This window comes from Caretta caretta, chromosome 11, assembly GCF_965140235.1.
Source record: "Caretta caretta isolate rCarCar2 chromosome 11, rCarCar1.hap1, whole genome shotgun sequence".
NCBI classification, from domain to species: Eukaryota; Metazoa; Chordata; order Testudines; family Cheloniidae; genus Caretta; species Caretta caretta.
The window spans coordinates 71,156,687-72,180,289 of record NC_134216.1 but is presented as its reverse complement, the minus strand read 5'-3'; the positions used below and the strand labels follow the sequence as shown (position 1 = coordinate 72,180,289).

Sequence of the window (1,023,603 nt, the reverse complement as noted above, 5' to 3'; positions counted from 1 at the left end):
TTGTTCTCCAGTATGTACCAAACTAATTTAATATTACACACACACACACACACACACACACACACACACACAAAGACGCACACACACAAAAACCTTGCTATGTTAAGACAACATTATGGTTGCAATATCAAGTGCTCAAAAGTTTGGAAATGACAAAACAGTCAATCTCCCAAGAGCTACAAAAAACGAAAACAAAAACCAAAAACACACACATGGCTAGTCAGTGTATTTCTCTCTAACCTCATTCTCAAATGGCAAAAACGCATTCTGATGGAAACTTTCCAAAAAAATTCAACTTGAGGCAGACACCTGGCACGGAGTTTCACCCTGCATGGGTGAAGTTTGGCAAAGTCATACGCAACTGAAAACACAATCTTGTAATAAGACGTGTCAGGCAACCTGAACAGGCCTGACCATCTGTAATGTAACAACTGAGAGGGAGGAAGGAAGAGAAACATTCAAAAGGCATAAAATCCACCAAACAGGGAGATCTGGTGGTAAGGATCAATATGGTATTTCAGTCAATATCTACAGAAATCCACTGCTGAAAACAAAAACAATGAATATACTTCTGAATATATACTATATACTACTGAATATATATCGTCAGCAAATTTGCGGATGATACTAAACTGGGAGGAGTGGTAGATATGCTGGAGGGCAGGGATAGGATACAGAGGGACCTAGACAAATTGGAGGATTGGGCCAAAAGAAATCTGATGAGGTTCAATAAGGATAAGTGCAGGGTCCTGCACTTAGGACGGAAGAACCCAATGCACAGCTACAGACTAGGGACCGAATGGCTAGGCAGCAGTTCTGCGGAAAAGGACCTAGGGGTGACAGTGGACGAGAAGCTGGATATGAGTCAGCAGTGTGCCCTTGTTGCCAAGAAGGCCAATGACATTTTGGGATGTATAAGTAGGGGCACAGCGAGCAGATCAAGGGACATGATCGTTCCCCTCTATTTGACATTGGTGAGGCCTCATCTGGAGTACTGTGTCCAGTTTTGGGCCCCACACTACAAGAAGGATGTGGATAAATTGGAGAGAGTCCAGCGAAGGGCAACAAAAATGATTAGGGGTCTGGAACACATGACTTATGAGGAGCGGCTGAGGGAACTGGGATTGTTTAGTCTACGGAAGAGAAGAATGAGGGGGGATTTGATAGCTGCTTTCAACTACCTGAGAGGTGGTTCCAAAGAGGATGGTTCTAGACTATTCTCAGTGGTAGAAGAGGATAGGACAAGGAGTAATGGTCTTAAGTTGCAGTGGGGGAGGTTTAGGTTGGATATTAGGAAAAGCTTTTTCACTAGGAGGGTGGTGAAACACTGGACTGCGTTACCTAGGGAGGTGGTAGAATCTCCTTCCTTAGAAGTTTTTAAGGTCAGGCTTGACAAAGCCCTGGCTGGGATGATTTAATTGGGGATTGGTCCTGCTTTGAGCAGGGGGTTGGACTAGATGACCTCCTGAGGTCCCTTCCAATCCTGATATTCTATGATTCTATGATTCTTTTTAAAAAATCCTACAAGGAAAAGACACTTATGAAAAATATATGAGGAAGCTTCCAGTAATTATAAATTAGCCGAGCTGTTTCTTTCATTGGGCATTAATTTATATTAATTATTAATCCAGCGCTGCTGTCAAAGCCTTTGTGCCCCAAAACACTAAGCTACACTTCAGTATGTTCTTTAAAGGGGCAGTTTACAGTTTTTACTTTATGAAAGTACATGATTGACATACATTGAAAGGTAAGTGGTCTAAAGTAAAATATGCACTTGATCACTCTGATCCACTCAATTAAATGCTTTGCTTTTGAAAAGATCATTAAGGAGTTTGGCTGGGGGATTTGTGAGTGAGGGACTTTGGTGGACATTAAAGTAAGGAGTGATAGCAAGTTCCATCTCACTACAAGCTTAAAATCAGCCACTGTGATAATGGGCATTCGCTACAGATGATGGCGCAGTCGTGGTTAAAACAGTTCAACCATTTTGAAAGGTACTACCATCTTTGAGAGATTCCCTGTGCTTCAAATGGGGAATGCAGACAGCAGTGGCAATCTTTTTGAAAAATGGAAGGAACTTTTTAATGTGCAGTCATTATAGTAGATTAGGCCAGACAGAAGCTTTTCCAACACCCCTCACACCTGACCAGAAACACCTCCAATACACCAGCTCTTGACCTATACTGATCAGATTACCTGCTGCAGTAACACCTTGCGGTAAATTATGCAGAGGTCTTCTGAGAAGGAGAAATGTCTGCTAGTGTTCAGTGCAAAGCCAAACTAATTTTATAACATAATGCTTTATACTCTTTCCATTGAAGATGCGGGGTCAAATCTTGATTTGTTCCTTTTCACCAAGATGCTGTACGCACAAGCTGGGAGAAGATGCATCACCAAGATTTCAGGACCAAAAATATTTTCCTCTCAGTGCACCAAGCAGGCTCACACATTGACTAGTGATGACAAACACTATAGACATATAGACATGGGTGGGCTCAGTTTCATTACAGAGAATTTTCTACTGGATAGGACACTGGAGCCCCTGACTTAAGAGAGCTGCGTTCTGTTCCCAGGTCCACCACTAGTCTGCTGTGGCATCTTGAGCAAGCCGTCCATCTCTCTATGCCTCTCTCCCACCCTTGGTCTTAAGTTTAGAAGGTAAATTCTTCAGGAAAGAAACAGTTTCAACATGTGAGTGCACACGGCCTAGCTCAATAAGGCCTTTCGATGATACAATAAAACAAATAGTACAACAGGGAACTAAAAAGGGCCCTCTTCCTTTAAAGAAAAACAAGAATTTTTCCACCCAAAGTCCGAGATGGTGTTCCCTATAAGCTGTGCGGTTGGGCGGCCACCCAGGAGAGATTCAAGTTGATTAGCCCAGTTGATTAGCAGAGCCAGGAACATCCAGCAGTGTGTGTTCAGGTGCTCCTCCCCCGGCTGCTTTGCAGCCATGTTGCTCTGTCCTGCAGCTGCTCCCGGGACTCTCCTGCTGGCTGTGCAGAGTTGGGAGGGGGCCTGATGTCATGGTGTCCACCTTCCCCTGCCCTTGTACCCCATCTCTGCAGAGCAGGGGAGAGGGGACAGCCTGGCTCAGGAGGACTGGGAGCTGTTGCAGTCTGAGGTCTGAATGGTGAGTGAGTGCCTTTCTTAACGAGACAGTGCATGGTTTCTGAGACTTCCCCAGCAGCCAGCTCACACAGTCTGTCTGTCCCTCTCCCCTGCCCACGTACCCCATCTCCACAGAGAAGGGGAGGGGAGACAGGGTTAAGGACAGATTTCAGTGAGCGCCTTAAAGAGACAGGGCACGGTGTCTCAGAAACTTTCCCAGCAGCCAGCACACACACTGTCTGTGCCACACACACATACACAGTCTCTGGGTCACACACAGACTGTCTCTTTCACACTCACCTACCAACACATATTTGTATTATTGTTGTTGTTACTTCTTGGTACTTGCTGCAATGCACATGTATTCTCTGTAATTTTATTCTTTCAACATGTGTTATTTTAGTGTTTTGACTGGTCTGTGCATTTCATAATTTTTATTTCTCTTACACTGAAATTTAATTCTTTGAGTAGTGAGTTCTAAAATGCCTAACTTGTCCTGGCTGGAGTAATTATCCCTATGGTAACTTTTAAAAAATATATATCATATCTAGGTTTTTTGTTTCCACTGGCAGCGCATATCCGCACATACCTTGGTGCACGTAAAAAAATGTATCCCACACATGGATGGAAAAAATTAGAGGGAACATTGACTCTCTCTGCCAACTTCCCAAAGGAAACAGAAATGCAAATCTCCAGGATGCTCCCCATTCTCCACCCCCTGAAGTTTCTCTGGAGTTTGTCCTCCACCCCAGCTGTACATACATCATTTCCCCGCCAGCAGGAGCTCACATAGAGAGTGAGCGGGTGGTAGAAGTGGTCCTTCTCTCCTTAGCAGTCTCCTCCCCTGCCAGAGTGCCTCTGCAGCAATGAAGGCAGCTGTGGCCCTCCCCAGGGAAAAGGAAGGAAACTGTTTCCCTGCCAGGTCAGACCAGGCCAGGCTGTATACACTATCCCACCCCACCATTTTTACACTGCTATAAAAATAGCAAGAGATTAAAATTTGGCCCATTATATTTTACACAGTTTTTTTTAGAAGATTCTGGAGAAAATGTGCATTACCTAATTGCTAGGGACCCCCATCAGAGCCTCTTTTGCAGACTCAATACAGTATACATGTCTCCACGGTGACATTTTCCAAGGAAAAGACTGGCAAGGAGAATTTTCACGGAGCTAAGGTGCTTAGTCAATCTTGTCAAGAGCAATGAGCGGGGGTCCCCTGCTGTGCTCACATTTTGGATGAGAGCCCAGGCTTCCAACTGCTTCCATTTTCAAAACTTTTCCCCCCATTTTGGGAGCAAAACACATTTTTCATAAACAAAATTATCCAAATGGAAGCCTGCGACCAGCACTAATTATTGTGTATTTCAGGACTCTCTTGCTAGAGTCCAGGGTCTGACCCTTGCAATACAGATGTGGCACATGTGAGAACAGGGCAAAGAATGATCCTTAATTCCTAGCTACCAGAGATGGGCCTGGACTACAGAAAGTTACACCTGTATCATATGAGAGGAGGCAGATTGCAGACTCCACAGATTACTTTATCTACCCTACTGCACCTACCTCTTCTCCCCAATTTCCCTTTCTACTCTTGAAGCAGCATACTTCTGCTGCTGCTTCTGTGCCAACAAAATAATCAGCCTATCATGGCACTCAGTTAAGCACACTGCAATCCTGCTCTGGCACAGGGGGGAATACTCTTTGCAGAAGTAATACAGAGATGTGGGCAATCTCTGGGGCTAGAGTATAGTTGCTCAGTCCTGAGACATTTGATGGCAGTTAGTTAGCTCACTTCCACAGAGACATAAACTTGACCTTAAAAAAATCGAGTGGATTTTGTTCTGGTGAAGGCATCAGCCTATTTGACAACCCTGGTGAAAAAACTGTGTGCGTCTGTACAGAGCAGCTCCACAGCAAGCTTCCCAAACACACTGCCCTGTTAGCGTGCCCTCATCTGGGGCAGGGACAACTTGCTCTAGGCATAATCAAGGCAGGGAGAGGTTGATGTCTGGGATGCAAATAGGAGCCTTGGGTCATTTGGGATTGTAGGGTCTGGAGCACCCCTCCCTAGCCCCCTTCTCAGATCTCTCCCCATGCAGCCCCTGCCAACTCCTTTTAAGGCTCAGGCACCATGTGCAGCTATGGCCTCTAGAGGCCACAGGGGAAACTGCAACTCCCGCCTTTAGCAAGGCTGAATAATTCCAACTGAGGGTACATCTACGCAGCAATGAAACACCTGTGGCTGGCCCACGTCAGCTGACTCGGGTTTACTGGGCTTGGAATTTAAGGCTGTAAAATTGCAGTGTAGATGTTCGGGCTTGGGCTAGAGCCCGAGCTCTGGGACCTGGCGATGGGGAAGGGCCCCAGAGTCAGGGCCCAAACATCTACCCAGCAATTTTTAGCCCCACAGCCCAAGCCCCGCTAGCCCGAGTCACCTGCAGCCAGGCAGCGGCTCTTTTATTCCAGTGTAGATGTACCTGTAATGCTTGTAAGCTGGCATGACATGGATGCAAGACATGTGACATTCAGCAATTTGTCTTCTCTCCTTTGCCCTTCTTCACCTCCAGCATGGGAACATCAGCCTTGTGCTGCTTCGACGGAGCTTTGTCATGTGGCTCAGCAGAGGAAATGGAAAATTACTTGAAGAAATAGTGCATTCCATTTGGCACTGCACATGCTCATGTGGTTGGGCCTGTTGGTGCTACGTAGTAGCAGCAGAAGCCGTAGAGCTGCCCTGAAGGATGGTCTCACAGAGCAGTGTATAGAGTGGGGAATCCACAATCCAATACTGAATTTATATCTTTAAATGTACGGTAGAACCTTGTTAATTTGCACTAAATGACTGGGACGCCTAAGGCAGATGATCATATCGTGTATGAGAGTGTAAGTAAAGACACATATGGCAAAAACCCTTTTTTTTCTTTGTAAAGGCGAAGCACACACCATGACTGCTTGGCTAGTTTGCCTGTGTAACAAGTAGGAATGACTCAACTTTTGTTAAGAACATTTTAGAAGGAAACAAAAATGTTCAGATATTTTCTTTTTTGTTGTTTGTCTCTTGTTATCAACAAAACTAAACACTTTCTTTTCAAATTGAAAAAGTTAATTGCCATTTCCAAAACCCAAAAAAAGTCACAGCTTTCAATCTTGGGAGGTATTCCCATTGGAAAGAAAGGCTGAGGAGGGAAAAAAACAACTGAAAAATTCAGTGGTGAAAACAAGACTTTTCTGTTTTCTAAAAGAAAACTTCTTGTTTAGTCAAAAAAACAAACAAAATTCAGTCAAATATTTCTAATGAAACATTTTTTCTTTTGATTTCTTTTGTTGATGACATTGGCCATTTTTGGCCAGCCATAGTAGAAACCAAGGACTGCAAGGCTGTTGTTGTTTTTTTAATGATACATGACAAAAATGTACCAACCCTTGAGATCAAACAGAGGTCAAACTATGCCTTGAAGGTGCTCCAGGAGACACCCACAGGGCAGGAGCAGGGGGGAACACATGGGAAGCATGGTGGCTGCTCAATCCTATGCAGCATGCACTGCATTCCCTCCCACGCCTATGCAGTTCCACTGTCACGAGCAGGCCAGGGAAGCTGTGAGCACTGGTCAGCTGCTAAGTTGCAGTCAGGAGACAAGGAGCAGGACTGGAAGCGAGCCAGGTCAGAATGCCAGGAAGTCAAAATCAGGCACCAAGTTGCAGGCGGCAGGCAAATAGCACAGTTGGGGTCAAGCTATGTCAGGATCGTGTAGGCCTTGCTGGAGCCCTAGGCATAACTAACAGTGTCAACCAAAGGCTGGGAACCAAAGTAGGCCAGGCCTTAGCAAAATAGTAACACACCCGGTATTGGCCAACCAAGTAAGCACTTTCCTGACTGGAGAGATGGTACAAGAACACCCAGAGTTCTCAAGTAACTACGTAACCACATTCCCAAGAGACTGTGCAGGAACACACTGACCTCTGGTAAGATAGGGATGGGATGACAGGATAATGGATGAGGATGTTTTGTTTGAACTAGCAGGTGCAAGCATAAAGGTGGTAACTAACAACATCTGGAGTGTAAGACATAACTTATTTGTACCAATAAATAAAAGGAGAAGTCATAGGAGGGACATCTTTGTGCCCATCAGAACTGGCAGCAAAAAGGGCCGGGTTCAGTATCTAGGGGTTCCTTTTCAACAATACAACATAAAACTGATTCGAGCCCCCACCCAGTGACCTGGAGCAATTACACACCACCCCCTGGGCACTTCTAGGAGGCAATACTTCCCCTCTTGCAAGCACAGAGTCTGGGTGTAGCAAAAACTTTTAATAAAAGAAGGGAATTAACTCAGCATTAATTTGGGAAAACACTGCAACTAGGATTCATAAACATAAATCATGAGCAAAAGACCCAACCCCAAGTAGGTTAGGCAGTGTCCTTTTCCCTTCAAGTTCTTAAGTCCAGCAACCCAAAAATCCTTTTAACGTGCCTGTCCCTTCTCTGCACCTCACTCACAGTTGCTGTCCTTGGTCAGTGGAGCCCCATAGTTCAGAGGTTCATCTGCAGAGTTCACCTCCCACCCTGGTGGAAGGGAGGGGAGGTAAGGAGGCACCTTACATGCCTGGCTGGCCGCGCTTCTCCACTAGCTGCCTGGCTGGCCACTCGCCAAGATGTCTTCAGGGCCCCCCACACGTAACACAGCTCTCAGTATTATACCCGGCTCATCATGAATTTCCCCTTCCAACCAAAACAACCCACAAGACTCTAATTTTGGCTATTTGGGAAAAAAAGGGTTAAGAGTACCCTACTCCTCAAATAACGCCATTGAAATCAACGGGACTACTCACCAAGTAAGAAACTACATGGCATGAGTGAGAGTATCGGAACCTGGCTCTAAGAATAACATTCAATATTAATCTGGTCTTTTTGATATTTTAAGCACCATATGTTTTCCCAAAAAAACTAATGCGTGCCAGGGACACACAAGTCAACGTGAGAAAAAAGGAAACTCAGAATGTGAGGAATTCTGTAATGTAACCACACAGATCTTGAAAGGTTCCGCTCCATGTTGTTTCCCTTGCAGCATGAATAATATTCAGACTTCCATGGATGCTGAAAATGAAGGAATGCAACATCTTGCCATGCTTTCGTTCTTCTGGGCACAGTGAAGCTGATGCATGTCTTGCACATGAAAAACAAGCAAGCTTTATGGACACATTGTCTAAAATGATATGTCTGCCCCCGCTAAAACTGAGGCATGTGTTTACTTTAGATTCCATTTGCAGGAGACAAGTCACACTGGGGATAGAAATGTAAAGGGGGGGGGGGGGGTGAAAGAGTTGGTTAGAATTACTCTTTAACCAGTCATCTAACACATTAGAATGAACCATGGGTGAAGAAATACACTTGATCTTTGTGTAAACAGCACTAGCTGTTTGAAACAAACTTCTCCTCCTCCAAAGTAACTTTTCATGTTAAACCCTCAAACAAGTCTGCAGGTTTCAATAGGGTAGTTAGGAGCAGGTTAAAATATTACAGGATATATTTCTATGGTGCATTTTTAAGTGCATTTTTCCCAGAACGATATTGTGGAAACTGCTTTCTTCTTTGATTCCTAGAAAGCACTAAACAGAATTTAAAGGAAAACTATTCCTAAACCCAGCACAGGAGTGTAGGATACTGTTTGTGAAAGAAGAAGGGTAAATGTATTACATCAGAGTGTGGAGCACCTTCCTTTCTAGCTGTAGGTCTCTAAGATGCCAGTGTTCAACAAAAGAGACGTCAGAAGCTCTCCCTGAAATACCGAGACATCATACTTTAGCAATGAAATAAGTGGGGCCAAATTCAGCTCCAGTAATCAATGGAGTTACACTAGGAATTAGCTTTGCCATTTACTCTCAGTGGGAGGAAGTGACTCTACCGGCACAAAATTCAGCTCCAGTAATCAATGGAGTTACACTAGGAATTAGCTTTGCCATTTACTCTCAGTGGGAGGAAGTGACTCTACCGGCACAAAATCTGGGTATTCAGGCTCTGTGTGGGTGGAGTATGGGGAGGTGAAAATCATTCCTTTAGCTTTGGGCCAGGGAGAGGAACTGCTGCACACTGCACAGACAACTGCTGTGCCAACCCATGGGCCAGAATAGCAGCCACAGCCCTTCCATGCTTCTTGAACCTCTCCATTTGTATGGGCATGGCTTTGCAGACCCTGCCCTGGCCCATCCCAAAGGGAACTTCTGTGCCATGGCCACCTTTAGACTGGAACCAACTGTTCTGCAGTACGCAAAGGATGTACAGGCATTCCTGCATGGTTCTTCACCTGGCCAGCTGATCCCACCCTCAACACAGCCCCTATGTGGAGCTTGAGTGGCAGAGCTCTGTACCAGCCCTGCACAGCAAAGTGACCTTTGTCCAATATGAACAAAGAGGCTCGCCATGGAGGATGCAGGTGATGTGGGTCCCCGTCTGATATACTTAATCCAAGGAAAATTCAGAAGGGCAATATACTTGTTTAGTTATTGACAGAAGCCCATTCAATTACCTTATAGGCATGATGAAGAACATGATGCAAGTTGTCAGCCCTTTGCCAGATGATAACAGATCCTGGGGTCTTGCAGCCTGAGATTCCCATTGGAATCAGTGATGCCAAGTCAGTTCTTAGTGACAGGTTTCAGAGGAACAGCCGTGTTAGTCTGTATTCGCAAAAAGAAAAGGAGTACTTGTGGCACCTTAGAGACTAACCAATTTATTTGAGCATGAGCTTTCGTGAGCTACAGCTCACTTCATCGGATGCATACCGTGGAAACTGCAGCAGACTTTATATATACACAGAGAATATGAAACAATACCTCCTCCCACCCCACTGTCCTGCGCAGGACAGTGGGGTGGGAGGAGGTATTGTTTCATATTCTCTGTGTATATATAAAGTCTGCTGCAGTTTCCACGGTATGCATCCGATGAAGTGAGCTGTAGCTCACGAAAGCTCATGCTCAAATAAATTGGTTAGTCTCTAAGGTGCCACAAGTACTCCTTTTCTCAGTTCTTAGTATAACTTCATTTACACATCAGTCCTGAAACAGAGATGGTCACAAACAGACAATCCCTTCTTAAAGGAATCTCAGCCTGAACACCATGCCTGTGTCTGAAGGAGCTACTTTGTCTCAAGAATGGACTAGTTGCAGAACTACTTGCTGTTACCTTGTTCTCCTCCTCCCACCATTTGTTTATTTATCAGCTGCAGACTATCTAAATTGTAGACTATGAACTCAATGGGACAGGGACTGCCTGTGTTTGTACAGTGCCTCATACAAAAAGGTCTTAATCCCTCTTTGGGCTTGCTAGGGGCTACTGCAATAGAAATAAGTTATAATGATGAGATACTGATTACAACTCCATGGTTAAGGTTGAGCAGAGTTTGACACTCAAAGCAGAGATTCACTCTGTTAAGTATCTACTATATGACAATACATTTTGCACTTGTTAATCTTTATTGTTGGTTCAAATGATCTTCAAACTCCCTATGTAGTTGAAGCTCATTGAAGTCTTCTGCCTAGGCTATATTTGAAGAAACCTGAACTTCAGGTCTTCCCGGCAAGGACATCACATGATGACATTACAATCAAGACCTTTATTGTTTGTGATCATTGTGACAGCCTGTATCCCTGTATTCACCTTGCACACTATTGTAATCATCTTTGTACAAAATATGCCTTGTGAAGTATCATTTGAAAACTCCATTTGCTGGTCAATACTGTACTGATAAAATAGATGTGGCAACATTATATGTGAAGTTATAAGATTCTCCTGAATGGTGTTAACACATGCTCCAAACCCCGCAGCTCTGCCCAAACAGAAGGTCGGTCTCAAATAAAGAAATATGTGCTCTGCTTAATTTGCATTTAAGCAGTAAACAGAGCCATCAAGCAAAAAGGGAGTTCCAACAGGTAGGGAAACCAGTAGGAAATATCCTCCCCTGTCGACTTTTGTTCTCAGCTGGAGATGCTTCTCAAAAGGAGGGAGAGGACTCTAAAAAGAATGGGCAAACACCCCAAGAGCACCTTCTCCTTGTTCTTGCTCTGTCTCTTGATTCACTGCACCAGAAGGAACAAAGGAAGCAGCCATTATGGAGAAGAAGGAGTCCTGACCTAAGGTATTCGGCCAGTAAACTGTTGAGAGCATGTAATGAGAAAAATGTGGCTCTGAATTTAATATCATGTGTTCGGTTAGGCATCAATTGCATTTTATCTGTATTGTTCTTGTAACCATTTCTGACTTTTATGCCTCATGACTTGCATTCACTTAAAATTTCTCTTTGTAGTTAATACACATGTTTTGCTGTTTTATCTAATCCAGTGTGTGTGGACTGAAGTGTTTGGGAAACTCCATCGAGGATAACAGGATTTGTGCATCTCATTTCTATTAATAAAATGACAGATTTTTATATGAGGTTGCATTACCCAAGAGACAGCTGGGCAGTACAAGACACAGATTTCTGGAGCTAAATCTGGGACTTGGAGTGTGGGACTGGGTGTAAGAGCCTGGGTGTGACTGGCAGGCTGTTATGCATAGACATAGCGGGGAGTAATTTACATGCTGGAGTCTCTCTGTGAGCAGTCCAGGAGCAGAGGCAATAACAGCAAAGCAGTGTAAAGGGCACCTTTAGGCCCTTTAACTGTGTATTTCTGTACTTGAATATTCTCGATTTCTTTCAGGTTTACCCTTAACTCTGAATCACATGGTTTTCTAATGCTTGTTCTAGGGATAAGCATATTCTTGCAATGCTTTTCCCCTTTAAATTACTAATATATAAACTCAACCTCAGTGTTTTGCCTAGGAATACATACTGGTTTCAACACACTCTGTTGTTTTTGCAGAGAAAAAATGTCACAAAGCTGAAGAAACATGAAAAGATTCAGCGTTTCAGCTTGACTTAAATAAGTTTCCAAAAGCCAAACAAACCAAGGTTTCTTTAACTAGCCAAATCACCTAGTCCACTTGCACAGAACTTAATCTTTAAAAAAAGCTCTCACACCTTTTCAGAATTCCTGCTTCCAGGTTACACTAATCTCCAGAAGTGAAGTAGTTCAAAAAAGTGAAAATTAAAGAAAGTTAAGCAAGCATTTTCCAAGCCTCAGAAAAGTTTAAGGTTGGAGTTGTAGGTGAAGCTTTTGGCCAGGACAGTTGTTTGGGTAAAATAAGACAGTATTTGCCCATCTTGAGACCAAAACTACCTCTTCCTTAGATAATCACTATTCCAGCAACTCGGAGTGAGAGATGGGAGGGAAGTAGAAGCTGAAAAGAAGTGGATCCAAGTTTGGATTTTGCCTCTCCACTCTATGTTTGAGGAAGTTCAAATCTGGGATCTTTGTTTGGGCCTGTGACAGATGAAACTGACACTGGAATTTTGAAAAGTATCTCGTGGAAATACAAAGCCCATGTTTTTCTCTCTCTTCGTGAGGACCATGATAGAAGGGAGGCTCTGGGTTCTAACAGTGTTACTCAATTGAGCTAGTCTGATTTCAGGACATGAAAAAACCTAGGAAGTTGGCCTGAGGAGATTTGTCTTTTCCTGGAGAATGGACTCCAGCTGTGGGTACAGAACAGGCTCTCCTTAGAAAATGAGGAAAAAGAAACTTGATATAAGAACATAAGAATGTCCATACTGGGTCAGACCAAAGGTCCATCAAGCCCAGTATCCTGTCCTCTGACAGTGGCCAATGGCAGGTGCCCCAAAGGGAATGAACAGACAAGTTATCGTCAAGTGATCCATGCCCTGTCACCCAATCCCAGCTTCTGGCAAACAGAGGCGAAGGACACCATTCGTGCCCATCCTGGCTAATAGCCATTGATGGACCTATCTTCCATGAATCTATCTAGCTCCCTTTTGAACCCCGTTATAATATTGGCCTTCACAACACCCTGTGGCAAGGAGTTCTAGAGGTTGACAGTGCGTTGCGTGAAAAAATACTTCCTTGTGTTTGTTTTAAACCTGCTACCTATTAATTTCATTTGGTGGCCCCTTGTTCTTGTATTATGAGAAGGAGTAAATAACACTTCCTGATTTACTTTCTATATACCATTCATGATTTTATAGACCTCTATCATATCCCCCCTTAGTCTCCTCTTTTCCAAGCTGAAAAGTCCCAGTCTTATTAATCTCTCCTCATATGGAAGCTGTTCTATATCCCTAATCATTTTTGTTGTCCTTTTCTGAACCTTTTCCAATTCCAATATATCTTTTTTGAGATGGGGCGACCACATCTGCATGCAGTATTCAAGGTGTGGGTGTACCATGGATTTATATAGAGGCAACATGGTATTTTCTGTCTTATTATCTATCCCTTTCTTGATGATTCCCAACATTCTGTTTACTTTTTTGACTGCCACTGCACATTGAGTGGATGATTTCAGAGAACTATCCACAATGACTCCAAGAGGTAACAGCTAATTTAGACCCCATCATTGTATATGTATAGTTAGGATTATGTTTTCCAATGTGCATTACTTTGCATTTATCAGCATTAAATTTCATCTGCCATTTTGTTGCCCAGTCACCCAGTTTTGTGAGATCCTTTTGTAGCTCTTCACCATCTGCCTGGGACTTAATTATCTAGAGTAGTTTTGCATCATCTGCAAATTTTGCCACTTCACTGTTTACCCCTTTTTCTAGATCACTTATGATTATGTCAGATAGGATTGGACCCAGTAAAGATCCTTGGGGGACACTATTTACCTCTCTCCATTCTGAAAACTGACCATTTATTCCTACCCTTTGTTTCCTATCTTTTAACCAGTTACCAATCCATGAGAGAACCTTCCCTCTTATCCCATGACTGCTTATTTTGATTAAGAGCCATTGGTGAGGGACCTTGTCAAAGGCTTTCTGAAAATCTAAATACACTATATCCACTGGATCTCCTTTGTCTGCATGCTTGTTGACCCCCTCAAAGAATTCTAGTAGATTGGTGAGGCACGATTTCCCTTTACAAAAACCATGTTGACTATTTCCCAACAAATTATGTTCACCTATGTATCTGACAATTTTGTTCTTTACAATAGTTTCAACCAATTTGCCTGATACTGAAGTGAGACTTACTGGCCTGTAGTTGCCACGGTCACCTCTGGAACCCTTTTTAAAAATTGGTGTCACATTAGCTATCCTCTAGTAATTTGGTACAAAAGCTGATTTAAATGATAGGTTACAGACGACAGTTAGTCATCCTTCAATTTCACATTTGAGTTCCTTCAGAACTCTTGGGTGAATACCATCAGGTCATGGAGACTTATTACTGTTCAGTTTATCAATTTGCTCCAAAACAGTCAATTTGACTATCAACCTTCTTTTCATCAAAGTATGTCAGAAAGAGGTACGGTCTCAAGTTCTTTTGTAATACAGGCTTCTCTCCCTCACTGTCTGGGAGAAGGAAAGAGTTGTGGAGTGGTAACCTGTGGGGATCTTCAGATAAACAGTGGCTTTCCTCCCTGAAAATGTCAGACTGTATATTAGAGAAGAATAAAGACGTTGACTGCATCAAAAAAGCATCTTGTCCTTTAATGATCTCCTCCATCCTTTTCTCCCATTACTATTGCTACTTTCTTTTGAACCGAGTTTTCAGCCAAGCTGGAGAAGACCATACTCATCATTCTATCATACCCTCAGCTCTCCAGTTATATGGTCCAGAAGTTACAAGTCAACGGAAACACAGTATATTGCAGGTGATAATTGGCATTTGACCACTGCCTAACTTATGTGACCGCCCTTCCATTAACCCAGGAAATTAAGTAATGGAAATATAGTTCTGATTTCTCATTTAATTTTTCAGAGTTACGGGAAAGCTAACTTTGCCCTCCACTATTAAGAGCATGTTACATAATAACAATTTCCATCGACCAGTCTGGAATTTGTACCAAGTGAAATATTTAAAAATAATAAGAGACTCTACGCTGAATGCTTACTTTGGGGAATAAGGTGTCTCAAATGTCAGAAAACACAGAGCTATTAAAAACAGCTCCTGCCAGACAACTCTATAAACTCTGATTTTTTAATGTGATGATTGTATTGATTTTTTTAAATGGTGATCCCATTACTACACATTAAGAGCGTGGATAAGCACCTTTATGAAAGTGCTTATACCATAACAAGGCAAAAAGGGACCAGAAAGGCAGTAATTTTCCATCACATGGACAGTGGCTATAAAGGGTAATTAAGAGAACTGAATACTTCACATATTAAGGCCCATGATAGTTCTGCAGATTCTAAGGTGGGTGAATTTGCATTGCCTACTGCATTGCCATAGCCTCTCCTGTCCTTCCCATCGCAACTCAGATCCATCCCACTGCCTCCCTTCCCCCAAAACTGAAGACCTCACTCTGCCTCCCAGTGAGCAGACAGCTTCACACTCCCCACCGCCTGACCTACCTCCTCACAGCTACCAACTTCATATCTTATACAGAGGGAGGCACTCTAGGTTCCATGCTAGAGACTCCTGGCCCTGACCTCATTCTCGCACTCCACTGGTTCCCAATATGAGAGAGCAGGCAGGAACCAGCAGTGGAAGGAGGGAACTCAGCAGAGGAGAATCATCCTTGGCAGAGGAAGAGTGGGATCTACCACATCTCTCTGCAGGAATCATGACTTGGTCTTCCAGAGCCAGAAATGCTTGTTCAGCCCATCACAACACTTCTGAACAAGCCCTGTAATCAACCCTGTGGGACTGGCCAAAGTCCAAAGTGTGAGATCCCTCTTGTTCCTTTACACTCAACTCAGTTACATCAGTTCACACTGCTCCAATTTTCACTCTCCTACAGATTTTTTCAGCCAGCCCAGCAGTCTGCCTGTGCATGTGGGAGGCATGGTAGTGCTGATAGGACACCCACAATCCTTGATTGACTAGCTACTTTTCAGGATTGCTAATGGCAAGGGGCCCCATTTATCACTGCCAGCCCTACCAGTCATCTAATACTTTCCTGAATCACCTGGAGAACCAGACACAAGGAGAAAACCAAAAAGCAAAATGTAACCAAAAAGCGAGACGGAAAAAAATGAAAATTTTTACTCAATCATGAAATATTTCTACCAAACAGAATCTGGTTTCTGTTTGTTGAAAACCAAAAACTTCCACCAACATGATTTTTTTTGTTCAAAGCTACTTTTGATTTTTAAAAAATTTCAAACCATTTCTAATCCCAATCTCATCCCATGATCAATCACCACCAACTGGGTTATTATTACCATTACTCGTCCCTGCCAGGTCACCAGTATCAGGATCCTCCATCATATACACATATCTCATGCTGCCAGTACTAAAATATCCTTGGCATTTCTAAATATTATAGATGACAATTTCATCAGTCAAAAAGTGTTGTTTCCAACAAAAAGCCCTTCCTTTGACAGATAAAGAGGAACTGATCACAGAATGAAAAATTAATGGTTGTTCAGGGGCAAGTGATCATGAAGTGATCACATTTATAGTGTCAAAAGAAAAGAAAATCCAGACAAATAATATATATATTTGGTGCTTTACAAGGGCTAATTTCACAAATCTGAAAACAATCCTGAGCTAAATCAACTGGGAAGAAGAATTTAATCAGAAAAATGTTGAATAATTTGGCATTGTTTAAGAACACTTTATCAGGCATCCAAAAAGCTACAATCAATGAAGAAGGCGATATTGGTTAAAAAACTACCTAGTTTAGATGGGATGTGAAGGCAGCTAGAAAAAAATATATATATATATATATATTAAAAATAAATGGAAGTAATGAATATAAGTCAGAAGCTGGGAATTGGGGGGAAATGATAAGGGAAGCAGGAATCATAGAGCAGGTCCTCAAGGAATCAATTCTGAAGCACTTAGAGGAGAGGAAAATGATCCGGAACAGTCAGCCTGGATTCACCAAGGGCAAGTCATGCCTGACTAAGCTAATTGCCTTCTATGACGAGATAACTGGCTCTATGGATGAGGGGAAAGCAGTGGACGAGTTGTTCCTTGACTTTAGCAAAGCTTTTGACACGGTCTCCTACAGTATTCTTGCCAGCAAGTTAAAGAAGTATGGGCTGGATGAATGCACTATAAGGTGGATAGAAAGTTGGCTAGATTGTCAGGCTCAATGGGTAGTGATCAATGGCTCCATGTCTAGTTGGCAGCCGGTATCAACTGGAGTGCCCCAAGGGTCGGTCCTCGGGCCGGTTTTGTTCAATATCTTCATTAATGATCTGGAGGATGGTGTGGATTGCATCCTCAGCAAGTTTGCAGATGACACTAAACTGGGAGGAGAGGTAGATACGCTGGAGGGTAGGGATAGGATACAGAGGGACCCAGACAAATTAGAGGATTGGGCCAAAAGAAATCTGATGAGGTTCAACAAGGACAAGTGCAGAGTCCTGCACTTAGGACAGAAGAATCCCATGCACCGCTACAGACTAGGGACCGAATGGCTCGGCAGTAGTTCTGCAGAAAAGGACCGAGGGGTTACAGTGGACGAGAAGCTGGATATGATTCAACAGTGTGCCATTGTTGCCAAGAAGGCCAATGGGATTTTGGGATGTATAAGTAGGGGCATTGCCAGCAGATCGAGGGACGTGATCGTTCCCCTCTATTCGACATTGGTGAGGCCTCATCTGGAGTACTGTGTCCAGCTTTGGGCCCCACACTACAAGAAGGATGTGGAAAAATTGGAAAACATACAGTGGAGGGCAACAAAAATTATTAGGGGACTGGAACACATGAGTTATGAGGACAGGCTGAGGGAACTGGGATTTTTTAGTCTGCGGAAGAGAAGAATGAGGGGGGATTTGATAGCTGCTTTCAGCTACCTGAAAGGGGGTTCCAAAGAGAATGAATCTAGACTGTTCTCAGTGGTAGCAGATGACAGAATGAGGAGTAATGGTCTCAAGTTTCAGTGGGGGAGGTTTAGGTTGGATATTAAGAAAAACTTTTTCACTAGGAGGGTGGTGAAACACTGGAATGCGGTACCTAGGTAGAATCTCCTTCCACAGAAGTTTTTAAGGTCAGGCTTGACAAAGCCCTGGCTGGGATGATTTAGTTGGGGATTGGTCCTGCTTTGAGCAGGGGGTTGGACTAGATGACCTCCTGAGGTCCCTTCCAACCCTGATATTCTGTAATTCTATGAAGTAAAGGGATATGGCCAGAAGAGATAGGAGCTTTTAAAGTACATAAGGAACAAAAATAATCTGACAGTGGTACTGGTCCATTACTAGTCTGAAATGGTTTAATAAATAATAATAATAACGAAGAAAAGGCAGAAGTGTTCAATAAAAATTTCTGTTCTGTATTTGGGGAAAAAAACAGAAATAGTCTCATCATATGATAATACATCATTCCACTAGCTTTACAGGAGGATGTTAAACAGCAGCTACTAAAGTTGGACTTTCTAAAATCAGCAGGTCTGTATAATTTGCACCCAAAAGTTTTAAATCAGCTGGCTGAGGAGCAGAGTGGACTGCTAATGTTGATATTCAGTAAGTCTGGGAGTACTGGGAAAGTTCCAGAAGACTGGAAGAAAGCTAATGATGTGCCAATATTTTAAAAGGGTAAATGGGATGACCTGGGTAATTATAGGCCTATTAGTCTGATAGCAATCCCAAACAAAGTAACAAAGCAGCTGATACAGGACTTGATTAATAAAGAACTAAAGCAGGTAACAACTAATGCCAATTAACATGGATTTATGGAAAATAGACCCCATTAAATTAACTTGATATCTTTTTTTCATGAGACTACAAGTATGGTTGATAAAGGTAATAGTGTTGATGTAATAGACTTCTGTAAGGTATATGACTTAGTACTGCACAACATTTTGATTAAAAACTAGAATATAAAATTAACATGGCACTCAAAAGGATTAATAACAGGATAATAGGTCTCAAAATAGAGAATCACTATCAAACAGATGTGTTTTTAGAGGGGTCTAGGGTAATTAACCACTGAAACAAGTTACCAAGGGTTGTGATGGATTCTCCATCACTGGTGAATTTTAAATCAAGAATGGATGTTTTTTTCTGAAAGATTTGTTCTAGGGATTAACCGGCAAAGTTCTATGATCTATGTTATACAGGTGGTCAAACTAGATGATCACAGGAATCCCTCCTGGCTTTGGAATCAGTGATTCTATGAATCAATCAGCCTTAATCTAGGCCTGTTTTTGATACAATGGTGTAGAGTTTTCCTTAAATATACATTTCTAGTCTTATCCCAGCAGCCTCAATCCCAATTTCCCGAAGTTTGACATCTTAGATACCGTATCTCAACTATAGGAGGGTGCCTGCATGGTAATCCTCAGCATTTAACAAAAAATCCACATACCTTACAAGAGTTTCTGGTCAGAGCACACTTCACAGGAGGTCCTAATGCACTGTCTTCTGAAGTGCAGTGGGGACTCACAGAAGAAGTGTGCATGGGGTTTTTTGGGAAGGGGAAGAAAAATGGATGGCATTTCTAAATTCCTGCAGACTTACACACTTTCCTCACACACAGCTCCATACATCACTATGCTCCATACAGGGGAGTTTTTCTTTCTTCAGCTTCTACAAAAATCTCACTTGGAAATTGACCTTAAATGCTATTCCGTCAACTTGGGAGTCTTACAATTGAAATCAGATGCCTTTCTAAAGAAATATGGCTTTAGTACAACCACAAGTTACTGAGATACTAACTTTCTAGTCACATAGTACAGCCTGGAACCTGGGCTGTGAGCAGAATTCAATCCTCATCGTTCATCCCATCTGAAAATAGAGAGCAGGACTAAAGATGGCCAATCCACAAGTGTAATTAACACCTGGATATACTGAATATCCATCCTGCCCTTCACTTACCAGTGCTGGGGGGTAGAGGTGTTTCAGGTCTCAGTACACCAGGGGGATGATGCTCCCAGAGAAAAGATAGCAGAGGCTCAAGTTGTGCCGTTTGAGCCAGCTAGAGAAGTGGGCAGGTGTCAGGACAGCCTGCAGTGTTTGCCATCTGTTAGGTACCCGCAGAGAATGATTGTCCCTTATTGAACTGTGAGCTAACACTGGTACCTGCTGGTGACCAGCAAGCCAGTAGTCAAACATTTAATCACGTCAATTCAGTCTGTGATGTTCATGTTTAACACTTCTCTGCTCAAGTAATCACGTAACAGGACAGCTTCTAAGAGAGCTGACTGGAAGGGGACTAAGAAACAAAATGTGTATTTGTTTATAGTAGCAACATGGCTAAGAACAGAGCTAGGAGCCAGGAGACCCAGCTTCTGTTCCGGGTTCTCCTATTGATTGGCTGACATTAGATGAGTCAGTCTCTGTGCCTCTATTTTCCCATCTGTAAAAAAAGGGGTGATACCTAGTCTATCTCCCTTGCAGGGGTGCAGTGATACTGAATCCATTAGTGTTTGTGAAGAGCATCAAGGGGTTGTACAACTATATATGCTGTTTATAAGATTATGCTCCCTGGGTTTTGCCAGTGAATGAGGCAATTTCCTAGTGGGAGAGAAAATTTGGGTAAATAACTAAAACAACATGCATAGAAGAGACTGGCTGGTTTGTCAAATGCCAGATGCCCCTGAGCAAAGGGGGATTTGGAGACCTGCCTGTATCTCAGCTACAGTAGTTTGCTCCTTACACCACTGTTCTTAGGATATTCTACATAGGAAGTTCTACTGGTATAATGTAGGGTGTGAATTTAAAATGTTATAGTTATACTGGTTCCATTCCCTGTGTGGACATTTTTATTCCTGCCCAAGCGTCCATACAGGAAGGTTATCCCAGTACAACTATCCTGGTTTAATTATACTGCTTGTAACTGGAAATATCTTCTAGGCAGAAAAGCCTTTACAGTGAGTTTGAAGAGGTCGTCTCTCCCTAGATCATTCTCTCCTCCTTCCTGCTCTTTGAAACTCTCCTCATATTTCTCCCCTCTTGTGTCTCAGACACATCTGCTCTCCCTCCTCAGTCACATCGTACTCTCCCCACCCGTGTGCTTTCCTTCCCTCCCTTGGGTCCCCAGGACTCTCAGTCAATTCAGCTGAGTAATGATAAGGAGCAGTTACCTTCTTGCTCTGCAGATCCAAAGGTGGGACTGAAGCACCTCACTTAGGTGGAACTCTGAGGCACCTGGGGTAATCAGACATGCACAGATTTCAGGACAGTCAAAACTTGTGGTGAGGAGAGTAACACCATCTTGTTGACCCTGCAGGTACCTAACAGGAAGTAGGCTGAAGACACAGAGTTCAGAGGTTCTTTGAGACAGACGCTGATACACTAATACAATGAAATGCATTCCTCTGAAACCTGAGAGACTCTGCTTCCTTAGCTCCTACACCCCTGTTAGCGCAGGAAAGGAACAAGTCCGCCAGCCACATCAAAAGGATGTAGGATGAGAGGTAACTAGGCACAGAAGTGCATTGACGTGGGATGGCCCCAGTTCCACTGCAAGTATTAGGCAGACAACAGAGCTATAAGAGGAAAGAGGGACCAAGTGACATTAGCAAACAAAGCAAATCATTGCGCTAATTTTTCTTGTAAGGCAAGTGTCCTTACTTTGTGGATAAGTTACATGTCCTTAGCTCTGTCATACTCCCCTTACCATTACACTTTGACACTCACTCGTTGCTTCTGCAGGAGAGGAGCGAGTACTGTCAACAGCTCTCTTGCTCTGTAATAAGTTCAGAGTCGTTACTGGAAAGCTACACAGCATCGCTGCGGAGAGTAGAACCCCCAGTATTTGCAGGGGCCTCTGTCTCTTGTGAGGAGGAAAAATAGGGTCTAGTTCTAAATGCATCTTTGCCTCTGTTTAACAGTGCCATCTTGTGGTATGCTTTGGTTGTAATGTGCACAGCCATACAATTGGGCTTCACAGCAGTAACAGCCAAATTTGTGTACTTGTGCACATTACAACCTGTGTATGCTACATGTGGCTGCAAAGAATAGTGTGAAAACACATGAACTCTAAGAGATCTAATACCAGAAGGCAAATACAGACAACTCCCCAATTTCTTTTTATCTAATCTCATGATATTTGGGGCTTGAATCAATTTTTGAACATTTGGGGTTGACTCAGTAATAAAAGCCCAGATTGTCCCTTCCAGTTCCACTGATGGAGGCAATTACTTGGGTTATTCTTCCCCAATGGGACACATTAGACGGAAATGCTGCTTCTGTTCTATCAACTCCACCCTCCCCAAGCCTGTACAAACTTCTCTGCCTCAACTAAGGCCTGCAGTTGTGGGGGTGAGACCAAGGGTGGGACGAAGAGGGTCCGATGTCTGCATCCTTTTCCCCTCCTCAGGGGCCTAGAGGAGAGGGACTGTGCAGGTGTGAGGTGCCTTGGAATGGAGCTTTGCAGAGACTCTGACGCCACCTCTCCCCCCCACCCCTCTGGATCTACAGCAGTGGCCATCCACAACCCCTTCCTCTTTCAACCCTCCATCCCCTTCTCCCCACCCCCTGAAACCGCAGCCTTGGGAGGGGGAGAACAACCAAGTCACCTCATGGTAGTTACTAGATAAAGTGCCAGTAGATGGCACTCAACAATATGGGTTTTATGGGACCCATAAAGCTTCTTGTCCATGCATCTCTTTACATGGAGCTCTTAACCAGTGTCTTGGGACCCTGGCATGGCTTCTCAGGAGGCGAAAATGTGGTATCAAAAATTCTTTCAGTGATACCTGTGCAGCCTCCAGACTGCAGGATCTAATGAAAGTAAGTGGTAACCTGTCCCTCCTCCACTTTCACTCACTGTGTACATGATCATTGTTAACCCTGTGCTATTTCTTTGTTTTTTTAACCTTTTCATGAAACATACACACAATTTATGGGTTTTATGCCCCAAAATAAGGAGGTAATAAGTCAGATTTTGAGTCCCCTTCCTTGACACAAAAAACCTCTTTTCAATATAGTGTAATGCTGATTTCACATTGTTGTTTGCACTGTTGGTCCAGTAAGAGGTATTACCTCACCCACCTTCTCTCACTGATTTCACTCACACTTTGCTCTACTTTTACCCATTGCCACCAGAGGTCGCTCAAGTAAGATTTTGATTTTTAAAATACCTAGATGGAGCCAGCGAAGTTTACATGGATACTAAGCAAATGGTTTCTATAGCAACAATAACCATGCAGAAGAACTTGCTTCTCTATTTGCATTACTCGATTCCTCAGTGGTTCAGACACTGCAGTGGGAATTGTAGCAAGAGCAAAAGGCTCTGAATAGCTGATCTGAAATTATTGCTGCAGAAACGGACACAAGCAACCTGGCAGAGACGGTATCAAAGTAACCTTCTACATCAATTGCACATCTTTATAAAGACATTTCTACATGCAGCATCTCAAACGATAACCTGCCGCAGTGTAGTCCCCATATATATTGAATGACCAATTACTTTGAATATGGGGCATAATTAAGTTATATAGGAGCACTTCAAGTGTAACGTCAAGCTGGCTTCAAGATATTTCACTTGTAAGACAACAGGGCAGGTCAGTTAAGTAATTTTTAAACGGTCAAGAAAATGGGGGTGGTTTTGTTATTTAAATGTGTTTTGTGTACGGTTGTGGCTAATTCAAATCTTGTGAGATATGGGAACATACAAGAAACACACATTAAGACCCTCGATATTAATGACAATTTTGCCTGTGATTTCGCTGGTGCAGGATATGACATTAATTCCATAGTCAGGTTGCTGCCACTGTTCCATTATGAAAGAGACAGTAGCTGTAAAGTATAACAGGGCTCCTGCGGGGAAGTGTTATAATTAGATGAGTCTCCCTGTGGAAATGAACTGCGCTTGTTGATGTTTGCTTAAGTACTCACAAAAAAATTCTGAGGAGGCAGGTAGAGCTATGGCCTGGTTCAAACCACAGTCACAGAACTAAACAGAGCGGGCACATCTGTCAAAAAAACAAAATACAAAGTTTTCTTTAGACGTAGCAGCAAAAGGAGTGGGGAAAGCTTGTTATTTTGCTACTCTCCGTGGAATTAAACACCTTCAAGAGCAATGGAACAAGACCCTGCCTTTATGTAGGAAGTGGGATTGCGTGGCTGCTGTCTGTCCTTCGAACACCATCCCCCTTGCCTTGGTTTGGTCTCACTTTGCAATTCCAGAAGGTTAATTCTTCAACAAGCTGGGATGCTATCGCAGAATCAACCCTCTGTGTTAGCAATGTTCTGCGGCGCCCTGGGTTCAGAACAGCCCCTTGAGCTGCCTTGCCAGAAGGCGGATGGAAGGGTTAAGTGTTTTGTTCCTAACACATGGTACTTTTGTGGCTAGGGATGCAGACTGGAGAGCTATACTGGTTAATTCTATTACTGTAATTCAATTGCATAAAGTGTCCCTTATGCTCCAAGGTAGGACTGACTTCAGAAGTATCTGCACCGGAACACCGGCAACAACAGTCCTGCTGAGGAGAGATATCGTTCTACGCATTATTCAAAAAACCCTTTGATGTGAATTTAGAGCCTGCTCCAAAGCTCACCGCAGTCCCCAGAAAGGCTCCCATTGACTTGCATGGGCTTCCAGTCAGGCCCTTAAGCAGCTATTTCATCAGCATCTTCAAACAGCACAACAAGATCAGGCTTAGGGCCTCTATTTCAAAGGATTGCAGTGACTGACTGAAGAGGCGGACAGCACAGAATTAGTATGCTAGATGCTAGCAATGTGGGGCCCTGCCTTTATCTCTCCCTTATCTACCTCACAAAGATAGCAGAGGGTTTAATTGGGCTTTGGGAAGGGCTCTGAGATGCCCGGAATAATTGCCTTCCTCCTGGGAGGATTCTTTGAGTCCCTCCTGAACCCCCACCTCCCCATGTCAGAACCATTACAGTGCCCTGTTCATCTGTCCCACTGAGAGCCATGAGAGAATTGATACCATGACTCAAGTACCCAGAGGATGACAGTGCCTCTTCACTCAAGTCTTCCCCCACCCTACCTTACCCCAAAGCCACCAGCCTTACAGAGCTCCCAAAGAACTCTGCTTTCTGAACAGCTATTGAGCCAGGCTGTCTGATTTGTGCTGCTGCTTTATGCTGGATCCAGTGTTAGGTTCTGGCCACATAAATAGTGACATTCACCCCAGTTTACCTTCAGAAATATACATCAGGGAGACAGGGGATGGATCACTTGATGATTACCTGTTCTCTTCATTCCCTCAGAAGCACCTGGCACCAGCCACTGTCAGAAAACAGGATACTGAACTTGACGGACCATTGGTCTGACCCAGTATGGCCGTTCTTATGTTCCTTACTAACTCAGGGCCAGTTTCTCAGTTGAAAGAAAAGGAGTACTTGTGGCACCTTAGAGACTAACCAATTTATTTGAGCATGAGCTTTCGTGAGCTACAGCTCACTTCATCAGATGTATACCGTGGAAACTGCAGCAGACTTTATATACACACAGAGAATATGAAACAATACCTCCTCCCACCCCACTGTCCTGCTGGTAATAGCTTATCTAAAGTGATCAACAGGTGGGCCATTTCTCAGTTGATGTTGTGCAGCATCTGGCTATTGATTTCAATGGAGCTATACCAGTTCACCAGCCCAGAATCTGTCCCTCAGCACTCAGTTTTACTTAACACAATGACCTTGCTCAGCTGTTGCTTCCTTCTACATGCTTTTTCCTCCTGTCCTCTTTCATTGAGAGACTAAAAGAACAGTTAACCTCCTGTAAGACTCATCAAACCATCCCTCGTTGTGTCTCTGTAACATAGGATACTAAATTCTGTCCTCAGATATGTGCCCACTTGCCAGGGACTTCAATGGGATTTTCGTGGCTTTTCTGAAAGCAGAATTTAGCTGGAAAGGTGGAACAGGCTGCTCAGCCATTCCAACACCCTGACTTAAAGAGGAGCAGGGAAGAGCAGCATCTGATTGGGAAGAGGTTTTGTCAGGGGCTTGGTCTTGGTTCTTGGTCCTAAATGGAGGGCTGGCATTGGAGAATGGAAGGAGACTTGAATTGGGAGAGCAAGTCAAAGGGCCTGAAAGGGGGAGACCCCAAAATTAAGCATCTACAGCAGGTCCGGACTACTTATTTGACTCAAAGCCCCCAAGCCAGATCCTGATTTCTGTTACCCCAAAGTAGATTTGGAGTAATGCCATCACAGTACAACTGAGAACAGGATCTGGGACCTGGCCTTTTGAGAGTACCATCAGTGGAGAAGTAATTAACAACCAGCTGTGTTTGACTGATTAACCACAGATCTCTTCCCAAGACTGCTGTCCAGGTCTCAGAAGTGACTTATCATTATTCAGAAATCAGTCACTGAAGAAGAACAGATATGTCCTTTCTCTAGTAGTGGCCCTCTGGAAAGGCAAAGAATTATACTAGCAGCCTTCAGCTGGATCAGCTAGCCACAAGCTACTCATAGACAGGAAACCTGCAGCTAGACTGCAACTCTGATGACCCCATTTCAGAAACACTGCCAGGTACTGTATATGCCTGTGCAGAGCAGGGATCATCCAAGCAAAGAGGGAGAACAGTAAACTGAGGAGACAGTGAAGAGTCAGACAAAAGTAGTAAAAAGCCAGATCAGTTGCTTGCCTGCTCCTGCAGACTGGCTCAATCCTGTATTAAGCACCCTGGAGGTGCCTGCTCATTAAAGCAGATTAATGATTAAACTGTTCCATACACCTGAGCTGTGCACTTCTTGGCAGTCTCCCGGCCTGGCAGGTGTATGTCAACACCCCCATGATGTTTTTTGTGTACACGGCAGAATGCTGAGGAGTTCTCTGCCTGAGACATACCACATGACACTTCCCGAGAACATGCAAGGTCACTCCATCTCTCCCATTTACAGTCTCTTCTATAGGATTCAGCTCCCATTAAGATGACCTCCCCTGCTTGCCTTATTCCCAAAGCACCCAGACTCTGCAGGATGCAGCAACTTTCTTCTCATTTGTTAGAGGAAAATTAAACCTACTCAAAGTTCCATACGTTTCCATGGGCCGGAGAGGAATGGCGTCCTGGAGCTCGTTAAGTTAAAGGCACTCAAGGCCGGAGTTGCAAGTCAGCCATGATAATACAACAGCTTGTTAACAGCATAGCAGGGAGCTCTCTGCAGCCAGCATACGCAGGCAACAGACAGACCAATCGCTACTCTTACAACTGCTCTGCCTACTCCCCAAGTGGTAAGATAAGCTAAGCAATGAACACAAACTTCTCTCAAGAAAGGCCTTCCAGGCCCTGTAGCTCATAGTAATACTAATCGGCTTGCAGGTTTTCCACATCTGAGGATTGGTCAACAGCGTTTAAAGCTCGGGATGACATTAAAAGCAAAACCCTGAGATTCTTACTGAACCCTAGGGAAATAGGACATGAACAATTCTGAAACTGTCACTGCCTCTGTAATCACCCATTACAGACTGGCATCGAGGGGACGGGAGGCAAGCAAAAGGCTGAGCTGTGTCCACCAGTCTATTGTTCCATCGATCTGCTCCCTTGAGTCCCTGGGACAGAAGAAGCTGTTGTCAGGGCCACCACTTGGGGTTTGCCTCGGGGACTAGCTTCCTCTTTTCATCTTCAGTCGCACACTCGGTCAGGCCAGTTCTAAGATTCTTAGAAAGCCATGCAACAATAGGTCCCGCCCAGGACACCAGACCAAGCTTTGCAGAGGACTTTGCTACTCAGCTCCTGGGTGCTAAACATGGCTGCATTAGTTACTTTATTCTACTTGAGCATTCTAACCCCTCTTCCCCGTGTCACACTTGGAATTAAGTGTGTCATGGACATTCATAGAATCATAGAATCATAGAATCATAGAATATAAGGGTTGGAAGGGACCCCAGAAGGTCATCTAGTCCAACCCCCTGCTCAAAGCAGGACCAATTCCCAGTTAAATCATCCCAGCCAGGGCTTTGTCAAGCCTGACCTTAAAAACCTCTAAGGAAGGAGATTCTACCACCTCCCTAGGTAACGCATTCCAGTGTTTCACTACCCTCTTAGTGAAAAAGTTTTTCCTAATATCCAATCTAAACCTCCCCCACTGTAACTTGAGACCATTACTCCTCGTTCTGTCATCTGATACCATTGAGAACAGTCTAGAGCCATCCTCTTTGGAACCCCCTTTCAGGTAGTTGAAAACAGCTATCAAATCCCCCCTCATTCTTCTCTTCTGCAGGCTAAACAATCCCAGCTCCCTCAGCCTCTCCTCATAACTCATATGTTCCAGACCCCTAATCATTTTTGTTGCCCTTCGCTGGACTCTCTCCAATTTATCCACATCCTTCTTGAAGTGTGGGGCCCAAAACTGGACACAGTACTCCAGATGAGGCCTCACCAATGTCGAATAGAGGGGAACGATCACGTCCCTCGATCTGCTCGCTATGCCCCTACTTATACATCCCAAAATGCCATTGGCCTTCTTGGCAACAAGGGCACACTGCTGACTCATATCCAGCTTCTCGTCCACTGTCACCCCTAGGTCCTTTTCCGCAGAACTGCTGCCTAGACATTCGGTCCCTAGCCTGTAGCTGTGCATTGGGTTCTTCCGTCCTAAGTGCAGGACCCTGCACTTATCCTTATTGAACCTCATCAGATTTCTTTTGGCCCAATCCTCCAATTTGTCTAGGTCCTTCTGTATCCTATCCCTCCCCTCCAGCGTATCTACCACTCCTCCCAGTTTAGTATCATCCGCAAATTTGCTGAGAGTGCAATCCACACCATCCTCCAGATCATTTATGAAGATATTGAACAAAACCGGCCCCAGGACCGACCCTTGGGGCACACCACTTGATACCGGCTGCCAACTAGACATGGAGCCATTGATCACTACCCGTTGAGCCCAACAATCTAGCCAGCTTTCTACCCACCTTGTAGTGCATTCATCCAGCCCATACTTCCTTAACTTGCTGACAAGAATACTGTGGGAGACCGTGTCAAAAGCTTTGCTAAAGTCAAGAAACAATACATCCACTGCTTTCCCTTCATCCACAGAACCAGTAATCTCATCATAGAAGGCGATTAGATTAGTCAGGCATGACCTTCCCTTGGTGAATCCATGCTGACTGTTCCTGATCACTTTCCTCTCATGTAAGTGCTTCAGGATTGATTCTTTGAGGACCTGCTCCATGATTTTTCCAGGGACTGAAGTGAGGCTGACTGGCCTGTAGTTCCCAGGATCCTCCTTCTTCCCTTTTTTAAAGATTGGCACTACATTAGCCTTTTTCCAGTCATCCGGGACTTCCCCGGTTCGCCACGAGTTTTCAAAGATAATGGCCAATGGCTCTGCAATCACAGCCGCCAGTTCCTTCAGCACTCTCGGATGCAACTCGTCCGGCCCCATGGACTTGTGCACGTCCAGCTTTTCTAAAAAGTCCCTAACCACCTCTATCTCCACAGAGGGCTGGCCATCTCTTCCCCATTTTGTGATGCCCAGCGTAGCAGTCTGGGAGCTGACCTTGTTAGTGAAAACAGAGGCAAAAAAAGCATTGAGTACATTAGCTTTTTCCACATCCTCTGTCACTAGTTTGCCTCCCTCATTCAGTAAGGGGCCCACACATTCCTTGGCTTTCTTCTTGTTGCCAACATACCTGAAGAAACCCTTCTTGTTACTCTTGACATCTCTGGCTAGCTGCAGCTCCAGGTGCATGCTAGAATATTTAAATGTTTGCTAAGGGACCATGGAAGAAACTTTCATTTTATAGACTATGGTATCTCAGGCCTTCAGTGAGGGGTTTAAACCCTCAATCTTTCACCCACCACTTTACAGCACATTTCCCCAGGAGCCAATTCTAAAGTGATCCTAGGCCTGAGATACCATAGTCTATAAAATGAAAGTTTCTTCCATGGTCCCTTAGCAAACATTTAAATATTCTAGCATGCACCTCGGTAGGCTGGACTCAAGCCAGGTGGCAGAATTGTGATCACGCCTATTTAGAATACTCTTCTACCATGACACAGGCACACTTTCATTCTGTTCAAGCTGAAATATGTCATCACATTCATTCTGCTTAGCATGACCTAGATATACAGCTGGGAATATTTTTGACTTTGCCTTCAGTTAGATTCAGCTACTCAGACTGGTAGTGAGAATTCAAAGCTTTTCTGCCAAATATATGTATCCAGGATCAAATACATGTAGCCTGCAATTCAACGTGGGATGCCTTTTCCATGCCCCACATCCTCTACATTTTCATGCCTTTGTCATACAGCAACGTGGGAGCAGGAAAATTAGTCACAAAGTCAGCCTCTGTTTAGGAGCTTAGCATGGGGTCAAAACCAAAATTGTGTGACATGAGTAGCCCATTTCTAAGCTTGAATACTACATCTATCCAGCCAAGGTCTCACAGACACCAATCCATCATAGTAACCGTGGATCTATACAGTATGCATCATCATATACTTCCTAAACTTTGCTTGTAATATTTGTAGAACATTTTGACAAACGGATTATCTAACAGATCTAGTATACATATAATTCATGAAGCCAACCCCTAACTTGATGTATTCAACCAATATTATTCCACCAGCTTTGCTCGAAGTCACTACCTGAGCTGGGGGGGAACATTGCAAAGAAGAATTTGCAAACACTGATTTGACTAATTACATGAACTCACAGTTTCTTTCCATGACCCTTTTTATTTACACTGGATATTTGCACAAGTGAATTTTTCTTTGCAAGAGTGTTGGCAGGTCAGCGTCCCAGGAAGACTTCATGGGTTTGCTTCCATGAGTATTTGCAAGGATATCTTGAAAAGCTTTGTGTGGGCTTAGAATTCACACAAATCAGCGCAGAAAGAATGCCACATGACTCAGTGAATAGCAAGTTTGAATGGTCAATAATCAAAGCAACAGGGAAGGTGAATGGTTCGCAAGCAATCCATGGACTGGAGCATGTTTGCATTAACTGTTCAAACACCACACCCGTTCATAAAAGCCTAAGTGTTTGCAGATAATTCGTAAATAGAAAAGAGAGCTACGTTTCTCCAGATATTAAGAAGTTTGTCCAGCCCTAGTCACTACCATGTTTCTAGGATTCATTCATTCCTGCCCTATGTTTAGCATTATGCCCTCAACACAGGAGATTTGAGTTTCTGCTGCAAGAAGCTGTAAAGCAGGGGTGGCCAACCAGCGGCTCCAGAGCCACATGCAGCTCTTCAGAAGGTAATATGTGGTTCCTGCCAGGAGCCAACTCTTGGGGAACAATGGCGGGTGCTCAGTACCCACTGGCAGCCCTACCAGCCCCCTCTCCCTCCCTCAGCACCTCACGCCCGTCGGTGCCCCCCTCCTGATCAGCGCCTCCCCCTCCCTCCCTGTGCCTCCCACCCACTGCAATCAGCTGATTGTGGTGTTCAGGAGGCTCGGGGGGGGGGGGAGGGGGGGAAGGGGAGGAGCGAGGACACAGTGCACAGCCTCCCTCCTCCCTCTCCGAGTGCCTCCTCCCTCCTCATGCCTCCTGCCCACCGCGATCAGCTGTTTCGCAGTGCGCAGGAGGCTCTGGGGGGGAGGGGGAGGAGCGAGGATGCGGCTTACTCAAGGGAGAGGGCAGAATAGGGCAGGAAGAGGTGGTGTGGGAAAGGGGAAAGGGCTGGTGTGGGGGGCAGGGCCTGGGACAGAGCCAGGGGTCCAGCACCCCCCCGGCCAGCACATGTGTCTCCTTGAATAAAGCACACGGTGATGAGCTGGTGTGGAAATTTTTAATCAAAATTTTTCTTACACCATCTAACACTGGAAGGCAAGTGCAAACAGAAAAGAAAATACACAGATGAAAATCAAGGTTTCCAACAGCAGTAGGAGAATAAGTACTTTTTCGTTGAATATCATGGTAAGGCCATGTGTCGTCTTTGCCAGACGTGTATCTCTCAGTTCAAATCCTCAAACCTGCAGCTTTAAGCCATGCACATATGGATCAAGAATTCCCACAAGGTTCTGAACTCTGCACTTTTAAAACTCAAAACTCTGAAAAAACAAATGGATGTAGAAGCCCAGTTCTTCACCAGATTTGCCAACCAATCGCAGATTCTAACGTTAGCCTCCTATTATGTGGCCTGGCACACAGCCTGTGCGAAAAAGCCCTACTTGAAGGCGAGTTCATAAAAATGTGCCTCACTGATGTGATTTCAATCCTGTCACCAGAGAACAAGAATCTACAGGAGAAAATTTCCAGTTACAGCTTTCACGCCACACAATAGAGCGCAGAATCTGCGACCTGAACAGTGACATCGAATCGCAACTGCACTCGCAACTTCAGCAGTGTGAGTATTTGAACATCACTTTGGATGAGTTGTGCCATGCACAGGATAAACCTCAATTATCAGTATTTGTCCACACTGTGGCTGCCGACTGTGTTGTAAGGGAAGAACTTCTCGATATCGTGTAACTAAAGGACAGAACTCGTGGACGAGATCTAAAGGAGGTGTTGATGTTGGTAGTTGCGAAAAACCACTTGCCTTTACAGAAGCTCACTGCCATTGCAACAGACAGGGCTCCATCCATGTGGGGATCTGTGAATGGATTAGTAGTGCTTTGTAAGTCTGATGAGAGCCTTCCTGAATTGTGGACATTTCACTGTATTATTCATCGGGAGCAACTGGTATCTAAAAATCTCAGATTTGATCACATCATGAAACCTGTCTTGCACATTGGGAATTTCATTCACTCAAATGCATTCAAACACACACAATTTCAAAATCTAATTGAAGAACTGGATGAAGACAACTCCCCTGCCAATTTGCCATTTCACTGTGCAGTTTAATGGCTTTTGAGAGGTAAAGTTATTTCCTGTTTTTTTTCGAGTTCCTGGAGCCAGTACAATTGTTTCTGGAGGAGAAGCACAGAATACACCCGGAACTTACAGATCCTGGATGGGTTCCAGATTTGTCATTTCTTGGAGACATGCTGTTGCATTTGGATAAACTAAACGTGGACTTAGAAGGAAAATTCCGGTTGCTGTCTGATCTGGTGCAAAGTGTATTTGCGTTCATGAACAAACTGCAGTTGTTTCACAGACAAATGCTTGAGGGAGAGCTGACACTCTTTCCTTCAATGTCACAACTTCATGCTAGATCAAAAGAAGATGCAGCAGAACCCCTAAAATGGAGCACAACTAGATATGTGAGCGTGATTAAAGATCTTAAGGACAGTTTTGAGAAAAGATTTCAAGATTTGCAGCAGAAAAGCCCTCAAATCAGATTTCTGACCCTTTTAATGCTGAAGCCGATTGTCTGATGCCACCTTTAGTCACTGACGAAGCAACATCCCAGATGGAAATAATCGAACTTTTGGAAGATGACAGATTGAAATCTGTTCAGAAGACAGAGGGGACCCTTACTTTCTGGCAATCTGTACCAAAGGATAAATACCCCAACATCAGAGGTGCAGCCCTAAAATTAATCTTGATGTTTGCCTCGACCTGTCTTTGTGAGTCTGTTTTCTCAACACTCAAACATGTGAAATCCAAGCACCAATCCATTTGGACAGTCAGCCACTTAAGAGAACTGCTGTGTGTGAGCACAACTAAACACAAACCAAACTTCAAAGGAATTGTTGAAAGCAAAGATTGCCAGAAGTCCTGCTAAGTAAAAGGTTACGTTTTTATTATCATGGTTAACTATATATTATAAATGTATAATGAATATACATTGTCAAATTATATAATGATTATGTGTGTGCATATATATATATATACACCATATATATATATATATATATATATATATACACCCACATATACATATATAATCATTACATATTACTGTGGCTCTTTGGCAATGTACATTAGTAAATTCTGGTTACTTCTCAGGCTCAGGATGGCCATTCCTGCAAAGGCTTCCCTGCCCCTGAATCAAAATGGAATACAAGATCATCCCCTTCACTAGCAGCCACATAATGCGCTATTACAGGCACTGCACAGCTGCCTATCAGCACAGTAGTTGGGCACTATGCCCTCCTGACTGGATGTTGTTCAGCCAAGTAGGATGCTACTGTAACCCACACACCTCCTGGGTGTGGTGTTCTGTCCCATCTAGTGGCACCGAGCCCACTCAGAGAAAGAGATTAATGAGTCTGCTCTACAGGGGGAGGTTTAGATTGGATATTAGGAAAAACTTTTTCACTAAGAGGGTGGTGAAACACTGGAATGCGTTACCTAGGGAGGTGGTGGAATCTCCTTCCTTAGAAGTTTTTAAGGTCAGGCTTGACAAAGCCCTGGCTGGGATGATTTAACTGGGAATTGGTCCTGCTTCGAGCAGGGGGTTGGACTAGATGACCTTCTGGGGTCCCTTCCAACCCTGATATTCTATGATTCTATGATTCTATACAGCCTTAGCGAACAGCCTGTTGGCTTTTAGCTCATGCAGTAGAGGCTCATGCACTAAGCTCCAGAGGCTCCAGGTTCGATCCCGCCTGCCGACGACCAGGGTCTATCGGTATTAACACTAGCATGACTTCCTTTTGAAGCAGACTATTGCTGGCTGAGCACTGAAATGGATACATCACTCATCCAGCTGGAAGATTAAGTCTACATCCCTGAAGAGTACCATGACTCCTGTCACTCTCATCTGTTACATACCCATCCATGGGGAGGAGGAGGATCAGATCACCAATGGGTCTTGTCCCAAGATGTTTCCCCTCCTTCCAGTCTATTGGAAGAGCTGGTCTGACCAGACTCCTAACCCAGGACCCGTGTAGAGGAGTAACTCCAGCACTGAAGTTGCAGGAACTTCCATGAGGTGTATAACCGACATGGAGAGGGATGGGATCCTGAGCAGGAGAAGTTAGAATGCTCCTTGTAATCTCATTATTTGTTTGACAGTAGAACCAACCAAGAGGAGAGTCCCATTGTGCCAGGATACAGACAGTCAGACAACCCCTGCCCTGAAAAATTCTCACGCTAAGTGAACAGGACAGACAGAAGGTAGGCCGGGAAAAGAAGTGACTTGCCCTAGGCCTCACACAGCAAAGAGCCGGCCAAACTCAGGATTTCCAGATCTACAATAAATTTGACCTATTGAAATCTGGTTTCACTCTGAATCTGAACAAACCCAACTTTTTTCTAAATTTCCCATGAACCACAATGTCCAAAAAAGTTGCATTTTGGAAACACTGACATATGGTGTTCCTGAAATGAAACATGCTCTCTAGGAGCCTGCCAGGTGCTGACTGAAATAGACATGATTCTTGTCAGTTTCACAGTTGGTTTTCATAGCACTTGGAAGGAAACCTGAAGCCCTGGCATGGTGGTGGTGCTGCCCAGGGCACCGGAGCCTTAAAGTCTGAGCTCCCTATCAACCCACTAGGAAGCCAGGCAGGGTTCCATCAGAACCCTTCAACAGAACTTCAACAGAAGTTCATCAAAATGTTCCAGGTTCGATGAATTTGCAGTTTCCTCATTAAACGGTTTCCCAACCAGTTCTGCTCACTGCAGATCAGAGACGGAACTGGAAACAGAACCAAAGTCCCCCTTCCCCATTTGGAGTGCAAAGAAAACCAGATTGGGCCCCTTGTGTACATGAAATACTCCTCAGTAAACACCCTTTGGCATAGTGGCTGCTGTCTGGCACTGCCTCTGGGCCTCAAGCAGTTGCTCATTCAGTCCAACTGCACTAGAAGCAGCCCCAATTTGCACATGAGATCAAACAAGTACTGTAATAAAACATCATGGCCCAAGCCTTGCTGCTTACCTTGTCAATGACTTCTTGTTTTTATTGTCCAGCATTACAACCAATTGGCAGCAACAATGCTCTGGTCACAGAGAACCCCTTGGGACTGTCACATGATGTGCTGAGATTACCTCTGAGCCCATTTTCCCTGCCATCTTGGGACTCCAGAACCCTGCCTTTTTGAGCCTAGCCTGCTGCAACCCAGACTCGGGGTCTAGACTATGCCCCCAAAGCTGCAGGCTTTAAGTGAAAACAACTCAGCAGGCTACCTTCTCCAGCACCCAGAAACCCAGCTCCCAGTGGGATCCAAACCCCAAATAAATCCATTTTATTCTGTATACAGCTTATATAGGGTAAATTCATAATTTGTCCACCCTCTATAAGAACATAAGAATGGCCATACTGGGTCAGACCAAAGGTCCATCCAGCCCAGTATCCTGTCTACCGACAGTGGCCAATGCCAGGTGCCCCAGAGGGAGTGAACCTAACAGATAAAGATCAAGTGATCTCTCTCCTGCCATCCATCTCCACCCTCTGACAAACAGAGGCTAGGGACACCATTCCTTGCCCATCCTGGTTAATAGCCATTAATGGACTTAACCTCCATGAATTTATCCAGTTCTCTTTTAAACCCTGTTATAGTCCTAGCCTTCACAACCTCCTCAGGCAAGGAGTTCCACAGGTTGACTGTGTGCTGAGTGAAGAAGAACTTCCTTTTATTTGTTTTAAACCTGCTGCCCATTAATTTCATTTGGTGTCCCCTAGTTCTTATATTATGGGAACAAGTGAATAACTTTTCCTTATTCACTTTCTCCACACCACTCATTATTGTATATACCTCTATCATATCCCCCCCTTAGTCTCCTCTTTTCCAAGCTGAAAAGTCCTAGCCTCTTTAATCTCTCCTCATATGGGACCCATTCCAAACCCCTAATCATTTTAGTTGCCCTTTTCTAATGCCAGTATATCTTTTTGGAGATGAGGGGACCACATCTGTATGCAGTATTCAAGATGTGGGTGTACCATGGATTTATATAAGGGCAATAAGATATTCTCCGTCTTATTCTCTATCCCTTTTTTAATGATTCCTAAAATCCCGTTTGCTTTTTTGACTGCTGCTGCACACTGCGTGGACGTCTTCAGAGAACTATCCACGATGACTCCAAGATTTTTCTCCTGATTAATTGTAGCTAAATTAGCCCCTCCTTCTAAATGGAAAAGCACTAGGTTTAAGATGGATTCCGGTATCGTGTGACATGGTCACATGTCACTATAAGATTTCATTCTTCATTACCAATGGGCTGGCCACACGTATGCAGGAAGGCTTGCAGGCAAATAAACCATTTACAACCAATTGTCCTAGTCAATGGGAGCCATCAAGATTCTAAACCACCATTAATGGCCCACACTTTGCATAATTACAATAGGACCTCAGAGTTATACTTCATAGTCCTACAAGATACAAGAATGATACAGTCATACAAATAGGATGAACACACTCAGTAGATTATAAGATTTGTAATGATACCTTACAAGAGACCTTTTGCATAAAGCATATTCCAGTTACATCATATTCACACTCATAAGCATATTTCCATAAAACATTATGGAGTCCAACATCACACAAAATCTCAGCTGACTGGCATGTTCTGTGTATAGAAGCATCTAAGCACTCGTATGCTCATGTAAACCTCTTTGCTTGAGAAATCAGACTCGACATTTTGGGAGATCAGTCTTTCTTGGGTGGTTTCCATTGCTATCTTGTTTGGGTGGAGGGTGGCTTTTCTCTAAAAGATCTTGTATATGTGTCTGGCACAGACCAGAAAAGCAGACAGGAGTAGTCCATTGGATTGTATTGCACAAAAGAGGTTCCAGTTCAGTTTGCATTTCAGGCAAAGGTTTGGGTTGTTATCTGGATTTCATGTGTCATCCATTGCTAATACCAAGCCTCGCTCCCTCATGCAGGAATTTATTAAAATGGACAGAATGGACTTTTGTAAATCAAAAGAAACTCTGCTCACTTAGGCCCACAGCCTAATAGGTCTGAAAATAAGTAGGATTTGCTGGGCAGTGCCCTCTAGAATACTATCTAGTTGAAGTACAAGCTTCTAAAGGACGTTCCCACCATCCAGACTTCGGGTACAGCCAACATAGACACTCTGGAGTGTGATATGTGACTGATAGGGTTAGCGTGCAGTGTGTGTAGACGGAAGGGGGGTTAGCCTGAGTTAGAGCTCCAGATATACACTGCAGTGTAGCCTCACCCACAGAATAAGGGACTCCAGAAAAAAGAGGAGTAATATGTGGGCAGGGACTGCAGCATTTCACAATGACAGCACTATTGATGACAATGAACTTGTGCCAACTTATGCCAGGGATACAGTGGCCCTTCATTTTCAAAGCCCTGTATAAATATAACTCATTGCTGATTAAGATTTATAATGCCTCTGTGAGGCGAGTAAGCAGCTGCACTGCAGATTTTTTCCAAAACTAAAAAGATCCAGACCATGATAGAAAGGCACCTTAATCTCTCTTTCTCAGGAGCAAAGGTTAATCAGTCTGCATAATGATGACTCGTGGCAAACCGGGGAAGTCCCAGATGACTGGAAAAAGGCTAATGTAGTGCCAATCTTTAAAAAAGGAAAGAAGGAGGATCCTGGGAACTACAGGCCAGTCAGCCTCACTTCAGTCCCTGGAAAAATCATGGAGCAGGTCCTCAAAGAATCAATCCTGAAGCACTTGCATGAGAGGAAAGTGATCAGGAACAGCCAGCATGGATTCACCAAGGGAAGGTCATGCCTGACTAATCTAATCGCCTTTTATGATGAGATTACTGGTTCTGTGGATGAAGGGAAAGCAGTGGATGTATTGTTTCTTGACTTTAGCAAAGCTTTTGACACGGTCTCCCACAGTATTCTTATCAGCAAGTTAAGGAAGTATGGGCTGGATGAATGCACTACAAGGTGGGTAGAAAGCTGGCTAGATTGTCGGGCTCAACGGGTAGTGATCAATGGCTCCATATCTAGTTGGCAGCCGGTATCAAGTGGAGTACCCCAAGGGTCGGTCCTGGGGCCGGTTTTGTTCAATATCTTCATAAATGATCTGGAGGATGGTGTGGATTGCACTCTCAGCAAATTTGCGGATGATACTAAACTGGGAGGAGTGGTAGATACGCTGGAGGGGAGGGATAGGATACAGAAAGACCTAGACAAATTGGAGGATTGGGCCAAAAGAAATCTGATGAGGTTCAATAAGGATAAGTGCAGGGTCCTGCACTTAGGACGGAAGAACCCAATGCACAGCTACAGACTAGGGACCGAATGGTTAGGCAGCAGTTCTGCGGAAAAGGACCTAGGGGTGACAGTGGACGAGAAGCTGGATATGAGTCAGCAGTGTGCCCTTGTTGCCAAGAAGGCCAATGGCATTTTGGGATGTATAAGTAGGGGCATAGCGAGCAGATCGAGGGACGTGATCGTTCCCCTCTATTCGACATTGGTGAGGCCTCATCTGGAGTACTGTGTCCAGTTTTGGGCCCCACACTTCAAGAAGGATGTGGATAAATTGGAGAGAGTCCAGCGAAGGGCAACAAAAATGATTAGGGGACTGGAACACATGAGTTATGAGGAGAGGCTGAGGGAGCTGGGATTGTTTAGCCTGCAGAAGAGAAGAATGAGGGGGGATTTGATAGCTGCTTTCAACTACCTAAAAGGGGGTTCCAAAGAGGATGGCTCTAGACTGTTCTCAATTGTAGCAGATGACAGAACGAGGAGTAATGGTCTCAAGTTGCAGTGGGGGAGGTTTAGATTGGATATTAGGAAAAACTTTTTCACTAAGAGGGTGGTGAAACACTGGAATGCGTTACCTAGGGAGGTGGTAGAATCTCCTTCCTTAGAGGTTTTTAAGGTCAGGCTTGACAAAGCCCTGGCTGGGATGATTTAACTGGGAATTGGTCCTGCTTCGAGCAGGGGGTTGGACTAGATGACCTTCTGGGGTCCCTTCCAACCCTGATATTCTATGATTCTATGATTCTATGACTCAGTGCAGGGCACTGTGCTGAACTACTGAACTGGATTTCTGTAGCATCTGTTTCCTCAGATTCTGTTTAATTGAAGCACAGAACTCAATATCAAGTTAGATTAATGATTAAAGGCAATCTAGATCTTCAGCAACAGGAACATTTATTTTATCATCTGTACTATATGAGAGAGGCTAGTAATAATTACTTATTTCTCTCTGGAAAGCCAATAGACTTTATGTATGTATATCTTCCCAGACAACAGGAAGATCAATTTGGTGTGGTCAGCTTTTCATAGAAAAATGAAGCATTATCTCTTGTATCTCAAGAGGGTGATGTAAGGATACGATGTCATCTCTTTCCTATCAAAGCCAGGAATGCTTTCAGACGGGCTTTTTTGTTGTTGTTGTTGTTGTTAAGAGCAGAAGTTCGCTTTATGCAACACTGAATCTCATAATGTGGCTATTTCTAGGGCGGGAACATGGTTTTCCCATTTTGTGCTTCTCTATCTTGAATCTCTTCTGCTGTTTTGTTTCAGGCTACATTTTCATATTTTAAATATAACTACACAACTTTACTAAAGACATTTTTCCTTGGGTTTTTGCCCTTTTTCCCCTTATCCTTTTATTGTGATTTTTTCCCTCCTGTGCTCCACACTTCCCCACAATTTTATTTTTAGATTTAAAATAAGACAGACATCTATCTGAGACTCCAGGCAGGCGAACAAGTCAGTAACAATACAGTGTATATAATGAAATGCCACCAGCATTCCAGCAGGAACCCAGCCAAACATCTACAAAACTCATTTTCACCCTTTCATTGTTACTGAAAACTTACCCTCCATCCTCCCCCAAAGCCCTATCAAACAGATGTCTTTTGTACTGTATCTGGATGGCCACCAAACTGTTTCTCTCATCCTTCAGTCCTCCTCTATCTAGGCCCTTGCATGGTACTTATCACAGTACTGTCCAAATAACCTTGTGGGATGGGGACCAGAGTGGCATCCTTTGTCATTTCAGAGAGGGAGAAGTTGAGGCCAAACTTGAGGGTCTCACCTATCAGAAATGACTTGATACCTAAGTGCATTACTGTTCACAGGCCACCTTTATAACACAAGCGTACATTGGATAGTCCTCTGAGGCCATGTCTACAGTGCGATGGACCCACAGGGTCTCTGAGCCCAGCTGTAGCGCTGAACTCTGCTTATTTTTGGCTACTTAAAATTACAGTCCCAGCACTTACGGAGTGAGGAGTCCCTTACAGCATCTTGAGTAGACACTGTCAAGTGGGTTTCATGTTCAAGCAAATGATTCATAAAGTACCAGGGTAGGACCCCAAGTTCCACTCTGCAAGAGGAACTTGCTTTATACCACAACAGTCACACAAAAAGCAGGGAAGTTTAGAGGTTATTAAAGCTAGTCTCCCACACAGGGGCAATCTGCATGTCTGTTCTCCCTCTTCTGAATTCAGACTTTGGATTCACTGCTTTTGACCTTTTGGATAAGCATAAAATGGCTGGCTCTGTGCTCTGCCACCATCACAGATGTGCAGATGAAATGCATCAAAGGGGTGATGGGAAGTGACTTATCTCAGCATCCAAGCTCCATTAACATAACAAAGGAAACAGAAAGCAAGCCACTCAGGAGGTGCAGCACTGTGGCTCAGCACCAGCAATTTGGAAGTCGTGACTCAGTCAAACTGGGCCTGGTGATGAGTGAGCAGAAATATAGCCAAGTCCCATCCATTTAAACCACTGTAACAAAGTCATCCTGACTGGCACTGGCAGGAACATGTGTCACCAGCAAAGGAGATACCAGCTTTGATTCTTCGCGTCTCAAATTAAATTGAGCAGCTCCACCATCTTCAGCCATACAAACAAGGGGCAAGATTTGTCATGATGTGTCTGGAAGGAGTCAGGGAAGTGGCATTACCTGTCATATGGAGGCAGGAGCCTCATCAGTACAGCAGAAGACTTCTGAACATCCACATCAACAGTAGTTAAAGCTGACTGAATAAAGTACTTCATCCACACAATGCACAGTTTGCTGCAACATTGAGCCCCAGATCAACAAGACTCAAAAGAAGGATTTACACAGAATCGTAGGATCACAGAAGATTAGGATTGGAAAGACCTCAAGAGGTCATCTAGTCCAACCCCCTACTCAAAGCAGGACCAACACCAAATAAACATCCCAGCCAGGGCTTTGTTAAGCCAGGCCTTAAAAACCTCTGTCATAAATATAAAGGGAAAGGTAACCACCTTTCTGCATACCGTGCTATAAAATCCCTCCTGGTCAGAGGCAAAGTCCTTTTACCTGTAAAGGGTTAAGAAGCTAAGATAACCTCGCTGGCACCTGACCAAAATGACCAATGAGGAGACAAGGTACTATAAAATCTGGAGGCGGGGGGGAAACAAAGGGTCTGTCTGTCTGTGTGATGCCTTTGCCAGGAACAGAAAAGGAATGGAGTCTTAGAACTTAGTAAGTAATCTAGCTAGATATGCGTTAGATTCTGTTTTCTTTAAATGGCTGGTAAATAAATTGTGCTGAATGGAATGTATATTCCTGTTTTTGTGTCTTTTTGTAACTTAAGGTTTTGCCTAGAGGGATTCTCTATGTTTTGATTCTAATTACCCTGTAAGGTATTCACTATCCTGATTACAGAGGTGATTCTTTTACCTTTTCTTTAATTAAAATTCTTCTGTTAAGAACCTGATTGCTTTTTCATTGTTCTTAAGATTCAAGGGTTTGGGTCTGTGTTCACCTGTGCAAATTGGTCAGGATTTTTATCAAGCCTTCCCCAGGAAAGTGGGTGTAGGGCTTGAGGGGATATTTTTGGGGTAAAGACGTTTCCAAGTGGGCTCTTTCCCTGTTCTTTGTGTAACACGCTTGGTGGTGGCAGCATAAGGTCCAAGGACAAAAGGCAAAAGTTTGTACCTTGGGAAAGTTTTAACCTAAGCTGGTAAGAATAAGCTTAGGGGGTCTTTCATGCAGGTCCCTACATCTGTACCCTAGAGTTCAGAGTGGGGAAGGAACCTTGAAAACCTCTAATGATGGAGATTCCACCACCTCCCTAGGTAACCCATTCCAGTGCTTCAGCACCCTCCTACTGAAATAGAGTTTCCTAATATCCAACCTAGACCTCCCGCACTGCAACTTGAGACCATTACTCCTTGTTGTGTCACCTGTCACCTCTGAGAACAGCGGCGCTCCATCCTCTTTGGAACCCCCCTTCAGATAGTTGAAGGCTGCTATCAAATCCCCCCTCACTCCTCTCTTCTGCAGACTAAATAAGCCCAGTTCCCTCAGCCTCTCCTCGTAAATCATGTGCCCTAGCCCCCTAATCATTTTCGTTGCCCTCCGCTGGACTCTCTCCAATTTGTCCACATCCTTTCTGTTGTGGGGGGACCAAAACTGGACACAATACTCCAGATGTGGCCTCACCAGTGCCGAATAGAGGGGAATAATCACTTCCCTTGATCTGCTGGCAATGATCCTACTAATGCAGCCCAATATGCTGTTAGCCTTCTTGGCAACAAGGGCACACTGCTGACTCATATCCAGCTTCTCATCCACTGTAATCCCCAGGTCCTTTTCTGCAGAAAAGGATATGGATAACAAGAATATCCAGTTTAACTGTAAGGTTTTAAAACTCACCTGAGTTTTGGAAGGGAAACAAAACCCCACCAAATCAAGAGGGTGTTAAGAAGAAATTTTCCCATAAATATCCCATAACTGCTACTACATGGTTTCTTGCACCTTCCTCTGAAGCCAGTTTCAAAGGTTGCAAGGCTGGTGATAGAATTGCATGTGATAGAGACAGCTGGTTTGAAAAAGCATTACGTAGTTCAGGTGGGCCTTTTGAGATAAGTGTGGGAGAGGACATAGGTAGGGGCAAAGTACCAAGAAGCAAAGGATATAGTAAGTAGGAACAATTTCCTCTCCACATGCAGCAAACAATTCCTTGAAGCGTGCATCATAAAGCCATATGGTGAATAATGCCTGATGCAAGCGATGGCCAAAGCCAAGGAGGAGCAGCGACAGCTCAAAGCAGCATTAAAAGGAAGGTGGAAAGCAACTGTGACAAAGCAAAAACGTTGCACATAATGATGCAGAGACCATTACCACTCATTGTGCTGTCATTGCTAAGCTCTGAGTGGGCTAACAGCCAGGAAGCTGCTGATGCAGTTATGTTGATGACAATGTTAACTGAGGAAGAGGCCAGAAGCACCCAAGATGCACAAAGGATTGAGAAAGGCAGACTGGGGCTGAGTGTAACCACAAAGCTAAAGCATCATTAACACTTTCCTATGGGCCAGAGATAGCATCCAGGAGCATATCATCTCCTCGTGGCATCACCATGCAACAGTGCAATGCCATGTCTGCCATACCCCAACTCCCTGAAACTGGGACTTGGTTTGGCATGGAAGAATGAGGCTAGGTCTGACTGTTAATTGAACCTACAATGAAACAGTTAGGGAAGCAGTGAGGCTGGGATACAGGAGCTAGAGAAATCACCAGGACTAGAGATACGTGCTGTGTTATCAGTGTGGGAGAGAAGGTAGAGGATAGCTCTGTGTTCCATTGGCAATTAGCCTGGAGGAGAAAGACTTTATCTGTGTTTCTTTTCCTCTTTAGATCAAATTAGAAGCACGTAGTGGAGCTGCACTACTCTAGTTTGTGCAGAAAATGTGTCTTTAAGCAAGAGGTGGTGCTCACACATGGACAGCTGTTTAAAAAACCGCTTGAAAGGTGTATGAAAGGTGTATGGGGAAAGCATCTGTGTAATCTTCAGCAGTTGTCCAGAAGTGGATAAGTAACACAACAGGAGGGGAGGACTCCCGAGAGACAGGAAGCAAGGCAGGAAAAGACATCCTTAATTCCTAGATATGAGCTAAGTACTGTAAAGGAATAAAAGCAAGTTGCAAGAACCAGAGATGGATTTAGGCCCTGATTTTCAAATCCAGAATTTTAATCCAGAAATACAGAGGATGTGAGGGGAAATTGCATTAGTATAAAGGAGACTGAAATTCCACATCCACATTTTAGGGATGAGTCCTAAATTGAGTGCTGGTTAGATCTGGTGGGTTTGGATCAACCAAACCCAGTGTTAGGGGAAGCTTTTTATAAGCAGGCAGCTCTCCCCATCTAGTATGGGACATCATAGGATAGAACTGCAACACTGAATTAACATTCCAAAAGGCAAAAAGGCAGCAGTAGCCATTCAATGACACTCTAAGTGCAATACTGGCCCTGATTTTCCATAAAGCAATATCAAAGCCAAGTGCCTCTTCCCACAAGTAACCAGAGTGTTTACACATCTCCACAACTTACCAGGTGCCTGTTTATTTTCAGTCCATCACAATAGGTAGGGTCTCCTGCATCTAGATGTTGTGGTGACTGGTTTCTTGTATACACAATGGGTGGTTTTATTAGATTATTTACCCCTCTGATAAGAGTAAAGAGGGGTAATTTTTCCACCTGCCTTATTTTGCTAGACTGCTTTAGTTTAAGTGGCCAAGAATTTTTTTTAAGGCAAACACCAAGATGTTGCCTATACATGGCTGTTAACCCAAAGCTGATGGTCACCAGCCATTGCTTTTCTGCCTGTAATAAATACTTAGCAACAGCAGCTGTGCTAAACAGTTTGGCCCCTACTGCAGCTCAAATACAAGTGGTGGGGGAGAAAGGGGATATTCTTTAAACTTACTCTATGGAAATTACAGTGAGACCTCTTTGAGGAGGTCATAGGTGGGATGACCTACAATAAGGCTGCTCTCTGCTCCATCATCCCTCTCATGTGTTTGTCCACACACAACAAGTAAAATAGAGGTGCACTAAGGGGCACCTCAGTGTGGTGAACTGCATTTGCTGGCACGTGGTAGAGTCAAGACGTATAGTCCAGCCCATTACACCAAAAGCTCAAAGGGATAAGCTAGAAAGAATGCATATGAATCTGGCCAGTATTTAGGATCCTACACAGAAGTAACCATACAATAAACCAATTCCTTGTTTTACTAAGAGACCCAATGTTTTTGTTTTTAAATACAAGTTCTTTGGGGAAGAGACTATTATTTACTGAGTTTGTACAGTGCCTAGCACAATGGGGATTCATGCTGGTGGGCATCTGGGTGCCATCAAAATATAAATGTTCACTGTGTTTTCAGGTCATGGCAGGTCAAAAAGTGATCCCACTTCACTATTCCCCAAATGAAACTGGTTATAAGTCAATAAAGAGGCTTCACTACCTTCCCTACCTGTTTAAAGTCATCCCTCATCTTTTCACAGTGACTTTCTAAGTTGGGTCTCCTGTGTTTCTCTCTTCCTGTCTCCCCATCCCTTCTGACCATGCTCTAGTACTGCTGTTCTTTGACAGTACAGTTGCCACCTTGCAGCACATAGAGTTGTTCAAGGCAGTGGTCAAAGCCCTGGGAACCCCCTTCAGGAATGGTGGTGGCCCTCCTGGTGAAAGATAGATGGGCATTAGGTGGATGCCACACTGGTTCGGTTTAATGATGCTTATGGTTATAAACACAGAGCAATGCAGTGAGAAAGGAAACCTGCACTGTGACAGAGAGCAGGTGGAGGAGAAGCCTAGAAGCAACAGAAGCCCAGAACTTTAGCCATTCAGACAGGAGGAATCAATCCTAGTAGCATTAGTACCAAAAGCCTCTTTTCCGTAACTTCCACCATACGCCTCCCTTTCTCCAGCCCCTAGGAAAGTCACTGCAAGTCTCTGATGGGGATTTGGTTGTAACCAAACCTTGCATGCCCTCAGACCTTGCAGCCATGCCCGTGCCCACGTATGGCAGCAAGCCTCTCCATGGCACCTTCTGGGGAAGAGTCCACAGTCACTTGGCCTTTGAGCTCCCAAGCAGTGACTTCTCTTGTGCCTCACCTTCAGTCAGCTGCCCTGGACAGCTTCTAGCAGTGCTTGCTGCCTAACAGCAGTCCCAGATCTCTTTAGGAAGTGTGCTTTTCCATCTTCGTGAGTATGTTACGTCCACAGTCCCAGCAGGATACGTACACAGTCCACCTCTAAATCCTTACACAAAGAACTGTTAACCCTTCCACACATTAATTTAATTGGGGATTGGTCCTGCTTTGAGCAGGGGGTTGGACTAGATGACCTCCTGAGGTCCCTTCCAACCCTGATATTCTGTGATTCTATGATTCTATGATTAAGCGCTGCCTGTAACAAAGTGCTCTGAAAAAAGTAGGGGTCCATCACACACCTGCCCATCGTCTGCCCAGCTTCTCCTGGGGCACTTCACCCCATCTCCCAGGCCCTGGAAGGGCCACAGCGGGGTCCCCACCCCAGGCCGGCTGCTGCAGGGAGGGAGAGAGGAGGCAGCACTGCCGACACCTGCTGGGCTCTTTCTGCTCCCTCCCACAACCCCTCCTGTGAGCATGGTGTCAGCTCCTGAGGTGAGGAGGAATCTGTGCCTGCTCCCTAATTGGCTGCTCTTTCCCAGGAGCTTGGCTGCTTTACTCACTTGCCCCTTGGAGAGGGTTTTCAAGAACGTGTTAGACAAACCCTTGTCAGGGATGGTCTAATTATTATTGAAGCTATGTCTACACTACTGCGGTAACTCGATCTAGTCTACGCAACTCCAGCTACGTGAATAACTTAGCTGGAGTCTACATACCTTAGGCTGAATTACCGCGGGGTCTACACCGGGGGGGGGGATTACCTTACTCTTATCAGCGGGGATAGAGTATAGGGGTCGACTGGAGAGCGATCTGCTGTCAATTTGGCAGGTCTTCACTAGACCCGCTAAATCGACCAGTGGTGGATCGATTTCAGAGCATCGATCCCGGCTGTAGTGTAGACATAGCCTGTCCTGCCATGAGTGCAGGGGACTGGACTAGTTCACCTACTGAGGTCCTTTCAAGTCCTACATTTCTATGATTCTACAGAACAGACTGCATGAGAATAATCCAGGACAGCTGTTACATATTTTTTTCTGTGCCGCGCCATCCAGCCCCACAAAAAAATTTAAGTTATTGAAGAAACCAAAACATATGTTTGGGAGGCAGGTTGGTCTAGTGGACAGGGCATTTAACTGGAAGTCTCGATAGCTGGGTTCTTTACCCAGCTCTGCCACTGATTGGCTGTGTGACCTTGAGCAAGTCACTTCACCTCTTTGTGCCTCAGTAAGAAGGAATAAATTTTTAACCAGTGAGGGTAAATAACCCAATGGAGCAATTTGCCAAGGGCTGTGTGGGATTCTCCATCACTGTCAACTTTTAAATCAGAATGGGATGTTTTTCTAAAGGCTATGCTTTAGTTCAAACAGGAATTATTTTGCAGGAGCTCTATGGCCTATGTTATACAGCGGTCAGACAAGAAGATCACAATTGTGCCTTCTGGCCTTAGTATCTATTATTGGGTTTTTTTTAAAAGTAATAAAGCAGTTCAGTAAAAAAAACCAATGATCAATTCACAAGTGTGACATTGCACACAGTTCATATGGCCAGAAGAAACTTCTGCTTAAAAGGGTTACCCATGAAAAAAGCCATTTGAAAAGGGGCACATAGGTAAGAAAGCCAACTTTGGAGCAGGTCATAGTGTACAGTCATAGGTAATTTCACACTAATGTGCTGGCATATAACAGACTTTGCCCCACGTTATTCCTAATACATCTTTTTATGCAGGCAGTCCTAAGGAAGCAATCTGACGGTAGACAATGTAGGAGAGAAAGAAAACAAGCTAACAGAGCAGCCTAATTTTACTCTGTGATAAGGGAATCAGCAGTTGACAAAAGCAGATGAATACCGACCCCTCAAGAGGCTCTGGAGATAAGTCATCACCACTCTAGACAGCTCAGATTTCCTTCCATCGAATATCAGGGCCCACCTCTGGGGGCATATTGTCATAGAATCATAGAATATCAGGGTTGGAAGGGACCTCAGGAGGTCATCTAGTCCAACCCCCTGCTCAAAAGCAGGACCCATCCCCAATTAAATCATCCCAGCCAGGGCTTTGTCAAGCCTGACCTTAAAAACTTCTAAGGAAGGAGATTCCACCACCTCCCTAGGCAACGCATTCCAGTGTTTCACCACCCTCCTAGTGAAAAAGTTTTTCCTAATATCCAACCTAAACCTCCCCCACTGCAACTTGAGACCATTACTCCTTGTCCTGTCCTCTTCCACCACTGAGAATAGTCTAGAACCATCCTCTCTGGAACCACCTCTCAGGTAGTTGAAAGCAGCTATCAAATCCCCCCTCATTCTTCTCTTCCGTAGACTAAACAATCCCAGCTCCCTCAGCCTCTCCTCATAACTCATGTGTTCCAGACCCCTAATCATTTTTGTTGCCCTTCGCTGGACTCTTTCCAATTTATCCACATCCTTCTTGTAGTGTGGGGCCCAAAACTGGACACAGTACTCCAGATGAGGCCTCACCAATGTCGAATAGAGGGGGACGATCACGTCCCTCGATCTGCTCGCTATGCCCCTACTTATACATCCCAAAATGCCATTGGCCTTCTTGGCAACAAGGGCACACTGCTGACTCATATCCAGCTTCTCGTCCACTGTCACCCCTAGGTCCTTTGCCGCAGAACTGCTGCCTAGCCATTCGGTCCCTAGTCTGTAGCAGTGCATTGGATTCTTCCGTCCTAAGTGCAGGACCCTGCACTTATCCTTATCCTCATCAGATTTCTTTTGGCCCAATCCTCCAATTTGTCTAGGTCCCTCTGTATCCTATCCCTGCCCTCCAGCATGTCTACCACTCCTCCCAGTTTAGTATCATCCGCAAATTTGCTGAGAGTGCAATCCACACAATCCTCCAGATCATTTATGAAGATATTGAACAAAACCGGCCCCAGGACAAACTCCTGGGGCACTCCACTTGACACCGGCTGCCAACTAGACATGGAGCCATTGATCACTACCCGTTGAGCCCAACAATCTAGCCAACTTTCTACCCACCTTATAGTGCATTCATCCAGCCCATACTTCTTTAACTCAGCTCAGCCGGTGGAAACTGGTGTACCCTTGAATCTCGCTGAATGACCCATAAAAGCTGGGTCTAGCAATGCACTTTCTCCCCCCATTTAGTGTCAAGTGATGGGAGTCAAGCTTGTGACAAGTACTAGAAATCCTCCTATTTCAGTTCAGCAGCTACTCCATGAAAATAATCTTGGGAAGCATTCTGATTATGTCAGACACTGTGACAGCCGTTATGTCTGAGCACCGCTGACTACACTAGTCCCAATAGTTGCATCACTTGCTAGATATTGCCAGATGGAACAATATGCACAATGGGGCCAAATGCTTGATACTCCAGTACTTTTAATTCTTTAATGGCTAGACAATAATTTCCGACCAAAATAAGGGTAACAATAGCCAACATGCCCTTGTCTTTCGGAGACAAACACACAGAGAATAAAATCTGTTTAATTAGAGTGTAGCATTTCTGTGGAGAGCTAGAATGGAGGCTACCCTGCTTTACTTCATTCTAGGAGGAATCCAGCTACAGCTAAGGCAATACTGGGAATCAGAAGGTACCAGGGTGCCAGACTCTGGCCCTAGGGGGGAAAAGTTTACAAAAATAGAGTACAGTAAGTTTAGACTCAATATTGAGGCCCACTTCACATACTAAGATTAAAGGCTAAATTCACCATCAGGGTAACCAGACCCAAGTCCACTGAAATTGATGGAGATTCATCAATGAATCTTGTCAAGCTTGGGTGACATTCTATCACCATCCTTGAATGAACTAGGCAGGGTGTGTGTCTTTCAGACACTGGGATGGAGAATAAGCTTCGGCATCTCAGAGGAGATGAATTTTAAGCATATGATTTAGAAGGGTAAAAAAAATGATGTTTTTTCCCTCAAAGGAAATACATTAATGCAGACCTATTCAGAGAAAGCCTAAAAAACACTTTAGCTAAGACCCTTGAAAGTTTTAAGTAACTGAGCTAGTAATTAATTTCAAAATGGACCCTCCCCCCCCCCAAAAAAAAACCCCTCTGCTTGAGATTCAATCCTGGGAGGAGCTCCAGCTAAAATTACACACAGCCACATGCAGTTCCCCCCAAAATCGTTTATTTCAAAGCCTTTTCATGGGCTTTGATCTCCAGAAGCTCCAGCTATTTATTAGAACTTGTTCTTCTTTAATTAAAAGAACTTGCCATTTCTTATTAATCAGTCAGCTCACTTTCAGTTATTTTCCCATTACTACATTCTTCATTGGTATCCCTGGATGTGTATAGCACAGAAGTACATGAATGTCGATTCTGGATTTATAAACTGGAACAAGCCAAGCTTCCAATGGGTCTACATGCAGTAGTTAGACCAGGAGAATTTGGCTCACAGACCTGAATAGGCAAAACCTATGAACCTGCAGTCCCGTCTACCTGGGTACGCTCATATGCTATGCAGAGCCCCACTGACTTATATGGAACACCACACAGGACCAAATGGTTACCACGACAGGTCCAACTGCAGGGACAGGGATGCATTGTGTAGTCCAATATTGTTAGTATAATTTTCATTTTCAGTGAAAGCACCTTGATATTCTCTATTTTGATATTCTTTCAATCTCAGACCTATTTTCATTCTGGTGAGCAACTGTACTGGATACTTGAATTTAAATATGAGAGGAAAAAGGTAGAGGCTTGAATTTAAGAGGCAAAATGGTTTAAATTGGCAGTGAACTAGGACTCAGGAGAACAGAGTTCTAATCCAGGCTCTGCCCCAGCCTACTGTGGTACCTTGGGCACATCATTATAATTCTGTTTCCTCACCCATTCTTTATCTATTTAGACTGTAAGTTCTTTGGGGTAGGAACTGCCCCATATTTTATTTTACATAGAATACATACAGTACCTAGCACAATGGAGTTCTGATTTCAACTGGGACTTCCAAATGTTATTGTAATACCAGTAATAATTAGACTAATCCTACAGTCCATTCTGAATTACCCTGTTCCAAAGCCCATGGAGCTCAGTGGAAGTCTTTTCACTAACTCTAATGGGCTTGGATGAAGCTCTAACTCAATGAGAATTTTGGCAAGGGCCACATTCCAGCAATGAGTTTGGTGCGAGGAGTCCCCTGTCACACAGAGCCAAAATGACTCCATGTGACCACAGGGATTCACCTGTGAAGAACTCTATCCAGGACTGGGGCTAAGAAGGGCTGCAGGGCCCATAAAAGCACACAAGCTAAATGTAACTTCATTTTTGTGTGTATTCATCTAAATGCTACTGGGATATCCAAGCCAGTCAAACTGCTCTGCCATTAACTACGGTGTCACCAGAACCTCTCTCGTTGTTCTGATGGGCCTCTTTTGTCATCAACATGCATGTTTTTAATTCTCTGTTTATTTGCATTACTCCCCAATTAAGTTTTCAAAGCTGCACAGGGTTCAAGCTACATGACTCATGTTATCTAATGCATTTTGGACAAAAAAATAGAGCAATTCTGAAATCTTGGTGGCCAAATTAAGGCCTCAAGCTACATCAATATAGGAAGCCACAGTTTTTCGCCAACAGGTACCAACTGGTAGCTTTTCTCCCAAACAATGGGGAGGCCAGCTTTTGTCTGTGTCCAAAGACCACACACTCTTGCATAACTTTTAATACAACACAGACAGCTTGAGGTTGAGCATTCAGTGCCATTGCAGGCCATGGAAGGAGACACCCAAAAAAGAAGCAACTAAAAGAGAAACTGTGCGGTGTTACGTTTGTGGCCGGCTCCTAGCAGCTATAAAAAACTGCTGAGGCCACCTTCCCCACCCGGAGGAAGACAAGGAGCAAGAGTGAGGCTCCAAGTCCAGAGGCCTAGGCCATCCATGTCTGACACACACACACCTCTGGATCCACTCATCCTAGTGTTTTGAAAAAACATACCCCAGGAGTGGCCTGCATGAGGTACAGACTCAGCGTGAATATTGGCCCACCATAACACTCCCTCTGCAGTGTTAACATGCAAACTTCACTGGGCACAAAGTGCCCAAGGCCTCAATTTAACTTTCTGTGTTTTCTTTGGTAGTTTTCTGCTCCCATTACTGATTTATATCTATGCTGTTAGATAATTAAGAACTAGCAGAACAGCTATCATAGAATATCAGGGTTGGGAGGGACCTCAGGAGGTCATTTAGTCCAACCCCTGACTCAAAGCAGGACCAATCCCCAATTTTTGCCCCAGGTCCCTAAATGGCCCCCTCAAGGATTGAACTCACAGCTCTGGGTTTAGCAGGCCAATGCTCAAACCATTGAGCTATCCCTCTAACAAATGTTTCCAATTTGCTAGATTGCTTTTTCATGCTAGTGAAAAAAACATAATTAAGCACTGACAACCAAGAAGAATGCAGAACACATATTGCTTGGGTCAGCAGTTTTTCTATTCAGTATTAGGCAAAAATATAATCTAAAGGCCTGGACCAACCCACAATAATTAGAAAACGGTAATTAATCCACTGAAATGTGTAGTATTACTTGACTATGCTTTCTACATTTAAATGTTAATTTGGGTTGCAGTAACACCAAAAGGCAGACTGGGCTTTTATAATACACAAAGCTTTGATAAATGCTATAAACATACAAAAAGACAGTCCTTGCCTCCCAGATCTTATAGTACAATGTAAACTTTAAATAAAGGCCTAAAAGCTTCTGTTCTAGCTATTATTTTAATCTAAATTCCAATCTAAAGCCTATTGACTTCAATGGGCTTTACATCATGTCCATCCATGCCTCCATGAAGTTTGTACATAATGTAACATAGGCGTTTCTCCATTTTGAAATGCACGGTAGAGGATGCAGTATTTGAGACTGAAGAAATATGCTCAACAATAGTAAACTTTCAGAGTAGCAATAGTAAAGACAATTTTAAACACAAAAGATGGAATATGCTCTTTGGATATACTGAATGGAGCTTTGCCACTAGTCCCACCATAATCCTCCCAGAAGACGTTATGAAAGTCATCCAGAAACGTTACTTGGTACTTTGGAAGTGTAGAGTACCAGGGCATATTGTCCATTGGCTTTATTTCTGAATGTAGGTCATTATTCCACGAAACAGAGTAACTGTCACCTCAGAAGGAAGAGGGGATGTAATTTAAGAATTCATACATCCTCCAAAACCTCAATGTGCACTCCCTGGTGCTATTCTTTGGCTTCTGTTGACAAAGAACTGGTTGCCTTGGCTACTACCTCAGCTCCCCTTCTGAATTCTTCTATGAGCTAATCAGTCCTGCTAGGGGTCTCCCTGTTTCGCAGGGATTTTTTTATTAGATTTTTCCTGTAGGACAGCATCTCTTCCTCCCCCCCATCTTTTGTTATCAGAGGAAAGAATTAAAAGGATTATCTGGAGATGGAAATGCCCTGCTAATGCAGTTGTATTTAACTAATGACAAATTTGCAGGTTGTTCAGGGGCCACTGTCTGCTAGAAGGGAGCACTGGATCAGTTAAGAAAAAGCCTCCTTTTTAAATTTGGCCATCCTGCAGGAGGATCCAGTATAAACGTCCTCCGTGCAGTTCCTTTAATGTACCTCAGTTATTATTGCATATGGCGGCTGGTATGTTCTTTGATGTTCAGCTACAGCAGTGATGTTTTCGCCTCTATCTCTAGGAAAGGAAGACAACTCAAACCTATCTATTTCTGTGCATCTGGAAAATATCGATTTCCTTTCAGTCTCTTTCAGTGTCTCTTTTACTTCCCTAACTTGTTTAAAGTATTTATTTTCACTGGTCCTTGAAGGAGTCTACTCACCTTCCAAGATTAGAGCCTCGTACAAGATATTTGATTGTCGGATATATTTGAAGGGAAATACAGCAGTATTTGGTGCAGTATTTTCTATGCACAGCAGGGTACAATGGTCTTTGATGCAATATTGATTTATTCTGCTAAGTGTACTACTCCCTTTCTCCCCTATAAAAAAAGGAAGCTTTGGCTTAGTTTTATATTTTAAAGACAGGGAGACTGCTTGACAGTTTCAGGTCTTGTTTTTAGCAAGAAGCTAGCCAGTCTCATTAAGCAACTGAAACCTGGTGTCAGTTAGTCTAATTGATATGAGAACTTGATTAAGTCCGAGAAGGACTGTATTTCCCCAGGAACAGCATCCTATTAAAAACAGCTCACCTTAAAAAGTAAAGAGAGATTACAGGAAGCAGAGACAATGACGAAAGCTTTGAAAACACTATTTGGGGCACCAGGCTTGAAAAATCACCCTACCATACTATAGTGGCAGCAATCAATATGCTGATGAAAATCCAGTTCTAGTCCCCTAAGAACCCTCATTAAGAATGTGTTTTGTATCACAAATTCCATGTAATCCAGAAAACAAAGAGCCTACCTACAATTAAATTCCAAAATCCAGATTCAGTCACCTACACTGAGGTAACACTGAGAATCCACAATCACATTAAGTTTACAGGAAGTTATTAGGTGCTCCAGCACCGTCAAAAAAATAAGACCTACATTTAGGCCTGGTCTAGACTTACTTTGTTCAGTCACAGAGACCCACTTGGGACTGTCACCTGACGTGCTGAAATTACCTCTGAGCCCATTTTCCCTGCCAGCTTTGGACTTCCAGAACCCTGTCTTGTTGAGCCAGACACACTAGCCTGCTGCAACACAGACCCAGGTCTGGTCCACGCCCCCAGAGTTGCAGACTTAACTGAAAACAGTTCAGCAGGTTACCTATATCCAGCACCCAGACACCCAGTTCCCAATGGGATCCAAACCCCAAATAAATCCGTTTTACTCTGTATAAAGCGTATACAGGGTAAAATCATAAATTGTTCACCCTCTATAACACTGATAGAAAGATATGCACAGCTGTTTGCTCCCCCAGGTATTAATCACTTACTCTAGGTTTATTACTAAACAAAAGTGATTTTATTAAGTATAAAAAGTAGGATTTAAGTGGTTTTGAGTAATAACAGACAGAACAAAGTAAGTCACCAAGCAAAATAAAGCAAAAACACGCAAGTCTAAGCCTAATACATTAAGAAACTGATTACAGGTAATATCTCACCCTCCGAGATGTTCCAATAAGTTTCTATCACAGACTAGACTTCTTCCTAGTCTGGGCCCAATCCTTTCCCCTGGTACAGTCCTTGTTAGTTCCAGCAAATTTCTCAGGTGGTAAGCAGGGGTTTTCTCATGATTAGCAGCCCCTTTTGTCCTGCTCCACCCCCTTTTATAGCTTTGGCACAAGGCGGGAATCTTTTGTCTCTCTGGATCCCCAACCCTCTTTCTAAATGGAAAAGTACCAGACTTAAGATGGATTTCATTATCAGGTGACATGGTCACATGTCACTGTAAAACCCCTAGTCTCCATTCCCCAGGGGCTGGCCCACACGTACACAGGAAGTCTTTCAAGTAACTAAGGCCATTTACAACTGACTGTTTCTGGAGCAACCTTTATGGCCTTCACTTAACATGTTTACATCAGTAATACAAGTTTATATCTTATTCTCCTAATTCCAGATATAGAAATAATACATGCAAACAAATAAGATGAATACATTTAGTAGATTACAAGCTTTCTAACGCCACTATACAAGGGGTATTTAGCATAAAGCATATTCCAGTTATGTCATATTCATAAGCATACTTCCATAAAGCATATGGAGTGCAACATAACACTTACATTAGGTCAACATCCATGGGACAAGATGTGCAAGAACCAACACAACTATGCCAACCTAATCCCCAGTGTAGACATAGCTAGGTCAATAGAAGAATGCTACTGTCGACCAATTCAGGGAGGTGCTCCTACACAGAGGGAAAAACTCCTTCCATCATTGTAGGCTGTATCTACACTATAGGGTTATGCCATCGTAGGTAAGGCAAGATAGCTATGCCAGTATAGTCTCCGTTATGTAGACACGTCCTTGTGATGTTGTACCCCATAATGCTCTATGGAAATATGCTTATGAATGTATATATGACATAACTGGAATATGTTTTATGCTACATATGCCATGTAACATATCTCTGCAAAGGTTATGATCTACTGAATATATTCATCCTATTTGTATACATGTATCATTTTTGTATTCAAAGTTATGAATATTGGCTGTGTACTTGTTTGATTTTAAGTAGCCTTAGTAAGGCATTTGATCAGCTTCTTAAGAAAGGAATTTACAAGTTAAGTGCTCAATCAAGAAACACTAAAGCTGACAATAGACATTGATAGATGTCAATCCACATCTGAGCTTTCCTGGGAACATTCCTGTAGAGAACTAAGTCATGCATGGACATGTGACTTGCCCAGGTGACTCCAAAACTCCATTTTGTAGAGGGGATTCTACACAGGGGGAGGGAGGGGTTTAGACCCATAAGGAGAAACAATATAAAGCCTTGGGAGACCCCTCCATTTTGTCTTCAGCTGGCTCAAGAGATAGCCTCTCCACCCCCAAAGGATACCTGAAAGAAACTGGAACAAAGGACAGTTACCACAGCGGTGTGAGTGATTGCTGAACCCAGACTAGAAGGAGGCAAGTCTGTAAAAGAAACTTATTGGAACATCTCTGAGGGTGAGATTTCATCTGTAATAATTTTCTTACTGTATTAAGTTTAGACTTGCGTGTTTTATTTTATTTTCCTTTTTAATTCACTTTGTTCTATCTGTTATCACTTGAGACCACTTAAATCCTACTTTTTATATCTAATAAAATAACTTTTTACTTATTAATTAACCCAGAGTATGTTTTAGTACGGGGTGGGGGGTGGAACAGCTATGCTTATCTCTATATCAGTGTTATAGAGGGTGAACAATTTATGAGTTTATCTTGTATATGCATTATACAGGGTAAAATGGATTTATTTGGGGTTTGGACCCCGTTGGGAGCTGGGCACCTGAGTGTTGAAGACAAAAACACTTCTTAAGCTGTTTTCAGTTTAGCCTGCAGCTTTTAGGGGACATGGTTCAGACCTGGGGCTGTGTTTGTGGCAGGGTAGCATGTCTGGCTCATACAGGCAAGGTTCTGAAGTCCCAAGCTATCAGGGAAAACAGGCTCAGAAGTAATCTCAGCACATCAGTTGGCAATACCCAGGGGGGGTTCTGTGATCTCAACCCGTCACAATCCTTATTTAGGCACTTGAGTAAAGATTAGGAACCTAACTTTAGACACCAAGTAGGAAAACTGGGACCTTTATGCACAGCACTTTCCTGCCAGGGCTAGGAACTAGGCATATTTGCCTAATATAGCTGAATTCTAGGCAACAGTGCTAGAATGATGAATGTTGATGCTACCCCTCCCCGTGCCTCACTATGCTTATACAAGTCTGCTACAGTGATACCTCCACTGGACCAGTTGGCATTCTTTCAGTCCCTCCTTACAAGCTGTGCTGGAGGGACAGAATTGGCAGCAGTGCTAAATGGGTGACTGCAATTGCTTATTGCAAAGTAGGGCTGGTAAGGCGAACATTGAACACATCAGTCTTTTAATGCTTCTAGTTTGATATTTCAGTGAGGGCAGAGGGGGTTTAAGCATAACTCCTTAAAGAAAAAACAAAAATACTAAATGAAGTGAATCTTTAAAGGTCTTATAAAATATTGAGAATCTAGTCACTCTGCCTTCCCTGCTATTTAAGTGAACCCCCCCTCTAAACCAAAAATGGAGTATCTCGTTGTGACGGGTTGGATCACAGACACCCCCTGGGAGCTGCCACCTGATGTGCCAACACTACTTCTGCCCCTGTTTTCCCTGCCAGCTTAGAACTCCAGCACCCTGTCTTGCTGAGCCAGACATGCCAGTCTGCTCCAACACAGACCCAGGGTCTGAACCACGTGCCCCAAACTGCAAGCTTAACTGAAAGCAATTTAAGAAGTGTTCCTGTCCTTGACACTCAGATGCCCAACTCCCAATGGGGTCCAAACCCTAAATAAATCCATTTTACCCTGTATAAAGCTTATACAGGGTAAACTCATAAATTGTTCGTCCTCCATAACACTGATAGTGAGATATGCACAGCTGTTTGCCCCCTCCCCCCCAAGTATTAATACATACTCTGGGTTAATTAATAAGCAAAAAGTGATTTTATTAAATAAAGAAAGTAGGATTTAAGTGGTTTCAAGTAGTAACAGACAGAACAAAGTGAATTACCAAGCAAAATCAAATAAAACATGCAAGTCTATGTCTAGTACAGTAATAAAACTGAATACAGATAAAAACCTCACCAGTTCCAGCAAGCTTTCTTTTACAGACTAATCTCCTTCTAGTCTGGGTCCAGCAATCACTCACACCCCCTGTAGTTACTGTCTGTCACATTATTGACTTGAACTGGGACCAACAGGGTTTCTTCAGGTATGTTGGCAACAAGAAGAAAGCCAAGGAAAGTGTGGGCCCCTTACTGAATGAGGGAGGCAACCTAGTGACAGAGGATGTGGAAAAAGCTAATGTACTCAATGCTTTTTTTGCCTCTGTTTTCACTAACAAGGTCAGCTCCCAGACTGCTGCGCTGGGCATCGCAAAATGGGGAAGAGATGGCCAGCCCTCTGTGGAGATAGAGGTGGTTAGGGACTATTTAGAAAAGCTGGACGTGCACAAGTCCATGGGGCCGGACGAGTTGCATCCGAGAGTGCTGAAGGAATTGGCGGCTGTGATTGCAGAGCCATTGGCCATTATCTTTGAAAACTCGTGGCGAACGGGGGAAGTCCCGGATGACTGGAAAAAGGCTAATGTAGTGCCAATCTTTAAAAAAGGAAAGAAGGAGGATCCTGGGAACTACAGGACAGTCAGCCTCACCTCAGTCCCTGGAAAAATCATGGAGCAGGTCCTCAAAGAATCAATCCTGAAGCACTTGCATGAGAGGAAAGTGATCAGGAACAGCCAGCATGGATTCACCAAGGGAAAGTCATGCCTGACTAATCTAATCGCCTTTTATGATGAGATTACTGGTTCTGTGGATGAAGGGAAAGCAGTGGATGTATTGTTTCTTGACTTTAGCAAAGCTTTTGACACGGTCTCCCACAGTATTCTTGTCAGCAAGTTAAGGAAGTATGGGCTGGAAGAATGCACTATAAGGTGGGTAGAAAGCTGGCTAGATTGTCGAGCTCAACGGGTAGTTATCAATGGCTCCATGTCTAGTTGGCAGCCGGTATCAACTGGAGTGCCCCAAGGGTCGGTCCTGGGGCCGGTTTTGTTCAATATCTTCATAAATGATCTGGAGGATGGTGTGGATTGCACTCTCAGCAAATTTGCGGATGATACTAAACTGGGAGGAGTGGTAGATACGCTGGAGGGGAGGGATAGGATACAGAAGGACCTAGACAAATTGGAGGATTGGGCCAAAAGAAATCTGATGAGGTTCAATAAGGATAAGTGCAGGGTCCTGCACTTAGGACGGAAGAACCCAATGCACAGCTACAGACTAGGGACCGAATGGCTAGGCAGCAGTTCTGCGGAAAAGGACCTAGGGGTGACAGTGGACGAGAAGCTGGATATGAGTCAGCAGTGTGCCCTTCTTGCCAAGAAGGCCAATGGCATTTGGGGATGTATAAGTAGGGGCATAGCGAGCAGATCGAGGGACGTGACCGTTCCCCTCTATTCGACATTGGTGAGGCCTCATCTGGAGTACTGTGTCCAGTTTTGGGCCCCACACTACAAGAAGGATGTGGATAAATTGGAGAGAGTCCAGCGAAGGGCAACAAAAATGATTAGGGGTCTGGAACACATGAGTTATGAGGAGAGGCTGAGGGAGCTGGGATTGTTTAGCCTGCAGAAGAGAAGAATGAGGGGGGATTTGATAGCTGCTTTCAACTACCTGAAAGGGGGTTCCAAAGAGGATGGCTCTAGACTGTTCTCAATGGTATCAGATGACAGAACGAGGAGTAATGGTCTCAAGCTGCAGTGGGGGAGGTTTAGATTGGATATTAGGAAAAACTTTTTCACTAAGAGGGTGGTGAAACACTGGAATGCGTTACCTAGGGAGGTGGTAGAATCTCCTTCCTTAGAGGTTTTTAAGGTCAGGCTTGACAAAGCCCTGGCTGGGATGATTTAACTGGGAATTGAATCATAGAATCATAGAATCATAGAATATAAGGGTTGGAAGGGACCCCAGAAGGTCATCTAGTCCAACCCCCTGCTCAAAGCAGGACCAATTCCCAGTTAAATCATCCCAGCCAGGGCTTTGTCAAGCCTGACCTTAAAAACCTCTAAGGAAGGAGATTCTACCACCTCCCTAGGTAACGCATTCCAGTGTTTCACTACCCTCTTAGTGAAAAAGTTTTTCCTAATATCCAATCTAAACCTCCCCCACTGTAACTTGAGACCATTACTCCTCGTTCTGTCATCTGATACCATTGAGAACAGTCTAGAGCCATCCTCTTTGGAACCCCCTTTCAGGTAGTTGAAAACAGCTATCAAATCCCCCCTCATTCTTCTCTTCTGCAGGCTAAACAATCCCAGCTCCCTCAGCCTCTCCTCATAACTCATATGTTCCAGACCCCTAATCATTTTTGTTGCCCTTCGCTGGACTCTCTCCAATTTATCCACATCCTTCTTGAAGTGTGGGGCCCAAAACTGGACACAGTACTCCAGATGAGGCCTCACCAATGGAAAAATCTCCAATGGAAAATTGGTCCTGCTTTGAGCAGGGGGTTGGACTAGATGACCTTCTGGGGTCCCTTCCAACCCTTATATTCTATGATTCTATGATTCATATAGAACATAGTTGCAACCAAGGTCCTGTAGTGGCACCAAATTTTGTATAAAGGGGGTCAAATACGGTGTCTCAGACAAGGTTATGGTTTGCTTGTTATGATTATGCTGTCTATATGTGTGTATCATTTTTGTAGTTAAAGTTATGAATATTGGCTCTATACTGTCTGTATTTCAAACTTATGCTATGTTTCTGGGTGACACCCCAGACAAGTTGGTGTCAGCTCTGCCTAGCCTGCTTGGTGGCCCATTAAGGACCATCAGCTATACAATTGACCCAGTGAGAGAAGGCAGACATGCCTTGTGACTCAGCAAGGTGTGCAGGGACATGCCTATGGACAGAACTCTGAGATTTTTCCATGCCATGTGATGGACAGCTTGTCTTTGAAACAAAGAAGGCAGAGACCACATGGCAAGAGAATATAAAAAGCTGCTGCAGCTCCTCCATCTTGTCTTAAATCCTGCTTCTTACCTCTGGAGGAACTTTGCTACACTGAAGCTTTGAACCAAGGACTGAAAGACCCATCCCAGCTGTGGAAGTACTCCAGGGACTTGATTTGAACTTGCAGTTTATTCGATCACTGCTGCAAGCCTGAACCAAGAACTTTGACATTACTGTATGTAATTGATTCCATTTTACCAATTCTAGCTCTCATCTATATCTTTTTCCTTTTATGAATAAACCTTTAGATTTTAGATTCTAAAGGATTGGCAACAGCGTGATTTGTGGGTAAGATCTGATTTGTATATTAACCTGGGTCTGAGGCTTGGTCCTTTGGGATCGGGAGAACCTTTTTTCTTTTTCTGGGGTACTTGTTTTCATAACCATTCATCCCCATAATGAGTGGCACTGGTGGTGATACTGGGAAACTGGAGTGTCTAAGTGTCTTGCTTGTGTGACTTGTGGTTAGCCAATGGGGTAAAATCAAAGTCCTCTCTGTCTGGCTGCTTTGGTTTGCCTTGGTGTGCATAGAAACCCCAGCCTTGGGCTGTAACTATCCTGCTTTAAGCAATTTGTCCTGAATTGGCACTCTCAGTTGGGTCCCACCAGAACCAGCATCGTTACACTGTCCTTTTGTTCCAGTTTCTTTCAAGTATCTTTGGGGGTGAAGAGGCTTTCTCTTTAGCCAGCTGAAGACAAAATGGAGCGGTCTCCCAGGGGGTTAAATAGACTTTCTCTGGTGGGTGAAGACCCCCTCCTCTCTCCTATGCAAAGTCCAGCTACAAAATGGAGTTTTAGAGTCACCTGGGCAAGTCACATGTCCATGCATGACTGAGTTCCTTACCAGCCAAGCCACATTCCTGGGAAAGCTCAGATGTGGACTGGCATCTCCAAGTTCATTGTTGGCTTAAGGGCTTCTTGATTGGGCACTTACTGAGAATAGTCTTTTCTCAGGAAGCTGACCAACTGCTTCACTAAAACCTACTTAGAATCAGACAAGTATACAGCCAATATTCATAACTTCAAATACAAAAATGATACATGCATACAAATAGGATTAATAGATTCAGTAGATCATAACCTCTACAGAGATATGTTACATGGCATATGTAGCATAAAGCATATTCCAGCTATGTCATATATATACATTCATAAGCATATTTCCATAAAGCCTTATGGGAGGCACCGTCACACTAGTCTCATTAAAATCTGTAGCAGCTGAGGGATTGCAGTAATCCCACCAAATGAGGATAGATCCATCCCCATCATCGTATCCACTCATTATACTCCACACCTGAACAAAGCCATTATATGGACAACATACCCCCATATCTCAATGTCTGTACTTTGACCTGTTAAACTTTTACCCCCAATCGGGGAGATTGCAGATTATGTATTCCTTACGCCACCCGTTCCTAAACTGAATTTCGCACCCCTTGATAATCTGTACCTTATTCCCTGATAACCAGAAACTTCTATGCTTGAACTCTGAACCGCTTTCTTTTTACTTCAACATTATCTTAATAAATAGTTTTTCCCACCTTGCAAGTCTTATTATACAGGTCTTTTAATAACCACATAGTTGTCTCCTTCCATGCTGTGCTAGTCTTGAAAGTTCTGGGATTCAATACGGTATACTAATTCAGCAGCAACACAGTGGTCTAAACCATTTCAGCCCAAAAGATAATCGTAGTTCAGTAATTTTTGTTTAAAATGAGTTTCTCCAGTGTTGAGCTGAGCCAGGTGTGTTTCAATTATCACTTCAGCTGCATGTGAAGTTTCTCTAGACAGGATTAATGTTCTAGGTGAAACTATTTCTACAAATTCTTAAAGAATTCAAGTAGTAATGATCCAATATCAAGAGCCAAATCCACCCCCCTGCTGGAACTCCCCTGATCTCAAGGTGCACAAGTGTGAGTATATACCGCACAACAATAATGAGACTCTTTCAGAGCACAAGGTGGTTCAGTTTGAGTTTTCAGGTTAGTATCTGCCTGAGCCACTTCAAATCATCCACAGGTGGAAGGGGTTTTATCTACCCAATAGAGACAAAGTGATCACACTTTCTGGGCATGAATCTGAGAGTTAGAAAACCCATTCTGTTCTCCCCCTCTGAACTTCCCCTCACCCCCAAAGAGAAAACAAGATCTTGGTTATGGACAGGGCAAGCCAAAGGCCCAGAGCTGGTGGTTTTAACGTTGCTCCTGGAAACATTTCTTTGGAAGCTGTTGTATTTTCCCAAAGCAATGTCACAATGACAGTCTATCAGAATGCCTTAACGTTAAGATTTTCTGGGAAGAACTGTGTCCACGGTGTCAAATATGCAGCTCCACGACAGCCTCATGTGATGGCAGCAAGTGAACTGTAAAGCTCAAGAACAAGGCTCCTCTATGCAGGAGACAGATGGCCACGAACCACTAACTTCGGAGTGTAATACAGAACTTGCAGCTTCAATCTTAATAAATCCACCAAAAGTTACATCACTTTTTAAAGAGTTTCTTAAATATGGGCATTAAGAGCGATAAAGATCCCCATATCTAACATGGGTCCATGACAGACTACAAACCCAAAGAGATTTCAACACCTCAGCTGTGCTTGCTTACTACCTTTATAGTACCCGCATCACTCCTCCACATAGGCACAACAGTGGGATCGGCTGGCTGTACAAGCTGGAGGATTCGGGAAGGGGTGAGTGAATTGTTACCGAAACAGCAGCAGCATCATTGGCGCTCAAATCTCCATACATCCAACTGCTGAAATTTTGCCTTGCATAAAGAGTGTTTGAAATTGCCTCTGTGTCACAAATTACAATCCCCGTTCTCATCTGAGGAGCCAGAATTCACCAAGGGACGTGGCTTACCCAGCAGCTCAGTGAAAATGCATTTTACTAAGCTAAGTGATTCATCAAAGGACAATTGTAATCCTTGGCTCTCATACAGAGAGATTTGCCTGTGTCAAGCAGATTTCCCTACATGATGGAGCTCATGCACACCATTCCATTGCAGATTGCTACCTGGGCCACTTAAGACTAAGGCAAGAACAAGAAAAATGATGCATTGTGTAGCTCACTAAGGGAAATTATCGACTGGCTTTACTTGTTATACACTCCAGTCTGAAGAATACTTTATGCTTTTGCTGATGGATCAGAGTGATTCCTAAGGAGTGACGGCTGTCCTTTTGCTCCCTGCCCATTATTTAAAATCACATCTATAAGTACTCCTTAGCTACATCCCCACAATGTTACTTTTAGACTTGAATGCCAGAAGTCCTATTTTCTGGTTGTTCCATTATTCCCATTCAAACATCAAAACTTCATTTCTCTGTTGTAAAGCTGCCTCCAATAAGAAAAACTGCCTAACACAAGGATTTAGCGTGTAACACAATCACCGTGTTTGGTGTTACTAATCAAATATGAAAGCTAAATTCCACCAGGAGCTTGTGAAGATTGCCCTCATTGACTTCCAAGGTAATTTTTTATCCCCCATAGTCCTCAATATCCTCCTGCAAGAAAGGCTCAGATACCAGAGTGATAGTTGCTATAGAAAACCTTATACAACCCTCTCTCATACTGGGTGAAACAGACTTGGACTGTGGTTGTGCATGGGTGTAACAGGGCACAATTGCCCACAGAAGACTGAATTAATTGTCCCTTTCTGCTGTCAGAACTGGTCTGCATTTAGGGCTTCTGAAAGAATCTTACTCCTGTAATGGAAATAACTCAGGGTTGGAGGAAACAAAGGAGTCAACTCCTTTAAATTCACAAAGCCTACATTTCTATTTCACTGTGTCCAGTTGTAGCGGAAAATACCACCACTACTAATGAATAGTTCTTGGAGTTTGTCATAAATATAAAGGGAAGGGTAACCACCTTTCTGTATACAGTGCTATAAAATCCCTCCTGGCCAGAGGCAAAATCCTTTCACCTGTAAAGGGTTAAGAAGCTAAGGTAACCTTGCTGGCACCTGACCCAAAATGACCAATGAGGGGACAAGATATTTCAAATCTGGGGGGGGGGAAGGCTTTTGTCTGTCTGTCTGTGTGATACCTTTACCAGGAACAGATCAAGGATGTAAGCTCTCCAACTCCTGTAAAGTTAGTAAGTAATCTAGCTAGAAAATGCATTAGGTTTTCTTTGGTTTTTGGCTTGAAAATTCGCTGTGCTGGAGGAAATGTGTATTCCTGTTTTTGTGTCTTTTCATAATTTAAGGGTTTTGCCTAGAGGGATTCTCTACATTTTGAATCTGACTGCCTGTAAGATTATCTTCCATTCTGATCTTACAGAGTTGTTCTCTTAGCTTGTTTTGTTCTTCTAATAAAGTTCTGATTTTTAAGAATCTGATTGGGTTTTTTGGGTCTTAAAAATCCAAGGGGGTTGTGCTCATCTTGTTTATTCTCAAGCCTCCCCAGGAAAGGGGGTGTAAGGGCTTGGGGGGATATTTTGGGGAAATAGGAACTCCAAGTGGTCCTTTTCCCTGGTTCTTTGTTAAAGCACATGGTGGTGGCAGCATTTTACCTAATCCAAGGGCAAAGACTTTGTGCCTTGGGGAAGTTTTAACCTAAGGCCACATATACACTACCCGCCGGATCAGCGGGTAGTGATCGATATATTGGGGATCAATTTATTGCATCTAGTGTAGACATGATAAATCAATCCCCGCTCGCTCTGCCGTCGACTCTGGAACTCCACCACAGTGAGAGGCGGAAGTGGAGTCGACGGGGGAGTAGCGGCCATCAATCCTGTGCCACGAGGACGTAAACTAAGTGATTCTAAGTCCATCTAAGATACGTCGATTTCAGCTACGCTATTCTCGTAGCTGAAGTTGCGTATCTTAGATCGATCCCCCTCCCTATTGTATACCAGGACTAAGCTGATAAAAATAAGCTTAGGGGGTCTTTAATGCGAGTCCCCACATCTGTACCCTAGAGTTCAGAGTGGGGAAGGAACCTTGACAGCGTGTCTACAGCATCTTCCATCCAAAGTCCTTTTCAGAGAATAGTTATGCCTCAGAAAAATTCTGGTAGGTGGGACAGCCTTTAGTTCACTGCAAGCTGGGATATGAATTACCCTGAACTTGCCCGCCATGGGCTAACTGTCCATGTGGACCCTGCTGATGCACATTAACAGTTTGATACTGTGCTTTTATCTAGTTGTGACAGAAGACACCCCCGTGTTCACACCCTACATACTACTGGAATAATCTTTGTACAAGGCATGCCTTGTGAGTTATCATTGGAAAACTCGTAACTTGGTGATCCTAAAGGAGCTTCCTTTCAGAGGTGGTATGCTCAATTCTTCCCCAAAACTGACATCCCTACCAAGTAAGATGAGCACCCAAAATCACTTGTTGCTTCTGAAAGTCCTGGTCTACATCTGAGACAGCCACTTCTTGGCTGACAGTTAACTGACTGAATGGGGAACCTTCAGAGCTAGGAGCATGAGTCTCTACAGCTTGAGTTAAGAACTCAGGCTCTCAAGCTGTGATTTTTAACACACCCCTACCCTCTTTTGGTCAGCCACACAACTACAGAAAGCCCTGCGGAACATTCCGGCTGCTTCAAGCCAACTACACAATGCCCATACGCTTTTGGGCACTTTGTCTTCCTTGGGCTCTCACCCCAAAGGCTCAAGTCTTTTGAACTAGATTTCATTTAAACAGACGTGTATGTTGGAATTCTTGCAATGAACGGAAGTCCACTAACCTCTGACCAATGGGTCAGGCCAAGTCATTAGAGAGTGGGATGGAATTGTGAACAGCATTTGGTGGCCTGACTTGCATAATGTAATACAGAGCAACAAAAATTATTAAAGATGTAGCAAACAGGACTTGTGAGGGAAGACTGAAAAAATTGGGTTTGTTTAGTCTGGAGAAGAGAAGACTGAGAGGAGACATGATAACAGTTTTCAAGTACATAAAAAGGTTGTTACAAGGAGGATGGTGAAAAATTGTTCTCGTTAATCTCTAAGTATAGGACAAGAAGCAATGGGCTTAAATTGCAGCAAGCGTGATTTTGGTTGGACATTAGGAAAAACTTCCTGTCAGGGTGGTTAAGCATTTGAATAAATTGCCAAATGAGGTTGCGGAATCTCCATCACTGGAGATTTTTAACAGCAGGTTAGACAAACACCTGTCCAGGATGGTCTAGATAACTTAGTCCTGCCATGAGTGCAGGGGACTGGATGACCTCTCGAGGTCCCTTCTTGTCTTATGATTCTATGATTAGTCCCCTTCCCAGGTTTAAAAGTGCCAAATACCTTCTAGGGGAAGCCCACACAACAATCATCTGTGCGATGGGGTATATGGTCTTTCAAACATCCCAATGGCCTCTGGGCAGCTGGACTGGGGCTGCCCAGGTACAAAGGTCAAGTCCTCTTTCCTTTGTCTCAGCTTAATGTTGAAGCAGACAGGGAAAGGCTATGTGGCTGTGGAGCAAGTACAGCTATGCTTCCTAGGCCAAGCTGCCATATATAAGAAAGACAAACCTACAAGCTTCCCTTGCCAGAATGGCTACTGAACAGATTATCCCAGCAGAGATCACGCTCTCTGGCTTGGGCACTACAGAAGGTCAGGGATTTGGGGGAGGGAGGGAGAAAGCTGCTTATACCTTGCAACAAAAGGACATTTGAACTTCCATAACAGCGGAGGGTTTGGGGCCTGTTTTTGGAAGTGTGTTGGTCATACGCCATGAAGAGCCTACCCTGCAAAAATCTTAACCACTGACCTCCTGGTCCCCTGGGGCCCCTCTGGGGGTGCAGAGGGACCAAAACACTGTTCTGTCCAGTCAGCTGGGAAGAATTGTAGAGTGGTTAGGGTACCAGCTTAGGACATGGAAGACCTAGCTTAAATTCCCTCCTCTGCCATGGATTCCCTGCATGACTTTGGGCAAATCACTTTGCCTCTCTATGCCTTAGTTGCCCATCTCTAAAACAGGGAGAACACTGCTCCCCTGCCTCACAGTCATGTTGTGAGGACAGATACATTACAAGATGGAAGCACTTTGAAAGCTACTGATGAAAAATGCTATATAAGAAATAGGCATTTATTACTTGTCACTGGGTCCACTCACCAGTGGCACCTCCTGCTGACCGTCCTGGGGATTAGTTCAGCCAGTTAGTGTGCCCTCTTCAGGTGGTGCTTCTCCAGTCGTCTTCTCTGCCTGCAGACCTGCCTTACTTCAGGAACCGCAGCGCCCTCTTTGTGACTTGGCCCTCCAGCCGGGTCATCATCTGACCAGGGATACCCAGAGTCCTTATATGGAAACAGTCCCAGGCAGTCTCCTGTGCTACCCCAGTGGTGCCATTTCCCCAGTGGTCAGTAGGGGACCTGGGTCCACCCTCTACTCTGGGCTCCAGTCCAGGGACCTCAGCTCAGCAGTTATGGGCTCTAACCTTTCAGCTCTCACTGCTCCTTCCCTGTACTGCTTCCTACTCTTTCTGATTCCCCTCTTCTTTGGGTGTACCAGCTCCAAACCAACTCCCTCTTCCCAAAGAGGGACTATGATTGCCACCTTTCTAATTGCTGGTGACCGGACCCCTGAGGCCCCACCCCTTCCCCAAGGCCCCACCCCACCGCTTACTCCTCTCCCCACTTCCCCCCTGTCACTTGCTGGATTGTCTCCACCTCCCTTCTCCCCCCACCCCTCTACCAGCTTAAGGGATCCACAACACACTTAATGGTCAAAACAGAAAACAGAAATCAGAGGTAGGAGAAGTCCCCAGAACTCCTGACTGTAAAACAACTAATGCAAACCAAATATGAAAGCTCAATGGTAGAACTACACAGGCACTGGTCTACTTGGGATGCCTCTGCCCTGACCCCTTTTCAACAGCGTACAGAGGACTGCTTGTGATTGGACTCCTGTTGCAAGTTACACAAAAGTGGAAAATTCCACATGTGGTCCCATGCTGATGGACTAGTCCTATGCCAGCCTTTTCCCAAGTTCCCCGCGCCCAGTCGTTTGGTACTACACCCAGAGTGACCCAGGTTGGAGCCACACTGGACCCTAGGACTGCTCCCTGACTTTGTCTCGGAACTCAGTGGAGAAAAAACTACCAGGCACATCAAAGAGGCAAAGCCTACATAAGGAGCAAGCCGAGGTGGAGCAAGGTGCATAGAGTCTGCTTCCTTCTCCCGTACCACACTCGTGCCCGTTGTTTGGAACCTGGGAACAAGCTATTTAAAGCATGCAACTAACTACAGAAAAGAAGGCTCTGCCCCCCTCCCCCGCCCACACTGCAAAAAGAAATCACTACCACGTCAGAAATTCAAGCTTGGGGGGTGAAATTCGGGGGGGGGGGGAGAGAAAAAAGTCTGGGTGACTCATCTTTGTCAGTTTCCCTAAATTCTTTTGGTCAAGAAAATTCTAAAAAGTTGTTTCATTTTGGCATTTTAGGGAGAAACGACTCAGATGCACAATTCCCTTTAATTGAATTGAAAATCAAAACCTGACACATTGAAATGGTTCGTGTGTCCCAGAACGTACTGTTCGACTTTTCTGACTGGCCTGCAAACTGAAACATTCATTTGCACTGTTCTGTCTCAAATCTCGATGGATGGTGGATTGCATGCTGCTGCATCGGCAATCTTAGGGCGGGGACACTACTTGCAAAGGATTTGTAAGGCTACATTTTAGTCATGGGTATTTTTAGTAAAAGTCATGGACAGGTCATGGGAATAAAAAAAAATTCATGGCCTGTGACCTGTCCATGATTTTTACTATATACCCCTGACTAAAACTGCGGGGGTGGGAGCCTGGGGGCACAGCCTGGGGGTGCCACAGGTACTTGGGGGGGAGGTTGGCGGGGCTGGGCCAACCTCCCTACCCAGCTCCTGAGAAGTGGTGACCTCCAGCTCCTAGCTCCATGTCCTGCCTCTGCTCTGCCCCAAGGCCCAGTTCTGCAGCTCCCATTGGCTGGGAAGCATGGCCAATGGGAGCCGCATGGGCGGTGCCTGCAGGCAGAGGAGCTGAGGGAGGGGAGTTCCTGTCGCCCTTCTGGGGAGCCCCCCCCAGGTAAACTCCACCCCACACCCCAAACCCCAGCCTTGAGGCCCCCCCACTCAAGGGGGGGTGACAAGACTGCCCAGCAGCAGCTGGTGTGACTGGCCCAGGGGCTGCCCGAGCTGCTCAGGTGGCTCCCGGGCCAGCTGCACAGGCCGCTGCATAAGTCACGGACTTAAATATTTGGAATGACCCCGTTGGTGAGAAATTGCATCTTCAAGCATTGTAAATCTCAGCTGTCAGCATGCAAGATGGTAAGTGGTTAATAGGATAATTAATACACATGGAGAGCGTCTCTTGTTATTGGAAGAACAGCGCCTATGATTTGTTACCTTGGGGGATTTTGACCCCCCCCCCCAGCGCCTTTCTAATTACTGTTTAAAAGTCAGGAGTGTCAAGAGCACAATTTAGATGCCCCAGTGCTGGCTCCGAAGTTCTTATGCTGTTTCCTTGTCATTTAACATAGAAGCTTTTTGGAGCTTTTATTTGAAGCACAGCCGCGTTCCCAGGAGCTTAATTGCTTCCGGTAGCGTTTACTGCAACTGTGCAGCCTGCTGTCTGAAGCCTCTTTACAGTCAAAGAGATATAAACAAAACAAAGGGGGGGGGGCAGCGCCTGGGCCTGGCTGTGCCAGCCTGTACTCCAGCTGACACCTCTGTTGCCATCAGTGCAATCTGATCGACCACACATTAGTTTGGGCCTAGCAGATGGCTCAGGGTTTCTTCCCCCAGCAAACAGCAATGTGTGCAAGACAGATTGGTGGGCGGGGGGGGGGGAAGAGAGGATGAGGGGGAAGATAAAGGGTTGCAACCATGTTAAAACCTCTAATGTAACCAGAAAGAGTCCTGAACTTTCCTTATGCTGCCAGCCTGGAAAATACAACTACCGATTACTAAAATAGCAGCTGCCTTTTGGAAGGTGTTTGAGTTTAACATAAGTTGAAATCCATGTTCTTCAGAATTTTCTATTGTTTGGGGGATTTCTAACATTGAACCTTTTTGCACCAGGAGCTAGCCATGCCGGGGTTCGCACCCGGGAGTGAGATATTTTGGAGCCTGGCATTTACAGTAAAGCAGTCTGAAATATTTTAAGTTGACAACACCTTCCATGGAAGAGCTTTGTGCTAAAAGGCAGCCCACTCACTGTGGTGTGCCTTCAGCTAGCTGTCTGCCTGGAACAGAGTACAGAACACTACAGAAAACTGGCCCTTCCCTCTGCACGCAGGCTTCCCCCAGAATACGGAGTCAAGTTCAAGCTCTCAGTTCTTATCATGAAGGTACTCAATGGCCTGGGGGAGCTTAAAGCTCCAGGATGAACACTGCTTGACAATTCAGCTTGTCAAGCCCCACTGAACTTCCTAGCACAGGGTCAAGCTCTCCTGCACAGATGACAGAGCTTTCTCCAGGGCTGGTCTAAGACTGGAACAAATTCGCAGAAGCACAGAGGGCCATCATAGATATCACCACCTTCCACTCCCGGGGCAAAACACACAGCTCCAACCCGCCATCTCAGATACAAACACATAATAGCAATGTACATTAACACAACTCCCCAAAACCCTATCAGAGACAGAGCACTGCACACACTGTTCTCTCTGGGGAACAGGATAAGAGAGAAGGAGCCACACACACCAGATGTTAGTCACTGTGCATTATGCTCAGATGGTGGGCACACTGATACTGTGCTGACAAGAGCAGTGTAAGAACCTTCACCAAGCAGGACAAATCAAGATGTGCCTTGCCGACCATGAGCTTTGTTCTTCAGTGACTTGAATACCAGGAGGTAAGCATTCCAGAAGAGTCACCTCCAGAAGGGTATGGTAGGAGGCAGAGGGAAAATTCCCTGCAGTAGGCTTTTCCCCTTTGGTCCAGACTTCAAATTAGTTAAAAATTAACTCAGTAGGAGAGGACCCCTGCCCCCCACTTCATGTTACTGCAGTACAATGTTGATGTTTTTCCTGCTGTTCTACATTTACACATCTTGAGAATCTGCGCTTTTGACCTGAGAAGTCTACAAAGCACAGAGCATTTTGGACAACTTTTTGCTAGCTTATTGTCACTCCCAGAAGGATCAGCACAGGCCAAAAATGCTCAAAGGCTGGACACAGTTTAGTCTGTGCGCATTCCATCTTCTCATTTACCGCTCAGTTGCTGTAGTCTTGCTCCTCTCCCTGCTAACACTTTAAACCGTTCTGTGATGTTGTCATACATTTCCCTCCCAAGGCACCTGTAATTGTCACTTGTGCCAGTGTGTCCAATGCTTGGATAGCTGGCCTGCCAAAGAAAGGTTATCAGAGGCTTTTATCTTCATGCACTTCTGCTCTACTGACATTTCTCTCCCTGCTGAGCTCAGTCTGGGATTTCTCTCGAATCTAGACTTTTTTTGCTTCATGCCACAAGGGATTCTCCTACACTTTTCATTCCAACAGTAAATCAGGGCTGACCATTGTGAGATGTCTTCTGATGCTTTAACTAGATTTGACTGAAGATTAAGGGATCTTTTCCAGATGAGTCCCCTCTTCATTTTATTTAGCTGCCTCAAGCTTCACCTCACTGATGTAGCACTAGGACTGTTTGTTCTACATACTGCGGAAGGAGGGCCTATTAGACTGCACAAGCTTTCCCTTGCAAAGCTGAGAACTGCCTGAACAGGTCAATGCTCCCTAAGCAATGGAGCTGGAGTCAGAGGGCCATATTCCCTGGAGGAGCTGCTATTGAGGAGACCCCATGAAAACGGGGAATGGGGGAGCTGGGCTGGCAGCAATGCAGCCACATGAACAGAGCAGTCCGCAGGGTTTAATAAAGTTCCACTTTGTTCAACTTCAGCTGAATTCAGCTTCACTCTTTTTTAATGAAACAGTGAAAACATCTTCCTGCATTTTAAGTGGAGTGTTCACAGAGACACTGAGTCTCTTAATTTAACACTACCCATGCTTTATATGCTCTTTGAATTCTCCACTATCCTGTACTTGGTTTTGAATCACTCCTTGCTTGTTTGGGGTTGGGGTTGTTTTTTTAAGCCTTCCTGGTTTCAGCACACAATGAAGCTACTGCTCAAATTAGGATCAGGAGACATCTTGGATTCCTTTTTATCCCATTCTTAGCCCCATGGCTAGTCTATCTCTGATCTTTCCATGTACTTGACCAGATGCACAACTCTCTGGCTAATGTACGAGCTCTGTTTATCAAGTTGATGGCAGGCTCTCTCTTCTCATGGTATCTCAGACTTCAAATTTTCATGCTTAAAAGCATTTTACTTTCAGGAGACATTATTTACAAGCTCATACCTACAATGAAGACACTATCAGTAGCTCACTTGTTAAGAGAGCATTGCCCCAAACAGCCCAGAAACCCACAAGAAATCTGCAGTACATAGTTAAAGTAGGAATCACACTCATAGGAAAATATAACTTCTAAATTCATGAGGCCTACTGCATCTGGATGCTGTCTCATTTCTCCTACAGTCAAGGACAGAGGCACTACATTTTTCTTGCTCTTAATATAAACTGGTTAAAGTTTTCTTCAGACTAATATACCACTTCGTATTTTAAGGCTATCGGGGACCATTGTGATCCAGTCTGAGGTCCTGCATAAAACAAGCCAAAGAATTGTATCCAGCGACTTCTGCATCACCCCTACAGCAAATAAATTAAGACTGGGTGTGTGAAAGAGCTAGGAATGAACAATCCAATAATCTGTTCCAATGGTGAGTTACATTCCCTGTTAAAAACGTGCATCTTCTTTCCAGTCTGAATTTTTAGCCTTAAGTTCCAGCTACTAGATATTGTTCTGCCTTCACCATCAGAAATCATCTCCCAGCATAGGGGAATTGATTGGCCTTTAAGCTCCTATCTTACCAAAGAGATTGAGAGCAAGATTGAACTCAGCGCTGACTATAAAACCCCTTTTATTAGACCTTGAAAAAACTGAGACAGTTCAAAGTAAAATTATGAGAATGATTCAACATCCTTTTCGAAGCGTGGACACAGTATTCCAGTCATTATCTTACCTATGCCATATACAGGGGTAATGCCACCTCTCGAACTACCTGGTATGCCCATTGATGACCCAGAGATCACATAAATTTTAACTACAGCATTGCACCAGGAGCTCACGTTCCATTGGTCATCTACCACAGTACTGCCAACTTCAAAGGTTCAAAAACCACGAGTCAGATGCCCAAAATCCTGAGACTTGCCTCCAAACCATTACTTTTTAAAAGACTGGGTTTCTGATCCATCTTGCCTACACACTGATTTATGAACCTCCTCTCCCCCAGCAACAGAGACCATGAGGCCAACACGCCCAAGTTCAGAGTTGATTTGGCTCCTGCTGCAGGAGCTGTCATCCCTACAACGGCCCAGCCCCCCCCCCCATCAGTTCTGCCCCCAATCAATTCTGACACCCCAACTTCGCCTCTGCTCCTCCTGGGATTCTTCACTCCCTCTCCTACTCCTGAGAGGGTTGCAGAAGCGTCCCCTCTCTCCCTTCACAGCCGGGTTGCAGCTCCAGAAGATCTTCACCCCTGCAATCTCTTCCCAGTCTGGGTATTGCACCAAGGGAGGGAGGGAGAGGTACAGTCCTTTCCCCATTACTCGCAAGAGGGCTATTTTCTGCTCTCTCGTCCCTGTCCTGTTCTCCAAGAACAACATCTGCTCCTGAGAAGAGGCAAATGAAAGCTCTGCCTGCTTCCTGCAGCAGCTGTGATTGGTGGACTTCCCACTAGCCCACCTCCTGGGGAAGGCAGCAACCAGAGGGTCCCCTCCCCCAGCAGAACTGAAGTTCCTGAGAGGACTGGAGCTTCTTGCATCATTGCCAGCAGTGGCCAAAGTCACGAGAGTTGGCAACATTGTGAGTCATTCTTTTTCAGAGTGCACTAGTCCATCAACCTGCAAGTGTGGCTTACCTTTGTCCCTAGAAGTGTAGCCTTGCCCTTCTCTGACCTTACGTTAGTTCCAGCACAACAGACTATCCATGTAACTACTCCAAGTTCTTGTCTGGAAGGGGCAGACATCTACACAGTCCTCTCAGGTGAGTATTAGTGTTATGGTAGCACCTCAGTGCTCCAGCTGAGATCCGGGCACCAGGACACTAGGCACAGCACACACAAATGAATAGTCCCTACCTTGAAGGGCTTACAGTCTAAAGTGACAAGATTCACAAAGGGTGGAAGAAAAAGAGTATTTTTACCACCATTTTACAGATGGCGAATGGATGTAGAGAGATTAAATTATTTTCTCAAGGTCGCACAAGTAATCAGAGGCAGAGCCCAGAACTCCTGCACACCAATCCAGTATCTTAACCACAAGACTCTCCATCTCATAAACAGCATAGCTATGGCTGCACTCCACTGTGAAGACCTGAAGAGGAGTTCCATGTAGCTCAAAAGTTTGTCTCTCACCAACAGAAGTTGGCCCAATAACAGGAATTACTTCACCTACCTCGGCTCTCCACTCGTTTCATACAATACAAAACTATTTGTGATGTCAATCGCATGGAGCTGATCCAGATTTTAAGTTGCCTTGCTCCTCTAAATCCTTACACCAAGCACTAGTTCATGATTGTGGACTAGGCAGACCATTGACATGACCCAGCATTGTAGTTCTTATTCTCCAGCTTTAAAGAACCCTAGCCAAACTCATCTGCCAAACCCCAGCAAGATAGGTGTAATACATGATGTGCAGCAGCAAAGTCTTTGATCTAGAGGAACTATCAGTATATAACCCAGGAACTCTCCTCTCATGAAAATCCAAGAGACAAAACAATTCATTAACAGAGTTTAAAAACTACTTTGTTTTAATCACAGGAAGCAAATTTGATTGAAGCTACCAGACCCAACCTACACCTCTCACCAAGAGTGTTGCTACTGTTCAATGGCACTTGTGAAAGGACAGCCACCTCCATTGATTCCGATCATGCTGCTGAATGAAGGGTTGTTGGCCACTGTTCGATGATGCATGTTGTTAAAATTGTGTACTACAATCAAACTGAACATTCAACACCCATGAGCTAAAAAAAGTCAGTTGTACCACAGTTGACGAGAGCAACAGACAATTCCCTACATTTGTGCCCAGGAATTCAGAGAAGCAGGCACAGGGAGAGCACAGGTCCCCTTCCATTACAAAAAACAAAACCAGCTTCTACTCCTCCCCATGGCTTGGGTAAGTAGCGTTATCCACAGTTCCCTCTACTCCTCGGCTGCTGGTGCTCTCTCCATTTGGCCAGTCTGCTTTAACCACGGGCTGTGTCTACACAAGAGGTTAGCTCATGTTCGTCACTATTCCTTCAAAAAGGTCAGCTGCCCCCCTGCTAGTAATACTGGGATCATTTAGTGGCAAAGGGCTACCCGTGTTCAGTGACACATTATCCAACTCAGCTCAGCCTATGTCTACGTAAGCAAGTTTGGTGGTCAACTGAAGTTTTACCAGCTTGCAGTTGCCAACACTTGTATGTCTCTGGAGCTTAAAAGGATAGTTGCTGACACTCCTGCACTAGAGTGGCTGTAAGGGGGAGCTGTACTGGTGTTAGCAGGAGTTGGAGGTCTCAGAAAGCTACTTTGTGACACAGTCAGGGAGGACAGCTGTAAGAGGGTGGTCCTACTAGGTTCCTATAGAGAGGAGCCACTGAGCCCAGGACTCAAATATATACAGGGGACAATAAAGAAAAAAACAGGGACAGGTGTGAAGATGAAAGGGTCAAAAATAGGGAACCTGAAGGGGACATTGAGCAGAGAACCCTGCAGGGAGAAGAGCTGCTTTCCTCCTGACAGGGCAAGCTACTGCCCAGAGTGGGGCTGGCTTACTCCAGGCCTACAGCACCAGAGGGGGGAGCGCTGAACCCACCGAGGTGGAGGAGACACCTTGCCACATTACCTACTGAGGACAAGGGCAAAAGAATCTTTCTAGTATGTAGCGTTACAGATCTTAGCTAGGTTGTCTAAAATTGTGATTATCTGCAGGGAAACCATTTGCAGTGGTGGGAAGCAATCTGAACTAATTTGGTGTTTAGCTAAAATGTTTCATCCATTTTAAATGTACAGTATTGGATATATGCAAGTCTCTAAGCAGTCTCAATCTATAAGCAAGTTTGTCTATGGTTAATGAGGAAACTGCTTCAGCCTTCACAGTACAGACAGTGTTTATGGAGCACACATTTACCCAGTGTGGAATTTGGCCACACAGATTTCCATGAGAGCCACTTGGACCAAAAATGGACAGCCACAGTGAGCTGAGTGACATGGAGAGCAGTATATGGTGTTAGCCGAGGTGGCTGGTGTAGGGAGAACGGGAGGGAAGGAGCCAAATGGGAAGGTGTTTGGTGTCTCACCCTATGCAGCCTAAAAAAACCCCACAAGAACTCCTACAAGAACAATGATTATCCTGCACAACTCACAGGGGCTCCTATCACTGAGCAATTAATTTAAAACTTAGGTAAATTCCCAGGGCAAAAAACTAAGGTTTAGGTGAGAAGGACTTCTGACTGACTTGAGCCAAACAACCTTAGATAGCACCAAAGTGTCTCAATACAAGTGTTAGGAAGTCTGGAAATACAAACTTTATCCAACTTTACAAAAAAAATCCATATGTATTCAAATACACATCTGGGGTTACACAGAAACCCTGAACTCTGACCCCTTGGGATTGCCAGCTTCCCAACTTCCCTACTTTATACTAAAGAAGGTGGAAATGGCCTGATTATCCTCTTCAATGTATCTGTACCACCCTGATCCAATAGTTATTCACCACATTGTCTGAAATTCTTTAATCAGTGCAAAGGCTGTATTTGCACTTGTAAGCCCCTGAGTTGGGCATGCCTAGTGCATGTGTGCAAGGCGGAGTTGTGTATGCAGAAGTACATGTGCATATTCATCCTTGACTTGCATCACGTGTGTGTTTTGTGCACAATGCTCAGGCACACAACTTTTACAAACATTTGAGCCACTATGTCTAGGAGAGCTTTTTAATATCCCACCAACCTAACTAGCTAAAGACTCCCACAGCAAACAATAACATTTGCAATTTTGTCATCGTCTGAGAAAAACATTTCTTGCAATTATTACAGTCAGTAATATACAGCAACCACTTCAAACCTGATCTTCAGAGCAAGCTGGAAGCAGAGCAAAGCCACTCTTCCACACCCCCTATTCTTAGAGCAACCTTCAGGCCTGGCCTAAGTCGTGCCCGCTGACCACCTCCCCAGTGGGCAATGCAGCAGGTGGGGATCACCAGGATGTATGTACACTCCACGTATACCCCATTTCTTAGTAGTCACTCCCCCTCTACAGGGGAGCCCAGAGAAGCCCCTCTACTGTCTCCTCCCGTCCCAAGTGATTCTCCTACTCTTGGAGTAGAATGGAGAATTGCTGCAATATTTAAGACAACTGCACAGGGTGGTCAGATGTGCACCATGATTTGGTCCTGCACACTTGATCTATGCAGTATGTAATACTCTTATTCCTATACAGAACCCTTAAGGACAGGAAATCCATGCAGTTGACAGACTGGAGGCTTCCTACAACTCTCTAGGCAATGCTCTGTGCTTGACAAAACCCATGAAGAAAATTTTGATTTTATCTAAATGACAAGAGGAACAAAGTACTTACTGCCAAGGAATCATGCACTTAAGTGACCTACACAAAGGAACCACCTCCTAAAGCAGATGTACCCAATGTAGAGACTGTAGCTGGAAAGCTAGCTATTCTCCAGCTGCCTACAGAGGATTTTGCCACCAGTTATGTCATGGGTTACATTATAGTTTTCAAAAGATCACACACTACATCCTGTGAAGTGACAATACATGTCCTGTAATAGGTTTTAAAACTACATATTGCATAAGGCAGCAAACCTGCATTGCTGAGGCAACATGGTCCAGCCAGGATCCTAGCATTCCATTCTTAGTTCTGCCACTGAGCTGCTGTTTGATCATGGAAGAACCATTTCAACTCTGTGCCATTGTTTCATTTCTCCCCATTGTCTATTCACATGGTAAGCTCTTTGGGATAGGTGACTGCCTAATGTGTCCCCCACACAGTACAATGGGGCCTCATCTCGGGTTAGCCTTCCAGTATTTGCAACACAAACAATTCTTACCAGCTCTATCGCCTAACAACGTGCTATGGTCACTACAAGTTACTTTTGGAGGAGTTTATTCTGATGACGGCATAGTGGCTCCCTTCAATGCAAGGGCATCACACTGCAGCTCATTTGCCAAGTACAATACAGACATTCCTAATTAAGCCATTGTTTACCAATTATTACCACGCCACAGAATCTAAGATAGATTTTTCTATTCTGTACAGAAAAATTCTGCACTCACACTGCCACAACACAGGAACTGTTGGTAAACACTGACTTGCCATTGGCAACTACCCGTAGAAACTAGCCCCGTAGATAAATAGCAGCACTTTTATCACCTGGAGTAAAGGCTAATCTCCCATAGAAGCAGGAGCAATAGATTTTATGGCCTGGTGTAAAGTCCATGAAATCTGCTAATGTCACGCCTTTGTTTCAGGGACTCGTAGCCAGTATGGGGTTAGATCTGCACTTAACTATTCCATTGGAATCAAGAGCTCACACACGCGCTCACACACACACACACACACACACACAAATAGCTACTTCAGCAAGGCCTCTAACTGGTATGCATGCTATTCCACTAGCTGTCAACTAAACTGCGTTATATTCCACACTGGAATGTTCAAGGCACTAATTGGCTGCCAAGTAAGGGTTAGTATAATAAAGCAGTTCATCGTTTTAGGCTTGTACTCTTCTGTAGTGTAGTTCTTGGCATTCATTATTGGTTATGACCTGCTCAAAGCTAATTGCTGCTGAAGTCAGTGGCCTTCAACAGGCTCTGAGCTAGAGATCATGTACTATGACCTCACTATCCATATTTCCTCAAACACAAAGCTTACACATCACATTAACATTGTATGTGGTTTTACGTGTTCATGAGAGATATGGCTCCAAAATTATTTTTAAAAGAGCTGCATTTTCAGCCTGCATGTTTCATTCTCAGGTGCAAAATAAAATCATGTTTTAGTAAGGCTAATTGAGATGCATTAGCCCAAAATTCTGGGTGAGTTCAAGTCATCAGGTTTCTGCAAGTATTTTGGTACCATCAATGAAGTGATATATGCTCTTTTAGTTTTTGTTATCTGCCAGTCTGAAAACCCTACTCTGTTAACCTACATTTCTAATGTTTCCCAAAAAAAGTTTTTATTTAAACCTGCTTATCTTCTGAGACAGGCAGGGATAAAAAGAATATTATCCCTATTTTGGTGTCAAACATATACCCTGCTTCAAAAGTTTCTCAAATCCATGGAGCAAATCATTTGGAAGATGGCAAGACCTACTTTTCAAGTTAGCTCAGTTAGCTTTTTCTATTTTGAGCTCCTCATAAAAAAAAAAGCTAAAAAATTAATGGGGGAAAATATATCCAAAGCGTCTTCAGGGTAGTGTGACTATTTTGAAGTAACATTCATAGCAGAGATATGCCCAATCCAGAACTGTAGCTCTAAAACCTCCAAATTTGTATGGGTTTTTTACAAAATCCAAATCTGAATTAAGGTGTTTCAGTCCATTCTCTAATTCATACTGAAGCATTCGAGAATTGATTCCGCTGAACAATTCTACTCTGGGGCACCATATTCAGATCTGAGCACCTACTTGTCGTTCAGTGCTTGAGTGGTCGCTTATGTACGAAGGTGCTGATTGCTATGCCCATATGTGGAACTGGACTCCCAAGCCTGAAAAAGGAGTTCATCACATGCAGTTACCTTTTAAGCAAAACCAGGAAGTACTACTGTAATCAGGCCAAGTCTGGCAGGAAACCCCACAAGAGGGCCAATGAGAAAAAACTTGTGATTTTTCCTTTATAGAATTTGCCTTGCAGTTCTCCCTCTGGAGTCCTCTCAGCCATATAAACCTCAGGGATATGCACTGGAGGCCGTACTCTTCCATTCAGCCCCACCTACCAGAGCCAGGGACTATCCTGCAGGAATGGCTGCTGTCTCCCATTCCCACAGTAGCATGCCCCATGGTAGCACTGAGTTTCTCTGTAACTGCTCACTGGCAGCTGCCAAGGAGACTCAGAAGAAAGGCCATCTCTGCACAGAAAATGGGGAGTAAAGCAACAAACTATCTGTCGGACACTGCTTCCCCTTCCCAGGCCCACCCTACAGCCCTGCAAGCTCCATCTTGACAGAGGTAAGTTCAGAGGGAAGGAGAGCACTACAAAGGCAGCATTCCCCCCTTTGAACATGGCAGAGGGGAGATCGGCACCATGCTGTCGGCTAGCAAGTCAACATTTAACATTCCCATCTCTTGGGAAAACAGCCACGCTCTGCCCTCAGATGCATACAGAGGGCACTCAGGAACTCGAACATAAACACATTTGAGGGAAGAATATGCACAAAGTGTACAGGATAACCTGAGGAGAAACAGATGTAGAGACTGAAACTATTTCGGAGCATATGAGTGAACCAACTACTCTTCCAACTTAGTCTCCCATTACATATCCCTGTGCACCCAGTCTAAGCTGGCACTCCACTGGGGTGTGAGGACACAACGTGTTTGTTAAACCAGTGGTTCTCAACAAGGGGTAAGTGTACCCCTGGGGATACGCAGAGGCCTTCCAGGGGGTACATCAACTCATCTAGAGATTTCACAACAGACTACCTAAAAAGCACTAGCGAAGTCAGTACAAACTAAAATTTCATACAGACAATGACTTGTTTATGCTGCTCTATATACTGTATCCTCTAATCTAAGTGCCATATTTCAATGGATTTATTTTATAATTATATGAAATTGAGAATTTTATAATTATATAAAAATGAGAAAGTCAGCAATTTTTCAGTGATAGTGTAATGTGTCGCTTCTGTATTATTAGGTCTGATTTTGTAAGCAAATAGCTTTTAAGTGAGGGTAAACTTGGGGTACGCAAGACAAACCTGACTCCCGAGAGAGGCACAGTAATCTGGAAAGGTGGTCAGACACTGCATTAGGCACATCACGCTGATGTGCAGCAGGAGCTTGGTACAGTGGTTAGTAAGACTTTAGGACCTAACTTTTGAAGGAAAAAAAAAGACATAATCCAGCAGCATGGTATTGTGTAGGCAACAACAAAACAAGATACCACAGATAAAGCATTGAACTACTTGTCCTTGTCTATTTACAGAATGAATCACCACATTCACCTTGAATTCATAGAATCATAGAATCATAGAATATCAGGGTTGGAAGGGACCCCTGAAGGTCATCTAGTCCAACCCCCTGCTCAAAGCAGGACCAATTCCCAGTTAAATCATCCCAGCCAGGGCTTTGTCAAGCCTGACCTTAAAAACCTCTAAGGAAGGAGATTCTACCACCTCCCTAGGTAACGCATTCCAGTGTTTCACCACCCTCTTAGTGAAAAAGTTTTTCCTAATATCCAATCTAAACCTCCCCCACTGCAACTTGAGACCATTACTCCTCGTTCTGTCATCTGCTACCATTGAGAACAGTCTAGAGCCATCCTCTTTGGAACCCCCTTTCAGGTAGTTGAAAGCAGCTATCAAATCCCCCCTCATTCTTCTCTTCTGCAGGCTAAACAATCCCAGCTCCCTCAGCCTCTCCTCATAAGTCATGTGTTCTAGACCCCTAATCATTTTTGTTGCCCTTCGCTGGACTCTCTCCAATTTATCCACATCCTTCTTGTAGTGTGGGGCCCAAAACTGGACACAGTACTCCAGATGAGGCCTCACCAATGTCGAATAGAGGGGGACGATCACGTCCCTCGATCTGCTCGCTATGCCCCTACTTATACATCCCCAAATGCCATTGGCCTTCTTGGCAAGAAGGGCACACTGCTGACTCATATCCAGCTTCTCGTCCACTGTCACCCCTAGGTCCTTTTCCGCAGAACTGCTGCCTAGCCATTCGGTCCCTAGTCTGTAGCTGTGCATTGGGTTCTTCCGTCCTAAGTGCAGGACCCTGCACTTATTCTTATTGAACCTCATCAGATTTCTTTTGGCCCAATCCTCCAATTTGTCTAGGTCCTTCTGTATCCTATCCCTCCCCTCCAGCGTATCTACCACTCCTCCCAGTTTAGTATCATCTGCAAATTTGCTGAGAGTGCAATCCACACCATCATCCAGAACATTTATGAAGATATTGAACAAAACCGGCCCCAGGACCGACCCTTGGGGCACTCCACTTGTTGGGATACTAGCAAGAGCATGTCTTCCAGTTCCTTCCAACCTTTGTGGACTAGAGACACTTAAAACGGAAGACTGGTAATGTGAAACAGAATCCTGCCTCCTCACTTAGAATCATAGAATCATAGAATATCAGGGTTGGAAGGGACCTCAGGAGGTCATCTAGTCCAACCCCCTGCTCAAAGCAGGACCGATCCCCAATTAAATCATCCCAGCCAGGGCTTTGTCAAGCCTGACCTTAAAAACTTCTAAGGAAGGAGATTCCACCACCTCCCTAGGTAACGCATTCCAGTGTTTCACCACCCTCCTAGTGAAAAAGTTTTTCCTAGTATCCAACCTAAATCTCCCCCACTGCAACTTGAGACCATTACTCCTTGTCCTGTCATCCGCTACCACTGAGAATAGTCTAGATCCATCCTCTTTGGAACCACCTTTCAGGTAGTTGAAAGCAGCTATCAAATCCCCCCTCATTCTTCTCTTCCGCAGACTAAACAATCCCAGTTCCCTCAGCCTCTTCTCATAAGTCATGCGTTCCAGTCCCCTAATCATTTTTGTTGCCCTCCGCTGGACTCTCTGCAATTTTTCCACATCCTTCTTGTAGTGTGGGACCCAAAACTGGACACAGTACTCCAGATGAGGCCTCACCAATGTCGAATAGAGGGGGACGATCACGTCCCTCGATCTGCTGGCAATGCCCCTACTTATACATCCCAAAATGCCATTGGCACTTCAATAACTCGTGTTTGATGAATAAATGGTAAGGTTCTTCAGCGTGTGTTACGCATGCCATTAAGGCTTGATCATAATGGTCCTTTCTGGCCTTAAATAATGTGTGAAGTTGTTTTGTCAGTAGAAACCCTTTTCATTCTCTCCTTAGCTAATACGTTAGTCCCTCTACTCTAGCCCAAACCTTTTAATCTCTGATAGAAGGGCTCATTGCAGGGAATACATTCAAATGTATCGGACTTCTACAAACAAGAGGTTCTAGGGGATAACAAAGTGGCAACAACTAAACAACATCTAAGACATCAACAGGAACATTTGAAACACGAGATCAGATTCAAAACTGGTGACAGTGGCATTGCTCCATTGGCTTTGATTAAGTCACTTCATTTAACACCAGCAGAAGATCTGGTCCAAAATATTTAAGAGTGCAGATGATACCAAAATCATAAAATGAAGACCAATGGAACCAGATTCAATAGCATTTGAATAATTTAAGCAATTAGTCCAGCAGATGCCAAATTCTGTAGACAGCAAAAATATAGTCAGGAGGGCGTTTTGAAAAGGGAATCTACTTGATCTCCACTTGTGTTTGCGTTTAATTGTCTTCACATGTGGTCTACAAGGGCAAACATATACATGCTGTATTGGAATGCCTATGAATCCTCAAACCAAAATTTGAGTGTGAAAAGAGAAAAGGAAGTATGCGGACACGACTGTGTGTCTGCACAAAGAGGACTGGCTGTGAAGACCGGGAGCAAAGTAAAAGATGTGCAAAAATGGAAGAGTCGCTCAGGACACCAATCAGGCAGAAGTTTGAGGAGTTATCCTGGAGAAGTTATTGAAATGACACTGCCGCAATAAATAACCATCTTGCTGAGTGTACAGCACATTACTGGAAACAAAACCAAAAAGGAGTCCGGTGGCATCTTAAAGCCTAACAGATTTATTTGAGCATAAGCTTTTGTGAGTAAAAACCCCACTTATTCAGATGCATGGAGTGAAAATTACAGATTTGCATTACTGGAAACAGAACACCTGGGTTTTCCTCTGGACTGTCACAAAACTTCCTGTGTATGTTTCCTAGTAAAGTTACACTCCCTGTGCCTCAGTTTCACTGTAAAAAGAAAAAATTATACTTATTGCATGGTTTTCTGTGAAGTTTTAATTAAATACTTGCTCAGTGCTCTGATATCTTCCTATGGAAAGCATTCTTGGAGTGCAAGGTATTAACAAAATGGCAAACAAGGAATGTTAATAGCATACAATAACAGACCAAGTGACACTAAGGCACTTGAGACCCCATCTGGGGCATTTAGTCATTGTATCACCAAAGAGATTGTATGTGAGCACACAGTCTCATGTGGGGAAAAAAAGAGATAAGTCTCAAGAACCTAAGTTAATGGAGAGAGATTGTTGTGTTAGAAAGCTGAGATCTTAAAATTAGGTAACGGTACTAAAAAATGTAAGTGTTATAAAAACTAGATGACAAACGCATGATTAGGGAACTAAGAGTAAAGGGAGAACTCTAGCATAATAATTTCACTCCATCAGTGGCAAGTGTTTCCAGTTGTTACCTGGCGGAGTCATGGAATTAAGCAATGTAAATGAACTAGAGGGATTTGGATTTTTCTCAAGAGGTGGTGGTGGGACAATGATTAACAGCAGGAAGGTAGGATCAAAATAAACCAAAAGAGTGCAGCCGTATTGTGCTGAATGGTTGTTTCCTTCCTGTTCCTATCACTGATGTTCTGATTTCCATGGCAGCAGTCTGTAAACATAAGCTATAAGTAAAAGGGAAGGAAAAGCTGAAGTCCTTTATTTTAGTGTAGGACAAGGCAATACAATAGCTTACTGTGATGGACCAAATCACAGCAGTAATGCTAGCATAATACAATAGCATTTGGGAGCATTACTATCAAGCTCTGTAGTATTTTCTACAGCAACTAGGTTGTGGGAGAAGCACTTTTTAAAACCCAACCTTCAAAGAGTACTGAGGGAAACATAGAAATCTAATTGTTCCGACCACTCTTGTCCCCCTTTTCATCTACAGCAGCCTATGGCCAAAACTATTGCACACAGTAAGTGGATTAATTCACTGATTTGTTAAATAGTTGCCATTTTCTGGAACTCCTACACAAAGAGACACAATGGCCCTACAGAGAGCTCTCCTATAAGAAACCTCTTGAACCCACTCCTTTCCTGTGACATGCAAACTTTCAGTTTGAGCAAATAAAGAGGGAGAAAAGCAATCAGATAAAGAGTAGTCTGTTGAAAAAAATAATTACCCTTCCAATTAAGTCACAAGCTTAAGGAAAGTATGCCTATGTGAGTTGGTGCATCAAGGTGTTCCGCCTGTTGAGGTATTATCTTGCAGTTACCATAGCGATCAGTCATAATTAGTCAGTACAGAGAGAAATCTGCAATCTCACATGAAAAAGTCAGTCTTGCCTCTAGGCAGCTTTAGGTAAAGCACAAACATTTGGGGGAAGAAAACTAGAGGGTTTGTTTTTTGAGTAAGTTAGTTCTGCATTGCTTTTCTGGACTTATTCCTCTATTTCATGTCCTCACATACAGACACACATGTGTCTGTGCATAGTAACTGCCCTACTTCTCCACCCATCTGGGTTTTTCACAAAAGGAAAGATGTTCACCTGTGCATGACAAAGGATGGACCTTGACTGAATTCCATGCTGTTCACCTGAGCACAGGTCATGGGTCAAAGGTTGTCAGGTAAATAATCAGTTATATCTTAGGCTATATCTACACTATGGACCTTACAGTGGCACAGCTGTACTGCTGCAGCTGTGCGGCTGAAGGTCTTATGTGTAACTGCTCTGTGCTGGCAGGAGAGAGCTCTCCTGATGGCATTCTTAAACCACTTCCAAAGAACGGTGGTAACTATGTCAGCAGAAGACGCTCTCCCACCAACATAGCACTGTCCACACCAGTGCTTTTGCTGGTGAAACTTTTATCTGTCAGAGAAAGTTGTGTCCATCACTTCTGCATAGCTTAAATGAGTAAACCAAGCAGTGGAAGACTGAAAGGCCACTGAGTAGCAAGGAGATGTGGGGGCAGACTAATGGTCAGAGGATGATGAAGATTAAGTCAGTAAATTTGGAAAGGAAAGCTTGTTTGTAGCTAACACTGTCAGGTGCTATTCTATTACTGTGCATATCAGAGAACTAGAAGGTGCATGAGGGTCCTGGTGCCATGTGCCCTGCTGTCCAAGAAGAGAAGCAGCTGATAACTCGGAGAAAGAGGCTGCAAGGGACTACTAGTGTTGCTGAGAATTCCAATGATACTATCTATACTGCTCCACTCCAGCACACAGACATAGAGCACAGCAAGTAATAAGCAGCAAATCATGGGTGTCTTATTTCTTCATTGCCCCACTGATCCAGCACATGCAGTTTGCCTGATACCCTCAACAGATGCTGCAGTACAGACCTCAACGCTAAGTCCCTCACCTTTAGGAAGTCACAATAAGCACACTATGGCTTTGTGTTTATAGGTAGCTAAGGTAAGCAGCCTCTAAGCTAAACTTCAACACAGCCTTTCCCCTCACCATGTAGCACCTGTGTCACCCTTGGTCCTCACCTTTGTGCATAGTGCTGAGCAGACTTTACATATTCTAATTCATTAATTTGAGGACAGAGCAGTAGAGAATTCATTCAGTTGTATACATTTATTAGATTCCAGGTGAAATTCAGTGAGAACAAGGGAGAAAAAAATCCGAGACTGGAATTTTCTCCAAAAACAAAGTCATGGCCCCCATCTCACTTTTGTTTTAAATGCACTTTCACTACTTTCTTTCTCTTATGTGTGTATTTCTAGTAAGATATTAGCCCACATTACTATGTCCTTTAGGCTTCAGGAGATACTTATGCTGAATGTGTGCACATCTTGCACTTGAAATACACAACTCAATACCAGCTTATTGGCAACCACTGCTATCAGTACACCAAGCTATTTATTAGTATGGTTGCTTGATTTCTGCACAAAATTTTCTATTTTCCATGCTTGGCAACTAGACTTCACCAGAACCAGCCACTGTGCTTTCAGAATTGACTGCATGATGAATTAACATTATTACAGGAGACCTTAAATATATGAAAATTAAGATACTGGATAGCTGCCCAGAAAGGCTACCATCATTAAAGAATTTAGTAATGCTGGGGTGTAGAAGAAGGATATTTATAATACTCTTTAAATACACTTTAATTCTATAAATCAGCACACCAGAATAATGAAGTTATAATATATTTATGATAATGTAATCACATGCCAGTTACTGGTACAACAGGATATAAAGGAAACCCAATATATCATCAGATACAGTTCCTTTTGACTGTACACAGAAAATATAATTAAGCAATAGAAGGGGAGTTGTTTCATGCTGAGTTCTGTTTCTGAGTTTGTTTAAGCTCAAGTGTGTCAGTTATAAAAGGCCAATCTAACTCAAGAAAAGCCAAAACCCAAGCAAGATTCTGATGTCTGGTTGAATCCAGTTGCTGAGCAACGGGATAGTCACACCTACTGGTTGGGTGGCCTATTGTGGATCTTGCTAGTTTATTAAAAAATATGAAACCGCACTGGTGTTGTGTCAGTTACGGAACTCTTGGGCAGCTACACTAGTTTCTACCAACAGACTAACCTCAACTATCAAGGAAGTGACTCAGTCCAAGGTTGGGCAGAAAGTAATTTCCAGACAGTCTGATGTCAATATTCCCAAAAATCTCTTGCAGCAACTTGGAGGCAAGGACAACATCTTCCTGCATGTTCTGTACAGCACTGAGTGCATGGTCACAGTTTTGACAATAAATTAATGCTACCTTAAACTAACAATGTTAGAATGGCCATATTGGGTCAGACCGATGGTCCACCTAGCCCAGTATCCTGTCTTCTGCCAGTGAACAGTGCTACATACTTCAGAGGGAATGAACAAAACAAGTAAACCACCCCCTTTGTCCACTCGCAGCTTCTGGCAAATAGAGGCTAGGGACACTCAGAGCACGGGGTTGCATTCCTGCCCATCCTGGCTAACAGCCATTGATAAACCTATCCTCCATGAACTTATCTAATTCTTTTTTTTAACCATTACAGTCTTGGCCTTCACAACATTCCCTGGCAACAACTTCCACAGGTTGACTGTTGTGACAGATGGCTACAGGAAAATAATCCTATTGGGATCTGGGAAGTGCTAAAGGATCCTCCCCCGTCCCCAGCCTAAGAGGGGGATCCACAGGACCTGGACACCAAATAAATCCGGGGGAAAACTAATGAAATAACAGGAACAGAGTGTGGTCAAAGGGTCAAACGAAGGGAACCAGACGGGGACACCGAGCAGAGAACCCCGGACAGCACCCACTGCTCCTCAAAGGCATCAAGGGAGTCAGTGGACACCGCCCAGAGGAACTCTGCCGGATACGTGAAAGGACCGAGGATCGTAAATAGGCCCCACAGTCACAGGAGACTCCATCGGCCAACCTCCTCACTCTGGTTTTAGCTATTTTAGCTAGGGCCAGGAGGAGGTTGACCAGGAGATCCCGTGACTTTGTGGGGCCACGTATAGGGAGTGCATAAATAAGAAGGTGAGGGGAGAAGTGCAACCAATAACGTAATAAAATATTGATGAGGAGCTGGAATAGGGGCTGCAGCCTGGCACACTCCAGATATACGTGTGCCAGGGTTTCCCTCACGCCGCAAAAGGGGCTGGTGTCTGGGATAGAGGTGAACCGCGGCAAGAACACATCCGTGCTCATGGCTCCGTGAAGGAGTTGCCAATTGATATCCCCGGCGGGCCTTGGGACCAAGGTGGAATATAGGCTGGCCCACCGGGGCTCCTCACCCTCCAAAGGTGGCAGGAGGTCCCGCCATTTTGCATCGGGGCGGGACACCAAGGTGAGGGCATGAAGGGTGTGGAGCACGAACATGTATAGATGTTTCCTTGGCACGCTTTGGAAGCAGACCGGCTGCATCTCATGCAGCCGGCTCACGGTGAAGGGGTGAGGGAGTCGGTTGGGTCCACGGGGCAGGGGCCCAATTAAAAGGTCAGGCAGGGCGCACCCTCGTGCAGGACCCGGTTGAGATAAACCCGAGCAGCGGGCAGCAAAGTGGCCTTCACCTCCTGGAGTACGTACCAGAGAGTACGAGGTCTGGAGAGCCCCATGCGCTGAGCGAGCATCAGGGGATCCAGCCAGTCTCCTCGGTCGTAGTCCAGGAGGTCTCCGACTCTTGTGACTTCTGCCAGGACCAACCTCTGGTGCACCGAGGGGGACTCTGCCACCTGCACGCGAAGCTGGGGGTTGTGTAGCAGGGGCTCCACGAGGAGAACTGCCCCTCGGTGGCCGCAACAGACCTGGTCGTTGAAAACAGTTTTCAGGTCCAGAGGAGGTCCTGGTAGAAGACCGGCAGCCCGGAGAGGTCTCGCGGAAGATCTCTCGGATGGAGATAAAGGAGCTGCCGGTTGTATCGGAGCACTCGGAAACGGCGCAGGAAGGCGTGCGCCAGTATGCTCCATGCCAGACTACCTGCACCATAAAGGAGCCTCTGCAGGGCCTGGAGGTGGAAGACATGGACCTGAGTGTGCAGACAGTTCAGGCCCTGCCCTCCCTCCTCCAGGGGTAGATGGAGAACCCCTGCAGGAACCCAGTGCAGTCCTGACCAAAAGAACTCCAGAATCGATGTCCAGAGGGTGGCCAGGAAACCCAGGGCCGGGACCAGGGTGTTGAGCCGGTCCCAGAGCATGGACAGGACTAGTTGATTAAGCACCAGCGCTCTCCCTCGAAGGGAGAGGCACCGGAGTAGTCCTGTCCATTTCCGGAGCTGCTCTATCACCCCGCCCTCTAAATTTTGCCAGTTCTCTGGTGGACAGGGATGCGTGGCAGAAAGATAAACGCCGAGATAGAGCAGCGGACCCACGCCCCACCGGATGGCCTGAAGCGTGGGTGGGAGGGAGGTCGCCTGCCAGCCGTCCCCGACCACCAGGCCAGAGCTCTTAACCCAGTTGACCCGGGAGGTGGAGGCTGCCGAATAGATGGCCTGGAAAGCCTCCACCCGCGCCAAGTCGCCCGGGTCCTGGACCACGAGGAGCACGTCATTGGCGTACACTGACAGGACCAGCCGCAGCTCCAGCTCCCGCAGCACCAACCCTGTCAGCCTCCTTCGGAGGAGACAGAGGAAGGGCTCTATCACCAGAGCGTACAGCTGGCCCAAGAGGCGGCACCCCGCCGTACTCCTCGCCCAAAGCTGACCAGTTCGGTCAGGATCCAGCTGAGCCTGACCAGACACTCTGCGGAGGCGTACAGTGCCTGGAGAAAACCCACAAACAGGGGTCCGAAGCCAAACGCTTGCAGAGTGTTCAGGAGATACCCGAGATCCACCCTGTTGAATGCCTTCTCCTGATCCAAAGACAGGAGGGCGAACGACAAACCATCCCTACACCCGAGTTCCAAAAGGTCCCGGACCAGATATAGGTTGTCAAAAATACTGCGGCCCGGGACAGTGTAGGTCTGGTCTGAGTGGACCACGTCCGCCAGCACAGACCCTAGCCGCAGCAAGATTGATTTTGCCACGATTTTGCAGCCCATGCTGAGGAGTGAGATGGGACGCAAATTTCGTAAATCGCGGCGGTCCCCCTCTATCGCCGCATCCCTCCATCGGCTAGCGCCCCGGGTGCAGTCACAACAGAAGAGCTGGGCGCGCACCTTCCCCAGGTCCCACTACTGTCGCGCCGAGGGAAAGGCATGCCTCTGCCCTCGCCAGGCCAGCCAGAACTCCCGGAAGGACATCACGAAGCCCACATCCTCCAACAGGCTGTTGTTGAAATGCCAATAGGCCCGGCCCCGGCCTCTCCGCGCAAAGGGAGGCTGTCACGGTTGCTAAATGATGGTCAGAAAATGGGGCCGGCTGGATGCTGGAGGAGTGGGCTCGTGAACGGTGGAAATGTGATAAATAAATGCGGTCCAACTGGGAGTGGTGCGACCGATGGGCCTCCACCCGGACAAAGGTGAACGTGGAAATGTCATCCGGGTGGTGGTCGCGCCAGACATCCACCAGGGAGTGGTATTCGACTATCTCCTGGAGGACTTCACTGCAGCTGGGCACTGCTCGGTCCCCGAGCAGTCTCGCTCCTCGAGGGTGGTGTTAAAATCCCCACCCAGGACCAGACACTCATGAGGATCCAAGGTGCCGAGGAAGGCAGATGCCTGTTGATAGAATTGCAGCTGCTCCGGGCCCGATGTCGGGGTATAGACGTTAACGAGGTTGACCATGACACCCTCCATACGGACCCAGAGGTGCAGCAGGCGGCCTGGCACAGCCTTGGTGACCACCAGCACCTCGGGCCATAGGTCGGGGGAGAACAGGGTCACCACTCCAGCCTTAGGAACTGTGAGATGGCTAAAGTAGACCCTGTCCCCCCAATCCAGCCGCCAGCTGTCTTCGGCAGTCGGCTCCGTGTGGGATCAATGTTACGATGGTGAGAGGTGCCATGAAGAGGGTTTGGGGGGATCCTTGCTGGCAGGGATGCTCGTGGCTCCCGACGGGCTGCGCAACAGTCCATGACCTACCCCGTAAGTGAGTAAGGAGTCACGGAAGAGGCAGACTCGCCAGTAGGCCATGGCACCTTGCTTCCCTGTCCTTTTACCCTCCCCCATGAGGGCCCTCATGGCCCAGAGGATTTGATGAAAGTCCCCCCATTGCTGGAGAGCAAGCTGTACCTTGTTGCGGGAGCTACGGACGTCTTCTAAAAACTCCCGCAACTCCTCTCGCAGCGCATGGGGGGGGTGGAGTTACGGTCTCCCGCTTATCCCCTGATGGGGCCCTTGGTACAGCTCTGTGGCCCACCGAGACAGGCAGACAGGGTGCGGAACCCCGATGGGGCGTCTGATGGGCTGGCACCAGTAGGCCCGCCTCGAATCCCTAGTGGGTTGGGACAGGGAAACACAAAGGCCGCTCCCTGGGGGTCATCTATTGGAAAAGGGAAGGAGACAGCCCCAGGGGCGGCAATAACATCGTGGGAGGTGGATGGGATAGGGACAGGGTCAGCATCAAGGGGAAGGCCGGAATCATGGACAGCGGCAGGGGCAGGGGCAGGGGCAGAGGCGAGATTCTGGGCTTTGGGAGCCAAGCAGCTGGATGGTGGCGCTTCCCGATCAGGCTCAAGGGTTGAGGGGGTGGGGAGGGGGCTCTCAGCGATGCCTGGCACAGGCTCTATGGTGGGTTTGGCAGCCACGGCATCAGGAGGTGGACTATCTTCTGTAGGGCCCCTGCCCAGGAAGGAAGTCAATTGCTCCACACCAACGAGGGGTGCCCCTGGTGGCTTGGGTCCTGGCCGCGTGGCACTGGCTGTCACCTGAACAGGCTCGGTGGTCGTCAGTGGGGTGCCATCTGCGGCCAGGTTGATGGAGGAGTCCAGGGGCTCCTCGGAGGTGGGAGTGGAAGCAACGGTTAGGGGAAGGGAGCATGGGAAAAGGGGGGCTGGAGTGAGGTCGCCCATATCAAGGCCTGCTGGAATAGGGTCGTCCTCCCCTTGGGTGACCGGTATCAGACCCAGGGCCTCGATCTCCTCGTATATGGAGGCCCAGCCAAGGGAGCAGCAGTAGCAGCAGAGAGAGCCCAGGGCCTAACAGCAGCAGTATCAGCAGCAGGAGCAGGAGCCCTCTCCCTCCAGGCCAGAGGGCTACAGGAGAGTGATTCAAAGGGAGAGCTATGGGTCCCCGGTTAAGCAGGTCCCTTTTCCCTGGGTAAGATAACAGGGAAGGTTCCAGAACAATCAGGAACCTTCTGGAGACAATTAAGACAGACAGGCTGATTAGAACGCCTGCAGCCAATCAAGAAGCTGCTAGAATCAATTAAGGCAGGCTAATCAGGGCACCTGGGTTTTAAAAAGGAGCTCACTTCAGTTTATGGTGCGTGTGTAAGGAGCTGGGAGAAAGAGGCACTAGGAGCTGAGAGTGAGAATGCGGACTGTTGGAGGACTGAGGTGTACAAGCATTATCAGACACTAGGAGGAAGGTCCTATGGTGAGGATAAAGAAGGTGTTGGGAGGAGGCCATGGGGAAGTAGCCCAGGGAGTTGCAGCTGTTGCACAGCTGTTCCAGGAGGCACTCTAGACAGCTGCATTCCACAGGACCCTGGGCTGGAACCCAGAGTAGAGGGCGGGCCCGGGTTCCCCCCAAATCCTCCCAACTCCTGGTCAGACACAGGAGGAGTTGACCTGGACTGTGGGTTCAAGACAATGGCCAAACTGAGGGATGCCGTGAAGCTCCGAGGCGAGCAAATCCGCCAATAAGCACAAGACCCACCAAGGTAGAGGAGGAACTTTGTCGCACTGTGTTGTGAAAAATTACTTCCTTATATTTGTTTTAAACCTGCTGCAAGAGAATAGATTGGGATGGACTATGCAGGTACATTTTATTACAGTGTTGGGGGAGGAGTTTGGAAACCGCAGCCGAGTTCCCTGTCAGACTTCAAACGAACATAGAGCTCCATCCATATAAATCAGGCTGCTGTTTTTAGCCTTCCCTGTTAAACAGGGCACAAATGTATCAACATGTGCTCCGTGTTGATTCATTTCTCTCAATAAGGAGGGACTGCAGGAGTGACTGCTCAGAAACCACAGCAAGCCTTTGAATTTTGAACAGTGCTCCTCTGCTGGATTCTCTAGTCCAGAGCTACAATTTCAAACAGAAGCACTCCATATCAAAATAAGAGCCCGGCCTCCCATCTCCCGGACAGCGTCAGTGTTCTTGGCTTCACATCTGATTCTAAATGTTAAATATTCTTGTAAAGGGCAACATTCCTGAATCCATTAATGGCTAACAAACCAATCCTCCCCCTTTTTACTGTCTGAAAGGCCTTTGAGTTGCCAGAACGACATATCCTTTCATAATCCCATCCATAATCGTCGGATTATACCGTCCAAGGCAATGAGCGACTCAGACGTTGACTGCTCTACTCATACCATTTACTGCACTTACGCCTATGTATTGAGTGCCATTGTTCAGCATTAAGATTTCAGACTAATTAACATTGCAGCTTGATTTCAAACTACTGGTCTCAAAGGCTGCAGAATACTATCCATGTTACAGGCCAGATTCAGCCCTGAATTATATCCTTGCCGTCTCAGTGTGAGTGAGAATGCAAAGCACACCACTCAGGCCACAATAGGGACCTACATTTACCAGCCGTGCTACAGGGTAAATTATGGCTGCCCCAGCACAATGAGCACCTTTCTTGCCATGAGAACGAGGAGTACTTGTGGCACCTTAGGCCTTCTCTACACTACGAGTTTATGTTGGATTTAGCAGCGTTAAATCGAATTAACCCTGCACCCATCCACACAACAAAGCCATTTTTTTCGACATAAAGGGCTCTTAAAACCGATTTCTGTACTCCTCCCCAACAAGGGGATTAGCCCTCAAATCGACATCACCATTTTGAATTAGGGTTAGTGTGGACACAATTAGAAGGTATTGGCCTCCGGGAACTATCCCACAGTGCACCATTGTGACCGCTCTGGACAGCACTCTGAACTCAGATGCACTGGCCAGGTGTACAGGAAAAGCCCCAGGAGCTTTTGAATCTCATTTCCTGTTTGGCCAGGCGCGCTCATTAGCACAGGTGACCATGCAGAGCTCATCAGAACAGGTGACCATGCAGTCCCAGAATTGGAAAAGAGCTCCAGCATGGACTGATCAGGAGGTACTGGATCTGATCGCTGTATGGGGAGAGGAATCTGTGCTATCAGAACTATGTTCCAAAAGACGAAATACCAAAACATTTCAAAAAATCTCCGAGGCCATGAGGGACAGAGGCTACAGCAGGGACGCAACACAGTGCCACGTAAAACTTAAGGAGCTCAGACAAGAGTACCAGAAAACCAAAGAATCAAATGGATGCTCCGGGACAGAGCCCCAGACATGCTGCTTCAACGCTGAGCTGCATGCAATTCTAGGGGGGGGCCACCACCACTACCCCACCCCTGTCCGTGGACTCCGATGATGGGGTACTCTCCGCCATGCCTGAGGATTTTGTGGACAGGGAAGATGAGGAGGAGGAGTACGAGCTTGAGGAGAGCACACAGCACACCGTTCTCCCCGACAGCCAGGATCTTTTTATCACCCTGACTGAAATACCCTCCCAATCCAACCAAGCCGGAGAAGGGACCTCTGGTGAGTGTACCTTTTAAAATATAATACATGTTATAGAAGCAAGTGTTTTTAATGATTAAGTAGCCTTGAGGATTTGGGATGCATTTGTGGCCAGTACAGCTACTGAAAATGTCTGTTAACATGTCTGGGGATGGAGCAGAAATCCTCCAGGGACATCTCCATGAAGCTCTCCTGGAGGTACTCTAAAAGCCTTTGCAGAAGGTTTCTGGGAAGAGCAGCCTTATTCTGTCCTCCATGGTAGGACACTTTACCACACCATGCTAGTAGCAAGTAATCTGGTATCATTGCATGACAAAGCCTGGCAGCATATGGTCCTGACGTTTGCTGGCATTCAAGCAACATCCTTTCTTTATCTCTCTGTGTTATCCTCAGGAGAGTGATATCATTCATGGTAACCTGGTTGATATAGGGGAATTTAATTAAAGGGACATTCAGAGGTGGCCATTCCTACTGGGCTGTTTGCCTGTGGCTGAAAAGAAATCCTCCCCACAGTTAGCCACGCAGTGGGAGATGGGGGGCCATTGGGGCTGAGCTGTTCGCGTATGGCTAGCAGGGATCTTCCCTGATACCAGCCACACTGTGGGTGAGGGGTAAAGCAATCATCCCAGAGAATTGTTGGGGCGGGGGGGTTAGTTTGGTTTCTGCTGCTGCATGTTAACAGAAAAACTGCAGCACTAAATGGCCAACTCAACGTGCTTTGCTTGGTATGGGAGAGGAGGGTGCTGCTGTTATGAAGGTTGCAGAAGCCAAATGACTATGGATTACCATGGCTGCCTGCAAGCCAAATTCTGTTGCCCGGCACTGCGTGTGTGATTTCTAACACCAAAGCCGCAGGCACTCAATATAAGATGCAAAATGCAACCTTGTACCAAAATCACATGTGCTATGTAACGTGAATAGTGTTGTTCACTGTGAAAGAGTATAGCCATTGTTCTGTAAAATGTATCTTTTTAAATACATCACTCCCTTTTTGTCCTCCAGCAGCTGCAAATGTTTCAAGCCTCCCTCCTCTGTCCCAAAGGCTATCTCGGATAAGGCGAAAAAAACGCACGCGTGATGACATGTTCTCTGAGCTCATGCAGTCATCCAGCACTGACAGAACTAAGCAGAATGTGTGGAAGGACACAATAGCAGAGTACGGGAAAGCGGACGATGAGCATGAGGAGAGGTGGCAGCAGGAAGATCAGAGGAGGCATGAGGCAACGCTGGGGCTACTGCAGGATCAAACTGATATGCTCCGGCGTCTGGTGGAGGTTCATGAATAGCAGCAGGATCACAAACTGCCGCTGCAGCCCCTGTTTAACCGCCCGCCCTCCTCCCCAAGTTCTATAGCGTCCTCACCCAGATGCCCAAGAATACGGGGGGTGGCTCCAGGCACCCAACCACTCCACCCCAGTGGACAGCCCAAGCAACAGAAGGCTGTCATTCAACAAGTTTTAAAGTGGCCTTTTCCTTCCTTTCTACCCTCCTCCCACACCCCACCAAGGCTACCTTGTGAGTTATCTCCCTATTTTTAAAATCAAATAATAAAGAATACATGTTTTTTAAACGATAGTGACTTTATTTCCTTTGCAAGCAAGCTGTGATCGAAGAGGGGAGTGCGAGTGGCTTACAGGGAATTTAGAGGCAACCAAGGAGGCGGGTTTTCATCAAGGAGAAACAAACAGAACTTTCACACCGTAGCCTGGCCAGTCATGAAACTGGTTTTCAAAGATTCTCTGATGTGCAGCACACCCTCCTGTGCTCTTCTAACCGCCCTGGTGTCTGGCTGTGCATAATCAGCGGCCAGGTGATTTGCCTCAACCTCCCACCCCACCATAAACGTCTCCCCCTTACTCTCACAGATATTGTGGAGCATACAGCAAGCAGCAATAACAATGGGAATATTGGTTTCGCTGAGGTCTAATCAAGTCAGTAAACTGCGCCAGCACACTTTTAAACATCCAAATGCACATTCTACCACCATTCTGCACTTGCTCAGCCTGTAGTTGAAGAGCTCCTGACTACTGTCCAGGCTGCCTGTGTACGGCTTCATGAGCCATGGCATTAAGGGGTAGGCTGGGTTCCCAAGGATAACTATAGGCATTTCAACATCCCCAATAGTTATTTTCTGATCTGGGAATAAAGTCCCTTCCTGCAGCTTTTGAAACAGACCAGAGTTCCTGAAGATACGAGTGTCATGTACCTTTCCTGGCCATCCCATGGTGATGTTGGTGAAACGTCGCTTGTGATCCACCAGTGCTTGCAGCACCATTGAAAAGTACCCCTTGCGGTTTATGTACTGGCTGCCTTGGTGATGCGGTCCCAAGGTAGGGATATGCGTTCCGTCTATAGCCCCACCATAGTTAGGGAATCCCATTGCAGCAAAGCCATCTAGTATGACCTGCACATTTCCCAGAGTCACTACCTTTGATAGCAGCAGTTTAATGATTGTGTTGGCTACTTGCATCACAGCAACCCCCACAGTAGATTTGCCCATTCCAAATTGATTACCAACTGACCGGTAGCGGTCTGGCGTTGCAAGCTTCCACATGGCTATTGCCACTCGCTTGTGAACTGTGAAGGCTGCTCTCATCCTGGTATTCTTGTGCTTCAGGGCAGGGGAAAGCAAGTCACAAAGTTCCATGAAAGTGCCTTATGCCTGTGAAAGTTTCGGGGCCGATGGGAATCATCCCAAACCTGCAACACTATACGGTCCCATCACTCTGTGCTTGTTTCCCGGGCCCAGAATCGGCGTTTCACTGCATGAGCCTGCCCCAGTAACACCATGATCTCCAAATTGCTGGGGACAGCGGTTTTAGAGAAATCTGTGTTCATGTCTTCATCACCGAACTGCCATCGCCTCCTTGCCTGGTTTTTCAGGTGCTGGTTCTTCATACACTGCACGATAATGCGCGATGTGTTTACAATGGTCATAACTACTGCGGTGAGCTGAACGGGCTCTATGCTTGCCGTGCTATGGCGTCTACTCAGGCAATCCAGGGAAAAAGGCGCAAAATGATTTTCTGCTGTTGCTTTCACGGAGGGAGGGAGGGTTGACTGACGATATTTACCCTTAACCACCTGCGACAAATTTTTGGCCCCATCAGACATTGGGAGCTCAGCCCAGAATTCCAATGGGCAGCGGGAACTGTGGGATAGCTACCCACAGTGCACCACTCAGAGTGTCAACGCATGCCACAGTACTGTGGATGCACACTGCCGAATTAATGTGCTTAGTGTGGACACATGCACGTGACTTTATACAATCTGTTCCCAAAAATCGACTTCTGTAAAATCGGAGTACTTTCGTAGTGTAGACATGGCCTTAGAGATTAACAAATTTATTTGAGCATAGGCTTTCATGGTCTAAAGCCCACTTCATCAGATGCATGTAGTGGAAAATACAGTAGGAAGATATATATATCTTCAGAGAACATGAAAAAATGGGGGTTGCCATACCAACTCTAACAAGAGTAATCAATTAACATGGGCTATTATCAGCAGGAGAAAAAAAACTTTTTTAGTGATAATCAGGATGGCCCATTTCAAACAGTTGACAAGAAGGTGTGAGTAACAGTAGGGGGGAAATTAGCATGGGAAAATAGTTTTTAGTTTGTGTAATGACTCATCCACTCCCAGTCTTTATTCAAGCCTAATTTAGTGGTGTCCAGTTTGCAAATTAATTCCAGTTCTGCAGTTTTTCGTTCGACTTTGTTTTTGAAGGTTTTTTTGTTGAATAATTGCGACTTTTAGGTCTGTAATTCAGCGTCCAGGGAGGTTGAAGTGTTCTCTGACTGGTTTTTGAATGTTATAATTCTTGACATCTGATTTGTGTCCATTTATTCTTTTGCCCAGAGACTGTCGAATTTGGCCAGTGTTTATGGCAGAGTGGCATCGCTGGCACATGATGGCATATATCACATTGGTAGATGTGCAGGTGAATGAGCCTCTGATAGCGTGGCTGATGTGATTAGGTCCTATGATGGTGCCCCTTGAATAGATATGTGGACAGAGTTGGCAACAGGCACTCTATACCGGAAACCTTCTGACCGCTATACTTACCTACATGCCTCCAGCTTTCATCCAGACCACATCACATGATCCATTGTCTACAGCCACGCTCTAAGATACAACCGCATTTGCTCCAACCCCTCAGACAGAGACAAACACCTACAAGATCTCTATCAAGCGTTCTTACAACTACAATACCCACCTGCTGAAGTGAAGAAACAGACTGACAGAGGCAGAAGAGTACCCAGAAGTCACCTACTACAGGACAGGCCCAACAAAGAAAGTAACAGAATGCCACTAGCCGTCACCTTCAGCCCCCAACTAAAACCTCTCCAGTGCATCATCAAGGATCTACAACCTATCCTGAAGGACGATCCCTCACTCTCACAGATCTTGGGAGACAGGCCAGTCCTCACTTATAGACAGCCCCCACAACCTGAAGCAAATATTCACCAGCAACCACACACCACACAACAAAAACACTAACCCAGGAACCTCTCCTTGCAACAAAGCCCATTGCCAACTCTGTCCACATATCTAGTCCGTGTTCCCCCACACATGCAGTCCATGTTCCTCACCTATGATCAGCAGCACTGAACACTGGAGAAGGGACACGTTTTCAGTATATCGGTGAGGCCATGGCCACAGTCCTCATGCACTAGCAAGTGTCTGGAAGCCAAGCTGGGACCAGATACAAGCTACCCTCCAGAAGTGCAGCAGAATCCGCTGATAAACTTACTACTCCCCAGAGTCCTTGGGAGCATTATGCTTATTGCTTCTGCCATGCACAGTACAATAGCTCCAATCGCCTCTCCTCAGTTAAAACTCTCCCAATTAATTCTGGTTGTTTCTCCATCTGTTTTGCTAGTATTATGGGGAAATCTCAGACAGTTCTGTTTAGTACGGGCAGGGCCAGAGAGGATTTCAACAGCAGCAGCAGACTAGCTAACCATCCAAGGAAATCTCCCCATGCAAAGCTTGGTGGTAACACACTGCGTGCTGTGGAGAGATTAGCATGATCATCTAGGGAAGATAGGCTGCAGATTATACCACACACAGTCTTGGGGATGCTGGGGTCCAGTTTGGCCCTGGCATTAATTAGGACAGCCCAGGAGGCTGACTAACTTAAACTGAGCTATCCATGAGCCTTGGGCAGCAGGGCTTCCTGGTCAAACTCCCTTCACATCCAGAATGCCTCCAGCTCTGCCCGTCAGCATATTCTGGAATATTCCCAGAGGCAGGAGTTCTTGCCAGAAGAGCTGGTCAGAAAGTGAAATGCTAGTTTAGAGCAATAAAAATGGGCCTTTGGGAACCCTCCCGTGTTCTTCACAAGCTAGGTTTCTCTTCATTTCTTGACTAGCTTTATTTGAACTTCAACCAAATCTGACACAAAAGTAAACCTCAAGCCACTGATATCAATCAGCTATCACCCTTTGCCTTTGGGTCTGACCCCAACATACATTCACAAGCTTTCTTAAAAGCCATCTAGGGTCCTTGACACGAAGGAGAGCCCCAAAGAACAAAGGATTTGATCAGTAGCCAACCAAAGCTGTATAAAGAGACTTGAGGTCTTCCATAAGGAGGTGGTATCACCTATAAGAGCTGGAACTAGTGGTGCCAGCTTAAAGTGATTTCCATCACATACAGGGTTTACAGTTTGGTTCAGTGGCTCAGTACCCCCACCATAAAATTGTTCCAGCACCCTTGGTATCACCAGATATTTGGGAAGGGATGGTGTCTATTGGAGGTGCACAGAAAAAAGTTGGGAGAAAAGTTATTTGGAGGGTGGTCCAGTTGTGCCCGAGTGAAGTAGATGGGACATGGAGAAGGAGAATTCAACCTGCTTTAACTAGTACAAGCAGACAGATACTTTGCAGCTAACCCAGCTTTAACCAACATACAAGTTAACTGCAAATGAAAACCAGAAAATAGCAGTGACATTTACAGCCCAGTTAATGATAAAGCAGGTGCCTGTGTAAGCAGAGTCAGGATGAGCTCCACCCTGACATCTGGTGGTGAGGTGTGGCAAGTTGTGGAAAAGAACTTCAGGGGCCGATATCATTTGCATAGGCACACCCACCCCGCCTAGAATGAGGCCATAGCTGCCCAAATGGTCACTTTGGCTGCTGTGGGATCCCCAGTGTCTCTATTATCAGGGCAGGAAGAATAAATTGTTATTACCCTGATTATGGGAACTGTGCTTGGAACTGTACTTGGCCTTTTGTTATGATGGAGGGACTCACCATCAACTAAGTAGCACTCGCTAGGCAAGGGACATGGGTTCCAAAACTCTGTGAATTGAGAGAGGCTTGAGACAGGTATTAGTACTGGGTGGTGTGGGCCACTTTGTGAGGGTCTGAAACACCAATTGCACCTCTGTCTCTCTCCACTGTAGAATATCAAAGCTAATTTTGGGTCTATTAAGAGTCTTGCTACAGGTACTGTGCTGAATTCACTTTGGCCTTATGGTGCACCAGCACTAAGGCCCCCACTACAATGAGCTGAAATCACTGAGCACTGTGTCAAGTAGTGGGGAGCCGGAAGCTTAGAATGTAGTGGTGCTGTTCATGGATAGGCTGGCGGAGCGTTCATGCAATGCTGAGCTGTGCAGAGCGGAGCCCTGTGGGGCAGTCAGCTTCAGGTCATGTAAGGTGCCCCTTACCTCTTCCCCCCCCCCTCCCCAGGCACATTTTTAGCCAGACTGGGGAGTAACACTCTGCAGATGAACTTTTGAACTCTGGGGCTGGACTTTTTGGACTTTGGGTGATCTGTGGATTTCTGGACTCAAGAGACGTTTGGGTTCTGGGACTCAAGAACCTGAGGGAAAGGATGTGGCCCAATTTGCTGGGGTGGGTCTTTGCTCATGGTTTGGTTAATGAACACTAGTTGTGGTGTTTCCCCAATTTAATGCTGATGTCGTTTACCTCATGTTATTAAAGATTCTCTGCTACACCAAGACTCTGTGCTTGCGAGAGGGGAAGTATTTGAGGCACCCAGGGTGTGTATAAGATTTTCCCAGGTCACTGGGTAGGGGCTCGAGCCAGTTTTGCATTTGCTTTGATGAGAGGGAACCCCTGCGTACTGAACCCGGCCCTTGCTGCTATCAACTTGGCCTGGCAGAAGGGTTACACCTGGTTCATCTTCCCCACATGCACACACACACACCTGAACAAAAAACAACAAACTCAAAGAGAGCTGGTGGGTTGCCCCCCACACACCTTACTCTTTTCTGGGAGCCTGACAGTGACATTTTTGGGCCTGGAACAGTATACATTTCAGAGCCCAGTGCTTTCACAAGTCTCACCAATACTTGTCTATGAGATACAAGAAGCAGAAGTGCTCTTCCAGGCTAAAAACCAGTAAAACCACAGTGGGGACCAATGTGAGAACATGGCATTCTGCAGAAGATGGAGTGTGAGGAAGCTATTCTTCACTTCACTGTGATTGGCTTCAGAACAGAGTATAGAACAAAGAAATTCACTCTCCCATCACAGTCTGTCGAAGATTGCACACTAGCTGTAGGAGTTCTCTCTTGACACGACTGTACAGAGGCTTTGAGGGGCAAGAATGCAGTACTATATGTGTGGGCTCATTGTGTCTACCAGCTTCCCACATATAGCAATCATGGCACAAGTTATGTTTTTGCTAAATATGGAAGTGCTTCATTAACATGGGAAATTAAGTTGCAAATAGACTAGCGAATGACTTGTCATTTAAGTGTCAGAACATAAGGGTACACCCTGCATTCACTACGACTCTAAGCCCTGGTCTACACAAGGAGTTGAGGTTGAATTTAGCTGCATTAAATCGATATAACCCTGCACCCATCCACACAACAAAGCCCTGTTTTTTGACTTAAAGGGCTCTTAAAATTGATTTCCTTACTCCACCCCCGACAAGGGGATTAGCGCTGAAATCGGCCTTGCCGGGTCAAATTTGGGGTACTCAAAATCAGTCCCTCAGGGAACTGATGGGCAGGATCCCCTGGGAGAATAACATGAGGGGGAAAGGAGTCCAGGAGAGCTGGCTGTATTTTAAAGAATCCTTATTGAGGTTACAGGGACAAACCATCCCGATGTGTAGAAAGAATAGTAAACATGGCAGGCGACCAGCTTGGCTTAACAGTGAAATCCTTGCTGATCTTGAACACAAAAAAGAAGCTTACAAGAAGTGGAAGATTGGACAAATGACCAGGGAGGAGTATAAAAATATTGCTCGGGCATGCAGGAGTGAAATCAGGAAGGCCAAATCACACCTGGAGGTGCAGCTAGCAAGAGATGTTAAGAGTAACAAGAAGGGTTTCTTCAGATATGTTAGCAACAAGAAGAAAGTCAAGGAAAGTGTGGGCCTCTTACTGAATGAGGGAGGCAACCTAGTGACAGAGGATGTGGAAAAAGCTAATGTACTCACTGCTTTTTTTGCCTCTGTCTTCACGAACAAGGTCAGCTCCCAGACTATTGCACTGGGCAGCACAGCATGGAGAGGAGGTAACCAGCCCTCTGCGAAGAAAGAAGTGGTTCGGGACTATTTAGAGAAGCTGGACGAGCACAAGTCCATGGGGCTGGATGTGCTGCATCCAAGAGTGCTAAAGGAGTTGGCGGATGTGATTGCAGAGCCATTGGCCATTATCTATGAAAACTCATGGCGATCGGGGGAAGTCCCGGACGACTGGAAAAAGACTAATGTAGTGCCCATCTTTAAAAAAGGGAAGAAGGAGGATCCTGGGAACTACAGGCCAGTCAGCCTCACCTCAGTCCCTGGAAAAATCATGGAGCAGGTCCTCAAGGAATCCAGGCTGAAGCACTTAGAGAAGAGGAAAGTGATCAGGAACAGTCAGCATGGATTCACCAAGGGCAAGTCATGCCTGACTAAGCTAATTGCCTTCTATGACAAGATAACTGGCTCTGTGAATGAGGGGAAAGCGGTGGACGTGTTGTTCCTTGACTTTAGCAAACCTTTTTTTAACTGCCAGCAAGTTAAAGACGTATGGGCTGGATGAATGGACTATAAGGTGGTTAGAAAGTTGGCTAGATTGTCGGGCTCAACGGGTAGTGATCAATGGCTCCATGTCTAGTTGGCAGCCGGTATCAAGTGAAGTGCCCCAAGAGTAGGTCCTGGGGCCGGTTTTGTTCAATATCTTCATAAATGATCTGGAGGATGGTGTGGATTGCACCCTCAGCAAGTTTGCAGATGACACTAAACTGGGAGGAGAGATAGATATGCTGGAGGGTAGGGATAGGATACAGAGGGCCCTAGACAAATTAGAGGATTGGGCCAAAAGAAATCTGATGAGGTTCAACAAGGACAAGTGCAGAGTCCTGCACTTAGGACAGAAGAATCCCATGCACCGCTACAGACTAGGGATTGAATGGCTCGGCAGCAGTTCTGCAGAAAAGGACCTAGGGGTTACAGTGGATAAGAAGCTGGATATGAGTCAACAGTGTGCCCTTGTTGCCAAGAAGGCCAATGGCATTTTGGGATGTATAAGTAGGGGCATTGCCAGCAGATCGAGGGATGTGATAGTTCCCCTCTATTCGACATTGGTGAGGCCTCATCTGGAGTACTGTGTCCAGTTTTGGGCCCCACACTACAAGAAGGATGTGGAAAAATTGGAAAGCGTCCAGCAGAGGGCAAGAAAAATGATTAGGGGTCTGGAACACATGACTTATGAGGAGAGGCTGAGGGAACTGGGATTGTTTAGTCTGCAGAAGAGAAGAATGAGGAGAGATTTGATAGCTGCTTTCAACTGCCTGAAAGGGGGTTCCAAAGAGGATGGATCTAGACTGTTCTCAGTGGTAGCTTATGACAGAACAAGGAGTAATGGTCTCAAGTTGCAGTGGGGGAGGTGGAATCTCCTTCCTTAGATATTTTTAAGGTCAGGCTTCACAAAGCCCTGGCTGGGATGATTTAGTTGGGGATTGGTCCTGCTTTGAGCAGGGGGTTGGACTAGATGACCTCCTGAGGTCTCTTACAACCCTGATATTCTATGATTCTATGATTCTACTGTGGACACAATTAGATGGTATTAGCCTTCGGGAGCTATCCCGGAGTGCTTCATTGTGACCACTCTGGACAGCACTCTCAACTCAGATGGACTGGCCAGGTAGACAGGGAAAGGCCTGCAAACTTTTGAATTTCAATTTCCTCTTCAGCCAGCGTGGCAAGCTGCAGGTGAGTGCAGAGCTCATCAGCAGAGGTGACCTTGATGGAGTCCCAGAATCTCAAAAGAGCTCCAGCATGGACGGAACAGGAGGTACGGGATCTGATCGCTGTATGGGGAGAGGAATCCATGCTATCAGAACTACGTTCCAGTTTTCGAAATGACAAAACATTTGTCAAAATCTCCCAGGGCATGAAGGACAGAGGCCATAACAGGGACCCAAAGCTGGGCCGCGTGAAACTTAAGGAGCTGAGGCAAGCCTACCAGAAAACCATAGAGGGAAATGGCCGCTCCGGGTCAGAGCCCAAAACATGCCGCTTCTATGATGAGCTGCATGTCATTTTAGGGGGTTCAGCCACCACTACCCCAGCCATGTTGTTTGACTCCTTCAGTGGAGATGGAGGCAACATGGAAGCAGGTTTTAGGGATGAGGAAGATGATGATGATGAGGTTGTAGATAGCTCACAACAAGCAAGTGGAGAAACTGGTTTTCCCGACAGCCAGGAACTGTTTCTCACCCTGGACCTGGAGCCAGTACCCCCCAAACCCACCCAAGGCTGCCTCCCGGGCCTGCCAGGTGGAGAAGGGACCTCTGGTGAGTGTACCTTTTAAAATACTATACATGGTTTAAAAGCAAGCATGTTTAATGATTAATTTGCCCTGGCATTCGCGGCTCTCCTGGATGTACTCCCAAAGCCTTTGCAAAAGGTTTCTGGGGAGGGCAGCCTTATTCCGTCCACCATGGTAGGACACTTTACCACTCCAGGCCAGTAACACGTACTCGGGAATCATTGTACAACAAAGCATTGCAGTGTATGTTTGCTGGCGTTCAAACAACATCCGTTCTTTATCTCTCTGTGTGATCCTCAGGAGAGTGATATCATTCATGATCACCTGGTTGAAATAGGGTGCTTTTCTTAAGGGGACATTCAGAGATGCCCATTCCTGCTGGGCTGTCTGCCTGTGGCTGAACAGAAATGTTCCCCGCTGTTAGCCACGGGGAGGGGGGAAGGGCTGGCCACATGGTGCAGGGAGGCAAAATGCGACCTTGGAACAAAAGCACATGTGCTATGTATGTAACGTTAACAGCAAGGTTTACCGTGAAAGAGTGTACCCATTGTTCTATAAAATGTGTCTTTTTAAATACCACTGTCCCTTTTTTTTTCTCCACCAGCTGCATATGTTTCAAGGATCACAGGATCTTCTCCTTCCCAGAGGCTAGTGAAGATTAGAAGGCGAAAAAAACAAACTCGCGCTGAAATGTTCTCTGAGCTCATGCTGTCCTCCCACACTGACAGAGCACAGATGAATGTGTGGAGGCAGACAATGTCATAGTGCAGGAAAGCACAAAATACCGGGAGGAGAGGTGGTGGGCTCAAGAGAGGGCTGAAGCTGAAAGGTGGTGGTAGTGTGATGAGAGGAGGCAGGATTCAATGCTGAGGCTGCTGGAGGATCAAACTAATATGCTCCAGCATATGCTTGAGGTGCAGGAAAGGCAGCTGGAGCACAGACCGCCGCTACAGCCCCTGTGTAACCAACCACCCTCGTCCCCAAGTTCCATAGCCTCCTCACCCAGACACCCAAGAATGCGATGAGGGGGCCTCCGGCCACCCAGCCACTCCACCGCAGAGGATTGCCCAAGCAACAGAAGGCTGGCATTCAATACGTTTTAAAGTTTTAAAGTGCTGTGTGGCCTTGTCCTTCCCTCCTCCACCACCCCTCCCGGTGCTTCTCTCCTCCACCACCCCTCCCAGGCTACCTTGGCAGTTATCCCCCAATTTGTGTGATGAATTAATAAAGAATGCATGAATGTGAAGCAATAATGACTTCATTGCCTCTGCAAGCGGTGGTCGAAGGGAAGAGGGAAGGATGGTTAGCTTACAGGGAAGTAGAATGAACCAAGGGGCAGGGGGTTTCATCAAGGAGAAACAAACAGAACTTTCACACCGTAGCCTGGTCAGCCATGAAACTGGTTTTCAAAGCTTCTCTGATGAGCACCACACCCTCCTGTGCTCTTTTAACCACCCTGGTGTCTGGTTGCACGTAATCAGCGGCCAGGCGATTTGCCTCAACTTCCCACCCCACCATAAATGTCTCCCCCTTACTCTCACAGATATTGTGGAGCACACAGAAAGCAGTAATAACAGTGGGAATATTGGTTTCGCTGAGGTCTAACTGAGTCAGTAAACTGCGCCAGCGCACTTTTAAACGTCCAAATGCACATTCTACCACCATTCTGCACTTGCTCAGCCTGTAGTTGAACAGCTCCTGACTACTGTCCAGGCTGCCTGTGTACAGCTTCATGAGCCATGGCATTAAGGGGTAGGCTGGGTCCCCAAGGATAACTATAAGCATTTCAACATCCCCAATGGTTATTTTCTGGTCTGGGAATAAAGTCCCTTCCTGCAGCTTTTGAAACAGACCAGAGTTCCTGAAGATGCGAGCATCATGTACCTTTCCCGGCCATCCCATGTTGATGTTGGTGAAACATCGCTTGTGATCCACCAGTGCTTGCAGCACCATTGAAAAGTACCCCTTGTGGTTTATGTACTTGCCAGCTCGGTGCTCCGGTGCCAAGATAGGGATATGGGTTCCGTCTATGGCCCCACCACAGTTAGGGAATCCCATTGCAGCAAAGCCATCCACTATGATCTGCACATTTCCCTGGGTCATTACCCTTGATATCAGCAGATCTTTGATTGCATTGGCTACTTGCATCACAGCAACCCCCACAGTGGATTTGCCCACTCCAAATTGACTCCCGACTGACCGGTAGTGGTCTGGCATTGCAAGCTTCCAGAGGGCTATCGCCACTCACTTGTGAACAGTGAGGGCTGCTTTCATCTTGGTATTCTTGTGCTACAGGGCAGGGGAAAGCAAGTCACAAAGCTCCATGAAAGTGCCCTTACGCATGCGAACGTTTCGCAGCCACTGGGAATCGTCCCAGCCCTGCAACACTATGTGCTCCCACCACTCTGTGCTTGTTTCCCAGGCCCAGAATCGGCGTTCCACTGCATGAACCTGCCCCATTATCACCATGATGCCCACATTGCCAGGGCCCATGCTTTGAGAGAAGTCTGTGTCCATGTCCTCAGCACTCTCCTCACTGCGCTGTCGTTGCCTACTCTCCCGGTTTCACTTTGCCAGGTTCTGGTGCTGCATATACTGCTGGATAATGCGTGTCGTGTTTAATGTGCTCCTAATTGCCAAAGTGATCTGAGCAGGCTCCATGCTTGCCGTGGTATGGCGTCTGCACAGAAAAATGGCGCGGAACGATTGTCTGCCGTTGCTTTGACAGAGGGAGGGGTGACTGACGACATGGCTTATAGCGTTAGCTTACAGGGAATTAAAGTCAACAAAGGGGGTGGCTTTACATCAAGGAGAAACAAAAACAACTGTCACACATAATAGCCCCCTCAAGGACTGAACTCAAAACCCTGGGTTTAGCAGGCCAATGCTCAACCCACTAAGCTATCCCTCCCTCTAGTATTTCAGGCAGGACTGAATCTCCATTAAAGTTTTCACGGTGCCCCTGACAGACTTCACCAAAACAACTGCTGGCCGTTGATTTCATGGAGGGAGGGAGGGAGGGGGGAGCAAATGAATACAAAACAAATCTGGTGTATTTCTTGTTTTGATCCACTTCATTTATCTTTTACATCTTTGGCTGGCAGCAGATGTTGCAGTAGGACGGCAAGCCATCCACATCTCCTGGCTGCTTGGCAGAAGATGGTGCAATAGGATTGCTAGCCATCCTCATCTCCTGCCTGCTCACCATAAGATGGTACAATAGGACTGCCAGCAGGACTAAAGAGAATGACCTGGTCGAGTCACTCCTAATTTAGTCCCTGCACCCATGTCTGCCCAGGCGCTCCTGTCCGACCTTACTGAGGCATCCAGGAGCACCTCAGACACGATGACGATGGTTTTCAGGCCTATTGCACAGTCTGCTGCCACAAGGCAATGGGTTGCTGCTGCTGTGTAGCAATGCAGTACCACGTCTGCCAGCACCCAGGAGTCATACGGTGACAGTGAGCTGAGCGGGCTCCATGCTTGCCGTGGTATGGCGTCTGCACAGGTAACTCAGGAAAAAAGGTGTGAAATGATTGTCTGCCGTTGCTTTCACGGAGGGAGGGAGGGAGGGCCTGATGACATGTATCCAAAACCACCCGCGACAATGTTTTTTGCCCAATCAGGCATTGGGATCTCAACCCAGAATTCCAATGGGCAGCAGAGACTGCGGGAACTGTGGGATAGCTACCCACAGTGCAACACTCCAGAAGTCGATGGTAGCCTCGGTACTGTGGAAGCACTCCGCTGAGTTAATGCACTTAGAGCATTTTGTGCGGGGACACACACAATCGACTATATAAAAACGATTTCTAAAAAACTGACTTCTATAAATTCAACCTAATTTCGTAGTGTAGACATACCCTAAGTAATCTAATCTGTTTGCAAATCAGGAGTTGCACCTCTGAGTTCCCACTCAGGATGGGTGGAAAGTTTGTTGCACTCACAGCTCCTCAAAAATGCCCTTGAAACATTTTAAAAAAACACTTTGCAGCCAAAAGGAAGTACAGATGCTCCCCACCTATGAAAAAGTCAGAAATTAGGAGTTTAGGTTCCTAACTAAGCACCCAGGTTTGTAAATTCTGGACTTGCCTCTGTGTGCCACATCTGTAAGAACTGTTTGTTTTTATGGAGTGCTATGAAATACTTAGTTGACAAAATTTTAGTGCAAAATATTTTAAATAGACCAAATCCTGAAGTCCTCACCAAGGAATATTTCCATTGGCATCACTGATCCATTGTTATAGTTGGGAAGAGAAGGTGGAGTCATCACAGCAGTCCAATGACCCATGCCTGCCTAGAGAACAGAAGTAGTTAGCAAGCCTTTGTTACTCACCTCTCAGGATATAAGAAAGAAGAGTAGTCTAGTTGTAGGATGCTGGAATGGGAAGCATGGGACTTGGGTTCAATTCTTGGCTCAGCCACAGACCGATCTTGACCACTGTCTTATACCCATTTTACAGAAGAGGAATTAATACTTGAACACTCCTTTGAGGCAGGGAGGATAAAATCCCTTATGACCACAAGGCACTGGGTATTACAAGCAGATGTGAAGCGTGCTGTGTTTGATGAGATGGGACCAGTGAAAGTTATATATCCCATCACATCTTGTCAAGAGTAAATAATGCTAGTTTTTGCCTCATTTATTTTTATGAAAACAAGACAAACCCAAAAAATGTTACCTTAACTTTTCTTTTTGTTTGAGAGAGAATCCTCCTTATTTCTGGTTCGATCTAGTTCCATTTTTTGCTCAGCATGTTTAAAGTTTACTGTGATCGATCTACTTCAGGGTGCCTAAAATCTGGGTGGGGGGTGCAGTTTGGATTTGCTGAACAGACACTCCAGGCCAAAAGCAGCTCTGTTGTGTCTACTGAAGAGAACCGAGTTACAGGAGCAGAGAGCCTGGCCCATTACTTCAGGTGTTTCTGTTAAACTGATCCAAAGTGAACTGGTTCAGGTAGAACAGAGCAACTCCCATCTGAGCTATTATTTCTGGCTGTTTACAGACCCTGGGGGTATGTCTACACTACAAAATTAGGTCAAATGTATAGAACTCGATTTTTTAGAAAGCGATGTTATACAGTCGATTGTGTGTCCCCACACTAATGCACTAAGCGCATTAAGTCGGTGGAGTGCATCTACAGTACCAAGGCTAGCATCAACTTTCGGAGGGTTGCACTGTGGGTAGCTATCCCACAGTTCCTGCAGTCTCTGCCGCCCATTAGAATTCTGGATTAAGCTCCCAGTGCTTGATGGGGCAAAAACATTGTCATGGGTGGTTTTGGGTACATGTCATCAGTCGCCCCTCCCTCCGTGACAGCAACGGCAGACAATCGTTTCGCACCTTTTTTCCATGCGGGCGCCATACTGCTTTCAGCAGACGGTGCAGTAGGACTGCTAACCATCGTCATCGTCATCCACCGCTTCTGCTGCCACTCTGCTCTCCTGATGCTATGAATCCACCTCGCAGGTCCTCTATATGACCATCACCATCCACTGCTTCCGCTCGCACTCTGCTCTCCTGCTGGTCTCGCAGGGCCGCTTCTGCCGCAACTCTGCTCAGCTGCTCTTGTCTCGCCATACCATGGCAAGCGTGCAGCCCACTCAGCTGCTGTGTCCTGGCAGCAGACAGTGCACTAGGTCTGCAAAACTGGTCATTCAACCACCGCTTCCCCTGCAACTCTGCTCTCCTGCAGATGCCATACCACGGCAAGCATGGAGCCCACTCAGATCACATTGGCAATTAGGAGCACATTAAACACAACACGCATTATCCAGCAGTATATGCAGCACCAGAACCCGGCAAAGCGAAACCAGGCGAGTAGGCAACGACAGCGCAGTGAGGAGAGTGATGAGGACATGGACACAAACTTCTCTCAAATCACGGGCCCCGGCAATTTGGCCATCCTGGTGGCAATGGGGCAGGCTCATGCCATGGAACACTGATTCTGGGTCCGGGAAACAAGCACAGAGTGGTGGGACCACATAGTGTTGCAGGGCTGGGAAAATTCCCAATCAATTTGGAGTGGGCAAATCTACTGTGGGGCTGCTGTGATCCAAGTAGCCAATGCAATCACTGAGCTGCTGCTATCATGGGTAGTGACTCTGGGAAATGTGTAGGTCATAGTGGATGGCTTTGCTGCAATGGGATTCCCTAATTGTGGTGGGACCATAGACGGAACCCATATCCCTATCTTGGCACCTAAGCACCAAGCTGGCGAGAACATAAACCGCAAGGGGAACTTTTCAATGCTGCTGCAAGCACTGGTGGATCACAAGCGACGTTTCACCATTATCAACATGGGATGGCCGGGAAAGGTACATGATGCTCGCATCTTCAGGAACTCTGGTCTGTTTCAAAAGCTGCAGGAAGGGACTTTATTCCCAGACCAGAAAATAACCATTGGGGATGTTGAAATGCTTATAGTTATCCTTGGGGACCCAGCCTACCCCTTAATGCCATGGCTCATGAAGCTGTATACAGGCAGCCTGGACTGTAGTCAGGAGCTCTTCAACTACAGGCTGAGCAAGTGCAGAATGGTGGTAGAATGTGCATTTGGATGTTTAAAAGCATGCTGGCACAGTTTACTGACTTGGTTAGACCTCAGCAAAACCAATATTCCCATTGTTATTACTGCTTTCTGTGTGCTCCACAATATCTGTGAGAGTAAGGGGGAGACATTTATGGTGGGGTGGGAAGTTGAGGCAAATCGCCTGGCCGCTGATTCCGCCCAACCAGACACCAGGGTGGTTAGAAGAGCACAGCAAGGTGTGCTGCACATCAGAGAAGCTTTGAAAACCAGTTTCATGGCTGACCAGGCTATGGAGTGACAGTTCTGTTTGTTTCTCCTTGATGAAAACCCACCCCCATGGTTCACTCTACTTCCCTGTAAGCTAACTGCCCTCCCCTCTCCCCTTCGATCACCACTTGCAGAGACAATAAAGTCATTGTTGTTTCAAATTCATGCATTCTTTATTCATTCGTCACACAAATAGGGGGATAACTGCCAAGGTAGCCCAGGAGAGATGGGGAGGAGGGAAGCACTAGGTGGCGTGGTGGAGGAGGGAGGAGGGAAGGACAAGGCCACACTGCACTTCAAAACTTATTGAATGCCAGCTTTTTGCTGCTTGGGCAGTCCTCTGGGGTGGAGTGGTTGGGTGCCCAGAGGGCTCCCCTCCCCCCACATTCTTGGGCATCTGGGTGAGGAGGCTATGGAACTTGGGGAGGAGAGAGGCTGGTTACACAGGGGCTGCAGTGGCGGTCTGTGCTCCTGCTGCCTTTCCTGCACCTCAACCATACGCCGGAGCATATCCGTTTGATCCTCCAGTAGCCTCAGCATTGCATCCTGCCTCCTTTCATCACACTGCTGCCACCGCTCCTGTTGCTCCAGCCATCTATCCTCTTGCGCGTCCCTCCTATCTTCACATTCATTTTGTGCTTTCCTGGACTCTGCCATTTTCTGCCTCCACGCATTCTGCTGGGCTCTTTCAGTTTGGGTGGACTGCATGAGCTCAGAGAACATTTCATCGCTAATGCCTTCTTATCTGCACTAGCCTCTGGGACGGAGATGCTGGTCGCAGCGTTGAGACATTTGCAGCTGCGGGAGGAAAAAAAAGAGAGATTAAAATTGAAAAAGACACATTGGCCATTTAAAAAGAGGGGCTGATGTTTTGGGGTTAACGTGCAGCACAAACCCAACTAAATCCACACACACACACGCTTCACCCCTCCTCCCACCACATGGCTAACAGCAGGGATGATTTCTTTTCAGCCACAGGCAAATAGCCCAGCAGGTATGGCCACCTCTGATGTTCCCTTAATAAAATTCCCCTATTTCAACCAGGTGACCATGAATGATGTCACTCTCCTGAGGATAACACAGAGAGATAAAGAATGGATGTTGCTCAAATGCCAGCAAACACCGGGACCACACGCTGCCATGCTTTCTTATGCAATGATTCCAGACTATGTGCTACTGGCCTGACGTGGTAAAGCGTCCTACCATGGAGGACACAATAAGGCTGCCCTCCCCAGAAACCTTTTGCAAAGGCTTTGGGAGTACCTCCAGGACAGCTTCATAGAGATGTCCCTGGAGGATTTCCGCCCCATCCCCAGACACGTTAACAGACTTTTCCAGTAGCTGTACTGGCCACAAACGCATCCCAAGTCTTCAGGGCAAATTAATCATTAAACACTCTTGCTTTTGAACCATGTATTATATTTACAAAGGTACACTCACCAGAGCTACCTTCTCTGCCTGCAAGGTCTTGGAGCCCAGGTTGGGAGGGTATTGGATCCAGGGTGATAAACAGTTCCTGGCTGTCAGGGAGAACAGTTTCTCTGCTTGCCTGGTGTGCACTATCTTCAACCTCCCCCTCCTCATTGTCTTCCTCATCCTCAAAATCCTCATCCTTGTTGTGTGAGACTCCCCCCTTGCAGGAGTCCACGTACAGGAGTGGGGCAGTGGTAGGGGCACCCCCTAGAATTGCATGCAGCTCATCATAGAAGTGGCATGTCTGGGGCTCTGACCCCGAGCGGGCGTTTGTCTCTTGGGTTTTTTGGTAGGCTTGCCTAAGCTCCTTAAGTTTCACGCGGCGCTGCTGTGGGTCCCTGTGATAGCCTCTCTCCTTCATGCCCTTGGAGATTTTTTCAAATATTTTGGCATTCGTAGTTCTGATAGCACGGATTCGTCTCCCCATACAGCGATCAGATCCAGTACCTCCCATTCCATCCATGCTGGAGCTGTTTTGCAATTCTGGGACTCCATGGTCACCTCTGCTGATGAGCTCTCCACATTGGCCAAATAGGAAATGAAATTCAAAAGTTCACGGGGCTTTTCCTGTGTACCTGGCCAGTGCATCCAAGTTGAGAGTACTATCCAGAGTGATCACAATGGAGCACTGTGGGATAGCTCCCAGAGGCCAATACCGTCGAATTGTGTCCACACTAACCCAAATTCAACTCAGCGATGTCGATTTCAGTGCTAATCCCCTCGTCAGGGAGGAGTACAGAAATCAATTTTAAAAGCCCATTAAGTCGACAAAAATGGCTTCGTCGTGTGGACGGGTGCAGGGTTAAATCGATCTAACGCTGCTAAATTCGACCTCAACTCGTAGTGTAGACCAGGGCCAGAAGACAGCACTGTCTTGGGTACACTAGAAGCTAAAACTTTCATTTTTTAATGAACGTTTAGTTTCTGGAGCACAACATGGCAGCAACTTATCATCTCTATATAATCCATGTTTGCTTCATCCTCTATGTTTGCCCTGGCACAGATTTCACAGATTCTTCCTATGCTACATATCTTTTTATAAAAACCTTTTAGCTCTATATTTACCTACTTCCTTCTATTTCCCCCTGCCCCTTCACATTTTATTGTTGTTGCAAGAAGAAAGTAAAGGGGTTTTTTTTGCTGGTTTTTGGGTTCCTTTTCCATGAGTGTTTGGTCTTTACACTTTTTGTCCTCCCCTTAACTCAGATCCTGCTCTGCAAAATTCACCCACACAGATCCAAGTATCAATCTTCCCACACTGCCGACTGCTGCTCCATTTAGCCTGCCGACTCCACCTCTCCTCTTCTGAGTCGCTTTCCTCTTCAGACTTTCTTCAAGGCCAGCCTCCCTCCATTGCTGGGCGGACACAGCTGGCAGTGCAGAAAGGCAGGGACAAGTGGGAGGGTGGCAATGCAGGGAGTTTTCATTCAGCAGTGCTTCCTTAGTAACACAGCAGCTGCTTTGAAGCTCCAAGGTCCAATTTCTCCAGCTGAAGTTACTAGTAATAAAAAGTAGCAGCTAAATATATTCCAAGTGTACTGTAGAGCAAGTTCATTCTACCTTTAAAGCTTTGTCTGAGAATACAGAACAAAGGCTGTAAATACATAATGCACCAAATGGTTGGAAAGCCACTAAGCTTGCTACATGCAACATACCCTGACAAAGCCATGTTACCAATGAAGTGGAAAACTAAGCAACTTAAAACCATGCCCTCTACTCTGTATCCCACAGAAACAGACTTTACCACTTCAACATCTGTACACCCCAGACCATGCACTGCTTCCCTGAGCTCTCTCTTGTGCATACTTCACCATACTACCCCTGTCCCAAGGCAGGGTTAGCAGTCTGCTGTGGGTGGGGGAAGTTTGGTAAAGGGTGGGGACAGAAGTCTGGCAGAGGAAGTTGTGGCATAAAGCAGTTATTTGAATTACTTATGCCCAAAACCAGCCTTCACCCAATAAAGCTTTGCAAAAGTCAAGATTCACTTAACCCCTTATATTGCTACAATCAGTGCAGTCAGTTCTTTGTGGAGTGGAGGGATGGGGGGGACCTGGGTAAAAAAATAATCTAAAGAGTTCAGCTCTTTCTGTTCAGTTACATGGGAACAGGGTGACTGATTTGTTTGATGAACATTGACTATACACCAGCCTACAATTTGATTAGAGTCTACTGAGAGTTAGGCTGTTCATCACTCAACATGGGTGATGTTCACCCCGTATGCAGGAAGCCCCTGAAGGAGCTATAATAATGATATATCAGAACTGGAAAAGGTATAGAGAAGGGCAACAGGTGATTAGGGGCCTGGAATAGCTTCCATTGAGGAGAGATTAAAAAGACTGGGACTTTACAGCTTGGAAAAGAGAGACTACTTAGGTGGGATATGATAGAGGTCTATACAATCATGAACAGTGTGGTGAAAGTGATTGGGGAAGTGTTATTTACCCCTTAACACAAGAACCAGGGGTCATCCAATGAAATTATAGCCAGGTTTAAAACAAAGGGGAGTACTACTTCACACAATGCACAGTCAATCTGTGGAACTCAGTGCCAGGGATGGTGTGAAGGCCAAAACAATAACAGGGTTCAAAAAAGCATGAGATAAATTGGAGGATAGGTCCATCAATGGCTATTAGCCAAGAGGGTCAGGGAGAACCCCATGCTTTGGGTCTCTGTAAGCCTCTAACTGCCAGATGCTGAGACTGGACTATAGGGGATGGATCACTTGATAATTGCCTTGATCTGTTCATTCACTGTGAAACATCTAGCTTTGGCCACTTCCGGAAGACAGGATATTGTGCGAGATGAACCATTGGTCTGACCCAGTATGGCCCTTCTTATGTTCTTAGACATCACCAGCTCTCGCAGCAGGGTCAATATTACTGTAAGTTCCAACCTATGGGTCTCATTCTCCTTACACCAGTCAGGAGCAAATCCACATAGCATTGTGCAAGAGGATCCTGACAGAGAACACAGCTTGTGAACCGATACAGGGGAGCTAAACCAAGTCCTTCAAGTCTGGAGTGGGAAAGCAGTCAAAGGTCCAGGACATGCTTAATCACATGTTCATTTCCATTAGATTTCCTTTTCTTGCCCCCCAGTTTCTGTATATTCTCCTCCAGGCTAAGAGACTAGAACTACAACCAAGTTGTATATCATGACAATGAGAAAATTTTGATTTATGTCTACATTTCACTGGTTCACATATTCATTCAAGCAAGTTGACAATCTGTGTCAGTTCTTAGGAGGGAACAGTTATAATGCCATCAGTTCTCAGTCACTTCTCATTAGGTTGACTTAATCAGAAATCAGTTTTACTATTTCATTATATTTTCCCTCTGTGTTTAGTGATGTTCCACTTGGTGGCCAAATACCAGAGAAGATATGAATGCTCTGAAGCATATTTGTAGATCTCTGACTTGAAACTGATTTGAAATATTTACCTTGTCAGGAAATTGAGTTACACTCCTAGTTACTATAGTCAACATCTAATCTTTTGTGGCCAGTGTAACGGAATCATAAGTGGTTTGTCAAAACCCCCTCCCCTCTCAAATACCCAAGATATATCATTGCAATTTATTTCACATTTTACTGTATTCTGAATATTGCACTGTTCTAGTTGTTTGACATCAGTGGGAATTGGATCAGGCTCCAATGAGAGTTTCAGTGGACTGCAAATAAGATTTAAATCAGGTAAATTGAATTTAAAAAATGAACATAAGATTCTAGTTAGTAACCAACAATGTTTTTCAGGGGGAAGATCTCAGTGCTTGGCAAACTTTCACAGCAGAGACACAGCATGAGAGTTTTGTATGAAAAATTTAAATCATTTCCCCAGTTTTTCAAGAGAAAACACAAAGCCCCATCTCCTACTTGACTTATAATAATGCTTTATTCTAAAGAGTAACTTCTTATGTTACAATACCTTCCCTCCACAAAGAGCCAGGGTGTTCTTGAAACAGGCCGTGATATTGTCTTTATGACTGGGTCTTTCAACACATATGGAGCATCCCCAAAAAATCCATGAGCTTGTCTTTCTACACCAATGACATTGCAGGAGAGGAGCCTGTCATAACCATACAGCTAAGGGTAGCCTAGAATTCCTCCTTACCTGTAAGCAGTTAAGAAGCTCAACTAACCTGGTTGGCACCTGACCAAAAGGGCCAATGGGGAAAGAAGATACTTGCAAATCGGGGGGCGGGGGGCTTTGGTCGTGTGTTCTCTTGGGAAGCAGAGAAGCATCAGGTCAGAAAACTCCTTCTATAAACCATCCTAAAATGAGTCTCAATATTGCAAAAAGAGTAAGTAAATAAAGCAAGGCGCATTAGATTATCTTTTGTTTTAGCTTGTAAATTTTCCCTTTGCTAGAGGGAGATTTATTCCTGTATTTTGTAACTTTAAAACTAAGCCTAGAGGGAGTTCTGCTCTGTTTTTGAATCTTTTGTTACCCTCTAAAGTTATTTTCCATCCTGATTTTACAGAGGTGATTCTTTTACCTTTTTTTAAAAAATAAAATACTTCTTTTAAGAACCTAATTGATTTTCAGTGTCCTAAGACCCAGGGAGGTTAATCTGTGCTCACTTTGTAACCAATTGGTTAGGATATTATTCTCAAGCCTCCCCAGGAAAGGGGTGAAAGGGCTTGGGGGGATATTCTGGGGGAACAGGAACTCCAAGTGGTCCTTCCCCTGATTCTTTGTCTAAATCACTTGGTAGTGGCAGCATACCGTCCAAGGACAAAGGATTTGTGCCGTGGGGAAGTTTTTAACCTAAGCTGGTAGAAATAAGCTTAGGGGGCTTTTATGCAGATCCCCACATCTGTACCCCAGAGTTCAGAGTGAGGAGGGAACCCTGACAGAGCCTGAATATCCTGTCTAAGGATCATTTCACTAACCCTAAGCCTCCTTTGGGAAAGCATGTGGCAATTGTTAACTAACACAGCACTAGCATGCAACAGTTACAGACCAATAGTGAATGCAAATGGAAGTACAGAGGGAACTATCAATATCTAACCGAGAGACACCTAGTACTAGGCCAATATGAGACGAAAATAGGTTTTGACAATCTAAGGAGACAGCCTGCCAAGTTTTAACACCCGACCAGCCACAAGATGCTTATGTGCATCCCTTGGAATGGGATAGATTATTCAAGTATGTTATGTTCTCAGATATGCATTTTCCCCACGGAACATTTGACACATACCAGCAAGAGAAGTACTCAACACAGACAGGAAAAAAATGGTTGGTGCACATAGGACAGGTGATGACAGGTCCAGGTACTAGAATGGTTTATAAAACACTTTCAAATAAAACTACACTAGTACATCATGTCATCTGCACAAAGTGCTATTTTAACATCCCTCAGGATTCCCCAGAAGATCAATCAAAATGCTAAATAAAGCCAGGTGGAGTCATACATCTCAGTGGAGCAGAGTGGTGACAGGGTGACTCATGTACTCATTTGGGTTGGGTAACCCCAGAGGAAAGCACCTTCGCGGGGGTGGGGGGGGGGGAAGGTGGCATGGAGCGATGGTGGAAAAGCTAACTCAGATGGGCATAAAGTCCACACAGACACATGACTCCATAGACCTGGATCTTAAGAACCTACATCTCTGAGTAAGAGCATTGAGAGAGAGGTTACTTAACATGAGTGGTAATATTTTCTGTGTTCCAAAAAAGGGAAGCACTCTAGGCACAGTGCAGCTAAACACTGATGCCATGGTAACACGTCACTTTGTAGACAGTGAAATAGAACAGGTTTCAGAGTAACAGCCGTGTTAGTCTGTATTCGCAAAAAGAAAAGGAGTACTTGTGGCACCTTAGAGACTAACCAATTTATTTGAGCATGAGCTTTCGAGCTCGAAAGCTCATGCTCAAATAAATTGGTTAGTCTCTAAGGTGCCACAAGTACTCCTTTTCTTTTTGAAATAGAACAGGGAGCCATGAGGATGGATATTTCTACCTCGTCTAGTTTTCCTCAACTCGGAGACATTGCCCGTTATTGGCAGGTCCTATGAGGCTGCTTGGTCTCTTTCTGAAATGGAGGCTGGAGAACGCTACAGAAACAGTGTTAGAAGGCAAGTGTTGTGTGTTCTTCACTGTGGTAGTGAAGAAAGCACTGTGAGCTCAAGAAATCTGAAAGCCAGTTCTGCTGCAATTAGGAGAAAGGGAGTGCTTTGAACAGCTAGTTATGTGCCTCAGAAGGGCTGGGTTTAGCCCTTTAGAATACACTCTCAGTTCAGAAAAGATGTCTGTGTGCTTCCCAACCCATACTGTGAAAAAAATCAGGGGTCAAGCCCCCCAAAAATCAATGTGATTGTCGTAAGAGTAAGGTTTAAAGAAAATCAGTTGGGGGGGCATTATTTTCCTTCAGTTTAAGTCTTTAGGAGTCATATTTCTAAGCTTCTCTGTAACCACAAGGGTTAGAAACATCCTGCAATTCCCGCATAATCAATTATCTAGAAGCTGGGCCTTTAAGAAAACCAAGTATCACAAGACAACACAAATCCCAAGAACTAGCAGCACTGTGGTAGCAGGAGATACTACAAGGGCAGAAATGCTTACAGGCAGCTACAGAACCTTGTTCCTTCCAACGAGGTTATCAGAATACTACCCTGTTTGCTTTGAGTTGCCAGTATTCCATTGAATGGCTGAAGAAGTAGCTGTAATGATGAGCTAAGAAAGTGTAGGAAGTCAGTCCATGCCTTTCAGCAGCCTTCCCTCAACCTTTGATACAGAACCACAAAGGGAATAGTGTCAGCTCTGGGAAAGGCTGCAGCTGTGAGCCTGGGGAAGGCTGTTCGATCTGTTTAGACAAGTCTCTTGAATGCAAACTCCTCTTATGTTAAGACCAGGTAGGATTTTATATTTAGGAGTTACTTGAAAAATATTCAGCAAAGAGTCCTGTGGCACCTTATAGACTAACAGACATATTGGAGCATAAGCTTTCGTGAGTGAATACCCACTTCATCAGATGCATCCTACGAAGTGGGTATTCACCCACGAAAGTTTATGTTGCAATATGTCTGTTAGTCTATAAGGTGCCACAGGACTCTTTGCCGCTTTTACAGATCCAGACTAACATGGCTACCCCTCTGATGTCACCTGCCATGCCTCAAGGTCCTGCCATTAGCCAAGTTGGCCATATATTAATCAAAGAGGAGGAGGCTGGACAGCAGAGTTCCTTGTAACTGTGACTGTGGAGCTCAGTGCTGTGCCCTTGACTATTCACATCTCCAGGCAGATTTCCTCTGCACCGCTGAACTCTGGAGCAGCAGTGGGTGCTGTCTGGCAGTGTGTGGCCCACTCTGGGACCCTGGCTGTAACCCTACGACCCTCCCTCTCCCATGACTCCCCGTCCTATTTTTTCATTTGTTGTCCCCCAGGCTTAGTTGATCCTTGTGGTTTCTGAAGAGGGAGAGGCCCTTTTGGTTTACTAGACAGATTCACCATGTACATGGGACCAAATAGACCTGTGCACTGAATGAGGCTCCTGCTTCTCTTCTCCCTCATCCCTCTTATTCATTCCTCACCTCCTCTGCATCCCATCAGGCTGCAACCTCTCTCTTACCATCTGCTGCAGATGCCCAAGGAGCAGTGTGCACATACGAACATGTCCCCGCTCAGTTCTGATGCCCAGCACCACAGCAACCCCTGGCAGAGGGCAGAAGTAATTACATGCAATGTCATGCTCAACTTCTGAAGCCCTCGGTTGGAGCATGCCCAGAGCAGACAATTTTGGGCAAATTTAGCCGACAGACTCTAACAAGTCTTTAACTGAGCTGTATGAATGGAGATTTTGAGGCTTTCAACGTGGGCACATTTTCATGGGGATGGCAAAAGTCACATCTCTTGTATTAATACAAATATCCTGCTAAATTTCAAGACTCTGCACCAAAGCCTGAGGCTCTACAGCTTCCCAATTACAGCTAGAATCTTACGTGGGCAAAAATATGGCTTCCCTAATCTTGTTCTCAGACTGAACCAATTTTACTGCAACTTGCCTAATAAACTGAGCCTGAGGCAGACACCCAGCATGGAGAATTTCAGCCCAAACTGTTAACATTTGGCAGTGTTATCAGCAAGTGAAAACAGAGCCTTATCATGGGAAGTGTCTGGCATTCTTAATTCTAGCACTGCCAGCTCCACTTAGAATTATTTGTTTTGTGGCAGTGCATTTGTTGCACCATTTTTGTGGAAAGGGGGCTTCCATTCTACAAGCTAAGGTGTGTAATAAGATAGGTTTCAGAGTCCTTGTTAGAGGGGTTGTTCTGACAACACAAAAGTCAGACTGAAAAAGCATCTGGAGTTAAAGCAACCAGGATTTTTAAAGTAGATTTACGGGGGGTGGGGGAAGCTCACCATCGCCACCATATACAAGTCCATATAATGCTGTCTAATAAAAAGCTCTGGCGTCTTTTCAATTAATTTAAATTGACAGGAGCATCTAGTTTGTAATTTGACTGAATCTACCCTCTCTCAGCACTGAATTAAGATACTGATTGTATCCTGCAGCAATTTCTAATGAAAATATCGACGCACAGATGATGGCATCTTCCCCTTAAGAAACAGAGGAAGCAGTGGAGTCACTCCAAACCAGTCTTGAACAAAAACCCAATAGAATTATTTGCATGGCAATTCTTGGGTCAGCTGTTGCTCTTCATCTATTGGTTCAATTCTTTGGGGGAAAAAATCCAGTTCAGTGCTCACAAAACACCAGTAGGTTGGAGGAGGGGCTGGCCACCTATAAATCCTGAGGAGTCAATGGAGACTCAGCACATCTGAAAAGCAGGCCACCTGCTTTATTGCTCCCCTCCCCTTTAAAAGGTTGACTGTGCAGTCAGAAATATTCTGGAGAGTTACTGTTAGAATTTAGAAGCCATAGTGTCTTCTACTGAAGCAGAAATTGTGGTGGTTTGTATGTTCAAGTGTCAGTGTAGACAGAACAGCGCTAGTTGTAATTATAGAATGTTTCAGCTCTTACATAATTGCCTAGCACTGTGGGCACCATCTGACACTTGTCCAAGATTTTGTTTTACTTGATTTTAACAATAAATGACTTTGTTTTAGTGCCTGTTAAACTGGAAGGCTTATACAGGGCAGCTCTGCCTAGAGCCCAACAAGGTATTGCTAAATTCTCACATACAGTTCTACAACTCAATCTCATTTTCATCACCCGCAGACACGGAGTCCAATTCACTGTTTTGTCATAAGGAGGTCTGGGTATTTATATAAAAATGAAAATGACTTTTAAGTGAAGACAATAGTTAACTATATCTTTATCATGCAAGCAACCGGGGAAATTGATTCATTGCCGAGTGGACTCAGACCTGACTGGGAGCAATACACTAATTTCAAGCCCTTTGGGGAAGTTAGATTTACCAGAAGTCAAATCCCCAAAGAAAAAGTGGTTCTAAATATCATATCAAGAAAACTAAGCTAAAAGGATGTCAAGTTGAAGTCCAGCACTCAACAGGTAGAAAATGCTAGAATTAAGATTTCCTCTGCAACCTTAATTCGGCCCCTTATGTGTATGTGTCTTTAATAATGCCCCTAGCCTTCTCAAATTGGACATGCAAAATTAGCGATCACTTCACAAATCTGTTCGTAATCTCTCAGTTCCCCAGCTGTAAAAGGGTGATAATGCTCTTGGTCTTAAGGATTTGTGAAGGGAAGTACATTAGCCATTTGTGCAGCACTCATACTATGGTGAAAGCACCACAGAAGTGTCCAGAAGGCAATTAATTTTGTATGTAGGGCAGGTTTCAGTGGTGTGTGATTAAATAAGGCCTGGGACTACATATCAAAAAAGAAGGATGGGAACAAAATGGAACAGCTATCCATTCATTGAATGAGGCAGGGATCCCATGAATAAAATAGTATGTGATCATATCATTTACAAGTATAGAACCTGTTTGTAATGACTCAGTTCAATGGGGACCAACCTGAGCCCTGGAATAAACTCCCATTCATGTCTTCCCTTCTCCTGCCCTTCCAAAAGCCTTCCCCCATTGAGTCCTTTTTAAACCCTCTGCTTTATCTGTTCATCCTGCTGGAGACTTCCACTCTATCCACTCCCTGAGAAGAAACTAGGTCAAAATCATTTCCCCACTTAGGTCACCACATTAGCATATCCATTGTTCACTCCAGAGCACTGTCATTAAGATTAACAACTCTCCATTGTCCCTGGTCAGGTACGTACAGGCTGCTGCCTGTGTCAGAAAGGGGTAGATTCCACACCCACATCAACATGGTCCCTGTTGGAACACTTTTATAACAATTTCATGACACCAGCCAACAATAGTAAGTTGTACGGACAGATTCCCAAATAGTCACAGGAGCCTACAGAACACTGCCCATGTAATTGCTAGGCAAGTGGTGAGCTCTGTTATGGAAACAGCTAGTCTTAGTGAAAATGTGATTCACTCCTCTTCCCCACCCTTATCCACCCATTCATAGAAACGCCTAATTCCTACCAAGTTCTTGACCTCAGTGATATCTTGTAGCAGTGAGTTCCAGAAGTTACTCAATATGCCTCTGTGACGGGTTCGGTCACAGAGACCCCCTTAGGACTGTCACCTGACGTGCTGAGATTACCTCTAAGCCTGTTTTTCCTGCCATCTTGGGACTCCAGAACCCTGTATTGTTGAGCCAGATATGCTAACCTGCTGCAACACAGACCCAGGGTCTGAACCACGCGCCCAAAGCTGCAGACTAAACTGAAAACAGCTCAGCAAGTACTCCTATCTCCAGCACCCAGACACCCAGCTCCCAATGGGCTCCAAACCCCAAATAAATCCGTTTAACTCTGTATAAAGCTTATACAGGGTAAAATCATAAATTGTCCACCCTCCGTAACACTGATAGCTGTGCATGTCTCTCCGTTTGCTCCTCTGGGTATTAATCATGTACTCTGGGTCAATTAATAAACAAAAGTGATTTTATTAAGTAGGATTTAAGTGGTTTCAAGTAATAACACACAGAACAAAGTAAGTTACCAAGCAAAATAAAACAAAACACGCGAGTCTAAGCCTAATACATTAAGAAACCGATTCCAGATAAAATCTCACGCTCAGAGGTGTTCCAGTAGCTGCTTTCGCAGACTGGACTCCTTCCTAGTCTGGGCCCAACCCTTTCCCCGGTACAGTCCTTGTTAGTTCCAGCTCAGGTGGCAACTAGGGGATTTTTCATGACTAGCAGCCCCCTTTGTTCTGTTCCACACCCTTTTATAGATTTGGCACAAGGTGGGAATCCTTTGTCTCTCTTTGGGTTCCCACCCCTCCTTCTCAATGGAAAAGCACCAGGTTTAAGATGTATTCCAGTATCGTGTGACATGATCACATGTCCTGTGAAACCCCTAGTCTCCATTCTTCCAAGGCTGGCCTGCACGTACCCCTGCAAATAAATAGAGCCATTTTCAAGTGATTTATTCTGAAGCACCCTTAATGGCTTCCACTTAATATGTTTACATCTGTAATACAAGTTTATATCTTATTCTCCTAACTCCAGACATAGAAATAATGCTTGCAAACAAATGGGATGAACACACTCAGTAGATCATAAGCTTTGTAATACCTTACAAGAGACCTTTTGCATAAAGGATATTCCAGTTACATTATATTCACACTCATAAGCATATTTCCATAAACATATGGAGTGCAATGTCACAAGTTCTTGACCTCTATGATATCTTGTGGCAGTGAGTTCCAGAAGTTACTCAATATGCCTCTTTCATTTCTGACTGCTGAAAAGATAGAGCTCTAACAAGCTCATTTACCCTTTCTGTTGCCATCTTCTGCTGACTGTTCTGATTCCTCAGCACTACCTACTGGCATTCTGCACCTCTCTACGTGAAAAACAAGAGGGCAAAGCATGGAACTGAAGGCTGCTCCAAGGAAAAAACACACCACACGTTAACAGAACACAGTTATGAGATTTCACTATAAATCCCTTGAGATATTGCAAGGTAATTGTACCAGCAGAAACACTGCAGGGTAGTGAACCAGACACAGATAATCCCCAAATCTCAAATGCTTCAGAGACCCCCAGACTCACCATGAGGAAATTACCTTGTTTTTATAATGAATTCTTTTAAATGCACCTTTCACCTATAGCACGGATCCTTCCCTTCAATATGGGCCACTTTCTGCTCTTCATGATCCAAGGCTGTGACTTGGTGCTTCTTGTCTGCTTCCTATTTGGCACATTTAAAAGCAGCATCTTTAAACTGCTGCATTTTTCAACTGCGGGGAGAAGGGAGGCAGACAGATCAAAGGGGGAGAGGAAAAACAAATGGTGTAACAGGGACAGAGATGGGGGGTGGGGGCAATGAGGAAAAGTGGTCTGTTCTATCAGATTTGTATTATGTTTCCTGGAAATTCATGGGGTAGTCCTGGGTGCTATTAAACTGTCACTCCTTCCCCTCCAACAAAGAAACAACTAAGAAATGTTTTGAAATTAAAGTTAATAGATATAGATGCACCTGAAACTCTTCAGAGAGGAATAGAGAGCTGCTAAGAAATAAAGCAGGGAATACAAAAAATTAGCGATTGGACTAAATCATTAACTCTTTAGAGCAAGGACTTGGTATGTTGTGACCGTTGGCATCTACTTTTGTAGAGTGTAGAAGAGTGAACTCCTGGCTGGAGCATCCCCTCATGGCAGAGCATGCCAGAACAGCTCTCTTCTGTATAGCGCACCCCCTGCCAACAGTCACGCAGAGGTTACCTATAATGTCCTACTTGGTCTGCCTCTTTTCTCAACTCAGCCTTTCAGCCAATCACTTGAAAGTCTCTCCCTTTCCGTGGCAACAAGGGTGCCACTAACAGTGTTCCACCTCTGCCCCATCTTGAGCTATTCCTTGGCCCATCCCCTTGAGTCAGTCTTCAGCCCAACCCTGAGCCCACCGGTCCTTACCCCAGGCAAGTGCGCCCTTTCTTGGGAATGGGAGGGGACCCAGGACCAACCTGTGCTCTGGTTCTGGCCCAGGGACCGAGTTTTGAGCAGCTAGGTCTCCCTTTCCAGACACAATGCTGCTTCTCTGTACCACTTCCTGCTTCCAAGCCCTTTGTGATACTTCCCTGTGGCCTGTGCCTAACAGGTCTCTAGGTTCTCCCTACATCCTTCCTGCTCCTCCCTTCTCTGCTGGAACACCAACCCCTCCAGACTGCCTCTATGCTGTGCCCCCTTTCCAGAGCCCACCCCAGGAATTAATTCCAGCCTTATGGCCTTCAATCTACCTTCCCCCAGGCTCTTCTCAGACAGCAGGAACTCCGCACCTCTTCTCTCCTAGGTTTCTCTGTCTTGGGTCCCTCTCCTGGACTTCTCCTACAGCTTTCACTTCCTCCACAGCTGGATCAGATAGCAAATCAATGAGGTGCAAGAAAGTGGGCTGACTGAGCTCTCAGACTCCTGTGTAAACCTTTGTTCACCTGTGTGGGATAGACACCCAATTACATAGAGCAACAAAAAATACCATTGAAAGTATTCTGGTAAGATCATTTTCACTTACAGAATGACTGACATCTTGTAGGGTTCTCTATGGCAAAGCTGGAAATATGGTATGGTACATAAGCCCTGCTTACAAGTTACACGAGAAACTACTATAAAACTAGCAAAGAATGAAAAAGTAATGGGGGAACCACCACACCGATAGAGGCAACTGATTGACCTAGGTCCTCAAGCACAGAGATAGTGCCTAAAGTTTACGTGCTCTTGCCAGAGCACATAGTTGCTGAGATCAACACACTGGAAGACCATCAGAAAGACCTTATTAGCTTGGTTGCAATTGTTGACTTTGCTCTTCCACATCCTGCGGGCAGACACAGGGAGATGCAAACACCTGCTACTCAGATTTGAAGGAGCTTTAGTGTTCGTGTTCTGCCTCATGCAAAGATGTTAAGACTGTGGGGTTATCATGAAGCTAGTGAATTCTTCTATTACCAAAAAAATCTGAGGAGGGTCATTCATAGTAATCAGTTGAGTGGTACATAGGGTCAAAGAACTGGTAATGGGGTGATATATTTAGGTTCACCTCTGACACTAGTTCAAATTGGCTAGGTTGGTAGTGAAAGGCAATGGTTTGCCAATGGAGTTTGGAGGCTAATGCAAAGAAAGAAGCCATGTCTATTGCATAGAGCACTGGACTGGGACTCTGGAGACCTAAGTCTAACTTTTAGCTCTGTCATCAGTGTGCATATTGTGTGTGACCTGTGTCAAGTCACCTAGTCCCCATGCCTTAGTTTCTCAGCTGTAAAAAAGGAAAAACTGCCTCACAGGGTGCAGGGGATAACTACATTAGATGTTGAGGTGCTCAGATGTCCCAGTAATGGGGGGGCCATACACTCATGATAGAATTTACAGGTTTGTGTCTTTGTAGCATCTGATCTGCTACTATGGAAACAGTTGCCTAGACTTTTTTTTCTTTTTAATAACCTGGCTTCTTAGAAGAGTACATGAAGAGATGTTCTTCAGATTATATTGAGCTATGGTAATAACTTGTATTTAGCAAGTCTCCTGTGACTTGCTAGATGGCTGATTTCTTTTTATAACTGCTCAAATGAAACATGCATGACCTGTCTGGGGGTAGGAGTCTCATCCTTAATATTACTGCACTCATCACAATTGAACAATACGGTGGAGAATAATGAAATTCTCTCTTCTCCAGCTAAGTAGTTTTTAATCACATTAGCCATAAGGACCCCTGCTGCTAATCCTTGCTCTGGGCCCTCCATGTCCTGAAAGTAAAGCCTGATAGGGAATCCAATTTATAATTCACCCCATAGAATAACTTATTCACAGTAACAGAAAAAAAATTCATATGGAAAAACCTTGCAGCCACAGATTTCAACTCTATTGCTTCTCTTCCACAATCTGGAATACTTCAAGCCTCATAAAGAAGAGAAAGCTTTTGACAAGGCATATCAAAACAAACCCTGAAAACTCTTATAAGATTTTGAGGCAGAATTCTAGTCTCATCAGGAGTAACTCCAGGGAAATCAATAGAGTAACCCCAGGGTAAAATCTGGGATCAAAATGATGCATTTCATAATTTGTTCAGTAGTTGCCATCTGTGCTGAAGGTTCAAGACCCAATTCCCATTGTAATACCAGCACTTTTGTTTTTCAGACATCTGTCTGACCACTGAAACATCCCCTAAAAATATGAACTTTAGTTAACTTTTTCTGAAGTTGAGCTAAATCACTAGTTAACTTCCAATTGTATATTTCAAAGGCACTTCTTTTGAAAGGGGAACTTCAGTATTATTCACGTTAAAGTTCTTTTTTGTGACCAGAGTTTTATCCTCTAGTCATAGTGAAGCTCTTTTAGACTGTTTTGTATTGTACATATATGTACACATAAGATCAGCCAAGGAAAAAGTTTTTAAAAGGGTTTTATTTGAAATAGTTGTATAGAGTAATTACATGCAGTATAACAGCCCTCCTGGGAAGCAATTATTTTCCAAGTTTAAGTGAAACAGTAGATGTAAATACAGTCTGAATGAGCTCTTCCTGACACCTAGTGATGAGCTGTGGAAGAGGACTTCAGGAGCTGATCTCGTTTGCATGGACACACCCACCCAGCCTAGGTGCTCAGCATGATGGGGTGCTTGCCCAAATGGTCACTTTTGGCTGGTGTTGGATCCTCAGTCTCCTTGTTATTGGGTCAGAAGTAATAAAGGGTTGTTATCCTTGTGTGAATTGAGGGCAGCAGAACTGTACTTGGCAATCCTGATTGAGGGACTCACCCTCAACTGAATGGCACTCGCTAGGCAGGGGACATGGGTTCCAACTCCCAAGGAGTTGAGAGAGGGTGATGATGGGTACTTGTACCTGGTGGTGGGACCCCTGCCCAAGGACCCCCCCAGATACCATTTGACCCTTCCTCTCTCCACTGTGTAATAAAAGAGCTAATTTAGACTCAATTGAGAGTCTTGTTACAGGCCACAGCGCTGAAATCACCAATATCTAGGTTTAAGTATTCGGCCTACTTTGGGACACTCTCTCTGATACAAGAGACTGCTTCCCCCCCTCCCCAAAAGTGGAAATCACTAAGCCCTGTATTAAGTGGTGGGACCTGAAGGTATCTCAGCGAATGGCTGACAGGGCAGCCAGTGGAGAGTGTGGCACTCAGCCAGCGGTGGAGAGGACCAGAGCAGGGCCCCAGAGATTGGTGTGGCAATTGGCCATCAAGGCAGCTGGCAGAGAAGGCCAGAGCAGGGTGGCTGGTGGTGAGGAGCAAAGCCTGGCAGAGAGGTGTGACGATCAGCCAGCAGGACGACTGGCAGAGAAGCGTGGTTAGCGAGTGCCCGAGCAGCAGAGCGAGTAAGGTGCCTTCCTACCTCCTCCTCTATCCAGGGTGGGAGGTGAACTCTGCAGATGCACCTCTGAACTCTGGGGCTGCACTGACCAAGGACAGCTACTGTGAGTGGGGTGCACGTTCAGGGGACTTTTGGTTGCTGGACTTAAGAACCTGAGGGAAAAGGACTCTGCCCGACTTACTTGGGGGTGGGTCTTTTGCTCATGGTTTTTGTTTGTGAACCCTGGTTGTGCATCTTAGAAAGGGCCTCATGCTTCAATTGACTATGATGTGAAAATAAATGAGCCACAGAAATAATGCACATTCAGAAACTGCAGCTACTACAGAAACTGCAGCTACTACAAGTCTCCCCATATTGTACATTCCTCTAACATCAGCCTAAGGAAAAACTACTTGCTGGAGAAATTGCTGCAGAAAAAGTCTAGACAGCATAACCTTGGGGGCAGGGCCCAGAAAATATTACAACACTAACTCCCAGTCTCACTGTTAGCGCTTCCATGTTCATTCGTGGGGCATCCTTACTTGGTATTGATTTTCCTCTTCCCTCATGTGAAGGTGTGGACTCACCACTGGAGTGCCTGCTTATGGCCAGTAATGGAGGCTCTTTCCTCTTCTAGCAGCAGCTGCTCTGGTGGTCCATCTCTTCCTGGGACTTTGGCCTTCCAGCCAGCTCACAAAATTCAGTCTATGCCTTCTGGGGTAAGAAAAGTACAACTAATGGTCCAAAATTTTCTAACAGAGCCTTCTGTCCCCTCTTGGGCTATTCCTCAGCCTGGTCTTTAGGCTCAGTCTTCAGCCCTACCCTGGGCTCAGTAGTTTTTAGTAGTTAGTAGTAGTTTTACGCCGTGTCCTTGGGGCTGATAGAGGAACCCAAGCCCATCCTCTACTCTGGGCTCTAGCCCAGATTCCCTGTATTAAGCAGCTAAGTCTGCTTCTTCAGACATGCTGCTCTTTCCCTCTGCTACTTCCTACCTGCAAGCTCCTCATGTTGCCTCCTGAAGCCTGTGCTTAACACTGCCTCTCCTAGGGTCGCTGGATCTGGCTTCTCCCGAGATTCCCCTCTGCCCCCGACCCCAAACTCCTTTCTCTGCTAGGATGCCCACCTCTCAGGATTGCCTTCCCCAGGCCCTTCCCTGAGATAATGTACTCATCTCCTCTCTCATGGGTTCCTCTATGTTGAGTCCCTCTCCTGGGGCTTGCCCTCCCTCCCCACCCCGGCTGTCTGGAGTCCCAGGACCCTCACTGACTTCCTTGATGGCAGCTGCCTCTCCCTGTTAATGAAGCAATGTTATTATAACCAGCAAGGAAAGCTGTGAGCTCCTATGTGCAACATAGGCACTTTCTATTAAGAAACATTGTTCACTTTCAACCAAGAGAAATAGCAATCAAGAGATTTTTGGAGAATAAGCACCTGATAACTAGCAAAGGGGCTTACTCGGCAACTGTTTATTCCCATTCCTTCCCTGCTGCAGGGAACAGGTTAGCACATTAATAAATGTATATACAGGCATTTTATTAGTCTTACTTAGATAATTATAAATCCAGGTCAACTCCTTTAAAATCAGTGGACACTGAATCCAGCTGACATTTACACCTGAAAGTTCAGCATAGTTCTAAAGACAACGCTGGCATAATAGTGCAGCATTGTGACAGATTCATGTACAAGCAATTTTTTTAAAGGAGTGGTTCTCAACCAGGAGTACGTGTACCCTGGGGGGTATGCAGAGATCTCCCGGGGGTACCTCAATTCATCTAGATTTGCACCTAGTTTAACAGGCTACATAAAAAGCACTAGTGAAGCCAGTACAAACTAAAATTTCATACACAATGACTTTTTTATACTACTCTATATACTGTACACTAAAAAAGTACAATATATTGATTTTATTATATGGTAAATGAGAAAGCAAGCAATTTTTCAGTAATAGTGTGCGGTGACACTTATTTTTATGTCTGATTTTGTAAGCAAATAGTTTAAGTGAAGTGAAACTTGGGGTATGCAAGACAAATCAGACTCCTGAATGGGGTACAGTAATCTGGAAATGTTGAGAGCCAAGTGTTTATGCAGAGGTAGGGGCAGAAGCATGAAGGTATTTGTGCCTTATCAACTGTGATTCCAGTATTAATACAAAGCTGTAATTCTGACACCTGTGTTTGTCCTAGTCTCTCCAAAGAACTCTTAACCCTAAGTAAGGTACATATGCTGGATGCATAACAGAGGATGTAGTTGTCTGATTCTGCTGTTACACCTGTGCAAGACAGAAGCCCACCGAAGTCAATGTTAAGCCGGTTTTACTCCAGTATAGCGGAGAACAGAACAACAGCCATGCCTAAAGTTTGGAGATTGTCATACTAAGCCTTGCAATCTAATTAACGGATGTATTTCCAGTCAGACTGGAGTCTGGGGGACAGCTTACCCAGATCTCATACTGATTTTACAGTGATGCCACTGACATGAGAATCTCTGGGCCACATTCACCCCTGGTGTAGCTCCATTTAATGTGAGTCACATCAGGCGCTGTTCAAAGGCATTGCAGTTGGAACTTTGGCTGGGATTCCAACAGCAAGTGTTGGACACTATGTCCCAACAGAATACACCGGAACGAAGGCTTCTTTTCAAGCCATTTCCCTTTCTACTGCTGTGTAATAGAGGATTGGCATCCACAAACTGACACAAAGGGGCAATGGTAACGTCAGGCTGTGTGTCATCTTAACCAAACAAACTGTGGCACTGTCTTGCTGAAGATCATCTGAGACTGAGAAAGCTTGGATACACGTGAGGCAGCCCAGTGAGTTGTCTCAGCTGCAGTTCTCACGTGTTTTGGGAGAGCTGTGAATATGCAGCATTGTTAAGTCAGTTTGCCCCTCAGTGAAGAGCTGTGCATTTCTTAGTAGTGCTGCTAATTATAAAAGTAACCTCACTCAGAAAAAACATTTGCTTCCAAGTGATGGCTCCATGTAGTTTACCCTTTAAAGTTTCCTTAGTGATCTGTCTTCTGCAGCCCCACCAGCCTTCTCTCCTTTGACTAGGAAAAGGCCTTCCTGAAGCTTCAGGCTTCAATGTAGACAGTTGAGTTTTAGATGCTTAAGTTCAAAAAAAGTTCAAATCCTCACTCACCGATTCAGCATAACCCTCAGCCAGAATGGGAAAGAGCCTCTACAAAGTAGTTTAAGCTTAGTTCTCAGCTGGCTCACAGGAGAGCCAGCCTTCATGTTGAGGATCAGAGAGTTTGAGACCAGGGTTAGCCTCTGAGAGTTTCCAGATAACATCCCTGTCTTTAATGCACACTTTCAGGCCTAGTTTACTGGCACTCACTTCTTTGGCAAAGAGGGAGAGGAAAAAAAAGACTGCTCAGGAAAGTACTGTCACTGAGTCAGATTATAGCCCTGGAGAACTGTGTAGGCTGACACAGGTCACATTAAGTTACATATCTTGCAAGTACTCCAGCAGTAACTCTTTCCTTACAGGGGAAATTTGCACATAAAGGTGGAGTATAGTAACCCATGTAGAAGCAGAGTAAATTTAGAGCAGACTCATTTATAAAGAAAATATGGCTCCATATCTAGTTGGCAGCAGGTATCAAGTGGAGTACCCCAAGGGTCGGTCCTGGGGCCGGTTTTGTTCAATATCTTCATAAATGATCTGGAGGATGGTGTGGATTGCACTCTCAGCAAATTTGCGGATGATACTAAACTGGGAGGAGTGGTAGATACGCTGGAGGGGAGGGATAGGATACAGAAAGACCTAGACAAATTGGAGGATTGGGCCAAAAGAAATCTGATGAGGTTCAATAAGGATAAGTGCAGGGTCCTGCACTTAGGACGGAAGAACCCAATGCACAGCTACAGACTAGGGACCGAATGGCTAGGCAGCAGTTCTGCGGAAAAGGACCTAGGGGTGACAGTGGACGAGAAGCTGGATATGAGTCAGCAGTGTGCCCTTGTTGCCAAGAAGGCCAATGGCATTTTGGGATGTATAAGTAGGGGCATAGCCAGCAGATCGAGGGACGTGATCGTTCCCCTCTATTCGACATTGGTGAGGCCTCATCTGGAGTACTGTGTCCAGTTTTGGGCCCCACACTTCAAGAAGGATGTGGATAAAGTGGAGAGAGTCCAGCGAAGGGCAACAAAAATGATTAGGGGACTGGAACACATGAGTTATGAGGAGAGGCTGAGGGAGCTGGGATTGTTTAGCCTGCAGAAGAGAAGAATGAGGGGGGATTTGATAGCTGCTTTCAACTACCTGAAAGGGGGTTCCATAGAGGATGGCTCTAGACTGTTCTCAATGGTAGCAGATGACAGAACGAGGAGTAATGGTCTCAAGTTGCAGTGGGGGAGGTTTAGATTGGATATTAGGAAAAACTTTTTCACTAAGAGGGTGGTGAAACACTGGAATGCGTTACCTAGGGAGGTGGTAGAATCTCCTTCCTTAGAGGTTTTTAAGGTCAGGCTTGACAAAGCCCTGGCTGGGATGATTTAACTGGGAATTGGTCCTGCTTTGAGCAGGGGGTTGGACTCGATGACCTTCTGGGGTCCCTTCCAACCCTGATATTCTATGATTCTATGATTCTATGTATGTTCATTTGGGTGCAATGCAAGATTAAGGACTCATTAGCCAGTTGCCACTGGAAAATGGAGCATGGAGGTCAAGTGTCTTGAGAATGAGGGAGAAGTGCCTGGTTCTATTTACATTATCTTGTTTCTGCAGGACTACTCTATAGGAAGTTATGGGGTTAGGACATTACAAACAACCAGAATCATTTCTGAGGGTGGGTCACTCTAAAGCTGCTTTTGGTTTCTACCCATGTACCCAACTTCTTCACCACCTGACAAACTTGGATGAAAGCTTCTGGGCAATTAGACATGTAATGCCTTCTATGGAGAGTTCAGAAAAGTTCCCATTCTGGTTCCCTGCTCTTCCAGCAAACCCAGTTAAGGACCAGATTTTATATTCCACTATTTCCAAGGTAAGTTTGGTGCTGGCTTTAGAGCAGCCACTTTCATGTCTCTCCCTACTCCCAAACCTTTTTCTTGCTTTTGCCCATTGCCTGTTAAACATGACTCAGACAGTGCTGAACTGGAAGCTACTATGGTACTTTCTTCCTCAGCAACTTACACTGGAGATGCCCCTCACTGAGTGGCGGTGGGGGCAGACATTCATACTGCAGTGATTAAACACTTTAGGAAACAGATGAAGCAAGAGAGCAGATGGCAATGTGCATGGAGACCTCTGTACAGGAGGGAATTTCCCTTTTCAACATCCAATCTACATATTGGGCACAAAAAAATTGTAAAGTAAGTTTGATACCCTCATGGGATTTCTGGTGACACTTGAGTATGTTTCATAATATCAGAAACCCCTTGATGGTATTATATAGCCTTGTAGTTACCTACCACTTAGTTCTTTGTATTATATAAACCATGCTGCCAGTGACTTGGAAATTGCTACAGGACCCACTAGTAAGTTATCAGCTGATCTAAAAAGGACATGAAGCAGTTACCCATTTTGCCACATGGTGCTTTGTTCATTTACAATGGTTATTGCATAAATGAAGAGCACTTGACATTTGTGCCCTCTCTAACTCAAAGCCCTGATGGTGCTTGTGCACAGGAAAACAATTGTCAGCAGAACGTGGCAGCTTATTGGCAGGACAGATCTCAGAGGCAGTTCCGAGCCTTCCACTCCCATTGTAAAAAAAAAAAAAAAGGAAGATACAATGGTCTGCTGTTCCCGCACTCATGCTCCCCTGCCTGCCTCTTAACAGAGATTCAGTAAGGCAACATTTCATACAAATACATATAAACACCATAAGGAGGAGCTTTATTCTAACCCAACATCTTTAGGTTTAGAACTCTTGGGAAAAAAATTATGCTTGGGCTAAATCTAGAAAAGAGGTTCTTGTCAGAAGAAAACCCTTAAGAATTAAGAACATAGGAACTCCCATACTTGATCAGACCAATGCTCCTAGTAGCCTTTTAAGATACTGGAGTTGAGACTAAGTTAGACTTCAGCCTCAGACTTGGGGAAATTATTAACAAGCTTGAGTGTTACTGAGGGTCCAAAAGAAATGTGCCAAGCATTTGAGACTTAATCTGCAAGGTGAGGAGCACCCTTGGTTTGATTCCTCTCCCATCTTTTGCACTTTCCTCCATGTTGCCCCCTACACTTACAGTTCTTGTAAAACAAGCTATTTCCCTTTACGCATTAACTCTCTAGAGTCTTGGCCTGCAATATTTTTCTTTAACAAGGTTTCCCCCACCCCATCCAATACTGGGAGAGGAAAAGAGGAAACTATTTTAGTTTGTGTAATGAATAGTAAGTGTCTAATGCACTATCTTGGCCCTATTCTCATTTTAATCTAGATACTCGATTGGAAGAAATGCATTGGAGACAGGAGAACTAAACTGGTTCACTGAGCAGAGATCCCATGCAGCATTCAGGAACTTGACTACTGATTTTATGTAGGAGGCTCTTGGATGCAATAATCTGCAGCAGCGTAAAACCTTAACGTGCATAGACAAATAGTACATTTAAGTGCACATACAGTAAATGGATGAAGTTTGTGAAGGGCTTTAGACATGAGAACTTTCTGACTTAACCAGCCTTCAGTGTACAGAGAGCTCTTCCCTAACTGAGTAAGCCAGATGGCTCAGTGGTTCCTATGTAACTAAATTATTCAATTGGATCCCTAATTCACTACTGATATGAAACGTTGTTCTGAATAAGAACATTCATTTACAAGATATTAATTCAAACCTGTTGTACAGCAGTGCAAGTAATTCAGAATTGCACTCAATCCTACTGCACTTGTTTCTACAGTATCCCCAGCCACTGAAGTCCACCACTGGGAATAACGGTTAATGCTAGTAGCATACATGAGGCTATAGGTGGCCACTGGGGTGTGTTAGCAGTCATGCTGCCCAAACTTAATCTGAACAGGTTTACACAACACGGCTGCAAAAATACCACAGAGCTTCTGGTGCTCTTTAAATTCATGCTCCCATTGTTGCTACCTTCCAAGGAGCTACACCAGTATTACCAGTGGGCTGAGGGTACGTTTCAGAACAAGGCTTTTGCAGAAAAGGCCCTAGGAGGTGAAGGCACTTCCTCTCAGCAGTTCAGAGGCAGACCCAGAACAACCCAAGAAGCCTGACTTGCCTTTCTTCTCCAACTACTGGAACACGAAGCTTTCTCATGAATCCGTACTTTTAAGCAGTCTCTAGCTTTAGGTGCTATTCTTATGTTGCTAGAAAAGCTACGAGCAATCATCTTTTTCATGTTTGTTCACTCATTTGTGAAGCTTCATGTGTAAAACAAGATGCCTGAAGCTATCAACTATCTTCTCAACGCTGAGCTGAAGTCACCACACTACAGCCCATAAATCTTGCAGCTAAAGAGTCTGCAAAGCCACAGGCATTTTTCCAAACTCTAACTTCCAACAAAACCTTGGGATTTGAGTCCTTTCATTCTTTTTTGAACTCTGGAGGATAGTGACTTATGAACCGAACGGTACAACACTGTCACTGCAGAGTAAATTTTAGCTGAGCTACAGTGGCTGAACGACTCAAAATGCTGCCTCAAAGAGATTAAAGATAACCTCAGAGTTTCCTGAAGCATTGCCCAAAATACCATTTGGTATATTTAGCAAGAAAAAAAATCACCCAAGGGGCCCTAAGCTTCAGCTAATGACACTCAATGACAGTAAGTGAGCGGTGTAAGAGTTTCTGAAACAGGAGTTCAAGTTCAACTGATAGCTTTCACCACAGCAGGCAGAGGCTGTTATGAATTGGACCTGAAAGTGCATCTGCAGTTTCTATCGTGCCTCGATTCTACAGTGTCTAATACAGATAGGCAGAGCACTTAGTGATAGCCATGCTCAGACAACGAGTTTAATTGAATCAATGTTCTTAACTCAATATGTGGGAAGAGCTCACCTCATTCTACAGAGCAAACATTGCATTAGACTATTGTATGAGAGTTCAGGGACATTAACTGACAAGTCCAATAAATTGCTAAAAGGATCTCATGAGGTTGGCCTCAGCACAAGATTGTATAGCTTCACGGCTGTGGGTCTAGCACCATGTCCTTACTGCTGGTGAAGCACTGTCAAAGCTGACCTATTAGGTAGTTGAAAATGCCATTGGCAACCACTATTAGACATATAGATTACATTTTTCAAGAGGGTCTGACTGATGCTGGAGCCTAAGTCCTGCTTTCAACAATGGACGTGGACACTTATGAGGCTAAGTGGCTTACTCACTTTTGAAAACTAGAAAGGAGCTACTGGATGAAGTTTGTAGCTGGATCCAATTTCAGAAGTGTTTGGACCAGGCCTACATCTGCTCATGAGACCCACTTGAGGTCCAGCAGTACTAGGTCTTGTTGGAAGGACAATTTACCAAACACACAATTAAGTATTACTGAAATTGACTAACAGTATTAAGAGATAAAAAATGTGCTAGTACACATGACAATAGAGATTGCCTGCTTATTGCAACTGCAGCAGAGAGTTTAGGGGAAGGTAATAGCTTTCTTGAAAACCAGGCATTTTTGGGTTCCACAAATATTTGGCTGCTGGTTTCATCGTAGATCTTAAGCCAGCAGCTTACCATAGTCTATTATAGAGAAATCCACCACCAATTAATCTAGAAGCCTTCTTGAAAAGTGATTTTTTTTCACCATGCCCACAAGAAAGTGTGCTTATTTTTGGCGTTAACATTACAGCATAACAAGCACAGCTTGGCTGAGCCTAGTATAAAACATATATGTGCTCAGATGACAGAGTTCCTGGAAGTGTCTTCCCATATCCATTTGTTCAGATTCCCAGCTGATTCTTCCCAATAACACTTCTCACTTATCTGGTTTAGCGAACTAATTCTCAGTTGTCTACTACTTTATACACAAGGGAGTGCCTTGAATTTAGACACTGTTTGGGCCAAACCACATTGGGAGCACTCAACTCTTCTACTGATGAGCAGGGGTTGCGGTACCTTTTTTGTCCTACTCTCCCGACCTGTAGGCCAGCATGGCTCTTGCTCTACAATCCCAGAGGGGATCTTTGAGAAAGAAATTATCCAAATGGGCCTAGAAAGTGCTGTGGGAACTGAAGGAAGGAGTAAAATGGAGTGTTTTCAAGTCATACACAGAGCTATTGCCAAGCAGCAGTCTTTTTCTATTTGCTGTGCTAAGGTGATCAAAAAGGACACAAACTCTGGCTTGAAACCGGCAAACCCAAGCACGTTTTTTTTTTTAAATTATGCAAAAACCATGTTTTAAGCATGGAGTTGCATTTTTACACATTGGAGGTTTACAGTTAGAGGACTTTGAAAGTACCCTAACAGTGTCTGTCCTCCAGCATCTGGAACATTTATGATGTGGTCTGAAGCTCGAAGTTGGCATGGAGGTGGAGGTTAAGGAAAATGCACTATATAACTATTACTGCAGCTTCAGCCACGCTGTCTTACATGCTCAGATCAGGATAATGGATTGCCTGCTTTGACTAATAACATTCCATAGCCATAAAACCAGCCTATCAGTTGCATTGACTTGAAAATTGTCAAAGAGTTGAAAGTGAGGCACCAAATTCCTCATCTCATCTCCATCTCACACTGGCACTGCACCTTTTCACTACAATCCCAGGGTGCTAAGACCTTTGCAGCACAGCCCTTTTCAATACATGCAATAGTGCTTAGCTGGAAGACAGTGACTGGAGCTGCTGTACTACAAGTTAACAAGCCACCCAAGTGCCGCTCTTGAAGTTCATACCTCAATGGAAGGAAATCCTTGCAGTGCATGGATTTTCTAGCCCTTAATTTTTGTAGGGAGATGGACACAATGGCACTGTGAGAGAGAGTGTTGAGATTTCCGATCATAGTAAAAGCCAAAGTTCAAATGATTTACACGTTCCCAGTATCAGAATTTTTCCCCATATCAAGTCTTTAATCTTTACTTGCAAGTCAAATTTCTACAAATGTCACGACATGTTTCGCCTGTGCTAAGTTTTCAGGTCTATTTTAATTTGAGCTCTCTTAACAAGTTATGAATATCAGCTAGTTTGTCATTTTGACAACTGAACTGCATTAAGTTTTATTATAGTGTCTGCAGTTCTACAAGTGTACACTAGGGAAGACATTGCAATGGCCTGCTTGAAAAAAGATTCATTCTTCCATCTTCTAGCTGATTTCTCAAGTCCTCACTAACAAGCACTTACTTTGGATAATTTGGAGCATAATGCTGTTGCATTCACACACTTACTACCATACAAAAAAAACTAAAATAGTCTTATTTTACGAGATGATTTACATCAAGTAACGCCAGGCTGGCTGTTTCAATATGTAGAATCAGAATTTATGAGCATCTATACAAGAGACGGCAGCCGGGACCGCCAAGTACAAGATGTACTTTGAAATGCTTCAGTTCTCCTAAAAAGGAGTAGCTATCCAGTCATAAGAATTTGGATAAGTTGCTACAGAGGGTGGGGTTTGATAGTGGTTAGATCTATATGCAGAGGGAACTTGTGTTACATAATTTCTAAAAAGGATCTGTTCTGTTCTTGTTCAATGAGTAAAGACATTTTGTTTACTGTCATGGGTATTTAGGACCTGCTTCACTGTTAGAAGTAAAACTTTTTCCTTTTAAAAGCCAGACTCAATATACCTATCCACAGTGTTGCAAACACTTGTGATTTTATCACAAGTCTTCCAAAATTTGGCATTTCTGGAATCCTGCAATTGGGAGAACTGTGGATTTCCCTTTAACTAAAAGTTACTAGCCCTCATGGTTATGGAGAAGCTAGAAAGTGTTACCCAAATGCTCCCACGACAGTTTGAACTCAGCAGGCAAAAAACCACCCAGCCACTTTTAGGAAAATCATTTTTCAGCCACTTGTGACTTTTGGGGGCCTGATATTTTGTCTGACACCAGGGGTTGGCAATACTATGCACATTTAGACATGTGATGAAATGAGAGGCTGCCTCCTCACAGTCCATATTAACCAGGTACGTGTCCCCCTTTTCCTCCCACACCTCCTGCCCATCCAAGTCAAGGGTCTGTATTCATGCTGCAGTAGTTATCCCTGTGTGCATTCCCACCACATCAGAAAGCCTGTCTGCCTCAACACTCCCTATTGTTAAAGCCACATTTTGGCTGGGTGTTTGGTTTCATCAGCATTAAAGCCTGGTAACACCCATAGCTTACCTGGTTCAACTTGGTATTGATACACGTTTAGTTAAGTTGTCAGAGTAACAGCCGTGTTAGTCTGTATTCGCAAAAAGAAAAGAAAATAAAAAAAATTTATTTGAGCATAAGCTTTCGTGAGCTACAGCTCACTTCATCAGATGCATACTGTGGAAAGTTTAGAAGATCTTATATACACACAAAGCATGAAAAAATACCTCCTCCCACCCCACTCTCCTGCTGGTAATAGCTTATCTAAAGTGATCACTCTCCTTACAATGTGTATGATAATCAAGGTGGGCCATTTCCAGCACAAATCCAGGGTTTAACAAGAATGTCGGGGGGGGGGGGGGGCGGAGGAAAAAAATTTCCCCTTGTTTTTTCCTACCCCCCCCCCCCCGCGTTCTTGTTAAACCCTGGATTTGTGCTGGAAATGGCCCACCTTGATTATCATACACATTGTAAGGAGAGTGATCACTTTAGATAAGCTATTACCAGCAGGAGATTGGGGTGGGAGGAGGTATTTTTTCATGCTTTGTGTGTATATAAGATCTTCTAAACTTTCCACAGTAGGCATCTGATGAGGTGAGCTGTAGCTCACGAAAGCTTATGCTCAAATAAATTGGTTAGTCTCTAACGTGCCACAAGTCCTCCTTTTCTTTTTACTTAAGTTGTGTTAACCAATGTAATAGTGACCACACAGTTTTGCACCAGTTTATCTGTTTAGATTGCACTCATAAATTACATCCGGTAAGCTTGCACTGGTAAAGCCAAGTCCACACATTGGTGTGCAGAAGTTTAAACCAGCAGAAGCAAAATTGGAGCAACTCGCTGTTAGACAAGCCCCAATTCTCCACCACTAGCAACAGGTAAAGTGGCAGATTCTTAGCCTTGACCAAGAACCTCAAACCTGAACTGAAGCTTTAAGGTTCTATGCTGTTTGGATTATGATTTTCCAATCAGTAATTAAACATTTCAGTACTTCAACACCAATCTCCACTCTGGGAGAAGAGCTTTCTGCAGCCAGTGCAGACCCCAGAGAACTATTAAGGGTCCTACCGCTGAGTACATAGGCCATCCACACCCTAGAAGATGTCACTTTTTGAGAGGAGTGAGCCTGAAGACTTACCCTCAAAGTTGGAGGACATTGACTAGGCTAGCCAGCTGCCCTCTCAAAGTTTGAGAGATGCAGAGGGTCAGTCTGCCATGGCTGGAGCAGAGAAGTGTTCTACCTTTTTATTATACCAAGGTAAGGGTGTCTAGGCTGTTGGAAAATCATGGGGCATTACTGGGGAGGTTAGCGTAGTTTAGCAGGCAAGATACTAGAGCTTTGATTAAGATCCAAACCCAAGCCTCAATCCTTTGGAGGTTGGTCAGGGCTTCTTTGCTTTTTCAGTAGGTCACTGACCAACTAAACACAGATTTGTTAGCGTTTATTGAAGGCAGTCTGCCAACAAGCCACTAGAGTTATGGCAACAATGTGAGCTTGTATGCCACTGCACAAGCACACAACAGCTATAAGCAATGGCACCATTATTTTAACAAGTTACTTCATGCATGAGCAGCCTTAACATCAGTTCATGCCCCATGACAGAAATAGTAAGCTACACTGCTACCCTGACAGGCATACGCCCTTCACATACCCAGGCTACTGCTACAGAAGTCACTGATCAGCTAATTGTTTCCTTCACCCGTTTCAATTTGTTCAAATACTGGTTTCAATATGAAAGATACATTGGGAACAGAGTTTGCCCTGCAGTATAGAATTAGACACAAAGACAGCAAGGAGAAAAATTCCACAGTAACACCAACTAGTGAAAACAAGAAACTCTATAAATAGAAAGATTCCTTTTAAGCTGCTTGTGACTTTAAGCCCAATTTTGAGCTAATATCTTTCTATGGAAAGACTCTGCAGGAGAGCTCCCACTATCAAAGCTATAAATAGCCTGAATGCATTAACAGAGATCTTTTCATTACCAAAGTTATTTTCCTGTTTTGCATCATGTCACTGTGGCTCCCAACCCATTCTCATTTCACAGACTGCAATTGTGTAGCTTCCAACCCAGGCTATTTGCTGAGAATTCCACAGGAAGAAAACAGGATAGATACAAAAAGCTGAAGCTTATTATTCCCATGCCAGAAAAACAGGTCAAAAAAGGCTAAGAAGCATGAGCCATGTCTTGAGCATTTTCAGAGCTCCGGTAAGCTTTGTTCTCATGACTTGCTCATGTATCAAGTGCTTCAAACAAAGAATCGTGTGTTTTATTTTAGGGACCTATAATTATTTTCAAAAGGCGTTCAAGGGAAGCCAAGTTCAAAGTCAAGGAAATTGTCAGGATCAACTACAGTAGATTCTTGTATCTATGTTTGTACCAGGTACAGCTCAGGCAATAAGTGTGAGCTTCCTAACCCTCCTGAAGTGCTTCAGTGCCTGGGAGACCTGCTTGATTTGTCATGGGGTTTCACTGGCACAAGCCTTCAGCGTAGATGAGCTGCACCAGGTTAAAGGCTTACACTTTTGTCATTGCTGTGATGGGCACCAATATGGCATCTACATTAGGGGTTTGTATGGGTGTAGCTTCACCAGTGTAGTCACATCAGTGCAAGCCTCCTTACTCTCAGCAAACCCTTTGTCCATGCCCACTCAGTTATCTTCTCTGCTGGACACCTTTGTCATTAGTGCCACCTACCTGGTGGTTTTATCAGGTGGACATGTATCCTCTAGGAACAGTCTGCCAAGTTCAGTTCCTATAAAGGAGGCAAAACCAAACTACCAGTTTGGGCTGGGTTTAAAGCAGCCTAAAAGCTAAAAATATCTATGGACATCAATCCAAACTGCTTCAAGTTCTTGTTTTAGTCCAAGTTGTAACCCAGCATTACTTTAAGTCAGCATGGTTATTTAAATGTAGTGATGTATTAACATCTCCCATTAACTGATCAGGTCCTTTTCAGTGCTAGATAAGAGGTGGGTTACCAAGCTTTATGAATGGGATTGTGGTATGTAAAGTTGAGAACCACCAATTTACACAAATGGAAGCTCACTCACTTCCTGCATGTCTGATTTATAAACAAACATTTGGCCAGTCACTCCAGAATGTGATCAAAACATTGCTCCATTTGAAGGGCAGCAGTACTTCGATACAGGAATCCCTGTGATAAATAGATGTGAACAAGGTACGTTCCACTTTCTAAGCATTAATCATTCAACTGCAGCGTTAAACTGGTAGGCACAAACTGATGTTTGCAGTCTTGCCTCTTTTGCAACAGTAAACTCATCTACAGCCTCTCTCCTCCAACCACATAGCAGGACACCTCCCCGCCACACATACTGAATAAGTCCCTTCCAATCTCCCCAGCACCTCCTTGTAGCTCTCAGACAGACTCTTGCTGCCTGCCCCATGTTACCTCCCCAGCCTCTGCTCAGTCTCAGCCATCTCAACTCCGATGTTTCCTTTAGCCTCCTAGCATGGCTGTTTGTCTCAGGGGACAGCCAGAAACCAGATATGATAAGTATTGTCTGCCCTCTTAGTATGACAAATCCACCCAAGTAAATCTTCAAAGGTACCTCCCAGCAACTCAACTCTGGCCTCCACAGGACAGTGCTTTCTGCAGTATCACATCCCAACCCTAGGAAACTAGCCGATCCCCAATGTATTTAATAATTAGAGGTAATAACCCTGAGTTAGATAATTTTGTTCTTGGCTTTTGAAACCTTGGCAGCGAACTTGCCCAAGTGGCCTCTAATTTTGGGATCCTAAAATCCAAAACACTGGACATTGTTTCCAAAGCCTTGAGCACCCAGAAAGCCAGTTAAAATCACTGAGATCTATTCAGGCTAGATTTTCAAATGCAGTAAGACTTCAGAAGCTGTACACACAAATTAGAGGCCCCCTGGGGAAGCAGAGGTTAGCTGCCATGCCCAAGTTTCCCCATGTATAAACAGGAATACTATTTCTTCATGTGCATAAAGCTCTTTATGTTCTTAAGAAGAAAGTTACCTGAGGAATGGCTAATACTCAGCAACAGCTGAATGCACACTGAGGGATGAAACTGAAAGCTGAAATACCCCTAGCACATTTAACTATGAATAAGTGACGGGTCACTGCATGTTGCTACTAACCTGAGAATACCATGCAGGTTTTGCAATGCCGAGGTTCTAAGCACTCATGAAGGAAAGAACTTAAGGGCAGATCTTCAACCTGATTCAATCTGCTTCATGCCAGTAACCTGGTACTTGCTACTGTTGATTGCCAAGCACAAGGAGTATTTCTGTGTTATCTAAGGTCTCCTCACCCAAGATGTCTAACAAGAAAGACATGCATAGCTAGAGCACCTTAATGCTTTGGCAATCCTTGCCTGCCTGAATGGCTCGTTGGGGCCATGGCAGCTGGTATTTTACATCAGCCCTTAGGCTACTCAGGTACCTTACGGACCAGGCTGGTCCACAACCAATCCTAAAACAAGCAAGCCAGTCTCAAGCACTTCAATACAATGTGGGAACACAAGAACATTACAGTGCTTTTGCTTTTCACATCCATTATCAGTTTGTGGGTTGTGGCTGTGAGGGGTTTGGGATCTTCCAGTATTTAAATAGATTTATGCACCAGAAAGCGATTTACAGTCAAGCAGTACCAATTCTCCACAGTGGCAACACCGGACACGCCTTGGTGTTGTGTCCAGCGAGGTGCAGATATAAACTGAAGTAGTTGTGGTTTTTCCCTAGGTGGTTCCTAGCTTTGAGTCTACGAACTACAATTCCCAGGATGCCCTGGGCAAAGAGGGAGAGGGGAGAGAGGAGAAGTAAGGAAGAATGAGAGCTCTGTGCAAGAGCGAGGGGCATAAACCTCACCTTTGCTATTGTCAAGCTTCCTGAGTCTTCCTTAAAGAGGTTCAGGTACCAAAAAAAACCTGGTGATGAGCATGAAAGAATGAGAGAGAAAGAGAAATTTAACTTATCCAAGTACCTCATGATTCCTGCTGTTGTGACTTGCTGCTCACAGAGAAACTCCGCAGGCCTAAAGCCTGCTGCTATCTGCAACTGCAGCTTGTGAGAAGAGAAATTTAAAGAAGCAATGCTTATTTTTTCATAGTGCTCCCTTTTCCCCAGCCAGCACCTTCCTCTGCAGTTCCAAGTACCCCAGCTGCATCACAAACAGTTTTCCAAGGCCAGCCAGCCATTTCTGTGACCAGCATTTCTTACCACCTAATTCTTCTTCACCTTTCTTGTTCAATTCACCAGATGTCTCCAGCTTGCTTCCATACGTGTTACCATGTAGCAATTTCTGCCTCCATCATTCTTTATGCCTACCCCAGGAGATCCTCCACTGCCATGATAACGATGCAAGTTTTACTTCAGCAGCTAAATGCCTGCTATATTGCTATGCTTGCAGAAAGTAGAAAGCCTTACTGCTTCAGTTTCTCAATCCTGCAAGGAAACAAGTCTTCAAGCATCTCCTTCCTCCTACTGGCTAACCACAAGCTACAACTCCATATGATGCTGCCTCCAAGCCATGGCTGATTAGTAGAGAATTAAAACAAATATTGCTGAAAGCTTCAGCTTCTCTTCCCATGCACAGATGCCTCACAAGCCCAACCACTATATAACTTCATAATGTGAGATCAATGCAACTTGTGAATTTCCCAGTTTCACAGATGAAATGATCAGAGATCAAATTGTTATGAAGATGACCAAGATTTGAGATTGACTCCTCATAATGGAAGGCCCTGCCTTGGAGAAAGCCATAGAAGCCACTGGTGAGTGGAAAGCATTATCCACTGTGCTAAGTCACTTTTTGTGACACCAGATGTCTTTGAGCTTGCAGAGATTAATGCAGTCCAATATGAGACTGCAACCCACAAAGCTCCTAAGTCTACACCCACAATACTTTTACCCTGCTACCCACCACTAATGCTACAAATGCAGCAATCCTGGTCCAAGGCAGACTTTCAGGGCGTCCTGCCACAAAATCAGTATGCAAGAAGTGCAATAAAAGGATATTTTGCTTAAGTCTGCGGTCAATATTGTACCTGGAGTTCTCACAGATAACCTCTGTGAAAGTGTAACACTACCTTAGTAGCAATGGTAATCAAGCACAAAATGGTTTCTTTATATCATCCAAGAGCTAATGACCTAGTTGAACAGGCTGGTGAAAGAAAGTTTGCAAATAAGACCATGGAAAGAAGCTTTACATGAAACTTTGCTTTCAGAACCACTCCATGCTCAACAGAACTGCCATCCTTGAAATTGTTAGGAGGATGCAAGGCCAATACACTTATTATCTGTCAAGGGCTTAGGTGCTCTTCTTTTTCAATCAAACCTTCCAATGCCACTATTCATGAAGTGTTAAACAGTAGAAACAGACCAGATGTAGATCAGTGTTGTAGCTATGCTGGTCCCAGACTTGCAGAGCAGCTCTGTGTAAGCTTGTCTCTCCCACCAACAGAAGTTAAGCCAATAAGAGATATTACCTCACCCACCTTGTTTCTAGCACATAGATCAGAAAGGTGCTAAACTGCAAAAGTTTCAAACTGGAGATTGTTCCTGTGAAGCTACCATACAAAATCAAGGAAGTATGTTCTGAGATATTCATGCTGTCATAAATATAAAGGAAAGGGTAAACCAGTTTAAAATCCCTCCTGGCCAGAGGAAAAATCCTCTTACCTGTAAAGGGTTAAGAAGCTAAAGGTAAGCTCGCTGGCACCTGACCAATATGACCAATGAGGAGACAAGATACTTTCAAAAGCTGGGAGGAAGGAGAGAAACAAAGGGTCTGTGTCTGTCTGTATGCTGCTTTTGCCGGGGACAGACCAGGAATGGAGTCTTAGAACTTTAGTAAGTAAGCTAGCTAGGTATGTGTTAGATTATGATCTCTTTAAATGGCTGAGAAAAGAACTGTGCTGAATAGAATGACTATTCCTGTCTGTGTGTCTTTTTTGTAACTTAAGGTTTTGCCTAGAGGGATTCTCTATGTTTTGAATCTAATTACCCTGTAAGGTACCTACCATCCTGATTTTATAGGGGTGATTCCTTTACTCCTATTTACTTCTATTTCTATTAAAAGTCTTCTTGTAAGAAAACTGAATGCTTTTTCATTGTTCTCAGATCCAAGGGTTTGGGTCTGTGGTCACCTATGCAAATTGGTGAGGATTTTTACCAAACCTTCCCCAGGAAGTGGGGTGCAAGGGTTGGGAGGATTTTGGCGGGAAAGACATGTCCAAACTACGTTTCCCAGTAAACCCAGTTAGAGTTTGGTGGTGGCAGTGGAGATCCAGGGACAAAGGATAAAATTAATTTGTACCTTGGGGAAGTTTTAACCTAAGCTGGTGAAAGTAAGCTTAGGAGGTTTTCCTGCAGGTCCCTACATCTGTACCCTAGAGTTCAAAGTGGGGGAGGAACCTTGACACATGCCCTTCTCAGATGACTACATCTGAGGAGATTCTTCTTTATTAATAGATGAAGGAAACGTCACATTTCAAGATTGTCTACAGCTCAGCCAGCAACTGAAGAAAATGCCAATGTCCACCTTGGACTAGAGAACCTTGATGGACAATCTACAGTAGCTGGAATTGTTCTACCACCTAGTCTTCTTCCTGCCTCTCTAAGTATCATCTCACGCTTCTCCTAAAAGACTGCCTAAAAAGACTGTACCCTGACTCATGTGACAGTTTGGAAGTGACTGTTTAAAGTTTTGCAATGATTATTCTAAAGGGGAAACTTATGTTGTATCTAGCTAGGTGTAGATAGCTACCCCGGTTTGTATTTGTAACTGTGTTCTAGGTGGCTTCTGTAGCTTTGAGTCCAGGAACTACAACTCCCAGGATGCACCGGGCAAAGGGGAAGGCGAAAGAAGGAAGAGAAGAATGTGAGCTCCATGGGCGGTGAGTATACAAGGCCTCAGGAGGCTGCCTCCCCAAACAGCCTGGCGAGGCCACACGCACACCCCACCCTCGAGCCCCCTCCTGCCTGCTTCCAGTTCCCTTCCCAGTGCTCCAGAGCTGGGGTCATGCCACCCACCCGGCGCTGGGGCTAGCCTCCCCCCATGGTTTGTTCACCCGCCGCCCATGGTGAATTCTGTGAAAGCGTGAGAATAACCTTATGGTTTACCTTTGCTGTTATCAAGCTTCTCAAGTCGTCTTCAAAGGGCTTCGGGTACACAACTTGGGGCCCCTATTCCAAACTCATTTTAAATAAGCTTTTACTTCAATGAATTTAGTCCCATTTACAATCAGTGAGAGGAGAGTCAGGCCCTGCTGTTATTCTTGCCCTCACATGGCTTCTGTGCTTCACTATAGATGCTCTTTCACCCATGCATTCTGTTGGATTTGCCCAGTTTTGCAGAATTATTTTCCTTGTATTTATCATGGTGCTGGATAGTATTCTGGCTTGTGGGTGTTCCCAGAGTGCACTTGAGCTTCTTTTACATGATTCTAGCCTGCCTGCTTGTGTGCATGGGAGTTTGTTGCCTGAGAAGACAACAGGGCTTGGCTACTCTTTACAGGACTCTCCAGAAGTTGATTCTAGCTGCCCTGTACCATTTCCTGTCATCATCTGCCAGTATCTATTTCTTGATAGACATCAAGTTGTTCTCATTTATCAGCTTTCCACTGATTTTTTTGGAAAGTTAGCCCCAATCACTGACCTGTACTGAATCCTTTCATCAGTCAATGCACATTTCAGGCAGCAACTTCAGTCAGAGACTGCGCTGTAGTTGTTTGGGCCACACACTTACTGGATTTCTGGTACCCTGAACTTCATTTTGATTTCATTGATATTCAATCAGAAGCTGCTCTGCATCCAGGAGATTGTTCCCTGTCCCAAACTATACTTGTGTTCACCAGATTCTAGAGAACAAACATGTCTCCAGAATCTAACTGCCTATACATTCAGTTATATGCAGCTTGTAAGACAGTCTTTAACCCCATCTGGTGACCTTCAGTAGCATCTCATAAACTACATCTTAAGCATGGCATAGCTACTTTTGACCAACCCCTATGACTAGAGCCCGTCTCACAGCTTTGACATTGAGTAGCTAATCAGTTACAATCATCATCATATTGTCCCTTATCCCCCCCCGCCATAGCAGAGGTTAGTGAAGTGTCAGCCTTAACTGAGTTTTTTGTTTGTTTTCCCACCTTTAAAACAATTGCTCACTTGGTCTCCCTACCATGGTGCCGCTGCTTACCCTCCTCCTCTTCCCCCGCCCCAACCCCTGGGTCAGGGTTATTACCCAATCCTCTTTACCTTCCCTCACTATTAAAGTCTAATTTGGACTGTATCATTTTCAGACCAGGGCCCTTTCCCCATATAGTACCAGGTACATTTATGACATCTTGAACAGACAATACTAGGAAGCAAAGAACTTTCTTTCAAGCTTCTCCCTCCCACTTGGCTCCATCCTTTTTCTGAATATTCTTTTAAACTTAAGCAGAACTTTTTTGGCATCCCTTTTACATGATCCCTGAAGTTACCTAAACCCAAAACATCTCCACTCCTAAATTCCATGACACCCTAAGGACACACTATCGAGCTCACTCCATGCAGCCTACTGAATTTTCATGTCTGCTGATAAAAGATGGAAGGGCTTTAAAGGACAAATATCCTTACCCATTTCCCTCTTGTTTTCCTCCTCTTTATGGCTGTCCAGTTAAAAATAGTTTTGAATTTTTTGCTAATGGGCTGAAACTCAACCCAATCCAAGAAGTACTGACACCACTTGATCAAGCTTCCTTACAAGACAACTCAGGGAGTCGGTAGGTAAGATCCCATGGGAAGCAAGTCTAAGGGGAAAAACAATAGACAGGTGGCAGTTTTTCAAAGACGTTATTAAGGGCACAAGAGCAAACTCTCCTACTGCATAGGAAAGATAGGAAGTATGGCAAGAGACCACCCTGGCTTAACCAGGAGATCTTCAGTGATCTAAAAATCAAAAAAAGAGTCCTACAAAAAGTGGAAACTAGGTCAAATTACAGAGGATGAATATAAACAAATAACAGAGGTATGTAGGGACAAAATTAGAAAGGCCAACGCACAAAATGAGATCAAATTAGCTAGAGACCTAAAAGGTAACAAGAAAACATTTGACAAATACATTAGAAGCAAGAGGAAGACCAAGGACAGGGTAGGCCCATTACTCAATGGGGGGAGTGAGGGGAGATAACAAAAAATGTGGAAATGGCAGAGGTGCTTCAAGATTGGTAGTGATTGGATGTCTAACGTAGTGAATGCCAGTGAAAATGAGGTAGGATCAGAAGAGGCTAAAATAGGGAAAGAACAAGTTAAAAATTACTCGGACAAATTAAATGTCTTCAAGTCATCTGATGAAATTCATCCTAGAATACTCAAGGAGCTGACTCCTGCGGGAAGCGGCGCAGGCCAAGGGACGTGCTGGCCGCCCTTCCTGCAGCCCCCATTGGCCTGGAACGGTGAACTGCGGCCCGTGGGAGCTGCAATTGGCCAAACCTGTGGATGCAGCAGGTAAACAAACCGGTCCGGGCCGCCAGGGCCTTTCCCTGAACAAGCGGGTGACCGGCTTTGAGAACCACTGGTCTAGGTAATACTTAGTCCTGCCTTGAGTGCAGGGGACTCGACTAGATGACCTCTCAAGGTCGCTTCCAGTTCTACGATTTACAGCTTGATCAAGACTCAAGTTTCAGATGGGCAGGCCAAGCTTGAGCTTCACCCATCACTGATGATGCACAACCCAACCCGGTTCCCATTTAAATCACTACAGATTTTATCTCTGGGTTGCACCAGTGTGCTGCTCCCCTTCCTAGGGAGAAGTGTTACACTAGTAGCTATTTGAAACCAGCGTGTTTTATTAAACCTCAACAGACTCCACCACTGAGACTGCACGAGCCCACTACTGGAGTGTTCTAGGAGCTCCCACCTCTGGGCCAACCACGCCTGTGCCCTCCAGAGCTGCACCCCTCTGATCTCCGTTCCAACACTTCAAGGGACATGATACAGAAACACATAGCCCAGGCATTCCACCCAGTTCTTGCTCCAAAGCGATTTCATTTTATACCAATCTACTACACAGGCAGCCAGTTGGCAGGCAGGAAGCATAGTGCAGAATCTCATACTAATGAAAATTTACTCCATAACCATGGGCATAGTTTGGGAAGCAGAGGGCATTGCCCCCCAAAACTGTAAGCCTTGGGAAGGTGTGGAATTTGCCCACACAAGTTGGCCTGACTGGACTGAGCCCCCCCAACCCCCCAATATAGAAGCCACCCTGTGCATATGGGGCACGACGGGCTCCTCTGCTTCCCAGGTAGTCCCAGTAGATAATTTAGCCCATTCCCCAATATCATAACTGAACTGTGTTTGTTAACCCCTGAGGAAAGATGGCAAGTCCAACACAGGGATGAGAACTCATCCAGTTTACATGAGAAGGACTAGTTGGATTTTAAAATAATGTTCATTTATTTTCATGAACTCCCCCTCAACGGTGATCTAAAGCACTTATAGCAGGCAAAGTCGACAGCAAAAAATCCCCAAGCAGTAATATCTGGTTCAGCAACACATATTAGTGTCTGATTTCCCTTCTGCAGTTTTATCTTGCCACTTCAGCTTGTATCATGCTACAAGAGCTAAACTGGACACTCAACCAAGTCTGCTTGGGCCATTATTCCTCTTCCCTCTCTTTCAGCCATCCTCAGTTCTGTATAGGCATCTTCCTATTTTTTCCTCCCTCTTTCCTCTTCCATGCTCTTATTTTCTGCTTCCCTCAAGCTGCTCTTCCTCTGAATGGGTCACAGTTTAAAGGAAAGTTGCTGCCAGACTTGGACCTCTCCTACAAGTTTTGGAAAGACTCTGCCCCTTTTCAATGTGATCAGTGACTGGCTACCGCTAGCAGTAGCGATGCAGAACCTCCGCTAGCAGCAGCAATGTAGAACTGCTAGAGACCCAAGTAGTGACTACATTTCTAAGTCCCTGCCAGTGAGCAGTTAGGTTCTGGTCGGTATTCTGACTGTGGGGGGAAATGGGCAGTTTCAGTGTGGCGTACTCCAGTGGGCTTCCTCCTCTGTTTAAAGCCTTGCAGGTTAGCAGTCATTCAAGTTGACACCCACACTAAACACTTCCAGTCTAAAAGTTGTGCTAAGAAACTGTGCTCTAAAAAAGTCAGTTGTGGGGCTTTGGTTGACCAAGTATCCATCCCTCCAAATCCCTGGAGCAATATGCCAGGTAATTCTGACACCGCTATGGCTATAGCAGTTTGGCCTTGTCTACGCTAGGATTCTTGATTTACTATTGCCAGCTCAGTCCTGCCACTGCCTGCAGTGAGAGTGGCTGTAGACAAGGTGCTGCCAGCCTTCAGTACCAGGGTCTCTACACCTGCTCTGATCAGGGTGGGGTATCAGAGTGCTCAAAGCTGCAGTAATGGCATGGAGCCTTAACACTGTTCCTGCTCCACCAGTACTGCAGTGGGAGGGAGGTTTAAACAAGCAATTCTCCCCCAAAGAGAGCGCCAAGCTCCAGAAGGCCAGTGGTGCATATAGGCCTCATTGAGAAGCAGTCATATGTAAGGATCACAGCAGAGCCCATGTATGTATTCATCCCCCACTGCAGGGAATCTGAGCCCAAAGCACATGCATGATTCTATTTTAACTTCCGCACAATCTGAGTGTTGTCTCCTGGGGGCACAAGTTGGAATAGTATCACAACCATTCTCCAAATGGAAACCTGTTTGAGTACAGTACTGCTTGATGAAGGTTGTCAGGATCTAGCCTAATGTGACTGGAGCTTTTAAAGTTCTAAGCATGCACAATAAGCCTTTTCCATCGAGCCTCAGATTACACTTACGCAGTCCATAACAGTGATCCTCCAAGCCTGGATCAGCAGATGGGGGTTCGTGCTGCCTAGCTGAAAGTGTAGATGTGGTGGCGTGGGCTGGAGCTTGGGGCCTGAAGCTCATCCCCAGGCTTCAGAACCCGAGTTCCAGCCCAAACCACAGTTTCAAAGCACTGACTACACAGCTCTGTTTATCACAGTAGCACAAGCCTAAGTCTGTTGACCTGGGCTGGACGGCTTACTGCTGTGGGCTGTGTAGCTGTACCCTCGCAGTGTAAAGGAGTGAGCGCACAGTGCCAACTTCCCAAGGAGGTCCTGTGCAATGCTGGACTACCAGCAACTTGTTGGCTTTTGTCTACAGCCTTGAGACCTGTTAGATCAGACAAGTGGTGCAGTGATTATATCAACTCATCCTAGAGTAACCCACGTGCAGATTTCAACTTGCTGGAGAATGTGGAGTATGTGAACCAAGCTGACATGAGTAACAGCTTTCCCCCTTGCTTTCTGCTTTCTTTTTGTACACAGTATATTCAAGTTACAAGAATGTTGCTCAGTGAAGTGCAGAAAGTGGGTTTCTTGTAAAGATGAATATACTGGTTGATAATAAGCATGCTGTGATGGGGTGAGAGCCCCACACTAGCCCTGCAAGGGCAGAGCTGAGCCAGGTGGGCCCACTTAGCTAGTTAGGCTGCAAACAGGGGAGCTTTTGGCTGAAGACAGCTAATTACAGTGAGGCTCACCTGTGCAGGGACAGTGTAAAGCTAGGTAAGCTGGCTGAAGGGGCAAGGGGGGTGCTGTTGTTGACAAAGGCTGCAATTATTCCCTGAATGGAGGGAGTTAGAGGCTGGCAAACGGAGAAGGGGAAGCCAGATAATGAGGAAGAAGCCCAGGGAAACAGCATCCAGAGGTAGGACTGTACCTGCTTGTTATAGGGTCCCTGGGCTGGACCCAGATGTAGAGGTCAGGCCCATATTCACCTACCAGCCACTGGGAAGGGGCAAGGACATAAGAGAAGAGATGCCAGCTGGACAGTCAGCCCAGAAGGCCTTTGATTTCTCTGGAAGGGGAGGAATTTAGTGACCTGGCCAAAGGGCTAAGCCACAAAGAGAATGCTGCGGTTCCTGAGGCTGAGAGAGGGGCTGCAGGCCAGACAAAGATGATGGCATACAAACTGCAGATGGGGGGCATCGGACTGGAGCTAATCCCCAAAGTGACCAGGAGGAAGTGCCGTACCAGTGACAAGTTGTGCACCCCAGGACATGCAAACATTCATATTTGTTACAGGGGAAGGGGAAATGCTATGTATGTAAGCTTGCTCCCTAAACAACTGCTGTGTCTCATTTTTGCCCTACAAATCTTTACAGTATCAGTTCAGTAATAAATGTGGCCCTGTTGGCAAAGGCAAAGTACCACCTATGTTACTACATAAGCTTGGAAACCTTAACTTGTATCTTAGTAACCAAAATCTTCAACGTATATCTCATGACTATTCCTGATTTTTCCTTTCTTCAAGGTAATAGCAACTGTGGTGAAGAGATTTGCACAAAGTAAGCTGATTGTGATGTTTTCCATATCAGTTGGACTTACCGCAAAGAGCCCTTGTCTAAATACACTTGTAGTCTTTAGAGTGCAAGATTGCAAAGCCATATATGAGCAGTGTGTTAAACTACAATGACAAGTTTCAGAATAACAGCCGTGTTAGTCTGTCTTTGCAAAAAGAAAAGGAGTACTTGTGGCACTTTAGAGACTAACCAATTAATTTGAGCATGAGCTTTCGTGAGCTACAGCTCACTTCATCGATTGCATACCGTGGAAACTGCAGCAGACATTATATACACACAGAGACCATGAAACAATACCCCCTCCCACCCCACTGTCCTGCTGGTAATAGCTTATCTAAAGTGATCATCAAGTTGGGCCATTTCCAGCACAAATCCAGGTTTTCTCACCCTCCGCCCCCCCACACACAAACTCACTCTCCTGCTGGTAATAGCCCATCCAAAGTGACCACTCTCTTCACAATGTGTATGAAAACTACAATGTTCTCCATCTCACTTGTATCATGAGACTTGTGCCCTATCCTACAAAGCCTGTCACTCAGACTGTCGTTACTTCTTGGGAATGCTCCTGTTAGCTACAAGCTGCTGTGGCCTCACTGAAATATTATTAAATGCACTCTGCTTTAAAACAGTCTTAAATTATTAAATGCTCCTCTGCCATGTACATTGGTCAAACTGGACAGTCTCTACGTAAAAGAATAAATGGACACAAATCAGATGTCAAGAATTATAACATTCATAAACCAGTTGGAGAACACTTCAATCTCTCTGGTCACGCGATTACAGACATTAAAGTTGCGATATTACAACAGAAAAACTTCAAATCCAGACTCCAGCGAGAGACTGCTGAATTGGAATTCATTTGCAAATTGGATACAATTAACTTAGGCTTGAATAGAGACTGGGAGTGGCTAAGTCATTATGCAAGGTAACCTATTTCCCCTTGTTTTCCTACCCCCCCCCCCGACGTTCTTGTTAAACCCTGGATTTGTGTTGGAAATGGCCCACCTTGATTATCATACACAATGTAAGGAGTGTGATCACTTTACATAAGCTATTACCAGCAGGAGAGTGGGGTGGGGAGAGAGAAAATCTTTTGTAGTGATAAACACCCATTTTTTCATGATTTGTGTGTATGAAAACAAACATCTTCTGTATTTTCCACAGTATGCATCCAATGAAATGAGCTGTAGCTCACGAAAGCTTATGCTCAAATAAATTGGTTAGTCTCTAAGATGCCACAAGTACTCCTTTTCTTTTTGCGAATACAGACTAACACAGCTGTTACTCTGAAACCTTAAAACAGTCTTGTTTGTGGTCTATATTTCTCTGCCTTGTCTTTATTAAAAAGAGGAAGCATAAAAGCAGGCCTCTATCTGCACCTAGATCTTTATAATTTCCAGCAGAAACTGTCCGTAATCTCAACTGATTTTTGCAGAACTGATTATGTTGTCCAAGCAAGGGTTATGATTAGGGTGTGGGGTGTAAGCAGCAGGAAGGGGATGTCTTGAGACAAGTGAGTTTTGTTCTAAATCAAATTTGTTGAACAAAGAACAAGGGAAAAGAAACAAAGAAAAATGTGACAAAGGAGGGTTGTTTCCAAAGGGAATTTTTCATGTTTTTCCATCAGGCATCAGCTGTTCTAGCTCTTATGGACTATTTTGTTAATATTCCTACTAATGTAATGCTCAGCTCCAGCACTACATCAAGAATGTAAAAGCAAAACACCAGCCATCTTTTTGTCATTTAGTTTTCTTCCCTGCTGACAACTGAAAGTTTAATTGTACCCATATACAATTTACGCATTAGCGTTCTCTTTTTTTGAGATATTAGATGAATATTCCAGTGTCTGTTGCATAAAAGGCATTTTTTCATACAAGCTAGTCAATGGCTTCATGCAGATAAAAGACAGGATCTGCCAGACTGCTTCCTGGGCACCAACCCAAGGAATACATTTGGTCCATGACACAGCTTGTGTCACACAACACCAGCGGCTTTAGACAACAAACAGTAAAGAATTGAAGAGGAACAACTGTACAATATGGCTTGCAAGAAAATGAGCATGTTTACCTCTCCTCTTAAAACAATCACTAGCTAGTCTCCTGGAGTTGCTCGAGGGCTTAGCAAATTGAGCTAAAGAATTATCCTAGTCTTATCACTCAAAAATGTTGTTAAAAAATCAAGGCATCCAATATATGTATAGGTGCAGATTTGCCAAGACCACTGTAAGCAGGGTGCTACATGGGTCCACAATCCCCAAGTACCTCTGAGATGCACTATGCCTCTAAGTCCCTGCACAACCCTGTGCCACCCGTTGGGAGTTTACAGTACATGTGGACTGGATTCCTCCCTGCCCCAAGCTAAGGAGGCTTGCAATCAGGGGGCTGCTAACTGAAAGCAGGAACTGCTAACAACAGACTATAGGGACTACAATTTTGACCGATCCTTGAATGAAGGCATATGAAGAACACCTTGTGCCTCCCCAAGTTGTACTTGTACACTAGTGCCAGCTTCAGTCTGGCCCCAGAAACAGGCTGACATTCATAACTCCAGAGTTACACAACTCAGCAAGAGGACAGCAGTCACAAAACTCAAGTCAAACTCCACTTAGAAGCTAAATCACATTTATAAAATTTGCTTGCTTGTTCTATTTATTGAGAATGAGAGAAAGTGTTTCCTTCTCCATACTTGGTATTAGAAAAGCCCTTTTGTAGCTTACAGATGTAATTGTGTACTTCTCTCAGCACTTAGTCCAGTCCTGGATCAACTGATTCATGTGCTAAACTCTGAACAAGTCTCAATCTTCATCTGAGGCTGTTAGGAATGGTTCTCCTTTCGTTGACAGGAAAGAATGAGGTTGAGTAACTTACCAGAGCCAAACAAGTAGGCTGTCGGTAGAGCAGACAATGGAATATATATATACACCCCCACACCCCCACACATACACCCCATTCAACTTCAAGTGCTACACTCCTGTTTTTTGCCTTGTTAGAAACAGCTTCGTGGGTGAAGCTGAGCTATATAAATATGTAAAATTAAGTATCTCAGTTTTAATAATGCAGCTGATACCAAGAGTACCATGATTGTAGGTCATCATGACAGCTATTAAGTGATCAACAGTAGCCCTAACTCCCACGGATGCTGGAGCCTCCTAAGGCTTGTCTGCATTAGAAAAAGGATTACTGTTACAGACAAAAAAATGTAAAGAGTTACACACCCTCCAATATTACTCTACTGGCAACAGCTTTAAATGTAGGCCTGGCTTACAATGACAACCAAGGTTACATCCATTTATTTTCTGGACAGTATTCGTTTGCATGTGGACAACCCCACCACACACCTGTCATTTAACATGCACACTGCAGGGTTACCCCAAACAGTGCGCCTTTCCTGTATTTCAGTGCAACCCCATGTGGCGTCACTTGAGAGCTCTGAAGTCACTATCAGTCGGTGTTGTGGCTATTGCTGTAGCCTTCTTATCAGGTGCAGCAGTGGCTGCCAGCCCTACTAATGTGTAAGCTGAATCAACAGCTCTGGCACAGAGGTAAAGTGGGTGATTTTCATGCCTCCCAATGGGTCAATGCTGCTCCTATTTACTTCAATAGGTGCCCAGAACAAAACAAAAAAGGGCCAAAGAAAGCACTTTACAATTCAACTCTAGCTGAAATTAATACAAAAGGATGTGGAAGTAGTACAGTGAGGTACCAAAGCAGTACAAACAGCCAAAGCAAGGTTAAAAACTGAAGCCAGTTCAATATGTTTAAGCCTATCTAGTGAAGGAAATAGGTCATTGTCCTCCTCCAGCCTTTATGATAGAGGTTAAGGGGCACAGAGAAATCTGATCTGTTTTAATGGGCTGGAAATGGGTCTTATTTAAATGTATTTAATGGCTTCAATGGAGCAAAGAGACTGAAATATGCTCTGCATATCAAATACTGTATGTAAAGCAAAAAAGCTGCAGGAGGGAAGCCAGGTGTCAGTATGCACTGCTGAAACAGATAATACTAACTAAGAGTTCCTGCTGCATCAGCACTACTCAGCTACAGATGCATTTCAGGATACTCATGGACTGAGAGATCATTGTTACAGCAAGGAAACAAAGTTAATGAAGTAGAGGCCAAGCTTCCAAGGTACCTCCTGGCATAGGTTCTGGAACTAAGGGAGCTGGAGGTGTGGGGGCACCCCCTGGCTTGAAGTCATTTCTATCATACGCAGAATTTAAGCTGGGTTCAGTGGCTCTCAGCACCCCTACTATACAATCTTTTCCAGCACCCCTGCCTCCTGAGAGGTGCTAGACTCCTTCAACTCCTGTAGCTCCAGCTCTCCAGCCTTTGTTTATAGCAGAGCTATTACTGACAGACAGGGCTGGTTTTCTGTCATGGCAAGGCACCCATGAAGTGCTAATAGCAAAACTGCAAAAACCAAAAATGTCGATGTCTCTTCCCCAAGTAATTCCTTTATGCACTCTGCAGACCCACGTGGGAGCAGTCCACTCTTCACAAGCAAAATATATAAAGCTCACGTTTTAAGACATTGGCATGAAAAGCTAGAATAATTGGAGTCTTACTTGAAAAATGCATTTCTTCTAATAGAAATCCACAGAGCCTCAAATACACAGTACACAGCAGCATAGTCCTACTAAGGATAAAAAACAGTGTTTACTGAATCATTGCATTAGTCACCGTTGATAGCTGGTTTTAAGAACTAGTCACGCTAACCAGACTGGAACCAGTTATTCTAATAGTGTCAGATAGCCACAAGTGGCTAGATTGGGGTGTTGTATTCAGGGCTACACTAATCACTTGTCTTATGAAAGGAGACTCAGGGAGCTTGGCTTGTTTAGCCTAACTAAAAGAAGGTTGAGGGGAGATATGATTGCTCTCTATAAATATATCAGAGGGATAAATACCGGAGAGGGAAAAGAATTATTTAAGCTCAGTACCAATGTGGACACAAGAACAAATGGATATAAACTGGCCATTAGGAAATTTAGACTAGAAATTAGACGAAGGTTTTTAACCATCAGAGGAGTGAAGTTTTGGAATAGCCTTCCGAGGGAAGCAGTGGGGGCAAAAGATCTATCTGACTTTAAGATTAAACTCAATAAGTTTATGGAGGAGATGGTATGATGGGATAACATGGTTTTGGTAATTAAATATTCATGGTAAATAGGCCCAATGGCCTGTGATGGGCTATTAGATGGGGTGAGATCTGAGTTACCCAGGAAAGAATTTTCTGTAGTATCTGGCTGATGAATCTTGCCCATATGCTCAGGGTTTAGCTGATCGCCATATTTGGGGTCGGGAAGGAATTTTCCTCCAGGGCAGATTGGAAGAGGCCCTGGAGGTTTTTCACCTTCCTCTGTAGCATGGGGCATGGGTCACTTGCTGGAGGATTCTCTGCTCCTTGAAGTCTTTAAACTACGATTTGAGGACTTCAATAGCACAGATATAGGTGTGAGTTTTTTTCTGTAGGAGTGGGTGGGTGAGATTCTGTAGCTTGCGTTGTGCAGGAGGTCAGACTAGATGATCATAGTGGTCCATTCTGACCTAAATATCTATGAATCATTCAGAAGGGAACCTCAATTCAGAAGAAAGATGCACACATTTTGCACATTGAAAAGTCAGATACCACTTACAGAAGATGTAGAAGTGCATTTGAAAGCCTTGTACTTAAATAGGAAAAAGTGGCCTGCTACAGCTGGAGATGCCACAAGTTCAACAGGGTTTTTAATATTTGCCAGTATGATGGGAATCCATTATGGGATAGAACGGTCATTTGGAAAAGGCCAGGAAGAGCAACTGCAGGAGCACAGTTTAGTCAACGGGATACAGAAAGGACTCAAATTTGGGTTCCGTTCTAGACAGCTACTGACCTTCTGTATGTCAAGTCATTTGCCTTCTGTGACTTCCCCATCTTTTCTAGTTTGAAGTTTGTGGGGGGCAGGGACCATCTCACCTTGTTGTACAGCACCTAACACTATCTCCCTGCTTCTGAGCACCTGTAGGCATTACTGTAATACAGACAAGCACTTAGGCGTCTCAGCCCCCAGACATCTCTATTCGAGGGCCACACTTCCATCCACAGGACACAGAATACGATAACCCAGAAAGTTACCAATATCACAACACCAATGCAATAGTAAATCCTATCCTGGGGTTCCCTAATTCATGAGCACAGGTTAGAGGATCTGGCACGTGGTGACATGGCTCCAAAACCAAAAGCACCTTAACTGTCTGGGGATTTGCAGCTACACCTAAGTGCATACTTTCAACATCAGGGCAACCCATCAACCCAGGGTTAAGTAATTTAGAAGCATGATCTCACCATCTGAAATGTTAGCTAGCCATCTGGAAATTAGAGGCAATTAGCCTGATCCAGTGGGTTACCAATATACTTTCAGACGCATGAAAGAGTAGTAAGAGATTATTCTTTGTTGGTTCTTCTGTCCCACTCAACCTGGTAAATGTCTGATTACTATTTATAGCTAGTAAGAACTTGAATGTTGCTCAGACCCATAGCAGTTTTAAATACTGACATATGAATGTGTTTTCTAGCCATCAGAAAAAACAATTATTTATTACCAGCATAATAGTCATAGAATATCAGTGTTGGAAGGGACCTCAGGAGGTCATCTAATCTAACCCCCTGCTCAAAGCAGGACCAATCCCTAATTTTTGCCCCAGATCTCTAAATGGCCCCCTCAAGGATTGAACTCACAACCCTGGGTTTAGCAGGCCAATGCTCAAACCACTGAGCTATCCCTCCCCCGAAATACTAGGGAGATCATAGAATCACAGAATATCAGGGTTGGAAGGGACCTCAGGAGGTCATCTAGTCCAACCCCCTGCTCAAAAGCAGGACCAATCCCCAATTAAATCATCCCAGCCAGAGCTTTGTCAAGCCTGACCTTAAAAACCTCTAAGGAAGGAGATTCTACCACCTCCCTAGGTAACACATTCCAGTGTTTCACCACCCTCCTAGTGAAAAAGTTTTTCCTAATATCCAACCTAAACCTTCCCCACTGCAACTTGAGACCATTACTCCTTGTTCTGTCATCAGCTACCACTGAGAACAGTCTAGAGCCATCCTCTTTGGAACCCCCTTTCAGGTAGTTGAAAGCAGCTATCAAATCCCCCCTCATTCTTCTCTTCTGCAGGCTAAACAATCCCAGCTCCCTCAGCCTCTCCTCATAACTCATGTGTTCCAGACCCTTAATCATTTTTGTTGCCCTTCACTGGACTCTCTCCAATTTATCCACATCCTTCTTGTGGTGTGGGGCCCAAAACTGGACACAGTACTCCAGATGAGGTCTCACCAATGTCGAATAGAGGGGAACGATCACGTCCCTCGATCTGCTGGCTATGCCCCTACTTATACATCCCAAAATGCCATTGGCCTTCTTGGCAACAAGGGCACACTGTTGACTCATATCCAGCTTCTTGTCCACTGTCACCCCTAGGTCCTTTTCCGCTGAACTGCTGCCTAGCCATTCGGTCCCTAGTCTGTAGCGGTGCATTGGATTCTTCCGTCCTAAGTGCAGGACCCTGCACTTGTCCTTGTTGAACCTCATCAGATTTCTTTTGGCCCAGTCCTCCAATTTGTCTAGGTCCCTCTGTATCCTATCCCTACCTGCCACCGTATCTACCACTCCTCCTAGTTTAGTATCATCCGCAAATTTGCTGAGAGTGCAATCCACACCATCCTCCAGATCATTTATGAAGATATTGAACAAAACCGGCCCCAGGACCGACCCTTGGGGCACTCCACTTGATACCGGCTGCCAACTAGACATGGAGCCATTGATCACTACCCGTTGAGCCCGACAATCTAGCCAACTTTCTACCCACCTTATAGTGCATTCATCTAGCCCATACTTCTTTAACTTGCTGACAAGAATACTGTGGGAGACCGTGTCAAAAGCTTTGCTAAAGTCAAGATACAATACATCCACTGCTTTCCCTTCATCCACAGAACCAGTAATCTCATCATAGAAGGCGATTAGATTAGTCAGGCATGACCTTCCCTTGGTGAAACCATGCTGACTGTTCCTGATCACTTTCCTCTCATGTAAGTGCTTCAGGATAGATTCACCTAAAGCAGTGTGAGAAGGTTGCCTTCCTTGGTGAAGACATTCATTTCTGTTGAAGGGTCTTAGTTCTCTACCTTAGAAATAAGGTAGTTCAGCTACTTTATCTTATACCCATCCAAACAATACTATAGTCAGAAATATTTACATGCACCCTGTCATAAACATTCAGCTAAGGGTAGCATAAAATCCCTCCTTTACCTGTAAAGGGTTAAGAATCTCAAATAACCTTGGTGGCACCTGACCAAAAGGACCAATAAGGGGAGAAGATACTTTCAAATCTGTGGGGGAAGGTTTTTGCTTTGTCTCTTTTTGTGGGTTCTCTTGGAGCCAGAGAGGAACCAAGGGCAGGAAAAAATATCTCTTAAAACCCTGCCTGAAATAAGATCTAGGATTACAAAAATTGTAAGTAAAGCAAGGAAAGGTGTTAGATTATCTTTTGTTTTACCTTGTGAATTTTCCCTGTGCTAAGAGGGAGGTTTATCCCTGTTTTTTGTAACTTTAAAGTTTTGCCTAGAGGGGAATCCTCTGTGTTTTGAATCTGATTACCCTGTAAAGTTACCTTCCATCCTGATTTTACAGAGGTGCTTTTACTTTTTTTTCTTCTTTATAATAAAGTTCTGTTTTTTAAGACTCTGGTTTACCTATTTGGTTGGTATATTATTCTCAAGCCACCTCAGGAAAGGGGGTGAAGGGGTTTGGGGGGATATTTTAGGGAAACAGGAACTCCAAGTGGTCATTTTTCCTGAATCTTTGTCTAACTCACTTGGTGGTGGCAGCAGTACCCATCCAAGGACAAGGAAGGATTTGTGCCTTGGGAAAGTTTTTAACCTCAGCTGGAGGAAATAAGCTTAGGGGGTCTTTCATGCTGTTCCCCACATCTGTACTCTAGAGTGCAGAGTGGGGAGGGAACCCTGACATTAACACACCCCCTTTCAATTGCAGAGAGTCCAATGCAAAAAGTGAGGGAAACCGTGGGCAACAGTAAATGCAGTATTATTTATTCCAAGCTTTCCGAAATCATGCGTTGATCATGAGATTCATGAAAATCAGTTTGGGTTTTTTTAGGTCAGCTGAGTCTAAGACTCAGCTCAATGGCAACTTTCTGCCCATCAGGCTGAAATGAAAGCATTTATGAATACCACACCCAATCGATCCCAAAGGGCCAAGGAATGTCCCAGGCATCAGTGGCCAGAACCAGATTGATATTGGTGAAAAACTAGAAAAAAATTGTAAAGGGAAAATGGGAGGGGGACAGACCCTCCAACAGCTGGTTAGCACAGCCAGAAGCTTCAGCCACCTCTGCTTGTCTGTAGATCACAGAACTAGTAGATGATTGCCATTAGCACATTCCAGCAAGACAGTACACCCCACTTTAGCTCTGCCCATCCTCCCAATTCAAGGCATCAACATGTTAAATTGTGAGACCTTGAGAGACCCCTCCTAGCCAGAGAAGAGAATGGAGGGCACATGGAGTCACTGGCATGGAGAGTGGGACACTTGTAGGAGGTCCCAGAAATACAAGGGGATGGCACACTGGGAGCTCATTGGTGGAATGAAGGAATACCAGGTGCCCACAGTGTTTGCTGTAAGCTTGGCCTACAGAAGCAATAGAGTGAGAAACAAGGTGAGAGACCCTCTAGTTAAATCTGCCTACTGATCAGAGCTTTAGGGTGCACTCTGGTCAAGTTTTTAGATGTCACTGCAAACATGAAGGCTAGACTTTTTTCCCTACGTGAAAATAGATGATCTCACAGAGTCTATTGACTCCGGGGGCCAAGCTTTGAACAACAGCCAAATAATGATATTTCTCATAAAGTGGTTCAAGTCAGCAACACTTGAGAATATCTGCTAAGTTCATTTTAGTAATATGTAAGGGACTAAAAATAAAGGCGTTTACAAGCATACTCTAATTTTGTTGCTCCAGCACCCTTATGTCAGAATCCATAGAACATATGGTAGCAGCCTTGAGTGAATGCTCCAGAATAATGCCATCAGGACAGAAATGACTTGTTTCTAAAGTCTGGTGCCCCAAATGTGACCCATTCAAGCATTCTCCCTTTCAAATGTAGTTGTTAGCTAAACTGACACTCAGCTACTGCCAAGCTCTGCTCCTGGGGCAAAGCCTACTCCATGCAGGCAGAGTGCCCTCTCTCAGCTGAACAGGTGGTACCCTAAAGCTCAAGATGTGCTGGGGAAGCCATGCATGCATCATACATGGAGTCCAAATACACTGTTCCCTACATGGGGTATTGCAAGGAAACTTACCACGGAGCAGGGACGGCCAAGGCTAGGGATTATACTGTTACATATCCTGCTGCAGAAAGTGAGCTCTGGGTAGCAGAGGCTACCTTAGTGATTAGGCTGGAATAGCTTCCACAGGGAAGTCTCAAAAATTCTCCATGGTCTGGAGGATGGAAGGCTGACCCTGCAGCACAGTTGTGGGAGAGCCTGCAGAGGAGAAGGACGCTCTGCCTCTTCTCCCGCATCCCCGAGAGGAACCTGTGCCTGGCTGTTCCTGATTCCCAGATGCTGACAAGGACTGGCCCGGAGTACCCGCTGCTGTGTATCCCAAGGAGCTGGAAGAGGCCTGGAGACCACAGGTACCAAACCCCAGGGAGGCAGGAAGTGGCCCAGGAGCAGCCGGCTGCAGAACCAGGTGCGGCTCCATCGGCGTGTTGCGGCTGGATCCCCACTGACGCAGAGGCAGCCAACCCTGCCCCTGCCAGGGCCCTGGGCTGGGACGCAGTGAAGTAGGGTGGGCCCGCTTCCCCCTGCCAGCCCACCACGGGGTGGCTGATCCCCTATGCTGTGCAAGGAGGCTCTAGCTCTGAAGAGGAGCTTCCCTTACCAGTCACCCTTAGAGACTGTTCTGTTTGCTGGCTGCCTGAACTCCACCCAGGCCACAGCCAGCCCAGATAGACTGTGTTTAAGGGTGACTACTTGAGCTACCCAAGCCCAGGCTAAAGCCTGACAGTGACTATTAATCGCCCAGCCCTATTGTGGACTCTTGGCTGTCTTGCAGACTCTGGTCCTGGTCAGACAGGGCCAGTCTGAGTGGCCTCCCTCCGATCGGGAGAGTGAGGGACCATTACACACCCATGATATCCTACTGAGTTCAGTGGGACCGCACCAATGTGAAGGAAAGAACACCATCCCTGAACTAACCCCCATCAGATGCCAGACCTATCCATATGTTCGGAGGAATTCTTGTCATGCTTACTTGGCAACTCAATTAAATGTTATTTTCTGTATTACTACCAAAAGTACTTTAAAAATGAGTCACTGAAACAAGAGAACCCACAAGAGTGGAGTATAACTCCCTCACACTAAGACAAGAGGGATAATTGGCCTTCTCTAGCTCTTACCTACCACAAAGTCATGGGCCAAAGGGACCACCGTAGAATCATAGAAGATTAGGGTTGGAAGAGACCTCAGGAGGTCATCTAGTACAATCCCCTGCTCAAAGCAGGACCAACACCAGCTAAATCATCCCAGCCAGGGCTTTGTCAAGCCAGGCCTTAAAAACTTCTAAGGATGGAGATTCCACCACCTCCCTAGGTAACCCATTCCAATGCTTCACCACCCTCCTAGTGAAATAGTGTTTCCTAATATCCAACCTAGCCCTCCCCCACTGCAACTGGAGACCATTACTTTGTGTTCTGTCATCTGCCACCATGGAGAACAGCCTAGCTCCATCCTCTTTGGAACCCCACTTCAGGTAGTTGAAGGTTGCTATCAAATCCCTCCTCACTCTTCTCTTCTGCAGACTAAGATCACCAGATCTAGTCTGACCTCCTGTATATCACTGGCCCCTAAGCACCAGCCAGCCACCTCTACACCAAGCCCAACACAACCAGAATTTGACTGATGTTTACAGCCCTCAAGGGACAGAACTATTGTGTGCCATGGACATCGAACAGGTCATTTGATCACAACTGCAACACGCCTTCAAGTCAGAAGTAAAGCCATCTGGTTGAGATGAAGTTCTTCCAGTCGGAGAACCATATTAATGAGAGGCAGCAAGACATGATTTGGTTTCCATTAACCACTTGAAAGGGAATTTCTCCTACGGGTTACAGAACCATGACGTAGATTATGAAAGCCACAATATGCACTAGAATTACAGCATATAAATGTCAAAAAGAAGAGGTACAGAGAAGGGCAACGAAAATGAAGAGGAGTATGGGAGCAGTTCCATTCAAAGGAGAGATTAAAAAGATGGGGACTATCATCTCAGGAAAGAGACAACTGACGGGGGATATAATTGAGATCTATAAAATCATGAGTGGAGCGGAGAAAGTGAATAAAGAAGAGTTATTTACCCTTTCACAAACACAAGAACTAGAGGTCACCCAATGACATTAATAGGCAGCAGATTTAACACAGACGTAAGGAAGTATTTCTTCAAGCAATGTAATCAACCTGTGGAACTAGTTGCCAGGAATGTTCATAGAATCATAGAATATCAGGGTTGGAAGTGACCTCAGGAGGTCATCTAGTCCAACCCCCTGCTCAAAGCAGGACCAATCCCCAACTAAATCTTCCCAACCAGGGCTTTGTCAAGCCTGATCTTTAAAACCTCAAAGGAAGATTCCACCACCTCCCTAGGTAACGCATTCCAGTGCTTCACCACCCTCCTAGTGAAAAAGTTTTTCCTAATATCCAACCTAAACCTCCCCCACTGCAACTTGAGACCATTACTCCTCGTTCTGTCATCTGCTACTACTGAGAACAGTCTAGATTCATCCTCTTTGGAACCCCCTTTCAGGTAGTTGAAAGCAGCTATCAAATCCCCCTCATTCTTCTCTTCCTCAGACTAAACAATCCCAGTTCCCTCAGGCTCTCATAAGTCATGTGCCCTAGCCCCCTAATCATTTTCTTTGCCCTCCATTGGATGCTTTCCAATGTTGCCAAGGCCAAAAGTATAAGGGGGTTCAAAAAAGAATTAGGTACGTTCATGGAGGATAGGTCCATCAATGGCTGTTAGCCAGGATGAGCAAGGCTGCAACCCCACGCTCTGGGTGTCCCTAAACCTCAGACTGCTAGTAGTTGGGACTGAGTGACAGAGGATGAATCATGCAATTGCCCTGTTCTGTTTGTTCCCTCTGGATGGCCACTGTCAGACAGGATACTGGTCTAGATGGACCATTGATCTGACCCATTCTCTAGTCCTAAAGCAAGACCTTTGACATTCTGTATTCTTGTATTGCAAGACAACCTGTGTATGCAACAGCAATGTTTAGTGATGGATTCCATATATGCATAGCTTTCAGATTTCTCTTGTCACACTCAACAGCCCTTCATCGTATAGCCAAGCACAGTTTGTTCTCAATAGTATTACCAACCCAGGTGTAACTTCATGTTAGAAATAAATCATTTTAACAGAGACCTAGAGCATTAGAATCAAGCTAAGTGGAATACAGGCTGTTAATATTTCTCTATGCTTTTTGCCCCCCCCCCCCGAGCAATTCCAAGAAATCCATCACCAAAGTGCTTGCTCAGCCAGTTTACTTAGATCACATTAACATCTGGAGCCAGATAAGATCTAGAACCCATTCTGCTAGGCACTTTAGAGATGCAAGACAGTCATTGGCGCAAAAAGTTTAAAACTCAAATAGATGGGAGATGGGGAAGAGGAGATTCAGAGAGAGAGAGAGGAAGTGACTTGTGCAAGGTGTCACAGCTCCTAACACAACAGGTTAGCGGCAGACCAAGGGCCCAGGTCTGATTACCAAGCTTCCTATCCTAGCCAGCACTACCTCCACACATACTTCTGCTGTGATGAGACCCTAGTAAGCACCATGCGTGGTCAGCTACCTGAACCCTATGTTCCTGCAATATCCTGCACTGAGACACCCAATTAAATAGGCTTCATCCTCTGCTAAGACATGTATTTTATAGCATGTAGATATTCATGACATGTTTTCCCTTACCTGACTTTCCAGCTAGATGCTCCCCCTGGTGTTATTAAAGCACACATTCCTCATTGACTACATGCAAGTCAAGAACCAGACTCTGGCCTTGAGTCAGGTTTAAATAGATGGTAGAAGTACACAAGTGCAGAGTGTGTAATTCACCACTAAAATACTGTTTCAATGCTTGAAGATAAATATGCTACCTGTGTTCTTTGGCTCCTCAGTCAAGTCCAGAGCAGATATCCCTTGGTTTTTATAGTGCCTGTTCTTCAGTCTACAGCATCTGGACCTTGAACTGAAAATGCCACTTCAGCCATAATTGTATCACTTAACTTGGTGCTACAATGTACCTCACTACTGCCTGGGTGCCTAGTGTTAAGAGGAAGGAGTAAACAGCTTTGTCAGTATCCCCCAGAGGGATCCAACAGAATTGCAGTCCAGGAGCAGAGCATAGTATATTCCAGCTCTACTCCCACGGAACAGCTCACGCCAAAGGCAATGAGTAGACAGGTAGGTGTAGACTGCACCCCACTAAGAGTTCACTGTGCTTATGCAGCCTCTACATGTCCAGGATCTCTGGGAGACAATGCCTTCTATTGTGCCCCCCAGGGCTCTTCAACTCCCAACTATGCCCTATGCCTGAGTGACAATCTCACCCTCCACACATCGCTTGTACCCATGTACCATATGAGTTACACACCAAGATACTGACACAACAACTAACTATACCATTGCTACTATCAGGGCAACAAACTGGTACTGTGTGAAGATAAACTGTGATTTCTTCCAAAGAATGCCTCTCCAGACGAAAAAGCAAGAGAACTTCAGCAAGTATACTTCTTTGAAAAGTAACGAAGCCATGTTATTATACTGAAATCAGTCAGCCCTGTCTTCTTTTTTTTCAAGTGTGCAGAAAAAAGTTAGGGTTGGCACACAAGATCTTAGATGTGACTAAAATACAAATGCATGGTTTGCCGCTGCCACCAAGCACTCTCCTGAGGTGAGAAGCCGCATTCTTTTTGTCAGCAAGTCAAATTCATTTTTGTAATGGTTAAATTACAAGAGGTTTAAAACTACATTGATGTAATCATTTCCTTTGGATCTTGCATACATATGCACAGTTGAATCTTAATTGTGATCATTAAGATTGACATTCCATGTACCCTGCGTAGGTGTAATTAATAAGCAGACTGCAAAACCAAATCCAGCAGGCATAAAAAGGTTTCAGAGTAACAGCCGTGTTAGTCTGTATTCGCAAAAAGAAAAGGAGTACTTGTGGCACCTTAGAGACTAACCAATTTATTTGAGCATAAGCTTTTGTGAGCTACAGCTCACTTCATCGGATGCGCATCCGATGAAGTGAGCTGTAGCTCACGAAAGCTTATGCTCAAATAAATTGGTTAGTCTCTAATGTGCCACAAGTACTCCTTTTCTTCAGGCATAAAAAGGGAGGCTGGATCTTTTTCTTATTATCAGAATTTTGCAACGATGGGGCTCATCTGAATTAGCCAAGGTTTCATTCAAGTCATTGATGCCAGAGTTTACCTTGGTTTGAAAAAGTATATTGAAGCCTATTGGAAATTATCCAGTTAAATTGCTAGATCTTCAAAGGAAGGTGTTATATGCTCTACTAAAGGGAATTTCAGTGTAATAAATGTGGTTGCAAGTCAATGGGTCAAACTTCAGTTTTGTTGCTTTTTGTGCATGTCTTGCTTCTGATTCTGTTCTTGTGGCACCTGTTACTCTGAAACCTGATTCTGTTCTGTAATTGTAAGATCCTGCTGGGGATTGAGAACTTCATCAACAGCAGCCCTATGTGGTGAGCACTAGGGCATTGATCAAAGTCAGCAGGAGCTCACGGGAATGGAGTCCCAGCACTCTCTAACAGCAGGAGCCCACGCTTTTTTTTTTTTTTTAAACTGCCTCACTGGAAAAAGGGGAAAAGTGAAGCCTAGTAAAGAAGATAGGGTAATTTGAAATTCCACAAAGGAAAAATTCTTGAGGAGGGCTCAGACTCTAATATTGCCACTATAGGGTACTTGCTTTCATGCTCTGACATACCAAAGAGGGGTGGAAAGGAAATGATAAGGAAGCCACTCAACACACTCAGATCAGATTGGGTGTGCAAATCTGAGCTAGGCTAACCCAATTAACATCGCCTCTCAGTTTAAGTTTTTAAATGGAGGATGCACAAGGTGAAAGTACAATTGTCATTAGCTACAGGGGTTAAGTGAGCACCAGTTCCAAAAAAGTAGCCTCGCTGGAAATGCGCCTGCTTACAGAGCCAAGCGTGTTATCCCTGAATGTGTCAGCATCTCTAGCCACTCAAGCTGCATTCCGACAAGTACTTGCACTTGAATACTGAGACCAAGGCCTCATGGATTTTGTCACCTATCAATTTTATACTTGTATATGGAATGCAGGGAGCTACTCACACAAAGATTGTTCTCTTGCTTTTCCCAGCAATTCCCATGTGCTGCCTGGTGCCATGAGAGCTATAGTGCAAACTGGCATGCTACACCTGGCTTACTAGTGACTGCCTGGACCTAATAGGCTTGAGGGCTGTCAGCTATCCATGCCACTCAGAGGCAGTGGTAAAACTTCTAGCGACAGCAGCCACTACAGGAGGAGCCTAGCACCATTCACCAGAGCTGTGTGCACTTGGAGCAATAAGGAAACCTTATTATACTTCAGCTTGTCTCACTGCTGCATCTTTGCTACCCTTACGGTACATCTGCACTGCACAAATCTTAGTGCAGCTGTAGAGTACAGACACTGCACCCCACTCCAGCATGGGTATACACAGCAGTGTAAACAGTGAGGCACTGCTTCGGCGAGTAAAGAAACCTGAACCCTGTGGGTATGTACCCTACACAGCTCACCATACACCCAAGCAGTGCCTCACTGTCTACACTTCTTCCGGCTGCTGGAGCCTTTCCCTGCCATAGGGGCTGCCAGAACCTTCCCCCCCCCAGAACCTTCCACTGACATGCATAGCTACACACTGCAGCTTGGATGCAACTTGCCTTTCAATGCATCATGTAGTTGCACACAACTTACATACTACCTCCAGTGCTGTGCACCGTAGACGTAGTGCTAGCAAAGTAGACTGGTATTTTGGGGCACTGCATTACAGTATAGCTATTGAGAGCTCCATTTAAGAGTTGTCTGGTGAAGCTATTTGCAGTGCACACAAGCTATTGGCCCAACGTGTAGGAACTGTGAAAAGTATTCTTCAGTGCCATCCACTGGCACCATATTTATTTAAACACTTGTGTAAGAAATGTGTTTATTTAAGTAGATTTATTCAAATAGACTAACAGTTCCCCTGGAGGCACATTCATTATCTTGGCATTGAGTGACCAGAAATCTTTCCAGCATTCTAAGCTGAATACGTAAATGGACCAATTGTCAAAAGAAAAAGCATAGCTGGCATTAGCTGATAGGGTGACTCATAAAAGTCATAATTGTGCTCTAACACCATGGCCTTCTTTCCCCCTCTCTCACATGGGGGTGATAAATTCATCCCCGAGTGAAGGTAAGAGAGTCTGCAAAATTCCAAGGCAGAGAGCTCTGCCAAGCGTGAGGGTCACATCACGAGCATGCGTCTCCCAGGAGAGAAAGTGAAATGAAGTATCTCTGCTCAGGCCTCTGGTTTGATGTCTGAAGCTTGGTTATTACTGCAATGCTATTTCAGTTTGAGCAAAATTGGTATACAGTCTCAAAATTTAAGGCAGCTATAGGGAACTAGAGATTAATGGATGCAAGAGATAGTATTGTGTTTAACCTCCTGTATTTGAACTGCAGGTACCTACTACATTGTTTACACTCCACTTTACTAAGGGTCAGGGTTTTACAGCAGTGCCAAAAGCCAATTCTGAGTTCAGTGTGAGATTATTCCTCCTTCGGAAAGTGCCAGTACATGTGCCCTCCCTCACACTCCACCACCCCACCCCAATCTGACATCATTTATCTTCTCTGCATATGTTAGGATCAGGAAAGGCGCAAGCTGCTTTCTCACTATGTGGTGGCTGTTCTTGCCTAGGTTGTATGTGGTCAGACATGATGGCTGCAAGTCTGTGGAAATGCAAGCCCCACTGGGAATAGAGGTTAAGTCCCCATGACAACCATATGGCTGGGGGAAATGAATTAGATAGCTGAAAAGCAGCAAAGAGATTTAACAGGGAGGGTTGTCAGCTGTGACAGTTGTGCTCAGAGAAGGATAACTGATTGAGTCATAATTAAATGAAATACAATGAGATTTTAGAGACGGTGTCTGTGAGTGAGAGCACACTGAACACTGCTTTTCAAGTCCCACTTGCTAGACTGTTATTCCATTTTATTTGCATCATTCTATTTTACTGGAATCACATAAAACTCATTTAAACAGTGAAAATGGAAGAGATTGAATGCGCGTGATTGCTGACTAGCCATGATTGTTACTGTAATATTCAGTTGAAGCACAAACATGTGTATTGAAGTGTTTTCTTCTTAATGACTAGCAAGAACGTTATCTCCTGAAAATAGGCCATACTCTGCTGTTACAGGGATGAAAATCATTGAGGACCAGATCCTGCTTTTATGCAAGTCAGACCATGCCCATTATCTCCACTAGGAGAGATTTAACCCTGTGTTGACAGTAGGTTTTAGTACTTCCTCTTCAGACACCTTATTAAGATTGCTCAAATCCCCCCTTATTTTAGACTTTTGAAGTATTCCTCTCGTACAGTGATTCTCAAAGCCGGTCCGCCACTTGTTCAGGGAAAGCCCCTGGCAGGCCGGACCTGTTTGTTTACCTTCCGCGTCCGCAGGTTCGGCCGATCGCAGCTCCCACGGGCTGTGGTTCGCCACTCCAGGCCAATGGGGGAAGGGCAGCCAGCACGTCCCTTGGCCCACGCCGCTTCCCGCAGGCCCCATTGGCCTGGAGCAGTGAACCGCGGCCCATGGGAGCGGCGATCGGCTGAACCTGCGGACACAGCAGGTAAACAAACCGGTCCAGCCCGCCAGGGGCTTTCCCTGAACAAGTGGCGGACCAGCTTTGAGAACCACTGCTCTAGTAGTTTTTTACTGGTCCTATTCCTTCCCATGAGGGAGGGACACTGGCCATATGGTTATGACACAGGACTGAGTCAGTAAATCTGAGTGAAGCACAGCCACAAGCTTCCTGTGTGACCTTGGTTCAGCCACTTCATCTCTTCACGCCTCCATTTCCTAGTCAGTATACTGGAGACAAAGCTACTTCCTTCTCTCTCACCTAGCAGTAGTGTTTGTAAGATGCTCACGTACTCTGGAGTTGAGCGCCATAGAAATGTCCATGAGTGGAATCATGGCCCCACTGACAAAGTGAATTTTGCAATTGGCTTCCACAGCACCCCAATTTCACCCTATAAGTCTGATTAATTTTAAAAGCAAGTTCATGTTTTGATTTACCAGATCTTCCCTGTTGTAAAGAAGGCTCCTCCACAATGACCACTCCATTTGTAGGATTATCTGCATCATAAAATTTATACTTTGACTTAGACACACAGCTTCTGGCAGCTTCAGTAAGAGCTACATGTCTGATGAAAGAACTATACCCTGTTACATAGCTGTCATAAATATAAAGGGAATGGTAAATGGTACATCTCCATTGTAAATGATCAGAATTTTACCCTGTATTACCCTGAACCTTCCTGACGTGCTTATTAGGGCTCTAAAAGGGTCACGGGTGGATAATTGGAGCCAAAATTAAATGCACAGCAACAAACTCCATGTTCTATTTAAAGGCTAAGCTTGTATATCAAGTGGTGAACGGGGGAAGTCCCGGATGACTGGAAAAAGGCTAATGTAGTGCCAATCTTTAAAAAAGGGAAGAAGGAGGATCCTGGGAACTACAGGCCAGTCAGCCTCACCTCAGTCCCTGGAAAAATCATGGAGCAGGTCCTCAAAGAATCAATCCTGAAGCACTTACATGAGAGGAAAGTGATCAGGAACAGTTAGCATGGATTCACCAAGGGAAGGTCATGCCTGACTAATCTAATCGCCTTCTATGATGAGATTACTGGTTCTGTGGATGAAGGGAAAGCAGTGGATGTATTGTATCTTGACTTTAGCAAAGCTTTTGACACGGTCTCCCACAGTATTCTTGTCAGCAAGTTAAGGAAGTATGGGCTGGATGAATGCACTATAAGGTGGGTAGAAAGTTGGCTAGATTGTCGGGCTCAACGGGTAGTGATCAATGGCTCCATGTCTAGTTGGCAGGCGGTGTCAAGTGGAATGCCCCAGGGGTCGGTCCTGGGGCCGGTTTTGTTCAATATCTTCATAAATGATCTGGAGGATGGTGTGGATTGCACTCTCAGCAAATTTGCGGATGATACTAAACTGGGAGGAGTGGTAGATACGCTGGAGGGTAGGGATAGGATACAGAGGGACCTAGACAAATTGGAGGATTGGGCCAAAAGAAATCTGATGAGGTTCAATAAGGATAAGTGCAGGGTCCTGCACTTAGGACGGAAGAACCCAATGCACAGCTTTGAACCCCTTCCATCCCTGATATTCTATGATTCTATGAAAATTGTAGAAAATCCCTTTGGTAGAGACATTCAGAACTACACTGGACAATGCACTACAAAGTTTAATAATCAGATAAACATTGCATTGGAAGGAAGATGAATTAGACATGTCTTTTCCATCTCTATGTTCTCTTAGTGTGGGCTAGAAACTATGCCACAAAAAAGGGGCAAAATACTGTGCTGCAGATAAAGAGGTCTGAAACCATAAGTTAAAATTGTACTCTGTGCTTATGGATATTTTCTGCAGTGGTATTAATTGTACTTACTGTACAAGAACAGTTAGTGAATTTTACTCTGACAGTCGAAGTAACATTTAATATGTTGTAAAAAAACTGTTCAAAAAGCACTTACTACACAGCATTCAGTTCTCTCCATACATTCTATGCAAATTTCTGCAAGCCACATCCACCTATGTGGGTGTTTCCCTTGAGGAAGTCCTATAGGATTTAACAGCAATAAAACCAATAGTTTTTGTGCAAGACACTAGAGAATCTGAGTTTTTAAAGTCATCCTTGAGATTCCTATAGTTCTCCAGTACATTCTACCTGGTGGTTGGATAACATCTACAGAGAACATCCAACTTTAGTAATGGACGGGGAAGACATCTCATGACATGGTGTACCACTACTTCAGAGCTATTTTGCTGCAATGGTAGTTACTACATTATTGGCCTGAAGCAGCAAACCTTTACATGTGGAGTACTTACTGATGCGCACAATCCAAACTGAAGCCAATAGGTCTATTGATAAGGCTTGTCGGTTCAATCATGTGCCTATCTTCTGTCACTGAGGAATGAAGTGACAAAAGCATTAATTTATTAGCCATTCTTCACACAGCTGTCTAGTTGAGCCTCCATGATTAGCTAGCTAGGAAAACCCTGTTTCCTACCCATTTCATACCAGCTTGATAAATCACTCCTTCCAGGAACTTTCTGGCATCTCCATACTGGGGTCAGGGTTCAAGTGATATGAAGCTTTAACAAGAGGAACTGAACTTCTGATATTTACTGAGTAAGCTGAACAGCTGTTCACTTGCTCCTTAACATCTCTGGATTTGCACTTTGAGTTCTGAAACTTCAAAACCACCATTGTTACAGAGCATCACAATACTGAGGTTAGGGGGCAAGATACCACATACGTGTAGATGCCTGAATAAATTGCCTTCTTCTAAGGAGTGCTGAGCACCAAGCAACCGGAGAGATGCCGGCTGCTCAGCCCTTAAAGAGTATTACTCTACATCTTCGATTCTGCACTGTGATCCCCAGTGTAGACAGAGCTGAAGACTCTGGTTTGGGTCAGGAGTCCACACAGACAGATCTCATTACCAGGTTGGAGGCCTCTAACTTTACTAACTCTAAGTGTTTCAGGGCCAGTCTAATGCAGCTGTGCAGGTCAGTGAGGGGGACTGACCATTTGTGCAGCTGCATTAACACTCCCTGCACTTCAGCTGGAGAAGAACCCAAGCACCTGATCAGGGAGAAAGTGGGGAGGGAATAGAGTCCTAGCTCTGCACCAGCCAACCACTGAAGTAGTGCAAGGACGGAAAATAGCCTGCACTCAGTCAAGGGCTGGCTGAATTCCTTCCTCCATCCCACCCCAAAGCAAGGGAGAATGTGACAGGCACAATTCTTTTCCAGGGCAGCTTCTGCCACAGCATAGCAATGCACTATCCCCTCATAACAAAAACTAAAAACTCCATTTGGCCCCCAGTTTGTGAAGATTGGAGGAAGTTACAATGTAACAGCAGCTCCTGTGTAAGTGCATTTCTGACTGGAAATAAATGTCGGAGCCTGAAATGGCCAGTGTAGGGAGATCACAGAGTAAGCAGACGGATTGTATTTATTTGTGAAGAATCCATTAGTCAGTAAGGAACTACTCTAGGAGCCTTTTTGGCTCAAGGTAATAAACCTACTTACTGAATAAAAGGAGAATTATTTGCCTTCTCTCCATAACATCGTCAGACATTATTTCAAGCACCCATCCCCCTTTTTGGAAATTGCTACAACTCCTATAACTTAACCCAGGGTGTACTCCAGGTGTATTGGGTCATTACAGGAGTTAATGCCTTGGGCAACACAGGTGTGTCTTGCACAGTTTCAATCTGTCAGCTGCAGGTAGCCTATGACAGAGCTGAAAACTGAATCCACAGCTCTCCTGCACATCTGAGTTCAGTACCTTATTGAGGTCAGAACATGCAGGGATGAAGTGAGAAAGGCCAAACACCATGTAGAGTTGGACCTTGCAAAGGGAATTAAAACCAGTAGTAAAAGGTTCTATAATCATATAAATAAGAAGAAAACAAAGAAAGAAGAAGTGGGACCGCTAAACTCTGAGGATGGAGTGGAGGTTAAGGATAATCTAGGAATGGCCCAATATCTAAACAAATACTTTGTCTCAGTCTTTAATGAGGATTTTAGGGATAATGGTAGGAAGACAAATGGGAATGAGAATATGGAGGCGGATATTACCACATCCGAGGTAGAAGCCAAACTCGAACAGCTTAATGGAACTAAATCAGGGGACCCAGATAATCTTCATCCAAGAATATTAAAGGAACTGGCACATGAAATTGTAAGCCCATTAGCAAGAATTTTTAATGAATCTGTAAACTCAGGGGTTGTACCGTATGACTGGAGAATTGCTAACATAGTTCCTATTTTTAAGAAAGGGAAAAAACGTGATCTGGATAACTACAGGCCTGTAAGTTTGACATCTGTAGTATGCAAGGTCTTGGAAAAAATTTTGAAGGAGAAAGTAGTTAAGGACATTGAGGTCAATGGTAATTGGAACAAAATACAACATGGCTTTACAAAAGGTAGATTGTGCCAAACCAACCTGATCTCCTTCTCTGAGAAGGTAACAGATTTTTTAGACAAAGGGAATGCAGTGGATCTAATTTACCTAGATTTCAGTATGGCATTTGATACGGTTCCACATGGGGGATTATTAGCTAACTTGGAAAAGATGGGGATCAATATGAAAATTGAAAGGTGGATAAGGAACTGGTTAAAGGGGAGACTACAACAGGTCATACTGAAAGGTGAACTGTCAGACTGGAAGGAGGTTACTAGTGGAGTTCCTCAGGGATTGGTTTTGGGACCAATCTTATTTAATCTTTTTATTACTGACCTTGGCACAAAAAGTGGGAATGTCCTAATAAAGTTTGTGGATGACACAAAACTGTGGGGTATTGCCAATACAGAGAAGGACCAGGATATCATACAGGAAGGTCTGGATGACCTTGTAAACTGGAGTAATAGTAATAGGATGAAATTTAATAATGAAAAGTGCAAGGTCATGCATTTAGGGATTAATAACAAGAATATTAGTTATAAGCTGGGGACGCATCACTTGGAAGTAACAGAGGAGGAGAAGGACCTCAGAGTATTAGTTGATCACAGGATGACTATGAGCCGCCAATGTGATACGGCCGTGAAAAAAGCTAATGCGGTCTTGGGATGCATCAGGCAAGGTATTTCCAGTAAAGATAAGGAGGTGTTAGTGCTGTTATACAAGGCACTGGTGAGACCTCATCTGGAATATTGTGTGCAGTTCTGGTCTCCCATGTTTAAGAAGGATGAATTCAAACTGGAAGAGGTACAGAGAAGGACTACTAGGATGATCCAAGGAATGGAAAACCTGTCTTATGAAAGGAGACTCAAAGAGCTTGGCTTGTTTAGCCTAACCAAAAGAAGGCTGAGGGAGTCTTCGAAGGGGAGCAGTGGGGGGAAAAGACATATGTGGCTTCAAGACTAAGCTTGATAAGTTTATGGAGGGGATGGTATGAGGGGGTAGCCTAATTTTGGCAATTAATTGATCTTTGACTATTAGCGGTAAATATGCACAAAGGGCTGTGATGGGATGTTAGATGGGGTGGGGTCTGAGTTACTACAGAGGATTCTTTCCTGCGTTTCTGGCTGGTGAGTCTTGCCACCATACTCAGGGTCTAGCTGATCGCCATATTTGGGGTCGGGAAGGCCCTGGGGTAACCAAGAGGAACATTGGTCAGTGCAGGGCTGATGTTTAGACTAACAACACCCAATGATCCTTTTCATTCACGTCCAACTGCCTTGCTGACAAATAGTTGACAAATTTGACCCACAAATTAGTTAGAATCATAGAATCCTAGAATATCAGGGTTGGAAGGGACCTCAGGAGGTCATCTAGTCCAACCCCCTGCTCAAAAGCAGGACCAATCCCCAATTAAATCATCCCAGCCAGGGCTTTGTCAAGCCTGACCTTAAAAACTTCTAAGGAAGGAGATTCCACCACCTCCCTAGGCAACGCATTCCAGTGTTTCACCACCCTCCTAGTGAAAAAGTTTTTCCTAATATCCAACCTAAACCTCCCCCACTGCAACTTGAGACCATTACTCCTTGTCCTGTCCTCTTCCACCACTGAGAATAGTCTAGAACCATCCTCTCTGGAACCACCTCTCAGGTAGTTGAAAGCAGCTATCAAATCCCCCCTCATTCTTCTCTTCCGCAGACTAAACAAGCCCAGTTCCCTCAGCCTCTCCTCATGAGTCATGTGTTCCAGACCCCTAATCATTTTTGTTGCCCTTCGCTGGACTCTTTCCAGTTTATCCACATCCTTCTTGTAGTGTGGGGCCCAAAACTGGACACAGTACTCCAGATGAGGCCTCACCAATGTCGAATAGAGGGGGACGATCACGTCCCTCAATCTGTTCGCTATGCCCCTACTTATACATCCCAAAATGCCATTGGCCTTCTTGGCAAGAAGGGCACACTGCTGACTCATATCCAGCTTCTCGTCCACTGTCACCCCTAGGTCCTTTTCCGCAGAACTGCTGCCTAGCCATTCGGTCCCTAGTCTGTAGCTGTGCATTGGGTTCTTCCGTCCTAAGTGCAGGACCCTTCCGTCCTAAGTGCAGTTAGGTAGCATACATGGTGTGTTCTTGGGAAACAGAGACTGGAGTTAAGCTAATAAGTTATTTTGAGGATACAGCCATTTCCCTCTATACATTTGGAATGATTACTGCAGTCATTTAAATTGGTCTTTTATAGTCCCAAATATCCTAACACTGAACTTATTTTCCTGAGGTCTACTATATTCTTCTGTTTCAGATTCTACGTAGGTCTTGCAGACTCCACTGTTCCCCTGTATACTTCAAGGATACTCAGTCACTCTACTGTTTTACAGCTGTCATTTCTATAATTGAGATCAGTTCCGCTCCCCAAAGTCCCCATTGCTTTTCCTCCCACTATTTTACACCCCTTAGCAGCCTCTTAGCTTGTTTTGATTCACTGATTTCACTAATTAAAGCAGCCAGTTCGTGTTAGTTAGCATGCAAGATGGTAGAGTCACGTTTCAGAAAACACTGCTTAAGATCAATTTTTGACTTGTGCAAGTGAAGCCACTTCAAAGAAAGTTGGCACCTACTAAGTCCTGGACAATGCTGAGATTTTATATGCCCTGTAGTTGAAGAGCTATGCTTTAGCCTAGGAATCTTATTAATCCTTTTGGATACAGAGCGTGGTGGCCTAGAATAAAATTTTCACATTGCATATATAACAAAGGCTGCAATATGCTATTAAAGCAATCTTAGTGATGCATAGCGACACTAATCTCTCCTCCAGATCTTTCAGGATTTCTTTTTCCATCATGTTTTATTATGTCTCATCCTGTCTACTTCTGGCAGACTTACTAGAAGATTGTTTTTTTCAAACTGTATTTGACTGTACCCCGCATTCCTCCTTTTGGTTACCAGTTTTCACTTGTACAGCACTTAGCAAAAGGAGGCCTACTGCAGTTCCAATCTTTAAGCCTTCCTGTAACTAAGCCTTTATTGGAAGAGACAAGTATTGCTAATAAATTCACCATCTAGTTGCTCACTCTAGTCCGCATACTGTGTTAAAACACTATCGTGACAAGCCCATGCAAATAAATAAATCAGCTATTGACTTAATTTGTTATTCATTTTGTATGGGTCTACTCTGGAAGATCCCATGTAAAATTCATCTAGTACAAAGTGTAGTTGCCTACTTTTCTGTCTTTCGTGGAACAGAAGTCACCTAGTCATAATGTCATCAAAATTCACTATCTGCAAGTATTCTACTGTATTCACTTACAGTTCATCAATAGTTACAAACTTGTTCAAAATATTAGTGAATAATTTTGGTGAACTTTCACTAAAATTTTGCAATGTTCACCCCCAGTTCCGGGTGTACACCTCCGAGTGTCTCCAGTGAAACAGCTATATTTACAATGCTTGATGTCAGTCTCTAGGGCTCCCATTCTGCAAAACCGTTTCCAAAAAGCTGTTGAATGCTTACCTGACAGTTGCTATCCTCTTATAAATCAACAACCCTACTGGAAAGGATCAAATGGATTCTGCTAACACACTGAGAAATGTGACTTATTACCACACCTAGCTGTGTACTGAGAGAGAGGCTCTTTAGTGGAGGGATCTAGACTATAGGTTTGTCAGTCCCTGAAGAACCCTAGGAATGTGGGAAATGCTTAGCTGAAGCCTTTGTAAAGGGAAGATACTGCCTTCCTTTCTCTGTTACCTTACTCCTCAAATAGTTGAATAAACTAGACTGTGCTTGGCCAAGCAGGGAATTACGCTCCCCTCTGTTATGTTCTCACCTCGGCATTGACAGAGAAATACAAAAATACTCTATCTGGAAGGTTGCATGATAACACTTTATTTCTTGGACTCCAGAATCTAACACACAAACCAAATACAGACACAAGGCAGGCTGCTTCTTAAAGCAGAGAGGCACATCTCAACCTTCCTTTTTCCAGGCTGGCTCTTTGCAGACTGCCCAAAGAGGACCTATATCATAGGCCTTCCCTCAGAGCAGAACCAGGATAACCCCTTTAAATTGTAACAGTTTCCAAGACCCTCCCCTTCCTATCCCTTTGCTTGGACTACCCTCTTTTGGGTCTGGTGCAAAATCATCCCCTTCTACTGGATTATTTGCCACCTTGAGCAAACAAGTGGGCAGGGAGCTGAGCCTTGATTCCACTATGCCCCCTGAAATGTTTGAGTAAAACACAGATTTCCCCCTCCCTTGTTATCTGCAGACTCTGTACCATCCAGATAAATGGAAAGGTTTAGTCATGTCTGACCCCCTCCCCGCCAGCATATTTATTATCTTCACAGACTGAATGCACTCATTTTGTCTATTCACTCCTCTATCTTACAAGGACAGTGAAATGTTGTGGTCATGGCCAACCCAGCCTGTCTGAATACATTCCATGAACTTCACTCAGCTGATCAGCTAACTATTTGCAGTTTCCTACCCTTTTTGCATATAAGTAAATTGGGGTGAGACTGGCTCTGTGTTACCCCTTGAACAATATAAAATAGATTCTGTTTCCAGAGAAACACTTCCTCCCAGGCTCTTTCAGCAATGTGCATCTGGCAGTATCCCCCGCACTGAAAAGTAGCTTTGAATTGAGTGCATTGCTGTAAAAATTGCTACAAGTCTCAGCAGACGAGATCTGGCTGTCTACAGCTTGCTGTTAATGTAAGTGCACCACACCTAGCACATGGTAAAGACAATATCAACACTTAGAATCATAGAATCATAGAATATCAGGGTTGGAAGGGACCTCAGGAGGTCATCTAGTCCAACCCCCTGCTCAAAGCAGGACCAATTCCCAGTTAAATCATCCCAGCCAGGGCTTTGTCAAGCCTGACCTTAAAAACTTCTAAGGAAGGAGATTCTACCACCTCCCTAGGTAACGCATTCCAGTGTTTCACCACCCTCCTAGTGAAAAAGTTTTTCCTAATATCCAACCTAAACCTCCCCCACTGCAACTTGAGACCATTACTCCTTGTCCTGTCCTCTTCTACCACTGAGAATAGTCTAGAACCATCCTCTCTGGAACCACCTCTCAGGTAGTTGAAAGCAGCTATCAAATCCCCCCTCATTCTTCTCTTCTGCAGACTAAACAAGCCCAGTTCCCTCAGCCTCTCCTCATAAGTCATGTGTTCCAGACCCCTAATCATTTTTGTTGCCCTTCGCTGGACTCTCTCCAATTTATCCACATCCTTCTTGTAGTGTGGGGCCCAAAACTGGACACAGTACTCCAGATGAGGCCTCACCAATGTCGAATAGAGGGGGACGATCACATCCCTCAATCTGCTCGCTATGCCCCTACTTATACATCCCAAAATGCCATTGGCCTTCTTGGCAAGAAGGGCACACTGCTGACTCATATCCAGCTTCTCGTCCACTGTCACCCCTAGGTCCTTTTCCGCAGAACTGCTGCCTAGCCATTTGGTCCCTAGTCTGTAGCGGTGCATTGGATTCTTCCGTCCTAAGTGCAGGACCCTGCACTTGTCCTTGTTGAACCTCATCAGGTTTCTTTTGGCCCAATATTCCAATTTGTCTAGGTCCCTCTGTATCCTATCCCTGCCCTCCAACGTATCTACCACTCCTCCCAGTTTAGTATCATCCGCAAATTTGCTGAGAGTGCAATCCACACCATCCTCCAGATCATTTATGAAGATATTGAACAAAACCGGCCCCAGGACCAACCCCTGGGGCACTCCACTTGACACCGGCTGCCAACTAGACATGGAGCCATTGATCACTACCCGTTGAGCCCAACAATCTAGCCAACTTTCTACCCACCTTATAGTGCATTCATCCAGCCCATACTTCTTTAACTTGCTGACAAGAATACTGTGGGAGACCGTGTCAAAAGCTTTGCTAAAGTCAAGAAACAATACATCCACTGCTTTCCCTTCATCCACAGAACCAGTAATCTCATCATAAAAGGCGATTAGATTAGTCAGGCATGACCTTCCCTTGGTGAATCCATGCTGACTGTTCCTGATCACTTTCCTCTCATGTAAGTGCTTCAGGATTGATTCTTTGAGGACCTGCTCCATGATTTTTCCAGGGACTGAGGTGAGGCTGACTGGCCTGTAGTTCCCAGGATCCTCCTTCTTCCCTTTTTTAAAGATTGGCACTACATTAACCTTTTTCCAGTCATCCGGGACTTCCCCCGTTCACCACTTGATATACAAGCTTAGCCTTTAAATAGAACATGGAGTTTGTTGCTGTGCATTTAATTTTGGCTCCAATTATCCACCCGTGACCCTTTTAGAGCCCTAATAAGCACGTCAGGAAGGTTCAGGGTAATACAGGGTAAAATTCTGATCATTTACAATGGAGATGATCTGGATAATTCATTAAAATCAAAGATTTAAGTTCAGATAGGATTCAAGTTCACCAGCACTGAAGTTGAGCCACTTGCACCTATTTAACCACACCTGAATTTATTTAAGTCACATTTGTTTTTCACCAGTGCAAGTGACAGTTCATTGGTCTGTGGAAGTTGGAGGCTTGCCTACACACAAATGCAGACACCTGTACTGGATTTGGAGCGTCTATATAAAGGCCTGATAAAAAGCTTGATGGGAGACTTTCCATTGGTTTCAGGGGGCTTTAGAGCAGGTGGAGAAAGCTTTCCTTGGGAAAGTTTCAGTATTTGCAGGTTCAATGTATGTTAACTTGGATGCCACACCCCTACCAATCTTTTGCAGTAAGATCTACTGTTAAGTTGCTATCCTTCTGCCTCAATCCATCCACTATGTGTATGGAATTTTCAAATGTGATCTATTATTTTTTTAATGTTTGTATTTACTTTGTAAGGATCAAAAAGGAAAATTGCTCCTTACTGCCTGCCTGTCAGAAAGTCAGATGTAAAGAGCAAACAGGAACAAGTAAATTGTAAGAACACTTTTTTTCAAAATTTAACATTTCAGAATCTAACCTGTCAACTTGTGTCCCACTGTTTATTTTCTATTGGGAGGGATGAGTTAATGAAAGTTTTAAGTATATGGTTATCCTCTTTATGGGTCTATTTCAAGTGGATGCAGATTTCACTGCCAAAAATTCACAATGCATCATTAGCTTGTCAAAAGCTAGTCCAAACTTTTTTTTTTTTTACTGATTGTTCCAATAGATGCGTAACCACTGAACTCTAGTGTCATTGCCAATACAGCGCTTTTAGCAGAAAAAGCAGAAGGCAACCTTTTACTGCAGTGTCTCTACTGGAAAGGTTTGGACAAAGTTGAGTCTTTGTGCTTGCCAATATTTAATTGCTGTGTTTTATCATTGTTTCTTTCATGAAGTAGTAATCTGCAGGATAAAGTGCCTTAGTCAGATATGCTTGAAGGCAATGCAAACCCATCTCTTAACACATTCACACCTCACCACAGAAATGTTTGATTATATCCCCTTTTGCATGATAGTTCTGAATACTCTAACAGTAAAATATAAACTATGACCAAATGAAGATAGAAGGAGCCTTAAATTTCAACTTTATTCCCTGAGGATACACAAGCACCTCCAAATATGCCCTGTGCTTTGGGGTTAATCCAGATCATCTTTAGCCTTAATCTACCCCTACAAATGACAGCACAATGAGCAATTCTTAGATTCTACATTCATCTCCGCCATAGTGTCAGTTCAGTGTAGCTGTGTCAGCCCCAAGATATTAGAGAGACAAGGTGGGTGAGAAACAAATGTGGCTTAAATAAATCTTTTGTTGGACCAACTTCTGCTGGTGTGAGACACACTTTTGAGCTTACACAGAGCTCTTCTTCAGGTCTGGGAAAGGTACTCTGAGCCTCACAGCAAAATGCAAGGTGGAACAGTTTGTTTAGCATTTGTAGTTATCGCACATTGTAAGGGAACCATTCAAGGTAGAGTGGCCCATTAACAACTCTATAATTCTATAACAACTATGCAGTCATAGGACAAAAAGAGGGTGTTAGTGGGTTACAGATTATTGTAATAAACTATGAATCCAGTGATCACCCTCCAGTTTCCCTAAGCCAGACACACTAGCATCTCACCTATGTTTATGTAAATAGAGGACATGAAGCTTTATCCTTTCCCCGCTATGAGGAGATCCCAACGTATCACACACACACTCTTCCATTCTTTGTATACGGTCCAGAAATTACCATACTACACCAAACAGTTTGCCATTTTAGAGGCCAGTAATTCACTCTATCTGTAAGGACTTAAAACTGCAATACCGTTTCCATATTAATCCCCCTGTCGAGGATCATAGACCTCCCCCCATCACCTTTACCCAATCCACTATACGTCATCTAAGCAGCTAAGTGATGCGTAGCCTATTTAAAACTAGCCCAGTTAAGACTTTTACTAAGGAAGATTTCCACTTTCTGTAGAATGGATTATTTTTGTCTTTAATTCCGTGATTCACAGTCTCTAGAGCTCTAGTATCTAGAACTCTAGTATCTAGAAATGTTCATTTAAAGTCTTTCCATCCATTGGGAAGGCCTAAAAGTTTTGTGTTGCCTGTTACTTTATCCAGTCACTCCACTCTGTTCATCCATTAGTGATTTTGGATCTAGGCTCAAGTTTATCTCCAAAAGATGACAATGTATCTAGTTCTGTTATTTGACATCAATAAAAGTTTTAGAGACCTCCTGGTCTAGTCAGGAAGATAAGGACAAAGATGGCTGCTACAGTATGCTTTGCATCTCTCTGATTTTAGATGTAATACTCTCAGATCTGAGATTTTTTTTGAGAATTACCTCCTGTTTCTGGTATCCAGAAACAACTCATGATAACTGCTGAGATTCCAAACAGGTTATGCCAATTAATATTTTCAGGATTTATTAAATTGTTATTACTCAATATTATAATTACAGTGGATCCCTAAATGTCCATTGAACTAGATCTTGTGCCATGCCTTTCCTGGGTTAGTATGTCCCCTGAAGAAACAGAAAGGCAAAACCTTGATTGATCAGATTGCACCTGGTGCATTTCTGAGGGGTTGTAATGTCATCTACTTGAGAAGACTGAAATTTACATAAATGCCAGCCAAATAGCTAGCTGCACCCCTGATCCCATGACACACTTACAAATATCCAGAAAATCCCCTTCAGGATGTTTCCATTAAGCAGAAATCTACCATCATCTGTTACCCAAAAATGAATTCTAGAGATGCAGAAGAGAGTTAAACAGTAGGAGCTCTTCACTGGCTCTGGATCCAGGTTGGGGGCCGGGAGGTGGGAATCATACACAAGTTTTAAGCATGGAACAAGAATGCTTATTATGTCACTACTTTGAATACTAGCACAAGGGGACGGAAGCTCAGAATTGCTACAGGAAGATTTGTTCAGACTTGCCATAGTTAATCAATTGGCTCAAGAAAAGAGGGAAGCATGATTCGGAAAGTATAGTTTTAACTTTTAATTACATACCAGTGTTGTCAACAAGGCTTCCCTTTTGTTTATGAAGTAGCTTCAGTTTGTTCATGCCTAGCCATTTCTTCCCTTCTCTTTAGAATTTACACTTCCTTTGCAGTATCCTACAACGATGCTGACAGGATTGTGATAGAGGAGTTGCGTCGACAGGGAGGCATCCTTCAGAAACAGCAGCTCTGAGGGCCTTCACCATAGATTTCAACACCCAGGTTGTGTATTTAACCACTAGACAATTGGGGAATTATGGAGCTATGCCACCCTTCAAAGCACAACCAATGTGTCTAGCAGATAGGGGCTGTGCAAGTGGCACAAGCATTCTGGAGCGATTCTACGTGTTCCCCCTGGTGTGGCTGGCTGGCACTAGCCAGCTTCTTCTGGTGTACTCAGGCCCCTCAAGTCATCTCTACATCCCCCTAAGCTCAGGGTCAACAATTCTAGGCCCTTGTGGGAGTGACAGACAAGTTGGTGGCCACAAGATGCTACATGTATGTTAGAGCAATGCATCCTCTAAGAGTTAGAAAATCTAAACAAAATATCAGAACAACCAAAGGCCAGCAAGCCTCAACTTCAGTCCACCCTAGTAAGATCAGTAGGCTTGACAGAATTCAATTTTTAAAAATAAATTTCAATGTCCATGTTTATGTTTAGGCTTTTTTTAAAATCTATTTCAGTTATCACAGTCGTGGGAAATTATGGGCAGGGAGCAGATAACTTAATGACAGTAGACTTGAGAACTAGATATGGAGCCATTAATCACTATCCATTGAGCCCGATGATCTAGCCAGCTTTCTATCAACCTTATAGTCCATTCATCCAGCCAATACTTCTTTAACTTGCTGGCAAGAATACTGTGGGAAAGATGAAAGACAGTAGATGATGAAAGACATGAAAGTAGAAGATGAAAGACAGTAAGCTTTGGTAAGATCCCTTCCAACCCTACATTGCTATGATTCCTTAAATTAAGAAGTTAATATGTCCTGCCATGTGTAGACATTAAGCAGCAGGCAATTAAAATACAGTAGCTGAAAAGCCACCAGATGTTCAAGGCCATAGCAGCATAGACATTGCAGCTCATCCCGAGCTCAGGTTCTCAAAACTAGGGATTCAGATGGGCTTGAGAGATCAAGTAGCAATGTCCATACAGCTATTTTTAGCACACTAGCTGGAGCTTCCCTTGTATGAGTCAATCTATCTGGACTGGGTGGCTCACTGCCAGCTGCAGAATAACTATACTGTTTCCAGGACATAAGAGAATCTTGTATGGTGGTTTGCTCTTTAAAATGAAGTTTAAGTCTGGAGTCCTATAATTTGTCCTGATCACCACGTAGCAATTCTACAGCTCCTTCAGCAATCTTAACACCTCCTTCTGAGGGTACTCCATACCCGAAGCTGAGGAACTCCACCATGCTTTGGAGGCTTACAGATGTGATGAACTTAAGGAAATACTGAGGCTGCAAAGTACTTTAACTGAACAGATTTGAAACAGCAATTAAAGTCATGTGGCTTGGGTTCATGGTTCAGCTAGGGTTCATAGTTCAGCAAGGAAAGCTGTGTTGTCACTTCCCCTTTGCCAGCACATCATCTCAGTACAATCCTCCTGTTCCCTGAAAGTTTAAAAAGCAACAGAAAGCCAAGTCTCATGCAACAGTGCTATTTTAATGCAGAGAAAGTATTCTTTTTCAAGACACTTTTGCTGCTCATTTACTCCTGTAATTCCTGTGTAATTCCCCCTATTCATGCTAACCAGGCCTCTCTTCCTGTCACTTGTTTCCCTCTCTCTTTGTTCCCTTTTCCCCTACATATGTTATCTAGTTCCCAGGTCTGCCTCTCCATCCTCACATACCATCTAGAAACAAATTACCTGCATTGCTTCTGTAGATGTTCCATTTTAGGCTCTCATTTCCCCCCTCCTCCTCCTCATGTATCACCAGCCCTTGGAGACAGCTTGACTTTTAGGTGTCTCGGGTACTCTGCAATAAAGAGCAGTGGAATATTAGAATATAAGATCTCATCCCTTAGCCTCCTCCAGTGGAAAGAAACTAGTCAGGCAGATCTGAGTTGAGGAGCAGAGGGACCAATACAAGAGTTCTGCAACTTTGTCTCTTCCCACCCCCACTCATGTTGTCAGTGCATCATACATGGGGCTTTGTTCTGCTGGTCAGGGGTGACCAGACTAGGACATACGAGGCAAAGCCATAGTGCTATTCAATTTACAACATGGGAATACCCTGAGTAACAGAAAACTGGATCTGAATTACCTCATGCAGCAACTCCTATCTACTAAACCAGGTAGGCAAAAGAGGAGGGGTGGGAGCAACAGCATCACATAGTCTCCTGGCCTTATGGGCAAGCACTGGATTTATATGGGTTTTCCTGACCTTTGCTGATGTAAGCAGAGTCAGAACGGGCTGTACCCTGACATCTGGTGGAGAGCTGTGGAAAAGGACTTCAGGGGCTGATCTTGTTTGCATGGGCACACCCACCCTACCTAGCATGATGGGACTGCTGGCCCAAATGGTCACTTTGACTGCTGTGGGATCCCCAGTCTCTTTGTTATTGGGGCAGGAGTAATAAAGTGTTGTTATCCTGGTTATGTGAATCAAGGACAGTAGAACTGTACTTGGCATTTTATGACAGAGGGACTTGCCCTCAACTAAGTAGCACTTGGTAGGCAAGGGACATAAGTTCCAAAACCTAGTGAATTAAGAGAGGTGGGGGACAGGTATTTGTATTTGATAGTGTGGGTCTTTTCTGAGGGATCTAAACACTACTTTGAACCCTCCTTTCTCCACTGTGTAATAACAGAGCTAATTTTACTCTATGAGGAATCTTATTATGTACTGCAGAGCTGAAATCATGATACCTACATCAAAGCATTAGATCTACTTTGGGCTAATGGTGTATCAGCACTGAGACTACCCTACTACCAGCTGAAGTTACTAAGAGCTAAAATCATTTAGAGCTGTGTTAAGTAGTATTAGTGGGGGTGGGGAGGCTAGCAGGACAGCTGGCAGGGAGGAGCAGCTGCAGAAGACTGCAGCAGAACCCCATGGAGAGGTGTAGCAATTGGCTGTCAACATGAGCAGCGGAGTACGTAAGGTGCCCCCATACCTTCCCCCCTTCCACCCATGCTGGGAGGTAAACTCTGCAGAGGAACTTCTGAACTCTGGGGGGCTGCACTGACTAAGGGCAGAAACCATGGGAGGGGTGACTTTGGGTTGCTGGACTCAAGAACCAAAGGGAAGGGACACGCCCCAATCTGCTTGCGGGGTGGGTCTTCTAGTTCATGGTTTGTGTTTATGAACCCTTGTTGTGGTGTTTTCCCAATTTAATGTTGTGTTGTTTACCTCATGTTATTAAAGTTTTTTGCTACACTGAGACGCTGTGCTTGCGAGAGAGGAAGTGTTGCCTCTTTGAGGCACCCAGGGGTGTGTGTGTAATTTTCCCAGGTCACTGGGTGGGGGCTTGAGCTGGTTTTGCATTGTATTGTTGAAAGGGAACTCCTATGTACTGAACCCAGCCCTTGCTGCTGTCAACTTGGCCTGGCAGAAGGGTTACACTAGTGTCCCAAAAGCCAGGCAGATTTGGGATCATCTGCAGTTTGACAGGGTCAGACACTCAGTATGTCCTGTAGGAAAGAGATATTGCCCTGCCTGGAGCGAGCGAGTAAGCAAGCTCTATGACTGCAGAATTTCTGCACACCATCCTCCATGCCTAGGCCCAGTCAGCTCAGTGCCAATTTAGGTCTTGTCATTGCCACTGTCTCCAGTGGAGTGAAGCAAGCACAAAGTGTATCTTTCCCTGTTCCAGGATTTCTCAGGGGGAATAATCACAATAGAATCATACTACTAGAACATTCATTCCATAATTCATGTGTCAGGTACCAGTTATGAAAGATGAGCATCTGTTCAGCCCATGGAACACTAAAAATTGGCTCCTTGTTCTTTAAAAAGAGAGTAATCAATATCTTTTATCGTGTAGCCTTCTCATGGAGTTTCAGTATTTAACTCGAGAAGATGCCTATGGTATTTGTTGGACATTTACTGTTGTCTATGATTGCCTTGCTTGGACTGGCACCCATGTGTCCCTTTTTGACAGTACCCTCCTCCCCTGCTTGCAGCCAAGTGGAGAGGAGAGGAGCAGTGGGCTTTTTTCCCTTTTCCCCCACCTTCCTCACCTTCTTTCCTAGGGCTTGTTCCCCTCTCCCTCTCCTGAATGGCGGGTGTACTCAAGGGTGGGGCTCCCTTGGTTGCTCTTGTTGCCCTCCCCCAATCTTTTCCTGCGGTGATCATCTCGACCGCCACTGCCAGGTTACTTGCCATCACCCCCACTGGGGCGCTAACGCCAGCGGGCATGTGTGGGGACTCCATTCTTGCCACGACCTCTGCCGCCTCCACCTCTGGCGGAGCCCCCTCAGCCAGCAGGAAGGGCCAGGGGAGGAAGAAGAAGAAGCAGCCTGTGGTGGGGCTCCTCCCACTCCTGCCATGGCCCTGTTTTCAACCACAGCTCCCTCTCTTCCCTCCCCCACTGTTCCTTCCACTGACTCTGGCTCGTTCCTCAGCCCCCAGAGCGTACGCCCAGGTGGCTGCGACCCCTCTGCTCACCGCCTTGATGTCTGGCCAAGTCGCCTCCTGTAGTACCATCCCTGGAGGCCAGGGCCCCTTCCCCACCCTAACCAGGAAGCATGGCATTCACTGCCTCCTGGTGTCGGCCTTGCCCCATATAGAGACCTATGTGTGGGCATTGGCACCAGTGGTTGGGCCCATGACTGTGGTAGCAGCTTCTAAGATGTACAGGAAGGTTGTTTTCTTCCTGGCATCGGAGGCTGCTGCCCAGGAGGTGGTGGAGAAGGGCCTTTCAGAGGGGGCCTCTATCTCCCTCTAAGTCTTTAAAGGACCTGGGCGTATGGGTGGTCTTAACCTCTGTCCTACCCTTCCTCCTTACTGCCACCCTTCTGCCTTTTGTCTCCACCCTCGGGAAGCCCCTGTCTGTGATCAGCCCTCTTCCATTGGGCTGCAAGGACCCAAGCCTCCGCCACGTTTTGCTGGCAGGTGCAAATCCAGCTGCTGCCGGCAGTACATGGCAGAGAGGTTTTGGAGGGGTCCTTTCTGGTGCCCCATTAGGGGGCCCGGTACCAGGTGTACTACTCTTTGAGGGAAGCCTGGTGTTATCTCTGCCAGGCTCCAGGGCATGTTCGGAGGGACTGCTCCTTGGCCCAGTACAGAGGGGCGCCTGGATGCCCGAGACCCAGGAGGGTGCCGGCTCTGTCATCGCCGGTGACCCTAGTACTTAGGTCCCTGTGACTGCCCCTCTTTCTCCTTTGCCGGTTGTCGCCTCCACTTGAGCCTCGGGGGTGGCCCCCCCGTTGCACCCAGATGAGTGGGGGGGGGCACCACCACTGTTGTGTGAATTTGGGCGGGGCCCGCAGAGGAGAGGGTGGCAGGGCCGTTGCCGGGCACTGGGAGGAGCTTACCCCAGGAGGAGTTTTCCCTTCCCCTTGTTGTCCTGCCTTTGTCTCCCCAAGCCCCGATACCATCACCCTTGCCCCCCAACCCTGTTCCCGCTGGCCGGCCCTCCACCTTGGAGGGCTGGGTGCTTGTGCAGGGGAAGTGCAGCAAGTGTAAGCTGCAGGCCCAGCACTTCCTCCTTACTGTGGAGGGGGAGGAGACCCCTCCACCCCCATAAGATCATGACGGGGGGCACTGTTGCTGGGCCTTCTGCCGCCTCCCCTGCTGGAGCCCAGCGGTTGGATCTCGCCAAGGTCATTGTGGTAGCAGAGGAGTGCAGTGTCCCTCCCCTCCTGGAGTCCCCCCCAGAGGAGGCCCCAAAAGAAGCCCTCCCCATCCCATTGCCACCTGTGCCCCTTGTCAGCACCGAGGTGACTACTGCCTCGGTTGCTGCTGAGGGAGACCTTGTGGTGGTGGGTGGGAAATTTACCTCTATTTTTGAGGAGATCGAGGCCCTGGGCCTGACCCCGGCTATTCAGGGAGAGGACGGCCCTCTGCTGGAGATCCTCAGTCTTAGGCAGTGACTGTGTTCAGCCGCCCCCTCCTCTTCCTTCCCTTTCTTCGCAGGCCGCTGTCCCTGCTGGCATCTTTGAGGCACCCTTGAGCTTGTCCAGCTGCAATCTGCACCCTGTCTGAGGCTGCCAAGCCCATTGTGGCGACGTTGGGCCCCTGGGCACTCTTCTCCCTTCATGGTGGGACAACTGCCATTTTCCTCATCTAGGGGCCTGGGTTTAAGTGCTCTCCTGTCCGGTGCTCCGACCGCGGGCACCTGGATCCAGCACCATAGAGGGTCCCTTTACCCCATCTGTCCCTTTCACCCCTGTGCCCGGTCGGGAGGCACTGCACCTCAAAGGCTTGGCCAATGGGGCCCCTGTTTCTATTCCTGTTCCTGATCTCCATCCTGTCCCTGTCCCAGATCCTGTTCCCACCCTTGTTGTTGACCCAACCCCTCTTCCCTCTCCTTTCCATGTTGTCAGTGCTGATTCCCCACTCTGGCACTTTGAGTGCAGAGGTGGGGGCCCACAAGGATTTTAAAAATTAATACTTGCCCTTCCAGGCTTGTATTAAACTCCATGGTTACAGCTTTTCTCGGACCTTGGCTTGGTAAACGCTGCCACCACCCAAATGCAAACCTCTTGGGACCCAGGAAGGAGCACTTGGGAATTCTTTCCTGTGGGGTACCCTCAAGCCCTTTCACACACACGCACACCCGCGCAGGGAAGAGCTGAGAAATAAAACGAAGGAAATAAGCTGTTGCCACCAGCTTATTAAAGAACATATGCACAAACCTCTTAGGAACACAACAATCCAATCCTGTTCTTAAAAAAGGTAAATTTTATTAAACCCAAAAAGAAAGGAAATACATTTGAAACTTAGGCTTTTGTTAGATCTTAAAATAAACAATTACGAAATTTAAGCATCAAGATCTCTCTCTTGAGGTCCAGGTTAAAGTTTACAAGCAAAACAAAAGCATCTGGGGTTAGCACAAAGGAGTCCATAAGCCAATAACAAATAAACAGAAATAACCCTAATTGCGTCTTTCTAAACATTCCTTATCTACTTACATATTTGGATTGTTAAAAGTAGTTCTAGATATGATCTGATGATTTTCATATCTAGCTTAAAGCTTCTCACAGCATAACTGCTCTCTGTTCCCCTCTTTCCTGGAGAACAACAACAAAACACAAAGGGAAAGCTTTTTTTCCTTATTTTAAAAAGTTCTAGTATTCCCATTGGTTCTTTTGGTCAGGTGCTCACTCCCTTTTCTTCACCTGGGGACTTTTTTAACCCTTTACAGGTAAAGCAAGTAGAGAACAGCTACCAAGAGGGACTTTATCTCTAACTGGCTGGGTGGGTATCCATAAAAGGGAACTACCCTCCCCCCCCACACTTCATTTATCACACATGTGTTGCCACCCCAGGGGTTGTCTCATTTCCTTTTTCTGATAGCTCCCCAGAGGCGGCCTTTGTGTTCTCCCTCTCCTGGCCCATTTGGGGCTGCTGTCTTCCCTCTGCTGCTGTCCTCAGTGCCAGGGTTTGAGATGGGCTGTGCGGAGCCGTTAGAATGGGTGCCGCGTTGGGGGTCTGCCCCCTGTCTGCCCCTTTCAGTAGGCCATGGGGATGTTATGGAGATCCAGCCAGAGGACAGCTGGGGGTCTGTGACCTCTTCCCCCGATGTGCTGCAAGACAATCTGCACTGTTTTCTCCTGGATACTCCTGATTCCAGGAGTAGGGTGCAGCTCGCTCTCCAGCTCTGGGGGGATTTCCATCTCATCCTCTGGGCCATGAGGGCCATTTTGGGGGAGAGTAAAGACACTGGGAGGCTAGATGTTGCAGCCTACCTGTGGACCCACAGCTTCCATGACTCCCTCATGGCTTTCAAGGTTGGTTACGGATTGCTGCGGGGTCCAATAAGGGCTGCTAGCATTCCTGCCTGAGAGGATCATCCCCAGCCCTTGCTATGGCACTGACCATCTTCGCCATGCTGAACACCCAGGGCTGTAGGGTGGGTCTCCGCAGGTGCCAGGTGCTCTCCTTCCTTCAGGATGGGGGGGTACTCTGTGATTTTCCTGCAGGAGACCCACATGGATCCAGCCACCGAGACTAGCTGGCAGTTAGAGTGAGTGACAGGGTGTATTTCAGCCACCTCACAATTCGTTCATCTGGGGTGGTCACGCTGTTCTCTCCTGACCTATGGCCTGCAGTGCTGGGGGTTGCCGAGGTTGTGCCAGGCTGCCTGATGCACCTCCAGGCTGATGTGGAATGGTTGACGTTGAATTTTGTCAATGTCCATGCCCTGACATCGGGCCCGGAGCGGGTGCAGTTTTTCAGTAGGCGTCCACCTTCCTTGGCTCTTTGGCTCCTTGTGAGTGCCTGGTCCCGGGTGGGGATTTTAACACTACCCTCAAAGAACAGGACGACACAGGGACCAAGCAGAGCCTGGCCACCGGAGATATCCTCTGGGAGATTGTAGACCACCACTCTCTTGTGTACATCTGGTGCAACCACCACCTGGACAATGAATCTACTTTTACTTATGTCCGGGTAGAGGTAGATCGGTTGCACCTCTCCCAGTTGGATTGCATTTATTTATCTCATCTTTTGCAGGGCCACTCCTCCCGCATCCAGCCAGCCCCATTCTTGGATCACCATTTAGTGACCATAATGGCCTCCCTTACTTTGGAGAGGCCAGGGCAGGCCTGTTGGCATTTAATAACAGCTTGCTGGAGGATGTGGGCTTTGTGGCGTCCTTCCGGGAGTTCTGGCTGGCCTGGCGAAGGCAGAGGCACGCCTTTCCTTTGGCACAGTAGTGGTGGGATGTGGGGAAGGTTTGCGCCCAGCTTTTCTGCTGTGACTACACATTGGGGGCCAGCCAGTGAATGGGTGTGGCGATAGAGCAGCTGGAGTGGGAGGTTTTTGAAGTTGGAGAAGCATCTGGCCACCAGCCCCGGGGATCCATCCCTCTGCAGAACATGGCGGGAGAAGCAGGAGGAACTCTGGGCCCTTGAAGACCTTTGGGCTGGGGGTGCCTTTGTTTGATCCTGCATCTGTCTTCTTTGGGAGATGGATTGTGGCTCCCACTTCTTCTGTGCCCTGGAGAAAAAGAGGGGGTGCTCAGAAGCACGTCACCTGCCTTTTGGTGGAGGAGGATACCTTCCCTCATGGATCTGGTAGAGATGGGTGGGAGGGCCAGGGCCTTCTACGCCGACTTCTTTTCCTCGGGTCTGACCAAAGCCGATGACTGCAGGGTGCTCTGGGATGAACTCCTGACAGTCAGCGTGGGTGACCGGGACTGGCTGGAGCTACCTCTCACTCTAGCCAAATTCTTGGAAGCCCTCTGCCTCATGCCAGGCATGGACGGCCTGACTGTGGAGTTCATTTGTATGTGCTGGGACGTCCTTGGCCCAGACCTTGCCATTGTCGGGGCCGAGTCCTTGGGGAGCAGGGTTCTCCCTCTCTCATGCAGGTGAGATGTGCTCACATTGCTGTCGAAGAAGGGAGACCTCTGCGACCTTCAGAATTGGCGTCCCATCTTGCTCCTTAGCATGGACTATAAGGTTGTGGCGAAGGCCATCTTGCTGCGGCTGGGGTCCATGCTGGCAGACACGGTCCACCCTGTCCAGACCTACACTGTCCTGGGCCATACCATCTTTAATAATCTGTATCTGATCCGGGACCTTCTTGAGCTTGGATGTAGGGATAGTCTGTCATTCACACTCCTGTCCCTGGACCAGGAAAAGGTGTTGGACCGGATGGACCACGGGTACCTCCTGGGCACTCTGTGGGCATTCCGCTTTGGGGCCCAGGTTGTGGGCTTTCTCCAGGTGTTGTATGCCTCTGTGGAGTGTTTGGACAAGCTCAACCGGACTCTGACCGAACCTGTCAGCTTTGGGCAAGGGGTGTGTCAAGGCTGTCTGCTGTCATGCCAGCTGTACGCTCTGCCTATTGAGCCCTTCCTCCATCTCCTCCATAGGAGGTTGATGGGGTTGGTTCTCCGAGAGCCAGAGTTGCGGCTGGCCCTGTCAGCATAAGCCAATGATGTGGTCCAGGACCCAGATGACCTGGTGCGGATGGAGGCCTGCCAAGCTGTTTACTCGGTGGCCTCCTCTGCTCTGGTCAGCTGGGTCAAGAGCGCTGGCCTGGTGGTCGGGGATGGTTGGCAGGTGGGCTGCCTCCCATCCGCGCCCCAGGCCATCCGTGGGAGCGTGGGTCTGCTGCTATATCTGGGCATTTATCTTTCCGCCACCCGTCCCTCTCCACCTGAGAACTAGCAGGATTTGGAGGGCAGGGTGCTTGAGCAGTTGCAGAGGTGGCTGAGACTGCTCTGGTGCCTTTTCTTGTAGGGGAGGGCACTGGTGCTCAACCAGCTAGTCCTGTCCATGTTCCGGCACTGGCTCAACACCTTAAGCCCGGCCCCGGTTTCCTGGCCTGCCTCCAGAGGTTAACTCTGGAGTTCTTTTGGCCAGGACTGCACTGGGTCTCTGCATAGGTTCTGGGTCTTCCCCTGGAGGAAGGAGGACAGGGCCTGTTTTACCTTCACACTCAGGTCCATATCTTCTGCCTCCAGGCCCTGCAGAGACTTCTTTATGGTGCAGGTAGTCCTGCATGGAGCATGTTGGCGCATGCCTTCCTCCACCTCCTCCGAGGGATCCAATATGACCGGCAGCTCTACCTCCATCGGAGAGGTCTTCCGCCAGACCTCTCTGCACTGCTGGTCTTTTATCAGGACCTCCTTTGCACCTGGAAGCTGGTTTTGGCAACCAGGTCCCTGGTGGCCACAAAGGGGGTAGATCTCCTTACAGAACCCCTGCTACACAATCTCCACCTCGGTGTGCAAGTGGCGGAGTCCTCCCTGGTGCACCAGAGGTTGGTGCTGGCAGGAGTTACCAGAATCAGAGACGTCCTGGACTATGACCGGGGAGACCAGGTGGCGCTCAGTCAGCACATGGGGCTCTCCACCCTTCGTACTCCCCGGCATGTATTTCAGGAGGTGAGGGCAACTTGTCTCTCAGGTTTACCTTGAGCAGGTACTGCGATTTGGTGCCCCTCACCCTGGGCCTCTGCCCCAAGAGCTTCCGCAGCCGTTCCCCCCGCACACAATCTGAGCCAGCTGCAAACCGCACTAAGGGCACATCTGTACATGCTCATGCTCCATACTCTCCATACTTCATCACAGTATTCAAACTCAATCCTGTTTTAAAATGTAGGCCCAGATGTCTTTCAGGTAATTCCAATATTATTTGTATCCAGATTGCTGGGCCTGCCCCCTCTTCCACCCTACTCAATCTCCATTTTATCCCTGATATTGATCCTGGACTATGCAGAGGCCTCCTTGACTTCTGGAGAAGATGACTGTGCTGTAACTGTCCCTGCGAGGGAGATTTATTTGTAGTATCCCCCTTGTGCTTGGATCTAGCAGCTAGGATTTAAGCTATGCTATCTATTAGCCATGCTCTAAATGCTTATTTAGGGCTAATAACCCACCCTAGCTGCAGTAATTTATCTGCTTTCCTCAGGAAACACAATCTGTGTAAACTATTATTGCCCGATAAGTTGTTTTCCAATCCTGCTGCGCAAATGGGAGGGAAGTTAGAGTGGAAAAAGGCGCAGACCAAACACTACAAAAATAACTTGGTGTCTCACTTCAACAGTCTTTCCTATACATCCCTTTTAAACATATTGTTTTATTTCCCAGCCTGATTCGTGTGTGGAGCTGTTTGTTATGGGTAGCACTAGAGACCAGCTATCAAGTCTTAGGGCCCCATTGTGCACAGTATGGCTTGGAACTGAACAGAACTGCTGCTGGATGAAGCTTGTTTAAAGCTTGAAAGTCACTGATGCTGCATATTTGTCTCTTAATTTTATGTTACATAGCCAGAAATGATTCTTGAACCACAATTAATCGCTGCAGAAGGAATACCCAGGTTTTAACAGCTGGGGCCATTCCCAGCACTGCACTGTTAAGCCGCCTTACTGAATAGAACTAGGTCATATACAAACCTGAGCAAACCAAATACAAATGTGAAGGTGGACCCATGCCCAGGGGCCTGGGTTGGTTCTAGACAAGGGAAATAAGCAACTGGAGTTGATTACACATTTATGAAAGAGAAAGCTACAAAAAAAGACATGTAAGATGACTTCTACTAGGGAAAGGATTCCTGAGCAATGCAGGCTGGGATATTCCCTAGATTCATCCATGGACAGAAAAATGTGCTAGAGGAGGCATATAGTTGGAACTGTGTTTTCACTGTGGACTTAGACTTCCTTTTCTCTAGAGCAATACATTCTCTCGTGAAGTGAGTTTTTCAGATGGCTAGTCTGCTTAGTCTAAGGAGCCAACAGCAGATGTTGAGAAAGGGCAAATAGTAACTTCATTTTAGTTTGTCTTCAAGGTCTGTGTTAAAGGTAGCAGCTGATGGCAGTTACAGTAGGGATGTTCACATTCTTATGTTAGACTATGGTCAATTATTCTGGATATTATATATTAAGTTCAGATTCTCTGCACTGACTCTTGGCATCTAAGAAGTCTTCTACAAGAGTTTCATACCCAGGATGAAAGGGCTGCAGCCAGTGTGCTAGATAAAGTTACAGCTGGTATTTCAGTAATTGTTTCAATACAAATTGAAAGAAAGTGAGTTTGTTTTTAAAGTGATGAGATCTCAAACACATTAAAACGGGGCAACAGGCTCCACATAGAATCACAGGGTTAGAAGGAACCGCAAGGGTCATCTAGTCTAACCCCCTGTGAAGATGCAGGATTTGTTTTGTCTAAACCATCCATGATAGAAAGCTATCCAGCCCCTTCTTGAAAATCAGCAGTGAAGGAGCTTCCACAACCTCATGCTAGGCAGTCTGTTCCATTGTCCTACTGGCAGTTATGAAGTTTTCCCAGATATTTAATCCAAATCTGCTATGCTGTAGTTTGAACCCATCGCCTCTTGTCCAGCCCTCTGGCAAGAGAAAACAATTTTTCGCCATCTTTTTTATGGTAGACTTTCAAGTATTTGAAGACTGCTATTATGTCCCCTCTTAATTTCCTCTTTCCCAAACTAAACAGACACAGTTCCTTCAGCCTTTGCTCATATGGCTTGTGTTCCATCCCTTTGATCATCTGCTGCTTGCCTCTGGATCCTTTCCAGTTTCTCTACATTCTTTCTATACAGCTGAGACCTAACCAGCGCTAAGCAGAGCAGTACTATCACCTCCCATGACTTGCATGCTATGCCTCTGTTGATGCAACCCAAAATTGCATTTGCTTTTTTCACAACAGCATTGCATTGTTGACTCATTTTGAGGTTGTGATCCATCACAACTCCCAGATCCTTCTCAGCAGTGCTGCTGCCAGGCCAGTTATCCCCCATTCTGTATGTGTGCATTTGGTTTTTCTTCTCTAAGTGTAGCACCTTACATTTGTCTTTGTTGAATTTCATTTTGTTGTCTATAGCCCAGCTCTCCAAATATGTACTGGGATAGGTGCTTAGCCTGCTTGCAGCTTTGGAACAGAACCAGAGTTGTCGGTCTCTAGCAGCACGGGAATACCCCACACCTAGAGTTCCCCTTAGTTGAGACAACTGCCACAGTCAGGATAATTCTATTCTACTTACCTAAATTAGAGGTTGTACTAATGGTAGTCAGGACTCTGTGCTCAGATCATGGAATTTCCTGAGGAATCTAACTTTTCACCTGACGTGCAGTTCCCTGTTTGGCCATGGGGTCTGCCATTTTGCTGCAGCCAGGTGTCTGATGTTTTGTTTTCTGCTTCACTAGGGGCTGGCTGCAGCTTCCTCTGTGGTGCTTTCACCACAACAGGGTGTGCCTGACATAAGCAGCACACACTTGCTGCCCCGCCATACAAGTGGTAGAGTCTGAAGGCAGGACAGACCACTTGATTTCTCAGGACCACTCTTACCTACGTTTGAAACCTGTGGGGAGAAAGTGGCAGCCAGGGACCAAGAAGATCAACTACAAGTGCTTGGCAGAGCTCCAGGTCACCTGGGCTGTAAGTGTGCAGGGCTGGATTAATGCTATCTGGGGCCCTTAACACTATAGAAGATCCCTTGTGGCTCTATCCCTGCACAATAGCCACACCCTCCACCTGAGGGGCAGTGACCTCCTCCAAAAAAGGCAGGACCAGTAGCATAGGGCTCCCTTTTTAGTTCAAGGGGCTTCCTCCCATTGGGAGGAGTAGATGCAACAGCAAGGTCCCCCTATACATGTCCCCAAAGAGGCATGGCAGCAGGCTGGGTCTCCGCACCACTGCATACATCTTCAGCTTCTAGGTGAAGTGGGCAAAGCCTGCTGCACTATTCTCCTCCTACAGAGTCCTCCATAAGGGTTGTATTGTGAGGGCTCCTGGAGCAGTAGGTAAGTCGTGCAGTTCATCCCTGTCTGAACTATTCTATCTGCAGACTCCAGTGGACATCACTGCATTGAACACTGAGGACTGGAAACCTTTAGCTCCCTTCCAGCCCTACATTTATATTTTAGAGAGGTCATCTAGTCTATTCCCAGCACTGCAACAGCACCAAGTAAACCTAGATCATCTCTGGCAAGCATGTGTGCAGCCTGTTCTTTAAAACTTCCAATGATGGGGATTCTAAAAGCTCCCTTGCTAACCTATTCCAGTACTCAACTGTTCTTGTTAGAAAGATTTTTCCCCCCCAATAGCTAATTAAGTCTCCCTTGCTACAGATTAAGTGGATTATTTCGTTCCAGTCTTCAGTGGACATGGAGAACAATTGATCACCATACCCTTGTAACAGCCCTTAAAGATATTTGAAGACTTATCAGGTCTTCTTTTCTCAAAACTAAACATCCCAGTTTTTTTAACCTTTCTAGATAGTTCAGGTTTTCTAGGCCATTTATTATGTTTGTTGTTGTCCTCTGGACTCTCTCCAATTTGTCCACATCTTTTCTGAAGTGTGGCACCTAGAATTGGACACAGTACTCCAGCTAATGCCTCAGGGACAAGTACAGTCAGACAATTACCTCCCATGTCTTACATATCACACTCCTGTTAATACACTCCAGCCTTTCTTGCAACTGCATCACATTGCTGACTCATATTCAGTTTGTGAACCACTATAACCCCCATGGCAGACCAGATGCAGGAGTGGTTTGGATGGGTGCTTTAATGAGATTTCCCTGCCCCCAGCCTTCGAAAAGTGGCTTGGCTTAATGCACGTGCTGGAGATGACCCAATCCTCCAGGCCCGTCACCAAAAAATGAACGATGGGCACCCCTTCACTTTTAGCACTGAGAAAGAGCCGGGCTTTCAAACGCTATAATCAATAAAATCACATTGTACCTGATCAAGTGTGTCTGTCCTTATTGCATGCTACTAAGGAAATAAACCTGACCCAGAAGTCTCAGTGGGGCAAGGACTGGGATTTGACACTCAAGTTTCTCACCTATTAATTTAGTTTCCGAATTTTTGCAAAAGGAAGAGTTAACAATACTTCAGTGTGGACCTTAAATTACAAACAAGATAGTTTAAAGCATTTGAGTTTTTTCAAGCTTGCTTCATGCTCACAGAGCAGTTACAAACATTTCCTGGTCTGCAGAGTGACCAGTGGGAACAGCACAAGTTGGATGGATGTGCAGAGAACCAACAGGAGTTCAATAGCTCTTGGCATCTTTTCAGGAAACTATCCCTAGTGTTCCTCCCGAGCCTCTCACACCCTAAGGTGTGAACTTAGAGGTAAAGAGCTGACGCCAGCAGCATGAACTTTCAGCAATTTCTGAGGCTATTCTGTGGACTTGTCAGAGGAAGATGTCATGTAGAGCAATTGCCTTCAGTTCCAGATGTACTCTGCTACTTGTCCAAGAAGAACCTTCAACTACATGTCCTATTCTGCTTGAGAATGTAGCTGTGAGGACTCAGGACCTCCTAAAGTCAGGTCAAACACATTGGCCCTGACGTGTATTTGGCACAGGAGCCAAGGGAGAGAGGAAAGCTTGCTTTAAGTGACTTTTTCACTTCCTGTATTCTGGTCCAGGCTCCCAGCATAGATAAGGCCTAATGCTACTGTCCTTGGTAGAGATGCAATTTATACTTGCACAAGCATTCTTTTACTAGCACACCTTACAGAATCTTAGAAATATATGTACCTATGTTGGAAGGAACCTCAAGAGATCCTCTAGTCCATCAACTCATGCAGCGATAGGACCAAGTATACCTAGACCTTCCCTGCAGGTATTTGTCTAACCTGTTCTTAAAACCCTTCAACAACAGGGATTCCAAAGTATCCCTTGGTAACCTATTCCAGTAGGTAACTCCCCTTATAGTTAGTGAAGGGTTTCCTAATATCAAAACTAAATCTCCCTTGCTGGAGACAGAGCCCATTACTTCTGGTCCTACCTTCAGTGGGCATGGAGAACAATTGATCACTGTCCTCTTTGCCACAGCTCCTGACATGTTTGAAGGCTATCATCCAGTCACCCCTCAATCTTCTTTTCTCAAGACTAAACTTGCCCAGTTTTTTTCTTAAGCTTTCCTCATAGTTCAGGATTTCTCAACCTTATAATTTTTGTTGCTCTCCTCTGGACTTTCTCCAACTTGTCCACATCCTTCCTAACATCTAGCACCCAAAACTGGATACAGTACTCCAGCTGAGGTTTCACCAGAGCCAAATAAAGCAGGACAATTACCTCCTGTTACATATAACAATCCTGTTGATACACCCCAGAATGTTAGCCTTTTTTGCCATTGCATCACATTGTTGACTCATATTCAATTTATGATCCACTATCACTGCCTAGCCAGTTCCTCCCCATTTATAGCAGTTCCCAAAAAACAAAATAAGCCATGCCGGCAAAAGAACTAGCCACTAAAACTGCACCAACACAGTAGGGCAGAGGTGGCCAACCTGAGCCTGAGAAGCAGCCAGAATTTACCAATGTACGTTGCCGAAGAGCCACAGTAATATGTCAGCAGCCTCCCATCAGCTCCCCGCTCCCAGCGTCTCCCACCCACCAGCGCCTCCCTCTCCCCCTCTCTCCCCACACCTCCTGATCAGCTGTTTCATGGCATGCAGGAGGCTCCTGGAGATGAGGGGGGAGGAGCGAGGGCCCTGCAGGCTCAGGGGAGGGGGCAGGGCCTGTGGCAGAGCCAGGGTTGAGCAGTGAGTACCCCCTGGCACATTGGAAAGTTGGCACCTGTAGCTCCAGCCCTGGAGTTGGTGCGTATACAAGGAGCCACATATAACTTCTGAAAAGCCACATGTGGCTCTGGAGCCACAGGTTGGCCACCCCTGCAGTAGGGCTTATTGCCAGTGTAAAAATTGTTAAACCAGCATTATGCCAGCAAAAGTTTTTAGTGTAATCTTAGCTCTTTCAGTCAGAACAGTCTCAGGGTGACTGTAGCTTGTACTCAGGTTAGCCAAGAGTGGTTTGGGGGACTAGACAATCACCCCCAAGCATGCTGCTGAAACACCGCCTGTGGTGGAGGAACATAAAGGAGTCTTAGGGCAGTGGAGAATCAGGTCTATACCTTTTTGTATAATGGGTTAAAAATTATATTTTGTCAAAACAGCCACTCTTATTCAGAATAATGTCCTTTAATTGCCGTCTCAAACCATAAGCAGAAAATCCACAATGGAGAATACGCAATACTTCATTTTATATAATTAACAGTGCGATGCTACCTATTAGCCTACCTGTAAATTGAACTATAAAATGGTACATTTATAATAATTATGCAGTAAGCTGACACATTAACCAATAATAAATTCCCTGTAACATAACCTTTGTAAAGAAATGTAAGTAAAAATACAAGATTGCAAAGCTATATTAGAAGAATCCATAAGTCAAAGTTAAATCTGTCGTGCATCTCTTTGTTCTTGGTAAGAATTAAGGGCCCAGCCTAATTCTCTACTACCTTGAACCTTGTGTATCACTTATGCCTGTGCAGCTGGTAGCATATTAAGACCACCTTGCATGCACTTTCACCATGGGTAGATGACTACACAAAATGTGAGACAATTAAAAAAAATCAGGCCTAGTATGTTTATATTTTGTTATGTGGGCAATTCAAGATTGGGCTCCTTGACTATTGATGTCTCTATTGATCCGTGGTTAGGGTTGTGAAAGAAATTGTCACCTGGAAAAGGTACTTAATACTTTTATTCAAAAAGAGGTTTATGAGAGACAGCAATGGATAAAAGGTAGACACATGGAAGCCTAGGTGTTACTAGTTTTCATTTGGTAGCTATCCAAAATAGAATAGTTAAATAAATAATCTTGTAGTATTTAAAGCTTATGTGTGCATTAGCACCAACAAGGATGTTCAGGACTTATATCCTGACCAGCAAAGGCCCATGAAAAATTGCTACTCACTACCCAAGAATGAGGAAAGCTGTTTCTATGGTGTTTTCCTTTCATCAGAAGATGTTAGCCTAGGGCCAGGGAATGAGAGAAGGTAAGGAGAACCATCTGACAAGACTGGTTCTCATCAGGAATTACTACCCCAGACACAGAGAACAGGGATAGCTGAGAAGGAGCAATTTCTGACAGAAATTACTACCCCTGGGAGAATGAGAAACAAGCGTTTTGCAATGAGAAGCTAGGCATGATAGAAAGTTAATGTCAGATTTTGCCGGTAGCAGAAAGACAGCCACAGAGTGGTTTACTGATACTACCCTTGTTCCTGGGTATTACAGTAAGGTAATATTGAAAATATATTGCTGAGATTGACAGTGAACTAAGTTCTGCTGGTGTTCTACAAATGGAGCTAAGGCAGTCTGGCCAGACATTCCTGTGCTAGAGACTAACACTTAGTATAGGTAAACCAACACTGCTGGCTCCTTCTGCCACCATATAGACACTTTTGGGTATGGGAAGATTAGTTTCTTATCAGTATAAGAGGGGATAAACAATCCAGTGCTAGAAGTGGGGAAGGAACAGCTAAGTAGGTGGAACTGTGACCCTGTTTGTGACAGAAGTCCGAGCATAAGCCTAAGTGAGTTTGAGTGGAGCTATTCTAGCTTGAAGGAAGGGTTGGTTCTCCAGTAAGAAAAATCCAGAGAAAGCTTTGTAGAAAAAAGGAAATGCTTTATCATGAGTTGAAGTATTAGAGAGGATTCGTTTGATGTAAGGCCCCGTTAGAAAACAAATGAGGAACTGCAACCACAGGCTGGTCCACATACAAATCTAGCATCCAAAACATTGGTCTTATTTCAGTTCCGCATATCAGAATTCAATATTTAATTAATTAAAATAGGATATATTGTTGAAATGAGTTCTATGGGATTATACTGTAATATGGAAGGTAAGCTAATTTGGGTGTATTAAACTACAAGTTATTACTGTAAGAACATACATTTACAGGTCACTTGACATTAATGATAGTGTAAGCATTGAAATAGAGGACATAGTACTGCCCTGAAATGCTGGCAGCCTATTTCTGTACTCAGCAATCCATGCACTTACAAGCCATCCACCTATATAATTGGGTTCTCCCTTTCTCTAAAGTATTCACAATACCTACCAACAAAGCAAGAAGATAGCAGCCTATGGATTAGAAAAACATACATGTAAGCTTTTTTTCCCCTGCTTACTTTATATCATATCTCTACACTAGTTTCTAACATCACACAATATTTCACCTTCTCTTACAACTGCACAAGTTCCTAAATTGCATCTTATAAGATAACATTACAGATGAAGATAGATATGAGGCTCCAAAGAATCAGTTTGTATTACTGATTAGTCATAGCACATCAACACAGCCCTACTTCTTTAGGGAGTAAACAGAAAAAAAATCTTTTTTTCATCTATGGTTAAATGACTTATTTCACCCAAATGACCAGAAGAGCCACGTTAAAATAAAATAATATAAAATAAAAAAATCCAACTCTCCAGTCCATCTGAGAAAATGATAAACTGTATCGTTCCTTTCATTCCATAAAGAAAAAACACTAATGTTTTTCTCTTCAAACTCTGTACCAACCTACAAACTTTAACAATGACACACATTTTATATTAACCAATAATAAACACAAAGCTCACCATGCATCACCTGAATTCTTATATATGGTGGAGGCGGTCCTTTCCTCTTTCCACAGTTGTTTCTGCCTCATCCTGCGTGTCTCTGTGGGAATGAGAGACAGTTGTGGCACTTCCCAGAGGAAAAGGGATAATCTATTTCCATGCCAGGCCAGAATACAATCTGTACACCCAGTGATTTTGGAAGGTCTGAATAAATTACATATCAAATGTTTTATCCACTATTATGTTTACATGGTGAAATAATTCTACTAGATTAAAAAGGCACAATTTTCCTTTCTGGAGCTCTTGCTAGTTTGTCTATATTATGTTATGTTTTTCTAGATGTTATAATTTAGGCCACAAATTCAAAACTGGAAGTCAGACCAGTGCTGTTAGTAGGATTTGTTTTATGCTACTAATGTAAAAATTTACCAGAGTAATGAAAATTATTTAGTTTACAGACAACTGCTTTCAAGGGTTTCTATCTAAGAATGATATTTTATTTAACTTGAAACTGGGACGTCAGGTCTCTCCTGAGGCCATAGCAGGGCTCACAAAGCAATACTGTATTTCACATCCCCTCTGATATACTATGGATTGCAGTTGTCATTTTTTTTGAAAAGACAGAAATGCAAATAACTGACATGTTAATGTTTGAACTTTTAGTACTGCAATTATTCATGCACAGTAACTTGTCTAGAGTATTTTAAATTAACATTCTGTCTTTTATCCTTTTTAGTTATTTAATAGTCAAAAGCAAACAGTGATGCAAAGCTCTGCAATGGTTCTGAGGAACCACTGAGTTATGTCTCATAGATTCATAGACTTTAAGGCAGTGGTTCTCAAACTTTTGTACTGGTGACCCCTTTCACATAGCAAGCCTCTGAGTGTGACCCCCTTATAAATTAAAAATACTGTTTTACATATTTAACATCATTATATATGCTGGATGCAAAATGGGGTTTGGGGTGGAGGCTGACAGCTCATGAACACCTCTGTAATAATCTTGCAATGCCCTGAGGGGTCCGACCCCCAGTTTGAGAACCCCTGCTTTAAGGCCAGAAGAGTCCATCACGAGCACCTAGAGTCTGACCTCCTGCACATTGCAGGCCACAGATCCTCATCCACACCCACTCCTGCAATAGAACCCTAACCTCTGGCTGAGTTACTGAAGTCCTCAAATCATGATTTAAAGACTTCAAGTTACAGAGACTGCACTAGTTTAAAGTGACCCGTGCCCTCTCCTGCAGAGGAAGGCGAAAACCCCTGCCAATCTGACCCAGAGGAAAATTCCTTCCTGATCCCAAATATGGCGATCAGTTAGACCCTGAGCATTTCAGCAAGATCCATCAGCGAGACACCTGGGAAAGAATTCTCTATAGTAACTCAGAGCCCTTCCTACCTAGTGTCTAGAGTTGCCACCTTTCTGTTGGCTGGTAACCAGACCCCCGAGGCCCCATGCCTGCCCCACCTCTTCCCCCAAGGACCTGCCCCTTCCCCAAGGTCCCACCCCTGCTCCACCTGCTCCCTCAAGGCCCTGCCCCCTTCTCTGCCTTTTCCCCGGACCTCCCTTCTCCACCTCTTCCCCCCCCATGGCTCTGCCGCTGCTCCACCTCTTCCCCCACCGTTTGCTCCTCTCCCCCTGACCCATCACTTCTTGGATTGTCTCAAGGAGCCTGCCTGCAGGTAGGAGATGGCCCTGGCAGAGAAGGATCTGGTGCGGGTTAGTGACCCAGTGCCTCCTCCTGCCCCACGGTAACCGGACTTTTGGGTCGGATGTCATTTAGGGTTGCCAGGTCCCCTTTTCAACCGGACTTTCCAGTCGAAAACTGGCACCTGGCAACCTTAAATGGCACCCGGACACAGAAGCCAAAACCTGGACTGTCCAGGTAAAACCCGGATGGGTGGCAACCCTACTAGTGTCCCATCACTGGCCTTTGGAGATATTTGCTGCTAGCATGCCATTGTAGGCAGTCTCATCATACCATCCCCTCTGTAAACTATCAAGCTCAGTCTTGAAGCCAGTTAGGTTTTTTGCCCCCACTGCTCTTCTTGGAAGGCTGTTCCAGAACTTAATTCCTCTAATGGCTAGAAACCTTCATCTAATTTCAAGCCTAATATTGTTGATGGCCAGTTTATATCCATTTGTTCTTGTGTCCACATTGGAGCTTAACTTAAATAACTCCTCTTACTCCCTGGTATTTATCCCTCTGATGGATTTGTAGAGAGCAATCATATCTTCCCTCAGCCTTCTTTTGGTTAGGCTAAACAAGTAAAGCTTTTTGAGTCTCCTCCAATAAGGTAGGCTTTCCATTCCTCAGATCATCCTAGTAGCCCTTTTCTGCACTTGTTCCAGTTTGAATTAATCTTTCTTAAACATGGGAGCCTAGAACTTCACACAGTATTCCAGATGAGGTCTCACCAGTGCTTTGTATAATGCACTTCCTCTATCTCTACTGGAAATACCTACCCTGATGCATGCTAGGTTTGCATTAGCCTTTTTTCACGGTTGCATCACACCAGCAGATCATAGTCATCCTGTGATCTGCTAATACACCCAGGTCTTTCTCTGCCTCTGTCATTTCCAACTGATAAGTCCACAGCTTTTAGCAAAAATTCTTGTTTTTAGTTCCTAAGCGTATGACCTTGAACTTTGCACTATTAAATTTCATCCCATTTCTATTACTCCAGTTTACAAAGTTGTCCAGATCGTCTTGTATGATATTCTGGTCCTCCTCCATATTGGGAATACCTCCCAACTTTGTGTTATCCGCAGATTTTATTAGCAAACTCCCACTTTTTGTGCCAAGATCATTAGTGAAAATGTTAAATAAGATTGGTTCCAAGACGGATCCCTGAGGAACACCACCCATTATCTTCCTCCGGACTGACTGTTCACCTTCCATCAGTGATTTTATTGATAGATCCATACTGTTAAGCATTACAATAGATTATAGTTCCATGTTGTGCTGACAGGGTGTTAGGGTGCACATTTGGTATCAGTGATCTTTGGGTGAATGGATTGACACCAGCTCTGGCTCTAGTATTTCTGCTGCCCTGGGTAAACTGGAAAAATATCCAGCCCACACAGCCTGCAGTGACTTACAAAATAAAGTCACTAAATGGCTTTCACCCCCTAATGAGATAGACCAGAAGGAAGTGCAGTCACAGACTACTGCAATCCAACACTTAATGCAAAATTGTTGGTTTTGTGCTTAGTACATGGGTGAATGTAATAAATGCAAGAGACTATAGATAGACAGATGAGATACCATGCATCTTTAATCTGGAATTTGGAGTCAGTACAGTAGTGAGAAGGGTCTATTTCAGACAGTGCCAGTCTGTGGGGCTTCAAGCTCCATGTGAGTACGCCATTCAACCAAATCTTCCTCTCTTCCACTATCACTTGTTATAAACAATGTCCCTGATCATCTCTGTTACATGTGGTCAAAGTCCTCTGGCTTTGGTCAAGGTGAGCTATTTTCAATATTTATAAATGTATTATTAACTTTTCAAGGGTGCAGAAAATGTTCAAGGTGCCTCCTAAAATGAGCAAAGGCTTGTTCCCTGCCACATAGCAAATTCAAGGAGACAAGCTGAGTGAGGTCCTGACTAGAGAGGAAAGGGGGGCACGTGGGGACGGAGCACAAGTCCATCTTGCTGGTCACTCAATGAGGCATGTGTACCCTTGGCAGCGTTGCTTTCCTCTTTGGTGTCGACCCACACTTCGGGGTCAGGGAAGGAAAATCTGGTTCCCACTGAAGAGATGACTTCCCCCCCCATGATGGTTTCAGATAGTTTTTTCCCTTTGCACTGAGAATGTGTAACCCACTGGTGAGTGTATGTTACAAGTCACTGTCTGCAGTGATCCACAGACCACAGAGGATATGAGTTGTTACAGCCACAATTTAAAGCAGCTTGGATGTTTAGCTCAAGTTTTAGTAACATTATATGTGTAAAACTCATACTTTTAGCTCTGTAGGTCCCTGGTTCAATCTCTCATATATTAGTCAAGATGGTGGCCACTACAAGTGCGCTTCAGGGACCTCAATCCCTGTTCCCTACAGAGATGAGACTCGTGATGTATTGAGAACTGTGTTAAAATTGACAGATTTCAGAGTAACAGCCGTGTTAGTCTGTATTCGCAAAAAGAAAAGGAGTACTTGTGGCACCTTAGAGACTAACCAATTTATTTGAGCATAAGCTTTTGTGAGCTGCATCCGATGAGGTGAGCTGTAGCTCAGGAAAGCTCATGCTCAAATAAATTGGTCAGTCTCTAAGGTGCCACAAGTACTCCTTTTCTTCTTCCAGCACGAGCCTTTTATGTTTTTATCTAACCTTTCTTTTCCTGGGCCGTGAACGTAACAGGCTTCAGGGTGGGAGTGAGGGGTACAGGGCAGCAGACACTGATTTAGCACCACCCCTCTCTCATCTCCTCCTCCCCGCCCTGCAACCCCCTAGCTCCACCCTCCTCCCCTTCCCTTCCCTTCCCCCTCCCGCCCCCGGATCCTCCCCCTTCCCTGCCCCAGCCCGCCCCCTGTTTTTCCCTCCTCCCCCTTCCCGCCCCCTGATGCTCCCTGCTCCTCCTTCCCTTCCCCCTTCCGCCCCCTGGTCCTCCATCTTCACCCCCGTTCTGTCCAGGCTGTGAAGGGCCAGGTGCCTCGCAGGGACTACCACTCCCAAGAAGCAGCGCGCAGGGACGGGGGAGGGGGCGGGGCAGCAGGCGAGCGCGGTGACGTCACGGGACGGGGCGTGGCCTGCGTGAGCGTGCCGCGGAGACGGACGCGGTAGCTCTAGCGGGGCGGCCGAGCAAGGCTCTGTGGCGTGTGGGGTGCCCGGCCCCTCCCCCGCCCCCCTCGGCTGCTTGCGGCACCGGGCACCACAGCGAGGCCGGGGCCGGGCAGCCGTTGGGGGCCAGGAGCCGCCGGTATCCGCCCCGCTTCCCCGTGCGGCTGGGGCCCCCGCGGGCCGCCGCGATGAAGTGACAGCGGGCGGGCTGTGCAGTGCGGCTGCCGGGCGGCCCCCTGTGCCCGCGGGGAGCGGGTGGCGCTGCCGGCGCGGACCCGAGCCGAGCGGCCGCGCCATGAGCTACCAGCAGCAGCTGGCCAACTCGGCAGCCATCCGCGCCGAGATCCAGCGCTTCGAGTCCGTGCACCCCAACATCTACTCGGTCTACGAGCTGCTGGAGCGGGTGGAGGAGCCGGCGCTGCAGGGCCAGCTCCGCGAGCATGTCATCGCCATCGAGGGTAAGGGTTGCGGGCCGGGGGCTGGGCTGTCGGGGGCGCTGGGCCGGTGGGGGTGGACGCTGCCATGGGGGGGGATGGGACTGCGCCAGGGCCTTGCTGCAGTGCCCGCGGGGCTGGATGCTGCTGTGCAGTCTGTTGGCTGTGCCCGTCTGGGGGCTGCCCTGCTTGGGGGAGCTGCACCGGCCTCCCTACCTGCAGAGCCCTTGCTGGTGGGTGCTGCCCTGCAGCCTGCCCCAGGGGTGGCTGTGTTGGTGCGTGGGCCGCTTTGCGGCGCAAGAGCGGGGTGGCTGGATCCGTCCTATGCAGTGGATGCCGATGCCCAGGGCTGGGTTCTTCTTTATCGCCCTCTTCTCCGCATGGGATAGCGCGTTAGTTTCTGTGCAGAGGAGCAGCGTAGATCTCCCACCTAGCTAAAGCTGGATTGGGCTGAGGCTTGGGACGGGGGAGCAGAGCACTGTGGAGTCAAGTTTCGAGGTGCTTGCAGATCGCTGCCAGGATAGGGAGAAGAGCGATCTTGTTAGGGCTGTGTTGAGGCTAAGGGATGAGTCTTTCCTGCATTCGGAGGGATTTGGTGCAAGGGGAATTCTTTGGCTTTCTGTTTGTGTTGTAAACCCTTATGCTATAAATTCCGATTTAGATATATTAAAGGGCAAGCAAGTTCTACAGCTGGTTTATAAGACAACAGTATATACAGTATAAGAACGTAGGTGTGGAGTCTGCAAAGTAGAGAGAACCAGTTTTACTTCATAGATGTGAATATGCATCTACCTATAGGACAGTTCTGAGTAGGCTATTGAACTGTCTTGGAGGTGCATGATTACAAATCCATTGCTTCTGAAAACTCAGGTAAGATAAGCTTTTTCTGTTAGATGTGTTGATGCAGCAGTATGGGAATGCATTGGAGCAAAAACCGTATATGATATAGGGAAGCTATCGAGGTCAAAAGTTGATGACCTGGACCAAATTTAGGGCAGTAATTACAAACTTTCGCAATTGCTTTCAGTATGCCTTTTACTGTAGGGGACCTACTGAGTTATGACCTGGTGGTCCTACCATTAATCTGAAGCAGAAATCAAGTTAGCAGAAGAATAATTGGAATTGACATCTAGCTAAAACCATTCAGCTTGGGTTTCTGTCTTGTCTTTTTAAAAGCATTTGTAATGAAAACCTTATAGGAATAGATGCTGTTGAGGCACAGTCATTTGAAAGACTTAATTACCCATCTTGAGTGTTATGAAATACAATTTGCGTGGAGACACACATATAATGTTACATAGCGAGTTAGTATTTGAATAACATAATAGATCTGAATAGAAAAACATAATGACAGCAATGACCAATTTGATAAAAGACATAATTTGATCCAGTGATGGGTGGGGGGAAGGGTTCAAACAAATGCATCATACTGCTGTGTTTGCTTTGTGGTGCTTGTAACTTACCTGAAATCATGGCAAATGGTTGTCATTCTGCTTGCTCCTGTTTCTGATTCCTCTACTTTACTTTTCATTGAAGGTAATGGAAACTTATTAATGTGCACTGTTGGGAGAATGTAACACGAGCAACCACTTTTTTCTCAGTACTGTCATTTTTTCTCCCTCAGGGAGAGAAAATGCCCTGCTTTAGAATGTTTTCACTGGTAGGTAACATTAATTATGAAGGGTATGCATCATCTTCTGTAGATGAGATGCCCCGAATGTCCTACTACAAACAAGTGCATATTCATCCCTCTAACAAGATTTTGGATTAGAAGAGGCTCTCTATAATGCATCAAATTTCCACTAATCTGTTGATCCATCTAAAGGGAATGTGAAATCAAACTGTGTGTATATCTATCTACATAGCATATAATTTATGTATGTATTCTCATTTATCCCATATTATCTATATCTGGCTCACTTCATATGAAAATCATTGAGTTTTTTAATAAAACTAAGATGATGCATGGCAGTGCTGATATACTTCAAAAGCTGGGTCTAGGAGTTGATGAGTAAAAATTTCTTAAAGCATTTTGTAGCTGTGTTACTTGCATTGGACAGTGAGTCAGGAAACCAGTAAAACTGAATCATGAGAAACATGAATGAAAAAAGAGATCTTTTAAAATCATGCTACCTTATGTTCTCAGGGCTTTCCTGGTAACTGAGACTCTTGTGTGGCATTCATTCTATTTAATCAACCATTGGATTGTAACATTCAAGTCAACAAGCTCACTCTTCATTCATGTTCAATTTGCTTTAAAAGATATAGACATCTTCAGGGATAATTTATCAGATCCACAGTAATTTCCTACAGTGTATAAGATTGCTATACTCTCTTAGCTCAGCTTCTTTTGGTTATGTAAGAAACAAGTATCTGTACGTCTGACTGAACTTCATTGAACTTAGTGATATTTATGAAATATTGGTATATTCTCCAAGGAACCTTCCCAAGGAAGTTGTCTTTCAAATTTGTTTGCAAGTTTGACATATTTGAGTAACAAAATGTGTGAATACATTGTATAACTTGCTGTGGTTTGTACAACTCCATAGTTATTAGTAGTCATGTGAAATGTTGGGGTGTAGTTGCAGGAAAACTGATATGTATGGCATGACAAATTTTGGTTAAAATGGAGTATAACTTTGACACTTATACCTTATCAGGTACAACAAATCTGGTGGTAGAGAGAAATATGCCTGATACCTCTGCAAATGCTATACCTGCTACTGCTGGATTTCTGATAAAGTCAGATTAGAATGGATTTGGAATTTGAAATCTGATAACTGAGTGAGGCTTATTTTAATGAATTAAAAAATACAACATCATTCTGAGAACTCCCTAAGTAAAAAAGCCATTTATCTAACAAATCGTTTAAAAATTGTAAGTACCATAGATCTTTAATTTCTAAAGCTATTGTGACATTATTATTTTAACTTTGATACCTTTTAAAAAAGATATAATGGGTTATGTCAGTGCAGCTGCTGGAACAAGAACTATTGAAATATCTTGAAACTCAGCCAGCTACAGCCATTGACCCCATGATACTTATGATTTTTTTTGTTGTAATTTCTTTGCATTCATTTAGCTCTTGAGATGCACTTAGTCCTATAGAAGTAAGTGTATTTGGCAATCACTGAATGTGCTACCACACTGAACCTATATGATAGTATATTGCTTACCGTACATGATTCTCAAAGGTAGTGTTAAAGCATTACAAAAAATCTTGCTGATATTTGTGAACTTGTGCATATTGTTGCCTGAGTTATGACAATTCATAATGTCAGTTTTACTTTAGGTTCTTAGGGTTGCAGTATTTGTGTTCAAACACTGCTTGGAAATGTTTTGTTTAAAAACTGTTTAATTAAAACTTTTAGTTGTTTTTGTGTTTAATATATTTTGGCACAAGTCTGTGCCTTTGTCTTGAAGTTCAAACACCACCTAACTAACTGAAGTATAAAATGAGTTCTAATTTTCATTTGTTACACTTGAGATTTAATTGACTTACCGATATTCCTTAAATGTTACAAAACCCCAAGCAGTAACTGAAGAAAGTAATGTGTAGTATTCTTTGTGCAAAGTGTCTTAAAGCAGGGCTGTTTTAAGAAATTTATCAAATATACCATGAGATGCCCAAAATATTTGGGATTTAATATCTGAATGTTACAGCAGGTATGTTGATGCCATTAAGTGAAAGATAAGTAATTAAACTGGATCAGTTTTCTTGTTCTACTCTCTCCTGCTTTTATCAGCTCCACCTAGCATTTGATTATAAAAGCTTAACCACTGAATGGTATTTCTAGCATCAGTAATATTTTAGTAATTCTTGGCAGTATTATAGGACATCATTTAGTGATCTGTGGTCTGTAATTAAGCCAACATTACCTACTACACCAAACTTTGCTGTGGTACTTCTGTTTGCTACACACAACATAACTGACAGCTTAAGTTACTTGGTCTAGGTTTTGTGTCTTATAATACATAATTTCTAATTCTTCATCCAGAGGCACACTTCTTATCCTTAATACAGCTACCACAACCTTCAACACTGTTCCCTCAACTTATCCTTCTGCAAACACAACTTTACCAAATTTCTCCCTGCCAATGCTATATATAGCACAACTATTAGTTGTGGATATTTGTTGTAGTCTGTGTTGGGTGGAGCTAATTGGTAAAACACTGCTTCAGGTGCTGATCAGAATACATTCGCTTGTGTTGGGGAGAGGCAGGAACCCTGTGTGTGTGTGTTAAACACCAAAGGACTTGGGCTGAAAGATTAGCTTTAATTGACATCTGCAACGGATAAAAAAACTGGGTTTTTTCCATTCATTTGCTTCTTTAGGATGTATAGAAAGCCTAAAAGGTGGGGTTTGTGTGGTTTTTTTTTTTTTTTGGCAGGGGTAAGGTGAGGGTATTTTACTTGAAAATTTTGGATATGTTAATTGGATAGCCTTCAAATTTGGTGAAGGTCTTGCTATATGTCCCAGAATGTTCAGTGTGAATCTCTCTCCCTTTTAATTGGAAGGGAGGAATGGCTAAAAGATTCAAAGGTGTAATGCTTCCAGAATGATAGTTGGCTACTTAATTCAGTAACTAAATTCTAGCAATTGTATTAAAAATAATTTTCTTCTGCATTGCTCATTGTTTGCTTTCACATCATGTGACTAGAGAAGTAACATCAGTGTTTGAGAGTAGCTAAAACCTGAATTTCTAATTTAGGGGAGAAGGGCAGATGAGTTTTAATTTTTTTTTATGTATAAAATAGGTTCAATCCCAATTTTAGTTTTTTCTTTTGCCAGGTCACCTTTAAACCTCATGTCCTACTACTTGTAGTGGCATCTGAAACCACCCTGGGCGGGGGCAGTGGGTTGGGGAGGGGAAGGAATCTGGCTCTTAAAGCTGGCAAGCTCTGCTTCACGTTGCTTCTTTTAGCTCTGTTGTCCTTGATCTGAGAGTACAGTAATAGTCCCACCACAGGAATAGTTCTAGTATATCAATACCAGGTGTGATATGAGAATAATACAAAAAAATAGGGACTAAATGGTAGAGAAGGAAAAACAGAAGCATGTTGCTCATTTTTGGAGTTGGAATTGCATTAGTTTCTTTTGGTTACTAATTCAGAAACCACCATTATTGCATTAATAGCTGCAAGATACAAAATAAACACCTGCCTACTCATAAAAGAAACTTTACTTGGTATACCATAATGAGGTAGTAGCGTGACCCAGATAGCATAGAGTTATTGCTGCTGCTCCTGCTCAACTTCTAATCTGTCATGTGTGCCCCTCATTCCCTATGAACATGTGGTCATGGCTAAGTGATGATTAACACAACAGTGCATGAGCAATGTCTGTGCTTCCTTTTCACCTCTCCATCTAGTCAGTCCTAATGTACAATATTTTTAGGTTTTAGAAAACCTGACTTTGATGTACTAATAAATTCAATTTGAATGGCATCTCATTTTTCAAGATCAGAGCTGGAGTATGTAGATGTAAGCTGCTGTACTTAATGTGTGCCTCCTCATAGGCCTTGAGGTAAGGCAGTTTATCAGGAGGTAACATGTTTCTGACAGATTCCTTTTAGGTAGGGGGTGACAGATGCTTACCTCTCTGTCAGGTTGTCGTGTATTGTCTGCCTCACAACAATGGTTGCTAAGCCTGATGCTAATCAAAAGATTGTAAAATCTACAGGAGAGAGAATCTACAGGAGAAAACAGCACAGTGAGGGTGGTTCTGTTCATGACTAAGATCAAAGGATTATTCTGATATCGGAGGCAAGCTGATATCTCATGAATGGAAGATCACAGCCAAGTCTGGCTGTAAAATGCTGGACTTTGAGTGACTATTGCTCTATAAAACATTAAAATGTCTGGTTAAGTCCAGGTTCTAGAATGCATGTTATGATTTTATTTTATTTGTAACCATTTGTTTCCAATATATCTATTTGCTATCACTTGAATCTCTATACTTGGTTAAATAAACTTGTTTTCACTATAAACATAAGTGCTGTGTGTTAAAGTGAGTGGTCTGAGGTGTAATGGTAAGCTGGCGTGTATTGTTCCTTTGGGAGCAGTAAATCTGAGTCTCCAGTGGAGTAGGGGCTGGATATTCCAGGGAGATTCTTGGAGGACTCTGGATTTGGAGTGTGCCTATTGCTAACCTGTAAAGAGACAGTGGGGCCTACGTAGGCCTAGAGGGGAGTGCTCATGTTGCCTGTGGCTGGTGGAGTTAAGAAGCTGAGCCATGGCAGACATGGACAAGGCTTGCCCAAGGTAAGGACACGTGGCAGCAAGGTGTCTCATAGCCCTGGGTATCCCTGAGGCATCATGTTTGGCATAGATCTAAAACATCTCTTCGAGATATAGTGGCTGCTTATTGTTAGTCTAACCTAATCAGGTTATTAAGATTTTGGACTGGGAAGGAGGAGAGTTGAATATATTTTAAATATTTGAATTGCTCATACTAATGTGAGATTTATTTTTGACTTGTTTTTAGACACCCGGTGCTTTAGATCAGTGGCTCTCAACCTTTCCAGACTACTCTACCCCCCTCAGGAGTCTGATTTGGCTTGTGTAACCCCAAGTTACACCTCACTTAAAAACTACTTGCTTACAAAATCAGACATAAAAATACAAAAGTGTCACAGCACACTATTACTGAAAAGTTGCTTGCTTTTTCATATTTACCCTATTGTAAAATAAATCAATCGGAATATAAATATTGTCCTTTCATTTCAGTGTATAGTATATAGAGCAGTGTAAACAAGTTGTCTGTATGAAATTTTAGTTTGTACTGACTTAGCTAGTGTTTTTTATGTATCCTGTTATAAAACTAGGTAAATCTTTAGATGAGTTGATACACTCATTGGAAGGCCTCCATGTACCCAAGGGTAAATATACCCCTGGTTGAGAATCACTGCTTTAGTGTAGTGGTTTTCAACCTGTGATCTGCAGACTGTCTAAGATTTCCAAAGAGGTCTACACCTCCATTTGAAATTTTTTAGGGGTCTTCAAATGAAAACAGGTTGAAAAACCACTGCTTTAGTGCAAGACATTGCTGTGATTCAGCAACATCATTAGAAGGTGGTCTAATATTAGCTCTACCTCTGAGGTTTCTCTGGTGACAAGTATGATGAAATTTATTTTTTGCCTGAGGTATTGAAACCTAGAAATCAAATGGCAGAGGTCATTGAATCAAAGTTCACGGAAGGGGAAGACTCTACCTATTTTCCAGGTATATGGGATAACTTGCCCAAATGCTATGTGGCTCTTCAGTTTGGATATTGAATGTGCTACTAAAATTGCTTAATATATATGTGTGGTTGCAAATACAAGTTCTGGGCTGACTTCTTTAACTAGTGGAGAAACACCCATGTGCATGTAAGTGTACTGCATGTTTAAGAATCATATTTAAATGAAGTGTATTTTGGCTGCAGTGCTGCTCATTCTCCACACTCTATTTTTGGGCTGGATTGCTGTCATTACTTGAGCTGCTGCTGCTGCTCCTGCTCATTCTCTTAGCATATTGAATAATTTAAACACTTTTGAAGCCATGGAACTTTGTACTGAAATACTGTCAAATCTTGAGCTGGGGCTGGGTTGTTATTTAAATAAGGCATCTAAAGATCATCTGCTGTGTATGTTTATGAAGTGCTGATAAACTATGGCATGACGTGAATAAGTGTTAAAGGAAATAGTGCAGGTGAGTGCCAGTTGATGTGGTGTAGTGCAGTGCAAAGGGTCTATCCTCATGAGATGGTCATGGACATTACACTTGTTTATCTTTGAAACAATGAGCGTGCTATGCAGATCAACCCAAACAAGTGACAGTAAAATCTTGATACCACATTACCCAATAATATCATGTCATGTTTTTGAGACACACCTATAGATTTTTCTGAGGGTAAAAAAAATTCAGGGCAATTTTTCATTTGCATGCACATCCATGTGCCTTAGTTACTATGACTCAAGTTGTGCAGTGCTCTGAGCTGGTAACCCCCCCTGAAATTTAATAAATACAAACCAAACAAGTTTTCTAAGACTTAGTGTAAGGATTCTGAAGTCTGACAGCTTGGGGCTGTCGCAGGTCTGGACATGTATATCTATTTGGAAAGCTGGCAATCTCCTCCCCTTTCTAAAAGCAAAGCACCTGTTTCTAGCTGTGAGATAATGAATTTTAAAGATCCTTCCAGTGACAAAAAAGCTGTCCCTAGCTCAGAGCTAAGTCTTGTCATGGTGGGTGTAGTTTTTTGGGCAGTGCTGAGGGAGCCCTGATTTTGGCAAGACAAACTTTTTTGTGAAGGGGAGGTTGGGGTCTAAATGAACTTCAAATCTTAGAGTAAGTCATGGGGAGGTGGGTTAGTAAGAGGGGGTTCAAGTGAAGTAGTCAAAGGTGCAGGATAAGTCTTAACACATGAATTTCTTTCACAGATCTGATTTGTATGTACTTTCTGTGTGTGTACGTGAAAAGACACCATGCGATTAATGGTGATTCTAAATAGGGATAGTGGTCTAAATGTATGCCTCTGTATACTATCAGGTGGTTAGAGCAAAACTGCATTAAAGCCGTTTTTATATTTCCACTGTGGGGGGACAGATTTGTGATCTCGATCCAACAGACTTTTAAGTTTGACAAAACAGAAACACTTCCCTGTTGTGGGTGGTATGATAGTGTTGGTTCCTGATTGCACATTTGTTCGGCCCTCTCTATGCACAGTTAGTTCTACTAGCTTCAGTAGCATATACATAATTCATAATGGCTTGTATCAAAAAAGAAAAGGCATTCCTGCCAAATTAAGACTACAATAGGTTTAAAAATCATGAAAATATTAATTACATAGTCTCAATTGCTTGGTTTCATTCTTATCTAGTGGATGATGCATTCTGCTAATAGTTGTAGTAATATGTTCTTAATTGATTGGGATATGTCTCTCTAACGGTAGAATTTTGTTTGCTTTTCTTCAGCTAATAAAAAATGACTGTAGAAATTTGTAGCTTCCTTTCTTCCAGCTTCTAAGAGGACACTAAATTGATGCCATTGTGATAATATCAAAAGCTTAGTGAAGGAGTGGGTATAGCTGATTAAAAACACAATGCTGTGGTAATACTCTGTTCTCAAGCCAGAGATGGACATTTTACTAGTAACAGCTGAGAATGACCTCTCTTTTCTTAAAGCAAAGAAATAAAATAAGAGATGCTCTTGCGATGAATTATTCTGATATCTTCAGTCAATTGTGTTATGAGGGTTTAGTAGATTTTCCAGGCAGTGTGCAGACTTCCCATGCCTTTTTGTTTGGGAGTATTAGTGTACATCTGTACGGAATGATAACACAGCATAAATTAGAAGGTTTCAGAGGAACAGCCGTGTTAGTCTGTATTCGCAAAAAGAAAAGGAGTACTTGTGGCACCTTAGAGACTAACCAATTTATTTGAGCATGAGCTTTCGTGAGCTACAGCTCACTTCATCAGATGAAGTGAGCTGTAGCTCACGAAATTGGTTAGTCTCTAAGGTGCCACAAGTACTCCTTTTCTTTTTTCATAAATTAGAAGTTCACACTGCAATGTGTATAAAACCATTGCTTTTAATTTCTGTTTAAATTAGTAAGTCTTATGCACTCTGTAAGCAGTGTACATGCCGTAAAGAAAATCAGGCTCAAGCTTTAAAATCAGATTTTGACAGATCTTATGCACTGAAAGTGAAAACACATACTGTAACATACAGCTCTGTTGTCCTAATACATCGAGATCAAAGCTATCTCTACACTGCCTCATAGCTGAGACTGGGGGCGTGAATAGTAGTGTACACCAAAGCAATGTGCACCTTTTGAAGAGGACTGCAGTAATGAGAACTAGGAACCTTTTAGTTCACACTCACAGCATCCACATGGTGGCGGGGGTTACAGTGCAGCACTTTTGTGGGCTCTGCTATTCACACCTCTGTAGTTTAAACTGTGGGGCAATGTCCATGAGCTCCAAGACCATGCAAAGCTGACTATTAATTTTGGGTGCTCAATCTGAGCCACCCTAAAAGGCTTGACTTTTTCTTTCCAGGTAGTGGGTGCTTTTCCCGTTAAATAGTGGTAAATTGTGGTGTCCCCCAGGAATCTGTACTGGGCCCAGTCCTATTCAACGTATTCATAAATGATCTGGAAAAAGGGGTCAACAGTGAGGTGGCAAAATTTGCAGATGTTACAAAACTACTCAAGATAGTTAAGTCCCAGGCAGACTATGAAGAGCTACACAAAGATCTCTCAAAACTCCATGACTGGGCAACAAAATGGCAGACTAAATTCAATGTTGATAAATGCAAAGTAATGCACACTGGAAAACAATTCCAACTATACATATAAAATGATGGGGTCTAAATTAGCTGTTACCACTCTTGAAAGATCTTGGAGTCATTGTGGCTAGTTCTCTGAAAACATCCACTCAATGTGCAGCGGCAGTCAAAAAAGCAAACAGAATATTGGGAATCATTAAGAAAGGGATAGATAATAAGACAGAATCATATTGCCTCTATATAAATCCATGGTACGCCCACATCTTTAATACTACATGCAGATGTGATTGCCCCATCTCAAAAAAGATAGATTGGACTTGGAAAAGGTTCAGAAAAGGGCAACAAAAATTATTAGGGGTATGGAATGGCTGCCGTATGAGGAGAGATTAATAAGACTGAGACTTTTCAGCTTGGAAAAGAGATGACTGGGGAGGGTGTGTGTGTGTGGGTGATATGATAGAGGTCTATAAAATAATGACTGGCATGGAGAAAGTAAATAAGGAAGTGTTTACTCCTTCTCACAACACACAAACTGGGGGCCACCAAATGAAGTTAATAGGCAGCAGGTTTAAAACAAACAAAAGGAAATATTTTTTCACACAATGCACAGTCATCCCGTGGAACTCCCTGCCAGAGGATGTTGTGAAGGCCAAGACTATATAACAGGGTTCAAAAAAGAACTAGATAAATTTTATGGATGGTAGGTCCGTCAATGGCTATTAGCCAGGATGGGCAGGGATGGTGTCCCTGGCCTCTGTTTGCTGGAAGCTGGGAATAGGCAGCATGGGATGGATCACTTGATAATTACCTGTTCTGTTCATTCCCTCTGGGGCACCTGGCATTGGCCACTGTTGGAAGACAGGATACTGGGCTAGATGGACCTTTGGTATGACTCAGTATGGCTGCTCTTATGTTCTTAAAATCAGGCACCTTTTGTTGAGCACTCAGAATCACTCTTCACTTCCAAAATCACTGTCTCAGTGGTTATTTTTATCTTAATCCTTTACTACGTAAACAAAATGATGATTAAAAACTGTTCTCATGTCCACTTTTCCTTTTTTAATAAAGGATTTGAGTCTTTTCACCACTTGGAAATGGTCATAATACTTAATTTAAGGCTATTTAATATTTGAAAATCCTTTGTAATTTGTCTTTGACATCCTTGTAAAATGGGTATTACCTACAGTTTCTGAATGACGAAACATTGCCACTAGAGTTCCCTGAGGTTATAGCCACAAGTAAGAGTTCCTGGTCCCTTGCTCAGATGTCACCTCTCTCTCAATTGACCTGTCCTTGTTATCTAACATTGTGCATGATGTGAAGTCCCTTAGGCAGAATTCTTAGTGGATAAGAGTCTAAACTCGTGATACTGAAATTACTACCAAGGGGTCACTGGTTCTTGACAGCAGTTGGACTGAGTTAGAAGAAACCATGATGAAACAATCTAAAAACAATATTTTCAGTGTTTGAATTCTTGGTACCTTAAACATTTTTACGCTTGGGTATCTGTTGGTCAGTGTATTTCACCTCAGTAGAGATGCTTAAGGCTCTTTTCCTGTTCCTCCTTTGAATTAAGACTCACTGCTGGAGTGCTGCAGCACTGCACTCTGATGTCTGATCTCCCTCTCAGTTTACTTGGCCTTAATCTGAGAGCTACTCTAGGATCACTGCTTTTCACAACAGAGCTTGAGAATATGAATGAATGGCTCCATGTCTAGTTGGCAGCCGGTATCAAGTGGAGTGCCCCAAGGGTCGGTCCTGGGGCCGGTTTTGTTCAATATCTTCATAAATGATCTGGAGGATGGTGTGGATTGCACCCTCGGCAAGTTTGCAGATGACACTAAACTGGGAGGAGAGGTAGATACGCTGGAGGGTAGGGATAGGATACAGAGGGCCCTAGACAAATGAGAGGATTGGGCCCAAAGAAATCTGAGGGGTTCAACAAGGACAAATGCAGAGTCCTGCACTTAGGAGGGAAGAATCCCATGCACCGCTACAGACTAGGGACCGAATGGCTCGGCAGCAGTTCTGTAGAAAAGGACCTCGGGGTTACAGTGGACGAGAAGCTGGATATGAGTCAATAGTGTGCCGTTGTTGCCAAAAAGGCCAATGGCATTTTGGGATGTATAAGTAGGGGCATTGCCAGCAGATCGAGGGACGTGATCATTCCCCTCTATTCGACATTGGTGAGGCCTCATCTGGAGTACTGTGTCCAGTTTTGGGCCCCACACTACAAGAAGAATGTGGAAAAATTGGAGAGTCCAGCGGAGGGCAACAAAAATGATTAGGGCACTGGAACACGTGACTTATGAGGAGAGGCTGAGGGAACTGGGATTGTTTAGTCTGCAGAAGAGAAGAATGAGGAGAGATTTGATAGCTGCTTTCAACTACCTGAAAGGGGGTTCCAAAGAGGATGGCTCTAGACTGTTCTCAGTGGTAGCAGATGACAGAACAAGGAGTAATGGTCTCACGTTGCAGTGGGGGAGGTTTAGGTTGGATATTAGGAAACGTTTTCACTAGGAGGGTGGTGAAACACTGGAATGCGTTACCTAGGGAGGTGGTGGATTCTCCTTCCTTAGCGGTTTTTAAGGTCAGGCTTGACAAAGCCGTGGCTGGGATGATTTAGTTGGGGATTGGTCCTGCTTTGAGCAGGGGGTTGGACTAGATGACCTCCTGAGGTCCTTTCCAACCCTGATATTCTATGATATTCTATGAATGATTTCAGAGTAGCAGCCGTGTTAGTCTGTATTCGCAAAAAGAAGAGTACTTGTGGCACCTTAGAGACTAACAAATTTATTTGAGCATAAGCTTTCGTGAGCTACAGCTCACTTCATTGGATGCATTCAGTGAAAAATACAGGTGAATGTTTCACCTCTCAAACTGCTAGGGACGAACTATGCGTTCTCAGTAATTGAAACCTGTGAAAATTCTTCTAAAAGCAGCCTGAAGATGCTGGATACTAAATCTGCCTTCCTGCTGACTCTGTCAAATGGTGTTGGTGTCCTTTAATGGAGAGGAGCTGTTTCCACTCTGGTCTGTCTTCTGCTAGTGAATTTGTTTTTTTTTTAAAAAAAATACCTTCAGGTAGAGAAGACATCCTAGAACTAACATTATATCATCTAGGTATTTCCTTCACATTGTAGTTTATTTTATGGAAACAAGGCTTAGAAAAGAACAGTGCATGAAGAAACCATACCACTGTTCCTCTTCATGGTCCATACTGCTCAAGAATGACATTTTCCTGTCATCAGTACTAGTTATCAGTGTTATCTAGGACAAAACATTGTTTTCTTCATTTGATATATTGCCTTTCCTTTGGCGTTAAATGAATCTCCATATAGGTTATATGGAGAAAGTGTTTACATCCTTTTAACTTTATCATCAGCAATAGCTCATCCAGGTTTTCAACAGTACGTTTAATCATGATACCTCATTCATCCTGACCTTCATAGACACGAATTTAACAAAGTATGAACCTTCTAGATGTGTGAAACCTGGAAGCTACTTCAATTCCTAGTTAAAATGTCAAACCTCTGTAGATGTGAGTGACTCACTCACCTGTTGTGAGCCTCAACCTCAGCCTGCTCCAAATATCAGACCTTCTCCAAATTTTTATAAGTAGCTTACATTAGGGATAGTTTCACTTACCTAAAGATCCGGTTCTCTGTCCTTAGTTCTTAAGCTCAGGTTATGTCTCCACCAGTGCTTCCCAAACTTGTTCTACCACTTGGGCAGGGAAAGCCCCGGCCGGGCCGGTTTATTTACCTGCTGTGTCCGCAGGTTTGGCCGATCGCGGCTCCCAGCCAATGGGAGCCGCTGGAAGCGGCGACCAGTACGTCCCTTGGCCCATGCTGCTTCCAGCAGCTCCCATTGGCCTGGAGCAGCGAACTGCGGCCCCTGGGAGCTGCGATTGGCCGAACCTGCGGATGCAGCAGCTAAACAAACCATCCCGGCCGGGGCTTTCCCTGCCCAAGTGTTGGAACAAGTTTGGGAACCACTGGTCTACACTATTAAAAATAAAATCCCCATGGCAGCAAGTCTCAGAGGCTGGGACATAGTTGGGGATTGGCCCTGCTCCGGGCAGGGGATTGGACTAGATGACCTCCAGAGGTCCCTTCCAACTCTGATATTCTATGAACTGACTTGGACTTGTGCTACAGGGCTAAAAATAGTAGTGTAGATGTTCCCACCCGGGCTCTGAAATCTGGCAAGAGGGAGGGTCTCAAAGCCTGGGATCCAGCCTGAGTGGGAACAACATAGATGGAATCTTTGAGACTCTCCGCTGCTGTGTTTGCAATGTAGATGTACCCTCGGATTTCTGGCACTGAACTTCTTTACCTCCATGTTTGTTTGCTTATAGCTGCTGGACAAGATTCCTACGAAAACTGTGCAACTTCAAGCTGCTGGTGCAAGTCCTCACCACAACCTTCTTAATCATCAGCGGATGACTCGCTAGTTCTTGATTGGCTGTGAATTGATGTAAACATATTGGGAGTCCTGTGCATTATAGAACCCTGTCTTCCATCTGTCCTTGAAAAGATGGAATTCTGGTTAACCAAAAAAAGAGGATCTATTTTTTTACCTTTTTTAAGCTCAAATACTAGAATGTGAAATTGATTTAAAATTATTCTACAAAAGACCACAGTGGATAGTCTATTAACGTCAGTTGTATTCCAGGAGATATTAAAATGTTTGAGGGCCTCCAATATTTGAAGTTTGTAACAGATGAAATCAATGTATCAAGCACGAAAATAATCCAGTAGGCTGACTCCTGGAAGTATTAAGGTGTATTTTGCAGGGTATTCTTACTCTTGGGCTCAGAAGCCTACAGCTCTGTCCAATGAGACTTGCAGTGCAATCATTTAAATGGCAGTTACTTTAACAAGCACTTCAAGAACTTTTCTGCTTGGCTAATGCAGCTTTGAGTTTTCCTGCCTCCCTGGGTTGCAAACAAGCAAGAGATTAAATTCACCAAAAAAACTTGAATTTTTTTTTTCATTTTTCTTGAAATAACTTCTTGCCTTGCCTTTTTCATTCACTAAGAACTACTTCTTGCTACTTCCCACGTGTAATGGCCAGACCACTGGATAATCATATAGGAAAGTAATAGTTGACTTGTCTTTTATTTCTTAAAATAGATGACCTCCACTGTTCCAGACGGAACCTTATTATATTTTTAAAAAAATTGTATGATCTCTACAAGTTAATAGAATTCTAGTTTTATCATCTATAATACTAATATTGGCATCCTTCACCTACTAATTAAAAAAAACTGCTGGTTTTGGATGCCACCTTTGTCCGGGTAGTGCCGCAGCAGTTCAACAGAATGAACCTAAGTGCCTTATGGGAGAATGAGCAGAGCCTAGTAGATGAGTTATAGCTAAAGCAGCGTTCGTCTTCCATTTTGATGATGAAGTTGCTTCCTGTAATTTTTTTTAATATAGCGCCAAAACAATTCCAGCATGGTTGAACCAGTGACTTCAGTAAATTGAATAAGGTATGCACTTAATATGATGGAATGTGTAGTTATTAAATATCTTCTAGCATATTGTAAGTGGATTGTGAGGGACAAGGTTGAAGATTGAATACTTCAACTAGCCAGACAAATGTGATTCCAACTGCTCTGCCTTGGATGGCACAGTTAAAAATTAAACATTTGTAAACCAGTCCATTTTTTTACATCATAATTACATAGCTCAGAATCCTGCTGTCTGACTGGATTTTTCCTTCATTCAGCCCACTTTACAAGTAAATGTTTTCCATGAGTACTTTATCTTCAGATGCACATGTATGTCTGCTGATAGATCCTACAAGATGAGTTGTAACAGTGCAATATTGTAATTCCACAATTAGACCAGAATTTTACAAATTAGCTTTATCGCCATCTCTGTGAACTTTTGTATTAATTAAATGCTAAGCACTGTAATGGGATGGGTCTATTTAACTTGATCTCGTAGAAAAACTAAGAAAAAAATTGCGCACTATGGAGATGGTAAGCTTACACTGAATCTTAACTGTGAAAGACCAGATGTAAAATATTGTACCTGCAAGATGTTACTATGAAAAGGATTTTTTTTAACCACTTGTAGATTTTGAGCATTTTTGCTATCTTAAGCATCAAAAACTAAGTATTATGTACAGTTGGATCACAATGGTAAATTACCCATTGATGAAATAAATAAATATGAACAGTTTTTTTAAAAAGCAGCTAAATGTCTGGTGGCCTTAATTAAATCTGTAAGTTTTCTGCATTCCTTCAGTTTACATACACTTTTTCAAATGCCTTAGCTTAATCTAAGTAGATTTCTTTTGATATCGACATGGCATTCTTGGATTTAAAGCTGCTAGTTTGGAATTTAGATGAAAATACTTAAGTGTTTAACTCCAAAATATAAGGAAAAATATTGATGTACTTAGATGAAATGAAGTGAAATTTGTAGGAAGAGTAATTTTGATCTTAATTGGTGTTTCCATTAGCAGAGAAAAGAGGCAGTCATATTCAGTGGGATTCTAGTGTTCGAAAAACACTGTTTAAGATTTAGTATTTTTGTGAATTTGTCAGTGGAAGGAGGAATTCTCCATATTGCTGCCAATAACATTCCTTTGTTAGTATTGTATCTTTAGTGAGAAATCTCTCCAAAACTCTCTTGGTTGAGTTCAAGACACTGTTGAAGTGAATTGGAAACAGGAGCTTATGGCACTTACAAGCGGAGGATTAACCTATCAAACAGGATTAGCTATTTACTCTGAGTTTCTGCAAAAAAATACCATACAAATAGCTTACATAATGCTCTTATCAAGGAGTATCAACATCACCCCCTCCCTGAGATGGCCCAGACTTAACTACTTCCTTCTCCTTTCCTTTCCATTTTCCCATTGCTTAATTTCAGCAAGGCGCTTAACCAAATACCGGAAATAAACACCTAGGATCAATAGCAAGGTTTGTAATTTTAGCTTGTCTTTTTTATTAGCTTTCTTTGCTTTCATAGAAGGATAAGGAATATAATCCTAGCATGTTAACAAAGAATATTTTTGTTTGGTGTTGCTTGAGACCAAAATCTCGAGACCAATAAAAGGAGAAGAATGGCATTTCGACTGTACTTTAGTAAATGTGTTAAATAGTTGTTTGAGATGTTTGAATTTCTCCTTCAACTTGCTCATTTTACAACTACAGATGAAGTTTTCTAACTGTCCTTAACTGATGCTGGGTTTTGTCCATATGTATCATCACCAGTAGGCTGATGGGCAGACAGTGCCTTGAGTTACATCTGTACATCCCTCTCAATTGCCTTTATGGTAATTCAGGTTTTAGAGAAGATAATTTGACTTACCCCAGCAGTGTAGACAAGGCCTAAGTCAACCTAAGTTATGCTACTCCCACTACATGAATAACATAGCTGGAGTCGAGATAACTTAGGTCGACTTACCGCAGTGTCTTCACTGTACTGCATGGACGGGAGATGCTCTCCCATTGACTTACCGTACTCTTCTTGTGGGGGTGGGGCTGGAGTACCAGAGTTGACCGGAGAGTACTCTGCCATCAATTTAGCGGGTCTTCACTAGATACGTTAAATCGACACCTGCTGCGTTGATTGCAACAGCGTTGATCTCCCTGGTAATGAAGACAAGCCCGTAATGTTCAGAGGAGAACCCAGTCTGACTTAATCTTTGTACTGTGTTTGTACTTGTGGGTTTAGTTTAACACAGCCTTTGGATTTTGTGTTTGGACACTTCTGTTTTATGAACAAGAACTGTAACGTTTAACTTTCCAACTACTTCTATTGGGTTGAACATCCATGGTAAAACTACAGAGCAGGATTCATTCAAAGTTGCAGGTTCATGCAGTGTACTGTTACGAGGTGCTGTCTGTCCTATTCTTGTGAGCCAGTAAGCAGCTGATATATAAATGCAGGACTTCTATTGTCGTTCTATCTCCCACGAGAATGAAGCTAGTAAAGCAAAGGGAGTGACATAGCATGTCAACCAAAAGAAAACAAGTCTAAATTTAGGTCTTACAGTAACCCTGTTAGAGCTCACAGGCAGAAACCCAAAGGAAACCTCAAGTGTGAAACTTCTTTTCTGGCTTTGCAGCCACTCTTTAACAATGCAAATTGAACTACCCACTAAAATCAGATAGGCACACTTAAATATAAGTAGTTGAATATATAAATATAAATAGTTAAAATACTTAGCTTTCCAAATGTTAGGGTTAGACCCTTTTGATAAATGTGAATCAAAAGCAAGGCTCTCTAAAAATGCAGTCTGAGGCAGCTTAGTCTTGCCTTATTTCCAGTGGGGTTGGAGGGGTTAGAGACCCCAATGAATCTCATAAGGCTGGCATGTGAACAGGTGTTGGGAGTAAACATCATTTGGGGAGCAGCTGACAGGCATACTGGGGGTAGCACTTAGGCTGCCATCCTTTGAGTCCGACAGTGCTTTGCTCAACCTTTAATTGCTCTGACAAGAATTCCTTGATACTGCTATCAAACAGCTTGCAATTCATATAGTCTAGCACTGCTATACTCAGATGTCAGTGATACAGGACCCAAATTAGCGATTAGCATTACCCAAAAGATCCACAGTAGTGTGAATTCATTGTCCATTCATTAAAAGAAATCATAGTTAATTACGAGATTAAAATAGTCACGATTAATCGCACTGTTAAACAATAATAGAATACCAATTTAAATTTGACGTGGAAGCGTGTCCTCTGGAATGGTAGTTGAAGCATGAAGGGGCATATGAACGTTCAGCATATCTGGCATGCAAATGCATTGCAGTGCCGGCTACAACAGTGCCATGCAAATGCCTGTTCTCACTTTCAGGTGACATTGTAAATAAGAAGCTGGCAGTATAATCTCCCTTAAATGTAAACAAATGTGTTTGTCTTCGCAATTGGCTTCACAAGAAGTAGAACTGAATGGACTTCTAGGCTCTAAAGTTTTACATTGTTCTGTTGGAGCGCAGTTATGTAAAAAAATTCCACATTTGTAAGCTTCACTTTCATGATAGAGATTGCACTACAGTACTTGTATGAGGTGAACGGAAAAATATTTCTTTTTACAGTGCAAATATTTGTGAGCACTGTACACTTTGTATTCTGTGTTGTAACTGAAATCAATATATTTGAAAAGTAGAACATCTAAAATATTTATAATATGTTTAAATTGGCATTCTGTTATTGTTTAACAGTGCAATTAAAACCGCAATTAATCACAACTATTTTTAAAATCTACTTAATTTGTTTTGCGTTAATCGCTTGTGTTAACTGTGATTGACAGCCTTAATATTTTATTCTCACACCAAAATGACTAACCAAGTATTTTATCAACTACAATCGGTTAATAACATAGTAAAAGCATCTAGATTGGTTAAGTAAATCATAGTGTTTTAACATAATGTGCTGCAAATAGCCACAGGAGACACATGGAAGAGCCACTTGCGGCTCACGAGCCTCAGACTGAGTATCACTGGTCTAGCACTTGCCCAATATAGTGGATGGCACTAGGTAACTGGATGCCAGGATCTGCTTTGGAAATCACTATTTCTATTAGCTACCTGTGATGGCAATTATATAGTGTTGCTATAAAATAGTTTACCTGTTCATGTCACTTTCTGGCCTAAGGCTGACAGGAAGGCATTTAGAGTGATCTGAGAATGATTCAAGCAAAGCTCAGGATCCTGAACACCCTGGTGTGTGACAGTGTCCTAGAGGCTGCTGTTCTTTGTCTTTCAACTATTTAATAGTGCTCGGCCCAAATGCTTGTAAATGTGCTATATCAAGCAAGTAAGCAGATGTCTGGAGCAAGAGGCATATGTGATTTGTGTGACTAGCTCAACTGGTGGATTCTTGGGATTATGGCATTCACTGTAGCTCTGGACAAAAGGGGGAAAAAAAAGGAAGCTGGGTGTTAGAGGTATCTTCTGAGTTGGTAGCGGGAGGATTGTGAAGTTCACGAACAGGAAGCTGTTAGGGATGTGCTGGGAATTGAGTGCCTGGGACACTATGACCTGCTGCTGGACTTGAAAGCTAATATTGGAGCAAAGAAACTGGCAGGCAAGGGATTCTTTCTCTGTCCCATTCCCAAACTGTTTCCAGATGGATTCACAAAGTATCTGGGGTGCTAAAAAACAATGAACTAGACAAAGTTAATAATCTGCCACCCTTTTAAATGATGATATGTTTCAGCAGTACATCCAGCTCCAAGATATTGGTCTGAAATTGATCATATAGCCTTTCCTTAAGCAGTCATTAACATAGTATTTGAGTACCTGTCTGACATTATCAAGTTTCCCTAGCTCATGGGTGTATTAAGGAGATATGGAAAAACAAGACACAAAGAGTTTGTGACATGCCCAAGTTTGCAGACAGAATGGCAGAGTTGAATTAGGGCCTCAAGAATCCCAGTCTCGTGCCTTAACTACAAGACCATCCTTCATGTTAAAATGATCACATTTTGATGGAGAAAATGTCTAGCAATCCTACTGGGATTTGTGAACCAAGGTGACGAGCATTAAATTTGCATCCAAAGTAGAAAAATGACAATTATCCTTCATTGGCATTAGAATCCTCTCCGGTATTTTGTGAACAAACTTCCAGATGCGCTTGGGTTTGCATCTTAAAATTGTTCTAGTTAAATAAAAATTTAACATGGTACGAACGTAGACCTCAGTAAAGGACTACGACATAGGAGGGGCCACATAAACCGAAGCACAACACTTGTGTTGTCCAAACAGATTTTTCATATACAAGATATAAAGTCACCTGTACTGATTTTAAGTCCAGCTTGTTTCATATGTATTTGGATAGATGGTTTCTATGTACAGTATGGTTTATTTACACACTTATATAAACTAAAATGAGATAAACATGATGACAAAATGCTAATGAATCGGCCATTAGTATGTTGTGTTGAAGCAGGCCACAGGCCATGTGAAATGTTCTGGTGGGACATAGATTGGGCACCCCTACCTTAAGCAATATTAAAGATGAGATTTTTAGAATTTCATAGGGGGAGAAAAAGTTAAGGTTTCCACGCTGTTCATAATACCTTGGCATGACAACTAAGACCTATTAAGGCATTAATGTTCATACAAATATGTCGTCTTGAAGACATCTGACTTATTGGTGGTGGATGGCACACAACTCCTGTTGTTCTCCTGTGGCTATAGGTAAAGGCATATTAAAGGAAGCAGATCCAGAGAGCTGAAACTAAAGATGAGACAATGGGTGGTTGAAACAGAAAAGCAATTGCATTAAGAATGTCCCTGTTTGGTCCTTCATTGTGCTCGTTTGAATTTTTTTTAAGCTTTTTTTGTTACGATTTTACTCTAATACCTGTAAATTAGAGTTTTTCTCTGCAGTTGATAGTATTCTTGTCAATTTAAGAGTTTTTCTAGTCAGTTTGTACAGGCCTTTGACACAGCAACAATGGAGAGGGAAAACTGGAATTGCTGTAGTACTTGAAAATAGTTCTGGCCTTTGACTAGATTTCAAATAGATGATCTTGCTTTACCTGTCAATGTGAAATGGTGTTCCAGAACTGAATTCAGTTCCTTGAGGGTCATGAAATTAATCTCTGCTTTATACATACACACCACTTGGTGACAACCATCAAGTCTATTACAGAAATAAAATGAAAATAAAGAAGCAAATTCATTTCTTTCATCAATAAAATCTATGCAATACACTATAATGTAATGCTAATGTGGTCAAGTCAAACTATTAGCATCTAGCATACTGTAAGTGGCTTTAAAAAAAAAAAAAAGAGGGACTGAGTCTTAAATGCTTCCCTGAACACCATGCCAGGGTGGATTGATTTAAATGAATGTAATTTTAATCACAATTTCAACTAATTTTAATCGTGTTTTGCATTTGTACTTTTTAGCTACTTCTTAAAGTAAGGTTGATTCTCATTGGTTGGTAACGGTTAGAACATGTTGATTTGCAACTAAATGTAGCCTTTAAACTATATTTGGTGCTGTTTGCTAACCAGGAGGATACACTTATCTGTACATAGTTAAGTACTTATATGGTTTCATTGACTTTTGTTAAGATTCTTAATTTTTACATTTTTTTATTATGTTAGAAAATGGTGAATGATATAGTTCTTAAGTACTGGAAGAATTTTTTATTTGATTTGTGCCAAGCTGTATGTGGATGGGAATTCAAATTCAATTAAAATGCACAAAACCAACATTTTCAACTACTTTTATTTAGCTAATAAAAATACCTTAAGATACATAAGAGAAAAATGCAGTAGTTTATCAAAACTAAAACAAAGGAAGTCTTGTCTGTAGTTAGTGAATTGAATTGATGGCTTCTGGTCACCATGTCCTTCAAGATTTTATAACTAGTAGATCTCATCTTCTTACACCTAGTTTTTTGTTCATAAATTAGAAGAGAAAAACAAGCTTTCCTGTTTTTTTGCATCTTAATTTTGAAGAACCTAGTTATTGAACTGAACTAACTGAATAAACCGAAATGAAGAAAATACCTCTGGGACTGGGGAAGAAACTATTGTTAAAGCTGGTTTAGCACTTGAGCAAACTCTGGTTCCAAGTGCATAGCCAGTAACTTCCATCAGTTGAGTGTCTGACTTGGCAACATACTACTTAATGTAATTTTTAATTTAAATTATTTTAATAGATTACTGTAAATTGAGGCCTTAATATAGGTTGTCATAATTTTAAACTTTATTTTAGGTACGTTTAAATTTTAAAATAAAGCTGTATTTAAACTGATTTAAATAATAATTTTATTTTTAGATAGCTTTTATCAGCCCTGTATCATGTAGAAACCTTAATGTCTCGCCTTTAAAATACATTACTTATTTTTATCTCCCTTTTGCACAGAATATAGGCAGTCCCGAATACTAATTTGCTTCTTACGGCATGAAGCATTCAGTTGTGATTCTTTGCATGTGCATTTGGCTGCAAGTGCTAGAGTATCTCTTAACCTGAAAAAAGTACATACCCATACTCACAAATGTAGTGCAGCTGCAATCTTTCTGTGATAGCTATTGTCATTAATCACCTGCAAGTATACACCACCCCAGTTCTTGAACTGTAACCTCACATGTGCAAGGTTACACTTAACATGTGAAAATAAAGAATGCTAATTACTCAGAAAAGTGCTTCTGAGTAGGATTGTAACAACTTTGAGAACTAGGCTTTTTCACTCTGGGAGTTACCTTTCCTGCCCTGTCTAATTATCCTTCTCCCCTCAGAAGAGGCAAGGTTGTAACACCTGGAGCTGAATAACTAAGATAACACCAAAAAGAAAAGGAGTACTTGTGGCACCTTAGAGACTAACCAATTAATTTGAGCATGAGCTTTCGTGAGCTACAGCTCACTTCATCAGATGCATACCGTGGAAACTGCAGCAGACTTTATATACACACAGAGAATATGAAACAATACCTCCTCCCACCCCACTGTCCTGCTGGTAATTGCTAGGACAGTGGGGTGGGAGGAGGTATTGTTTCATATTCTCTGTGTGTATATAAAGTCTGCTGCAGTTTCCACGGTATGCATCTGATGAAGTGAGCTGTAGCTCACGAAAGCTCATGCTCAAATTAATTGGTTAGTCTCTAAGGTGCCACAAGTACTCCTTTTCTTTTTGCGAATACAGACTAACACGGCTGTTCCTCTGAAACCTAAGATAACACCTGTTCTGTTGCCAGAGTATGCTCTAGCATTTAGTGACATAATGTAGGTGTATGTATTTAGAATTTTTGTTATTGACTCATTTTGAAAGACTTAGAACTCCTGAATAGAATGGATCTAGCCAGAGAGAAGACTCCTTGCTGAGAGGCAGTATACCCACATGTTCACTTGTGGGTGTGCAAATAGCTGCAGCCCTTGGGGAGCAGTAATTGACGTGCAATCACATTACAGATTAAAAATTCCCGCTAGCTCAAATACTCTAGTACTTAGAGGGCATATTTCCCTTGGCAATGACTGCTTAACACATTACTTAGCTAATGGTCGCTCTATCCAAAGTCATGAGGCCTGTGCGTACTTTGACAAATACTTCCTTTTTAGTTTAAAAAAGCTAATGGAGCACAGAATACTTTCCTTAAAACACGAATAAACTTTTTGCTTCCTTTGAATTACAGTGGAGTATCATAAAAGGATTAGTAGATCAATTTATTATGCTAATTTGGCAGTCTGTGCAAAATGCATGTGCTAACTGTCCTCTGTTACAGTCCCTCTCCAATGTCTTCTATTACAAAAGGTCTTCAGAAATGAATTTACATGCAAGTATGCAGATATTTTAAAAACTGCACCAACGATACACAGGTAAATGTGTTAAAGGAACAAAGGCAGTTCTATTCATTTATCTAATGTTAGTATGTGTTAATTTCAGATATTGTCGGATGCCAATGAAATTATCCAGGTGGCTCATTACACTGGGTAGGCTAAAGCAGTTTTATAAGATAACAGTTCTACAACTGCTGTATAAATATTACTGAGTTCTGAGAAGCAACTATTATAAAATAACTTGACCTGAGACTCCTAGTGCAGCTCCAGAAAGAGAAATATCCCCAACTGTTTTATGGTGAAGAAAGAATGAAATGGAATACAATGTGATATTTCAAGAACTATGAATTTACAGATTATCGAGGATATTTTTGAATGGCCCATCTCATTTATACATAACTGATGTCCAGTACATGGTGAATTTACTGTAGATAGATTATAATGGATACTGTGTAGGAAGAGGTTTCTTTTACACTCCATGAATTCTCAATACAACAAACTGTCTGCAGAATAAGAGAAATGGACAAATTTACTCTTGTGCTGAACTTTAAAGATCATCTCCACCTTAGAATGTCTTGTCTTGGAGCATAAGCAAAGACTTCCTGTACAAATACCATAATTATGAGAATCTATTTACATAAATTAGGTTTGGCAGATTGACTTTTTTTTATAATCTCTATGTATAATATCAGTCTTTGTTTTTAAGCATTTTTAGATCATTTTAAATTTTCACTGTTGCACAAAGTTATGGATTTCAAGCGTTTATCTGTTTAAAGTTTCATAGTTGCAGGAAATGATGGGTGAAAAATCAGACAATTTAATGACAGTATGTTGAGATTCAAAAAGTTAAAGCTTTATAACTGTTTAAAACATTGTCAAAATATACGAAATAAATATCTGTTGAGTTTGGTTTGAAGTTCTCAAGCAGCGTTTTTCTTTGTCTATCTGTAAATGTTGATTATTGATGGAAATATATTTTTCATGATTTGTGTAGTGTAATAGTTAACTGATGTTTACTAATATAAATCAAATCCTACCAAGCCTATATGTAATGCCCAGAATGTATTGAACTCCACTATTTAGGTAGCATTTGTGTAATATGTTCACTGCCTCTTTTGCTTTTGCTTCTTCTTTTTTCTGGTGGAGGATAATTTCGGTTGTCTTGAGATACTCTAATGTATATACATTGTACTAAGGTTTTTACAGGACAAGTACGTATCAAGTATTCTATACCTGTCATGCTTTGCAAATGTTTTCATTTTACCTGTCATTTGAATTTGTTTGAAGCTGTCATAAGTTGAAAAACATTAAGAGTAGGCTTCTGGGTTTGTGATTTTCAGCATGTAAACAATACTGATCATTTTTACAGGTGTAAGATCGAAAGCTTCTCTCTCACGCCAACAGAAGTTGGTCCAATAAAAGATATTATCCACCTTATCTCTCTAACTTTCACAGGCTCATTTTAAAAGGGGAGAATAGAGTGTATATATACAATGTGGCAGTTAGAATCAAGGACAAGCTCAGTGACAACTAAACTTTGCCATAAGTTGAGGAGGGAATTCCCGTACTCTTTGCTAACCAAAGATGCTCTATTCTAGAGGTGGGCAAACTACGGCTCGCAGGCCACATCTGGCCCGCGGGACTGTCCTGCCTTGCCCTTGAACTCCTGGCCAGGGAGGCTAGCCCCTGGCCTCTCCCCCACTTCACCCCCTCCCCCACAGCTTCAGCTCACTGGGCCGCCAGCACTCTGGATAAGCTACCGTAAACAACTCATATGTTGCTATTCAGTAGCAACATACTTGTCACTTAAACTTCCACTTAAGAATTGGGTTCCACAAAACCTACACTTACCTTCTAACACCTGAAAAATATATCCCTTCTATTCAAGTAAAATACTGTTGCCAAAATGGCCATTGAGTTTTTTACAGCATGTTCATAAAGGTGAATTGTGTTTTGCAGTCAAAGATCTTCTCACTGGATCCAATTAAATCTGAAACCTAATCCGCATACAAGACTAGCTTTGCCACTCTTGCATATATATTCTGACACATTTTCATTACGTGACCTACAAAAAAACTTTCATGAATGTTGAGAAAATAGAGTTCAAAGGGAATATAGACATATTACACAAACTACAGTAAAACATTAAGGTTGCAAAGTCAGGAACTCAGAAGTTAAGAAATGCCAGCCTTAAGGTTGCCTGTGGAACTTTTGTTTAAGCCCCTTTATGTATATGCGTTATGAGACTCTCCCTAATTACACACTTTTTTCCACAGCATTTTTGCCTCATTCAGTGGACAGGATGGGTGTTGCTCACTTAATGACCAGATTTTGTTCTCTCCTCATTGTTCAATGTGCGACCCTATGCCTTATTTACTGAACACTATTCAAAATCTGCTCTGAATACAGAATTACTCATTTTCTCATGGGGTTTTCTAAGGTGCTCATGTCTATAGTATCTCAGTTCTTAATATTTATCTTCCCAGCATCCCTGTGGGGGTGGTATTATCCACATTTAACAGATTAGAAGCTGAGACATTAAGGTAAAAGATATCCACTAATTTTGGGTGTCCAATTTGAGGTAGCTCGGACCTGATTTTTCTGAGTAGTTAGCATTATATAGCACTTAATATGTTCAAAGCACAAGTCTCAATGATTGATTGCAATTGAGCCATGAGTGTTCAGCACTACTGTAAATCAAGCCTTAGGTTCCGAAGTCAGAACTGAAAGTGAGGAACACGCAGTTCATGACCACCTGCAAAGAGTTTAGTTAAGTGACTTCCTGAATATCTCATAAACTCTGTCAGAGTCAGAGGGACAATGTAGTTCTGCAGGATTGTGTTAAACTTCCTTAAACATGAGAGAACCATCTTTTTCCCTTCCTGCAATCTTTTTCCTCATTTACTACTCACCTTCCAAATGCTGCAACAAATGAGCCTGGGGTTCTTCACAGTACACTGCACACTACGTCAAGCTCTGTGGACCTGGTGTTTCTAAGCGCATGCTTGACCATCCACACTGCATTGTAAACCTGGGTTTACAGTTGCTGGATGCAGGTCTCTCAGCCATACTGATGTATCCATACTGCACTACACAGACCTTCTGGCTCAGGTCTGCAGTTTGACCTGTGTCCATGCTGCAAAATGTCAGGGCTTAAGTCACTGTGAGACTTGGTCTCTGACCCCTGCCTCCCCTCCCCTACTCTCCCCCCCCCCCTCCCAAAGGTTCAGAACCCAGGTCCTGCATGCTTGTTGACCTAAGTGAGGCTGATTTTTGTGTGACAGAAGGGGTGCTGGGGCTTAAACCTGAATCAGAGCCTGGGCTCATGAGTGGTGTAGACGTGCCTTTAGACAACGGCTTCCTTCCATACACTACCCTGATTCATCCCCTGAGAAGGTCTATCCTGTGCACAGAATGAGGTAGTGCGCTGTGGAAAAAATAGCGTAATTAAAGATTGCCTCATAATGCATATGCACTAGGGAGCTGAATTATGGTTGCACAGGGCAACCCTAATTCTGACATTTCCTAACTTCTGCATGCTTGCTTCTGCAGCCTTCATAATCTTGCAATGTAGTTTTGTTTTGTGTGCAACTTCCCAGCTTTTAAATAAGCAAACTGAAAAAATAGTAATTCCATCATGCTACATGATATCGACACACATGTGGCTTCTCAGCAAGGTTGAGGTTTCAATCTTGCTAAGAAGCCAGAAGCTAGAGGGGGATGAGACACACGGGCCAGTGGTTTACCGATAATTGCTGATAGCAAAGGAATGCTGAGACTCAGAATCTTGGGTTCCATTCCAGACTCTCAAGAACAGTGGCCTTTAGTGGACACAAACTCTTCAGCTCATTCACCCAAGCTTGACCCTTTTTGCTTTGTCCCTTCCAACCTGGGTCCCAGGTGCTGGCTTGCAGCCTTACCCCAGTCTTGGTTTTGGCTCCCTACCTTAGAATTAAATTGCTTCTTCCTCCATGCTTCCTGTTTGACAGTAAGATGGTCATTGAGAGCATAGGAGTGAGGAAAAAATACTTAAATTATCTCAGCCACCAGAGTTTAGCACAACTTTTCAGTGCGCGTCTCCTCCAAATATGTGAAACAGGGTATGACAATTGAACATTTGGACCTATAAATCTGATTGAGGATGGAATTCCTTTGGAAAACAGTTTCCAATTTCAAATGAACTAAGTTGAATTATGACAGGTTTCAGAGGAGCAGCCATGTTAGTCTGTATCCACAAAAAGAACAGGAGTACTTGCGGCACCTTAGAGACTGACAAATGTATCAGAGCATAAGCTTTCGTGGGCTACAGCCCACTTCACTGGATGTATAGAATGGAACATATAGTAAGAAGATATATACACACATACAGAGAAGGTGGAAGCTTCCATACAAACTGTAAGAGGCTAATTAGTTAAGATGAGCTATTATCAGCAGGAGAAAAAAACTTGTGTGCATGTATATACATATATAATACACACGCACACACCTTTTTTCTCCTGCTGATAATAGCTCATCTTAACTAATTAGCCTCTTACAGTTTGTATGGTAGCTTCCACCTTCTCTGTATGTGTGTATATATCTTCTTACTATATGTTCCATTCTATACATCCAGTGAAGTGGGCTGTAGCCCACGAAAGCTGATGCTCTGATACATTTGTCAGTCTCTAAGGTGCCGCAAGTACTCCTGTTCTTTTTAAGTTGAATTGGTGTCTTCCTGCCTAACTTTATAGGGGTAGTCATGCTTTTAAACTGTAACACTATCACTCATGTACGCTGAAAGAAAATCAGTACACTGTATTCAAATGTATTTTTCCCCCTGTTTACCTGAGTCTTTCCTCTTTGCACAAACAAAGCCAGTAAGTGAGGCTTCCTACTTGGAAATATAAGACTTTTCTTGGTAATTCAGAGGTACTAGCTTACGGAGCATGGTTTGTGTGATTGTTAGAGTGCCAAAAAATAAAATCCTGATCCTTCTGAAAGGAGTAACTAATAAGAAACCAACATTGTCCTTCATACAGTTTTTCACCTAGTTTGTCTAATCACTTTGAAAATACAGTAGTAGTATTTAATCTGTGCCCATTCTATACACAATCTCTAAGGCAGAACACTTGATTCATAAAGGAAAGTGAAGCACTATGCATGTGCTCTGTGTAGTTTTAATGATGGTTATTTAAACCAAACATTTTCAAACCTGGCAAAGCATGCCACTGAGGACTACATAAATGTGAGTTTTGAAGCTTCAGATGAAGCTGAGTTGTCAGACCATAACATTCAACCATAAATTAAAAAATGACTCGGTCGATCTTGTCAAACTTCAAGAAAGATTCTGGGCTGAGAATGAGCATGACAAACTTTCTCTTCGAAAAGAGAATTTAGTTTAAAATTCTGACACTGTAATGTGATTTAGAATGGAAGAGCCATCAATTCAAGCCATGTGTTAGTGTTGCTATAGTATCTAAATGGTCAGCTGCAAATGTTCACATAAATGGGATTTTTAATTCTCAAGCCATGTCTACACTATCACTTATGTTGGCAAAACTTATGTCCCTCAGGGGTGTGAAAAAAACATCTCCTGATGGACATAAGTTTTTTCCGGCATAAGTGGTAGTGTGCACAGCGCCGTGTTGGCGGGAGAGCTTCTCCCACTGATGTCGTTACTGCTGCTCATTGAGGATGGTTTATGTTGAGGGGAGAGCTCTCTCCTGACTGTGTAGAGGGGCCACACAAGTGATCTTACAGTGGCGCAGCTGCATCAGTACAGCTGTGCAGCTGTAAGCTCTCTAGTGCAGACATAGCCTTAGTATTCAATAGAGAGGTTCTTTAGTCTGACCCTTATTTTGTGGTGTGAAATTTAATTAGGTCTCTTATGTTTCCAAGAAATTTTGGGATAAACTGGTCTTCTAAAAACTACTCTGGATAAAATATATAGGAAATGAAACTTTTAAGTCCTCTTTATGCTCCTTCTCTATTCTGCATGGCAGAAGTTGTAGGGAATACTAAATGGGGGAGTTTTCCTCAGACTATATCATGCTAGTGAACACCTGCAGAAAGAAGAATATTAATGTAGTCTTCCACCTCCTTAATCACTGTTTGACATGCATTACTCACTATTTTAGAAAGAAAGCTGTTCTGTGGATTTTTTTTTTTTTTTAAGTATTTCAACAGCCAGTAAGTGATATGCACAAAACTAGTAAGCTTGTGAGGACAAGGAAGAGTTCAGTCTGGCTGAACCCTAATAAAAACCATGGTGTTTCTCTTCAGTCTTCCACTAGCCAACAGGACCGCAAGTAATCATAAAAATAAGCAACCCGAGAACTGAAATGATCTGGACCATTAAATTTTTCTCCTCTTTCAAGTATTTAATCATTGCTGTGCAGTCACTTATTGTAATCCATTAACTTACAGTATAATGTAAATACCATAAGGAATCTTTATTAGACTTTTTCAGTAAATTGTAGCTGATTTATATTTCCACTTATATTTTTTGTTAGCAACCCAGCATAAAACTGAGTCTTGACAAACAGAAAATCCGTAGTTTGAGAAAGAGATTGTGTATACAAGAGAGAATTGAAACACAGGTAGCTAAACAGATGGGACACCACCAGTAAGTATGGATGGCATGGTGTCCAAACTGGTTATTCTGTCATGCATGCAGTTTTGCTCCATGTGAAGACTTGACTCGTCCAATAGTTGCAGTTGCACAGCTTTCTGACACCTATCTCTCAGATCAAAAAACAGCTGCTGAAGTGTCTTTTATGGCGATTTCATAAGGTTTCCAGGAGCATAGGGCAATTGTGGGGCAAGAGGTTACACATACATAAATCCAGAGGGGAGACTGCCCTAAGCACCCGGGTACTAGGCTGTTTCCTAGTTGTCTCCTCAAATGGGAAGGTTCAGTTTTTGCTCAACAAGAATTTTGTTGGCAATTATTGAGAAGTACTTGCGAGGTAGTAGAAGTTGTTAAAGAAGTTACTGCAGGGAATGACTATATGGCTGCAGAGGTGGTTCTCCTCCATTCCCCCGTCCCTGGCACAGTGAGAGGCTCGTACAGACCTAGAACTACCAGTGATGTCTGTATAACTTGATTCTCCTTCTTGTAGTGAGCTGGGCCTGCATTGCGCCAGCAGGTCATCAAGATCCTGGCATTACTGTGGAATGGTCCTTGCTCCCATGCGTAGTCTGGCTACCTTGCATGTTGACTGGTCATTTGGGTACGGTCTTTAGTCTGGGAAGTCCATGGAAGTTGCTGCTGTGGTGACAGTTCATGTGGCTCTGTATGTAGAACTGTTGGGGTTTGACAGAGATGGTCAGTGAGCCAGATATCAATGAGGGCCAGACAACTAACTGTCTTAAGCTGTGGGAGCTAGGGATAGAACTCACATGCATGTTCTTTTTGACAAACCCAGGAGTACACTGCCAGAAGGGGGTACCAATCACCAGAGGGACACACAAACATTGGTTTTGGTCATTGCAGGTTCCTGGCCATATATGTGGAATAGCCAGGTCAAGTATATTGGGTTAGAATTTCTGAAAATGCTGAGCAATCACAGGGAACTGATGACACTGCACAATATTACAATGAATGATATCATCCCCATGGTGACTGCTGGCTTAGCAACCCTCTGATTACATAAATCCCAAACCATCAGAGCATCTGTGTGCTCAGCAGGTGCATGATGATGATGGAATGTGCTTTTGGGTGTGAAAGCAAGTGAGAGCTGACGTAGAATGTTAATTCGCTTGCTAATAGCCAAATTATGCAAAATTTAACATGTTGCTATTGTATGTGAATGTCATGGTGAAATGGTCTTTGAACAATTGAGTGAGTAGGTAGTGGGACTTGGAGCAAATTGTGCACAGCAGATAGTCAAGATGTTGCACCTGAGGCTAATTCCTTGTATTAGGAGACCTCTTCCTGCTTCCCTAGAAGAAGCAGCAGATGTTGAAGACCTCCTTTTTCTCCCAGTTTCCCTATACTCTGGTATAAAGCTAGAGCTAGGGAGGCACTTGGCCCTCATTTGAGGCTACACCTACTGACTCAACATTAATGACAGCGTTCATTAGATCCACTTGGGTGCAGCAGTATTTGTACAAATAAGTGGCTTCTGGTGAAGTTGACCCTTCTTTAGTAAAGACCTGACAGGCCACCTAATCAGTGACTAGTACATCGGGTTGTGGTATTAGTAGTATTCGCATTGTTGCGGCTACTGTATCAGAGCTTTGTGGTCAAACTGGCAGGTGCTGGTGGAGAATGACGCAGTGGATGACTAATGGCTAACCTTGCTTACAGCAACATTGAGATGATAGTTACTGGAAGCGTTTTTTGTAGGTGGACACAATGTGTTAGTGTCAAAGTCCTTAGCATGCCAAGGGTGTCTATTATAGATAAGGCCATACAAAACAAGATAGCAGGTCTTTGTGACCACGTGGAATAAAGCTGAACTCTTATGGGTAATAATAGAAGATAGATGGAATTTTCAATGAATACTTCATGCACAAGAGTAAAATTTGGTGATGTGGTCATTTGAATTCATATAGAAATCTGATCACTAATCAGGTTTGCCCTGGCAGTTTTTTTAATTAATATTTAACTTTAATATTTAATGTTAATATTTCAGTCCAGCAGAACAGCTGAAAAATAAGAGGGCTGATAAATGGACAAAGAATTTCTAAATATATGGATGTGTATGTGGGTAATAAACGCATTTGAGTAACTTCAGAACTAAAGGACTCTGGTTTTCAAAATTTATAAAACCAAACCTGTTGAATTCTCAAGGTACTCATAGCCATATGGCTGTGAGACTTCAGACAGAGCTTGCAATGGCCATAGATTTCCTTAGGGCTTGTGTTTTGTTTTAGTGAGACATTGGTTTCACTTGCTTTCACAAGTAAAGTACTTTGAATTGGATTTAGTTTGGTTTCTGCTTCCCTCCTCCTGTTGCAAAGTGCAGATTACATGAAATGGTGGATTTATGTACTTCTAGAAGGTTATGTAATACTGTCCCTAGTGCATGTATTTTACAGCTTGCCAGTTTCTCAGAGCTAAGGTTTTTTTGTTTGTTTGTTTCTACTAATTAGTGGAGGCCTGTGCTTCTGGTTTGATTTCTAATGATGGTATCAGTATGTGTACGAACCCCTGGTTCATTATATTTAGCACCAAGTATTAGAAGTAATTATTTTGTTTTTCCACAGAACAGCAGGGAAGAAGAATCCCGCATTTAAAATAAGGGCTAGTCTATACTATTGCACTACTGCAGTGCAGCTGCAGAAGATGCGATTGCTGATGAGAGAGCGTTCTCCCGTCAGCATAATTACTCCACCTCAACGAGAGGCAGAAGCTGTGTCGACAGGAGAGCATCTTCCCCAGTGTAGTGTGGTGTGAACACCGCTTTAAGTCCATGTAATTTACATCACTCGGGGGGAGGTGTTTTCACAGCCTTGAGTGACATAAGTTACATCAACTTAAGCGGTAATGTAGACAACCCCTAAGAATCCCCCAGTACAACACTGGGAATTATTGACAGGAATAGTATTTTGAAACCCCTTCTGAATATCTTAAAGTTGACTGATTTAAAATGGGTTTAGTCCACTTACATAGGTAGTAAAAATAATTTGACATTTGTAGAACGTCTAGGATTGAAAACTTTTTTGACGTCCATCCAGTTTTACCAAATGGTTACTTAAAAGACCGTGTGAACAAACTCACCATATGTAAAAAGAAAAGGAGTACTTGTGGCACCTTAGAGACTAACCAATTTATTTGAGCATGAGCTTTCGTGAGCTACAGCTCACTTCATCGGATGCATCCGATGAAGTGAGCTGTAGCTCACGAAAGCTCATGCTCAAATAAATTGGTTAGTCTCTAAGGTGCCACAAGTACTCCTTTTCTTTTTGCGAATACAGACTAACACGGCTGCTACTCTGAAACTCACCATATGTAGTATTTAAAGAACAAATACTGATATCCTATGGCTTCATTGTGTTTCCTCTGTTTACAATTTTAAAAAGCCTAGGGCTGAATGTTGTGAAAAGGAAACAGCTGGAGTACATGTGGGTATGTTGTAATGTGCTGCCAGTTAATACAATTAAAGTTAATACAGTATTAACCTAAGGTTATAAAAGAAGTATTTATTGACTGAAAAGACCTCAGTGTGCATAAGATGAGGAGGTTTGTAGCTCGGGGTATTTGCTGCTTTTTCACTGAGAATGCTGCTGCTTTGGCTTGGAAGTTGAAATTTGGAGCCAGACATGTACTCTCACCTATCAAGTGTTTTTGACCAAAATTCTTTAAGTGTTCTTTAAATTTCAAGGAATGGCTAAGTTTCTCAGATGAGGTTACTTATTCTGGATTGCTCAATCTACCTTTTAAATGTATATTACTTTTTGCTGTCCTGATAATTGAAAAACTGTTTTACCTAAGCCAGGCTTGCAGTGTAGCTGAAATTTAATTTTAAATATCAGTGCTCTTGGTGCATAGCTGCTGTGTACATACTTACACTGAACTGGCCGAAAGGCCATAAATATGAGCTCCAAACACTCTAAGAAACTTAGGCTATGTCTACATTAGCACTTCTGTTGTCAAAACTTCTGTTGCTCAGGGGTGTGGAAAAAAAAACACCCCCTGAGTGACAAGAGTCAGTGCGGTCCACACCGGCACTTTCGTTGGTGTGGACTGCACTATGTCGGCAGGAGAGCTATCTCCTGTCGGCAAAGAGCACCTACACGGGAGATCTTACAGCAGCACAGTTACATCGGTACAGCTGTGCCACTGTAAGCTCTCTGATGTTAACATAGCCTAAGTGTAGACATGGGCTTAGGCCTGTTCATCTTTGTTCAAGCTCTTTTCATCCCTGCAGCTAAGGACTTTATCTCAAGAAGACAACCTGAATTGTATTTAAAAGAAGTCTGAAAGGCCTGTTTTCCCCCCACCCCTCACCATTTGTGGTCTTCTACATCATGCATTAGTCCTTGGCTCTTTATAATTAATATTGAAGACCTAGTTTAGTTAAAATGACTGATTTATATATTTTTGACCTACTAGTGTTGCAGGTAGGATTCTGTGACTTTCTGCGACCTCTGTGACTACTTCATCAATCAGTGTGACTGATCGCAGGGGCGCCCAAGCAGCTGGCCCTGGGACCAGCTGCTTGGCTAGCCCTAGGGCCAGCCACACTGGCCACTGCTGGAATGGCTCTGCAGCCAGCCTCTTGGGTGGCCCCAGAGCCAGCCGCACCAGCCATTGCTCTGGTGACCCCAGGCAGCTGGCCCTGGGGACCACCCGAGCAGTGGCCGATGTGGCCACTGGCTCTCCCCATGAGGGGTATTTATGGTATAAGTCATGGACAGGTCATGGGCTGTGATTTTTTGTTTCTTGCTGCCCATGACCTGTCCATGACTTTTTACTAAAAATACCCATGATTAAATTGTAGCCTTATGTATGACTGCTGTAACCAAAAGATGAGAGGAAAAACAATTACTTTAATCTTGATTCTGCTCACTGAGTTTACAGTTTACAGCACTTTGGCTAAGTCTGCTTCCATGCTGGGTTTTTCACACTAACAAGGAGGAATCAGTGTCTAAAATGAAGTGGCAGGAGGACTAGGGGCAGGCTTTAGAAATAGAAGCTAACTTGAATTTTTTTTACATTACTTGTATTTTATGGTGATATAAATTAAAACACTAATCATAAGAGTGAAAATAAGCTTGAACACTTGGAGATGAAGCTTACTGGCAGTTTTTCATGTTTGAATATCTGCAACTCTCAAGTCTTTCTATAAACAACAGGAAACAAATATTACAGATAAAGGAGATGCACCTTTCAATATTTAAGTTGGTCGTAAAACTACTCAAAGATAGAAAATCTGATCTAAAAAGATAGACCTTGACCTGCAATCACATATATGTATCTTCGGGCACTTAAATCTGAACCTGTCACTTCAAATACTTAGGTATTTTGGACAATGGAGGTAACTTGATCATAACCTTTTTTTAAATGGGGATAGGGCAGCGTATGGGGTAAGGACCCTTTCCCAAACCTTGTGACAGTTTTCCACTGTATGTACAGTCGGTCACAAATGTGGAAGCCCTCTAATAGTTTGCTTAGGGTTACCATATTTCAGGCTCACAAAAAGAGGACACTGCGGTGGTGGTGGTGGTGGGGTGGGGGGAGGACATTTGGGGAAACTGGAGGGTTACCTGCAGCAGGGATACTCACTGGAGGGGGAGGGGGGCAGCTTCGCTCCCTCTGTCATGGTGACAGAACTGGCACAAACACAGGATGCATTGACAGCTGTCAGTCAGCGCCTACCTCTGGGACCTCTCCCCAGGGCTGGGAGCTGGGGCCTGGGTGAGTGGGATCTGGCAGCTGTGACTGCAGTGGAATGGACCTATCCTCTGCTGATGTATGGGAGGGACCATTCGGGAAGTGGACCAGTCGGGCTCTTTCTGAGCTGCAGCGTCCGCTCTGAAAAATCCTGGACTTTGCCTCTTTGAAAAATCTGCCGGGACGGAGGCTTAAAAGAGAGGCAATGTCCTGGAAATCCTGGACGTATTGCTAATCTTTTTTTGAAAGACTTCAGTGAGAACAAGACTTGGATGAGTATACTTTTATTTTCTCCTTGCAGCCTTATGATTGAATGCTGTCCAGTGGCAGCTCCTTCCTAAGGCTAATATGTAAAATTTACAGGGAGTCCAATTTTGAAAAAGTGGTTTATTATATAATCAATCAGGTGTAATCAGTCTCGTTCATTCACTGTGAAATCTGAAATTTGTCTAGATTGTCACAGCCTTGAGCTGCTACCTCCTGCTGTGGGGCAGTATGTGGGGCAGGCTTTATGGAGAGCTGTGTGCTGCTGTAAAGTACACCATTAAAAAGATGATAAACCTTTCCTGTGTATGATCATTCCTTCATCACATGACTTGGAACGTGGCACTGGTCTTCTTAGTAATTGAAAGAAGTCTACGAACTGTTCAGATTACATCAATAACTTGAGGTCAGTAGTGTTGTCCTCAAGCACATCTCTATTCCCTTTTCAGATTTGCTGTAAAGTGCTTAAATATTTGGCTAATTTGACAATTTGGTTCAAAAGTCATAGATTTGTAACTCAGCTTAGAGTTTGTTTCTGACATGGTTCACAGTGTTTTTTTTGTCGCATATAGGACTCATTATGCTCTAGTTGATCCAGTTTTGGGGACAAACTTTTTTCAGTGGAAAAAAAGATGTTTCTCATAATTTTGATTTCTTGTTACCACTGAAACCTGTTCCTTAGACAATATACCTAACTTATCGTAAAAAAGTCATACTAAGTTATAAAAACGGTCAAACTGTAAACAGGATCTACATACAGTGCTGACCCCAAATGTGAGAGAAACTAACTTTTGAGATAGTTGATGATAGGCTTGTTGATTAGATACTACTTAGAAATGAAAGGGAAAGGCTGTGGATCATAGAACAATAAGCTTACTTACAAATGTTGATAGTTACCTGGTTTAGAAATGGGGCTGATAAATAGGTTAGCTGATCTACAATTTACCAAATGCATTTTTACTTGTGTTTTCAGAACCAGCAAACTGATTAGTATTTTGAGTTATTTGGGTGTTTCACTCACTTTCAAACATTAAGTTGTTTAAAAATCAAAAAATTAATTTTTAAATGAGTTTGGAACACTTTTTCAATTCAACCATCTCACAAGTCGATCTGTTTCAGGAAGTCTGAAATAAACGCTTGATGCCTTTGTTGTGTCAAGGACGCCTGCAAAAACTGAAAAGGGAGTAAATATGGACTAATAAGAAATCAGTGAAACTAATTGTTAGTGACAGAGCCATTGAGTTATTACTAACTGCTGCGGGAGGAATGCCTTAAAATGACAGATCTAATTACATTTGTTCTAAGATTTACATAAACTGCTGGTGGGAGAATATCTATTCCGTATTTGAAGGTTATTAAAAAGACTTTGGCCACAGGTAGAAAAAGTATGGTTTTTGAAACCATATTGGCTTTCATGTGGCTTCTGCAGCATCAGTTAAATATTTTCAAGAGAATTTGTTCATAGTTCATAATGACTGGTGGGAAAAGTAACAGGCTATCACTGACTGTTCACTATCACTAAGATTTCCGAAAGTTAGAACTTTTAAAAAGGCAAATAGTGAAAATTATTGAGTGGAGTATAAATGTGCAGTGTACAGAGTGGAAAAGCATTCTTTTATAACAAACCTTCTGCAATGTAGAATAGGAGGGATAGCAAATTACGATGTAGCTGATACTCTTACAGTAACAGAAATTATCAGCATTTGTGAATATGCAAACAACGTGGGCCGTGCAAGCTGCTTTATTGTAGTATTAGCTCAGAAGACTGTTAACCAAATAGCACCTTAACTGACAAATACTTGGTTACACTGTTGAGGTAGGCGTACACTTGTTAATGTGTTAATAATATGTAAATGACTGCTTAACACTTCTGTACAGAAGTGAGATTGACTCAGTTCTGTTGGCCCACTTGCTTTATATCTTAGTTTTGGTACTAGATGTAGTTCCTTATGTTTGTCCTGGGAGTAGTGGGGCGAGTGTCGTTGACATAGCTGAAAATCTCTTTGCTTGAAGAAAAATTACTGCAATTACTTGAAGAAACTTGCTGCTTACAACATAAAACGTCCTGATCCTGCACAGGGAGACCTGTATGCCCATGTAAATGGAGCTCTGCATGAATATAGGGAATCTTCTGTGTAGTGCATTAGGCATAGAGCACTTATGTAAGACTTGTATAAATCCTGTTTAAATCAGATTCTCCAGCCTTGTCCAGTATTCCCTCTATTTTTTCCCATGCACGTGCAGAATTAATTTTTTGTGCACTAATATGGAGGCGATGTGTGACACATCTCCGTTTTGGTGCACGTAACAAAATTCATGTGGCTGGGGGTAGGGCCAAGGGGAGGGGGCTCAGGGTTGGGGCAGAGGTTTGGGGTGTGGGGTTTAAGGGCTCTGGCTGGGGGTGTGGGCTCTGGGGTGGGGATGAAGAGTATGGGGTGCAGGATGCCCCAGGGTTATGGCAGGGAGAGAGGACTCCCCCCAGGTCCCTCTCCCCACAGCATCACCTGGGCTGGTGTGGGGTGGGGGGAGGGGAGAAGTGCCTCTCCCTGCTGCAGAAGCTCCAGTGCTGGGTTGGTGCGGCGGGAGGGGCCCCTTTTCCTGCTGTGGCAGGTCTGTGCTGGGGGAGAGGCATTTTTCCCTGCTGCAGCCCTGAGCACCTAGGCAGCGCTTAATAGGCTGCTGTGCAGCTGCGCAGCTTAGCGGGAACTTAGGCCTTGTCACTGTATCTTCTGGTACCATCTGGGCTTTTTTCTTCACTTTCCACTTAGATTCTTGTCCTCCCATCCTAGTTCTAGGTCTTAAAGCTTTAATCTCAAAGTACAGCATTATGTTTGATGTCTTCAATATTAGAAAAGCCAGTGACTCTTACATTCTCTAAGGGGAACTCTTTTTTATGTAAGAGGCTAGGAAAAAATGTGACCAGGGAGGTTATCTGAGTCCATTCATACCAAAGGGTATTTTCGGATGTTAATAAACGGCTTTAACTCTACTGCATAGCAGTTTGACATCAACTGATCCTCATTATTGGATTAGAGCGATTTTCTGAGCTTTTAGGCTTCCCTTTATATTTATATAGCATATTATAATATCTACACCTTTGTACTGGTATCTGTGATAGCAAAGGTGGAGCTCTTAAAATGCAATGTAAAAATTAAATACAACAGTTTATCTGGTAACTAGAATATGCTTGTCTATGAATTTGTAGTGCCAGCTTTTACTTGGTAGCTAATGCTTAATACTGCTAAATAAGGTAGAAGATGAAGGAAGTTACCTCTGCTGCAGGATCCCAATTCCCTCTGCAGATGAGAACAGATAGCTTTTTGAAAAACTTCACTGGTGTCTTCACCATGCAGGATATCCTCAGACACTGAATTGCAGCTTGGCTTGATGTAAAGTTTAACAATATTTGTTAAAGAAATAGACTTGTGCTCTGGTTTCAGCTAAGAACGCAGGTGTCAGAGCAACAACCTCAGGTGACAAAAACAGTTGTGTTGTGGGTTCACCAAAACGGGCTAGGAGATTGTTAGCCTGCCCGCAGTTGACCATAAGTACATGGCCACATACTGCACATGTTTGTTTTTTTGCTTTTTAAAACAGTATTTATTTGTTTGGAACTACTGTTGAGATAATTGTAATTCAAGAACTGTAGCAGGTTATGATAACTGTAAGCTGGCATCCAATAAGAACTCTAATGAAATTTACAGTTTCAGATTAGCAAATGTATTAAATATCAGTTTAGTGAAATCTTATTTCATACTTTGATAGCTACAGCTTTATTTTATGAATGCCACTTAGTAACTTTTTCATTAGCCAGAAAATAAAATAAAATTGATAGTAACTTGTCAGTTTATAACTGGAAGTAGTTTAGGAAAATAAGGCAGCAATGGAACTTTAAGCTTCCTGATCTGGCTATTTTTGTATTCTGTCAGGCTTCCTCAAACACTGGCTATTAAATCATTTGTCTATATCTCTGATATCACTCCCTTAAGCTTTGCAGGTGCTTCAGTTCATCAAAGTAAGGATCCATTTTGAACCTGGCATAGTAAAAACAAGCTTCTGCATGAATTGCCAATGTACCTCAACTGTCTTAGGCTTTCTGTTGTAAAACCATATTGAAGTAGAAACTAGCCACTGTCAGACTGTATTATCCTGAGTATGGAACTGAGGACTAGGATCATACAACTAAATTAATTACATAACTAATCCCAATTAGATTTTTTTTTCTTTCAAGGTCAAAGCTAGTGTGTTTTTAAATGTGTATTACACACTTTGGAGAAATGACACCTCTATCATTTGTTTGGTACCTCACTGGAGAACAGACCTTCTGTTTGTTTGGTTTTTGTTTTTTCTGTTTGCTATTTCCTTGGAAAAGAGCAAACCAATATGCTTGTAACAAAATTTCTGACAGGTAAGTGTGATTTGCCTGCTTTAATACACCAATTTGGACAGCTGGGCTCCTCTGTGACTTCTGCAGCAGCCAGTGTGAATGACCTCAGGGCTGCCCAAGCAGCTGGCTCTGGGGCCAGCTGCTCAGGTGGTCCTGGGGACAGCCACATTAGCTGCTGCTGGAGCAGCTCTGCAGCCAGCTTTACCTGTTGGTGCTTGGGTGGCCCCAGGCAGCGGCCCTGGGGACCGCCTGAGCAGTGGCCGGTGTGGCTGGCCCCAGGAGGCCAGAGCAGCCCACTGGGGCACCGTCTCCCCTGTGCCAGCGTCCCCCTGAGGCATCCCCCGCAGCAGCAGTCCTCACCAAGATTTAATCTGGGGCATTTTTAGTAAAAGTCATGGACAGGTCGCGGGCCATGAATTTTTGTTTATTGCACGTGACCTGTCCATGACTTTTACTAAACATACCCATGACTCAATTGTAGCCTAATTCATGATATTTAAAGTCCTGTTGTTTACAACGAAACTGCATCTTTGATGCTGTGGAGAGGGTGAAATCACCCATCTGCCAGTTGGGTCCGGAGGGGAAAATTCTTTGAGTGCAAAACAGGCAATTTGTCAGGCCTCCAAGATCCTAAGAACGCCAGTTCTGTGCTGCAAGTAAGTGGAGGGAGGACGTGGTAGTTAGCAGAAGCAAGAGGCTTTTGAAAAGCCCAGGAGAGCTTAAATTAGCGGTGTGGGGGGACATGTGAGAGCTAATGGGTGAGCCCAGTCCCCCATCCCCAGCCTATAGAAAAGTTGCAGATGGGGGAAGCAGCTCCTTTCTTGCCATATATATACTTTTATGTGCTCCATCCCTACCCCTTTTGGGAACTATTACATTCTTTTCAGCCAATTCAGGATCCCCCTGTTCATTGCACTCTCCCACGCATTGCTCTATGAAGCCTTGTGGGAGGGTTACAGAGAGGAACAGTTCAGTAAGATGGCAAAGATGGTGCAGGTGACTGGTCAGTGGATCGATAATACACTTGGGAGATAATATACCTATCCTTTCCCTGAAGGAGATGTGCAAGGACTCCCAGACTGCTAGAACCAGTGGGTTGAAGTAGTAGCAGCTGCTTCCCAAACTACTGAGGTGTGGGGGGAGAATTCCTTCAAATCTCATCCAGTCAGTACTGCCCCATGAATTCAACTGCTGTTCCTGAATCCTAGTTGTTAATGTCAGTTTTGTCCATTATTGCTGGTCACTTGCACACAAACATTAAGTCAGTAGGGGGTGTAGTGGGAGCAGTTTGGTTGTGGGAAGAGCATGGCTAAAATAGAATTAATCTCCTTCTTCCCAAAAGAGACACCCTTGAAAACTTACCTCAATGTATAGTCTACCTGTAGCTTGAAGTTAGCCAGGGAAGTTGATTTAAATCTGTATCGCCCTCCTCAAAAGTGGCTGAAATTCTCATAGAAATCATTAACACCTGAAATAAGTATCTGTACATTGCTTGGGACCTGGATACTTGAGAGAGAGAGAGAGAGAGCACCTCTCTTCTCCGTGTCAACTGCCACAATTGAGTTAAGCAGAGGTGTATGAGTTGGGATCTCCCTCAGTATAAATGAGGGAGTTACTGGTGGGTTTTCTCTGAGGACTGTTTTTTCCCTTTAGGTTTTTTAGTATGTCTAGTCTTGAGCTATCTCACTTAAGATGGCAGAAGACTGTGTGGGTTGAGGTGGATATGTTTATGGGTAGTCCTTTATTTGGTAACTTCTAACTTATAGGTGTCTGCTGTTTGTATTTTAGAAATGTAAAGAAACAGACATGTCAGGTAAGCTGGCCCTGAGATCAAAAACCAGCCTGCCTCATTTTGGGAGATGTGCATAGAATTGTTACTCCTGAGAGCATTCGGCGCCCAAACATAAAAAGTTCTGCACACAATATTTTAATGACCGGTTTCAGAGTAACAGCCATGTTAGTCTGTATTTGCAAAAAGAAAAGGAGTACTTGTGGCACCTTAGAGACTAACCAATTTATTTGAGCATAAGCTTTCGTGAGCTACAGCTCACTTCATCGAATGCATACTGTGGAAAATACAGAAAACGTTTTTATACACACAAACCATGACAAAATGGGTGATTATCACTACAAAAGGTTTTCTCTCCCCCCACCCCACTCTCCTGCTGGTAACAGCTTATGTAAAGTGATCACTCTCCTTACAATGTGTATGATAATCAAGGTGGGCCATTTCCAGCACAAATCCTTTATTTATTGACAAATGAAACTTGCAGAATTTTAAAATATTGTAAAAAGAAAAGGAGTACTTGTGGCACCTTAGAGACTAACCAAGAACTTTAACTTCTTGTTGACTCTTGTTCCATGTGTGATACAGGCCAGCAGTAAACCATACAGGCTCAAATAAGTTTCCTTTGTGCTTCCTTGAGTTTTGTTGCTGGTATGTATTTCACATTAGTAAAGAGTTATCTTGCCTATCTCCTCAATGTCTTGAGGTTTACTGAGCATTGTAATATTTCAAAGGAAAATCAGTATACTCAGAGGTGCATTCAATAGTGTGGCATATGAAAAAGCTGTATGCAGTAATTCTGTGAGCCTAAAATGTAACCACGAGTAACATCATCTTGGATCAGTCTTCAACAAGATGGTAAATTATACTGTCTTCACTAACCTGACTTTTTACACTTGTGTTGGGAAACATAGCTCATTTAAATAAGTAATCCAGCTCAATTTAATGATAGGCAGTAAAGGTCATTTGAGCCTTTGACTAGGCTTTGGGGACATAACTGTTCCTAGACCTTGCATTTTCAGTGCTATGGCTCATATGACTTGCTTATTCTTTAGATAGAAACAATGATTAATGAAATGTGTCCTCAAAGCAACTTTTGGAAAGAATTTTTTTTTAAAAGATGAAACTGCCTATGAGGAAAGTTGGCATTGAATGTATAAGGTGTAACTGAGCCACACTGTAAAATATGATGCAAGCATTCATCAAACTAAAACCAAAGTAATGTCTATATGTTGCATAGGCCAGGTCTGCACTACACTTTGTATAGCTGCGTCGCTCAGGGGTGGGAAAAATCCACACCCCTGAACGGCATAGTTATACCAACCTAACTCCTGTCGACATAGCTACTGCTTCTTGAAGAGGAGGATTAACTACACTGACAGGAGAAGCTCTTCTGTCGACATAGGAGTATGTTGACTTAAGCACTATAGTGGTGCAGCTGCTCTGATGCAGCCTTTTAAGTGTAGACCTACCCATAGTAGTAGCTCTCAAGTTGTCTTGAAGATTGAGTAGGCGTAACTATTTATTTGTTGTGTATAATGAATTTGTAGCGCTTGGTTTCTGTGCATTTCAATAAGAAGTGCAATAATACAAGTCAATATACTTGAAGTAATTTATGAACACAGAAGTGTTGATTTAAACACAGTTAGGATCTCTTGAGTCTAAGGCTTTGCCTACACTACTACTTTTGTCGGTCAGGGTCGTGACCCCCCCCCCTCGCCTCCCCCTGACCAACATAGTTGCATGGACAAAAGTGCTGGTGTGGATAGCAGTATGCTGCCACTCGTTGGAAGTGGTTTAATTATGCCGGCAGGAGAGTGGCTACATGAGAGAGCTTACAGCAGCACAGCTTTAGCGGTACAGCTGTGCCACTATAAGGCCTGTAGTATAGATGTGGTCTTAGTGCCGTCTGTGGTAGACACCCTTTGCATTAATTAAATTAGTGAGTCAGTTTCCCTTATTGAAACGAGGATAAAAACCTTAGATCATGGATAGCTCAGTGGTTTGAGCATTGGCCTGCTAAACCCAGGGTTGAGAGTTCAATCCTTGAGGGGGCCATTTAGGGCTCTGGGGCAAAAATTGGGGATTGGTCCTGCTTCAAGTACGGGGTTGAACTAGATGACCTCCTGAGGTCCCTTCCAACCCTAACCTTCTATGATTCTATGATGTTGAGGATGAAAAGCTATGAAGTACACATTGTGTTTTTGTATTACAGTAAAGTTTGGAATTGCACTGGAAGACCCAACAAATGACTGACTTTAAAAACAAATTCAGTAAAGATCTCGGTTGAGTAATATGTGCTTGATAATTTCATCTTAGTCTTCATAATAGAACAGTTTCTTTGACAAGTGAATTCAGGAATAGTAAGGAATGGGAACAGCTGTTCCATAGTGAACAATGTCACTGATGGACCAGAAAGCTAATATCTACTTTAGAGAAACTTGGATTCTCTGCCCCGCCCCCAGCTTCAGGCAAAATGACATGACGGGAGGACATAGATTTTGAGCATTTAATGATGAATGCTAAGTTTTGCAGTTTCCATCAACTGTCATTCACGCTTAACTAAATGCTTGTGAAGTATAAGCCCTTTTAGCCAATAACCAGGTGACTGCTACTCCACAAAGTTGATCAGAAATGCGATATGACACAAACCACTGTTCTGAACTAAACTGAAAGGAGCCCCAGTGAGAAATGAAAGATAGAATTTGTAATATAATATTCAGTCACAGTTGTTTTTCTTTTAACAGTTACTCAACTCAGCATGCTTGTTAACTAAAGCCCAGGAAAGCCAGTCCCATTTTGGAAAGGCTTATATGGGCTACAGAAATTCGCTTCTTGGTTACTGATTTATAGTTCTCAATACAGCACTTCAGATGCCTATGAAAGTGGCTGGTGGCCATTTAGAAAGTATATGGAATACTGTACTCAGTGGAAAATAATTGAATGGAGATGTAAAATTCATATGAGTAACATAAAAGCCTGGAAGGTGCTGAAACTATAGTGGAAATTGCAGTGCACTTTTAACTTGGAATGAACACTTTCCCACAGTCAACAAATTGTGAAATTGCTTTTCTAGTAGAGAAAACTGGAAAACAGTGAACTAAAGCAGTTATCAAGCTGAACATCAGATGAGTAGAATAAGGACTTATGAAAAGTTAAATGACTGTTCATTAGCTTTTTGAGATTTTTAAGGTGGGAACTAGTAACTGTAAAAGTCTGCAGGTCAGTCTAATTTAGGTATGTGTAACTAACTGAAAAATTTTTTTTTATAATACCGTGACCCATTATTACTGTATGAATAAATTGTGCTTATGTTCATGGGCTCATGCTGTTGACCTAGAAAGCATACCTACAAATGGGGAGTAAGTGTTGGCAGAAAAAAATATTTTCAAGAGTAATTATGCCAGTGGGATTTGGAGTGTATATTGAAGTGCAGGTGTACTCTAAGGATTTGTCTACACTGGAACCTGAAGGACACAACTTTCCTCCTTCAGAGGTGTGAAAACAGCCACTCGAATGACAAAAGTTTTGCCAATGAAAAGCACCAGTGTGAACAGCGCTTTGTCGGCAGGAGAACTCTCCTGCCGACAAAGCTACCGCCTCTCGTTGGGGGTGGAAGTTTTTTGTCCGTGGGAGAGCGCTCTCCTGACAAACAGCAGCTACGCTGCACGCCTTTCAGCAGCACAGCTGTGTCACTAAAAGGTGCTAGGTGTAGACATAGCCTTAAAAGGTGGTGGGGCTAAGTGCTAAATTTTGCTCCATATATCTATGTAGTACTTTGTATCACTAAATGGATATTGGCATTTAGTGCTGCTTATTTCTGATAAGATTGCAAAACTGCAACTGAGTTAGATGGACTTTCTTCATTATTGCACAACAACTAAACTATTTACTGTGTTGCAATTGGTTAAATCTGTTCAAACGGTTGAAAGCAGTGAGAAGAACAGGTGTCAACATAGACCTGATTTGTCCTAGAAAAACTTTAACAGTTGATGATTTAAGGAAAAGGAACTTCAACTTTTACTATTGGTTCTCAAAGCGAATGTTGAGCAGGTGCTTGAGAATATAGATATGGAAACTGAGCATTTTTCATATGAAATATTGTTAAATAGACAAATAGCCTTCAATACTAGTTTTCTTTCTTTTCTTTTCTTTTTTTTAAGAGCAAAGGTAGAGGAATAAACAGAACAAAAATGTGAATACCCATACATCTCTTCTCATTTTCATTCTGTGGCTTTCCCCTATGCCTCCACTGCTTGGCTTTTTATCCTGTTTTTCTTTCGGCTTCTGTAGCGGCCCTGTGCTGCAGTGTCCAATCCTGTCAGTTCCACTCACTATAACTTGGTTTGGGGAATGTAAGAAGCCAGAGTTAGATTAAATAAAGTAGTGCAAATTGAACAGACAGTTGATAAAGGTAATATTTAGGAAACTGCAGTGCCTTGTGTGCATATATTAAATGACAGTTGGTGAATCTACTTTGCAGGCCAGTCAATTTCAGTGGGTATCAAACTGTTCTACATGTAATGTCCTTATTATCCTCAGTGCTATTATGGTCCTTAACTAGCTTCACTAACACTGATTTAAAGCTGTTCTGCCTGATGAATTTGCTGTTCACAAAATCGGCTTATTTCAAAACTTAAAAAATAATTAATTTCAAACTCTGAAACTTGTAAAGTCCTTTGTAAAATACTGGGAGGAAAAATGAACTGGAACAACTTAGATGAAACTTGACAAACTTCTCATCTGGACAAAACTCTCTAAAACTATTGAAGTTTTTGTTCCAAATGTGCATTTTTAGTTTAACTAGTTGCTAGACTTCGCAGTGTATTGTTTCACACAGAAATTGCTACAAGAGCAAGAGAAAAATGACTCTCAGTCCAATGAAGAGGTCTGTTAAGGGCACTTAACTTGTAACTTTCATAGTAATGATCTGGTACAGACTTCTTTAATAAAAAAAAAAAAAAGTTTCCTGAAGTTTTCTTTCATGTCTTGATGAGCCATTCAAACATAATAAAAAAAAGGTCTTTCAGATTAATTTCACTTTGAATTATGACCAAGTTAGAAGGATGAATTTGCTTCTGTGCAGTGAGCCAACACGGGGCCTATTTAAGGTCTAATTTAGAAATGCAAGTCAAACTGAAGTAGAACGTATGTGCACTTTTGTACTTGTCCTCCGCCACAGAGTGAATTGTACTCAGAATCATCTCTGCTTCACTGGAAGGCTATTCTTGCAAGAGTGATGCAATTTTTAGCTTACAAAACCTTAGGTATTGGCAAATGTATGCTTGTAGACTTATAGGAGGTTAAATAATAAAGTTTAATGAGAAATGAAAACACTTAAATCACCATAGGAAATGTTGGTTAAGTGCTTGTGTGCCATGCTTGAGACAGAGCAAATGTAAAGGTGGGAGGCTATGTACTGCTTTTACCGGCATCAACAATTTGCTTGCTTTCTGCTCATAGGTGTACTAAGGTATTCCTTTGTAGTCGGGACTGGTGTAGATGAAAGTAGCAGGGCTGTGATGTGTGGTAAGGACAAATTCTAACTTATTAGGAAAAACTAAATTGTTTCAAAGACACATGAAGAAAATCAGCCAACTAAGAAATAACATGCATCTTACGTCTTAACTTAAGGAAAGTGCTCAGTGTTATGAAACAAAGGTTCAGCTGAGGGTGTTTTAAATGTTGGTTCATTACAAGGATGTGCACAGTGATAAGTTTTTCTGCTGCTTTTGTACCTTGCTTTAATTGTTTGAGATACTGTTACTGAATACTGAAAGATCATTTTAAGTGACTGAGAACTTAATTTTCCATCTATGAGTAAAGAGTCTGCCTTGTGATTTCAGTGTTGATAGCATGCTCTCTGGAATATTTTAGAGTGGTAGCTGGGTTAGTCTAAACTATTGCAAGGATTGGTTACTCTAGAAAATCATTTAGTTTTAGTTTTTATAGCATTGCACCTGTGAGGGATTTTTTAAAAGGCATTAATTTAGCATTGTGTTCAGGATTGTTCAGAAAAAAAGTATAGGAATGCTAGTTGAAATTGTGGATTATGAAAAGAGGCTTTGCTCTCACTTGTTTCTCCTTTTCAGAACAAAATGGAGATTAATTGAAGGGATTTTAAATGTTTCTTGAGTGCAGTTTGGCTTTGTACAGAGAACATTGCCATAATTCTCTAATTTGTTGGGAGGGGTAAACACACTAATGCAGTGTAATCTGGTAGTGAGTTAGGATGATGCCAGACGGTCACACATTCCCTAAACTATTTTTGGGTGTTAATGAAAGTGTTGAATCAACATCCTGGCGTGCATTTGGTAGCAGTTGCGAATGTGTCATTTACTTTTCTGTTGGGAATGGTGGATAAAATATATTGGTATAAAAGCAGATTCAAATATTAGTATGTGTTCAGTTAGCAAACAAGTGCTGTAAGTACTTTTACCACCATTACTGCTCTGGTGTCTGTCCACGGGTCTGAAGTGGTGGTGTCAACAGGGCCTAGAGATTCAGGTTGCTCTCTACATCTGGGACTCCAACATGGCTAGGAACTACATTTGTTTAGGCAAATAGTACAGTGGTGTTACTTTGAGATGGACTGGAATAATTTCTTCATGTACTTTATGCCTGTGTGTTGAATTTGCATTGGCAAGAGGCCCCATTTGGATTTGTTTCTTTCTGAGATGTAACCCTGAAGTCATGTTAAACCTGTGCTACAGTTTAGGTTTCTTGATTAAGAAGGTTAGTTGTAATTATTTTAAAGCAAAAAGTTCTTGGACTGTGAAATTCTGAGTGCTGTGTTTTTGGTAACTTACCAATCTTATTTACGTAGCTTAAAATGTTTTTGAATTTATGAGAAGGGATGTGATAACTGCATGGTATGAAAAGCTACATATTAGTGACATTGCAGACTGATAACCTAATGGCTTGCTCCTAAATATATGTAGTGACATGCTTGCAAAATGAAATGTGGGGTTTTAAGGACAATATTTTTCAAAATTACTACTTTTGCAGCTGGCGTCAAACTGCCCAGAGGAGGTGGTTTTCCATAAGGTAGGAAGGCTCTTTTGGTGGATTTCTAAGACTGAAGCCAAAGATGCTTGAACGACCCAGGAGGGGGGACCAAAGTTTATCAATGACTATTTTGTTTTCTTCCAGGTCATGGATAATAGTGTAGGGCCAAGAACTGACACCTGCAGGACCCCACTAGAAACACACCCGTTCGATTCCCCCTTTACAGTTTAATTTTGAGACCGATCAGTTAGCCAGTGTTTAATCCATTTAATGTGTGCCATGTTAATTTTATATCTTTATATTTTTAATTAATATTCGTCCAGTACCAAGGGAAATACCTTGCAGAACTCTAAGTCTAATACATCAACACTGTTACCTTTATCAACTAAGCTTGTAATCTCATCTAAAAAGGTCAAGGTAGTTTGACAAGGTCTGTTTTCCATAAACCAATGCTGCTCTGCATGAATTATATTACCCTCATTTAAATTCTTTGTTAATCCAGTCATGTATCAGCTACACCATTATCTTGATCGGGATCTATGTCAGACTGAGAGGCCAATAATTTTCCAGGTCATCCCACCTACCCTTTTCAAATATCATAATATTTGTTCTGACATAAGTTACATAGAATTTAAATTTTTTGTGTTACCGCAGACTTCATTTCTATAATGAGTTATTTCTTTGCCTAAATGCATTTAAAATCCATAGACTAACTTCCAATGTATCTTTCATTAAAGACTGAAACTCAGCAGTCTGTTTCCAATAGTGGAAGTGAATAAATTATTTACTTTATCATTTAGGGCTGGCCGTCTTTACATGGAAAAAGGTGGATATTGAAGTGGAGCAATTCATTTTAGCACTAAAAATCAGTTTCAACAGAAGTGTCCCACCAGCTCTGTGAAGCTAATTGGCAAATCTTGGGCTTTAAATGACATGTTTCCAATGGCATAATGTCAAGATGAGAAAACATTATCCTGTATCAGGCATCTCTACTTAGGAAATGACCAGTAAGTAGGGCTAAATTTCATTGGAAGGAAAAGTCTGTCAGCTATAAAGATTCTTTCCAGGTCTGTCACATGTGAATCTGAGTGAGGTCAGAATACTTTGGAAATACGTGGTTCTAAGACTCTTTTAAAACCCAGGTATTAGGAAACTGAAGTGGGATAGAATCATTTGAGTATGCCCAAGTGATTGGAGAGATGAGGCAATATAGGTTGAACCTCTCTAATCCTGCACTCCCTGGTCTGGCAACATCCGTGGTCCGGCGTAGGCACCGACTCCGTGGGTGCAGAGCATTCACTGGCGCCAGGCTCCCCCTGTGGCTGGCAGCCGGGACCCCAGGCAACAGCAGAGGGGCTGGTGACCGGGACTCAGGGCAGGGGGCCATGCTGGGCACAAATCCTGGGGGTGCTGCAGCACCAGCTGCACCCCTACTTCCTGCACCTATGGAGACCTGCCGGCACTCTGCATTGACCTCCCGTGGTTTGGCAAATTCTCTGGTTTGGCCCCAGTCCGGTCCTGAGGGTGCCGGACTAGAGAGGTTCAACGCTTATAAAATTTTGATTAATAGGTCATGCTGCTTGAATAATGGTCAGGAGTACCTGTAATGCAAGTAACAAGTGGTTTTCTTGCAACTTCCAAAGTATATTGATGTAGTTGCTTTCTTATCGTGAAATGTAGGCACTGGGGAAGAAATAAATCTGCTATACTGAAATGAGGGATGTTTCAATACTGGAAAGTAAACCTCTTTGCATTTCAGCCTGTAAAGCTTTTCACCTTTGAAGATATTTTCAAAAATGTATCTTTGACGAGTGGAGTCACAAGCTAGGCGAAAGGAAGTGCACACAAACAGGAAGACTTGGCTGACCTTGGCAGAAACTCAAAGTGTTTAGTGACCCAGCTGTGATTTGATTGTTCAAAACAATAAATATAGGCATTCAACTTCTAGTGTTCATGCGGGCCTTGTGCCACAGGTACTGTAAGGAAGAGTATCCTTTTGACCTATTAAATATCTAGTGATACTAACTTTTAATAAAATATGAAATGAATTATACTCCAGGGTATATAGGTAGGGAGGTTGCCATGAGGAATTGCTGGTTTTAAATTTGTGTTTCAAAAAGGCATACTTACATAAAGGTTGCCTAACTATTCTTTGTAAATATGAAGGGGTTTTTTTGCGTGCTAGCTTGGGATTTCAGTTTAGGTTGGCAAATGAATTAGCATTCTCATAACTAGTCTAGGTCAATTCTCTAGGTTGAATAGGAATGACAAATCTGAATTCAACAATGTTAAACACAAAAATAATTTGGTGCATTGTGGGTGTGTAACTGACATGATTCTAAGTTTTGCTGGACAGTTGTCATAAGCTATTTGTGGACTAAAAACAAAAAAAAATGCTGCATTATTGCACACTTATTACTCTTCACAACAATTCCTTGAGGAATTGTTGATAGCAAATCATGACCTTAAGTCCACATTTACAAAATTGGACCATATATCACTAGTGATCTGTGATGCACTTGGTGGTGGTCAGAAGTTGTGAATGCTTCTCCTTGTCTCCACTTGCCAAAAGGCATTATAAGACAGCTAAGGATGCATAACTTTTTATATTGTATGTGTAAGCAATTGCAATAGTGGTGTTATGTGGAAGCTTATGGTAGAGGGTACGGTGGTCCTCGCTGCAGACAATGCTGAGAAGTCCTGTCTTAGGCTGTTTGCCAGTCATTGGATCAGTTTGTCATATCATTATGATGAATCTTAACTGAAGACAAAAGGTGAATTTCATTTTAAGATTGTAGCTTCAAAACTGTTTTCAGCAACTTTTAGACACTACGTGGTTTAGTCTTTGCTTGGCCAACTTCCCTTACCTCACGGAAGTAAAGGACAAAATTAACCTACAATAAAAACTGCTTGCATGATTCATCTTTGCTGACTGAGGGGTACTCAGAACACTGGCAGAGCACTTGTGAATCGTGTCCGAAAACTTATAAATGGGTTTTAGCTGTTGCCCCAAGAAATTAAGGAAAAACAATTTTGAACTGGTTTATCTAGGGAGCTTGAAGCAGTAATTAGACTGTAAAGATATTATTTAGCAATGCTAATTTAACATTGTTGAGGTTTTGCTAAAACAAACTAAGACTTAAAGAAATATGAGCATGTACTCTAATGTGCACTGCATTCTCACTGATATCCCTGGGAATAAAGCACTTATTAAAGACACTGTTTAAGTGGTGTTTGGAGCAGTAATTCATTGTTTCAACCTCGTACCTGCCTCCTAGAAAATGCTGAAAGGCTTGAACGTATGTTAAAATCATTATTTTTTATCAGATCAACAGTCATTTATAAATAATCAGAGCACACTGAAAATGCAGCCTTTCTCCTGTTCGGGGTGGGACACTAATTTTCTTTTTTTATATTTTAAACATTTTTTGCTTGGCTTTTCCAAAATATTCTGTCCTGTTGGTTTAGTTTCAGGGCTTGTACTGATGCTGTGCTCAAGACCATTTTTGAGCAGGAGATGTGTTGATGGAGGCTAAGGCATGTAGCAGGAAGAAAGCATACAAGAGTGAAAAAGACCTGCTTATTTTAGCATTTGATTAGGAAATAGGCTTCATGTTTCATTGTAAATAAACTATGTAATATACTAATCACGGTTCAGAGGCAGTTGCAGGAAACAGTGGACTAATGTATTAGCCTCTTTCAGAACTGTGTTAAAATTGAAAGCTTGGCTTCGGTCCAGTCCAAGTGGCAGTTGTTAACAGCACACTGTTTGACATAATGACCGCCTGTGTTTTTAGGAGGTTGAGTACTGGAATAGGAGAGGTGTATCTGCAGTATTGCCAACCTTGAGCCCAAGAATTATGAGTCAGACCCCCTCCCCCAAGAATCATGAGCTCCTTAAAGACCAAAACCACAATATAATCAGTCTTCACTTTTGAACTCCCCCTGCCCATCCCCAGTATGTCTGTAATAACTTGTGTTGCCCACTCTCCCAAATGTATTGGGAAGGTGATTTTGGCCCTTGCTTCAGGAGCTCTCACCCAAACCTCTGCCCATCCCCTTCCAAGCAATTCTTCTTCTTCCTCAATCCCCCTACCACTTCAGCCCTCAACCCTTACCTCTGCTCTTCCCAGTGTTCTTTACTCCCTTCCCAGGCTGAGGAGCGCAGCTCCAGCCTCTTCACCCCCTCTGCCCTTCCCAGTTTGGTTGCTGTAGGGGGAAATGGGAGGAGCAGATGTGCAGTCCTGTAGGTGTTCCTCACAGCAGGAGCTGTGTGGCGCTCTTTGCACCCTCTGCCCCTGCTTCCTTGTGTGAGAATGGCAAGCTGAGGGAAAGGAGGGATTGGAGTTGCAGGGGGCTGCTGGGCTCTTCTCCCTCCCTCCCTCGGGAATGGTTAGCAGAAGGGAGAGACTCTGCTCACTTCTGGGGCAGAAGTTTACCTCGTTTTTTCCTGCATATTCTCTTCATACCTTCTTTAATGCCACTTTAGCATTAAAATGATCAGGCGTGCTTTCAGAAATGAGAAAAATCTGTCATTCAAACAAATTGAGAACTGGTCAAAAAGGAGCATTTGAACTGCTGCAAATATATGGTAGTATCTGATAGTACTGTACTCTGTACTGTGAAATGTTGGATGGCAAAGGTGATCTTGTTAGGTTCTCTTTTGAGTACATACTTAAGCTGGTTATGAAAATAAATTTTCAAATATTAACCTGCAAAATGGGAATTTCTCTAAGTTCCGGAACTATACGTTTTGAAGAATAGCTTTTTAAAAAACTAAGCATCACTGAGACCACTAAGATGAATTATAGATCAAAAGTACTCAATATATTAGTGTTTACATATGTTGATGAGACCCGTAGAGTACCTCCCAGGGTTTCTCATAGAAAGTACAATGGGGATTGTTACCCAGATCCCTTAAGGAATTGCCTGCTAGCACAGAAGAGGCCAAAGTGGTATGTTTTTCCACCTCCTTTCCAGATTAAAGGATTTCCAATAGTCCTTTTTAGAAAAGGAATACTCACTTTCATATAATAAAACTTTAAAATACATGAATTAAAGATTGTAAAAATGTTACCGTAACCAGAGTTGGGACCAGTCTCACTCCAGCTAGGTGGAAGATTCATCCAGCTGTTTTAATATATAACAAGGAATTGTGGCATTTTGATGTGTTTAATCTTTCCACAGAAAAGCTACCTCAAAGCAAAAGCAAACTCTGTTAGGGTTTGCCTAGTCTAGTTAACTGTAACTTTTCCTAATAGTTATGACTAACTCTGACCTAATATCTACCTCTGGAAAAATGTTTAGATGGGGAAATTTTAGGATTTTTCTAACGAGTAAATGCTTCTGTAAAGGCTTATCTAAATGCAGTAAGGTGTATTTTGAGATGTGAAAGCTACAGTGTTCTTAACTAATGCAATTTAGAACTTTCAGTGCTTTAGTTAAAAACATAATAGTTTGCACAGCTCAAAATACATCTTTTATTGAAGCTTAGCTAAGCTCCAGATGCAACTCAAGTGGCTGGCAGAGATGGTTCCTTTTTAGCTTTTTCCTTCTTGGTGAGTACTGAACAGGGTAGACACTAATTTCCAGTATTATGTGGCATTTTCATCTATTTTCCTGTGTGATCCAATTAAACTAGCCATGCCTACTAAAATCAGATCAAATTTTCCCACTGTTGTGGGCATCCTTCTGTCTGTCTCTCTCTCCAGGGACATGACTATGGTAGCATCCTATTCATGAATTTATTTTGTGAATCTTCTTGTGGACCAGTAACCAGTACTGTTCCAAATTTATGTTGTTTTGGCCTTTTATTTTTCAGTTGCTATAGTTTAGAGCATCTGGGTTAGTTTCTGATTAATCATGTATTACTCAAGAGATTGAGATTTCAGAATAGGTTTTTTGAGGGTTTTCCTTAGCTCTTAATCTGTCAGTTTTCATAGGTATGTTGTATGGACATTTCATGTATTTTTGGCTAAATAACAATGTGAAAACACATACATTAAAAGGGGGAAAATGACATTCTTAATACTCTGAAGGAAAGATCTCATTCTACTTAAGTTTCAGCAATTGAACTGGTACATGGAGGATCCCTTTTATACTACTGGTATTTATATATTCTTAGACTAGTGCTTTTGGCCTCAGTGTAGTACTCGTCTGTAACTAAGCATCAGGATTCAGAGTAACAGCCGTGTTAGTCTGTATTCACAAAAAGAAAAGGAGTACTTGTGGCACCTTAGAGACTAACCAATTTATTTGAGCATGAGCTTTCGTGAGCTACAGCTCACTTCATCGGATGCATACTGTGGAAACTGCAGAAGACATTATATATACAGAGACTATGAAACAATACCTTCTCCCACCCCACTCTCCTGCTGGTAATAGCTTATCTAAAGTGATCACTCTCCTTACAATGTGTATGATAATCAAGTTGCGCCATTTCCAGCACAAATCCAGGTTTTCTCACCCTCCGCCCCCCCCCACACAAACTCTCTCTCCCGCTGGTAGCCTATCCAAAGTAACCACTCTCCCTACAATGTGCATGATAATCAAGGTGGGCCATTTCCAGCACAAATCCAGGTTTTCTCACGCCCCCACCCCCATACACACACAAACTCACTCTCCTGCTGGTAACAGCCCATCCAAAGCGACCACTCTCCCCACAACGTGCACGATAATCAAGGTGGGCCATTTCCAGCACAAATCCAGGTCTTCTCACCTCCCTCCCCCACCACCCCCCCCAAACTCACTCTCGTATGTTGCAGTTTCTGTGAGGGTGAGATGTGAAAGTGAAACCTTCATTTCTTCTGTGATTGGCTTTCCCTATTCTAAGTGCTTGCTGTAAATCACTGGTGTGAACTGAACGAGATCATTATGCTACTGTAAACTTCAGAAAATGAAATGGGAACATTTTGTCTACATACTGAAAATAAAGAAGAGTAAACGGAACAGCTCTGAATAGCAAATTTAAAAACAAGTATTTCAAGGAAGGAATTAGAGTAGTGTGCCCATTTTTTTTTATTCAATCAATGTAAGCATTTTATTTCACTTTGACAACACTAAGCAGTTTTCACATAGTCTTTAAAATGCTGCCCCCTTCTGGTTATTGACATATCTGTGTGCTTGGTTCAATGGAATAAAGGTAAAGATTGATATCTATTCTGTGTAAATAACATGTAAAGTGTTTAGAACTTAAAGCCATATCTATCTGTTCTCACATAATACAGAAGGAAAATCAGGAAGAAGAGTGAAAATACTTGATTTTAAAAAGATGCTGTGAAAGGCAATAATTCATAACTAAAATTTGTTGTTAAAAATATGGCAAATAGAACAAATTCCAAATTCTGCTAGACCATAACTTTGAAAATACAAAAAGTGCTTGAAAACTGATACTTTATGTTGCAAATATTGTAGGGAAACATAAATTTTCTAGTTCTCCTGCATTAGCCCAGTCTGTAGAGTACTATTAATTTAAATAGACGTTTAATGAGCAATTGTCTTTCATTTTCTGAATTCTGTGAAACACTAAGTAGATGATGAAAAGAGTATACCTTAATTATTCTTGATTCTTTTCATAATGTAAGGTGTTACAGCATACTGATTAAGGTGAAAAAATTGTATGCACCTACAACAGGGAAAGTTTGCAACGTTCCGGAATTTTTAAAATTAATGCAGACATAATACAATACCTACTTAAGATGTAATTTTTTCAGTCCAGTTTGCTCTGTTGGGAAACCATTGCAGCTTGAGGTTGGCCTTCAGAGGAAAAATAAATAGAAAAATCAGCATTTCAGGAAGATGTTTTTGTCTTAAAATGCAATGCTTACTCAACTAGCTGACTCAGCTAGTGTTTCTGCTCTTTACATATGTCTTGTGTATACAAGTGCCAACTGATGTTACTCTACGACCCTGAGGAGCAAGAGCTGTAAAAACAGTTCTGGAGATGAGTCAAGCAAGAAGCATTTCTTTAACATCCCACCAATGCTCCCTTCTTTGGGTTCAGATAAAATAGGACAGCAGTTCTCAAACTGTGTGGGTTGGGACACCAAAGTGGTTCACGACCCCATTTTAATGGGGTTGCCAGGGCTGGTGTTAGACTTCCTGGAGGCCGAGCCCACAACGCTAGGGCCTGGGACCGAAGCCCCAGGGCTTCAGCCCTGGATGGTTGGGCTCAGGCTAGAGGCCCCTGTTCTCCCCCCCCCGCCCCGGGTGGCGGGGCTCAGGTGGGCTTAGGCTTTGGTCCCCCTTCCTGGGGTTATGTAGTAATTTTTGTCATCAGAAGGGAGTTGCAGTGCAGTGAAGTTTGAAAACCCCTGAAATAGCATAATATCCTAAGCCCTTCTATAAGAATTGCAGAATCTAAATATTACTAATTTTCAGTGTAAATACACCTCAGCATGATACATTCAACTCTTAATGTTAAGTTGCATTGAATGCTTAGCTATTCCCTTGGGCTAATTTTAAAGAAAATAAGTCCCATTTCTTTAAATCGACAGCATTAACAATAAGGTATTAAGTTTATAAATGTAGTCATTAGTTACCTGATAGCTAGAATGGGCAATTCTTGAGGGAACTGGAAAGAATAAGCAAAAAACCTCAAGCATAATTTGTTTTAAAATGGGTATTTGTTCTGGCAAAATAAAAGATCTGCCATCTTTTTCACAACTACATTCAAAGTAGGGGCAAACCTACACAATAAGAAAATAACTTCGACACCACTAAAACTAGAATGTAGCTGATGTTATCCAGTTCATGGATAGTAACATGAGAACTGTTTTTGTTTGTTTTGGTCTTTGGTCTTTTGGTCTTTTCAAACTTAATAGAAATTGAACCTGAACAATGATCAGATAAATCAGAGTATGTTAGAAGCAGTATTTCATGTATGGTTTCCAGCAATACTATTGCTCCTCTCCAACTTGGAATGAAACTGACAGAATCAAATCCATGCTGGAGGAAGTCTAAGCAAAAGGGAAATACACCGCACATAATTTTGCCTCGGGTTGCATTCCTCTTGGAACAGTATTAAAACCATCAGATATATAATTTTTTTCATTTTGATCATGAAGTTGGCTCCTAGAAGGACAAACTTGCTTTAATCACAGATGATCACCGATGATAAAACTGCTCTTTCTGCCAGATATGTGCTATAACTGGTTTTGAAAAAAACTGTGCCAGTATCTTCTGCCTTGTGGGGAAAAATGGAATATCGTAGAAACATAATTATGTAAGAACTAAAATAGTAGACGAAAAAACTGGTCTGCCCTCCCAGAATATGTTTGTGTACGCTTTGCACCTGAGAGCAGAAGAAACAATCACAATAGTTCCCTGGTAGAAGACTGGGAATTTGCCTTATGGAGTTCATGGACTAAAGGTAATAGTGCTAGGGAATGAATTGCAAGAGGAAAGAGAGACTACCAGGGGCGGCTCTACCAATTTTGCCTCCCCAACCAGTCGCTGCCGAATTGCCGCCGCTGCAACAGCAGCAGAGCTGCTGCCCAAAAGCTGCCATGGCGGGAAGAGCAGCGGAGCTGACGCCGAATTGCCGCCCCATTCTGAATGCCTCCCCAAGCACCTGCTTGGAAAGCTGGTGCCTGGAGCCAGCCAGCCCTGTAGACAACACTGGATTTAGGAATTGCCTTCTAAAAATGTTCCCTAAATCCGGAACGTATAACCATGCCTTGTAATTCTAGGCATTGCCTTTTAAAAGGGTGAAGCCCTGTTTCTGAAGTTAAAATAATGTAGAGTTTTAAATGTGAATGTGTGCATTTGCCTAGTCAGGGTACATGGAACATGTTAAAAGTATCTGTACTTGTATGTTTGATATGGAATATTCCTGGTACTAAAATTATAATCTACGTTTTATCTACTGAAATTTATGTGGGCATTCTGAAGTATTGAAAAGCTTGTTTGCTGTTGTACTGCTTAACTGAGATGTTTGCAGTCTGATCTGTGACCAATGAGTGAGTAAGGTGGTCAGATTGCTAGTGCACTAATGGGGTAGTTTTTGTTTCATGTTGAATTAAAGTAATGTTGAAAATGGACAGATTTAGTGATCAAACTGCTGTAACTTCTATAGTGCTTCTGCATTTTGTAATGTCAGGCAGTCAAGAAATGTGAACTTGCAGCAAACTATGGGATTGACCAATTAAAATTGTTTAGAAAATGGTAAACAGCAAGTGTTCAATAGTTGGATCACACTTGTTCTACTTTTTCCTTTTGGATATGTAGTTGGATTAGAAGTTGGATTAGAGAAGAATGAGGGGGGATTTGATAGCTGCTTTCAACTACCTGAAAGGGGGTTCCAAAGAGGATGGCTCTAGACTGTTCTCAATGGTATCAGATGACAGAATGAGGAGTAATGGTCTCAAGCTGCAGTGGGGGAGGTTTAGATTGGATATTAGGAAAAACTTTTTCACTAAGAGGGTGGTGAAACACTGGAATGCGTTACCTAGGGAGGTGGTAGAATCTCCTTCCTTAGAGGTTTTTAAGGTCAGGCTTGACAAAGCCCTGGCTGGGATGATTTAACTGGGAATTGGTCCTGCTTCGAGCAGGGGGTTGGACTAGATGACCTTCTGGGGTCCCTTCCAACCCTTATATTCTATGATTCTATGATTAATGCAGTTCCTTTTTTCACTTGTCTTGTTGGTTTTATCAAGTTTGTTCAAAGAAGGTATATGTATACATTCAGCAAAGCTATCTTATGATATAGAAGCTTTTGTACATACATAAACACTACTATTTAAGATTGAGATTTTAAAATATAATAAAGAATAAAATATGAAGTGTTTTCGTTTAAACAGAATTTTACAACTGTTAACAGTAGGTGGAGGTAGTGAGATGTGTAAGCAAGTCTAAAATGGCCAGTTCGCATGTGTTAAAACAAATGATACAACATTGAATTGTAAATTCATGGTTTATATTCCCTCCATGTAAATTTCCTTGAAATTACAGATGAATGAAAACATAACTTTTACTAAAAACTTTTACTGATAAGACATTTTACTTGAGCAAACTACTCAGTATGTTTGCACTGGGTGGTTTTCCTGACATGGCTCACAAGAAAAAAATTACTCCATCTTTTTAAGGCCATGTTGAAGTTATTTTTACAAATGACTTTAGAATGATAGACAACACTTGACTTGCTCGTCTATAGCAGAGTTTTTCCAAGGTGTGCCCTTTACTAACTATTTTGGTTAATATTTCATTGTCTGGTTTTCAGACTTCATTCAGTGAAGGTAGCTGCAGGGTACAAGAACAAATGTCAAGATTGAAATAATAGAAGAATGGCAATGTTGACTTAACATACCAGATCTGGCCAGAGATCCTTCTTATCAGTACAGTAACTCCTCGCTTAACGTTGTAGTTATGTTGCTGAAAAATGTGACTTTAAGCGAATCCAATTTCCCCATAAGAATTAATGTAAATAGGGGGGGTTAGGTTCCAGGGAATTTTTTTCGTCAGACAAAACGCTAATTTTATATATAATATATATTATGGTTGAGGTGGTGAAGTCAGAGGGTGGGATATTTCTCAGGGGATGCCTTACTGCTAAATGATGAACTAGCTTTTGGCTGAGCACTCAAGGGTTAACTCGTGGTTAATGTAGCCTCACGCTCTACAAGGTAGCACGAATGGAGGGAGGGGAGACAGCATGGCAGACAGAGACCAACACCCTGTGTTGTGTGTGAGAGATGTACATTGCTCCTTTAAGTATGCTGACCCCACTCTTTTATGTACAATGCCTTTTTAAGTTAATCAGCAAGCTGAGACGGCCAGGAAGCTGTTGTGCATTCCCCCTCCCTCCCCCCCAGCAAGCAGGAGAGCAGCTCCAATGCAGAGAGCAGGAGCAGCACATGGCAGTGGGGGGAGGGACAGCTGAACTGCCAGCAATTGGTAGCCTGCTGGGCGGCTGCCGCACAGGGAACTTAACGGAATGGGGAGCTGATGGGGGGGCTGCCGGTCCAACCTGGTTCCAAGCCCCCCCCTCCAGCTAGCTCCAATGGGCGGCTCTTCCTGCAAGCAGTGGACAAAGCAGGCGGCTGCCAAATGATGTTGTAAGGGAGCATTACACAACTTTAAACAAGCATGTTCCCTAATTGATCAGCAACGTAACAATATTAACCAGGGTGACTTTAAGTGAGGAACTACTGTATCTTGTGTCTGACAATACCAGTACTGCATGCTCCTGAGGAAGGTGCAGTTACGTTGTGTCCCTAAGGAAAGTTTCTTTCTAATTCTAATCACTTAATTGTTTTTATTACCCTTCTAAATTTTCTACCCTATGTTATGTAATTGACTTTTCATAATCTGTAAGCATAACATTTTTAAAATTCTATTAAGACCTTTGTCTCATGGGATTCATTATTTTGTGGCAACGATTACCTATCTATAAAAAGGGGAATAAGGACAGCCCACGGGATTACAGATCAGTCAGCTTAATTTTGGTACCCTGAAAGATAATGGAGCAAATAAACCATCAATTTGTAAGCACTTAGACGATATAATAACGTGATAAGTAACAGGCAACATGGTTTTGCCAAGAATAAATGTGAAGTCAACCTAATATCCTCTTTTGACAGGGTAACTGGCCTTGTGGATTGCAGAGAAGCGGTAGATGTGGTGTATCTTGACTTTAGTAAGGCTTTTGTTTCTGTCTCGCAAGACCTTCTCATAAACAAACTAGGGAAATGCAGCCTAGATGGAGCTACTATAAGGTGGGTGCAAAACTGGTTGGAAAACCATTCCCAGGGAGTAATCAGTGGTTCACAGTCATGCTGAAAGGGCATAATGGTGGGGTCCTGTAGGGATCAGGTCTGGGTCTGGTTCTGTTCAATATCTTCATCAGTGATTAAGATAATGGCATAGAGAGTATGCTGATAAAGTCTGCGGATGATACCAATCTGGGAGGGTTGCAAGTGCTTTGGAGGATAGGATTAAATTCAAAATGATCTGGACAAATGGTCTGAAGTAAATAGGATGAAATTCAATAAGGACAAATGCAAAGTGTCCCTTCCTAAGTGGAGTAATCGGTTGCAAATGTACAAAATGGGAAATGACTGCCTAGAAGGGAGTACTGTGGAAAGGGATCTCGGGGTCATAGTGGACCACAAGCTAAATATGAGTCAACAGTGTAACATTGCAAAAAAAGCAATCTTCGTTCTGGGATGTATTAGCAGGAGTGTTGTAAGCAAGACTCGAAGTAGTAATTCTGCTCTACTCTGTGCTGATTAGGCCTCAACTGGAGTATTGTGTCCATAGCTATTAGTTTTATAGATTCCAGCGCTAGAAGGGGTTATTGTGATCATCTAGTCTGATCTCCTATATAATACTGCCTAGAGAACTGCACCAAAATAATTTCTAGAGCAGAACTTCTCAAAAAACATACACTCTTGATTTGACATTCATGTGTAACAAGACCATATTTACCACAGTAAACAAGAGTGGTTTTGAGGTGGTTTAGGAATAAAAAAAACTATGCTTAATTATTGCACTTATTTTTACAGGTTTAGTCCATTCATATGAAGTTATTAATATGGCCAGTGTATTTTTCATTGCAGTTAAAATATATATTTTAACCTGGCTTCTGATAATAATTCTCTAAAGCAGCTACATTAAATTCCCAGGAATGGCTGATGTTTCCCAAACCTGCCTCGTAGGTGTTAGTCACAAGAGTTTAATAGTAATTCAGGGAATGTTTTTTCCTGTAGAATACTTGGCATAAGAGGTCTTTGGAGTGTTTGCCTTACTGTTCTTATTTACTGTATTGTATCTTGTACTGGCAATTGCTACACCCTATAAAGCATATGCAGTGATTCAACAAAGCCCTGGGAAAATAGAATCTTGAAGTTGCTTTTCACTGTTCCCTCTTGAGCAGTGAAGAACAGATAAATATACACCTCTGAAGTGTGGTAGTCAAGAGGACTAAAAAAGAAGGGAATGAAGCAATAGAATCTATGAGAAACCAAGGGAAAGAGTGACTCATCAGAGGGGGGTAAAAGGGTAAAATAATGTTAAAGGGAAATCAAGAACAGGGAGAAAGTGACAAACTGAACATGTCTGCAACTAAAATTAAATTGAGTGACCTGAGAACTCTAAGAAAACAGTTGAAAAACCAAATAATCCACCCAGCAGCTTTTATTAAGTTTTCTGCATGCCAGACTTAATTATTAGTTTTTGTTTCTACTCCTTCACCTAACCCATCCCTCCCATAATTGCTTATTCCATGGATGCTTCCTAAGAAACTACCTGATGATTTTAACTTCAAGTGTTGGTCTGTAAATCATAGTTTTAGTTGTACCTTTCTATTTTATGTATGTGTGTAGGTGTGACTGTTGGAACTAGGCTTCCCAAAATAGGGGCCCCCTTTCTTTGTATCGGATGCAACACAACTTGTACCTTGCTCTCACATAAAATTAAGTTTAATTGGTTTCTGTTGCTCTATTTTCAGGAGTTAGTGGTAATCATATTTCATCTCAGAAGAGCTGGAGGCTGTTTTGGTCCCCCCTTCCGTTACAACAAAACTTTGACTGAGAACTTCAGGCAGGTGCACCATCACTACAGTGGATTAAAATTGCATTAGGAAAAGCAAGAAGAAAGAAAAGCCAAGAGGAGAAGCAGAATTCACTGGAAGGTTTTGAATCCCAAAACTATTTGAGAGAGCCATAGGCATGGAGTTGAAAACAGATGCAATCTGGGAACACTGCAATGCCAAAACCATGACCTTCCCTCTTCCTCTTGTTTCATCTTCTAATTTAAATTATAAATAACCACTTACTATCTTAGATCAGATGATGCATGCCTTTTCTATCACTCCCACTCTGTCTGAATATACTCTCCTAGAGGCAGGATTCAACTCGTAATAGGCTTAGGCCTGGTCTACACTTCACAGTTAAGTTGACGTAAGGCAACTTACGTAAACCTCATTATGTTAGTATAACTGTTACAGCCCTATCTCACTGATGTAAGTGCCATACTACATCGACATAATAACTCCACCTCCAGGAGAGGCATAGGGTTTATATTGGCATAGTTAGGGCGACACAGTATCTGTTAGATTGGCTGTCTTGTCAATTTCACGGCTCAGCTGAAGCCGTGAAATTGACAAGAAAGCCTGGCTACCCAGCTGGGTTTCTGCTAGGTCTCCGCTCTCCAAGCCGGGCTGCCACCCAGTAATTACTGTGGTGGCTGTAAGTCGACATAACATAGGTCGACTTAAGATTGTAGTGTAGACATGCCCCACATCTGTAGCAAGGGAGATACTGGTTAGATACTACAGAAACCTTTCTAACTATAAGGATAGTTAAGTACCGGAAAGGGTTTCCGAGGGATGTTGTAGAATCCCTGTCACTGGAGGTTTTTAAGAACAGCATAGACAAATACCCGTCAGAGATGGCCTAGGTATAGTTTGTCCTGCCTTAATGCAGGAAGCTGGACTAGATGATATTTTGATGTCCCTCCCAGTCTCCTTTTATAGGATTCCTATATTTAAGTGACAGGAGGTGGGAGAAAGTGATGTTTTTAAGTAGTTGAGCAATTAAGCAGACAGGCAAAGGAGAGTTAAAGTTTTTATGTCTTGTATTAACTTCAAACTCTGAAAATTAAAAACAGCAAAAAAGTTTGTACAGCACTTGACTACTGTGGACACCTTTTTTTTGAGAGAGAGAGTTCAGTTCACCCTATTGTTTAGGGTTTTCATAAAGTTAGTACAGATGCAAGTTGATACTTTAATCATTGGCATTTTTTCTAAATGTATGATTTGAGTACTTTTTCTCGTCAGTCTGTGGTATAGCTTTGTAAGTTATTTATAGCGGTGGTTCTCAAAGCCAGTCCTCCACTTGTTCAGGGAAAGCCCCTGTCGGGAAGGGCAGCCAGCACGTCCCTTGGCCCCCGTTGCTTCCTGCAGCCCCCATTGGCCTGGAGCGACGAACTGCGGCCAGTGGGAGCCGCAATCGGCTGAACCTGCAGATGCGGCAGGTAAACAAACCGTTCCGGCCCGCCAAGGGCTTTCCCTGAACAAGCGGCAGACCGGCTTTGAGAACAGGATTTGAGTGAGTTTTGTGGGACCAGTATGATGTAATCGGAACAATCCATAATGTTCTGTTACTTGGTTATTTCAGCTTCTCATACTTTTAGTCTTGTTAAGAAAAAGATAGCTTTGCATAAAGTAAGTTGTTTTTATTTTTTAAATCATTGTGATTGTGTTGCATTTTTCCTTAGTCTACAAAATTACTCAACTTGCAGAAGTTGTGGCTGCTTGTGGATAGAATAGCACACCTTAATATTGGCCAATATTAGAGCATAATTCTTTTTTCTGTTGAAGGAAAACTGTTATCCAGAAACTTTCATTACCATCTCTATCACAAAGCAGAGTATAAGTTAATGCTGTTCATAAATGAACTTGGAGCTTTAGATTGGCATTCTTTAGACTGACTAAAAGTAGACTAAAACCAGCCTTCTTACAATCGTAGCTTAATCAGGAGAGAAGCAAAAGCTGTTGGTGGTGATATACTCTACAAATCTTCTTATCTGTCTATTCTGAGGTCTTTCAAGTAGAAGTAATAGGGTAAGAAGTATGAGGCAATAGCTACTATCTAAATAAATGAAGGCTATTCCCTTTTCTGCTGTTCCTCTTTGGAGGAAAGGGGTTGCAAGAGGCCACACCAGATTCTCTGTAATAGGACAAAAGGACTAGTTCCAGAGTCTCATGGGGAAGAATGTCCTAAAAAGTGCAGTGTGCATTGATATAGAGGATTCATAGGTACCTCAGAGGAGAGAATTCTATGTGAGGGAATTAATGGTGAGGATTAGCCGGAGGAAGCCAGATTTTTGGGAGAAGTCTGTTTTAGGGAACAGTGGGTTATCAGTGGCCCCAGTTTCAAATCTACTAAAAACCCTTGGAAATGGATTTTGTGGTAGAACCTAGTAGCATACTACTTTGTGTACATTTACTGTGTATTGTATTTCTACTAAAACATTAAAATGTTGGTGTTTGCTGCACATACGTGCTATCTTTATTTACTGTACACATGCATATACTCCCTATTTTGTGTTTAAGGTACTCGCATAACTGTTAGAACTATGTAACCTAGACATAAAAGGTGTGGGAGGTAAAGACTGCTTTCATAGGCCTGTCCTACACTACTGTGCCTAATTCTGACAGGAACTAACTTTAAGTAGCTGTTTCTTCTACTTAGAGCCTAGGGATGGGCTTTTCAGAGGTGTCTAAGGGAGTTAGTCAGCTCCTTTTGGAACTCCAGAGGAGATGGATGCTTAACTTGCTTTTGAAAATTCCAGCTGAGATGTCTACTGTAGTTTATTCCATTTATCAAGGAATAGTTACCCATCCCTATAGCTTGGATCTCTATCCCTTGTCTACTTAATTGGTCCCTGGGGTATTATGGTGTTAAATATTTCCAACTGACTTGTGGAGGAAGAGCAGTTCCAGATTAAAACTGATGCCACAAACACACATGCTGCTTTTGGTCCACCTGTTTCAGATAAGGATAAAGTTTCTGTTCATAGTGCTTTTATTTGGTAAGGCATGGAATCAAAACGATCCTCTTGGTCCTAAACATAGTGTGTTAAAGTGAGGCAACACTGGTGAAGTGTGAGGAAGGCTATAAAGCTGCTTTTCATACTTCATCTGAACTCCAGATAAATGGTTTGTCTCAAACTTAGTTCAGCATCATATAACAAGCAATGAAATCGTCCCACAAAGAGTAAAGTTGAGAGACGGAGAAGAAAAAGGGGTTTGATAAGACCTCAAGCTTGACTATTTTCTTTCTTCCCCAGAAGTGATGAACCATGGGCAGAGTAGGACAAAGATTACTCCGATGAGGCTAAAATATTATTGGCCTAGAAACATTCTGACATTCTGGAAGCACTGTGAATAGACAAGTCTGTTTGTCCTCATTTATCAATAAAACCAATAGGTGATTATCACTTTTATATTAATGCTGGAAGTGATGGGTCTGAACTTAGGTTAACATAGAAGTAGCATACTTGGTGCATTTTGAAAACTGTTGTGAATTGATATCCAAAGAATGTGCTGGAGTGTCCTTGTACAGGCCTTATAAAATGTGAGGAATTATTCTCTTTATTTACTCACATGGCAACCATGATTCAGAATCTGCTTACAGAATGTGTGTACTTAGTATGCTGAAACAGCATTCAGCATGAATATAGTGAGCTCGCGCGCTCTCTCTCTCTCTCCTTGCTCTTACTGTATAATAGAGAGTTTGTATAGAAGTTGTCATATGGTGATATGGCTTTAATACTAAAATGGAAAAAAAGCTCTGAGCGTTTACTTAGCAATTCCAGAGGTGGGTATGAGGATGCCATTTTTTACTGTGGGATTCCTCAATGTAGTGCCTCTCTGGGCTCATGCTGATTAAGGACACATTAAATACACAGAGGAGGGTTTCAACATTTCCCATAACTTATCAAAGTTAACTTTTTAAAATTAAGGGTTTGTCAGTGGGTCACTGTACATTCGGTTTATTTTTACATCTAAATTTCCTTTTTTTAGTTGTACAATAGGAGGAAAGTGAGGCTGAAACTGATAAGCATGATAATGCACAGGGACATTTTGTCTGGATGGCAGTGCGACTGTCCAGACACATGCCCGTGTAATATTTTATTTTTTCATTTATTTGGTGATTTGTGTACATGTGATTATGAATGTGACAGCCTTTGAATTGGATTAAACTGCATTATTATCCGTGAATTTTTACAAATGAGAAGACTATTAATACACTTGAAATGGTTATTTTATTAACTGTTTGCTTTCACCTTGTCCTTTCTCAGTTTTATTGGAAGGATTTGTTTGTGTAGTAGAGCAGAAATAAAGGCTGATATCAGTACAAACCCACTGTTTATCCTCCTTTTGATGATTTCTAGAGCATTTAGCTAACATTACCCTTACTGTGGTATGAAATTTATTTTTACTCAATTGCTGGGCTTTGATTCCACATGGCTGTTTAAACTGGGGCACAGATGCATCTTCAGTGTATAATGCATGTGCATAATCATAAGTGCGGGATTGCAGTAAATAATTGATGTCAGCTGGGGCCCTTGGTTCTCGTAATGAGATCTCAGGGGCAAAGCCTCGAGCGCTTGGCTCCTTCCAGATGATCTATGAAATGGGCTTTGCTGTTACGGTTATTCAAACCGACAAATACTTAGTTAACAACTAATGGGATTTGTGTGTTATGGGGAAAGGAGATTCCTTAGCAGTTCATTCTATCCTACTTTCATTCCTCTTTGTCTCTTTAAGGATGAGATATAAAGGGAAACAATTTGTGGATGAAAATTAAAACATTTTTGTAGCACAACTGATGACTAGCACTGACTTAAACTCAAGTGCTGCAATAGATTAAGGATTTTTTTCGGATGATGGCTTCCTTTTATGGGCACACGCATGACATAATGTTTGTGTACACGCCCTCAATGGGAAGAAACTTTAAAATCTCTGTGGTCAGGTGTTGGTGCTTGAAAAATAAATGTTTAGAAAGTATATGTGCATGTGATCAGGTTGAGGCTGCTTTTAAAAAATAGAGTGTTTGATCTTAACTTTATTTGGTTCAGGTATATCAGAGTTAAAATATTGTGAGGGTATTGCTGGTAGTAGTGTAACAGGCTTGTATTTTCGTCTCCTGATTTGCAGCTTACTCACTATCTACTGAATTATATAAGAGAAGTGATAAGAAACATGACTTTATTTGCCTAACATAGGTTGGTTTCCTTTAATACAAGTCTTATAAAGTCCTGTAATCAAAACCTTCCAGTTTCAATGGAGCCACTAATTAGAGTTCTGAAGTTCGTGTAAATGAGATACTGTAATTTGGGAACATTTTTCAGTTAGTGAACTTCCAGTATCCTTTCAGTGCAATAAGAGTTGGGCTCTGTGTGTGCGCTGGAGAACCTCAACATGTATTTTTCAACATTTATGGTTTTCCAACCATATTGAAATCCTGTAGGGGAAAAGGTCAAGTTAGCACACCTAACTGTAGTCTCAGCCTAGTGTTTACCAGGGCACATTATTTAGTTATAATTATGAATAAAGAGAAATATGAAGTTATTAATATAAATTGTTAATTACTCTAAAATATTCCTTTGTGAATGTGTTTAATTGGTACAGACTTCCCTAGTGCGTAGTACTTTAGCAGTCCTGAAAAGCTCCTGTAATTAATAGTAAATTAACATATGGTTATGCTTTGTGGTTTATGCTATATTTCAGCCCATCTGCTCTTCCTGACACCTGGCTTTCAGTGGTCCCCATGCATCATTGCTACTTCAGATGTTACAGCTCAGCCAGTTTCACTATTAGTATTTTCTCTTTTGCTTGCCTTTCAAAGTCTGTTTAAAAGGCAGCCCACCTGTGAATGCATGACTGTGTTTAGATTTGTATTCCTGAACAACCCAACCCCTGTGAGAGAACTCCTCCTGATCTGTGCTACCCTAATGGATTACGTGGGGAAGTGAAGTGGACTGCAAGATTCTACTCTTGAGGTGACTCAAAACATCTCCTCTGCTTGGCACTGTTCCTAACTGCATCAGCTTGGGTAATCATTCTCTGCCTCATTCCACTCAGTCAGTCCCCCTCTGCATAATACAACCTCCCTGAGTGCATCTGTTAGTGCATTTTAGCTACACGTAAGTCTCCAATGCAGACTCACCTCTGCCATGCTGTTCACAGTGAAATTCACTGACTTGTATATAAACTGCAGCCTTTCCCCTTTGTCCTAATCTTGTTCTCTGACCTATCCTTGGATTGACAGTTCCTTGGATCAGGGACAATCACTCCTGAGGACATTTGGAAAGCCTCTAGCACATAATGGATATTATTGTAAACAAATTTTAAGATGGGGAACTGAACGATGGAAAGCTGATCTGCCATTATTGGAGGAAACAGGCCAGAGAGGCTGTGTCTGTCTACACGGCACCTTAGAGTGTGTGGTGTGTTGTCCCCCCACCTCCATAGACAAACTTGTGCTAGCTCTACTTGAGCTAAAAGTGGCAGTGTAGATATTGTTGTACAGGCAGCAGCTTATGTTAGCTGCCAGAGTCCAAGCTTGCCTTCCCCCCACCTCCACCCCTGGGTTCGAACTTGGTGGCTAGTCTTAGCCGGTATATCCACACTGCTCTTTTTAGCATGCTAGCTCCGGCAGAGCTAGTGCAAGTCTGTCCTCGTTGGCTGGGAGGCTCGCTCCCAGCTGCAGTGTGATATACCCAGCATGGCTTGTTTCAGGCCAGGGGTTTTCTGGATTTGGGGTGTGTGTGTTTGTGTGTGTTTGGGAGTAGCAGAGTGGGGAAGATCATGCTGGTAGCAGTTGGTCAGGATGTCTGGTGGAGGAGAAAGTGGGTGAACTTTAAAAACAAAAACAAGTACATGTTCTCTTGGGAATAACAGGTGCTGAGAGTACAAAGCAATACTTTGAATGGTTCAGTGTTTAGCTGTGTGGTGCAGTATTATGTATATTTTACTTAGATTTTCAGTTCCTTGAAAACAGGAGTTGTCTTCCTGTGTTTGGTGGGCATTGGTGTTTTGTAAATGCTACTATATTAGAAATAAATAATTATATGGTCACTTAATATAATAACACACCGACAAAACTCCTAACCATAAGGATGTTGCTAAATTTACACACACATACTGCCTTCATTCTCTGTTAATTAAATCAGCTTGATGGTCTGACTTGAGCTTTCTAGCTTGAGTAAAAAAAGGAAAAGCTGAAGGATTCAGGTATTCCCTACACACTTATAACACAGAATTACAGCTCATTGGTTTTGCAGTAAAGTGACCCTTGTGGGAGTGAAATTGACAATGTGGACAAAGTAAGTTGTTTTTGTTCTCGTTTACTTGCGCATAGATTGCTTTTCCTTCCAGTCTCTCTTAACCAAAAATCCAATCTATTCTTCTCTTCCTACAAACACCAAAAGAAAATGACTACGTTTATCCTTAAAAATAGTTGAGAGGAATTTAGCATGTTAATTTCTTATGAGTGTGTACATGGCAAATTTAGTGCAGAGCATAACAAAACAGTTAGTTCAGCTGTTCTGCAGAGACTGAATTCACAGAATAAGCATGTGTTCTGTTTTTTCCCTGAAGCTTAGCATGTAAAGATCCTATGGGTTTCTGCAGAAATGGTCAAATCCATTTTTCTTTTTGCCTCTGGCCATTAGAAGAGAGAAATCGGAGGCCTGCTTTTCAAACAAAACATGCCAAACGTTTTTCTTTCAACTTCAATGTCTCCCTGCTTTTAAAAAAAAACAAAACCCGTTATTCACATTTTCACAGTTTAAAGAATTGCATAGTTGGAAAATGCAGATGAATGCCTTCAAAATAAACATGAGTAAGACAATTCTGAAAATATGTCATGGTAAGAAAGACTGAGTTCTAAGTCTTCAGACATTTTTAGCAAAGGTTGGAAAAATTTTATATGCCCATTTCTGCCATGCTGAAGCATTCATTAAACAAATGTACAGGTTTAATTCTAAACTTCATTGGCTATCCTGGAGTTTTATATTTAACATTGGAATGTAACTATGTGAAATAAACTTTCTCTAGGTATTTAGGAGTTGATCATGGCCCTACATTTTGTTACCATATTAATTTGAAATACAGTGAAGAACACTTATTTTTTGGCTACCTGAATTGATCTTAGCTAACTTCATTGCTAGCATCTTTAAAATCCTCTACTTCATGTTTTAAAGTAAAATAGTTAGACTGCTGTGTGAGTGAATAAAAAATGAAGAAAATTAGGTTAAAATAACAAGTATAATTTAGCCTGCCAAAAGCAGCGAAATGCGGAATTAAAGCTTCCATTGTTATCCTTATGTCACCCTGTTGTCCTTAGCTACTGGAATGATCTCAGAATGTTGTCTATTCTTACATACCATATGTGCTGCAGTACTAGGCAAAATATAGTGAGCTAAGTATTTAATAGTAGTTCTAAACTGTGTCATAAGGCTCTTAGAGGTCATTATACAGTTACATAAGTATTGTGTAGACCAGCGGTAGGCAACCTATGGCACGCGTGGGATCTTTCAGTCAGAGGGATTCTGTTTCCAAGTGAAAGCACTGATGGACTCTTGTGTGTGTGGAGGTTCTGAACATAATTTAAAACTAATCTTGCAGAATAACAGATAAACAATGTCTAAAAGGACCAGCATCCAAATTTAGAGTTAAAGACTTAAAAGTAGGCATATTAGACATGCTTTTGTCTTACATATTCATGGAGTGAAGAGGGTTACTGGTTTTTATTTGTGTAGCTTTCACCTCAGAAGGCAGAAAAATAACGTCTCACATAAGGAAGAACTAAGACAAGTTGCTCTCATTCTTTTTGACCAATGTAAACAAGTGGCTACTCAAGTTTTTCCTTACTAGTGAGTCTGAAAGGATGAATACATACTAAATTGTCTTGAATTGATTCTGACCATTGACTCCCTCTTTTGATGTGTGTTCCATGAATCTCAAGATCCGCAAGTTGTACAGAGAAGTACAGGAGGCTAGGCTCCTGATCCTTAGTTGAAAGGAGCTTCTTTGCAGGCCATCCATGACAGCCCAGTTTGCCTCTTCTGCTGTTAGAACCATAATAGATTTTTCAGTCCTTCCTTGCTTGCCCAAGTCAGAAATACCACATGAAGGCAATTAGAAGTAAAATTGTAGTTTTAGGCACCAAAGACTTAAACAAAATGTGTTTGGCAGTTGCAGGATGACATTGCCAATAACAAGTCCAGTTCCGAAAAGCAGTGTTATTTACTAAATAGATTTATCAAAGCTTTATTGAGAGATTCAGTGGTCACTTCTTGTGAACTTTTTCCTAGGTACTGGAGAAATGTTTGCAATTCAGTTGTTTCACTTTTCGTGAACAGTGCCTAATTGTTCAGTTGACTTAATAGGCTTTTCTTACAAAAATATATTGAATATGTGCATATACCAGTATGTTAATATTACACACACAGAGGTTAGTTAGAATCCTGTGCAGCAGTATGGTATTTGAGAAGCAGGACACATTGGACAGCTGAGGCTGGGATTGTGAGTACACCAACATGATACACTGGTACTAGCATTCAAGTGCATTACTGTGACAGTAGCAGTCAACGTTCTAATCACATTACTACAGTGACGGTTCTCCCTGTATATGATGATGGCATAAAATAAGTACTAGACTAGATCAGAAAACTAGTTTTAAAGAGAGTCATTTTTTTTATCCTTAGTTTGTAGGAAAAAGAGGAGCAATAAATTAAGAGGAAGAGTGGGTGACAATTGAAGTCAAATTCAGAACTGATATACATAAGCAGAATGCCACTGATTTCAGTGGGGGTCTACTAACTTATATCTGGTTTGAATATGGTCCTTTTTGTGCAAAAGCACTTGTTTAGAAATATATCATCAGTAACTCCAGATGAATTTTAGTTGACTTTTTGCACTGATTTCTATTTGACTAATTTTAATGTGATTTTCTTTAGTCTGTAGAAAATCTAGCTTTTATGCTGCTTTGGTCAATTTCAGGAAAGCATCAGTCCTAAATTTCTTTTCTGTGTTCTACAACAGGTGTTAATTCACACACTACACTGCAGAGAGTTGAGGGTAACAGCAGTGAAATGTCTATATAGTTTTGTTCAATATTTCTTAATTGGGGAAAACCAAACACATAAGCAATTTGTCGAGAATAGTTGAGTGCAATTTGAAAGGTCATAACTAAGCCAAAATGTACATCCTATTCTGAACAAATGGTATTTATTACATCTTATTTCCTTGTTGATCCAGTAATATACTGGCAAAAGAGACTGAGCTCTGTGCGTCTGTCATACCAATAGTCATGAGTATTTTTGTACTAATAGACCTTCCCTTTCCTTGTTGAAAGTTAACACAGCTGCAGACATAGTCTACATGATGTAGTTTGCCAACTGAGTAAAACATCTGAGATTTATGTGCTTTCTGCATGATGACCTCTACTTGTTGATTCAGAAATATAAACAAGTGCTCTCCTGTCATTATTGGCTTTGGTGGAACTTGACCAAAAATCAAGACTACTTTGCTGTGCAAAATTTAAAGGTATGTTCCGAAGCCCTGGATGAAAAAAATTTACCAGCTGTTTTTGAGCTTTATGAGAAATTCAGTTCAACATTTTGAATGATTTTTTCTGGAATGCTGAAAGCCATTTAGAGGGTCCTGGGCCAACAGGTTTGGGGCTTTCACCCTATTACTACCCTTTTTGTGAATCCAGCGGAGGAATGCAGACTGAGAAGCAAAGCTACTGTGTGGGGGGGAAGTTTGCTACAAAGCCTGCTGTAATATTAACCCTGCATTAGAAATATAGAAGCAGATCCTCTTTCCACCCTTCCAAGAAAATTAAAGAAAAACCTTGATTAATATTTTCAAAACTGACTTGAAAGCCCACATCTCATTGAAAGTCAATGAGACTTGGCCTTCTAAATCACTTCAGAAAATGGAATTTAGGCTCCTAAGTCATTTAGCGGGCTGGAAAATTTTACTTTGAGACTTTTTATTGCTTGTGTAAATTTAGTAGTAACTGAATGATGCTGCTGCATAAGTACCCTATTGTAATTGTAAAGGAAATCCAGCAATTTTTAATCTAAACCAAGGTTTTTAATGAAGTTAAGATAGCTTCCCAACTGAAACATTGTATCTGATATCTTGGCTAAAGTAGCTCTGTTTGGTTTTAGCCCCAACATTATGGTCCAAATACAAAATTTGAGAAGTAGATGTATTGGTTGTACCATGTTTGGGGATGGAAAATAATTTTCAAACAGCAGGAAGTGACCTTCTTTTCCCTAACATTTGTCTTGCTTCCAGCTATGTTGAGGACCACCTGAATACAGAGACCTTTTGCATTAGAGAGAGCCTTTTAATTCAATATTTGTCAGTGAAAAAATCATGATTTTTTCAACTAATTGGGATATTATAGTATAATGTGTAGCAAGTAAAAAAGCTTAAACAAGCTTGAGTGTAGTTGGCTAGCATAGCTTAAGCTGTGTCTTCGATCCTGTTCCCTGTGTGTGAAGACTACCCAAGGTGTAAAATTATTTAGCTCAAGAAATGGAATATAATACAAGCAGAAATTTAAAAATGACTTGTTGATTTACTGTTAGGCCAATATTGCTTGCATCTTTGGTTAAATTATTAACTAGTCTTGCTTAGTTGATGATTAAGTGAAAGCTACTTATTTCATCATTATGGGATTTTGGTTTATTTTTTAAAATTTGGCCTATGTACAACTTTGAGCCTCATCTGAGTGGTCACTGAAACCTGCCAATTCACATGTTCTAATGCTGTTTCTGAGGTTAACAGATGGCACACTGTGTTTGCTACTGTGGCTCTGAGAATATGGAAATAGCTCCAGTATAGTTCTACATCTTCCCCTCTCTCCCTAGTTAAGAAACTCCGCTCATTTCTTTGGTGTCTGTGTATAACCACTCCATTAGTCATTTTTATACCATTTAATTTTTTAACTTGATTTATTTTAATAGTGCTATTCCCAGGGGCTTTATAGCATGTACAACTACATGATTTGAAAAAAAACCTCCTTTTGCTTTTCAGTTAGCACAGTCTTTTTAAAATTTGCATATTGACTTTAACACTGATCTTAAAAGTAGTTCTTCAAATTGGTAATTACCAGAGATTAAAAGTTTAATAGTTTGTTTTGTAATTTTGTAAACATATATGCATAATATTTGATGTTGGATGACGAAGAGTCAGGATACACTTCGCTCAAATGAGAAATAGTAATCTTGTGTTGGGTGGGACAAAAGAGCACAGCATATGATTACACAATCTTCAGAAATAGAGATCACAGTAATCTTATAATTTAGAGGAATTATATTTTGGTAGATTGCAGGATTTGCCATATCAGTTTACTTACCTGACAATTCATAAGTGATTCTGAATCCAGAGCAAACCATTACTAAAACTTACACAGTAACGGCAAAAAATAAACCTCACAAGAATAGGAACAGTCTTTCTTACCTGGTTGCTGTCTGATCAGATGGGGCTTTCAACCTTTTGAAGTTATTACTGTTTAGGTTTTTTTCTATCGTTTTCTTCAAGTCTGGGGGGAACTTGCCTCCCAGACAATGATGTGGTTGATTGTTGCCCCAGAAAGGGTTCTGACACTGAAATATTATAAAAGTGAGGGGGAAGGTGAGTAAATGGCAAGCTCTGTCTTCTAATATTTTTCCATGTTTAGAGACTGACTGACTTTCTCATTAACCTTTTTCATAAATGGATGCTCCACTCCCTACATCAAGAGGTGGAGCAACAGCTGCTGGCACAACAGAGGGTTCTTGAAATCCTGCTTAAGGAGCAGTAGCTCCTCCCTTCTTCTGAAAAATCTCAGGGAGCAGCAGTTAGGTAAGGATGGCTGACAGCTGAAGTGTGCAAGGAATCTTATCAATTACTGTGGTATTTCTGATGGTTGCTAGGGTCATATCTGTACCCTATACTGCTTCCCAGAAATCTTTCGGTCTGTCTTCAGGAGAGTAGTGATAGACTAGGCCTGTTCATCCTCTGCCACACTCCTAGGATCTCTGAGAGACTAACTCTTCTTTAGCTGGAGAGGAGGAGGAAGTGAAGTGGGATACATAATATCCCCGTGGCCTCTTGCCTCCCTCTGTAGTAGGCAGATTGCCAGGAGAGGCGTAGAAACAGGCAGTGGGTTCTTGAGCTACAGCCGGAGGAGTAGGGAGCTCAAGGTCCGTTTCATAGTAGGCAGCCTGTTGAGTTTGCCTGCAACTCGTGCTCTTTGTTTCTAGCTCTGAAGCATAATTTGGTAAAGGTGCTTTTCCCTAGCTTCTGCTTCTCAGTCTATCCTTGACTCTTAGTGAGGGGTTCTGCTCCTCTCCCACTTCTTGAAGGCGCAGTTTCTATTGCCACAGGTGCAACTGTTGCAGTTGGTCCTTCTTCCTACTGGTTGCTGTGGCTTCCCTGCCTTCACTTCCTGCAGCAAAGGACATGGTGAATGGAGCTGCACTTTGAAAATGTCAGTTCTCAGCCTCATTGACAATATAGGGGCTAAAAACAATCAGGAATGTATTGTTGTAACTGACCACTACAAATCCTTGTGTTCCATATTCAGGTTCAGATACTGTACTCTTAAGGGCATATTTGAAATATTGATGTAGGTGGGTAAGGAGGAGAAGGGCTTAGGGGTATCGCATTGCATTTTTTGGGGGCTTCCACTTCATCTCTGGCATCCAAATGCACCTCAGTGGTGGTCCCATGGTAATCTCCTTGCTTAATGTGGGTTGCCAGACCCTCAGATTTGCCTGCAAGCAACTATGCTTTTCTGCAAGCTTTTTGTTTTTGCTCAGTATTTCTACAAACATGTATGTAAATTGTTTCTTGCCTGCAGACACAGTAAAGGGGGTCACTTGTCTCACTTGTGACAGAGAAAAAAAGCCTATGCTTGCGATGCCTGTGAGGAAGCAGGAAACACGTTAGAGAAATCAGTCCCTTGGTTTTTACTTTTTTGGCATTTGTGCTTCTTAATGATCTTTAATCTTTGAGGCAGAAGGATTGGGGAAGCAAAAGAGTTTGCTCTGGCAATTTTTCCTTCGAATAATTCAAAGCAGGATACCGTGAGATTGAAGTACGTACAACATGTCTGCCATCATGGATGACTGATTCTTCTCTCCCTTTCCTGGTGCTTATGGACAAAGCACCCAGTCAATGCCTCGGAGATGTTTAACACTTAACTTTCTCTTTGCAGCTTTCTTTAATTTAAAATTTACTGAATTTACAGGTAATTTAATAATTACATATGTATGACCCTCCAAGTTGAGAAAAAGTCAGTTTCCAAGATTCAAGCACTGGTTTTTTGCTTCAAGCATTTAGTCCTATATAAAGCTAAGTGAAAAAGCTACTAGAAATGCAGTGCAACACAGACCGTAGCGTTTTGGGATGAGGAAAGCAAATCTTTAAGTGAAATTAATGCTCCCATGCTTTGAGGAATCAAGTAGGTGAATGATTTCTGTGTGAGTAGTTAGCATAATTCAAGATTTAAGACCATTTTGTATAGGTGTGTAGATTCTCTTGAGTTTAATATTCATAGGTTTCAGAGGATCAGCCGTGTTAGTCTATATCCGCAAAAAGAAAAGGAGGACTTGTGGCACCTTTAGAGACTATTTGTTAGTCTCTAAGGTGCCACAAGTCCTCCTTTTTCTTTTTAATATTCATGTGACTACTGAGGATGTGTATGAACAGTCCATGATATTTTGTCAAAATTATCTTTACAGTCACTTTACACGGCTCATACATATTTTTCTATATAGATACGGGTATCTATCCTTTACCTTCAATGATTTGGTTTAGTGGAGAAGTATCTGAATTGATCAATGTGATCAATAATTATCCTGCTTTCCACTCTCCGGAGAAAGGATTTGGAAAAGAACATCTGTTTCCATGACTGATAAACAACATTCAAGTACTTTTTTTTTTTAAATTACCTAAACTTTGCCAACCTTCTTGCAAATGGTTGAGCATATGTAGAAGCTTTCGTGTACCCATAACCAGAGTAAATACAGTTTAAAAAAGTCTTTTGGGATGATAAATACAAAATGGATCTGGTAACAGTGGGAAAAACAGGGGAGACCATGTGAGTTAAATCGGTTCAGTTATAATTCAAAGTTAAGGGAAGAGGGCATACAGAATAACTTGGTTTTCTGCTGTTGAAAATGATGGATTAATTGAAATTTTGACTCAATCTAGCTTCCTCTGAGCTTTTATTTAAGCATGACACAACGTAATAGCCTTGTATTTACTTTTTGATTTAATATTCATTCACTTAAACTCTTGTGTAGCCATTAGTTCCTTCATATTAAGCACTTAAACACTTCCATACATGTGACATTGTTCCACATTTACTGTATGATTTCAATATCAGTTTTGTTTGGACGTAAAGTTTTTTGACCATCAGACTCGGGGGGGTGGGGGGGGAGGGATAGCTCAGTGGTTTGAGCATTGGCCTGCTAAACCCAGGGTTGTGAGTTCAATCCTTGAGGGGGCCATTTAGGGATCTGGGGCAAAAATTGGGGATTGGTCCTGCTTTGAGCAGGGGTTGGACTAGATGACCTCCTGAGGTCCCTTCCAACCTTGATATTCTATGATTCTATGACTCCATTATACTCTCAGATACAACTGTGTAACCTCACTAACGTCAGATTGGGACTGGCACCTTTTTCAAAAGCTTAGTGTTAATCCTGATTTTTGACACTGTCTCCCATGGTATTCTTGCCAGCAAGTTAAAGAAGTATGGGCTGGATGAATGAACTATAAGGTGGATAGAAAGCTGGCCAGATTGTCGGGCTCAATGGGTAGTGATCAATGGCTCCATGTCTAGTTGGCACCCGGTATCAAATGAAGTGCCCCAAGGATCGGTCATGGGGCCGGTTTTGTCCAATATCTTCATAAATGATCTGGAGGATGGTGTGGATTGCACCCTCAGCAAGTTTGCAGATGACACTAAACTGGGAAGAGAGGTAGCTATGCTGGAGGGTAGGGATAGGATACAGAGGGACCTAGACAAATTGGAGGATTGGGCCAAAAGAAATCTGATGAGGTTCAACAAGGACAAGTGCAGAGTCCTGCACTTAGGACAGAAGAATCCAATGCACCGCTACAGACTAGGGACTGAATGGCTGGGCGGCAGTTCTGCACAAAGGGACCTAGGGGTGACAGTGGACGAGAAGCTGGATATGAGTCAGCAGTGTGCCCTTGTTGCCAAGAAGGCCAATGGCATTTTGGGATGTATAAGTAGGGGCATAGCGAGCAGATCGAGGGACGTGATCGTCCCCCTCTATTCGACATTGGTGAGGCCTCATCTGGAGTACTGTGTCCAGTTTTGGGCCCCACACTACAAGAAGGATGTGGAAAAATTGGAGAAAGTCCAGCGGGGGGCAACAAAAATAATTAGGTGACTGGAACACATGACTTATGAGGAGAGGCTGAGGGAACTGGGGATGTTTAGTCTACAGAAGAGAAGAATGAGGGGGGATTTGATAGCTGCTTTCAACTACCTGAAAGGGGGTTCCAAAGAGGATGGCTCTAGACTGTTCTCAGTGGTAGCAGATGACCGAACAAGGAGTAATGGTCTCAAGTTGCAGTGGGGGAGATTTAGTTTGGATATAAGGAAAAACGCTTTCACTATGAGGGTGGTGAAACACTGGAATGCGTTACCTAGGGAGGTGGTGGAACAGGGCTGCAGGGGGCTCCGTGAGCAGTCGAAGGAATTAAGACATGGGACGCAAGGTATGGGGGAGGCTATGGTTGTCCTGGGCCAATGGCCAGCAACTTCTCACAATCCTGGTGGGGGTCTCCGCTCTGCCAGACCAGGACCGCAGCCTTCCCTGCACCTTAAGCCTGCAGTGATTGGGTGTCACTGGCTCTGAAGCAGTGTGGGCAGCCCTGCTGGTCACGGACCTGCTAACTCACTACCATGACAGCAGAAGGGTGCTTCATCAGCAAATCATTTGAAAAAATGGAGGTGGCAAGTGACTTATATTTGAAGCAGCACCTTTGGGAGCAGGCCGTGAAGGCTGAAGTGGCATCAGGCACCTCTGCTTATCCTCAGCCCCCTCGTCATTTGAGCTGCCATGAGCTTTTTGGCCATTTTCGGGTTCCTCTCCCAGGAGAAAAACACCATTCCCCTTCCGCTGGTCTTCCTAGAAAAAGGTCTCCTAAAACAGACTGAGACTGTTCCAGACCTAGGAGAGAGTCGTCCTCCCCTTCTAAGAGAAGTGCAGACTGGCACTGTGATTCATCCGATATGTGCGAGACAGCGGGACTATCTACTTGCTCTCCGGTACTGGGGCTCTGGTACCATCCATTGAGTCTAGTACTGATGACATTGGCATTGGCACCAACTGTTTCCAAGCCAGTGGTGTATCAGGCAGCATCAAACTTGCCTTGCCTGTCTGTTCCTGACAAGTTTCTAGTTCAGGAATGTTTAGCTGTAGTAGCTTCTTCGGTATCTTTGGCACTGTCTAGATTGTGCCAACAATAATGGTAAGTTTGCAACCAGTCTTCTGTGCCTCTTCCAGATCAAGGTGCAGAGTTGAGTTTGTCTTTTTGTAATTGAGGGGCTTGTCAGCATAGGTGCTATCTTCTGTGCCAGTGATGACTCTGGATGTCCTCACAATCAGTTATTGATTGATCTCCTCACAACCCTGGGTACCTCCAGGAAGGGTCACACTGATGAGTCCTTCCCAGCTAGGCCTAATAAATAAGGCTATCTGAGCCAAAACTGATAATAGCTTGGGAGGGTAGCTTCACTGTCACAGGTGAGGCTGGGCCCAACTCCCCTTAAAGGGCCAGTCAGCCTGTGATAAGATATTTAATCTGAAAATATAAACTCCTGAGGGTGTGTAAGTTAAAGAATACAGTGTGTAAAATCACCTGTTCAGAGAGCTTTTTTTAGGACTTAATGCCAAATGGAAGAGGGACTATTTTTGCTGAAGGCAGACGCTGTTTATAATGGAGGCAGAGATGGGCTCCACCTAACGAAGAGAGGAAAGAGCATCTTGGCAAGCAGGTTGGCTAACCTAGTGAGGAGGGCTTCAAACTAGGTTCGCCGGGAGAAGGAGACCAAAGCCCTGAGATAAGTGGGGAAGTGGGATACCGGCAGGAAGCATGAGCAGGAGTGTGCTAGAGGGCAGGGCTCCTGCCTCATACTGAGAAAGAGGGACGATCAGCGACTTATCTCAAGTGCCTATAAACAAATGCAAGAAGCCTGGGAAACAAGCAGGGAGAACTGGAAGTCCTGGCACAGTCAAGGAATTATGATGTGATTGGAATAACAGAGACTTGGTGGGATAACTCACATGACTGGAGTACTGTCATGGATGGATATAAACTGTTCAGGAAGGACAGGCAGGGCAGAAAAGGTGGGGGAGTTGCACTGTACGTAAGGGAGCAGTATGACTGTTCAGAGCTCAAGAATGAAACTGCAGAAAAACCTGAAAGTCTCTGGATTAAGTTTAGAAGTGTGAGCAACAAGGGTGATGTTGTGGTGGGAGTCTGCTATAGACCACCGGACCAGGGGGATGAGGTGGACAAGGCTTTCTTCCGGTAACTCACAGAAGTTACTAGATCGCAGGTCCTGGTTCTCATGGGAGACTTCAATCACCCTGATATCTGCTGGGAGAGCAATACAGCAGTGCACAGACAATCCAAGAAGTTTTTGGAAAATGTAGGGGACAATTTCCTGGTGCAAGTGCTGGAGGAACCAAGTAGGGGCAGAGCTCTTCTTGACCTGCTGCTCACAAACCGGGAAGAATTAGTAGGGGAAGCAAAAGTGGATGGGCACCTGGAAGGCAGTGACCATGAGATGGTCGAGTTCAGGATCCTGACACAAGGAAGAAAGGAGAGCAACAGAATACGGACCCTGGACTTCAGAAAAGCAGACTTTGACTCCCTCCTGGGAACTGATGGGCAGGATCCCCTGGGAGAATAACATAAGGGGGGAAAGGAGTCCAGGAGAGCTGGCTGTATTTTAAAGAATCCTTATTGAGGTTACAGGGACAAACCATCCCGATGTGTAGAAAGAATAGTAAAAATGGCAGGCGACCAGCTTGGCTTAACAGTGAAATCCTTGCTGATCTTAAACACAAAAAAAGAAGCTTACAAGAAGTGGAAGATTGGACAAATGACCAGGGAAGAGTAAAAAAATATTGCTTGGGCATGCAGGAGTGAAATCAGGAAGGTGAAATCAGGAAGGCCAAATCACACCTGGAGTTGCAGCTAGCAAGAGATGTTAAGAGTAACAAGAAGGGTTTCTTCAGATATGTTAGCAACAAGAAGAAAGTCAAGGAAAGTGTGGGCCTCTTACTGAATGAGGGAGGCAACCTAGTGACAGAGGATGTGGAAAAAGCTAATGTACTCACTGCTTTTTTTGCCTCTGTCTTCACGAACAAGGTCAGCTCCCAGAGTACTACACTGGGCAGCACAGCATGGGGAGGAGGTGACCAGCCCTCTATGAAGAAAGATGTGGTTCGGGACTATTGAGAAAAGCTGGACGAGCACAAGTCCATGGTGCCGGATGCGCTGCATCCGAGAGCGCAAAAGGAGTTGGCGGATGTGATTGCAGAGCCATTGGCCATTATCTTTGAAAACTCATGGCGATCGGGGGAAGTCCCGGATGACTGGAAAAAGGCTAATGTAGTGCCCATCTGTAAAAAAGGGAAGAAGGAGGATCCTGGGAACTACAGGCCAGTCAGCCTCACCTCAGTCCCTGGAAAAATCATGGAGCAGGTCCTCAAGGAATCAATTCTGAAGCAGTTAGAGGAGAGGAAAGTGATCAGGAACAGTCAGCATGGATTCAGCAAGGGCAAGTCATGCCTGACTAATCTAATTGCCTTCTATGATGAAATAACTGGCTCTGTGGATGAGGGGAAAGCAGAGGATGTGTTGTTCCTTGACTTTAGCAAAGCTTTTGACACGGTCTCCCACAGATGGGCTGGATGAATGGACTATAGAAAGTTGGATAGATTGTTGGGCTCAATGGGTCGTGATCAATGGCTCTGTGTCTAGTTGGCAGCCAGTATCAAGTGAGGTGCCCCCAGGATTGGTCCTCAGGCCGGTTTTGTTCAATATCTTCATAAATGATCTGGAGGATGGTGTGGATTGCACCCTCAGCAAGTTTGCAGATGACACTAAACTGGGAGGAGAGATAGAGACCTGGAGGGTAGGGATAGGATACAGTAGGACCTAGACAAATTGGAGGATTGGGCCAAAAGAAATTTGAGGTTCAACAAGGACAAGTGCAGAGTCCTGCACTTAGGACGGAAGAATCCCATGCACTGCTACAGACTAGGGACCGAATAGCTAGGCAGCAGTTCTGCAGAAAAGGACCTCGGGGTTACAGTGGACAATAAACTGGATATGAGTCAACAGTGTGCTGTTGTTGCCAAGAAGGCCAATGGCATTTTGGGATATATATGTAGGGGCATTGCCAGCAGATCGAGGAACGTAATCGTTCCCCTCTATTCGACGTCCCCCTCTATTCGGTGAGGCCTCATCTGGAGTACTGTGTCCAGTTTTGGGCCCCACACTACAAAAAGGATGTGGAAAAATTGGAGAGAGTCCAGCGGAGGGCAATAAAAATGGTTAGGGGACTGGAACACATGACTCATGAGGAGAGGCTGAGGGAACTGGGATTGTTTAGTCTGCAGAAGAGAAGAATGAGGGGGGATTTGATAGCTGCTTTCAACTACCTGAAAGGGGGTTCCAAAGAGGATGGATCTAGGCTGTTCTCAGTGGTCACTGATGACAGAACAAGGAGTAATGGTCTCAAGTTGCAGTGGGGGAGATTTAGTTTGGATATTAGGAAAAACGTTTTCACTATGAGGGTGGTGAAACACTGGAATGTGTTACCTAGGGAGGTGGTGGAATCTCCTTCCTTAGAAGTTTTTAAGGTCAGGCTTAACAAAGCCCTGGGTGGGATGATTTAGTTGGGGATTGGTCCTGCTTTGAGCAGGGGGTTGGACTAGACCTCCTGAGGTCCCTTCCAACCCTGATATTCTATGATTCTATGAGGTTTGTCAAACAGTATCTAATGTTGGGGACTGCTGGCTCTATGTACTGAGAGAGCTCCCTCAGGAGTGAAAGAACGATGAGCCATACGGTAAGTGGTCCTCTTGTTTAATAATAGCTCTGCTCAGCATGGCTCATGGTTGGTGTACATGAAAGCAGATGGTGTATATTTGAAGAATGTTGGAGTAAGCTCAGCATGTAAAGAATGTTTTGGCATATTACAAGACATTCTAAGAAACCACATTTTCAAGTAAGAAATTATCTCTTCAGTTAATTCTCATTAAGCTTGTAAGGAGAAAAACATCTCTAAGAAGTTATTTACACAGATGTAATTGTCAAAAATCCTTATTTGAAAGTACTTATTATAGGACTCTAAATTTTCAGCTCATTTTATCCATTTTTCTTTATGCTCAGAAAAATCAGTTGTCCTTGTAATACTACATCAAATTAATGTTCCACTTCAATTAGCAATGCTTGATAAACAAAGAACAGAGTGACAGCTCAGACGAGTGTAACATAATTTTTTCTTTAATTTGTCCATTTTGTGGTGATTTTTAAGTCTCCTGTCATCTACAGCTTTCAGCTAATGACAGGACCACTGAAGGCACGTTTGTTCTCTTCCATCAGTATGGGACCACCTTTCTTTGCTGCTGTCATGGCAACAGCTCCTCCCAACACCACTACCTCCATTAGATGTTCCCTTAATTATTTGAAATGAGGCATGTATGTTTGTTCCAGCTCTGAGATGAGGCTGCATTATGTATGACTCGAGAATGACAGGCAGCAGGAGTGTGAAAAAACAAAGGGAAATGCAGTGAATGATGGACAGATTGCTAAAGCATTGCTAGTGTGCTTTCTGTTAAGTTAGTTGACGTAGTTGACATTTCTTAATGAATTGTCAAAAAAACCTTATTATGGGGCCTGTGTCCTAAATATGCAAATAACATTAGCAGTAGAGAAATGGTAAGCAGTCACTCAGTGTCCACAGAACTGGCAATAATCCTGTATTAAATATGTTGAAAATATTTTGAGTATTTCTGATGTGCTGTTGCCGAAACAGCTCTGCCAGTCTTCAGCTAACTGAGTCGTACATGTTCTGGTAGACTGCATTAATTTATTATCTCAGGCAGCCCAAGCTGTTAGTTTTTTCTATCAATTGTATTTCAATACTTGAGTTTCTGTAGATGATACTTAAAAAAAAAATCTGGGAGTTCCCGCTAATTAATAGATATTGGACCAAGATAAAGGCAAATATTCTTCAAGGGAAGGTCCCTATATATATTCCAGACATGGGGATATGCATGTGCCCGAGTCAGGCATGTTTTGCAAGCAACGTCTGTTGGCACACACGTGCTCAGAACTGAAGACATAAAAGGTGGTGTGGACTGATGTCTTTCCAGTTCCTTCTTACCCCTGCATGGTCTGAGTTGGAATCTTCATTGTCCTCAGCTTTTTTTTTTTTTTTTACTGTATCATTGCTGTAAGCAAGTGTATATAGTTAGTTTTTTTTAAAATAGTTTTAGTAGTCTTCCCCCCAGAACTCGAGAAGTTCAGGAACCGAGACTTGGAAAACATCTGGTGGAGAACACAGTGATGACCCAATCAGATCTGGGTGGGGGTGGGACCCCATACAGCAGTCTCACCAAGTGGACAGTGTCCTTCTGAGCACGAGCTTGGGGTTTGAGGCTGAGACTGTTAAGCCTAAGGAGAAGGCATCACGTGAGAGCAAGGGGACTCTCATAGACATGGGGACAAGCCATGCCCTCAAAAAAAATGCCCTCAAGAAAGAGGATTCCTTCCCATCAGAGTTCGGATAGATGGCATGCACAGGTGCTAAGGACTTATGCCTGAGTGAATCTTCTCGACAGGAGAAGGTGAGCAGGGGTATAGCTCTGACAGTTCCTACGTTGGCTCTGATGGTGAAGGCTCGGGATAAACAGCTCCTGGTGCTCCCATCCACTTATAAGACCTGATGCTGTATTAGTAGCATTACGGCCCTGGAGGGAGCCAACCGATGTGGTGACCAAGGAAGCTCTGGTTCCATTGCTCTGGCAGTGGACTCTCCTTGTACTCCAGAGTAATCTGAGACCTACATCTCATCAGAGGACATCTTGGCTCTTCCTTATCTGCATTCACCACCCCCATCAGGACTATTCTGGAACACTGTGACACCAGAGGAAGAGACTATCTTGATAGATGCAGAGTTGTTCTCCCATCTCACCTGTTTGTGTTGAGGCGCAATCATCAGTACCATTGGTTCTGCCAGAGATAAGGGATTTGGCTTTCTCTTTGGATGGGTCAGAAGACCTGCAGAAGTCTTTGGCATTGAGCAGAGGTGGCACGGTACAGGAGCACCAGAAGATCAGAGTTCTGACCTCCAGCCAGATGCAGTTGGCCAAGAGACAGATGGTATCCTCTGCATGGGGTCTTACTCCACCAGTTGATCCAGCCTACTGGCAATATTGGAGATCATAGGATCCCTACCCTAGACATCCAGGAGTCGTATTTGCCATTGCCTGGACACGTACGACTAGCCCCATCAGAATATTCAGAAGGGGAAGGTGAGCTGGTTCCAGGACCAGTCTGGTCTTTCACAGGATGAGGCAGTTATTCTATAGTCTTTGTGTCTGCCAGATGACTTAAAAGCAATATCAGATTCAGCTTGAGTAATTCTAGGACCTCAACACAGTTTACTAGATGTTCTTCAGCCTTCTCGTCCCAGTTGAGTGACCCTCCCCATCGAGGCCATCATGGACCTGGCAAAGATGATTTCACTCATTCCTGCTGCTTGTACTCACTCCTAAGGGGGCCAAGAAGTGCTATTTTGTGCCGTCTCGGGGGAAGGGGGGGGTTTGTTCTCTCACCCACCCCCTAACTCTCTGATTTTGCAGGTGGCTAGAGAGCGGCCCAAGCACCAGCACCCAAAGGCTATTCCCTTTGATAAGGGATACAAGCAACTCAGCCTTCTAGGGAGAAAGGTCTTCTCTTCCACCTGCCTGCAGTTCAGGATCTCAAATTATCAGGCCCACTTGGCCAAATAGGATTTTACTAATTATACTGTATTTATGGGAATTTAAGGACACGCTCCCTGAGGAGGATAGGACCTGCTTCCAGGCCTCAGTGAATGAGGGCAGGTTGGTGGCCAAAACTTCCTTCCTTCCTAGCCATGGTGGTTGTGGCAGATACTGCACCTAGAAGGATGGCTATGGATGTTATGAAGAGAGACTTGTGGTTGCAATCCTTGGGTTTCCCTAGAGAAGTGCAGAACACCATCCAAGATATGCCCTTCGATACTATAAACCTATTCCATGAGATGGATGAGTCTCTCCACTCTGTCAAAAACTCAAGGACAATGCTTTGCTCACTAGGCAAGGTGGTCTTGCTCTATACTCCTGACCATAAAAGAGAAACACCATATATGGGTATAGGGTAAGACCATCTCCTTGCTCCTTTTACCACTAACATCCTCAGGAACTGCCACATGGAGGGTATATAGATCCAGGAACACAGCCATTGCTACATCCACCACTGCTTGGTACTCTGACTTCCAAGCAAAGAGTTTCTTTTTTATGGGATTGACTAAACCTGTGTCCCTTTATTGATTCCGCTTCATTCCCCTCCTCTGACATTCAGAGGCCACCGTACCCAACTTGACGCAAACTGGAGGTCCCTAACTACGGGCACATGGATATTAGAGATTTATGGTCGCCATGTGAGTTTCTGATAACTCCTACCCACAACCCCTCTTCCTGGTTCCTTTTCGGGACCACTTTCATGAGGAGATTCTATGACAAGAGGTGAACTCCCTTTTCAGTGGAGCCATGGAAAGGATTCTACCTCAACATTAGGGGAAGGGATTCTATTCTCCTTACTACTTGATCCCCAAGAAGAATGGGGAATAGAGTCCAATTCTCTTTCTGACAAATCTGAATATGTTCACTTGAAAACAAAAATTCTTCATGACATCCTTGGTATCACTAATTTCCTCATTAAAGGAGGGCACATAGTTTTCGGCTCTCTACATGAGATACGCTTTTTCGCATAGACATCCACCTGACCCGCAGGTGGTTCCTCTTTAATCAAGACCATTACCAGATCAGGGTCCTCCCCTTCTAGTCTACAGTCTAGCCACAGTATTCAGGTCTTTGCAAAGGTTTTCTCAGTACTGGCAGCTTGGGTGAGAAGAAAGGGATTTTTATTATCTTCCTCAGTGACTGGCTTAAGACTTGTCAGTTCCTACAAGGAAGTCCAGCAGGCAATCCGTATTCTTTTCAGCTTTCTGTCTTCCCTGGGTGTCTACATCAGTCGTAGAAAATCCATGCTGACCCCAACGAGGTTCATAATTTTATGCAAGAGCATATCTACTTCTCGAGGTTTCATGTGTGCTCTCATATATCAGGTCACTCTCAGACCTAATCAGGACATCAATTAGAACTTGTCTTTCCCTCCTTGGCCACATGGCTTCATGCGCATAGGTGATGCTGTTCATCAAGTTTAATCTTTTCTGCCTACAAACCTTGTTGCTCTCTGTGTACTCACCAGAGAAGGGTAACATAAATGACCATTCTGCTCAAATTTTGAGGGTCTCTGTGGACAAAACCAGAGTAGGCTTGGGTGGGCATCCTGTTTCACACTGACACTCAAGGTAGCCATTGTTATCAATGCCTCTCTCTTGGGTTGGGGAGCTCAGATGGGTGATCATATGGCACAGGATATCTGGACCCTACAAGAGTCCAGAATGCATATAATTTTACTAGATCTCAGGGCAGTCTGTCAAGCCTTCAGTGGCTTCTGCCCACTCATCTGAACCTAACGTGGCCAAATATTATTGGACAAAATGACAATAGTATTTTACATAAACAGGGGCCAAGCAAGATCTCTCCCTCTGCGACAGAGGTAGTCACCCACTAGACTTGGTACATGAGCCATTGAATAAGCCTATCAGCAGCAGATTTACCAAAATTCTATAGTGGACTACCTGAGCAGACATTTTTCCACAAATCATGCATGGGAGATTCACAGGTTGGTTCTCAATGACATCTTCGCCCAATAGGAAATGCTGGTCTGGGACTTTCTCGCCTCACTAGTGAAGAGGAAACTTCCTTGGTATTGCTCCAGAGTAGCCCAGGGCAAGGACTTACAGGTGTAATGGAAGGATTGCCTGGGGTACGCCTTCCCTCCCAATCAATTGATACCACAAGTTGTATAGAAGATTCACCAAGACAGCTTGAGTCATTCTGTGCCCAACTGATCAAGACATTTCTGGTGTACTGTTGAAGTTTTCAGTTCAACCACCATGAATATACCCACATTGCTGGACCTTCTAACACAGCACAGTGTCAGGGTCAAGCACCCCAGTCTGGGACTGCTGCAACTCAGAGCCTGATATTTGGATGGATGTCTGAAATAGAGCGTTCATGTTCCAAAAGGGGCAGTCCAGCCTTAATCAAAGCAGAGAAGATTCTGGTAAGCTGTTATTTAGCAAAATGGAAGTTTCTCTTCTTGGACTCACCAGTGTGACTTGTTTCCAGAATCTGCAAAGAACAAAGGAAGGCTACGATGCCAGTACTTAACTTTCATTTTACATTTATTATAAGGTGGATAGTTAAACTGTTGTCTTAAAAAAATATGCACGCGCACACGTTCTTGCTTACTAGGTTATCCTTGTCAGCCTACATACTACTGTAAGGTGTTATTTTCATAGAATCATAGAATATCAGGGTTGGAAGGGACCTCAGGAGGTCATCTAGTCCAACCCCCTGCTGAAAGCAGGACCAATCCCCAATTAAATCATCCCAGCCAGGGCTTTGTCAAGCCTGACCTTAAAAACTTCTAAGGAAGGAGATTCCACCACCTCCCTAGATAACGCATTCCAGTGTTTCACCACCCTCCTAGTGAAAAAGATTTTCCTAATACCCAACCTAAATCTCCCCCCACTGCAACTTGAGACCATTACTCCTTGTTCTGTCATCTGCTACCACTGAGAATAGTCTAGATCCATCCTTTTTGGAACCCCCTTTCAGGTAGTTGAAAGCAGCTATCAAATCCCCCCTCATTCTTCTCTTCTGCAGACTAAACAATCCCAGTTCCCTCAGCCTCTCCTCATAAGTCATGTGTTCCAATCACCTGATTATTTTTGTTGCCCTCCGCTGGACTTCCTCCAATTTTTCCACATCCTTCCTGTAGTGTGGGGCCCAAAACTGGACACAGTACTCCAGATGAGGCCTCACCAATGTCGAATAGAGGGGGACGATCACATCTCTCGATCTGCTCGCTATGCCCCTACTTATACATCCCAAAATGCCATTGGCCTTCTTGGCAACAAGGGCACACTATTGACTCATATCCAGCTTCTCGTCCACTGTCACCCCTAGGTCCCTTTGTGCAGAACTGCTGCCTAGCCATTCGGTCCCTAGTCTGCAGCGGTGCACTGGATTCTTCCGTCCTAAGTGCAGGACTCTGCACTTGTCCTTGTTGAACCTCATCAGATTTCTTTTGGCCCAATCCTCCAATTTGTCTAGGTCCCTCTGTATCCTATCCCTACCCTCCAGCATAGCTACCTCTCCTCCCAGTTTAGTTTCAGAGGAACAGCCGTGTTAGTCTGTATTCGCAAAAAGAAAAGGAGTACTTGTGGCACCTTAGAGACTAACCAATTTATTTGAGCATGAGCTTTCGTGAGCTACAGCTCACTTCATCAGATGCATACCGTGGAAACTGCAGCAGACTTTATATATACACAGAGAATATGAAACAATACCTCCTCCCACCCCACTGTCCTGCTGGTAATAGCTTATCTAAAGTGATCAACAGGTGGGCCATTTCCTGCACAAATCCAGGTTCTCTCACCCTCCACCCCCCCACACAAATTCACTCTCCTGCTGGTGCTAGCCCATCCAAAGTGACAACTCTTTACATAATCAAGTCGGGCTATTTCCTGCATAAATCCAGGTTTTATGCAGGAAATAGCCCGACTTGATTATGTAAAGAGTTGTCACTTTGGATGGGCTAGCACCAGCAGGAGAGTGAATTTGTGTGGGGGGGTGGAGGGTGAGAGAACCTGGATTTGTGCAGGAAATGGCCCACCTGTTGATCACTTTAGATAAGCTATTACCAGCAGGACAGTGGGGTGGGAGGAGGTATTGTTTCATATTCTCTGTGTATATATAAAGTCTGCTGCAGTTTCCACGGTATGCATCTGATGAAGTGAGCTGTAGCTCACGAAAGCTCATGCTCAAATAAATTGGTTAGTCTCTAAGGTGCCACAAGTACTCCTTTTCTTTTTCCCAGTTTAGTGTCGTCTGCAAACTTGGTGAGGGTGCAATCCACACCATCCTCCAGATCATTAATGAAGATATTGAACAAAACCGGCCCCAGGACCAACCCTTGGGGCACTCCACTTGATACCGGCTGCCAACTAGACATGGAGCCATTGATCACTACCCGTTGAGCCCGACAATCTGGCCAGTTTTCTGTCCACCTTATAGTGCATTCATCCAGCCCATACTACTTTAACTTGCTGACAAGAATACTGTGGGAGACAGTGTAAACAGCTTTACTAAAGTCAAGGAACACCACGTCTTTGCTTTCCCTTCATCCACAGAACCAGTTATTTTGTAGGCTACTGGTGTCTTCAAGAGCTAGCTACACTTCTAATGGCCATTGACAATTTTTCTCCACCCTGTAGATTACTAGTATAGAATTAGAAAGTGCTTTTGATACCCACACACGAGTTGTTTATATAGACTGTTCTATTTGCTGATAAATGCAATGTTGACTCTTACATTGAAATTAAAAAAAAAAAAGCCTGTATTAACTCGCCCAAACCTTAATCTTATTCTCATTTACTTCTCATTTACTACTTTAATTTTGTTTTAAACCAGTGTTTTAAGGTCCGTGTAAGAACTCCGTACTATGTTTTAAAAAATTATACAGCATATTTAAGGTGGATAATTCAGGAAAGAGTTAAGCTTTTTATATTTGTGGGACCCTTGACACACCTCTACAATTGGGCTTGACCAAAATATCGGACCTGCCCAGACTCAATCCAGAAATATGGAAACAAGTCAGTCTGGAGTTGACATTTCTCCTACTCCCACCACCTGAGTCCATGTAGATAAATTCTTAGCATCCAAATTTGTACATTAGTTTGTGTCCAATTTTTAACATTAAATTTACCTCAATGTGAGATAGTTTAGAGTTACATTATGATTGAATATGCAGAAGGCCTCAAGTTCCAACAGGTTCGTAATACTGTGGTAAATGTGTCTTTAATGGACAAGCCACCCAACTTTGAAGTGAAAATGAATCTGCAAATCTGTGATCATCTTCAGGGAAGATACAATAATTGGACTAAGCTTGGACTAATTACACCTTCTCGCTTCTCATTGTCTCCAGCAAGGAGGTGTGTTAATTATGACCATAACAGCTTTTCTGTTGCAGAAATCTGTTCCCCAGTGTTTTTTTTCGTCTCTGATCATACTGGGTTTGCAAGAGCTCTCTGTGGGATAGCCCAGGTATAGCATGCTAAAGTGATAGCACAAGAATAAACACTTAGTAGTTTCATATTGACAAAACAAATGCTTGTGTGAGAGGAAAGCTAAAGTGGGGAAGAAGGCTTTGAAAGTGTACTGCAAAGCAAAAAAGAGTATTTGTGATAAAGGAATAGTGAAATCTTAATATTTCTGCTTTTTTAACATTCAAAAAAATTAGGTCTGATTATAGCTCTTTTGCTGGTGGACTAGATGGTGACATCTCATGAATGAAATGTGATTTGCTGCTCTCCCAAATTTCAGTTAAAAGGAAAAAAAGATGTTGAGATTAAGGTCTGATCTAAATAGTTTTATTACTGATGCAATTCTGCCTATGGGTGTGACTGTCTTAGCCTGAAAAACAGGATGTCTTAAATACGGAGGAGTCCTCCCTCAACCGGGAATTAGGTAAGCGATGGCATAAGCCTGTTGTGATGTCACTTAGTCCTTCGGTAATAAACAGGGCAGTCCAGAGCTGATATTCCTGAACTTTATGAAGTATTTCAAAACAAATCAGGTGAGTAAAAACAAGTGTCACCCAATAACTGCTGATGTGTAGGTGTCGTGGAGATGCAATATTTTACATTTAGTCTGTTGGGGGCAGAAAAATCCAGTTACAGGCAATCAGAGGACTGTCTTGAAGGGTGTTTTTTAGGAATGTGACTAGTAGCCATATGTGAAACAAACTTGAGGGGTTATGTAGAGCACATTGCTAAATATCGATGCATGTTTTGGGATTAGAACAAAGCAGGATCTACATCAAATTAATGCATACTAATTTCTGCTTCAGTGGTTAGATCTGGGCTAATGCAGTGTGTCCAAACAATAAACCAGGCTACAGCAAAAAAAAAAAATAGCCCTGACTAAGTCAGGGGCCTGTGCCATTCTTGCTCATGTGACTGAGACACATAGGTGACTGACTGGCCCCTAGAGCAGATTTATCTGAAGGCAAGAGAAGCCTTTTAGGCTGAGATTGTTGCAGATTGGAGTAATTTTTTCATAATTGTGATGTGTATATTTGTGCCTGTATAGTTGCCAACTAGATGTTTGTTTCCATTTACCTCTTTTTGTGTTCCTCTGTGGTGATCAGCCAATACAATTTGCAGTGTAAGGGAATTAGAATTAGGTAGAAATGTCTGAGACGGTATATTCATTCACCAAAGATGAGGAGTTTGTGCCATGAGCATTTTTCTGGAGCCTGCCATCATGCCCTTGAGAATCTAAGCTTTCACTTCCGAATTAAGTCATTATTGAGAGAACTCCAAAATAGAAGCTGTGAATAAGCTGGTGTAATGATATATTCCTGAGCCTGAAACAGCAGCCTCCCTCATTCATTTCATTGAAGTGTTGACACGGAAGCCTACCAACTATTGAACTAATTAACTATTTTGTCTCTGATCAAAGCATATAAGAAAGGAAAAGGGCAATCATGTAATAATCTGAATTATCTACTGAGATTGGCATCCAAGTTCTACTGAGGGATAACTGAGTCAAATAAAGCCCTAAGTGGAAGAGAATCTGTAGTGTAATCAGTTCCACGATTAAATCCAGGCCAGGGTTTAGGCAGTCCATATGTGGTTCACTAAGGAACACAATTTGTGTTCTAATCTGCAAGCTAGAGATCCCGGTTGTTACAGGGTCTGCGAGCCCAGCATCCTACGTAAAGAATTCCCTTTGTGTTTGTTATACCTGAGTTGTCACTTATATATTGCATGGCATGGTACAGTCAAGTTGGGCATCTGAACCTCACCAAGCACAATAGAGCACACAAGACAGTGTTTTCAACCAAACTTTCTGAAGGTTGTCACAATCTGTTTTATGGGCTAGGCTTAGTTTGTGGCAGAGTTTGGATGTATATCGCTGCTTTTTCCCTCCAGCCATACCCCTAAAGATAAGGGCACATATCCCTAAATGTGAATATTAAAAATACCATTTAGGGTGGTTGCTGAGTCTCTCTCTACTCATGATTCTTTATATTCAGAAAAAAATGTAGTCCATCCCTGTTGGCCAAGTCAATACAAAATACAGTTTTTGATTGTACTGTGGGAAAAGCCTGCTCCTTATGGCAAAATACACTGGTTTAAAATTCCTAATTGTCCAGGAATTGTGTTAACTTTCTGCCCACCACTGCTCATTAATACCAATTCTGAGCACAGTGTTAAGTGGTTCGACAGTATCTTCCTGTAATTTTTTTCTGCTTCATAGTCCATATTGTATATTTTTAGCTAAATACTGATGTGATTCCCACAGTATTCTTGTCAGCAAGTTAAGGAAGTATGGGCTGGATGAATGCACTATAAGGTGGGTAGAAAGCTGGCTAGATTGTCGGGCTCAACGGGTAGTGATCAACGGCTCCATGTCTAGTTGGCAGCCGGTATCAAGTGGAGTGCCCCAAGGGTCGGTCCTGGGGCCGGTTTTGTTCAATATCTTCATAAATGATCTGGAGGATGGTGTGGATTGCACTCTCAGCAAATTTGCGGATGATACTAAACTGGGAGGAGTGGTAGATACGCTGGAGGGTAGGGATAGGATACAGAAGGACCTAGACAAATTGGAGGATTGGGCCAAAAGAAATCTGATGAGGTTCAATAAGGATAAGTGCAGGGTCCTGCACTTAGGATGGAAGAATCCAATGCACCGCTACAGACTAGGGACCGAATGGCTAGGCAGCAGTTCTGCGGAAAAGGACCTAGGGGTGACAGTGGACGAGAAGCTGGATATGAGTCAGCAGTGTGCCCTTGTTGCCAAGAAGGCCAGTGGCATTTTGGGATGTATAAGTAGGGGCATAGCGAGCAGATCGAGGGACGTGATCGTCCCCCTCTATTCGACATTGGTGAGGCCTCATCTGGAGTACTGTGTCCAGTTTTGGGCCCCACACTACAAGAAGGATGTGGATAAATTGGAGAGAGTCCAGCGAAGGGCAACAAAAATGATTAGGGGTCTAGAACACATGACTTATGAGGAGAGGCTGAGGGAGCTGGGATTGTTTAGCCTGCAAAAGAGAAGAATGAGGGGGGATTTGATAGCTGCTTTCAACTACCTGAAAGGGGGTTCCAAAGAGGATGGCTCTAGACTGTTCTCAATGGTAGCAGATGACAGAACGAGGAGTAATGGTCTCAAGTTGCAGTGGGGGAGGTTTAGATTGGATATTAGGAAAAACTTTTTCACTAAGAGGGTGGTGAAACACTGGAATGCGTTACCTAGGGAGGTGGTAGAATCTCCTTCCTTAGAGGTTTTTAAGGTCAGGCTTGACAAAGCCGTGGCTGGGATGATTTAACTGGGAATTGGTCCTGCTTCGAGCAGGGGGTTAGACTAGATGACCTTCAGGGGTCCCTTCCAACCCTGATATTCTATGATTCTATGATGGAAGACTTGAAAACTACAGTATACTTCAATTTTTCTTAAGTATTCTGTGGTGTGAATTGCATTGTTTCAATGGTTGTATTAAGATTACATTTGTTTTAGAGCTTAGTTTTAGACTTAGATTTTGTAGAGCTTTGTAATGTTGGCAGACCTTGAAGCTTAAACCATTTCCACTTGCTCCAAGTATGCATGTTGGTCAATGTGGTGAAGTAAACTGTAAATATTACTATCTCAGGATATAGTGTACCTGGCTCTGAATGATGGATAGAAAAAAATTGAACTTTTGCTGCATATTTTTGGTTATTAATCAATTAAGATATTTACGTTTTCTGGTGAAATAACAATGTTGCACAAGCAATAGTAATATTTCTTGATCAGCTTAGTCAATCATCATTTGCTAATTTGTTTCTCTTGCATTATCTTAGAAATTATTCTAATGCTCATTAATATTTCTGGATTGACTGAACAAAACTGAAATCCTGCTTGTTCACAAAACCAGGTAAAGTCCAAGTGGCAGTATACAAGCTTTCCCACAAAACTTTGATGGTGGATCTCCGCTCTTAGCGGGAAAGAGTGCCTCTGAAGTCAAAAGTAGGTATTCCCTGCCTATTGAGCCATTGGCAGGTCTCTGTCTCAGCACTTGTGAAATTGGCCTTTTTTGCTTGCTGCCACTTGCATGTACCTGACTTGAAGAAGAGCTCTGTGGAAGCTGGAAAGCTTGTGTGTCTCACCAGCAGAAGTTGTTCCAGTAAAAAATATTACTTCACCCTCCTTGACTCTTTAGCAACCAAGAGGAACCGCTAGGAACCACCTTGTCTCATTACGAACTAGATACTATCACCTAAAGCCACTGAACAGCAGTCAGATGGTTTTGACTTTCTGTTAAGAAGCTGGGCCAGGTTTGATCTGGTGAACTAGTTTAATGGTTTATCATGGTTAGTAATGTTCTGAAACATTAGTCCTTCTTACACCAGAACTGCTTGGAAGACAACTTGAGTCTTGCTAGCTTCCTAATATACTCAACCATAGTAACTGTCTTCAGATGGAGAATTCACACATGCGACTATAGGAAAAATTTTTTCACACCTGGGTATTCTTTACTGAAGGAATGTGTTGTCAGCCACATGGGACATGTATTGATTAAACAGTGTCTAGAAGTTTGTTTCCGACACATACCTTTCCATAGCAGAAGGGTATACAAAATTTAGTAATTTATAAATGAGGGAACAAAAGTTAAATTCTCTACTTGAAGTCAGATCTGCATCCCAAAATGTCTTTTCCTGTTCACTCCTATCTCACTGGACGTTGAGCTGCCTTCAGGATATGGTTTGATTCAGAAAGCCTCATCAGATTACATGGCAAGTCAATTAGTATGCTCAATAAACTGTATTAAAAACGTTACACTCACCTGTGAGTTGCTGTTGGGAATGTAACTTTAAAAGTAACCTGCCCTCTCGAATCCAATACTACTTGTTTCAGCTGTTAATTTAAAGAAAAGCTAAAATGGGACCTTCAAACAGATCTTAATGCGTCTCTTAATAAAAAGCAAAGACAGACCCCTATGATGCTGTACTACTTAAGAGTGTTGGAAGTTGGTAATTAATGCAGGAGCAAGGACTAGTTGGTGGTTACTCCTTACAAGTCTGCTCCTGTCTGCTGTGCTCAGCATTTTCAATGGAAGTCGTCTGACAACACAATCCTGACTTATTCCCCTGATCTGAGAGCCCCATGACTTGGAGGGAAGGAGTTAATTAAGTAGCATTTCATGAGGAAAAATGGTTGCTGCATCCTATACCCCTGGGAAACTTGATGGATCAGGGCAATAAGATTTTGGGAGATCACTTAAGTATCCAGACTCCTGGGAGGGAATCAGTGTGGAAAAAATTGCAGAGGGCTATAACACAATTCACATATGAGGTTGGCTGAGGCTGAGGAACTGTTTGTGCTGCATTTTAAAGTTACCCAGTTGTGTTAATGTTTGCAATAACGTCGTCTTTCCTGTTCTGTAAAGCAGCGGTTTCTGTGAAGGCTGTCCAGGCCTGGAGACTTTCTTGCAAGTCTATAGTAAATTTTGAAAGAATTGGGGTAAGTTTGATACAGGATTTACTAGTCATTCAAAGGTTTTTATTACTGGGAGTATTTAATTTATGAGTTAATAATACATGCCACCAAAAGAATTACTTTTGTTGTTTCATCCTTTCATGTTACCAAGAAATATGAAGTGCAAAATTCTTCCCACCTTTTCTTTTCATCAACATTTCCCTGGTAACCCATTATGTGAATTGTGTTTGCAATATTTGTCCTTCACATGCCATATTTGAATACTCTCTCAGGTTGAGTGCAAACACTAAATTCTTTTTTCTCATTTATTGGAATGTATACCTACTCTACTTTTTCCATAATGATACAAAATTAATCTCTTCTTCTTTCAGGCCTTTCACAAATTGTTAAATTCCCGTTAAAAATACTGTGTTGATGCAAGTTGGACAGCAAGTGAATGTTCCATATCCAAACAAAGGGAAACCAGATTAAGTATTTGTTTTCTGTCTAGTTTTTGTGTGAGTTGATGATTTCATTGCTACTGCTTCCCCAGTCTGCTACCAATTTGTAAAGGGAGGAAATTTTTCTAATTTGCTACGAGCATTGTGACTGCCACCAAAAGGTATATCAAGGTATAGTAGTAGCTGTAGTTGCTGACAGTCTTAGTAAAATCACTAAAAGACAATTGAATAGTATGTATGTTATGGTCTTAGATTTTTTTTTTAAAACTCAGTACTTCTGCATAGTTGGCTGTTACCATCAAAAGAGAAGCTGTCTTGCTAGATTTTCTTGAGTATGAGAATTGCATCTAGAATGGTATCTTATGTGACAGTGACCAGTACCAGAGGCTTCACATGTTGGGGTAAAAACCCCACAGAAGGCAGATGTGGGGTAATCTTCCCACCTTATGTCTCATCTTTGTCTCTAATGGAGATAGTTTTAAGTCCTGAAGCTTATGTTTTAATATCCTTTTCAGAATTGTTATTGTACCTTTTGGATATTTTTGTAACTATAAACACTGCAGTCTCGTTTTGTGTTCATAGCCTTAACTTCCTGTGGGAATGGGTTCAACAGTCTACAGGCTAGAGTTTCCTTTTATCAGTTTTGAATGTCAGCTTTTAATTTTCTATTGAATATCCCCTTTTCTCTTACGACTCAGAGAATAAAAGTTCCATATCTACCTTTTCTATACCATTTATATACTTTTATCATGTCCTCTTATTTATGTCCTCGCAAAGCAACGTATTGTTCCTTCTGTTTTCACTTCTGAGAGATGGCTCAAATACATATACTTCTTCAATCCTAGAAGTTTTTCTGCCTTTGCAGGTTTCCCATTTTTCATTCAAGTAAACTTGAATGTAAAATCCATTGTACATAAATTTCTACACATTAAATTACCTTTGCCTATTTATTGGAGATTTAAGATTTCAAATTAAGTGTTCTATATATCCATACTGTGGCTAATTTGCAAATACTGAAAGAATGTGTAATAAATCTTTTTAAAACTCCTGTATAATACATGAATTTATCAATCAAACATTCTGTATCCTTAGCCTTCAATCCTTCTAAAGCAGTATTTCCTCTAGGGTAATTGTGGTCCATGTTTTGTGCCAAGGGCAAAGTTTCACTAGCATCAAGCTAGTAAAAGTATATGAAAAATGTTGCTTTCCTTTCCTGAAGTTTTTATTTGTGTGACTAGTCTGAGAACTCAGTATGTACACTGCAAAGCTAGTAGAATAAGTAAAGTTCAGTACTGTGGCAAGATGCAATATATTTTCTATATATTAAACTCTTGTTTCAGTTCTGTAGCAATTCTAATAGATGAAAAACATGTCTCCCAACTTTAGTAATTGACCTTTTAGCTACTCTTTCAGTTACCCTACAAATAGATTTCTAAGTCAACTAAGTATAGTTCTGAATACTGAAAATCCCAAATAACGAGCTGATACTTGCCATGTGATTTACTGGGAGATCCACTTTTTTTAAACCCCTTGGAGTGGTACATAGCCTACTCAAGCAACACTCCAACATGTGCCAGGGTGTGGTATAGCTTCCATGGTGCCTTGATGAATCACAGCATTGGCCTGCTTGGAGTGACGGAGCTGGGTGAGCGGTAACTTGTTCAGCATAGGAAGTGGCTTTGAAATTTTGTAACATGATCTGTGACCTTCTAAACTACTTTGCCAGCTTGCAGAAGCACATAAAGTAATAAACTGCTTGTGTGTTCCGTCTCAAACTAGTTCTGTGAAACAGCAAGGCTTGAACAGACTGTGATGCCACGTGTCACCACAGCATGCATCATGTTGTAGTGTGAGTGCTGGCAATATGTGATGTAGGGCAGTGTTTCCCAAACTTGGGACGCCGTTTGTTCAGGGAAAGCCCCCAGCAGGCCGGGCCGGTTTGTTTACCTGCCGCGTCCGCAGGTTCGGCCGATCATGGCTCCCACTGGCCGCGATTCGCTGCTCCAGGTGAATGGGGGCTGCGGGAAGCGGCGGCTGGTATGTCCCTCGGCCCGCGCCGTTTCCTGTAGCCCCCATTGGCCTGCAGTGGCAAACCGTGGCCAGTTGGAGCCGCAATCGGCTGAACCTGTGGATGCGGCAGGTAAACAAACCGGCCTGGCCCGCCAGGGGCTTTCCCTGAACAAGTGGCGTCCCAAGTTTGGGAAACACTGATGTAGGGGGATCTGAAGTAGAGAGGGAGAGAACTTGAAATCATCTCTGTGCTGAGAGCTTTATCCTCTTGACACTTGTGGTGGCAAACAAATGAATATACTTCATTACAAGTTGATTTCACCTTCAAATATAGTTTATGCTATGTAACCTATAGTCACCTGCGTAAACAAAGTGATCTTGTGCAGATATAGTTGAATATTAACCAAGCAATTGAATTACTTTGATCCACAGCAGCTTCTAGTTAGCCCCAGGAAAAATAAGTGTTGATGTTTTATAATCTTTGTTGCTTCTTCTTAATAGTTAATGGCCTGTGTCATGACCTAATTTGATCTGTATTTTAATATGGATTTACCGTATTCCCTCCTGTATTTGCCATACTATGCTTCATGTTGAATCAGAAATAGAAACTGAGTTCTGTTGGTAAATAGCACGTGAAAGAAAATACTTGTTTTATTTCCACAAAATGTATGAATGGAAGAAATCCTGATAAAATAAAATCTATTTCCTGTGCTGGACTTGAGTTGAATTGGTGTCTGCGTTTGTCTAGTTCAGCATATTAGGAAGAACTGCTCCTAATGACCTTCATGGCTGCAAGCAATAAAAGGTGTTGCAAATTGATCCAAGAACGCTTCATGCCATCTGGCCAGGGAGTTACAAGAATATCCCGATTTTATACATTCTGGTTCACCAAAGAACGTCATGTAAGGACTTAAATGAAAGCCGGGGAAGACTGGTCATTAATATTGTTGTGAAATGTATGTACAGATACTATGTAAGGAGTTAAGTATGTATACTAGAAATAAGTTCTTAGATTCTGTGTCACAGCACAAGTGGGGAAACAGGTTTCCGGTTGCACAAGATATTGATTCACCTGTCTGTTACCTTACAATGTTTATTTACATGCTAACACAGTGGAGGCACGTTTACATATGAAGTCAACGAGGAAGAGCACACAGCAAGCAGGGGTAGAGAAAGTTTTGCTGTACTATATTTGGGGAACAAAAAACACCCTGTCTCCTGCATCTAGAAAGTAAATGAGCAGTACATTTATGCTCATGAAAATGAGCTCACAAAACCTGGCAGAGGACATTATGTGGTGGAATAAACTTCTTTATACAGGAGGTTAGCCTGCTAAGGTAAGTTTTAGTCTCTAGAAAATGTTATGACTTTGTTTTATATGTAACCTTTTGTTTCCATTTCTCTTATTCCCTCTCTATTGAATCTCTAATCTTTGATATTAAACTTATTGTTTTTCACACTATAAATATAATCTCAGTGCTGTGGTATTAAGCAAGGAGCTGACTCTGACAAGCTCGTGTGTGCACTGTTCCCTTGGACAGTAAACCTTGTATTCCTGAGTGTTCAGTGGATAAGGGCCTGGACGCTATCAGGGAATACTTCAAAGGGGCGTGGGGACTGGGGGACGCCTATTGTTAACCTGCAAGACAAGGTAAGGGTTGGCATAGCGCACAGAAGAGAGCTTGGGTGGCTAATGGGCTGCTGGTGGTGTCAGTGCACCCCCCACCCCAGTTAAACACAATCAAGCCTTCCGCACAGTGGAGGCAGGTGGAGTAGCAGGGTGATTTACAGTTCTGGGTGCCTCAAGAGCCATCATACAAGTCTTTCACCTTCCTAAAGAAAGGCACTAGGAGGGCTGCTGTGAATGCTAAATGGGTCTCTAAGAAAATACATCCAGTAGTTCCATTAATTTAGATGTCACTGACACGCAACTTGATAAGAGGAAAGTTAGCCCTCTATCCCCATTCTGAGCAGCCATTTCTTCTCCTGTAGGAAGGTGAGCTTAATTTAATTGGATACCAGTGGACAATCTTTGACTTTTCTGAATTATGTGATCCACTCTTATGATTGATTGTTTACCAAACTATCCAGTTCTCTAAAAAATTTAAAATCTCTAGACTGTCCATTTTGAAGCTTCTAAATAAAAAAAAGTTTTATAATTCATTGTGTTAAACTGTGTATATTGGCCCATATTCTGTCACCTATCACCAGAAATAATAAAGAGAACTACTTGGGTGTATGTTGCAAAGGGCAGCGTTAGTCTGAAGTGCACTCAAGTTTTAATTTTATCATGCGCGTATGGTAGTAAGTTTGAGTAATCAGATTCAAAATTTTCCCACTTGGAGAGTAGTGTGGTGGGAAATTTTGTGGGCTGGAAGAGACTGGAAACACAAACTTCCTGGGTATCTCCTCTTGAGAAAATTTCCTTTTGACTTAACATCTGTTTCTCTCTATCTCCAGATTAACCTTTAACATTATATTTGTTTTAAAGTTAACTCTTAATTATACATAGGGAAAATGGGATTGTCTTACAGCTCCATGTTTGAACTGTAGATTTTCTGTGCAGGTTTCCAACAAAAGTGTGAAATTTCTGTATACTAGGTATTATCCAACCAGGATATAAAATGATGATTTGATGCACTATAAAATATACGTGGGACATACTTTTTAATCATACTGTAGATGGGACTGCATGTGATGCTAACAGTGCTCTAAAATAGAACACATTTCTTTAAATGTAAATTTTCTATTTCCCAAGTTACCATTCATCAAGCATTTGAAACCACACTTGTGCTTTGTTATAAATTTGGACAACACTGCCACATATGAAAGTTCCAAGCCTGGACATGCTGCAGAGATTGTCTGCCTTATGCCCATAAGTTATCTTTAGGACCAATGAAATGTGCTTTCTGAGCATGTTTAGTAATGCAAGTGTCCTAGAAGTATTTTCCAACAAATATTTGTGGCAATATTTTGCCTTAACTAAGGCTGCAGAGAAGTATAGAAGTCTTTCATTAGTTTTAAACACATGCATCGTCTGTTGTAACTGTGCAAGTACTGGCTTAGTTGCTTGTGACAGAAAACTACATTTTAACCCCTGCTGTTCCACTCCTGGATCATACTCCTCTTTGCTCATGGTAATGGTACATTTATTCAAATATTAGTACAAAGACATCCATCTCTAACAGGTATTAGATCATACCTAGTATCCCTAGCCATATCTACTCTTCAGTGTAAACCCAGGGTTAGTAGAACTCGAGTTAGCAGAGCCTGGGTTTGTTAACCTAGAGTGTGAATGTCTCCACGCATATGTAATCACAGGTTAGGAACTGTTGAACCCTGGATCCCAACTTGCTTCTCCATTATGTGGCCCTGAGTCAGCCACTCATATCCCAGACTTATTAATGCCCTCCCAAAATGTGGCCAGCCTATCCCTTTGTTCATGGTGCGATGTGCGAAAACTTGACTGTTCACCAAACTTGACTGTCCACAGGAGAAATGTCAACCCATGGGGTTATGGCATACTTTTGGCAGACTCCCAGAGTACGAGTCTGGTGAGGCTGCATCTACACTGCAGAGCAATAATGCTTGACTCTGGGTCCCGGCTTGACTCAGTCTTAGACCTTTCATCCCCATAGCTTCCTAGGACCCTGCATCTGAGCCTTGAGTTGGTGCAGTTAGTGTGTATTTGGAAGAGGGATTAGGCTTGAGTCTGAATTTGAACTCTGGGCTTATTTTGCAATGTAGACATACCCTGCTTGTCCAAAAGCCAGTTGGGCTTTCAGATGTCACAGCATGCATCAGTCATCAGTGGTGCCCATCTGGGAACTCCTTGCCTGATCTCTCATAATCTTATGTAAGACTGGTTGGGGGCCAACAGAAAATAAGAGAAGGTGACAGTCTTGTAAATTCCTTTCTCCCTCCCAGTATACTGCTTTCACAGTGCTGAGGTGCTCTGTCAACAAATTTGTGGCCCTTTGAGTCGCTTTTAAACTTCCTAAATTTAGCTGTCACAATAGGGACTGCTCAATATTAAAATTTTAATTTTTATGAGTGAGTAGGCCACAAACTGGTACTAAAAGCTGTCTGGCTTCTGAGAGGCCAGTCAAAATCTAGTTTGAAGGAAATCTATTAAAAATTAGAAAATAAGTTAATTTTTTTATCAGCCTTTTACTAGGACCTACATTTTCAGAGTGAAAGGCTACACTTATGGCCCTACTAAATTCATGGCCATGAAAAATGCATCCCGAACTGTAAAATCTGATCTTCCGCTGTGAAATCAGGTCTTTTGTGTGCTTTTACCCTATACGGATTTCATGGAGAGAACAGTGTTTCTCAAATTGGGGGTCCTGACCCAAAAGGGAGTTGTAGGGGAGGTCACAAGGTTATTTTAGGGGGTTGCGATATTGCCTCCCTTACTTTTGTGCTGCCTGCAGAGCTGGGTGGCCGGAGAGCAGTGGCTGTTGGGTGGGCACCCAGGTCTGAAGGCAGTGCCCCACCACCAGCAGTGCAGAAGTAAGGGGGGGCAATACCATACCATGCCACCCTTACTTCTGCCCTGCTGCTGGTGGTGGCTCTGCCTTCAAAGCTGGGCTCCTGGCCAGCAGCTGCCACTCTCCAGCTGCCCAGCTCTGAAGGCCGTGAAATTAACCAAAATGGACTGTGAATTGGGTAGGGCCCTAGCTATACTGAATGAACTGAACAATATTTTCCCTGTGCTGCTTCAGGTTGTTCAGAGAGATGTTAAGCAGGACAGTGAGTATCAGGCACTAATATTGCTGCACTATTGTGCATGACCCCTGTGCAAGACTGCTTCCTCTCTTATGCTTTTTGAAGACCAGTCTAAAAAGAAATCTAAGAATAAACATAAGTTAGATCTTTTAAGGTAAGAATGTAAAGCTTGTGCTAGTGGAAAGAAGCTTTAAAATTGGTCTAAAGTTGAAAAATAAATTGCATGAAAGGTAAGAATACACAGTTGTGATGTTTTACTAAATATGTGTGATCTTTTTATATCAAAATTCTTCACAAACTACTGCATTAACATCTTAATTTGTAGAATAAAAAACTGTTTACCTTTTACCAATATCCGCTATTTGCACACTTTCTTGAGTGACCAGTGACTGATGCTGACCCTAGCTCAGTGTTTTTTATGGCTTCCTTAGATTTTCAGGGAGCACTCTGTGTTTTCTGTTTGGGAAGCACTTATGACATTGTGAGGTGCTATTGGAGAAACAAAAATGCTGTTAAGGCTTAAGTTAGCATCTGCTCACCTGCTTTTGTCTTCCCCTTTCTGTAACAAAACTTCCTCGATTTTGATAAAATATTGAAGAAAGCAATCTTGAAAAACTCTGCTTTGCGACAGAGTAGGTTTTGAGTTCTATTACAAGCAGCTGCTTAGGAGACTATAATTAGAATTTTTATGTACAATTTCTGACCATCTGAACAGTATTAGATACAGTGGGAGAGCTTATGGAGTATGTCGACATTGCAGTGTAAGCTCAGGGTTCGAAATCAGGCTCAAGCCTAACCCCCCTTCTGTCTATACACACACATCACACTAGCCCAGGGCTTGGTCCCAGGACCTCACTGGGTTGGAGGGGCTGAGCCTGAGTCAAGCCAGTACCTAGGGTTCAAGCCCTATTGATCTGCACTATAAATGTAGCCTCATAGAAGTGTAGGACTGGAAGGGATCTCAGGAGGTCTTCTAGTCCAGTCCCTTGCACTCAAGGCAGGACTAAGTATTATCAGGACCATCCCTGAGAGGTGTTTATCTAACCTGCTTTTAAAAACCTCCTATGGCAGTGTGTCCACCACCTCATTAGGCAATTTGTTCCAGTGTTTAACTACCCTGACAGGAAGTTTTTCCTAATGTCCAACCTAAATCTCGCTTGCTGCGATGTAAGCCCATTGCTTCTTGTCCTATCCTTAAGGAGGTTGGGAGGTTAAGGAGAATTTTTCACCCTCCTCCTTGTAATAACCTTTTATGTATTTGAAAACAGTCTTCCAGCCAGTTATCCACCCACATTATAGTAGCTCCATCAAAAGCCTTACTAAAGTCAAGATATCACATCTACCACTCCCCACCCACAAATCCACAAGGCTTATTACCCTGTCAAAGAAAGCTCTTCGGCTGGTTTGACACAATTTGTTCTTGACAAATCCATGCTGACCGTTACTTACCAACTTCTTATCCTCTAGGTGTTTGCAAATGGATTGCTTAATTATTTGCTCCATTATCTTTCTGGGTACTGAAGTTAAAGTGGCTGGTCTATAATTGCCCAGGTTGTCCTTATTTCCCTTTTTATAGATTTGCTCTATATTTGCCCTTTTCCAGTCCTCTAGAATCTCTCCCATCTCCCATGAATTTAAGAAGGTAATCACTAATGACTCAGATATCTCCGTAGGGGAGCGGGGAGCTGATAGGGGGGCTGCTGGCCCACCCTGGTTCCAAGCCCCCACCAACTCGCTCCAACGGGCTGCTCTTCCTGGAAGCAGTGGGCAAAGCAAACGACGTTATAAGGGAGCATTGCACAACTTTAAACGAGCATGTTCCCTAATTGATCAGCAATGAAACAACGTTAACCAGGACGACTGTAAGTGAGGAGTTACTGTACCTCCTTTTCATTGGCATTTACTATGTTAGATGGCCAATTGCAGCTAAACTTGTTGGTGAAAACTGAACCAAAAATAAGTTACCTTGCACTTTTGCCATTTCCACACTTTCTGTTGTTGTTTCCCCCACCCCCATTGAGTAATTGGCCTACCCTGTGTTTGGTCTTCCTCTTGCTTCTAATGTATTTGTAGAATGTTTTCTTGTTACCCTTTATGTCTCTAGTAGTTTAATCTCATTTTGTGCCTTGGCCTTTCCAATCTTGTTCCTACATGCTTGTGTTTATATTCATCCTTTGTAATTTGACTAGTTTACACTTTTTGTAGGACTCTCTTTTGAGTTTCAGATCATTGAAAATTTCCTGCTTAAGCCAGGGTGGTCTCTTGCCATACTTCCTATCTTTCCTGCACAGTGGGATAGTCTGCTCTTGTGGCCTTAATAATGTCTCTTTGAAAACCTGGCAACTCTCATGAACTGTTTTTTCTCCTTAGATTTAGACCCCTACCATAACATCACCCTTGTTTTTTATACCTTTTATCCTTCCCAGAGACTTTCAACATCTCTGCCTCAGTCCAAGTGTATATATCTTTGATATAGACGGCAACATCACCTCTCTCTTCCCCCTCCCTGTCCTTTCTTAGCAAGCTGTAGCCTTCTATACCAATATTCCAGTCATGCCCATTATCCCACCAAGTCTCTGTGGTGCCAACTATGTCATAGTTGTGTTTATTCACCAGCATTTCTGGACTAGTGTTCTGGGAGTCCACCAGAATAATCCCATGAGATGACTTTGTCCTCTGAGGGACTGAACAGCTGTTTATTTCGTGCATTTAAAAAAAACGGGGGGACAACACTTCTTGGCTGTCAAAATGTATTGGTTGACTTTACAGGTGGATGAACTCAGCAAATTTTAACTTTTCACTACTGGGCAATCCTTACGGCTCAGAGATGGTAAGTATAACTAATACAAACATTGTTCCACGTTGCACCAAAGCAACCTGATAGTCAAGTTTTCCCACACTGCACCATGAACAAAGGGATGGAGTAGCCACATTTTGGGAGGGCGCTAGAAAGTCTGGTATGAGTGATTGGACTTGGGGCCCACAGAATGAGTGTAGACACCTGAAGCCCCAAATTGGAACCCAGGATTCAACCGTTCCTAACCTGAGGTTACAAATGAGTGTAGATGTTCACAAGCTAGCTTAACAAATCCAGCATCTGTTAGCTCAAACTCTACTAACCCTGGACTTACATTACAGTGTATACATACCCATGTAGTACACAAATCCATACTACTACATAATGCATTTAAACATTCTACAACAACATGGGAATAAGTCCGTTTAATCTCAAACAAAAATCTTTATAAAAACTCTTCACTTTCTGAACATTTAGAATCATAGAATATCAGGGTTGGAAGGGACCTCAGGAGGTCATCTAGTCCAACCCCCTGCTCAAAAGTAGGACCAATCCCCAATTAAATCATCCCAGCCAGGGCTTTGTCAAGCCTGACCTTAAAAACTTCTAAGGAAGGAGATTCCACCACCTCCCGAGGCAACGCATTCCAGTGTTTCACCACCCTCCTAGTGAAAAAGTTTTTCCTAATATCCAACCTAAACCTCCCCCACTGCAACTTGAGACCATTACTCCTTGTCCTGTCCTCTTCCACCACTGAGAATAGTCTAGAATCATCCTCTCTGGAACCACCTCTCAGGTAGTTGAAAGCAGCTATTAAATCCCCCCTCATTCTTCTCTTCTGCAGACTAAACAATCCCAGTTTCCTCAGCCTCTCCTCATAAGTCATGTTTTCCAGACCCCTAATCATTTTTGTTGCCCTTCGTTGGACTCTTTCCAATTTATCCACATTCTTCTTGTAGTGTGGGGCCCAAAACTGGACACAGTACTCCAGATGAGGCCTCACCAATGTCGAATAGAGGGGGACGATCACATCTCTCGATCTGCTCGCTATGCCCCTACTTATACATCCCAAAATGCCATTGGCCTTCTTGGCAACAAGGGCACACTGCTGACTCATATCCAGCTTCTCGTCCACTGTCACCCCTAGGTCCTTTTCCGCAGAACTGCTGCCTAGCCATTCGGTCCCTAGTCTGTAGCTGTGCATTGGGTTCTTCCGTCCTAAGTGCAGGACCCTGCACTTACCCTTATTGAACCTCATCAGATTTCTTTTGGCCCAATCCTCCAATTTGTCTAGGTCCCTCTGTATCCTATCGCTGCCCTCCAGCGTATCTACCACTCCTCCCAGTTTAGTATCATCTGCATATTTGCTGAGAGTGCAATCCACACCATCCTCCAGATCATTTATGAAGACATTGAGCAAAACCGACCCCTGGGGCACTCCAGTTGATACCGGCTGCCAACTAGACATGGAGCCATTGATCACTACCCATTGAGTCCGACAATCTAGCCAACTTTCTACCCACTTTATAGTGCATTCATCCAGCCCGTACTTCTTTAACTTGCTGACAAGAATACTGTGGGAGACAGTGTCAAAAGCTTTGCTAAAGTCAAGATACAATACATCCACTGCTTTCCCTTCATCCACAGAACCAGTAATCTCGTCATAGAAGGCGATTAGATTAGTCAGGCATGACCTTCCCTTGGTGAATCCATGCTGACTGTTCCTGATCACTTTCCTCTCATGTAAATGCTTCAGGATTGATTCCTTGAGGACCTGCTCCATGATTTTTTTGGGGACTGAGGTGAGGCTGACTGGCCTGTAGTTCCCAGGATCCTCCTTCTTCCCTTTTTTAAAGATTGGCACTACATTAGCCTTTTTCCAGTCATCCGGGACTTCCCCCGTTCGCCACGAGTTTTCAAAGATAATGGCCAATGGCTCTGCAATCACAGCCGCCAGTTCCCTAGCACTCTCGGATGCAACTCGTCCGGCCCCATGGACTTGTGCACGTCCAGCTTTTCTAAATAGTCCCTAACCACCTCTTTCTCCACAGAGGGCTGGCCATCTATTCCCCATGTTGTGATGCCCAGCGCAGCAGTCTGGGAGCTGACCTTGTTAGTGAAGACAGAGGCCAAAAAAGCATTGAGTACATTAGCTTTTTCCACATCCTCTGTCACTAGGTTGCCTCCCTCATTCATTAAGGGGCCCACACTTTCCTTGGCTTTCTTCTTGTTGCCAACATACCTGAAGAAACCCTTCTTGTTACTCTTAACATCTCTCGCTAGCTGCAGCTCCAGGTGCGATTTGGCCCTCCTAATTTCATTCCTACATGCCCGAGCAATATTTTTATACTCTTCCCTGGTCATATGTCCAACCTTCCACTTCTTGTAAGCTTCTTTTTTATGTTTAAGATCCGCTAGGATTTCACTGTTAAGCCAAGCTGGTCGCCTGCCATATTTACTATTCTTTCGACACATCGGGATGGTTTGTCCCTGTAACCTCAACAGGGATTCCTTGAAATACAGCCAGCTCTCCTGGACTCCTTTCCCCTTCATGTTAGTCCCCCAGGGGATCCTACCCATCCGTTCCCTGAGGGAGTCGAAGTCTGCTTTTCTGAAGTTCAGGGTCCGTATCCTGCTGCTTACCTTTCTTCCCTGTGTCAGGATCCTGAACTCGATCAACTCATGGTCACTGCCTCCCAGATTCCTATCCACTTTTGCTTCCCCTACTAATTCTTCCCTGTTTGTGAGCAGCAGGTCAAGAAAAGCTCCCCCCCTAGTTGGCTCCTCTAGCACTTGCACCAGGAAATTGTCCCCTACGCTTTCCAAAAACTTCCTGGATTGTCTATGCACCGCTGTATTGCTCTCCCAGCAGATATCAGGATGATTGAAGTCACCCATGAGAATCAGGGCATGCGATCTAGTAGCTTCCGCGAGCTGCCGGAGGAAAGCCTCATCCACCTCATCCCCCTGGTCCGGTGGTCTATAGCAGACTCCCACCACTACATCACTCCTGTGGCTCACACTTCTAAACTTAATCCAGAGACACTCAGGTTTTTCTGCAGTTTCGTACCGGAGCTCTGAGCAGTCCTCCTGCTCCCTTACATACAGTGCTACTCCCCCACCTTTTCTGCCCTGCCTGTCCTTCCTGAACAGTTTATAACCATCCATGACAGTACTCCAGTCATGTGAGTTATCCCACCAAGTCTCTATTATTCCAATCACGTCATAATTCCTTGACATCACCAGGACCTCCAGTTCTCCCTGCTTGTTTCCAAGGCTTTGTGCATTCATATATAAGCACTTGAGATAACCTGCTGATTGCCCCTCATTCTCAGTATGAGGCAGGAGCCCTACCCTCACAGACATTCCTGCCTGTGCTTCCTCCCGGTATCCCTTTTTCCCACTTACCTCAGGGCTTTGGTCTCCTTCCCCCGGTGAACCTAGTTTAAAGCCCTTCTCACTAGGTTAGCCAGCCTGCTTGCAAAGATGCTCTTCCCTCTCTTCGTAAGGTGGAGCCCGTCTCTGCCTAGCACTCCTCCTTCTTGGAACACCATCCCATGGGTCAAAGAATCCAAAGCCTTCTCTCCTACACCACCTGCGTAGCCATTCGTTGACCTCCACGATTCGACGGTCCCTACCCAGGCCTTTTCCTTCCACGGGGAGGATGGACGAGAACACCACTTGCGCCTCAAACTCCTTTATCCTTCTTCCCAGAGCCACGTAGTCTGCAGTGATCTGCTCAAGGTCATTCTTGGCAGTATCATTGGTGCCCACGTGGAGAAGCAGGAAGGGGTAGCGATCCGAGGGCTTGATGAGTCTCGGCAGTCTCTCCGTCACATCGCGAATCTTAGCCCCCGGCAAGCAGCAGACTTCTCGGTTTTCCCGGTCAGGGCGGCAGATAGATGACTCAGTCCCCCGGAGTAGAGAGTCCCCAACCACCACCACTCGCCTCCTTCTCTTGGGAGTGGTGGTCGTGGAACCCCCCATCTCAGGACAGTGCATCTCATACTGAATAAAAATTGGCCATGCAGAAATGCTTAATGTGACTTGCAACACAGATGCACGTGAGTCTGACTGATCCCTGAAGTAAGGTTATAATTAGGAATGTGTAAATTGGCTCATTAATATTAACAGCTCTGTAGAGAGCAGAAGATTTGTTTTGATGCAGTGTGGAACAATGTTAGTATCCAGTGATGTTTACAATCGTGGAACTGTAAGTTATTGCCTGGTAGTGAAAAGTTAAAATTTGCTGAGTTCATCCACCTGTAAATTCAACCAATGTGTTTTGACAGCAATGTGTTTTGCTTTTTTTTTTTACTGCAGGAAATGACAAACAGCTGTTCAGTCCCCTTGTGTATATTTGTAAGAAATCAGACTTAGGGCATGCCTGCAGAACGTTACCCTGTATAAAAGGGTACAGCTTGCTCAAGATGGAGGGGCACCGAATTCTGCATGATATGTGAAGTGTTTCATGGGCCCCTCTCTGACTAATGGTTTGTTGCTTCTACCATTGAAAAACAGCATAAAGGTCACAGGGAGGAGGAAGATAAGTAAACTAAAGGCATGGAAGAAAAGTACTATTTGAGATCCCTTGGTACACCAAAAAAGCTGTAAAGCACTGAAATTGTGCAAATGGAAAGAAACATACTACTTTCTCCCTTGCAGCAGATGTGTGGGGGAATGGAGCTTTAAATAGATCAGATATCTATTAGCTTTAACTTCCATATCAGTCTCTATCAAGCAGGATCCACATAGCATGGAAAGAACTCTGGTAGACATGCTGTCAAGGTTCCTCCCCCACTCTGAACTCTAGGGGACAGATGTGGGGACCTGCATGAAAACCTCCTAAGCTTACTTTCACCAGCTTAGGTTAAAACTTCCCCAAGGTACAAATTAATTTTATCCTTTGTCCTTGGAATATCCACTGCCACCACCAAACTCTAACTGGGTTTACTGGGAAACGTAGTTTGGACACGTCTTTCCCCCCAAAATCCTCCCAACCCTTGCACCCCACTTCCTGGGAAAGGTTTGGTAAAAATCCTCACCAATTTGCATAGGTGACCACAGACCCAAACCCTTGGATCTGAGAACAATGAAAAAGCATTCAGTTTTCTTACAAGAAGACTTTTAATAGAAATAGAAGTAAAGGAATCACCCCTGTAAAATCAGGATGGTAGATACCTTACAGGGTAATTAGATTCAAAACGGAGAATCCCTCTAGGCAAAACCTTAAGTTACAAAAAAGACACACAGACAGAAATAGTCATTCTATTCAGCACACTTCTTTTCTCAGCCATCTAAAGAAATCATAATCTAACACATACCTAGGTAGATTACTTACTAAAGTTCTAAGACTCCATTCCTGGTCTTTCCCCGGCAAAAGCAGCATATAGACAGACCCAGACCCTTTGTTTCTCTCCCTCCTCCCAGCTTTTAAAAGTATCTTGTCTCCCCATTGGTCATTTTGGTCAGGTGCCAGCGAGGTTACCTTTAGCTTCTTAACCCTTTACAGGTGAGAGGATTTTTCCTTTGGCCAGGAGGGATTTTAAAGGGGTTTACCCTTCCCTTTATATTTATGACACATTCAAACGTTCTCTCCCACTTCCTAGTAGCCGGCTATGAAAGTAGGTGGCTATTCTTGATGCAGGGGATGTAACAGTCTCCCAAAAATGTTTCCGATTGGTGTTTGGTTAGTAGCTTAATGACAAACTGCTTTGGACCCAGTATTCTTAGCTCATGATTGTGACAGATTTGCAGATCCAGCTCTACAACACTCCAATTTATTGTATTCTTGACCACCCTGCCCACAGTGTACTCCAGTCCATGAACACCTGGCCATATCCAACTCTTTTCTCTCAGGCCTGGTCTGTGCTGCAGAGTTAGGTTGACTCAAGGCAGTTTACATCAGACTCACTATGGAAGTGACTACACTTAAATTTCACTCACGCCAAAGTAACTGCCCCACTATGCTGACTTAACTCCACACCTCTGAGCACCATAGAGTGAAGGCTTATGTAGTTATTTTGATGCAGGAAACAATAATAGGATTGCACTATAGGAAGGAGGAATTGAATTTAATGAGACAGTCACATCATCGTTCATGTTCTGCCAGGGGTATTCACTTGGTGTTCCAGTAGGTCTTTGCCATTTCTGGGTGCTATGATCATAACATCAGTTTTCAGAGTAACAGCCGTGTTAGTCTGTATTCGCAAAAATCTTTTTGCATAACATCAGTGAATCTTGTGAGACTTAATGGAGGCATTATTGGTTTTTTTCCCACAACTAAAATGCTGGGACACTCATAAGCAGTTAACGAACTGTCTGTTATTCTGTTTCGTAACAAAATCTAGAAATGTAGTTGTATGTGATAGGTTAGAGGAAACTTAAGTAGAAGTGTTGATTTTAATGGGTTTTGGTGTCTTGTATTAGTGTCTGTCAAGGTTCCTCCCCCACTCTGAACTCTAGGGTACAGATGTGGGGACCTGCATGAAAAACCTCCTAAGCTTATCTTTACCAGCTTAGGTCAAAACTTCCCCAAGGTACAAAATATTACACCCGTTATCCTTGGAATGGCCGCTACCACCACCAAACTAATACTGGTTACTGGGGAAGAGCTGTTTGGACGCGTCTTTCCCCCCAAAATACTTCCCAAAACCTTGCACCCCACTTCCTGGACAAGGTTTAGTAAAAAGCCTCACCAATTTGCCTAGGTGACTACAGACCCAGACCCTTGGATCTTAAGAACAATGAACAATCCTCCCAACACTTGCCCCCCCCCTTTCCTGGGAAATGTTGGATAAAAAGCCTCACCAATTTGCATAGGTGACCACAGACCCAAACCCTTGGATCTGAGAACAATGAAAAAGCATTCAGTTTTACAAGAAGACTTTTAATAAAAAATAGAAGTAAATAGAAATAAAGAAATCCCCCCTGTAAAATCAGGATGTAGATATCTTACAGGGTAATTAGATTCAAAAACATAGAGAACCCCTCTAGGCAAAACCTTAAGTTACAAAAAAGATGCACAGACAGAAATAGTTATTCTATTCAGCACAATGCTTTTCTCAGCCATTTAAAGGAATCATAATCTAACACATACCTAGCTAGATTACTTACTAAAAGTTCTAAGACTCCATTCCTGTTCTGTCTCTGGCAAGAGCAGCACACAGACAGACCCAGACCCTTTGTTCCTCTCCCTCCTCCCAGCTTTTGAAAGTATCTTGTCTCCTCATTGGTCATTTTGGTCAGGTGCCAGCGAGGTTACCTTTAGCTTCTTAACCCTTTACAGGTGAGAGGAGCTTTCCCCTGGCCAGGAGGGATTTCAAAGGGGTTTACCGTTCCCTTTATATTTATGACAGTGTCAGACTCCAGAGCCAAGCATACTTTTTTTTGTCTTCCTTGGTTTTCTTTTGAAGAGAAATGTATGTAATCTCTGGTAGACAAGAGCTGTTACGGTTCTGCGGCATTTGCACACACAACCAAATGCCTGGAATAGTCCCCAGGATTTTTTCCTAGCCTCCAAATGAAGAACAAATAACCTCTTGTGTTCTGTGAACCAGGACTTTGAGGCCTTCCTTCAAGATACACCTTACACGTTTGCAGATGTGGTGAGCACAGACTTCTCCATGCTGCAGATGGTTGCAAATCACTGCACCACTTTCAGAGAAGAGAAGAAGAATATTCCCCTTGGTTTCAGTGTGTATTGAGCAATATATTTAGTCCAATTTTACTCAAGTTAAATTTCAGATGGAAATAGTTTAGGATCCTGAGAGCTCTTATGTGCAAATGTTACATTATGAAATAAATTTTACTAAATCACATAGGTCAGAGCATTAATTTGTTACAGGTAAAAAAGTGTAATATATGACCCAAATTGCAGACTTAGATTCTTAAGTGCTGAGTCCTCTCTCTTTTTGAGCAAGACTACAGAAGTAATTTCTTCCAGTAGCTCTATGTATTGTCTTTTATCATATAGGGTAATGGGCAAACATTAGTAAACATAAAGGATGTATTGAAAAGGATTTTGCATGTTTTTGAGAGTTATAACTGTCCATGTCACATCTTTGAGTAGCAGAAATTAGTGGAAACTAATATTCCGGGTAGCAATTGATTAAATTGCAAGTTGATTCTTTTGTTAAAGACCACTAGTTGTATGAACGAAGTTGAAATAATTCTAAAAATATGTAAAGTGTCCTTTGTCCCAAAAGCTCTCCAAAACAAAGTGCAACAATGTCCCAACTTTTCACCAACAAAAAAAATTATATTGTCATGTTAACTTAAACTCCAACCTTAAATTTTGTAGGAACCAGCTATTGCAAAATGTGACTAAAGATTTCCATTAAATATGTTTTAAAACTATGGAAACCTTTTAAAAACATGTCATTCCCCTGAAGTGCTCAAATCAAGCTCTACTTTATTATGAGTGAGAATCAAATGTTGTAGAAACTGAGCATAAGAAAATGAGTTGTCAGTTGATTTTCTCCCTAATGGGCTCCTGATGTTCCACGTTCCTTTACAACTGGGTTCTCCTCATCTTTTCAGCACGGGGTCTCCTCCTTTTTAACAAACGCACTCATGGGGTTCACAGTGTAATGCCAGGAAGCAGACCTGCTCAGAGAATTAACTGCCTCTCTAACTTCCCAGTGCTTTTGCCTCCACTTAAAGCTAGTAGCTTCTCATTCTCCTTTTTCTCTTTAGGCAGGAATTTATTTCCATTATGTTTGGTTTTATTTTTCCTTCAGCTTGTTGCACCTGGTAGGGAGAGAATTCTTGAGTACAAAATCCCCACTAACCCCCCACCCCAAAAAGGGGCAGGGACATAGCAATGTAGCAGGCCCAACTAAGATCTAAGTGGTTCTTGCTCACAACCCCTCTGAGCAATATTGCACTGCCTCCCTAATGTGCCAGGCAAGCCTTGAGCTGCTTGGGTGGAAATTCAGCAGCAGGAACTTGGCATTTTGGAAGAAGCAAGCCAGATGGCTTTCCCTTTTTTTTGGACTGGGGTGTGAAATAATAGTGCCCAGGAGTCTCCGAGAGGCTACTAAATCAATTGGCATGAAAAACCCACAGCACAGTGAAAAACCACTCCTTTCAGGTTGCCTCAGTAATCAGATATTTTCTCCCCAGTTCTTGTGGTCAGTTTCTTGAACCCTTGCCTCATTGGTGGTGTTGATGGCTTCCTCTATCAAAGGGCAGGTTTAACACTGAAATCACAATTGACACCAAACCAACCACTCAGGTGGCTCAGATTCCCATTGTTTTGTACCAGTTGCCGTTACTTCAGGGAAGCCTGAGGATTCTGTGTACTAATTCTGTTCTTAGCTCCCTCAAAGATGGGTTTGTGCTGAGTTTGTGGCCGTTGAGCTTCTTTCTTTTGCCTCCCTCAAGCATGGCCTAGTCAGTCCTCAATTGTACTGCTATGTTCTGGCTTGTTTTTGTACGGTGCGGTAGAGCAGTCTAGTCCCTACTGCTAGCCTAGCAGTGTCAGTAGAGCTGGGTGACATTTTTTGAATTAATACTTTATTCAAGACAAATTATGTTTGCGGGTCAACAAACTGTTCATGAATCTTGTCTATTTTGGGAAATACCTTTGGTCAAAACAAAAAGGAGATTGTTTGGGCTAGATTTCAAAACGGGAGGAGGTGCTTGGGGGTCTTATAACTCTTAGCCCAGTGGCTAGCGTACCCATCTGGGAGACCCACTGTGTATAGTCACAGGAATGGGGGCTTGAACTTGGATCTCCCTCCTCTCATGAGAATGCCCTAACCACTGGGCTATAATCAGTCTTTTTCTCTCAGGTCCAGCTACTATTCAAGTACTTTATATAAAGTGGAACAGCTTCAACAGGAGAAAATATAAATAGACCCACCTCAAAATACCCTATAACCCAAGGATTAGGTCACTTTTCTGGGAGGTGAGAACCCTGTTCAGAATCTTCCTCCACATCAGGCAGAGGAGGGAAGTGAACCCAGGTCTACCACATCCCTGGTGAATGTCAAAACAACTTGGCTAAAAGTTAAGGCAGCTGCCGCCGCCTTGGCCTCAGGATGTTTTGTGAATCCAGCCTTTCATTTCCTTTATTTTTTTTAAAGTTATGAATAACCAGAAAGAAGTTAGTGGTTTTTTGTTTTGGTTTGACCTGAACCGATTTTTTTTTCACATTTTTTGGAACTGACAATGAACTGAAAAATCATGCTCTCTCCTCCTCCCCCCCCCCCCGCGCTCTTGTTAGTAGCTCTTCTGTTTTGTTTGGCTTCCTTTAAGTTAGCATAGTCTAACCAAACTTGCGTTTTTACAATATCTATGGGTAACAAAAGCTCTGCAGCAGAGTAGCCTACCTCACACTGCCAGCCTGTCAGTAAATCAGGAAAACAGAAGGAATCTGCAGGCAGCGACACAGGTATGCTTTGTTGTCTTCTGGTACTCCTTCATGTGTGCTAGTTTGGCCTAGTCTGCCACATTATTGAGCTTGAAAGCAGCGCTTGTCCTAGTGATGTTGCTTAAGGTCTAGTTTGCTCACGCCATGGGTCTGCCTGTTCTGATGGATAATCCCAGCAGTTGATCCTACACGACAATGTCAGCAGGAAGAAAGGAGGATGCACCCTTTTGTTGTAAAACCACTTCGCAAAACTTTCAGAGCATTAATAATCAAGGAAAAGGCTTCAGCATGGGACCTCATACTCAGTTCTGCTCTTCTCCGCTCCCTCCTCCCCAAAATAAGGAAACAATTCATTCCTATCCTCTTCAAGGGGCAGGTTATAGACTGGACAGCAGTGGCTTTATTATTGTGAGGCCAACAAACTCAATAAATTAGGGGTTGCTTTACCATTTGAGGTGGTTAATTCAGGCATTTAATCAGAGGCCTTTGTGTACCTCAACAAAAAGTAGTACCAAAAGGGTGTATGAAAAAGGGGAGGAAGAAAAAAATACCAAACCAAAAACTCACGTTGGGCTTCTAAGGGAAAAAACGATAGAACACAGCTGCTTTCCAAATCAAATTAAAAAAATCCACATCAGGCAGATGGACTCTTAAAACTCAGTCTTCCATAGATTTTTTTTTTTTAAGTTGCCCTCCTTGGTTCATCCTGTCACCCCTTCCTTCCAGTGAACCGGCAATGAGGACAGCATTGCAAATCTCATATCACCAAAAGAATTTCTTTTCCTGGGGATTTTTTGGGTGGTAATTCAAGACTTTTCTGGTAGAGAAGAGGACAGATAAGTTTTACCCAATACTGACTGTCTCCAGACTAACAGTCTGCTAGGCCCATTTTTGCATAGAGTCTGAGTCTTTGACACAGATCTCCTCAGGATTTTCTCTGTCATACAAAGAAGCCAGTCTTCATGTGCCATTTGGCTTGTTCCACCCATCTTGTATGCACTTGGCAAACTTGTGGGCACATTATCAATTCCGTGCAGTGCCTTTTTGGTTTCTCTTCTGTCCCTTGTTTTCTCACCAGTCTGATTGTATTTCTGATGGCCAATCTGTCAAGAGGGTCATAGAGGGCTTGTGGAGAGCCTACCCATTAAGAGCAATCGGTTTTCTGAACAGTTCCATTTGTAAGCATTACATTATGAAGCCAGAGAGGGGTTATTTGAAAGAAAAAAATGAGACGTCTGCATGCTTGGAAGATGACAAAGAATAACCCAGTTGTAACAGGTCATGGAGCACCAGATAAGAAAATATTATGAGTAGCGAAATGCTACCTTTAGTTTTCCAAATTGAGAAAAATGTAACTTGCATAAAAAGTGAACTAAACTTTTAGATTATAATTTTAAAACAATATAATTTTAAAATGCTGAGATTTAATAACTAAGGTTGCAGTATTAAGAGGCAAGTTCTATACATTACGTGTGACCTGGAAGTATCTTTACTTAAGAACATATCTAATTTATCAGTGATTATATTAATGTGGAATTGAAAAGTCATTTTGAATAGAGGAGTCCTAAAACACTTGCTCTGGGGGACATATGTAATAGAAGTTTCAAAGGCCTGGTGTGTTTGTCTTCTGAGTGGCACACTATTTACAACTTCTGACAGCTATTTTCCATTCCTAGTTTCTGTTAAATGGAGTCCATTTTGTTGCAGTGTCTCCCTCCCACCTCAACACAGTACATACTAAATACTAATCTGGAATCCAAGATGTCATTCTCTGAATGACTCTTACTTTCTAGATCAGTTTAGCTTGCTGACTACTGTGGTGTTCCCATGCAGAAATATTAAATTCTAAAGGGTTACTTTCTTCAGGATGTAGAGAAATAAATCACGGAAAGAGAGCAACACCCTGGTAATATTTGTAGACTTCAGTGCAGAGTCTAAGAAAAGACATTTTTGTTGTGGTTTTCAGAAATCTTTGCATGTTATGAGACACTAGCATTTAAAAAAAACACAACCTGTAAAGCAGAAACTGAGCTTAGCATATTTTGTTTAACCAGGTCTGTACTAAACGTAGTTTGTAAAAGCAGAAATGCTAGCACACCTATTATACCATCTGTTCAGACACTTGTGCCTTGTCTCTTACATTAAACCATATAGAATACAGTTGTTATAACACCGGTTAAACTACATAACACTGTTAGACTGTTCACACAACTGTGTCAAAAACAGCTCCACTACCCGTCAAGAACTAGTTGAGGTGCTTGGCAAAGTGTGGAACTGAGGAATAGGGCAAAGGAATATTTCATAGCTATGGCTGGCACATTTTACACTGATCTGCACTGCATATTTGGTTTGGAAGTAACCACTTTGTAATTATTTGCTTTACTGAGATTGTGGTATGTCTTGTGGGATTGCTTGGGAGGACTTGCTAATATGGTTCTTTAATGGGATGTGGGTACACTGAGCTCTTGGTAAATGCATACTGATTCCAAGCCTGCCATTTAAAGGTGACCTGCAGAGGATTTTTTTAAATTTGGGTTTGTGCCGTTTATAGGTGCAAAAAAAACCCACCAAAAACCAAACCTGACTTTTTTTAAACAAAGACCTTTATCTGAAGTACCAGAAATGCCAATCTAGTATTCTCGTTGTAATGGAGGACATCTTGGGAATTTTGCATTGTAACTAAAAGGCAGATGTATTGAAGCAAATATGCTTACCTCTGTAAAATCGTAATCACTGAGGTGAAATATTGTTAAAACTGATTAATCTTTGTTTCCCCGCCTCCTGAGTTGGTCAGCTGTCCAGTTTTTGCTGCTTTTTGTCATTTCACAAATTCTTTAGGAAGGGATTTTCATGTGCTCCTAGGTGTCATACATAGTCTTTCAAGGTAGACAAGATGATAATGTACAAAGCTTTAAAAAAAGTCGGGGAGGGAACTTGTTAGGGGAAAAAAGGCCTGGAAAGTTTTTTGGCAATCATGAAGAAAAAAAGCCACAAGCCCAGTTGTTACATTTCTTTCTCCCATTAGGGAGGATCTTAATTTTAAAAAAGCAACCGCCTATTCCTGAACTTCAGAAACATCCTTTGCTTTAGTCCCTGGCACTTAGCAGGGCCCACAGGTTTCTCCCTTAACTGAGTGTGACCCAGACTAAGGTCCAGTGTTAACAAATTCCAAGATCAGCTTTTTTTTTTTTGGTTTGTTTTTGATCAAGCATTTTGCACCAAACAAATACTGTGCATGATTTTCATCATGTAGAAACTAACATTCAAGTCAAATGAAGGCATCTGCAGCAGAATAACACTGTAACAATTATAAACTCTAAATTATGAAAACAAATGAGTAACTTGTTCAAATGTGTGCTTTCTGAAATAAATTTTAATAAACTGAAAGGACAAAGCAAGTAATTTCATTTCATACACATAATACTTTAGAAGTCTGATTTGTCTGATGCATGCAGAAAGCAGCGGGTTTAAAATGTCGTCAGTAAGTAGCAGTGGGAAGTATGCATAAGAGGTTGACATAGAATATTGTTAAACATTGGTGAGTTGTGATGTTAGTTCCACTTTCTATACTTATATAAATTATTTGACCTCCACGAGAGGAAATGTGAAGACGTGTTTTGCCTTTCTCAGTCTTGGAAAACTATCACTAAACATCAAATCCATTAATGCTATTTACCCTTAATAGCCAAGAGTTTGTGGAACATGAGGATGTGAACAGCTGTGTTCTGTACAGAGAAGAAATAAGTACAGTTGGGAAAGATTTGCAGATGAAAGCTAATATCACAAGCAAAGAAATCAATAGTGTTAGCAAGAGTCAAATCAATTTTAGGCATTTTTTGCAAATTTTCTTAGCCCTTCTCTATCAACATGTGTTGATTTAATTGGAAAAATCATTTATAGTGTCCCTTTATTTTCAGGACTTCACTGCAATTTCCCCCCTGCCATTATTCATAATTTAAGTCAGTGTCCTTCATCAGGCAGCACTAGTTGAGTACTCCATGGGAAGGATTGGGCTTTGTCTTTAGAAAGCATTCCCAGCATGCCTCAGTGCTTAGTGTTTTCTCCCTTTTTATGTGAAGCCAAAAAAAAGCTCTGGCTCTACCATTACTTCCTTCTTGGTGGCACTGTTCTAAACAGGACATGCTTCAGTAAGGTAGGATCTTCCTTTTGTTGTCACTTCTCTACTGCTCTCTAAGCTTATCAGTCAGCTCAACATTGGAAACTTCAAACAACGTCTCAGCGGAAGTCCATAAAACCTTAACAGAGAAAGCAACTCACTCCAGGAATCTGTAAAAACCCCTTCCTAGGAAGGTTTGACTACTCTGCATCTCCTGATTCTGTTGTGACAACCAGAGGTTGTCCTTTCTGGATCCTTCTGTTGACTATACTTCAGCAGTTCCTTCAGGTGCACCACCTTGCACTAGAGAAGTCACCCAGGCCAAGAAGAAGAAGAAAAAAAAGTACTTTGGCCATTTTATGAAGATTCCAAGGAAAGGAGAGAGAAATGATTACTTGAGACTGACTTCATGGCATTCTTTAACAGGGGAAAGGTCTGGGTGTGACAATAGGAATTATCGGCTCTCATATACATTTTTGGAGTAGTTAACTTCCACTGGTAGGGAAAAGAGATGTTTTTAGTTACTCTTACTGAGCAGACTCTGGATATGCTACAGTAAACCAGCTTACGTTTGCTCATATTTCAACAAAAAGCTTAAAATAGCTTGGTAATTTTCTATTGACTGTAAACTTGTGGCAAAAATTGGAGTGTTAATATAACACTTTTTCTCTGCTTCATGGAGAGAGAAATGAACTGAGCAAAAACATTTTAAACTAGGGAAGGTTATTTGACTGGACCATAATTTTGTTGCCAACAGTCTTTGGGGAAATTTAGTTCGGTATTAGACTTTTAAAGTTCCCATGTCAAATTGTTGGTTATAATTCATTACATAAATTAAATGTGAGAGTGGGGACATGAAGCAAGATCTGTAACTGGTTTTTACCACTTGAGACCTGCAATCATATTAACTAGTTACATTATCCAGAAAAATGGAGGCAGTCTGAGTTGGTGCTGTTTCTGATGGTTAGTGGGTGTGTATTGTGCAAGTGGAGGACTGTTCCACTTCTGTTGGCTACCTTACTGATGCTACTCGACAAAGTAGATGGCTGTTGATCGCCTCTTGGGGATGAGGTAATGGGAAAACATTTTATGTTGCTTTCTCACTTTCCTTCTGATGGAATTCATTCAGAACTGAATCTGTAGGAGAAAGTATAACTGAATAAACTTTGTAACACATAATCATGTATATTACATAGGTATGAGTGAATCAATTAACAAACCATCGAAGGAACATCTGCTATGCTTGGGCTATAAGCGTCTACATACAAATGTGAAAATATACAGCTGACAAAACTGCAAGTGTCTATATGCCAAAACAATAGAGTATTAAAACTAGATACTCGTATGTGGGCAAGAAATTATTTGTGGATTAGATCTGCTCATTCTACGACTATGGAGGCAGCTTTGGTTTTTACCTGTTCTTTGGTGAGTTCAGATATTTTCTGCTGGATTGCAGTAGCACTGCACTCTGACCCCCTGGTCACTGCCACCTGAAAGGGCAGCTCTAGACTTGCTGCTGTGCTCACAGGGTTTGAGTTAAAATTTAATGCTGGAACTTTAAATGAACGGTCTGGAATAGTCAGAACCTGTTGATCTCCTTTTAGGGCAGCCTGAGAATCATTTAGTGTTGCATCTGCATTACTTTAGCCTCCCTCGAGTGTGTACATGTTTTGTCTCCTAGCCCAGCCCACCATTTCCCCACCCTTATTACAGTAATGCAACAGATTGATTTAGCCCATGCTGCCAGCCTGACACCACTGTCCCATGCCAGCCATATGAATCCCTGTTTATATGGTCTGTTCTTTTTGTTGTGTTCTGGGCTCATTCTTTGCTCATCAGAATTCACATTTTATTCCTTTTCCACTAATTCCCTTTTATACTCTAAACATTGGCAAGTATTACCCGATCACCTATGAATACTATTAGCCTATTAATGCATTCTGTTATACAATACTAGCATTTCCAGTGCTGTTAGTGTTCCCCAGCCAAGGGATGTTTGGCATGCTTTGCCCTGTCTTTTTCTCACAGCATTAACTTTTCTAACTTCTATACCTGCTCTGACAGTAGGGCTTCAAACACCTCCTGACATCCTTTGAAAGCAATGCTTTTACAGTCCGTTTAGAAAAACAATTCCTTGGAGAGAGTTCAGAATGCTGCGTTGCTGGGCAGTTACAAGTGTGTTCTTCAACCCTGAAATACCCTGCTCCTTTAATAAATAAATCAAAAGTGGCTGCTGCTACCCGCTGCTTTTAAAAACCGAGTTTGGTTTGAAGGTGGGGTAATGAGTTAGAAATACAGCAGAAGTCTGGAGTTGGATATACCTGTGTTCAGGCCAAGTTAATCAATAGTGAGAAACTTCTGCTTGATGCCATATGCAAGACTTTACATAAGCACAAGTGGTTTTTGTGAGGGCTTGGCTACATTTGCGAGTAAGAGCACATGAAAGGAGCCCCGGGCGCACTAGGTCACTACCCGTCCGCACTGGCAAGGCATGTAGAGCGCTCTGACTCCGTGGCTAGAGCGCTCCTGGTACTCCACCTCGGCGAGTGGAATAACGTTTGGTGCGCCCCCGCTGGAGCGCTGCGGTGCCAGTGTGGTATAATAGGTGGACGCCCTCGTCTGTTAGTGCGCTCTGATAGGCCTCCAGAAGTGTCCCACAATGCCTGTTCTAGCCACTCTGGTCATCACTTTGAACTCTACTGCCCTGCCCTCAGGTGACCAAATACCAAATTCTCTGGGGATTTTTGAAAATCCCCGTCCTGTTTCCTCAGCCAGGTGTGGAGTGCTCAGTGAATTTTTCCAGGTGACAATGCCTCCATGCGCCAGGCGATCCCCAGTATGGAGCAGTGGTGAGGTGCTGGACCTCATCAGTGTTTGGGGGGAGGAAGCTGTCCAGTCCCAGCTGCGCTCCAGCCGCAGGAATTACGATACCTTCGGGCAGATATCAAAGGACATGATGGAAAGGGGCCATGACCAGGATGCACTGCAGTGTAGGGCTAAAGTGAAGGAGCTGGGGAATGCCTACTGCAAAGCCCACGAGACAAACAGCCACTCCAGTGCTGCCCCCGTGACCTGCCATTTCTACAAAGAACTGGATGCGATACTTGGGGGAGACCCCACCTCCATTCCAGGTACCACCATGGACACTTCAGAGCCCAGTTCAACAAGGCAGGAGGAGGGAGCAGCAAAGCGGGAGCGAGGGTGCTGAGGTAGAGGAAGACACCCCAGAATCCCTAGATGCATGCGACCAGGAGCTGTTCTCAAGCCAGGAGGAAGGTAGCCAGTCGCGGCGGCCAGTGCTTGGGGAAGGACAAACACCAGAGGAGGTTCCCGGTAAGCGGTTTTCCTTTTGGAAAGGAAGTTATTCGGTGCGGGCTCTTGGGCAGAGGAGGGTTAGGGCTGCATGCATGCCTCGATGCGGAATAGGGCATTGATTGTACTCTCTCACATCGCGGTAATCGGCCTCAGTGATCTCTTCAAAGGTCTCATCCAGAACTTGGGCAATCTGCTTGTGCAGGTTTCTTGGGAGAGCCACAGTGGTCCTTGGCCTAGTAAGGCTAAGTTGTCTGCCCCACTGTGCCGTAAGGGGCGGGGGGACCATTGCTGCGCACAGGCAAGCTGCATAAGGGCCACGGCAGAAGCCGCATTGCAGTAGAAGAGCCTCCCTTGCTTCCCAGGTCACGCTCAGCAGCGAGATATCTTCTAGGATGAACTCCTGTGGGAAAATGTGGGGACAGTGTTCAGTATAGGGGCTCCCTGCCACTGTTGGCTCTCCCCAAGGCACAGAAACCTAGAGGACAGTACAGCCGTGAAACAATCAGTCATGCTTGATTCTGTGCTTGCTTACCATTTTGGGGCTCCCTTGGGTTATGTGCGCTCGCTTTGGGATGGGCAAATTATGCTATTGTGTAAAGTGTGCTTGCCCTTAAGTATGGGGGAATCACTGCTCTGTCTGGTGTGAATAATGCTGTCTCTGTTAAGTGTTGCATTTTGCCTTTACAGATGCAACCTTGAGATCTCAGCTGTCCATGTTATCACCGGCCGAAAGACTCCAAAGAATCATAAAGAGGCCACGAAGAAGCAAGGAAGACATGTTGCATGAGGTAATGCAGCATTCAAGTAATGAAAATCAAAAAGTGCAGGAGTGGCGGGACAGTGAAAGGAGGATCCACCAGCAGAATGAGGAGCACCGGCACAAAAGCGTGGTGCTCCGGGAGCAAAGCACGGATTGGCTGATAAGCATAATGGAGAGCCAAACGGACTCTATCCAGGCACTTGGATTTTTTGGCTTTGAAAACATTCTTTATTATTGCATAAAGTAAAAGATACCATAGCCCAAGTAAGAAACAGGCACTGCTAGTCAGCGTAGCAAACACAGATACCGACTAACATTGGAACCACTGCACTTCACTCCCGTGCAGGGCACCAGACATTACTGGTGGCTTTCGGCCTCAAATTGCTCCCTCAGGGCATCCCTAATCCTTGCAGCCCCGCGCTGGGCCCCTCTAATAGCCCTGCTCTCTGGCTGTTCAAGTTGAACCTCCGAGTTCCATGCCTGAGTGAATCGTTCAGCCTTCCCTTCACAAATGTTATGGAGGGTACAGCACCCGGATATAACCGCAGGGATGCTGTCATCGGCCAGGTCCAGCTTCCCATACAGAGAGCGCAGGCGGCCCTTTAAATGGCCAAAAGCACACTCCACAGTCATTCTGCACCGGCTCAGCCTGTTGAACCGCTCCTTGCTGCTGTCAAGGCTCCCTGTGTAGGGTTTCATGAGTCACCGCATTAAAGGGTAAGTTGGGTCTCCAAGGATCACAATGGGCATTTCGACTTCCCCTATGGTGATCTTCTGGTCTGGGAAAAAATCCCGGCTTGCAGCTTCCTGAACAGGCCAGTGTTCCGAAAGATGCATGGGTCATGCACCTTTCCGGGCCAGCCTGCATTAATGTCAATGAAATGTCCACGGTGATCCACCAGTGCCTGGAGAACCATAGAGAAATACCACTTCTGATTAACATACTGGGAGGCTAGGTGGGCTGGTGCCAGAATTGGAATATGCATCCCATCTATCGCCCCTCCGCAGTTAGGTAAACTCATTAGTGCAAAGCCATTCACAATGTCATGCGCGTTATCCAGAGTCACGGTTCTTCTGAGCAGGATGCGACTAATGACCCTGCAAACTTGCATCAACACGATTCCAGTGGTCGACTTTCCCACTCCAAACTGGTTAGCGACTGATCGGTAGCTGTCTGGAGTTGCCAGCTTCCAGATTGCAATAGCCACCTGCTTCTCCACTATCAGGGCATCTCTCAATCTTGTGTCCTTGTGCCGCAGGGTGGGGCCGAGCTCCTCACACAGTCCCATGAAAGTGGCTTTTCTCATCTGAAAGTTCTGCAGGCACTGCTCGTCATTCCAGACTTGCATGACGATGTGATCCCACCACTCAGTGCTTGTTTCCCAAGCCCAAAAGCGGCGTTCCACGGTGGTGAGCATGTCTGTGAATGCCACAAGCAAACTCGTGTCATATGCCTTACTCGAGTCGATATCATCGGAGCCCTCATTGTCACTTTGGATCATAAGGAATAACTCAACTGCCAAACGTGATGTGCTGGTGAGACTCATCAGCATACTCCTCAGCAGTTTGGGCTCCATTCCCGCAGACCGAAAGGGAAGACAGAGTGCGCAGTAGAAAAAACATTGATAGATGGTGCCAAATGTGGAGGGAAACACAGGGATTGCTGGGATGCGAACCAGTGCATCACGGGGCGTTGGGACAGGACCCAGAACGTCCCGCCCCCTTCCCACAAGCCACAGCGCCAGAATGGTAAGAAATCCTCTGTGGGATAGCTGCCCATAATGCATCGCTCCCACTGCTGCTGCAAGTGCTCCAAATGTGGCCACATCTGTGCGCTTGCAGCTGTTAGTATGGACAGATGGCAGCGCTTTCCCTACTGCACTCTCCGAAGGCGGGTTTAACTCAAAGCGCTCTACATCCGCAAGCGTAGCCATGCCCTGAGGAAGCAGGAAGCTCATCTGTTTTTCTATCTCTTTCCTTTATTCTTTGTTTTCTTGCAGGCATACTTACTGATGATGATGATGATCCTGGTGTTCCTCCAAAACAGAAAAGCTGTCACCTTAAGTAGAGTGGTTCTATAAGAGTTTTTAATCAGATTACACAATAATTGCAGCAGCTATGAGCATTCTAGAATGAAATGTCAACATCAGGGTCTCATTATAGTGCCTCTACTAATTTAATTAATAACGTTGTCTGCTTAAAACATCTGTTAGAAGTTTGTAACATAAATTTTATGTGAAGTATTTGACAGATTTACACTGGACGCATTCCACTGTTTTTTTTTTAAATAAGATGTTAGTACAAATTCTGCAGCAATTAAATTTCTGGCTTTTTTGTTGAAACAAGTTTTCCAGCTCAATTCCTTAAGTGCAGCCATTTTAGAAAGTTCTAGCGTTTTCCTTCTAACAACTAACACCTTTGGAATTGCCAATATTTCCCACTTTTAATATAGTCCTAGTGAACTGTGGCTTTCCCCCATAATTCCTGTGTTCAGCTGTAAAGTACAAAAAGCAGTAATTTATGCAGAAAGATGATCTTTAATGTGAATTGTCAGTGTAGAAATTCTTTCATTAAAATTTCACCCAATACAATGACATGGAAGCAAACACGCATAACCAAGGAAGAAATGTGGTGGGAATAGATCAGTATGGTGTTGCAGATGAAACATTTTGTTAAAATGTAGAACAGATGTGAAGTAAATTTTTATAATTATGCCAGGAATTTATTTTAAAATATCCTTTCCTGAACTGTTTGATTAGAGTGGTTATGAAAATGGACAGCTTAGGTGCCATTGCGCGTGTTCTCTCAGTTGGTACTCTGCGTGTATGCATGCACACTAAAAATAAGATGCTCAAGAAATACTGAGAATTGCTTTCCTCTCTGCAAAGCACTGCTAATGAAATATATAATCTGAGCCCTTTTAAACCTGGTCTTCAGGCCCATTGAATTAAAAGATCCTGCATTACATCTTACAAACTAGCTTATAGCTTCCCTGAATCAGCTTTAAAGATATTGAAAATGTGGCTAGATAAAGCATAAAAGCTAAAAGATGTGTCCTCATTCCCCTAGCTGTATGCATGGAATGAAGAATAGACTGCTAATTACTTGGAAAGAGGCCATTTTTTTTATCGCATATGAAAATGTCAGCCTATCCCTGGTGATCATTTCTGGATTGACCTGCATTTATATGTAGTATGGGAATAGCTGTTACACACTATGATGTAATATTTTGTGGGTGGAAGGAAATTTCCAAGAAATCTAGCACAAATCTATAAAGTGATTTGCTTTTATACTATGAATTTATGAAGGGCAGCTAGTGGAGAACTCACGGTAAAGTTGTGTGTGTGATATTTAACTAGTTCACGGTTTGAGTCTTTGAAACACGGTAACTAACACCAGAATTTTAATTCTTTATCCAGGTCCAGAATGTATTGAAAAACTGAAATTTAACATTATTGTACCGCTGTCCCACTCACCATACATAGATGCTGCATACTGAAATGTTGTTCAGTTACTGAATTATTGTAGGGTTGCCCAGGAATAGCATTTCTCAATTTTCTGACTTCTAAACGCTTCATAAAACTGGTTAGACATTACTCCTATTATACCAATAGAGTAACTGAGAGACACCAGAGGTTCAATTGGTTGCCCAAGGTCATACAGTGAGTCTTGGTGGTAGGATTTCTGGACTCAGAGTCTTAGCTTCAATTAGCTCAACTGTACCTGCCCCTTGATTCCAAGCTATCACACTTAGGAGTATTTTAAGTTTCTCTTCTATTTTACTCAGGGTTGCACAGAGGTTTCAAGGGGCCTGGGGCAAAATCTGAAACTGAGCCCCCACCCCTTCCAAAAGAATTGCCACTGAGGGTAGGCCTTAGGGGAGGGAAGGTGGACTCGAGGGTGAGCTTGCACCACACTCATCCCGTAGCAGCGTCTTGGCTCCTGTCCTGCAGGGCTGGGCCTGGTTCCCCTTCTTCGAGCATTGCGACACCACTCAGGTTTGGCCTGGCCGGTGCTTCACTGTGATGGAGGGGCTGCCAGGCCAAATTTCAGTGAGTGACGTTGAGGGATTGCAGTGCCTCTTAGGTTTGGCCCACCTGCCTCCGTCATGACGGAGGGGCCACTGAGCCAAACCTGAGTGGCAGTGAGACCCTGCATGCCCTGTCACATCACCACTCGGTTTGTGAGCCCTCTCAAATGTGGGCCTAGGGCAAACTCCTCCTTTTGCACACCCTGGCTGGCCTTGTTTAGTAAGTAAAAAAACAATAAGTACAGTTATAGCCACTTTGCTTTTCTGTATTGTATGTGTCACCTAATGATCTTACTGCTTCACATACACTAAGCTTCTCAATGCTCCTGTTACATAGGAAGTACTACACCTATTTTGCAGAAGGCAAAGTGTACAACAGTTAACTTATTTGACCAAGGACATTCAGTTGTTGGGAGCACAGACATAGAACCATGGAATACTACTTTCTGCTGAATATTGCTTTTTCCTACTTTGCAAATACTTAATTGTGAAACTGTGTTATCTACCATACCTCATTCATTAGATTAACTGAAGCATGTTGATTGAACTGGTAGATCCCTGTGTGTTTTGGCCAGGAGTTCCTCTGATCTTGGTGTTCTGGCTTCCTCTGTGAGATAGAAGACCGCTTTCAAACAAAACAGCACCCTTGTAAGGCAATCTTATTGAAAAGTAGTGGAGTAATCAACCAGACAGTGATTCTGCCAATGAACAAAGACTGGAAAATGCTAGTCAATCAGAAAGGGTGTGCTAATTCTTGCTTGCCTGAAAGGAATTACAATGCAATGCATTTGACGTTGAGGGAGGAAAGTGGAAGACAGGAAAACACAGAATAGAACAGGGAGTTTTAAGGTACTCTAATTAACCAATTGAAAAAAGGAAAACTTTACAGAAGGATCATCGTAGAACTATAGGTTTTGAAGGGAGCGCAAGGGTCATCAGTCTAATGCTCTGCTAAAATGTAGGATCATACAAGCAGTCTTTTCTGCATTGATTTTACAAGTGTATGTACTTAAATACTTGAATTGCAGACTTGCATGAATTTTATCAAAGTACTTTTTCATTAATTTTGTAGGCTCCTAAGTGCCTAAATCTCATTCACACTGAGATTTAGGCTCCTAAATTGGTTAGGCATTTCAATGCTCAACATCTAAATACCTTGAAAAATATGGGTGTTGGGGGTAGGGGGAGAGAATCCTGAACATGCAGTTAACATCTATCCTGAGGTTTTTCAAGGAAGAGCAGTCCACAGATATGCACTTCAGAGTTAAAATTCTCTTAATGCCCAAGTAGGAAAGCTGAGTTATGCCAGGGTGTATGAATGCAATGCTCCTGGGCTTTCTCTCTCCGGTCTCTGCTGTAATGACTAAAATGCTAGGTAAAGAATATTAGTCTTGAAGAAATTATTGAACATAGTGTTCATATTTAATCCACTATGTAGCAGCTATAGTCATGATTTTCTTATGCAGTTGAGAATTCTGTTAATTTAGCAACGTCAGCTAAGCAGAAAAGGTGAAGTTGAGCCAACCCCCAGCCACCTGAGATGAAATAGGGTAAAGTAGCCTGCTAAATACAATATTTTGGGGGGATGCCCAGATCAAAGGAAGATTACCAAAAATAAAATGCACAGCAAAATAAGTAATTTTGTTTTTCATTTGGAAAAACAATTTTTTTATTAGAATGTCTTTTGCTTTGATTTTAAATGTTTTTCCTGACCACCACTTATTTTAACTTGCTCTAAACCAAAACCAGTGTAGAAACAGTCAGTGATAAGGGTTATTTCTTTTTATCTTCTGTGTCTACTGTTGTGAAGTCAGCCTGATTCATTCTGACAGTTCTTTCCTGTTCTTATTCATGTGATATTTATCTACATACATAGTTCTGTGCTTCAATTTTGAATGTGATGAAGTCATAAAAGAAGGTTGAGAGAGGCTTTACTTCATAAGCATAAAATTCTTCTAATGTGGCGTTTTGATTTCTGGCCTGTTCACAGTATGTGAAACCTTTGACAGAAGTCCCGATTGATTCTTCCATGTTAAATGTGTTCATTACAATGGTATTTCCTGGACAGCTGGGATTGCTTAGCTTTAGAACTAAAATGGCAAAAGCAAGGAAGTGAATTTGCAATCAGTTTTTTGAAATGTAAGAAATTTGTGCTAAATATCCCACTTTCCATATTGATGGAATTAAATGGGAAATGTTTTGGGGACTGGGGAGAGAGTGGATCAATGCTATGCTTTTTATGCCATTGTGTACATTAGAAGCCTAGTTTCAGAGTAGCAGCCATGTTGGTCTGTATTCGCAAAAAGAAAAGGAGTACTTGTGGCACCTTAGAGCCTAACAAATTTGAGCATAAGCTTTCGTGAGCTTCATTGCATCTGATGAAGTGAGCTGTAGCTCACGAAAGCTTATGCTCAAATAAATTAGAAGCCTAGTTTCAGAAATAACCTTGGGGCCTTCAAGGTGAGCGAAAACTGAAGTCATCGCAGTAATGACGTGTTTTCAAGTAGTGTGGTGGTTACAGCATTAGTCAGTGCTCCCATTCCAGGCAGTATAGTGATTTTTAAATGATACAAGACTGGGCCAGAAAAAGGACTTGGTTTGATATCGATACCATATGGGAGATGTTAATTTCTGCAGTTCAAATATCCACATTTTAATACTATTGAGCCGTGGTCTGTAGTAAAATAAAACTAAGCCAATGCATAACATAATTTTGACAATCTGTAAACTGGTGTATTTGTAAGAGAAAATGTGCACTGGTTTGTAACCTTTATCTAAAAGGTGGATGGAAGAAGTGCTTGCAAGTGTGTTTTTCACTTTTAATTTAACTTAATTTTTTAAGTCTCTCTTGCTTTTCATACATGTTTCTTGTTTGAAGTTTATTTAAATTAAATGAAGCATGTTGATTGAGAATAACTGATAATTCAGCTGGATTTAGATCAGCAAAAGGACTCGAATAGGCTCTCAGTGGATTTTAAACTGCATAATAATGTATAATATAAAAGGTAGGGTTTTCCTCTCTGGTAGGTTGAATAGTTTATAGAATAAACAAGTTTTCTGATACTTGTACAGGTCTACAACAAACTTTTCAACTTACAAGTTAAATATCTCAAACTTGTCCTTTTCCATCCTTTTCCAGGCCAACAGTTCAGACTTTCTCCCACTCTGGTGGCTGCTATTTTCTTTACCCTTTTCAGGCATGTTAGCTGCATCTGCTTTCCAGCCAACTAATACCCCTACAGATCTGTCAGGGGAAATGGAACAGTGAGTCTTGGCCCTACTGGGACAGCCCCAGACAAATCATCCAAGTGCCTCCGTGTACCCAGACAAGTGGTATGCTCAATCTGCATTATATCCAGGATATGCCACTGTGCCCATCATCATGATGTGATTGCCTTGTGATGGGGGACACTTATCTCCCGTGAGCGCCTTCTGCCGGTTGGGTGTGAACCTACATGCACACTCCACTCACAGTGCCCTAGTCAGCTGTTGGCCTCGTCAGGCGGGTCTTGCATGGCCCAGCCCTCCAACTAAGTCACACAGTCTAAAATGGACAAACAAACCATAAGAATGGCCATACTGGGTCAGACCAAAGATCCATCCAGCCCAGATGCCCCAGAGGGAGTGAACCTAACAGGTAATGATCAAGTGATCACTCTGCTGCCATCCATCTTCACCCTCTGACAAAGAGAGGCTAGGGACACCATTCCTTGCCCATCCTGGCTAATAGCCATTAATGGACTTAACCTCCATGAGTTTATCCAGTTCTCTTTTAAACCCTGTTATAGTCCTAGCCTTCACAACCTCCTCAGGCCAGGAGTACCACAGGTTGACTGTGCGCTGTGTGAAGAAAACTTCCTTTTATTTGTTTTAAACCTGCTGCCCATTAATTTCATGCGGTAGCCCCTGGTTCTTATATTATGGGAACAAGTAAATAACTTTTCCTTATTCACTTTCTCCACACCACTCATGATTTTATATACCTCTATCATATCCCCCCTTAGTCTCCTCTTTTCCAAGCTGAAAAGTCCTAGCCTCTTTAATCTCTCCTCATATGGGACCCATTCCAAACCCCTAATCATTTTAGTTGCCCTTCTCTGAACCTTTTCTAATGCCAGTATATCTTTTTTGAGTTGTGGGGACCACATCGGTGCACAGTATTCAAGATGTGGGTGTACTGTGGATTTATATAAGGGCAATAAGATATTCTCCATCCCTTTTTAAATGATTCCTAACATCCTGTTTGCTTTTTTGACTACTGCTGCACACTGCGTGGACATCTTCAGAGAACTATCCATGATGACTCCAAGATCTTTCTCCTGATTAGTTGTAGCTAAATTAGCCCCCATCATATTGTATGTATAGTTGAGGTTATTTTTTCCAGTGTGCATTACTTTACATTTATCCACATTAAATTTCATTTGCCATTTTGTTGCCCAATCACTTAGTTTTGTGAGATCTTTTTGAAGTTCTTCAGTCTGCTTTGGTCTTATCTGCAAACTTTGCCACCTCACTGTTTACTCCTTTCTCCAGATCATTTATGAATAAGTTGAGTAGGAGTGGTTCTAGGACTGACCCTTGGGGAACACCACAAATTACCCCTCTCCATTCTGAAAATTTACCATTTATTCCTACCCTTTGATCCCTGTCTTTTACCAGTTCTCAATCCATGAAAGTATCTTTCTTCTTATTCCATGACAACTTAATTTACATAAGAGCCTTTGGTGAGGGTTTCTGGAGATCTAAGTACACTGGATCCCCCTTATCCACATGTTTGTTGACCCCTTCAAAGAACTGTAATAGATTAGTAAGACATGATTTCCCTTTGCAGAAACTATGTTGACTTCTGCCCAAAGATTTATGTTCTTCTATGTGTCTGACAATTTTATTCTTTATTATTGTTTCAACTAATTTGCCTGGTACTGACATTAGACTTACCGGTCTGTAATTGCCGGGATCACTTCTAGAGCCCTTTTTAAATATTGGCGTTACATTAGCTATCTTCCAGTCATTGGGTACAGAAGCTGATTTAAAGGACAGGTTACAAACCGTAGTTAATAGTTCTGCAATTTCACATTTGAGTTCTTTCAGAACTCTTGGGCGAATGCCATCTGGTCCCGGTGACTTGTTACTGTTTATCAATTAATTCCAAAACCACTTCTAGTAACACTTCGATCTGTGACAATTCCTCAGGTTTGTCACCTACAAAAGACGGTTCAGGTTTGTGAATCTCCCTAACATCCTCAGCCATGAAGACTGAAGCAAATAATTCATTTAGTTTTTCCACAATGACTTTATCGTCTTCAAGTGCTCCTTTGGTATCTCAATCGTCCAGGGGCCCCGCTGGTGGTTTAGCAGGCTTCCTGCTTCTGATGTACTCAAACGTTTTATTACCTTTTGAGTTTTTGGCTAGCTGTTCTTCAAACTCCTTTTTGGCTTTTCTTACTACGTTTTTACACTGAATTTGGCAGTGTTTATGCTCCTTTCTATTTACCTCACTAGGATTTGACTTCCACTTTTTAAAAGATGCCTTTTTATCTCTCACTGTTTCTTTTACATGGCTGTTAAGACACGGTAGCTCTTTTTGTTACCTTCCGGGGTAACAAAATCCAACAAATGGTTGACCCTCTTCATTGTCTTCAGCCCTGTCTCTGGGTCTATTTAAATTCCAGCCCCTTTCTCAGGCCTTTTTAATGCTTTTAGCCCCTTCTTGCGGCTTAGGCCACTTCACCAGTGGCCAGCGGGGTGGGGGCTGCCTGCCCACTACTCTACGTCACAAACCCAGGGACCCTATAAATAGCAGCCATGTGCTGCTTTCTATAATTGCTGCTGCATTTCCTGGGATGCTTCCTCCTCTGTCCCATCACCTTCTTGGAGTCTCTCTTCCTTGTTTGAGCAGGATATTTCCCAGGCCTCCTTGCCTGATGAGTTTATCTGTTTATACCCTGACTTCTCAGGATCTTCTCTTAGCTCTCTTTGTCTGGAGAGCTTGTAAGGGTCTCTGCTCCCTTTTTAACCAGGATTCTTTCTCCTAGGCCTCTGTGTCAGTGAAGTATCCCAGCCCTCTCTCTGCTTGAGTAGGGTTTCTCCTCAGTCTCTTTCCCTGTGGAGTTGCCACCGCCTTTCAGTCCTCCTTCACTCTTCTGATTCCAGCCAATAACTGAACAGCTCAGGCCCAGTAGCTCCTTTTAACTGAGCCTGCTGCATCTGGGTTGGTTGCTTCCCTGTGGTCTTTCTAGGCAGGTCTGGAGGACCCACCTTCACTGCGCCTTTTTGTGGGTAGGGTGTGATAGGACCATAAGGCCTCCAGCAGGGGGTCTCAAAGGGCCCCAGTATATCCCATCACATGCCTATATATAGAATTGTTGGGGATACATGAATAGTCCAATAGCATTTTAAAAAATTTACAAGACTAAAATCTTTATAAAATAGTGTAGTAGAAAAGCACATAATGGTGCCCACATGGGCTGATAGGCATAACTTGTTTGTGGCTTCACAACTTGTGATTAATGTGAATGTGGGTTAGAACCTTTATACACATGATTATGGACTTAACATTTGCAACAAAAATATATACATGTAATGGGGTCAGTTTGTTTTGGTTTTAGGGAGAGCAAATGGCTGAAAAATTGTAGTTTCCTGTCACCCAGGGGAACCCCCAGCTGTCACCCAGGGGAACACCCAGCTAATATCTGACAGTCTTACAGTAGCCCACACAGCTTATATTCCTTGTGAGCTCATACGCTCAGAAGGGACTGGATGGATGTGGCCACATTGCTACTATATTATGGTGCTGGGTGGCCATAGCTGGCAAACATGCTTCAGAGCCAGTGTAAATCCAAGCGTCAGAATGAGAGAGTTGTAGCTGGCTCTTCTGTGTACTGCCTTGGCTGTGTTCAATGTGTTAGCTGACCCATGATATATAAACTGTACATACTGAGTATCACACCCTGAGGGGAATTTTCAAAAGCCCTGTGTTGGCCTAATTCTGCTCCAACAGTGTAACACTCGTGTTTATTTCAGTGAGAGTAGAATTAGTGAAAGCTCAGAGCGTATGAAAAAGGTCACCTACTATATACACCTATTAAGCCTACACAGTTTGTGCACATGTACAGATGTATAATCCACATGCTTTTTTACAGCAGCATATTATTTGTTTAAGCCCAAAGAAAAGGTGGGCAGCAGTGGGGAAGAATACCTGCTGGAATCTTCTTTCTGCACGTGTGAGACTGTGTACGTGGTAAATGAAGGATTAGAAACCCTGTAACTGATGTAGCTGTTACAACGTAGGTTTCTGTTACATTAATATGTATAGTATAAAAGCAATACAAGGGGAAGGAAAGTTTAGATTGGAAGAATTACACTGATACTGAATGGTTTGGTCTACAACACTTTCAAGTTTCAAGTACTGCTTAAAATGCTTTGTTTGCTTGCTAATATTAACTGGAAATATAAAAATACCTCATTTAGTGTAGAAATCACTATGGTTGACTAATAACTATTAAAACTTAAAAAGCCAGATTTCCAAACATGTTTGGCAACCAACAGCTCGTTTTTTAAAAAAAATAATAAATAAATAAAAAGGGAAGCTGATCTGTTGTGAAAATCTGATCTCAATTAAGGGTTGAACACTCATAAAGCTTGGCCTCAAAGTCGGGGTTTAAATAGAATCATAGAATCATAGAATATCAGGGTTGGAAGGGACCTCAGGAGGTCATCTAGTCCAACCCCCCGCTCAAAGCAGGACCAATCCCCAATTAAATCATCCCAGCCAGGGCTTTGTCAAGCCTGACCTTAAAAACCTCTAAGGAAGGAGATTCCACCACCTCCCTAGGTAACGCATTCCAGTGTTTCACCACCCTCCTAGTGAAAAAGTTTTTCCTAATATCTAACCTAAACCTCCCCCACTGCAACTTGAGACCATTACTCCTTGTCCTGTCCTCTTCCACCACTGAGAATAGTCTAGAACCATCCTCTCTGGAACCACCTCTCAGGTAGTTGAAAGCAGCTATCAAATCATAGAATCATAGAATATAAGGGTTGGAAGGGACCCCAGAAGGTCATCTAGTCCAACCCCCTGCTCGAAGCAGGACCAATTCCCAGTTAAATCATCCCAGCCAGGGCTTTGTCAAGCCTGACCTTAAAAACCTCTAAGGAAGGAGATTCTACCACCTCCCTAGGTAACGCATTCCAGTGTTTCACCACCCTCTTAGTGAAAAAGTTTTTCCTAATATCCAATCTAAACCTCCCCCACTGCAGCTTGAGACCATTACTCCTCGTTCTGTCATCTGATACCATTGAGAACAGTCTAGAGCCATCCTCTTTGGAACCCCCTTTCAGGTAGTTGAAAGCAGCTATCAAATCCCCCCTCATTCTTCTCTTCTGCAGGCTAAACAATCCCAGCTCCCTCAGCCTCTCCTCATAACTCATGTGTTCCAGACCCCTAATCATTTTTGTTGCCCTTCGCTGGACTCTCTCCAATTTATCCACATCCTTCTTGAAGTGTGGGGCCCAAAACTGGACACAGTACTCCAGATGAGGCCTCACCAATGTCGAATAGAGGGGAACGATCACGTCCCTCGATCTGCTCGCTATGCCCCTACTTATACATCCCAAAATGCCATTGGCCTTCTTGGCAACAAGGGCACACTGCTGACTCATATCCAGCTTCTCGTCCACTGTCACCCCTAGGTCCTTTTCCGCAGAACTGCTGCCTAGCCATTCGGTCCCTAGTCTGTAGCTGTGCATTGGGTTCTTCCGTCCTAAGTGCAGGACCCTGCACTTATCCTTATTGAACCTCATCAGATTTCTTTTGGCCCAATCCTCCAATTTGTCTAGGTCCTTCTGTATCCTATCCCTCCCCTCCAGCGTATCTACCACTTCTCCCAGTTTAGTATCATCCGCAAATTTGCTGAGAGTGCAATCCACACCATCCTCCAGATCATTTATGAAGATATTGAACAAAACCGGCCCCAGGACCGACCCTTGGGGCACTCCACTTGATACCGGCTGCCAACTAGACATGGAGCCATTGATAACTACCCGTTGAGCCTGACAATCTAGCCAGCTTTCTACCCACCTTGTAGTGCATTCATCCAGCCCATACTTCCTTAACTTGCTGACAAGAATACTGTGGGAGACCGTGTCAAATACATCCACTGCTTTCCCTTCATCCACAGAACCAGTAATCTCATCATAGAAGGCGATTAGATTAGTCAGGCATGACCTTCCCTTGGTGAATCCATGCTGGCTGTTCCTGATCACTTTCCTCTCATGCAAGTGCTTCAGGATTGATTCTTTGAGGACCTGCTCCATGATTTTTCCAGGGTCTGAAGTGAGGCTGACTGGCCTGTAGTTCCCAGGATCCTCCTTCTTCCCTTTTTTAAAGATTGGCACTACATTAGCCTTTTTCCAGTCATCCGGGACTTCCCCGGTTCGCCATGAGTTTTCAAAGATAATGGCCAATGGCTCTGCAATCACAGCCGCCAGTTCCTTCAGCACTCTCGGATGCAACTCGTCCGGCCCCATGGACTTGTGCACGTCCAGCTTTTCTAAATAGTCCCTAACCACCTCTTTCTCCACAGAGGGCTGGCCATCTATTCCCCATTTTGTGATGCCCAGCGTAGCAGTCTGGGAGCTGACCTTGTTAGTGAAAACAGAGGCAAAAAAAGCATTGAGTACATTAGCTTTTTCCACATCCTCTGTCACTAGTTTGCCTCCCTCATTCAGTAAGGGGCCCACACATTCCTTGGCTTTCTTCTTGTTGCCAACATACCTGAAGAAACCCTTCTTGTTACTCTTGACATCTCTGGCTAGCTGCAGCTCCAGGTGCGATTTGGTCCTCCTGATAACATTCCTACATGCCCGAGCAATATTTTTATACTCTTCCCTGGTCATATGTCCAACCTTCCACTTCTTGTAAGCTTCTTTTTTATGTTTAAGATCCGCTAAGATTTCACCATTAAGCCAAGCTGGTCGCCTGCCATATTTACTATTCTTTCGACTCATTGGGATGGTTTGTCCCTGTAACCTCAACAGGGATTCCTTGAAATACAGCCAGCTCTCCTGGACTCCTTTCCCCTTCAAGTTAGTCCCCCAGGGGATCCTGGCCATCCGTTCCCTGAGGGAGTCGAAGTCTGCTTTCCTGAAGTCCAGGGTCCGTATCGTGCTGCTTACCTTTCTTCCCTGCGTCAGGATCCTGAACTCAACCAACTCATGGTCACTGCCTCCCAGATTCCCATCCACTTTTGCTTCCCCCACTAATTCTACCCGGTTTGTGAGCAGCAGGTCAAGAAAAGCGCCCCCCCTAGTTGGCTCCTCTAGCACTTGCGCCAGGAAATTGTCCCTTACGCTTTCCAAAAACTTCCTGGATTGTCTATGCACCGCTGTATTGCTCTCCCAGCAGATATCAGGAAAATTAAAGTCACCCATGAGAATCGGGGCATGCGATCCAGTAGCTTCCGTGAGCTGCCGGAAGAAAGCCTCATTCTTCTCTTCTGCAGACTAAACAATCCCAGTTCCCTCAGCCTCTCCTCATAACTCATGTGTTCCAGACCCCTAATCATTTTTGTTGCCCTTCGCTGGACTCTCTCCAATTTCTCCACATCCTTCTTGAAGTGTGGGGCCCAAAACTGGACACAGTACTCCAGATGAGGCCATACCAATGTCGAATAGAGGGGAACGATCACGTCCCTCGATCTGCTCGCTATGCCCCTACTTATACATCCCAAAATGCCATTGGCCTTCTTGGCAACAAGGGCACACTGCTGACTCATATCCAGCTTCTCGTCCACTGTCACCCTTAGGTCCTTTTCCGCAGAACTGCTGCCTAGCCATTCGGTCCCTAGTCTGTAGCTGTGCATTGGGTTCTTCCGTCCTAAGTGCAGGACCCTGCACTTATCCTTATTGAACCTCATCAGATTTCTTTTGGCCCAATCCTCCAATTTGTCTAGGTCCCTCTGTATCCTATCACTGCCCTCCAGCGTATCTACCACTCCTCCCAGTTTGGTATCATCCGCAAATTTGCTGAGAGTGCAATCCACACCATCCTCCAGATCATTTATGAAGATATTGAACAAAACCGGCCCCAGGACCGAGCCCTGGGGCACTCCACTTGACACCGGCTGCCAACTAGACATGGAGCCATTGATCACTACCCGTTGAGCCCGACAATCTAGCCAACTTTCTACCCACCTTATAGTGCATTCATCCAGCCCATACTTCTTTAACTTGCTGACAAGAATACTGTGGGAGACCGTGTCAAAAGCTTTGCTAAAGTCAAGAAACAATACATCCACTGCTTTCCCTTCATCCACAGAACCAGTAATCTCATCATAGAAGGTGATTAGATTAGTCAGGCATGACCTTCCCTTGGTGAATCCATGCTGACTGTTCCTGATCACTTTCCTCTCATGTAAGTGCTTCAGGATTGATTCTTTGAGGACCTGCTCCATGATTTTTCCGGGGACTGAGGTGAGGCTGACTGGCCTGTAGTTCCCAGGATCCTCCTTCTTCCCTTTTTTAAAGATTGGCACTAATTAGCCTTTTTACATTACATTTTTACATTACATTACATTACATTTACAAATACATTGCCCTAAGTTGACTTGACATAATCTTTCTTGAAGACCAGACCATGATACTCTCCTATGTGCACTTTAGCTCACTAGCAGTACATATGTTGTCCTGATAACTTGATTACATACACTTGGGAGGTATCTGCAAAGCTACTTCATTATTCACTTTCAAATCCCTCCTCAGTATTCTCTTTTGCCAGGATGCTTACCAAAAAATTGACAATGACTTGACAGTGGTTAGGCTGCTGGTTGTGTGCTGAGACATATCATACTAACCAGTATTGGCTCATTGTTTTATTATACTCCCCTGTCTGTCCATTTCTCTCACACTTGTTCCTGGAGGCAGGGACCATCTTTTTGTTCTGTTTGTACACACCTAGCACAACAAGGACCTGGTCCGTGCCTAGGGTTCCTAGGTGCCACACTAATCCAAATATGCATATTATAAATACAGTTGAGATCTTTCTCTCAAGTACATATCCATATTGAGTACATGGTGGTGTGGTGTGGCATAAGAGGTATTACTGGTATGAGCTTGATAGAAAATTACTTATGTATCACTGCCACTTCCGTTCTACGAAGGTCAGCCCAAATGAGTACTGGTAGAATTTTATCATTACACATTATTCTGTAAACTCCACAAGTATAGTCCATTTTAGCAAAGTGTTCGTTTTCCAGAACTTATCGGGACTGATTTTTTTTATCCCACCTGTAAAGCCAGATGACTCAGTTGCCATGATTACAACTACTCAGAACAAAGAAGGAGAAATGAAAGTAACTTCGCTGCACACCATTTTTGCAGGATTTTGCAGGGGTAGAAGGTCAATATTTCAGGAACCTGAGTGCCTTCCCCTCCTAAAGATAAAGCTTCCATTTCTAGATATGTAGGTTTATGAGCTACTAGACTTGAAACTTGTCACTGGTGCAGCATTGAATACTCTTCTGTATTGTTGTGCAGATGCAGTTTTGTGGAGAATATTTCATATTGGAAGGGAAGGAAGGGGCCATTTCTGTTTGAGTTCTTAAATGTACATTTGGAATGTTTGCAATAGCCTCTGGACAAAGACTAATACTAGTGAGGAAGGAGCTCTGCTTTTATACTGCTCAGCTCCCAGTTAGGGGCCAATCCCTTGTTACACCACTGCTGAGTTCAGATTCTCAAAAGTGTGGGGGCCAAGGCCCCCTGTTTAAAAATGGGAGCAATAGCTATTTGGTTCCCATCTTCAGTGCCCATGATCAGAATCTATTGTTGTAATGCATTGAAAGGCATGTTTTTGTGTGTTTAGTACAAAGTCATAGTAGGCTTAGCACAGCAGATGTGATTTTTGAAAATAATAGAAAATTATTTCTGCTGGAATGTGATTCATTGCTGGGACCTTATCTGGTAAGTAGAGATGAATTCTTTCTAAAATTCTAACTTAAATGTTTTGTAAGCAGCTTTTCTCTTGATTAGTGTTCAGTTTGGGAGTGTGGATGAGTTTTGTTTACTAGTAAACATTACTGTTGTATAAATCTATACACATTTATCTATAACACTCCTGGGGGAATTCTCCATTACTGCGCATGTGCAGAGTTTATGTACCCTGCAGAAAATAGATTCTGTTGGACAAGCACTGCAATTAAACCTTTTGCACACCAAGGACTTCTGAGGCCCCAGAACAGAGGGCAGCCAGCTCATGGGCTGGAGCAGTCAGCTGCAGATAGGGAGGGACAGTGGCTCTGTTCTTCATGGTGCTCTGCCCATGGGGCCAGGTAAGGAGGCATAGAATACGGGTGGGGGATGGAAAGAGCAGGACACATGGAGCCGCTGAGGGGGTCTCAGACTAGGATTCAGAAGGACTATTTGAGGGCACACTGTGGCAGGGGCACAAGAGCTAGTTGGGTGACAGCATTGAGCCAGAGGCTGAATGGGAGTGGAGGTGCAGGACCACATAGGAACGTGTGTGTGGCTGAGTAGGGGTTCAGGGCCACATGGCATCGGGGCTGGAGCACCCACAGGGAAAAATCAGTGGGTGCTCTGCACCCACCGGCAGCCAAGCTCCCTGTCCCACCTCTCCGAATCTGCTTCCTCCCTGAGCGCACTGCGTCTCCGCTCCCCCCTACCTCCTCCCCAGTGCTTGCTGCTGTCAAACAGCTGTAGCAAGCACTGGGGAGGAGCAGAAATGTGGCATGCTCAGGGAGGAGGTGGGGAAGAGGCGGGGCCGGGGTCGGGATTTGGGGAAGGAGTTGAATGGGGCAGGGAGGGGGCAGAGTTGGGGTGGGGATTTTGGGGAAAGGGTTGGAATGGGGCAGGAGGAGGCGGGACAGGGGTGGAGTCGGGGTGGGGGCTGGGGTTGGCGGGGGTCGAGCACCCACTGGCACAAGAAGAATTCAGCACCTCTACCACATGGGGGTGGGGGGAGAAGGTGCAGGGACACATGGGGACAGGGGCAGAAGTGCCTGACTTAATGTGCGAGGCTAGGAGTCAGCCAGTGTCTGCAAGGGAGAGGCTCTCTAACACCTTCCCGCCTCCAACCCCACCCCCCCACTCTATACTATTTCCACCTATTCTCAATAACCCTCCAGGCTCCTTCCCAGCAATTATTTCCCTATCCTTCTCCATTACCCCTGACTCCCACAAACTTTTGCACTGCTTCTGGGGGATGCAGGAAATATGTTCTTCTTTGTAGTTTAGATGAATTATTACTCAAAGTTTTGTATTAATATGCCTAGTAAGGAATCCATTTGTCAAAAAAATTTTCCTGAATCTCTTTTGTTGTCTATATTGTTCCAGACATACTTGCTGACACGTATTTTAAAATAAATTACCAAAATAATTGAAACTGGCATGATTATATTGTTGTTTTGACAAATAAAATATATGTAGAATTTTGCAGAATTTTAAAATATTGTGTGCAGAATTTTTAATTTTTTTGTGCAGAAGTCCCCCAGGAGTACTAGAAGAGCTTATATGTACATTCTTCGTTGTTTCTCATTGCATGCATATTAGTGTGTACAAAACATATTAATTCAAATATTTGCAAAGCATAACATAATTCTACTTAATAGTTCTGAAGTGAATTACTTGATATTAAATTTAGTTGAAAATGTACATTTCATCAAAGGTTTTTTCATTTGTGCTCACATCTAGAGAAGTAACATGGAGTAACTCAGCCAGAGGTTATGGGTCTTTTATGGGAGTGGGTGGGCAAGGTTTTGTGGCATGCAGTATGCAGGAGGTTGGACTAGATTATCATGATGGTTCCTTTTGACCTTAAAATCTGAGTCTGAGTAACCCTTCCCAACTATTAATTTGTAGACTGACTATCTCGTGTTTTCTTCATTGTGTAGACTGCCTCACTTGAACTAACAGCAGTAATGTACAAAATGGGGAAAACTAATCTCTAGTGACTTCAAAAGTGTCTTGAAAATTCAGTATCCAAAAGATGTAGGGAGGTGACATGGAGTATGGTAAATTTAAACATTGTAACAGTTAATTAGGTGGCAGATAAACTTTAATTTATTTTACCTTTTTTATCAAAAAATCTACCAAATAGCATTATGCGGCCAGCTGGTTGGATAAGATTCTGAGGCCACCGCAAGAGTACATATAGCCAGTACTCTCTATTGTTTCACGTGTTAATTCTTTTTCAACATCCTTACTGTTGATTGCATTATTCTGTCAGTGAACTTTTTTATAGGTTTCAGAGGAACAGCCGTGTTAGTCTGTATTCGCAAAAAGAAAAGGAGTACTTGTGGCACCTTAGAGACTAACCAATTTATTTGAGCATGAGCTTTCGTGAGCTACAGCTCACTTCATCAGATGTGTACCGTGGAAACTGCAGCAGACTTTATATACACACAGAGAATATGAAACAATACCTCCTCCCACCCCACTGTCCTGCTGGTAATAGCTTATCTAAAGTGATCAACAGGTGGGCCATTTCCAGCACAAATCCAGGTTTTCTCACCCTCCACCCCCCCACACAAATTCACTCTCCTGCTGGTGCTAGCCCATCCAAAGTGACAACTCTTTACATAATCAAGTCGGGCTATTTCCTGCATAGATCAAGGTTTTTCTCACATCCCCCCCACCCCCATACACACCCAAACTCACTCTCCTGCTGGTAATAGCTCATCTAAACTGACCTCTCTTCAGGTTTAAATCCAAGTTAAACCAGAACATCTGGGGGGGGGGGGGTAGGAAAAAACAAGAGGAAACAGGCTACCTTGCATAATGACTTAGCCACTCCCAGTCTCTATTTAAGCCTAAATTAATAGTATCCAATTTGCAAATGAATTCCAATTCAGCAGTTTCTCGCTGGAGTCTGGATTTGAAGTTTTTTTGTTTTAAGATAGCGACCTTCATGTCTGTGATTGCGTGACCAGAGAGATTGAAGTGTTCTCCGACTGGTTTATGAATGTTATAATTCTTGACATCTGATTTGTGTCCATTTATTCTTTTACGTAGAGACTGTCCAGTTTGACCAATGTACATGGCAGAGGGGCATTGCTGGCACATGATGGCATATATCACATTGGTGGATGTGCAGGTGAACGAGCCTCTGATAGTGTGGCTGTTGTTATTAGGCCCTGTGATGGTGTCCCCTGAATAGATATGTGGGCACAATTGGCAACGGGCTTTGTTGCAAGGATAAGTTCCTGGGTTAGTGGTTCTGTTGTGTGGTATGTGGTTGTTGGTGAGTATTTGCTTCAGGTTGCGGGGCTGTCTGTAGGCAAGGACTGGCCTGTCTCCCAAGACTTGTGAGAGTGTTGGGTCATCCTTTAGGATAGGTTGTAGATCCTTAATAATGCGTTGGAGGGGTTTTAGTTGGGGGCTGAAGGTGACCGCTAGTGGCGTTCTGTTATTTTCTTTGTTAGGCCTGTCCTGTAGTAGGTAACTTCTGGGAACTCTTCTGGCTCTATCAATCTGTTTCTTTACTTCTGCAGGTGGGTATTGTAGTTTTAAGAAAGCTTGACAGAGATCTTGTAGGTGTTTGTCTCTGTCTGAGGGGTTGGAGCAAATGCGGTTGTATCGCAGAGCTTGGCTGTAGACGATGGATCGTGTGGTGTGGTCAGGGTGAAAGCTGGAGGCATGCAGGTAGGAATAGCGGTCAGTAGGTTTCCGGTATAGGGTGGTGTTTATGTGGCCATTGTTAATTAGCACTGTAGTGTCCAGGAAGTGGATCTCTTGTGTGGACTGGACCAGGCTGAGGTTGGTGGTGGGATGGAAATTGTTGAAATCATGGTGGAATTCCTCAAGGGCTTCTTTTCCATGGGTCCAGATGATGAAGATGTCATCAATATAGCGCAAGTAGAGTAGGGGCTTTAGGGGACGAGAGCTGAGGAAGCGTTGTTCTAAATCAGCCATAAAAATGTTGGCATACTGTGGGGCCATGCGGGTACCCATAGCAGTGCCGCTGATCTGAAGGTATACATTGTCCCCAAATGTGAAATAGTTATGGGTAAGGACAAAGTCACAAAGTTCAGCCACCAGGTTAGCCGTGACATTATCGGGGATAGTGTTCTTGACGGCTTGTAGTCCATCTTTGTGTGGAATGTTGGTGTAGAGGGCTTCTACATCCATAGTAGCCAGGATGGTGTTATCAGGAAGATCACCGATGGATTGAAGTTTCCTCAGGAAGTCAGTGGTGTCTCGAAGGTAGCTGGGAGTGCTGGTAGCGTAGGGCCTGAGGAGGGAGTCTACATAGCCAGACAATCCTGCTGTCAGGGTGCCAATGCCTGAGATGATGGAGCGCCCAGGATTTCCAGGTTTATGGATCTTGGGTAGTAGATAGAATATCCCAGGTCGGGGTTCCAGGGGTGTGTCTGTGCGGATTTGATCTTGTGCTTTTTCAGGAAGTTTCTTGAGCAAATGCTGTAGTTGCTTTTGGTAACTCTCAGTGGGATCATAGGGTAATGGCTTGTAGAAACTCGTGTTGGAGAGCTGCCGAGCAGCCTCTTGTTCATATTCCGACCTATTCATGATGACAACAGCACCTCCTTTGTCAGCCTTTTTTATTATGATGTCAGAGTTGTTTCTGAGGCTGTGGATGGCATTGCGTTCCGCATGGCTGAGGTTATGGGGCAAGTGATGCTGCTTTTCCACAATTTCAGCCCGTGCACGTCGGCGGAAGCACTCTATGTAGAAGTCCAGTCTGCTGTTTCGACCTTCAGGAGGAGTCCATCTAGAATCCCTCTTTCTGTAGTGTTGGCAGGGAGACCTCTGTGGATTAGTATGTTGTTCAGAGGTATTTTGGAAATATTCCTTGAGACGGAGACGTCGAAAATAGGATTCTAGGTCACCACAGAACTGTATCATGTTCGTGGGGGTGGAGGGGCAGAAGGAGAGGCCCCGAGATAGAACAGCTGCTTCTGCTGGGCTGAGAGTATAGTTGGATAGGTTAACAATATTGCTAGGTGGGGTGAGGGAACCATTGCTGTGGCCCCTTGTAGCATGTAGTAGTTTAGAAAGTTTAGTGTCTTTTTTCTTTTGTAGAGAAGCAAAGTGTGCGTTGTAAATGGCTTGTCTAGTTTTAGTAAAATCCAGCCACGAGGAAGTTTGTGTGGAAGGTTGGTTCTTTATGAGAGTATCCATTTTTGAGAGCTCATTCTTAATCTTTCCCTGTTTGCTGTAGAGGATCTTGATCAGGTGATTCCGCAGTTTCTTTGAGAGCGTGAGGCACAAGCTGTCAGCGTAGTCTGTGTGGTATGTAGATTGTAATGGATTTTTGACCTTCAGTCCTTTTGGTACGATGTCCATCTGTTTGCATTTGGAAAGGAAGATGATGTCTGTCTGTATCTGTACAAGTTTCTTCATGCAGATTTCCACTCCATACGGCTAAATGCAGTGCCTTGCATAATGACAGGTTTCAGAGTAGCAGCCGTGTTAGTCTGTATTCGCAAAAAGAACAGGAGGACTTGTGGCACCTTAGAGACTAACCAATTTATTTGAGCATGAGCTTTCGTGAGCCACAGCTCTTTGTTTTGTGATTAAAACCTTTGTTTAAAAATCTGAATAAAACAGTTTATGCATTTTAAAAAAATTCTTTCTACGTGTGTTATTTTACTTTGATAGGCTGATGCTTTATGCTGCTTCACAAGTCTTCTGACATCAAAGATGATAGGCTTCCTTTAAAAAATTCATCACAGTCTGAAAGAGTCTCACGCAGAGCTCCTCCTTTTGGTTAAGATTAACAACCCTAAGGTTAGCTTGTTATTTCAGTATCGACCTGATTGCAGTCAGAATGTTGTAGGCTGATGAGGAGGAATAGAAAGAGGAATAGGCAAAATGTGTTAATCATGCTGGCTGCAGGAGCTTGAGGACAAAAATCAAAAGGACGCTGCTGCAGAAGAACATTTAAGATTTTCTCCTTTTTCCTTGTAAAGAAACTATTCTTGGTTCCATTAAAAAAAAAATTAGATGGTATGTCTTGCTCAGCCATCAAAATATAAAATGTAACAATATAAGTCCATTACTTTTCAAACACCTTCATAACTCTCCCCCTTAGTAGAGTATAAGGGGGTAGCCGTGTTAGTCTGTATCCACAAAAACAACAAGGAGTGTGGTGGCACCTTAAAGACTAACAGATTTACTTGAGCATAAGCTTTCGTGGGTAAAAACCTCACTTCTTCAGAACCCTTAGTAGAGGTTGTTTAAAGAGAACTTGCAGTCAAATACCTACCTTGCACCTACATTGTATTAAGCTGCCATAATTGTTTGTTTCCATATAACCATTGTCATAACTGGTTATGGCCTATTAAACATGAGAATGAATGGAAAAAAGAGGAAATGGAATATGTGAGCATTAGCTTTAGTAAGGGAATGAGCCTTGGTAACAAGCATGACCTAAATGGGAGTGAAAAAAGCATAAAAATCCACACTTTGAAATTAAAAGGAAAAAAATTAAACTCTTACTATACCGTATAGTTTAATAGCCATTATAATTACATATACTGTACTATTAGAGAGGACAACCATTGTTTGACATTCAAAAGCACTTGTATCTTGAAAAGGAAACACTAGCATTGTTTTCTTAGATCTGTATTACATTAAATGATGCCTTCTCAGCTAAGAGCTTTGTATAAAAATAAAGGTTTAGGATGCCTTGCTAAGAATTTTTTTATCTTTCATAAATGAAATTGTAATGAAGTTAGCATATTTATCAGTTCTTATTTTCATCAGGCATTTTTTTTCTTCCTGGTTTTAGGTTTATAAAGGGACTAACGTAGTTAATTTTCTAAATGTAAATGTGATGGCCTAGGACCTTCCTACCTGAGGCATTGCCTCTGCCTATGTAATCAGTAGAGGCATGTTCACTACAGCCTCCTCATTTAGACAGAAGAGGTGGTTTGCTGACAGGCCATTTTGCATAAGGGACCTTAACTTCTGCATTCATTCCTCCCTTGATATGAAAAGCCCAAATTAGTTGAGGTATGCGGCAAAGGCCATTTTGTTTTCCCAAGCATTTAAGGAGAGTGAGGATGGGGAGAATTGAACTTTTTAATACAGAAAATAGGAAATAACTCGTGAGGTGACTTGGCAAATGTTGGTTTTTCATTGGTAGCCACTTGAATTTGTTTGGGGTTACTTAATTTAATCTCTTGCAGACAAAAGAATTGCCTACGGTGAATTGAGGCCTTACTTAGTGGACGATTGCATAGTTGTACAAGAGCTCAGACCAGTGACTTAATGCAAAACCCTGTGGCCTGAGGCAGAGCTTAGGTTTAGATTCTGGATTGCTGTTAACCTCCAGCACAATATTATTCTTATCCAGATGCCTTCTCTTATTCCTTCATTGCACATTGATTTGTAGTGACAAACAGTGGACGGAAAGCAGTCTGTCTTTATCTCTAGATAAGAAAAGAGAGTGAAATATCTCGTTTTATTGAACTGAACTGTTCTGGTGACCTAATTTCCCTTTATTCCACAAAGGAAGTTTGCTCCAAGAGGCAACTACCTGGAGTGATACTTTGCCTCTAGAGTTTAACCTACAAGGATATTAACTGTACCACATTATACACAATATTAAGGCTGTGACACGTGCTAACAAAATCAAGGAATTTCATTGTAGAGCCTTAAAATGGTTGGATATCTTCTGGCACTAAAGCAAAACGGAGGAATGTAAAGAAAGTTACACTCAAAGAGTTCAACTCACTGCCTAAAAAACTGTATCCATCTAAAATGAGGACTCATGACAATGCAACAGAACCATAATTATGTAGGATAAGCTAAATGATGTATAGTTTTTGGAACTTTTCAAATGCCAAGAAGGGAAGAATGGAACATCCCATGGCTTTCAACATGTATATAATGGAGAGTAGCGATAGGCAGTTTCTACAATGATTAACATTATAAGAGTATTGAATTTTTAAAATAGTTTAAAAAACCCATAATCATGACAAAAAGCTATATCCAAAGTGCTATATTATACTGTGTGTTTGCTTAAGAAGGGAGTTTCATCTTGATATAACTTCATTAAAGATGAGCATTAGAAATATTACTTGATATATTTAACTTTTAGAGTGGTAGCCATGTTAGTCTGTATCAGCAAAAACAATGAGGAGTCCTTGTGGCACCTTTGAGACTAACGAATGTATTTGGACATAAGCTTTCGTGGGCTAAAACGCACTTCATCAGATGCATGGAGTGAAAAATACAGAATATATATTATAGCATGTGAAAAGATGAGTTGCCTTACCAAGGGGGGGGGAGGAGGAGTCAGGGCTAATGAGCCAATTCAGTTAAGGTGGAAGTGGACTGTTTTCAACAGTTGACAAGAAGGGATGAATACCAAGGGAGGGAAAATTACTTTTGTCGTACTAACAAGGCCAATGTAATCAAGGTGGATGTCGCCCAGTTCCAACAGTTGACAAGAAGGTGTGAGTATCAGCAGAGGGAAAATTACTTTTTGTAGTGACTCATCCACTCCCAGTCTTTATTTAGGTCTCATTTGATGGTGTCCAGTTTGCAAATTAATTTCAGTTCTGCAGTTTCTTGTTGGAGTCTGTTTTTGAAGCTTTTTTGTTGAAGAATGGCCACTTTTAAGTCTATTATTGAGTGTCCAGGGAGATTGAAGTGTTCTCCTAATGGTTTTTGAATGTTACAATTCTTTGTCTGAATTGTGTCCATTTATTCTTTTGCGTAGAGACTGTCCGGTTTGGCCAATGTTTATGGCAGAGGGGCATTACTGGCACATGATGCTATATATTACATTGATAGATGTGCAGGTGAACGAGCCCCGATGGTGTGACTGATGTGGTTAGGACCTATGATGATGTCCCTTGAATAGATGTGCGGGCAGAGTTGGCAACGGGCTTTGTTGCAGGGATTGGTTCCTGGGTTAATGTTTTTGTTGTGTGGTGTATAGTTGCTGGTGAGTATTTGCTTCAGGTTGGGGGACTGTCTGTAAAAGAGGGCTAGCCTGTCTCCCAAGGTCTGTGAGAGTGAGGGATCGTCCTTCAGGATAGGTTGTAGATCCTTGATGTGCTGGAAAAGTTTTAGTTGGGGGCTGTAGGTGACTAGTGGCGTTCTGTTACTTTTTGTTGGGCCTGTCCTGTAGTAGGTGACTTCTGTGTACCCTTCTGGCTCTGTCAACTTTTAATTACTCGTTAGCCATAATCGTGGGTATTTAAAAGATCATCAAAAGGAATGTCATGAATGACCATCATGTCATAAAATATACTTGTCTTTGACAGTTGCCCTCCTATGCATTTGTCTGGTTCAGTTTCAGTGCTGATAGCTTTCAGAAAAGAATTAGAAGAAAGATTTCTATTGAATAATAGATATGCAGTTGCCCTTCATCATATAGTTGCTGAACCAACAAGAGGTGATGGCATTTTAGATTTGGTATTCATGAGTAGGGAGGACCTCATAGAACTGGTTGTAGAGGACAACCTTGGTTTGAGTAATCAAGAGCTAATTCAGTTTAAACTAAATGGAAAGATAAATAAAAATAGATTTGCAACTCCGTTTTTTTATTTCAAAAGAGCTAACTTCTTAAAAAAATAAGGGAATTAGGTAAGTGGACTGGACTGAAGAACTCAAAAATCTGAATGTGGAGGAGGCATAGAATTTTGTCAAAGTTGTGGAAACTATTTGAAGCCTGCATCCTGGAGAGGGGGAGAAAATATGTAGGGAAGGGTGCAGACCAAGCTGGATGAATAACCATCTCAAACAGGTGATTAAGAGAAAGCAGAAAACCTACAAGGAATGGAAAGTGAGTTGGATCATCAAGGAAAGCTACCTCTTGGAGGTCAGAAAGTGTAGAGATAAAGTGAGACCTACCCAAAGCCAAGAGGAGTTGGACCTTGCAAAAGGAATTAAAACCAATACTAAAATGTTCTATAGCTAAATAAAGTAAAAAAAAAAAAAAAAAAAAAAAACAAGGAAAGAATTGGGACTGCTAAATGCTGAGGATGGGGTGGAGATTAAAGATAATCTGTGCATGGCCTAACACCTAAACAAATACTTTGCTTCAGCTTTTAATAAGGTTATGAAGAGCTTAAGGATATTGGCAGTGTGGCTAATGGAAACGAGGATATGGAGGTAGAAATTACCATGTTAGAGGTGGAAGTCAAATTCAAACAGTTTAATGGGACTAAATCGGGGGGCCTGGATAATCTCCAGTGTGTGCCTTGCACGTGGAAAAGAATGTGAACCAGTCACTCCTTGATCTGCACAAGCTGGCAACTGACAAGAATGACCCTCATTTGTGTGACTTCATTGAAAATATTAAAGGAATTGGCACATAAAATTGTAAACCCAATAGCAAGGATTTTTAATAAATCTATAGACTCTGGGATCGTACCCTATGACTGGAGAATTGCTAATATAGTACCTGTTTTAAGAAAACCTAATCTGGGATACTACAGGCGTATTAGTTTGATCTGAATTGTATGCAAGGTCTTGGAATAAATTTTGAAAGAGAAATTACTTAAGGACATAGACGTTAACAGTCACTGGGATAAAACACAATATCGTTTTGTGAAAGATTTTGCCAGACCAATCTGATCTTCTCTGAGAAGATAACAGATTTTTTTAGACAAAGGAAATGCAGTAGATGACTTACTGAAATCCAGGTAGATTACATGTGATACAGTTCCACAGGGGAAATTTTTAGTTAAATTGGAGAAGATGGGAATTAATATGAGAATTGAAAGGTGGATAAGGAACTGGTTGAAGGGAAGACTACAATGGGTCATACTGAAAGGTGAACTGTCAGGCTGGAGGGAAGATACTAGTGGAGTTCCTCATGGATGGGTCTTGGGACCAATCTTATTTAACGTTTTCATTACTGACATTGGCTCAAAAAGTGGGAGTTTGCTAATAAAATTTGTGGATGACCCAAAGTTGGGAGGTATTGCAAATACGGAGGAGGGCTGGAATATCACAAAGAAGATCTGGATGACCTTGTAAACTGAAATAAAAGCAATGGGATGAAATTTAATAGTGCAAAGTTCAAGGTCATGCATTTAGGGACTAACAAGAATTTTTGCTATAAGATGGGGACTTATCAGTTGGAAGTGACAGTGGAAATGGAAGACCTGTGTGTTTTGGTTGATCAGAGGATGACCATGAGCCACCCATATGATGTGACCGTGGAAAAAAGGTAATGTAGTTCTATGGTACATCAGGGGAGGTATTTCCAGTAGAGAGAGGGAAGTGTTAGTACCATTATACAAGGCTCTGGTGAGACCTCATCTGGAATACTGTGTGCAATTATGGTCTCCCATCTTTAAGAAAGATTAATTTGAATGGGAACGGGGCAGAGAAGGAATACTAGGATGATCTGAGGAACGGAAAACCCACTTTATCAGAGGAGACTCAAAGAGTTTGGCTTGTTTAGATTACCAAAAGATGGTGGAGAGGAGATATGATTGCTCTCTACAAATACATCAGAGGGATAAATGCCAAGAAGGGAGAGGAGTTATTTAAGTTAAGCTCCAGTGTGGACACAAGAACAAATGGATATAAACTGGACGTCAACAAGTTTAAACTTGAAGTTAACCATCAGAGGAGTGAATGTCTGGAACAGTCTTCCAAGAGGAGCAGTGGGGGCAAAAAAACCCTAACTGCCTTCAAGACTGAGTTTAAGTTTATGGAGGAGATGGGATAAGACTGCCTACAATGGCCTGTAGCCAATCTGCAACTGCCAGCAGCAAATATCTCAAAATGGCAGGTGATGGGATACTAGATGGGGAGGGCTCTGACTTACTGCAGAGAATTCTTTCCCAGGTGTCTGGCTAGTAGGTCTTGCCCACGTGCTCGGGGTCTAACTGATTGCCATATTTGAGGTCGGGAAGTAATTTTTCCATGTGTCAGATTGGCAAAGACCCTGGGAGTTTTTCACCTTACTCTGCAGCATGAGACACAGGTCAATTGCGGGTTTAAATTAGTGTGAATGGTGGATTCTCTGTAACTTGAAGTCTTTAAACCATGATTTGAGGACTTCAGTAACTCCGCAGGGGTTGAGAGTCTCTTACAGGAGTTGGGTTGGGGGAGGTTCTGAGGCCTGCAATGTGCAGGAGGTCAGATGAGATGATCATGATGGTCTCTTCTGACCTTAAAGTGTCTGAGTCTATGAATGCATGCTAGTGTGGAAATTAACTGCTACTAAAGTACAACTGCCTTTTTTCCTTGTGATTTTTCATTTGGCTTGAAATTCAGTGTGTTGTTTCCTTCTGTCACCTGTTTATCCCTAATAGGTTTGGTCATGCAACTGATACATTGTTGGGCATCTTGTTAGATCAGCTGGGCATTTCTAGTTGCAGATTTAATAGGACACAGAGATGTGTTTGCCTTTGTATCTGAAAACAGCTTAAAGCCTGTTTTTTACAATGCTGTATTGCAGAAAGGGTGTGGCTTTTGCATTGTTACAGAAATGAATGACAAATCTTTAGAAGCAGTCTGGATAACTGGCTTGTGTCTTACAACTGGGAATGTCAGAATGATTGCAGTCTGCCAGAGTGTTTTCTGGAAGAGGTGTTAAGACTTAACTCAAGTGGAGAGAGAGATTCTCTTCTAGGAGCTTCATGTGTATGTAGGAGTCTGCCCAGAGTGGCCTTTCAGAATTAAAGCTTAAATGATCTACAATCAACCAGCAGCCAACTGGAAATATATGCGTTAACATTCGCTATATCCTTTCTGAGCTGTAACATGGAAAAATAGGTTTTCTGGCAACCTTTAAAAGAGTAAATTGTCTTAATTGTTATTAAGGGATAATTTTCTGAGCATTTTTAATCCTCCCCAGAGGCTCAAATGGAAGAGAGTAAAGGCCAAGTTAAAAATAATTTTAAAATATGAACCTCTGATAACCCGGGATGCTGAGGAAGTTAAAAATAGTTCTAGAAGCAGTTTGTATCTGTAGCAGGGGCTACTAACAATGGCCGGTACTTCGTGTTTTGATCATGTTGCTATTAATGTTAAATGTTCAAAAAGTAAAGTGTGCTAGAGGCTTATATTCAGCAGTGATTTAAAACTAAACTCGATTGTGTGCTTGGAAGTGGGAGACTGACGACACTGGCTAGAAGCAAAGCACATTTCGGAGAGGTGCACAGCAAACCTTCATATGGTTATGCTGATCCACCTGAGGCTGACCTGCTGTGTTCTAGTTCTAAGCCTCTCCTGTGCAGCATGGTTTGAGTGTGAAGTTAGAATTCAGGCAAGCGTAATGAGTTGTTACCTTAGTCTAATCTTATGGTAAAGTATCTTGGTTTGCGTAAGGCAAAAGACCCACCAAAATACTTTGAAGTTAAAGCATCTTCAAAAAATAGTTGTTTAAACACATGCAGTATTGGAGTAATTGACAAGTAGCATATAAGGGATGTTTCATAAATTAATATATACTAAAAGCCAATTAATATCCGTCTATAATATAGCTAGCAGAATTGTTTGTATCATGACTAATTGTGTGCGTTAACATTTTAAGGTGTCATTTTGCAGTAAATGTTAGTACAGTAGCTGTTTGTCCTTGAAGAGAAGCTAAAGGAGACCTGTTGGATCACTGAGTCTGCACATCTTCAAATATAAGATAAAGCTGGCTATCTTTGTTAGAACATGTATCCACTGTGATTTTTGGTAGAGTAGAGGGAGATCTGCGAGGAAGCCAGCAGACTTGGATTTGGATAGTTTAGTTCAATTCTTGGATATGCCACAGATTTCCTGTGTGACTTCAGACACCACAGTCTCTGCCACAGTTCCACACCTGTGAAATAAGGATACATTTTCCTGCCCCACAGGGAGATAGATATTTAAGTATTTCTGTTGTGCTCTGATACTAAATTGATGAAGGTTGTAGAAGTACCTTGATGGACTGCCCTTGAACTTGGCCAGTAGGCCACAAGAAGTGATGGTTTTATTTATTAGATATACATATTTGACATATTTAACTTGTTTTATAGCATTACTTCATTTGAAGGAATTCCCTGGAGGGAAAATGACTCCTTTAGCAAACAGTATTTTCCTGTTTTTTCTTGCTTTTAGTATGGACAGGGCCTTTGACATCGTACTTTTTGGTTCAGTGACATTTATTTAGACTTCACTGTGTGGTATGCAGCAATTTTTTTTTATAATTGTATGTATGTATTGTAAAACTAAACGTAAAGTTTACAAAGTTGTATTCCTGCTATGGTAATCTTACAGTACTTTGTTAGGGTGAAATACCTATATATTCAAGAATGCTCCGGGGAAGTTGGTAATAATATGGGGTAAATCCTTTGTCAATTATGGAGGGGAGCAATGACTGCACATTTGAATGCCAGCAAACTTGGTTGCATTGAAAGAAGTCTTATTTCAGTTAAAGGATGGTAAAAAATGCATGACTAGTCAGTCTGAACAGCAGATGAGTCCATCCACCACTGGTGGTCTCTTTGAAAGGGATTGTGTTTGTTCTTTGCTGAATGGTATCTGAACTACTCTTTAATATATGTACTCTCATAAGTGATGTAGATTGTAACAAACCCACAAGAATAACGTTTATTTGACTGAAATAGGATAAATTCTATTGTAACAAAATCCAAAACCTGTCTGCAGCTTTCCAAGTGTAATTAAATGTTTATGCTGCAGAGCTTTTCACATGTGCCATCCTTTCCATTGGGACCTACTATTTTTTTCTGGTGGGGAGAAGGAGTGGGACTTGTGAATAGATGCCGGCATATACAGTCAACAAGGGATGTAACTACTGTGTTTTATTTGAAAAGAATAGTGTGTTTAAAGAGAGGTTGAAAGAACACTTGTAGACTATTCATTTGTGCTTGAAAGTAGTTCCACTGAAGATTCAGTCATCTAAGACAGACAAAAATGGATTCTTCCACTTTGTAGTAAGAAACCTACTTGCATGGTACAGCACAGTGGAAATTGTGGCATGGATTATTTTTTTGGAAGAATTTGCAATAGCCAATGATGCTGAACACTAAAATGTCTAACCAATTTATTTGAGCATGAGCTTTCGTGAGCTACAGCTCACTTCTCACGAAAGCTCATGCTCAAATAAATTGGTTAGTCTCTAAGGTGCCACAAGTACTCCTTTTCTTTTTGCGAATACAGACTAACACGGCTGTTCCTCTGAAACTAAAATGTCTGTTAGGTTTTGTGAAGTGGTGTTGTAGTTGTGTTGGTCCCTCCCAAGATATTAGAGAGGCAAGATGGGTGAGGTAGTTTAAGCTGTGTAATCTTGAAAGCTTCTCTCACCAACAGAAGTTTGTTCAATAAAACATATTGCCTTACTGACTTTGTCTCTTAGAGTTATGTTAATATTTGGTGACACTATATTACCTAGTGAAGGTATTGTGTGTGCTTTCACAAATACTGTATGATTCAGGACTACTTTAGCCCTGAAAAGCTAGAAATATTAGTCTGGAAATGTTAAATTTATAATGGCTTGCAGTATAGCGGAGTGAAATGATTAAATGTGCTGTAACTTGCACTTATAGTAAATGACCGTTTAGGGGAGGAAGTGGCATTTTTAATATTCTGAAAAGCTTCATATAGATTTCAAAACTTTATCTTGCTATGGGAGTAGAGATGCAAACATCCACCCAGAAAAGATTGTAGAAATTGTGAATATTTTTTTTTTTAATCCGAGTGCATTGGTGTGACTGAAGTGTGCAAACTCTATCCTGGCAGCAAAATGAGCTGTAAAATACAGTGAATCATAATGTTACAAAAAGAAAGGTTAAATAGAAAGGCAAGGATGACCGATCTTAATTCACCCTATCATATGAAGTTATTTTAGAGGGTTCCAACTAGGATGACCAGATGTCCCGATTTTATAGGGACAGTCCAGATATTTGGGGCTTTTTCTTATATAGGTGCCTATTACCTCCTGTCCTGATTTTTCACACTTGCTATCTGGACACCCTAGTTCCAACTAGTGAATGATCTGTTAGATGTGTTACAATGCATGGGGACATTAACAACACAAGTCATGGCTGTAATACAGAATCCCGTTGTTTGAAGTTGCAGTAATTTTTTGCATGTAGGTGAGGCGGTTTGCCCAATACTAAGGTTATTGTAGCACTGAAATAGGTGCATCTGTTTTGATTTAGTTTTGAAGAAGGCACAATAGGGGCTATCATCTGCAAAACTTTGGTTTGCTTTCTTGGTTTTAATAAAATTTTCTTAGCTTCTCTAGTTTATGCCGTTTTTTCCCCAGATATGTGTTGCTTGTGAAGGGTGCCAGATTTAACAGCACTGGAAAATGAATTCACTCTATGCACCAGATAGGCCATGAGTAGAACCACTGGAAGCTCTCCCACAGTTTTTGACCTGCCAATGAGTTTCAACCCTGACCTGGTGGCATCTACAGGGATGAGAATATAGCTCATTCTGGATATCCTTTCCATTTTTGGCTTCTTAGAGACTATCCTCAATGCCAGTTAGTGCCCTTGGTAGTTGACTGAGAGTATGTGACAAACTCAACTTATTTTACCCACCAATCAGCTGTCTTTGGTAATACACAGTCATTACCCACTGACAAGGACTGGTTTAGAAATGGAGACCAACAGGTGAAAAGCTGCATATGCCATGGTGGGTTCCAGGTTTTTTTTTTTTAAATCCCTGAACATATTGATATCAACAAGTGGAGGAGGAATGACTGGAGGTGGTCTGAGATTTTGTAGGGCCATTAGATGAGTGACTGCACTTTGGAAGCAGTGATCTGGCTGGGGCAAGAGGTCCAATGAAGTGGATATTCACCCACAAAAGCTTATGCTCCAATACATCTGTTAGTCTGTAAGGTGCCTCAGGACTCTTTGCTGCTTTTACAGATCCAGACTAGCACGGCTACCCCCCTAATGTTTTCTCTATCTCTTGTTTGGGTCTCCTTTCCACTTTTAAAAAAGAAGCCCTTGCTGCTGTGCAATGGGCGTGTTTGGGTCGAGCCTAATCATTCCCCAGAAGAGCAGTAATCCACTCCAGCCTTTCAATCCTGCCGCTACTGCTTGAGGCTGAGCTCTCTCCGAACACCGTGCGGACTATCTGCTGTTCCTGATGCTGGGGGGACTCGGCGGTGCGCTGACTGCGGTTGGAGGGGATGTTTGTGTGGGGGTCGGGTTACTCTGGCCCTCCTGCAATTGGCGGCGGCGGGCGTTTTCATTTTAAACATCTCCCTCGCCTCAATTCGGGGCAGTTGATTGTAGGGATAATTCTGCGCAATTTTCCGTTCGGAGCGCGGAGGAGAGGGAAGATAAGCAGATTTATTCAGCAAAAAGGACACAATATGCCAACGTGCAATCCACTGTAAACAATGAAATTTGCAGGCTACTTCGGCTCCAACCCTATGAATACCAGATCCTGCTTCTCCTGAGCGATGCATTTCGGGATCTGCAGGAGGATGCATGCAGTTACTACATGGATTTTAAGCGGTGCTGCGAGTTATTTTAGGGGCGGCTGAGAGAGCTGGTTATTGCATAGATGGATGTCTTGGACCAGTCTAGCGGTGCCGAGAACCGGCGTGGAGCAGCTCCCTCCTGAGCCGGAGGGTTCGCGGGTAGGGTTGGTGATGTGAATCCCCTGCCTGCAAGCCCCTGCGCCCAGCAAAGTGACTTCGCTTTGGGGCCGCCCGAGCTCGGCTGGGGCGGGATTGGTTGGCGTCGCCGCGGTTTCTGTGGCTGTGCCGCGAAGGGAGCGCTCGTCGGGGCGGCCCCGGCATGGCTCGGCTGGCGGCGGCTGCCGCCTGACGGGAGGAGCGGGGCGGGAGCCATGTACCTCTTGGACAGCAGCGAGCCGCGCTCCGCCGCCGCCTCCCCCGAGAGGATGCAGCGGGGAACCCCCCAGCGGAAAACCGTCTACCGCATCTCGGTGACCATGGTGAAGAAGGAGCTGCTGGCAGCCGAGGGCAGCGGCCCCGGCCTGGAGCCGTCTCGACCCCGGCGGCGGGCGGGAGGCCAGCCGCCGGGCTCCGCCAGCCTGCCCCGGGCCGGGCTGTTGCTGGAGGAGGCCGAGGAGGAGGCCGAGGAGCTGCCGCCCAGTCCCTGCGGCTTCCGCACCTTCCGGACCCTGAGCACCGGGCAGCTGGAGCTGGGCCGGCTGCAGGTGGCCAGGCGCGCGGGGCGCCGCTCCCCCCCCGAGCTGCCCCGCAGGTGGCCGGGGCCGGCGGGGAGCGGGAGCAGCCCTCCCCCGGGGGGCGCTGTCGCGGGGCCGGGCTCGCGGGGGAGCCCGTGTGCGCTGGGAGCGGGCCCCGGGCCCGGCGGCGAGGGCCCCGGGGCGCCCCCGGAGCACGGGCTCGCAGCGCGGGGCGACCCCGCGGGCCGCCCGGCGGAGGCTGAACAGGGGCTGGGGGAGCCGGGCCGGCTGCGGCGGAGCTTCAGCTTCCGGCACTGGAGCGGCGGGGACCTGGCGCGGGCTCTCTGTCGGGACACGCGCCACAGCAGTTCGGGCTGCCTGGCCCCGCCGCCCGGGCCCGCGGCCGCCTCGCCGGCCGCCCGCGCCGAGCCGCCCGCGCCCGGCGCCGAGAAGCGCAACACGCTGGACGTGGGCGAGGTGCTGAGCAAGGCGGAGCCGCTCTCGGAGCTGGAGCGCTGGGAGCGCGGCAAAGGCAAGAACCGGACCCTGGATAACAGCGATCTGCAGCGGCTCTCCGAGCGCCTGGGCCGGGGCAGCCCCCCGAGCAGCGCCGCCTCCCACGAGCACAGGCTGCTTCGCTTCTTCAGCGGCATCTTCACCCGCAGGGGCGGCACCTCCACCCCCTTCGGCAGTCCCGGCGGCCGATCACCCAGGAGCAGCTTCTCCAGGCCCAGGGGCTACTTCAGCAGCCTCAGGAGAGCCACAGCGGATGTGCAGTCCAGCAGCGAGAGCATCAACGGCTCGCCCCACAAAGGTGCCCTTTCTTGTCTGTCGGGGAGCTTCGGGCGGGGGATGTTTGGGGATGAGACTCGCAGGGTGAATAATAGCACCCCTCTGAGGAGGAGACGTGCACTGGATCTCCTGCTGCTCCTCTTAACCTTATCGCCAGTTGCACTCATTCCTTTGCTCCAGTGTCTATTCAGCGCTGCCCGCCACCTTCTACTCAGGTGCAAGAGGTAACCGCTTATGATGAAGGCAGATTGCATAAGGAGTGAGGAAACACCTTCTTGTAGCTTTGTTCACTGGATAGGATAGGATAGTTGAATGTGACACAAGTGCAGCTTGGTCATTTATATAAGGGGGATAAAGAATGCCTGTGTTACTTTTTTATATAGGTTACTAGGTCACTCTGCTGTATTGTGGTTTAAAATCCTTTTGACCAGTTGGAGTATTAGAGAAACTGTGTTAAGTCTGTTCTAGAATACTTCCAGTATTGGTAAGTCTATTTTAACAGTATGATCGTGAGGACAGGCAAAGTATCTGTGTTTGTCCATAGATGGTTGGTGAAGCTAAAAAGCCATGCAGATATCAGCAATGCAAAATATTCCTTTTACACATTCCATGTAAATTAGAGCTTGCAGTAGTTAAGTATTATAAACTTACTTAGAAAATAACAGGGAGAACTTCTGGGACTCATTGCTATTAATCTTTTTGGAATACAAAAGTAAACTACCTTTCAGATTAAGTTCATGGAAAGTAAGTAGAATAGTTGGGATAGATTCCCCACACTGACAGCAGTTTGTAAGGCCATCTTTTTAAATCTGGCCTGGAATAAATTGTCTACTCAAAAAGAGAAACATTAAATATCAACCTGAATTTAAATTATGCAGCATTAGTGTAAAAATAATATTTTTCTGGTTCTCAATAGTGCTATTTTCTGGAATTTTAATAGGTAATCATAAATTTTATATTACATTAATTATATCAGCAACTAGACTAAAAATACACCAAAGAGATTAAGGAAAAAAGGTTATGGACATGTAGTCTACAACTGAAGTATCTCCACTGTCAGAGGTTTTTTACTATTTTTCTTTCCATGTGCAATAGAAAAATGTTTCCAGAGTATATACAGGTGTTCTTTTATTTTAAAGAAATAGTATTATAATTTTTCATCCATAGCAAAGTGTTGCAGATCCAGTGACCCAACAGTTCAGGTGCAAATAATGGCTGCATGCTTTAGGTTGTAGACATCATTATAGCAAAGTTGTAATGTATGCAAATAATAACTTCATGCATAAGAACACTCCATCAATAAAATATTAAATATGTCCATGTGGGATTGCAGCAAACGCTACCGTAACTTGTGGTCTGACCTCTAAAGTTTGAAGTAACCACAACAAAGATATTAATTTATTTCACACAGCTTTTGGTATTTGCTTCATGCCAAAATGCTTAGAATGTAACTTATATTGTTTTAACAGTACAGAGATATGTATGGAAAGTACAACATTCTTACATTGGGTGTAAATATGTAAAGAGGAAGGGACACTTTCATCCGTCTTATAAAGAGGTATGTGCACTATTGGTTAAGCAAAATTTCCAGTGAGTTTTTTTCCAAATACCAATACCATAAAGCTTGTCAGTGAAAATTTTAAAACTAATTGCAACCCGTAATGGGCTAATTCTTACCCTACTTAAAAAGTTTGTTTTACTGTATTATATATATGACAGGTTTCAGAGTAGCAGCCGTGTTAGTCTGTATTCGCAAAAAGAAAAGGAGTACTTGTGGCACCTTAGAGACTAACCAATTTATTTGAGCATGAGCTCACGAAAGCTTATGCTCAAATAAATTGGTTAGTCTCTAAGGTGCCACAGGTACTCCTTTTCTTTTAGTATTATATATATGAAAATATAGTTAAATGTCATGCACTGCTTACTGTGTGAGTCCCATTTTTGTAGGTTGAAGTGTCTGTTTTCAGCTCAGTAGGGTGTGTGTTGTTTTTAAATTCAGAACAATCTTTATTTTGTTTTTCCTCCAACAGTAACTCCATTCTTCTCCTCAAGAAAGGTGTATTTGGTTTCAGTGCTGTTGTTTTTTTGTTGGTGGTTTATTCCATTTGTTGTTGCTACTACCAGCAAAGTACTTCTTTCCAAAAAACACATTTTGAATTTAGTCTTCAGTTTGGGCTGATGCTTCTTGGTATAATGCCAAGAAATTCAGATTTAACTAATTTTGTCCTTTACTCAGCCTCTTTGTTTTTGGGTGCTGCTAGGGCTTTGGAGCTGACATGTCAAATAAGTTCCAGTATATAAATAGACTGTGTCAAGATAAGAATGGAGTGGCAGTCCTTAACTCTGCAGACTTTGACTCCTGACAGTTCAACTCTGACCCTTAATGTAACCTTTACGTTTTGCTGCCTTCAGTTTTTAGTAAACACCAAATAATATTTTAATTCATCAAGGTGTTATGGAAATCTGAGGTTGAAGTACTGGTGAGCAGCAAACATCACAAGGAGCAACATATGCAGGAAGGAATGTTTTCATCTCGTTTTCTTTTTTGTAGAGAGGACTTAAGTTATTAAAGCAGCTTCAGTATCATCTAATTCAACTTTCTATGAATCTTACTTTGCAGGGTTGGTATTTCTAATTTTTGTAGACATACGTAGATTTTTTTTTTTTAGTTCATATATTTTATATGTTAAGACAAAATGCTGAACCAAAACAAGGCATGTATAATGAGTAAGAAAATAGATGGCTTCCACACCAGTGTAAGGGAAAGGAAATTTGGTACCGATCATTCAATGTTTATTGAATGTTTTTTGTGTGTGGCTTTTGTTTTGAAATTGGCTGCTTGTCTCCAGGTAGTATGTGGCAACCTCAAATTTCTAAAATTTTTGAAGCAATACAATGACAGAAAAACATTTTAAAGCAAAATTACTTTCCAAAGTTAGGTGATGATACTTTACATCGTGTTCTCCCAACTTTAAGTGGGGGAGGCTCCTTCAGGAAAACTAAACCAGCTGTGCTCCCTGCAATCCCTCCATGCACTGGTAAAGGTTCCAGCCCATTCCTGGTAATTCCTTTGCCTTGCCCTCTTCCCCCTCCCCACCAGCTTTGGGAAATGCATGATTTGATACTTTCGCTCCTTTCTAACATGCTTTGAACAACCTGAATTAGTTAATGTTGTCATTCAAAGTATCACCAGCATCAGAGTTACCACTCCTTAAAGTGGACAGTTCAATTCTCACCTCAACTGTTGTTTAGGCATAGAGCTAAAGCATACAATTTTCAAAAGCACCTAAGTCCCATTGAAAGTTAAGACTTAGGCTCATAAATCACATTAGTGCTTTTGGGGAAAAAAAATGCTCAAAGATTTGACTTAAAAAAAAAGAAGAGAAAAAAAAAAGGAGGCCTCTTTGACACTTAGACAGTCGTTGGCATCTGCCTTCAGGAGGTATGTGTGCGCCCCATATTTTGCGATGCTTTGCTTTGCATATTGAGCTAGTCATTAGCTCACTCATGGTTTTTGTTTTCATATGCATCTTATTTTTTGGTAACTTTTAGAAAAAATCATGTATTTGTGTGTTCTAAAGCAAAACCACTCAAGGGTTGAGGAAGCAACCAAGAAGGCAGGAGTCTGGGGCCTGAGAGATTTTTGTACTGTAGCTTATGATAAAGCAAATCACAATGAGATATTGAGATCCAATTATCCTTACAAGCTCTTACCTGAAATATCTCTCTAGGTCAGAGACCTTGGGGAATTTCATTGGACTCCATAGTTTACACCATTAATTTTTTGCTTTACTTCACTGACCCAGAAATCCCCTTCTTCCAAGAAGCTTATGTTGACTAACCCTCACTTTGAGCTAGGGGTGTTTACATCTCAGTTGTTTAGATCAGGATCTAAAACATAATGGCTGGAAAATATTATTTCCACAGTAATTTTCTAGTCTGTAAGGATTAGCTGTGTTTTTGAATTAGAGAGTGGGCTTTGTCCAGACATTGTCATGATAAAATAAAATCCAAGTGATAAAGGGATTCTAATCATTTTAGGAATTGTCATGAATTGGTTAAGAGATTTTATTTTTATTTATTGGGGAAGTTCTGTGTCAGGCAGACTGGATGACAGCTGTACTGATACAGCCAGATGATTAAAAACTGAACTGGTATTAAGGTCACTGGCTGTATTAGAGAGAAAGGAAAAGATTAAGGTTTGTGCACTATTCAAGTATACACCAGATGCTGGCAGTGGTGGTTTTCACATTTTCTGTTTAGACAAAAATCAAATTTTAATTTCTGAGGTTGCTCTGTATTAACTTGACTGAAGTCAGTAGCTAAATGAATAGCATTATGACCTTTGTAACTTTCTGCTCAGGGCCTCAGTCTTGGCTGAACACTGAATGCTACAGTAATACAACTGATAGGTAATCCTGCATGTTCGGGTATTGGCATGCTTTCCCCTCTTCTGTCCCCCTCAAGCCAAGCACTGTTGGCTAAATGAGTATACATTTTGGCTGAAATCTGGCATCTTCTTGGCTTATGTACATGTCAGTTGTAATATTTGGCAGATCAAGAGAATTATGGCGCTTATCTAGATTAGTTGCTCTCAACATTTCCAGACTACTGAACCCCTGTCAGGAGTCAGATTTGTCTTGCATACCGCAAGTTTCACCTCACTTAAAAGCTTACAAAATCGGACATAAAAATACAGAAGTGTCACAGCACACTTACTGGAAAAAATTGCTTACTTTCTCATTTTTACTATATACAGTAATTATAAAATAAACAATTGGAATATAAATATTGTCCTTTCATTTCAGTGTATAGTTATATAAAGCAGTATAAACAAGTCCATTATATGAAATTTTAGTTTGTGCTGACTTCACTAGTGCTTTTTATGAAGCCTGTTGTAAAAACTAGGCAAATTTCTAGATGAGTTGATGTACCCAATGAAGACCTCTGTGTGGCCTTGGTTGAGAACCACTGAGCTAGATTATTAGACCATTAGCTACCCAAGGTCTAGAGCATAAAAATACCCTCTTCCCTCCTTTTTCCCCCAAGCCCCCAATCTTGTCTTGATCTTGATGAGCTCAGGTTGCACCCGGTAAATGGTGGTGGTTTTGTTTTTTTGTTTAGAGCTCGGCAGCTTGGGTTCAAGCTATAGCAGGTCTGAATGTCCATTGCAGGGCATTGGTATTCAGAAGTGTACTTAAGCGGGTCTGGACACTTTTTTTTCCCTAAGGCAAGAAAATAGAACTCTAAAGTGTTGAAGGTTACTGCTAATAGAGAACTTCAAACCTCTGTGGTACAGACTATTAGTTTCTAAAAGAACTTAAGGTCTGTTGAAATTAACATGGAACAGTTGTTTACACTGGAACATTATTCTTCCCTTGTGTCCCTACTATCATGTTTCCAAATAAATGTTTTGTAGGGAGTGCAAATTAACTGCTGGTGCACTGTAGACTTGTTTCATTCCTGATGTGGGTGAAATATAAAAAGGAGCATTATCAAAGATTAGTAATATATCAGTCTTGCCCTTTACAATAATGTTAGGATTTTCTCTAGGCATCTGCAGTAAACCTACGGTAGCGGGAGGTTTCTATGCCAAAAGAATCCAGAGTGGACATTTTTGTATGTGAGCAAAAGAAATGCCATTAAAAATCTAATTTGAAAAGCAGATATCTATTCTGTTTTAGGAACACAAAGTTAACTTGAAGGAATCTTAAAAATAAACTATTAGCTTGACTCTGTTCACATATTTCAAACGTGTACAATTACAATGTTTGTTATCAAATAATTCCACAGTGTGTACAAAATAACTCCAAATGTCTTTTGTAGCAAACTATCTAGCAAGGTTAATGTTGTTGTGATAATACATGGTATGCTCCCTGTCTTTCAAAAGTGTCACTTCCTTCATTTCTTCTGAGACCTAGTAACCTAGCACAGGATATTAATTTGTATGCAGGAGCTTCTCATTATTATTTTATTGGAGCTTTGTGTAGTTGTGAATAAAATAGCATGATCATGGGAAGAATTAATCTAGGACCTAATTTTTCATAGATTACTTAACACCATAACTCCATTTAAATTCAACAGGAGCTGTAGGTATTCCACCTCTAAAAATGAGGCCCATGATCTACGAAAGCACATGCAAGTTTTGTAAGAAAATAACTGAATTCTTTACTGCTACACATGAACATCCTGGTGAGAAAAGCAATAGGAATTGCAACTGATGACCAATATGAGGGTGAGTTTGAAACTCACGAATAAGGGACAGTGCACTTCAATTATAATTTCTTACATTTTCTGTAATTTACAGTTGTTGAGGATACATTTTAAGGATTATCAATAGTTCATATAAAGTTACCTTGATGTAGAGTTATTGTAGTCACCAAAACAATGAACATCCTTATTCTAACTTGGAAGGAGACTCTAAAGACCTGGTCGTCCCTCAGTTACATAGCGTGTACCTGGAAGCCCAAGAAACATTTATATAGCATGATTGTTTTCTTTACAAGCTCTTAAAGACGAAAAACTTAGGTTAGGTCATCTTTAAAAGGGTTGTAAAGATAGCTTCTATTGCAAACTCTTTTTATACATGAAGATGCTGTTGAAATAACTTTAGTTCCTGGAAATGCCTTTAAAATTCTTTTTAATTGTATGTTCTAGGTGGCAATTGATATTACCTCATCTCTCTAAAATGCAAACATCGTATTTCCAGATCATTTGATAGTAAAAATTCATTTGGGAGCAACATAAAGATATTGCAGAAAAATGTTATATTAAAATATTTATAATAATTACTCGATGACACACGTCATAAATCTTGTATCCATGAAAGTTGGATTTTATAAATGAAGATTTTTGTAGAATGTGTTAAAAATTATGTACTAGTTTCTAAGCCAAAATCTGACTCCTGCTATTTTAATTCTGAGACCTCACAATTACCTCCATAGAGTAATGAAGGACATTTTGGTTTAGGAGATAAGAACAGTTTATGGATGTGGCCTTTTATCTCTGGAGCTGCAATAAACTAAGAATGCAGTCCTTTGGAGCTGAAATGAATCTAGCTGTTTATTACTGGCAGTTCATTTGCAAGCTGCTTAGCAGTTGCTAGCTTATGTAATTCTTGTGTTCTTTTATTCTCCATTTCAGGGTTAGGGACAATTCCGAGAGACAGATTCCCAGTTTTGGATATGTATGAATTAAACTTCCTCTTTCTACCTACAGTCCCATGATGGATTTCAAGCAAATTGCTATCTTTTATCTGAGGTTTTAAATGCTAATCTTTGTTGAAGCGGGACTGAACTTGAGATGCCAGGAATCACAAGTGGAGGGCAGAAAGCACTCTGCTGACTGCTACCAACTCCAGTGTTTCTGATTTGCTGTTCATGCACTGATTGCTTCAGATTTCCATGGATATGAACTTGTTGGTGGAGTTGTCCAGTTAATTGGAGAAATAGCCCATTAATACTCTCAAGATTTCCAGAAATATTTCCCAGCAGCTGTTGCTCACCCAAATTTTTGTTAATTTGAAACCTCCAGGTAAATATATTTTGAGAAGAGGTGATTCTCATAACACTAGTGCTAGTTCTGGCCACCTATCCTCACGATGATCATTGTGTTTATTCTAGTCATTAAGACAGGAGGAAGCCACATATAAAATCTTCCTTCTGATCTGAGAATGTCTTTCCTTGTGGTACATAGTACATATGCTTTGGGGAAAGGACTGCTGCTTCCTCTGTTTTGTAGCGTTCCAAGCACACTGGCACTCAGTGAATTTGTTTCCCTGTACATATGCACATAGTGTTGTCTACTAGGGGTAATCCTCCAAATTAGTGATGTCCCTGATGTTTTGGTCATCACTGTACTATGATGATCCCTAATTTCAGATTGTTCTGTTGTTGGCTGTAAACGTTACTGACCACTAAAGTGTGGCACTTGAGAAGAAAGCTATGCTCCTTGACTCTTTGAAAATAAAGCCGTCTTAGGAAAGAGATTCAGAATTACTGGTAAAAGAAAAGGAGTACTTGTGGCACCTTAGAGACTAACCAATTTATTTGAGCATAAGCTTTCGTGAGCTACAGCTCACTTCATCGGAATGCATCTGATGAACTGAGCTGTAGCTCACGAAAGCTTATGCTCAAATAAATTTATTAGTCTCTAAGGTGCCACAAGTACTCCTTTTCTTTTTGCAAATACAGAATTACTGATGTTTATTCTGACTAAAAATGTTCTACTTATGTGGACATTATTATTACATGACTGACTGAGAAACTGGGACACTGTCCCTAGTATTCCTTATGCAGTTGCTTCACTCCGGAATCTTCTGGTCTGACAAACATTTTTATATATATGTTGGCAAGGGAGATTGCTTTTCCATCTCAATCCCTAGATCCCATGCAGAAAATATTTCATTGTGTTAATAGAGAACATGAGAATTAACTCTCTCTTGTAGCTGTTTAGAGTCAACTCTATTTCAGCTGTTAAAATTGGACTTTAGGCCTGGTTAGAATGTTTGACAAGTTGGTTTTATTATGCACAGGACTTGAAAAATGTACCTGACGCTTACTAGCTTGAGCCTAGTAGTCTGTGCTGCCACAGTAAGGGCAATTAAAACAAAATAAAATAAAAGTTGTGTACTATTGTTGTTATTAAATAGAGTAAGGAACATATTGTCAGTCACTTTACTATTTCAGCTGTAATAAACATAACTTGTAACTACCCCTTTCTGTTAAAATGTCCATTTTATTTATTACCTGAAACTATATTTTCTCTGATTTGTAAGCACTGGGCAATTGTAAAGTCAGACTGAGTGAGCTGAGTCTTGTTTAACTGTGTCCCTGACATCTCTCTATTGTTTGGTGCTGCTTACTGTTCAGGGGTTCTTTAATTTTGATAGTTAAATCAATGAGTTAGAGAGAGTAATTTGTTCAATAACCTGGAAAGTCCTCAAATTCGGATATCAAAGAGCCTGGCATCCATCACTTCTGCTTCATTTAGCTCTTCAGAAGCCACTTGCTTGGAAAAAAGGGAGTGAAAGTCTACCTTGTTTTGGAAGGCATTCAGTACATTCTTGGCCAAGGTATTTTCAGTATAAAAGGAATAGTGCAATCTTTATTTTGTCCATTTCTCATTTAAGCACTTTTCATACTTCAGTGGCTTTCCACTAGTTATATCGAGCAGCTTTGAGTTTCATAAAACACTTTACACATAGGTCTTTGTCTTGCCAAGTAGAGCAAATTATAAGAGTTGCTGTCCTTACTTTCTGTAGTTAGGATTCAGAGAAACCATCCCTCTTTTGCTTTGTAATTTTTAGTCATTAATGGTGATTTTTGTGTTTATCCTATGAAAAGTCAAAAACTAAGAATTTACTGTGCTCTAAATTGTGTTACTGCTATAAAACCACCTCTAGCTTTTCATGCTGTTGTTCCCCACAGCAAACTCTTTGATCCTAGTCTAAGAACACACAGGATGGCAGAACAGCAATTGTGTCATTATTATGCATATTAAGGTTGTTAGATCAGGAAAATACCCTATTTTTGCTCTGGATAACTTTAATATTTCTACTGTGCTGTGGAAATGTCTCATTGGCTGAGGACAGAGGCAGGGTTTGCTTTGTTAAAGGGGAATCAGTGTTCACGAAGAGTGCTGGATTGATAGTTCTAAAGGCTGAAATCTTCAGTTTATTTTCTGAATAATTATAGTACTTTATGGGCAACAGTATGAGCCTCCCCACTACGCTGCAAAATTAGATCACCCCAACAGAAACAATGTCTTGGAGAGGCGCATAACCATTCAGTTAGCCTACCAGTTTGTTCATCTTGTGATGGTGGTTTTGTGATATGGTAAGTGTCCACTTCACCATCCATTGGCTTTTAAGTGACTTAGGTGGAATAAGTTGGTAATGTCTTTAGTTTCCTGGCAACTGAGGTGGAGTTTAAGTGGGTATAGTAAGAGTGCCCTGGGCCATCTGTTTCCCCAAAGTTCTTACGCTGATATTTTTGAGATTCTTCTTTGAGTAGATGCAAACATGTATTCCAAGTAGGGGCATGCATGCCTCGCACACTAGAGATGGAGACTTTTGCCTAGCAGTAGCTGTAGAGAGGTGGCGCTCATGCCTCTTATATGTAGCCCCTCCCCTGGCTATATGAGGTGGCACCATCCAGACCACCCTCAGTTCCTTCTCACCGCCCGTCATCTGGAATCGGAGTTCTTTGTGGTGGTTTTCATAACCTTGCATGCATTCTTTTAGCCTAGCCTATTGACCATAGTTAAGAATTAATTTGAGTTAGTTAGGATTAGTTTAAAAAAAAAAAATTAGAGTATACTCTTTGCAGCGTGCTCACTGGTAATGCCCTCACTGGGTTTCAACCATTGCCCTTCGTGTGGAGTGGCCATTCCCAGCAGTGATCCCCCACATGCAGAGCTTGCTCTGTGTTGGCGAAGAGCACTGTTAGAGCTGTGTATCATTCAAAAAGAGGACTCAGGTGGTGCAGGACCCTCGTCTCACACACAACCTGCTTGAACAGGCCATGCAGCCTGACCTGTTACCTAGGCTTACCTTGGGCCACAGCAGCACTTTCCAAGCCTGAGGGAGATCTGCCCCTCATTCCAAGGCAGGAGCCTCTCCAAAGAGGCACAGGCGCTGTCCTCCGTCTTTGGCATAAGGGAAGAGGTCTCAATCCACCCTTGATGTTGTGGACAGCATGGCCTGGGCGATGTCCTTGGCGATTACTATAAGGAGGGCTTCCAGACTCCAAAACTCGGGGATCATTCTGGATGTCCAGGAAGCAATTGAGGACTTGCCTTTCGATGGCAGAACCTTGTTTTCAGACAAGTTTGAAGCCCTGCATTCCTTTAAGGATTCATGGCCTACCTTAAGGTCTTCCAGGATGTACACGCTGTCCATGCAGAGACATCACTATGGGGTGCAGCAACAAAACCTATACAGGCTGCAGCATCCTTTTGTGCAGCCCTTTACCCGAAAACAGTGAGACTACCCCAGGAAGAGGGACAGGTCTTACAAGAGGAAGCACTTGAGTTCGGTGCCTGTCTGGTCTGTTTGCCCTCCCTTGGTGCCTGCTAAGCACCTGTTTTGACTCATTGGTTCAGAGCACCATTCCAGTTGTTGTTCTTCCACCCTTCTTGTCTGGTTCCTTTGAGGACAGGCTGGCCTGCTTTTATGATGCCTGGGTATCTTGATTACCTCCGTTGGCTGAGTCCTAAATATTGTCAGATTGGGCTGCACCATCTAGTTCTTCTCCATGCCCCCTTTGCACACCCCTTCCTGTCCCACTTCAGGGACCCCCTCATACGAGACACTGCTCTTCAAGCAGGTCAGCTCTCTGTTAATGTTTGGTGTGATGGAGGAAGTTCCATGAGAGTACCTGAGTCATGATCCCAATACTCCCTGCCCTTGGATTCTGGTATAAGGAAATACTGGATGAGGCCTATCGTCGACTGTCACGGACTTAAAAAATCAATCCAATACATGAGGTTCTGCATGGTCATACTCTGAGTTATTCTTCCTGCTTTGTCTCAGAACGACTGGTTCATTGCTCTGGACCTTCAGGACACTTCTTTTTATGTGGCCATTCTACTGAGTCACAAGAAGAAGTTCCTTCCCTTCATTGTAGAACACCATTTTTTAGTACACAGTTCTCCTATTCAGCCTCTCTTCTGCCCATCGAGTCTTCACCAAATGCATGGCATACCTCAGGAAGAAGGGAATCCACATCTTCCCCTACCTAGATGACTGGTTACTGAGGGCCAGAGGGCCAGCTCTATAGAGGAGGTTCTTACCCACATTAGCATCACGCTCTGTTTACTTGACTGATTGGGACTCATTCTGAATACCGCAAAGTCAACCTTGAGTCCTACTCAACAAATAGGGTTCGTTTGGAACCCTGTTAGATTCCACGAAGTCAAGGGCATTCTTGCCAACCGACTGCTTCCAGGAGATTAAACAGCTATGTTTGTCTACAGTTGCGACCTTGCACAACCGTTTGTGTGTGTCTGAGCCTATTGGGCCACATCTCTGCTTATACCCAGGTGATCCAGTTGGCTAGGTTGTGTCTTCAGACGCTTCAGTTGTGGCTCAAGACAGTTTACCGCCTTGTCTTGCATTCTCTGGACAGGTTGGGTTGCCTTCCTCCACCAGTCCTGGAGTCCTTGCGCCCGGTGGGAGTCTCCATGTAATGCGTGCCAAGGAGTTCCCTTCGCTTGGCATTCCCAGACTAAATCATTGGTTACTGATGTGTCCCTTCTGTGCTGGGGGGCGCATCTGGGCTCATTGAGGGTGCAGGGCCTGTGGTCAGAACAGGAAGCCTCACTCCATATAAATGTGTTTGGAGCTTTGGGACATCCACAACACGTGTCATGCTTTCTGAAATTGTATCAGGCATTCAGTGGTTCACATACTCACCAACAATACCACCTCCATGTACTGATCAGCCTATGGCAGTTCTGTATTGAAGACATCACCCTGGTAGCTATCCACTTTTCAGAGGTGTAAAATGGTCTCACGGACCATGTCAGCAGGATTTTCTTGCCGAGTTACAAATGGTCCCTGAAGTACAGTGACCTTCAAACTGTTTTTGTAGCATAGAGCATCCCCACGATTGCCCTATTTGCGTCAAGGGAAAACAGGAAATGTCACCTATTCTACTCTTGGTGGGGTGTCAGCGTGGGCTCTTTTTCTCTAATGCTTTGCACTGCAGCTAGTAGTAGACTCTCCTGTATGCCTTCCCTTCTGTCCCAGTCATTCCCCAGGTCATTGCCAAGCTCAAGGCGGATCGAGCCAGCCTCATCCCAGTCGTCCTGGCATGGCCGAGATAGTGTTGGTTCTTGAACTGTGATGAAATGGGAAACTTTCTGAATATTTTGCATCAGTGCTGCATGTTTAATTAGGTGGTGGGAAGGGGTTTTACTGTTGCAGAGACCCAGAGGACCAGGTGTGACTGCCGCCTGGACCCAGACAAGGGTCAGGACGTTCTGTAACCTAGCAACTGACGACCCTGGGGACAACCCTCTGCAAGAAACCACCAGACTGCTACCAGCTGGAGAACAAAGAACTGAGGCGTAAAGCCAGGGGACCTGTTTTGCCCAGGAATCGGAACAAATGATGGACCGGGGCTGTTGGGTGTGGTATAGTGTATGGGGCTGGAAGCAGGTGACGTGCTTCTGGCCTAGGGACAAAGGGGTCTTAGCCCACCTAGGCTCTGGAGAGACCCAGATGGACTATGCTGTAACTTTCTATTCTCTGTGCTACCTAAGAACTTTCTATGCTGTTCCAGTCATCCAGTAAGCCCTTCTGTTTTTAAAACGCTAAGAGTCACTCCAGTCTAAAGAGGGTGGGGGTGCATTGCTCCCTTTGAGCATGCAGGTCTTCCCCAGGGGTCCTATTCAAGTGGACTCATTGAGGGGAGCTCACTGTGTGAGGCAGGCATGCTGAAGGCTCAGAGGGTTTGGACCCAGGAGATGGTGAAGCCAAGGGGTTTACCCCAGTGAGAGTGTGACCCTAAGGGGGCTAACACTCTGAAGGTGTCCTCCCAGGAACTATTCCAGAGCCATGCGAGATCACCAGACCAGTTCTTGGACCTCCTATCAGTTCAGCCTTCCATGGCTTTTCCTCTCCTTGCTGACAACCTCGTGCAGGACTTCAGCTGCATCCTGAATCCGAAGGTCAGTTTCCTACACCTTACAGCGTGGGTGCTGTATGGCTGAATGAGGAGGAAGAGTGTTGTTCGGAGGCTGTCCAACAGGTCCTACTTAAGAGTTGGAAACCTTCCACTTGGACGGTCTACTTGGTGAAGTGGAAGAGGTTTTCCATGTCTCCTTGGCCTGTGGGACCCAGCCAGTGGAGCTTCTATCTAGGACATCTTAAAACAGCATTTCTCAAATGCTTTTCTTGTGGTCACACTCCTCCCCTTTGATGAGGGGATCGGGGGCCAAAGTAGCAGCCCCTTCCTGTTGCTCCTGGATGCACTGTCTTAGTGTTGATTGCTGGGGCCACCAGCAGTGGTTGGGCCCTGCTCCCCCTGTGGAGACACTTGGGGCACAATGTTGGAGGACCATGCAGCTGGTGAGTTTCACACTTCCCAGGGGCAGTGGGATTCAGGCTTTGGGCCTGGGTTAGCGGGACAGTAGGCTCTGGCCACAGAGCTTCGGGCTCCAGCCCTCCACTGCCTCCTTGTCCCTAGGCTTCTTGACAGGGCTTTGTAAATCTTCTGTGAATAGAGATTTTTGTATGTTTGTTAATCTCTTTTCACAATGGACTTACTAGCTAACAATAAATAAATTACAATGATTTGGCCGTGTATATGTGCATATTTATTTGTTTTGCCTAAACCTAATTAAGTATTTTAGGAAAAAGCCACCAGCAAGAATTGGTGGCCGCACTCTGAGGCCACCAAAAATTTTGTTCTGAGAATCCCTGTCTTAGAGTACCTGCTACACCTTCAGGAATTGGGCTTGGCACTCAGTTCACTGAGAGTTCACTTTGCAGTAATATCCATATTTCATCCACCTAGCCAAGGGAAATTGTTTTTTTCCAACACTGTGGTGATGACATTTCTTAAAGGACTTCTCCACCTACATCCTCCTGTCTGAGAACCAATTTAAGTTTTGCAGGCTTCTGGTATGAAGGAGTTAACTACATAGCACAGTACTACAACTGTTTATATCCATGTATAGATGCATAAGTTAGGACTGTTTGCTGGATGCCAGATGAAGATGATGAAGTTAAATGAGTCTTGTTCTGAAGAACGCATTTTGTAAATACAGTGTTCCAAGGTATCTGGCAGTTAATGGCCTTTTCCAACCCACGCTGATACCCTTGTTAGAAAGAATGCTGGTTCTGCTCAGAGTAAGGAGTGACAGCTAGTCAACTGTAAAACTATAGAATTTTGGCTACTTACATGCGCATTCCAGATGTGGTTAATATTATACCTGGTTGTTTTTAAGTATCTCTGAAAAAGTGACAGGTTTCAGAATAACAGCCGTGTTAGTCTGTCTTAGCAAAAAGAAAAGGAGTACTTGTGGCACCTTAGAGACTAACCAATTTATTTGAGCATGAGCTTTCGTGAGCTACAGCTCACTTCATCGGATGCATACCGTGGAAACTGCAGAAGACATTATATACACACAGAGACCATGAAACAATACCTCCTCCCATCCCACTGTCCTGCTGGGCTCTATTACCAGCGGGACAGTGGGGTGGGAGGAGGTATTGTTTCATGGTCTCTGTGTGTATATAATGTCTTCTGCAGTTTCCACGGTATGCATCCGATGAAGTGAGCTGTAGCTCACGAAAGCTCATGCTCAAATAAATTGGTTCGTCTCTAAGGTGCCACAAGTACTCCTTTTCTTTTTTCTGAAAAAGTGGAGGCTTCTGATTATGAAATCAACTGTACTATGGGGCTGGCCTGATAATGCTATTGAAGAAAATGCACAATATGTCTTAACTATTTTTCATGGAGAATAATACAGTTTCCTTTTTAACTCTCTGCCCTTTGAAACTTGTATTTTTGTTCAGTCAAGGCATAACGCTGCGGTAGTTAATCTAACTATTGCTAGTAGAGACCAATAGCCTTTGGTGCTCCATGATGCATAGAATAAATTAGGTGAATACTAAATGCTATTATGTCAGCCAGTAGTTTCATTTGACGTTGCCAACACTAGTCTGGTTTGCACTTAAGCATATTTAAGTATCGTTGTTATACAAAATACAGTTTTTTATGTATCTTTAAAAGCATGACATTCTGAAATCTTTTATTGCTATAGATTTATGCATTTAGTTTAAGACAATCAGTGCTGCTTAATAGAAATAATCTTGATCCTGTCATCTTGCTTTTAATTACTAAAAGTGCAAGAAATTACCTTAAATGAGAACAGTATTATTTTTCTTACTTGGCAGTATGATGCTGTGCCTGGGAACGAACATAAAGAAATTAACAGGAATTTGTTCTGTGTTTTAGTCTTTGGGAACCTGAAGTTACTTGAATCTCTGTCAACATAAAAATAAACATGGTAAAAAGAGAGAGAGCTTTTATTCTTCCACTGAATTAATGTATTCAGTGATTTCTGTAAGCTAAATTCTGTTTCATGATTGTCTGTACCTCAGTCCCTTTCTGTCGTATAAAAGGTTAGGCAATGGGATTCAAAGCCTCCATTAACCTAAAGTCCCATGTACCTTGACCCCTAAGGACCTCTTGTGGAACCTTCTCTACATTAGGAAAACAAGTTCTGCACCAGTGCAATTATATTTGTGGCATCAACAATGGGGACTGTGGTGTAGACATGGGACAGGTGTTTGTACAACCTTGTTGCCTAGCTTTGCAGGTTGTGTAGATGCTACCTATTGTGTCAGAGAGGTCCCTGGTCTTTTAGGATGCTTCATTTTTATTCACCATCTTGTTTTCGCTTCCCCAGTTGTGCTGCTTTGCTTCACCCCATTCTATGAGGTGAACGAAGGGATATTTATTAAGCCTTTTGTCCTCAGCAGTGCTATTGTTGCTTGAGGGAGCAGTTTTAGTACTGATACATCCTACTGTGTTTGTGTGTCAAAACACAGTGACGCTGAACAGCATGGTAGAAGGGAGAGACTGCAGAAAGAGGAGGGGAGACAATATGTCAATGACTATTAAAATAGCTTGTATTCATCCAAAAGAAAACTAAAGAGATACAAAAGCAATCTGGACCTGAATATGTATCCTGAAATAACAGTGGAAGGACCAAGTACTGAAAACACTAGCCTTCTTTTTTGTGTTTGCAATTTGTGGGCACAATAAAGCTCACTTAAATGTCGAAGCATCTGTTTTGGAGGTTTGGTTAAGTCGTTGGATGTCTAAGTAGCATTAATTATGCCTGCACTTTTGTGGGCTCAGAATTGCTTTAGACCTGCCTAAGGCTGGGCTGAAAGTTAGGCCCGTCTGGGTCCTTCATTTTTCTTCTTCTTTCATATAATCTTATAGATGGATGGACATAGAGTTGGTGATTCCTAAAGCAGAATCTAGTCGTGCTAGTTGCAGTTGATGGATTGTGCACTCAAACTTAAATATGCTCCTACTATAGCTTTCCAATGTCTAATTGTTGTTTCCTCTTCTGTACTTAAATATCTCAAATCTGGTTGTTCATAATGGTTGTTAAAGTAATGATCCAGCAGCAGACATACATGTGTGGTCTTTGAATTTTTGGCTCTCTGCTAACCTAACACCTTTGACTGCCAACATACTTGCATCAATTCTGTTGTTAACCTGAAGCAAGGAATTGGCGGTGGGAGGTTTAAAAAGAACCCACCTCAGATGTAGGGCTAATTATACTGCATTGCAGCCACTTAGTGCCTGTAACTGAGTCTTTCATTTCTCCTCAGAGACCAGTAAACCTGACACAACCAAAGAATGCTTGTCTGAAAAGCATGTTATAATATATAAATCCTTGGCATTGACACAGGAGCTGTAGACACTGCTGTAGACACTGAACTTAGGGTCTCTAAGTTCAAGCCAAAAGGATAGTTACTTTTAAGAGATCAAGACACTGGGAAACCAATTGTATGTTTATGGAGTTAAATTTTTCAGTTTCATAGGATAACTCATCCAGTTTGAGGGTATACGTTTTTTTTTTCTATGATCTCATTTGGAAATTCTAGGAGGTCTGGGACAACAGACTTTCTGCATTTTGTCCTAAAAATATGTTCAGGAAGGTGTATCATGTGATTCATTTTTAGCTATTATGCAGGACTTGCCCTCTGTCCATATAGTCCAGGCTTTTTTATAGTGAAGTATTTTGACTGTATTTGGCAACCCATATTTTAAAGTTTTAGTTAACTTGCTCTGGTGGATGTAACAAATGGACACTAATTTTGCCATTTCATTGTCACCAAGCAAAACAATGCTAGATTGACGAAATAATATCTGAATTCCCAAATCAAGACTAGGCAGTACCTGCAGCTGGTACAATAGATATGAAATCTCTGTCACCAGGGAGTGTGAATGAATTTAGAGGCAAACCCAACCTCCACGTGAGTTACAAGGTTGGATATTGGGGAAACTGGTTGCAGGGCAAGCCGCAGAACATCACCAGAGTCGTGCTCTGGTCTAGCAGTTGAAGTAGTTTCTACAGATCTACTGCTCACATTCAGCTTGTGTGTGGGGAAGGCAGAAAGAATGAGTGGTCCGATTATCTACCCCAGTTCTCTCCTTCTTACATGCATAGTGCCCCTCCAAACATCTGGGGAACTCCGTGCTGTGGTTCCTATGCACTGTCTTACCCAAATTCTTTGGATGCACTCTTGTCTGCATTAATCATTTATTGGATACCCTCTGGACCCGCAGGGGAAGGAAGGGCAGACATTGCTTCTTACTGCATTGGCAGTTCAGGTTGGAAATCAAAAAAGCGACTTGTGTATTATTAAGATATGTCGCATGTTATGAAATGCATTTCATTTAATTTCTGAGGACAAAATTTACCTACTTCAAAAACAAAAATTGAGTGAGAGTGCATACATATACATTATATCTATATAAAGTATATTTCAGCCAGTGAAGGCAGCAGGTTCCTTTTGTCAGTGAAGCAGTGAGTCATGGGAGATTTTGGTGCCTAATCCTCCTCATCCTGGCATGACTCTGCTTCCCAGTTTTTCCTTGTCTTTCTGTCTTGAGTGTAAAGGCTTTCTTTTGGTACAGCTTTCCTCAGCTGGCCTTGAGATTCAGCATGGAGCTGAAGCTCTGCTTCTCTTGCTTCATTCATCTGTGGTTGCACCCATTGATAGTGGGAGCAGCCTGCACTGTGTTCAGGCCTGCAAAGACTTGCAACAGCCAGTTGTCAGCACGAGAGCTGGTGGGCGGAAACCAGATAAAAAATATTATGCTTCCCGGTACAGAGAGAACAAGAATTGGTGCTAGGCCATGAGAGCCAGGGCAGGGACATCAAGGAGGAGCTATGACTGGTTCAGAGTGGAAATGAGAGGGATCCCACCCATTACCTCCCTTAGATCAGAAACATGGCTCTCAATGGCCTATGCAGCCTCCGTTTCCTCATGGAAGTTATAGTTGCATGTCATCACTGGACAGGATTGAGAAGCTGGAAGTGAGATATCTTTTTCTGACAGTCTACCATAGAGATGTTCCTCAAGTGCTATTTAACCCTACTGGGGTATCCTCATATTTTTCCAAGAGCTGACTTCTTGGGATCAGTGGCACTCTGACCACTCCCATAGTTATTGCTCCATTTCCTCTATCTTCAGTTAGATCTCCAGGAATTCCCTGGAAGGCTTCCCTCATCGATGAAACCACCTCTGACCTGGGTGGATAGAGAGGCCCTGTTCCATTCATGATCATCCTCCCATTCTTCACCTCAACTCTGGTGCCAGCCTGCATAGGTGCCAGCCTGCATAGGTGCGGTGCCTAGTCCCCTTTTAGATCAGTACAAGGTGTTTGGTCCAAAGGTAAAAGAAACTTCACGTTTTTTTTTTTCAGAAATCAGGTTTGTCTGGAGTTCTGTAAAGCTGTTATTGATACACAGAGAGGTGAGAGGTAAATTTCTTTTAGCCAAAGCTCCTTGTATTAGGTGACAGTCCTGAATTATGTAGCTAGATCTACCATATTGGAGGAACCCTACCACAACCACCAGCAGATCTTCATAAACCAGCCTCTCAGAGCCTGGGAGTTACCATGTCCCCCTCCCTCTTCCTCCCACCAGTGAAGCCACTGCTGTTCATAACTTTTACTACCAAAGCTCCTAGGAGCCCCTTGTGCTAGGTCTGTACAAACACAGAACAAAAAGGCAGTCCCTGCTCCAGAGAGCTTCCAGTCTCTTTTGCAAGTTGTTTTAAGTTTCACTTTTCCCAGAGGATGTGTGGGAGCAGCTGGGAGAAAGTAGGATTTTCTGGAGTCTGGCTGAGGGAGGGGAGAAGGGAGCTTGAGAAGGGGCTGTGGCCCAGAAGGCAGAGACTTGCAGGAGCTTCTCAACACCCTCTAAGACTAAATTGGTGTATTAAAAGTGCGATTTCAAATTCTGTATGAAATAATCACGTTTAAGAGATTAGACTAATCATTGATTCCCTCCTGTGGTTTTTACAGCCCCCTTCTCTCTCAAAATCAGGCTTAGTTACACTTTTCAGTCTTAAAATAGTTTAAATAATTTATTTGAACATATTGAAAGATTATACTCAGGCATCTTCCTCTGAAATCCCTGCAGCCCCATAATGTGATCATGGGTCTGGGACAGACCAAGCAAATTCAAGGGAAGGAGCTTTTGGATGTGATACCTCTTCCTGGTAGGTGCCATTCTGATGTCAAAAACAGGAAACTGCCCCAAAGTAAACTAGAGCTAACAACCTCCGTATATGTATCCTGAAACATTTGTTATGGGGAAGGTCTTTAATGCTGTTGTTCACTGATAAAATATGGTCCTGTCACAGCTCTTCTTTGCTGTACCCTCTTGCTAAACCTGTAAGAAATTATAAAGTGATTAGGTCAGAGGGTTGCAGATATATGCAGAATTAACTTGTGTTATCATGTTGCATAGGTTGGGATTTTAAGTCATGCAGTCCTTATTTTTTAGGGCAGATAGAAAACTGTAAAACTACAAAACTACACCATGTTACAAAGTTACCCTTTTGACCTGAGTGGTTAGCCAAAATTTCGGTTCCTATGGGTTGCTCTCCTTTAGGAGGAGAAATTGATGGTGAAGTCAGGTGTTTGATGCAGTCCTGTTACATTACAAAGAATGTAGACACGCTCCTGTTTCCTGAACACAATAGGAATCATACAGCTGGAGGCAGTTTCTTTGCTCACAGTTCCATGCTTCTTTCCAGCCAGCACTGTACCCAAAAGCTCTAACTACGCTACTGAACTACAGATTTCAGCTTGCACATCTGTTTTGGTCAGGGATATAAAGAGGTGTAATACCTGACGGACATAGCTGTGCAGGCAGAAGTCTGTAGCGCAGACAGCTGTACTGGCAAAGCTGGGGATTCGGGAGGAAGGCTGCTTATACCAGTAAAAAGTGCATCTCTGCCAGTATAGCTGTCTCTACACTGCCCGTGTTACAGCCCGGCTGTGGCATGGGCAGTGTAGTCACACTTCATCGCCGGGGGAGAGCTCTCCCGGTGATCACGTGCTGTCTACACTGATGCTTTTCAGTGCTAAAACTTTTGTTGCTCAAGGGGGTGGTTTTTCACACCCCTTGACGACTTAAGTTTTAGTGGTGAAAGTGGCAGTGTAGACACAGCCTAGGAATGTTTTACCTGTATAGCATACTGATATTCCTGTACCCATAAATCACTCCTAGTGTAGTCATGGCCTCAGGGTCACACTAAATGTTTCGCTCTTGCTGTCTTTGGTGCTTCCTTACTGCGTTCTATGTGTGCCTCTGTGGTTTCGTCTACTCTCTGGCTGCTTCTTGCTTACAGACATATAGCTGCAATCAAATCAATACCTGGCCTCTGCATTTGTTGTTAGACCTCCAGGGAAATCCCGTGGACTGCATGGTCCATCTATTACCCAGGGTGGTATGTGGTCTAGTAATTGAGTGGTGGATTTCCATTGATTCAGCTAGCATTAAACAAAGGAGCACTTAATTGTTAGCTTCCTTCCATTCAGGCTAATGAGGTGTCATGCCCAGCCCTTCCAGAGAGGTTCAGAGTAGCAGCCCTGTTAGTCTGTATCTGCAAAAAGAACAGGAGTACTTGTGGCACCTTAAAGACTAACACATTTATTAGAGCATAAGCTTTGTGCATCCGATGAAGTGGGCTGTAGCCCACGAAAGCTTATGCTCTAATAAATTTGTTAGCCTTCCAGAGTGGTTCACTGGTTGCCCATCCCCCAGCTTAAGTGTTGTACCTTTGTGAAGATAAACTTGTGAGCAAACAGATACAGTGAGGAAAAGATGGAATTACTTCATTGGTTTGTAGTACACAACCACTCCATTTCCCCAGTATTATATGATACAGACTAATTGTAAAAAGTTCATTCTTTCATTCACTAGCTTAACTTCTTTTCTGCAGAATAACTCTAGGAATGTGCCATTGTCTTCATCCCGTATAGTGCTGGGCTTGTTTATTTGCACTTGCTGCCCTTTGTCAACTACCATTCTTGCACCCGCCTGTGTGCTGGCACAGGTTTAGAAAGATCCATAGTTTAAAAAAAAAAAATCCTTCAGAACCTTATAGAGAAAAGATTTGGCAGGAGAGCTATGACCTCAACAAAAATGTCAATTTTTCTTTTTGCTAAAGTAATTAAATGTAAAACTCTAGGTATTTGTTTCTTCTGCTGCAGAAAACTGCGTGGTGAAGAACTGAAATTAGTACTGAGGACGCAGGTATTGGGATGAGATACATGAGCATGGAAAGGTTAGCCTGTGTATGGAAGATGACAAATAGCGTTCCTGTAGCATATAATATTTATCTTTAAGTGCTTTAGTCACATACTGACTAAATTTAGCATACGAAAACAGGCAGTATTCATACCATAAACATCTGCTGTAAAATAGCCTGTTAGATATACATCTAAAGAACAGAAATGTCTTTCTGACTATTGTATTGTTGTAATGGATTTTTGTGGGTACTTTGCGTTAGGTATAGAATATAGTCTGTGTATGCATTGTACATTTGACTTACTCCTTCAGTTGGTGCTGTCAGTGTGCTGTTGATTTGAATATTTGTTTTTGCTTTGATCACAATTATGATTTTTAATAACTACAAAAAGATTGGTTTCAGAGTAGCAGCCATGTTAGTTTGTATTGGCAAAAAGAAAACGAGTACTTGTGGCACCTTAGAGACTAACAAATTTATTTGAACATAAGCTTTCGTGAGCTACAGCTCACTTCATCGGATGCAACCGATGAAGTGAGCTGTAGCTCACGAAAGCTTATGCTCAGATAAATTTGTTAGTCTCTAAGGTGCCACAAGTACTTGTTTTCTTTTTACAAAAAGATTATATTTATTTGTCGGTTGGGTCTGCTTGTATATCTGTGTGGCTGTTTTTCTGTGAAGATTATAAATAGCCAAATATGTTAACAGTACAGTGAATCACTGTTAAAAGAAGAAAAGGAGTACTTGTGGCACCTTAAAGACTAACCAATTTATCTGAGCATGCTCGGGGGTCATCCGATAACGAACGAGACTCTGGCATGCTAACTAGTTATGCGACCCCCGAGCATGCTCAAATAAATTGGTTAGTCTCTAAGGTGCCACAAGTACTCCTTTTCTTTTTGCGAATACAGACGAACATGGCTGTTACTCTGAAAACTGTTAGAAGAAGTTCTCTTCAGCTCAATCTTTTCTAAGGGTTCTCTTTATTTACAGCTCTCCTAGCATCTGTTGCCATTTACTAAAATTAAAACCTCAATATAAACAACGCAGTTTTGATTGAAAAAAGAATACAGAATGTAAGTGAGGAACTGTTCAATTATGTATTTAAAATTGTGGCTCAAATAAATAATTAAAATGGCTTTTAGGAACACTGTTAACTTACTGGACATGAATAACAGAAGGTTGCCATAGTTAGACCATTATCTGAGTATGGTGTCATCCAGAGTTTGTGGTGGGAGGAACTGCAGGCTTGTATCTGGGTTGATATACAACAAAAGAAAACTTTATCGCTAAGAAGAATTTCCTTACTTTCAGTGTTTCCTTTTCTTAAAAAAAGACATGTAAATTAAATTCTACTTCTGTCTGAAATGCTTTGTAACGTAACTTGGTTAAACACCTACAATTACTATAGTCAAGAGTACGGTTTTTTTTCTGGCTTGCTCATGTCACATGGGACATTGTGGTAAATTATGGATTACTACTACTTGCATTATCTGTATCTCAGGGTAACTTTTTGTTGCAGTATGGGGCAGTGTTCTGTCAATCTTAGGTGTAAACACAGTCAATCATTATTAGACATCAATAGTAGACATTTTATGAGAGTGCTTAGATACGCTTATTGGTTGTTCTGTGCTCTGTGGTACCGGTGTACCAAAAAAAGCACGACCTGATGAGTAAGCATCATAGTCCTCTTTTGCACTGAAACCTCTGTATCTCTCGCTTATCCATATGCCTTAATTGGCAATCTTACTTCTGCTGTTATCAGTGTGAGGCTAGCAGCGGTAAGAATTTGTTTGTGCAGGGAACCAGCCCATGTCTATAAGCACCCATGATTTTGGGTGGTATCTATTCTGTATACAGGGGTCAGAGCGTATGACTACACTGTATTTCCCCTTTGTGAGAACATCAGTGTTAGCCAGGAAAGGAAAAAATAAAGTGTGTTTGGGTGCTGTCGGTCAGGTGAGATATTAGGTCAGATTATTTAAGAGTACTGTTGTTCTTCTCTTCCTGCTCCTCATTTTAACTCTTTGCTGAAGTGTAGGCTTGAATTTTCTTTTTCAAGACTTTCTAGAAACCGCTATACATAGTCAAACCCAGGGGTATTGTATACAAAAACCTGAGATAATGGCCTAACTGCTCCCAGAAATGTGAAGAAAGAGTACCCCCAACATAACATGTAATTATTTGTTTAATACAATCATTTTTAAACAGCATATGAAATATTTGAAACAATGTTAAGGGTGTTACTTACTGGGTAGTAAGTCTAGAGGTAGTGTGCTCTTCCTAAAGAGTTTTCCAGTCTGATGGTTCTGCTATTACAGTGTAGCATTTCAGTAAGACATTTAACCTTCTTTACTTCAGCATGCACACCCACATTTTGTTTCCCTGTGATTATTTTAAAAGATTGTATTTTAGGAGATTATTTTGAGAGAGAGCTACTCTCAGTAGCTCGTATGTTCCTCCCTGAGTGCTTAGTGGCTCAACTCTCAGGCTGAGGATGTGAACGACCTACAGAACTGCCTGTGTGTAATAGCGACTTTCTGTAACTTCAATAAAAGCAGGGTCCACAGCCAGCAAGTCAGAATCTTTAGCTAGGTTCTTTACTTAGTGAGAATCAGGTTAATATTCAATGTACAATGTCGTATTTTCATTTTCTATTGGAGCTGCTTTTTTGGGACTTTTATTAAGGCAAAGCTTCTATTAGTATAGCCATCTTCTGGATGTGTCTGGGTGCTTCTATCCGAGTCCTTTGTACTACACTTAGCACGAGTGTACAGACGTAGATTCAAACCAGTCCGTTCCATGCCTCATCCCCACTGCTTTCTTTGGACTACAATAAAAGAAAGTGCTGCGGCAATAAAAGCACATGGGTTACACGTCTGGCTTTTAGGTCTATAGCCACAACACTTTCTGCTTTAATCCATTTCAGTACAGTCATTTCTTCTGATGGTGTGGGTGGTTGTGGCCACCAGCAACAGGGAGAGAAAATTCTAATTCTGATTGTAAAACCATTATAATTGTCAGGGGACTGGATCAGGTCTAGTTACTGAAACGGCTTTTAGCTAATTTTGTAAGGAAGCTAACTAGATTTCATGTTTTTTGTCTTTTTATTCTTTCTAGTAAAGGGAGAAAATCATTTGGACTCTTAAGGCCCTCTATCCCTTCATTCCTCCTGTCATTGCTTTTTGGGCATGTATGTAGCAAACTCCCATGAAATAGGTTGGAAACTAAATCCCCCGCAAAGTTGGTATAAATGTGATTGTTGGTCAGGTAAGATGACAAGGTACATATCAATCTCAGAAGAAGTCCTTCAGTTTCTGGGCAGGTATCAAATTTTAGGAATAACTACACCAAATGCTATTCTCTTATCAAAATAAATTTGTATTTGAAAGCAGTTTCTTTGGTGCTAAAAGTGTGTGTAAGATATATTCAGATTTTCCAAAGTGGGTTTGTTTATAACATATAGAATAATTGGGTAGTTGATTTATGTCTTTATCATGTTGGATACCTGTGTATGTTGCCACCTGCTTCTGTGCTCTGTGTGTGAGAGAGACACTGCTAATTGTAATATGCTTCTGAATTTGGGTGAGCAGTGCTGGAGATCAGGTGATCCATTTATTTACAGTTCACAAATCTCCAGCTTTCACAGCCAGTAGCTACTGAAGTGTATCTAATTCACTGTTTGACTTCCCATTGTGCACAGTACAATAGGGATTTAAGGCACTGTAGGCAAGCACTAATAAATTTAATGGAGGACTCCAACTGTAAAAGCTGCTGTTCTTCATCTTACTGATACAGTACTAGGAGTGTCCCACTTTAGCAGAATGAAAGAGGTTGGTGTTGTATGATGATGTCAGCTCTAGCCGTAGCTTTTTAGCTGGTGAAATGGAGCCCTTTCAGTACCATGTCACAAGCATCTTCCAGAGGTGTGCAGCACTGTTTCCATAATGCACTCCAGCTATGATTTGGAGTGTATCTGCAGATAATGTAGGTTATAGTGTACATCAGTAGCACCACACTAAGAGAAATGTTGTGAAAGTGAGTTCTTTGAAACAAATTATAATTTAACTCTCTGCTGTATACAAGGTAACATTAAGTGCAATGTGTTTTTCTGCTGTGGCTTTCATTCCCAGGGTGTTTCAAATTGTGTTCCAAAGTAATGAATTATATTTCTGAAGTAAATTATTGAAGTGGTGATTGATACTGCAGGGCAGAATGACACATTATAATTGAGAGCCCCTAAGAGAGTGGGTTGTGCACTTTTTGGTGATTACTGCTTGTGTGTTGGCAGAGGTGGCAGCAATGATATGCTCAGCAGTAACTCACCGATCGGTTTGGACATTGGAACTTGTTTATTGAAAGAGAGAACGACTATTTTATGTTTTAACTGTAATCTTCAATAGGGGTTAGTTTCAGCATGTTGATGTAAGTTTTGAATCACACCTCCGTTTGTTTGGATTTTTGGGGGATGTTTAAGTGGCAAATATTAAATTGAACTACAATATTGTAAGATTACCTTGTATGGAATTGATACATTGATGGTGATATACAGGAATTGCAATGGGAGGACAAGTGAACTTCTGCTTTGGTGTTTGAATAGGCGACTACTTGTGGAGGAGGCTCTTCTGGTTGTCTTTTGATGGAGGAATTGGAATGAACATTGTCATGTTCCAAGATCCAGACCTTGCTATTTTAGATTTTGCTCTTTATTGCACAAACACTGGTAAAATAAGGGACCATAGGTGATTCTAAAATCAACAAATTTTTAGACCATTGCAGCTTAATAAAAAAACCCCTTAATTGCATTGAAATCTGTGAAGTTTATTTTGGTGAGATCATACTATAATCATGGTTTAATTACTATCTCACTTTTTTTTTTTGCCTTTTACTTTAGTTTTGATTTGGTGTTGGAAGATAGTCTCTTGAGAGATACTAGAGCTAAAAACCAGCGCTGTACAGTATACCAGCTTCCAGAAGTGATAGACCATTGGTCTTACTCCACCAGTCCAAGAGATCCTGTGTTATACAGGAAGTCAGACTAGATGATCACAATGATCTCGTCTGGTTTTGGAATCTATAAAATCATTTGTATGACTCCTTGATTCAAGGAAAGGAGACTCTGTTGCCATTCTATACCAAGGACAAAAGATCTTTGCTCTTAAAATAATTTCTCTTCAGAACAGAATCTCTTCTTCGGGCTGTTAATCGTTCCATAGATCTCCCTTGCTCTTTCCTTGATCAGAATGGAAATGCTTCATGTAGTTGTTGTCCTCTAGAGCAGTGGTTCTTAACCAGGGGTCTTGGGCCCCCTGGGGGGCCGTGGGCAGGTTTCAGGGGGTCTGCCAAGCATGGCCAGGTTAGACTTGCTAGGGCCCTGGGCAGAAAGCCAAAGCCCCACTGTGCAGGACTGCAACCTGGGGCCCCAAGCCCAATCACCCAGAACTGAAGCTGAAGCTTGAGCAACTTAGCTTCACGGTGTCCCCTGTGGTGTGGCGCCCCAGGCAATTGCCCTACTTGTTACCCCTTATTGCCGATCTTGGCATTTATGTGCAGGAAAATAGTTGTGGCACAGCTGGGCCATGGAGTTTTTTATAGCATGTTGGGGAGGGGGAGGGCTCAGAAAAAAGAAGGTTGAGAGCCCCTTCTCTACAGTGTGTGTCAACAGATGACTACCTAAGGCCTTCTCTGCATGAGAAAATTGGACCAATTTTATTTAAAGGGTGACTTTGAAACTGATTTTAGTTAGACTAGTGCAAAAGTCTTTTACATGCTTTCAGTTTTAAACCAGGCTTATTATGGTTTAGTTTAAATCCCTTTAGGAATCTGTGTGAGCTAAGCCAAAATAAACCTCTCATAAACTGGTCCAAATCCTTGTGTAGACACTACTTAGGCTTCTATAACTTGGTTTAAAAACCATTTAAGTTAAACCATTTGAACTTTCTTGTGTAGACTAGGCTATTTTGTCCCTGACTGTCAAGCTGTGTTTCCTATGGTTCTATGAGATGCTGTCTGCTGGTTTTCTAGAAGGTATAGGCTTCATGCCACACACCAGCATGGACCTTGTAGTTGTATTCCTAATGATATTGCTTCATCAGTCTCTGTTCTCTGGTGGAGGGGAATTAGTTTGCCACCTCACACTTTACCCATAAGGACAGTAGAATACATCTTTTAAATCATTTCTCCTTGTAGTCCCTAACAGATCAAAAGGGAAACTGACCTACATTCGCCTAAAGTGGTTCATCAACTTTGTAGTAAAAATCCATTTCAGGATGTGGCTGTCAGTTTGTGATACTAACAACTGGTGTGGGAGACAGCTAGGCACCGGCCAGTATCCAAGATATGTACATTTATCATCTCCTGTATGCTGTCCCAAATGCTGATCAAAGTTCACATAGGGCTACCTCCAGCTCTTTCACTGGTTGTGTGCGCATATCTGATAACACTTAAATCTCTTTGCAAAAACTACTGTGGGAGTTGCTGGAGTCCTCTAAATGTAAAAACTGGCATCCATCCCCCCAGCCTGGATGACTGGCTAATCTGGGCTGTCTCCCAAGAAGCCTAACTATGTGCAGTATAGAGTACTACGGGTTTTTGATCTGTTAAGCATGATATGGTTAAAAAAATCGTTTTCCTTGGCAGTCACTATCAGATGTAGAAATGTGGTTCAGCAGCAGAAAGGATAAGTCCATTGTGTTGAGTACACAACATAATGGAACTGCTCAGATTCAGTGCTCAGATCCCCAGATTCTCTCTGTCAGAGGGCCTGAGATGACTTTGCTACCATTAGGGTCTCTTATGTAGGAGTTCACCTCTGTGTGGGATTGCGTTTCAGAGCCTTCCTATTGTTTCTACTACACCACGGCATGGTGGATAAAAATTAGACTTTCATAAAAAAAAAAACAGGAATCCAATTTTTATTTAAATTGGATTTTTTGATTTTGTTAAATTATATTTATTTTTAAAAAGAAACCTGTTTAAAATGAAAGCTGAATTTAATACAAAATATGTTAAGGCTCTTCTCTTCTTATGATTTAGTTGGAAGTGTGAAACATGTTTTGGTAAGAGAAGTTTATGTATCCAAAACCTTTGATGTTTTGTGTAATAAAAATAAATTTTAAATATTGTTTTGTATGTGTAATTAAATTCTGGTTACCATTCTAATGCAGCTTGACACCAATCATGAGCAAAAAGTTAGTTATCTAGAAATAAGCAATATATCATTCACCATTTTCAGACGTACTAAAATATATAATTAATACACATCTGAAAATATTAAGCTATATAATTGCTTAAATAAATATATATAGTGTATCCTTCTAGGTAGCAAATAGATGCACCAAATCTAGTGTGAAGGCTCCATTTAGTTGTCAACATATTTTAAAGGTGATCTTAATCAATTAGAAGGCACATTTCTTTAGAAAATAAATGAAATAAAATGGAAAAGATCATGAAAATTGGTGATTTAAATTGAGGGTTTCTACTTGGTGATTTAAATTGCCTTAATTTAAATCAGTGAACCCTGCACAAGGGGTGCCCAAGTCTTTTTAAGAATAATTAGGCAGTCTGTTAAAGAGCAGCTCTGCCATTCTGGTTTTTATTATGAGTAGTCATGCACAAAGCTAATTGATAGATAAGGTTTCTCATGTTCCATTTTAGTGACTTTTTCAAAGTTAACTTTGAAATGGAGTGAAATAATTTTATTTTTAGTAGTTGTTTCCTATATACATAAGATGATCAAAACCCTCAATACACAGTCCCTACCTCAGTGAAGGGGACTGGATTAGATTCCTTCCAGTCCTACATTTCTATGGTTGCTGTGAATAGAGCATGCACCCAGTTTAGTCATGCACAGACCTGAATGCACAAGTGCAAGTTTGAGTATGTATGCGCAAATGTTGACACAGCCATCCATCAGGAATAGGGGGTTTGGGGGTGGACCTTCACATATATTCTTTGAAGATTAGACCAAAAATATAGCTGTTTGTATTGGGAGGAAAATTATGCTCACCACATAGTCATAAACAATGACTTGATTGGGAGGTCCCAGTACATGCAGTTTAAGGAATGTCTCGCATCTCACTGCTCATAATTTAAACAAAACGTCTGGCCAACTTAGAGGCAGAGTTTATAGGCTTTGAAAGGACTCTAATGCAGCCTTTGACTAAAAAGTAACAATTATGTGAAATCTGGAGGGAGGAGTGTAACTTGGGATGAGGGGTTGAGAGGAAGTCAACATTTCAAACTTTCAAATGCCTGAGGTCTGTTTTTTACAAAGAAAATGCAATTTTAATGAAAAGCTACATTGATGTTCAGTATTTACTTTATTGTTTAATGTGACAATGAAATTGGTAGATCCACCATGAAATTACAGCCCATTTCCTGGGCACTGTTTGCCAACTGTTGTATGATAAATCTGTTTAGGTTAATTTGGCTGAGTGTCCTGTCTCAACCACCACTAGAGGAAACTGCAGTACCTTAATATGGCTCATTCCATTTGGTTGCCTAATTGCTTATACGCAGTATCTAAATATAATTTTTAATTACCATCTGATCTTGCTCAACGTGATGTAACTGTAGTACCAATAAGATGCTATAGACTTATACACAGGGTTGGGAAAGCTATTTATCAGATGTGGTATCAGCATGGCAGCAATTAAGTACTTGGATTGTGAAGCAAGATCAGGTTTATTCTAACCAAATTAGTAAACCCTCTTTGGGAAGTAAGCTAAAGAAAATTTACTTAGGTATCCCCTGTTTCAGTGCTGTCCCTTTCTGATTCCTTTTCTGAACACAATAAGATGGGTCGGGACAGAATGACCATGTGGTAGCAGTTTTGTTTGTCAGTGAGTTACTTATCAGAAAACACCCTAGCATCTCTGTGACTTCCTCCTTGCTGACTCTGCCAACAAGGGTGTAAGGAAGAATCAACTGCCTTCACCCCTTAACAAATTCGTTACTGATGATGATAAAGCTGAAGTGTGTATTTAGTGCAATATACATCATCATGCTCTAACAACTGTTCTGTGGACTTGATTTTCAGGTGCAAAGAATCCTAGTACTTGTAGCCAGCACAGATTCTGCCATGAATTGAGTGTTCCTGGTTGGCTCTTGGTAATATTTAAGTAATTAAAACCGTTGCGTGGGAGCAACTAAGGCCGTGTCTACACTACAGACCATAGAGCAGCACAGCTGCATTGCTATAAGATCTCCCTTATAGCTCCTCTGTGCCGGCTGGAGAGAGCTTTCCCACCGGCATAATTAAACCACACCCAACGAGCAATGGTAGCTATGTCAGTAGGAGAGCGTCTTCTGCCAACATAGCGCTGACTGCACTGGTGTGTCTGTGGGTGTAACTTAGGTCATAGAATCATAGAATATCAGGGATGGAAGGGACCTCAGGAGGTCATCTAGTCCAACCCCCTGCTCAAAGCAGGACCCATCCTCAACTAAATCATCCCAGCCAGGGCTTTGTCAAGCCTGACCTTAAAAACTTCTAAGGAAGGAGATTCTGCCACCTCCCTAGGTACCGCATTCCAGTGTTTCACCACCCTCCCTAGTGAAAAAGTTTTTCCTAATATCCAGCCTAATATCCCCCACTGCAACTTGAGACCATTACTCCTTGTCCTGTCCTCTTCTACCACTGAGAATAGTCTAGAACCATCCTCTTTGGAACCACCTCTCAGGTAGTTGAAAGCAGCTATCAAATCTCCCCTCGTTCTTCTCTTCTGCAGACTAAACAATCCCAGTTCCCTCAGCCTCTCCTCATAAGTCATGTGTTCCAGACCCCTGATAATTTTTGTTGCCCTTCACTGGACTCTCCCCAATTTTTCCACATCCTTCTTGTAGTGTGGGGCCCAAAACTGGACACAGTACTCCAGACGAGGCCTCACCAATGTCGAATAGAGGGGAACGATCACGTCCCTCGATCTGCTGGCAATGCCCCTACTTATACATCCCAAAATGCCATTGGCCTTCTTGGCAACAAGGGCACACTGTTGACTCATATCCAGCTTCTTGTCCACTGTCACCCCAGGTTCTTTTCTGCAGAACTGCTGCCTAGCGATTCGGTCCCTAGTCTGTAGCTGTGCATTGGGTTCTTCCATCCTAAGTGCAGGACCCTGCACTTATCCTCATTGAACCTCATGAGATTTCTTTTGGCCCAGTCCTCCAATTTGTCTAGGTCCCTTTGTATCCTATCCCTACCTGCCACCGTATCTACCACTCCTCCTAGTTTAGTATCATCCGCAAATTTGCTGAGAGTGCAATCCACACCATCCTCCAGATCATTTATGAAGATGTTGAACAAAACTGGCCCCAGGACCGACCCTTGGGGCACTCCACTTGACACCGGCTGCCATCTAGACATGGAGCCATTGATCACTACTCGTTGAGCCCGACAATCTAGCCAGTTTCTACCCACCTTATAGTGCATTCATCCAGCCCATACTTCTTTAACTTGCTGACAAGAATACTGTGGGAGACCATGTCAAAAGCTTTGCTAAAGTCAAGAAACAATACATCCACTGCTTTCCCTTCATCCACAGAGCCAGTTATTTCATCATAGAAGGCAATTAGATTAGTCAGGCATGACTTGCCCTTGCTGAATCCATGCTGACTGTTCCTGATCACTTTCCTCTCCTCTAACTGCTTCAGAATTGATTCCTTGAGGACCTGCTCCATGATTTTTCCAGGGACTGAGGTGAGGCTGACTGGCCTGTAGTTCCCAGGATCCTCCTCCTTCCCTTTTTTACAGATGGGCACTACATTAGCCTTTTTCCAGTCATCCGGGACTTCCCCCGATCGCCATGAGTTTTCAAAGATAATGGCCAATGGCTCTGCAATCACACCCGCCAACTCCTTTAGCACTCTCGGACGCAATGCATCCGGCCCCATGGACTTATGCACGTCCAGCTTTTCTAAATAGTCTCTAACCACTTCTTTCTCCACAGAGGGCTGGCCACCTACTCCCCATGCTGTGTTGACCAGTGCAGCAGTCTGAGAGCTGACCTTGTTCGTGAAGACAGAGGCCAAAAAAGCATTGAGTACATTAGCTTTTTCCACATCCTCTGTCACTAGGTTGCCTCCCTCATTCAGTAAGGTGCCCACACTTCCCTTGACTTTCTTCTTGTTGCCAACATACCTGAAGAAACCCTTCTTGTTACTCTTAACATCTCTTGCTAGCTGCACCTCCGGGTGCGATTTGGCCCTCCTGATTTCATTCCTAATGCCCGAGCAACATTTTTATACTCTTCTCTGGTCATTTGCCCAATCTTCCACTTCTTGTAAGCTTCTTTTTTATGTTTAAGATCCGCAAGGATCTGTTAAGCCAAGCTGGTCGCCTGCCATATTTACTATTCTTTCTACACATCGGGATGGTTTGTCCCTGTAACCTCAATAGGGATTCTTTGAAATTCAGCCAGCTCTCCTGGACTCCTTTCCCCCTCATGTTATTCCCCCAGGGGATCCTACCCATCAGTTCCCTGAGGGAGTCGAAGTCTGCTTTCCTGAAGTCCAGGGTCCGTATTCTGCTGCTTACCTTTCTTCCCTGTGTCAGGATCCTGAACTCGACCAACTCATGGTCACTGCCTCCCAGATTCCCATCCACTTTTGCTTCCCCTATTAATTCTTCCTGGTTTGTGAGCAGCAGGTCAAGAGAAGCTCTCCCCCTAGTTGGCTCCTGCAGCACTTGCACCAGGAAATTGTCCCCTACACTTTCCAAAAACTTCCTGGATTGTCTGTGCACTGCTGTAGTGCTCTCCCAGCAGATATCAGGATGATTGAAGTCGCCCATGAGAACCAGGGCGTGTGATCTAGTAGCTTCTGCGAGTTGCCGGAAGAAAGCCTCATCCACCTCATCCCCCTGGTCCGGTGGTCTATAGCAGACTCCCACCACTACATCACTCTTGTTGCTCGCACTTCTAAACTTAATCCAGAGACACTCAGGTTTTTCTGCAGTTTCATACCGGAGCTCTGAGCAGTCCTACTGCTCCCTTACATACAGTGCAACTCCCCCACCTTTCCTGTCCTGCCTGAACAGTTTATAACCATCCATGACAGTACTTCAGTCATGTGAGTTATCCCACCAAGTCTCTGTTATTCCAATCACGTCATAATTCACACCCCTGAGCGACATAAATTTTACCAAGAAGAGTTGTAGTCTAGACATAGTCTAAGCCGTAAGGTGGAGTAGTAAACATTTAACAATGGGAATACCCTTTCTTTGGTCCTTTCCCTATATTAAATGATTTTATTTCAACTGGAGCAATAGTTCGCACATAATTCTTCAGTCATAGCTATAGTATATGACACTGGTAATCTGTTCCACCCATAGTTTTACAGATATTTTTGGGACATTAGAAGATACTAAGGGGAGGTCTACAGTTAAAAGGCTGCAGAGGCGCAGCTGCACCACTGGTTGGTGAAGACGCTACTAAATCGACGGGAGAACGTCTGCTGTCCATGTAGTTAATCCTCCTCCATGACTGTGTTGATGGGAGAAGCCCTCCCATTGACGGCACTATCTACACCGGGGTTTAGGTCAGTACAACTGTGTTACTCAGGCAGGGTGGATTTTTCACACCCCTGAGCAATGAAGTTATACCAATGTAGGTTTCTCATATAGATCTGGCCTAAATCAAGCTTAGTCATAGTAATTTCAAAGCAGGATATAGTTCAATAGAAGGGCTGTGTGAGCTGTTACTATGCATTACCCTTTCAGACTGTTAATCACTAGGTTATGCTGGCTCAATAGGGCAGGTGATACATTACCCTATCTGAGCTTAAGGGAAGTGAGCCTGTGTAGTGTAGGTTGGGAAAGACACTTGTTCTCATTGCCCTTCAATATGATGGTAATGTGTTTGTGCTACAACTGAAAATAAAATTTTAATTTTTTCCTATTCTTTTGATTTTTAAAATATACAATTAAAGGCCAGGATCTTGACCAATTGTGAAGGGCATAAAGGAAGTCTTGCTGGGTAACTAACTGCTATCTGTCACAATGTTTCATTGCCTGGGTCTTTGCTCATTAACATTCACTTAAGTAAGACTGTTATTAATAGAAATATCTTCAGTCACATTGAGAAATGTTGGATAACCATGAGTTCATAGGTAGCTGCTCTTAAAAGATTGAACTATATTAACTATTGCAGTTCAGTTTTTATCTTGTACAATATACATAAAAAAAACGACATTTAGGTCATAAAGTTAAGCCCTTGAATGTTAGGCAGTGTCAGATTTAAGGCTGCTCACTCAACCTTAACTCTGCTCCTTTGTGCATTGAACCTGTGCATTGAATATTGAGCTGTGGGAAAAGTAGTATGTTACTATGTAATGAAAGACTGTAATATAATCCGTGTGCACAAGGGATCAGAAGTAAGGTTGCATGTACAACTGTAAATCTGCCATTTCCTGACTTTCAGGTGCGTGACCTAACAACCTAAATAATGCACTTTTAATGTAGATTCTTTGTATGTAATATCCCAACTTTTAAAAAGAAAAATAAATTCTATTGGGCACAACTGTAACAGCCCTCCCTCCCTCCCCCCCACCTCCTTCCATGAATCAAGAGCAGGGTTTGAATCCTGAACCTTCAGCAGTGCAATACAGATTGCTACACTTGAGCTAGCTTAGCTGTTAGAAGAGGGCACTTACCACAAGGCCGGGAGAGGGGTTGCTGGCACCATGTGCTAGATCGGGGAAGTGGCTGGATGGGAATTCCATGAGCATGCACTGCACTGGAGCCAAGTGTTCCTGTCCCATGTAGTGCAGATGGGATGCTTGGGGGCATTTGGTGGGTTGGGGCAAAGAGGTATAGCTCTTTCCCCTGCACCCCTCCCACTGTCCCAGCAGCTCCCAAACAGTCCTAGTACAGCGTCACTGGCAATCGCATGGGCTCAGCCTTAAAATGTTAGGGTACGTCTATGCTGCAGTGTAAGCCTAGGATTCAAACTCAGGTTCAAGCCTAACTCCAGTCTGCCTACAAAGAAATTGTGTTACCCAGGATTCAGACGCAGGGTCCCAGGGCAATACTGAGGCAGAGGGTCCGAGCCTGAGTCGAGCTGGGACCTAGGATTCTATCCCCGGTGCTTTGCAGTGTAGATGCAGAAACTGCTGGACTTGTGCTCTGGGAGTCTGCCAAAAGAATCCCACAGGCTGACTTTTTGTCCTCTGGACAGTCAAGTGTGGTGGACAGTCCAGTTTTCTCATGCTGCACAATGAATAAAGGGCTAGAGTGGCCACGTTTTAGGAGGGTGCTTGGAAGTTTGTGATATGTGTCGTTGGATTTAGACCCACAGAATGTAGTTGTAAATTCTGGAGCCCCAGGTTGGGATCCAAGATTCTACAGTTCCTAACCTGGGGTTGCAAATGAGTGAACCTGCTCAAATCCTAGGTTAACGACCCCCCAAGGTCTGCTAATTTGAGTTCTACTAACCCTGGGCTTATGTTGCAGAGTACACATAACCTTAGTCATCTGTTACCATGTTGGCATGCTGTCAAAACATTGAGGCACACAGCCAAAGGAGGGAAATACAGTTTCTAATAGTTCTTATCTCAGCCCATTCTGAACAGAATTTCATGGGACAAAGAAGAGGCGCTTTTCTAGCCTAAGGCCTTTCTCCCTTCCATTTCAAACACCTGCTGCAAACAGATTTTAGAGTTTCTAAATATCTTGCATAGTGGAAATTGTTAAACCATCTAAGTGAAGTGATTGCTACTAGATGTTCCTGTAACTCTTATGGTTAGGCTCTCTGATGTGCTTTTTCTTCCCCAAAAATAAGATTTTGAGAGGAAACAAACATGCTAGTAGATTAGCTTTTGAAGAATGCAAATATTTTCCACATCGCTAGTGTTTTTCTAGCCCTTGGCTAATATCTCTTGTCCTCTTTCCCCCTTAAAAAATAATCAACTGGCTCACCTCAACCCCATTTATTACCGCATTGTAAATTCAAACTTTTAAAATTGTGTGTAGTTCAGATAATTATTAAATGAATGGATAGTTTTAATCTGAGATGTATGTAGATTTCCTTAGTTGGGTAAGCAAAGTTGACAGCAGGTAGAGAATGAGGATTTTTAATGGTTTGTGTTCAGGTTTTATTTTTGAAAATAGAAACTGAATAGAAGTTCATTTTGGTAGGTCTCTGACTTTGATAAAAATATCAAATATAAACTATTTATGGAAAAGGGGGAATAATTTTAAGACGTTCTGTGTAATTAGGGAGTGGGGGAAGCCAAAGGTATACATAACTTGTATTTAAAATCCCTCCCACTGCTGTGTATGCTGCAAACATCAAAACTGACTTCATTAGCAGAATACGAAATGCCTGGTTACAAAATACCTTAAAAGCACAAGGCACTAGTTCATCCAAGACACAAATGTATTTAAAGTAGGTGTTTCTGGAGTAGTAGTAAAATCCAGTTGTGCTTAACAGGCTAATGGGCATCGACAAGTCAAAAATTACTGAGACAAGTTAGATTTCAAGTCACCAGGGCCTCATGAAATGCATACTAGAATACTCAAGGAGCTGACTGAGGAGATATCTGAGCCATTTGCAATTATCTTTGAAAAGTCATGGAAAACGGGAGACATTCCAGAAGTCTAGAAAAGTGCCCATCTATAAAAAGGGAAATAGGGACAACCTGGGGAATTACAGACCAGTAGATGTGATATATCCTGACTTTTTAGTAAGGCTTTTGGTACTGTCTCACATGACCTTCTCATAAACAAACTAGGGGAATACAACCTAGATGGAGCTACTATAAGGTGGGTGCATAACCGGTTGGAAAATCATTCCCGGAGAGTAGTTATCAGTGGTTCACAGTCATGCTGTAAGGGCATAACGAGCGGGGTCCTGCAGGGATCAGTTCTGGGTCCGGTTCTTTTCAATATCTTCATCAGTGATTTAGATAATGGCATAGAGAGTACACTTATAAAGTTTGCAGACGACACCAATCTGGGAGGGGTTGCAAGCGCTTTGGAGGATAGGATTAAAATTCAAAATGATCAGGACAAACTGGAGAAATAGTCTGAAGTAAATAGGATGAAATTCAATAAGGACAAACGCAAAGTACTCCATTTAGGAATGAACGATCAGTTGCACACATACAAAATGGGAAATGACTACCTAGGAAGGAGTACTGCGGAAAGGAAAGTGGGGGTCATAGTGGACCACAAGCTAAATATGAGTCAGTAGTGTAACACTGTTGCAAAAAAAAGCAAATCTAATTCTGGGATATATTAGCAGCAGTGTTGTAAGCAAGACATGAGAAGTAATTCTTCTACTCTACTCTGTGCTGATTAGGCCTCATCTGGAGTAGTGTGTCCAGTTCTGGGCGCCACATTTCAGGAAGGATGTGGACAAATTGGAGAAAATCCAGAGAAGAGCAACAAAAATGAGTAAAGGTCTAGAAAACATAACCTATGAGGGAAGATTGAAAAAAATTGGGTTTGTTTAGTCTGGAGAAGAGAAGACTGAGAGGGGACATATGTTTTCAAGTACATAAAAGGTTGTTACAAGGAGGAGGGAGAAAAATTATTATTGTCCTGCTCTGAGAGTAGGACAAGAAGCAATGGGCTTAAATTGCAGCAAGGGCCCTTTAGGTTGGACATTAGGAAAAACTTCCTAACTGTCAGAGTGGTTAAGCACTGGAATAAATTACCTTGGGAGGTTGTGGAATCTCCATCATTGGGGATTTTTAAGAGCAGGTTGGACAAACACCTGTCAGGGATGGTCTAGATAATACTTAGTCCTGCCTTGAGTGCAGGGGACTGGACTAGATGACCTCTTGAGGTCCCTTCCAATTCTATGATTCTACCACTAGGGGGGTGTTAATATCTGATATGGTCTGGTTAAATTGCAAGCCTGCAATAAACCCTGATTTGCTAGTAAAGGGCTGCACAGTCAAATTAAACTCTGAGCACCTGCTGATTGTGGTTTAACAAGGAATGAAAAGCCTGCTTCCAGTGAGTTTTTCTCCCATGATGCTACACGTAAGTCATCGTCTATTTGGATTGCCAGCAAAACCTCTATGATGCTGCTGAAAGTTCTAAAAATATTTCTTGGCTCCTACAATAATGGTTTATTGTTCCTTCCTGAAGAGCTGAGTCCCTGTAATTAGTGAGATTGTGAAGCTTATTTTTGGTTTTGGTTTGTTTTAGTTTTGGATGCTAAAGCTACTGTATTGTAGTTAAATATTGACACAGCCATGATGAGACCAGCTACAATTGTTTCAGCTGCTGCAATGTGCACAGTTGATAGTGTAACTGGATGTCCTGAGTGTGGTCTCTTGTTGTTTCCTCCCCCACCTGGCCCGGAAGAACAAATTCTTACAGTTGAGGCCTTACCAAATTCAAGGCTGAGCAAAATGCCATGAAATTTGATATCTTCCTTGAAATCTGGCTCGTGTACGGGAGGGGCAGGGTTGGGCGCTCTTACTGTGTGCCGGGCCCCAGATGCTAGTCTGGACGGGCTGTGGAAGGACAGGACTTCCTCTTGCCCTGGAGGGGCTGCTCCTGGAGCCGGGTCAGACCCACCTCCAGGAACCTCCCCAGGTTGCAGGAAGCTCTGCGGGGGTAGTAATACCACGCCCCCCCCACAATAGTCTTGCAACCCCCCGGAGCCACCTTTTGTGTCAGGACCCCCCAAGCTTACAACACTGAAAGATTAAAATATCTGAAATAGTTAAATTTGCGATTTAAAAAATCCTATGACTGTGAAATTGGACAAAATGGACTGTGAATTTGGTAGGGCCCTACTTATAGTGGAGGAGCTGCCAAACATGATGTGACTTAGAACAGAAGATAATGAGGCTTTTGACACTACATTCACAATCAACGTATTTCCTGTTGGAGATGGTTCTTCCATTTTGCATTTACTTAGGAGGGGGACATCTTTGAAACAATGAGAAATTGATTCCTTTTAATTTGCAACTTGCTTGTATACCAGGGAGTTGATTTGTTTTAGGAACATACATTTCTACCAAGTAAAATCCAAAATAATTTCCTTGCCTTCCCATAGGTGTGGTTTTTAGAGGCTAAAATGGTCATGTTTGGGTCTCCTTTCTTTAAACAAACGCATCACAGCAGAATTGACTACTGGGAGTTGATTCTGGAAGTTCTTTTTTGTTTAGTAATGATCACACGGTGTGCCCGATGAAAACTTTTCTGTTAGAAGCCTCTGCCATGTGTATTTTTAATAGGTTTAGTTTGAACTATCCGTATTGATAAGCTGAAATTCTTTTCTCTAATACTTCAATTTTCCTTATCTCCATTCAAAGGCTACCTTTGGGATGTCTTAATGGCTGCTAAATCCAGTCTCTGGGACTGAAGCGATCTTGTCATTTTCTAGCTCTGCCACAGACTGCTGGTCTGACCTTAGGCAAGCTACTTTATCCCTCTGCCTCAGCTCCCCATCTGTACTGTGTGGAAAATATCAATTCTTTAACTCACTGGTGCTGAGGATACATTTTTTAAGTAAGAGCCTTTGGCCTAGGAGAAGCTGCAGTGGACTGGGAATCAGGAGACAATGAGTTCCAGTCCCACCTCATGTACTATGACCCTGAGATACCGTGGTGGTGATAAACTATTGTGTCTCTAAATCTTGATAAGGCTGTCCAAGGATTAAAAAAAAAAAATTCTCAAGGTAACTTAACATTGAACAAACGCTGGTGGTGGTCCCTGCAATTCAAAATATGTTAGAGGAGCAGAGCGGTGTAGTTTGCAGTGCAGCTTCCCATTCACCTGTTCATTGGATATGTAGAAGACTACATTCTCCACAGCTGTCAGGGTGATGTTAGAGTTGGTGGTGATAGAGATTCATTCTGTGACAGGTTGGATCACAGAACCCCCCTGGGAGCTGCAAACTGATGTCAAGACTACTTCTGCCCCTGCTTTCCCTGCCAGTTTAGGACTCCAGCACCCTGTTTTGCTGAGTCAGACACGCCAGTCTGCTCCAACACAGACCCAGAGTCTGAACCATGTGCCCCAAAGCTGCAGGCTTAGTTGAAAGCAATTTAAGAAGTGTGCCTGCCTTTAACACTCAGAAGCCCAACTCCCAATGGGGTCCAAACCCTAAATAAATCCTTTTTACCCTGTATAAAGCTTATACAGGGTAAACTCATAAATTGTTTGCAATCTATAACACTGACAGAGATATGCACAGCTGTGTCATCCCCCGTCCCCCCCAAGGTATTAGTACATACTCTGGGTTAATTAATAAGTAAAAAGTGATTTTATTAAATATAAAAAGTAGGATTTATGTGGTTCCAAGTAGTAACAGACAGAACAAAGTGAATTACCCAGCTAAATAAAATAAAACATGCAAGTCTAAGTCTAGCACAGTAATAAAACTGATTACAGATAAAATCTCACCCTCAGAGATGTTTCAATAAGTTTCTTTCACAAACTGGACACCTTCCTAGTCTGGGCACAGTCCTTTCCCCTGGTACAGCCCTTGTTCCAGCTCAGGTGGTAGCTAGCGGGTTTCTCGTGATGGCCTCCCCCTTGTTCTGTTCCACCCACTTATATATCTTTTGCATAAGTCGGGAATCCTTTGTCCCTCTGGGTTCCCACCCCTCCTTTTCAATGGAAAAACACCAGGTTAAAGATGGGTTCCAGTTCAGGTGACATGATCACATGTATCTGTAAGACTCCAAGCCTTCATTCCTCCCAGCCTGACTCATAGGAAGGCCTGTCTGCAAATAGAGCCATCCACAGTCAGTTGTCCTGGTTGATGGGAGCCATCAAGATTCCAAACCACCATTAATGGCCCACACTTTGCATAATTACAATACGCCCTCAGAGTTATATTTCATATTTCTAGTTTCAGATACAAGAGTGATACATTTATACAAATAGGATGACCACACTCAGTAGATTATGAGCTTTGTAATGATACCTTACAAGTGACCTTTTGCATGAAGCATATTTTAGTTACATTATATTCACACTTATCAGCATACTTTCATAAAATCATAGAGTGCAACATCACACATTCATTTTGTTTGTTTTCTCCACTGTATTGCTACAAAAATATTTTGGGATTTTTATTTTGGTTATAAGAATAAACCCAGACGTGTTCAGGTTCACTTGTCTTTGAAGGCATTCCAGCTGAAAGAATCATAACAACCATTCCACCCAAATTATGTCCCAGTATGACAAAAATACATACCGTTCATCTCGTACTTTAAACTGAATTTCAACTGCTTTTCTGTTTAAAAGGGGAACTCCGTATGACCAGTGCTGAGCTTTTCTAAAACTGGAAATATTTCCTAAACACTACAAAAAACTTTTCCTTGGGGAGAAAAAACACAATATGCTTCGAACAAACAGTGTAAGAAGTAAGAAATAGAATATAAGAAGTTACCATCCAGCTAACTTTTCATTTCCATTTCATGGCTTACACGCAAGAGATATCGAGTACAATTTCAAAAGAACTTCATCAAGATCCCAATACTCAAACACACACCTCAGACAAAACTTATTTTATAACACTGTTCTTAATAAACCTCTAAGTAATTATGATATTCACCTTTAACTGAATACATGGTCCCTCTATTTCTTTCACTCATTCAACAAAACAGCTTTAATATATCTGAAACCCATTATTCTACAACTTTTTAAATGACTCCTCCCCCTCACTGTTAGGATAATTAAAAAAATAAAGGTGTAATTTGTACAATCCTTCTTGCCCTCCCAGTTCTCCTAAGTAGATCTCATACCACTTTGTAACAAGCCAAAATGTAAACTGACTCCTTTCTAAAAAGACTATATCCAAACACTGCAGAGATATAACTGTCTCTTCCAGTTCTGTTTCTTATTAAAGCCATAGCTGTTCTCCTTTCTTCTCCTTGTCCTTACAGATAAGCTAGCAGGGCAGCTATTTTCTGTTATTTGCTAAACATACTAGTGTATTGGAAACCTTTTGTGGTTTTGTGAAAGAGTGCTACCGGTGATCTGGAAGACCAAACTTCAGGAAGTTTTATGTAAATGTAATTTGAGACCCTAAAGATGATGATTTTTTGTTCTAATAGGGCATATATATTGAACTGATGGTAGGTGTGGGTTGGTTAGAACCAAGTGAATTCCACTAATCTCTTTCCCAGCAGAATTTGTTTTTACTAGTTAATTTTTGCTTTTCAATACAGACAAAATCCAACAAGAAAACTAATTTAAAAATTGAACTCTCTCTAATCTTACAATTACCATTGTAACATGCAGGATAGTGTTAATATACATATGCAAAAACCATTTAAACAACCTTAATATTTAAACTATAAATCCAGCGGAGTCAATACTTTTCATCTAATGCAGGGGACACCACACTGACAAGGCAGGGAGGGGAAGTATGAAAGCAGGGGAGAAAAAAGGAGGAGAAAAGGAAGGGGGCAAGAGGTCTGAACCAGCCATTACATTCTAAACCAGAGGTGGGCAAACTACAGCCCGCAGGCCACATCCGGCCCGCAGGACTGTCCCGCCTCGCCCTTGAGCTCCCGGCTGAGGAGGCTAGTCCCCAGCCCCTCCCTCGCTGTCCCCTCTCCCCCGCACAGGGCCAAGCTTACCCATACGCAAAGCACATCTGTATGCTGCTCTGGCTCTTCCCCAGGGCCCCGCCCCTGCTCAGGCCCCCCCCCCCCCCCCAACAAAGCACTCACCGGCAGCGTGGCTGAGGCCGGCTTGCTGCACTCCCGTGGCCGGTGAGTGCAGGCCCAGCCCCGCCCCCACTCCAGTTCTCCTGAGCTCTGCACCCAGGCTGGGACTGCACTCACCGGCCACGGGACTGCAGCGACCCGGCCTCAGCCACGCTACCAGTGAGTGCTGGGGGGGTGGTTCCCCCCCACTCCTCAATGCAGCCCTGCGTAGGGCCCCAGAATTACTGGGGATGGCCCTGCCCCTGCAGCCTCACCTTGCTGTACCGCCAGTGGTCTGGCTGGTTCCGGCCGGGCCACGCAGCTGCGAGCTCCTGCCGCTCTGAGCAGTATGGTAAGGGAGCAGGGGGGGTTGGATAAGGGGCAGGGGTTCTAGGGGGCAGTCAGGGGATAGGGAGCAGGGGATGGTTGGATGGGGCAGAGGTTCGGGGGGGGCAGTCGGGATGGGGAACAGGGGGGGTTGGATAGGCTTGGGAGTCCTGGGGGGCCTGTCAGGGGGCGGGGGTGTGGATAGGGGCCGGTCAGTCAGGGGACAGGGAGCAGGGGTGGCTTGGATAGGGGGTGGGGTCCCAGGAGGGGACAGTCAGGGGACAAGGAGCAGGCTTGGATAACAATGGTAAGAATGCTCAGTGGTTTTGATTCCCCCTCCCTGCCCCCCAATCTCATGTGACATCACAGAACCTAGGAAGAGGAGCATGTTTGTTTTCATACTTCACATGGCCACAGAGGTTAGAAATAAATAGTCTTTGTGATGTGAATCCCCTTACCATTAGAACACTCAGTATGACAGCTTCCCCGAGTGCAAGCGGTCAGTGATGTGAGAACTGAGGGACAGAGGCTGATAGGTGTAAAATAAAAAGTGTTTTGTAGGTAAATAGCTATTGACTGTTCTTACCATAAAGTTCCTAATACATTTACAAATCAAACAGTTTTCTTTTTCAGAGGAGAACTGAAAGATGCCTACACAGTTCCATATAGAAATCAAGGGCAATAAAAATGATTGTGCTGCATTTCATTACATATTATGCATGCCCTACATGGTCTCACAGATAAATGTTCCTAAACAATTTAAACACACGCTTTTTTGTTATTTCTTAAATGGATTAATTTTTTGTGTAAATAATCGTCCCTTTTTCTGAGGTGTTTTCTTAAAGACCACAATCTGTGTGCTTTAAATGCAAAGGTGGAAAAAATGGAGACAAGTCTCCCTTTTTTTGCTGAGTTGTCCAGTCAGAGCACAGGGCTCATTTACTGAATTATTGCAAGTAGTTGCAAGGCATGAGGCAATAGCCATCCTGAGCATCTCTTCCCCATCTCAGCTAGTTGTGCAGCTGCTTTGGTATCCTGCTTTGCACTCAAATGGAAAGAGTAATGCCAGGACTGCAAGAATATTTTGAATGTATGCAGTGTCTGTCATCCAAGGCTCTAAGATCACTGGTCAAATGGGCACCAATTTTACAAAAGAATAAAAATGTAACATGCGTAGAGGCTAGCAGTTGCCCAAAAGTTGGTGTCTGTTGTCAGAATCTTAAATAGAGCCCAGATCTCCTGATTTTGGTCCTCTGCTCTTACCATTAGGATTGATGCCTCTATCCCGCTTGACTTTTGTGTTTTTGCTGTAACTAAGGCCTTCACGCTAATTCCAACACAATATTAATTCCCTTTGAGAGAGAACTGGATTGTATTAACATTTTTTGACATTTGATGAAAACCTTTTTTTAAACAAGTCAGCTGTGCATTAGGGCAATAAATGTAAGAAGAGAATAAGATTATTCCTGCTGTGCTGCTCTCTGTTCTCATTTGTATGTTTTCCAGGAATTGTCTCCAAATCATTGCATGAATTATATCAAATTAGGGAAATTGGGCTCACTGTTACATATGGTATGAGCTGGGAAAAAGACAGTCTGTTTTGACAACCAGCATTGCAATCTCTGAGACATGACTTGAATAGTAAAAAATGTTTATACAACAACAGATTTCTGAAAACAAGTCATAATTCTCCACATAGAGAAAATGAATATTTTTCCAAGAGTGCTGTTATGCTAATGTGTTGGACTCATTCTCTGTAGCTATGATTTAAAGCTCATAAAAGCTAATTTAAACTTACTAATAAAATACAAATTAAACAGCATTAAAATGAACTATGAATTGATCAAGGAATTATAGAGTTAAGACTAACTCATTAATTCACATTATTGTGTCAGTGTAGTGCAGAGTCTTAGATGCCTCACAAGATAGTGTATAATAGTAATAATTCTTTAGATGTATACCTTTACATATTGCGGAGTCCTGAGGCGGGCTGGGTGGAGTGTATGCTGTTTTCGCAATCTTGTTTAAGAACTGCTTTTTAAAAACCAGCTTGCATTACACCAGCTTCCAACTATGCTAGGCTAACTACTATGGATGAAAGTGGACTAATCAAATGCTTCTCTACGGTTTTAACAATGGGTTTAGTATGTTTCGTTCCAGTCACATGTAGGCCATTTTAGGGGGAATGTCTTCAAATGCTCAAGCACTGCCTGTGTAGAAAATCTTTGGACCATGAGCCAGATTATTCCCCCTCACCCATATAACCACATTGACTGGATTTGTACATGGCTGTACAGGCAGAATTTGGCTCTATGTATATTAACCACACTCACTGCTAAAATACAGCTACCTCTGAGGTGGAATGTGATGGCCAATTCCACAGCATCGCTATTACAGTTATTAGAAGTGAAGAATGAAAGGAGGTTTTTTTATTCCATGTAAAAACATTTCAATAACGTTTTAGAAACATTCCTTGGTGAAAAGAAAAGGAGTACTTGTGGCACCTTAGAGACTAACCAATTTATTTGAGCATGAGCTTTCGTGAGCTACAGCTCACTTCATCAGATGTTTACCGTGGAAACTGCAGCAACAGTCTGCTGCAGTTTCCACGGTAAACATCTGATGAAGTGAGCTGTAGCTCACGAAAGCTCATGCTCAAATAAATTGGTTAGTCTCTAAGGTGCCACAAGTACTCCTTTTCTTTTTGCGAATACAGACTAACACGGCTGTTCCTCTGATTCCTTGGTGACTTCACCCTCCATGCTGATTACCCTCTCACCATGTGGGTTGTTGACTTGATTTGATCTTCATGAAGCACTGCTTGTTTTCTTCTCTGTTGAGTTCCCCCTCTCCAATCATCACCTTGTCTTTTTCAGCATCATGCATCAGCCTCCTTCCTCACGCCCTGCCTTTCTGTGATGTCCAGTCCATCATCATTGACAACTGCTCTCTTCCCTTCCATTTATACTTCTGTTGATTCTCTCCATGCTTCACTCCACTCTACCTTTGACTCTAGACTCTACAGCTTTTCTCTTGCGTTGCAAATTCTACCCTACCAACCACTATCCCTGGCTCACAGCCAGCATCTACTTCCTCTGCTTCTGCTTTCATGCTGTAAAGCATCCCTGGCAGAAATTTTGAGACCAGGCTGACTTCCTCCACTATATATTTGTTCTCTCCTCCTTTACTTCTGCCATCTTCTTTGGTAAACAGCTCTATTTCTCGATCTTAACTGAATAACACACCTGCAATCCTAGTCATCTTGTCGTCATCTTTGACTCACTCCTCAAAACCCTCCCCTCCTTCTGCCTTCACATGTCTCTCTGCACAGGATCTCACCATTGTTTTTCTAAGACAAAATCTGATTACCTCATTTCCATCCCGCCCCCTTCAGTTTGTCTTCCCTCTCTCCCACGCCATCTCCTCCTGCTTCCGGTCACAGATGCCCAAGTTTCTAGTCTGCTTTTGGCTAACTTCTCCACTTGCTCAAATGACCCCATCCCATCTCCATTGTGTCCATTCTCATCCCCTCCCTCACTCTTCTCCTTAACCTCTCACTCTCCTCTAGCTTTCCCCTCATAGTACATACATGCTTAAGTTTCTACCACCTTTGACTCCACTTATCTCTCCAGCTACTGCTCAATCTCCCTGGTCTCTTCCATCTTTTATCTCATTGAATGTGCTGTCTACAATTGCTTTCTTGAGTTTCTCTCTGTTCATGTTTCTGTCCCATGCAGTCCACTAAAACTGGTCTCACCAAAGTCTCTGATGTCTTTCTAACCAAACTCCGAACCATTATTTCATCCTTATCCCTTTTGACCTGTTAGTCATCCTCTTCTTGAAATGTTGTCCTCCCTTGGGTTCTGTGATTCTGTCTTCTGGTTCTCCACCTATCTCTTGATTTACTTCTTCAGCATGTCCTTTGCAGGATCCTCCTCATCCCCCCTCGCCCCCCCCCCCCCCCGAAACTTCTGTGTGGTTCCACAGAGCTCTCTCCTTTTCCTGTTTTTTTTCTTTCTCTACAATTTTAGTCTGGGTAACTTCCTCCACAAATTCAACAGCTGATGACCCACAGGTCTCCTTTTCTATTCCAGACCTGTCTTCTGTCCAACCTAAAATCTTGGCCTGTGTCTCTGACATCTTGTGGATGTCAATGTGGTATCCCTAATTTCTTGATCACTGTAAACACCACCATTAACCCTGCCTGTGATCCAGCCCTATAATCAGGGTGTTATCTTACAGATGCAGACCTCTCGTGGTCCTCGTATCCTGGCTATGTCTAAATGTTGCCAAATTTTTCTGTGCAACAGCTTTCTGATACAGCCTTCCTGTCCAGCCACACAGCTAGAACTCTCATCCAGGCTCTCATTATCTCACATCTCAGTTGCTGTAGTATTCTTTTTCTCTGGCCTTGCCAAATGTAATCTTTCTGTGCTCATATCCATTCCAAATGCTGCTGCAAAGATCATTCTCCTAGCCTGTTGCTTTGACCATGTCACCCTCTCTTTGAATTCCTCTGCTGGCTCTCCTGTCTTTATGGCATCACCCATAAATTGCTTGTCTTTCCTTTCATGGCCTTTCACGACTTACTCTGACGGTTCCTGTCATCTCTTATTCACATGCATGTCAGGTCACATCTCCAGTTGATGCATGATGACAACCTCCCTCTCCCTCTTCTTAAATTTTTAAACAATCATCTTCATGCTTCCTTCCATGCTGCCCCTCACGCTTGGGAGGAGCTCCCTGCAAACATTTGCAAAGCCATCTCATTCTCCTTAAACCTCTCTCCTTTCTGTGATACCAACAAAAAACTTACAGGTAAGCCAATAATGTACAGACTGTCATGTTGACAAGTGTTGTCTCATTGTTTCCTGCTACTCCCCCATCTGTCTGTCTCAATCTGTTGTTTCTTATTTTATACTTAGCTCTTTGGGACAGGGACCATCTTTGTGCTGTGTTTGTACAGTGCCTACACGAGTGGAGTCCTGGCTCATGACTAGGACTTATAGGCACTCTGGAAATACAAACAATAAATAATTGTAAATAACTTTTTCTTCACTTTAAAAAAAGAATTTTCTGAAAGGCACATGTTAGTTCTGATATAATTTATTATAATCATCTGCATTTATTGTATCAAATGGCACCAAAGAATTTCTGTCATCCTATTATATTGATTCGTTGTCACCACTAACTTTTAAGCATTACATAAATATTGACTATGAGAAGACAACTATTCAGTATAATATACTTAGGAAAAAATGCACTAATACTACAGAATTTCATATGCATATTTGCATCCATGAAGGAAAGAGGCCAAGATTTCAGCAGTGACTAGTGACTTTGAGAATCTCAACTTTGGGGTCCCCAGTTTGAGACCCATTAAGAGTCTGATTTTTTCCCCATCATTCTGTAAAACTCGGGCCTCCTAGTTATTTCAGGTTGAGCGTTTCAGAAGGGATGCTCCCTCCCACAATCACTAATCATTTTTCAAGTCTTGTCCATAGACTTTCTGCTCATTACAGTTTAAAAATGTATCCCCCTTCAGACAGAATCTAAAACAGATAGGACACTTTGACCTCCTTTCTGGCCAAATAAAAACAATAGGATAGATTGCAATGACATGGAGTCTGCATGGACCTCTGATTTGTTTTATAGGCTTACGTGGTATTGAAATTTTCTGCTCTCTGTACCATTAATAGTTGCATTTAAACAGGCTTTGAAAACAGACATGCACTTAAGTCAGAAGGTTCATTTACAAGCCTGCATGTCTTGTGCTAGATGAAAGATCACAACTTTATGGTGGTTCCCCTGGCAGATGCATGTTAGATTTCAGGCACCTGCACTGTCAGGTGACCCACCACCATAAGACAGGGGGAGGCGTTTAGGGTCGCGATTGGCTCGCACACCTAGCAAACAACTAGAACTAAGTCATGCTGCCTGATAGAGCCAAATGACCTGGCTGTGGAAAGAATTTTAGGTAAGGCTCCTTTTTCTACTTCCCCTATATCAACATGTTTGAGTGGTAAAGTCAACTTATGTCTGTATAAGAGAATATATTATTTTATTGACCTATCAGTTAAGAACTGTATTGGTCTAACAACAAACAGTAGTAAATCCATTGCAGTGGTAGGATCTCAGACACAAATCAGTGTGATTTGAAATGTATTACATTTTGATAAATGACTCTGGCTTCACTTCGGTGTTTTTTTAATATCAGGAAACCAAGATCCCTGTCTGTGACCACTTTTGTTCCTTGAACAGGCATTGTGTGGGATCTAATTTAAATGAGAAACACAGCCTAATTTATACTGAAAATAAAAACTCTTCAAGAAAGCTTTGCCAGCCAGACCAAGGAAATTCAGTTAAGAAAGATGTTCCATTTTCACCCATAGCACTTGCACCGTTCATAATTACACTGTGCCTACCTAAAAATTTTCTCCTGTAGTTCCAGTTGAAAAAAGTAATTCTCTGTTGCTAACCATCACTTTCTTCTCACCTTCCCTGCGTGTGCCTGCGTTTCAGATATTGCATGAGAGTGAAAAATAACATACAAAATGAGTGTGTGTTTTATTTTTCAGTGATTTCTGTGCACCACATGGATTGTCTGGCTGTTAACTTTGTTATTTATGTAAAGTCTGTATTTCATTCAATGCTTGTTTTATTTGAATTCTGCATTAATGATGATCAACAGTTTACTCCTGGGGGAGTTGTGCATCCCTGTGTGTGCACAAAATTCATGGCCCCGCAGATTTCTTTGTTTCTCCCCAGAAAAGTGGCTTCTGATAGGGAAGCAAAGAGCCCCTCCCCAGGAGTGCAGGCAGGTCGGTTTGGGTGCCTGGAGTAGCCAGTAGAGACATAAATCACAGCTGGGGGGAAGGGGATCGTCAGTCATGCATGTGTGAGAGAGAGACGCTCTGTCCTGCTTGCTTGCTGTTGAGGCACACTCAGTGTGGAGGGCAGGGCTTTGCGGTGTTTCTGAGGAGGTGGGCGTGGGACAGGCACTGTCCCCTCAGGCCGAGCAGAAAGTAGCAGCCTGCCTGCTTAATGACTTGTTCCCATTGTTCTTTGTGAATTCCCCCGAAGTATAAAACAGGTGTAAAAATGTGAAGGCAACTTTACATCGCCAGAGTGGTGTAAAGGAGCCTTATTTTAAAGGACAGTATGGCCTTATAAATGTTTATGGTGTTTTCAGTCCAAAAATGTAGGAAATGCTTTAGTGATTAGAACTGGTCTATCAAAATGTGCTCCGTGAACCGTTGCTACTGACCTTTCTGGCCATGATCGGTAGCCAATATAAATTGTGAGTTCGAGTTCCCAGCTCTTGCTTGCTCTTCAGCTGCCTATTGTGTAACACTGAGCATATGGTTGCATATATTGACTAATAACTAGAAGTGTCAATATTAGCTACATTACTATTAGACAGAAGGGGTTTGTTGATTTCTTCCAATGCTCCCCACTCCTATTCTCCAGCCATTGTATTGTAGTTTAAATAAATTACCAAAATAATTGAAACCAGTGTGATTACACTGCATTATTTTAACAAATAAAATATGCAGAATTTTTGCAAAATTTTAAAATATTGTGTGCGGAATTTTTAATTTTTGATGCACAATTTTTAACTTTTTGGCGCAGAATTCCCCTAGGAGCAACAGTTCCTGCCAATGCTGAAATGTCAAGATTTTCCTGAAATCCTGCGGTGGGCAATCCAGTAATATTTTAATTTCCCACCCTCCAAAATGCCTTGACAAGAAAGTTTCTTGTGTTTCTATCTTGATTTTTAAAAAAACTACTGTAATAAACAATCCTGCTTTATTTAAAAGTCTTTCAAACACTAATATTATTCTTTGACAGCTAATATGTTTTGGAGGTTTTCTCTTCACTGTTCACTAAAACTTTGTAGAGAGAGAACTGAATTCTACTTCTACTTCCTATCTAATCCTAATCTTTTTGTACATTTACAAATGTGTTAGATTAGAATCTCTTATGCAATAATTAAAAAATATTAACTGCAGCTTAATATATCCTTTCAAGAGTTTTCTAAGGGTAGAATATTCCTGCTGCAGAGGTGTGATCTTTTCTGGTGACTTGAAATCTCACTGCACGTTTGTATGTACAACATACTTTGTAGCCTCTCCATCCAGACAGTATAGATTGGAAAGATTAATGGAGCTATAAGTATCCATAAACCAGGTATAATTGTGGCTTCTTACTGTGCATCTGGTTGATAATTTATGAGGACAAATAAGGGGTCAGTTTCCTTATGTGGAGACAGAAGAAAGCTGGGAAGATTGATGGCACATTTAACTTAGTGAAGATGAAGTTTGATCTGGGTGATGACCTTTAGCATCTTAGTCTTTTCTTCTCTGCTTTATTGTTGCTTAATGAGGGAGAACCACAAGCTAGTGGGAAGTTGCAGAAATCATCTACAGCAACTTCTGACAAAGTATTTTATGAAGTGCTCTGTTTCAAAGTAAATTGACTTTAATTTTTCCACTTTTATGTTGACAGAAGGGGGCTACTTACATGCCTGTTGAAAATTCTTCTTTCCCTTTCCCCTCGCTGTTTTTGCCTACTTTATATCCTTTGCCTTGAGCCCCCGTGGTGTTACCACCATCCTTTCCCTAAAAGAGATTAGTTGGGTTGGTTCAGCAGTCTGTTGGCAATTATGCTGAATGACAAGGAAGTATGTTAATACAGCATGTTTTAAAAATAATTCAAAAAATGTTTTTACTCAGGATCTGTTTAAAAACAATGCAAAAATGCTCTTTTGCTTTGGCTTTGCGCCAGTGCATCTAGGGCTTTTCACAACCACTATATGCTTTTCAGGCAGAGAACAAGGATTAGATTATTTGTGTAGGTAAGAATAACCACAGATGTAGCAGCTAGAAAAAACAAACAAACATGGCATTATGCCAACATTTCTGATAGAGAAGTCCATATCAAGTTTAAAAAGAAACTGATATACCATGATGGTGAAGAGATGATTTTAAACATCCAGGCCCAGTGTTTATTGTATTATATAACAGCAAAATTTAACTTTGCGGTGGTTGCTATTACATTTTGTAGCCTTGGCTATCTGGCTAACATAGGTAAGGCTTTGTTTTGCTTGCTTATGCATTGATAGGAATATTAATAAAACTGTTTTGGAAAGAAGTCTGCTAGTTAACTGTACAACAGCACAAGTACAATACTATTGCAGTCAGAATTAATGGTTATTGAAAAATACTTCAGTGTTCATTTATGAATCTTTAAATGTATTTCTGTCGAGGGTAAATCCCTTCAAAATTCAATAAATTAGAGGCTTAGATCTTTAGTCATGTTAGACCTAAGCTACTTATGTATCTTTGTACAAGCACTAAGTATTTAGATCCTTTTGCCGGTTTCTCTACATATTTCTGACATGTCTTATGGGTGGGTAGTGCATCTATGTGACAAATAGAAAATGTTTAAATTAAAACCATATGTGCTGCTAAGTTTTCATTCTTTGCTCCACTGTGGAAAATATATTTGTGAAACAATCTGTCCTAACAACAAATGAACTGTGATGGAAGAAGAAACCATTAGATTAAATAAATATATCATTGTTAAAAACAATGACATAATTTACTTTTGTAAAAAGACTTCTGCTTTTAAAAACAGTTTTTGTGCTTTAGAGCTATGGCTCTTCTTGGAGTGCTTTGTTCATGTCGATTCCGATCAGATGTGTGTGCGTACTTCTGCACGGTGGCTGGGAGATTTTTCCTATAGCAGCATCTCTTGGGTCAGTCCGGGTGCCCCCTGGAGTTGCGCTTTCATGGTGCTCAATTTTGAGTCCTGCCAACCTGCCACCTGCTCAGTTCCTGCTTACCCCCTCTTCTGACTCCCCGGAGCCGTGATATGCTGTGGTCCCCAGGGTTTAAAAACTCTGGTCTGCATAAAGTGCATGTCAGAGTGATCCACACTCCTCGTGTTTATGGTGCCTATGGGAGTCCAAAAGGATCGCTGTAAGATCTGCCACGAGTTCCGCCCTGAACTCATAAAGAAAGGGAGCAGTGGCTTAAAGTGATCCTCTTGGAGGCAGCTCTAAGCCCCCATTCGGACCCTGGCTCAGAGGACCTGGCTCCTTGTTGATACAGAGCGCCCTGCTGCCATCGAGTTTGGTGCCAAGAAAGGGCTCGTCCCGGGTTGCTCGGCACCGGCACAGCACCTCCCGAGGCCCAGCAGAGAGCAGGCACCGGTCTCACTCACCGGTGCCTCAGAAGAAAAATAAGCTGGACAGTTGGTCACCCCCGGCTAAATCTAAGGAAGTGAGACTCCAGGTGGGCCACAGTTCCGGATCTCCCATTAGGGCTGCATCAACTCCTGCCCAGGCGAGGCAGTTGTGTCCGGGTCCCCCACTCCCACCAGTCCCTACAGGCAGGCAGCTGCCGCTTCCTTCAACGTCGAAAGCTTTCGAAGCTGCTCGGGATCTGCTGCACCTTACAGTGCCGTTCTCGCTCCCTAGGAGGGAGGAACCTCTGGCTCTGGCGATCCCACCCCACCCCCAGGTGCAGTCAAGAGGGAAGCCGGCAGTGATATCCAGGCATTCCCCCTCTCCACATCCTTCGGCACTGGCCCACTCGGACAGAGAGCCTAGTCGCTCCCCAAGCTCAGCTCCTCCGTGGTCTTCAGTCTCAGAGACCTCAGAGTCTGACTCCTACCGCCCTTGGAGGAGTAAGAGCCAGTGATCAAGGTCAAGGTGAGAGCTCCAGGCGTGGCCACTCAATGGCAGAATACATCACAGTGGCCATTCTGGACCCCCTGGGCCTTTCACCAGAGCCAGGGAGGGATCCAAGGGCATCGCTCCACAGCGTCTTTGATGGCCTGAGCCACATTCGCCCCGCCATCAACAGTGCAGCTCGCCTTGGTGCCTACCCACACGCTGACACCATTGACTGTGGTGCCTTCACTAGCATTGGCATCAGCGACTCTTTTGACCTTGGCGCTGACAGCGATCTCTGTGCTGATTGCTGCTCCGGCACTGACAGCATTTTGGGCACTGACAGTGGCACCTTAGTCGGCTAAGGCACTTGGTTCGGCACCAGCTCCACCGGTGGCACCATCAGTGTCTCCGGTGCCCGTACCAATGCAGAGTTCGGTATTGACTGCCCTGGCGCGGACAGGCACTCCATCGGCACCGACTTTCCCGCGGGACTCCTTGAAAGCTGCTGGCAGGGAGCAGCTGCTGCTTATTGGGGCTTCCTCCTTGTTGTCTCTGGACGAGGCATTGGTAGCCATAGCCACAGCCCCAGCGCTTGAGGACAATAGGGTGCTACAACAGTTGTTGCGAAGGGCTGCTTAGGGTCTGGGCATTAAGGCTGAGGAGATGATTGAGGAGGCTGATCTGCCTCCTCAGGTCCTTCTCGTATTGCCGTACCACTTAAGATTATTGTGGATACCACCAAGACCCTGTGGCAGATCCCAGCTTCCTTGCCACCCACTGCCAAGCACAAAGAGAGGCATTATTTCATGCCCTCCAAGGGGTATGAACATTTGTATTCCCTCCCGACTCTCTTGTTGTGGGCGCTGCCAATCAGTATGAGTGGCAGGGTTTCAGGGGCCCTCCAGTAAAAACAGTCTTTTCGGGAGAAAGGTCTACTCTACAGGGGGTCTTCAGCTCCATGTTTTGAACCAGCAGGCCATCGTCAGCAGGTACTCTTTTACACCTATGTGGCTATGGCCAAATTTGCGCAACTCTTCCCTTCAGAGTCCTGAGCCGAGTTCTTGGCCTTGGTGGAGTAGGAAAAGCTAGTCTCCTGAGCTTCCCTACAGGCTGCGTTAGATGGTGCTGATGCCACCACTAGAGTCATGGCTACTGGGGTGGCCATGAAAAGGGGTTCCTGGCTCCAAGTCTCGGGGCTCCCTTATGAGGTCCAACAGACCATTCAGGACCTCCCATTTGAGGGTGAGACTCTTTTTTTTTTTTCTATGAAAAGACAGACGAGGCTGCATAGCCTGAAAGACTCACGAGCCATCCTCAGGTCTTTGGGCCTGCACCTTCCCGTCACACAGCAGAAATGCTTTAGGCTGAAACCTCCTCCAAGGTTCTGTCAGCAGAACCGCCAGGATGGTTCTCGCAGGAGGAACACGAGTGGCAGGAAAAGACAACACCCGTTCTCAGGCCAGGGTTCTGGCCAATCCAAACCATCTTCCGGTCCGAAACAGGCCTTTTGAAGGTGCAGTAGAGGACCACGCACCAGATCCCCAACTGGAGCCAAGCTGCCTTACCTTCTTGTCCCGACTGTCCCCTTTCTACCGTGCATGGTCCTGTATCGCCTCGGACCTCAGGGTGCTCTGAGTGGTAGAGAGGGGAATACTCCATCCAATTCTGTGCCCTCCTGCCCTTCCACCCTCTTTACCTGTCGCTCTTCAGGGACCATTCTCATGAGTAGCTCCTTATCCAGGAGGTGCAGTCACTCCTATCTCTAGGGGCAGTGGAGGAGGTTCCTCAGGAGCACAGGGGCGAGGGCTTTTATTCCTGGTATTTCCTAGTACCAAAAGCCAAAGGCAGCCTCAGGCCTATCTTGGACCTGCAAGAACTCAACAAGTTCTTGAAGAAACTCAAGTTCCGCATGGTCTCTTTGGCCTCCATCATCCCCTCACTGGATCCAGCAGACTAGTATGCCGCCCTCTACTTCAAGGACGCATATTTTCATATCGTAATCACTCAGCCCCACAGGAAGTACCTCAGCTTTTGGTCAACAGTACCCACTACCAGTTTACCGTCCTTCTCTTTGGCCTGTCAGCAACACCCCGAGTCTTCAAGTGCATGGCAGTCGTCTCCGTGTTCTTGCGCAGGCACCAGGTACAGGTGTTTCCGTACCTCAACGACTGGCTGATCAGGGGCCACTCCAGGACCCAAGTGGAAGCTCAGGTCAGATTCATCAGAGCCACCTTTGACAACCTGGGTTTCCTTCTAAACGAAGCAAAATTGGCTCTGTCCCCTGTCCAGAGGATAGAGTTTATAGGGCAGTAGTGGACTCTACCCAAGCCAGGGCATACCTTCCAGAAGCAAGGTTTTAGGCCCTGAGTGATACCATTCAAGGCCTCAGACAGTTTACCACCATCACAACGAGAAAGTGCCTGAAGCTTCTCAGACACATGGCTACCTGTACCTACATTGTGTGGCACGCCAGACTCCGGCTTCAGGCTCTCGTCAGTGTATCACCCAGCTTGGGACAGCTTGGACAGGATCGTGACCCTGCCTGGCCCGGTCCTTGACTTTCTCCTGTGGTGGCTCGACCCTCAGGAGGTGTGTTCAGGGGTTCCCTTAGCCACTCTGCAGCCATCTCTGTCGCTAGTGATGGACACATCAGACTTGGGCTGGGGAACACATCTGGGAGACCTCAGGACTCAAGGCCTCTGGTCTCAGGTGGACCTGGGTTTCCACATCATCGTCAGAGAGCTGAGGGCGGTGCGCCTGGCATCTCAAACCTTCCGGGCACGCTTAATGGAACAATGTGTATCAGTCATGATGGACAATACAGCAGCAATGTTCTATATCAACAAACGGGGGCGTACACCCCTCTCTCCTGTGCCAGGAAGCCCTCATGCTGTGGGACTTCTGTGTAGAACATTCGATACACCTGCAAGCATCGTACCTTCCTGGGGTACAGAATGAGCTGGCGGACCACCTCAGCAGGTCGTTTCACAGCCAGGAGTAGTCCCTTCGTCCAAGTGGTCCCTTGGTCCGGACGTCATGATTTCAATCTTCCAGAGGTGAGGCTTTCCCCAGGTAGATCTATTCGCCATGCGACACACTACGAAGTGCCACCAGTGCTGCCACTTCCAAAATCACAGGCTGGGCTCCAGTGCGGACGCGTTCCTCCTCCACTGGGGAGTTCTCTCCTGTACGCCTTTCTGCCCGTACTGCTCGTTCTCAAAGTGCTCCTCAAGATCCAGACACAACAAGCTCTGGTCATATTGATAGCTCCAGCCTGGGCCCATCAGCACTGTTACACATCTCTCCTAGACATGTCAGTGGAAGCCCTGATTACCCTACCGCTCTTCCCGGACCTTCTGACACAAGATCACGTCCGTCTTCATAGAATCATAGAATATCAGTGTTGGAAGGGACCTCAGGAGGTCATCTAGTCCAACCCCCTGCTCAAAAGCAGGACCCATCCCCAATTAAATTATCCCAGCCAGGGCTTTGTCAAGCCTGACCTTAAAAACTTCTAAGGAAGGAGATTCCACCACCTCCCTAGGTAACGCATTCCAGTGTTTCACCACCCTCCGAGTGAAAAAGTTTTTCCTAATATCCAACCTAAACCTCCCCCACTGCAACTTGAGACCATTACTCCTTGTCCTGTCCTCTTCCACCACTGAGAATAGTCTAGAGCCATCCTCTTTGGAACCCCCTTTTAGGTAGTTGAAAGCAGCTATCAAATCCCCCCTCATTCTTCTCTTCCGCAGACTAAACAATCCCAGCTCCCTCAGCCTCTCCTCATAACTCATGTGTTCCAGACCCCTAATCATTTTTGTTGCCCTTCGCTGGACTCTTTCCAATTTATCCACATCCTTCTTGTAGTGTGGGGCCCAAAACTGGACACAGTACTCCAGATGAGGCCTTACCAATGTCGAATAGAGGGGGACGATCACGTCCCTCGATCTGCTGGCAATGCCCCTACTTATACATCCCAAAGTGCCATTGGCCTTCTTGGCAACAAGGGCACACTGCTGACTCATATCCAGCTTGATCAACATCCAAACCTTGAGTTGCTTCACCTTACTGCGTGGAAGCTCCATGGTTGAACCCGATGGAGCTTTCCTGTTCAGACCAGGTTAGACACATCCTCCTTGGCAGCAGAAAACCCTCTGATTGCCACATACCTTGCCAAGTGGAAGAAATTTTCAGTCTGATTGGCTCAGCGCCATTCATCCCCAACGCTTGCCTCAGTGCCGCATATTTGGGACTACCTCCTCCATCTGAAGCAGCCGGGGCTTTCGTTGTCATCAGTAAGGGTGCACTTAGCTGCCATCTCGGCCTTCCACGTGGGCACGGAGGGCTGCTCTGTGTTTGCTAATCCTATGGTCAGCCTGTTCTTAAAAGGGTTCGACGGGCTATACCCTCACGTCTGGCAGTCTGTCCCTGCCTGGGAACTCAATCTGGTTCTTTCTAAGCTCATGGGGACTCCGCCCCCAACTTTTAAGCCATTAGCGATATGTGCCTTGCTCTATCTCTCTTACAAGGTGGTGTTCCTAGGAGCGATAACCTTGGTCAGGAGGGTGTCTGAGCTCAGGGCCCTAACATTAGAGTCTCCCTACACCATGTTTTATAAGGACAAAGTTCAGCTCAGGCCTCATCTTGCTTTCCTCCTGAAGGTTTTCACAGTTTCACATCAACCAGCACATCTTTGTCCCGGTATTGTACCCTAAGTCTCATTCCAGCAGCAGGGAGCAGAGGCTCCACTCTCTGGATGTCCGCAGGGCTCTGGCCTTTACATCGAGGGAACAAAACTGTTCAGAAAATCAGTCCAGTTATTCGTGGCAGTGGCGGACAGAATGAAAGGTCAGCTTATGTCGTCACAACACATCTTGTCATGGATAGCGTCCTGTATTCACAAATGCTACAGTGTGGCAGGGGTTCCTGCACCCCCGATCGCTGCACACTCCACCAGGGCGCAGGCTTCATCAGCAGTGTTCCTGGCTCAGGTTCCCACTCAAGAAATCTGCAGGGCTGTGACGTGGTCCTCTTTCACCACGTGCTATGTGATTCCCCAGCAGGCCAGAGACGATGTGACCTTTGGACAAACAGTGCTTCAATCAGTGGAAGACTCTGACCCCACCACCTAAACTTGGGCTTGTGAGTCACCTGTTTGGAATTGACATGAACAAGCACTCAAAGAAGAAAAAAGTGGTTACTCACCTTCTTGTAACTGTTGTTCTTCGAGATGTGTTGTTCATGTCCATTCCAGTACCCACCCTCCTTTCCCTCTGTTGGAGTATCTGGCAAGAAGGACCTGAGGGGGCGGCGGGGCGGCAGGGCTCTATATTGAGCACCATGAAGGTGCAACTCTAGGGGGTGCCCGAACTGACCTGACAGATGCTGCTATGGGAAAAATCTTCCAGCTACCGTGCAGATGCATGCGCACACACCTGCTTGGAATGGACATGAACACCACATCTTGAAGAACAACAGTTATGAGACGTGAGTAACCTTTTTTTTCCGCATTTTGCATTTTCGTTTGGACAGAAAAGATATGTGCCTAAAACTGAAAACTGGCAGTTTGCATAAAAATCTGTTTGTATTTTGTATTTTTAGAACTTGATTGAGTTGCACATAAACATTGGCAGCTAGTCATTTATTCAATTTTCCATTACAATTTCCAAATGGAAAAGAGCAAAACAGAAAGGAATTGACAGCTTTTTTAACGGATGTTTGTTTTCTTTTTTTAACAATAATGTAAATGGACCTTTGTTAGGCACTAGAACAGTGTTTCTGTGTGGTGTGAGGAGAAGGCCAAACTGCACAAATTCTGTACTTCTTTTCATAGTCTGGCCAATTAATTTTTTTTATAAATTCATTTCACTTTTAGTGATAAGTTGGTAGTAAATTTCACTGTTCCTTTTTACAATATTTTGCGACTGAACTTATATCAGTGAAGTGTAAAAACATGGTTAACAGTATGTGGGGTCACTTCTGTACTTTAAACAAAGATTTTTGAATTTTTGATAGAATAAATGATAACATTGGGGCTCACCAGGAGATAGTCCAGGAACCAGCCTGTGTTCAGGAGGACATTTAATTTGTGTTTCAAGTGAATCGCCGTTGAATGGCCTGGGTTTCTGGCTTTGTGATGCATGTCAGGTGAGTGAAGAGAATGAGCAGAGATGGTTTTGGAGAGAAAACCAAAATAAGCGTATGTGAACAATACTGTAGTGGCAGAACTTCCTTCTCGCTTCCTGCTTACACCAGTGGCACAGTGAGTATTGAAGGAAGTTCTAGAGCAAACAAAAGGAAAATTAGGAAAGTGATGTCAATCTCTATCCTTCCTGCCTCCCCCCCACTCCCGAAATAAAACTGAATAATGACAAATTTTGAAGTTGACTTTGAATATTAAATCTACTGGATATTGTGGAAGTATTTCATTCCTTATATTTATTCTTGTCGGTTTATACCACCACATCATTGATTTATATGGAATTTAACAATCAGAGGGAGATAAGACCTCTGCATTAATAAACTCAGTCTGACTCTAAACAGGTTTAATATAAATGACTTAATATTTAAGAGTAAGTAGAAAGAGATGGCATTGAAGAAGGATCAGCATTGGAGCATAAGTGGAAAGCAGTAAGTGTTAAGGAGATATTGAGAGGAAAGTAGGGGAGGTGTTTGCGTGTGGGTAAAGGAGGCAATTCCAAGGTAAAAGCCATGAGATGACAGTATTGGAAGGGACAAAGACAGCACTAGGGGATACAGATTAGGTAGACTATAGAGTGGAAGGGAAGTGTAAGAAAGGAACAACTCTAGAAAGCCTAGCAGGAGCTTGTTTTATGCAGAAGAAAGAGCCCATGAAAAAGGGTTGCGGGTTATGTGGTCAGATCCAGAGAGAATATAACAGTGTAATGCTTGATATTCTAAGTATAGAGATTATTTCTTGGATATCTTGTAACAAATTTATAAATGCACAGAGTAAAGGGTTTGGTTTTTGAGACCGACTGGAAAAAACAAACCAACAATGGCGTCAATGTGTGTTTCTTATGTGACTGTACCTGGTTTACATTTAAATTGATTTTCACTGTAAATCTATTGTGCAATCAAGAGAGGGAAATGAAGCAAACTTCTCAGGTATGTCAATAAGTTTGTGATATCTGTACTCCGTCTCTCTGCCAGTAAGATAAGTATTGAAGGATTCATGCTCTTGAGCACCAGAGTCATAATTCAATACTAGGTTAAAATTTTTCTCTAGTACAGAAGTGTACCTATGCGCTACACAGAATGATGCATAGGTAGGGTAGATTGGAGGGAAGGTGTCCTAAAAATGCTTCTCAAGTTCTCAAAAAACTGGGCATTTCAACTTAGTTTTATTTATAAATATCTGTTTCAAAACAGAAACTCTAAATAGTCTTGTAACCTTTAGACAAAATCACTGATTCGTATGAAACTCATCATACCTCTTCTTCAGCTTTCCCAGGAATACACAAATAAGTAGCCACAGCAAATATGCTGCTGAGAAACTTTTCGGAAATATTCCGTATCCACAAACAATCAGAGGACTATATTGGGTACATTTATTTACTTTTGTGTGTTGTTTATGTATGTGTATAATAGTTTGTACATGTACTTTATGTAGCTTGTATATTGGTCCCATCTTCTCAATAGATGCATAATTACAAATTAATAATTTAATAAACAAAGTAGTTGAAAGTGCTTTAGGTCACGCAAAACCCAACCATAGGAATTGTTGCACCGTACAACTTACTACATTTTTACTTTCTTATGATTCAGTGCACCATCTTTCTTCTTGTTATGCTGAGAAAAGATCCTTTTGCTACACGTATTCCAGAAATAAACCCCTTACTTTCTTTGTAGTGCCTTGTCCTATAAAAGAACAGGAAAGGGACCTTGGGATACCCAGAGGCAAGCTTTTAAGAGGCTTTCTAAGAATCATAATAGATTCAAGCCTTTTATGTCTTTTCTTGAAAAGCCTTTCTTTTCTTTCCTCTTTACTCCCTTTAGGGACATTTGCCATGTTTGTCAAAAATATATCTGTACGATTCATGAGTTTTGGTTTTAATTAATCGTCAAGGCCAAAATAATGCAGTGGTACAAGGGACAAAGTACCCAGGCGGAAAAGAGATTGTACAGTAAATCAGATGGAGTAGGCATAAGGGCAGCAGCAGATGGATGTATTAACCTTGTCAGGTTGATAACAATTGATTGCATGTAGAATCAAGGCATATAGGCAGTTTGATCAGGTCTCAAAATATAAGCTGTCTTCTCTTGTCAAAACTATGACAAGATACAGACTGAGAAAATTTAGATGGTTTGAACTCTTTAAGCAGGAGAGACAAAAATGTGGCGGGGGAATATCTATCTGATAACATTCAGATACAACTACTGAATCGGTAGCATGATTGACTAGCTGGCTTGTTAATGAAGCTCTGTGGAAGGAAACAGTTTGATTGGAACTTCAATATGACACAAATTCCCAAGTGTAAATTATTAAGGCATTTTAAGCCGATCAGATTGTGTTGGCCCTGGAGCTAGGAAGACAACTACTTGCCCTATAACCATGCTGTTAAGGTCAGCTGTAATGCTTTTGCTGCTAGTATCTGAAGCTGGACTTAAAATGGATGGCAGAGCTTTCTTAGTAGAAAGTTATCTCATTTGGCACGCATTTCCATGACTGTATGTGCTCCAGTTACAATTCGGTGGCTGTCAAGGCACAATGGGGCAGGTTTATTGTATTTTGTTTAGTGTTGTATTTAAATTCTTTTGTGATGGCATGGTGTTCTTCTCAAGTAACCAAAGTGGCATTGTCAGTAATTTTTAGGGTTTGTGCCCACTGTGTATTTTATTTTGAGCTTCTCCCTGTCCCAGCATCTATTTTATTTATAAAATCCGTTAGTGTGCACCAGTCCAAATTTCAATCTAGTGTCATTACTGAAGGTAACTGTGGTTATTTCCTCAGTGGCCAAGATCTCAGTGTTGCTAATGGGGAAATTGTTGCCTGATAAAGTCGCCTTCTCACTATATAGGCCCTTCAAGGGAAAGCCATGTCTCTATAGATATTGCCTCACTTGCCTCCTTTGGGCATGAAAACTCTCATGTGACATCCAACTAATACAAAAAATGAATTAAGAATTGTTCTCTGACACCGTTAAGAGCCTCTTCAGGCTTTCACAAGTAATGCTAATGCGGGTGAACGGTGGTATACACATGGTCTCTCTCAACCTGAAACTCGCACTGCCTCTGAAAAAGATAAGGGGGCAGAAATCTCTTTCACACAGATGTAAGGGACTTCGCTTTTACTTGAACATCTGATCTCAAGTATCAATTTCCTGATCAAAGTGATACAGTGGGAAACTTCATGTAAAGCTGAGACTATTCAGTGATGGGAAGAATTGACTTACAATCCTGGCTATTACCAGGCATGATAGAAATGAGTATTAGTCATTTGACAAGTTGAAGCAGTTCCTGAGATACAACAAGAGAAAATAGCACCTCTGCACCTGGTAGCTAGAACAAGTGCAGGGTGCTGATGTGAGGTTCACAGGCATGCTCAGTTGTTGCAGAGCTATGTGCATGATTCCCAACCAGCCCTGTCTGGAATTTGACCATGTTTCAGGCTCATTCAGTTTGGGGGAAAAAAAAGTCTGCCTATAGCTTTGGTCAAAATGAAGCCAATGGATGTTGTCTAGAGGGGGTACTATATGGAGTTGTGCAAGAATTGCAGGAACAGCTAGGTGTCATTCCCAGTGTAAAGCTACCCATGGGCATGACAGGACATGATTGAAACCATCCATGTATGTATAATCAGAGTAATATAACCCATTTTCCATATTATTTCTCTCCTCAGACAGTAGGACACAAAAAATGGAGGGCTCTGTGTACAACACTGGTTTTCAACCTTTTTTCTTTTGTAGACCCCTAAAAAATTTCAAAGGGAGATGCGGACCTTTTTTGAAATGTTAGACATAGTCTGTGGTCCCCAGGTTGAAAACCACTGATCTTACAACATCTGAATAAGTTCCTAAAGGAGGGTTATCTGCACATTCCCATTTTATCATCCCATAGATAATTCCTCCTTATGGATAACAGTTCTCTCTTTCCCCCCTGCCCCCCCCAGCTTGATCAAGACCTTTTTATCTGATACGTGCTCTGAGTCTCTTCTAGGATCATGGCAATATTCATACTGGCTTTAAAGCACAAGCAAACTCAACTACTCTCCCAGGACAATTTTTCTGATTAAAGCTTTGTGGAATATATCTTGTGTTTATAATAAACAGACATACAGTGCCAGTGAAGTCAGTTCTTGGCCTGGGTTCCGGATGAATACTATCAAATCCAAGGTGTCATCTTCGGAGAATGTTAACAGAAGGATAAAGGAGTTTGAGGTGCAAGTGGTCTTCTCATCCATCCTCCCCGTGGAAGGAAAAGGCCTGGGTAGAGACCGTCGAATCGTGGAAGTCAAAGAATGGCTACGCAGGTGGTGTCAGAGAGAAGGCTTTGGATTCTTTGACCATGGAATGGTGTTCCAAGAAGGAGGAGTGCTAGGCAGAGATGGTCTCCACCTAACGAAGAGAGGGAAGAGTATCTTCGCAAGCAGGCTGGCTAACCTAGTGAGGAGGGCTTTAAACTAGGTTCACTGGGGAAGGAGACCAAAGCCCTGAGGTAAGTGGGGAAGCGGGATACCGGGAGGAAGCAGGAGCGCGCGAGAGAGCAGGGCTCCTGTCTCATACTGAGAAAGAGAGACGATCAGCAAGTTATCTCAAGTGCCTATACACAAATGCAAGAAGCCTTGGAAACAAGCAGGGAGAACTGGAAGTCCTGGCACAGTCAAGGAATTATGATGTGATTGGAATAACAGAGACTTGGTGGGATAACTCACATGACTGGAGTACTGTCATGGATGGATATAAACTGTTCAGGAAGGACAGGCAGGGCAGAAAAGGTGGGGGAGTTGCACTGTATGTAAGGGAGCAGTATGACTGCTCAGAGCTCAAGTATGAAACTGCAGAAAAACCTGAGTCTCTGGATTAAGTTTAGAAGTGTGAGCAACAAGGGTGATGTCGTGGTGGGAGTCTGCTGTAGACCACCGGACCAGGGGGATGAAGTGGACGAGGTTTTCTTCCACAACTCACGGAAGTTACTAGATCGCAGGCCCTGGTTCTCATGGGAGACTTCAATTACCCTGATATCTGCTGGGAGAGCAATACAGCAGTGCACAGACAATCCAAGAAGTTTTTGGAAAGTGTAGGGGACAATTTCCTGGTGCAAGTGCTGGAGGAACCAAGTAGGGGCAGAGCTCTTCTTGACCTGCTGCTCACAAACCGAGAAGAATTAGTAGGGGAAGCAAAAGTGGATGGGCACCTGGGAGGCAGTGACCATGAGATGGTCGAGTTCAGGATCCTTACACAGGGAAGAAAGGAGAGCAGCAGAATACAGACCCTGGACTTCAGGAAAGCAGACTTTGACTCCCTCAGGGAACCGATGGGCAGGATCCCCTGGGAGAATAACATGAGGGGGAAAGGAGTCCAGGAGAGCTGGCTGTATTTTAAAGAATCTTTATTGAGGTTACAGGGACAAATCATCCTGATGTGTAGAAAGAATAGTAAATATGGCAGGCGACCAGCTTGGCTTAACAGTGAAATCCTTGCGGATCTTAAACACAAAAAAAAAGCTTACAAGAAGTGGAAGGTTGGACAAATGACCCGGGAAGAGTATAAAAATATTGCTCGGGTATGCAGGAGTGAAATCAGGAAGGCCAAATCACACCTGGAGGTGCAGCTAGCAAGAGATGTTAAGAGTAACAAGAAGGGTTTCTTCAGGTATGTTAGCAACAAGAAGAAAGTCAAGGAAAGTGTGGGCCTCTTACTGAATGAGGGAGGCAACCTAGTGACAGAGGATGTGGAAAAAGCTAATGTACTCACTGCTTTTTTTGCCTCTGTCTTCACGAACAAGGTCAGCTCCCAGACTACTACACTGAGCAGCACAGCATGGGGAGGAGGTGATGAGCCCTCTGTGGAGAAAGAAGTGGTTCGGGACTATTGAGAAAAGCTGGACGAGCACAAGTCCATGGGGCCAGATGCGCTGCATCCGAGAGTGCAAAAGGAGTTGGCGGATGTGATTGCAGAGCAAATCACATGGAAAATCATGGAGCAGGTCCTCAAGGAATCAATTCTGAAGCAGTTAGAGGAGAGGAAAGTGATCAGGAACAGTCAGCATGGATTCACCAAGGGAAAGTCATGCCTGACTAATCTAATTGCCTTCTATGACGAGATAACTGGCTCTGTGGATGAAGGGAAAGCAGTGGACGTGTTGTTCCTTGACTTTAGCAAAGCTTTTGACACGGTCTCCCACAGTATTCTTGCCAGCAAGTTAAAGTAGTATGGACTATAAGGTGGATAGAAAGTTGGCTAGATTGTCGGGCTCAACGGGTAGTGATCAATGGCTCCATGTCTTGTTGGCAGCTGGTATCAAGTGGAGCGCCCCAAGGGTCGGTCCTGGGGCCGGTTTTGTTCAATATCTTCATAAATGATCTGGAGGATGGTGTGGATTGCACCCTCAACAAGTTTGCAGATGACACTAAACTGGGAGGAGAGGTAGATACGCTGGAGGGTAGGGATAGGATACAGAGGGACCTAGACAAATTAGAGGATTGGGCCAAAAGAAATCTGATGAGTTTCAACAAGGACAAGTGCAGAGTCCTGCACTTAGGACGGAAGAATCCAATGCACTGCTACAGACTAGGGACCGAATGGCTCAGCGGCAGCAATTCTGCAGAAAAGGACCGAGGGGTTACAGTGGACGAGAAGCTGGATATGAGCCAACAGTGTGCCCTTGTTGCCAAGAAGGCCAATGGCATTTTGGGATGTATTTTGGGGCATTGCCAGCAGATCGAGGGATGTGATCGTTCCCCTTTATGCGACATTGGTGAGGCCTCATCTGGAGTACTGTGTCCAGTTTTGGGCCCCACACTACAAGAGGGATGTGGAAAAATTGGAGAGAGTCCAGCAGAGGGTAACAAAAATGATTAGGGGACTGGAACACATGACTTATGAGGAGAGGCTGAGGGAACTGGGATTGTTTAGTCTGTGGAAGAGAAGAATGAAGGGGGGATTTGATAGCTGCTTTCAACTACCTGAAAGGTGGTTCCAAAGAGGATGGCTCTAGACTGTTCTCAGTGGTAGCAGATGACAGAATGAGGAGTAATGGTCTCAAGTTGCAGTGGGGGAGGTTTAGGTTGGATATTAGGAAAAATGTTTTCACTAGGAGGGTGGTGAAACACTGGAATGAGTTACCTAGGGAGGTGGTGGAATCTCCTTTCCTAGGTATTTTTAAGGTCAGGCTTGACAGAGCCCTGGCTGGGATGATTTAGTTGGGGATTGGTCCTGCTTTGAGCAGGGGGTTGGACTAGATGACCTCCTGAGATCCCTTCCAACCCTGATATTCTATGATTCTATGAAGATGAAAAGGAAAACTCAGGGCTTAACAGAAACAGTAGTCCAGTTCATATTATTGGAGCCTATTGGGAATATGGATTTCATACACAGATATGCTTCAGTGTTCCAGAGTTCATATGAGACATGCCCAGTAAGTCCTGTGATTCCCTCTGCATCTTGCCCCCATCATATTCATTTTCACAGATAAAGGTTCCAGTGTATTTTCTTAACTGCTTTGACTGGTGATGTAGCAAATCAGATTTTTTTTGAGGGGATCAACTCTTGAGTGACTCAGTCAGAGTGAATCTTATGCTAGATGCTATCTGGGTAAGGGAGGGGGTTCATTCCGGTCCCAATTCAGTTAAAGGAATAGATCCCTGAAAAACCGCTAGGAGAGCATCCACCAGTTGGAACAAAAGGATTCATTGCAGTCAGAGATCACTGTTCCTTCCATGGGTACTTAGATCTGTGGTGTTCAGGACAGTCCGGAAGTCTGTTGGAATTTCCATAGATAACCTAGAACAACACAATCATCCCTACCTCAGAAAATCAACCCCTACTAACCGTTGCAGAGCAAAGTTTCCTATCTCTAGCTGCACTGCCCAGTGAGGGGCAGGAGGACTCAAGACTTCATGTCAGAAGTTGGTTATCAGAGTGGCTACTGCATCCAGGAATATCCTCACTAATATGGTGCACTGGTGATTGACCTCTTTGCTTCTGGGAATAGTGCCCTGTTGCCTTTCCATGTGTCAGGATCTAGGATGTGAGGTTGTGAATGATCTCTTGAAAAGCTGGACAGTGTGTCTGCAGTATGCCTTCCCATGTTTTCCACAAGTTCCTAGGATAATGCAAAGATAGGAACAATTGAGCAGCAGTTTATACCTTTCTGTTGAAGAAGCTACAGCTCTCAGACTTGATTGATTTAATGCTGCGGTTTTTTTCTTTCTCTGAGGTTTGATATTGCAAGACCAATCTTCCATCTGGGACCAGACAGGTTAAAATAGATGATGAAGTTATCGCTCTCAGGGACTCTCAGAAGTCAATAAATAAAACTTACTGTACTGGTTGCTGCAAATTCCATAGCTGAACTGCCATGCTAAACTAGTGTGCAGTGTTGTAGCCCTGTCAGACCCAGGATATTAGAAACAGATAGTGGGTGAGGTATTTAGAGAAGCAGCCGTGTTAGTCTGTATTTGCAAAAAGAAAAGGAGTACTTGTGGCACCTTAGAGACTAACAAATTTATTTGAGTATACGCTTTCGTGAGCTACAGCTCACTTATGAAAACTTATGCTCAAATAAATTTGTTAGTCTCTAAGGTGCCACAAGTACTCCTTTTCTTTTTGGGTGAGGTAGGATCTTTTATTGGATCAGCTTCTGTTTGTGAGAGAAACAGTGTTTTCTTTTGTGTCTCACCAGCAGAAGTTGGCCTAGTAAAAGATATTACCTCACCCACCTAGTCATGCTAAACCAGGGATTGGCAACCTTTGGCACGTGGCCCGCCAGGGTAAGCCCCCTGGCGGGCCGGGCCGGTTTGTTTACCTGCCGTGTTAGCAGGTTCAGCCGATCGCGGCTCCCACTGGCCGCAGTTGCCGCTCCAGGCCAATGGGGGCTGCGGGAAGCGATGGCCAGCACATCCCTCGATCTGCACTGCTTCCCGCAGCCCCCATTGGCCTGGAACAGCCAACTGCAGCCAGTGGGAGCCGCAATCAGCCGAACCCGCTGATGCGGCAGGTAAACAAACCAGCCCGGCCCGCCAGGGGGCTTACCCTGGCAGGCCGCATGCCAAAGGTTGCCGATCTCTGTGCTAAACTATTGAAATACAGCCTTGAGTTCTTCCAGGAGGGCCTTAATGTGGGTTTGTAAACAAAAAGTCTGTTCTTTTCAAGCTTGATTCCCTGCAGATGTCCTCCTCCTTCCTATCCATTAAATCAGACCTTCTAGTAGCTACTATCTCCAATGTTATGAATGTTATAGTTGTGAGTTTTTTCAGCTAAGACTCAGTAGTCTTTTAATACAGATATGAGGTCTTCACGATTGTCATAGCATTCATTCCTTAAGCAAACTCAAATATTTTTCTGACAGCCAAAAAAAAAAAAAAAATTTTCCTACTGTTTAGCATTAGTGTCGATGCTCTTGAGGACTGGATAATCGCAGGGCAGAGTACTCATGTCTCCTGTATGAGATCTAATAGGTGGCCACATGGCTATCAATATATACGTTCAATAAAATTCCACTGGTTGGTCATCCAGTGTTCAGCCATTCCCATATTTGGCAGTCTTAACATAATCCCAGGGAAGATGGAGGTTTATGTAATATGTCTGGTTTTGCATGATCCTGTTTCCCACCCTGGAAGGCACGCTGCTACAAAAATACCATTATGGGATCTCTGGACCACAGCACAAAGAAGTATAGGAAAATGCACATGCTTACCTGAAAATTTCCTTTTTTTGGATAATGAGGTCCACAGATGAGTCGCACCTTGGAGCCAAATGCATCCACCAGAATAGAGGTGGAAATTGATATCCATGGACTTAAATTAGTTTTGTTGGGTAGGGCTTTGGAGCTGTGCTCCGGCTACGCTCCAGCTCCAGTCAAAAACCTGCAGCTCCACTGCTCCGGAGCTGCTCCGCGCTCCAGCTCCGGGCTCTGCTCCAAAGCCCTATTATTAGGGAGATTTCCCATAATCCTCAGTAGGATAAATTGTTGTGCATCCTCCTCAAAGTATAATTAACATAGTCCTTAATTTAGAAAAGTAGAACTGGATTATCTTGGCTATGGAAGTTGACTTACCTGGAAGAAACTTCAGGTTGTGGGACATTCCCCTGCTGCTAGTGACCAATGGGTCTGGTTCTACCCTAAGCTACAAGCAGGCTGAAGGATGCATTGTAATGGACCTGTGGACATTATCACTGGAAGAAAGGTAGTTCTCAGGTAAACACATGTACATTTTCCTAGTTTGTCAACAATACAGATGAAGTTAAACATTTCAGCACTAACTTCTCAATTTAATATCTTCAGTACAAACATTAAATAGTTTGTCAAAAACCTATATTTTGTGAGGGCATGTGGGAACAACTCAGCATCTCATTTAATACTTTTTTAAAAAAGTTAATCATTCTCCAGTGTTTGCAGTTATTCTACTGCAATTTTTACTTCTACAGTAGAACTGGAAAGTGAAACTATAAATAATTGAGTGTATGTTCAAGGTTAATTAAAGTGTTAATAAAGTGGATAACTAGCAAAAAGTGTAGATTCCAGATTCATTTAATGCATTGTGAGTAACACAAGTAAGGAAATGTATTTTAAGAATATTTTAGGAATATAGTTTTACTTGACTTTTACTTCACCTTCTAAAAATTAAGGGTTGGCAACATACAAATTATAATCAGTGTATAACCTAAATGAACAAGACACATAACTGTGATTATTTTTAAAATTCATTCCTTTCCTATGTTGTTAAACGTGATATATTGCATTCGCTTGAATTCCAACATTAAAGGAATGTAAACATAAGCCTCACAGTTCACTTGCTTCATAAATGATTCTTTTAAATATGCAAATCTGTTCTAGTATATTTAAATCCACACTTAATAGTTTAGTTTTTTATTGCACTAACTGTGTACTAACCCAACTTTCCCTTAATGTGCTATAAAGTGTGGAAAAATAGGGGAAAAATTGTATATGGATCTGTCTAATTTGTGACATAACATACCCACTAACTCAAGCTGCATTGCGTTCCTTGTATGGAATGAATGTTAAAAATCTTGTCAGTCCTGTTTTACCTGCAAGTCTTTAATTTTTCTCACCTAAGTTCTCAAAAGCCCCCAAATTAACTCAGAATCAGTCATTCATTATTCCAAGGTTTCTGAGTTATAGTACTAATTGGTGATATGTATATTTCTTCTTCTAACTTCCACTTACATAGCGATTTATTCATCTTTTCTTGCATATGTCATTTCCGCTGAAATTATTGGAGGTACTACATGCCATAAGGAGAGGTGAACAGGTGGTGCTGCATGAAATATTGTGTTTTTAATTCTTGTTCATAATTGCCCTCTAAAATTACCATCTTAATTTATAGTAAGAGGGGAAATATTCCATCAAAAACACAATTAGGTTAAAAAGACAAAACAATAATAATGAACTTTTTGGGGGGCAGGGAAAAATTGTTTATACTTATTAAAGATAACTGACTTTTGAAAAGACTTAACTTAATTTTCTGGGCTGAAGTACCTTTACTCTTTTAGTAGGTTGTAGCTTTTTAAATAAAATATCTAGAGTATTGAAGATTGGGGAAAAATTATTAGACATTGAATTTGTTGTAGTGTGCCATATGTCACTTGTAGATCAGAGTTAAAACGCGCAAAAAACGAAAAAGAAAAAAAGAATCCTCTAATTTAAACCAAAATGTCAGTTATACAATAGGTTTGTATTTATTGTGGATAAAGTCCTGGGATATGTTAGGCATGGAGTCATTGCTTGTCAACTAACTCCTTCTACTTAAAATAAAACTGTTTGTTCTAAACATTTCCAAATGAGTACGTTATTTACATAATAATTTAAACAGGAGCCACTGTTTATGCAACCATTTTGTAAAAGGCAGAACAGTCTTCCAATAGCTCAGGCCTCTGGATTTTACTTCTTTTTGTGTACAGTATTTTTACTGTAGCTTTTTAGTGAAGAGAAGGGGATTGCCACTCAGGTTTTAAGGGGACCAGGCGCGTACAATATACCACTGGGCCCTGGTTGAATTCTCCTTTACTCATCTGGTATACCTACTAATGATTTCTCACTTCATATTTTTTGTCACAATATACAGGCTCTTGGGAATGATGACTCAAGGCTCTGGGCTGGAGTGGGACCCTTGGGCATAGGCATAGTTTGACTTCTGTTTTTTTGGGGCGGGGGGGGGGTAAGGGCTGGTAGGATTCAGGCCAGCTCCGTACAGTGGAGGGAGTCCAGGGAGGGAGCGTCACCTCCACCCCTTGACTCACCTCAGCAGGCCACCTAGCCTGTCTGGCTTGGGGGTGGGGTGGAGGGGCTCAACCAAAAAATATAACTCAAAGCGGGGACTCAGCTCAAAAAGTTTGAAAACCACTCAGGGTGCAGGCAGGGTGTAGCTAAACACAGACGTAGAATCATAGAATATCAGGGTTGGAAGGGACCTCAGGAGGTCATCTAGTCCAACCCCCTGCTCAAAGCAGGACCAATCTCCAACTAAATCATCCCAGCCAGGGCTTTGTCAAGCCTGACCTTAAAAACCTCAAAGGAAGGAGATTCCACCACCTCCGTAGGTATACCAGTACTTCACCAACCTCCTAGTGAAAAAGTTTTTCCTAATATCCAACCTAAACCTCCCCCACTGCAACTTGAGACCATTACTCCTTGTTCTGTCATCAGCTACCACTGAGAACAGTCTAGAGCCATCCTCTTTGGAACCACCTTTCAGGTAGTTGAAAGCAGCTATCAAATCCCCCCTCATTCTTCTCTTCCGCAGACTAAACAATCCCAGTTCCCTCAGCCTCTCATCATAAGTCATGTGTTCCAGTCCCCTAATCATTTTTGTTGCCCTCCGCTGGATGCTTTCCAATTTTTCCACATCCTTCTTGTAGTGTGGGGCGCGAAACTGGACACAGTACTCCAGATGAGGCCTCACCAATGTCGAATAGAGGGGAATGATCACGTCCCTCGATCTGCTCGTAATGCTCCTTCTTATACATAAGATGATCCATTCACTTTGGCAACTAACTGCATTGCCTCTGTAGTGCTGTTGCCTTAGCTGGCCGATGGAATAAGGAATCAAATAGATTCACAAGCAGAACTGTTGCATACTCTCACAAATTATTGTTGTTCTACCTCTTGGTCAGCAGCAGTGTCCCCTCTAATTTTTCCCATGCGTGTATGGAATAATTTTGTTATGTGTACCAATATGGAGGTGATGGTTGGGATGGGTTGGAGCCGGTGGAGGGGCACCTCTTCCCCAGCTGCAGTGGGTCCGGGGCTGGGCTGGGGCTGGTGGGGAGAGGCGCTTCCCCCTGCTGCGGCAGGTCCGGCGCTGGGGGAGAGGCATCTCTCCCTGTTGCAGCACCCTAGCTATCTAAAACCAAACACAAACTAGACAAGGATGATGAGTGCTTGCTCATTTCTAGGGTGACCTGACAGCAAGTGGGAAAAATCAGGACAGGCGGTGGGGGGTAATAGGCGCCAATATAAGACAAAGCCCCAAATATCAGGACTATCCCTAAAAATCGGGAATTCTGGTCACCCACTCATGTCCATTCTAAGTAGGTGTGTACGCACGCCATGTGCATGGTTGTCAGGTTTTTCCCTTAGCAACACCTGTCGGGTCACCTGTGGAGCCTCCTGGAGTCACAGCTTCATGGTGCTGTATATTGGGCCCTGCCGACCCCCCACCTCTTCTGTTCCTTCTTACCACCGTGACGGTCATTGGAGCTGCTTTTCTCTCTTACTGTGACAAGCGATTCTCTAGTGGACATTTCTCTTTATATCCTGTAAATAGTTAGTTTACCCTCCTAGACCTGTCAATGGACACACCGATCACCATGCCCGGGGTCCTGGACTTGATCACTGAGGACCACGGCCACCTCTGGCATCCCAGCCTTGAGTCTATTCACCTCACCGTATGGAAACTCCATGGATAAACCCCTTGGAGTTGGCATGCTCAGACCCTGTTAGAGAGGTCTTCCTTGGCAGCAGGAAACTATCAACTATGGTCACTTAGTTAAGTGGAAGAGAATTCTCCATTGTGTCATTACAAAAGGACACTCCCCCTTTACAGTCTTTCAGAGTGGTAGCCGTGTTAGTCTATCAGCAAAAACAACTAGGAGTCCTTGTGGCACTTTAGAGACTAACAGTTTATTTGGGCATAAGCTTTCATGGGCTAGAACCCATCTGATGAAGTGGGTTCTAGCCCACGAAAGCTTATGCCCAATTAAATGTGTTGGTCTCTAAGGTGCTGGAAGGACTCCTCGTTGCTTTTACAGTCTTTGGTTCCCTTTATCCTGGGCTGTTTATTACACCTGAACAGCAAGGCCTGTCGGTGTCGTCAATAAAGGTCCACCTGGCTGCAATCTTGGCCTTCCATCCCAGATTTGCCAGTCTATTGGTTTTTGCTAACCCAATGGTTGGCCACTTCCTCAGAGGACTAGATAGACCGTACCTCAAGTAAGATAACTGATCCCTGCATGGGATCTTAACTTGGTACTTCCAAGTCTGATGTGGGGGCTCGCCTCCGAGCGCTTAGCTACATGCTCACTTCTTTACCTTTCCTGGAAAGTAGTGTTCCTGGTGGCTATAACTTCAGCCAGGAGGGTGTCTGAGCTTAAGGTCCTGACTGCTGAACCTCCATATACTGCCTTCTGTAAAGACTACGTTCAGCTACGACCCCACACGGCCTTTCTTCCAAAGGTGGTTTCGCAATTTCATGCAAACTGACATTTTCCTTCCAGTTTTCTTCCTTAAGCCACCTGTCAACAACTGGGAGCGAATGCTCTACTCCCTGGATGTCAGGCATGCATTGGCCTTTTCTGTCGAAAGAACTAAGCTGTTTAGTAGATCAACACAACACTCTGTTGCAATTGTGGAAAGGATGAAGGGGCTTCCAGTGTCGTCCCAAAGGATATCCTCATGAATCACAGCCTGCATCTGGGCATGCTATTACTTGGCAAAGATACCTGCCTCTGCTCTGACAGCGCACTCCACAAGAGCACGAGCATCCTTGGTGACATTCCAAGCTCAGGTCCCCATTCAAGATATCCGCAGGGCAGCAACATGGTCATCAGTCCACACCTTTACGTTGCACAGCACCATTACACAGCAGGCCAGAGACGGTGCCGCATTTCGAAGAGCGGTGATGCAGTCTGCGACCTCCATCCTCCTAGCGAATGTTTGGGTGTCACCTACTTGGAATCAACATGAGCAAGCACTCGAAGGAAAAACGGTTACCTACCTTTCGTAACTGTTCTTTCAGATGTATTGCTCATGTCCATTCCAAGACCTACCTGCCTCCCCCTCTATTGGAGTAAGCGGGCAAGAAGAACTGAAGAGGCGGGGTGGTGTGTGAGGGGAGGGACGTGGAGGCGTCGGCGGGGCCTTATGTATGGTACTATGAAGGTGCAACTCCAGGGGGCTCCACAGCTGACCTGACCGGTACCAATAGGGGAAAAAACCTTCCAGTGACTCTGCACACGGTGCGCACACACCTGTTTGAAATGGACATGAGCAGCACATCTCAAACAGTTACAAAAAGGTAGATTACTTTTTTTTTTTTCAGGCTCTCTGCAATTTCAGGCAAGTGTCTCTGCATTGGTTAGAATTGTTTCATATTTTGGAGGGTTTCTTCGTAACCATAACAGCTAGACCTATTTTTTTTCATTAAAGCTGAGGGTCCAGAGAACAGCTGAAGCATCTTTGTGCCACTCTGGTGTGGCTTATTCTTCCTGCCATGTCAAAAGGCGTATCCCCCATTTAGGGAAATACTGGTTTATTTTGTGTCTTCCCGCCCCTCACCCCCACATTAATAAGAATATATGCTGGCACAAGGGATTAATACTCCACATGACTGCAGGGGGAAGAAGGGAATTAATCTTTCTTGTCTTTTATTTTGTGGTGGTTGAATATGCCACTTTGAAAACATCACAGTAGTAGAAAATACTCTTGAGCCTGCTTAGTAGTCTAATACTTAATACTGCATTGTCTTGTATAACACATCAGTTGAACTTTGAGGATACTTTTCAGAGTAACAGCCGTGTTAGTCTGTATTCGCAAAAAGAAAAGGAGTACTTGTAGCACCTTAGAGACTAACCAATTTATTTGAGCATGAGCTTTCGTGAGCTACAGCTCACGAAAGCTCATGCTCAAATAAATTGGTTAGTCTCTAAGGTGCTACAAGTACTCCTTTTCTTTTTGAGGATACTCACATTGAATTAGCAATAGACATCCTTGTGGTTTATTAAAGGACTTGCATCTAGCCATCCTTAGGTGGCTGCAAACCGGACCCTCTGGCTTGGGTTTGTAAAGGAGGCAGATTCTCAAGACTTTACATTGGCTATTCAGGACTCTTCAAGCTAAATCATAGTGGCTTTTTACAGTTTTGCTTTTGAGATTATTAATACAGTAGATGAAACCTATGGCTATAATAATTGCAGAGTAGGTTAAATCAGTGTAATAATTTTTAGAAACCTTACATTAATATAGGATGACATAAATAGCTTAGCATTTGATTTTGTTAAATTTACGTATTTTACAACGCCAGGATGTGTTGCTCATGTCCATTCCAAGACCCCTCTGTCGGAGCAATGCCGGTAAGAAGGAACTGGAGAGGTGGTAGGTCAGCAGGACCTTATACATGGCACCACAAAGGTGCCATTCCAGGTGGTGCCTGAAGAGACGGGTACCGCTAGGGGAAAAACCTTCTGGCTACTGTGCATGCAGCATGCACACGCCTAATTGGAATGGACATGAGCAACAGATTTTGATGAACCACAGTTACGAAAGGTAGGTAACTGTTTTATGAGGGCTGAGTATAAAAAGAAGAGAGAAAATGCTTCCAAATCAATAGGTGATACCCAACTGTGTATTAAATAATTACGTTTTTGTTTGAGGGCTGGTGAGGGGGAAATGTGCATAGAGTAATGAAACATTAAGATAGAGTGAATGCTCTGAGATTTCTCCCATCATTCATAAAAGTTGCTGGAGAAGTTTGCATGTAGTTCATGCTTAGCTTGCGGAGAACACAGATGGCATTTGTAAAGCATTTTCATAAATTGCGAAGTAAGTAATTACGAAGTAAGTAATTTTTTATCGTGCAGTAATTTAGGGCACTACTACTTCAGTGCCTGAGACTGATTTCTTCTTCAGTATGCTAAATAAACTTTACCGAGAGAAGAGAGATGATACTGAACACTTGCTTAAATGTAGAAGGAATTGGCACATTTGTTTCTCCATAACAGAACTAGAGGTTTATTTCTGCCACTTATAGGCAAGAGTTTACGCAACTTCAGCTACATGAATAACATAGCTGAAGTCGATGTACTTAGATATACTCACTGCAGTGAGCCGACTGCTGCTGCTCCCCCGTCGACTCTGCCTGCGCCTTTCGCTCTGGTCGAAGGGAGAGTGCTCAGGGATCGATTTATCACATCTAGACTAGATGCGATAAGTCTGCACCCTCTGGATCGATTGCTGCCTGCCGATTCGTGGGTAGTATAGACATACCCTTAGTGTATACTGAATTTAGGGTGTAGTGTTTGACATTTTCAAGTTGGCTGTGAAGAAAACCTGTATCTTTTACTGAGGTTTGAATGGGGCTTCTGGTTTTTCCTTTATTTTAAGGTGCTTTTTTGGCTGCTGCACCAGGAATAAAAAATATACAGCTTTACTAAACTAATAGTATATCTTTCTAAATATATGTGTGGTTTTTTGTTTTTATTAACAGATGCTTTTGTAAATAGCCAGGAGTGGACACTAAGTCGATCTGTACCAGAACTGAAAGTGGTAAGTAATATTTTATATTTACATGTGTTTTCTTTACTTCTGAATTCCATTCTTTCTGCATTTACACAGAAATGGAACATTCGTAAGGTTATATTTTAAAGTCTGCCAGATTTTTCCTTTATAAAAACATTTAGAGGATTTTAAACCTTGAATATAAATCTTAATGGGACATAACGTAAAGACTCCTCTGTCTAAACTTTTAACCTACCACTGTTACTGTTAACACCTAAGAATATTGCTGAGATTGGAGACAATGCTTTTCCCTTTTTTTTCCCCCCCCAGCTTGGTTACTTAGTACAATTAACAGTGTTTTGTGTGTAGTAGTCATTTTCCCAGTGTAACTTGTTTTGTTTTTTGGTGGGTAGAGACCCCTTGCAATAAAGGGGTGTGGGGGGGGAGAGAAAAATGTTTGAAAATAAAAATATTTTAAAATGCAAAAATGGGCAGGTGGACTAGCAGGTACATGTAGTACCTGAACAACTTTTTAGCACTGCTTGAAATTGATCACTTTTTAAGGGGAATGTGTCTATCAGATTCCTCCAGGGTCTCTGCATAGGACCAATCTTTTCAAGGTTCCTTCCCCACTCTGAACTCTAGGGTACAGCTGTGGGGACCTGCATGAAAACCTGCTAAGCTTATTTTTACCAGCTTAGGTTAAAACTTCCCCAAGGTACAAACTATTTTACCTTTTGCACTTGGACTTTTGCTGCCACCACCAAACGTCTAACCGGTTTTATTTTATTAGGAAAGAGCCGTTTGGAAACATCTTTCCCCCCCCAAATCCTCACCAAAACCTTGCACCCCCTGGGGAAGGTTTGATAAAAATCCTCACCAATTTGTGTAGGTGACCACAGACCCAAACCCTTGGATCTTAAGAACAATGAAAAAGCATTCAGTTTTAAAAAAAAAATTTCAAAATGAATTGTCTAGCTGAAATGTTGGTTTTTTTCTGTTGTTTTTTGTCAGGACTCTATTTGATTTCCTAAAAGACTGGAGATTAGTGGGAGGCAAGATACCAAATGGTCTTAATGTTAGTTCCAGAAGAATGCGAATTAAAGCAGCCTTTTATAAATTGTTTATTTTTGGCATTACTTTAGCTGAGCTTGAAGAGAGTATAGGTGGGAGATGCCATCGACAAAAGGAATATCTGGAGATAAAAATGCATGGCCTGGATGAGGGAATTTCACAGAGCTGCTATTTTGAAAGCTAAGAACAACGCTAGAGGCAGGAATTGGAGTGTCCCAAATGATAATGGGGTTGATAGAATAGCTGAGAAGTTCCCCTTCACTGTAATGAGGCAGTTTTTGGGTTAAGGATGGAGAAAGAACTTCCTTCCAGCATTCAGATGGTGGCAGGAAGATTTCAGAGTTATCAGGCACCCAAGAGATACTGATACGAAGCAAAAACTGTGTGGAACCTGCTGGGGACAAACTCCTAAGAATCCCAGCACTGAGACACAGAACTAGACTTATTGCCTCTGAATGTCTGCAGCTTGGTGGTGGGAACTTTTTTGTGTGCGCACATTTGACTTCTATCGTGATTTCTGGTTAGTGGGTTGAGTTCTCTGGCTGTTGTGTGGTAATTTTTCAAGTCGAGAGCATAAAGCAGGGCGGGTAAACTTTTTGGCCCGAGGGCTGAATCGGGTTTCTGAAATTGTATGGAGGGTTGGTTAGGGGAGGCCATGCCTCCCCAAACAGCCAGGCATGGTCCGGCCCCCGCCCCCTATCTGAACCCTCCTGATTCTTGCCCCCTGGCGGTCCCCCCCGGGACTCCTGCCCCATCCAAACCCCCCGTTCCCTGATGGACCCCCAGGGACCTCTGTCCCATCCAACCCCCCTGCTCTCTGTCCCCTGACCACCCACAAACCCTCTGCCCCTAACTGCCCCCTGCCACCCCCCCCCTTCCTGGCTGCCCCCCTGGAACCCCTGCCCCATCCAACCACCCTTTCTCCCTGCCCACCCCTGGAACTCCTGCCCCTAACTGCCCCCTGCCACCCCATCTAACCCCCCTCTTCTTCCTAACTGCCCCCTGCTGCCCCATCCAACCCCTGCGCTCCTTCCTGACTGCCCCCCTGGGACCCCTGCCCCCATTCAACCCCCCTGTTCCCTGCCCTCCGACCGCCCCGACCCCTATCCACACCCCCAGCCCCTGACCACTCCCCGAACTCCTCTGCCCTCTATCCAACACCCCCCCACCCGGCCCCCTTACCGCGCTGCCTGGAGCACCAGTGGCTGGCGGCGCGGCTGCACCAGGACAGGCAGCCGTGCCATGCAGCACAGAGCCCCGGGTCATGCCGGGCGCTGCAGCTGTGCTGCCCCAGTAGCTCACAGCCCTCCTGCCCAGAGCATGGCATAAAGTAAGTTACAGTGCAGAAGATCTTGTTGTGGCCCAGAAGAATTGAATCCCCAGTAACTCTCCTGTGAACTCTCAGCTGTGTGTCTGTCTGTTCTAGGATATTTAAGTACAGTGGGACTAGAAACACAAGAGTAGCCTCCTCTGAGTTTCCTTTGCCTGTGGGGTTCTTATGACAAACCTCTCTTACTTTTTACCTTGTTGAATTGGTCATAGACTTCTTGTGTCTGCATTATGCTGTTACACCATACGTAGTATGTCAATTGAACCTAGAGTAGCAAACATGTACTTAACGGTAGGCATTGGCTATTCCCCAACAGTTCAACACCTTGGGGACTAACCAGTTAAAAAAGCTGGGCATGCTGCATATGCTTGCTGCTTTCAGGCATTGCTGGAGGGCTGGAGGTGAGTAAGGGGCCTCTGTTTGTTTAGTCACAGAGGCTTTGGCTTCATTGCCCTGAAAAAGGCGTTTGCTTCATATCCCTGTTACTGTGGGATGACTAATACACATTAGGATTTTACAGAAGTATAACTAGTGGAGACCAGGCAAATTGTAGTTTTACCTGCCAGGTAAAAAGTCATGGTCAATGCCCTACCCTCATTTGTGGCTGACCTCATCTATTTACTTCACAATAAAAACTCCAGTGCCTGGTCTGGACTAGGGTTTTGCAGCGGGATAGCTGATGTGTGTGTGTTGTCCCTCAGTGAAAACAAAGCCGAAAACAGGATCTCATGCTGTTTGTGCAGGGTTCCACTGCATGTCTCCTTCTCTTTTCTCTATCTTCTCCCCATCCCATTTTTTGCTCGCTTGGGGACTGTGTGTGCATATGAGGTGGATTGTCTGAATTTCTCTTTTGCCTTCACTGGTTTGGGGATATGAAGAAGTTCCCTTGCCACCTCACATTTTTCTTGTGCAACCAGATCAGAGTCTCTCTCTCTCCTGCTGCCTTTTAAAATAGAATCTGCATGACAAAGCTGATATGATTCTGTAAGTTTGTGCAAGGATTTATTCCTGGTCTACATTACAGAGTTAATTTGATGCAGGGCAGCTTACATCAATGTAGCTATGTGTGCGTATACGCTTACATTTCGCTCCCACCGACGTAACTGCCCTGTTATGCCAACATAATAAAATCACCTCACCCATTGGTGTAGAGTCACGGTCGATGTAGTTAGGTTGATACAGTGTCAGCGTAGACATTGTGTTACTTACATCAGCGGTTAATGGCTTCCAGGAGGTATCCCACAAAGCCCAGCAGCCAGCTGGCCAGACAACTGTCTCTCGTCTTTAAAGCCCTGTGAATTTTTGAAATTCCATTTCCTGGTTCCCTGGCTTGGAGAGCACACCTAGCAACTGCCTAGCTGACCACACTGGCTACATGCTGCAGATGCTCCCCTGCCTGGAGAAAACAGGAGATGCTGGATTTCCTGGGTCTGTGGGGAGAAGAGGCTTTGCAGGTACATCTCAGATCCAGCCATAGAAACATTGACATCTAGGAGCAGATCACTCTGGGCATGGAGGAGAAGGGCTACAAGAGGGATGAAAAGCAGAGCTGTGTGAAAGCCAAGGAGCTGCAACAGGTGTACCAGAAGACAAGGGAAGCTAACAATTGCTCTGTAAAAGCAGCAAGTTTGTGACTATGCACCAAAAAGCTGCATACTATCCTTAGATGAGACTCCGCCACCACCCCCAAGAGCCCTATGGATACTTCGGAGGAGCCAGAGTCAGAGGCCTCTCCTGTGAACAGTGAAGAGGAGGTGTTGGATGAGGAATTGGAGGAAGAGTAGCATGGGGGGGACAGGTGATTGGGGGGGGCAGCTGCTCAGCGAGCCAGGACATGTTTTTGACTCCAGCGCAGTCCAGCACAGGCGATCCTGATGCAGGGGAAGGCACCTCTGGTAAGTATGCTGTTTGCTTTGAAATTACAGGGATGGAACCCACAAAATAGCAGCACACATCTGTTGATTTACTCTTATTCTAGAAGAGGTAGTGAAACAACTAATAGAGGAAGAGTTATTGTCTGCTTCTCATCCCCCTCAACTGTTAGGCAGAGGGGGCCCCATGGAACACACTATTTATGTGCACCAGGATGTCCCATGAATCTTCATAGATATCGCGATGAAACTTTCCTGGAGTTGTCTGCAATCCTCTGCTGTAGGTTTCTGGGGAGGGCTGCCTTATTCCTTCTTCCGTGGTAGGACACTTTCTCATGCTCCTCAGCGATTACTTGAGCGAGAACCATTGCAGCATAGGGTCCCAGCCAGCAGTCAGCCTCCATTACCCTCAGGGGTGAGAGGTCAGCTAAAATCACCACCGCCTGTGGAAAGTGGTACCAATATTCAGTTCAGTTGCCCTATACAGACATACTCATGACTGTGAGCTATCCCCTCTCATTTCCCCAATTTGCCCCCCACCCCAGGGCTGTGCTCACCATGGCTCATGCTGTATAAATCCCAATGAGAAGTGACAATGTAGTGCTTACAACTTGTGTGGATCAAAGGGAGTGAGTTCAGCCTCCTAAGTTTTGGCTTATCTCATAAATGCACTGACAATGGTACTTCTGTGTATTGTATCTTCAGCAGCTGCAAATGTGGCCATGAGGGTTTCTCCATCCACACCAGTGGAACGGAAGAGCCAGATAAAGAGAAGAAGGAAAAGGACTTGGGATGACATGTTCCAAGAGATCCTGCAAGCTGCTGCTGCCTCTGATAAAAACACTTGGAGGATCACCATTGCAGACAGCATGGAGAGGAGAAAGGTGCAGGAAAAGAAGAGGGATGTGCAGCTGGAGATGCTTGCACTTCTCAGGCAGCAAACAGACATGCTGCAGACTCTGGTGGATCTGCAGGTTCAACAATCCTGTGCTTGCCTCTTTCTGCAGCCCATAAAGAACTGTATATCTGTGCCCCCTGTCCCTCAATATTCTGTGTGGCATCAGGTTTCTGCACTGTCCTTACCATTCCACCCTGGGAACATTAAAGACATTCACAGCTGCACATATGCTGACCTGAGAAAGACATAGTTGGTTTATGTGAATTTGAAATGGAAATGACTGTTCTTTCCCCCTCATAAGTTTTTTCCTTAATTTTTGAAGTTTAATAAAGTTTAAAATGTTTTTTTCTGTTTGCACCATTGTGGAATAAATGTGTTTTTGGAAACATAATTCATGTTTATTAGTTCATAACATATGCTAGGTGGTGCTGACATCATTCACAGACTATATTAGTAGGTGCATTGGCAATGTTATATTATTTCACACACAACACTCACCAAATGGTTCATACAGGGCTGCAAAAGGGCAAGGACAGGTAGAGCAAACTACAGCAACACACTCTACTTTGGCTCACTATTAAAATGGTCTTTCAAAGCCTCCCTAAGCTGTATAGCTCCATGTTGAGCTCTTCTTATAGCCCTGGTATCTGGGTGCTCAAAATCAGCAGACAGCTGCTCCATCTCCACTTCCCTTTGCTTCACCGATACTATGCAGGGCACAGCAGGCAGCGATAACCATTGGAATATTTTTTTCCCTGAGGTCCAATCTCATGAGTAGACCACGCCAGCAACCCTTCAAATGCTCAAAGGCACATTCAGCTGTCATTCTGCACCTGCTCAGCCTGTAGTTGAAGCACTCCTTGGTGCTGTCAGGGTGCTGGTGTATGGCTTCATGAGCCATGGGAGCAAGGGGTAGGCTGAGTCTCCCAGGATCACTAGTGGTAAGCTGCTGGTTGTGAAAGCAAGTCCCTGCTTTCAGCTCTCTGAAGAATCCTGCATGAGTTGTGCACCTTGGCCAGTCCACACTGAGGTTGGTGAAGCATCCCCAGTGATCCACCAGCTCTTGTATTACCATGGGAAAGTAGCACTTTCTGTTGGTGTACTTGAAGGCAAGGTGGTCTGGTGCCAAAATGAGGATATGCGTGCCATCTATCATCCCACCGCAGTTTGGAAAGCCCATTGCTGCAAAACCACCCACTATGTCCTGCACATTGGCTAGATTCACAGTTCTTCCTAGCAGGAGGCAATTAGGGTCTGGCAAGTGTGCAGGGCCTTTGTTTTGGATTTCCTAACTCCAGATTGATTACGGACTGATTGGTAGCATCGCAAGTTTCCACAATGCAATCGCCACTTGCTTTTCCACTGTCAGTGCAGATCTCATTTTGGTGTTGCTATGCTGGAGGGAGCTCTGCACACAGATCCAGAAATGTGGCCTTGAGCATCCAAAAGTTCTGCAGTCAGTGCTTGTCATCCCAAACCTGCATGACCATCCTTATTTCTTGGGCCCAGAACTGGCGCTCCACTGTCTGAAGCTGCTCCATGAATGCCGCCAACAACCTTTGAATTGTTTCTTTCCATGTCCCACAGCAGTCTAGCTTTCAAGGAATAATCATATTCCCCGCAGCTCCTCTTGCGGCTCTGCACATATTGTCCTGTGCTCACGCTTATCACAGTAGTGCAGAGCTATGCAGAATCCATGCTTCTGTCACAGATGGCAGACAGGGAGGTGGGACACACAGGTTTGTGTGGGTGATTTTGAAAGGAGGCATGAAACCGTTTGGGATAGAAAACACTGCATCATGGGAAGTTAAACCCATGCTCCGTGGGATCCCTGTGAGACTTGTTTCTGCCCCATGAGGCATTGCAAAACCTTCCCAAAACACCCTATATGGTGGCAAGTAGCACAGTGGGATAGCTACCCATGGTACACTGTTCTCTGCATCTATACAAGTGCTCCTAGTAAGGACGCACACCACCGACACAAAGAGCACAGTGTCGACACACACAAACTATGTAATAATTGTGCTGGCTGAATTCCCATGTAACAAGTTGATGTAATTCTGTAGTATAGATATGGCCATAGATGATGTTGCTGAGATGAGGTGAGAAAAGAAAAGACCAGCCCCAGCTGATAATGCATACCGCAGGTTTCCAGCAGGAGCAGTGATGAAAACTAAGAAGATTATGATAAGATTAACTCTTTTTTGCTCAGCTTTTCCCATTAGGAGAGCACAAAATGAAATGTACAAAATTATATTAGTTTAACTTGAGAACACCTCACTCACTAAGTAAACTTTCTTGTACTGAGTGGGAGTCTCCCCTGCCCCCAGCCTTGGTTAAAGTGGAGATTATCCCAGCAAGCAAGAGACCGCAATGGTAGATTTGCATGTGCCAAATCCACCAATCCATCAGAGCAGCATCACAGCTGACAATGTGTTAATGACATGTCAGTAAAGTTTGTTTTTATTTCAGAAGTATACATGCTACAGGGAGGGTGAAACACATGGTGATACCTAGAACACAATGATATTGAATGAAGTGCTAGTGTGACCACAACAGATTGACTTTCACTAACACTTAAATAGCCTATTGAATTTTGAAATAAAGGGAAGTTAGTTGTGTACTCTGTTAGTACTAGCAGTGTTCTGTTGTACAATTGTACTGGTTTGACAGACAAATCATTTGCTTAAACCATGGTTAATGACACATATGATACATCTTCTCTTTACCTTCCTTGTCTCCTTGCTGTCTGTCCGCTTTACATACCACGCTTTTTGGAAGGCTTGCGTTGCCAAGTGCTCACATCTTGGCTGAGTATGAGAGCCCATTTCACCATGATTCCTATCCTTCTGTTCCCATAATACTGGGGACAGGGACTTGCAAGTAGAGGAGACAAACTTTTGACGTGTAGCTGCTGCAGAGAATGAAATTCAGGTTGTCAGGCAGCACAAGTCTTATGATGACCTTCTGCTGGTTTTGTTTTTGTGCAACCTCTGCTAAAAGCAAAACTCAGTTTTACCATTTAATAAAAACAGAAATGTGATTATACTACTGAAACATCATTCAAACGAGCAGTACCAGCTGGATGGCAGGATAGCCAACTAGTTCCACCTCATGTACATTCATTTTTACCCATAAATCTCCCCTCATGAAGGAACTTGTGTAGTGAGTCATTCCCTATAACAGGTCATGTTCCCAGACTAATGATCAACTACGTAATATGCCTGAGGAAGTGAAGGGCCATGTTAACTGCTAAACCTGCCTCTCTTGTGCCACAGCGCTATCGTTATGTTCACTGACACTTAGATTAATTTTGGGTTGTGCGCTTCTGCTTGTGGCTCTTTAGTTGAGGGATTTATGGAAATATGAAAAGCATATAACATTTGCTCCTGTCACAAGCTAGCATATTAACAGCCTCAGTTAAATGGAGCAGTTAGGATGCAGAAAGGAGAAGATGTTTACTGTAGTAAATATCATATGCTTTGGGGTTTGATACTTTAGTTGCTGAGTACTTCATGCAAGGTGCTCAGTGCCTACAACTCCCATCAGTTACTGGGGGTTTGCTCATTTAGCTTCATTGGGCTCTGTGTATATAGAGTTCTAGGTTGTCCTCTCCTGATCTCATTATTTCTCTTTACACACTACTCAAAAATACTGGGAGTTGCGAGTTAAACATCAGGAGGGTGGGTTAATGTACAGCGGAGCGGAATATTACGTCATGTGGTATTTTCCCATTTCAGTGGTGTTTTCTCTGCAGTGCCAATCAATGAAGTTAGTGTTACACAATCTACTATAGTTGTGTTATGTACTAATGAAGAAAATGAAGCACAGGGAAGTAAAGTGACTTCTCAGAGGTCACATTAGCAGTGTTGTTGAAATAGAATGCAAATCTTTTGATTCCTAGTCTGAGGTTTTAATTACAAAAGTATCAACCATCTGGCTAGTATACAAAAATGACTTCTAAGGCAGAGTTTCTCAAATGCAGCCACCAGGGGCTCTTCTTGTGGCCACAGCCTCCTGGGCAGTGATTGGCCTGGGAGGGGGGCAAAGAAGTGGGCCCTCTTCTGGCTGCCAGCTGGGGTTGGGCCCTGTACCTCTCTGGAGCCACAAATGCCGGAGCTTTTCAGGGCATGAACCTTATCTTTTATGCATACTGTGAGGCACTCAGCAGAGATTTTCAAGTGGTGTAAAATAATAATGGAAATCCTGAAAAGGCCACGGATACATCCAATGGAAAACTGATGTGTAGACTAAGGCTATGTCTACACTAACGTGGTAAGTCGACTTAAGTTACGCAACTCCAGCTATGTGAATAACGTATCTGGAGTTGACGTATTTTAGGTAGACTTACTGCGGTGTCTACACCGCGCTGGGTCGATGGGAGACGCTCTCTCATCGACTTAACTTACTCTTCTCGTTCCGGGTGGAGTACCAGTGCTGACAGGAGAACGCTCTGCTGTTGATTGAACAGGTCTTCACTAGACCCGCTGAATCGACACCCGGTGCCTCGATTGCTGGAGCGTCGATCTGTCGGTAGTGTAAACATAGCTTGAGAAATAACAAAATGTCTTTTCAAATACCTGGAGTCTTTGGGTAGATAAAAACAAACAAACCAAAAATAACTAGCCACAATAAAAATAGACTTCCTTTCTTTGTACCTCTGTTGTGTCATTCTGGAATCTGAGTTCATGCTTTTTTGATTGTTGCAGGCAGTTCCACCTCTAACAGACTTCTAGGTTTTTGACAGCCAGCATATAGCCTATGGTAGAATCAACATGCGCTTGCTTATGTTCTCAGCTAGAGCGTACTTGCTGTGAGAGAGCAGATCCTGCCACTGTGGTGGTAGAAGTGAGATCATAACAGTTCATTGGGGGGCCGCAATGACTATTAGTGGACCTGAGCCATTGTATGGCAGGCCTGTTCTGTTCTGTTTGCCTCATGGGACTTTCACCCTCTTCCTTGCAGGGTAGTATGGGAGCAGACGTGACACTAAAGCTCAGTGCCCTCCCCCAACCACCCCAATTTCACCAGGCAGATATCTTCCTTCCCTCTGATTCTTGGGATCCTGGGGAAATTTTGGGCACAAGGAGGTTCTCATTCACTTCAGAATGGTCCTGCTAGTCGTGCTGTTCAAACAGATGACCCTCTTGTCCAGAGATCCTCTTCTCCTTCCTTTCTTACCCAAGGTCTCTTATTCAAGGCCCAGTGTATTGCCAAAATCCCCCCCTCCCCGAAAAAAAAAAAGAGAGAACAATAAAAAAAACAATTTCCATAAAAGGTCTGGCTCAAAAGAGAGAGCTCTTGGCTAAACAGCACTTGTCAGACCAGGTAGTCTCCACTTACAGAAATCCAGGGTGGCTATAAAGAGAAGCCCCTTCCTCTTCCCTCAAGTCCACCTTGGGCAAGCACTAAGGGGTTCCTTCTGTGGATTGCTGGAAGTGTTTTCCTGGAAGGCTTGGAAGGGGCTGCTTCTGTTGTGTCTCAGAGATGGACATTCATCTTGAAGGGAGCCAATTAGAGAGTTTTCCATGAGCTTCTGTCATGTGATCGCCAGGTTCTTGAGTGGTCTAGAATCTCTTTGCTGGACCTCACCTCCTTATGCTGGTGTGGAGTATAACTCTCGTTCTGCATAAATTTTGTTTTCCCTGTTTCAAGCTCCTATGGCTTTGGTTTCTCTCCTGCTTTTCAGTCAAGACACTTTTGGTGGTCAGGTCCTGAGCTAGGAGGTTGAGAATATATCCATATATATTGAAGGTACCTTTCCTGACAGTACACAATAAAACAAAGTTCTCCCTGGGTGGCTATTGATTTTTTTTTTTAAATTTATGGCTATCAAGCCATTCATTTCTGTGCCTCCTGTCCTCCTCTTAGATGACCCTGTGGCACTACAAACCAGTAAATATTCCGTTTGTGTAGAATTCCATTTTTTTGCAAATTGAACAGTTTTTGGCTGTTAAAGGTGCAGAAATTTGGAAAAAGTTCCCCGTTCATAACACAGTTACTGTGTAGCTAGTGGCTTTAAGGCAATGTGCATAACAAAGGGTGTCTTTGCCCTCTGAGTCTCAGAGTCTGTTCCCTTAGATTTTTTTTTTGCAGTGCACATTTAAACTGGTTGGTTGTCAGCTGGGTTTGACTAACCAGTTTAGTCTAGCCAGCATCTGAGCACCCCACTGCAAAGTCATACCCATGTGACCTAGGGTTGCCAACCCTTCAGGATTTGCCTGGAGTCCCCAGGAATTAAAGATTGTCATGTAATGACATCTCCAGGGATACATTCAACCAAAATTGGCAACCCTACATGGTAAGGAACAACTTTATTGGAGTAGACAAAGCTGTGGTGGTAATATGTAGCACATGACAGATAAAGCAACTTCATTCAGTTCACAAGTTCTAAATGGCATGGAATTACCGTGGATTGAAATGAGAGTTTATGGTATTAGTTGCCACACTTCTCACCTGATGCATCTAATTACCCCCCAAGCCCCAGTTTTGAAGTTTAAGGGTATGTCTACACTACGAAATTAGGTCGAATTTATAGAAGTTGTTTTTTTAGAAATCGGTTTGATATATTCGAGTGTGTGTCTCCCCACAGAAAATGCTCTAAGTGCATTAACTCGGTGAAGTGCTTCCACAGTACCGAGGCTAGAGTCGACTTCCGGAGCGTTGCACTGTGGGTACCACAGTTCCCGCAGTCTCCGCTGCCCATTGGAATTCTGGGTTGAGATTCCAATGCCCGATGGGGCTAAAACATTGTCGCGGGTGGTTCTGGGTACATATTGTCAGGCTACCGTTCCCTCCCTCCCTCCGTGAAAGCAAGTGCAGACAATCGTTTCGCGCCTTTTCTCCTGAGTTACCTGTGCAGATGCCATACCACGGCAAGCATGGAGCCCACTCAGCTCACTGTCACCGTATGTCTCCTGGGTGCTGGCAGACGCGGTACTGCATTGCTACACAGTAGCAGCAACCCATTGCCTTGTGGCAGCAGACGGTGCAATAGGACTGGTAGCCGTCATCGTCATGTCCAAGGTGCTCCTGGTCGCCTGTGTGAGGTCGATCAGGAGCGCCTGGACAGACATGGGCGCAGAGACTAAATTTGGAGTGACTTGATCAAGTCATTCTCTTTAGTCCTGCGGTCAGTCCTATTGAACCATCTTATGGTGAGCAGGCAGGCGATATGGATTGCTAGCAGTCGTATTGTACCATCTTCTGCCGAGCAGCCCTGAGATGTGGATGGCATGCAGTCCTTCTGCACCGTCTGCTGCCGGCCAAAGATGTAAAAGATAGATGGAGTGTATCAAAACAAGAAATAGACCAGATTTGTTTTGTACTCATTTGCTTCCTCCCCTCCCCCCGTCTAGGGGACTTATTCCTCTAGGTCACACTGCAGTCACTCACAGAGTAGATGCAGTCAGGTAAATCTAGCCATGTATCAATCAGAGACCAGACTAATCTCCTTGTTCCAATAAGAACAATAACTTAGGTGCACCATTTCTTACTGGAACCCTCCGTGAAGTCCTGCCTGAAATACTCCTTGATGTAAAGCCACCTCCTTTGTTGATTTTAGCTCCCTGAAGCCAACTCTGTAAGCCGTGTCGTCAGTCATCCCTCCCTCCGTCAGAGCAACGGCAGACAATCGTTCCGCGCCTTTTTTCTGTGCGGACGCCATACCAAGGCAAGCATGGAGGCCGCTCAGCTCACTTTGGCAATTAGGAGCACGTTAAACACCACACGCATTATCCAGCAGTATATGCAGCACCAGAACCTGGCAGAGCGATACCGGGCGAGGAGGCGACGTCAGCACGGTCATGTGAGTGATCAGGACATGGACACAGATTTCTCTGAAAGCATGGGCCCTGCCAATGCATGCATCATGGTGCTAATGGGGCAGGTTCATGCTGTGGAATGCCGATTCTGGGCTCGGGAAACAAGCACAGACTGGTGGGACCGCATAGTGTTGCAGGTCTGGGACGATTCCCAGTGGCTGCGAAACTTTCACATGCGTAAGTGCACTTTCATGGAACTTTGTGACTTGCTTTCCCCTGCCCTGAAGCGCATGAATACCAAGATGAGAGCAGCCCTCACAGTTGAGAAGCGAGTGACGATAGCCCTGTGGAAGCTTGCAACGCCAGACAGCTACTGGTCAGTTGGGAATCAATTTGGAGTGGGCAAATCTACTGTGGGGGCTGCTGTGATGCAAGTAGCCCACGCAATCAAAGATCTGCTGAGATCAAGGGTAGTGACCCTGGGAAATGTGCAGGTCATAGTGGATGGCTTTGCTGCAATGGGATTCCCCTAACTGTGGTGGGGCCATAGATGGAACCCATATCCCTATCTTGGCACCGGAGCACCAAGCCGGCTAGTACATAAACCGCAAGGGGTACTTTTCAATAGTGCTGCAAGCTCTGGTGGATCACAAGGGACGTTTCACCAACATCAACGTGGGATGGCCGGGAAAGGTACATGACGCTTGCATCTTCAGGAACTCTAGTCTGTTTCAAAAGCTGCAGGAAGGGACTTTATTCCCAGACCAGAAAATAACCTTTGGGGATGTTGAAATGCTTATAGTTATCCTTGGGGACCCAGCCTACCCCTTAATGCCATGGCTCATGAAGCTGTACACAGGCAGCCTGGACAGTAGTCAGGAGCTGTTCAACTACAGGCTGAGCAAGTGCAGAATGGTGGTAGAATGTGCATTTGGACGTTTAAAAGCGCGCTGGCGCAGTTTACTGACTCGGTTAGACCTCAGCAAAACCAATATTCCCACTGTTATTATTGCTTGCTGTGCGCTCCACAATATCTGAGAGTAAGGGGGAGACGTTTATGGTGGGGTTGGAGGTTGAGGCAAATTGCCTGGCTGCTGGTTACGCGCAGCCAGACACCAGGGCGATTAGAAGAGCACAGGAGGGCGCGGTACGCATCAGAGAAGCTTTGAAAACCAGTTTCATGACTGGCCAGGCTATGGTGTAAAAGTTCTGTTTGTTTCTCCTTGATGAAACCCCCCGCCCCTTGGTTCACTCTACTTCCGTGTAAGCTAACCACCCTCCCCTCCTCCCTTCGATCACTGCTTGCAGAGGCAATAAAGTCATTGTTGCTTCACATTCATGCATTCTTTATTAATTCATCACACAAATAGGGGGATGACTACCAAGGTAGCCCAGGAGGGGTGGTGGAGGAATCATAGAATCATAGAATATAAGGGTTGGAAGGGACCCCAGAAGGTCATCTAGTCCAACCCCCTGCTCGAAGCAGGACCAATTCCCAGTTAAATCATCCCAGCCAGGGCTTTATCAAGCCTGACCTTAAAAACCTCTAAGGAAGGAGATTCTGCCACCTCCCTAGGTAACGCATTCCAGTGTTTCACCACCCTCTTAGTGAAAAAGTTTTTCCTAATATCCAATCTAAACCTCCCCCACTGCAGCTTGAGACCATTACTCCTCGTTCTGTCATCTGATACCATTGAGAACAGTCTAGAGCCATCCTCTTTGGAACCCCCTTTCAGGTAGTTGAAAGCAGCTATCAAATCCCCCCTCATTCTTCTCTTCTGCAGGCTAAACAATCCCAGCTCCCTCAGCCTCTCCTCATAACTCATGTGTTCCAGCCCCCTAATCATTTTTGTTGCCCTTCGCTGGACTCTCTCCAATTTCTCCACATCCTTCTTGAAGTGTGGGGCCCAAAACTGGACACAGTACTCCAGATGAGGCCTCACCAATGTCGAATAGAGGGGAACGATCACGTCCCTCGATCTGCTCGCTATGCCCCTACTTATACATCCCAAAATGCCATTGGCCTTCTTGGCAACAAGGACACACTGCTGACTCATATCCAGCTTCTCGTCCACTGTCACCCCTAGGTCCTTTTCCGCAGAACTGCTGCCTAGCCATTCGGTCCCTAGTCTGTAGCTGTGCATTGGGTTCTTCCGTCCTAAGTGCAGGACCCTGCACTTATCCTTATTGAACCTCATCAGATTTCTTTTGGCCCAATCCTCCAATTTGTCTAGGTCCTTCTGTATCCTATCCCTCCCCTCCAGCGTATCTACCACTCCTCCCAGTTTAGTATCATCCGCAAATTTGCTGAGAGTGCAATCCACACCATCCTCCAGATCATTTATGAAGATATTGAACAAAACCGGCCCCAGGACCGACCCTTGGGGCACTCCACTTGATACCGGCTGCCAACTAGACATGGAGCCATTGATAACTACCCGTTGAGCCCGACAATCTAGCCAACTTTCTATCCACCTTATAGTCCAGTCATCCAGCCCATACTTCCTTAACTTGCTGACAAGAATACTGTGGGAGACTGTGTCAAAAGCTTTGCTAAAGTCAAGAAAGAATACATCCACTGCTTTCCCTTCATCCACAGAACCAGTAATCTCATCATAGAAGGCGATTAGATTAGTCAGGCATGACCTTCCCTTGGTGAATCCATGCTGGCTGTTCCTGATCACTTTCCTCTCATGCAAGTGTTTCAGGATTGATTCTTTGAGGACCTGCTCCATGATTTTTCCAGGGACTGAAGTGAGGCTGACTGGCCTGTAGTTCCCAGGATCCTCCTTCTTCCCTTTTTTAAAGATTGGCACTACATTAGCCTTTTAGGCTAAGGGAAGGAAAATGCCACACAGCACTTTAAAAGTTTACAACTTTAAAATGTATTGAATGCCAGCCTTCTGTTTTTTGGGCAGTCCTCTGTGGTGGAGTGGCTGGTTGGCCGGAGGCCCCCCCCCCACCGCGTTCTTGGGCGTCTGGGGAGGAGGGCGGTTGGTTACACAGGGGCTGTAGTGGCAGTCTGTGCTCCAGCTGCCTTTGCTGCAGCTCAACCATACACTGGACCATACTGGTTTGATCCTCCAGCAGCCTCAGCATTGAATCCTGCTTCCTCTCATCACCCTGCTGCCACATTTGAGCTTCAGCCCTGTTTTCAGCCCGCCACTTACTCTCTTCAGCCTGCCACCTCTCCTCCCGGTCATTTTGTGCTTTCCTGCACTCTGACATTATTTGCCTCCACGCATTCGTCTGTGCTCTGTCAGTGTGGGAGGACAGCATGAGCTCAGAGAACATTTAATCATGAGTGCGTTTTTTTTTTCTTTCTAATCTTCACTAGCCTCTGGGAAGGAGAAGATCCTGTGATCATTGAAACCACATGCAGCTGGTGGAGAAAAAAAAAGGGACAGCGGTATTTAAAAACACACATTTTATAAAACAGTGGCTTCACCCCCCGTGGCTAACAGCGAGGAACATTTCTGTTCAGCCATAGGCAAACAGCCCAGCAGGAATGGGCTCCTTTGAGTGTCCCCTGAAGAAAAGCACTCTATTTCAAGCAGGTGACCATGAATGATATTTCACTCTCCTGAGGATAACACAGAGAGATAAAGAATGGATGTTGTTTGAATACCAGCAAACATACACTGCAATGCTTTGTTGTGCAGTGATTCCCCCAGTATGTATTACTGGCCTGGAGTGATAAAGTGTCCTACCATGGAGGATGCAATAAGGCTGCCGTCCCCAGAAACCTTTTGCAAAGGCTTTGGGAGTACATCCAGGAGAGCCGCGAATGCCAGGGCAAATTAATCCTTTCACATGTTTGCTTTTAAACCATGTATAGTATTTTAAAAGGTACACTCACCGGAGGTCCCTTCTCCGCCTGCCGGGTCCAGGAGGCAGCCTTGGGTGGGTTTGGGGGGTACTGGCTCCAGGTCCAGGGTGAGAAACAGTTCCTGGCTGTCGGGAAATCGGTTTCTCCGCTTGCTTGCTCTGAGCTATCTACAACCTCCTCCTCATCATCTTCTTCATCCCCAAAACCTGCTTCCCTGTTGCCTCCATCTCCATTGAAGGAGTCAAACAACACAGCTGGGGTAGTGGTGGCTGAACCCCCTAAAATGGAATGCAGCTCATCAAAGAAGCAGCATGTTTTGGGCTCTGACCTGGAGCGGCCGTTTGCCTCTCTGGTTTTCTGATAGGCTTGCCTCAGCTCCTTCAGTTTCACGCGGCACTGCTTCGGGTCCCTGTTATGGCCTCTGTCCTTCATGCCCTGGGAGATTTTGACAAAGGTTTTGGCATTTCGAAAACTGGAACGTAGTTCTGATAGCACGGATTCCTCTCCCCATACAGCGATCAGATCCCTTACCTCCCATTCGGTCCATGCTGGAGCTCTTTTGAGATTCTGGGACTCCATCATGGTCACCTGTGCTGATGAGCTCTGCATGGTCACCTGCAGCTTGCCACGCTGGCCAAACAGGAAATGAAATTCAAAGTTTGCGGCCTTTCCCTGTCTACCTGGCCAGTGCATCTGAGTTGAGAGTGCTGTCCAGAGCGGTCACAATGGAGCACTCTGGGATAGCTCCCGGAGGTCAATACCGTCAAATTGTGTCCACAGTACCGCAAATTCAAGCCGGCAAGGCCCATTTAAGCGCTAATCCCCTTGTCAGGGGTGGAGTAAGGAAATCGATTTTAAGAGCTCTTTAAGTCGAAATAAAGGGCTTCATCGTGTGGACAGGTGCAGGTTTACATCGATTTAACGCTGCTAAATTCGACCTAAAGTCCTCGTGTAGACCAGGGCTAAGGATGCAGACTAAGTTCCCTCTAAGGTGCATTGCCATACAGGAGGTCACCAAGGGCCATGCACTTAACATCCCCAGCCCCGGGGCTGCGGCGCGGCCAGGAGACACCCCTCTCCCTCGCAGCTCCAGGCCTGCAGTGGGGAGAGACGCATCTCCCATGGACCCAGCCCCAGAGCTGCTGTGGTGTCCGAGAAGAGGCGCCTCTCCCCAAGAGCCGCTGGGGCAGTGGATGGAGAGAGGAACCTCTTCCCCTGCCCCAGCCCAGGTGCTGCTGGGACGGGGAGAGACGCTCTTCCCCAGCCCAGGTGCTCTCTCCCTGCCGCAGCCCATGGCAGCCTTCACCCCAAACTCCTCATCCCTGGTCCCAATCCAGTGTCTGTACCCCCAGCCGGAGTCCTCACCCCCCTGTACCCCAAACCTCTGCCCCAGCCCTCAGGCCCCTCCTGCACCAATAACCCCTCATCCTTGTCCTGCACCCTCGAGCCCACACCCCCAGCCGGAGTCCTCATCCCCCTGCACCCCAACCCCATGCCCCAGCCCTGAGCCCCCTCCCACACTTTGAACCCCTTCGGCGCCACCCCCACCACACATCATCTCCATATTGGTGCACATAACAATTCATTCTGCACGTGGATGGGAAAAATTAGAGGAAATGTTGGTAGTAGAGTCTAGTACTCAAAAGGTTAGGATTGCACAGACAACCTTAATTTGCCCCCATGCAGGTATGCATTATGTGATAGTGTTGTTACACGCTATACCGTACTATTTTTTCCACAGGACACCTGCATCGTTCAGGGCATAGGGTTACTCCTGAGCGTATTCTGTGTCAAAAAATTAAAAATTCTGTGCATGATATTTTAAAATCCTGCAAAATTTAGTAAGTTTTATTTGTCAATAAATAAATGCAGAGGCTCCAGCATGGCAGTGGGGTGCACAGGCCACTGGCTGTATAAAGGTGGGGATCACCCTGCAGCCTCCCCACCCCCAGGACATGGACTCAGTGGTGAGGCTGCGCCCGACCCTGACACGGCACAAGGCCTGGGCCTGCCACAGAAACACACTGAGGCCCTGCTGCCCTGCTCTAGGTGTGGGGCAGGCAAGCTCAACCAGGCAGGATCCAAGAGTGGAGGGGCTCAGTGTGGGGGGATCCAGGTGTGGGGTGAGAGGATTCTGTGTGGGGATATCTAGATGGAGGCAGCTCAGTGGGGGTCTCAGTGTGGGGGATCTGGATGCACAGAGGCTCGTTGGGGGCGGGGGTTCCAGGAGCAGGTGCAATGGGACTGGGCCTTCCAAGTGAAAGTGGTTGGGGCTCAGCGGATGGTTCTGGGTGTGAGGGTCTCAGTGGGGGTGTCTCTGTGCTGGGGGAGTGGGGCTTGGTGGCGTGGGGGTCTGGGTGCAGCCAGTTGGGGTCAGTGGCGTGGGGATTTGGATGTGCGGGCTCGGGAGTGCAGGGGCTGGGGCTCATCAGTGTGGGGGTTTGATTGCAAGGAGCTCAGTGGGAGGTGGTCAGGGTGCAGGGAGGCTCCAGATGCAGGGGTTGAGATTCAGTGGGGTGGGTTTGGGTATGGAAGACTAGGGGAGTTCTGGGTGTATGGGGTGAGGCTTGGTGTGGGTGTCTGGGTATGGGAAATCCAGATACATGGGGGTTAGGCAGTTGGGGGAGCAGCTCCGCATGCAGCTGAGGAGTGATGGGGGCAGGAAGCAGGGGAGGATGTTTCTGGAGGTGGGTCAGACACAGCCCCAGCCACTCCTTGCAGGGGAAGAGGAAGTCCTGTCCTCTCCTGCCTCCAGCCCAGCTGGGATTAGCAGCTGATGCTGGCTCAGGGTAGGAGCCAGTGGCTAGGGTGTCCCCAGCCCTGCGATGATTTACCTCTTTGCTGGCTTCTCTGGGTGCCTGAAACAATGAATCTACACAGCTAGGGATTGATGCATGATTGCTCTTGCAGATTCCATTTGCCTCCCTGTCAGAAAGTCACTAAAAAAATAAATTGCAAGTAATTGCAGTTTTTAAGTGCACTGTTAAACAATAAAATACCAATTGAAATGTATTAAGTATTTTTGGATGTTTTTCTACATTTCCAAATATATTGATTTCAATTACAACACAGAATTGGAAGTGTACAGTGCTCACTTTATTTTTCATTACAAATATTTGCACTATAAAAATGATAAACAAAAGTTCACGTCATACAAGTACTGTAGTGCAATCTTCTTATCGTGAAAGTGCAACTTAAAAATGTAGATTTTTTTTTTGGTTACATGATTGTACTCAAAAACAAAACAATGTAAAACTATAGACCCTACAAGTGTACTGTGTCCTATTACTTGTTCTGCCAATTGCTCAGGCAAACGAGTTTGTTTACATTTACGGGAGATAATGGTGCCCCCTTCTTATTTAGAATGTCACTTGAAAGTGAGAACAGGCTTTCGCATGGCACTTTTGTAGCTGTCATTGCAATGTATTTACGTGCCAGTTATGCTAAACATTTATATGCTTCTTCATGCTTTGGCCAGCATTCCAGAGGACGTGCTTCCATGCTGACGCTCATTAAAAAAAACAAAACGTTAATTAAATTTGTGACTCAACTCCTTGGGGAAGAATTGTATGTCTGCTGCTCTGTTTTACATGCATTTTGCCATGTATTTCATGTTATAGCAGTCTCGAATGATGACCCAGCGCGTGTTGTTTGTTTTAAGAACACTTTCGCTATGGATCTGACAAAATGCAAAGAAGGTACCAATGTGAGATTTCTAAAGATAGTGTGACAAAGTTCCTCCTGTGCCTTGGTGGGTCCTGCCCTTATTGGCGGATTTGCTCGCCTCAAAGGTTCACAGCAGCCCTCAGTTTGGCCACTTTTGTGGCTCAAATCTGCTGTTCACTCAGTTAGCCTCATCACTGGCCAGCATGGGGAAAAGGAAGAACAACAATCCCCCTCAGTTTCTGCTGATCCACCTAGTGGATCGGGGAACAGGCCAGAGATCTTCCCCTCTGGTGGAACCCACAGTCCAGGTCAACTCCTCCGGTATCAAGTAGGGAGTTGGGGGAATGGAGGGATGGAGGGAACCCGGTCCCGCCCTCTACTCCGGATTCCACCACAGGGCCCTGTGGATTGCAGCTGTCTACAGTGGTTCCTGTAACAGCTGCGTGACAGCTACAACTCCCTGGGCTACTTCCCTATGGCCTCCTCCCAACACCTTCTTTATTCTCACCACAGGACCTTCCTCCTGATTTCTGATAATGCTTGTACTTCTCAGTCTTCCAGTAGTACGCCTTCTCACTCTCAGCTTCTTGCACCTCTTGCTCCCAGCTCCTCGCACGCACACCACAAACTGAAGTGAGCTTATTTTTAAACCCAGGTGCCCTGATTAGCCTGCCTGTCTTAATTGATTCTGGCAGCTTCTTGATTGACTGCAGGTGTTCTAATCAGCCTGTCTGCCTTAATTGTTTCCAGAAAGTTCCTGATTGTTCTGGAACCTTCCCTATAACCTTACCCAGGGAAAAGGGACCTACTTAACCTGGGGCTAATATATCTGCCTTCTATCACTTTCCTATAGCCATCTGGCCTGACCCTGTCAGAATAGCTACAGCACTCAACCCACGGATTAAGAATCTGAAATGCCTTCCAAAATCTGAGAGGGACGAGGCGAGGAGCATGCTTTCAGAAGTCTTAAAAGAGCAACGCTCCGATGCGGAAACTACAGAACCCAAACCACCAAAAAAGAAAATCAACCTTCTGCTGGCGGCGTCTGACTCAGATGATGAAAATGAACATATGTTGCTCTGCACTACTTTGGATTGTTATTGAGCAGAATCCGTGGAGCATGTCCTCTGGAATGGTGGTTTGAAGCATGAAGGGCCATATGAATCTTTAGCACATCTAGCATGTCCATATCATGCGATGCCAGCTACAATAGTGCATGCAAACACCTGTTCTCACTTTCAGGTTACACTGTAAACAAGAAGCGGACAGCATTATCTCCTGCAAATTGTAACCAAACTTGTTTGTCTGAGCAATTGGCTGAACATTAATGGATTTGTAGGCTCTAAAGTTTTTTGTTTTATTTTTGAATGCAGGTTTTTTTGTACGTAATTTTACATTGATAAGTTCAGCTTTCATTATAAAGAGATTGCACTGCAGTACTAGTATTAGATTAATTGAAAAATACTATTTATTTTGTTTTTTACAGTGCAAACGTTTGTAATAAAAATAAATATAAAGTGAGCACTGTACACGTTGTATTCTGTGTTGTAATTGAAATCAATATGTTTGAAAATGTAGAAAACATCCAAAAAAAGATTTAAATAAACAGTATTTTATTGTTTAATAGCATGATTAATCACAGTTAATTTTTTTAATCACTTGACAGCTCTATGAGATTGTAAGCAATTTTTCAGTAATAGTGTACTGTGACACTTTTTTTTGTATTTTTAGGTCTGATTTTGTAAACCAGTAGTTTTTAAGCAAGGTGTAACTTGGGGGTACACAAGGTAAATCAGACTCTTGAAAGGGGTGCAGTCGTCCGGAAAGGTTGAGAGCCACTGGGCTAGGCTGCTGGATAGTAGTAGTAGAATGTTGAGCAACACTTTTTCAGCCAGACTGCAAGTTCACCCTGTGCCAGTCATGCAATTGGAGATGTCAAGACAATTTGTACACATAAATGTCTGTTTTCATGCAGGTTGGTCCTGGGATGCAAATTTCAGAGACAAGTTTTGAAAGTTTGGCCCAAAATGTTTGCAGCCACACAATTATGTAGCTGTCTTGTATGCTTTTAGAGGTCTGCCAAATGAATTGGCATGCCCCATCAGTCTTAGCAGGGTTTCAGCTTTTACCTCTAGTCATGACATAGTAACCTATAGACATTTTTGTCTTCAGTTGAAGCCATGTCATAGGTTACCAGAGAGCATCCTTTTGTTTAGCTGGTGTTTGAGAATGAGGCAAATCCAAGCTGTCGAAATGATTGAACTTGTCCAGCGTCTTACCTAACACTTATTTTTAGACGTATATGTTTCATTATGTACCAGCATACTCAGTAATTCCTCTTAGATGAAATTAGATTAAAATCTTCTGGTGTGCTCTGTTTAAACACTCTTCAAAGTCGGCTCACGCAGAACCGTGCTGAACAGATGGCCTTCCTACTTCCACTTAGCTCCAGCTTTACTTGGGATTTATTTATTTTGGTCTGTTGCTTAGGTTGGTAGCACCTATGCTCGTAAATACAGTGGCATTTCTCTTGACATAATCCTGTTAGTTTCTTTTGCTGCAGGTGACTCCCAAACTGCTTGTGATCAAGCTATCTCCCCCCCAACAGCTGATTCATAGACCTGTGTTCCCTCATGCACTATGGCCCAATGCAGTAGCTCTGATCCCTCCATTTCCCCCTTTCTCTCTGCTTTTTTTTTTCTTTCTTGCCCTCCTTATTATCTATTTTAAATTCCTTTCTGTTTTTATTCAGGAGAGTCTCTGGCACTCCTTCCTTTTTAGGGGAGGGAGGGATAGCTCAGTGGTTTGAGCATTGGCCTGCTAAACCCAGGGTTGTGAGTTCAATCCTTGAGGGGTCCATTTAGGGATCTGGGGCAAAAATTGAGGATTGTTCCTGCTTTGAGCAACGGGTTGGACTAGATGACCTCCTGAGGTCCCTTCCAACCCTGATATTCTATGATCCAGGGCAACAAAAATGATTGGGGGCTGGGGCACATGGCTTACAAGGAGAGGCTGAGGGAACTGGGGTTATTTAGTCTGGAGAAGAGTGAGGGGGGATTTGATAGCAGCCTTCAAATACCTGAAGGGAGGTTCCAAAAAGGATGGAGCTAGGCTGTTCTCAGTGGTGACAGATGACAGAACAAGGAGTAATGGTCTCAAGTTGCAGTGGGGGAGGTCTAGGTTGGATATTAGGAGAAACTATTTCACTAGGAGGGAGGTGAAGCACTGGAATGGGTCACCTAGGGAGGTGGTGGAATCTCCATCCTTAAGGGTTTTTAAGGCCCGGCTTGACAAAGCCCTGGCTGGGATGATTTAGTTGGTGTTGGTCCTGCTTTGAGCAGGGGATTGGGCTAGATGACCTCCTGAGGTCTCTTCCAATCCTAATATTCTATGATTCCCGCACTTGTAGTCCACATCTCTCCCTGCACCTGAAGGTTTATATGGCCTATTGGGCAAGGGCTGTCTCCATGAGCTTGGATTATGAGCTCTTTGCTTAAGATACTTCCACAGCTGCATTACTGGCTACCTTTGGAGTATGGAAGGAGAGTAAGCAACTTTCAAGAAGCTACCTTTACCTGTTCTTTACTGGAGTATGCTTGCAGTGAGGGAGAATAGATCCAAGATCATAAGGCTTTCCCCAATTGGGGGGGAGGAATAGCTCAGTGGTTTGAACATTGGCCTGCTAAACCCAGGGTTGAGAGTTCAGTCCATTTAGGGATCTGGGGCAAAAATTGGGGATTGGTCCTCCTTTGAGCAGGGGGTTGGACTAGATGACCTCCTGAGGTCCCTTCCAACCTTGATATTCTATGATTCTAAGCCCACTGCCCAAACTCTGTCACTTTGGGATTGTTTGGTATCCTACATATCATTTTGAACAAACCACCTTAGTTCAGCATGCCAATAAGAAGGATCCCATGAAATGGATAGAATGTCTATTAATTTTGTAAAAAGAAAAGGAGTACTTGTGGCACCTTAGAGACTAACAAATTTATTTCAGCATAAGCTTTCGTGAGCTACAGATCACTTAATCGGATGCATTCAGTCCCCACTTTTATTTTCCACTGTATGCATCTGATGAAGTGAGCTGTAGCTCATGAAAGCTTATGCTCAAATAAATTTGTTAGTCTGTAAGGTGCCACAAGTACTCCTTTTCTTTTTGCGGATACAGACTAACACGGCTGCTACTCTGAAACCTATTAATTTTTTGTTCATTGAACACCTTTATTGTGTTCAGAGATCAAAAGTGCATAGTGGCACACAGTTACTGACCCAAGAGCTTAAGTACTGAACTAGATGGATAACAGAACTGTTGAGACTCACAATGAACAACCAGGAAAAAGTGTGGTCTTGAAATCATGTATAGTAGTATTCCACCTTTTCAAAAAGGTGTATTATCAAGTAAATGCTTTCAGAACTGTATTTTAAGGAGGAATTTGAATACAGGGGAATGATTGACAAATGCACAAGAGGGTGCTTCTTCCGAGTGTAGGGGACAGCTTATCAGAAGTAAATGAAGTAAATGAGGTACCAAAGGGGTGGTTTAGAGCAAGAATTAGAAGCGAACAGAGCAATTGTAACTGACACTTATTTGCAGGTTTTTAACAAACAAAAGAAATTAACTTTGTGTGACTCATAACAATAGTGTTTCTTCTGCTGACTCCGCAGCATCAGTTACATCAGAATTGCTACCTGAGATCATTGATGTGTTCTGGAAGTCTGGCATCCTCTGCAGGGTGGGGGCAGAGCTAAGATTGCAGTGCACTATTGTATATAGTGTACAGTAATGGTGATGTGTGTGCCGGAGGAGGAGTAGAGGGAAGGGACTGTAAATAGCTTCACTTCTCATGGCATTCCTTTTGCGCTATGTATGCGGTGTGCAGCAGCCTTAGTGCTCTCACAATGAATTTTTTTTGGGGTTGTGTGTTCTGAGATACATTGCAAGTTTTTCTTATAAATGGTATTTCTCATAAACTTAGAGGTTAAAATATTAAATCTTGGGGGATTGAGAGATTTTTTGTTTAAAGAAAATTATACAAATCATACTATTTGTTATATTTTTTAAATATCAGAAGGTTTGATTATGGCTCAACATGTATTATCTTTCCATTCCAGGGAATTGTGGGGAATTTAGCTAGTGGCAAGTCTGCACTTGTGCACCGGTATCTGACTGGCACATATGTCCAGGAGGAATCTCCTGAAGGTAAGTGGATATGCAGATGATTAAAAGCATGCTGATTTTAGTTCTTTTGCTTTCATGCAGTGCACTGTTAATTGATGTTTTAATATATCATACAGAAATAGTACAGTAAAAAAAATCATCATTGGTCGTTCTGCAATGTTGGTAAAAAATAAAGTATGCTTCCTTTGAACATTTGTCATAGTGGAGAGGCAACAAGTACAAATGTATACCTTTTTTTTTTTTGTAGTATCTTATCATTTTTAAATGCTTTCCCATGAAGTATTTGTCCATATGGGAAATGTTCTTAATCTCAGATTCATAAATTTCACTCATTACCCAATGTAATGCTTACTACTATGACTACTTCCATTAATTCCAATTTGGCTGCTGAAGGCAATTACTACCACCCTTGGTATTGGATGTATACAGGATTGGGCCCTTAAGTTTCTTGTACCAGAGACCATAAAGATTTTCAAATAAAACTTCTGTGTTATGAATTTGTTCCATTATTTTTTAGATCACTAATTTTGGGGCCTGGAGAAGAACAGGTTTTTTTTTGTTTTGTTTTTTTTAATTCTAGTTTTATGCTACAGTTTAATATGTAGTTCAAAACTTTCATTGTATTTGTTATTTTAATTTAAGCTTAGTCACTTGTACCATTTGAGACTATGTATATCATCGTAGCACATAATTGAGGTATATTTTTCACTAAAAATATTTTCTTGATTTTTATTTATTCTCCTTATGAACTTTAAATCCAACTCTGAGACACTGAATTTCTGGTTCCTTCTTTTCCTTACTGGCTGTTCCATTCTTTGCAGATATGGATGCAGGTAACTATTCATTCTCTTCATGGCAGTGCTTGTCTTGTTTTGAAGAGGGAGGAGACACCGCTTTTGTACTGTAGTGTTTTCCCCTTGTTTTGTGTATCATCTAAATTTGTTTTTCTTTTGATTTTCTTAAGTTTTAAGCACATCTCTCTCTGTCTTCTCCCTTTCTGTAGATGTCTTTTTAGCAGTAGTCATATGTAGTTTCATTTGTCTAGTGTAACACCTGTTTCAAATTAATGCTTGTTGTAGGAGGTTATACAGTTCAGAATGTTAGAGCATAGTATTCTTGAGGTTTTAACTAGTCTTTGTGGTTAAAAATCTGTGTGAGGCTCCACTGTGGAGTCGGCCATTTTCATGGGAAAATGCAATAGTGATGCAAAAATTTTCTAGATTTTATTACTTCACATGGAAGGGACTTAGGTTGCTTCTCTACTACTATTGATAGAGGTGATGTTTGAGGACCATTGTATAAGTAGGGGCATAGCGAGCAGATGGAGGGACGTGATCGTCCCCCTCTATTTGACATTGGTGAGGCCTCATATGGAGTACTGTGTCCAGTTTGGGCCCCACACTACAAGAAGGATGTGGATAAATTGGAGAGAGTCCAGCGAAGGGCAACAAAAATGATTAGGGGTCTGGAACACATGAGTTATGAGGAGAGGCTGAGGGAACTGGGCTTGTTTAGTCTGCAGAAGAGAAGAATGAGGGGGGATTTGATAGCTGCTTTCAACTACCTGAGAGGTGGTTCCAGAGAGGATGGTTCTAGACTATTCTCAGTGGTAGAAGATGACAGGACAAGGAGTAATGGTCTCAAGTTGCAGTGGGTTTAGGTTGGATTGCAGTGGGTTTAGGTTGCAGTGGGTTTAGGTTTAGGTTGGATATTAGGAAAAACTTTTTCACTAGGAGGGTGGTGAAACACTGGACTGCGTTGCCTAGGGAGGTGGTAGAATCTCCTTCCTTAGAAGTTTTTAAGGTCAGGCTTGACAAAGCCCTGGCTGGGATGATTTAATTGGGGATTGGTCCTGCTTTGAGCAGGAGGTTGGACTAGATGACCTCCTGAGGTCCCTTCCAACCCTGATATTCTATGATTCTATGATTCATTGCAAAAGGAGCAGCAGTTGGATTTGTACATGAACGCTCAGAAATCCTCTCCTGGAATGTTGGAAAAGGTGTTGGAAAGTCACTGCCTAGTACTGCCGCTTCAAGTGGCTATCAATAATGAGAAACAAATAAAGATAAATGGTGGGTAAATCCCGAAACTGAGAGAGCCTCACAATGAAAAGAGCATAATCGGTATCTCCACTGATTTTTATTTATTTATTTATTACTCTCATGAGCAGAAGGTAATAAATATTTGATTAGTTCTTTCAGGAGACAAACTTGTTTCTGTTCTGTAGAACTTTAATGGCACTCAGACCTGGAATATTTTGTTTTTCTTGATTCTGTGATTTGTTGCTCTGTTCTGAGCGTATTCCCATCTGTCCCCTTTGTCTTTAGGGGTAGTTATTTACTGTACTGTACTTGAAAGTGACATTCAGGCTGTTTTCATGAACAGGATTAAGTCACCAAATCAGAGTCGGATCATTTCTTTGCACATAAATGTAGCTGACAGGCCTTACTAATGGCACCATGCATTTTCATTAGCAGGTAAAATTGGAACAATTAAAAGCCATAATTCACCTTGTAAGTGATAGGGTTAGGCGGTCTGATGAAATCAGTACTTAGGAATTTAATTAACTCCGACAACCTGTCATTAGTAAACATCATGTTTGGAAATAGCTCTAGCCCCACATAATTTGTGACAGTAATAGTTTATCCGCTCATTTTTATATATAAACTATATATAGTTTATATTCTCGTGTGAAAACATACCCTGTCAGTCTGGGTCCACACTGGCAGTTCGACTGAATTTAGGCAAGGAAAGGAGCTTGTTGCTCCAAGTTCCACATTGGGATTTAGTTTCAAGCTCTATGCATAATAGTATAAGGGTTTCGGCTGAATTGTTAACAGTAATCTTCAGATTGGATGCTAATGTGAGGTGTTGCCTTTGCCTCTTGCTGATGACTGAAAAAGAATATGGGCTCTTTAAGTTGGACAAAGAGTAGAACATATCTGAGATGTTGCGGCCTATGGTATTTCTCAAAATAAAACAGGTTCTTATGTCAGTGCTATTTGTGAGCTCTTGGTGAGCGTATGTTGGGTACCTTGCTAGTTTACTCAGCAGCTGTACTACCAGTATCTACCTGTAATGTGCTTGGGATATAAAAGGCGCTAGATGCAGCCCCACACTATCTTTGTTCCCTTTATCATTTGCCTCCCAAGTTGCTGCCACCACAATAACCCTCATCTTCTGGTATGGGTCGGCTAAGTGCCAGACCTACTCTATGGCTTTCCAGTGTTTCTCACTATGCCAGCAACTGTTTCTAGTGAGCATTTAACCATCAGTATGGGCAATGTCTGTTTTCCTTCCACTTTCTTTGACCCTAAGTGTTTCTTCCACCCAAAAATACACTTGAACTACATCAGCATATGGTGCAAAAAACCTCTTTCTCATCACTTATCTGGCAATGCTTTGGATTTTTAATTCTAAGTGAAAATTATGCATTGAAAGCTGATTTATTTCCTTCAGTAACAATCCAAGAAATAATACAAGTACAGCAGGCTTTAATTCATTATACCAACCTCCCACTATGCATATATGCATACCCAGTGGGACAAGCATTTTCATTATGGAGGTATTCTGGTGTCTGACTTAAGAGAAAATAGATGTCTGAAACAACCTTGAAGCCAGAGTAGTGTCTGAGATTTGCAGTTACATCACGCTAATGTAGAAAAAAAGGGAGCTGATTAAATATAGAAGTCCTATTGAAGTTGTTTGCCTTCTCATAGTAAAACAGGGAGTGATTAGAAAAACAGCCACCAATCAGCAACTTCTGTTGTGCAAGTGGAAGACATGTAGCTGAGCTGTGAATATGTCACATTCAAACTGTCATCTTCACACCTACATTTAAAGAGTAGTTCTGGTTTCTTGAGAGGGGTGAACTGGAAACTGTTCTCCGTTGCCAAACTTGTCCTCTAACGATTATCTGTGGGTATGTTTACACTTCATTGAAAAACCCCTGGCTGGCCCATGCCAGCTGACTTAGGTTTGCAGGGCTCCAGCTAAGGGGCTGTTTAAGCTCTAGCCAAGCTCTGGGACCCTTCCACCTTGCAGTGGTCCTAGAGCCTGGACTCCAGCCCGAGCCCAAATATCTACACTGCAATTAAACAGCCCCTTAGCCCAAGCCAGCTGGCATGGGCCAGCCATGGGGTTCTGATTGCAGTGTAGAATCACATATTTGAACTAGTAAAAAGCTAATACCATGGAAGGAGTTTTTCTGCAAACATGATCTTATTGTTACAGAACTGTTCTTGTGTGATGCATTCCATTTTGATGATGATACTGTGCAGTTCTAGGTCTCCTTCCATTTGAGAATATTAAAATGTTTTGCAAACATGAATGAATTAAGCCTTGAAACACTGGTGTGAGGCTGGTACTGTTGCCATTTTATAGAAAGAGAAACTGAGGCATGGAGCAGATATATGACTTAACCAAGGTGTCACATACAAGAATAAAATCCAATCTCCTTACTTGTGTCATGGCAATTTAGAGAGGTTTTGTCTGTTTCAGCCTCCTTTTGAAGCTTCAAGCAAGTTAAATGGAAAGCATGATAAAATACTTCTCCTATCCAGGAAGCAGCTGTCAGCATGGGGAGGAACCCAGTACACACAGTAAACTGTGGGCCGTGTGGGAGGGTAAAGCAGGCAGCTGAGGGAAGGTAAACAAAGAATGTGAGATGCTCGGTCTGCCCAGGGTGTTTTCTAGAGATTGGAGGAGGGAAAGGAAGTAATAAGGAACTGTTAACTGGTTCCCTTTCTTTGGGACACAGGAAAGTGTAAGAGCTGGTGCTGAGAGGGAAGCCGGTCTCCTGCTGGAGGGATCAGAGACAGGATGAAAGATAGCACCAGGTTATGGCTGGCTACCAAAAAAAAAAAAAAAAAAAAAAAATTCAAGATTAGAACACAAACACAATGGAAACTTCAAAAGCTGTTGTATATTTAAAGATACACATGCTTATATAAAGATATTTAAGATTGTAAATTCTTATAATATATGCTGATACTTAAAATTACCAGTACGCAGACATTACAAAAATCATCCTTTACTTAATTGCAGAGATTGGAGGTCAGAGTTCTTTTCCTCTCTCTGAACAGCTGATATCCTCAAGCAGCTCCTGCTCTGCTTTAATTGTATCAGATTATACACAGCAGTATTAGTACAGGACCCTGAGTGGCCGCACTTTGGTACTTAAATTAAGGAAATATGCACAAAATATTAAATTATATTTAAAACTCTAGTATTTCAAATGTTTTTTAATGGGTGAAAAAAAAAGTCCATAAAAGCAATAAAAACCCTCCTCTTCCCTGATTTGAAGTGAACAAACATAGCACCCATTCTTGCAACTGATTCATTTAGGCAAATACCTGATGAGGTCAGCAGGACTCTGTATGAGCACAGGACTGCCCATATGTGGGACAGTTTACAGGATGGGGGCTGTAGTGTGGATCGAAGTGTGGCACAACACCCATTCCCCACCCTTTACACTCTACTCCTGCTTAAATCTTTAATGTGACACTATAGAGAAATAACCTCCTACTCTGAAACTTTTAAATGAGGCATAGTTTTTATTTTCCAGGATAAAGATTTTTTCCCTATTGTCTAGTGTCTCCAAAGCTGGACAGGGCATGCAATGTCAGATTATTCAGCTTCCCAGTGGTTTTTTTCCCCCACCATTGTCTCCTTTTACAGATCACTGAAGTATTTCATCTTAGTGTATTTGCTTTGGTTTCAGGCACCTGTCTAGAAGAGTCACATGGTATCAGGTTTTATTCCTCTTTCCTCAGGGTTTCTCCAGACTTGGTAAAAAAGTGTAGATTTCAGTTTGTGGTAAACTTGAATAATGGCTATTCCTTTAAATCCTTGGAGATTATTTGCAATGTCCCAGCAATGAGTGTGCTTAAACAATAAAGAAATATATAAGAAGTAAATAAAATGAGCAACAGAAGAGATGTCATCTTCAGCTGTTAGTTACATAGTAGAATGAACATTTTGGCATAATTATCATCAATAAACTTTAATTAAGTGAATTTGTTACCTAGCTTATTAAAACAAATGTAACCTACATTTTGTACAGGAAAGAATGGTTTTCTAGTGCAGGTTGGCCATAGGAAGTGTGAAATTGTTGCTTTTTTATGTATTGATGCTTTTGCTTGTCATATGAATTTTACTCTTAGTTTTGTTCTTCTGTTGTGTGTTGTCCAAGATATGACCTCTAGTGCCTGTTTATTTTTACATACCTTACTGTTTTGACAGGAGATAATTCTGTGCAAGAAAGAGTGGGAGTACATTTTCCTTTTAGAATTTCAGTCACTTTTGTGGTTTAACTTTCCCCTGACATTCCTTTCATCTGGTCGTAAACTCATAATAAAGTAGTTGAATACATCTTTTACTGGAAAACTTAAATCTAAGAAATACTCACTTTGTCAATCTTGATGATCTTCCATTTGGTTTGTTCAGCTGAGCAGTTCACGAACTCATTACGATGCTTGATAGTTGAATAAATACACAGACTGAGTTTGAGCTTCTCCTGTTTTTCTAGTCAATTCAAAGTTTTTACTTTGTGTTTAATGTATTTTGCTTTGGGGAAGTGTTTGGAGTAACAAGATTTGAAAGGAACATCTTGTCCTGACACTTTCATTTTTCCCTTCCAAAAGCTTCAGTCACCCCAAATTTCCATTTCTGCAACTGGGACCCCAGTAGTGCCTTACTATGATTTCCGATTCTGATGGACTTGAAATTGTAGCAGGTTCTAACTATCCTACATTATGAAAGGATTATCATGTGTCTATCCCCTGACATGCATATATGGGATGGAACTATTTAGAACAAAGATACTTTATGCATTTGTGTTATAAATGTTGTAAAGAATGTTATAAAGAATAAAGACAGACAGTATACAGATTTAGATGCTGAGGGGTAGATCTTGCAATTAAGTCCACACAGACAGGCCAGGTGTAAGGCGTTTCCCATGGAGATCTGCTATGTGATTTCTGATTTCAATCATGTACTGCCCAGCGTTACATTCTGAGTTGAAGGGAGAAGCCCTGTCCGAAAGTTTACATTTTTTGTGTACTATACAGTGCAAGTAATCCTTCAACATGTGAGCAAATAAAGAATGCTAAATAATAAAGGTAATTTTTTATCCTCTGAATAGAAACTCCTCAAAGGACCTCCAGGCCCTGCTGAAAATTCCATAACTGATGATCGAATAAAAATTCATGGACTTCTAAACCACGTAAACTAACTCAGCTGTGCAATGCCTAGAAAAATGAAAATAGAATTCCAAATGCTAAAATGATAGGATTTTCTTCCTGAAATGTGTTAGAATGTAATCTGATATGATTGGACAAATGAACTTTATCCAATTTGAACTTCACATAGATAAATACTTAAGTATTAGGGCTCTACTCTTGTTCCATGTCCCTTTTGAGTGGTCTGAAGCTATCTCCGTTCTGCTAGCATGTAGTACCTTTCATGATACCATTGTGCTCCACTGAAATTGTTTAGGTGATGCACAGGTGCATTCAATGTGGAAAGTTGGGACGCGAGGAAGAGCTCTCTGGACAATTGAGGTCAACTCTTTACAAATGATGATTGGGGCACTTAAGAAAGATAAAGGATGCTGTCAATATGAAGAAAGTTAAAAATAATTTCAGTGTTTTCTTTAAAAACAGTCAATTTTGCATCACACTGACTGACTCTCCTTTTGCCAGCCATCATCATGTAAAAGAGCCAACCGTATAAAAAAACAATGTTTTTTTTTTCTTGCACACAGTACACAATACCCTCAACCCTCCTCTCCCCCCGAGATGCCTTGCACAGATGTTTGGTTTCTAATAAGCTCAAGATTTTTTAAAATTTGCTTCCGATTTGGAGATTGCTTTATCCGTAGTGGCTTTTCTGGGAAGCTGCTGTTGGGGGAGTCTGTGTCCATGCTCTAAATACATGCTGCCACACTAAATTTACAAAGGTCTTCCAAACATCTTGGGGTATTTACCTACTAAAAACATATTTCAGTGATAAGTGAGAGTTGATGAGAGGGATTCTAGTTGTATATTAATGTAGAATAGTAAAATTAAGTTGACCAATGTCCCTGTAGGGTGTGCAGAATATCCCACCTACTAAATGAAAGCTGTGTAACAACTGAAAGAAGCCAAAGTTATTTGAAGTGAGTTGGAATGTTTCCACTAGCCTTGCAGACCATCCAGCTGGTGTTCTGAGGGTGTATGAAAGGATCGAGTTTTTGTCCTCAGGCAACTGAAGAGCTCTTATAAATAGATTTAGAGGGAAGCTAAGTGGAGTTGCATGAAATTGTTCTTCCTCTCTACTTTTTGCTCTTCACAGCAGCAGGAAAAGGAAGAAAATGGCTATTCGGGCCTTGTTGCTGCTGATGGAGTGGCTGATTAGGTGCAGGATCAACATATGTTGCTTTTGCAGTAGAATTTCACAAAATCATAGAAACGTAGGGCTGGAAGGCACCTAGAGAGGTCATCTAGTCCAGTCCCCTGAGCTGAGGCAGGACCCTAAGTATACATAGACCATCACATTCAGGTGTGTGGAATTTGAGGTCCTAAATATCATAGGCTCCTTTAAAGATTCCAACATAGATAACAATTTCAGTCAACTCAGATTTATAGCTAAGATTACAGGTAAATCTGCTGCTAGTGGTAAAGATAAATCCTGCCAACAAAGCACTGATTGACTTTCTGTGAGGGTTAGTGAACTAGGGGTAACTTGATAAGCTATTGGTGGAAAAAGGGAGTTCCTCACTTCGTTTTATATATTTGGCTTTTGGATTCATTTTAAAAACCACAAGTTGACCTTTTAAAAATACCTTTCTTGTTAACCATCTTAAACCTAAGTTAAATTTCCCTTGACCAATAATGCAGTGGAATTTCCCCCAACTTCTATTAGATTTGATATTCACTAATTTTTATCCATTTAATTAATCCGTTGCTCCTTTTTGGGGTCTAGTCACAAATGTATGTGAAACATCAACTTCTTGCAGGCCCTTAAGTCTTCTTTGCATCAGATATCATTAGCTGATGTCCATTGTGGTTACCAAGAAGGGTCACGGTCAACTGCTGTAGATGCTTTTTCTGCTGGCCTCCCACACCGCCAAGCATGGCAGGCACCTTCTGCCTGGCCTTTGGAAGTGTGAGGGGAGGGAGTGGTTGGTTGGACTGTGAAGAATCCCTGTTTTCAGATGAAGTGGGAGAGCAGAGCTTCCTAGACAGAGAGGGCCTTTTGGATAAGGACACAATCCCTTCACACCCAGAATTCCAGCGATTCTGACTCAGCCACCTGTTTACTTTTCCCCCAAGTATGCAGATGCCTAGGTGAGCCTATGCAGGGGAAACGAGGGCTGGAGTGCAGGACCAGCCTTGCCCCTCATGCCCATAGTAGGCAGTTCACAGGAGGAAAAACCAAGCAGAATTGTGAGGAGGAGAGAATAGGTGTTATTTCAGCAGAGACTCTCTGTACTAGAGAGGTCACCAAGAAGATTGTGAGCTCTTTGGGACAAGGACATCTTGATTATTTGAGTACAGTGCCCACCACAGGGGGGCCTTTATTCTGATTCTAGCTTAAATCTTACTGTGTTACATATTAATAAACTATATCTGTGTGTCCCAGCTCCTATCAGTCATGAGTAGCGAGTAGCTTTTCACCTTCCTCCAGTAAAATGTCTGTAACAGGAATTCAAAGGATTCTGATTTCATAGTCTGTGCAGTATACCATGTTCCCCTTAAATTTCTGGGAGCAATGGCAAAAGGATATTTTAGGAAGAACTTTCAAAACTCTGCCAGATATATGATTTCATGTGAAAGAAAAATGAAAGCTTTTGCAGCTTATCTTCCTGGAAATTATCTTTAAGTCAAGAAAATAAAATGGGTGACTAAAATACTTCCATTGGTTGGAGAGAGGTCCTAATTTTGTGGACCTAGATCTTAAATTGTCACTGCTTAAAGTTAACTACCTAATAGACTGTTTTCATAACATAGTACCTTCTTTTCATTTCACTGGAGCTTCTGGGTGCTCTCCACTTAAGAAAATAGGTCACTTAGATTTCTAATAGTAAGCCCCTATTTTTGAAAATGTTATCTGTGGGCTTTCAGGTGTTTCCTTTTGTCTGCATTATCTCTCAGCAGTGTTTGGTATGGACATGGAAGATGTTTAGTAGATATATAAAATAAAAGTGAACATTACATGTACAGTTTCTAACTTTCAGTTACATGGTAGCATGCTCTGTCACAATTACTATACATTTTAAAACAATCTTCGTTGAAAACTGAGAAGAGAACCTGTTTTTGTGTCGCACGAAAATGCATAACTGTTATCCCAGGCTTCCTTTAGTTTTATTGCAGTTATTTTGTTTGATTAGTTTACAGGTTAATTGCTGCTAGATCAGTCTAACTTTAACTTCAAGGTATTAGCTGCAGTGTAATATTGTGATAAAATGGTATCTACTGTACTGTCCAGAAGCTTTGTGGAGTTCTGTTTTAGATAGTATTGGTATCTAATTTGAGCTGTGTACATTTGCTAAACTCTGTGAAATTATGCTGAAAGCTTGGGAGGTTTAGCTGGCCTAAAGAAACTTTAGAGAGCTGGTGTTAGTGAGAGATTGTTGTGTGTTCCCTAAATAACCTACAGAACATGTGTTAATGTTTGGTGAAATGAGCTAATGTTATGTAAGCTGAAACATTGAACATCTGTCCTGGTTTGGATTTTAGGAAATGCTTTTTGGAAAAGAAGTTTTTTGTCTTTTGTTTTGTTTTTTCATTGGGGAATAAAAAATTAAAAGGGCAGAAGTACTTTCAGTTGTGGAAAAACTTTTCAGAGCTCCTCTTCTTCAGTAAGCACTGTTGCGTATTTGATCTTTTAGAACTTAAACATGAGTTTGAGCAGCTTTGTAAAATATACACTTCAGTATATTGTGTCCTGCCCAACAAAGTGGATCGCTATTTTGAGTGTTTTGGAGAATGGTGTGTTGATCAAATACATCTTACATAGACTGTAATACAGAATTAGGGGGAGACTTTCAAAGGCACAGATGGTAATTAGGTGTCTGACTCCTGTTCTTGCATTAGAAAATCTCCCACTTAATGCCTGCACCTAACAAGAATTATTTCTTCTAGGTAAAACTAAGCATCACTAAATGTGCTTCATTACAAATAAATAACATGAAAAATGGAAGTTGTGTCTACCAAAACTGAATAAATACATTATCACATAATCTGGAATGCCTGGCCCTTCATGTCCCTCCCAGATGCTGGTGTGTTTTATCCTAGCTCCTCTAGGGAAGGTATCGTTTAGGTTATAAGATCTTCAGGACATGGACTTCTCTCCTATGTTTTGTGTAAAGCACCTAATACTTGGTCCTAGAAAATAACGATGAAAATGTTTTTAGAAGCAGGTTGTTGATGGAGATTATGAAAAATTCATATTCTAATAGTGAGAGGTGTATTCAGGTACTGATTGTCTTGCTATAAAATAGGTTGAAGAATTTAAGTGGTTTACGTAGCTGCTAACTATGTTATGGGGGGAAAATTTCCCTGTAGGTGGTAATTTACATACTGTGTTTCTATACTAATTGGGGGATGGGAAAGGAACCAAATATATGGGGAGAGGAATATAATTTATAAATTGTGAGGATAAGCAGAGGAAACCATTTTGAATTTTTATATTAATCTTTATCTTGTACCATGCTCAAAATTTTTATTTGAGAACAGTTTCTATTTGGAGTTTTGTGTAGATTAAGCAGAAGAACGAGTCAGAAAGATACGGAAAAAAACAGGTAAAATATTTGTGGGATATTTTAAAACTTGTAATAGGATACTTGAGTTATTAAACTTTAAGTCCTTTTAAAGATCCCACTAAACAATTACTTGTTTTCACTTAACCCATTTTAGCACAGAGAAAAATCATGATTTACTTGATGCCTCAAAAAATCTTTGTTAGCCTGCTAATCAAAGCAAAATTATAGTCTAAAGAAGCTTGAGCAAATGTGATGGTATTGTGCAATCTCAATTAAATAAAACTAAGAGGAAATGGTGTTAGGAAAGGGTACTGAAAATAAGGAACAAAAGTAAAACAACAATGCAGGGAGAATGCCATTTAATTGTTTCAACCTAAACTTCAGTTTCAGGATTCAGCATTATCATGTAAATTTGCAGTGATACAAGAGAAGTAATAGGTCTTCATGGAAAGGAGGCAAACTAGGATCAGGAGCAGACAATCCATTTCAATGAGGGTTGTTGAAAGCATGGCTGGAAAAATCTCTGAGGAATGGAAGCTGTCTAGCTGTGGTTTACATCCACTTCTTTATTTTAACTGTTAAATGAGTTTTAAATACAGCCTGAAAAAGGAAGGCATGTGGTTATGAGCATTTGGCTGTAGCATGGGGTTGAGTTGGGTTGCTACTGCACTGATCTGTCTCTGAAAATGTCCCACCATTGCAGCTCTTCCAGTACTTGCAGCAAGGGAAGTGTTAGTAAAGAATGCTTGCTGGCACTTTTCTCATCCTGTCATAGAACTGTGCTAGTTCAGATGACATTGTTAAAAAGTCAGTGGTCAGTCTACATGAGCTATGACAACACTGTGAAGGTGGGACACTTAGGATGGCCTCAGGGTAGGTAAGTTCCTGGAGGTTCAGGTAGTCTTTTTGTTAGACAAACAAACTGACCAACAAAAAAAAGAGACAGTGTCAGAGATTCAGCCTTCATTCATGTTAATACGCATTACATGCATCATTGAGAAAATATATTTACTTTTAAAACATGTAGAGTCTGCATGTAGATGTCACAGTTCAGGACAACTGCTCTGACCAAGCAAGGGCTCTCAGTCAGGCTTCTGGCTTCCCAGCCTGTGTCTTTCTGGAGTGAAGACCCGTGCCTCTCCCCCTCCTGACCAGGGTATTTCCAGGCTGAACAGTTCCCTGCCTTCATTGTTGTTCCCAGCAAAAGACAATCTGTCTATACAGGCCTGCTTGCTTTCTCTGTTGAGAATAATAGTCATTTCCAAAAGTTTTAACTTTTTATACAGTTTTTTTCTAAGCAAGCATAAGGTAAAAGCACTACAGAGAAAACGTATTAAAAACTGTAAAAGAACCTACTTGTGTGAGTAAGCTTACAAGAGGACATCTATCCCATCCCCCCAGTCTCTAGAAGGGCTCTGGTTGGTGTTGGTCCTTCCAGGCCTTCCCTAAGGATTGAGCCCTCCGTGGAATGGGGGGCCTGTCTATTTGCTGGATCAGAACCAGCTATTTGTCCAAAAATCCGTTATTTGTCGTTGGTCCCTAAAGAATCCAGTATGAGGTACCAGGGGGTGTTTTCAAAAGGTCTGATTACCAGAGGAATTATATTAGCATACCACCTCCACCTAGAGAAGCTACCTCCAATCTCACGATAACACATAAACAATTGCATTTTTAATACAATGGACCCCAAAGGTATTAAACTTAGTTGAGTAAGGTTTGTCCAGGATATGGCAGGAAATTGTCATAATTGTTGCAGCAGTTTTCAGGGTCCGGGGCATATGCTTCTTACAGCAATGAAGAAGTGCATTTCCCCCCCTTATTTTAAATTCTTTGCAAAACTGAAAATACTTGGCAGAAGAAAATGTGTTAATTCACAGTGCTAGTTAGTATTGTGGGCTCTTTAAAGCCCTGTCTATATTAGAACACTTTGTACACATATTCTTGCAATGGTCCAGCTGTACAGGTGTGCTCCCTAGTGTACACAGTGCTCAGGTGTTTACTGCCTTGTAATTTATACCCCTTAAAAGGTGGTAAATATTGTGCAGTCATGCCACGTTGAACCCTGAAGAGTACTGAACATCTCAAACCTATGTTGTTCACTAGTTAGGTATCACTGTCACATGCTGGTTTCTTATGCATCATGATAGGAGAGACACTGATTTTTAAATACACATCTGTATAAATGTCATAGAAATTATAATATTTTAGGTGTGATATGAAATATACATTTAATATTCTAAATATGAACACCTTTTCTCTTTGTTAGGGCTAAACAATAAGGTTCACAGGAGAATAGAAGTGAGATCAGGAAGATACCAATTAATGCTTCGTTTTTTGATCCATCACAACAGAAGCAGCTAGAGAACAGTGTCAGGTACCTTTGTGTAGCTTAGTGTTTGCTTTTATGTCAGCTATTAAGTAGGGAGATTAAACATCATTGAACAGATCATGGACAATTGCAGATATTTTTAAATTTAAGTGAATAGGGGCCAGATTTTCAGATGATATAAAACGATGTTCCTTTATTGAAGCCAGTGGGACTATGCTGGTTTACACCTCTAGTTGTCCAGAGATCTCAATCTGGCCCCTTATACTGACACTAAGTCCTCCTATATATCCACTAAGCACGTAACCAGTACATCTATGGTAGGAGCAATACAAGCTTCTGCCTTGGCGCTATAATGTATGTAATGCCTGATGTATATGGACTGCCTCTGGGAGTGTAAAGTTGTGCATAAATTAGGCTTTTTTGTCAAAATCCTCACTGATGCTACCACCAGTTCAGTTCCACTGACATTTGCTATTGTGGGAGTGCTACTCCAGACAGGATAGCCATGGTCACTGTTACCACCAATGGGAAAATTTTAGCTAAGTCTACTGTAGATAAGACGTAAGCCTATTCAGAACCTGGACTCTTGGTAAGACTCCCAACAAGATGTCAAATATAATGGTGGGTTTGGTGAGTATGCAGTATTTTTCTCTGCGGAAAGCTCCACATTTCCTAACAGTGGGTTTCCAGAAGTATGGACTTATCATTGAAGAGAAAGTTTTAAATGGCTTTATTGATACTAAATGCATCAGCAGCCACTACGTGTTCAACCAGATTTGTCAGAAACAGATGAGACAAGAATTGGTCCACTTCTGTGCAAGTGATCTTTTACCTGAGACATTGGTTTCTGTTGCAAAGGAGTCACCAGAAGTTAACAGCAACATTTGTGGCAAAAGGTATCCCAAATCAGTAGGTTCCTGAGATATCACACGGTAGCTTAGCCAGACAGGATGTTAGCTCAGTGGGTTTCAGAGTAACAGCCGTGTTAGTCTGTATTCGCAAAAAGAAAATGAGTACTTGTGGCACCTTAGAGACTAACCAATTTATTTGAGCATAAGCTTTCGTGAGCTACAGCTCACTTCATCGAATGCACACTGTGGAAAATACAGAAGATGTTTGTTTTTATACACACAAATTGTGGAAAAAATGGGTGTTTATCACTACAAAAGGTTTTCTCTCCCCCCACCCCACTTAGTGGGGTGCTTCTGTTGGTGGAAACAGAGCAAAGTACTTCATAAAGAGGAGAATAGTCAAAGTATCAAGCAGTAAGAGATCAGGGTGATATGGAATGGCCTTGAAGCATTTAGTATCGCTACTCAGTTGGGATGATCACACTATGATTAGGCTTGGCAGAATATTTTCTTCAAGTAATTTCTTCTTCAAGTGATTCTTCTTCAAGTGATCCATTCCAATTAGGTGTGTGCATGCCGCTTGCATGGTAGCCAGAAGGTTTTGCCCCTAGCAGTACCTGACGGATGTTGTGCCTTCATGGCATTGGATATAGGGCCCTGCCAACCCACCACCACATCAGTTCCTTCTTACCACCTGTGACAGTTAGCCGGAACACTCGTATCTCTTGCTTCGGCAAGCATCTCTCTCAGCAGTCTTTGAACCTTGTGTATATAGTTAGATTATAATAGTAGTTAATAGTTAGTATAGTGTAGCTTTTTACATAAGTTTCATTTGGGGGTACTCCCTCCCCCCTACCCCCCCCTTTTTTTTGTTCCTGGTACCGGGACATGCCTTGGTCCCTGGGATTTAAACCCTGCGCAGCGTGTGGCCCAGAAGTGACTCCCACACTTCCTCTTTGAAGTGTTTGGGGGAAAGCCACCAAAAAGAATGCTGTAAAATCTGCAGGGGGGTCCGTCCAAGGACTCAGAAGGAGCGAGATTAGCGCCTCAAGATCCTTCTGATGGAGGCTGCTCTCTGTCCACACTCAGATCCCGGATTGGCAGAGCCGACAACAAGCGCCTCATCTTCGGTGCTCAGTGCGCCAGCACCAGCAGCACATGAATTGGCTCCAAGGAAGGACTCAGCCAGAGACCCTTGGCACCGCCAAGGCTCCGCACATAGGGGCTCCACTCAGGTCAGCGGGCACCATCGTTCTCACTCCGCGGTGGACCATAAGAAGAGACCTGAAAGGGGCCGCGCCCCTACATCCAGACTGGCACAGACGGAGTCCGCTGCCTTGAGACCCATGTCAGGCTACGTGAGTTCAGCTCTGCTGACTAGGGTCTCATTGACTCCTGTCCCTACAAGGGGCCACTCGAGTCCAGGCCCACAACACTCCCCTATCTGGGAGAGCTGCAACCTGTAGCTGCCATCCAGGCTGGAGGTATTCGAGGCGGCCAAGGACTCATCGCCCCGACGGCACTGCCCTCCCCTCCAAGTTGGGATAGGTCCCCTACATTGGTCTCAGCAGCACCCGTGAGACCCTCGGTGCTGTCCAGGGGCAAGCCAGTGACGATGCTGCACCGGTCACCAGCACTCACATAGGGGAGCTGCACTGGTCCCCAAGTTCCCGGCATCAATCTCCAGCACTGATGGGCACTGCTCCTCTGTTGTTCTCCAAAACAGAGTCCCCTACTGGTAGAGGAGAAACAGGAGATCCAGGTCTGGTAAGCGTGGGCAGCAGCCTCATCTGAGACTGTGGCCTGATCAGTGGCAGGCTTCTGCCTAGTGTCCATTCTGGACGCTGTGGGTGTTCCACCAGGGCCAGAGTCAGAGGTCCTATTCTAGGTTGGCTTTGGTGCCTCTGGAGTATCAGCAGGACCAAGTGTTCCCCATGCCGGCACCTACTGCCCCAGAAGACCGGGTGCCGAGAGATCCCCTTAGCACCGAGGGTAAAGGAACAGGACCTGCTCCCAGCTAGGGCCTCGTCCTCATCCTTGTCTGATGAGGCAGTGGCAGGAACATCAACGGCCCCTGTCCTCGAGGAGAGCAGGGTGCTCCAGCAACTGCTGAGGATGGAGGTGCAGAACCTGGGGATCCAGGCAGAGGAGGTCATTGAGACATCAGACCCCATGGTGTCTTGCCCCCTCTGGTCCCTCCCATATTGCTCTGCCACTTACCAAAACTATTAATGGCAAAGAGGAACGAACGAAAGTACTTTGTTCCCTGTAAGGGGTTCGAGTACCTGTATACTCATCCCCTGCTGGACTCCCTAGTGGTAGCTGCAGCAAATGAGCGGGAGTGCCAAGGCTACCAGGGCCCCTCCCCCAAAAACTGGGAGGCTAAAAAGCTGGACTTTTTGGGGAGAAAACTCTATTCCACAAGAGAGCTCCAGCTCAGAATATCTAACCACCCGGCTATATTACAACTCCTGTGGAGCAATGGCAAAATTTACGGAGCTGTTGCCAGAGGACTCCAGGGTAGAGTTTTCCTCCTGAGTAGAGGAGGGCAAGCTCATTGCTCAAGCTTTGCGGCAGGCAGCCCTTGATGTGGTGGATGTGGGCATCCATACCATGGCCTCGGGGATAGCCATGAGAAGAAGCTCCTGGCTTACAGGTTTCAGGACTCCCATACCCCTCCCTCTTTAGGGACCCTTCTCATGAGCAACTCCTCGCGCAGGATGTGCACTTGCTCCTAATGTTGGCGGCAATGGAAGAGGTTCCTCAGGAACTGAAGGGCAAGGGGTTCTATCCTGGTATTTCCTAATACCGAAAGCCAAAGGTGGCCTCAGGCCCATCCAAGACCTGCGAAATCTCAACAAGTTCATGAAGAAACTGAAGTTCCACGTGGTCTCTTTAGCCTCCCATTATCCCTTCCTTGGATCTGGGGGACTGGTATGCTGCCCTCGATTTGAAGGACACTTACTTTCATATTTCAATAATGTCATCCCTCAGAAGCTACCTCAGATTCACAATCATCAGTTCACATCCTTCTCTTCAGCCTCTCAGTAGTTCCTCGAGTGTTTACCAAGTGCACTAGTGTTCACTTGGTAAACACAGTCATGGCCATGTTCCTACTCAAGCGTCAGGTGCAGGTGTTTCTGTACCTTGCCGACTGGCTAAGCAAGGGCCACTCCAAGGTGCAAGTGAGCTTCATAAGGGCTACTTTTGATGACCTGGGCCTTCTACTGAATGTACAGAAGTCAATCCTATCTCCTGTTCAGTGGATAGAGTTTATAGGGGCAGTATTGGACTCTACACAGGCGAGGGCATATCTCATGGTCCTTTCCAGTCCCTTTGTGACATCGTACAAAGTCTCGGGCAGTTCCCTACTACCACAGCAAGGAATTGCCTAAAGCTTCTGGAACACGTGGCTGCTTGTACCTATGTGGTACAGGATACCAGATTGAGACTCCGACCTCTTTAGGCATGGCTGGCTTCGGTATATCGGCCAATTCGGGACGGTCTACACAAAGTCTTCACTCTTCCTCATCTGGTCCTCGACTCTCTCCTATAGTGGCTCAAACCACAGGAGGTGTGGGCAGATGTTCCCTTAGCCAGACTACAGTCATCCCTCTTGTTGGTGACGGACATGTCAGCGTTGGAGTGTGGTGTGCACCCGGGAGACCTCAAGGCCTCTGGTCCCAAGTGGAGCTCTCACTTCACATCAATGTCAGAGAGCTGAGAGCGGTCCTTCTGGCATGTCAGACATTCCAAGTTCATCTGGAAGGCAAATGTGTATCGGTTATGATGGACAATACAACAGCGTGTTTTATATAAACAGACGGGGGTGCACGCTCCTCTCCCCTGGGCCAGGAAGCCCTCAGATTGTGGGACTTTTGCATAGCTCACTCAATAAATCTGCAGGTGTCGTACCTCCCTGGAGTACAGAACGAGTTGGCGGACCATCTCAGCAGATCTTTTCATGGCCATGAGTGGTCCCTACACCCTGATGATGCAAATACCATCTTTCAACAGTGGGGGTTTCCCCAGATAGACTTGTTCGCAACGCAACAGAAAGTGCCTGCAATTCTGCTCCTTCCTGAATCACAGCACGGGCTCCATCGTGGATACGTTTCCCCTTCCCTGGAGGGGACACCTCTTGTGTGCATTCCCTTCCATACCTCTTGTTCACAAGGTGCTCCTCAAGGTTCAAAGGGATGAGGCCTCAGTGATATTTATAGTTCCAGCCTGGCTCTGCCAACACTGTTATACACCTTTCCTGGAAGTGTCCATAGAACTTACTGCTCTTCCTGGACCTGGTAACTCAGGATCATAGCCGTCTCCAGCACCTGAACCTCGAGTCGCTTCACCTCATGGCGTGGAAGCTCCATGGCTGAATCCAATGGAGCTTGCCTATTTGGGTCGGGTCCGTTCCAGGAAGTCCTGGGCAGTAGGAAACCCTCCATTAGGGCTAGCTACCTAGCCAAATGGAAAAGATTCACAATCTGGTCTTCCCAATATCTCCCGTCTCCAACATGTTCGTCGATACCATGATATTGGACTGCCTCCTCCACCTCAAGCAGAAAGGTCTTTCCTTGTTGTCAATAAAGGTCCACCTGGCCGCCATCTCTGCCTTCCATCCAGGCATAGAGAGCCGGTCGGTCTTTGCCCACCCTTGATGAGTTGTTTCCTAAAAGGTCTCAATAGACTATACCCTCATGTACGACAGCCGATCCTGGTCTGGGACCTTAACTTGGTCCTATCTAGGCTAATAGGGCCACCCTTTGAACTGCTGGTGACATGTTCTTTGCTGTACCTCTCATATAAGGTGGCGTTCCTGGTAGCAATAACCTCAGCCAGGAGGGTGTCTGAGCTCAGGGCCCTAACATCTGAGCCTCCTTACACTGTGTTCTTTAAGGACAAAGTCCAGCTCAGACTGCATCCCGCTTTTCTCCTTAAGGTTGTCTCCCAGTTCCATGTTAACCAGGATATCTTCCTTCCAGATTTCTACCCTGAGCCGCACACAAGCAGCAGGGAGCAAAAATGTTGTTAATTGGACGTTCGCTGGGCATTAGCTTTCTATATCGAGCACACAAAAATGTTTCAGAAGTCCATTCAGCTGTTTGTCACAGTAGCAGACAGAATAAAGGGGCTTCCAGTCTCCCAAAGGATTTCATCATGGATCACTTCCTGTATCTGGGCATGCTATGATCTGGCGAAGGTACCCGCCCTTCCATTTAAAGCACACCCCAAAAGGGCGCAGGCATCCTCAGTGCCGTTCCTGGCCCATGTTCCGACCCAGGAAATTTGCAGAGCTGTGATGTGGTCATCAATACATATTTTACCTGGCATTACGCTATTACCCAGCAGGCTAGAGACGATGCAACCTTTGGCATAGAGGTGCTGCGATCAGCGAACCTTTGAGCTCCAGCCCCACCTCCGAAATGGACATGAGCAATCACTCGAAGAGGAAAAAACGTTACCTGCCTTTTGTAACGCTTGTTCTTCCAGATGTGTTGCTCATGTCTGTTCCAATACCCACCCACCAACCCCTCTGTCGGAGTGAAATGGCAAGAAGGAACTGAAGTGGTGGTGCGTTGGCGGGGCCCTATATACAGCTCCATGAAGGTGCGACTCCTGGGGGTGTCCGGACCAACCTGACAGTTACTGTTAGGGGAAAAACCTTCCAGCTGCTGAGCACTCAGTGCTTGCACACCTAATTCACATGGACACGAGCAGCACATCTCAAATAACAACAGTTACGAAAGGTAGGTAACTGTTTTTTTATTTTTGTATAATTTAGCGGATAATATCAACGTTCATTTTAAAAGTTTTTAATTTTTTTCATCCATTTTAAATTTTCATAGTTGTGGGAAATGACGGGGGGGTGTTGAGCAATGAAGGGGTCGGACAATTATTTAATGAGAAGTTGAGATTCAAAAAGTTGCTGCTTCACAACTGTTAAAACACAAATTGTCAAGATATGTCAAAATATACAGAGTAAATAGCCTTCAATCAAACTCTAATACATTCTCAAGCAGCATTTGTTTTTGCCTATCTGTACATTTCTGATGATTGTCAATGGAAATATTTTTTTCCATTGGTTTGTGTGTGTGTGTGTGGGGTGAAATCAACATTTACCAATAAAAATCTAATCCTTCCAAGCCTAGCTATGAGAGAGAACATGCCAGCTATGCCAGATCCGAACAAGTAGAGAAGAAGTGGATCTCCTAACCTGCAACAGGAGATTAGTCTTAGAATTTGAGCAAGACAAAAACCCATAATCATTATACGCACACCGCATAAAAGGGAGATTTGATCTCAGAATATATTGGTTTAGCTGGTAATAGCTGTAGCTGAATGGAATCTCCTGCTCAGTTTCTTTTCCTTTGCAAAAAAAACCTTGAACAATTTAGCTTCTGATCTGTTTGCCTAGAAGACTCCAGATTCTCCTCCAAGAAAAGAACTCAACTGACATCAATGACTCAAAATTTGGACAAGGTTAAGGTACTGTTGCAAAGAACATGGGTTGTCTCCAGCAACGCGAGAGGTGAATAGTATCTGAGAATTAAAGATGGGCTATCCTTTAGAGGACGACTCCAATGTTAAAATGTCAAATAACAGCATTGTTTGTCCTACTGGAGTCCGTGGAGGAAGGCAAACTTGTTTCCACTAGGACATGAAATGTTTCTGCAGGTTCACAGGACTCAATTGTGGTAATTATCTGTGCATCAAACACCCAACCTCGCTATTGAGCAGTCTGTCCCTCAACAGCTTGTCTATTTAAGTGGCTGTTCTTACAGCTATTGCCACAGTGAGGAGACTTGGTGTTTAGTATACTACCCAGGGTCCTCAAGATTAGTTCTGAGGCCTGCCTTTTCTGAATGGAAACAATGTGACATTTTTGTCCAATGTCAACGTCTTTTACCATAGGACACAGGAACAGTGCAGCAGTCACTCTATCTGAGGCCATCACATCCATCAGAGAGGTTGGGGCTTAAGTTAGATATGTGCAGGGGCTCTAAATCTACAGAATGTGCATAAGTCCCTTCTGAAGAGTTAGCCTTTTCTTAATCTTATATCACCTACATGCAAAGGGTATGAAAACTTCAGTCTCCATTTTGCTGAATGGGGACTATATGAGAGGAATGAGCCTCACTCATCCTTTGGAGTCAAAACACATTCCCAGAGAGCAATGATGACATCCTGCAGCGACAGAGGATGCTGGCTCATGAGAGAATGTAAACAGATAAATAGATTTTAAAGCCAGATGGGAGCATTATGATCATCTAGTCTGAAGACCTCTATAACACAGGCCAAAAAACCTTCATGATATTTTTTACATCAAGCTCATAACTTATGAGTGATAGCATATCTTTTACAAAGACACGAAGAGCTGACTTTAACGGCAAGTGATGGACAAAGCAGCACATCTTTAGGTAAGTTTTTTTCCAGTCATTAATTACCTTTCCTGTTAAATTTGCTGCTTGTTTCTAGTGTGCTTCCAGTCATTGGGTCTTGTTAAACCATTTTCTGCTTGATAAAAAACCGTCTACTGTCTGAAATCTTTCCCTTGTAGGTATTTGTAGATTGTGATCAAGTTATTTCTAAATCTGCTTTGGACAATCTAAATAGTGAGACTAAAGAAGCTAAATCTATAAGGCATGTTTTCCAAACCTTGAATCGGTTTTGTAGTTTTTTTTTTCCTGCATGCCTTTCTGATTTGTCCCACATTCCTTTTGCAGCGTGGATACCAGAACTGGATACAGTATTCTAGTAATGGTCTCCTTAGTATAAACTCTGTATACTGCATTATCTCCCTATTCATATTTGATATTCTCCTGCTTGAACATCCTAGGATCATGTTTGCCCTCTTAGCTACAATACTGCACTGGGAGCTCATGTTCATTGATTATCTGCTACGAGCCTTTAAGAACTTTCATGTGTCAGTGAATTCAAGAAGAACTGTCTCCCACCTTGTAACTGTGACGTACATTCTTTGTTACTAGGCATTAATTCTTTTGCATAGAGATACACATCTGACATCAGGAATCATAACATTCAAAAACTGGTAGGAGAACACTTCAACCTCTCTGGCCACACAGTAAAAGACTTAAGGGAGGCAATTTTGCAACAGAAAAGCTTCAGAAACAGACTCCAACGAGAAACTGCTGAGCTTGAATTAATATGCAAACTAGATACCATTAACTTGGGTTTGAAGAGAGACTGGGAGTGGCTGGGTCATTACACATATTGAATCTATTTCCCTATGTTAAGTATCCTCACACCTTCTTGCAACTGTCTAAATGCGCCATCTAGATTATCACTACAAAAGTGTTTTTCTCCTGCTGATAATAGCTCATCTTAATTAATTAGCCTCTTACAGTCTGTATGGCAACTTCCACCTTCTCTGTATGTATATATATATATATATATATATATCTTCTTACTATATGTTCCATTCTATGCATCCGATGGAATGGGCTGTAGCCCACGGAAGCTTATGCTCTGATAAATTTGTTAGTCTCTAAGGTGCCACAAGTCCTCCTTTTCTTTTTGCAGATACAGACTAACACGGCTGCTACTCTGTAACATATGCATGTTAAACTAAGTATTTCAACAAGGGACACAGAGTTCCTCCAGGTGCTTCTCAAACCAAACCTTGCTTGAAATAAGACAAAAATAGAAATTAGGTTAACAAGCCTGCCCTGATCTCTTCAGCCCAATATTCTAATCCATGCCAGGCCTATACCGTGACTGACAAATCTGTGGCTGATGCATGGATTTATTTTCATTTTACATTTATTGAAACCAGGCCCTTTGTCAGATGGCTGGGCCGCATTTAACTGACACTCTAGCCTTGTATAACTATCCTAGAGTTTTAGTTGTGTGCAATATGGGGGAAGGGAGCGTGAGAGAGAGTTTATTAATTTTTATTAATTATTAATACTTTCATGCATATGTGGTTTATGGTAGGCACACAGATCTCTCAGTGCATGCGTGCATGCATGAAGTTTTCACATATACAATAGTTGAGTCTGAGTCCATGCAGACATAACTTGCACAGACACTGACATGTTTGGACGCAAAAGTTGGTGTGCAGGTTTGAAAACATGGGCTTGTGTGAGTACTTCCTAAATCTGCTCTGAAGAGACTGAAGAAATACTAGTTCTTGCCTTGTGCAACATTTTCAGTCATAACACTGAAGTTGAAAGATAACACTTGTTTAAACTGATCTGGAACTCAGACTTCAGTATGCTGAAGTATCCCTCCAAACAATCCTGACTTTCTCCTCACAAGATTTTCTTCTTGTAAAGCTGATGTGACTTCTTTTGAAGTCACTACATCGGTAGTATTTTTTTCTAATTACACTGGTCTGCCTGATAGCAAAAATTATTTGTCCATGAATCGATCAGTATGTTTAACAGGGCTTTCCCCGACCATCTTTCTAATAAACATTGCAAAACAGGTTGAAAGAGGGTAGCTCCATGTGTTTACAAAGCAGTAATTGCTTGGATTTAGAGTTTAGGGATGAATTCCTTCTCTTTCTGAAATAGGGGAGCTCAAACTCTATTATTCACTTAGCTGTTTAGAATATCTCTTAGGGCTGGCCAAGCTTCAGAATTTTTTTTCCTGGCTGCATCCTTCAGGATTTTAAATTGTGTAGGTGGGGTATCTTGGGAGGAATCCTATCTGTCATTTATAACTTAAAGCCAACCAAAAATGAGTATTTGAATGAGACCAATATCAATATATTTTCTGTTTTTGTTCTGTTATTAAATATTTCTCAGTGTCAATAATAAGTCCTCAAACTACTTATATCCTGATATTAGAATCCTGCACCAATAACTGTTATGGAATGAATATTCATTTGAGGTGTGTCAGTTTTTGTAGGCTAATGTTTTCCTTTTTTACCCTTTTAGGGTTAGAGTTTCTCACTTTTCAGTCACCTTTATTTTGTAATTGGCTTCATTTTTGAGCGATCTCTTGTTTCCCAATCAGAAACTGACTGGAAAGTTCCAGTACACTAGATGGCTATGCTAGAGCATTCGTGAGCACTAGCCTGTTGGGATCCAGGAAGTGGGCGGGTGGAAGCAGGCCAACTGCTAAAGGACCTCCCCACAGCCTAAGGGGAGGATCCACAGGTCCAGGATTCCAAATAATTACGGGGGATCGCGAGCACTGGTAGAAGGTATATAGTGTGTTCTCCTAAGCTCTGCAGACCAGAAAACCTTAAAATGCTCTGGGAGTTTTTCCTGTCTCTCACTGAGAACTAGGATCCCCCAGAGTGAAAATCAGGCAAGATAACTTCAGAAAGGTAGGGTTACAAGGAAAGTAAATCCTTCTTACATCTTTCCACATGTAAATCCAAGTTGTCATAGTATCTTGAGTTACTACAGAGGCCTTAAAATGGCATGAAAATTGGAAATAAATTAGGAGAAATCTAAGAATTACTTCAATAACTTTTCGTATGTGATCTTTTGATTTGAAGATTTGTTATCACTGTACTTTCCAGGAATATAGGAAATGGTTGCACTAGCATGTAAGTATAAGGAATAAAAGATTAAAATAACTCCCAAGGAACCAATGTACTCAACTTTAAAGGCAGGGTACCAGACTCATTGTATTGGAGTTCATTCTAGCATGATTTACTTAATTAAATTGATGCAAATTTTATATAAGTAAGGTAGGAATGCAGTAATAGAAACAAAATTGTAATAACTGCCCTTTTGGTTTCTGAGACAAGGTGGATGAGGTAATATCTCTTATTGAATCCACTTCTGTCGGTGAAAGAGAAGCTTTTGAGCTACATGGAGCTCTTCAGGTCCTGGAGGTAATTGAATGGCAATGTAATATAGTGTTGTGTAAAGTGAAGATTCTTCAGGTCCCAAAGAATTCTCTATGTAGCTTGAAAGCTTGTCTCTTTCACCAACAGAAGTGGGCCCAATAAAATATATAGCCTCACCCAGCTTGTCTCTCACGTATCCTGGGACCGACACAGCTGCAAGAACACTGCAAACAACTTTTGGTTTATGGCATATGTTGTTTTGGAAGAAAAAAAACGCAACCTGTTAAATAAATGAGAACTTGTGGATAACATTATACATACCGAGGGGTTGCCAAACTGGCTCGTGAGCTGCAAGTGTCTCTTTTACAGTTAGTGCGGCTTGTGGAGCCCCACTCCATTCTCCATCTACCAGACTTGGGGTGTGTGGGGGGGAGCTCAGGGATTCTTCCCTGTGATGGGGCCGGGGCTTCTGCCAGAGACTGCTTGTGCCTGCTGGGGGGGGGAGGAGGAGGCAGGCACAATTTAAAGGTTTGTCGCCCCGCCCCCTACACACACACAGCTTGATTCTCGCCCATAAGCACACCCTCCCTTTTATCCTCAGTGGCCCCTCTCTGCAGCTCCCAGGTGTTACCTCTGCCTGGAGAGGCAGCAGCAAACAGCTGGGAGCTGCAGGGAGGGGCTGCTGCTTTAGCTCTGCAGGGAGAGGCAGCTGCAAAAGAAGTAGCTTTACCTGCAGCTCTCAGGTGTTTGCTGTTGCCTCTTCCTATGGCCACAGCTCCCAGCTTGTTGGCTCCAGCAGCTGCTGCACAGGGAGGAGGCCTGGCAGCACCATGCGACTGAATGGGGCCAGCAAACCTTGGCAAAAATCTGGGGTGGGGAGCATGTGACCCCACGTGCTACCACCACATGTCGCCTCTCACTTCCACCTAGCGGGGAGGGGTGTCTCGAGGCTTCGGCCCTGCAGGAGATGCCTGCCAGGGCGTGGAGCCTGGCAGGTGCGCCCTGGCTCTCAAACTTCTGAAGGTTGTTGTATGTGGCTCGGAGGGTCAGTAATTTTGGTTACCCCTGTACATCACCTTGTCAGATGTTGATTTTTTTCTTCTGCTTCCCACAAAATGAAACTTTGCTGTATCAGACACCTTTAAGGATATTAGGTTCTCCCAGTTCAATGCTAGTAAACTGTAGCTGCCACTTGAGATGATAGGGAGAAGTGGCAGTCCAGATAAGTGAAGCTTCAGAGGGGTAGCCATGTTAGTCTGGATCTGTAAAAGCGGCAAAGAGTCCTGTGGCACCTAAAAGACTAACAGACGTATTGGAGCATGAATACCCACTTTCCCACGAAAGCTCATGCTCCAATATGTCCGTTAGTCTATAAGGTGCCACAGGACTCTCTGCTGCTTTTACAGATAAGTGAAATCTCTCTCTATGGTGGTTGCAGCCACGTTCTCCTTACTACCTACTTACTGTACACACTTACTGGGTTGTAATTCTCTACGTAAGCCTATGTTCCTCTTGTCTGTATTTAACCTATGGAGAGTATGTGAAAATGCATTGAGGTCTACGTGGCCCAAGACTTTTTTCCCCCCACAAGAGTGAATACATTATGGATCATGAGTTAGATGGATGCTCTTTCTTAAAATGGGTATTCATTAACTGTTTTACAGTTAGCCTGTTCAGAGTTCAAATATTTACTGTTAAAAGGTGGGAAGGCTGAAAACTGAGGGCTGCTGCAACAGTTGTTCAGAATCTTCACTTTACATCAAATTACATGACCTTGGCATTCAGTTGTTTAGAGGTTAAAAATTTACATGTCCCCAGAGGAGTATATATTGAGCATTTACAATATTGAATTCTATTAATTCTTTACTAAGCTGATAAGGTCTTTTTTGGTAAACTTTATTATATTTTTTTCAAAGGAAAATAATGAAATTAATGGAAATTCAGACTTGGTGATCTAAGATGGTCAGCTTTCTTTGATCCATTTAATTTTATTTTTAGAATTCTATTAATGATGGGCTTGAAAGGATTTTTGTCTGGGACTTGATTTTGGGAGCCGGAGGCTCAATCCAGCTAATCAAAAGCTGTTCTGAGCTACAGTAGATCCCAGTTTTGTACAGTGTGATGATCAGACAAATCGGTATTTCCCACAATTTTACTGCTGCTCCTGAACTATATGTAATGAAGTATAAAGAAAAAGCTATGTTCTAGCCACTTTTACTCAGAGTTGTAGCTATCTTAAATACTGAATCAAGCTGTTCAGTAATCTCAGCAAATCAAGCAATTATCTATTCATATAGAGTTGTAGCAATCAAGAAAGGGAAAAAGGTGAGTCTGAAGTAGCCAGTGTTTAATTTTGTATCATTTCCCTGAATTCCATTCAGAGTTCTGTTAAAGTTTCAAAGGCTTCTGCATGCTAGCCTTTCTGTTTGTTGTTTGAAGAATGATACACAAAAGACTTGAGGTGAATGCTCTTCTGTAAGAACACTTATTTCAGTAGGTCACTTTCATATGAAATATTTTTTCTAAAGTATTTTTCAGGTTTACTTCTATGACAAGTTTATGAAGAAAAAGTAGAGTTGCGAAATTAGGTTAAAAACAAGATGAGGAAGAGTTCTAATTGGAAGTAGCCTAACTTCTAATACAAGAGGAAAAACTAGACACATCTTATACCAATAACATTATACTATTAGCATATCTTTGCCTGTTGAACTCAGATGTGGGTTAACTGGAAGGCATTATGCATAGAGGCTGAAGTCTTGTGTGGCTTAGTAAGATAAGAATGCTTTCACTTCTAGGAGCAGAGTATAAATCCATCCTAAGGCCTTAAATGGACCAGATTTGCTAATCTTGGTTGAGGCTCAGTCAGGCTCAGAAACCTAAATGTAATCTGGTATTATCTGGAGTCTGTCATGAGAAACAGCATGGTGCCTGAAACACCTCTCAACCAAGGGAAGGGTAATCCCTATCCCACCTGCAGGTCAGACTTGATGTCATTGACCAGGGCAGTGGTGAGGAAACTTACAGTGCAGCTGTATGCCTCATTTAATCTGTGGCTGTTGAAGAGGTCAGTTTCTGAAGTGCCAGTTCCCTGGTCTTCACAAACATTAAATACTCCATTTCCTTTCAAAATATGTATTTGAAGCCCAGAAATAGTTCTTGCTTCAGAGAAGGTTTTGTAGCTTCTACCATTTTATCTCTAACCCAAAATAAGTCTCTAATTCATTCTGTTAGTAAATGGTACAGCACTTCTTTCATAGTTCAGTACATCTCACGGAAGTGCCATCGTTGTAGTTCTTCTGTCTAACGTGTAGTGTTTCAGCACCCTTTCCCTAATTGTGACTTGTGAGTAGAGAATACCATTTTCATAATGTTAAATGTTGACTTTTAAGAACTGGGCTTCTCTTGAGGAAAAATAAAGGGTGTATGTAGCTTAATTATTTTAGTTCTCATGTGAGGTAATGTGAAAATTCAGTATTGTATGTAACTTCAGATTAATACCATTTTGTTGACACTTGCATTTCCCAAAATTACTATTTTAAACCACATCTGGATTGTGGACAAAATGACTTTACTTCATATACTAGCTATCAAAATTTTTAACAATCTCTTATTTTCTTAAGCAGCATGTGTAATAGAGCCCTTGAAATATGCTTCTCAATCAGACTTATAACTCCTTAAAATATGTAATTGAGTTAGCTTTCCTAAATAAGTCTTGCATCCATGAAACTTTATAGATTTGAGCTACATTTGTAATTAATACATAATGCTTAAGCGAGAGTCTTAGAAATATTATTTTCCACAAGTGAAGCCTTTGTTGTGTTTTACTTTTTCTTTTGTGTAATGAGTTACTTTGTGTGACAGGTGGGAGATTCAAGAAGGAGATAGTAGTTGATGGACAAAGCTATCTGCTGCTGATTAGAGATGAAGGGGGCCCTCCAGAGGCACAGGTGAGTATTGCATTTAGAGTTTTATTAGGCTAGACTATAGATCATGAAAATGAATAACTTTAATAAAATTATATCTCACTTGGTATAAGAAAAAGTGCAAAGAATTAAGTCAGTAGGTTGAGAAAACTTGATGTTTTCATAGGAAGTTTTTAAATGTCTTTAAGAATATAAATGTGATGGATTAAAACTTGCTCACGTAACTCAAAACAGAATGCACTGATTGCCCTCCTATGAAGGCAGCAGAATATATTACTCCTGATGTGAACAAGCTATATCGCAATCTGCTCAGGTCACCTAACCTGAAAGCAAAGCTGGCTCATTGCCCCACCTTTTCCAACAGCCTGATGAAAATGGAGATGTCATTTAAATCTACCTTTTTGGGGGAGAATTTCCATATGCTTGAATGTGTAAAGTCATCTTTGTATTTTAAAATTACATATAATTAATCAATAGCGATGGTCTCTGGGGCAATACTAAACATCCTCAGTTGAAAATTGGTTCTTTGGTACTTACAAAATGGTTTAAGTTGTAAATTTCACTCTGATAAACTGGAGGAACATAGAACATGTGGACTTATCATGCACAATTCAGGGCTACAAAGCTGATTCACTGACCAGGTGACTACACTACATTACATTTTTATTAAACGTTCATATAAAAGGAATTGATTGAAGTATGTGATGAAGTCCTTTCATAATATTATCATAGCAGATGTACTCACACTGAAATGTGTTAGCAGTGTCTGCTTTTAAATCTTTGTCCTTCTTCCTCATTCTGCCTCATCTCTACTGCTTCTTCCTTGTGAGGCTGTCTATAGCTCTCCAGGCCTTAATAGGGCACCATTGTAATCTTATGCATTTCCTATTTGGTTACTGAACGTTTATTTAACTTCTTTTGTCCTGTAGAAGGCTGTTCTACTGCACACAGGATTTTGATAACTCTGAAGAGGACACAGATGGTCATTTTTCTCTGGTTCCCATACTCTGGGATGATACAAGTTGAAACCATTAAAATTTTTTGTCAGCATATGCTCATATGGGCATTAGTACATATGGTGAAACTCTGGCTACAGTCTGTTTGTCTGGGGCTGTGTGTCTGGATCACCCTCTGCCTCCCCTTACCTGGTTATTAGCAGGGTTGCTAAATACAATCTACTGGCCTCACTGCCCTCAGCTGTTCGTGATGGAGCAGCTTCAAAGAATAAGCAGCAGGAGCTGCTGAGCTGCTCTGCTGCCAAAGAGCTGAATGTAGTGTTGCAAGCAACATCAGCATCTTCTGTTTCAATGCCCCACTATTGCCCATTAGCCATGGGAGGATTAAAGCATTGTGGAAGAAGTTTAGACAAAGGAGAAGACAAGAGGTTAGGCAGAGGAATGAAGGAGACTTAGAGGAGAAGCCCTTAAGGGAAATTACAAACAAAAGGCAGGCTTACTTAATTCAACTGGGATCTTGTGAGGTAAACCTACCTGTGTTGAGGTAAGAGAGAGAGCCAGACTACTTAACACTCAGTGTGAATAACTTGGCTGAGAAACGTGTTTACAACAGCCTATATGTGTATATAAAAATTTATTATAATACACATGCTATATATATATATATATATATTGTGTGTGTGTGTATTATAATCTACCAAAAAATTGTTTTCTTGTAGTATGTTCACTTAATACAACTACACCCACAGTGGTTATAGATGCAGAATTTAGGACATGGCACCCAAAGCAGTGTTTTCATTGTATCTAGTGCTGCTACAAAACTATTATTTGACAGATAAATACCAAATATTAAATTGAAATTATCAGAATTTGTGTCCAACAAAGCATTTCATAAAAGTCATAATACGTATCAGAATGTATATTTTCTTCCTGTTTGCCAGTCAGTGTTTTATAGGAACAAAATATATGTCTACAGAAGTAATCTCTCTTCTTAAGTTGTTTTAATTATAATTTGGTCATGTAATATTGTTACAGAGAAGATCTAATTTTTTGTGATTTTCTCATATATCTAATTCACAAAATAAACCCAAATACTATTTCTGGACAAATTAATATTGATAATTTCTGTGATGGAAGTGGAACATCTGAAGGAAAATATTGTTTGTAACCTTCTCTTTTCCTTTGATTCACAGTGATGGCCTGATAAAGTTTTGGGTTTTAAAGGGTTTTTCTATTTTGTTTTTGTTAGGAATATTTTTTTAAATGGAGGAATAAAAGGGATGTGACTTCACAATAGGCAGAAACCTGTGCAGCAGCCTTCCCAGTCCTCAGTTCAGTGGGTCTTAACCTCCGGCCCACAGGCAAGCTGCAGCCCGTGTGACATCCTCAGGGCCATACGGGTAGTATTGGATGCGGCCCACATAACACCATGTGGGGTGCATATGGAGCCCAGAATGGTAAATAGGTTGGAAGCCACTACCGCAGTTGAAGTGAATCTTAGAAGTGCCTAGACATTCTCTTCTTTCTTAAGTGCCAACTACTGCTCATGTTTCAGCTTATTGTGATGTCACCATTCCAGTCCTCTCGCAGAAAAGGGAACTTGGAGTTTGGGAATTGGTGTTCCCAATTAGTTGTCTAATACAAGAAGCTTCAGATGAAGGTGAAAAACCCTGAAGCTGGCAATTATAGATTAAATTGCCTACAGAGAACTTTCTTTTCTAACCCCTCGATTTGGAGTTTGACTTATGCCCTGAAAAATGAAGGTTTATATTGTAGACTAAACAAAAGTATGAAAATCCATGATAAAGGTGTAGTAAAGGACAATTACTGTTTTTTGCTTTGCATTTTTTCTGTGCCAAGTTAATACATAAACAATTTTAAAAATAGCTCATTTTTGAGGATAAAATCCGAGTGAAATGTCATCCTCATCCTTTTTAAAGCATACCAATAATGAATAAATCGCCATTTCCATAGCTCGCCAGCCATGATTTTAGTTGTTCCTGACCTACCACAAAACTGTTCAAGTCTCCTATGATAAAACACAACAGTTAGGAGGGATTTGGATGGCTCATGATAGTTGCTCTGGGATACAGTTTCTAGGTTACTAGTGTGATTTTTGGCCTCATTTGAACAAGTGTTCACCTTAATTAAAAAAATAAAAATGGATGCCTTTGGTGCCATTCAAGACACTGAATGCATATGAAATTGTACTGTCCTCTCTGCCCAGAGAACTGTTCTCTGCCACAGTGGGATTTGAAGCACATTAGTGAGGAAATGAAAGGGAAGCTTGAATTTGCCATTGCCTGTGCTGTTTTTCAAAGAGTTCAGTTTCTGGGGCTGTTAACATGGCACCTTCATAACATTAAATTACTTAAGATGGTGTGTAAATTATTTCTCTCTCTTTAGACACACACACACACACACACACAGAAAAAAAAGTTACCCAAGAGAGCTATTTTATAAATAGCCTCCTTTGGTGTATCTCATAACCATTAATAGATGGAATACCTTTCCATCATTGTACACTGGTTTCAATAAATTTTAATACATTCTACAGAAACCATTCATCTCATAAATTATTCTTTAAGAATATCAGCGCTGCAAGCAAGAATTCTAGGCAGAATACAGTTGATTCCATGGTATGAGATTAATTATACATTAAAATCCACCAGCTAGACTTCCTCCACAGTTTTTGTACCTCTCTCATGCTTTTCATTAGGCTTCCAGTTCTGACAACAGTTCAGCTCGCACACATTGACAGCGTTGAACATTTGCTGCCATATATTGTGTATTAGCACAATACAGCATTGGCAATACATTGTAGGGGGTTGGCTTATTAAGTATCTGTCTTGAGAACTGCAAAGATTAGTTTTTGCTGTTCTTACACCTTGAAGGATGTGGAAAAATTGGAAAGAGTCCAGCGGAGGGCAACAAAAATGATTAGGGGACTGTAACACATGACTTATGAGGAGAGGCTGAGGGAACTGGGATTGTTTAGTCTGCGGAAGAGAAGAATGAGGGGGGATTTGATAGCTGCTTTCAACTACCTGAAAGGGGGTTCCAAAGAGGATGGCTCTAGACTGTTCTCATTGGTAGCTGATGACAGAACAAGGAGTAATGGTCTCAAGTTGCAGTGTGGGAGGTTTATTAGGAAAAACTTTTTCACTAGGAGGGTGGTGAAGCACTGGAATGCATTACCTAGGGAGGTGGTGGAATCTCCTTCCTTAGATATTTTTAAGGTCAGGCTTGACAAAGCCCTGGCTGGGATGATTTAGTTGGGGATTGGTCCTGCTTTGAGCAGGGGGTTGGACTAGATGACCTCCTGAGATCCCTTCCAACCCTGATATTCTGTGATTCTATGATCCTAAGTGAAAAGACATCCAGGTGTGTTGAAGTGTTCAAATGGTTCATGATCATTTAATGTGTATAAATTCTTTTAATAGAAATAAAACACACACCCCAAAAATAGCCTGTGGATTCGTATTTTCTTTCTGAGCGTTGAGCCTTGAGGGTTCATGTTTTCAAACCCCCCCCCCCCGCACACACACACACAACCATAAAAGCTAGGAAATTTTCAGTGTAAACAGGGATAATCACATGATCCTAGGAACTGATGCTTTTAAAAAATGTGAAGCATTGCAAACTTAAAATTGTGAGACTTAGAAATACTGAAGTAACAATGGGCATAAACCCAGGAGAACAATAATGCATAACACATATATCTAAACATAAAATACGCTAATTATGGAGAGCATAGAGGCAGTGTTGTCGAGTGGATAGAGCATTGGAGTGGAGATTAGGAAACTCATGTACTATTCTCGCTCAGACACTTGATGACCTTAGGTGAGTCACCTCGCCTCTGTGCCTCCATTTCCCCATCTGTAAAATGGTGATCGTGATGTTGACCCGCTTTGTAAAGAGCTTTGAGATCTACTGATGAAAAGTGCTAGATAAGAAGTAGGTGATGTTATTTATTTGCCTAGTCTTCTCTTTGCAGCAGCATCTACCTTTTGCTATGTATTTGTACAGTGGGGCCCTGGCTAGATTGGTTCTGTATGTATGATAGTAATATGACTAATAAATATGAAGAGATAATGTGTCTTATTTTAGGTTGCAGCTGGTTAGCTTTGTATTATTGATGGAAACTTTAGTCTTGGAATGGACACAATTATAACACATGCTATTTATTAGCTTAAGAAATTCTCTGGCACTCTCTAACCAAGATGAATTGCTGCCATGTTAGTTTCTTTTAATATTTCTAACTAGTACTTGTGATCTGAAATTTTCCCTACAGATATGGTTGTTTTAAGCCTTACCTGGGCACAGAAGTGCCTCTCCTTCAGTGGATTTATGACACCAGGGAAAACCAGTTCCCTTTCCCACTACAAAACCTAAGGCATAATCATTTTCCTTAAACTTCTATAATTATGGCATTTGCAAATTCAGATATCTTAAAATTTGAGTTTTAGAATATAAAAGAAATGCAAGCAATATTTGAGATTTTGCTCAGATCTGAAATTTAGTGGGTAAAGTTGTAAACCCTTGAATGTAGTGTTGTGGTTTGAATGTCAATGCTGATGCTAGTTAAGAAATCAAAATACATATATTAAGGGATGAACGGAAAGTAACGTAATAGGTTTTTGAACTAACCTTTCATTTCTAGATACCTGTTTTAAAATATTCCTGTTGTTCACAAGTGCAAAGGCAAGCTCATTTCATTCCCAATTTTTCTATGTAACAAAAACCGGTTACTACTTAAAATATACCTAGAATTAATAGCATACATTTTGTCCCCCAGATTCTGCCTGATTCAAGCCAATATTATAATACGTGTATTAAACCCTTACCTTCATATGCCCCAAACTCCCTGTAAAATTAAAAAGCAAGTTGAGTTAATAGTGTTAATGGTTATATTTCCCGAATGCAGCATTCTTTCTCCCCTCCCTTCAGCACAGGATAATCCCGCTAATTTTATTGACTGCTGCTCACTGCTTTCCCACTGAATCTCTCTCCCCTCCTCCTTTTTTTTCCTCTGTAGTTTGCCATGTGGGTCGATGCTGTTATATTTGTCTTCAGCTTAGAAGATGAAATAAGCTTCCAGACAGTTTACCACTACTACAGTCGTATGGCTAACTATCGTAACACTAGTGAAATCCCAATGGTACTAGTGGGAACCCAAGGTAAGTGCAGTCTTGGTTATAACATCTCTAAGAAGATACCGGTATTCTAGTTGCTGTCTTCATATTCTGTTATCTTTGGCTGATTACCTGTCTGAAAGTGTCTTTAAAGTGACAGTTTTGTATTGGAACTTTTTTTTAAAGACAAACATACTTAACTTGATCTATTTCCTTTCATACCAACCTTTTTGGGGCATAACTGAAAATGCAGTACATTCCAGATGTTAGCAGAAAATGGCTGTCCTGAACCTCGGGGGTAGTTTAAAGTGTTCGTAACTCTGACCAATAATGTCTGCTTGTTGTTCCATCAACGAGACTGTTTTCATGCTCTGAGTTGAGTACATGCATAAGTGTTTGCAGGATCATGACCTAAATTAAGATGGGACTCAAATTGCTTAAAGATCCAGAATAGACCAGTCGTTTATTGCCCTTAAATCACAAACAAAACAGGAGACAATAACACTTGTCAATCATTCTGCTATAAATATTTATAAAAAATGAAGGTTGCCATTTGCAGGCCAGACCTCAATCCTCATTATTTTAGATTTGCTGCACAGTCACTTGCATTTTGTGTCACTTAAAAAGAAACCCCACAATAATACTTCACCCCATTTAGGAAAAAGCTATCCTGCAGCAACAGTGCTAGAACAGCAATAGCCTTAGGCTATCACAGGACAGGCGAGCTCTGAAGGTGGGTGCAATTTCAGATCCTCTCATGAAAAGTAGCTACTTATTCCCCCTCTCCCTCCTCCTCAGTGTTTTCAGCTGTGGTTTCAGACTCCCCTTCCCCTCTAGCCTGCAGCAATGTGAAAAGTTGGGGATGGTTTAATGCTGATCTAGGGCTTCATTGCTTCCTCACTTTGTCTTTTTGCCAGTTAAGACAATGCCTGGGGACAGGGAGTGGCTTGACCGCCCAATGCCTGATTGCAAACTCTGAAACCAAAGCTGCTCATTGTGAAGCCTGGGAAGTAGGGGGAACATAGAGGGGAAAGAATAGTAATGAGGCAGAAGCAGGTGACAGATAAAAGGGAGAAGTAGATGATACAAAAAAATCCTAGGGTGAACAGAAGAAGCTGCAGTCAAAAAGGGAAGTGAATTGCTTAAAGGGACACTGTCAACTTAAAAATTTCACAATGTGTTAACACCTAAGATAGCTACTGTAAGAGAAAGGTTGGAGGGGAAAGATATTTGTTCAGGATTTCTTTGCTTTGTGTGCCATTTTCAGTGTTTTCCCTTTCAGTGATGTGGTCAGTGTTGGAAGTTTTGTATAGGTCTTTTTCCCAGAGCGCCACAGAAGAGAAGGGGAGAATTTTAATGATAGCAGGGCTGGGAGATAGAGAGGCAGGAACCAAGGGTAATACAAGGCATCATTCTTAGCTACACATCAAGGTGACACTGTCCTTTTTAATGTTATGGTGGCGATTATATCTGACTGGTTTCTGCTACTGATCCACTAATCATAGCTATTAGACTGGTTGTGAAATGATCTCTGAATGATCTCCCTAAAATGCTAGTGTCTGCCCCCCGCTGCTCCTGCAACCAAAGGTGAATCCTCTCCCCATTGTGAATATGGAGGTGAAAAATAGAGGGAAATATTTTCTCCCCCATCTCCAGGTGAAATTGAGGTCCAGATTTTGACAACAAAATATCATTTGAAACCAAAAAAAAAGATATTTAAGTGATGCTGCTAATTTTAGATGCATTTATTGTCCACATGCCTTCAGCACCCTCTGCTGGTTTTACAAAGAAAAATCCTTAGACTTGCTTCCAAGCAGACATGTTTGTTTTTACCTTTTAGCTGTCACGTAATAGATAGCTGTATAAAAACCAATATGCTTCAGTTGGTACCTTACATCACAGATAAGATTTAAAATTTTTGAAACTTTAACCTAAGTAATATACTTCAGACAAAAAGAAAAGGAGGACTTGTGGCACCTTAGAGACTAACAAATTTATTTGAGCATAAGCTACAGCTCTCGAAAGCTTATGCTCAAATAAATTTGTTAGCCTCTAAGGTGCCACAAGTCCTCCTTTTCTTTTTGTGGATACAGACTAACACGGCTACTACTCTGATACTTCAGACAGGAATGCCAAGTGTAGTATTGATTCACAGTAATGGCAATTTATATTCAAGTCCATATGAGATTTTATCTTATGGGAACCTCATTGGTTTCTACTAAATAAATTGTAGCTGAATCTTAGGTACATTTTCTGATCACGTTTGTGATGCTGTAGTTCTTTGCATTGTTACTATAAGCTGCCATGGGAAATAGGAAAATTTTATCATTGTGTGTGTCGGTCTGATTTGTAATGGGTTTTAGTGCTATACATCTTTGAAGTATTTTACAATATTAATTAGTCCTTATAATACCCTGACTGGTGGGTACGCTAATGCTAAAAACCGTATTAAAGTAAACTGTAGTTTCAAACAATACATACATTATGATTGGGTCTCGTTGCTCTGTCAATTGTTCCATGAATAAACTCTTTAAAAAACCCTTTACTTTATTCCTTTCAATTTTCTGCACTCACTAAATCCTCTCTTCAGATCTTCTCATTTCCTGTGTGGAATAACTACATCTCCCCACTGTGAAATGAATGAGGATCATCATGAAGGTGATAGCTTAGTATGCAGAATTCACAAATGTATGTATAAAAATATAGGTTTTATTTATATGTATTCCTAAATAGCAGCTGATTATATCCAGAATGTGCTGGATTCTTTTTTCATATGAATATAAAGGTAATATAGACATTCATTTAGCAAAACACTTAAATATATACTTAACTTTTAAGAATGTGAATAGTCAATTAAATTAATGGGACTTAAGCATGTGCGCTTTCCTGAATTGGGGCCATATAGCTCGTGAGGAAGAGGTGATATTTAAAATCTGTGTAGTTTCACACAATGTCAGTTTGTAAGTGGTACAGGTGAGAACTGCAATGTAAAACACTCTGTTGTAGTGGAGTTTTTTTCAGGACTAAACTAACCACTTTCCTAGTCAGTTGGCATTTCTCAGAGTTCTGAGAGCTGAACAAGGTGACAATGTGAGTACAATCATATCGCTTCAGAATATTGGGAAATCTTGACACATAGGTGATGGTTTATTATGAGGATCATACTATAGCAGCACTGTGGTTTCCGATCCTTGAAGCTGAAAGATTAACATCAGTAATAGTTTGTATATTACGATGGCTATGAGCAATCAAGTGTTGATCCTCTTAATGACTTTTTCTAATTATGTTAATTGTTTATATTCAAGGGTGTTGATAAAGTCTATTTCTTTCTTGGTCCTGTGGGAGCATCAATGGGTATCTACAATCAGCTGCTATTTAGGAATACCACTATCCTGTTTTAAGTCAGTGTCATGTGTTGGGTCCTAAGGTGTGAAATTCATTTCTCCATGACATCCGTTTCTTTACTCCAAAGATTTTAATGTGATTACTCTTGAATTCTTAGATGTTTCCTCAGATACCATCAACTACTTCAGTTAACATTTCCTTCTGGAAATGTAATCAGTTAGGCATATACTATGTTACAATAGGACATTGATTGCAACCCACTATCTTGAAGGTTACATAACAGTTTTCAGTTGCTCATTACTGACATTTTGATCTTCTGTGGATGAAATTTTCCAGAAATGATCGCTGCCCATACGTGTTAGAGCAAAAATGGTTCAGTTTTTTTGAACACAAAGAGAGGGAAACTAATAATCTTCTTCCTAGCATAAAATAATTCTTGCAACCTGTTCAGATCAGCCCTACAGCTAAAATGCCTGACATTTTAGTATTGAGATTTGTATGGAGAATAGTCCTCACTGAGGAGTACTGCATGCCTTATTGCATCAGAAAATGGGTTTGATTTCTTTGGCCTTTAAAATGGCATTTTGAGCATGTTCAGAAGGTGTGTTTGCTCATTAACGGTGTAATCCAAATCCATTGACTTGAATGGGCTTTGGATCAGGCCCTAAGTGTAAACCTAAGGAAAGATGGGCAGTGCATGTATGCATAGCCACTTTAATTTTGCAGGTTTCAGAGTGGTAGCCGTGCTAGTCTATATCAGCAAAAAGAACGAGGAGTACTTGTGGCACCTTAGAGACTAACACATTTATTTGAGCATGAGCTTTCGTGGGCTAAAACCCACTTCATCGGATCATGCAGTGGAAAATACAGAAGGAAGATATATATGTGTGTGTGTGTATATATATACACACACACAGAGAACATGAAAAAATGGGTGTTGCCATATCCACTATAACGAGAGTGATCAGTTAAGGTGAGCTCTTATCAGAAGGAGCAACTTCACTCTCTCTGGTCACTCGATTACAGACCTAAAAGTCGCAACACTACAACAAAAAACCTTCAAAACCAGACTTCAACGAGAAACTGCTGAATTGGAATTAATGTGCAAACTGGACACCATTAAATTAGGCTTGTATAAAGACTGGGAGTGGATGGGTCATTACACAAAAGAAAACTATTTCCCCTTATTTTTCCTCCCCCTACTGTTACTCACACCTTCTTGTCAACTGTTGGAAATGGGCCATCCTGATTATCACTACAAAAGGTTTTGTATTGTTTTTCTCCTGCCGATAATAGCTCACCTTAACTGATCACTCTCGTTATAGTGTGTATGGCAACACCCATGTTTTCATGTTCTGTGTGTGTGTATATATATATCTTCCTTCTCTATTTTCCACTGCATGCAACCGATGAAGTGCATTTTAGCCCACGAAAGCTTATGTTCAAATACATTTGTTAGTCTCTAAGGTGCCACAGGTACTCCTCGTTCTTTTAATTTTGTAGTAAACGGGGCCATTCACCTATGCCCAGACCTGTGCAAAGGCTTCCGAGGACTATTTCAAGTTGCAGTGATTGTAAGAAGGGCTGCTGTATATTGTATGTGTAGTGGTCAAGAAAAGGGAACTGGCCGACGTGTGAAGTGTGCGAGTGAGGTCTCCTAACTGCCACTTATACCTAGGCAGGCTGGCTAGGGATATATACTCAGGTAAGCTAAATGTAAACTAAACTTAATGCATAGTTTGTGGGATGTGTAGGGGTGAACCAAGGTTATTGCAGAATCTATACAGAGGGAAGAACTCCTGTGACCCTTGTAATGTCTGCAAGGACTGTGGTGAGAGAGTTGAATTATGGAATTTACATTATACATTTTGGAACCCGGAAGAGTTCTGTTGCCTTTGGCCCTTAGCCAAGCCTTAATTTTTATTTTTTCCATCTTTTTATTTCTTAAAAATAAACAGACAACACTATCCAACAATACTACATGAAGAGGCCATTAATATTGGTGGTTAAACACTCAAGTGAAGAAGTGTGCTTATGCATTACGGTAGTAGGTGTATCATCACTTCCCCGTCCCTATATCCTACTACTCCGTATATCAGACTGTCCATGAAAGTCATTTTTACATCATACTTAGCATATTATTAGTCAATGTGCTGGCGTTAATAAGGGATCTAAAAGTAATTTGCTTCCTTAAAGGACTACAGCAATATTGATTGTATTTTGTTAATATATCTTACTCTAAATATATTCCACCTGGTAGCCTTATATGCATTTTTATGGTAACTTAGGGGGGAAAGTTTCAATTTATTTTCTAGTTAGAATTGTATCAGTGACTGGAAGATCAGTAGTTAGAACTATGAACTTTGGAAACAAAATTTTCACTCATTACAGAGTTAAATGGTATTTTAAAGTATAGCCAGTTCTCTGGTGAAGTAATACTTGACTTTATTAAGACAGCTTGTTAGGTCACAATTAGAAGTACAATATAGTAGAAATCACTGAAAAAAGTAATGCTCATAATAGGACTCTTACTTCCTTGTGTTTCCTGAGAAGAGTCCAAGATGCACCTCTGAACAATCATTTTATTGTGGAATATTACTAGAGGAAACGTCCCTTTAAATGTATAGTATATGGGTGCAGAGGAAAAATTATGAAATTTACATGTCTTAAAAGGTAGAGAATTTATATAAAAAGCAGTTTGTGTTGGATGTGTATTTATATGCAAAAAGGGAAAGTTACTGTTATGTAATCTTAAATTGACAGTACCTGGCTTTTTTGCTTATCTGTGCAACCTTTAGTCTCTTTATGAAGTTTTTTGTGTGGGTTTGTTTTTAGGATTACATTTAAGCACCTTTTAGGCTCTGTAGGCATAGGGTGTTTTCTAAATATAAACTGCTGCTGTTGAATACAGGATTTGTTATCAGGATAAAACTGCTAATGCTGTTGCTTTTTTCCCCCCTCTGCATGCTGTTATTATAGATGCTATAAACTCTAATAATCCACGTGTTATTGATGATGCCAGAGCAAGAAAGCTGTCGAATGATTTGAAGAGATGCACTTACTATGAAACCTGTGCTACTTACGGGCTGAATGTGGAAAGGGTCTTCCAAGATGGTAAAGATGGATTTTTTTTTCCTACTCTGTATCTCATAGCATACTGTAACCAAAGTGTTCTCCAGATTAACAACCAGTGCCTGCTATATAGTTCAGAGGATTTAATCCTGGTTGGGATCTTTTATTTTGGTAGCACCTAGAGTCCCAGTTGGGAATTGCTCAGCACTGTGCACACACATACAGCCTTCTGTACTCCAGTTGCTGGGTTCAGTCCCTTCCTGGTTGGAAAGAAACAATACATTAAAAGCATAATATCATGAATACATTTGTTGTTTATGCAGATCATATTTATATCTACTTAAGAAATGTCTTCATGCAGGTATACTATATAACAGACTGAAGTTGTGTGACTGTGGGAAATCTTTTATGTTATTACTCCGACTTAATAGACATATATAATAAAGATATAACTAAACACAGTTTTAAAAATTAGGGGAGAGTAGAATATGAAATCTGATGAGATAAATAAAATGCATAAGATCGGTATTAAAATTCTCTCATGGCATCCACATAACAGTTATCAGTTGGCAATTTCACCTAGCCATCAGAATAGAATTGAGTCTTAGCGGTATGTCTATACTACCTGTCCGATTGGCGGGCAGCAATCGATCCAGCGGGGGTCGATTTATAGCATCTAGTCTGGACACAATAGAACAACGTTACCTAGGGAGGAGGTAGAATCTCCTTCCTTAGAAGCTTTTAAGGTCAGGCTTGACAAAGCCCTGGCTGGGATGATTTAATTGGGGATTGGGTCCTGCTTTGAGCAGGGGGTTGGACTAGATGACCTCCTGAGGTCCCTTCCAACCCTGAGATTCTATGATTCTATGAACCCCCAAGCGCTCTCCCGTTGACTCCTCTACTCCAGCGCTGTGAGAGGCGCAGGTAGAGTCAACGGGGCAGCGGCAGCAGTCGACTGACCGTAGTGAAGACACCACGGTGAATAGGTCTAAGTACATTGACTGAAGTTGCGTAACTTAGATCGATTCCCTGCCCCCCCCCCCCCCTCCCCAGTGTAGACCAGGCCTTAGGGAGGGATTTAAAAGATAGGGAGTAGTGACTTTATGGACTAGTGTGAGAAGATGTTCCAAATCATAAATACAGCATGGAAGAAAAACACTAAATATGTAACTTGACTGACAATTGTTAATTTGGACGGTTACTCCTGGAAAAAGCTCCATTGTGTACCTGAGGGTAAAACACAATGGCTAAATAAACAAAACAAAACAAAAAATGGAAAAGAAATATGCAGTTCCTAAATGTCTTCTGTGTATGAAACAAGTCTCTGTGCTCCCTCTAGTGGTAGTTCCACATACTGTGTGTATTTGAGGCATCTCCTATCTTCCACTGTACTAATCAATACATTACTTTATCCCCAACTGTAAACTGGCCACTACAGAAATTATTCTAATTTTTAAAGAAAAATTTTTAATTAGTTAAATCTATTTCCTGAAGTTCCTTATCTCTGCCATGTTCCAGTCCCTGGGTTTTCTCTTCTAAGAACCATAGTTCCCTGAGATCCCATCTCATCAGTAAGTGTCTAAGGCTATGACTACACTACACGCCACTTCTGATGGCATGTAATATATGTGTAGCTACATGCTGCAGTGAAAAGCAGGCTGAGTCCACGCTACGGTGTGTTGCTACGCGTGTCAGAGCCTTTTCCCAGTGCAAGAGTGTTTCCCTGTGGTGAGGCAGGGCTCCAGCAGCGGGGAGCTGCCCGAGTCTTTCTCCATCATCTCCCCAGTGCCAGAGCCTTCCTCTGCGGTGGAGAAAGGCTCCATCAGTGGGGAGGCAGCAGCACACTACACTGCTAAAAATAACAGTGTTGATAGGAAGACACTGCTTGAGCTAGGACATACATACCCACACCTTTCCAGCGTCTTCACTTGCCTAAGCCGCTCCTCACTGGCTACACTGCTATTTATACCTCTGCTAGGGTGGCTACGCGGGTGTGGACACTACATATGCTAGTCTACAGTATACGCCATTTTTCGTGGTAAGTGGTGTACATGCAAAAGAAGTGAGGAAAGATAGACCAAATGGACATTCTGTGAGTAGAAGTACCGAATAAATTGCTCTTGGTTTAAATTCTAAATAGAGAGGTTATTTTTATTCTTAACAATTAAGCTAATATACTTTGTGTACCCATGTTGATCTTAGAGAGGGTATTAAGGAGAAATCCATTCTATTCTCTTCATATTCCCTGTATCAGAGATTAAATTTCTGCAATTTTGCATGCAAAAAATAAAAGTTTAATTTTCTTGTTTGTGATTAGCTGCAGTTTATTTTTCATGACATATACCCTAAAAACTTTTGGGATTCCATCCCGTCTCATTTCTCAGGGAACTCTTGAGAGATGGAACCTGTGGAATTATACAGTGATACAACTCCTCCACTTCTTGTGCATATCTGTACTGGATGAGCTGGTTATTACATACTGTGGCCTTCTCCTATAATGTCAGAACGCATCCGATGAAGTGAGCTGTAGCTCATGAAAGCTTATGCTCAAATAAATTTGTTAGTCTCTAAGGTGCCACAAGTACACAAGTATTTCTTTTTGCGAATACAGACTAACACAGCTGCTACTCTGAAACCTGTTTAAATGTTCAGTATGTTGAGTGGCATAGAATTGCCTATACATTAAAAAGTGAAGTGTTTTTCAGACTAGGACAGCAGCTCCTATTCTCATTGAACTCCGTGAGAATTATGCCATTTTCTTCAATAAAAGAAGAGGCAACCTTGGGCCAAAAGATAAATTTATGGCAGGTAATACAAATCCTGATCAATGGCCAATTGATTCACTGATTTCAGACATCTTCGAGGAAACACTTACCAAGATTAAATATGATTTAATCTGAGATTTACAGCTGTGGGAAACACCAGATTCAATTTAGTCTTTACAAAATGATGCAGTGATTCTGTAGAAACAAAATTACAGTTTCTTGAAAATGAAAAGGTCTTATGGTACCATATGTCAGTGCTTGGCCTTATGTAACGATGATTATGGGAGGGGGGAAAATAGCCGATTTAAAAGGTAGAGTTTTATTCTTATAGGAGCATGCCTGAGTAATTCCCATTAGTGCTCTGAGAAAATCTGTGTGTGTAATGAGGAATATCTTATGTAATTATTTTGTGTCTTTGTCACTGTCTTACTTTTTGGCTGAAGAACAAAAAATCTTTTGTGAAGCCATATTTAATAGGTAAGGGAAAATCAACCATTTTTGAAAGGTCCTGTATTTAAAATATACTGTGTTCTATTTTAATTTCTGTACTTGATGGCAGGTGGAGTTAAGGACTCTTTAATTTTGTATGTATACTTCTGAGCTAATTTACTGAGGGTGCCCACAATGTGTCACTACTAATGCGCTAAAACAGCTGCAAGGTTGCCCACTGTAAAAGATTTTTGGTGGAGAGAGGGCAGATATGGAACATTTTAGCTTCTTGTAGCTGTTTTGAACATGCTGTGTTAATGTTTTATTAGCTTTTATATAGCACTTTGTATGGTCGAATCTCTGTAGAGGCATTCAGTTGTTATCCCTCCTCTCCTGTGCTTCCCACTGGTGATACTGAAATAGATGGAGGTAAGAATAATTATCCTCATTTTATGTATGAAGAGTCTGAGGCCCCAATCCTACAAGTTACTTAAACACCCACCTAACTTTAAGCATTGCATTGACTTGAGTACAGTGGTTCACATGCTTAAAATTAAGCATGTGCTGAACTACTTTACCATATCAGATCTTGAAGTGACTTGTCCAAGGCAGCATGGCAAGTAAGTGACATAACCAGGATTAGAACCAAGGACGTAGTGGACTCCCAGCCCTCCATCATTCCTCACCCAGGCCACTTTACGTATTATTAGTAGTAGGGGAGGGGTGGTGGTGGTAGTTACTGTTTGTTCAGGCACTTTACAAAACAGGAATTCATTATCCCTTGCTTGAATTCTAATTTTAGGGACCTCCTGTGATGAGCATTTATAGGAAAAAAACTAAACAATGAGAGAATGGGATGAGTGAAGACATATTGTAGCAACAAGATTAAGCTCTGATCCAGAATAGATATGCAGACATTTTCATAGCCCAGTTACAATTTTAAAATTCTATTTAATTAAAAGTTTTTGACTTGATGCTTGCAGCCTTTGTAGAATGTCCATTTTTAAGAAAGATTTGATGGCTGTACCTAACATAAGTGTGTACATGGTGGTGATAACCTAATGAGTGTGGTAATTCCTAATAACATTTGGTGGTAGAATAATTTCTCTGTATCTATGGAACAAACAGGCTTTAAAATGGGACCTTTTTTGCAAAATCTTCACCAATTAAGCTGTCTTCAGAAAGTATTGTACACAGTATGATGCAGGCATGCAGCAAGTTAACAGTATGTATGTAAGGAAAGTGGTTAATGGAGCCATTAATAAGACAAGTATATGGGTACCAAAATTAATTGTAAAACACACCAGCTCGATAAATATCTCTTCTTGGATTTTACATATAGATTTTTATAACTTTGTGTTACGCTGATAGGGGCTAGATAACTCTCTCTATTAGATATCTTATAAGCCTTCACAACTGTTTTTTGTTTGTATTATGTGTTTATGACCATCACTATGTATGATACAGATGGATATGTGCTGTCCAGTCACCTATTTTCTTATTCTCCTACTTCTTCCTTGTCTTTATTGCTGTCCTGTCATTCTGTTTTAGATTTTCCAGTAATGGAGCATGGTATTAAGCATTTTATAAAGAATAGAATTGTAGACTTGGTAGTAGATACACATTTTTAGCATTAGGTTTGGAGCTCCCATGTTAGAATTTGAGTCATATTTTCAAAAATGACCTGTAATTTTGCATCCTCAAATACTTGTGGGTATAGGTGATGGAATATAGTCATCTACCTAACAGGTTACTTCCACTATCAGAAAATTAGGCTACATACATTCTATTATGTAGTCTGCAGTTGACTACAAATTCAGAATTTCTAAATTCCTACCCAATAGCAACCCTAGGTTTCTTTCATCTTTTCCAGTTGGAATTTAATTTTATTATTTGTCCACACTTCTACTATATCTTTGTTCTCTTGTGTATTTTCTGCCTTGACTGATGTTGGTAAATCCGCCGAATTAAATTTCACCTGCAAGCTTCAGTAAGGCGCTGTTTGCTCCTTCATTCAGATATTGTTAAGTAAGATTGGATGCAAAATTGATTTTTGCATTAACCACCTTCATACTCTCACACAGCTTAACTGGCTGCTGTTGACCCATAAACATGGATCATCTTTTTGCCACTTTTCAGTCTACTTCACTGTTCCTATCAATAAGCCAATTGAATTTTTTTCCAGGTAAAATTTTGTGAAACGGTATCTCATGCTTTATGAAAATCCAAATATATTGCATCTAGTGTGTTCTATTAAAGTAATGGACATTTTGCTCTTGAATTAAATCACATTTGTATCCGAAGAGCTACTCTTTATAAGTTTGTTGCTTTGTTAATATATCAGTGGTATTTTCTAGGAGTAGGTAGTTAATGATTCTTCTCAATATTATTTTTCTTTGAAATTTGAATTGTCAGGACAGCTCAGTTTTATCTTTTTTTGGAAATCTGTTCTGTTTGCTTTAGTCTTACTGTTTGGTATCCTCATGGTGGTTGATGATTTTTCAAAAGTGATTATTCGTGGTATAATAAATGCAACTAATTCTCTTAATTCCTTAAGATCCATAATTCTGGTCCCTCTGATGTGTATATGTTCAGACTTCCTCTTATGTGATTTTTTTATTAGAAGTTATTTTTGTTTGGTCATCTTCTCTTACTAATCGTTCAAACTTAATTAAATCGAATTTGTGGGTTTTTTTGGGGTTTTTTTGAACATGATAAATAAAAGCCTGGTTTTGCCGCTGTTCTGCCTTGTCTTCTATGGGACTCCTGTGAGATAGGGTACTATTCAGGGTGAGTAAGCGTGGCAGAATCAGGCCATAAATTACTGCTCTAAATAAAAGAAAATGGGTTTTATCTTTGTGTGGTATTCTGTGCCAAACTTTTACAGGTCATAGGCTGTTTTTTGTTTGTTTGTTTTTGGTAGTAGGAAAAATTGTGTGAAGGGTTGTTGTTTTTTTTACAAAAGTACAATAGGTCTTTTAAAAGATCTCCTCATTAAGATGTAGTTCTCTTTTGCCACACATCAAAATAGCTTTATCAGTGAAACTGAAAATGATTATTTTAATATTTCTTGGCGGCACAGTATTGTACTGTCTGTGTTCTGCCCCAGGTTGTCTCTCTAATTACTTTAGCCTGCTTGATGTACCATTAATACTTAAGAATTTCTTTTATTTTTGCTGATGATCTATTCGTAATTGCATGGTTTTTTTCTTTTCTTTCCTTCAGTTGTTATTTGACCCATTTAATCCCACGCTATGTAACTATCTCAATGTACACCAACAGAGAAGAATGTCAAAATGTTATCTGCCTGTGTAGTTTACTTGCATCAGGTGCAAACTGATTTAAAGTTGTTCATGTGAGCCTATAATTTGAGTTTAAAGGACAGCCTGATATTCTAGTTTAGCAATGAATTTATTTTTCTGTTGCACTTAACAGTTGTGGAAGCTGGAGACAGTTGCATATTTTTTATAAGCACAACTTAAACATGAACCTCATGCAGGATTACTAACTATTCCTCACTAATACATTGTTGTTAATATAAATTAAAGTTATACAGAACACAGATATCATAGAATCTCAGGGTTGGAAGGGACCTCAGGAGGTCATCTAGTCCAACCCCCTGCTCAAAGCAGGACCAATCCTCAATTTTTGCCCCAGATCCCTAAATGGCCCCCTCAGGGATTGAACTCACAACCCTGAGTTTAGCAGGCCAGTGCTCAAGCCACTGAGGTATCCCTCCTCCCCCCCTATGTTTATAGGTTTTTCACATTTCTAAATGTCTGGCGTATTTCTCTTTTAAATCAATTGCTTTAAGAATATGAGCTACTCATTTTGGTAGTGGTAATGAACAATTTTTCAAGGCTCACTCTTGTGTTTAAAGATACGTTAGCAATGAGTCTATAGAGATAAAGCATTGCTGAAATTTCAGTGCTGCTTACTGTCTAATTGTTAAGGTGCTGCTAGACAAATTAGAGCAGGCTCTGAAAATAAGTCATCACTTGAATGGAATCTTTCAGTGTGATTTAATTATCCCAATTACTGTGGGTAGTGTGGCTGCAATCATGTCTAATGAAAGGTGAATTCCTTAGCTTCTGAAATAGTTCAGAATATGTGCCAAAGGAGGAAAAAGGTACAAGGCTAAAAAAAAAAAAAGCTTGTTTAGCTATGTATCTAGTACGATAACTGGTGGGGTACTTGTATGGCTGTGTGTAAGATCTAGCCTCTCATCAGTTCTGCTGCTGCTGACTCTTGCACTTTTCCTTTTCTGGTTGACCGCATATTAGCTACCGCCACTAACAGTCACTACCAAAGGCTTAATGTAGTGATGAGGTTGTAGACTTGAATGCATTGTGTTCTGAGTTATATGAACCAGGTATAAAAACCTCCAAGTTGGATCAGGAGAAAATTGACCGCAGTTTATAATTTGTGCCCTTTGCTATGTCCCCCTGACTATGTCAGGTTGAAGGAATCTGGAAGGGAAGTCGTTAGAATCCCAAAACGCCTACTGAAAATTAAATTGGTTTTATTTAATGCAGTATATATCCAATGTGGTACACATGTCAAAAGTATATTTTATTTCCAAATCCTGCCCACTGTAGTACTGACTCAACTGTGTGACCAGAAAGGTATTTTAAAGTGTGAACTACAATCTCTGTTAAAGGATAAGGGTGACATATTAGTGCTTGTACGTTTGGATTACAGAGAGAGGCTGTCACTCGCTATCATTCTTATAGTCAGTTTTTACAGATACATTTTCATTAAGAAATGGTAATCAGCTTAATGGGTAGAGAATAAAGTCTTAGTCCTATTTACACTGACAGATTTTAGGAAGAGGCAATCTTCACTCTTACACTGGATGTGGCCCCAAGGGTTCCTCAGTTGGAAGTCAGATGCTGGAGCAATGTGGATCCAAAGTACTATGCAGAGCAAGGGAGCAGGTCCTCTGGCTTCTGTAATTACTTTGATTTCCGTAATGTACAGCTGTGACCTTTCGGTAGAATGCTTATGGCTACAGCACAGCATCTGAAGTGACATGTGGCCCTGATTACCCATTAGCCAGGCTAGTCAACGGTGGACAGTGTCAGCCTATTTAAATTCTGAATTGCTGCAGTACAGCTGCAGCACTGGGGCATTAATCCTTTGGCTCTAGTTAGTCACAGGTGTACGTATTTCTCCTTTTTTAACAAAACAAACAAAAGATACCCAATTATTTTGTGCACATTTAGCCTGGAGTACTAAAATCTCATGTATCCCGTTTATTTTAAGTAGCTATTTGCGTCATATGAAAGCACATTTTAGTGTAACAATTTTTTTTATGGAAATAAAACATGTGATATGTTTATTTGACTAGTATTCATGAGCAGCTAATTGTTATGGCACTATATTTAAGATCTGTATCTCAACTTGCTACATTCTTACTCTCAATCTAAGAGTAACATGACAGGATAAAGATTGCAGTTTTGATGTAGTCATAAAATATTAAACTCAGTGTGGAAGTAAAGAAGTAACTGTGTATCTGTTATTTGGCCCTTTTTCTGCTAATGATGTATTTTAACTAGTAGAGTATGTTTCTGTAGTGGAATAATTGAAGTGTATTCAATATCTAATTTCGTTTATAGAAAATGCATAGAGAATAGGCATGCCAGTCCATCAAGGCTGTTTTTGTTTGGGTGTTATAAAAACATTTGTCTTCTCTTGTTAACTTGATATGGAGAATAAGATTTTTTTGAAGTAGCTGCTGCTTTTTGCCTGTTGTGTAATGTCCTCTTCATTTCCCTATATGCCTATACATAAAATCTAGTGAATGGCTCCTGGAGACATACAAATTATAGTATATCCCCTTTACTTAAGATGCTAAAGCAAGTGTTTAAAGTGTACCCGTATTTATAAGACTTTAACATTCTTGGGACACACCCTTACCCTTATTCTGACGTTAGATATATGGTAAAATTTTCAAAGATTCCTAAATCCCTCTAAATGTCAAAAATGCTTTGACTCCTAAGTCACTTAGGTGCTTTTGTAAAATTTCCCCCCTGAAGGACTAGATAATTTTGTATTTTATTTATTAAGCTTAGTTTGGAGCAATTAAGGAAGAAACTACCTACCGTTGAATTAGTTTTGTTTATTTGCAGAATTACTGTGTTTATATGGAATACAGAATATTTTTCTACCAGCAGAACTTCTTAGATATTTTATCAAATATTATGGAAAAAATAAAGCATCTTTGTAGTTTAGGAAGAGGTCACTAGGGAGCAGTGTAACAGTATCCAAGGATTGCTTTTATGCAGCTTCCCCTCCTCCCTGTTACTGTTGAGAATACAGGCATAATAAAAGTAACACACTGGTTTAAGAGATCATTTAGACCTGCAATAAGAGAGACTCCATAAATTATGTAAAGTTATTGGACCAACGGTATACAGAAGAAGAAGTTAAAAAGAAAAAAAGCGTTCCCTCCTTGGAAGAATGGAGGGGAAAGGCATAGAAAGGTTAAATAGTATTGAAAACTGGAATCTCTCTGGATTTGTGCAGCCCATTAAAAACAAAAAGTGAAGGTCAAGATCCAGCAAATGACTCATTTGCTATTACAATATTAAAATAATTTAAATATAAAATCTCCCCATGCTCCTATTGGAATCCTGGGCATCTGCCCTAATTTTTCCATTTGAAGTCTCCATTCTGGAGGGCCCTATGTTGCAGTCACTGTAGTACTAGGTTGGATTATCTTCATTATCAATTAGCTCTGCTCTTAAATTGGCCAGTGGGACTCTAGCAGTATGCTGTGTATTCTGCAGGACAATGGCCTAGCGTTCCAAATGTAATAGAGTGCACTGAAGTTATCTGAAGGTGCTTAAATTTATTTTTCAAGTCAGAGCCCTTTTTGAATAAAATAAGACAAAGAAGAGTCCAAGCAGTGCAATATATCTCATATTATTTATGTTGATATTAAATTCAATATAAATTTCTACAGGAATGTGTTTTCAACATATGCTGCTCCTAAATTTGGAGTTTGCATGATGCTGCAGGATTTTGTATTAACAATGTTGCATTACAAAAGTAGTTGAAGGAAAGTGGGAGACTTTGGCATGGGGTACGGAAAAGGTGGGAGGGTCTGGCAAGCTGGAAAGGATGAGAGTTGGTTTGGGTGTTAGTTGCTTATAGGGGATATATTTATTATTTACTTCCTGTAGACGGGTGGAGATAGCTTACCTCGTTTGGGAGGTAGTGGTGGAGGCGGTTAAGTTGATTTTCTAGTTCCCTGTACCATTAACGCTAGACAACGAGCAGGTATCCTCAGCCTCCATTCTCGCAACAAGAGAGATACTTGCTAGCTGGATGTTTCTCCTATAATGATCAGCAGCTTGATTTTTAGACGACATTGGTTTTTTTTGTTTTTTGGGGGCTGGGTTTTTTTTTTCCTTTCGGATTGGTCAGTCTCTAGTCAGAAAGAACAGCAATGACTGTGTGATAATGGATGGCGTTTCAGAGTGCCCAGCATATACTTAGTGTTGGAGTGTGTCTCTTACTGGAATCCATAAACTGTCCTGGATGCTGGATTTGCTGTATAGGGTGGCTTAAGAATTTTGCTAAGTACCTTACAGTCAAATAATAAAGGCATGTTCCTGCCCTGAAAAACTTACAATCAAAATATAAGACACAATGAAAGCAATAAAAACAATGGGAGAAAGGAAGCCCTCATGTTACAAATGTAAGGTTACTTAGGTGTGTCTTAGGCAAGTCTTAAATTCCTAAGATATGTACATATTGCTTTTTAAAATCCAATTAAATCAAATTTTAATAGTGAGGGTTTTTTAGGGGGAATGGAGCTGTTGACAGGAGTTTGGGAAGGAATGTGAAAGTGGGCAAGGACTGGGAGAGCAGGGAGATGGGACAGGGTGTTGAGAGAAGCTGAGGATCAGGAATAAGAGAATGAAAAGCATGGTGGAGTAGGGCGGATGATAGTGAGATGTCATTGGCTGGTTCTAATAGAGATTTGCATTTGGAGGTGTCAGTGCCCTGCTGAATATGAAAGAATACAAGTTTTGATATTACAGAAGGTGCTACTGCTCCTGAGCCCCCTGGGTAAGTTGGGAGCTTTTGAACTCCATAGTTGGCAGACTCAGCTGAGAAGGTTGCTTCATGGTGGTGATCTGTCACTTGGATCTATTGATCTTTGGGCTGACGGCCCCAGGATCCAGTGATGGGAACGGTTAATCTTTCATGCAGGTTATAAAAAATTTAGCTTTGGGGTAAAGGCTTGACTTACTGCCAGGTGCTCTGGGGTTTTGTTTCCTTTCTAGCTACTAGTTAAGATTAGGGTTAGTATCACTTTACATTTACTTCTAGCCTATATCAAACTGTATTATTGTGTTACACTTAGTAATTGAATCTGGTTTCTGCTGCTATTCTTCACTAAATACCATGTTAAATTCATTGTTGCTATTAAATGCAGACTACATGAGCAAAGAGTAAGATTCTGTGTAAATACCTGTCTAGGGTACAATGCCCTGTTGTTGAAGGTGGTGTGCAGCAGTATCTTTTTTAAAATGTACGACATACACGTTTCTGTTGCCAATCTGTTCCTGCTGTCTCCGTTTATTTCAGTTTTGCTGTTAGCACACTGTGAAAACATGCTGCTGCTAAGTGCTAGTGAATCAGATCTTGCAGAATTTTATTCTGAATAGATTAGAAATAAGCAGCCATCCTGTCAGTTGGAGAGAGGTGAGGTTATGAAAACCATCCCGCTGTTAGGTTTTGAGTGCAAGATTTCCTGGTGGGACCAGTGGAAGAGGTTGAACAGAGGAATGATAAATTCCCAGATTCCTTTCAATGCCAAGGGATCTGAATCACAGTCTGATTACTTAACTTTGCTTATCGAGTTACTCTGCAAACTCAGGATGTTCAGTTGCAGGGGATGTATCTGAATGCAAGAATAAGAAATGCAGCTCACTTTTTGTAATGGTTGCTAGCTAGAGCCTTAAGCTCTGCTTTCAGCTGTTGCTAATGATGTTGTAATGGGGGTTGGTTGAGTTCACCACAAGGTTAGATAAGGGCCAGGAAGGGCTTCACCAGAGCATATGCTGCTTTAAGTGGTAACCATTTAAATCCCTTTATCACATTGACATCCTTTTTCTTACTTCTGACAGTCTTGTTTTCTGAAGGCCCTTCTAAACTACTGCTCATTTTCAGCACAGTTGCCAACTTTCACGCAGTAAACAAGCACCCCGACTTTCGCAATAAACCAAAAGCCAGGCTAATCCCATTTCAAAACAAGGCCAAAACAAGCCATTCCCTAAGAAGCCCAACACACTATATGACTAGATCCTCCCCCGGCGTGCAGTCTGGGACTGTGGTGAGCCCGCTGTGCACCCCTGATTCTCTCCCACCTTGCCGGGAGCTGATTTAAAAAAAAGAAGCAACAAGCTACAAGCCAAAAGCTAGCCAACAAGCAACTCACAAGCCAATTAAGCCAAAAACAAGCCCAATTTCTGCATTTTTTTCATGGGTTTGGCATGTCTGATTTTCAGCACTTTTTTGGGGGTTAGACTATTCTTCACATTGCCCTTTTTTACTATTCTTACTGTAGGCTGTTGAATTTTGTATCTTGTCATATACAGGTAGCTCAAAGCTAGTATTTATAAGTGAGGGTTTTAACTGAAGTCCTGAGAGAACTTCTTTAACACTTACATTTTCTTCAGTAATCCATTGCGCCTGTTCTTAAAAATGTATATAGATTACCACAATCTGTTTTTCAGCAAGGTTGGTGTTTAGCATGACATTGTCTGTGAAGTGTTTGGACTTTTAATTGTCCCTAACGTGTCCTTTCTGTGTCTGTCTTACAAGGTTTTAATCTTCCAATTGCAAATATGGTGTTTCATTTTTAGTTTGACTTTAGTTTAACCTCTAGGTCTTTCATAGATTCATTTCAAACCATGTTCAGTGGCTTAGTAATAGTGAATGAACAGAGTTGGGGTAAAATTGTCAAAAGTGCCGAAGTGCAAAGATCCTTAGCAAGAGGTCAGGATAGGTATAAAGAGATGTGGCTTTCTATTATTATTGTAAGACTTACTCTGTAACAAAAGGATACAGAATATAAGCTTCCAGCTCAGAATGTCATTAGAACAATGTTACTGCTTGTTAAGTTTCACAGCTTTAAACAAGAATTAAATATGTAAGAGCAAGAACCGCTGTTAGTAGACAGAGTGGACAGAATCAAGATACAGATACCTGTGTGCACTCTGGGTGAGCTATTGAAAATGTTTCAAGGTTTAATCTCAATTTGCTGTCAACTTTTCTCATACAGCTTCCTATGCATAGTATACTCTCCTTTGTCGTTACTGTGAATTTCTTGACTTTTCACTTTGAGCCAAACTTTTGTTGATTCCTGTCATATTTTCGTTTGAGTTTTCTGTGTTTTTTTGTAAGCTTAAAATATTTTGATGCAAGTAACTGGATAGTTATTTCATTTTCATCATATAAATACACTTGACGTTGGCTGCTGTGACTTCTGAGTTGTCGAATGTCAGCCTTAGAATATGTCTAAAATTAACATAATCTGTTGGTGACATTTGATCCTGACAGTGGACGCGCGTGAAGGCCACGTTTTAAACAGAGTTGTATTTATTGAAAAATGTTGCAGTTCAAAAGAAGTGCCTGAACTACTTGGGTAATTCTGCCCTTCAGTACCCATGCGCAACTCCCACTGAAATATTTACTTCTAGGGGAGCTGCATAGGTGTATCCAAAGGCACAATTCAGCCTAAACAACCCCACAAAACTTGCTTTTCTTTCCTCTCTTATGCATGCATATAAAAGTGCATGTGCGCCCGTATGTAATGAACCCATACATCACTTTCCAGAGATGAATGCTTGGACGTAAAATTACCATTTAAAATAGGGTTGAGTTTTAGGAGTACAAAAGCATTCCATTTTGTAATTAAAAAAATACTTCTTTAAAAAATATGGTTCATATTGTTTGTGGCTGATTAAAAAGCATTGAAAATGGAGTTGTTTAATAAACCTCTGACAATTGTTTTAACTGTAGTGATAACAGTATGTTGCTACAGTACAAAGTATGTTATCAAAGTAGCAGTTGTGGTAATTGCCTGATAAGAATTGCAACATTTATTCCTCTCATAATATTTTTAATCAAATTTTCATCAGTACTACTGCAGTTACCCTTAAATATAAGTTTCTCTTTACTAAGTTTTCAGTCACTTTTGTGTTCTTCTATTGGCTACAGTTCACAAGTTCAGATCCTGTACTTGAGTTAAGCTCCCTGTACATTTCATATCCTTAATTGTTCCATTCTTTGCCATCAAGACATATTTCAGTGCTTTTAAAAGCCATCCAGAAGAGGTTGGGTGTGTGTGTGTATGTGTACTCAGTACAGTAGTCAAGGCACAATGTCTAGGGCTTCATGTTTGTCATGAGGGTCACGGAAGTCATGAATTCTGTGACTTTCTCCGACCTTCGTGAGTTCTGTGGCGGCCAGTATGGCTGACCCCAGGGCTGTCCAAGCAGCTGGCTCCGGAGCGGACCCGCATCCAGCCACATTGGCCGCTGCTTGGGCAGCCTGGGGCTGCGGTTCCAAGGCGGCTGGAGCAGCCGCTACTTGGCAGCTGCTGGCCCCTAGCAGCAGCCCCCCACCCCCACCGATGCCCTGTGCAGACGTGGCCTCCCAGACACCACACCCAGCAGTGACTCTTTCCCTCCCTCCCTCCCCCCCCCGATTTAGTGTGGGGTATTTATAGTATAAGTCATGGGCAGGTCTCGGGCCGTGAATTTTTGTTTATTGCCCGTGACCCATCCATGACTTTTGCTAAAAATACCCATGACTAAATCATAACCTTAACCATATCCATTGCGGTAAGCTAGACTTAAATTATGTAGCAAGGCCCTTGAGTTCTGCACTATTCTAGTGCCGTATTTTGTGGTTAACAGGAAATTTGGCAACAGCTTCCTATAACTCCAGAGTGGTTGGTTAATTCAATATAAAGAATAATGCAGTCTGTCAGGATGGATAAAAATAGATGATTTAAGAAAAAAATTTATTTAAATTGGATTTGTTTGAATTCAATACAGGTTTGTTTTTTAAAAATCTTTTAAAAATTAAATTTGAAATAGATTGTCAATGTTAAGGCTTACATTTATTACAAGTAGGGCTGTTGATTAATTGCAGTTAACTTGTGTGATTAACTCAAAAAATTAATTGCAATTAAAAAAAATCATGATTAATTGCAGTTTTAATGGCACTGTTAAACAATAGAATACCAGTTGAAATGTATTACATATTTTTGGAAGTTTTTCTACTTTTTCAAATATATTTATTTCAATTACAACACATAATACAAGTGTACAGTGCTCACTGTATATTATTATTTTTATTACAAACATCTGCACTTTAAAAATGATAAACAAAAGCAATAGTATTTTTTAGTTCACCTCATAGAAGTACTGTAGTGCAATCTCTTTATCGTGAAAGTGCAATTTACAGATGTAGATTTTTTTTGTTACATAAATGCACTCAGAAACAAAACAATGTAAAACTTTAGAGCCTACAAGTCCATTCAGTCCTATATCTTGTTCAGCTAATTGCTGTGCCAAACAAGTTTGTTTACATTTATGGGAGAAAGTCACCTGAAAGTGAGAACAGGCATTTGCATGGCACTTCTGTTTTTGAATGCAATTTTTTTTGTACATAATTCTACATTTGTAAGTTCAACTTTCATGATAGAGATTGCACTACAGGACTTGTATTAAGTGAATTGAAAAATACTATTTATTTAGTTTTTTACAGTGCAAATATTTGTAATAAAAATAAATATAAAGTGAGCACTGTACACTTCATATTCTGTTTTGTAATTGAAATCTATATATTTGAAAATGTAGAAAACATCCAAAAATATTTAAATAAATGGTGTTCTGTTATTGTTTAACAGCATGATTAATTGCATGATTAATCACAATTAATTTTAATCATTCAGTTAATCACAATTAATTTTTTATTGCTTGACAGCCCTAATTATAACCTCTTAAAATCATTTAAATTAAATACAAAAAAATTATTAAGCAGTAAATTTTTGCTGCTAGGTTTTACAGTCAAACAGTTGGAACTGTTGGAAGTCACTGGCTAATCACCTGGGACCAGAGTTTGTTGAAGTGCTAAACAAGCTTTTGACAGCAGTAGCCCCTTCTGCAGGTGCAGACAGAATATTTTCTTCATTTCAGTTTGTTTAACTGGTTCAGTTCAATGACCATTTCATTTTAAAGTTAAGAAATCAATTAGGAGTTGAAAAAGCAGAATCTCTAACAAAAAACTAGGTGTGAAAGGATGAGATCTACTAGTTCTAAAATCTTGAGGGGCATAGTCACCAGAACCCTCAATTTTGTGCCCTGACTACAGATATCTCCTTTGTTTAACAAATCAGTTTTTAATGTAAAACATGTTTTGATCAACTTTTTTCTTATGTACCCAGCACATTTAAGGTAGTCTGATTTAATAATAATGTAATACAATGCTGCTTTTGTGCATTTTTAATTGAATTGAAATTCCATCTAAATATTGACATCACAAATAAAAAATTAATCATCTAATAAATAAGAAATGTATCATTTACAATTTTAACATAAAAATATAGAAATTAAGAATCTAAATAAATACTTAACCTATATTTATACAAATTTCCTTTATCTTGGTCAGCAAAAAGAAGCACACCACATTTTGTGTAAAGCTATATTTAGTTATAAGTTAGTGTGTTTTAATGGTTACCAACCAATGAGAATCAACCTTCTTTAGGAAAACAAACAAAAGAGAACAAATGCAAAACATGATTAAAATCAATTATTTAAATCAAGATTTCCTTTTTGCTGATTTAAAATCATGATTAAAATCAGTGATTTAAATTGTGGTGATTTAACAAAATCCACTCTGCTGCTGTACAGTATTTTTTTGCTGGTATTTTGCTATTAAGTCTGTTTTGATCTGCCGTAAATAATTTTCCAATCGCAGTATGCCACAAGAGTTATTTTTTTTAATTGACACTGCATGGTTGCAAAGTGGAAATTTTCAGGGGGAGGCTGGAGAACTTGGCAGATGAGTAGGAATAGTTCAGACTTTCCTACACTAGGAAAATTAGCCATTGCTTAAAAATGGTTTTAGCGGTGGGGGAAGCTGAATGAATTCTGAAAGCATAGGTCAGAACAAACTCAGTTTGGTGTCAGTTTGGAATTGATCCCTGTGTATACTTCAAGTTAAAGTATTTTTAGATCTTCTGGTTTGAAAGGCACTATGATGCTTATCACTTATTTTGAGCATCTTCAGAGCTGAGATTGATAGCATCTATTACTCTTTTTGCATGATATTTACACCAGTTTGAACACTTGTTCAGTCTGAAATAAAGCTTCTGTACTGCCACTGTTGCAAGTGTCACTTTTTAGCAAGATGACTGCCACCAGTACTGCTCTTGGAAATGCCAAGTTTAATGGGAAAAAATGAAATTTTTAAATGTATTACAAAAGTTGTTCCTGGTGAAATGTAATTGGTACCCATTTTGTGCAGCATAGAAGTCTGAAAGCTAAAAAAGGTAATACAGCAGAATTCACTTGATTGGCAGTCTGAAAGCAGGCATATTCGGAATAATCATGTAAAAGATTTAATATAGTGCATGTCAATGACTCAATAGATAACTGAGACACTGACTGTTATCTACCAGTAGTAGTAAACTAGTGTGAAGTAGTAGCTGGCATGCATTCTCATTTAACTTTTAGTTCATTTCATGCTGCTTCTCTATTCTGTTTAATGAAAGTTGCATTTAATGTAGTCTTTAAAATATTGTTTGAAACATTGACTTCTACATCATGCTGACAGTAAACAAACTTTCCCAACAATTACAATGTAAGAACCACACAATATGAGAACATACTTATTTTCTATACTTGTAGGGAAATACTGCAGTAACTCGTGTACTACTGTGTGGTACTGTGCATCAGTTGAGACCTTTTAATGGTGACCATTGTAAATATTTCCCAGCATAACGTGTTCGTACAAGTATCTGCTGTTTGGGAAAATCACTTAGGTCTGATCCTGGAAGGACTTAATCACTTGCTTGTGGGTCTCTCTCTCTCACCCCCGCCCTTTTGCTTTTTTGCTTATGGTAATAGTCGAGTCTCTGTGTGTAAATTTAATAGTGTCTGTCTTTGCAGGATCAAGGCATTAAGTGGGATGTTTGATTTCCATTACTGCCTGTGTCTGAGAAGAAAATTCTTCTTTGTTTACCTTCCAGTCTACATTGGGTCAGGAACATATTTGCCTTCCATTAGGGTAAATATTTAGACAGAGGGACAGAGAGCCCTTGACAGTCCCTTATAACAGAAGAAAAGGTGTGCTTGCTACACAGATTTCTCTTTAGTGAGTCTTTGGTCCACCAGGTGGTGCTGCTGTTACAGCAACAGATAAAAATGTCAAACCAACTCCTCAATTTTAGCTCAGCTTCACCTTTTGGAGAGAAGCAAGAACCATGTCTTCAAATCTTGGAAATAGTCATTGTGTTCCATTGAAACGAACAATTAATATAACTAGATATAAAGCAGGTGTGGTGGGCAAACTGAAAGCTATTTACTAGTCTGTTTACTGAGAGCTGGCATGTTGCTATTGCAGTCTCACAGGTGAACATGCTGCTTTTGAATCATTTGTGCTTTGTCTGTGCTCCAGAATAGGAGGGAAAATACCGATAAGCACTAATAATTGGAGTGTGAGAATTTTCTGACTCAGATTCTAAAATTGGCAGCCCTAATTTGCTTTGCACTGCTTATTAATGCATGTATGCTCTTAAAATAAATAAATAAATAAATTTTAAAAAGTCTGAAAATAGCTTCCAGCTTTGAAAATTATTTTGAATTTTAAGTTTAAAAAAATTAGATACTACAGCCTAGGGCGACGATTTTGTCACAGAAGTTACTGAATCTGTGACTTCCAGAGACCTCCATGACTTGAGCCCCCAGCACCTGGGAGCTGTAGGGTCCCCCACCACACCTGGTGGCTGGGAACTGCGAAGGCCCGAGCTCCCAGCCACAGAGGGAGGCAGGGTTGCCCAGATCTTCGAGGCGGCAGGCAGACCCCAAACTCCTGGCCTCTGTGGTTAGCGGGGCTCCCGGGAAATCCCAGCTGATGTGGGAACCCTGGGGGTCGGAGCCCCAAGCTTGGAGCCACTGCAGGAGGTAGGGGGACCCTGCATCTCCGAGCCTGGGTGATGTGGGGAGCCTGCAGCTCCCCATTTTGTCATGCATAGTTTTAGTAAAAGTCACCGATAGGTCATGAGCTTCTGTGAATTTTTCTTTATTGCCCATGACCTGTCGGTGACTTTTACTAAAAATATGCGTGATAGAATCTTAGCCTTACGGATAACTGCAAGGAACATAATTGACAGAGAACAGAAGAAATATTTTTTCCATAGAAAATTTTTTATACGTAAAACTTGTTTGTTAATAGAGACAGGTTATTACCTATTTCAAGTCAAATAAGCAAACTCCAAGAGATGTAGTCCATTAGCGATGAACCTTTTTATTTATTTTTTTTTAAAGAGGGAATTGTGAAAAGTCAATCAGCTACAGATCATCATATATACAGTTGACTTGCTTGCATCATTTATGCCACTTCATATAGTGGTTACAGTTGCTGACATCTTATGCATAATAATTTTCAGTACAATGGAAATGTATGTTTACATTTAAGCTATGCAGTGGTGTAGCCAAATATACCTTGATGATCAATAAGAAAACTGCCTAGACATTAATTGAAATCTGAGGTCTCAGAGCTGTTTCAGTTGAAAGAAAAATCTTTGAAGACGAGACAAACTTTGACTCTCATGCTCAGTTGTTACATGAAAAGCTGTCCAGATAAATATTTGGCATCAGTCTCATCCATAGTCATCCTGTTGCATTGGTCAATCTCTAAAGGAATCTCATGGCTCTCTTTTGCACCTGTCATTTTGTAAATGTACCATTCTTGCTGAACCTTAGTCTTGTGAAAATGTCTAAATTTTCCCATTAAGTGCTTAAAAAGTAATAAAACTAAAGCTATTAGCCTTCACTCATCAGATCCATATCAAGAAAAATATTCTTTGGTGCAATAAATCTGATCAAGTGTTCGACATTTATATCATTCGAATTCATTCTCTGGAAATGGACCTTTGAAGGTAAATTGCATTAAGCAGGGCAGTTTAAATTTTTAATACAATCTTATTGTAACTGTTAGCAAATGATTAAAGTGCAAGGGGGGGGGCTTACATGTTTTGTAAGATTTATTCTGAATTCTATTTGATGCTTTTACTCAGGCAGGCTATTGATTTTATGACTGGCATTTGTGTTTTTAGCTATCTCCCCTCACCCCCGCCCCCATGTAGAATTTAGCCATCATTACAGATTCGATAGCGTTCTGTCCACTTTCTTAATTGTGGAGAACATTTTGGAAAGAGAGATTTATTTCACTATGGACTTTAGTAGCAGTCTTATTAACAGGCTTAACAACTAAAGTAGTAGATTTTAGGGTGAAAAGTAATGCATTTTCTAATGGGAAAATTAGTGTGTCTGAAGTAGATTTTGTTGTTTCATGAGGTCAGCCCGAACTCATCAGTTAAGGGGTTTTATCAAACTGAAGTGGTGTTTTACTGGCTTGGTTTGAGGGATAATTTCAGGGTTCTTTATGGAACAGGAAAACAGTGTTGTCATTTATTTCATCTTGATGACAGTGGGCTATATTTGCATACCCATATACTTCAGATCAGGTGACATTCCCATGCACCTTTTGGATGCTGCTGTGATTATGCTCACATTTATTTAAATTTTTTTTTTAATGTTTCATATTCAAAGCAACATGTAAATTGCCCATTAGTTTCATGAAGGAGAATGGACATTTGAGGATCATGTGTTGCCAAGTAGTAGTACACTTGTGAAGTTAGAACAGCTGTCCTAAAATTCAAGTTATTTTGAACCTGAAGGGTTCTGTTCCTTTATATCATGGTGAAGCATAAATGGATGGTATTTACTATAATCAAAAGGAACCATGTTTTTTATTGTATTTTCCGCTGGGGTGATTTGAGCGTTCAAACAGAGCGCTTTCTTGATATCACTTAAAGGTTTTGATGGACAGACTGAACTCTTTGGTCAGTAGTATGAAAACACATATGTGGGACTTGAGTTTAATTTGGTTTATAGAGGAAAAGTGATAGCAGATTAAATATATACGGTGAGGCAACAATTAAAGTTCATATTTCCTAAATGAGAGAAATAGTGTGCTTTTAGGCATAGTGTCCATCCCTTCATGTATGTTTATACAGCATCTAGCCCAGTGGTACATTGGTCCTGACTGAAATCTTTGGGCACCTTTGGGTAGTGTCTTTAAAATTCAGTTTTAATTTTGGGCATTACATTCATGATCACATAAATCCCACTTTAAAATGAATTTTTTTTTTTAAGAACTCTAAAACTGTGCATTCCAACCAATGTGACCGTATAATCAATTCCTTAATTTAAATGGAAGAGAAGTTGGATTAAATGACTTTATCAGTGATATGAAACTGCAACAGATTAAAAATTCAAAATCAATCAGCTTTCATTGTTTAAATAATTAACATCTGGATGTGATTAGTAACAAACATGACATCTTAATCAGTAATGAACTCAGTATTCTAAATCTAAATACAATTAGATTTAGATCACTTAGATGTTCACTCTCACTTGGGCGATTAACCCTTTGAATAGCAAACATTTAAAATGATCTACAAAAATGGCTCTGTCGACACTAATTCAGTTCTCATTTTATTTTGGGATGTATAGCATTTTATTACTGTATCACTCCCCCTTGTCCCCACGTACATTTCTGATTTGTAATGTTTTCTTTATTTTAATGAATGCTGTACTTCCACTATCAAATGCTCATAAGGGTTTTGGGTTTTTCTGGAGTTTAGTGTTTGACTTATTATGTAACCCATGAGAGCTCAGGGTTGTTCAGAAATAATGTTTCAAATTAACAGCATGATTATTAAACTACATAGGACATTGGTAACAGTTTTCAATAGGCCAAATTTAAGATTTATTTTTTTAAAAACAGAACTATAATTAAAACTTACTAGGTAGGAGACAGGGAAGTAATGTGTAAGTTTAATGCACAAAATCCTCTTTGATCAAAATTTCCAGTCACTTAATCACACTTTGTAACCGCATCATAAATTTACTGTAATTTGACATGACTAGCAGTCTGTCCTTTCTAAATTCAGGACTGGAAGAGTAGGGGTGCTTCAGATTAGGTTTGAGGTTCATTGACATATCTATTGGGTAGAAGACAAGGGTGGATTGCACAGCCCTGTTTGCAATGTGCATGGCTCTGGATAGTGCTATTGGTCACTTGCATTACAAAAGTGATACTAAACACCGCTCTTAACAAGTTTTGTGCAGCTTTTTGTGTCACTTAAAATCAAGCTAGTGATTTGTGACCAACAGAATACTCCAGAGATTACAATAATGCAAATCCTATTTCTTACTAGGAGAAAACTTATTTTTAAAATTACCAAATTCACCAGGCGTATGCCGTGTTACCTACTATCAAAAGAATTGTTTGTACCCTGAGTGAGCGTTCCTTTGGCAAAAAGAAAAGGAGTACTTGTGGCACCTTAGAGACTAACCAATTTATTTGAGCATGAGCTTTCGTGAGCTACAGCTCACTTCATCAGATGTATACCGTGGAAACTGCAGCAGACTTTATATACACACAGAGAATATGAAACAATACCTCCTCCCACCCCACTGTCCTGCTGGTAATAGCTTATCTAAAGTGATCAACAGGTGGGCCATTTCCAGCACAAAGCCAGGTTTTCTCAGCCTCCACCCCCCCACACAAATTCACTCTCCTGCTGGTGATAGCCCATCCAAAGTGACAACTCTTTACATAATCAAGTCGGGCTATTTCCTGCATAGATCCAGGTTTTCTCACATCCCCCCCACCCCTATACACACACAAACTCACTCTCCTGCTGGTAATAGCTCATCTAAACTGACCACTCTCCAAGTTTAAATCCAAGTTAAACCAGAACATCTGGGGGGGGGGGTAGGAAAAAACAAGAGGAAACAGGCTACCTTGCATAATGACTTAGCCACTCCCAGTCTCTATTTAAGCCTAAATTAATAGTATCCAATTTGCAAATGAATTCCAATTCAGCAGTTTCTCGCTGGAGTCTGGATTTGAAGTTTTTTTGTTGTAAGATAGCGACCTTCATGTCTGTGATTGCGTGACCAGAGAGATTGAAGTGTTCTCCGACTGGTTTATGAATGTTATAATTCTTGACATCTGATTTGTGTCCATTTATTCTTTTACGTAGAGACTGTCCCGTTTGACCAATGTACATGGCAGAGGGGCATTGCTGGCACATGATGGCATATATCACATTGGTGGATGTGCAGGTGAACGAGCCTCTGATAGTGTGGCTGATGTTATTAGGCCCTGTGATGGTGTCCCCTGAATAGATATGTGGGCACAATTGGCAACGGGCTTTGTTGCAAGGATAAGTTCCTGGGTTAGTGGTTCTGTTGTGTGGTATGTGGTTGTTGGTGAGTATTTGCTTCAGGTTGCGGGGCTGTCTGTAGGCAAGGACTGGCCTGTCTCCCAAGACTTGTGAGAGTGTTGGGTCATCCTTTAGGATAGGTTGTAGATCCTTAATAATGCGTTGGAGGGGTTTTAGTTGGGGGCTGAAGGTGACCGCTAGTGGCGTTCTGTTATTTTCTTTGTTAGGCCTGTCCTGTAGTAGGTAACTTCTGGGAACTCTTCTGGCTCTATCAATCTGTTTCTTTACTTCTGCAGGTGGGTATTGTAGTTGTAAGAAAGCTTGACAGAGATCTTGTAGGTGTTTGTCTCTGTCTGAGGGGTTGGAGCAAATGCGGTTGTATCGCAGAGCTTGGCTGTAGACGATGGATCGTGTGGTGTGGTCAGGGTGAAAGCTGGAGGCATGCAGGTAGGAATAGCGGTCAGTAGGTTTCCGGTATAGGGTGGTGTTTATGTGGCCATCGTTTATTAGCACTGTAGTGTCCAGGAAGTGGATCTCTTGTGTGGACTGGACCAGGCTGAGGTTGGTGGTGGGATGGAAATTGTTGAAATCATGGTGGAATTCCTCAAGGGCTTCTTTTCCATGGGTCCAGATGATGAAGATGTCATCAATATAGCGCAAGTAGAGTAGGGGCTTTAGGGGACGAGAGCTGAGGAAGCGTTGTTCTAAATCAGCCATAAAAATGTTGGCATACTGTGGGGCCATGCGGGTACCCATAGCAGTGCCGCTGATCTGAAGGTATACATTGTCCCCAAATGTGAAATAGTTATGGGTAAGGACTTTGGCAGTGGGTGCTCTCTTTAGCATTTTAAGAGGAGGGATAACTATTTGTGTAAATGGCACATGTGCCATGGGGTAAACATCATTCTGCATGTTAATCTCCACTGGGTTGGTGACATACCAAGCCTCAGATTATACTATGTGCATCTTTATATGGAATACGTGCTATATTTTTTCTTTCCAGACATACACTGCCCCAGGGTTTAATGGCACATGCCTCAGTCTTGCACTGATACTTTTTCACAGTGTGAGGTGGTCTGAAGGACTAGAGATAGATGCTATTATCTCAGTGGGGACTTGGAATTTCAGATGTACTGTTGTTGGAGAACCACCAATAAAAATCATACTTTCTGGATGGCTGAGAGAGAGATATGGAGAGAGAAAGATCGATTCCCTTAAATTTGGCTGTGCAGGTGGCCAGGAAGGACTCTTCAGACCTCTGGGGGACACACTGTAGTTTGCAAACCTTGATTATAAAGCATGAGTTTCTAGATTTGGTATTTTTTTTAGTATGCATACAGTATTATACTCATCACAGTGATGTCTGGGCACTCTATTGGACTTTGGGATTGTCAGGCTTTGACTTATAAGGAAAGCTATTTTATATCCCTTTTGGAGAATTTAAAAACACATCTATGCTATTCTTTCTGGCATGCCTGATTCTGGTAACTAAGGGAACTTGACTTTACAGATGGAAAGGATACAGAGTATTACAATTTAACAAAAATTTAACATAAAAAGCCCTAAAGAAACTTTTCTCTGAAGTGAGGCAAATGAAATAAATGTGACAAAGCATAAACTTTCCTTTGTACTCCTTGAATTAAAATTTCCATTTGTGGACAACGGAAATCTCAGAATCTTGCCTGTAAAGCCTTTCTCACACCACACACTGTATATTTGTGTGTGGTCAGCAGTCCTGTTAGACAATTGCCAAACGTCCTGTTAGACGTGACTAAAGCTGTTTTTTAAACCACAATTTTATACTGTCCCTGAAGATGTTGCATAAAGCACTTCAAAATTTAGCTACTTACCGAAATAGCATGCCAGCTAGTAAAATGTTTACAAATAATACTGTAGTACCACATTTATTTAATAATTGATTAGATTACTCATTTTTGAAAATGTAATTACTACAGAGTGTTTCTAAGAATCTTTATTTTACACTGTGGTAGGTTAAAATTAGGCTATGAAATGAAGAATTTTGACAGACATGCTTCATTTGCATATCACCTTTCATTAAACTTGTACGCTAGCTTTTTTTAATTTTTCTTCTAATTAACAGTCTGTCTTAAGGAGAGATAACAGCTTTCAGCACTTGTTCCCTTCATGTAATATAAGGTGGTAGCTGAATGTCTCATCTTACAGATGAATTCAAGTGCAAAGATCTTCACCTTAAGCACTATGTCAGAAACATTTCTGACTTGGAAAACTCTTTCTACTCACATGACAGCTTGATGAGTTGAGAAGAAAGGATGGGCTCATTTTTTCTCATTTACTATTTAGAAGCCAGATGCTATCCAGATTGTATAGGCAGTTTATTGGAATATTCACCTGTTTTATCATGGGAGGCAATGATTTGCGTCAGACTTGGGGCTATGGAGTGTTAATCGTATTCTCACCTGTGGAACAGGTTTAGTTTGGCAGTGATTCGAGATTTTTAATACAAAGCCTTATTTATAACCAGATTGGTAAAATGTGAATTGCCCTAATCTTCAATTTCTACAGCAAGGTGCTGAAATCTATATTTTTACTGACATATCAATGAAAATGTAATGCTTGACTAAAGTTGAGTTTTTTAAATACTTGTAAGGGGAAGTGCATGAAAAATTGACCTCTGAGAGTTGAAGCTGATTAAAGCCTTGTGTCTGAAGAACTCACTAGTAATAGAGGTGGTTGTGCAACAGTTTGTGACCATACAGAATTCACCTATTTACACGGGTATTCCTCAGTCAGTTTGAGTTATGAATTACCCAAACAAAACTGTCTCAGAATCTAGCTGCTGGGATATGAGCACTATAAAATAACAAATTTATCAGCAAGAGAGAATAGAATTATTCTTCCTAAGAATGATGTGTCCCTAAATTCTTCCAGGGTGCCCAGTTGCTGTCAAGAATTACACTTAAGCAATGTGTAGTGCTAACAACATTCATGCTCTGCCTTGTGAAAGTTACTATGTGCAGTGCAAGCTCTTCCTGAATTAGAAATACAATAGCAGGCACTAAAAGAGCATTGTTACAAAGCCTCCTAATTGATTTTTTCCTTGGATTATTTAAAGAACATCATGACTTGTGTGTGTAAATTGGGAGGAAGGACAGTCTGGGCTGCATGTTATATTGTTAATAGGACAGAGATTTTTCACTTCTAGGTCACCAGAAATTTGGATTATTAGTGATTAAAAGTTGTTAGTATCTGAAAGTTTTTTGGTCGATGGTATATATAATGAATTGTTGCTCTTGTTGAGTAACTAGTTTGGAGACGTTCATGAACACAAACCAACACAACTAGTAGTATGCAAAGCAAGTAAATGAGATCCTGTTAGAGGTGGCTCTTGGAACAGGGTTAAGGAACATTAACTTGGTGTAATGGTGAAGCTTCCTTGCCTTTTCTTGTGCTTAACCTTGGGGACTGAATCATAGAATATCAGGGTTGGAAGGGACCTCAGTCATCTAGTCATCTAGTCCAACCCCCTGCTCGAAGCAGGCCCAATCCCCAACTAAATCATCTCAGCCAGGGCTTTGTCAAGCCTGACCTTAAAAACCCCCTAAAAACCATCCCCTAAGGATGGAGATTCCAGCACCTCGCTAGGTGACCCATTCCAGTGTTTCCTCCTAGTGAAAAAGTTTTTCCTAATATCCAACCTAAACCTCCCGCACTGCAACTTGAGACCATTACTCCTTGTTCTGTCATCTGCTACCAATGAGAACAGTCTAGAGCCAACCTCTTTGGAACCCCCTTTCAGGTAGTTGAAAGCAGCTATCAAATCCCCCCTCATTCTTCTCTTCCACAGACTAAACAATCCCAGTTCCCTCAGCCTCTCCTCATAAATCATGTTTTCCAGTCCCGTAATCATTTGTTTGCCCTCCGCTGGACGCTTTCCAATTTTTCCACATCCTTTTTGTAGTGTAGGGCCCAAAACTGCACACAGTACTCCAGATGAGGCCTCACCAATGTCGAATAGAGGGGAAGGATTACGTCCCTCGATCTGCTGGCCCTACTTATACATCCCAAAATGCCATTGGCCTTCTTGGCAACAAGGGCACACTGTTGACTCATATCTAGCTTCTCGTCCACTGTAATCCCTAGGTCCTTTTCTGCAGAACTGCTGCCTAGCCATTCGGTCCCTAGTCTGTAGCGGTGCATGGGATTCTTCTGGACTCTGCACTTGTCCTTGTTGAACCTCATCAGATTTCTTTTGGCCCAATCCTCTAATTTGTCTAGGTCCCTCTGTATCCTATTCTTACTCTCAGCGTATCTACCTCTCCTCCCAGTTTAGTGTCATCTGCAAACTTGTTGAGGGTGCAATCCACACCATCCTCCAGATCATTTATGAAGATATTGAACAAAACCGGCCCGAGGACTGACCCTTGGGGCACTCCACTTGATACCGGCTGCCAACTAGACATGGAGCCATTGATCACTACCCGTTGAGCCCGACAATCTAGCCAACTTTCAATCTACCTTATAGTCCATTCATCCAGCCCATACTACTTTAACTTGCTGGCAAGAATACTGTGGGAGACTGTGTCAAAAGCTTTGCTAAAATCAAGGAACAACATGTCCACTGCTTTCCCCTTATCCACAGAGCCAGTTATCTTGTCATAGAAGGCAATTAGATTAGTCAGGCACGACTTGCCCTTGGTGAATCCATGCTGACTGTTCCTGATCACTTTCCTCTCCTCTAAGTGCTTCAGAATTGATTCCTTGAGGACCTGCTCCATGATTTTCCCAGGGACTGAGGTGAGGCTGACTGGCCTGTAGTTCCCAGGATCCTCCTTCTTCCCTTTTTTAAAGATTGGCACTACATTAGCCTTTTTCCAGTCGTCCAGGACTTCCCCGGATTGCCATGAGTTTTCAAAGATAATGGCCAATGGCTCTGCAATCACATCCGCCAACTCCTTTAGCAATTTCGGATGCAGCGCATCCGGCCCCATGGGCTTGTGCTCGTCCAACTTTTCTAAACAGTCCTGAACCCCTTCTTTCTCCGCAGAGGGCTGGTTACCTCCTCCCCATGCTGTGCTGCTCAGTGCAGTAGTCTGGGAGCTGACCTTGTTCGTGAATACAGAGGCAAAAAAAGCATTGAATACATTAGCTTTGTCCACATCCTCTGTCACTAGGTTACCTCCCTCATTCAGTAAGGGGTCCACACTTTCCTTGACTTTCTTCTTGTTGCTAACATACCTGAAGAAACCCTTCTTGTTACTCTTAACGTCTCTTGCTAGCTGCAACTCCAGGTGTGATTTGGCCTTCCTGATTGCACTCCTGCATGTCCGAGCAATATCTTTATACTCTTACCTTGTCATTTGTCCAATCTTCCACTTCCTTTTAGTGTTTAAGATCAGCAAGGATTTCACTGTTAAGCCAAGCTGGACGCCTGCTATATTTAGTATTCTTTCTACGTATCGGGATGGTTTGTCTCTGTAACCTCAATAAGGATTCTTTAAAATACAGCCAGGTCTCCTGGACTCCTTTCCCCCTCATGTTATTCTCCCAGGGGATCCTGCCCATCAGTTCCCTGAGGGAGTCAAAGTCTGCTTTTCTGAAGTCCAGGGTCCTTGTTCTGCTGCTCTCCTTTCTTCCTTGTGTCAGGATCCTGAACTCGACCATCTCATGGTCACTGCCTCCCAAGTTGTCATCCACTTAAGCTTCCCCTACTAATTCTTCCCGGTTTGTGAGCAGCAGGTCAAGAAGAGCTCTGCCCCTAGTTGGCTCCTCCAGCACTTGCACCAGGAAATTGTCCCCTACGCTTTCCAAAAACTTCCTGGATTGTCTGTGCACCGCTGTATTACTCTCCCAGCAGATATCAGGGTGATTGGAGTCTCCCATGAGAACCAGGGCCTGCCATCTAGTAACTTCCGTGAGTTGCCGGAAGAAAGCCTCGTCCACCTCATCCCCCGGTCCGGTGGTCTATAGCAGACTCCCACCACGACATCACCCTTGTTGCTCACACTTCTAAACTTAATCCAGAGACTCTCAGGTTTTTCTGCAGTTTCATTCTTGAGCTCTGAGCAGTCATACTGCTCCCTTACATACAGTGCAACTCCCCCACCTTTTCTGCCCTGCCTGTCCTTCCTGAACAGTTTATATCCATCCGTGACAGTACTCCAGTCATGTGAGTTATCCCACCAAGTCTCTGTTATTCCAATCACATCATAATTCCTTGACTGTGCCAGGACTACCAGTTCTCCCTGCTTGTTTCCCAGGGTTCTTGCATTTGTGTATAGGCACTTGAGATAAGTCGCTGATCGTCCCTCTTTCTCAGTATGAGGCAGGAGCCTTCCCCTCTCGCACGCTCCTGCTCGTGTTTCGTCCCGGTATCCCACTTCTCCACTTAACTCAGGGCGTTGGTTTCCTTCCCCCAGTGAACCTAGTTTAAAGCCCTCCTCACGAGGTTAGCCAGTCTCAATTTATCACTCTGACATCCTTACACATTCACTAAATGCACTATGGAAGATTCACACCTAAGCGGTAATGTCAACTTTTCTATCCCTGCATGTAATCTTAGCCCAATAGAAAACACAGCAGCACCAGAAAACAAGAAACCAACTTAAATGTGGAAGAGGAAGCACTAAACATTTCCAACAGTTCTTGAACTGCACAAGAAAAGATAAACTAATGCATGAAAAATAAATGTGTCAGGAAACTAGAAGAATGAATGAGGAAGCAGAAATTAGTCCCAGTTTATAGAAAATGCAACAACTATCCTGAAAGCAGGCTATCAATTGAAGATTTCAGTAACTTCCATTATTTCTTGAAAGTGAAAAATCTTTCCTTTGGTTTATGGTTTGAGTAACATGGTTTACTTGTAACCAAAAGCATGCTTATTGTTGACTATGGGCAGGAGTTCATGATCTCAGTGTCTTGTTCACAGAAGAGTATAGATGATCAAATCAGATCACAGTATATTAATTTGAAAAGTTTAATTTTTTTTTAAGCGGAGAAAGTTTAAAGCTAGTGTATTTAAACATCAAATGTCCATAGTATCTACTCCCTCAGCTTTTTTTGAGGGGGAGGATATATTTAAATACAGTTGTATATTTGGCTGCATGAGAAATTTTCTCCTTTCCAAAATTAACGTTAGCAGCCTTGACTTTGTTCTGTCCTGAAGGTAACTGTTTATTACAGTCAGCATTTAAATCCCCCGATTAATAGGAGCAATTAAACAATAGCTTCATTTTCAGCAAATTAACAGCCCTAAGAAGTAATTGCAACATAAATGAAGATAAATTTGTTTTAATACAATGGGATAAAAAGAATACAGACAAGAACTGAATCTCAGATTAAAAATTCAGTCTTCATTATTTCAGGAGAAATTTGAAAGTTTCACTAGTCATCATAAATAAGTTTTACAGTAAGATCTGATTTAATCTTGAAATACGTCTCAGAAGGGCCTGTGTGAACATTCTGAGGCAGTATGCTGTGTATGCACAGTACACACACTACAGATCGCTGAGAAATTTCAGGTGCGAATTAGAAATGTTTGAATTGAGTGTGTGTATTAAAAAGGATACTAATTTTTTTCAGTCTCTTAATCTGATTATGTTAAGAACTCTTATGAGTTTACCTGTGTCATGTCAAATGAGGGAAGAAGACTCATCCCTCTCCGTCTTCGAAAAACTAGTTTTTAAAGCAATGTTATCTTAGTATGTCATAGTTTACAGACATTAACCAATCCATCTGTCATTTCTATGGGTATGTCTACACTACGAAATTAGGTCGAATTTATAGAAGTCTGTTTTGTAGAAAGCGTTTTTATACAGTCGATTGTGTATGTCCCCACAAAAATGCTCTTAAGTGCATGTAGTCAGCGGAGTGTGTCCACAGTACCAAGGCAACCGTCGACTTCCGGAGTGTTGCAGTGTGGGTAGCTATCCCACAGTTCCCGCAGTCTCCGCCACCCATTTGAATTCTGGATAGAAATTCCAATGCCTGATGGGGCTAAAACATTGTCACGGATGGTTCTGGGTACATACAGTCAGGCCCCCCCTTCCCTTCCTCCTTCCGTGAAAGCAAGGGCAGACAATCGTTTTACGCCTTTTTTCTTGAGTTACCTGTGCAGACGCCATACCACTGCAAGCATGGAACCCGCTCAGCTAACGGTCACTGTATGTCTCCTGGCAGACCCGGTACTGCATTGCTACACAGCAGCAGTTTATTATTTTTTGGCAGCAGACAGTGCAGTATGACTGGTAGCTGTCATTGACGTAGTCCTGGGTGCTCTTTTAACTGACCTCGATGAGGTCGGGGCACCAGGGCAAACATGGGAGTGACTCAGCCAGGTCATTTCCCTTTTAAGTTTCGTCTCATGGCGATTGAGTCCTACCGGCAGTGCACTGTCTTTTAATCAGCAGCCAGCAGAAGATGATGGCCAGCAGTCATACTGCACCGTCTTCTGCCGAGCACCCAGGAGATGACAATGGCTAGCGGTCGTAGTGCACAGTCTGCTGCCAGCAAGATGTATAAAGATAGATGAAGTGGCTCAAAACAAGAAATAAACCAGATTTGTTTTGTATTCATTTTCTCCTCCCTCCCTCTGTGAAATCGATGGCCTGCTAAACCCAGTTTTGAGTTCTATCCTTGAGGTTTTGAGTTCTATCCTTGAGGGGCCATTCAGTTTCTCGCAAAGCCACCCCCTTTCTTAATTTTAATTCCCTGCAAGCCAACCCTGTAAGCCATGTCGTCAGTCGCCCCTCCCCCCATCAGGGCAATGGGCAGACAATCGTTCCGTGCCTTTTTTGTGTGCAGACGCCATACCACGGCAAGCATGGAGCCTGCTCAGATCACTTTGGCAATTAGGAGCACATTAAACACCACATGCATTATCCAGCAGTATATGCAGCACCAGAACCTGGCAAAGCGAAACTGGGCGAGTAGGCGACATCAGCGTGATGACGAGAGTGATGAGGACATGGACACAGACTTCTCTCAAAGCACGGGCCCTGGCAGTGTGGGCATCGTAGTGCTAATGGGGCAGTGTCATGCAGTGGAACGCCGATCCTGGGCTCTGGAAACAAGCACAGACTGGTGGGACCGCATAGTGTTACAGGTCTGGGACAATTCCCAGTGGCTGCGAAACTTTCACATGCGTAAGGGCACTTTCATGGAACTTTGTGACTTGCTTTCCCCTGCCCTGAAGCGCAAGAACACCAAGATGAGAGCAGACCTCACAGTTCACAAGCAAGTGGCAATAGCCCTGTGGAAGCTTGCAATGCCAGACAGCTACTGGTCAGTCGGGAATCAATTTGGAGTGGGCAAATCTACTGTGAGGGCTGCTGTGATGCAAGTAGCCAACACAATCAAAGATCTGCTGATATCAAGGGTAGTGACCCTGGGAAACGTGCAGGTCATAGTGGATGGCTTTGCTGCACTGGGATTCCCTAACTTCGGTGGGGCCATAGACGGAACCCATATCCCTATCTTGGTACCGGAGCACCAAGCCGGCGAGAACATAAACCGCAAGGGGTACTTTTCAATAGTGCTGCAAGCACTGGTGGATCACAAGGGACGTTTCACCAACATCAACATGGGATGGTCGGGAAAGGTACATGATGCTCGCATCTTCAGGAACTCTGGTCTGTTTCAAAAGCTGTAGGAAGGGACTTTATTCCAGACCAGAAAATATCCGTTGGGGATGTTGAAATGCCTATAGTTATCCTTGGGGACCCAGCCTACTCCTTAATGCCATGGCTCATGAAGCTGTACACAGGCAGCCTGAAGCTGTTCAACTTCAGGCTGAGCAAGTGTAAAATGGTGATAGAATGTGCATTTGGACGTTTAAAAGCGCGCTGGAGCAGTTTACTGACTCGGTTAGACCTCAGCGAAACCAATATTCCCACTGTTATTACTGCTTGCTGTGCACTCCACGATATCTGTGAGAGTAAGGGGGAGATGTTTATGGTGGGGTGGGAGGTTGAGGCAAATCACCTGGCTGCTGGTTACGCACAGCCAGGCACCAGGGCGGTTAGAAGAGCACAGGAGGGAGCGGTGCGCATCAGAGAAGCTTTGAAAACCAGTTTCATGACCGGCCAGGCTACGGTGTGAAAGTTCTGTTTGTTTCTCCTTGATAAAACCCCCCGCCCCTTGGTTCACTCTACTTCCCTGTAAGCTAACCACCCTCCCCTCTTCCCTTTGATCACTGCTTGCAGAGGCAATAAAGTCATTGTTGCTTCACATTCATGCATTCTTTATTAATTCGTCACACAAATAGGGGGATAACTGCCAAAGTAGCCCAGGAGGGGTGGTGGAGGAGGGAAGGACAAGGCCACACAGCACTTTAAAAGTTTAAAACTTTAAAACTTATTGAATGCCAGCCTTCTGTTGCTTGGGCAATCCTCTGGGGTGGAGTGGCTGGTTGGCCGGAGGGCCCCCCACCGCATTCTTGGGCGTCTGGGTGAGGAGGCTATGGAACTTGGGGAGGAGGGCGGTTGGTTACACAGAGGCTGTAGCAGCGGTCTGTGCTCCTGCTGCCTTTCCTGCAGCTCAACCATACGCTGGAGCATATTAGTTTGATCCTTCAGCAGTCTTAGCATTGAATCCTGCCTCCTCTCATCATGCTGCCGCCACCTTTCAGCTTCAGCCCTCTCTTCAGCCCGCCACTTACTCTCTTCAGCCCGCCACCTCTCCTCCCGGTCATTTTGTGCTTTCCTGCACTCTGACATTGTCTGCCTCTATGCATTCGTCTGTGCTCTGTCAGTGTGGGAGGACAGCATGAGCTCAGAGAACATTTCATCGCGAGTGCGTTTTTTTCGCCTTCTAATCTTCGCTAGTCTCTGGGAAGGAGAAGATCTTGTGATCCTTGAAACACATGCAGCTGGTGGAGGGGAAAAAAAGGGACAGTGGTATTTAAAAAGACACATTTTATAGAACTATGGGTACACTCTTTCATGGTAAACCTTGCTGTTAGCATTACATACATAGCATATGTGCTTTCGTTTCAAGGTCGCATTTTGCCTTCCCCCTCCCTGTGGCTAGCCCCTCCCTGCTCTCCCCTCCCCGTGGCTAACAGTGGGGAACATTTCTGTTCAGCCATAGGCAAACAGCCCAGCAGGAACGGGTACCTCTGAATGTCCCCTTAAGAAAAGCACCCTGTTTCAACCAGGTGACCATGAATGATATCACTCTCCTGAGGATAACACAGAGAGATAAAGAACGGATGTTGTTTGAACGCCAGCAAACATACACTGAAATGCTTTGTTCTACGATGATTCCCGAGTACATGCTACTGGCCTGGAGTGATAAAGTGTCCTACCATGGTGGACGGAATAAGGCTGCCTCTCCAGAAACCTTTTGCAAAGGCTTTGGGAGTACATCCAGGAGAGCCGTGAGTGCCAGGGCAAATTAATCATTAAACATGCATGCTTTTAAACCATGTATAGTATTTTAAAAGGTACACTCACCAGAGGTCCCTTCTCCACCTGGCAGGCCCGGGAGGCAGCCTTGGGTGGGTTGGGGGGGTACTGGCTCCAGGTCCAGGGTGAGAAACAGTTCCTGGCTGTCGGGAAAACCGGTTTCTCCACTTGCTTGCTGTGAGCTATCTACAGCCTCATCATCATCTTCCTCGTCCCTAAAACCTGCTTCCGTGTTGCCTCCATCTCCATTGAAGGAGTCGAACAACAACGGCTGGGGTAGTGGTGGCTGAACCCTCTAAGATGGCATGCAGCTCATCATAGAAGCGGCATGTTTTGGGCTCTGACCTGGAGCGGCCGTTTGCCTCTCTGGTTTTCTGGTAGGCTTGTCTCAGCTCCTTCAGTTTCACGCGACACTGCTTCAGGTCCCTGTTATGGCTTCTGTCCTTCATGCCCTGGGAGATTTTGACAAATGTTTTGGCATTTCGAAAACTGGAACGTAGTTCTGATAGCACGGATTCCTCTCCCCATACAGCGATCAGATCCCGTACCTCCTGTTCGGTCCATGCTAGAGCTCTTTTGCAATTCGGGGACTCCATCATCGTCACCTCTGCTGATGAGCTCTGCATGCTCACCTGCAGCTTGCCACGCTGGCCAAACAGGAAAGTGCAATTCAAAAGTTCGCTGGCCTTTTCCTGTCTACCTGGCCAGTGCATCTGAGTTGAGAGTGCTGTCCAGAGCAGTCACAATGAAGCACTCTGGGATAGCTCACGGAGGCCAATACTGTCTAATTGTGTCCACAGTACCCCAAATTCGACCCAGCAAGGCCGATTTCAGCGCTAATCCCCTTGTCGGGGGTGGAGTAAGGAAACTGTTTTTAAGAGCCCTTTAAGTCGAAAAAAAGGGCTTCGTCGTGTGGATGAGTGCAGGTTTAAATTGATTTAACGCAGCTAAATTCAACCTCAACTCCTAGTATAGACCAGGGCTATGACTTAAATCATGAAGTAAGAACTCCAGATGAGGAAATTGAGACAAATTGAGGGCTCATGTCTTGCCAGAATTAGAACTCCAGAATTCTAGGTGTAGGCTTACAAGACTGTACAGTCCTCTAGATAACACTGATGCATGCAGACGGTGCAGATCATTGTTGACAGTGGTTTGATGGTGTTTACAGCTCACAGAAAGGAGCTAGGAAGAGGAGTTTACAGGGTCAGTTTGTGTGTACTGATGGGAACTGTAGACAGCACAACTCTTGAGTAGGAATGGGCAGTCAGAAGCTGTTATAAGTGAGATCATTGTCAGAAACATATTAGAAGAATCAAAAATGTTGTTGCCATGAAGATAAAGGACTCCAGTTTTAGAAGAGTTGTGCATGATCCTCTTTGGGGTTTACTCGTTTTTCTTTCAATATGATGTTTTCTTTGAGATGTGTAGAAACTGTGCTCAGTGCTGTAGATATTGTATATTAGTACAGATGGACTTCACACCAAATCTGTTTTTATTTACAAAAGGCCATGTTATATTGTCATTCATCATAACATTTCTCTGTGTGACTATTTGGCTATCTGGTCACAGTCTGAGATGTCAGTGATTAGATGCTGCTATTCTTATAAATGCAAGCTATTTTCAGATATGTTGTTCCCATTGTATACCTTGCAAGAAGCAGGGCTTCTTATCTTTTGATAATTTTCAAACTAATTTTGGCCCCGTTTATCTGTTTTGGGGTGGGTATTGTATAGCACCAAATACTCCAGCTCATATTGTGGTAGCTCACAGATTTGCTTGTGATTGTTAGCCACTTTTAGAAACAGGGAAAGCAGACACTAAGGCCTTGTCTATGCTACTGTGGTAAATCGATCTAAGTTACGCTACTTCAGTTACGTGAATAACATAACTGGAGTCGACGTAGCTAGATCCACTTGCCGCAGTGTCTACACTGCGCTGTGTCGATAGGAGACACTTTCCTGCCGACTTATATTACTCTTCTCAGAGAGCTGGAGTACACGAGTTTACCAGAGAGTGCTCTGCCATCAATTTAGCGGGTCTTTACCAGACCCACTTAATCAACACTGCTGCATCGATCTCAGCAGTGCCGATCTAACCGTAAGTATAGACAAGCCCTGACTTTCAGATGGGGACAGTCAGAACTGGAGGGTGCTTTAGATGAATTATGACTACTGTCCTCTTTGATCTACTGTTTAGGCCAGGGAAGAGGCTCCTTTTATATTTAGTAACTTTGGTCAGCTGCAATGTAGAATGGTCAAGTAGATTAGCATTTAAGCTTCTCTTTGCCTGCTTGCGGATGTGTATTGAAAAGGGGGTAGGGGAGAGAGACTTAAGCGCACGACTAAAGTCTTTCTGTGCTTTGTGTGACACCTGCCCTATGTTCAGAAGTGAGTGAGGTTTAATGGAATAGTCAACATGCAGTGATTAACTATACAATCAAATATAAAAAGCCTGTAATGACTTGATTGCTTAACACCTTCTAAACTGAAGTTTTCTTTTGGCACATTAAAAATGATATATCAAGTATCTACATACAAAGAGGCAGAATATCTATGAACAAAAGCTGTAATACTGACTAATGTATATGTTAAATGGTATTTGAGCATACATGGTATTTTATCTGTCCCGGTTTTATACAATTATATATTATACACACAAGGTCTTTGTTAATTTGGCTGTCATGGCAGCCTCGCTTACATGAAACAAAATTAAAATATGATTAAAATAGCCACACTGAAATAGGTTAGTTAGGAAGGAGAGAGGATTTGGGTTTTTTTGTTTTTTTTTGTAGTTCTGAACTGAGGGTGCTGCTTGATCGTGTGGCTCCATAAAAGAGGTGGTCCTCTCAGCTGATATTGGAGCTGACTGGCCCTTTTCCAATATACCCACACAACATTACTGTTATTCATAGCAGCTAAAGAAAAATGCATCCTCTTCTGTCCTGAAATGTCAGGTTGTTCCATAAATGCAGCAAAAAAACAGACTAAAACTCCCTTGAGAACAGATTTTCTCTTGGGATTTTGAGGTTTGTTCTGGTTGAAAATGTCAAGAGTAACCTTCATCAGAGAGCTTTGCTGGTTTTCCAGTCCCACCTGAAACCAAGGTATTCTAGATACATATGATAAATATATTTAACTTGCTATTTGGGGGAATGGTTTTGGCTTGGGTCTTTTTGTATCCATACCTGACATGCAGAGGATCACAATACAGGATATATGATTTGCATGTTAGTTAATTTTACATTTATTTAAGTTTTACATGATAATTTGTCTGGATACCATACATGCTAAAATAAGTGCAGGCTCTCCTTAGAAGTGCAGTATCAAAGTTGTTAGGCCTAGAAATTGACTTGCATTTAAGAGAGCACGCAGAGTGATTTTAAAAGTGGATGCTTATGTTAATGTTTCCTTTTTCACAAACATTTTAGTTTTAGTGCCTATTCTTGTCGTTATTACTGCTGCGCTCGTAATGTGTAATTGCAGAATAAATTTATTTTTTATTGAACATTTATTTATTGTAAACATGGGATATTGAACTAAAATACAGTTGCAATAAAGATACAAACCAGACTTACATCCCCAGTTCTAGCAATATATTGTGCATAATGGCTGTTCTGGAAAGGCTGGTAAACAAATTGTCATCAATAGGGTTCATTGGAGGGATGGAGAAACTAAATTGTATGTGAGTAATGCATGGATGTATCTCATTCCTCCAACTCTGCTAAAGCATAATTTTACTAGTGTTACAGTAATCATGGCTAGATTCCTTCCATCCCTTTTTCTCTTATTTAGCTTAGGTAAGTAATTTAGGAATAGGGGCTACTACAGGGATTGGTTTATAATGTAAGACTACTTATTGGTATATTATGGCATTTTTCCCATTAGTGAGCTTAGGTGCTATTTTCTACTTCAATTTCTTCTCCTTTCCTATATCCAAAAACCTATTGCTCCCAGTCAGGGCAAGGACAATGGCTTAAGCAATTTAAAGAACCAGTACTCTTTGGTAGGTGAAATCAAACTGAAATTAGACTGTTACAGAGAGACTCATTTGAGAATGAAATAATCAGTTCTGTTTTGAGAAACTGAAATGTTTAAATTGTGCTAATTATGGTGAGACCATTTTATGGTGTTCCGCTTGTGTTATATTGCTCTCTTTTTTTTCAAAGTGTATCTATACATAATAGATGGATGGATAGGGAAATACATGTAGATATTAATTTATAAATATACTTTTCTGAATATATACTGTAGAAATTTATCTGATTACTTATAAAAACTTCATTGCGTCTCCACTATGGGACCTAGGGGAAATATTTTTTTTAAAGGAAGGATTAATTCTTAGAACTTCCCCAATGTGCATTAGATATGTGTGTTTTGCTACTGCCCTTCACTGAATATGTTCTGTCAGTCCTTCTGTGTTGAGAAATCTCTAATGTAGTGCTTTCTAAAAATCAGTTAAAATAAGCTTTGTGTTGTGTCGAGTTGTGTATCTGACTGGAAAAAGGCTAATGTAGTGCCAATATTTAAAAAAGGGAAGAAGGAGGATCCTGGGAACTACAGGCCAGTCAGCCTCACCTCAGTCCCCGGAAAAATCATGGAGCAGGTCCTCAAGGAATCAATCCTGAAGCACTTACATGAGAGGAAAGTGATCAGGAACAGTCAGCATGGATTCACCAAGGGAAGGTCATGCCTGACTAATCTAATCGTCTTCTATGATGAGATTACTGGTTCTGTGGATGAAGGGAAAGCAGCGGATGTATTGTTTCTTGACTTTAGCAAAGCTTTTGACACAGTATTCTTGTTAGCAAGCTAAAGAAGTATGGGCTGGATGAATGCACTATAAGGTGGATTGAAAGTTGGCTAGATTGTCGGGCTCAACGGGTAGTGATCAATGGCTCCATGTCTAGTTGGCAGGCGGTGTCAAGTGGAGTGCCCCAAGGGTCGGTCCTGGGGCCGGTTTTGTTCAATATCGTCATAAATGATCTGAAGGATGGTGTGGATTGCACTCTCCGCAAATTTGCGGATGATACTAAACTGGGAGGAGTGGTAGATACGCTGGAGGGCAGGGATAGGATGCAGAGGGACCTAGACAAATTGGAGGATTGGGCCAAAAGAAATCTGATGAGGTTCAATAAGGATAAGTGCAGGGTTCTGCACTTAGGACGGAAGAATCCAATGCACAGCTACAGACTAGGGACCGAATGGCTAGGCAGCAGTTCTGTGGAAAAGGACCTAGGGGTGACAGTGGACGAGAAGCTGGATATGAGTCAGCAGAGTGCCCTTGTTGCCAAGAAGGCCAATGGCATTTTGGGATGTATAAGTAGGGGCATAGCGAGCAGATCGAGGGACGTGATCGTCCCCCTCTATTTGACATTGGTGAGGCCTCATCTGGAGTACTGTGTCCAGTTTTGGGCCCCACACTACAAGAAGGATGTGGATAAATTGGAGAGAGTCCAGCGAAGGGCAACAAAAATGATTAGGGGTCTGGAACACATGACTTATGAGGAGCGGCTGAGGGAACTGGGATTGTTTAGTCTACAGAAGAGAAGAATGAGGGGGGATTTGATAGCTGCTTTCAACTACCTGAGAGGTGGTTCCAGAGAGGATGGTTCTAGACTATTCTCAGTGGTGGAAGAGGACAGGACAAGGAGTAATGGTCTCAAGTTGCAGTGGGGGAGGTTTAGGTTGGATATTAGGAAAAAGTTTTTCACTAGGAGGGTGGTGAAACACTGGAATGCGTTACCTAGGGAGGTGGTAGAATCTCCTTCCTTAGAAGTTTTTAAGGTCAGGCTTGACAAAGCCGTGGCTGGGATGATTTAATTGGGGATTGGTCCTGCTGTGAGCAGGGGGTTGGACTAGATGACCTCCTGAGGTCCCTTCCAACCCTGATATTCTATGATTCTATGATAGAAACAACAGCTAGGCTGGTAGACAGGGTCGTCCCTAGCAATTCTGGGGCCCTACGCAGCTCCCCCCCCCCGCGGGGGGGTGTATGTGGGTCCCCAGGGCTCTGTGGGGGGGATGGGCCCCGGGCCTCTGTGGGGGGGGCGGGGCTGGATTGAGGGGTAGGGGGGAACCCCCCCCCCCAGCACTCACCAGTGGCATGGCTGAGGCCGGGTCGCTGCACTCCCGCTGCCAGTGAGTGCAGACCCAGCTTGGGTGCTGAACTCAGGGGAGTGGGGGCGGGTGATCTATCTGATTTGGTTGGTTGTGGTCTCTGGTGGGGTGTATTTTTTTTTAAATAGTAGATATATATGAATAGTCCATCCTTCCATTGATTGGGCTTGATTTAACCCTAAGCTACACCAGCTTCTCCATTTATACCCGCCGGTCCGAGAACTGTCCTAAACACAGTTTTGGCAGAAATAATGGGCTCTCCATTTGAGCCCCTAGAGTCCTAATTGCTGCCCCTCTTGTGTCAATAAACACCATTCCTGATAGCCATTATGTCAGCTGCTTGTGTGTGTGAGTTGCAGGGGCTCCTTACACACAGTTCTCCAAAGACACACACCCAAAGGTTTTATCCAAAGTGGTCTTTCAGTTTCATCTGACCCAGCGGTGTGTTTGCCTGTGTTCTTCCCTAAGCCACATTCATCCCCTGAGAAACACCACCTCCATACTTTGGATGTTAGACAATGTCTAGCCTTTTATCTGGATAGAAATGAACCATTTTGTGCATCGCCTTGCCTGTTTGTGTCATTCGCAGACTGCATGAAGACCCATTTCATCAGATGCATGGAGTGGGTTTTAGCCCACAAAAGCTTATGTCCAAATAAATTTGTTAGTCTCTTAGGGTGCCACAAGGACTCCTCATTGTTTTTGCTAAGTGGAATACATGTGTGCATCTACTCGAAGAAGAAGAAATGGTTACTGTAACTCTGGTTCTTTGACATGTGTACTTCTCGACCCACGCTCCGTCTCCTCTGCCTCAGAGTCTCCTCTCATGAGCTTTCGATGCAAAACCAATGAGGAGTGTCAGGGCAGCGCCGACACATACAGCCAGAGCAAGGGTCATGGTGGTGCCGCCGCATACAGCCAGGGGAGGGGTCACAGCCATGAAGCTCGAGCGCCACCCCTCTATGGGTACTACTAGGCACAAGTTTCTGCCTCTGCTGTGCTGGGCTCGCACACATCTACCTGGAATACGCGTCTCCATCACGTCTCGAAGAACCACAGTTACAGTACGTAACCATTTGATACCTTATGGGACACCTTTTGAGATGCATATTATGAAAAGAGTGTGTTGGGGCAATGAGTGTGTCAGGCCTGATGTGAGTTACAATGCAGGGGGGGTCCCTTTGCCAGTTGGCCTTGAGGGACTTCTCGGGTCACAACCACTAAAAGAATTGTGGAACCATCAATGACTGTGTAGGTGACTTCTTAAAGTGTGTCTAGTATGCCTCTGTCTGCAGCTGTGTCTTTAGGTTAGACTTAGCTTTTGGCAATCCGTCTGTCAAAATGTTCTTGATGTCAGCCTCTTGAGAACTTATTTGTGGGCTTATCATTCTTCAGTAGGTGAGGTCAGTGTTGAATATCTTTAGCAAACCAAGATGTATGTGCTTTTTATCACTGGCAATGTCTCTACTATCCTTGATGATGTATCATAGAACCCTGGGGACCAGCTATGTTCAAATTCTTGAATTAGCAAATTCCAACTGTACATGCATCATCTGCACTGATTGGTGGTCATGCCACTCTACCACAGCCAATGTTTACTATTGCCTCTACGCACTCAGTGAGGTCTACAGTTTGATACACAGCTCTAGCTTCTTACTAATGGCCTCTGCAGATGCAATGGACAGAATCTTTGTCTACATTTCTTCTTCATGGATTTCTTGTGTTTGCGCCTCTTTGCCGTCATTTATGTTTGTGATTACTTTCACCAGCCATCTGCCTAGGTGGAGTCTTAAGAGTCCAAGTCTTGAGAGTCAGACCAATTATGCCACCATGATTGTGGCCATACCTCGTAAAGATGGTGATTCTTTGAGTGCTTGCTCATGTCGATTCCATTTTAGGTGTGCGCGCGTCCACATGTACAGTTGTTGGAGATTTCTGCCTTAGCTGTGTTACCCTCTGGGCTGACAAACTCATGCAGCAGTACATCAGGCGCCGCAAGCTTTCCACCCTCTCAGTTCCTTCTTACTCCCCATGACGGTTGGAGCGCCTTGCTTTGCATCGCAAGAGCACTGGTGCTTTCTTCATAGTCTTTTGAATAGACTTTGTTTTACTGGTTGTTGTATGTCGTTCGTAGTAGCTATTTGATAGTGCTCAGTGAGTTAGTAGAGTGCCTGTGGGGACTTTGCCCTGAGGAGGGCATGCCCTGGTCTTCTGACTTCAAGTTGTGCCTGGCATGCAGCAGGCCGATGCCAATCAGTGATCCCCATGACAGTTGTCTCAAGTGTCTGTGAGAAAGCCACAGGAAAGACAGCTGTGGCGTCTGCAGAAACTTTTGCTCTCGGACCCAGAAGGAGTGAGATATTTGCTTGAGGGCCCTCCTGATGGGGGCAGCTCTTCGCCCCGTGTCAGAGCCCTCTACCATAGAACCCATGCCCAGTACATCGGCCTCAGTGCGCAGTGCACCTCCGGCATCGGACTCAGCCCAGCACTGCTTCCTTTTGCTGGTGCCCAGGAAGTGTCAGAAAAAGCGGAGTCACTCAGCACGGAATGACAGAGGGTTCACAGGCAAAGGACCTGTGTCAGGCCATACACCCACTGCGAGGCTTCATGGGGATGCTGCTGAGGTCAGACCTCCCAGCCCAGCTCGGGACCCACCCCCCACTCTAGGTAGGGAGTGAATTCATAGGCTCCCAGCCTATCGTGGGGCCTTCAGTGCCTGAAGCGGTCCCGGTGGCTATAGAGCAAAGCCGACCAGCTCTGCAGGGCCATGCCAGGTGGACGAAGCGACTCCGCCCCCGGCACCGAAGGGCAAGCCCACTAGGTTGAAACATTGACTGGCAGAGCTTCGCTGGACCACAGGCACAGGTCCCTATCACCGTGGCCCCGGACCCTGGCATTCTCACTGGTTTTCAATCCCATAAACAAAACAAATTTGTATCCTAAAAAAGGAATGGTGCTACATACTTCATGGAGACTTAATAGCACTTCCATGCCATTGTTTTAGTTTTCATTATGTCAGGAGTATTAAATAAAACCAGCAATGATAAATCCAATTTATCAGAGAACTGAATGACAGGATCCCCTGGGAGAATAACATGAGGGGGAAAGGAGTCCAGGAGAGCTGGCTGCATTTTAAAGAGACTTTATTGAGGTTACTGGGACAAACCATCCCAATGTGTAGAAAGAATAGTAAATATGGCAGGCGTCCAGCTTGGCTTAACAGTGAAATCCTTGCTGATCTTAAACACAAAAAAGAAGCTTACAAGAAGTGGAAGATTGGACAAATGACCAGGGATGAGTATAAAAATATTGCTCGGGCTTGCAGGAGTGAAATCAGGAAGGCCAAATCACACCTGGAGTTGCAGCTAGCAAGAAATGTTAAGAGTAACAAGAAGGGTTTCTTCAGGTATGTTAGCAACAAGAAGAAAGTCAAGGAAAGTGTGGACCCCTTACTGAAGGAGGGAGGCAACCTAGTGACAGAGGATGTGGACAAAGCTAATGTACTCAATGCTTTTTTTTGCCTCTGTATTCACGAACAAGGTCAGCTCCCAGACCACTGCACTGGGCAGCACAGCATGGGGAGGAGGTAACCAGCCCTCTGTGGAGAAAGAAGTGGTTCGGGACTATTTAGAAAAGCTGGACGAGCACAAGTCCATGGGGGCGGATGCGCTGCATCCGAGAGTGCTAAAGGAGTTGGCGGCTGTGATTGCAGAGCCATTGGCCATTATCGTTGAAAACTCATGGCGATCGGGGGAGGTCCCTGACGACTGGAAAAAGGCTAATGTAATGTCCATCTTTAAAAAAAGGGAAGAAGGAGGATCCTGGGAACTACAGGCCAGTCAGCCTCACCTCAGTCCCTGGGAAAATCATGGAGCAGGTCCTCAAGGAATCAATTCTGAAGCACTTAGAGGAGAGGAAAGTGATCGGGAACAGTCAGCATGGATTCACCAAGGGCAAGTCATGCCTGACTAATCTAATTGCCTTCTATGACGAGATAACTGGCTCTGTGGGTGAGGGGAAAGCAGAGGATGTGTTGTTCCTTGATTTTAGCAAAGCTTTTGACATGGTCTCCCACAGTATTCTTGCCAGCAAGTTAAAGAGGTATGGGCTGGATGAATGGACTATAAGGTGGATAGAAAGCTGGCTAGATTGTCAGGCTCAACAGGTCGTGATCAATGGCTTGATGTCTAGTTGGCAGCCGATATGAAGCGGAGTGCCCCAAGGGTCGGTCCTGGGGCCAGTTTTGTTCAATATCTTCATAAATGATCTGGAGGATGGTGTGGATTGCACCCTCAGCAAGTTTGCAGATGACACTAAACTGGGTGGAGTGGTAGATATGCTGGAGGGTAGGGATAGGATACAGAGGGCCCTAGACAAATTAGAGGATTGGGCCAAAAGAAATCTGATGAGTTTCAACAAGGACAAGTGCAGAGTTCTGCACTTAGGACGGAAGAATCCCATGCTCTGCTACAGACTAGGGACCAAATGGCTAGGCAGCAGTTCTGCGGAAAAGAACCTAGGGGTTACAGTGGATGAGAAGCTGGATATGAGTCAACAGTGTACCCTTATTGCCAAGAAGTCCAATGACATTTTGGGATGTATAAGTAGGGGCATTGCCAGCAGATCGAGGGACGTGATTTTTTCCCTCTATTCGACATTGGTGAGGCCTCATCTGGAGTACTGTGTCCAGTTTTGGGCCCCACACTACAAGAAGGATGTGGAAAAATTGGAAAGCATCCAGCGGAGGGGAACAAAAATGATTAGGGGACTGAAACACATGATTTATGAGGAGAGGCTGAGGGAACTAGGATTGATTAGTCTGCGGAAGAGAAGGATGAGGGGGGATTTGATAGCTGCTTTCAACTACCTGAAAGGGGGTTCCAAAGAGGTTGGATCTAGATTGTTCTCAGTGGTAGCAGATGACAAAACAAGGAGTAATGGTCTCAAGTTGCAATGGGGGAGGTTTCGGTTGGATGTTAGGAAAAATGTTTTCACTAGGAGGGTGGTGAAGCACTGGAATGCATTACCTAGGTAGGTGGTGGATTCTGCTTCCTTTGTGGTTTTTCAGGTCAGGCTTGACAAAGCCTTGGTTGAGATGATTTAGTTGGGGATTGGCCCTTCTTTGAGCAGGGGGTTGGACTAGATGACCTCCTGAGATCCCTTCAAACCCTGATATTATATGATTTTATGAATTAGTGCATTTTGGAAAAGATAGCCATAATAGTTAAATGTGGGGGACCTTGCTGACATGCATAGGCCCATCCCAGGATGTACCTTTTACTTTTTAACAAATTTATGGGTACAGTGAAAGTTTTGTTCACCCCAGACTAGGCAAGATTTCACTTCACTGGTCTACTGTGTGGTTTAGAGGTATCCTTGTACTCCAGGTTTAAAGAGCTAGAGCTAGATCTCTCTCTTACCTTGTGTGTTGGACTTTTTACACAAGTATTTTTCCCTCAGGAGTCCGACTTTCTTTACTTGAATAAAGCTGTACTAATGAGATTTTGGAGTCATCGCTGCTCCTGCCAAAGAAGTTTAATATTGCACAAGAAGTTGACACATGAACAGCCCTATGAACCAAGAAAAGACAGCTCTCTCTCAATCCAGTTACTCTAGCAACACTGTTTCTAATGACAGTTAGCTCAAATATTGAGCACAGTGAGGAGTTGGTTCATAATGGAAACATAGACCTTGGTTTTAGGGAGAAGAGCTGACCTAGTGTTCCTCCCTAATGTGAATTCAGACCTCGGCTAGTCAGCCTACCTTCCTTTATGTCTGCACCCTTGAGAGCGAAGCAGGAGTGCTTTGTTTTGTTTTTTAAAACTGGGGTAACTTTTGCTTCAACTATGGTTAACTCTTCTGTGTGCGTGTGTATTGGAGTGTAGGTGGAAAGAAAAAAACAATTTGCTTAAATACAAAAACGGTGTCCTGGATTTAAAACACAATGTTCATGTTGAAAAGTAGAATTTTTTTCTTTGTCCAAATTTCAGACTACTCTGCTACTCTTTTCCTGGATTGTACTACTTTGATTCAAATGTTGAAGATTTAAAAAAAAAAAAGCAAAAGACTGTTATCTTCCATGGTCCACTATATCGGTGGTTAGTAGGGGATGCATACCAACTGAATGATTTCACGAACAAAACAGTTCTGTTAAGATGAAAGTTTTGAGGGGTAAGAAGATTAAATTAGTTTTTGTAACTTAGGTCAAGCATGAAAAAAGAGGCATTCAAATAAGGACTTCTTGTAAAAATTTGCTCATTTACCAAAAACTTTACATGCCTTAATTTAGCAAGCCCTTAAAATTAAATCTGTTGTGTGCCTGTTTATGAAAGTGACATCTTAATTTAGAAGGAGTTCATATGAATCGCCTCTTTCGAACACACTCTTTGTTAAACGTTTAACTGAGTCGGGTGTTAGTTTTATGCTACCTTTATGGATTTTATTATTTTGACTGACTCCTGTACTATGGCCATTTTTCGTTTTATAAATAAAACATGTAATCTGGATTGTTGTTTTTTTAAAGTTAGCAAAAATTAGATTTTTTTATAGGTTTATATCTCTATAGATCATATGGCTTACAGTAAAACCATTCTGAAGTCAAGATAATCTTGTATATAAGCAATGAGAACGTAATTTTCTTTAAAATAAGAATACTCTCAATATCTTTCCTACTTTGGAAATCTATTTTATAAAGATTATGCCAGTATTATAAGCTTCAGTTTTTCATTTTTGCAAAAATCCATCAGCAGAGCTTTTATTCAGATTCACAAATACCAAGATTAGCTTTGTGGACAGAGCAGACCCTGGAAATATGCAATTAACTTTATTTTCCTTTTAACACAAAATAAATAGGTTTTATTTCTGCTATATTATACATACATACATACCATATGAATTAAGAAGTCATGGTTAGCGTTCAGATTTAGTCATTTTCTTTTGATGAATCTTGTATTGCAAATGAGAGAGGTACTCCAGTTTAAAGCTAAGCTTTCCAGCAAAGGGAGTCTGGTTTTATCTTAATTAGAGACAGATAAAACCACATGTGCCTCGCACACATCATGAGTCCTAGATATGGCTGCAATAAAGCATAAAATGTATGGTTAATGTCATGATAGTGTCACTGTAGTTATGTTTTAGAAGGCCATCCAGTACTCTAAACCCCTATTTTCAGTCATTCATAACTATCAGACATGAACTTTCTGGTTGAATGTTTCATGTTTAGAGCCAAATCCTAGTTCGCTCTTTGGATTCAGTGGAACTGGGGTCTGGCCTTTGAGGCTGAGCCCTGAGATTTAACCCAGGTGATTGGTTACATGTGTTTGTGTATGCAGGTGATGAGGCATGGATATATTTATGTTCCATTTTAAATATTTTTTTCCAGTATTAAGATGTCTCATCCTCATACGGTCACTTTACTCAGTCATGAAGAAAATATAATAAAGAAGTAGAAAACCTGTGGAATGCACCAGCACAGTATGTTAAGATACTTTCCAGTTAAGATTCTGTTGTATTTAAGTTATAACCTAAACAGATTTCACCCTGCCACACATCCAGCTAACTTTACTTTTCCCCTTCCCACTCTCTAAACAACTGCCCCTCAACTAACGAGGGCAGCAGGAGGAGTTCAGCTGATCTGTGGGGGTTTTAAGTGCCTGTCATTTTAAATTTTAATTAATTTTTCATTTCTTCTGATAGGCAAGGCTTGGATTCAATTCTCCTTTCGCAAGGTAGCTTTTGAAGGAGTTGGCAGTTCAGCTATTACCTCACAGATTAACTGTCATTTGTTTCATGTGTGTCAAACTTTGGAGGGTCATGGTGTTTCTTTAGGTCCTTCTAAGGCTCTTATCACCACAGTATTCAAGGGCAGGTAGCCCAGACCATCCAAAATGCTAATTGAATATTGAATATGTGATCTAATTAAGGGGTGACAGCTACATAAGTGTAATGAAAGAAGCCAAGAGCATTTGCTGTCTGAGATGAGATCAGGTTGTATAATTTTGAATGGAGGAGAATTGTTTCAGGAAGAATTGGCAACTTTGGGGAGATATCAGACTTGTTGCCGGAATGGGAGAGGATTCAGGAATCTTTGCTGGCTGGGAACGGGGTTTCAGTTAAGGGCAGATCAATTTCTCCCTCTAACAAAGGATAAAACTAAGCAATTCAGTGCTTAAAAAGTACATTAAATTTGAGAATTTATAGATATAAGAACAGGTTTCAGAGGAACAGCCGTGTTAGTCTGTATTCGCAAAAAGAAAAGGAGTACTTGTGGCACCTTAGAGACTAACCAATTTATTTGAGCATGAGCTTTCGTGAGCTACAGCTCACTTCATCAGATGTTTAGTCTCTAAGGTGCCACAAGTACTCCTTTTCTTTTTAGATATAAGAAGTTGTCGTGATAGTGTTCCCACAACAACGTTGCCTTGGTTACATTGAACAAATGAGTATGTAGTATTTTTGATGACTGTTCATTCTGTTGAGTGTATTTTTGAGTTTGAATATAGTCTCCAGCCACACTATGGATATCTCTCTTGCCATTTGTAGTTATATACCAATCTGAGTGTTTCTAATACAGTTATTTTCATTATTTAGTCTTTTGCTTGGATTTTCAGTCTTCAGATGCTGCCTCACATTGTGATTGAAGGCAAGGTTTTTGTGGGTAGAGTCCTGCCTGGATACAAAATTTGTATCCAAATCCAATCCACAAACATGGTCCACGGATATCCGCATCTGTGGATATAAAGCGGATATCCACAGATTTGCAGGGCTCTATTTGTGGGACACTCTGCTTGTGACACCGTAAGCAGCACAGAGTAATACAGGGAGCTGGTAGACATGGATGCTGCCATCCCGACCTTTTCTAGGATACAAGTTTAAAAAGGCTGAGGTGGGAATAGCCATGTGAATCCCAAATGTACATTCTCTACTCAAATAGCGCTAAAAAGTGATCAAAGAAGCCTGTCTCCTCTTATATCCGCTTGTATTAACTTAAATGGTTTGAAATACACCCCTTCTGTTTTTCACAAAGACTTTCCTCAGAGCAACTGTGGGAAAAGACAGGTCATAATAGGCCATCCAAATTCTAGCATAGGATTGTGACCCTGATATCAGTGTTGTGATCAGATAAAGGAAAAGCGCACACACCACCCTTCTTCTTCAGAGCAACTAACTTGGGTGAACCTGACTGTAGTAAATGTTCAGACAGATGAGAGCTTGGAGGAAATATTTCTCTTTGAAAGTCCAGAAAAGTTTCCCCTGACTTCTGGGACTTTTGTATCCTTGTGTTAGGCTGTTGCCTCAAAAAATTAGAAGCTTCTAGGAAAAAGTCTGGTTTCTAGGTCTCGCTGGTGTTTTTGAAATGTGTATGAAACAATGTACTGTGTGTTAGTGGGTAGACCTAAGGAGAAAACAGCTCTTGTACCAACTGCTTGTCTCTGCTATTCTACTACATAGTATGGTCTTTGCTTTTGAGTAAGAATATTTTACCTGTTGTGGGAAATATTTAGGGCTATATCAGCCCTTGAGGAAAAATAGGTCAGATATATTCAATAATGTGACGGTGATCAAGTAGTTGGTTCAAATAACAGTTTATAAGTGGAGAGGGTAAAATTGTTCCCTGTGATAGTTTAAATAATCAGCAGTTTGTTGTGGATTGCTTTGTGGTTTCCTTTCATGGTAATTTGGAAAGAGAGCACAGGGCCAACATTTTAAATGTGCATGCCTATGTTTATCCTGTAAGTGGTAACTCCTCAGTTCCAATTTCAGGAAAGAAGCAAATATTTTCCTTAATTGGTAATGTGTCTAGGGTGAGACAGAAAAAAGAACTTTTGCAAGGAAGGTGGCCTTTATTTATCTGTGAGATTTTTAATTCAATTTTTGGTCTTAATATTGGCCTTTAACATGTATAGTGAAGATCTGACCTTTGCTTTGCTCTCTGCATTCACATAATGATTTTTAAAATATTCTAATATATGACTTCCATGATGCCAGATCAATAAACCAATAGTTCTGAAATGACAGAGTATTACGATATTCCTCTGTAATTTAAACATGATTAGCTGATGAAGGTTATGATCAATATGCTAGAAGAAGATAAATTAATTGATATCCTTTCAGGATGATAAGAGGCTTATTGCAGGTGGGATGTAACTAATGAAGCTGCTTCTTCATATATATATGAGCCATTTTTAATACAATATATTCTCACTAAATCATGGTTCTGCCATCATTCATTTATATGAAAAGCATAAGCTGCAGACCAGTTCCTTATTAAAATTACATTCATCTGAAAAGAAATTGTATGCATACACAATATCTAAACTAAACAATATCTCTGTCTACATTATAATGTACTGGGAAAAATCATCTGCTCATTTGCATAAATATTTTTTATACTATGTAAACAAGAAAGAGATTGAATACTGCTGAATTTAATTATATCAGCCTCAACAATGGTTGCAGTAATTCCAGTTTAGTTACAGTTACTGGTGTAGGCAGAGCTAATGGACTACAGACTCCTTTGCAAGTTTTCTTCCAGAATTCCTGCAGATTCTAGGACAAAAGTTCATAAAACAAGTTTCCCAGTTTCATTTAGAGAAATTAATTTAGATCTTAGCCTGATCAGCTTTCAGAGTGTGCGCAAACTGAATGGTATTTGAAATTAACTTTTGTACTAACAGACAAAAAACTTAGTTAGGGTGGCAACTGTGTACAAGAAGAGCTATTACGATTAAAAACAGAAGACCCACCTGTATTTTTTCAAGTATGGAAATGAACAAATTAAGTGAAGGCAGCTAAATGTTCATGTACAGTTCATACAGTCTTTTTTTAAATAAGTGTGTGTATAAAATACTACACTGTATATTAAAAAAAATAACTTTGTCTGCCCTTATATTCTTGCCTCACCTTACCCTGTAGACCAATAATTTTGTTATATTCACCCACCCTGCCTCGTATACCATTTCGAGTCTCAATACTCATTACCTTGTCTGGGGCATAAAAATCCCTCAAACTGTGAACCAGCAAATAGATATGGCCTATAGACAATCCTCCATTTCCCACACTCTTTATCAGCAAGGCAAACCAAAACAAACATAGTCCAACCCTTTTCTGTTCAGAATACGGCTCACCGTGGTCAAGAGACCCCCAATAAATTCCATCCTATTCCTCAGATATGGTCCAATATCACCTTTCCCCAACACATAATTCCACAATGAGGCAGGAAAAACTAATCTACTTTTTCTAACCTCCACATATGCACCGGAAATCCCATTATGCCAAACAGTATATTTTACATTCCCAGGGAGCTGCAAACCTTGAGGGTAGCCTATCCATCAAACCATAGAGGAAAGAAAGGAGTCAACATGTCTTTTAGAATGTATTGCATTTTCATTTGCAGTTTATGATTTCAAAAGTGTCTAAAACTGGTGTCGTGTGTGTAACCCTGTTTGATCAATGGCAGGTGCCTGTGTGTGTGTAAGATGTGCTATTTTTACATGTGTATGTTGTTTGAATGCTTGAAGTATGACTGTACTTGAATATTTTACCTTCCCTTTAACTGTTCGTTTCCTTACTTTAAAAAAGCTAGAACATTCCTCACCACACATACCTAGTAATAATCTTAATTTACACTTAATAAAGTTTGTTTGCTTTTTTTAAAAATTGCAGGGCCAGCTTAGAACATGCGTGCTCCAAAGGTTCTCACCACTCCCCAGGGTCTCTGGTTCTTTGCCCTTCAGCATTTTGTAGCACATTGTTTCCCAGGCCCCCAGCTTTCTGCCATGTGGAGCTTAGAAGTGAGCTATAGCATTCCCTTTTGTAGCTTGTATGGATTCAGAAGGAACCCATTTTGACATGTAGGCTTCCTAAAGTGTACATGCCTGAAAAATAAAAAGCTAGTTTTCGTAAACAGTAGAGTTAGGGCCCTACCAAATTCACGGCTATGGAAAACACATCCCGGACCGTGAAATCTGGTCTCCCTCCATGAAATCTGGTCTTTTGTGTGCTTTTACCTTATACTGTACAGATTTCACAGGGGAGACCGGGGTTTCTCAAATTGGAGGTCCTGACCCAAAAGGAAGTTGCGGGGTGTGGTCACCAGGTTATTTTAAGGGGATCACAGTATTACCACCCTTATTTATGCACTGCCTTCAGAGCTGGATGGCATGCTTCTAGACTTAGCAGTCACAACTCCGTGGACTCTTCCCTTCAGGCCGGACTTGACCTCGCAGGATCAAGGGAGGCTCATCCATCCGAACCTCTCAGGCCTACATCTGACAGCATGGCTGTTGTGTGGTTGAATCCAGAGGAGGGGACATGCTCTGAGCATGTGCAGCAGGTCTTGCTAGGTAGTAGAAAACCCTCTATCTGGGCAACCTACCTGGCCAAATGGCAACACTTCTCATGTTGGGCAGTCGAGTGAAGCCTTTCTCTGACACAGGTATCATTGCAGTCTGTCCTAGAGTTCCTCCTCCATCTAAAGCTCCAAGGCCTATCACTGTCCTCCAGAAAGGTCCATTTGGCGGCAGTTTCAGTGTTCCATCCCCCAAATCATGGCAGGTCAGTCTTTGCACAGGAAATCACAGGCAGATTCATCAAAGGGCTGGAAAGGCTCTATCCACAGGTTTGTGACCCATCCCAACTGGTTCTGTCTAGTCTCTCTGGGCCACCCATCAAGCCTTTGGCATTATGGCTGTTCTGCTACTCTCCTGGAAGGGTGCTTTCCTTGAGGTGATCACTTCAGCAAGAAGGGTTTCTGAGCTTCAGACTTTAACCTGTGAACCTCCTTATACCATCTTCTTCAAGGACGAGGTCCGGCTGTGTCCCCACCCAGCTTTTTTGCCTAAGGTGGTGTTGCAATTTCAACCAGGATATCTTTCTACCAGTCTTCTGCCTGAAACCGCACAAGTCAGAAGAGGAATGGTTTCTGCATTCTCTGGACGTAAGAAGGGCCCTAGCCTTTTATATTGACAGAACAAGATTTCGCAAATCAATGCAGCTTTTTGTTGTGATAGCGGACAGGATGAAAGGCCTTCTGGTGTTGGCTCAAAGGATCTCTTCCTAAATCACCGACTGTATCCAAGCCTGCTATGAGCAAGCAGGGATCCTGCCTCCGGCCATTGTGAAGGCTCATTCCACAAGAACGCCGGCATCCTCAGGGTCACACAGGGCCACGATTTGGTTGTCGGTGCATATGTTTGCATCGCACTACGCCATCATCCCACAGGCCAGAGATGATGCCAGCTTCTGCAGAGCTGTGTTACAAGCTGCACGTCCATGAACTCCAAGCCCACCTCCAAGGATATTGCTTGTGAGTCACCTAACATGGAGTCATAGAATCATAGAATATCAGGGTTGGAAGGGACCCCAGAAGGTCATCTAGTCCAACCCCCTGCTCAAAGCAGGACCAATTCCCAGTTAAATCATCCCAGCCAGGGCTTTGTCAAGCCTGACCTTAAAAACCTCTAAGGAAGGAGATTCTACCACCTCCCTAGGTAACGCATTCCAGTGTTTCACCACCCTCTTAGTGAAAAAGTTTTTCCTAATATCCAATCTAAACCTCCCCCACTGCAGCTTGAGACCATTACTCCTCGTTCTGTCATCTGCTACCATTGAGAACAGTCTAGAGCCATCCTCTTTGGAACCCCCTTTCAGGTAGTTGAAAGCAGCTATCAAATCCCCCCTCATTCTTCTCTTCTGCAGGCTAAACAATCCCAGCTCCCTCAGCCTCTCCTCATAAGTCATGTGTTCTAGCCCCCTAATCATTTTTGTTGCCCTTCGCTGGACTCTCTCCAATTTATCCACATCCTTCTTGAAGTGTGGGGCCCAAAACTGGACACAGTACTCCAGATGAGGCCTCACCAATGTCGAATAGAGGGGAACGATCACGTCCCTCGATCTGCTCGCTATGCCCCTACTTATACAAGTCGACATGAGCAAGCACTTGAAGAAGAAAAAATGGTTACCTTCCTTTCGTAACTGTTCTTCAAGATGTCGCTCATGTCCATTCCGTGACCTGCCCTCTGTCCCCGCTGTCAGAGTTGATGGCAAGCAGGAACGGCGCATGCATACCTAACATGGAATGGACATGAGCAACACATCTTGAAGTTACAAAAGGTAGGTAAATGTTTTTTCACTGTGTACAGGAGCTGCTACCAATATAGGGCACTCACCTTTGGTGGTATGAGATCACTAAAATTATTTACTAAGATACTGTTGGTAGCAACAGCTCACTTCCAATGCCACAATGTCAGTTGTCAGTTTTCCCCTACATCGATAAGTGGCTGTTGATGCGGAAATTTTACCAGGAGGCTTTGGCATCAACTGTGACCAACCTTCTACAATCACAGGGATTATGCATAAATACAGAGAAGCCCATTTTGATTCCAATCCAGCATATAGAATTTGTAGGGGGGCACTCTGGACTCTTTATCAGGGCCAAGGGAAATTCTAGTGCATAAAGGAACTTGGTGCTCAACTTAGACTGAGCTACAGGCACATGTCTGTTTCTGTCTCATTCTTCTGGGTCACATGGTTTCCCTGCACATGTGACCCCCTTCACAAGGCTCCATCTTCCCTGTCTGGGGGCCTGACTCAGGTCAGTTTATTCCCCAAGCAGAAATAGTATGAGCAAGCTAGTCTAGCTCCCCCAAGTATGAGAGGTTCTCTATCCTGATGGGAAAACAAGGATCAGGTCCTAGTTATTCTCCCTCCACCCTGCCCCAGCAGAGAAGACACTGATCACAGATGCTTGGCTGTTCGGCTGGGGTGCTCACCTACACAAGCGTACACCACAAGGGGCATGGTCTACACAGGAGACCAGGGTGCACATGAACCTGCTAGAATTGTGACACTCTGTGAAGCCTGCATGCATTTTCATCCCATCATTCAGTTCCTACCTATTCAAATGATGTCACACAACATGTCAACAGTGTTCTGCATCAGCTAACTGGGAGCAATAAAGCTTTGGAACTGATGTATTCCCCAACAAATCGCCCTGTTGGCAGCATACCTGCCAGGGATGAACAACACTCTGGCAGACAGCCTTGGCAGATATTTCTCCCAGGACTGTGAATGGGAGATTCACAGTTTCATAGTAAACATGTGGGGATTCCTATCCTGGGACCTTTGGGCATCCCCCGGAAACAGGAAATGTGAAATGTATTGCTGTGCAGGAACGCAGGGTTAAGATTCTGGAGAATATGCACTCCTAGTTCCCTAGTAAGGGTAACTTATGTATGCCTTCCCAGGCATTCCTCTCTTACCTCAGGTTTCAGAGTAACAGCCGTGTAAGTCTGTATTCACAAAAAGAAAAGGAGTACTTGTGGCACCTTAGAGACTAACCAATTTATTTGAGCATAAGCTTTCGTGAACTACAGCTTACTTCATCGGATGCATAAAGTGGAAAATACAGTGCTGGAAATGGCCCACCTTGATTATCATACACATTGTAAGGAGAGTGATCACTTTAGATAAGCTGTTACCAGCAGGAGAGTGGGGTGGGGGGAGAGAAAACCTTTTGTAGTGATAAACACCCATTTTTCATGGTCTGTATGTACAAAAACATCCTCACTTTTTTTTTTTTCATGGTCTGTGTGTATAAAAACATCCTCACTGTATTTTCCACTTTATGCATCCGATGAAGTGAGCTGTAGCTCACGAAAGCTTATGTTCAAATAAATTGGTTAGTCTCTAAGGTGCCACAAGTACTCCTTTTTCTTTTTGCTCTCTTACCTCAGGTTCTGAGGAAGTTCAGGCAGCATGGGGCACTGGTTGTGTTGCTTTGCTCCCAGGTGGCCTGGGGAGCCTCCAACCATCTTCAGATGTCAGCATGGAAAATACGTGGTTGGAAGCAGTTTAAAGACGATATTAGAAAAGAGTCTACTAGGAAATGTTACACAGCCAAGTGAAAACACAATCGTCAGTTCCTGAGGACTCTGACATCCCTGTTATTTTGGAGTGTCTTTTATTCTTAAAGACCTTGGGTCTCTCAATTAGCTCATCTCGCCTGTCATCCTCTGATTGACTACTCCTGTTTTTACCCTCCTGTAACCATATGTTTTTTGAAAGGCCAGGTTAGAACTTTTCCACCTGTGAGTAGGCCCATTCTGACATGGGATTTCAATTTGGTGCTCTCAACTCTCACAAGACCTCCATTGGAACTCTTGTCTTCATGCGCCTTATCCCATTTAGCCATGAAAGTCACCATTCTAGTGACCATCACCTCAGATAGAAGGGTGGATTAACAGGGAGCTCACCATATATGCAGTCTTTCACAGGGATAAAATGGCTCTGAGACTACATCCTAAGTTTTCTCCTGAAGTGATCTTGGATTTCTATGTGAATCAGTCAGTCAACCTACCTATCTTCTTCCCAAAACCTCATGCCATTAGTGAAGACAGAAGAGTTCACTTCTTGGGCATCCATTTAGCCATGGCGTTCTACCTACAAAGAACAAAACTATGTAAAAAATCATCTAGACTATTTATATCTTTCTCAGAATTGATGAGACGGGAAGCAATCCCCTCCCAAAGGCTTTACAGGTGGATGTCAGAGTGCATTCTCCTGTTATGAGTTGACAAACGCTCCTCTGCTGTGATATTATGCTAGAGCACAGGCCTCCTTGCTAGCCTTGCTGCAAGTTGATCCTACTGTCAGTTGCATTCGCTTGAAGAAGAAAGCATAGTTACTTACCTTGTACATTAACTGGAGTTCTTCAAAAAATGTGGTTGCTATATATTTTCCACTATCTCTTCCCCTCTGCTTTGGATCTTGGATACAATTCATTGTAGAGAAAGAACTGGAGTGGCATACAAGGAGGAGATGGGTGCAGGCATAGAGCAATGGACACTGCTAGCAAAAAAGTCTTCTGGTCTCAGGTGCATGGAGCGCATGTGCACACACAGTTGAGTACCGACCACACATCTTGAAAAACTCAGTTATGGTACATCGTAAATAACTGCTCGTTATGTGTCTGACCTCATTTGGGTTTTTTGGAAGTTCTAAGTCTCTTTCTCACTCTCCCTTCCACCTCTCCTCCCATTTTGACACAGTAGCTAGTGATCATTCCAACTGACTAACCTTTTGTAATAGTTTAAAATGAATATTTATTTAATATAGTAATGCAAGGGTTCCAAAATTTTGGTTCCTGGCCACAGGTGGTGGTTTTCAGGGAGCTGACTGGCCAACGTGGCCTAATTCTTGATCCCCAAGTTTCATTCAAGTTCGTAGGAGCTCTAGATTTTTTGCACATATGAAAATCAGGGCAACAGTGGTTTCTCCTTTTCCTTTCCTTAATTCCAGCTGAAAAACCAAATAAATAGAAACTGTGTTTTCACTTTACTCAGAATCACTCCCCATTCTTCCCTTCCCTTCCCCATATAGGAAGAAATATTAACCTCTTCACAACATATGTGAGGTTATAGTTCATTATGGAGCAGTTTCTGTAGCTATATTCTGTAACAATTTGTCCTTTAATCCCCTCTTTCAAATGAAATAATTTAGTTGCCATAGGAAATAAACAGGAAAAGGTGAAATTACATAAAATAACATGACATAGTTAGTGGTATATGGTGGCCCTGTTTTAAAACTGGTTTAATAAACAGGAGTGATACTGTGTTTTATTATGTAAATATTGTTTATACAGTGAGCATCTCATGTTTTCAAGTATTAACAGTGAATTTTCGAGAATTCTGTGCTGTTTAGGGTTGCACATATAGTAGAAATTTCCATACCCATTATCAATTAGTAACCCTGCACCAGTGTGTTATAAGCATAACAAAGGTGTTTTTACCAGGATTCTTTAAGGGTTTGTCTCCACGTGATGGGTTCCTGTGTAATTGTTCCTGAATAACTCCATGTGTGGACGCTCTTGTTACAGAACAAGAGTGCCTTGTTTGTGTTTAGCAGAATGGAGTAGGGCACTCTTGTTTCAGAGTAAGAGTGTAAACTCGTGGAATTATTCAGGAATAGCTATTGCACTTTAAATTTACACCCTACCTTTGTCTGTTTACTTGCAAGTGTAGACAAGCCAAAACCATACTCAGTGCAGCTAGCATGCGCTAACATTTCCTTTGTTATAAGAACCCTTGAAGCGCTACCCATTATCAGAAATGGGTAAGAATTTCTAGTTTCCCTTATGTTTTAGATGAATGAAGCTGACTTTCAAATATCCATTGACTGAAATAAATGCAGAGGGATACAATGATGAGCACACCACAGAAAAACAAAATAATAAAGTCTGCCAGCTTAGATTTTTTTGAAGTAATAGCTTTGATTTTAGGACCTCAGACCTTGAAGATTAGTAGTTTAGAATTGTTTCCTGCCTGTGTTCTTGTCTGTGTTCTGTACACGTTTGAATTGTGATACCTTGAAGCCTACACTTTTGCTTAATCATTTACATGATTATCTCTTTTTTTGTTTTTGTTTCAGTTGCCCAGAAGATTGTGGCAACAAGGAAGAAACAGCAGCTTTCAATAGGCCCCTGCAAATCTTTACCAAACTCTCCAAGTCACTCGTCTGTGTGTTCTGCCCAGGTTTCTGCTGTACATATCAGCCAGGTACAGAATGGAATGCTTGCATTGAAAAGAAAATGATGGAATGTCAGAGTGCATTTAAAGCCATTACTTTTTTTGCTGCTTTGTCAGCAGTTAGATTTTTCTAAAAGCTTACTGCGATCTCTAGTATAAAACAGTGTGTTCGTAATTGGCTCGACTTTGCTTTAAGTAACTGCTGTGACAAAACATTTTTATTGGGAATTGGCTTTAAAACAATTCTTGGTCATGCTGGTTATGTTCTGCAGCCTGCTGGTATGAGTGGAGGGATTGTTATAGTCACAAGATTTGCTGTTCTGCTTTTTTAATTAGCTTTCAGTGCTTTGGTCATTGCCCTGGTTTAATCATACACTGAACAGTAGTTGGTACATTTCAACAGTTAACACACTTCAGTCTCAAATTTGGCACCACCATTCAATTTTATTACCCATTTCCCCAGTGCTCAATTGAAACCATACACCTTTAGTGACATTACTGTGAATGTTTGCTGAATTATTTACATTGCAGTAAATTGTTTGACGGCCAGAAAGTACGAGGTAAAAAATTAAACTGCTGCCTTCTATGCTGAAATACATTACTAATTTGCAATCAGTGTTATAATGTATACAAACTGGATACCTGCATAACATTTAATGCTCGTAACAGTCCCATACTTTGTATGCTAGTGTATCTTTCCCCAGTATCTAAATTTAATTTTCCAAAGAGTGTACATTATAATCTTTCTTGTACTTACTGTGTCTGATATTTTGAAAGATCTTAAAATAGATTGTGAACATAGTGCAACATTGTCTTGCAATATTTATTATTGTAATATCTTGTTTGGTGCCATTTTGAATGAAAATTCCATTCTGTTGAAATATTTAGGAACATTAGGAATAGGCAAGTTTAATTGTTTCCTTGCTTTTTTCAGCTTAACACAACACTATTCAATGTTAATGCAAGTATGAAAGGCAAGAGGAAAAATAAATTAAAAATTATGAGATATTTAAGAACAGTATCATAATATTCATAATATTTCTGCAGTATTTACTGCTTCTTTGTAACTTTGTTTTTTTCTTTTTCTTTTTTCTAATCATTTTGAAAGTTGGAGAATAAATACTTCTCAAAAGGTGTATGTTTCATTGGATTCCACTCATGTCCATCCACCTAATGTGAGATTATGTGAGAGCTGCCATTGGGCTCATATTTTGAACCTTTCGAGGCCCCACAGTTGTGCCTTTGTCTCATTTTCTCTCTCTCCCTCCCACACCAGTCAGGTATCCATGTTGCCTGGTCACTTCCTCTTTTGCTGCCATTAGCAGTGTCAGATGCTGTCCTGGCTCAGTGATGGGATTCAGTTCATAAAATGTTTTCGGCCACTGTAGCCGTTGACAGAGCCTTTCGTTAATCCCCATTAATGAAATGCCATGACTAAATATTTTTCATTTTTGTTGGACACATCAGCTGTCTTTTCACCAGGATATTTTCAGACTGTTTTTTTATGGAGCTTCATTGTGTGCCTGTGACAGGGCATATGTATGCTGCTCTCCTTTGCCCCAGTATCCGCAGCTGGTGGAAGAAATGGTAAAGCAACTCCCTAATAAGAGGGAGAAGCCCTGCCACACCCCAAAGGCTGTCTGCAAGATATATAGAGAGGAGCAGGCACCTGGACCTTATTGAGGGAAGATTGTATTTGAGTGAATTTGTTTATCTAGAAAATGTCTAGGACTGGGCTTGGTAAGTATCTGGCTCAAATTCCACTGTCAAATACATTTGCCGTGCCCTTAAATTGTCCTTTGGGCTGGTTACTGAAGGTCTGGTAGCATCCTCATTGCAGCCTAGGTCTTGCAGAGTCAGTGGAGAAAAAGCCATTTCCTTGACAATACTCTGGATGTGTGGTGGTCACTGGCTGTGGCTGAAACTGGCTGGGCTTTTGTGGTGTGGTGGTTTCAGGCTGTAAACTGTGACAGGTTGGCAAAGGCAACATTTTGCTTATAAACTACAAACCCTTTAGGCAAAGGACATACATTGATCTGTGGAAGTGGGCTTACCCTCCCACCCTCCAAAGAATATACTCAAACTCTACTGTCTCAATAATAGAAGATGCAGGAAACTGAATTTGTCCTGGCAAAGAATATCCCCAAATCCATGCTATCAAAAGAATTATGTATTATTTTATTCCAAATACTTCCAGGTGCTTTAAAACCCAGGAAGACTTTGTTCTATGTTAGATCTAGAGAATACATTAACTGTCTGCTAGGGAAGAATTAACAGTTGAGTTGCGGGGTCACCATATTTCTTCTAGACGCTACAGAGGAAGACAACTAGCTACATGCACGCTTCTCAGATAGGAGAGTCTCAATTTCATGATATTGTAACATTGCTGCGAATACCGTTCTGGCCTGGCATCTGCATTGCTTGTTATGAAGTACTTAGTGATAGCAACTTACCTGCACAAGATGTCTAGTGAATACGTTGTACTATTTGAATAATCCGTCACCCTGGAATGGATACAAGGATCAACCCAGCCACTGTTGGGATGCTGGTGTCACTGTAGTTCAAAGTAAATTGTCGGACCCCACAGCTAGTCACCAGAAGACACGTGGGAGTATACAGGAGCTGTGATTGGAGTCTGGGAGCTTTGACTTGACTTGTCCTTTCTTCCCAAATACAGTATGAGAAAAAGGGTTTGTCTTTGACACCAGCAGGCATTGGCAAGTATCATGTTACAAATTTTGGGTGGCTTGATGGTCATAGATGTATTGGCAGTGTCCATGGCATGTCTGTATGTGAGGCAGTCTTACTGTATCTTGGTTATTGGTAATCTCAAGGTACATGGTCAAATTACATCAAGGAGGTGGGTTGACATATGAGCTTTTTTGATTTGATCGCAGTTCAGGGACAATATTCAGTTTAGGTTTGGAATTCCAGATTCTTCAAACTCAAACTGTGGGAAAAGCAGCTAAATGGTGATTCAGTTGAGGAGCCCACGCAGAGGGTCCATCATACTTGGGGCACTCAGTTTCTCCAAGTGTAAAGTCTTTACGTAAATATCCTAGAAATCAGAGTATTTTTAGATTCACCAAGGACCTTCAGGGGCTTAGTACAATATTCTGAAAATGTGGTGGCCTGATCAAACCAGACAATCAGATTACCATGTTTCCAGTGAATAAAGGAGAACATCATACTATATATTCTGAAGCCTTTCCATTGTGGGTGTGGGCTCTGTCCCACAAGGCATTCCTGGTGGCCCCTTTCCTGCCAAGGAAGGAAAGTGTAACTGCAGATGAAGCAGCCAGGAATGGACCTGAGTGAATGGCCCCTTAACTGGGGATTAGTAGTGTATTAAATCTTTTATCACATGTAATTGACCTGAACAAACAGCTTCTAGTATCTACTAAAAGCATCAGGAAAAGATCACTTCCTGCATGCACTGTAAATGCCATCTTCATATGGAAGTAAAACTGCCTATGCCTTCCCATCAATATCTCCAGCATCAGCAGTTCCTAACCCGTCTTGGGAGAGACAAAGGTTCAGTTGATCTTATTAACCCCATGTTTGCCAAAGCAGATACAGTTCTCAATCTTGTTAGAGATGGCCATAAGGAAACTCATCATCTTTTGGGGCTGGCTGAAATTGATGACTCAGAACAGGGCACTGCTCAATAGCAGAGCTGACAATTTCTCTCCCTATCCTCATGGCTCTGGGAGAGGATAATGATCCAAATAAATGGCCCTTTGGGCAGGTGTTTCAGAGCCATCTGGCTTCTTGAAAGGATCCTAAAGAAGAAGATTAAAAGTTGAAAAGGTTAGCTTTCCAGTGTGTAAAGGCCCGTGTGGAAACTATTGGACAAAATTTTCATTTGTCTGAATAGCTTAAAGACAAATATCTTCATTGTTCGTTTGATAATTGTTTTTGGCTGCAACGAACGTGTCAAAGTTAGACCAGTTTTTCTGTTGGGTTTGTACAGAACGTGAGGCACTTCATTAACCACCCACAGCAGTAGGGTCATTTAAGTCTTAACCAGTCTGATCTTGAGCCACTGTTGGCTCAGATTTATTATGCGGAAGGTTATCTTCCAGATGCATGACTTCATTATATGGTATGAGACTTCGGTGACACGTATCTTATATTCTGTGAAGAATAGCCATTCATACAGATGTGTCCTAAATTCCTTCCATAGCTGGTGGTTGCAGTACACTTCAATGAACCTGTTGTCCTTGCAGATATTTATCTTATGCCTGCATGCTCATCCCAGCAAGTTACTACTCCACAATCTTGATGTGAAAACGTCCCTAGGTTTTATCTGGAGCAAACAGGAGGCCTTAAAATGCCACCCAGCTTTTTGTTTCATTTGACAATGCATTAGGTTTTAATGTTACCAAGCATATCTTTTCAAAGTATATCTGATTGTATTTTTTATTGTTACTGTCTGGGAAGCCTGCAGCTTGAAAATCATGTCAAGGCTCATTCCATTCTGGGCAAGTCAGCTTTACCTAGTAACCTCTGAACTAAGTAGCCACACAGACTTACGCTTACTTCCCAAGTGTTTTCTTAGAATCCAGGGTTAAATTATCAGTGTTGGAGCCCAAGCTCCAACTCCGTCTGGAGTTCTGTTCGCTATGTCCTTATTCTATTGAAATGAGTCCATCTTTTGTACTTTCTAGATGATACTGTAATCTTATCATTGCTGCTTATGTTGTAATTTAGTCCTCATAAATTTAAAGAAAAATTTCACTGCTTTCATACTTCAAGGTATTTCATTGTGGCTGGGTTTTTTTTTTTGTGCTGATTACAGATTATTTTAGCTTTTGTTCTATGTTTTATTTGAAAGTCCTCCTTTGTGACTTTGTCTGCAAGAGAGAAAATCCAACGGGATTAGTTATCTTTGAAGAAAAGAAATTACCTATAGTTCTTGTTGTCTGAAGAAGCATATCTCCATGGAGTAGCACTCACTCAGCTCCATTTAGAAACGCCTCTGCTTAGTTGGGTGGTTTCTATAACATTTTGTTATATATAAATTTTACATTTCAGATTTTTTGGATGGATTGCTGCTCATTTTTGAAAGAATTGACTTAAGTATGCAAGGCTCAGTGTAGGAACATGAGTGGGGTGAGCATAAAATGCGTCTCTGGAGGTCTCTAAACTTAACTTGGAATCCGTACCTGCTCTCTGGCTGAAAGCAAGACCTTAGAGTGTTTCTGCATATAACCAGGGGCGAATGTGGCTCCAAGTGTCTACCAAACTTGAAGTGGGAAAATCAAGCTTTTATTTTTAATATGTCTTGAAAAATGTATTGCTTTACAACATACTGAAACAAGTTTTTAAACGAATTTGTCACATTGTGGAAGATGAAAATGTATCTACCTTAGCAGCAGAAACATCATATTTTTCTCTGAGGTGAATGGAAATGGCATTTTTTAAAAAAAGTTTAACAGTGCTATCAAGTGCTCCTAGGATAGGTATCACTAATTTGGTAAGCCAAGACACCATTCTTCCATTTGAGGGTTAAGTAGATAATGCTGTGAATTGGAGGTTGCTTAAAAGCAGCATAACACTGTTAAAACTAACTTTAATCATTGCAGACCAGTAATGGAGGAGGGAGCTTAAGTGATTATTCCTCCTCTGTTCCATCAACTCCAAGCACCAGTCAGAAGGAGCTACGGATTGATGTTCCTCCCACTGCCAACACTCCAACACCCGTTCGTAAACAGTCCAAGCGCCGCTCCAACCTCTTCACGGTGAGTGACCCAGAGAAGAAAATGTTGCTGTTTAAGTTTGACGACTGACTAAACTTAGATCCTGCTAAGCCAAGCTAGTCTAGTCTAAATAGATGTACCAGGAAGGTTCTGCTAGTTTCAAGGCAAAAGTCTGAAGATTTTTGAGGTTTTCCTTTATGTTGGAAAACTCATCTAGACACAGTGACGTTTCCTAACATGGTCCAGGTATTTCACTGTTATGAAACTGATCATTTACTAGTGGAACAATTTCTGTTCAGGATATTCTGAAGCTTCTGCAATATGTTATAAAGCCCTAGCAGGTTAAACATTCCATATCATAGATACATGACTTTGATTCCCACGTGTCTCTGTTCAAGCCTAAATTCTCCAGTTTTGTCACCTTCTGAGTTAGCAATGAGAATTCTGGACCTCTGGTCCAAAACAACTGATCAGGAAAAAAAAAAACTACTGATTTCAACTGTGGAAGCATCCAGTATATATTGAGAGAAAATTCTGAGTTGGGGTCTCTGCAAGGTAAGTTATACATGGTACCAGAAAACTAAACTGTTCCATACTGGCTTAAAAATACAATATCTCAATTCATGTTTCTTCATCACATTCTTTTAATTCTGGGAGAGATCCTAATTATGTGTATTTTCTTCTGAAGCATCTGACATTGGCCACCGTAGGAGACAGGATAGTGGAGTAGGTGGAACATTAATCAGATCTAGTATGGCAGTTCCTATGTTCCTGCATAAGTATTTAGGGAAATGTAAATAATTGAAGAATTTTAATGTGTTTAGTATTGTGGTTGTGATAGGAGTATTCCATTGTGTGCCATTTTTCTAAGACAAATACAATTGTGGTTTTGTACTTAGTTTTGAAACTCTATTCTGACAGGTTTCAGAGTAGCAGCCATGTGAGTCTGTATCCGCAAAAAGAAAAAGAGTACTTGTGACATCTTAGAGACTAACAAATTTATTTGAGCATAAGCTTTTGTGAGCTACAGCAGCCGATGAAGTGATCTGTAGCTCACGAAAGCTTATGCTCAAATAAATTGGTTAGTCTCTAAGGTGCCACAAGTACTCCTTTTCTTTCTTCTGACAGGGTTATAACAGAGTTGATTTCTGTCCACACACACATTCTTTTCTCATCACAGCCATGTGTCAGTCAAGTTCTACCTCACTGTGTTTGTGTCTGTGCCGTCTGGGAAGAAGTCCCATACTGCCTCATCAAGGGACAGAGTGCCTGAGGAACATACACAGAACACCACTAGCTGTGTGTAGGAAGGTGTACGCTGGCTGGCAGGAAGGAGGGACCAGACTGGTTGCACGTACAGCTGGGGGGGGTCTTTAGAAAAACAGTATGCTGAATTATTTATAAGAAGACAGCCATGTGCCAGCCTAGACCTTTGATGAGTGCAAAACACTGTTACCTGCCATGGTTACAGAGTATAAACCATATTGGACACAAATCATGTGTAGTACCAACCTGTTACACAATCTGTTTAAAGTTGTAATATAGACAGGCCTTAGAACATCATACAAGTAGTTAAAGTTACAATGGATTAATATCTAGATATGAAAAAAGCATTTTAAAAAATAATGGTATCTGAAAGCTTGTCAGAATTGTGCTCTGACCTTTTATAAAGTGGTCTGTTTTGATTTTTAAATTTAGATCTTGTGAATTATTAACTCCACTAGATGTCAGTGTCATCCTAGGAACTGAATGCAGGATAATAAATTTGAAAGTACTCCACAATTGAAAACTGTTACAGCTCCATTTAGAAAAGCCTGCCAGCTTGCTCTTGTCCTAAATATGAATAGGATACAGGGGGGATGGTTATATGTATAGTAGTTGTGATATAGAAAACCAAGGATGGCCTAAACTGGAATAGGCAGAAGAGATGCGTAAATGTTTTTTTATGCATTTCCTATCTTAAAGGAGAGAGTTATAAAATAACATGTAAAGTAACCTCTGTCTGCTATAAGCCAACTGACTAAAAATCTGTTTGCCAAAAAAAAGTATTTTAAAGTTTAAAATCTTTTATTAAAAAAAGATAAATATTCTGTAGTCATAATAAACAAAACCCTCCGTTTTCATTGATAAAACCCCTGTATTAACTATTACACTACTGATATTGAATAATACTTAATATTGTTTAACTATTGGCCCTGCATAAACCTTTATTTTGGAGGGAAAACCCCTCTTATAATCATGAAAGTTCATTGCTGTCCAGTAATAGGTAATTGGCATAAAAGTTTGTATAAATAATCTTAAAACCAAGTTTTAGACACCTTTTAAAGTGATCTACTTGTGTTACACATGGAAGGTAATTTAATTATGTAGTACTATATACTACAGTTTTTACAAAAACTTTGTGTAAAAGCATGGATCCATGGGGGAGGGATAGCTCGGTGGTTTGAGCATTGGCCTGCTAAACCCAGGGTTCTGAGTTCAATCCTTGAGGGGGGCCATTTAGGGATCTGGGGCAAAAAATGGGGATTGGTCCTGCTTTGAGCAGGGGGTTGGACTAGATGACCTTCTGAGGTCCCTTCCAACCCTGATATTCTATGATTCTATGAATTAATGCCAACTATCTAGCCACTTGGAATAATATTATTGAGTGAATAGATGGCAGATACTTTTCCATTAGTACTGTGGTGAAGAACAGGGATTCAGTTCTCACTGCAGTTTTATAACATAAGAAAATTCTGACTTAGTTACGGTTTTGGAAGGTTTTTTTGGCAGGGGGCAAGGGTTTAGTTGGATGGATCTTAGTTATATCAGTTTGACTAAACTTGACACTGGGTTGTCAGACAGGATATGTTCTCCTCCTCCCCCGCCCCCCCGCACAGTTTTCAGTTAGCATTGGAGGGGAAGGGAACCCTTCTACCAAATGGTTTTAAATGATAAATGGATGAAGTGACCTCATGCCTATTTATGAGTTTAGAGTGAGGATGGGTTTGAAGAATTTAAAAAATAATCAAGTAACAGTATTGCAGGGAGGGATAGCTCAGTGGTTTGAGCATTGGCCTGCTAAACCCTGGGTTGTGAGTTCAATCCTTGAGGGGGCCATTTAGGGATCTGGGGCAAAAATTGGGGATTGGTCCTGCTTTGAGCAGGGGGTTGGACTAGATGACCTCCTGAGGTCCCTTCAAACCCTTATATTCTATGATTCTATTGTATATGCAGCAACTGGTCTTCTCACTCTTCGCTATACATCAACTTTTGAAATCAGAGTTGTTGCAGTGTTTATTTTTTCCATTGACAGCATAATGGATCAATGAATGCATCATTTCTGCAAGTGTCTTGTATCTTGAATTTCATCCACTAATAGTAAATACATCTGTTTGTAGCTCTCATATTAGGATTTAAGATATGCATAGGTTTTCTGCCTATGGTATACTTCAACCTATATGACTAATACTACTCCTATCCAAAACCTGGCTTTGGATAGTAACTATTTCTCTGATTACAAACCTGATCTGAATGAGCCTCCAGCCAATGGAATGTCAGTAGAAGCATCTGGTTTCTCATATGAACTTAACTGTCAGTTATATCATTATTATATAATGATATTATATATCATTATTATATAATGCACAATTTTAAGAGTGACTCTATAGTGATTCTAAATTAAAATCGCTACCTCTTCAGCACTGAAGTGGCACTTAAAGATTAGTACGTGTAGCCGTTGTCCTTCCTAGACCTCTTTCTCATTATTACTGATATTCTGGTAATACCCAGACTTCCTAATCAGGATTGGGTCTGCATTGTCGAAGGTGCTGTACACATACATAATAAAACACTTTCTCCACCAAAGAAAGTATATTCTGAATAACTGATTGTGAAACGATAGTAAGTTTAGATATAAGGGTTCGCTGTAATTCTGTCCAGGCTGTGTCTGATCCAAAGTAGCAATGGACCACATAGAATGCCAGTGCAAGGTGGTGTTTGTTTAATCATTATTTTGGTGTTATATTTTTATATCGGGGGTAGCCGTATTAGTCTGTCTCTACAAAAACAACAAGGGTCCAGTGGCACCTTAAAGACTAACAGATTTATTTGGGCATAAGCTTTCATGGGTAAAAAACCCACTTCTTTAAATGCATGGAGTGAAAATTACAGATGCTAAATGTTAAATATTAGATGTTAAATATGCCTGCATCTGTAATTTTCACTCCATGCATCTGAAGAAGTGGGATTTTTACCCATGAAAGCTTATGCCCAAATAAATCTTAGTCTTTAAGGTACCACCGGACTCCTCGTTATATTTTTATACTTCCTTAATGAAATGTTAGTAGAACTACTAAGGAAAGAGTAGTTAAACTATTAAACATAGAGAATTCATTATGAATGCTGCCACTGCATTGTCAACTTCTGTTTCTGTATACTGCAGCATATAAAACGTATCACTGTTTAGGGATCTCAGTACCGCATTGGCACAATTTGATGAGTTAAAGAACCATTTCCAAATTGAAATTTGCATTTGTCTGAAAATTTTGTGTTTACCATAGTTAAAAATAATAGCTAAGTTTATTATAACTAGCTAATAGACTAGCAAAAAAATCTATTATGTTTACTTTGTGCATTTGACAGCACCTAGTGTACAGTAACTTTCACTGTTTTCCCTTTATGTTCAATTAATAATTCCCTTGCTGAAAAGACCCTTACAAAGATGTATAGGGGAGCAGAAAAACCATTGTACATACAGATTTTTTTTAAATCAGTACATAGTACTTAAGGTGTGCTCCATCAGAAACCGTTTTTCTTTTTTAAATCAGATTTAAAATGTATCAAGTTAATAATGTCCCTTTTAAAGGATGGACTGGCTACCTTCCTCAGCTCCCTGAAATCTATTTTAAAGAAGAGAAGCAATGGTTCGTTATCCTGGAAATTGGATCTCATCCGTCCCACTTGTTTTGCTTTGCCTCAATTATTCTTTATTTAATTCCCTGGCATGTCTTTCACAACCCTGAACCACAGTAACTAGCCTACTCGCATAGAGTCAGGAATAGCACAGGTCCCCTGGTAGGTAAATGTGCTCAGTAGAATGCTGTTACTTGGAATCTTTCTCTTTTTTCTCTCTTCCCCCCTCAAGGCAAGTGTGCTGGGTGATCTTCCTTCCTTCCTTGTATCCCTTCACCGGCTGGCTAACCTACTATGGAAAACGAGCATGATTCTATACATGATTCTAGTCTACGCCCCTATTTTCAGTGTCTATTCTGACATCTCTTTTTAACTGTATTGAAAATCCAAAGCAGCATCTTGCATTACTCTGGTTTTCATTAGCTCTCCACTGTGATGCTGGACACCACAAGTGTATTCATTTCATATATCATTGGCGATTTGAAACTCACATGAAAATGTTTCCCCATTTTGAATTTTATGTGAGTAATATTCCCATTGGAAAGTAATGGAGTGAAGTTGTCACTTGTCAGCACAGTTATTAAGGAGGATGACTCTCAGATCCTTCTCTCATAATAAAATAAATCTGTCAGAAAATCATTGTGCTTGCACATATCTCACTGTAAAGAACAAGGATCTAGAGTACTTGTTAAATTTCATTGTGTTTACTTAATGGCCAGACAAAATTACACTGCAAATCCCCAGCCCCTAAAACAATTCTTGAATAGGTGGAGCTTGTATTTCATTTACATCATAATAAAGCAATTTACAGACTTTTTTAAACTTCTCCCCCCCCCCCCATTCGAGAGTTTGCTTCTCAGTGCTCTTACACTTTGCCAAAAGAGATTGGATTTTTCCAGCATCGGCTGCTAGGTTGACTTTGAAGTTACTATTTTGTAACCATTCAAAAGAAATAGGGGGGAAAATGAAACTTGATATAATCAAGGGTGCATCATAGAATCACACAGTTGAGTAGTTAATAGCATTTTGAACCATTCAGACATTACTTAAATATATATACATTTATGTAGTAGGGTTTCTTAGTAAGAAGCTAGAACCCTCTTTCTTCCTTGGAGCTATTATAGGCAGTTTCTGAAGTGTGTTCTCTTGGTAAGCATTATTTTCCTATCTGACCTCTTGATTTCCAGCAATTGAAATATGAGCACTTCAAAACTTAACAAATTTTCAAATCTAGGTGGAGGAGGACAGTATTGGGAAGATACCTTAGAAATAAAATAAACAAGATTACATGATTGTCGCACCATTTTAAGATCTACATTCTTTTATTTCAAAATACATATTCAAAACAATGGTTTAAACAGGGCATCCCCTCTGTGTCAACCGAAATGTTTAACAGAGTGTGAACTTTCGTTTTGCTCTGCAGTCTCGGAAAGGGAGTGATCCAGACAAAGAGAAGAAAGTCCTGGAGAGCAGAACAGATAGCATTGGAAGTGGCCGTGCAATCCCAATTAAACAGGTATGCTGCTTTTTTGCTTTCCTATAGTTAGAGACACACCTCGGGTCTTAAACACTATGATGCTGGGCCTGTGTGCCAAGATTTGTTTGATGTGCTCTGGTGATGAATGTGGAAGTCACTCACTTGACATCAATTAGGAGAGGTTCCTGTGTGTATTAAAATAGGATCATTAGAATAAGAAGAGGGAAAATGTGACAACAGGCCTAATGAAGTGCAGTCTGCCGGCCTGCATATGGAGCATGTTTCTAGGCTGAGCTGGCTTCAAAGCCTGCCTTTGTAGAGAATGCTTTGATTGGGTCGTTTGCTGCCAGTCGACAGGGGTAAATCAGATCGCTGTACAAGAGCCCCTTGTGATAGCAGAAATAGCCTGATGTGGCCCTAATTTGCTGTTGCAGACGGACATCTGAACACTGTTTCAGGCTGGTTTGTAACAACGAGGCAATTAGTTGTGATAATCATAGCCGGTGTGTCAGCTGTGTGCTCTTGTTTGTAATTTGCTAATGAAGGAATTGTAACTTTGATTAGGTTCAGTTTCATTTAGACCTTATTATATAAGAGAACATTTACAGCTGTAATCTGTGGCCTTAATTAAACTTCCCCATTACACAACAGGACTTGAATTCAAGGATTTGTTTTGGCCTGTTTTTACTAGCCTAGATGCACTTTCATTAGCCCAGAAACTGGATGCTAAATTGTTACTGTGTGCACTGCTTCATAAGGGAAAGATAATATTGGAATCTGCAGTGCAGAATGGAATAATTGACTTGTTCAATATAATTTAATCGGAAATCATGCAGCTGCGAGAGCTGAGCATTTTGAGCATTTGTGTGGGATAGTTTACAAACAGTTTTGTTAGCACTAGTTGCAAATTCTTTTCAAATGTGAGTTGCCATTATGTTAGTAGAAAAGGTGCCAAGTGAAAGACAAGAGATTCTTCCCTTCCTTCACAGCTGCCATAAATTCTTCTTTTGTTGCTTTCTATAGGTCAATTTTCCCCCTCCCTGCTTGGGCATGGACTCCTCTCATTCCTACATCATCTTGCTGGCAAGGCTATGTTCTCCTGTTTTGCTTTTGCGCTCTACTTGTATGTGGCATTTTGTTTTCTAAAAAGCAGTTTAAAATTTTTTTTTTGGCACCTCAGGTAGTGAAATTGTGTGCTATTATCACTATAGATTTTTAGTAGACAAATGTAATCAGGCATGTTGCTATTGTGTGATTCCAGTACACAAACTCTCTACATTTGGCACTGCAGGGAGTGGAGGAAATTCCAGAACTGGAGGGGGGATGGGGTGAGAGGAAAAAAAAATTCTAGCACTTGCCATGGTATTAGCTGTGGTAGGCTCAATAATATTTTTGAGTAGATACAGAGTTTTAAATTTCAGCACTATGTAATGAAATGGGGCCGCTACTTTTAATGCAAAAGCACAAATGGGGGAAACTGAGGAATATTGTTGATGCACATGTATTCAAAATTGTAGGTGCCATTCTTTCTAGAGCTCAGTTACACTGAGGGGGTCAGAAGAATCTAAGCTAAAATGGACTCTTCAGAGGCTATCTTAGGGTAATGCATACACAGAGCAAAAACATCTCTTGCAGGGTTGTAATAAAATATCCACTGCATACAATAAAGTCGTCTTCTGTTTCACAGAGCTCTTACCTCTTGGTTTGAAGACTCCAGTGGCTGATGATTATCTCACTGGGTGTTGAGGGGGGTGTCACTTTTCTCCCCCAGTCTTTGGGGAATGATTTTCATTTATTAACCCCTGTTCACCAAAAATGTAAGCAAATTATCCAGTGGGTCACTAGTCAGAAGATTTTTCCTGTTCAGCCTAGTGCAAGCAGGATTGGGGGAGCAAGGCGAAGTAAGATTGCACGGCTTTATCACAGCACCCACCATCAATGAGTTTCAGCTCTGCAAACTCTCAGTAGGAGATTGAATTTGCAGAGGATTTGGCATGTGGCTTTTTTCCATTTTATAGATCGTAATCTGCACTTAAAATCAGTAAGCCCATCACAGGTCGCTATGGCCTGGTCTACACCTAAAACTTAAGCTGCCCAAGCTATATTGCTCACGGATGTGAAAGATGTCATGCGCTGTGTGACACAGGTCAACCTAACCCCCACTGTAGATGTAGCTAGGTCGATGGAAGAATTCTTCCATCAGTCTAGGTACCGCCTCGTGAGGGGGTGGATTTACTACAGTGACGAAAAAACCCCTTCCGTCACTGTGGTAAGTGTCTGTTGTACAGTGGTGTAGCTACAATGCTGCAACTGTGCTGCTGTAGCACTACTAGTGTAGACATAGCCTGAGTTACATAAATTAGGAAGCATTAGGGAAAAAACAGTACCCTGGCCAAACAAGGGCACTTTGTCGAATGTATGAATGAAAGCAGCTCACTTACCTACACCACCCAGTGGAGATTGACACTTACAGACCAGTGAGTGTTGGGTGGAGCTTTGGCACCACTGACCCTTGCCTTGTTCAGGGCATTACTTGAATACTAAGTCCTTGCGTAGGTCTTTACTATAATTCTTTAGTTTTATCTAAAACTAAAGAATAGCTAAGAGAATCTAAGCGCTCTATTCCTTCTCTATTTTTTAATAGATTGTCAATTGATGGGCAGATTTTAATCTGTTTTTTCATTTTCCATAGGGGTTGCCTGACAACTTTCTTTCTTCAGTTATTTTCCTTCATAAGATGTAAATAATCTTTGAGGTTACTACTTAGTTTTTCATATTGGAAATATTAAGTATTGGAAACACTAGACATACGAACTGAGAAATTTTCAATAACCATTAAAATAAAGAGATATTAGTTTGAGGCTATCAGTTTATTAAAAATGTAACACAATTTATTTAAAGCTAATTTGCTCCATATGCGTCGTTTTCAAAACTTGTGTCAGCCATAAGTCGGAAAATATTATTCAGTGCTTGAAACTCTGAATGTGGTGAATGATCTTGCTATTAAGTCCTCTTTAAGTCTTCTTATTCAGATAACTACTCCCACATATTCATTCCTCCTCCCATACACTGAATACGGAAAAGATTCCTGAATATGGGATGTCTGTCACACTTGCCTAATTGTTTAGAGTGTCGTTTTTCATTAGCACTGAATCCTTAATTACAACTGCATCTAGATAAATTGTTAACATGGCTATATTGTTCTGAGGCTTTACAGATTACAAACACTTGGAGATAGCTCAGAAGCAGTGTTCAAAAATCTTGTCTGAGAAGTTTCACTGTTAAGTTTATTTTCTAATTTCACTGTTGTGAAAGAGGCTGGTAGATACAACAAAGAGGTCTCTTAGAAATAAGAACTTGAGTAATACTTCATTTACTTTTACATGCAGTGGTTAAAAAAAACCAATATAGCATTAGTTTATTTCACTGAAAAGGAAATGGTAGGGAGGTAGAAAGATAAATCCATTTTACTTCAGGAAGTGCAGTACAGATTGCAATATTCATAACCTCTCTGTTGCAAGAATATCATCTTGTATTGTTGTTAAAAAAATTCTATTTCATCCCCATATTTTCCTGTATTTATCCTCCTATTAGCCCAATTGTGACCTTGCCACACTGCCTCATACTAGAGGTTATTGTCCATCAGTGACTCCAGCTATGCTAAAGGTCCTGTGACTGGAGGACCATTCCTTAAACTGCTCTTGTGAGTAATGGCTTTGCCAGCTTTACTTGTGCACATGCAGTCTTTCATTAGGCCACTGGGCCTTCTTTAAAAGCCTGTAGCTTTTTTCCAGATCTGTTGTCAATGCTATTTTTCGACACTATGTAAGTTCTTATATGGCAGTCATCACTGTAACAATGTGCAGATGTGCTAGCAAGCCAGTGCTTTAGGAGCAAGACAGAAAATAGCTTTTCCTCCATGAGTCTAAGCTCATCATCACTGGCGAGAAGGGGGCGAGTTTCATGGTAGTGTTTGTGCAGTCGTACTTACTTGCGAATAAAAAAAACTTTGCTATAGAATTATGGTTGAAATTATGTTACAATGGATTCTGACTCCCCCAACCCCTGGCAAAAGATTGCATTCTACACCATGTAAAAAAGTTCAGACGTTGAAGGGAAGGGTTAATGGATCCACCTTGTTCCCCTACTTCTCCTGGATGGTTCTTCATCAGTCATTTCATCTGAATTATATAGTTACCCAGCCTTGGTGTTGCTCCCTAAAATCTGGGGGGGAAATATGCAGATTTCTAGGAGATTAGAAATGGATCCCATAAGTAAGAAATAGGGCTTTATTCTCTCCTGTTCTAAAGGACAACATTAAGGTTGGGTGGACAGTGTTAATCGGGTGTGTGAATCAATGAGTGAAGGATTCCATGTCAGGGAGGAACAGACAGGATCCCTTAACTGTTCTTGTTCAGATGTTCTAACCTTTTTAAAAGGTCTAGATTTTGTTGTCTAGAAAATGTAATCTCGTTTTGGATGTTAGACTGCAGGGAAACCCACTCTCAACCTTGATTCTTCTCTAAGGCCAGGTCTACACTGGGAACACTTTGCTGGTGTAGCTATGCTCATATACTGTATAGGTAAAACACTCCAATGCTGGACAGTATATACCAGCAAAACTGCTTTTGCTGGCAAAGCTTATCTCGGCACAGCAATGTCAGTCAAACCACATCCCTGACCTGCATAGTTATGCTGGCAAACATATGTAGTGTAGATCTGGCTTATGCTTTTTGTTTGTGGTTTCCCAGTCCTTTAAATGAGCAACATATATACATCTGGATGGGTACGAGGTCCACAGGAGTGATGTCTTGCGCTCAACAATCTTCTGAATAAGGAGAGGGGAAAACCCTGAATGTTGCAGTTTGCCACTTAAAGTGCATTATGTTGTGCGGAACATATCTCTATTCCAGTCTAATGTGCATAGATTGAGAATCAGGGCTTGCTTCAGCCTTCTCCAAAAAACCTCCAGCTTGCCATAGATGGCTTCAGCCAGGGAGAAAGCAAACAGCCCTTCATCTACTAAATTCTTTTAAAGCAGTATATAATCTTAATTTTTCCAGTTCTTCCTTACTTTCTAACCTGATGGGCTGGATGTGCCTATGGCTACTTTTTATAACCCGGAGCTTAGTTAAGCCCTTTTTTGCTTATCTTCATCTGGGGTATCACAAATTGTCTTGATACTTTTATAATGTATCTTCATTATTTCTCCAGTGAATGTCTTTCCTTTCTTCTCCAGAAATACTAAAAAACATTTTTTCATACAGTGTCAACAAAACAAAACAGCCATTTGGAATGTTTAGCCTGAGCCATTTTGAAGCTATTTGTGAATAACTTCCCCAACCAAAAAAATTAACCAATAGTGAACTTAATGTAACTTTTCAAAACACTATAATTTGAAAACTTCTGTGCTAATTTTTACCAAATTTACTCTAGTATGAAATATAGCATCTGAAATTTCAGGAAGGTCAGTTTCTTTTCAGGAATTTAGGGGAGCTGAAAATCAGGTTTAAGATGGGAAGCTAGCTTTACTTAACTAGAGAGTAGCATTAGCCCTGTCAGCTGGCACGAATAGCTGTGTGTTCCATGATTTTCCATTAAAAACAAACAAACAAAAACAAAATTATGATAAAAGAATAAGATTGCACAGTTAATACCTCAAAAATCAAGAATTAAAAAAAGATGCACGCAAATTTCACTCTTCCCCTCTGTGTGTGCATTATAATACATGCTTTAATTACATGAACACATACTATTTCTCGGATTCAAGAATAGATTCTTCCAGCAACCTTAGATATCCACGTATAGTATCTTGTATTATTGTATTCCACTCTGTGTACCAGTCAAGCAGAAGCCAGAAAAATTTCAACCAAAAAGTTGAAATTTCTGGAAGATTATGAACAACTAAGAAATAGGGGCTTAAAATGGAAGGACTTAAGCAACTTTACTATAGCTTTTGCTGGCTTCGCTGTTGTAATAAGGTTAAGATAAATGGTTAATGCAAGATGAAATAGGAAAAATAACCCAGTCTACTCTCTGTTGAAAAACATTTATGAGAATTAAGCTTTGTTTCCTGCAGAGAGAGTGAATTTTCTAAAAACTCTTTATCAGTCAAGCCATTTTTTTTTTTTTTTAGATTCATATGCTTCCTACTAAGCTTCTGTAGTTGGAATGTTTTGGGAAGGTTCATTTTGTTTGTTTTTGTGATCTTGCTAAACCTCCATTAGTAGGACATATTCAAGTAAAAAAAAAATCACAACAACAAAAATAAAAGCAAGAAACTCAGCTCAGCGGTGAGTGGGCTTGTCATGTATTAATTTTTCATTGCTGTGGAGAATTGTACATACATAATCACTTGATTGCAGTGGGAGTTAGCGAGCTCCTATGGTGTCATTTGCATAAATCTTGTTAAGTCAATGGCAGTTAATGAAGTACAAATGAGCCTGGAGAAGGTGACATGCAAATCGTGGGTGGCAGATGGGAGGTCTGTTTTTGGGATGGCAGCTGTGTGCTCTTTCTTTTTTCTTTTTTTTCTCCGCTCTCTAGATTTGAGTGTAAATAAATACATAAGAGCTGGTCTGGCTTTCTGGTTTCATAGATTCTTATGTTTAGCATTTGCACTTAATTACAGATGCTCATATTATTCTATAACTGAACTATATAACCTTGACTCTGCTTTTACCCAAAATGGGAAGGCCAGGGCTTTGTTGGAAATAGCTTTTGGCATGACACTTGAGCTGTTTGGTCATACTTGTCAGTATGATATTTTTGCCCCAAAATTCACGTTTAAAAAAATTCCAGCTGCATCTCCTAGAATAACAAATGCCAAATTTTGTTTCAATGTAAAGATTTCTGGTGACACTAAAAATGACACCAGTCACATTTATGGGAAATGTTTCAGAGTAGCAGCCGTGTTAGTCTGTATTTGCAAAAAGAAAATGAATACTTGTGGCACCTTAGAGACTAACCAATTTATTTGAGCATAAGCTTTCGTGAGCTACAGCTCACTTCGTCGGATGCATATGGGAAAGCTACTTTGAGGTAGTGAAGGAGGGATAAGCAGTATCTTCACTGTCCCAAGATTGAAAGATAACCTGTGATTATTGGAATTTGGTACTTTGTCAGTGTAGCTCCTCTCATTTTAAGAAAACATAATAAAACAATATGCACTTAAATAAATGCAAAGATCCCAATGGATCTTTGTTAGTGAGTGACATGAATGGTGAGTGGTTAAACATTCATTTCTGTTAAAGACTAATTCATATTTTTGGAAGTGTGCATTATCGCTTCTGAAATAGCGGGTCTCAACAAATTCGAACTTGTAATTTCTGAATCTGACTTCAGTCAGGAAAAATATATCATTTGAGCTGGTGGAATATTCTGTCCTCCTCCCCGCCAACTCCCCCAACAGAAAACGCTGTTTCAACAAACGAAACTTTGGAAAAATTTTACTTGGACAGAACTTTTCGTTGTTCAGTTAAACATAATTTTGAAACTTTTTAAAAAGTTTTATGTTTTATTGTGAAAACACTCTTTAACTTGCTTTTTTTTCTCACTGGCAAAAGCAGGAGGAAGGCAGAAAGTATTTTATGTTGTTTCTTTCCCCACCCCTGAAAAAAGTTGTGAAACTCCGTTTTGTCAAAAAACTCCAAATGAATACCACCATTGAATTTTCTTCATTTCTTGTGAAATACTTTCACAAAATAGTCTCTTTTCAACCAGCACTGTATGGAATACTTGCATATTTGGGATGTTTATTCTAGGAACAACCATTGAGTTGTCTGTCTGTTTTGAATCTATTACCTGGACACATGAAAACAGGCAAATAAAATAAAAATGACTAGTGAAAAACAGTTCCGATTTTAAAATGCAGACAGAAAGTCAAAATAAGCTTTTTGTTTTAGTTGTTTGCCTGCTTTTTAAATTACAAATATCAGATCTTTTCTATGCTGCTCTTACTGGAAGACTCTATGGAGAACTAGTGGGCCTGCTTTGCTGCTCCATGACTCATTCCTTCCTACTCTTTGTGTGTCTTGTTTATTTAGATTGTAAATTTTTCATGGCAAGAATTGTCTCTGACATATGTTTGTGTGGTGCCTGTCACAGTGGTGCCCAGAACTCAGAGTTTTGGGGCACTGCTGAAATGGAACAGTTTATATGGAAAGAAATTTGTATACAGTCTGTTTAAAACTTTGCTTTCTGTTTTCTGTGATAAGTAGAGAACGTTAAAAATTCAAACAGCCCAGCTCCTTCAATTGTGGTCAGAGCCCACATTCAAGTTCTTTAGAGTGTCCATCAGTTAAAACGAGAGATAAGGCTTGATATTACTCTTATTTCTAAAGGAGGGGGGGGAAACAGGGAAAAGTACCTTTTAAAAAATTTTACAAGGTGGAAACAAACAACTGTTCAGGCTTTAGTATATCACAAAGAAGACAAAAGCATGAACACAATTCTTTTTTCCCTTTGCTTAAATGTGAAGGAAACATGTGAGAGCTGATCCCTACAACCTGCTGTAGCCTGCTGACCTTAGCTGGCTGGTGCCTTGGAGGAACATGAGGTGGTGCATTGTGTGACGCTTATTAAATAAAGAAAACAATAATAGATGTTTTGAGAAGGATCCACATAAAGATCAATACCATACACTGATGATTGGCCTGATCTTTGGCAGGGTGCTCCTCTTCTGAGGAAACCAAAGCAGAGACCAATCTGAACACAGCTGCTATAAAGGGGATGGGTAGACTGAAACAGGGGAAGGGAAATCTGTTGCTTTTTTGTTTCACTGGCTGGCAGTGACCAGCCGCTTGTTTAATATTAAAAACCAATTTCTTATTTTCTGTATAGATCCATAAATGTTTGAGTTCCTCCTTTTTTCTATCTTCTGATAAAATACAATGCAGTGTAGGCCAAAAAGAACCTTTCCAGTAAAGGATACACAATGGGGTTTTTAATTCCTTATCACTAAGGTTATGGAGGTCATAGAATCCATGATTTTGTGTGACCTCTGCAACTTCAGCCCCGGACACTGGGGCTCGGGCTGTTAGCCCCAGATGGCAGATCTCAGGCTTCCATGATTTATTGTTTGTTGCCCACGTCCTTTTCATGACTTTCACTAAAAAATACCTGTGACTAAATCTTAGCCTACTTATCACTGAACATATTCCTAAATATATCTTTATGGCATGTTAACCATCTGGAGATTATATTTAAAAGGGATTCAATAATTTAGGGATTCAAGGAATTTTCCTGCGTTCATGCAAAAGCTGTCCCCTTTTGGTCAGGATTTTATTGGCTTTACTGTGAGCTCAGAATTAAAATAAATGCATATAACCATTCCCAGAAAAACACCTACATTTTCCGCATTAGCTAGAATTTGTTCTCATCTAGACCATGAAATCTTTGTGCCTGACTCATGCAATTCTTTTTGTATGGTCTTTATGAATTTCCAGCCTTTAAACTTCAAGGTTGTCCAGTCTAGTGGCATTTCATCCTTCTCTCTTGCTCCAAGCAGTGGGACCATATCAAATCCATCCTTTGGCATCTTCACTGCTTTTCTATATTCACCTTGTAGCTGACTCCAAAACTACCTTTTTGAAATTTTCACAGCTTTTAATGGACTTAACCTGACCTCATGTCTACCTACTCTCCTGCAACTCGCAGCTTCTCTCTCTATCTCTCTCTCCTCTTTTCAGCTTCCTACAATTATGTGTCACTCTTAGTCTTCTGCTGCCTTATCTGCAGTGCTTTCTTTCCTCATCCTAGCTAATCTTCCTGTTTCTCTTTAGCCTATGTTTGACTCTTGCTGGTGAGTTTTCTGTGCAATAGTTTATGGTACTATATACCGACTTCATGTCCAGTGCTGAATAATAAACTAATTGGTTTAATCTGACCCTTCCACTGAACCAAGTAGTATGGCTGTTGTAGCATCTGAAATAAATTTTCCTTTATAAAATATTCAGGCCTCTGTAGACACCTGTTTCAGCATTTCAGCAAGGTTCAGTGGAAATATCTTTGAGACAGATTTTGAAAAGAGATCCAGAGCTACACATAGTCAGTCAAACTGATTTCATTAGTTCTCTTCACTAGCAAAAGAGCACCATAGTGCTTCAGGCAATTGTCAGACCTGAAACCCACTATCACCATAAATAACAAATGTTTTTATAGCAGGTTTTATGGATGTAAGTGCTTATATCAAACCTATGGAAAAAGAAACCAAACAGGCGACCATCTCAGCAGTAACTGTTGCGGTTTAATTAATTCAGTCTGACAAGGTGAAGGAGTTGGTATTGCAGGAGTAAAACTGATTCACAATGCTACCAGAAAGAGTAAGCAAGTTAAAGGGTTTGTTGTCATTTATGTCAAAGCCAAAGTTTAACCAACTATTTTCCCTATTTTATATGTAATATAAAATCAAACCAACAAAATATAACTGGACTTCTTAATGCCAAAAATTATTTCAGTTGCCCAAATCAAGGGCTGTAACATAACTAAAATCTAACCGATTTGCTCAGTGACCCATCAAATTCAGCTCTAGGTATCTCCCCAATCTCAAATGCATGTACTTTTGCACAATTTTTCTGTTTCTCTGAGCAAGCAATGTATGAAATACTTAGAGATCATGTTCTGAAGTTCTTAGGGCTATATTGTTAACTTTAACCCACAACATTTCTGTCCTGTTGCTCTTGATTACTCTTGTCTAGTATATTTGAAATTCATTTTTCAAGGAATATAGTCAGCTCATTTGCCTCTACTTTCTCTGGCAGAGGAAGTGTAAATCTTAAGTATTTGCCTCCATTCTGAGTCTCCAAATTTTGTATTTTTCATCACTTTGCCTTTTATTGAGGTTGACAGCATAGTAGAAATGTTTGTTTCCATCTTGCTTATCAGTAAATGAGTACCTTTGCTTATGCCTTTTGCTTCCTACATTTGAAGCAGCACTCAGCTTTGAGCTCTCATCAAAACTGCTGTTGCAGAAAGTATACCTTTTTATAGCTGCTGTTGATCTCATTCAGGACATCTTCCAAGGCTGAGGTTTTGTCCTTCTGTTTGCATCAGAGACATTGCTTCTAACACCTAAAGAAGAGGGCAGCTGAGGCCTTCTTATTGGTTGCTTTAGTTAAAGAATTCTAGGTTAGGTTTTCCATCCTTCAGGCATACTTTCTGTGTGTGCTATTGTTAGGTCAAGTTTGTATATCATGGGGAGTCATTTGTGAACTGTTTAAAATCTCTAAAAGTTGAAAACAAAGGCCAGCAGATATGGTATGTCTACAGAACTCTTAATGTCCCCACAATCTAATATATAATTTTATACCTTTCTCAATGCATTTTACAATGGGGAAGAATTCCTTGTGGGACAATGTCCTCAACTCAGAAAAGAAGAAAAATATATCAACAATTACACCTCAAGAAAACGAGGTCTCAGAATGAGGAATCTTTACATCACACGGATGTAAAGGAAAATATTGCCTAAATGAATGGATGTCACCGGGATTTAGGATGCCAGATTTGAAAAATTAGAGCAGAAAGTTGAAACTTATCAGCAGATTCCAAAAGGTACCATAAAGCAAAATATTTTGAACCTAAATCAGAAGGCAAAAGAAAGTGGAGTTAAGTATAGTGCCTTTGAAATGAGTGAAATCTTTAACTGAAAAATGTCAAGCCCTTTAAATGTTGATTCAGCATTAGAATATCAATATTGTATATGGATATCTCTGATCCCTGTCTGATCAGCCGGGCACATGATACAACTCAGGGTTGGTTTTTTTTTGGTCATCAGACTGACTCTAACTTTTGTCGTTTAAGTTGTCCAGGAATGAGAGTGTCCCTTGCAGATCTTATTATAATACTGCGTACTTTGAAAGTGATTGTGTAAGGCATTATTTCTATACACACACACACACACTCTCTCTCTCTTTTCTGTATTACTTCTGTTAATTCAAGTAAAACAGACTTCACCAGGTATTGATAGGCAGATAAAATAATGAGATTTATTTGCAGACACCATCATTAAAGATGGACTATCCACAATAACTGAGAGGTCGCAAAGAAATTACTAAAAGAATTAACATGTCAAAAGAAAAGCGTTGTGTAGCTTGAAATCTTGTCTTCGTCACCAACAGAAGTTAGTTCAGTAAAATATATTACTTCTCCCACCTTAACTCTGTATTGTCTGAATTTAACAATTCTAGGTTGAATTGCAAAAGAATAACTGTTTCTATCAAACTGTAAAACCAGTTATCCCTAACTCTGTCTTTGAAAAGTGAAGAAGCTACAGCAATCAAGCCATCAGTTGACTGGTTGTGTACTCCCTGGAAGGGACACCAGAGACTTCAATCTAAACATTCAGACCTGTAGTCATCTCATTGGACAAGCCTGGGACTTTGCTTTCACTCTAAGCAAAGGATCCACTCAGATTCCCTGAACTGAGACTTCTTCCCTTCCAGGAAAAAAGTAATGGAATCTGCCTCTTGCTTGCTTCCTTGGCAACTGGTGTGCTCTAGCATGATGTTCTTTGGGACTGGCTCACAAACTTTTACATGATAGAGCCAGTTTAAAGGTACAAAGGATGTGAGTCCATCAGTAAAAAGGCTAAAATATAAATCGAAAAAGCCATGGCATCAGAGGGTAAACAGATAGCAATTACAAGCAGATTTCACAACTGATACTGAAGAGAGAGAGCAACTCTGAAGGAGATCACCAGGACTACTAGGTAGTAATCCTACAAAGAGCAGTGTCTATGAAGAACAAATCCATTTTGCCATCTTGTATTCATCAACTGTAGGGAAGACAAACTCGCAAATTTCAGACTGGAGCTTAAGGCTGGTGGAGATCCCAAGGCTTTCTACTTTACTTAGAAAATGGATGAAGTGAGACTGACAGGGCTACAACAACACTGCATAGGCTTTCTCTGGTGCACCTCGCTAATTATCTGACCCATTGCCAAGTACTAATGATATGACCTTTCAACTGCCTAGAGAGGTAGGGAGGTGTTAATACTCCCATTTTATAGAGGGGTACCAAGGAACAGAGAGATTAAGGCCCAGGCTACACTTAAAATTTTACATTTCACACCCCCTGAGAAATGTAGTTAAACTGACCTAATCTCCAGTGTAGACACCACTAGATCAACAGACAAATTCTTCTGTCAATCAAGATACCTCTTTTTGGAAAGGTGGATTAACTGGAGCAATGGAAAAACTCCTTCCATTGCTGTAGCTGTACCCTTGTAGGATCTCTAGTGTAGACATAGCCTTAGTGACTTGCGTGAAGCCACCCAAGAAATCTGTGGCAGAGCAGATAATAGCACCCTAATCTTTGGTGTGTCAGTCTGATCCATAAGGACCTTCTTCCTTCCCTTTCTAAATAACCTATCTGTGCACTGACTGAGATAATAGAATGAAGGTAGCAGCTGTCTTTATAGTTCTAAATGACATTAGCTTGTAATTGTTTGTTTAATATTGATATTACATGCATTTTACTGAACACTTTTTTTGCAACATGGCTGAATTTTACGAGAAAGCAGAAAATTTCCTTTCTGTCATGCGTACCTCTGAACTAACTTGAGAATACATACAGCTCCTTCCTTGAGTGTGTAAAAACGGTTATAACCAGTGTAACGTAGAGTACTTGATTTGGATTATGTTAAACTGTCAGTTTATGTTCCTTAAACAGAATTTACTAATTCTTTTTAGATTAGCCTGTTTTATATAGTTGCGCAGGCAGCTGATTTTGAATGCCAGCATGAGGGACCCTAAAGTAATACGTTCTGGACTGACGTTATAGTAAGGGTGTTATTTTCCCAGAGCCCTTTCATTTATTTTTAATTTACAACACAGGCGAGCAAAACTTTATCTCCCACTCATCTGGTGCTGCAGAATCCCATGCCCCTTCCTAAACTGAGTCCTGCTTGAAGAAATGTAACTGCTGTGGATGTCCATTGGTGTCACACTTCTAGTATGCACGTTTTTTGAGCCATGAATAACATACTAAAGTTGTCATCGCTTCCTTTGTTTCCCACTATCTATATTACTTATTTCTCCTGTTCTCCTTCCTGCTGCAAATTCCTCTCCCACCACTAAGAGCCTTGATCCGTATAAATAATTAAACTAAGAATGCACTTGTTTTTCCTGGCCCCAGCCACAGAAATTATTCATAAGAAAAATCTAACCTCTGCCAGTTCTGCCTCCAAGTTGACTACCACTCTTCCACACTGATTTTGACCACTTCACAACTGGTGTGGTCAGTGAGAATTTCAGCAGTGTCTGTTGCACCTGACTGAAGCTATCTGATAAACCCAAAAGGAAGGAACCAGTGAAGCTGGACAGGTTGCCCTAACAAGCATGGGAGTTGAGCCAACATTTTTCATGAAAGCATCTAAGAAATTGTTCTTTGCTCAGAATTCATATCTGTAGTGAATAGCTCTTTCCAAAACTCAGTCATAACATGGCTAACAAAGAGATAGAGATACACAAATAGAAATACTGATTTGAGGTGTAGCATCTTGATTAGCACTTTCATCTAATCTTTATTCCTTCCAGCACACAGTGATGCATACCAAAATATGCTTGTAGAAATACAAATACCCTTCATTCCCAAATATTCTTAATGCTGAAATCTTCTAAGTAATTCTTCTGTAATTGTTGATAATCATAGTACCCGCAATTTGCTATGTTTTTAATTAGTTGATTACTAGTTATAAAAATGTTCCATACTCACTGTGGTTCTGTAAATTGTTAACTGGTAGCTACCAGTATAATTAAATATTTCAGAGCACTTGGCTACAGTTCCATTGAACTGTGAAGAAATAATATTATATAGCCAATCAAAAAGAGATACTTGTAAACTCATTTAAAGCGTCAGTGTATGTTAGGACTATCATGGTGATGCTTATTGCAAGAGAAATTAAAGATACAGTTTTGTGCTAAGAGGCAATACAGAAATTAGTTCCTGAATTAGTTGTTAATTGATTTGGTAATTCCCTCGGGTCTGCATGCTCTTTTTTTCCCCCTTTTTTGTTGTTGCATTCAGTTAACAGTGACTATTCCCAGAACACTCAAAATATTTTTTCCAATTAGATCAACTGTGCCCTTACATCAGAGGAGTGACTGTAGCAATGTGTACCTGCTTAGAATAATGCTAAATTGGAGGGTGAAGGCTATTTTTGTGTGTTCTTAACAATATTTTCACATTTAATATCAAGAAATCCAGTACTCCTAAGTATTTGCACTGATATCCCATGCAAAAATATATTCCAGATCTTGGTTTTAATGGAAATTTTCCTCATGTTCAACAGGAAGCTTCCTTTAAGTTAGTTCTTTATGATGCTAAGTAGTGGAACAAATACTATGAACTTGATATATAGATAGCTCTGTTGTTGTTTCTTCAGTTTAGAAGAAATAACCCAGCAAAACTGCCAAATATGGAAAAAGTAAATGTTTCTGTGAGATACACAATTGTAAGACTATTTTGGACCTTTTGTTCTGGTTGTCATCTTAAATAGATTGCATGCAAAGGGCTGCATTCAACCATCAAGTTTCTGACCTGCTACTTTTAAGTCTTTCCCATTCTCCTGTCATTGAACATTCTGCAGAGTTTGTACTGAACTGGAATTGTGAATGGGCAGAGTCCATCTCAACGGAGCACACAAACCAGTGTTAGTTCCAAATTTTCCCTTGTTCTGGGATTCTGGTTTAGTTATATAACTCAAAGAACAACCCAGCATAAAGCCTGAAACGGTTTTAAGAAAGAGCGTCATTGTGGCCTTACTCTGGGAGACCTACCTCAGCACCTGCAGGGGAACTGAGTTGGCACCAATCTCTCCAACTTGTTCTCTCAGGCTAAGGGAGCTGCACTCCTCTTATACAGAAGTTGAGGGTCAAAGACACTGCTGAAATGTGCGCATATGCATGAGATGCATATGCATGAGATGTGTTTAGAAATTGAGGGATACTAATAGGTAAGGTTTGTTGCCTCCATAATGCCTCTTCAAAACAACACTGTTTCATACGTCTTGACTCAGACTGCTGCTTTAAAGGCAGGCTTTATCATCATTGAAGGGTACTTAATCATCACAACTGACCTGTGTTGGACCAATCCTGAGTTTGCCAGGGACCTATGTCCCCCCCGAGGAATGTGCTGTTAGCATTCCAGAATTGGTGGATATCTGATGGTTGATTATCCCTACTGGCATACCTTTGTTGCCACAGTCCACAATTTCCACTCAGTATAGATCTGTTAAAACCTGCCAATGCTGTTAATATTGCAGTCAGTGCTCACATTTACACTGTAGGTATCTCTGACGGTGGACATCAGCATGGATGTAAATTTACCCTCAGTAGATAATGTTATCGTATATCACTTCTCCTGTATCCCCTGTTCTCCTGCTACCTAGAGAGAAGCTTAAACTCAACAGCTCTTTTCTAGACAGCTCTGTAAGGGTCTCTAAAGACCGAAGTGCATGGCAAGACTATTTCATTCTAATTCAAGGAAAAGAGAGTTTAAGGTGAAGAAACTGTTTGGGCAGCTAGAACAGCTAAACAGGAATACACATTCCCCTGGTCTGTCCATCCCCATTCCAAAAACTCAACAGACATAGTGTAGATAGAATTTGCATTTTTCTACCAGCACCGGACACACTGGGAATTTGGCAAAAGGCAAGCAGATAGCTAATCTGTCAGCAGGTTACGAGGCTAATTTAAATCATTTCCATCATGAACCCACAGATTAGCCAGCATACCTCATGGCCTGCAATAACATCAGTTTTCTTTGCTTCTGTGAATCTGTATCTTCAAGTGAGCCATCTGCCTCCACTTGGACTCTTTTCGAATATTTTGATTCGTTCACCCTCCCACAGACGTAGGAGGATGACCTCCAGGACCTGGAGGTCCCTCCTGCCCTGAATTCAATCCAGAGGGAACAATCCAGAACCTGGAAAAACTATTGTAAATGCTTATTTACTGGTAGACTTCTACCAACACCTACCTGAAAACACTTGCCTTCCTGCTAATAGCCATGTTTAAGAGGCCCTAGAAAAGGTGTTTTCTATCTCTCATACTGCAGACTGCCCTTATCTCTTCTTCTAAAAGCCAGCAAAGGTCTAGATCAGAGGTGGGCAAACTATGGCCCACAGGACACATCTGGCCCGCGGGACCATCCTTCCTGACCCCTGAGCTCCTAGTCGGGGAGGCTAGCCCCCAGCTCCTCCCCTGCTGTCCCCCTCTCCCGCAGCCACGTGGGCAGCATGGCTTGCGCCTGCCCACCTCCCAGGTTTTCCAATAAACCTGTCCTGCCACTCTGAGCGGCATGGTAAGGGGGCGGGGGCAGCGGGGGTTTGGATAAGGGGCAGGAGGTCCCCGGAGGGGGGGGTGGAGGTTTTTGGGGGGGTGGTCAGGAGACAAGGAGCAGTGGGGGTTGGGTAGGGGGTTGGGTCCTGGGAGGGGGCAGTCAGGGGACAAGGAGTGGCAGAGTGGATGGGTTGGGGGTCCCAGGGGGCCTGTCAGGGGGTGGAGCTGTGGATAGGGGGTGGGGCAGTCAGGGGACAGGGACTGGGGGGTTTTTAGGGGCGGGGGTCCTGGGAGGGAGCAGTCAGGGGACAAGGAGCAGGGCGGGTTGGATGGGTCTGGGGTTCTGCGGGGGGGGGGGGGGGCGGTCCGGGGGCAGGAAGTGGGAGGGGGCAGACAGGGGACGGGGGTCAGGATGTTTGGGAGGCACAGCCTTCCCTACCCAGCCCTCCATGCTGTTTCGCAACCCCGATGTGGCCCTTGGGCCAAAAAGTTTGCCCACCCCTGGTCAAGACTAATGTGCCTATTACTGCCCATTAGCATCAATTAGTTCTGACTATAAGATACTGACAAAATATTTTCTCCAAACTATTATTCACTACCATCAAGGTTTCTTAATTAAACATAGATATGGGGCTAGTGCAGGGGTGTGCAAACTACAGCCTGGGGGCCACATCTGGCCCTTCAGACATTTTAATTCTGCCCTCGAGCTCCAGCCGGGGGGTGGGGTCCAGGGTCGGGGGCTTGCCCCGCTCCATGTATGCGGGGGCTCCGTGTGGCTCCCGGAAGCAGCGGCATGTCCCCCCTCCACTTCTATGTGTAGGGGCAGCCAGGGGGCTCTGCACCCGCAGCTCCCATTGGCCAGGTAGGTGCCACCTGGAACCTGCACCCCTGATCCCCCTCCTGTGCCCCAACTTCCTGCCCCATCCTGGAGCACCGTCCTGCACCTCCAACCCCTCATCCCCAGAACCCACACCCTAGCCAAAGCCCTCACTCCCTCCCACACCCCAATCCCCAATTTCGTGAACATTCATGGTCCAACTTACTATTTCCATACCCAGATGTGGCCCTTGCCGCTTGCAACAATTAGCGAACTGAAACACAGATATGGGGCTAGTAACTTGCAAAAATGGGCAAACACCCAATGTACATCTTTCAAGACTCCAAATGGTGGCCTCTGTGATGCTTATGTGTGGGATGTGGGTAGTTTAAGTCATGATGTAATCTGTGAGGGTCCTGCATTGTGTTTGAGATTTCTTCTTGGAGGTGACTTGCTGATAAGTTAACTGTTCATTTCTCTGTTTTCTGTTTGTGTTGGTGAAGGTATGTATAAGTTAGCAACTTCAGCTGTCTTTAAAAAGCAGCTTCTTGTTTAATGAGTTTTGTTAGTTTTGAACTGGTTTAGTGTGTGGGCTTCATTTCGAAAATGTTATTCCTATTGTGAATATGATACAATGTTGGAAAATGCATTGAAGGATAGCATCATATTGTTTAAGGGGAAAATGAAGAACAAAACCATTAAGAATCTGACAATGTGTGAGGAAAACCCTGAATGATTCTGTTTTCTTAGTATCTGTCAAACATTTTAAAATTCAGGTAAATGTCATAAGAACTCATATAGCCTTGTGACTAACAGTAAAACTGAGCTTTTTTCCTTTCCCCAAATTTAACAATTTAAACTTTTCTTTTTGTTTAAAGCAGCTAGGAAAGAATCACTGAATTGCAACTGGTAGGTAATGATTCTTGGTTGGTAAAGCAAGTGTGAGAATAGCTCACATGTATCACCAGATTTCCAGGGGAAATAATCAGGGCTATGCTTGGGAGTAGAATATTAATGAGATCAGGCAACGCTTACAGAGTCAAGGGAGAGACATTGGAAGTATGGAGACTAGATGTGGGGAAATTAAGGAGAATATAAGGAGGATGCTGTCAGGGTCTACATGCATACCTAGAAATGGGGGGTTAACGTGGGTGATATTAAAAATAATCACTGGTTAATAAAACAGTTGCTGCTCCTCAGGGTTGGTTAACTTGCTTTCCAAGACTGAAAAATGCCTCTTAGAACAAAGGGAAAACAAGCAGATAACTCAGCCTTTGGAGTATTGAGGATTTGGGCTACTACAGTCTGGGTTTCTTTCTGGCTTTCAGGGAGATTCCCGCAGAGGCTGCCTGTTGTCCCCTCCCTCCACTCCTGGTGCTACCAGACTGGCTTCCTGAAAACTGACTGCTTGTTATCCCCTTGATGAGGCACTATCCCTAGCTCGAATCTGCAGTAAAAGAATAAAACAGTCTCTCCAATGAGAGCAGCCACTTGGGAGACCTTCACATGCTTAGGAATGATCTTGTTCATCATTCCAACACAGGACAAAGTCAACACACCCCATCAAAGGGGGCAGAGGATGCAATGAAAAAAGATGTAAGATTGTTTTGGAGAAGAAGAGGGGGGAGTGATTGAAAGCAATGAAGACCACAACAAAGGAAGCTATGATATGACAAAGAAATCATGATTTTTCAGTGCTAAAGTGTTGTAACAAATCATGGTGGCATCTCGAAGTGTGACATACAGACATTGACAGGCATGAGGTCAAAAAGGTGGTCCTCATGGGACCCCAAGGCTGAGTTTGATCTTCTAGCCAAAAGTCAGTGACTAATACAGCCATAAGAGGGTATTTCTTGAATTGTTTTCTCCATGTTGCACCTAGAAAATGCTTACAAGGGGTATTCTCTTTATTTCAGCCATCTGTGTGTACCCAGATCATTAAAAAGAGCCATAGAATCACTCACTAGCTTATTGAGTGTGTGAGATTTATAAATAGTGATTGGTGGTAATTGTTGAGGACTGTAGAGGCTTCATAGTGGTGTTCCCTTTTTAAGAGATAATTGTTATTAAGGATGTAGTATAGCAAACTCCTCAGGATTGAGACTTTGTTTTGAAGTTGTGTATCACGTATTGGCTCTGTATGTGGAAGTTCGTTCAAACCACCAGTACAAGATACACCATGGTGTCTTGCAAAAGTTCTGTGGTTTCAGGGGACATCTTTTCAGAGAGAGAGAATGTATAATATATTAAAATTCTGGGAGCCAGAATCTTTTCATCGTGGGCTCTAGGTGGGGAATTAGAATGGAGATCAGTGACATATATAAGATTAAGTAGAATGGTGATGACTGTTAGCAAGTCAAATTGCCTGATAGAGTTTGGTTGACACACTGATTATTAATGTGTTGTAAAGATGTTTTGGGATTCGCCATATTTGTATGGTTGCCAACAAAATGTTGACAGTTGCATTGTGGTTAATAAATTCATTTAGATTTATAAGCATTGTTTACAGAACCTGTTCGCCTGCTGAAACTCTAACAGCATCTGTTCCTTCGTACTAATTAACTGCTAATTACGAATGAGCTTTGTGTGTTTGTCAGTATAACTGGCTCATGCATTTTGTAAAGAACATTAACAAATTGATTTACATAGTGGTAAAGCAATCAAAAGAGTAAACTGAACAGCAAGCATTTAAAGCCTTTAGCCTGATTTTTGAATGAAGCAAACTTTTGACATTACAAATATTTCCATAAATGTTCTGCTACCTTTAATTCTGTGGCAATCCTAGATAATCAAAACCAGTCTTTGAGGGCACACCACACTATAAAACTGGAGCAGAATAATGTGTGAGGAGAGAAGTGTACAGGGTGCAAGTAACAATGGCATATTAAAAGAAGCTAAAGGAGGGGGAAGAAGTGCTAGTCACCCTGGAAAAAACATTCACACAGTGTATGCAGTGCTGAATGACTCCCTTGTAGCAGGTCTTCTAAAAGAGTAGCGGTGTGAGAGTTAAAATCTCTTCCACTGAAATATTGTTCTTTATGGTACAAAAGTAAAGGTTTTGGCCTGTTCTTAGTCTATACAAAGAATTGGCATTAATTTGCAACCTCTCACCCTTATTCTCCAAAAATTTCCAACTACACTAATTAGCAGTACATGTATAAAGCTTCCTTAACAGATGTGCCAGATGTTGACACTTAAAATAAATCTTCAGAGTTTAAAGGGAAGAATCCAGAAATGCAGTTTTTGAAAGTAATTTAAAGGTTATTTTACACAAGTTAGTTTGTTAGAGATGAAGCTGTAAATACTGACCATTCTACTTAGGATAGCTGAAGATGAAGGCTCCAGCATTCTAACGATATACCGTATATACTCGTTCATTAGCCCGTTCATTTATAAGCTGACCCCCCCCAAGATGGGTAGGTAAAAATAGTAAAAACTGTGTGACCCTTTCATAAACCGACCCTATATTTCAGGGGTTGGCAAACTTTGGCTCCCGGCACATCAGGGTAAGCCGCTGGCGGGTCAGGGTGTTTTATTTACCTGGAGCGTTCACAGGCACGGAGCCCCTCAGCTCCCAGTGGCCACGGTTCGCTGTTCCTAGCCAATGGGAGCTGCAGGAAGTGGCGCGCCACTTCCCGCAGCTCCCATTGGCTGGGAACGGCGAACCGCGTCACAGGGAACTGAGGGGCTCTGTGCCTGCAGATGCTCCAGGTAAACAAAACGGCAATGTATTAGATATTCAATTCAATGATTTCATAGAAGTGAAAATCATCACATTTTGGTGTAGACCTGTTTATAAGCTGACCCCTGCTCTTTGGTGCGTCACATTTTTACCAAAAATATTCGACTTATGAATGAGTATATACGGTATATATTATTTGAATAACAAGATCATAGATCATAAGACAGAAAATATCATAATGCCACTAAATAAATCCATGATACACCCATAGCTTGAATATTGTGTGCAGTTCTGGTCACCCAAACTAAAAAAAAAGCAAACATATGTTAGAAATGGAAAGGGCACGCAAAGGACACCAGAAGTGATATGAGGTATGGAACAGCTTCCATATAAGGACAGATTAAAAAGACCAGGACTGTTCAGTTTAGAAAAAGAGATAACTTGGGGGGAGGGAGTAATCACAAAGTTCTATAAAATCAGGAATGATATGGAGAAAGCGAATAGGGAAGTTTTATTTCCCACTTCACATAGCACAAGAATCAGGGGTCACCCAATGAAATTAATAGGCAGCAGGTTTAAAGAAAATTCTTCTTCACACAATGCACAGTCAGCCTATGGAATTTGTTGCCAGGGGATATTGTGAAGGCCAAAAGTATACCTTGGTTCAAAACAAAATTGAATGCATTTATGGAAGATAGCTTTTAGCCAAAATAGTCAGGGTGTCCCTAAACCACTGACTGCTAGAAGTTTGGAACGGATGACAAGGGATGAATCACTCAATAAATTGCCCTGTTCTGTTCCTTACCTCTGAAGCATCTGGTGCTGGCCGCTGCTGGAAAACAGGATGCTGAGTTAGATGGACCAGTGTCTGACCAGCGTGGCCATTATGTTCATAGCATGGCATTAACACGCTTCCTTGACAGCTGACCAGAAAATGAGGTCGGTAGCAAATACTTGGGATTTTATCAATTTTATACCCAATTTTAGGTTTAAGGAATAGAACAGCACAGACACAATAGGAACACACTGTATCCTGAACAGCATAATAAAGCTATGAGTAATAGGCAGCATGGTTTATAAAGAATAAATCTTGCCAGACACACCTGATGGCTGTTTGATAGAATTTCAAAGTTAGTGGATGTAGGGAACACAACAGATGTTAAATATTTGGATTTTATTGAAGCATTTGCTACTATTTCACTAAATTGTAATTGAAAAATTAATTCAAATTAGCTTGGCTAAAAACAGTTACGTTGATTGAAAACTGTCTACAAGATTGTAATAAAAAGGTAAACCAGGATTGGAGTTGGTGTAAGTAAGTTGTCAAGTTGGATAGAGCAGGGATTAATATTATGTCTTTTTCTAGTTAACATTTTCCTCAATGATCTGAAAGATGGAGCAAACAGACTAATGGGATTCACATTCTGCTAAATTAGGAAGAGCTCCGAACACCAGTTGGGATGGAAAAATTATAAAAAGGGACAATGTCTGGAAACAGTGATAACAAATAAAATGAGGATCAACTTGTAAAAAAGCAAGCTAATATATTTAGGCAACACTAATCCTAACCACATGTACTCACTTAAGGCTTATTGTCTTGATGTTTCTCACCGTTGCTCCCACTAGTGCAATTTCATTAATGGTAGGAATGCTGAGAGAACACTACTGTGCCAAGGCACTGGTAGCTGCCAGCATCTCAACCACCTTGTCAACTAGATTTTCTCTGGGAAGTTTTATATGGCACTAGTGAAAAGTTGCTGAGCTGTCTAGAATAGCGCATTCACCATTGCTGCTAAATTGGTGGTAGCCAAGCTGTGGGAAATTTTAGGGGAAAAGGCTGAATATCTAAATAGGAGGAAGAAACCTGGAAAGCAGTATTGCTCAAAGAGATGCAGAGGTGTCAGTGGTCAGCAAGTTAGACTTGAGTTTGCAACTGGGAGGTGGGTGCAAAACAGGTCCATGTTATTTGGGGCTGTATACAAAAACCCATCTTGTCAAAAGAAGGGGATGTATGTGGCTGTGGTTCTACTACACCTAAAATTTCAATTAATTTCTGGGCATCATATTACCAGTGCTGTTAAATTTGAGGGAGTTCAAACAAGAATAGCAGCTAGAGAAATTAGTGTATTGTGAGGATCCATAAGCTAAATAAACAGGCTCACTGGCAACTAGTGAGTGCAGCATGAGAGTGAACCTAAGGTTTTGGCTCCAAAAACAGACCTCTGTGGCTTCTTTAGTTAAAAGATCCTTTCCTAGCTGGCAGCAGTAGTAAACACTGTGGCCACCACTATGGGGGGGCAACATGATCTGTTGTATTCACATCCCACATTAAAAGATTAAAAGGGCTAAAGATGTTTGGCTTAGTAGGCTACTGCTGGGGACAGTGGTAAGTATATGGGGATCTGAAGGGTACAAACACTGAGGAAGAGGAGAGCTAGTTTACATTATATATATATGCCTCAACATTTTTTATTTATATATAAAATGTTGAGGCACACCTACATAGGTGTGGGTTAACAATATGGAATGAAAACTTCAGGCATGTTAAGGAAAAACTTCCTTAATGCGGTATCTGTTAGGCTGTGAAATATTCTCAGTAGGGAAACAATAGAAGCCAAATCATTTACGCTTCTAAAAGTAGATAGAAAAAAACAGAAAATGTATTGTAGAGAAGAATCCTGCATTTGTAGACAGATCAGATAGCTCATTTCCTTCTCTGACTTCTGTGATTCTTTAGCACAAAAATAAAATACGTTGAACTGAGAGGTCCAATTATGAGTTGGTTTATAGTACAGTATATCACCTATTATGAATGACAGTATTTAAATGATTGGGTAGAGGACAGGAGAATAGTTACAAATCAAGTAGCTAGATTAACACCTAATATGCTACTGTACTGAGTGATTATTTCAGAAAAACATGTAATTGTGAGAAGTCTTTTGATTTCAGAAACTGCCATAAGCGTTGGAGAGAAAAAGTTTATTAAAGTAGTGTAGTGTAAACATGGAATCCAGGGCTTTGATGAAATTCTCAAAAAAAAGCCACCCTTGTTTTAAAAAAAAATTCTTAAAGAAATTGTTCAGAATGTAGAATCTGAAATGGAATGTTTTGTATAAATTAACTGTTCATCTAGTGATAAAGGCTGCCATTTTTATGTTTTGTTTAACATGTATTTGCAGATATAAGAAAAGGTGCCTCTGATATGAGGATCTTTGACTCAAAATACATGTGATAAATCAAGCACACAAAATGCCTCCTTATATAAAATGAGAGATTAAAAATACAAACTCTTTATTCAGTGCAACAAAATCAAAGAACAAAAAAGCATTAGAGGCACCCACTAATCTAGGAAACATAAACCAAAATTATAACATCATTCCATGCCCAAACACATAAGTGTTTATATCCTCCAGCAAAAGGTATGTGTTAGGAATCCCAGAATGCAAGCAGAGTCTGTGAATTTCATTGTGGACAGATTGGAAAAATAGTTCCAAGGACATGAATTTAAGAAGCATAAAAGTAAGGAAACGTGGGGTTGGTATGCTTTTAATGAGAAACTGTCTCTTAAGAATATTTTCAAAGAAAAAGTACTGGAAAATCAGAAATATTGAGGCATAGCTTTTCAGTGTCATATCCAATGGACTAGTCACACACACATCTTCCAGTATTAGGATGAAAGCTGTGCATCTACTGAAAATGTATTCAAAACATCAAAGTCAATGTGTTGGCAAAGAACTGCCATGACTGGACCTAAGGATCTGGTCCTTTGGTTCTGTATGGTACACCCCTGCCACCTCCTCATCAGTCATGATAGTACATTAGTACTAGATTAGCAGAAGTTGAATTTGTGCATGCATGATCACTGTGGTACATAGGAATGGTCATACTAGGTGAGATCAGTGGTCCATCTAGCCCAGTATCCTGTCTTCTGACAGTGGACAGTGGCCAATGCTTTAGAGGGACTGAACAGGATAGAGAAATTTATCAAGTAATCCATCCCATCATCCAGTCTACGCTTCTGACGCTCAGAGGTTTAGGGACACCCGAAGCATGGGGCTGTGTCCCTGGTCATCTTGGCTATTAGTCCTGGATGAATCTATCCTCCAACTTACCTTATTCTTTTTTTAATGCATTTATACTTTTAGCCTTCACAGCATCCTCTGACAAGGAGTTCCACACGTTGACTGTGTGTTGTGTGAAGAAGGACTTCCTTATGTTTTTTTTTTTTTAAATCTGCTGCCTATTAATTTGTTGGGTGATCCCTGGTTCATGTGTTGTGTTAAGGGGTAAATAACACTTCCTATTCACTTTTTTTGCACCATTCCAGATTTTATACACCTCTGTCATATCCCCCTCCCCCCCGTCCCCTTAGTAATTTGTTTTACAAGACGAACAGTCCAAATCTTTTTAACTTCTCATATGGAAGCTGTTCCATGCTGTCATGGTTTTGCCATTCTCTGTACTTTTTCCAATTCTAGTATATCTTTTTTGAGATGGGATGACCAGAACTGCATGCAGTATTCAAGGTGTGGGCGTACTATGGATTTGTATAATGGCATTATGATACTCTCTGTCTTATCTATCCCTTTCCTAATGGTTTGACAGCTGCTGCACATTGAGAGGATGTTTTCAGGGAATTATCTATGATGGCTCTAAGATCTCTTTCTTGAATGGTAACAGCTAATTTGGGCCCCATCATTTTCAATGCATAATTTGGATTATTTTTTTCCTGTGTGCATTAATTTGCATTTATCAGTACTGAATTTCATCTGCCATCTTGTTTCCCAGTTGCCCAGTCACCCAGTTTTGTGAGATCCCTTTGTTACCAACACTTTGATCTGGCATCCTTGTGATTTCTCTAACTACAGGCACTTTCTAAAATAAATCAGATGTATATGAAAATGAGTAACATTTCATGAATTAAAGAGCTCATCAATAAAAATGTTTTTCTATCCAGTTGGCTTGCCAATCAACCACCTATTGCGGCTCTTGTCTCTGGTAGTATGTGTTTAGTTACATGGGATCTGAGACTCTAGGCTTTGTTTTGTACATTGCCTTAGAAGGCCTGGCTGTTTTTTTTATATACAGATACTTTTTTTTTTTGTCTACATAATGTGACAGGGTCGGGCCAGATGGCTACAGGAGAGTAACAGATGGCAGATATATTAGCCCCAGGTTAAGTAGGTCCCTTTTCCGTGGGTAAGGTAACAGGGAAGGTTCCAGAACAATCAGGAACCTTCTGGAGATAATTAAGACAGACAGGCTGATTAGAACACCTGCAGCCAATCAAGAAGCTGCTAGAATCAATTAAGGCAAGCTAATCAGGGCACCTGGGTTTAAAAAGGAGCTCACTTCAGTTTGTGGTGCGCAAGTAAGGAGCTGGGAGCAAGCAGTGCTAGGAGCTGAGTGAGAACACATACTGTTGGAAGACTGAGGTGTACAAGCATTATCAGACACCAGGAGGAAGGTCCTGTGGTGAAGATAAGGAAGGTGTTGGGAGGAGGCCATGGGGAAGTAGCCCAGGGAGTTACAGCTGTTCCAGGAGGCACTCTAGACAGCTGCATTCCACAGGGCCCTGGGCTGGAACCCGGAGTAGAGGGCGGGCCCGGGTTCCCCCCAAACCTTCCAACTCCTGGTCAGGCACAAGAGAAGTTGACCTGGACTGTGGGTTCACGACAACGGCCAAACTGAGGGCTGCTGTGAAGCTCCAAGGCAAGCAAATCCGCCAATAAGTGCAAGACCCACCAAGGTAGAGGAGGAACTTTGTCACAATAGAATGTAATATTGGAAAGAGAAAAGGCAGTGTTAATTGTAAATCTCTTTGAGATGCAGTGATTATGCATCTATTTCTGTTCAGTTTGCCTGAAATCAGTCAGGATTTTCTCCTGTGATACTAGGAGAAGAATCCACATGAATTAAGATGTTTAGCAAAGTGTTCTGCTGATAAGGGCATTACCTTCTATATTTTCACCAAGGTCTATTTCTACATAATGTATAGCAGAGGTGTATGGTCCCTTTTACTCTTTGTATTTCTTCATCTGCTCACCTAACCAAGTCTTGTTGAATTTTTTTCCATTAGTTTTAATGGAAAGATACCAACGGTCACTGCTGTGAAGACCAGAGTCCATTTTACAATGTTAGAAGGTAGTTTACCAGAACTCCTGTTTCCTTGCCATTAGAACTGGCTTTTGAGCTTTTGCAGGTCTGTTGAACAAAGATTCTAGTTGTCCCTATTGAGGTTGTTGAATGGTTTCCATTTTATAAGTCCAATTTTAAACATTTCTAACTTTCTGGGAAAATCTCCTTCACAAAATTGCTCCTGTTATCTTTGTTCAGAGGATCATTTATTTAATTTTAAGTTTGAGGTTAATGGCACTAGCTGACTTTAAGTTATAAGATGGAGAAAGTGATAGGGTTTTCTTTCCATTTCATGTTGTTTTTTCTTGACTTCTTATTTTGACCATTTTTAACTCAACAGCTTAATAGTTAAAATCAGACTTGCTTTGTAGGCTCGTCACCAAAAAGACTGCCCAGGATTCTTTTTTAACAAATCAGCATAGAAACATTTTTAATTGTGAGAAGTGATCTCTGCAAGTGACTCTGAGAGTTCTAGTGATTATTACTGCAACAGGACACTGAGCCTGGGACGGAAAGGTGCATCTCAGTGTGCCTGTTAACAGGTTTGGGGCTTTTTAAAATTGAGAGCTATATACACAGGGCACAGGACTGGGAGTAAGCATGTGACCGACAGGAAGCGAGATATAAATGGTCTTGCCTTTTGGGCAGGGCCAGAAAACAGGAGACATCGGGGTCAGGGAAGCCCCAGTGTGGGTCTCCCCAGAACAGCCAGGAAGGGCTACTAAATGGGATGGATGTGTCCTCTCCCTTCCCAGCTGTCAGAAAAACACTCTTTAGTGGGAAATAGATTAGTGAGAGAAGGGGAAAAAACAATAAGCTTTAAAGGTTTCTAGACAAAAAATTTTTTTTGTCCATTTGTGCAATTAAAGAAAGGAGGAGGGAAAGAATGGAGGACAGTTTTTTTTTAAATTTTGTTGAAAGGAATAACAAATTAATGAGGAGCGCATAGACACCAAAAGGCCATGGCACTTGAGGTGCTGATGGCTTCAAGCCTGAAATGTGGAGATGAACCACCATTCGAGTGCTTCACCACCCTCCTAGTGAAAAAGTTTTTCCTAATATCCAGCCTAAACCTCCCCCACTGCAACTTGAGACCATTACTCTTTGTTCTGTCATCTGCTACCACTGAGAACAGTCTAGAGCCATCCTCTTTGGAACCCCCTTTCAGGTAGTTGAAAGCAGCTATCAAATCCCCCCCTCATTCTTCTCTTCCGCAGACTAAACAATCCCAGTTCCCTCAGCCTCTCCTCATGAGTCATGTGCTCCAGCCCCCTAATCATTTTTGTTTAGTGAAGCACTGGAATGCGTTACCTAGGGAGGTGGTGGAATCTCCTTCCTTTGAGGTTTTTAAGGTCAGGCTTGATAAAGCCCTGGCTGGGATGATTTAGTTGGGGATTGGTCCTGCTTTGAGCAGGGGGTTGGACTAAATGACCTCCTAAGGTCCCTTCCAACCCTTCTATGATTCTATATCTTGTGACAATGACTGTTTTCTAGGTATGTTCAAGTTTTGTAAGTGCCTGTCACCCTGGTATCTGAGCATTAGCATAATGGTACAAATTATAGAAATATTGGTAAACACGTCACTGTTATATCTACCAACATATATGTGCTGCCGGTTGGTTACCCCGCTTAAAATTATAATCAAAGAAAGTTAGGAGGATGGCAGTGGCAGTTGTTACTGTACCAACACACTGGCATTTTAAAACTTCACAAGCCACACATGAGGGGGAGGGTCCCAGAGCCCTGGCTCCATCCTGAGCCCTAACACCTACACTGCATTTTACGACCTCGCAGCCTTTCATGGTCACCCAAGTCCCAGAAGACTAAGTCAGCTGACGCCGGCCAGCCACGGGTGTTTAAGTGCAGGGTAGACATACCCCCTGTATAAAAGGAACAAAAAAGGAAAGGGAGGAGGCTGACACCATTATAGGAGCAGAATAAAGATAGCTGTGTTGTTGCTATGCACTTTGTAAGTTTGTGTAACATGCAACATGTTACATGTAAGTTGTAACATGCACTTTGTAAGTTTGTGTTAATGCATGACAGGCTAAGTTGGGTTTCAGTGTATGTATAATGTTAGCTGGAGATTTCAGTTTATTTTAAATTATTCATCTGGTGTTGCATTTCTCAACAACTATTAGCTAACTGGTATTTTGTTTAGGCTTGCGTGTGCCCCATTCAATTGTCACCATTAAACAAGTTTAAAATATTTACAATTAATTTATTTCCTAATGTTCACTGTATTGCCTATGCCAGGTTTAAGAAATGCTACAGTAACATTAGGTACGTGCAAAGAGAACATTCTAAATATTTTAATAGTGACCTGTAGGTGTGTACTACTTTCCATGATCTTCAGATTAGAAGTATACTCTATCATAGTGTTGTTAGATTTATGCTTTAAGGCATTTAACCAATGGTAACTATAGCTTTGCCCTAGTTTTTTAGTTTCCTGAAGATCCTTGAAGCACTTTCCCTTTTCATCTGAGCTAAGCAGGTATCCTGTTGGTGTTGTTCGTTAGAGCTCAAAGTAAAAATGACTTTGTTCTTTGCTATGTTAAATTGGCTGGTTAATTCTGGTGTTATTTACCCTGTAATTCATTAGTTTTACTCTGCCATTGGCAGCTGACAGGCTGTAATTTCACGCCTTGCAATAAAAGATGTCTCATAATCTGCTTCATTTAGCAGCAAGAGAATTTAATGAAATTAACTGCAGTCCTAATTATGCCAGTGAATACTAAAGACTGCTATCAAGTTTCCTGCGCAAAGGACAAGGTCCACCTCATGAAGGATTTAGAATATAATTTCCTGGGAAAAGTTGCAAATGTCTCCTTCTATTGGCCAACAAGGGCCAATTAAAAGTGCTGATGTGACTTCAGTGAACTAGTTTGTTCTGAAGATCTCTCACAAGGAATCATTATTATTTTTAATCAAGTTTTTTAAAGACGTTCCTTTACTAGGTGGTAATAATTATCCTGCAAATGTACTTATTGTGCTTACATTTCTAATAAACTGTTTTTCTTTTGGTAGTAACTTGTTACTGATATGCTATTCTCTTGAAGCTGAAATTCTGGGTTCAAATGCTGTTTTGATTACTAGTGAAAATACTGTATTGCTCTCTGTATGTATAGATCTCAGTGGATGCTTCTTAGTTTGTCCTAATTTGGCATCATTGCCAGTTGTTTTTCTTGAAGAGGTGCCCAGGATTTCAAAGTCGTAAGATTTTCACAGATCCTAACAAGCACCCCATCCGAGCCACCCCCTAGGACTGCTGCTGGCAAAGAATGCTTGATAGGATCAGTGACAGAGATCAAGGTATTCATGACTGAGCTGTGAGGGGAAGCTTACCCAAAGTAAATCTGCCTGCACCACTCCGTGTCTCCATATGTGCTATCAGTCCCTTAGTTTTGCAAATACTTAAATATGCTGAAGATTTTGAATGGGGGACGAACTATTAATTATTTCAAATTAACAGCATGGTGCTGGCAGTTTGAGGTTCTGTAGCCCTAAGCTTATTTGTGAGATGTTAGTGTATGTGCATTGGCATGAAAAACAGATTGAAAAATCCAGAGTATTGAGCGACTTCTTCCTAGTGTTCCCATTTCATAAACACGTTCCATACTTAAAATGGAAAATAAAAGAGTAAAGGATGGAATTTTATAGCTGAGCTAAATTACACATTTATGACCCTTTACAGAAATGTGAAAACTCACAAAAGGAAGAGTGATTGAAGAGTGCTAAAATTGCATGATTGTGAGAGAGGTTTTTAGAGGGGAGCAGTCCTATGTTGTGGAATCTTTAAAACTTCTTTACGAAGTTTTTGCAAAGTGTTTCTTCTGACTCGTACATTTTGTGTGTATTTATAACTGATATTCTATGGATCTTACACTGTCTATTAGCAGACTGACCTTTAGTTTCAATTTTTAAAAATGTATTGGTTTCTGAAACCAAATCTGTGCTAAGTGACTTCTAAGCAGTTACTAGTGCCACAGCTGGACAAAACACTGGAATTTAACCACCATTTTATGGCTTAAATGCTGGTAAATGTAGTTAATTGGAAAAACTTTTAACTGCAGAGAATTTCCCTATGAATAGCCTTCATAATAACCATCTCACTATAAAACGCAAAATGCTTTGCTCACAGGGACAACTGTACTATAAAGGTGAAGTGTATTGATCAAATTACCTGAGATGATAAACTTTGGGTGAATAAGTTCTGTATTGATGAATGGGAAAAGTAGTCTTTTCTACCTAATATTGCCAGTGTGGTGGGGAGGGGTGGTGGTACTGCACATGCACTTGCCTCCATAGTTCTGTTCATAGTTTGTAACTAAATGTCTACAAGTTCAACTTCCAGGGGAAAATTGCTTGGTTTTGACCAGCCCTTTGCCTCTCTCTTCCTCTGCCTGCCCTTCACTTAATACTTTGTTTTCTGTGGAGGTAAAACACTTAATATTTTGGAAGCTTAAAAAGTCACTTCTCCCAAACAACTTACAAAGCTTTCCAGTTTGAATTCTGGCTATGAACTTCTCTGTAGCCATTGGTGAACTTACTAACCTGAGGTCAGAACACTGCTGGAGTGCAGTGAAAATTATGGAGATCCATGTATGTTAGGAAGGAGAGACTTTGGTAGTCAAAGAGAGAATAAAATCTGGTTGGAGAGACTTGAAAGACTAAAGAGAAATATATTTTATCTTTGCAAGGGATTTCTCTTAACTACTGGACCTTTTATTGCATTGTTAAAGGTCAAGGAAAAGGAACAGATTCTTCTCAATGTATTAAATTAGTGATATATATTGAGGTCAAAGAACCCTAAAAAACCCTGTGCTTTTCCTCAAAATCTCCTTTGTAAATCTGAGGGCACTTCGAAAACTGGTTTGTGATGTGGAAGAGCAACATGATGCACAGAACTGTGATCGAACCAAAAAATAAAAAATGTCAGCTACCTAGACAATGTAGGACACACCGACTGATGGAAATAAACGTAGCGATATAGTTAAGAAAAATAGTGCAGGACTGTACCCTTTTCTACTTTGTTTTTTACAATATAACGATCGTGTAGAAAATGAAATGTGATCGAGTATCTGAGGCATAGTAGTCATTCTCAATTTAGAAGTAAAATGAGATCTAAATAGTTGGGGACGCCAAAATAAAAGTACACTGAAACTCAGTAACTCAAATTTTAGGGGAATAGTAGAATTCTGGGTCAAACTGAACATGGTAAAATAACACAGGAAAAGTATTCAAAGATAAGTATATTACTAAATGCTAAAAATGTGATCAAGAAAGATACTAGGAATGAAAGAGAACAACAAGAAAATGAGGTGAATATGCAAAGCTGAATTTAAAAAAGCACAGATGAAGGTTACAGAAAAAAATTACATGTAGAACAATAAAAACATATGCCAAAAATACTGTACAACATTTTTTTCAACTTAAGGCACAAGAAGTTAGTGAGACTAGGCCATGGAGATGTCCAGGGTTATATTTTAAGAGGTGTTAGTTTATGAAGTTGTTTGCTTTCATGTTCACGATGAATAATGTTGAACAGATGTTGATGACGTGTTTCCAAAAGGTGGAAAGAAAAAAACAACACTGAAAAGACACTCAGGATCATCACATCTGAAAAGATACTCAAGAAATTAGTTTACCTGAACGCTGATGAAGTTCAAGTCAAGAGGTTTCCTCTTCACATTTCTAAAAGATGAAGCAAATAATAAGGAACTCCTTGTTCTATTTTGTTTGGTTTTGATTTTTCATTTGTCTGTATCATGTGCTCTCTGCACAGTAGACACTAAAAATATCAACTTTGATGCAAATATATAAAATAATTCTCCTAAAAATTAAATTCTGGAAAACCTTTCCAATGCCAGACTGTCTTCATCCCCTTCTCTGGAAACAGGTGAGCCTTGTAGAAAATCCTGAAGGCCCCCAAATCGAGACCCTGGTAAACCAAATGGGAAGTGACTGGAATATAGAGAGAATACAGAAAATGTACTCTACAAAAGGGAAAACGATCCAGAACTGAATCTGCAGAGGCAATGCTCATGGAGCAATGATTTAATGACAAACATTTAGATTTTATAAAAAGCAAGTATTACAAAGTTTTAGATTGATAGAAATAGCTTGATGAACAGTGTCTTGGATTTCACCTTTCTCATGCAGTGTTTGCAACCCTGCCATTGCACCATTGCAGTATTTCACTAGTGCATGATAGCCTAAAATTGCAATGAAACTGACTAATCTGGATTTCATTATCCAAGTCAAAAAGCAAATATTCTTTGTTAATGGTTAAAAGTAATATTGATTTTTCAGTTATTTCAGTTTTAATAATCTGAAGTCTTGCAACAGTAACAATATTTATTTTTTAATAAAAACAGTTTCAATTTGACAGTGTCATTTCAATGAAGATTGGGAGCATGGATTCACAAAACTGAAATCATGCCTAACAAATCCACTAGAATTTTTTGAGCAAAATCACTACAGGTGGGTTTTTCGACCGTATTAATGCAGGATTGAGGAAGGAGAGAGATTTCCAAATATAAAATATTTAATCTCCAGGTTATTTTAAAATATTGCTAAAATATTTTATAGTGCACAAACATATGAAGGATTGTGGGAAGAAAGGTGGCTGATGCAGTTGAGTGTAGAGACAAAGTCATGAAATGAGCCTATGGACAGAACATGAATAGTTAATATAATTTATAATAACTCTGGTTTAATACAGATAATCCTGAATTAAGACTACTTTGTAGATAAATTACTACTTTCCAAATAGTGTTTAACAGCAATTAAAAAAAGCAAACCAAAAATGCTTGGATGCAAAAATAGTTTCCATAAATTGGAAGCAATTCTTCTTCTGCTGTAAAAGGGAGCAATGAGACAATGTGAAATACTGTATAGATCTGGTCATCTTATCATAAAAAGGATACTATAGAAATGGAAAAGCTTCAGCAGAGGGCAATCAGAATGATACAGGGATTTAAGGATCTCACTTGTTCAGAAAGGTTAGAGAAACTGGGTCTGCAGTCTTTGGAAATGAGATTTAGTGGAGCCTTCGTTGAATAGAGTGGATCGATGCTACAAGACTGTTTGAGCTGATGTCAAGTACAAGACAAGGGGGCAGGAACTTAAGCTAAGGAAAGGCCAGGCACCTCAGGAATTTAGATAGTGATAAAATAGAAACTGTCAACATGTTACATGGAAAACCGAGTTTGGAATATTAGTGAATGTTAGCTTGGTTAAGGGTTTAAGTGTTCATTTCTTAGCTGGACTTCAAATTGTCCAGTTAACTTCAAACTTTGAAGGAATAAGATTTAGTTGAGTACCAAGGAACTAGACTGCCAAACTTTTAGCACACAAAATTAAAAGCTCAGTTTAAAATGTGGAATAGATCAGAAGCCCATGAAGGAGGAAACTTAGCTGTGAAAAGGGGCTTTGATGTACATAATGTCTATTGTTTAATGTCTGATTTTTGCTTTTAAATGGCAGTGCACAGCATGGGCGCATTGCCCTCCCATTGTGCATCAGAGGGTGCTTTGGGTGGTAACGAAAAAAAGAGAAATGTTCCATCCTGTGAGGAAAAGGTGTGAATGCTTTTGGAGATCTTTTTTAAGAAATTGTGTTAAAGTGTGCAAATTTGAAGTAAGCATACTGTGTGCATGTGTGCAAGAGAAAGTTAGCAGTCAGTCAAGTTTTATCTCTTAATGAATAGAGACTGCTGAAGTAAGGGTTAGGTAATTGAGTTTATAATTAATTAGCCATAACCCTCATCAGATAAAGCAGTTGTCGAGATTTTTTTTATCTCCTTTCTCTCCCCAGGGTCTGCCCTTCTTTGTCCTTGCACTGACAGCCAGCACTTATCTTAGGCCTTCTCCAGGACTGTGCCCATCAACCCCTCCCCCCTTTTGCTGATTTTGGTGGTCAGCTGAGACCCTTATTGTACTATAAGGCTCACAATCAGCCTAGCTGTCGGGTGCTTGGATGATGAATTAGCAGTAGGAGTTTACGTATAGGTGAACTCCAGATTGGACCACCGATAGCTTGCAGAGTGGCTTCTGTTTGTTAGCCTTTTTCTACAGCTCTGATATACTGCTGACACTTTGCAACAAAGAGGTTAAAAAGGTAGATGTAGCAATGGTGCATTCCTTCAGAAAGTTAGGCTACTTACAAAGAACCCTTAATTCCTTCTGCCATGCAATTCATTATAACAATACAGAGAAAATAAATGAGATTTTACACCATTTCTTTTGGTGACCTTATCTCCCTTATATTGTGGGTCAGACTAGTTTGCTTACAGGGGCACAAACTTTGGACATATATTTTCAAAACATACAAGGTGGATGGTATCATCTTGTTGAACCTGATTAAGGGGACTTATATGTCAGATGGCTTCCTCTATCAAAGCACTGTCCTTCTATAGATGTGTTGGAGAAAAGGCGCTTTCATGCTGTGATTGCGGTAGGTTCATGTCATTGAGTTGGTTTTAGACAGATTTACCTGCTGGAGAGGAACAGCGTTCAAAAACAATGCTGGGGGTTTCTGTTCATTTAGAATTTCTGAATTAGAGATGAGAGAAGAAAAGACTCCTGTGTCTTGTAATATTGTCTTTCAGGCTTATGATCAGTCCCGTTTCTTCTTAATCTGGGTGGGAGCACAACAGAAAATTGTAGCTGAATCTCCTGATGAGGGAGGGGAGTTGATTCTTCTGACCCTGCTCCCCTATGGTTGCCATTCATTTTTAAGTAGATTGGTAAATCTTTTCTTTTCCCTTACAATGTTAGCTGTAACATGTATTTCTAGTTTGACTTTGACAATCCTTTGTGGAATCAAGTAACAGAAACCTTCATTGGGCATTTGTGTGTGTTCCACAGTAGAATTTTACTGAAAGTTTAAACAGCAGTGTAGTACTTCACTTTCTTTAAGACTGTAGTTTTTGTGGGAGATTACTGATGACACAACAGACTAATTACATTTTGTGATAACAGTAGACAACCAATAAGCTAGCAGTTGACCAAATAAGTCTTATAACGCTACAGCTATTCTGCCATAGCAGAATTATATTTATATTATATTTCTAACATTGTGAGATCTGCACTCCAGATTATCAAAAGTCATAAGGAATAAAATTAGCTGTTCTGAACTTTAACAGTGTTTTTGTTGTTGAAAATCTTCAGTTAGGCAACAATGTACATATAGTCCAGTCTGGAAAAGTGGAATTCCATTTACCCTTCCCTTGAGTAGTTCCCTTGGAATTCCATTAACCCTTCCCGTGAGTTGAGTAGTAAAAGGAAGGAGTGAAGAAGACAATTCTCTGGACCACATTTTGCTGTAAATCTGGGTCACGCTCTGATAAGCAGAATATAGATTTGTTTTTTTTGAAAATAAAAGTTCAGCGTTCATAGCAAAACATTGAAACGTATGAGAGATATTCACCTGCACTAAACTGAATTTGCTGCTTGCATCTCGTACTGTATCTTTTTCAGCTTAAAGGTGGTTAATTTATTTTGCTGGTTAGTTCAGCTGAAACACTCTGATATGATTTACTACAGTGTCATTTTAGAGAAGAATCAAAATGGGCAGTTTACTAGTAAACATCACCATTTTCTTTCACCCTGTGAATGTTCTGTCTGCCTCTAGTTGGTGATACCTGATTTTCTTTCTAAGTGGATTAGTAGAAACAACTTGTTGTGGTGTTTGCTTCTTAATTTTTATCATTAAGGAGAGGGACTGTTTCCAGGTCCTGTTTTGTTTGTGGTTAGCCTCTTCAAGATACCAAAAGTATGTATTCCTTAGATATATTACTTTGGGCAAAATGAAAAATAATGAAGTGGGGAGGGGGGTTGTTTTCCCTAGAGGGGTTGAAGCTGCATGGGACAAGTGTCAGTTACTCTACTGTGGTGGGGTTCTATTACTTGTGTTTGGCTATGAAATGTTCTGAATCATTAGCTTTGCTGGCTACCATAAGGCAAATTCAGTTCTTCTTTGAGTGCTTGCACACACAAGGTGGGTAGAAAGCTGGCTAGATTGTCGGGCTCAACGGGTAGTTATCAATGGCTCCATGTCTAGTTGGCAGCTGGTATCAAGTGGAGTGCCCCAAGGGTCGGTCCTGGGGCCGGTTTTGTTCAATATCTTCATAAATGATCTGGAGGATGGTGTGGATTGCACTCTCAGCAAATTTGCGGATGATACTAAACTGGGAGGAGTGGTAGATACGCTGGAGGGGAGGGATAGGATACAGAAGGACCTAGACAAATTGGAGGATTGGGCCAAAAGAAATCTGATGAGGTTCAATAAGGATAAGTGCAGGGTCCTGCACTTAGGACGGAAGAACCCAATGCACAGCTACAGACTAGGGACCGAATGGCTAGGCAGCAGTTCTGCGGAAAAGGACCTAGGGGTGACAGTGGACGAGAAGCTGGATATGAGTCAGCAGTGTGCCCTTGTTGCCAAGAAGGCCAATGGCATTTTGGGATGTATAAGTAGGGGCATAGCGAGCAGATCGAGGGACGTGATCGTTCCCCTCTATTCGACATTAGTGAGGCCTCATCTGGAGTACTGTGTCCAGTTTTGGGCCCCACACTTCAAGAAGGATGTGGAGAAATTGGAGAGAGTCCAGCGAAGGGCAACAAAAATGATTAGGGGTCTGGAACACATGAGTTATGAGGAGAGGCTGAGGGAGCTGGGATTGTTTAGCCTGCAGAAGAGAAGAATGAGGGGGGATTTGATAGCTGCTTTCAACTACCTGAAAGGGGGTTCCAAAGAGGATGGCTCTAGACTGTTCTCAATGGTAGCAGATGACAGAACGAGGAGTAATGGTCTCAAGCTGCAGTGGGGGAGGTTTAGATTGGATATTAGGAAAAACTTTTTCACTAAGAGGGTGGTGAAACACTGGAATGCGTTACCTAGGGAGGTGGTAGAATCTCCTTCCTTAGAGGTTTTTAAGGTCAGGCTTGACAAAGCCCTGGCTGGGATGATTTAACTGGGAATTGGTCCTGCTTCGAGCAGGGGGTTGGACTAGATGACCTTCTGGGGTCCCTTCCAACCCTTATATTCTATGATTCTATGATTAGGTGTGTGTGCGCCGAGCACTGTTGCCTGACATTTTTCTCTCAATGATATCCATCAGGTTGGCTCTAGAGACCTCTGGTGCTGCACACTTACACGACGGTAAAAGGAGCACTGCTGGCCCCGCACCCTCTCAGTTCCTTCTTACCACCCATGGCAGTTGCTGGAACATCTCCTCTTGCTTCGGCAAGGCGTATTCAGTGGTTTTTCTCTTCAGTTTCGTTTATTAGTTCAATAGTAGTGTAAATAGTATTAGTTATACTAATATAATTATATATTATATATAACTAACTATATATTAGTTAGTTAGATCTTTCTTATCGTAGAGTGGCTCCCTTCGCCCCGGGGCCAGGCATGCCCCGGTTTCAAACCTTGTGCCTACTGTGGCAAGCTTATGCCATGAGAGCCCACACTCCAGTTATCTGAAGTGTCTGGGAGAGAATCACATACAAGAGCGCTGTTGGATCTGTTGGGACTTTAAGCCTCATATGAAGAAAGACAGGGAGGCTAGACTGAGGGCTATCCTAACGGAAGCTGCACCTAAGCCAGCGTCTGAGCCAAGGCAATTGGATTTGTCAACATGCACTTCGGCTTCAGTACGAAGCACCCTTCAGCACCGCACATTTCTCTGCACCGTTCTCCATCCCCAGTGCGTAGGAAGAAACAGAAGAAACAACGATGTGAGAGAGGATACTTGCCAGTGCCGAGACAGGATGAACAGGGAAGGCAATGGAGTGCGACCTGCGTCGGGCCACTCCTGCACCTCTGGTCCCCCGACGGCACTGTTGACTTCACCCTGTGGACCATTAAGTTTGGTGCAGTACCTCCCACTGACGCCAGGAAGTCATTACAGTTCCAGCGGGATTGCAGTGCCTTCTACCCTGGAGGCCTTTGCAGCGACTAGAGACTTCCTATCTTTCCTGGTACTGCCAACCTCAATGGGACAACCGCCGGCTCCAGTGAGCATGAACAGAAGAGGGCATGGGGCTCCAAGCTCTTGTCTGGCACTGGGGCCCTCGGTACGATCTAGAGGCAAGCCAGCCCTTCTTTCATCAGCGAGGTCATCCCCAATCTGGCACCGGTCCCCAGACCCTCGGCACTAACCAGCAGAAGCGAGGGGTTCCATTTCCCCATGGTCACCTCCAGATGACTCTTCTTCAGAGTCTGAGATGGAGCCCTATGGCTTTCCCAAAAGCCACCGCAGTTACTCATCCTACATCCCGTAGGAACCCAATGCATGACATCCCCCAGTGGCATCTTGCTGGGAAGTCAGTGACCGATGTAATGGCTGTTCTGGAACCCATGTGGGTTTCCCCCAGTACCAGCACCGCCGTCGCACCCATCCTACTTTGTTGCATCCGAGAAGCAGGACCCAACATGGCTCCATTCGGCCCTGACTAGCCGACTAGCCCAGTACTGACAGACAAGACATGGGGCTGAAGAAGAAGAGAGAGCTCCCACACTGGTTCAGGCCTCTTCCTACTCCTACTCCTCCTCACTAGATGAGGCCATCTTGGGGCCGAGCAGCTCGCTGCCACAAGATGACTTTAAAGCCCATGAAGAGCTTCCAAAGAGAATAGCTGTTAATCTGGGTCTTGAGGTTGAGGTACTCAAGGAGTCTTCCCATAGCATCATTGATATTTTGGCTACAGCAGCACCATCTAAAATGGCCCTACCCATCAACGAGGCTGTTATGGGTCTGGTTAGAGCCCTGTGGCAAACTCCATCTTCTCTCCCTCTCACTTTGAAGAGGGCAGAGAAGAAATACCACTTGCCGGTAAAGGGGTACTTGTATTCTCACCTGCCTCCCGGGTTTCTAGTGGTCACAGTGTCAATGAGAGGGGCAGCCCCTTGGGTTTTTGTGAAATGCATGGCGTTGGTAGCGGCCTTCCTCAGAAGGTGAGATGTTCAAGTCTACCCAGACCTCAATGACTGGTTGATCAAGGGCTGCTCAGAGGCTCAAGTAAAGAACAGCATCAGTCTGGTCCAAACCACCTTCCGAGCACTGGGCCTGTTGATAAACTAACAAAAGTCGACTCTCTTCCCAGTACAGAGAATAGAATTTATCTGGGCAGTGCTTGACTCTACCCAGGCCAGAGCCTTCCTTCCGGAAGTTCTATTCCAGACAATGTTGGATGTGATATCCAGGGTTCAGGCCCACCCTGTCATGACACCCTGGTTTTGCCTTGAGCCCTAATCCTCACCTCTTGTGACGGGCGGAAGGACCTCGTTCCCTTTGTCAACCCCCTCCCCCAGCTGTCAGTAGCCCTAGTTTCAGATGCTTCCAGATTTTTTTTAATCCTGCAGTTAATTGCAATTTTTTTTCATAGTTACACAGCCATACTACAAAGCAATGTTTATTCTGTGGTTATTTAAAACCAGGACAGCAGTGGCCAGCAACATTGTGTGTGGATACCACCACTCCCGTAATACAGGTGCTGTTTTTAGTTTGCTTTCTACCCCAGCTCTTTCACCTGTTTTAAGGACAGTTGGCAAGAGTTGTTGTCATTGGAAAAGTGTGCTTTCCACTCTCCTGGTCTTCAAAAAATGGATAAATTTATTTTGCTCATAATCAAAAGTTTTCACCTCTGGGCAGCGACTAAGAAAAATTCAGCTGAGTAATTGAAACTAGTGACTTAGATTGCTATGGATTTTTAACTATGGAGAGTGTGCACATGTATGCATATGGGTATGTAAAATGTACTTGTGTATCTATAGCCACTTTTGAGCAGTAGAAGAGCAAAATGCATATTAAATAGGGAAATGTTGTATTACGCATCTCATTTAAAAAATTGACCCCTGCAAAACATAGTTCCAGGTTGAGACTTTATACTTCAAAATAAAACCAATCCTGTATTACATTCATATAATGCTTCTCACTCTGAAGGATCTCAAATAGTTTTGCAGACAGTGTACTTTCCACATAAGGATAAGCTACGTCTTGAGGAGAACAGGGAGCCATTTAGTGCCAGAAACACAACACTGCTACTTTTAGGAAAGTGTGATGAATAGGTTCTCACATTTAAAATTATGGGTGAGGAATCTAAATTATCCCAAGTGTGAGCCCAAAGCAGATTTTTAAGACCGAACTAGTAATATCACCTAAAAAAAAGGTGTATAGTAGTAGTATGGATGCATCCTTAACTGTACTAGTCCATGGGCTTCTGTAATGGTATGAGAAAAAAACGATACTGTTAAAATATCTTTCTGGGAAATCTTTGGGGAAAAATATTGGAGTGAAAAATACTTTTCACTGTGCTGACATAACTTAGTTATCAACAGATGATAGTAGTGCAACATTTCTTTTTAGTACTTGCAATTTTAATAAAATGTCTTGTAATGCCTGTAGTATTTTAGCAGTCTGGCACTACTAGACCAAATTAAAAGTCATAATTTGAAGATGTGGTTGCTTATGAATCTCCCTTGCCAGAGGGGGATGTTGTATCAACTTTGAAAGTTGGAATCTCTGATTTCCAATGATATAAAGTATTCCTTTCGATTCCTGCCAAGATGCATCTTTAAAATCACATCATATTGTTTACTGTTTTGCTTGCTTTCCCCCCTGAGTTGTGACATATCATCACTGGCTACTCTCTTGAGAAACCTTAGCACTAAGAGCCATTGGAATGCAAACTTTCAGATGACATAAAGCAGTAATCTGTATACACTGCTTTGAATTTTAAAACATCACACTTGAAATGTTGAATTGGAGAAGTAGGCAAATGAAGGTGATTGGAATGAGGAGTTCTTAAGAGCTGATATCTTGTGACCTACAATGGTTATGCTTTGACCAGCACAAATGCCTTCAGGACTAATAAACCTTTTCAAGAATAGGACTATGGCCAGTGGCCATAAAAAAAGTTCTATCTTTGTAGAAGGTTGTATAGGTCAGTGCTACTTCAGACAAACGGGCAAAGTGTGTTAAATCTAGATAATTACAGGGAGCTATTGCATCACCAAGGATTTTCTTTTTCTAATTTTTTTTCGGTCAATAGCAAAAAAAAGTTTTTATTTCAAGTAATTAAGAGTTTTGAGAACAATTCTATGGTTCTATTGGACTCCATTAGCTCCTTCCTCTTTCCATATTACAGTGGATCTTAGAGGGGGGTTGAGGGGACAGTTGTGTCCCTTTTCCTTCATGAGCCTTGTGAATTGATTAGGTAATTGTGGGGTTTTTGTTTGTTTTGCCACTTTCAGAGAACTAACATTTAAATGACAAAAAATGTCTGACACGCTTGTGACAAAAAATGTCTGTCTGACACGCCTGAACATGGGGGTTTTAAAGTTGGTGGGACCAAGTATCATCATCAGCCATAATTGACAAATAATACCCCTCATAAATACTGCCAGTCTTTTCAATTAGTTTTCATCTAAAATTTGGAATGCAAAATGATGGCCTGTCAACTGACAATGGATGACAAAAATTAATAAATTGTCTTCTAAATAGTATGGACACTTAAGAAAAATTGGGCAGCCAATTTAGCACAGTGTGAACTGGGGGGGGGGGGGAGGACCTTTTGTACTGTTGCTGTGCCACTAATGTTCTCTGGGTCTTTATTAATGGTGCTTGGCTGCTGCTGACAGTTTTGTTGCTACTGGCAACTTTCTTCATTAAAATTAAAGCCAGCGTCAAATCCCATTAGCCACACTCTGGGTACGTTGCAGTTTTATTTATATATTTTTTTCTTTATTAACGCATTCTCCAGCCATAAAAAGTTGGAGGAGGTGGGTTAATACATGGTCTTTCACTTTGTCCAGAGCTGGCCACTTACTTTAAAAAAAAAAAAAAGAAGAAGAAGAAAAAAAAGCACTTAAGTTTTCTAACGCAGTACATTGCACTCTTTCCACGGTTAGGTAAGGTTGCACAAAATTCCATATAAGTCCCTTTTAAATTATCTCTTGTGCACACAGCGTTGGGTCTTCCAGACGTGTCTTTATGAAGGAGTAATGTCCTCTGAAGAAAATCAAAGGCCTCTTAAACCATACTTGCCTATTACATCACTTCACTTGCCAATCTAAAAATATCATTAACTGAGGAACCTCTCTGCTTACGGAAGGAGCAACTAATTAAAGCGAGTTACCTGTCTCTACTTTTACAGGAAAAAGCAGCTGCCTTAAATCTCTCAAAGAACCTTATTTGGATTAATTAAATTTTCTAGAACAATTCCTTAAAAACAACTTAGTTTTGCATGCGAAAATGATAGTATTCCATGTCTAAGTAGCTGATTGGACTCTCATGAGGTAGCTAGATAGGCACACCTAAGATTTGAACCACATCTAATTGGAGACCCAATTGGAGACCCAAGATGAGGCCCCTTTAGAAATGTGGCCTTTATTTGCCATGAGGTTGGCAAAAAGTTGAGACTTTTGGATGTCACAAATACTGAATTGTGGTGGTGTCAAGAATTGAATGATATTTTCATTTCTGGAAAAATTAAAATAAATAAAATTTAGTCATTGGCACATTTGTTGCTAACAAGATTACTGAGTGTAGTTCTTTGTGCAATGGGTATCTAGTTACTAGAAAGGGTACCAATTCATTTCATGCAAGCTGCTGAAAAGTAATTTTTTTCTGATGTGGCTTGGACTTGAACTAGTGATCTAGAGGTGGAAAGCTTTGCCCAGTTACCAGTGAGCCATCTGGTCTGCCATAAGGCTTGGATTTAAAGGTAGAGATAGTTGATGTTTTAGAAGGATCAAATTCATTGTGTCGTTTTTTGGCATGGGTAAGGATGTAAAATGTGGAGTGTGTTCCTGATATGGCACTAAAAAAATTTCTCTTTACACTTAAATCAGTATTTCAGAATTGCAGTATGTGTAGTCTGTCACATCATGTCCAGGAATGAAAGCACATACCATTATATCAGTTAATTGCCTAGTGACCATTTGTTGCTGTTTGTGTGTATGGGAGAGCTGGTGAGTCTCTTTAAGAAAACTGGCAAATAAGTGTTCAGAATGTACTGTCTTCCAGCACACCATTTTTATACCAGTATAAATAGTGCAAGTGCTGTATAGAAAATACCACTTAAATTTTCACTTAAATGGCTGCATTTGTGAGTTATCTTGTCTGGCAAGTGAAAAACAATTAACTGTTTAAATGCTATTTTAAATAGTTGCACTGACAGCAGTTCTTTTGACTGAAATATATGCTTTATGGCTCTCAAGTCTGAATTTCAAATAAACTGAAATGTAGATTTAAGTGATTTTATCATTCTTGAGAATGGGTGTTTGTATAAAGAAAATAAACTGGGAATATAGAATCACACAAGTACAATAAATCCAGCGGCTGTCCCAGCTCTTGCCCAAAAACCTTTTATGCTTAAAAGACTGTACCAGTTGTTCGTTAATTGTTGAACGAAGCTTAATATCTATGGAGGCAAATTAGGCAATAAATATACTATATAGAAAGTATTGTATCTCAAGTGATTTTAACATTAAAGCAATAATATAGTTTTTAACTTGCTGACACAGTATGCAGAACCCTGGGTGTTTTAAATGTCATTGATTAATGCTGAGTGGTTGAAAGGGCTCTGAGTGTGAGAGTCCGTGTCTCTGTCAGTAATCTGAAAGTGCAGTAGGCCCCGAGAGCAGTGAAATCTAGCTACTGTTCAGAGGTGTTTTTAAGAGCGAGTTTGGTTGCATGAAGGCTACACATTGCCAATGTGCTAAAATGAAATTTAAAAAAAAGTCTAATTTTAAAGTACTGGTTTAGAACCTCTTGGGATAGTTCCTTCTGAACGTGAATGCTGGCAGCTTTTTTGCTTTGTGTTAATTTCTGTAGCATCTATCACAGCTGTAGCTATGCACCTCAGTTAGACAAAAATACACAAATTAGTTGTGCCATTTGGAAAAAGCAACTTAAAAACAAATGTAAAAGTGTTTGTTTTTAATGGCTCTTTATTATGCCCTTAACATCACTGGATTTGGCCTCTGATGGATTGCCAGTGGGACTAAGGAACAAATTGCAAATCCTTTACTTTAGCACAGCCACCAGGTTTATGGTATACATTACAGTAGTTAAGCCAAGAGGTGACAAAGGTATTGATGACCCTTGTAAAGCCTGTTATAGAGTGAAATGGCCACAATCTCCTAACCAACCAGACCTGATGCTATAGACCAGCGTTTACCAAATTTGGGACGCCGCTTGTTCAGGGAAAGCCCCTGGCGGGCCGGGCTGGTTTGTTTACCTGCCGCGTCCGCAGGTTCGGCCCATCGCGGCTCCCACTGGCCGCGGTTCGCCGCTGCAGACCAATGGGGGCTGCAGGAAGTTGCGCAGGCCAAGGGATGTACCGGCCGCTACTTCCCGCAGCCCGCATTGGCCTGCGGTGGCGAACTGCAGCCAGTGGGAGCTGCAGTCGGCCGAACCTGCGGATGCGGCAGATAAACAAACCAGCCCGGCCCGCCAGGGGCTTTCCCTGAACAAGCGGCGTCCCAAGTTTGGGAAATACTGCTATAGACCATTGGTTCTGCTAGAAAATGTAGGAACAGCAGAGTTTCCGGTGTGGCCTTAAGTCTGCAAACCATTTTGGGCAAAAGGCAGGAATATGCACCCTCAGATGATGCAGATATGTTGCTCTGCTCATTCCTCTAAATGGTTATCTTTTTAATTAGCTTGTTTTTCATTGAGACATCTATACCCTCCTGCCAGACCTGGGGCGAGTAATTAGGCAGTGGGATTTGGAGTTCTAGGGCAAGACGTAGAACATCAACATATTCACACCATTGCAGCCTTAGCCTTCTCAGTCTTCAAATAACAGTTGAACAAGAAAGATCCTCTGATACTTTTATGATGAGATTACTGGTTCTGTGGATGAAGGGAAAGCAGTGGATGTATTGTTTCTTGACTTTAGCAAAGCTTTTGACACGGTCTCCCACAGTATTCTTGTCAGCAAGTTAAGGAAGTATGGGCTGGAAGAATGCACTATAAGGTGGGTAGAAAGCTGGCTAGATTGTCGGGCTCAACGGGTAGTTATCAATGGCTCCATGTCTAGTTGGCAGCCGGTATCAAGTGGAGTGCCCCAAGGGTCGGTCCTGGGGCCGGTTTTGTTCAATATCTTCATAAATGATCTGGAGGATGGTGTGGATTGCACTCTCAGCAAATTTGCGGATGATACTAAACTGGGAGGAGTGGTAGATACGCTGGAGGGGAGGGATAGGATACAGAAGGACCTAGACAAATTGGAGGATTGGGCCAAAAGAAATCTGATGAGGTTCAACAAGGATAAGTGCAGATTCCTGCAATGAGGACGGAAGAATCCAATGCACCGCTACAGACTAGGTACCAAATGGCTAGGCAGCAGTTCTGCGGAAAAGGACCTAGGAGTGACAGTGGACGAGAAGCTGGATATGAGTCAGCAGTGTGCCCTTGTTGCCAAGAAGGCCAATGGCATTTTGGGATGTATAAGTAGGGGCATAGTGAGCAGATCGAGGGACGTGATCGTTCCCCTCTATTCGACATTGGTATGGCCTCATCTGGAGTACTGTGTCCAGTTTTGGGCCCCACACTTCAAGAAGGATGTGGATAAATTGGAGAGAGTCCAGCGAAGGGCAACAAAAATAATTAGGGGTCTGGAACACATGAGTTATGAGGAGAGGCTGAGGGAGCTGGGATTGTTTAGCCTGCAGAAGAGAAGAATGAGGGGGGATTTGATAGCTGCTTTCAACTACCTGAAAGGGGGTTCCAAAGAGGATGGCTCTAGACTGTTCTCAATGGTATCAGATGACAGAACGAGGAGTAATGGTCTCAAGCTGCAGTGGGGGAGGTTTAGATTGGATATTAGGAAAAACTTTTTCATTAAGAGGGTGGTGAAACACTGGAATGCGTTACCTAGGGAGGTGGTAGAATCTCCTTCCTTAGAGGTTTTTAAGGTCAGGCTTGACAAAGCCCTGGCTGGGATGATTTAACTGGGATTTGGTCCTGCTTCGAGCAGGGGGTTGGACTAGATGACCTTCTGGGGTCCCTTCCAACCCTTATATTCTATGATTCTATGATTCTACTTTTTAGAGAATGAGCAACCCAGTAAAGGTCCACTCCATCCATCCAATCATGTAAGATCCCACAGGCAAATCAACAATACCTTTCTGGTCAATGATATCAAAAGCTGGGCACTTTTACCTTTGTCCAACACTTAGAGGTAGTTACATATCAATACTTGTGTACCCTTTTACATTTGAATCCAGAATGAACCTTTGTTCTCATATTATAAACTACATTTTGAATATAAACTCAGTCCAAATGCATAGTTTCAAAAGCAGTTTTGTGCATTCTCAGAAGGCTCACTGAAAAGATGGGGCTGCTACTGCCACTGATATGGTCTATCAAAAGTATTTTTTCAAGCATATTTTGAACTTAGGCCTTTGTTCAAATATGCTTAAAAATAGTACTCTCTTTGAATACCTCTGATCTGAAGCTCTAGCCTCCACCATCTTGGAAGAAGATGGTATTTCATAAATCCTCTAAACCCTTGTAGATGGTCCACTCAGCCTCCAGTTGTTTGCATTTATCAATGGACAGAATTATAAGGACATCCACATGTCCTGGGATAGAGTGCTAGCATAAGGTACATTTTCGGTTGTCTGTAGCAAACATTTGCCTGTCTGTATGTGTGCATATACTGTATATTGTCTGTAAATAAGAATGTTTCACAGATATCCTAGGATAGCAAAATAATCTTGCAGTATAGCTTTATTTATCCTCTGTAGACTCTCTGGTGGGATATTAAAGACTATATTGTTGACTTAAATCTCTGCTCATGCTGGAGAGAGAGAGAGGATGTACCGGGACCCAAGGAGGATTTCTAACCTGCTCAGCTAGAAAATCTCCTGGTATTCCCAAGGTGGGTAAGCTATAGTGGCAGCTCTGTCAGAATGAAATAGTATGTATTTTTTACTCCCATCCCACCTGCCCAACTCTGTTGGTCAGTAGAGGATGGGTGGAATCCTGACCTGGACTTTGACTCATAGGAAAACTTCTTTGACAAAGATCTGATGTTCCGGGAAAGAGGATTACTGTGCTGGGAGGGGCTCCATCTATCAAATACTGGGAGGAGCATCTTTGGACATCCTCTGGCTAACCTGATAAAGAGAGCTTTAAACTAGGTCTTACTGGGGATGGTCACAGAAATCCATCCAATGTACATCTAGGCACAAATAATGAAAACAAAGGGAAGGGGCTAATCTCTGGAGAAGGGACTTAAAACCACCATTGCATTAAAAAGGCAAGAAGAAAAGCAACAGGGCAGTCTGCAAAATATCTTCGATGCCCATATACAAATGGAAGGGGTATGGGGAACAAGCAGGATGAACTGCAAGTCATGGTATGTGAAGAAAATTATGACTTAATTGGCGCTACAGAGACTTGGTGGGACATTTCCCATTAATAGAGTACCAGCATTGAGGGATATGATTGTCTGGAATTATAGGTGTGGGGGGAAAGGAGGAGGCATTGCACTGTATGTCAAGAATGTATACACTTGCTCTGAGGTTCAAGAGGAAGTGATTGACAGACCTACTGAAAGTCTTTGGGTGAGGGTAAAAAAGGGTAAAGAATAGTAACAATGTTATGGTGGGGGTCTATTATAGACCACCCAATCAAGAGGAGGAAGTGGAGGAGTCATTCTACAAACAGGTAACAAGATTAGCGAATGCATGAGCTAGTATTGAGGGATTTTAATTTCACTGATATCTGTTGGAAGACCATTACAGCAAAATATAATATGTCCTGCAAATTCTTAGCATGTGTAGGGGACAACTTTGATTCAGAAAGTTAAGGAAACAACTAGGGGGTCATCCATTCTGAATGTAATTTTGACATACCCAAATTAATTGCGAATTAGTTGCAAATTGACAAACACAATTGACAAACATGAATTACTTGCGAATGTGAGGGTGGATGGAAACTTGGGAGGAAGTGATCACAATCTAATAGAATTCAAGATCCTAAGGAAAGGACATGAGAACAGCAACATAAGGGCACTGGACTTCAGAAAGGCAGATTTCAACCAACTCAGAGATAGAGTAGGTAAGGTCCCATGGAAAGTCCAATTAGGAAGAAAAGGAGTTGAAGGGGGCTGGCAGTTCCTAAAAGATGTAATACTAGAGGCTCAACATCAAGCTCTACTGATGCAAAGAAAAGATAAGAAGACCCACAGGAGGCCAGTTTAGCTGCACAAGAGCTTTTTAGCTATCTAAAAACCAAAAGGGATACATACAGGAAATGGAAGGTCTGGCATTTCACTGAGGAAGTATACATTGGAATAGCAAGATTGTACTGGGACAAAATCAGGAAAGTCAAGGCAAAGAATGAGTTGCAGCTGGCAAGAAATGTTAGACAACAAGAAGGGGTTCTTCAAATATGTCAGACAAAAAAGAAAGATCGGGGTAGTGTGGGTCCTCTGCTCAATGGAGGAGGTGAACTGGTAACGGAAGATGATCAAAAGGCAGAGCTACTCAGTGCCTACTTTGCCTCAGTCTTCTCACAAAAAATAAAATGTGACCGGACAACTAGCAAAATTACCATAGTCAATAAAAGGGAAGGGATGCAGATTGGGATAATTAAAGAACATGTCAGAGATCTTCTGACCAATTTGACTGAATTCAAGTCAGCAGGGCCTGATGCTGTTCACCCGAGGGTACTGAAGGGATTAGCTGAAGAAATCTTGGAGCCACTGGCAATAATATTTGCAAGTTTATGGATGATAGGAGAAGTCCCGGAAGACTGGGGAAGGGCTAATGTAGTGCCCATCTTTAGAAAGGGGAAACAGGAGGAGCCGGGGAGCTATAAACCAATTAGTTTGACTTTGATAACTGGGAAGCTACTAGAGCAATGTGTAAAACACTCCATTTGCGAATACCTGGAGGATGACGGGGTAATCACTAGCAGCCACCATGGATTTACTAAGAGCCAACTATGCCAAGCCAGCCTGATTTCCTTCTTTGACAGGGTGACTGGTTTGGTGGATAGGGAGAGTGCAGTGGACATCATATACCAGGACTTCAGCCAGGCTTTTGACACCAGTCCTACAGGAAATTCTGATAAGTGAGCTGGAGAAAAGTAGGTTCCACAGAACTACCATTAAGTGGGCACATGATTGGTTAAACAACTGCAGCAAGAATAACTGTGAATGGAATGATGTCAGATTGGTGGGAGGTCTCAAGTGGGGTTCCACAGGGATCTGTTCTGGGTCCAGTGTTTAACTTCTTTTTTAATGACCTGGATGTAGGAATAGAGAGCACACTGATCAAATCTGCAGATGAGACAAAGCTGGGAGGGGGTTGCAAGCACTTTGGAGGATAGAGCTAACATTCAGCGGGATCTTGATCAATTGGAGAACTGGGCTATAGCCAACAAAATGAAATTCAACAAAGACAAATGTAAGGTGCTACACTTAGAAGAAAAACCAAGTGCACAAACACAGAATGGGGGATAACGGGCTTGGCAGCAGTACTGCTGAGAAGGATCTGGGAATTGTGGTGGATCAGAACCTTAACATGAGTCAGCGATGCAATTCTGTAGCGAAAAAAGGAAATGCAATTTTAGGTTGCATTAACAGAGGCATAGCATGCAAGTCATGGGAGGTGATAGTACTGCTCTGCTCAGCACTGGTTAGGCCTTAGCTAGAATACTGTGTCCAATTTTGGTCACCAGTGTATAGAAAGGATGTAGAGAAACTAGAAAGGATCCAGAGGTGAGTGACAAAGATGATCAAAGGGATGGAACACAAGCCATACGAGCAAAGGCTGAAGGAACTGGGTATGTTTAGTTTGGAAAAGAGGAGATTAAGGGGGGACATGATAGTGGTCTTCAAATACTTGAAAAGCAGCCATAGAAAAGGTGGAGTTGTTCTCTGTTGCCAAAGCAAGCAGGACAAGAGGCAGTGGGTTCAAACTACATCATGGCAGATTTAGAATAAGTCTCAGGAAAAACTTCCTAACTCTTAGAACAGTAGGACAATGGAACAGACTGCTTATGGATGTTGTGGAAGCTCCTTTACTGGGGGTTTTCAAAAGGAGGCTGGATAGCTGTCTGTCTTGAATGGCTTATACATAACAAATCCTGAATCTTGGCAGGGGGTTCAACTACATGACCCTTGCAATCCCTTTTAACCCTATGCTAACTTACCTGTGCATATTGTCTACCCTCCTCAGGTGCAGTGTGGCTGCTGACCCTTCTGAAGTGGTACCAGGTTTGGGGAGGGGGTGTGGAAAATGCTCTTTGTTTTCTGTCCTGTCTTCCCAACTTTCATCCTTGTGATAGCCCTTAAGAAGGTTCACAATGTGATCTTAAATCTGTTAGTCATCAGAACCTCAAGATAGGATTCCTTTATATTGTTACTTATTGCTTTACAACTTCATTTGTTTCTATGTTACATAGATTTGATACTCTTTCCAACATACACAAAAATGTGTAATTTTAATGGGGAAAGCAAATAGCTGAAATACAAGAAATTCTTACTCATCACTTTTTGTTTAGGAGACTAAACCTCAGTATATTTTCAGATGTTTATATCTATGAAACTTTTCGTGTTTTGTGGATTATGCCATGAAGTGAAATTACATTTTTAACACTATCATGATTTTTTTCTCAAATTTTCATTTTCTTATTTCTTAATTTACTAATATAGACTGCATTTAGTGAACAAAACATCACCCACAAATTCAGACAGATATTAACCAAAAGACTTTGTATCCTAGTTGAAGTGGCTGCTTTATATTTGAAAGATATTAAGTTCAAACCTTGGTGTGGTTGTGTGTTGTGAACATTTCCATATAATTCGAGAAATCATAACAGTCTCTACACAATTGTCTGTAGTGTCCAGAAATTGACATTTATGAAAAAAACTCTTATTGAAGAGGAAATGCAATATTAAATATTTTCCCTGAAATACAGTGACAATGGTGATATGAATGTACTTCACCTATATATTGAGTTTGTTTGACCTGTGTACTGTGTTACATTCTTTCTGTCTTTCTGTTGTTCTCATGGAACAGAATGTGTTCTGTCTGGTAGCTGATTTTATAATTTCTCACCTTTTTTATTAATAGTGTATCACTTTAGATTTCTGTTTTTTCCTCTGTTGCATGTATAAATTAATTCTTTCCTAAAGAACAAAAATAAATCTGTTCCACCCTTCCAACTCTCCAAAAAATACTGTGTGGAAAAAGTCACATTAGAAAAATGAGTCATCCATACAGCAAATATGATATATCTTCTGTAAAAACAAAAAACCATCCTCATTAGAGAAGTTCAGTTGTTTAAATGGGCAAGTTAAACAAGATACAATTATGACTCAGTAGGTTCTCCCTCTCCCTGCCCTTTTCAGTTCAGAACTTCTATATGTTTTTTTATGAACCTTAGGAAGCAGTGGTCCAGGTTAGCCTAATTACAACTTGTTTGACTTGACCATTTTAATGACTAACCCTTTTTGAATGTATTGCTAACACATCTACATCTCTGTGTGGCTGCTTTTTCTGATTTTCTTTTTAGTATTTGGAAAATGTTGTAAGTGTGTGTGCTTGTGTAATGCACACACACATATATATTTATGTAATATAATTGTTATATATTATTTTTCCACTAATGCTACTCAAATACATATAAGCTATGTACATTACTAAAAGAACCTACCTTTAAGACAAATGTTTCAGTTTCAAGGCATTGGTTTTGCTGAATTACTACCACTTGATTCTCAGTCTTTTTGGCAATTGGGCATTGGCCTGTCTTCTTCCAAGTTCTATATATGTCAGCCACCGTGCGTTAAATCAGTGCAACAATATTACCTGTATTTAGGGAAAATAAATTGGTCTCTGCAAGTATGATGCATTTCCTTAATTAAAGAAACACTCTGCAGCACTTATGCCCCTAAAATAAGCATAAGTGTCTGAAATGCACGTTCATTGATGTTTAAATGCATAGTTTTTGTGGCAAGTTGTATATAAGTTTTTCAGAAAGAGCTTAAAAATTTATTTCATTGAATTCCTTATCGTTCCTATTGCCAAATGTGCTGGCTAGAGTATGGTAGGTGCCTAAGTGTGAACAGCCTGCATCTACTGAAGATTACTGTTTTAATGCTCATTCCTCTGGCTGAATTGGAATTCTCATGCAGACATGGAAGACAGTATATTTCTACACCATTGTAAGTCAGAATATGGAATTGTTGATTTTTTTTTAATTGTTGGCCTTAGGGGAGGTCTGAGGTGGGAGTAGGGGATGGGCAGAAGGGAGAATGATTGAGCATCTTTGCACCACTGGGCCAGCTCAATAAGTCCCTGGGTGATGGTCAGCTTCCTGGAGCAGCTGAACTAGTTTCACCACCCAGTTATTAAGCATAGATATTGTAGTCACTGCTGCTGAGGATCCTGTGACAAGAGAAGGACAGGGTGAAAGGAAAGAAAAACGAGGCAATCAGAGATAATATTAACTAGAACAATAAAGAAAGTACCTGTCAGCCCTAGGAAAGAGATCCCCCCCCCCATTTCCCCCCCTCTTCTTGTAAAGGATTAAGGGCCAAATGTACAGCAGCTGAATTAAATTATTTTTTAACACAGAACACTTCTTTTATTTAAAAAAAATCTCATAGTTCAGAGTTTCTGAGGGTTGCTCATGGAGACCTTTTTGGTCCCAAAACTTCACAACATGAAATGTGAACCCTTTCTTCACAATAATATGGACCACAATTTTTTAAAAAAATCTTCCTTTCCTCCATCAATGTTCCTGGTTTTGTTATTCAGTAGATGCTGTATTAAATTGGATTTTGTGTCCATCATTATTAAAATGTGAAGTGTGTCGGTCACAAAGCATACATTTCAGGGCAGTTAGCTGAATAATTCTTTTCTTTATTATCCCAAATTACTGCTGAGCTCTGGAGAGGTGAGCAGTTTAGCCAATTATTGCCATTTGAGCTGGATTTGTGGGTGATTAGCTCCTGGTCGAATTCAGTCCTGGCAAGGGCTTTGAAGCCTTCGCTTGTGTGATTTTCACAGCAGTGAGGTAGGAATAGACGCGGCTAATGACAGGAAGGTCGCTTGGGTTATGTGACCTGTGAGGGGAGGGTTTGGGTTTAGCAAATAGGGCATCCACAATAACAAGTGTGTCACTAACCCTGCCGTGCATAATCGGAGTTTTATAGGATTGTTGGAGATGCTGACAGCTCAATTAAAGTGTAACCCTTTGTACCATATACCCTGGCAGAATGACAGAAATATTACCAACAGAAAAAGGAAGGGGCCACAAGGGAACTGGTTAAAGATCCGGTATTCTTTTTCTTCCCCCCTTCATCGAAGCTTGCACAGACCAAGCAGCAAAAAGCATCCATTTGTGAAATAATAGGCTGTCCGGGGGAGGGGTATGGTACCAAACATGTCTACCAAAAAAAAAAAAAAAGTCTGTTAAGTGGTCTTCCTAATGTTTCTATGGAAAGTTTAGATCAGGATGGAAAGTTAAAATCTGTTTTTAAGCCCAACAGGGCTTCCTTCCATCAACCTACTCCCTTCCCCATGTACCTCACTTTATACAAATACAATAAAGAGAATTCCATGGTGCGGGGAATTGAGTTACAGTAGCACTTGTGCCCACCTCGGTGTTGAGACGTCTGCATAATGGTCACTTTTGATTTTTTCCTTATTGCTTTTGTCTCTTGAAAAAATGATCTGTTGTCTTAACTGTACAGCCTACTTTGCAGCTGTTGTGTCATGGTAGGGCCCTTCCTGTATTCAATGTGTAACATTGTAATAGTTGTTTATGCTGCCAGTTTGAAATGTTTATTTTATTTTTAAGTAACAGTGTTTCGTTGATGTTTTGTTTGTATTGGGGCAACGTCATTTGTCCCAATATAGCTAGAAGACGGTGCATGATACAATAGCCACAGCAAGAAGTATTGTTCAAACAGAGCTCATAGCTGCTAGCTTCTGTACTTCTGACTTTGATCCCTTGGTATCAGCCCTCTGGTTTCCCCAACACTAAGTTAATGATTTGTATTGCAGTGCATTTTGTACGAGCACTCACAGTGGTCTCAAGGAAACCAAAACTGCCAGTGCCAAAGGGTTAATAAACTTTTGATTATTAAAGGCTGTGATTTCTACAATGCAGGATAAATGGGAATAAACGGTGAAAGACAACAGAGCTCTCTATATGGTAAGGCAGAATAAAAATGTTTGACTTGCTTGGTGACATGCCTAGACTAGAATAGCTAATGGAGTTCATATCAAGGAACGCACAGTTCCTTTTTAAAAATGAGTAAAATTTAAAAATGAATGTAAATAAATCAGAAATATCAGGAAATAACTGCATCAGAATATAATGTCCTGTTGATACAAATCCTTCAGTAGTAAAAGTAATGATGATCAAGGATAGCGTACAAGATGGATACTCATTTATCATAATGCTGTCATCACAGGAGTGATGAAGAGCTCTCACTTCCCTCAGAAGGTACATTCTGTATTATTATACTGTGCATTGCCCACTGTACTACCAGCATGTGGCTGGTGGTAATTCCTATAGCTTTAGGGTTAAAAAACTGTTACTATCACCTCACCAGAGCGTTGTGTGCACCTATAGTGGAGTTACAGCAGTACCTGCTGCCTTTAGCCATCAGTTCCTATTTCACTGCTGACAGCAGAGGAGTTGCCTTATCCTGCTGTTGCATAGAAGCCTTTTTGCCCTTAAAATAAGGAAGCATCCTCTCAGCCAGCTGAAGAGGATATTGTTGCACATTTGATACCAACCCACCACTTTTGGTTCCCCATACAATGATTTCTTGTCACTCTCCCTCCTGTAGTTTAGTAGAGATGACTATGACCAGAGGTAAAACTACAAATTCAGCATGATTTCAGGTACCAGGATTCCAGTAGGCAGAGATTCTTATATTGAGAATTGTCTGTGTTCAACATGCAAGTCAGTAAGTAAACCTTACACCATTTTCTTTTGTAAATGAGATAAGATGACATCACAATGAGATAATTCAAACTTCTAGGTTCAGTTTCAAGGGTGCTCAGTACTTACATTATGCTTCAAGGGCTTGAAACTCCAAGCTGTAGCCTGCATCTATCAGCCCTGTGTGATTTCCCTATGGAAAGGAGATTGTAAGATATCTATCTTGGATTAACCAAATCAACTCAGGCACAGGTGTCTTGAGAAGTCTCTGAAATACAGCAATATTAGGTAGACATTCTGCAGAAAAAGCCAGTCTTGCCTGGCATGTAGTGTCCTTCAGCCCATGTCACCAGGCAAGGAAAACATGTGTACTCTTGGTAATTCCTGATAATCAGAATTTCAGGCCTAGATCTCATAGCTTTCAACTACTGGTAACTAGAGTTAAGTTCAAAATGATATGTATGGGAAAGGAAAAATTCTACCTCTGCTAGAGAAAAGCTACTCCCTGTGCTTTTTGGAGCTGATCTGTGCTTCCATACACATAAAGATCACTTTAGATAAGCTATTACCAGCAGGACAGTGGGGTGGGAGGAGGTATTGTTTCATATTCTCTGTGTGTATATAAAGTCTGCTGCAGTTTCCACGGTACACATCTGATGAAGTGAGCTGTGGCTCACGAAAGCTCATGCTCAAATAAATTGGTTAGTCTCTAAGGTGCCACAAGTACTCCTTTTCTTTTTGCGAATACAGACTAACACGGCTGTTCCTCTGAAACCTGTCATAAAGACAATGTGCATCCACCTACTGATTCTTGCTCTATGCTCTGTTTGGGGAGCAACACATAATCTTACGCTGGATCTGGGTGACAGACTCCCTGTTAGATGCAGTGGCCTGGTCAAGGTCCAGAGGCCACTTATAATCTAATAAGGCTTCCAGATTTATTCTGCTCTGAATTATGACTACGGCTGTATCCACCCTGGGATAGGGAGCTCAGTCACAGTATTTGGCTTTCAAGGCACTTGTTTTCTCTAGAGGGGTGGGGTCAGCAGCTGTATACACTTCAGTCTGTCAGAGGCCTGTTCTGGAAAAGATGGCTGTAATTCAAGTGGACAATAATGCTATCTTATCTACCAACAAGTAGCAAAAGACTCTATGCTCGTGTGACAGGAAGCCCTGCAGAGGGGGAACTGGGCAGTATCTCACTAAATGTTGCTGCTTGTTACTTGGCAGGAAAAGAAAATATGGTCACAGATGTGCTCACCTGGTCAGTAACAGGTCCTCACATGTGGTATCAATATTGGAAGGGATAGGTAGCAGATCTTTCTCATGTGGAAAACATCTAAGATTTATCTGTTTGGCATATATCTGAACAGAAAGATATCATTTTTCTGAGTTCACATGCACAAGACAGATGTAGCCCATGGTAGTAGATACACTCTCATACATTTTTTCACTATCCTCTCTGGTCCTGCTAGTGGAAGGGACATCTGGGGGCAGGAGATGATGTGGCTGTGGGATCTGATGATCACGCAATCCCACGCTGCTTGAAGGCCCACTATTGGTCCATTACCAGTTGGTAGCAGCTGCTCTAAGTTACTTCAGGGGCTAATCCTGGGAGCAGAAGTGATGGAAAGATGGTGTATCTGCTGCTCTCCTTGAGTTCTGCACTTGAGTGTAGCTTGCCCTTGGCTGAAACCAAGGATCTATCACTATTTAAATGGGATGTCTTGTGAGGTGCAGTATAATGGGCCCGTAGTGGATTATTTTGCTTGTCCAACACAACAGTTGTTGAACTGCTTCCTCTTACCATGGTGTGAACTCCATACTTCATTCCTAGGGGTGGTCTCTTCATGACATGGTGTAGGTCGACCAGCTCCTGTTCAGACTCCTAATTATCAGAGTCTCTGGGGTCTTCATGCATTTAAAAAAAACCTATTATCAATCCTTTGGATCTTAATGTTCTTTCAAATTTGATCAAACCTCCAGTGAACCATGTTGTTCCTCTGAGCTTAAGTATTTTCAGTGGAAAAATTTATTCCTTGCAAAAAAAAACCCACACCCCTGCCTGACAAAAGCTTTACCGACAAAAGTGCCATTGTGGACAGCACTATATTGGCAGGAGATGCTCTTCCGCTGACATAGCTACTGCCACTCATTGTGGGGGTGTTAATTATGGTGTCAGGAGAGCTCTCTCCTGCTGGCATAGAGCAGCTACACAGGAGACCTCACAGCTCCACAAATGTAGCGGTACAACTCAGTGTATGTTAGCAGTGTTGTGGAACTTCTGAGTTAAGAATGCCCCAATTTTCCCATTCTTTAGGTATATTTATTTCGCCAAGGATTGTGCTCTAGTTCAATTTTCTTTGAGTTATCTTACCTCTCCATTTTTATTAATTATGTTGGCACTGGCGATCACACTATTACTATTACTTTGAAGCCTGTTTTTGTTTTTTACTACCCTGCTGTGTTAACTTCTTTAGCTTCCTGGATAGTGCTCCAAAATGCTGACTGATACTACAGTCAGTTTCTAGGAACAGAGGTTTCATTGTACTTAAATTCTGGAGAATAGAAAGACACTTACGTGTAGTCGTTGTATATAGCAGGTATGTTGCAATGATAGATCTCCACACACACACCTTTCTTCCCCTCAAAGTTAGGGATACATTTTGAACATCATTTTTTCAACTTTTTCCTCAGCTGAACTGATGCTTAGAGGTAGTAGAATCATAGAATATCAGGGGGAAGGGACCTCAGGAGGTCATCTAGTCCAACCCCCTGCTCAAAGCAGGACCAATCCCCAACTAAATCAACCCCAATTAAACTAGTAGGGGCCACTACCATCACCTTAGCAGGCACACATGCGCACGCTGCTTGCTGGTGAGGTGGTTTAATATTTATAGACCCGAAGTTGTCACCAATCACATGCTGGAAATATGGGGAGAATTGGAGATCTATTATCGTTAGCGTTTCTGAGAGCAAGAATTACAAGTTAAGACGTGTTCTCTTGCTGAGTTGGACAAAACAGACAGTTGCAGTACAGTTAGTATAAGAGATCACAAGACTTCACAGGCCATCTTAGGTGATCTATTGTGGGAACTGCAGGGTTTGTCAGACTGTTTACAATGCTAATGGATTTAGAAGGAAGAGGATGCTTTATTGACCAAAATTCACATACAATAGATGTTTGTGAACTTGTCTGTGAAAATTGACTCAGGACTTTTTTTTTTTTAAAGTGTGGTTTTCCTTGTAAATAGTATGCAGATTACATGGCTGGAAAATACTTAGCACTGTTAGCTGCTAATTGCAACAGCTACAGATGAACTGGAGAGCTCTGTGGGAAATTAAGGATTTATGCAATTTATGATTAAGTGAAAGATGACATTTCATTCTATCAAAACAACAGCAGGAGAACAGAAACAAATATATACAAATATTTTCTTCTCAAGGTGGACATGGTGGGTGAAATCCTAGCTCCACTGAGGTCAATGGGAGCTTTGCCACTAACTTCAGTGTGGCCAAGATTTCACTCCTTGACTTTAGCTCACCGTGGTAAGAAAAATCAAATATTTCTGAAAGTCCTCTTCGTTTAATAATAATAATAATAAAAAAAAGGCAGTGCATCAAAGATCAGTTGAAATGTGTAGTAAGACTAGAACCTTTGTTTTAAGGAGTAACAAAAAATTGAGGTGTATTTTTGTTGATGTATTAATTTAGGCATCAGTAAGCCTCATAGTCCCACTAACTCTCCTCTGCCTGCCTCCATAACCAAAAGCAACAGTTTATAAGTTCCTATAAAACAGGGACACAAAGGCAATATTATGCATCTGTAGCTTTTTCAACAAAAAAATGTTTAAATGGTTTTATTGTGTAAGAATGAAAAAATGTGGGAAATGGAGAGTTATTTACACAGCCTTGTGTATAGTACATACAGCTCCACTATGTAGAACACAAAACACACATTAACCTTAAACAAACTCATGGTGGTTTCTTCATTCACTTGCATTTAAAGCTGCTTAAGCAGGTAAGGATTGTTGCCCAAGGCAAAGAATTCATAATTTCTAGATTTAATTGTTAACTAGATATTCAAACTGAGCTGGTTTTTAGAATACATACTAGTCCCCAGAGTTTCAGCCCACCACCTTACGTGTCCCCAGAGTTTCAGCCCACCACCTTACGTGCAATCAATCCCACATGGGAGTCTTGTCATTAACTGTTCCTCGGGTTGCCATAATGATCAGGATACCAAACCTGACAGTGGTCTGTAGCATCTCTTGGTACCTTGAAGCTCAACAACAGCAGCTGATTGGTGCAGTTAGGCCCCCGATCTCTAACAGCAAATGCAATCAATAAATCTTTGTTGGTAAATAATTGCTATTGAACAGAGTTTTAATATAAATTTATGAGCAGTGTTTTATCACAGCTTGGGGCTACAGCAAGCCACTGAGTGATAGATTTCAGATAACACTTACATTCATTACATTAACTTTGTAAGTTATTTAAAGCTTGTACACTTAACATTGCTTTTGGCTTGCAATGACCTCCTGGGACTAGATTCAGCGTACACATTACTAATAAAGAGATTGCATTACAGACAGACAGTTCCTCTGTTTTTTGCACGATGAGAAAGTTCCTTGAGCAAAAACTAAGCAATGAAGTGTGTGCAGTCAAATCAAAGTATTTTTCTTGTAGCCCATTAAAACCACACAAAACATGATCTGGTATTAAATACTGTAAATACGAAGTATCCCACTATTAAATCCACAGCAGTTTTTGGGGAAGGTGATAAAATTGAATTTGAAGTGTTAAATGTTTTTCATAGTTGGTGAGCAAATTGGAGGTGTTAAAATCTGAAAGTCTTGAGGCTTGGGTCATCCATGTCTAAATTGTACTGCTAAAATTGTCGAGATAGAGGAAAGCCTGAAACTGAAGTATGTACATGGATCAATTGTCAGATGAAATGATACTATCTGGTCAATGAGAGTTTTTGAAACAGACTTTTTTTAATAAACAAAAAGTGATATCTTGGAGAGATTTGAGGGCTAGAAATTATTATTTACTTAGATCAGGTATGTCCCTGAGTTGAATGGCCTGAGGATAAACATGATTTTATAATGTACAGAGTGTACACTAGTAGATCTTAGTGGTAAGCACCACTTGAAAGTGGAGTGAGTTGAAGATTTTTTTTAAAAAAAGTATATTTCTTGCTTTGTGTTGTGTATCTATATTTTAAATCTAGTTCATGGTTAAGTGTATTTTTTAGCTATTCTTAACTCCTAGGTTAAGAACATTCTCAAGACCATTCTCCAGGGTTGTCACAGACAGAGTGGCTCTCTTATATTGGAAAAATAGATATGTTTACATTTTTGCTTGATTAAACGTGTTAAAATGGTGACTTCATATAATTTTGCCTTTTGATCAGCATGATGTTAATTTTGAACAGTGCTTTTATCTTAGTGGAGCAGAAAGTAGGTTTGTATACACTTTTCTACCTGCCCTTTATAGTCTCTGATTTCCTGGACAGGTGTCCCCTGTATTCAACAATTAAAATACCTCTCTTCCATTTTTTTCCCATTGTTTTCCTGCCTGATGTTTCTATACATTTCAGAGTAAAGAGCGAATTGAAGTGATTCATCCAGTCCCTTTTTTCCCTCTCTGCAAGAGGGAACCAATTCTGTTATGCATCTGAGGAGCATGGAAGAAATGAAAATAAAATTTTAATGTCTTGCTCTGATATGGAAAATGAGGTCAGGGAGATCTTAGGGACTGGCGCCGGGCCACAGACCGGCTGTTGAGAAACACTGCATTAGAAGAGATGATGCAGGGGGACTGTAATGTAGTCTCTCTTTTCCTTCCACTATTCACTGCCTAACGTGCACTTACTCAGAGGCTATAGCAGTGGTGTCCAATCTGTGACTCTCAAGATTCTAAATGTGGCCCTTAAGGACAACTATGTGAAGAGACTGTCTATTCTTTAATCCATACATACCTAAAAATACACAATGTGCTTCCTGAGCATCACCCTGTCACTTTTAACCAGAAGGGTCTGAATCAGCTTTGACATCACGGGGAGGAGTTAGGGGATCCTGCAGTCTCAGGGGTATATCTACATGGGGATAAAAAACCCATACCTGGCCAGTGTCAGCCGATTTGGGCTCACAGGATTTGGACTAAATATTGCTGTGTAAATGTTCAGGCTCAGGCTGGAGCCCAAGCTCTGGGACCCTTCAGCCTCGCAGGGTCCCAGAGCTTAGGCTTCAGAGCAGGCCCAAACATCTACATGGCAATTTTTCAGCCCTGGAGTTTGAGCCCTGCCAGCTGATCTGGACCAGCCATGGGTTTTTATCCCAAAGTAGTCATACCATCAGGAGCATTCTGAGCAGTTACAGTGTCCCTTCTCTTCTGCAGCTGAGTACCTTCCCCACGGACATATGCCTGGAGAGGTGGAGAGAATAAGCTCTAGCTGCGCCATTGCCTGCTTCCCTCCTGTGAGAGCGCCAGGAGAGCACAGGAACTCAACAGGATCTGCCTGAGACTAAGGGAATGGCTAGCAAAAGATGGCTTCCCCTTCTCAGCCACCTAGGACAGTCTAGGCAAGGAGAGGAGGAGGAGAAGCTGTAAAACAGTTCCCTGATTCTCATATAGCATGATTTTAAAGAAACCTTGGAATTGCTTTAGCTTGTGCTGCCTGACTTTGATCTCCAAAGGAGGTGTATCAGCAGTGCTTCAACCACTCTCCCGCCTGGCCCCCGAATACCTCTCTGCCCTGGACTGAGGGAGGAAGGTGCAGGAGCTGCCTATGATGACTCTGTATTTACTGAGCCAATCCTTACAGGGGAATTATGGGTTGTTTCCACTCCCTGTGCACCACCCAAACAAAGCAAATAGATCAGAACAGGGAAAATGAGAGTATCTTCCCCAAAGTATTGTTGGCAGCTCCTTGTTCTTTTAGAAATAGTACATAGCACGGGCCCCCTCAGGCTGAAAAGGTTGGGGCAGAAGATTGAGAAAGCCCTTAGAATCATAGACTATCAGGGTTGGAAGGGACCTCAGGAGGTCATCTAGTCCAACCCCCTGCTCAAAGCAGGACCAATCCCCAACTAAATCATCCCAGCCAGGGCTTTGTCAAGCCTGACCTTAAAAACTTCAAAGAAAGGAGATTCCACCACCTCCCTAGGTAACCCATTCCAGTTCTTCACTACCCTCCTCGTGAAAAAGTTTTTCCTAATATCCAACCTAAACCTCCCCCACTGCAACTTGAGACCATTACTCCTTGTTCTGTCATCTGCTACCACTGAGAACAGTCTAGAGCCATCCTCTTTGGAACCTCCTTTCAGGCAGGTTTCAGAGGAACAGCCGTGTTAGTCTGTATTCGCAAAAAGAAAAGGAGTACTTGTGGCACCTTAGAGACTAACCAATTTATTTGAGCATGAGCTTTCGTGAGCTACAGCTTTCACGAAAGCTCATGCTCAAATAAATTGGTTAGTCTCTAAGGTGCCACAAGTACTCCTTTCCTTTCAGGCAGTTGAAAGAAGCTATCAAATCCCCCCTCATTCTTCTCTTCTGCAGACTAAACAATCCCAGTTCCCTCAGCCTCTCCTCATAAATCATGTGTTCCAGTCCCCTAATCCTTTTTGTTGCACTCTGCTGGACTCTTTCCAATTTTTCCACATTCTTCTTGTAGTGTGGGGCCCAAAACTGGACACAGTACTCCAGATGAGGCCTCACCAATGTCAAATAGAGGGGAACGATCACGTCCCTCGATCTGCTGGCAATGCCCCTACTTACACATCCCAAAATGCCATTGGCCTTCTTGGCAACAAGGGCACACTGTTGACTCATATCTAGCTTCTTGTCCACTGTAACCCCTAGGTCCTTTTCTGTAGAACTGCTGCCTAGCCATTCGGTCCCTAGTCTGTAACGGTGCATGGGATTCTTCCATCCTAAGTGCAGGTCGTTGTTGAACCTCATCAGATTTCTTTTGGCCCAATCCTCCAATTTGTCTAGGTCCCTCTGTATCCAATCCCTACCCTCCAGCATATCTACCTCTCCTCCCAGTTTAGTGTCATCTGAAAACTTACTGAGGGAGCAATCCACGTCATCCTCCAGATCATTAAAGATCCCTTCTTTCCGTAAAACCAAAGTCCCCTTAACTACAGCTAAGTAAAAGTAATGTTTAATTCCATATTTTCAACTGGTGTTTCTAAAGTTGAGAATCCTGCTTTTCATGGGGATATGAATAACCTTGTGTTGAAATTAACTTACTTTGTGTGTACACTGACTATTAAAATCTTCACAATTTAGCCTTTGCCAGAGGGTAATTTTACCCTGGAATCTCTATGCTTAATGAAGAGAATACTGCAAATAATGTGGTGATATGAATTGCTTCTGAAGTTATTACCGCTGTACTAGACATGAGTCTGAACTAGAACCCCAGATGTGTTCCATCTCAGATCTTGGGAATGTTCTGATCCAGAGTAGAGGTGGAGGTTCATTTTCTGTCCTTAAATGAAGCAGTATTAATTGTTCTACCGTGTTTTGAGTGCCATTGTGGGTCAAATATCTCTTGTGAAGTATTTTATGTTTGGACTGATGGAGTGAATGGCTGACACTAGTTATAAATACTACTTTAGTCAGTTAACTCAAATAGTTAAAACAACAACAAAAACAAATCACATTGCAAGGGAGGTTAGATGTACATAATGTTCAATAGAACGCTACCATACATAATAATATAGTGGAATCCTCTTTTTTTAAAAATATAAAGCTGTGTAACTTGCAGTTTGATTGTCAGAGTGATGACTTCATCCAGATCCATGAATTGGAACTTCCTAACTCTTACATGGATAGTAGCGAAACCTTCTTTGTGTAAAAACCAAGTGCATTTTAGACATTTTAATATCATGGAACTGTTAGGATTGCCAAGGAATTAAAGATTAATCTTTAATTAAAGATTGTCATGTGATGAAACCTCCAGGAATATGTCCAACCAAAATTAGTAACCTTACACTTCATTGATCTTATAATTGCCTTGAACAGGCACCTCCAAAGTAGTAAAATGTTTTACCTGTAATTGAGTGGCAGTCAAAAATCAGTAAAGTGCATTTCCACTTCTTGAAAATTTGAAGAAAGTGGATAGAAAAAATTACCAACGTGATGCTTTACAGTTTAATTCCTATTAAAGAGTATAAAGAAAAAACATATCAGCACCAGTTGGGGAATAGCTTTCGGAAAGTAATTTTTTATTTATAGCACAGTGATAACAGTGCAATCTTACATTTATGGGAATTCAGTTTTAGTTAGGTTCCGTATAAAAGACTGGAAAGGTGAAATGACATATCACCTCTTACAGACGAACATAGAAGTCAAAGGCAGATGTAAGCTTTCATTTTTAATAGAAGAAAACAATTTCTCTTGCATGAGAAGACAGTAATTAGCACATAAACCTCAAACTTGCAGAATCATGGAAAGAACATTCAGAACCCTGTTCCATTTTTACAAGTTTGAGGTCTCCAGCCCTGGGAAGTTGCATCCAACAGCACCAAGAGAAACCTGACCCCAAAACTATCAGAAAGTTACTACAACACATTTGTGCCTAATTTCAGTCATTTAAAGTGTGCTTTTGGGTACAGTGTCTTTCATAACCAATGTGGATTCTGAAAGGTCACTGTTGTGGCCTTTATTTAAAGAGTGTGTCTAGTAAAGGGCAGTTATGACCCTGGGACTCCCCTGTGGAACCATCTCCATGGTTGCTAAAGGAGTATTATGAGTCCATCTGGATTGTTGCATGAGGGATTTAGTTGAGGATTATGTCTGTCAGTGTTTGGGGGAGGGAAACTGTTTTCTGAAGCAGTGGAGCAGTTGTAATTGTGCATTGGCACAGGTCTGACCCTTGTCCCCTTGTATTTTTGGGACTCAGTCTGAAATGACATAATTTTATAAAGCAAGCTATTGACTGAAAAAGTAAGCATGCATCACAGCTTGCTTTAGGTTTATTCATTTTAAAAATTTGTACTACATAACGTATCATAATAGTTGGAAATACTACACCTTTTACTTTCTATTTCCTGCTGTATTTTTCATGTACTAATATTGAATGCTATTCCTTCATGATTTAATTTTATTTAGTGGAGACATTCTTCTGTTAAATTCATGGGGATAAGATGAAACCAATGCATGTTTTAGTTCAAATTGCTGGTTGTGCTGAGTTTTAAATTAATAAACATAAGAGTCTGATTTTGGTTGGAACTGATCCGTGCTGTTGAGCACCTGACACACCACAGGATTTATTGAATTTGCAGATTCTTCTCAGTACAAAATGACCAGGCCTAGCTGTGGGTCCCCAAGATGGTACTTGGGTACAAAGATAGAAGTTTGATATTTGCCTGAGTAAGAGCAGTTTAACTAGAAATATTCCTCAACCAAATTATACTGTGCAGCATTCATTAAGAGATGTCTTATAATAGCGTTTATCAGAATTTCCTAGACAAAACTGTTCCTAAGGCATTGGTTGGCATACCTTGATTAGCCTACTGTGGCAATTCACTTAGTGCATTTCTGTGTGCTTAGCTTTTTATTTACTTCAGAATACACTGAAATGCCACAGAAGTTCCAGCCAATCTAACTGTGATAATGAATTTTGAAAATATAAATCATGGCTTGTAAAACACTAAAATTCAACTGAGAGGTGTTTAGATCAAATGCCATATTAAAGTGGCTATCTTTATAGAGTTTCTGTTTTTTTAAACTTGTGATGAAAGACCTTGTAGTTATTAGCGCTAGTTATTGAAAGTTGCAAGTTCCACATGCATGTTTAGTATAAGTTCAGTGTTTCAGTCCTTTTCCTTTTGAGTGTTACAATTACCAATATAGATGTAAACTATATTTCAGCATGGGCATAACTGGAATTGGAGAGCCAGGTGATAAGATTAAATGAATTGTGTATTAAAAATTACTTTTGTCTAATGAAATTACTCCATCTGGTTTCCTGTCTCTCAACACCCTAACCAGTCAACGTACAGTGTAATGTTGGGGGGAAATGTCCACTGGGTGAGACTACTTCCTTAGTGAACGTGAAATGACACCATATGTTTCATGAGTTAGGTTGGTAGTAATTAAAAAAAGATCAAGTACATAAAAATATTTAGTTTTTTCTCTTGATTTTCTTTTCTTGCTCTTCCTTCTGTATTTTTCCCGTGTTCCAGTTGCTCATAAATTCCAGTTTAGTTTTGACTGCAACTGGAATTCCTTACAGACCATTTTTTGTCTTGAGTTTCCTTTTCATTTTGGTTCCTTTCCTCTCCAGTGTTTTTGTGTACTTTCAGTAGTTTTACATCTTAATTCATTGTTCAATCATCTCTTCCCTCTGCTGTGGTAAATTACTTCCTGTTTGGCTGCTCTTATTTTCCTTTGCACTCCCTGGAAATACAAAACTTGGCCTCTTCCCTCTCTTACTCCATGACTGCCAAGTTGTGGTTCCATCCATCTTCTTCCAATGTTACCTTCTGATTATTCAAAAGTGCACTCTCAAGATCTCACCCTACAACTTGCTTTAGCTTTATTTCCTTGTAAGGGTCTCTCCTGCTGTCACCTGCATTAGCAGTGCTTCTCCTTGCTAGGATTATAAGTAACTGGAAGAATTTCTGTGCAGTGCCATCGCTTGGGAAAGGGAGAAGAAGCTGCACAAATTAGTAGAATGAGTGTTCAAGCAGAAACAATCAAATGCTAACTGCTGCATTTCCGTGCCCAAGCTGTGGCTGAGCTCAGATACAGCAGAGGAATCCACACATAGTAGTTGCTATAAAGGAATCCAAAAGCCACACACCAAAAACACTAGAATCCATAATTGCATGGAAAATCCATTCAGACAGAAATTTATTATTTATCATTTATTTCATCGTGCCCACAAGTGTACTAGGTGTTTGATCTTTGCTCAACTTAGAGTTTATTGTTATGGCCATAAATCTGACTGAGTGCCACCATTAAAATATAAATTCCAAGGGAGGTATAATTCAGTACAAAAGCTTCTCGTGATAGGCCTAGTGGACAGAGCAAATGTTGACACAGACTATATTTTGTTGGACTAATCTGCTTTATTGAAAACCATGTTGAAGAGCTACTACTCTACCATTACTGGGGCTACTGGTAGCTGCCATTCGATATATTTTGGCAGAAAGACAAGGGAGAAACAAAGTGAAGAGATGGAGAAGCGTGTAGGGAAACACAGTACTAGAATGTTCGTAAATATGTTATAAATTTCTGCTGCCCTTGCCTTTGAATGGCTATACATTTGCAAAAGATCATGTTTAATTCCTTTCTCAGCCTTTTCCTCTCTCCTCCTCTCTAACAGGGTGTGCTGCTAAAGCGAAGTGGCAAGTCATTGAATAAAGAGTGGAAGAAGAAATACGTTACCTTGTGTGACAACGGTGTACTGACTTATCATCCCAGTTTACATGTGAGTATGCCGCACTCTTTGCAGTCAGCACTTGTCAGACCACAGATCAAGTACTGTTAGCAGGCTCATCTGGACATGGTTTGACAAAAATATCCTGTCTCTGGTGGAAAAAAATCCTGAAGCTATGAACCTGTGGGCACACTGGAGCTAAATTCCACAGTATGATCACTTGTACAACAAGATAACCTTCCTTTATGCAGTTTACTAGTTGTTCAGTAGATGTAAGAGTTTATTTTGTGTTGGGCTTCTTCTAGACTTGCAGGAGAGGCTGTAAATATCAGGATTTTAAGAGATGACACTTTTTGACTTGGGAAAGGTGATTTGAATGCAGTAAATAAGAATGTATTTTTTTAAGTTTTCTATAGTTTGTGTTTCCTGGGTAGCTGTGATGGTGGCATTTTAAAAATAAAAAAACCCTTTTAACACCTTTTTTAGATTGTAAATTACTGGAATTTTCACATACACCATTAAACTACCTTATGTCGAAGACACTATTGCACCGATCTTGCATTGGGTGAAAGCATGAGGCACCTCCCTTCCCTTTAGGCCCCCCTAACCACAGTCCACAGTCACAATTATCTGGGGGAACTTGGTTGCTGCACAGTGCTAGCACTCCTGTAAGCACTAGCTACCTGAAAAGAGTGGAGAATCATAAAATATCAGGGTTGGAAGGGACCTCAGGAGGCCATCTAGTCCAACCCCCTGCTCAAAGCAGGACCAATCCCCAACTAAATCATCCCAGCCAGGGCTTTGTCAAGCCTGATCTTAAAAACCTCAAAGGAAGGAGATTCCACCACCTCCCTAGGTAACGCATTCCAGTGTTTCACCACTCTCCTAGTGAAAAAGTTTTTCCTAATATCCAACCTAAACCTCCCCCACTGCAACTTGAGACCATTACACCTTGTTCTGTCATTTGCTACCACTCGGAACAGTCTAGATCCATCCTCTTTGGAACCCCCTTTCAGACAGTTGAAAGAAGCTATCAAATCCCCCCTCATTCGTCTCTTCTGCAGACTAAACAATCCCAGTTCCCTCAGCCTCTCCTCATAAGTCACGTGCTCCAGCCCCCTAATCATTTTTGTTGCCCTCCACTGGACTCTTTCCAATTTTTCCACATTCTTCTTGTAGTGTGGGGCCCAAAACTGGACACAGTACTCCAGATGAGGCCTCACCAATGTCGAATAGAGGGGAATGATCACATCCCTAGATCTGCTGTCAATGCTCCTACTTATACATCCCAAAATGCCATTGGCCTTCTTGGCAACAAGGGCACACTGTTGACTCATATCCAGGTTCTCGTCCACTGTAACCCCTAGGTTCTTTTCCACAGAACTGCTGCCTAGCCATTCGGTCCCTAGTCTGTAGCAGTGCATGGGATTCTTCTGTCCTAAGTGCAGGACTCTGCACTTGTCCTTGTTGAACTTCGTCAGATTTCTTTTGGCCCAATCCTCCAATTTGTCTAGGTCCTTTTGTATCCTATCTCTACCGGCCAGCGTGTCTACCACTCTTCCCAGTTTAGTGTCATCTGCAAACTGACTGAGGTTGCAATGCACGCCATCTTCCAGATCATTAATGAAGATAATGAACAAAACCAGCCCCAGGACCGACCCTTGGGGCACTCTGCTTGAAACTAGCTGCCAACTAGACATGGAGTCATTGATCCCTACCTGTTGAGCCCGACAATCTAGCCAGCTTTCTATCCACCTTATAGTCCATTCATCCAGCCCATACTTCTTTAACTTGCTGGCAAGAATACTGTGGGAGACCGTATCAAAAGCTTTGCTAAAATCAAGGAATAACACATCCACTGCTTTCCCCTCATCCACAGAGCCAATTATCTCATCATAGAAAGCAATTAGGTTAATCAGCCATGACTTGCCCTTGGTGAATCCATGTTGACTGTTCCTGATCATTTTCCTCTCCTCTAAGTGCTTCAAAAGAGTTTGCTCCATTGGTCAGAACTGATTGGTTAGGTAGGAGAGAACTTGCTGCTGCATCTCTTTGAAGGGGGTGGAGCCAGAACTGCTTCTGCAATGTGGGATCCCAATACACTCAGGCTCTTCAACATGCTGTCCAGTACAGGCCATGACTTAAAATCACAATCTAGGCCTATGTTTCTGAATTTGCCAAGATCACAGAGATGGGATGTGTGTGTATTTTTGTGTTGTAGAATCACATTCCTCATTATGATCAAAGGTCCGTCAAATTTATTGTCATATAAACCCAGCATCCCAGCAGTCTCATCTGTCTTTAAACTGAACATTTAAATAGTGAGCTCTCAAGCATTAAAGAATGTAAATCTTTTCTCTAAAGGGATGCATCATAGTGGAAGTGCTTTGGCGTTCATAGATCTGCACGTTGGTCCTAGTTTTTGTGGGTTAAAACTGTTGGGGCCACCTGCTGCCCTGCTTCCAGTGCTGTACCAATTGAGTCTTTCTTGACTGCATTCAGCAGAAGAGCTCTCCCGGGACTACAATCCACTGAGCATTAGTGGTTGATCTGTCTTGGTACAAAACTGCTCAGCCTTACTTTCTACCCTCTTGAGAATGTCTTACTGTCATCTCTGATGTCACTTCCTTGATTCTTTAGAACTATTGATTTCATAAATTGCATGGCAGTTAGCTGCAAGGCACTCACCCGCAACAGAATTCATATCCCAAAATCTTTGTCTACTCCAGCAGGGCTTCATCCCCTGTTCTTCTGATCCTTTCAGAACAGCCCAACTGCATCTGCTTCTCTGGTTCTTCCATTAAATTGTGTGAGGCTGGCAAGGAAGTCTCAAAGCATTTGACCTTGAAGCAAGAGTTGAGCCTCCCTGCTGCAAGTCAAGACTATCAGCATTGCCCTTTTGTGAGCAATGCTGATACAGGGCAATCAATTCTGGTTTTTGCTGAAGGTATATCTCAGTGTACTACCACTTGCTCACCTTCCTCCCCATACATCTAAGGGTTTTATAACTTCTCATTACTTTTCCCTTACAATTTAAGTGTTAAAGTAATATCTACACTATCACATTGAAAGGAGCCAGCCATTCGAGCACCAGGAGCAGAGAGTTTCCTTAGCAGGGGTGTCATAAAATGTCTCACTTTCGATTAACTGGCTTAGAATTTTAAAGCTATAGGAATTTCCACCAAGTTAGTGGGTGCATAAAGCCAATAGTAATCCACTGAAATGTACGGTTGCAGTACAGGGTGAAGATTGATACTTTAGCACACTCTCCTTGCTATGGCTTGGTGTGCAGTCATGTGAATTTAGCAAATTTAAAATGCCAGTCTGTTTAAGGTTAGGAAGCAGCTACATTATATCCTTACTATGGAGTGAATGATAACCTATATTATGTGATTTTAAATGTTATTTCCATTGGCATTAGTCTTGAAGAAGCCATTGAAAATCATTCCAAAAGTAACAAGGGTATCCATGGAAGATCTTTATTTTTGTTCGTTTAAGTATTATCAGTGTAGAGTGTGGAGCACTCTTACTCTCTCTGTCAACCAGGTGGCAGCCAATCACTATGAATAGTTTTTTTGCCTCCTCCGGGCTGTAGGTGCTTTCTGCTACTCATTCTGCAGCAGAGTTCCATGCAGAGTCAGTGGTCCGCAGAGGAAATGGGAGAGTAAGGCTAGTAGATTTGGGTAATTCTGTCTCTATCCTTCATCGTGAACAAGTGCTGCTCTCCCCTTGGTGGGTTGGAAATGCAAATAGCTTCTGCCCTGTCATATATGTAAACCACAGCTTGAGGCAGAATCAGATATTCAACACTCAGTTGCATACATAAGACCTGTTTGTACAGAATTTCTACATAAGCAGTCTGCTGTGTAGACTCCCAGCTTGTTGTGAATATGAAACTGGAGTGAATTTCACTCTCCAGAACCTGAAAGGAATGATCCAGAAGTGGATTCTCACTAGAAGGAAGAATCCATGTAACTCATCTCTTGTACAGTGCACAATATTTTCTTGTGGCTCTACATCTGTTCTTGAACCTGTTCAGAAAGCAGCAAAAGAGGCTGTCATTGGTTTTTCCACCCGTCATAAGGTTGCTACTGATTAGTCTATAGAGGTGTGTTCATTCCATCTTCATTCTAAAACGAAGAATGCCCTTTCCTTACCAAACTCAGAGCCTTTGCACTAGCTCTCACGAGGGGAAGCAATCATAGAATATCAGGGTTGGAAGGGACCTCAGGAGGTCATCTAGTCCAACCCCCTGCTCAAAGCAGGACCAATCCCCAACTAAATCATCCCAGCCAGGGCTTTGTCAAGCCTGACCTTAAAAACCTCTAAGGAAGGAGATTCTACCACCTCCTAGGTAACGCATTCCAGTGTTTCACCACCCTCCTAGTGAAAATGTTTTTCCTAATATCCAACCTAAACCTCCCCCACTGCAACTTGAGACCATTACTCCTTGTCCTGTCCTCTTCTACCACTGAGAATAGTCTAGAACCACCTCTCAGGTAGTTGAAAGCAGCTATCAAATCCCCCCTCATTCTTCTCTTCTGCAGACTAAACAATCCCAGTTCCCTCAGCCTCTCCTCATAAGTCATGTGTTCCAGACCCCTAATCATTTTTGTTGCCCTTTGCTGGATTCTCTCCAATTTATCCACATCCTTCTTGTAGTGTGGGGCCCAAAACTGGACACAGTACTCCAGATGAGGCCTCACCAATGTCGAATAGAGGGGAACGATCACGTCCCTCGATCTGCTGGCTATGCCCCTATTTATACATCCCAAAATGCCATTGGCCTTCTTGGCAACAAGGGCACACTGTTGACTCATATCCAGCTTCTCGTCCACTGTCACACCTAGGTCCTTTTCCGCAGAACTGCTGCCTAGCCATTCGGTCCCTAGTCTGTAGCGGTGCATTGGGTTCTTCCGTCCTCATTGCAGGAATCTGCACTTATCCTTGTTGAACCTCATCAGATTTCTTTTGGCCCAATCCTCCAATTTGTCTAGGTCCCTCTGTATCCTGTCCCTGCCCTCCAGCGTATCTACCACTCCTCCTAGTTTAGTATCGTCCGCAAATTTGCTGAGAGTGCAATCCACACCATCCTCCAGATCATTTATGAAGATATTGAACAAAACTGGCCCTAGGACCGACCCCTGGGGCACTCCACTTGACACCGCCTGCCAACTAGACATGGAGCCATTGATTACTACCCGTTGAGCCCGACAATCTAGCCAACTTTCTACCCACCTTATAGTGCATTCATCCAGCCCATACTTCTTTAACTTGCTGACAAGTTAAAGTTGTAGGAGACCGTGTCAAAAGCTTTGCTAAAGTCAAGAAACAATACATCCACTGCTTTCCCTTCATCCACAGAACCACTAATCTCATCATAGAAGGCAATTAGATTAGTCAGGCATGACCTTCCCTTGGTGAATCCATGCTGACTGTTCCTGATCACTTTTCTCTCGTGTAAGTGCTTCAGGATTGATTCCTTGAGGACCTGCTCCATGATTTTTCCGGGGACTGAGGTGAGACTGACTGGCCTGCAGTTCCCAGGATCCTCCTTCTTCCCTTTTTTAAAGATTGGCACTGCATTAGCCTTTTTCCAGTCATCCGGGACTTCCCCCGTTCACCACGAATTTTCAAAGATAATGGCCAATGGCTCTGCAATCACAGCTGCCAATTCCTATAGCACTCTCAGATGCAACGCGTTCGATCCCATGGACTTGTGCATGTCCAGCTTTTCTAAATAGTCCCTAACCACCTCTTTCTCCACAGAGGGCTGGCCACCTACTCCCCATGCTGTGTTGCCCAGCGCAGCAGTCTGGGAGCTGACCTTGTTCGTGAAGACAGAGGCAAGAAAAGCATTGAGTACATTAGCTTTTTCCACATCCTCTGTCACTAGGTTGCCTCCCTCATTCATTAAGGGGCCCACACTTTCCTTGGCTTTCTTCTTGTTGCCAACATACCTGAAGAAACCCTTCTTGTTACTCTTAACATCTCTTGCTAGCTGCAGCTCCAGGTGTGATTTGGCCCTCCTGATTTAATTCCTACATGCCCGAGCAATATTTTTGTACTCTTCCCTGGTCATTTGTCCAATCTTCCACTTCTTGTAACCTTCTTTTTTATGTTTAAGATCCACAAGGATTTCACCGTTAAGCCAAGCTGGTTGTCTGCCATATTTACTATTCTTTCGACACATTGGGATGGTTTGTCCCTGTAACCTCAATAGGGATTCCTTGAAATACAGCCAACTCTCCAGGACTCCTTTCCCCCTCATGTTATTCCCCCGGGGAATCCTACCCATCCGTTCCCTGAGGGAGTCGAAGTCTGCTTTCCTGAAGTCCAGGGTCCGTATCCTGCTGCTTACCTTTCTTCCCTGTGTTAGGATCCTGAACTCGACCAACTCATGGTCACTGCCTCCCAGATTCCCATCCACTTTTGCTTCCCCCACTAATTCTTCCCGGTTTGTGAGCAGCAGGTCAAGAAAAGCTCTCCCCCCAGTTGGCTCCTGCAGCACTTGCACCAGGAAATTGTCCCCTACATTTTCCAAAAACTTCCTGGATTGTCTGTGCACTGCTGTAGTTCTCTCCCAGCAGATATCAGGAAGATTAAAGTCGCCCATGAGAACCAGGGCGTGTGATCTAGTAGCTTCTGCGAGTTGCCGGAAGAAAGCCTCATCCACCTCATCCCCCTGGTCCGGTGGTCTATAGCAGACTCCCACCACAACATCACCCTTGTTGCTCACGCTTCTAAACTTAATCCAGAGACACTCAGGTTTTTCTGCAGTTTCATACCAGAGCTCTGAGCAGTCATACTGCTCCCTTACATACAGTGCAATTCCCCCACCTTTTCTGGCCTCCCTGTCCTGCCTGAACAGTTTATAACCATCCATGACAGTACTCCAGGAGGAAAAGACTACCTTGTTTTGTGCGTGAAGTTGAAGCTGATGGGCAGCTGTGGTGTCACAGCAAAACACCTTCTTCTTCGAGTGATTTCCCTGTGGTTGCTCCACTTCAGGTGTCAGTGCGTCCCAGTGCCTTTGCTCAGAGAGTTTTAGTAGTAGTGCCCATACTGGTCACATTTGTGTGGCGCCGGTCTAGTGACACTGTTGGTGCCTCATCCAGTGTGCGTGCAACCCGAACCCCTTAGTTCCTTGTCAACCGTCCCCAGCCTGAGATGGAGCTCCCAGCACTCCTGTAAAAATTAGATAGTACTCCTGTTTAGATAGTTTAAGATAGTATAGGCAGAATAAGTTTTAGTTCTTAGTTAATTACCTACCCTTTTTTCACAAAAAAAAAAATATATTTTCCATTTATCCTGTAGAACAGTTAGGATAAGACAGCAAAATGCTAAAATGCTTGGTTCATCGGTCTTTAAACGCTGCACGATGTGCAGGGAAGCTATGCTGATGTCAGACAGACACATTTAATATGTCTATTGCTTGGGGGAAACGCACGTTGCTCAGAAATGTGTCCATTGTAGCAACCTCAAAGCCAGGGCTCTCGGAGATAGAGACCTGAGGCTGAAACTCATTTTGATGAAGAAGTCTCTACGGCCAGCCTCTGACCCGGGGCAGGAAACCCCTCCCGGCACAGGTGACCAGACATTTCTCCAGCAAGGTCTCCTAAGACTCATTCTTCCAAAACACCTGCAAGGAAATGGGCATCCTCTTTGCCTCGTAGAGAGCAGACCATGAGAAAGCTGTCTCCAGCCAGGTCACTCTCCTCGGTGCTGACCGCGCTGCGGCTCAGCACTCATGAAGCTCCGGGAACCTCTGGCACTGCCTGTGCAGGGGCCTCTGCAGAATCCCAGCTTTCCAGTGCGGAGTCAAGGGGCACCAAGCCTACTTCCTCCACTGCGGCACCGTCGATGACACTGACGGAGTCGGAACAGTCAGTCACTCTGCCAATTATGCCGCCTCCCATGATGACAGCAGCTCCGACAAAGACCGCGGCAGCGGCACCAACTGCTACATCAGCGAAGCAATCGGCACCCACCTCATCGATGCTGAAGCCCCAGGCACTGCGCCTATTTCTGCACTAGAAAGACTTGCTGGTCTCATTGACACCAGAGTCCCCACTTCTGGGCACCGACAGCTCCCCGGTGCTTGCAGTAAAGGAACTACCTCTATCACTGGTAGCCCCCTCCCACACACACACACTTTCAAGTGTGGAGGAGCATAAGGAAGAAGGGGTGTTCTCATCTCACCATTCCTCTCCACTCAGAACATCTGTGATACCTGGACCCCTATGAGCAAGGTTCACATAGGGACAGGAGGCACCACTATGGTGTGGACACCTATGATGGGTCCACCCATACCATTCCCCACTCACTGGCCTTAATGGGACCCGTGGGGACCTTACAGAAGAGACCCCCACACACCCCCAGTCCACATCGGGAGGGCATTAGATCCCCACCTCCACCATCGGAAACGAGAACAACTGAACCAAGGGAGGAAACCACAGAGGAACAGGAGAGTATGCCACCAGACACTTCACCTCACATTATAACACCTCATCCTCTCCAGATGAGGCAATAATGCCCCCACCCTCACCAACCACTGATGATTTCAGTCATTTCCAGGATTTGTTCACAAGGCTGGCTGAGGAATTGAAAATATTTCTTGAAGAGGTTCTGGAGGCCCAATGCGAACTACTTGACATCTTGCAAACATCCTCATCATCTAAGATAGAGCGGCCAATGAATGGGGCACTGATGGAACCTGCCAAAACAGTCTGGCAAACTCCGACCACTATACCACCAATCTGTAAGAGGGCTGACAAAAAGTACTCTATCCCCTCAAAGTGAACAGATTTCTTATTCACCCATCCAGCACCAAACTCACTTGTTGAGGAGGCGGCCACACAGAGAGGGAAGCAACAACATTACAGGTCAACACCCACTAATAAGGATGGTAAGAGGTTGGACCTATTTGGACGCAAAGTCTATTTCTCCTCCACACTCCCATTCAGAGTGGCAAACTGTCAGGGTTCCCTCCCCATTCTGAACTCTAGGGTACAGATGTGGGGATCTGCATGAAAGACCCCCTAAGCTTATTTTTACCAGCTTAGGTTAAAAACTCCCCAAGGCACAAATTCTCCTTGTACTTTGGATTAGGTAAACACTGCCACCACCAAGTGATTCAAACAAATATTTAGGGAGGGCCACTTGGAACCCTATCTCCCCCCTAATATCCCCCCAAGCCCTACACCCCCTTTCCTGGGGTGGCTTGAGAATAAACAAGATGAGCACAGACCAACCCTGGGTTTTTAGGAACACTAAAAACCCCAATCAGATTCTTAAAAAACAGAACTTTATTAGAAGCACAAAGAAAAGATAAAAGAACAACTCTGTAAGATTAGAATGGAAGATAATCTCACAGGCAGTCAGACTTAAAACATAGAGAATCCCTCTAGGCAAAACCTTAAGTTACAAAAAGACACAAAAACAGGAATACACATTCCCTCCAGCACAATGAATTTCACAAGCCAAAACAAAAGAAAATCTAACTCATTTTCTAGCTAGGTTACTTACTAACTCTAAAGGAGTTGCATTGCTTGCTTTCTTGATCTGTCCCCAGCAGAAGCATCAGACAGACAGACAAAGCCTTCCACCCCCCTCCCCCTCGATTTGAAATTATCTTGTCCCCTGATTGGTCATTTGGGTCAGGTGCGAGCCAGGTTACTTGAGCTTCTTAAGCCTTTACAGATAAGAGGATGTTATAGTACTGTATCAGAGCTTCTTAACCCATTCCCTTTATATTTGTGACAGAAACTATGTGGCACTACTTGCTAAATATAACCACAGAAACTATGGTAAATTCATGGATTTTTTTCCTCAGAAATATTGCTAATAAAGAGACAATTTTAAAGCACTGGTTTCTGAGGGGCAAATGATAGCAAGGATGGCCCTACAGTTGTCCCTAGACATAGCAGATACTGCAACAAGATCCACTGCTCACACGGTGGTCATTTGATAGCTTCATGGTTGAGCTCTTTGGGGTCCCCCCAGGAAATGCAGGCTAGTGATGAAGACCTCTCATTCACTGTCAAACCAGCAAGGTGTTACACACCATGAAAAATTTGCAGGCAACACTCCGCAGGTTAGGCATTTACACACCTGCCACGAAACTGAAACAAAATAGGTATCAATCATACCAAAGAAACAGATGTTCACCCTAACACAACAACATCAGCACCAATAAGATCAACAAAAACAGAGACCACAAAGACTCAGACCCCTACCACCTGCTGCGACCCAAGCTCCTTCATCCAAATAGCAAATTTGAAGGCTTGGTCGATGGTCTGAAGGACCTCCCTCACGTTACAGTGCCAACTACACGATCTGTTTGGAGATCATCTCCTCCCTTTCTACCTGAAGTGGTCTTCCATCAGCATGGACAAATGGGCCATAGAAATCATCCATACTGGCTATTCCATCCCCTTCATTTCTATACACCCGCCCGCCCCTTGTCCCTCTTCAGGTTCCCACTCACGACCACCTTCTACAGCTAGGTGCAGTGGAAGTAGTTCCCACTCAACACAGAGGGAAGGGTTTCTATTCCCACCAGTTCTTAAAACAGAAGAAAAACGGGATGGAGCCCTATATTGGATCTCAGAAAACTCAATAAATTTGTGAGAAAATGATGATTCAGGATGGTCATGTTATCAACGATAATACCAGCACTGGAAGCAGGGGACTGGTTTTCAGCTCTCGACCTACAAGATGCTTATTTTCATATTGTAATATACCCTGATCACAGGTGGTTCCTAAGATTTACCTTAGGCACAGACCACTATCAATACAAAGTGTTATCTTATGGCCTATCTATCACCCCTGGCACCTCAACTCTTTTCCAAAATTCTCCCAGTATTAGCAGCACACCTAAGAAAACAAGGGATAATAATATTCCCTTATTTGGATGACTATCTTCTGAAGTCACCTGCTTGAATAGTCAGCATCCGGACTACTCAACAGACGATAGACTTCTTCCAGAGTCTAGGTCTACAAATAAATGAGAAAAAGTCAACTCTAGACCCCGTTCAACAACTAGAGTTTATCATGGCTTACCTTGATTCAGTGGAAGCAAAAGTGTCCCTACCAATAAACAGATTGGACCCAATGACCAAGTTCATAGCCGTACTAATGAGCAGCCCACATATATGAGCCTGCACATGTCTCCAATTTTTGGGTCACACGGCAGCATGCACATTTGTGGTGAAACATGCACATTTACCTATGCAATGCCTTCAAGGATGGCTAGGAACTGTGTACAGGCCAAACAAACATGGCCTAAACAGATGACTAATGATGGCACCCAAAGTCAAGGAATCCCTGAGATGGTGGACGCAACCCAACAACTTGTGCTCGGGGATTCCATTCACACAGGAACCACCATCATAGGTGCTCACAACGGATGCCTCCCTTTCGGGTGGGGAGCACACATGCAACAACACACGATTCAGGGACAGTGGTCCACCGATGAAACGCACCTACCCATAAATCTGTTAAAACTCTGCGCAGTTCACAATGCTTGCCTCCATTTCCTACTGCTGCTAAGGAACCAGAACATATGGGTATGACCAACAACATTGCATACATGCTCTACATAAACAGGCAGAGAGGGGCTCGATCACACTCACTATGCACCGAAGCCATGAAACTCTGGAACTGGTAAATCCAAGACAATATCATCATCTCTGCCTCCTACCTGCCTGGATGCCAGAACACCACTGTGGACAAACTTAGCAGACAATTTCCCCATGATTACAAATGGGAGATGAATAAGGTGATACTAGAGAACATATTCCAACAATTGGGTCGTCCAGCTATAGGCCTCTTCACAAAAACTCAAAACCGCAAATGCCCACAATTCTGCTCGAGAGTAGGTCTGGGAATCCGATTGAAGGGGGATGCATTCCGAATCAAATGGGACACATCTCTCCTGTACGCATTCCCACCCATACCACTGTTGTTGAAAATGATACACAAAATAAGAACAATAAAGCGAGATAGCCCCCACATGGCCAAGACAGCAGTGATATCCGTACATAACCCAATCACCCTACTGCTTTAGACGGACCTGCTAACACAACATAAGGGTCAAGTTCACCACCCAAATCTAGAGATGCTCCATCTGAAAGCATGGCTCCTCTATGGTTCACTTATGACGAATTAGCCTGCTTGGAACAGGTCAAACAAGTGTTGCTACATAGTAGAAAGTCTATTACTTGTAAGACTTACCTACAGAAATGGAAGAGATTCACTAAATGGTGCAATGCCAAACAAGTCACCGCTATGTCAGCAGCCCTTCCACTGACACTAAATTACATTCTCAAATTAAAAAACTCTGGCCTATTCATAAGTTCGAACAATGTACACCTTGCTGCTATAACTGCCGTTCACCAAAAAATTGATGCAACAACTCTGTTCACACATCCAGTCACCAAACAATTCCTCTAGGGCCTACAAATAATCTACCCAGATGTATGCCCACCTATACCACCATGGGACCTTAATTTGGTTTTAAAAGGTCTCACCAGAACCCCATTCGAACCCTTAGTGACCTGCTCTCTCATGCACCTATCAATGAAAGTCACCTTTTTAATGGCAATCACATTGGCTTGACGCATGGGAGAGGAATAGGGGCTCTCACGGCAGACCCACCACATGCTATCTTTTTTAAAGACGAAGTTACATTAAGGACCAATCTAAAATTCATCCCTAAGATATACTCGCCCTTCCATTTAAATCAACCAGTACATTTTCACACATTCTTTCCCTAACCATATGAGAATGCACATGAAGCTACATGGCACATCTTGGACGTTAGACAAACTTCAAGCATTCTACCTGGGTAGAACCAACCCATTTAGGAAATCCCCAAAACTCTTTGTTTCTATCGCACAGATTCCAAAGGATCCGCTATATCAGCACATAGACTATCAAAATGGATTATGTGGTGCATTCACCCATGCTACCAACTAAAGGACATGCAATCCCCATCGGGGACCAGATCACATTCTACCAGATCAATAGCATCATCAGCAAAACACTATGCAATAACACAAGGTCCAGAATCAGATGCACGGCTAGGATTAGCGGTGTTATCCTCCATCATCCAACCAACTCTGAAGCCCCTTCCATGCTCAGGAGGACAGACTGTCCTCTACAGTCACCTGAAGTAGAGCACCCACACGGACATCACTTGAAGAAGAGAAAGTTACTCACCCTGTGCAATAACTGAGGTTCTTCGAGATGTGTTCCCCTGTGGGTGCTCCACTACCCACCCTCCTCCCCTCTACTTTGGAGTGTGCAATATGACTCTACATTAAAGAAGGAACTGAGAGGTTCAAGTCACACGCATGCTAGATGAGGCATCAATGGGGCCATGAGACTGGCACCATGCATGTGCAACCCGTATGGGCACTGCTACTGAAACTGTCCGAGCAAAGGCACAGAGATGCACTGATACCTCAGCTGGATCACTCACGGAGGGCGCATCTCGAAGAACCTCAGGCCTGGTCTACACAAGGGTGGGAGTTCTATCTAAGTTACTTACCTTCAGCTACGTGAATAACGTAGCTGAAGTCGACATACTTAGACCTACTCACCGCGGTGTCTTCATTGCAGTGAGTTGACTGCTGCCGCTACCCCATCAACTCTGCCTGCGCCTCTCGTGGTGGTGGAGTACAGTAGTCAACGGGAGAGCGCTCAGGGGTCGATTTATTGTGTCTAGCCTAGTCTAGTCTAGACGTGATAAATCAACCCCCCCCACTGGATCAATCGCTGCCCGCTGATCCGGTGGGTAGTATAGACATACCCTCGGTTACTGCACAAGGTGAGTAACCCATTTCTCAGAGCTCTGGAGTTGTGGTTCCCTAACGTGTAGCACTTGGCAACCCTTTCAGGAATAGCAGGGATGGGAACGGTATATGGGGAAGAAATAAATGAAAAGGCAATTTCAATCCCTCTGTACTGCAGTTCGAGTTGATGCAAAAGTTGCAGGGACTAAAATATTTAATCTATTCTTTAAGAACTGACAGTGTGTTTGGCAACGTTGCTTCATATCAGGTCTAAGGTCATAATGATCACAAGTCCTTACTCTCAGATATGTTCAGCAGCCTATCAGAAATGATTCAGTGGTCTTGGATCATTTCCGAGTGAAAAGTCTGTCACACAAACCGGTATCAAAATTGGCACCCTTGTAAGCAGTCTAGACATAGAAAATATCACAAAGATGCAGAAAATGAACTAGCATCTAAGTTCTAGAGGTGATACCTCCAGAAGAGTTGAGAGACAATGGCAGGGCAGCATGGGGAAGTTTGAGCTATACTTTGCTAGCTAAATAAGTAACTTCAGTTGTTAATGCTGTCAGCCTGACGCCTTTCACAATCACTAAACACATTTTCCTTTTCTTAAAGAAGGATAAAATATATACATAAGCAACCTACATTTTCAGGACTTGGTGCTGACAGTTTTTTTCCAAGAACCTTAAACCTGCCCTTCCCTTGGTGTGCCTAAGGGACTGCCTTGATAGAAAAATGGAGGGGATAATGAGAGAGAACTTTGACCTGCAGGTTTCACAGTACACCATCTCTACCTATTCATCTTACATGTCTGTATTGCCTTCACAAAGGGACCCATGAGAGTTTGACTAGGCATCTCTTGGTTCCTAATGGCATAGTGCCATGCATCAGGGCTCCCTGTGTATATTCTCTAGGATACTTGCTGAGTAGTGCTATTTTAATGGTGAAGGACAAGTTCGTGTTTGAAGCCTCTTTAACTTAGCGTTATCCTGATGAATACCTATTTTGACACCCATCTACCTTTTTGGGTTTTTTACCAGCATGCCACAGGTCAGCAGATGACACAGCTTTAGCTGTGGTTGTCCTCAGTGTAAAGTGTTCTGCCCCTGGATCCACTTCAATTGTTCACTTTCCCACTTCTGAAAAAGAGAGATGAAAATGTAACTTTTTCCTGGGGGGATTTTAATTTGTTTTGTATTTGAATCAGTTTGTTTCTATATTTGTGTTTTTTACATCAATACACAGCTCCATGGTAGATTGTGGGGAAGGGAGGGTTTTATCATTATCCTGGTTATATGGCGCATGGGCTCCTTGGAAAGTGCCTTTCATCAAAGCTCAGAATTGTCTTTGTATTTCAAGAAATACAGCTTATTTTGAGAATTTCTGAAGACTACTCCGAAGATTGCTAAGGAGATGCTCCCTACTTTGTATTCCCAAGATTTCAGTTCTTACCTACTTTTCTTGGTACTCAAAGCTATTGTTAGGGCATGTCTCCATGGAGTAAGTAAAATTAATTTGAATTAATAAAAGGTGTAAATTTAAAGTGGATTAGTTAAACTGCATTAAACCCCTGTGTGGACATACTCATTCAGAATTAAAGTTGTCTTAATTTGCTTTAGGTTACCGAATCCACTTTAAATTCCCACCATTACTTAGTTCAAATTAACTTTCCTGAGTGTCCCCGTGCAGACAGACCCTGAGATTCCCAAGCAGAAAACCGAAACCTAAACTTTGCCAGGGCAGAAACAAAGCTCCAATGGTTCCGTTCCAAAAGTTCATCTCATCTCAGAATAAGGATGAAGTGGGGGAAAATCATCTAGTTCCAGCATGCGTGGCTCACCATTGATCTTAGACACAGTGGGTTCAAAAGTGTTCCAACAATTCTGGTATCTCCCGCCATGCAAAAGGTGGTAAGTTCCAACATCTCTGTAAAGGGAGGGTCTCCTCTTCCTCATGATGCCTGTGGGAAAATGAAACCATTTAATAACTTTCTTCTGGGAAAAAGTTTCCACGGCTTTATTCTTCTTTCATTGTCTTCCAAAATAACGAAGAATAAGAGGGAAATCCTGCTGATTGTCCTCATAAAACCCAGCTGTCCATCTAGCACCTGTAAATCTTGGGTACATATCCAAGAGAATGGTTTGACTGTGTACAGAGAATAGCATTGTATGGAGGCAGTTTGGCCTAGTGGATAGTGCACTGGGACTGTGGAGATATGGGTTCTGTACCTGGCTCAGTCATTGGCCTGCTGGGTGACCTAGGGCAAGTCATCTCATCTCTGTTTCCATTTCCTCTTCTGTAAAATGGGGGTACTGATACTGACATCCTTTGTAAAGTGCTTTGAGATCTACACATGAAAAATGCTGTATGAAAGCTGGGTGTTTTTATCATAATGTTCTGAGGTCTGAGGCATAAGAGCACTGCTTCTATTTCATCTTTCTCCCATTTGGGATAGACTCTGTTCAAATGACATTCACAAACGTTGTTGGGATTGTGGTGGTGCTGCAGGAGTGACACACAAAAATGTTGTTATACTGTACCCAGATGAGACTCATCTGAATAAGTTTGGCCTGGGAAATCACTAGGTGGTATCCACAACTCTGGAAATCCATTTTCTTATGAGCAGTGCTAACTGAAGGGGAAATGAGCTCATTCCATCATTCATAGAAACGTAGTTCACGTTGGCTTAATGATGAAGACCTTAGGAATGATTTTTCCATTATCAGACAAAGTAATCATGTTTCAATAATGGTGTGTAAAACTTCAGCATGGCTAGGAGTTGTCTTGCTTCGCACAGATGTGCTCCGATATATTGTAATGACACTACTACCATAACAGTACCTTGGCTTGTGAAATTCTACAGGCACTGACTGATCTTCTAGGACCCAATCAGAGTTTAAATGACGATCCATGTAAAAACTGTTGAAATGTGACATACGAGTGTCCAGCGGTGTAGCCAACTCCAGCAATGTTCTCACATCTCATTATATTTAGTGTTGTTTTCTTAAAGCCTTAGCTCCTCAAGCCATGTGATTAAATAAAGCTGGGATTGTCGTGTTAAAAAAAAATTCCTTGACTTCATGCTTCTGCAGAAAAGCTTGAAAATGGGGACTATAAAAACTCAGTGGCCAAAAAGAACCCAAAATATATTATTGTTTTTAGGCCAATTTCATGATTTTGGGGACCTGACGAATGATTTTTGTAAGTATGGGGGCTGGCAACATTGGTTCTTGCAGTCTGCCTATCGCAGTATTTAAATGCTGTGTTGCACAACTGGGTATATGAATAACTTTGTGCAAACATCTTTGGCTGGCTCGTCTCTTGCTCCAAAAAGTGTGTTGCCCCTTGAACTGTTTCACAGCCCCAAGGTATGTATAGGTATGTTGGATTAACAAACTACCCACACTCTCCCTGATGATCGTAGTCAATAAAAAATAGTTTGTTTCAAATGAAAATACAACTCTAGATATCTGTGAAGTCTGAATTTTCTTCTTTAATAATTTTCTGGGAAGGGCCATAGTAATCATAAAATCAGGTCATGTTGAATAGGTCTGGGAATTGACCCAAAGATTGCTTTGTTTATGACTTCATATTGCTATGTATCAATTAGAACGCAGATGTACTCTTTGAAACCTTTTGTATTCAGGGCAGACCCTGGGAAAGAGAAGTCGACAGGGTGATTTTAGGGGTAATATATGTTTGACAAAATTATCAATGCTCAAATTTGTGTTATAGGTATTTTTTATCAGTCAATATGTATGAAACACTGGAGTAAATGGAAAACAGGCATGAAAGATATATAGTGTTGTGTCTAATTCTAGCTGCATATCTGAGGTATTGATACCATATATCGTCCACACAAAAATAATTGTGGACAAGTTTAATAGCTTCTGTCCTAAAACCTTGTTCAGAATAGTATACCGCTTTATGATGTCATTTGTTACAATTCCTCTGGGCTTCACTTCTTAATTCTGTCATACTTTGATACATTGCTGCAGTTATTTTGTAGACGCTACATGGTAACCTCTTCAGCAAAAATGGTCATTAGAGCCTGTGCTACTTTACCACCTTATGTCGTGATCATATGGGATATCACACGTCACCGCTGTGTGTTTTCAACTAATATATATATTGTGTGTGATAGCATGTGTGCTTGTGTGGGAAACAAAGGGGTTGGTAGCGCGCCAGAGGGGACCGCTGCAGGAGATCATCCATGCAGTTTGTTGTTTACAAGGACGTTGTTTTCTTGAAATAGTGCTTCAGTAAGGATTAGTTTAAAAAAAAACACACCTAAATACATAGTTGCCATCCTTAAGGTAAGGATTGCACTGTGGGAAAACTGTCGAGGTAAGTAAATTTTAAATCCTAACAACCTTAACAGTGTCCCTTCAAACCTAAATGAAATCACCACTGCACCTGCTATGCCAAGTGAAAAATCACAGCCAACCAGGGGCATAATGAAATGTGGAGTTCTCAGTGTCCTGTATAATGGTCAGTAAGCTGTACCATAAAAGACTTCCACTTAAGCAGTCTGTGCTTAGGGTAATGAAGACTGATTATTCCTGCTGTTTCCATGTAACTAGTCCCACAACTGGGTAGAGATTCTCCTTGTTTGTGCATTAAGTGACCTGTGAATATATAAAGCATATTTAGCTTGGAATCCATTTGTTTCAGAGCATATGACACAAGATTTATCACATGTAATTAGTGTAGGGAACTGCAATGCACATGGAACTATTACTTGCAGAACAGTGTAAATGTGCAGTATGTAATAGATATCAACAAAGAGTGAAGCTCATTGTCAAAAAAGACTGTTTGGTTATTTGAACAAGTTGCAATTTAAATAGGCAAGGTATTGATTTATGAAGAGATGATTTATGAAAATAAAGCTCCATTTCTAGCAGAACTAACCAGTATAGACATACATGTTACATAAATTATTTGTGATAGACAAATTGTGGATCTAGTGCTTACGAAATGTTAGATCTGTTCTTGTTATGATCTAGTGGGAGCAGGGGGGATTGAGGGGCAGAGACAGAATAACCTGCTCAGATTTCCATGACAATGTGCAAACTATGAAAAATTAAATATTTTGTATGTTTGAGATCTGGTGTTATACATTGAAAGACCCCTCCGTCCCCAAGCATCAACTGATCTGATTAATACTATAGCATAGACACAGTGAATGTTTATTTTATTCCTTTAACTTCAGGGTCTCAGTTCCCAATGTTAATAGTAAGGGAACAAAATGACCTTCTCAGAAGGAGCTTTAGGTTGATCAGAGTGTTTTCCAGAACAGACTGACACACACATTTTAAAATGACTAATTGTCCCCCAATGTTATTTTCTGGGGAGGTAGCTTTGTAGTACCTTTTAAGAAATCACAGTGCACTAAGATGTTAAAGGACGTAATGTCCATATCTCTCTGTAGGAAGGCGTTTAGGGAAAATGTTCTTTCACTGCTGCTTGCACAGAAACCTGTGATAAATATTTTCTTATGTGGCTCATAACCGGACTGTAGGTTTTTTGCTGAGTTCTCTGCAAAGAATGGGGGAAGTGGAGTTGGAGATTGTTGTTTTTTTGCAGGTGTGCCTGTGGCCCCAAATGGAAACCAATCAAGGTGCGATTTATGTTCATTAAGTGCTTGTCAAAACTGAAAAATTTTCTAATCAACAGCAATATAGCAGAGGCCCCCTCTATGGCTGGGAGTGTCGCCTCCGCAGTATCGGCTATTTGCCTGTTACAACTCTAGGCTAGAAATCCACTGATGATTACATTAGGCTAAGCTGTGAAGTAAATGAACCATGTCTTATTTAGGTGCAACTAGCTTCAGTGTAGTCCTGCCCCGCAGGGCACTTTATAGCGTTTTATGGTTTTAAAATTAGTGTAGCTTCCCATTTGCTGCAGGGTGCTGCATGTTATGCCTTTGAACTCAATAAGCAAAGGGAAGGGGGCCTTTTGTTTTTCCCCCTTATTTTTTTTTCCTTTGCAGTTTAGCAATTTTGTTTTGCATCTTTTCCAGACGGCATTTTGCAATAAAAATGTCTGACTGCCATGTACACACAAAAGTACGGCTTCAGCATTTACCAGTCCACGTCTCGCACCCGCTTCTGACAAAGCAGTTGTTGCTGACAATGAACAATAGCTTTGCAGGTTACCATTCATGGCTCCCTAAGTCAGTATTATTCTCTAAAATATGCCATCTTGATCTTAGCTCCCTCTCTCCAAAAACTTCCAACATTCCATCCTGAGATAAAAACACGGGCTCTCTGTTTTAATACTTCGGCAGCATCTTTCACCTATGGATAAGGAAGCCTTAATGCAGTGAGCCTCACAAACATCTCTGTATGATAGACAAGCTGGGTCTCCTATCTGCTGACAGGGAATCTGACATACATGTATCAAATATCTGGCCCAGCACCACAGGGCAAACCAATAATAGTAGTGGGAATAGAACTCCTAACTACTTGCCCTGTGTCTTAACCAGTTTCTAGCATGGGGAATGGGAGCTGTCAGATTGTGTCAACACAAGTCACAGAATGGGAAGTGTGTGTTTTTTTTGGCTGCTAACACTTTGAAGACTACAGAAATATTCATGTACCACGTAATATTTGACTGGAAAAAGCCAACACTCTTCAGGTTAAATTCTGTATTTTATTACCTTAGAGTAAGTTATTGATGGGAGATAGAGAGAGGGAAAGGAATGCAAGAAAGAAAATGAAAATTTGAGGGACCAGTTTTTTTCTGGGACTTTCTGAGAAGTGAGAGGTTAGATTAGGTTTAGGTACATTAGGTTTAGGTTTTGTGACACACAGTAACCTTGCGATGAGTGTTTTGATGTTGAGCATGCAAGAAGAGTGTACTCAGCCAAACAGCTGTCAGTGGTTAGGGCCCTACCAAATTTCACAGCAATGAAAAATGCATCACGGTGTGTGAAATCTAGTCTCCACTGTGAAACCTGTCAATTGTGGGGCACTCCCTGGTATTGCCACCCTTGCTTCTGCACTGCCTTCAGAGCTAGATGGCCACAGAGCAGAGGCTGCTGGGCAGGCGCCCAGCTTCGAAGGTAACACCACTGCCAGCAGCAAAGCAGAAGTGAGGGTGGCATGGTACGGGGAGGTTGTCACTTTTGGGGTGGGCCTTATGGATGGACACAGTGGGCAACTGCCCAGGGCGCTGTGTTCACACACACCCCCACGCCTCCACACACACACAGCCAGCCCAAGGCCCCTTTAAACCTGAGGGCCGGGCCCAGAGCCGGAGAGGGGCAGGGTTGGGAGCATCCCAGCCAGGGGCTCCTACCATGCATCTGGCTCCAGCTGCTAGTTCTGCCCGGGCAGGGGTTGGACTTCCTCTTCCCCAGCATGGGCTGCTCCCGGGGCCCGGTCAGACCCACCTCCGTGAACCTCTGCCAGCTGCAGGAAGTGCTGCGTCTGCTGCCTGGGAGCCCAGCTCTGAAGGCAGGGCTGTCACAAGCAGCAGTGCAGAAGTATGGATGGCAATATTGCAACCTTCCTACAATAGTCTTCTGACCCCCCGCCCCCTTTTGGGACCCCCCACAGTTACAACACTATAATTTAAATATCTGAAACCATGAAATTTAAGATTTTAAAAATACTATAGCTGTTAAATATACCAAAATGGACCGTGAATTTGGTAGGGCCCTAATCATGGTAAACAGTATGTGTATTCTGTCGTGTGAGTGGAAGGATTGTGGAGAAGGGCTGCTTCAACTATAGTCCATCCAAATGCAACCAGACGGAGTCCTAAGAATCCCCTGCTCTGAGGCCTCCCAGGGAAAGAGCTGATATGGTTTCTATGCATGGAGGACCACACTGGAACATAGGACCTTTCACTGTAATTTCAGAACTGTCCAGTATCAACCGTACAAGGTACAGTGTCTCCCAGTCCTGGTCTGCTTTTGCAGCAAGAATCTGAGTCGCTCATTTTTGTATATCACATAAAGCAGTGCAGAATACTCCCACTTAGGCTCCCAGGGTCTATAGCTATCTACTTGATAATTTCATTCTCTATTAAAGGTCTCACTTGCTTTGCAATACTCAAGCTCCATCTCTGCTTCTGTAACTCTGACAGACCCCGGTCGGTGGTGGGTGGGATCAATTCTGGGACCTCTGGAGCTTAGTGCATGAGCCTCTACTGTATGAGCTAAAAGCCAACTGACTGTTAGCTAAGGCTGTAGAGCAGACTCATTTTATCTCTCTCGAAGTGGTCTCGGTGCCACTAGATGGGACAGAACACCACATCTAGGAGGTGTGTGGGTTATGCTTCCTTGCTCTTTGTATGGTTATTTATATCTGTGCAAAGTAATTGGAATGGTAATATTTTACACCTACTTTTCACAAATGTTGTTTAACCACAAGGAGAAATGCACTGGAGATTAAGGCCGTCAGATATACTGGATTTTAAACCTGAAGTAAGTTTATGGTATTTGGTTTCTAAAAATTGAGTTTGCATATTGTATTAGTTTGTACATTTCACTAGCTGTTCTTAGCTTATTAGTCAGGTTGTAGAAACAAAAGTGATTGGGTGCTTGCAGGGGTTGCTCAATGGCAGGGGTAACTTTTTAAATGCGATGGAGCCATGAACAAATGGAGAGTGTTCTTGCATAATAAACTAGGTTTTGGAAATAGAAAAAGTGAAATGCAGCTGATAGACTTTGGTAATTTATTTATTTGTATTTCATCCACAATGTACTGTGCCATGCATTTAAATCATATTAACAATATAGTTCCTGTGCCAAGGCATGTAGAGTCCAGACAGGCAACATGAGGATTGGAGGGAACATACAGCAGGAACGCGCATGGTCCTATAGTTCTGCCTTTAAAATAAACTCTGTGTCTGTGTTGTAAGAGAGCATTGTACACGCCTCCAAACCTGGTGGAGCTGTGTTCTGATTTTTTCTTATTTGAAGCAGTGTTGAAATAAAGGCCTATTCTCATGTGCAGACAGTAGTGTAGAGAAGAAATTAAACTACTGTGCCCAATGTTATGTGATATGGAAGGACATTTTTGTGGTTCCTTTCTTAAGTTTTGAAAATTAAAGTTTGATTTTTTTTTTCCTCTAGACAAGATTGTGTGCTTCCATAACATGAATAGTGGTTTTGTTGAAGAATTCTTCATAGCAATTTTTATTAGATTTTTTTTTATAAAGGAGGATTCTAATTGTTTTGGGAATGAATGTATGATAGTTGGACACCGGTGTTCACTGAATTTTGTTTGTGTGAGAGTGATTTAAAAAACTGAAGCCCACATGAATGTATACCAACAGTTGTGTAATGTTTTCATTGCAATTATTTATTCCAGTCAGTAAGGAACATCCTTAAATAGCAGTATTAAATATTCTCAAGACAAGGCCTATTTAGAAAGCAAAGTCATATCTATCTCTTTAGTCAGTCTTTGTGTTTGCCTAAGCAGCTTCCATCCATTTCACTGTTTAACTTAATTATATTTCCATTTATAGTGTTTCTGAAAAGAAAGCTGTATTATTGTGTATCATGTCTTTTCACTGTGGGCAATTCATTTTGAGGTGTTATTAAATAACATTTTGCAGCTTCCAGAAGTATTTGTCCTTTCTATGGCAATCACGGGTATTTTAGCAGTTAATTTAGTCTTATAGATACTAGTCACTTGCCTTGAGTAGTCAAATTAACACTCAGTAGCGCTATATTTGAGCAAACTGCTAAAGGTGTTACCTCAGGATGAAAAGCAATGAGAATCAATATAGTGAGTGTATTTTTAGGGAATATTGATTGATTGATGTGTTCTAGGCTTAACTTCAAGTACCAGCATGCCCCACAGCTGACTAAGATGAAGTCGCCAGTTACTGATAAATGTAGGCCATTACTTATGTAGTATTTCACAAGCTCGGAGATGAGATGAACACTTTTTTAAACAATTTTTTAGCTAAAGAAGTTGTGTATGTGGTAGTTACAATATCTGTAACGCCTACCAAATCCTAGTAAAGTGCCTCACATTTTCCCCACTTACAGTGCAACTACCTGCCATTGCTGTGAGAATTGGAGACGACATTGATTTGATTCAGTGCTGCACGGTATTCCTGTAGGGATCTGTTTGGTACACTGAGGCATTAATGACTTATCTCCCTTCCTCGAAAGGCAGCTCCACAGAAGGTGGTAGCCATGTTAAGCTGTGCTTCTGTCAGCAAGCTGAGAGCTGTGTCTCTCTGACACAACTCTCGATTGCTAGCAGGTTTCTCTCATTGCACCTCATTTGCATCTGGGACATCAATTAGCATGTTTGTTGAGGCTAATTGAATGAAACTCAATCATAGCTCTTAATTGCTTGACTATGTGAAAAGAAATCACATTAATGCAGCTAATTAAGTATACGGCAATAGATGCAACATAATTAGGAGTGAAATGTGAAAAACAACTGATGGCAAAGGTATAAGAGCAGGAGTGTGGGGGGGATTCAGGCACTCCGTTATCTTGTTATTGACGCATTTGGGGAGGGTTCCCTTTGCTCTGGTGCTTGTTTTTTTCACAGTGCTGAATGATGAACATGGACAACTTGAGAAGAAAAATGCAAATGGATTTGCAATTACTACTTTTTCAAGCTGTTGAGGGGTAGAAGATGGCACTTCTGGGGTGGCCCGCTGTTGAGTAGGCTCTAGGGACTTGTTAAGTGCTGTTTAAAAGTACTTGGCTTTGAATTACCCTCATGCCTTGTTAAAGAGTTTTTTCCCCTTTTTTCTCAGATCAGCGTTTTCTACAACTAACATCTAGGGGAGTTAAATCTGTAACATTTGCATATCAAAATCAGACTTGCTGTCTTCTCTTTAACACATCATATTCCAGATGACAGCGAGACCCTCATCTGTTCTAATCTGATCAAACCACACGTCACTCTTCTGACCATGCTGCATTATTTTGTAGTTGTAACTTTTAATTCAAGTACAGATCTAAGATGCGTGGATGCAGGGCTAGGAGGGAGTTGACATCCTACTGGAAGGAAGCTCAGTGCTTTCCTCTCTCCCTTTACGGGGAAATGTACAGGATTATTATTATGCACCCAGCACAGAATGAAAGGGTCTTTGTCATGTGCATTCAGTACATCCATAGAAAGTAATAATGTAAACTGTCATTTAGTGCTTGTGGGGCTTCTATTTTGTTTGGGCACCTTTGTTTAATAGTAAAATAATAGTTACAGTATATTTATTCCCTGCTTCCCAACATTAATTTACTCTTTCTTCAGTGAGTTTATACCTCACTTTCAAACCTGATTCCTTCTCTATTTAAGGCAACTTAATCTGCACCTGAGACATTTCCGAAACTGAGTGTTAAAGGTGATTTGTGTACTCGCTCCAGTTCCAGAATTTGTAGAGAACACTTTAAACTTCTCCATTAGCAAAATTTAAATGGAATACATCAGTTATTGTATGTTAAATAAAATGTGTCTATTAAAAGAGCGCATGCTGAGGTTTAGTCACTATCTGATTAGCCTCATTTTAGAGCCCATAAGCAATAAATGCTCAATTACGTTCCTCTTATTGTATTTTAATTTGTGAAGAATTGGCATTGAACAAGAAAGTTATACCAAGTTGATGTTTTATAAGGGGAGCTATTCTTTTCATCTTGTACTGTACCAGAAATTAGTGAAGGGAGGGTTTTTTAATTTTCGGCTACTCCTCTGATACTTAATTTTCAGTGTCACTCTGCACTCTAAAACCTCCAGTGAACTGTTCCGACTCCCCCTTCATACCATGTAGATATTTACTGCATTCACAAACAACCTGAAGAAATCTGATATAATTTCTTTATCAAATTGGATAAGTCTACCAAAAAATAAGTATTGCCCCAGTAGCAGAGTTCAGCATGTTTAAACAGAATGTGTATTTCATATTGTAAAATTTGTGTTGCTGTGTTAAAGGTGAAGTGGTGTTTATGGAAAATAAATAATTTACCAAATTGTAGCCATGTAAGAGTTGCAGTGATTTGGACCCATAACAGGCCTACGTGCAAAAAACTATTTTAATCCTTCTGACTTTAATTCAGCCTTCCTAATCCCAACATTATGGAATCAAGTCAATTACTTAATGGGAAACAACCCTGAGGAGAACATCGTTGTTATCACAAAAATAAATGTTAGCCTGGCAACTAAGAATTACAAGACTGTTTCCAAAAAAGAGAACAATATAAGATCGTTTCAATCCATTTTATTTCCATAGTTACCTATGGAGTTGAGGAACTCAGAAATATGCAACTCTGGTTTTTGTACATGCCGTTTTGTACCACTAGCATACTAACCACTCAATTTTTGGCCCTATTCATGAAATATCTGGTTGCTTCAGATATAGTAGCTATTAGTCTGGCTAAGTCTACATGACAATACTATTACATTGGTCACCCCACATACTGTTAGAGAATTCTATGGAAGAATTCTCTTTGGAGAACAGATGCAAAGGCCTCTTTTTTCTGGAGACTCTGTGCGGGAGTAAAGAAGATGAGTGTAATTTGCTGTGCTGCAGAATCCTAGTAGACAGGTGGTTGTTTCTATGCAAGCCACTTACCAACCTCTTTCTGCATTAGGATCTGTCCTCTTGGTGCATTTATGTATTTGATAAGAAAGAATTATGAAAGTATTTTCCCACTTTTAGTCTCCAGTTCTTAATATACTATTCTAACTTCTAGTTTTCTTGTACCTTTTTGATTTTTATTGGTTTGTTTCTCTGCAGGACTATATGCAGAATGTTCACGGAAAAGAAATCGACCTTTTGAGAACTACTGTGAAAGTGCCAGGAAAGAGGCCACCTCGAGCGACGTCAGCTTGTGCACCCATCTCCAGTCCCAAAACGAATGGCATGTCCAAAGACATGAGCAGTTTACACATCTCTCCTAATTCAGGTAAGAGAATAGCAAGTTGAGCAAAACAAAAGAACATATGTTCTCTTCCAGTCAAATACATTAGTGTGTGTGAGTGAATGCATATGTTCATACATATATACCACCTATGTGGAAATGATAGCTATGAAATAAATTACAAATTCAAGTGACAAATGACATCCATGACTGTTAAACTTTCCCTCTGTCTACTAATCCATTTCCCACAAGAGGTCTCAAACCTCTGAACACCTTTGAACTGCCACCTTTTAATTTATTTTAAAGTGCTTAGCCAGTGAAATATTTCCTTATTTCCCTTCTAAAGTACACAAAGGCTAACAATGAGAAATATTCAGTCCTGTCCCAGTGCGAGGTTATTGGGTCCAATATGTTGCATCCCTGCTGGGCTAGAAACAGGAGATTTATGCCATTGGAAAAGAGCACTTCCAATTTGCCAATGGGATTCACAGCACCCATGTCCAACTTTTGTCTCTTCCCTCTCCATGTTCTTGTCAGCTGTTGGAAGCAGGGTCAGAAGAGGAACATCTTCATTTGCAAAATCCTCCCATACACTGTGCTGCAGAAAGTGAGAGCGCAGCTTCCTTTTTAAAATGTCCCATGCTCCTCCAAACCGGAAGCAGGAAACAGTGGGTGAGAATGGACGCTTCATTTCTTAGAGAACATAAGAATGGCCATACTGGGTCAGACCAAGGATCTGTCTAGCCCAATATCCTGTCTTCTGACAGTGGACAGTGCCAGATGCTTCAGAGGAAAGGGATAGAACAGGGCAATTTTTGAGTGATCCTTCCCCTGTCGTCCAGTCCCACCTTCAGGCAGTGGGACATTTAGGAGCACCCAGAGCACAGAATCATAGAACATATGGGTTGGAAGGGACCTCAGGAGGTCATCTAGTCCAACCCCCTGCTCAAAGCAGGACCGATCCCCGACTAAATCATCCCAGCCAGGGCTTTGTCAAGCCTGACCTTAAAAACTTCTAGGGAAGGAGATTCCACCACCTCCCTAGCATGGGATTGTGTCCCTGACCATCTTCACTAGTAGCCCTGGATGGGCCTGTCCTCCATGAATTTATCTAATTCTTTTTTGAACCCAGCTATAGTTTAAGTCTTCATAACATCTCCAGCAACGAGTGCCCCAGATGGACTGTACGTTGTGTGAAGAAGTACTTCCTTATGTTTGTTTTAAACCTGCTCTCTATTGACTTCATTTGGGTGACCCATGTTTTTTGCGTTATGTGGAGGAATAAATAAAACTTCCCTATACGTGTTCTTGTAACCATTCCTGATTTTATAAACCTCAATCGTATCCCCCCTTCATAATCTCTTTTCTAAGATGAACCAGTCCCAGTCTTTTTAATCTGTCCTCATATGGAAGTTGTTCCATACCCCTAATAATTTTTTTTTTGCTCTTCTGTGTACTTTTTTCCAATTCTAATATATCTTTTTGGAGATGGGGCAACCAGAACTGCACACAGTATTACATAAGAACATAGGAACCAAAGGTCCGTCTAGCCCAGTATCCTGTCTTCCGACAGTGGGCAATGCCAGGTGCCCCAGAGGGAATGAACAGAACAGGTCATCATCAAGTGATCCATCCCCTGTCGCCCATTCCCAGCTTCCGGCAAACAGAGGCTAGAGACACCATGCCTGCCCATCCTGGCTAATAGCCATTGATGGACCTATCCTCCATGAACTTATCTAGCTCTTTTTTGAACCCTGTTATAGTCATAAGAACATAAGAATGGCCATACTGGGTCAGACCAAAGGACCATCCAACCCAGTATCCTGTCTGCTGACAGTGGCCAATGCCGGGTGCCCCTGAGGGAGTGAACCTAACAGGCAATTGGCCTTCACAACATCCTCTGGCAAAGAGTTCCACTGGTTTACTGTGGGCTGTGTGAAGAAATACTTCCTTTTGTGTGTTTTGCCTATTAATTTCATTTGGTAATTGCTAGTTCTTGTGTTATGAGAAGGAGTAAATACCACTTCCTTATTTACTGTCTCCACACCAGTCATGATTTTATAGACCTCTATCATATCCCCCCTTAGTCATCTCTTTTCCAAGCTGAAAAGTCCTAGTCTTATTAATCTCTCCTCATACGGAAGCTGTTCCATACCCCTAATCATTTTTGTTGCCCTTTTCTGAACCTTTTCCAATATATCTTTTTTGAGATAGGGCACCCACATCTGTACGCAGTATTCAGGATGTGGGCATACCATGTATTTATGTAGTGGCATTATGATATTTTCTATCTATCTATCCCTTTCCTGATGGTTCCTTGCGTTCTGTTAGCTTTTTTGACTGGCCCTGCTCACTGAGAGAATGTTTTCAGAGAACTTTCAACAATGGTCCAAGATCTTTTTTTTTTTTTAGTGGTAACAGATAATTTAGACCCCATAATTCTGTATTTATAGTTGGGATTATGTTTTCCAGTATGCATTACTTTGAATTTATCAACACGGAATTTCATCTTCCATTTTGTTGCCCAGTCATCCAGTTTTGAGAGATCCCTTTGTAACTCTTTGGAGTCTGATTTGGACTTTGCTATCTTGAGTAATTTTGTATCATCTCCAAACTTTGCCACCTCACTCTTTATCCATTTTTCCAGATCCTTTATTAATATGTTGAACAGTACTGATACCAGAACAGATCCTTGAGGGACCCTGCTATTTTAACTTTTCCACTGTGAAAACTGACCATTTTTTCCTACCCTTTGTTTCCTGTCTTTTAACCAGTTACTGTTCCATGAGGACCTTCCCTCTTACCCGGGACTACTTACTTTGCTTAAGAGCCTTTGGGTGAGGGACCTTAAGAACATGAGAGCGGCCATACTGGGTCAGACCAATGGTCTGTCTGGCCCAGTATCCTGTCTCTGACAGTGGCCAGTGCCAGATGCTTCAGAGGGGGTGAACAGAACAGGGAAATTTTTGAGTGATCCATCCCCTGTTGACCAGTCCCAGCATCTGGCAGTCAGAGGCTTAGGGACTTCCAGAGCATGGAGTCAAAGGCTTTCTGAAAGTCCAAGTAAGGTATATCCAGGGAATCACCCTTGTCCACATGGTTGTTGACACTCTGAGAATTGTAATAAATTGATGAATCATGATTACCCTTCCCCAACAAATCATATTCTTCTAGATGTCTTATAATTCTCTTCTTTTCTATAGTTTCAACCAGTTGGCTGATATTGAAGTTAGGCTTGCCAGCCTGTAATTGCCAGGATTGTTTCTGGGACCTTTTTAAAAAATCAGCATTACATTAGCTATACACCAGTCATCTGGTACACAGGCTGATTTAAGCAGTAGCTTACATATCATAGTTAGTAGTTCTGCAATTTCATATTTGAGTTCCTTCACAATTCTTGGCTGAATGCCATCTGATCCTGGTGACTTATTTCTGTTTAATTTATCAATTTGTTCCACAATCTCCTCTATTGACACCTTAAATTTGTCATCTAAAAAGAATGGCTCAGGTGTGGAAATCTCCCTCATATCATCTGCTGTGAAGACTTGATGGAAAGAATTAATTTAGCTACTCCACAACGGCCTGGTCTTCCTTGAGTGTTTCTTTAGCATCTCAGTCGTCCAGTGGCCCCATTGGTGGTTTGGCAGGCTTGCTACATCTGATGTACTAAAAAAAAAAAAACGTTGCTGATTAGACACCTCTTTCCTTAGTCAACCACATGGCCAATTTATCAAAACACTGCTGATCACTGGGATGGTTTTTCCCCTTTATTACCGAGTTAGCAATCAACTTTGATATTTGTGACCTTTTCACTCGCATTTGAAGGGGGTTGATGGATTATTGCTATTTACATTTTAAAAAATAGAAATAAATCCTTAAAGTATTTTACATTTTTTTTAAATGTATGAATTGGTGACATAACTTAGTAGGCAAAAGACGCTTTATAGTCCTGATGTGAGTGTCTTTGAGAGGCAGTTATACCCTTTTGGCATCTTCTTCAACCAATCGGAGTGAGGTATATATTCAGGTCATTCTGTTTGGACATCAATCCCTATGAAGCATATGCTGTCCTCCAGCGTGTGATGTAGGAGGGGAGCCAAACTGCAGCAAACCCTTATTAATAGGATTGTGGGAAGGGTCACACCGAGAGGTGCAGGTGCATACAGCATCTTTCCCATTGTCCAACTTGGTGTATAGTTGCAATACTAGCTCTGTGCTTAACGTCACTCACCAGAGCAGATCAGGGCCAGACTACAATTCAGTGCCAAATAGAGAGTGGAGCTGAGGGAACAATTCCCCAACACAGCTTATTCCTGTCTCAGGGCAGCAGAATTTCTAGTGCCCTTTCACTGGTGCCCTGAGCAGCAGTACTTCTCACCGGGCCACTTTAACAGACTTGGGCGTGGGTGAGTAGAGTGGGGATATTATAGTTAGATTGGTCAGCCAGTCAGCAGCATGACAGAACCAACAGCGCTGCTGTAGAGAGCCAAGATCTGTAGGTCAAGGTTCTTACTCCTATGTCATCCTTTGTTGGGAATTAGAAGCTCTGTCCTCCTACCATTCACCGGTGCTATTCTCACAAGACAGTCGAGGGGAGTATCATCTCAACAAAGGTTACAAACCTCTAGCAATATGTTTTCAACTTTCTCCATGAGATTCCCATGACCTGGAACTAACAAGCTGCTTCTCACTTCCCACAAGGTAGGTGGATGGATTGCTCTAGTGCTGAAAGTTTGGCTCCAACACTGCCCCCTTTCAGGAGTTGCTTGCCCAGCACTTAGGAATGCTTCTGCCTTCCGTCCAGAAGAACTTGAACTGTCCATTCCATGGGCAGAGCAGATAGAAAGGCAGGGAGAAAGCAAACTGTAGTGAGAGTCTGAAATGGGGGAGATTCTCTTTCTCATGCTATCAGCCATATTCTCTGAATGTCAGGGTGGGTAGTTAAACAAGACCTACCTCTCCTAGGGCAGACTTCCCAACATTCAGAGGATCCTTAAGGTGGTTTTGCACCACAAACCTTGTCTTTCTACCAGGGCTGGCACCCAGGTATGGCGGTTGCCATCATTGCTAGAGCCCTCTTCATGGCTTACTAGGACAGCTATTAATATTGAGTGGCTGAAGTCTCTCCCGCATCTAGCAAAACTGAGTGAGTTGGGTACAGTGAGGAATGAAAGGGAACCAAATGATCAGACCACCCTCACTTCTTCTCCTGTCCTGCTTTGAAGGCTATGCCCCATAGTGGTTTCCATCACTCAATTCATGCAGCCATTCTTTAGCCTGTGTGTGTCTTAGATGAGCAACTCTTTGATTTCCTTGGCTAGGGAACTGCTTCATGTGGATCCCTGATTTTTTTTAATATAGACTGATTGCAGAATTGTCAGTTTGTATGATAACAGAGCAAAGAAGATGGTGTATTTTAAAGGATAGCACAGCTCTGTAGACAGCCTTAAGTTCAGACCCAAATATGTTATTTTTTGGCTGTCTGATCCACGATCCCTTAGTCATGGCATGGTAGGGATCTCTGTCAACAGAACTTCCCAAAAGTGGGAAGTACATAATTTGTTATCCATCTGACTCTATGCCCAAGAATGCCTTCTGTAGGATTCTATTGAGAGAACAAAGATGGTATCAAGTGTTGAGAGGGTTGCTGCATCCTAATGCCTATCAAGGGTGATATAATTTCCATAGTTGAAGAGTGAGGAGCTACAAGAGTCTTCCATCAGAGGACTCTTTCTTACTTTTTAAGCTCAGCTTGGTCCAAGAGAGAAGAATCTGGCTAAAATTGTGAAACCAAGAGCAAAAAATCCTCCAGAGGGACTTCTCTTTCTTTCTTTAGAGAGACTTTTTTTTCAGCTCTATAAATCTGACTGCTTCTGGAGGCTTTTTGAAGCTTTTGTTTTTAGGTTCTTGAATCATCAGATTCACAAAAGAGACCTTCTGAACATCCACAAATGTCTATTTGAGCGTCCAGGAAAGATGATGGAGATTCCAAGGAGTTGGCACCAGGTAATGAAAGGTGAATGAGCGCAAACTGTCTCAGAATGTGTATAGAAGAGGAGTGATGGGACTGGTGTCATCCTAATAGGTCCACAGGCTTGGATTCTCTTGACAGGTGTAAATATCAGCCTCTTGTCCATGGAAGTAACCTCTCTCCAGAGACTACAGGACCCAATGTTGCCAGTACCCTGTCAGGTTCAAACTGATGGGCTGGAACTTAAGAGGGCAAATCTTTTGAAGACTCTGGGTATGCTAAACAGTTAGCTGATGTCTTCCTACAGTCTAGACTCTACATCCAAGGCCAAGTGCCATGTCTAACACATTTCAAACACTGGAATGCAAAAATCTGTCCAAAATCAACGGCAGTCAAAACTTGCCTTCGTTTTCTTTCTGATGATTTGTTGAAGGTCTGACCTTCAGCACCTCTCTTATAGATGCATCTGACTACATTAGTCACCTTCGATTTATATACGGGGGAAAGCATCTCAAGCTCCTTATTCTAACATTGCCAGGTTCTCCAAGGTAGTCGTAAAACTGTATCCTGTAGTCATACTCCTGTAGCCAGCTGGAAGATGAACTACTCTTTGAACCACCGATTGACTTAAAAGTTTTTAATTGTCTCAAGTTTTACTCAGTTGTTTCTTTTTACCGTTTTTAAATCCAGACATCACACCTCCTTTTCAGTCCTTCTGATTCTTAGGGAAGTAAGCGGCATCACCAGTATGTCTGTCAGGCTATTACATTACCTGGACAGAACAAAGTTTGTCAGGGAAAGACAATTTATTTATTTGTTCCATGGGCAAAAATTATGGTTTCAGAGCTTTAAAATCAACCGTCTCTTGCTTGGTCTCAGCCACAATTCTTCTTCGAGATGAGTGTCCCTGTGGGTGCTCCACTGTAGATGTCGGTGCGCCCCACACCGTTGTTCAGAGATTTTTACAGCAGTATGCATATTGGCTGCGCATGAACAGAGCCTGCCTCACATAGCAGACTTGTCTTAATTGTGCGCATGTGTGACTGAACTCCTCAGTTCCTTCTCTACCGTCCCCGGCCTGAGTTGGACCTAGAGCAGACTCGTTAAAACTTTTTCTTTTACCCATTCTACATCCTTTTTTCCCGTTAGTTTAGCACTCTAGTTACTAGATAAGTTCATCCCTTTAAAAAAAAAATTCATTCCTGCTTGTTCCTCTCAGCGTCCAGCTGATGCTAATATGCCTGGCTCCCCAGGATTTATGCGGTGCACTACGTGCAGGGACGCCATCGCTATCTTGGATGGTCACTCTCAGTGTATAAAATGCCTGGGGGAGTCCCTCATTCCTCAAAATGTGCCCATTGTTCCAAATTAAAATCCCTGGCACGTAAAGACAGAGAACTCCGCCTGAAAATGATTCTTGGGCAGAAGTCACTCGGACCTGCTTCTGACCCAGGTACGGGCTCCTCAGTGAACTGCAGCCCTCCCGCCTCCAAAAAGGACAAAAAGAGAAAACAACTGCCTCCCTCACCCAGAAGGGAAACATTGCAAGCAAAAAGATGGCTGAGAAGGTCTATTTCTTCTATGCAGACCTTCCCCGGGCTCAGCACCTTGATGTGCCGGTTCCCCCGGCATCATGGTAATTCCTGCCTGTGGCTGCGGTGACAGCGCAAGCTCCCGGTGCCGAGGCTTCAGGCTTCCAGTTGCCTGCCTCTCTCATGGCACCATCTGGCACCGCAGTGGACACGGTGCCAGCACAGATTACCTTGCCGGAAGAGACACGGGCTGCGCTTACCTCCCCGGCACCACCGACCTCAGTGCATGCATTGAGCGCTACGGTGCAGAGAACACTGGTGCCAAATGACCCTCCAGCACCGCAGGCACTCCTAATTTCACACAGGCTCTCCGGCACTGCAGTTCATTCATTCACCAGACCTACAGGTGTCACCTAACCTACAGTCACCTCTACTTGACACCTATTTTTCTCCGGACATTCGCATGTGGTCCGGACACCTGTCTACACCTGTATCTCACTTTTCTACTGATGAGGAAGCCATAGTGCAGGGAGACTTTTCACCATACCAGTTCTCCCAGTCACAGAGCCAAATCAGCACAGGTCACAGAAAATCTAGGTCTTCGCTCATCAAAGACCTCCCTCCCTGGTATACAAACCGGTGGATGGTACCACCTATGCCCTTCCCCAGTCAGTGGCAATACTGGGGTCCATGGGCACCATATAAGCGATTCCACTATGATCACCAAGATGCCAAAAATAGGAGCAATGCCACCTCACCGCCACCACCATTGCATACGGCTACAAATGAGACACAACAACAAGCTGTTACTCCACACTTCGATGAACACACTACACATGCCTCCCCAACCCTTATGGAGCCCGTATCCACACAGGATGAGGCTATACTGCCTCCCCCACCAACACTGTTGGATGACTTCTTAAAATTTCAAGACCTCTTCAAAAGAGTTGCCAATGAGTTGAGGATTAATCTGGAGGAAGTTTCTGAAAACCAACATGAGTTGACTGACATCCTGCAACCTTCCTCCACATCCAAGATTAGCTTACCTATAAATCCAGCCATTATGAATCCTGCCAAAACCATATGGCAGACACCAGCTACTAGTACACCTACCTGTAAGCGAGCTGACCGGAAATATTTTATTCCTTCCAAAAGGTCTGAGTTCCTTTTACTCACCTAGCGCCAAACTCATTGGTAGTAGAGGTAGCTAACCAAAAGAATGAACCCCAGTTCCCAGGTCTACCCCAGCTGATAAAGAACGTAAAAGGCTGGACCTGCTTGGTCATAAAATATATGCTTTGTCCACATTACAATTCCGGATATCTAATTTTGCGGCCGCTCTGGCAAAATATGACCACAGAAATTATGAGAAACTCATGGGCTTTATTGATGACATTCCAGAGGGCAAAAAAAATCAGTTTAAAGCCATAGTCTCTGACAGACAAATCATCTCCCATACCGCACTACAAGCTGTGCTTGATGTTGCTAACACAGCTGTGAGGTCCATTGCTAACACAGCTGCGAGGTCCACTGCTATAGCAGTCGTGATGCGTCCAGCTTCCTGGCTTTCATCGTCTATTTTTCCTTGCGAGGTTCAGAATACCATCAAAGATCTCCCTTTTGATGGTGAAAAAACTATTTGCCAGTAACACCAACGATGTGCTTCACTCCACGAAGGACTTGAGAGCGACAGTATGGTCTCTCAGTATCCAAACCCCTGCAAATAGGAGGAGACAATATAGATACCAACCTTATCAACATCCACGCTACCCAATGTATACTCAACAAAGTCATAGACCATATGAACAATGTCAGTGATCAAGATACCAACGTCACCGCACCAATCCATCGGCTCTATGTCAACCCCTTCCCACTAATAAGCAAATGTGAAGATGTGACTGAGGGTATAGAAAACGTCATCCCTACTTCAGTGTTTATTCTTCCCCACTCCCCCGCCCCCGTCCCTTTTCAGGGACTCCTCTCACAAACAACTGTTCCACCAAGAGGTGCATCACCTCCTCCAATTAGGAGCAGAAAAACCAGTGCCTGACAACACAGAGGAAAAGGGTTCTACTACCATTACTTTTTAACACAAAAGAAAACTGGGGGATGGCGACCCATTCTCGACCTCAGATGCCTCAATAAATTAGTTAAATAAAATTAAAAAGAAAAAATACAAAATGGTGACTCTTGCAACCATAATTCCAGCACTGGAGCAGGGAGATTGGGTTTTCTGGCCTCAGCCTGCAGGATGCTTATGTTCCTGTGACCATACATCCTGCCCACAGATGTTTTATTCGCTTCTTTCTGGGCTCACAGCACTCCCAGTACAGGGTCGTACCTTTCGGCCTCTCGTCTGTGCCTCGTGTCTTTTCCAAACTCCTCACAGTCATAACAGCTCATCTCAGAAGGCAGAGAATCATAATTTTTACTTACCTCAACAACTGACTTTTCAAAGCCAGGACCTTCCAAGAAACCATTCAGTCCACACAACGGACATTCCAATGTTTCCATGCTCTGGCCTGCAAATGAACAAAGAAAATCTTCACTCACTCCCACCCAACAACTGGAGTTCATAGGAGCACATTTCGACTCATGCAAAAGAATAGCATCTCTCTCACTCCACCTTTTTAACATCATCAACCTTTTCGTTCCCAAGCTGTGCAACAGTCCACAAGTGGCTGCACGAGCTTGCCTACAACTCCGAGGCCACATGGCCTCTTGCACTTTTGCAGTCAGGAACACTCACCTCTTCATGAGGTGTTTCCAAAGCTGTATTCCACGGTCTACAGACCGAATGTCCATGGTCTGAACAAACTTTTATACATACCTCCCAGAGTCTAGGACTCCCTCCACTGGTGGACATTGTCTCACAACCTTTGCTCCAGGGTCCCATTTCTACAGGACATCCCATCGGTTGTCATAACTACAGACGCATCCCTTACGGGATAGGGAGTACACATGCCCCAGTACACTACTCAGGGTCTTCCGTCTCCTGCTGAGACGTCCCTTCACATCAGCGTCTAGAACTCTGAGTGATACGCAATGCCTGCCTCCAATTTCTCCCTTTCATACAAAACCAACATGTCAGGACAATGACCGACAACATTGCCTGCATGTTCTATGTAAACAGGTAAGGGGGGGTGAGGGCGCAATCTCATCCCCTTTGAACAGAAGCAATGAAAGGATGGAACTGGTGTCTCAGACACAATGTCTCAATATCGGCTGCATACTTACCTGGCTCTCTCAATACCACTGCGATGACTTCAGCAGAAGATTTCCCATAGACCACGAATGGGAACTAAACAAGGATATAGTACTAGACATATTCCACACATGGGGATACCCAACCACAGACGTTTTCACAACTGCAGCAAACAAAAAATGCCCAAGATTTTGTTCCAGAGCGGGACTAGGCAAACACTCACCGGGGGATGTGTTCATGTTCCCATGGAACACCGACCTAATGTATGCATTTCCCGATACCGCTCATATACAAATTATTGATAAAAATACGAACACACCAAGCCAGGGTCATAATGATAGCCCCACATGGCCCAGGCAGGTATGATACCCCTTCCTTACCAAGATGTCGCTTTCCGCACCCATCCCACTACCCTCCACCCGAATATCTTGTCCCAACAACAGGGTCTACTACTCCACCCCAGTTTGACCATGTTACACCTCAAGGTTTGGTTCCTTCATGGTTCTGAACTGGCTCGGAGCAGATTCAAAATGTACTGCATTGTAGCACAACAAATTCTACATGCACCACCTGCCTTCATAACTGGACAAGATTTACACACTGGTAGATTGTCACAAACACCGCTCCTTTTTTCCATGCCTTTCCCGCTAATCCTTGACTATCTGTTTAGAGATTAAATTCTCTAGACTCTCCCTGAATTCCATCAAACTCCACTTGACTGCAATTACAATGTTCTATGATGCCATCGATGATAGTCCAATCTTTGCTTATCCCATTACTAAGCAATTCCTTAAGGGACCCCAAATCCTATACCCAGACATCAAACTGCCTAATCCATTTTGGGACCTCCCCAAGTCTTAACATGCCTAACCAAAACCATTTGAACCATTAGCCACATGTTCCCTCCTACTCTCTCTATGAAAACAGCATTTCTGGTAGCAATTGCCTCTGTGAGACGCACAGGAGAAATTGCAGCACTCATGGCAGATCCTCTATACACCATATTTTTTTAAGGACAAAGTCACCCTACGCTTACTCTCTGAAATTCTCCGAAGGTGCACTCATCTTTCCATGTCAGTGAGCCTATCCATCTCCCTACCTTTTCCAAAACCACATGCAAATTCCTTTGAATCTACGATGCACACTTTGGACATGCGCAGAGCTTTGTCCTTCTGCTTCGACAGGACTAAAACCTTTAGGCGTTCCAACAAGCTATGCATCCCCATTGCAGAACGCTCTAAGGGCTCATTTATCTCTAACCACAGACTTTCTAACTGGATGTCGAGTTGCATTTGTCTGATCAACTACAGAACATAACTCCTCCTACCTTTATCAGGACTCACTCCACCAGATCCATGGCGGCCTCAGTGGCCTTTCTACTTAACGTCCCCCTTTAAGGACATTTCCAGAGCTGCCATTTGAGCTTTTGAAAATACATTTGCAAAACATTATGCTCTTACACAGGGACCCATCACCGATACACGTGGGCAGAGCTGTTTTATCGACTGTATTCCTTCCAGATCCAAAGTCCCTACCTCCTTGAGAGAGACTGCTTTTCAGGCACCTACAGTGGAGCACCCACAGGGACACCTCTCGAAGAAGAGGAGGAGGATACTCACCTGAGCAGTAACTGACGTTCTTCGAGATGAGTGTCCCTATGGGTGCTGCACTTCCCCCTCCCCCCCGCCCCATCTATTTCGGAGCTGGGACAGCCTCCATTGTAGAGAAGGAACTGAGGAGTTCGGCCTTGCATGTGCACTATTAAGACAAGACTGGTACATGAGGCAGGCTCCGCGCATGCGCAGCTGATACGGGTACTGCTGTAAAAATCTCCGAACAACAGCGCAGGGACACACCGACACCTACAGTGGAGCACCCACAGGGACACTCATCTCGAAGAACATCAGTGAGTAACCTCTTATTGAAAAAAAACAAGATAATATTAAAAACAAGTTAAAAAAAAGGCACCTACTTGGGCTGGTTTTACTGACTGTGAAATGTATAGCAGAGTTCCATTCTCAACATATTTTAGCATTCAGCTCAATAAAATTGAGGGGGTATATAACAAGCGATGGCTTTAAAGAATACTATGGAAATGTTAGTATTTTAGAAGATTACATCGCAATCTATAAATAGGTTTGCTCTTCTGACCCTCATAATGGTGAAGGATGCTGGAAACGTTCTTCACACAGATAGAGGATCACAGCTTCAATTCAACTAGAGAGGAAATATAGACAGATGCAGTTCAACTCCCATGCACAGCAGATAAGGTTCCGAAATCAGTACATATTTAAATTACACAATTGAATGTGTCTTTTGGTTGTGCTGAAAATATTTTTTTCGAAAGCTTTCTCACTATAACATCTTGCACATGAGTATGAAGTGACTGTGAAGAGAAAATGCACATAAATATGTTTTGAAGTACAGGAAACCTATATGCAGTGTATTTCACATTTGAGGACCTATTGAAAAACTAGTAGTGGTGGGGAGATTTGAACACTTTGTACAATACAGTAATGACACATTGGAAACACTTCTGTTTTTGCATTGGAAAAAGTTACTGAAAAGCAGTGATAGTGCGTAGCTGATAAGAATTGGAGAGAGATTATGTGAATTAGCCAGTGAAAATTTTTTTCTGAAGTGGCAATGAAAGGGGAAATTTCATGGCCTGCTGTAGAAAAGTGCAAAATAATTGTCTCACAACTGAAAACATTTGTAATTTGACCCTCATTGTGTTCATGGTGCTTTCACAGAAAAGCAGGGGTTTTGTATAAAGATTATAATGCAGTTGCCTTCAAGTTGAGTGTAGTTAGCTTAGTGATGTCACCTGGTATTGTTCCCAGATCGGGCGAGTCTATTCCATGCGTTCAGGAAGGATCAGCAGATGCTATTTTGACTCTTGGGTATTTCTAAGACACTTATCACAATGGTATTTAACCATTACAGTAATATTTAAACTGCATTTCTTGGAGGGAGAGACTACGGCTAAGAAGTTAGACAGAAAATAATTATATTTTCCCCAATTTTTTTGGAATCAATAGTAATTACACAGTCCAGCCTGGGAATGAATTCTTGTCAAAAGTATATTTGGGAACTAGGTTCCTGTTAAAATTTTGAGAAGCCGTTAGCTACACTGAATTTGAATATTATCTATGGTTTTAACAGAGAAACATAGGCAGCCCTCTGAGAAAGTGGAGAGGTCTGCACTCCCTTTGGCCTTATTTAATCCCCCCATTTTATACAGGCAAGGAACTGTTGCATTTTCCTGTGTTTGATATTAGTATGTGTTCGTTTATTGCTTCAGAGTTTACCATTTCCTAAGAGGAGCAGTTCTCTGTGGGGTTTTTTTTGTTTGTTTGTTTTTTGTGTTCTGTCATTGTAGACCTAATGTCTCTGGTGCATGATAGAGCTCCTCATACCAAAAAAGCACGCCTGGCTGGCTTTCACTCTTATGTGACAAAACTACATACTTCTTTTAAAAAAAAAAAAAAACTGTGTTAAAAGAACACAAAGGTTGCAAAGTGAAATACCCATTTAGAAAATGTGACATTTATAATTCCTGTCCAACTTTAATTCCGCTTCTTTGCACTTATGCATTGTGATAGTCTTGGGCAACATCTCATAGGAAGTCGACTGGAACCCAGCAGTTCCATGCAGTGTCTTAAACACAAGAAAACATACCTTCATATTTAACAATTGTGTGCCTTATTCAGTGTCTCTCTTGTGTGCTACATAGGGCAGGGATCCCGTAAAACACATGATAATGTAAATCAACCTGTAACATAATACATTTCCACAAGAGGGCAGAATTAAGATTGCACCTTAATTCCAGGGTTTTCTGACCCTTGAGTGCTTGATTTTGCAACCTTAACATTCTTTTAACATTTTTAGTATGAACTGTCCTGGGGTTTTTTAAGCAAACTGAAAAAAACAGAACTATAGTGCCCTCTACATGGGCCATCCACTTTTTAATCCAGGACCATAATATGCACATCACAGACTTCTACTGCTCAATCTAAAGGAGTAAATGACAACAATAATAGGCTATTGTCTTCCATGAGAAGAGGCCACTAGAGGGGAATGCTACGTACGCTTTGCCTGTGCTTTATACAGCTGTTTGCTAGACAGCAGAAGAATTTGGGAATCTGGAATCCTAGGTTCCATTTTGGGCTTTTTAGGGAGTGGAGTGTCATCTGGCAGCGTAGTAGGAAGAACGCCTGAGATATAAGCCCTAGTATCAGAGGGCTGGTATGAGGCAGAACCTACTCACAAAATCTGGCAAGAACAGGGCTGATATTTCAAAAATACACATTCCTAAGAAGTGCTAGTCACAGAGTACTCACGCAAACATATCCCGTTATCAAGTGGTACCAGAACATCCCGATATCAAGGATGGTACAAAAACATTCCCCAAGGATAACAGTAATGACCCCTGACCCCTCCTAAAAGATAAGGTAAGGATGATAGGTAAGAGACCTAGGGGTGACAGTGGACGAGAAGCTGGATATGAGTCAGCAGTGTGCCCTTGTTGCCAAGAAGGCCAATGGCATTTTGGGATGTATAAGTAGGGGCATAGCGAGCAGATCGAGGGACATGATCGTTCCCCTCTATTCGACATTGGTGAGGCCTCATCTGGAGTACTGTGTCCAGTTTTGGGCCCCACACTTCAAGAAGGATGTGGAGAAATTGGAGAGAGTCCAGCGAAGGGCAACAAAAATGATTAGGGGTCTGGAACACATGAGTTATGAGGAGAGGCTGAGGGAGCTGGGATTGTTTAGCCTGCAGAAGAGAAGAATGAGGGGGGATTTGATAGCTGCTTTCAACTACCTGAAAGGGGGTTCCAAAGAGGATGGCTCTAGACTGTTCTCAATGGTATCAGATGACAGAACGAGGAGTAATGGTCTCAAGCTGCAGTGGGGGAGGTTTAGATTGGATATTAGGAAAAACTTTTTCACTAAGAGGGTGGTGAAACACTGGAATGCGTTACCTAGGGAGGTGGTAGAATCTCCTTCCTTAGAGGTTTTTAAGGTCAGGCTTGACAAAGCCCTGGCTGGGATGATTTAACTGGGATTTGGTCCTGCTTCGAGCAGGGGGTTGGACTAGATGACCTTCTGGGGTCCCTTCCAACCCTTATATTCTATGATAGTATGTAATAAAGATGTTTTGATCGAACCAACATGTACACGGTGAGGGGTAGTACCCCTGTGTCATGGGGCAGTATGTAACTTGTTTGCATCAGGGTATAAAGATCTATCCCAGAGGAAATGTCTTTGTCTAGCCTAGAGAGGAATGGAAAGTCCCACCGGTCACTGAGCTGGTCCATTGTTACAGGCATACATATATTAGTGGTGTGGTAGAGTCTGCGGGATACTAGTACCGTGCTTTGTCGACAATAAACCTGGCTGGGTTCCTGCATCCATTAACTGCTCTTATAGTCATCGGGCGGTTTGCTCGAGGTCTGCCATGCCAGCTGTCTGTGCAGGGCTAGGGCAACACACAAAGGGAACACACGCACACACAGCCAAATGTCTTATCAACATCTAACCACAGGTGGTTGCCGACAGCACAGCATATGGTTTTGGGTTATTAATTTTGAATAACATTGTAGCTACGTAGGTAACACTGAACTCTCTTCAGAGCCATGCCAAAACTGACCTTGTGCTCTTTGAATTTCCTTGTTTGTAAAATGGTGAGAGTGATACTTGCCTAGGGAGGCAAAATCCCACCAATAATTATTGTGGGCTGTGCTTTTGTCTTTTGGGCCACAAGCACCTTGCGGCCATTTGCACCTTCTTCAGTCATGAGACAGCTCTGCTGCAATCATAGAATATCAGGGTTGGAAGGGACCTCAAAAGGTCATCTAGTCCAACCCCCTGCTCAAAGCAGGACCAGTCCCCAACTAAATCATCCCAGCCAGGGCTTTGTCAAGCCTGACCTTAAAACTTCTAAGGAAGGAGATTCCACCACCTCGCTAGATAACGCTTTCCAGTGTTTCACCACCCTCCTAGTAAAAAAGTTTTTCCTAATATCCAACCTAAACCGCCCCCACTGCAACTTGAGACCATTACTCCAATATGAGCTAAGAATGCTTAACCAGCACCTAGCCTCGCTTTTCCAAAAGATTACCTGTTGGAGCTCACATGCCTATATGAATCATTATCCATGTATATGATAAGATAGAGATTGGGATGTGTGCTTCAAAGGTACCTCTGTTTATTGTGCTCCAAATACAGGGCATAGCGCTCCTCCCATAACTTGTCAATCTCAAGATGTCATTAAATAGGTGACCTGTTCCCTGTCACCACTGTTTTCTGTGATGGTGCTATAACATCCCAGCTCTTTCCTGTCCTCTCACCTTCCATCTCAAAAGCCTCTCTGTACATGTGCATTTATTGCACATGCAATCTCTCTCATTCTTCACCTACCAAAACCCAGACATATTTCAATGATGTCTGCTATAGTATTTCTGCTTGCTTGAAAATTCTAGTGTAAAGGGGCCTTACAGATTCTTTTTTCCATGCTTCCAAAATTTTTAGCAGCAAAATTTCAGCATTTAAAATAGCATGCAAAAAAATGGCAGGATATTTTTCGTGAAATACCAGTGAAATGTTTTTGCCATTTCTGCATACGGCTACCACAAAATGGCAGCTGGAGTTCCTTATCAGTAATTATCCCCATTGCCATTTTATTTAATGCTGAGAACAATGTCCCAGCTTTGTAAAAAATATATTCTTGAAATAGCATGACAAAGGACTACAGGATGGCTTTGCTACACGTAGTCTTGTGGTAAAAAAGGAAACAGGCAAATTGTGGTGAGGTTGTAATGAGGCTCAGCAGTTACCCCATAATGTAAAATTTGTGAGGCAAACAGCACCTGGACGTTACATCCGTTAAATTGGCTTTGTAACATGATGTATAGCAAGTACAGCATAGATTTCATGGGCAAAAATGTGTTTAACTCTTAAGTCAATGTTGAAATTTTCTTCAGACAAGATTTTGTGTTTTACTTTCCACCTCGTCCCATCTGCTTGAGAACAAAGGTTTAGCCTTGCCTTGAGACATGTATCCCAGTTCCAGCAGAACTCTTTTGCTGGCTTTCTGTATTCCTGACTTTAAAGGCTTCACCAAGGGCACAGACATAACTATCCATAATTTTTACCTCCCGCCAGGCTGTTGTCAACATCCCCAGCATCTAGGAGAGTAAGCCAGGGAAATAAATTAACATCCTAAAAACAAAAAATCAAGTTCCCATTCTCCCCTTACTTAGCTCCAATTTTAGATGCTCTCTAACTTACTGAAGGAAAATAAATCCCTTAGTGAAGGTATGAAAAGAAAAATTCTGAGTACTATCAATCACTTCCTTTCCAGAACCAGTAAAACTGAAAAGCTTTTCCCCCTAACCTGGAATATGTCTCTAATTACGGCAGGTGATTTACCTGTTGGAGGCAAAGAAAAATAAACATCTCCTTTCCCCTGTCTCTTCCTAACAAGTCCTAGGACCCGACCTGAAGACATCTAAGGGCTTGTCTATATAGTGCATTGTCCACACTAACGCGGTCTAAATTCTTGTGCACACTAAGCGGCTAGTGTGGACCATGCTGGGCGTATTAAAGTTCCCTAGCGCACATTAATATAGACTCTCGGGAACTTTTAGTGTACACCAGCAGGATCCGCACAGGCCAGTTAGTACGTAATATGCTAGCGTGCCCTAGAATTTACACCCCTCTAATGTAGTGTAATGCACTGTGTAGACAAACCCTAAGGTAAGAAGTAGGGGAAGGAGTGAGTTTGTTTTTTAGTGAAGTGCCATTTGTGGGAAGATCCCTTTAGAGGTTTAAGCTGTAGATAGTCTTCCAACCCAAGTTCCAAGGTTAGTTTGTTTGCAATGCCTATGATCCAAACTGCAGGTTTTAATTGGGGAATTGGGTTTGCAGAGACTTGCCCACAGGCTAGGCTACTTGCACACCAGGTTGAGCAGAGAGGAGGATGGTACAAATTCTCACTTCAGTTAGCATTAGCAAGGCTCATTTCCTTCACAACACACTTTTAAAAAGTTGTATTGCTGTCATAGCACCCCAAGTCCAAGCTGTGGAATATAACTTAAGTAAACACAACATTTTATTTATTTAACTTTCAAGGTGAAGTGAAATTCTGTTTAGATTTTGTGACCGGTGGTAGACAAGCTTCACCATGCTGAGCAGTCAGTGTGCCTCAAGCCTGACCTGGGACTACCTCTACACGGGGTAATTTCCAGATCCCTTCAGCTTCTGCTGTATCCAGAGATACTGCCAAAAGATACTGCTGTATCCAGAGATACTGCCAATTCTGGGGTAATGTTACTTGATGTGGACATGTGTCCACGCGCTACATCAGCTGCTGAACAGCCGTTCTTCTGTAGAAGCACAACTCTGTGCCTTCAGATGGAGCAGACTCACAGGCCCAGTTTTCAACTACTACTGACCTGGGTTAGGTATGAGTTGGTGATCTGTGTGTCTGATGACTTGTCCCCGGAGCCATCCATCCATTTGTTTCTCTTACAAACAAACAAAACCACATCATATTTAGAGTCACTGAGGTAGAAAGTTCACATCTAGCAAGGTTTACTGTATCAATGAATTGTTGAATAGTTAACGCTGTTAGTTACAGAAGACTTCATATTGTATATTCACCATTGTATGTAAATTTAACATTGAAGTATTCAAAAATGTTTGTTAGCTGCACAGCTGTCACTAAGTTTGTTAAACACTATTATCATCTAACAATGTGTGACGCTTCGGACATGTTGCAAAACTGTAAAGATGCTGTTCTCATAAATGTGAGTTTCATAATCCTGATCATCTATCAAAGCTATGCAGTGGCCATTAAGTAATCTTATTGTACGCTGAAGTGCTTAGAATCAGATTAAGTTGTAATGAACTGCCTTCCAGACATTATTTAAAAAATGTTAAGTACAGAATTTATTTTTAAGTTAGACTAATATACTTTTAAAGTATCTAATATGGTATCATTGGGTTCTAATAGTGATAGTTTTTCCTTACAACTAAAAGTTATTTTCTTTTAAACTGAAATGAAATCTACCGCTTGGTCTGTGTCACAGCATATAGTTTCCACAAAATATTTCATTACAGTAAACCTGAAGATTAGTGGCAATAGCCTTTAAAATGTATCGTGGTACTCATTTAAAAAAAAAAATCGGGAGGTGGGCACAGGGGAAACTTAATATAAAACCTAATAATACATGGATAAGGTAATTTATCTGTCTTAGATATGTATTTTTAATTTTTGGCCTGATCCAAAACCAACTGAAGTCAGTCTTTTAATTGACTTTGGTTAACTTGTGTGTGTGGTCCGTTTTAAATTGGGGGTATTGTGTGGGTTTAGATTTTATGATCAGGCATTTGCACCAAAGCCAGTAAGCACTGGCCAAGTACTAAATATTCTCAGGATCAGTCCCTAAATTTTTTAATCTATTCTGGAAATAAATGATCAGCAATGAAACTAAATGGCCCAGAGTGCTGGGGTATTGTTCTAACACTGAATATTTTCATTTTAAAATATATTTTGATAGTGTTGGCTGGCGAGGGTGTAAAAAGGAGCAGGAAAGAATATTTTCTTAAGAAACACCTAATTTTTGTCTAAAATAACTCTTACATAGTATGTAACACTTACAATATGCTATATTAGCAACAGTGTAAATGTGAATTATTTTAACCTATTCCAGTACTCTAGCCAGCATTATGCAGTTAACATGAACTGTTTTCTCTCCTTTCTTTCTCACTTGGACACATTATGTGATTATACTGCAGACTGTAAACTCAAGAACTTGTGAGGAATTTTGTTCAAATTTTAACATTAATTACCAAAGTCTATTTTTGCTTTGACTGGGTTTCTACAAAAGACTCTCAGATGGATCATTTTATTTCTTTTGACAGGTTTCAGAGTAGCAGCCGTGTTAGTCTGTATTCGCAAAAAGAAAAGGAGGACTTGTGGCACCTTAGAGACTAACAAATTTATTTGAGCATAAGCTTTCGTGAGCTACAGCTCACTTCATCGGATGCATTCAGTGGAAAATACGGTGGGGAGATTTATATACATAGAGAACATGAAACAATGGGTGTTACCATACACACTGTAACGAGAGTGATCAGATAAGGTGAGCTATTACCAGCCGGAGAGTGGGGGCGGGGGGTGGAACCTTTTGTAGTGATAATCAAGGTGAGCCATTTCTAGCAGTTGACAAGAATGTCTGAGGAACAGTGAAGGGGGGGAAATAAACATGGGGAAATAGTTTTATTTTGTGTAATGACCTATCCACTCCCAGTCTCTATTCAAGCCTAAGTTAATTGTATCCAGTTTGCAAATTAATTCCAATTCAGCAGTCTCTCGTTGGAGTCTGTTTTTGAAGTCTTTTTGTTGAAGAATTGCAAGTTTTAGGTCTGTAATCGAGTGACCAGAGAGATTGAAGTGTTCTCTGACTGGTTTTTGAATGTTACAATTCTTGACGTCTCATTTGTGTCCATTTATTCTTTTACGTAGAGACTGTCCAGTTTGGCCAATGTACATGGCAGAGGGGCACTGCTGGTACATGATGGCATATATCACATTGGTAGATGTGCGGGTGAACAAGCCTCTGATAGTGTGGCTGATGTGATTAGGCCCTATGATGGTGTCCCCTGAATAGATATGTGGACACAGTTGGCAACGGGCTTTGTTGCAAGGATAGGTTCCTGGGTTAGTGGTTCTGTTGTGTGGTGTGTGGTTGCTGGTGAGTATTTGCTTCAGGTTGCGGGGCTGTCTGTAAGCAAGGACTGGCCTGTCTCCGAAGATCTGTGAGAGTGATGGGTCATCCTTCAGGATAGGTTGTAGATCCTTGATGATACGTTGGAGAGGTTTTAGTTGGGGGCTGACGTGATGGCTAGTGTTATTTTCTTTGTTGGGCCTGTCCTGTAATAGGTGACTTCTGGGTACTCTTCTGGCTCTGTCAATCTTCAGTCTCTCTGGTCACTCAATTACAGACCTAAAAGTTGCAATTCTTCAACAAAAAAACTTCAAAAACAGACTCCAACGAGAGACTGTTGAATTGGAATTAATTTGCAACCTGAATACAATTAACTTAGGTTTGAATAGAGACTGGGAGTGGATGGGTCATTACACAAAGAAAAACTGTTTCCCCATGTTTATTTCCCCCTCTGTACTGTTCCTCAGACATTTTTGTCAACTACTGGAAATGGTCCACCTTGATTATCACTACAAAAGGTCCCCCCCCACTCTCCTGCTGGAAATAGCTCACCTTACCTGATCACTCTCGTTAAAGCGTGTATGGTAACACCCATTGTTTCATGTTCTCTATGTATATACATCTCCCCACTGTATTTTCCACTGAATTTATCTGATGAAGTGAGCTGTAGCTCACGAAAGCTTATGCTCAAATAAATTTGTTAGTCTCTAAGGTGCCACAAGTCCTCCTTTTCTTATTTCTTTTGCTAATTCAGTTGCTGATAGCCGAACAACACGCAGCCATTCTAGAAATTTTAAAAATGGTCACTTTTGTCACTTTGCAAACAAAAAAGTGTCAAGTAATAAATATCTTGGAGATTACCCTTTCATCCTGCTAGAGGGTGCTCCCTCAAGGTCATTTTTTCAGTTCTCTTCATGACACTGTTTGCCCCTCACCAGTACTAGAGAGAAATAATCATACTTTTGTTTTCAATATTCTGTGCTTCATAGAAAAGGGAGGGAAATATCAGGGCTACTTGAGTAAGTGTTTTGGGGGTTTGGTTTTAAATCAGCATGAAACATTTTTGTCTTCCTTTAAAAATTTGTTGCTTTGATTTTAAGTGTGCAGGAGGTTTGGCTGGGATTCCTTCTTCCTCCAGTTCACAAATGGGGCTGAAGTCTAACAATTAGCAAGACAAACATTAGAAATATGTTCTGAACTTTCATGGACCTGAATGTAGGTGCCAGAGTAGATGAGATCATTTACTGATGAGACTGCATTTGTTCCAAGATGACTGATTTGTATGCCTCACTGTACTCTTGCACTATATCCTGGATAAAATCACAGATTTGTCCAGTCCCACTGATGGGGTCTTGTTGAGTTTTGACTTTTACATATTGTAATACTAACCAGTTGGATGTTCAGACCATTGCAAAACTGCTAGCTCTTTTATTCCCCCAATGATTTTAAAATATTAAGGCCATCAAGGGGGTGAAGCTGATTTATCAAAAGGAGAAAAAAATGCACAAATGTGTTTGGAGTATTGAAGTGCCGTTGACATCTAAAGTCCTAACCATGCTGTTTTCCTCCACACTCCAGCAATCAGGACATCCAGCAAACCCATAAAAAACCAAACTAATAGCATGAATATTCAGTGACCTAGAATACTAATTATTGTCATGAATATTAATGTGATCGGACTTGCTTTTTCCCCTTCTCTTTCTCTCTTGCTCTCTTTTTTTCCACTCAGCCGGCTCTAAAGATGGGCCATAATGAGAGCATTTAAGAGAGAGAGCGCTCTCCGCCGTGACAGGGACTGGGGTAATAAGGAGAGCTTGATTAACGTGGTGCACTTGGGGGAGAGATGAGAGGATTCACGTGGTCCTGTTGTGGGGGAGGCAATGAGGCACCGGCGGCTGTGTTGCTGCTCCCTCAGATTAATGAGGCCTAAGAGTGCATTAGGAACAGTGACAAAGGTTTGATCTAATGGGCTCAGTCATTTTTCCTTTGAGTGACAGACGCACAGAAGTAATTGGCTGTGCAGAATGGCAGCTCATTGGCAGTACTTAAGGATACATTATCCCCGTTGTGTGGCCCACAGAGGCTGTTTATCAAAACTGCTCACACTGCAGACATGCATTCGCTGAGCTGCCGTTACAGTGGTAATAGCTATAAAAAAAATTTAACATCAAAATCGTAGCTATTGTCTTTTAGAAAGAAAGTTTCTCTGTTTTAGTTTAAAATGATCTAGGAAATATTTTAATAATGATAATTTACTTTGTACACCAAGCATGAGTATTTTTAGGCCCACAATTATGGGTGAGAATTTGGGGAAGTCTGTTTTACTGGTACAGGAAATATGAAGTTAGTTTTTGCCCATTGCTTAAGTCATATGTTAATTGTGTCTAATTTAGAGGTTATTTATCTAATGCCCAGGTAATGCTTTTTTCCAGTTTAGTTATTATTAAACAACTTCCATAAGTCTTCACAGAGATCCCAAAGCACTTTACAAACTATGGCCCCAAGCCTGCAGATATTTCCACATGTCCTTAACTTTACACATGGGAATTGTACTCTCTTTGAATTTACTGATGTTACATTAATCAATTCAATGGGACTACTCCCATGCGTAGTGTTAAGCACATATATAACCGTTGGTATGACTTCGGCCCAAATTCATAACACACACAAAGAATGTAGCATAGCCAGCTCTGGGATGTTACAGTAATAGTAAACAGTATTTGCTCAGAAAATGTATAGCAAAGGGAAACCGTGCAAAGGGAATATAATATGAGCAAACTGGATTTTTGTCAGGATGATTTAACTAGAAATGTCCTTACTTTGCAAAATGTGCCATGGGATCTTGAACAAAATCAGTTGGACAAGTTTGTGATCTGTCTTTGCATCCAAAAGATGGTACATGTGAAAACATAATTTCCCTAATCATATTTGGAGCTAAAAGAAAAGCATACCCTCCTGTTGAATCATTAATACCACTTCCTGCAGCACCAGAGTATTTTCTTGGAGTCCTCCCATGCGTTCATTAAACTTGACTCTACTTAGCTTGTGGCTACCAATGAGATCCCAGCCTGAGGTTGCAGAGCTTCAGGCCTTTATTATTGTATTGTATTATTATTGTTTTGGTGTGATTACTGACTATGAAAGAAAACTGTATTGAAATCGCACAAAGTAATTCACTTTGGAAAACGGCTTTAGACAAATATACAAAATAAAGCTCTTGGAGGATTATTGAAAATGAATTCTGGGCATTTTAATGGAGGAATTGGGGGTTATTTACAGGACTTTGGAGCGGAGCCCAGAGCTGGAGCGCAGAGCAGCTCCGGAGCAGTGGAGCTGCAGGTTTTTGCCTGGAGCTGGAGCGGAGCCGAAGCACAGCTCCAAAGCCCTGGTTATTTAGACCCCTAGTCAGGTCCGTCCAGGAAAAAAAACAGAGGTGCCATGCTGTAGGCTGGTATTGCAGCTGGGTCCAAATGGAATTCATAGGAAGGAGACAGGTAAAGAAAACATGTTCTTTTGCCTTTCTCCATTAACAATCCCTGCCAATAACCTATCTGGCTCCTGCTGCTCATGGTACCTAACTCCTTTCAGTAGACAGTCTCTCCCCCACTCCCCCTGCCCTCTTACGGACTCATTCTGAATGGGTTTGGGGAGATGCTGTCCAGTTAGTAAGAAGTAGTGGTGCATCTTGATTTCACCAGTGGGCACAAATTCTGCCCTTGGGCCAGTAGGGGAAGGGAAGAAGCACCTTTTATCTTCTTGGAGAGAGTTATGATGGGATCCTACGTGACATGTTGTCAGATTCCTGAGGGGCGTTTCCAATCGCTGTAGTGAAGGTCATCGCAATGTGTATGTTAGTAGGCACTGAAGAGAGCACAAGGCAAATGGGAAGGTGCTGGAAGATTACTTGCTTCCCACAAAAAGTTAGTCTGCCAAAGGTGATTTCTGCATAACTCTGGGAATTGGATTAATTAGGGTAATGGAATACTGAAGGAAGGGGGAGCTTAAAGCACTTCTCACAAAAGTAGTGTCTTTCCCCTCTCCTCGTCTACACCCTCATCCCCAAAATAACCCCAAATACAGAAGATTTTTGGCCCCGATTTTATAACAGCGGGTCAAGCTGTGGTTTAATCTTCTTGACAGTGCTGTTTAATGAATTAGAGAGCATTTCAGGAATATGCAGTATCTTGCAACATAAATTCACCCAAGATGATTTGGTACAATTAACCCTCTGATACCAGGAGTCAGGATTTCCTGACCCACTGCTCTAATGTATTTTTCATTAGTGTTAACAGCTGGGGAGCTGAGCCCTCTGGCCTGGAGAGGTTTATTTCCTTTTGGAAGAGAAACTCATAGTGATCATGAAGAGCATAGCACAAATAAACCATGAATGTAGTGAAGGCAGAGTAATGTGGTAGAGTTCACCCTATGCCCTATCTTCTTCTGTTCTAATGTAATCTCTCTCTCTCCTGGTCTCACATATACACAGTTTCTTGCAAAAATTGTATAATGGTAGATTACCCAACTCTGGAATCATATATTCACCTCTTACTTTGAAAATAGTGTACTGGGTGCACCCTGAATAAAACCCCTTACAACTCAGTTGTTTGCCTTGGGGATGGTGGGAAATCACAAATGCACATGTTGCAATGAATGCAGGCCGCTTGCATGCATTTAAATGATCTGTATCTCACTTTTTTATGGTACAGTTGTGAATTATATTCTTTTTGCATTTGTAATTAGTGGGTAGAACAGATGGTGGAGGCTTAGTTTGAAGTGATGTGTCCATTAAAATGACCTGTGCTGCCCAGTGATGGTTCACGATAACATTTTTTTGTTAAGCTGAAATATATTGGAAAAAGACCGGAGTTACAGAAGCACTCACCATTAGTGTTACAGTAGATACTAAAACTGTGCAAACAAACTACAGACTTCTGCAGAGCAAATGACTGCTTCAGAATAAGAATACCTTTTTATTATCCTCACTCTATATTCAATAATTTTTATTGAAAATTTTCATAACGTACAATTTTATTGTCTCTGGTTATAATTGAATAGGTGGTACCAGGTAGGCATTGAATGGCATGAAATCGTGAGTTTGGATAAATCTTCATTAGTGATATTTTTTAAAAGATATTTCTAAATATTATGCGCCTGAATTCTGTAGGGTCTAGCAATTTTGTGGCATATTTGTGAAGACTGTTTAATCAGGCAATGTATACCATGTGAATGGGGGTCTGTTCTCCCCACATTCCAGCTCTTTGTTTTCCATTGATGAGTTGTTCGCACAGGCACTAATGGGAACAATGCTACGCTATTTTCATCCATCTACATTGGGCCTATCATATGGGCAAGTAAACCTTTTGAACTCTCTTTGCAGTTTGATGCTGTCCACATTGGCTTAATGAGTAAATAAAGTACAAATTTCATTCGCCATGCATCTTCCAGTGCCTCACATTAAAAATCTCCCTCTGTTGAAAGGTGATTTTTTTAAGCATTGACTAAAATTGGGAACGTGCCTTGAATTCTAATTGTGGTGGTCTTTGAAGAGGTTAATTGTTTGTGAAAGTGTAATTGAATGATCTGCAAATTGTATCATAACAGGATATTTTAGAATATCAGAAAAGATAGTTTTAAATGTTTTAAAGCCATCTATGGCTAGAAAGAGGAATTCTTCTTTTGATGCTGCTTTGGTAGATGAAAACATTTTTGTTCAATAGGAAACCAGCATCTTTTTTTGCTCATTTGAGATCACTTCTGGCAACATACTGATATTCATTCAAATATAAATGCCATGTTCACTTTGAAATGCAAATTGTTTAAAGAAAAATAGCATATGGTAGAGGTAAGTACCTTTTCAAATCAGCTCCTGCACTTTAGGGTTGTGAGTACAGCTAAAATTATTCTTTGGAAAGAAACTGGAGCCTTTGACACATTGAAGCTTGAACTAATCAAGGCTTCCCAGTAAGCATATACACATATCCATATCAAGGAAATAGTCCTGAGAATACACGGATTAGCATAGTAATTTAACTGCCCCCCGCTAATCAACTTAAGCAACCAGCTGATGCATATATGATGTATTTGAAGAAGCATTTTTTCAGAACACAGAATGGACTAGGTAGTTGACCATGTATTTCATGTTAATGTTGATATATTGAGAGGGACAGAGAGGGAGACAGATGTAAAAGTGCAGCAAGTCCTTGCTTCTAAGGTTTTTAGATACAAAGGCTTCATATTAGGTATTTTACCAGAATATTCAGAATCTACAGTGAACATTGTTGGCTCCATATTTTGAGCTTGCTGGCTTGTCTGCTAAGAGACTGCTATGATTCCTTGCCACTGGCTCTCTATCCTCACATGTAAAATTAAAGAAATATTGCTTCTTGAAGGTGGGAAGAGGAGTTTGCCTCCTGGAGGAGAAAAATGAGTAGGAGTGTTTCCTGAAGCTTTCTGTGGCAGAACAAGTCCATAAGAACAGCAGTTGGCATTAACAAGGCTCCATTTGGATGCAAGTATAATAGCATTGTTGTCAACTTGATACGACTAAATAAGTGTGTCCAGGCATGTTATAATTAACCTGAAGGAGGAGTGAAAAATGAGCAATTGATTGGAGAAATATTTAAGTTCAAATAAATAAGGTCGTCATTCAAAGATTGGTCCTGTGTCTGTTCAGAACATGTTTGAGAAAACGCTCTATCTCTTATTCAATTTTGTATAGATCAGTCTTTCTGATATGTCAATGACCACATAGGGACTTTTATGCAGTTTGATTTATTTAAAAAATTTTAGTGACCTCAGACAAGATTGAAAATTGTACTAATGCCTGTGATAGATTAAGGAGCTGTTCGGTTGCAAAATCAGGCACAAAGTTGATAAATTGTATTATTGGCCACAAAACAAAGCTGCATTATGGATCACCAAGAAGTTAGCTTCCCAGATCCTACCATATTTGCTCCCAACTATCCAAAATTCCTCATGAATCTGAATTGACAGAATTATTATATGATTCTCCTGAGTAATTCACTTTCTCTGTGGTGAAATTAATTTCACAGGCCAAATCATTGTGTTTCAAAATAAGTTCAAGGAATACATAAAATTTTGAACACTGCAATGTCAATATAAGAATCAACATTATACATATTCTTTGTAAAGTTTTGCTCTTGTATCCCATCAAGGTTTAGAATGTGACTGGGCCTTTTTGTTCTAAATCTAGCTAAATGGCCAGAAAATGTTGACATTCAAAATATCACCTTTCTCCCCCACTCAGACACCCAATTCAGACTGATGGCAATATATTATTCAAGCAAAAGTGTTCAATAATTGTTTTCCATCTTTCCATGATCTCACAAAAACATTCCATCTTTTCTTGCACATACCAGTTTTCTCCTTCTCAATCTCTGCTATGAAGATTATTGCACAGGAATTCATCAAAAATAACTGTCCATTTTATTAGACATGGAATGAGAGATAGTTAAAGGTTAAAAATGGGCTTACATAGCATCACGCTTCAGTCCAGCATGTTGGATGCCACTTGTAAGGTCTTTGAGATGCCTTTCAAGGAGTTTATCAATGGGAAATCTAATTCTGCCTCTGAAAAATAATGCAATTTCAAAGCCATTTACCCATTGTATTCTAAAGGTGCTAAAATAGATGCCATGGTGAACAGGAATGTAGGATCACTCTGTTGCGGTGAATATCTGTCACCTTGAATAGGTGGTTTTGTTCAATAAAGCTAATTGGGAAGTTAAGATTAATGTAGATAGTTGAGAACAAGCCTAGAAAAACGCTGTAAACATTCTAAACAAGGCTTAAAACAAGTAAAATATAAAATATAATACATGTAAAAATCTTTACCCCCCTCAATGGTCCAAACTTAAAATTAAGGGAACCCAAAATGATATGTGGATTGGGAGAAGGTACCATTTTGTTGTGTAAGGACTTTAATAAGGTGCAAATAGTTAAGGAGTTTAGAGTTTAATGCGATACAAATGTGGTTTCTGAGATCAAGGAAGTGCAAGTAGAATTGTTTTGTTTTCAGATGAAAGAAAAAGTGAAAAGACCTGACTTATTCATCCAGCTGCTTCTAAATAGGTACACCGTGACAGAATTTACCTGATTCCAAAACAAATAATAAAGATTTCTAGTGACCCTACTACTCGGGTCAGCAGCAGTCCAACTCAGTAATCCTCTTCTAACACAAGCTATAAACTAGGCATTATTTCATATATAAGAGAGGAGAATTTCTAATGTGCAACATCTAATGTCCCAAATTCAGCAGTTAGGAGGCATGATAATAGCACATGCTTCCACAGGTAGTATGGGCTATTTAAGCCATGGATATTAAATATCTTTGGTGTAATTATAGTCTGTTCTTTGAGATATGTGGGACCTCATATATCCCCTAGCTGTGGCCTGAAGACAAGACAGCACCATGGGCAGGTCAGAAAACCTTGGAGTGCCATGCTCGGAATGCAAGAGTCAACGACCAGGCCAGGGACCAGTAAGCCTTACTGGAACATCAAAGCAGAACAAGACAGCTGCTAAGACTGTTTGACCCCCTAGTGTGACCAGACAAGCAGCAACATTTGCTCTTGACCCACATCCGATCTGCACGCCTTCTGTGAGTTTGAGACTGTTTGTTTTCAGCTGGGCTACTGGCTCACCTGTACTAAACTTTGCTGTGAAGAAAAGATCTGTGACCGAAGTCTTTAAATATAAAAACTCTAAAATCAGTTCTGAGGGAGTACATTTAGTCCTTAAACGAAATGTGCATTTTATAGATGCCTACTCACTAAAACCAGAAAAAGATCATTGTGACCATCTAGTCTGACCTCCTACATAACACAGGCCATAGAATTTCACCAAGTTCTTGCATCAAGCCCATAACTTCTGGTTGAGCTAGAGCGTATCTAATTGAGTGACTTTCTGTCTTGATTGAAAAGATGTAGTGATGTAGAATCCATCACATCCCTTGGTAAGTTGTTCCAATTGTTTATTATCCTTTCTGTTTAGAAAAAAAGATAGTGCCCTCTTACTAGTCTGAATTTGTCTAGCTGAAGCTTCTAACTATTTGATCTTGTGTTATGCCTTTGTCAGCTAGATTAAAGAGACCTCTACTATCATAAATCATTCCGTATAGGTACTTATGGACTTCAAGTTAAGTTGCCCCTTAACTTTCTCTTGTATAAATTGAGCTTCTTTAGTGTCTCATATAAAACAGGTTTTCCAGACCTCAGATCATTTTTGTAGCTCTTTTCTGAACCCTTACCAGTTTGTCAATATTCTTTTAAAAGTCTGGACACAGGATTGCTTAAAGATCTCACCGATACTGTAACCAGTGATAACATCTCCATACATCTACTCAGTATTCCCCTGCTTATACATCCAAGGATAGTATTTTCCATTTTAGCCTCAAAATCATACTGGGAGTTCATGTTCAGCTGGCCATCCACAATGACCCTTATGTCCTTGTCACTCACTGGTTTCCAAAATACAGCCCCTTTTCCAGTAAGTGTGACTTACTTCATAAGCTCCTAGATATGACCTTCCATTTAGCTGTATTAGAACATAAGTGATCCCAGCTTATCGTGTGATCCAGATCGCTCTATAGAACTGATTTGTCCTTATTATTTACCACTCCATTAATTTGTGTTATCTGCATACCTTACCAGCAATGATTTATATGTGATCACTGATAAAGTATGGAATAGCACTGGGGCTAGGACAGATTTCTGTGGGACCCCATTACATACATAAAGCAATACAGCTTAGCCTTTCTCCAGCTCCCCCACATTTGCAAAATAATAGCACAATAATGTGATGATGAACTAAGTGATTCACAAATTAGTAGTATCTGGTCTCTCTGGTATATGTGTCCCTATGTATCTGATCTGCATAAGATAGGAGTCCGATACAGCTCACAATCACCGAGTTTGGCTTTTTCCTTCAAACTGTAAAGAATCATCTTTCAGCTCTGGAAGTTCCTGGTGTGTCAGCCAAAATGGAGTTGTCACAATAGTATTTTTTTCTCATTAGCAACTTTTTGACTCACGTTTTTTTCCCAGGCTATAAAACCTGGAGGAAAAGTGTGCTGATATTGTATCATCAGCTGGAGTGCAGAGAGATTCATTTGGAGAAAAAGTATTTCTTTAATTAGAAAGAATGCAAAAAACTGTGTGTGTGCTCTATTTTAGTGAGACTTCAGTCAAGATGTGGGGTTCTAGTCTGAATCTTCACCACATATGTGCTGTTTTGTGATCAAGGTTTCATTGCTGACCTTCACATGTGTTCCGAATGCTTTCTTAGAAAACACTGGCACAGGACGTTCAGATACTAGCCTTAGTAAAATGCATTAAATGTGTTTGTTCAAACAGGCTCAAAAGAAGTGTTCACCTGTTGTAGTTTTAACTTGTGACCAGTGTAATAGATGCCAGTCTGATTATGGAGATCACATGGGTGAAAGGATGACTTGGAAAAGGGGATTAGAGAGGAAGTCCAGTGGTAAAGGTACTGGCCAGGACTCAGGAGAACCAGGTTCAAATACATGCTCTACCATAGGCTTCCTATGTGAATTTGGGCAAGATATTTAGTCTTTCTCTGCCTCAGTTCCCCATCTGTAAAATATCTCCTGGTTATGTTGAGGATAAATTCATTAAAGATTATTGCATCTGAAGAAGTGAAGTTTTTACCCACAAAATCTTATGCTCAAATAAATCTGTAAGCCCTGGTCTACACTAGGACTTTAGGTCGAATTTAGCAGCGTTAAATCGATTTAAACCTGCACCCGTCCACACAATGAAGCCCTTTATTTCGACTTAAAGGGCTCTTAAAATAGATTTCCTTACTCCACCCCTGACAAGTGGATTAGCGCTTAAATCAACGTTGCCGGCTCAAATTTGGGGTACTGTGGACACAATTCGATAGTATTGGCCTCCGGGAGCTATCCCAGAGTGCTCCATTATGACCGCTCTGGACAGCACTCTCAACTCAGATGCACTGGCCAGGTAGACGGGAAAAGAACCGCGAACTTTTGAATCTCATTTCCTGTTTGGCCAGCGTGGCAAGCTGCAGGTGACCATGCAGAGCTCATCAGCACAGGTGACCATGATGGAGTCCCAGAATCGCAAAAGAGCTCCAGCATGAACCGAACAGGAGGTACGGGATCTGATTGCTGTTTGGGGAGAGGAATCCGTGCTATCAGAACTCCGTTCCAGTTTTCGAAATGCCAAAACCTTTCTGAAAATTTCCCAGGGCATGAAGGACAGAGGCCATAACAGGGACCCGAAGCAGTGCCGCGTGAAACTGAAGGAGCTGAGGCAAGCCTACCAGAAAACCAGAGAGGCGAACAGCCGCTCTGGGTCAGAGCCCCAAACATGCCGCTTCTATGATGAGCTGCATGCCATTTTAGGGGGTTCAGCCACCACTACCCCAGCCGTGTTGTTTGACTCCTTCAATGGAGATGGAGGCAATACGGAAGTAGGTTTTGGGGACGAAGAAGATGATGAGGAGGAGGTTGTAGATAGCTCACAGCAAGCAAGCGGAGAAACCGGTTTTCCCGACAGCCAGGAACTGTTTCTCACCCTAGACCTGGAGCCAGTACCCCCCGAACCCACCCAAGGCTGCCTCCTGGACTCAGCAGGCGGAGAAGGGACCTCTGGTGAGTGTACCTTTTAAAATGCTATACATGGTTTAAAAGCAAGCATGTGAAAGGATTACTTTGCCCTGGCATTTGCGGTTCTGCCTTTGCAAAAGGTTTCTGGGGAGGGCAGCCTTATTTTGTCCTTCATGGTAGGACACTTTACCACTCCAGGCCAGTAACACGTACTCGGAAATCACTGTAGAACAAAGCATTGCAGTGTATGTTTGCTGGCATTCAACCAAAATCCGTTCACGCGGTGGGAGGAGGCAAAATGCGACCTTGTAACGAAAGCACATGTGCTATGTATGTAATGTTAACAGCAAGGTTTACCCTGAAAGAGTGTAGCCACTGTTTTATAAAATGTGTCTTTTTAAATACCGCTGTCCCTTTTTTTTTCTCCACCAGCTGCATGTGTTTCAATGATCACAGGATCTTCTCCTTCCCAGAGGCTAGTGAAGCTTAGAAAGAAAAAAAAACGCACTCGCGATGAAATGTTCTCCGAGCTCATGCTGTCCTCCCACACTGACAGAGCACAGACGAATGCGTGGAGGCAAATAATGTCAGAGTGCAGGAAAGCACAAAATGACCGGGAGGAGAGGTGGCGGGCTGAAGAGAGTAAGTGGCGGGCTGAAGAGAGTAAGTGGCGGGCTGAAGACAGGGCTGAAGCTCAAAGGTGGCGGCAGCGTGATGAGAGGAGGCAGGATTCAATGCTGAGGCTGCTGCAGGACCAAACCAGTATGCTCCAGTGTATGGTTGAGCTGCAGCAAAGGCAGCTGGAGCACAGACTGCCACTGCAGCCCCTCTGTAACCAACCGCCCTCCTCCCCAAGTTCCATAGCCTCCACACCCAGACGCCCAAGAACGCGGTGGGGGGGCCTCCGGCCAACCAGCCACTCCACCACAGAGGATTGCCCAAAAAAAAGAAGGCTGTCATTCAATAAATTTTAAAGTTGTAAACTTTTAAAGTGCTGTGCTTAAAGTGCTGTGTGGCATTTTCCTTCCCTCCTCCACCACCCCTCCTGGGATACCGTGGTAGTCATCCCCCTATTTGTGTGATGAATGAATAACGAATGCATGACTGTGAAGCAGCAATGACTTTATTGGCTCTGCAAGCAATGATTAAAGGGAGGAGGGGAGGGTGGTTAGCTTACAGGGAAGTAGAGTGAACCAAGGGGCGGGGGGGTTCATCAAGGAGAAACAAACAGAACTTTCACACCGTAGCCTGGCCAGTCATGAGACTGGTTTTCAAAGCTTCTCTGATGCGTACCGCGCCCTCCTGTGCTCTTCTAACCGCCCTGGTGTCTGGCTGCGCGTAACCAGCAGCTAGGCAATTTGCCTCAACCTCCCACCCCGCCATAAATGTCTCCCCCTTACTCTCACAGATATTGTGGAGCACACAGCAAGCAGTAATAACAGTGGGAATATTGGTTTCGCTGAGGTCTAAGCGAGTCAGTAAACTGCGCCAGCGCGCCTTTAAACGTCCAAATGCACATTCTACCACCATTCTGCACTTGCTCAGCCTGTAGTTGAACAGCTCCTGACCACTGTCCAGGCTGCCTGTGTACGGCTTCATGAGCCATGGCATTAAGGGGTAGGCTGGGTCCCCAAGGATACATATAGGCATTTCAACATCCCCAACAGTTATTTTCTGGTCTGGGAATAAAGTCCCTTCTTGCAGCTTTTGAAACAGACCAGAGTTCCTGAAGATGCGAGCATCATGCACCTTTCCCGGCCATCCCACGTTGATGTTGGTGAAACGTCCCTTGTGATCCACCAGAGCTTGCAGCACTATCGAAAAGTACCCCTTGCGGTTTATGTACTCGGCGGCTTGGTGCTCCGGTGCCAATATAGGGATATGGGTTCCGTCTATAGCCCCACCACAGTTAGGGAATCCCATTGCAGCAAAGCCATCCACTATGACCTGCACATTTCCCAGGGTCACTACCCTTGATATCAGCAGATCTTTGATTGCGTGGGCTACTTGCATCACAGCAGCCCCCACAGTAGATTTGCCCACTCCAAATTGATTCCCAACTGACCGGTAGCTGTCTGGCGTTGCAAGCTTCCACAGGGCTATCGCCACTCGCTTCTCAACTGTGAGGGCTGCTCTCATCTTGGTATTCATGCGCTTCAGGGCAGGGGAAAGCAAGTCACAAAGTTCCATGAAAGTGCCCCTACGCATGCGAAAGTTTCGCAGCCACTGGGAATCGTCCCAGACCTGCAACACTATGCGGTCCCACCAGTCTGTGCTTGTTTCCCGAGCCCAGAATCGGCGTTCCACAGCATGAACCTGCCCCATTAGCACCATGATGCATGCATTGGTAGGGCCCATGCTTTCAGAGAAATCTGTGTCCATGTCCTGATCACTCACGGGACCGCGCTGACGTCGCCTCCTCGCCCGGTATCGCGTTGCCATGTTCTGGTGCTGCATATACTGCTGAATAATGCGTGTGGTGGTTAATGTGCTCCTAATTGCCAAAGTGAGCTGAGCGGGCTCCATGCTTGCCGTGGTATGGCGTCTGCACAGGTAACTCAGGAAAAAAGACGCGAAATGATTGTCTGCCCTTGCTTTCACGGGGGGGGGAGGGAGGGAACGGGGGGCTGACAATATGTACCCAGAACCACCCGCGACAATGTTTTAGCCCCATCAGGCATTGGGATCTCAACCCAGAATTCCAATGGGCAGCGGAGACTGCGGGAACTGTGGGATAGCTACCCACAGTGCAACGCTCCGGAAGTCGACGCTTGCCTCGGTACTGTGGAAGCGCTCCGCCGAGTTAATGCACTTAGAGCATTTTCTGTGGGGACACACACACTCGAATATATAAAACCGATTTCTAAAAAACCGACTTCTATAAATTCGACTTAATTTCGTAGTGTAGACATACCCTTAGTTTTAAGGTGTCACTGGACTCCTTGTTGTTTTTGCGGATACAGACTAAAACAGCTACCCCCTGATTAAAGATTGAGGTGCTCAGATCTTATAGTAATGGAGGTTATAAAAGTACCATAGACAGATTGTGTTTGGACTCAGGGAAGCTATCTCTCAAACTCTAGTGAGCACAAAGTACTTCACAAAGCTCTACTTTCTTTCAAAACACTGCTGTTGGGAAAAGTCGTGATGATGGAACTGGGAGTCAGGAGATCTGGGTTTTATTTCCCACTCTGCCACAGTCTTCCTCCCTAAGCTTTGGTCATTTAATCTGTGGGAAAAGTGGGAAGTAATAGTAGATAATAATTAACTTCCTCACAAGAGTGTTGAACCTTAATTCACCAAAGTTTCTGAACTCATCGATGGTTGTCCAATTGAAAGTGCTATGGAAGCGCAAAATTTTCGTGTGAAAGTATCTTAAAAGTGTGTGTGTGTGTGTGTGTATATATATATATATATACACACATAGAATAGAGTGAGTCTTTAATAGCAAAGGATGGCAAGGTGCTTTACAAACTTTACTAATTGTGCACTGTGTGTAGGTTTAGATGACTTTGCTTCTAATTCAGCTCTTCTGGAAAGCCATTACTAGTTATTTTGTCTTTGGATGAAAATACTAAATGCTTTAAATCTGTCTATAAAAGTATTATTCTTAAAACCATTTAACCTTACTGTAGGATAGCCTTAACAATGGATTCACAATGTCCGCTGTGTTTTGGTAAAGTCTGCCATGAAGAGATTGCAGCTATTAGAACATTCTTACAAAAATCAAACTAACACTTCAAAAATATTTTAAATTTGTTTAAAAAGTAATTTCTAAATCAGTAATGTAGTATACGATTAAAAACTAAACGTCAGAGTGATATGTCTAGTGCATGGCAAACACAAGAACAGAAAAGGTAGACTGAGACCACTGGAAGCCTAAGTTCATGGAGAGGGTTTTATTTATGTTTTGTCAACTAGATCACTGTTCAGCTATTTTTAATGCTGTGAATCCCATTTCCTCCATTAAACTTTTTACTGAACTATTATCTGTCACAGCCCTTATGGATCATGAAAGCACTAAACCCATTGCTAATTAATATACAGTGTTTAAGGTTATTGTTCATATTATCTTTTAACAACCAACCAATTTAGGAATAAAGAGTATGCTGTTGCTTAACAAGAAGTGACTTTTTATAATGAACAATACATTGGTGTTGCCTCCATGTTGGTGATAGTTAAAAGTCTGTGGAAGATGGGTTTTATAGTTGATTTTATGCTACTACTACCAGTTTATTTACTGGCACTGTAGATTTTTCAATTTTGGCTTTATTCAGCGGCGGGGTTACTCAATTAAAATAATTGAATTAGGATAAGAGGGTTTGAAGTGTCTCCATTTGATGTAGTTATTACACGTTTTGTATGTTAAAGTTATGTTTAGAGGGTCATGTTACATTTTTAGGACTTGCTTTTTTAAGGGTACAATGGATGGTTTGCTTAATGCTTATTAGTTTTTAAGGATTAGCTTTTTTCCACGTGGCTTTTTTTGCACTAAGCCAACACTTCCCAAAGCCTGCTAGGTGGTACGAAGGACTAGCTAGGGCAGTGCAGAGGATATATAAACTAAGATGTTTAGGCTTTTAACAACATAAATCAGGGATGCACTGGGGGCTTGCAAGTATTTCCATTTTCTAGAAAAGGGTCCGGGGGAACTCAGCTTCCAAAAGTTTAGAGAACACTGCACATTAATGAAATTAGTGCTGTCTCTGCTCTGCGGTACTATTCTCCTTAATGTAAATCAGCATTATCTTGTACAGTAACATGATTTGTTTGTTTGTTTCTAGGAAATGTGACTACCAGTACATCTGTGTCTCAGATGGCAAGTGGGATCAGTCTAGTCTCCTTCAACAGTCGCCCCGATGGTATGCATCAGCGCTCCTACTCAGTTTCCAGTGCTGACCAATGGAGTGAGGCGACAGTCATTGCAAACTCTGGCATCAGCAGTGGTAAGAGACAAGTTGGGGTTTTTTTTGTAGAGCTCTTCTTTGAGGACTCATGTCACTCATCTGGGTACATTGACCTAAGCAAAGCTGCAGCCATTTAAACAGAACAAAAAGGATGAGAAAGAGGCAGAACATCATAAATTAACAAAACGTCTCTTCCTGTGGCATGGAAAGGCTAGGAGTGCTATGGAAGCAGCAAACGTGACTGCACGAGGAAGGAGATGCCTTGTGTTGTCAACTACCCCATGCCTGAAATTTCACATAGGCCCAAAATTATTAAAAGCATAGCAAAGTAAGGGTTGCTTTCTAAGTGCATAGCTTCCAAGGCATCTTCACTGCATCTGTGTATGGAGGTACACAGTTCTTATCCCCTTATTCCCTTTGTTTATGGTCTTAAGTGTTGAACTATTTATTATTTTATTTTTATTGTTGTAATTGGTTAGCTGTAGGCAGAGCCAGCCTTTGGAATGCGTGAATCCTGCAGCCACTGTCTCCATAACCTCAACTGGAGGAATTTGTAAATGTCAGGACTACTCTATTTACTTTTTTAAAGATGTTTCTAGCCATCTCTGTTGTGAAGAGAGCCTTGAAAATGCTGACCAATCATAAGGGTTGCAAGTTTGTCATAGTGATTTGTCCAACAAAATCACAGGGTATATTCATGATTTTCATATAGCCACTTAAGGATTGTCTGTGGGGCCAACAGATCAGTTGTCATTGATATCTTGATTTCTGAAAAGATCCCAGACCAATTTGATGTTGCGTCAAAGGTGTTGCCTGAGCTGCTACAAGCTCCCTACGAACTTGTCGCAAACTGTTTGCAGTTGAGCTTGTTCCTCCACTAAACACACATTGTGGGCTTTGTCCTCAAGGGGGAATGTCTGAATAGCATGAAAGGTGCTGTGGTCCAGTGGACTACACATAGGATTGAGAGCAAGGGAGTCCTTTATTCCAATCGTAGGTCTAACACATAATTTGTCTGTGACCTTGGTCAAGTCACTTCCTGCCTTATTAGTCCCATCTGTAAAATGGGGCTATACTACTTACGTCACATGGTGAGTTGTGAAGATTCCATTAATGTTAGTAAAGCACTATTCAAGTGCTAAATTTGTAGTATTTCAAAGAGAGACAAGGAGAAGCACTATGGAGAGCCCACGAAAGTAATGGTGGAAGTAATGGAATGGAGAAATAAGAATGTGGAAAGCAAAGGGAACCTTGAACAGAGTAAATGGAGGAAGGGTATGGACACCATGGGATGAAGTGACTATGAAAGAGAATTAGAGAAAAAGAAACTGCTGCTTTTGAGGCTATTCCTTAAAATAGTGACAATTGTAAGGATCTCAGAAGGACACATTTTGTGGCACGTGTGCGCACGAACACAGCTGTGGCTGTTTTGGGTGTATCTGCTGATCTTAGCTTTTGTCTATTATCTGGGCAAGCCCTACAGCACTCATGAGTGTGTTATCTATGCTGGTATGAAAAAGAAGCCTTCCCTTTCTCCTACACCCAGTTACATTTTATACTTCTTATAGTAAGGACATCTAATTCTGTTTTATGACTTGGCAATCGTATGTAATTACTTCTGGATCATAAGAGACAACAGCCAGGGTCAGCTGTACTACATTTACTCAAAGGACACAGGAAGACTGAGAAGTAAATAATGATAGAAAAATCGTATTTGCATCATTTCCTGCTTTGCTTTTACATTTTGAAAATACTGGGAGAACTTCTTTTAACTAAGTCAGTGCTTAGTGGACAGTCTTAGACAAACAAATGTCAACATAAACATTAACTATTGTGATTGATTAAACTACTTCAAAAACTCAAACATGATTCATCTCCATCAGCGTATCCTCTTTCACTTAGATTGTAGAATTTATCCTTTATGCTGGCAGTTGACACATGAAAAACCCTTTTTAATTTCAGCTTTTTTGCCCCAATAAAAGGTTTTGAATTTTAGTATCATAAAAAGATAATGCTGTGAAAGCAGCAGGGATAGGGAGAAGCTAAGCATCTTTTGGAATTCAAATGCCAGTGTACTGGAGAATATGCCTGCTTATTGTCACATGGTTTTATTGTAGACAAAATAACATATTGGGATTCAATTTTTCTCTGAACCTTTTTTCACATTAAATTAATACTTTGTGTGGCTCCGGAGAACTTTTCAAAGTCTTCCTATCCAGACCTTTGGTTTCCTGGGGCTTCTGTCTTTTAAGCAGCTGTGAACATCTCCTAATTAGATAAATTACTTTGTAGTGGGCAGAGCCACAAAACAGGAGGTGCTGGTTAAATTAAAGGGGAAAAAAATAGAAAAATCCATTCTCTGAAATGGAATGCCCCACTGCTTTATGACTATTACTGTTGTAAGGTTTTACATTTAAGTACCTGAGGTTTAAAATTAAATGTCTAATATAATTTGGCTCTGATAACAGGAAGCCTGTGACTGCCCTTAGAGAAAAATCTAGACAGCTTAGTTCAATGTTTCAAATTGCTGTCTGCTTGAGAGTGAGCAAATCATAGATTTGGATCGCTATTTAGCTAAATACCACATGCTGCTCAACATAATTTTAAATGCAGTAACATGTTCGTCTTTAAGTTTCTGAATTTAGAAAGACTGTTCCAGGACTACATGAAAAATTAATTTTTTTACCTTTTTTCTTACTCTTGTAAGTGTTTGACAGAAGTAATTTTAGCTGCAAGAGAATAAAAACGGGGGGCAGTAAATCCCCTGTCTGGGAACCTCTTGTATAGATTCTTTATGGACCTAGAATTGATCTACGTGTCAGATCCTGATGTAGCTTAAACTGTTTATCACCCTAATGGCAGAAGTAAGACCATGAACATCAACTTATAATCCTCTGTGAAAGAAATTGGTGTTTGCAGTCAATGAAGGAGCAGCTTAGGTGTACTGATAGATTTAGAACAATTACCTCTGCAACAACTATTGGCTGATGGGTTTTTTTGAATCTGATTGGAAGCCTGAGATTTTTTTCTTTGATTAATCATTTTCTTGATGGATAATTTTCTTTAGAGGTGTAATCTGTGGCTTCACACTCCTGGGGATAGGAGGGTCATATAGTCTCTGGGGAGCTATTCCTAACTTGCTTAGTTGTTAAATTTTACTTCAAGACAAGATCCTTTGTGTGTGCTTCACACATGCTTTTAGTGGAGTAAATACTGACTCTGTTCATCTAACCATCAGTTCCATTTTTTTTTCTTGGCACAGGAAGGAAGTACACACCCACTTTTGCATTTTCTTCTGCAAATTCAGTTCTAGTTTTCTCTTGCTTAGTATTTAGACTTCAGAGTTCTTGTTATTTGTATTTTATTTTTTATATTGTAAAAATGGAAATAGCTGTATTTCGCTGGGCCTATGAATTTTTGGTCAATCATTGGCTGTTACTCGAATTATGAAGTATCTCAAGCTTGCGTAGGAAATTCAGTCTTCCAGAGGAAGATCAGTTGATATTACTAGCACTTTATAGAATCACTGGTGAATACTGATCACGTCTGTTCTCCATTACATACAAATTATATATCTTAACAGAGCTCAAGAGAGAGAAATTCCGTGATCTTAATAGGACGATCTCTTTTGATAAAAGGTGACCATAGCCAATTTTATGAGATCAGGAAACTAAGTTCTCCAGACCTCATTAACAAAAGGTTGAACATTCTTTTCCATCCCAAGATATGCAGTGCAACTCATTCATTCTCTCTTCCGAGAAGTCCATTCACCCTCTTTTCTGAGAAGTTAGGATTTAAGGTTTGATTTGTTGGAGTGTGTCCCAAAAATAGTATATTAGATACTCTTTCCATTTCAAGAGTAGCAAATGTTTATATATAATAATAGTAGTAATAATACCTAGCTCTTGCATAAGTTCTATTGCCCAAACTAGATTAATTCACATGCAGCCGGGTATTTGTACTCTGCTTTTATGGAGCATCACATACATTTCTAGTATAAATGATTGCCGTATTGTCACATTCCATCTTCTTGAATGCCATCTGCATATATTTTATCTCTGAAAGATGGTTTATTGTATTTACAGTAAAAAGAAAAGGAGTACCTGTGGCACCTTAGAGACTAACCAATTTATTTGAGCATGAGCTTTCGTGAGCTACAGCTCATTTGGTTAGTCTCTAAGGTGGCACAAGTACTCCTTTTCTTTTTGCGAATACAGACTAACACGGCTGTTACTCTGAAACCTGTATTTACAGTGTCATCTCTTCAATAACTTGTAGAAAGCACAACACCTAGTTTCTATTCAGTCTCTAGCAGTTTGGTGTTATCAGGGTTTATCAACCTCAAATTAAGATCCTGCTGTGCCAGGGGATATAAGTGGTATTTTGAGCTTCTACGTTCATGCAAGCATTACCCAGGTTACTTTTCTGATGGCAATCACTTTGTCTCGTACAATTAGTGAGTTATGGGCTCTGAAGACCTATGGTACATTTGAAGAGAGAGGTTTGGCTTTGTGTGCGCACTCAGGAAAATTCTTCTGGCCGTAGTTTCAAAACTCAATTTTGAAGGTGAACTGGAAAGATTTTAGTTTTAAAGAATGATTTATAATCCCAAATCAATACAAATCCCAAAACAAAGTTCGAGTAAGGTAGACTATATTGTATTTTTAATACATTCACAAAGCTTTTCAAAATTAGTTCCTCTGTCACTTATCTGCTAAGTCCTGCATGCAAGATTTGGTACGTTCCCTATAATAGTTAGTATCATCACAAAACCCTCTAAAAATAATGCTGGGATTCCTGTTTCAGGTGGTACTCTCATCAACAGTTGCAGAACACGTATAGAATCCTGAACTCAAGTATCAAGTAGTAAACAGAGGAGGCATGGATTTTCAAATCTTTTCTTTTAAAATGCAAATGTGGGGCTTTTTTACTTTGTTGAAACACACAGGTCAGGTTACTGCTTTCTGGTTTTCAAATTAAATGTTTACATTTTGCTTTCAAACAAGTATTGCAGTGCCACTATTTTCTAATTCTTTCTAGCTTTCAACTTAGGGGAGCTTTGTTCTGCAAATTAGTTGCATCAACAAAGTCTCTTTGAAAAGTGGGGAACGCCATTAGAGAATTAATCCACCATTTTTGTTTTTCTGTAAGAGTGGAACAGAAAGTAAGCCTCTGTCCAAAAGAACCCTTTCTGATAACCTATCAGTGTTCATCTGTCACTGTTGCACCGTAATAGCAACATTGAAATTTGAAAGGGCATGTCACAACTCAATCAATCATGCTGCAGCATCAACAAGACAGGCTTTGGTCAGTCCCACCAGATGAGATCTGCAAGGCTGCAACATGGTATTTTGGCCATACATTTTCCAATCATCATTACAATATTTTTCTGTGGTAACAAAAACAAAACAACAACAAAGATTTAAGGTTTGGGCTATTACCTAGCTGAGTGCCTATATCTTCCCTATTTCTTAATTTGCTTTTTATCTGCTATAAGATACGTTGTTAATCATAATATAAAGAATGATCTAAAGAAAATGCTTAGCTGCTGCTCAAAAGGGATAAGTCTTGATTAAGGCCTTAGTCAAAGAAGTTTACTTATATCTGACACTTCTTAAGAAAGATTTTCTTCCTTCTCTATTCATCTAATAGCAGATGAGTGGTGGCTGGTTATATTACCATGCAGTACTTATCTTTCCATCAGAAAGAAATCTCTCTTGGTTTTCCAGCAATATAAATCCTACAGCCAATTTTCTTTCTCTTTAGAGAAATGAGATGGTTTTACGTAGAGTTCTGTGCATGTTGTGGTATTCTCCCATTTAACAGTTGGTTAGCGCTCTGGAGTTTACTGTAGTGTCAATTATTTTTAACTTATAAAATTCACTGCTTATCACTGCATATACAAATATAAAAATAATTTTAAATTGTTGTTTATCTTAAACAAAAAGGAAAGAAACAGTATGCAAAGAAAAAATCTCTACATACAAACTCCCTTCTCACTACAAAGCAAACCACTCCCTGCAGAAAGTCAGTGTGTCAGAATAGCAGGGAAAACAAATTCCACAATCAAGATCCCTCTACTAAGAACATCATGAAGCCATGGGCTAAATTTTCCAAATTGACTAGTGAGATACCATCAAGGGACTTAATAATTACAGGACAGGTGTTCAGCACATTCTGAAAAACCAGCTCCCTCACTGAATCTGAATACAGACACCTCAAAATTGGGGCACCCAGATTCACTAGTCTCTCTTGGAAAATTGTATCTCTCATGATCCAGCCAACTACAACTTATGTGGCATGCACGGAACACAGGCTAATCTCTTGGGTATCTAAAACTCTAACCATATAGTGACAACAACGTCAGCACCTTCACCCATATGTGAAAATTATTAGGAAGCCCGTTCAGTTTTTGTGGATGTGACATCTTCTCTGCAGCTAATAGTGCCTAACTGGGAAACAGCCACATTCTGTATTACTTCTAGATTCAGAATGCTCTTAAAATTTAGCCCCAAGTAAAAACCATTGCAGTTCTCCAACCTGCAGCTATCCAAAATAAGGATAGAGATGTCAAAATCCAGACTTAAGGGGTATAATTCCAAAGGTGCAGATAAAAAAGATGCTTTTGGTCTCTCACATCACTGGGATTCCCAGAACAAATTGTGAATTACTTAATTAAAAAGCGGCTCCTTCCTGATCTCAAAAGAGGACAGGAACTATCCTTACCATATGTTCGAGATCCTTCCCCCAACCCCTAGTCATCATCACCAACTTGTCCAGATTAGCCTTCAGACAGTTCGCTCTCGTCCAGATTGCATTTCTCACCAGGCGTTATACTATCTATCTAGGTGCTATATAGGGTCCTCATCACTATAGTATCAGAGCACCTTGCTAAAGTACAGACTCTTACTTCTGTGTTCTTATGGGAGTGACATGCAGCAGCTCATATCATTTGCATATTCATGGTCTTGGCTACATATAATGTCATACTTTCCCGAAGCAGCATCACATATGTGTTAAACTGAAGGGGGCCACAGAATAGAGCCCTGCAGAAACCCATAAAAGATGTCAAAAAATAATCTGTAGAACTGTTTGAGAGGGAAGAAACAAGACTGGTTCAGAACTAAAAGTTACTTAGAATCAAAAGCGGCTAACACATACAGAGAAAAGTCATCATGGATACCAGATCATTGTCCACTAGCATGAGATCACCAACCAACAGGGCCAGTGCGATCTGTATCATGCCTAGGCCTAAAAATAGATTGAGATAAATGAAGGAAATCTGAGAGCTCCAAAGTTCACTGCAGTTGCCTGATTATAATTTTCTCATGATCTGTCTGGATAAGGAAAAATTAGTTAATGGCAGCAACACATGGTGGTTCCTTGAGTAAGTCCCTGATGACTTAAATTAAGTGTAGCAAAGTAGCCTATCTCTCTATAGGAATCTCAGCCAACAGGAAATCCAGTGCTTCCCAGTTGCTTTTCACAAGCCCTGAAGACCATTGATCCAATTGGCAGGTTGTATGCTAAGCTCCCTGAGTAATTCTAGAATCTCATTGAGGAGTTTCTGCCAGCTTCACTTAGTGTCAATGCTATATTTGTGCTCTCCACACATGGAAAAGGCCCGGGCTGGGACCATTAAATCCTGGAAATAAATGCATGTCTACACAGATGGTCTCAGTGAAAAGGCTTTGGCTTTTGACGATGAGTTGATGTTCCAGGAAAGAGGATTACTGTGTGTGGGGGGGGGGGGGGGGGGTCCGTCTATCAAATACTGGGAAGAGCATCTTTGGACATCGTCTGGCTAACCTTATAGGGAGGGCTTTAAACTAAGTCTTACGGGGGGTGGTGACAAAAATCCAGCCAATGCACATCTAGGCTTCAGTAATGAAGACAAGAAAAAGGGGCAAATTTCTGGACAAGTACTTGAAACCACCATTGCATTAAAAAGGCAAGAAGGAAAGCAACAGGGCGGTCTGCACAATATCTTCGATGCCTGTATACAAATGCAAGGAGTATGGGGAACAAGCAGGATGAACTGGAAGTCATAAAATATGAAGAAAATTATGACTTAATTGGCATTACAGAGACTTGGTGGCACATCTCCCATGATTGGAGTACCAGCATTGAGAGATATAGCTTGTTCCGGAAGAATAGGTATGAGAAAAAAGGAGGCAGCATTGCACTATACGTCAAGAATGAATATACTTGCTCAGAGGTCCAAGAGGAAGTGAGCGACAGACCTACTGAGATTCTCTGGGCCAGGGTAAAAAGGGGAAAGAATAGTAGTGATATTATGGTGGGGGTCTATTATAGACCACCCAGTCAGGAAGAGGAAGTGGAGGAGTCATTCTACAAGTAGGTAACAAGATTAGCTAACACACATGAGCTAGTATTAATGGGGGATTTTAACTTCCCTGATATCTGTTGGAAGACTATTACAGCAAAACATAATACATCCAGCAAGTTCTTAGCATGTGTAGGGGACAGCTTTCTGATTCAGAAAATTAAGAAAACAACTAGGGGGACATCCATTCTACATCTGGTTTTGACGAACCAGGATGAATTAATTGCGAACGTGAAGGTTGACAGAAACTTGGAAGTGATCGTGATCTGATGGAATTCATGATCCCATGGAAAGGAGAACATGACAACAGCAAAACAAGGACACTGGAAATCAGAAAGGCAGATTTCAGCCAACTCAGAGAGACCGTAGGCAAGGTCCCATGGAAGCGCTAATTAGGAAGAAAATGTGTCGATAGGGGCTGGCAGTTCCTAAAAGATGTAATACTAGAGGCTCAACATCAAGCTATTCAATGCAGAGGAAAGAGAAGACGACCCATGGGAGGCCAGTTTTGCTGCGCAAGGGTTTTTTTAGCAATCTAAAAACCAAAAGGGATACATCTAGGGAATTGAAGGTGGGGTATGTCACCAAAGTAGTACATATGGGAATAGTGCAAGTGTGCAGGGATAAAATCAGGAAAGCTAACGCAAAGAATGAGTTGGAGCTGGCAAGAAATGTTGGCGGCAACAAGAAAGCATTCTTCAAATATGTCAGACAAAAAAAGAAAAATCAGGCATGGTATGGGTCCTCCGCTCAATGGAGAAGGTGGACTGGTAACGGAAGATGATAGGAAGGGTCAGTACCTACTTTGCTTCTGTCTTCTCACAAAAAATAAAATGTGACCAGATGACTAGTTACCATAGACAATAAAGGGGAAGGGATTCAGATCGGGATAAGTAGAGAACACGTCAGAGATCTTCTGACCAATTTGAATTCATTCAAATCAGCGGGGCCTGATGCTATTCATCCCAGAGAATTGAAGGAATCAGCTGAAGTGGAGCCACTGGCAATAATATTTGGCAAGCTCATGGATGACAGGAACGGTCCCGGAAGACTGGAGAAGGGCTAATGTAGTCCCCCACTTTAAAAACAGGGAAAAGGAGGATCTGGGAAATTACAGACCGGTAGGCCTGACTTCGATAACTGGGAAGCTACTAGAACAATGTTATAAAACATTCAATTTGCAAATATCTGGACGGGGTAATCACTATCAGCAAGCATGGATTTACTAAAAACAAATCATGCCAAACCAGCTTGCTTTTCTTTGACAGGGTAACTGGTTTGGTAGATAGGGGGAACGTGGTGAACATAATATACCTGGACTTCAGCCAGTCTTTTGACACAGTCCCACACAGCATTCTGATAAATAAACTGGAGAAATGTGGGCTCAACAGCAGATACATAATTGGTTAAACAAGTGTGAACAAAGAGTGTGGAATAAATGGAATTATGTCAGATTAGAGGGAGGTCTCAAGTGGGGTTTCACAGGGATCTTTTCTGGGTCTGGTGTTGGTTAACATCTTTATTAATGACCTTGATGTAGGAATGGAGAGTATATTGATCAAATTTTCAGATGAGACAAAGCTGTGGGGGGGGTTACAAGTACTTTGAAGGATAGAGCTAAATTTCAGAGGGATCTTGATAAATTGGAGAACTGGCTTATAGACAACAAAATGAAATTCAACAATGACAAATGTAAGGTGCTACGCTTAGGGAAGAAAAACCAAATACACAAGTACAGAATGGGGGATAACTGGCTTGACGGCAGCATGGCTGAGAAGGATCTAGGAGTTGTGGTGGATCACAACCTCCACATGAGTTAGCAATGCGATGCTGCTGCAAAGAAAAGCAAATGCAATTTTAGGTTGCATTAACACAAGCATAGCATGCAAGTCACAGGACGTGATAGTACTGCTCTACTCAGCGCTGGTTAGGCCTTAGCTGGAGTACTCTGTCCAGTTTTGATCACCACTGCATAGAAACGATGTAGAGAAACTGGAAAGGATCCAGGGGTGAGTGACAAAGATGACCAAAGGGATGGAACACAAGCCATACGAGCAAAGACTGAAGGAACTGGGTATGTTTAATTCGGAAAAAGAGGAGATTTAGGGGGGATATGATTGCGGTCTTCAAATACTTGAAAGACTGCCATAATAAAGGTGGACAAAAGTTGTTCTCTCTTGCCACAGAGAACAGGACAAGAGGCAATGGGTTCAAACTACAAAATAGGAAGTTTTTTTGAGATTTAATCTAAATCTGCTAACTGTAAGAACAGTAGGACAATGGAACAGACTGCCTAGGGAGGTTATAGAAGTTCCTTCACTGGAAGTTTTCAAAAGGAGGCTGGAGCCGTGTGTCTTGGGTGGTTTGACACAGGGTTAGACTAGATGACCCTTGCAGTCCCTTCTAACCCTATGATTCTATGGATCTGCTGCCCAAATAGTGAGTAAACCTGTTCTGATCTGATTCATTTTGTAGATGAAAAATTCTTCCAGTAAAATTTGTTTGAGCAGAAGCAGCCAATATTTCCTAAGTTGGTAACCATTAAGAACATTTTGCTGAATGTTGCTCTATATTAACAGGGGATCACAAAAAACAAAAGTGTTTTCCATCAACATCCCATCATAGGACATCAAGGACTTTATCTATGTTATTTGTAAAGTACCTGTTATCATGTTATCTAGGCTGAGTCTACTGCAATTCATTTAACTTGAAAGATGACTTCCACTATTGGCACTCTGCCCCTCTGTTTCATCTAGGGCAGGTCATGTGTTAACCTCATGATTTCTTTCAAAAGAGAGATGTATAGAAAGCAGGTTCTTAGGAGCCACACCAATTGTGGAGGGGAAAAGATCATCCTAATACACTATCAGTAAGGCTACGATTTTGTCATGGATGTCATGTCAGGGGTCGGTCCTGGGGCCGGTTTTGTTCAATATCTTCATAAATGATCTGGAGGATGGTGTGGATTGCACTCTCAGCAAATTTGCGGATGATACTAAACTGGGAGGAGTGGTAGATACGCTGGAGGGCAGGGATAGGATACAGAGGGACCTAGACAAATTGGAGGATTGGGCCAAAAGAAATCTGATGAGGTTCAATAAGGATAAGTGCAGGGTCCTGCACTTAGGACGGAAGAACCTAATGCACAGCTACAGACTAGGGACCGAATGGCTAGGCAGCAGTTCTGCGGAAAAGGTCCTAGGGGTGACAGTGGACGAGTAGCTGGATATGAGTCAGCAGTGTGCCCTTGTTGCCAAGAAGGCCAATGGCATTTTGGGATGTATAAGTAGGGGCATAGCGAGCAGATCGAGGGACGTGATCGTCCCCCTCTATTCGACATTGGTGAGGCCTCATCTGGAGTACTGTGTCCAGTTTTGGGCCCCACACTACAAGAAGGATGTGGATAAATTAGAGAGAGTCCAGCGAAGGGCAACAAAAATGATTAGGGATCTGGAACACATGAGTTATGAGGAGAGGCTGAGGGAACTGGGATTGTTTAGTCTGCAGAAGAGAAGAATGAGGGGGGATTTGATAGCTGCTTTCAACTACCTGAGAGGTAGTTCCAGAGAGGATGGTTCTAGACTATTCTCAGTGGTGGAAGAGGACAGGACAAGGAGTAATGGTCTCAAGTTGCAGTGGGGGAGGTTTAGGTTGGCTATTAGGAAAAACTTTTTCACTAGGAAGGTGGTGAAACACTGGAATGCGTTGCCTAGGGAGGTGGTGGAATCTCCTTCCTTAGAAGTTTTTAAGGTCAGGCTTGATAAAGCCCTGGCTGGGATGATTTAATTGGGTATGGGTCCTGCTTTTGAACAGGAGGTTGGACTAGATGACCTCCTGAGGTCCCTTCCAACCCTGATATTCTATGATTCTATGATGTTTTTAGTAAAAGTTATGGACAGGTCACGTGCAAGAAACAAAAATTCACAGAAGCTGTGACCTGTCCCTGATTTTTACTAAAAACATCCCTGACAAAATAGGGAGGGAGAAGGGTCAAGCACCCTACCCCGCTGCATGCAGTGGCTGGGAGCTGTGGTCCCCTGCCCCTACCCCGTGGCTGGGAGCTTGGGGGGCAATCCTCCACCACCCTGAAGAGCTGGGGGGGTGGGGGTGTTCCCTACAGCAAATGGGAACTGCGGGGGAGGCCTGCACAGGCGGCATCTAAGCTACACGGGGCTGGGGGAGCACTGGGGAGCTACAGGGGTGGTCCTCCGCCACCCATGGCAGCCGGGCTGCTGCAGTTCCCCAGTGTCACAGAATGTGTGACTTCCAAGCCCTCCGTGACATAATCGTAGCCTTAACTATCAGTCCTTCAGTAGTGAGTCACCAGCTGCCAAGTTTAGACTAATCTTAATGTTGAAAAGTTTGAATAGGTGTTTTGGCATTTGGCTTTAAAAATAACGTTTTGGATTTTTGAGTGTGTTCTCCTCTGTGGCATTTTGGAGTAGCACAGCTGCGCAGCACCGCAGATAGGTATTTTCTGTAACTTTACTTAGTGTGGCTGTTTAACTATGGAATTGCACAACACAGCTTTGTACAGTTTCACAGTGCTACCGAAATGTACCTTCCTTTTTTGTCTTCTAAAATACCCTAGAATATTAAATTTAAAAAAAAAGAAAATATTTTTTAAGACTGTACGTTTGAAAACAAAAAAGGTAGGAAACGTGAATGTGTTCCAGTAATTTCACCATGGCCACCTTAAGTATATATAAGCATTTTGTTTACTGTGAAGGTTGCTGAACGTTTAACTCAGAGTTATTTACAATGTGACCAACTCAACTTTGCTACTAGAGACTTAAAGCTTTTCATTTCTTGACATTTTGGTATCCAGATTTACAGCCTTAATGTTATTTAATGTGAATTTTTCCCTTTAGTTTAGCTTAAGATTTAAACAGAAATGATGGAATTGCGTGTGGCATTTGCCATCTGGCTGGAAAAGTTTCCTGTTTATTTTTCCTCTGGATTATTAATTAATACTGGTTTAATTTGACTTGATTATCTAGATAGGTTCAATACATCAGTCTCTTTTCTACATATAGTTAAATTTGTTTTCCCGCCTTCCTCAGAAAAATTACTCCTTTTATTATGCAGAATATGAACTATTGCTTCCCAAGATTTAGTCAGAATTGTGAATGTTCTCTGTATCAGGCCTTCGAGATTATATCCCAGAGAGATCGTAGGATTCTGACCTTTCAGGTAAAAGGTTAGTGCTGCAGTGTTCTGTGCATGCAATTTAAACACCACCAAAACTTGGTACTTATAAAGTAAGGAAAGTGGAAATCTGGCACTGGTATCCCTAGAAAGAGGGAGCACTTTTAACTTCAAGTTCTGTAAAAGCAACTGTCTGCTTGTGTGACTTCAACTACAAGATTGTTCTTTGTAGCTCAGACACTTGACAGATACAGTACTTAGAAGATTATAAAATACCTTCAGTTTTCAATTTCTGTATTAATATTTGTCAAAAGTTAAAGGTCAGTATTGAAGGTGATAATCCTACATACCATATACATTAATGTATTCATCAAAAAGGGAATATTTTAATCTCATTTGTGTAAAAAAGATGGTTTAATTTTTTAATGGTTTTAATCTTCGAAAGATATGGCCATAGTTTGTAATACGGTTTTATTATGATGCCATTGTCAGGTTAGCCACCACCTAGTCTGAGATATAGTTTCAGCTATGATGGGGGGTTTTTCCACCTCCTTAGGAATAAACATTAACTATGTCCTTAAATTCCCTACAATGAAAATGCAGTAGCAGGTACTTCATTGTGGTGTTTAAATTCATCAACAGTAGAAAAGACAAATCTTTTGGCAATAGCTGTTAAATGTTAGCTGACTGTATTTTTATCTGAGGATATATTTATGCATTCTGAAGGGATTTCTCTTTATAAATCATAATCAGAAGGAAATAAGTATGTGAAACTCCTTCCTAGAATACTGAAGTTGTAGAGCATTTTTTGAATAGGAAGATAGTCGTAGTAGTTATGGATTGTGTATGCCAAAGGCCAAAATTTCACATCCCCCCTGCTGAGCAAATCATTATCATAAGAAGAAAATGTGGGGCTTTTAAACTCCGCTGGTGGTTTCAGCAGAGTTTATAAACTCCATACATTTCACAATTTTGGTTCAATGACCTTGCCTTCATCTTTGCCAGTGGAATGAATAAGCTCTCCAGCCCAGTAGGTTTGGATTTTTCATCAGTTCTGTTTGAAATAAATGTGGAGAAATAAAATACCAAATTTTCGGTTTAGCTAATATTCAGGTTTAAGTTTAAACACACAAAATCAGGGAGCAAAAGGATTATAGTTCTGACAGTATGTAAATTCCCACCCTTAATGTTATAAAGTATAAGATTTTTTTTTCTGTATTTTCATGTCTATAGTTTTGCATCTTGATAGGTATTTATAGGTATGTTTTAGAAGGTAGGTCTGATTAGAATCCCAGCAATATAATATAGTACAACACTTTGTTGTGTTAGTTTCTGGGTAAAGCATGTTACAAGTATATTTGATGCATTTCTTTCCTCCCAGGCTTAATGAAGTTTCTGTTCCAATTAATAATGGGAGAGTAGTTGTTTCATCAGGCATGTCTCTTTGCAGGCTTAGTTTCTTTCCAGTCTAGATCACAGAGCTTTAGGTGGAAGGTCACCATGTATACCTTACCTATGGAATCCAACACTTCAAAGCTTCTTCATATTGTATACAGTTCAAGGAGCGAAAGAGACCTGTGTGCTAAATCTGATACACTGCTCCTTCACAACCTTGTGATTGTTAGGGCACAGGTGAAGCACAGAGATTGGGACTTCCTGCAGATGGAAGAGCATCTCTTTTCAAGTTGCTGGACCCTTCATTTGTTGCAATTGATACCATCACTTAACTCAGCAATCATGGTGTGCTACCCACAATCCAGGCTGGTGTAAGAGATAAAATATCCAATTTCAGCATCTCTCAGCAGAGATACTGTGCTACTGTTTCTCCTGGTGCAGGGCTTTCATAGAGCAAGGAGGGAACTCTTGAGGGCTGGGAATTCAGGACTAGCACTTTTTTCAACTTAAACACTCAAAAGAGCTAGTAATTTCTGCAAAGGTAGAATGAATAAGTGATGCAGTCCAAAAAAAATCTGCTTGCCAATGACCATTATGTACAGTTGTATAGCATCGGACATTTATAGAAAGAGAACGAGGATGTCATATCAGTAAAACTCAACGTCTTTCTACTAAGTGCAAGATACTATAATTGACAAGTAAAAGACAAAGTTCAACTAATTTGAATCAATTAATTGTATCTATTTAAAAGTGTAATTTTGTTTGGATCCAACCCTGCTCAGCTGTTTTGGAGCTCGTACAGTGGCACAGAAGCCATGTTTGTTTTCTAGTTTGAAAAGAGTTCAGTTGGTGTCTCTTCCCGTATTTCCTTTATTTTCTGATGCTTATGTTCTTGACATACATTACCAGAAGGATCTTAACCTTTTTCTACCTAGCATGATGCAAATTAGCTGCTTGTTCGTTATATAGCAGTTGCTCAGCTTTAATTGTAACATGTTAATAGTAAATGTCTCTTGATTTTGAAACACTTCTCATTTAAGTCCTGTGGGCGGACAATTAAGATTGTCCTAACCTCTTCTCAATTACCAGTGCAGTTTTTGATGCTGGAGGTTATCCATAGGTTATATGGAGGGTAGGATAATCTTGTGATTAAGGAATAGGTCTGGAGTCAAGACACCTGGGTTCTGTTCCTAGCTCTCACGGATTTCCTGTGTGACCTTGAGAAAGTTACTTCATCTCTTTTGGCTTTTATTAGCCCATCTTGTAAAGTAAGGATAATATTTTACTAAATAATTATTTAGCAAGGCATGCATTAATATTTTCAAGTGATTTGAATAATGTTTGCTGTTATTAAAGCACTTGCAGTGACAGCAATAGTTAGATTACGAAAGAACCCCCCCAAGACTTGCTTTTGTTAGGAGTCTGCCAGTGTTGCCATTATAAACCCCGTATTTTAGAAGGTTGAAACTTAGCAATAAAAATGTGCTTTGCATGGAAATTTGGTAACTAAGGTTTCCACTCAAAATTTTTTCTCTACATTCAGGTGTTTATAAGATTAAAGGAAGGCAAAACAAATAATATTGCGGGGTTTAGAGGTAACTGACATTCTAGAATTGTCTTTAAAGAAAATAACACAAAGCTTGTTTTGTTTATAATAAATATTGTGGGAAACCCATTGTACAGCAAACAGCCAGAACCAGATTAAACCAACCCACAAGGGCTCACTGATGCCAAATGCATCTAGAATTGAATAGCTGCTGCTTTCTCAATCATCGTCCCTTAAAAGGAGTTGTTTATGAGTTGGCAGTATTGGCATGTACACCAGCATAAGAAAATTTGAGGAGGGGACAGAACTCTGCATACTTGAAGTTGATTAGTATTGTTGTCTTGGTGAGCAAAGGGTTAATAATGTTTGTCAGTAATTGCTTCACAATTCCATCACTTCCTGTAAACACTGAGAATGGGCAAAGGTCAGATCTTCAAGGGACAGATCTCAAGGAATGCAGAAGACATCCTTCACAAGATTAAATAGAAGCAGCCCATTGTGAGCCGACAGTTCTCAGAATCTAAAAGCCTGGAGATGATCTAGGTTATCCATAAAACACAAAGCAAATTCGTCATAATAATCTGTTGAAGGAACACACTACTTACAGATGTTTATGGCTAAGGATAGGAAATGTCTCTTGGCCTTGGTCATATAATCTTCTATATGCTTGAAGATGATCAAACCACCAGTGTCCTAGACGTATCCCTCCATCTGCATCCCAGCTGCTTCCACTCCTGCAGATCACCATTAACCTATGGGTGTCTCTGGGTATAAGAAGATAATGTGTTTGTAAATAAGGAGACGTCGAGCCCCCAGGGCAGCGATAACAGCTGTTGCTAAGCTGCTCCACCCCCTGGCTTCAAGCCTTGTTAGGTGTGCCTCATGACCATTGAAATGCAGGGGTGACGGACAACCCAGCCAGCATGGATGACATGGACACCAAATATCAAACAAGACTCTCAAGAGAGCAGAGTCAGAAAGGTCAGTTCTGTGGGGCCTCTCCTCACCACCTGGATGAAATCCAAAGTCAGTTACATTCAGGAGAGTTGTGAATGCGCCCTTCTGAGCAGATTCCATGTTCACATTGATATCTCAGGGGACAGTATTCCACAACGACTCGAACACTGGTATGAGCACCTACTCAGAGGGCTAAGTTCTGAAACTCTTCATATAACCTCATGATTTATATATAAGCAGGACCATAAATTTTGGTTCTACCTAAGAGCACAGGTAAGAATCGTTTGCTTGAATAAATGAATTTCCACCATTCGTGGTCCTTTGAATAACTTCCCATTTCTTCATTCTGTATAAAGTTGGTGACCAGAACAAGCTATGCCTATAGTGTCTGTCATCCACCCAATGAATGTTCAAGGCAACACTCTGTGATAGAATCATGAAGAGTGCTGGACAAATTCAGAATAGATCTGACACTGACCAACCAAAACATCATACAAGAGGAATCTGAGTTATCTGTTAATGGTCTATGTGGGGGCGATGGAATTTACCTTGAGATGCTGTGGTATCTTAAGGTATGTCTGCATTGCAATTAAAACCCTGCAGTTGGTCCATGCCATTTCACTTGGACTTGCAGGGCTCAGGCTAAAGGGCTTTTTAATTGCAAGGTGGGAGGATCCCAGAGCTTGGGTTGCAGCCCAAGCCTGAGCGTCTACACCACAGTTAAACAGCCCCTTAGCCTGAGACCCGCAAGCCCAAGTCAGCTGGCATGGACCAGCTCCGGGTGTCTAATTGAAGTGTAGGCATATCCTCAGAACATCTGAGACTTACCTCTCCTTAGAGAATCACACTACTTGCTCATTTTCCTCATCTGCCCAAATCACTTGTCACTCTTGATCACACTACATGGAGCATTCAACACATAATGGCAAACAAGGCAAACACAAAAATGCTTCAATGTAATATAGAATAAGACAAGTCTCCAAACTCAACTCTAGGAGTTGATTTATATGACATTAAGGATCTGAACTAAATCATATACATGGTAGTAATTCAGAGTGAAGGGCTGGAATTTTGTCCTTATTCATCTCTCTGATGCTAAGTATCACAGGCTCTCCAAAATGTGGCTGATCTTCACTGCTCATGCTTGTTGCGATATCTCAGTACAGTAGGGTGAGTTAGGGATGGATTTGTTTCCTGTTGGTGAAGAAAGGAACATCATTTCCTGATCATGATGCAGTGAATTTAGTTTCTTGGTTAGTGAGATTTTAAACTAATTTGACTGATACAATCTTTAACCTCCAACTTCTCCTGCCGACGCTCAGATTTCCAGGGGCCGAGTGGTCTCATACCAGTGCTGTAAAAATTTATCTTTGGGGCAGGAGACTTTTGGAAAACAACCTACTCAGATAAAAACTTGCACACTTCATTGTTTACTTTCATGAGTCCTTTCAGATGTTCAGAAATCACAGGTCAATTGGAAATGAGATCTTAAATAGAAGTGCCTTAGTGTTCCCTCCATATGAAATAATTTGCCTAGGGGTTTTCCTCCACAAAAGTCACTGAAGACGGTCATTCTAATGTGTATACTTCAGTTGCAAGACTATTTTTCTTCCCACAAATCTGCCAATAAGGTAACATTATACTTCCGTGTTTAAACGATCCTTGTGTTCTAAACTTGACTCCATGTCTTTTGCTCGAGGCGTGCAAGAATATCTCAAAAGCTACAGCCACAGAAGTAGGGAGATTTGTGTTGTCAAAGAGAAATACTTGTTTTTCTTATTTAATTGAAATTGCCATTAGAGGAAGAAAAGGCCGTCAGTAACTTGGGCATTCAGTGGGGCATTCTGTACATGACAGGATAGCTTTGTGATTTATAGGCTCTGGGCACGAGACTGGAAAAATGGTAGATGCAATGGAAAAAGAATACTCCTGAGGCTCTTTCATCTCCATCAAGCTCAGAGCTCTCTTTTAATTTCTTCAAGTGCAGCAGGTTAATTTAAACCCTCTACAGCTTGAGTGTGGAACCTCATTCAGCTAAACAATGACCATCTGCCCAGTACCTAATTCCATTACAGATTTGACCTACACCCAACTTAAAAATTTGTTCACCTTATTTCTTTGTCTCCTTCTTATAACCCCACCCCACCCTGCAAAAAAAAAAAAAACAAACCTAAATGGCTACCCTGACTTTTACCAAAGGACAATTTTATCAGTTTCTTGCTTTAAGTACAGTCACCCATACCTCCCTGCCTGACTTCAGCAGCAGCTGCTTTGATATCATTGCAGCATCCCTTTAACTCAAGTTTGAGGCAGAATGGGAATATAAAGAGCTTGATAGAACATTTATGGTGATCGGTGTAAAGGGACACTATAGAGCATTGGATTTCACAGTCAGAAAACCACAGCTCAGGAAAATGGGTCTGAAATATAACTATAGACGGTTTTAGTCTTGTTCTTCCCTCTTTAAATAAAAAGGTTGCTGTTTTCACCTCTTTATTTAAAACACACATACAGTAGATGAAAGTGTCTAGGTATTTTTTTTTATTATTATTCTGTCCAGCAGCTTCAGATGTCTTTGGTCTTCAACACTAATAGCATAGTAAAAGTTCTGAAATGCTCTCTTTGGATTTAGCCTTCCTTGGTTCATGGTGAAGATTCCTGCTGCAGTCAAAGCTGTTGCTGTTGTTTTCGTCATCGGTCTTTTCTTTTTCTGTTGAGCCTCGTGGTGTTAATTGTGTTGCCGCTTCTGCTCTTTAATTGATCCCATTCACAGGTTCTGCTTTTGTAATATCTGACTTCTTGCCACTTTGGAAAATCAAAAACCAAATTAATCAATCTCCTGCCTCCTGAGAATAAGACCACATTAGGGAGCTAGGCTTGACAGAAAGTCTAATTTCACTTTGAAAGCCTGTTGGAAAATTTTAACAAGATGATGCAAGAAAAATGTAAACCAGATCAAGCCAGACTTTGGTCTGTGGAGAATAGCATCACCTGTTGAGTTTTTTTTTTCAAGTTTTGTAAATAGGTGATTTGACAAAAATATAAAATAAATCAAAAGATAAATGGGTAGCAAAGGTCAGAATATCCTTGTTTCCATTTTAAATTGTTACATGGGAGAGACAGGATTGTGTGTGAATGGGAACTGTGGTCCAAGTAAGAAACTCCATTCTTCTTTTTTTCTCTCAACACATCCTTTGTGTTGCATATCTCTTGTCCATCCCATGTTGCCTGTCTCCCCATGGTTGCACTCCCCCCACCCACCCATGTCTAATGTCACTAATTTTCTTCCCTCTCCCTCATTCTTGCGTTAGCATCTTCTGCTGCTCCACTTCCGTGTGCACTGCTAGCAGCACAGTAAAAGAGACTAGAATACCAATCCTTAAAGTGCTTTATGCGGGCACTTCAGAGATTGGGGTTCTTGGTAATTTCACTGTGCTACAAACACCTGCACCAGAGGACAATAGGCAGGGGATGGCTTTGAACTAACCTCCTCACCCTCCACAAATCCCATAGGAGGGCTCTTGCATTGTCCTTGGCTGGTGAAAATTGAATTGTCTTTTTCTCCTGATCCTGGAGCACATGCAGTTCTGAATAACAGAATCCATAAAGAAATGTAATACAGAGGACTTCTTTTTAATTTTCTATTTCACAACTGTACTATACTGAGAGAGGGTCGCAGACGTGCTTAAGAATGGAAGATAACCTTGGACTGCAACTCAACCTCCAAAGTCCTAAGTGGCCTCCACAGGTGTCCCCTACACGATTGCTTAAACTAGTTTAATCTGAGGAGGATTAGTTGATTGTTGGTATCATTTATTCCTCTTAGTGCTGTTCTGTGCTTTTGGGTGAGCAGTACTCTTCACCTCTTCCTCCTAGTTTTTTCTCATATAAGTCAAGTGGTGTGAGTAGTATAAGATGACTAATAGGTACTAAAACTGTGTATAGGGGTGTGGTTGACTGTACACACACATAGTGTAAGGAATGGAGTATGTAGGGGTACAATAAAGGTGTTATCTGGATGAGTTTGGGTTTGATCTTGTTCATCGCAAGTGAGTTACAAAGTTTGTGTCAAACTTAAACCAATTCAAACATAATATTATGCCGTAGCTTATAGAAAAATGTAAGAACTTTAATAAAAATCATTAGGACCCGTTTTCCCTCTCCTTGGTAAGTCAGGGGCCTTGGTTACCAAGTGTCAATTGTACCAGGACTAAGGTGCAGCCATTAAAATTTCTAAAAATGAACTAAAATAACTAACAGAAAAAAGTTCTAGTACCTTAGGACATTTGGGGGCTGGAAGCTTTTATTGTGTGCCATATAGGAAAATGACTCTGCCCTCTTCTTTGGTGTAACGCTCCTATTATTTCATGACTGTGTAGAGCTAGAAATGGAAGTTGTGTGCCATTGTCAAGGGGAAATTCCCAAATACAATATAGGTCCTGCCTTCTGCTTCATGGATATATTATGGTGAAGAAGCTGTAAGGAGCCTCTGTGTCTCAAATCTCAAACTACTGCTTGATTAGGGCTAAAAGCTGCACCAGCCCATGTATCAGATTTCCAAGGGAGCATGGATATGGGGGCATATCCATCCACAGCCAACTAGTGTATGTTGTGGTCAGCAGCAAGTACTAGCCAGGGGTACATGGTGTTCCTTTTCAGAGGAAAAAGTGCTCTTCGGTGCATTTTACCCCTCATGCCATTTACAGATCTGCCGTAGGAGTTCTGGAGGAAAGGATGCACTGGCCAGCACACAGGGTTCCCTAGCAATGTGGACAGGACAGGATTTTGTCCTTACTGTTATTTAATATAGATATACACTCCTGAAAATGATGACCATCATCAGGGAAAGCTGCCTGTGCAGTCCATCAAAAACTGCAGAGCTAATGATGGGTTGGGCAGATAATCGTGGGAGAGTTAATTGTACAGTTCGATATGGCATCTTGTCAGTAGAGATAAGTTGTCACGTTTTCCACTTGAGCTGAAACTAAATGATTGTAAAATAAGTTATGAGTGTCCTTGGGCCTGTCTGCCAGAATGATGGCTAAGAATACATTCCTGGCCCATCAGTCTCAAGCAGCCTGCTTGATATTTATGCGAACTGAATGTTATTTTATTCCCCCTCTAGTCATGCTTGTCAGCTTCCCGAGTGAAAAGTGAAACTGCTTCTTTGACTCATACTTCAAGTATTGAAGCTCGGAGAGTCTGCAGATTGTTATTATTATTACTAGTATTATATATTTTTTTGGGTGTGCGTTGAACATTGATGCCCGATTGGGAAGAACTAATGGCTGACATTGAACATACAGGATGGCTGCAAAACAGCCCATCCCAAATCAGTGAAACGCAGCTTATGAGTCCGAGTGCCTCTGTCAAAGCTGGTTTCGATGTGGAGTAATGAGGCGCTTGCTTTCTTTAATTTGGCGTGCCTTTTTCTTTTCCTTTTTTCATATTAATAGCATTGGCACTGGTCGTCTGTTCTCACGCGTGGTAATTGATACAAAATAAAATGCATTATTTGTATTCAGTCAGGAGTAAGAAATTGCATTCAGTGGGCTGAAGCTTGAACTCATTTACAGGTTTCCGAAGCCGGGTTTTCAGGAGCCCTCTTTTCAATTTGAAGAATACCTTGTCAGGAAAGAGAAGTAGTCAAAGATGGGAAAGCACAGCGTATAAGCCTAGTACATTTTGATTGCTCATATTTTAAACCAGTAGAATGTTAAATAACTTCCATCTTCAAAAGGTGGTCTCTGAAACTAGAATATAGAGCTTTAATACACTAATAATATAAGCTCAGCATCGGTTTACCAAAGATTCACATTTCTTTTCTGGTTGTGGAGGAGGGAATACCTCAGACTCTTCACTCCAGAGCCATTTGACTCAAGGATAGTAGGTTATTATTTGAAAAGGATTGTTGGATCATAAGGATTTAACATATTAGGGTAATTCTCCAGGTCTCATATATGAGAGAAGTTAGGTTATGCATATTTCAGGGCAAAACAATCTTTACAATCTGGGAAGGTCACGGCTGGGCTCGAGGGGTGTGGGGTTTGCAGGTATCTGGGCAGGGGGGGACGCAGCTGGGGAAGGGGGGCAACTGAGGCTGGGCTCTGGGGGGGAAGGATTGCGGGTATCTGGGCTAGGGAGTGCCTTGCGTTTGGGCTCTTAGGGACAGGGGTTGTGGGTATCTGACCCCCCCCCCCCTCAGCTGGGCTCTGGGAGGAGGGGGGAGCAGAGAAACAGGAACTGTGTGGTCGTGGGGGTTTCTTTAACTCTCTACTCCTGGAGGAATTTTTGTGTGAGTCTGTATTGTTACAGATATACTTGCTGACAAGTATTTTGAAATAAATTATATAATAACGCCTGTTTCAATTATTTTGGTAGTCTTATTTTAACAAAATTTGCAGAATTTTGCAGAATTTTAAAATTTTTGGCGTAGAAGGCTCCCACGAGTAATTAGTACACCCGCAGAGGCATTAGAAAATATTAGCAGCCATAAGAGCATTAACCATGATTTGTACGATGAGTAAGGCTATGTTTTAGTCATGGGTATTTTTAGTAAAAGTCACAGGCAGTTAACAAAAATTCTTGGCCCATGACATGTCCATGACTTCTACTAAAAATACCTGTGTCTAAAATTTGGGCGGGGGACCACGGGCGCTCTGGGGTGGGGGTGCTCTGGGGGGCCGCTGGGGGAGGGGGAGAACGGGGTGCAACCCGGGACTCGTGCTGGGGCGGGGAGGGTTGGTGGGGCTGGCAGGGATTCGCTACACGGCTCCGCATCCCTGCAGCTCCTAGGCAGTGGAGGGGCACAAGCGCCGGCTCCCGCAGCTCCCATTGGCTGGGAACGGGCCTGCAGGCATGAGCAGCACGCGGCACGGAGTTTGTCTCCCCCTAACCCCTCCACCACCTAGGAGTTGCAGGGCCATGCCAGTGGGAGCCCCCCACCCTGAGGTAAGCGACCCCCCGCACCCTTCAACCCCCTGCGCCTAGCCTTGAGCCCCCTCCCACACACCTGAACTGCTGCTGCTGACCCAGGGGCTACCCAGCTTGGGCAGCCCCTGAGCCAGACCAGCCGCTGCAGAAGTCACGGAGGTCACGAAAAGTCACAGAATCCATGACCTCCATGACAGACTCACAGCCTTAACTATGAGTAGTCTCATTTAAACATAGGAGTTTCTTCTTTTTTGGCAATGTCATGTTTTTACGGTGTCCTAGGTACAGATCATTCCTGGCATCAAACATAGAGGAAAACATACAAAACAAGTAATGCTTTGTCTGTTTGCTTCACCAATTTGGCCTTGCATTTGTATCTTTCTGATCTTTTTGATCCATTTTATTTTTGCTGCACTTTCTCTCAGTATGGAATGGAGAGGAAAAGACAAAACACCCTTCCCCAAATGGATTTTGAATCTTCTCAGGAGTAGCAACTTGTTCTAATCCAATATTTATTTTTTTATTTCTTTGCGCTTGGAGAAGTCAAGATCTTTAAAGCTGTCTCCTGCTTCAAGCACCTCTTTTTACAGTTACTTAGATCTACTGTACAGTAAATATGTACCCCATGCTTCTCTTTCAGTTTACATCATAAATTGCCTAATTTAAAAATATTCCTACAGATGTGGAAAAAGGAATAATGTGGCTTTTATAGGAATTTTTTTAAATCCCTGAAATATGCCTGTGTAATTTGCCACCCACAGCTTTCTTTCAGTATTTTCCAACTAAGAATGCAATTAATAAACAACCATTTATTCAATAATTAAATCAGATATTTTCTTATAAGGTGTTTCTTAACCTTTTTTAAACATGAAGAAACTAGTTTGATTTTTGTGTGAAAATATGAAATCAGCAGTATTGAAGTGTTATTGTGGCTGTGTTGGTCCTTGATTATGGGAGAGAAGGTGGGCGAGGTAATATCTTTTATTGGACCAACTTCTCTTGGTGAAAGAGACAAGCTTTTGAGTTCCACAAAGCTCTCTGGAGCTCGAAAGCTTGTCTTTTTTACCCACTGAAGCTGATCCAGTAGAAGACATTACCTTTCCTACCTTGACTCTCTCAAATCAGGTGTAAGCAGTTTTAGACACTGAGTAGAAAAGAATTCATCTTTGTTCTTCAACACAGAAATTGCAGCAGTTCCATTTTCTTTAATCTTTTAGAGTATTTTTTTAATGTGTGGGACATTATACTGAGTAAATAAAAAATAATTCTACATATTTAGCACTGTTCTTAACCAAAACATGAATTGCTATTAAACTGAAGTCCTATCTACCCTTGATCAGAGACTGAATGAAGGACTCCTAAGAAGTGTATCCTCAGTAAAAAATCACCTGCAGATTCAGAGGAAAAGTACCGTAGAAGTATTTCTTTCAACACAGGATCCCATCATATAATTAAAACTGTGGTTAAATGATATTCCTGTTTCATTTTTTTAAGACTGTTGTGGAGACTGGGGGGGGAAAGCTAGCAAATATTTTAATTTGAACTTTTTCTTTGGGGTTCATATTTGGCTTTGCTTATTTTTAGATACTTTATCAAGTTTACAAGGGGGAAAAAGATATATTCTGAATTAATATTTTAGTGTTTATTGGCTAATTTCCAATATACTTTTTTCAATTTTCTTTTTGTATTGTGTCAACAAACTGACAAAATAATAGAACATTAGGTATAACAAATATATAGTCTGCCTTTTCTGTGCATTATATATCTCATGTCAATTGGTTGTTGATTATGTTGATCCATTCAATCAGAGGGCCCCAATCCTTTAATGGCGTCTTCTCATGCAGCGCCCCCATGCCTGTGCAGTGTCCCAGGATTAATTTGGACTTCAGTGGGACTGCACATAATTGAGAAGTCCTCGTTAATAGATCCAATTGCAAGTTTGTCACATGAGACTATGGCCCAGTGATGATGAATCTCAGATTATATTATTTTGCTTTATTCAAGAGAAAGGAATTTTAAAATCTATTTCAATTGTTAGTATATTACTGTAAAGGATTATTAAATTATTTTTTCTGCTGGCATATTTATATATTCCATTACAAAAAATATGTTAAAAGAAGATTAAAGTTACAAAGCAAGCACTCAATAGTTAAGAAATACCAAACTTAAGGTTGCCTATGAAAATCTAGTGTCATTTAAAAATCCAAAATGACATGGCTTTGACAGTATGGCAAATCTAGGTGGTATTACTAATTCCTACAATTCCACAATTCCCACAATTCCATTTGTGACTGGTGGGTTCCTTGCACCTTTTGCCGTGAATCAATTTTGTGGTGTTAATGTTTTTTTTTAAAATATATGAAATACATGGTCATGGTGATGTAATTTTATACTGTATTGCTGCCATATATATATCGAGTTGCAAAACCAGCAAATGAGAGGGACTTTCCCCTTTCTCTGTATTTGCCAACTCCTATCAGAGAATTGGGCCTGAAGAGCTTGTATACTATAAAATAATCCACCAACAGCACATGTGCTTTAAGAATGATAGAAATTTTTAGATGAGGCATTCTGTTTCAGATCATTACCCCTCAGTACCTAAGCATGGGCTACAGAATAGACATGCAGGAATAAAAGTGTATTTATGAAAGTATGAGAGATGGCATAGTTGCTATGTTTAAGTAATCGTACCTTTGGCTGAGTACAAAAGAGGTGACTTGATTTATGTTTGTAGTGTAGCTGTGTTGTCCTGGGACAGGAAAGACAAGGTAGGTGAGGTAATACATTTTATTGGATCAATTTCTGTTTTAACAAAGCTTGGTCCAATAAAAGATATTACCTCACCCACCTTGTGTCTCATGATTTATTTAATTATGGAGGGAAAAACTACTTGCCATCATTATTGCTCAGAAAACTTTGTATATTATCCTAGAATACTACAGTAGTGGGCAAGTAGTGAGAAACAGAACCACTAACCCAGGAACCTATCCTTGCAACAAAGCCCGTTGCCAACTGTGCCCACATATCTATTCAGGGGACACCATCAAAGGTCCTAATAACATCAGCCACACTATCAGAGGCTCGTTCACCTGCACATCCACCAATGTGATATATGCCATCATGTGCCAGCAATGCCCCTCTGCCATGTACATTGGTCAAACTGGACAATCTCTACGTAAAAGAATAAATGGACACAAATCAGATGTCAAGAATTATAACATTCATAAACCAGTCGGAGAACACTTCAATCTCTCTGGTCACGCAATCACAGACATGAAGGTCGCTATCTTACAACAAAAAAACTTCAAATCCAGACTCCAGCGAGAAACTGCTGAATTGGAATTCATTTGCAAATTGGATACTATTAATTTAGGCTTAAATAGGGACTGGGAGTGGCTAAGTCATTATGCAAGGTAGCCTATTTCCCCTTGTTTTTTTCTACCCCCTCCTCCCCCCCCCCCGACGTTCTGGTTAAACTTGGATTTATGCTGGAAATGGCCCACCCTGATTATCATGCACATTGTAGGGAGAGTGGTCACTTTGGATGAGCTATTACCAGCAGGAGAGTGAGTTTGTATGGGGGTGGGGGGGTGAGAAAACCTGGATTTGTGCTGGAAATGGCCCACCTTGATTATCATACACATTTTAAAGAGAGTGGTCACTTTGGATGGGCTATTACCAGCAGGAGAGTGAGTTTGGGGGTGGGGGGTGGAGGGTGAGAAAACCTGGATTTGTGCTGGAAATGGCCCAACTTGATGATCACTTTAGATAAGCTATTACCAGCAGGAGAGTGGGGTGGGAGGAGGTATTGTTTCATGGTCTCTGTGTATATAATGTCTTCTGCAGTTTCCACAGTATGCATCCAATGAAGTGAGCTGTAGCTCACGAAAGCTCATGCTCAAATAAATTGGTTAGTCTCTAAGGTGCCACAAGTACCCCTTTTCTTTTTGCGAATACAGACTAACACGGCTGTTACTCTGAAACCTAGTGAGAAAATGTTATTTTTGTAATGTATTGGCTATCTGTAAGTATACACAAATCAGATACCCCATCATCATCAGGTGGGAGAATTGATATTTTAATAAAATCACATTTAGATGGTAAATTAAAAAGAATCTGAATATGCAGTAATATAAATAACTACTAGGCAGTACAGAACTGTAATCTCTCAAAACATTCTTATTTTGGCAGGATCTTTCAGGCATTTATTTAAAATGATGCACTGTTCATAGAGTTTCTCACTTTTTGTCTGCTTTGTGCAAATTGCAGATACTGGTTTGGGAGATTCTGTGTGTTCAAGTCCAAGTATATCCAGCACCACAAGTCCCAAACTGGATCCTCCTCCCTCCCCTCATGCCAACAGAAAGAAACATCGTAGGAAGAAAAGCACGAGCAATTTTAAAGCTGATGGTATCTCAGGCACTGCTGAAGGTAAGCTTTCTATGCTGTCGGGAGGTCCAGATTCCCAGTGTTGTTTCATTATCCTGAAAGCCTCCAAGTGTTGTCTTGAATCTTTGTTGTTGGATACTAGTTTAACTTGATTGCTAGATTTGTATCTTTAAAGGTGAACAGAAGCACATGTAAAGAGAAATCCAGCAATCCAACTTTTTCATGAAAAGCTGAATGGTAAAAGAGACATCATAACAGACAAATTTCTGTGATCCTCAAATCTTGTTTCATCAAATGGTGTTTGCTTTAAGAACGGTACCCAACCTGTTCCTTAGTCATGTGCATGTGTGTCTGTCATCATGGGTAGCACAGATGAGGTTTGGGCCTTTTTATAAGACAAAAGTAAGTTAGCATATATTCAGTACATCTCCAATAAGCACAACTTAAATCCTATATTATCTTTGCTCATTAAGCACACTCCATGTTCAGAGCCAGTTGTCAATGCTTTTGATGCCTGCTATTGTTTGTTTGACTAGTCAGCTGCTCGTGGAAAGATTGCATTATTAAGAGCAAGGAAAGGGAAGAGTTAAATGTTTGGGTTCATTTTTAAGAACCAGACAGTAAAAGCCAAAAGAGGTATTTTATTCCCTTAGTTTATCTTAATATTTCCAATGCTATCCGTGCTCGTAGTTCAACATCCCGCTGAAGAGGTAGCAATACGTACACAGTAGCTAGATATGATATAAAAACATACTTCTATCTGTAGAAAAGAAGAATAGAAACATGCTACAATTCAACTGAATGAGCTCCAGAAAAAAAAAATGAACAAGGGTAGTGGGAAAGCATAGAAACTGGAGAGTCAAAAGGAGAGAGTGGAATAACAATGTGGAAGAATAGGAGTGTTAAGAAAAACGTTGGAGGGTAAAACTAGCTAATTCAATATCGAAGAACAAGGGGGCAAGTTCTGGAAACGGGATGACAATTGCAGGCATCTGAGGAGACATTAAAATAGAGATGGGATAATAGTATACAACTGGGAAGGGACATATTAAATACTACTTAGTCATCCTTATTTTCCATTTACTTTAATTTCTCAGTTGTGATGCTATCACCTCTGGATTATGTTTTATTTCCATAGCTGCATGTGTGAATTCTTTGTTGAAAACCTTGGCTTTGTCCATAATAGCTCCTGCTGCTTTCTCTCCATGTTATGTGTCATCTTTACCGTTGGACTCCCCCTAGTTTGACCGTGGAAAGCCAAATTTTATTTTAGACCTTCATTTTTTACTTGGGTTCTTTTTCTACTCCACTTTACACATTTGCACATATTTGCACACCCAGAAGATTAAGAATGGGATTTTTCAAAAGTGCTCAAAGTCAGCTCCCATTGAGGTTAATAGAGGTTTTACCATTGCCTTCAATGGGAATTGAGATTAGCCAGCACCAAAGGCATTTGAAAATCTCATTCTTAATTTCTCAAGGGAAGGACAAAAGGTTAAATGTGATCTCCACAGATTCCCCAGAGTTCCAAGAGCCACCTGAGCCATATATGTTGGTGAGGAGATCAGTATTGTAAAGGAATAAATGACTCCTTCATCCTCATTCCCTGTCCCCTTCGTATCCATGCAGCTCGGGACTTCTGGCCTGTCAACAAATGTGGGGATTTTTTCACATCAATTCCAAGATTTCAGTATTTTTTCTTTTCTGTTCTTGTTTTTCAAATCTTAGTCATAATTGTTTTCTTAGTCAGGAGACTGGGGAGCTTGGGTTTAGCTCTCAATTTGTTGTTGTTGGCTCATTATGGCTGAAGGCAAGTCTGGCCTGGGAGCATGTTTCACTCATACACAAAATGGGTGTCTGATTCACTCTCAAGCTTAAGGGGTTCAAGAGAAATACCTCCAAATTTCCCATGGAAGAGACCTTAGCTTCCTAGCCTGCAACCTTTTTGAACACAGTTACAAGTCTTTCCTCCTTCTGTCTGAAGGCTTTAAAGCACGTTCGGAAGGACAAGACATGATTGTCAAGCATTAGAAGATGCTACAGCAGAGGTGGGCAAACTACGGCGGGACCATGCTGCCCGGCCCTTGAGCTCCTGGCCAGGGAGGCTAGCCCCGGCCCCTGCCCTGCTGTCCCCCATCCCCCGCAGCCTCAGCTCACTACGCTGCTAATGCAATTCTCTGGGCGGCGTGGCTGCGAGCTCCTGCCGGGCAGCGTGGCTGGCTCCAGCCGGTAAGGAGGCAGAGAGCAGGGGGGTTGGATAAGGGGCAGAGGGTCCTGGGGGGCAGTCAGGGGACAAGGAGTACGGGGGATTGGATAGGGGATAGGGTCCTGGGGGGCGGTTAGGGGCAGGGAGTCACGAGAGGAGGCGGTCAGGGGACAAGGAGCGGGGGGGGTTGGATAGGTCAGGGGTTCTGAGGGGGGCAGTTAGGGGGCAGGAAGGGGGGGGGGGGCGAATAGGGGGCAGGGGCCAGGCTCTTTGGGGAGGCACAGCCTTCCGTACCCAGCCCTCCATACAGTTTGGCAACGCTGATGTGGCCCTTGGGCCAAAAAGTTTGCCCTCCCCATTCTACAGTATCTTTGACAGCTGCCCATAAAAGTAGCACCCAGCACAGACATCTGCTTTTACATGCCTCTCCCTGAAGTATCAATGCATTTTGTCTGTTCCTGCCACTTCTGCATAAGGTTTCTAGTCTAGCTTCTAGGTGGGCATTCTCTTATGCTTTTGGCACTTAGCGCTTTCAGCTATCTAGGATGTGACACCATCTAGCCATTTTAAGAACAAAAGCATAAACTTGTCCCTCAACATCAACTAGAAAGTGGGTCAGCTCCCTGTAGAACTCTCCTCATGAGTCAGAAAGTAACTCTCAGTACCCTTCATCCAAACACCTACCCTCGTGGCAGCTTAATGGGGCTAAATCGGGGCGGGGGGGAGATAATCTTCATCCGAGAATATTAAAGGAACTGGCACATGAAATTGCAAGCCCATTAGCAAGAATTTTTAATGAATCTGTAAACTCAGGGGTTGTACCATATGACTGGAGAATTGTAAACATACTTCCTATTTTTGAGAAAGGAAAAAAAGTGATCCGGGTAACTACAGGCCTGTTAGTTTGACATCTGTAGTATGCAAGGTCTTGGAAAAAAATTTGAAGGAGAAAGTAGTTAAGGACATTGAGGTCAATGGTAATTGGGACAAAATACAACATGGTTTTGCAAAAGGTAGATTGTGCCAAACCAACCTGATCTCCTTCTTTGAGAAAGTAACAGATTTTTTTAGACAAAGGAAACACAGTGGATCTAATTACCTAGATTTCAGTAAGGTGTTTGAAACGGTGCCACAAGGGGAATTATTAGTTAAATTGGAAAAGATGGGGATCAATATGAAAATTTAAAGGTGGATAAGGAACTGGTTAAAGGGGAGACTACAGCAGGTCATACTGAAAGGTGAATTGTCAGGCTGGAGGGGAGTTACCAGAGGAGTTCCTCAGGGATCAGTTTTGGGACCAGTCTTATTTAATCTTTTTATTACTGACCTCAGCACAAAAAGTGGGAGTGTGCTAATAAAGTTTGCGGATGACACAAAGCTGGGAGGTATTGCCAATTCAGAGAAGGACCGGGATATCCTACAGGAAGATCTGGATGACCTTGTAAACTGGAGTAATAGTAACAGGATGAAATTTAATAGTGAGAAGTGTAAGGTCATGCATTTAGGGACTAATAACAAGAATTTTAGTTATAAGCTGCGGACGCATCAATTGGAAGTAACAGAGGAAGAGAGGAACCTTGGAGTATTGGTTGACCACAGGATGACGATGAGCTGCCAATGTGATATGGCCGTGAAAAAAGCTAATGCAGTCTTGGGATGCATCAAGCGAGGTATTTCCAGTAAAGATAAGGAGATGTTAAGACCATTATACAAGGCACTGGTGAGACCTCATCTGGAATACTGTGTGCAGTTCTGGTCTCCCATGTTTAAGAAGGATGAATTCAAACTGAAACAGGTACAGAGAAGGGCTACTAGGATGATCCAAGGAATGGAAAACCTGTCTTATGAAAGGAGACTCAAATAGCTTGGCTTGTTTAGCCTAACCAAAAGAAGGCTATGGGGAGATACGATTGCTCTCTATAAATATATCAGAGGGATAAATACCAAAGAGGGAGAGGAATTATTTAAGCTCAGTACCAGTGTGGACACAAGAACAAATGGATATAATCTGGCCATCAGGAAGTTTAGACCTGAAATTAGACGAAGGTTTCTAACCATCAGAGGAGTGAAGTTCTGGAACAGCCTTCCAAGGGAAGCAGTGGGGGCAAAAGACCTATCTGGCTTCAAGATTAAGCTCAATAAGTTTATGGAGGAGATGGTATGATGGGATAACATGATTTTGGCAATTAATTGATCTGGGACTATTAGTGGTAAATAGACCCAATCTCCTATGATGGGATGTTAGATGGGGTGGGATCTGAGTTACTACAGAGAATTCTTTCCTGTGTATCTGGCTGGTGAGTCTTGCCCACATGTTCAGGGTTCAGCTGATCGCCATATTTGGGGTCGGGAAGGAATTTTCCTCCAGGGCAGATTGGCAGAGGCCCTGGCGGTTTTTTGCCTTCCCCTGCAGCGTGGGGCATGGGTCACTTGCTGGAGGATTCTCTGCTCCTTGAAGTCTTTAAACCATGAGTTGAGGACTTCAATAGCTCAGACATAGGTGAGAGGTTTATTGCAGGAGTGGGTGGGTGAGATTCTGTGGCCTGCGTTGTGCAGGAGGTCAGACTACATGATCATAACGGTCCCTTCTGACTTTAAAGTCTGTGATTCTATGTCGCAGGGCAAACGAGTCTACATCTAAAAATAATCTGTAGTATTTTTTTGCTCAGCCTCTTTGCCAAAGTCAGAAGTAGATGAAAAAGGAGAAGATGTAGTCTGCTTGAACTATTTACTTGTAAAGGGTGTTTAGATTGTGCTGCAGCAACTGAGGTGTCTACCTGTTTGTACTCATTCATAGTGACAGATTATCTTTATTGTCAGGTATCCAGATTATGAGTTGATCTGAGCCCAGGTTCATGGCTTGATATCATTTGTGGTGACCAGACTTGTTTTCTGTCTTCCTCCCTGAGGCTTAAGATCACCAGGATGAAGCTGATTCTTCATTTTGCTTATCTTTGTAGAAGTGTCCTGTGGGACAACCTTGTAGATTTGGAACAACCTTTTTAATTACTCAGTCACCAATAGTGGTCACCATTTGATTGTGCCTCAGGGTCAGCTGGTGCATCATGCACATTTCTGCTAGCTTCAGAATGTACCCTCTTCAGACCTGACTTAGTACTCAATATCTTTCCAGATTCAATAGCCTCAACAAGGATCTGATTTTCCCAGTATTTGTCTAAAAATTTCTCCTATCCAGTGCCCTAAAGGGGGAAGGAGGGGGAGTTTCTTTTGCTTAGCCTTCTCCCACCTTCATAATAGGGATAGATTTAAAACCTCCAATAGGAGAGCTCACCCAAGGTATTTGGACATGTCGCCTGTAAAATTCAATGAAGTCCAAGTTATACATGAATGTGTTAGAAATTGCCTCCTTCTGGGATGAATTTGCTGCTTGTTTAATATCAACAGTGGGGATATATGAAAGCAAATTTGAGTGCAGGGGTGGTGGGGGAGAGAATTGGTTGTTAATCAGTGATTAGAACTTCAGTTTCGGTATATTTCCTCCACAAATTCACCCTTACCTGTCTTTCTTCCCCATTTCTTCAGAACTTGTTTCCCATGCAGAGAGGGGGGACCTTTATATGCTTCTCTTCAGAGCCTTTATTTTGACATTTAGCTGCACTGTGACATGAATCCCTCTCTGAGAGCTAAATAATTTCAGTCGTCCTAATGTCTGTGCAGCCCATCTCATGGGCTCCAGGTGCATGGGTATGTGAGGCAATATATTTAGAGAACCCCAGTTACTGGTAAGAACATAGATTTTGTCTTTTCAGTATGTATTAACTCATACATTTCAACACTTATGTCCCCCTTGTCCCCACACTCAAACCAAAATGGTTCACAGAAGAAGGGAGAGTAGGGAAATGCCCTCCTCAAACTCAATATCCAGAATTCATGGGATATCTAATACTGTGTAGTACAGTCATGATATGAAGAACTAAAAATACTGCATTTATTCACATATATAATATATGATACACGAAAAGAAGGGGTATAGAAAATAAATACAAATGTTACATGTAATATTTCTTATGCTAAACTTTCCTTTCCATGCTCCGTATGACCCCAGGCATTTCTCATATCATATTCGTTTATAACTGCTACTATTTATTTAAATACTAAGAGTGCTTAACTCTGTACAAAATGCAGGCATTCCCTGATACAGGAAGTTATACAACAAATATAAAGTTAGCACATTTACCAGGTGATACACAGTAGTAATAAGTCCATTATAGCTAGAATAATTTTAAAAGAAACAAACCAACCCCTATGATGAGGCATACAAGGAAATTCTGTATGAATGAGGTCAGTGCAAATGCCACTGAGACTTCGTCCATTACACAGTTTTCTAACAGGAGCAATAATAGGTGTGGTTGGAGGGGAATGAATTCTGCAATTGAAAGAGGGAGAAATTGTGTAGCTAAAAGTACTTATACCTTCATATATCTTGAATATTTGAAGATTGTTATTGCTGTGTTGCTCCTAGGGATGCGAAAGACAAGGGGGTGAGGTAATACCTTTTGTTGGCCCAACAGAAATAGGTCCAGTAAAAGATATTTACTCACCACCTTGTCTCTCTTCACAATTCAGCATCTTTGTAGTAGATGCAATGGTACTTAATTAACACTAACTCTTATTCTACTGCACTCGCAGTTAGCCTCAGAGAATCTCAGTTTCTGACATCAAAGAGTTAGAATGCAGAGTCTAAAGATCTTTGGTTAACATTGGAGAGGAAAGGGCAGTATTCTGATTCCTTCAGAGTGTGGAGGATTCCCCTCCAGGCCCTGGCAGAATGTCGTCTATAACATTGTCCAGAGGACAGCGTGATGTCCTGCTCAGAAACCTCTTCAGCACAAAAAATTCACTGCATTATCACTCCCTTTTCACAAGAAAGAAGATGTGAAATATGTCTTGACCTGTTGCTATTCCATGGGAAAACTGCTCACTTCGTAAAGAATTTATAACCTTTGGGCTCAAATCTGATGTCAAGGTCATGTCTGGATTATGTTGCTGAAAGTAATAATGCCTAAAATTGAGTAATATTATTGATGTTTAAAATTAAAAGGTCTTCCAGATTAACCACATCCAAATGAGGAATATTACTGTGATTTGTATAAGTAAATAATCATTTTCCGTACAGTAAAAAGTTGTTTCTGATAGTCCTTTCATACCAATTGTGATAGATGGTAAATTCACTGGAACTGGAGGAGCAGATGCAGAGGCATTACTGAAGAACTTCTCTTAATTTAGTAAGTGGATGAGCCTTGTTTTGTAGTTTTACAGCCACAGTGAATTAGGTAAATCAGTTAAAATTCAGGGAAGGCCATGATTCCTAGTGAGTTTGTGAGATGTTCTGATCAGTTTGCTGAAAATCCGTATAATACCAGAGTTAAGGTTGGGGATAAGTAAATGAAGAACTCCAATTACTGCACAAAGTGAGTAACCTCTCCTTTTTCAGCCCTCTTAGTCTGTATTAACACACATCTAGCTTTGGGCTGTTCCTTGCTAAAACCTTCACTTGTTTCTAAGTCTTCGAGTGCCTAACTGGACACTTCAAAGGGCCTGATTTTCCAAAGGCAGGTACTCAGCAGTTTCTGAAAACCATGTAGCAGAGAAATCAAATTTTCCATGCACCAAAACTTTTGCAAAAGGTAAGTTTGTATTTTTATTATTTATCCAGGGCCACCATTGTGCCTGTATAATTTAACTCAAACCATTTACTTACTGCAGTTACACAGGTAATTGTTACACAGATACATTGCTATTGTAATTATGGAATCTTGTAAATTATATGAAAGAATGAAACTGATTTGGAGTAGATTTGTTTCATTCTCAAACAGGTTATCTAAGAACATTTATAGTTCTTTTCTGAGCCAGAGGTTTTTCTCTACAATTGTGCAGAAAGTATGATGTCTTAAAAGATAAAAATGAGGCTCTCATTCTGCATTTGAAAAAAATGAGTAGTAGCAAAGGGTTTAACTACATTTTCCTTCCATGCCTATATAGACATTTAGGCAATATAAACTGCATTTGACTATAATTGTAATCAGTGATATTGAATGTACATGTATCTTTAAGGGTACTGCAACTGTCTCCAAAGGTTTCCACCTATTCAGTGTTCACTATAACTCAACTGATCATAATGACTTAATTCACTGTCTTGTAGGAGATATAACAGTGGACTATCACTACACACCTGAGAAACAGGAGGGCAGAAATTAATAAAATCTAGACCAAATCTACAGAGATTCACTTTTAACCAGGGGACAAAGGTCACAAGTTGGGAAACTTTCAGCCTTAGTTGTCACAGCCTATCTGACATAAAAGGTTTGCTGCTAAAAGGCTGTTATGTTGATGCTGAGGAGAAGATAAGGGAGGTGAAGCTCATCTATTGTTTTAACCTACTTCATTGCGGACCAAACAAGTTGAAAGGTTCCTTCTGGTCTTTAAAAGCCGTGTTAACTTCAGGGTCAGAAGGGACTGCACGTTCCGCCTCCCTGGTTGGAGGGAAAAGTGTCACAGTGGCAGTCAACAGAAAAGGGGATTCTGGAAAGGGCGAGTCCCAGGATGAATTGGTGGTTATTGCAAGTACTTGCATACCTGGATATCTCTAAAAAGATATAGAATAAAAAATATCACTTGTCTGTCTCAGAGAAGTGATCCCAGTACCCCTGTGGCATTTTAGGAACTATGCAACTCTTTGGTGTACAGCACCTGATGTATTCTGAATGGGGTAGGGCACTGAGTGCTGCTGTAATACGTTTTGACCAATCTTTTTCTTCATGAGTAAAGGTTAAAATAAAAGTACTCTCTGGAGCTAGATGACACCTTGGGAGTCCTACTAACTTCAGGTACTACAGCATACTTAAAACTATTCTGTCAGTCAAAGGCAACAGCCCTGAGCAGGAAATTATTTGTGGCTCTTTGTTCACAAGGTGGGTGACTGGGAATAGAGGGGGAAAGCATTTTAAATGGGAATTGAAAATATACACAATTTTAAGTTTACTGGTAGAGAGGGATCCAAGAATTTCCTATAGTGCCTCTTGTTCTGCCCTGTTTTGGAAATCATAATATTCCCTGCCAGTTTCTCAGGTAGGAAAAGAACACGTCATGTTTGTTAAAGACAGTTATGGATCTTGTCCGAAGTAAACTTCTATTTGTACACTGAACTTCCAACAGACATTGAGAACCCTGATGCAAAGTTTCAGTGTGCAGCAGTGGCTATCTAAAACTAAAATAGTGCAATTAAAGATAATACTAAAGATGCTGATAAATAAAATCAGCTGCTCTTGAGGAGAATAAGATTTACATGTGACTGGACTCTTGTAATTACATAAACTTCGCTATCTACAGAAAGGAAGGGTTCATTGCATACTGTTTTTGCATTTTATCTTTTGCGTTCACAGAAACTTACAGTAACTTAAAAGTTACATGTTGTATAACATGGAACTTAGAATATGGCTCTACTGTTCATCATTTTTATAATCTGGGTAAAACTAGAACTTTACAATAAATCAATTATTTATATAAATGTGTTTTACGTAATTTATTTTGTTCAGCCTGAAGCACAGCCCTGCAGGGGGTATTACATATTCTAGATATAGAGCATTTCCTGGTACCAACAAGACCTGCAGTACCCATCCCCCAAAAAGATGGATTTTCCAGTATGAACTGCAAATGAACAGGATGTTTGACTAAGCAGGGGAACTAGTTCCAAAGTTGAGGGCCCCCCATAGATGGTGTTCTACCAGCAACTCCCTCTGTTTTATCCTTGCGCAAACCAGCGGGAGTGCCTCTGCTAATCATAGCTGTCTCAGTGTGGCATGGGAAAGAGGCAGTCTTTCAAGTATGCAGCTCTCAGGCTATTTAGGGTTTTATAGGTAAAAAACAAATGCCTTCAACTACACACAGAACCACACAGGTAGTCAGTGCAGATTGCAAGCTGCTAACATTGCTGGGAACTGATCATACACTGCAATCTATTTAATACAGACTTGCCCCTGAAGGCACACAGTGGCCTCTTTTGTGGGCAGAAGATGTCAGCTGACGAGAACCTTGTTCTTTGATTCATGCTGTATAATTAGGGCCCTACCAAATTCACAGTCCATTTTGGTTAATTTCACAGTCATAAGATTTTAGAAATCGTAAATTTCATGATTTTTGCTATTTAAATCTGAAATGTCACAGTGTTGTAATTTTAGAGGTCCTGACCCAAAAAGGAGTTGTGGAGGGGGCACAAGGTTATTGTAGAGGGGCGGGGGGGCGGTGCTGCTAACCTTACTTCTGCACTGCTGCTGGTGGTGGTGCTGCCTTCAGAGCTGGGCGGCTGGAGAGCGGCAGCTGCTGGCCGGGAGCCCAGCTCTGAAGGCAGAGCCGCAGTCAGCAGCAGCTCAGAAGTAAGGATGGCCTGGTATGGTACTGCTACCCTTACTTCTGCGTTGTTGCCTGCAGAGCTGGTCTCTCAGTCAGCAGCCACCACTCTTCGGCCGCCCAGCTCTGAAGACAGCAGCGCAGAAGTAAGGGTGGTATGATGTGGTATTGCCACCCTTACTTCTGTGCTGCTGCTGGCGGGGCGCTGCCTTCAGAGCTGGGTACCCGGCCAACAGCCACCGCTCTCCAGCTGCCCAGCTTTGAAGTCAGTGCAGAAGTAAGGGTGGCAGAACAGCAACTCCCCTAAAAGAACGTTGCAACACCCTCCCACAACTCCCTTTTGGGTCAGGCCCTCCAATTTGAGAAACTGTGAAATCTCTAAATCTGTAGGGTAAAAGCACACAAAAGACCAGATTTCGTGGTCCGTGACACATTTTTCATGGCTGTGAATTTGGTAAGGTCCTATGTATAATGCAAGGGTATTGACTAATGGCTTGATCAGGAATGTGACCTGTGACTTCTGCATGTGTTTCTGAATCCTGGCTAGATTAAGACCTTTGTTAAATGAGACACTACCTTTCGTAGACTCTGTTCTTCATGAATCGAGGGAGAATTGAGGAGATGGTGTGGGTATGTTGAATCCCTGTGGCATCAAATCGAGGTCTCCTTCTCCAAACCTAATATAATGCATCATCTAATTTGTGTGTTTCCAGTCAGTTAATAGGGGCTGATATTGGCTTGCAGGTTACCGTGTAGCTCTTAAGAGTTGCTCTTCGACTTGATAGCCCCTCTCCATGGTGGCACTGGGATCCCTGAGAGTGGTTGACTCTGATTTAACACAGGCAATGGAGAAGGTCCTCAAGGAATCCATTTTGAAGCACTTGGAGGAGAGGAAGGTGATCAGGAACAGCCAACATGGATTCACCAAGGGCAAGTCATGCCTGACCAATCTGATTGCCTTCTGTGATGAGATAACTGGTTCTGTGGATATGGGGAAAGCGGTGGATGTGATATTTCTTGACTTAAGAAAAGCTTTTGATACGGTCTCCCACAGTATTCTTGCCAGCAAGTTAAAGAAGTATGGATTGGATGAATGGACTATAAGGTGGATAGAAAGCTGGCTAGATTGTCGAGCCCAACGGGTAGTGATCAACTGCTCGATGTCTAGTTGGCAGCCGGTATCAAGCGGAGTGCCCCAGGGGGTTGGTCCTGGGGCCAGTTTTGTTCAACATCTTTATTAATAATGTGGATGATGGGATGAATTGCACCCTCAGCAAGTTCGCATTTGACATGAAGCTGGGGAGAGAGGTAAAGATGCTGGAGGGTAGGGATAGGGTCCAGCACGAGCTAGACAAATTGGAGGATTGGGCTAAAAGAAATCTGATGAGGTTCAACAAGGACAAGTGCAGAGTCCTGCATTTAGAAAGGAAGAATCCCATGCACCGCTATAGGCTGGGGACCGACTGGCTACGCAGAAGTTCTGCATAAAAGGACCTGGGTATTACAGTGGACGAGAAGCTGGATATGAGTCAGCAGTGTGCCCAAAGGCCAATGGCATTTTGGGATGTATACGTAGGGGCATTGCCAGCAGATCGAGGGACGTGATTATTCCCCTCTGTTCAACACTGGTGAGGCCACACCTGGAGTATTGTCTCCAGTTTTGGTCCCCCCACTATAAAAGGGATGTGGATAAATTGTAGAGAGTGCAGCGGAAGGCAACGAAAATGATTAGGGATCTGGAGCACATGACTTACGAGGAAAGGCTGAGGGAACTGGGATTATTTAGACTGCAGAAGAGAAGAGTGAGGAGAGATTTGATAGCAGCCTTCAACTACCTGAAGAGGGGTTCCAAAGAGGATGGAGCTAGGCTGTTCTCAGCAGTGGAAGGTGATAGAACAAGAAGCAATGGTCTCAAGTTGCAGTGGGGGAGGTCTAGGTTGGATATTAGGAAACACTATTTCAGTAGGAGGTGAAGCACTGGAATGGGTAATCTCCATCCTTTGCAGTTTTTAAGGCACGGCTTGACAAAGCCTTGGCTGGGATGATTTAGTTGGTGTTGGACCTGCTTTGAGCAGTGGATTGGACTAGATGACCTCCTGAGGTCTCTTTCAACCCTAATATTCTATTGCTTCCTTTGATCTGAGGCTGGAGAAAAGGGTTGATTTACTGGTTTGCCTTCCAAGGCTAGTAGAACCTGTTTGGTTTCCGATGACTCTGAGGAAGGATATCACTTAGCTGATTGTCCTCTCTGTTGATGGCTTGGTAGGATATTAACATAATTTTCCCATCCACCTCTGTTCGTGCACTGGTGCTTAAAAGCTCTCTTTCTTAGCTTTGTCTTCAAAGATCATGACTATTTACTAATTACCTACAAAATAGGAAACAGGAGACAGGATAGGGTGGAGTGCTAATGGTGGAAATCTCTTTCTGAGCCTAATTAATTATGGCCTCAGGAATTTTTGAAGTCCAATCTATGAATGTAGTTAGCCTCTACCATAGCATCAGCGAAGTTCTTCTAAGCAAACCTGTTCCTGGTACTGAACCATATGGTTAAACTGGTTAACAGTCAAGTGTTCGCTCTGAGGAACTCGCAAATGCTTGATAAAATAAGAAAACTCTGATTCAGACTAAGTGCTCCATATCCATGCTAGCCGAGCTGTGTCTGAGAGGGTAAAAACACAGAATTGTCCAAGGGTGAACGTTAATTTATGGTCATTGGCTCCTGGCTTATTTAAGGTGGCCTTGGCCTTCTAGACATCACTTTGAGGGAAACCACATTATTTTTTTCAACCACTGTTAAAAACATATAATCCAATTGCTGCTGTTTGAAGAGCACATTATGACTAGTTCCTCCATCTCCACCTGAGTCCCTGGAAAAATCATGGAGCACGTTCAGGGATTCAATTCTGAAACACTTAGAGGAAAGGAAAATGACCAGGAACAGTCAGCATGGATTCACGAAGGGAAAGTCATGCCTGACTAACCTAATTGCCTTCTATGATGAGATAACTGATTCTGTGGGTGAGGGGAAAGCAGTGAATGTGTTATTCCTTGACTTTAGCAAAGCTTTTGACACGGTCTCCCACAGTATTCTTGTCAGCAAGTTAAAGTAGTATGGGCTGGATGAATGGACTATAAGGCGACTAGATCGTCAGGCTCAACAGGTAGTGATTAATGGCTCCATGTCTGGTTGGCAGCCAGTATCAAGCGGAGTGCCCCAAGGGTTGGTCCTCGGGCCGGTTTTGTTCAATATCTTCATTAATGATCTGGAGGATGGCATGGACTGCACCCTTAGCAAGTTTGCAAATGACACTAAACTGGGAGGAGTGGTAGATACGTTGGAGGGTAGGGATAGGATACAGAGGGACCTAGACAAATTGGAGGATTAGGCCAAAAGAAATCTGATGAGGTTCAACAAGGACAAATGCAGAGTCCTGCACTTAGGACGGAAGAATTCTATGCACTGCTACAGATTAGGGACTGAATGGCTAGGCAGCAGTTCTGTAGAAAAGGACCTAGAGGTTACAGTGGACGAGAAGCTGGATATGAGTCAACAGTGTGCCCTTGTTGCCAAGAAGGCTAACGCCATTTTGGGATGTATAAGTAGGGGCATTGCCAGCAGATCGAGGGATGTGATCTTTCCCCTCTGTTCGACATTGGTGAGGCCTCATCTGGAGTACTGTGTCCTGTTCTGGGCCCCACACTACAAGAAGGATGTGAAAAAATTGGAAAGCGTCCAGCAGAGGGCAACAAAAATGATTAGGGGACTGGAACACATGACTTATGAGGAGAGGTTGAGGGAACTGGGATTATTTAGTCTGCGGAAGAGAAGAATGAGGAGGGATTTCATAGCTGCTTTCAACTACCTGAAAGGGAGTTCCAAAGAGGATGGATCTAGACTGTTATCAGTGGTAGCAGATGACAGAACAAGTAGTAATGGTCTCAAGTTGCAGTAGTGGAGGTTTAGGTTGGATATTAGGAAAAACCTTTTCAGTAGGAGGGTGGTGAAGCACTGGAATGCGTTACCTAGGGAGGTGGTAGAATCTGCTTCCTTTGAGGTTTTTAAGGTCAGGCTTGACAAAGCCATGGCTGGGATGATTTAGTTGGGGATTGGTCCTGCTTTGAGCCGGGGGTTGGACTCGATGACCTCCTGAGGTCCCTTCCAACCCTGATATTCTGTGATTCTATGATCTCTCAGTCACAGGAACGTTGCTGAGTATTGTCCCATGTAGCTTCTACTAGACACAGCAATGGTTATCTGTCCTTTGGTAATGTCTCATCTGGACTTTTTTTACTCATTGGCTTGTAAACCAGCAGATGCAACACTGCACATATTTTATCTTGGAATTGGAAGACAGCTCTCCTTAGTTTTCATGCTGATCCTTAAGGCCAGAAATGCAAGTCCATTTCTGAACTCAAAATTAGGTTCAGAGCCGAACTCCAGGATCTCAGAGAGCTTTAGAACAGAGAAATCTCTAAGTTTGGGCCTCATAGTACTGTAGATTTATCTACTAGATTTATCTACTAGTGACAACCTATTAAAACTATTGTCTACTCCATATCTTGTTTCAGAGTGGTAGCCGTGTTAGTCTGTATCAGCAAAAACAAAACAAACAAAACAAGGAGTACTTGTGACACCTTAGAGACTAACAAATTTATTTGGGCGTTAGCTTTTGTGAGCTAAAACCCACTTCATCGGATGCATGCAGTGGAAAATACAGTAGGAAGATATATATACACAGAGAACATGAAAAAATGGGTGTGCCATACCAACTGTAACAAGACTAATCAATTAAGGTGGGCTATTATCAGCAGGAGAAAAAAAACTTTTGTAGTGGTAATCAGGATGGCCCATTTCAAACAGTTGACAAGAAGGTATGAGTAACAGTAGGGGGGGAAATTAGCATGGTGAAATAGTTTTTACTTTGTGTATTGACCTATCCACTCCCAGTCTTTATTCAATCCTAATTTAATGGTGTCCAGTTTGCAAATTAATTCCAATTCTGCAGTTTCTCTTTGGAGTCTGTTTTTGAAGTTTTTTGTTGGAGAATTGCAACTTTTAGGTCTGAATTTGAGGGAGGTTGACCAGGAAGTTTGAAGTGTTCTCCAACTGGTTTTTGAATGTTATAATTCTTGACGTCTGATTTGTGTCCATTTATTCTTTTGCGTAGAGATTGTCTGGTTTGGCCAGTGTACATGGCAGAGGAGCATTGCTGGCACATGATGGCATATATCACATTGGTAGATGTGCAGGTTAACGAGTCCTGATGGTGTGGCTGATGTGATTAGGTCTTGTGATGGTGTCCCTTGAATAGATATGTGGACAGAGTTGGCAACGGGCTTTGTTGCAAGGAGAGGTTTCTGGGTTAGTGTTTTTGTTCTATGGTTGCTGGTGAGTATTTGCTTCAGGTTGGGGGGCTGTCTGTAAGCGAGGACTGGCCTGTCTCCCAAGATCTGTGAGAGTGAGGGATCTTCCTTCAGGATAGGTTGTAGATCCTTGATGATGCACTGGAGAGGTTTTAGTTGGGGGCTGAAGGTGATGGCTAGTGGCATTCTGTTGCTTTCTTTGTTGTGCCTGTCCTGTAGTAGGTGACTTCTGGGTATTCTTCAGGCTCTGTAAATCTGTTTCTTCACTTCAGCAGGTGGGTATTGTAGTTTTAAGAATGCTTGATAGAGAACTTGTAGGTGTTTGCCTCTCTCTGAGGAATTGGAACAAATGTGGTTGTATCTTAGAGCTTGGCTGTAGACAGTGGATCGGGTGGTCTGGATGAAAGCTGGAGGCATGTAGGTAGGCATAGCGGTCAGTAGGTTTCCGGTATAGGGTGGTGGTTTTGTGACCATTGCTTATTAGCACTATAGTGTCCAGGAAGTGGATCTCTTGTGTGGACTGGTCCAGGCTGAGGTTGGTGGTGGGATGGAAATTGTTGAAATCATGGTGGAATTCCTCTAGGGCTTCTTTTCCATGGGTCCAGATGATGAAGATGTCATCAATGTAGGGTAAGTAGAGTAGGGGCATTAGGGGACGAGAGCTGAAGAAGCGTTGTTCTAAGTCAGCCATAAAAATGTTCGCAAAAAGAAAAGGAGTACTTGTGGCACCTTAGAGACTAACCAATTTATTTGAGCATGAGCTTTCGTGAGCTACAGCTCACTTCATCATAAAAATGTTGGCTTACTGTGGGGCCATGCGGGTACCCATAGCAGTGCCGCTGACTTGAAGGTATACATTGTCCCCAAATGTGAAATAGTTGTGGGTGAGGACAAAGTCCAGCCACCAGGTTTGCCGTGACATTATCAGGGATACTGTTCCTGACGGCTTGTAGTCCATCTTTATGTGGAATGTTGGTGTAGAGGGCTTCTACATCCATAGTGGCCGGGATGGTGTTTTCTGGAAGATCACCAATGGAGTAGTTCTCTCATTGATGTAAGTTAACACACAATGGAAAAAACTTTCTCTTTTACTTCAGGAGTCCTGGATTCAAGTCCTAGTTTTACTCAACTGCAAAAATTAGTTTGATAGTATCTTACTAATTGCTAGCAGATTTCTAAACATATTCTTACTGCTAATTTATATAGTGTCAATTGCTTTGGCAGCCAAGTGTATTACCTGTAAAGAGCAGAACACACAAACAGAACAAAAACACTGTCAAAGGCTAAACAAAATCAAAATATCTTTTGTCGTACCCTGTAGGACATTGGGCTCAGTCACTACCAGGCTGCCAAAAGTGTGAATTTCAAAGGTAGGGCCTCTCAGTTGAAACCTCTGTCCACTGTGCCACCCTCAACCATTCAAAGCCATGAGTTAGTCCTTCCAAATTATGAGTTTTTTGTTTTTTTTAAATCTCGTGTATTTTAAGCCCAATACATTTGGGATCCTTTTTATTTTTCTACTGTTTTTGAGCCTGCCGGGTCCACTCAGGTCATGTTTTCAAGTTTTTTTCCACAAACATGAGGGACAAAAAGTTATTCTTCAAAAAAAAAAAAATCTGAGATTCCCACAATTCCAGGGGCTAGAGCTTTAAGTTGCCACAACAAATTGAGAGACTTGCAATAAAATTACAAGAATTGACAACATGGCCTGTCATTAAGCAATAAAGTGTCTACACTGATCTTCCAATCACAAGTACTTTCCCACCAAACAGGTGAGATCAAGCATGGGACAAAAGGTGGGCTCTTAGATTACCAGCTATGACCAGAGTCCCAGGGGAGCCAACTGAGGTCACTCAATTAGGGTGAACTGCAAAGAATGGAGCAGACAATCCCCAAAGCTGGTGGATATTCCGATACTTAGATTCACCAAGCCAGCACAAGACAGCTTCTATAATACCTCACTGGTTACCCAGAAGCCAACAACACAGTTCCCTTAAAGCAACCCAGCCTCAGGCCTCCACCCAGGTACCCAAGTCAAATATGATGAGGATTATGGAAAATCTTATTCGTCATATAAGAAAGTTCTGCCACTCCCAAAGGATCGGACACATTACCTCCCAGGTTAATGAATATTCCAGATCTTTCCCAAATACACGCTTACAGCCAATTTTTATTAACTAAACTACTATTTATTAAAAAAGAAAAGAGAGAGTATTGGTTAAAAGATCAGTATACATACAGGCATGAGTACAGTTCTTGAGATTAAATTCATAGAAGAGATGGTGAGCACTGTAGATGCAAAGAGTTCTTTCAGAACTAGTTCACAGGTTATAGTCCAATATTCATATTCAGGATGATTCCAGGTTAGAACTAGAGATCTCAGCCTTGTGGCTTAAGCTTTCCCTGCATGAAGCATCAGGCAGATCTGAGATAAAAAGATCAGGACCCAAGGGTCTTTTATACAGATTTCTAGCCGCCACTTGACCATACAGTCCTGGGTGAACAATACCCTTTTGATGTAACCGTCTGTGTCCCAAACTTCACCGGTAATTAACTACACAAATTAACCTAAGGCAGTTTATTCATTAGGCAGTCTACCACAAACTTTAAAGAGACATATAGACCATGACATTATTGCACCCAGCATTCATCTAAATGTTAATATTTCCTTTTGATCTCTGAATCAATAACTATAGTAACAGACAGGAATTGTCTGTTTACATGGCTAGCATTTAACAAGATATAAGTAAACACATACAGTTAGTATCACCTTAATTCTTTAACAATACAGGTTTGCACTTCAAAGTTCTAGTCTGTCTAACACGGAATGGCCCTAATTACCATTCACATACTTTTCTAACATGTCTCTAAAGGTTGAATCTGGGTCATTTATCCTACAGGGTGCTTAACACTTTCTGGCCATACGTCACACTTTGTGTAAGATTTCTTTCAAATATATAACAGTATCACCATGCAACTCATTGTTGCTACCATTTTAATTAGATAACGTCACATCAGCTTCCGGACCATTTAGGACTTTAAAGATTACCAGCTCCATCTTAAATTGCACATGGAAGTGAAGAGGGAGTCATTGTTGACTTAAAACAGCTGTTGTGTGTTCATTACAGTCCACGCTATTCAGAATTCTGACAGCTGAAATTGTACATTGTTTGGAGCTTCCTAGCAGACTTCAAAGACTACGCCTTAAGTAGAGCATATTGCAGACACCTAGCCAGGAGATAAAGATCTGCATGACAGCTGAAAGCTGGACACTTGAGAGGAGTTGTCTTCTGATCGGTTATAGATAGCAAGACATTATGTGATACCTCTGCTAGCTGGTATATTTAGTCTTGAGCAAAGAAGACTGAGGGGAGACCTGATAAGAATCTTCAAATATGTTTAGGGATGTTCTAAAGATGTTGGTGTTCAAATGTTCTCCATGTCCACTGAACGTAGGACAAGAAGTAATGAGCTTAATTTAGGTTAGAAATTAAGAAAAACTTTCTAATCATAAGGGTACTTAAAATTCTGGACTAGGTGTCCAAGGGAGTTTGTGGAATCCCCATCAGTGGAGATTTTTAAGAACAAGTTGGACAAACACCTGTCAGGAATCATCTAGGTTTACGTGGTTCTGCCTTAGCACATGGGTGTCTGAACGCAATGAATTCTTGAGGTCCCTTCCAGCCCTACATTTCTAGGACTCTGTAATAAGGAAAACTTTTTTTGTTCTCTAGGGATGACTGCTATGTTGTGAGTTATTACCTTTATATTCTCTTAGGTAGTTGCTTACCTAATATGATGCAACACATATTTGTTCAAAGTCCATGACAGAGTACTTGCCATCTTTGTATTTGGTTTCCTGCCTTTTTTTGCAGGGAGATATACAGTACATTAACAGTGTGTCCTGTTTTGTCCTTCTGGACACCAGAGACCAGTTTAATACCCTTATGGAAAAGTCCTATAGAATTCAGTGGAAAATATGTGGACCTTTCTAATTATACACTGGATTTATAAAGCCCATATTTGACAGTATGTTCAAAAGACTCCTTAAATAGGATGCACAAAGTACAACAGAATGTGAACTGAAATATGGAAGAGAAGTTACCAGCGTATGAATAAATAAGTCTCCTTGTTAGACAAAAAAACATTCCTGAAAATTCTGTTCCTGTTTACTGTTTTGTCTGCTGTGACCCATTCAGGAGAAGGTAATTCCCTTCCTAATAGACTATGGAGAAGTCCTGTTGAATGTAAAATAATTAAACCAACAAGGTTCTGTTTTGATCCTACAAAAATTACACTTACAATTACTATAGTGATGACCTTCTCTATGATTTTTTTAAATAATCATATAGAACTTAATAAATAAGTATATCCCTTCTATAAAGTTAATGTATGTAAATGAATCAAACTGTACCATAGAATCTCTATGGATAGAAATTCCATGCTCTAATAAGAGTATCATCGTGGTGGGGATATATTACTGACCACCTGACCAGGATGGTGATCATGACTGTGAAATGCTTAGGGAGATTAGAGAGGCTGTTAAAATAAAAAACACAATAATAATAATTATGTCACCTCAGGACAGGATGCAGAGATAAAGTTTCTTAACACCTTAAGTGATTGGCTTCTTGGAGCAGCTGGTCCTGGAACCCACCAGAGGAGAGGCAATTCTTGATTTAGTCTTAAGTGGAGCACCAGATCCGGTCCAAGAGGTGAATATAGCTGGACCACTTCGTAATAGTGACCATAATATAATTAAATTTAATAGCCCTGTGGCAGGAAAAACATCACAGCGGCCCAACACTGTAGTATTTAATTTCAGAAAGAGGAACTACACAAAAAGGAGGAGGTTAGTTAAACAGAAATTAAAGGGTACAATGCCAAAAGCGAAATGTCTGCAAGCTGCATGAAAACTTTTTAAACACACCATAATAGAGGCTCAGCTTAAATGTATATCCCAAATTAAAAAACATAGTAAGAGAACCAAAAAAAAGCCACCATGGCTAAACAACAAAGTAAAAGAAGCAGTGAAAGGCAAAAAGGCATCCTTTAAAAAGTGGAAGTTAAATCCTAGTCAGGAAAATAGAAAGGAACATAAACACTGCCACGTGAAGTTTAAAAATACAATTAGGAAGGCCAAAAAAGAATTTGATGAACAGTTAGCCAAAGACTCAAAAAGTAATAGCAATTTTTTTTTAAGTACATCAGAAGCAGGAAGCCTGCTAAACAACCAGTGGGGCCACTGGACAATTGAGGTGCTAAAGGAGCTCTCCAGGACGATAAGGCCATTGCAGAGAAACTAAATGAATTCTTTGCATCCGTCTCATAGCTGAGCATGTGAGGGAGATTCCCAAACCTGAGCCATTCTTTTTAGGTGACAGATCTGAGGAACTGTCCCAGATTGAGGTATCATTAGAGGTGGTTTTGGAACAAATTGATAAATTAAACAGCAGTAAGTCACTAGGACCAGATGGTATTCACCCAAGAGTTCTGAAGGAACTCAAATGTGAAATTGCAGAACTACTAACTATAATCTGTAAACTATCATTTAAATCAGCTTCTGTACCAGAGGACTGGAGGATAGCTAATGTGACACCAATTTTTAAAAAGAGCTCCAGAGGTGATCCCGGCAATTACAGACCTGTAAGCCTGATTTCAGTACCGGGCAAACTGGTTGAAACTATAATAAAGAACAATATTGTCAGACATGTTTATGAACATAATTTGTTGAGGAAGAGTCAACATGGTTTTAGTAAAGGGAAATCATGCCTCACCAATCTACTTGAATTCTTTGAGGGGGTCAACAAGCACGTGGACCAAGGGGATCCAGTGGATATAGTGTACTTAGATTTTCAGAAAGCCTTTGACAAGGTCCCTCACCAAAGGCTCTCACACAAAGTAAACTGCCATGGGTTAAGAGGGAAGGTGCTCTCCTGGATTGGTAACTGGTTAAAAGATAGGAAACAAAGGGTAGGTATAAATGGTCAGTTTTCAGAATGGAGAGAGGTAAATAGTTCTTTCTTCTGTGTTTAAACTAAAATCATTCCAAGTATGTCTTGTGAGCAAGTCTCCCTTTTACAGAGGAGGTACTCCAGATCCATTCTAGGGGAGTGACAGTGAAGATGTTTTCAAGGAGTTCAGATTCAAAAGTCTGTGCAGAAGATATTTTCTCATTATTGACAGGGTCCTCAGATCTGACATCTCATTTAGTACCATCCCATAGGCATTTATATCCTTTGGAGCATGAGTTGGGGAGCACTGCAGGTTGATGCCCACTTTAGGTTTCAGCAGTTCCAGCCAGGTTTCCTTCCAGTAAGGTGTTTCTGAATGGGGTTGCTTTGAGCATCTCTCTCTCCTAGGCTTCAGAATTCAATAATAGCCTCCAGATCCAATGAGTCTACTGTCCTTTTCCACTATTCTTCCCATTCAGTTTGTTTGTCAAAGTGTTTGTGATTTCTTTTTGAAGGCATATCAAATACTAAATTGAGCAAAATGAGTCTGTATCCATATAAGTGCATTAAATAAAAATAAATATCAAGACAAACCAGTCTCTTGCCACCTTTAGAGTTCATGTGGAGCTCGTTTTGCTGATTTGTAGAAGAGGCATTCTGGAGATAGCAGTTGCCACAGCTGCCAGCACGTAAAAAACTTCTGACTTACATTTGCTTTGTCCACATATGTTCCTTCTTGTGATTCCAGTAGTATCAATTTAAGAGAGGGGTATAGGCAATTTACTCAGATTTATTGGGCCTTCAAAATGAAGTTCTTTCTTTCCCTTGGTCAGAGAAGTTGAGTTTCTTCCCCCTTCCCTTTTGTCCCTTTTTTTATTCCCCCCGCCTTTGTAGTTCTGATGCATCAACACTGATGATCACTTATTAATAACTTAATTTTTCTGCAGCCATTCACTGTTCCCCTCTTCCCTCTGGTTGTGTGAATCAGTTTGTGGAGAATCTGGAGAGTGGTAAAGTTGGTTGTACCGGGGCTGACGCATTAGCTTTTTATGGGCCACAAGGGTCACTCTGGGCACAATCATGGTGCAAGTAGCTTGATGACTATACATTCTACACCTCTGCATGTATTACTGTGTGGTTCCAACATGCTAATAATGCCTACAACTAATGCTGCTATTTTGGTGGTATTTGGCACATTCTAAAATGTGGAGATGCTAAGCTCCTCCTCCTGCCCTAAGAAGAGGAGAGCCTGAGTACTACTCCTTTGTGTAATTATGTGCCACATTAATAAACAAGCTTTGTGATAAGGAAACACCCAATGTCCAGAGTGATGTGTGGAATTTATTATCCCAAATTTTACCCTGATACTTTTCATCTAAGATACAGAGATACGGAGAGAGAGAGAGAGAGAGAGAGATGGCCCTTTGGTTTAAAGAATTGTTTTAAAAACTTGGGCCTAGGAGGTAGGAAAATGGTGGATTTTGACATATTCACTGTTCAAGAGAGAGTTCTGTGTTCTCTGCCTGAAGGAAAAACAAACAGAAAAAACAATGTGGTGTTGTTTTTAAATGCTCCCTGTTCTGACTTGTGCCTCCCTGGGAAGCAGTAGGTGCTTCTTCAGACAGACCAGCCTCCCCATTTGAGAAATGCAGCACAAGAGCAATTCCAGTTTTGAAGCTCTTATGATATTGATGTTGTCATTACAGGGAGGCATTCGCAGGACAACCTTTAAAAAAAAAATCCACATCGCTGTTGTTTATTTCAAACTCCTGATCATTCTGTAATTTCAAAACTACATTGTTGTTCTAAGTTTTAATCAACTACTTCCCTTAAATTGGCTGTCAAATTCAATCAGCAGTACTCTGTATCTATCTATTTGCAGTCTACCTTTCATCACATAGCTACGTGTGGTTTTGTTTACCCAGCCGCATGTTTGTTTAGTAATCTGTTCATTAATCTACTTGTCTTCCTTTTCCACCTTTGCACCCTATGTTCTCTCATAGATCTGGATTGCGTATAATAGACACCAGGCATTAAATGCACTGTGTATCTCCATAAAAATAGGTAAAAGGAAAACTTCAACAGGCCGTGCCATTTACCCCCCCAAAAATTAATAAAGGCTTCTTTTGTAAGTGAGAAATAAAGAACATTGGCCATTTGTGTGTGAGGTAATAGGCTTTGCTGTAATATGAAAATCCATCAAATGATTAAATTCAGTGACATTATATCAGAGTTCATGAAAAGAGAATACAGCACACAGTTTAATTCTATTTAATTTAAGGAAAAAAAGCAAAGAAAAATTGTTTGAGTTTCTCTTAAGCTGATTTCTCTCTGCTTTTTCTTAAAAGTGCCTTTCTAGTTGCCACACAGTGATGTGATCATTATCTGTCACATCGTCGCCTTGCTGCCTCAACACACAGTAAAATACAAAAAAAAAAGACCAGAGGAGCTTGTGAAGTATGACTTCCTATCCCAAGACTCATTGCCTGCGATTCGTACCGCTTGACAGTAATGATCTTATTACAGTACTCTGGACCTTGAAGAGATTTCATGAGGAGAGTGAAAGGACGTGCCTCCATGTAATCAAGTGGCGCTGAATATTCCACGCGTTTTTGATCACACACTGATTGGGCACAGTTTTAGCCCATCTTCTAGTCAATTATGCATGGCCCCTTGTGCTCCTGTGATAGTCAGAAACATTGATAGCTGTTGTCTGGGTTTTGGCAGCCAGCCAGGGGTTTGAAGTGCCTTACGCACAGTCATTCCAGGATAAGTGCTTTTTAGTTGGAATTGATTACCTTTCTTTGGTTTTGCTTAATAGCAAAACTGCATTGGAGAGGGCTTCAGGTGAAAAATGGACATATTAGCCATTTAGAGTATCTGAACTCCTAGTCAATTTTTAGCTTTCCACTGTTTCTGTCTAATTTATATTTAATGATGTAACATTTGATAATATTTGAGATATTTCATTTCAGTTGCTGTTGAGCACACATGTTGAGTGTGTGTTAAATTATAGCATATCAATTTTCAGGTTTTCCAAATTAGTCCAGTTTAACCGTCAAACTACAAGCGAGGGTGTGTTGGTGCTTGTATTAGTGGGTACTTGGGTTAGCCACAGATATTACAGAGTTTACTTGATCATTTAGAATGAACAAACTCTAATCTCACAGTGAGGGTAATCTGTATAAATTTTTAAAAAATCAAGGAAAAGTATTGGTTGTTTGCCTTGTTTTGTTCTTGGTTTAGATTCTTATATTGTAGAGACATTTGTGAGTTGGTAATTTATCACAAGTAAAACTCTCTCATCATACAGATGACTCCTAAAATCAGAAGATCACTGTTTGATCATTTTACATCAGGGGCCTGGGTATCACACTTTAAATATTTAGTCTGTCTATTCAGCAGTACTACCTTTCCAACACCGAAAAGCTGGCATCAACATATAGGTGTGAAATAAAACAGCCTCACAACAGGAGTGTGAAAATGATGCAAATAAATCAATGTGGGATAGCTCAGTGGTTTGAGCATTGGCCTACTAAACCCAGGGTTATGAGTTCAATTCTTGAGAGGGCTATTTAGGGATTTGGGGCAAAAATTGGGGATTGGTCCTGCTTTGAGCAGGGGGTTGGACTAGATGACCTCCTGAGGTCCCTTCCAACCCTGATATTCTATGATTCTATGATCTCTTCAAGTCCTCCATCATGGGACTGCTCTACTAAAACAGATAGAACATCAGAATCTACAGGGCTCCTGAAACTGACAGGATGTGAACAAAAGCTTAGAACTCAAGTTTAAAAACAAACCTCCCCCTTTTAAAGCATAGCACTGCCTGTTGTTTCCTTTTGTTTTTTAAATCAGACTTTTGTGGTTCTTGTGGAGAGCATTGTAAAACTGAGCATAGATTGACCAACCCTAGCTCTTACAAAGCAGCTTTGACTTCTGTAGATTTCCACTATTCTTTTGCAAGGCCAGTTGTGACTTCCTTCCTCTTTAGAGAGCAATCCAGAGTCAAGTCTAAGCAAGGTCATCAAAGTTGCTTCCTTTCTTCAAGCTTTTCAAAACAGAGCCCTTCAATCTTCTTCCAAGGATTTGAGGTTTAACTGATGTCTTAAATTCCAAAGGCTGAGGTTTGGTTTTGTTTTTTAACCTAAGACCACTGATAATATTTTACTGCTCCTATGTAGGCCACAAGGGTTCATAGTTCCTTTTTTCTTTGAAAGAAAAATCTTCTCCCAAAATCTGCTATCTATTGACAGAAAAATAAGTCCTCTTTCAAGGTGGCTTCTGCATATTCCCACTTGTGGGATGCATACCCTGGTTTCATGGAGTTTCAGCAACCTTCTGGAAAGCAAGGTCCACTACTACCAAATTAACACTCTTTTGTGACACCAAACATTCAAAGACCAGGTTATAGAGACCAGGCAGTGTCCAACCACCTCCTTTCCTTACTTTCCATGGCCCGCTCTAGGTGTTAGGGACCATCTCCCCCAGTCAAAGCAATATCTGGGGGATTTGACAAAAATCCATTAATTTCTAGCTAATCAGTTAATAAGTGTTGGTCTGCTTTCTTATTTAGTTTTTATTCTGGACATAGAGACACAAGATTTTGGTCATTGCTAATCAGGTTTTCAAAGACACTGATCAAATAATGGATTTAAGCAACATATCTTTATCCATCTTTATCGGGTGGAATGGCAGGTGCTCATTATTTCTCAAACAGTTGGCAGGGGTCACAATCAGTGAAAGAGTGAGAAATTCTAAGGCATGTCAGACCTGCAGTATTACAGACTCTGAAAAGATGGACTTTTAGGGGAGGAAAGTCGACTTCTCTGGTACTTTAAGTGTCTCCATGGACAGTTACTGAACTGTTAACCTAGCATGAGCTTAATATTTGGGAACGGGTGCTTCCTTTAATCAGCTAAAGAAATATTTCTAAACAGTAATAAGTCACCAGGACCAGGTGGACTTCTGAAGGAACTCAAATGTGAAATTGCAGAACTACTAACTGAAGTTTGTAACCTTATCATTTAAATCAGCTTCTGTACCAAATGACTGGAGGATCGCTGATGTGATGCCAATTTTTAAAAAGGGCTCCAGAGGTGATCCCGGCAATTACAGGCTGGTAAGTCTGACTTCAGTATCACAGAATATCAGGGTTGGAAGGGACCTCAGGAGGTCATCTAGTCCAACCCCCTGCTCAAAGCAGGACCAATCCCCAAACTTTGCCCCAGATCCCTAAGTGGCCCCCTCAAGGATTGAACTCACAACCCTGGGTTTAACAGGCCAATGCTCAAACCACTGAGCTATCACTCCCTGCTATAATCCCTCCCCTTCCCTCCCCCACCCCACCCCCTAGTATCAGGCTAACTAGTTGAAACAATAGTAAAAAACAAAACTGTGAGACATGTAGATGAACATAATTTGTTGGCAAAGAGTCAACGTGGTTTTTGTAAAGGGAAATCATGCCTCACTAATCTACTAGAATTCTTTGTAGGGGGGTCAACAAGCATGTGGACTCGAGGGATCCAGAGGATACAGTATACTTAGATTTTCAGAAAGCCTGTGACAAGGTCCCTCACCAAAGGCTCTTAAGCAAAGTAAGCTGTGATGGGATAAGAGGGAAGGTCCTCTCATGGATTGGTAACTAGTTAAAAGATAGGAAACAAAGGGTAGGAATAAATTGTCAGTTTTCAGAATGGAGAGAGGTAAATAGTGGTATCCCCCAGGGGTCTGTACTAGGCCCAGTCCTATTCAACATATTCATAAATGATCTGGGAAAAGGGGTAAACAGTGAGGTGGCAAAATTTGGAGACGATACAAAACTTGTCAAGATAGTTAAGTCCCAAGTAGACTGCCAAGAGCCACAAAAGGATCTCACAAAACTGCGTGACTGGGCAATAAAATGGCAGCTGAAATTCAATGTTGATAAATTGTAAAGTGATGCGCATTGGAAAACATAATCCCAACCATACATATAAAATGATGGGGTCTAGATTAGCTGTTACCACTCAAGAAAGAGATCTTGGAGTGATTGTGGATAGTTCTCTGAAACATCCACTCAGTGTGCAACGGCAGTCAAAAAAGGGAACAGAATGTTGGGAATCATTAAGAAAGGATAGATAATAAGACAGAAAATATCATATTGCATCTCTATAAATCCATGGTACGCCCTCATCTTGAATACTGCATGCAGATGTGGTCACCCCATCTCAAAAAAGATGTATTGGAATTGGAAAAGGTTCAGAAAAGGGCAACAAAAATTATCGGGGTACAGAATGGCTTCTGTATGAGGAGCGATTAATAAGACTGGGACTTTTCAGTTTGGAAAAGAGATTATTAAGAGGGGATATGATAGAGGTCTATAAAATCATGGCTGGTGTGGAGAAAGTAAATAAGGAAGTTGTGCCTGCAAGGGCCAGGGGGGAGATACCTGCGAAAGGAGGACACTCAGGCCCAAGAATAGTAAACTATGCTTTATTGAAGGAGGGAAGAAAGAACTTACGCTCCAATCTGCGCGGGGAGCCCCTAGGACACACACAGGGACTGCGGGGACTCTGGCTGTTCGGGACAGCTGACCAAGCAGGACTCCACCGCGGGGGGGAGTCCTCTGCGGTACTGTATTCTCCGCGCTATAATCTCGGGGTAACATGGGGTCGCAGCTGGTTACATTCTTATATGTATAATTTATGCTTATTACATAAACTAACTTGTTTACAGGCAAAAATGTGCTGAGCTATGCTAAATATTTTTTGGCAGGGTCTGTCAGACAAAGTTCATTGAAACTGTCTACATCCTCCGCTTACATCCAGTCACATACTCAGTCCACCACTTAGCTCCTTGCCAATCTTCCGCAACCTTGCCCCTACACTCCACCCCTTGGCGGACTGAGGTGTATTAGTTACTGCCACCAGTGCACAGCGAGCATGTGCACTGGTTTGGGAGTTGCTAGTCAGGCCAGGAGGGCGGAGGAGCAATTCACGTAGCATTGAAGAATGACAAACACACATACAAAGCCCAGTAATCTAATCAATAGCAAGAGCCCAAAGCATCTCCCCCAGGGGCCAAGATCCAGAAGCCAGGTGGTTAGCCACCGCCAAAGGTCATCCCATACAGAAGTCTGAGCCCACGTCATGTAATACCTTCAAGTGGTCCGTCATATTATGAACATCAGTCTCGATGCGCTTATCCTGATTTGAGTAAAAACAACAACTTTCATTAATCAAGGCACAAATGCCACCTTGAGCGGCTAATAAATAGTCCAACACCATACGATTCTGTAATACAACTTGCGACAAAGAAGCTACTTCTAATTGCAGGGCTTGGATTGCATCTATGGTATTATTCTCTATAACCTCTAACGTGGCTGAGATATTTACAATAGCCCGCTCCAGTTCGGCCACCCCTAGCCAGGGGAGGAAAGCGCGGACAAACTGATGAAAGCCCGTGGGTCTCTGCACAATGGGGTTTGGGCTCCATCGTGGATATGCCACCAATATGTAATTATGCACTGCATAAGCATGCATGGTTGGCATTCCATACGTACAGGGGAGGAGCCGTCCCAATGTGCACCGTCCACACCATTGGTTGGGTAGGGTTTTATACGCTCAACGGCCGCATAGCCAGTACAGCCCCAGCAATCCTGCCTTGGGGAGCCATGTGCTATCTGAGGTGTTGCAACACCAACTATCGGAGCTTTGGTTACACTGAGACCAATAATGTGCATGCAGGGTTTGCCCACACCTAATTGTGCTGAGGGGCATTCTCCATACGGGGGCACTGGCATTGTAGGAATACAGAAAACCTCCCATTTGGCCAGGAGAGTGTGTTCAGCCTCAAGATGGACAAGAATGTGTGGGGGCAAAAATGAAAGGCACTAAGATATTTCTGTGCCAGCTAGAAGTGAAAGGCATCCATGTCCTCTTCCTTATGACATTGTAGATCTTACCCAACATCCTCTGACTTCCAGTGTCAATTCCAGAAAAGGCTGTCTTCATAACATCAGAAGAAGCCAGGCAGTGTAAAACATTTTGGGCAGAGAACTACTTCACCAGCCACACATTCATCTTCCTCATTAGCATTCTCAAAATGAGGTGTGCTTCCCTTCTCACCCCACCTCCCCTAATCCTTTCAGTCCACTTTTTTGCAGTGTTGGGGTGGAATTACTAGAGTACACAGGGAACTAGAAATCATTCAGCTCAGCTTTGTGTTTGTTATGCTTCATTTTACTTAGAATTTTCAGCTCTGCCCCTAAAACCACTCCCCAATTCCCTTTACTAAATGCACTGAGTTCTCCTTCTCCTATGTTTGTGCACAGTACATGACACGTGTAATGAAAGTGCTCGTCTAATATTTTATTGTGTTGGGAAACAAATCAAAGTATTTTATTTTAAAAATAAATTAGCAATCTCAGGCTACCGTCGGTGGTGCCTTGATTTCTGAAAGTGGTGGCATTTGTGACATCATAAAGATAACTATGTAGAAGACAGCCCACCATTTTCCAGCCAACTTTCTTATGGTTTTTTACAAATTTATACTCTTTTTTTAATGATTGTTAAAGTTCAGTTCACAGTTTACTTAACCTGCATTGAAATTGGTTGGAAGCTATCCTATTATATTGGGTTTTAATATTGTCATTGTCACACACATAATTACTTTTTGGTTGGATGGATGGCAATGAGTAGGCTGTGACTGGTCAGTTATAAATAACTTGTTTCTCAAAAACCAATTCAAATTTATGGTGAGATGTGCTTAATGGGAGTGAACTGTCAGATTGCAGCAGAGGGGACAGAAAGGTGTATTCAGTGAAGGAAACAGAGTTCAGTGTGGAGTTCTTATCCAAAAGTCTATGCATATTTTCCAGTCATTATTAATTAACAGAAAAAGACTACTTCTTCAGGTGTAATTACAGGTTCACAACTCCAATGATTTTTCTTTTCTGCTAATTCTTACTGTCTTACCTGTTGTTCAGAATCCATCAAACACATTTTGATCATAAAGGAAATACAAATGTACTTCCTATAACCTGGCCACCAACTTAGACTCACACCCACACTTCTCACTTTCTTATTTAGCTACTGAGGAACTAAGGTACGTATGTCTTTCTGTGGGGGAGGTGGGTGTTTTTAACACATTTGAATTAATCAAGACAGCTACTGTGTGAGGGAAAGATGTACACATTTATTTTCTTATTGCAACCTGATCTGTAGCCCATTGATTTTAGTTTGTCGAGCAGATCAAATTTCCAGGTATGAAATTAGGATATTTATACAACACAAATGATGACAAATCAGATTCATAAGTGGTACTGTCTGTGGGCTGTAGTGATATGATCTGTGTACTATTGTATTATCTATCAGTGCCTTTGAGACATTTGGCTCTATCTCCTTTTCTCTGACCTAAGAAGCTGTTTCCCTACTTTATCAGTTACTGATCAGAGTAGGGGCTTGGATGATGTTCTGTTTGGACCAAAATCAGAATAATGCTGATGGGGAAGCAGCAGCATGTTGAGGAATTGCATAGTCTGTTACTATTCCACCAGTTCAGAGCAAGTTCCCATCTTCTTCCCATTTACTTGTATTCTTGAAGTCATCCTAGACATATCTTCCTAGACTGCCAGATGATATCAGTGCCCCAAAACACTTAAAATTCTGGCCTGCCAAAAATATTTTCTATTTTATGAAGATCTCGCTTTGTTCATCCACACACTTGTGCTATCCAAAATAGATACCACAACACAATTTACTTGATATGACTAACTGCAGTGGCTAGTGTGCACCTAGCTGCAGAATGTGTCAGCCTGCCATCTAATAGCTTTTTCCTTGTAGAAGGAGAAGGTGGCGATGGTACTGTTGCCTCATAACTTCTTAGCAGTAAGAGTGTTAACTGTTGGAACATTTTACCTGGGGCTGTGGTGGATTCTCCATCGCTGACAATTTTTCAATCAAGATTGGATGTTTTTCTAAAAGGTCTGCTCTAGGAATTATTTTCTGTGGCCGCTGTTATACAGGAAGTCTTACTAGATGATCTCAGTTGTCCCTTCTGGCCTGGGTATCTATGTATCTGTACTTTGAAGAAGTTGACAGTAAGCTATGAGATGAAATTCAGGGGGCTGATTATTATCTACTGTACTTATGCCTAAATGGGCAAGAACCCAGCTACTTCAGTGCATAGGCACCGACTCTGTGGGTGCTCCGGGGCTCTACACACACCGGCAGCTCCCAGCCCTGCCCCAGCTCACCTCTGACTCCTCCCCCGAGCGCACCGCCGCATCCTGCTTTTCCCCCTAGGTCCCAGCGCTTGCGCCGCGAAACAGCTATTCCCCATGGCCGAACGGGGGGTTGGGGGGAGGAGGCGGGGCTGGAGCAGGGATTTGGGGAAGGGGTCCAATAGGACAGGGAGGGGTGGAGTTGGGGCGGGTACTCTGGGGAAGGGGTTGGAATGGGGGCGGGGCAGGGGTGAAGTCAGGGCGGGACTGGGCGCAGGGGGGCGCGAGCACCCACCGGTGCTGAGAAAAGTTGGCGCCTGTGCTTCATTGAACCTGTAAAACTTGCCTTTCTGGCCCCGCGTCTTCAGAAATGACACCTGTTTTCAGTGTCCTCCATGGTCAAGGTCTTTTCAGAACCCTTGTACCAAATATGGTTGCAGAAAGTTAGGCCCAAAGTCTCTTAACTACCACGTACTGTCATGCAGAGTCCGTCTCCCTCCCCCATTTCTTTGTGTGTATATACATATTGTAGAGATATCGTTACTGACTCTATACTTGCATTATGATTCTGCTTAAAGCAGGAGTAAAATTACTCTGTTGTCTATATTATTAATTGAATATAGGGGTGTACTGTGTGAGATTTTGTACATACTATAGTGAAGGTAATGGCTGAGATTAGAATCCTAGACTATCAGGGTTGGAAGAGACCTCAGGAGGTCATCTAGTCCAACCCCCTGCTCAAAGCAGGACCAATCCCCAGTTTTTGCCCCTGATCCCTAAATGGCCCCTTCAAGGATTGAATTCACAACTCTGGGTTTAGCACGCCAATGCTCAAACCACTGAGCTATCCCTCCCCCATGATTAATGAACAAGAATCTTTATGGGGAATGGTTAAAATTTAACATGTTTAAAATATTATTACAATGAGAATTTATTCAAAACTGTTTTAGGTCAGATAAAAGTATTATTTCTGCAAATTACATTAAGAATTGAACAAAGTTATCTTATTAGAATCTGACAAATACCGGAATATTATTGTAACGGGGTCAGCACCCACCTCTTGTGAGCACCCCCTTTTTCTGGCTGATCACGTGCAATCACAATCTTTCCAATGGGACAGCACTCACCTCTCACGGGCAGCCCAGTTTGCTTGCTTGGGTGTGAGCCTATGTTTGGTTTTTTGTTCTTTCAACAGGGAGGCACCGTCTATGGCGAGCGCCCTCCCAGCTGATGGTTCTCTCAGCAGGTCTTCAGCGACTCAGCCCCCCGGCCAAGCCACATATGCTGTCCCCCCTTCCAGGGTATACGGTCCCAAGTTCTTATCATGGCTGTGGTATGGGGTTGTAGCTCTTCAGCTTCTTCCCAGTCTTCTTCAAATACCCAGCCTCATTACCCTCAGTTGGTGTCCTCCCTGGGCTCAGTCTGCAACCAGACCAGCAGAGCCCTTCTCGGTAGCCTTGTCTGGTCTGGCCAGGTTCTGGGCTCAGTCCCCTGTGCTCAGCCTGCCCACACTGACCTTTCGATGGTCCTACTGCTCTTCTGTCCAGCCAGCCAGACATCCGGTCTTCGGCAGCCCCCTTCCCTGGGCTTGGTTCTATCTGGTGAGCTCTCTGCAGTGATCTGCCCGCAGTCCTGCTGTTCGTCTAGCCAGCCAGGTACCCAGTCCTCCCTCCTCAAGCTCACACAGCAACCAAAGGCTCTGCTCTGCTCATTGCCTTTTTTCTGGCCCTTTATTGGTCACTCCAGCAGCCCCTCTGATTGGCCGCTCCTCTGCAGCTACTCTAGCTGCCTGGAGGACTTCTCACTGCTCTATTCTAAGGCAGGGTGATGCAGGCCATGAGGCCTCCAGCAGGGGGCCTCCAGACCTAGTCCATCCTGCCACAATTACACTATTTTATTCCATGAAATATAAAACCTGCAGATGCAGTTGCAGATTGTGTGAAATGTGTTTTTCCACATGCGTTTTCTCACTTCTGAGTTTCCCTTGTTTGATTTTCATCTACTTATATTAAAATTCAAATGAGACTATGACACTGACTTTCTAGTGCTCAGGATTGGGTGGGAAAACTGATTTTTATATGCATACTAGCTAAGTATGATCTTATAAGTTGCAGTAAAAAATAAAATCTTTCAGACCGTGAAATCTGCACTAAGAACTCACCTGGTGTAGATAAACAAAAAATACTTCAAAGTATCCTCAAGGTTCCCAACACAGTTATGTTAAAAAAAAACTATATTTGCTAGACAACTGAATTGTTCTGCTCCCTAGGGGAAGGTGCATAAGTGTGGTTTAACTGTTTTGTAACAAACCTTGCTCTAAAAATTATGTACATGTGGTGTGATGTTCCAAAATAATTACTAGAGGAGGGTTCAGCAGATATTTTGTGAGGTGGATAATTGTCTTTACTTGATTTTTCCCTCCCTTCCATGGTAAATTCCCAAAATAGTAAATACTTATCATGTGGATTCCTGTTCATTAGTCTACTTCAGCTCACCAAGTCAAAATCCATATTAGTAACTAGATTATTAGTGCTCATGGGGGATCATTTAGATTTCCTAATTCCAAAAAATTGGAGAAGCCAAGATTCAATGATGCAAAATGCAGGATATTTAGTGCCTATAGGACTTTGGCTGCATTTAGGGTATTTTAGAAGGTCTGAGAGAGCTCTTTCTTTCCTAGAGTGAGGAGACTGATCCTCTGATCTAACTGTACATGTGTTAAAACACATTAGTAATAGAGTAGTGTTCTAACAGTCACCTGTAGGTGGTAAAAATATTTGCTAATTCAATCAGCAGGTAATTCTATAGGATACTTGCTGACACTGTTAGACTAATTACCAGGAAAAAGATGTAGTTTGAATTATAACTAGTCACCTAAACAAAATAACTAATTTCCCCTTCTGTCCAAATGTTTGATTCTGAGCTACGGAGCTGGTTCCAGACTCCTGGGAGAAGTCCAGTTCCAGATCTGCTTCTCCAAACTGGAACATGCTCAAAATTCAGGGGGTTTCAGATTCAGGGTACAGGTTTCAGCTTATCACACACTTAGAGAGATTTATACAAAACCCTCATCAAATCTATGTACAGGTTTTATTAACAATGATATGAGAAAAATAAATAAAAAGGGAAAATTGAGCCTGTCCTTATCCATAGTATTAATTATTCACCAGCTTTAGAGGCACAAACAATCCACTTTTTGTGTAGTAGCAATACAATTGATACACTTTTTCATGGATTCAGCTTTATTTTGCTATAAGTGTATTCCGCAGCAAACAGCTGAAGACCATTAGGAAATACTTCAAAATATTCTGTTTAGAGTGAACTCTGCTTATGTTCCAATATATTTTCAGGACTTTATTTCTACATTTACTGAATGAAAACAATATACCCCTAGGATTTTGGCGGCTGCTTCTGGTGGCTCTCAACCTGTAAACATTAGCCTCTGTTTGTGACATCATAATACTTTCCTCAGCAACCAGTGGTGATAACACAAATGGAGAATTATTGCTTTTTATGAGCAAAGGGTAGCAAGAAGTGGCTGAACTCAAACAAGTTTGCCTTTATATGAACTATTTCCAAAATAAAGAATGAAAGATAAGAAATATAGGAAAATATGATGTAAAGACAGTTTTGTTTCTAAGTAGAATGATTTTCAAAGATTTTCGTGAGTTGTCCATAGATCTTTAAGAATAGGACGGAGTGCGTATGAATTGTTTGTATATCAGTTTTTCTAGTGGCCAACTATCTTTAAGTGAATGCAATGACTGCACAAAGATACCCTTCTTCATGGGTAATTAAGGAATTTCACTGTCTACAATTCTTTATCCTAATGAAGAGGAAAAAGTTTCTTTTTGCCAGAAATATTTCTTTTAAGCTTTTTTATTTCCTCTGTAGGCTTTGACTTGGGAAGATGTTCTTGTTACATATCATCAGGTCCCATAATTTGTCATAATACTACTCAATGGCTCATCTCAAAAATTTAAAGGAATACTGTTAAGGTTGGTAGGTCCAATGTTTAACCTACAGTGCCTTTGGAAAAAAAGTTGAACTTAAATCACCCCCCAGAGCCTGAAAAAAATCTGACAGCTTCCAAAATTAAAGCTGCAACCTGGATCAAATCCAAAGTCCTCTGCTAGGCAACTTGCAAAGTCAGTAGAATCATAGACTATCAGGGTTGGAAGGGACCTCAGGAGGTCATCTAGTCCAACCCCCTGCTTGAAGCAGGACCAATCCCCAATAACCAATATATATATATACACCCAGTATATTGGTTTCTTCAAGAATATGCATGTGAAAATTGTTCTGTATCTTGTCACTGCCTGTCAACACTATTTTTAGGAAGATAGTAAATAAAAAAAACAACCTTACTCTACAATGTACTTAGACAACAGGATTCCTGTATTTGTCAAATACCCTCCTTTATTTACAAGAATGAGGTAGGTTAGAGAGATAATCCCATGTGCATGCATTTGCAATCCAAAGGACAGTGACTCTGTTAAACTTTTAAGAATTACGATATCTTGCTTTTCATCTGTTGCTTTACAAATGATTTACTCCTAGGGGAATTCTGCACCAAAAATATCAAAAATTCTGCACACAATAGTTTAAAATTCTGCAAAATTCTGCATATTTTATTTGTCAAAATAACACAATATAATCACACCAGTTTCAATTATTTTGGTAACTTATTTTAAAATACCTGTCTAACAATACATACAACAAAAAAGATTCAGGAAATGTTTTTTGACAAATAGATTCTTTACTAGGCATATTAATACAGAACTTTGAGTAATAATTCATTTAAACTACAATACAGAAAGGTATTTCCAACATCCCTCAGAAGCAGGGCAAAGGCTTGGGGCAGTCAGGAGTAATGGAGGAGCTGAGGGAGAGGGAAGTAATTGCTGTGAAGGAGCCTGGGAGTGAACCTGGAGGGTTGTTGGGTGTGGATGGGAGAAGTATGGAACAGGTTTTTTTGGGGGGGAAGCAATTGTTAGGGTATTGGGGAGCCTCCCTCATGCAGACCCCAGCTAACCCCTAGCCTCTTCCATTGTCAGGCACATCTGCCCCTCTCCCATGTGTCCTTACACCCCTCTCTCCCCCCAGCCCCATGTGGTGCTGCACCCCCACTTCCATTTAGCCCCTTACTCAATTATGTCATCCCACTAGCTCCTGTGCCCCCACCCCAGTCTGTTCCCCCATTATACCCAGTCTATGTGACCCCCCCAGCAGCCACGCTGTCAGTCCCCCCCATATCCCATGCCTCCTCACCTGGCCCCGCAGGCAAGGTGCTGTGAGGAAGGCAGTCACTGCGCCCTTCCTTTCTGCAGCTCACTGCTCCGGCCCTGAGCCAGCTGCCCACTCTTCTGGCACCACAGCAGCCCCTTGTGGGTGAAAGGTGTGGTTGGCGCACCTCCCTGGCAGAATCTATTTTTTGCGGGGTGCGGGGAAATCTATGAGGGACATTAATTCTAAATAGTGGCACAGAATTCCAAGAGTAATGGTAATAGTTTTGTCCCATTCCCATCATGGGCAAACCACAGTAATTTTTTAAGCCACAGTTTTTGATTTGTAAAACTGATGTCGACATGGTTGGGGTCCAGGTTCCATTCTGTCTATATTGCTAAAGATTCTAGGGGCTATAAAGTTTCCAGATTTGCCTATCTGTAATTAAAAGTACTATCACATGCTATGCAAGCAGAGGTGTGTGCTCTGGGGGCAGTATAGGTAAGGGAATCGTTCACTTTTCCATCAAGGTGATAGTAATGGACTTGACTGAAATAAGAAGGAAGTGCACTATGTTTGCCATGGTTACTGGAGAAGCCATGCCTTAGACCCCTTTGGGAATAGATTTCGCTACCTTCCCCCTCTCTAGATGGAACCACACAGTCCATCCACTTAGTATGTCTACACTGCACACCATGGGCATGTAGGATATGGGTAACTACACACCATAGTGAAATGCGGGCTGTTTCCTCTGTGTGGTGTGTAGCTACACGTGGCAATGAAAGGCTTTGACAGAGGGGGGACAGCAGAGAATGGGTACCACAGTGGGGAGCTGCGGGAGCCATTCTCTGGTGCCCTTCCGTTGCCAGACCCTTTCCCTACTGCTTGAGTCTTTCGCTTTGGCAGGAAAACCTCCCTCAGGGAGTTGCCGGAGTCTTTCCCTGCTGCCTCTCTCCTGAGTGGAGTCATTCGCAGGAGCAGGGAGCTGCCAGAGCCTTTGCTCAGTGTCTCCTTTGCCAGGTCCTTTCCCTGCTGTGGGGAAAGGCTCCTGCAGCTGGGAGGCAGTGGGACACTACACTGCTAAAAATAGCAGAGTAAATGGGGGAGGCACTGCTTGGGCATGTGCCCAAGAGAGCGATGAAGGGTACATATTTTTAAGATTCAGGCATCTTTACTCATTTAAGCAGATCCTCACCGGCTACACTGCTATGTATACCTGTGCTAGGAGAGCGTGCATTGTATGTACTATACAGGCTACCATAAGGAGTGTTCAGTGTAGACATACCCTTAGGCTGAGGCCAAGAGATCCAGTCTATCTTTGCCAGCTGGGTTATCCCCGCCAGTCCAAATAGATGTTTGGCTCTGCTGTTAATCTCCCTCTGGTATCTGTGACAAAATAAGGTTGCAGTAGCACAGGAACATCTTCTTGAAAACTAATAGATAGATTCATAGACATTTAGGTCAGAAGGGACCATGATGACCATCTAGTCTGACCTCCTGCACAATGCAGGCCACAGAATCTCACCCACCCACCCACTCCTGCGAAAAACCTCTCACCTATGTCTGAGCTATTAAGTCCTCAAATTGTGGTTTAAAGACTTCAAGGAGCAGAGAATCCTCCAGCAAGTGACCCGTGCCCCATGCTACAGAGGAAGGCGAAAAACCTCCAGGGCCTCTTCCAATCTGCCCTGGAGGAAAATTCCTTCCTGACCCCAAATATGGCGATCAGCTAAACCCTGAGCATATGGGCAAGATTCACCAGCAAGATACTACAGAAAATTCTTTCCTAAGTAGTATTTAGTTGCTAAAAGGGACTATGCTTTTAGGAAAATGGGTTAAAACAGAGTCTTGTGTGCGTGGTTCCTTACCTAAACTTAATTTCTCTATCTCCAGCTCAGGTAGGTCCAGCTTATTCCATCTCTTACTTGTAAAAGTCGACTATGCTGTTCACAGTATGCATGTGCGCTCTCTCTCTCTCTCTGTCTGTGTTAGGTTTGTTAGCAGGGTGAGGCTTTCTGCAGACTTAAGGTTTTAATATCCCCTTTGATCTTTGAGTGCTTCCTCATGTCCATTCCATTATAGGTGTGTGTGCTTGCCACATGCACTGGTGCGGGAAGTTTTTCCCTCAGTGGTATCTACAGGGGACCGGCTCTGGCGCCCTCTGAAGTGGCGCACATATGCACCGGTGTAAGGGGCAGGGCCGGCTCCCCCACTCCCTCAGTTCCTTCTTACTACCAGAGACAGTGCTGAAATGTCTCAGTGCTTTGGCAAGCTTTCCTCCTCAACTGTGCCTAGTTGTGAATTCTCTGGTATATAGTTCTTAGAGTAGTCTATTAGTTCTCTTAGTGTAGAAGTTAGAAATAGTTAGTCCCCTGTGACACCTAGCCTAGGGATGGGGCATGCCCTGGTCCCAGGGCTTTAAGCCTTGCGACCACTGCAAAAAACCTATGCCATTCAGTGATCCCCATCAAAGCTGTCTTAAGTGTTTGGGGGAGACCCACATGAGCAACAAGTGTTGCATTTGTAAGAGTTTCAAGTCCCAAACCAAAAAGGAGCGGGACATTCATCTTTGAGCGCTCCTTATGGAGTCGGCCCTTGCACCGGCCTCAGAGCTGGACAGATCAGACTCCGCTCCAAGCACCTCAGCTTCAATGTGGTGCGTGCTGCCGGTACCAGCCTCTGACTGGTGCCAATCCCCCTCCCCAGTACCAGCTAAAAAGCAGACAAAGGCTGGGAGGAGGGCATTGTCCTACATCCTGTAAAAGGAAGGAGAGAGCCAGAGGAGAGCAAAGACCCATGTGGGGCAGCTCATCCCCTCTGGACAGTGGCCAGGCTGCTGAGCTTTTGAGCCCACTTCATGACCCGCCTGCCATGCCAGGAAGCAGCAGAGGCACTCGGCACCTGGCAGTGCAGTCTACGCCGGAGGCCTTTCAGGTCACTAAGGACATATTGTTCCTTCCAGTGATGCCCATGCCAGCCAGCGAGGTGCCCCATTTGAGGGGTAAATCTGCTCTGGGACCTTTCCAGAGGTCCCCATCAGTGCAGCACCGCTCCCCGACACACAGGCTGCCCCTCTAGCACTCACTGGAGCAGCGCCACCATCTTACCCTTCAGAGTTTCCAGTATCGTTCCCCGAACTCTAGACAGCATTCCCTGGGATCCCAGCATCATTCGCTGGTGGTCTGACACAGACTTGTGGAGACGCGTTGCCAGTCCCTGGACTGGTCCCTGGAGCAGCGGGGTCCATCTCCAAGCTCGCAGCAGACACCGGTTCCCAGAATCCCATCTCCAGTTGACTGCATGTACGGTGTCGATTCCCTGAGCCAAGATGTCAATCCTCTTGCTCCTGCTCTCGCTCCTGATCCCCAGAGCAGCACTGCTCTCAAAGCGTGAGGCATCAATTGCCGGGGTACCAGCGCCAATCTGCCAAATGCTGCTACCGGTCACCAGAGGCGCGCAACCGGGAACCGTTTTCCGGTACAGGTCATGGGTGAAGACCCATGGAGAGGGCCAACAATATCTGGGTAGATAAGTGGCATCAGCACTGTCCTGGTCCCCCAGACAAGTCTCTCCCTCCTCAGGTTCAGAGAGTGAGAAGGAAAATCTACCAGCAGGCCAGGACCACCCACCAGGGGCATCAACATTCCTATCAGGACCACCAGTGTCCGCATGGCCCCAAGGTCAATGGCCAGCTCGCTGGCAGCTATGGGACCCCTGGGGGTTTCCCCAACCATTGCAGGGGCATCTAAGAAACAGTCAGCGACTGTCTCCCACCCGCCCCCGGACTTGGAAGCAGAGTCAGACAAAGGTCCCCAAGGTCAGGCAGCCCTGGCTGGGTCTCCCCTGGCAGAGACCACGGAGGTGGCAGACCCACTGTTACCTGCCTCCTCATCCTCTTTGCCTGATGAGGCAATAGCGGACCTTCCCACATGGTCCCCCGGGATGATAGTAAAGCCCACCAGGAGCTTCTTAAGAGGGTGACTTTGAACTGGGGTTAGAGGCTGAGGAACTGGCAGAACCCTCCAACTCCCTGTTTGATGTTTGAAGCACAACTGCCCCCTCCAGGCTGGCATTGCCAGTCCACGAGGGAGTGGTAAAGCTGATCAAAGCCTTGTGGCAAACTCCCTCCTCCCTGCCTCCCATCTCTAAGAGGGTGGAGAGAAAGTACTACGTCCCGGCTAAGGGATTTGATTACACACCCCGCTCCTAGCTTTCTGGTGATATTGGCAGCCAATAAGCAAATTTTATTTGACGGCCAGCCTCCAGTTAAGAGTGGCCAACCATCAGGTCCTACTTGGCCTCTACGCCTTTTACATTTGGCAGTCCATGGCCAAGTTTGTGGACTCACTGCCAGAGGAGCCCAGGAAGGAGTTCCTGGCTATTCTGGATAAGGGCAGAGCTGTAGGCAGGGCAGCCTTCCAAGTGGCCTCAAATGCAGTGAACTCTGCAGCCTGGACCATGGCTTTGGCCATTTCCATGAGGCGTGCGTCCTCGCTGCAGTCATCGGGCCTGTCGGTGGAGATTCAGCAGTCCGTCCAGGGCCTCCCTTTTGACAGCCTGGCGCTGATCACAGAACAGAGAGAGACAGCAAGTCACATGGCCTGAAAGACTCTAGAGCTACCTTGCACTCACTGGGCCTTTACATGATGGCCCCTGCGAGAAAGCACTTCAAACTGCAGCACTCCCACAGGTTCAGGGGCCAATCCTGAACAGAGCCCTTCCACAGAAAGAATAGCAGCTGCAAGCTCTGGCAAGACCAACAGCCAGCACCCTCAGCTCCCCCAAGCTCTACCTACAACCAGCAGGGTAATAAGCAAACATTTTGAGGGTGCGCTCAAGGACAATCAAATTACAAATTTAGTTGATAAAGATAATTATTGGCATAATATACTTAGGCTTCTCTGAGTCATTTGACTTAGCTCATGTGTCATCCTGATTAAAAAAAAAATTTTTTAAAGCTATACAAAATCAACATAGCCCATATTAAATGGATTCAAAACTGATTAACCAATAGATCACAAAAGTAATTGTAAACTGGTAACTGTTAACTGGTAACTGTCATCCACTGAGAATGTTTTTGAGATCTGTTCTCAATTCACTGCTATTCAATTTCTTTGTCAGTGATCTGTAAAAAATCCTTGTTGGTAAATTCTGTAAAGTAGACAAAAACTGGAGTAGTAAATAATGACTGGGATAGGTCAGTTATACAGAGTGACCTGGATTGCTCTCCTCCCTGCCCTCTCTTCCCTGTCTTTCATTGATATGGTTGTTGATTCTCTCCATGCTTCTGATGAAGTGAGCTGTAGCTCACGAAAGCTTATGCGCAAATAAATTTGTTAGTCTCGAAGGTGCCACAAGTACTCCTTTTCTTTTTTCTCATCTTCCTGTGACTATTTTTCATTCTGTCCCATCTCAAGGTCCCATTTCTGAAAAGGACTTGGGGGTCATATAAGGTAACCAATTGAACATGCCCAGTGTGATGTGTAGTGAAGAGGGCATAGGTGATCTTTTGGATACATAAGCAAAGGGAATATCAAATAGGAAGAGGGAGGTGGAATTAGCTCTTTGACATTAGTGAGACCATTGCTGGAACAGTGTGTCCAGTTCTGGTGTCAATGCTTCAAAAAAAGGACATTGGCAAATTTGAAAGAATTCAGAAATAAGCTACAAAAATGATTCGAGGTCTGGAAAACATGCCTTTATAATGAGAGAAGCTCGGTCTATTTAGTTTTGTCCAAGCAAAGGTTAAGAGACTATTTGATCACGATTTGCAGGTATGTATCTGGGGAAGAGATTTCTGATAGTAGACAGCTCTCTAATCCAGGGCTTCTCAAACTTCATTGCACCGCGACCCCCTTCGGACACCAAAAATTACTACATGACACCAAAGGGGGGACTGAAGCCTGAGCCCGCCCCAGGTGTGTGTGCTGGGGGAGGTGGCAAAGGCAAAGCCCAAGGGCTTCAGCCCCAGTGGGGGGACCTGTAACCTGAGCCCTGCCACCCAAGGCTGAGGGCTTTGGCTTGGGCTTCAGCCCCGGGTGGTGGGGCTCAGTCTTCAGCCCTGGGCGGTGGGGCTCAGGCTTCAGCTTCAGCCCCAGGCCACAGCAAGTCTAATGCCAGCCCTGGCAACCCCATTAAAATGGGGTGGCAACCTACTTTGGTGTCCTGACCTACCGTTTGAGGACCGCTGCTTAATCTGTGGCCTGTGTTATGCAGAAGGTGAGACTAGATCATCATAATAGTTTCTTCTAACCTTAAAATCTATCAATCTCTGCTTATGTGGTTTGCTGAATCAGGGCCTAGGTGAGCAAATACTAAGAAGAGTAATGCATAACAAACTGTATTTGTTCGTTTAGTCCCCAGTCCAGATAAACACTTAAGGATGTGCTTAACCTTGAATATGAGAGTAATTCTATTCGGTCAATGGTAGTTCAGCACAGGCTTAAGTACTTTGTTGAATCAGGGCCATAATTTGTGAATGGTTTAGTTTTATTTATGATAAGCTATTTCATGCACATTTTGTAAATAAAAATGAGGGCTAACATAATGAAATGTTTGTGATATGAGTGCTCAACTTCGTATCTGCCTTTGTAGATTATTGTACAATTTATAAGGCATGAGGTTTAGTATTGTAGGGATTAGCCAAGCTGTACTTTGAATATAAAAACCTTTGACACATCACTTCTCAGTTTGAAAAAAATGAAATGCTTTTATTTTCTTTCTTCAGATATTTTTTAATCTACTTGTCCACATTAAAAGTCTGAAAATTTTGTATTCTATATTTCTTCATATACAAAGATAAAATTTTTGGATGCTAAATTGAGAATACTGAATACAGTGTGCATTTCTGGTTGCCCCATCTCAAAAAAGGATATATATTAGAAATGGAAAAGGTACAGAGAAGGGCAACAAATGATTAGGGGTATGGAACAGCTTCCATATGAGGAGAGATTTAAAAGACTGGAACTGTCCAGTTTAGAAAAGAGACGACTAAGGGAGGATATGTTTGCGCTTTATAAAATAAGACTGGTATGGAAAAAGTTAATAAGGGATTGTTATTTCTCTGCGTGATTGTATTCCCCTGTGGGTTACATGTGTGCCCGGAGACGGAGAATTTGAACGCAGTCTCTGTTGGTCCATGCATGCACCCTGGCTCATCTTGTACCTCCGACTAAGGGTTTAAAGGGCGGGAGGACCAACTGTCTCTCCAATTTCTTCTCACTGCCTCAATTTGGGGGTTGACTAGTTCTCTTTTTCAACATCTGGAGAGCAATAACAGACAAGTGGATGCTGAATTTCTATGACTCTGTGTAATGGGATGAGACTCACTCTGCGGTGCCTCCTGCTGGTTCCTGGGAATCAGCTCTTTTTCCAGGTCCAGAGCACCCTCTGCAGGCCGGTGTGCCGCTTGCCGCTGGCCTCCATGTCCCTCCCGGACCCCAGTGCCCCTTTCCCTGGCGTGATGCCTCCTGGCAGTGCCCCACAGTCTCTGGGTCTCCCCTCCCTGGGGAACCCCCACCCACTATCCCCTCCTCACCTGAGTATATGGCTACTGCCCAGTCACCATCTAGCCCCCGTTCACTGGGGCAGACAGCAATATATAAGCCAATCATCACAGGCAAGGGGGGGTTTGGACTTGCTGCTTCTGCCTACCCGTGGGCTGGCCCCTGCAATGCCAGTACCTATCTTAGGCTGACCACCAGGCCTGCAGCCTGGGGCTTTTCCAGTCTGGAGCCTCCCAGCTCCTCTGGCCTTCCCCACCCTTACTTCACCTTAGGTACCCAGGTATGCTCCCCAGCAGCCAGGCCCTTCTCCCTCTAAAGGCAGAGAGAGACTCTGCTCCTGGCCCACTGCCCTCTTATAAGGGCCAGCTGAGCCCTGATTGGGGTGCGGCCCCAGCTGAGCCTGCTTCCCCCAATCAGCCTGGGAACTGCTTGCTCCCAGCCACAGCCCTCTCCCGGGCTCTTTTAAGCCCTTTAAGGCCGGAGCGGGTGACCACCCCACTACACTCTGGCTATATGATAGTTTGCCATCCCTACCTCCTCTGCCCCCCTTCAAGGACCACTCTCATTAAAGTATTTTCAAACAAGAGGTGAGTTCCTTACTGCAGCGAAGGGCAATGGAATACACCCCTCCTCAATACCAAGGGAGATAGTTTTACTCAATCTATTTCCTGATACCCAAAAAGAAGGGTGGTTGGAGATCCATTCTCGACTTCCACCATCTCAACCATTTCATTTGCAAACTCAGATTTCAAATGGTCATGTTGGCAGTGATAATTCCATCTTTAGAAAGATCCACCTCCTTGTGTACAGAAGCATTCAGCCTCTGGAGCAATCAAATCACCCTGTCGACAGCCTACCTTTTGGGGAAACAAAATGTGCTTGCAGATTCCCTCAGCAGATGTTTCGCAGTCAACCAGGCGTGGGAGCTCAATGACTTGGGATTGTGCAATGTTGTCATTGTGTGGGGAACCCCAACCAGGGATCTGTTTGCCTCTCAGGCAAACAAGAAATGCACCACATATTGCTGCAGAGAAGCCCTACGCTCCCAAGGTGACGCTCTGCTTTTTCCTTGGTCAGACCAGTTCAACTATGCCTTCTCCTGCCATGAGTTCTACACAAAATCCTGATTGCCCCCTTCTGGCCCAAACCATTCTGGTTTCCCAACCTTCTGCTCATGTCATCCCAACCATTAATCATCCTCCCATCGTTCTCTGAGCTCCTGACCCAGGAGGAAGGCAAGATCAAGCACCCTTATCTGCCTTCACTCCACTTCAGGGCTTGATATTCAGATGGGCATCATCTATAGAATGTTCACGCACTACAGTGGTACAAGAGATCCTCTGTAATAGTAGAAAAGACTCTACTAGAAAATGTTACCAAGCATTTCTCTTGGGCTCACCAAAGAGCCACTTTCCCAGAGACTACAGATAATTCTCCTATCTTAGACTATATCCTATCTTTGAAGACATCAGGTTTGTCCATCAGTTCCTTGCAAGTCCACTTGGGGGCAATAAGTGCATCCCATCCACCTTCTCAGTGCTACTTGGTCTTCGCACATCCACTGACTAATAGATTCTGGAAAGGCCTATTTCCCACCTAATCAGAAGCCTACTCTCCAGTGGGACCTAAACTTTCTTCACTCAGTACTCACAGTACTCCCCCCCCACACCTTTAGCTACTTGCTCCGTGTCCCTCCTTTTCGTGAAGGTCGCTTTTGTTGTAGCCATCACCTCAGTAAGAAGGGTTGGCGAGCTTGTGGCGATGGCAGATCTTTCATACTCTGTATTCTATAAGGACAAGGTTTCTTTGCGTCTACACCCCAAATTCACCCCTAAAGTAGTTTCGGAATTGCACCTTAACCAATCCATCCACTTACCTGTATTTTTCCCAGAACTGCATGCTTCCACAGAGGAACAAAGACTCCACTCCCTTGATGTTCAGCGGGCTTTGGCATATTACATACACAGAACAAGACCAATCAGGAAGTCCCCAAGACCATTTGTCGCTATAGCAGAAATAGTTAGAGTCCACATCCCCTCCAAATGGATCTCTGGCTGCATTGTATTCTACTTTCAGCTTTTGAACTTATCCCCGTCTCCAGGGGATAAGAGCTCATTCCACCAGAGTACGAGCAATAACTATGGCTTCTCTTCAAGAGATGCCGTCCTGGACATCTGTAAAGCAGCTGCGTCGGGCTCCATTCATGCATTTGGAAGACCTTATGCCCTGGTGCAGGACTCTTCTGCTGATGCCTCCTTTGGGATGGTGATACTCCTCTCAGCCCTACCATCTACATCCTCGCACTCTCCTATTTAGGTACTTCTTGTCAGTCACCCACAGTGGAATACAACAGGGACCATCACTCAAAGAAGAAGGGGAGGTTACTTACCAGTAACTGGAAGTTCTTTGAGATGCCTTCCCCTCTGCTTTGTATCTTATATGATTCGTGGTAGAGAAGGAACTGGAGAGGTGGTCCACCCCGCCCTTTATCCCCTCGGTTGGCAACAAAAGGTGAGCCAAGGCACATATGTGGACCAATGGACATTGCTTTCAAATTCTCGAGCTCCAGGCACATAGTGCACATGTGTAACCCACAGTAGAATACAGATAGGGACAAATCTGGAAGAAGCTCCAGGTACAGGTAAGTAACATCCGCTGACCCCATTGTGTAACACAAGAATCAGGGTTCACCCAATTAAATTAATAGGCAGCAGATTTAAAACAAACACACAATGCACAGTCAACCTGTGTAACTCCTTGCCGGGATTGTTGTGAAGGCCAAAATCATAAGTGGGTTCAAAAAAGAATTGGACAAGTTCATGGAGGATAGGTCCATCAATGGTATTAGCCAAGATGTCAGGGATCCCTAAACCGATGACTGTCAGAAGCGGGGACTGGACGATAGGATGGATCACTTGCTGATTGCCCTGTCAGTTCCATATCAGTTCCTACATTCTTAAGTGTGCTTCTAATGAGAGAAGCATAGTAACTGTCTGAGGTGTTTGCTCATCCTTCAAAAGAAGGAAAAGAATGACTGAATACATTTGACTTCTGCAGGAAGTAGAATGAGGCTATAGTACCATCCAGATAAAGTTTCCATTGGTGTGCTGCTTATAAATATGATGTTTCGTTCATTTTTCAAAAAAAAAATCACATATCGTAACATCTTCAAAAGAAGCCACATCCCTCTCCTCCATCTGAGGGAAAATGACATTTACTGCACACAGCAGGAAATGTAATATTACACTACAATGTAACAAACAACCTTGACAGGGTCTGTATGATGCTGCAGTTCAGATTTTGCCATCAAGGAAATCTGTAAACTATACTGAGCTTTCTGAAATCATTAATGCCTTAGTTGTATTGATGATTTCATTTCTCTGTTACAGGAGTGTGGCCTAGATACCTAGCTGCAAGCTTCAGCTTATTGTTTTTATGATACTCCTCTTTCTTCTTTCTTTTCATGCTCTCCCTCCCCCATAACCAAAAAAAAATCCATTGTGTAAATTGATTTGGGGATCAGCCTTGATAAAATACCAGCATTCAGCCCCTCACAACATCATAGCTGTATTGTTAGCTGTACTTGATTATTTGGATGCTCCAGTAGAAGCTGCCACATCAGAGTTGGAGGTGTGCAGAGATTAACTGGTGTCTGTCCAACCATTTGTCATACAAATAACAGTGCCGGTAGAGTGAAATACTATAAATCATTTTTTTCCAGGATTGAAACCTTTTATCAGTTGTGTCAGTTTCATTATTCAATAAGCGATTAGTAACAACCATTGTCATTTAGCTGTTTAGTAGTTAACAACTCAGATTTCTGGCTAGTAAAGGAACTGTTTGACACTAGCATCTGATGTAAAAGGAAGTTTTAATATACAGGTGAAATGCAATTGGACTTGCTGGTCAAAATTACTTAATGCTTTTTGACAGATTAAAGACAATCAACCCTAGTCTTGAGACTCTTCATTTTATGGTGGTTGTGCTTTCTCAAACGGCTACTTTGAATTCAGTTACAAATAGCCTGTTCTGTGCAAATGTTTTTATAAGATGTGTTAAAAATGTGTGACTATAAAACTGACCTCATAATTTTCCCTTTTTTAACTTAATTGTTCAAAAGGCTAATCACTGTAGTTCATGGGGATCTTTTTCTGCCATTCCAGTTATCTTTTATATAAGCCAAGCTATAACACTGCTAGTATTACATTAATGTAAAAACTACTGAGTAGAGAGAAAAATTAACCCTGAGCATGCTGGCTTATCTCAAACATTACTCAGAGTTCGGAGTGTGCTTGGGTATTGTGTACCCGCATCAGACTTCATTATAGTTTGTTTTAGGTATGTCATCAGGAAGGTCCTGAGAACCAACAGTAGGACATAAGTAAAGCTGAGGAATCCTAGCCAAGGTGAACCCTAGGTAATACACACATGAAGGAGTGAAATTTAAAATAACAGGCATAATTAATAGAAAACACAAAGTCGTCTATTTTATTAATAGCTAGAACATTTTCCTACCCTGTCTGTAACCTTAAATTGGAAAAATCGCAGCAGTTACAAAGGAGCAACCAAACGGCAGTTCTTCCTCCCTGTGTAGCTCCTTGGTTTTTTTGGACACTTACCAGTAAGAACTATGTCACTGGATAGCCATTGGATGTTACTGTTTGCAATGTTGTTGTAGCCATATTGGTCCCAGGATATTAGAGAAACAAGGCAGCTGAGATAATACCTTCTTTTGGACAGTTACACAGAGCTATGCTTCAGGTTTGAGAAAGGTACTTAAGGCTAGTGTACACTAGATTCGCTCCAGGGGCACAGCTGTTCCAATGTTGCCAGTGGCACTGGAAAACTTTTTATAGTGGGGGTGCTGTGCCTCCCCCTTACCCCTGTCCACACACCCCACCACACCCTAGGGCTGGGGCCAGGAGGAGGGCCGTGGCTCTGGGATGGGGGGACATGGAAAGGGGGAAGAGGCTGGGGCCACAGCTGAGGGCGGACACGGAGCCCAGGGCACGGGGCCGGCAGCTGAGACCCCGGGCATGGGACCAGGAGCAGAACCCTGCATGAAATGTGGGGGTGCTGCAGCACCCCCTCCTCCCACACCACTAGTCCCCATGCCTGTGGATGGAGCTTGCTGCTGTAGTGCTGGTAATGCAGATGCTCAGAGCTCTCCTGTCGGTGTAGTTACTCCACCTCCCCCAGCACTTAGGTCGGTCTAATGTATGTCGCTTGGAGGGTGGATTTTCCTGAGCAACTTAGGTTATACCAAAGTAAGCCTAATGTATACAAGTGTTTAGTGTGTCACAGCCAAATACAAGGTGGAATAGATTGTTTAGCGTAAGTGGTTAACGCACATTGTGCGAGACCATTCAAGGTGAAGTGACCTGTTAACAACTCTGCAATAACAGGACTAAAAGGGAAGGTTAGTGGGTTACAGATTCTTGTAATAAACCATAAATCCAGTGTTTAGTTACATGTCTAGTGTCTAAGAACTAGGATCACTCTGCAATGTGCCCACCTCTTTACTGGTCACCTCAAGGAAGAACTTCCAAACAAATGCACCATGAAACTAATGATTTTCCGGAGAGAGATCGATTTACATTTATTACCTTTTACAAGTAAGTTAACATAAACTTCAGCCTTATTCCTGTGTTTTAATTTCCCAAGTTTGTCTTCTGCCCTAACTACATGAATAGGTGGTAGCTTGACTTCATGTATAGTAGAAACAGAATATTATAATTAATAGAAATTCACAATAACATGGTGTAATTAGACCTTCTACTTTTATAATTCCCTATGTACATGGCCACACCTACCTTAAACTTGGTATTGACTATATAGTAAGTCTCTCACACACAAAAGAAGTAGTTACAAATGCCAATAAGTCTGTAAGATGAAAAGACCTTGCCAAAATAGATCTCTACTATTAAGAGTTTTTCATGTGAAGAATCCCTGTTCTAAGGTGTTAAATTAATTATGGTTCCATAGTAGTTCTTGAAAAGTGCTTTGAGATCTAAGGATGAGAAACACTATATAAGTGAGGGATACGTATTTTTATGCTCACTAGACAAACAAGAAAAATGATCTTCAGAAAATTAAAGTTAATACAGATCCAATGGAAGCTGTTAGTATGTCACGACAAAAGTATGGGCATGATTTTCCATCAGGAATAGTCCAAACTAGTGTTGTGCATGCCTTCCCACAAAGTTCTTCCAGTGCACCTCAGTCCTCACCTGCATTGCAAAAGAAACTCCAGCCTTGCACCTCTAGAGAACAAACTACAAATAATGCTAGATGTTGCAACATATATGGATACTAGAAACCACCAAACCCCTCGTATGTATTTTGGGTGAAATTCTCCGCTACAAAGAGGGCCAACACATGGCTCTCTTTTCCATTACTTAATTTTCACATTAGACCTCAAAACAGGGCTGAAGTGAGATTTAACAATCTTCTAGTGAAAACTTTATTTTACATGTATTACTTTCCCTTCAACTGCCTGCCGGAATGGTTCCTCAGCGACACCATGAAACATTGCCTTATTTCTTGTAGGTACCATGACTAAGGCTGTGAGTCTGTCATGGAGGTCAAAGATGTCCTCCATGACTTTTGCAGCGGCTGGTGCTGGCTGATGTAGCTTTAACCATGACAGGAGTTGAACTTGAGCAGAGTATCTGAAGGAAAACTTCAGTTTAGAGAGCACATTCCTAACTCACATTGTACATAAATATTTGTCAGTCTTTGAACACATTATTTTTATACCATATCAGAGAATGGGTGCCCTGGAGCCTTGTCTCTAAATTTCATGGCTTTGTTTGCATCATGGTAGCTCAATGAATAGTCATTTTTTTTAATCTACTGTTTTTTTCACACTGACACCTAGTATACATTGAAAAAGAAATTTCATTAAAAAGTGGTGGCAAAATAAGTTCAGAAATTTCAGGATCCCTGCTTTGAGAATAAAATTCCTTTTAGCAGAAACATCTTTCTGCTGTTTTGTAACTGTTTTCTTGACAGTAGTTGCTTGCACTATCAACAAAATGTGGCTGCGTTTTGCTCAAAGAAAGAGTACAGAACAATGCATCTTTGGTTAATGGATTTAAATGCTGCTTGTTTATCAGCCTATAATGGGCAAAGTTGCACGCTCCCTGTCTGTAGATGAAACTGATGGTCCAAGCCAAGAATAAATCCATCGTGCCATAAAAGTAGTGGGTCTTCGTAGGATAAGCAAGTAAGCATTTTCTCTTCACTGTGAATCAATACTGAGTCTAAACAGAGGAAATAAGGTCAGCTTATTGAGAAGAACATGGTCACCTTTGTTCCATACTTGCTCTTCTAGTATTCCTCTCCTTTAAGCCCATTTTGGGCAGTATTCCCTGTTAGTGGGTTCTTCCCCACCCCTTTTCTTTGCTGCCATCTCTTATTTCTCCCCTCCTCTTTAGGAGTAAATCTGTTCGCTTATAATGCTAACACATTTTACTGTATGCAGTGGCAGCATTGCCAGTTGAGGATTGACTATCAAAAGCCATTTCATTTGTGATCTAGGTTTGTACTTGATTTGTTGTCACAAATGTAGGGCTTTAATCTCCATTCTAGCAGCGTGAACAGAAGTCCCGACTTGTGTAACAGTACACTGGACCCTCACTGGAACGCACATCTATATAGCGCGAATTCTCATATAATGCGGTCGTGGCCATGGATCCCAAATTTAATTACTTTAATTGCATTTCATTTTAACGCAGTCCCCACTATAACACAGTCCCTACGTTAACACGGTACCGCGCATGGATCCCAAATCTCATGTTCTAGTGAGGATCCGGCGTATATTGTTTCTTGATCCTTAAATTGTAAGACTTGAACAAAGCAGTGGCACATGAGAAAGCAATTTGGCTCAAGCAGTGACTTGTCTGTGCAGTATCCTGATCTGATAGTGGCATCCAGTGTTTTATCTCCCGTGTTTGGAAGCTAATTCTATATTAATTACATGATGGAACCTTCACCTTGGCACAAGTATAAGAATGTTGATTAAGTTTGGTTTCAGAACCCTAAAATCTTTGAAATACCAGAATTTATATAGGATACCTTCTTAATGTACCCTAAAAGGAAGTGTGAGAGTCAATGATGGTAACAATGTATATTATATATTTTGCGCTTGGTATTAAGTTCAAGAAACTTTTCTATGATGAAGTATCTCTAGTTAAGTATCTTGTTCTTAAACACATGAAAACACAGATCATATACATAAATGTAAATTGTTGATAGGTTTAACAATGACAAATGTACCATCAGGCGTTCTACTGTAACATGCTCAATTGTACAAGTCACCGATAGACTGATCTTTTAAAACTTTTCTATAGCTGTTCCAGTAACTCAGAACAAATGGAATATTGATGATAAATATCAAAAAGCAATTAAGGACAAAAATCCCTTTTATCAAGCAGTTTCTTGGTTTACATTATAATTACTGGAATAAGGTGGGCTGGAATATATAGAAAACTGCCATGTACCATTAAAAAACACTTTAAACCTGGGTGGTGATGGCCCCCAGTATGGTGTGTCTAGGGAAATATTTTTGTGTGGTGGTGTTAGAGAGGTTTCTCTTTTCCCCACCAATTCTCTCTAGTTAAAATATGTGCAACAAAAATGGAGGTGGAGTTATAAACTGATTATCTAATCTCATAATAACTCAGCTAGCCTCATGAAGCTGACCCAGTTGTCGAAACTAACCTTAGAAATTGGTCGATCAAATGCTACAAGCAGAGTACTTGTTTTCCAGTATAGAAGCTGGTGGTCTAGTGATCACAGCCAAGCAATTATGTCCCTCTTAGATAGCATGAGTACTAGTCATTAAATAATTATACCTTTGATTAGCTGCTTTAGCTGTTCGTTGCCTTTGAAATATGATAGCACAAATTAAAGCTTTTATTAAAAGACAATTTTTCTAGGTGGCTGAAAAAGATTTGTGTGTGTGTATAAAAGATGTGTAATTTTCAGCTGCAGGAAATGAAAAAGCTGAGGAAAAAATAAAAATGTTTCCAATTAACATCTATTTCTGTCTTTGTGAATCTTGAATGTTTATAGCACATTGCTAAAACACTGGATAATCCTTTACCTTCTGCAGAAGTTTTAGTGGGGAAAAAACCTTATTCAGATGGAAAGAAGAATTAATTATTGTTAATATAAAACACAATTCTTCATTAATATTAGTTTGAGATTAACTTTTGTGTAAATGAGTATATATAAAACTTTAAATTTGTGTTAAGTGGTGAAGATAAACTTTTCTTCTCCCAATTTTCATCTTTTCTTTCTTTGAAATATATGAAGATGAAAAAGCTGCAAACCAAATTTAATTAAAATACAATTAGTACCCTTAGATTGTTTCATGGTTGTAAAATGGAGCACTGATGGTCAGTTTCCATTTTGTTGTCAGATGTGAAATTTCAGTGTACAGTGTAAGTGATCTTCAAATCCAGAATTCAGTATTCCTACCAATTTCCCTTCTCAATCACCATCCTTCCAAAAATATTCGGGGCCCGATTATTTAAAAGTGGGACCGCATTTTCAAAAGAGTTCAGCACCCTGCAAGCTTGGATTTCTGATTTAATGAAGTACCCAGTTGTCTTTCCTTTTGTTTTTATTTCAGCTCTTGCCTTGGTCTGGTGGTACATCTGTTAGAATCCACATTAACCCACTAAATGGAAATCTTCTGAAGCTTTCAAATCTCTTTTGAGTGTTTAAAGCAATTTTACTGTGGAAATCTAGTTTAGTATGAACTGCAATATGACCTACTCTGACAATTTGCTGGGAAATGCAGAAAGGTGACAATAATTCTTCGTCTCTGTTGTCAGATATTTGCGCTGTTTTGAATTTTTTTTAATTAAGTTTAATTTTTTCATTAATTTTGAGTAGAATTTACAGGCATAATGTTACTCAGAGTCAGAAACTCAATTCAGCCGGGTTATTTCTGAATTTATGTCCTGTGTTGAATTTGCTTGGTCTTAGTTTTTTAATCCTTTCAAAGACCTTTTAATGGATGTTTCAACTTTACTACTTCCCTGTATGGCATCCTCTAGGAAAAGACCATTGTGTCAAGCCCCTTTGCAGTTGAAGTAGGGAGTTCACATAGTGTAAGAATCTTCTGGGTTGCATCTTATGAAATAATTCTACTCCTATTATGAAAGAACAGAACATTTACACAGTCTTGTTGACCCAATGAACGTTCAGATGGCCAACATAAAAGAGATCCCCAATCTGCAGCTTCTCAATGAAATGACAACTGATAAAAGATTATGGGATGTAGAGCACTAAAAAGTGTAAGAGGAGAACAAAACAGGAGAATCCTATCCCCACTGTGGTGTGTTAGCTTTATGCAGATTGTCCTGGAGCATGGGTCACCCTAAAATACCCCTCTGTCATGCAGGCCTGCCTTTCTGCAAATGTGGTATTTATACAAGTGTAGCATAGATATTTAAAATATACAAGTTGGGCTGGTATGTGTTATCTGGAAAGGTTATCTTACATTTTCTCTTGCTTTACCTTGTGTTTCATAAAAAATAAAACTTCTTTATATGAATGGACAGGGTTATTTATTTTGTGCTGGTGATGATGAGATTCTCAGATATGAGTGGCACACCAACTACATCCCCATCCCCCTTCCTCCGGTGTATGTGAAAAGATCCTATTATTTCTGATAATTGATGCTGAGGGCTGTGGCGTGCCTCATTTAATCAGCACTGTACAGCACACTCCAGGGATGTAATTCATGCACACTTTAACATCCAACATGGCTGACAAGGCTTGGGCACACAACCTAACGGCTACATCATTTTTTAATCAGCTATCTGAGGACTATTTATCTAATCAACAATGAGCTCTGTCAGATGGAGTCCAGAGGTGACATTAACAAGTCTGTAGTTCCTTGGTACAATGATGGAAGAAGATTTTAGAATCAAACTGTAGACATTAGAACACTCCTAAGAATGGAAGTGTATTTTTATTTCACTTACCAAAAAAAAAGCAATGAGTTGTAATGAGGTTTGTTTTAATAAGGTTTACAGGAGATTATATTCTTAGGTTCCATTAGGGGGTGTTCCAGGTACTAAATTAATTTATATACAAGCACCCAGGTGGTTACCGTGGTTTTGGAAATCACATAGTAGTAGTAATGGTGGTAAACATATTTGCTATAATATCTAGATAATAAAAAACCAGGGGAAAAATAGATTCATAAAAGTGAAATACTTGGGATCCCTGTTAAAGAAAACAAACGCACACAAAAATCCTGTCTGCCATGGGATAGTCACAGATGTAAAGCTGTTGTCTGAAAAAAATACAAAGATGTGCAGTAATTGGGAGTCATTAAGTTTAAATAATTCCCAATTACTCCATATCCTAGCAAAAGCAGCATTACTTTCTTATAGACACACTGTCCCTCTCTTTCTTTAATATGTAAGGGGTATGCATATATATTTTAAAATATAGAAATGCATGCTACATACAAAATACACCTGTGTTCAGTTTGCAAAACCAAGCATTTGAAAGTTAGTAAATTGCAGACTTAAGGTTGCCTTTGCCTCACAAATACTTATGCATTTATCTTTGTAACACTCCTGTGAAATAGCAGAGAATTATTATCCACATTTTACAGAGAGACCCCTTATGCAGAAGGAGACAGGCCAAAGCTTTCTACTCTTCACTAATTTTGGGGGGGCCCAATGATTACAACCAAACTTGAGAAACCCCCAGTACTCAGTATTTGTATAGCATTTCATGTTCAAAGTTCAAACTAATTATTGCTTACAAGTCCCCAGTGTGAGAGTTATCCCCATTTTACAGATGGGAAAACTGAGACAAAAACAAAAGTGATTTGCCTGAGGCCACACAGTGAATCAGTTGCAGAGTTGGGATTAGAACTCCGGCCTTCCTGATTCCCCACTCTTGTGCTCATTCTTCAGACTACACTGCCACACTGGTCGAAAGGCTGAGCATCCAAAGGTCCCATTCACTCTGGTTGCAGGTGAGTGCTCAGCACTTGTGTATGTCAGGCCCCACCTGCCTCAAGTTAGGTACTCGGAAAATGAGGAGCACACAATTAGTGGAACACCTGGAATTTTGATTTAAGTGATTTGGCCAGAATGACATCAGAAATTTCTGACAGAGGTGGGACTGAGCTTTCCTGGCATTCACCTGCCTCAGTAGCGGAAGTGGTCTCTGCTGTGTATCTGAAGGTTATAGGTTCAAAGGCAGCCGATGATGCATCGGAGAGATGGATATGTGTAGGCTAGTGTGAAAACGCTGGAATAATTGTTGAAATTATTTTATATTGCAAAACAGTATAATTAGAGGTGAATTTGGATGTTTTGTTAATATTTGTTTTATTGTATTATATGTATTTTAGTTAATGGGCCCAATCCATTTAAGAAAGGGTGGGACACATTTTTTGTTTGAAGAAGATTGAGAGCGGGATGCGGGAGATGTTGCTTGTGACTGCAGACTGTATAAGACCCTGCCTGTGTAAACTACAGAAAAGGTCAGAACTTGGTTTAATAAATTTATCTTCCAGAAAACAGACTTCACACTTGAAGGTGTAAGATTAGTACAGATTAGGAGACTTGGATGCCTGAGGACATTTGCTAATGATGAGCATCAGAGCCTTTTGCCTGTTTGGTTGCCAGTACGAATCCAACCCCACTCAGGATTAAAAGTGATTTCTGTCTAATGGATGTTTGGCAGCCCCTATATGAGAAGAGTTTGGGGGAATCTCAGCTCCATCTCCCTAAGCACGCATTCACTACCTTGCTTTGCACTAATTGGCAGACTCAACAGAGAAGCTAGGAACTTCCTGGGGCCTGGAACCTGAACTTATCCCAGTTACCCCTTAAGGAAGGTCCCCCACCCCACCACCCAATCAGGGTCAAGACACACTTGCAGGGCAGTATGTGTGGAAAGCTTACCCAGCTGCTGTCCTGTAGATAAATGGAGGGCTCCTTTCTCCAAGGTTGCATGAGCACTAAATTTACACAACATTTCTGAAGCCAGAGTTTATGGTTACATACAAACTAGTTCAAATAATTTACATTTCCATAAAATGTTACCCATGGAGTGAACAAAACTTGGCAGGTATGTAGAGGACATCACATACCACATTGAAACAGTGGATTATATATGTAAGAATAGCCCTGTTCTTACAGAAAACAAATCCAGAGCACCTCACGTGGTATGGCTGAGATTTGGGTCTGCCACACTGGAGTTCTGGGTTCTGTTTCAAGCTTGCGTGACTTGTGAGGCATTGCTTACTAATAAAAGCAGTGAAAAAGATAGAATTATTAACACCAGCTGGTAAAAGTGGTGTGTCTAGAGAATGTATGATCTCCTGGGTTCCAGTCCAGTGTCCTCTCCCCATAGTCCACATTTTGATGAGACAGAAAATGAGGAGGAGGATCCATTTCATAGAATCATAGAATATCAGAATTGGAAGGGACCTCAGGAGGTCATCTAGTCCAACCCCCTGTTCAAAGCAGGACCAATCCCCAATTTTTGCCCCAGATCCCTAAATGGCCCCCTCAAGGATTGAGCTCACAACCCTGGGTTTAGCAGGCCAATGCTCAAACCACTGAGCTATCCCTCCCCCCCAGAGATTCTACCCAGTGTGGACTGCTGAAGTGAGATGCTGGGGCAATGCTAAGAAAATCATGAGGGTTTCTGGCAGCAAGTCAATTTAAATGGAAACACCAAAAGAAAGGTGCCTCCCTGATGCCAAATTTCAAAATCCTCCTACAAGCCAGGCAGAGAGTGTTTAAAGCACTTAAAATACTTTTCCAAATTCTTTTAATAAGAAAAGTAACAAGCAGGGGTTGCTGCCACTCCCTCTATAATAACCATATCTTATTTATGAGGAAAGAGAATCATATGGTCCTGTCATTTGGGTACACAATTCCCTATCAGGAAATATAAAAGAAATTTAGCCGCAATGAAAATTACTGCATATAAGAACCGTTATAATTAATGTTTTACATTGATCCTCCTTGGAGATTGGGAGGAACCAGAGAAGTTCCTAGTTTCACGTCTGATAAATGGTGTATACTATTGCATAACTGTGCAGCCAGGAGTGTATGATTTCCAACTTGGGTAGACATAGCTGCACTCTTTCATCAAGCTTGCACGCTAAAAATATAAGTGTAGCCACAGTGGCTTGGGCTTGCTGCCCCATGTTCAGTTTCGCCCAACCCCCTCCTACCCCCAGCCCCAGTATGTATTCAAGCACCTAGTCCCTGCTGCTGCCCATGCAGGCACACTTATGCTGCTATTTTAGCACACTAGCTCAGTCAAAGCTAGCTGGCTGCAATGTGGGCATAGCCACAGTGTGCTGAGGCACTGCTAAGCCTTTAATGTTGCAACAGACATTTTGGGGAAAGAGGGGAACAGGTTCTTCACTTGAGCATTAGACAAAAGATAGAATATTATGCAGTCCATAAAGAGGGAAGACCGATGAGTTTTCACGAAGTATATGGCTGTATCGCATGCTACAACAGGGCATATTAATGGTCGTTATCTTTTTTCCTCAGAAACTTTGTTCACACAGGACATAGGTCACAGCAGTTGCTGAATTTAACTAGGTAAATATTTAACAGTTTTTAAAATGCCTGAACACAATAAAGGAACCACTCTCTACCTCTTTTTGACATGAAAACATCTATATACAAGCTACACTTTATGAAAACTCATCAGTCTTCCCTCCTTATGGATCAGTCATTCTGCTGGATTTGATGGTCTTAAACAGTATATTTGACCTACATAGTCAAGGAAGTTTGTGCCATGCAGAAGCAATAAATCAAATCACAGAATGAAATGATTTAAGCAAAAGTGGCTGGCTTGAAAGATTTCAAGAAGTCTTTTTGACCCCTTCATCTTAGAACACATGCTTCAGAGCCATGGATTCAAAGTCTTTTATGGCTTATCATTATATAATCTCTTGCTATGATAATTATAACAGGAATTTCTGGGCTATATTTTGTGCTGAAGTAAAATATTATAACCATTTATGCTGTTGTTTCACAGTGTAGCACCATAATGCAGCTCTGTAGTTAATAACATAGCTCTGTATTGCCAGGCTACATATAATGACTTATTGTACCAGTCCGGATTGGGAGTCAGAAAGCACAAATTAATTTTCCTGACTGACGGGATAGAAATTTAATCTCAGCAGTCTAAATTCTAGATGTTAATTCGTTCGGATGAGATCAAAATTATACTTGTAATCTAGCTGCGCTCTCAGGTTGGAATTTTTTGGTTTGTTTTTGATAGACAATGCGAAAATGCAAAATCAATGCAAGTTCAAAGACAATAAAAGGGTTTGTTAAAACCGTTTAAAATAATACATTAATACTGCAGGTTATGGTATTTCAACATTGTAGACAGAAAGCTAGATATGTCAGGGAAAACTAAAGAGCTAAAACTTGCATTTCTTGCAAAATTAGTAGGCTAAAAAAAGAAACTAGTATTTTTTTTAATGGAGGAGAGGCCTAGGGGAAAAGACTTTAGCAAATCCAACTATTTGAAGATTCTTTCTAAATAGGAAGCTGAGCTACCATTAAAAACAAAAGAAAATAAATATTTATTTTAGATCCTTTATATAGAAAACTTGTTATGAGATTTAATAAGCAGTGCACATCAGAGGTTGGAGATATAATCATCTTCTGTTGAACTGGCTTTTGAATTAGAAAGAGAGTCCAGACTAGATAGACAGAATGTCCTGGGGTATGAGTCAGTGACATATCAGGCACATAACTACCTGCAGTGCTTTGTAAGGCCTTGTTTGTAAGTTACAAACATTTGTAGTCCATGCGTAATCATGAAGGCAGTCAGGGTAGGCTGTCTAAGATGGGCCTTGGTGTTCTCACATACATCAGTCAGAATCCTGGAGGCTGCATTTGGCATTGTCCAAAGCCTGCTGATGGTAACAGTATTGTATTATCTGAGGCAGTGAAGCACCACAAAAAGTAGACTGAAGTCCAGTCAATGCTGCAAGACACACAAGGATGTATCAGGACCTCAGCTTCAGCCAGAAAATGTCCATTTGTTTAAAGGAAGAAAAAGGCATGACATTTAACACATTTAAAATTGATTATTTCATCAATAGGTTAATAGAAAACCAGGCTGCAAGTTCACTCCTGCTTATACATCCATTCTCTAATGTGCGATTAGAGTATGAAAAATGAAAAACATAAAGCAGACTGGGAAAGGGGCTTTATGTACTGGAGACAGCCTCCCCTTTCAGAGGGGTGCTAAGTCTAGACTTCGCTATTTATATGCAAATTTTTTTCAGAAAAAGTAAGTTTTCAGCGGGGAGATTGACCCTCTTTAGTTGTTACTTCCTGCTCTGACTTGCTAAATGTCTCTTAAAACTAAAGGTTCATAATATTAAAGGGCACAGTAGACAGACACTTTTAGACTTGACCAACTTAAATGTATAGATAAATCTGACTGAATCAGTTGGTCTCCTGGATAATATTGTAGATTTTCATTTCAGTAATATATATTTTTAAAGTTAAGGGGATTGGTGACAGCAGTCAAGTGTCCAGATTTCCATTTTTTCCCTTATCAGTGCATAATATTAAACACTGAATGCCACTGCATTAAAAGAATGGATAGGTTGTTAACAGTCTAGGGTGTTTGGGTACTGCTCTTCAATTACAGCTGAATTGCCATTTTATAATAGTGTTTCTGGTTGCATGCAGATGGTAGTTATCATTCTCAATGCTGTACATGAGGAATTGTTCCAAATAGGCAACTTTCTAATACAGGTGGTAGGACAGGGTTTCTCCTTACAGCACGAAACTGAATTCACCATATGATCACATCACCTACTGTATGAATCATGTTATGTGCTCAATCTTCTGATTGAGCTACTTGTCCATTATGGGAAAACAAGTATTTTTCCATTCTTAGCCATTCAACTGAAGATACAGCTTTTTGTTAAACATTTGAATGAGTTAACAGTAATGTTACTTTTCCATATAAACAGTCTTTTGGTTGAAGCACTTCTTGGCATTCTAAAATACACATCTAGAAAAGAAAACAAGAAAAAGACTTTTTCAGAGTTTGCATATATTATTTGTTGTGAGCATATCATCTCAAAGATTGAAGGGGCATACTAGGCAGGAGTGGGAGAAACAATATATACACCTAATTATGACAGATTTGTTACCAACAGGTCCCCTGTTGACTGAGATGGTAGACTAACCAGTTCACTGCAATGCACCATCACAATTAACCTTGCAGTATTTGACAGCCTTAGACCAAGATTTGCATGAGGGAAGAGACTAGGTGGCATATAAGGCCTGCTGAAGTGTCTATCTGTTGGCACTTCTCTTATTCTCTCTTCTGTCTGGCTTGAAGATAGGTATGAGCTCTAATACTGCTGACAGCTGATGGAGGTTTGCCTTTATCACTGTTGTTAGTATTGTGAAGTCTGTTCTCCAAGCTGCATGTATACAGTTACCTGACAATCACAATGCCTGCTAAGTGGTGCAGCCATGAATTGCTGCTTTACCACCTCATCCTGAGAAGTGGCCCCAGTAGGTTACATTTGAGACCTATTTTGGGTTAGCGATGGGAAAGCTTGCTCTGCTACTGTCCATACATACTAGTTTGGTGGATAAATAACGGGTCGATTATCCAGTGTGTTAATGTTGGTTGTTGTTAAATGCCAACAGGGTGTCTGTGCCTGGTGTTGTTTTGAAAAGAAAGATACAGGCCATGCCCCATGAAATTGACTCTAAAAATATTGTTAGTCTAGTTTCAGAGTAGCGGCCGTGTTAGTCTGTATCCGCAAAAAGAAAAGGAGGACTTGTGGCACCTTAGAGACTAACAAATTTATTTGAGCATAAGCTTTCATGAGTCCTCCTTTTCTTTTTGTTAGTCTAGTGTATTTCTCATGCTTTCAATTAGCTTTTGGGGAGAAATATATAGATTCTGCTAAAAGACAGTGAGAGAATTAATTTCCCATAATGAGCAGAGGATTTAAGTGCTTTTTGTACAGTTCTGCCTATTAATGTCAAAAATGGGAGCTTGAAACAGAGAGATTTAAAAGTTTGATGTGATTCTAATACAGCAATGATGGCATTATGGTTTACCGTCCAAACAAGAATTTATACTTTGCCAGTAACCTGCCTCTGAAAAAACAAGATGTGCATAGTAACAGTTTCTACTTGATATTTATAATAATAATAATAATAAAGTAGAACAGCTAAGCATTACACTAGAAATAATGCTTATGGTGGTTTAGATTATTTGAACCTATTATCTATTACATCATCACCTGGAATTAAAGGTTTTACTGTTATAGGCATCTAGTGATTAGTGTACCCTCTTAGCAAAAGGGGAAATCCTTTGGTTGGCAATTCTTGCTATAAATTAAACAGCATTATACCTCAGTAGTTGTCTTGTCTCTAATAGTGCATCATGTATACAAGAAGCACTGAGTGCATTTTCTATTCCATTGTTCATTGCTATTTTAGATCCCATTACTACTGACAAGTCTTGTCATGTTGTAAAGTCTTGAAAGTATCTTTTTCAGTGGAAAAAAAAGGAGCAAGGCCTTCCATGTTGGTGGTGGTTCTGAGAAGCTGTGTTTGTGTTTGTCTATGTTGCTGCTTCACATATAACAGGCTTGTGCTGGTATTTTACTTCACATGCTACTTTGACATTTCTTTTCTCCCCTTTTTCATATTTTTCTTTTCTTTATATTTTATTATTTTCTCTCTTTTTTTTTTTCTTTCTCTTCCCCTTCTGCTCTCTGGATGCAGCCAAACGCAAAGCATGGAAACTAAACCGTGTTGGTAGCCTGCGAAATATATACAGCAGCAGCAGCACCAACACTGAAGGTAACAAATTAAAACAACACGTTTTAGATGAACACCTTTCCCTCTCTCCCCTTTATACCTGCCTCTCCAGACTTGCTCCCCTTTCCTCTCACTTTCCAAATGCAGGAATGGAAATCAAATTTGCCCAAAGCATGCGTGCTTTCATCTTTTGTTTGCAGAGTCATTCCCATGGTCTTTTCATCTTTTTGTTTGTGCGTTTTATTTTGCCATTCATGTTCCTTTCAGCTTACTTAAATTCTGACCTTTCCCTCTAGTCGTGGAGTGGTGATGTTTAAATTACTTCGGGAACCCATTTTCTTTTATTTATTTATTTTTCCCCTTTATACATGTGGGTACTCAATGTAATATTTCCCAAGTTATTACAGTTTTTAAAAGTGTTAGTATCAGGTGTAATGATCTGTAGCCAAATACAATAGTGTGCCGTGACATTTAAGTAACAGTCTTAATTTGTTTTGTGAAAGCGTTCTCCATAATGCTCTTTGCAGCTCTAATCCAAAGGCGAGACAGAGCCAGGTCATTTGCATGTGCTACTCTTGCTTGTAAATTCTGTATATTGTTGTATTTCTAAAGGTCGCCTGGTGCCAAAGTTCACAAATTGACTTACATTGCTTTTTTCACTGAAGACAGCCGTCATGCCTTTTGTATAATAGCAGATTGAATTTTTCCCCACCTTCATTTGAACAACACAATTATAAACTGTCTTCTTTTTTTTTATTATTACAAATGTCAGAGGTCAGAATTACTTGGAAGCCAGGCAAGGAGAAAAACCCTCGGCCACCATCTCAGACAGCGAGTAAGAGGGGATGGTATATGAAATATGGAATGCAAAATAGGTCACATCTCGGTAATCTTGATATTATAGGGGGGAAATCTTTTTTTCACTTAAGTGCAAACCAAATGGGTCAAGTAATCACAAGCGCATGCCCTAACGCTAATTGACTTATTTTGGAATGATTATAACTGTAATATTTTTCTTAATGTCACTGTTTTCTGGGCTGTTGATTTTAGCTATTGCCAAGTAGTGGCATTAAATCTCTTGTAAATTTTAAATTGCATGCTATTTCTGTAAACAAGTCCCTCTGTTCACATCCTGATCATTAACCTTTGGTGATTTATATCACCATCCTTTTTTTTGCACAATTACTACTGTATTCCTGTCTGATGCCTTGCTCTCACCGACGGATACAATGTGTCTGGGAAACAAAAGTGTGTTTTTTACTGCAGCTTGTTAAGGAAACACATTATATTATAATCTTGTTTTATTTCTCATTGGAAACTTAAAATTCTCACCTTTTAAGTAACAACAACAAAGCTATATCCATTGTGATACTTTTGTGTTACCTTTTAAAGCATTTAAGCACAGAGTGTGAAATGAATTGGAGAGAAATAAATACTAGTTGCTGAACATGAATAAATAAGCTTTTTGCTATTTAAAAGGAAACTTCCGAGATACTTTTTTGTAATTTGCAAAATGTGGGGGGTTTTTTCCTCACTGGTAATCTCTTTTAAACTTGTTATTTTCCCGGATCAAACATGCAGGCATGTTTGCTATTGTAGGGTGACTCTTGACAAACATGGGATTTACTGTTCTCTTTTTACTAAACTTTTAACAATAAAATAAATAGAAATAATTGCATATATTTTACAGAAAGGGAGTTCATATTTGGGGGCCTGTTCAATCTTAGGTGCCATTTAACATACTGATACGCATAAATTAATATGAAAGGTATGCTAGGGGTGTGTTCATCTGTGGGAGAACATAACTTTGAAAGTTGAACTCCTAAGACTTGCAACTAGCAGCACCAATGAGATTTTCTCTATCTTAACTAATTAGGCAAGGGACGGGGGGTGGTCTTTCTTGGAAGTACTCACCACATGGGAAAGAGAGTCCAGGAAATTTGTGAGTAATAATCGTGCATCTTTGAGCTATTAAACAAAGTCTGTGGATAATGGCTAGCATTGCAAAACTGGGGAATGCTCAGTAAATCAGGAGTGTACACAGTAGGAGTCTGTCACCTTGCGTCAGTGGGCCACAGCTGAAAATATCAGATTCAGGACAAACCGCTGAGAAATGGGGCAGACCTCCCTCCCCCCAACTGGTGGTTATTCCTTCATAAGATATACTAAGCCAATAACGAAAGTAAACTTCTATCTCACCACACTGGTTAACATGAAGTCAGAAATGCAGCCTCCTTGGCTATCCCAGCCCTTGTTTCACCATCCAGACACTATACTGAATGATGAGTGGTTATTTAAAACCAATTTCATCAAACAAAGGGTTCTTCTAATCCCAAGAGATCAGCCACATAGCCAGGTCAATATATAACTCAGATCTTACCCAATAATCATGCTGTTGCCAATCCTTTAGTATCTAATATCTAAAGGTTATTTATAAGAGGAAAGAAAGAGGAGAGAGTTATAATGGTCAAGGAAAACAAATACATACACTCATTGCAAAATTCTTGTATCAGGTTTGAAGCAGTGATGTTATAAACTGCTGGCTTGTTAAGTCTCTGGTAATTTCCAGAAGATTGAAAGGTTATCTTTGTCACCTTTGTCCGGCTTGTCCTTATCCGTCCTGCCACAAATGCAAGTCAACACCACACCATTCTGTTTTGTTGCGAGCATGTTCCTTCCATTTCTGGCCAATGAGCTTAGTCATGGTTTTGGCCCCGTGTGTTTTCGGTCTGCCCAGCAGTCACTTGTGGTCTCTGGGGATCCAGTCACTGATGATTGAAAGGTACTCAGTCCATTAGTAGAATGCTCCTGTTAATGTAATTCCATAGTCCAGAGATGAGAGCAGGAAAGAGGTAAAATGCAGATGCTTACAGGGTTTGTTATGCCTTCTCCCATGTGGAGGGACTGCTCTCAGTCTTAGTTTGTGGAAAATAACAGGCACAAGGAGTCGTCCACGGTCACATGAGCTGGTCACATACTCTTGCATGCTTCAGTGAGTCATGGAAACGGTCATTACTAGTATTCTGGCTAAAACTTCCCCAGGAAGGCCCATCAGGCACTAGGTGCGTTCCTCAGTAGTTTAAGTGTCCTTTAATGGGCCATCAGTTTGAATAGTCCATTCACAATGTGCTGGCCAAACTGGATGTAACTTACCTTGTGGGTGTTATCCCAGGAGCAAACACACGTGAAATACTAATACATAGTCAATATTCATAACTTTAGATACAAAGACGATACATACGTACAAATAGATAATCATATTTGATAGATTATAACTTTTCCATTGATACCTTACATGACATATTTCATATAAATTTGTTGTAATTACATAACATTGGTAGCAACGGTGATATACATCATCATATTTTAATCATACAACATCACAGAGCTCCATATTAACATAACTATGCTTTCAAAAAGGGAAATGGTAATAGGAAATGGCAATCCAAAATAGCAGATATGCTTTAGAATATGCCTGTTCAGTTGCGTTTAAACCTTTTTCATCTGGACACCCAAACGTTGGTTGCTACAACTTCCATAACCAATGGATCTCTCTGTGTTCTCCATACTATGGATCCCACCACTTTCCAAGCTTGCCCCAGGCTCACTCAAATGGTATGTATGTCTACACTGCAATCAGAGATTTGACTGCAGCACATGTAGACAGACTTGAGCTAGCTTTGATCTAGCTAACTCAAGTAACAATAGCAGTGAAGTCACAGCAACATGGGCTGTATAAGCCTGCCCAGATCCTTAAGTATGTAGTGAAGCGGCTAGTCCATTTTGCTATGCATGCCACTGTGCCCAAAAATTACAAGTATTCTGTTGGAACTCTTGCATCCACAAACTGACTAGACTCATCATTTCTTAACTGTGATCTTGTCAATATCCTAGCCCATGACAGCATGGATTTAGATTAGTGGTTTTCAACTTTTTTTTTCATTTGCAGACCCCCTAAAAAATTTCAAGTGTAGATGTGGACCCCTTTGGAAATTTTAGACGTAGTCTGCGACCCCCAAGCATCTGCGGACCACAATTGAAAACTAATAGACTGTTAATTTTTTGACATGCAGAGAAGTCCCATAGAGAAAGAGAGCTAGCAGGAGCTGGAACGAAGCCAGGTCTCACTCCCTAGGGTGTTACCGTTAGGTCACTAATACGTAATAGGTAATATATGCTAAAAGTGACCAGTGGAATCCCAGCAATTCAACATCCTTACACCCCAGGGCCCAAATTCCATCCTCATTTAGACTTGACCAACTATGCTGATTTCACTGGGAGTTCTGTGGATGTAATTGAGGGCAAAATTTGGACAATAGTACCTGTCCAAGTAATAAAAGGGACTAAATTTGTCTAACTTCTACAATCAGAAAAGAACAAAGCTGTTTAGACCAATAAGGTTGTCTGTGTTCAAGGAATTGCCCCCTTGCTCTTACCTGCAATTTAGTGAGACTCCCATTATATATTCATTCACTGATTTAGTTCTACGTTTGCAAGGCCATTATTAGGGTTTGCTGCAAACATTAGGTTTAAGATTTTATTCTACCATAGAGAAGTGACAAGTTGAATTCTTATTGTAGGCAAAGCAATGGTCACTCTGAGTGAAAGATCCAAAATGTTTAGAGGGGAAGGTATATAATATAAACTTGGTATGTTTATAAAAGACACCTGACCCCTCTCACCTTTGTGATTTCAATTATCGTAGTTATGCTGTTTAAATACAAATGTGATTTTTCAGAGATCAGCACATTTGGAGCATTGTACACTGGTGTAACTTTCTAAAATTAAAGAAACTGATGCTGTGTTTGCTCAGTATGCTATATTTAAACATCTATAATTATATCAAAACCACATTTCTTCTAGTCTTCATTCAGGACTGCATGCATGACAAGTTTTGAGTGTTAAACCCAAGTTGTATTTTAGTTACGAAGTATAAAAAAAATCTGAAAACATCTAATCGTATGAAAAAATGTGTCCATTAACTCCAAAATGCCTGAACAGATTTTTATGAAACAGTCTCTTTAAAAAAGTAATACAGAAGTGACATTTCAGCTGTAACAATGGCTTTGCTGCCTTGACACTATCGTTGTCACATTTAAATATACTTAAACTCCTAACATTTGAATTATATGTCCACTTTGAAATGTAAACTATAGAACTGCAAACTGAAATGTGAAATTGTTTTTAAAAATATTAGAAAAATTATCCATCTAGCATTGACATATATCCTGCATAAACTGACTGAAAATGATTTTATGTATTTCCTCAAACCCAAGTGCCCTACAAAAACAACGAATGCCTACAATAAAATAATCCACTCCCCTGAGCTAATAACAAGCTTTTTGTCTCCAGTTTGTCATGTAAGGGTGGTGATATAATTCATCCAGTAGATCACAATCTTTTTTCAAGAGCTGTGGGCCAGAATACCTGTGGGTGACTAATGGCAGAGTCACATTGACCTGATAGGGTTGAATTTCAAAACTAATTAGATTTAGACCACTGGATTTGGAGAGGGGAGAGAAGTATTAGCATAGTCATGCCCAGTGGGACATGGCACAAATTTATTTCCTTAATTGGGGCTGCTAATAAACATACTTATAATCTTCCAAGATATGAAGATAAATTACACTGAGTGACAAATGGTAATGATAGCAAAAATTATCAAGTACCTAAATAAATTAAAACAAATACCTTTGGTTTTGTACTTCTTTCACAACTATATGGGTAGGGTGTAAATATCTATTGCCTATTTTAGGGCATGAATATAGTTTTTTGCTGCAACCCTAAGTCTTTTCAAATGACTGATTCAAAAGAGTGGGTGGGTAGGAATTTTATGTGGGGGAGGGCTTGGCTGGGGAAGTTTAAATCAGTCTTTGATACCACATTGTTATGAAAACTAAGCTTGCAATATGTCATTTCAGGCACGTGTAATAGAATGGGTTTCAAGCTTCAGTCCCAACTGTTGAAGATGTTTTTGGATCATTAAAAATATACCAATATCTTTAGTCCGACCCATCACTTGTTGCTATATTTAAAGGAAAAGTACATGGTCCCTGTTGCAAAGTTAGTTGACTCATCCAATCTAAATGTGCAGTGTATTTATTAATTAACAAGTAAGCAGCCAGCCTGATGTACCTGTGATAATGGCTACATTATAGTAAGATCAGCATCCCAAAAATACGAAACCTGGTACCATGAAAAGAAGATTAATCTTATGATTAAGTCACTGGACTGGGACTTGAGAAGTCTGGTTTCACTTCCTGCCTCTTCCAGACCAAATATCCCTTACTCCCATTGTACCTTAGTTACGAATCTGCAAAATCTTCCTTTCTTTCTCTCTCACTCTCTTTCTCCCCCTGTTGTCTCTTTAGATTTTAAGTATTTCAGGGCAGGCACTGTTTCTATGTCTTTGCATAATGCCTAATTCAATGGAACCCTGATCTGAGGTGAGGCCTCTAGGACCTACCATGATACAAACCACCACCACCAGTGGATGCATAGCTCAGTATATGTTTGAGGTGACTCACGTCATTTAGATTAGACAATGCTGGATATGGCACCTACGATCACAAATTGATCTAGACATGATTTTAGAATTACTCTTTCAGATAAAAAGCCGATTGACATTTGAAAAGTTTTCTGGGAAGAGGTATAGCCTTTATGAAAAGAAAGTGATTTGAGTGAATCTTATTCCTTGGCCATGTCCAATATAATTCATCAAATTAGGCCTCTCCACTTGCTATTTGAGTGTTAGAACAGGAAGACACTTAATGACATTCACTGTGGACCCACTGCCTTTGTCTGTTTTCCATTGGGATGCTTCCTCACTTAGCATTTATGGGCTTACACAGAAGGGATACCAGAGATATCTCTTGACAGAGAATAAAGTTTATCCAAAAAGAAAAGCGTTGAGGGATCCATCCACTGAGGTAGCCTGAAATAATCATTTGTAAGTGTTATTTCATTGAATCCATAAGAAGTATTATCCATTTATATATGGTGTATCAATGTTTGTTTTCACTTGTATTGTACTTGGTATATAAGGAATATTTCTTTCTTTCCTAGGGTGGGTAGGTTGTTGATGCAATAACTTTCCTGTTGCCCCAACGAAAGTAACTGATAACCACATATAACTGAAGATGTTAGGCAAAATTAAAGGTGGTGGTGTAGGAAAATAGTAAAAGCTAGATCTGGAATATAAGAAGTGATATTCTAACATGAAAGGGGCAGCTGTTACACTGAAACTTAAGAGAACTCTACAGTTTTTCTAATATGCATTGTCTTGGATATCCAGTTCTCATTGGTTCTTTGAAAAAGCATCACAGTGATGTATTACTCTTTAATTATAATGCAGTGGAATCCATACATATGTGTCTCCCTCCAGCTCTTTCCAACTCCTTGTTTTCCCATCCAAAAAGATATTCCCGTTAGACATCTCCTGTTGATAACAACTTCCAAATGTAAAACAATTGCAGCTGTTTTTTAGCACTTTAACCCTTTGTCTGCTAGGCTTCCAGGAAATAATTGATGACTGATTGGCCCATTAACCTTTTAAAAAAAAATGTTTGACAGCCTGGACTTGTGTAATGAGGAGGGATTCCTTGTGAAATCAGTTTGATGGCTGAGTTGCTTGCCCCTGAGGATGCAAAATTAGCCCCGTGGGACCTCGTCTGCATAGAAACTGGACACAATTAGTGTAATATCCGGTGTTATTAATGTAGTTTGGAGTAATTGGGCAGGTTGATTTCGACAGGTTGATGGTGCTAAAATACTATTATAGTGGACCTTTCTATGAATAACTGTTACACACGGAAACCTGTTTGATAAAGTGTTGTGATTAGACTCGGAGGGGTTTAAACAGCTCAGCGTATAACACTGCTGGGTAAAACCCAACAATTTCATCTTATTTTGTTACATGGATTTTTCTCTCTGTGTATGTAGCATTTAAAAATTCTAAACATACATGACCTAGCGGTGCATGCATTTGTGTAATCACAGTAACATATAATACGCTGTATATTTGTTATTTTAAGATCACAGGTTTGAAACAGTAGTCTACCGTATTTAGAATAGTTTAAACAGAAAAACTTATAAGAACAGAGATCTTCAGCTGGTGCAGTTACTTCTGATCTCCTGTTTTTAGCCTCCTCCCCCCTTTTCTGGGGAGGGGAACAAATTCGAAAGTGGAGGGCATGTGAAAAAGAATACTAACTTCCATTTCCTTCATGGGTTGCCTCTCTCAGCCGGTTGTGGTGAACATTTTGGCAAGTTTTCAGTCCAAAATAGAATTGTAGCTCAATCCAAAAAATTACATAGCCCCTTTTACCAAGATGGGAGTACATGTAATAACCCTCTGGTTATATGTGTTATCTGTGCCCTCTGTGCCTGAGCCACAAAGGGTATGAGTATGTTAGAGCCCATAATACGGAGTTTAGCTGGAGACTTCTGGGTTTAGCTTTGAGGTTCCCAGCTCATACCCCAGTGTGTCAGCCAAGATGGCAGCTGTCACAATGTCATCTGGTCACATCAAAGAGGGTCAGGAGATGAAACAAGAAATTTGTGTATCAAAACTATTCTTTGGGAAAAGATAGTTTGTATGTAAAAATGGAACGTTCCAAAAGGTGCTTCTGTCTGACACCATGCAATGTTCTTACGAGACTGTTTTGTACATAATGTATTTGGTAGACATTTCCGTAAACAAGGAAAAATGTATAAGTTGACTGAAATATTCCTGAAAAGCAAAACTGGCAGTTGAGACACATATTGATGGAAAATCACATTGGCCAAATGAGATTCTAACTTCTGGTTGTCTAGAAAGGGATACTGTGTGTTCAACACCAAAGTCAGTTCTGCCTGCAATACCTTGGCTGTCAAGAATGCCTGCCTAGAGTATAACAGGAATTCTTGTAAAGTCTTTAATGCAAAGCCAACATTGAATACTAATGTGTGAGAACTACATTCTGCCTGTAATCTACTCTCATTTTAAATTCCTTGTCGTTGACTATGGATGTTCAGAGTTTACTATGATACTTGGACTGGGGAAGGAGGAAGAATAATTAGTAATGAAGAGAGCAGTTGGCTCTGTCAGAAAACCAGATAAAGTGCCTAAACATGATCAAGTGTTGATGCCAAATTTTACTGGATATAAAACTGGCTGAATTGCTGAATTTATTCCTAATCCCAAATCCCTTGTTCCCACTTACGAAGTTAGCTTCTCTAGCCATAGTATGATGTAGGATATAAGCAATGAAAGGTAAGAGAATTTAATCAAACATTTTTTTAATTTTCATCTGAGTCACCAAGCAATTAGCAGAGACTTCCCAAATCCATACCAACTTAAAATATAGTTGAATTACAAATAGGATCATTCTCCACACAGTTCTCATAACTTGTATATGTGTTCAAAAATCAATCCTTTCTTAAGTATGAGGGGGTTTCCCCTCTGCATCATTATGCTCCTCGTATTTTATTTTTCTATGAAGATCTCTTGGATCTTCACAGGACCTTCTGTATGCTTAGCAAAGGAGTTGCCTCAGTGCCAATGCACTCAGTGCATTTTTTCATTTTGAAAGGGGCGATACTGAAAATTTTGCCATATGCTGTTGCTTCTCACTTCTCTGACAACACATATTGTAGCTGAGCAGATATATTTCTCTTGTACAAATATATGGGAGCCTATTTATAGAATATACACCAGGAGGTTTTTCTTAAGTGGCAGAGGTGGTGCCACTGGGCCTATAGAAATTCTTCAATACTTGCATGTTTGAAGGAAAGTCCTATTAATCCCTTAGAGACCATTAAAAAGAGTAGTAATGATAAACTCTCGAAGTTGGACTCCTTAATACAGGAAGCTGCTAAAACAGGGGCTGGATCCTTCCCTTTCTCTTCTTAAACTAGCCTTCCACATTTTTTGTTCTGGCTCTCTTCCCCCTCAACAGCACTTGTAAGATAACTTATTTTGTTAATGTAACTTTAGTTTTGATAGAGATTATACATCGTAGATGTGAACAACGATCTAATAATTCAAGAAAGCAGTTTGGATGACATAATCACAAGATTTGGATGTCACTAAGATCTGTGAGAAGTAAATCCATGGTTTAACTATAGTATTTTATGTAACATGAATCTGGCTATGTATTTTGGCATTACACATCTTGTTTTGGCATAGGAGTAGTTATATCGATGTCCAACTAGGAGGTTGCCGAGTTGAATCTTCTTACAGAAAGTTTAAATAAATAAACCCTGATGAGAGCTACTGTTAAATGTGGCTGGATTTCAGATCCTTTACATGCTTTCATTCATGCATAACTTTACTCACTTGAGTAAGCCTGCTGAAGTCAATAAGACTACTCCGCATTAGTGAATATTTGTAGGATCAGGGCTCAAATTAAGGAGAAAAACTGTTGATCTTGGCCCTTACAGTTCTCTGGGTCAATTCCTGAGCTCATTTTCAGTTCTTACTCATTCCTTGGGCAAATTCCCACTGAAGTTATATGGCACCACATGTGTAGATTATGAAGTCTTCCTTCCAGTATTTATGTAAATTAATTGTTATTTGTGATGATGGTAGAGCCTAGACCCACCTGAAATTGGAGCCCCATTGTGTTGAGCACACAGAGATGGAAGACACAGGAGGTGTCTTCACTGCTAAAAAAGGGCTTTTTTTTACCACCGAATAATTAATGCGCTTTAGCTATTCTGCCGTCAAATCCTAGAGGAGACACAGCATCTGTAGTTTTTTACTGTGAGGTCAACCGTAGTCAGGAGAGAATGCTGACCTCACCTAGCTACCTCGTGGTAAAAACTACAGGCATCTTGTCTCCACTAGGGTTTTACAGCAGGATAGCTAATACATGCTAGTTATCTTGCTGTAAAAATGTCACCTGTTTGGTAGTGAAGACATAGCCACAGAGTAAGAGACAATCCCTGCCCCAAATTGCTTACAATCAAAATAAGCAAGACAAAAAAGGGTGAGAGGCAAGGGATATAACGAGCAAGCAGTGTGCATAATGTTGTGGTTTCCTAGCGCCATGTTAGTTCCATGATTTTTTTATTTTGGATTTTTGTTTGTTAACTTTTTAGAGGTGGGAAGATTCTGCTAGAAGAGTTAATAAAAGAACAGATGGAGTGTGGAAGATAAGTGGTGGCAGGAGAAGTCAGAGGAAGGGAAGGTGCATGGAGGAGGGGTTGGAATAAGCAGCCAGTCACCAAAGGGGAAAGAATGTTCAGAGTAAAAGCAGCAGAAAGCTCTCTCAGGACTATATCAGTGTCTGCTGCTGTGTCTGCTCATGCTGGCTGCGTCTCTGCTCAAGAGCTGATTCTGCCTTAGAATATTTTATTTTCTTGGAGCCCAGTGACAAGAGGGGGCATGGTGTCACATGATTCCTGCAGTTCCTTGGTGGTGGTCTCCAGCTACACTGTTTTTGGGGGGAGTAGGGGAAAACAGATAGTGTATTATTATGTAATGTATGTAGTAGTGTAAAGTTAGTGATCCCTTGTGATTTTCCTGTTGGTTAAACAGTATATCATTGTTTTGCGTGGATAGGAGGGACTGTATCTCTCTCTCTTTTCTTTAATCATGTTTTTAAAAGTTGTAATTCACAATATTTTGATGCCAAACCAATGAATCACAAAGTTGGGACTCCTTGTAATTCACTGATGTGGCATCCTGATCAATAATTGCAACATATAATTCAAACTGTGGGCCAGCCCCAGGGGAGTACTTCTAAAAGCCGCAGCTGGTTACAAAAATGAGCCTGCCAAACAGCCATGGCTTTCATAAGCCTTTGCTGGGTTTTTTTACCCTTCTATGTTTTGATTTAAAAGGCCAACTTGAGGTGTCCTGATTCACCACAATATAATGTTTGCATTCTCTTCCCCTTGCAATCACAGGCCTTATCTCAAAGCTGACTTGTGCCTGAGGGAACCTTTTGTCCAGCCTTTGATAGATCTCTTCTTTGAGCCAGGCTGGGCCTGACCTGTCCTGGACACGTCATTTAAGTAAAAGTGAACCCTGGGCATCTTAAATTTGGGGCCAAATTATCTACTGATTTTTAATTGGCAAAGCTGTAATGAAGTTAGTGGCGCTCCACCAATTTACATGAGTGGACACTCGGCCTGTGGACTGGAGTTTGAGTTTATTGGGGGAAAAGTGTTGCCCCAGAGATTGAAGGAATGATTTCCAGTCAGCAGTTGAGCTATATTTAAATGGACTAATTTTTATACTTGTCATTTATCTGTACATGTTTATGAATGACAAAATAATGCAAAAGTTTCTTGGCTGTAAATGTGTAAGTCGTTGGCAGACAAGTGAACATAAAATCCCTCTCTAAAGCAAACCCATTATACTTTTTGTTCACTGGTACATTATGCTCTCTTATTCTAGTTGTTCCATGATTCCTTGAGCTTTTTTCAGCTTCCTTGAACTTTTTTTATTTGTCTTTGGGTGTCCCAAGTGTGTTTGGAATCTGTGTGTCCAACCCTGCAATATCGCTGATACTTTCTTACACTGTGTTTGTTCCCCTGACCCTGAAGTATTTTTCTTATGTTCCTGTTATCCTTGGATATTCCATTGACCCTTTCTGTTGGCTCCTCAAATCATTTTCACGGCTCCTTTAGTCTCCCTGAGCTGCTGAGAAGAAAGTATTGGACTAATATTAATCCTGTAATTAATCCTGTATTGCAATTTATTTGAGCTGTGGGGAAAAGATATTATTCAAGACAGTTATCAGCTGTGTGCATGTGCACTTAAAATGTATGATGTATATTGTATATGATACATACATGTAACATATACACAAGAGAAAAATTTACTCCAGAGGATTTGTATTATACATTTTTTATTTGGTAGAACATTCATCATAAGTTATTTTTCTAAGTGCTTCAGCAGATTTTACATTAGACTGATTTTACTTCAAATATTGGTTCTTAGATAGCTCTGAAGGTTAACAGAATATAGGCTGGGGGTTTTTACTAAAATTTGAAGGTCTCCCTAAAATAGTTGGTACTTCATCCTCATGAAATAAAGTTATGAAGCCAGGAAACAACCAATAAAAAACTACAAAATCTTTGAGGCATTTGCTGGCAAAGCGTGATGCTTCACGAAAGGAGAGATGTGTTTGGATTAGAATCAGATGTCCAAACTTGCCTTTGAGTGTAACACCATAGAGGTTCTGTCCAAGTAAAAGACAGTTTTTAGAATTGATTGCTGGTTTCATAAAATGTAAACTGTTCATCCCACTGCTGTTTTTCAGAACAAGAAGAAAACTTTGAGTTTATTATCGTTTCCCTCACCGGCCAGACGTGGCACTTTGAAGCAACTACATATGAAGAAAGAGATGCGTGGGTACAAGCCATAGAGAGTCAGATCCTGGCCAGTTTACAGTCATGTGAGAGCAGTAAGAATAAGGTAAGGTGCACAACATCACACTGAAAGTGAGCAAGGGCCATTGATCATTAGAGATAATTGAGGATCTAGGGTATTGTGAAAAGTAAACATATTCCACAAGGTGCATGTACTTGTTGGACACAGCTAAGGAAAAGTAAACCATGCAAACTTGTATGCCTCCGAAATAATTCAATATGAAACATTTTATCCCGTTACACATTCTGATTTTATATTTAAATAATTAAAATTATTTAATTTTTTTTGCCTTCCCATCTCTCATCATTTTAGATGTAGAATACTCTTTTAGTTGGATCACTTGCTCTAACAATACAAACTGTATTTTGGTGGGGAAGTCTATGGGAAAGCCTCTAAGGGCTGAGAAAAGAACAGCTTATTTACAAGCTAAGTCTCTACTGGATGCTACTGGGCTTCTCCATGGCAATGTTCCATCAAATGCTCTGGATTACTTAATAGTAATGTGCACTGCTATTCCTGTGAGTAGGAGCAGACTTGTGTATAAGGTGGTACACATTTCAAAAGTAACAATCAATTGTTTTTCTGAAGCTACTGTGTAGTTTTTCTTTCCTTTAATTAAATGTAATTTATTCTTTGTGGTTTTGCTAATAGGCCAGTCTCAGGGGAAACCAATCAGGAAGCAAAAGCATGGTCCTTTTCGTGGTGTCCTGGGGATAGGCTTCCCCCATCACATTCATATTTGGCACAAGCAATTTCTTCTGCTTTCTCTGCAAAACAATTTATTGTAAACTCTGATACCTCCCCCCAACCCAAACAGTTTCTTTCTGTAGAGGGCTGACAGTTTGCTATTCTTGAACCTCTTGATTTTTCAAACGTTTAATAACTAGAAAACAGGAGGTGAGCGAGGAGATTCTTTTCATAGACCTGTAGATCCTTTTGCTATCTATGTAAAGAAACTTCTGCAATGATTTATATTCTGTTTTGTTGTTAAGAACGGGACCTATATTTTGACATGACTGCTTTTTTTATTACCTGTATAATCGGGGTAAACCAGACCACAGTAATTATCATTGTAATGTAATTTACTTCCCATTTTTTAAAAAAATGACTTTTTATATCTGAGGTGGAGAAAAATCACTGCCTATTTATTTCTCTGTGGCCTGTCTTCATTGAGATCAGTACATTATAACAAGATGACAATGGAAATTAGGCTGCAAACATTAATACAAAATGTTAATATAATAGGAGGTAAAGAATGCTGGTTTGAATATTTAACACACAGTAACTGAAGAGAGAATTACATTTTGGTTATATAAAGGCAAGAGTCTTTTTTAAAAAAAAACACTTAAAAGTTATATTTGTATGGAGGTTTTCTTGCAAGGTTTTCTGGGAGAAGTTTTTATCATTCACCTCTGGAACTAGGGCTCAAGAAGCACTTGGAAGGCAAAAGTGAGATGAATTAGATTATCTCAGAACTCAGTGTCCTGTTGACAGAGCAGACGTATATATCTGAAACTATCTTATATATGATTTGATCGAGCTCTCATTTAATTCAGTGGCAATAATTTGATGCAGTTAACACTTTTTGCCTAGGAGAGATTGCAAGATTTAGCTGGTTTTGAGGCCGAGCTATCTCTACATGGGCAATTGTCTCTCCAGGTCAAAGTAGAGATTATGGGCAGGCCACAGTGGAAAGAAACACCCATTGTAGCCATCTGATAAAATCTGATCTTTTGATGATAAAAGGCTTTCAGTTCAGCTTCCTTTGCAGACCATCTCTTAGTCTTCAAGTACACAAGCATACATACCAGCAAAAAAAAAAAAGGGGGGGGGGTATAAATAATGTTATATAATTTATCTCCAAAAAGTACTTTACATGTGATCATGAATGCTATGCTTCATTTTTCAGCTCAGCTTTCCTCTACACAATCCCATTATTGGTCATAGTCCAGTCCAATATCTCATAAATGCACAGACTTCCTGTGTTCTATGCAGGGAGCTTCAATAAAAGTTTGAGCTATCAGAAATATGGATGAAAATGGGTAGCTGTGCTCGTCAGGCACTGAGCTGCAGTACTTAAAGATGCCAAAGGATCAACTCTTTGAGAAGCAAACTAAAGATGTCAAATTCCCTGATCATGTTCATTCAACCCTGATCTGAACTTTTTTTTTATTTTTTATTTTTTTGCTTTTCACATTGCTGACAATTGTGTTGTCTAAACCTTTTCATTGGGTTCTTATTTCTTGTGTGTGTGTTTCTTTAAATATACACAGTCCCGACTGACAAGTCAGAATGAGGCCATGGCCCTTCAGTCAATAAGAAACATCAGAGGCAATTCTCACTGTGTGGACTGTGAGGCACAAGGTAAGTACAGCCATTGCTATAGAAGGACTGTTATCCTTGGCTTTATAAAGCTTACGCATTCTCTTTGGTCCAGGGTTACGTGAACACTTGTTCTGATTCTTTCCCTCTTGGTATTGTATTCCACATACCTTTGCAAGCTTGGTGTTCGTTATGAAGGTTGATTCATCAGGTTTACTTCACATTAATTTGTTATTAATATGTGCTATGTTATAATAAGCCCTGATTTTTCACCAGTATTTCATCTGTCACATTAAACATGAGGTCATACGTTTTGTCTTTGAAGTTGAGGAAAAAATGGGTTTGTTTCGTGTTTCTTTTCAACATAAGATGCTACCGTTGTCCTCCAAGAAGGGGAAAAAATCAGGTGCCCTAACAGTGTTGTTAGACATGTAAAGCTTTGCTTGAGCTTTCTGCTTTTCTCCTATTGCTGACAGAGGAGAATAAAGCATTCTCTAGCAGTGGAATGCTACAAAATTGATTCTGTATTTCCTTCCCTTAGTGCTTTTTTTTATTCTGAATTCTTTTTAAATATACGGACTAACAGTTAGCAAAGGATTGGCCAGTTTAATTTCGGAGGTGCTGTTCTTCTTCGAGTGATTGCTTATGTGTATTCCACAATAAGTGTGCATGCTTGCCACGTGCACCAGTGCCGGAAGTTCTTCCCCTAGCAGTACCCGTAGGGGGAGCTTCCCGCCGCCTCCCTCCCCCCCACCCCGCGACCCCTGGAGCAGCAACTGCCTTGCACGGTATAAGGGGGGCTGCACTCCCCCACTCTCAGTTCCTTCTTGCCGCCAGTGAAGGTGCATCGGAACTGCTCAGTTCCAGCTTTGCTGCAGCTCATCCCCAGAAATCTTCGTTTGTTCAGTAGTACCTGTAGTCCGTTAGCTAATTCAGTTAGTTTAGTTAGTCATTGAGCCTGGGCCGGGGCATGCCCCACGCCCCAGGCTTGAAGTCGTGCGGCTCTTGTAGGCGCTCAATGCCAAGGAGCAACCTGCATGCGGATTGTCTGCGCTGCTTGGGAGAAACCCATATCAGTGCAAGATCTGCAAGTCTTTCAAGCCCCGGACTAAAAAAGAAAGGGACATTAGGCTCCGGGCCATCCTGATGGAGTCGGTGCTGGCCCCGACACCGGAAGGCTGCTCCGAACCAGTACCTGGCACCGTGGCATCGGTACACAGAGACCCTCTGGTCCCATCGTCCAGTCAGCACCATTCCCTGTCCACGGGGCATGCCAAGAGGACTGGAAAGACTCCCTCTTCACAACGGCACCAAAGGAAGTCTGGGACAGAGGCTGCGGCCATGTCGGGTAGTCCTCGATCCCCATCGGGCCCTTGGCCTCCGACTCACATTGAGAGGAGTAGCCCGGCCCCTTCGGAGCAGGCCTCTCCAGATGCCATCTACGCCCAAAGCCCTCCAGGCAGCCAGGGACATCATGTCCATGCCGGTGCCCGGAGCTCCACCGATGTTGGTCCCACATTCCAGAGGCAAGCCGCCGCTGGGATCACTGCAGTCACCACTGGCCCAGTTCCGGTCTCGGTCAAGGGAACGTTCCCGACAACACTCACCGCCCAGCAACTGTTCAGGGCTCAGTCCATGTAGATCACCCTCGACGCCGGCCAGACTGTCCTGATGGGTCCCGGCACTACTCGTCTTCGCGAAGCAGGACCGTAGCAGACGTCGCCAACAGTCCTCGTCTCGCAGGAGATACCACAGTCGGTCGTGGCACGATCGTCGACGCCATTCCCGCTCAGACTCCCATTACAAGTCTCCACCAAGGCACCGTAGCCCCGGGCTTCAATCGCCGGCGTCTCGCCAATGCGGAGCTGCCCGTCGAGGCCGTTCGCGGAGCAGCTACTACCGTCGGTGCCGCTCCTCCTCATCAAGATCATGGTCCTGTGGCCTACATAGATCCCAGTACTGCTGATTCTGCCAGTCCAGAGGCAGCAGCGGATCATACGCCAGCCTGGCCTCCCCTCACAGCCGCCCGTCTACAGGCCAAGCTAGCCAGCCCGAACAGCCAGCCCCGCCGGTGCCTCAGCAAGCGCAATGGCACCAAGCGTCGTGGCCAACCCAGTGGGCACCATGGCCCCCGGTGGGGGCTCACTCAGTGGCCGGGGCCTCAGAAGCACCATTGGCGTCCATCTTTAGACCGCCAGAAAAAAGGTTGGTGGGACCTGTGTCCTCGGAATCGTGCCCGGAGTCCGACCAGGTGGTGGATCCTTCAGTGCCTGATAACACCCAAAGCACCTCACTGACCTCGTCCCATCCGGAGGAGCTGATTGCATCCCCACCCTCCTCCGTCACACAGGAGGACTACCGGGCCCACCAAGACCTCCAAAAAAGGGTGGAAGCAAGCCTCCACTTCCACGCTGAGGAGATGGAAGAGCCCTCAGACTCCCTTTTCAATGTGCTGTCCCCTTCAGCACCAGGCAGGGTGGCCTTGCTGCTCCATGAAGAGGTAGCAAGAATTTCAAATGCCCTGTGGCAAACACCAGCCTTGTTGGCTCCCATCTCTAAAAAGGCAGAGCGCAAGTACTTTGTACCCATGAAGGGACACGAGTATCTGTATACCCACCCGGTGCCCAACTCCTTGGTGGTCGAGTCGGTCAACCACAGGGAGCAGCAGGAGCAACCAGCCCTAAACCCCAAGAACAAAGACACTTGGAGGCTGGATACTTTTGGGAGAAAAGTTTATTCGTCGTCAAGCTTTCAGCTATGAGTAGCAAACCATCAGGTTCTCCTGGGTCACTATGAGTTTAACCTCTGGGAATCTCTCCCCAAGTTTGAGGACTCTCTCCGGGAACGCGATAAGAAGGAGTTTAAGGCACTCGTGGAGGAAGGGATGGCGGCTGCAAGGGCATCCCTGTAGGCTGCTTCGGATGCAGCGGACACGGCCACACGGTCCATGGCCTTAGCGGTGTCCATGAGACAGGCATCATGGCTTCTGCTCTCTCGGCTCTCCAGGGAAGCGCAGTCGTCAATGCAGGATCTCCCTTTTGACGGGAAGGCTCTGTTTGCTGCGGAAACAGACAAAAGGCTGCATGGCATGAAAGACTCCCGCATGACCCTCCAGACCTTGGGCCTCTATGTCCCTCCTCCAGCAAAACCCAAGTTCAAGCTGCAGCAGGCTCCCACCCAGGCTGTCCTCCTGAAGTACGAGGCTGCCCACAAAAAGCAGTGGGACTACAGAAAGCGCCCGCAATGGCAATCGCAGCCTGCCCCCCAGCCTGAGTCTTCTAAGGTCAAGCAGGCAGGCAAAAGGTGTTTTTGACAGGGCGCTCAGGGTTACCCCACCAGTTCTCAGCAGGGACCTGCCCCCAATAAAGCTCCCTTTCTCCAATCGGTTGTGTGTTTTCCTCCCAGAATGGTCGCGGCTCACCTCAGAGCAGTGGGTCCTCAACAACCATCTCCTGAGGTTACACCCTTCAGTTTACCTCCTCCCTGCCCAACTGCCCTCCGCCCCGTCCCTCCTGGGGGACCCCTCTCACGAGGCTCTGCTCGAGCAGGAGGTGGGGCGGCTCCTGGACCTAGGAGCTATAGAGGCGGTGCCCAAGGAGTTCCTGGGCAAGGAGTATCACACCCGATATTTTCTTATCCCGAAGGCCAAAGGGTGGCTCAGGTCCATCATGGACCACTACATGGTGAAACTCAAGTTCCCCATGGTTTCCTTGGCCTCCGTCATCCCCTCCCTGGATCCCGGGGACTGGTAGAGTGCCCTCAATCTACAGGATGCGTAATTCCACATCCACATATTCGAGAGGCACAGACGCTTCCTCCGTTTCGTGGTGGGACAGAGTCACTACCAATTCACGGTACTACTGTTTGCCCCCAGGGTCTATACTAAGTGTATGGCGGTGGTAGCGGCTTACCTCAGACGCCAGGGGGTCCAAATATTCCCATGTTTGGACGACTTGCTAGTCAAAGGCACCTCCCGGTCTCAGGTGAGGGATCATGTGGCGCTCCTCTTGTCCACATGTACTGCCCTGGGCCTGTTGATAAACAACGCCAAGTCCACATTAGTCCCAGTCCAACGCATAGAGTTTATCGGGACGCTACTGGATGCAATGTCGGCTAGGGCCTCTCTCCCACCAGGCAGGTTCGAGACCCTGAAAGGGCTCATCGACTCAGTCACACGGTTCCCGGTGACAACAGCCAGGGCTTGCCTGCAACTGCTGGGTCACGTCTGCGTGCATATATGTGGTCCGTCACACCAGACTCAGAATGAGGCCCCTCCAGCTCTTGCTGGCTTCGCAGTTCTCCCAGGCCACTGTCAGAATGGACAAAGTCCTCACCGTGCCGAACTCGGTGATCACCTCTCTGGAGTGGCGGTCCACCCAAACAACATGCTCCAAGGGGTCCCGTTCAGGGACCGGGGCCTGTCATTGGAGCTGGTGTCCAACGCGTCAGACCTGGGTTCAGGAGGCCATGTGGGGAACTTTCAAACCCAAGGCCTGTGGTCGGCTCAAGACCTGACCTTACATATAAACGTCAAGGAACTCAGAGCAGTGCGACTGACGTGTATGGCCTTCCGCTCGCACCTGGAGGGCAAGGTAGTCAGGGTCCTCACGGACAACACGGCCTAGATATTCTATATCAACAGGCAAGGTGGGGCCCGATCCTCTGCCACAAAGCCCTCAGTCTGTGGGACTTCTGTATAGCCCACGACATTTACCTAAAAGCCTTCCACCTGCTGGGGGCCTGGAATGTGAGGGCGGCTCGCTTGAGCAGGAATTTTTCCTCTCAGCACAAGTGGTCTCTACACCTGGAAGTGGCTCACCAGCTCTTCCAAAGGTGGGGTATTCCCCAGGTGGACCTATTTGCGACCTGGCAGAACTGACGATGCCCCTGGTTCTGCTCCGGGGAGGGGCGCTATCTCAAGTGCCTTTACCCTGTCCTGGTCAGGCCAGCTCCTCTACACCTTTCCCCTGTTCCCTCTGATCAGCAGGGCCCTGGAGAAAATAAAGACGGACAAAGCCAGGGGGGTCCTCATTGTCCCGGCGTGGCCCAGGCAGCACTGGTACGGGACCCTCTCGGGGATGGCAGTAGCTCCCCCATGGCAGTTCCCGCTCCGCCAGGACCTGCTCTCTCAGGGCCAGGGCCAGGGCCCACTCCTGCATCCCAACGTAGTAACACTTCACCTCACGGTGTGGCTGCTCAGTGGCTAGGTGGCGAGGAAAGGACATGCTCAGAACAGGTTCAGTGCATCGTCCTTGAAAGTAGGCGGCCCTCCACTCGCTGCTCCTATGTGGCGAAGTGGTCTTGTTTTTCGAGGTGGGCGGCAGGCCAGGGTGTTTCCCCGACGGCCTCCCCAATCCAGCTTATCCTTGATTACCTCCTCCACCTGAGGGCCCAGGGACTGGCGCCCTCGTCAATCAGGGTCCACTTGGTGGCCATATTGGCCTTTCATCCCCTGGTGTAAGGGCACACAGTGTTTTCCCATGGTATGACTGGCCGGGCCCTTAAGAGTTTGGACCGTCTCTACCCATATTCCAAGCCCCTGGTTCCACAGTGGGACCTAAACCTGGTGCTAGCTCATCTCACAGGGGCCCCATTTGAACCACTGGCCACGTGTTCCTGGTCTCACCTCTCATGGAAAGTGGCCTTCCTGGTAGCTATCATGTCTGCCAGGCGGGTCTCGGAGCTCAGGGCCCTAACCTCTGAACCACCGTATATGGTTTTTCATAAGGACAAGGTCCAGCTCCGCCCACACCCCGCGTTCCTCCCTAAGGTGGTCTCCGCCTACCACATGGGTCAGGATATTTTTCTGCCAGTCCTCTGCCCCAAGCCTCACATGACTAGTGAGGAACGCCGTCTCCACACGTTCCATATGAGGTGAGCTCTGGCTTTCTACCTCGAGCGGACGAAGCCGTTCAGCAAGTCTTTGCAACTGTTCATTGCCTCGGCTGAGCGTGCAAAGGGTCAGCCAATTTCCACTCAGCGGCTTTCTAAGTGGATCACTTTGTGCATCCGTTCCTGTTACGAGCTGCCTTCGTGGCCCACATCCCCATCCAGGACATTTGTAGGGCTGCCATGTGTCTTCAGTTCACACGTTCACCTCGCACTATGCAATCGTCTCCCAGGCCAGGGATGATGCTGGGTTCAGCAGGGCGGTACTCCATCCCGTGAACTTGTGAACTCCTACCCACCTCCAACAGATATAGTTTGGAATCACCTATTGTGGAATACACATGAACAATCACTCGAAGAAGAAAAGACAGTTACCTTTTCCGTAACTGGTGTTCTTCGAGATGTGTTGCTCATGTCTATTCCACATCCCACCCTCCTTCTCCTCTGTCGGAGTTGTCTAACAAGACGGAACTGAGGGTGGAGGGAGCACAGCCCCCCTTATACCGCACCAGGCAGGCGCCACTCCAGGTGTTGCGGGGGGGCACTCCCCACATGGGTACTGCTAGGGGAAGAACTTCCAGCACCGGTGGACATGGCGAGCACGCACACCTATTGTGGAATAGACATGAGCAACACATCTCGAAGAACACCAGTTACGGAAAAGGTAACTGTCTTTTCTCACTACTCTTTATTACCCCTGCTTCTAGGGGTTTATAAGTCAGCTATAAAAATTAGCTCAGGGCTAAAACTTAACAATATAAGGTCCCAGCTGAGAAACAATCAATTGGAGAAATAGGACGAAAGTGTATTTGAAAATCCTTATTTCTTTTACGTTTGAAAATCATACTCATTTTTTTAATTGTACAAGGACCAAAAATGAAAATTTAGTAATTTCTGTTGCTTTTTTGTGCTTTTATCTTAAAACTGATGTTTTATAGACACGTTGTTTTATAAACTTGTCTATGTAGTTATCTACTTAAATCTTTTTAGCACCTTCCCTAGACTTAAAACAATTCATACAGTAATGCAGAAGCTTTCACACACTTAATTCACTGTCCATATAATGATCAATAAAATTGATCTCAATAACTCACCAAGAAACTCACCATAACCCTATCCCATCAACCTGCTTCTTCCTCACTTGACTTGGAGGGGATGTGGGTATCAAAAGACTACTGGGCATTTAGAATAGAAAGATAATGTATAAAGAAAACATTTAAATGTCCCTGTTGCTTTAGAAAGAAATTTTTTACCTTTTAAAAATGTGAGTAGAGTCTACTAAGATCCTCTTTGTTTTCTCCCTTTCATTGCCCCTTCAGAGGGCCCAGTTCATACCAACGCCTCCTTGCAATTAAGGAAGGTTTGACATTACTTCCATTGAAATCTATCAGATATTCATAGGTTGTTGAGAGTGGGTCAAGAGTAATGCCAGTTGCTCCATCCCCCCAGGAGCTGAGCATGCTGGTTGTGTAGTGTTGGCCTAATTGTCTTGGACACTGAGTACTAGAGCTCTGGACCCTAATTTAGGTACCGTCAAGGCAGTGCATTGACCTGCTCTGCACAGGTCTTTGATGTAAATTTTACAGATACTTTTCATAGGGACTTTACATTTTATAAGCCAGTAATCCAAAAAAGGACTATATATGATAAACTAATGGGTTTGTTGCTTTAGGATATATTCCATCATAGACAGACTAAAACAATTGTTTATTAAAACATCTTTCCTATTATTATGGTTATCAACGTTGAGATTTACTCAGCGACTGATAGAGCTTAAGTGAAATATATAAAATATACATACAAAAATAGCTCATTTCTATAGGAGTGCTGAGAAACCGCCTAAATATGTATTTTGTTCATTCAGAATACTACTGTAGGTCAGTAAACTACATTGTGAAATTCTATTTTCCTGCTCCTGTCTTTTACTTTATAGGATTTCACTAAAACCTCACTCCAGTTGCCCAGAACAGGCTGGAAGGGGATATATGATACCTTCACAGGTCTACCTCCTAGACCTTGCTGCTAAGGTTCAACCAGTCAGTTATTAGTGTACTCAAAGGCTTAGCTCAGAAGTTCTGTGGGAGGGGCAAGTGGCTAAAAGTCTCAATTTCAAGGTCACCATTAAATGTGAAGCTTTTATTTTGAAAAGGTATTCTTCAAGCATGCATTCTGAGAGAGCATCTTTTAAACAGCATTTTGCCTTCCTGGGCCTGCCACGGTCTCTTTCATCAAGCCTTGCTTTTGTAGGTTCCCACTTCTGCATGTATGCACTCCAAACATTAGAGCTCAGAACACTTTGGAAAGCAATGGCCATTACAGGCCAAGTCTGCACCCTCACAAATCCAAATATTCAGAAGCAATGGGTTACATAAGAGATTGCATCCCGCAACCAGCCTTCAATTCCTTTCAAGTACCATCAACAGCTTCATGATCAGAATCCTCATTCATCCTGTTTTTTCAATGTTCTCATCAGTTACCTTGTTAGCAGCTCGTTTTAGTGATGTAGGTTCTATTGGTGTTACTACTTTTGTGTTGTTTTATTGGTTAAGAATAGTCATTGCTTGGTTCCATCAGCCTGGCTCTTTAGCAGCTTTGGACTTAGGTTTTATCAGCGCCCTTCTGTCATAAATATAAAGGGAAGGGTAAACACCTTTAAAATCCCTCCTGGCCAGAGGAAAAATCCTTTCACCTGTAAAGGGTTAAGAAGCTAAAGGTAGCCTCGCTGGCACCGGACCAAAATGACCAATGAAGAGACAAGATACTTTCAAAAGCTGGGAGGAGGGAGAAAAACAAAGGGTCTGTGTCTGTCTGTGTGATGCTTTTGCCGGGGACAGAACAGGAATGGAGTCTTAGAACTTAGTAAGTAATCTAGCTAGATATGCGTTAGATTATGATTTCTTTAAATGGCTGAGAAAATAAGCTGTGCTGAATAGAATGAATAATCCTGTCTGTATGTCTTTTTTGTAACTGAAGGTTTTGCCTAGAGGGATTCTCTATATTTTGAATCTAATTACCCTGTAAGGTATTTACAATCCTGATTTTACAGAGGTGATCCTTTTTACTGTTTCTTCTATTAAAATGTTTCTTTTCAAGAACTGAATGCTTTTTTCATTGTTCTAAGATCCAAGGGTTTGGGTCTGTGGTCACCTATGCAAATTGGTGAGGATTTTTACCAAACCTTCCCCAGTACAGATGTGTACTGTGGGGACCTGCATGAAAACCCCCCAAGCTTACTTTTACCAGCTTAGGTTAAAACTTCCCCAAGGTACAAACTATTTTACCCTTTGCCCTTGGACTTCCACTGCCACCACCAAACGTTTATCTGGGTTTATTGGGAAAATGTTGTTTGGAAACGTCTTTCCCCCCAAAATCCTCCCAAGCCTTGCACCCCACTTCCTGGGGAAGGTCTTGGTAAAAAGAAATTCAGTTACAAAAAAGACACACAGACAGGAATATTCATTCTATTATTTTCTCAGCCATTTAAAGAAATCATAATCTAACGCATATCTAGCTAGATACTTACTTACTAAGTTCTAAGACTCCATTCCTGTTCTGTCCCTGGCAAAAGCATCACACAGACAGACACAGACCCTTTGTTTTTCTCCCTCCTCCCAGCTTTTGAAAGTATCTTGTCTCCTCATTGGTCATTTTGGTCCAGTGCCAGCGAGGTTACCTTTAGCTTCTTAACCCTTTACAGGTGAAAGGATTTTTCCTCTGGCCAGGAGGGATTTTAAAGGGGTTTACCCTTCCCTTTATATTTATGACACCTTCTATTCTGTTCCCATGTCAGCACAGAGTGGTGGACTAGTTGTCCCAGGGCAGAAGGCTGGCCGCAAACACTGCACCTTTTGCATGACTCAGATGTCATTGCCAGACCAGAGTACTTGCTGTGTCTCAGAAGGACACTGCTGTGGCAGTGCACAGCTTGTGTTGCCTTATCCCAGAGGGTATGAAAGGAATTGGAATCCCTGCTTTGACTTCCTTCTTGAGGAGCCACATAAGACAAGTAGTGTTGCTGAGGAAAACCCAGCTGAGTCTGTGCCTCAAAGTGCTTTGGCTCTTTCCATGAAGAGGCCTAAGGGGAGATCAAAGGATAGATCTGAGTCCAGTCCAACGCCTTCAGAGAAGCTCCCGAGAGCCAGAGGTCCAGTGAGCTTAGAGTCTCCAAGATCATAATGAAGAAAAAAGAAGAAGAATGGATGTGGTAGCAGTTCAGCACAGCGCAAATCATCTAATCCAAAGGAGCTGGGACAGTTAACACCTTGGTAGTAATGCCATTTTTTTAGATGATGACCAATCTGATTGTGGTTCTCTTCCAGGTGAAGAGAAGGAGGAACTTCTTGGCAGGGATAATGACTCTGAGCATCTCCTTCAACTTGATGCAGAAGTATTTGTATCACCATTATCTCTTGTGAATTTCAAAAGTTTTCAGAACTTCTTATACGGGTGCTGAAGCTTTTAATCTGGAAATACCAATAGTTCTGCAGAGGTCATATTTGCTCTTTGACATAATGGAGAAAAAACGAAAGGGAAGAATGGCTCGTCCAATAAATATAGCTCTGCTTGAACAGTTAGAGATCTTTGGCTCATTCTAGCATTGTCTTGCTGTATCCAAAAAGGGGAAGAGAACCAATCATGTCCATACAAATGGTTTTGAGTATTTTTACAATACTCTAACCCCGGGATTATTGGCGGTATCAACAGGGAGTGAAGCATGTTTGGTCCAAAAAGTCTTTTTGATTTGCACCTTCTGAAAAAGACAGCAAGTGTATTGTCAGTTATCAAGCTCTACTTGATAGATATGTTTTTAACCCTGTATCAGTGATGAACCTTTTTTGCAACGCATGACATGAAATTACAAGGGAAATACTCACTTTCATGTGGCATGCTGGAGGTGCAAAGGTCAGTGGCACTTCTGCTTTGTTAAATTTCAGAATAGAGCTTCTCCATGCTCTTATTTTTATTTTACAGCATCACACATGATGAACTCCATACAGTTCACCAATCAGTTCCTGATGTCTGCCTTTAAATTCATTTGAGAACAATTATTCAGAAGAGTACATTGAAACAAAGGTCAACAAGAACACTATTGCTTTTTTTTCATAGAATGAAAAAAATCAGACCATTTGTTTCAAGCTTGCAAAACTTTGTTTGTGGGAATGGATTGATTGTTTAATTCACTCCTGTTTCTTTCTTTGTTTTCTTGTTGGAAAACAGCCTTGAGGTCAACAGCCTTGGTTTTCTTGGGGTCATTTCCAAGGACCTCAGCCATCTCATTCTTAAGTCTGTCCATATCTACTCACTTAAAATCTGTAATCTTCATATCTGACCATATTTTCTAGCTATTGAAACTCAGGATACCGTCCTGAAAAGATTTCTAGTGACTTCTTGATTGTATTAGAATTTGGTATGCTACTTTGATGTTACTACCATTGTCCGTGGAAGTAGATTCTTCATAAATATTTCTTATGAATACTTCTTCAGCAAAGGATAGGGAAGGTGAATTTAACAATGCTCAAAGACAGTCTAAGTCTCCTGTCATCAGGGATCCAACACAGAGATCTTTAGTCTTGGCATGTGCAATTATTAAAAGTCTCTGAGAAGACGAAGCTAAATATTTCCTTAACGTAATTTTTGTGCAAATAAATCTGCTGAAGCCACCTTTTGAGTTTCTTGCAGAATGTTCTCCTTTCCACCAGACCCTGGAGACATTTTTAGAGGCAATCACTTCTGCAAAGAAGAGTCTGAGAGATACAAGACCTGAGGACTGGTTCTCAGTGTTTCATAAGAAAATACTGTAAATTCTTCACTAAGGCCCTGATTCAGCAAAGCACTTATATATGTGCTTAAATCCCATTTACTTCATTGAGGGTTAAGCACATGCTTAAGTACTTCGCTGAATCAAGGCCTATGATGGTTTCATATGTTCATTTACAACACTCTGTAAACGTGCTAATAGTTTTTCATAAGTCTGACATACTACCCTGGGAGGCTAGATTACATGGTGTAGATGAGGAAAGAGAGTGCATTTGTAGAACAAACATATTTGCCCATCTTGGATACAGTCTGTGGCTTGTGGGGATAGATCTAAGGGAAGTCCACCTGTACTCAGAGCGGTTTCACAGTAGCAGCCGTGTTAGTCTGTATTCGCAAAAAGAAAAGAAGGACTTGTGGCACCTTAGAGACTAACCAATTTATTTGAGCATAAGCTTTCGTGAGCTACAGCATCCGATGAAGTGAGCTGTAGCTCACGAAAGCTTATGCTCAAATAAATTGGTTAGTCTTTAAGGTGCCACTAGTACTCCTTTTTTTTTTTTGTACTCAGAGAGAGTCTCTAAATGAGTGAGACTGTGTATTAAATCTTGCTATGGCCTTAACTCCAAACTTGAGGATGCTGAGCCATATTCTGTTAGGTCTCAAGCAAATTTTACCGCATACTTGACATATGACTGTCACAGAAATATATAATGCTGATATTTGGAGTTCTGTTCAGTTTTTTTGCACCTTTGTTCACTTAATCTGGTTATTTGATATGATGCCCAGTACAGAAGAGCTGTCTTGCCATTTTTATTTAACAAATACTCCTCAGAACCACCTCCTTTATAATTTATTACTACTTGATAATCTTTCGGTGCAGATATGTCTGAAGAACTTTGGTTCTTTGAGATAATTGCCTATATAGATCCACATTCCCACTCTGCTTGCTCATGTAGTCAGAAAAGAAACTTTATATATCCTCACTTCTGAGTATCACAAGGCCTAAAATAGAGTATGGAGCTGCAGTTTCCCTTTTGGCTGTTAGCAATATCATCAGTGTTGGCGGAGAAACACAGAACCCTGAACTCGGGCTTTGGCAGGTCAGTGAAAGAGATTTTATTCCAAGTTGCAATCGTTTGTAAATTGTAATTTAATACACATTCTCTTACTAATTTAGACCTTAAACAATTACTTTCTTTTAATCTTTTCAGCTAGCTTTCAATACTACACAAGTCCCCCTATGTACTGTTTGAGACATGAAAATTATCTATTAAAGATTAATGGAGGGTGAGGGAGGGAAAATAATTTGTGCCTTTTGTAGATCCTGTATGATGAACAAAGAATGCATGAAAGGAATAGCAAGTCTTGTCTTCCTTATTTTCACAGGACTCATTGGAAATCTAAGATTTGTACTGAGCTTTCTCAACACTTAATCAAAGGACTAGGAGTGACAATGAAGCTTTAACAAATAATTCTGTTCTTCTGTTTGAACTTAATTTTTTTAAAAATTCTTTATTAGGGCTGTTCAAAACATTTCCATCAACAGTTTTCGAGGGAAAATTGGGTTTTCAATTAAACAAAAAAATTTATGGAAAGTGTCTGCCTTCCTTGAAAATATTTGAATTTTTGTCCAAAACCCAAATTTTTTGGCAGAAAACCAGAAAATATTTTCAGGTTTTGGCAGCTTTCAGTTGCAGAAAAATGTTCAATTTCTGTTGCAGAAAATTTAGGAAAAAATCATCCTTATTGAAATGGAAATTTCTTACACCAGTGAGGGAATCCCATTTTCTGACCAGTGTTTAAAATTTACAGTGTGAATAAAAATCTCCTGCCCTATGAACCAGGTTTTTCCTGCTTGATACCATGATATACTAGCTCTTCAGAGCTCCATAGTGTCTCCCAGGAAAAGAAAGGTAGACAAGATCTGACATCAAGAAAAGCACCTCCAAAAATCCTCCCTCGGAAGTGTTTCATTGCATGTGTTAAAATTAATGTTTGTTCAAGAGAGGTTCAGACAACTTGCATTTAAATAACATAGCATGGTGACAAAAATGAAACATCTTGAGAAATGACTTCGAATTTCTTGGCTTTTGCCAGGTTTCTCATAGCCTTGTCTTTTGGGCGGTAATTTTTTTTCTGTAGAATTGTTCTTCCTAGTACACTTAAAAAAAATTGCACATTTTCATCTTAGTACTTATCTCCCTGATCTTAAAGATGAACCATACCCCACAGCATGTTAGATGTATAAGTCATAAGTAGGTGATGATATAAATGGTTATTAAGGGAGTTGATATAGTTAGCAACAGCAACATTGTATCAAGTAACTTTTTCTTTTGTAGTAATTGTCTACAAGTCGTTCCAGATACCCAAGGAGTGGCTTTTTCTACCACTTCATCTGGGCTACCTGCTACCATCTTTTTATCTTCCCTATTGCATCTTTTCTCTTTAGAATTACAGGTTCCCTTTGTCTGTTGGAGTGTTGCATGCGCCTTCCTTTGAGCCCACCACTACTTCTTGTCAACTCATTTAGGGTCTGTAGGAGGAATGTCACATTGAGAGGGCTAGACCTAGGGATCAAACTTTTGCCTCCACTTCCTGTCAGGCTTCCTAACAGTGCTGTGAGACCGAGACCTGAATATTACTCCTCTAGCTTCCCCAGCCAAAATCATTATTCATAAGTTCTTCAGGTCTGAGAGAGGTTTAGAATATGTCACAAGGAATTTTGTTTTGTTTTTTTTAGTGATTGTTTGTGTCTATCTTCCTGTAGACCCTGACTGGGCCAGTCTGAATCTGGGAGCCCTCATGTGTATCGAATGCTCAGGTATACACCGGAACCTTGGCACGCACTTGTCACGTGTACGGTCACTTGACCTGGATGATTGGCCTATAGAACTCATCAAGGTGATGTCATCCATTGGGAATGAGTTAGCAAACAGTGTCTGGGAGGAGAGTAGCCAGGGACGTATGAAACCGTCTTCAGACTCCACAAGGTAGGCTATTTTGATCCCTTTTGTGTACAAAGCATCCATATATCAAAACTGTGACTAAGATTTTAAAAAATGAGTATCTAAAACTAGGCCCATAAATACATATTTAGGCATCTAAATATATGTCCTGATTTTCAAAACTATTTGCTTCAAGGGGAGCCTGCTGGGTCTTAGCACTTTTTACTACTTATGGACTTCTAGGAGCCAAATTTCAGGCACCATTTTAGCATATGTCAGGTAAATGTGAAGTCTGACCAAAAAGTGCCAAAAATTGAGTGAGCTTGGTAACTTTTGTACTTGCCTCAGCAGTTTCGAAGTCTTTCAAACGGTGGGAAATTTAAGCCTCCCAAACTTTTGTTCCATCATTTTCATTAGACTGTATTGTGTGTTTAGCTTTTGATAAACCAGTAAATCTGACCTCTGGATACTTTACTGTAATTAGCAATGTGCTTTCCATAATCGTAAGCTAACCCAGCAAACTGCTGTCTTCTTTTACACCTAACTGTGAATTCTTGGGGCTATAACGTTATTGCTCTTATTGTTTTGAGAGTTCTGTTCCAAATGAGGCTGCTTAATTTCCTTATGTATGTAAAGGAGTCGGTCTGTTCGGTAAGTGTATGTTTTTCCATAACTAATACAATATTTTATCTACAAATCTTAGGTCAGCATACAGAAGATCCTCTCACTATGGTTTGTTATGCTAAAAGAAAACTAAGGTTGTTTTTGTATTGCATCCATATTATCAGTGTCAAATGGGTTAGAAAAAAGTTTAAATGGTTCAGAAAGAAAAGTTAACAGTGATGGGTGTTAAATGTAAGAGCTGTTAATCACACTGAACAATTAAGAAATACTTGCTTGGCGAAAGCAATGTGACCCCTGGCAGTCTCTATATCAGTAGAGCAGATTTCAGACATGAGGAGGAGCCTGGACTACCTTGCCCAGCTAGTCCAACCTTTTAAGTTGCCTTCAGAAGTGCGTGTGTTGCAGTTGTCACAGTGCCACACTCCAGGGGGCTAGCATGTCGCACTGACTGCATCTGAGCACCGTTTAGTCCCCAGGTGTCAGATATTCTGATGGAGGTTTAGCACTTGATGTCAGTGTTTGCCTCCTGGAGGTAAGAGAATACAACAGAAGGGTACTTTTCCTTTTATTTTAAATGCATATGCTTCATTTCTGGGGTTTATTGTACCCAATACCAGATTTACTGAAAGGATAACTGAATCTATACCTGTGCCTCCTTCTACAGAAGATAAATAGATTTGTCCTGTTGACTGTAATAAAGTTAACCATATCTTACTGCATTATTTCGTTTGCACTGAAAAATGAATTTGTGGTGCCACCTTTGGTTCATCTTAGAGAATGAAGGCAGTGTATTAATCTGGCTATTTATATACACAACTGTCCATCTAAATATGTGCATACTCAGATATACACATGGAGTTCATATGCATAGAACCTGTATATGTGTGCATATATTTGTAACACAGATCAAATAAATTAAGAATTTCACAAATTAAACTAGATCTAACTTAAAATATTGTTATTAAATCAGCAGCATTATCTAATAACTTTAGACTTCATCTGAAGACACTGTTTTGTTTGACTATAGCTCTTTAATAATGAGGCATTGGAAAGATTTATTGATTCCGAATATTAAAGATAGGCTTCACTCTCAATATTTCAGTTCACAATATTTTTAAAGGTTTCTGCAAGGCTGGATATAATAAATGAAAGAAATTGTCTTGGTAAACCCATGCCACAAAAAAGATCTCAATGGAAGGAGAATACTAGTGTTGAAATCAAATAATTCAGTTCTCTGACAATGTTTGAATTAAGGTTTGGTTGAGTGGTTGCATTTTCTCTTTATATTCCGTACTTAGAATTTATTTTAAACTGTCCCTGCATCTTCACAATTCCTTCCTGTATGTATTTTGTAGTGTAGTTTCCAGCTGTTTTTATATTTGTCAGTAACTTAATTACCCTTCCCTCTATTAACTTCCCTCTGTTACACATGTTAATGAATGGGTTTTTTTTCTCAAAATTTGGAACAATAACTCATCATGGGACAATTGCATTTTTGATGGCCTTTAGTAAAGTATTTATTAACTTTTGCACAAGAAACATTTTAAAATCCTCCTACTTTGAAGTTTAACCCTGTTCTGTGACATTTAATTGGGTTCATCTGGTGTAAAATAATCGTAATCATACTTGGTGTCACAGTTTTACTCACCACCTCTTGGACGTAAGTTAGACACTAGAATTTTAAATATAACAAATTATTCACCTAGTAGTTGTGTTACTCCTGAGTTGAGTTTCACAAGAGAAAGCCAACAGCCAGACACTCTACTATGGACGTGGAGTCTTGAGGAAAAAGTGCTGTTGTGGGACATGAGATAGGTTATGGGGTTGGATGGGGTGAGCAGGAAAGTGGGTGAGCTGGATGGAGAGCTGGATGTTATGAGTTATAGTGGCTGGGTGACTTTATCATGGGGTTTGGAGGCTGAAAGCAGAAGGAGAAACCACTAGCAGGAGGGAAGTCAGTCTGCTCTGAGCCATAGCATGAGTTCCCCTCCACACGCTAAGGCTTACTGGTCCTTCACACAGCTCAGAGGCCATCCAGAACCTGAGATCTGCAGGCTGGCACATGAGGAGCCAGCAGCTCATACACTCACAGCTTAGTGGCTCCCCATCCTAGTGAGCCATAGAAGCTCCATCGGGCAGAGGGGGTAGAGAATCACTAGTGCCTCCCTTCTTTCCCATCCTCCTGCGCTTACCCATTCGTCCTCCACCCCCAACATGGTCACTCATCTTTCATGGCCCCACCAGTATCTCCACTCCCCCATCCCACTCGCTCCCTCTCTCTCCCACAGGCCTGCTTAATTTCTCATATTTCCCACTCCACTCACCTCGCCCACTGACCCACACTCCCTCTTGCTTGCCACATACCCCTCTAGCCTCTGAGCAGGGCCTGCAGACACATGCTAGGAAATGCAGGAAGAGAGGATAACACTGGGAACAAACAGTAGAAAAGAGTCAGAGGGATAAGTAGTGTTTTCTCCCAGTCCACCCTTCATGGTAAACTGTCCTGGGTTTCATTTAGAAAACAGGTGGGAGTAGATTGGCTGGGGAGAGGTAAGGGATGAGGACCGTGGCTGAAAACTTCATTCCTCTAACACAATGGAACATTCTACATACTTGTAAAGCTCATCTGTTCTAGAGATGCCAGCCCACGACTGTGGAACTAACTCTCACAGCAATGTGTAGCCTATAAGGCTATCCTGCTTGCTTGCTTATATATCTTTTCTTATGAGTTTAATCATTTGTTATATTATAGGTTTGTTGTTTGTTATTAGAATGGGTTTATCAATTTGTATTAGAGTATTTTGGATGGTTGTATTAGAGTATGTTAGCTGTAACTCAAGGAACCTACAGGCAACATCCTGTATGTTAAGCTAAGGCAAGTGAACATACTTATGTTTGAGACCTTTACCCTAAATGGGTGGTGATGAGCTAAAGCATACAGTATATATGTTTGTGACCTTTAACATAGATAAATGGGCATGTTTAGAGCTAGTTGGTAGGTAAGGCCACCCAAGTTCATGGCCTTTTTCAGACTTTACAGGTACAGCACAAAGGACATGGAAACAACCAGTTAGGACAGAAATAGCAGAGGTGAGGATGACTTAATGGTCACTAATAGTTATGAATATGTCATTAATACTCACGATCATGTCAGCCTATAGAGTAAGGGAACCCTAACGTTTTCATAGGGAGGAAATTAAGTTTTGAGGAGGGCATTTAGGGAAGAGGGCACTTAGGGATCAGACCCTATAAAAGGGGCAACCCACCATGTTGGGTAGGTTCAGCTTGTTCATTGGTAGTTCATCCTTGTTAGTTCTTAATGGATAGTTTTAAGTAAGCTTTAAGTTAGCTTCTACAGTCTTTCAGCAGCTTTTAGCTGTAGCTTCTTCTAAGTTCTTCACCTCCCACTCAAGACTTGAGAAACCTGAACCATCGAGCTCTCTTGGCATGCCAGAGGCAAGGCTGGTCTTTTGTCTCCTATCACCAGGTTATCAAGGAAGGGTGAGTATATTAATCAAGAAACCTTTATAGTATATAATACCACATATCCTGCTACAACAATATTACTGCTTTTGTAATTGATGGATTATTCGATTATTATTTGATTACTATTAAATTACTATTCCATTTATTTCAATAAAAAGCTTAAGGCTGCATTTTGTTCTCAGTGAGAGTTTTCTTGTCAGACATCCTGAGAGTCCTGGAAAATTCTGTGTAGCCTGATTCTGGGACAGGAACCTTATTATCTTCTGATCAGATTAATGGCGAGCCTATAACCCATATTATCTATTAATCTCCCATAAAATCTGGCAACAACTGAAGGATGAATACAAACCTCATCACCTTCTGCTCTGAATGTAAGGCACTCTTCTTTTGCCTTTGGCTTTCTCTAACACAGCAGTTCTTAAACTGTAGGTTGGGACCCCAAAGTAGATTACGACCCCATTTTAATGGGGTCGCCAGGGCTAGCGTTAGACTTACTGGGGCTTGGGGCTGAAGCCCGAGCCCAAGCCCGACAGCTTCAGCCCTGGATGTCGGGGCTCAGTTTTCAGCCCCCCCCCCAGCCTTGGGCTGATGCCCTTGGGTTTTGGCCTTCCCACCTGGGGCAGAGTGGCTAGAGCAGGCTCAGACTTCAGTCCCCTTCCTCCTGGGGTCATATAGTACTTTTTTTTTGTCAGAAGGGGATTGCGATGCAATGAAGTTTGAGAACTCCTGCTCTAACATAAACATATAGCTCTGTGTGTGCATATATATATAAATATTTCACTTTTTTTTTAAATGTTGCCGCACACACTTCTCCCTCTGCTGAGGGGATGGGAGAACAAACAGATGACAGATGTCAGTCATGTATGTTGTGTCACTCATGTCACTTAATGCACTTCTGCAAGGTGCTCAGATATTGTGGTGATGAGGGCAGTATAAGAACCCATATAGAATATGGAGGAGTTGGACATCCTTCTCTTTCCTCCCAGCTGCTAAAATTCTCCTGTTTGAACCTCTGTAGCCCCACCAAAAGCTTTCTTTGCTCCCCACATCCACAGATGCCCTGTCTTTTCACTTTGAAAGGGTGGGTTAAACATTCTGCAAGAGATGATCACAATGGTCTCTTCTGACCTTAAAGTCTATGAGATTGCTCCCCCCCCAAAAAAAAGGCTAAATAAGAGAAATTAAACACAAACTCTGTCTCTCTTTGACAGGCATGGTTCCCAAAATACTACTACTTACAGAAGATATGATGCAAGGAAAGGTTGATTTTAAGATACATTTGTTAAGGAAAACAGAGCTACGTGGGTTTCACCATTTCATAGTATAGTTTGTCTGATGTGAAGCTACCAGTGGCTGCCTGCAGGCTTGGGGTGGGGGAGGAGGGAGAATGATTGATTCTGGTCCACAAATAGAGTACATCATGTAAGGGTGCTCAAGGCAGCATTGAGGTGAAGCTTTAGGAAGTACTGTAGTAAAGACATTCTCTCCAGTCTCTTTCACACAGGACCAGGAGACTCTGAAAGTGCTGGACATCATTTCAAGAGCAGTCCTTCCACAGTGTTAGGAAGCATCATTGACTGGCCACAAATGGAGTCCCATGCATTTGTCCTCTCTGGAAAGAGTGTAAGGGGGTGAGATATGCAGGTCCTTTAGGATAGAATTGTAAGCAGGTCAGCAGTAAAACACAGAATATGTGAAAAGCCATTTCCCAGAAAGTGGGAAGGGGCACAACTGTCATCTCCCAAACATTTTGTTTTATACAGTTTATTTAAGTGTGCCTATCCAGGACTCTAGCTGCATGTACAACATGTGTTTTAGATGCACATGCAAAATTGAGTTGAACCAGTATCAATACCAAAAACCTCCTAAATGAAATTCTTCCTTCTCAGCCCACTCAAACCTCTCTTTGAGGAAGACTTAGAAACCAGACAGGCTTTCCAGCATGTTCTGAAGATCAACAAATGGAGACTCTATCAGACTGGGCCACATAAGTTCCACCACTGAAGATTCTTCACTGAAAATGTCCTGCCGCTGGCAGTCTTGCTTTATACCGGGGGCTGTTAGCTCAAACACCTCTGCTGATCTTAGTGTCACATGAGGGGTCAGAGACAGTCTGTGAGATAACAAGGACCCCAGACCATTTAGAGGCTATATGTCAAAACCAACACCTTGGATTGCACCAAGAAACAAATTGGAAGCCAGTGCAGGCTATGGGAACACGGGTGTAAAGTGCTCCCTAAAGGAAGCACTCCTGAGTAAATAAGCAGCCACAGTCTATACAAGCTGAAATTTGGGTTGAGGATAGTTGTATGAAAATGATGAGGAAAGAAAGAAATGTGTGTAACTAGTAAACATGGAAACTTTGTTAATGCGGGGGGAACAGTATGGTAGAATTTGTGAAACTAGAAATAAAATGTGAACAGCTGGCCTTCTGATTGTTGTCCATGGGCCCCTGATTAGGTCAGCTTTAGAAAGCTTGTAATTGGTTCCAGCAATTATCAGCAGCCCTGAGAACTGCCGTTCAAACTTCTGGAGCATTGTGACAAATTGAAGCAGACTGCTGCTGAAGGAGTATCGACTTCCCATTTCTAAACAGGGAGATCATTAGTCAAGAAAAGCATCTTTTAATTACTCCCAGGAAGAAAAAAAATCTTTTTGGTATGGATCCTGCAACAACTTCCATTTTTTCCAAGTGTATTCAATATTAAATTTATTGTCTTGGGGGGTGATTTGCCCTCAATCCTTCCCTCAGTAATGTGGGTTTAATTTGCAGTGAGAAGTCAAATTAGAGTAGATCAATATTGCAACAATTAACCGGATCTGAGGGTGAAATCAGGATTTTCCCCTCTAATTGCTATTGATACTATTTAAGCACACACTTAAAAAATTGATTTTGAATGGTGTAATCCTGAAGTGGTTTGTGGATAGTAGCAGTGGGCAGCTGGACAGAATTTACTTGATAAAGGAATGTGAAGATATTGTTGGAGGTAAGAGATGGAAGTCGGTCTTTGGAATCATCATTAAAGGATCTTATGCATAATGTTTGTATGCGCCTTTGTCAGTATTGTTTTGGAGTTACATCAGAATAGTGGATTATTTTGTGGACCTTTTCTTATGTGTGTGTATATATATAATATATATATATATATATATATATATATATATATATTAGGGCTGTTGATTAATTGCAGTTAACTCATGCGATTAACTCAAAAAAATAATCGCAATTAATCACACTTTTAATTGCACTGTTAAACAATAGAATACAAATTGAAATTTATTAATATTTTGGATGTTTTCTACATTTTCAAATATTTTTATTTCAATTACAACACAGAATACAAAGTGTACACTGTTCTCTTTATTATTATTTTTGGTTAAAAATATTTGTACTATAAAAATGATAAAAGAAACAGTATTTTTCAGTTCACCTCATACAAGTACTGTAGTGCAGTCTCTTTATCGTGAAAATGCAACTTACAAATATAGAGTTTTTGGTTACATAACTGCACTCAAAAACAAACCAATGCAAAACTTTAGAGCCTACAAGTCCACTCAGTCCTACTTCTTGTTCAGCCAGTCACTCAGACAAACAAGTTTCTTTACATTTACGGGCGATAATGCTGTCCAATTCTCACTTTCTGGTGACGTAAATAAGAACAGGCGTTCGCATGGGACTTTTGTAGCCGGCATTGCAAGGTATTTACGTGCCAGATATGCTAAATATTTGTATGCCCTTCATGCTTCATTCCAGAAGACATGCTTCCATACTGATGACACTCATTAAGAAAATAATGCATTAATTAAATTTGTGACAGAACTCCTTGGGGGCGAATTGTTTGTCTCCGGTTCTGTTTTACCTGCATTCTGCCATATATTTCATGTTACAGCAGCCTCAGATGATGAATCTGCACATGTTCTTTTTAAGAACACTTTCACTGCAGATTTGACAAAATTCAAAGAAGGTACCAATGTGAGATTTCTAAAGATAGCTACAGCACTCAACCCAAGGTTTAAGAATCTGAAGTGCCTTCCAAAATCTGAGAGGGACGAGGTGTGGAGCATGCTTTCAGAAATCTTAAAAGACCAACACTCTGATGCAGAAACTACAGTACCCGAACCACCAAAAAAGAAAATCAACCTTCTGCTGGTGGCATCGGTCCACACTGCTTTAGATTGTTATCAAGCAGAACCCGTCATCATTATGGATGGCTGTCCTCTGGAGTGGTCCTCTGGAAGCGTGATGGGACAAATTAATCTTTAGCGCATCTGGCACATAAATATCTTGCGACTCTGGCGCAACAGTGCCATGCAAACACCTGTTCTCACTTTCAGGTGACATTGTGAATAAGAAGCAGGCAGCATTATCTCCTGAAAATGTAAACAAACTTGTTTTTCTAAGCAATTGGCTGAACAAGAAGTAGGACTGAGTGGACTTGTAGGCTCTAAAGTTTTACATTGTTTTATTTTTTAAATGCAGTTATTTTTTGTACATAATTCTACATTTGTAAGTTCAACTTTCATCATAGAGATTGCACAACTTTACATGTACCACGTGAATTGAAAAATATTATTTCTTTCATTTTTACAGTGCAAATATTTGTAATAAAAATAAATATAAAGTGAGCACTGTACACTTTGTATTCTGTGTTGTAATTGAAATCAATATATTTGAAAATGCAGAAAACATCCAAAAATATTTAAATAAATGGTATTCTATCATTGTTTAACAGTGCGATTAATAGTGTTTAATTCTTTTAATCACTTGACAGCCCATAAATATATAGTGACCGGGCCAGATGGCTACAGGAGAGGGATAGAAGGCAGATATATTAGCCCCAGGTTAAGTAGGTCCCTTTTCCCTGGGTAAAGTAACGGAAGGTTCCAGAACAATCAGCAACTTTCTGGGAACAATTAAGGCAGACAGGCTGATTAGAACACCTGCAGTCAATCAAGAAGCTGCTAGAATCAATTAAGGCAGGCTAATCAGGGCACCTGGGTTTTAAAAAGGAGCTCACTTCAGTTTGTGGTGCGTGCGAGGAGCTGGGAGCAAGAGGCGCAAGAAGCTGAGAGTGAGAAGGCGTACTACTGGAAGACTGAGAAGTACAAGCATTATCAGACATCAGAAGGAAGGTCCTGTGGTGAGAATAAAGAAGGTGTTGGGAGGAGGCCATGGGGAAGTAGCCTGGGGGTTGTAGCTGTCACGCAGCTGTTACAGGAGCCACTGTAGCTCTTATGGAGCCCTTACAGAGATGAACCACGACCATGATGGGACACAGATCATACGGGCCAGCAATTGGCTGCAGAAAATGACAGGGGAGGATGACATAGACATATCTCCTGGCCTTTGAGAAGACAGCCCTACGGCAGTGGTCTGGCATCCTCGCCCCATTCCTGTTTGGGGAGGCCCAGAAGGCCTTTTATGATCTGCCTGAAGAAGCTGCAGCAGACTACCCCCAGATGAAAGCAGAGATCCTGGCCAGATCTGGGGTAACGACCGCAGTGCGGGCCCAGCGGTATCACGAGTGGAGATACCAGGAAAACAAAACCCCGCGGTCCCAATTGTTTGACCTCATCCATCTCACACGAAAGTGGTTGTGAACTGAGTCCTGGAGTCTGGAGGAGATACTAGAGGTTCTGGTCATCAACGGGTACATGAGAGGACTACCGCCAGACCTTCGTGCCTGGGTAAGCCAGAACTAACCCTCCACCTACGACGAGGTTGTCGCACTGGTAGAAAGACAAAGGACGGCGAGGGAGTTGCCCCGACCAGTTAAGGAAGAAGCACCGCAGGTTAAACTAGCAGCACCAAGCCCTAGAGCTTGGGTGACTGGGCCACCAGGAGAACCCAGGTGGAAAAAGAGAGAGGGGCTGAAGGCCCACCAGAAGCCACAAAGAGTCGGAACACTGAGGGGGAAGAGGATCATGATGTTAGACTGCCCAAACCAAGAGACTGGGGAACGCCTAGGGCTCCATACGGATGTTATGCCTGTGGGGAGTGGGGACACATAGCTGCACAGTGTCCCAATGCTGTAACCTGGGGAACTAGGCAGACCCATGCTCCCTAATCTACCTTGTGGGGGTCTCACTAACCCCACATATGTACACCAGACCAGTGAAGCTAAATGGGGTAGAGACCACGGCACTGGTTGATTCGGGGAGTGCTATCATGCTTGTCTCGGGGAAGCTCGTGAAGCGTAGTCAGCTGCTGTGGGCTAAGCATGCGGGGATAACATGCATCCAGTGGGACAGTTGGTTATTACCCCACCATCCCAGTAAAAATTGATATTCAGGGGAACGCTACTGAGGTAGCAGCAGGTGTAGTCCCTAAACTCCCATACCCGGTGCTCATAGGGAGGGACTTCCCAGGGTTTGGAGACTTACTCCTGGTAGGGGAATTGGAGAAAGGAGGAAACCCTGAAGGCAGTGAGGCATCCACAGTAGACTGTCAACCCCCAGTCTTCTCTGAAATATCCCCAGATTTGTTCTCCACTCCCAGACAGGGTAGAAAGTCGAAAAGGGAAAGGAGGGCAGCTAAGCCCTTGGGAAACCGAATACTGACCCAAAGCCAGAAGGTCACTCTCTTAGGTAGGCGGAACCAAGCAGCTGAAAAGGAGGCCACCCAGGAGGGAGAAGCACCCGAGTCTGACCCACACCGTAACGCCTCTGAACCAGTAGAGGCAACAGAGACTGGCCCCTAGATCTCGGGCAGATTAGCCCCGGGAGAGGAAATTTTGGACGGGACCAGGCTGAAGACCCAAGGTACGACAACATTAGGAAGGAGGTGACCGAAATAGATGGGGTCCCCATGGAAGGGAAAACCCAGGGACCAGGACCCTACTTCATAATGAAGAAGAATCTCTTATACTGGGTTGCACCAGTACAGGGGCAGAAGGTACAGCAGATCCTAGTACCTCAAAAACACCAGAATACTGTATTAAGTCTTGCCCATAGTCATCTTTTTGGGGGGCATTTGGGGGTAGAGAAGAGCCTGGCACGGGTCCTGCGACGATTCTTCTAGCCCGGAGTACATGAAGAAGTGCGGAGGTACTGTGCATCCTGCCCAGAGTGCCAGCTGCACAGTCCCCATCCCTACTTGAGGGTACCTTTAGTACCCCTTCCCATCATAGAGATCCCCTTCGAGCAAATAGCCATGGACCTAGTGGGACCCCTGGAGAAGACAGCCCGGGGCCACCAATATATACTTGTTCTGGATTATGCTACTCGCTACCCAGAAGCCATCCGCCTGCGGAACACGGCCTCTAAAATGATAGCTAAAGAGTTGGTGGGGATCTTTGCCCGAGTGGGGCTACCAAAGAAGATATTAACAGACCAAGGTACCCCATTTATGTCGAAGCTAATGAAGGACCTCTGTACGCTGATCCATATCCATACCCTGAGAACTTCAGTCTATCATCCACAGACCAATGGACTGGTAGAAAGGTTCAACCAAACCCTCAAGGCAATGATAAGGAAAGTGGTACGTCGGGATGGGAAAGATTGGGACACCCTACTACCCGACCTTATGCTCACAATCTGGGAGGTACCTCAGGCCTCAACTGGGTTTTCCCCCTTTGAGTTATTATATGGACGTCACCCCTGTGGCATATTAGATATCGCAAAAGAAATCTGGGAAGAGGAACCCAATGATGGGAGCAATGTAATTGACCATGTAAAAAGAAAAGGAGTACTAGTGACACCTTAGAGACTAACCAATTTATTTGAGCATAAGCTTTCATGAGCTACAGCTCCTTTTCTTTTTGCGAATACAGACTAACATGGCTGCTACTCTGAAAATTGACCATGTGTTGCAGATGCGAGAACGGATAGCCCAGGTCACCCCATTGTACGGGAACATTTGGAAAACGTGCAGGAGACCCAGCGAACCCATTACAATCGCCAGGCAAAAGTCCGACAGTTGCTACCAGGGGATCGGGTGATGGTGTTGGTACCCATGGCAGAAAGCAAGCTTTTGGCCCAATGGCAGGGGCTCTATGAGGTGGTTGAACCCGTGGGGGAAGTAACCTACAAGGTGTGGCAGCTAGGATGCCATAAACAAGAACAAATTTATCACATTAACCTCTTAAAGCCTTGGCACCAATGAGAGGTGTGTGTAGTGGCCCAAGAGACCCCAATCCAGGGAAATAACATGCAGGAGCAGATCAGGATATCCACTGATCTGACACCAAACCAGCAGAAGGAGGTAACTGAGATGATCAACCGATACCAGGACGTGTTTTCAACCAAATCAGGTCGGACCACCGAAGCATATCACCACATTATCATAGACCCTGGGGCAAAGGTAACTTTAAGGCCCTATCGGGTCCCAGCATCGAAAAGGGAGGAGATCAAGGCAGAGGTAAAAAAGATGTTGGAGTTGGGAATCATCGAAGAGTCCCACAGTCAGTGGTCAAGCCCGATTGTGTTGGTGCCCAAACCCGATGGCACCACTAGGTTTTGTAATGACTTTCGCCAGCTGAATGAGATATCCAGATTTGATGCATACCCCATACCCCGTATCAATGAGTTAGTTGACTGCCTGGGCAATGCCCGATTTTTGACCACCCTTGATTTAACAAAGGGGTACTGGCAGATTCCCCTGGCCAAAGATGCAAAAGAAAAGACAGCATTCTCGACACCAGAGGGTCTGTTTCAATATACTGTTCTTCCTTTTGGACTGCATGGGGCACCTGCCACCTTCCAGCGTCTTATGGACAAGCTCCTATGGCCCCTTACCACTTATGCAGTGGCATACCTGGATGATGTGATTATTCACATCCCCGACTGGGAAACCCACTTGGAAAAGGTGGAAGCGGTTCTGGACACGCTAAGACGGACTGGCCTCATAGCCAACCCAGCCAAGTGTGCTATAGGGCTAGCTGAGGCTAAATACCTTGGCTACATTGTAGGAAGGGGCATGGTCAAGTCCCAACTAAACAAACTAGAGGCTATCCAAAATTGGCCCCGGCCGAATCGGAAAAAGCAAGTCTGGGTGTGGTGGGGTACTACCGATGATTTATTCCCCATTTCACTACCAGAGCGAGTCCCCTGACAGACCCTCTATTCCCACTTAAAAATTTACCCCAAAATTGAGGCGTGTACAATGAGTGAACACTATACTGTTAAAGCGGCAAAGAGTCCTGTGGCACCTTATAGACTAACAGACGTATTGGAGCATAAGCTTTTGTGGAGGTATTCTATACTGTTAGCTACCTTTGTGTACCAGCTGAAATATATAAGCTTTCCTGACGCAGTGATAAGCAGAAACCTTCAACATAGAGAGTCTGGTTTTGTGTTATACTGCCTAACGCACGCTTCTGAACTTGGGTACAAATGGGTTGGACTCTGCAGTCCGTTTTTCACATTCAGCTGACATAAGAGTGAGGAGGAATTTTTTGCTTAAAAATTTGCAGCCTTTCCTTCAGTGTGGATTACAAAACCTGTCATAGCTGAAGTTCTTAGGGATGGTGGGGAAAAAAATAAAGCTTACTTTATCCCCTACATTGTATGTGCTTCCTCTTTTCCTACAATCACTCTAGAAATATAGTGCGACTTTAAAGTCATCACCATGGTTTGCTGCCCTCAGCGTCGATTCTCTTTGAGTTCCTCTCAGATAGTCCATTTACATAGTGTTTTTTTCTATTTGGCAAAGCTCAAAGGAAATATGAAAAGATTCTTAATTCAGTCTGAGAACTTTGGAATTAGGAGTTGAGTTTCTGAAATTATCCTTTACCTTAAAACATTAAGTCTAGTTTGACCCCCACTCTCAAATGAACTGAGTAAGATGGTCTCAGAGAAAACATTATGCAGTTTGGTATATTTAACAGACTTTTTTTTTTTCCAAACTCCAGGCTAAAGTCTAAACTATCTCCTTACCATACACAGATAATGATCACTATATAGGATGTGTTGGTCCCCTGTACTGAAGGCTCTTTCGGGTTAACCAGAAGCTGATTTATAGGTTAAATATGTTTGTCCTCCCTTTTTCTTAGAATATTAGTTCATTCCTATTTATACCCACAGTAAATATTGATAAAGGGCAAATATATCAAAACTGTGAACAGCTGGAGCCCTGTAGCTTATGCTGAATGTGTAAAGATAGTCCATATCAACCTTTCTTTGTTTGTTCAGTTTGATCATAAGATCACAGTATAGCCATGTCGATCTCAAATTTCTGGCATAAGGATGCACCATTTCAAATGCAGCCTCAGGGAACATTAGTACCCATATATCCAAAATTGTCAGGTCTTATTATTTCTTAACAGTTCCTGGCCTGATGAGGTCAGTGTTTTGTCCCTTTTGAATGTTGTTTCGTGCTTGACACCTTTCCCATTTTCTGGGGGGAGGGAGAGAAGGGGTAAAAAAAAAAAAAAAAAGACTTTATTGTGATGGGCTGACCAGAGCCCATCTGCAGTTGGGTGGCATCTGCTCCCCACATGTCACTTCCCTCATTAACAAGCAATTGAATTAATTAAATGCTACTCAGAACACGCATAACAAGCTACCGGCAGTGTCCAAATTAGCACTGATAATCAAGGATGATTTCCTTTATTATCCTGCTAAGTGGTGTGCAGGCTCTGATCTCCCTGTCTGCCCTCATCTATTTACATACCCCCAGCTTCTGCCTTTAGAAGCTGAGGTTATCTTACCTAGTTAATTTGCCACGATCACTAAGCATGGCGGATTGATATTCCTGCCTCTGCTGAAGCAAACCCCTTTCTCTCCCCCTTTCCTCCCTCCCCAAGCCTGGTCCTTTGTATCTCTAGCTCACTGATAAATTAAAAGCCACCCCTGTGGTCTCTCAAGTGAGTAATAGAGGCAGAAATTTCATTTTGCAACTGGCTGATTTAATGATCCAAAGGGTAATTAATGGCCTGATTATCTTAATGTTAAATATGTCCGGCAGCAATTACTGTGACCTCCCGCTTGTCAAGGTCCGGGCTATGCTCTTCTTTCAATTAAGTTCTCTGGGGCTTAATGGTATGAATAAACTCCTCTGATTCTATCATTCCGGACTCAGATTTAAGCGAGCTAGGGGCTCGTTTGGAGTTTTAATCAGCCCGTCTTCTACTTGAGCGATCAGAGTTAACAATTATAAGAAGGACAGTTTAACTTTCTTCCCCCCTCCCCCACAACCCCTCTTCCACTTCTTTATATTCTATTTTATTTTGTTTAAGTGCTCCAAGGGAATTCTGTTGGCTGAAGCAGCAGCATTGCGAGGCTCGTCTCTCCCTATATAAATTATCATGTGAATGCTGCTGTTTTTCCATTTGACGGGCTTAATTAATTGGCAGGAGAGCCCAAAAATGACAGTGCTACTAATTGCAACTCAAAGTAAATTTCTGTCATTGTGGCACGCTTGTCAGCGGGCATGCCCCAGTCCACACTGCGGCCAGAGTTTGTTGACGTTTTCCATTTCAGTTTTCACATCTCGTTGGGGAGCGTGATCATATGTGATAGCACTAACGGACCAAGATGTGCCTCTGGGTTTTCCAGGCACACAGTTTGTGTGCAAGAATGACATTTACTGCCAATAAAGTTTAGACAACTGTGCTTCTGTGGACCAAACAGCTGTTAGGGGACTTAAGATTTTACTTAAGATATTTTAGCGAGTTAGCCAGAAGACTTTGAATCAAACTGTGAGTTGTAACTCACTCATTCTCTCATGACTGAACTACCCTTATTAACACATCTCTAAGAATGCTAGACTTTACTTCAGTTGTGCATTAGGATGCAAATATTTCATTGTATGCATTCGGTCAATTATACAATTGCATAAATTAAAAGTGCATGAATACTGATATACATATAAATAAAAGATATACATGTAAATAAAAAATATTGATCTATTATGGCCAGTTAAACCAAAGCTTTTCAGCCCACATCACTCTGTAGGAATGAACCAATTCTGACATGCTAGAATACAGTACTTTCAGGTGAAGCTATTGTCACTTCTCAATAATTCTCAGAAAATGCACCTACTGAGAATAATTCAGCAAAAAAATATTGTTATTGCTCATCTTCCTCCTTCAGGAGGCCTGCAACTCACAAGAGAAAGCTAAGTGCTACAAAATGTTTTATTCTTCTCAGCGTCGGAGTCAGTAAAACATTGGTGCCTAGATACCACTGATTGGTGCATGATAGATAAAAAGATAGTCCAAGCACATGCTGATGACCGGTTCAGATAGAGATCATGCTTCCTGGTGCAAATGTATATGTTTATGTAACAAAATTCACCTTTAATAAAACCAAACTACAGCTTACAAAGCAATTTCAGTTAATACCACTAGAAACCAGACACAATCTTTGTCAAACTCTGTGTGTATATAAACTTAATGTTTCTCCATTGCAATGTATATAACAATGAATAACCTACAAAGGAATATTTTTGCTCCCTCTGAGGTTTACAAAATAGTACCTAAAAGGCAAGAAATGTATAAAAAATAATTTTTAAAAATCTTTAACTTTCTAAGACTTGTTTAATTGTTTTATAAATCACTTGTCTTTTAACAACTTTGTATATATGTTATTTTGTATCTCTAGCATGTACACGTACGGTGCACACATACATGACACATCCTGTGTGTGTGTGGGTTAGATCAATATGGTAAATTATGGGGCCAATTGATAGATTGACATGTCTTCCTTGAACAGAGATTTCCAGTTGTGCTAAGTGGATAATGGCAGTGTTATATACACCTTCTAATTCCCAGTAGCTCTTAGAGTAGCAGCCGTGTTAGTCTGTATTTGCAAAAAGAAAAGGAGTACTTGTGGCACTTTAGAGACTAACAAATTTATTTGAGCATAAGCTTTCGTGAGCTACAGCTCACTTCATCAGATGCATTCAGTGGAAAATACAGTGGGGAGATTTATATACATAGAGAACATGAAACAATGGGTGTTACCATACACAGTGTAACCAGAGTGATCACTTAAGGTGAGCTATTACCAGCAGGAGAGCGGGGGGGACGGGGACCTTTGTAGTGATCACTACAAAAGGTCCCCGCCCCCCTCCTGCTGGTAATAGCTCACCTTAAGTGATCACTCTGGTTACACTGTGTATGGTAACACCCATTGTTTCATGTTCTATATGTGTATAAATCTTTCCAGTAGCTCTTGATACCATTGACAAGTTGGTATATGAGTTGATTAGAGATCTTGAAGGAAAGGGCCAAGCAGCTCTTCACTGGTGTCTTTCTGCATATAGGGGTATTGCTGAGTAATTGCTTGTCCTTTTTAAGTCTTTCACATGCAAGGCTCCCTATGGTTCCATCTGTCACTCCTCTTTTGTGATATTCATATGCAGCCACCAGGGGAGATTGAGATTTTTCCACACCGCAGTGTCACCAGATAGCTAATGATAATCTGCTCCCCATCTACTCTTCATCAAATCCAAATTCTGTAATATTACTCTCCAAGTTTCTAACAGGGATGAAGATCTGGTTGAAAATTAACTGTCTGTGACCCAATCTGAAAGTAGGCAGGGGATAATTTTCAGAAGTAAAAGAGGTGCCTGTACCATCAGGTGAAGGTTTATACCAAACTTCCACCAGATGTGGATCAGAAGACAATTCCTCTCAAGTGTCCTGCTTTTAGTTGTCATGCAGACCTTTATCTCCTGGCTAGGCATCTGCAATATATTCTACTTTGGGCCTAGTTTTTGAAGTCTGCTTAGAAGCTCCAAACAATGTACAATTTCAGATGCCAGAATTCTGAACAGTGTGGACTGTAATAAACACACAACAGCTGTGGTAAGTCAACAATGAGTCCCTCTTCACTTCCTTGTGCAATTTAAAGTGAAGTTTGTAACCTTTAAAGCCGTAAGTGGTCTGGGCCCTGGTTATCGAAGAGTCTTGCTTTTGTCCCATACCATATCTCACCCTGTGTGGTAGAGAAATACTTGCTGTTGGAAGATCAGTATAAACATTAGTCTATTGCCTAGTGACAGGCCATGTTGTCAGTTCTTTCAGTTTTTTTCCTAGTCTCTCAATTTGCTGTGCTTTTCTTAAAACTCCGGCCTCTAGAATTGTGGGAATCTCAGACTTAATTTATTTAAGTAAGTTTTTACCCCTCAGGGATGTGGAGAAAAGCTTGAAAACATGACATGAAGGCTCAGAAAACAGCAGAAAAATGAAAAGGACCCCAAATTTATTAGGCTTAAAAATCAGGAGGTTTTTTTTACTCTCATAATTTTGTGGGTCTAACTCATGGCTTTGAATGGTTGAGGGTGCCAGTAGTGGATAGAGGTTTCTCATTTGAGGGGCCTTGCCTTTGAAATTCACTCCTTTAGCACCCTGTTAGTGATTTGGTTCAATGTCCTTCAGAGTACAAAACAAGATGCATTGATTTTGTTTAGCATTAGACATTTTGTTCTGTTTCTGTGTTTTTTCTCTATAATTAATGTATTTGGCTACCACAGCAATCGACACTATGTAAATTAGTCATAGCAATATATTTAGAAGTCTGCTAGGAATTAGGATGGTATTGTCAAACTCATTTTTTGCAGTTGAGTAAAGCTAGAACTTGAATCCAGGACTCCAGAAGTAAAAGGGAGAGGATATTTTCCATTGTGTGTGAACTTTTATCAATTAGAGAATTACATGATATGGTGTAGATATATAGTTTTTCAGGTTGTCACTATAAGCTAACTAGAGCTGTAAATCTGTGTGCAGTATTAATGAGGATCAGACTTCTGATCCGTGTCTGTGTTCTAAAGTTCTCTCTGAGATCTTGGAGGAGTTCTGCATTGAACCTCATTCTGAGTTTAGAAATGGATTGGCCTTCACTGTCAGCATGACAAAGCAGGGTCACTTCTGCACCAACCATGGAGAGTGGTCTTTCAATTCCAGGATATCATATGTGCAGTGTTTTATCGGCTGGTTTAGAAGACAGTGAGTAAAAAAGCCCAGTTTAGAAGGTACCAAAGAACAGAAAACCATTGCCGTGCCTAGGAGAAGCTATGTGGGACAATGCTGAGCAATGTTCCTGTGACTGATAAATGGAGGAGGTAGTTAGCACAATAATCTGACCTTCAAATGGAGAGAAACTGGATTTTGAGTATTTTTAATGATAATTGAAAAAAATGTTTCTCTCAAACTGATGTCTGGAACGGTAATGCCACCTTAAATAAGCTGGGAACCAGCCACCATAAATTAATATTTATTAACTCTGAAAATCATCTGATATCCACTAAATCGGTTTGGAAAGACATGAATGAATCAGAGCCTTTCATCAATATACGTATGAAAATTTACCTTGGTTATACCCACAGAAGAAGATAGAACTTCATATTACCAGTATAACAACTATTCAGACCACACTGATGAATATAAGAAGCAATAGGAGTCATGTAGATAATAAAATTATTGTCCTAAAATTGAGTCCTTCAGATTTCCACATCACAGGAAAAGGATTAGAGATATGGAATGCATAAATGAATTGACGACGATCTGTAGGAGAGAGCAGTTCTAAATTGCTCCACCACCCGCTTTACATGTTACAAATGATGCCCAGGTCCAAAAGCATAGAAAGCTGGAGATGGATCAGAGAGCGTTCCTGGACAGCATACCTTTGAATTAGATTGCAGCAAAGGACAGTTGCAAACTTTTATAAGAAGTTAGTCCAATAAAAGATATTATCTCACCCACCTTGAGTCTCAACCTTTGTAAGGACATTATACGATCATCATCCTGAATCCAGACCAGGTTTATTAGTTAAATCTTATGTGGGAGTACAAAATGAAGCTGTAAGGTAACTTCTTTCCTTAGAATTTCATCAAGAACTAGAAGCTTGGAGATAACTTGATACATCTTATCTGATATTCACAGTTCTGATCAAGATACAAGGTGCATCAGTGATGAATGATTTTGAGATGGGTAACAACCAGGATCTGATACGTTTTCTGTATAATAATCAGAAAATTGCCAACATCTTGACGAGCTTGACATGTGCAGTGTGAATTTAGAATTAATGATATCCAAAGTCTGGACCAAGATTAATGGCCTGAACTAATACCCTACAGGTTTGTCTATACAAACTGTTAGTTGGTGGCAAGCTGGGGTATGACTCTACCCTATACTAGTCTACCACAGACTAACTGCCTGTGTAGGCCCTGCCGACATGAATTAACTGCTTGTTAGTGCACCTTGATCTAGTCCTCTTTGAAATAGGAGTCGATCAATGCATATTAGCAAACTTTTAACAGGCATTAGCAGAGTCCACACAGACAGTTCGTCTGTGGTAGATGCTGCTAGAGTCTCACCCCAGTTTGCTGCAAACAAAATGTTTGTGTAGACAAGCTTTAGAGAAGAGTAAAGCAGGGGCATTGGTTAAGGCCTGATAATTAGCTAATGAGTCTTTCAGGTTGAAAATACCATTATCACAATAGCCCTCCAATGTTACTCGTATCTCCAACCAGTAATTTTTAGAATCCAGTAAATCAAAGTGAACCATGGAATTTTAGGTTTACGATGTACATTTCATCTATTTAACATAAAATAAATATTATGACATTGGACCTAGGAGCATGCTTAGTGCAGCTAATATGTAGACACTCCATGGGGCTGTAGCATGCTCAATACAAATAGAATCTTTTGAGATCTTAGCAACAAAAAATTCTATTGATCATGTAGAAAATGATGACTTTCAGAGGATTATGACTGTGCCAAATCTGGATGGCTTTTCACAGGGACAGCAAAAGGTACCTTCCTCGTTCCAGAATCATCTGTTTCCCAAATTTCAAGCTCCTGCAGCAAAGCTAGAACTCTTCAAAGGAACAGTTGGGGAAAATATTTACATTGACAAAAATAGCTACATATCCTTAATCCCATTCTTATGAACAGCTTAATTGTTTCTGCTGAAACTTTAAGAAAAAAGTCAGTCTGCAGCGTAGTGCAAGCGTGGAAAATTTTAGCTTAAACAGTTAATGTCTGACAAAGTTAAAGGCAACTGAAAATGGGTATTTACAATGTAAAGTTTTAGGCATCCTTAATTGTAGGGGTTCCTGCCAGCTCAACCTTTAATACCTGTGTTGTTTTGTTGAGACTTCTTGAAAGAAAAGAGTTCAATTTAACAACACTATCAGTTCTAAATTGAAGACATCTGATAGACGTAGCCCTGCAACAAGAGGAAAAACCCAGTAGTGATCAGAAAAAGAACATGCCGAGGGCTTTTCTACAAAGCGACTTAGTGCACAGCAAGCTGGTGTGCTGTCAGGTCTTACCCCGCCTTGCCGCCTGGTAACCTGCTATGTAGACAAGCCTTAGTACCAAACATCAGCTATTGTGGAACCCTTAGAAAGAATCATAGCCAAAGTGTGATGTTTGAGATTTGTTGCATTTAGACACCGAATTTGAGCAACTAGTGTTGCTGAACGTACAACTTTATATATCAAAGACAGGTAATAATTGATTGAGGGTTTTTTTTAGCTAGCCAACAATGGTCAATTTTTTAAGGAGTGGCTAGAGCTCATCAGAATACTCTGAGTGAGAAAAATCTATTAAATCTCTTCCATATACTCCATGCTGAAGCAGCTGCATTTCATTCCCCCTGACCGAAGACCACAGTATCTTAGTTCTGTATCTTGGGACTTGTCTAAATACAAAGTTGCACGTTTAACTAAAGGAGCTAAAATCATTTTATTAAATTGGCACAAAACCATAATGTTATGTATAGTTAGCTTATTTGGGTGAAGAACTGACTTAAGCTAAATTGATTTAAGTGTGTCCATATAACAGATTTTCACTGCTAGCTAACTAAATCTGTTTTTAAATCAATTTTAGTGAAGCCCATGCAACTTTGTGTGTAGCCAAGGCCTCAGTAATACACTGTTTTGGCTGGAGTCAGATAAGATACAAACTGCTCTTGTGCATGACCCTAGCTAGAAATTCTTTAGTCCTTGTGGTGGTTCATCAGCATTTTGTGTTTCAAGAGCCAAGAACTGCAGGCTTTTAGTAGTGGTCACATTAGATTGTTCTTCACCAAGCTGTGTTGCATTCAGTAGTTATCAAGATAGTAAGAAGCTTTGGTGAACTTGTGCCATACTGAAAATAGGAAGATGTCTAAAAAAGAGAGCTAGTAATGGCAATGGTAATAAGACTTTAAAAAAGAAAAAAACCCTGCAGCTTCAGGACCTTGCAGATGATACTCGCAGCTTTGCTGGTCAGCACCACAGTGACACTGGGCATAGAAGTAGCAGCAACAGCATGCTTCTGCTTTGGTCATAGTTACAGACCCTGCAGGACTCCATAATAGTAACTGTGACCAACTTTCTCTGTCTTGTGATTTTTTTCACGTTTTTCTTTGTTTAAGACTGAGCTTTGTTTCTGGCTCTGCAGGTAGCTGGTAGCCTATGGCAAGGGACTGGGGAGATGAGACTTCAGTGAACTAAATGAAAAGGACAGCAGATTGCAATGAAAAGATGGTGCTGGCTTTTCACTGGACTGAAACTTTATATGAGTTGTCATCCCAAATATAGTTTTCTTGCAGGTCTAAAACTTTGTGAATTTGTAACATAGAATCATAGGACTAGAAGGGACCTCAAGAGGTCTTCAAATCCAGTCTTGCACTCAAGGCAGGACTGAGTTATCTAGACCATCCCTGAGAAGTGTTTGTCTAGCCTGCTCTTAAAAATCTCCAATGACAGAGGTTCCACAACCTCCCTATGCAATTTATTCCGTGCTTAGCTATCCTGACAGGAAGTTTTTCCTAATGTCCAACCTAAACTGCCCATTGTTTCTTGTCCTATCCTCAGAGATTAATGAGATCAATTTTTCTCCCTCCTCCTTGTAACAACCTTTTATGTACTTGGAAACTGTTCTATGTCCCCCCTCAGTCTTCTCTTCTCCAGACTAAACAAACCCAATTTTTTCAGTCTTCCCTCAAAGGTCACGTTTTCTAGACCTTTAATCATTTTTGTTGCTCTTCTCTGGACTTTCTCCAATTTGTCCACATTCTTCCTGAAATGTGGCACCCAGAACTGGACACAGTACTCCAGTTGAGGCCTAGTCAGAGTGGAATAGAGCGGAAGAATTACTTCTTGTGTCTTGCTTACAACACTCATGCTAATACATCCCACAATTGTGTTTGCTTTTTTTGCAATAGCGTTACATTGTTTACTCATATTTAGCTTGGGGTCCAGTATGACCCCCAGATCCTATTCCTCAGAATTCCTTCCTAGGCAGTCATTTCTCATTTTGTATCCTGCAGATGTTGCTTGCTTGTGCAACACGTGTAGTGTTATTAAGGACCCAAAGGTGAACCCTTGCAGAGAGGTGTAACCAGAAAAACATGACCACTGTTATAGAGACAAGGTGTGTGAGGTAATATCTTTTATTGGACCAACTTCTGTTGGTGGGAGAGACAAGCTTTCAAGCCACACAGAGCTCTTCTTCAAGTCTGGGAAAGGCACAGCTACAACTACACCGCATGACCACTATTATGACAGCTTTAAAAAAAATAAATAACCAGGTTTTAAAATTGCAAATTAAAATGTGCTTAACTGAATGTAGGTTAAGTATTCAATAGTCTTTGGACTCACTCTGGATTTGGGGATGTAGTGAAATGAAATCTCTATCTACTGTGCCCATTATTTAGATTGTGTAGTTGGAGCTAAATACTAGAGTATTTAAGAATTTTTGTCTGTGTTGAGACTACAGAGTGACATAGAAGGAAGAAGCCATCTCTAATGGGTTTAATAGATGATTATTCCATAGTCTAGAAATCTTCCCAAGTACAGACTTTATCAAGAGATTTCAAGTACATCCTGGGTTCAGCAAGATCAGAAATAGTAGGTGAGAAATTTTTTGTTTTCACTTCCCGTGCCAGCAGTATAGAGGCACACACAAAATTAAAACAAAAGGAGAATTTATCGCTTGAACCGAAAGAATGACCTCCAATGAACACCTTCAGCCTACATTATCAGATAGTACTGAGATGCACAGTTGGTCAGTTTTTCAGTGCAAGGAGCAAGACTTTCCAGCTATTTTCCAGCTATAACACTCAAGAGCTAATATATACATATACGCACATGCACTCTTTACTTCAAGAGCTAGATTCTCTGCATGCCTTTTGGCTGCTTTGTGCCACTTTTACAGTGCAGAGTAGCCAGAAATCCAACATAAAAGGACTACCTAGGGAATTCCCTAGTGCAAAGGGACTCAGCAGGTGCTTAGAGCCTGCATGGCCCAAACTAGTACACATTCACTCCTGTTGCTGGCACAGAGTGCCCGAGGCAAGCAACAGCTGGGTTCATTGCCCAGTGTGCATCGCACTAATGACCACAATGGGGTGGAGAAGCAGAGAGTTTTATTTGGAGCTCCAAATAGGGCACAGGGAGACTGAGCTGTCTCAAATCCTGCAGCAGTGCAGCAGATTCCAGTATACATTTTATACCTTTTCCTACTTCACTTCACAAGCTTATGCAACCAATTACCTGTTGCCCCGTACAATACTGTAGCCAATCAGCTAAAGCAGCCAGATGTGTTTTTCTCAGTAGCATTGCCCGAGCCTTGCCTTATTTGGTCCTATTTGTTACCAGTTTTTGCTAAACATTTCTGCCTTATCTATCTGTTTCCCAAGCCGAAGCTGGCTTTGGCTGGCGAGCCGTGTGCAAACCTGTCTGTTTATGTGCTAGCTTCCTCAGAGTTATGCAGGATCACAGAGGGTTCAAGAAGCAAAGGGACCTTCGTTTATCCGGGCCTAGAGCAGGAGGGCTTCATCGACACTCGTGGTCTTCCACCCTCCCGAGTTACCTAGTGTAGTGCCCAGTGTCCCCAACAGTCCCACAGATGGAAAAGTAGCAATAAGGCTTCATTTTATGGAAGTGACATATCAGTTTGGTTATAATTTTTTGAGTGTTTCAGAAGTTTTATTTGACCAAACTCTGGGTGTTTTTTTTTTTAAAAAAAAAAAGCTTTTGAAACACCCAACATTGATTTTTTTACACAGTTCATTTTAAGAAGTAGCTAGTACAGTTTATTTTGCTAGCCATAATTTCTGTGTAGCCTCTGTACGGCACATTTTATAAGCAGTACAACTATGCAAAACTGAATGGTTTCAGTTGGTAGGGGATTCATGCAAGCCTGTTTTTCTTTTTGTAGGGATTCACACCTTCCTGAGTTTGGTTTTGAGTTTTGGCTTTGAATGAAACCAAAAACTCAAAGCAACAGTCCTGCATTTTGTATAGCTGTCTATCAAAACCTTGCAAAAACCATCAAGTTCCATGTAACAGATGTGTAGAAACCATAAAGTGGCCCAGGTTCACTCAAAACTTGGCTTTGGTTTGCTTAAAGATTCACTACCTCGTCAAACCTAGCTTGTATGGTAGATTTATAAGGAAACGCCACAAAACAGGTGATATCAACCAATTTAAAATTTAATAGTCACATTTTGTACAACTCTGGATCCCTTTCATTTTAACTCTTAAGAAGCCTTGACTTAGGCTACTGTTGTGCACTGAGTTCTCCATTAAAGCCAATGACAAAAGATGGACGCCTAGACTTTGAACAAACATAAACCAAGATTGTCAAAGTGACGAGTGATTCTGAGTGCCCAAAAGGCTATGCACCCCCTGAGAATCAGGCCCCTGTTGGACATGCAGTCAACTTTACTTGTCACTTTTGAAAATCTGGGCCACTGCTTTGATACAATATATTGCACCTTATGAATTTGTTGGATTATAATTTGTTAGTATCCTTTCTTTTGTCTTTCTTTGAGTAGCATAATCAAAAATTCCATGGAGCTGCAACTTTGCAGACAAGATATCAGCCATAATGGGGTTTTTTTTCCATTAACATACACTATAAAACATTAAGCTTAATTGTAAAGGTCATAGAACAACATCAAGGAAAAGCGAACCTCTTTCAGTTTCAAATAGGCAAGAGCTATGGACATTCTTCCCATCAAGATAGCTAGCTTTTTACTTTTCAGAGTTCTCCAACCTTACTAGGTTCATTGCTCTAGGGCAAATTTAATTAAAGTCAGCAGAGGATTTAAAAATGGGGAAGGGGAACAAGAAAAAAAAACATTTCTTAATTATGCTGTGGAATTTCTCCCTGTAACATCTCAGGCAGCTCCTTTTGAAACAAACTCTTAGTGAAGTATATGGCATCCTCTACAGATCAACACTGAGACACTACAGCTATGCATCTGGCGTACAGATTTTTGATTTTTGCATGATTTAGCAATCGGGATTTTTGGCGGTTAAATAAACTGTTGTTTCAAATTCCTTTTAAATACCATTAAGTGTCCATTCTACATCATTAATTATTCTATTTTTAAAAAGTCATCATAATTTCTACGTTCTTCACACAAATGTGAGGTTTAATATATAATTGTTTATGATGTGCCTTAAGATCCTCAGAGAGAGGGCACTGTCTGGGTTTAGAAGGAGAGTCTCAAAAGTACAAAGTTAGGTGCCCAGCTCCTTTTGATTTTCAGTGGCAGTTACGTGCCTGATTTGTTTCTGCCTTTGAAAATCTCCCTCTTAAATATAGCTGCTACAATTACTGTTCCTATGTAAGTAAATTAAAATATGAAGTAGGATGTAAGTTATAGTTCGTAACACATATAATTGTATGAAACTATTCCAGCCTAATCACCCTTTTTAGGACAGCACAGGAGCCAAATCAGATAAGCTCATAAATGTCCCTCCATTTGTAAGTAAACAAGCAATATTGATTTTGACATAGAAAAAGTCCCATTCAGTTTGTCAAATTTTATTGATTAAAAAGTTATAATCTGAAAGAATATAAAGCAAAAGTATCAACAAAATCTGAAAGATAGCCACTACATTTGAATGAATATATATATGTATACACACAATTATTTATTGTAATCTAAGAAAATAAGCTATAAATCGTAATGTACCAATCCTACACATAAACACCAACTTGACAGTCATGTTGTATATATTGGTTAGCAAACTCTTTTCTTAATTAATATGAGGCTTATTCTGGTTTTCTCTGCATCAGAGTCTGGCACTGAGTCACCACTGTTCTCTTTGCTATCAATTTTAGCTAATTAAGTTTCAGCTTATTTTTTGACCCAGTAGATATATTGTTTGCTCTGTTATGTGACTCCAAGTCTTCTTGGGTGAAATAAACTCTCTCTGTATCATGGCTGGTGAATGATATTTTTATCGATAAGAAAGATGCCTTCAGTTAGCTTAAGTTGTTGGTCCCAAATTTGGAAAAAATAAGAATCCATCACTTTGTATTATTGCCTTTCTTCTTATGAGCTGAAAGTAGTACTTTTTTCTTTATCCTGGTAGTCATCCATTATGTACAATTACAATTTGTCTTTGTAGCTGAACCCCTTTGGTTATTTTTATTCGTGTCACAGTGATGAGATGGTCATCTCTCACATTTAGATTGTGTCTTCAAAATCATTTCTCATCTCCTCTTTCCCCCTCCGAAAAAACCCTCAACCCATCACACTAAAAACAGTGGAGGATCCCAACTCTCGTCTTTGTCAGGAAGTCCCAACACATATGGCTGGTTCTTAAGTAGGTCCATCCTATATGAAGTTTCCTGAGGATATTTTCCTTGTCCCTAAAACATCTATTTTGAGGCCTATGTTAAAAATCCCAAGATAGTCTTCATTCTCCTATTTTCAAGTTCTAAATTCTGCACTCTGCAACACAGCACATCAGTGTAGTGTTCAGCCAATTCAATGTGCTGTCCATCTTTACAATAGTACAAGAATGGGACCTTCAGCCAGAACGTGCCTAGCTGTATGCAAGACTAGTGATGGAGGCCATATCAGTGAGGCCTGTGGTCTCACTAACCACATAAAAGGAATTTTAGGGTTGAAAACATCTTGTTAGTAGATTTTGGCACCAGAGAAACCTGATGTTTATAGTCACTCCTTGAGTCCAAACTTCACAAGATTGGAAATCCATAGTGTTATTTTCTGGCCACTTCCTCTTCCCATTGGGTTTTCCTTCACATGTGGTCTGCATGTCCTCAGCTTGATCTGCTTCTTCATAAGCTGTTAGCTCTATCAATTCATGCAAATGAATCAACACTTAAAAACCAACCGAAGATCATACATATTTTTCAAAATCTATCATTTTGTTACACAAGGAAAGAGATGGGCAAAACAATTTACAAATTGGAATTTTGCTATTCGAAATAAGTTAATAAAACTTCAACTCATTTGATGGCTCTAGAGCATCTTGGCATCAGTCCTTCCCAGCCTGGATTATCTTGAAGCCAAATCTACCACTAGGATTGGGTGTGGGATAGGAATCCAAATAGAATGGCGGAGGGATTGGGCACCAGGATGTGTTTTCCGATCCTGAGACCAAAATGTAAGTGTGTACCTTGTAGGGGAAGGTGATTTGAGGGGGAAACCAAACTTGCGTTTTATTCCATTCTAGACCTGTCATTAACAAACAGATAGCAGAAAAATTAGAGAGTTCCAAAGGCTGCATTGAATGACTTATGAGGAAGTATTAAGAGTTAACTACGTATATCTTGGCTAAGTGGTTATTGTGAGGAAATGTGGGGACCGAACAGTTTACTAATATTTGAAGAGTGTACACACCAACAAAGAATGAATTGACACAGTAAAAAGAGTTATAGCTAGGAATAATGGGATGAAATTAAGAGAGGAAATATTTAGGCTGATTATCAAGAAAATCTTCCTGGCAGCTAGATCTATTAGGCTGTGGAGTAGCTTCCCATGGGAAATGATGGAAGCCTCATCACTAGTAAATATACAATAGGGAACAATCCTGTACTAGCAAGGAGAGGCACTGAAAAAACGTCTTTTTTTTGTTTCTAGAATATTGATTCTATTATTAGGGATTTTAGAAACAGACCATCCAGACTAACATAATACACTTCCTAAATTTTTGTTTGCCTTTTACCATACCCTTGAGCACTCAAACAAAAGCAATGAAGTACAAAAAATGAGCCTGCAGCTGAAAGGCATGGGAAGGAGAGATACCACTGAAATAAAGGTCTAATTCCAATGCTGATTCCTCTTGTGTGCCCTCTCCCCCTATTGCATCCGCTAGATGTCCATTTCTGTAAGTTTTCCCTTCAGAACAAACCTATCATTTTTCACCACAGGATATTTACAGCTTCAATCAGTGCCAAATTCAATTGGCTTCTGATCTCATTGCTGGAAGTTATAGATGCAGATATTATTTGCACTGCGGTTAATTATGGAGCAATCAAACTTTGGCTTTTCCACTGTAATTTCCTCTGCCAGCTAATTTAATTAATCACCCCCAGCTCAGCTCTTCCAGCTGCGACCGGCAGGGTCATTAATTAGGCATGTGGCGGTAGCTCATAGACCAGTTCCTGTTAAGGGGCTGCTGCCCACTTGATCTCTAAGGGAGTGATAGCTTTTTCTAAGCATCCAGGCAGGATTAGAGGTGGTTGACACATTGTCTCCCCTCTAGAAGGAAAGGCTATTCCCAAAAGATGTTCTAGAAGTAAACAACATGATTGTTGTGACTACTGGCTTAGTTCACTGGCATGGCTAAGAAAAGGAGGGGGCTTTATCTCGTGCAGTATTTTAGGTTTTTTTAAAAATCCTGTAGTTGATAGATGTGAATGCACACTGTGTAGGTGTGGAGACTGCCTGCAGCCCTGCCAAGTGTTTAAAGGTTCCATCCTTGGTATTCCTAATGTAGGACCCCCCCCCCACCCAAAAAAATAAAAATAGAACCTAAATGCTAAAAGCCTCTCTACAGCTGTATTTGGGAGCTGATCAGTTTTCAACAAGTACATCTTAAATGTCCTGTTTCAAAAAGGCAAAGCACATTTTCACTGCCAAAAGAAATATAATTGTAGTTTTGTCTGTTCAGTTAAAAAAACCCCATGGTAATAACCCAGTAGGTCTGTGTCTTGTTCTTCTGATCTGAAAATAATCAGCAAAAAACTGGTGTGGGTTTTTTTTACATAATATTATGCAAATTAATTTGTATGACTCACTTTGTATTTATTCAGATTAAGAATCACTTGCTGAATGTAAACAGGAAAGGCCAGTAATGTGATACGCTGGTCTGATAGGCTTCAAAATACCAAGCTCCAAGGCCATTTAAAAAAAAAAAAAGATAAATCCTAGTCCCCTCATTTGGGATCATGTATTATGATATACACCAACTACATGTCTTTCCACCAGGTTCTGCCTTGTATCCTGATGCTGATGCTTGTCTGATCTTCCAACTCAATCTCTAAAGCTCCTTGGTGTCCAGGCCCTGAAAACAATATTATAAAACACCCCAGCTTCTTTGTGAGTTCTTTCTGTCCCCCTCGGATGACAGGAAATCCCCAGAGTTCCCTTAATATAGTGTAATATTGTGTCAGCCTGGACTATTGGAGCAAGTTTGATAGAAAAACCAAAAATAGGTAAAGTTAATTGCAACTCTCAGGCAGCCACTGACTACAGCAAATAACTTGGAAAGAGTTTTAACAAACTTTGAATCTGAAGCCCATCTCATGGACTGATTGGTATTTCTAGTCAATGTATCTATCCACCATATGTAGGTCACTGTTGAACTGGTTGGCAATTATCCCACTTCCTTCTAGAATAGACAGACTGTACTCAAGATAATTGTGTCTTGGGAATAATTTGCTATAGAACTACAAGCAGGTGCTTCAAAGTGCTTTCTTCCATTCACAACCTTCCCAAAAAAACAATCTCACACACCAAAAAAAAACTTAGGATAAAGGAGATCAGTTGCCTCCATCAAAAGAATAAGTGCAATTGAGCCAGTTTCAATAGAAGAGTAATTGTGTGGACGTTCTGTTTCTAGAAAGAAGATGACATTTCTGATAAAAACTCACTTCAGCATTTTCCCTGGCGATTGCCTTACTTCGTTGGATCTCTCAGAAGTTTATCTGCACACTCACATAAGAACTTTGTACCAGAAATCTCCCAGGTCCCAGACTTTTCTTTTCTCAAAGATGCAATTAATAGTCATATCTCAATTGAAGTCATAGAGATTGCACACATCCCATTTTCTTATCAAGCCTAGAACCCAAAAGGAATCCATTCACAACAAATACCCAAGTCACCACTGAGACCCTGGGTGAAATAGGTTTGTAATTGACATACCCCCAAAGCAACCTAATTCCTCACAGAAAATTCTGCACTTTCAGGTCTTCCTAGCTATGAAGTAAGGATGAGTGGCTTTGTTTGTGGTTTCAGAGTAACAGCCGTGTTAGTCTGTATTCGCAAAAAGAAAAGGAGTACTTGTGGCACCTTAGAGGCTAACCAATTTCTTTGAGCATAAGCTTTCATGAGCTACAGCTCACTTCATCGGATGCATACTGTGGAAAGTGCAGAAGACATTATATACACAGAGACCATGAAACAATACCTCCTCCCACCCCACTCTCCTGCTGGTAATAGCTTATCTAAAGTGATCACTCTCCTTTCATACACATTGTAAGGAGAGTGGTCACTTTGGATAAGCTATTACCAGCAGGAGAGTGAGTTTGTGTGGTTTGTGTGTGTGGTTTTTGGAAAGGGGGGGGGGTGAGAAAACCTGGATTTGTGCTGGAAATGGCCCAACTTGATTATCATACACATTGTAAGGAGAGTGGTCACTTTAGATAAGCGATTACCAGCAGGAGAGTGGGGTGGGAGGAGGTATTGTTTCATGGTCTCTGTGTATATAATGTCTTCTGCAGTTTCCACAGTGTGCATCCGATGAAGTGAGCTGTAGCTCACGAAAGCTTATGCTCAAATAAATTGGTTAGTCTCTAAGGTGCCACAAGTACTCCTTTTCTTTTTGTTTGTGGTGAGTTTCTGCAAACTCCAGCAGACAATAAGTAAATTACTAATTCAAGAACAATACATTTTGCAATCTTTCTTCAGCCTTATACGGCTTATGGACTGAAAATTCTGCAGTTAGAAGGGTGGAACATGAGACCATTAGAGCCTGATTCTCACTGAGTATCCAAAACCTCAAATGTCCCTGGACCACAAGTTAACAACATGCCAGGAGGTGCAAAGGGCAGACCAGGAAACAATATGTTTCTTCAGCTGAGTAGATGAATTTTATCAATTACATCTGTTCATGTAAAAGAAGTGCAACAATAAACATGGACTGGCACAGTCTCCAAACAATCCGTTAGGAAGAATAGAATCTGAAATACTCCGAGTTGCAGCAGATCATAGTAAGAATCAGGAAATTCAATGATAAATGCTTCTGCCTCAGCAGTGAACAAAGTAAGAGATACATTTCAACAGAAAAAAAAATCTCAAAGCTAAGGCAGTGATTTTGCTATCATAAAACTAGTTAGTCAATTTATATATGCCTTTCCCCAGTTTATGCTCACACGGGAAGTGCAGAAAAATTAGAATAGATTTAATAATTTTAATAGTCCTTCCATTAGCCCAGGAGATCTGATTCTCAGAACTGGTTTAAATTTCACTAGAGGGCTCGTTCAGTCTTCCTGCATCATCTATTTCAGGTTTCTGTAAGTATCAGGATTACTAAAATGGAGATGATAGAAAATAATCTAGGCTCCCAAAGTAGAAGAAATGATGATGTCATCTAGAAGAACATCTACTGCAAGAATTTTTTCTAGAATGAGTTTCTGTAACTGGGGTAAGGAAAAGGAGATAACCAACATCTTATATATTCTACAGCAGAGCCTGAAAATGAATTTTTTTAGCTGTTCAAAAATTACAAGTGTCAGCTTTACACTCGGTCTCATCAGCAGAATGCAATCACCCCATCCCAGTTCACCCACACATCTCACTTGTTTTTGTTGACAATAAATATCTTAAATCTTCCCCATGCTATTGAATGCCTTCAATGAAGACTCACCATAGTCCTTAAAGCATTCATCAAGGCCTTCACTGAGCCACTGCATGAAGTATCCTTCTGCTTCTTATCAGTCAAAACAGTTTACTTATAACTCTTTTCTTTGGCTTCCCAAAGTAATCAACATTTGATATTCCACAGATTGCAGAATGTTGTCCCTCTCACATTCTGTGCTAATTCATCACATGAACAGGCATAATTCAGACAGAAAAGCATTAAAGATTTAAATGAGCAAGAGTCATTCCATAAGTGAATCTGTTAACTGCACCAGATGTCAGAGCAAAAAAGTATTCAAGACTCCAGCTAGATGACTCAAGAATTGCCATACTGAAACATACAAAGCAACAGGAAGTACGCATTCTGCAACAAGAAAACAAGTTTTTCATAGCATCTGTGTGTCTGTCATTGGCTGAAAAAATGAGTGTCCCAGTAGAAGAAATACGTAAACCAGCAGTATTGTCCATTATGTATACCTTCACAGAGCATAAATTTAACTTTCAGTATTCACTTGAAAATCCTTTGTAAGGAGAGTGCCACAAGATGAGGTTTCCACTTACCAGGGTTTTCCAGACTGTTGAGGGGTCAGATTTACTAGTTTTTTCCTGATTTTATTTTCCTTCCTCTTTGCTAGCATTTTAGAACTTCCCAAAAGTGTTGGATTAGTGGACATATGCTTTCAAAAGAAACTTGTCCACTAATCAAGTGTCTTTTCCAAAAAAAAGTCAGATTTACTGCCCATATTTGTAGTGAGGAATTGGCATCATTTATTCATAATTTCTCTTGAGTATAATTACTAGTTTATTAGCTTTGGAAGAACTTTTTCTGTGGTTAATGCAGTGGACGGTCCCTCCTGACAAGAGCACCCTTGGGAATCAGGTCTGTAACTTTTTTCAGTACTCCAGAACTCAGTTTAAAAATCTACAACAACTTCTTTTCGAGCTTACACCAATCTCTGACTATTAAGGGTTACAGGAAGACTATTCTAGGGAATAGATTCTCCCACATCCTGTCCTGCAAGGTTTCTTGCACTTTCTCCTGAAACATCTGGTGCCAGGAGACAGAATACTGCACCAGATTAACCATAAATCCAATCCATTTTGGCAATTCCTATTTTTCTATTCTATGGTAAAGGACTCAAAGGTCTCATCTCAGAGAAAAGAAAATGTAGGGAAAAGAGTGCCTTTGGGTGGGTAAAATGTGATTTTTCCTGCAAAGTATGGACAAAATGTATATTATTCTATTTGGGATACAAATATTGGACTAGAATATGGATTATGTATATACAGCCCTAGTGACAATTGTGAATAAGGCTTCATGCTGTCCAGTGTGATGTGGACCAAACTGTGGTGCAAGACCCCATTTGATTCAGGTTTTCTTCTGAAATAATTCCTGCTTTCCTTCCTTAGTAGTAAGTGTCTCCCTCTAGCTGGCATTGCAAATCAGTATGTCCCTTCCTAAGACAATACTATATCCAACCAATGGGGAGCTGTGAAACAGAAACACCCTTCTTGCATGCTTATTACCTTTAAAACAAACCAAAGAAGACGAAATATCATAGCAAAAGAATTTAAGACTTTTTTTAAAGAGTGAGTGGCAAGGGGAAATTATAAAGACTTGAGACAGTAATTATCAGTCACTGAGACAGCAAATCAAGCTGTCTGGGCCAATATACAGGAGAAATGTGCTGCAGGGGCTGGGTAGAATGGTTAGATTAGGCCCGCTTGGGTGCGATCTGTCTGATCAGTGTAAGGTACTGATTGTAGTTGTCAGTTTTCTTCTGTTATAAGCTCTTCTGTTATAAGTGTACCTCATTCATTGCCTTTTAAAAAGGTTCCCTAAACCTCCCGTCTGTACCCTTCTGCTTAAAAAACACAGTGGCTGACAGTCCAAATGTTTGAAATAATTGGATTCTGCATTCTAATTCATCTGTAAAGTATTCGTTGATTAAATTAGCCTAATAGATATTATTTCTTACATGACTGCATAATTTCATCTTGATTGGATCTCTATGGCACTAACGAGTCCCCCAATTTACTATTGACTTGAGAATCACAGAAGGCTAGAGATAACTATCCTCTTGTTTCAAATTTTTTTTCCCAGGCTAAAAGTTAAACTGATTTATACTAAAAGGGCATACTGCTAATGCTGAACTGCAGTTGTGCAGTGTATTTGATTCTTCAAGACCAGCGGAAGAAGAAAAAATATTGTTTTATATAATCTTGAGCCCTCATATTTACTCAATGGGTTGTTCTTGAAGCAGAAAGATTAACCTTTTAAATTCCTTTGGGGCAAAATTGGAATATTTTTAAATAAAATAAGTTTGTATTATCTCATCAAAACAATTTTTCAACTCACAAACCCCATAAGAACTGCACACATTCAGTGATATAAAAACGCTCTTTTAAAGATAGTGTTTCAAATAAAGTGGTTTTATCCTTTATCAGTAAGATTATCTTTGAACTGCAATTTAAATTAACCAAGAGAAGTTAAGGAAAGCAAAAGCAACCATCAAACTAAAATGTTGTGGAGCAGGGACAAATTAAAAATAGGCACCCTAGAATCCCACTCCGTCAATTTTTCATAAGGAAAATGCAGCCTGTGATTGTACTAGTATCTTTTCAATTCTCTGCATGAAATTAAACCACTACCCAACAAATTCCAGTTCTGGAAGTAACTTTATGTTGGGAAAGGGTTAACAGTAAAATTCGCTTTCTCCCTGAGCCAGGAGCTGGAAACAGCTGGTGGGTTTTGTATTGCGCTGGTGAACTGAGCAGTAGAAAAAAAAAAAGTTTTGGCAAACACTTGGCCTACCCAGGACAGAAGAGATGGGTAAACTCAGGAAACTGTTTTCATGAGTAAACGGAGGAAACAAAGGCAGCTCAGCAGGAACAGAAGGGATACCCACTCCCTCTGAATAGCTCCCCTAAAAACAGCTGAAAAGGAAGAAGGCCCATTTGCTTCTGGGAATCCAATAAATTGTTTCGGGAAGTAAAAGTCTGTCCACACTAATGGAGCTGTGATTGACAGTTGGATCTCATTACGGTGCCCATCAGGGGACAAAGTGCATTCCAAAGTTATTTAAGAGGTTAAGTAGAAATAAAATGCAGGTGACAGCCCAAGGCTGAGGCATCTTGTGACACTGTTCATATGTTTATATGGAAAGGCTCTGCAAAACTTAAAATGGGTGAGGGCAGAGGTAGCTTTTCTATAGCAAGCAAAATAAAATCTTATCAAGACTGAAATTTAGTGAAACCAAGAGAGCAGGAAAGAAAGTCCATTTTTTTCCTTCAGTTTGAACATTTATTTCAGTGAATTTTAGTGTTCAGAGTTCGTCTTCATGAAAGGTACCAGACTGGCAGTCACTGAAGTTCTCTGACTGCAGAATAGCTACAACATAGGTTGTGAGAAATGTGAGCTGCTTCACATCGCCCACTAATGAGTTTCAGTCCTCACTTGAAGAAAAGGAGTACTTGTAGCACCTTAGAGACTAACCAATTTATTTGAGCATGAGCTTTCGTGAGCTACAGCTCACTTCATCAGATGTATACCGTGGAAACTGCAGCAGACTTTATATATACACAGAGAATATGAAACAATACCTCCTCCCACCCCACTGTCCTGCTGGTAATAGCTTATCTAAAGTGATCATCAGGTTGGGCCATTTCCAGCACAAATCCAGGTTTTCTCACCCTCCACCCCCCCACACAAATTCACTCTCCTGCTGGTGCTAGCCCATCCAAAGTGACAACTCTTTACATAATCAAGTCGGGCTATTTCCTGCATAAATCCAGGTTTTCTCACATCCCCCCCACCCCCATACACACACAAACTCACTCTCCTGCTGGTAATAGCTCATCTAAACTGACCACTCTCCAAGTTTAAATCCAAGTTAAACCAGAACATCTGGGGGGGGGGGTAGGAAAAAACAAGAGGAAACAGGCTACCTTGCATAATGACTTAGCCACTCCCAGTCTCTATTTAAGCCTCAATTAATAGTATCCAATTTGCAAATGAATTCCAATTCAGCAGTTTCTCGCTGGAGTCTGGATTTGAAGTTTTTTTGTTTTAAGATAGCGACCTTCATGTCTGTGATTGCGTGACCAGAGAGATTGAAGTGTTCTCCGACTGGTTTATGAATGTTATAATTCTTGACATCTGATTTGTGTCCATTTATTCTTTTACGTAGAGACTGTCCAGTTTGACCAATGTACATGGCAGAGGGGCATTGCTGGCACATGATGGCATATATCACATTGGTGGATGTGCAGGTGAACGAGCCTCTGATAGTGTGGCTGATGTTATTAGGCCCTGTGATGGTGTCCCCTGAATAGATATGTGGGCACAATTGGCAACGGGCTTTGTTGCAAGGATAAGTTCCTGGGTTAGTGGTTCTGTTGTGTGGTATGTGGTTGTTGGTGAGTATTTGCTTCCGGTTGCGGGGCTGTCTGTAGGCAAGGACTGGCCTGTCTCCCAAGACTTGTGAGAGTGTTGGGTCATCCTTTAGGATAGGTTGTAGATCCTTAATAATGCGTTGGAGGGGTTTTAGTTGGGGGCTGAAGGTGACCGCTAGTGGCGTTCTGTTATTTTCTTTGTTAGGCCTGTCCTGTAGTAGGTAGACCTACTACAGTAGTAGGTAGTAGGTAGACCTACTACAGGACAGGCCTAACAAAGAAAATAACAGAACGCCACTAGCGGTCACCTTCAGCCCCCAACTAAAACCCCTCCAACGCATTATTAAGGATCTACAACCTATCCTAAAGGATGACCCAACACTCTCACAAGTCTTGGGAGACAGGCCAGTCCTTGCCTACAGACAGCCCCGCAACCGGAAGCAAATACTCACCAACAACCACATACCACACAACAGAACCACTAACCCAGGAACTTATCCTTGCAACAAAGCCCGTTGCCAATTGTGCCCACATATCTATTCAGGGGACACCATCACAGGGCCTAATAACATCAGCCACACTATCAGAGGCTCGTTCACCTGCACATCCACCAATGTGATATATGCCATCATGTGCCAGCAATGCCCCTCTGCCATGTACATTGGTCAAACTGGACAGTCTCTACGTAAAAGAATAAATGGACACAAATCAGATGTCAAGAATTATAACATTCATAAACCAGTCGGAGAACACTTCAATCTCTCTGGTCACGCAATCACAGACATGAAGGTCGCTATCTTAAAACAAAAAAACTTCAAATCCAGACTCCAGCGAGAAACTGCTGAATTGGAATTCATTTGCAAATTGGATACTATTAATTTAGGCTTAAATAGAGACTGGGAGTGGCTAAATCATTATGCAAAGTAGCCTGTTTCCTCTTGTTTTTTCCTACCCCGCCCCCCCCCAGATGTTCTGGTTTAACTTGGATTTAAACTTGGAGAGTGGTCAGTTTAGATGAGCTATTACCAGCAGGAGAGTGAGTTTGTGTGTGTATGGGGGTGGGGGGGATGTGAGAAAACCTGGATTTATGCAGGAAATAGCCCGACTTGATTATGTAAAGAGTTGTCACTTTGGATGGGCTAGCACCAGCAGGAGAGTGAATTTGTGTGGGGGGGTGGAGGGTGAGAAAACCTGGATTTGTGCTGGAAATGGCCCAACCTGATGATCACTTTAGATAAGCTATTACCAGCAGGACAGTGGGGTGGGAGGAGGTATTGTTTCATATTCTCTGTGTATATATAAAGTCTGCTGCAGTTTCCACGGTATACATCTGATGAAGTGAGCTGTAGCTCACGAAAGCTCATGCTCAAATAAATTGGTTAGTCTCTAAGGTGCTACAAGTACTCCTTTTCTTTTTGCGAATACAGACTAACACGGCTGTTCCTCTGAAACCAGTCCTCACTTGGACTTTCTAGCATAGGAATAGGAGGCTAATTTGGCCTCCCTGGCCATTTAGCTGATGGTGTGTCAGTGCTAAGATTGCAAACAAGGATATCATATGGATGTCATGCTAGGTTTTTTTAATGTCATCTTTGTCCCCTAGGAACGGGACTAAAAGTACTAACTCATTTCATACAAGCCACAGAATATATGCGATGTAATGACCTAAGCCTCTTGTGCAGTGCAGCAAGCTGGAGCCAGGTCTTCTGGCATGGCAGAATGGCATATCTGCTGCAGCTTTATTTAAACTTTAAAATGAAGTTTTAATTAAGTTTAGAAATTATGAGTACATTCAGTAAAATTGCCCGCTTGACAATAAATTTGAAATGTTTAATGCTGTCCACATCCTTTCAATTTTTGATACCCGCAGATCTTAGTATTGGCAATGCATAATTGCATTGTAAAATTTGTTGGAAAAGCTGGTAGCAGGAGACAGCTGGAGCTCTTGTTGGCAAGTGAGTATGGGGGAGGTAGTTTGGAGTTGTAGGATAAGCACCTGAGTATGATGATTCTGCTAAAATTATCAGCAGTGAATTAGTTAATATTAACATTTAAATTGTCATCTGTAGGTTTCAGAGTAAACACGGTGAATGGGCCAGTTTGCACCTCGCATAGCTATTGTTTCAGCTTGTCTGCTAAAAAAGAGGATAACACTGAGTTGATGTACACTCCCCATGTTTTCAAGTCTTTATTACCATAAGGGCTGGACACTTTGTTTGTTTGTTTGTTTGTTTGTTTCATGGCAACATGAATTCTGGAGAACAACTGAGAGGCAAAAAAGTGGATTGCACACAATGCAATGACTTTAATTCATTACCTGCCTGGACCAGTAAAGGGCTCAGCCCATCACTAAACCACTGAGCCATGCAGTCCCTGTTAAGTGCCCTCCATTTTCCTTATGTGATAGAAATTCTATAATTGTACGATAGTTGTCCACATGAGTAGAGCTGGACAACATTTTTTCAGCAAATAGCAAATTTGCTGAAAAATACAGACTGAAACTATATGTTTGCTGAAAAATACAGACTGAAGCTATATGAGCCGTCAGGTGAAATTTGGCAAATAGTTTCAACCAAATAAAAAACAAGGGGAAAAACTTGCAAAAGTCAAAATCTTGTTTCACCATTTTCTAAATGAACAGTTTTAACATTTTGTTTAAAAGGAAACATTGTTTCAAAATGTCATTTCTCAGCATTTCATTTTTAAAAAATTAATTTTTGTTTCAGCAAAAAAAATGAAAAAATTCAGTTTTGCTTTGGCAAGAACCAAACATGTTTTCAGATCTTTCAGTATGGCCACGAAACCAACAAAATCAGTAATTCACTCAGGTCTGTACAGGAAGTTAGTACCCTTTGTGGGTTCTGCCTATATCTCATAGCTTGTTAATATTACTGCAAGTTAGAGAGGAAGATGGTAGAAAGAGATTGCATTTGTTCATTGCTCTCCTTGGTAGCAACTCAGTCAGCAGGCCCCCATAAGTGTATGGCTGCAAGAACTAGTGAGATGCAGTAACAGTGTTAGCTTTTTGTCTGCTGATGGTGCTGTTAGCATGTGCCAGAACTTACTGCTACACTTACTAAGGCAAATCATGTAACATTTAGTACAATCAGATCAGATTTGATCAACTGCTAGCACAAATGGCAAGTAGTTTTGAAATGAAATATGTAAAGGCCCACACAGTGATATAACAGCATGTTTACATGACACCCTTGTCAGATTCTGATCTCAAAGACTATTGAAAGAAAAGAAGGTGGTACGAGGAAAATGTGCTCCGAATTATTAATCTAAGGTGCCTCGTACTGCCCGTACATATTAGCATCGTGATCCATGTCAATGCAGTACCATCGTAAACTGATGAGTCTGGCATGGCTTTGGACATTAGAATACTGACTTCTGTGCATCTTATATTGCACTGAGTCAGAGTTAAAACCAGAATCCTTATGTGGCCTTATTCAGCAGAGAAGGAAGAAAGGAAATACACTTGATGTAATCCAAAACACAGTGTTTCTTGTATAGATATAAGCACCAAGCGGTATCAAAAATAGTGGCCAGAGTAGAAAATGTATTAAGCAGGCTGAAACCAGACTTGATTTTTTTTTTTATTTCTGTACTTGATTTTTTCCTCGCTGACTGTGATGCCAAACTAAGCCATTATTGGGTATCTGGCACTTTTGGGTGTCATAGTGAGAAAGAAGTGTGAGATGATGGATCTAATATGAGTCACTGTATTGATAGAATAATACATGATGCATGATTAAATACAAGGATGTAATTTAACCAAGAGATTCACGGATGGCTTGTGAATGACGGTGAAACTCCCAAGTATGAAGTCTGTAATAAATCTGGTTCGGTACAGAATTAATGTGGTATTCAGAATTATTATTTACCATTTGAAGTACAGACATGACTATAAACAAGAAGAATAACTGTACATAGGGTATAGGGAGAGGGCACTTAGAGGGGAAAAATAACCCAGTGTGGTGTTTCACAAATACATTTCTGGGTTAAGACTAATGAGAATTATGCTTCGGAAATCTAGATGCTGGATTGATTTGTGATGAGATCAGCTCTAAAGAGTACATTTATGGAATGATAACCTGATTGGTGGCACTGCCTCTTGAATGGCTGACGGGGTCTAATTGGCATATAACGCACTATAAATTTATTAGCATGTTCTGCTTTCTCATTGGTAGGCCCTTTACTGCTAACCACCAGGAAATTACCAATTTTCAGGAGTTAGTCACTCAAGTCGCACTGCATCTGGGTTTTAAAAAAAATCTACTTTGCTGCTATTATAAATCATGGGGTTATAGCTTGTACATCAATAGTCCTTAGAAAATTAGTCACTTTGCTAGTAGGCTCCTTGAACAGCATGGCAGGCTGAGTGTTTACTGTTAAACTTTCCTTCCCTTCTTACTGCTTCCCTCCCCCATCCAAGTTTTGCACAAAGACCATTAGAAGCTAACTAATCAGTTAGGCAGCCCTTGGGCTGCAGCTGCAATTGACCAATGTATGCACTTTGTAGAAATTACAATTTTGTGGCAGTTTATGTTCAGAGCTTTGATGTACTTTTTGATACATTCAGCCCTAGGGCACATCAGGCAAAAGAAGACATACCCACCCTCTTATTTCAAGAGCATAATAGAAATATTCAGGAGCAGACATAATTATTTCAATTACTTCTCTCTGGTTTTGAGACACACACTCAGAGTCACAAATTAGAAAATAATATTCACATGTTTTTCTAATTGGTAACAGATTAGAGACATTTTATCTTTTTTTAAATAATTTCCAAATGTGCCCTGAAGAGACTATGCAGGAAAACAGCAACAACAACAAAATCTTTTAAGCAAATATTGTTTTGGCAAATGGAACAGAATAATCCATTTTGTTGCACATCTGAAATTCCTTGTAGATACTTCCATCGAGTCTCTGTATAATAGGAACTTCTTGGCCTTACAGTTGGTGTGTATCACCTGTGCATGTTTACTTTTGCTTACAAGTTGTCAGATTTTATGTGAGTTTTTCATATTTTACAGATACAGGTTCTGAGATAATATTACTAAACCATAAAAGCTTACGTTTCCAGGCATGTCTAATGATTTTTTGTGCCCAATTTCAGTCACCTTAGAGAGACCTCAGTTTCAGAAGATGCTGGGCACCTACCAACTGAAAATCCAGGTCCCTCTTAAGTGTCCCCAGTTGGACTCCCAAAAATTTTGGCCAAGGGACTATTCTAACTTTGTAAAACTAAGCAGATTTTTTTCCTCTATTCTCACCTCTTCTCCCAACATCACAATCTCATCTCCCTCCTCCCCTTCTTCCTGGCAGCATGGTTACATTGACAGCACAGTGACAGCCCAAAGAATACCCCAGCGTGTTGCTGCATATTGGGCTGAGGGTGGTGTTCACCAAGAGCCATGCTCCCGGCAATTTTTCACTGACGTTAGACTAGAAGAGTAGCAGAGAGCCTTCAAAACTTAGTTGGACTGTGGTGATTCCTTATGGGCATCTAGGAGAGCATTCTCAAAGACATGTGCAGGTTTTTTAGTTGTATTATTCCCATTAAAGTAAATGGGAATCGCACAACTGAAATCCCAGGTAACTCATTCAGAATGAAACCCCTTCCTTTCCTCCTCTTCCAGTGCCTACAAGCATGTCAACTTGTGTTAACTCACTGTGAATGTTTTTCACTGGAATTCAGCTGAATTCCATTTTCATGGCACTTTTCCAAAACAGTGCATGAGATCGGAGTATTGGGCAGTCAGAACTAGACAGGCATTTTACACAAGGCCTTCTATTTTCCTTGTTGCAATTAAATAACTCATTAATGGTTACTGTGTTGGTAAGAGTCTAAGATTCCTTTGCTTTTCATGTTGTTTGTTTTATTTTTGTTTCTAGAGGAGTTACTTGAGATGTTGTACACTTTCAGAAAATGTTGGATGATACACTTTCCCAGCGCCAACTTTAAATGTTACCTCTGGCCTGATTTTTCAAAGGTGCTGAACACCTGTACTCCATTAGCTTCTAATTTAGCTCTTAAGTTATCGGGGGAATATGATGTATTGATGAAAAGAAGACACTCCTTCAGCTGACCAACCACGCCAATATAGAGAGCTTTATCACAAAATGATGTGGCAGTCAGTGGCTTGACATTTTAAACATTGTTAATACACAACCAGACTTCTTCTATCAGTTTTGGCTCCAGAACCTTGCATTAAATTATGATGGAGGTAAGAGAGTCCCAGAGTGGCTGAAGAAGTAGAGGTGACAGATGACATGGTAAGCAGGACAAAGAGAGATTTGGGGGGAGAGAGAGAAGAGACTACAGTGTCTGAGAGAGGAGACGAGAGAAGCTCAAAGTGGTAAAGGATTGGAAAGGGAAGCAGTGATGATTGAAGGTTCTCAAATGGAGTCACTGGAAAGGGAATTACTGACGATAGAGGTCAGTTGTATCAAAGCAAGGAGAATTTTCTGCATTAAAACTTTGATTACCATTTAGAATTTGGATATTTTTGTGATGTATTCTTTGGTTTTCACACACTAAAACTTCAACTGAAATTGTGCCTGTTCTTTGCTTCTGACATTGAAAATATCAAAACTTTTTTTATTTGTTTGTAGCTCTGAATGCAAGTTTTTTTTCATAATCTGTGCTCAAGTACTGAGTTTTAGTACTGAAGTTTTTTGTTTAGCTATAATTTCATGTGTATGGGCCAGTATAATCTTTTTTTCCCCTCCCAAAGAGTGCTTTTATTTTTTATGGAGGCATAACAAATGTATCTGCAGAGATGGTTTCACTGGTAAAATATTTGTTTTTAAATTGTAATGTTATAACATAGTGAACAGTATGCAATGTAGTTGTAGCTGTGTCAGACCCAGGATATTAGAGAGACAAGGTCGGTGAGGTAATATCTTTTGTTGGACCAACTTCTGTTGCTGAGAGAGACCCACTTTCGAGCCACACAGAGCTCTTCTTCAGGTCTGGGAAAGATACTCTCAGAATCACAGTGAAAGGCAAGGAGGAACAGATTGCTTACCATAAGTAGTTAGCACACATTGTAGGGGACTATTCAAGGTAGAGTGGCCTGTTATGCAACATGTGGTGTACCTCGTCCAGTGTACCTAATGCCGTGATAATAACTATGTGGGTGAAACCAGACAATCATTGCACTCTTGAATGAACTCACGCAGGAAAATGATAAAAGACAAAAACATGCTCTCACCTGTAGGTGAACACTTTTCCCAAAATGATCATTCCATATCTGACCTAACAGTCCTTGTCCTCAAAGGAAACCTGCACAACACTTTCAAAGAATGAGCCTGGGAGCTTAAATTCATTACTCTGCTAGACACTAAAAATCACGGGCTGAACAAAGACACTGGATTTATGGCTTACTACAACAATCTGTAACCCACTAACCCCCTCTTTTTGTCCTATGACTGCAGAGGTGTTAACGGACTACTCTACCTTGAATGGTCCCTTATAATATGTGCTAACTACTTATATTAAATAATCTGTTCCACCTTGCATTTTGCTGTGACACTGGGAGTACCTTTCCCAGACCTGAAAAAGTGCTCTGTGTGGCTTGAAAGCTTGTCTCTCAGCAACAGAAATTGGTCCAATAAAAGATACTACCTCACCCCTTTGTCTCTCTAATAGTTAATAGGGTAATTTTTTTTTGTAGCCCAAATGGTTATATAATAGGTTGTTTTAGAAATTAACATTAACAAGAGCTTTGGATTGTCCAGTGATTTTAAATTTTCTATGTAAGCCCCCACATGTACATAATACGAACATCCTCCTCTGTTTTCTAGTCTTCAAACAAAAATTTTATACAGATTCTGTAGCTCAGATCTTCCCATATCTTTCCATTCCCACTACTCAACCACTCCTGTGCAATCCGTTTGGTTATAGGCAAGTCCTTGTTTGAGATATTTTTTTTAATGTGTAAATTAAGTTTATTAGCTCTTGGATGGAGCCTGCATTTTTCCTTTTCATTATTTGTAAAGCACTGGTGCACTCATAGCTATGATACTTATCCACTTTATAATATTATGAGCAGAAGAAAAGCTCCATTTCTCTTCTTTCATCTGTTTATGATGCGATACGTTCCAAAGCAGATCACATCAGCGACTGTTATGGTATCCCTAATGCAGTGTGATAGTTGCATCACAGAAAGTACTTCTGTAAAGTACATTGCTGATGTACATCCCTGTTATATGCCACATTACCAGGTCTCTGAGAATCTCACTTGACTACCTCGGTCTGCTTCTCACCTGGTACAGATTTATTGAGATTTATGCATTGAAAAATTTGTGTCACATTTTTTCTATTGCTTAAATACTGTACAAAAAACTCTACGATTATATGAACATTAAAGCAGAAGCCTGATGGATTTTGGTATAATTTACATTAAAGTTGTCACTCTTTTTCATAAATAAATAGGATTAAAAACTGCCTACATTTGCACAAAATGTTGTCATGTTCATTTTGAATTGAAATGTCCATTCAAAGCACGTCTCCAGTTTTTGGCTTACCTTTAATGTGACAAATTCAGCATGAGAATAGAAATTGGTATGCTGTTTTTTAAAGAAGAGAATGCATTTTTTACAACCCCTTAAATGGAACTTTAAAAAATGCTTCCACTTTTCTAAAATGTGGTCTCCATATGGGAGACAGATACCTTTAGCAACTGGCAAATTAATGGAATGCTCCATTAACATATAAGTGATATATATAAAATTGTAAACTGAAATTTCCAATGGAAATTTATTATTTACATACTTAATAGATATCTAGATAAATCAGAAAAAGAAAAGGAGTACTTGTGGCACCTTAGAGACTAACAAATTTATTTGAGCATAAGCTTTCGTGAGCTACAGCTCACTTCATCGGATGCATTCAGTTTGTATGATGAAATGCAGTGGGCATACATTGCCATTAATATTCTCTTTATTTACATATTACTGAATTCCAAGGCAGTCTTGCCATCAATTTTGTGGACTCAAAAGGCATTCAATAGTGTAAACAGACAAACAATGTGGAAATTGTGGAACAATATGGAATTCCAACAAAATTAATCAACATTATGAAGGCATTCTATGCCAACTCAAAATGCTGCATGAAAATGGATTGAGTAAGCCATTCAGCATCAAGACAGGTGTAAGGCAGGGGTGCATACTGTCTCCTTTTTTGTTTATGGTAGTCATGGACTATGGATTAAAACAATGCAACAGTGATAACATGTGGCCTAAAATGGAACAATTGAAGGCTATTTGATCTAGACTTTGCTAATGATATCGCCCTTATCAATGAAGATGCCAACGGACTACAAAAATGCACAAAGTAAAAAGTAATGGAGAAGATAGATTTGAGATACAATGCAAAGAAATGTAAAGTCATGTTAATGGGGACTACAGGGACAGAAATCAAAACTGAAGAAGAGAAACTGGAGAAGGTGGACAGTTTTACGTATCTTGGAAGTACGATCAGCCAAGATGGTACTAGTTCCAAGGAAATAATAAGAAGAATTGGGAAGGCAAACGCTGCATTTGGAAGACTCAAAAACATCTCCCTCAAGACAAAACTGAATGTGTATAAAGCAATTGTTATTGCCATCACAACATATAGCCATGAGACATGGCAACTTACCAAGAAAGATACGCAAAAGCTGGATGCATTTAATCACAAACGTCTGAGAAGAAATTGGGAATAACATAGAGATAGGAAGAAGAATGAAGAAGTCAGAAAAATTACTGGCCAAGGCACCGTCTCACAAATAATCTACAAAAAAAGACATCGGTGGCTGGGATATGTGCTGAGAATGGAAAAAGAATGCTTACCAAAGACCACCCTTGAATGGAAGCCAGAAAATGCAAGACGAAAGAGAGGAAGACCGCGAGTAAAATGGAAACGAACAGTTCTGAACAACATCAAGCACCTCAACATGAAATGGGAAGATTTGGAGAGAAGGGCAGTTGACAGGCAAGGATTACAAATGTGAGTAGCCCAATGTACAGCAAAGCATGGGATGGACTAAGGTCGAAGGAATCACCAAGAACTTACTCCAGGGTTTATAATTTGTTTGTGTATCTGCTGTAAGATAATTTTGTGACTTTCTTTTTATTAAGTAAATTTTTAGTATGCTTTAAAAGTTGCCAGATTGGCAAGGCTCTATCTATATGGGCTGATACATAGTTTCAATGTAAATTTCCCAATGCTACTCTGAGATGAAATAATGTACGCTGTGTCCCTTGAATACATCCATCGCCTCCTAGTGATGACACTGCCTGCAAGAAAAACAAATACGGGGGTGGGGGGGGGCCTCAAGAATGTGTTGTGGGTGGGGACATCTGTCTGCCAGGAACTGTTGAGATGGCACCAACTCTGTTCAATTTCTGTGTGCCTTCAAAGAGCTATTGGAAGATAACTTTCGTTCACTTCTGTTTTGGGCTGGGTTTGAACGATTCTGTGGCCTGTTAGAGATCCCACAAGCCACCCATCTCCCCCCCCCCCGCCCCCTCCCCAGTGTTTAGTTTCATTTTATTACAGATTTTTCCAAGCTGTGCATGGAAAAGTGTTATGGTTCGCTGCATTATTTTTCCTTTCTTTGCAGCTGTTGGTAGGACTGTCAAAAAATGACTAGTTGTTTTGGCTTCGATGAGAAGATACCAGCTCTGGAAGGCATCATGGTTTATGAAGTGCATGTCTGACAGAAAATGTGGTTAGATTTGAAACAGGAAAAGACTTAACATATTTATAGGGTTTATAGTTGTCACACTTACAACCTTGTCATTTGTCTTTGATAACTTAAGAAAGCTTTCCTTAGTATCTGCAGTATTCCCTATGCTATGTTGTGTGACTTTTATTTAATCACATACAGAGTAATCCTCAGATGTGATATATTTTATCAAATGTGCCTTAAAAATTATTAGGTTTAGTTGCGTGTGCTGCAATGAAAACACTAAATTTACTGCTGATTTATATAGTGTAGCAGAGTCCACAATTACAGTATATTTATCCAGTTCACTTCATGTCAGTAAGCCTTGATGTCCTGGCCAGGCTGGTAATTAATGTTGTACAGTAGTAACTCCAGCAGGTGTGTAGCACCTGAGGGAAGCTCAGGTTATTTCATGGCATCACTGAAAAACAAAGCTTGAAAATACATGAAATGCAGCTATTTGAAAGACCCGGGTGGTGGTGGAGTGTCAGAAATGAAATAGATAAGAGGGGCTGGTGTCTTCAGAAAATCAAAAAGATTATTATTAAATGATAGGTAACCTTCAATAAGTGATTAATCTGATAGAATGATTCAAGTCAGAATGCTTGTATAAGAAATCACTGCTATTAGGAGCTCCTGAAATTTGTAAGACAAGTTTGTAATGGTATGACTGAAGTACTAAGTACAGTTGTGGAGTTACTGATAGAAAAACTTTTTGATTTGTGGGCTACTGAATCTCTCATGAATGATTTTTTGTTTTGTTAAATATCAAGTGAAACTTCCAAAACATCAGAAAATGTCTCTTGCATCCTTTTGGTGTGAAGCCCCTTTTTGTTTAAAAAAAAAAAAAAAAAAAGTTGGGGTGGGGGGCATTTCCATCTGAAAAATAGACCTGTTATTAATGTGAAATAGGGCCTGTATTCATATTCATTATGAAATGAGAATAAACTTGAATTTGAGTAGTTCTGTAACACTGCATTATGAATTTTACACCTCTTCTTTCTAGTAAACTGGAAATAGAACACCATCCTCATCCAGATAGCTTCTCTGCCCACAACAGAGAATAAAAGCATTTCTCAACAAGATTCCCTGCATTGACTGACCCTGAGCTCACTGGCCAAGTATTGTAGACCATGCTTGTCTGCTTATTGCCGCAATACATTTGGATGTTGTCCTGTCCACAGCTTTTCTACGTGGCCCTATTTCATCTGTCTGGTGTATCTAACTGTAACTTTTAAGAAGTAATAAGCTTAATAGGTTGACTTTATTTATTTAATTATCCTTCTCTGTCCTTAAAGTTCATAAAACACCCTGCAGCTTGGCAAAACACTCATAATATTGATCAAGAGCCACAGGAATATTTATTTCCTCTATGCCCTAGTGCACATAAATCCTTGTCCTTTGCTTCCCTTTCTCTGCATGTGGGATTTACAGTGGCCAGTTTCTTAAAGGCTTTTGGTAATTAAGGAATAAATATCCATCGGTCTTTGTTTGCTGTCTGCGGCCCCCTTGTTAGCCAGGGGCCTACATCCCTAGCGGGCCTGTGCTCCTTCCCCCTTAGCAACGCAGCCTAGGAGAGAAGGCATGCATGTGAGGAAGCAGTCAACTGCTAAGCACTTACTTTGCAATAGAGTGGGGTCTTCTCCTGCAGAGAGAGGAAGCCCCCTCTGTTTTCTCAGCATATTGTTCCTAGCTCCTCTTCCATGCCTCTCCTCCCAGTTCCTGCTTTGCTAGAGGCAGGAAGACACTTTGAAAATTCCTTGCTGCTAGCCCATTCTTCTTACCTTCTCTTCTCCCCACCCCCTTTCCAGTCAAATTTTTTAAAAAATTGTAAATGCCTCCTACCTCCTCACCCTTCCAATGTCTTTGTTCCATTGCTTTTCCCTACGAAAACACTACATTGCAAATTCCAACAAAACCAGGTGATAATTTATCGAATACGGAAACGTATTGTCTTGAATAGCTTTCTTTAAAGAAAATCTGCAGCATGATCTAGTGCCAACATAGCTTATGATGAGGTTGCAGCTTTGCTTGTATGATGCATGTTCCCTACATACTGAATCACTAAGTTAATGACACATCCTGGGATGCTACAGGAGATGCATGTAAAGCCAGTTTTAGGGGTTGTCGAAGGGGCGGGGGGCTTTACTTCACTTTCTTGGAACCGACGCATTATCCTTGTCAGTCTCTGACAGGCTGGCAAGGCTGGACTACTCATGCTGAGTTAGCCAGGTTACAAGAAGTTAAACATTAGTAAACTTGTTAAATATGCAGCCATAAATGGCAAAATAAATGTGACAGACACACTGTGCTTAGGTTTGAGTTGTCAAATATATAAAAGATAGTGAGAACTGAGAGACTGTCTCAGATAAAGCATTATCTATGACAATGAAGGTGTATTGTTTACGTATTTTTGTCAGGTTGGGGGATGTCGGGGGATAAAAATACATTTTAAAATGTTGACTCTGCAGACTCGCTCTGTATTTTGGCTGGTATGTGAAATAGGCATGATAGTGATTTCTTGATGCAATAAACCACCTCCCACTTTTTGTAGCATTTCTAATACAACCTTGCAACATTCCATTCACCTACTTACTTGGGATGAATAATTTTAGATAATGGGTGACTAGAATATAATTTTTTTTCTTATCAGTTTAATAAGATGGAGCTTGTAGGTTTTATGCCTGGGCTGATGAATTCTCATGGCAAGTTCCCTAGGCTTTTCTCTCATACACTGTATTGACTAAACAACAAATTGTAAATTCCCACACTAACACTATTTCTGCTTCCAAAGTGCATGTTATTTCCTTATCTTGCTTTCTGGTTTCTCTACTTAGTACATTTGAGGAGGGAAAATGAGGTTGGAGGTAGAAGTATGGAGGGCGAGTAGGAATGATGCCAGCAATATTAAGCTTTTACCTGGATCTGTGTCAAGTATATAAGCTTAAATACCTGATTGAAAAAAGAGAGCCAAATGATGCAGTAGAAGTGAGTCTGAACTTCTAAATGAGTATTTTATGCTCCAACTTACAAGCACACAACACAATCAAGTTCATGAAGCAAAATAATTTTGTCTTAAACAAATATGCTGTTTCTACCCTCTCATCCTACCTACTCTGTCCCCCTCCCTTACAATCCCCGGTATGTATGTTTCCATAATAGTGATCTGATGTGGCTGGCAGAGTAATTTAAATAATTGGACATTATCTTGAGAAGCAAGCACCTAATTATATCAGAATAAACTGAGGGTTGAATTTTGTTCCATTTGTCATAAACTTTGGCTCATATACAGTATCAGAAGCACGGCATAGTTTTCATTATTCACACTAAAGTGGATTAGAGTTCAGTGATGATGGAGACACATACTAAAGTAAGGAAATTGATGGTGCTTTTTGGTCAAGACTTTGTGCATCATCACTTCCTCGACATAGAGGAACAACATGATAATGATTATTCAGTTGTATCAGACCTTTATATAGACAACAAGGCTTTAAGTTTATATCAGTAAACTAGGTTCAAATGGATTGGTATTTACCTGAATAAAGGTAAAAGGTGCAAGGGCCACCTAATCTAATTTACTGTACTTCTGCTTGTTGTTGTTAGTGTTATTTGTTTATCCATTATTTGAGCATGAGCTTTCGTGAGTATGCATCCGATGAAGTGAGCTGTAGCTCACGAAAGCTCATGCTCAAATAAATTGGTTAGTCTCTAAGGTGCCACAAGTACTCCTTTTCTTTTTGCGAATACAGACTAACACGGCTGTTACTCTGAAACCTGTTTATCCATTAGTTTGTAGCTGATCATTAATCCACCCTGTGCATGTGTGTTTAAAAAAAAAAATAGTATAGTGCAAGTAGGCTATATTTTGAACCAGCAAGGTCATTGAAGAAAGGCTGTGTCCTTCTCAATCACTGCATACTGGGTCAGGCAAGCTAGAGAAGATCCAGACACATCGTATTGTAACATCTCCCAGGAGCTGGCCTTGGCCTGCTCTCTGATCCAGAGAAAAGGATGTTAATGAATTTTGGAAGTCACAGTAAACAAGCAAGCTAATTTTGTTTAAGATTAGGATTTGGCATGCTACAGCTACATCTGGGGTCCCTAGCACAGGCGAGGTTACCCAGAAAGCGGTTAATAGGGTTACAAGTGAAAAGAAGAAGAATATTTATTAGCAGATGTTCAGTTGCACATTTATTTTTAGGGATTGGTTCAGTGTCTTTCTTCTGATTAGTTGCTCTTTCTCTCATTTCCTCTCACTCTTATGCAGTTGATTTATTTAAAGGTATGTCAGCACAGGCTGAAATGAAGTACTATGCCTCCTCTTTCTGCTTATTGCTGACCGTTCCAATCATTCATTTTTTAGCTCATTAGTTAACGGGGGATGTGAACAGTGGTCCTCCAGGGGATTGGAATGAGGTTAAGTGATCTACTGCTGACAACTCTGCTCTTGGACTGGCCTTCCTTTGGGAAAATGAAAACTCAACCAGGACAAGCTGTGGATCCCAGAAATGAAATTGTGACATCAGAGAAACAGTTACACTATTTATGTCTTAGTGTCATAATTCCTAGGGTGAGCAGGTACAGTGAAGCCAAAATAGTCTTCCAGGAAAATCCTGAGAACTTTCCATTTTAAATTAAATCACTCACACCAAAGGAGAGAGAGCCTGTATTAGGGGAAATATAGCAGGAGAGGATGTCTGTGAAGCTTTCTGGATTTTTACTCAAAAGAGTAATAATTCTGAAGTTTGAATGCGCCGACCCAGGGGAGTGTGGGGAACACACTGCCAGCTCCAGACAATGATCAGCTAATCAAAGATAGTTTCCTATAGGAATACCCAAATGGAATGTCTCACTTGTGCTCCATTTTGCACATTGGTTGTGTTTGGAACCTCACTTGTCATCAGAGGTCAGAAATGAGCTGCCTCAGGGTGTGCTAAACATTTAAAGCCTTTTTATTTGTGTTTCATAGAATCATAGAATGTTAGGGTTGGAAGGGACCTCAGGAGGTCATCTAGTCCAACCCCCTGCTCAAAGCAGGACCAATCCCCAACTAAATCATCCCAGCCAGGGCTTTGTCAAGCCTGACCTTAAAAACTTTGTAGGAAGGAGATTCCACTACCTCCCTAGGTAACGCATTCCAGTAGTTCACCACCCTCCTAGTGAAAACGTTTTTCCTAATAGCCAACCTAAACCTCCCCCACTGCAGCTTGAGACCATTACTTCTCCTGGGGGGGAGGGATAGCTCAGTGGTTTGAGCATTGGCCTGCTAAACCCAGGGTTGTGAGTTCAATCCTTGAGGGAGCCATTTAGGGATCTGGGGCAAAAATTGGGGATTGGTCCTGCTTTGAGCAGGGGGTTGGAATAGATGACCTCCTGAGGTCCCTTCCAACCCTGATATTCTATGTTTCTATCATTCTGTCATCTGCTACCACTGAGAACAGTCTAGATCCATCCTCTTTGGAACCCCCTTTCACGTAGTTGAAAGCAGCTATCAAATCCCCCCTCATTCTTCTCTTCCGCAGACTAAACAATCCCAGTTCCCTCAGCCTCTTCTCATAAGTCATGTGTTCCAGTCCCCTAATCATTTTTGTTCCCCTCCGCTGGACGTTTTCCAATTTTTTCACATCCCTCTTTTAGCGTGGGGCCCAAAACTGGACACAGTACTCCAGATGAGGCCTCACCAATGTCGAATAGAGGGGAACGATCACGTCCCTCGATCTGCTGGCAGTGCCCCTACTCATACATCCCAAAATGCCATTGGCCTTCTTGGCAACAAGGGCACACTGATTGCTCTTCCCATGGCTTCCTGCTAGAACCCTCAAGTGGAATTTTGGGAATCCTTAACCAGGCCGGTCATTAACATCATGTGGTATTCAGATGAAAGTTTCTGTGTTATTCATTAGGAATGTACTTAAAATAGCTATTGTCTGTCTGGATAACAGGCTGACACTTTCTCTCCAGTATATTCCCCCAATAACTACTGTGTCTAGAATTGTTTTGAAATAGTCTTGCAAACTAGAAACAATTATTGACATTGAAGTATCTTCCATCTGAGGATCTCAAGGTGCTTTACAGACAGTAAGGACAAGATTCTGCCACACTTACACACCCTGAATTGTATCTTACTCCACAAATAGTCCCACTAATTTCAGTGGGACTACTTAAAGAGCAAGGCTCTACTCAGTCTGAGCGAGGGTAGCAGAATCTGGCCCTAATGTAATTAAGACTCTCAGTACTCATAAGAGATAGGTGAGTATTATGCACATGTTACACATGAGGAGATGGAAGTAAAGTAAAATTAAGTAACCTGCTCAAGGTCACACAGCAAGGCAATGACATGACACAGTGGCAGAGTCTAATATAGAATGCAGAACCCTGCTCTTGCAAGTAGACTCCCATTTCCTGAATATCTTGGATTACCAGTAACTCTAGCCATTGCCCAGCTCTGCAATAGATTTAGTGAAGTTGCACAGAATTCTGATCACAGCATACAGTAAGAGTCAGAGAGAGAGACAGTGGTTTGTGTCATGAGGTTATGTAGCGGTAGAAATCTTTAAGAGAGGGACCGGTTGCATCCTGCACTTTGCCTTCCCCTGCTAAGCCAACAGGACAGCAAGGGTGGATGGCCTGTTCCCACCCCCACAGACAGACCCTATTAATGGATTACCCATAATAACCTAACAAGTTTGTGGTCTGTCCTCGTTACCCTTTTTGAAACAGTGTGATCACGTGGTCCCAGTTTGGAGCTTAGTGGCTCATTCCTGGTTCCCCCAGGCCATCCAGACATGACAGGATCTCATTGTGTGATAAGCCTTTGCATCACTATCCAGCAGCTTTTTTTTTTCCATATGCGTAAGATACACATTTTTCGAAGAGTTAATGTTTCTCATAAAAACCGCTTTTGGAGCGTATGTAAATGCTGTGGAGGAAAAATAGATAAACTGTTAAAAATAGTGTAAACATAAAATACATTCTCATGAATTTTGTAAAACTTTGGCAGCCTAAGGCTCTGAAAACGTCCAGCTGATTCTGGCACTTTTAGTTGCTGCTTCTGTACACACTGAGGTATCAGCTCTCATGGGTCTGACTGAAGTTATGCTCATCTTTAATAAAAACAAAACAAAAATCCTTTTTCTCATAGCTGGATTGTGAGTAGAATAGAAGGTTTGTTTAAAATAGCTTGTTTCTCTGAACAGAGAGCAATTTCTGTTCAAGTCACGATTCCCACAACTGATGCCACAGCTGGGATTGGAACCGTGAACACCTGTTGCAGAAACAACTGCAGGTTGCTGTTGCTGACAGTCACCAGTGCCCTTTAAATTTAAGTCCTTAAATTTAAGATTTTAAAGTTTTGTTGTGGAGCAGATGGGTAGAAGCAGCTCTGGAAAAAAATTGGATGTATGATTTTAAGAGGTATAAATTGACTGTCCCCTGATTTAGGCAGTGGTCCCACAATAACACTGTGAAATGCACTTAATCTGGGAGTCCTGCCCATTTTATAAGGGTAAATGATATATTTATAAAATATTTTGTACATTACACACATTTATTTTTAACAAACATTAAAACATTTTAAATGAGGCTTACCAAATACTGTACCTGCTTGCTCCATTGACTTGGAGATGTACAAGACCTGGATAAATAATAGTTTTACAACGATCTATGGTTATTTTTTAAGAGTGCATAGAATACCAAAATGGCATCATGTGACACAAGTCCACAGAATTCATGACATTTTAGGCAGCTGGAGCTATGCTATTCCATCCTTCTCACAGCATTGGTACTTGTTGGATTTGATTTTATTTATACACAACAGCACAAGATAAGTGGAGTATTAACCTTCCCTCTCAATGTACGTTTGTGTCACAAGGTTAACAGTATTCAGAAGTTTTCTCTCGTGGTGAATGTTTTAAGTACTCCTTTTCTTTTTTTAAAATAGAATGTACTATCAAGCATCAGCATCACAGGCTATTTTTCAGCCCCCAAGATGGTTTCACTATTATTCAGAGTGTGGTGATCGTTTGAAGGATTGTCCGAGCCATAATTTTTGGAATAAACTGAAAAATTTATACTTTTTTTTATGGGGAAAAATGACTGTATATTGCAGTTATAGGTTGACTTGTCATTTGTGTAGAAAAGTGCATGCTTTGGAAAGCTTTGCATGAAAGCATCCAGAGGGGTCAATGTAAGGTCACTCCACATGTACCAGGAAGTGATGCAAAACTAATCCAGATTTGCTGTTGGAACTATCTGTTTACATAAGTATTTAAAAACAGATTAGGGCTAACCTGACACTAGATTACTGGGAGTAGTGTAAACACTGCTGAAAGGTGTAAACAGAGCTTTTCTTTCTGTACTTGAGAGGGAAAAATGTCACCAGTAAGTAGTTTTCCTACTAGGTGCTATATATAGTTTTCACAGGATAGACAGATTACCATGTAGATACCTGAAGTATTAGGCAAAGGGCACCTGTCAATGGGAATTTGCCTGTGACCACGTCCCCCAAAGCACATCAGTGTGTTTTGAAAAGTTTTTAACAGAAATTGGAGTTACTTGTAAAATGTGGCATTATCCTACAATACAAATGTATCTAGGAAGCTTTTGGTGCTTACTTGGTACAGTGAGAGGAAATGATGCTTTAAAGTACTGAGATTTTCCTTAAAAAACAAAAACCTTCTGAACCTCTGTCCCATTGTGAAACAAACTGGGATGCTGTTGTTCAGTGGCCAAACCTTACAGAATGAAAAAGCAAGGCAGTATCTTTCATTAATTTCCCTTTTCTTTCTTTAGATGCAAGCAGGAGTCAGTTTGTTCGTGGGAGTGAACTTTGAGGAATTTAGTGCTGCCATTGGCTACATCTAGGCCCACTGCAGGCAAATTCTGTGCACATTTCCCTGTGTAGCTTTACCAGCACATCTCAATCCTGACCTGGAGCTCCGCTTGGCTGCTCCAGTCTTGGGCCTCTCTTGAGTAGAGATGGTTGGTTTTGCTGACCTATGCCAAACTGCATGGCACCAAACTTGTTCCACTTGTGGCCCAAGGCATGCTTGAGCCTCTGTTTCTGGAGGTGAAAGGCTGGTCCATGAACCCAGGATGTAATGTAGCTCTCCGGCCAGGTACAACCGGGTGAGAAATGTGTAAGTGTAATAAATGTTGTCGCAAGTATAAGGCATAAACGAAATGTTTCAGAAAGAAGCTTTTTTGCTGACATTTACAAGAAGAAAATGTTTTCTTGCTACTTAGCCTCTCTGTATGGCAGTGGTTTTTTTGGATTGTTTGTCTCCAAAGGTGAATATATAACATCACACAAAGGCAATGGAACCAGTTTTTGAATGGCATGTTTCTTTTTGCTTCTCTAGGGAAGAAAAAGAACGCTGGATACGTGCTAAATATGAACAGAAGCTCTTCCTTGCACCGCTGCAGTGCCTGGAACTTTCTTTAGGCCAGCATCTGCTACAAGCTACAGCTGATGAGGACTTGCGGACTGTCATCCTGCTCCTGGCCCATGGAACCCGGGAAGAAGTGAATGAGACCTGCGGAGATGGGGATGGGCGCACAGCCCTTCACTTGGCATGTAGGAAAGGAAATGTAGTGTTAGTTCAGCTCTTAATTTGGGTAAGCAGCTGCCTTGTGGTGTTGGGTATGCAGTGCGGAGTTACATTTCACTCGTCCCTATTGTCTAGCAAACATTACTTCAATATGGCCTTTCAAAATACTGCTATGAGCATATTCCAGTGGGGTGCTCAAGGTATCTCCCTCTTTTCCTTAGTCTAAATGTTCCTGTTCCTTTCAAATGATGGCCTTCTTGGAGATCGCTTGCAAAATGTGTCTTTTTCCACATCTGTTTAAATGTGGTAAAAACTGGAGTGAGGCGCGGGAGATGGGGAGAGGGATAGGTGCACACACTATGGAAAATCCACATAAAATGCAATGGTGAGAGAGTATTTGCATGACCGGCAGTAGGCGAGGCTCTTCCAGTAGAAAGCTGTATGTGCATGAAGCATGTTTAGATTTACAAACCCTTCAAATAAGGAGCGTCTATCTTTGAGAATTTCTCTCCATCCGTCGCACCCCTCCCCTTAAACTCAGCTCTAGCTGTGCTGTTTTCTTTCACTCCATTTTAACGCTGTGTTAGCAGCAGGGTCTCAAATGACATTTGTTTTTTTCCACAGTATGGCGTGGATGTTATGGCCCGTGATGCCCATGGGAACACGGCTTTAGCCTATGCCAGGCAAGCCACAGGCCAGGAATGCATTGATGTTCTCCTGCAGTATGGCTGCCCTGATGAGCGCTTTGTTCTGATGGCTACTCCCAATTTGTCCAGGAAGAACAATAACAGGAACAACAGCAGTGGAAGAATGCCCACCATCATCTGAGGAACGTGCTCATTTCTTCACTGACCTGAGTAACATCCGCAGCCTCATACTGCTCCATTTTCTTCACAGCTCTGACCTGTGAGTCTTATACCTCCGCATCTCCCCTTTCCCCTCAATCTCTGTCCTCTCCAGAAAAATCACATCTGGACAGTGTGAAGTGACCAGAGGAGAAAAGGGGGCTGCAGAAACCATTTATTTTAATAAAAGGTCTTGAATAAGGAAAACTGAAAAAGAGAGGGTTTGTGAGAGAGAGTGGTTGTGAGGTCTCTAATTATAGCACGACATGGGACCATTTTACTAGTTGTCTTTAGACAGAGGTTCTAGAAGTGTTGAAAGAGAGGTTGGAGGGAGAAGAAAGGAGGAGGAAGAGGAGAAGAAAGAAGAAATGGTAACTTTCCTTAACTGACAGTTAAGCATATCAGTACATTTCACCTCTACCAAACGGAACACTTGGATTTCATTCTCTTCTCCGAAGAGCTTGACGGCATAAATCAGAAGCAAGCACAGAGTTTGTCAGGTTTGAAGTTCCTATGATGGTATGTGTCAAATCAGTTGTAGCTAATCTGTCCAGGGAGAATACTGGCTTCATTACACTTGTATAGTTGAGTTCTTCCAGCATTACTGCTGTTTAATAGAACATGATTAGTCATCACGGAGAAAAAAGCATATTAGCTGAGGAGGTAGTTACATGGCACGCTTCGGTGATTGCTTGGATGTGATTGCAATATTCTTAGAAGCATCATATTATCTCAGACATGTTCTTTCAAGCCCTTGGAGCCCTCCTTTCTAAATTCACTGTCATAATTTAGTATCTGTTTAATTTTTCAGTCCAAAGAGAGGAAATCGGTTGCTGAGTGTTATTTGACTGCAGTCTCCTTGGTGTAAAAACAAAATGGAAAAAATAAATAAGAATAACTATGAAACACAAAAAGAAATAATGAATACTGCTAAGGAAAAACATTTCAAGTACATTTAGTAAAATAAATAAATGCATTAAAGGCTACTATTTTTTTCAGTCACAAGAAATATGTTATGTCATTTTGCCAAGTAAGTGTGTTGAGTTTTTTGATCTCTCTTGTGATGCATTGCCTAAATTATACAGATTTTGTATTGTGTCTTTAGATTATATGTATGTAAAATCTATTTGAATAAACAAGTTCATAAATATGCATTGATTTTTGTACAGACAAATGACACCTCTGTTAATTTATAAAGTATAATGGATGTGAACGAAATAATGTGCAAGTAGTTAGGATCTGAGGTTTACAGATAATTGCACATTGAAAATATTCCCAGCAGTGAACTGTATTTCCATTTGTTTGATGCAAACCTTTGAAGAACATATCGGAATGAGAGGATGGCATATTTGGCTTACCAAAAAAAGGTGTACAGAATCTATTAGGAAGAAAAGGAGGATGTCTCTCAGTAGCGTAAACATATTTTACATTAGAAGCTATGATGCTTTCACAGACCGAGACACAGCCTGGGGGTGGGAGGAGAGATCAGATTTGTCTAATAGCTAAACTTAATGTCGTTCTCTGAGGTGGGCATGGCCTGGCTCCTTTGACTCTCAACTTGGCTGCTTTATGGTGCAACAATGATTTGTGGAAGGAGTTTGGACAGTTCATCCATCTGCCAGTTTTAATACTTGATTCAATATTTTGATAGCACTAGACTGATGCTGGTTTCTGAAGTCTTCTAAAAACTGAAATTGTGGCACAGAGAAGTAGATTGCAAGGTTTCTGGCAAAAAGAGAAGTGATTTTTAAGTAGCATATGGTAATATGAAGGTGGGAGAAGGGTGTATTTCAGAGAAAGTTGAAATCTGATCCGAATCGTGGCAGAGGAACAAGTGCATGAAGTTGGTCAGGTGCACACAGCACACAAATTTGCTCATCTGCCTGATCTTCTTGTATTTCATGAGTTTCTGCACTTCCTGGGGCTCTGTATGTCTGTTCAGGTCAGAATGGGAAAAGAAAATAATAAAATGTATGTGGACAAAATGCGGGGGGGGGGGGGATTTTATATCCCATGGGTGTCCAAAAGGGGCAGGTTTGGCCCAAAAGCCATAGTGATCAGGTGAGAGAAGCCCCAAGGGCTCAAGCAGGTGGACATTGATGGGCTTTCCTGGTCCTTTAGAATTCTGCTTTTATGCTTTGTTGCAATAGGGACATTTAAAGGTGAATGGAAAAAGCTTTGTGTTCATTTTACCAGCCTAAGCTGGCAGCATCATGGGTGCACATGTGCATTCAAAATGATAAAGCTATTTTTTGTTTTTTTTAAAGTAGTTTGCATCATGGTGCCTTCTTTACTCACAATCTGCCATCTGGACTTAGATATTGACAGTTGTCTTCCTCCAACCTTGGATGACTTCGCTAACATCTAGAACCGAACATGAAACTGCACACTCAGCATTCTGCTGCTGGGTGTTGGTGATTTTACCATCTGTGGCAGGCGACTCAGTAACCTGATCTCAAGTCTCTTGGCAGGCCAGTGAAGTAGAAATTGAGAGTCTGATTTCCAAAAGTGCTAACCAGCCCGCCTCTGTTTAAAATACTTTGTTTTAAAACAAGTTGCCATTTTTAAGCCTACAACACAAATGCTTTTAAAAGCTGGTATTCTTCTAGGTTTAAAATGCTTTTCCATTCACCTTTCAATTATCTCTTTAAACCAGTCTTCCTAGCATGAAACACACAAGGGCATTGAGAAATAAGGGGAACCGGGCTAAATTGTAACAGGTTTCTGACATTGTAGAGGTCCATCATATCCTTCTGTGGTAAAGGAGGACATTCAGAAATTGTAGCAAAGGAGTCTTTAGAAAAGGAAACTCTACTGTATCATAGGAAGGATGGTTTATTCAGACAAACAGAATATTAACACACTACTTTAGATAAAGCAGTAACACAGTTGTGTTTAAATTAGCACATCTTTTTCGTAGACATATTAGTAAGGGATGATAATAGCAATGTAGACCAGTGCTTTTGTAGAATATGAGATAGCTTACCTCTTTCTAGTGGCATATCCCAAAAGTCAAGGGATGTCTGCAGGGAAGATATACAGCCCATCCACTTGGTGGCATTCTCTGTGAAAGACTGGGAAGGCCACCCATACATTGTCCCTGGAGACAATGTAATGCTTACTAGATGTGGAAGGCTTGTCATTGCTTTGATAGATGTGGTTTAGGCCCTGACAAAGCTATGTTTTTTGTGCTATCTAATATGCATACCTGTAACCAATTCCCCCTCGCCTCCCATTGAGATGTGAGCAGTAGCAGAAGTGTTAATGAGGCACAAGCTATCATATGTGAGCAGATTCAGGTATATTTGTCTCCCAGGAAGTTTGCATCCTCAGGTACATATTCAAGGAAGATTGGTCAGAAATGGCTGGAAAGGGGTAAGGCATTGCTTGGCCTTTGGTCTCTAGGACTCACCGTGAGAGGCAATGTGACAAGATCAGGCCAGTGTGAATACCATCCCCTGCTTGTTGCTAGCTCTCTGTCTTGTACAGTGTAATTAATATGCACTGTACTTAAAGAAACAACAAAAATCTTCTTACCTGGTGTTCCAGTCTCTCTCCTAAGTTTAAAGCTAAGAAAAGTCTCATGTTTTCCTTTGTAAGATAGACCCCATTTTACTTCCTTCACACACTAGGGTACAAGGTGCCCAGAGCTGATGTTTAACAAATATTAGCACCTGTTAGTCATCTCCCAGATATCCAGCAGATCTAGTCTGACTTGGATTGGCATTAGAAACTGAGATTTGTTGACACTACGCGCTTATAGGTGATGTGGTAGCATTTTGCAGAGGGTGATCCTGACCCCACCAAGACATTGAAACACAAAGGAATACAGTAAGACTTCTAGACTCCACGGTAATTTTTTTTACACTAATTCTGCTCTTTTAACCTGTCCACTTCAGTTCCTCACTTTTGCTTTTAGCCCCTCTTCTTGCAATTCTGGAACCCACTTGCCAGAATGTTTACGCCTTTTGAGCGTGTTAGGAGCAACTTAAAAACCAATTGAAGGCCAGGCAATAAGAAATCCCAACAGAAACATGCTGGGGAGCTAAATCTTCTCAAATAAATATTTCTCAAATAATGGAGATCCATAATGTCACCCATTCAACCCTTTTCCTGCTCCCATTATCTTCTTTCCTATCTCCTCTGCAGTTTATCCACAAGTAATAAGACACTAAAATCAAAGCCATCTTTGCTTTTAGCATTGGCGTTTCCATTCTATTTATTTGAATCCAATTGCTGTTGAACCATAGAGATGAGCCTGATGTACAACACTGGGGTCTTGATGTTCCCAGAGTTTGGAAGGCTGTTTCTCATCTTGTAGACAGAGGGGCCAAATCCAAACTTCTGGAAAGTTTTAGGATTTTCCAGATCAAGGGGTTTGGTCAGGGATCCTCTCTGTTTAATAGATTTCAGTTTTATTGCTAAATGGGGGCAGAAGAATAAATGTGTCTTGAAAGTGTTGGTGCATTCTGGTTCACATGCCATTTAGAAAGCTGTTTAACTATTCATTGGGAAAGGGAGAAGATTTTTAGGCATTGCTACTTAGGTACAGTGTATAACTGCTGTGTAAATATTAATACTGTTTATTTTGCATCTCTTTCCCCCACCTCCTTCAATTATACTTTGTAGGGAGCAAAGAGCTTCCCCTTCACTTGATATGAGATTTGCTCATGGGAAGGGGAAGTTGAGTAAAATAGGAAAGAAGCTAGAGAGAGAATACATAATGTTAAATACACTCCCCTAACAATTGTATCTAGCACTACAATGTACCATTATTCACGGGGTCTGCACTGAGGGTCCAATTTGTTGCTATTTTCATCTTTTATATTTGTAAGGTGATCAGTGAAGTAATGTGTGGGTTTAATAAAGTAGTAGTAGCTAAGACAAGCACAGATTTCACAAAAGATTTCTAAATAAGTGGATTCCTTCACTACTGTCTCGGGGAGCCATGTTTGCACCCCAAGAGGGAACAGGTGTTCATTCAAGCTATTGCTACTCTACTTTAAGAATTCAAATGTAGGGGGACCAAATTTGGGGCAGTTTAGTCCTTGCTTGGGAAAATGCTGATGATTCCCTTGTTCATGTTTTATATTAAAGCACCTTTATTTTCCCACAGTGAGCTGCTTTTGTCATTAGTGTGGGGGATCTCTGACCTTTGCTTCATTAGTCTCGGACCCCTGATTTATTTTAACTTCTCTTCTTCCATTTTTGTAGATTTGTCGTTTAGAAAGGCAATCTTTGGCATTTTATCTGTTTGCTCCATGTAAAAGCACTCCAGGTCACAATGCTTTTTGATGAAAGAATAAAATAACACTAATAAATCTCAAGTTTGAAGTTGTGTTTTTCAGATCAGGGTTTACCTCTTGCATATTGAACTACAAGAAGAAGAGTGGTTCAGTAGTTTTAGTTTGAAAGGGCTCTCCCATTTGGAAAAGATACAGATTACAGAGCCAATTATACAAGCCGTCGATTTGTCATGTGACCATGTCTGGTTTGGTTGTCATGAGCCAGGTTTATTTTAGGTCACTGGTGCTCCCGTCTCATGGCGCCAAGCTTCATTTGACTGAGTTCACGTCACATATTTTAAGCAGAGGAGATAAGGGGGTTTCAGCAGCAATTAGTCATTTTGGGTACATCCATTGGGAATTTCAGAAGGCTGGGTGCCCAACACGCCCTGAAAATAGGGCCCTCAGACTGGGTCCCCAAAATCGCCAGTCGCTTTTTTGGAAATCGTGGCTTTTGCTGTTTTATTTCATGTGACAGCAATATGTGGGTGAATTCATTCCCTATACTTGTCCTCTGAGCATTTTAGGGACTTTTGTTTAATGGGCAGATAAAAATAAACATCCTTCAATGTTTTAACATGGTTAGCTTTCTTATTTACATCTAACGTTTCCAGCACATCCACTTGACAAAGGTGAGATTCACTGACTCTCAAAAGTTTCGTCTTCTCTTTTGGCCGCCCACTGCTCAAAGTTCTAACAGCGGAGGTTTTGTCAGTGCTCCAGAGCTAGTCACTTTCAATGTAGTATGAATGTTAGATTAAAATGTGAGGGAGAAAGTGGTGTGGGGTGTTATAAAGGTTTTATTGGCATGAGTTTGGAATGACCGTATCATTGACCAGCAGTGATAACACCATCAGGTACTTTATGTGGCCACATATTTTACAGAAAAACTGATCAATGATTTCTGGTTTCTGCAAATATCAATGGTACAATTTTTCTTGTATCCTTCCACCTTTAAAGCTAAGTTGTCTAAGTCAAGGTGGAGGATGGGAAAAAGGAATACATTTTAGAAACCTCTTGAAATTATCTAAAACTTTTTATAAGTCATAATATTGCAGCTTTAGTCTGAAATTTCGTGTCTTGTCACAGCTATAAACAGATGCTCTATCTGATTAGAAAATTGGGTCAGTCCTTGCTCCTCTCCAGTAGCATTTAATCTTTTCCTAGTCTTGATGGACCACAAGATATGGGACCTTAAACCTGCCACTGGTGGAGGACTTAACATTGCCGAAACTGGATAAGGCCAGTGTAATTCTCAAAGCTAATTCGACAGTTAAGGTGGGGGGAATGTGCAGCAGGTTAATTGTGGGGGTTTTTTCTTATACAAATGTAATGGTGGTTGTTTGGCAAGCAGCTCAGTGATTTGGAATCTTAGAATGAGACCCAGTAGAGTTAGATTATTACTGGGCAGAGTGCAGGAGAAACTGGCAAAGTTGTAAGATATAGGCAATGGATGGATACTACTAAATGTATGAAACAAAAATATTCTGCAGTCTGTGTATGCATATGTTAATATATACATATATGCTATATATAACACATGCGATATAATTTTATATATAGTGTGTGTACATATATTTACATATATGCAAATCTATAGTGAGTGCCAGGGTTTCAGTTAGGTGTGCATAACTGCATATTTTCACATTCCTAATTTATATGCGTGAATATGTGCATGCATGAAGCAGGTGTCTGCAAGCATAAATGAGGCATGCACAGAACTGTGGCTGCCCAGTCAACAGTATACACTGTGTATGTGGATATAATTAGGCAGAAAGAGACATAGACAGTGGTACTTTTGGGTGCCCATTGAACGTAGGGGGCTCTTAGTTCAGATGATGGTGAGGCAGACAACTGGTTGTGAGCATCGATTCAGCTCATTCAGAAGACTCCTTCAAACTATAGGTGCACGCAGTGTCTTTATCAAAAAAACCCCAAACTCACCACTCGTCGCGGGATATGCCAACTCTACCGTGATTTAAAATGGCATAGTCAGCCCACTGGGTTAACCGCTGTGGCCTAGGCAGTCATAGTGGTGTGTTTCTATTCTATGAAAGATGAGCAAAATTCTAGGGTGGGAAAAAGATGCAAAAGTTGAGAGCGGGCTCACCAGTCAGAAGCCGATTTCGATATATATAATTATGGGGAAAGTGCTGAGAACTTCAGCTGACTGGCTGAATTGAACTCTGAGAATGACAGTCTGACCTTCTGCAGCTGTTTTAAATTAATGCCATTTGACGTCTTACTGCCACTTACATAATGTGTGTGTGGTGTATGTATATAGGATAGTTCAGGAATCCACTCTGAGGAAGATGTTTAAAAGAGCTCTCTCCAAGTTGATAGTTTCCTTAGACCTCTCCCTGCCCTTCCCTTCACATGTTTGTTAGCTAAATTGTGGCAGTATATTAGTTTCTGAAGAGATGGTAAGCATTGACTCTAGGGTATGTTAAGGCACTGCATAATAGTGGGCAGTGCATAAATATTAGATAATGATTCACACCATTGCTTTCAGTGACCATTTCAGTTTATAATCGTGGTAGGGGAAATAAGTTAAAGAGAGCTCAAACCTGATAAGGTAAAGATGCCAGTTCTCTGCAGTGAAGGGAGGTATGTTGGAAAACACAGCTGTGGGGGTGTAATCTTTTTTTAAATTTTTTCCCTTTCTTATACCTAAAAATCCTCTAGGATGGGATAATTCTTCTTCAAAATGACTGATGTATTCCAGGCTTGAATTGGATTCAAGATGCACATTGCAGGTCTGCACTGCGTCCACTGGGGTCATTTTGCCAATCCACCGATAAAGTCTGACTGAAGTGTCTCTAAAGCACAGCCCTCTCCTCTGTGGAAATATAAGGATTCCTGAGCCACAGAATGAGGGATACAAATTGGTCCAATCAACTTTATTTTTTTTTAGGCTAAAGAAAACTTCAAGATAGTTTTTAATTGTTACACAGTTTGTACAGACTGCACAAAGTGAGAGGGAATATGTGGACTGATGGTCTTTTTAAACACTTGTTAGGGAGTTGTGCTGTTTAGAAAAGATTCGATAGCTCTTTGTAGTTTCTCACTTCGTCTCTCCTAGATTTAATGTTTGGTGTGAGCCCAGTCCTGCAGCCTTTACTGTGGCAATCCTTCCATTGGCTCCAGTGGGATTTAAGCACAACCTTAGGTACTTTGCTGAATCAGAGCCTGAGTAAGGGCTGCAGAATCAGGCTGTAAATCACAAAGGGCTAAATTCTGGACTCATTGAAGTCAAGGGGAGTTTTGCCCCTGAGATCAGAATTTAGCACTCAAGCCAGCCAGCATGGCTTATAAGATTCCCATTGTTTTGGAAGACCCATTGACCACCAGTTTGTGGTGGTTAAATATTTGAGTTTTATACCCTGCCTGAATGCAAACCTTATATTTTTAAACTGTTTTACTGTTCTGTCCCATTCAGCCATCAAACCCTTTAGTTTCCCTGCATTGTCACATTGGCATGTTTCTTAAAGTGGGGTTTGGGGGAGAGGGGAAGGGAGCAGGTGAATGGTGATGCCTGAGAAATGTTTCTTGGGTAGAGGCAGGAAATGCCTAGCACACAGCAGACTTTATAGTGTGTTTTTTCTGTTTCTGTAAATAGTCATGTATAAATGACAGAGCAGTGTGGAAATTATTAAAAGAAAAAAAAAGTCTCTTCTGTTGTTGTTTTTATATTACCTCATTCAGCAAGTTTGTTTTACAATGATGCAATGATGCTTTATTTATATTGTTTGTACTGTAATTAAAACAATTGACAGACATTTCACTTTGCTTGTTGTTTCATATGATCTTGTTTTGATTAAATATGCTGGTTTGTATTATGTTTCCCCTCAACCCTTGCTCCACCTTGAGATTTTTGTGTCAGCTGTACAGTATTCTGAGTTTTTAAGAAAAATGTAAAGTAATGCAGAGAGGGACTGCCATACTGTATAGGTCTCTTTCTAATAAAGATGACAAAACATATCTGTCATGGCTTTGGTTCTTTGCCTTAGTCTTCACCACAGAGCATGTTGGGAGATAACTACTCAGAACACCTGTCCAAATATATTCAATCCTCTCTCCGCACCAGGAGCTGGAGAAGATGGCCTCTTGAGGGCCCTTCCAGCCCTACATATCAAGATTCTACTTTTTCCTGTTATGAATGATAGGAGATACTTTGATTTTATTAGAATTATTTGGAAGGATCAGCTAAAGTAGCACATAAAGGGACCACTGGTCGACATAATTTATGTTTAAAATCCTTTGACAAGGTTCCTCACAAAGGCTATTGAAGAAGCTAAGTAGGCATGGGGTGAAAGGCATGGCTCAAAAACTATCTAAGCGTAGTAAGTGGTGTGTTTTCATCATGACAAAAGTTAAAAGCAGAATACCACAATGTTCCTTACTGGGACCAATCTGTTTGTTTTTATTAATGCTCTGCAAAACAGGCGGGCAGTGAGGCAGCAAAACTTGCAGATGACACAAAATTATTTGATTAGTCAAGTCAACGGATGACTATGAGGACCTAATCGAAGTAGGTGGATGGGGCAACACCATAGCAGATTAAATTCAATATTGATGAATGCAAAATTGTGCAAGTTGGAAGGAAAAACTGGAACTACTCATGGACTTTACTAGATAATAAGTTAAATATCAACTCAGGAAAGGGACCTGGGAGTCATTGTGGACAGCTCAAAGAAGACTTCTGTTCAATGCTCCTCTGTGGGTGGAAAAATCCAATAAAATGTTAGGATGCATAAAGAAAGAGGTGGAGACTAGCATGGGAAATATAATGCCATTATATAAATCGATGGCTTATCCTTAGCTGGAATACTGTGTTCATTACCAGTTATCCTATCTTAAAAAGGATATTGCAGAAAGAGAGGGGGCCCAGAGATGAGCCAGGAGAATGGAGAAGCTCTCGTGTGAAGGGAGATTGAAAAGATTGAGATTGTTTACCTTAGAAAGACAAAAAAGAGGGGACATGATAAAATTATTCAAAATAATGACTGGTATAAAGAAGGTGACATATAGTAGCCGTGTCTCCTGTCGGTTGTCATACATTGGTCTAATTTCAGTTGTTGGGCTCTGTGTATGGGTGCTGAGTTGGTGCCCTGTGATATGCAAAAGGTCAGACTAGATAACCTAGTCTTAAACTGTATGGTTCTAAGGTGGATTTCTTTTCTCCCATTGACGTAACAAAAGAATAACCGGACATGCAATGAAATTGAAAGCCATCAAATTCAAACCTGATAAACAGACGTACATTTTCACACAGCACATAGTTAAGCTGTGAAACTCATTGTCACATGATGTTAATGAAGCCAATAGCTTAGCAAGATTCAAAAAGAGATTGGACGCTTATATGGATATCAAAAATATCCAGAAATATAGTAATGAATACATTTTAAAAAAAACTTTAAAGGGGATATAAAAGTACATGCTTCAGTATTTACACCAATCCCTAACCATTTCTGGTGTTAGGTCAGTGTGCCATGTGAAGAGGATGCAAGCAGATTATCCCTCTTCCCAACCTGCAGGCTTTCTTGCACCTTCCTCTGAATCATCGAGCAGTGGCCACTGTTGGAAACTGGATACTGAACTAGGGGAACCATCAGTCTGATCCATTGTGGAGATTCCTGTGTTACCATGAGTTGCTTTACTCAGTTACAAAACACAGCCAAAGGCATCATGACAATGAGGCAAGTACTACATCCCCTTCCTTAAAGACATCATAAGACCCCTGACTGGGTGAATCTGCAGCCCAGCTGCCAAAGGGCCTGGTTTTTAAATCATGCCCACTTCACGTTACAAATCCTGGGAGGAGGCTGCTGGAGAAGAGATGTTCATCAAGATTCCTCCACATCATCACTTTGAGAGGGTGCGGTTTGCCCCCAAGCAGCAAATCCCTTCTCCAAATCTGGAGAATCCCTATGGGTATGTCTACACAGCGAAAAAAACAACAAATCTCACGGCTGGCCCGGGCCAGCCAACTCAGGCTCACGGGGCTGAGGTTGGGGAGCTGTTGTATTGCTGGGTAGACTTCTGGGCTGTTCCAGGACCTTCCCACCCCCACAGGGTCCTAGAGTTTTGGATTGACCAGAACCTGAACTATCAGGAGGCATGATCAGATCCAGGCTCCAAGTCTGAAATATGAAGATGTTTGGATTGGAGGGTTTGTTTTTGGTCTCTCTGTGGTTTAGAACTTCAGGTACAACAGAACTCTGAAAGAACAGGCTAAAAGAAAGAAAATAGAAACTGGGGAAGACTGAGAGATTGAATTCACCAGATTAAGTGTGAAACATCGTCATTCCCTCTGCCTTACTAAAGAAACATAACTGTTGACTATATGACAGGCCTGGCTGAGTGCTGCTGATTGAGTTTCCCTCTCTTCCCTAATAACACACTTTCTAACCTCTGATTTCTTATGGAAAATTCTGGTGTGACAATGGCTGAGCAGATTTAAAGATGTCTTTTATTCCAATGTTTCTTACTACCCGAAACCCACCTCCACACACCCTTGCAAATTCTCTCAGCTGGTGGCATTCACAGATCTCTAGGAAGAAAAGAAAATGTAACACTGCAAGGCAGCAGAGGTCAAAAAGGAGATTTGAAAGGAAAACACTGCAGCCCTAATGGGAGTGGGAGAGCCCCCTTTTCTAGGACGATGTAGCAATTACTATAGACACAAGACTGTTGCTCTGTCATAAGGCCCCTCCATTCTTTTCCACCCTCTCTGACTAAGAATCAGCACTGCTGGGGCTGAGGAGCAATAACTTAGACACTTCCAGAGCACACAGGCCATAGGTCTGATCCTCTCTGGTACCAAGTGCCCTTGGCTCCTAGTTAAAACACTTTGCCCTGCAGTGTCACTGTTTCCCTTTTGTTCTTTTGGATCAAATCCAAATGGGAAAAACAGGGTGGGAGGAGAGAGAATGTGGATGCAACATACACATCTCACACAATGCGATGCTGTCATCAGAGCTGTATATCTCTCCCATTTGAGATTCCACAGCAGAGTTGAGAATCCAGCCAAAAAGCAACACCAGATCCATATTTGTTTAAATAAACATTTCAGTTCACTCAAACATGACATTTTTCACAGATGGGTTGAAGACCACCTTTTCCTTGTTATATTCACATATTTTTCTCCTCATCCTCTGACGTGTCAGGGCTATCACAGTTTTCCTGCCTACTTGGAATAGAAAATAACTGGAGGGTATTGGCCAGCAAATGTTGACTGTGCAGAGGTAACTTCTGTGTCATGCTGAACCCTGTAGCAGTCTCATTCCTTTGACTGAGCTCTATGTCCTACACATAGCAACACAATAGTACAAAGACTCAACCCCCCCGTGTGATAATACAGTACAACCCCTATTTTTTTAATTAATTGGGGATTGAGAAGATCGTAAAATTGAACATCTCCAGGTTATGGTAGGCATGACGCATAAGTGGCAGTATGGTGCACTGAATTGCTTTCTTGTCCTTCAAACTACTCCAAAGCAACTTCTCATGCACTGAAGGCATTGGGATGTGAAAGGATGGTGACTTGTTCTTCGCTGACATCACTTTCATTATGAGATCCCCCCCGCCCTTGGGAAAAATGGTTCTTATGACTGGTCAGTGGTAAGACTCGTGTTCATAAAATCAAGGCTCTGCTGTCTCACTAAGTCCTTTCAGGACAGGACTGGGGGTTTTTTTTCACTTTGCCTGAGGAAGGAACATTATAAAGGTGACCTACTCTGCTCCTCAGGCAAAGATTAGCCTCATGTCGTCTTGCTGAGAAACCTCCCCTAAATGAGGGGTGCCCAAAAGACCCCCAGCTCCTGCATTTAAAACATCATCCTTCACTACAAATACCGTATTAAAAGGCCAATTACAAATACACTAGCGCAGAGTAGTCATGAAAACCTGGAAGACAAAGTTCAGATGGAAACGCCATTTTATGTGTGCCATTAAAAATGATTTAATTAGCATATACATAGATTTCAGTATTTTCCATAAATGTTGCCATTACATTGTATTTGGTATAAACATTTCTATCCCTACTTTACAAATAGGTAAATTAAGGCACAGGAAGATTGTCACTGGACCAAAGTAGCACAATAAATCAGTGGTAGAGCTGGGCCTAGAAAAGAGATCAGCAGATTCCAGTTCTGTTATCCTGTACACTGGAAGTTTGCTATTATGCTCAGAGATGGCAAATTCAATAGAAATATAAGCCCAGGAAGCCATATTAAGGCTTGAGTAGATCTGAGAAAAAAAGTGTCCTTGCTTTGTTAAATTTCCTTTAGAATTCATTTCCCACTCCCGCTCCCTCTATTTCCAGGTCCTGGAATTCTTCTGAACGGGTTGCAGGTAGCATGATTTCCAGCTGATGCAGTACTGTATCTCTATAATGCCACTGTGTTACAATTCCTACCACTGACAGCTGGAGTGATACTCCCGAGAGCCCTAGATTGGATGAGTTACTAGGAAAGGCCTGTGGAATTTATTAAGAAAATGCATTTAGTTGTGGTGAAACCACTAAATGTAATGCAGTAAAACCACAACCCACATTCCCTCTGTGACATGATGGGTGAACCCACTAAACTGTAATTTATCTCTTCTAAAGTCCAATAAAGCTCCTAATTGGCCAATAAATGTGGTCACAATAACTGCACTTGACACACAGTGACACTGCCTGCAATTAGCACTTATTTATTTGCATATGATATTGACCGATCTCCAGCTCAACTCGTTTTCAAGATCTGTTTGTTTTGAAGCCAGGAAACATCTCATTTGCCACAAAGGAGAGAGAAACTAAAACAGCTAAAAAGTAAAAGGCAACACCATACCAGCAAGCAGGACTGATAAAGGAATCTGGCCTTGCAAATCTAGCTGCTGGGCATGTTACAACATTTCTGTAATTAATTTTATGCTGGCACTGAGTCTTCTAAAAAAAAAAGTTACTAATTGGTGCTGAGATTCTGAATTCTTCCATTGCAAGGAAGGGAAAGAGGCAGGTGGATTAAAGAAGGCACTAAAAATTAGCCTGATCAAAATGACTATGATTTGCTATCGCAGTTGACAACACCTCAGACGAACCTTGCTGGGTCAGAGTTGGCCTGTCTGTTCAAAACATTCTGCTTGTATGAAATTGCTTGATTAAGCCAGGACCTCTTCAGGGTTTTTCTCTCCTACATTTACCCGACAGGCCAGGGCAGTCGGAACCTTTTCTATTAGTGAACTACGTCCTCATCTTGAGGGATGCCATCCTTTTTGTGGGGAAGGGAGGCTGGCTAAGAGGCAGCTAGTGTACTCAGGCTGTCTCAGACCTGGTAGCTCAGCTGCCATTGCCAGCTGTCATGGATTCTACCTCATTACCTGGACGCGGTTTTGTGACAAACTCATCAAGGGCTGAACAGCAACAAAACGAAATAGGTTTCATCCAGGCAGAGAGACCCATGGCTGTGATTTTAAACGGCAAGCTCTGTTATGACAACAAATTCAACCAGCTCTCTCTGACTCACTGTTTGATTTTTTTCCCCTCCCTTTGTTTCTTTGCTATTGAAGCATGTGGGACAGCGTAATTCTTTGGAGTCCTCCCCACCCCTCATCTTCAGAGATGCCGGACATTCCCTATAAGGTGCTGAATGCCCTCAATTTCCATTGACATCAGTGCAGCTTGGTGGGACTCAGCACCTTTCAAATTAAGGTTGTTACGTGGGACATCCCACCTGCCCCAGACTGCACAGCTGTGTTAGCAGCTTCCCTGCCATATATGTCAAAACTAGAATACAGCAGGGAAAATGTAAACAAGGAGATAATGCATCATCATGTGATTTTCATGACTCTTGTGTGTAATCTGTGTTGTTCTGTACTTGCATATTAATTATAATACTTCGCTGTGCTATACGGTGTCTTCCGTCTGATGATCACAAATCTTTGCTCTGCTATGTTGTACATGTTTGTTAGTAAAGTCATCATGCTTCTGTCAATGGAGACTGCACCAAGGAGACACTATGAATGCAGCGTGTGATGAATCCAGACAAAATCTCTTTTACTTATAGCTTTTCAACATTGTGCTGTCACTAGGCCATACATCAAGATTCTGCCATTGCTGGCAGCAGTCACTAAGGACTCCCGTGCCCCAAAGCTTTCAGTTGGATGAAGGAGATGGTGTGAGGGAAGAATTTGGAGCCAGGCAGAGAAAATTGAGCAGTGCGTTGTGGTGGGGAGGGGTGAAAAAAATTAAATGGGCCAAAAAATAGAAATAAAATGCCATGTTTACCCTTCTGAATGTGCAGAATTTTGTGACATTAGCCCTTGATTTCTCAGACTTTGTGGCCTGGAAAGTGTGTGTGTCGCCAAATTGTTTTGATCAGAAGCAAAGCAGTGTCATTCTACCTTGCGCTCCACAGTGGGACTGATCTCTTTAGGCTCTGTACTTCCTCTTTTATTTCATGATCCCCAAGATTGATTGTCTCCTGTGACTATTGACAGATGAAGAGCACTTGGGGACACTGTTCCTGCCCCCCCCCCATAGTGGACCCCACCCTCCAAAACAGAAAGCTATCATAACACCCATCTACTGCTAACAGTGCACAGTTCCAACTGGTAACGGCCGAGCTGATTGACTGCAGATTTCCCTGTAACTGAACTTAATTAGCAAGCCATTCAGGTCTGGAGATGGTTCCAATTTATTTATTGGCTGATGGCATCCCACAAATTGGCCTGGCCAGTTAATATCCACAAAGTTGAGGTTTTGTGCCAAGTGAATAAATAAAACAGGATTTATGCATTCAGCCATGCAGTGACTTGAACAGAGCTGGCAAACTCCTCTTAAGCCACTGGGAAGCCTCTGCCCTTAGATTTTGCAAAGCGATGGGCTGGAATGCTGGACAGTAGCGGCAAATCACAAAATCCTCTTCCAGTGACAATGGGTGTCAAGGTTCCTCCCCCACTCTGAACTCTAGGGTACAGATGTGGGGACCTGCAAGAAAACCTCCTAAGCTTACTTTTACCAGCTTAGGTTAAAACTTCCCCAAGGTACAAATTAATTTTATCCTTTGTCCTTGGAATATCCACTGCCACCACCAAACTCTAACTGGGTTTACTGGGAAACGTAGTTTGGACACGTCTTTCCCCCCAAAATCCTCCCAACCCTTGCACCCCACTTCCTGGGGAAGGTTTGGTAAAAATCCTCACCAATTTGCATAGGTGACCACAGACCCAAACCCTTGGATCTGAGAACAATGAAGAAGCATTCAGTCTTCTTACAAGAAGACTTTTAATAGAAATAGAAGTAAATAGAAGTAAAGGAATCACCTCTGTAAAATCAGGATGGTAGATACCTTACAGGGTAATTAGATTCAAAACATAGAGAATCCCTCTAGGCAAAACCTTAAGTTACAAAAAAGACAAACAGACAGAAATAGTTATTCTATTCAGCACAGTTCTTTTCTCAGCCATTTAAAGAAATCATAATCTAACACATACCTAGGTAGATTACTTACTAAAAGTTCTAAGACTCCATTCCTGTTCTATCCCCGGCAAAAGCAGCGTACCGACAGATACAAACCCTTTGTTTCTCTCCCTCCTCCCAGCTTTTGAAAGTATCTTGTCTCCCCATTGGTCATTTTGGTCAGGTGCCAGGGAGGTTACCTTTAGCTTCTTAACCCTTTACAGGTGAGAGGATTTTTCCTCTGGCCAGGAGGGATTTTAAAGGGGTTTACCCTTCCCTTTATATTTATGACAACGGGTAACAACCAAAGGTAGGGAGGCCCTGGTAAGAAAAATCCCACCACCGCTCTGTGTTCAATTAGAAAAAGAGGTGCATGAACTGTACAGGCTGTGAAGCAACATTCAGAGTCACAAGAATTTGAATTCAAAAACTCACCTACATACATGTGACATGACCATGTGTTATGACTTATCCTAATGGTGGGGGAAACTGAACAGAGCTAAGGAATTTCTCCAAGTTAGCCTGCTGTAATGGCTGTGATGCTCAGCTGAATGTGAATGGTCAGTGATGTGGCGTCTGTGGTTAGGTGACTGAAAGAAGAGGGTGGCATTCTGTTTTCTGTGTGCTGCACCTTTCAATGTAGACAAGTCTCTCTGCCAGCTGCAGAGGCTGTTTTTTCAGTTCAGAAGCATGACTGAGTTACTGTGATCTCTTTTGTGGAGACTTTGTATTTGTTTTTTCTTTGGAAGTGTTTTTCCTGATTCAGAAGTAAAAGTCATCTAGCTGGAAAAGGGCTCGTTTTGCTTGGAAAACATAATACATAACAAACCTGATGAAATTATTGAGTAGCTTTGTTATGTAGAAGACACTTCAGTCAATAATACCCTTCTTTCCTGATTTCCATCACCTTCTTGTCAACACTGTTAATGGTTACCTATAACAGAGCTTTTTCCTTCATTGGTCCTGTACCCTTTTCAGTTTCTTTACCTTGGATAAAGATGACATGAGAAGTGTAGGGTTTTTTCCTTTAAAAAGAAAAGAAGGGAAAATAGCAGATGATGTGGCATTCTTGCTCTCCCGTTTTCCTGGAAACAGCTAGTGACTGTCTTGGGGGATGTGCATTGTTAGTGCTCTGCAATTTAAAAGGCAGGTGGTTTGAATCTTTAAAACACTGTTTTTGTTAATAAATTCTACATCATTGCTAATTAACATGTTGAGGAAAGCATGTCTTTGTTAAACAGTCTACCTAAAAATCCCTTCCCCTCCCAATTGCTTCAGTGTTTATTGTTTTCACTCTTGTGAGGTCATGTTTTCATTAGATCTCTAGACATTCAGCCCAAAACAGGACCTACCTTTCTAATGGAAATAAGGAAGGGAAGAAGAGACTTTCAGGCCACCTTCCATCGTCAAGAAGCAAAAAGGGCACAGCCATTTTCTTTTCATAGAATCATAGAATATCAGGGTTGGAAGGGACCTCAGGAGGTCATCTAGTCCAACCCCCTGCTCAAAGCAGGACCGATCCCCAATTAAATCATCCCAGCCAGGGCTTTGTCAAGCCTGACCTTAAAAACTTCTAAGGAAGGAGATTCTACCACCTCCCTAGGTAACGCATTCCAGTGTTTCACCACCCTCCTAGTGAAAAAGTTTTTCCTAATATCCAACCTAAACCTCCCCCACTGCAACTTGAGACCATTACTCCTTGTTCTGTCCTCTTCTACCACTGAGAATAGTCTAGAACCATCCTCTCTGGAACCACCTCTCAGGTAGATGAAAGCAGCTATCAAATCCCCCCTCATTCTTCTCTTCTGCAGACTAAACAATCCCAGTTCCCTCAGCCTCTCCTCATAAGTCATGTGTTCCAGACCCCTAATCATTTTTGTTGCCCTTCGCTGGACTCTTTCCAATTTATCCACATCCTTCTTATAGTGTGGGGCCCAAAACTGGACACAGTACTCCAGATGAGGCCTCACCAATGTCGAATAGAGGGGGACGATCATGTCCCTCGATCTGCTCGCTGTGCCCCTACTTATACATCCCCAAATGCCATTGGCCTTCTTGGCAACAAGGGCACACTGCTGACTCATATCCAGCTTCTCGTCCACTGTCACCCCTAGGTCCTTTTCCGCAGAACTGCTGCCTAGCCATTCGGTCCCTAGTCTGTAGCTGTGCATTGGGTTCTTCCGTCCTAAGTGCAGGACCCTGCACTTATCCTTATTGAACCTCATCAGATTTCTTTTGGCCCAATCCTCCAATTTGTCTAGGTCCCTCTGCATCCTATCCCTGCCCTCCAGCGTATCTACCACTCCTCCCAGTTTAGTATCATCCGCAAATTTGCTGAGAGTGCAAAATTGCACTCACCTTTAAATCTCTTGCTGAACCTGTAAAGTAATCTGCTAAAACAACTCTACAGAGCTTCTTCTTTGATTTGAGTCTCCTGATGAAGATACAGTAATGATACTTGATGGCTCATTATTGGGTGTATAACAGAAGCCATTGCATTTCACGCAGTTACCCCTGTGTTGAGCCCAATAACTTGTGTTTAACCAAAGCATACCTTCTGTTTGGCTAATGTATATCTTCCTGGAAGGCCTCCTGTCCTGATGTCAAGACAGCAAGAGGAGAATCCACCAATTCCCTTGACAGTTTATTCCAATAGTTTATTTTTCGTTTTTGTCTGGCTTCAACTTCCAACCACTGGTTCTGATTCTGCCCTTGTCTACTAGGTTAAAGAGCCCTTTGGTGAGGTGACACATAGGGTGGGCATGTGGGGGTCAAGTGCCCCCCACAGCAGCCGGCCCAGGAAGGGAGCAGAAGGGGCAGGCCCAGAGCCTGTTCTCATGCTGGTCACTGCCTGAGAGAGAGAGCCTGGCTGTGGTGGCAGTGGGCAGGGGCAAAGCGAGCCAGTGCCCCCCTGGCATGCTCAGCCCCTGTCCATGGCAGCCGAGCCCGGCCGGGAACTGGCTGCTGCTGCCACCCGTCCCTAGTCAGGTTCTCTTGCGGGCAGTTGCTCCACTGCACAGAGCAGCGATCAGGAGTGGCTTCCTCCGGCTCCCTGCCCGGGCCTGGCTGCTAGGGAGAGAAGAGGGACATGCTGGGGGGAGGGGTAGCCAGCACAGCAGAAGGACAGAGCCCCTCCCCCCCCAAAGTTAACGTGGGGTGGGGAGAGTGCAGCGGCCCCGGGCTGGGGGCAGGGCGGAGGAGGAGACACGTGGGGCAGTCATATGTCCTCCCCTTTAGATTGCTCCCCCACCCCCCAGTATGGGAAGGCACCAGTGGTCTATGGGGACCGGGTATTTTCTGTCTGTGAAGGAACTGATACGCTGTAAGCAAGTCACCTCTCAATCTTCGTTATGATGAGCTAAACTGATTGAGCTCTCCAAGTCGCTCACTGTAGGGCAGTGGGTCTCAAAATTTCTACTGGTGACCCCTTGCACACGGCAAGCCTCTGAGTGCGACCCCCCTTATAAATTATAAACACTTCTTTTCTATTTAACACTCATAAATGCTGGAGGTGAAGCGGGATTTGGGGTGGAGGCTGACAGCTCGCAACCCCCCAGGTAATAACCTCACAACCCCCGGAGGGGTCATGACCCCCAGTTTGAGAACCCCTGCTGTACGGCATTTTCTCTGGCCCTTGCATCATTTTTATGGCTTTTTTCTGCACCCTCTCTAGTTTTTCAGCACCCATTTTAAGTCGTGGGCACCAGAACGGTGGCAGTATTCCAACCGCGACACGCTCTCACTCCCCAGTTCAACACCCAGCCAGGAGAGGGCTCCGCAAAGTGCCAGGCAAACAAGAGAGAAGATGAAGAACTTGATGAAGGCAGGAAGGAGGAACATAGCTGAGGAGAAGACACGGGGTGGTGGGATGGAGGTATGGGGGGAGCTGGAGAGGTGTGAGGGGGGATCTCAGAGGTGCTGGGGGCATTGGGAACATAGACATACAGAGGTTGTATGGGGGGCATAGAGGAGCACTAAGAGGGAAGTGTGAGGTAAAAGTAGGGTGACTAGATAGCAAGTGTAAAAAATCGGGATGGGATGGGGGGTAATAGGTGCCTATATAAGGAAAAGCCCCCAAATCAGGACTGTCCCTGTAAAATCAGGACATCTGGTCACCCTAGGTAAAAGAGTACTGATAACACAGGAGGGATACCCTTTTTGGGGGGTGCTCCTAGATAACACAGCGTTGGGTGTATTCTAAATGCCTTGCTGGAGAGTGGGGGAGGGGGATAACCAGGGTGAGTGAGAGAGAGAGAGCAGGGGAGGGACAGGATAGACATCCAGGAAGGAGAGAATGGAGGGAGGAGAGATGGTCAAGAAGGGGAAGTAAGGGGGAGAGAGGGCAGGGACAGGAAGAGTCTGCGGGTGAATAGAGACATCTCAGGGAGGAAGTGCTAAAGGAGAAGAGACCCCAGGAGATGAGGCCCTACCTGAAAGGTAGGTTGGCTTTGTGATTAAGGCACGCACTGGGACTCAGGAAATCGGGGCTCAGGTCCTAGCTCGGCCACAGGCTGCCTACATGACCTTGGCTTAATCCCTACTGCTGACACGTGCCCTTTTGTGCTTCAGTTTCCTCTCTTTAAAATGGGGATTGCGCTTTCCTGCCTCGCCGAGGTATCTGGAGCCTCAGCCATTAATGCTGGCAAGGGGCCCATACTACAGTGATGCGGGGAGGGAAGTCATAAAAAAGGCTGTAATGAAACACTGGTGAGACCCCTGGAGGTGAGGTGGAGGTATCTGGGGATGAAAATAACAGGTTAGGGAGGGAGGATGGAGCCAGGAGTCATACTGTGGTGATTTGTGCAATATAATACATGTGGAAGGATGCAGAGAAAGATTTATAGGGAGAAAGGACGGGAAAGAAAAGGTCATTGGTGGGAAAAAGAGACAGGTAGATAGAAAAGGAGGAGCAAAACCCTTAAGCACAGAGGGACCAGAACAAAAAACAGAGGGAGTCTGGCTATGTCCGTTATCCTGTTAGGTGCCAGAATGTTACATGCACACTGTGCTTTATCTGACATATCAAGAGACCTCACGGGACAGGATTCTCTAGGACAATGGCGCTTGGGAGCCCACTGTGTCCTGGAAGTTTATATAAAATGTCCTCTCTCTGTGTATAGAAGAGGAGAACCCGCTTTGTTCTGATGTGTATATGTTTAATAAGGGTGATTCTGGCTAGTTTTTACATACTCAGGGCATGATTTTGCTGTGCTCTGTGTAGCTTCCCAAACATCTGCGGCCTTTCCCAGATGTGTGCTTCTCTAGCCATGCGCAAGTGCAACTAGGGGATTTGCGCACACATTCAGTTGGGCACCCAGAGATATGCATGCGCAAATACCTGCCTGCTAGGGCACGGAACACCAGCCTAGTATGATTCTGTATTCATTTAATGGACGACATGCAAGTTATCTGGGACACTGGGCTTTTGTTGCAATTGGTCCATGCATTTTAACAGGGCTGTCTCTCCTTAGTGACATATGGAATCTAAATGACGTGGCCCTTTCTCTCTCAATAGCACCGTCCTCTGGTACAACACAGTACACTCTGTACCATATCCCTTGTAATTTATTGCAAGATTATTTGGCACTACCTGTAAATTTCCAGTTTCTGGTGTGACACAGCCTTTGGTACTGAAAATACAGAAGCACAATAAAGAACCTGTCAGGGAAAGCTGAGAGTTTTGGCAGCTGGTTAGGGAACAGATGGGGGTTTTGGCTTCCAGGAAAGCATGGGAGGTGACACAGTTGAGGTTTTTGGTACTGGAAAATGGTTGAAGCTCTTCCTTCCCCTGTTTGGGCAGGTCTGAATATGATGTTATATTTTGGGAGAAGGGGGGTTTAAAAATAATTGTTTCTTAGCCCAGCAGCCAAACCCATAGCCATCTCCCTTCACTCCCATCTCCACCCCAATATCTGCCACTCCATCCAGGAGTGAAGAACATTAGCTGGGTGGTTCTGCCAAACTGATCAGCTGGGAAATCTCAGAAATGTAGGGCTGGAAGGGACCTTGAGAAGTTATCAAGTCCAGCCCCCTGAGCTGTGGCAGGACCAAGTAAACCTAGACAGTCTCTGACAGGTGTTGGTCCAACTTGTTTTTAAAAGCTTCCAATGATGGGGACTCCATGATCTCCCTTGGAAACCTATTCCAGAGCTTAACTACCCTGATAGGAAGCAAATTTTTCCTAATATCTAACCCAAACCTCCCTTGCTGCAGATTAAGATGATTTCTTCTTGTCCAGCCTTCAGTGGCTACGGAGAACAATTGATCCCTGTCATCTTTATCACAGCCCTTAACCCAGTGCAAGACTGTTATCAGGTCCCCCATCAGTCTTCTTTTGTCAAGACTAAACATGCCTAGTTTTTTTTAACCTTTCTTCATAGGTCAGGTTTTCTAAACTTTTAGCATTTTTGTTGCTCTCTTCTGGACTCTCTCTAATATGTCCACATCTTTCCTGAAGTGTGCAACCCAGAACTGGACACAGTGCTTCAGCTGGGGCCTCACCAGTGTCCTACAGCACTCCTGTTAATACGCCCAGAATTGTGTTAACCATTTTTGAAGCTGCATCACACTGACAACTCGTATTCAGTGTGTGGTCCACTCTAACCCGCAGATCCTTTTCAGCCCAACTACCACCCAGTCAGGTTTTCCCAGTGTTGTAGTTGTAAATTTGATTTTTCCTTTGTAATTCAAATACTTTGCACCTGTCTTTATTGAATTTCATCTTGTTGAATTCAGACCGATTCTTTGATTTGTCAAGGTCATTGTGAATTTTAAACCTGTCCTCCAAAGTGCTAGCAACCCCTCCCAGCTTGGTGTCATCTGCAAATTTTATTCACGTACTCTCTACTCCATTATCCAAGTCATTAATTAAAATATTAACTAGTACTGGACCCAGGCCTGCCCCCTGTGGGGCTCCAGTAGATACACCCTCCCAGTTTGACAGCAAACCACTGATAACTACTCTTTGAGTACCATCTTTCAACCAGTTGTGTACCCACTTTATGGTAATTTAATCTAGCCCACATTTCCCTAGTTTGCTTGTGAGAATGTCAAGTGGAACTGAGTCAAATGCCTTATTAGAATCAAGATATATCACATCTAATGCTTCCCCCATCCACTAGGTCAGTAACCCTGTCACAGAAGGAAATTAAGTTGGTTTGGTGTGATTTGTTCTAGGCAAATCCATGCTGGCTATTCCTTATGATCCTATTATCCTCCAGGTGCTTATAAATTCATTGTGTAGTAATTTGCTCTAGTACCCTTCCAGGTATTGAAGTTAGGCTGACTAGTCTATAGTACCCTGGGCCACCTTGGCCCCTTTTTAAAGATAGATACTATGTTTGCCCTTCTCCAGTCTTCTGGCACCGCTCCCGTGCTCCAGGAGTTCTCAAAGATAGTAGTTAATAGTTTTGACATCTAAGGCATCACCATCCATTTCAGAGCGCCAGCCCCTGATTTGTGGGGGGGGGGAGGGGCAGGTCAGGTCCCTCTGTGGGATGGCTTCTGGCAGCTAACTCAGGCAGACTTCACTGCAATAATTACATTCACACCAGTGAGGGATAGGTAAGTGGTTGACAGAGGTGAATGGGCCACTGAGGAGGAAGGACACAATGGAGCAGAACACTGGAGGACTAACCAACAAGAGCAGAGTGCCTATGATTGGGATTGGGGCATGGAGTGGGATGGAGGGAGAGCACCTGGAAGAGAAGTGCAGCTTCTGACCACCAAGGGAATCCCTTGGCCTGGTTAGGGTGTAGGAGAATCCCTGGGTCTTCGGGGGAAGAAGGTGGAACTCCTGGGTGCGGGGAGCCCTGGGCCTGCAGAGGAAGAAGGTGGAACTGCTGGGTGCGGGGAGCCCTGGGCCAGCAGCAGCCAGCAGTTGTGTACATCAGGTGCCAAACGCTGGGGGAGGACTCGCCGCTGAGGATCTGACCAGTGGAGGAGTCAAAATTTAATCCTTCCTTCTTCCTCTTTTTCTGTTCCTTTCTCTCCTTCTCTGAACTCTTAGGCTTGGTCTATGCTTAAAAGTTAGGTCGGAGAGTTACATTGGTCACGGGAGTGAAAAATCCACACCTGCGACCGGCATCGCTATGTTGACTTAAACCTCAGCATAGAGACAGTTACACTGATGCTTCCAATGACCTATTTACCATCATTCAGGGGGGATGGTGTTCCTGTAAATAGACAAAAGGCGAGAGAGTGAACAAGTGCAAAGAGATGACGTGATTTGCCCAAACTTACCCATCGAGTCAAAGGCAGAGTTGGAAATAGAACCCAGTTCTTTTGAGTCCCAGTCCTGTGGCCAGTCAGTCTCTGACCTCTGCCAGGACTGCCTACAAGAATATCTTTCATGATGTGCACTGAGAACGTCACAGGTCGTGGAGCAGTTGCCATATGGCAGCTGGTGACTCAGTATGAAAAGCTCTGTCTCCCATCTCCAACCTCCTCAACCACCCAGTGCCACCAGCAAATGAAGAATCGAAGAGCCGCGGCTACATTTTAATTGAAGAGCTTCCCACACTACAAGCCAGTACAATGGAAGCAAACAGAGGTAAGATATTATGAGAACAGAAGTAATTGTAATAGAGATGCATACAATCGTTTAGTATGTAGAATACATTAATCCTGAGGTGCACTCTAGAATGTATTTACATTCAACACTGTTACACAGATAAGCAACAGCACACAAAAGAGAGAATTCTCCAACAAGGGGTACAAAGCTGGTATAAAGGCTATAAGGTTAGTGAATGAAAAGGGGGTGAGCATTGCAGAAGGTACATATGTGGAATGAGAGGCTTGCTAGTATTGCCTTATATATCATATGTTTTTGCATGCACATGGAGCAACCATACACTTCTGATGTAACATTCATTTAATTTTAGCTTAAGGAAAGACAATTATAAGAGAGAACAAAAGTCATAGAGGTTAAGGCCCAGAGGGACCACCAGATCATCTAGAAAGTAAACTCTCCATGGGTGAGAGCGCAGTGAGTGCATGTCTTGTCTTTTTGACGGTCTGCATTGATCTCAACAACAATTGGCTGACAGTCTCTGTGGTCAGAAGAGACCTTGGAGATTTAAAGGTGCAGTGCACAGAAAACAAAACCAGTTACATAACTGAATACAGCACAGTAGCCACCATTCTTTATGCGGAGTGTGTGTTTGGGTGCCACTAAAGCAGTTCTCTGTTGATACTGAGATTGGTTCGGTATTAAAAGACCTGCTTTTTCCCCCCCTGGTTTCCTCAGAATAACTGTGAAACCTCCTTCTGAATTAAGAGTTATTAGCGGGAGTAATTGGGATCACCTTACTTTACAAATGTTACTTTGCAAAATGAGTCAGGAAGACAGATCCATCTCAACTATTATTCATGAAGGAAAGTCCTTTATAAATCCCAAATTAACAATTTCTCTTAGAGAGACTTACTATTATCCTTCTTTCGTGGCAACTTATCACAGCTTTGGAAATGTTGAAATATGAAAATAATTGGGGGGAGATGAGGAGAAGGGAGGAATATAGCAATTTTAGACCTAGGAGCAAGGCATCTGCTTAAACAAATACTGATGTGTGTTTAAAAAAAGACCATTAGCCTGATGGTGGAATGCAATGTGTTTATCGATAGATAATATTAAACTAGGAATATAATGATGTTCACAAAGTGTATTTTTAGTAGGGAAGAGGTTATTTGTATGTAGTGCATCATGTCACTGTACAACTGCCAATGGTTTTATGAAGTTCTTTTATACCTTATATTCAAGCCAAGATCATCAAAGGTAATTCCATTGATTTCAATGGAAGTTATGCACCCAAATCCCTTTGAAGCAAAGTGAGGATGCACTAATAGGTCTAGGAAGCCATTGTTGCTGGATCCACTAAGTTACTTTGCCAATTGTTGGTAATGTTCCCTATATGTTTATATAGCATTGTATTTCTGCTGAGCCACCAGGAATGTTTCATAATTTGGTCCTTTACATATATAGTAAAACTATGTTTACCCAAAAAGAAATGGAGGACTTGTGGCACCTTAGAGACTAGCCAATTTATTTGAGCATGAGCTTTCGTGAGCTACAGCTCACTTCATCGGATGCATACTAGCTCACGAAAGCTCATGCTCAAATAAATTGGTTAGTCTCTAAGGTGCCACAAGTACTCCTTTTCTTTTTGCGAATACAGACTAACACGGCTGCTACTCTGAAACCTATGTTTACCCAGAATCCCTTGAATGCATCAAAGGCATTTGGAATAACTGAATGAGCTATTGGTGAAGAGACGCTCATTCTGGGGCTGTTACTAGGACTTGGATGAGAGAGTTTCAGATTAAAAGGGTTCAGATAAACAGGGCTTTACTGGACTGTATCAGTTCCATTTCCTACAACAGGAAGGAGGAACCAGCCCATTTTGCTTTAAAGATTTTTTTTTTCATTGTGATTCTTTTTTCAGGCATAGCTCTCAGACATTCTTGTTTTATTAGGTTGTATTATTGTGTTCTGTGTCACAGCTTACACAGGCAAAACTCCCATTCACATTCATCTTGACTCAATTGGGAATTTTGCGTGTGTAAGGACTGTGGGAATTGGCCTCATGGAGGATCTGTGACCTCAAAGTTCTAGTATTTCAAAGTCAAACAATGGGAGGAATCCTGTTTGTCACATGTCACTGATGCCAGATCTGTCAGCTTCTCCTTTTGGTAATGAGGTGAATCGGCCAGTGGATAAACAATTATTTAATTTGCATAATTACATCACCACTTTGATATCCCTGTTTTTTTTTTTAATTGTTCCTGTTCTGAGGATATGAGGTAGTGATGCCGTCCCTGGAAATGCTTGCTGGTATGTTGCAAGGGTACATTTTTTCATTGTTCTCTTTATCAATTCTAAATGCTTAAGCAGCAGCAGTCATCCAGAAAAGCATATTGGAAAGTACAATAGCAAGCTCTGGTGCTGAGGAGTGAAAGCATGTAAACCTTTGCCACCTATTATCAGGGCCTTCTCACACAAAGCGTCATGAAAAGTCATCTTTGCAAAAAAATAATTAAAGGAAAAGCCCATATTTGAGGCAACAACCTTCAGCTGATTTTAGAGGAAGTTCATAATAACTCCACTCAGGTAACTTCAGATAAGCCATATTTGTTCATAATGTATGTTTAACTTCTGCATTATGGGTTTATGAAACAGCAATGTTTTGTGTTCTTCTTCATTTTTCTCTCCTTTTTCTTGCTGTGGAAAGGGAATGATGACAGACACTTTGAAATGTGTATTTACACACTTCAAGTCAATTTACTCATTGTTTATAACACTAGTCCTAAGAAGTTTATGGGAACCCTCAGTTTGTCTTTTGAAGCATCTCAGTTACACTGTTTGAGAGTTGAAACTACGCCCATGGAAGTCAATGGCAAAATTGGCATTACTGCCAATGGGACAAGGCTCAGACCTTTTGGACCCAGATCCTCAAAGGGATTTAGGTACCAAACTCCCATTGATTTCACTAATTCAGTCATCCTGATGGATTTAAATAAATTACCCATATTTTTCTGCACGTTTTTAGAATATGCTCTAGCTTTGTGATCATTTTCCCATTGGGATGCGGTGACTAATTCCAAGCATCCGTTCCTTCACAAATGGTGGTGTGTCCTATCACGAACGAAAAGTGATGCTTCCACTGGCAATGGATAAAGTAATTCAATGAGTTTAGTCTCTCTATCCAAATCTAAAGAAATATCATTAAACAGACATTCATTTGATACAAATACATTTTGTACTTCTGACATTTCCTGTAGACAAAGAGGACTGATCCCAAGTCAGTGAGAGCCTTTCCATTTATTTCACAGGGCTTTGGCTGTGGGTTCAGTTGTCAGCTCTGCCACAGATTGTGTGACCTTGGTCAAGGCACTTAGTCCTTCTCTGCCTCAATTCTCTGTCAGTTAAAGGGGGATGATAATGCCTTGTTTCCCCTACACTTTATCTGTCCTGTCCACTAAGATAGTAAGAGAATTCCAGCCCCACAGAATTTACAGCCTAGCACAACATGGTCCCGAGCTGGGTTGTTCTTGTGACACAAACAATAATTAGGGCAGATCCTGTTCCTGTTTAAACCAGTGGCAGTTTTGTCCCTCGTTTTGATGAGAGCAGCATCAGGACCTTCCTCTCTGTTCTCCACTGTTCCCAGTTTCCAAGATAAAAACGGCAACATTTTCAGGGACGGCAGTTGCACCTCCCTGGGTCCTGGGAACTATGGGTTTGGTTGTTGGTTTTTTGGCCCTTTGATCGTATGCACCTCCAGAAATGCGCAAAACTCTGTGAATTTTTAACCGGTGCACATGCAGGATCACTGGGCAAATTCAGTTCTCTGTGTATGGCTATCGCGGGTATTCTTGGCCTGATTCACCAGCGTCCCCTGGGGTACCTCGGTTGAAATCAGCTGGGCACAGCCGGCTGAGTAACACAACACAGCGCTGCTGCTTCCTCTGTGCCATAGAGCGAAAGGGAAATGGGGGGAGGGGAGAGAGACTTAAGGGACACGTGACTCAGACCTGCCTTGGGATAATCAAACCTCCCTGTGATACCCAACTCGAAACTCAACCTCTTCCTGCCGACGTTTTTGGCTCAGATCAGCCCCAGTGCTGTGTGTGTGCGCTCGCGTGCAAGTGTAAATCACCAGAGAAAAGTTAAGTAAGTTTGCAGAGCAAGCTGAAGGGAGGTCACTGCAGATCGATTGGCAGAGTTTAATAGGATCAGGTCAGTGTAATCCTGTTTTATCTATTGTAATTCAGGCAGCCAAGGAGACCCCAGACGAGAGGGGACGGGGCTTTAAAAAGATCAGCAGTCATACCACAAAGCCAGGGGCTGGTGCCATGACAAAAGCAGGAGAGTGGATGAAGTGGCTTGAAATAAATAGATTAGAGTTCTCTCTGTGGCCGAGGCTCAGCAGGGAAAAAGAGCAACTCAGGGCCATGCAGACTCGGTTCTCTAATGCCCAGGTTGCCCTTGCATGGCCCTTCCTCTCTTCCCAGGGCCGGGCTGCACTTGTGGAAGCCCGGTGATTTTCTGAGAGGGAGGGAGAGGTGCAGGATTGTGTCCCTCTGCAACAGACACCGGGACTAAATGTAATATTGATTGGCAAAGCAAGCCAGAGAGAACAGAGAATCATTTAATTGAAGATCAGAAGGAAACATTCTGAATGGCTGGATTAAAAGGCAAAATGAAAGCATGTGCCTCCCTCCTAAATTCGGTGGTGTTTTCTCACACACACACACACACGAGTTTGCCCCAAGGCTATTGTTATAGGTGCTGGGGTCTGTGCATGGAGGGAAGGGCGTGCAAACATCTCACTGCTTGGTGAGAATCTATCACCCTTATTTATTACACGTCTCCTGCCCTTGAATGATAGCGCCACGTGAGTTTCCTCAGAGCCCAAACACAAATAGCCACTGTCTGCTCAGGAAGCCACTGTACACCTTGGGGGGTGGGGGGGGGGTGGAAAGCTGCATTCAGCATAGCAGCCAAAGATCTAAAACCAATGCAGATTCCAGAGGTGTCTGAGGCTCCAGATGATTTCACAAACTGAAATTCCTGAAGTCCTTGTCTCGGCTTGCGTGAGTGCAGAATTCACGGGTGTTTCGAAGCAGACACGAATATACCTATGACCTTAATGACTGCAACACACAAGGTAGATCGAAACAAGCAAGAACACAAGAGACACTTTTGCTTTTCTAAACGCGTGAGGGTAGGAAGAGATGCTGCAAACTGTGGCGCGCCGCTGGGAGTCTAGCAGCAGATTAAAGGAATAGTGGTAATCTAGGCATTTGGAAAACAATCTGTTGGCTCCATTTCTGTGTATGCCGGAGTTATCTGATCTAGAGTGGGGTGGGGGTGTAGTGCTCGTGGTCTAGGTACCTGGCTTAGTGCTTCCGAATTTGCTGGCCTGTCTGTTATGCAACAGAATCTGGATTTAGATTCTGTTTGTAATTTCTCTTCCCTCCCTCCCCCCCCCCCCCCCGCGTCACATCCAGTGGTTGTTCTGACTCGTGCGGCTAACACTTTCTCCCAGGGTAGGAAGATGATGCAAGCAAGAGTAGCCCATCACCTATCCAAGGGGTGCGCTGGGACTTGCCCGCCTGCACTACGCAGCTTGACAGTCACAGCTGCAACTTCCGATAGCGGTGCCTAAGGGGCCGTTCAGTGACATCTGGCAGATGGCATTCTCCAGTGAGCCCCTGCTCCGCCCCTACACAGGTCAGTGTCTCTGGCGCCTCGCCCCCCAGCTGGAGGGCATGCAAGCAGCTGTCTCCATGGCCAATGCCGTGCCTCTCGAGTTGGCCAGCAGAGGGCGGTGGTGTAAGGTGCAGCCTGCTGTGACATTTGGGGATGGCACTTAGTGGCCTGGAAGTTAAGGTCACCTTCTGAAATCAATCCCTTAGTCCAGTCCAGGTGTTTGAGAGAAGGAGGTTTGTGCCTAAATTACCTGAGTTGACAGATGGGAAGTAGGAGGGTCAAGACCCAAATAAGAAAGTTGGGTGCTTGCATGTAATTAGAGGCCACCCCAGGCTGGATGGGATTTGGCAAACCACTAAGGCTGCTTCTCCCAGGCCCTGGCCCATGCCAAAATATTGGCTTTACAAAATGGGTGCGATCACCAGAAGGCACCGTGACCTTTAGCAAGAGAGAGGGAGGTGAAAGTCAACACCGATTTGTGTGTGTGTGTGTTTCTGAACGGTTAAAATGGGCAATCAATTTTTATGATGTAATTTATAATTCATACAGGTTGTCTTCATACATATGGTGTTGCTTTTGTGTGTCAGTGTTTCAGGTACTTTATTACGGTGACAGTGTGATTTGCATTCATGTTCAGTTACCCTGCTCATATTTCTCTTGTTTACACCATAAGGTCCGAATTATGAAGATTGATCTCGCTGGCGATGTTTGCTACATCCCAGTATAGACATGGATAAGCTTGGCTCGGTCCAGATCTTGCTGTCCGATCACTGTTTACCCGGCGTTTTAAAAGTGCTGATATATAATCACACCAGTTCTTATTCTTAAATGCAATACTTATTCTTAAATACAATTCCTCTCTCTTCATTTCAGTGACTGCTGTTTGACCACATTACTCAGTCTGCCTAGAGATCCACAAACTTCCTCTCGAAATATTCCTCACTATAATATTAGCTCAGCCCCAGAGGAGGATTTTGGATATTTCCCGGTGTTTTTTTTAGAAATCGAGATAAAGTAATTGTTACATTGAAATAAAATTAATCTTTTTTTATTTAAAGGAAATTGATTTCAAACACCTGATTTCGTAGGGGGACAATGATCACTTTCCAAACTGCTCTTTCTTGGGAAAAGGCATAAGAATGCCAAGCTTGGTTCAGTTTTACTTCTGTTTTGGCCCTTATGAGCCATTGCTTCGCGTGGGTTTCTGTCCCTGCTGCTTTAACCTTTCTGTTTGGCCACCGACTATTTGCAAACATCTCTTCCAAATCTCCAACCTATTGCGTTGTCCGCTGAAGGCCAGTCGGGTTACTTTCCCCCACTGCCTGAGAAGACAATCAGCGACAGATAATAATAAATTAATTGCGAAAGCATAATCTCCCCTCCCACACACCACCTTTGCTGGGGTCTGGGATAATAAATTCATCCCGCGTTTCCAATGGAAAGCGAACAGTTCTACTTTTATCTCAATGCTTCAGCACAAAGGGACTTTTGTAAATTGCAGGATGGCTAAGCAATCTGCATCCTTCTGACAGAGATCACTGGCAGACCCCTGGGGCAGTTAAAAAGGTACAATGCTGAGTATTGCCAATCACAGCTGAAATAATTAAACCAATTAAGTCAATACAAACAGAAACAAGATGGAAGAGAGGTCTGACCCTTCGGAGGGGGGAGGTGTCTCGACTTCTTAGAACAGATGTGTTTGCCCCAGAGACATATGTGTAGTGGTAAATTGCATGCAATATAGGGAATAGCACGATGAGTTTACAATAATACAACATGTAATGATGGTCATCAAAGCTATAAAAACACAAGTCGGAAACGCAGTCAATGGGGAACCTAAAGATCACCACCAAGAAGAGATGGGAGGTCATGTTAATAATAATAATAATAATAATAATAAATCCAAACCTGCTCGCTCAAGGACTAAAGAAATAGTTGTGGTGTGTAGGAGTATTAAACCCAAATTGGACACAAGGATTCGAGTGGTAGCAGACCCTCTACACAAGCTTTCCTGATCACTGGGAAAATGTTAGTACCTTTCCTTTTGAAATGACACCTCTAACAGAACGCCAGTTAGCCCTTTCTCCTGCTTCCCTGACATCAGTGCAATGAAAGTTGCTAAGTTTAAACACACTCTGCTTGTCAGTTAAGCACAGCTCTAGCATGGCAAAAAGCCTAGCCTCTTCTGATAGCTTTGTTTTAGGTGCCTCGTGTGTGTGTGGTAGGGGTGGTGGGGAGTATTTTCTACCAAAATAATCCCCCCCCCCATCATTTTCCTAATGAGATGATTATAAAGACCAGGAGTGTATTGAAAATGCATGTATCTGATCTAATAAAATAGCATCGCACCAAGAAATGAGAGGGATTGTTTGCATGAGAATTAGTGGTAAATTTACTTTTTGGAAAAAAATCTAATATTTTATAATAAAGTGTCATATAAGAGGGCCAGATGAGCTGCGAATGGCTTGGAGAAAACTCCCAACTTTGGGCTGGTCAGCTTGGGCCCCGATTTCTGTTCTATGACTGAGGCACTGTAATGATTTGAGCTGCAGATGTAACTGGAATTTATTGTAACAACAAATATAGTGATGTCAAACCCCAACCTTGGATTAAAGCAGGCAGCCAAAGGGGAAGTGGATTAATTTCAAACAGCATCACAGGCCAGTGCCTATTAGGACGAGCTATTCTTCAGGCCCCCCCATCAGAATTAATCATTGGGAGTTAATTTGAAGCTCAGACAAGTTGCTGTTAATTTAGTGCAGGGAGGACGGGATGGAATAAAAAGCTGAGGTGCTGGCCAAGCCTCCTGGGTCTCATTAATCAGCGAGCTGAGACGGCCTGGCTTGATTACAATTTGCAAAAAAATTCATTAGAGCCTGGGCGATTGACAATTTTTCTCTCTGCCTGTGATCTGACTCATTAGGCAGCCAAATGAAAGCCATGATCGTGGTGATGATGACAGCTATCAACCCCCCTCACTTGTTTATCTTCTTTTCTTCTGTCCCTGTTTCCACTTCAGGGCACCTCAAGCCCTGTATCTCCCTTTCTCTCTCACATACTTTGCAGCTATTTTATTTGGGTGGGGGGAAAAAAACTTGATTGGTAAGTAACTTTGCTAAGCATTTGGCAGCTGCGTACTTTTATTGTATTTACTGTCGCGTGTGTCTCTCCCCTCCCAGCCCCCTTGGCGGAAAAGGGGCAAAGAACAGCTGTTCTTTGCTCAGATGAAATCCTCCCAGCTCTGGAGTGGTGTAACTGACCCCAAGCCAAAGCGCTCGCGTCATTCTCGCATTCCTCCCAGCTAAGGACGGCTGGAAAACTTCTTAAGCGACTTGAGCTTCTATTTTCAGGGTTTTCTAAGAAGGGACAAACGGCAGCCACATAAGTGTCTGCGCTTCCCTTTGTAGACTAAAGATTGCACTATTGTGCTTCTGGCATCGCTTAAAAATACATAGAGATCATGTATTGAAAATTTAGGGTTTGTCATGGGGCTACGCATTTTTATACTTCCCATACTTTCTTTTTACTTCTCCAGGGGGTGCGGTTAGCTCATACATTTCTCTGCTTGATCTGGGTGTGTCAAGTATGTGTTTGACAACTGTACGGGGACTGCACCTGGGTTTTATATATAGCCACACACACCGAATCCCCACGCTCCAAATTCCATGCAGACGTACACCAGCCCCTTGCCTAACGAGCACAGGTACATGACAGCAATTCCTTTCCTTCTGCACTTTATTCCCCTAAAACAACCCACATCCATGGGATACACCGCTCACAGTCACACTTTATTCCTTCAATGCCTCTGCGGCTATAAATTGTTTTCTATGAGGTGTGATTCAGGTCAAAGCCTCTGTATCCATAGATTTTTTTTTAAAGTTCCAGTCATTATCTGCTGGTGCCGAAATATTTGGCCTTGTCCTTTCAGTGTCCATGATTCAAATGTAGGCTATCTATTCATGACCCTCTCCTATCATTCTCTTTTAATCCATCTAAGCCGTTTATCAGTCATTATAAATAATATAGTCCTAGTGCAAAAGGGGAAAAAATCGATGTTGATCAGGCTACTTACTTGGAATATTTTTGGGGCAGTTTAGAAGGGAAACCACAAACAAGATGCTGTGTCCTTACAAAGCTTCATTTCCAGACCGTTCTAATGCAATTTAAACCCCAGCATTAAAAAAAAATATATGATGAAGTGCAACTGATATAAATTATGTCAATATTGGTATTGACCTTCTGGAACATTTGATTTACTCACTGAAGCTTAAACTAGAAGTCTGAGTGCTATCTGCATAGCAAATTGCTCCTTGCAGCTCCCCTTAATTGTCCACTTTCACAGCCAGTTAGGAGCTGGTTGCTTTTTTTGTTTGTTTTTAATTTTATTTAGCAAATTAACGCTTTTAATTCCTGTCTTTCTATTTGTAGGTCGCCTCTGTCCCTGATGCCCACAGTAGATGTGTTATAGGCGAGTGATAGAGACAATATTTTTGTTTAAATATCGGTGGGAGGAAAGGTAGTATTTAGCTCCAATGATTGTTAATAATCTAAGTCTTTTTGTTAGCAAACAAGCTTTCGATAGAAGGGGGCGGGGAAGAGTAGACAATCAAATATATGTTTCAACCGTTGATGTGTATGCTCATAACCAGGCGGAAACAAGTTCTGGTCTCCTAAGCCCAAAATCGTGTGGAAAAGAAAAATGCCCCATTTCGATGGGTTTATTTTGGCTGAGCTTTTAGCGGAATATTGTCATTTTTATCATGTCGTTACAGATTATTGCATTGTGCGCATCCCAATTAGTGTGGCATCATGACAACTTTGGGGGTGAACAGGGGGCTTTGCTTTTAAATATCACTAAAGACCCTCCACAGTTCTGACAACGTTGCGGGGTTGCAGTTTTTCTTCCTCCTAATCAGACAGATCGTAGGCAGCGAATAGATACTGACTTGGCCCTGTTAATTTCCTAGAGCGTTAATCAGATACAGCGCGGCAGGTCAGATAACAATACAAAGTCAGTCCCACTTCAGGAGTAAACTGCCTGCATCTCTCTCATTGTCTGACACGCCACAGTAACCCTGCACACAACTGGAGCAGAAGTAAAATCAGAACAGTTCACTGACAGACTTTTCAGTACTGGCTGGTTTTAAAGCGCCAGGTAATTCGGTGCATGGGTATGTGTGTGTTGAATATTTACGGAGGGGGCAGAAGACCTGTCTGATCCTTTTCAATTCAAGGTACCTAGAATCACAGGCATGGCTACCGTATTCCCTTCTGGTCAGCTCCCTCCTGGACTAGGTTCTACAATGCCAGCCTGTTTCTATAACATCCATTTCAGCAGGGTTTTGTTGACTGTTTATTATAGATTAAATTCGCTTCCATAAACTCAGCTATCACCTTGGTGGCAAGCTCTCCCTTCCCCCAGAGTTAAACTTTAGGTATTTTGCGAAATGTTTCCCATTGACAATAAACCTCACCTTTAAGAAGCAGAGGACCCATACCTAAACTGATTCTGTCCTAGGAGGGAAAATGCTCCCACTCTCACACAAGAAATTCGGTACAGAAGTCGGTTGGGTTTTTTCTTTTTCGCTTTTGATTTTGTTTATTCACAAGACTGAGTTTCTTTTTAAATTTCATAACTTATCAGGAAAAAGCTACATTGAAATAAATTAAACACAATAGAGAGGATCGTGCTTTTCAAACATGGCTTAGTAGAATATGCAACCAAATCGACAGAAAGCCAGGCAAAAATAAAATAAAATAATTCACCCAAATGTCTGCCACTCAGCCAACCCAAAAAAGGGAAAACAAACCTCTTAGTTTTGTTTCATTTTTACCTTTCAAAATGATAAGGAACAAAACCCCAAAGATGGGTAATAGGCATTGCAGTTTTTGTTGTTGTTGTTCTTCTGGAATGTCAGAATTCATGTCACTGGTTGTTGGGTCCCAAAAGAGTCAAAACACTGCAGCTGACATCCAGCACTTTATACACAAGGTAGGACAGTATCATAAATATTTATTAGGTCTCTTCAAGGGTTTGATATTCCCGCTCCAAAACAAAACACAGGTTTTAAGCCTCATTAATAGATTCTTGCTTTACTTGATATGTCGAAAGGTTCAGATTAAAGTTTGTGTGTGTTTGTTTTTAACCCGATTTCGAAACATTGATCAAAACTTTTGGATGGGGGGGGGGAGGGGTAGTGGAAAATGTATCAGGGTCTGGCTTGTTCCAGCTGCTGGTGCTGACTTCTGATGGCAAATCTGCTGACATGGACGGGGATGGGTACGACGATCTTGGGGTTTCTGGATGGTTCTCCTGTCTTCGAGTTGGCATTGCCGGCTTTCACCCTTTTCCACTTGGCTCTTCTGTTCTGGAACCAGATTTTGACCTGCACTTCACTGAGTTTGAGGGCGTGAGCGATCTGGGATCTCTCTGTCAGAGACAGGTACTTTTTGCAATGAAATTCCTTTTCCAACTCTAACAGCTGCTCGCTGGTAAAGGCTGTTCTCCTACGCCTGTTTTTGCCAGTGGATGTGGTGGTGTTTGAGTTATTTGTGCTCTGGGTGTTTTCTTCTAGTGCGTTGCCAGAGTCCTCTTCTTTATGAGCGGCTTGGCTTGTGATATTGTCATCAGAGCTATAATCTAGATCGCTGTCCATCGAGAAACTTTCCTCTTTGCCTTTAGAGTCGTCTTCCGCTTTGGAATCATCTTTGGCCTGAGCCCGGCCAGCCCCTACTGAAAGCAAACCAAAGGCATTTCGTTACATTCTGCACGGCTAGCTCTGCAGACGTCCCAGAACATTTTCCAGCATAAATTTTAGTTCTACTGAATTAAATCCTCCTCGATTTATGTCTCTCTATTTATACAGGGGAGGAAGATCTATCCGGGTTTGATGAAAGCAAGCGGGATTATAGGGAGGAAAGAGAAAACCGATCTTGGCAGACATAAAGTAACATTTCGGGACATGTAGCTGTTTCCTTTAGACTGAATTTCTCACTGCCCGTTTCAACACTTCTCCCCTGGCCGATATTTTCTCATCATTTGTTGGAATAGCAGCCACCATCCCCCATAGCCTCGCACCAAGCCGATTTATGAAATGTTACCTTCTGCCACAACACAAGATTGAAGAGACAGTTCTCTGCATGCTACTGGTAGCCATGTATTTCACTTGCCAATATTTTTGTAACAGTGGGAGGAAAACCTCTCAAAAAACGGAGAAAGGGAAACTTAATTTGTTTGGGAAGTACTTAAACTTTTCCTCTTTGGATAGCACTGTGAACAATAGTAAGAAAGTGTTGAAACCGAGATTAGTTCTCTCTGGAAAAGACATCTTTCCCCGGAAGGATTAAATATTTCAGAGATGATTCTTTCCTGCGTGCGATTTTTTTAAACGCTTGAAATCAATTGTAAAATCCAACTGGCCTCCTGCAGCACAGCCAGCGCTGTTATAAATAGCGATTAGACAGACTGTAGTAATTACATGTGACATAGATTTTAAGTTTTCAGGTTGATAAGGTTGCGCTTTGCAGTGTTATAGCTCATCAACCCTTGTCGAGTGCATTCCTTTGGAAATAATGTGTGAGACTCACCACCTCCCCCAGGATTTGAGTGGGGGAGAGGGGTTTATTTCCTAGTAAAAAGTAGCTGGAGATCACCTATTTCTATGGAATGGAATTGCTAAATTTGTGAAATTGACATGGTTATTTTATGGCTGGACACACACACGATCTGTCCTTATCCCCTGGCAATAACCCTTCCCCCCCACACACCCCGGCAATAACCCTTCCCCCCCACACACCCCGGCTTCACTGAAAGGGAGTAAAAACTTGCTCTAACTGAGCGCCCAGAAGAGTCATTTGTCCACTCACCCAGGGAAGCCTGCACGGCTTCTGCGGCGGCGAATGACAGCAGGGAGCTCTCCTTGCCCAGGAAGGATTTCCCCTCTTCGTTCTCCTGCGCGAGCCCTTCGCCCTTGTCGAAGTTGCCCTGGAGAGCTTGGGGGGCAAACTTCCGGGCCGCCTCCTGGTGCTGCGGGGAAGCGGAGAAGGTGCTGGGCAGCGTGGCCATGAGCGTGGAGGTGAGAGCCATCCCTTGGGCCAGGCTGGAGCAGAAGCCGGGGGGCAGGCTGGGGATTTGGTGGTGGGGGTGGGAGGGCGGCAGGGCGGGCTGCAGCGAGGCTTGAGGGAGGGTCGGAGGGGGCGGGGGCGGAGGGGGCAAGACCACGGGCCGGTAGGGCATGAACATGGGGTAGCCGGTGTAGACGAAGTGGCCCGGGCTGGGCTGGGGAGGGCTGCCTATGAGAGAGTCTATGCTGAAGGCCGTGCTGCTTCCCAAGGGGCGCTGCATCATCATGAGGGAGGACTGGAAAGCCGCGCTCATAGAGCTGCTGGGGACCGGAGGCGGCGGAGCAGAAAGGCAGGAGCAGGCGGCCCGTCCCGCGGCGCGCAGCCAGAGCCGGGCAGATCCAGGCGCCCCGTCCCGCGCGGGCTGGGGGAAGGGGGGCGGGCCGGGGGGTGCAGGGCAGAGAGACAGGAGTCAGGCCGGGGTCGACGCCGGGCCGCCTCCGGTGCTGCTGGGGGGCATCGGGGGCATCCCCTCGCCGGCTCCTGGGGCCCCGCTGGGCGGTGCGCAGAGGCGGCCGCGGAGACGCTGCCTGGGTCGGAGCGCGCGGGGCTCTCTCCGGGCGCCGCCAGCACCTTTAAATTGCGCTCTCCTCTCCCATTCACGTTTTGCCGGCTGCCGACCCGCTGCCCGCCTCACGTGGGCGCCCGCCCGGCCGCCCATTGGCCGGGGGCGGGGGACGGGGGCGGGGCGCGGGGCCTGGGCCCCGCCTCCCCGCCGGAGCCGGGCTCTGGGCAGCCGCCGCGGCCGAGGGGGCGGGGCGGGGTCAGAGATGCCGAGGGCGAAGGGACCGGCCCGCGCGTCCCGGGCAAACTCGTGAAAAGCCATTAACACTTCCGAGGGGCCCCCCTCCGCCGGCCCCAGGCACATGCAGCGGCCCCGCCGGCAGCCGCCCCGGGGCCCAGGGGCTCTGCTCCGCGCCGCGCCGGCAAAGGAAAGTCCCCCGGCCCCTGAGCCCGGCTCGGGATGCAGCTGCGGGTTGATGCTGTGTTTGTTTCACAGGGGGCAGGAGAAGTCCCGGATGGTTTGCACGGGGGGCTTTCCTCCTCCCACCAATTCGCTGTGTTCCCTGTTTCGCGGAGAACAGCCCCGCTTCGGGGGTTGGGTTTTGTTTTGTTTTGTTTTGTTTTAAATTCTTCCTGGTCTTTTGAAACCCTAATACACCTTTTCCGGGCACGCACCCACCCACACTAACTGCAGGGGGGATTACGATAATAAAGGGAGAGGCTGTTGGTTTTTTTAATGTGGTCGGTCCTCAGGGAGAAGCGGGGGGCTTGAAATGGTCGCCTGATGATATCGCTGGAGCCTGATGGAGGCTTTACGATGTTTGTTCAAACAAAACCCCACTTTTGAAAACATGCACTAATTAAATGATCTTTTCTTTTCTTTTTTTAAAAAAAGAACAGGAGATCCGCTTAGTTAGTAGGAAAAGGAAGATTTAATAATAATGAGCTGTAGCCCCTACTGGCTTAAAACTGTCTTTCACTGGGCTGATTTTCTGTGATTAAAAGGTTATCAAAAGTTGATTTCTCTCTCTCTTAAAACTAAGATTAAAATATAAAAGATTCCACGGGAACCTAAGCCGGGGATAATACAAGTCAAACCGGTGTACAAGCCAAACAGATCTACTGAACAGATCCCCACTGATTTACCAATGCTTTGCTGTTCCGTTTTAACAGCTGCAATAGGACAGAAGCTGAGGGGGGCGGATATCATCCTTTTGAAACCTTAACCGAGATAGTGATCAGAGAGATGGGTGCTGTTACCCTTGTGATGGGAGTCTTTTTACATGAACATTTAATTGGAAGATAAAGGCAAATCGATATTTATGAAAGTATCGATCCAACTCTTTGCAAATCTGTCTGTCTTTTTCTCTCCCAGACTCCTAACTCTATGGCACACTAGGGAATATCTTCATCCCAAGTATAATTTTTCCAGCGAGGTTACGTGATGGGGGGAAATCCACTTTGCATCACACCGGACTGTCTGTAACGCTGCAGACTTTATCCTGAAGGGGGAACACAAACATCTCCCAGCACATTTTAAAGACATCTGGTAAGTGTACCGGGAGAGCCGTCCGAATGCCTGCATATTTGGAGGGAATCCCTTAGAGCACCGTGTATATTTACATTAATTCGTTATGGGTGCGCAGGCAGAGGGGCATGACTCTGTGGGTAGCAGTAGACAATTACATTTCACATGAAAAACTACTTCAGAATCTACTGATGTCACCTGAGTCAAAATCCAAATAGAAACTCTGAAGCCCGGAGGAAGTTAAATAATCCCACCCATTGAAATACCACAGCAATTCACCCATTTACTGGCGTTTCAAAATAGTTATGACAGCCCCTTAATCTTTCTGAAAGTTGTTTGGTTTATCTTGCCCTGGCACTTGTCACAGATGTGCCCATCAGTTGATTTTTAAATCGCCAGGCGAGCAAATATTTCCAATCAATCAAGAAACAAACTTCTGAAATCCTACTTTCAAATACCATGGTGGGAACTTTCGATGTCTCGCGAAAATTGCCATAATTCTGTATTTAAATGTCACTCACCAAACGATTTAAAACCCCTCCAAGTACCTCCACATTTAGAATAATTTTATGGCATATTATTTGCATCTATAAAGTGCTCCTGGAGATATCGACGGCAGAGGGCTTGTTGTATAGGGATTCCGGCATAGCCCCATCAACGGGCGTTTTTATTTACTGGTGTGCTTTTACTAAAACGCAAAAGTAATATTTTCTCATTTAATGTTTAACTGCTTAGAAAACGACTGTACGTGTCATAAAAGTATCCTTGAGTTTTGTAGTGATTAACAAGATCGATCCCAGCCACCACAAACTATCTGCAATGCGTTTAAAGCTTGAGGACTGCAGATAATAAAATCCTTTACAGTTTTTAGTCTGCTCCTTGTACAGATTAACCAGTATCTATCTATCTATCTATCTATCTATCTATCTATCTATCTATCTATCTATCTATCTATCTATCTAAATCATTAGCAGAGGGCCGCAGTCTATTCTTCTCATGCTCTGTATGCAAGCCAATTTGCATATATTCCTTTGCAACTTCGATCAGCAGAGGAAGAGCAAAAATCATTTCAGGAAAGCCACCGAAGCTTCACAAGCCAGGCACAAGTTTAGCTCTTTCGGTAAAGCAAGCACTCTGTCCGTAAGCAAAGTTTACAGCCTACAAGGTCACGAAAACACTCCTGACACCAATTTTAGACCGGGTAGAGGCCAGTGTTAGTCAGCATCCCGGGCACCAGCTCAGAAGTCTCTATAGCAACGCCAGATTTTGTTTATTTCAACGTGCATATTCTTGCATGTAGGTGTGTAGTGCCTGGAGTTAACGGCATGTAAGTGGTTGGTTTCTAGCTGAACACAAGCAGGGAGAGGGAACTTTAATGTGGATTCCTGTAATTTTCGGTGGAGGAAGCGCCCACCTGGTCGTTTGCTGATGTTACCGGGATTGGAGAGGAAATAACTAAAGGAAACACAGCACATAGGCAGCATGTGAATGTCTGCTTTCAGCACTCTTCCTTTTGCTTGCGGTGCCGCTCTGCACTTCTTGCTTGGCTAACAGAGCAGCACCATTTGCCCGGGGAAATGTGTTGGATTTTCAGGGAACTACTATTATTGGGGGTTCTTTACAACGCCCGGATCAGTCAATCATTATTGCAACCTTTCCTGGGAAGGCGTTGGGAAATAGCTGGGGATGGTTTTATTTAGGGGCAGGGCGATTGCATTCATATCCAGCTAACCTAGAAGACTCCCTCAAGTGTCCACGATGGGCTCACAAAGGGGTTCTTGTGTAAAATCCCCCATCAGACACACCAATTTGCAAATGGCAAAGCATTAAAGCCTCATCTTTTTAAACGATTTTATTCATGCTTCTTCTTCGTCTTCTTTTTTTAATCTGAAAGCCCAAAATAGACTCCATGCGGTTCTAAGTGAAGTCAGCCTCTGGCTTGGCTTTGAAACAGCTCCTGCAATTATGTAAAAGAGCCATTCACTAACAGGGTGGAATTAAAAGCGATCTAGCCTGCTCCCTTTTCACGGGCAAGCCTCTCATGTTTGGCGTTTCAAAGCCCTGCCAACACGATGTCTTTCTCGAGGACAAAAGGCAGAACAAAAAAAAAGTCCCCAAACTTGTAAATTGAACGTCAAGGGAACTTTAAACAATTTAAAGCCCATAAATAATGATAAAGAGACCTGGCAAAAAGGCAAACCCATTCAATTAATAGAGTTTCCCAAGCAAAGATCAAGTGCTTTCCAAAATACAATAAAAATAAAGTTTGACTTCTATTCTTCTGCCGCGGTGGAATTTAGAAATGTAGGCAACACCCCCGCCTCCCCACCCCCCGCCCGTCTGCTTCAAACCTCACTGGGGGATGGGATGGGAAATAAACGTATTTACTGGTAAACTTCTAACTAGGCAGTGGAGTGCCTGTATTCTTGTTTTGGTTGCAAAGTTGGCTTGAGGGAATTTGAAAGTTTGCATCCAGCCAGATGACTTTTCTTTTCTTTTCTTTTCTTTTCTTTTCTTTTCTTTTCTTTTCTTTTCTTTTCTTTTCTAGAAATGGCCTAACCCTCTCTGGGTTATAACTTGGTTACTTCAAACTTGCTGTTGTGTTTACTTAGACTTTGCCATTCCATGACCATGTTTTCATCGCCTCTCATTAGTATTTCTATCCTTACAAAAAAGCAGTAAATAGCGCTAGGCTCGGGGAAAGGCAGAATGTGTTTGAAAGCTCTTGTTGTCCTGTGCGGTGTTCCCTGGCTGTTGGACTGTAGACACAGGTCCCTGCAGTCACTGATGGCTGGGGTGGAGTTGGCAACTACAGATTTCGGCGTGACCACTGGGTAATGAATAACCTTGTCTGTCCCCCCCGCCCTTTTACCTTTTTTTCCCTTATAATTTTCTCCCTACCTCTTACTGTTCTCTGCCAAGCTTTTGATTGAACACATAGGCAGAGCACTATCCTCATGATCAGAGGGAAGAGAACAAATCCAGTTCTCCCACGTAGGAAATAAAGCAAGTACCAGTCCCCTATTTCAATCGGCCAGATACAGTTTGTGGCTAGACGCAAACTTGGTGGAGGCGGAGGTGTCATTCAAAACGCACAGGCCGTACAATGGCTCGCAGGAAACTTTCTTGCAAACCAGAGGGAATGTGCCAGACTTGTGCAGCTGGGAAGTGTCGGACCGAGCCCGTCTTGTGCAAGAAAGGACCGAAAAGAAGGGTAGAGTGAACAGCTGATCAATGAAAGGGCTAGGCTCGTCTAGAGGAGATCAGGGGAACCCTGGTTCCGCAGGAGGATGGCCAGATATTCAGCTGGCTAACGCTACACTTTGTAGGGTACGAAGAGAAATTACAATCCAAGGAGAATTGAAGTCACTGAACCTCTCCCACGGGAGAGTGGGGCTGTCCTCGGGACGGTGCCATCTGGGTTGCTGAAGCAGGCAGACGAGTGGGTGTTTGACGACAGCCTGTGGCCGGCAGGAAGTAGTGGAAAGCTTACCCTGCGGGTTTCCAGGGGCCAGGTGAGTCCTTATCTCCTAGCCCTAGAGATTTGTTTTTCTGCCTCCAATCTGCTACTGATCTCCTGCGAACTTCAAACGCTCCCCTATCTCCCTCTTTAGACCAGTAGCCCCACTTTTGTATCCGCCTGCCACCGAGTATTGTTTGCGAGATCGCAGATATGCTCATCCCTGGTACCTGTAAACACGGGGCGGGGACAGGGGAAGGGTGAAAGGGGTGACTGAAGCACCGCATTGTGCGCTGGGTTTGTGGATGTGTGGCTGCCTTTCAGGGCAGTTCGCTCTTCAGCAGCCCCGCCAACTCTGAGTAATATTCCCCGCCAGCTAATTCAGCTCCTAAGACCAAACGCTTATGAAGGTTCATAAACAAATCTCAGCCTTTGCAATCGAAATGGCCCAGCTGGGTCAAAGTGCCTTGAAATTACTCGTCAGAAAAGCAAAATGAAACAATCCAACCTGGCTGAGCTGCTTGTCCAAAGAAAGAAGAAAAAAACTGGCCCCTGTGCCCAGGCAGGGGTTGATTACACGACAGGCATTTATAAATCATTGGATCAAATATTTTCTGGGGAAATGAAAGAAAAAGCAAGACAGATGTTTGGCATTTGGCTAAAAAGGAAGGGCTGGGGGGGGGGGGAGAAGTGAGCAAAATGACAGTAAATCAAGGTTGAAGGATGGGCGCTAAGGAGCCGGGTCAGGAAGGAGGAGTAACTGGCAAGCATGCATTGCTTACTGAGCTGTTCCAAACGAAATGCGGAGTAACTGAGCTCTGGCATTGCTGGGAGGGAGAGCCTATGCTCAGGCATCGCTGTCACAGCAGTTTATAAAGCAGGCCAAAGCTCAGCTGGAGAACCCCCTCGGGAACAGCAAGGGGGCAGGAAAGGGATTAAAGTTTTCCAGGGGGAACTGTGTTTTCCTTCCTTCCCCATCCCCCTATTATTGTTGTGTTTGTAATGCAGCCGCACCTAGAGGCTTCAGGAGAGAGCAGGGCCCCTGCGTGTAGGCGCTGTGCAAACACATATACTGAGTGTCCCCGTAAACCAACTGTCCTAGTCCCAGAGACTTTATCATCTAAATAGACAAGATAGAGAGAGGGAGAAGGGAAGCAAAACAGAAGCAAACAACTGGAGTCAGGAAGGTATTTAGGCCCCTAACTTCCATTGAGTTCTTTGTGGATCACTTTGTGGAGCTGGGTCTAGGTGGACAAAGTTTCATGATATAGTAGGATTTCTTTTCAGTGTGAAGGGGTATTCTCTTAGGTACATCAGTATATCCCTTTACATTCACATATTGTAGGGTAGGGGGCTCATCTCCCCTCTCTCTCCACCCCTGCACTGATTTCAATAGGAGCTCTGAATGCACAAGGGAAGCAGACATGGTGAAGTCCTCTCAAGACCTAAGGAGCTGGGCCATATACTCCCATGGCTTGCAAGCTGTAAAGCCCAGCAGCTTGCTAGACATCTGCCTCCATGTTCTAGGCAGAGGCTAAATAAGCTTTTCCTTGGGAAGCTGCCATGTAAATTACAACGCACAAGGTAGCATGACACGGCAACCCCTGGGAAAGGGGGCGTGGCTTGAAAAGATGTGGGAGGAGTTAGGGGCATGTACTGTTGCTGCTACCTTGGAAAAACAATGTAAAGGCCAAATACTGCTCATTACAAGGGTGGGACTCAGAATAATTCTGTCCAAATCCATTTAAATCAATGGAGTTAGTCATGAGCTCAATCCCTGTAAATGAGAGAATTTGGTCTTCACCTACTCCACCAAGCAGACAGTAAGTCAATGCTGTGCTATGTAGGGCTGTGTCTTTCCTGGCCCTGCAGTTGGGGCAGGCTGTCCCTTGCTTATCCCACAATGACCTTGCAATACAAGCCCAGAGGACCACAAGATTATTGCGGTTTCCTCATAAAAAGGTTTTGTTCAGGGCCTCCCTCACAGCTGGTGCACAAGGGGGCTGCAGCATGCGGGCTCATGGAACTGAACAGCCACAGTTGGGTGACCCCCTCAGTGGGCTGTCCTTTGCACTCTTAGCCTGCAAAGTTGTAGATTGGCTTGAAGGTCCACTTGTTGACTTGTAGCCCTTATTACTGCAGCGTTGGCTATACCGATGTCCGCCTTGATCATTTCTGTTAGCCTCCAACTTTCAGGGAACCCAGGGTCAAGTCTCAGGTTGGCCGGTGGTGAGTTACTATTATGTACGGTAGTTCCTAGAGATCCCATTGTGCTGTGCAAACACACAGTAAGAAGCAGTCCCTCCCCCAGACAGTTCAAAATCTAATCTAATTTTACAATCTAGACTAATATAATCTAATTTTACAATCTAAGCAAGACGGTCAAAAGGTGGAAAGAAAGGAAAGATTCCCACCCCATTTTACAGATGGGAAAGTGAGGTGCAGAGAGATTAAGGGTTTGCCTACATGGTGGAAATCGAAAGGCATTGCTATAATAGAATAATTATCCTGCTACAGCTATGCTGATATAACTCCACATTCGGACACTCAATTCTAAAGTGACTTTTAGACTCTTCCGGTAGAATTACACCCCTTCCACAGTGGAACAGCATCTAAATGCCTTTAAAAATCTGCACCAAAGAGCCTCAAACTTAGTCATCTGAGACTTTCAGAGGCTTGGAAAAGTTTTCTTTTACTACTCATTTCCATACGCCCCGCCCCCATATTACAGATGCTGCCATATGTGTAATAGTTCAGGGCTCTGTAGCTTCCCCAACACAGAGTCTGTAACTTTTTGATCTCTTTAGTCAGTGTTTTCTAGTGTGCCCACTGCTAGTTCCCTCAGATGTTTTCTTTTTTTCTTGTGACTGCAGGATCCCTCCATGTTCATTTTGTGTGATCATTTGATGACCTCAGCCTTCTCTATACCTCTTGACAACAAAGAAGTGTATATGGCCCATTTTAATTAACAGAGGCATTCTAATCTCACAAACCTTTGGCTGCACTCTCTTCTGGCTTCCACCCTGTGTCGCCGCACTGAAGTCATCGGGGCTGCAGAATGTGGGGTGCTTGGCACTCTAGGAAATCAGGCTGCCAATTTAGGTGCCAAAATATGGAATTAGGAGGTTAGATTAAGGCCCTGCTTTCGAAAAGCTTGTCCATAACTTTAACTTCAGCACAGCTACATTCAGATGAATCAAAAGTATCAGTGTAGCCTGAATTCAGAGGAATCAGTTCTGCACTCCACTCTGGCCTCTGTATGCTGCTGTGGCAGTTTGCAGAGGTAGAGGGAAACAATTCCCCAGACTGGTGCAAGTGGCTCTGTGCTGCTTTACAAGCCCAGTGTAGGGAAGTGTTGGGGGTGGAAGGGTGTGTGTCTCATAGGCACTATGAAGGATTCTGGGCTCTGGTGCAGCCTGTAGACAACCCTGAGGAGAGTGCTGGAAGATAGAGCAGCCCTTAGGGGCCAGGTTGGCTACTGCAGAAGCCCAGAATCAGTGCAAAAGTAGTGTAAAAGTCATCTTTCTTACCTCTTCTCCCGAGGCTGCTCTGTCTGCGTTTCCCATCTCAGGAGATGCAGCACTGTAGGTAGCCCAGAGTGTCATTCCTCCTTGTGGTAGGCTACCCAATGCAGAAATCCAAAGCCCAGCAGACCGCATTATGCTGTGAAGAGCAGAAAAGTAAATATTTATGAACATATAATTGATTAAAAAATCTTCCAGGAAAGGACATTGGACTGTTGGCATGCCAGATGATTAGACCTGGTAATCTGTCAGCACATGGCACTGTGTACCAACACTCCAGCTCTTGTATTGTCTGACCCCTTAAGAATCTGCCCACAAACAAGTGCACTTGTCAGACAGGAGTATTAGTTCAGATGAGACCAGACTTTTGTGCTCCACATAATTAGCTGATTTTTCTCTAGCGAACTGCTATGATTTCTGATTGGTGAGGAAGTGAACCAAGTGTGATTGCGCCCATGAAATGGAATGCAGGAGGGCCAAGTTGCTCTCTCCATTCCATGCCGCAGCGGGTACCAGGGTGCAAGGGAGCGTGGGAAGGCCCCTAAACTTGTGGAATGGGGGGAGTCATCCTTATTCCTGAGCGTGTGGCAGGGCTCTGTGGGTTTAGGGTGGTGTGGCTGAGGCAAGATGGGGGGAGGGAAGCAGAGGTGGGTAGCAACTGCAGTGCTTTGGGCCCAGTAGGGAACCAGCCTTACTTTCCATCTATGTCTTCTACACCCTCCACCCCCAGGAAGAGGCTAGTGCCTAGGGTCATATTGTGGGAAGGAGAGGGGTGGCATTCTCTGAAGTGCTGCCTACACAGCACGACTCCCCCACTTATGGTGCCCAGATGAGCTATCCCGGGCTGGGCTCTGGGCGAGGCTCCCCCGGCTGGGTTGGCTTTTTACCCTGCCTGTGTTCTAACTTTGGAATTGCTGTGGCTGCCCTGGCTCCCTTCAGCTCTCATGTGCTCAAGTGCAGGATCAGCCTCAGCTGTGGTGCTCAGGACTCTCTCTCTGTGGTGTGGTCTGCAGGCTCCTTCTGCAGAAGGGGCCAAGCCTGGCTGTGGTTTCATGCTACAGCTCCATCACCTCCCTAATGGCCAGTGGTGCTGAGGCCAGCCAGGGGAACAACATGGCGGAGAGCTACAAGAAAGTATTAACTCACTGGATATACATGCAATGACCCTTCCAGCTGCTCATGGGCTGAAGGGGAGTATGGCAGGGGAGCTCCTCAGAGAGCCATGCTGACCCAGGCCCCGAGGAGCGCTGTATCCCTTTCCCAGGTATCCCAAGTTCTGCAGTGTTTGGTCCTGAGTCCCTTGCAGAGCTGGTGGAGCCATGCGATCTACAGGCCCTGCTGCTCTCTCCTCTATGAGACGATAAGGCCCTCCTCCCTGAGGGGAGCAGAAGGCACCAAGTCTCATGCATGGAGCTGTGGGCCCTCTCCATAGGTTTTTTCCCCTGGGATGGTCACATGTAGCCGTGAGTTAAGGTTCTGTGTAAATAGAACCTCACAGAAAGGCAGAGAGAATGGCTGCTTTCCCCGGCATTATCCCTTCCCTCAGCCGCATGGGCATTTCTGTCGCACCAAGTCAGCCAGCATTAATGTGTGTGGCTGTCCCCACCACACGGCAATTGGCAGCCCGGCTCCTCTGCAAGATTGGAGTGAGAGATGTGGAGGCTCTGCTCCTTCATGTGGATAGTTCTGGTGCCTGATGGATCACCTGGTTCCTGGGTATCCCATCCACTGCCTCTCCATTGTGTGGAACAGGAGATGGGGTAAATGCTACTCCCCTGGGCGAATGACCCGGTGGAAACTCTGCAAATCCTTACTCCAGTATTCTCTCAGGGCTCACTAATAGTAGTCCCATGCACTTTAGAAGTTTCCCATTAGCATAACTGGGCTTTGGATCAGGCCATAGCATAGGAATAAGCCACCAGAGGATGATTCAGCCCTCAGTTATGGAAGGTAGTTGTATCTGAATAAGCAACTTCTCCATTACAACCTGGCTTCTCTTTTTGCCTGCCCTTGCAGCTGCAGTGAAGTGACAAAAGCCCTATTGCACCAAAGAGTCTTGCCCAGGAAGTGATTGCAATGCCCCAAGCACAGCATTGGGATGTCACAGGAGGATCAAAATATCCAGGTATCTTTGCAAATTCCTTTGAGTAGTGCGTAAAAATGGCAAAGGGTAAAATTTTCAAAAACACATGAGTGACTTAGGAGCCAAAGTCCCATTGAGTTTCAGTGGCACTCAGGCTCCTAAGTCACTGAGGCACTCTTGAAAAGTTTGCTCAGATCATCCCCCATAAAAGCAAATGTAAGGGAAACAGGAAAATCCTATGTAGGACACAATTTAGAGGAGGAGGTTTAATTTGAGAGGAATCAGAAAAGGCAAGAAAAAAATTACATGAAAGAGAGTACTTCACAATAAGTAACCAAGACAGCTGGACTAATCGTGAGCTAATATGGGAATGCCTGAGCACTGTACAAGGGGGAGGCACATCAGTGCTAAATAACAGTAACTTCCTTTCCAGGGAGTGGATCTTGCCTGCTTTGAAAATCATGGGGGCTACCATTTCATGTAGGATTTCCATTGCTGCTCCCTTTCCTGGTTCTCAGCTGGGGAGCAGGATCAGGATTTACTGAGGTTGTGGAACCTTTTCCTGTACATTCCTGGTAGTAAGCAAGCCTTCATCTCACCATCCATCTTAGAATTAAACAACAAAACAGGGACACCAGTGGGAGATTGTCCTTCCATGTGGGGTGTCTTGCACCAGTCATCAACCTTGCTGTCATAACCATAAGGGTAGCCTAAAATTCCTCCTTACCTGTAAGGGGTTAAGAAGCTCAAATAACCTGGTTGGCACCTGACCAAAGGAACCAATGGGGACAAAAGATACTCCCCCAAAATATCCCCCCAAGCCCTACACCCCCTTTCCTGGGGAAGGCTTAAGATCCAAGGGTGGGTCTGTGTTCACCTGTACCAATTGGTGAGGATATTATTCTCAAGCCTTCCCCAGGAAAGGGGGTATAGGGCTTGGGGGGATATTTTGGGGGAACAGGAACTCCAAGTGGTCCTTTCCCTAATTCTTTGTCTAAATCACTTGGTGGTGAAAGCATACTGTTCAAGGACAAGGTGGAATTTGTGCCTTGGGAAAGTTTTTAATCTAAGCTGGTAAAAATAAGCTTAGGGGGTCTTGCGTGCAGGTCCCCACATCTGTACCCCAGAGTTCAGAGTGGGTAAGGAACCCTGACACTTGCATTATAGGGTATGCACTAAGTTGGGTAGCACAGGATTTTTGTCTCCATGTTAGTCATTGGTTCATTAAGATTTTAGTCATTGTTTTTCCAAGAGGGGGAGAGGGGAAGGTTGGGAAATGGTGATGGAGGAAAATGGATAGAAAGGTAACTTGCAATACACAAGAACTAAAAGCAAGAGAAAGTGGCACATGTCCCCTTTAAATGCAGACAAAACTCTGTGCTACAGGGCGGTACACACTGCCAAGTCTGGAATTGTACTGCACTTGGATCTTTAACTTTGTGCCTCACACTTACATGGGTGTAAATGGGGAGTAATCCCATTCCAACCAAGGGAGTCACATTGATGTGATAGGAGAATTGAGCCTTTTATCTTTCCTTATCCAACTGCACAGAAACATTACAGCCCCTAATGTCAGAATTCCACTGAAATAACTCTGCAGGCAGTTACTCCATGGCTGTGGGGATGAAGTGCTGTACGTATCCAGCATGTAGAGTCTATTGCGCTGAACTCCAATGTGCCTTCTTGCAACCCAATGCTGCTTCTACTGTACAGGCAGGGTGGGTAGAAAAGGGGTGGGAAGAGCCTCTGCAGGCTCGACTGGGCAGTCTCGTTGCAGGATTAGATGAGCCAGAGGTTAGAACGCCGGAGTCTTGACTACATTACAGCTGCCACCTTTGTAGTGCTTTGCATTCCATGTTCTAATTTTCCTCATGTAGACAAGGCTCTTGCGTCCTGGAAGGGGTGTGCAAGTGGGTTTTAAGAGGGACCATACAAGGCCTAGCTCATGTAGGAACATGCTCACAATATTATACAATTTAAGGTCCAACTCCTCCAAACGTGGAGACTCATCGTGTTGGTATATGAAGAGCATCACTATGCCATGGGAAGGGCTGTACTGAACATGCATGTGGTCTGTATTCGGCAAGTCATTGTTCCTAACTATGGGTGTGATCCAAAGCCCACTGAGGCCAATCGAAAGACTTGTGTTAGATTTAATGAGCTTTGGATCAGGTTTAGCAGCCTTGCTGACTTAAACTGCAGAACTGAAGCCTAAGGGACCACCTGGAAAGCTTTGTTTTATGTTTTTTGGTTTAAACCAAAAAACTAATCTTACACCATTGTGCAGGGCTGTACATTTTCGGATCATGTAACATCAGCTTTTTATTTTTAAATCTGGTAGGTTTAATTCCTGGCATTCGGTAGAGTTAAAAAAAATAGCCAAATACTGCGAAAAATAAATAAACAAATTATAAAGCAAAACTAACTTACGAAGGCCCTAACAAGACAATCATTTAAAACAAGCCTTGCCTTCATCTGGGAGATGTGCTGAAATTGTAATTACACAGTACATGCATTTTAAAGCTCCTCACACTAATATGTAAACTACATGCAATTAAATCAATTTTAGGGGGGAAAATAACCTAATGTGCCAGGCCAATGTTTAATGATATGTAGTTTACATGTGATCACTAAGGACTTTAAAATAGGAAAGAGACACAAATAGTATCCTTTAGTCCTCAGGATTTCATTAGGAATTTTGCCTGACTGAAGATTGAAGGATTATACCTGCATTTTCACCACTTCACCATAATAGCACTGGCTACTCATCCGATGGGTATTTACTCCTGGGATGGCTCTGTTGTGATTTGCTATGCTCAGTTGGATATGGAGAAGTGTTTTTGGTGTCTAGCATGTGGCAGAATTCCTGCTTTATCCCCCTTCTTTCTCCTTAGCCACTTCCCTTTTGTGCTCAAAGGGCAAATCCTGCAGGCCTCACTCCTGGCAGTTTTGCCTGCATGAGGGAGGCAGGATTGGATTCTATGCAGAAGGCTGTGGAAGGCTGTTCTGCACTGATTTCTGCAGGGCTGATTGTGACCAAATCACAGTTACTGTGACAGGCCTGCTAATTATCCCCCTGTCAAGTGCAATCAGGCTGCTGCTCTTTGACACTGGGAGATCTCACAGCAGAATGTGACCCCCAAAGCAGGATCGCTGCAAAAACTCTTAACCAGCGTTACAAGAGTGAGCTGGGTATTTAATAGTGGGGGGTGTTGAGAGCCACTGAACTAAACTGTAAATCCTGTATATGCTGGAAACCACTTCATGCCAGGGGGGTGCAGTTCTCCCAACACTGCTAGTTCCAGCACCAATGCTCCCCATCAAACTGCTTGTCAGCCCCTTTGATTGAAATCTCTCTCTTTTTGTTCTTCAGGAAAAGAGAAAACATTCGATGCTTAATCCAATTAGCTCGTTTGCATGTTTCTCTTTAACTCATTTCAATCTAGTGACTATGCTTCAACAACTAGCTAATTTCTCCCGGATTGCTTTCCCTATTTGCATAGAAAGCATATCTATGAATTCTGTGCTCAGTGTTGTCTCTTTTGGGGAGGGTTGTAGGTTTCCTTCTTTACATGGCTCCTGGCTACTGTATACATATTGTTTTGTTATTTAATTCATACTTGCTGCCATAAAAGGAAACCATAGATGCTGATCTTAATGAAAAAGATTTAAAAGATTTTAAAAAAATCAGAGGATGGCAGAAAAATGAGAGATGGTTTGAATAATCTTGGTTTATGTTCTTACATTAATTAATTCCGATAATTTGCTGACCCAGATTTGGAAATATATTTCACTGGATTTTTGGAAAGCAGGAAAAGTAAAAATACTGTAAGAAAAGTAAAGCAGAGGTTAATAAACCTGTGGTTTGCAAAATTCTCTCTCTCTCCCTCTAGATATACCTACGAACACACGCAAATACACTCACTCCTTCATGGACTAGAGTTGAAGAATCTGCTGGTTTAAAATCCCGAATAAAAATCTAAAATATTCCCAGGTCAGGGGGGCACTGTCTCATTAAAACCACCATGGTCCTGAAACTGCAATGCAGACATTAAAGTGCAGTATTTTTCAATTAGAGCTGACGAATTCAATCAAAATTCCATAGATTAGGATGAAATGAGGCATGGGTCATTTACAGGGGAATTTAATTGCAGAGCCATTAGACAAATAGTATATTTGCCATTCTCACATTATCCATCATTTTAGACATCAATAGAAGGAACAGCATCTTTACTAATACTGCGGCACTTCCCAATCTCAGCCTGTAAACACTCCCTTTCCCCAGAGCTCCTGATTATATCTGATTTCATCTAAAGCCACGGGGGATTATAAATGTTCATGCAATCAGGTTCATTAGGACTCCGAAATCTCATTTCTGATTTGTATTGCTTTGTGGATCAGCCGCCTCAGTGCAGCTTGTGGAAAGCCTCTGCTTTTAAAATCAGACGGTATTTCATTACAACGGCCAGCTTGGGGGGTTAGCGTTTTACCCATTCAGCCCCAGGTAATTTTGTAAGTATATTTCCCCCCCGGAATTGAGGACCCGCTCCTGAACCCCAATGGGGATTGCTCCATTGCCTCCCGGGGGGCTGGATCGGGGCCCTGTTCAGTCGTGCGGATGTGGTTGAAAGGCTAACAGCGCCAGTAGTTTAAGTAAAGCAAACTACACCCCCCCCCCCCGCCACAATGCAAATCTAGGACAGGACAATGGGACACTCTATGTCCAAGGGGGGGGGGGGGTCTTGCCAGATCCAGTTTAGCACTTGGGTGGGGGTGGCGGGGAGGGGTCTTGCATTTCAGTGCCATCGGGCTCCTGCCTGGGCCAACAAGGCGAGATTTGTTGTGTCTGTGAGGTCAGCTCGCTGGTTGTCGTGTCCGGAGCCACTCGCTGGGAATGGGCCAGAATCCGCCCCCACCAGGTTAAAACCCCGAGTCACCCTGGAAGTAAGAGTTGGCCAAGATGGCCTTGCAACTCGCTGTTCCTCCTAAATGTGCTGGGTGATCAGAAGACACACGGAGACCGTCGCTGGGTGGATTCCCAAGCCCTGAATAGATCTTATTTAGACGAGTTGGGTTTTAACGTTTCCTGGCAGCGTCTCACGATTGAAATCTACCGTGTGATTGCCAAACCCTTCAAGGCTCCCTTCTCGCTGCTACTGAGTCAGCCCCACGCCGTCTCTTCTGAGGGTTTGCCTATGTTTCTCGTTGCAAGGCACACACTGGGTAAGCAACTCGTGCAAAGAGAGGGGGAGACGTGTTAAGGTCACTGACATTTCATCCATAATAGCAGCTTAATACTAACTGCATCTCATAAAACACACGAGCATTCAGAGTAAAAAAAAATCCACACACACACACACCGCCCGAAAAAGCCTCATTTTACCCAAACGTATTGTGTGCTCATTGCTGGGTTAGCTGCCTCAGTAACTTAATTGGAATGAAACGTGAAAAATGTGTCATTTCTGAAGAATTTATGCATCACTTCCTAGAAATCTCATTGTGTTAACTAGCAGCCTACTGTGTTCTGTTTAGCAGTCATCATCGCATTTTTATGTGTCTCTGTATTATAAGTTAATGTGACCTCCTGTCTTTAGCTGATGAAAAAACGGATCCCTTCCCACAACATCTGCATCAAAACCAGGGGCTGGTAGGAAAATACTGAAATGTGCATTTCAAAATGTTCCGAGGAAACTTGCTAACTTTGCTCAGAGATGGAGAACAAAATATGTACAGAAAACTGCCTAACTACGCAGAGAGTTAAAAACCACTGCATTTAGCATAGGCAACAGCCGATGCTGCATTTCCAATCCTGTTTATTGCTTACAAATTACGTTACAAAAGAAATTTACTCTGTTTATTGGAGTGCTTAAGCAAACACTTTTAAAATGGCAGAGGCATTGAAATGCCCGATCTCAAAAAATGACGCCTGCAAACCCTAGGTACTTACCGCCCCAGGGTTAAGTGTATAATTCTGCTAAAGGCCTGGTTGAACACACGCTCGGGAATGGTGCTGTCATTATAACATCGTGATACAGAGAGGCGGCTTAGCCCTGCATTTATGTGCAAACTCATAACCTAGACAATGGTCGTGATTAATACGGAGAAGGCACGGCCACAATCCAATAATCAATATTTTAATGACTGAAGCTCTCTGGTCTTGGGCTGGGGAGGACAGGCCTATATTCTACTCGAGCCACACAAGGCTGCTATGTTCCCTTAAGGAGAACAATCCGCTCCCCACGCCAAACGCCTTAATTCGGATGACACGCAGGTAAAGACCACCAGCCAGGCTAATCGTGCGACTGTCGTGCGTATGGCGCCACCTGGAGGATGCAGGGAAGATGCCGTCAAACCATACAGCAATCAGCAATTTCACTCGATTTAGAAAGCTGGGTTATGCTGTTCTGGATGTCGGCTCCTCTTAGATATTTTGCAGTGGCTGTGGATGCATGTAGATCTGAGGCTGACACGGGTCTCCTGTTCTATACCTGGATTGGCAATGACTACACAGGAAGAGATATTTAAAGAGAGTGAGGTGGGAACCTATTGGGTTCTGGATGTACTGGTCAATCAGGATAGGAGAACATTGATAATAAGACAGGGGGCTTGAAATAAACTAGAATAAGTCATGGGCCATGCAAATCTCCTTTTTCCTTGCTAAGGCCATATTTCTTATCTGTGAAGGCCAGTTGACCTTCTCATTATACGTTCTGGTGGCTTATACACTGGGCTGCCAATTTACTACCTTGTCCTGTGCTTTCATTCTGAAATATGTGTTGAACACTACACTCAAATATGTACTGTTTTATTGAGTATGCCCCTCTGAGAAGTTGCCATGCTAATTATGTTAAAAAGCGCCAGTAGGATATGTGACTGCTACAGTGAAACTGTTTTTCTTCTATATGCAACCGTGCAGATGGAATATGAAAAATAAGATGGGGTGAAAACCAGCCCTATCTTTGCTGGCTTGGATACAATGGTACTCAGCTCTGAAACCCCTTATACCCAACCTCCCCTAGCCCCCAGATAAACCCAGCCCAAAACAAAAAACAAACACCCCCCCCCCGAAACAATCAACCTTTAAAAAAGGTTAATGAAATCTTACAAATCAAAAACAAACACTCTCCACCAGACAGAGTTTTTACCTTTAATAGGGTGCCAGAGACTTCATGAAGTCCACCACAGACTTTAGGATTGCTATAGATTTTACATGAAAAGGTGCTCAGATAGAATGGTGATGGGCAGCAGTATAGGCGATGCCTGTTGAAGTTATGGATGCTTATGAATTGCTGGGAGTATGGGCTTACAGACAATCGCATGTTTAAGTACTTCGCAAAATCTGGGCATAATTCCTGTTGTCATTCCATTCTCTTGTGCATATATGCTACTGGCAACAGCCCCAGCTATTATCTAAGCCTTCAAGTGTGGAGCAGAATTTTGGTAATAGGGGTCTCTTCAGTCTAGCAAACAAAGGTATAACAAAAAGAAAAGGAGGACTTGTGGCACCTTAGAGACTAACCAATTTATTTGAGCATAAGCTGTAGCTCACGAAAGCTCATGCTCAAATAAATTGGTTAGTCTCTAAGGTGCCACAAGTACTCCTTTTCTTTTTGCGAATACAGACTAACACGGCTGCTACTCTGAAAGGTATAACAAGATCCAATGTCTGGGAATTGAAGCTACACAACTTCAGACTTAAAATAACAAGCATGTTGGGGCCAAATCAGAAAGGCTACAACGCACTATGAGTTATGTCTAGCAAGGGACATAGAAGGCAATAAAAATAAGTTCTTTAAATACATTAGGAGCAAGAGAAAGATGAAGGAAAGTGGAGACCTTCTACACAGTGGGGAAGGAGCGCTAATAAGACTGATGACACCAAGAAACCGGAGATGTTTAATGTCTACTTTGCTTCACTAAAAAGGTTGACGGTAACCAGATACTCAACACAACTAATACTGTATTAACAACAAAGGAGAAGGAATGCAAGTCAAAATAGGGAAAGAACAGGTTAAAGAAAGAATGCATTCAAATTGGCAGGGCCTGATGAAATTCATCCTAGGGTACGTCAGGCACTAGCTTTAGCAATCTTGGAACAGTACCTATCTTCAAAAAGGGGAACAAAGAGGACCCAGGGAAGTATAGACCAGTCAGCCTAACTTTGCTACTTGGAAAGATACTGGAAAAATTGTTAAATAATCAATTTGTAAACACCTAGAGGATAATAGGGTTACAAGGAATAGCAGGCATGGAATTGTCAAGAACAAATCATACCAAACCAGCCTAATTTCCTTCTTTCACAGGGTTATTGGCCTAGTGGATGGGGGGAAGCAGTAGATATAATATATCCTGACTTTTAGTAAGGTATTTGACAAAGTCCCATAGGACATTCTCATAAACAGACTCGGGAAATTTGATCTAGATGAAATTATTATAAGATGATCACAGAACTGGTTGAAAGACTGTACTCAAAGAGTAATTATCAATGGTTTGCTGTCAAACTGGGAGGACATATCTAGTGGGGTCGTGCAGAGGTCAGTACTATTCAGTATTTTAATTAATGACTTGGACAATGGTGTGGAGAGCATGCTTATAAAATTTGCAGATGATACCAAGATGGGAGGGGTTGTGAGCATTTTAGAGGACAGGATTAGACTTCAAAATGACTTTGACAAATTGGTGAATTGGTCTGATTTCACCAAGATGAGAGTCAATAAAGACAAGTGCAGAGTGCTTCACTTCAGAAGGAAAAAATCAAATGCACAACTACAAAATGGGGAATAACTGGCTAGGTGGTAGTATTGTTGACAAGGATCTGAGGGTTATAGTGGATCAAAATATAAATTGAATATGAGTCAACAATGTGATGCAGTTGCAAAAAAGGCTAAAATTCTGGGGTGTATTAACAGGAGTATTGTATGTAAGATACCAGAGGTAATTGTTCTGCTCTACTTAGCACTGGTGAGGCCTTAGCTGTGTCCAATTCTGGGTGACGCACTTTAGGAAAGATGTGGACAAATGGGAGAGAGTCCAGAGGAAGCAACAAAAATGATAAAAGGTTTAGAAAAACCCGACCTATGAGGACAGATTAAAAAACCTGGGCATGTTTAGTCTTGAGAAATGAAGACTAAGGGGGACCTGATTCAAATATGTGAAGGGCTGTTATAAAGAGGACGGTGATCAATTGTTCTCCATGACCAATGAAGGTAGGACAAGAAATAATGGGCTTAATTTGCAGCCAGGGAGATTTAGATTTGATATTAGCAAAAGCATTTTATCTCTAAGGGAGTTAAGCTCTGGAACAGGCTTCCAAGGGAGGTTGTGGTATCTCCCCATCAGGGAAGTTTTGAAGAACAGGTTGGACAAACACCTGCCAGTGATGATCTAGGTTTACTTGGTCCTGCCTCAGCACAGGGGACTGGACTTGATGACTTCTTGAGGTCCCTTCCAGCCTGACATTTCTATGATTCTATAAGGCAGTGGTTCCCAAACTTGTTCCGCCACTTGGGCAGGGAAAGCCCCTGGCGGGCCGGGCCAGTTTGTTTACCCGCCGCGTCCACAGGTTCGGCGGATCGCGGCTCCCAGTGGCTGTGGTTCGCGGCGCCAGGCCAATGGGAGCTGCTGGAAGTGGTGGCCAGTATGTCCCTCACCCCACGCCGCTTCCAGGAGCTCCCATTGGCCTGGAGCAGCGAACCACAGGCACTGGGAGCCGCGATCAGCCAAACCTGCGGATGCAGCAGGTAAACAAACCAGCCCGACCTGCCAGGGGCTTTCCCTGCACAAGCGGCGGAACAAGTTTGGGAACCACTGCTATAAGGCATTAGTTTTTAACAGTTAGGGTAATTAACCACTGACCAACTTACCATGGGTTGTGGTGAATTCTCTGTCACTGGAAGTCTTTAACTCAAGACTCAAGATTGGATATTTTTCTAGAAGACATGCTGTAGGCAAACTGGAATTAATTCTGGCAAGTCCTCTGGCCTGTGTTATACAGGAGGTTGGACTAGATGATCACAATGATCCCTTCTGGCCTTGGAATCTCTGAGTTTATCCCCATTTACTGGGTAAAATCCTAGCCCTACAGAAATCAGTGGGAGTTTTTGGCCATTGATGGCAATGAGGCCAGGATTTCACCTACACCTACCTATTTGCTGTAGGCTGGGATGCTTTTGAAAGGAGCCTAAGGGAGGTTAGTGCCCAGTTCCCATTGGCAGACATGAAATAGTGAAACTCATTGGGAGCTGGACACCTGGCTGTCCTTTGAAAATCCCCGCTCCAGTGCCTGAATGTAAGAGGGTTAAGGAGAGGGCAACGGCCATTAGTCTAACGCTCCATGTTTTGGTCAGAACACTATTGTTTTAAATTTGTATTAAATAGATTTAGAAAGGATCCTAAACGTCTTCCCTTAATTTTCAAACAAACACTCCCCAGCTGTCCTGCATTAGTCCATACCAGCATGATCGGAGGGGCCTCGACATGTGATTAGGCTCAGTACATCGTGACACATGCTCAGAGCAGAGCTGCACTCATATGTGGTGCCAAGAGCATCTTTGGAGATACTGCAAGCTGCTTGTGGTAGGATGGAGCAATTTTAATATAGGAATCAAAGAAAAAGTTTGTGTGTATGTAGAGTAGCCAGCTTTCAGCCACAGCCTGGTCTTTAAAGGACAATTAAAATGCTAATAGGGTTTGGTCTCTATTTAGGCTTGGAAGAATTAGATTTTTATTGGCAAATGTCAGTAAATGCTGATTTCACCATACACACACAAAGTGATGAAAAAATATTTCCATTGATAATAATCAAAATTTACAGATAGGCAAAGACAGACAAATGTTGCTTGAGAACTTATTAGAGTCAAAGTCCAGCAATTTAGAGTTTAGAGTTAGGCTTGTTACAAATGGACTAGCAAATGAATAGTAAAAGTAGGGGTGATTTCCTGATTTAAGGCTTTGTATATTTTGACATGTGATGTTGACAGTTTGTGCTTGAGTGGCTTATAATGCTTTGACTTTTTGAATGTTAACAGCCACTGTCATTAATTAATTGTCTGCCCCCACCTAATTTCCTGCAACTTTGAAAATTTTAATTGATAAAAAATGCTTAAAGTCCATAAATTGGTTAACCATGAAAATTTACATATATAAAATCTAAAAAGACGCTCAAAAATAAATACTGATATTATCTATCAAAATGATTTAAAAAAATAGAATTCTGCCAAGCCTTTCTATATTATAGGTTATCCTCATCAGTTTGAGCATTCTGCCAAAGGTTACAACAGTGACTCTATTAAGGGCCAAATTTGGCTCTCTTTACTCCTGGGAGTGATACCACTGAAATCATTAGGAGTGCACATGGGTTAGATCCTGCTGATGCTTACACCCATTTAACACTATGCATATGCGTCATCTCATTGACTTCAATTAAGTTTTTGTAACACGTACTACTCATGTCTGTAATATGCTTATAATAGCGATTACTCATTTGTTAACCCGTCATAGACTGTTAATAAGTATAACCTGAACATATAATGTGATTAAAAAACATTCCATACAAATTTTCAACTGAAAGCAAATTTTTAAGTTACAGTGTAAATCCCTGAAAAACAATTATTTATAATGGAAATGACAGATCTGTAATTCTAAAGGCACACACAAAATATACTGTGATATACTACTGAGGATCAGTTAGTAAAAGGACAGCACTTCAAACCAGTATTCCTTCAGGTTCCAGCAGCAGGTAGTTTTGTAGGGGTTTGGGCACAGGCAATAAGGGGATAAGGTAGTGGCATTTGATGCCAAACTTTTTCCGAATGGCACAACGGCACAAATGTTGCAGACCCCGAGGTGTGCATGACAGCATGAAAAAGGATTCGTAAAAGGGCAGATGCATCTGTAAAGCAAGAGAGAGTAAACCTTGAATTCAGTTTTTGGATAAGCTAGATAAAACAGAGAATTTTCAAACTGAAAATCAATAGCATGATTAGATTAAGTAAGGTAACATCATTACTGAAACTTGTTCGCATGTTAAGAAGTTTAGGTACTGGTAGGATTCTCTGAGATGAAACACACCTACAAAAGTAATTCCCATCAGAAAGGACACACAAAATTTCTGCAGGTACAACACCTCATTGTGGAAAACAGTTTTATTTTTTTGTGATTTTAAATAGACTTGACAGCAGAATTCTTCATAAAGCATTAGCATGCTGACTCGAAGTATAGGAGGCATGGAGCTTCTAAGATGGCTGCTTAATCCTTGGTAGAAACAACTGCAGAACGCACAGAGAACAGCCCTTATATGCCAGCTTTCTTTTTCTTTCCAAGTGTGGCTGGGGTAGATCTACGAGGATCAAAGGATGTAGCAACAATCAACGACTGCCACTGTAGTGCTCATTGCTGCCTATATGCTGCCATCCACCAGTTGTAAACACACAAGGGTGAGATTTTAGCTGGGCTGAAGCCTGGTCTCCCTGTCTAACAATTTGATGTGCCCCCAGAAAAGGAAGGGGTGGAGATTTTAAATGTTGTAGCCCTAGGGCTTCGAAGGAGTTTGGTGCCCAGAGCCCATTGACTTTGTGGGGCAAGGCTGGGGGTTTTCAAAAGATTGACAAAGGCCAGGATTGTGCTTTGTAAACCCCAGCCTTATCCCACAGCAGCTAGCTTGGTTCTTATGACCCGAGGACACAGAAACCACAGGCCTGAAATTGGTGAGCTAAGCAGCAACTCTGTTAGTGGAAGGAAGCAACAGAAATAGGGGGCGACGTACTGTATCCATTCAAAGCAGTTCACAACTACACCAACCAACAAAAGATAGATCTCTGCTGTGGTTACAGGAGCAGTGCAGAGACTGAATGCTGCCATAAGGAGGCAGCTGATGATTGACCTGGTATGGGGCATTATGCCAGCCCCTTCTTGCCTCCTTAAAAACGAGGAGTCTGGTGGCACCTTAAAGACTAACAGATTTATTTGGGCATAAGCTTTCATGGGTAAAAAACCCACTTCTTTGGATGCATGAAATACCCATGAAAGCTTATGCCCAAATAAATCTGTTAGTCTTTAAGGTCCCACCGGTCTCCTTGTTGTTTTTAAGGATACAGACTAACATGGCTACCCCTCTGATACTTGCCTCCTTAGGCAGGGGGCATATTGGGGCTGGCTAGGAGTAGGGAGGGGGGTTCCAGGTAATAGGAGACATGATGGGGACTAGAGAGGGGGGAATCAGAGTGCAGTATGCTTCATTGAGCTCTGGCTGAAGGAACAGTCCCTAGGGAACAATACTGGCTGGTGCTAGCTAGAGCTAGAGCTGTGCAGTGGCTTTCCGGGACTGGGACGGGTGTAACAGTAGCTTAGAGCCACTCTTGCCTTCCTTCCCTGACCTATGCCAAGTGTGAACTCGGAATATTTGAGGACTGACCCACGGTCGCAGGCCTGAGCGGGGAGAGGGGATGAGAGCACATCTAAGGGTAAATCGGAGGTTTGATTGGAGCATGGGTAGGAATACCTGGGTGAGCTTTAATCTAGCTAGCGTGGCAAAAATAGTGGCAGTGAAGATGTGGTGGCACATGAGTACATATTCAGGGTCCCTGGGCAGGCATGTACAGATCACACTGTTGCATCTGCACTCATATGCCTTGACTTCATGGGTGATGGAGCACCCACGGGGAAAAATGGTGGGTGATGGAGCACCCAGGGAGAAAAATGGTGGGTGCTGAGCACCCACTGGCAGCCCCCCATCAGCTCTCCTCCACCCCCACCCAAGTGCCTACTGACCACCGTGGGCCCCACAGATCAGCACCTCCCCCTCCCTCCCCGCGCCTCCCTCCCACTGCAATCAGCTGTTTCGCGGTGTGCAGGAGGCGGGGGGGGGGAGGAGGAGGAAGGAGTGAGGATGGGACACACTCAGGGGGGGAGGTGGAGTGGGGCAGGAAGAGGTGGTACAGGGTTGGAGTGGGGGTAGGGGTGTGGCATTGAGGGAAGGGGTGGAGTGGGGGCGGGGCCTGGGACATAGCCAGGGGTCGAGCACCCCCTGGCACAATGAAAAGTCAATGCCTGTGTCTACACTGCTGTTTTTATCCCTGCTAGCTAGATCGAATCTGGTGTGGGTATCCCTAGCTGAACTGCAATATCATCTTAGACTGTAATGTAGACGTTCCCTGAGGAGATAGAGCAGGAGGGAGGGTTGCCCTGTGATTAAGGCTGCAGCCTGGAGACCGGGATTGTGTTCCCAGCTCTGCCATGGACTCCTTGTGAGACCCTGGGTGACTCCCTTACAGTCCCTATGTCTCAGTTCCCTCTCTGTTGTGAGGCTAGCTGCATTAAAGATTGTGTGGTGCTCAGATGCTATAATAGCCACTCAGATATAGCTATCATAGATATCAAGGTCAGAAGGGACCATCATGATCATCTAGTCTGACCTCCTGAACAATGCAGGCCACAGAATCTCACCCACCCACTCCTGCGATAAACCTCTCACCTATGTCTGAGGTATTGAAGTCCTCAAATCATGGTTTAAAGACTTCAAGGTGCAGAGAATCCTCCGGCAAGTGACCCGTGCCCCATGCTACAGAGGAAGGCAAAAAACCTCCAGGGCCTCTTCCAATCTGCCCTGGAGGAAAATTCATTCCTGACCCCATATATGGCGATCAGCTGACCCCTGAGCATGTGGGCAAGATTCACCAGCCAGATACCCAGGAAAGAATTCTCTGTAGTAACTCAGATCCCACCCCATCTAACATCCCATCACAGGCCATTGGGCCTATTTACCATGATTATTTAAAGAACAATTAATTGCCAAAATCTTGTTATCCCATCATATCATCTCCTCCATAAACTTGTCATCCCAAGACCATATGCCAGAGATTGCTTGTGCAAACTATCTAGAACTATAGCAGGGTTCAAGAAAGAACTAGCTAAGTTCATGGAGGATAGGTCCATCAATGGCTATTAGCCAGGATGGGCAGGGATGCAAAACCATGCTCTGAAGTGTCCCTAGCCTCTGCTAGAAGCTGGGAACGGGAAACTGGGATTTCACTTGATGATGACCTGTTCTGTTCATTCCCTATGGGGCACCTGGCATTGGCCACTGTTGGATGACAGGATACTGGGCTAGATGGACCTTTGGTCTGACCCAGTATGGCCACTCTTATGTTCTTATCTAGGGATCATGGTGCCATGAGTTCCTGTATACCAATGCTGCAAAGGTGCCATAATCATCTCATGTTCTAACAGGGTCTCTGCCATCTTCACTCTTCAGTATTTCATCTTTTCAGTGTTCTCTCACAAATCTCACCAGGAAGGGACAACCTCATTTCTAGAAACAGCAGCAAAAAGGCTCACACTGAATTCTTCCTGAACTTCTAAATTTTGTTGAGTGAATCCAGCACGTATGAAAGGGACAGGCTTGACCAGACTCCTCTGTATGTCCACGGCAGAGAGACAGCACTAGAAGTGCACGTGCTTCCCCCACTCTTCACACTAACGTAACCTCAGCTGGGACCTGGAGGAATCTCTCCTAGGAACGAGATTGTCGTTCAGATTTCAGTCCTTGGCTTCCCTGCTACATAAAGCCAAACGGTTTCATGATGGGGAAACCTGCATACTAGTAGCGGGCTTGAGACCATCTAATTATTTCACAGACAGGCATCAGAGGGTAACAACTTTTGATCACTATTAATTTTATTATAGGTATGCCTGGCAAGGGTCCTGTGGAAAAAAATAGAATGTAATGAAGACTATCATAATGCATATGTCCAAGAGGGGTTGAGTTAAAGTTGCCAGGCATTGCCTAACTATTGAATGCTTGCCTTTGCAATGTTCCTTTAATGTAGGGGTTTTGTGTGTGCAATTATTTCTAGTACAGTAATGCTTAGAGATGCAGACCAAAACTGGGACCTCATTGGGCTCGGTACTGTACAAACATATGGTAAAGAGACAGTCCTCACTCCATAGCATTTACAATCTAACTAGACAAGGGGTGGGAAGGGACAGAGTGGCTCGTGCAAGGTCCCGCAGCAGGTCAGTGGCACAGCCAGTCTCCTGAGTCCTAGGTAAGTGCCACACCCATTGTACCATGCTGCCTCCAGCTTGGATCGGAGGTAGATCTGACCTAGAGGACTCAGTGTATTCCCCTTTACCCTCAGCTATTCACTGCCACTCCATTATTTTTGTTACTTTCCAACATTTAAAAAAACCAAACAAATGAAAACTAAAGCTATTCTGACCCTCTCTCTTAAAACTGACATTTAGCTAAAAAGGACAGGATTTGTACAGACTCTCAATATGGAGAAAACTGGAAAGAACATTCAAAACAAGCGGTTGGTTGTTGGCCCTTTTGATTGTAACTTTGTATGGTTGGATTTGCACTGTCCATCGCCACTCATTCCTGTGTCATCAGTGCAGGACTTGCAGGGAAGTGATGTCACAAATGCACGTATTAGTTACCACATTGGGCTTTATTGTGCTCTCATGCTGGTGTAAATCAGGAGTAACGCTTTTTGAACTGATGGCGTTAATCCAGTGTAAAACTGAAGAGATGAAATTTAGGTCTGTTCTATATAAAATGTTCCCAGAGTAAACATTCTTTTTTTAAGGTCAGTTTTAACAAAGTTTAATATTCATTTTGGAGTTGCTCCTTTCCATTTGTGCCATCCACTGGAAACTGTACTTGCCCTTGATACCATTTGGCTATTTTCATTTTTAGAGCAGGATCCTAAGCTACTGGGTGCAAAGCAGGGGCTCGATTTTTCACTGCCTTGCACCTTATCTGGTTATTTACATCTGTGCAGGGTAGGTGTAAGAGGCAACCATTCTGATGGTGGGAGTGGTGTGGGAAGGAACCTGCAGTGCTCAAGGTCTCATGATGGCACGGCCTCAGGCACTGTGAGATATGAACTCATGTCTTAGGAGGCAAAACTGTGCCACTGGCTATATGCCTATCTAAGAAACCAGCCCACAGCTTTCCTACCTGAAATATCTCCTCTGGAATAGCCTCCCGCCACTGCTCGGAGATGGGGACTTGAGAGTAGGAATTGAAGAGGATTTCAATGATCTCTGGCACAGATGCACAAGACCTCAGCACCTAGAAGAACAAATGTAGAGGTGATGTTGTGAGGTTTCACTGGGGGTCCTGTACACGCAGTGCCGAAACTCTTAAAAATCCCAACTGGGACGACTGGAGGTTTCACTTTTCATCATGTCACTAGATGAAAGGATCAGAGGTTCCACCAATGACAGCCTAATTATCTGTGTAAACCACTTAGCCAAGGCACTTGGGAATGGTGCACACAACATTAAAAGAAGAAGTTCTGCTCTGTAGCAAGTCCCTAAATCTCCTTCATATGCAAAAATCATTGGAAGGCTTGCTTTTATTGTGAGGTTATTTTCACTGGATGCACCAGTTGCTTTTTCAACGAGAAGTCCTTGTGGTACCTTAGAGACTCAGATTTATTTGGGCATAAGCCTACATAAGCCTTGTGGGCTAGAACACGCTCATCAGAACCCATGAAAGCTTATGCCCAAAGAATAAGAGTCTCTAAGGTGCCACAAGGACTCCTCGTTGTTTTTGCTGGTACAGACTAACATGGCTGCCACTCTGAAACCATTTGCTTTTTGGTTACACTCTTTGCTTGTACATAAGCCAAGATAATATTTTCTTTATGGTTTGAGGTAAAAATCAATGAAATGCAAAGCAATAGCAAGATACTTTGATGACAAAAATAACAAGTTGATATGCCGTGGCTCTGTGATAGATTAGATAGATTGGGCACTCTGTTTCTCAGCCTCCACAACAGAGCTAGTTTCAGCCTATCCTAACCCTTTCCCCCTTACCCTCCTATAGACTTCATACACCCATCACCACAAAGCAGTTCATTCACATTTTAATGTTCATTACTCCAGGCAGCATGATCCCAGTGAAAGGTTCCCCCCTCTCAAATCAGATTGAATTTGAGCACGTTCAGAGGCCATCAAAAAGTCAAAGCAAAGCACTCTGGGTAAAAATTTTAAGAAGTGTCTAGATGACTGAGGTGTCTAAGGCCAATGAAACATTCTCAGCAGGATAGGAACCTCTCTGATCACTGAAATAAGTTTCCAGCATGTATTTAATTAACACAAACATGGAGGGCAATAAGCCCCTGCACTTTTGAAAACTTTACCCTCTGTCTGCATGTGACCAACATTGCTCATTAAAATGTGATTTAAAGCCAAATGATGTGTGACGTTAAGGGCCTGATCCTGAGAGACACACAGCGCCTCTCAAGGTCAGGCCCCAAATGAGGTGGCAAAAAATATACAGGGTGTGATTCACTGCTGTGTGACTTAGACTATGTCTACACCGCGCACCTTTCAGTGACACGGCTGTGCTGCAGCCATGCCGCTAAAAGGCGTGCAGTGCAGCTGCTGTTTGTCGGCTGGAGAGCGCTGTTCACACCGATGCTTTTCATCAGCAAAACTTTTGTCGTTCGGGGGGGGGTGTTTTTTCACACCCCTGACTGACAAAAAGTTTGGTTGTTCACGTTCCAGTGTAGACAAAGCCTTAGTGGAGGCACACCAGCATCAGACTGGACTAACGCAGTGCTGAATTGGGCACACACAAAAAAAATCACACCGTACACAGTTGTTCACATGAATTCTTAGTGTAGCTGCACTGACTTCAGTGAAGTTACCCTAGGGAGGAACATCACAGATTTTGATACAGATGGATAAATAGAACAACCCAACCTTGCCTCCTTCCCAAACCCAGAACCATTTGTTCATGTCAGGGGATGCGATGGTCCTTTAAGTCCCCAATGGAACTAATTAGCTGCCTCCCAGGGTTCAGGTCATAGCTGCAGGTCACCTGGTCCTTAGATCAAAGGCCAACAAGCAGCTAACTGCGGATACAGCCCTAGCTGCTTGCAAGGAGCAGGTAGGCACCTGCACAAGGCCCCCAGCTCAGGGGAGAAGGCCCTAGAAAGGGGCCAAGCAGCTGGACATGGTTTACCTGTTTAATTTATCTTGGGCTTTTTTTTGTTTTGTGAAAAAAAATTGACATCCTGCTGCAGTTTGAGAGCTTTTATTTGATGCCCTACCTGGCTTAGAGTTTACCAGCTAGATGCTCCCAGCTCTGTTGGGTCTTCCTACACATGTGTGAGCACAGAGTAGCCCGTGTACATGGGACAGAGTTCATAACTCAGAAGCCTTCTAGGGCCAGGTTAAGATCTAGGGTAACTCCGTTTTCTTCACTGGAGTTACCCAGAGGAAATGTTTAGTCCTCAACATGTACGTTAACTGACTACGTGTTGGCAACGTATTTAAAGTTTGTAACCTGCTTTGGGTGCCGTATTCAAATGACGAGTTTCTTAAGAAAAGGATGTAAATCTACCGCAAGAAATGTTTCCCTCTCAACATGGAAGCTAACAGTCACTATTATCATGCTGGGGAACATTTTCCAAAGCGCCTCTGTTGATTTAGGCTCTTCAGGCCTGTAAGCGTGTGGGACTCACCCCTGCGGCGCCTTCTGCTGGGGTCCTGGGAATTAGCTCCACTTCCAGCCTTGGAGCACCCTCTGCAGGCCGGTGTCCCATTTACGCCGGGCCCCCGTGTCCCTCCCAGACGCAGTACCCCTTGTACGTTGGGGTGCTGCCCCCTGGCAGTAACCCCTCACTTGCAGGGTCTCCCCTCCCTGGGGAACCCCCACCCTCTATCCCTACCTCGCCTCAGTTGTAGGCTACTGCCAGTCACCAGCTAGCCCCCGCGCCCTGGGGCAGACTGCAGTATGAGCCACTCATCACAGGCAAGGTTGGGTTTGGACCTGCTGCCTCTGTCTATCCTTGGGCTGTCCCCTGCAGCCCCAGTACCTGTGGGGGCTAATACTAGGCCACAGCCTGGGGCTTTCCTGGCTGGAGCTCCCCAGCCCTGCTCCAATCTAGGTACTCTGCTTAGGTCCCTGCAGCCAGGTCCCTCCCTCTCACAAGCTAGAGAGAGTCTCTTGAGCCTCAGCCCAACAGCCCCTTTATAGGGCCAGCCGAGTCTGCTTGGGGTGTAGCCACAGCTGAGGCTGCCTCCCAATCAGCCCAGCCTAAGGCTCCCAGCCCCAGCCCTCTCCAAAGGCTGGCTTTTAACCCCTTTGGGCTGGGAGCGGGTGACCACCCTGCTACAAACCTCTTGTTGAGGTTCTGGCTGCACTTTTCCCCACACTTGTTCCTCTTTGCACACCCTACCCGTGGCCACATGAAGTCGCGAGATCTCCTCGTCAACCTCCTCCTGGCTCTGGCCAAAGTCTCCATCTACAATACCAGGAGGAGGATGTTGGACAAGGGGGTGCTCTGTGACTGCAGGGCCTATTTCCGTTCCTCCCTAGTTTCACGCATCCGGGCAGAGTTCCACTGGGCAGTGTCCGCTGGCTCCCTTGACAGCTTTGAGGAGCAGTGGGCACTGTCCAGGGTTCTCTGCTCGGTGTCCTCATCCGGTATCCTCATTTTGAACCTCTGACCCTTACTCCGGTCCCTGTTTTTCATTAGTTGTCCCCCGTAATCAGTTGGTCCCTAGGTCCAGTGGTCCCTCCCGCTAGGCTGGGGGAGGGGTCTTTAGCAGTGGGTGGGCTTGCGCCCGCCCACCTCCTGGGTTTTTCCCATACGACCCTGCTACAAGGCCCATTTTCAAAAGTGACTTAGGAACCTTCATCTCATTGCAAACTAGTGGAGCTCAGGTTTCTAAGTCCACTTTGCAAATCTCCAGTGACTTGAAAAGAGGTGTAAGTCACTTCTGAAAATGGGACTTCAGAGCCTAAGTCACTTAGGTGCTGTTGAAATTGTTACCCACTGTCACTACACACGAGGTGAGTGGGGCGCTGTTAGCTTGTTGTTCCTGTTCCTACATTGACTAGAACTGCTCACCACTCTCTCAGCGGCCAGCTGAGTACTGACATCGGCCTTTTGAAAGAGGCTTTGTCCTCCCTTCTTTAAAAGAAACGTGTGAGTGAATTTAGTGCTCAGGCAAGGTGCTGGGTGGCTGGCCTCAGAGGGCTAATTCCTTTGCTTAGTTACAGACCAGGGACAGTACAGGCAGTTACATTGCAAGTTTCAGCCCTCACCGCCCCACCACAGCCAAAAGGGTCACTTCAAAGGGGGCTAAGAGGGCAGGTCAGTCTCTGCTGAGATGGCCAACAAGGATGCCAGTGCTGTGATGTGAACTCCTGTCTGCTGAAAACTTGCCTGAAACCACCAAATCCTTTTCACATAGGCCACTGCACAGCCCTGGGCTGCTAACTGCCCTCAGCCATTACTGGCCTGGATTAGAACTAGCAATCAGTTGGCCAACCTTACTGTAGCCCTTTACCGATCCCCTTGGAAAAGGCTCGCTGGTATTTAAGCTGGCTAACTGCCTCTGCCTCTAGCCAATGCGTGAGACGGTACCTTCCCGAAGGCCATAGGCCAGATTTTTTGGGAGCCATGGTTCAGCAATGTCTGCACTGTGAGATGTGGCCTCAGTTGCTGCTTGAAGGCTGCGGTCTGTAGGATACAGGACAGGGGGGAGACTCCGTTGTAATCAATGGCATTCACATCCGCTTTATTCTGCAGCAAAAACTGGACCAAGCTGTGACTGGCATTCTTGCAGGCTTTGTGGAGTGGACTCTTCTCCTCTTCATCTGTGGTGTTGACATCTGCTCCGTACTTGACTAGCAATCTGCACATCTGCAAGTAGCTTCCTTGCTCCGCTTGTTCTTTTGCCTGTCCACAAGTCACGCTGAGTGCCGTTTCTTCCCGACTGTTCTTCCTATCCGCACTAGCGCCGTACCTCAAGTACAGGAGAGCATGATCATAGAGGCCATGTTTAGCTGCTATGTGAAGGGGTGTCTCCTGTGTCTCTTCACTTGGTAGATCAACCATCGCGCCATACTTCACCAGAAGTTTCGCACATCTGTAATGAAGTGACACGGCCATTTACTGAAGGAGAAATGGAAGCTGAGTTGTTTGACTTGGTTATTATTGGGCCATCTTTGCCACCTCCCATTAACGAGACCACTAAGATTAGAGAAAGCTCTTGGGTGGCCTCCACTGACTTCTGATGGGACTTGTGCTCCTAATTCACTTAGGTACTATTGGCATGATGGGACACTAGGTTGAAGGAATGGAAACAATGTGGTTAAGGCTGGGGTGGCCCACCTTGACGGGGTGCCGACGCTCATATGAGCAGCCTTTATTTAAAAATGAACTGAAATGTACCGTAAATTGTGTTTTCTTTAAGAGCAATGCACAGAAAAATCTGCCATGTCTGCCTGAGATGGTGGCAGATGCAAGGCAGCCAGCACATGCTGGGCCACCAGAAGGGGAAAAAATGGTGTGTATGCTGTTTTAGAAAACACTCTTAACCTGCTACTTTTCACCAGTGCAGAAGAAGTGAGTCTTTTGGCGAGTTCTGGAGGAGGGAGTGGGGGACGCTTGGCAAGCCAGCACTGTGTGGGCATCCTGTGTATTGAGGGTGGTGTGGAGGAGCAGGGGGAAGCATAGAGATGAAACTGGAGAAAGGAACAAGGCGGGCATCCTGGGTGGGCTGGGATGTGATCTGAGAGGAGGTCTGAGACAGAGTGGTATGTAGGGTCTGGAAAGGGAGAACAAGAAGGTTAAGCTTGAAGCAGCGAGGAAAGGAGAGACAATGGAGGCATTAAATGGGGGTAGATGCTGTGGTCAAATCAGTGGGTGAGATAACTGTGTTTTGAAAGGGGTGGTGGCCAGGACTGGGGTTCAGAAACCGTCCCACCCAGGATAGGGAGCCCAGCACCAGGCTGCGTCATCACATTGCTGTGTCCGGAAGGGGCTCCACACACAAGGGAGCCTGCTCAGAATAAGCACGGAGGGTGATGCGCAGGCAGAGCTCTCGGAGCCTGGCAGACAGCACGGCATTGGTGACTTGACCTTGAGGCAAACACCCCGTGGCCCGGTGTAGAGCGCCCTCTGTTCTTCAAACGGGCTGTTAAAAGCTGTGAGTCATCAGACCTGGGAAGTCTCCTCCAAAGACATCCAGTTTCCAGCCCCCTCTGCTGGGCTTTTCAGGCAACCTCTCGGGAACGCCAGAGAGGGAGCCTGAAATGATCCCAAAGGCTCTGCATCCTGGCAGGGATGGCTTCCTTGCTTCCCTCTCCCTTATCTATCCAAGGTACTTACATGTCCTCCATCCCCTCAGCGTTTAAAGCATTTATCCTCACAACACTCTCATGTAGTAGTGCAGAGCTGTTATCCCCAGACAGAGGGGACCTGCAGCAAGGAGAGGCGAAGCGATGGCCACACAGGAAGGCTGTAGGGGAGTAGGGAATTGGACCTGGGTCTCCCTGGCAGAGCTACCCAACAGCTGTGGTTTCCCTGCAGAGCCAGCTGGTCAGCGGGGGGTGGGGGTGGGGACAGCAGGCTGCAGTGCAGAGTTGGGGGCAGACAGGAAGCTCATCAGCAGATGAGCAGATGGGGAGGGAGCAAGATTCTGGCTCTCCCTCCCCAGAAAATACTCCACAGGGAGAAGGGGGGATCCCCTGGTCCTGCCAGAGCTTAGGGGAAAAGGTCTTGTTGCCTCAGGCAAGACAGGAAAATCAGGAGTGAGGGGGGAAGGTGAAACTCAAGGAGGAAGAAAAGGAGGACTTGTGGCACCTTAGAGGCTAACCAATTTATTTGAGCATAAGCTTTCGCGAGCTACAGCTCACTTCATCGGATGCATTCAGTTTTTTTCCACTGAATGCATCCGATGAAGTGAGCTGTAGCTCACGAAAGCTTATGGTCAAATAAATTGGTTAGTCTCTAAGGTGCCACAAGTCCTCCTTTTCTTTTTGCAGATACAGACTAACACGGCTGCTGCTCTGAAACCTGTCAAGGAGGAAGCAGGAGCATAGGGGAGGGGGGCGTTAGAGAGGATTATGGAAATGTGGTCATGCATATTCACTGAGCATGCATATTGGGGTACTATTTGCATAATCCTCCAAATCTGCAGCCTCATTAACACTGGAGCAAGGTGAGAGCAGCTCGCTTCCTGCATGCCATGGCTGTGCCTAGCAGTTAGCTAACCTCTGCAGCTTTCGGGACTGTGGTCCACACAGCCACCCACAAGTGCTTTCCAGGCACGGGGAGAAAGGTGGTCTTCTTTGGCTTATGTGAAAGAGTCTTCTATCCCCAGTTTAAAAGTTAAGGCTGTGACTCTGGCTGATTGCTGTAAGTGCAAACATTGGGCTAAGGTCCAGAGCCTTGTCCACACAAGGAGAAAGGAAGGGCACTGGTTGGAAAGGTTCACACTCAATACCAACCCCAGGCACTTTACAAATGTTGAGTGTAAGTGCCTGGTTGCAATGCCTTGGGCCATGATCAGGTCTGGCTGTGTCAGTGTAGGCTGCTGTGGTTTCTTCTTCATATGGATGGGGAGCCACAAGCAGTAAAGCAACGATGCTTCAGCCAGTCCTCCCAGTGCCACCCAGCAAGGGCTCTGGGCACCACATAGTAGGTGCTCCTGGAGACCCCGCGTCCACTGGTACAGGCAAGGTTACAAGGCGGGCACTGCATGTGGATGTGCCAGAAAGGTTTTGTCAAAATCAGTGTTGCTCTGGAGACACATTAAACTATTGCAAGGACACATGAGACAATCAGCCAGTTCACGCAATCAATGTGTCTGCAGTCATTTCATCTCTTGGTGTAGATAACAGCCCCGGAGTGTTATGCAGACTATCCATATAATCCAACTCTTGTCTGACACGTATGCCTTAGGGCAAGGGTCTGTGAGTAGGCGGTAGGTGGGAGGCAGTGTGGAAAGGCAAGGTTCTTTATATAGATGTCAGCTGTAAGTGAATCAGGGAATGAGTCTCAGCTGAAAACATCAAACCCACTGTCTGGACCTTGGCTGCTGGTGGTCAAGGCTGTTCACGCTGGTATTGAGCCAGAATAACTAGAAGGGAACAAAACTTCTATAGCTACTTAATGCATTGACTTGGGCTGCTTTGAGACACATGGGGTGCTGTACATGGGCAGGTTTGGCATTAAAAATGCTTTCTCCACCCATTTCTGACAGTGCCACTTAAGTGACCAAAACTATCGCCTATGCCTTCTCCAAGTTTCAGAAACTAGTTAAGTGCTGAAACATATTCCCTGGCTCTCCAAATGTAGCGTAACTTTACTCACACTAGAATGGTCTATTTGCAAATTGTTGCCAGAGAAATCTCTCAATAGCCTTGCATCAATGGGAGAACAGATGTTTAAATTGTGAGGTTAAAACTTTGAGTTGGAAGAGAATTGGGGCATGGTTGGCAATTATCCAACAAGAACTACTTTTCCGGTTTGTTGTCTTCCTTGGTCAAGCTCTGCAGTCTTTCCTGAGTCCCTCCTTATTCAGACAGAAATCCCACTGATGTCTATGGGAGTTTTGCTTGAATAAGGAATGTAGGAATTCACTCCTTGTGCGTACTGCAGGGGAACACTTCCTTTCTTGGTTCAAGCCCACCGAAAGGAGTGTATTTTGTGAGCAGTGTACAGAATTGCTTGCTACCCAACTTTGGGGACTGTCCCATGTGGCAGCACCTGCCATTTCAAGAAGAACAGGGTTTGTGTTTAAATAAAAACATTCCTGTAATACAAATTATCTTGGAAATTTGTAAAAGAGTGATCTCAGATCAGGGGAGGCTGCCATGAAACCTTGGCCATTAAAAGGACACCCCCCCCCCTTTACAATATTCTATTTACAGCACAGAATGCCTTCTGACAAACAGAAGGGGGTTAAAGATAAACAGTCCACACCAATGGTTTCTTAATGCAAGTAAGTGAATGTGATAAGCCAGTCTAAACGAATCAAAATTACTGCTACTTTTTCTACTAGAAGTTGACGTTGTAACCGTTGTAACGGTGACATGGTGGCAAAACAATGTCAAATTCTGCAGTACATGCAAAGGGCAGTTGGCACCCATGCCAGTACAACTGGCCATGCTGTGATTAGGATTTCTATTAGGTAATGAGAGGAGGGCAGCAGGGAGGAGGGGAGACTCACAGGTAATAATGCAAGACCTTGAAAATATTCTGGGATGTAGATTTCATAGTAGAGACTGATGTGACAGTATTGGGCTCAGCTGTACAGCAATCCCTATCTCACGGATATTGTCCACCTCTGATTTATTTGGTTCTATGTAGATATTTACTCTCCTTTGTGGCTTGGCCAGTAAAAATCCTGTCTAAAGTTTCTTCTTATGTATACTGTGCACCTATTTTGCTCAGATATGCTTCTACAGAGTTTAGTGATGTTCAGTGCTTATATTTAACTGAAATGAACCTTGCTCAGGTCCAGATTGACTCATGCAAACTTCAAGCAGGTTTTCTTCCCCCAGCTCTCCTTATACATTGCCATTTGGCTTTGGTGCCTAGAACAGTCTGAGTTGTAACCATGTTAAAGACTACCAGGTGCCTAATGAAAAATCTGTTTGGATACCCTTCTGACAACGTGTTATGTAGCTACTTAATTCTTCTCTCTTCTCTAATTTTTCTTTCATTAAATGGTTATATTTCCATGGAAGTTGGAGGTAAGGGCTAGATCCCCAGCTCATCCAAATTGACGTAGCTCCATTTGGCCCTTTGGTTGTGGAAGATGACCTGTAAAGGACAAATGAAAATCAAACTAACCTCAGTACTGTAGTCTTGGTTTAGGAAAGCCCTTAAGCATATGTGTATACCACTGTTTGGTGCATGTTATGTGTCCCCCTCTGTAACCAGTTCACAGTCTGCTACAGGCCCAGGTTCTTTAGATCAATCTATAGAGACTCAAATATTTAGCTCTGGAGGTCCCTGGTCCAATCTCCACTGGTAGTCAAGATAGTGGCTATCACATAGCAAGGGCACATGGGGACTTGAACTGCTGTGGGCCTGAGAATGAGTGTCTTCTCTCCAGAGGAAGCATGTAACCCACTGGTTAGTGTACTGTAACTCCTCACTTAAAGTCGTCCCGGTTAACGTTGTTTCATTGTTACGTTGCTGATCAAATTAGGGAACATGCTCATTTAAAGCTGTGCAATGCTCCAATATTACATTGTTTGGCTGTCTGCTTTCTCCACAGCTGGCAGCCTCCCTATGCCCCCCCCTTCCCACAGAGCCTCCTGCCCGCCGGCAGACCCCATGGATCAGTGCCTTCCCCCTCCTCCCCCTGCCTCCTGCCAGCGGTAATCAGCTGTCTTGAGGCTTGCAGGAGGCAGGAGGGAGGAGCAAGGACTCGGTGTGCAGGCTCCCCCTCCCTCCCCTGCCTCCTGAACACTGCAAACCAGCTGATTGCCCCGGGCAGGAGGCAGGGGGGAAGGAGGGGGAGCCTGCATGCCCAGTCCTCACTCCTTCCCCCTCCCTCCTGCCTGCTAAACGCTGCAAGCCAGCTGATCGCCCCCAGCAGGAGGGAGGGGGGAGGAGTGAGGATGCAGCGTGCAAGGTAAAGGGGGAGGAGGTGGGGGGGAGAAGAGGAGGGTCAAGGGTGGGGGCTTGGGGAAAGGGGTGGAGTGGGCGGGTTGAAGGTTGAGTGATGATGATCCTGACAGTGAACAAAGCTCCAAAGTGATTAGGGGAGTTGGTCATCTAATGACTTGCTATAAAGAAATTTACAAGAAAAGGAAAGGAAAGCAAAACAATGTCTAGATGTTTTTTTTGAGTTCAGAAAGTTCAGCAAGAGGAGCAGCTGGACAATCCACCCTCTTCCACTGTCTGACTCCACCACCTCAACCAAGCTTCTTACTCAGGAATGATGATTGTAGTATTAAATTGCTTGTTTAAAATTGTTTAAAATGTATATAATGCCTTTTGTCTGGCAAAAAAAAAAATTCCTGGAACCTAACCCCCCCATTTACATTAATTCTTATGGGGAAATTGGATTCACTTAACATCATTTCACTTAAAGTCGCATTTTTCAGGAACATAACTACAATGTCAAGTGAGGATTTACTGTACTATGTACCTGCCTCTATGCCTGATCCACAGAGGATATGTGTCTGTTGAAGCTCTCAGCTTGAGGCTCTTTCACTCAAGGGTTGGGACTTGTGCGGTTCCATAGGCACTGACTTCTGCTAGCGCTGGTGGGTGCTCGACCCCTCTCAGCCCCCCGGCCCTGCCCCCATTCCAACCCCTTCCCCAAATCCCCACCCTGGCCCCTTCTCTTCCCTGCCTCCTCCCCTGAGAGCGCACCAATGTGTGGTGATTGGTCCATGTTATCAATGTATATTCGTAGCTAGATGACAGGGCCTGTTTGGCAGCTTCTCCTCCTTGACCTCTAGGTTATGGGTGCTGGTGGATGTTGGTGGCCTGACACATACAAGGAGGTCAGAGTAGATTGTCTGGTGGTTCCTTCTGGCCTTGTACACTAAGACTCTATGACACTGTTGATCACACACTCCTTGAATACTTGTGCTCTTTTGGCTTTTGTGACTCCTTCCTCTCCTGGTTTTCCTCCTACCTCTCCAGTCACTCCTTTAGTAACTATTTTGGTAATAAAGGTAAGTAACACATAAGACTGTGGGGAAGTAGATCTGGTCAACATTTTTTGAATCATAGAATATCAGGGTTAGAAGGGACCTTGGGAGGTCACCTAGTCCAACCACCTGCTGAAAGCAGGACCACTCCCCAATTTTTTTTGCCCCATCCCTAAATGGCCCCCTAAAGGATTGAACTCACAACCCTGGGTTTAGCAGGACAACGCTCAAACCACTGAGCTATTCCTACCCTCAGATATTGACTGAAAATATCTTCCACTGTGAAAATGGGGTTTAAGTCAAAAGGAAGATTTTTGTGGGAAAATGTCATTTAATGCAATGTATGCAGTGCTGTTGTAGCCATGTTGGTCCCAGAATATTAGAGGGACAAGGAGGGTGAGTAATATCTTTTATTGGACCCACTTCTGTTGGTGAGAGAGCCTGGTGAAGAGCTCTGTGTCAGCTAAAAGCTTGTCTCTCTCACCAACAATAAGATATATTGCTTCACTCTCCTTGTCCCGCTAATTGGCGGCAAGGAGAATTTTCATTTTGTTTCTATTTGAAAGTTTTGTTTAGGTTTTTAAAGATCAAAACATATTTGAAATGTAGAATTTCAATCTCCTCTTTTTGACAAGGTGCAATAACATGAAAAATGTCAAAGTTTTCTTCCCTCAACACACTCTTCCTCTCTTTCCCAAGCTAACTTTTTACAGCTTCTCCAATGTTGGAAAAGTTAGACAGGGAAGAGGATGGAAAAAATCAAGGAAAAAGTGGAAAAACTCAATGACATAGTTCATTCTGTGGTGAAAAAGAAAAAACAAATAAAAAATTGGATTATTTTAAAATCTAAAATAAAAAATTCAAACCATTTCCAAAAATTTGTCACAGAAAATCAAAATTTTGAATGGCAAATTTTTGTTTACAATTTTTTTTCAGGGGAAAAAATGGATTTTTTGACCAGCTGTATTGGTAAGAGTAAATGTTTTCCTCCTGCTCCTGGTCCTGCTATTGTTATCCTGATCCATATTAGATAACATCCCTTTCACATAGCAGAGCTCAGCATCCTATTTCTCCAGTGGTTACTGTTACATCTTGCCTTTAAAGAAAACTTGTGTAAATTAAATCAGCCATTCCAGCTAATTAATGTAACACATATGGAGACATCTAGGATGGAAAGTCAGGGTAAATGCTCTGAGCTCCCTGACAGAGGAGAGGCTTATCTGACTTTTATTGGTGGACATCTGTCAATACCAACTCCAAAATTCAGTGGTTTGGTGGTCCTGCTTCTGCGAAGGCTTCTTTTAGCCATTGAGTTGACTACATCACCTGGAACGTCTCTTTGCTGTGTACTGCTGTTCTCAGCACAGAAGCATGGACAGGGGCTTTCTGGGTGCTCTCCAGAAGCATAGGTAGTATCCTCCTTGGTTTTGTTCAGGTGTTTGCTGTTCCTCCTCTGGGACTGATCTCAGGAATCGTTCTGATGTAGGACCTTGGTGCACAAAGTTTGTTGGAGACTCTGTTTGGAGTCTAAAATTCTTTTTTCTCCAGCAAGAGGTGGGGGTTAACTATTTGGCATTCTTGTAATATTTCTTCTCTTCTAGTTTCCAGTTGCAGAGCTCTTTGGAAACCTTGTTAGGGTTAATTATTTCTAGCTCAAGGGCCTTGTTAGGCAGAAGAATAAAAAACCTTAGTGCCAGTCTATGAACTGGTGGATCTCAAGGCGTTGTGAAGTGTATTGCAATATTCCAGCAATGCTAAATATGGGCCCCCTGAATTTGACAGGGATATTCAAATGATTGTTTTTGCTATTTGTAATGATTCTTACTATGCACAGTCAAATACATTAGCAGAAGAGTATGATGTGGTGTGCTTGAATTGATATTTCAAAAAGAAAGGCTAAAATGAGCCACTAACTAGTTGTGGGCCATTCTCTACTAGCTCACCAGGTTTCCATGAGCAAGAAGTGATACATGTGCTCTTGTAGCACTGCTACGTGATATGTCAGTGCAACAGCTGAGTCTTAAAAATGACAGGTGTAGTTTGTTACAAAGGGATTATCTTTCCCCTTTAATTCAGGTAGCCCTTCACCAGCCTTTGCTCAAAAGCCATTTGAAATCACATGTGGTTTCAGTGGATATTTTACATTCTGTTTCCTATATGTGCTGAAAATTTCACACATGGATCTTAAGTAGCAGCACCCTCTACCCTTTTGATTTCTTGAAAACATTATTTCATGGAAAACTTTGAAGCATCAAAATCGCTGCTTCCAGGTTGCCGCCAGGTTCCTTTTCAGACTGAGGAATTCAGGTGGCTTAACTTGCTCTCTTTGTGCAAAGATTCAGTTTACTTCTGACACCATATAACAAGAGCATGAGACCCGCAGGGGTGACAGTAAGAGACTGCGTGTTATTTTCTCGCCCCAGTACCTGGTTAGGGTTACAACAAGGTGGGACCCTGTAACAGGGATCACTGTTCAATGACTACTACTCCACTCTCCATGGGGGTTCCCCATGGACTCTTCCACTGGCACCTCTCCCTCCTCCCCTTTATAGACCTCGGAGTGATCTTCAGCTCATATATGTTGTCAGCTACCATATACATGCTGATGTCCCTCAGATCTGGGTCTCCACTCCTGACCTGTCCTCACCTATCCATATCCACACCTCAGCCTGTCTCTCCAAAACCTCCCCTGTGCCTTACGATTGACTTCAGCTTAACATGGCCCAAAACTCACCTCCTTATCCTGCTTTCCAATCCTTTCCCACCATCTCTGTCACCATCCTCCCCCGTTGCTCTCAGACCCATAGCATACAGGTCATCTGTGATACCTCCCTCTTCCTAGGCCCTGTGTATAAATCGTGATGCTTCTCCCTTCTTAAAATTGCTGAGACCTGACAGCCAAAGCTGCCATCCAAGCTCTCACCATCCACTATCTTGTTGGCTACGACATCCTGCTCCTTGGTAGAACCCTTCACTAAGACATAGGTACCTGTCCCAAGTGGCACAGAGTTGTTTGTTATTTACTTATCATTGGGCCAGGTCAACAGGGAAAACCCTTACGAGATTCACAGGAGGCGAACAGCCCTAGGAGGTTTCTCTTCTGGATTTCCCTGGTATTATCCCGACTGCTGGGAGAGGAGCATAGGGGTGCTGTGGGTTCTGGAAGGCTGAACCCTTTTCAACCATGGGGATCTCCAAAAGCCACCATGACAGAGGAGTTGCAGCTGATTGTGATGGCACCAACCATCAGCTGCAATTGGCAAGGCTCCCTACTGCCATGGGTTGGGGTTCCAGAACATTAGTACCACACAGAAACCTAGGAGGAGAGCTGGGATAGGTGCCTGGGAATACTTGCTCCACCCTCTCCCATTGCTGGCTTCCAATCCACGGAGCTGCTCCAGAAGCACATCTGTATGAAGCAATGGGATGGAGTCAGGCATTGCCACAGCAGAATCTCTCTTCTCCCGTCCATGTAGAAAGCAGGAGATGTGCGAATGGAGGGCCTAACTGCATGCACAGGTTCACCTGGAGCACGCCAGCCCATTGCTCACCCTCATGTTCCTCACTGAAAACAATGGATCTTTTCATTTCATACAAATGTGTCTCCATCTCGGTCTGAAGCAGACAGAAATGTTCCACAGATCCCAGTAGTTCAGCACCAGCACACCCGACTCTTTCCAGGCTCCTGTTTTTATTTTCTCCTGGAGCCACTGACAAAGTTTAGAAGCAAAGAACCTTTTCTCCCCCTCAATTTTAGTCTCTTTAGAAGAAAAAAGGAAAAATCAACTCCATTCTCCTCTTTTTAATCATCCCACCTTTAGCAAAAGGGAAAAAAGGACCGAGTGCAGTGAATTTAGCGACTCGTCTTACCCCACCATGTTAATTATCTCTGCTGTAAAAAGGAGGTCAAGGAGAGGAACTCTCTACTAAATAGGGCGATGTTGGCATGCATGGCTCCTAAAGCGAAGAAGGTAAGAGTGAACTTTACTGGAACTTTTTTTTTTAAATCTCTTCAAAAAGCTCCTAGATTAAAGCTCTGATATGCTTTTTTTTTGGGTTGAATTCTCATGGATTCTGAAGCTCAAATGGCTGGAAGGAAGCCCAGGTAATTTTTTTTTATCCCAGTCACTCAGAGGCTCAAAGGTTTTAAGTCCTGCCCCCATGGTGAATTGCCGACTATATGGGAATACAGAAGAACCCGACACATAGGTGTTCTGGCCATTGTTATCAAGAGGGAGAAAAATAAAATAGCTCTGTATGTAGGTCAATGACCTGCTCTTTACTGTCAGTAAAAAATTAAGGATGATCTAAAATCTACTACTCAAAACCAGGGACAAGTAGTCTCTCTTAATCAGACGAAATGTTTATGTTACCAAAAGCTTGACCTCCTCAGTGTCTAACTTTAGCAAAAGTCTTTGCAATTGAAAAGCAGTGGTCGAAACCTCAAAACCTGTCTGAAATGTCTATTAATTTTTGATCCTTCAAGGTAGTTGGCTTAGTTATTGTAGAGGCGCCCGGTAGCGCTGCTGTAGTTAAGGGTCTGCCAAAATTTCCATTATAAAGCCCCAATATTCAAGGGCTTATAACTCAGCTGTTTCCACATTGCCTCTGTCTGTAACTTGGATTACAGGTTGGCAGCTCAAATGCCATTTCACCCCTGCCTCCCCATTCCTGTAAAAACACATATATCAGCTAAGGCTGGAGAGTGACTAAAAGAGCCGAGCAAAAAATCCTGTGTGGGAGACTTTTATATTTTATGCCAGCAAGTAAAACTGTCACCCTCCTTCCCGTAATTTTTATGGTATGGAAGAGTGAATTTGGTGTCTGGGCAAATAAATAGTTTTGATTGCAAGGCTGTGGTTAACAATTATTTTAGGTCATAGGCTTGTGGACCAAGCTTTCTCTTCCAAGAGAGAAAATATTAAAAGGGAAATGTAGGGATTAATCCTGCTCTGATAGAGATGAATGGGGGAGAAATCAGGTCCTTTATTAGCAATTGTGGCTCAGTGTCACAACACAATATTCATCCAGCTACCCTCTTGGAAAATCATTTTTGCTTTGTTTGTGTCACACAAGAGCTTCCCTGCATCATCAAGTTGTTGTTCTATCTACCTATGTATTTTGGTTGAATCATTAGTATCTTTTGGTGCTTTGCAAAGATTCACATTTATAGGAAATGCTTGAGAGATGTAGTTTTGAAATCTGCCTCCCCTGAGCAGATACCTTCTTTTCTTAAGAGCCTTTCTCACACACCTGTCCAACATGTGGCCCATCATATTTGTGTTCTGTAGTGTTACCCCAGACTCTCAACATAGTTTTGTTTAGCGTCTCTATCTGTCTAACGGGAACTGGTTTGAAGCCAGGATGGCACTTCATTGAAACTAGCAGGCAACAAAGTTCACTACACTTGTAAGCATTGTTACCAAGATATCAAGGTAGCCTTGCTTTTTAAATAAAAAGCTTTCCAAGTTTTAATGATTCAGACACTTTAAGTCATACTGGGCTGAAACTTGACATAGATCACAACCAGGATGAATGTTTCTTTAAACATTTATACCAGCGTCTTAATCTATTCTGCTGTAACACGTGGCATGTGTACTCTTCCTGAGGTTCCAGACATTACTTTATTGCTATGTCACACTAGAATCAGTATAGTATTTGTTGCAAGACAGAAGGGGCTGCAACCCTGACGAAGTGGGTATCTCCTTCTACTCACAGGGCCTCACAGAAGCTAAGGGAATTCGCTCCCGGAAGAGGACATGCAGAGTTTCCATCACCACACCCCTACGGGAGATATTGCAGCAGAGGGCTGCTTTAAAACCTGCCAGGACCCGTAGGTGCACTACTTGCAGAGACTACCCTGCAGATGCACTGAATCATCATCATGTTCCATGGTATCCTGGCTATACTCTCTCCCTGGTCATCACCTGCCCCATTGCTCTGCTGATCCCCTGCAGAGCGGGAGTGGGTGAGGGCAGGTATTGTGTCTGCTTTCCACAGTCACAGCCTTCACTCTGTGGACTTTCTGCCTCTGGGGGCTCTGGGCAAGTGGCAGAAAGTCCATGGAGGGGAGGCTGTGTGATGGGTGTCTGCCCCACACAAACTCTGAGAGGGTTAATGTGGGCCTGGAGGGGCCCATGAACCTAAGATTGCTGCACCTAGAGGCAAACTACTTACCAATGGAACAGCCAAGGCTTCCTCAGCAGTGGCCTGCTTCTACCTTGCAGCCAGGTGGCACTGCTCGGGCAGGGCCAATACGTGCCCCCCGGGAAGGCATCTGCGATGGTCTGCGGGGGCAGAGCCTGCCTGGAGCGGAAATGGGTGTGGCCACGGCGAATGTTGACGTTGACCCACAGGCTGGGTGGCTCTGAGGTGAGTCTGGGGGGGAGGTGGTGCTCCCTCCCCACCCCCCATAGAGGCTGCCCCAGGCCCTGCCATATGGGGGTGGAACGAGCTGCGTGGCATTGCCACTTTCTCCCCCAAACGTTCCTCCATGTCCCCCTTGGGGGGCGTGCCCCACAGTTTGAAAACCTCTTCCCCAGAGGGAAAAGAGTTGGCCAGGGACAGGAGAAGATCAAGCCCTGGGGTCCTGCCCTGGCCTAGAGCGTCTGACAAGTGATCTTGAGAAGTGAAGTAGCCATGGGGAGTGGAGGAAGCTCCTGGGGTGAAGCCAGAGATAGGCAAGGAGATAGAGAGGTGAGGTAGGGAGGAGTCCAGGGAAACAGCAACCAGGTTGGAGACTGAGCAGACCTGGATTGCCAGTGAGAGGGTCCCTGGGCTGGGACCGGGGGTAACAGGTGGGACCAGGTTCCCAGTAGCACAGGACCTGGAGTTGGAAGAGGAGACTGCCTGCAACAGTATCTGGACAGCTTGTCCCGTGGGACTTTGTTATCCTAGAAGGGGGCACTATATAGTGACTTGGCCGGAAAGCTGAGTCACAATGAAGGAGGACTGAGTCAAAGAGAGAGAGGGGGCAGTAGCGCAAGTAAGCGTCAGAAGGGGGCAAAAGCTAAATCCCCAGACCCAGCCACCAGTAGCAGTGGGTGGGGAGCCCTTTCCAGGCTGTGACTGTGAAAAGCAGCCACAGCACCTTCCCTCACTCATTCCCCCTCTACAGGGGACCCGTAGGCAGATGAATTTAGCTTAGGGCTGTGCTTTGGTGAGCAACAGTGTTGAAACAGTGAGCATTTTTACTCCCAACAAATGTGGTTTTGTGTGAGTATGCACAATATCTGCATGGCATGGCAATGTCTGTGACCAATACATTTGTTTGTCTTCTCCAGATGCCCTGTGTCAGAGGGCTGTGTGTGGGGTGGTGTCTCTGATTTGTGCAGCACAATATATGACCCTCTGTAAATTATCAGTTAAGTCATGTTTGCATAAAGTGTGGTCATACCATCCCTCCTGAAATTTCACTTCTCTGTGGAATGACTGCTGGTAAAAATTTCATACCTGGGTTTTTTTTTCCACAACTTAATTTTTTTCTAGTGCTGGCAAAATTTTTTCACAATTAATATTAATAAAAAATGTTTACTGTGTTTAAACTTCAAAAATATTTTCATAAATAAAAATAACTGGATAGTGGGTCAAAAAGTTTACTTTTTGCACTTTTTTTGTTGGGCTTTATTTCCCTGTTTAAATTCACAGTCAATGAAATGTGGTCAAAAAAATCCAAGTTTGAAAAATGTTGACCTGCTCTATTTGAATCCTGCTAGCACCCTAGTTCTGGCTACTGGCCACAGACAACCAGACAGACTCTTTAGAGCATGGATTGTAAGGCCCTAACCCTGTCAACACTTATGCATATGCTTTACTTTATTGCCATGAGCAGTCCCATTAAAATGAAACACCTGTGTAAGTATTTGCAGGATTGGGGGTTAAGACAAGAAGCAATATAAATGTGGTGGAAAGAGAGATGCAATCATAGTATGCACATTTAACATATTTAACATATTTAAATGCCCCAGCTATATCCAAGTGCCCTATCACCTATCTTATTAATGGATAACTTTTTGTTGTAGGCATTATGGAAGAATGAACTGATTTTGCAGTTCACCTGGGAGGCAGGGTGTTCCATGGAAGCAAGGTACAAGTAGTAAAGGAAGGGAAGTGCCATAAAAATGGCCTCTGAAGAGCAGTAGGCAGTAACATGGTCGGTGTGGTAAGGACGGACACAGGACAGATGGGATTTGCTCAGCCACTGGGTGCATGCTCTAGAAATGTCAGAAATGGCTGAGGTCACCTTCTGTTTGGTGACACAGCCAGCTATCTTACAAGGGAAAGTGAATGTGATTCTGTGGAACCTGGAGGGAGGAAGTTCATATTGATGAAGTTTTTGTCTGTGGGAATTCTGAGGAAGAACTTAAGGTTAAGTAAGTTCCCAAGGCAGTTGTGTGGCTGCTTGGCTAAAGTGATGAGGCGTGTACGCTGAAGCAAACCCAATGGCATGTTTCAGGACATGTGCTTGATAGAGGATGAGGGAAGAGCCAGAGGACTCCTAGAGCCAAGCTATAGGACTGTATTAGAGCTGATGCTGTTTCTAGTTATAAAGAAGGCAAATTTATACCTCAAAAGGCCAAGCTACTTATGTGATTCTTAAAGCCCTAAGGATGTGGGCCAAGACGCCAGAGGAGGGATGGTGCAGTGGTTAGGGTGCTAGCCAGAGACCAGGTTCAAGACCCTCCTATGTAACCTCAGACTCTGTGGCTCTGTTCTCCATCTGTGAAATGGAGATAATACATCCCTACCTCACAGGTGCATTGGGAGTGGTGCAGATACAATGGTAAGGGGCACCTGAGGATTTAAACAATCTCTTAAGCAGGCTTCGATTGACCATAGCCCCATTACTGGCATTTGACGGCGTTTCCAAGCCTACAGTCATTTCAGCAGATGCCAACAGCTACACCCCTGGTGAGTTGCTACTCCCAGTGGCACAGATATGGCTGGCAGCTTATAGCCTATTCCAGGTACCTTTGTCCCCCAAACAGAATGTTTGTCTCTGTAGGGGTGTGCAAGAGTTTAATATGCTACTTGTATAGTCTTGATCATTTCAAGTTGCCCACAACCACAAGCTGCTCTTGCTATTAATAACTAGAAAAGACCTGGCTGCTGCCAGACCCACCACCAAGGACAGAACTGATTGGCACACACCCGCAATAGTATGCAATAGACATTGTTGGCCAAGTTATTTGCCACGGTCCCAAACCTAGCTCATGAAATCTATGCTCTGAAGCTGAAGGTCTGATTAAGTATGGTGATATTACTCCAACAGTCCTTGAAGGATACCTGAAGGATACCAGGGCTTTAGATAACTCTGGGATTGAGCCCGAATGGCAGTGTTGTGGCCCAGCACAGGGAAGAGCCTAAAATTTAAGATAGAATCACGTGAGTCTTGCAGAATGACCAGGAAGAAATTATAGAGAACGTCACATCTTCCATGTACGTGTTCCAGACACTACATATGCCTTTGGGAAAGAATAGCACCAGAGCTGTGTGAAAGGGAAGCACCTACATGGAGTGACAATTTTTTTACATCTGTAAACATTCTAACTAGGTCTACAACTCTCCAGGTCAGAACATCTTGTCTCATATGGCATTCTGGAAAGAGAGAGTCCCTGATAATGGACCACAGTTTGCCAGTTCTGAATTCCATGCTTTTGGGAAACAGTGTTACTTCATGCATATTCCAGCCCTCATCACCATGAGAGAATGAACTGACTGGTGGAGAGAGCAGTACAGCTAGCTAAGAGCATACAAAAGGTCCCTGTGTTAGCTCCGCTGAGTGATAGGGCATGGCTGCTGATGATAGGTCAATTGGCTCACATTCTGAGCCAATGTGAAAAAGTAAATCATCATCCTAAATGGCCTCGCTTAAAGTGTGCAAGGCTGAGAGGTGCCAGATCTATGAAGTTTCAGGCTGTCTTCCTCAGCTGCTGGCATGTAGCTCAAAACGTATTGACATTTAAAAGAAAGACACTTAGTCTTGATAAGACTGGATAAGGCAAAACATTGGCCACCACCCATTGCCACCGGATGTAGCTGTGCTCCATTCCTTGGCCCCATGTGAATCCACCTGACAGAGACCAGCTAAGGTCCTCACTAGAGCTGTCCAGGATTCTTAGATGACATGTTTTACTGTCGGAAAATACCAATTTATCAGGAAGATTTCTCAGCTCCATGGTGGAATTTCTGGTATATGAAGATGGCAAACACTGCCTGACAATAGCTTAATGGCACTCCTTTGGGATGTGTGATACCCAGGTTCAAGTCCTGCTCTGGTGAGGTCACCAGAGTAGTGACTTGAACTTGGCTCTTCTACATCTCTGGTGAGTGCGCTTACGAGAGGGCTATTCTGGGGTGGCTCACTGATGCTCCATGAAAAAATTCAAAAACTCTTGACTTTATCCAAGTGTAAAAGGAAACAAAATGACAACACCCTCAAAATTTTTCATCTCTAGAATTCCTGTTTTCCCATCAGCCCGAGTCCTCACTACAGAAGGACCAGGCAGCATCCGCAGCAGGTTCCAAACCCAGCTCGTTTGTGAACCTACTTGCATCATGGCCAGGGTGGAGGGAGGTAGTCCTGCAGAGGAGAGTCCTAACCATACTGAACATGAGTCTCCACTTGTTTGGATTTGATAATCGCTGTGAGTCAACTGGACAAAATCCTCCTCAAGGCTAAATTGTGACTGGATTTGACCTAGAATTAGTTAAACATTAATTATTGTTATATATTGCTTATGGGAAAAAAGGGGGGGGGAAAGACATGAAGTTGTGGGTACTGCATCTTTACATTAAGTAAGCTAGAAGCAGCAGATGGACAAAGCTTGTAGGCATAAGTTCTACAGTGAAGCAGAGTCACTTTATTAGAATAGAGGAAACAAGCATTTTTGCTGAAATTCCTTGTTCAGTGTTAGAAGAAAGAGACTGATTTTGTCACTGTCGCATGGCGGTGTGGTAAAGCAGGCGTGCTGGATCTGCTAAGCAGGGGACTACAACTCCCATCAGTTCCCTCCCCACGGCACATCCTTTCTGCTGGCTAGGTAATGAGAAAGGTCCTGAAAGTGTCTGGGCTTAGTTGGGAAGCAGCAGCTGGCCTGCGTGGTGAGCCAGGAGCAGCAAAGAAGCTGAACACAAAGTGGAATCCCCAGGAACGGTATGTGGAACAAGGCTGTGCGTGCTAGGTGTTACAGCTGGGAGCAGGTATGGGTGAGGCTTATCGGGGAGCAGCAATGGCTGAGCAGGGAGCCAGTGCAGATGGGTCCCAGTGAAACGCTAACTGAGCCTGGCCTGGAAACCTACAAGCTCTTACTTGCTGGAAAAGAGACTGGACTGTTTTGGAAGTTTGCCTGAAAAGGGTTGTGCCTAATTCTGCTTTCAGTTAGTACAGAATAGATCAAGAGTAATTCCACTGAACTGAATGGCATGATAGTAGCGTGGACTTGCCTTGAAGTCAGAACCCTGCCAACACGGCCAAATTCAGCTTGAGTGTAAACAGTAGTGAAAAGTTATGTCAAGGGTCAGAGAGGAGTAACAGTATCACACGTTCAACGGGCATGCAGAGTTGGTACCCCTGCACGTAGGTAAATCTTGATCAGTCACATGATGTAACGCCAACGTGACACCAGGGGAGGAACTGCTTCAGTTATTTCCATCAGAATGGAAATTACAGCATGACCCAGACGATGCAGTAGGAGGGGCTTTATCTTTTGCTGTCCATTGCTCTTCCTGCTATACTCAACGCTCGCTCCCTTGGCATGTATGTTACCCATTTTGCACAACCACCGAATACCAAATCAGTGGACGCGACACAGCTTTACCACTTTCATCCACTTGGCACTGGGTGTTCCATGTTTATTCTTCTCTCCAGGACTGTGGCATATGTAGGCTGTGGTTATTTAACACTGCTTTCTACGTACTGCTGCACCGTGATGTTTTTAAAAGGAGTCTGCTGGCTGCAGCGGCAACTGCTACCTGCTGATAGTGGGAGGGGGGAAGAGTAAGGGCAGAGGACTTCAGCTGTGTTACTGAGCATGCTCAGTCTGTGTGAGCACGCTCAGTACAAACCAAGCAGCAAATGGGGGGGGGGCGGAGGGCACATGATCCTGCATGCCCCCCCCCCCATGTATCACATCTGCCTGGCTGATTTATGAGGCAAAGTTGATACAGCATGTTAGAGGCGAGAGAGCCACATGTTCACACTGAGATCTCTCCTGGAGACAGCTTTGCAATTTTCCTTATTCCAACATATGAAAATCAAACTTGTTTTGTGGCAAAATGTAAACATTTCCCGGTTTTGCTCAGATGTTCTCCATCCAAGTCAACTTTTTATTCTGTCAGCTGGAAAGGCTAACTGGTCTTAGTGTTGCATAATCTCTCTTCACCTAGATCAGTGTTTCCCAAACTTGGGACACCGCTTGTTCAGGGAAAGTCCCTGGTGGGCTGGGCTGGTTTGTTTACCTGCCGCGCCCGCAGGTTCAGCCGATCACGGCTCCCACTGGCTGCGGCTCACCACTCCAGGCCAATGGGGGCTGTGGGAAGAGCGGCCAGCACGTCCCTTGGCCCGCGCCGCTTCCCACAGCCCCCATTGGCCTGGAGTGGTGAGCCGCGGCCAGTGGGAGCCGCGATCGGCCAGTGGGAGCCGCGATCGGCCAGTGGGAGCTGCGCTCGGCTGAACCTGCAGACGCGGCAGGTAAACAAACTGGCCCGGCCCGCCGGGGGCTTTCCCTGAACAAGTGGCGTCCCAAGTTTGGGAAACACTGACCTAGATAAAGCAGAGGGGTATGATATAGGTAGTTAAGCTGCAGTTGTGGTGGACACACCTGTGCATTAGACTCAAAGAGTCTATGCCTGGCGGCTAGCCAAGCTAACATCCCGTTCCCTGTTGCTATATTACCTCTGCAGGGCTAACAAGTAGAGCTGCGCTGGGCATCGCAGCGTGGGGAGCAGGCGGCCAGCCCTCGGTGGAGACAGAGGTGGTTCGGGACGATTCAGAAAAGCTGGATGTGCACAAGTCCATGGGGCCGGACGCGTTGCATCCGAGAGTGCTGAAGGAATTGGCGGCTGTGATTGCAGAGCCATTGGCCATTATCTTTGAAAACTCGTGGCGAACGGGGGAAGTCCCGGAGGACTGGAAAAAGGCTAATGTAGTGCCCATCTTTAAAAAAGGGAAGAAGGAGGATCCTGGGAACTACAGGCCAGTCAGCCTCACCTCAGTCCCCGGAAAAATCATGGAGCAGGTCCTCAAAGAATCAATCCTGAAGCACTTGCATGAGAGGAAAGTGATCAGGAACAGCCAGCATGGATTCACCAAGGGAAGGTCATGCCTGACTAATCTAATCGCCTTCTATGATGAGATTACTGGTTCTGTGGATGAAGGGAAAGCAGTGGATGTATTGTTTCTTGACTTTAGCAAAGCTTTTGACACGGTCTCCCACAGTATTCTCGTCAGCAAGTTAAGGAAGTATGGGCTGGATGAATGCACTACAAGGTGGGTAGAAAGCTGGCTAGATTGTCGGGCTCAACGGGTAGTGATCAATGGCTCCATATCTAGTTGGCAGCCGGTATCAAGTGGAGTGCCCCAAGGGTCGGTCCTGGGGCCGGTTTTGTTCAATATCTTCATAAATGATCTGGAGGATGGTGTGGATTGCACTCTCCGCAAATTTGCAGATGATACTAAACTGGGAGGAGTGGTAGATACGCTGGAGGGGAGGGATAGGATACAGAAAGACCTAGACAAATTGGAGGATTGGGCCAAAAGAAATCTGATGAGGTTCAATAAGGATAAGTGCAGGGTCCTGCACTTAGGACGGAAGAACCCAATGCACAGCTACAGACTAGGGACCAAATGGCTAGGCAGCAGTTCTGCGGAAAAGGACCTAGGGGGGACAGTGGACGAGAAGCTGGATATGAGTCAGCAGTGTGCCCTTGTTGCCAAGAAGGCCAATGGCATTTTGGGATGTATAAGTAGGGGCATAGCGAGCAGATCGAGGGACGTGATCGTTCCCCTCTATTCGACATTGGTGAGGCCTCATCTGGAGTACTGTGTCCAGTTTTGGGCCCCACACTTCAAGAAGGATGTGGATAAATTGGAGAGAGTCCAGCGAAGGGCAACAAAAATGATTAGGGGACTGGAACACATGAGTTATGAGGAGAGGCTGAGGGAGCTGGGATTGTTTAGCCTGCAGAAGAGAAGAATGAGGGGGGATTTGATAGCTGCTTTCAACTACCTGAAAGGGGGTTCCAAAGAGGATGGCTCTAGACTGTTCTCAATGGTAGCAGATGACAGAACGAGGAGTAATGGTCTCAAGTTGCAGTGGGGGAGGTTTAGGTTGGATATTAGGAAAACTTTTTCACTAAGAGGGTGGTGAAACACTGGAATGCGTTACCTAGGGAGGTGGTAGAATCTCCTTCCTTAGCGGTTTTTAAGGTCAGGCTTGACAAAGCCCTGGCTGGGATGATTTAACTGGGAATTGGTCCTGCTTTGAGCAGGGGGTTGGACTAGATGACCTTCTGGGGTCCCTTCCAACCCTGATATTCTATGATTCTATGATTCTAAAAACCGATTCCAGTCATTAACAGAGTCAGGAGAGGAGATGCTGACTACACACAGGAAGTACATCTGGCGTGTAAGAAGCAGTCAATTTTATGTAAATTCTTCTGACTCTAATTCCCCTTGAACTCAGTATTATAGGGGAAAGTCACATTGCTTGGGGCAGGTTAGTGCTGAGCAATCTCCAAGAGGCTATAGGCTCTATAGGAGTCTTTCTATAGGCTCCAGTGGGCTCTCGATCAGGCCCACGTAGAGAAGAATGTATGGATTGGTGGAGAGAAGAACTGCACAGCGAAGGTTAAATGAACATTACAATTGCAAGGGTGGTGGTGGTTAATAATGGGAGAGAATGGGGGGGGGGTACGTGCTGCCTGGCACAGCCCTCTTCTTACCCCAGCGTGTTCTGGTTGGTGCACAGATGCAGTGGTGCCAAGCCTTCCTCGCTCAGGAGGTTGGGGTTGGCTCTGTGCTCCAGCAGCAGCTCCGTGCAGTCCGTGTGGCCTCCCTCGCAGGCCTCATGCAGAGCACTCTGGCCTCCTGGAGCCATGTTGGGGTCTGCCCGCCAGAAGAGCAGGTGACGCACACAGGCAGTGTGTCCATTTCTGGCAGTGATGCACAGTGGGGTGGTCAGTTCCCTCTTGTATTCCAGGGACCACAGGCCTGTAGGGCAGAGAGAGAGAGAGAGAGATGTGAGAAGGATGGACTTGTGATTAGGGCACAGGATAGGGACTCCTGAGATCCAAGCTCTTCCACAGGCTTCCTGTGTGACCTTGGGCAAGTCTCTTAATTTTTAAATGCCTCAGTTTCTGATCCTCAAAGTGGTAGCCATGCTTCCCTTCCTCCCAGGGGTGAGGATAACTTCATTAGCAGCTGCCCAGCTTTGATCATTACAGCGCCAGAGGGAAGCCAGTAAATGACTGGGGTGAGTGGCAGACACAGATGTCAGAGACTTTGCCCTTTTACACCAGACAGACAAGGTGGGTGAGGTGATATCTTTTATGGACCAACTTCTGTTGGTAAGAGAGACAAGCTTTCGAGCCACACAGAGCTCTTCTTCAGGTCTGGGAAAGATATTCTGAGTGTCACAGCTAAACACAAGATTGAACAGACAGAATATGTGCGGCTAACTGCTTATGCTATGCTAAGGGCCCATTCAAGGTGAAGTGGTCTGTTATTTTATACAAGACATACAGTAAATGTTATACTTTTCAGCTGCACAAACTAAGGCCCTGTCTACACTACAAAGTTATGTCAACCTAACTTACGTCGACATACAGCCCCGGCAGTTATAAAATAGCTTGTGTGTGCACACTTAGCTCCTGGTGTCGGTGGTGGGCAGCCTCACCAGGAGCACTTGTATCAAGAGTATTGTCAATGTGGGGCATTGTGGGATGGCTTCTGAAAGGCAGTAAAAGTCGACGTACGCAACGCAGTGTCTACAATGCTGCTGCGTCGACCTGTGTACATTGACCGTGACTCTACGCCGCTCGGGGAGGTGGTGAAACTAAATCAGCATAGACAGGCAAATGACATTGATGGGAGCCAAATTTAAGTGAAGCCACTTCCACAGCGATGTAAGGCAGCTCATGTCGACCTAACTTTGTAGTGTAGACCAGGTCTGAGAGAGGAGCAATTAAAATATAAAGCAAACCAAAGAGACTTGGCACCTGCGGGCCCCCTCCCCTGCCTGGCACACAGTGCACAGGAAAAGGAATTTGAGAAAGTTCTGAGCTGCAGAAAATGCCTGAGTATTTGCAGCTCTTTAATGCACATTGCTCTCAAAAAGGATTACTGGCTCCACATTCAACACAATTCTGGTCTCTTTCTTTCCCCCTTTTTAGTTCTCTGTGTGTGCAGCCAGTGCCCTTTTGCTGAATAAAACAGGGCAGTGCATGTACATTTTTTCACTCTCTGAAAACTTTGGGGCTTTCAAAAGGCCCGTTTAAGGTTGTTAGCCACTCTGAGCAGTGGTGGCTATAGGGGAAAAGAAAATTCCCTAGTGAATGCACATCAATGGGCAGGATTTCACATGGTAGGAATACCGTCTTATAATGATGGAAGAATCAATATCATGCCTGTAATGAGCCACAAAGGGTACCTTATTCAGAGACTTAACTTCTTCCCCTGAGCCCACGCTGAGAAGTTTTAAAAGACAGCTTATTAATTACCCACCTGCATCTAATACAGATTTGTAACCTGTTGAGGGCTGTGCCTGACCCCTGGGTGTGCAGTTTACTGTTCATCCAGGGGAAAGCCTGCGTTAGCTGGACTCATAGTGGGCCTGAAGTAACAGAGCCAAAACAGGAATTTGATACGACAGTGACCCTGGACATAGCAACTGCTCTGGCAAGGATAGAGTTTGGATTTGCAAAGAACTATGTGTGTGCATTCCATTCAAGAGGCTGGCTTCTCTGCTTCGTAGCTCCTGTATGAAGCTAGCCATCAGAAATGTGCTGGTTGCTCAGTTCCACTGCCCCCTGCTTGCTTTATGTACACACAATCCCCTAAAGCCAATATGCCATGACACATAGTAGGTCAAACCCTGCAGGCTGCCTTCTGTAGATCAAGAGCTACATTAGTTTGGGAGCCGGTGCACCCTCTCTCTAGGTACTCCAATAGCTCTATAAGACCCAAGTCGTGCCACCAAAACATACATAAATAGATTTCCCCAGCATGCTGGTGAAGCATTGGCACGGGAAGCATTGTCCCCTCTTTAGACATGGGCAACTGAGGCAGAGAGATGAAGTGTGGAGTGATGAAGTTCCAGGTCTCACAGGGAGTCTGGGGCATCATTGAGGTTGCCCAAGTCCCAGGCTAGTGCTTTCCTCTAGTGGTGTAGTTCCACATAACCAGACTTCCTTCCGATGCACAGGTGGAAATCCTGCAAATTATTTAATCCCCTTCCCTTCAGTGGTAGCGACTCAGGATATTAAAATCCAGGAGTCAATGATGCATGCACGTATGGTGTATCTCCTCTCCCAAACCCTTCCATTGCAGGAAGGATGGAGGCTATTGTTTCAGACCAAAGTTTTGGGTGGGAAGATTTTGTGATTGCTTTGACTGCCTATTTTGGGACTGCTTTTGTCCCAGCTTTTCCCATCCCTTGAACCAAAGGAGGTGCTGGGTAAGCGCTATGAAATGTCACCGATCCCATTCAGTATAGACACAGTGACACATTAAATGCAGGAAAGCATTTAAAGAACTCCTTAGACAAATGTCTCCCCTTGAGCCCCTGGGATCGGTTCAAATCTTATTTCTGTCACCACTCCCTGAGCCAGGACATCTAGCACTTCATGGCAACAGCAGAGAGGGAATTCAGATTCGTCTGCTTCAGAGGCCACTTGAGCTAAAGGGGCAAGTACAGGGCCTGTGACCTACAGCTGAGTGGTGACGACACTAGGTGGAGGCATACATTCATACTAGTCGTGTGTTCGTTTGTAGGTGGTGAGGGCTCAGCCTAAAAGTCAAACTCTCAGTTTCTGCATATTTTAATATGTACAGTGTACTCAGAGCAATTAAAAATAAACCTCATTAAAGCAACTTAGCCCATTCTGACATGAATGACTTTTTTGTCTATTGAGGCCGTTTCAGTGACACTGGTAGGAGCCCTGCTTTTTCAGGCCTTGCCTCAGCAGCCATATGCCTAACTTCAAGCAGGGGAATAGCCCCATGGAGTTCAACCTCACCTGCTTTAAAGATAGGCACAAGCTGAACTGCACTTTAGCCCTCTGCAGTGTGGCCTAGTGGACAGACTGGAACTTGGGAGACCTGAGTTCTACTCCTGGCCTGCTGGGTGACCTGGGAGTCAGCCTGGGGTGTGATCTCACTGGGTGCGGTGCTTACTGTTGGGTAGAACTGATTGGAAAATGGAATTTCCATCCTGTGGGAAATTGATATTTGTTTGTGTCCTGAACTGGGACAAAAACCTAAAATAACCAAGCTTGTGGCACAGTAAGGAGTTCAGAAAGACTTTGATGTGGAAAGGTTGAAATGCCATGGAGAGGCAGTGGTGCATCATGGGAAATGTAGTCCAGCCAGTGAGATGGGCTCATAGGGGAGAATGGGAGCATAAGAAATCCAGAAGTACAACTCCCATCTGGCCAGTGGCAGCTCAGCACACTGACCTGAAGGAAAACATTTAATTTCAATTTTCTCTAATGGAAAATTCTGTGAAAAGCCCTCTCCTTTCCCATGGGAGATTTTGTTTTCAGTGAAGCCCCATTTTCTGACCCTCAAGTGTTTTGTTCAATGTTTTTACCCAGCCCTGGCACTGCGAATATAGTTCCGTTGCCCATGGTGGTTCTGCCTAGGCATTATGTAGGTGCACAGTGGGAGGGAGGGAGCTGGTGCAGTCTGTGCAGAATGGCATTGTGCACACTGGTTATTGCAGGCTCTGCTCCCTCACTACTTTCCCAGGGGGGTCATAGTGCTAATGGGGGGCTAAGAATAGGCAGAGCCTGGGTGTAAAATGCTGCAGGGATATAGCACACTGCATGCTCCAGGAAATCTTCCATCTGTCCAGGGCAGGACATCTCCAGCGCGCCCCCTGCTGCAGTGTCGCTCTGTACCCCTTTATCCCTCTGCCCCGAATGCAAAGCTACCTATGAGCGGCACAAACTGGTCCCATGGGACTACCCTTGGTAATAAGCACTGTGGATACAATGTTCAAACATGCCAAAGTGCCCTATTAAAAACAAGTTAGGCACTTTAGGCTCCTCAATCACTGAACATTTTACCCTAGATCTGTTAGTGCAAATTTGCAGAATCAGGCCCTTCATTTTCCCTGTCTAGAGCACTTGCTAACAGCGAGGCACTGCAAACATTTAGCACAAAGGGTGCATCTGCCGAGCACATTGTACAATCATCTCAAAAGAAATGAGATTCCTCTGTAACATATTAGCAGGCTACTTAAAAACAGAGTGTAATTCATTTAATATAAACACACCACACCTTTCTTTCAATCAGTGTTAGTAAGTGCCTGTTTACTTTTTAAACTGGTCCTTGAAAGCAAGAGTACCTGACAATCCAAAAGAGGCCAGGCTTTTCACTTGCCATTCCAGCTCATTTTTACTGATCTCAAAAATCAGATTGACGTCTTCATAATATTTATCAGTCAGGACCTTAAGGTTTCTCAGGTCTCCCGTGACCAGTGCTGTGTAGTACTTGTCCGCTGGAGCATGAGCCATTAATGGGTGCTCTGATTCCACTTTCCGAAGGATCTGTAGCTTCTCTATAACGGGTCCCGGCAGCTCAACCATTGCAATGCACTGCAACTTATTTTAGTACAAGACCTATCTGTGTGGATAGATGGTCTTTTATAGTTATTTCCATTGTCCTGTTACCATTGTCCAATTATAATCCAGTTAGGGCTCTATTGTTGTTGTATTTATAACTCCAGTGGGGTCAGATGATTATGGTTACTTGATACAGTAAGGGTCATATGGACTTCTGGATACAGCAACAGCAAGCCTGCCTAGTTATATATATACATATACATATGTATTTAATCACAAGGTGATAGCTAAGGTCAAATGTTCACCGTGCAGCTTTGTGTCAGCACCTCTGTGATTAAACTCCCGTTTTAATTCCAGACAGCAGGTTGGCGGAGAAAGAGACCAGTTTAATCTGGGAAGAAAATTTCCCCATAATAAAAGAAACCACCCATCCCAAGGCCTTTAACGTCTATTTTTCCCTATATCACTTCTGGAGTCTTCTGGAGTCTGTGTAAAAATACATGTTGTAAGTGGTTTATCTGGGAGACTTTTTTTTTCAGGACTATGATCCATATTTCCAGTGCTATCGACTGTCATATGCTTTTGAGCACAAAAGAGCCATTAGATGCAATTGGGTTTCACATTAAGTGATAATACTGTGCTGCAGAAGCCGTGCTCAGAATAGCGTCTTCTGAGTATCTCAAAGCACTTTACAAACATGAATGAATTAAAAACTCACAGCACCTTTTGATCTAAGGATTAATATCCTTGTGCTGTTTATAGCAAAGAGACAGAACCTGATCCTGTTACCATTTAAATTAATGGCAAAACTCCCATAGACTTCAATAGGGTTTCAAGGATGTTTCAGTTCTGCTACTCTCACTGAAGACACTGGGAGTTTTACAATGGGAGCAGGATCAAGCCCTAACTAATATACTCAAGCTCACACAGAATGACTATGCAGAGTCAAGAATCGACGATGGCTCTCATGACTCCCAGTCTGATGGCTTAAGCACAAGAACATTCCTCTCAATTAATAGGTTTCATATAATCTAAAACTTTAAGATCCATGTCCATACCCCCCCGGAGTAAATATCCAAAGAAATCTCCTTGAGAAAATACAATGACACTAAAGAAATTGCAACCCAAAGAAGCCAGCAAACAGTGTACAAAAATGGAGGAGTTGTGGCCTTGTGTTGCAATTCTATTACATCTCTCAAACTAAATAGGGTCACTAGTTGGATGGAATATTTGACAGAATATGTAAGTGAGGATGGATGTGATTTTGGCGTTTCTGTAGAGGGTGTTCTTTACAATTTGACAGCTTTCCATTGTTTCCCAGAGTTTGTCACTGTATTGCTTTGTTTTCCTTTTACCTTCTTTCCCACAGACCCATGTGTATCATTGTGCTACCATGTCTGCAGTATAGATGCCACTATAGCCTCTTGTGCCACCTCATCAATGCTACTGCAAAGAATCAGAGGACCATGTAACAAAGCACAAACCCCTGCTCAAAGCAGGACCAATCCCCAACAGTCCCAAATGATAAATTACTTATGTCTCATTCCGTTGGAACCAATGGCACTAGTTGTGGAGTAAAATGCTTCTCTATCCGACTAAGGGTACCACAATGTGTTCCAAAGTGATCGTCCTAGTTTCAAAGTTTTTGTCATTCTTCCTTCCTCCTAATCCTCAAGAGAAAGTCCTTGATATATAGTTTCACTGGATTATTTTGGGTGGGCAGACTAATAAACAAGTTTTAGTTTTAGGGCCTGATCCTGACAATAATTATGCGTGTGAGTAACTCTACTTAATGGACTGACTCAGATCTGTAAATTACTCACGGATGTATTTTCAGGATAGGGCCCACAAAGGTACAGCACACAAGTATGCCTCCTCCATTAGCAATAGCATTACAACCATTAATCTTTAATATGTTGTAGTATCTTACCCTTCTTTCTGAATGTTTGTAGAGTACACCTCATTTAACAAAACATTAAGCAATTTTACTTCTTCAGATCAAGTGTGTCTATTAATAATGACTCAGATTGTCTGAGCTGATTTCACATTATTAGGAAAACTCATTATTGTCAAGTGAAAGAGCACAATATGCAAAACTAAAAAGAGTAAATTGAGAGCATGTTTCCTAATTTATTACCCTGAAGCTGCTACATAACAGCTTAGTTAGTTTCTAACATTATATAGGTTTCAAATCATAACTTCCAATACTGTCAAACCCAAGGATTCAAAATCACAAGATTGGCTTAAAAATCAGGAGATTTTTACATTTGGGGGTTTTTAGACTCCATATGACTTTTAAACCTTTAGGGTGTATTCTGGTTAAGTTTTGAAGCCTTGCTCCACAACCAAGAGAACTAGACATTTTTAAAGTGAAATTCAAGATTTTTACATATTTTAAGAAAAATTCCAAATAAGCATGAGAAACATGATAGTTACAAGAGGTGTCAACACTGATTAATAGTGTAATCTCTAATGATTGTGTATGAACAAATTTAAAAGTAAATAACTAATTGTAATTGAGACATGAGTATTTCATCCATAGTTGTGTAAATATAGAAAAACAAACAAACAACCCTTCCCCCCACAGGAGATAGGAATCTCATTCGAATTCTTAAAGGAGGTAAGATGCTCTTTGACTGTGATCTTAGCTCTCATATTTGTAGTCCATGAAAGTACTAGTAAGTGCTAGTGTTGGCAGGAGTTTTTGTGGAAACAAGAAATTGAGAAAATATTGGAAAATATTCAGCATGTAAATCATGCAGTCATAAATATGAGCATTATTAACATACAGTTAAAATTTTTCAAGTAGAAGAATCTCTTCAGAGCTTACCTTCTAGCGTTCTTATCAGAACAGTACTTCTTTCATTAGTACTATTGTGATCAACACTAAAGGTGAGGTAGAAGAGCCTGCATTTTATAGGCTCCTAGACGTCTCTTCCCATCATGCTTTGCGAAAAGCAGGTTGACCGAGGCCTCCCTTTTCCTTGCTATTTCAGAGAATCATGTCTGCTCTAACCATGTCTTAAGTGTGTTCTCCAGGTAAGGATGAATTTTGTAAGGTCTGCTTCCTCACTTTGTTTTTTCTCTCTCAAACCATTCTGTCCCAGATGGATAACCCTGTGAAAGGAAGAAGGAACCCATTCTTTTTCAGGGCTGCATTCTTTGTTTGTGAACAAACAAGGAGGGAGGATGCATTTATCTTGTTACAAAGCATGGTACCTTTTCCCCTAAGGCCCTTTTCTCATTCCCAGGGACAGTTTGCTTTATTGCAATAGCGTTGATATGTTTACAATTATTGTGCTGCTTATTTACCTGTGGAAATTACTCATGTGACTTAGATATCCAATTAAAACAACTCATATTTACATATTGGGTTCTTGCAATTGATTGCACACACACTATAGACTAAGAACTTACCACCAACATTATTAGGAAATGATGTTGAATCATAAATAAATTTGAGACAACTGCGATGGAGAAAAAGGCAAAGTTTGTCCAATAAATTATTAATTATAAATTATTTGTCCAGCTCAAGCATAAACTTATTGTTCTTGAGACTGATTCTCTGCTGTCTTGCATCGTGTGATTTGGGAGCACTTTGCACACTCTGAGATATATAAATGAAGGCACAAAGTACAAGGCAGGGGAGAACCAACACCCTTGGTTGGACTGTAGATCTGACACACAATTATGTAGGTCAGGGAAGACAGAGAGGACTGTGAAACTCTTCTGAGAGACCGAGCAAAGCTAAGTGAATGAGCAACATGATGGCAAATGAAGTTCAATGTTGATAAATGCAAAGTAATGCACACTGGAGGGAAAAATTTAAATGACTCGTACACCTTACAAAGTTCGGAAGTAACCATATTAATTCAGGAAAGAGATCTGTCATTGCAGGCTGCTCAATGAAGACCTCTGCTCAGTGTGGTTAAATACACAGAGCTGGTCAAAATTATTCCAGTGGAACAGCTTTCCATTGGAAAATGCTGATTTGACTAAGTTGCCTGGTTTTGTGGGAACATATTGATTTCATCAACATTTTTGAAGGGAAATTATCCAAGCATTTCGATAAGGTCACAATGTTCTGTTTTGACTCATATCACACACACATATATACACACACATATATACACACACATATACACACACATATATAACACATTTTAACAGAAAATTCCTGTCCATCTCCAATAATACTGTACTAGTGTCCCCCTGCTGTCTTTTAAATTCGGTTTGGTGCCGGCAGAAAAATTATAGCTCTCTGTTTAATTATAAATAAAGACGTTCAGATATGGATTTAGTTTTTCACTGGCCAAAGAAAGAACACTCCCTCAATATCTATGTAGACATTTCATCTGAATCCACATCAAATCAAATTTCCCATGATGCTGATGTTGGCAAAGAAAACATTGCTTATTATTTTTGCCCTGTGTCACACAGCTATGAAATGGTAAGGTGAATAACGGGGTGTGAAGCATTGGCAAACTGACCTCATGTCGTATGGCTTGTGAAATTCCATCAGTTACAGAAGGTTTGCTTATTAGCACACCCCATAGTGCTATCACATATACAATGGTCTCTCCCCACTTCTCAGTGATAGCTAAGTACAGTCGTGATGTCTGACGTTACCAAGACGTCATTATTTTCATAAATTGTGCTGGAAGACACTTACTTGTACACCATGAAGTATCATAAATAATTTAAAGTAAGCTCCATTTGTCCAAATCAAAGTCAAAAGTATGCAATGATGCATTATCCTTGCTCTCCTAAACTGTGTGTTCCCTTCAAGGCTAATCCACAACATCTGGTAACTCGCAATGGGGCTTCCAGTCATTAATGTGAATTTTCAAGGTTTTACCGCCTTGTTCAAAGATGCAGCATGACGGCGAGGGCAGAGCTGAAACGTCACCTTTGAACACAGCTGACTTTAAATATGAGGGGAGTAGGGGCTTGAATTCCTCTACGTTAGCAACTCCCAATTTGCTCCCTCTGTCTCTCTAGCTGCTTTTATATGCCTTATTGCCATGTGCCTCACGATTGTTAATGACTTTATCCCTGCAACACCCCATGAAACAGGGCGGTACTTTTATTCCCATTTTGCAAAGGCCCAGAGGTACTCAGACTTCTAAGGCTACTGGGCACCTCTGAAAATCAGGCCCTGTGGGACTTGCCCAAGTTCACACATGCAGCCTGTGGCAGAGCTGGGAATTGCACCCAATCTCTTCATGCCAGGCCAGTGCCTCAACCACTGACCCGTCTTCATTGCCCACAACCTCTGCATTCTGACCCCGCAGACTCCAGGCTCCAAAAGCTAATTCAATACAGAGCATTTAAGCAGCAGATTCTGCACTCTGATACCCCCAGGCCTGAGGACTGGGCCTAATCAGCAGTCCTCCCAGACCTCTGATAGCACTGCTTCTTCTTCCCAGCTGCTCTCTGTGTGCCTGCTTCATGGCTCTTTCTCTGAATGCTGCACTGCATGGGAAACCAACTTACCTAAAAGGGGAAATTAAAAAGTCTGATTGTTCTCTCGGATAAGTTCTGGCTATTCCCCTTGTATTCCTCCCTCCCTCCAACTTTTTCTTGTATTTGGAAAAAAAAAATTATATAGAACAGTTTAAAAACAGAAGAACCAGGAAAATAATGTACCCCCCGAGTGGATTAGACAATGACAGGACATGCTGAGTTGGCTTACTTGGACAAGACTCATCCTTTTCCTCTCTCTCGTTCCGCATGACTATTAGAGTTGTGGAGACTATGGCCACGGTGTCTCCAGCATGGCCAAAAGTCCTGAACGTGTGGAAGCCATCCTGAGCGCCAGTGAAATCCCCTTTCCGTGTGCTATGTCTTGGGTCCAAGTCTCTGCCTTCCTCTGAGAAATGGGTACAGGCCACTCTTGGAACTAGTTCTATATCGAACTTTGTTCTGTTTCCTGACTGGACAGAGGAGCTGCGATGCTCAGAAGTGTGCCCATTCCATTTTTCTCACTATTTCCATGGGAAAGAGGCTCCTGTGTTGATGCAGAGGCATAACACTTTTGTCTGCACATTGTCCTCATACACACGATGCAACAATAACTTCCGGTTGCTTTAATTTTAAGAAGTGACGTAGTGTTTGCACTCTGGTATCAAGATTTTCTTTAAAGGGTTAGAGTGTTAATATCGAACTCAAAGCAGCTGAAACAGAAGCAAAATCGTGTGGCGGTCGTTTTGGTGCCACACTGCCCCTACGGGTGACAAAAAGTAGCTGTAAAAGCAGTGATGTAAATTGTTCAGTGTAACAGAGGAGATTGGGAATGTTGGGGTCAGCACCATGTCATCGGGTGGCTTGCCCCTCTAAGGCCAGAGGCCTGGAAACAATTAGTCTGGGCTAATTAGCCTGCCCACCACAGCTGAGTGGGGATGTGGGTATTAATTCGCTGGCTATAAAAAGGAAGCTGCAAGCTAAGGTGGGGATGTTACAGAGGGCACCAGGCAGGAAAGCCTGAGACAGGGGCTGAACCAATAGAAGGGACTGCAAAGATGTCCAGCTGGGGAAGCCTATGGGAGACTCGGATCATCTAAGAGAGAGACTACAGAGCTATCCAGACAGCAGGGAAGCCTGGGGCTTCCCGTAGCAGGAGCTGCTGCTAGAGGAAGCTGAGATTAACTACTCAAGAAGCTGCTGAACTAGCAAGGGAGACTCATCCTGGCCTAGCTCCCTGAAAGTTTTGCTTGGGCTCTGTGCTAAGCACCTTTAAACCATTGTGAAAGTGCTCCTTTCAGAATAATTTATTAAATGGAGGGATGCTGACGTTAGTTAGAGAGTTTGGCTGCTCCTTGACAGGGCTGTTAAAGTGAACTAATTGTTACCTTGTCATAGGGGAAACTGAGGCAGGCCACAGCAGAGCCACAGGCAGCCACAAGTGAGTGCTTGGGAGGTGACAGTGACCCTTGGGCATACCAGGTAGACAGAGAAGCCAGCAAAACTCAGTAACCTGGAACATAGAGGCCTGAGTGCTAGGATTGCAAAAGATTCATGTGATTATTCCTGTTAGGGAGTGGATGGAGTACTTAGCTCCGTTAGATGGGCTTTTGTCCAAACTCTAATTTACAGAGAGAGGCAGACTCCAACAGAGTTAAATTATGAGTGTTATCTGCCTGGAAATTGTTCTAATGCAAGGTAGGGTTGAGAAACACTCTTCAGTGCGGAGAACAAATTGATCTTTGATCCTAACCTGATTGCTGCACTTACGGAGGCCTGTCTGCTAGAATAATGTATTCAATTTTTTGAAACATGGCAAACTCCGAGCATAGGGTGGAATACTGGAAAGAGGCGAAACTAGGGTGATGATAATCACGCTTGGAGCTAGTCTAAAGTGCCAGCTCATAGCATGGAAAACCGGTGCCCTGTTAGACTATATCTAATTTTCAGGTAAACAAAATTCCGTCAATTTCTTCCCATTCATGAATGCTACTTCTTCACAGAATTAAAATAATGCTATTTTAAGTATCTATTTTTGCCATTTAAAAAAATATTGCAGTTACCTACTAGCACTAAAGGGTGCAGTTGAGCTTGTGGCTCCTTCATCCAGTCATCATTAGATAGCTCTATGGTGGCATTCACATGTTTAACTTCAGTGCAGATCAAATCCATCACTGTGTTCTCATCCCCGACTTCCAGGGCAGACTTTAATCTCTTCACCAAATCGGAGCTGGACGGGTGATCAGGAATACAGTCAAAGCTGGACATTTTCAATTCTTTGCACTTGGGAAGCACGTTTTATTATTTTTAATACAGCGTACAAAGTCAGCCAGTTGTAAATGAGAAGTGTGTGTGCTTTTGCTATAAAAAGACAGCTCCGCTCATGTTACACCAGTTGGGAATTACAAGGGGAGAAGGAGCCAGATGTAAGGGAGCCACTGAAAAGAACCATACACAATAAACTATCTTTCGAAAGGTGGAGGTGATTTTTTTTTTTTGTTAACTTTGTGTTTGTACAATAAGTGTAGCAGGGGAGAAATTGAGACAGGCCCTCCCAGAGGACTTCCAGAGGAAAGGCTGTTGCATTCAGAACTGTCACACAGAACAAGGAAAAAGAAAAGCCCTCACCCAAAACACAATAAACCCTCTGTATAATGCTTAAAAAATAGTTTGCTGAGATTAGAGTTTCAAAACCTCTGCTCAGCAGGAGAGAAGCTTTTTGATATTTCTCTCACTTGAGAGATCAATTCTAGTTCAGCAGGGGGGTCAGTCTGACCAGAATGGTCTAATTTTGACCAGAACTTTGTTTTAATTTCCAGTTTTCCCTTTGTCTGCTGAAAAGACAATAATCATCCAAAGAAAGAGAGACAAATAAAATAAGGCCATGCTCAAAAAGAGGTCTGCCGATTAAACAATGCATCACACATTGGAGCATTTGAACTGTAGGATGGATTTAAGGAAATATTCTGTCTACTGTGTATTAGGCAGAATCAAAAAATGCTTGGGTGGATGGACAAGTGTTTTCATTAGTGAAGTGAGCTGGTTAATGATTTTGTAGTTCTTGTGGCTAAATTGTGTCCCCAGGCTAAAATCTAGATTGGACGTAGGCTGAATAGCTGGGCTGGATGCTGGGAGGTGCAGTCAGGAATCTTCCTCCACCCCTGGTGGTAAAAGCTGCTTTAGCCCCATGACTGAAGTGGCATATGGAATTGCACATTTGGAAATGGCCACAGATCGGCCAGCAATCAGTGCAGCTGCATTGGTGCTGACTCTTTGGTATAGCCCTGGGCAAGTCAGGGTTTGGACCGATTGCAAGTAGGGATAAACCCCAACTAGCTCAGTGTATGCAAACCCCTACATGTAGAGGTCAACACGAGCTCAGCTACGCTGATCCCTAGCCACTGATTGTTGAGTTGGGGCTATGACCCAGTACTAACCAAGCCTGGGTGTGGATCATATGTCGTCTTCCTGTGCTGAGATCTGTGCAGTAATGGATGCCCTGCCTCATGCCCACCCATCCAGCATAGCTCCCCCACATCCAGCCCCCCCATTAACACAGCAGAACCCCACTAATTGCACAGGGTCTTGCCCAGCTACAGAGGAGAGAGTTGGACTTGCTCCTCATTGACTCTGAACATACCCTGGGGTAACCCAATAACATCAGTGATGTTTACTATAGACTCTCACTGGTGTAAGTGAGAAGAGAATCAGGCCCAACATTAACACAGTTTTGAATTAGCTAAGCAGGAAACTAGAATTCCCTTCAATCCCCTTCCCACTGAGTGATGACCTTCCAGGGTGGAGATGCAGGCACACACCCCTCCCCTGGTTAATATGGGGAAGTGGGAGAAACTCTTCTATGAAATACCCTGACCCAGGAAATAACTTGTCTCTGGGGAAAGGTAGCAGCCATATGGTAACCAGCTCAGGGCAGCTGACTGCAGGGGAATCTGCTGTGATATGTGGGGGAGCAGGCTAGGACTGGCAGAAATTGCACCTGGACTCAGGTCTGTACAGAATTTGTTGGGAAGCTGCAGAGACTGGGCAGGGGTCCTGCAGCCAGAAGGCTGAGCAGAGAGGGGCCTGAGGGAACTTGTGGAGATGCAGAACCAGCAGCTGGCCTGGGCTCTTAGAGGGATAGGGGCCTGGAGAAGGCTACACCCAAGGAAGTGCCCTAGACACTGAGAATTAGCCTGGGCAGTGTACCCTAACTGGGATTGATCTCAAGGGACTGCCCTTGTAAAGGGCAATTATATACAGCCAGGGCAGTGTGGGCTCTTGCAGCCTGGCAACCACTGTGGCTGAAGAAGCTCGGTGTGTGGAGGATGCCATTTTGTGCTACAGAATGGTGCCCACCACATGGCATGACCTCTCGAAAGTTCCAGAGTGTGTCCTGGACCATTCTAGCACTACGACACCACTGGCCCCAGGGCCCAAGCAAGGAACCACCCATATTTACTTTCAATTGTAACTAGTTAAACTACTGCACATAGGATATTTGCAACCTTCCCCTTTTCTACTAGCCCTATTAAAATATCCCTACACTTACTTATGTGGGACCCACCAGGGCTATTGTCTATAGGGCCCAGCAGCTGACACACCTTTAACACTTGCCTCCAAGTCATGGTACATCTGGCCTCAGAGGGCAAGTTGTGTACAGTCTCTGAAGAAATGCTGCTTTGTTGTTAGTTTTGTGATGCAGGTTCTTTTGGGGAAGCTTTTGCTCTGTGCCAATAATTGACTCTCATTAGAGAGATTAGGACAGCGTTGCTCCCTGAGTACTGTTTGGGCTGAGATTCCTGAAACAGAGGCTGAGGTTCCTGAAACGGGTTTGCCCATGTGCTGTTTGTGACCGCCCCTGTTCAGGGACTGTTGAACACAGTGTAAATAATTTGCACTAAGAAAATATCCATCCACCACATCACAAATTTCTCCTTCAATGGGAAACTGACCTGTGAGGCCTGAAACCTGCTTCTATTTGGCATAGGGACTGCCAACAGTGACCTGCTGAGATGATAACGGTTGATCACAGGGGACTGCAGCCCAGGGCTCAGTCTGAGAGTGGGAGAATTGCGTGATTCCACCTCTAGAGAGAGGGTGCCGACTCCGTGGATGCTCCAGGGCTGGAGCACCCATGGGGAAAATTTAGTGGGTGCTCTGCACCCACTGACAGCCAAGCTCCCTGCCCCACCTCACCTCCTCCTCCCCTGAGTGTGCCGTGTCCCTGCTCCTCCACCTACCTCCCAGTGCTTGCAAGCTTCTGGAGAGAGGGGGGAGGAACAGGAACGTGGCACGCTCAGGAGAGGAGGTGGGGAAGAGGCGGGGCCGGGGTGGGGATTTGGGGAAGGAGTCAGAATAGAAGCAGGGAGGGGGCAGAGGGAGGTTGAACACCCACAGGCACCAGTAGAAGTCAGCACCTATGAGAGAGGTGGTGACTAGAGGTCTATGTGGGGCGTGTGCTTTGAGAGACCAGGAGGGGTCAGAGGTGTAGTTAGCAGGGTAGTGGTGACAAGTATCACTTCCTAAGCACAATGATAAATCTTAGCCCACTGAGCTGGGGGTGGAAGGACCCACTGACGCCCTCCAATAGAAGGGAGAAAAAGTGTAGAGCCCACCCCACCCCAACAAGAAAATTGTGGAGTGGAAGATGACAAAGAGCAGAAAAAAAAACTAGTTAAAAATCAAAATAAAAAAGACACATTCATTCATACAAATAATATAGTCTCTCTCTCTCTGATTTTAGGACTGGCATCTTGTTTTGATAGCAGGGTTTACAATCAAAGGCACTGATTATGTTGCGCACAGTAGTAAAGCTAAGCACATGCAAAAGTGTTTGTAGCTTAATGCTTTGATTTTGGAAACATGTAGGGCTTTGCATAACTTGATTTGCATGAGTAAAATTCACCATGTGCCTAAAGTGTTGGTTGAGTGACCCAGGTCCAGTATTCGTGATTTAAGAATAAAGACTATAGAGCCATGATTAAAAATTTTGACACTGGATGCTAATAGTTGATCTGTGAGAATTAAAGCTGATTAAGGTGTGCAGCTGTTCACTTGGGGGGCAAGCTGAGAGAGAGATGGTGGAGAACATGAGAGGTGTTCTCATAGTCTCAATGGAAGGGAGTTAGAAAATACGCCAAAGAGCAGAATGAAACATAGTAACATTGCATTTCCCTATACATTGGAGCTTCTGATTTTCAAGTCAGTGTCCCAACGTTGGGCTAATTCCTCTGTCTAGCTTCACTTGGGAATTATATCAGCTGACACCAGTTGAGGATTTGGTCTGACTTGTTTTGCAGCTCAGACCTCTACATAGCGTTTGTGGGTTAGATCCCTGGCTGGTACACTTTGGCGTAGCTCCACTGAGAAAATATTCGGAGATTTAAAAAAAAAAAAAAAAAAAAAGGCTTTCAGGCCCAGTTCTAAAAGGTATACAAGAGTCGAACTCCCATTGATTTCATTGGGATTTAGGCAGTGGTGCTGGAACAATTTT

At 42.6% G+C, this 1,023,603-nt stretch overlaps 4 protein-coding genes across 12 annotated transcripts; 2 read left to right on the top strand and 2 right to left on the bottom strand.

The window, feature by feature from the left end:
• Positions 1-215,225: 215,225 nt before the first annotated feature.
• On the top strand, positions 215,226-922,542 carry AGAP1 (ArfGAP with GTPase domain, ankyrin repeat and PH domain 1). Of its 8 annotated transcripts, none has more exons than XM_048870104.2 (20): positions 215,226-215,713; positions 458,765-458,823; positions 484,319-484,406; positions 485,207-485,218; positions 513,944-514,029; positions 520,000-520,141; positions 526,421-526,555; positions 586,188-586,315; positions 591,874-592,029; positions 598,304-598,396; positions 667,553-667,657; positions 694,123-694,291; positions 732,088-732,249; positions 760,806-760,967; positions 824,558-824,635; positions 837,847-838,001; positions 840,230-840,320; positions 854,692-854,914; positions 912,243-912,498; positions 913,056-922,542. In XM_048870104.2, exons 1-20 carry the CDS (start codon positions 215,551-215,553, stop codon positions 913,257-913,259), a joined length of 2,667 nt encoding a protein of 888 aa, XP_048726061.1. In that variant the 5' UTR covers positions 215,226-215,550; the 3' UTR covers positions 913,260-922,542. The 8 variants fall into 8 exon arrangements, with proteins under 8 accessions (XP_048726061.1, XP_048726062.1, XP_048726063.1 ...); XM_075118163.1 differs by lacking the exon at positions 215,226-215,713 and adding an exon at positions 345,684-345,792; XM_048870108.2 differs by lacking the exon at positions 215,226-215,713 and adding an exon at positions 379,542-379,946.
• On the top strand, positions 378,009-380,152 carry LOC142068496 (uncharacterized). Its single transcript, XM_075117642.1, has one exon. The coding sequence runs from the start codon at positions 378,830-378,832 to the stop codon at positions 380,150-380,152; it is 1,323 nt and encodes a 440-aa protein (XP_074973743.1). The 5' UTR covers positions 378,009-378,829.
• Positions 922,543-950,348: 27,806 nt separating the features above from the next.
• GBX2 (gastrulation brain homeobox 2) lies at positions 950,349-952,894 on the bottom strand. 2 transcript variants are annotated; one of them, XM_048870113.2, is made up of 2 exons: positions 952,080-952,894; positions 950,349-950,946 (listed from the first exon to the last, which is right to left on the bottom strand). In XM_048870113.2, the coding sequence occupies exons 1-2, from the start codon at positions 952,588-952,590 to the stop codon at positions 950,423-950,425; spliced, it is 1,035 nt and encodes a 344-aa protein (XP_048726070.1). In that variant the 5' UTR covers positions 952,591-952,894; the 3' UTR covers positions 950,349-950,422. The 2 variants fall into 2 exon arrangements, with proteins under 2 accessions (XP_048726070.1, XP_074974261.1); XM_075118160.1 differs by having other exon boundaries at positions 950,349-950,943.
• Positions 952,895-974,217: 21,323 nt separating this feature from the next.
• Positions 974,218-1,011,788, bottom strand: ASB18 (ankyrin repeat and SOCS box containing 18). The gene is made up of 5 exons (XM_048870112.2): positions 1,011,431-1,011,788; positions 1,006,806-1,007,073; positions 984,823-985,327; positions 980,394-980,507; positions 974,218-975,323 (listed from the first exon to the last, which is right to left on the bottom strand). The coding sequence occupies exons 1-5, from the start codon at positions 1,011,669-1,011,671 to the stop codon at positions 975,138-975,140; spliced, it is 1,314 nt and encodes a 437-aa protein (XP_048726069.1). The 5' UTR covers positions 1,011,672-1,011,788; the 3' UTR covers positions 974,218-975,137.
• Between the last annotated feature and the right edge of the window lie 11,815 nt (positions 1,011,789-1,023,603).

Coding starts and splice junctions, on each gene's coding strand:
- LOC142068496 (XM_075117642.1), top strand. CDS start 378,830: ATGTACCTCTTGGACAGCAGCGAGCCGCGCTCCGCCGCCGCCTCCCCC.
- GBX2 (XM_048870113.2), bottom strand. CDS start 952,590: ATGAGCGCGGCTTTCCAGTCCTCCCTCATGATGATGCAGCGCCCCTTG. Junction 950,947..952,079: donor AGCCGTGCAGGCTTCCCTGG/GTGAGTGGACAA, acceptor GTTTGCTTTCAG/TAGGGGCTGGCCGGGCTCAG.
- ASB18 (XM_048870112.2), bottom strand. CDS start 1,011,671: ATGGTTGAGCTGCCGGGACCCGTTATAGAGAAGCTACAGATCCTTCGG. Junction 985,328..1,006,805: donor ACCAACCAGAACACGCTGGG/GTAAGAAGAGGG, acceptor ACTTCATTACAG/ATGTGCGAAACTTCTGGTGA. Junction 975,324..980,393: donor TTCCAGAGGAGATATTTCAG/GTAGGAAAGCTG, acceptor CTTGCTTTACAG/ATGCATCTGCCCTTTTACGA.
- AGAP1 (XM_048870104.2), top strand. CDS start 215,551: ATGAGCTACCAGCAGCAGCTGGCCAACTCGGCAGCCATCCGCGCCGAG. Junction 520,142..526,420: donor GGTACTAGTGGGAACCCAAG/GTAAGTGCAGTC, acceptor CTGTTATTATAG/ATGCTATAAACTCTAATAAT. Junction 598,397..667,552: donor GTGCAATCCCAATTAAACAG/GTATGCTGCTTT, acceptor CCTCTCTAACAG/GGTGTGCTGCTAAAGCGAAG.